Here is a 1,094,621-nt window from a genome sequence, read left to right as displayed (position 1 = left end):
ACTGTTGACGCCTGGATGAATCAGGTGTGCCAAGGCAGGTGGGATTACTGGATGACCTGGACTGTTTGGGGAAGTAGAAGTATTGATTTACTGTACCGGAGGAGGGAAGATACCTCCGGATTAGATAGAATTAAAAGGGAGGAAACAAGACGAGGAAGGAGGAAGGACCACAATAATTTGCAACCTAAGCACCGAAAGAAGGGTTGAGCAAGGACGCAGACGCAAGACCCCGAAGGCAGCTGATAGCGAGGTCAAGGCGGTGCAGCCGGTGACCCCGCAACGGGACCCCTATGCAAGACAGCAAATGGGAGAGGGGGAGGAAGGGAAAGGGGAGGGTCTGAGAGCAGGTTTGTGCCAAAGATCAGAAAGGATTTAAAATACCAGACATATACCCTAATCTGTAACTCTTGACCCCAGAAGAAGTCGGAGGTTTTATTCTCTGAACTGCAAAATATCAGGCACTAACCCTAACCCTACCCCCTAACCAAGACAAAAAAAAAAAAAAAAAAAGACTGCATACGGGGGAAGAGCAAGTAGCAATGAAAAGGCTGACGCTGCCCAGCAGGAATACGGCAGCATGTGGTTTTGAGTCCAAACTGCCTACTGGTTGGAAGGAAATGGGGGCGGGGAATCCTAATCCTAACGGGAAAAGGCAGACGCGCCCTCTCCTGGCATCTCGGAAGAATTCTGTTTCACTTTCTAGACCGCCAGCTCGTCAGGCTCCGCCTGCCGGATCTTTGACATCAATCACCCTTGAGTTAACCTCCAGAACTGGGCAGAGGGGTAGCGTGTCAGTACCCGCCCCCACACGCAATTCCCGAGTGTCCCTCCTGCGTCTGTTAGGGGTGCCTGGGGTGAGTCACACTCCCATTGGGTTTCTTTCTACTATTTTAAACCATATTACGGTGAGATAAAAGTTGTATTCGAGAATTTGGGGGCGGGGAGGTGCGGGAGGAAAGTCGTACACAGGCTGCACTCGGCCGGGGAGTAGGAAGGTTAGAGTTGAGTTTCTGGTAGAGAAAGTGGTCGAGGTGGTTTTCTCAGCAATGAAGAAAGGGGCCTTTGAAGCATTGAGCACCCCTGCTACTTCTTAGCTGTGTGACCTTGGACAAGTTACTTCATCTTGCTGTGCCACATTCTCTTTATCTGTAAAATCCAGAAAGTTCTGAGGAGCAAAAGCCTTTCAGTTTGCAGGAGATGCGCGTTCACACCACCTTCTCTTCCTCCTCCTCCGCCTCCTCCTCCCCTTCCTCCTTCTCCTCCTCCTTCTTCATGTTTATTTAATTTTGAGAGAGAGAGAGACAGAGAGAGACAGAGAGAGAACACAAGGGGAGGAGGGGCAGAGAGAGGAAGAGGGAAAATCCCAAGCAAGCTCCACGCTGCCAGTGCAGAGCCAGATGCTGGGCTAGAACTCACAAACTGTGAGGTCATCACCTGAGTTGAAATCAAGAGTTGTACACTTAACCGACTGAGCCACCCAGGCGCCCTGCTTCAGACCTTCTTGGGGAGTTATGTTGCAGAAATTACACACTTTGTAATACATTACTGTATCATCTTTCTGAAATCCAAAAATCTCTCAATTCTGAAACCGGGGCTTGCTCCAGAGGCTTTGAATAAGGACTTTGGATCTACAGCGACGACTGCCTAAGGCCGTTGTGAGGATTAAAAGCTAAAACGTGTGAAACTAACCCTGGTGCACAATGCCAGCTGCTGTTACGTTGCTGGTGTTGCTGGTGTTAGAGCCCTCTCCGTTTCTGAGCCCGAGTCCAGGGTGGTGCTTCCTTCCTCTCACCCTTCCTTGAGTAGATAGAATCTAAGTGTAGATAAGAAGACTAAAATTATAACACGCTTTTAGCTGTTCACTGATGTGGTCTTGTGGTAGCTGAGCACAAAGCACTGGGGCAGGATATTTAGTGAGATATTCATTTGTTTCAGGCTTTCTGTGTTCCCCCCACCCCCCACCCCCGCCCCCGCTCTGTTTGTAGAAGGCAGCTCATCCCTTTGTGGTTCCTGGTTCCTACCTCCAGGACATTTGCAGGATTCTTGGATAAACAGCCTTTCTTCTTGTCTTTTGAGAAAGCCCAATGTCAGTAAATACATGATCTACCCCAGGTGTCCTGGAGGGGAGGGGAGAGAGGCCAGGTGGTGTGTGTTAAAGCAAAATGAACAAAACTTTTAGTTTCTGATGAAGAAGAAGAAGAAGAGGGAGGAGGAGGAGGAGGAGAAGAAGGAGAAGAAGAAGAAGAATAAGAAGAGGGGTGCCTGGGTGGCCCAGTTGGTTAAGCATCTGACTGAGCCAGCTCATGATCTCACAGTTGTGAGATCGAGTCCCACATTGGGCTCTGTACTGACAGTGCGGAGCCTGCTTGGGAGTCTCTCTCTCTCTCTGCCCCTCCCCCCTCAAAATAAATACATAAAAAATAGTTTTTTAAAAAAAGGAAAAGAGTTTTATGTGAGCGCAAGTGAGGACAGCTGCTCTGGATAAATAGTCCTCACAAAGAGGAGAGTGCTCTGGAGAAAGAATGAGAATGTTTGATGCAGGGTTATATATGTTGTTTACATCAAGGGTTACAATTCACCATGACATAAGACATTTCAGAAAATTACAAACTTTATCTTATGTTTTAGTATGTACGAGGTTGCGGGCATCAGAGGCATGGGAACTCAGGGGGATTCTTATTCTTATCTCTAGAAATGTTTCTTTTAGGTTATTTACTAATGAAGCAGACGCATAGTGTGTGATCGCAGCAGAAATAGTGCCCCTGTTTTGAAGTTTGGTTAAATCATTCTCACTTTGGTGAAAGTTAAAAACAGGAAGGCAAACCATAAGAGACTCTTAACTACAGAGAACAAACTGAGGGCTGCTGGAGGGGAGGTGGGTGGGGGATGGGCTAAATGGGTGATGGGCATTAAGGAGGGCACTTGTCGGGATAAGCACTGGGTTATATGCAAGTGAGGAATCACTGAATTCTACTCCTGAAACCATTATTACACTATATGTTAACTAACTTGAATATAAATAAATTAACAAGAAAAATATAACTTCCCTGAGAGCCCAGGAGCAGAGCCCACAGCATGAAGAGTTGAAATTTTCTTTATCAGGTGGGAGGCTTTCACAGCAGTTGGACCAAAGTGTGACTCCCCCAAAGTGGAAGAAGTGTAGAGGTTGGTGGTCTCAGGGGCATCAGGCTCAAGCCTCAGACCCTTTGCCTGTTGATGATACTGTCATTGAACATCCCGAATACGGAGAAGTTATTCTGCTTTAAGGTGACGAAAGAAAAAGCATTTGTCAGTTTCTCTTGGAGGCTGGCGGTGTCACAGAGAAACAGCTTAAAGTTCACTGATTCTAAAGTTAAGAATTTCTTGAATAATTTTGTTCTCTGAACCCAGTTTCGCTGCCTTGTGAAATGATTCTCTGCAGTAAACAAACTTTTCATTTATTTCATCATGAAAACTTCCATTCACATCTGCGTGCTTATGGGAAACATAGGGTAGGTGGGCTAGTAACATGTAAGAAAATTGCAGTAAGATAGTAAACAAAACCCTCCACCATCTTAATGTGTTTCCAGTGGAAAGTATTTTGAGTGTTTATTTCTTTAATTTTCAGTTTATTATTGTTCACTTGATGAAATGTTTTTGTGCTAAACCATGGATGTTGCAGCTTAACAAAAAAGAAAAATCTAAGAAAAAAAACCCCCAAGTATACTATAGATGTGCCTGTACTATGATTCCATCTATATGAAACGTCCAGAATGCAGAAAGCAGGCCTGTGGTTGCCTGGGGTTGGGAATGGCCCTTTTGGCTGCCAGTAAGTTCAAAGGCAATGGCAACTTTGACTGCCAGTAAGTTCAAAGGGATTTTGGGGGGTGATGAAAATATTCTAAAACTGGATGGTAACGATTATCACACACTCTATTGGCATAATTAAAATCATTTTTTAATAATTTTTTAACGTTTATTTATTTTTGAGAGAGAAAAACAGAGCACAAGCAGGAGAGGGGCAGAGAGAGGGGGAGACACAGAATCCGAAGCAGGCTCCAGGCTCTGAGCTGTCAGCACAGAGCCCCATGTAGGGCTCGAACCCACAAACCGTGTGAGATCATGACCTGAGCTGAAGTTGGACGCTTAACCAACTGAGCCACCCAGGCACCCAGCATAATTAAAATCACTGAACTTCCAATGGGTGAATTTTATAGCGTGTAAATTATACCTCAGTAGGGCTGCAAAGCAACACCAGAAAGCACACTGGAGCCTGAAATAAATAAGCATGATGTCTGATAAAAGGGTTACACCCCTTCCTCTGCTGGGCCTGCGGTGTAGTGACCGTGGCAGTCAACTACTCCGTAGCTGAGCCGGATCTGGGCTTTGTTTAAACTCCAATTAGATTCGGCTCACCATTGGCTCCAAATATTCCGAGGATGGCTTCCTCAGTGAAGTTCAACAGCATGACCACGTGACCCAGCAATTTAAGGCCTGGAAACACCCCAAAGCATTGCAGACAGGGGCTCAAGCAAAGGGCATGTATTTCCTCTTACAGATATCTGCCAGTGCAGCACCTGCCAGTGGGAGTGAGGTGGGTAGTCGAGGCTTCCATCAGAATGAGGCTCTGGAATCAGAGTCTAACCTGCCACCGGGTTGTGAGCCAAGTACCCCGCATGCCAGGAGCCGTGGCTTTGCTTTAGGAAAAGCCAGAGCACAGCGTGTGTGGTCTGTTTTTAATTCCCCTCCTTTGTCCCATGTCTCTAAATCTTGAAACTGCAGACTTTGGGAAGGAGTCATTGTTTATGTTTTAGGTGCTCATCGGCCCTCTGTGAGTATTTAATAAGAATACCATAGTAACACTACTACTTATTAATTACTTCCTGTTCCAATCCGTTATGTCTACACAGAAGCCATCTTAGACCCTGTCACCGTTTCTATCAAGATTAAACATTAAGAGCACAGATTAAACATTAAGTTCTTATTTCATGTTTTGCTTTAGAACTGTTAAGAATTCCCGGAATAAAATTTTCTATGAAAGTACTTATTAGAGCCAGTGATTTGGGAACAATAAGACACCACAGCTCTTTGTCAGGGTCTGAAGAGCACTGCCATTGTCTTAGTTGTGTGTGTGAAGGAGGGAGAAATGGCCTGGGGGTCTCATTTTCTAGTAGTTTCTTGCTTCTGATGAAGCCCATATGATTTTGTCTTTTTTCCTTCTCACTTTTTGTTTTCCAAAGTGAAATTTCTCACTTCTCAGATGTGCATGATGGAGAAGGGGACACAGCCCTAGGCAACAGGCTACCTAGGCCTGACCTGAGATCACATGAAGTGAGGTAGAGAGGCCGGGACAGGTGATCTCTTAGCTTCTTCCTTCCACTGAAATGTGGCATTCTTTCTGGTTCATTATATTTGGCATTCTAGCTTAGTAGATGCCAAAACAACTTAATTTCAGTTTAGACTTCTTTCTATTTACTTATCTATTTATTTATTTAAAATTTATTTTTTAAATTTACATCCAAGTTAGCATATAGTGCAACAACGATTTCAGGGGTAGATTCCCTAATGCCCCTTACCCATTTAGCCCATCTCCCCTCCCACAACCCCTCCAGTAACTGTTCTCCATATTTAAGAGTCTCTTATGTATTATCCTCCTCCCTATTTTTATATTATCTTTGCTTCCCTCCCCTTATGTTCATCTGTTTTGTATCTTAAGTTCCTCGTATGAGTGAAGTCATAAGATATTTGTCTTTCTCTGATTGACTAATTTTACTTAGCATAATACCCTCCAGTTCCATCCATGTAGTTGCAAATGGCAAGATTTCATTGTTTTTGATTGCCGAGTAATACTCCATTGTATGTATATACCACATCTTCTTTATCCATTCATCCATCGATGGACATTTGGGCTCTTTCCATACTTTGGCTATTGTCGATAGTGCTGCTATAAACATGGGGGTACATGTGCCCCTTTGAAACAGCACACCTGTATCCCTTGGATAAATACCTCGTAGTGCAAATGCTGGGTTGTAGGGTAGTTCTATTTTTAATTTTTTGATAGACTACTTTCTTCTGTTGATCACAGTTCTCTAGAGAAACAGAACCAATTGGATATATGTGTGTATGAGTTTATACAATTTTATTTTGATTTTGTAATGTGAATTATAGATGTAATAATATATTCATTATAAGGAAAATTGGCTCATGCACTTATAGAGCCTGATAAGTTTCTAGATCTGCAGTTGGCAAGCTGAGATCCAGGAGAGTTGATGGTGTAGTTCCAGTCCAAAAGCTGGCAGGCTTGAGATCCATGAAGTTGTTGTTTCAGTTTGAGCCTGAAGGCAGGAAAAAAACGATGTCTCAGCTCAAGGCAGTCAAGAAGGAAGAATTCCTTCTTATTCGGGTGAAGGTCAGTCTTCAGTTCTATTCAGACCTTCAACTGACTGGATGAGACCCACCCACACTAAGGAGGGCAATCTGTTTTATTCTGCCTTATCAATTCAAATAAACTCATCCCCAAATTCCCTTATGGAGATACCCAACATAGTGTTTTTCCAAATATCTGGGTACCCCATGGCCCAGTAAAGTTGACACATAAATTAACTGTCTTATTTCTATAGAGGCTGGTTTAATGCTTGGCTAGTTAAGTGATCATAAATGATTTTGCAGTTGAAAAAGTCACAAGTCCCCTGTTTTCATGAGAAAGTACATTCATGCATGGCTTTCAACTAGATAATGATAAACCTGGTTACAAAACCTTAGCTGGATTGCCCATGACCTTTTGTACCCACAAAACCTCAGCATTGCCCTCACCAGACTACATTAACCCTTTTCTGGTTTTGTGGCTGGAGGTCCTGATCCCCTTGTCATAGACCAGTAGACAGTTACTAAGTTTATAGATATGATGTCCTGCTGAGCAGTAAATCAGCTTTCTCTGAGGTTGGTCTCCTCAGGTCTTCACAGCTGGATGCCAGGAGCCCAGTTCTTTCTTTCCTAAGGTCCATGGGTCAATTCTCCACCTAACAGAGCTTTAAATTTCACCACCAGTTACTCCATTGATATTTCTGACCTCATTCATTCCTCTCACCGGTTCCATTGGAAACTCAGGGGGCAGGAAATGACTTTGATTACACAGGGAGTCATTCCACTGTGGAAGTCACATAAAGCAATTCACGTAAAGCAGTTCTCACCAAGTTAATATGACCTGACCCCAGGAAGATGGGAAAAAGTCCCAGCCAAAATCTACTTCTTGCAGATCAAATACCTTGATCAAATACCTTGTTTGTCCCACCCTCACTGTCTGTGCCACCAGCCTTTCCCCCTGGAAGCCTGTGTGACAGCAGTGACTTCTTGGTGTGCTTTCAGTGTAGGTTGTGACCTTTACAGAGCCTTTTGCATTTAAGATCATTTCTAACGTGGTAATAAAAATTTTGTCTATTAGAGGAATTTCAGGGATCCACTGGCAGGGAGGACTTTTTTTAAGGTTGGGCCCTTCCCAGTAAGCCTGAAATTGGACATATAGGGGACCTCAATCTCAGCTACAAAAAAGTCATATATGTGACTCATAAAATGGGGGACACATTTGGGAGCTTTTATACGTGAAGTGGACAGAATTTCAGGATGGTGAGATGTGACTGTGGTAAGAAGAGAGTAGTTAAAACAATAAAGAATTTCTGCCTTGGGTGGGGGGCACCTGGGTGGCTCAGTCAGTTAAGCGTCCAACTCTTGGTTTCATCTCAGGTCATGGTCTCACAGTTTGTGAGATCGAGCCCCATGTTGGGCTCTCCACTGGTGGCACAGCCTACTTGGGATTCTCTCTCTTTCTCTGCCCCTTCCCCACTCTCTCTCTCTCTCTCTTGAAATAAATAATAATAAAAATGGAATCTCTGCCCTGGGTGATTGGATAGATGGTGGAATCATTAGCTGAGATGGGAAACACAGATGGGCAGCACTGGTGGGAAGATGGTTAGTCCTGTCTGAGGAATTTGAAAAATGTGTGGGGCAGGTGAGTCAAGTACCTATAGGTAGGTGTGGGAAGTCCCTGTGGTTCAGGGAGTGAACATTTGGGAAAATGAACCTCAGGAGAGAGATTAGTGTCCAAAGCCGCAGAGCCATCCAAAGAATGGGAGCCGAGAAGTAAGTTTGAAATTTGGAGACTTTAGCCAATCTATTCCCATTGACTTCAAAAGAATAAAGCAATAATACTCAACTGTTGGGATGTGTTCTTTATTTGATTAAACATCAGATTAAAAGCCAAATCATAAACTCATTATGTAAAAATGACTCTCTACAGATTTGGCCATTAGATGTAAGCTGCATGATACAGTTTATATGGTCAGCTATGTATTTCTTGGACCTTAATCAGACCCTGGAGAATTTGAAGAGAGCATTTGTTCTAAACCTAATTCTACACGTATCTCAATGCTTAGTTAATAAAGAAATGCTTTCTTCCTTCCCATTCCTGTCTCCTTGATGCTGCTTGATGCCTCATTGGCTTCCTTTGCCTAATTTTTTGGAGACAAGAGCAGGTAGATGTGAGACAACGTGTCTCTTTATTCACTTGGTGGCTTTGGTTATTTCTCGAATGTCACCTCTGGGAGATCTGCAGCTTGGTTTCCATCCTTGGTGCTCATTTTACCTTTCAAGATCAAGAACTCATTTCTCAATACGATTCATTCTACTTAGTGGCTCGTGCTAATTACAGTAGAGATTGCTTGCTTCCACTGCATTTTAGAGGATGTCATCTTATCATGTTCCTCTCTTGTGTTTGTAAACACTGGCTTGCTCATTTCATATTTCCCCTTCGTTTATTCCAAGATTGATATCTCCGCCGCGGAATTGGAATCCTTCTATCTTTGGAACAGCATGCAAATCCTTTCTATCCTTCCCAACGCTGTTTCTAAACTGTTGAATCTTTTTATGATAATTAAGAACCAGTTTTAAAAAAGCCAGTGAAAATGACTAAATCATGATTAAGACTGCCCAACCTTTCTGGATATATAAATTCACTGCAGTTTAGTCTTGCCAGGCTGTGGGTGAGGCTGCCGTGCACAGTTGTGCAGGCTACTCGTGGCACCGGGGTGTTTGGCCACAGGGACGAATGCAGGCTGCAGGCACCCAGCACTGTCCTCACCAAGCCACCCACCTTGGTGTGTGGCTGCATCTCCTCAGGGAATCAATTCCTTTTTCTATTTTTTGAAAATGATTGTTTGTTGGGGCCCCTGGGTGGCTCAGTCGGTTAAGCATCCGTCTCAGGTCATGATCTCATGGTTCATGGGTTTGGGCCCCACATCGGGCTCTGTGCTGACAGCTCAGAGCCGGGAGCCTGCTTCGGATTCTGTTTCACTCTCTCTCTGCCCCTCCCCCACTAACATTTATTTATTTATTTTGAGAGAGAGAGAGAGAGAGAGAGAGAGAGAGCGCGAGCAGGGGTGAGGCAGAGAGAAAGGGAGAGAGACACTCCCAAGCAGGCTCCACGCTGTCAGCACAGACCCCGATGGGGGCTTGATCTCAGGAACCACAAGGTCATGACCTGAGCCGAAAACAAGAGTCAGACACTTAACCGATGGAGCCATCCAGGCGCCCCTCCTTTTTCTAATTTATACAAAGGCACTGCATTGATCCGTGGAGTCCTGAATTTGATCATTTTAGGTAGCTCCTCAGCCTATGATACTATCACCAAAGACAGGAAGCAGAACAGACCTTGTCTTAGTGCGAGCACACCCAGAAAGTCTGGAAGAACATAAATCTGACCTTCTGCTTCCACCTATATGTTCCAGCTCCTACAGAGCCCACAAGGGGGTGTGGCCACGGGTGCTCCGCTATGTGACTGGCTCCCTGCTCCTCTTCTCCACTGGTGCCAGACCATACTTGCTCCAACATGGCCATCTAAGGAGGTAAGCCCCTTCCCATTCAGACTTCCTGTTCCCCCTCTCATCACACATAACCCTTCTGTGCTTTTCTCTCACCGCCCCGTCTGCCATCTGGTCTTGTCACTGAGTGCCCTGTTGTTGATTCCTCATGGGCAGAAATGCAGGGCTGAGCACAGAGAAGGGACAGGGACAGCATATCCCAATTGCCTTTTATGCTCTCCCCTATACCAGAGAGGCTAGAAGTCTGGGAACTCTATTTCTTTTTTTGAAGTTTCTTTATTTTGAGAGAGAGAGCGTATGAGCAGGGGAGGGGCAGAGAGAGAGGGAGAGAGAGAATCCCAAGCAGGCTCTGTGCTGACAGCACAGAGTCTGATGTGGGGCTTGATCCCATGAACTGTAAGATCATGGCCTGAGCTGAAACCAAGAGTCAGATTTTTTTTTTTAATTTATTTATTGTTTAATTTACATCTAAGTTAGTTAGCATATGGTGCAACAATGGTTTCAGGGGTAGATTCCATTTAGACTATCCTCCCTCCCACAACCCCTACAGCACCCCTTTGTTTGTTCTTGAAGACTCTTTTACATTTTGTTCCCCTCCTTATTTTTATATTATTTTTGTTTCCTTCCTCTTATGCTCATCTGTTTTGTATCTTAAAGTCCGCATATGAGTGAAGTCATACTATATTTGTCTTTCTCTGACTGACTAATTTCGCTTAGCATAATACCCTCCGGTTCCATCCAGGTAGTTGCAAATGGCAAGATTTCATTCTTTTTGATTGTCGGGTAATACTCCATTGTATATATATACCACATCTTCTTTATCCGTTCATCTGTCAATGGACATTTGGGCTCTTTCCATAGTTTGGCTATTGTTGATCGTGCTGCTATAAACATTGAGGTGCATGTGTCCCTTCAAAACAGCATCCCTGTATTCCTTGGATAAATACCTAGTAGTGCAATTGCTGGGGCATAGGGTAGTTTTATTTTTCATTTTTTGAGGAACCTCCATACTTTTTTCCAGAGTGGCTACACCAGTTTGCATTCTCACCAGCAGTGCAAAAGAGATCCTCTTTCTCCGCATCCTCGCCAACATCTGTTGTTGCCTGAGTTGTTAATGTGAGCCATTCTGGCGGGTGTGAGGTGGTATCTCATTGTGGTTTTGATTTGTATTTCCTAGATGATGAGTGATGTAGAGCATTTTTTCATGTGTCTGTTGGCCATCTGGATGTCTTCTTTGGAGAAGTGTCTATTCATGTCTTTTGCCCATTTCTTCACTGGATTATTTGTTTTTTGGGTGTTGAGTTTGAGAAGTTCTTTATAGATTTTGGATACTAACCCTTTATCTGATACATCATTTGCAAATATCTCCTCCCATTCCATCGGTCGCCTTTTAGTTTTGTGGATTGTTTCCTTTGCTGTGCAGAAGCTTTTTATTTTGATGAGGTCCCAATAGTTTATTTTTGCTTTTGTTTCCCTTGCCACTGGAGATGTGTTGAGTAAGAAGTTGCTGTGGCCGAGGTCAAAGAGGTTTTTGCCTGCTTTCTTCTCTAGGATTTTGATGGCTTCCTGTCTTACATTGAGGTCTTTCATCCATTTTGAGTTTATTTTTGTGTATGGTGTGAGAAAGTGGCCCAGGTTCATTTTTCTGCATGTTGCCGTCCAGTTTTCCCAGCACCGCTTGCTGAAGAGACTGTCTTTATTCCATTAGATGTTCTTTCCTGCTTTGTCCAAGATGAGTTGGCCATACATTTATGGGTCCATTTCTGGGTTCTCTATTCTGTTCCATTGATCTGAGTGTCTGTTCTTGTGCCAGTACCATACTATCTTGATGATTACAGCTTTGTGTAATACGTCTTGATGTCTGGGAGTGTGATGCCTCCAGTTTTGGTTTTCTTTTTCAAGATTACTTTGGCTATTCAGGGTCTTCTCTGGTTCCATACAAATTTTAGGATTTTTTGTATTAGCTCTGAAGAATGCTGGCATTATTTCACTAGGTATTGCATTGACTATGTAGATTGCTTTGGGTAGTATCGACATTTTAACAATGTTTGTTCTTCCAATCCAGGAGCATGGAATAATTTTTTGTGTCTTCTTCAATTTCTTTCACAGCTTTGTATGGTTTTCAGTGTATAGATTTTTCACCTCTTTGGTTATGTTTATTCCTAGGTATTTTATGGTTTTGGGTGCAATTGTAAATGGGATCGATTCCTTGCTTCCTCTTTCTGTTGCTTCATTATTGGTGTATAGGAATGCAAACGATTTGTGTGCATTGATTTTATATCCTGCAACTTTGCTGAATTCATGGATCAGTTTTTAACAGTTTTTTTTTTGGTGGAGTCTTTTGAGTTTTCCATATTGAGTATCATGTCATCTGTGAAGAATGAAAGTTTGACTTCCTCCTGGCCGATTTGGATGCCTTTTATTCCTTTGTGTTGTCTGACTTCCAAGGCTAAGACTTCCAGTACTATGTTGAATAACAGTGGTGAGAGTGGACATCCCTGTTGTGTTCCTGACCTTTGGGGGAAAGCTCTGTTTTTCCCCATTGTGGATGTATAAGCAGTGGGCCTTTCATATACAGCTTTTATGATCTTGAGGTATGGTCCTTCTATCCCTACTTTCTTGAGGGTTTTTACCAAGAAAGATGCTGTATTTTGTTAAATGCTTTCTCTGCATCTATTGAGAGGATCATGTGGTTCTTTTCCTTTCTTTCATTCGTGTGATGAATCACATTGATTGTTTTGCAGATATTGAATCGGCCCTGCATCCCAGGTATAATTCCACTTGGTCATGGTGAATAATTCTTTTAATGTATTGTTAGATCTGGTTGGTTAGTAACTTACTGAGAATTTTGCATCCATGTTCATTAGGGAAATTGGTCTATAGTTCTCCTTTTTAGTGGGGTCTTTGTCTGGTTTTAGAATCAAGTTAATCCTGGCTTCATAGAGTTTGGAAGTTTTCCTTCCATTTCTATATTTTGGATTTCTTTACTGGTAATGGGACTGTTCAAATTCTCTATTTCTTCCTGTTTGAGTTTTGGTAGTTTATATGTTTCTAGGAATTTGTCCATTTCTTCCAGATTTCCCATTTTATTGGTGTATAATTGCTCATAATATTCTCTTATTATTGTTTGTATTTCTGTAGTGTTGGTTGTGATCTCTCCTCCTTCATGCTTGATTCTATTTATTTGGGTCCTTTCCTTTTTCCTTTTGGTCAAACTCACTAGGGGTTTATCAATTTTGGTAATTCTTTCAAAGAACCAGCTCCTGGTTTCATTGATCTGTTCTACTGTTTTTCGGTTTCGATAGCATTGATTTCTGCTCTGATCTGTATTATTTCCTGTCTTCTGCTGTTTTTGGGTTTTATTTGTTGTTCTTTTTCCAGCTCTTTGAGGTATAAGGTTAGGTTGTGTATCTGAGACCTTTCTTCCTTCTATAGGAAGGCCTGGATTGCTATATACTTCCCTCTTATGACCACCTTTGCTGTGTGCCAGAGGTTTTGGGTTGTGGTGTTATCATTTTCATTGGCTTTCATGTACTTTTTAATTTCCTCTTTAACTTCTTGGTTAGAAATTCATTCATTCTTTAGTTTCCGAGTATTTGTTATCTTTCCAAGTTTTTTCTTGTAGTTGATTTCAAGTTTCATAGTGTTGTGGTCTGAAAATATGCACAGTATGATCTCGATCTTTATTTACTTGTTGAGGGCTGATTTGTGTCCCAGTATGTGATCTAGTCTGGAGAATGTTCCATGTGCACTCGAGAAGAATGTGTATTCTGCTGCTTTAGGATAAAATGTTGTGAATATGTATGTTAAGTCCATCCGGTCCAGTGTGTCATTCAAAGCCATAGTTTCCTTGTTGATTTTCTGTTTAAATGATCAGTCCATTGTTGTAAGTGGGGTGTTGATGTCCCCTGTTGTTATGGTATCATTATCAATGAGTTTCTTTATGTTTGTGATAATTGATTTATATGTTTGGGTGCTTCCATATTTGGCACATAAATGTTTACAGTTGTTAGGTCTTCTTGGTGGATAGACCGCTTAATTATGATATAATGCCCTCCTTCATCTCTTGTTACAGTCTTTATTTTAAAATTTAGATTGTCTGATATAAGTATGGCTACTAAGGCTTTCTTTTGGTGACCATTAGCATGATAGATGGTTCTCCATCCCCTTATTTTCAATCTGAAGGTGTCTTTAGGTCTAAAATGGGTCTCTTGTAAACAGCATACAGATGGATCTTGTTTTCTTATCCATTCTGTTACCCTATGTCTTTTGATTGGAGCATTTAGACCATTGACATTTAGAGTGAGTACTGAAAGATACAAATTTATTGCCATTATGTTGCCTGTACAGTCAGTTTCTGGCAGTGTTCTCTGGCCCTTTCTAGTCTTTTTGTTGCTTTTGGTCTTTTTGTTTTTGTTTTTGTTTTTTTTTTCATCTTTTCTCCCCTCAGAGAGTCCTCCTTAAAATTTCTTGCAGGGCTGGTTTAGTGGTCACAAACTCATTTAATTTTTGTTTGTCTGGGAAACTTTGAATCTCTCCTTCTATTTTGAATGACAGCCTTGCTGGATAAAGAATTCTTGGCTGCATATTTTTCCAATTCAGCACACTGAATATATCCTGTCACTCCTTTCTGGCCTATCAAGTTTCTGTGGATAGGTCTGCTGTGAATGTGATCTGTCTTCCCTTGTAGGTTAAGGACTTTTTTTCCCTTGCTGCTTTCATGATTCTTTCCTTGCCTGAGTATTTTGTGAATTTGACTATGACATGCCTTGTTGATGGTCAGTTTTTGTTGAATCTAATGGGAGTCCTGTGTGCTTCCTGGATTTTGATGTCTGTGTCTTTCCCCAGGTTAGGAAAGTTTTCTACTATGATTTGCTCACATAACCCTTCTATGCCGTTTTCACTCTCTTCATCTTCTGGGACCCCTTTGATTCTGATGTTGTTCCTTTTTAATGAGTCACTGATTTCTCTAATTCTTAAATCGTGCTCTTTTGCCTTAGTCTCCCTCTTTTTTTCTGCTTCATTATTCTCCATAAGTTTGTCCTTTATGTCGCTGATTCTTTGCTCTGCCCCATCCGTCCTTGCCACCGTGGCACACATTCAAGATTGCAGCTCAGTTATAGCATTTTTTTATTTTATCCTGACTAGCTTTTACTTCCTTTATCTTCCTAGAAAGGGATTCTAATCTGTTTTCAACCCCAGCTAGTATTCTTATTATTGTGATACTAAACTCTAGTTCAGACATCTTGCTTGTATCTGTGTTGATGAAGTCCCTGGCTGTCATTTCTTCCTGTTCTTTCTTTTGGGGTAAATTTCTCATTTCAGCATTTTGAAGGAAGAAAAGGAATTAATAAAGTAAAAAAAAATTAAAAATTAAAAACAACACAAAGAAATCAAATAAAGGATGCTAGATCCTAGGTGTGTTTTGATCTGGTTGTTGAAAGAAGCTTGATAGATTAGACAAAAAAGGGAAAGATAAGAAAAAAAAGAAGGAAAAAAAATGTTTGAAAATTTGAAAAATGAATACAATAAAATAGAATAAAATGAAATGATGAAAGTAAAATAGAATTTTAAAAATTTACAAAAAAGTATAAAATATAGTAGAAAAAATTAAGGAAAAATCTTTTTAATAAAAATGGAAAATAAAATAAATTTTTTCTCTTTCTGTATTCAAGAATAAGAAAAGAAAGAGAAAAAAATTGAATAAAAAGACAAGCAAACAGAATGAGATATGATTGAAATTAAATCTGTTTCCCCTAGAAGTCAAACTGTGAAGCACTTTATAGTCTGTAAACTAAGCAAGTGGAGAGACTTGTGTTTGTCAAGAGTGCTGTTGGCCCAGTTGGTCAGGGTTTAGTGTAACGGCTCCGTTCTCCACTAGATGGTGCTGCTCAGCTTACTGGGATGGATTGCTGTAGCGCTTATAGGCGTGTATGCGTGAGAGGGGTGAAAATGGTGTTACCCAGCTACCCAGTCTCTAGTATCAGAACTCTGTGCTCTCCCTGACTGGCAGTCGAGCACCCCTCCTTTGTCTCCGGCTTCCATCTACTCCCTCCTTCTACACTGGCCATGACCATGCCATCAGGCTACCAGGCAGCACCTCCCTCCTGAGTTTTATCTCAGATGTGGCTGTGTTTCCTGACCCCTCACTTCTGAGGGACTGTGGCTTTGACCTGCTTAGACTGTCTTGGGGAGGGTGTCACTCAGCAATGGCTGGGTGCCCACCCACCCCAGGAACATTTGGGAGACCGTGCTGCTGCCAATGCCCAGAGACTGCGGCTGGGTGCCAGCCCGCCCCAGAAAAGGTTCACGCGATTGTGTAGCAGCAGAGTTTCAGAGTTTATGGAAAATTACAACACACATCTGGTACCAGGCTTCCCCCTTAATGTCCTTGTTCCAGCACCAGCGAATGTGGTTGTTCTCCAGGGTCCACTGGGACCTTTGCTTGTGAGGTGGCCGCACAGCCTCTACCAAATGTCCTCCCAACAGGGGAACCACCTCTCCCTGGGTGGTCCAAGGACTGCCCGGACTTCACTCTGTTCCTGGGGATTTTCCCTTCCCACCAGAGCACCGCCAGGTATTGAGCTGCGGAGTTTCAGACTCTGCGCTCCCCCTGTTTATAGAGTCTTAATGGAATTTAAATCCTCTCCTTTCTCCTTTCTCCCTTTTCTTGTTCAGTCCCTGTGGCTGTTTCCACTTTTCCACTTTCTCTCCAGCTGATTTTGGGGGGGGGTGCTTTTCCCATATTCTCCAAACCACCCCCCCACCCCCGCCATCTCTGTCCTCTCTCCACAAGCAAAAACAGCTCCCTGCCTTCCACAGCTTCTCTCTCCTCCAGTTCACCTCTCTGCGCTGTGTACCTGCCGAGGTCTGTGGTTCAGGTTGTGCAGATTGTTGTGTTAATCCTCAAATCAATTTTCTAGGTGTGCAAGATGGTTATGTGTTGATCTGGCTGCATTTCAGGGACAAGAGATGCAAAAAAAAAAAAAAACCTTCCATGCTGTTCTGCCATCTTGACCCCTCAAGAGTCGGATTCTTGACTGACTGAGCCACCCAGGCGCCCCTGGGAACTCTGAGACTCTCTTGCCATTAGGCTTAGGACAGGACTTCGAAGGTACATCTGTGCCAGACTGGGAGAATTGTGGCCACACAGTGTGTGGGCTTCAACACATGGATTTGCAGCCCCTTTCATATTTCTCTGATGGCTCTCAGTCCCCAGGTTGTGGACATGTGGCCACTGACAGTCCTTTTCTGCATTTTGCTGACTTCTGGGTGGGACCTTCAACTTCCTGACTTCTGGACCATAGCTCTGGGGACAAACCTGGAAATTAGGGGTGAAACCCCTGATACCCTTGTAGGTGCCTTTGTAGGGAATTAGAGTTTTATCCGTAACTCCCCAAATATTAACAACAACTGCCCTGGGGTGCCTGGGTAGCTCAGATGGTTAGGCCTCTGATTCTTGGTTTCAGCTCAGATCATGATCTCACAGTTTGTGGGATTGAGCCCCACATTGAGCTCCACACTGACGGCACAGAGCCTGCTGGGGATTCTCTCTCTCCCTCTCTCTCTGCCTTTCCCCTGCTCACTGTCTCTGTCTCTCAAAATAAATAAATAAACTTAAAAAAAAAAGAACAACTGCCTCACATTTAAATATCGATAAGACTGGCTTGAAATCATTATGCCATCTTTGGAAATATCTGGAAAGAATGATTACCCATGTATTTTGCATTTACACCTTATAAGTTTGGGGCTTCCTTTCATTGGTCATTGATATAGGATGGATTTACCAAGCAAAAGCTGCCTGATTATAAACACCTTGAGGGACTAAGATTGTTCTGTTTATCCTATTGGCCATCTTTTCCTTTCTTGGGCCTTCCTCCCTTGGCCTAGAAACATAAGGTAGTCCCTACCATTCTAAAAATAACTCCATCACTAAGTAAGCAAGGCCTCTCTTAGTTCTGCTTTTCTCTTTACAACCATCAACCACCTTTTCTAATTAATTTCCTGTACCCTGATGTCTTATGTGATATCGGACTCCCTGAATTTCCAATGTTTTTTGGGATTTTCATAGGTTTTTGGCCTCGAAGGAGAGATTATGGGTTACACAGTCTCTGTTAAGCAAAATTTAGGACACTATTCTATCCGTGACCTTTACCTTGCTGATGCTCATTATTCACATGGAGTTCAGTATTTCCTAAATGTTTCTGGGTGAGAACCCTTTTGCTCTGTCCAAGATCACTGAGGACCTCCTATCACTAAATTCAATGGATGTGTAACAGGATGTAGGATTGTTTTTAGCAGAAGCTGACATTTCAAAATGTTAGCCCTTGCTATTTCTGGCTTGGGGACACCCCAGTGATCTTGCAGCAGACCTTCTTTCTTCTGGGAAGAGCCACAGGAGTTCCCCCTTTTAGTTCCTGAGCGACAGCATTTCTGGGCAGATGTGCACTAACATGCTTACTTATTAATTTTTCCTTGGGCAAGGGTCGGGGGGCCCTGGCTTGAGGTAGACCCCACACCTTGACCCATAGTTGAAGGTTGCCGGAACAATTTCAGGAAGAACTGATACTGACACTAGAGACTTCTCTCTCTCTCTCTCTCTCTGTCTCTCTCTCTCTGTCTCTATTTTAGAGAGAGACAGAGAGAGAGCACTCAAGTGGGGGAGAGGGGGCAGAGGGAGAGAGAGAGAATCTTAAGCAGGCTTCAGGCTCAGCACAGAGCCCAATGCAGGGCTTGATCCCTTGATCCTGGGATCAGGACCTGGGCTGAAATCAAGAGTTGGATGCTCAACTGATCGAGGCACCCAGGCACCCAGGGTCTTTGAGGGGGCTCAGAAAATAGAACATGCTGACATGCATTATTCACACAGATTCAGTATTTCCTGAATACTTTTAAAAAATGTTTATTTATTTTTGAGAGAGAGAGAGAGAGAGAGAGAGAGAATGAGTGGGGGAGGGGAAGAGAGAGGGGGGACAGAGGATCTGAAGCAGGTTCTGCTCTGACAGCACAGAGCCTGATGTGAGGCTCAAACTCACAAACCATGAGATAATGACAGCCAAAGTCGGACGCTTAACCGACTGAGCCTCCCGGCCGCCCCTTCTGAATGCTTTTGACTGAGACTCTGTCGGCTGTGTCTAAGATCTTCCTCCCTGCCTGGCTTCTGAACAAATTGAGGCAAATCAGGCAAGGGAGAAGGGCACATGGAAAATTAACATTTTCCTTTATGACTGATGAAGGCTTGGCTGCAGGGTGTGGCTCATCTACTGGGAAACTTGACTTGCTAAGTTTTTATGGACACGTCCACTGGGGCAGCCCTGGCTACCACACCCCTGGGGCCCTGGAGGAGCAAAGCAGAGCCCATGCTCTTGTGGACAATCAACTCCCTCTGAGGAGGAGAAAGAGAAGGGAAGAAATAAATGTGTGTGATTGATTCTTCCCAAATTTATCACTCAGATGAGTCACCCCACTGCACCTGGGTTGAAGTAAATGAATGGACAGAAAGATCCAGGAGGGTGACCTCAGTAAGTACCTTCCTGGCTCCCTTCCTAGAGGAAACACCTGAAATAGGGAAACTGTGTCCCTTGAAATAGATTAGCATGACTAATGAGATAGGCAGAACTAGACCAAGGCCAGCTGGTCAGAAGGTACCTTGGGGTACCTGACGGGAGGGGAGGGGCTTTCAGCAATGCTGTCATTGCTTCTGTCCCAGGCACACCAGAATCATAGGGGAGATGGCTGTGGTGTGTTTGTGTGTGTGTGTGTGTGTGTGTGTGTGTGTGTACACAGAGCAGCACCTTGGAGCTATGGCCTACGTTAGCATGTAGTAACCTTGGGGATAGATGGAGGCAACTCTACCCCCCATATCTCACATTGTTGGCCGCAGCCTCAGAAATCCTTGATTTCAAGTACTTCTGGCAGAGAACTGGTGGCTGTTAGCAGAGACACGTTGGGGGACCGGCCACCCCTTCTGCCCCTTCTCTGTTAAATGAGTCTTATTGGGATCCATATCTTCATTGGTATAGCTGTGTGTGGGGTTCTTAGACTCTACATGAGGTAGGAACCCTAAGAATGTCAGAATGCTGTTGGCATTTGGAGGACTGGGACTATCCTGTCACTGTGGCTTGAATATCATAGAAATGCTACTTTTTGTACCTCAAGATGGTGCAACGGTGGGGGGAACCTGGGTGGCTCAGTCAGCTGAGCGTCCAACTTCGGCTCAGGTCGTGATCTCAGGGTTCATGAGTTCAAGCCCCACACTGAGCTAACTGCTGTCAGCAAAGAGCGCACTTAGATCCTCTGTCCCTCTCTCTCCCTGCCTCTCCCCTGCTCGTGCTGTCTCTCTCAGAAATAAACAAAACATTAAAAAACATTAAAATAAATAAAACATGAAAATTTTAAAAAGATGGTGCCATGGGATGCATGGCTTGTAGAGACTTCCCTCTGTGTTATTTTGTTGATTCCTCTGCCGCAATGGACACCTGTGTTCATGCACTTGGCTTCTGTGTCCTTTTCCTGCTGCCCTGAGTGCTCCTTCTGGCCTCCCTCACAGCTGAAGTTCGTGTTTCCAATGCTCCTCCTCAGCATGCCTCGATGCTTAGTTTTCAGCTCTCTCCTCCCTCGCCCTGGAAAGTCTCCCTGTCCTGGTCCTGCTCTTGCTGTCCTCTGGTCTTCAGACCCTCCGTAACCAGTTGCTGGCTGCAACCCTTTAGACATCTAAAAATCAACACATTCGACCCCTGAGTTCATCATCTTGGCCAAGCTGGTCTTTCCTCTTGGTTCTCCATCTCGACTCATGTCACGGACATTCACCCAGTTTTAGGAGTTAGAAATTTAGCAGTACCTCTGACTCTTCCCCCCACATTGAGTTAGTCATCAAGACCTGACCCTTTAAAAACAACAACTTCGTGGGGCGCCTGGGTGGCTCAGTCGGTTAAGCATCCGACTTCGGCTCAGGTCATGATCTCACGGTCCGTGAGTTCGAGCCCCGCGTCAGGCTCTGTGCTGACAGCTCAGAGCCTGGAGCCTGCTTCAGATTCTGTGTCTCCCTCTCTCTCTGACCCTCCCCCCATTCATGCTCTGTCTCTCTCTGTCTCAAAAATAAATAAACATTAAAAAAAATTTTTTTAAAAAACAACAACTTCGTGAGCTTTTCTGGAATCTACTCGCATCTCTGCTTCCATCAGTAGTGGGCTGGAAAGTAATTAACAAACAGCTCTGGGGGGGAAGCCTTGATTTGTAGCATTTGATGGTGTCTGTTGCATCAGTACTTTCACCACGGCTGATTTCAAGCCACCCAAGGTTTAATAGTCTCTCCCCCAAACTCCTAAAAACCTCACTGGCTTTTTTGCAAGATGGTACAAGCCAGCTCTAGTTGACAATGGCCCCAACCCCCTTGGTGCTTCTCAGCCCCTCTCTCTTCAAGCTTCTCCCCGCTCAAGCCATTCTGTAGCCAGCTGCTAAACTCAGTTCTGACTACACCGGCTCTCCTGCAGAAATGCCATTGATGGCCTCCTGGATGATTCAGTCCATGCCCCTTACCAGTTTATTGAGCTCTTGGAGACACAACCCTGCCTGCCTCTCCAGGGTCATCTTGGCTCCTATCTTTTTTTTTCTTCAAGGTTCAGCTCAGCTGAAACCTTTTCTCCATTTTTCGCATTGGGTCAGGTGCCCCATCTGAGGTGGCTTGGGTTACTGCACTTAGAACCTTGTATTGATGGGGTTTTGCCTTGATTTTGGTCTTTTTTTTTCTTGTGAGTCTGTAAACTTCTTCAGGGAGAAATCATGTGTTTGTTTTTTTTGTTGTTTTGTTTTGTTTTTTACCTCCTAGCTTATAAATATGGAGCAGTGGCTTTCTTATTGGAATTGATCAGTACGGGCACCTGGGTGGCTCAGTCATTTAAGCATCTGACTCTTGATTTGGGCTCAGGTCATGATCTCATGGTTGGTGAGTTTGACCTACGCATTAGGCTCCGCACTGACAGCGTGGAGCCTGCTTGGGATTCTCTCTCCCTCTCTCTGTGCCCCTCCCCCATGCATGTGTGTGTGTGTGTTCTGTCTCAAAATAAATAAATAAATAAGCTTTAAAAAATCCTCTTTGAGATGTGAACTCAACAGGAAAGATGCTTGGCTAGATCCCGGCTCCCCCACTCAACAGTTATCTCACTTTGGGCACCTGTGTCCTCATTTGTAAAACAGTAACACCTGCCTCACTCACCTTCTAAAACCACAAGGATCAGCTGAGCTAACATATGCCAGCGTGGCTGACAGGGCATGATATGAATGTAACACTCCGCCCTCCAGATGCACCAGGAGAATGCGGTGAGCTGAGCAACGGCAGTGGACGCAGACCCCAGATCTGAACATTGGACCGGTCACGCACTAGCTGGGCTTCTGTGACGCTTCTCTCTCCTGCTTCTCCTGCTTCCTGTTTGCAGGTCGCTGCTCCTCAGCAGGTACCCCTCCCGTTGACCTCTGATGGCTGCCGTCCTCACGTCTTGCTCCTGGGCTCTACCCTCTGTGTGGGAACTCCCTCCGGGGCATCTCATCATTGCCATGGCCTTAAATCCTATCTCTCCGCGGTGACTCCCAAATTTATACCCCCCTGTCACACCTTTTCTTTGAGTTCCTGCCTTCTTGAGACGCCTCCACTCTGGTGCTGGGCAAAAGCAGCCCTGATTGCGTCCTGTCCAGCAGTGCCCAGTCCTCCCCCCCCCCCACCGTGTTCTTCATGTCGCCTCCTCCACATCTCCATGAGCTTGGGGTTCCCCATCTGCAATCGCCTTAACTCGGGGCAGAACTGTTTCAGTGACTCAGTCTTGTCCACTCTCCTTTCTTGTGCAGCATGCCTCACGTGCCCTAAGGCTGCGTTCATTTCTTGTTCACTTGACTGTTACTGGTTATCCTTTCTAGAATTTTAGTTCCACGAGGGGACTGTGTCTCTCGTTCACTTCTCCAGCCCCAGGGCCACGCGAAGCTCCTGACCCACAGCAGCTGCTCGGCAAATATCTGATGAACAAATGAATGTGTGTCCGGAGCAGGTTACTAACCTTGTGATAATTAGGTCTGTTCTCTAACATTAAGGGAATTGGGTGAGATATGAGATAATACACTGAGAAGAGCCTAAACCAGGATGTGGCACATAGCAGGTATTTAATGTTAGTTCCCCTTCCTATAACGAATTAAAAATTGGGGCGCTTGGATGGCTCAGTCGATTGGGCGGCCGACTTTGGCTCAGGTCATGATCTCTCTGTTTGTGGGTTCAGGCCCCGCGTCAGGCTCTGTGCTAACAAACCACTCGGAGCCTGGAGCCTGCTTTGGATCCTATGTCTCCCTCCATCTCTCTCTGCCCCTCCGCCATTTGTGCTCTCTCAAAAATAAATAAACATTAAAAAAAGAAGCTATACAAGTTATAAAGAATATATTCTTTAAGCACATAAAAATGTGTGTGGGCTATAAAGAATAAGCATATAATGTGCATCCAGAAGGTCTTAATCAAATCTGGTAAAATGTGCATCGCTAAACTTATTACCTGCACAACTGTAGAACTTATTACATATACAGGTGCGTGGGCTGTACTCCCAGAGACACTGATCTAAATGGTGTGTATCCTGATGCCTATCAGTTTGAGAACCAGTGATACAGAATATAGGTTGAAGTATGGTATTGGGCATATTAGGGTTCTCCAGATGGAAAAAAAAAGAGGTTTTAAATATATGGCGAGAAAGAGTGAGACTGAAAGAGGGCTGGGATCCACAGGATGGGCCAGCAGGCTGGACATTTGGGTAGAGTCGATATTGCAGCCTTGAGTTCAAATTCCATGGGACAGGAGGCTGGAAACTCAGGCAGGGTTTCTATGCCGCAGTCTTGACCACAAGCCTTTCCACTTTGGCTAGCTTCAGTCTTTGATCTTCAGTTCCTCAACTGATTGGACGAAGCCCACCCACATTGGGGGGGGGGCGTAATCAGCTTTACTCAAGGTTACTGGCTTAAATATTAATTATAGCTAAAATATACCTTCAGAGAAACATCTAGACTGGTGCTTGACCAAACAGTGGGGCCTCAAGTCCTAGCCAAGTTGACACACAAAATTAACTATCATATTGAGCAAATATTTTAATTATCATTTAAAAAAATGTATTAAGCATCTACTATTTCTCCAGTTTTAGGCTAGGTTTCATGGAGTCACTATAATGCAAAACCCTATTCCCTCCTGCCTCCCACCCAGGAGTTTGTTATTGGCTTTTAAAATTTTGGTGTTTCTTCCCTTAACAAAGATTGAACACATAAGAGGTGGGGAGAGGGTTCCCGGTTAGGAGCTTTTTAGGAGCCACCCAGGCAGAGTAGTCTAGAAAACTCTGTCTTCAAAGAAAGACTTCTGTATGTCAGATTTACCCACCTCAGATGATACTTACTTACTGTCTTATTCAAAAGCCACGAAAACAAAACAAAATAAATTCCAGAACTGCTATCACGTGCCAGTTCTAAGGCTACAGTGACAGGAAATGTGGCTTCTGCCCTCTATTTGTTGATGGTTTTGTCGTGGGGCTCCTTCGTTCTCGTGACTTGCTTGACTAAATAAAACAACGGCGCTTTATGAAACTGCAGAGGGAATAGGACGTAGTAGGAAAGACCCTTTGCTTTTGAGATATTTATTAAAGGTTAGGGATATTTGTCATAAAGGGATATAGAGCATCAATCCAGTGGGAACACTTCTTCAGAACCGTCCCAGGGATGAGCATCAGTGGGCACCTGACTCCTTAAACATGACCGAATTTCCCCCAACCTGTGACTGCTTGTGTCCAGCAGATGGCGCCAAATGGCTGGTTCTAGCTAGGATGCACGGGCTCCTCTGCAAAACATGAAATATATTTCTATAAAGCCAGCATCTTAAAAAAATATATATATATTTATTTTGAGAGAGGGAGGGAGAGAAGCAGAGAGAACGGTAGAGAATCCCAAGCAGGCTCTGCATTGTCAGCGTGGAGCCCAATGTGGGGCTTGAACCCAGGAACTGTGAGATCATGCCCTGAGCCAGATCGAGTTGGACACCCAGCTGACTGAGCCACCCAGAAGCCCCTATAAAGCCAGCATCTTAAACAAAGCACTCATATTATCTGTCTGAGGCCCTTTCTTTCTTTTTCTTTCTTTCTTCCTTTCATTCTTTCTTTCTCTTTTTTAAGATTTTATTTTTAAGTAATCTCTGCACTCAACGTGAGGCTCAAACTTACAACCCTAAGATCAAGAGTCTTATGCTCTATTGACTGAGCCAGCCAGGTGCCCCCTGAAACCCTTTCTTTTGCTCCATTTTAGTGTGACCTGTGAATTTAATGAGCAGTGGCCACAGAAATGGTTTCCAGTCCTGGAATGTGGTAATATCGTGGAATAATGGAAATGTAGGTGAAACACAAGAGATAGCCTAGTAAAGTAGCCCCCAAATATGGAGCTGACATGGGGAACGTGTGTGTGTGTGTACATGTGCTTGTAATGAAAAATACTTAAAAAAAAGGTAAAGAGAAAATATTGTAGAAGAACCTATAAAGGGATTAAAAAAGTTGGAGATGAAAGAGTGTGCTCAAGTAAGCATCAGACTAGGGAGCTTAGTTTTGAGAGTTAATATGGAAACTCCAGAAGAAAGGGTCCTATTCCTCTATTTCTGGCGGTCCTAACAAAAGGCGACTTGAATATCAACGAATATCACATGAGTACAGGATTAGGAAAAATGACACCAAGTCATCCAGAGCCAATTCAATGGAATTCCTTTCAAGGGAGTCTTCCTGTACTCACAAAGACCAGGAAGATCCATACCACACACAGTACCTGTTAGGGAAGGGGGAGTCATAGCTTCAGGTTCTGAAGGAGGATGTTCTGTACTGCAGAAAAGGAGAAAAGCAAAAAGCAGAGTTGAATTGTCCTGGTAGACCTATTGGGTTCACTTTCTAGGGAAGCTTTAAAAATCTCCCACTGAAATGAAGTCTGCATCTGATAAGGTGGAAGATAAGAAGTTTTTTGGTTTTGTGTGTGTGTGTTTTCCTGCTGCAGTTGGGACATCTATTGCCCAGGTTAGAAGCTGCTTCCAGAGCAGGGCCATTGACTTAGTTTGAAAATGGTTCCCTGTGTCCTGTGTCCCCTACCTGGAGACCCTTCAAAAAGGAAGACAAAAGGAGAACATTCGTGACGTATTCCAATGATCGTACACAGGCGACCCCTGGAGACCAGACTAAGACTCTAGGAGTCTTGCCCAGTCTTGACCAGGAGGATGTGGCTTCTCTCAGGAATTGGGCAAGTTCTAAAACTCCTAAGTGAAGTGATGCTAGAGGCAGAAGTGTCATTGAGGCATAATAGTATATGATTATGGGCTTTGCAATACCTCAATTTCAGCGGATTTACAACATTGCTTGCAATAAATAAATGAATAAATAAATAACCCTTTCTTCCAGGAGAGTTGATTTCTTACAGAAGGAGTATGATACCCAGGTTGGTACAAACTGGAACTTGATTACGAAATCTATGGAGAGGAACAGTATTTAATCCACATTATTCCAATTCATCATTCAAATAATATCTTGTAAGCATACTCTGACAGGCCAGTAGCTCTCAATTTTGTGTGCTAAAGGATTACCTAGGGTAGGTTATTAAGATATAAATTCCTACCCCAACTCCAGATATTCTGATTGTAGAGACTGGGGGTACAGTTTAGGAATTTGTATTTTAGAGATCATTTCATCATTTCGAGTAATTTAGATGCAGAAGATGGAAAGACCTTCCTCAGAGAAATATTACCCGAAGCAAAGGCAGAATTAGTCAATCAGAGAAACCTCTAAATTTACTTCCATTCATTCATTCACTTCCTCCCTTTCTTCTGAACACGTAATGCACCGAGCACATAATGCACCGAGCACTGAACACATACTGCATAGTGCCCTAGCTTTGTACTTGGTGCTGTGGGACATAGTAAATATGAGGAGACTCAGTTCCTTCCTTAGAGGAACTTATATCTAATGCCTGATACAGATATGCATTTACGTGTGAATGACAATGTCAGGTGGTAAGCATTGCATTTGTAGAAATGATGTGGAAGTCCAAGATCATTGTAGGGATTGAGAAGGAAGTCATGTCCATGTGAGCTGGCATGCTTGGGACAGCAGGAAGGGCTCTGTGGAGGGGGTAGGACATTGCCTGGGGCCTGAATGATGACAAGTGAGCAGGATATTTGAGATGTAGGAACAGCATTCGCTTCATATCCTGCTTATTAAGCAAGTATACTATTATCATCCATAAGCCTATACTAAAGATAGCAGAGTGGCAAAGTACGGCCAGGGATTAAACTATAATCTCATTAACTACCTTCAGAGAAGAAATAAAGGAGGAGAAAGCAAAAGCTTTTGAATCAGCAACATCGTCTCCTTGTTTTTTTCAATATTCTGTTGCCAACGGAACCATTCTCTACTTTGCTAAGTTAATAAATAGTAGAAATGCTTGACATGACATGTTTATTATGTATAACTTGCTTTTTGCACAGATTCATATCTATTTCATCCAGCTGCCTTCAAAAAGTTAACATTATGATAAGACACACGACAAGTATAGGCAATTAACATCCTAAGAAGCAGAGTAGGACTGTTTGAAGCCACGGAAGGAAGGTGACTTAAATCAAAAATCATGTATTTAACAAAGCAATCTGTATTCCTAACACTTCTGTTTAGACATGGTATTTTTCTTAGCTATATTTTGCCTATTTCTTTGGGCAAAAAAAATTTTGATCCAGCTACCTCATTCCCCTTCCCCAGCTCTTCTTACCAGTATCCTACAAAGCATCGGAAAGCAAATATTTAAAGTATCTTCTCACTGGGCATGTAGAGGAGTGGCATTGCTACCCCGCCATACTTGATGGGAAAGGACACAGACTCTGGAGCCAGACAACTGGATTTTTAATCTTAAGATCCATCACTTCCCTTCTGGATAGCTTTGGCAAAGTTACTTAACCTTTAGGGGCCTCAGTTTCCTCGTCTGTAAAGCAGACATAAATAGGATTCTTATGATGATTAATGAATCCATACATATAAAAGCACTTAGAAGAGCCCATAGCAACAGCTCAGTCAGTGTTAGCTACTGTCATGAGCTCTGGTGCAAAGGAAGGTTCACAGGGACAAGTTTACTGGGATATATAGGCAAACTGGAGAGGTATTAATATATATTTGAAAACCATCTATAATATGGGGCTAAAAATTATTCAACCCCAACCCAAGAAAATTATATCTTCTTTTATAACAAAACATTTAGCCTATTTATAAGAATGTGTAATATGAAATCATATAACACATTTAAATTATGAGAATAGCAAGACTAGGGATATGAAAGTACTGGAGAAGAGTCTAGTACAACAATGCATACATGGCAACTTAGGTACGTGCAGTGGGTGAACCACACATTTGTCTTCAAGCATTCTGGAAATCAGTGCAGAAAAGGGGAACGTGATGAGCAGCAAGATAAAAACAGTCCAATTATTTGGAAGAAACACGGTTATTTACACAATTACTCACACTGTTGTGACCCGAGGACACTCGCCAGGTCAGCTTAGGGTGAGGCTGTGTAGCACAATACACAACGTCTTCAGCAGCTTTTTGGCAAGGGAGCTACAGGGTTTCTCAGGGCTCTCCGATGACATTCCTCAAATCAGAACCCCAAGGGCATTTCGGTAAAGCAGTTCTAGGGGGAGATGGATTGTGGGCCCCAGGTGCTTGGCTGCCTATCTGTCTTGCCTCATCGAGAAGAAGATTTTACGATACCTGCAATACCCGTAACTTTTCATTCTGAGTTGTTCGGTTTCTTTCTTTCTTTCTTTCTTTCTTTCTTTCTTTCTTTCTTTTCTTTTTTTTTTTTAAATGTTTATTTTAAGAGAGAGAGTCAGAGGCAGAGCATGATCAGGGGAGGGGCAGAGTGAGAGGGAGACACAGGATCCAAAGTAGGCTTCAGGCTCCAAGATGTCAGCACAGAGCCCAATGTAGGGCTTGAACCCACAAACCGCGAGATCATGACCTGAGTCCAAGTCAGATGCTTAACCGACTGAGCCACCCAGGTGCCCCATGTTTGGTTTCTTAAAAGCCATTTGCAACTATTTTTTCATTGAAGCCTCAGCTTCTGAAACAGGGATCATTAAACCCTTTTTATAGATAAAGAAACTGAGTCTAGGAGTGGTTGGACAGCTAGAACATGGTGGGAGTGGATTGAGGTGCTGGCTCCCTGAGCTCATCTGGACCGTCAGCCCTGACCCAGGACCGGACATCTCAGAGCCCTGCTCCTCTGCCACATCTTTTTATCCACCAACCTCTGATTGTTATGCCTGCAACTCCATTGAGATTGGTCTGGCAAAAGTCACAGATGATATTTTTGTCATCAAATTCAGTGACCTTTTTCTCAGTTTGCTTTTTTTTTTTTTAAATTTGAACAATCAGTTATTCACTCTGTGGCATTTTGTCTTCCTTTGGTTTGGGGAGAACTAGATACTCCTGGACCTCCTACTGCTTCTGCTCATTAGCCCTTATGAGCAGCTTCTCCACCCGCCTCCCACATGTTGGGGTCCCCAGGGTGCCACCTTTGGCCCTCTCTTCACACTCCCTAAAAGAGCCAATCCTGTCTGACAAATCAGCTGCCATCCTGAAAACAGCAATTCCCAAACTTACAGAGTGAAGTCACATCCTGTGTGAGGCTGAGTTCTAAGATCAGGATCTGTGGAAAAATAACGTTTCTTCAACATGAGACTGGTTCATTGTTTTTTTCAGTTGAATAAGAGACAAAACAGCTGGCTTGAATTTGGAGCTATTATGTAGAAAAGGACGTTTCCTTACAGATGGGAATGACGCTTGGAGTAGTGAGGTGTTCATGTGGTGAGGATATACAAGGGAGGAGGAGAGGCTCCTATCTCCCATTTCACAACCTGTTTAGAGGCTACAACTTTGGGGGGAAATGGCAGAAAGAGGAAATTAAATAGTTCTTCCTTTATTTATTTATGTTTATTTTGAGAGAGAGAATGGAGGAGGGGAAGAGAGAGAGAGAGAGAGAGAGAGAGAGAGAGAAAGAGAATCCCAAACAGGCAATGCACTGTCAGTGCAGAGCCTGATGTGAGGCTTGATCCCACGAGCTATGAGATCATGGCCTGAGCCAAAATCAAGAGCCAAATGTTTAACTGACTGAGCCACCCAGGTGCCCCTATTATTTATTTAAGACCAAGCACACACAGGTGAATTTGTGTGCATTAACAATGATTCCATGTGTCTCCACTGCCTGTTCACTCAATATCTTCATGTGGTTGTCCCACAAGATTTCAAACTCAACACATCCAATATTTCTCATCTTTATTTTACACTCAGTTTTACTTAGATATAGCAATATACCTGCTCTGTAGTAGTCCTGTTATAAAGATACTCCCAAATTTTAGTGGCTTAATCAATAAAAATTTATTTCTTATCTGTGTAACATTCCAAGGTAAGTCAGGAGGTGGCGGGTGAAATGGGGCACAGGAGGTCCACTCTACAAGGTTCAGGGGTCCATACTCAAGAAGGTTCTGCCATCTTCTAGGTAGCTTCCAAGATTGCCTTGGTGTCAGCGTGCAGTCAGGAGAGGGGGCAGAAGAGAGCATGACAAGGGCACATCTACGTTTTAGTATTACACCACTTCTGTTCCCAGTCCATTGGGCCACCTAGACACCAGGGGAAGAGTTGAGATCCCAACACTAAATCTGCACCATGGGAGGGAGCATAGTACTGCATTTTGATGGAGAGGTCTCCATCTGTCATTCTCCTTCCTCCCCATTCGAAATTTGTTCTTCAGTATTTTCTGAGTCTTAATTTTCATTTTTGTTAAAAAGCACCAACAATTGTGCTCTTCAAAGGGTTTTTGTGAAAAGTGAGAAAACCTGTGTAAAGCAATTAGAATGTGTCTGACTTCCAGTTGATGCTCACAAGTGGGTTAACTAGTATTGCTATTAATTAGTTGCAGAACTCAGAAGTTCCATTACACCAACCTAGAAACTCTCTTCCCTCATCAGAACCACCAATAAGTTGGTGAGTCCTACATACCTAATTAAAAAATACATGCATATTTATGTCTTTAAATGCAAGAAACATGTTTCTGATAAGAAAATTGAAACATACAGATTTGGATATTTTTTAAAAAGAAAACAAAAGCCACTCTCCTTGGCGGATCCAATGTATTTATATGGCTTCAACTGCCATCTTTAAAATGGGTCCTATATGCCAGATGGACTTAACAGATATGTTCAGAACATTACATACTAAAACAGAAGACTATATGCTTTTTTCAAGTACACATGGGACATTGTCCAGAATAGATCATGTATTAGGCCACAAAACAATCCGTAGCAAATTTAAGAAGATCGAAGACATACAATGCACCTTTTATGACCACAATGCTAAGAAACTAGAAGTTGACCACACACACACACACACACACACACACACACACACACACACCTGGAAAGAGCACAAGTGGAGGTTATGTAACATGCTACTAGACAATGAATGGGTCAGCCAGGAAATAGAAGAAGAAATAAAAAATACACAGAAACAAATGACAATGAAAACACAATGGTCCAAAACCTTTGGGATGCAGCAAAAGTGGTCATAAGATGGCAGTATATGGCAATACAGGCCTACCTCAAGAAGCAAGAAAAATCACAAATATGCTAACTTTACACTTAAAGGAGCTAGAAAAAGAAGAACACACAAAACCTAAAACCAGCAGAAGAAGGAAACAATAAAGACTAGAGCAGAAATAAATGATATAGAAACTAAAAACCAATAGATCAGTGAAATGAGGAGCTGGTTCTTTGAAAAAAATAATAAAATTGATAAGCCAGACTTAGAAAAAGAAAAGAGAAAGGATTTCAAATAAATAAAATCACAAATGAGAGAGGATAACAACCAACAACACAGAAATACAAACAGTTATAAGAGAATATTATGAAAAACCATATACCAGCAAATTAGACAACCTAGGAGAAATAGATAAATTCCTAGAAACATATCAACTACCAAAACTGAAGTAGAAAGAAATAGAAAATTTGAACAGACCAATAGCCAGCAAAGAAATCAAATCAGTAATCAAAAAACTCCCAAAAAACAAAAGTCTAGGACCAGATAGCTTCAAAGGTGAATTCTACCAAACATTTAAAGAAGATTTAATGCATATTCTTCTCAAACTATTCCAAAAAATAGAAATGGAAGGAAAATTTCCAAATTCCTTCTTTGAGGCCAGCATTACCCTGATACCAAAACCAAATAAAGACACCGCTAAAAAAGAGAACTACAGGCCAGTATTCCTGATGAACATAGATGCAAAAATTCTCAGCAAAATACTAGCAAACCAAATCCAACAATACATTAATAAAATAATTCAAGTTGGATTCAATGAAATGTTGCTTCACACCTGTCAGAATGGCTAAAATCGACAATACAAGGACAACAGGTGTTGGTGAGGATGTGGAGAAATGTGTTGCATTTGTGGTGGGAATGCAAACTGGTGCAGCCTCTGTGTATGGAGTATGGAGTTTGGTATTTCTTCAAAAAGTTAAAAATAAAACTACCTTAGGACTGAATAATTGCACTACTCGGTATTTGCCCAAAGAATACAAAAATACTAATTCAAAGGGATATATGCACCCTGATGTTTATAGCAGCATTGTCTACAATAGCCAAATTATGGAAACAGCCCAAGTGTCCATTGATGGGTAAAGAAGATGTGGTACACACACACACAGTGGAATATTACTCAGTCATCAAAAGAATGAAACCTTGACATTTACAATAACATGGATGGAGCTAGAGAGTATTATGCTAAGTGAAATAAGTCAGTCAGAGAAAGACAAATGCCATATGATTTCACTCATATGTGGAATTTAAGAAACAAAACGAATGAGCAAAAGGGAAAAAAAAGGGAAAGGGAAGAAAACCAGGAAATACACTCTTAACCATAGAGAACACACTGATGGTTGCTAGAGAGGAGGTAAGTTGGGGGATGGGTGAAATAGGGGATGGGGATTAAGGAGGGTCCTTGTTGTGACGAGCACGTGATGATGTGTGGAAGTGTTGAATCACTAAATTCTACACCTGAAACTAATATGACATGGAAATTTAACTCAACTAACTGGAATTGAGAGAAAAACTTGGAAGAGAAAAAAAGGGTCTTATATGACTGGATTAGAACTCCCAGCTGGAAGGGATCTAGTCAAGTCTTCTTGTTCCCTCATTTTAAAACTGAGGAAACCATAGCCCTGCTGATGACAAAGCTGGGACTCGAATCTAGGTCTTTTGACTCCAATCAAATGCCCCATTGTCATTAATGTCTTCCTACATAAGAACATTCACATGTTCCTCTTGATTTTCATCCCTGTGTTTACCTCCTAGTTTGATGTCGCAGAAAAATAAAGTCAGCCAAAACCCACTAAGCAACTCGTCTCCCCTGTCCTCACAGTTATTGATTGGTGTCTGTTGGATGAAAATGGCTGCTGTATGAATTTCCTCTAATCTCCTCTGGTTACCAAGCCAGTGAAAATTCCAGAGTGCTAAATTCTGGCTCTTCGAACATGGTTCCTGGGGTCCCCAAACCTTCCTGCTTTTTATTCTGAGCAGCAGATGGCACTGTGCCCAAGTCTGGAAAGATGTTGAGGGAAAATGCACTCAAGCTTCCTGCAAAACCCTCCCTTAGATGCAGGGAAGGCAGGCTCACCTTCCCGGCTTAGAGTGCTCACAGCTGAGTGTGAGCTGGTTCGAAATGTTGGGGCAGAAGCTGGTTTGTGACTGAGCTCGCTTCCTCACCTCCTGGGCGCACAACTGGACTATATTTCTTGGTTTCTGTTGTAGTGACTGAGCTGCGGCCAGTGCATTGTGGGAGAAAGTGATCTTTCCATTTCCAGGCCCGGCCTGTGAAAGTCTCCTGTACTTTCCCCCTCTTCTAGCTGGGTGTCAATGCCTAGGATGACCCTGGAAACCATAGGATGGAGGTAGCAGAGTTGGCATCAGCCTGGGTCCCTTTATGACTGCACGGAGCTGAGTACCCTCTCTGATTTGGGCCCGCATTGGGGTGCTACATGAGTATGAATTACTGAAGTCCTCTATACTTGAGTCTGTTAGGCAGGGGGACCCACTCCCTGTCCTCATGGATCTTACGGCAAAGCAAGAGACAGAAACACAAACGATTAACTAGTTATTGGCATTGATATTGAGTGGGGGACAAAACAGTGGGAGCAGTCCATTTTTCAAAGCGTAAACTGAGTTTATAAGCTGAGTAGATTTAATCAGTAGCTGGAGGGGACCACAGGGGAGGAGCCAAAGCATTCCAGGCAGGGGAGAGTGTGCACAAAGACAGGAATGGGGAATCAGGAGCGTAAATAGGAGGAACGAGAGCACTCTGTGATAGCTGAGTTGAGAGCAGGCAAACCAGGTGAGGCTCGCCCTGGCTGAGTCCTGTGTTCTTAACACGGCTACCTGGCTGTGGTAGGCGCCACGCTGTGCCAGATGACACCGTGAGGGCTGTGACTTTGGGACACCCTTATGAGGAGCAAAAGAGGCAGCTCCTATTTTGATCTGAGTGGTGTAGAAACGGAGCGTCAGATTTGGGTTCGTAAGTGACATAAGAATGACGAGTCAACATCCTTCACTTGTAGACGTGGTAATCCTTCTGTTTCTATCATCTCCTGTTTTTCTAAAAAGCGTTAAGGTGGGCTCCGTGTACTTTTATTACATAAGTCAACCGTCCAAGTTTTTCTCTCTCTGATTTTAACCCTCTGACCTACAGAAACAGAGACAAAAACAAAAACAAGTAACTCCACTTTCAGACCACTGGTATTAAAGAAAAGTGAGGTTTTATCTTTCTGAGAGTGGAGGTAAACACCCTTCCCCCTGACTCCACCTCCCATTTGGGGGGCAGAGAGTATCCAAAATTGTGTGTGCAAGAAGATCCATTGAGGGGCAGGGGAAAAAAACCCACTGGAACTTCTATTTTTTTGAAAAAAATTATGTAAGAACATTTAACGTGAGATCTCCCCTCTTGACCAGTTTTGAAGGTCACAATTCCTAGGTATTGTGACCTATGGGTACAATATTGTACAGATATTGTGTGTTTTTTACATCTAACCATACTTAATATATAATCAATGCAGACAAATAATTTGTAAATAAAAATATGTATATGGAAGGTACCTGATGAAATCAGGTAAGCAATCAACAAAGTTTGGAGAATTTCATGCTGGTAGTCTGCATGTTCCAGGTTCCTCCTAAAATCCCGCAGGAGGGGCCCTCCTATCCTTACCCTCAGGTGAGCAGCGGAATACCTTCTGTGGGAGGAACTCAGGGAAGTGAGTCCCTCCTGTCTCCTCCCCAGCAGCACATTCCTTGGCTCTGGTTCATTTCTGCTTTGTCTTGTCCTGGCAGAACTTTTGGTCCTGAAGTTTGCTCCTGCCCAGTAGAGTACTTTCCCTCCTGTGTGGTGACTCCACTGTTACCTTTCTGCTATGGTCCCCAGCCCTCCTTTCTCCCTTGGGTGGGACCACTGAGCCTTACCTGTCTCAGGCACACCACCTCCTGACCTCCTGCCCACGATCTCCAGCAGCCAGCTGCCCGCCTTTACACTAGCCCTGCCTTGGCAATATCTTAAAGGACTAGTGCTGCTCCTAGTGAGTGTTTCTGTGATTTTGAAGGAATAGTGATAATACAATAATAATAGTAGTGACAACTGCCATTTGTATGCCCACTAGTGCCTTGTGCTTTACATGATCATCTCCAATGCTGATGGCTTTGTAAGGGGTGGACTGTCATTCTCACTTTTGGGATGACACAATAGAAGCTGAGACTTGTAAGCCCAAATATCTGAGCTGGGATTTGTAGACAAATGACCTGTCTGCTACCAAACTCTGGATCTTTCTGCCACACTCCAGGGCTATTCTCGCCAGTACCTAGCATAGCGGGGCAGGGTGGGGAGGGTAGTTCCATTAACGTCAGATCAGTGCTGAAATGGCCTTGCTGGGTGAGAAGTGTCCCCTTCTTCTCCAAGCAAACAATCTAATTTGCAGGCTGTGATAAAAATAGATAAATAAATACAATGGTTGGAAATACTTGAGGTACATCTGGGACAGAAAGGAATTTTAACATCTAGAGCTTTGGGTAGTGCACGTGTTGCCCTGGGCCCAGAAATGACCCATGGGCTCCTTCCTCCTACAGATAGCCCCCCTGGGTGCAGGAACCTAGCCCCACCCGGCCAGTCCTGCCAGATGCACTTCCCTCTGTGATAGGACTTGCGGGCACAGCCACATCCACTCCCCCCACCCCACCCCTTCATGAGCATCTGGGGCCACGACAGAATGTTTCTCTCTACTCTACCTCACACCCAGCTTCACACCTGGGCTGATTTCCCGATTTCACTTTTCCACCTTTCAGGTTTGTGGTTGCCTCTCCAGCAGAATCAAAACAACAGATTTACACAAAACACTGTGGGTTTGGACCAGAAAGTGTCCTTGAGCAACATGTTTATTCTATGCTTCTCTCCCCTACCCTTAGCTACTACCTGGGAGAACCCATGGAGAGGAAAACTGACTTTCTTGGGAAATAGGCAGAGGCATGCTGAAAATCTGCTACAGCTGTCCTCCATACCTGGGATACATTTAGTCAGAACATAATGCACCCACTGCCCAAAAACAGGGTGGGAGTCCCTTCCTTGCCGAGGGAAACGGAACAGCCCCTGGCTGCTGGTACATTTGCCCCCCCAACAGGATGGGGACAGATGGGTGATTGAGGGTTTGGGGAAATTCTTTCCCTCAAATGAGGATCCAGCTGATAGTCCTGCTGCGTGTTGCTTATTTCCAAGCACTTCAGGGTGGTTTCCTCTGAACTTTAGCTTCTAGGACCCAAGACCTGGAGGGTTGAGGCTCTTCTTTGGATCACACTTCCACACTCCCTCTTAAACTGCAGGCCAACCATTTGATTTCTGCTGCCTTTGTCCTCCCATAAAAGGGATTTGGGGGCATAATTCTTTGAGAAATCTCAAGTGCTTTTAATCAAAAACTACTTTTGATTCTTCATCTTTTTTCTTGCAGCTATTTTGAGTTTTGTTCTCCTCGGTTTGTGGAGGCTTCTAAAAATGCATTAGTTTCCAGCTTCACAGGTGAGAGCCGAGGTCTCCAAAGAGCAAAGTGGATTCTGGCTGAAGCTGAGTCAGTAATCAGCTTTGTTGGCCTTTGACTTTACCCAATTTGCTTGCTCTGAGGAGGTGTGTAGAGTGAATGTACACACAGAAAATGTGTCATGGTTCCTGTATTCCAGGAAGAAAGGTGCCCCACAGGCTCACTCTCCAGCCTTCTTTTCCAGCAGGTACTGACCAATTTGTTTGTACTTTGAGCTCTAGTCAAGAATGGAGAGTCTAATTGGATTTCCATACTAACCAAAATGTTCAGAGCTTGTATACAGAATACTAATTTCTAACTTGTCATCTTGTAGTCTTTCTGGTGAAAAAAGGTAAAGGGTAACCGGGCACATTTTTGTGTATCTTTAGTGGTGATCTTTAGAGGGGTCAGATGCCTAAGATGCCCCAAACAATGGGCCACGTCAGGTGACCTGGCCCTCATTCCCATGCTTCTCTCTCCAGCTGTGACACACGAACTTTGTCTACTCATAATCATTATTATATAGCTGACTCTTCATGTTTTGCAATGAAAAGATGGAAAATTCAAATGAGATGGTTAAAATCCACATAGCTCTAGATATAATGAAAAACAGTCGTGTACTGAGACACAGTGTCTCTCTTTACACACATACACACATCCCACTCATCTATGTTTGGGTTTTTACTTTGCATCTGATTATAATCCTCTTTTGGCTTGTTCCATACTGCCAATAACCAGGGGACCCAGAAGGACAGCTGGGAAAGCAGCAAGATGACCATCTACGTGTTGTCCTTTGGGAATGACTTTCAAGTTCATGGCCGCAGTGACTGCTACCCAAAGTCAACAGCACAGAAACCTTCCTGTTATATCAGAACCTCTATCTAAAAATGGATTGACTCAATAGGAAAGCTACAGCAAAAGGTAATACTTCCTTAGTAGGTATCAGTCAATGGAACAAACCATTCTTGGGTCTTGGTCCCTCTGGAGGGTTTTTGAGAGATCTATGGTTGTCATGAATAAGTCAGGCCATGTAGACAAGACACAGGAGATTCACCTTGGAGCTCTTAGGACCAAAGCAGGTTACTAATGTCTCTTTATATATAACCAAATATTCTTTGGAGAAGATGGGACTGGATCAAGTTCGTTTGGGAAATTCTGCGTTAAATAAAGTTAAATGGATTTCGTCAGCTTTTAAAAACTCAGATTTTGGGGCGCCTGGGTGGCGCAGTCGGTTAAGTGTCCGACTTCAGCCAGGTCACGATCTCGCGGTCCGTGAGTTCGAGCCCCACGTCAGGCTCTGGGCTGATGGCTCGGAGCCTGGAGCCTGTTTCCGATTCTGTGTCTCCCTCTCTCTCTGCCCCTCCCCCATTCATGCTCTGTCTCTCTCTGTCCCAAAAATAAATAAAAAACGTTGAAAAAAAATTTAAAAACTCAGATTTTAAATCTGTGGAAGTCTTTATTGTGAAAGTCTTAAGTGGGGAAAATACCAGAAAGCTGTTCCCAAACGTTTTTGACCTAGAAGTTCCTCTTCACTGGGAATCTCTAACATTTCAAAGGGCCCTAAAATCCAACACCACCCAGTTTGGAGAATGCTATTTGGAGAAGTCAGAGAAGCCCCAGCTGTCCCAGGTCACCAGCTCCCCTGAGACTCAGGTTCTAGCCCAGTGGGCTTCACATTTGGGTATCCACATCCTTGGGGATGCACAAAGGCTTGCTAAGAGTCCAAATTCTAGGTTCATCACTTTCCTCCAACTGCTCTGCCCATTCCTGTGAGCTGTTCCTGCAGGATACAGTGCCTCCTTTTGGTTCTTGCACAGAGGCTGTTTTATAAAACGGGGTGGGGGGGGGGGTCCTCTGCCTTCCCCCTACTTGTGATGTTGCATTGCCCCAAGGTAGGCAAATCTCTGGGGTACCCAGCAAATGCTGTTTTTAAAAGACAGTGAATGAGTCTATTGACTGAGTAATCTTTTTACAACTCAGATGATTTCTACTTCTTTGCTTTCATGCAAATTGAGGGAAGACCTAATTGAATTGTAAGAGAATTAGGTCAGTTTCACTGATAGATCACCATATCAGAAGGGGCTTGGTAATTGTCATAGCTATGATAAAATTCCTTCCATTCTAATTTTGCTTCTATAAAAATTCTATCATAATGCTTACAATAACTGTAACAACAATAATTACAAGATGGGAATAATGTTAATGACAGACCCCATCTATTTTAGCAAGAAGTCTGATGAAGAGTAGTTTTTCCAATAAAATTTTACCTTTTATGGTGAATAATTATTTATAAAAATTGTATTTATAAAAATTGTTATTTTCATAAATTGTTTATTAGTGATACCCATAGTGACAATTCAGTTTAGAAATATTTCTTTGATACCTAGAGCTATATAGTCACAGGAAATTTTAGACACTAATTTCAAATTAATTAAAATGTGAAAGATTAATTTCAAATTATATACGTATTCTTGCTTCAGATAGTTATGCTTGATCAATAAAAGTGTTTCAGACATAAAACATCACATTATCATACATTCATGTGTGGGAAGTGGAATGGAGATATAACCTCAGGAGTAAATGAAATAATTTTTTGCTTGTTGGCATATACTTAAAATGAATTATGGGGGCACCTGGGGACTCTACCGATTAAGTGACTGACTCTTGGTTTCAGCTCAGGTCATGATCTCAAAGTTGGGGAGATTGAGCCCCAGGTTGGGCTCTGCGCTGACAGCATGGAGCCTTATTGGGATTCTCTCTCTCTCTCTCTCTCTCTCTCTCTCTCTCTCTCAAAATAAGTAAATAAGCATTAAAAAAAAAGAATTATGGTGGATATCAAATCGCTATGGTATTAGATTGCACTGGAAACATTTTTGGAGGTCATATGAGTTTTATTTTTTAGTGTTCAGTGTCCATTCAGCAGCAGTTATATCCTTGGCAACTATTTAAACAATGAAGAAATATTTTAGATGTTAACTTCAAAGGGTATGAGAAGACGTGTAGCTTTTAAAAATTATTTTCAGGGGTGACAAAGCAGGAAGTTGAAGTCTCTGTGTCCAGCAGCCCATAAGGAGAAGGAAGAGGCAGGTCCAGAGATGGCAACATTTAGCCCATATCACACTCCCTCCATCTATGGAGCCCTCTCTCTAGTCTGGCACCCACATCCATTCATCCAGCTCTAGGTCCTTCCCCTCCCAACCTAAAGTCCCACCTTACCGCTAATCTCCTCCTCCCCCTACTTCTCCCCCTCCTTCTCCTCCCCCTCCTTCTCCTCCCCCTCCTTCTCCTCCCCCTCCTTCTCCTCCCCCTCCTTCTCCTCCCCACATCACCTAGCCCCAACACTCATTCCCTTTAGACTTGATAACCAGCCATACTAACTTGGCCTTGGGACACCTCTTGGTCTGCTGCCTCACACTCCCCAACTCATTCTTGCCACAATCCCAGAAACCCTCAGACGGTAGGAAGCCCACAGCTGGTTCTGACCTCTGAGCCCCAGTCCACCTGTCACCATCTCAATAATGAGCATTAATCTGTAGGTTTGCAGTTTTCAAAGCCCTTCCCTCTTTGTATTCCCTCATTTACTCTTTACCACAATCTGCCACATTAGAGAAAGAAACTGGCGCTCAGAGGATTTAATTGATTTGTAAGAAATGGTGGAGTTAATATTTGGATCTGGGTCATCTGTCTTCAAACTCCTTGCTTTATCCACGATGCGCAGTGCCTCTGGAGATTCTTTTTTAGCTCAAGGTCAAGGCAAACCAATTGGGATCTCCTGAGTCTGGAGTGGTCCACTTCTCAGTGCCCTTATTGAGCCTGCCCCCTGGAGATGGTGGTGGGTGTCAGCACAGTGTCCTTGTCTGCTGGCCCCTCCCTGGGTTCTCCATCAAGATTCTCCGCCAGAACCTTGGAATAGACTTACGGACAGCGAGAGGGAGATCAACACATACACATACTTGATGCAGAGCAAGATATGATGGTGTGGAGCCAAGACGAGATGACTATAAACAAACATTCACATAAAAATGCACAAGATTTGCCGCGAGTGGTGTTTTAGTCTGTGTAGTTGTACCAGAAATAACACTTGGTTGGAAGTCAAAATACCAATCATCTAGCTTCAGTTTTTATTTTTAATCAAAGACAAAGACTTTTAGAAACTGAGAGAAGAAGTGCTAAATCTGTTTCAACTTAACTCAAGAAGTCTAAATTAATAGGTATTTCTGGCTGGAACAAGTTGACTTTCACTATGTTTCATGTGTTATTTTTGAAAACTTTTGGGGGGAACTTTTCTTTTTTTTAAAGTGCATTCGGGCTGCCAGACCTATGTATTAGAAAAATAAAATATTCCATTTTGGAGGCTCGATTTTTGATTCCTCTGTGTGAGGTATTTCACTGAGGCTGAGCCCTCAAGAACAATATGAAGTTAATTGGGATTTCTAAAAGTGATGGATTCTCTAGGTTGTAAAGGAGTAAATATGTAGCTAAAATGTATGGTAAATAATTTTAGGCCTCTTAGCACACACAGAAATAATTTACTAAAGAAAGGACTGCAGCATTGTAAACAGCCTGGGATCAGACTCAGTGACCACCTGCAAGTTCCAGTGTGCAGATGGCTAAGAGGTGAGCCACCTGGAACTTATTACACCTGTTCTCATTGGTTGGCTCCAGATGTTTACTTCTGAGTAAGCTCAACTGGATGGTTACTCAGGTTCCACTGATAGCTGGGATCTGCTTGCTTTTGTCAGAGTTGATCTAGGGCTGGTGAATGTGTTAACACAAGCTGACCCGCTTACAAATATTAAATTCATGCATGGAACTTAAAAGCAGATCTGGGTGAAACAGTGGGTGGGGGCCTTTCTCAAGCAAATCCTGGGTGACCCGAAGAACTTGCAGATGGTTGTCCCTTGCTGGTTCTCTCTGCTCATCTCTGGTTCTGATATGCCCTCTGAAATGTCACTGAGCACAGGACAGACTTACCTGAACGTAGAACTTAATCCCTTTGTGGCTAAACTTTCAGAGATGGATGTACGTTGACTGTCACACTGGGAAGGAGGTTAGAGGTAAATGTAGAGCGTAAATGACTACCCAGGGCCATTTGGGTCTATAGGTATTTGGGGCAGGAAAGTCTTTTTCTGTGAATCATTGCAGTGAAGGAGAAAAAGCATCCTGCTCCCGTCCCTACATATCAATAATTCTTCTGCCGCGGTTCCTGTGACAGCATTTCCAAACACTGGGGGAGAGGAGAGGGTCAAAGGACTTTTAGCTGACAATGCTGTATACAGGGAGGACACCAGGGATCAGGGATGGGGAGTGGCTTGCCTGAGGTCATAATGCAAATCAGTAGTGAAGTCAGGTTTTTACTCTGACATCCATCAGTTGACTCTAATCCCCATGTGGCTATCATCCTTTTGTAAACAAGGAATTAATATACTAATTAATTTACTATTCATGGGCAGTGTTTGTGAAATGCTTTAAAGTCCTAGGCAAAAGATACCACATAACTATCCCAAATTATTTATCATCTATTTATAGCACGAGGCACTCTGAACAAGAGCATAATTTACAGACTAAAAATTTACATTGTAATCCATTAGGGAAGTACTTTTTAGAAACAGATCAGAGATAGATAGAACACAGCTGTGCCCAGACTCACAGCTGCCAGAGGCCAGGTCTGGAATATGCTCTTTACACCCCCGTGCTAAGCTCGAAGCCTGGCATGAAGCTGACAGTGAGCCAGTGTTTGCTCATTGCACCTGAGGCACAGGCATATTTGCGTTTGAGCTGTTCTCCCAGACAGTTCATCAAACGGTGTATCTTGGAGTTTCATTTCTCATTACTCCAAGGGGCTCTGGTTCCGTCTCGCTTAGATTGTGGTGAGGGAACTGGACCCTCACAAGTAGCCCAGGTTGAAACTAAAGGAGTCACCTTGAGAACAGGTGTGCAAGGGGTGGCCAAAACGGGCCATAGGGGCTACTGAGCTACTGGGCGAGGTGCATAGAGCAGGCCCCCTTGCCAGTCCATAAATCCCTCCCACCTGGGAGTTCTAGTGTCTTGAGCAAGATGCCACCTGCCAAATGCTCCAAGCCGCCTGGAACAAGATGCTGTACAAACATCATCCTGATTAGTGTTTCTAATCTTCAGATCCTGGGCTCTGTGTCTGCAAATACAAAGAAAGGAATGGGGCCGGGTAGACAGAAACAAATGCATCTGAGCACACCCCAGGCTGCCTCTTGCTACGTGTCTTTCCAACAAGAGATGTTAAGCCCCTACTTCTAAGCCTCAGCAAGTCCTGTATATTTGTCTGTGATAGGAGCTTCCTCTTCTGGAAATAAATAGTACCCCCCCCAACCTTCAACAATCAACTTTTGTTCTTTCCTAGAAGAGCCCCTACACAGGCCCAGGCTGCTCTTTCCCATAACTGAATTGTGGGGACACTCCTCTGGTCCTCCAGCTTGCCTGTGAAATCTATTAGAGAGAGACCTCTCCAGGAAAAGCTGTGTCTCTGGGTTCTAAGTGATCAGTTTCATCCCTCCACCTGGATCTAGGAGAACAGGGTCGTGTGGACACTCAGGTTATACACTTGCCAGTTTCTCTAAACAAATGGAAAGACAGTGCCCACAAGACCAAGGTACACTCCTCTGGGATATCTCAGCTGGCCAGAGTGTTCGAAGCTTAAGAAATGGCTTTGCAACCAAATTCAGAGTTTGGCAATTTCTTCAAGACTATGGATCCAGTGTCTTCAACTACCCAATGGCATGGGATGAACAGGGCAAAGGGAGGAGAATGTTGTAGTGTGAAAGAAATACAAGAGAGACCTAAGACGCATAATACCTTATACACTGTTTTAACTAAACTTATGGCAAAAAAGATTGCTTTAGATATTTGGGGAACTTTTATGAAGTTGGGTATTAGATGATTAATTTGTTGGGTGTGCTAACAGCGTTATGGTTACGTGCCAGAATATTCTTTTCTTTTTACATGCCTATTGCAGTATTTAGTGGCAAAATAACTTGAACACAGGGACTTGTTTTAATCTAGCTTAAGAAAAAAGTTACTGTTGTTAAACAGTATGGCAGAATGTCATTGATTATTGAAGCTGGATGACTGGCAGCTGGGAGTTATTTTTGGGGGGGTACATTTGAAATTTTTTGTGAAAATAATTTAACAAAGAAAAAATTAAGTATCATATAAACATATGGCCATTCCTTGTGTGATAAAGGTTCTCAACATATGTGAGTCCTTTACTTTCTGTCTAGCTTAGAGGGAGCATGGTTTTCTAGAAATTGTCCAATTTAAACCCTTTGGCAAGGAGGTTTCTGTTTGCCAAGTTTGGTAGAGTTTACCTGAAATTTATTTATTTTATGGGTTTTTAAAAATGTTTTGGAAATACTGCTAAGTTCATGGATGTCCACAGTTCAAAAGAGATAAAGTAGGGTTCATGATAATACCTCTCTTCCTGAGGGCAATCTATTTCCCTTGTTCTCCTTTTTCTTATTCACGCTGGTTGACGGGCACTTCCTGGTAGCTGTTAGACACTTCAGCTCCTTTTTCTCTTCTCCGTAGGGGAAAAGGTTTTGTTTGCGTATGTATTTCCACTCAAGTCCATTTTCTGAACTGTATTCCCAAGTGGTTCCAATTCCAGCACACCTGAAATCAAGGAACCATGAATGGTATGTGAATGGTGACCATAGTTGTTGTTCTTTTCTTTTTTAAAAAAATAATATATATTTTATTGAGATATAAGGGGCATATACATTGTGTTCATTACATGGTAATGATTTCAATATATGTATGTATTGCTAAGGGGTTGCCACAATAAGTTTAGTTAACACCTATCACTACACATAGTTAGAAGCACTTTTTTTCGTGTGATGAGAATTTTTAAGATCTACACTCTCAGCAACTTTCAAATACATGATACGGTATTGTGAGCTGTGGTCACCATGTTGTACATTAAATCCTCAGGACTTAATTTATCTCATAAATGGCAGTTTGTATCTTTTGATGACCTTCACCCATTTCGCCAATCCCTCTACCCACTGCCATTGGCAACCACAATCTCTTCTCTATGAGTTTGGTTTTTGTTTTTTGATTCCATGTATAAGTGATCACAACAGTATTTTCTTTCCCTGTCTGATTTATTTCACTTAGCATAATGTCCTTGAGGTCCATGCATGTTGTCCCAAATGGCAAGATGTCCTTCTTTTTTATGGCTAAGTAATATTCCATTATTCCATATACAAAAATTATAATATTTATAGTTCACATTTTCTTCACCCATTCATCCATCAATGCACCATTAGGTGATTTCTGTGTTTAGGCTATTGCAACTGATGCTACAGTGAACATGGGGGTGCATATATGTTTTTGAGATACCAATTTTGTTTCCTTTGAATAAATACCCAGAGATGGAATTGCTAGATGATATGGTAGTGCTATTTTTAATTTTTTTGAGGAACCTCCATGTTGTTTTCCATAGTGGTTGCCCAATTTACATTCCTGCCAGCAGTGTACAAGGATTTCCTGTTCTCTATATCTTCACTAACACTTATTTGTTATATTTTTGATAATTGCCATTCTAACAGGTCTGAGGTGATATTTCATTGTGTTTTTGATTTGCATTCCCTTGATGATTAGTGATGCTGAACATCTTTTCATGTATCTATTAGCCATTTGTATGTTTTTGGAAAAATGTTCGTATTCTTTGCCCATTTTTTAATTTGACAGCTTTTTTTTGTATTGAGTTGTATGAATTCTTTATTTATTTTGGATATTAACCTCTAATCATTTGTATGATTTGCAAATATTCTCTACCATTTGGTAGGTTGCCTTTTCGTTTTATCGATGGTTTCCTTTGCTGAGCTTAGTTTGATGTTGTCCCACTTGTTTGTTTTTGCTTTTGTTGCTTTTGCTTTTGGTGTCAAATAAAAAACACCATTTCCAAGACTGATGTCAAGGAGATTACCTCGTATGCTTTCTTTTAGGAATTTTATGGTTTTAGGCCTTATATACAACTATTTAGACCATTTTGAGTTTATTTTTGTGTACGGTATAAGAAAGTGGTCCAATTTTATTCTTTTGTATGTGGCTGTCCAGTTTTCCTAACACTATTTATTGAGGAAATGGTCCTTTTCCTGTTGCGTATTCTTGGTCATAAACTAATCGACCATATATGGGTGGGTTTTTTCCTGACTCTCTATTCTGTTCCATTCATGTATGTGCCTGTTTTTATGCCAATACTATACCGTTTTGATTACTAAGGTTTTGTAATATAGTTTGAAATCAAGAAGTGTGATGCCTTTAGCTTTGTTCTTTTTGCTCAAGATTGCTTTGGCTACTCTATTCCACACAGTTCTCTTCCCTACAAATGTTAGGATTGTTTGCTCTTTCTCTGAAAAATGCCATTGTACAATTGGTGCTGGATCTGTAGATTGCTTTGGGTAGTTGGGCATTTTAGCAATATTAATTTTTCCAATCCATCAACACTGAATATCTTTCCATTTATTTTTCTCTTCTTCAATAGAGACAGTTTTACTATTTCTTTTCCAATTTGGATGCCTTTCATTTCTTTTTCTTGTCTGATTGCTATGGCTGGCACTTACAGTACTATGTTGAATAAAAATAGTGAAAATGGACATCCTTGTTTTGTTCCTGGTCTTAGAAAAAAAGATTTCAATTTTCCACCATTGAATATGATTTTGAGCATGAGTACAAGCTATGGGTTTGTCATATATGGCCTATATTATATTGAATTAGTCCCTCTACACTCACTTCATTGGAAGTTTTTATCATGAATAGATGTTGACTTTTATCAAATGCATTGAGATGACCATATAATTTTTAACCTTCATTTTGTTAAAGTGTTGTATCATATTGATTAATTTGTGGATATTGAACCATTCTTACATCCCTGAAATAAATACCTCTTGATTGTGGTGTATAATCCTGATAATGTATTGCTGAATTTGGTTTGCTAACATTTTGTTGAGTATTTTTTGCATCTAAGTTCATCAAGGATATTGGCCTATAATTTTCTTGTACTGTCCTTGTATTGCTGGCCTCATAAAATGAGTTTGAAAATATTCCCTTCTATTTTTAAAAGAATTTGAGAGGGATTGGTATTAATTTTTATTTAAATATGTGATAGAATTCTTCCATAAAGTCATATGATTTTGGACTTTTCTTCATTGGAAGTTTTTGATTGATGATTCAATCTTTTTATTAGGAATGGGTTTGTTCAGATTTTCTATTTCTTCATGATTCAGTCTTGGTTGGTTGTATATTCATAGGAATTTATTAATTTTTTATAGGTTGTCAAAGTTGTTGAGATATATAGGCTATATAGCACAACCTTGGTTTGTGAGCATAATTTGTTTCAGAAACATGCTTGTAATCCAAAGCACTCATATATAAAAGTGAATTTCAAGAACCATTGGCTCGGTAGTGATCATGTGATATTTGGTGTCAGGTACTACTTACATTGCAAGACATCACTCGTCAAGTTAAAATTTATTAGAAATGTTTGCTCGTTTTATGGAACACTCGCAGAACAGGTTACTCGCAATCTAAAGTTTTACTGTAGGTGTTTACAGTATCTCATACAATCCTTTTTTTTGTATGGTATTACTTGTAATGTCTCCCCTTCATTTATAATTTTATTTACTTGAGTCCTTTCTTTTTCTTGGTTAGTCTAGCTAAAGATTCATCTATATTGTTCGCATTTTCAAAAAAACCCCTGCTTTTGGTTTTATTTTTTCTATTGTCTTTTTCATTTCTATTTCATTTAGTTCCACTCTGATCTTCATTTCTTTTCTTCTACTAACTTTGGGCTTGGTTTCTAAAATATTATTCTAGTTCCTTGTCAGGTTATTTATTTGAGGTCTTTCTTCTTAATGTAGGTGTTGTATCCCGTAAGTTTTGCTATGGTGTGATTCATTTTATTTGTTTCAAGGTATTTTTTGGTTTGTCTTTTGATTTCTTATTTGACCCATTGGTTTTTCAATAGCATGTAATTTGATCTCCATATATTTGTTAAATTTCTAGTTTTCTTCTTTTAATTAATTTGTAGTTTCATACCACAGTGGTTGGAAAAGATGTTTGATATAATTTCAATCTCAAATTTATTAAGACTTTTTTGTGGCTTAACATATGATTTATCCTGGAGCATGTTTCATGTGTGCTTGAGAAGAGTGTGTATTCTGCTGTTGTTGGATGGATGAAAGGTTCTATAAATGTCTGTTAGTCCATCTCGTTTAATGTGTCATTCAAGTCTAATGTTTCCTACTGATTTTGTCTGGATGATCTATCTGTTGATGAGAGTGGGGTATTGAAGTCCTCTACTATTATTATATTGCTATCTGCTTTTTCCTTTAGGTTTGTTAATATTTGCTTTATATATTTAGGAGCTCCTTGGTATTCTTGATATTTAAAAAAATGCTTTTGGATAATATGCCCCCCCCTTTTTAATGAAGCTTTATAGACATCACCCTCTTTTTTTTTTTAAGTTTATTTCTTTGAGAGTGAGAGAGAGAGAGCGAGAGCGAGAGGGAGAGAGAGTGGGGAAGGGGGAGAGGGAGGGAGACACAGAATCTGAAGCAGGCTCCAGGCTCTGAGCTGTCAGCACAGAGCCTGATGTGGGGCTCAAACTCATGAATCATGAGATCATGACCTGAGCTGAAGTTGGATGCTTAACTGACTGAGCCACCCAGGTGCCCCAAGCCCTTTCTTTTTTAAATTAAAAAAAATATTTTTTAGAGAGAGAGAGGAGGAGAGGGGCAGAGGGAGGGAGGGGAAGAGAGAGAGAGAGAGAGAGAGAGAGAGAGAGAATCTTAAGCAGGCTCCATGCTCATGGAGCCTGATGTGGGACTTGATCCCACAACCCTGGGATCATAACCTGAGCTGAAATCAAGAGATGGATGCTCCATTGACTGAGCCACCCAGGCACCCCAGGATGGCCCTTAAAATTTTTTTTTATTTTGAGAGAGAGCGACAGAGAGAGTGTGAGCTGGGGAAAGGCATAGAGAGAAGGACAGAGTGAATCCCAAGCAGACTCCATGCTGTCAACACAGAGCCCGATGTGGAGCTTGATCCCATGAACCAGGAGATCACAACCTGAGCCGAAATCAAGAGTAGGATGTTCAACCACCTGAGTCACCCAGGCATTCCTGGCCATTTCTTAATATGAATAAAACAAGCAGAATAATCTTGGTTTAATGGAACATATATAAGCATGATATCTTTTGTCCTTGAGAAGATCACAGGTCTAACCAGAGTGACAATGTGGAACCACAGAAAAATTGATACTTTTTGAAAGGGTCACATAATGCAGGAAGCTAGCAAAGTGTTTTTTGAAACACATTGTCATTCAGTCCAGAACCAAGTTACTAGACCATGATAGCAGTCATGCCAAAAAGTGAGTTTCCTTTGTCTAGCTTTCAGGAAATTAGAAGAAAAAATAATGTGGGACAAGCTAGAGCAAAAACAGGAGCAAAATACACTGAAGACATGCAGAGGCCACTTCCACCTAGTAAAGGCTCTGTCTGTAAGGTTACCACCCAGAAATGGAGAGAGCAGCGGTGCTCTCTACTTGGGCATCCTCAAATGATGAGAAGACTGGGTTTTGTAGTATTTCTTTTGGTCCTTCTTGCTTTGAATTCAAATGAACAAAATGAAAATGATTTTTGAGGCAGTGTCAAAACAGATTTCTCATGCCATGGAAATTTCCAGAACTTTGAAAGTTAGAGGTGGAATCTGTGGTAGAGGCAGTGGTGTCAGAGAACACCACAGCAGTACAGGGGGAGAGGCTGGTAACTCATCTGCCTCCACTTTCATCCTTGATCACACACCTGCACACCTGGTTTAGTTGTAGAACAGGTCATTCTAAATCAGAGGGAAATCCCATACATTATTATACAATTATCCCATCAATATCTGTTGAGAGTTGACAGTATGGCTGCCATTTTGCAGGGTGATATTGTGTGGTGGGGACTGAGAAACTGTTTTCTGTCCTCAAGTCATTTATAGTCCAGAAATATCTGGAACAATACCTTATTTGTGAAAAGGCAGCATCTTGGTTTTTGTAGATTTGACTATTGGATAGACAGTGCCCTTTGGATTTTACTATCCTTCTATTTCCTGTATGTGTGTATTTGTATATCATCAATTCATCTTCCTAAGACTTCAACCCAAATCAGTTATTTAGTGGATGGAGCCAAGGGATTGGCAGTAATCTACAAATTCACTCCAATATACCCTGTGTGTGTGTGTGTGAGTGTGTGTGTGTGTGAAATTGGACAAGCCATTTAAATCCCTAGAGGTTTGGTTTGTTTCTATCATCTGTGAGTGCTGTATTAACTGAGAACTGAGTACTCACATTAGAAAAAAATGAACTTGAAATCCCAATAAGGTTCTTCAAGTGTCTGGGTGGTCTGGGTCACATGTGTTCTAAATTCTGTTCTGAGCTAGTCCACTGACTTAGTGGCATTGTGACACTGTCTAGTGCATCAACCTGGCCATGTAAGCCAAGGGGTCCTAGTCAAACATGTGATAAACATTCTCCTGCAGAATAATAATATCTCCCTAAGAGGAGTGTTGACCTTGGCTTCCATCACTAATTGAGAAGATAGAACATGAGGTTTAAATGCTGGCTCCAGCATTTACTGGCTGTATGACTAGAACTTGGGTGAGTTAATATTGCCTTTCTGAACTATTGCTTTAATTCATTATCAATGAAATAGGGCTAATAATATTTACTTTGTAAGATCATAGCGATGAATGATGAACTACCCAGTAGAGTATTGATATATAATAAGGGCACATGGTGGCTACCCAATGAATGGTGGCTGTGAATGAATGAGTAGTCAGTGTTTTACGTAGTGAGAATTCAGAGAAAAGAGACAAAGGGGAAGACTTCATAATATTAAGGGATGTGAAGAAATTCCTGATAAATCATGACTAATGGGAAACTTTTTCTGAAGGAAGCTATCCAATCTCTTTCTCGTTAGGTTCTTTAAAATAAGACAGTATCCATTTGTTGAAAGAGTTTGCTGTAGAGCATATTACCTCCTGAGGTGTATTTTGGGTTCTGGGAAATGTCTTTTAGCAAGAGGAATCACTAGTGAGATTCACCTGTGAACCCAGGAGCTGATGCTTCTCACAAACTCATCCCTAATAAAGGTCCTACCTTCCCCCTTGGTGACAGGCCAGCTGGTTTGCCTTTGGCAGTTTTGTTTTCAAGTTTCCAGAAACAGAGCTCATATTGAAGCAACATTTACAGGTCCTTTAAAAATGACTTGAGATTGCCATGGAAACTGAAGTCAAAATGACAAAGTGCCAAGAGGAGGCATCCTTTGTTAATTGCTTATGAAGATAGATGAACGGAAAGTTTGGGCCTGGTAAAATGATAGATCTGTTCAAGAAAAGGAAATGAAAAAATAGGTAACAACACCCTTGGGAGGCCCAAAACAGCACTGTTGAAATCATTGACTCTGTGGAGCATTTTGATTAGTTTCAGTTACACTACCTGTCAGAGTTATGCTGGTGTTAAAAAAAAAAAAAAGGAAGCTTATGTTACATTGACTATTATATGATTAAACTAAGAATCTCCTGGAAGAAAAACAAAATGATCAGCATGTATACTTTTTGGTTAGACTTGCAGCCACCCCCCCTTTTTAAAACAAATTATGTAATTTCATCAAGGATTAAATAAGAATGAAAAAGACTGTTTCCTAAGTCTCAGTGAATTCAAGCACTTGAGATTTTTTCTATCATTATGTAAAGAAGTCATATCCCAGCTATCCAATGCTAAGTGTAGACTGCACAGTATTATAAAACACAATGTACTCTTACTAAAGTTTCATTTAAAACTTAAACATGTAGCAGAGATCAAAATTAAACCTCTACTTAAAAAGTATACCTTTGTTCGCATGTTCTTTGTAACATCTATAGGCCTTTCAGATCTAATTTCTGTAGAACTCTCATACAGAAGCAGTTTGTAAAAGCTGTAGGTCATTAAGACTTGATGAGGAAGGTACTATTGTATGTAATTTCAAGGCAAATGGTTATTGGTGCCTAGTAAGCTTCTGGGCTTACTATTTAATGACTATTTAAGACTATAATGACTAAGAATGAGTATTTAATTCTTCTTCATGAGGAAAGTTAAAAAAAATATATCTCATCATGAGGGTTGATGTGTGGGTGCTATTATGATGGTATTATTTCCAAGGACCAATGATGCCCAAATTCCATTTTATGACTCACTCCTCCTCTGCAAAGGGTTCTTGACCTGACAGTGAAACTAAGGCACAAAAACTAAAGGGGAAACAAAATAACCAGAAAAAGTCCACTTAAATGGAATCCACTTAAAGTGAGGACCAAAATGTCATAGTAGACAAAGTAAAACAGGGTTGATAGGTATGATTTTGGAAAACTAAAATCAAAATTTATAAAAACAAATTTATTTTGCCTTATAATTAACAACATAGTTTTATTTTTTATTATTATTTTTTTTAATGTTTATTTTTGAGACAGAGACAGAGCATGAACGGGGGAGGGCCAGAGAGAGAGGGAGACACAGAATCTGAAGCAGGCTCCAGGCTCTGAGCTGCCAGCACAGAGCCCGACGCGGGGCTCAAACCCACGGACCGTGAGATCGTGACCTGAGCCGAAGTCGGACGCTTAACCGACTGAGCCACCCAGGCGCCCCAACCACATAGTTTTATAATGACAGTTATGCACTAATCATTTGCTCAAACAAAAACATGTGTTAGTTTTAGGGCTGTGGTACACTGTTAACTTTGGTGGTGCTCAACGAACCAAGCTTCCTTGTATTTGTACTCTTATTAGTTCCTTACATATTGATTTTGGGCTTGGCCATGTTACTAGTTTTGGCCAGTAGAACATTAGCGAGGGTGATGCAAGTAAAAGGCTGGTAAGTCCTTGCACACTGGGCCTTATTATCTTGGGATGCTTCTAGGAACCCATCCACCATGCTATGAGAAAACATGAGCAATCATGAGAGAAGCCCACGTGGAGGAGAAGTGAGGCCCTCTAGCCAACTCCAAGTGAGCTGCTAGTCAGTAGCCAGTACTGATTTCTAGCCACGGAGGTGAGTCCATTTTATTTTTTATTTTATTTTTAATTATTTTTTAAAGTTTTAAAATTTATTTTTGAGAGAGACAGAGACAGAATGTGAGTGGGTTAGGGGCAGAGAGAGAGAGGGAGACACAGAAGCAGAAGCAGGTTCCAGGCTCTGAGCTGTTAGCACAGAGCCCGACGTGGGGCTCGAACTCACAAGCTGTGAGATCATGACCTGAGCTGAAGTCGGACGCTCAACTGACTGAGCCACCCAGGTGCCCCTAGGTGAGTCCGTTTTAGGTTTTCTAGACATTCTGACTTCAAGCCTACAGCATGTGGAGGATAATAACTTCTGGGTCAACCCACAGAGATGTAAGAAGTAATAAATTGTGGGGTACTTGGGTGGCTCAGTCGGTTAAGTGTCTGACTTTAGCTCAGGTCATGATCTCGCAGTTTGTGGGTTCGAGCTACCCATTGGGCTCTGTGCTGACAGCTCAGGGCCTGGAGCCTGCCTTGGATTCTCTATCTCCCTCTCTCTCTGTCCCTCCCCTGTTTACTCTCTCTATATATAAAAAATAAACATTAAAAAAAGGAAGTAATAAATTGTGGTAAGTGGGGGGTGGTTTGTTATGCAGCAACAGATAACTAAAACAGAAACTATGACCTGGCATTGATTTTGAGTCTGGTAGAAGGAAGGGAGAAATTTGGAGGAACTACAGAAAGACTGTTAGTGGAGTCTGGAAGGGCAGTGAGGAAATTCCTATTGGAAGCTGAAGAACAGAGAACGTGAGTTATATGTTGGCAGAACAATGATCAAAACTGTTTGCTTGTGGTATTCCAGGAAACAGAGAGAGTACCTACTGAACTTGTGGATCTGACTAAGGAGATTTCTGGGAAGGATGTGGAAAGTGCCACTGGCTTCTTTTTGCTCCTGTGGTAAAGTACAGGGGGAACAAGCTGAACCAAAGAAGGAACTGTTCAGATTTCAAGCAGAACTTAGAACTAAAGAGGCTCTAAACATGTGGGTTTGTTAATAAAATTGTTTTTCACCCTCAGTCTCTACAAAAAAATTTCTCAAAGTATGAAATGACCTTCATTTGAAGATGAAATCCAAGGTGTTGGTAGTAAAATATGTCTTCAGGGTTCAGGTCTGTGTTATGGGATCTGAAAGACATAAGGAGTATCTCAAAGATCCTCTCAGACAAAGATATTTCCAAGAAGCTAAAGAGTATTTTCCCATGGGATTCTGATTTGCACTCCCTAAACAGAGAAAGGATTGTCTTGAAGAGATTTGTGTGTGTGATTTTGTTTATTAGGGTGAGTTATAATTTGATACATAAAAATGCAAAGTATGTACTGAAATTATACTGGCCTAGATTAAAAGGACAGAGACAAATTCAAAATAAGAAGGTGCCTTAAGATCCTCAAACTCGTCTGGGGAGGAGGAAGCAAGCCAAGGAAAGAAGTTTAGATGCAAGCCTGGGTCATTTCTCTTGGAAAAATAAGGATAGCTCAGAACAAAGTCTAGAGCACAGAGGGTAGAGGTAAGAGCCACAGAAAATCACTCTCAGGAAATTGAACTAGGTCATGATAAAAAACAAAACAAAACAAAACAAAACAAAACAAAAAACACTGCCTATATGTGTCTGGCTGGATTTAAAAATTGCTATGGACCAGTAACTGCTGTGTTTTTCCCATTTTCAACCTTTTTGAGTAGAAGTACCTATTGAAGTTTTCCTTGCCTCTTCATTGTATGTTGACTGTGTGAGGATCAGAAAACTTGTGTCTTTAGTTGACACGTCTTCAGATCAAAAAGAACTCCACTCAGGAGACCTTGATCGCATCTAGACCTGACTTAGATGATGAGATTCTGTACTTGATGAGATAAGACCTTGAGAGCTTTGGAGAGGGTGAGTGTATTTTGAATGTGGGAAGGGCAGGACACATTAGAGGCCAGAGGGTGCTTTGTGGACTGTACTTTGGTGGTCCTTAGTGAAACTTACCTTCTGGTATTCCCTTTCTTATTGACTCTGGGCTTGGCCACATGGCAAGTTTTGGAAAATGGGAATTTGGCAAATTTGATGCAACTGAGGACTTGATAAGCACTTGTACATTGGGAGTTGCTCTCTTGGAGCAATACTTCCTGAAACCTAGACACCAAACTATGAAAAGCCCAAGAAACCATATGGAGGAGAACTGAGGTCCCAGAAAACACTTCAAGCTAAACGCCCAGCCAATGGCTAGCACCAACTTTCAGCCATGTGAATGACGCCATGTTGGATTTTCTTATCAATCCAGCATCTTAGACAATATCATATGAAGTGGAAGAGCTACCAGATTAACTAATAGAATTGTGAGAAATGTTATGTTCTCATTCTTTTAAATTATTAAATATGTGGCTGGTTTGTTATGCAGCAATAGATAAACCAATCATGAAGCTAATAATTTTTATTTCATTTATTTATTTATTTATTTATTTATTTATTTAATGTTTACTTATTTTGAGAGATAGAAAGAGTGTGAGTAGGGAAGAGGCAGAGAGAGGGAGAGAGAAAAATCCCAAACAGGCTCTGCATTGTCATTTGATTCCAAGAACCATGAGATCATGACCTGAGCTGAAATCAAGAGTTGGACGCTCAACCAACTGAATCACCCAGGTGCCCTGGGAGGCTAATAATTTTTGGATAAAATTGTGCAATAGCAGGATAGAATATCCTTTACATTATGTTGAACTTTTGCCATATTATCACAAAAGAGCTATTTTTGTAAAAATAGTCAAAAGTTGTATTTAATTTTTCCCAAGCACTTTGTGAATCTATTGACAGTTGAATATCTTTATTTATTTTTTAAATGCTTATTTATTTAAGAGGTGGGGTGGGGGGGAGACTGAACCAGGGAGGGGCAGAGAGAGAGGGAGAGACTCCCAAGCAGGCTCCATGTTCAGTGTGGATCCCAGTGTGGGGCTCAATCCCATGACTGTGAGATCATGACCTGAGCTGAAATCAAGAGTTGGACGCTCAACAGACTGAGCCACCCAGGTGCCCCCTGAATATCTTTATTTTGAAAGTATCTTTTATGTTATCATTCTTGTTTATTTTCTCTTTGTTAACTGGCAAATTATGCTATATCATTTATTTCTGGCTTTGCATATATTTCAAATAGTTGTATAGTATTTCTTTAATCAACTAATGAAATTCTGTATCTTTTGCAGTATTTACAATTTCTTTTCACAGTAGGCTTCTACTGTATTTGACTTTATTATCTGCTATAATGGTGAGGAAGATATTGATATCTTGAAAGGGAGGGGCTTTGGTTAGAGATTAATTTCATCAGAAGTCAGTTTATTAATACATAGGTTTGCTTTATGATGACTTTGCTTCTCTTAAACAAGTCAGATATTGTACACTCATATACTAAGAGGTCCCCTGTACTGCCATAAATATAGCTGGGCAGGCCCTGGTAGCAGACAATGCTGCACTTTCTGGTGAAAGCTGAGTTGAAGCATGTGTGTTTGGCTTATGGTCTAAGAGGAGTTTTCTACTTTTCACCCTGAATCTAAATCTTGGCACAACCCACTCAGGTCAAACTTTGGGGAGGGAGAGAGCTAGAAAGAAGTCTGGGTCCCCACACCTGTCTTAGCATGCCATTATAGGTGTGAAAGAGGTGGGAAACAAAGAGATGAATGCCCTGAGAATTGATCTTTCGCACAGCCTGCACAGGAGGAGGCTGAAGAGAAAGAAGTTCTTGGTGGCCCTTAAAGGCACCAAGAACCTACTTACTGGTAGATGGGACCTAGTGAATGTCCTATGCTCTTATCAATAAAATTAGCAACTCTTCATCTCTTGTGGGAGGGTAGGGAGGAAGGAGGGGGTAGAGGAATAGAAAAGTAGAAAGGACGGAAGAATCCCATCCCTTTTCAATATCCTTCTTATTGGAGGAGAATCTACCCATTGAGTGATGAGATGTGGGGAAGTCACAAAGTTGAGGAATGGGGGAGTTCTTCCACTCTGAGGGCAGATCACTCTGTAATTTTTTCTTCATTCTCCCCCGTGGAAAAGAGGAGAGAGAACCAAGCAAAAGAATTGCGCCTCTGGGCAGAACCATTTTAGCAACGGACTAAGAGATGGTGGTCACAGGACATGAGCTTGTGTGAGTTGAAGTTCTCATTACTTGTTGTTGAAAAAAGTTGCATAATTGTTTAAAGCCAAGTTTTCCTAAAGTCTGGCACTAGAGCTAGAAGGGTATTGACTCCTAGGGATGCTTGAAGTGGAGGGAGCAGGTCTTGAGAGAAGATCTGGAGGTGGGGACAAGATCAAGTTGTAATGGAGGAGCACAGAGACGGGAAGGAACGGGTGTACTTTGAATTGGTTTACTTTAAATTTTTTTTAATGTTTATTTATTTTTGAGACAGAGGGAGACAGAGCGCTAGTGGGGGAGGGGCAGAGAGAGAGGGAAACAGAATCCAAAGCAGGCTCCAGATTCTGAGCTGTCAGCACAGAGCCCAACGCGGGGCTCAAACCCACGAACTGTGAGATCATGACCTGAGCCGAAGTCGGATGCTTAACCGACTGAGCCACCCGGGCGCTTCTGAATTGGTTTACTTTAAAGGGTTGTTCCAGAAGAGTTAGATCAGATCTACTTTTTATTGGTAAATGTTAAGCTTAGTTATGTCCACATAACTCATTTTTATAAATAATTAGCAGGATATTTATAGTTATTTTATAGCATAGCTATAATCTATCCCTTTAAACACACAAATTCAATACACAGGAACATTTAAATGAAATAACCAGTTTTAGTGTTGAACAAACTTCAGAAAGCTGATGTTGTACATTTATAGCTACAGAACATGTGCATTCATTAATTCATTCAACAAATTTGGAGCGCCTCATGAGTGCCAGTCACTATATCTAGTATTCATATTATTAAAGCAGATTCAGGAAACTTATTTTTTTTTTAAGTTTATTTATTTTGAGAGAGAGAAAGAGGGAGAGAGAGAGAGAGTGAGTGCACGTGTGGGAGAGAGGGAGCAGAGAGGGGCAGAGAGAGAGAGGGAGAGAGAATCCCTCATGGAGCCTGACACAGGGCTTAAACCCATGAACTGTGAGATCATGACCTGAACCAAAATCAAGAGTTGGACTCTTAACCAACTGAGCCACCCAGGTGCCTCTGGAAACTTATTTTTAAAAGCTGTAATGTATAAAGTGGGGTCACTGGCACTAAGTCTTAATGTTTTTAAATGGAACAAATGTTTTAAGTGGAACAAAGTCAGTAATGGAAAATTTGGAAAAAGCAGATATTCTTGTACAAAGTACTTTACCTTAGGTGTAGAAGTTGCTAGAATACTGACCACTTATTCCTTGGCAATAAGAGCAGGGATAGAAAGGTTAATAAATGCAGAGTGCAGGTGAAGAATCACTTAGAGAAAAACCACTAATTGTAATGCCTTTAGAGTTTTGTTAAAAATGCATCAGTTGGATACCAAAAAAGGCCATAATCAGTGCTATCCGCTTTCAATTATGTTTCAGAGCAGTATTTGTTAACCCCTTTAATGTGATGCTTTCATAGTAAACATAAGAACACCCAAACTTCTACACTTTCTATTCATTTCTAAACAGTCCTCACAATGTCCTACCAAGCCAAAACGCCTGTGAGACTCTTTCCCCAGAATAAGAGACCATTTCTCCAGCAAACTTTTCAACAGGATTTTAATTCTTCTGTCAGCTGGCAAAAACATTGAGCCAGCAGATTGAAAACACACAGCGGTGTGTATATTTGGAGTCTTTGTAAACTTTCCCATGCATGCAATGCCATTGGCTTTGCACTTCCCCCCCAGCAGATACTGACAGATACTGATGAGCTGAGATATCATGCAACTGCTCAGAGGTGAAAACCGGTCTATGCAGTTTTGCATTTGCAGTCTATTGAGTGGGCCCAGCTGCGGGCCTCCCCTGCAGCAGGGGGGCGCTTCCCTTTTAAGAACTTTGCTCCACTTCAGCCTCCGTGGCTTCCAACACTTCCCCAGGAGATTTCACTTCCTATGGGAAAGAGCCACTGTTGACACTGTCTCAGGGAAACTCATGGCAGCTTTGTGATAATCACACATATACCCTCTTTCCACCCCTCCTTAACGTTGGCTTGTTGTTGTTGTTGTTTTTTTTTTTTTCCCATTTCATTCCAGGGACATTGATGTGAAAGGAAGGTCAATGAAAACCACCTTGCTTTCAGTCTGAGGGTTAGTTGTACTCTAACATGAAAAAGGAAGATTTTCTTTCAGAGACTGGCCTGGCATGCTTAACCTTAACCTTGTCAGTTACAAGGACGTTTAAACATGTAAATGAAGGCGTTTCAGAGGATGTTGAACTAGAAGATTTTCAAGTTGCTTTCTCAGATAAAGGCTGTTCTTTCTCAGATAAGGTTATGTCTTCAAAGGCACTTTTTTTTTCTTTCCCCAACTTATCGATGGTACCAGTTTGACTTTTGGTGGATGTATACCCCAAGGGCACATAGTCTCTGCTTTATTCATTTCTATACTCTCAGGGACTGAAAAGTGCCTGATGCACAGTAGTTGAAAGGTAAATGTTGATAGTTATTTGTTGAAACAAATATAGAGTGATTACTATAGAGTATAGAGTATAAAATGCTCAACCCATGCCTCATATTTCCATTTAGTATCTAAAAATTTACACAAGAGGATGTTGGGAACTTAATTTGATAGACTTAAAATTACAACAGGAATTCTTGATTACCTGAAAAATAAACTAGTCTCCCTGTTTCTGTTTTGCCAGCCACTGCCATTGGCAGTGACTTCGTCAAGCAGTAGAGTGAGGAAGCCAGCATAGCGCATTGTTATGGGGTGCTTGTCCACCCCAAACTTAGCTCGTTTTTCTTACTGAAATGCATATACTTAAAATGGCACAGATTAAGATGTCTATCAAGAGGTTAGGCCCCTGTTTCTGTCCTCTCCTGACAGGACAAAACTGTCATAGACTCATAGTCACTGGAAGGGTCATTTAGTCTAAATATTAGTCCCCAAATTGGATGTAGTTTCAACTACTGTAGGCGATGGCCACATGTTCTAAACCTTCCTCCTGAAAATGTACCATGCATTAATGTTTTTTTCTCAGCAGTCCCATAACATTCCTGTTAAAGAGCAAGATTCCAACTGTTTTAACATACCAAGTTATCTTATAAGAAAGAGGCCCCATTTGGGAGCCAGGGGACCCCAGGCGGGGATTCTTAACCCCATACCCCATTCCCAGCACCCCCAACTGCCTGTAGTTATGTGACCCCGGGGAAGGCATTTCACCTCTTGGGACTCTAGCTTCTTTATCTGTGAAATAACATTGGCTTCCTGCCTCCCAAGGATACCAGAAGGAAGAATGAGTTAACATTTACATAGCTGCGTTGGGAGACTCCAAGAAAGGCAATGCATAAGTAGGAAATGTGATATAATAGAAAGAATGTCTTTTATTTTTAAGTTGGTTTTTGGTCAATCTTTCTGGGTCTAATCTCTATGTATAATAACAAAAGAACAGGCAAGTGTAAAAGAAAGCTCTGAACCTAATTCAGGTAGGATCACTCTGAATGATAGCTGCTGGGGTGTTTTGTTCATTTGTTAACTTTGGGGTGAGGTAACTTGCTATCGGGAGAAGCGTTTGACTCGGGACTGTATTCAGGCAAATCAGTAGGCACTCCTATTGGAGAAGAGCAGTTGGTATAGATGGACTGGTTGAAATTTGGAGTTTATCAAGATGGTAAGCTCCCAGAGGGTAGGGATTCTGTCTTGCATCTTTATGTCTCCCATATCTTTCCAGAGCCTGACACAGAGCTGCTAATTAGTTAGTGTTTGTCTAGTGAGTGCACTAGGATCTGAAGTGTAGCCTCACTCTTTGCCTGTATTGTGTCCTTCTTCCTGAATTGCAAATTGGGAGTAATGATACCCTCTTTGCAGGCTACTGTGAGGGCTAGATGACTGATATGTGTAAAGTGCCCAGTGTAAAGTGCACTGTCTGACACACTTTTGGGGCACATAATCACAATAACTGTTGTCTCTCTCACCACTAATGTTGGGGACACAGGGTAGTGCTGTGGCCAAAGCACAGAGGGGTCTACATCCTGACCTTGATACCTATCAGTTCCCAGAGAGTAATGGTTTAACTTTTTGAAACTTGGTTCCTCATCTGTGCAAGAGGGTGCTAAAATTTGGTCCGCTTAGCAGCTCAATATCTACACTATAGTCCAGTATAACAAAGGGTCTGGTGTCCTTTTAAAGATCTTTTGTTGTAACATACATCAAGAAAATACATGGAACATATTTATGAAACAGAGTTAATGACTGTATGGCTACCACCAAGGTCAAGACATGGAACATTGCCAGCACCCCAAGAACCCATCATGTGCACACAGATCATTTCTACTCTTCTCTCATTTAACATTATATCATGTGCACATCCTTTGGAATTTATAAAATTTATGTTTAATTGTGATAACCTACTGGAGTACATAAATGTGCGACAATTTGTGAGGCAGTCTCTGTTGACAATTTGGGTGGTTCCCATATACTATATTAAGTTCTTATAAACACAGATCTGTTTTGTTCCCCTTTTTGAAATATTTTATTTTTGAAAATTATTTTATTTTTTATTTTAGAGAGGGAGAGAGAGGGCATTTGAGTGGAGAATATGGGCAGAGGGATAGAGAAAGAATCTTAAGCAGACTCCACACTCAGTGCAGAGCCTGATGCAGTGCTTGATTCCATGACTCTGAGATCATGACCTGAGCCAAAATCAAGAGTTGGATGCTTACCCAACTGAGCCACCCAGGCGCCCTGTTTTAACAGTCCTCCTGATATGCAAGTTGCTCCTTGCATAGTTACTACCATTTCAAGAATTGTAGCTGTACAGTATACTTTAATATTTGGAAGGGCAAAATTATTCCTGTTAATCCTCTTTTAAACACATCTTAACTATTCCACTTATTAATTTTCCTTTTTTTTTTTAGTTTGAGGCATCCTCAAATGGACAGAAAAGTTGCAGATTAAGTACCAACAAATTTTTTTCCTGAACCATTTGAGAATAAATTGGTCCATGATGCCCCATTATCTGCAAATTAATTAGTGTGCATTTCCTACAATCAAGGGCATAGAAATAGAAAATTAGCACTGATATGTTACCATCACTGAAATGTCAGGCCCTATTCAAGATTTGCCACTTGTCCCAATATTGTCCTTTATAGCAAAAGGACCCAGTTCAGAATCATACTTTGCTTTTACTCTTTTGCATGTCTTTTCCATCCCCTTCAATCTGGAACAGCTGCTGGGTCTTGATTTGATTTTTGTGAACTTGACACTTTCAAAGACCATAGGCCAATTATTCTGTAGAATATTCCTCAGTTTGGTTTGTCTGATATTTCTTCACTATTATATTTATGTTACACACCTTTAGCAGGAACATGATAGAAGTGATGTTGTTCTCACTGCGTTTTATCAAGTGTCACGTGATTTCAATATGTCCCATTACTCAGGTGGTTTCTGCCAGACTGCTCCAACTATAAAGTTATCCTTTTTGTCCTTTGTAATAAATAAATATGTTGTTGGGAGCTATTTGTAACTAGGTAAATATTCCTGAAATGGTGTTCATTCATGGATTTACTATTGTAAATGGTAAACTACAGTAAAACCTTGTGTTGTGAGCAACTTGTTCTGCAAGTGTTCCACAAGATGAACAACATTTCTTTTTTCTTTTTAATTTTTAATGTTTATTTATTTTTGAGAGAAAGAGACACAGCACAGATGGGGGAGGGGCAGAGAGAGAGGGAGACACAGAATCCGAAACAGGCTCCAGGCTCTGAGCTGTCAGCACAGAGCCCGACGCGGGGCTCGAACCCACAAACCATGAGATCATGACCTGAGCCGAAGTCAGCTGCCTAATTGACTGAGTCATCCAGGTGCCCCCATGAGCAAACATTTCTAACAACTTTAACTTGATAAATGAGCGATGTCTTGCAATATGAGTAGTATTTGACGCCGAATGTCACATGATCACAAGTGAGACATTGGTTCTTGAAATTCAGTTTGTTATACAAGTGCTTTGGATGACACGCATATTTCTAGAACAAATTATGCTTACAGACCAAGGTTTTACTGTATTTATAATTACAATTATCATGCATAGTAAACTATAGGTTATAATCCATTATTATCATTATTAATTTTAATTGACACTGGAAGCTCCTTCAGGCTAGGCTGTGTGTGTGTGTGTGTGTGTGTGTGTGTGTGTGTGTGAGGATGTCCCCATAGTCTTAGTGCAGTCTTAGGCTTTAACAACTTCAGAAGTACAAGTGCTATAAATTAACAAAAAAATGTCATTGGGAAGTTTCGTTATTTATACTTGTTTACACTTAGCTTTTTGAATTTTGAGTAATAAATTTTTATTTTAAGGTTTGTTTGAACAGTTTTATGGATGAGAATTTCTGAGACCATTGGCTTGGTTCCCATTAGGGGAAGTTTCCTGGCTTGGTCCGATCTGTCACTGGATGTATCTCCATTAGATTTTTTTCTTGTGAGATCACATCAAACTGGCATGTATGCATAAAATCAACTTTCTTCCAACAAACTAGATAACCTAGGTGAAATGGACAAATTCCTAAAAGGCACAAATTGCTAAAACTGACTCAAAAAGAAACAGAAAATCTGAATGGATTTATAACAGGTAAAGAGATCGAATCAGTAATCAAAACACTTTTGACAAAGAAAAGCTCAGGAACACATGGTTTCACTGGTATATTCTATGCAACATTTAAAGTGCTAATACCAATGCATCATAAAATCTTCCAGAAAAAAAAAAAAAGATGAGAGGAAACTCTCATTCATTCAATGAGACCAGTCTTACCTTGATACCAAAACAAAACAAACATCATCACAAGAAATGAAAAATATAGACCACTATCATCACAAGAAATTTAAAATATAGACCACTATCTCTTGTGAATATAGATGCAAAAATCCTCAAAAAAAAAAAAAAAACCCTAGCAAACTGACTCTAGCAACATATAAAATGGATTGCACACCATAACCAAGTGGAATCTGTCCCAGGAATGCAAGATTGGTTCAACACATGAAAATTAATACACCATCTTACTAAAATTAGAAGATAAAAATCACATGATCGTAAATAGACAAAAGAAAAACATTTGGCAAACCCAATACTCTAATGAAAAACATTCAACAAATTAGAAATTTGAAAAAGGAGGGAACATCCTCAATGTGATAAAGGTCACCTGTGAAAAGCTCACAGCTAACAAAATATGAAATGAAATTAGTTAAAAAAAAGATTGAGGGGAGAGGAAATTGGCAGTGACTGTTTATGGGTATGGTGTATCCTTTTGGGGTGAGGAAAATATTCTGGAATTACATAGCAGTGATGGTTATGCAACCTTGGAATATACTAAAAACCACCAAAGTGTACACTTTAAAGGGGTGAATTTTATGGAATGTCAGTTAGGTCTCAATAAAAAAAGCAAAACAAATGAGAGTCTCAAAGGAAAACCCTCATTTTTTGTATGACCTGAAAGCTAGAATTTTAAAGGAAATCTTTTATGTCACTGGGGAGTAACTGATGAAAGTTTTACAAAGTTTAAAAATTGACTAGAATCATGTATGGCACAATATAGTAATTAAATAAGTTTAAAACAGTTTTCTTTGTTTTTTTATATCTTATTTTAGAGAAAGAGAGTGTGTGTGTGTGTGTGTGTGTGAGAGAGAGAGAGAGAGAGAGAGAGAGAGAGAATTTTAAAGCAGGCTCCAGGTTGAGTGTGGAGCCCGATGTGGGGCTTGATCCCATGATCCTGGGATCACGACCTAAGCCAAAATGAAGAGTTGAACGCTCAACCGACTGAGTCACCCAGGTGTCCGTAAAACATAGTTTTCTTTGTATACCATTGACATACACTAAACTGCATATGTTAAAATGTACATTTTGGTAGGTAAGTTTTGACACATGACTACACTGAAGAGAACATGACCACAGTAAAAATAACTAGCATATTCATTATCCCCAACGGTTTCTTTATATCTTTCTGTAATTCTACCTTCTCACAATCTCTCCCTGGGCTCTAGGCACCCCCTAATCTTATTTCTGATACTATATATCAGTTTGCATTTCTTGGAATTTTGTATAAAAGAAACCATATGATGTACTCCTTTTTTAAGAGTCTGGCATCTTTCACTTGGCATAATTATTTTGAGATACTTCCATGTTTTGTGTGTGTTAATAGTTCATTCCTTTTCTGCTGAGTAATATTTCGTTGTCTGTCAGTTAGTTTACCCATTTACCTGTGGAAGGATGTTTGGGTTGTTTCTAGTTTTTAGCTATTTCAAATAAAGCTGCTATGGACATTGATATACAAGTCCTTGTATGGAATATGCTTTAATTGTCTTGGGTAAATACCTGGAGTAGAATGGCCTGATCATATTTTTAGCTTTTTAAGAAACTGTCGGGGTGCCTGGGTGGCTCAGTCGATTGAGTGTCCAACTTCAGCTCAGGTCATGATCTCGTGGCTCGTGGCTTCAAGCCCTGTGTCTGGCTCTGTGCTGACAGCTCAGAACCTGGAGCCTGCTTCAGATTCTGCCTCTCTCTCTCTTGCTCAAAAATAAATAAGCATTAAAAAAATTAAAAAAGAAGAAACTGTCAAATTGTTTTCCAAAGTGGTTGTATTGTTTATATTCCCACCAGCAATGCATGAGAGTTCCAATTCCTTCACATTCTCAGCAGTACTTGGTATGGTCAGTCTCTTTAATTTTTGCTCTTCTGGTAGATTTGTAGGGATATCTTGCAATGGTTTTAATTTGCATTTCTCTAATGACTAACAATGTTAAGTATTTTTCCGTTCAATTGGTTGCCAACCTAACTGCAAGTAAAGTGTCTGTTCAAGTATTTTACCCATTTTTTATATTGGGTCATTTGTCTTTTTTTTAAATTGGGTTTTGGATATTCTTTTGTGTCCAGATATGCATCCTTTATAACATATATGCTTTGCAGGTATTTTCTTTCAGTCTATAGCTTGATGTTTCATTCTCTTCACAGTGTCTTTTGAAAAGCAGAAGTTTTAAATTTTGATAAAGCCCAATTTTTGTCTAACCCAAGTTAGGAGAGGTTTTCTCTTAAAAGCTTTAGAGATAATTTTTGCATGTGATGCAAGGTATGGATTGTAGGTTTTTATTTTGTTTTTATTTGTTTTTTGGCTTAGAGATACCCAATTGTTCTAGCACCATTTGTTCAAAACACGGCTTTTCTTCAATGGATTGCTTCTGAATCTTTGAAGAAAATAGTTGTAGAAAATCATATATATATATATATATGAGCTTATTTCTGCACTCTTTATTCTGTTTCATTGATCTATGTGTCTGTATTCACACCAAAGCATGCTTTATTGATTACTCTAAGTTTGTAGTAAGTCTTAAAATGAGTTAATGTTAGCCTTCAAACTTTGCTCTTTATTTTTCAAGCTATTTTGGCTATTCCAAGTTCTTTGCATTCTGTATGAACTTTGGAATCTGCTTGTCAGTTTCTACTGAATAGTCCACTGGGATTTTGATTGGGATTACATTGAATTTGCAGATCAGTTTGTTTAAAATTGACACCTTAACAATATTGAGTTTCCTGACCTATTGGTAAAGCATATATCATGATTTTTCAAAGTTCTTCAATTTCTCTCAGTAAATATTTTATAGTTTTCAGTGTACATTCTTTCACATATTTTTTAACGAGATGTATTCTTAGGTATTTCATGTATTTTGATGCAACTATAAATAGGTATTTTTTAAATTTCAATTTCCAATTGTTCATTGTTAGTACATAGAATACAACTGATTTTTGTATATTGATCATGTATTCTGCACCTTGCTAAACTTGCCTATTAGTCCTAGTAGCTTTGCTATAGATTCACTTGTATTTTCTAGATAGATGATCATGTAAGCTATAAATAAGTAGAATTTACATATTCCCTTTTCAATGCGTTTTATTTCTTTTTATTGCCTAACCCTGGCTAGAACCTTCAGTAATTTGTTAAATAGAAGTGGTGAGAGTGGTCTTAGGTGAAAATAGTTGGTCTTTCACATTCATGTTAGCGGATTTTTCACAGATGCTCTGTATCAGGTTGAGGAAATTCCTTTCTATTGCTAGTTTGCTGAGAGTTTTTAGTTAAGAATTCTCTCTTGTTCTCTCTTTTTTCTTTTTGTAATCATGTAACATGTATATTTCTGAGTTCATAAAAGCTTGAAATAGCACTAAGACTTTTGGGACAAAGATGTATATTCATATACAGATAGTCACATACAGTTACATTTATTTCTGTATTATTTAAAAATAATTTATATTATATTGAGAACAATGAACCACAGGGTTTATTCCATTTTTCTTCCTTTCCATATTTTTAACTCCTTTCTCTGACAGTAGAAAACTGGCTTCCATGATCCTTAATATATTTGTTTATTTGGTCAACTTCCTGTGTGTATCCATTCTCCCATCACTGCCACCATCGCATATCTCCTGCAGATGCACTTGGCCTCTGACACTCACTGCTGGTAACTTCCTGATATGGACACTCTCTTTACCTTGTTAAGCCTCTGACTCCTTGCCCTGAGCTGCCCTTCTGCATGGACACCACCTTACTCTAACCATCCTCTGACACTCTGCACTCGTTATCGCCTTCCACATGGAAGCCCTTTCCCCTGGCTTATGCACTGACATCCTGTACTGTACAACTATGTGAATGTCCTCCTTACCCCTGTTGGCTTCTGAAGCTCATGTTGGGCTGTACCCATATGAGGCCCCCTCTTTGCCCTACTTAGACATGAATCTCTGAAAAAATTGCTCTCCCCCATGGTTATCTTCCTCACCTTCTTGGGCTCCAAAGCCCATGACGTGCTGTTCGTATGCAGAGACACCCCCCAGCCCTGCTGGAGCTCTGATATCCTACACTGGGGCACTCTTTTGCATGGATCCCTCTTTACCCTTCATGGTTCATTCCTATGGTGGGCAGTTGTATTCTGAAATCTACTTCCTTTATTTGGTCTCCTATATCCCTCCTTCCATCCCAGCTTGGAGATGTAATATGCTTGGTCCAAACCAAAGGGTTTAGGACTGAGTTTTTCAGGAAATAATATGAAGAAGAGGAAGAACTCACTCATTTACTTTTTGTGATTAACTTAGAATAATTTTTAAAAATCGAACTCAAAAAAGTTCCATTGTGTTTTTGAATGAGATTTTGTTAAACTTATTTTAGAAGGAAAGGCATATTGACAGTACTGGCTCTCTCCATCTTTAGAAGATTCCATCACTAATGGAACCGTCATGTTTCATCACTGCAGAAGAGTCTCCATAAGGCAATTGTAGCCGCAGTTAAGGTCAGCTAGCACTATAATTAAGGTCAAAGCTCAGCATGCTTCAGGGTACTGAAGTGAGTAGAGTATAACACTAGTTCTGGCCAAATTTATTGATATTGATGCATTTACTAGAGAGTGTAGATTTAAGTACTGCCAGAGATGGCTCAATAGGTTACTTGATTGGTTGACTAAAATTTGGATTCAATGATAGCACGTATTTAATGCGATTGGGATGTCATAGCGTCCAAGGCATAATGTGGAGGAGGGAATCCAGAGGCTTAGGGGGTTAGGGATATCGAACTAAATGTTTTATGCATGACCTGCACAGCCAGCTCACAACTACATTCCACAAGATGGCCCAAAGACACTCCCTTCCCAAAGGCAATGAGATATATGTTAGTGAGGGGAGCACCTGCATCCTTAAAAATCTCTGTGGTTGCTCACCTTTCTAGGCAAGGTATGACCATAGATACTGTTGTTTAGTTGGGTTCCCAGATTTTAAAGGGGATGATGTGATTTTGAAGTAGCAGGGGACAAGTGGTAGCATTTAACTGCCTAAGACAAGGTGAGGATATCCAAGGTAAAGGGCAGGAAGGACATAATAGTAATCAGAATGTTTTGAATGGCAGAGATCTTTGGCAGTGGCTAGTTGATCATGGTGTCCCTTAGAACTAAATATATAGAGTCTGCTAGAGTATTGCTTGGTCTGTATAACAGGAAAAACTGTAGGCCTCATAGCAGAAAACCAGACTTAAGTTGCCACAGAGGAGAGCTGAAGCTTCTTACTCAGTTTCCAGACATAAGTAAATTCACAGAGACAGAGCCCCTGGATTGCAAGGTAGACCAGGTACCCTTAAGGAAGGACTCGACACCATTGCCGCAAGTATACATTGTAAATATTCTTCTAAGATTTCTTTAAAAGGACCAAAGGCAATTTACTAGAATGTGCACTGGAAAAAGGAAATACCAAGTCCTTTTGGGGATTACTAGACTCTGGCTCTGAAACGGCTTTGAAATCCCAGAGGGTCCCAAAATCAAAGTGAAATTTTACCATGTTCAGATTGTAGATGAAGTTTAGCTCAAATCAGACCCATATTGGGCCGGTTTGGTCCAAAGACTCAGCTAGTGGTTATTTCCCCAGTTTCTGAAGGTATAAATGGAAAAGACACGGTTGACAACTGGCAGAATCCCCACATTTGCTCTCTGACTCATGGGTGATGGCCACCATGGTAGGAAGGGGTAAGTGGAAGCCCCCTAGGACTTCCATTCATACCGAGACAGTAAATTAGAAGTAAGACAGTATCCCTGGGGGGATTGCAAAAACTAATGCTGCCACTGAAGGCTTGAAAGAAGTGTAGATAGTGGTATGTAGTGTAAGCCCGGATAGTTGGTTATTTTTTTCTTTTTTCCTTTTTTGTGATGCAAATTCCTGATGTAAGCTTTGATTGCTGAGGCAAGCACTTCAAAGAAGCATGCACTTCAAAGACAGCTATCTTGAATGAACACAGTGCCAGCCACAGGACTGGATGAAGAGTCAAGCTGCCCCGAGTCTCCTTTCTTTTAGAGATCTTAGTTGATTTTGGTAACTGAGCATTTGGGCTGTTGGTTTTTCTCTTCCCAGGCCTTAATTTTCTGCTTTTATGTTTTAAACTCATCAATAAAGAATGAGTCTGCTAAACCCTAGTCATCCCACCCTCAATCCCAATAAAAGCAGAACTCCAGCCTCCTGCTCTCTCTTCCTACCCATCACTTTGCTCTGTGGCCTCAGGTGTGCCATGTAATTTGCAGGACTTGTAAGAAATATACTTGTTTTTCAAAGTTTCCTGATGGCTATTGCTGATGGTGTCTTGCAATCATAATAAGAACCACAAGGGCTGGTCCAGCCACAGCATTGGTTATCAATAGGCTGAGACCGATGCAAAACATGATACTACGCATCTCCATTGAACTCATCAGTTTCACCTTTGCAAAAGTCACATGGATCTTGAAGAATGAGTGAAGTCTACTATAAACTAATGAGGTGATAACTAAAGTTTCAGATGCTGTTTGAGATGTAGTATCTTTCCTGGGGCACATTGACATGTTCTTGGCATTTGCTTCACAGCTCCCGACCTGGTATATGTCCTTTCCTCCATATCAATTTGTAAATACCACCAGAAATAGTTTGCTTTTACTTGTCAGGGCTGACAGTACACTTTCACAAACTTGCCTCAGGGTAAACCAATTCTGTTGTTACATTTATTCTGCAAGATCTTGATTGTCTTGACATTCCACAAAACATCATACTCTACCTTGCTGATGGACATGATGATGATTGGATTTGATGTTCATAAAGTGGCAAATACTTCAGGGAGCTTCTAATGTGAACTGGAAGGTGGGCGATCCCACAAAAATTCAGGGGCCTGTGACCTCATTGAAGTTTCTGGAGCTTTAATTTTTTTTTTTTAATGTTTATTTTTGAGAGAGACAGAGACAGAGCGTGAGCGGGGTAGGGCAGAGAGAGAGGGAGACACAGAATCTGAAGCAGGTCCCAGGCTCTGAGCTGTCAGCATAGAGAGCCTGACATGGAGCTCCAACCCACAAACCCTGAGATCATGACCTGAGCTGAAGTCGGAGGCTCAACTGACTGAGCCACCCAGGCGCCCTGAAGTTTCTGGTGGTTTAATGTCACTTTTCCAAAGTGAAAGTAAAGTTGCTGTTCTTTGGACCACCTACAATGAAAAAAGAGGAAAAATGCTTGGTGAGCCTTTTTGTATTTGGGGAGTACCTGACTGTGTTACTTGGGTCATCTACAGAATCAGCTGTAAGGCTACCAGTTTTAAGTAGAGACGAGCAAAGGGATGCCCTGCCATGAGTTCAGGCTGTAGCCTAAGCCACCCTATCACTTGGGCCTTTTTACCCATCAGGTTCAATGATAGTTAAAATGTCTGTGGCAAACGGGCATGCTGTAAGGAGCCTCTGGGTGAAGACCAACAGGCTAGTCAGCACCAAGCTGTAGGATTTTGGAGCAAATCTATGCCTTGTGCTGGATATGAGTATTTTCCTTTTGAAAAATAGCTTCTATCTTGCTATCAGGCCCTGGTAGAGAATGCCTCACCATGGTGTATTGGGTGACCATGTGATCTGAGTTTCCCATCATGAACTAGGTATTGTCTGACCCACCAGCCATAAATTGTGTGTGTGTGTGCAGCAATCTATGGTCAAATGGGAATGGTTTGTGAAAGATTGAACAAGGAAGGTCCGAAATACAAGTAAGTTGAATAACAAGTGGCTTAGATTCCTTTTTTTTTAAATTTATTTATTTAAAAAAAATTTAATGTTTATTTATTTTTGAGAGAGAGAGAGAGAGCATGAGTAGGGGAAGGGCAGAGAGAGAAGGAAGCACAGAATTCAAAGCAGGCTCCAGGCTCTGAGCTATCAGTACAGAGTTCGACGTGGGGCTCGAACTCATGGACCACAAGATCATGACTTGAGCCGAAGTTGGACGCTTAACCAACTGACCCACCCAGGTGCCCCTTATTTATTCTGAAAGAGAGAGAGAGAGAGAGAGAGCACGTAGGGGAGGGGCAGAGAGAGAGAGAGGGAGAGAGAGAATCCCAAGCAGGCCCCATGCTGTCAGTGTCCCTTATTTATTTATATTGAAAGAGAGAGAGAGAGAAAGAGAGAGAGAACATAGGGGAGGGGCAGAGAGATAGGGAGAGAGAACATCCCAAGTAGGCCCCATGTTGTCATTGTGGAGCCTGATGTGGGGCTCGAACCCACTGACCATGAGATCATGACCTGAGCCAAAAATCGAGAGTCAGATGCTTAACTCACTAAGCCACCCAGGCGCCCCTTAGATTCCTTTGACTCTGAAGGTGCATCGCCCCTTCCTTTTCCTTCATCTGTGGCCTCTTGACCATGTTCCTGATGACCAGTTGACTCAGGAAGAAATAACTTAAGCCTGGTTTACAGATTGTTTTGTATTTCAAATGGGTATCACTCAGTGCTGCTCAGGCCCGGACATGAAGGACACTGGTGAAGGAAACTACTCCCAGTGGGTAGAGCTTCAAGCAGCACGTTTAGTTGTACACTGTGTCTAGACTCAGAGATGGCAGGTAGTATGGAAAGACACTAACTTCTGGATGGTTGTGTTGAGTTGGTTGGATAGTATATTACTAGGCAGGGTTCAACCAGAGAAACAGAAGCCATAGGCTTTTTATATATGAATATGGCTTATATGTAATATATAATCTCAGCCTTATATATATAAGCCTTATATATAATATATAATCTAAGCCATATATATATGTGTGGATATGGACATGGATAGGGGCACCTGGGTGGCTCAGTCAGTTAAGCGTCTGACTTCGGCTCAGGTCATGATCTCGCGGTCCGTGAGTTCGAGCCCCGTGTCGGGCTCTGTGCTGACAGCTCAGAGCCTGGAGTCTGCTTCAGATTCTGGGTCTCCCTCTCTCTGCCTCTCCCCTGCTCATACTCTGTCTCTTTCTCTCTCTTTCAAAAAAAAAAAAAAAACATTAAAAAATATGTATAAGGATATCTATAGTTACGTATACTTAGAATATAGATGTGTGTATCTATCTATACGCATATACATAAAAGGAGATGAATTGGTTCACATGATTGTGGAGGCTGAACAGTCCCCACGATCTGCCATCTGCAAGCTGGACACCCAGGAAAGCCGGTGGTGTGAGTCAGTCTGAGTCCAGGGGCCTAAGAACCCGGGGACCTAATGGTGTAAGTGGAAATGCTTTGTTCACTTTTAAGCCCGATCTTTCATTGGTAGAATTGTTGCTTCCCCTCCAGGCTACCTTGAGCTCTGCTTGTGCAGAACTTAGTCCCCAAAGAGAAGCTGCTTGCCGGAGGACACGCCCATGGCCCCAGGTAATGAACCCCCCATCAGTGAGGCACTCTGCCAGACGTGACAAAGAAGAGAAGCATGACTGATGTTCCCGGTGAGGAGTCCAGGAGAAAGACAATCTCTCAAAGGTGCTTGTTTCTGGAAAATCCATTCTGGGTAGAGTTGGAAGAGATTTGATTCTGTCCGGTTTATACAAGAAGAGAGAAATCAGCCATACATACTGACTTTTTTTTTTTTTTTTTTTTTTTTTTTGCTTGTCTAAATGGAAAGAAAAGTCAGGGTTTTAAGGCCTGTTGAAGTGGACAGATCTTTTCCAGGCCTTGGAGACACCTGAAGATGCATTTGAAAAACTTTCTAACCATCTTGTCTGTATAAATTGCAGCATACGACGAACACAGAGCAGGGTCACCGGTTAATTCAAATTTCATGTTAGTCCAATTACGTACTGATTTAGCCATCACTGGTTATTATGCTAAGGTTATTACTCTGCATATATTTACTTCTAGATGAACGGCCCACTTGTACCTTTAAAACACTGCCTATTTTGTCCATATTCTCATAATGTAGTTAAACGCATATATTCTGGAGTCTGATGCTGGGGTTTGAATCCTGGCTCAGTCACTGTCTAGCTCTGTGATCTTGGGTAAGTCAGTTAACCTCTCTGTGCCAAAGTTTCTTTATCTGCAAAAAGAGGTTGATAGTAGTATCTACTTAGGAGTGTTGTTTGGAGAATTAATTCAGATAACACAGTCAAACTCTTTACAACTGTGCTTGGTCCACAGTAAGCAATAAATACATGTTAGCAATTATTAATATTGTAATTTGGCAACACTTGCTCTAAGTTGGCTTGCCAGGAATATAAGCCATTGTATATCCCCCCTCTCTCTCTAGCAAACCTACAGAATACCTACTAACTAGCTGTTATGGACTAAATTGTCTCTCCTTCCTTCTCCTCCCAAATTCACATGTTGAAACACTAACCCACAAGAAGACTGTATTTGGAGGTAAAGACTTTAGAGAAGTAATTAAGATCAATGAGGTCACAAGAGTGGGGCTGTTCGGATAGGATGGACGTCGTTATATGAGGAGGAAGAGACATCAGATCTCTCTCTCTCTCTCTCTCTCTCTCCCTACATGCACAAAAGGAAAGGTGGAAAGGCTGTGTGAACACACAGAGGGGAGGCAGCCACCTACAAGCCTGGAAGAGAGACTACACCAGAAACTGACCCTGATGACGTCTTGACCTTGGGCTTTTGGCTTCTAGAACAGTAACAAAAGAACTGTCTGTGCTTTGAGCCACCTGTCGGTGGATTTTGCTATGGTAGCCCTAGCAGACGGAGACCACGACATTATGAAATTTCCTAATTTACATACTCAGCGAGAGACAAGCGAGCAGTGCTGATATACGGTGTCTGATGTTATCCTTGAACACCATTTACCCATCGTGTGAAAATCTGGTATCTACCAGGGGGTTTGGGGGTGGGGGTCATATACCATGAGGGCTACTGTTATCTCGAGCCCCACTCTTTTATTTTTTTAAAGATTTTTTTTTATGTTTATTTATTTTTGAGAGAGAGAGAAAGCATGCACAAGTGGGGGAGGGGCCGAGAGAAAGAGAATCTGAAGCAGGTTCCAGGCTCTGAGCTGTCAGCCCAGAGCCCAGTGCAGGGCTGGAACCCACAAGCAGTGAGATCATGATCTGAGCCGAAGCTGGACGCCTAACCGACTGTCTGATAGGCGCAGACACATCTGTCTGTTTTTAGGCGCATCACAGAGGGTTTTGTAAGAATAAGAATTTGGCTGATTGAGTCGCTGAGCAGATTCTGGGCTAGTGTGACAGAATGTTAGTTGCGGTTTCCCATTCTCTTAACAGCGCAGGGCTGCCTGGAGTCCTGGTGATCCCACTTCCGGGGATGCCCAAAGCCCTCCCTTGGATGTCCCTCTCCTGCCTGAGACAGCCTCTCTCCTGGCCTCTTCCTCCTGAGTCCCTGTCCTGCAGGGGAGGGACCTGCACGGAAGAGCTGCCTTCAAAGACTGCCCTTGCTGGGTGGCAAGCAATCGTGAATTAAATTCCCCCAGCTGAAGATTTAGGGGCCACAGGGAGAAGACTTGGGAGCCAGGGGGAGGTGAGGCCCAGACTTGAAACCTTGTCTCCTGCAGCTTTATCCTCTCTTCTCCTTACCTTTCCTTCCAGAATTCCCTGAGTTTTCCCTTCAACGCATAGAAGAATTTAGCTGTGTGCCAAGGCTCAGACTTGCAGAAATAAGATGCTTAAGGAACAGAGGCTTCTGTTTTAAGGCAGTTCTGCTTATAAATTTATTATACATATATCATACATATAATACCTATGATACAAGTACCATGGGATGCACATTACATGCATGATTATATGTATGATGTAACACACATATAAAAATATAAATGTATTTATAAGTGATCATCCTCTTTTTTCTTCGTAGGGCATTGGGAACACTTAATGGTAGTTCAGAGATAAAAGGAGCTGGTGAGTTGAGAGAGAAAGAGACTGTTGAGCCTGGATCTCCCTCAGACTCATGCACTGACGCACGGACGTGTGAGAAGCGGGGTGGAATTTACTGCATTTATTTCTCAGGTGTAGGGTGTTCAGAAGCTGTAAATAGGAATTATGTAAATCGTGCAGCTTTAGGAAAATCAGGACAGCATGGCTTTTCGAATCTTTTATGAAGGCTTTCCTGAGATTACCATTAAGTCATAAGCAACATGAGAGAGAGCGAGCGAGACAGATCGGCAAAAGTTTACTGGCCCGCGCTGGGTTTCCCAATTCACCGCTGCGAAGCAAAAGTCAGATTTGATCTCGACGCGTGTTGACTCTAAAAGAACGACCCAGAAAATGTCAACACGTCTACACGGTACTCACGCAAAGGAACAGCGATTGATGGTTTGGAACTGGCTTTCCGCCTGGAGAGCTCCGACACAGCGCATCAGTGGGGCGCGGGAGGAGGGCCGGGCCGCGGCTCCCGGCAGTCAGCGACCGTCTCCCGCAGGCCCGCACTCCCCCAACGGCGCGCGGGGCCTCGGGGGGGGGGGGGGACCGGCCCTGCGCGCCGCAGCTCCCGAGCGCCCCTGGCCGGCCGCCCACCTCCGCCCCCCGCCGCCTCTCCGCCCTCTCCCGCCGCAGCCCACGCCCCGTCGCGGGGGGCAGGGCAAGAGGCGGGCGGCCGGCCCGCCCCGAGACCCTTTAAAGCGACGCGGACGCGGGCCGGGCGCCGCGAGCCCGGCGGCGGACAGTAGCGGCGCGCCGAGCCCAGCGCGCAGGGCTGCCCTTCGCGGGCCGGCGGGGCGGGCGCTCCCGGCTCCCCGACGCCTCCCGCGCCCGGCGGCCGCGCGCCCTCGCTCTGCCCTGCTGGTCCCGGGCGTCCCCGCCATGCGCCCTGGCTAGTGCGCCCGGGGCGCAGCGCCGACCCGGGCCGCGCCCGCCGTCCGCTCCCGCCGCCGGCATGCTGCGCCCGCTGCTGCTCGCCGCGCTCTGCGTGGCCGGCCGGCTCGGGGCCGCCCGCGGCTGCCAGCTGCCCTCGGAGTGGAGACCCCTGAGCGAGGGCTGCCGCGCCGAGCTGGCCGAGATCATCGTGTACGCCAAGGTGCTGGCGCTGCACCAGGAGGTGCACGGCCTGTACAACTACCTGCCGTGGCAGTACGAGCCCAGCGACGCGGGGCTCTTCTACTCCGCCGAGATCGAGATGCTGTGCGACCAGGCGTGGGGCAGCATGCTGGAGGTGCCCGCGGGCTCCAGGCTCAACCTCACCGGCCTGGGCTACTTCTCGTGTCACTCGCACACCGTGGTCCAGGACTACTCCTATTTCTTCTTCCTCAGGTGAGCGCGGCCCCTCCCGCCCACACCACCTCCTCCGCCCGTTGGCCTGACCTCCCGAGGGCACCGTTATCTGGAGCCGGCTCAGCACCTCCAGGGGAAGCTGTCCAGGCCCTCTTAGAATATCTCTTGGGCTCCTTTCCTTGCTCTTTATTCTCTCCTGCTCTGTCCCACGTCTAGACATGGGGGCCTGGGGGCCTTTGGCTAAAGCTGTCGAAAAAACAGGGGTGGTTTCACTGCTGAACGCACAGAGGAGTGTTTCCAGCAAAAGCTCAGGGTGGTTTCCAAAATCCATTTGACTCCTCTTTTTTTTTTTTTTTTAATTTTTATTATTTTAATTGGATTCACTGGGAGTAGGTTGAGATGCTGAGGGCTAAAAAAAGAAACAAACTTTGAAATCAGACTGTTGGAGTTCTGGCTCTGCTCTTCGTGTGATTTTTTGAGCAAGTTGCCTTCTGAAGAACCTCCATACTCTCCCTTTCATAATGTGAGAAACAAGGTTGGTGGAGACTCACACACAGTAATCATGCAGAACACCTGGTACAGGTTAGAGGCAGAACAAATAGTCCCTCTGCCATCCCGCCCCCCCCTCCCCTCCCTGCTTAAATGCCAAGATAGGAATCGTGCGGAATGCAGCCCAGCTGTCCCTTTGTTTCCCCCCCTTGTCCACCACCGGCAGACCTCAGTGCTGGGCTTTTCAGAATAGCAGAGGTTTGTGTGGGGGCCTGCTGGGGGGTGGGGGGAAGACTGTCTCCCAGTGCTTGGAAGAGAATAAATGAATCGGGCTGGAAGTCCCTCTCTGACCGGAGACTCCTGGAATCTTGTGAAGTTCCGTGAAGATTGGCCTGCAGTCACGATGGAATTCACGTGTATAAGAATTCAGTCAATGGGCTTCAAGTTTGAAATAGAGACTGGCAGGTGCAACCCTAAATGCATTGGCTGTCTCCAATTGAATGAGAGTGACACAGAGCAGCTGAGAGGAACATGGAACTGGAATCTAACCTACATGTCAAGCGAGTGAGTGAATTGATCCACAGTGATGGTTCCAGTCTTCTCAGTCCATAAAGTAGCACTAAGAACATTTGGAATGACTATGACCTCAGTCTGCAGATCACTTTTAGCTCTTGAGATTTCCCACCACTCTGGGAAAGAAAACCTTAAGATCCACCGAAGGGCGTTCATAAGCTCATGGCAACACATGTTTTCTGTATCGAAGCCAGATCTCTAAGTTTAGAATACATGGCGTGCTTTGTGTTTGCTGCCGTGGTTTAGCTAGATTAAGTTGTTTTTCTTCTTTTAATTGCTGTTGAAATATAGTTTCTAAATAAAGGCAGCAAGGAGTGAGACCATATTCTTCTTGATACAAAGAAACTTAGATTTTTCATATTTTTCTTTAGGAAGGACACTGAGAACCCGGCTATAAAGCTATTAATCACTGAAACTTTATTTTCCAAAGAAGTAAGAGCTGGAGGACTTGAGCAGACATGATTTATTTTCTGATTTTATCATGAAAGAGTTTTGTCCAGGGGCTCTGTGGTGGTCAGCCAGCTCTTTCTTCTTTCTCTTTGACATATGTACAAAAACTTAGGGCAGAAATACAGAGTCAACTGGTAGTCTGACAGATTTCCATTTCACAGAGCTGTGTTGCCCCGAAGTGTCCTAACAACTGCATACAAATCATTCCTCCGCTGTTACTCCGGACCCAGTGAGGCAAGAACAGATTCTGGGCACTGTCACTGGGGAAAGCGGCAGTGGCCACTCCCTCGTCCACCCTACACCACCTTTTTGTGCTGGAGGTTAACTTCTACCTGCCCTGTCTCTGCGTGATTTATCTTTGCAACAGGCAATTTGTCCTTTGTAAAAATGTTAACATCTGAACTGCACTCACTCCATGCCAGATACTTTTTCTTTCTCTCTTTTTTAAAACTTTTTTTTTTAATGTTTATTTTTGAGAGAGAGAGACAGAGCTTGAGCAGGGGAGGGGCAGAGAGAGAGGGAGACACAGAATCTGAAGCAGGCTCCAGGCTCCAGGCTCTGAGCTGTCAGCACAGAGCCCCATGTGGGGCTCGAACTCACAGACTGTGAGATCATGACCTGAGCCCAAGTCCGATGCTCAGCCGACTGAGCCCCCCCGGGCGCCTCTTCACTTTATAATGCAGTTCTTACACTACCACCAAGAAGGTGCTATTCTCCTCCTCTTTTTACAGACTGGCACAGTGAAGCTTAGAGGATTTAGGAAATTTGTGTCTCCTGTCAGAAGACAAGTAGCAATGGCAGGATTCGAACCTTACAACTGGCTTATAACTGGTCCTTAAAACTGGCTTTCCTTTCATCAAGAAACAAGGGACACCCTGTGAGAAAGGCCACTTGGGCGATATACAAATAGCCAAACACATATGCATCCCCTCTCCCCAACCCTTCACCCAAACTCATCTGTTGGAAGACCTTAAGGATAGATTCGTGTAATGTGAGGCAGAGAAACCATTAGAAATAGTAAGTCCTCTAATGAGAGCCATGTGAGACATGGTGGCGCAAAGGCAAGATTGTCACGGTCTTTACAACTGTTGATTAAAGCTGGTGTACCCTATGGCTGTCCAGTCTGCAGTTCTGCTTTTTTTTCCCCCCATTAGGATGGATGAAAATTATAACCTCTTGCCTCATGGAGTCAATTTCCAAGATGCCATCTTTCCAGACACTCAAGAGAACAGAAGGATGTTTTCCAGCCTTTTCCAGTTTTCGAATTGTTCTCAAGGGCAGCACCTGGCAACTTTTTCCAGCGACTGGGAGATCCAGGAAGACAATAGGGTAAGAAATGGCTGTGCCCTCTGTCACAGCAAAGTAATAGAAAAGCTGCATCTTGTCTGAATTTTGTGACCAAATGAGTCAAGAATACTCTTCCAGAAGCCCAGACCAAAAAGTATTATCCCTCCCACTCCTCTGGCAGTTAAAAAAAAAAACAGAACACTGTTCATAACCTGTAGCTTCCTGAGGCTTTACTACTTGGTATCGGGATCCTCATAAAGTGAGAGAACAAGATGGAGTGAAGGTGGGCACAGTGCCTCAGTTTCCTCTCCTGTAAAATGGAAACAATCTACATCATAGGGTTGATGCAATATGATTTAGCTATGTAAAAAAAAATGAAAATATGTAAAGCCCTTAGCATAGTGCCTGACGGAGTATGTACTCAATACATGAGAGCTGTTATGACTATTATATCATTAATGTTATTGATAGCATAAGGCTCTAGGCAGTCTTTTAAAGGAGAAGAAAAAGTCCTCAAGGAAATGATTGCTATAGCTAATACTTCTTTGATGGTTAACTCTATTTGTTAAGATGTAGAGATACAGGGTGGCCAAAATGGTTGTGGAATGTAAAGGTTAAGATAGTTTTGGGTAAAGGGGTGCCTGGGTGGCTCAGTTGGTTAAGTGTCCAACTCTTGATTTTGGCTCAGGTCATGATCTCACGCTTTGCAAGACTGAGCCCTGCGTTGGGCTGTGCCAAGATGGCGCACAGCCTGCTTGGGATTCTCTCTCTCCTTTTGTCTCGCCCCCTTCCCACCCGCCATGTGAGCACGTGTGTGCGTGCATGTGCTCTCTCTGTCTAAGAATAAACTTAAAAACAGTAATTTGGGGTATGAAAATATAAAAGGGATCTGTCCATCTGGGACAGATACCAGAGTTGGGGGGAGATTTTGAAGACTGTCCCTTTCCCAAATAACATTGGCATATTTGAGCTGGGATGATTGTGGGGCTGGCTCAGTAGAGGAGGTGGCCAGTCCCAGTCTCTTAAACACATCCGAGGTGTTTTTAAGGCAGTGTGACAGACTGACTTCTGGGAGCATTCTGATGTGGGGTTTTGGGTATCCCACGGGACAAGGACTCATATTTTTTGAGTTAATAACCTAATTTGCGCATGTTGAGTGGCTCACGAGGGTCCCCGAATCTAGAAGTATAAAATGGTAGTCAGTAGTTTCTCTCTCATCTCTGACACCCACCCACCCATTTCCCACCTACCCTTCAAGTAACTCCTGTTACTAGTTTCTTATAAATGTTTAATGAGTATTTTCATCCAAGAAAGAATTCACACTTGTATATTGACTGTGTTCTTTTACGCAAATGGCAGCCCACTCTATACACTTTGCTATACTTTGACTTTATTCACAAATAGATCTTGAGGATCTTTCCATATCAATGCAGATCAAGTTGCCTTAAAGAGCTGCATAGTGTATTCCATTGTATGCATGTCACCGTGTGTGTGTGTGTGTGTATATATATATATATATATATACACATATATATTTATTAAATATAATTTATTGTCAAATTGGTTTCCATACAACACCCAGTGCTCAACCCAACAGGTGCCCTCCTCAATGCCCATCACCCATTTCCCCCTCTCCCCCACCCCCATCAAACCCTAGTTTGTTCTCTGTATTTAAGTTCTCTGTTCTCCCTCTCTGTAACTTTTTTTTTTCCCTTTCCCCTCCCCCATGGTCTTCTGTTAAGTTTCTCAGGATCCACATATGAGTGAGAACATATGGTATCTGTCTTTCTCTGCCTGATTTATTTCACTTAGCATAATACCCTCCAGTTCCATCCATGTTGCTGCAAATGGCCAGATTTCATTCCTTCTCATTGCCAAGTAGTATTCCATTGTGTATATAAACCACATCTTCTTTATCCATTTGTCAGTTGATGGACATTTAGGCTCTTTGCATAATTTGGCTATTGTTGAAAATGGTGCTATAAACTTTGGAGTACATGTGCCCCTATGCATCAGCACTCCTGTATCCCTTGGGTAAATTCCTAGCAGTGCTATTGCTGGATCATAGGGTAGTTCTATTTTTAATTTTTTGAGGAAACTCCACACTGTTTTCCAGAGTGGCTGCACCAGTTTGCATTCCCACCAACAGTGCAAGAGGGTTCCCATTTCTCCACATCCTCTCCAGCATCTATATAGTCTACTGATTTGTTCATTTTAGCCACTCTGGCATGAGGTGGTATCTCAGTGTGGTTTTGATTTGTATTTCCCTGATGAGGAGTGACGTTGAACATCTTTTCGTGCACATGTTGGCCATCTGGATGTCTTCTTTAGAGAAGTGTTTATTCATGTCTTCTGCCCATTTCTTCCCTGGATTATTTGTTTTTTGGGTGTGGAGTTTGGTGAGTTCTTTATAGATTTTGGATACTGGCCCTTTGTCTGATATGTCATTTGCAAATATCTTTTCCCATTCTGTAGTTTGCCTTTTAGTTTGGTTGATTGTTTCCTTTGCAGTGCAGAAGCTTTTTCTCTTCATGAGGTCCCAATAGTTCATTTTTGCTTTTAATTCCCTTGCCTTTGAGATGTGTCAAGTAAGAAATTACGGTGGCTGAGGTCAAAGAGGTTTTTTTCCTGATTTTTCCTCTAGGGTTTTGATGGTTTCCTGTCTCACATTCAGGTCCTTCATCCATTTTGAGTTTATCTTTGTGTATGGTGTAAGAAAGTGGTCTAGTTTCATTATTCATGTTGCCATCCAGTTCTCCCAGCACCATTTGTTAAAGAGACTTGTCTTTTTTCCATTGGATATTCTTTCCTGCTTTGTCAAAGATTAGTTGGCCATATTTTTGTGGGTCAAGTCTGGGTTCTCTATTCCATTGATCTATGTGTGTGTTTTTGTGCCAATACCATGCTTTCTTGATGATTACAGCTTTGTAGTAGAGGCCAAAATCTGGGATTGTGATGCCTCCCACTTTGATCTTCTTCTTCAATATTACTTTGGCTATTTGGGGTCTTTTGTGGTTCCATACAACTTTTAGGATTGCTTGTTCTAGCTTGGAGAAGAATGCTGGTGCAATTTTGATTGGGATTGCGTTGAATGTGTAGATTGCTTTGGGTAGTATTGACATTTTAACAATATTTATTCTTCCAATCTATGAGCATGGAATGTTTTTCCATTTCTTTGTATCTTCAATTTCCTTCATAAGCTTTCTATAGTTTTCAGCATACAGATCTTTTACATCTTTGGTTAGGTTTATTCCTAGGTATTTTATGGTTCTTGGTGCAGTTGTGAATGGGATCAGTTTCTTTAGTGTCACAATATATTTAATCAATTAAGCTCTCTGTTAATAGGTGGTTGGGTTAATAGGTGGTTAATAGGACATTGCTATTACAGAATGCAGACATGTATGATATTATACATACCTGTATGTAGGATTGTAGGATTGCTGAGTCCAATTTTTAGCAAATACTATGTACCTAGTATAAAGCAGCTGCTTTGTTAGGTGCTAGACTTTCAACGTTGAGCAAAATACAAAGTCCCTGATCTCCTAAAGCTTATAGTCCTATTGTTGGTGATTGACACAATCAAAAGACCCCATTAGTGACTTCATAATTTTTAATGGAAGCAAATGATCCACAAAATAAATAAAAAGAGAGAATCTGACTTCGACTTAAGGGTTAAGAAAGTCTTCTCTGCTGAATTGATACTGGAGCTAAAATGTGATGGATGAAGTGACCTCCTAGTTAATGTTGGGATCAGGGAGAGATGAGTGTAATCCAAAGGAGGACAGTCTGTGGAGAGAGGCCCTGTGGTAGCATAGTACATGGTGCATTTGAGGGCATGAAAGAAAGCTCCTGTGTCTGGAGCAAAGGGAGTAAGAAGGATGAGGCAAGAGCTTGAGGCAGTGCCAGACCTAATGAAGATTTGGGTTTTGTTCTGTGAATGGGAAGCCTTTTGTGTTCTGAAAGGAGGGGTGATGAGACCAAATTTACATTTGGAAGAAACCAACTGGATTGGAGGAAATACAAATGATGTGGTGAGAACAGGTAGTGGTTATAAAGCTACCAGATAGTTGCTGGACTAGGGTAGAGGCAGTAGGGATGGAGTAAAGGAGGCAAATTGGAGAGTGATTTGGGAAATGAAATTAGTAGGTATTGCTGATGGTTTGGTGGGAAAGGAGGTGGGGGAGGGTCAAAGATAACTCGTGTGTTTCTGGCAGGTAAACCGCATGCCAGGACCAACACTGAGAAATGTAGGCAGGAAAGGTTTGGTGGAGGAATTCATATGGCAGATGTTGGACACACTGAGTTTCAGTGTATTTGAACCATCTGAGTCATTTTGAGCCAAGTGAGATCTGGAATAGGTGGTTGCATCTCTAAGTTTGGAGCTTTGAGAAGAGCTCTGAGTGGAGTATAGACCTTTGGGACTTAACAATAATTGGGTGTCCGTTGAGACTGAATATGAACGAAACTCCCAAGGGAGAGTACATAGGAAGAGCAGAGCATGGGCCCTAGGGTAGGACTAAGCCTTGTGGGATGCTAAACCTGGTTGAGAAGGAGCAGTCAGAGAGGGAAAGGGAAAACTAGGAGAGTCAAGGATACAGGGTATTTGCATAAGTATGAGTGATTGACAGAGCCAAAATCTGTTGAGAAGTCAAGTAAATTGATGACTGAAGAGCAACCTCTCTTTGGTGGTCTAAATGAGAACCTAAACTTCCCTAAAAGAGGGAGTAGGGTTATGGGGGATGAGTGAGGGTGGACAACTCTTTGATGAAGTTGGCCCGTGGATGGCTTAATACATATAAGGCTGCAGATGATAGGGCAGAATAGTTGAGGGAAGGTGTCTTGTTGTATTTAAAGATGGCGGCCATTCTGTTCACACCACTTGGTCTTTGTTTTCCCACTCTGGAGACATTGCCTGCTCAAGTAAACTAAACTATCCAAGGGTAGGGACATCTATTTTATTTACTGTTGTATTTTTGGTCCATTTTTTGTGGGCCTTAAACATTTGTTAAATGAAAACTGTTTCTCATCCAGAGATATCTAATGTCCAGAGAGATCTCTGTCTCTTTCTGATTTTCTAAACTATCTAAAATCCATACACAGTAAAATTTGCTCTCTTTATATGCTGTTACAAATTTTGATAAATGCCCATGGTTGTATAATGACAACTACAACCACAGTGCCGAAAAGGGCCATCACTGCAAAGAGCCTCACTTCTGCCGTTTTTTGGTCAGACCCTTCCCTAACCTGAACTTGTGGGAACCACTGAATTGTCCTCCAACACTAGTTGTGCATTTTCCAGAATGCCGTATGAGTAGAATGAGTAGAATCATATAGTACGTTGCTTTTTTTTTTTTTTTAGTTTGGTTGCTTTTACTTAGCATAATGCACTTGAAATTTGTTTGTTTTGTATTTATTCATTTTTTTTTAATTGCTGAGTATTCCATTGTAGGGAGGTACCACGGTTTTAATGATCTGGTCCTCAGTTGAGAAGAGACTTTAAGTTCACGATTTTAGGCTATCGGAGCATCCATAAAGATCCATGTACAAGTTTTTGTATGAACGTCAATTTCAGTACGTTTTGGGTAAATACCTAGGATAGGTTCACTGGGCTAGAAGGTAGGTATATGTTTAACTTGGTAAGAAGCTACAAAATTGTTTTTGAGAGTGGCTGTGATGTTTATTTGCATTAGCAATATACGAGAGCTCCAACTGTTCTTCTCAGTACTTTGTATGGTCAGAAAATATAGACATTCTAATCGGTGTGTGGTGGTATCTCATTGTATGTTTTTTGTTTGTTTGTTTTAGATTCCACATGTAAATGAGATCATGGTATTTGTCCTACTCTAACTTATTTCGCTTAGCATAATGCTCTCAAGGTCCATCCTTCGTCCGTTGTTGCAAATGGCAGGTCTAAATAATCCTTTGTTGTATATATACACCACAGTTTCTTTATCCCTTTATCTGTCAATGGACATGTAGGTTGTTTCTGTATCTTGGCTCTTGTGAAAACTGTTGCACTGAATTTTGTGAGTGCAGATAGCTCTTTGAGGTACTGAGTTCATCCAATTTGGGTTTATACCCAGAGGTGGGATTGCTGGACCTCATGGTAGTTCTATTTTTAATTTTCTGAGGAAGTTCTGCATTGTTTTCCTTAGTGGCTGCACCAGTTTACATTCATATTAACAGCATATGAGGGACCTACTTCTTCTCCACACCTTGCCAACACATGGTATCTTCTAGTTTTTGGATAATAATTGTCTTAACAAGCTTGAGGTGCAAACTCATGGTGCTTTTGGTTTGCATTTCCCTGATGAGAGTGATGTTGAACATCTTTCCATATGTGTTGGCCATCTGTATGTCTCTGGAAAAGTGTCTAGTCAGGTACTTTGCCCATTTTTAAATTGGATTGTTTTTTGGTGTTATGGGAGTTCTTCATGTTTTGGATATTAACCCCCTATTGGATAGATCATTTGAAAATATTTTCTCTCATCCAGTAGGTTGCCTTTTGATTTGGTTCACTGTGCAAAAGGCTTTAGTTTTATGTAGTCTCATTTTTTTTTATTATTTAAAAAAAAATTTTTTTTTCAACGTTTATTTATTTTTGAGACAGAGAGAGACAGAGCATGAACAGGGGAGGGGCAGAGACAGAGGGAGACACAGAATCTGAAACAGGCTGCAGGCTCTGAGCGGTCAGCACAGAGCCCGATGCGGGGCTCGAACTCACGGGCCGTGAGATCATGACCTGAGCCGAAGTCCCGAAGTCAGACGCTTAACCGACCAAGCCACCCAGGCGCCCCTAGTCTCATTTTTAAAATTTCTGCTTTTGTTGCTTTTGTCTGAGGAGACTGATGGAAAAATATACTGTTCAGATTGATGTCTAGGAGTTTACTGCTTATGTTTTCTTTTAGGACTTATATAGTCTCAGGGCTTACATTTAGACTTTTTAATCCATTTAGAGTTTATTTTTGTATATGGTATAAGAAAGTAGTCCCGTTTCATTCTTTATGTTACTGTTCAGTTTTTCCAACACTACTTATTGAAGAAACCATCTTTTCTCTGTAGTGTATTCTTGCCTTCTCTTTTGTAGATTAATTAACCACATATGTGTGTGTTTATTTCTGGGCTGTCTATTCTGTTCTTTTGATCTGTGTGTCTATTATTGTGCTTGTACCATACTGTTTTGATTACTATAGATTAGTATGAGATGTGGGAAGATGATACGTCCAGCTTTGTCATTCTTTATCAAGATGGCTTTGGCTATTCATGGTCTTTTGTGGTTCCATACAAATTTTGGGATTGTTCTGTTTCTGTGAAAAAGTGCTGTTGGTGTTTTGATATGAATTAGATTACATGTGTAAATTTCTTTGGATAGTATGGACATTTTAACAATACTTACTTTTCCAATCCATGAGCATGGTATGTCTTTCCATTAATTTGTGTTCAACTTATTTCATCAGTGCCTTATAATTTTCACAGTATAGACGTTTCAACTTCTTGGTTAAATTTATTCCTAGGCATTTTACTGTTTTTGGTGTGACTATAAGTGGGGTTGTTTTCTTAATTTTTCTTATTGTTCATTATTAGTGTATAGAAATGCAACAGATGCCTGTATATTAATTTTGCATATTAGGGTTTTCTATATTTAATGTCCTATCATTTGCAAATAGGGAAAGTTGTACTTCTTGCTTACCAGTTTGGATGCCTTTTGTTTCTTGTCTAATTTCTCTGGCTAGGACTTCCAGTACTACGTTGAATAAAAGTGACAAGAGTGGTATCCTTGTCTTGTTCCTGATTATAGGGGAAAAGCCTTCAGTTTTACATTGTTGAATATGATGTTAGCTGTGGTTTTTCATACATGGCCTTTATTATGTTGAGGTATGTTGCTTTACTCAGTTTGTTGAAATTCTTTATCATAAATGGATGTTGAATTTTGTCAAATGCTTTCTCTGCATCTATCGAGATAATCTTATTTTTATTCTTTTTGTTAACGTGGTGTATCATGTTCAGTTTTGTGGGTATTGGATCATCCCTGGAATAAATCCCACTTGATTGTGGTGAATCGTCCTTCTAATTAATTTTTGAATTGAGTTTGCTAATAATTTGTTGAGGATTTTTGCATCTATGTTCATCAAGGATATTGGCCTATTGTTTTTTAATTTATTTTTATTTTTTTTTGTTGTTGTTTGTAGTGTCTTTGGTTTGATATCAGAGCAATGCTGGTCTTGTAGAATGGATTTGGAAAACTTCCTTTAGTTTTTTTGAATAGTTTGAGAAGGATAGGTATTAACTCTACTTTATTTTTTTTTAAGATTATTCTAAATGTTTTATTTATTATTTTGAGAGATAGAATGAGTGGGGGTGGAACAGAGAGAGGGGGAGATAGATTCTGAAGCAGGCTCCAGGCTCCAAGCTGTCAACACAAAGCCCGATGCAGGGATCTAACTCAGCAACCGTGAAATCATGACTTGAGCTGAAGTCAGACATGTAACTGAATGAGCCACCCAGGTGCCCCTAACTTTAAATGTTTGGTAAAATTCACCTGTGAAAGTGTCTGGCCCTGGACTTTTGTTTGGGAATTTTTTTATTACTGAGTTAGTTTCATAACTGAGTCTGTTCAGATTTTCTGTTTCTTCCTGATTCAGTCTTGGAAGTTTGTATGTTTTTAGGAACTTCTCTGTTTGTTTTAGGTTTTCCAATTTGTTGGTATATTATCGTTGGTAGTATTCTTACCCTTTGTATGTTTGTAGTGTTAGTTGCAACTTTTGTTTCATTTCAGAATGTAAGTCTTCTTTTTTCCTTGATTTGGTTAAAGATTTATTAGTTCTGTTTATGTTTTCAAAGAACCAGTTCTTAGTTTGATTGATCTTTTCTATTGTGATTTTAGTCTCCATATCATTTATTACTCCTCTGATCTTTATTTCCTTCCATCTACCAACTTAGGGCTTTGTTCTTCTTTTTCTAGTTGCTTTAGGTATAAAGTTAGATTGTTCGAGATTTTTATTTTATTTTCTTTTGACATAGGCCTGTGTTGATATAAACATCTCCCTTGGAAATGCTTTTGCTATGTTTCCTGGATTTTGGAACATTGTGTCTGTAATTTCATCTGTCTCTAGGTGTTTTTTGATTTCCTTTTTGATTTCTTTCCTGACCCATGGGCGGGTTAGTAGCATGTTGTTAAGCCTTCATGTATTTGTTTTTTTCCGATTTTTTCTTATAATTTCTAGTTTCATACTTCTGATGTCAAAGATGCTTGATAGGAATTTAGTCCTCTTAAATTTATTGAGACTTGTTTTGTGGCCTAACTTGTGATCTATACTGGAGAATGTTCCATGTGTACTTGAAGAGATTGTATATTCTGTTGTTGGATGAAATGTTCTATATATGTCTGTTGAGTCCATCTGGTCAAACATGTCATTCAAAGCCACTGTTTCCCTATTGGTCTTCTGTATGGTTGATGTGTCAATACTGTGAATGGGGTGTTGAAGACTCTCAGTGTATTACTGTCAATTTCTTTTATGTCTGTTAATATTTGCTTGATGTATTTATGTGCTCCTATGTTAGGTGTATAGGTATTTATAATTGTTATGTCCTTTTATTGGATTGATTTCTTTATCATTATGTAATGCCCTTCTTTGCCTCTTGTGACAGTCTTTGTTTCAAAGTCTGTTTTGTCTACTAAGTATTGCTACCTTGACTTTTTTTTTTAATTTCCATTTGCATGGAATATCTTTTTTCCATTCCTCCACTTTCAGTCTGTAGATGTCTTTAGCTATGAAGTGCATCTCTTATAGGCAGCATATAGATGAGTCTTACTTTTTGAACCATTCTGTCACCTTATGTCTTTTTATAGGAGCATTTAGATGACTTACATTTAAAGTAATTCTTAGTAGCTATGCGCTTCCATTTTGTCGACTAGTGGGTTTTTTTTTGTAGAATTTTATTTTTTCAAGTATAATTAACCTATAGTGTGATATTTGTTTTAGGTGCACAATATGATTCAGCAATTCTATACATTCCTCAGTATTCATCATGATAAGTGTACCCTTAATTGTCTTTAATACACGCAGTCCCTCACCCTACTTTTCTTTGACAGCAACTGGTTTGGTATCTGTATTTAAGAGACTTTTTTTTTTTCTCTGTTTTTGTTTGGTGGTTTTGTTTCTTAAATTCCATATATGCATGAAATCGTATGGTATTTGTTTTTCTTGGACTGATTAATTTCATTTAGCATTACACCCTCTAGATCCATCGACATTGTTGTAAATGGCAAGATATCCTTTTTATGACTGAGTAATACTCCTTTGAATATATATACCCCCACATCATCATCTTTTTTTTTTTTTAATGTTTTTATTTATTTTGAGAGAGAGTTGGAGCAGGAGAGGGTCAGAGAGAGAGGGAGAGAGAGAATGCCAAGCGGACTCCATACTGTCAGCGCAGAGCCTGATGTGGGGCTTAAACCCACAAACCAGGAGATCATGACCTGAGCCGAAGTTGGACACTTAACCAACTGAGCCACCCAGGTGCCCCTACCCCACATCTTCTTTATCCATTTGTCTGTGGATGGACACTTGCATTGCTTCTGTATCTTGACTATTATAAATAATGCTGCAGTAAACCTATATATCTTTTCAAATTAGTGTTTTTGTTTTCTTTGGGTAAATACTCAGTAGTGGAAGTACTGGATCATATGGTAGTTCTATTTTTACTTTTTGGAGAAAAGTATCTTTACTATGTTCCACAATGGCCGCATCAATTTGCAGTCCTTCTAACAGTGCACCAGGGGTCCTTTTCTTCCACATCCTTGCCAATACATGTTATTTCTTGTCTTGTTGATTTTAGCCATTCTGACAGGTGTAAAGTGATGCCTTTTGTGGTTTTACTTTGCATTACCCTAATGCTGAATGATATTGAACATCTTTTCATGTGTCTAGTGACCATTTGTATATCTTCTTTGGAAAAGAAAGTCTATTCAGGTTCTTTGCCCATTTAAAAAAATTTTTAATTAAAAAAATTTAAGTTGATTTATTTATTTTGAGGGGGGTGCAGAGAGAAGGAGAGACAGGATTCTTTTTTTTTAATATGAAATTTATTGTCAAATTGGTTTCCATACAACACCCAGTGCTCATCCCAACAGGTGCCCTCCTCAATGCCCATCACCCACCCTCCCCTCCCTCCCACCCCCCATCAACCCTCAGTTTATTCTCAGTTTTTAAGAGTCTCTTATGGTTTGGCTCTCTCCCTCTCTGGAGAGTGTTATGCTAAGTGAAATAAGTCATACAGAGAGAGACAGATATGATATGTTTTCACTCTTATGTGGATCCTCAGAAACTTAACAGAAGACCGTGGAGGGAGGGGAAGGAAAAAAAAAGTAAGAAAGAAAAAAAAGAAAAAGTTAGAGAGGGTGACAAGATTCTAAGCAGGCTCCATGCCATCAGTGCAGAGCCCAATGCAGGCTCCATCTCTGTGAGATCATGACCTGAGCTGAGATCAAGAGTCAGATGCTTAATTGAATCACTTAGGTGTGCCCCGTCTTTGCCCATTTTTAAGTTGGATTATTTGCTTTTTTTGTGTTGAGTTGTGGAAGTTCTTTATATATTTTGGATACTAACCCTTATTTGGATATATCATTAGCAAATATCTATTTCATTCAGTAGGTTTCCATTTTGTTGTTTCCTTTGCTGTGCAAAAGTTTTTTGTGTTGATGTAGTCCCAGTGGTTTAATTTTGCTTTTGTTTCCCTTGCCAGAGGAGACCTATCTAGAAAGATGTTTCTCTTGCCAATGTCAGAGGAATGATTGCCTATATTTTCTTCTAGGAATTTTATGGTTTCAGGTTTCACGGTTAGGTCTTTAACCCAGTTTGAGTTTGTCTTTGTATATGGTGTTTTGTAGTTACTCTGTTGCTTTCTTCTCTTGCTCTTTTTTTTTTCCTTTGTGCTTTGATGACTGTACTGTTATGCTTGGATTGCTTTCTCTTTATTATTTGTGTATCTATTTGAAGGTTTTTTGGTTTGTGGTTACCATGAGATTTATATATAACATCCGATGTATATAACAGTCTATTTTTTTTTAATTTTTAAATTTTTTGAGAGAGGGAGAAAGCACTTATGCAAGAGAGAGTGGGGGGAGGGGGAGATAGAGTGACAGACCAGGTGAAGCCTGATTCAGGGCTCAAACCCACAGACTGAGACCATGACCCGGACTGAAGTCCAGAGTTAGATGCTTGTTGGTGGGAATGCAAACTGGTGCAGCTGCTCTGGAAAACAGTGTGGAGGTTCCTCAAAAAATTAAAAATAGAACTACCCTACAACCCAGCAATAGCATTACTAGGAATTTATCTAAAGGATACAGGAGTGCTGATTCATAGGGGCACATGTACCCCAATGTTTATAGCACTGCTTTCAACAATAGCCAAATTATGGAAAGAGCCTAACTGTCCATCAGCTGACAAATGGATCAAGAAGGTTTATATATACAATGGAATAGTACTTGGCAATAAGAAAGAATGGAATCTTCCATTTACAATAACGTGGATGTAACTGGAGGGTGTGAGGCTAAGTCAGTCAGAGAAAGAAAGATTTTATATGTATTCACTCATATGTGGAATTTGAGAAACTTCACAGAAGACTATGGGTGAAGGGAAGGGAAAAAATAGTTACAAACAGAGAGGGAGGCAAACCATAAGAGATTCTAAATACAAAAACTGAGGGTTAATGAGGCAGGTGGGGGAGAGGGGAAAATGGGTGATGGGCATTGAGGAGGGCAATTGTTGGGATGAGCCCTGGGTGTTGTATGTAAGCGATGAATCATGGGAATCTACTCCCAAAGCCAAGAGCACACTGTATATGCTGTATGTTAGCTAACCTGACAATAAATGATATTTTAAAAAAAGAGTTCGATGCTTAACTGAGCCACCCAAGCGCCCCTAGAACAGTCTATTTTAGGTTGTTGGTTCCTTAAGGTCTAACACATTCTAAGAGAACTATGTTAAAATCCCCCCACGTTTTAGGTAATTTGTGTCCTATATTACATGTTTTTATTTTGTGTATCCCTTAAATAATTGTTGTAGATCTACCTGATTTTGCTGTTTTTTTTTAACCTTTATGCTAACTTTATAAGTAGTGAATATAATATCTTTACCCTTTTTTTAATTTAAAAACATTTTTTTAATGTTTATTTTTGAGAGAGAGAGACAGACAGAGTGTGAGTGGGGGAGGGGCGGAGAGAGAAGGAGACACACAGAATTCGAAGCAGGTTCCAGGCTCTGAGGGTGTCAGCACAGAGCCTGATGCAGGGCTCAAACTCATGAACTATGAGATCATGACTTTAGCCTGAGTCGGACATTGAACTGACTGAGACACCCAGGTGCCCCTATCTTTACTCTTGTTTGCATTTATCAATGGGAGTTTTTTCTCCCACAGTTTTCTTATGCTTGTTTATGGCCTTTTCTGCTTAAAGTACCTGTAACATTTCTGTAAGGCCACTTTAGTGGTGATGAACTCCTTTATCTTTGGCCTGTCTGGGAAACTCTTTGTCTCTCTGATTCTGAATGGTAACCTTGCCAGGTAGCGTAGTCATGGTTGTAGTGTTTTCTTCTTTGAGCACGTAGATTATACCTTGCTCTACTCCCTTCTCGCCTATAAAGTTTCTGCTGAAAAAATCTCATGGTCTTACGGGTGTTCTCTTGTACATGACCAGTTGCTTTGTTCTTGATGCCTTTAATGTTCTCTTTTTATCTTTCACTCTTGACCTTATAATTATTATGTGTCTTGGTGTGAATATATCTGGATTCATCTCATTTGTGGCTGTCTATAATTCTTGGCTCTGGATATTTGTTTCCTTCACCGGGTTAGAGAGGCTTTCAGCTGTTATTTCTTCAAATAAGTTTTCTGCCCATTTTGCTTCTCTTTCTGGGAACTGTACAATGGGAATGTTAATCTGCTTCATGTTATCTCAGAGGTCCCTTAAAATATCTTCATTTTTTAAAATTTGTTTTTCTTGTTGCTGTTCCTCTTGGATGATTTCCACCACCCTGTCTTCCAGATCGCTGCTCAGTTCTTCTGTATCCTTTAATATGCAGTTAAATCCTTCCAGTAGGTTTTTCATTTCAGTTATTGTATTCTTCAGCTCTGATTGTTTTTTATAGTTTCTCTTTGTTGAAGTTCTCACTGTGTTCATCCATTCTTCTTCCAAGCTTGGTGAGCATCTTTGTGATGATTACTTTGGCTACCCTATCAGGTATGTTGTTTATCTTCATTTCATTTGGTTCTTTCTTAGGTTTTGTTGTCTTCTTGCATTTGGAACATTCTCCTCTGCCACCTCATTTTGCCTGGCTCTGTGTGTGTTTCTGTGTAGATCAGCTACATCTCCTGGTCTTGAAGGGTTGGCCTTATGTAGAAGGAGTCCTGTGGAGCCCAGAAGTGCAGTTCCACTGGTCATCAGAACCAGGTGTCCCGGGGTGTCCCCTTTGTGGGTACATGCACCCTCCTGTTGTGGCTAGGCTGAGACATGTGGGCATGCTGGTGGGTGGGGCTGATGAGTGAAGCTGGCTCAGAGTTTCACCTGTGGTTGCTGTGTGCACTGTTGAGTAGGGCTTCGTCCCCTAGCCCTAGGCAGGGGCCGCTTTGGTGGAGCCCTGGTTCTGAGGTCATTACCCACATCTGGGGAGACAGGAGCCACTTTGTGGGGGTGCTGGTTCTAGTTGAGACCACCTACTAGGTATGGCAGGGTAGGAGCTGAATTGGGGGGGCATATCTGCCACAGCAGGAGCTGATTGGGGGGGGTACTGATTTTGGCCAAGGATGTGGGCTGGGTGTGGTGGGTGGGAGCTGGTTCTGCTAAGGCCACCAGCCAGATATGGAGTGGCAGGAGCCACATTAGAGGGTGGGGTGGGTGGGTTGGACAGGGCATGTTTGAGGTGCAATGCAGGGGTGACACAAGCAGTGCTAGCAAGGTAGATGGAAAGTGTCAGAAGTGGTGTCCATCCGTGTCAGGCTAGCTAGGCCGAAGGAGGGCAAGAAAAATGGCACGTGCCAGCACTTAACGTTCCCGGATAAAATTCCTGCAGATCCGAGCCTCTCTGGCACATGCCCTAAAGTTGGTCAGTTCCTGTCCTTCATGTATGGCCCAGGTGCTTTTCCAGCTGTTGCCTCTGTGCTGGGTCTTGGAGCAAGTGAGTTCGTGCATGGGCCCTTTAAGAGTGGAGTCTTAGTTTTCTAAAGCCTTTCTGTTCTCCTGGAGTTAAGTTCTACTGATTTTTCTAAAGCCAGACACTATGGTAGCTCATCTTGGTGCAGGCCCAAGTGGGGTTTGAACCCCTCACCTCTCATGGAGGACTTCAATCCCTGTACTGGTCCTTCTGCTTGTGGGTTGCCATGCTAGGGGTGTGGGTCCTGATCAGACTGTCTGCCTCTTCTATGCTTCTTGATGTGGCCTTTTCTTTATACCTTTGGCTGTGGAAGAGCTGTTCTGCTAGTCTTTAGGTTATTCTTAGACTCGTTCTACATGTAGTTGTAGACTTGGTGTGTTTGTGGAATGAGGTGAGCTCAGGATCTTCCTATTCTGCCATCTTTTTTTTTTTTTTTAAGTTTATTTATTTTGAGAGAGAGGGAGGGAGGGAGGGGCAGAGAGTGAGAGAGCAAGCGGTGGGGAGAGAGAATCCCAAGCAGGCTTCTCACTGTTAGCGTGGAGCCCATTGTGGGGCTCTAACCCACAAATCGTGAGATCAGAACTTGAACCAAAGTTGGATGCTTAACCAGGTGAGCCACCCAGGCTCCACCTATTCTGCCATCTTGATCTTCATCCCACATTGTGTCCTTGATATCACCGTTTACTTTGACAAATATATTCATTAATATAATTGAGTTTTAGTTGTTTCTAATACTTCTATTTTTTAGCTTTTATAGAAGTCAGTGTAATTTGCTTACCACTGTTAAGTTACTACAGTGTTCTGTTTTTGTCTATATATTTACCTTCATGAGTTTCATACTTGTTTGTACTCCTAGGTTTCTGTTAAGTATCTTTTATTTCAACTTGAAGAATTTTTTTTTTTTTTTGTAAGGCAGGTGGTGAACTCTTGAAGCTCTTGTTGGTCTCAGGAAGTCTTTGTCTCACTTTCATTTTTGAAAATTAATACTCTTGGCCATTTGTTTGTTTCAGTACTTTGAATATATCATCCTGCTTTTTTTTTTTTTTTTTTTTTTTTTTTTCCGGCCTGCAAGTTTTCTGCTAAAAAGTCCTCTGATAGTCTTTTTGGGGAGGAGGTATATCAAGTCACTTTTGTTGTTGTTGCAACTTTGAAAATTCTCCCTTTCACTTTTGACAGTATGATAGTAATGTGTCTTTGTATGGGTCTCTTTAGGTTTATCTTACTGGTGTTCTTTTTTTTTTTTTTTTTTTTTTTTAATTTTTTTTTTTCAACGTTTTTTATTTATTTTTGGGACAGAGAGAGACAGAGCATGAACGGGGGAGGGGAAGTGAGAGAGGGAGACACAGAATCGGAAACAGGCTCCAGGCTCCGAGCCATCAGCCCAGAGCCCGACGCGGGGCTTGAACTCACGGACCGCGAGATCGTGACCTGGCTGAAGTCGGACGTTCAACCGACTGCGCCACCCAGGCGCCCCTCTTACTGGTGTTCTTAAATTTCTTTTTTTCTCAATGTTCATTTTTGAGAGAGTGAGCGGGGGAGGGATAGAGAGAGAAGGAGACAGAGGATCTGAAACAGATTCTGTGTTGAGAGCAGAGAGCTTGATGAGGGGCTTGAACCCACCAACTGTGATATCATGACCTGAGCTGAAACTGGATGCTTACCCCACTGAACCACCCAGGCACCCCTATCTTATTGGTGTTCTTGAGATATCCTGGATCTAGGTGTCTGTTTCTTTGCCCAGGTTTGGGAAATTCTCAGCCATTATTTCTTTCAGTGAATTCTCCCTTTCTCTCTCTCTTGTCCTTTTGGGACTCCCATAATATATATCAGTTGGTCTTCTTGATAGTCTCTTAAGCTATCTTTGCTTTTCTTAATTTTTTATTGTTGATCTTTTGATTAGATGATTTCTGCTCACCTATATTCAAGTTTACTAATCCTTTCTTCCACTCCTTATGTTCTACTATTGAACCACTCTATTGAAATTTTCAGTTCAGTTACTGTATTCTTTAGCTCGAGGATTCCTACTTGGTACTTCTTTAATATTTAAAATAGCATACAGATCCTATACGTATTTTGTTGGATTTATACCTCATGATTCTATTTATTTGGTGTTATAAACAATGGTACTCTTTTTAATGTTTTTATTTCTAATTGTCTTATTGCTTGTCTATGGAAATACAATTGATTTTTTTTTTTCATATTAACCTTCTAACCCACAGTCTTGGTAATCTCACTAGTTCTAAAAGCTTTTTGTAGATTCCATTTTCTGTGTAAATGATGATGTTGTCAATGAAGAGTTTTATTTCTTCCTTTCTAGTCTGTATGCTTTTTGTTCTTACTGTCTAGGGTTTAACATATGAGCTGTGTAGCAATGGTGAGTGGACTGCCTATTTTAAGTATGTTAGGTACAGTTCTGTGGGTTTTGTTTTTTGTTTTTTGTTTTTGTTTTGTAGATAGGTTTTATCAGGTTAAGGACATTCGCTTCTATTTCTAGTTAGCTAAGAATTTTAACCAGGAGTTGGAGGTTTAGTATGCTTTCTGCACCTTAGATGATCATGAGATTTTTCTTTAGTTAATAAAGTGAACTGCATTGATAGTCAAATTCTGAATTACACTTACATTTTCAGGATAAGATCTATTTACATATTGGTGGACTTATTCTGCTAATATTTTGTTGAGCTTTTACACCTTAAAAAAATTTTTTTTTGTTATTTTTCAGAGAAAGCGAGAGAGAGAGAGAGGCAGAGAGATACCCCATGCAAGTGGGGCAGGGGCAGAGAGGGAGACACAGAATACCAAGCAGACTCCAGGCTCTGAGCTGTTAGCACAGAGCCTGACACAGGGCTTGAACTCACAAGCCATGAGATCATGACCTGAGTAGAAGTCAGATGCTCAACTGATTGAGCCACCCAGGCTCCCCTACACCTTTTTATGAGGAATATTTATAGTTGTCTTGTAACCACAGAAGGGTATCAGGATAATCCTAACTTCACAAAATGAGTTTTGTTCCCCCCTCTTCTTGAATGAGATTTTAGATAAGATGTTTTGGATGAGATTGTGTAGAGTTGGCGATTTTTTTTTGTTGTTGTTAAATATTGATTAGTTTGCTACGGGTCCCATAACAAAATGCTGTACAAGGGGTGGTTTAAACAACAATTTTTTTCTCTGGCAGCCCTGGAGGCTGGAAGTTAAGATCAAGGTGCCATCAGGGTTGGGGTTCTCTGAGGCATCCCTTCTTGGCTTGCAGATAGCTGTACTCTTGCTGCCTATTCACATGTTACTCTGTGTGTGTGAGCATCGCTGGTGTCTTTCCATGCATCTGTGATCTCCTCTACCTATAAGACACTAGTCAGGTGGGATTCGGGCACACCCTAATGGCCTTGTTTTAACTTAATGACTTCTTTAAAGGCCTCGTCTCCAAAAACAGTCCTATTCTGAGGTAGTGTGGGTTAGGGCTTCAATATAGGAATTTTTCAGTGAATAATCTGGTCCTGGAGTTTTCTTTTGTTGGAAGGCTTTAAACTATTCATCAAATTTCTTTGATAGGTCAGTTCAGGTTACCTATTTCTACTTGCCTATATCACAATGACCGGGCAGACCTGAGACTTGGTTGGCCTTAGGACAAGGTGGGTGAGAAAAAAGAAAGAAGAAATCCAGAGACTTACTCCATACTCTGTGGTATGCTGTGTCCCCTTTCCTGGGTCTTCTGGATGGGAGTTAGGAATTTGTCCTGGAGTTGGTGCTGCCCCGTTGCATGATTCAGCCTCCTTTGGTTCAGGTTTCATTGTCTCTATTTGCTTAGTTTTTAGAGTCATCAGGTAGTTGCTTTTTGTCTTCTGTGCAGAGACTTTCTTTGTCATCACCAGGAGTCATAGGCTGCGTTCAGCTTACTTTTATCCTGAATGGCACCGGAAGTCGATGTTTCTATTTGGGCCCATTAGGGACATCTGGTCAAGCTTGGGTCAGACCTACTGCAGGGAAGGAAAGAACAGCATTTACTTGATTTTCTCATGATCAAAAGCAAATAGAAATGGGAAAGAGGATCTTTAGTTTTTAAACTGAGTTTTGAGTCTGCAATGAATCAAGAATCGTAAAATCAAGACAATACCACATCAGAACTCGAAAAGTGAGTCTCTTAAAAGTTAGTTGCAATGCAGGATCTGAAACCTTATCAATGAAATGTTTGCATTCCTACCTACAGGAAAGTCTGTCTTTAGTCTGTCTTGTACTTTATTTATATAAATAAGTGTTTATTTTTGAGAGAGTGAGCAGGGGAGGGACAGAGAGAGAGGGAGAGAGAATCCCAAGCAGGCTTTGTGATGTCAGCACAGAGCCCGATGCGGGGCTTGACCTCATGAACCACGAGATCATGACCTGAGCTGACACCAAGAGTTGGACACTTAACCAACTGAGCCACCCATACGCCCCCTGTCTTGCACTTTAAATGAATTTTTTTAAACCCGTGTGTGATTTTGTAATGTGATGAATTGACTATATGGAAAATCAGTTCACAGAGTGACACAGATCTTGCAGATTGACTTTTAATTGTATTTAAAAATCCTAATATCACCATAGATCTCGTGAAGAAAGTCTTTTAGCCCTGGGAAAATGTCAGGCACACAGTGTTAAGTTGGCCAAAATTCCAATTTTTGCTTGAAATTTGAATTTTATCACTGGAAACAAATACTATGAGTTTTTTTTTTCTTTGCAGTGACAGGCTTACTTTATCCATTTTAAAGGAAATGACTATTAGATACTCAAATCTGAATAAGTATAGTCTGAATTTTTTTTTAAGTGAAAATAGTGTTTCGGGAAGAAAGCCACTAGATCAGCTCAGAACGCAATCACCTGAGTGCCTTTCCTCAGGATCATCTTTGTACTTTGATGAGTAGCAGTAGCACTTCTGATGTGTGCTTCTGATTTCTTCAGAGTATTAAAAATGTGTATTCAAGGGTCAGGATTTAATTAATGATTTTTACTGCTTTACCAAAGATGCTAATTTAAGCTTGCTTTTCTGCCTACACAGAGCACTGGAGATACAATGACTGTTAGAATTTGATGCTAGTGCCTTGATTTGCACCAGGTGCCAATGCTAGTCTTGATTCGTTTTGCTTCTGTACCAACATTGCAAATGTCAATCCATTGACAGAGACCTCTCGGTATTATTCTGAAGAAGGTTTGCTCCCTTGGATGAGCTGAAAGGATCTTGGGATCCCCCAGGAATCCTAATACTTTCAGAACCACTGCTGTAGATAAATTCGATGACGGGGGAATGGAAGAGGAAGTGGTATTTGGGCTGAGTGTTCAAGTCTAACTGTGAAAGGGGTTATGTGACTTCACATGGAGGCCCAGAGTTTCACAAGACTTGGCGGATGCATTGATCTTGGGATGATTTCAGCAGTTGGGCACCCAGCATTTGAGAATAGTGGAAAAATGCATGGTTAGGGTTGGACCACTTTGTGGAAGGCCATAGATGCCTTTGGAAAGAATCCAGGGCTGGGGATTCTGAGACACTACCAACTAAGTAATGTTAATCCTGGGCAAATCCATTTACCTTTATGGATCTTCATGCCTAGCACATAATTACTATATGCTTAATATTTTGTTCTTTGGGATTAAATTATATCATCTCTAGAAAATGAAGGTTTTTTTTTTTTCAAAGGGTTCTTTAAACACTAAATGTTATTTGTGTTCTTAATATCCCCACTGAATCAACTGAGTCCAGATAAGTCTAGTGGAATGTGGGAAGACCGTGACAGAGCTGGAAGTGAGACCATGGTCTCCTGACTTCAGGTCCATTCTCTTTATGTTCTCCATCCTTTCTGCTCAGTGGTCTCCTGCCTCCCATACCTGCTTACAGAATAACTATTACTTCCCTGACCTGCTTTCTACTTACTTTCCTTCCTTCATCCAGCTGCTTTGGTTTGGTCTTCCAGTTATGCTACTAGACAAACTTCATTTTCTGGGTGGCATTATAACAAATACAATCAAGTAATTATTTGTGCAAATATTTGTTTAATATCTATGTCCCCCACCCAGAGTGTAAATTCCATATAGACTACTACTACTCATTGTAGTCCCAGGACCCAGCATGGTTTCCTCCCATGGTAGGCCTATATACTATTATAAATGAGGGGCTTATTAAATATCACATCAGGGATGAGGACAGCAAAGGCTTTAGAAAGTCAGAGAAAGAAGGGGCCAGTAAGGCCTTGGGGTCTAGGAAGAGTTCAGAGAAGAGAGAGGGCTTGATCTGGATGTTGTAAGACACCCTGTAATAGATGGTTTTCAAAGTGCTTTTGAGGTATGTAGGATTCACTTACTTTTTAGGTGAAAATAATTAACCTACTCTCAGAATGTCATTACTAGGCCATTTCTTTGGTTAGAATGAGCCCAAACTGTGAAGTATGTAGAGTGGTGGGTCTTTTTCATTCATTCATACCTTTCTCTGATGCATGTTTATTAAACACCCACTTTGCGTCAGGCACTGAGAGTTCAAAATAGAACGAGAAAAAAAGAGCTCCCTGCCCTTTTGAGGCTTACATTGCATCAGAGCAAGGGAGGGGCAGTCAATATATCAATCAATACATCAGTCAATAAGAAAAATGTCAGATAATCCTGGGTGTTTGGCAAAGACGTAAGAGGATGGTATGATGGGGAGGAACAGGTAGCTACTTCAGGTTGGGAAGATAAGCTGAAATCTGAATCCCACAGGGCTAGCCATACAAAGATCAGGCAGACAAGAATTTCAGGTAGGAAAAAAAGCCAGTGCCATTGACATGCCTAGCATGCATGAGGGATATGAAAATGTGAAGGGAGCACAGTTGTTGGTGAGCGAGTGGAACAAGGTGGATTTGGAGGGGTCAGTGGGGGCCAGACTCCTTAGAATTTTCTAAACACAGACAGGAAGTGTATAGCCCTTTGTACTTGGGAGAGCCGTTGAATGGAACAATCTGATCTGAGTGATAAAAGCTTGATTAGGGAATAGCAGTGGGGCTGGAGAGAAATGGCTGGATTCTGGATGTACTTGGGAAGTAGAGCATTTCTTTTCTTCCAATTTGTCCTTCATCAGTCCATTCCTCTGTCCCTACTTTAAGATATTTACTCTGTGTCCTGTTCCTACAAGGCCTTGGCCACTCCCAAGAGTTGGCTAAATACTCTATTTTGTGCAGCAAAATGTTATACTTGCTTTAAGATCTGCATCTATTAACTAATGATTTGCCTCCTTAAAAGAACTTTAAGATAAATACCATGTGATTTCACTTATATGTGGAATTTAAGGAACAAAACAAATAATAATAATAATAATAATAATAATAATAATTATAATTATAATGATAGCTAGACTCTTAAATACAGAGAACAAACTCTGGTGGGTGCCAGAGGGGAGATGGGTGGGTGGGGGGAATGGGGGATTAAAAGTACACTTAACATGATGAATACTGATATATTTATAAAATTGTTGTCATTATATTGTACACTTGAAACTAGTATAACACTGTATGTGAATTAAATGTGAAAAAAGTTTTAAGGTGACCGTTTGCATCTTGATAGGGCTTTAGAATGAGTCTTGGGTTCTAACTCTGCCTCAATACCAACTGTGATTTGAATATCATTTAACTACTCTGAACTCCATTCCCTTATCTACAAAATGGGTCTGATTATACCTACTATGCTTCATTCATGGCACTGTGATAAGTGAGATGACTTGTGTAAACATTGAAAGTACCAGGTATGTGTGAAACGTTGTATCACGGCTTTCATGCCCCTATATACATTCTCCTTCATCACATAGCACACAAGACTAAGAAGAGAAGGTCTTGAAGCAGACAGGCTTTGATTCCATCCACAAGAATTTTTGAGTACCCCCTCTGTTCTTTGCACTGTGTCGTGTATTATGGAGCTTGCAGAAGACAATTTGGAGTCTGAACTCCAGTGTCTACTTAGATCAAGTTAACCCATGTGGAAGGCTGGATACTGCTGCTGGGTCTTTTGAGATGGGAGGGATTTGGATAGGTGTAGAGGAAGGAGGAAGAGCATAAATGAAGGAAGGCCCAGAGTTTAGACTGAGCATTCATTAGAGCACAGTAGAGCTGCAAGGCAGGGAACTGAGGGGAAAATGAGGATACACAAGTGAATGGGTCCATGCTAGAAATTCTTCACTCATTTTTTAAAATTTAAATCCAAGTTAGTTAACATATAGTGTAATAATGGTTTCAGGAGTAGAATTTAGTGATTCATCACTTACATATAACACCCAGTGCTCATCCCAACAAGTACCCTCCTTAATGCCCATCATCCACTTAGCCCATCTCCCCCAGCCCCCCTTCATAAACCCTCAGTTCTCTGTATTTAAGAGTCTCTTAGGGTTTTCCTCCCTCTCTGTTTTTATCTTATTTTTCCTTCCCTTCCCCTGTGTTCATCTGTTGTGTTTCTTAGGATCTCACTCATATGTGGAATTTATTATATTTATCTTTCTGACTTATTTCACTTAGCATAATACACTCTAGTTCTATCCACATTGTTGCAGATGGCAAGATTTCATTCTTTTTGATTGCAGAGTAATATTCCATTGTATGTATGTGTATGTGTATCCTCTTTATCCTTTCGTTTCATTTGGTTTTGAGTAGGGGGAGTTCTCACTAAGAGGAGGATTCCCTATGACACGTAGAGGTGATGGCTTGTGGTTGTATTGTGCAGGCTGTCCATTCTTTTGGCAAAAGATACCATCAAACTAAGTGTTTCATCGAAACACAACCATTGCTCTTAAACACTGATGAATGCCATCACTATAGGGTTACTTTTTAAAAAAAAAACGTGTTATTTTAGAATAATTACAGACTCACAGGCAGTTGCAAAGAAATGGAGAGCGGTATCTGGTATCCCTTACCTGTCCACCGCCCCGGGAACATCTTGGTTAATTATGATGCATTAGCAAAACCAAGTAATGACTGGTCAAGTCCACAGAGCTGATATGGATGTTACCAGTTATAGACTGCACGTATACGTATACAACTCTATGATATTTTGTCACATGGATAGCTTCCTGTCCTTACTACCACATTTAAGGTATAGGACTATCCTGTCACCCCAAGGCTCCCTTGTGTTACTTCTTTATAGTGATACCTTCTTTCTTGACCATTCCTGAACACTGGCAGCTACTAATCTGTTTTCTCCCCCTCTAGAATTCTGTTACCTTGGGTGTTCTGTAAGGAGTGCCACACCCTACGTAACTTTTTGAGATTGTCTTTCTTGATTCAGCATCGTTTCTCTGAGGTAATCTGAGTTGTATTTCTTTTTATTGCTGAGTAATACTCTGTTATGGATATACCATTATTGTTCAACCACGCGCTCACTGAAGGATATTTAAGTAGCTTCTGGTTATTAGCTATTATAAATCTACTCTGAATAATCATGTAAGGTTTTTGTGGGGACCTAAGTTTTCATTTCTCTGCAGTAAATGCCCAAGAGTATCATTGCTGGGTCATATGGGAAGTTCATTTTTCATTTTAAAAGAAACTTGCAAACTATTTTTCAAAGTGGCCAAATCGTTTACTTTCTCACCAACAATAGGTGAGTGATAGTTTTTGGCATTACTACCAGCATTTGGTATTACCACTATTCTTGGTTTTAGCCATTCTGATAAGTGTGTAGTGCTATCTTTTTGTGGTTTCAACTTTTTATTTAATGAGCTGAGTGTGTATTTATTCACATGCTGTAAAATTCACCTTTTTAAAGTGTACAATTCATCATTGGTTTTTAGTATATTCACAGATGTTTACAACCATCCATTTCCAAAGCCTTTTCATTTTTTCGAAAAGAAACCTGGTTCCCACAACCAGCCGTTCCCAATTCTGCCCCCCTCCTAGCCTCTGGCAACCACTGGTCTGCAGTGTGTATGGTTTTGCCTATGTTGGTCTCTTCATATAAATGAAGTATTATGGCGGCCTCTTGTATCTTGCTGCTTTAACTTCACATAATGTTTTTAGGATTGATCAGTGTTGTAATATGAATCAGTACTTCATTCTTTTATAAGGCTGAATAATATTCCATTGTGTGGTTATACCACATTTTATTCATCAGTGGACAGACATTTGAGTTTTCACTTTGGCCTGTTATGAATAATGCTGCTGTGAATATTCATGTACAAACTTTTGTGTGGACGTATATTTTCATTTCTCTTGGGTTTATGCCTAGGAGTAGAAATAGTAGGTCATATGGTATCTCTTTGTTTAGCCTTTTGAGGAACTTCCAGACGGTTTCCCAAAACAGCTGCTCTATTTTACATCCATTCCAGTGTATGAAGGATCCTATTTCTCCACATTTTCAACACTTGTTATTTGCCTTACTGATTCTAGCCATCCTAGTGGCAGTGAAATAGTATCTCTTGGTTCTGTAAGTATTTCCCTAATAACTGATGTTGAGCATCTTTTCATATGCTTCCTGGTCAATAGTATATATCTTCTTTGAAGAAACGTCTGTTCAGGTCTTTTGCCCAGTTTTAATGGCTTGTCTTGTCTTTTTATCACTGGGTTGTAATAGTTCCTTATATATTTTGAATAGTAGACTTTTGGATCAGATTACAGCCTATCAATAGTAATGCTGTTGGCTAGAGATGTCTGAGGTGCTTGCCAGGTCTGTACTGCTTGTGGTGAGCCCCACAGACATGTGACCCTGCTGGAGCCCATGGTGTGGCTGGAATGACCTCTGTGGCTCTTACTAGGATTGCAAGGTATACCTCAGGGAACTTTGCTGGGGGAAAAACACCGAAGACTTATTATAGGTTCTGGAGAATACACATACACTGAAGGCCAGAAAGCAGGGTTACAGGTAGAAAGATAGAGGGAGGTGCACGTACCTGGGGCCCCACCTTTATTAGAGTCCAAGGGCAAGTGGCTAGCATTTTGGAGTTTTATTCTTCATTGTGGAGTGGAAAAGAGCAGGAATTGGAGCACAGGAATGGGAAAATGGGGTTACTCACATGGTCTGAGTACCTAGGTTACCTAGGGCTTCATAAAAGGGAAATTTCATAATTGGGTAGCCTGATTTCTTACCTAGTTGTCTAGCTAGTATCTGTGTTATCCAGCAGGCAGTGTGTTTATTCAAGATGGACGTCTTTGAAATGGATGCCTTGGCAATCAGAATATTTATCCTATATTTTACAATAAAAACTTAATGTCAAGCACTTCCACTATGTAGACCATCATCAGATTCACGATTTGCAGACATTTTCTCTCAATCTGTGGGCTGTCTTTTCACTGTGGTCTCTAAAAAAATTTTTTTTTTTATTTTGGAGAGAGAGCAAGCATGAGCCGGGGGGAGAGACAGAGGGAGAGACAGTGAGAATCGCTAGCAGGCTCCACAATCAGCGAGGAGCTGGATGCAGGGCTTGATCCCATGACCTTGGGATCAGGACCCAAGCCCAAATTAAGAATCCAATGCTCAGCTGACTGAGCCACCCAGGTCCCCCTCACTGTGTGTTGATTTGTATCTCCCTAGTGACTAATGATGTTGACCATCTTTCCATCTCCATGTTTACCATGTGTATGGCCTCTTGGGTGAAATGTCTTTTCATGTCTTTTGTCTGTGTTTGTCATTTCCTCCTACTGCGCCTATGGCTATGGACCTTTCCCCTTATATATTAAGCGTCCTCAAGCTTCCTTGCAGTAACACCAAAGTGGATCAGAGACACAACTGTTAAGCCACTCATAGCTATAGATTTTTTTATAGTGGTAAAAATACATAATGTGAAATTTACCCTGTTAACACATATAGGCATATAGTGCAGTGTTGAGTATATGCATCTTGTGCTACAGCAGATCTCCAATCCTTTATCATTTTGCATGACTGAAACTCTAGATCCATTGAATAGCAGCTCCCCATTACCCCCATCCCCCAGCCCTTGGCAACTGCCATTCTACTTTTTGTTTCTAGGGTTTTGGCTAGTTAAATAAACATTACAATTTTTTTTTTTTTTTTTTGGCAGAGAGAGAGAGAGAGAGATGGAGGGAGGGAGGGAGACTGTGAAGAGGGAAGGGGCAGAGAGAGAGGGAGACACAGAAATCGAAGCAGGGTCCAGACTCTGAGCTGTCAGCACAGAGCCCGATGCAGGGATCTAACTCATGGACTGCAAGATCACACCCGAGATGAAGTCAAACGCTCAACCAACTGAGCCACCCAGGCGCCCCAGATTTTGGCAACTGTAGATACTTTATGTAATTGGAGTCATACGATATTTGTCCTTCTGGAACTGGCTTATTTCACTTGGCATGATCTCTTCAAGCTTCATCCATGTTGTAGCATAGGACTATAGCTGCGGATTTTGACCTGTGCTCAGTCACTTCTCATGTTGAGCTCCTTGATAAACATAAAATCTCAGCATGACTCTGTTTCTCCATCAGTAAAATGGGTAACAGTAGGTCATTATGGTGCAGAACTTGGGAGTAACTAAACCCAGAGCTGTTTAGATAATTAGTACTCGAGTCCTATGAACTGCCTCACAGATGAGCCCCTATTCCAGAAAGTCAGAAGACAGCAGGACAAAGTTCTCATCCTAGTTTGTTAGGAAGTTTCACTGAGTGGCCTCCTTCCTTCCTTAATTTTTAATTTCTTGCATAATGGAGTTCACACTTCAGTCCCAAAGCCTTTCCATAGTACCTTGGTCTCTATATACTGAGATGGGAAGAGAGGTGATCGTAAGGAGTCTGGTCCTTCATAAAGGGTCTTATGTGCCCTTTATGAACAGAATCTTCCAGCCAGCCTCCACCTGGCTGCATGAGGCACCCCAGTCCTGGAGGTTTACTATGGAAACGTGCTCCAGGACAGGACTTGAAGGAAGTGAAGCATTTCTAGAGTTTGGTAGGCTGGGAAATAAAAGTTCTGACTTGTGTTCCCCAAGTCTCCTGCAGTTGCTTTGTTCATTAAATTCTTTCTTAATGTTTCATTGTCCCCATGTGGACAAGGAGGCTGAATGTGTTGACTGTCCTCACAGGGGCTTTTGCAAAGAGGCACAAGGGTTTTGTAAGATCTCTGGCCATCAGGATGTGGTTTTAAATAAGAAATGGTGATCATTCTTTTCCCCTTCTGTCTTGGAAGCGGAAAATCTGCCACCATCTGAGCTCTCCCTGTGGGCATCTTAGCTCATGCAAGCTTTTCTTGCGAAGCTGAAACGTGTCTTTGCCTTAATCCCCCCCCCCCCCCCCCCCCAATCCTCCCTGTAGGCCCTTTGTTTCTGCATTATCCTTCCTGGCAACTGATCAGCAGCTTGGGCCCTTGCCTGTCTGTGCACACACTGTAGTTTTGCAGACAGGAGGGGACATTACTGAGGGTTGATCTCCATGGTTATAACAAATGCTGCCCGTGAATCTTGGGCCATAGGAGGTGTCCCTTGTCTCCCCCATATTGCGCTGGCTGTCACTGGACAGACCCTCAGAAACACTGTCAAGCTTCAGTGCCCCTGGCTGGTTCTCGTCTTTTAGTTTAAGCATGGCAGAGCCATGCTTTCCCCCTCAGCACCTCCCCCACCACAGGGCCTAGGTAAATCCAGATGCTGCCAGCATGTTGCGGGGGTCACGGTCTCTGGAGTGCACTCAGGGTCAGCCCATTATTTCTGCACAGACACAGGATGAAGAACATCTGGGGCTAGAAGGAGCTGAGAAGCCACCTAGTCCAACCCCTTGATACAACATCACAAAAGAATTTCCTAGGAAAACAAAGACCCACCCACAGCGACATCTCTTGGCGTGTGGCCTAGTGATGCTGTTTTGACTTTATATAGAATAACCGTCATTTGAATGATACAACTACTAATGAATTAGAAGCTAGCATAGGGTTCTAAAAGTGTGCAAGCCTTTGTCACAGCTTTGGAGTAAAGCGAAAACAGTCGTAGCCAAAGAGGAGGTGAAATCCCACGTGTACACACAGCCACACACATGCACAAAAAAGTAAAGGAAGGAAACTCTTGCACAGTATCAGATGGTAACTATATAGGTGCTCTCTGTTTTATTTCTGTTTATTTCCTCTGAGAAGAGGATCCTTTTCCAGTTCCTTGTTCTCTGGACAGAGAGGAGAGTGGACTTCTCAGTTTTCCAGGCAATTGGTTGTAGTTGTGTCTACACAAGGGCTGGTCTCTCTGTCTGTCTGGTTTTCCTCTCTGGGTTCTCCCTGCAGACCCAGGTTGGCTGCCCGCCTGATGCCCACGGCTTCTTGCCTGGTCTCTTTCTTAGTGTCCCATTGTCCAGGCCCCACCAGTACTTGGCTGACCCATGTCCTGTAACCCCAAGGCTTTGCTAGAAAGTTGAAGCTGATCCCATAGAATAAGTCAAGTTAAAGTGATAAACGGTAGTAGTGACATCATATGTTTTCTGTAAACTTGTACATTTGAAAGCTTTTGATCCCTTAATTATAAAAAAAAAAAAAAAAGGAAGTGGAGCAGGCCTTTCGAACAAGAGGCAGAAATTAGCTTTTCTTGATGCTATACTGGGTCACTCAAGCCACATGGCTGATCCATCCATACTCCACCCATGCACAGCCTATGTCCGAGTTGGTTCCTCTGCCCTGTCTTCCCTAAGGAAGATTAAGTCCACGTTTATTTAGGCGTGTCTTTTTAAGTATCTATCTGTATATAATTAGGTCATAAATTACTAATGAACAGGAACCCTAGCTTTTAAATCTGATCATTTTTGTGGATAGTAGGAAGTCAATATGTATCTACTAATGATGAAATATTAATATGATTGAAGGAGTCGGCACTAAATCTTTCCTAGTGTGTGAAAAATAGCCTTATTGGAAAGACCCTGTGAGGGCTTGGACTTTGTGTTATAAGAGACACTAGTGAATTAAAATCCTGTAGTGAAGGTCATTTGTTTACCCTCTAGCCCATGTTGGAAATAAGTTTATTTCGTGGCTAGAATTTTTTTTTAATGTTTATTTTTGAGAGAGAGAGAGACCGAGCATGAGCAGAGGAGGGGCAGACACACACACACACACACACACACACACACACACACACACACACACACACAATCCAAAGTAGGCTCCAGGCTCTGAGCTGTCAGTACAGAGCCCGATGTGGGGCTCGGACTCATGAACTGTGAGATCATGACCTGACCTGAAGTCAGACCCTCAACCCACTGAGGCACCCCTTGTGGCTAGAATTTTGTGCTCTCTGGAGAGAGCTGAGGAGATGAGTTTAGTTCGTATTGTCAGTATTGTGATCAGCTACTCTGTGGGGCAGTGGGTTTACTTTCTTTCTTTGAGAAACTTTGTCAGGGTTGATATCACCAGGCACGTAGGGATGCCAGGGAACAATGTAGAAGGTGCTGCTTATGCTTTTTTGTATGCACCAAAAGTGATGGACGCCATCTTGACTGTTGGACTAGGGCAGACCCAGTGGTTGAAGCCTAGTGCTGCTCCAAACTGATGCTGTGACCATAGGAGGGTCACTCAGCTTCTCTGAGCCTCAGCTGCTTTATCTGCAAAACTGGGATCACGTTTCACAGGGTTATTTTGAGATTTTTTTAATTTTTATTTTTCATCTTTGTTTTTTGTTTTTTGTGGGGTTTTTTTTTTTTTTTTTTTTTTTTTGAGATTAAAGGAGCTATTCAACAAGCTTGGCACAGAGTAAGAAGCATTTAGCTGGTGAATGGGAGCTAATTTGGTAAATCCCCAAATGGCTTGCTTTTTGGGCCATTTAATCGCCACCTTCGAATGTTGTGTGTGTATACGTGTAGAGCTTGCAAATCGAGAAATGGTGGATTCCAAGTGGACATCTCTTCTCTCTCAATCTTAGACCCCAGAGGTTAGACAAGGAGACTCAAAAGCCTGGCATGCTGTGAAATGTCTCCTGTTTTGGCATGTGGGATTTTCTCTCTGGGGAGAGCAGGTGTTTGATGCCTGCCACGGACAGGGTTCTGTACAGAGACAGTACTCAGGGCAAGCAGGCTGGCTGGATGCTCAGGACTCCTATTGTCATCGACTGAATGTGTTTCCCCAAATTCATATGTTGAAATCCTAATCTCCAATGTGATGATTGGGAGGTGATCGTGAAGACCACATGGTGGGATTAGTGCCCTTATAAGAGAGACTTTAACAAACTCACTTTTCCCTTCTGCCCTGAGAAGAGGGCCATCAGTGAACCAATAAGTGGTCCTATGCAGACAGCAAATCTGCTGGCACCTTAAACTTAGAATTCTTAGTCGCTACAACTGTGAGAAGTACATTTCTATTGTTTATAAGCCACCCTGTTTAGTAGTTTTTTAAAAGTTTTTAATTCCAGCTAACATAGTGTTATGTTAGTTTGAGATGTATAATATAGTGACTGAACAATTCCATACATCACCTGGAGCTCATCACAAGTGCACTCCTTAATCCCCATCACCTGTTTATCTCCTACCCTTTCCCCTCTGGTAACCAGCAGTTCTCTACAGTTAAGACTCTATTTCTTGATATACCCTCTTGTATCTCTTTTGTTTTTTTAATTTACTCATTCATTTTGTGTCTTAAATTCCACATGTGAGTGAAATCATATGGCATTTAGCTTTCTCTGACTTATTACACTTAGCAATGTACTCCAGCTCCATCCACGTTGTTGCAAATGGCAAGATTTCATTCTTCTTTTTAATGGCTGAATAATACGTCGTTGTATGTATTTATATATACACCACATCTTCTTTATCCATTTATCCATTGATGGGCACTTGGCTACTTCCCTATCTTGGCTATTGTCAATACTCCTGCTAGAGACGTAGGGGTGCATGTGTCCCTTTGAAATATTGTTTCTGTATTTTTTTTTCTTTTTTTTTGTTTTCTTTTTTATTTTTTAAAATTTACATCAAAAATAGCATATAATGCAACAATGATTTCAGGAATAGATTCCTTAGTGCCCCTTACCCATTTAGGCCATCCCCTCCCACAACCCCTCCAGTAACCCTCATATTTTTCTCCATATTTATGAGTCTCTTCTGTTTTGTCCCCCTCCCTGTTTTTATATTATTTTTGTTTCCCTTCCCTTATGTTCATCTGTTTTGTCTCTTGAAGTCCTCATATGAGTGAAGTCCTACATATTTGTCTTTCTCTGACTAACGTCACTTAGCATAATACCCTCCGGTTCCATCCACACAGTTGCAAATGGCAAGATTTCATTCTTTTTGGTTGCCAAGTAATACTCCATTTTATATATATACCACATCTTCTTTATTCATTCATCCATTGATGGACATTTGATCTCTTTCCATACTTTGGCTATTGTTGATAGTGCTGCTATAAACAAAGGGGTGCATGTGTCCCTTTGAAACAGCACACCTGTATCCCGTGGATAAATGCCTAGTAGTGCAATTTCTGGGTCATAGGGTAGTTCTATTTTTAGTTTTTTGAGGAACCTCCATACTGTTTTCCAGAGTGGCTGTACCAGCTTGCATTCTGATCATAGGGTAGTTCTATTTCTAACTTTTTGAGGAAACTGTACTGTTGTCCAGAGTGGCTGCTACAGTTTATATTCCTGCCAACTGTGCAAGAGGGCTCCTTTTTCTCTATGTCCTTGCCAACACTTGTTAATTCTTGTGTTGATTTTAGCTCTTCTAACAGTTGTGAGGTGTGGTATCTCACTGTAGTTTTGATTTGTATTTCCCTAATGAGTAATGATGAGCATCTTTTCATGTATCTCTTGGCCATTTGTATGTCTTCTTTGGAGAAATACAATGTTAGTGTCTTCTGTATTTTTAAAATGAATTATTTGGTGTTTTTGGGTGTTGAGTTTTTAAAGTTTTTTTTCCCTATATTTTGAATACTAACCCTTTATCAGATATGTCATTTACAAATATCTTCTCCCATTTTGTAGGTTGCCTTTAGTTTTGTTGACTTTTTTTTTTTTTTTTTTTTTTTTTTTTTTTTTTTTTTTTTTTGTCCTTTGCTATACAGAAGCTTTTTATTTTGATGAAGTCCAGATAGTTTATTTTTGCTTTTGGTTCCATTGCTCTGGAGATAAGATAAGAAAGAAGTTGACTATGGCTGATGTCAAAGAGGTTACTGCCTGTGTTCTCTCCTAGGATTTTTATGGTTTTAGGTCTTACATTTACATCTTTCATCCAGTTTGAATTTATTTTTGAGTATGATGGAAGATAATGGCCCAGATTCATTATTTTGCATGTGGCCCTCCAATTTTCCCATTACCATTTTTTGAAGAGACTGTCTTTTTCCCATTGGATATTCTTTCCTACTTTGTCAAAGATTAATCAACCATATAGTTGTGGGTTTATTTCTGGGTTTTCTTTTTTTTTATTTTTAAAAAACATTTATTTATTTATTTTGAAAGAATGGGGGAGGGGCAGAGAGAGAATCCCAAGCAGGCTCTGCACTGACATGTGATGTGGGGCTGAGTCTCCTGAACTGTGAGGTCATGACCTGAGCTGAAGTCAAGAGTCAGATGCTTAACTGACTGAGCCATCCAGGCACCCCTGATTCCGGGTTTTCTATTCTGTTCATTGACCTATGTGTCTATTTTTGTGCTACTACCATACTGCTTTGATTACTATAGCTTTGTAAAATAACTTGAAGTCTGGAATTGTGATGCCTCCAGCTTTGCCTTTCTTTGTCAAGACTGCTTTGGCTATTCTGGGTCTTTTGTGGTTCCATACACATTTTAGGATTATTCTAGTTCTGTGAAAAATGATGTATTTTGATAGGGATTGCATTAAATATATAAATTGCTTTGGGTAGGATGGACATTTTAACAATATTCGTCAAGTACATGAGCATGGAATGTCTTTTCATTTCTTTGTCTCATCTTCAGTTTCTTCCATCAGTGTTTTATAGTTGTCAGAGTACAGGTCTTTCTACCTCTTTGGTTAGTTGAATTCTTAGATATCTTTATTTTTGGTGCAATTGTAAATGGGATTGTTTTCTTAATTTCTCTTTTTGCTGCTTCATTATTGGTGTATAAAAATGCAACAGATTTATGTATGTTGATTTTGTATTCTGTAACCTTACTGAATCCATTCATCAGTTCTAGTAGTTTTTTGGTGGAGTCTTTAAAGAGTTTTCTATATATAGAATCATGTCATCTGCAAATCGTGAAAGTTTTACTTTTTCCTTATCAATTTGGATGCCTTTTCATTCTTTTGGTTGTCTGATTGCTGTGGTAGGATTCCCAGTACTATGTTGAAATAAAAGTGGTGAGAGTGGACATTCCTGTCTTGTTTCTGACCTTAGGGCAAAAGCTCTCACTTTATTCCCATTGAGGATGATGTTAGCTTTAGGTTTTTCATATAAGGGCTTTACTATGTTGAGGTATATTCTCTCTAAACCCATTCTGTTGGGGGTTTTTTATCATGAATGGATGTTGTACTTTGTCAAATGCTTTCTCTGCATCTATTGAAATGATCATCTGATTTTGAGCTTTTATTTATTGTAATGTATCATGTTGATAGATTTGTGAATATTGAAACACCCTTGTAACCTAGGAATAAATACCACTTGATTGAGGTGAATGATTTTTAATGTAGTATTGAATTCAGTTTCCTAATATTTTGTTGAGAATTTTTGCATCTATGTTCACCCGGGATATTGGCCTGTAGTTCTCCTTTATAGGGGTATCTTTATCTGGTTTTGGTATTGGGGTAATATTGGCCTCATAGAAGGAATCTGGAAGTTTGCCTTCCTTTTCTATTTTTTGGAATAGTTTGAGAAGAATAGATATAAGCTCTTCTTTAAAAGCTTGATAGGATTCTCCTCTGAAGCCATCTGATCCCGGACTTGCATTTGTTGGCAGTTTTTAGGTTACTGATTTGATTTCTTTGCTGGTTAATGGTCTGTTCAAATTTTCAATTCCTGTTTCAGTTTTGGTAATTTCTGTTTTTAGGCATGCATCCATTTCTTTTACGTCATCCAATTTGTTGGCATAAGGTTTTTCATAATACTGTCTTATAACTCGATTTCTGTGTTTTTGGTTGTTACATCTCTTCTTTCATTTGTGATTTTTATTTATTCGGGTCTTTTCTCTTTTTTTCTTGATAACTATGACTAGATGTTTATCAGTTTTATTTTTTTTCAAAGAACAAGCTCCTCATTTCATTGATCTGTTCAAAAAAATTTTTTTCTTAGTTTCTATATTCTTTGTTTCTGCCCTAATCTTCATTATTTCCTTTCTTTGCTGGCTTTAGGCTTGTTGTTTTTCTAGTTCCTTTAGGTGTAGGGTTAGGGTGTTTATTTGTGATTGTTCCTGCTTGAGTAAGGCCTGTATTGCTATAAACTTCCCTCTTAGAACTGCTTTTGCTGCTTCTCCAGAGGTTTTGGACCTTGGTGTTTTCATTTTCATTTGTTTCCATGTATTTTTAAATTTCTTCTTTTATTTCCTGGTTGACCCATTCATTGTTTAGTGGTATGTTTAACCTCTATGTATTTGTGGTCTTTCCAGATTGTTTCATGCGGTTGACTTCTAGTTTCATAATATTGTGGTCGGAAAAGATGCATGGTATGACTTCGATCTTCTTGAATGTGTTCAGGCTGGTTTTGTGGGCTATTATGTGATCTCTTCTGGAGAATATTCTGTGTTCACTTGAAAGGAATGTGTATTCTGTTTTAGATGGAATGTTCTGAATAAATCTGTTAAATCTATCTATTCCAGTGTGTCATTTGAAGCCATTGTTTATTTGTTTTCTGTTTAGATGCTCTGTCCATTAATGTAAGTGGAGTGTTAAAGTCCCCTACTATTATTGTTATTGATTAGTTTTTTAATGTTTGTTAATAACTGTTTTATGTATTTGGGTGCTCTTAAGTTGGGTACTTAAGTATTGACAATTGTTCTATCTTTTTGTTGGATTGTCCCCTTTATTATTGTATAGTGTTTTTCTTTGTCTCTTGTTAATGGTCTTTGTTTTAATATCCATTTTGTTTGATCGAAGTACCCAGCTTTCTTTTGATACATTTGCATGATAGATGTGTCTCCATCCCCTCATTTTCAATCTGTAGGTGTTTTTAGGTCTAAATTGAATCTCCTGTAGGAAACATATGGATGGGTCTTTTTTTTTTTTTTAATCCATTCTGTCACCCATTATCTTTTGATTGGAGTGTTTAGTCCATTTACATCCAAAGTAATTACTGATAGATATACCTTGTTTAGTAATTTTTAAAGTAGGCTGAATAGACTAAGCTACCTGTCAATATTATGATCCAGTGGTCTTACTGGATTTTTTTTTAAAATACTTAAAAAAAGAGTTTTATTTATTTTTGAGAGTAAGAGCCCGGGAGAGGCAAAGGTGGGGGTGGTGGAGAGAATCCCAGGCAGGCTTTGTACTGCCAGCATGGAGCCCAACATGGGGCTCAAACTCACAACCCGTGAGATCATGACCCGAGCCAAAATCAAGAGTTGGATGCTTAACTGACTGAGTTACCCAGGTGTCCCAAAATACTTTTTTTTTTTTTAAGGCAGTTTCAGATTCACTGCGAAATCAACTAGAAGGCACAGAAATTTCCCATATAACTTCTGCTTCCAAATAAGCAGTATCAATATACCCAATATCCCCAATATCAACAGTCCCCACGGAGTCATATATTTGTTGCAATTGATGAATATTTATTGACTGATCATCATTACCTAGAGTCCATAGGTTACATTAGGGTTCAATTTTGATGTTGTAGATTCACCAGATTTGGACAAATGTATAACGACATGCATCCACCATTATAGTATCAAATGGAGTAGTTTCACCGTCCTAACTTTCCCATATACTCTGTCAATTTATTCCTTTGTCCCCACCCTAGTCTTACTGGATTTTCAGAAAGAATTAAATTATTTTGTATATTGGACAGGGAATATTTAGAGGTCTATCTATCTTTTATCTATTTATATCATAAGACTATGAATAAAAGTAGGCTCATGGACCAGGTGAGAAAGACAAATTCTATATCCTGTTTCCTTGTGGCCCTGGATTCTTGCTTTGACAATTCAACTTCATGTGGTGGAATTTTGTCTTAAAATTCATGGTCGCTCTTGCTCCCATCCCTGCCACTCCTAATCGTTCACTTCTTCTTGCTTTTCCATTATACTAGGTAGTCTGGGGGGAGGGACCATGCCTTCCCCATCTTTGTCTCCTGGAGGTTAAAGCAATTGCTCAGTGAGTGAGTGCATGAATGCTCACTTACCAGTTCCTAAATTGTCACTTGCTTTCATTCAAGACTTTCCATAATCTTCTGCTGACCACAGGCTGCCCTTCCCTCACATATGCTGCTGCCCTTGCCCATCTTTCTACCAAGCCATCTGACAAACACAGGGCAGAGACCTGGGTTACCAGAGACATGCATAGATTTCTTCTCACCAAGCCAAGGCAGAGACTTTGAGCAGAGAGAGCAAGGGTGTGAGTTGGTTAAGATGGCATTGCTCCAGTGTCTGGACCTCATTTGGGGAGACTTGAGAGCTTAGATGTAAATCATGGCAATGTTAACCCTGAACAGATTCTAATTTGTCTTTAAGGCAGTGGGAGGCAGCGTGGAAGGGTATGTCCTAGGGACCAGGATTGCATGATTGCACCATGTCCTGAATTTCTAGCCTACCTTATTGAAACCTGGCAAAGTTAAATCTTGCATATGCAAACTGGGACTGTGTTAACTGTCACCCTTATTAACACAGTTAAAGGATGATAGGAGTGCAATGCCTTGAGATTGTTCTATGAAAGTTGCTGGTTAAAATGTACCATGTGTCCATTTTTTTTGGTCAACTGCTAGGGGCAACTCTTTGAGTGGCAGAGGATGCGGGCCACAGAAGGACTACTGTTAGCAGGACTTGCCCACCTGACGCCTGGTGGTGGGCCCCTGCTTGATCAGAGCCTTCTGCTGCAGGTTTGGCCCTTTACACAAAGGAAGACTTTTGAGTCCCAAGACCGCAGGTGGGGTGTTCAGTATTGATAGGCCCATCCTTCCTCTAATTGAAAGGCAACCAGGGGTGGGTTGGTTTGGTGGATTTTCTTTCTCTTTAAGTCTTTTTCTTCAAAGGCTGCTGAAACCCATTGTGTCCTTTATAAGGCTGTGTTCCTTTATAAGGCCGAATTCATGTCCACTCAGCAGGTAGAGTAGGAGCTGAGAAGAATATGTGAAGGTTTTTGTGTGTTCAGATCTTGAGCCAGTGGCTATGCCCACACCAAACCTTAGTGTTTCTATTGGAGGGTTTCCAGAGGGCTGGTGTGTGCATGTGTGTGTAGGGGGTGGGTGGGAGGGCCAGTGAGCACTTTTCTCACTAAGCCCTCTGAGATGGGCCAGGGAAAAGGAGAACCTGAGTGGAGGACATTTATTGAGAGGGAGATGGCCCCTGCTCTCTGCTGAGTCAGGGGCTTGGGAGGAAGATGTGAACAGTGGGATTGAAGCCCACAGCACTACAATAGTTTAAACCTAAGAGTGGGACTGACCAGAGAAACCCACATAATGAGTCACTTAGCATGGACCTGACTCCTGGCCTTGCTAGCTTTTTGAATCTCTTAACCACAGGAACCTCAGATTCTTCATTTATCACAGGGCATACAAGGTAGGCATAACAATACCTGACTTGACGGGGTTATGATTTCATGAGGCAGTGCATACAAAACCCAAGTCTCTGATACATAGTTACCATTTTTCAAACACCTCCTATCAATTATTAAGCTGAGGGAGGACTGTTAGCAGGCTTGTTACTGAGGAGACTGTGCTATAGCTCCAATGAAATCCTAAGAAGATGCAAATCTGGTCATCAACCTTCATCCCTGGATAGGATTCAAGAATATGGTGGTGGTTTGTACTGTACTAAGACTCATCGAGGAATCCAAGATATTGAGACACCAAAGGGCCACAGCAAGCCTCCCAGTTGGGCAGTGATATGAGATGATGGAAGCCTGCCCATGTAGTGGGCCCCAAGGACCCAACTGCTCAGAATGGTGGGTTCCTCTGCCAGTGGGTCAGCACTGAAGGATTCCCCAGGGCTGCTCAGGGCTGCATCTACTCTGTCTTCTACAGTCTTACAGAAGCTTTCAACAGCTGCATGCCATGCTCCAATTTTGCATTACACAGAATGGCATTTCCCAGACATGCTGCCTTTTTCTATTGGGCTACTCAAAGTGACCGTTAAATCATGTCTTGGAGGCCTTGGAGGCATGTTTTTTTCAAGACCTGTGAAGGTGAACCATGAATGTGAATGACTGTATGAGCTCTGGGATCAGTCTACTCATGTAAATGATGGGATAATACAACTTACTTCATGGAGGGTTGTTAGCAGGGTTAAATGTGTTAGCTCATGCTTATATACTTGATGCACTTAGAGTAAGGGGTCCATAAATAATGGCTCTATTTTTATTTCTGTGATCATCTTCTATTTTCTCCCGTCTACCTCCATTTTCTCCTTCCATACTCTACTTTGATTTTGGGTTTCAAGAAGTTTCCAGGAAGGGGTTGGGATTGTTGGGACTGGCTGTCTTATATCTTGTATCCCATCCCCTTCTCTCACCCCCACCCCCCATCTCTGTCCTGATGCACTGAGTTAGCCCAGTTTTCCTCCTGTGTGCCTGAAAGAAATCAGATCTTGCTCTCCATAAGGTTGGTTCTGCCATTGCAGGAGCTGGCAAGAGTGTGTCCTTATCAGACCTTGAGGGATGGGTCTCCAGGGCAAGGAGGAAATGAACAGACCATTGGTTTGGGTATACTTGGGGCTTCTCTGGGCTGTGGGAAGAACTCCTAAAACAACGTGCAGTTGCTTTTTTGGGATTCAAGGGAGAGATCCTATCACTAGGGAAAACTAGTCCTCTTGTTGACCTTCTGGCTCACATTTTCTCCTCAAAATCTGGGGGGGGGGGGTAGTCTGTTGGCCTGCAGGGTATAGCTCAGTTTTGGGCTTCTTGACTATGAGCTCAGCTCTGAGCCCCGCTGTTGACTTACAGCCAGAGCTTACTCCATTTTTGCCCCATGCCCTCCACTTGCCATTATCTTCGGGCGAGGTCATCATTCTTTTCTTCTCTCCCCACCCCACGCCCTTCTGCTTCTGAAGGATATTAGAAAGCCAAGTTTCAGTGGATACAATGGCCACATGTATGTTTTCCATATTCCTTATGATTGCTGTCAGTTAAATATATCCATCCACTATCAGTCAGCTCCATTCCCTCTGCCGGTAGAGATAACAACTGTAAAAACAATTTCACTGAAAAATAGGAGGAAAGGAATGTGGCCAGTCCCTGCCAGCAGGATAGTCATTTGGGTGGCAGTGGAAACCTCTGGCCTGTGCTGAACTGCCCTGTTCTTATGTTCTGTTGATGATGATGCCTTGCATGGAACACGCCAACCGGCTTGGCCAAGTACAGAAAGCAGCCCGTCTAATAAATGGAAACTCCAGACGGGAAGTTTGAGAATCTGGCCCTGATTTCCGCATGGGGTGAGATTTTTTTTTTCACTGTACCTGATAGGTCTTTCCTATCCAAAACATTTTATTGTAGTGGCCTAGGTTATTTCAGATTTGGGATGCTCTAGCCATTGCTCCTTATCCCTTATCATTTGAGGGGCTCCTGGCCATGTCATTTTACCATCTTGGACAATTCTGGATGTCTGCCTAGTTCTTGGGTGTTTTCACTTCTCATTTGACCTTCGCAACCACAAATGGCATTGTAGGTGAGGACCTAGGAGGTAAGTGACCTACTCAAGATCCTATAGGTTAGTAACAGGTAGGAAAAATAAAATTCAGGTCCTTTAATTTTTTTTTGGCACTCCCTTTTTCTTTTTGTAGTACATCATGCTACTTAGAGAAGAGCTGAAGTGTCATTCACAAGAGGCCTTGGGCATTTGAGACCTGGGTTGGGTTAATCTGGAAGCCCAAAGTCCAGTACACATTGGGAAACTTGGGCCACGTGTGAGAGGATACCTTCTCAATGACATGGAGATAGCAACAGCCTTTAAGTAGCCCTGAGAGCCCACCAGATAATCACTTCCTTTGACTTTTTGGAGGAGACTTTCATATTGCAAGAGTATGCTTGTCTCCCCCTACCTTTCCCTGAATAGACTATGTTGGTCCAGACAGGCAAGGACTCCTTCCCCAAAGGATCTCCTTCAGGAGTTGGGGATGAGGCCAGGATGTATTGCTTGCTGTCCTGTCCTTTTCCATTGCTCAGGCCTCCCACCTTCGTTGGACTTTCTGTTGAGCCTCCTTGTTCAGCCTTTTAACTTAGCCTGTGGGTTGATCTGCCAAACCAGTACTCCTGCTGGGGTAAGGGCTTGCACTATGCTACTGATACTGTTTCTTACATCCCTAAGGGCAGGGCTCAGCTAATCTATCCCCCCAACCATGATCCAGCAGGCTATTTATTAGCACAAGAGACCTCAGGTCTTCAAGAAATAAAATAAGCTGTGGGCTTTGATTTGTCTTCTCTAGGTCTCTAGCAGAGCACATAGTGAGGGCTCTATAAATGGTTCTTACGTTTTTTATTCCTCACAACAATTCTGAAAGCAAGGTTAATGTTGACCCCATTTCACAGATGAATAACCAGGGTTGTAGGAGAAGCCTGCCCAGTCACACATGGAGTTGCAGCAGTGGGATTCAGACCCAAGTCAGTCCAGATCCAAAGTTGGGGTTCTTCTGTACCACCATACTTCCCCCTGCTGTGCTGTTCACTCTAAGCTGATTTCTGGGGTTCCTCATTTTTAAAGGTACCTGGAACGTGTTCCTCATTTTTAAAGGCACTTGGGTTCTCTAAGTGGCTATGGAACAGGTTTCCCCACCCCTCCTGGTGGGAGGGGAGTTGGCAAGAACTAAGACAGGGCTCCAGCAAAGAATGGGGTGTGGCTTAGGGTAGTGAGTCAGGTCCAGTAGGGCACCCAGAATGCCAATCTGGAGAGTAAGGCAGAAGTCCAACTAAGTGGCTTGGACCTATGGCAGAGGCTGGGGGGCATTTGAAGTTTGGGCTTTGGAAATTGGGGAAAAGGTGCAAGTGAAGCCTGAATATGCTGTGCTTTCTTGGAGTTAAGCCTGCATGGCTGTGAGTACAATGACAAAACCAGAATATCACAAGTGAAGTTGGGGAGAGGGGCTGCCTTGGGGGCCTTGGGATGGGAACAGTGAGCTTAGTCTAGGTTGTGGATGGTGTGAGAGATGATGGTTTGACATTGAGGGTTGCTGTCTTGCAGGCAGTGGGGGTGAGAGTTGAGGAGTCTGGGAGGGGATGTGTGAGGCCATGAGGAAGAGTGAGTCCATCCTGGAAGACACAGGAGAGAACCAAGGTTGAGAGTCCAGCCTTGGGGGCTTAGCTGCAGTTGGGGCTGGGAATAGGGATAAGACTCAGCCCAGCAGACAGATGGAGAGCCATGGGAACCATGGGTGGGAGAATAGGAGTCCACAGTGTGGTGGGATGCACACATGGAGACAGCCAGGAGGAAGAGGGGAGTAGCCAAGAGCTGAAATTCAAGGCATGGAAAGGACACTGGATCTGGCGAGAAGGAAGTCGTTGGGGACTCCAGGGAATGGTTTCCTACTTTTCCATAGCTCCACCTATAGTGGTCTATGACGAGAAGTTGTGCTCTGAGGGAGTGGTCTGAGGTCCTCAAAGAGTAAGTTGTGTTCACTGTGTAGGATCTGTTTAGACAAGAAAATGTCCTAGTTCATTTTAGGAAGGACACTAGCCATTGTGTTTTCTACCCTGGTATTGGTGCAGCTGATCACAGTGGCCCCTTTCCCACTTACTTCAGCAAGGTAGTTTTATTCCATCGTGTAAATAGTCTACAAGGCCTCCTCCAGGAATGGCAGGGAGGCAGGCATCTGAGGGCAGTAGATGGCTTGAGGTCTGATGCCATGTCATAGCAGTCAAGGACTTTTCTTCCATTCAAAGTACACTAACTTTGTCAATTTCTGTATTAGAGAAATTAGCCTTGATGCCACACCTGTAAGTGGATAGATTCCCAATTTAAATGATGGACACTGAGAAGTTGAGAAGTCAAAGGATTTAATGACGTGCCTGCCTTTGCAAAGTGCTTTATAATTGCTTACTTTATTAGTCAATTTGTGGAGTGACTTTTAAAGAACTTTTTAAGATTCTCTAATTTGTGTAGAGACACACTGTTTAAGAAAGAAAAATAGGTCATTTAAAATGACAAAAGAATTAATTTAATTATCTTCTTTGCCTGGGAGAAGACTCCAGAGCTTACAAAAATTCAAGTTGGGGCTTCTGGTAAATTAGGCTATCTATTAAATGGCACCAAGATCAGTGCATTGTGTTGTATATTGGATCAGCTTTTGAAAGGCAGAACTACTGTTTCGAAGGGAGGTGAAGAGAGGCCTGCGTCCACGTCCTGCCCCATCTTGGATAAATCACTCAGCTCTTAAGACTCTTAGGGTGATGGAAGAAGCTGGGAGAGAAAGATATTCCAGAAAAAACCAAAAGCACAGGAAGTTGAGATTTGGAACCTTGTGTGGAACTGTGTACCCTGGACAGATCACTTAAAATTTCTGGGTCTCCATTTCCACCCTGGGGTCCAACTGGGATCATAAAACCTGCCTTCCTCCCAGGTTTGTTGAGATGATGCAAAGATAAAATATAGGAAATTGCTTTGACTGCCATCAAGCACTGTACAAAGTATGGTATGGTGAAGCCTCTCCATTTCTGGAAAATGTTGGGATTTGAGCTCACTAAGTAGTCCTTGGCTTCCTCACCTTTGTTCTGATTTAAATGTGTGGAGGATTTTTTGTTTTGTTTTGTTTTGTTTTTTAAACTGATCAAGATTGTATTGGAAAATCTGGTTCCTATCTATAGATGAGTGGGCTGTTTCCCAAACTTAGGAGTTTATGGACTGGCCCACCCAGGTGGGCACAGGCAGCCCTAGAAAACCACAGCCATGTCTGTGGGTCCTGATGATCTAACATTTTCAGCTTTGATGAGAATGCTGGACTGGCAGCTTTCAAGAGGATAAGGGGTGAGGGTAAGATGGAATAAGGCATACTCACTTCCTGGTCCTGAATACACCAGTGAGAATTCACTCTCTGTGTATGGGACGATGTGAGTGAGGGTCCCAGTAGAGACTGGGAATGTACCTCTAACAAAGGACCCTCTACAGAGAAACTAGACATCAGGGGAGAGGAGATTACTCCCATGGATAGTACCATTTGGAAGTAACTCAGTGCCCAAGAATGGTTGCTGTGGGCTTTGAATTCAATTTATATCACTTCCAGATGCCTCTTGTCTACAGACCGTGACAGGTATATTGAGACATCACTTTGGGAACATCTGGGAAAAGGCTTGCAAAGAGGACATATAAGTAGGATGCCTGGATGGGAGATTGACTTCCTACACTGGAGACTCTTAATGATGTGCATTTGATATTCATTTTCATAGAACTCCAGGATTGATCATCCAAAGTGAATTGTATTCTGAATCCCTTTTGCTAGCCACTTGAGTGGGATCTCCTTTTTCCACATGTTATTTTATAGTTCGTATATAGTAATGGAGCCTTCTCTTTAAAGATGAGCTTCCAGAAGTTAATGACTCACGATCGCAGGGGAAGAGAAGCATTAATGATTAACAGAAGATTACTGCCTTGTGTATACATTTTGACTATGATGGCTAATCCTTGTTAAGATGAACTGTTAGTCATTTTTTATTAAACTCTGATGGTTTTGACAGTATATTTGCCTCTCTGTGCCTTATGAGACCTTCAGTGCCTTACAGCTATAGTCACTCACACACACACACACACACACACACACACACACACACACACTCGAAATCACAATCTAATCTTTAGGAGTAGGAATCAGAAATACATATTGAGCCCTAGGTGATGAGCTTGCTAACCATAATTTCAAGATTAGTGTACATGTGAAGTGTGTGTGATTGTGAAAGTATGCATACATGCAGTTTGCAAAATATTGGTATTTGGAAGTCCTTCTCTTAACACCTTTTAGAATACTTTTATAGATAAATCTCAGTCCTGAAGGCCTGGTGTGTTTTCAGCACATCTACTACCAGTGTAATTTTGGTAAGTCTTTTGCCCTCAAAGCTTTTCTTTTTTCTTCTGTTAACTTATATCACTAAGGATGCCTTTGGTTGCATGTAAAAGGGAAATCTGGGCTCAACTGATATAAAACAGTAAAACTAATATATTATCACAGAGACGAGAGAGCAAGAGCTATGGCAGCTGCAGACCCAGTGTCATCAGGGCTCTGTGTCCCCCTGGGTGACTGTCTTGGCTGGCGTTCTCTCTGTGGTGCCTTTGTTCTCAGCCTAGCTTCCCTTATCATTGCAAAAAGGCTACAGTCATTCTACGCATCAACTCCAGACCTAACAAGATCCAAAAGAGGGAGACCTTCTCTCTTCCTGTGTAGCTTTTATTGAAAACAAAAATTATTCGCCTGAATGGTCCCCCTCCCCCACAACCAGCAAGCTTCCTCTCATGTCACTAGCCACAAGTGTGTCACATACCTGTGCCTAGTGGGGTCTCCTTAATTGGCTTACAACAATAAGGACCCACTTCCCAGGACAGCCCCTCCAGAAGTAATGGCCGTCAATAAAAGGGTGAAGCTTTAACAGCAGGGTTAATTAGGATGAGGAAAGGATTGAACCAACCAACATCATAAACCCTATAGGATTATTGTGAAGAATATGGCATAACCTATGGTTTAATGAGTGAACACACACAGAACTCTTCAAACACTACTTAGGATGTGGGAAGTACTCAGTATGCATTTGCTTATTGTGACAAATTTATGTTTTGGATGAGCTTGAGTGACTCACCAATAAAAATAGCATTGTGAGTGGTGGTGTTTTATTAAAGATAAAAGGAGGGGGGGATGCTCAAGGGAAATAGGGGAGGAAATCCAGTTGATACTTGGAGGCAAAGAGGAGGCCGAGTGAGTAGCTGGCCTATATTTGGTCATCCTCTTTCCATCGGGAGGAGCTAGTCCAGCCTTCTAAATAAAGGAAAAATACTATTGCCCAAAGTGTTAATGAATTCCAGCCCCAGGAGTCTCCTCTTTCCCACAGCTATTTTCTTTCACTGGTTGAAAGTGGTATTTCACAGCAGAAGTATTTTAAAACAGTCAGAGGTTTCTTAACCAAATAAAAACTTTAGACTTTATTGCTTTTCATGAGGGAGGAATGGAGCTAGAAACCTGTATGTTGTGTGTCTGTGTACGTAAATGTAAATATCTTTTTATGAGACGTACACATACACTTGTAAGAAACCATATAAAATTGACAGTCCTAGGCAAGAAAAAGGAAAAGAAAAAAAAATTGGCTCTTGAAGCTTTTAGCCATAACTAAAAATAATCTTCCATGTTTGATACATTACTCAAGAAATCTCCTTTGTGTATCCTGATTTTAGAGTTCATTTTCACGCTGTGTGACTTAAAGAGGGTCCCTGTTCAATCTGATGGCCTTTGATGCCATTTGGGACTTTGGCTTTTGTTCTGGCATCTTATTATTTTTTTTTTTAATTTTAAAAATATTTATTTATTTTTGAGAGAGAGAGAGACAGAGCATATGCTGGGCAGGGGCAGAGAGAGATGGAGACACAGAAACCAAAGCAGGCTCCAGGCTCTGAGCTGTCAGCACAGAGCCCTACACGGGGCTCGAACTCAGACCATGAGATCATTACCTGAGCCAAAGTCTGACACTTACCTGACTGAGCCACTCAGGTGCCTCTTTCTTTTTCTTTCTTTCTTTCTTTCTTTCTTTCTTTCTTTCTTTCTTTCTTTCTTTCTTTCTTTCTTTCTTTCTCTCTCTCTCTCTCTCTCTCTCTCTCTCTCTCTCTCTCTCTTTCTTTCTTTCTTTCTTTCTTTCTTATATGGCATTTAAAACATAACGGGATAAGTATAAACCTACTTTTCATTTCTTTAAAAGAAGAAAGGGGGGCACCTGTGTGGCTCAGTCAGTTAGGCATCTGGCCTCGGCTCAGGTCATGATCTCGCAGTTTGTGGATTCAAGGCCTGTGTCGAGCTCTGTGCTGACAGCTCAGAGCCTGGAGCCTGCTTCGGATTCTGGGTCTCCCTCTCTCTCTGCCCCTCCCCTGCTGTCACTCTGTCTCTCTCTCCCTCTCTCTGAAAAATAAACATTTTTTAAAAATTAAAAAGAAGAAAGGAAGAAGCAGTTCTAAATGTAAAAACCCATTTCACATGTTAATGCATCGAGTTTTATTCTGATAGCCTTGAAGAGATTTGGGGGGTTTTTGACTGTTAGGTGTTTTTTTTAAATGCAAAGCAAATGACTTGAAAGGTGTCCATCTGACAGTAGAAGTTGTCATATCAAATCCTTCTGCAGGGAAGCCAAAGAAAGCAGGGAGAAATTTTGGAGCTCTTACTGTGGTGGGAAATCAGTTTCTGTTTTCATGCTTTTTGGGCTTTTATCAAATTTTACTTTGACTCTTCTCAGAAAGTAATGTCCCATTATTTATAATCACTTGCAAGAAATTTGATGTTTGCCAGTCTATCTGGTTTGGCACTTAGCATCTACGAGTCCAAGTAATCATCCTTTATCAAAGAATTACATTTCCTCCAACTTAGACCCCTTAAAAATGGGTCAGATGTTTCTCTACATTTCTGGAATCTCTTCTTTGAAGTTGAGACTTCAGTTAGCTATTTGGAAGCCGTATAAGAGGGTAGTTAGAACCAACTTGGATCACCGGAGAGGATTGAAATGGGACCTGTACTGATTTCAGCTGAGGACTTGGGGGTTGGGAGCCTTTATCCATCTGTTGTGCTTGGAGCTTAAATTCCGTTAACTTAACGCAAAGCCCTCTTTAGGAAATCAACCTAATGGACATGACCAGCTGTACTGAGTTGCTGTAGGCTTAACAGCAAACATGGATGGAGAGCTGAGGTACATGTGTACTGTGGTCCCAGAGCCTTGGGGAAGAAGCAACAGGAAAAACAACCAAAATTATGCATGCCAACATCTCTGCAAGGCTCACAGTGACCATTTCTATTAATAGTTTTGCTACATAGACTGTAGCTAGGATAATTTAAGACAGATGAAAGCTTTTTCCCCTTTCTCTAATTTTCATGCTACTTGGCTTTATTCTTGTTATGTTTTTCTTTCTTTTTTTTTTAATTTACATCCAAGTTTGTTAGCATATACTGCAACAATGATTTCAGGAGTAGATTCCTTAATGCCCCTTACCCATTTAGCCCATGCCCCCTTCCACAACCCCTCCAGTAACCCTCTGCTTGTTCTCCATATTTAAGTCTCTTATGTTTTGTTCCCCTCCCTGTTTTTATATTATTTTTGCTTCCCTTCCCTTATGGTCATCTTTCTTGTATCTTAAAGTCCTCATGTGAGTGAACTCATATGATATTTGTCTTTCTCTCACTAATTTTTCTTAGCATAATACCCCCTAGTTCCATCCACGTAGCTGCAAATGGCAAGATTTCATTCTTTTTGATTGCTGAGTAATACTCCATTGTATGTATATATATATGTATATATATATATGTATATATATACACACCACATCTTCTTTATCCATTCATCTATCCATGGATATTTGGGCTCTTTCCATACTTTGGCTATTGTCAATCATGCTGCTATGAACATTGGGGTACATGTGCCCCTTCGAAACAGCATCCCTGTATCCCTTGGATAGACACCTAGTAGTGCAATTGCTGGGTCGTAAGGTAGTTCTATTTTTAATTTTTTGAGGAACCTCCATACTGTTTTCCAGAGTGGCTGCACCAGTTTGCATTCCCTCCAGCAGTGCAAAAGAGATCCTCTTTCTCCACATCCCCGCCATCCTGTTACTTGGTTTTAAAGGAAATATGGGTCTTAAGCAAGGAGTTGCCCCACCTGCTCTTTTCTTTCCTGACATGTTCTTAGGAACAGCACATTTTGTGGGTAGCAATCACTTGTCAGGCTCTGGTGACGCTAGGTTTTCACAGAAGCCCTGGGATGTGTATACTGCTATTACCCTCATGTCATAGATGTAGAAACAGAGGTGTGGTGGGGTTCAGCCACTTGCTGAAGCCACTGAACTAGTGAGGGCAGAGTCTGGGCTGGGGCTTGCATCAGTGGGATTCCAAGCCCATGCTCATTCACAGCACCACATAGAGTGGTTTCTGGATGGTGGTGCTTTTTGCCAACACCTTAAAAGATCCCCATATTGCTAAGTGGAGGGTGTATTTCACCTGCTGTTAAGCACTTCTGTAACCCCTCCTACCTGCTTTCCTCCCACTGAGTTACCATATTCTAAGAATACCAACCTAAACTGTAAAGGATGAAAAAGTCCAATTGTTACTAAAAAAACTCCTTTTGTTTGGGCCGAGCACTTTTTATCCTACCGAATACTTTTCTATTTACCATCCTGCTTGGTGAGGTCAGTAGGGCTCATTCATTCTGGGGGGTCAGGGCAGAAATCCCAAGCTTGTGATATGGCTGGTAGAATTTGGGCAGCAGGGTTCTATGGGATCAGTGTTGACTTTTCCAGACCCTTGGCTGTAGGACAGGGTTGTGCAGCCTTGATCTCTTCTCAGAAGAGATCCTCAGGTCTCCTGGTCATTTCCCACATTTCTTCCACCGTTGGGTTGCCCCGCCCCACCTCCTATTTTGATTCTGTATACCTTGTCATTGTGGTGGGAAAGTTCTTGAGCCTCGAGCAAAAGCACTGGAGGCACATGGAGTGTTGTGGGCTTCCATTTGTTTATTCCACATAGGTCATGGTTGGAATGACCTATTATAAATCTCCCATGCCTGGCAGCTGCCTTCCCTAGGTCAATAAACAGACAAGCCTTGAACTGAGGGATGGGGAATTTCCATCCTCTGAGGCACCAGGACCCAGACACATGGTTCTAGCTCCCCATGATCTGTCTTGCCCAGCCTTCCTCCGCTCTGGCTTTTCTTCCCACCTCTTCCCAAACACACACAATGGGAACATGAAGAAAGCATACAGTGATACCAAAGGTCTGTAGAGCTGAAGGATAAAAACACAACAGTTTTTCAAAAGTCTTAGGTCTGTTCTTTTTATTGCCTTTCCCTTCAAGGACCATACAGTTATGCTGAGAAAACTCTTAGGAGGGAAAATTGTAACTTTCCTTAAGTCTCATATTCTGGGTGACCTGTGACACAGGTGTTCTGGAAGAGGACCCAGCCCTGGCTTTTTCCCTGACCAGCCTTGAGTTCCTGGCACAGCACTTACCTTCTCTGGGGCTCTGGTGTTTGTATGTTTACTCTTGGTTGTTTACTGTAAACTGAGGGATTTGCACTACATGATTCACCAGGTGTTTTTCAGCTCCGACATTTTGTTGTTTGAGTGGAGGAGAAATTGTGTCCATTGTGTCCATAAAGATGATTCTCCCTGCACTTATCCTTGGCTCACCCTTACCCCTGTATATGTAGAACACTTGGGTAATTAGTATTTGCTGAGGAATAATAAAGCATACCTCTAGTCTTTGTAGCTTGTAAAATAATGAGGGTGGGTGAGGAGGGAGTGGTGGCCTGCTCTAGTTTAGGATGAATTTAGGGCAGTTGTAGTAGTCCATAGGTTAGAATCTAAGATGGAATTCTTCATCACCTCCTCCCCACCGCTTGTGGACATCAGCTGTTTTTGCCTGCCTTGTTTTGGGCAGTGGTACCCTAACTTTCATTGACTGTCTTTTGCCATTGGGTTCATATATCTTACTTGCCATTGGCTTCATAGAATCTCTGTGATCTAGATCTGGCCATTTAGAAGCCATATTCCCTGGCCATGGTAAGTGGTTAAGAAATGGGCAGAAATCTAAGCCACGTCAGTGAGATTTGCTAGAACTACAGGGACAGAGGCTCTCTATTCCCACTGGGGTTGCCAGGCAGGAGGAATGTGCGTCTGATGCTGATGGCCATCTTCAACACGATATGGGATGGACCTACTGAGTGTGAGGTTGATGCTGGGGAAACTAGAGCAGAGGAAAAGAGGGGGCTTCTGAAGCCATTGTCCACATACTCGAGTCCAGTCCTGCCAGAATGTAAACCAAGGCCTGGGCTAGTCAGTTATATAGGCCAATATATTCCTTTTTCCCTGCTCAAGTTTTGGATTGAGCTTCTGTCACCTACAGTTCAGTCTCCATGAAAAGCACTACTGCCTTTCTGTCACATCCTCTGGGCAGCTTTTTACCCTATGGGTTGAATCTGTTGGGATACATTTGACTTCAAGACTGTACCCACAGCAAGTTAAACGGGTAGGGTGTTTATCAGTCTCCTATAACAAGAAGCCCCAGGCAACATGGGTCCAGGATTGGTATTTAGCATCATCAGATGCTTAGGTTTTTCAGGGTCCTGGTATCTGCAGCTGCTGGCTTGGCCTTTAAGGTTGTACCTTCATGGTGCAACGTTGCAGCTCTAGAAATTGCTTACTCACATAGCTGCTTGATTTTATTTAGGCTCATCAGGATTCATCTCCTGGAGCTGGAAAGGCCCTTTTCTCTGAGTCAGTGAACAAAATCAGGGTTCCATGGGCAAGAAGAAGGGGATGAGGGATGGCTTTTGGGTCTACCAATGGGTCTCTATGCCAACTCCCCAGCTGTAATGGGTGGAGGGCCCATTATGGTCCATCTTAACCATATTCCTGCTCCATAGAAATTCTAGAGGGAGGAAAATTGGTCTGAGGTCTCATTTGTTTTGCTCCCTCAGGGACAGCACAGTAGATCTTGAAAGGCATGGAATGATGGGTTAAGAATGTTTTCCTCTTTTTGACCATGGGGATGGTGGTTTGGCAAAACAGCAACATAGTGGCCACAAGTCACTGAGACAAGGATGAAGTTACTGAATCTGGGACTTGGTTACAAACCAGATGATCCACAGGCCTCACTTTGAACTTCCCTCCCCACCCCTTCACTTGCAGCACCCTGCTCTGTGACAACTATGTACAGGCCTAGAAATAACTGGGCTTTGCTTCAGAAAGATGGTACTTTAAGACAGGAATCAGAATTTGAGGTGATAGAGTAGCATGAGGAGTGGAATCCTACTTGAGAACAGGTAGAGCATTTTCTTAAGCAAAAGACTACAGGTTGCCTAACAAATGTGTCCTCAAAAAGTTAATTAGATTTTATTTGAATTAGGAGAGCTTAGTAGTTAAATCTTAGAGTGACTTCTATGGAAATGGAAGTAAACAATTTTAGTGACTCATAACTCTGTTTGTTATATCAAAAAGTCTAACGGCGGACACATCTGAACAATAATAGAGTTTTCCTAAACATTTAAAAAATAAGTGATAATTTATGCCCCCAAAATGAAAAACAGTCTGCTATCATGGGCGGTGTGTGGTGATCGCGTGAAGTACTGGGCTGTGAGTGACAGACAGCTGGCGATGTCTAGGTGGGCTAGTCCACAGGCTAAAAATTGAGAGGCAGATGGTAATGGATGTTGGCAGGGCTATCATGGCAGTCTCACAGGTGACGAATGCATCGTGACTGTATGGGTCCTGTAAGTTTTCATGGATAACAATCATTTTGGAGTGTTGAATTATGATCGGGCAAATATATATCCTATTCAATAATCTGTACCCTTGAAGGAAGTGTAAGACCACTCAAAATTTAAAAAAAAATGGGGTTGTCTGAAGCCTTTCGTGAACATCATGTTTGTCAGAATTTAAAATATCCAAATTCTAGAAATACTGATAATTTAGAATAGGTAAAATAATGAGCATTCTGGGTAAACTACTACAATATTTGTTTTCAGACTGAGGATTTTCAGATGTTATTACATAGCATGACTTCTCCACACTACACCAGAGGTGGGCAAACTTCAGTGCATAGGCCATACCTGGCCAGCTGGTTACATCCAGCCCACTGCCTATTTGTGTATGGCCCTCAGCTAAGTATGGTTTTTACATTAAACAATGTTTATTTATTTGAGAGAGATAGAAGCAGAGAGAGAGAGTAGAGAGCATCTCAAGCAGGCTCCAGGCTCAGAGCGGAGCCTGACATGGGGCTCGATCTCCCCAACTATGAGATCATGACTGGAGCAAAAATCAAGTATTGGGTGCTTAAGTGACTGAGCCACCCCAGGGGCCCTTTTATGTTTTTTAATGTCAAAACATCATGCGATGCATGAAAATTGTATAAATTCAAAATTCAGTGTGTTTAAATAAAGTTTTATTGGTTCACTGCTTTGGTCAACCCTTTACATATTGTGTAAGGCTGCTTCTATGTTACAATGGCCAAGATCAGTAATTGTCAGGCCACGTGGCCTACAAAACTGAAGTTATTAACTAGCCCTTTACCAAAACAGTTTGCTTACCCCTGCTCTAGAGCCTTTCAATGACTTGTTAATTCTCTTCTTCCCACACAGAAGGTTCTTTCTCTTGGGGTCAAGCTGTCTGAGTGTTCCCTAGTGCTGAGTGCCCATGAACTCTCTGGGCCTCTTCCTCAATCACAGATACACAGGGTTGAAACCTGGGTGAGCCCTCCTCTTGGCTCACTGTCCCTCAGCAAATTAGGAAGGGGACTCAGGAAGAATTTTCCCTGCCCACATTTAAATTTAGTTGGTCCCTGAGTAGCAGAGGAATAACATCTCCATGGTATCCCTATGAAAACATGATTAACCATTTACTTCCTATTTTCCTTTTGCTTTGGGCCATATCAGTATTCTATTTGCATGTGTATATTTTAGTCATTTTTTTTTTATTCCCTCAGCATTCCCCTACATAAATAATGTGTGAGGATATGCTGAAATGCTCTAAGGGTGGACAGAGGGGTCCAGGAGGACTGATTGGATTATTCATTCCTATCTCCTGTAAATGCTTATTGAATAAGATCTCCTGTTACCCTCAGGGAGCTCAAAATCCCATGGGGAAATAAAACACATAACCAGATAAATTGCAACAGGATGTTAGAAATACAGCAGTGGTTGTGCACACATTACAGATGTAGTATGGCTGAGAACTTGGCTGCTGCTTCTTCAGAGGTTGGGCTTAAGGGAACATGGTCAGGAGCGACTTTGAAGAAATCATACCTGACCTGGAACTTCAGGGAGAATGGGTCTGTTAGGGCTCTCAAAGGAGGCTGGTATTTCAGACAGAGGACACCAAATGTGCCATGGCACCAAGTCCTAAAACAATCTCCTGTGTTTGGAGAATTCAAATTAGTTCATTATTGCTAAAGAAAGAGTTTCAAGATGGAGAGGGAAGAAGAAGGTGTTGTTAGGAAGGGTGGAGGGACCTTGGATAGGAAGGGGAAGAGGTGTCATGGGCCAGTTTAGTGTTGAGTTTAGAGGATGCCAACTGAATATGTCAAGCTGGAGACCAATAATCCTGTTGACTAACTAGTTCTCTAAATCTAGCTGAGCATCCTTGTTATACCTCAGTGAAACACGATTTCTTTGTAGTTTCAGGTAAATATTCACATTGGTAAATAATTGTGGGGTTTCAGGATTGTCCTGACTCCTTTGTTAAATTATTCATCCAACTAATATTTACTTATGATCTACTTTGTGCCAGGGACTGCTCTAGGAACTGAGGGCAAGCAGTGAGCTGAACAGACTTTTCCCTTGTGGAGCTCCTGTACTAACTGGTGCCCACTAGCTGTTTGTGGCCCTTCGTTGTTTGGCTACATAGAAGGTTTGGAGAGAACACACAGGCCTGTTTTTCGGTCCTATCTGATTTGGCCCAATCATTTTGTCTTTGTTCTCAGTGTGGCCACAGGAAGTCATTTTCTGTTTGGCACTTTCCTCCTTTTTCAGTCATTATGACCATTTTGGTGCAAACACCTCTCTCAAATATATACACGCTTTCAGGCTTCTGGGAGGTGCTTTGGAGAGAGTTTTCTGTTAGCTTGAATTTATCAGGTCTGAAGCCCTGTTGATCATATTTAGTTTATTTATTCATTTGCTAAGTATTTATTGAGCTTCAGCCTGTCAGAGGGAGCCCTTGGGTTCACTGCATAGTGAGAGCTTCTGGAAGGATGGATGAGAAAAGGATCCAATTCCAGGAGGTGGTGGGGCTGGATCTGTGTCTTAAAGAGAATAGCAGATGCAAGAAGGGAAAGCCAAAGGGACAGGAAATGTTGGTGCTCTAGGAGAGAAGTCAGGTGTGTGTGCACCTGAAGCATGCTCAGAGAGACAGGTACAGTGCGATCCCCAGTCCATTCTTGCCACCATTTTGATGCATATGTCTCTGGGCCTGTACAGTCACCAAACATGCATAACCTCAACCTGATGTGAGCATCTCATTTCTTGACAGTCTGCACCCACTGTGATCAGGTTTCAGAGGAGTCCATGGTTACTCTTGTCAGAAAACCCAGACATAGTGGTATTAACAGAATAGTCTTGTATTCAAGAACCTAATATGACCTCGAAGAGACAGGCCAGGCTGTTACTTCCACTGATTTAGAATAATGAGCCAGTTGTAACTTCTCTCTCAGTAAGCAAGCCAGCCATGTTGTGTTAGGTACATTGGTGTATATTCTGTAGGAGTAGGTTCAGCTCAAGGACCAGAAAAACGAGGAGGCTGAGGTAGAAGTTTGTTCTTCTCCCATGCAGTAGTCACTGGACAGTCTGTGCTGGAATGGAACTCCAAGGGGTCAAGGCCTTCCATCTAGTTGTGGCACTGTGCACAGCCTCATGGTTCAAGGTGTCCATGCCAGCTCCAGTCGTCATGTCTGCATTCCAGCCAGAGTGAAGGAGAAAAGGGTACCAGAAGAACATGGTTTTTTCCTTTATGAAGCACTTCCCAGGAATTGTGTTCACCTATCTAACATCACATGCCAGAACTTACTCATTTGACCACATTTGGCTCAAGGCAGGCAGACATACATGGGCTTTATTCTGGGCAGCTGTGTGCCCAGTTATATACAGTCCTTGTAGGAGCTCTGATGCTGAGGAAAAGGGAGAACCAAATTGAGAGACCACTGGCAGTGGTGTCTGCCTCTTTTGCCATTTAGCTAATCCGAAGTCTTCCCTCCCAGGAACCTGAAAATCTTCTGTGTTGTTGCAATTCACTCATAGCCGGGGATCCTTGTAATGTCACAAGATAAAAGCGAACTGGCTTATGAGCAGTTGTGAGTTGTGACCAGACTGGTTGGTCTTCAGTTGGTTCCCAGATCTTTATTCAGTGTGGTTAGAGATCAAAAGCATTGGACCTTGAGTCAAGGAAGGGCAAATCCTGTCTGACAGTGACCTTCACATTAGAGTTGGAGAGATCAGCTATCACAGGAAAAGTCCTGCAAGTAGAGAGAAAGAAGAAAAAAAGAAGAGAGGTGCAAGGTGATGGTAGACCTTTACCTGTGCCATGCATGTGTGCTACCTTCCTTCCTTCCACCACATCAGATGCTTATCCCTGACGTCTATGCCTGTGAAGCCGTGCTCTCCCCATTCAGGATAGTGTGGTGGCTAAGAGCTGGGCTCTGGAGGTGGACTGCGTGGGTTCAAAGCCTGGCTCTCTTGCTGATGGCTGGGATATCTCTGGTCAGTCCTGTAGGCCCCAATCTCCTCATCTATAAATTGGGGATGATGCCAGTTATAGAAAGCATCCCCCAGGATTGTCAGGAAACTGAGCTTAGTACTGCCGCTGGCCCTTGGTAAGGCCTCCACAAATCTCAGCCATTATTATTGTATTAAAGGAAATTTACAAGCCACTCAGGTCTTCATGCAAGAGGCACGTTCTTTATGAACTCAAGATAATGCATTCTACCTAGTCAAGCCCTGATAACCTTCTGTTTGCCTCCTCCTGTTGTACACACACACACACACACACACACACACACACACACACACACACACACAGAATAAATTAGAAGATCTGGGTTCTTGCCCACCAAGAACCTTGTCCTTGTCTCATGACACCAGAGGCGATATGAGAGCTTATAGCTGAGGTGGTAGTGTGCCACACTGTGGAGGGGGAAAGTAAACTCAGCTGGGATTGCTTAAGCTATTTTGGGCACCCAGCAGCCAGGCATAGGGTTAGAGGCCCAAGAAATGTTTGCTGTAGAGAACTAAGCAGAAGATCATGAGTGTGGAATCTCTGGCCATCTCTGGCATAGACTTGAGGAAGAGTGTCCTATCCTCTGGATTACTAGAAACTCAAATCCAGATCATACTTACCAAATGCTTGATATGCGAGGCCCTTGACAAGCTAAATCCCTCATCAGGAGCCCCTTTGCCACCTGATGTATCCTTCTGAGTTGGCCTCAGAGAAGGAAGGTGGCGGTTGCTTTAAGGCTACATCAGGCACACCAGAATCTGGGCAGGAGGCAAGGCTGGGCTTTCCCTTTGGAAACTCTGGGGAAGGGAGCAGTTTTTGACAGAAGTAGAAGATATTTCTATTTATTCTATATGTTTTCTATCTGGGGATAGAAGCAGGAGGAAAAGCCAAGAATAAGAGGGCTGGCCCTTAGTTTCTTTTTTGTTCGGTTTTCTGTGAATTTGATTCCTTCCTGTGGCTTCTGAACTCCCTTATCTGTGTGGAGGAGGGGCTGCAGTGACATCCAGACCCCTCCCCTCCACTCCCCCAGGCTGCTCCCTGTCTTTGATCAGTTCTTTCTTCAGAACTAGGAACACCAAGGGTTAGGCTGCAGGCTTTCATGTTCAGTTCTGCCCTGTTTAGATTTAGGGGCAGAAGACAAGGCAGAAGGGTCAATTGTCTACCTTCTGTGTACATTTGACTTACATTATTAGCTTAATCCTCACCACCAGTGTAGGAAGGAAATGAGCTTATATGTTCAGATAAGGATCTGAGAGGTTAAGTGAGTAGAAGTTAGGCAACTAATAGGATTCAAACTCGGATGTATCTGACTGAAGACTTGGGCTATTTCTGCTCTGCCTTCTCCTTTGGGCTAGAGAACGTTGACCCTGACCCTCAGGTGATTTCTACAGACAGGAAGCCCTCCAAGGGTCATGTGGAGTGAAGGCCCTGCAGACCCTGTCATTGCGGTGTCCCGTGTGCCGGCCACACATTGGAACGGCGGCAGCTCTGTCCATATCACGTGACGTGGTGGTACAGCCTCTCTCCCAGGAGGAACCGTGAACCGGGCTGTGGCTTAGGGGAAAAAACTATTTCAATGACTCTTTTTCCAGATGCCTTAGTTTTCTTTTTGTGTTGTTGCTTCTGTAACTGAAATAGTCTGATATATTTTGAGCTGTTTTCTTTTCTGTGTAAAACATCTGCCAGCAGGGTCCTGTCCTTTTCAGAAAAATCAGTGCGTTTTCAGACATTTAGGTCTGCTGTGTTCATGAAGAAGAAAAATTAGAGATGGTGAAGGCCCTAGGACAGGCATTTAATCCACCCTGGCCGGCTCTATCCTCCTTTTAAGGGCCCCCAGCCTCCTTTGATGAACTATGCTGGTACTGAACAATCTTTATGTTCTGGAAATTCTTAGGATTAGCCGATTAGTGAATATTTTTATTAAATCATTCTCTGTAAGAAGAGTTATTTTTTGGTCAGTCTTAATGCAATTGACTAACCCTTGATTTTCATTACCCTTTTAAGTAATTATTAGAATTTGGTCAGAGTCTCTTTTAAGTCACGCAATAGTATTTTGCATGGCCTTCATGTGAGAGAGACTAACCTTCACAGAGTGTCTGATTTATTCTTAGAGGTCAGCTGATATCCGGACAGAATTGATCCACTCTTATCATTTATTGCCTACCCAATAATCTTCATTATAAAATATAAAACTTCCTTCTCAGGCAGCTTAAAAGCTACAGGTCCAAAGAGAAACAAAAGCAAAAATAAATTATTGGGACTACATCAAAATAAAAAGTTTTTGCACAGCAGAGGGAACAGTCAACAAAACTAAAAGACAACCTACTGAATGGGAAAAGATAATTGCAAATGGCATCTCTAATAAAGGGTTAGTGTCCAAAATATATACAGAACTTCTAAAACTCAACACCCCAAAACAAAATAATCCTACTAAAAATGGACAGAAGACAAGAACAGACATTCCTCCAAAGAAGACATCCAGATGGCCAACAGACACATGAAAAGATGCTCATCATCACTTACCAGAGAAATGCAAATCAAACTTACGATGAGATATCATCTTATACCTGTCAGAATGGCTAAAATTAACAACACAAGAAATGACAGGTATTGGTGAGGATGTGAAGAAAAAGGAACTCTCCTGTACTGTTGGTGGAAATGCAAACTGGTGGAACCACTGTGGAAAACAGTGTGGAGGTTCCTCAAAAAGTTAAAAATGGAACTACCCTATGATTTGGTAAATTACTGAGTATTTACCCCCCAAATAACAAAATGTTAATCCAAAGGGATACATGCATCTTTACATTTATTGCAGCATTATTTATAATAGCCAAATTATGGAACTAGCCCATGTGTCCATCAATAGATGAATGGATAAAGAAGAGATGGGGGGCGCCTGGGTGGCTCAGTCGGTTGAGTGTCTGACTTCAGCTCAGGTCACGATCTCGTGATCCGTGAGTTCGAGCCCTGCGTCGGGCTCTGGGCTGATGGCTCAGAGCCTGGAGCCTGCTTCCGATTCTGTGTCTCCCTTTCTCTCTGCCCCTCCCCCATTCATGCTCTGTCTCTCTCTGTCCCAAAAATAAATAAACGTTAAAAAAAAAATTAAAAAAAAAAGAAGAGATGGTATCTATATACAATGGAATATTAGTCATAAAAAGAATGAAATCTTGCCAATTGCAACACGGATGGAGCTAGAAAGTATAATGCGAAGTAAAATAAGTCTAAGAAAGACCAATACCATATGATTTCACTCGTGGCATTTAAGAGACAAAACAAATGAGCAAAGGGCGGGGGAGAAAGGAGATATAAACAAACTGAGAAACAGACCCTTAACTAGAGAGAACAAACTGATGGTTACCAGAGGGGAGGTGGGTGGAGGGTTGGGTGAAATAGGTGATGGGGATTAAGAGTACACTTATCATGATGCGCACTGAGTAATGTATAGAATTGTTGAATTACTATATTTCAGTACACCTGAAACTAACATAACACTGTAGGTTAACTATATGGGAATTAAAATTAAAAACTTAATATAAAAAAATTAAAAAGCTACAGGTCCAGTGGGTTGGACAGAGGTTGAGCACTGGAGTACAAACTGATCTTACTCAAAAAAAGGACATCTTTTCTACTAGAATTAGAAATTCTAGTAGAAGATTAGAGGGTGTAGATACATGTAATGATTGGGGAAGAAAGTTGAGGGGCCTTTATTTCTGTGTGTGTGTGTATGCCTTTATTTCTCTATAAAGTAGGAAACAAAGTCATCTTCTAAGAGGGAAGAAAGAGTCTGTAGAGAGGAGGGATTTGAGAAATGTGTTACAGGTTAGACATTGTTGTTAGGACCAAGAAAGAGAGTTGGCTGGATACACACAAAGGAATGACTAGGTACAGCTGAAGTTGTGGATTCAGTCACAGTGGTAGAAGGAGGGAAGATAGATTTTTTTGTTATATCTAGGGCTGGTATATTGTCAGGGTGTTTATTAGAAAGGACAAAAGGGAATTGAAGATGTGGTTAAGAATGTAGTTGAAGTCAAGAGTCAGATCATAATCTTGTGGTTCATGGGTTCAAGCCCCACATTGGGCTCTGTGCTGACAGTGCAGATCCTGCTTGGGATTCTCTCTCTTCATCTCTGTGTCCCTGCTCCCTTGCTGGCACGCTCTCTCTCAACACAAAAATATGTTGAAGTCCTAGTTCAATGATTAACTCATTCATTAAATATTTATTAAGCAACCATTGGAGACCGTGTGACTGGCTAGGGAAGGAGGTCAAGATAGGAGTAAATGGATACTATTGAAGAAATGGAGAGTCAGGAGACTAGAAGCCTCAGGAGGTTGAGGAACAACCAAGGAAGTGAGGGCATGAGAAATCTGGAAGGATGATAATGGAAGCCAGTGTTTCAGTAGTTCCGTATATGTGCTAGGCACTATTATGGGTGCTTTGCACACATTAACTCTTTTCAATCTCAGCAACCTCATGAGTTAGAACTACATTACCCATGTGGAAAGATCAAGTAATCTGTCCAAGGTCTTTCAATTAGTGAATGTTGGCAGAGCTGCGATTTGAACCCAAGCGATTTGGCATCAAAACTCAAGCTTTCCACAGTGTGCTTTACTGCCTCTAGGAGCTTATGGTCAGAATAGGATGCAGGGTGTTAAAGGTGGAAGGTTCCAAATGATCACACAGTAGGAGAAAGTGACTAAAGCCAAGTGTGGGCAAGGGTCACTGTAGACAAGAAGGCTGAGTGCCTTCTCCATGGGATTGCTGATGTCCTCTAGAATGCTGACAGGGCTAGGGGCTTGAAGCTAAAAGCAGTCACAAATATGGCAGGTGATTAGAAGGCCAGTAGATGTGGTGATTGTGATACAGTCAGATGGCCTGAGTCCAAAAGTTCAAGGGTTATTACGTGTGGGTGGAGGAGTAACAGTTGGGAAATGCCATTGTTGAGGGAGGAAGAAACTAATCCTCCTCCCAACCCTGAGCCTGAGGGATTGGGAAGCTGTGTTCTTGGGAAGGAGCCAGGCTTCAGCTAAGCAGACAGATGGAAGGAGTGTCCTTGGTGTGAGGTGAAGATGTTTAGGGATTTATTTTCTAAACTGCAGGATTCCAGGAATTGGGGAGGGAGGAGAGTTTAGGCAGCTTGGTTCACAAGGGTATAAGAACACAAAAAAGTTACAATAGAAGTAGGGCAAAGGGTGAGAGATTGAAGGGGCTCACATTCAAGGTAATAACTGAGACATGGCTGATTGTTTGCCTTCAAGGTTCCATATAGGGCCCTGTATGAAGTTGCATGGACCTCAGTCATGATTCCCATAGTGGCTGTCATGCAAGGGGACAAGGTAGACCATCCATCTGACCCAGGCCAATGAACACACTTTCCACAAGACTGTCAGCTTTCCCTTAGCCACAGCAACGAGCGGTGAATGGGCTTATTCTGAGCTCTACTCTAACCCTAGCTGATAGATTTTTAACCTTTACTGTACCACGGAGCTCTTTGAAAGTCTGGTGGCACTAATGGATCCCTTTTCAGACTAATATTTTTATTTTTATTTATTTTTTATTTTTTAAACCTGCGGCATTCTTATTTATTTATTTATTTATTTATTTATTTTTAACATTTATTTATTTTTGAGAGAGAGAGAGACAGAGCATGAACGGGGGAGGGGCAGAGAGAGAGGGAGACACAGAATCGGAAGCAGGCTCCAGGCTCTGAGCCATCAGCCCAGAGCCTGACGCGGGGCTTGAACTCACGGACCGCAAGATCGTGACCTGAGCCGAAGTCGGACGCTCAACCGACTGAGCCACCCAGGTGCCCCTCAGACTAATATTTTTAAATGCATCAAATAAGATGCCCAGGATTACAAAGGTAACCAATTAAATGTACATACGTTATCAGATTATGAATAACAAATTTGTGCTATAGAAATATACATGCTCTATTATTAACACATTATAAAATAAAAACTAGCAGCAGGTCTAATAACAATTATAATTTCAAAGTGATGATTGTAAATAATATATTAAGATACAACCTTGAGGTGAAGATTCCTGTGATTTTTATTGCTCACAGAATGTCAGGTACTGATAATACTACTGTGGTCTGTTGACCACATGCATGATAGAGGGAAATGCTACATTTCAGTAAGAGATTAGTGAAAAAAAATATTGTAATATTTTCCCGCCCAAATCCACACAGCTCCTTTGGGTGGTGGGAACCCCAGATTCCGAACCCGGTGTAGAGGAAGCACACACGTAGGACCCATAGTCTTGAAATGTGGACATTGGAGGATTTCTGGATTTTCCCATTCCATTCTATCTGCCATACATGGTGAATAACTACTTAGAAACTCCTTAGTTCATAGTAGTTGCATTTCTGGATGGACCTCATTCATAAAGTTTTGGGAACACAGTGTCATTATCTGAGCTTTAGAGTGATTTGTGCCCCTCACTGCGTTAATTCATAGTGGGACCAGAGCCTGGGACAGCCCCATGTCATTGAAACTCCATCCTTATAAGCATCTCCTTTGCTCTGTGCTGCAGCCCTCTGTCTAGGATGTGGGTTTTCACCCTTAGCACTGGTGACATTGGGGGATGGATAATTCTTTGTCGTGGGGGCTGTGCTGTGTACTGGGGATGTTTGGCAACATCCCTGGCCACTAATGGCAGTAGCATTATCCCTCAAGTCATGACACCCCAAATTGTCTCCAAATGCTACCTAATGTCCCTTATGGGTTGAACTCATCCCTGATTGAGAAATTGCTCTAGAACATGGTTTCAGCTGTTAACCCCGATCATTACAGCCCCTATCTGATATGGCAGTTGTCAATTGCACAGGAAGACAGTTGTGCAGTATCAGAATGGCATCCCATCCCCTTTATGTCATGTTAACCTCTTAATAACAGGGGAGAACATTCACAAATTGAGGGGGACTTGTCATTGCGATCGTGAGAACATTTCCCACTGTTCCCAATATTCATCACCAGAAATTAATGCTTTCCCTCAGAATAATAGACGATTATACTTTTCACTCTGTGAAATGTTTGCACATTGCTTTTGTGACATGTGTTTTTTGAGGGCACATGGCAAGTAGATGACCTGTTGTCACTGAAAAGAAAAGAAACTGAAAAATGTTGAACCATTTCCTAGAAAACTTGACAATCTTCTTTCCTGGACAGCTTTTTAAAAAAGATTAGAGACCTATTTGATGAAAAGGATTTGGCTGAGGTTCTTCCAGGAGCAGGAAGGAGCTTGATGACATCTGGAATTCTGTTCTTCTAACTGTTCAGTTATGGAACACTAAAAAAATCATCATCATAATCTGCTCCCAAGTTAGCGTCTCTCATCATTACATACATACATACATATACAAATTCATATGTGTGCAGTGATTTTATTTGAAAATGGATCTTTTAACCATCATTTCTCATTTTATATTTACAAACCACTTTCTAACAGTCTTCAATTCAAATTTCCATGTCTTCATTACAAAAAGACATTTCACGGGCCAGGTACAGAACAGAACGTTGTTCTTTATTCTAACATTTCTCCTATTGTGTCCTGCAGAATAGGAGATTCTACAGATTACCTTACGTCTCCCTTTGATTTCTTAGCCTGCTTTTATATAGCATTGTACAGTTTTCAGAGACCTTCCATATATACTTCCATGTTGGATACTCCCCCAAATTCTGTCAGATAGGCATCATTACTTCCATTTTAAGTATAAAGAAACTACCTCAAGAGGTAGAGCTTACCAGCTCAGGATCATGGTGTTGGATTGTCTGAATGAGGTCAGAGGCATGTCGGTCTTATTCACCAGTGGAGAAAGGGTGAACCAGTACTGGGGCTCCATGAAGGCTAAGAGCATCACTGTGAGGGTCAGTGGCTGACAGTAGTGGAGAGAAGCTGTGGCAGAAAGAGGTAGAATGGGCTTTGTGCCCCATGGACTCTACCAGCATCTGTGGATGTCGGTATCCTCGCAGGGAAACCGTAGAGCCACTGGAGTAGAGCAACTGTCCCACTTAGTGCTCCCAAGCTCTGCTTCATAAAAGAGCCTCCTCAGAGCCCCTTGTGGCCTTGCTACCTCAATGTTCATGACCTTAAGAAAAGGCAGAGGCAGCTTGAATAGGTCGTCTAACAGGACATGGTGCAGAAATAAAACTCAGAATGGGACAGGGGTCCTGTTTCGGCAACATTCCCCCGGTAGAACTTCAGAATTCTCTTTTAATCTGATGATCCCAGTTGGCCTGGATCCTCAATGTGTTAATCAGGGCTCTTCAGAGAAACTGAACCAAGAAGATAAAGATAGGAATCTGGGAAAACCTCTTGGAAGGAATTGGTTCCCAGGATCTGCCTTTTGCAAGCTGGGGGCCCAGGAGAGCCAGTGGTAGAGTTCCAGTCCAAACCTGAAGACCCAAGAACCTGGGGAGCCAGTGGAATGAGCCCCAGTCTGAGGCCAACGGCCCGGAATGAGGAGGGCTGGTGTCAGGGGACCAGAGAAGATGGACATCTCCGCTCAAGCAAAAAGCAAGAATTTGCCCTTCCTCTACCCTTTTGTTCTGTTTAGGCCTCAAAAGATTGGATGATGCCCACCCACATTGGGGAGGGTGATCTTTATTCAGTCTACCAATTTAAATGCTTACCTCTTTCAGAAACTCCCTGAGAGTCACACCCACAAATGTTTTACTAACTTTCCTAGGGTCCCTCAGCCCAACCAAGTTGACACATAAAATTGCCCATCATCTCTCATGGTTCCTGAGATTGAGCCCAGTGTCAGGCTCTGTGATGATAGTGCGGGGGTCTGATTGTAATTCTCTCTCTGCCTCTCTCTCTCATGTGTGTTCTCTCTAAGGTAAATAATAAAAAAGTTACCCATCGTACTTCCAGTTGAGGTCAACCTGGTACCTGTAAACATCTTGCTCCCTCTGGGGTGGGTATCAAAGCGGTTCCTTTAACAGTGATGATCCAGAGATGGGGACATGCCTATCCCCTCTCTTGGGTGCTGGAGGACTAGGAATGTCCTTAGTGGAACAAGAGCCCCTTGCCACATCAGAAGCAGCTCTGCAGGGAGGCTGACACTTCACAGTTGGGAATGGAATGGGGGTCAGGGAACAGACTACTTACATACCTCACACTCAACTCCAGCAGGGGGTCCTGTCTGCAGAATCACTTCACGTGCCAGTGCAGACAAAATGACAGATCAGGTGACGTGGATCAGGGTTAAGATTTGGCTGTTGGGGCCACCTGGGTGGATCAGTCAGTTAAGTGTCCGACTTCGGCTTAGGTCATGATCTCGAGGTTCTTGAGTTTGAGCCCTGCATTGGGCTCTGTGCTGACAGCTTAGAGCCTGGAACCTGCTTTAGGTTCTATGTCTCACTCTCTCTCTGCCCCTCCCCAGCTCGCATGCACTCTCTCTCTCTCTCTCTCAAAAATAAATAAATGTTAAAAAAAAAAAAAAAGACCACTGGTATAAATTATTCACACCTAAGAGGAGTTCTAGGGGAGCTTACTAAAGTTATGCAACATCCTTTATTTAAGAGACAACTTTGTTTGGTGCAGTCCTGAGTGCAGTCCTGCCAAGGGTCACAAAGATGGGTCCCTAATGCTACACTGCTCTTAGTTCACTTCTTCAACTCACTGAGGATATTAAGCATTACAATTCCTGAAAAAACTGGAGAGAGACTTAGCAGGGAACAGCTGAGAAAAGGGAGTCAATTCATGTTTTGTCTTTCTTTCCTTTTGTTTTCTTTCTTACATTCTTCTCTTCTGGGGCCAGGGTCTTCTGAATGTTTTCTTCGCAAGATTTTGGCTTTCCCAGCTCTCTGAGAGAGAGTGAAGTTTGGGTTTGCTGTGGCAAGTGTTGGAAATAGTTCCTGTGGTACCGGCTGGCTTACATCCTATGCCTTGGGCCCTGGTTTTCTTAGACACCTCCTCCAAGCTTTGAGTATGTCTTTATTAAGCTGTATTTGAATAGCATCGAGATGCCATTTGCTGGGCTATGTTTGAACACGCTGAAGCCCTGGGTGTGCACACCTGCATTCCTTGATGGCTCCCATATGCCCCAGCAGGCCTTGAGGTTAGAAGAAACTTACTTATGACTTGGCAATGTTCATCTCCTTCAGGCCTAGGGGCCTCTCTGAAGACCTTTCTCCATTTTCGCTAATTTTCTGGAATTCGCTCACAGTCTGTGATGTATAGAACCTAACATTAGTGCTTTTGAAATGCAGATGGAATTTCACTTGAAATTGAATTGAAAAAATGTCTCTGTCCTTGATGATTCTAGTGGGGTCTAAGGGATTCTAATGCAGTTCAAATTGAGTTAAGTAGTTTCAGCGAATTCCTTGGACAATGAGAAGCAATCTCTTTGGAGTGTTTTGGAACAAAGAATGTGAATTAAAGAATTCACTCTTAAAACTTTGCTATTATTGCTCTTTATTTATGTGGTGGTACTAATCCTCTCTGGATGAGATCTTTGAATCAAAAAGAGCTCTTTTTGCCATTTTTTGGCATAAACGACCCAGTTTCTCTTAAATCAATGGCCTTAAACTAAGAACAGGAAAGAGGATTATTATAGCATAAAAGAGACTCAGGAACAACCAAATGCAATATAGGAGCTTTATTTGGATCATAATTTGAACAAACCAAAAGAAAAAACAAGGACATCTGTGAGGCATTTGCACGGGGTATTCACTAATATTAAGGAATTGTTATGAGTTCTGTTAAATTATGGTTGTTATGCTCTTTAAAAAATACCTTTATCAGCTAGAGAAGCCTACAAAAGTATTGACAGGTTAGATAATGGGATATCTGAGATTTTCTTTAAAACACTTTTTCAGACAATAGTAGGGGAAGGGCCAGTGGGTAGATGAAATAGAAGATGCAAATACTAGGAAGTGTTGAAGGTGGGTGATGATAGGTACATGGGAGTTCACTACACCAATCCTTTGACTTTTATATTTGCCTGGAAATTTCCATAACAAAAAGATTTTTTTAAAAAAGGATTCCTTTTCTGGGTGGAAATGGAAAACAGGAGTGGCAAAAATCACATCAGCTGATAAGAAGAAGATAGGATGTTAGGGTATCTTTTTTGCTGTTAATATCTACTCTAAAAAATCTTTAAGTACTTGTTTTTGTTTTTGTGTCTTTACAAGATGTCAGTTTCTCTGGGGAAGTGACTATGTTTCACTAATCTTTCTAATGCCCTCACTGCTAAGTCAGGGTTCCCTGACTTTACTTAATGTATTCTTTTTTTTTTATTTTTAGGAGTATAAATATCTCTGATTATAATGTCTTCACATTCAGTGGATTCTTGATGAAATAGCACCTATTTTCTTGAGTAATATTTCCACGTGTGGGAGTCTACTTTCCTGATAACAGTATAGCCATACCAGCTTTCTTACGCAGAGTGTTTCCACGATATGTATGTATGTATACATTTTCCATCTTTTTACTTCAAACCTATTCATGTCTGTATTTAGAGTTCATTTCTTGTAGACAGCATACAGTTGGGTTTTGCATCTGTGTCCAATTTGATCATCTCTGTCCTTTTAAGTAGCATTTAGTCCTGGGCCTTCTAGGAGATGCTAGCTTTTCCCTCCCTGCTCTTCCTTGGCTCATAAACACGGTTTGAGCTTTGACAGCCTTGATCAGACTATCCTTATGCACAGTACTCAGCTCTGGGCACCATATTAGGATGGGATGAAGAATTTCTTGAGATGTAGAATCAGACCATGAGGGGTCTGGAATAATGCATTGTGAGAAATGGTCCAGGTAGCCAAGGATGTTTACCCCAGGATGAGAAGGAAAGCTGGTAAATGCAGATAAAAAGGTCCAGCCAGGAGTCCAAGGCTGGATACTCCCATTGCATGCTGTTGGCTTCTGCAATCATTCTTGCCTCTGGCATCAGCCAGTAGCCAGGAACCAGAAGCTTGACTATACTAGTCCCGCCCAAGCTGGAAGCACATGTGTATAAAAGATCAGTAAAACCTGAGCCAGACGCTCAGCCTTTGGAGGTGACTCCACTGGGCCGGCACTAGTGTGACATAAACAGTCTTTTCTGATTCCCTGAGTGCTTGTGGCTTGTCTCTTCCAGGGCACCAAGTATTCACTGCAAGAAGGATAGATAGCACATAGAGGAGGTAGGATGTGTATTCAAACATTTTTCTGTGTGACTCCAGAAACAGGAGTTAAAACCACTTATGGCACATTTGGTTAAAAGGTACATGGGTGTAATTACCTTTGGGTTAGGTTGTTGTGCTAGAAAAAAAAAATAGTGGCTTGGATACCAGGCGTGGCTGGATTGTGTTGCCATAGGGCGCTAACTGACCACTTGTCAGAGGAGATACTAAGAATTTGCCTTCGTTGGGTAAGAGATTGCCTTTGGGACCTTGAAACATATGATTCAGTGGTCTGGATGTTGAAATTATTCTTAACAGTGGGTTACAAAGGATTTTGAAGTGGGAAAAGGAAATCTTGATCTTTTGACAAGGATGACTTACCTGTTGAATATAAGCCAGAGAGTCAGAGAGTACACCCCAGTCTGGGGACATTAACAGTTCTCCTGTCGGCTGTAGATCTTGGCACCTTGAACCATGTGTGTGGGGTTTGCTTCTTATATGCCTTCTGAGATCTGCTTCCCCACCTACCAGCTTCCTGATGGAGACCCAGTGGTCTCACCCAAGGTTGTTGCTGTCTGATTGGGCTCTCCTGGGATCATGTGCCTTATTCAAACCATCTCTGCCTCCCAAATCTGCTTTTGCCCCTGAATGATATGGGTGGCTCCCTCTCCATCAGCACACAGAAGCTTCTAGAACTTTAGGCTAATTCCATCCTCTACACCTGTGACGGTGTTACCACTGTCATATCCAGTTCTCACTTTCCAGAACTGCAAGTCTTCCTTGAAATGTGTAGCCACTCTTACTTTATTCTCTTCCATTCTTGTCGATGGTCCCCCACGCTCTTGAGACCTGACTTGCCTGCATATTTTGGAGAGTCTCACACACATGCACATACACAGAGAATGTGAGAGAAGAGTAGGAGTTGGAGCCTGGATAATCCAGTTTGAAAGCCTGTGTCTTAACAGTGACATTCAGAGGAAGAAGTCAGGAAATGGGTTGGGAGCAGGAAAATGGATGTTAACCTGGTCCCTTTATGGTGAGCACACCTGGCTGTGTCACTTAACCTATTCTCAGAATCATCAGAGTTTAGCTATTCTTAGGCTGAGTGAAATGTGACAGATTGGCTGCCATGGCAACTGAGTTATAAATTTTGTTTTGGCAACGGATTTCCACTTCAGAAGGCATTCTAGGATTTCTTCTTCAACCCACAGGCATAGGATTTCCTAAAACATAACAGAAGAATATAACACGCTTGCTTCTGTTCAGAAGTCTTTGCGGGCTCCTGGTGCAATGGGTTGTGTATGGCAAAGTGGTTTAAAGACAGAATTGGAAATAAGGAATGTCTAGCTCTTTGACTTCTTTGCAGCTTTCTGGGAGATTAGGAAGGGCTGTAAAAACTGAGAGCTTCATCTGGAAGGTTGTATAGCCTAAGCTAATGATGCCAGATATTAAAGCAGAAATTGAGGCCATGACAATTCTATAGCATCTGAAACCAGTCTCCTCCAAGGTACAAAATTGAGGTCACAAATGAATCTCACCAGAACTGGTGTTTCATCAGTTCACCAAAGGGAGGAAATTCTAACTCCTCTTGGTTTCACTGCAAAGTGCAGCCATTCCTTGGGGATGTGTGCACTGCTGAGTTCACGTGTCCTTATCAATGTTGGCCGTGATGCACATGGTAGAGAAGGTTGTGTCCAGAGGCTATACGCTCAGAGTAGGGCTCTGACTTGCAAAGCTCGATAAACTCACATTTATTGAGCACCCAATAAGTTCCGGGCATGGAGTGAGGTGGTGAGTGTTGGAGATGGCGGGGGGCGGGAGGGGATTGGCAGACACATATATTGCCTTTAAAGAGCCAATTGTCGATTGAGTATAGAGATGAAGACAAGGTGTGCTTGACTGTGATGTGTATCCCAAAGCTAGACCCATCTATCTGATAACAAAATATAACATAATTGGTTCTAATTGCTGCCTCTGCAAGATAAATGCAACAAGAGAGGTTCCAAGTGCCCCAAAGTTCAAAGTGGGTGGATTACTTGCAGTGGAGGGATCCAGGAAAGACTGTGCAGAGGTGATGTCAGAGACTGGCCTTGGGGAGGGTGTGGCTAAGCGGATGGGGGTGGAGAGACCTCCCAGGTGGAGGAAGCATCAGGGACAGACTCAGAAGCGATCTTTGGGGGCATGTTTAGGGAACAATAAGAACAGTTCAGTGTGTTGGGGCGCCTGGGTGGCTCAGTTGGTTGAGCGTCCGACTTCGGCTCAGGTCACGATCTTGCGGTTTGTGAGTTTGAGCCCCCCGTCGGGCTCTGTGCTAACAGCTCAGAGCCTGGAGCCTGCTTCGGATTCTGTGTCTCCCTCTCTCTCTCTCTGCCCTCCCCAGCTCATGCTCTGTCTCTCTCCCTCAAAAATAAACAAACATTAAAATATTTTTTAAAAAAGAATAGTTCAGTATGCCTGGTAACTTAGTACTTGTGAAGGAGGAATTTTAAATTGGGAAGCTAAGTGTGGACCATCTTTTGGCAGCTCTCATTGCCTTTGAAGGTTTCTGAGCAGAGAAATGACATAATGTAAGTGACCAGCATGTGTTCCCCAAGCAGGGGAACATCATCCAGAGATTACTTTCCCTTCTAGAAAATTAAAGTTACAGACAGTGGGCCTGTGGGACGTCTATAGTAGGCCTTTCCAATCTGGTTTTGTCTGCTCATTTTCTTTCCTGTGTTCTGAGGCTTTGAGAGGCTCCAGATAGTCTCCTTCCCCCGACTGACTTTTAAAAAGAAATGATTTATTCTTCAAACCTGTCAAGGGATTGTCTTTCTTGTCTCACAAAGAGAGGAGGCAAAGAAAGGACGACGTAAGTCTGAAGAGTGAAGATTTCCTAAGTATCAGAGCATGAGTATGTCTTCCAGAGACTCGAAGGGTCCCCTCCTAGGCTGTAAATTGGCTTTTGGGGAATTGTCTCTCTCTACACATTCTGCTGGATGAGATGTGACATCTAAGGGGGCATTTTTGGCCAGACTCCACCGAAAGGGAAGAGGTTGGAAAGGCAGGCGCATTAGGGTTCAGATAACAGAGAGACTCTTACTTTCTACCACCTCCTGGGCTCCCCCAGAAAGGGGAGTGAGCAGGGCATTGTGGGAAAAAGAGCTGAGAAGGAGGAAGAGGAGAGCAGGGAGCAAAGTGATGGATGGGAGTGGGGGCAACAGGTCAGGGCCATTGGACAGATAGGGCACGAATTCAGTGTCCAACACTTCTGCTCAGGTGCCTGACCTTGCCAGCCACCCCACCTTTTAGATACGGTGGCCTCATTTTGTGGAGGTGTGAATGGGGTCCAGGAGGTTGGGTCAGCTGCCCAGGACCATGCAGCTGCTAGGAGGCGCTAGAGAGTAACCTGGAGCTCCTGACACAGAAGGACTGGAGGGTGGGGTGGGGTGGGGGTGGGGCTGTTACAGGTCTAGGCTGGGAGGAGGCACAGGCAGCAGACCCTGAGCTCTCCCAGCAAGGAGGTCTAGACGGGTTTGGAAGGAGGCCCAGGAAGCCGGGGCCCCTCAGGAGCCTGTGGCGTGTAGACTGTTCACAATGCTGCCTTTATTCCCAGACAAAGCACCTCCGTAAAAATCGAAGGCCATCCATCTGTGAGGGCAGAAGCGGACCCACTGGTAGAAGTTAGGGCAGGGTGGAAACACTTAGGGAGTCCAGAGGTAAGACAGCGGTGATGGCTGCACAACAGAGTGAATATACTTAATGCCACATGTTTAAAATGGTTCGTTTTATGTTCTCTTTTACCATCATAATAAAAAAAAATCATTAAATAAAGGCCTGGGTTTTCCACTGGACAGTGAAGTCTGTCTCCAGGTAGGACTCCCTGGCTTCCAGTTCATTGGGAGGACTGCTGTTGGGGTGAAGGAGGGCTGCTGCCTGCTCTGTGAGCTTGGGCTGACCTCGCAGGAGACGTGCACCAGCAGACTTAGGAACAGGATCATGGCACAGAAGCTGCTCTGGCCACAGAGGACGCATAAAGTTTGTGAGCCAAAAGGTCACCTTCTCAGGGACTGGAGCGGAATTCAACATTCATTAACGGAGTTTTTTTAAAGCCGGGGCTGACGTCCTTCCTCGCTTAAGTTGCCTTCCTAATTCATTTAAAATTGAATATCCAGACTGCTCGCAAGTGGGATTATGGAAAAGGGAGGAGAAGACAGTCCTCTGGATTGGTGGTTTCGAGTTTTATTTTTTAGTAATTAGAATCCCCATATCCCGGATAAATATACGTAGTGTGTCTGTGTTCTCATGGGAGCAGCTGGAAGGTGGTGTTTCTGTGAGGAGAGTGCCCTTGTTTGCGCTGCCGCCGAGGGTTGAGGGTCAGGGAAAGCCCTAGAGCGGAAAGCTGAGCCCCCTGGAAACTCCACTTGGGGCTTCAGGTTTGCAAAGTAAATCACCTCCTTTGAAAACCTCAGTAGTCTGTCAGTAGAGCTTCGGAGCTTGGCTTTTAAGATAGATGGTCTGGTTGTTGTTTTTTAATGTTTTCCTATTTTTTAAAAAATTTATTTAAATTCAAGTTAGTTAATGGACACTGTAGTATTGGTTTTAGGAGTAGGACCCAGTGATTCATCACTCACATAAGACACCCCACATTCATCCCACCAAGTGCCCTCCTAATGCCCATCCCCCATCTAGCCCAACCCCCTACTCACCTCCCCTCCAGCGACCCTCAGTTTGTTCTCTGGATTTAAGAGTCTCTCATGGTTTGCCTCCCTCTGTTTTTTTCTTATTTTTCCTTCTCTTCCCCTATGTTCATCTTTTGTGTTTCTTAAATTCCACATATGAGTGAAATCATATGGTATTTGTCTTTCTCTGACTTATTTCACTTAGCATAATACACTGGTTCCACCCGCAACATTGCAAATGGCTAGATTTCATTCTTTGCATGGCTGAGTAATAGTCCATTGTATATATAAACCGCATCTTCTTAATCCATTTATCAGTCGATGGATATTTGGGCTCTTTCTATAATTTGGCTATTGTTGCTAGCGCTGCTATAAATACTTAGATAGATGGTCTGATGTCCAGTTCAAGCTCCATCACATTACCACAGGGCCCTCGGCAAGGTAAGTTACTTCAGTTCTCTGGGCATCATTTTTATAATCTCTAAAATGGGGGAAATAGTACAACCTGCTATATGGGTTGAATGTCAGAATTTAATAAGGGAATGAATCCAAGACACCCAGTACAGTGCCTGGCACATAGTCACTGCTCAGTAAAGGGCAGTTAGTGTTATTCTTTCTCTAGCACCAGAATATAGTGAAGGTGAGGTCCTGAGTCTAGGGAATCTTAGTGCCTTGGGTAAATAACTACTCCCATCCCTGGTGACTCAGTCCCAGAGCCATTAACCAGCTCTGACTGGTCAGTGATGGACTGAGACAGTTCGCATGCTTAGCAACTGCCCCTTGGTGACTCGTGGTTGGGAAGCCTAGATGCCACGTGTGCTGGGCTCTGAGTCACTGCCAGTCCCTGGGCCAGTCCTCCTCTTTCCCGAGCACAGGTTTTCTCATCTAAAATGACCTTTGCAGAGTGATTCCTGCAGGGTGAGGACTTCATCATAACACATCTCCCTGGGGGCCGAATGCCCACCTCCACTGCAGCGTCTTCATGCCCTGGGTGCTCGGGGAGCTCACTGTGCTGAGCAGCCACAGAAGGAACTGCATGGTGCTAGGCCACCAAGGCATATGTGACAAAAATGCAACCCAAGAGCAGATAATCCGTTCAGAGAGTATGACCTGTACATACTTCATCATTTCTAATTGTCCCTGTGAAACATGCGTGCATACATTATCTGTGTAAAAATGGGTTACAAATAAAAGCACAGCTTCCTTGACACGTGTGCTCAGACCCAAGCCCCTCCTGGCACCAACCGTGCTAACGGTAAAGATCCTTCCAGATCTTTGAGCAGGGCTTTACATGCAGATATGTGGACCTTAAAAATAAAACGCTTTTGTATCCTACAACATGAATGGTTCTAAAAGTTGGTGGGTTTTATTTTTTATTTTTTCACTTGATAATACATGTTGGAGCTCTGTCCTCTTTCAAGTTTGAATTTCCTATAGTATTTCATAGGGTGGATGGGCTGTAGTTTATTTAGCTGTTCCCTTCCTGATGGGCATGGAAGTGGTTCCCAATTTTTCAGTCTTATAAAGAATTCTGCGGTGACCCTCCGTGTTTATGCCATTAGGAACATAACGTGTAGGAACATCTGTGCGTGTTTTTCTAGAGAGGGAATGAGCAGAGAAGATAATGCAGCTTTTATAGGTTAAACCCAGTATGAAACAGAAAATTTCCTGTCTGTATTCCTTGAAGAGGAACAAGACAGGGATAGAATCAAGAGTGTATTTAAGGGAAAATAATGGGCAGGGAGATAGATCAGAAAAGCCTATACTAGGAGCTAATTTTTAAAGTTATGTAATCATCAAATATTAGTCTGTAGTTTTTCATCTATTTAAAATATGTATAGAGCTGCATAGGTCCATTTAAAGGTTTTTCTAGAATCCTTGTAGATCTAAAAAATGTGGCCAAAAAATTTATGTAGTCACATCACATTTACCCAAATAAGTTCTAGGTAAATTCAAGAAAGACACATGAAATATTAAACCTTAAACAAGCATAGTACTTTAAGAAAACAATTTGGCAAGCTAAAGCAAAATTCTTAGAAATACTTATTTGCTTCTAATCTGATAATCTAATAATTTCACTTCCAAGCATTACCCCTAAAGAAACGATCCTGTTAAAGAAAAATGTGGTATATTTTTCTCTTTAACATTATTTAAAATAGTACAACATTTAGACACAGTGTGTATCCCCAATAAAAGGATATATGGATAAGTAAATTTAAAAAAACCTTATTGGGGTGCCTGGGTGGCGCAGTCGGTTAAGCGTCCGACTTCAGCCAGGTCACGATCTCGCGGTCCGTGAGTTCGAGCCCCGCGTCAGGCTCTGGGCTGATGGCTCGGAGCCTGGAGCCTGTTTCCGATTCTGTGTCTCCCTCTCTCTCTGCCCCTCCCCCGTTCATGCTCTGTCTCTCTCTGTCCCAAAAATAAATAAAAAAACGTTGAAAAAAAAATTATAAAAAAACCTTATTAAGGGGCACCTGGGTGGCTCAGTCAGTTAGGTGTCTGACTTTGGCTCAGGTCAGGATCTTATAGTTCGTGATTCCAAGCCCTGCGTCAGGCTCTGTGCTGACAGCTCAGAGCCTGGACCCTGTTTCAGATTCTGTGTCTCCCTCTCCCTCTGCCCCTCCCCTACTCATGCTCTGGCTCTGTCTCTCTCTCAAAAATAAAATAAACATTAAAAAAGAAACAAAGAATAAGTAGACTTGATAATGCTGTTTGGGGCACAGGCAGGGTACTGAGATAGGCATTAAGGGAGGTCACACACAGGGTGGTAAGGAAACTCATCTGAGGAGGTGACACAGGAACCAGAAAGCTGCAGACAAGCTTGCCATGCAGAGTCATGGAACAGCACTCCAGAAAGATGGAACAGAAAATTGTTAAAGAGGTGGCTAGGAATATCTTGCGTTGCTTATATAATGGAGCCATAAAGAAGGCATATTTAAAATTTCTCCTCACAGCTAATATCTATTTTTCATTTGTCACAGAGTCTGGCTGTAACTGCCCTGGGTAGAATTCTATGATCTCATGACAGACACATGGAAATGTAGCCTGAACCATGTTATTGAAACTTTCAAGCTCACAAGCACTTGAGCCAGACACCATGCCAGAAAGGACAGCCCTTGAAAGTTGGCAGATACACATCAGTTTGCTTTAGTGTTCATTTGTCATCTGTTCTTTAAAGGTTTTCCAATAATATTTTTACCTAATATTAACTGCGAATTGATTCTGGGACATGAGTTGATTGACTGAGGTTGGCAAAATGTAGGGATAACAGTCAGCATTTACTGGCTTTAAGGCTGGCTAAATATATCTGGGCATATTCTCACCAATCTTTTCAGTACCCCTACTTGACAAAAGAAGGAAAACGTCTATATAGCCAGTGACTGGCAGAGCCAGGTTGGAAGGAAGGTCCCAGCAAATCCTACCCCAGCTCTTTCTCTGTCTCCAAGAAGAGACAGCACCATTACCACCTGTCTTGATTCAGTAGCAGAAAAGTCTGTTTCTGGGTTTGATAAAGTCTCCCAACCGAACAGACTTTAGGTTGAGTCAGGCCCTGGAGGTGGCTACGTGGACAAGTCTTCAGTTGCTGAGAAGTAAACAGGACCACACTCACAGCTCATAAATTCCCATCCTATTTCCCAGTAGGGCAGGTGGCAGGAGCTCTTTGGGGTTTTCAGCCGGGGATGATGCCAGGAAAACACACTAGCCATTGGGAGGAAAAGTAGAGCCTGGTCCTTAGTTGCCCTTCTCAGAGGGAAGAGCTTGGAGACTGAACCCCAAGTACTCAGAACGCAAGACCTTAAGAGACCCCAGTGAAATGAGCATCAGATCGGAGGAGAGTCAGGCTGAAGGTTTCCCTGGGGAGAGAGCGTGGGCAGAGCAGACTGGCTCTGGGGGTCCCCTCCTCAGTAGGCTGCTGGGGCCATGGTCTAGTTTCCTCACTTTGAGCATTGTCACGGGCACCGGCTGAGATCAGAGGGGACTGTCTTTATTTATTTATTTAATTTTTAAAATTTATTTTGAGAGAGAGAGGGAGAACAAGCTGGGGAGGGGCAGAGAGAAGGAGAGACAGAACCCTAAGCAGGCTCCACACCATCAGCAGAGAGCCTGACATGGGGCTTGATCTCACAGAATGTGAGATCATGACCTGAGTGGAGATCAAGAGCCAGACATTCAACTGACTGGGCCACCCAGGTGCCCCGAGAGGGGACTATCTTTAGATCACCCTGGATCGAGTTCAGAGGCCTACAGGGCAAGGTGGAAGCTTGAACTTGGTTAATAACCTACTGTTCCCTTGGGCAACAGCAATGACCTAAGGCATGGAGATTAAGTGGTTCAGTGCACCTCACTCTGTAGGGGTCAGCGCACTCAGGGCTGAGGCAGGAATGAGCTTGGCCCCTCACCCGCCATGGTAGCACACCTGTCATCTGCTGGGTTTGGGGAGGAGGTTGAATTATGAAGCCCTTTCATTTTTCCTCTCCCAGAGGCCGAGATGCCACAGAGCACATACACATCAGAAGCCAAGTGGTCAGATCTTTACAAAAACCTGAGATTCCAGTGACCTTCAAGGGCCATCCATCCCTCCCAAGGGAATTCCGGCATCAGCAAGTCTCTAGTGGACCTGCTTCACCAGGGAGTCTTTTCTCCACTACACCTTGGAAAGTGCTTGGCATTTGCTGAGAGCTGGTAGCAGCCTTACTCAGGGATCTGTGGTTTCACTTTCCTCTCCCCTTGGTAGGTCGAAGAGCATTGAGGGTTGGAATTTGTATTCCATGGTGTAGTGCTCTCCAGTCTTTATATCATAGGCAGTGGAGAATGATATTTGCAAAACTCTTTAGGGAGAGGCAGATTCACCCACAAGAAGCTTAGAACCTAGACTGACCTGTCACAGAATGGGACAAGTTTGGTATCCATCAGTGAGGTCCACTTGAATACAATTGGGTAATTTTATTCATTCATTCATTCATTCATTCATTCATGTGTATTTTTGAGAGAGAGCACACATGTGAGCAGAGGTGGGGCAGAGAGAGAGAGAGAGGGAGACACAGAATCTGAAGCAGGATCCAGGGTCTGAGCTGTCAGCACAGAGCCCGACCATGAACCATGAGATCATGACCTGAGCTGAAGTCCAGCACTTAACCAGCTGAGCCATCCAGGCGCCCCGAGTAATATTTTTATAGAGAGAGAACAGTAGGGATTTAATAGGAAATTCATTCATTTCATGTATGAGTAGTAATTAAAAGATCCTCTTTAAAGTTAATTAATTTTAAAAGTAACTGAACTCCTATGCCATTTTCAACCACACCAAAGGATTTTCACAGTGGACATTGAACAGAAGTTCTCTGGGGAAAATGCTGCAGGCTGCAGTGGCCTGGCCGGCAGCTCTGAGCGCCTCCCTGGCCAAGAGGATCACAGTATCACACGCTTGTAGTCGTCCATTCTCGCTGCCTGTTGGCGGGCTCTGCTCTAGTCAACTGAGATTTGCGGTAAAACAGTTATAGATGTTTATTTAATGCGGGACCAGTGTGCAGGGAAGATATGTTAAAGAGTATTACATCAAAGAGAGAGACATAATATGCGGCATATCTGAACTTTCTGTGGCCCAAAAAAATCCCTTTGTCCCCATGCAGGTGTCTCATGAGATGAGCAGCTCTTTGCGACGCTTTGTAGTGAATTCATCTCAAGATAGAACTTTACTTCTCTAGAACTGAACTTAACCAGTACACTTCCTTTTTCATGATGGCTGTCACTAATCCAAGGCAGCACAGACTTTCCTGGTTATAATCAGTTGAGGATTTAAGCCCTGGCTATCTGAGACCCTGGCCCCTCCGGTCGCCACCCAGCCATTGCTGCTCTCTGGAGCCAGCCTCTGCAATGGGATCCCATCTCCTGCATTTACCTGGGTGTCCCATAACCCAGCATCTCCACCTTAGTTTTCACTGTCTTTTCTCCTCTCCTCACTGTTCTGCAACTTTTGTGGGATTTGGTACGGGGATATAGGAAACAATCCAGCCAGTGAGTGGACGGGGAGAATATCAGAAAAGGAAAATGCATGAATTTCAGCGAACCTCAAAGCCTGTTCCTGACCTTCTCAGAACAGGCAGTCAAAACCGACCTTCTTCTTTTAAGAGTCAGGACTTCATAAGGATCACGGTGAACTCAGCACCCACTTTCAAGAGGTAGCTTCTGCTTCTCTGTCAGTTACTCGCTTTTAAGTCATTGGACTTGCTTGGGTTTCCATCTGCATCCTTCCTTCCCACCCTTTATGAAGTGCTTGCTGTGTGGTGGGGTGCTCGTTGCAAAGATGAAAAGGTGGAACTATTGTACTCCAGGGGCTCACAGTCTTAGGAAAAAGCTGGACTTGCCAACAGGCCACAGTGTGATAAACTTGACCAGGGAATTGGAATGGTGACGTGGCTCTGCCTGGAGGAATCAGGGAAGGCTTCACTGAGGAGGTCACTGTTGAACTGACACTTGGAGAAGCAGAAGAATTTTATCAGTTGCATAAAAGTGTGAGGAGTGGGTCCGTGGAGATTTTCTAAACAGAAGGAGGTACATGTGCAAAGGCACAGTTATGGGAGAGAGCCCAGTGTGGCTAGGGAGCAGTACTCTGACCAGGAAAAGCTTAAGCTCAGGCGAAAACTAATAGTAAAAGTTCCATTTATTGTTTACTTTATGCTAGGTGCTATGTCAAGTGTGTGACATGTATTACCTGATTTCATCTTCAAAGCAAGTCTGTGGTGGAGACATTAATATCCCCACCTTCCTACCCAGGATACTAGCTGCCTCCTGCTTGGTGGGAGGGGAGGGGAGGAGAGAGGCAGGTGGAGGGGCGGCCTCCAGGCCTGCTGCCCAGGGGAAGGAGCACTCCTGCCCCAGCTCCCTCCCCAGACCCTGCTTGCCTATCCTCACCCCGTCACCTTCTAGCCACAGCCTCTCTGGGGCATTTGCTTTCCCATCTATTGGGCTCCTGGCACAGGAGACTCCTCTTTTGACTTTGGGTGGAGCAAAGAACCAGATGCCAAGTCAAATACAGTCATAGGAATCTCAGGCTGTTTCTCCAGAGAGTCCTCAGAAGAACTGCCCTGTTGTCATTTCCGTGGCTTGGGAGTTTTTTCGGTAGCTCTGGGGATCATCCAGCCTGTTAGTGCTGAATCATTCAGGAAGCCATTCTGCATGCACCTTGGCATTCCTGCCTGCTTGCTCACACCTCTCTGTCTCTCGGGTTTAAAACGACAGTGGCACAAAGACAAGGGGCAAGGAGGACGTGGAGGCTTACCATCGACCCCCCAAAGAGGTCCCGACTCACACAGAGAAGGAAGGAATCCCTACCTCTGGCCTTGACTGGGTCAGAAAACGTGGTGCAACATAAACTTCCGGAACTGATGGACGAATTGCATGACCGACGGATCCCCTCATCGCCATACTGACAGTGAATGTACCTGAGCAGTGAACATTTGTAGGCTCTAGAGAGCTTCTCTCCCCGGTGTTGCCTGGGAAGCATCTGGGAAACAGTTGGCTAGTCATTTCGGAAAGAGCTGTTTTGTTAATTTCCGTCTGGAGGTTTGAAATTGGCAACACTCCAGTAGATGGAGTGAAAAGGAACCTTGATGGGGATAGTTGAGAGCCTGGGCTATGACCTGACAGCCCAGAGTAGTGATCACAAATCAGTGCTTTGAAAGTAGTGTGACAAGGCTGAGGTATGAGCAGTGCGGATCTGGGGGCACTCAGGTACCGGGTGTTTTTCCCGTCCCTTTGCTCCCCTTTCAATCTTCAGTTGTCGTCCCATTTCCCCAGCCAACAACCCATCCAGTTGTCAGATGTTGCCTTTGCATCTCCATTTGCCTCAGGACACTCTCAAGAGTAAGGCTTGGGAATTTTTCCTGCAACGGGCCAGATAATAAATATTTTAGGCTTTTTGGACCCTACAGTCTGTGTCGCAACCACTCAGCTCTGCCACTGTGGCAACAGAAGTAGCCGCAGACAATATGTAAACAAATGAATGTGGCTCTGTTCCAATAAAACTTTATTCACAAAAGTAGGCAGTGAGCCCGATTTGGTCCACCAGCCATAGTTTGCTGACCCCCTGCTCTAGATTTTAATCCTCGCGTTTTTTTTCTTCCCTTTTTTTAATCGCAAGAAGAGGAACAAAGTGTTAAAAAGGCAAGCTGTCGGTCTGTGTTGTTTCTTTTGGACTTGCCTTTCCTCATTTTTAACATTTCAGAAAGTACACTTTGTCTTGTCTTTATAGGTGGTTATTTAAATTGAAAGCAGCTGTGGAAGGCAAGAATCCTCTCAGTGAGTATTTGGTATGTCTGCTGCCATTGAAATAGTAATTTTTAATATACTCTGGTTTAGACAGGTACAGAGTTTATTGGTATATTGCAGAATAATTCAGGAAAACTTTAAACCATATAATGCCAGGCATGGTAGAATAAATGCTTATTGCTGAAATGAGTGCACATACAGGAGCTGAGACTGTTTAGAAATAATTTTAGAAATTATTTAGACGTGAGTTGATGGTATATGGATCCTATATAGTGATTCTGTGTGGTAAGACTATTGATCCTTAATCTTTCGTATTCTTGTGAAACTTCCCCAAAGCACCTGAGATTGCTAGGGAAAGCAGAGAACACATAGGATGGTTTTAGGCACAGGTGAGAAGCTCTCTGGTTTTTCCTGTCATTGGAGACATGACCACCCAGAAGACCACACACTATGATCACTCAACCTCACGGATGCAAAGGGGCCCATCTTGGCCTCCTTCCCTGCTGGCCTGTGGACCTAAGGATAGAGGAGGATTAACAATTAGTAATCAGTCTGACAGTTCATGATAGCGAGGCACAACCACCTGACTCACCCTCCCCAAACTCCCATTGAAATGCTCAATGGGAGTGCATACATGCATGTCCAGAAAGTAGTTATGATAAATGCCAAAGGGAAAAACAATTAGAACTGATGGCATGATCCTAATGGCTTGATCTAAGTCTAACGTGGCATGATCCCAACTTGTTTAAATATTTATACTTGTAGAAACGATCCTAGTTAGAACTATATTAAAATTTCAACAGTGTCTATCTCTATACAATAGAAAGACAGATGATTTTAATGGTCTCTTTTTGGTCTCATAATTTAAAAAAGTTTTTCTATAATAAACAAGTGTTGCTTTTATAGTTCAAAAAGGTGTTATTTAAAAAAGGTCCTAGCCCACTTTTTGTCTTGCTTAGAATAAAAGAGTAGGCTCCCCTACAACAATCTGCCCATCCACCCTGAAGCAGGCACCCCATTCATTGGTCATGTAGAACTTTCCAGAGAAGGACAACCCTGGACACAGGCTAAATGCTGGGGTGTTCAGACATCTGCTGGGCAAGGGCTTTTTCCTCCTCAGCCAATCAGCACCGATGATTAGGAGTCTGTTGTTTTGGGGTCACCTTATAGGATCATTTGTTTCTCTTTGGTTCTTCAAAGAAAATGTGGCAATACCTATTTCAGCTTGACTTGTTCCTTCCCCTCCTTAGCTTACTGAAAACTACCAGAAAGCTAAATGAGCAATGATGTGCCTTATCTTTATTTATCTCTCTATATATATCTAGATATATAGATATATAGATAGATATCTAGGCATATAGATTGATATCTAGGTATATATAGATATATTTATCTATATATACCTAGATATCAATCTATATATCTAGATATATAGTAGATATACATATCTATATGTGTATAGATATACATATCTATTATATATCTAGATATAGATATCTAGATATAGATATAGATATATATCTAGATATCTAGATATACATAGATATGTATATTTTTTAATTTTTTTTAACATTTATTTTTGAGACAGAGAGAGACAGAGCATGAACGGGGGAGGGGCAGAGAGAGAGGGAGACACAGAATCTGAAACAGGCTCCAGGCTCTGAGCGGTCAGCACAGAGCCTGACGCGGGGCTCAAACTCACAGACCGTGAGATCATGACCTGAGCCGAAGTCGGATGCTCAACCGACTGAGCCACCCAGGCGCCCCTATATAGCAGATTTCTAAAGAGATTAATTTCATTTGGAAAGCATTCCAGAGAAAGGACAGTTTCTTAAAAGAACACGTATATTTGAAAGCATAGCTCTTGTGTAGAAATTCTTGCTTCCTTAATAGGTGATGGGCAGGATTCACGCAGCTTCCTTGGGATACTGTTGACAAGGGCTTCCTTATTTTATAGGGTTAGCCTCTGTTTGTAGGGTTGAGAGTCTCTCTACTTGCAGGCATAGCCCACTTGACACAGAAAGACTTTCTGCCTGGGAAGGGGTCCTGGGTCACAACTTGGATTGGTGATGTTGGCCAAGTTCCTTCTGTGTCTTTCTCCAACTCAGATCCTATCCAGATCAGGGAGAGGTTGGGGGGATCAAGAATGACATATTCACTAAGGAACTGCCATCACCCTGTCCATCCCATCTTAACTACCCCTGTCCCTCACTCTGCCAACACAGACACACTTCCGGGTGACTCTTCTACCTCGGTTTCTTTAGGCCATCGTCCAAGTGGTCTTCCTCTTGCTCTGCCTCCCTGGAGTAGGTAGCACCTGGCTCCTTGGAGAATGTTGATGCCTTAGAAGTGATCACTAAAGTCCCATCAAGAGTACGGATCTTATTGTATCCTAGTATGTTTGCTTTTATTTATTTTAAAATGCAGCTTTTGAAGAATGTCATAAAATAGAACTTAACTTTCTCTTTGATGTTATGTTCCAACACAATATTGGATTCTGTCCTTCCAAAATTTGAACAAACATGTTAAAACCCCAGTACTTCTGGTTTAATAGAATTTGCTTGGACTCTTTGATCCTATTCTTGGTTGCAGAATCTGCTATGCCTTCTAGAAAGAGCATGACCTAATGAGAGAGTGGATATAAAGTGCTTAGGCTAGCATAAGGAAACCCACAGGAAACCCTCAGTAGGTTATACAGATAATATCTTGTCATATGCAACATAAATAAGGAGGTCTCAGGTGTCACCTATGCCCACTTTCTTTTCTATTTGAGGGGCTCATTTTGGCCAGAAGAGGGCACTGTTGCATGTGTGGTCTCCGGGCTGTTGAAGTGGCACCCAGGGGGCCAAAGCTCTTGACTAAATGACAGGTATTTTTGGAATGCCTAACTTGATTCAGATCTTTCAGTATATGGCTAAAATGGCCAGTGCAAGAAGGCTACACATGCAAAGGTGGATTAGGCCTTCAGGCATCTGTGATACGAGCTGGGCAGTGAGCGTGCTGCCAGGGCTGTGTGGTACTTGCTGTGTGCCGTGTGAGTACCTCTAGAGCGCTATGCAGACGTTACGTACAATTGGAGGCCTGCAGAAGGGAACATGGAGGCAGACCTGCAGAACATTATAGGGTCGAGACCAGCCCTCCATGAGGAAGGAAGAACATGGCAGAGGCTCAGAGATGAGGAAACAAACCAACAAGACAGCCAGGAGCCAGGTTGCTTTGGGCATAAAGTGTCTGAACAGAAGGATGAAAAAGATTGGAGATGTAAGCTGGGTCCAATCACAGAGGTTAAGGATTTTAAGAGATGGAACTCTGTCTTAATAACGGCTAACATCTAGTGAATGAGGGGGTCTTAGTCTATTGAGAATGCCATGACAAAATCCCACAGACTGGGTGGCATATAAACAACAGCAGGGTATCTCCCTCAGTTCTGGAGGCTGAAGTCGGAGATCAGGGTGCCAGCACAGCCGGGTGAGGAGCCTCTTTGGAGTCACACGCTTGTCATATCCTCAGGCAGAAGGGGTGAGGGAGCTCTCAGGCCACTTTTATAACCACCTCAATCCCATTCATGAGGGCCCTGCCCCCAAAGACCCCACCTGCTAGTGCTACCACATTGGGCATTAGGATTTCAGTATGAATTTTGGAGAGGATACAAACACTGAAACGGTAGCATGGGTATGGTTCTAAGCACTTTCAAGGATTTAAGGAGTTTTACTTGTAAACAACCCTCCACAGTGGGTACCGCGACTATCCCACTGCACACATGAGGATGCTAAGCATTGCAGGCTGGGCTCTGTGGCAAGCAGACTCTGAGCTGAGAGTAGTAGGCGGGAAGGTGTTTTTAGAGAAGACTTTTGTTGTTGTTATTTTTTTTAATGTTTATTTATTATTTTTGAGAGAGAGAGAGAGAGACAGAGTACAAGTGGAGGAGAGGCAGACAGAGAGGGAGACACAGAACTTGAAGCAGGCTCCAGGCTCTGAGCTGTCAGTGCAGAGCCTGATGCAGGGCTTGAACCCACAAACTGCAAGATCATGACGTGAGCCGAAGTCGGACGCTTAACCGACTGGGTCCTTCAGACCCGGGGAAGCCAGCTGGGTTCCCTCAGACATTTTCCAAGTTGGGATGCGGGTCCTGGCCTTCATACCCTGTGTCAACCAGTCATTGGATGTGGGTGCCCAGGAAGGAGGTGTGACCTCAGCTGTGGTAGCTTTCAAGGTAGGGGCAGTTTCTGGAGAGCCTCAGTGGAAGGCTGTGAACCAGCAGCCCTCCGGGAAGCAGGAGGAATTGCTCCCTCAGTCCCACAGTGGGGTTGGCTGATGTAGCACAGATCCCACCACCCTGAGTGTAAGAAACTTGCCCAAAGTCTTACCAGTCATCAGCGGAAGAGGCAAAACTTGAGCAGCCTGGCCTCAGAGGCTGGCTGTTTCACCATCACGGTGTATACGTGGGGATTGATGGATGTTTCTAAACAGAGGTAAATTGCAGCTCAAGCCTTACTTTGGTTGCATAACTCTTTTTTCTTTTTTAAGTTTATTTATTTATTTTTGAGAGGGACAGAGAGAGGGAGAGAGAGCATCCCAAGCAGGCTCTGCGCTGTCAGCACAGAGCCTGACGCGGGGCTCCAACTCATGAGTTGTGAGATCATGACCTGAGCCGAAACCAAGAGTCTGATGCTTAACTGACTGAGCCACCCAGGCTCCCCTGGTGGCATAACTCTTGATAGTGACATGTAAATGGGTGGGAGAACGATTTGGGAGGTGAGGTATTTTTTACAATGAAGGTAATGCTAACAAATTTACAAAATTCTGAGAGTACGAAAGGATGTACGGTGAAAATCTCCTCCGCACCCCTGTCCTCTTGGACACAGCCATCCTGAACAGTTTCTTGCGTATTCTTCCAGACACAGTATATGTGTACTTGAGTATAGATAGATGGGGATGCCATATTTTCATACTCTTGTATCACAAGATCCACACTGTTCTGCACCTTGATTTTATAGTAAGGACGTAACTTTGATATTGTTATAGTGCCCATCATGGCAGCTGCCTTTTTCTTTTAGATGGCAGATGTTTCCATCGTATGGATTGACTATAATTTATTGAACCGACCTCTCTTGATGGACATTTTTAGATTGTTTTCAATCTTCTTGTTTCCCGCAGCTTTACTGAGATATCATTGACATCTAGCATTATGTAAGTTTAAGATGTGCCATGTGTTGGTTGGACACATTTACGTATTGTAAAATGATGACCACTTGAGCTTTAGATAACACTTCCGTCATGCCACATAATTACCCCTTCTCTTTTGTGGTAAAATCATTTAAGATCTACCCTCTTAGAAACTTTCAAGTTTATAGTACAGTATTGTTAACTAAAATTACCATCTTTACCTTAGAGTCCTATAACTTATCATCTGATAACTGGAAGTTTGTAAGTTTTGACAACATCCCCATTTTTCCAACCTCCCAGCCCCTGGTAACTACTATTCTAGTCTGTTTCTGTTTAGCTTTTTTAGATTCCACATAGAAATTATATCATACAGTACTTGTCTTTCTCTGACTTATTTCACTTAGGATAATGCCTTCAAGGTCCATTCATATTGTCACAAATTGCTGGCTTTCCTTCTTTCTCACAGCTGGAATAATAACCCATTATATATATATAATATGTGTATATATTTATATATGCATATAATGTATATGTATATATACCACATCTTCTTTATTCATCCTTTGATGGACACTTAGGTTGATTTCATAATTTGGCTATTTTGACTAATGATGCAGTGAATGTGTGAGTGCAAATATCTCTTCAAGATTCTGTTTTTATTTCTTATGTATGTATATGCCCAGAAGGGAAATTTTTAATTTTTTAAGTAACCTCTATACAGTTTTCCATGGTGGCTGTACCAATTTGTATTCCCACCAAAAGCATACAAGGGTTCCCTTTTCTCTGCATCCTCACCAACACTTGTTATCTCTTTTTGATCATAACCATTTTAACAGGTGTGAGGGGATATCTCAATGTGATACTGAATTGCATTTCCCTGATGATCAGTGATGTCAAGCACCTTTTTGTGTACCTGTTGGCTGACTATATACCTTTGGAAAAATGTTCAGATCTTCTGTCCATTTAAAAATCAGATTGTTTGTGTTTTTGCTATTGAGTTGTAGGATTCTTTATATATTTTGGTTATTAACCTGTTATTGGATATACAATTTGGAAATATTTTCTCCTAGAGGTTGACTTTGCTTTTTTTTTTAATTTCTTTAAATTAAAAAAATTTTTAATGTTTATTTTTGAGAGAGAGAGAGAGAGAGAGGGAGAGGCAGAGCATGAGTGGGAGAGGGGCTGAGAGAGAAGGAGACACCAAATCCAAAGCAGGCTCCAGGCTCTGGGCTGTCAGGGCAAAGCTTGATGCGGGGCTCAAACTCAAGAACCGTGAGATCATGACCTGAGCTGAAGTTGGATGCTTAACTGACGGAGCCACCCAGGTGCCCCTTTTTTAATTTTTAAAAGTTTCAATTGAAGTATGGTAGACATGTAATATTTCACATGTACAACATAGTGATTGAACAATTATATATATTATGAAATGCTCACCGTGATAGGTGTATTACAATATTATTGACTATATTTCCTATGCTGTACTTTTCACCCCTGTGACTTATTTATTTTATAATTGGAAGTTTGTACCTCTTAATCCTTTTCATCTGTTTTGCCTGCCTCCCCCCACTCCCTCCCCTTTGGCAACCACTGGTTCTCTGTATTTATTCAAATCCTCTACCCATTTTTAAATTGGATTATTTCCCTTTTTGGTGTTGAGTTGTAATTTCCTTATACATTTTGGATATTAACCCCTTGTCAGATATATCATTTGCAAATATTTTCATCCATTTGGTGCCTTTTTATCTTATTCATGATTTCCTTCACTGTGCAAAAGCTTTTTAGTTTGTTAAAGTCTTAATTGTTTATTTCTGCTTTTGTTTCCCTTGCCTAAGGAGACAGATTGAGGAAAATATTGCTAAGGTTGATGTCTAAAAAGACTACTGCCTATGCATTTTTTTAAACGAGTTTTAAAGTTTCAGGTCTCATATTTTTAGGTCTTTAATTCATTTAGAGTTTTTCTTTTTTTTTTAATTTTTTTAATGTTTATTTTTGAGAGAGACAGAGACAGAATGTGAGTGGGTTAGGGGCAGAGAGAGAGGGAGACACAGAAATCGAAGCAGCCTCCAGGCTCTGAGCTGTCAGCACAGAGCCCAATGAGGGGCTCGAACTCACGAGCTGTGAGATCATGACCTGAGCTGAAGTCGGACGCTCAACTGGCTGAGCCACCCAAATGCCCCTTTTTAGAGTTTTTCTTATGCACATAGCTGTCCAGTTTTCCCAGCACCATCAATAAAGAGACTTTTTCTCTCCATTGTATATTATTATCTCTTTTGTTAAATATTAATTGACTATATATGTGTGGGTGTATTTCTGGGCTTTCAGTTCTGTTCTATTGATCTGTGTGTCTTTTTGTGCCAGTGCCATACTGTTTTGATTATTAGAGCTTTGTAGTATATCTGGAAATTTGGTATTGTGAAACCTCCTGGTTTGTTCTCAAGATTGCTTTGCCTATTTGGGGTCTTCTGTGGTTCCATATGAATTTTAGTATTTTTTTGTTCTAGTTCTGTGAGAAACAGTATTTATATTTTGATAGGTATTGCACTGAACTTGTAAACTGCTTTGGGTAGTATGGGCCTTTTCACAACATTATTCCAGTCCATGAGTATGGCATATCTATTTATTTGTGTCACTTATTTCTTTTATCACTGTCATAGTTTTCAGAATGAAGGTCCTTCACCTAATTGGTTAAATTTATTTCTAAGTATTTTATTTTCTTTGATGCAGTTGTAAATGGGATTGTTTTCTTTATTTCCCTTTCTGCTATTTCATTATTAGTGTACCAGAACACCACAAATTTCTGTGTTTTGATTTTGTATCCTGCAACTTTACTGATTTATAAGATACAGGTTTTAGGGGAATTTTAAGATTCTCTCTATATAGTATCATGTCATCTGCAAATAGTGATAATTTACTTCTTCTTTACTAATTGGATACCTTTTGTTTTTCTTGTCTGACTGCTGTGGTTAGGATTTCCAGTACTATGTTGAATTAAAGTTCCACTGGTGTGTTGAGAGTGGACATCCTTGTCTTGTTCTTGATCTTAGGGTGAAAACTTTCAGCTTTCACCATTGAGTTTGATGTTAGTTATGTGTGTGTCATGTATAGCCTTTACTGCATCGAGGTGTATTTTTTCTATACCTATTTTCTTGAGAGTTTTTATTATGAAGAGCTGTGAATTTTGTCAAACATTTTTTCTGCATGTATTGAAATGATCATATGGCTTTTTATCCTGCATTTTGTTAATGCGATCTATCACATTGGTGGATTTGGATTTATTGAACCATCTTTACATCCCTGAAATAAATATCACTTGATTATAGTGAATGATCATTTTAATGTATTGTTGAATGTGGTTTGCTGATATTTCATTGAGGATTTTTACATCTACGTTCATCAGGGATATTGGTGTGTAATTTTTTTTTTTTTTGTAGTGTCTTTGTTTTGTTTGGGTATCAGGCTAATGCTGGCCTCACGGAATGTATTTGGAAGCTTTTTTGTCTCTTCTACTTTCTGAAACAGTTTGCAAGGGATAGGTATTAACTATCCTTTAAATGTTGCTAGAATTCACATGTGAAGCCAGCTGGCCTGGAATTTGTTGGGAATTTTTTGATTACCCATTGAATTTTGTTACTATGAATTAGTCTGTTCAGATTTTCTATGTTTCTTGGAATTTTATCCATTTTTTCTAAGTTGTCCAATTTTTATACTTTCTTTTTCATTTCTGATTTTGAGTCCACTCTTTTTTTTCTTGATTAGTCTGGCTAAAGGTTTATCAAGTTTGTCTTTGCACAGAACCAGCTCTTAGTCGCACTGGTATTTTCTATTTTATTTCTAGTCTCTTTCATTTACTTCTAATCTAATCTTTATTATTTTCTTCCTTCCACTAACTTTGGCTCTGTTAATTTTTTCCTCATATATGTGTAAGGTTAGATTTTTTTGAGATTTTTCTTGCTTTTTGAGATAGGTTTGTATCATTATAAACTTCCTTCCTAGAACCGCTTTTGCTATATCCCAAAGATTTTGGGCCATTGGTTTTCACTTTGTTTCAAGGTGTGTCTTGATTTCATCTTTAGTTTTTTTATTGACTCACTGATTGTTTAGTAACATGTTGTTTAGCCTCCATGTGTGCATGTTTTTTTCCAGTTTTTTTCATGCATAAATGATTTCAAGTTTCGTCCTGTTGTGGTCAGAAAAGATGTTTGATACAATTTCTGTCTTCTTAAATTTATTGAGACTTGTTTTGTGGCCCTAACATGTGATCTATCCTGGAGAATCTTCCATGTGCATTTGAAATAATGTGTTTCAGGCATTTGGAGGTGGAACATTCTGGATAGATCTGTTAAATCTGAATGTGTCATTTAAAGCCACTGATTTCTTACTGATATTCTGTCTGGATGATCTATCCATTGATGTAAGTGGGGTGTTCAAGTGTTCTATTACTGTATTACTGTCAATTTCTCCCTTCATGTTTATTATTATTTGCTTTATATATTTAGGTGCTCCTATGTTGGGCCCTTAGATATTTATATCTAAGGGATATATCCTCTTGTTAGACAGATTTCTTTATCATTATGTAATGACCTTTTCTGTCTTTTGTTAGCTTTGGTTTTAAAATCTCCCCCCTCCCCCGATATAAATATTGCTATCCCTGTCTCTCTTTTTTTGCTTCCATTTACATGAAGTATTTTTTTTTCATCCTTTTGCTTTCAATCTGTATGTGTCTTTAGGTGTGAAGTTAGTTTCAGGTAGGCAGCATATAGATTTTTTGTTTTTCTTGTTTTTTTTTTTTATCCATTTGGTCACATATGTCTTGATTGGAGCATTTAGTCCATTTACATTTAAAATAATAATAATAATTCTTTTTAATGTTTATTTTTGAGAGACAGTGGAGCAGGCGAGGGGCAGAGAGAGAAGGAGACACAGAATCCAAAGTAGGCTCCTGGCTCTGAGCTGACAGCACAGAGCCCGATGTGGTGCTCAAACTCAAGAACCCTCAAATCATGACCTGAGCTGAAGTCAGATGGCTTAACCAACTGAACCACCCAGGGGTCCCAACATTTAAAGTAATTATTGATAGGTATATACTTGTCATTTTGTTTGTTGTTTTCTGGTTGTTTATGGTTGTTTCTCTCTCTTCTCTCTTGCCTTGTGGTTTGATGGTTTTCTTTGGAGTTATGCTTGGATTCCTTTCTCTTTATTATTATTTTTGTGTGTGTCTACTACAGGTTTTTGTTTGTGGTTACCATGGAGTTCATATATAAAATCTTATGTGGATAGCAAACTTAAGTTGCTGGTCACTAAAGTTTGAACCCATTCTAAAAGCACTCAATTTTTACTGCCCCCTTCATATTTTATGTATACATCACACTTGACATTTTTTTACTTTGTGTATCCTTTGACTAATTATTATAGATTTCATTTCATCAATAGGTTTGTGTGATAACCTCCATACTGCCTTTATAAGTGATTAATCTATTATTTTTACTATGTGTTTTCTTTTACCTGTGTAATTTTTTCATTTCATACCTTTTTTTCTAGTTATGGTGCTTTTCCCTCTAACTTAAATAAACTTGTCAAGTAGAGTATTCTTTACTGTAGGTTTTTGGCTTTTATTGAATATACTGTGCCACTCCTTTCTGGCCTGTAAAGTTTCTGCTGATAAATCACACAGTAACTTCAAGGAGTTTCCCTTGTTTGTTGCTATTTTTTTTCTTCTTGCATTTAAGTTTCTCTCTTTATATTTAATCCTTGTCCTTTTAATTATTATTTGTCTTGGTGTGGACCTCACTGAGTTGATCTTGTTAGGGGTAGTCTGTGTTTCCTGGACCTGGATGTCTGTTTCCTACCCCAGATTAGGAAACTTTGTAGCTATTATTTATTCAAATAGGTTTTCTGCTACTTTGTCTAACTCTTCTCATGGGAGAAGAATTCCCTAGAATGGGAATGTTATTATGCTTGCTGATGTCACAAGAGGTCTCTTTAATGTATCCTCATTTTTAATAGTTTTTTAACCTTTTATTTTAATTCCAGTTAACATACAGTGTAATGTTAGTTTCTGGTATACAATATGGCGATTCAGCTTCTGGTGCTTATTACAAGAAGTGCACTCCTTGATGCACATCATGTGTTTAACACATTCCCCACCCATCCCCACCATCCCCACCATCCCTCTGGTAATCATCAGTTTGTTCTCAGTAGTTAAGAGTCTGTTTCTTAGTTTGACTCTTTTTCTTCCTTTTGCTTGTTTCTTTTCTTAAATTCCACATGAGTAAAATCATATGGTATTTGTCTTTTTCTGACTGACTTATTAGCATAAGTATTATTAGCATAATACTCTCTTGCTCCATCCATGTTGTTACAAATGGCAATATTTCATTCCTTTTTATGGCTCAGTAATATTCAATTGTATATGTATATATATCACATCTACTTTATTCATTAATTAATCGATGGACACATGGGCTGCTTCTGAATCTTGGCTATTGTAAATAATACTGCTGTAAACACAGAGGTGCACTATCCCTTTGAATTAGTGTTCTTATATTCTTTTTTTAAATGTTTTTGAGAGAGGGAGAGCACAAGTGGAGGGGTAGAGAGGAAGGTGGACAGAAGGTCTGAAGCAGGCTCTGCACTGACAGCAGTGAGCCCAATGCAGGGCTCAAACTCATAAACTGTGAGATCATGACCTGAGCTGAAGTTGGATGCTCAACTGACTGAGCCCCCCAGGTGCCCCAGCATTCTTGTATTCTTTGGGTAAATACCCAGGAGTGTGATTATTGGATCATAAGGTAGTTCTATTTTTAACAGTTTGAGGAACTTCCATACTGTTTTCCACAGTGGTTGCACCAGTCTGCATTCTCACCGACAGTGCAGGAGGGTACCTTTTCCCACATTCTCACCAACACCTGTTGTTTCTTGTGTTAATTTTAGCCATTCTGATAGTTGTGAGGTGATATCTCATTGTAGTTTTGATTTGCATTTCCCTAATAAGTGATGATGAACATTTTTTCATGTATCTGTTGGCCATCTGGATGTCTTCTTTGGAGAAATGTCTGTTCATGTCTCTTGCCCATTTTTAATTGGATTTTTTTTTGAGGTGTTAAATTGTATCAGTTCTTTATATTTCTTGGATATTAACCCTTTATTGGATATGTCATTTGCAAATATCCTCTCCAATTCTACAGGTTGCCTTTTGATATTGTTGTTTCCTTTGCTGCTTAGAAGCTTCTTATTTTGATGTAGTCCCAATAGTTTTTTTTTTTTTTTTGCTTTTGTTTCCCTTGCCTCAGGAGACCTATCTAGAAAAAAATTGCAATGGCCAATATCAGAGAAGTTATTGCCTGCGCTCTTTTCTAAGATTTTTATGGTTTCAGGTCTCACATTTAGGTCTTTCGTCCATTTTGAATTTATTTTTGAGTATGGTATAAGAAAGGGGTCCAGTCTCATTCTTTTGCATGTTGTTGTCTAGTTTTCCTGACACCATTTTTGAAGAGGTTTTTTTCTCCTTTGGATATTCTTTCCTACTTTGTCAAAGATTAATTGATCATGTAATTGTGGGTTTATTTTTGGCTTTCTACTGTGTTCCCTTGATCTATGTGTCTATTTTTGTGCCATACCACACTGTTTTTATATACTACAGCTTTGTACTGGAACCGGAAGTCTGGAATTGTCGTGTCTCTAGCTTTGCTTTTATTTTTCAAGGTTGCTGTGGCTGTTCAGGGTCTTTTGTGGTTCCACACACATTTTAGAATTGTTTGTTCTAGATCTGTTAAAAATGCTGGTGGTATTTTGATATGATTGCATTAAATGTGTAGATTGCTTTGGGTAGTATAGACATCTTACCAATATTTGTTCTTCCAATCCATGAGCATGGAATATCTTTCCATTTCTTTGTGTCTTCAATTTCTTTCATCAGTATTTTATATTTTTCAGAGTACAGGTCTGTCACCTCTTTGGTTAGGTTTATTCCTAGGTATCTTATTGGTTTTGGTGTAGTTGTAATTGACATTGATTCCTTAATTGCTCTTTCTGCTGTTTCATTATTGATGTATAGAAATGCAACAGATTTCTGTACATTCATTTTGTATTCTGCAACTTCACTGAATTCATTTATCAGTTCTAGTAGTTTTTTGGTGAAGTCTTTGGGTTTTCTATATGTAGCATCACGTCATCTGCAAATAATGAAAGTTTGACTTCTTCCTTGCTCATTTGGATAACTTTTGTTTCTTTATGTTGTTTGATTGCTGTAGCTGGGACTTCTAGTACTATGGAAAAAAGTGATGAGAATCAACATCCTTGTCTTGTTCCTGACCTTAGGGGAAGAGCTCTCACTTCTTCCCCATTTAGGATGGTATTAGTTGTGGAATTTTGCTATATGGCCATTATTATGTTGAGGTATGTTCCCTCTAAACCTATTTTGTTGAGGGTTTTATCATGAATAGATGTACTTTGTCAAGTGCTTTTTCTGCATCTATTGAAATGATTTTATCCTTTTTCTTATTGATGTAATTTGTCATGTTGATTGATTTGTGAATATTGAACCAACCTTGCAACCCAGGAATGAATCCCACTTGATCATGGTGAATGATTTTATTAATGTATTGTATTCAGTTTGCTAGTATTTTGTTGAAGATTTTTGGATCTTTGTTCAACAGAAATGTTGGCCTGTAGTTCTCTTTTTTGGTGGGGTCTCTATTTGGTTTTGATATCGGGGTAATGCTGGCCTCGTAGAAGGAATTTGGAAGTTTTACTTCCATTTCTATTTTTTAGAATAGTTTGAGAAGACTAGATATTAACTCTTCTTTAAATGTTTGGTGGAATTTGCTTGTGAAGACATCTGGCTCTAGACTTTCGTTGGACATTTTTTGATTAATGATTGAATTTCTTTGCTGGTTATAAGTCTGTTCAAACTTTCTATTTCTTCCTGTTTTAGTTTTGGATAGATTATATGTTTCTAGGAATTTATCCATTTCTTCTAGGTTGTCCAATTTGTTGGCATATGGTTTTTCATAATATTCTCTTATAACTGTTTGTATTTCTATGGTGTTATTTCCCCTCTCTCTTTTGTAATTTTGAGTCCTTTCTCTTTTTTTCCTGCTAAATCTGGCTGAAGATTTATGAATTTTATTGATTTTTTTTTCAAAGAAATGTCTCCTGGTTTCATTGATCTGTTTTATTGTGTGTGTGTGTGTGTTTTTTAAGTTTCTATCTCATTTATTTCTGCTCTAATCTTTATTATTTCCTTCCTTCTGTTCACTTTAGGCTTTGTTGTTCTTTCTCTAGCTTCTTTAGGTGTAAGGTTAGGTTGAGATTTTTCTTGCTTCTTGAGGTAGGCTTGTATTGCCAAAAATTTCTCTCTGTGCTACTTTTGCTGCATCTCAAAGGTTTGAACCATTTTGTTTTCATTTTCATTTGTTTCCATGTACTTTTTTATTTCTTCTATTATTTACCGGCTGGCTTATTCATTGTTTAGTATCATTTATTTGTGGTCTTTCCAGAGTTTTTCATGTGGTTGGCTTGTAGTTTCATAACATTGTGGTCAGAAAAGATGCATGGTATGACTTCAGTCTTCTTGAATTTGTTGAGGGTTGTTTTGTGGGCTAATATTTGATCTGTTCTGGAGAATGTTCCATGTGCACTTGAATAGAATATATATTCTGCTGTTTTAGGATGGAATATTCTAAATATATCTGTTAAGCCCATCTGGTCCAGTGCGTCATTCAAAACCTTTGTGTCCTTACTGATTTTCTGTTTAGATGATCTATTGATTTAGGTGTGCTGTTAAGTTCTCCTAATGTTACTGTATTTTATTAATTCCTTTATGTTTTTTATTAACTGTTTCATGTATTTGGGTGCTTTCATGCTGGATGCGTGATCATTTACAATTGTTATATCTTCTTGTTGGAGTGTACCCTTTATTATTATGTAGTGTCCTTTGTTTCTTGTTACAGTCTTTGTTTCAAAGTCCATTTTGTCTGATAATAGTATTGCTGCTCTGGCTTTGATATCCATTTGTATGATAGATTTTCTCCATCCCCTCACTTTCAATCTGCAGGTATCTTTAGGTCTAAAATGAGTCTCTTATAGTCAGCATATAGATGGGTCTTTTATTTATTTTTAAATTTTTAAATTAATATTTTAGTTTTTAATTTTTATTTATTTTTTTTGAGAGAGCGAGCATGAATGGGAGAAGGGCAGAGGGAGAGAGAGAGAATCTTAACCTCCAGCTCAGTGTGGAGCCCCATGTGGGGCTTAATTTCATGACTGTGAGATCATGACCTGAGTAGAAATAAAGTGTTGGACGCTTAACAACTGAGCCACCCAGGTGCCCCAAGATGGGTCTTTTATTTTTTTATGTATTCTGTCAACCTGTGTCTTTTGATTGTAGCATTTAGTCCTTTTACATTCAAAGTAATTATTGATAGATATATATGTACAGCCATTTTATTACTTGTTTTGTGGTTGTTTCTGAGGATTTTCTCTGATCCTTTCTTTCTCCCTTTCATGGTTTGCTTGTTTTCTTTAGTGATATATTTGGATTTCTTTTTCTTTATTCTTTGCATATTTATTAGTGGTTTTTAATTTGTAGCTGCCATTAGGTTTTTATATAACATCTTTTGCATATAGAAGTCTATATTAAGGTTTTTAAAATTTGAACCTATTCTTTACTCCTTTCCACATTTTTGGCATATAGTATCATATTTTACATCCCTTTATTTTGTGAGTTCCTTGAGTGATTTTTTACAAAAATACTCATTTTTTCTGCTTTTGTTTTTCCTTTCCACCCAGAGTCCCCTTTAGTATTTTTTGCAGGGCTGATTTAATATTCATGAACTCCTTTAGTTTTTGTTTGGGAAACTATCTCTCCTTCTATTCTGAGTGATAGTCTTGCTGGAAAGAGCATTCTTGGCTATAGATTTTTCCCCTTCAGCACTTTGAATATATCATGCCACTTCCTTTTGCTTTTAAAGTTTCTGGTGCAAAATCCCTTGCTAGCCTTGTGGGGTTTCCCTTATATGTTACTGTCTTCTTTTCATGCTTTTAATATTTTTTACCACTATATTTTGCCATATTAATTACTATATATTTTGGTGTAGATCTGCTTTTGTTGAGTTTGTTGGGGGTTCTGTTTGTATCCTGGATCTAGATATCTATTTCCTTGCCCAGATTAGGTAAATGTTCAGCTGCTGTTTCTTGAAATAAAGTCTCTGGCTCATTTTCTCTCTCTTCTTCTTCAGGGACTCCTATAATACAAATGATAATACATTTGATTGAGTCAGTCACTGAGTTCCCTAGGTATTCTCATTTTGCATAATTCTTTTTTTCTCTCTTTTATTCACCTTGGTTGCTTTCCCTTACTCTGTCTTATAGGTCATTCACTTATTTCTCTGCTTCTTCCAGCCTGCTGTTCATTCCATCAAGCATGTTCCTCATTTTGTTAATTAAGCTCTTTTTCTCTCCTATGTTAATCCTTATCTCTGTGTTAAGGATCTCAGTGATGCCTTCCACTCTTTTCTTAAGCCCAGTCAGTATCTTCATGATCATTAATTTAAGTTCTCTATCAGGCATGTAACTTATATCTGTTTCACTTAGGTCTCTGGCCATGGCCTTGTCCTGTTCTTTCATTTGGGACAGCTTCCTCTGTCTTCTCATTTTGTCTAAGTCTCTGTGCCTGCTTCTTTGTTAGGAAAGTCAGCTGTTTCCTGTTCCTGAGGGTAATTGCTTTATGAAGAAGAAGTCCTATAGGCCCTACCATGTAATGTTCTCTGTTCCCCAGGGTGTGGAACTTCAGGGAGTGTCTCCAATGTGTGCTGTCTCCACTCTGCTGTTTAGCCCTGGCCCTTTTATCTTTCAGGCCAGTCCTCTGCAGAGGGTCTCTTTGCCTGTTGTGGGGAGTGTTTGGCCCCTGACCTGAATGTGAACTAAGTGTGTTCTGGTGTGCTTGTGAAATGAGACCTATCATCACCACTGTCAGAACAGAGGCTCTGCAAAACTCCTGGGTCAGGTGAGGCAGTGTGGGTAAGGCTTTGGACTGGTCTTCCGGGGAATGGGGATTGCCACAATGGGACTAAATCAATAATGACTGGGAAGGGCACTTCCACCAGAGCGAGGAGGACAGAGGTCTTGGTGTAAGCAAGTTAGGTAGCCAGTGTCTGCTCTGCACTGGTCCCTGCAGGTGATCCTGTGGTTATGCAAAAGGGTGGGAGAGGGAAATGGCACCTGCCAGTTCCTCTGTGCCTGAAGGGGTCTCTCCATGAACACTGTCTCTCTGGGACATGCTCTGAGATGAACAAATAACCTCCCCACTGTGTGCCCCAGGCACTCTTTGGATCACTATTTCCATGCTGTCTGTCAGGGGCTTTCTGCCCTGCCTTCTTTCCAACAGCAGTCCCATTGCCCTCTGGGCTCTCTCCAAGCCAAGCCCACTGACCTTTAACTTCAGGCTTTAAGCCCCAGTGATTGCCAAAAGTCATGAAATTTGTCCTCTCTTACTTTTTAAGCTAATTGCTACAGGGATTCATTTCCCCCTGTGCATTCCCCTGTCTTTCTGGGTATTCCCAGACACCCATCTGTCTTTCATCCTTCTCCATGACCTCACTGAGCATGATGTTTCTCTCCCAAACCATGTCTCCACACTTTATGCCTTCTTCAATGTAGTCTCTTCAACCTTTACTTGTGGAGTTTGTTCTGACCATCTTCAGGTTGATTTCTGGGGTATTTAGGATGATTTGATAATTACCTAGTTCTATTTGTGGGACAAGGTGACCTTAGGGGTCCTCTTACTCTGCTGCCATCTTCACCTCTTCTTTAATATACTTTTATCTTTTGGCTGCTCAGCGTGGTTACTTTCCATTACTCTGTCTTCCAGCTAGTTAATCCATTTTTCTGCATCCTGTAATCTTCTGTTGATTCCCTCTAGTGTATTTTTCATTTCAGTTAGTGTATTCTTCAACTACCTTTATATATTTTTGTCTCTTTGTTGAAGTTCTCACTGAGTTTATTTTTCCTTCAAGTCCACTACCTTTATGACCATCACTTTGAACTCTTTATCAACTATATTGCTTATCTGTTTCATTTATCTCTTTTACTGTGCTTTTGTCTTTTTTTTTTCATTCGAGATACATGCCTCTGTCTCCTCATTTTGTCTAACTCACTTCTATGTATTAGGTAGACCAACTACATCTCCAAGTTTTGAAAGTAGTGGCTTTATGTAGATGGGATCCTGTAGTTCCCTGTAGTTTAATCCCCTCTGGTCACTAGAACCAGGTGCTCCAGGGTTGTCCTCTGTGTGGGCTGTGTATGCTTTCTTGTGGCTGAACCATGACTAATGTGAGCATGCTGGTTAGTGGACGTGGCCCTCAGCTCAGCTGGCTGCAATGACGCACTTTACATGCCATGGGCACACTGGTGTATAGATCTTGCTCCATATGTGACCAATTTAGAGGCTGGGCTGGCAGGTAGGCAGGGTTGGCACTCAGCCTGGGTGTCTGCACTTACTACTAGGACTACTCTGGGTGTGCTGATGAATAGCGCTTTCTCCCTGGACAGCCAATGAAAGCCTTGGCTGCAGGAGCAGTGGGTGTACTGGTGTGTGGGGTTAGCTACCTCCTACCCCAGGGTAGGAGTCACTTCTGAGAGGTGTCAGTCCCATCCTGGGCCTGCTTGCTGGGTGTGGTGTGGTGGGAGTCACTTTTGAGGACTGCCTGCCAGAGTGGGGTATGCTCTGCTAGCAAGGTAGATGTGACATCCATTGCTAATACTCTAAGTATTGTCTAGTCTGGGAGAGGGCAAGAAAGATGTTACCTGTCAGCACTTTTGTTCTTAGAGAAGTCTCTTGCAGATTGCTGCCTTTCTGGCACTTGTCTTAAAATTAGTCAACAGATCTCTTTCACATGTGTCTGAGGTGCTTTTCAAACTACGTTTGGACAGAGTTATTTGGGATGCTGGGTCTTTAAGGGTGGAAACTTCATTTCCTATCACTCTTAGGGTCTTCTGGAATTAAGAACCACAGATTTTCAATGCCAGGCATTACGGGGACTTGTTTTCCTAGTGTGAGTCCCTAGGGCAGGGGGTGGTGCCCTGTGTGGGGTCTGATCCCCTCTCTTTTGTGATTGGTTGTGTCAGAGGGTTTGGTTCCTGACTACATTTCTCCCCCTTATTACCCCTTTCAGTGGGGCCTTATCTCTACCCCTAGCTGTGGAAGGACCTGCTCTACCAGTCTTTGGGTTGTTTTCAGGGAGAGTTGCAATACATGTAGTTGTTGTCTCATTGTGTCTGTGGGACAGGTTGAGGTCAGGATCCTTCACCATCTTCCCAGTTTACCCCTGGTTGTTTTTTTCATTTTGTTCATGGTTCCTTTGCTGTGAGGAAGCTTTTTAGTTTGATGGAGCCTCACTTGTTTACTTTTGGTTTTGTTGCTTTTTTGTTTTGGCATGAAACCCAAAAATTCATTTCCAAGACTGATGTCTAGGAGCTTATCCTTTATGTGTTCTTTTAGGAATTTAATATTTTCAGGTCTTGCATTTAAGTCTTTAATTCATTTTGAATTAATTTTTGTGTACAGTGTAAGATAAGGGTCTAGTTTTCCCAGCACCCTTTATTGAAGAAACTGTGTTTTCTCCCTCATATATTCTTGCCTCCCTTGTTGTAAACTAATTGATTATGTGTGCACAGGTTTGTTTCTGGACTCTGTTCTGTTGATCTATGTATCTGTTTTTGTGCCAGTATCATACTATTTGATTACGATAGCTTTGTGATATAGTTTGAAATTAGGAAGTGTGTTGTCTCATCTTTGTTGCTCAAAATTGCTTTGGGTATTCAGGGTCTTTTGTGGTTACATAAAAACTTTATGGTTATTCTTTTTCTGTGAAAAATTCCATTGGAATTTAGATAGGGATTGAATTGAATCTTAAAGTTTTCAGTGTATAGGTCTTTAACCTCTTTGGTTAAATTTATTCCTAGGTTTCGTATACCTTTTGATGCAGTTGTAAATGGGTTTTGAAATTTCTATTTCTGGTAGTTATTAGTGTATACACTAATAACAGTGTATACACAGCTGATTTTTATATATTTTTGTCTCCTGCAATTTTGTTGAACTTGTGTATCCTAATAGGTTTTTTTTTTTTTTTTTGGAATTTTAGGGTTTTCTACATGTAATATCCTGTCAACTGCAACTAGTGACAGCTTTACTTCTATTCCAATTTGAATGCCTTTTTTTTTTCTTTTTTCTTTCTTTCGCTTAATTGCTGTAGCTAGGACTTAAAAGTGGTGAGACTGGGAATCCCTATTTTGTTCTTGATTTTAGGGGAAAAGCTTTTAGCATTTCACCGCTGAGTATGATTTTAGCTGTGGGCTTTTCATATATGGCCTTTATTGTGTTGAGGTACGTTCCCTTTATAACACTCTGAGAGTTTTTATCATGAAGTGATGTTAAATTTTGTCAACTGATTGTTCTGCATTGATTGAGATGATCATATGGTTTTTACCCTTCATTTTATTAATGTGATACATCACATTGATGGAATTACAGATGTTGAGCTACACTTGAATCCTTGGAATAAATCCTATTTAATTGTGGTGTATGATCTTATGAATGTATTATTGAATTTCATTTGCTAATAATTTGTTTTCTGTAGTGTTCTTGTCAGATTTTGGTGTCAAGGTAATTACTGGCCTTATAAAATGAGTTTGGAAGTTTTGCACACGGGGTGGTATTGATATTTCCTTAAATGTTTGGTAGAGGGGTGCCGGGGTGGCTTAGTTGGTTAAGTGTCCAACTTCAGCTCAGGTCATGATCTCGCGGTTCGTGGGTTGAGCCCTGCATCAGACTCTGTGCTGACAGTTCAGAGCCTGGAGTGTGCTTCAGATTCTGTGCCTCCCTCTCTCTCTGCCCCTCCCTGCCCCTCTGTCTCTCTCAGAAATAAATAAACATTAAAAAAAATTTTTTTGATGGTAGAATTCACCATTGAACTATCTAGTTCTGGACTTTTTTTGGCAGGTGTTTTGAGTATGGATCACAGATTTAATGTACTTACTAGTAATTTGTTTTTTTCTATTCCTTCATAAATTCACTCTTGGTACGTTGTATGTTTCTAGTAATTTATCCATTTCTTCCCAGTGTCCAATTTTAGTATATAATTGCTCGCAGTAGTCTCTTAAAAACCTTTGTATTTCTGTGGTAACGGTTGTAACATCTCTTTGATTTCTAGCATATTCTGCTTATCTTTTCAGAAAATCACTTCTTAGTTTCACTAATTTTTTTTTGTTGCCTTTTTATTCTCTATTTCATTTATTTCTGGTCTGATCTTTAGACTTTGTATTTTTTTCCTTTCCTAGTTTCTGGAGATGTAAAGTTAGGTTGTTTATCTGAGATTTCTTGTTTCTCAGATTTTACTGTATTTCTGTAAGTTTTGGTATGTTGTTGTTTTCAATGTTTATTAATTTTTGAGAGACAGCACGAGCAGGGGAGGGGCAGAGAGCGAGGGAGACACAGAATCCAAAGCAGGCTCAGAGCTGTCAACACAGAGCCTGAGGTGGGGCTCAAACTCAGGAACTGTGAGATCATGACCTGAGTTGAAGTCTGACTCTTAACCAACTGAGCCACCCAGGGGCCCCTGGTGTTGTTTTTTGGTTTTGATTACTTGTTTGACCTATGGGTCAGGAGTATGTTTAATCTCACATATTTGTGAATTTTCCAATTTTCTTATAATTAATGCCATTTTGGTTTGAAAAGCAGCTTGATATTTGGGTTTCAGTCTTTTATTAAGATGTATGATGTGATGCCAAATATAGGATTGATCAGGGAGAATGTTCCATGAGCATTTCAGAAGAATGTATATTCTGTTTCTGCATGAAATGGTCTGTATATATCTGTTAGGTCTATCTGGTTTCAGATGTACTTTAAGTAGAATTTTCCTTATTGTTTCCTCTGCATAATCTATTCATTTTTTGATGGGGTGATTGTAAAGTCCCCCATTATTGTATTACTGTGTATTTTGGCCTTTAGGTATGTTAATATTTCCTCTGTATATTTAGGTGATCCTCTATAGGGTAAGTAAATATTTGCAAATGTTATATCCTTTTGATGAATTGATTCCTTTATCTGTGTTTATTATAGCCTTTACCCTAAACTCTATTCTTTCTTTTTTTTCCAACTTTTTTTTTTTTTTTTTAATTTATTTTTGGGACAGAGAGAGACAGAGCATGAACGGGGGAGGGGCAGAGAGAGAGGGAGACACAGAATCGGAAACAGGCTCCAGGCTCCGAGCCATCAGCCCAGAGCCTGACGCGGGGCTCGAACTCACGGACCGCAAGATCGTGACCTGGCTGAAGTCGGACGCTTAACCGACTGCGCCACCCAGGCGCCCCTATTCTTTCTAATAACAGTGTGGTTACCCCAGATTTCCTTTAATTTCCATTTGCATAGATATCTTTCCATCTTTTCACCCTCAGTCTGTGTGTTCTTAAAGCAGAAGTGACTCTTTTGTAGGCACCAGATAGATGGGTCATGTATTTTATCCATTAAACCACTCTTTGTCTTTTGATTGGAACATGTGGACCATTATATGTATGAATTGCCATTTTGTTCATTGTTTGCTGGTTGTTTTATAATTCCTCCATTCCTTTCTTTTTCTCTTGCTCTCTTATTTGATTTGATGATATGATTTTCATATATTGTTACCCTTTCACCTTGAAGAACAGTCTTTAATATTGCTTGAAAGGTGGGTCTAGTAGTGATGAACTCTTCTTTTACTTGTCTGGAAAACTCTCTGTTTCAATTCTAAAGGACAGTTTTGCTAGGTAGGGTATTCTTGGTTGGCAGGGTTTTTTTTCTTCTCTTTGTATCTATAGCCATACCTCTGGGATATTGTGGGCTCTGTTCCAGACCACCAAAATAAGGTGAATATTTCAATAAAGCAAGTAAAGTGAAGCATTTGGTTTTCTAGGGCATATAAAAGTTATGTTTACATTGTACTGTGGTCTGTTAAGTGCACAGTAGTATTATATCTTAAAAACAATGAGTATACATTAATTGTAAAACACTTTGCTAAAAATTACTAAGCATCATCTTAGCTTTCAGTGAGTAGTAATCATTGATGGCTGCTGACTGATCAGGAGAGTGGCTACAAAAGGTAGAGGTAACTGACAAAATTCCCTTAAGACAACAATGAAGTTTACCATAATGATTGACTTATTTTCATGAAGGATTTCTCTGTAGCATATGATGTTGCTTGATAGTATTTTCCCAGTAGTAGAACTTCCTTTTCAAAATTGGAGTCAATCCTCTCAAATCCTGCTCTGCTGCTTTCTCAACTAAATTTATGTCGCATTCTAAATCCTTTATTGTCATTTCAGCAATCTTCACAGCATCTTCACCAGGATTAGATTCCATCTCAAAAAGCCACTTTCCTTGCTCACCTATAAGAAGCAACTCCTGATCCAAGTTTTATCATGAGATTGCAGCAATTCAGTCCCATCTTCAGGGTCCACTTCTAATTCTGGTTTTCTTTCTATTTCCACCTCATCTGCAGTTGCTTCCTCCACTGAAGTTTTGAACCCTTAAAATCATCCATGAGGGTTGGAATCGACTTTTTCCAAACTTCTCTTTATGTTGATGTTTTAACCTCTTCCCATGAATCATGAATGTGCTTAATGGCATCTAGAATAGTGAATCCTGGGGCACTTGGATGGCTCAGTTGGTTAAGCATCCAACTTCAGCTCAGGTCATGATCTTGCAGTCTGTGAGTTCAAGCCCTGTTTTGGGCTCTGTGCTGGCAACTCAGAGCCTGGAGCCTGCTTCAGAGTCTGTCTCCCTCTCTCTACACCCCTCCCTGACTCATACTCTGTCTCTCAAAAATGAATGAATGTTAAAAAAAAATTCAGAAAAGTGAATCCTTTCCAGAAGGTTTTCCATTTATTTTACCCAGATTCATTGGAGGAATCACTATCTGTGGCAGCTAAATCTTTATAAAGTGTATTTTTAGCAATTAGATTGAAATATAAAGTGACTTCTTGAGAGGTACCTGGGTGGTTCAGTTGGCTAAGCATCTGACTCTCAATTTCAGCTCAGGTCATGATTTTGCGGTTCATGAGATGGAGCCCCTCATTGGGCTCTGTGCTGTCAACAGCAGAATCCCTGCTTGGGATTCTGTCCCTCTCTGCCCCTTCTTTGCATGTGCTCTCTCTCTCTCAAAGTAAATAAGTAAAACTTTAAAAAAAAATGATTCCTTGATCCATGGGCTGCAGAATGGCTGTTGTGTTAGCAGGCATGAAAACATTAATCTCATTGTACATCTCCATCAGAGCTATGGGGTGACCAGTTGCATTGTCAATGAGCAATAGTATTTTTAAAGAATTTGTTCTTTGAGAGCAGTTTTCAACAGTGGGCTTAAAATATTCAGTAAACCATGTTGTAAATAAATGTGTGTTCACCCTGCTTTTTAGTTCTATTTATAAAACACAGTAGGTGTAGCATAATGCCTGAGGGCCCTAAGATTTTCAGAATGGTAAATAAGCATTGGCTTCAACTTAAGGTCACCAGCTTCATTAGCCTTTAGCAAAAGAATCAGTCAGTCCTTTGAAGTTTTGAAGCCAGGTATTAACTTCTTCTCCTTAGCTATGAAAGTCCTAGATGGCATCTTCTTCCAATAGAGTGCTGTTTCATCTACATTGAAAATCTTTTAGTGTGGCCGCCTTCATTAATTATTTTAGGTAGATATTTTGGATAACTTGCTGCAGCTTCTACATCCGAACTTGCTGCTTCACCTTGTGCTTTGATGTTATGGAGATGGTGTCTTCCTTAAACCTCAAGAACCAACCTCTGCTAGCTTCACACTTTTCTTCTGTAGCTTCCTCACCTCTCTCAGCCTTCAAAGAATTAAAGAGAGTTAGGACCTTTCTGTGATCTTATAGCTGGTTTGATCCTCTCTCCAGACCACTAAAACTTTCTCCTCATCAGCCATAAGGCTGTTTAGCTTTCTTATCATTTGTGTATCCACTGGATTAGCACCTTTAATTTCCTTCAAGAAATTTTACTTTGCGTTCACAACTCAGTTAACTGGTGTAAGAGGTTTGGCTTGAGGCTTGTCTCAGATTTTTCCACTCCTTCCTCACTAAGCTTAATTATGTCTAGCTTTTGATATGAACTGAGAGATATGTTCACATATCTCTTGAACACTTAGAGGCCAGTGTAGGGTTATAAATTGGCCTAATTTCTCTATTGTTGTGTCTTGGAATAGGGAGGCCCAAAGTGAGGGAAAGAGAATGGGAATGGCTAGTTGGTGGAACAGTCAGAACACACAAAGTTCACCTTCTTATGTGGTTGATGGCACCCCAGAACAAGAGTAACATCAGAGATCATTGATCACCACGGCATACAATAATGAAAAAGTTTAAAATATTTCAAGAATTACCAAAACGTGACACAGAGACACAAAGTGAACAAATGTTGGGAAAATGGCACCAATAGACTTATACAACAAATTGCCACAAATCTTCAACTGGTAGAAAATGCAATATTTGTAAAGCACAGCAAATATACCATGCAAGTTTCTATGGGCTTGCAAAACTTCTGCTGAAAAATCTGCTGATAGTCCTCTGTTTGGGGGGAGTCCATTATACATAATAATTTTTTTGGTATTTTTGCTGTTTTTCAGATTTCCTCCTTGTCTTTAAATTTGATGCTTTAATTTTAATGTATCTCAGTGCTAATCTCTTTGGGTTTATCTTATTTAATATTCTGTGCTTCCTGCAGTTGCACACCTGTTGCCTTCCCAAAGGTTAGGGAAGCTTTCAGCCATTATTCTTTAAGTACATTCTCTGCCTCTTTCTCTCTTCCTCTTTTGGACCCCATAATGTGAATGTTGGTCTGCTTGATGTTGTCCCGTAAGTCCCTTAAGCTATTTTCACTCTTTTTCAATCTCTTCTCTTTTTGCTGTTCTAATTGGATAAGTTCCACTGACCTGTCTTTGAGTGCATGGATCCTTTTCCTGTTTCTTCAAGTCCGCTGTTTAACTCCTCTGTAGCATTTTTCTGTTCAGGTGTTGTATTCTTCAGCTCTGTCACTTCCATTAAGTACTTTCTTATATTTTCTTTTTGTTGAAATTCTCACCTGGTTCATGCATTATTCTCGGGAACTCTGTGGACATCTTTTATCACTGTTCTTTGAACTTATTGTCAGGTGAATCACTTACCCTGATTAAGGTCTTTTTCTGGGGTTTTATCTTGTTGTTTTGTTTGGAACATATTACTCCATTTCTTCATTTGATCTCTGTACTGGTTTCTATGCATTAGATAAAATAACCAAGTCTCCCAGTCTTGAAGGAATGGCCTCATGTTGGAGATAAACCATATTATTCTCCTCTGGCTTAGCTCTTGATTGTCTCTCAGCATTTGTGATTGTCCAAGCAGCTTACTTTATTCTTAGTAGCTCCCAGTGGTGGAGGCTATGCCAAGACCTTTTAGTGTCTCAGAGGGGCAGATCTCAGTCCGCATCTGGATTCATGCCAAATTGGAAGCCAGACCTTCCGGTATCAACTTTTAAAGTTTATAGATACATTTCTTTCAGGGGAGAGATGGGCATTTTTGTCTGCTCACTCTGTGCTGAGCTCTGTGGTGATAGACAGTTAAGAAGTGTTTCTTTGGTTGTTGTGGTCATGATGAACCCCTGAACATATGCCATGCTCTCAAGGGACATGTCCTGTGTGTCAGACACAAAAGCCAGGGTGCCAGATGTGTACACCAACTCCTTTCTTGGGGATGCTGGTGACGGAGGGAGAACGTGAAGATGACTCCCACTGGCCTCCACTCTCTTGGGAGAGTCTTATCAGTAGGCATTTTGTTGTGTGTGAAATTAGAAGCCTGCTTATTAGGTCAAAACTTTGAGATAAACAAATATGCCTCTTACACAGAAGGATTGGGTGCTTTTCAATCTGCTGCCTCTGTACTAGGCCCTGGAGGGTGGTAGCCATTAGGCCTTTAAGAATGGTTTTAGTTTTGTATAGCCTGTGAGTATCATGGACACAAGCCCTGGTGACTTTCAAAGCTACCTGTTGCAGGGGCTCATCTCTCAGGTACACATCTTAAAAGTTTGAGTTCCAGATAGGGGGTTCAAACACTTTGCTCCTCAAGGAGAAGCTCAGAGCTGTGAGTTCCCTCCCAATTGTGGGGGTGGCACTAGGGTTGGGGTTGATGACAAGTGTGTCAGCCTCTTGTACATATTTCAGTGTGGGATCTTTGCTTGTTTCCGTAATATTCCGGAGTCACTCAACTAGTTTGTGGATGTCTTTCAGAGGAAAGTGTTCTTTAGGTGGCTGTATCTTTGGTGTGTCCATGGGAGGAGAGGAGTCCAGGATCCTCTTATGTCACTGTCTTGAACTGGTGCCCTGTCTGTTGGTTTTTTCATAATACCCATTCTAATAGGTAGGAGATGATATCTGATTGTGGTTTGGATTTTCGTTTCTCTAATGATTCGTGCTGTCTAGCACCTTTTCATATATCTATCAGCCCTACTTAGGTATTCTTAGAGAAATATATTGAGGTCCTCTGGGTGAGAGAGGCTGGAACTGTCTCATGGATCACGGCAGGGTCCCTAGGTAAGAATGAGGTCTCTCTGCCTCTTACCTGATACATGGGGTCGCCAATGCTTCTCCTGGGTCCTTTGGCATATTATGCTGGATCCCATAGCTCTCTCAAAGGCACTATTGCTTAGGGATGGATGGTCAATTTTTGTTGTGGGATGAGGGGACAAAAATGAGAGATGTCTTCAGACAGTATTATTTGTTTTTGTATATATGTTTGTACATGGGGGAGTATTTTTTTTTCATTTTTTTTAATGTTTGTTTATTATTGAGAGACAGACACAGAATCCGAAGTAGGCTCCAGGCTCTGAGCTGTCAGTACAGAGCCCAACACAGGGCTCCAACCCACAAACCGCAAGATCATGACCTGAGCCGAAGTCAGTTGCCCAAACGAGCCACCCAGGTGCCCCCAGGGGGGAGTATTTTTTTAAATAAAATTTGTTGTCAGGTTAGCTAACATACAGTGTGCTCTTGGTTTTGGGGGTGGAGTCCCCCATCACTTACATACAACACCCAGTGCTCATCCCAACAAGCGCCCCCCTGCTCCATGCCCATCACCCATTTTCCCCCTCTCCTCCTCACCCCCATCAACCCTCGGTGTGTTCTATTTAAGAGTCTCTTCTTGGAGTATTTCTATGAGATGAAGTTCCAAAATGACTAGGTCACAGGCTACATGCAGTTTTCATTTTGGTACATATAGCCAAATCACTTTTTCTAGAGTTTTATACTCACAGTACAGAAGTGCCTATTCCTGCAAACACTGACTTTTTGATTTTACCAATCTGAAAAAGAGCAATTCATTATAGCTCTAATTTGCATGAATCGTATTTATATTCTTTGTGTATTTTAAAGATTTTATTTTTTAAAGTAATCTCTACATCTACATGGGGCTTGAACCCACAATCCCAAGATCAAGAGTCACATGCTCTACCAACTGAGCCAACCCGGTGCCCCACTTTTTGTATTTTTCTGTCTGGGGTTTTGATCTTTAACTTGTTGATTTTTGATTGGAGTAACAAAATTTAGAATATCTTTTCTGTTAAAAAAAAAAGAACCAGGGTGGCTTAGGTAAGAAACAAAAACTCAGTTTTACACCTAGGTGGCTCAGTTGGTTAAGCTTTTGACTTCTGCTCAGGTCATGATCTCACGGTTAGTGAGTTTGAGCCCCGTGTCGGGCTCTGTGCTGACAGCTTGGAGCCTGGAGCCTGCTTCAGATTCTGGGTCTCCCTCTCTCTCTACCCCTCCCTCGCTCGTGCTCTGTTTCTTTCTTTCTCATGGTCTCTGCCATGACCAGAACAATTTCCAGAGTGGGGGTATCTGATGCTTACTGTACACAATGCCTGTTCAGTAGAAATGCCCTGAAAGCCCTCTATGGACGATCCTCAAACATTGACTTGACTGGAAAATGTTTTAAATCCAGGTTAGAATTGAACAAAGTTGCTGAATCAGCACAAAAAGGGAAAGATCACAAGCCCCCTCAGGAAATCAATAGTATACACGTTGGTAAGCATTTAAAAAGACAAACAACGCCCTTGTGCTTAAAAATTAAATTGTTGAAGGTACCCAAATACCAAAAGCAAAAGAGGGGCTTTATATTTGCCATGAGGGCAGGGTTCACAGGGTGAGACGGAGAAGGGGCCTTGAAGGTAGTCCTCATCCTGGGGTTGGGGCTGTTGGCTAGGTCAGGGTCTGTGTTGGGTACTTGGCAGCACCCAGGAAAATTGCCCTGGGGAGGTTATAATGAAACTCACCTGCCTCTCCCTTGGCCTTTGCTTTCCCAGCTCATGTGTTCATCAGTGCAGAAGGCCCTGTTTGAGGAGGAGGACCATGTGAAGAAACTGCAGCAGAAGGTGGCCACCCTTGAGAAGCGGAACAAGCAGCTTCGGGATCGGGTGAAGAAGGTCAAGAGGTCACTGAGGCAGGCCCGGAAGAATGGGCGCCACCTGGAGCTAGTGAACCAGAAGCTCAGTGAGAAGTTAGCGGCTGCAGCAGGTGCCGTCCCACACATTAACGCCCTGGGGCAGGAGCCACCCGCTGCCACCTACCTGCGGGGGTAGCAGGGACTGAGCAGTGGCCTTGCCTGGCCCTGCTGGAGCATGCTGCCTCTTACCAGGGAATGTGAAGGGATAGCAGGTTTGTCTGTGCACTCTTGTAGATGAATTCTAAATATGAATTTGGTCGAGCGTCATTGCTTAAAGGGGCAAGTCTTGCTTATTTCCTTGGCTGCTGGGCTCCCTTCCCTCCCTGTCTTGCTCCCAGGCCTGGTGCTTGCCAGTCCAGAGCCAGGAAGATCCTGGAGTGTCACGTGCTTGCCTAGGGCCTGTCCACCCTGGAAAGTGTACTTACTGTGGAAAGAACATTTTAGAATCTCTAGCTGCACAAGAACCCAGGGGTTCACCCTTATTTCAGAGGAGAAGCAGTATGATCTCAGCTCGGAGCTCCAGGACCACCATTAGTTCTGAGGAGGGATCTATAGCAAGTCGTGGAACCTTCTGATGTCTTATTTGCTACATTTTTGGAAGGAGGATGGCAGTCTTGCAAAGCACCCAAGGATACCTGTAAATAAACCTGTGCATGGTGTCCCTACCCCTGCCAGCATTTCCTCACAGCTGAGGCATTGTAAGACTTCATATGAGGTCTTAACAGGTAGCGTACTGAGTTGCGGCAGGGGGTGGGGGTGGGGAGCAGGTAATCGAGTAATATGAATTATACCTGATTTCTAACACCAGTTACCCAGAACTAAGGAGGACACCTATGGGTCACTTTAATCTAAAGGGGAATTGCCTTTATGGACTGGCCATGTTTTAGCAAACCATGTTCCTGAGCTGGAAGAGTCTGACCACTGTCTCAGCCACTGCTAAATGCTAGCATGGCTTGCTCATTAACTCCAGCTAGCTGCTCTGATTTTGAGGTGAGTTGACCCAGTAACTATTAACAATGGAATTGCATTCCATTCTGCAAAGACATCTCCTTACCTAATGGAGTCAAGTTTCCCATCCAGGCAGTTCTACAGAGTCTTGCCGCAAGCATTTTCACGGCAAACATTTTTGCCACGTAACACATTAGCTGTAAGGTAATGTTGCTGTCAGAGATGAAATGACTAGTTGATAGTTTGGTTGAATTTCTCCACTGACAGAGTTCCCATTTTTATATTGCATGAATCTTAGCCCTCCTAATGGGCTATACAGTGACCAGTACACATGGTGGCCTTAAAATGGTGCATGATAACTACATATATGGACTTGATAGAAAAATACAGCAACAAAACTATCATGCAAAATGGTAATTCATGAGTTGAAATAACTCGGCTAGAAAAGCATTACAACATCTATTTAGAAGGCTTTCATCATATGATACAAAGCTTAGTTACAACTGTGCATCCTCGTATTTGGAAAACTAATACCTCTCTTAATGTAACATGAAAAAAATATTTCTTATGTCCTTTTTAAGGCTCGTCTTTTATTTTTTGTTAATTTATCTTTTATGGCCACATTGCCTTCTGGCCAATGTGTTATGCAGTGAAAATGCTCGTGGCAGAGATGCCTACAGTGAAAATACCGGACATGGTTCCAGTAATATCAGACATGGTTCCAGGCATTCCAAGCACTTTCCACCTCCCTGGACTGTCCAATCCTGGGAGGAATGTTTTCACATGAGTCCACGTGTCAGTGCATCCAGTTTTGTACATAGTCAGAACTCTTCACCCTCTTTGGAAAGACAGCTTCAAAGACAGTGCAAGTAAAAAGAGTATCCACTAGGTCCAACATCTGAGCCCTTACTTTAGTAGCATTTGATCTAGTCCCAGTTGTGTTACTCAGAAGGTAGCTGAGTGGCCGTCTTGTGATTGTCTTCTGATGGACCTCCAAATCTACAAGTCTCCTTTCTGTGCTGTTCCAGATGGAACCTGCAGGTTCCTCATCAGGAAATCTCCCCCTAGACCACCCCAGACACTTCAGTGCTTGATGATGTTGTCCTTTCCATTAGAAATGGCAATTATACTGTCAGATCTCCCTTCCACTGCTTGTAGGAAAACCAAGTTCTTGCTCTGGCAGCTGGTTGGGAGGATGGACTTGCGTCACTTGAGGGGCAAGCTGATGCTCAAGGGGAGAAGTCTACACCCTGGACTGGATGGAATGGCAGCTTTTGCTTCATTTCCAAGCTTCTGCTGCTCCTTTATAGCTGTATTCTTCATAGCATGATACAATGGTTAATTCTTCCTGGGGCCATTTCATTAAAGCACTCTTGCTTCCACCCAAGGGAATGACAAGCCTAAGGGTGATTTACAGCTAGTGTTTTGAGAACTGTGGAACTGGATCCCTACAGATGCATTATGTTCAACCTTTTTAATAAAAGCAGTATTTCAGCCACAACGGTAAGGCGATGTGTGTTTCTTGTGGGTCAGGGAGATTTTAGTATTTCCAGCTTTGGCCTGGAGAAGTACTTTAGATCCTTTTGGGGAAGCATCTGTGAGTAACACCTGGGGCACATAGGAGACTGAGCTCAAATAGCCTTTGATGCTCTCCTGGGAATATGGCCTCCCCCCCCCCCAGCCCCCCTCTTTCCCAGGGTTCCCTTCTCTCAACACACCTGCAGAAAAGCAGTGGTATCCAGGTCTGCTCCTCCTAGGGGACAAGTAGCTTCATTAATCAATGTTTGCAAAAATATATTTGAATCTCTTGCCAAAGGGAACTCCCCAGTTATCTGCTGCCTTGTCATCCTACTGTGGCCCTTGCAACTGTTTATTGTACTAGTGGAAATTTTTTATGCACTAAGGATCCAAGAATTGCTCCAAAATGTATAGGCTTAACCAACCTGTTGTAGCTTTCTCTCTGAGAGGCAGACCACTGTTTAGTTCTACTTTGGAAAAGTCAATAGGCCTCCTCAAACCCCAAAGTCACCAAATAAATGAGAGGCAGACACAATCTAGAATATTTCAACTATAGACCCAGGAGTTACAGCTGCAACATGTGAACCACAGCTAGTGTGGGATGGATCCTTAGGTCTCCAAAGTTTGTTTGTGAATGCCCTTGTTGGACTCCAGAACACTGTTTCTACTGATACTGCTTTTTTTTTTTATACCAGGCTATGTCACCCTTTTCCTGGTAAGAGAAACAACAGAGAATGTCCCTTCTGTGGTGCAAGGTCCCGTCTCCCTTAAGGGAGAGAGAACACAAACTCAGATCACAATGATTTTGAATCAAATTATTCATTCAGCAACAGCCCATGTTCTAAAATGGTGTAAAAAAATCAAGTACTCAGAGTATTCAGCTTTTTTACCTATATTATCTCATTTACTAGCTCTAATAATTTTATAAAATAGTGATCCTATTGCTCATTCTTAATCTGGACTTTCAAGAGATTAAATGAATTGCACAGTGACCACTGTCAGTATAGGTAGCCAATCAAGGATTCAACTCCCTCTTGATTTCACTATTATCCTGATTTTATAGGTTAGCAAGTATAAACACTACTACCTCAAAGGCTGTTCAGAAGATTGAATAAAAATTTTCATTTAGATGCTTAGCTTGGCTCCTGACACACTGCAAGCACTCAATAGATACCACAAGAATAATTTTTGTTTCTAATATTCACCACAAAGGCCCGACCAATGCATGTCAGAAATAAGAGCACATTTGGTGGGATTCTATATTAAATTCTACCCTCCTTTCCATTCACCATACACCGTCTCCAGTTCTTTTTCATGTTCCTGAGCCACCTCCCTTTTTCTCACAATCAGAAGCTGTTCCTCCAAATTTGCCAAGAAAACACGGCACATCAGAAATGTTTCCCCAATTTCCTTGAATATCACTCACACCGTGTAGTTCTGCCATCCTTTTCTCCTCCCTTTCACCCCAAAGGCAGTCACATCCCTATTGACCACATCCAGCGTCGAGCCCATTTCTGTTATCTTGAATTCATATTTCTCCTCTCAAACAGCTCCCACCCCAATGTTTTCTTTTTATTGTAAATACTTCCCTCATTGGGGACTCCTCCTATTATCAAGCGATGCTCAATTCTCCCCAGCCTAAGGGGATAAAAACCCTCAGAAACACAGTTTAGAAAATATAGAGGCAACTTTAAAGATGGCAACATGGAAGGCTCCTGAACTCCCCTCCTCCCACAGACACACTGAATGAACAGTGACACATGGAACAATTCCATCTGAAAGAAACCCTTAAATTAGCTGAGCAAGTCTTACACACTGGAGGAACTAAATGCATCCATATCAAAGTGAGTAGAAAAGGTTTAGGCACACTCTTACCATAAGTGGTGCCTACACACTGCACAGTGCCATACAATCGGGAGAGAATCTCCGAATACCAGCTTTTCTTTGAGAGAAGGCTTTGGATGCCACATCTACAATCCCAACTTCTAAGACTCCCATCTGAGGGACAAGCCCTCAAAACACCTAGCTCTGAAAGCCAACGGGATTTGTGTCCACAAGCCCTACAAGGCTATAGCAAACAAAGGCAGTTACTAATGGGCACAGGTACACTCAACTCCAGCTGTCACATCAAAATCAGCACAGAGGGAGCAGGAAAAGAATACCTACTAGTCTTTTCCTGAATGGGGTCTATTTTGCTACTTTAAAAATTGCTTCCCAGAGGAGGAGGTTCAAGATGGTAGTATAGAAAGATCCTGTTCTGACATCCTTCCACTGACACAATAAGTCCACAACTACATATGGAAGAATGTCCTCTGAAGGGGTCTGAGAAACTGGATGAACAGAACCTCCACAGCAAGGGACAGCACTGAGGTAGAAGAGGCAGACAGATGGTCTCACCAAGGTCGGGGGGAGGGGACACACCCCAGGCTTGGAGTTCCATGGTTGGGAAGAATCTCAAAGGTACAGAACTTTTCCTTGAGGAACAAAAAATTCAAGCTCCACCTTATGCACCTTAGCCCTTAGGTCTCATACAGGAGGGATGAGACCCCAAAACACATGGCTTTGAAAATGAATGGGGAATATGTCCAGGAAAACTACAGAACTGTAGGGAAAGGCAAAGCCACTTTTAAAGGGCCTTTGCACACACTCAACCCAGAAACCAGGGCAGAAACACTAGATCAAAGAGTATGTAGACCATAGGTAGAGGAGAGTCACTAACCTTCAAATGGCTGCCAGAGACACAAGAGGGAGCAGGACCTAACACCAGGGACTGAGATATTGACAGCAATCATCTTTGCTAATTCTGCCATCCTGATCCCAGTGCTGGTGGTCACCATTTAGGAGTCCTTTCCCTAGACTGTTAATGCCAGGAAGCGTGCCCTGCTGAGAGCCCCACACACCCAAGCACCTCGGCTGGGCCTCAGAGTCAACAGGTTGACAGCTCCCTCCACCAAAGTTCCAAAAGTAGCTACAGTTGGGGGCCATCCCCACCCAAAAATGTGCCACAACAGATGCAATCAGGCATGACAGCCACCTGGGCCTGGGATTACCCCACCCCACCAGTGATTCTGAAGTAGTTGCAGCCCCACAACAGGAGAGTACATGCAGCACACACAGGAAACACCCCTACATTGCCTGGCTCTAGTAGCCAGGGAATATTGTGCTTCTGGGTCCCACAGGACATCTACACTAGGTGACTCCTTCAAGAGGGAGACTAGTTGAACTACCTAATAAATAGAAACAGAGATTCAGGCAAAATGAGGAAATAAAATATCCCAAATGAAAGAACAAGATAGAACCTCAGAAAAGAACTGAGACAGAGATCAGCAATCTACCTGATAAAGACTTCAAAGTAAGGGTCATTAAGCTACTTCCTGTATTTAGAAGAATGGATGAACACAGAAAAAATTTCAACAAAGAGAAAAAAGAGTACCAATCATGGGAATGCAAACTGGTGCAGCAACTCTGGAAAAACAGTCTGGAGTTTCCTCAAAAAGTTAAAAATAGAACTACCCTGTGATCTAGCAATTGCACCACTAGGTATTTATTCAAATGATACAAAAATACTAATTTGCAGGGATACACCCTAGTATTTAGAGCAACATTATCTACAATAGCCAAATTATGTAAAGAACACAAATGTCCATCAACTAATGGATAAAGAAGATGTAGTGTGTTGGGGGGGTGGGGTATTTGTATATATGTGGGGGATATATATATATATATATATAGTATATATACTTGTGTATATATATATATATGGTGTGTGTGGATACACACACACACACACACACACACAGGAATATTACCAAACCATAAAAGATGAAATACTGACATTTGCAATGTTGTGGATGGAGCTAAAGAATATTATGCTAAATGAAATATGTCAGAGAAAGACAAATACCATATGCTTTCACTCATATGGGGAATTTAAGAAGCAAAACAAACTTCTCAAAAAAAAAAACAGACCCAAGTAGATAAAATCACAAATGAAAATGGAATTATTACAACCAATCCCTCAGAAATACAAGCAATTATCAGGGAATACTATGAAAAATTTGCCAACAAAATGGACAACCTGGAAGAAATTGAAAAATTCCTAAACTCCCACATGCTTCCAAAACTCAAACAGGAAGAAATAGAAAATTTGAACAGACCCATAACTAGTGAAGAACTTGAATCAGTTATCAAAAATTTCCCAACAAATAAGAGTCCTAGACCAGGTGGCTTCCCTGGGGAATTCTACCAGACAGTTAAAGCAGAGGTAATACCTACCCTCTCAAGCTGTTCCAAAAAATAGAAAGGGAAGGAAAACTTCCAGACTCATTCTATGAAGCCAGCATGACTTTGATTCCCAAACCAGACAGAGACCCAGCAAAAAACGGAACTACAGACCAATATCCCTGATGAATATGGATGCAAAAATTCTCAACAAGATACTAGCAAATCAAATTCAACAGAATATAAAAAGAATTATTCACCATGATCAAGTGGGATTCATTCCTGGGCTGCTGGGCTGGTTCAACATTCGCAAATCAATGTGATACATCACATTAATAAAAGAAAAGATACCATATGTTTTCACTCATATGTGGATCCTGAGAAACTCAACAGAAGACCAGGGGGGAGGGGAATGGGGGGGAAAAAAATAAAGCTACAGAGAGGAAGGGAGACAAATCATAAGAGACAAATACTGAGAACAAACTGAGGGTTGATGGGGGGTGGGGGAGAGGGGAAAGTGGGTGATGGGCATTGGAGAGGGCACCTGTTGGGATGCACACTGGGTATTGTATGGAAACCAGTTTGACAATAAATTACATTAGAAAAAAGAACCATATGATCCTGTCAATAGATGCAGAAAAAGCATTTGACAAAATACAGCATCCTTTCTTAATAAAAACCCTCGAGAAAGTCGGTATAGAAGGAACATACTTAAACATCATAAAAGCCATTTATGAAAAGCCCATAGCTAATACCATCCTCAATGGGGAAAAACTGAGAGCTTTCCCCCTGAGATCAGGAACACGACATGGAGTCCACTCTCACCGTTGTTGTTTAATATAGTGTTGGAAATCCTGGCATCAGCAATCAGACAACAAAAGGAAACCAAAGGCATCAAAATTGGCAAGGATGAAGTCAAGCTTTCATTTTTTGCAGACGACATGATACTCTACATGGAAAACCCTGCAGTCTCCACCAAAAGTCTGCTAGAACTGATACATGAATTCAACAAAGTCGCAGGACACAAAACTAATGTACAGAAATCAGTTGCATTCTTATACACCAATAATGAAGCAACAGGAAGAGAAATAAAGAAACTGATCCCATTCACAATTGCACCAAGAATCATAAAATACCTTGGAATAAACCTAACCAAAGATGCAAAAGATCTGTATGCTGAAAACTATAGAAAGCTTATAAAGGAAATTGAAGAAGATACAAAGAAATGGAAAAACATTCCATGCTCATGGATTGGAAGAATAAATATTGTTAAAATGTCAATACTACCCAAAGCTATCTACACATTCAATGCAATCCCAATCAAAATTGCACCAGCATTCTTCTCCAAGCTAGAACAAGCAATCCTAAAATTTGTATAGAACCACAAAAGACCCCAAGTAGTCAAAGTAATTTTGAAGAAGACCAAAGCGGGAGGCATCACAATCCCAGACTTTATCCTCTACTACAAAGCTGTAATCACCAAGACAGTATGGTATTGGCACAAAACCAGACACATAGAACAATGGAATAGAATAGAGAACCCAGACTTGGACCCACAAAAATATGGCCAACTAATCTTTGACAAAGCAGGAAAGAATATCCAGTGGAAAAAAGACAGTCTCTTTAACAAATGGTGCTGGGAGAACTGGACAGCAACATGCAGAAGAATGAAACTAGACCAGTTTCTTACACCATTCACAAAGATAAACTCAAAATGGATGAAGGACCTGAATGTGAGACAGGAAACCATCAAAGCCCTAGAGGAGAAAGCAGGAAAAAATGTCTTTGACTTCAGCTGCAGCAATTTATTACTTGACACATCTCCAAAGGCAAGAGAATTAAAAGCAAAAATGAACTATTGGGACCTCATCAAGATAAGAAGCTTCTGCACTGCAAAGGAAACAATCAACAAAACTAAAAGGCAACCGATGGAATGGAAAAAGATATTTGCAAATGACATATCGCACAAAGGGTTAGTATCCAAAATCTATAAAGAACTCACCAAAATACACCTGAAAAACAATCCAGTAAATTTGGGCAGAAGACAAGAATAGACACTTGTCTAAAGAAGACACCCAGGTGGCCAACAGACACATGAAAAAATGATCAACGTTACTCCTCATCAAGGGAATACAAATCAAAACCACACTGAGATATCACCTCACGCCAGTCAGAGTGACTAAAATGAACAAATCAGGAGACCATAGATGCTGGCGAGGATGTGGAGAAATGGGAACCCTCTTGCACTGTTGGTGGGAATGCACACTGGTGCAACCACTCTGGAAAACAGAGTGGAGGTTCCTCAAAAAATTGAAAATAGAACTACCTTATGACCTAGCAATAGCACTGCTAGGTATTTACCCAAAGATACAGGAATGCTGATGCATAGGGGCAATTGTACCCCAATGTTTATAGTAGCACTTTCAACAATAGCCAAATTATGGGAAGAGCCTAAATGTCTATCAACTGATGAATGGATAAAAAAAATTGTGGTTCATATGTACAATGGAATACTACTTGGCAATGAGAAAGAATGAAATCTGGCCATTTGTAACGTACATGGATGGAGCTGGAGGGTATTATGCTAGGTGAAATGAGTCAGGCAGAGAAAGACAGATACCATATGTTCTCACTCATATGTGGATCCTGAGAAGCTTAACAGAAGATCATGGGGGAGGGGAATGGGGAAAAAAAGTTACAGAGAGGGAGGGAGGCAAACCATAAGAGACTCTTAAATACTGAGAACAAACTGAGGGTTGATGGGGGAGAGGGGAAAGTGGGTGATGGGCATTGAAGAGGGCACCTGTTGGGATGAACACTGGGTGTTGTATGGAAACCAATTTGACAATAAATTATATTTAGTATATATTAAAAAAAAGTAACATGGGGGTGGGGAGAGGAAAACCACGAAACAGCCTCTTGATTACAGAGAATAAATTGATGGTTACCAGAGGGAGAGTGGGCCCGTGGGGGGGATGCATTAAATAGATGATGGGAATTAAGAAGCACACTTGTTTTGATAAGCACAGGGTGATGTATGGAAGTGTTGAATCATTAAATTCTACACCGGAAACTATTATTACATTGTATGTTAACCAACTGGAATTTAAATGACAATTTGGAAAGAAAAAAACAATCAGCACTGAAGAATACATTAAAGAAATGAAAATAACTAGAAGGAATCAACAGTAGACTAGATGATAAAAATAGATCAGTAATCCGGAAGATAGAGTCATAGAAATAACCCAAAGTGAACAGCAAAATGAAAAGAATTTTTTTTAAATGAAGATAATTTAAAGGACCTCTGAGACAACATAAAGCATATCATGTTAGCTTTATATGGGTGCAAGAAAGAGAAGCATAATATGTATTTACAGAAATAATAGCTGAAAATTTCCCTAACCTTGGGAAGGAAGGAGATATCCAGATCCAGGAAGCACAGAGAGATCCATCAAGATAAACCCAAAGAGAATTGCACAGACACATTATAACTAATGTCAAAAATTAAAGAGATAATCTTAAAAGCAGCAAAAGGAAAGCAATTAGTTATGTATAAGGAAACTCCCACAGAACTATAAGCTGATTTTTCATCAGAAACTTTATAGGCTACAAAGGAGTGGCAAGACATATTGAAGGTGCTGAAAGGAACAACTTACAACTAAGAATACTCTACCTGGAAAAGTTATCATTTGGAATTAAAGGGAGCTAGTTTACCAGACAAGCAAAAGCTATAGGAGTTTTCGTTACCACTAAATTGGTTAAAGGGACTTTTTAGGCAGAAAGGAAAAAAATCTCATGGTAAAGGCAAACATATGCTAAAGATAGTGGATCAACACTTAAAAAGTTAATACAAAAGTTGAAAGACAAGAGCAGTAAAATCAACTATATCTACAATAATTCATTAAGGAATACACAAAATAAAAAGATGTAATGTATGACAAACACATAAAATTGAATGTGTTAGGAAGTATTGGAACTTAAGTGACCACCAACTTAGAATAAACTTCTATATACGTAGGGTAATATATATTAAACTCCTGATAACTACAAATCTACAGGGATACACAAGAAATAAAGATCATAATCCAAACATAACACTAAAGAAAGTCATCAAGGCACAAGGGAAAAGAGAAAGAGACTTGAAAGAAACAGAGAAGAATTACAAAAACAATCAGACAAAAAAAATTTTCAAGGCAACAAATACATACCAATAATTACTTTAAATGTAAATGGACTAAATGCTCCAATCAAAAGAAAAAAGTGCGGCTGAATGGATTAAAAATAAGAGTCATCTATATGGTGCCTACAGGAAACTTACTCCAGATCTGAGGACACACATAAAGGATTGAAAAGATACTCCATACAAATGGAAACTAAAAGAAAGAAATTGAGGGCATCATGGAATGAAAATGGGATCAATCCAACAAGATAAAACATTTGTAAATACTTCTGCATCTAACAGAGGAGCATATAAATACATAACACAAATATTAACACATACACAAAGAGAAATTGACAGAAATACAATAATAGTAGGGAAATTTAACACCCACTTAGAGATAGATAGATATATTTAGACAGAAAATTATTAAAGAAGCAGTGACCTTAAGTGACACATTAGACCACATGCCCTTGATAGACATAAAAAGAACACTCCATCCAAATGAGCAGAATACACATTCTTCTCAAGCTCACATGGGACATTCTCCCATGTTAGGTTACAAAACAATTCTCAACAAAATTAAGATGGTTGAAATCATATTAAATATTTTTTCCAACCTCAATGGTATGAAAGTAGAAATCAATTACAGGAATAAATGTAGAAAACACACAGATGTGTGAAGGCTAAACAACATGCGACTGAACATCCAATGGGGCAAAGAAAAAAATCAGAGGAAATTTAAAAAATACTATAGGAAAAATGAAAATGAAAACACAATGTTCCAAATCTATGGGGCATGGCAAAAGCAGTTAAAAGAGTCATTTTTAGTGATACAGATCCACCTCAAGAAACAAAAAAAATATCCCAAATAAATTTCTAACCCACACCTAAAGAAGTTAGAAAAAGAAGAACAAACAAAGCCCACAGTTAACAGAAGAAATGAAATAACTAGACAGGTGGAAAAAAATAAAATAGAAATAAAGAAAAACAGAAAAGATCAATAAAACTAAGAGGGAGTTCTTTGAAAAGATAAACAAAACTGATGAATCTTTGGGCAGACTCATCAAGAAAAAAAAGGGGAGAGTGCCTAAAAACATAAAATCAGAGGGGTGCGTGTGTCGGTCAGTTGGTTAAGCATCTGACTTCAGCTCAGGTCATGAATCTCTATCTCATGGTTCAGGCTCTCTGCTCTCACTGCAGAGCCTGCTTCAGATCCTGTCTCCCTCTCTCTCTGCCCCTCCCCCACTCTATCTCAAATATAAACATTAAAAAAAATCAGAAATGAGAGACATGTTACAACTGATACCACAGAAATACAAATGATCATAAGAGATTATTATGAACAATTATATGCAAACATATTTGAAAACCTAGAAGAAATGGATAAATTCCTAGAAACAGAAAATCTTCCAAGATTGAATAGGGAAGAAACAGAAAATCTGAACAGAATAATTACTAGTAATGAAATTGAATTGGTGGTAATAATAAACTCTCAACAAATTCCAGACCAGATGGCTTCACAGGTAAATTCTACCAAACACTTAAAGAAGACTTAATAACTATCCTACTCAAACTATAACAAAAAAATGGAAGAGGAAGGAATCCTTCCAACTCATTCTTTGAGGCCAGCACTACCCTGAGGCCAAAACCTGACAAAGACATGACAAACAAGAAAACAACAGGAAAATATCCCTGATGAAATCCCTGGATGCAAAATGCTCTACAAAATATTACCAAACTTAATTCAATAATACTTTAAATGGATCATATATGACAATCAACTGGGATTTATTTCAGGAATGCAAGGATGGTTCAGTATTCACAAATCAATGTGACACATTATACTAACACAATGGAGGATAAAAATCCTATGATCATTTCAATAGATGCAGTAAAAGCATTTGACCAATTTCAGCATCTATTTATGATAAAACCCTCAAAAGAGTGGGTATAGAGGGAATGTACCTCAACAGAATAAAGGCCATATATGACAAACCCACAGCTAACATCATACTCAACATTAAAAGCTGAAGGCTTTTCCTCCAAGATCAGAAACATCTTCGGTTATGTTTATTCCTGGGTATTTTATGATTCTTGGTGCAATTGTGAATGGGATCAGTTTCTTTATTTGTCTTTCTGTTGCTTCATTGTTAGTGTATAAGAATGCAACTGATTTCTGTACATTGATTTTGTATCCTGCGACTTTGCTGAATTCATTTATCAGTTCTAGCAGACTTTTGGTGGAGTCTGTTGGGTTTTCCATGTAGAGTATCATGTCATCTGCAAAAAGTTAAAGTTTGACTTCATCTTTGCCAATTTTGATGCCTTTGGTTTCCTTTTGTTGTCTGATTGCTTATGCTAGAATTTCCAACACTATGTTAAACAACAGCAGTGAGAGTGGACATCCATGTCATGTTCCTGATCTCAGGGGGAAAGCTCTCAGTTTTTCCCCATTGAGGATGATATTAGCTGTGAGCTTTTCATAAATGGCTTTTATGATGTTTAAGTATGTTCCTTCTATCCCGACTTTCTCGAGGGTTTTTATTAAGAAAGTTGCTGAATTTTCTCAAATGCCTTTTCTGCATCGATTGACAGGATCATATGGTTCTTACCTTTTCTTTTATTAATGTGATGTATCACGTTGATTGATTTGTGACTATTGAACAAGCCCTGTAGCCCAGGAATGAATCCCACTTGATCATGGTGAATAATTCTTTTTATATGCTGTTGAATTTGATTTGCTAGTATCTTATTGAGAATTTTTGCATCCAAATTCATCAGGGATATTGACCTGTAGTTCTTTTTTTTTTTGCTGGGTCTCTGTCTGGTTTAGGAATCAAAGTCATGCTGGCTTCATAGAATGAGTCTGGAAGTTTTCCTTCCCTTTCTATTTTTTGGAATAGCTTGAGAAGGATCGGTATTATCTCTGCTTTAACTGTCTGGTAGAATTCCCTAGGGAAGCCATCTGGTCCAGGACTCTTATTTTTTGGGAGGTTTTTGATAACTGATTCAATTTCTTCACTGGTTATGGGTCTGTTAAAGTTTTCTATCTCTTCCTGTTTGAGTTTTGGAAGTGTGTGGGTGCTTAGGAATTTTTCTATTTCTTCCAGGTTGTCCAGTTTTTTGGCATATAATTTTTCATAGTATTCCCTGGTAATTGCTTGTATATGAAGGATTGGTTGTAATAATTCCATTTTCATTGATGATTTTATCTATTTGGGTCTTCTCCCTTTTCTTTTTGAGAAGCCTGGCTAGAGGTTTATCAATTTTGTTTATTTTTTCAAAAAACCAACTCTTGGTTTCATTGATCTGCTGTATAGTTTTTTTAGATTCTATATTGTTTATTTCTGCTCTGATCTTTATTATTTCTCTTCTCCTGCTGGTTTTGGGTGTCTTTGTTGTTCTGCTTCTATTTCCTTTAGGTGTGCTGTTAGATTTTGTATTTGGGATTTTTCTTATTTCTTGAGATAGGCCTGGATTACAATATATTTTCCTCTCAGGACTGCCTTTGCTGCATCCCAAAGGGTTTGGATTGTTGTATTTTCATTTTCATTTGTTTCCATATATTTTTAAATTTCTTCTCTAATTGCCTGGTTGACCCATTCATTCTTTAGTAGGGTGTTCTTTAACCTCCATGCTTTTGGAGGTCTTCCAGAATTTTTCCTGTGGTTGATTTCAAGTTTCATAGCATTGTGGTCTGAAAGTGTGCATGGTATGATCTCAATTCCTTTATACTTATGAAGGACTGTTTTGTGACCCAGTATGTGACCTATCTTGGAGAACGTTCCATGTGCACTCAAGAACAAAGTATATTTTGTTGCTTTGGGATGTGGAGTTCTAAATGTATCTGTCAAGTTCATCTGATCCAATGTATCATTCAGGGCCCTGTTTCTTTATTGAGTCTGTGTCTAGATGATCTATCCATTGTTGTAAGTGGGGTATTAAAGTCCCCTGCAATTACATTCTTATCAATAAGGTTGCTTATGTGTGTGATTGTTTTATATATTTGGGGGCTTCTGTATTCGGTGCATAGACATTTATAATTGTGAGCTCTTCCTGATGGATAGACCCTGTAATTATTATATAATGCCCTTCTTCATCTCTTGTTACAGCCTTTAATTTAAAGTCTAGTTTGTCTGATATAAGTATGGCTACTCCAGCTTTCTTTTGACTTCCAGTAGCATGATAGATAGTTCTCCATCCCCTCACTTTCAATCTGAAGGTGTCCTCAGGTCTAAAATGAGTCTCTTGTAGACAGCAAATAGATGGGTCTTTTTTTTTAATCCATTCTGATACCCTATGTCTTTTGATTGGAGCATTTAATCCATTTACATTCAGTGTTATTATTGAAAGATATGGGTTTAGAGTCATTGTGATGTCTGTAGGGTTCATGCTTGTAGTGATGTCTCTGGTACTTTATGGTCCTTGCAACATTTCACTCACAGAATCCCCCTTAGGATCTCTTGTAGGGCTGGTTTAGTGGTGATGAATTCCTTCAGTTTTTGTTTGTTTGGGAAGACCTTTAGCTCTCCTTCTATTCTGAATGACAGACTTTGCTGGATAAAGGATTCTCAGCTGCATATTTTTTCTGTTGATCACATTGAAGATTTCCTGCTATTCCTTTCTGGCCTGCCAAGTTTCAGTGGATAGGTCTGCTACTACCCTTATGTGTCTACCTTTGTATGTCAGGGTCTTTTTATCCCTAGCTGCTTTCAGAATTCTCTCTTTATCCTTGTATTTTGCCAGTTTCACTATGATATGTCATGCAGATTGATTTAAGTTACATCTGAAGGGAGTTCTCTGTGCCTCTTGGATTTCAATGCCTGTTTCCTTCTCCAGATCAGGGAAGTTCACAGGTATGATTTGTTCTCTCTCTCTTCTTCTTCTGGAATTCCTATGATAGGGATATTGTTCTGTTTGATTGCTTTACTTAGTTCTCTAATTCTCCCCTCATACTCCTGGATTATTTTTATCTCTCTTTTTCTCAGCTTCCTCTTTTTCCATAATTTTATCTTCTAACTCACCTATTCTCTCCTCTGCCTCTTCAATCTGTGCTATGGCCACCTCCATTTTATTTTGCACGTCATTTATAGCATTTTTAAATTCCTCATGACTTTTTTTAGTCCCTTGATTCTCTGCTGTTCTCTCTGCTTTTTCAAGCCCAGTGAGTAATTTTATGACTATTATTCTAAATTCTTGTTCTGTTATATAGCTTAAATCGGTTTTGATCAATTCGTTAGCATTCGCTACTTCCTGGAGTTTCTTTTGAGGAGAATTCTTCCCTTTCACCATTTTGGTTAGTCCCTGCAATAGCTCCAAATTTCAGGGCACTTCCCCTGTGCTGTCTGGAGAAATTTGTGTTGGTGGGAGGGGCTGCAGTCAGATTGGATGTCTGCCCGCAGCCCACCACTGGGGCCACAGTCCGACTGCTGTGTACTTTATCTTCCCCTCTCCCAGGGGTAGGACTCACTGTGGAGTGGTGTGGCCCCTGTCTGGGCTGCTTGCACACTGCCAGGCTTGTGGTGCTGCTTCGATGGGATTTGGCCAAGGGCGTATTAGATGGGGTGGATCTGAAGGTGCATAGGGGCAGGAGGGGCAGGCTTAGCTAGCTTTGCCATGGGTGGTCCCCTGGGGGAGGGGCCCTGCAGCACCAGAGGGAGGCAGCCCCGTCAGAGGGATGGATCCACAGAAGCACAGTGTTGGGTGTTTGCGCAGTGCAAATAAGTTCGATGATGAGAACTAGTTCTCTTTGGAATTTTGGCTGGGGGATGGGAGAGGGAAATGGCACCTGCCAGCACCTTTGTTCCCCTGAGAGCTCTGTCTTTCTGGGGCCCAACAACTCTCCCTCCCAGCATCCTCTCCCCCTCCCTGCTCTTCCAGCAGAGCTATTGACTTTTAACATTCCAGATGTTAAGTCCTGGTGGTTGTCAGAACTCATGCAGTCCCACCCCTCCACTTCTGCAAGCCAGACTTCAGGGGCTCTGCCTTGCCCTGCGGGATGCCCTTCCACTGTCCCGGCTCCCTCCCACCAGTCCGTGTAGCATGCAGCACCTCTCCACCCTCCCTACCCTCTTCTGTGGGCCTCTTGTCTATGCTTGGCTCTGGAGAGTCTGTTCTGCTAGTCTTCTAGCAGTTGTCTGGGCTATTTGGGTTGATGTGGGTGGAATCTAAGTGATCAGAAAGTTGAGGTGAGCCCAGTGTCCTCCTACACTGCCATCTTTTTCTTCTTCCAACCTCAATATTTTTGTACCTATTGAGGGCTAGTTTGTGACCCAAGTACATAGAGACAAATTGAAATGAAAACACAGTGGTCCAAAGTGTCTGGGACACAGTGAAAGCAGTTCTAAGAGGGAAATATATGGCAATTCAGGCTTACCTCAAGAAACAAGAAAAAACTCAAACAATTTAACTTTATAAGGAACTAGAATAAGAACAAATAAAGCCCAAGGTGAGTAGAAGAAAGGAAATAATAAAAACCAGAGCAGAAATAAATGACATAAATACTAAAGAAAGAATAGGGGGAAAAAATCAGTGATAACAAGAGCTGGTTCTTTGAAAAGATAAGCAAAATTGAGAAATCCTTAGCCAGACTCATCAAGAAAAAAAAGAGAAAGTCTACAAATAAATAAAATCTGAAACAAGAGAGAAGTAACAACTGACACCACAGAAATAGAAAGGATTATAAGAGAATAATATAAAAAATTATATGGTTATATATTTACTTGTTCCTGAGATGCAAGAATGGTCAATAATCACAAATCAATCAATTTCATATACCACATCAACAAAATTATGGATAAAAAGTCAAATTATTTCAATAGATGCAGAAAAAGAATTTGACAAGATTCAACATCCATTCATGATAAAAACCCTCAAAAATGTGGGGTTAGAGGGAGACTTACCTCAAAATAATAAAGGCCCTATATGACATACCTACAGACAACCTCACACTCAAACGTCAGTTAACCTATGACAAAGGAGGCAAGAACATACAATGTGGGGATACAGTCTCTTCAATAAATGGTGCTGGGAAAACTGGACGGCTATATGCAAAGGAATGAAACTGGATTGCTTTCTAAAACTATACACAAAAAGAAACTCAAAATGGATTAAAGCACTAAACATGAGATCTGAAACAATAAAAATCCTAGAAGGGAACACAAGCAGTAGTATCTCTGACATCAGCCATAATAACATTTTTCTAGATGTCTCCTAAGGCCAGGGAAACAAAACCAAAAACAAACTATTGAGACCACACTAAAATAAAAAGCTTTTGCACAGTGAAGGAAAACAAAACAACAATCTCCTAAATGGAGAAGATATTGGCAAGTGATATAGCTGATAAGGGGTTAGTATGAAAAGTATATAAAGAACTTATACAAAAAAAAAAAAACCCATGATCTAATTTTAAAATGTGCAGAGAATCTGAATATATATTTTTCCAAAGAAGACATGCAGATGGCCAGGAGATACAAGAAAACATGCTCAACATCACTAATAATCAGGGAAATGCAAATCAAAACCACAATGAGATATCAGCTAACACCATTTTAGAATGGCTAAAATCAAGAAGACAAATAAGTGTTGGTGAGGATTTGGAGGGAAAGGAAACTTATGCACTGTTGGTTGTAATGTAAATTGTACAACCACCATAGAAAACACTATGGAGTTCCTCAAAAAATTACAAATAGAAATACGATATGATTAAATAATTCCACTATTGGGTATTTATCCAGGGAAATGAAAACACTAATTTGAAAAGATATATGTACTCCTATGTTTATTGTAGCATTATTTACAGTAGCCAGGGCAAGGAAGCAACCTGAGTTTCCATCAACCCATGCACACATGCGTGCGCGCACACACACACTCTAGAATATTACATACTCATATAAAAGGATGATATTGTGCTATTTGAGATAACATGGATGGACCTAGAAGGTAATATGCTAAGTAAAATAAGCCAGATTGAGAAACACAGATACCATATGATTCTGTTCATAAATGGAATCTGAAAAAATGAATAAATAAAAAGCAGAATCAAAATTTTAAATACAGAGAACTGATGGTTGCCAGAGGGTAGGGGTGGGTAATTGGACAAAATAGGTGAAGGGGAGTTGGAGATACAGGCCTCCAGTTGTGGAATGAGTAATTCATGGAATAAAAAGCAGAGAATAAGAAATATAGTCAATGATATTGTAATAGTGATGTAATGCGACAGATGGTAGCTATACTTGTGTTGAACATACCATAATGTATAAACTCGTCAAGTCATTAAGTTGTACACCTGAGGCTGATGTAACATTATGTGTCAACTATACTCAAAATACAAACAAACAAAAAACAAAAACAAAACCCATCTATATACTGCCAAGAAGAGACTCACTTCAGACCTAAAGATATGAACAGATTGAAAGTGAAGGGATGGAAAAAGATAATCTATGCAAATAGAAATAAATAAAAAAGGTGGGTTACCAATACTTGTATCTGACAAAATAGACTATAAAACAGTGTGGCAAGAGGCAGAGAAGCACATTACATAATGATAAAGGGGTAACTTCAACAAGAGGATATAAAAATTGTAAATCTGCACCCAAAATTGGAGCACCTAAATACAGAAAGCAAGTATCAACAGACATATAGGGAGAAATTGACAGTAATACAATAATAGTAGAGAGCTTTAATACCCCTATTATATTATTAGATAGATTATCCAAGCAGAAAATATGGAAACAGTGTGGATTTAACAAATATATAGAGAACATTCCAACCCCAGACAGCAGAATGCATATTTTTTCTTTAAAAAAAATTGTTTTAATGTTTTATATTTGAGAGAGAGAGAGAGAGGCAGAGAGAGGGAGACACAGAATCCAAAGCAGGCTCCAGGCTCCAGGCTCTGAGCTGTCAGTACCTCTGAGCTGTCATGGGCTTGAACCCATGAACCATGAAATCATGACCTGAGCCGGAAGTCGGATGCTCAACCAACTAAGCCACCCAGGTGCCCCAAAATGCATGTTTTTTCAAAGGAATATGGAACATTCTCTGGTAGATCACATGTTACACCACAAAACAAGACTCAGTATATTTTCAGAAGATTGAAATCGTAGTATACATCTTTTTCCAATGACAACAGTATTAAACTACAAATCAATCATAAGAGAAAAAACCTGCAACACACACACACACACACACACACACACACACACACACACCTTTCGTGACCACAGTGGTATGAAATCACAAATTGATCATAAGAAAACAACAAAAAAATACACAATTATGTGGTAGTTAACCAATATGCTACTAAACAACTTATAAACCAAGAAACCATTTCTTCTTGAAGAAATCAAATAATATAAATTTTAAAAAATGGATACAAATGAAAATGAAAACACAACATATCTTTGGAACACAGCAAAAGCAGTTCTAAAAGAAAATTTATGGTGATAGAGGTGCACCTCAAGACACAAAGAAAACTCAAATAAACAATCAAACTTTATGCCTAAAGGGACTAGAAAAAGAGAGCAAAGCCCAAAGCAAGTAGAATGAAGTAAATAATAAAGATCAGAACAAAAATAAATGACAGAGACTAAGAAGACAATAGAAAAGATTAATAAAAAAAGAGATGGTTCTTTGAAAAGATAAACAAAATTAATAAACCTTTAGCAAGACTCATCAAGAAAAAATGAGACATGACCCAAATAAAATCAGAAACAAAAAAGAAGTAACAAGTGATACCAAAGAAATACAAAGGATTAAAAGAGACTACTGTGAAAAATTATATGCTAAGAAATTGAACAACCTAGAAGAAATGAATAAATTTCTAGAAACATCATCTTCCAAAACCCAACCAGGAAGAAACAAAATATAAACAGACCAATTACTGGTAACAAAACTCAATAGGTGATCAAAAAACTATGAACAATCAAAATCCAGAATTAGATGGATTCTCAGGTGAGTTCTAGCAAACATTTAAAGAAGAGTTTACACTTACTCTCCTCATACTATTCCAGAAATTAGAAGAGGAAAGCTTCCAAAAACATTCTATGAGGTCAGCATTACCCTATATGAAAACCAGACACCACAAAAAAGAAAACTACAGGCCAATATTTGTAATGAATACAGATGCAAAATCCTCAACAAAGTACTAGCAAACCACACTCAAAAATACATTAAAAGGATCTATCAAGCAGGAATTATTCCAGACATGCAAGGATGGTTCAATACCCACAAAATCAACTTGATACACTACATTCACAAAACAAGGGATACAAACCATATGATCATCTCAATAGATGCAGAAAGAGCACTTAACAAAATCAACATCTGTTCGTGATAAAAACTCTGAACAAAGAGGGTTTAGAGGGAACATACCTCAACACAATAAAGGCCATATATGACAAACCCGCAAGTAACATGATCCTTAATGGTGTAAAACGGAGAGCTTGTCCTCCATGATCAGGAACAAGACAAGGATATCTACTCTCACTACTTTTATGTAACACAGTACTGGAAGTCCTAGCCACAGAAATCAGACAAGAAAAAGAAATAAAAGGCATCCATACTGGTAATGAAGAAGTTAAACTGTCACTAGTTGCTGATGACATGATACTATACACAGAAAACCCTAAAGACCCCACTGAAAACTATTAGAAGTAATAAATGAATTCAGTAAGCTGGAGGATACAAAATTAATACACAGAATCAGTTGCATTTCTATACACTAATAATGAAGCAGAAAGAGAAATTAAGAAACAATCTCATTTATACATTCACCAAAAAGAATAGAATATCTAGGAATAAACTTAACCAAGGAAATACCTGTGCTCTGAAAGTACAAAATGTTGATGAAAGAAATTGAAGGCAATACAAACAAATGGAATGATATTCCATGCTCATGGATTGGGAGAATCAATATTAAAATATAGCACCCAAAGGAAACTACAGATTCAATGCAATTGCTATCAAAATACCTATAATATCTTTCACAGAACTAGAACAAAAAATTCTAAAATTTGTATGGAATCACAAAAGACCCTGAATAGACAAAGCAATCTTGAGAAAGAACAAAGCTGGAGTTACCGCAATTCCAGATTGCAAGATATATTACAAAGCTCTAGTAATCTAAACAGTATGGTTCTGGCACAAAAATAGACACTTATCAGTGGAACAGAATAGAGAGCCCAGAAAGAAACCCACACTAGACTGTCAGTCTATGACATAGGAAGCAAGAATATACAAAGGGGAAAAGACAGTCCCTTCAATAAATGGTGCTGGGAAAACTAGACTGCTATATGCAAAAGAATGAAACTGTACCACTTTCTCACACCACACACCCACACACACACACACACACACACACACACACACTCAAAATAGATTAAAGACCTAAATGTGAGACTTGAAATCATAAAACACCTAAAAGAAAACATAGGCAGCAATTTATTTGACATTAACTGTAGCAACACATTTCATTTTTTTAAAACCAAAAATAAACTATTGGGATGATACCAAAATAAAAAGCTTTTGCACAGCCAAGGAAACAATAAAAAAAGGAAAGGCAACTTAATGGATGGGAGAAGATATTGGCAAATGATATATCCAACAGATGTATTTAGATGTTTAGATATATTTATATCTATATATTTAGAGATATTTAATCTAAAATATATAAAGAACTTATATGACTCAACACAAAAAAGTCCCCCAAACTCCTTAATAATATAATTAAAAAATGTACAGAGAACATGCATATACATTTTTCCCAAAGAAGACCTACAGATGGCCAATAGACACATGAAAAGATGTTCAACATCACTAATCACCAGGGAAATGCAAATCAAAACCACTATGAGATATCACTTTAGACATGTCAGAATCACTAGAATCAAAAGGACAAGAAATAAGTGTTGCAAGGATGTGGAGAAAAAGGAACTCTTATACACTGGTGGTGGGAATGTAAATTGGTGCAGCCACTGTGGAAAATAGTATGGAAGTTCCTGAAAAAATGAAAACTAGAACTACCATATGATTCAACCATTTCACTTCTGGCTATTTATCCAAAGGAAATGCAATCACCACCTTAAAAAGGTATCTACATCTCCATGTTCATTTTAGCATTGTTGACAATTGCAAAGACATTGAAACAACCAGAGTCCACAGAGAGATAGACAAAGGACATGTGTTGGGTACACACACACACACACACACACACACACACACACACTTATTCAGCCATAAAAAAGGAGTAAATCTTGCTATCTGGGACAACATAGATGTACCTTGTAGGCATAATGCTAAGTGAAATAAGTCAGACAGAGAAAGACAAATACCATATGTATGATATCACTTATGGAATTATACATTATATGTGGAATCTAACAAAAAACAAACTCATACAGAGAAGTGGGTGGTGGCTACCAGAGGCAGGGGGGTTGGTGTAATGGGTGTAGGGGTGTAGGTGGTAAAAATACTCAAGCTTCCAGTTAATAAGATAAATAAATCCTGGGGATGTAATGTAAAGCATGGTGACTGTAGTTAACAATACTGTACTGTATTTTTGAAAGTTGCTAAGCCCTTATCATACACGCAAAACTTTTAACTATGTTTTTTGTTTGTTTGTTGGTTGGTTGGTTTTGTGATGGATGTTAACTTATTGAGGTAATCATTTTGCAATATATATACACATATCAAATTATTATGTTGTAACCTAAACCTACTACAGTGCTATATGTCCAATATTATCACCAAAAAATCACTTGTCTTTCTATGCACTAACAATGAATTCTCAGAATAGAGATGAAGAAAACAATCACATTGAGGGGTGCCTGGGTAGCGCAGTTGGTTAAGTATCTGACTGGCTCAGATCGTGATCTCAGAGTTCATGAGTTCGAGCCCCATGTTGGGCTCTGTGCTGACAGCTCAGAGGCTGGAGCCTGCTTAGGATTCTGTGTCTCCCTCTCTCTCTGCCCCTCCTTCACTCACGCTTTCTCTCTCTCTCTCTCTCTCTCTCTCTCTAAAATAAACATTAAAAAAATTAAAAAAAAAACAATCACATTGACATTTGCATCAAAAGCAATGAAATACCTGGAATGAGTTTAACCAAGGAGGTAAAAGATCTGTACACTGAAAACTCTAAGACATTTATGAAAGGAAGTGAAGAAAAAACAAAGAAATGGAAAGATATTCCATGCTCTTAGATTGGAAGAATTAATATTATTTAAATGTCCACAATACCCAAAGCTATGTACAGATTCAAGTCCATTTCCATCAAAATTCCAATAGCCTTTTTTTCCCAAAAAAATAGCATAATCCTAAAATTTGTATGGAATCACAAAAAATCCAAACAGCCAAAGCAATCTAGAGCAAGAACACAAAGCTAGAGGCATCACACTGCCTGATTTTAAAGTATATTACATCTTCTTTATGCATTCATCAGTTCATGGGCATTTAGGCACTTTTCATAATTTGGCTATTGTTGATAGGGCTGCTATAAATGGGATGAACCCTGGGTATTTTATGTAAGTGATGAATCACGGGAATCTACTCCTGAAGCCAAGAACACACTGTATACATTGCATGTTAGCTAACTTGACAATAAATTATATAAAAAATTTTTTAAATTAAAAATAAAGTATATTACAATCAACAGAGTGAGGAGACAATCTATTAGATGGGAGAAAATATTTGCAAATGATACCTCTGATACGGAGCTAATATTCAAAACATATAAGTAACTCACACAAGTCAATAGTTTAAAAATCTGATTTAAAAATGGGCAAAGGATCTGAATAGACATCTCTCCAAAAAAGACATACAAATGGCCAACAGGAATATGAAAAGATGCTGAACATCACTAATTATCAGGAAATACAAATCAAATCACTAAAATTTAAATTAAAGTTGGTGCAGGCACTATGAAAAACAGTATGAAGATTCCTCAAAAAATTAAAAATGGAAATACCATATGATCCAGCAATCCCACTTCTGGGTATATATTCAAAAGAAATGAAAATAGAATTCAGAGAGACATCTGCACTCCCATGTTTACTGTAGCAATATTCACAACAGTCAAGATATGGAAACAACTGAAGTGTCTGTCAATTAATGAATGGATAAGGAAGATGTGGTGTATGTATATATACAATGGACTGTTGTAATGTATATACAATGGACTGTTGATTCAATTATAAAAACGAAGGAGAAGAAATGGAGAAGTGTTGGCCAAAGATTACAAACTTAGTTATAAAATGAATAACTTGGGGCTCTGATGTTCAGCATGGTGGTTATAAATAACACTATTGTATTATATACATTAGAGCTGCTAAGAGTACATTTTTTCTCAATGAACTACCATATATCCTTTATCTAGATTTGTCAATTTAACATTTACCCATTTTCTTTTTTTAATTGAAATATAGTTGACACACAATGTTACATTCGTTTCAGGTGTGTCGCATAGTGATTTGACAACTCTATATGTTATCCTACGCTCTTCACGAGTGTAGCTACCATCTGTCACCATATGACACTATTCACTATTACAATACCAATGACTGGATTACATGTGCTGTACCTTTCATCCTTGTGACTTACTCATTCCATAACTGGAAGTCTGTATCTCCCACCCCCCTTCAGCCCATTTAGTCCATCCCTTTATCCCCCTTTTCTCTGGCAACCATCAGTTTGTTCTCTGTATAGGTCTGATTTTTTGTTTGTTTGTTTTTAGATTGCTAGATTGCACACTAAGTGAAATCATATGCTATTTGTCATTTTCTGTCTGACTTATTTTACTCAGCATCATACCTTCAGAGAGTAGATCTTAAATGTTTTCACCACAAAAACACAATGGTATGTATGTGAGATGATGGTAGTCATTGGTAATGATGGTGGTAATCATTTTTGCAATATATAAATGTATCAAGTCAATACAGTTTATATCTTCAACTTAATGTTATATGCCAATTATATCTCAATAAAACTGAAAAAGATGAAAAATAAAAGTATTGAGTGTTACTACCCTTGAAAGTGGAGGTGCCTATCTTCTGAAGGTCAGAGATAAGTGTGGAAGATGCTGCCATGGAAAGGGTCCCTGATTTCAATGTGGAATGGGATCCTACACATGGAAACCATGTAGCAGTGCTCACCTTCCAGGGACAGAGTAGGTGTTTAATTAACAGAAAGCATGACCAAGTAGGCCATCCAAATGATTGATCATGGAGTTCCCAGGATTGAAAAATTGATAAACCTCCTACTATATATATAGTAGGATATATAGGCTATTGGCTATCCTACTATATAGATAGATATAGAGATAGAGATAGAGATAGAGATAGAGATAGAGATAGAGATAGAGATAGATAGAGATAGAGATAGAGATAGTGATTAGTGATATCCTATATAGGATATTGATACATATACATCAATATATGTATATGTATATATATATATATATATATATCTCCTAATATATATTGATATATATCCTAATATATATTGATATATATTATCCTAATATATATTGATATATATTATCCTAATATATATTGATATATATTATCCTAATATATATTGATATTTATATCTATCAAACAGAGACCTGCCTTGAGTCTCTATTTATGGATTACTCACAGTTTTTCAAATAATTCCAAGACCTGAGATAGTTCATAGAGCCTGTTGATAAAATGGAAGATCAGAAACCCTTGAAGAAAGACCCTGTGGTAACATTACAGGATGCTATAAATCTTCCTAGTTGTCCATCAAGAACCTTCAGGTGCTCACCAGAATAAATGTGCACCAGAGAAAGGGAAATCCTAAAACCTTTATAGGATTGGATAATGGTGCTGAGCTATGCCTGAGCCAACAGTCAGAGGGGATGCTTAAGGGTTAGTAAATGGTGTTTGGGCCCAAGTCCATCTTACAGTAAGTTTCATGGGTTTGTGAACCCACATTGTGGCATTTTCCCCAGCTTCTGAATGTGTGATTAGAATAGACATTTCTAGCATATAGTAGATGCCCATATCGGATCCCTAAACCATGGCATTAAGGCCATATGGCAGGGAAGGTCAAGGGGAAACTCTGATGCTTCTCCTCTTAAGTAATGCTGATGCATATAAATAATAAACCAAATAGAATCAGTGAGAACGCTATCTTACCAAATCGGGAATATCAATAAGAAAAATGATAAAAAGGAACAAAATAGAGATTCTGGAGTTGGAAAGGCACAATAACTGAAATAAAAATTTCGCCAGAGGGACTCAACAGCAGATATGAGCAGACAGAATAAATCATCAGTGAATTTAAACATAGCTTAATTGAGACTATCTGGTCTGGTAAACAGAAGTAAAAAAGAATAAAGAAAAATGAACAGAGACCAAGGGGCCTGTGGGACAGCACTAAGCTTGCCAACACAGAATAATGGGAATCCCAGCAAGAAAAGAGGGGGATAAAAGGAAACAGAAAATAGATTAGTGGTTGCCAGGCACTAGGGTGAATGGGGAGTAGGTACAGAGTTTCTTCTAGAGTGATAAAAATGATCTGGAGTTAGATTGTGATGACAGTTAACAACATTATGAATACACTGCTTAATTATACACCTCACAATTTTTTGTTACACAAACTTTATCTCAACCAAAAGAAATCACCATTCAGGTCCTCCTGTCTTCCCTCCTTTATTATGCCTCATCATCCTAAGCCACACTGAATGAAATTTGCTCAGCCCCTAATGTCTTTGTTTGTACTACTGCCCTGCCTTTTGTCTTGTTCTTCGTCCCCTCCACCTCAGGAAAGCTTATCTAATTTTCCAAATCTATTCCAAGTCTACCATGACTCTCACTCCCCCACAGCAACACTTGTCATTCTTTAACATTTTATAGTTTACAAGAGGGTAACTATTGAGAAGCCTTGGGTGATTGCCTAACAGTTTCTCTAAGAATCATTTTTTTAATTTGACAAAAAACACCCAAAATTCCCATCTTAGCCATTTTTAAGCATACAGTTCAGAAGTGTTAGTTATATTACCCTGCACAAGCACTAAGACTCATTTAAACCCTGATTTGTGAAGCCTTCCCTAACCCTCTAACGAATCAATTACTCCCTCCTCTGTGATCCCATAGCATTTTGGGCACACTGCCATTTTAGTGTTAACTACATTTCTTTCTGGTTAGTTTTGTTTCTGTCTCCCTTACTAATTTTTGGGCTCCCTCAGTGCAGGGCTTGTAGCTAATTCTGCCCTGAATTCTCAGTGGCGAGCACAGCCGAGCAACACTGACTGAATGCTCATCAAGCCAAAAATAAATGGGGGAAGAATGCCTGCCTTTCATTACAAACTGAGCTTCCCAGCAGTGTGACAGCCAAAGATTTGAAGAGGGAGAAGCAAAAATGACTTTATCCACCCAGGCTTTCTCCTCTTCCTCTGTCTTGATCTGATATCTTGCCTCAGCCTTGGTCAACCACAGGGGTCATGGGGATGACTCCATGGGTTCCTGAGTCCTCAGCGGCTATCCTCAAGGAACATCCTACCTCCAGAACAGCTTCTTCCATGGCTAATGTCCTAGAGCAGCCGAACTGCCATTATCCAAAGCTGTCTGTTTTGTGTATAAATATTTATCCTCCTCGTTTCCAATTCTCGCGGAGTATAGGACCATAGCAAACACCCTTGAGCCGCTCCATCTGCTTGCTACCTTATACAACCAACACAAGAAAATAATTATGTGGCAAAATCACTTTTTGGTTAGTTAGACACCATCTCTCCAGGGAGAGAATTAAAAAGCCCCTTGCTTTTCTCTTCCCTCTTCAGCCCTGCCTGCCATCCCCTTCCTGTCAACAGAGCTTATTGTCTTTGACACTAAAGGCTGAACAGAGTTAAGGGTAAAACTGTAAGTTTGCTGTTTTTCAGCTTTTGCTGAAGACTCAGAGAGGAGGCTGAACAAAGGAACTAAAATGAATCTTTGATGATCTGGGTTTTTCCAATTAATCCTGTACCTCATTAAAAGATCATGAGTTGGCTGTATCACTCTGTCCCTTTGAGATGAATCTTCATTGTCCAGATGGCTGAGCATGAACTGGGTGGCCTGGCATTTCATTTCTTCCTGTCCAGTAAAATGAGAAAATTCAAACCAGGCACTGAAAGGTCCTTTTCTTTTATTAAAAACATCTCTTAATTGTGTAGTTGGGTACTCTGAGAGTGAGCCTCAACATTTCTAAATCTTTGAATGCTGGAAATGGAGATAAAACTGGATTGTGCCATTCTAAAAGTGCCAATTACATAGTGTGACGCTAAACTTGTGGCTTTCAACCCTGACAGCCCTTAGGAACAATGGCAGAAATGTACATAAAGGGCTGCCTGCCAAGCCACTCCCTGTGTCACCTGAATGGGGCTCTAGCATCATGTCATTTAAAAACAAAACCAATCAAATAAAAAAGCAAAACGAAATACCTTCCATATGATGATAATATGCAGCAGGGACTGAGAAGTCACTCTGAGGGTAAAATAGGTTATTATCTTCAGAAGAAGCACTTTATTCTAGGAAAAATTATTTTGGGGAGCCCCCTTGGTTAAGACGATAACGGTTCAAGTAGTTGGAGCACCTCTAAATATTGATAAGCTGGTCCAAATGCAAATACTTTTAGCCTGGTATACATTCCTGTGTAACAATTACCACAAGGTTATTAGTAACTGTGTCATTAGTGATTATTTCGTGAAGCTATGAGATAATAATATGCATGTTTTATCGGCCTAAAGCCACTCACATTCATCATCTCACAGTTTCCCAGCTTAGCTGGATTCTCTGCTTCAGGGCTTGTCACTAGGCAGCAGCTGAGGAGTTGGCCATGGCCGGGGTCTTTGCTGAAGGCTTGACTTGATTTCCAAGCTCACATGATTGTTGGCAAGATTGGTTCCTCGTGCTGCTCAAGTGATGTCCTTAGTTCCTAGCAGCTTGCTGGCTGGAGGCTGCTCTCAGACCCACATGGGCTTCTCCAGCAAGGCTGTTTGCTTCATCAAAGTGTACAAGCCAAGAGAGCAACAGAGAAAGTCTGAAAGCAAGGCGTAAGTTACAGTCTTCATCAAGAATAACATCCACTCATCTTGGTAATATTCTATTGGTTAGAAGCAAGTCACTGGCTTCATATCACCCAAAGTGAGGAAAATACACAAGGACATGAATACCAGGATTTGGGGATCTGTGAGAGCCAACTCAGAGCTTGTGTGCTGAATTAAATTGAAATCCCATTCAATTTAATGGGATACAAACATGTCCTTTCATGAAGAGGATATATCCTGATATTTTTTCTAAGTTTTATTGAGGTATAGTCGACAAAAATTATATATATTTAAAGTGTACAACATATTTTGATAGGTTTATATACACCGAGAAATGTTTACCACAGTCAAGCTAGTTAACGTATTCATCACCTCACATTTTTTTTTTCTCTTTTTTCTTTTTTTGTTTAGGAAGAATGATTGATGTCTACTGTCTTGGCAAATCTCAACTATACAATATAGTATTGTTAGCTATAGTCAGCCTCCTCTATGTTAAATATTCAGAACTTAATCATCCTGCATATATATTTTTCTTTCTTGTCTTTTTCTTTCTTTCTTTCTTTCTTTTCTTTCTTTCTTTCTTTCTTTCTTTTTCTATTTCTTCTTTCTTTCTTTCTTTCATTTCATTTCATTTCATTTTTTTTAGAGAGGGGTAGAGGGAGGAAGAGAGAGAATCTTAAGGAGGCTCCATGTTCAGCGTGGAGGGGCTCAATCCCACAAACCCTGGGGTCATGACCTGAGTTGAAATCAAGAGACACTGAACTTACTGAGCCACCCAGAACCCCTCATCCTGCATATACTAAACGTTGTATACATTGATCAATATTTCCCCATTTCCCCTACCCTCTAGCCCCTGGTAACCACCATTCTACTCTCTGCTTCTCAGAGTTTGACTCTTTTAGAGTCTATGCATTAGTGTTATCATGCAGTATTTGACTTTCTGTGTCTGGCTCATTTTACTTAGCATACATAATATCCTTTAGGCTGAACCATGTTGTCACACATGGCGAGATTTCCTTTTCTTTAAAGAAAAGGAGTTTCTTAAGGCTGAATAATAGTCCAGTGTACTTCCATATCACATCTTCTTTATTTATTCATCCATCAGTGGACACTTAGGTTGTTTCCATATCTTGGCTATTGTAAATGCTGCAATGAATGGAATCTTTTTGAGACACTGATTTCACTTCCTTTGGATACGTACCCAGGAGTGGGATTGATGGATCATACAGTAGGTCTGTTTTTAATTTTTTTTTATTTTGTGAGTTTCAGGCATATGGCTTTATAACTTAACATCTGCATACACTACAATGGGATAACCACAACAAGACTAGTCATCATCCATCACTGTACTTTTGATCCCATTCACCTATTTCCCATACTCCCCAGCCCCTTTCCCCTCTGGTAGCTACTAGTCTGCTCTCTGTGTCTATGATTTTTTTTTAAAGATTTCTCATACAAGTGAAATCATATGGTATCTGTCTTGCACAGTCTGACTTATTTTGCTTAACATAATATCCTCAAGGTGCATCCATGTTGTTGCAAATGGTATAATTTCATTTATTTATGGCTGAGTAGTGTTGCATTGTATAAATATACCACATCTTCATTCATTCATCTATTGATGGACCTTTAGGTTGTTTCCATGTCTTTGCTCTTAAAAATAATGCTGCAATCAACATAGAGGTGCATATATCTTTCTGAATTAGTGTTTTGTATTCATCAGATAAGTACCCAGAAATGGAATAGCAGTGTACTTTTTTGAGGAAATTGCATGCTGCTTTCCATGGGGGCTGCACCAGTTTGCAATCCCACTAATAGTGTTTGAATGTTCCCTTTCACCATATCCTTTTCAACACTAATTTCTTGTCTTTTTGATAATAGCCATTCTAATATCACGGATATTAGGTGATATCTTATTGTGGTTGATTTGCATTTCCCTAATAATCATGACATTTAGCATCTTTTCACATGTTTGCTGTACATCTGTATGTCTTCTTTGGAGAAATGTCTATTCAGATTCCCTGTACATTTTTAAGTTAGATTGTTTACTTTTATTGTTATTGAAGTATAGGAGTTCTTTATATATTTTGGATATTAATATCTTATTGGATATATGGTTTGCAATCTTCTCCCATTCAGTAGGTTGCCTTTTCATTTTGATGATGGCTTCCTTGAGGTAGGCTTTTTCTCAAGATAGTTCTGTATTGCCAAGAACTTCCCTCTTAAACCCAGTTTTGCTGCATCCCATACATTTTGGTATATCATATTTCCATTTTCTTTTCCCTCTAGGTCTTTATTTCCTCTTTGATTTCTTTGACAACCCATATGTTGTTCAGTAGCATGCTGTTTAAACTTCATATTTTTGCTGTTTCTCCCATTTTCTTCTTGTAACTAATTCCTGGTTTCAGACATCGTGGTCAGAAAAGATGCTTGATAGGACTACAATTTTCTTAAATTTACTGAGACTCATTTTGTGGCTCAACATGTGATCTATCCCAGAAAACATTCCATGTATACTTGAAAAGAATGTGTATTCTGCTGCCTTTGGATGGAATGTTCTGTATATGTCTGTTAAGTCCATCTGGTTTAATGTCTTATGTAAAGCCAATGTTTCCTTATTGATTTTTTTTGTCTGGATGATCTATCCATTGATGAAAGGAGGGCATTAATAGTGTCCTACTAGTATCATATTGCTGTCAGTTTCTCCCTTTTGATCTGTTAACATTTGCTGTATATATTTTTGTGTCCAATGCTGGGTGCGTACATATTTATAAATGTTATATCTTCTTGCTGGATTGATCCTTTTATCATTATGTAATTCCCTTCTTTGTCTTTCATTACATTCTTTGTTTTAAAGTCTATTTTATCTGACAGGAATATAGCAACTCCAGCTTTCTTTTCATTTCCATTTGTGTGGAATATGTTCGTACTTTCCTTCACTTTCAGTCTGTATGTGTCCTTACTTCCAAAGGGAGTCTCTTATAGGCAGCATACAGATGGGGTCTTGTTTTTTATCCATCTGGCTACTTGATGTCTTTACATTGGTAAATTCAGTCTATTTACATTTAAGTAATTATTGATAACTACATATTTACTGCCATGTTGTTAATTTTTTTCTGGCTGTTTTTCTAGTTCCTCTCTGTTCCTTTCTTCTCCTCTTTCTCTCATCCCTTGTGGTTTGATGAGTTTCTTTAGTGTTATGTTTACATTTCTTTCTCATTTATTTTGTGATTTCACTATAAATTTTTTCCTTGTAGTTACCATAAGGCTCACGTCATATAAACATACTTGTGTAAATAGCAGTTTGTCTTAAGTTGATAACAATTTAAACACATTTCAGAGTTTTACCTTTTTACTTCCACCCAACGTTGGTTTATATTTTTGATGACACATTTTACATGCTTTTAATTTATGTTCCTTTATCTAATTATTGTAACTTTTGTTAATTTTAATACTTTTGTCTTTTAGCCTTTATGCTTGGTTTATCAGTGATTTAACAGTTACCTTTGTTACATATTTGTTTTCCAGTAAATTTTTACTTTTGCATATTTTTTTATAAGTGCCATTTCTTTTTGGCTTAAAGAACTCCTTTTAACATTTCTTGTACAACAGTTTTAGTGATGACAAACTCCTAACTTTACTTTTGGCTTATCTGGAAAGCTCTCGATCTCTCCTTCAATTCTGAGTATTAACCTTGTTGAACAGAGAATTTTTGGTTAGAAGTTTCTTCCTTCCAGCATTTTGAATATGTCAAGCCACTCCTTTCTGGCCTGTAAAGTTTCTGCTGAAAAATCTGAGAGCCTTATGGGGTTTTTCTTGTATGTAGCAAGTTATTTTTCTCTTGATGCTTTTAGGATTCTCTCTTTATCCTTAACTCTTACCATTTTAATATAATGTATCTTGGTTTGGATCTCTCTGGGCTTCTTGGGCCTGGATGTTTGATTTCTTCCCCATATTAGGAAAGTTTTCATCAATTATTTCTTGAAATAAAATTTCTGTCTCTTTCTTGTTCTTCTGGGACTTCTATAATTCAAATGTTATTCTGCTTGACGTTGTTCCAAAGGCCTCTTATCTTCATGTAATTTTTTCATTTTGCTGCTCTCTGGATGAGATCCATTATTTCATCTTCTAGTTCACTAACCTGTTCTCCTACTTTATCCAGTCTGCTATTCAACACTCAAGTATGTTTCAGTTCAGTTATGACTTTTCTTTGGTATTATATTTTCTACAACTTTGTTTTTACCATGTTCATCCATTCTTCTCTGCAGTTCAGTAAGCATCTTTATGATCATTACTGTGAACTATGTATTATGTTGATTGCTTATCATCATTCCATTTAGTTCTTTTTTTAATGAGGTTTTGTCTCATTCTTTTGTTTGGAATATATTCCTCTGTCTCCTTATTTTGGTTTTCTCTGTTTGTTTCTATGTATTAGGTAGGTCAGTTACCCATTCTAGTCAAAGGAGTAGCCTTATGTAGGAGATGGCCTATGGAGCCCAGAAGCACAATCTCCCCTGGCCACTAGAGCCAGGGACCCAAGGCATATGCTTGTGTGGGTTGTGTAGCCTTCCTGTTGTGGCAGGGCCACAACTGTGACACATTGTTGGGTGGGGCTGGTCCTTGGTCCAGCTGTGGGATGTAGCTGTTACTGCTGCAATTCATTTGTGGGTGGTACTGTGTATCTGCTCTTCTTTGCCTTCTTGATGCTGTTTTTTTATTCTTTGTTGTGGAAGCCCTGTTTATTCAATTTTGAGGTCCATTTCAGAGGCAACATTACATATGCAGTCATAGATTTGTTGTGTCCATAGGAGGAGTTGAGTTCAGGATTGTGCTATAACACCATTTTTATCCTAAATCCTATTTTTAATTTTTTGAGGATCTTCCGTACAGTTTTTCCTTAATAGTTGTATGAATTTATATTCCCACCAGCATTGTTAAGGGTTCCCTTTTTGTCCACATCCTTGCCCACACCTGTTATCTTCTCTCTTTTTGGTAATAGCCATCCTAACAGGTGTGAGCTGATAAATCATTATGTTTTTCACTTGCATTCCTGATGATTAGTGATGTTGAATGCCTTTTCATATACCTGTTGGTCATTTGTCAGTCTTCTTTTTGAGAAATATCTAATTCAGATCCTTTGCCTATTTTTTAATTGGGTTGTTTTCTTGCTTTTCAATTATTTGAGCTCCTTATTGATTTCTATATTAACGCCTTACAGACATATGATTTTCAAATATTTTTCTCCCATTCCATAGGTTGCTTCTTCACTCTACTAATTGTTTCTTTTACTGTGCAGAAGCCTTTTATTTTGATGCAACTCCCTTGCCCACTTTGCTTCTGTTGTCTGTGCTTTTGGGGTTATAACCAAAAAATTATTGCCCAGACCAATGTCAAAAGGACTTTTCATTGTTTTCTAGTATTTTTACAATTTCAGGTCTATGATTTAAATCTTTAATCTATTTTGAGTTAATTTCTGTATATGGTATGAGATAAGGGTCCATTATCATTCTTCTGCATGTAAATCCAGTTTATGTAACACCATTTATTAAAGAGACTATCCTTTACCCATTGTGTGTTCTTGGCATCTTTGTCAAAGATCAGTTAACCATAAATGTGTGGATATACTTCTGGGCTCTTAAGTCTATTCTATTGGTCTAAATGTCTGTTTTTATGCCAGACCCATACTGTTTGGATTACTGTAGCTTTGTACTTTATTTTGAAATCAAGCAATGTGATGTTTCCAGCTTTGTTCTTGTTCAAGATTATATTGGCTATTGGGGATTCCTTGTGGGTCCACAAAAATTTTAGATTTTTTTCTATTTCTATGAAAAATGTCATTGGAATTTTGATAGGGATTGCAAAGATTCTGTAAATGGCTTTGAGTAGTATGAAAATTTTAACAATCTTATTTCTTCCAATCCATGAACATGAGGTATCTTTCCATTTATATATGCCTTCCTAAATTTTTTTCTTCAATGTTTTATACTTCTCAGTATACTAATCTTTTACTTCCTTGGTTAAATTCATTTTGTCTCTTCCAAGATTTTATTTAAATTAAAGTTAGTTTATGAGCAATTACATGCCAATAAAATGGGCAATCTGGAAGAAATGGACAAATTCCTAGAAACATATACACTACCAAAACTGAAACAGGAAGAAATAGAAAATTTGAGCACACCCATAACCAGTAAAGAAATTGAATTAATAATCAAAAATCTCCCTAAAAACAAGAGTCCAGGACCAGATGGCTTTTCAGGGGAATTCTACCAAACATTTAAGGAAGAGTTAACATCTATTCTCTTGAAGCTGATCCAAAAAATAGAAATGGAAGGAAAACTTCCAAACTCTTTCTATGAAGCCAACATTTCCTTGATTCCAAAACCAGACAAAGACCTCACTAAAAAAGAGAACTATAGATCAATTTCCATGATGAACATGGATGCAAAAATCCTCAACAAGATATTAGCCAGTCGGATGCAACAATACATTAAAAAAAGTATTCACCACAACCAAATGGGATTTATACCTGGGATGCAGGGCTAGTTCAATATTCGCAAAACAATCAATGTGATTCATCACGTCAATAAAGGAAAGGACAAGAACCACATGATCCTCTCAATAGATGCAGAGAAAGCATTGGACAAAATACAGCATCTTTCTTGACAGAAACCCTCAAGAAAGTAGGGATAGAAGGATCATACCTCAAGATCATAAAAGCTGTATATGAAAGGCCCACTGCTTATACATCCTCAATGGGGAAAAACTGAGAGCGTTCCCCCTAAGGTCAGGAACACAAGAGGGATGTCCACTCTCGCACCTGTTATTCAACATAGTATTGGAAGTCTTAGCTTTGGCACTCAGACAACACAAAGGAATAAAAGGCATCCAAATCAGCCAGGAGGAGGTCAAACTTTCACTCTTTGCAGATGACATGATACTCTATATGGAAAACCCAAAAGATTCCACCAAAAAACTGCTAGAACTGATCCATGAATTTAGCAAAGTGGCAGGATATAAAATCAATGCACAGAAATCGTTTTTATTCCTATACACCAACAACGAAGCAACAGAGAAATCAGGGAATCAATCCCATTTATAATTGCGCCCAAAACCATAAAATACCTAGGAATAAACATAACCAAAGAGGTGAAAAATCTATACACTGAAAACTATAGAAAGCTTATGAAAGAGATTGAAGAAGACACAAAAAAATGGAAAAATGTTCCATGCTCCTGGATTACAAGAACAAATATTGTTAAAATGTCAATACTACCCCAAGCAATCTACATATTCAATGCAATACCTATCAAAATAACACCAGCATTCTTCACAGGACTAGAACAAAAAATCCTAAAATTTGTATGGAACCAGAAAAGACCCCGAATAGCCAAAGCAATCTTGAAAAAGAAAACCAAAGCAGGAGGCATCACAATCCCAGACTTGAAGCTGTATTACAAAGCTGTAATCATCAAGACAGTATGGTACTCGTACAGAAACAGACACTCAACTCAGATCAATGGAACAGAATAGAGAACCCAGAAATGGACCCACAAATGTATGACCAACTAATCTTTGACAAAGCAGGAAAGAATACCCAATGGAATAAACACAGTCTCTTCAGCAAATGATGTTGGGAAAACTGGAGAGCGACATGCAGAAAAATGAACCTGGACCACTTTCTCACAGCATGCACAAAAATAAACTCAAAATAGATGAAAGACCTAAACATGAGACAGGAAACCATAACAATCCTAGAGGAGAAAGCAGGCAAAAACCTCTTTGATCTCAGCCACAGCAACTTCTTACTCAACACGTCTCCGGAGGCAAGGGAAACAAAAGCAAAAATGAACTATTGGGACCTCATCAAAATAAAAAAGTTCCTGCACAGTGAAGGAAACAATCGGCAAAACTAATGGAACGGGAGACGATATTTGCAAATGACATATCAGATAAAGGGTTAGTGTCCAAAATCTATAAAGAACTTATCAAACTCAACACCCAAAAAACAAATAATCCAGTAAAGAAGTGGGCAAAAGACGTGAATAGACATTTCTCCAAAGAATATATCCAGATAGCCAACCGACACATGAAAAAATGCTCAACATTACTTGTCATCAGGGAAATACAAATCAAAACCACAATGAGATACCACCTCACACCTGTCAGAATGGCTAACGTTAACAACTCAGGCAACAACAGATGTTGGTGAGGATGCAGGGAATGAGAATCTTTTTTAAACATTTTTTTATTTTTGAGAGAGAGAGAAAGGGAGGGAGGGAGCATGAGCAGGGGAGGGGCAGAGGGAGGGAGACACAGAATCTGAAGCAGGCTCCAGGCTCTGAGCTGTCAGCACAGAGCCCAACGCGGGGCTTGAACTCATGAACTGTGAGATCATAAACTGAGCTGAAGTTGGATGTTTAACTGACTGAGCCACCCAGGAGCCCCGAAAGAGGATTTCTTTTGCACTGCTGGTGGGAAAGCAAACTGGTGCAGCCACTCAGGAAAAGTGTAGGGAGGTTCCTCAAAAAATTAAAAATAAAACTACCCTATGACTCAGCAATTGCACTACTAGGTATCTATCCAAGGGATACAGGTATGCTCTTTCAAAGGGGCACATGCACCCCAATGTTTATAACAGCACTAACAACAATAGCCAAAGTATGGAAAGAGATCAAATGTCCATCGATTGATGAATGGATAAAGAAGATGTGGTATATACATACAATGGAGTATTACTCGGCAATCAAAAAGAATGAAATCTTGCCATGTGCAACTACATGGATGGAACTAGAGGGTATTATGCTAAGCGAAATTAGTCAGAGAAAGACAAATATCATATGGCTTCACTCATATGAAGACTTTAAGATAGAAAACAGATGAACATAAGGGAAGAGAAGCAAAAATAATACAGAAACAGGGAGGGGGACAAAACATAAGAGACTCTTAAATATGGAGAACAAACAGAGGGTTACTGGAGGGGTTGTGGGAGGGGGGGTGGGCTAAATGGGAAAGGGGCATTAAGGAATCTGTTTCTGAAATCATTGTTGCACTATATGCTAACTAACTTGGATGTAAATTAAAAAATAAATTTAAAAAAAAGGAAAAGAAAGAAAAAAGAGAAAATGAAAAAAATAAAGTTAGTTAACATACAGTGTAATATTAGTTTTACGAGAATTTAGTGACGTATCACTTACATATAACACCCAGTGCTCATCTCAACAAGTGCCCTTCTTAATGTCCATCATGCATTTAGCCCACCCCCATCTCCTCTCAAGCAACCGTCAGTTTGTTCTCAATATTTGAGAGTCTCTTATGGTTTGCCTCCTTCTCTAGTTTTTATCTTATTTTGTTTTTCCTTCCCTTACTCTATGTTCATCTGTTTTGTTTCTTAAATTCCACATATGTGTGAAATCATATGGTATTTGTCTTTCTCTGACTCATTTCGTTCAGCATACTATATTCTAGTTCCATCCACATTGTTGCAAATGGCAAGATTTCATTCTTTTTGATGGCTGAGTAATATTTCATTGTATGTATGTATATACATACATATATACCACACCTTCTCTATGTATTCATCAGTCGATGGACATTTGGGTTCCTTCTATAATTTGGCTCTTGTTGATAATGCTACTATACACAGTGGGGTGCGTGTGCCCCTTCAAATCAGCATTTTTGTATCCTTTGGATAAATACCTAGTAGTGTAATTCTTGGATCACAGGGTAGCTCTACCTCTAACTTTCTGAGGAAACTCGACACTGTTTTCCAGAGTGGCTGCACCAGTTTGCATCCCCACAAACAGTTTAAGAGGGTTCCCCTTTCTCCATATCCTCGTCAACATCTGTCGTCTCCTGGGTTGTTCATTTTAGCCATTTTGATAGGTGTGAAGTGGCATCTTATCATGGTTTTGATTTGTATTTCCCTGATGAGTGATATTGACCATTTTTTTCATATGTCTGCTAGTCATTTGTATGTCTTTGGAAAAATGTCTGTTTACTTTTTCTGCCCATTTCTTAACTAGATTATTTATTTTGAGGGTGTTGAGCTTTATAAGTTCTTTATATATTTTGGATACTAACCCTTTATTCAATATGTCATTTGCAAATATATTCTCCTATTCCATCAGTTACCTTTTAGTTTTGTTGATTGTTTCTTTCACTGTGCAGAAGCTTATTATCTTGATAAGGTCCCAATTGTCCATGTTTGTTTTTGTTTCCCTTGCCAGTAGAGACTTATTGCTATGACTGAGGTCAAAGAAGTTGCTGCCTGTGTTCTCCTCTAGGACTTTGAGGGTTTCCTGTTTCACATTAAGGTATTTCATTTGTTTTGAGTTTATTTTTGTGTATGGTGTAAGAAAGTGGTCCAGGTTCATTCTTCTGCATCTTGCTATTCAGTTTTCCCAACACCATTTGTTGAAGAGACTGTCTTTTTTTCCACTGGTTATTCTTTTCTTCTTTGTTAAAGATTAGTTGACCATAGAGTTGTGGGTCCATTTCTGGGTCCTCTATTCTGTTCCATTGATCCATGTGTCTGTTTTTCTGCTAGTACCATGCTGTCTTGATGATTACATCTTTGTAATACCACTTGAAATCTGGAATTGTGATGCCTCCCATTTTGGTTTTCTTTTTCAACATTACTTTGGCTATTCGGGGTCTTTTCTTGTTTCATATAAATTTTAGAATTGTTTGTTCCAGCTCTGTGAAAAATGCCAGTGTTATTTTGATTGAATATGTAGATTGCTTTGGATAGTATAGACATTTTAACAATATTTATTACTCCAATCCATGAGCATAGACTTCTTTTCCATCTATTTGTGTTCTCTTCAATTTCTTTCCTAAGTGTTCTATAGTTTTCAGAGTAAAGATCACTTACCTCTCTAGTTAGGTTTTTTCCCTACATACTTTATGTTTTTGGTGCAATTGTAAATGGGATTGATTCCTTGATTTCTCTTTCTGCTGCTTCATTATTGGTGTATAGAAATGAACATATTTCTTTACATTGATTTTATATCCTGTGGCTTTGCTGAATTCATGTATCAGTTCTAGCAATTTTTTGTGTGTGGTATCTTCCAAAATTTTCCATGTATCATGTCATCTGTGAAGAGGTAAAGGCTGACTTCTTCCATGCTAATTTGGTTGCATTTTTATTTCTTTTTGTTGTCTGATTTCTGAGGTTAGGACTTCCAGTAGTATGTTGAGTAACAGTGATGAGAGCGGACATCCCTGTCGTGTTCCTGACCTTAGGAGAAAAGCTCTCAGTTTTTCCCCATTGAGATAATATGAGCTGTGGGCCTTTCATATATGGCTTTAGCATGTTGAGGTATATTCCTTCTATCCCTACTTTCTTGAGGGTTTTTAATCAAGAAAGCATGCTGTATTCTGTCAAATCATTTTTCTACATCTATTGAGAGAATCATGTTTCTTATCTTTCTTTTGTTAATGTTGTGTATCACATTGATTGATTTGTGGATATTGTACCACTCCCCGCAGTCCAGGAATAAATTCCACTTGATCGTGGTGAATAATTATTTTAATGTACCGTGGGATTTAATTTGCTAGCATGTTGTTGAGAATTTTTGCATCCATGTTCATCAGGAATATTGCTCTGTATTTCTCCTTTAATAGTGGGGTCTTTGTCTGGTTTTGGAATCAAGGTAATGCTGGCCTCATAAAATGAGTTTGGAAGTTTTCCTCCCATTTCTATTTTTTGAAAAAGTTTCAAAAGAAAAGTTATTAATTGTTTACATGTTTGGTAGACTTCCCCTGGGAAGCCAAACAGCCCTGGAGTCTTGTTGGTTGGGACATTTTTGATTACTGATTCAATTTCTTTACAAGTTATGGATCTGTTCAAATTTTCTATTTCTTCCTGTTTCCATTTTGGTAGTTTGTGTGTTTGTAGGAATGTATCCATTTCTTCCAAACTTCCCAATTTGTTGGCATATAATTTTTCATAATATTCTGATTGTTTGTATTTCTGCAGTCTTGATTGTGACCTTTCCTCTTCCATTCATGATTTTATATATTTGGGCCCTTTTTCTTTTCTTTTTGACAAGTCTGGCTAGGGATTTATCAATTTTATTAATTCTTTCAAAGAACCAGCTCCTATTTTTGTTGATCTGTTCTATTGGGGTTTTTGTTTTTTATTTGGTTTCCATATCATTTATTTCTGCTCTAATCTTTATTATTTCTCTTCTTCTACTGGTTTTGGGCTTTATTTGCTGTTCTTTTTCTAGCTCCTTTAGTTTTAAGGTTAATTTGTATATTTGAGGTTTTTCTTCCTTCTTGAGGGAGGCCTATTGCTATGCTATATACTTACCTCTTATGACTGCCTCTGCTGCATCCCAAAGGTTTGGAACTGTTGTGTTTTCATTTTCATTGGCTTCCATGTACTTTTTATTTCTTCTTTCATTTCCTGATTAACCCATTCATTCTTTACTACGATATTCTTTAACCCCCATGTATTTGTGGTATTTCCAATTTTTTTCTTTGGTTGACTTCAAGTTTCATAGCGTTAGGTTTGAAAATATGCATAGTATTGATCTCAATCTTTTTATACTAGTTGAGGCCTGATTTTTTGACCCACTATGTAATCTATTCTGGAGAATATTCTATGCACACTTGAAAAGAATGTGTGTTCTGCTGCTTAATGGCAAAATGCTCTGAATTTACCTGTTAAGACCATCTAGTCCAGTGTATCCTTCAAAGCAATTGTTTCCTTGTTGATCTTCTGCTTAAATGATCTGTCCATTGTTGTAAGTGGGGTGTTAAAGTTCTCTATTATTGTATTATCAATGAGTTGAAGTTTATTATTAATTAATGTATATATTTGGCTTTTCCAAGTTGGGGGCATAAACATTTACAATTGTTAGATCTTCTTGTTGGATGGACCCTTTATTATGATATAGTGCCCCTCTTCATCCTTATTACAGCCTTTGGTTTAAAATCTCATTTGTCTGATATAGATATGACTACTCCAGTTTTCTTTTTATGTCTATTAGCATGATACATTGTTCTTCATCCCCTCTTTTTCAATCTGGGGGTGTCTTTGGGTCTAAGATGAGCCTTTTGTAAGCAGCATATTGATGGGTCTTGGTTTTTATCCATTCTGATACCCTATGTCTTTTGATTGGAGCATTTACTTCACATTCAGAGTAATTATTGATATGAATTTTGTGCCATTGTATTACTCATAAACTTGCTGTTTCTGTAGATTATCTCTGTTCCACTCTCGTCTTTGTTTCTTTTGGTCTCTTTCCTACTCAGAAGCCCCCTTTTATAATTTTTGCAGAGCTGGTTTAGTGTTCACGAATTCCTTTAGTTTTTCTTTGTCTTGGAAACTCTTTATCTCTCCTTCTGTTCTGAACGACAGCCTTACTAGATAAAGTGTTCTTGGTTGGATATTTTTACTCTTTAGCACGTTGAGTATATCACGCCACCCTTCTTCTGACCTGCCAAGTTTCTGTGGACAGGTCTGCTGCTAACCTTATGTGTCTACCCTTAGATTAAGGACATTTTGTCCCTAGCTGCTTTCAGAATTCTCTCTTTATCTTTGTATTTTGCTAGTTTCACTATGACATGTCTTGGTGTTAACCTGTTTTTGTTGATTTTGAGGGAAGTTCTTTGTGCCTCTTGGACTTGAATGCCTGTTTTCTTCCCCAGATTATAGAAGTTCTCAGCTATAATTTGTTCAAATAAGCTTTCTGTCCCTTTTTCCTGCTCTTCTTCTGGGACTCTTATGATCAGGATATTATTGTGCTTTATACATTTGCTGAATTCCCTCAGTCTATATTCATGATGTAATAGTTTTCTTTACCTCCCCTTTTCAGCTTCATTATTTTCCATAATTTTATCTTCCATATCACCTGTTGGATCTTCTGCTTCTTCCATCCTTGTTGTGATTACATTCAGTTGGTCTTGCATCTCAGTTATAACTTTTTTGATTTCAGTCTGACTACTTTTTAATGTCTTATCTTTTATTTCTGCAGCAAGGGTTTCTATGGTATCTTCTATGTTTTTTTCAAGCCCAGCTAGTATTCTTATGACTGTTTTTCTAAAGTCTTGTTCAGATATATTGCTTATATCTATTTTAAGAAAGTCCCTAGTTGTGGCTTATTCTTGATAATTCTTTTGAGGACAATTCCTCTGTCTTGTCATTTTGTATAGGTTTCTGTCTTTTGTGTGTTACGAAAGCTTGTTATGTTTCCTGACCCTGAGAGTAATGCTATATTAAGAAAAGTTTATACACTGTCCAGGGCCTCGTGCTTCAGGAAGTCTTTCTGATGCATGCTGTGTGTACTCTGCTGTTGTGGTCTGGCTGCTTTTCCCCCTAGGTTGGTCCTCTGCAGAGCTCCTCCTTGCTTGCAGTGGGTAGTGTCTGGACCTTTAACTAGGTATGCTTTGATTTGTCTGTTAAAATAAGTTTGATTTTTTAAAAGTCTTGATCCAAAAAAAAAGAGAAGGAAAAGGAACAAAAAACATAAACAATAACTTATAAATCTGATTCCAAAGAAAAAGTAATCAAAAAAGAAGAAAAAAATATGAAGCCTTATTGAAAAAATGAGAAAAGGAAATGAAAAAGCAAATGAACAAAAAAACTATTAAAATCCTGATTTAAAAAAGAAAAAGAAAAAGAAAAAACCCTGGTCCTATTTCCACCATAACAGAAGCTGATGCTTTGGAGTACTATATGATCAGTAGTAGACTTGTGCATGTTGGGGAGTGGGGCACTGTGTTGGTCCTCTTGGAGAAAATCCTGCTGCACTGGCTCACAATGCCCTTGTAAAGATGTCCTTGTAGGGTGCAGGGGAGCAGGGTTTGATGTAAGCAGCTTCTACCTTGACTGGAGGTGCTGTGTTGCTCACTGAAGTCTGGCTGTGTGGTGGGCAGGGGAAGATGGCATCACCCCGCTCTCTCATCCCTGGGTGGGGGGCTGGCAACCAGCTGCTGTTCAGGTAGCCCTCACAGACAAGCAAACAATCTCCCCTCCTGTGTCCCAGGCTTCCATCAGATCCCTGCCCTCAACCCTTCTGAGCCTGGGTCTTTGACGTGCCCAGTGCCACAGCTCTCTTGTGTTTTATCTTTGGCACCTGACAGGGTTTCACAACTCCAAATCTTAAAGGGCCCAGCAAGGCATGGAGCAAGGCTCTTCGTCTGGAGAGCCTCACAGTGCTGTGCCTAATGCCATTCTGTCCCAGAAAAGCAGGTACACAGCTATGCGGGTGCCTGGAGCTTATGGTGATACACAGCAAAAACCTGTGACCACTTTATACATCTTCTGCATGTGCCTCTGTCCCTGTTGTTGAATGGCCACTCAAAGGTGCCTGCAGGGTCTTTTGTCCTTGGAGAGACAATATACCCTCTTCCAAATGCAGTCCAGAAAAGGAATGTTTTCTCCCATTGTGACCAGAGGATCCCTATGCCACACTGTCTACTATCCATTCCCAGGCCTCTCCTTCTTCTCCCCAGGGGCACTGTTGCCTGCTCAGATATACTCTAGCAAATGGCACAAATTTCAAGAAACTCAGAATTTCAGCTCCACTGTTTGCAAAAACCTGCAATAGTCGGTTCTTCGTGATACCCACCCCCATTGATGATTTTGGGGAAGTGCTTTTCTTGCACAAACCTGATGCCCTGCTCTCTCTCTTCTCCTCTTTCTCCTCTCTGTAAAATGGACTCACAACCCTCTGCAGGACCAGGGCTTTTTCTGAGTCCCAGTTTCCCTCCCTGCATGGCTTACCTGCCATGTTCTCTCCCTCAAATTATACAGATTGTTCCCTTAATCCTCTGATTCCCTATCAGTAAACACAGGTGTTCAAAATGATTTGATGTTGATCTGCCTGTGTTCAAGGGACAAGATAAGCCCAGGGTCCCCCTGCTACTCCTCCATCTTAACTCTGGTTAAATTTATTCTTAACTCTGTTACTGTTTTTGATGCTATTGTAAAGGGGTTTATTTTCGTTTCTTTTTTGGATAGTTTGTTAGAATATAGAAAGAACTTATTTTTGTATGTTGATTTTGTGTTCAGCAACTTTACTGAATTCATTTGTTAGTTCTAACAGTATTTTTGGTGGAGTCATTAGGATTTTCTGTATATAAGACGATGTTATGTGCAAAAGAGATTATCTTCATCTTTTCCTATTGGTATATCTTTTATTTATTTTTCCTGCCTAATTGCTATGGCTACGACTTCTAACACAATGTTGGAAAGAAGTAGCAAGAGAGGGCATCCTTGTCTTATTTCTGATCTTAGAGGAAAAATTCTCAGCTTTTCATCATTGAGTATAATGTTAGTTGAGGGTTCCTATAAACACAATTTTTTATCACTGTCTCCACCATTTCCACAGCTAGATATTTTTATGAAGGATCATTGGCAACCTTGGAGGTAGCTGAAAACCACAGAAGTACTGATAAGTCACCTACCACCTCCTTCATTCACTACAATATCTGAGAGAGAGAGAGATTGAGATTCAATTAAAAGCACATAGAAATCCAGAGTGAAAAGAAACTAAAGACTCTGTAGCCAGCTTTATATTCCAATCTCTTCTTTAACCCTCCAACTTAGTTTGGGCTTTTAGAGCAGAATACCATAGATTGGGTGGCTTAAACAGCATCCTTCTTTTTTTTTTTTTTTTTTAACAGTATTGTAAATTAAGAAGTCCAAGATCAAGTTGCCTGCAGATTTGGTGTCTGGTGAGGGCCCTTTTCCTCATTTTCAGCTGGTTGTCTTCTATCCACACATGGTGTAGAACACAAGAAGAAGCAAGCTATCTGTGCAACTTCTTATTAGGGCACTAATTGCATCATGAGGGTTCTACCCTCATGACCTAATAACTTCCCTAAGGCCCCATCTTCAAATACCATCACATTGGGGGTTAGAGTTTTAACATATGAGTTTGGGGGTGGGTCACAAACATTCGGTATATTGCCCCCCCTCCCCCCGCCTCTGTCTCCTGGCTGTTCAGGGTCCATGGGAAACTTCCAATGATAAACAGAATACTTCTCAAGCAGAAAGCCATTTTTGCAAAAGTAAACCCACAATGCTGATATTTATTCTTGTTCCTTGTAAATGTTTTCTCTATGATATTGTGGAGGTGATTTAGCTTCTCTGTACTAGTTTCCCCATAAATAACTTTTAAAAATCAATTTATCTATCATCTTTATATATTTGCTTTCCAAGATAGCCCCTAAAAGTAGATGAAGAGGAATGAATTTTTTTTTGTTATTTTAGAGAGAGAGAAAGAGAGTGTGTGCACGTGAGCTGGGAAGAGGGGCAGAGGGAGAGAGAGAAAGAATCTTAAGCAGGTTCAAAATCCAATGCAGTGCCCAACACGGGGCTTGATCCCACGACCCTGGGATCATGACCTGAGCCAAAATCAAGAGTTGGACACTCAACTAACTGAGCCAGGTGCCTCGAGAGGATTGGATTTTTTTACACTTGTCCAAATACTTGGATATCTTCCAAAGAGCACCTTGTTTGCAGGCAGTGTTTAAAGTTGGCTTTCTTTGTTAGGTTTGATTTTACTTTGGGTTCCCCAAAGCAGTTTTTTACTTGGAGTTAATAACTCAGATCCAAATGCTTAGTTTGGAAGGCGAAGGCTGTAGCCAATCTCTGGATTACCCAATCCAAGGCCAAATGGAAAGTTTTTCTAAGTATCAACTAGAAGGAAATGCTAACTGAGCCCTTCCATGGCTCTCCTCCAGGTAACCCCTGTCAATGTCTTAGAGGCATAAGCCTTTCACATCCACCCAGTCTGCCAGATTGCCAAGAATTACACACCATGGAGAATTCTGAGAGCAATTCGACACATCAGTTTGAGAGACGTGGTTTTTTAAACATTTCCCTAATTTTTTTGTTTAGATCATGACCATCAGTGATGATGGTAGAGCATCCATCCTGCCATCATGACAGGATTTTTATCCCAGCTACCTCCCATCCCAGCAAGAAGAATGAGGGTGGGCCTCCAGCAGCCCTGCCTAGTCTGCACACCATGACCAATGGCCCACCAGTGGCATGCAGTGAGGTCACTGATGGTGGTAGGAGTCATTGGGGGTGGGATTCTCAGGAATAGCAGAAGAGAATGTGAGAAATTCTCCCACAGTCCTAACTCCTATCACAAAGAACCTATTTCCACCTAAAAATCACATGTTGGTCATGGTTATACATATTTTCAACTCAGGCTATTGGTTATTTTTTCATTTTACTGTTGCACTGGGACTTTCACTTCAAAGATTGGATTATTGTCCTTTATATTTTTGAGAGTGGTAGTGGTAAAACAAAAAGGAACATTAAAAGCAGAGTACACACAAAAAAAATGAATAAGCAGCATTTCACAAGGAACAATTCTTACATCTCTGAAGAAGAGCCTCTACTCTCAACTTGGTTTCATCATTTTGGTATCAGACACCAAGTACCAACAAGCCAACAGTTGTACGAATCAAGTGCTTTCCATTTTCTGGCTCTCAAATAATCCATTATCGGCAAGGTTTTGGCTAGTAGAGTGATCAGTTGCTCCTTACTGGAAATTCATGCTACAAAGATTTAAGCCCTCCCTTTTCTTTTTCCCCTTACAGAATACTGTGATTGATGCACACGGATGTTTCAGCACTTTATCGCCCTAACTGTTTAGTGAGAAACAGGCAGCTTTTCATCAAGGAAAGGCATCAACAATGTTTCAAAAGAAACACAAACGCTAACAACTTCCTGCATGCATCCAGATTTCTCTCAACCCATGAACTCTGAGATTCTTCAGAATGATGGAAGTTTTGCCAGGTTTGCCCTTTGCCTTCATGCCTCTCTATTGGCTAATGGACATGCATAAATTAATACTCTTCAGAATGGTATGAGGCCTTCCATTCAGATTAACAAACGTCTTCACCATTTCAACATCCCTTTACAATTTTTCTGCCACTTCACGGTCTACTTTCTTAATTGGACTGTGTCCCTTCTTATTATCTCACAAAATACCTGGAAAACAGACCTTGCTGAGAAGCAGAGATCTCTGTGGTATATTCAGCTTGAGAGCTAGCACTTAGCTTCTCCTTTCAGTCTCTCTCAAAGAAGTTGGATCCATGCTGCATTCCCAGAACTCTCCAGTGTGTTGGCTTGGAACATAAAAATAGCCTTCCCTGCAGGGGATAGATCCTGATTAGAAATCTTGAAATATTTTCCCAATTTCATTTTCCATAGAAGGGACTAGATTTTAAACCAGGCAGCTGGCAAATAGCCACATGGTTTTTCAGCTTGCTGGCCCTGACATCCCATGAGAACAACTCAAAGTACATTTAAAAGTCTTTTGTTTGAGAAGCTTAGCAGGGAGTTGGAGTAGATCCGTCCATTGCTGGACCATGATCCTGCTAAAAACGATGCATATGCCATGGTGCTCAGTTATTGATGTAAATGGTGCCCAGCACCCAAGGGCCTTGGAAATCCGCTATGTTGTTTGCCTCTACATTCACTCATTATTATTCCCTGTGCGATCATTAAAAACCAGTGTCTTAGACCATATTCATCTCATATAACTCAAAGTGTGTACCCATTGAATACCATCTCTCCATTTCCCACTTACCCCTGGCAACTACCATTATACTCACAGCTTCTTTGAATTTGACTATTTTGTTAAGAGGGTAAATTACATGTTAAATGTTACTAAAATAAACAGAACAAAACCCATTCACTGTCCTGGCCCGAGGGCTTGGTAATCTGGAATAAGGGTATTCCAGAATATGCTGTGAGGACTTATGAATTCATTCATGATATCTCAGTCAGGAGAAGCTCATTTACTTCATCAACGGATATTTATTGAGACCTACTATGTGCTAGGCACTGTGCTAGTTCTGGCTGACAGTGGTGACCAAGACTGGCAGGTTCCCTTCTATCATGCAGTTTAATTCTCTCTCCAATGGACATGAGAAAAAAGAAAACCATAAACTGATAAAATGAATGAAATTATATGTTAAATGAGAAAATGCTGCTGTGGGGGGTAGAAACCAAGAGAGGAGACATATGTTACATAGGATGGTTATAAAAGGTCTTTCTGAGAAGGTGACATTGAACATGAGACTTGAAGGAGTTAGGAGTCTGCCAATATATGTGATTCCTCAGGAATGGAAAATATTCATGGGAATGTGGCCATTGGTTATCACTGTCTGTTGAAAATCCCTTCTGTGTTTGCCTCCCCTTCCTGCCTCCACACTTCTGCTCCCTGTAGGCTTAGAGGGAGAGTGAATTGTACTTTATAGGGAGACAGGGGAGATGGTGGCCACTGTGATTCCAAGAAGTGATAACAATATACTTTACACTGCTAGGGACATTTCTTTGTATATTTAGCCTCCATCTTGCCCCTGAGCTCCAGACTCTCATATTTATTTGTGTGCTCAGCACCTCCACAGAGTTGTCTGATACACATTTCAAATTTTTTTCTTTCATTTTTTAATTTAAATTCAAGTTAGTTAACATGTAGTGTAGTATTGGTTTCAGGAGTAGAACCCAGTGATTCATTGCTTACATGTTACACCCAGTGCTCATCCCAACAAGTGCTCTCCTTCATGCCCATCATTCATTTAGCCCATCCTTGCACCCACCTCCCCTCCAACAACCGTCTGTTTGTCCTCTGTATTTAAGAGTCTCCTATGGCTTGCCTCCCTCTCTGTTTTTATCTTATTTTTCCCTTCCCCTATGTTCATCTATTTTGTTTCTTAAATTCCACATACGAGTGAAATCATGATATTTATCTTTCTCTGACTGACTTATTTCACTTAGCATAATACACTCAAGTTCATCCACGTTGCTGCAAATGGCAAGATTTCATTCTTTTTGATCACTGAGTAATATTCCATTGTAAGTATATACCACATCTTTATCCATTCACTAGCTGATGAACATTTGGGCTCTTTCCATAATTTGGCTATTGTTGATAGTACTGCTATAAACATTGGGGGGCATGTGCCCCTTTGAATCAGCATTTTTGTATCTTTTACATAAATACCTAGTAGTGCAATTGCTGGGTCACAGGGTAGTTCTATTTTTAATTTTTTTGAGGAACCTCCCTATAGTTTTCCAGAGAGGCTGCACCAGTTTGCATTCCCACCAACAGTACAAAAGGATTCCCCTTTCCCTGTATCCTCGGCAACATCTGTTGTTTCCCGAGTTGTTCATTTTAGCCATTCTGACAGGTGTGAGGTATTTTCTCATCATGGTTTTGATTGTATTTCCCTGATGACGAGTGATGTTGAGCATCTTTCCATGTGTCTGTGAGCCATCTGGACGTCTTCTTTGGAAAAGTGTCTATCCGTGTCTTCTGCCCATTTCTTCAATGGATTATTTGGTTTTTGGTTGTTGAGTTTGATAAGTTCTTTATAGATTTTGGATACTAACCATTTATCCGATATGTCATTTGCAAATATCTTCTCCCATTCTGTTGGTTGCCTTTTAGTTTTGTTGATTGTTTCCTTCACTGTGCAGAAGCTTTTTATCTTGATGAGGTCCCAGTAGTTCATGTTTGTTTTTGTTTCCCTTGCCTCTGGAGACATGTTTAGTAAGAAATTGCTGCAGCTGAGGTCAAAGAGGTTTTTGCGTGTTTTCTCCTCTGGGATTTTGATGGTTTCTTGTCTCACAGTTAGGTCTTTCATCCATTGTAAATTTATTTTTGTGTATGGTGTAAGAAAATGGCCCAGTTTCATTCTTCTGCATGTCGTTATCCAGTTTTCCAAACACCATTTGCTGAAGGGATGGTCTTTTTTCCATTGAATATTTCCTGCTTTGTCAAAGATTAGTTGGCCATACATTTGTGGGCCAATTTCTGGGTTCTCTATTCTGTTCCATTGATCTCATTGTCTGTTTTTGTGCCAGTACCATACTGTCTTGATGATGATAGTTTTGTAACAGAGCTTGACGTCTCGGAGTATGATGCCTCCAGCTTTGGTTTTCTTTTTCAATATTACTTTGGCTAGTCGGGGTCTTTTCTGGTTCCACACAAATTTTGGAATTGTTTGTTTCTAGCTCCATGAAGAATGCTGGTGTTATTTTGATAGGGATTGCATTCAATGTGTAGATTGCTTTGGCTAGTATAGACATTTTAACAATATGTATTCCTCCAATCCATGAGCATGGAATGTTTTTCCATTTCTTTTTGTCTTCAATTTCTTTTATAAGCTAGTAGGTCTAAAACAGAACTTTTGATTTTCTGCCTGAGACTCTGTTACCCCAGCAAATGGCACCAACATCTACCCAGTTGCCCAAGCTAAAAATACCCAAGAGCCCTTCTTGATTCTTTTGTTTTTCTCATCCCCTTCATGCAAGATATAGGTGAGGCTTGCTGACTCTATCACCAAAATATATCCAGAATCCACCTACTTCTTTCCTTCCCCAAGGCACCACCAAGGTCCAGGGCCTAGTGCCTGTATTGCTGCAACAGTTTCCTGCAAACTTCCTGGCTCTGTAATTGTCTCCACTACAACTATTTTCCTTCAGTGTTATATTAGATTTTCTTAATCCGCTTTATAAACCTTCCAAGGGCTTCTCAAGGCTTCACAATTCCTGAAAAGCTACTAATCTGTGCCTCCTTCAGACTCACTTCAGACTATTCCCCTTGTTCTTGACTTACAGTTTTGTGCACTCCACTCCAGGCATATTGGGCTTTTCATTTCTTGACTTCTCAAGCTCATTCCAGCCTAGGGCCTTTGCACATACCATTCCTTCTGCTTGGAGCTCTTATCCTTCAGAACTTTGCAAGGTCTCCCCCTCTCCCTATAAGATTGTCACCCCTACAGGATGCCTTTCCTTGAGCACACTCTCTAAAACATTCCCTAGATAATAGCATTACTCTGGTTAATCATATTCATAGTATTTATTCTGCTGGCAATTTTTTTTTACTAGTCCATGGTCTCCCCCTAGTAAATTAGAAATTTAGCTCCATGGGCACAGAAGTACTGTCTGTTTTGTTTACTGATACACTGCCCAGAATGGTGGGTTTCTTCTTCCCACCTAGAATGGAACCTGACACACAGTACATATTTATTATATATTTGTTGGATAAATGCATAAATGAATAAAATACAGCATAAAATACCTTTACGATAGTCTTGAAATCTATATTAAGTAAATGAATGTTCTTATTCCTATTTTACAGATGAGGAACTGGAGACTGAGAGAACCAGAGAGATGAAATAACTTGATCAAAATCACACAATTTGTAATGATGCTGGAATTCAGACCCAAATGGTCATTCTGGTTATCTTTTTTCTTTTTAATAGCAAGAATCTTTCTTTTAAAAATTTTAATCATTTTTGTGGAGCATCTTGGTGGCTCAGTCGGTTGAGCAACTGACTCTTGATTTCAGGTCATGTCATGATCTCATGTTTTGTAGGTTTGAGTCCTGCATCAAGCTCTATGCTGACAGTAGAGAGTCTGCTTGAGATTCTCTCTCTCCCTCTCTGTCTGCCCCACCCCAGCTCGTGCTCACTTTCTCCCTCAAATTAAATAAATATTTAAAAAATAAATAATAGAAATTTTAGTCATTTTTGAGTCATGAATTACCTATAATAAAGTATACCCATTTGAAGCATAGAGTTAGAGGCACTTTGACAAATACATACACCCCTGAAACCACAAATCTCCCTGTGCCCCTTTGCAGCCAATCCCCACTGATCTGTCATCAGAAAACTATTTTTTCACTGGTGCCTGTATTTTACTGGGTTTTTGTTTTGGGGTTTTTGTTTTTCTTTGATTGTTTGTTTGTTTTGTGTGTGTGTGTGTGTGTGTGTGTGTGTGTGTATGTGTGTGCGTGCCTGAACTACTTTTTAGCACTAAGATATAGGACCTTTCTAAGCTTCAGGCTTCTCATTTGTATTATGTAGATAATGATAATGTATTATCTTCCTCATAGGTATACAGCTGATCCTTGAGTAACTCAGGTTTGATTATATGGGGCCTTTTTTTAAGGGTTGAAGACAAAAGCCACATGGCATTTATTTACAACTGCTAACTCCAGTCTCCACAGGACCAAATTGAAGATGATTGTCACAGAGGATGCACCTGTTCCCTGCTGAATGCCTGAAGAAGGCCAGAGAGGCAGTCAGAAGCCCCTTAGGGTCCTGGGACTGGCAGGGCTGCAGGTTGCCCCATGTGCTGACAGGGTGATTGGGTGGAGGGCCTGGGGCTGGCAGGCAGGTGGCTAGTTAGAGTGGAGGAATATGCCCAGAAGGCAGGGACAGTGCTGCAGAGAAATTTTGCTCCCTGGCACCCAGATTTCTGTGTACTGAGCTCTGGGAATGCACAAGGCCACTCAACTGTCTCATGACTCTGCTGGGCCAGATGCACACCCTCCCCACCACGGACACCCAGCTTTGTGGCCTCCCAGAGGTCAGCACACTCTCACGTAGCCACAGCTGCCAATGGCCACGCCCAGTAGTACACCTTCCGGCAGATGGAGCAGCTGTTATGTGCCTCTAGGCTGCTGCCACAGTTTGTAGGCCCACCCCGTAGCTGCCATAGCCTAGTTGAGGCCACCAGGCTGTGGGAAATCACCATCTCAGAGCCTGACCCCCTACCACTGTTGCCACCCCTAACCCATTGGCCCAGCTCCCCATACATAGATTTTTTTTTCCCAATAACTAAACATAAAGAACCATAAATTTATTTTCCCTTATGATTTTTTTCCTTTTAACAAAATTTTATTTATTTATTTTGATAGATCAAGCAGGGGAAGGGCAGAGAGACAGGGAGAGAGAATTCCAACATGGGGTCAATCTCACAAACTGTGAGATCATGACCTGGGCCAAAATCAAGAGTCAGACACTTAACTGACTGAGCCACACAGGTGTCTCTCTTATGATTTTCTTAGTAAAATGTTCTCTTCTCTAGCTTATTTTATTATAAGAATATAGTGTATAATACATATAACACATAAAGTGTATGAGTTTATGTTCCTGGTAAGGCTTCTAGTCAACGGTAGGTTATTGGTAGTTAAGTTCCTGGGGACTCCAAAGTTATACATGTACTTTTGACTGTGTGGGGTGTTGGCACCCCTAACTACTACATCACTCAAGGGTTAGCCAGTACATCGGAATTGTTGATGCACATCAAGTGCTTATAATGGTGTTAGCCACTGTATTAATCTGCTTGGGCTGACATAACAAAATACCACAGACTGGGTGCTTAAACCACAGAAATTTATTTTTGTACAGTTCTGGATGCTATAGGTCTCAAGGCACCAAAAGATTCATTTCATGGCAAGGTCTATCTTCTTGGTTTATAGAAGGCCACTTCTCACTGTGTCCTCATGTGGCCTTTCCTCTGGGCATGCATGGAGAAAAGAGAACTCTCCAGTGTCTTTTCCTCTAAGGACACCAATCCCATTAGATTAAGACCTACCCTTATTACCTCATTTGATCCTAATTACCCCCACAGATACCTATAAATATAATCATTTTGGGAATTAGAGCTTCAAAATAATTCAGTTCATAACATTCTGCCCCCCCAGCCCCTCCAATTCATATTTTTATCACATGCAAAATACATTCATTCCATCCTAACAGCCTCCAAAGTATTGACTCATTCCAGCATTGATTCCAAGTCCAAAGTTTCACCTAAGTATCATCTAAATCAATTATGGGGAAGACCTGAGGTAGGATTCATCCTGGAGCAAAACTCCTCTCCAGTTATAAATCTTTAAAACCAGACAAGTTATGTGCTTCCCAAATACAATGGTGAGACAGGCATAGGGACATTCCTATTCCAAAATGGAGGAATTGGAAAGAAGGAAGGGGAGATAGGCCCTAAGCATAGTCCAAAATCTTGCAAGACAAATTCCACTGAATCTTAAGCATAGGGAATAATCTTCTTTTGCTAGATACTGGGACCACTGGGGTAGCAGCAACAGCCCCATGAGTTTAGGTAGCAGCCCTGACCCCAGATCTCAGTGGTGGTCCTACCCCTGCATCCCTCTGGGATGGCTCCACCCCTGCACCTTCCTGGGTCTTTGGTGGGGCAGCCTGACACGCTGAAACTGAGGAGGGGAGCCCATCTTCTGAAGTCTTTGAGACTAAGGAGGAAACTTTGCATCCTGTGGTCAGAGTGGCATCCATGATGGTCTCTGGATCACATTTGGGGTCATTTCTCTTTCCGTGAAGGATACAAAATGTTCATAGCCAAATAGCTCTACCATCCTGTTCCCTTTGGTCCAAACTGGCAGTGTCTGCTGTGTATTCCCGTCTCTATCCCTGCTTCTACAGAGATGGCTGATTAAATCTGTGGTTCACACTCATGACCTCTTTATCAAATGATTTCCCACCCACATCCTGGATGTTCTTTTCCAAGCATAATTTTCTCATTTTTTTTTTGCAATAATAATAGGCTTGAGAATTTTCCATATCTTAAATTTCTGGTTCCTTTTTGCTTAATAATTCCTTCAGCTTATCTCCGTGCTCTCACGTTTTCCTGTAAGTGGTAAGGAGAGGCTAAGCCACTCTTTTAACACTTAGCTTAAAAACTTCCTCAGCTATGTCCATTATACCTCAATAAAACTGAAATTTTAAAATCTCCTCAAATATCCAATTTCATTCCTCACAAGCTCCACCTTCCACTAAATACTAGAACACAATTCAGCCAAATTCTTTGCTACCTTATAACAAGAATAGCCTTTCCTCCAGTTTCCAAAACCATACTCCTCATTTCCATCTGAGAGCTCACCAGAATCACCTTAATGTTCGTTTTCCTATCCATGGTCTCTTCAAAGCAATCCAATCTCTACCCATTATCCAGTTCCAAAACCACTTCCACATTTTTAGGTATGTTACAGCAGCATCCCACTTTTCAGTACCAAAATCCATTTTAGTCTGCTTGGGCTATAATAACAAAGACCACAGACTGGAGGCTTAAACAGTAATTTATTTTACCACAGATCTGGAAGTCCCAGATCAAGGTGCCAGCAGAGTTCCTAGATGACATTCAGTTCCTGATGAGAGCTCTCTCCCTGGCTGGTGGATGGCTAACTTGTTGCTATGTTCTCACATAGGCTTTCCTCTTTGCATGTGCAGACCCAAAGCAAATGAGCAAGCTCTTTGGTGTCTTAATTTCCTCTTTTAAGCACACCAATCTCATGAGATTAGGATCTTGCCCTTGTGACTTCATTTGACTTTACTTACTTCCCAAAGGTCCCATCTCTAGAAACCATCATATTAGCAATTAGGCCTTCAACATATGAATTCAGCAGAGCCACAATTCAGTCCATGGTAGTCGTCATTATCATAAAGTTATTCAACTAGTAAACATCAGAGTTGAGACTTCCCCCCAGGGCCCTTGGGGACATGTTCATTCCATTGTTCTAGTCTTCCTCCCTCCTTACCAAAGCCATCGGAATGATATTAATAATGATAATGGGAAGATGTATGATATTTCCTTATAGAATTGGTGACTTTTCTAGTACCCTTTTATGACAGTTGTCTCATCTCAATTCCAGAGGGGAGAAAGACCACAGTAGTAGAAAGGGCAAGGCTATTGGGCCAGACAGTTCTGGAATGGAATCTGTGAAATATAGATAATGACAGCCACCCACAGAATTGAATCAAGTACTCATGAGATTATGTAGGTAAAGAAACTTCCATACACCTGACTTTAAGTAGGTGCTCTGCCCATGGTTTTAATTTATTTGATAATATATTTAAAGAACCATACACTATGATCAGGTGGGATTTATTCCAGAGGTATAAGTATGGTTTAACATCTGCAAATCAGTGTGATATACTACACTAACAAATAAAGTATAAAAAAAAATCATAAGATCATCTCAATAGATGCAGAAATAGCATTTGACAAAATTCAACATCCAGTCATGGTAGAAACTCTCAACGAAGTGGGTATACAGAGAATGTACATCACATAACAAAAACTGTATGTGCCAAACCCACAGCTAGCATCAAGTCAATGGCAAAAAGTCAAAGGTAAAAAGCTGAAAGTTTCCTATGCAATCAGGAACAAGTAAAGGATGCCCATTCTTGCCACCAATATTCAAAATGGTACTTGAAGTCCTAACCAGAACAATTAGGCAGGAAAAGATAAAAGGCATTCAAACAGGAAAAGATGAAATAAAATAGTCCCCATTTATAGATGACAAGATCTTACACATAAAATCCTAGAGACTCCACAAAAAAAAACGTTACATAAATTCAATGAAGTTGCAAGATACACAGTCAACATTAAAAATCAGTTGCATTTCTATACACTAAAAACAAATTGTCTAAAAGGGAAATTTTAAAAACAACCTAATTTACAATACCATCAAAATCAAATATTTAGGAATAGGGATGCCTGGCTAGCTCAGTCAATTGAGTGTCTGGCTCTTGATTTTGGCTCAGGTCATGATCCCAGGCTCATGGGATCAAGCTTGGCATTGGGCTCCAGGCTGAGCATGGAGCTTGCTTAAGATTCTCCCTCCCTCCTTCTGTCTCTCTGTGTCTCTCTCTGCCCCTCTCCCCTACTCATGCTTTCTCTCTCTAAAATTAAAAAAAATATTTAGGGATAAATTTAATCAAGGAGGTGAAAGACCTATACTGATAACTATAAAACACTGATGAAAGAATTTAAAGACTCAAAGGGAATAATCTGTGCTTATGGATTGGAAAAATTAATATTGTTAAAATGTGCCTTCTACCCTCTAGCTTCAGTGCAATCCTTACCAAAATTTCAATGGCATTTTCACAGTAATAAAAAAAAGTCATAAAATTTGTATGGATCTACCAAAAAACCCAAATAAAAACAATCTTAAGAAGAACAAAACTGGAGGCATCAAACTTTCTGATTTCAAACCATATTACAAAGCGACAGTAATCAAAAAGTTTGGTACTGACAATAGATCAATGGAACAGAATAATGGAACAGAATAAAGTGCTCAGAAATAACCACACACACAGTCAATGAATTTACAACAAAGGAGGCAAGAATATACAATGGGTAAAAGATAGCCTTATCAATAAATGGTTCTGGGAAAACTGGGTAGCCAGATGGATCACTATTTTACACCAAAGATAAAAATCAACTCAAAATAAAATTAAAGACTTCAACATAAGACTTGAAATCCTTAAACTTCTAGAAGAAAATATAGGGAGTAAACACCCTGAAATCAGTCTTGGCAAAGACTTTCGGATTTGATACCAAAAACAAACACAGCAAAGGTAAATACATCACTACTTCAAACTGAAAAACCTCTGTACAGCAAAACAATCATAATAAAACAAAAAAAGCAACCTACTGAATGGGAGAAAATATTTACAAATTGTGAGCTGTCAGAATGTAAACTGGTGCAGCCACTATGACAAACAATATGGAGTTTCCTCAAAAATTACAAATAAAGCTTTCATATGATTCAGCAATTCTTCCTTGAGGTATTTATCCAAAGGAAGCGAAATCACAATCTCAAAGAGGTATCTGTACTTCCACAATCATTGCAGCATTATTTATAATAGCCAGGATATGTGTCCCTTGGTAGTCAGATGAATAACAGAAATGTGCTGTATGTACACATGGACTATTATTCAGCCATAAAAAGGAAATACTGCCATTTGTCACAACATAGATGGAACTTGAGGGCATTATGCTAAGTGAAATAAGTCAGAGAAAGACAAATACTTTAAGATCCAACTTTTATGTGGAATCTTAAAAAAAAAGTCTCAAACGTATAGGGTGGTGAATGGATAAATGGATAAAAATTAAGCCCCATCTATATGCTGCCTCAGACCCAAACGCATGTATAGACTGAAAGTAAAAGGATGGAAAAAGATATTCCATGCAAATGCAAGTGAAAAAGAGCTGAGGTACCAATATTTACATCAGACAATACTGACTTTAAACCAAAGACTGTAATGAGAGATAAAGGACATTATATAATGATAAAGGAGTCAATTCAACAAGAAGATATAACAATTATAAATATATAGGCACTCAATTCTGGTACACCTAAACATGTAAGGCAAATATTAACAGATATAAAGGGAAAAATTGACAGTAATACCCTAACAGTAGTGGACTAAAATTGTTAGATAGATCATTCAGGCAGAAAATCAATAAGGAGTGTTTTTGAATAACACATTAGCCCAGATGGACTTAACAGGTATACATAGAACATTCCATCCAAAGGCAGAAGGAACATTCTTTTTAAGTGCACATGGAACATTCTCCAGGATAGATCACATGTTAGGCCACAAAACAAGTTCCCAATAAATATAAGACTGAAATCATACCATCTCTCTCTTGTGACCACAATGGCATGAAACTATAAATCACAAGCAAACGACAAAAATCACAAATATCTGGTAGCTAAGCAGCATGCTACCAAACAACCTATAGGTCAATGATCAAAAAAGAAATTAAAAAATGCATGGAGACAAATGAAAATGAAAACACAATGGTCCATTATCTTTGGGACACAGTAGGTACAGAACTACCTCAAGAAACAAGAAAAATCTCAATCTAATCTTACACCTAAACAAACTATAAAAAGAAGAAAAAACTAAGCCCAAGATTTGTAGAAGGAAATAAAGATCAGAGTAGAAATAAATTAAATAGAGACTAAAAAAAGAAAAAAAAAAGGTAAAAGATCAATGAAACCAAGATCTGGTTCTTTGAAAAGAAAAACAAAATTAATAAACCTTTAGTAAGACTTACTCATAAAAGAAAAAAACTAACAAATAATATCAGAAATGAAAGAGAAGTAACAACCAATTAACATAAATACAAGGGATTATGAGAAATTACTATGAACAATTATATGCTAACAAATTGGACAACCTGAAAGAAACAAGTGAATTCCTAGAAACATACAATCTTCCAAACTAAATCAGGAATAAATAGAAAATCTCAACAGACCAATTACTAATAATGAAATAGAACAGCTATTCAAAAAACTCTCAAAATACAAAAGTCTAGGACTGGATGGATTCACAGGTGCATTCTACCAAGCATTTAAAGAATGCCTTTTCTCCTCAAACTATTCCAAAAAATAGAAGAGGAAGGAAAGCTTCCAAATGCATTGTATGAAGCCAGCATTACTCTGATGCAAAAACCAGACAAAGATACTACAAAAACAAAAATAACAAGACAATCCTGGATGAACATAAGTGCAAAATTTTTCAAAAAAATATTAGCAAACTATATTAAACAATATGTTAAGAGCATCATTCATCACGACCCAGTGGGAGTTCTTCCAGGGACACAAGGATGGTTCAATATTTGCAAATCATTGTGATACACCACATCAACAAAACAAAGGATATAAATCATAGGATTATTTCAATGGATGGCAAAAAAATTAGACAAGATTCGACATCTGTTTATGATTTTAAGAAACTTACAACAAAGGGGGTGTAGAGGAAACATAACTCAACATACTTAAGGCCATATACAAAAACCCCACAGATAACATCCTACTCAATGGTGAAAACCTGACAGCTTTTCCTCTAAGATCAAGAAAAAGACAAGGATGTTCACTCTCATCATTTTTATTTACCACAGTACAGGAAGTCTTAGCCTTGCAATCAGTCAAGAAAAAGAAATAAAACGCATTCAAATTGGTCACTATTTGCAGATGACATGGTACTATACATAGAAAATCCTAATGATTCCACCAAAAGCCATCAGAAGTAATAAATGAATTTAGTAAAATTGTAGGATACAAAATTAATTCACAGAAATTGGTTGCATTTCTAAACACAAATGATAAAGTAGAATAAGAAATTGAGTAAACAATTCCATTTGCAACAGAACCAAGAAGAATGAAATAACTTGGAATAAACCTAACCAAGGAGGTGAAAAACATATACTTTGAAAATTATGAAATAAATTAAAGAGGACACAAATGGAAAATATTCCACATTCATGAATTGGAAAAATTAATATTGTTAAAATGTTCATATTACCCAAAGCAAATTAGATTCAATGCCATCCCTATCAAAATACCAACAGCATTTTTCACAAAACCTTAACAAATAATCCTAAAATCTGTATGGAATCACACAAGACCTGGACTAGACAAATTGTCTTGAGAAAGAACAAAGCTGGAGGTATCACAATCCATACTTACATGGTCAATTCATTTATGACATAGGCGATAAGAATATACAATGGGGAAAAGACAGTCTCTTCAATAAATGGTGCCGAGAAAACTGGACAGCTACATGCAAAAGAATGAAATTGGAACACTTTCTAACACCATGCACAACAATAAACTCAAAATGGATTAAAGACCTAAATGGGAGACCTAAAAATTTAAAACTTCTCAAAGAAAAAACATAGGCAGCAATTTCTTTGATACCAGCCATAGCAACATTTTCTGGATATGACTCTTCAGACAAGGGAAACAAAAGCAAAAATAACCTATTGGGACTACATCAAAATAAAAAGATTTTTCACAGGGATTAAAACCCTCAGCAAAATGAAAAGGCAACCAAGTGAATGGGAAAAGATATTGGCAAATGATATATTCCACAAGCAGTTAATATCCAAAACATATAAAGATTTCTTTCTTTTTTTTAATTAAAAATTTTTTGATGTTTATTTTTTGAGAGAGCAAGAGCGCATGAGAGTGCACGAGCAGGGGAGGGGCAGACAGAGAGAGGGAGACACAAAATCCAAAGCAGGCTCTAGGCTCTGAGCTGTCAGCACAGAGCCTGACATAGGGCTTGAACCCACAAACCATGAGATCATGATCTGAGCCAAGGTCGTACGCTTAACCAATTAAGCCACCTAGATGCTCCCATAAAGACTTCTCTAAAGAAGACATATACATGGTCAATAGACAAATGAAAAGATGTTCAACATTCCTAGCCACCAGGGAAATGCAAATGAAAACCACCAGGAAATACTACCTTATACCTGTTGGAATGCTATTATCAAAAAAAGAACAAGTTTTGGTGAAGATGTAAAGAAAAGGGAAACCTTGCGTGCCGTGGTGTGAATGTAACTTAGTGCAGCCACTATGGAAAACAGTATGGAAGTTCCTCAAGAAATGAAAAATAGAAATACCATATCAGCAAGTAATTCCACTACTGGGTATTATCTCAAGGAGAATAAAAACACTAATTTTAAAACAAATATATGCACTCCTATGTTGGTTGCAGCGTTATTTATGAGCCAAGATATGGGAGCAAACTAAGTGTCTATCGATAGATGAATGGATAAAGAAGACGTGCTATATACACAATGGCATACTACCAACCTAAAAGGATGAGATCCTGCCATTTGCAACAACATGGATGGACCTAGAGGATATTATGCTAAGTGAAATAAGTCAGATTGAGAAAGACAAATACCATACAATTTCACTTAAATGTGGAATCCAGAAAACAAATGAATAAGCAAATAAATAAAAAGCAAATACAGATGCATAAATACAGAGAACAAACTAATGGTTGCCAGAGGGGAGCAGGTTGATGGGATGGGCAAAACAGGTGATTGGAGTGGGGGACACAGGATTCCAGTCATGGAATAAATAAGTCACAGGGATAAAAAGTACAGCTTTAGGGAATACAGTCAATGGTAGTTATAACTGTACTGTATGGTGACAGATGGTGGCTACACTTTTGGTGAGTATAGCATAATGTATATACCAGTTGACTCACTATACTCCTAAATGTAATGTTGTATATCAACTATATTTCTATTAAGAAATCCCAAATGTACATATACACAGAACAGACTGTTGGTAGCCAGAGGCTGGGTATAGAAGGTGGGCAAAATGGGTGAAGATGGCCAAAAAGGTACAATCTTTCAGTTATAGGATAAATAAGCATGGGAATATAACATACAGCATGATGACTATCATTAACAATACTGTATTGTACATTTGAAAGTTACTAATAGAGTAGATCCTAAAAGTCTTATCTGAGTATGAAAAATTATACTTGTGTGGCTTGGACATTAACTAAACTTGTTGTGGCAAATATTTTGCAGTATGTACATATATCGAATCATTATGTTTTACACCTAACACTAAAACACTGTTATAATGTCAATTATATCTCAGCAAAGACAGAGAGAGACAGAGACAGAGACAGAGAGAGGGAGAGAGGGGGCGGGGGGGGGGGGGGAGAGAGAGAGAGAGAGAGAGAGAGAGAGAGAGAGAGAGAGAAGGTGTAGGAGGATGTTTTACCATTGAGATAGAGCCTAAGTTTTAATTATTGAATCAAAAAATGCAATGCTCCCTGAAGAGCCAACCTCAAGGAACTGCGAGAACAAAATGGTATATTTCCCAAAGAAATACACTTCTCAGATCTCCTGGGAGACATTTAGTCCTCTTCAAAGTACAACCAAATTAAATGCTTGAAAACTTAATTTAGGGAAAGTGGCCTCGTTTGATATTGCCAAGTAGTTCTTTCCTTAAAGCAGTGTTACAAGATGGAGAAAGAGAAGGCTACAGTAAGGGTAGGATGTTATTAAAAAGATGTTCAGCACCATTGAAGAGCTGCACTCTGGTTGGCAGACAACTGTTGTTGAATAGGCAACTATAGCTAATGGCTTGTGGTCCACACGAAGAGGCCTCACCATGTGAGGGCTGGGCTGTTATTGACTCTGCACCTGGTTCTGGGTTAAACGCTTTTCAAACTGTATTATCTCACTGAATCCACACAACCATCCTGGAGCAAGTATTTTACAAATATAAAATGGAGGTTCATTTTACAGATGAAAAAAAGAAAACCCAGAAAGGCTAACTTCTTCCCACTCACATAGCTAGTAGGTGATGGAACTAGGCTTGGGAACTTTGAGCTATCTCATTCCCAAGGACTCTCTTAGCCAAACTATTTGCAGAGAAGCAATACTAGTGAGAGCTTCTATGTTGGGAGCCCTTGCTCGATGTTAAGGTATTGCAATGCATACTCTAGGTAAGCTAAGATTCCCACAAGGTGGATGATTATGGAGATGAAGTACCTTGGGGAGTGGGCAGGAACTGGAATAATCTATTAAGGGGATCCCCTGGGAAGACTTCAATTTTAACTACTTTGCTTTTGGACTTGGAGGAAAGTTATATTTAGCACACAACTATAAGGTCTCTCTACCCCCATGATGAAATTCCATTTAACTACCCAAACTCTTTAGTACAGGGCACAAGGGAGCAGGTGGAAACACTGAGAAATCCACACAGAACTCATTAAGGAAGAAAAAGAAGTAAGTTAACATTGAGAATTTCATATGTGAGAAACATTTTCCTCAGAGCTGGAATCAAACCAAATATACATAAAACAGTAAAGATATCTCAGTCAGAATGCCTCTGTTACAAAGGATAGAAAACCCTTCAAACTATGTTAAGTAAACACTGAGAACTTCATTTTTAATTTTTGAATTGGTAATACATTTGCATGATTCCACATTCAAAAGGTAGCAAAGGATACACACGGAATGTCCTACCTGAATCACCCAGCCATTCTGGGTTTCCTCTTCAGAACAGCCCAAATTATTGGTTTCTTGTGTCTTCTTTCACACACACACACACACACACACACACACACACACACACACACAGTCACACAATATACTATTCTGTGCTTTACCTTTTTACTTAAAAATATGTATTGGAGATTCCTCTGTATCAGTACACGAAGAAATACCTCATTCTTAGAGCAGGTAATATAGTATCCATGGAGGGTTAAATTCTGGGGCACTTTTTCTGTAAACTATGAGCGAAGTCTTATTCGGTGGTTCTCTCCCATGTTGTCATGTCAAACCTAAAGAGGTGTTGTGTGCAGACTTTGCTTTGTATGGTGCTGGTATGGACCCTCATGTGCGAGACAGGGAGGGACACTGTGGTAGATCCCACATCCCTCCTCCTACTGGTACTCAGGAGCAGGAAAGGGCATCCTATTATGGGCAGCACAACAGTGGGATCCTGAGGGGGTGGGAGAGCTTTCAGACTCCAGAAGTAAGGCCAGAAGTTCTTTCTAAAGCTAACACCTACACCTTCACCATATGTTCCAGGAGGAAGGTAGCCTTGAAAGAGAGGGAGGCTGATGCTCGAGTTTGACTCGTAACTAAAATTTAGTTTTACCCTACCTCTATTCTTCATTTGAGAATGTCAAACAAAGGCATTTCCTTGTGAGAATGCCAGCATCTCTCCACTACAGAAAATTGTAGAAGTTAATGTAAGAGCCCCAGACGGCCCATGGAGGCCCTCTTCCAACACAGTTCTCAGGAAGGTCTACAAATATGAATTCCTTTCCCAGGAGATGGTCAGAGCTGTGCTGAGTTCAGGGACTGGAGACAGGAAACTGTTGCTTCTCAGGGGGAAATCCCTAAGGGGCAAGAATGCTGTTGGTGTTTTAAAAAGTGGAAGGAAAATTGTGAGTGGGAGGACAGTAGGAGAGGTTATCCTGATTATGATAACTTGATTTCCATCAAACATGGAAATGATGACCCTAGCCATTCAAAATCCGCCAAGACTTTTCTTACCATTATAGGACAAGGCAGAGGAGAAAAAGCTTTATTTGAATGGCCACAATTTTAAACAATAGCCATTTATCTCTCATCATTCAGTTCTTTTGTAATTTAGCTCAAAACCAACTACCAAGGACGGGCCACTTCTGGGGGTTCTCTCTCCCTGGTGACTTTATGGCTACTGTGTCTTCCGTATTTGAGGAGGAAATGTGCAACCTCCTCTCTTCTTTCCACTTTCTTGCTCTTTTTCATCACCACTATTTCAGATGATTCTGCCACCACCTCCACCTCCCAGCAAACACACACACACAAGAAAACCCTACAGCTTTATCAAGTATTGTGCAATTTTGCCTCTTACAAAGCTTAGTGTCAGGCATGGTTTTTCTTTGATTCATGGAACTTACACTTGGAGATCTGGCATTGAATTCTGTCAGTTTTGTTCAATCTGATTTTGAGGTAAATGCTGTTTTGTGGTCAGAACCTAATTTTTCTCCTTCCCACAATGCTACTTCTTGCCATTCTACCACAGCAAAAATAATGAAGTAAAATTATGTATTCTACATTGATGTCCACTCCTAACCCATCTAGAACAATTCACTCTGAGCTCCTCCCTCCTGTGTCACTCAGAGCCTCTGTTTTCATCTCTAATATCTCCATCTTTGAGGAGCAGCCAACTGTAGTTAGAAACACAGACACACACACACACACACACACACACACACACACACACACACACACAGTGTTTGGCTAGAGAGTCAGCAGATCTAGAGTCTGGCTTTAGCTTCTTCAAGAACATTCCCAGGGATCATGGATAAGTCACTTTATCATCTTGAGCCTTAGGTTCCTTATATTGAAATGAGTGGGTTGGGACAGAAGACCCTCAAAATTTTCTCCAGCTTGAGGAATGTTTGACTTGATGTAAATTTTCATATGAGAGGTAGGATCAAATTCCCTAAATCCCACAATCAGGAAAGATACTAGTATTAGAACCAGGGAAGGTGGCTTAGTTTTCAAAAATGTTCCAAAACACCTACCACAAAAATATGGATGCCCAAAATTAGCCCTTCCACCCCTCTCTAGTAGAATAGTCTAAAAGACTTCTATTTGGTCTCAAATGTTTGCTCTCAACCCATCCTGTGTTGGAGCCAGATCATACAGACACTTGTGAGAGCGAACGGTGTGCATTTCTTCCCAACTCAGTGCTCAGTGACTTCATATTGGTAGCTGGACACTGATAATGGTCAGAATATTTGCACCACAGAAATCAGTAAATGATACAAATTAGGGATCTGTCTTCCCATGGAGAGTTGGTTTACAGCTCATGATGGCTCCCAATACACTATTCATTGTGATGGTTAACTTTGTGTGTCAATTTGACTGGGAAGTAAGTGGACAGCTGGTTAAACATTACTTCTAGGTGTGTCAGTGAGGGTGTTTCTGAAAGGGATTAGCACTTGGGTCGGTGGACTGAGTAAAGCAGATGGCCCTTCCCAATGCGAGTGGACATCACTCAATCCATTGAGGGTCTGAGTAGAAAAAAGGCAGAAGAAGGTTGAATTAACTCTCTGCCTAACTGAATGAGCTCAGACATTGATCTCGTCTTTGGTATTCCTGGTTCCCAGGCCTTCAGGTATGAACTGGAATCTACACTATTGGCTCTCTAGCCTTACAACTACATGACTGGCTTTCCTGAGTCCCCAACTTACAGGTGACAAGGCATGGACTTTTATGCTTCCTTAACAATGTGAGCCAATACCTTATAATAACTAAGTAGATATACAGATATAGAAATATAGATATAGATATAGATAGATATAGCCAATATCTTGAGGCAAAACTCCTTGTAGACCTATCTATCTATCCATCCATGTATTCTATTGGTTCTGTTTCTCTAAAGAACTCTGAGTAACACAGTCATAAAAACTCCAATGCCCACTTCTTAGTCATCCTCATACCCTAGTGGAACCCTCATTGCCAAGAAAAGTTAAGAATTTGCCAATTTATAAATCTTTTTCTATGAAACATAATTTAAATAAAACCCAAAAGAAAAAAAATCAGAGAAAAAAAGTAAAGAATACCAAATTCCTAATTCTGGGTCAACCCTGATCTCTCTAATACTCTGGCTGCAAAGTCCTTTCCTCTGGAATCACTTCTCCATCAACTAAACAAGGTTTCACCCCAGACTGAAGTTTCTGCCTCAGATTCACCAGAGCTTCACCACAGCCTCACATTCCATTAAATGAGCTTTTTGTCTCCTTCTAATGGCAAAATTTAGATGAAGAATCATGGCTCTTTTCCACCACAAACCTTATCTGATGTTTCATTCATTTAGGTAAACAGATTTCTAGCTGGGGCTGCCAGCAGTACTGAGTGCTGGCCAAGTTTGGCAGACATTAAGGGCTCTTCTCCATGTTTCAGCTCCAAACTGGCCATAAAATCTCTCTACTCCCCCAAATCCACCAGGCACACAGCCATTCCTGCCATGCTCCTGGGTTTATTGATCCACCATCTTCCCTGCTATAGGCCCTGTGCCCACCTTTTACCTGCCTGCCCTGGTTCAAGCCAGGGCATCATTTGTGTCAGCCATCTGACTATCCTCATGGCTCACTTCAGACCCTGCTTCCCACATATTGCTAAAGTAGGGAGAGCCTTCACTCCTCAGTTCAATTCCTAGAAATAATGGCAATTGAGGGGGATGGGAAAGATCAAGGACAAGCGTTGATGGAGACTTTTCCTGTCCCAGAATTTCAGTTAAAGGCCACATCTTGGAGATGAAAAAACCAAAAAGCTATGCTAGATACCCCTCATACTAAAGAGATCTATTCATGGTTAGGCATCATGAACTGGGATCAGCCATTCTTCGGCATGGTTAACTAAAATGTGTCCTTCCCTGAGAAGGGGAGCCAACCAGCAGGTGCCCAAACCGAAGCTCAACTGGAAACAGAAATGCTAGTCTCTTTCTTGCTTGTACCCTAATCTCTGCCACTTGGCCTCTGTGAAGGGAAGGCACACCTCTTCACCCCTACAATTTACCACTATGAATATGGCATTGCCAACCAAGATAACTACAACTTCCATTTTTCCCCCTTTCATTTCTCTTTTGGTGGTGATAAGACATAGGTAAAGGGGATGGAGCGGTATTTTGTATCTAAGACTCAAGCTTTGGAGGCTTCCCTTGGCCAACTCTCTATTGAAGGTAGGTATACTAATTTAGAACCTTTTGTTTTAACTTTGGGCCTTGGTTGAACTTCTCAGAGGTTACAAAGTTGTACTTGGCATTCTGTTATACACAGTGACCTCAGGCCAATGATGGGCCAAGTTATGGAATAGAGATGATGCCTCCTCTCTCTTTCTTGGTGCCCAATGGCCTCCTATCACACCCTCTGCCACATTACTGGATGCTCTTGTCCTGCCTTCCTCAACAAGTATTCTATTGCTCTGTTCTTTGACTCACATCCTTCTTAAAATATCCATATTCCATGACTTCACTCATATGAGACTTTAAGATACAAAAAGATAAACATAAGGGAAGGGAAGCAAAAATAATATAGAAACAGGGAGGGGGACAAAAACATAAGAGACTTAAATATGGAGAACAAAATAAAGGGTTGCTAGAGGGGTTGTGGGAGGGGGGATGGGATAAATGGGTAAGGGGCATTAAGCAATCTACACCTGAAATCACTGTTGCACTATATGCTAAATAACTTGGATGTAAATTAAAAAAAAAAAATTAAATTAAAAAAAACAAAAATAAAAAATATCCATATTCCATTCTCCCGGGCCTCTGAGCCCTGGCACTAAGGTGTTCTTGGGGTTTAGCTCTCTAAGCTATGATATTTGCATTTTAACAGAGATCTTCTCCCAAATGTAACAGAACAGCCCAGAACGTAAGAATTTTAGGCACAGTAACAGGTTAAGGAGCCGATGTGTTTGTAAGTAAGATGGACTTCTAGTGCCTTCCCAATGAGACCACATGGGTAATAATGAGAGGTCGAGACAAACCTATCTGTCATTTACAGAGAACTTATATTGCAAAGAAAACATCACCCTTTTCCATCTGCTTGCATCCTGTGAAGTCTCATGGCAGCAAGTTACTTATTAAAGGCTCTTTAAACTCATTGAGGAAATTTCTCAGTGATGATTCATAAGTAACTCACAAGACACAAAGAGCTTATGAAAAAAATCACTGGATTAGATCCATGAAGTAAAAATGTATTTGAATTGGATGAAAAGTTTCTCTGGCCTCTCCTGAAAGCACTGTGACTGCTTATTACGAGATATGGAGTGAGGAGTGGTCATGCATTGTGGACGGGGATCAAGTAGGGTGACCATATAATTTATTGTCCAAACTGGGAGCTACTGAGAAAGAAGAACTCTAATATACTTATGCTGACACAAGAGTTTTAAACTGGGACTGTCCCAGAAAAACCAAGACGTAGGTCATCCTATATCCTATATGTTGCAATTATAATGCAGTAATAACTTGCATGCCATGTGGGTAATCATTCTACCCATACTGCTTTATCAACTCCAGGGTCCACTTTAGCAACTGGAAAGGGGCTGGTAATGGGAAATAGCATGCAAAGCTCAAAATAACCCACTTGGATGTTGCAGCAATGTCAACCTACTAAACCTTTTCTAGATGCTTACACTTACTTTCTGTATTTTTCTCTTGTCATGGACCATACTTCGAGCCCTGCATGTAGTATTTGAGGGTCTTGTTATGCAAAGGAGAAGTGAAGTCTCTTCTTAGTAGAGATTATAATAAGAGGAGAGCTGAGCCCTGGTCTCTTGGGCATGAAGTGACTGTAAGGAGGCAGATACGTTGCTTTCAGAATGGTAGAAGGATAAATAAGAACAAAGTCTCAGAAGCCAAACATTGAGATGATTTTTAGTGGCTACACCAGTCAAAGGAAATATGGAGTTGGCATGGAAAGAACAAAGGGAAAAATCCAAAATGTCAAGGAGAAAAAAGGTAGGTGTTGGGAGTATGCATGTTCAGTGGAGGTAGGGTCTGTGGAGGTCCCTCTCTTTTCAATGTGCCCATCACCGTCCAAAGATGACTGCCCTCACACATGATTATTCACTTTCTAAAAGGAGGCACATAAAAGAGAGAATTTAGAAATGGGAACAACTCCAGGACATTCAAGTCTCTCTATAAATCAGCCCCCAATTCTCCAGCTGCCCTCTTGTCCCCTACTGTTGGCAACAATATCAGGACAATAGCTATGGCCCTGGGGACAAGAGAAGCTGCTCAGAAGAGAGAGCAGAGGGAAAGCTGACAGATGTAGTAAGTGAGGTTCACTGCTGTGCTTTTCATTTCCAGGTAACTGGCTTATCACAGGACCATTGTTTCTGTCTTATAACCTGAATGGTCTTTTATGGTTCACAAACACTTACAGAAGGCTTCTAGGCCATGGGGATATTGTTCTAGCTGCCAGAGTTGAGACATAGTCACTGATGTGTTACAGGGACCCTTGCCATCTCTATCTACCAGCTTTGCAGCTGAGTTTGCAAAATGGAGATGTATTCTCTCTATATAAACTTAAGTCGGTGGTTCTTAGCCTTGGTGGTAACTTGAAGCTCCCTGAGTGACCATAACCTTAAGAACCAGTGATCAACACCTATTGTTCAAAGTAATCCAACCTCCTTCTCCAGTCTCTCTTCCTTTTTCCCAAGCAGTTTCATTTTCCTAGGCCAAACCCCAAATACTGAGAAAAAGAAAATTAGAGTCTTTATCACTTACCAAGCAACCAAAGGACTATGGGTACAATCTGTCTCAAGATAATCCTTAGATTTTCCATAGTTCCTACTTTATAGAGATTTGTGGGCTCTGAAACAATTTATCTGAACTACTTATGAAGGCCTGGTATTTAAAAGGGGCAGACGAACCCAAGAAGGGAATAAGGGCACAAACAGGAAGGGGAGGAGAAATATTTATAGGGTAAAGAGACCAGAGATAGAGGCAGGAGTAAGTCACTTCCCTGGATCTCAGGATGTTGTCACCAGGCAGCCTGATTGAAGACATATGGAAAAGACACTTGACTCTCCACAGACCTTCTCCCCTTTTTATTACTAGAACACATCAAGTTTTGGCTCCTCAGCTAAAGACTACAGTTCCCAGCCTTCCCTGCAACTAGGTGTGACTCTTTGTCTAAGTTCTGCCCGATGAAGTGAGTGAGAGTGATACATGGAATTCTCGTTGGACACTGAAATGGGAGCTGCTTGCCCATCACTTCTCCCTTCTCACTGGCTGGGCAGGTGAATATATGGAGCTTCTCCTGATCATTCAGATGGGGAGAACATTAGTGGGATGGTAGAGTCAAAGAATGGGATCAGTGCCTTTATGAACACCAAAGAGCTCTCTTGCCCCTTCTACAATATAAAGACACAGCGAGAAGACAGTTGTCTATGGAGTGGACTGTCACTAAACACCCTCTGCTGGTGCCTTGATCTTGGACTTCCCAGCCTCCAGAATTGTGAGAAATAAAAGTTTGGTTTTCTTAAAGCCACTCAGTCTATGGCACCTTGTTATAGCAGCCTGAGAAGGCTAAGCTATTTGTCTTTTGATTACATGGTAATCTTTGCTTCCTTTTTTCTCTTCTTTGTTAGGTATTAATGGAACCTTAGCAAATGTAGAAAGGGTGTTTGGGATAGACAATCTCCCAGTGTACTGTGCTGAGTTACAGCTGTTTCTAGACTCCAAGAGAATGAAATACACAGGCTAGACAGACTGGACCCAAGATATTAAAAAATATTTGAGGCAGGAGAGTAGAGGACAGGATCCAAAGCACGACACAAGCAGAATTTTCTCTCCCTTCTTCCTGCCTCTTTGAGACTCAGAGAAACAGATTTTTTATACTCCATCTTTGAATTATAGCTCATGATCAAGAGAAATGAAGTGATTCTCAAGGGTTGAAGTCTATCGGGCAAAATTCAGGCACACATCATAGTAAATGGAAAGTCTGTATTAATCTGTCCACATTAACCATAAACAAGGTATTTTTCATTAATGGCATAGCAACTATGCTAACAAACTTCAAGAAGAGATCAAAAAAGGAGGAAAATTTATAGAATTACTTATACTAGAATACCCAGAATATATAAAGAAGTGTGAAAATCAGTAGCAGAAAGAGTAAAAAAAAAAATTGGCAAGAGTTTAACAAGTACTTTACAAAAGGAAACATTCAAATAACTCAAGGAAAGGTATTCAACCTAATCAGACATCAGGCAAATGCAACTTAAAACCATAATGATGTATAAGTATACAACCACTATTTTGGCAAAAGTTTACGAGTCTGGCAATACCAGGGGACGGCAAGGATATTGAATAATATCACAATAAAACCACCGAGGTTCTATGTAGATTGGTACAAACATTTTGGAAAGTTATTTGACATTATTAACTAAAATTGAACATGTGCATAACCTGTGACTTAACTTTCCTCTGGGGAGTGGGGATATCCTTTCCTTTAGAAATGTATCTACCAGTACATATGTAAGAGAATGTTCACAGGCAAAAACTAGAAACACACCAAATGCCCATTTACTGTAGAATGGATAAGTACATTATCGTATGTGCAGTAGCATACTGGCAGATGTTTAACAACAGGAGGAGAAAGCTCTGATTTATAGCACTTGCCAATTTCCAGGATATAAATATTCTTACTATGGCCAATTTCAGGATACCAACATGGTACCAGCTAGCTTGCAAAATTCCTTATCATTTACCCATCAGAGGTACCTGCCGGTTCTAGTACATCATTGAATAGATACATACTTTGGAATACTATTCAGTAATAAAAATCAATGAACGATAGCTACACGCACTGACATGGATAAATCTCACAAATACATAAAGCACGATTCCATTTATACAAAGTTCAAAATAGGCCAAATTAAATCAGGATGCTGAGGGGTAGACATGTAAGTGGTAAAGTATCAAGAATAGCAGGGCAGGGATCACCTTGGGAATGACGATGTTGTGAACTCAAACGGGGAACAAGGGGATTCTGGATGGGCAAGATCACGTGGTGGACACTTAGGGTGCCGGCCATGTTCTATTTCCTGACTTTGGTGATGCGGGTATTCTTCTTACAGGTATTTGTTAAATTATGTGTACAGGTGGTAAACATCTTTACGTGCACAGGTTAGCATCAGTGGTCTACTGGAGCCAACTTGTGAGAGCCTGCTGTGTGGTCTCTCCCTACCTCCACGTTCGGTGATGCGCGTTGGTAGCTTGAAATCAGCTTGGAGGGACTCTTTACACCTCTGTAACCACCCAATACAACAAATCAGGACTTTTTCTTTTCCTGAAGAATTGGTTTAATGGCACACCACTGCTTAAAAGTGGTAACACATTTTTTAAAAATATGATCTCAAAATTGGCTTATTTAGGCAGAGATGTTTTCAAGATTAAATGCTGTCAGTGATTTCAAGGCACTCTGCATTTAATAACAATTAAACATGACCAGATTCCTGCAATGAAAGAAAAGGCTTGGGAGTTAAAAGAAAATAATGGATTGAAAGAAATATAAAGTGTTCAGGACTCTTAATTACTTGATGTGTAACAAAAATCATTACATTGATGGTAAAATTAATGACCCTATCTAAGGGCCCATCATCTTTTCTTAATTTTGGGGGGGGGGAGATTGAATTATTTAGTGGCCTGGGCCTTAGGAATGGGGGACACCTGGGGAGGTGTATGAGGGGACTCAAGTCCCCAAGTGACATAAAATGGTTTTTTTAATTTAAATTTTAGTTAGTTAACATACGGCGCAATATTGGTTTCAGGAAAATTCAGTGATTCATCACTTACATGCAACCCCAGCTCTCATCACAAGTGTCCTCCTTAGTACCCATTACCCGCTCCCATCTCCCACTATCCTCCCTCCACCAACCCATAGTTTGTTCTCTATCATTAAGAGTCTCTTGTGGTTTGTTTCCCTCTCTTCTCCTACCCCCTTCCCATATGTTCATCTGTTTTCTTTCTTAAATTCCACATATGAGTGAAATAATATGGTGTTTGTCTTTCTGACTTATTTCACTTAGTTCCATCCATATATGCTAGTTTCATCTACATTGTTGCAAATGGCAAGAGATCACTCTTTTTGATGGCTGAGTAATAGGACATTTGGGCTCTCTCCACAATCTGGTTATTGATTACACTGCTATAAACATTGGGGTGCAATGTACCCCTTTGAATCTGTATTTTTGTATCCTTTGAGTAAATATCTAATAGTGCAATTGATGGATCATAGGGTAGTTCTGTTTTTAGTTTCTTGAAGAACCTCCATACTTTTCTCCAGAGTGACTGCACCAGTTTGCATTCTCACCAACAGTGCAAGAGGGTGCCCCTTTCTCCACATCTTTGCCAACACACATTATTTCTTGTGTTGTTAATTTTAGCCCTTTTGACAGGTGTGAGGTGGTATCTCATCGTGCTTTTGATTTGTAATTCTGATGATGAGTGATGTTGAGCATCTGTTCATGTGTCTGTTAGCTATCTGGATGTCTTCTTTGGAAAACTGTCTATTCATCCCCTTTCTTAACTGGCTGATTTGTTTTTGGGATGTTGAGTTTGATAAGCCCTTTATAGATTTTGGATACTAACTCTTTATCAGATATGTCATTTGCAGATATCTTCTCCTATTCCATAGGCTGCATTTTAGTTTTGTTTGTTTTCTTCACTGTGCAGAAGCTTTTTATCTTGGTGAAGTCCCAATAGGTCATATTTGCTTTTGTTTCCCTCGCCCTGGGTGACATGTCTAGTAAGAAGTTGCTATGGCTGAGGTCAAAGAGGTTGCTGCCTGTGTTCTCTAGGATTTTGATGGTTTCCTGTCTCACATTTAGGTCAGCAGAAAATGTTCTCGATCAAGACTTTGCAAGATGGTTAAAGATATATTAGATCAGGAACTTTTTCAATCTGCCTTCACTTAATGGTCTTAGGAAATTTATACTAAAAATTACCTCAAACATTATACCATACCAATTCTTTATCAATATTCTGAGCAGCTTTCTTACTAATTATTTTTCATAACTTATAAAGCAGTAAAAAAACTATTATATATTTGTATGACTCTATGTCCTTAAATTTTTATAGCCCTAACATAGGGCTATACGGTATCCCTTATGTTTGTTTCAGTTCTCCCAACAAATAGTTTAAAATTTTATCTTACATTAAAATAATCCCAGATCTCTTATGATGTAGAAGAAGAAGAATTTCAGTGGTGTTCAAGGTTTATCTTACATTTCAGACAAGTTTTAGGCCTGTGAATGTCTTCTTTAGACAGTGAGTTGAGATCCCATCAAAGGCAGTAGGGAGGTATATAGCCATATTTAGTGGAAAATCTTCCAGTACTAGAGAAGGAACTCAATGGGAATTTTTTAAATTATAAAGTATTATCATTTCAGTTAAAATATGAATCTGAAAATAGATTTAGTTGGATGTTAATATCCTTATATGTAAACCTGAAATGTGGAAACTTTGGAAATTATTGCTTTTGTTGGGGGTGGGGGGTTGTGAAGAGTTGGGGTAGGAGAGGTCCCTTTGTGAATGTTTGTTTTTTAATTTTTTAATGTTTATTTATTTTAGAGAGAGACACAGACAGACAGAACATTAACACAGGAGGGGCAGAGAGAGAGAGGAAGACATAGAATCCGAAGCAGACTCCAGGCTCTGAGTTATCAGCACAGAGCCCGACGTGTGGCTTGAACTCACAAACCAAAACATGAGATCATGACCTGAGCTGAAGTCGGATGGTTAACCAACTAAGCCACCCAGGTGCCCCTGTGAATGGTTTTGATTTGTTTTCATTTAAGACCCAAGGACTGGACCATCAAAAGATCTACACAATATAACTGTAGGGCTTTGTTATTTTTCCACTGGCTCTTGAGAAGAGGAATTTGCCTGGAGTTTAGTGGGATGGGCAGGCAAGTGACCGACCCATGTATAGAAAATCTTCTATAGTCTCTGGTCATTGGGACCCTACAGTTCAACAAGTGGCATCTGCATCACAGTCAGAGACTCTGGTTGTGGGATTCTCTCCAAGCTCTCACTTGCCCTTTCCTGTTTTACCAGCCTAACAATCCCATACTGCTATTACTTGGCTTTATGCTTCTCAGCTCCCCATTCCTTTTGGCTTTATTGGGAAGAATCAGATTCTTACTTATTGTAACACAAGATAAAACAATGAGTGCATTCATTCATCACCGTATTTAATATCCATGTTGCCAATGGCAGTTCTACCCCAGGATAATCATGGGGATTACTGTCACATGTTTTCCAGGAGTTAGGAGAGAAAGAGAGGGGAATGCTCTGTCAGAACATACCTAAGCCAACCTAAGAAGAGGAATGACCTCCCCTAATTAAGCAATGTTTTTTTTCTAGAAATGTTTTTCTTTTGTGTGTTTTCATGAAAGTAGTTCTAAATATAAAACTAGTGTTGGTTAGCAGCATGCAAATTTAGGTTGGCTCACATTTCTTTTAAATTATTTCCATCACAACTGTGGTAGACCATAGTGTGAAAATGTGTTGAAATCAACCACAGGCATTGTTGTTCTAGACTTAGTTCTGATATTCCATGCAATTGAAGAGAATCAAGCTCAAACCATTTTCAATTGAAGGTGGTTTGTGGCAAGAAGAGTGTTTTTCGGAATTACTGGTGGAGCTCTTCAAAAACCAAAATATACATTCCAATCCAACCCTACATCTCAATCTTCTCAATCAGAATTTCTTGAAATATGTAATAGGCAATTTCATTTTAAAAAGTTGATTCTGAGATACATCTCTTGATGGTGAGGTATGTTAAATAGAAATGCTGATTTACAAGAGCTGGGGACAAGAGGATAAAGGAGCCTCCTCCCCATCCTTCTAGTAACTTAAAACATTCCACAAAGCCCCATTGTGGCTTCTATGAAAGAATCAAGAATCCCTACCGGCAAGAAGCTTATGCTTTGGTCAAGAACTCAAACATGAGACATAAACAGGAACTTCACAGCACAAAGCAGAATGCAGCCACTCCTGTAGATCTCTCGCTCTCTCAGGAGCATAGTCATCCACCTGCCCACGGAGCCAGTGAATTTTCAGGTGTCACCTTGGTGAGGTAACTGGGGGTACAGTGGGTCAAGAGCATATGGATGAGTCATTCAGGCATCAGAAGCCCGCCTCTTCACAGCAGATCTAGAGGTTTCTCCCACTTTTGTAGTTGGAGAGGTGCACAGAGCCTCAAAGGAGGCTTCCTTTGAGCACAGCACTGTCCCTCTCACTCCTTAAATGATATACTGGGGACCTTCATCATCTCTTCTCCATGTAGAAGTCCTTGCTGGATGGCAGAGTGGGAGGCAAGGTGTTGTGTGCTCTCCCTGTAGACCTACTGAGCAACTGTGCAGTTCATTTTAGAGACCATTAGTAGGGGGGAATTGCCCCCTCTCTGACCTCACAGCCATCCTAATTTAGATTCTCCCTTCCTTAGGCAGTAATGCTCACATTTTTGGGATGAAAAAGAAATACATTTCCTCTTTGAATGGAGTACACATATGTTTGCTCAAAATCCTTTCCCTTGGAAAACCACCCATATCTGGTCTATAGTAAAGCTGAGCAGCCCCTGTGATTTGGAGAGGAAGTGACCACCGCTCTGGTCCTAAGGGTGGGCATGTGATAAACACCAGAGCAAAGTGAGTATTCACCTTCCTTGGCTACAATGATTCAGTGAGAGACCTGTGGCTCAAACCAGAATAATCTGCCTTCCCAGTTTCTGAAGCTCTCAGAGAGACTTTCTTCCAGTGGGATCATAGGCCATTAGGGGGGCTTCTTTCCTTCTTTTTAGAAAGAACTGGATGGAGAAGAGAAGAGTAAAGAAATATGGAGAGAGGTCCCTAGATACATCTGAACACAGCCCAAATACATGGACTGGTGGTCCATGTGGTGGTTTTGGTTTTTTTTTTCCTTGAATTACTTAGAGTTAGGTATTGTCATCTATAACAAAAAGTTCTGATTAATGTATCTATTACAGTCACCAGATTTATCAAGTTAAAAATACAGGATGCCCAGTGGAATTTGATTAATTTCTTAGTGTAGGTATATCCTGGACGTTGCATAAGATACCCTTATACTAAAAAAAAAAAAAAAAAAAAAAAGTCTTTTTTTTTCTGAAACTCAAATTTAACTGAGTGTTCCATATTTTGTCTGTCACCATTATCTGGGATATAGAATTTGTGTCAAAAGCATTTTAAATCCTTTGCTCAAAAGGGAAGGGATCAGTCACCTCATGGATTTGCCCTTAAAGAACACAGAGAGTAGACAAGAAACATTCCTACAGAAGCCACAGACAGAAGCATCCTAATTCTTTGTTCTCCGGGTTATTCCTGCTTTGTATTCACCAGACAAGGGCAGTAAGGAGTTTCAGGGTCAGGCTATTTAATCCTCATCAGATCCAGAAATGCTTCAGCTGTGCCAGCGAGTCTCACTTTCCCTTACACTAGAATCATCTGAGGAAGCTTTAAAAATTCCCAAGGCACAGGTCACAGCCCAGACCAATTACATCAGAACCAGCAAAGACTCACACGAGTAATTTCAATGCTCAGCCAGGCTGAGAACCACTGGGTGAGGCCCATAAGAAGATTCGGGCAAATTGCAAAAATTCAAAAGTGAGAAAAGTCATCTTCAAGCCACCCACCCACACTCCAAGGAGCTACTGGGAGTGAGCAAATCACCGCCAGATGGGAATTAGCTGAAATGCAGCCCGACTGCTTGGACACCGTGGCAGCCACAGAGCACTGGGTCCTTATTTCAGGCTTGCCCACACGTGGTGAGGTGGCCAGCAGGAGTTTGGGCCCCAGGGAAGCAGACAGGGAGTCCCAGCCTTGACTGTGGTCCGCTCCGGAACGAATAAAGCATCGGAGAGGACAAGTTTCCTGCCTACACGCAGTTCAGTGCATGTGCCCAGGGCAAAGATAAACCACATTCTCAAGCTGAGGGAGGGAGGGGACGGGCGCAGCAGGGTGGGGGCAAGGTGCCTGAGATGAGCTTCTGTGATAACAACAGCATTTCTTTCCTGCCCCTTTCCCACTCTCAACCCACCCTTCAGGTAAAGGTCTGCCTGAGCACAGCCCTGCCAGCTCTGGGTTCTAGTTTATGGCTCTCTATTCCTGTACCCCATTCTCACAGGAGAACTTCCTCAGAATCACAGAAGACACCTGGGGAGAGGGCTCCTCAACTACCCCCAAGTGTGCCTCACCCAGTTTTTCACCTGCCAACATGGTCAACCCTATCATACCCTTACACCCTTAAGGGAGGAAATCAGGTGTTTTCTCTAAGACCTTATTTGCTAGAGCAGTTTTAAGTCTGCAGCAAAATTGAGAGCAAAATACAGAGATTTCCCACACATCTCTTGCCCCCACACGTCCACAGCCTCCCTCCTTACCAACATCCCCTGTCAGAGAGAAACATTTGATACAACTGACGATCCCACATGGACACATCATCATCACCCAAAGTCCAAAGCAGACACTAGGTTCAGTCTTGGCGTTGCACACCCTGGGGGTTTGGACAAATATATGACATGTATCCATCATTATAGTATCACAGAGTATTTTCACTGCTCTGAAAAAAGTCCTCTCTGTCCACCTGTTCATTCCTCCCTCCCAGCTTGGCAGTCACTAACCCTTGGCAATCACTGCCTGGCCATGTCTATTCTTAATTAGGTCCTCAAAGCCCCTGGCATCTTTCTAGCCATCCTGAATGCATCAGATACACCCAATTGGCCAACTGAAAGGAAACATCTGGAACTGTCTCTGATTAAATTGACTTGGAACACAGCCTCTTCTGGCTGTTATGAATATCACCAGGGGGCCAGGCATGGTTAAAACTGAATACTGGGTCAACATCCATCCTAGTGGTGGGATGACATTATGTTGACCCTAAGATGACACTTTGCTGACACTGGGCAAAGTCCAGGGCAGGCTAGTGGACTCATGTCCCTAGTGGCTCCAAGCAGGTTCTGGCCATTTCCCAGAAGTCATTTCTGCCCTTGTATGCCAAGCTGGGATGCTCAGTTCTTAACTAATACCTTTCAAGTTTTTAATGTTTGTTTATTTTTTTTTGAGAGAGAGAGAGACAGAATGAGAGCAGGGGAGGGACAGAGAGAGAGGGAGACACAGAATCCGAAGCAGGATCCAGGCTCCGAGCTGTCAACACAGAGTACAACAGGGGGCTCAAACCCATGAACCGTGAAATCATGACCCGAGCCAAAGTCAGACGCTTAACCGACTGAGCCACCTAGTTGCCCCTACTTTTCAAGTTTTAAAGCCGCTCTTCCTGGACACAAGAGGAAAGACAAACAGGACAAAGGAGTACAAGGAGGGTTTTGAACCCTACCGCAGCTGGGCCTCAAGGTAAATGTGGAAAAGCCCTACCTTCCAGGAACCCCGCCTCTCACAGCCTTCATGAGCAGGTTCATGCAGACACGGGGCTGGTGACACATGCTTCGTGAGAGATCTGTGACAAGTCTCCTCCTGCCTGTCCTCTGTAAGCAGGGAAGCAGACCAAGTGTCCAGGCAGTTCCTAAGAGGGACCTAAATCTGGCAGGCCAATGACCAGCCAGAGGGAGAACGGAGTGTGGACAAAGGGAAACAGAACCAGGACAGCAGAGACTAGCAATGCCCAAACATGTGTGCTCCAGGGAGTGCCCCAAGGTGAGCGGCATTATGGGATTGCGGGCATTCATCCAGCACACGCAATTGGCAGAGAGGCTGACCCGCTAGGAGACACAGAAGGCATACCATTGGCTGGCCCGGTAATTTGGTGATTCATTAACTCATCCAACAAACAGCTGTATGGTGCTGCCCGGTGTGTGCTGGGGATAAAAGGGTGAGTGGAAAAGTCGCAGCCCTTGCCCTCATTCATTCATATCCACCCTCTGCTATTGCCATTTGTAACCAAATAGGGGGTAGGTAGGGAGAGACAAGGGGCTCCCAGAGCTCACCCTCAACAGGGAAATTAACCTGGCGGCTTCCTCAAGTGATTCATCGGCAAGTCTGCTCAAAGTGTGAATCTGTGGGAGGATGTTTTTAAGAGCATTGCAAGAATTCACTGTCACTTTAAAACTGTTCAAAACCATCTCACTTCCTGTGAGAAAAAGAGGATTGCACACATTCACATTTCCCTGGGGGCCGGGATGGTCGGGGTGCTTTGGTTCCCTTTAGCCAGGTCTAACAGTTTTTCTCACTGTAGAGGGGACACCCCCCACCCCCACCGGAGCACAGATTAATCTTTCATCTTCTCTGCTTTTAAAGACAATAGAAGTTTCCAGTTATTTCATAGTAATGTGGGGGCCTGGGTATCACGGTGGAATCACAGAAGGTAGTTTCTTTTAGGAAATGAGACGATGGGGAGAGCCATGTAGTCTTGAGAGAGATAGAAATGGCTGATCCCTATGGCCCCTGAGTCTTCAAGTTCAGGGTGCTGGAATCAGCCCTGCCCTGCAGTCCAGAGCCAACTTATTCCTCCTGGGGCTGTGACATGGGTGGCTCAGGTGACAGAGGACTTTCTATGAAGAGCAGCAGTGGAAGGGTTGTGGGCTGACACTCAAGGGCTTCATTCGCCTGTAGCCTTCAACTTCAGCCACTCAGCTGCTGACTCTTCTCTAAAACGTGGCTGGGTTCCTGTTGGGGTTCCTTCCAAGAAGCAGGGCTCCTTCTTGGCTTTATTGCTACATCTGCTCTTTGGAGGTGATGGAATTGGAAGTTAAAGAGGTTTAGCCCAAAGATGCCATCTGATTTGGCTGGAGGCAATGCTGAGGAGCTGTGACTTGTGTGGGCAGCCACCCTCCTGATCACGAGCTTCTATACTTCATAGGCAGCTGCCCCGGGGTAGCCGCTATAGGATTCCCACCTGTTGGCTGCTGCCAGCAAATTGAGAGAGACTCAAGAAAGACTGTCAAAGACACATATTCTAGGGCCTGGTCATTCATGGTATAGTCTTCAACCAGCAGCACCTGTGTCTCTGGGGAGCTTGTTAGCAATGCAGATGATCAGCCCATCCTGGTCCTGTTGAATCATAGCCTGCAGCTCAACAAGGCACCTGGGTGTTCCCTGTGACCAGTTCAATTTGAGGACTACTGCACAAGGGGACATCTTTGCATCTCAATTCTAGCACAGATGGTTCTTATTCCGTGCAAGTGTTTTATCTGTGTCACTCTCTTCTTTTTTCATTTTCCTTTTGGCTCCACAAGGTCACAAGTATCAATCAGCACAATGCCTGCTTTACTCTAAGGTCCTTTGGTTAGAAAGTTTGACTCAACGTAATAGGGTTGAGTTTTCAAGACAACCACTCAGAAGTCTGGATATTTATTCCTAAGTAATTGCCCTCCCACTAGGGGATGTGATCAAGGGGTCTTGGCTACGGTCAAGGATAGCAGACTGGTTGCAAGGGTTACTTAATTCCTATATCCTCCAAGCTTTGCCTATAGATTGATGAAATAGGTCTCCTACATGTATTTATTATTGCTTAACAGACACGGGTGCCTCTGAGGAGTAAAATACAAACTCAATTTTTACAGCTTTATTGGGGTAGGATTGATACACAAAGGATGGTACATACTGAGTGTGTACAATGTGATGAGTCTGGACTTCTATAAACACCTGTGATACTGGGGCGCCTGGGTGGCTCAGTCGGTTAAGCATCCGACTTCAGCTCAGGTCATGATCTCATGGTCCGGGAGTTTGAGCCCCACGTCAGGCTCTGTGCTGACAGCTCAGAGCCTGGAGCCTGTTTCAGATTCTGTGTCTCCCTCTCTCTCTGACCCTCCCCCATTCATACTTTGTCTCTCTCTGTCTCAAAAATAAATAAACGTTAAAAAAATTTTTTTAACACCTGTGATACTACCACCACGATCAAAGAACAGACATTAAACACCTCCCAGAGTCCCTTTGGGGTTCTTTTTTGTTATTTTATCTTTGTTTTGGTAATAACACTTAGTATGAGATCTACTCTCTTAGCAGCACAATGTTGCACAACAGGTCTCTAGAATATATTCATCTTGCTTGACTTAAAGTTTATACTCATTGAATAACTTGCCATTCCCCCCAGGCCCTGCCAACCGTGACCATATTCTCTGCTTCTGTGAATTTGTCTATTTCAGATCCCTCATATAGGTAGAATCCTGTGGTAACTGTCCTTCTGTGACTGACTCATTTCACTTAGCATAATGTCCTCCATGTTGTCACAAATGGCGGGATTTCTTTCTTAAGACTGGGTAATATTTCATCGAATGTATAGATCACCTTTTCTTTACACATTCATTTTTTTTTAATTTGAGAGAGAGGGAGAGAGAAGGAGCGAGCACAGGCACGAGTGGTGGAGGAGAAGAGAGAGCGGGAGAGAGAGAGAGAGAGAGAGAGAGAGAGAGAGAATCTTAAGCAGGCTCCCCAATCAGCTTAGAGCCCAATGTGGGGCTCTATCCCACAACCTTGAGATCATGATCTAAGCCAGAATCAAGAGTCAGATGCTCAACCAACTGAGCCACCAAGGTGCCCCTATACATTCATTTTTTTTAAGTTTTTTTGCATTGTGTCTTTTCTTAGCCAATTCTATTTGCTAGTGTGCTGAGTTCCATGAAAAGAGGCCACATTCTTCAAGGGTTTGAGGACCATTGCTCTAAACAGTCTGAATCCCCAAGCTCCCTGGAGTGCTTTAATTAAGAGACAGGCATCAGTACATATTTTTATTCACTTATGACTTTTCAAAAAATTTAAGTGTTTATTACAAGTTAAAATATATAGGGGCACCTGGGTGACTCAGTCAGTTAAGTGTCTGACTTAGGCTCAGGTCATGATCTTGTGGTTCGTGGGTTCGAGTCCCATATCAGGCTCTGTGTTGACAGCTCAGAGCCTGGAGCCTGCTTTGGATTCTGTGTGTCCTCTTTCTCTGCCCCTCCCCTACTCATGCTCTGTCTCTCCGAATTAAATAAACATTAAAAAAAATTTTTAAGTTAAAATATAAACACTGACCCATCATTTTACCTTAGAAATAAAGTCTTTGAGGAACTTTTTGCACCTGGATTATAGTGATGGTTGTGTAACATGACCTAGAGGGGTTCAAGGGTCATTGGCAGGAAGGGTAGAAGGCCGATTGGCTGTATTGTCATTACTTGGGGTCATGTAAGTTTCCAGTTTGGATTTGGCCAAGTCCCCAATAACAACCACCCCACCAATAATTCTCTCCCATTTAGATCTATGTATTTTTGCTTTGCAACTTTTCAGTTACAACAATGCTTAGAAGCCAAGGATGTGGATAAACTGGACTTAAAATCAGATTTTCATATTGTGTTACAAAAATAGTAGCCTGCTAAATCACATTGATCTAACAAAGATAAAACTTTCTTCTGTCGAAAGTGTTTCTTTTGTTTTGATCTTGCCTTTTTGATTTTTCCCTTTGTGTAGGTTTTATAGGTTCATAGGTACATATGATACTACATGCCTATAATTTCCAAATATATAAATATTCATATGTTTGGAGTGCTTGCATGCTCAAAAAAATTTATCAGAAGGGTGCACTATCAAACCTGTTTAGAGATCATAGAACTAGATTAATGATACCTTGCTGTCTTTTGTCAACAAATGGATCAGAAAAGTTCTTTTGCTGCAATTAGTTAAAGCCAGTGTCATGCTACCACATTCTCCAGGCCTGAGTCATCCTTGTTAACATTCATATTTGAGCTTGTTAATTTAACACCAGACTTGGAAAGAAATTACAGTAAATGTGGGTTTCATAAGTCCTAGAAACAATTCTACCTCACGCTCTTCCTTGCCTCTGGGCTGGGATCCAAGTTTGGAAAAGCCTGAAATTCACAGGTTCATCTGAGATCCTTCTCCATGTTTCTCGGGAAGCAAATGGGATACACTTGACATGGCAACAACCTCTTCCAGGCAAAGAGCAAAACCCAAAGAGAAGCACCAGAATCCAGTGCAATCATGACATGAAGATTCAGAGGTGTCTGAGTGTCAGAGAGTTCCAGAGCTTGAAGCTGCCTTTGGGATCCATCACTGTATAATTGAGGACACAGAAGGCCAAAGATTCACCCAAGATTATACAGCTTGTTAGTGGCATGTCTGAGACCATGACCAAGTCTTTGGGCTCCACTTGAGGGGACATCAGAGGGTTTGAGAGCTCAGCGTTAATGCAGGGTAGTGGCACCATGAGAAACATGGGGAATTGTTGGCTTATGATGCCAGATAATGTCTGGTGTTCCCTGATCCCAGCTGGTGATTTGATAGCAATCTTCCACACACACTGACTCAGTGCCTTTATGTGGGATCCATTACAAGGGAGTCATGGAGCCCACCTGCCTGGGAAAGGTTGCTTAGCATAGCCTGGCCTCTAGAGAGTAGGAAAGTTGCTTGCTACTTCTTCAACCCTGGGTGACAGACACACACTTCAGCTCTCTGATCACACCTCCAGCTCCAGTACACACTGAAGGGCTGACAAGACAGCAATGAAAGGGGGTGGGGGAACATGACGCTCAGGGAGGACTGAGGTCTGTGGGTACGTTGCTCACTGCCATACCCTAGTGCCTAGAATGGTGCCTAGCACACAGGAGGTGCTCAGGAAATTTTTGTTGAATGAAGAAGGCCTCACCCAAGAAGGTGGGACAAGTGCAGAGGACCACGTTTTCAGCCCTCATCGTGCTGGGCTTGTGGGTGGCCACAGAAGCAAGAATGGAAGTCCAACCAAGAGAGTAGGTCAGGAAGGACCCAAGCAACAGTCCGGTAGTGACCCACTCGGGGCTGCGTTATATCAACTGTTAGCCCAGGAGGGCTTAGTGAAAACTATTCTTATTTTTATTCTAAAGCCATTACCCTCTGCTTAGCTATTGCCTTTCCTAATTTGCTCAGATGAGGGAGAGAGAAACTGGGCTGGGATCTGTGGAGAGCAGGTCTGCGCCCCAGGCCCACCTCTGGCCCTTGTGCAAGTAAGTCACTTCCTCTCTCCGACACTCAGTTTTCTCATATACAAAGCAGAAATAATGATATACACCATTTCCACTCACCTCATGGCTGTGTGAAGAGTGAATGAAAATTATCTTCAGACACTGGAAACCCCTCTGCACATGTGTGTTGGTACTAGAGGAAGGGGCCACATCTGCTGGAGCCAGTGGTGGATTTTCGCCTGGGAGCTTGTTGCTGTTCCTCTACGGGTACAGGGATCCATGTTTAACTGGCCCGGGAGAAAATCTCCTTCCAGCCAGTCTCAGCGCATGGGTTTAATCTTAGCTAGCTAGGAGGACCAGCTGCTTCAGGGCAGGACTTCATTTCCTGTCTCCATGTGGATCATCAGAACTCATGAGTTCTTTAAAAAGGAACTTGTTGACATCATTTGGTAGATAGCGTTTGCCTGTGGATTTGAGGTGTTTGGCCAAAGCTTATTTTCCTTCTGAGGAATTAAAAGCTCCTTGTTAGCACAAGTAGGAAATGCTGTGTCTTATAGGTTGAAGCTTCTCCTCAGGGCAGTTTGCTAATACTTTGGTATGTTGTCCTATATATATATTTTTTACAACAAATAAAAGACTTTAAAGACACTAATTGTAGGTATATAGTTTGAGAACACCGTGGTTCTTTCCAACACCAAGTGAGTCTGTCCCCATACTGACTGTCTCTTACTGCTCATACTTACTTGTACCCCAAATCTGAGTCCAGATCCCACCCCCTCTCCCAATCAGCAAGGGTGACTGAGTGGTTGTTGAGTGGACCCCCAGAGGGAGTATGGTATGGCAGGCAGCCTTCTAGAGGCCCCAGTGATCCCCACATCCTGTCACTCACACCCTTGGGTAATCCTTCTTCTAATGAATAGAATATGGCAGAAGCAGTGGGGTATCATGTCCAAGATTAGGTTATAACAAGACCGGTTTCCATCCTCTCTCTGTCCTCCTTGGATCACTCATGTTATAGGTGGTCCAATGAAGAGATCCACATGGTATGACGAGGAGGGAGGCCCCCAACCCAACAGTCTATGCAGCATCAAACCTGTCACAACCACATTATTGAGCTTCAAAGCAGATCCCTCAGTCCCAGCCAGGACCTGAGATGTCCCAGCTCAAGCTGACAGCAGCTGGACAACATCTCATTAGCAACCTGGAGCCACAGCAACCAGCTAGGCCATACCCCAACTCCTGAAGCACAAACACTGTGAGATAGCCAGTGTTTGCTACTGTAGGTCTCCCTTTGCACTATTTTGTTGCATAGCCAATAGATAACTAACACATGTGGAAAGAATTAAAAGCAGAAATGGTAGAGCTGGAGAAAGTAAAGAGAAGAGGGAGAGATAAGAGAACGAAGGAAGAAAGACGAAGAGTGGCTATGTCTCTGCAGGACAGAACACCCCCAACCACCACCATGCAGAGTGGTAAGAGCCTGGGTTCTGGCACCAGATGGCCTGTGTTTAAATCCTGGTTCTGTCACTGTATGAGTCTCCTTGAGCTGACATAACAAAGTCCCACACGCTAGGTGACTTCAACCACAGAAATCGATTGTCTCACAGTTCCAGAGGCAAGAAGTCTGAGATGAAGGTGTTGGTATGGTTGGTTCCTTCTGAGGGTTGTGAGGTCAAAAATCTGCTCATGCCTCTTCCCTAACTTCTGGGGATTTCTGGAAATCCTTGGAATCCTTGCCTTGTAGACCTCTATTTTCATCTTTACATTGCATTCTTTCTGTGTGTTTGTCACTGTTCAAATTTCCCTTTTAAAAAGATAAAAACGTCAGTCATACTGGATTAGGACCCACCCTAAAATCCTATTTTTAAATCAGGTCATGCTTTGAGGTACTGAGGGTTAGTACTTCAGTATATGAATTTGGGGGCGGGGAGGACACAATTCAGCCCATAACAGCCATTTGCTAGAGGTATGTCTGGGCGAAGTCACCTAAGCTAGCTCAGTCTCCTCTTCTATAACATTTAGATAATTATAGTACCCATACAATAAAGTTGTTATAAGGATGGAACAAGTTAATATTTGACAAGTGTTTGAAACAGTGGCTGGCACGCAGTACTATAAGTGTTTGTTGCATGAGTTACTCAATCTCTTATATCATGTGATAGTAGGCACGAGAAATGGGGGGCTATCTAGTTTACAGCAGTTTCTTCAATGGCCAGGTCTGTGGGTGTCTTTCTGCTGTGTGTAGAAATGGTTCCTTGTCCCTCTCCACCTACATGTAGAATATAAGGGATTTTGCTGATGAGAGACAGTGAGTTCTGGAAAGCACAGTGGGAATGCCTCAGAGTGATGGGAAGAACAGAGGTTGGTTCAGATAAGAGGAGGCACCACGTGCTTGTTGAAGCTGTACCTGAAGGCCGGGGCTAGAGTTGACCCTGGGCCCTCAGAGGAAGGTGGGTTATCACTTATGGTCCAGATGTGTTTCGTTGCAAGCAATGAAGTGTCTCAGCTCAAGGTGGCAGGATGACTAGGCTGTCATGGTTTTGCACTTGACCATCACTAAGTGCACCTTTCCCCCAGATATCCTGGTTCAGTTGACCTGGGCATCATTATTTTCTTTTCTTTTTTTTTTTTTTTTTAAATTTTTTTTCAACTTTTTAAAATTTATTTTTGGGACAGAGAGAGACAGAGCATGAACGGGGGAGGGTCAGAGAGAGAGGGAGACACAGAATCGGAAACAGGCTCCAGGCTCCGAGCCATCAGCCCAGAGCCCGACGCGGGGCTCGAACTCACGGACCGCGAGATCGCGACCTGGCTGAAGTCGGACGCTTAACCAACTGCGCCACCCAGGCGCCCCAGGCATCATTATTTTCAAATGGTCCCCAAGGTGATTCGAATGCACAGGTAGGCATGAGAACCTTGAAGAGGCTCCTTCAGATCCCTCACTCCTTAAAGTGGGGTCCAGGGATCAGCGGCAGTAGGAACTTATTAGAAATGCAGATGCTCCAGCCCCAGCCTAGACCTGCTGGATAGGAGTCTTCATCTTAGCAAGATTCCCCAAGAAAACGAGTGAGAAGTGCTGGGATGTGGCTTTTTGGGCAGTGGCAGGCTGGAGGTCTCTAGCCAGAAGGATAGCTGAGGAGGAGAGGCTCTCCTCTAGGACAGTCTGACTCACCTGAGCCAGAAGTGATGCCAAGTTTCCCCCCCACTTGCTGTGCCTTTGAGACATTCTTTCCTGGTGGGGATTACTGTCCAGATACAAGACAATTAATTTTAAAGACTTACTCTCTGAGTAAGCTTCTTTTCTCCCTCAAGGGTGCCATGTGACAAGCACCTTGGGCCAGGTGAGTACAGAAGTCAGCTGTTCTCCAGGTCCATGCTGGGGAACAGCTGGCCCTCATTAGAGGGGTCTGTAGGTACGCTCTTCTATGTGAATGCTGGTGGCTCAGCATCCCGAGTGAATTTCTCCATGAGCTGACAGAAACAGTATGGCCCACATAAATAGATCTTGATGCACTCAAGAAAGAAGATGGAGTGTTGAAGCTAAGGCCATGTTATAGAGAGAGGAGAAGAGGGACAAAGAGGTAGGCAAGAGGAAAAGGGTTAATAAATTGGCCACGAGCTGCATTTTCCTGGCCCACTGTCTTTCTGGAAAGAGTCCCCTTGCTGATGGAAACATATTAGGTGGATGAGCTCATGCTAAATACAGTTCCTCTCAAGGGAGGCTGGAAGAAAACAAGAGATCTGAGACACTTTCTTGAAAATAAATCAGGAGCTTTGAAGATGGTCCGCAGGAGAACAGCAGATGACAGGGAAGTCTGCATGTCAGGGATGAAACTCTATGTGTATGAACAGAACTTTCCAGAGATAATAGTCAGAGCAGGAGGATAGACTAATTTAAAAAAATTCAGCACTGTTACGATTATTGTTTGCATCTCTCATTCTAGATCAAATCCAGCTTCTGTGACATTTGTCCTTGAGACATGGAACAACAGAACAGCAGAAAACATATGGGCTGCTTACACAGTGACGCCTATGTCCCTTCTCTGGTTCCTCATTTGTTGGATGACATGTAGCACCAAGCTGAGCTATTACAGATGAATTTCTCTTGGAGATGTGGAATGGACCCTAGTAATGGTGATGTAATGTTAACTGATTTGATTGTGTCAATCCCCAACTCAGTAACTGTCAGCGGTCCCCAGCTACCTACTAAATAAAGTCCAGATTTCATGGTTTGGAATTCAGTGGCCTGGACAAAATCATGAGAGGCGATGTGGCAGGATAGCCTTTGATCTTAGTCCCAGCTGAGTTGAATCAGCTGACCTTGGGAAAATCACTGAAAATTTCTGAACCCATCTGTGTACTAAGGACACCTTCTTTGTCAGGATCATGGTTAAATGAGATGTCAAATGGAGTGTGCTTAGCGCTATTCTACAGCTCAGTAAATGATGGATACATGACGTCATCATTACTATTCGTTATTGTTCATGATACTAACAACAAGCCTCCTCCAACCTGCTTTTCTCTCCCTGTGGCTTGCCCACACCTAAGGCTCCTGCCCAGGGAGATATGTATGATTCCAGCCACATACTGTGCATCCAGCTTCCATGCTCTTGCTCATGCCATTCCTATTCTTCCCATCAAACACTACCCTTCCTTCCAGGCTCATTCCAGAACTCCGTTTTTCATGCAACCTTTGAGGGTAGGGTCCATGTCAGATTTACCTTGTTTTTTTCAGTATACATAAAAATCCTTGAAGATAGCAGGTGCTCAAAACATGTTGAATGAATGAATGAATGAATGAAAGCTTATCACAGGGTCCACCTAAAAGGCCTTGCAGGGAATGGGTGAGGGAGAGTTTGAGGGTTCTGTAGGCGCTGCAGTCTAATTTCTCTGCTCAAGGAGGTAAACTCTCCTTGAGACCCTTGCATGTGACAAAGGAGGCTAACACGTTTTCCTACAGCTATGAAGCCACCTCATGTCTGTAAAGTGTTTTTATATGTACCAACTCTCTGCAATAGCCTCTTGAAGGCTCATACTCCTCTCCTCCTCTCACATCTCTGGATGAACCCTCCCCCCATCCCCCAAGAGCCCGTGCCAGGTCCTGAGCTCTCAGCTGGCAGCTCTCCTCAGCCTTGGAAACCTGATAAAAGTTCTGGTTGTCCCACCACTCAGTCCGATGCCCCACGGTCTGCTGGGAACATGCAAGCCAGCAGGCACCGGACGGTACCCTTGTGTGGACTGGGCAGATAAACAAGCACCCTTTTCCCTGCGCCAGGGTGCAGGGCCTGGTGTGGAGGGTGTGGACCAGCAATCGGCCCCCACTACTTACTCCCTCAACTGGAAGATCCTGTATGGTGGGTCCAAGAGCGTGTGTGCGTGCCCACACAGACACTCTTCATGAACAACTAATATAACAGGGGAAATTATACACCCTAGGGGCTCAGCATAGACTTTGCAACCAAATATGTAAAAAAAAAAAAAAAAAAAAAAAAAAAAAAAAGGAACTAATCACAACTTCTCTTTCTTGGTCTTTCTCAGCTAGAGAGTGCTGGCATAGCCAAGTACATACATGCCCCCAAGACCACAACTAGCCCAGCCAGACGGCTCAGCACGCGTGTGAACTGAACACATCCTGTTTTCAGAACCTTTCTCTATGAAGTAGTTTCGTTTCAGCCGCCGTTCTTGGGGGCGTGGAGAATCAGGATTGGGGTGTACACAATCTGTACCCCCTCTTGCCATTAAGCTCTGTGCCTGCTGTGATCAGGCGTAGCTCTTTTCCGGAGGCACAATCCTGTAACTATGTAAGAAGTCTTTCCTTTTTCTTGTACTGTCAGCTCCTAAGTGCATTATGATCAATGATTCACAAGAGAATGTGTAAGACCAAATGTTAGCTGGAAAATATAGGAAATTTGGAGTGAACTTCGGTGCCTGGAGGCTAGGTAAATCTAGGAAGGACAGAGAAACTTGCTTGGTCAATGTGCCTGGAGCCAAGTACAAAAAAAAAAATTGACCTGAAACATTTCAACTCTAAGGCATTTATAAACACCAGCTTTCTATCAGGATTCATTTTATACTTCAGCGCATTTGCTTTGGCTAAATTTTCAGTCACACTTGGCAAGTCCTCTCTTTAATAAATCCTTACAAAGAGTTTTCAAAGGTGGTTAGGTTACCAAAGTTCTTTTTGGTCCAAAAATTTGCATCAACAATGTCACCCATGAACCCCCTGAATGACCCCTTTGCTTTCATATGCTTTATAGTTAGGGTCTGGGCTAAGAGACGCCATAATCAAATCAGAAAAGACTAGACGTCCGATGGTGCGCACCATATTTCTTTGGGGCTCACTTAGATCCACAATGGCCCATGCCGTTTCATCTGATATGGCTGCTGGGACAGCGTTAATTCTACATTTCTCTAACACACGTCCAGTTCATTTCCCCCTGCAAATAGCCACTTACCATTTAGATAGGAGGAATTGTCTGGTCATCAGAGCTAGTCCCCACCATATGTTTGGTGACCTATGAAACGCAGCCTCACCCCCCACGCCCCCAAGAAAGAAAGATAGCAGGCAGCCTTCTGCTCAGAATGAGTCTTTTGGGGGGCATGGAGAACTCCAAAGCTGTGCTGAGCAAAAATACAGGTAGAGGCGTGTGCCCGCTCACCCCCTACTCAGAGAGGGGTTCCCAGAAATCGGCTTTTCCTCTAAGCAACTCAATATCCAGCTAGTGCAATTTGAGTTAATGGGCGCACACCAGCCATTTTCTGCAGCAGCAATGAAAAGGAGAGCTTTGTAAAGTGGGGCACCCTCCCTGGGTCCTGAAGCCAAGATCTGCCCGCCCCTTCCTGTCCCTGGCACTTCGGGCTCATTGGGCGGGTGACATAAAATATTTAGGGAACCCTATGTGTTTCCAGGGGTTCAAACTCCCTTCCCTCCAATCCAAACTCTGCAAAGAGGAGAAGAGAGCTGTTAGCACACCCCCCTCCTGCTCTTTATGAAGGAAACAAACCACATACATCTGAAGGTGATTAATTGTCTTTATTGGAGGAAAACAAGAAGTCATCAATCTCGTTGTCATTATGATAGAAATCTTGATATGTGTACATGATTGTCAAGGCAGAGAATCATTTGCTACATAGGCCCATGAACAATTTTGCAGTGCCGCAAACCTAGGTGGGTTAAACTTCTTGCAGAGTGTTACATGCATGGAATAAATGCACAGTTTCCCTTCTTTGGGACGAACGTGTTTTTTATGGAAAAATTGAACCAATCACAAGCCTCATAATAATAGACGCAGGGACATTCCTGGATTCGTCGCTGTAAGCTTTTGGAAAACATGCTCGCTCGCTGGTGGGAGGGCTCCGAGAAGGGCAGTGACATTATGTGTAGTTGACTACAGCCAATTTAGAAATTGTTCCAAATTTTATTCTGGACGGAACGTGTCTTTTATGTCGTCCAACTTGAATGTGGCACTCAGCTAAATGTTCTCTGAAACAAGCCACCCGTCTTTTGAAACAAAGATGCTGTAGTCTCTCTGCTGTCATTGGATGGCATGTCATGACTCTGATGCCAGGGCCCCGGAAGGAGGGGGACAGGCCTCTGTGTGTACGACCAATGTCCAAACAAGCGATGCGCTCCAGTTCCTTCCTTCTCTCTCTGCAAAGCCCGGCTGCCCGCCCTGCCCCGTCCCCTGCCTGTCAAGTGCAAGGCTGGCAGGACGGCCTGACAATCTCAGTCTGTCCAGATGAAGATTTCCCTTTGAGGAGTAATTTACTTAGTGTTTGGGGCTTTGGGGTCCCTGGTGGTGACTCATCTCTATGACCGAAGCCTCACACACTCCTCTTTTTTTTTTTTTTCCTGTCCATAAGAAAATAAAATCACCTCTAAGTAAAATAATTCAGTAAATAATCAGAAGACATAATCACTGTATGAGAAGTTCCCTGGGGACCAAAAGGTTAAAAGTAGATCTGGCAAATGCAGAAGCAGCATAAGTACAAAGGGTGAACGGAACAGTTTGTCCCTTTGGTGTAGAAAGATACAGACACCGAGAAGCCATTCCACACTTTGTCCACGAAACCAGACCTGGCAGCCACATGCAGCGGGCTTGGCTGCTGAATGCACAGCCTTTGGGTTTGCAGAAGCAGAGCCCCCCACCCCCCCACCCCGGAGCCAAAGCTGAGCCGCTGCAGCCGCAGCCGCAGGTGGTGGGGAAGGCCGGCCTGGAAGCGCTGCTGCTCCTTCGGGTCGGGGTCAGCACGGAGCAGGCGGCGGGCCGGGCCTTGGCCGGCATGCGGGGCCGACTTCACAGTGGGGCCGGGCTCTTGCGCCCTGGCCCAGGCTGCGGACCGTGATGCACTTGGGGCCACAAGGACGGTAGGGGCGGAAGGGGGCCTGGGCTTCTGTCTTCCTCCTTCTCCTCCCTGCCCGCCGTCCACAGGAGAGCTCTTCAGGCTAGCTCATCTGCAGGCTGCCTTTCTTGGGGTCTTCAGGAAATAAGCCCCCTCCCCCTTTTCGGACTTTGTCCAATTCGCCTTTGCTATCTCAACATTTTCAACTCTGAAAACCAAAGGGTTGGAACCCTTGTGTGCAAATGTCAGGTACGTTTGCAGCCGGGTGCCCCCTCCCCACAAAAAATGGTGGGTTCCATACAGGTATACACCTTTTCTTTTTTTTGAAACAAACTGAACAGTGTTTGGTCTGGAATGTGTTTAAGGAAAAGGCAAACTCTGCTGAGGGAGGGGGGACAGAACGCGGAATAGTACTGGTTCAGAAGAACATGCAAAGGTTTCGTGCATCGGTTGAATCAGAGGGCCTTCGTTTCATTTGCCAGAAGTGAGCGTGTGACCCTGGGAAAGAGTACATCTTAGTTCTGCTTATGAAATGGGAGGATCTGCCCTTTGCTGGCCCTTGCTTTCCTTTTGCACAGCCAAAGGAAACCCTGGGAGTCACACAGAGGAGGGGGTGTTGCTGGCTGTAACACAGAGGCAGTCACCCTAGCTCTCCTGTCTCCAGCCCTGGGGCCATGGTTCCTGCCTGGCTTCTCCAGTGCAAGGAAGCAACCCTACCTAAAGCTCTGGGTGGGCCGCAGAGCCCTGGTGGCCAGAGCCTTAACATGCTGAGTCATCCCCACTGGAAATGGTCTTTTCTTTCTGTTGAAAATTACTCATAGAATGTCAAATCCCAATGGGTAAATCAGATGAAGCTGTCACTCCTCGAGAGAGAGAGGGTCAACCCCCTTTCAGGAGGGGTCAGTTGGGCTCCCTCCCCTTTGTCCCTGGTGTTCTTGACCTTTGTTCTAAAGGGGAGTTCCCCTCTCCCACCCACAACCCATCCAGGATAGGCTGGACACCAAGGTAGGTAAATGAACACGATGAGGTCAGTGCCTGGAAGGTAAATGAATCTGAGGGTCATATGCCAAGTCCCTGCCATCAGACAGCCAATGCTTCCTAAGTGCCAGAGTCTTGCCCATTGACCAAGCCATCTTGCTTTGCCCCATGGTGGACTACTGAGTTCCTTGGACATTGTGCTGACAGCTAGTTGGAGAGTGGGACCCTCTCAAAGGAGATAAGCTCTTGTGTGGGGATATGAAACTGCTCCCTGCTTGTGAGGTGGGATTTTAGAAGTGACCAGAATCATTGCCATAGTCAACAACACTAAGCCACACATGCTTTTTGGTTTTTTGTTTGTTTGTTCATTTGTTTTTTGGTATGCTTTCTACATGGCTCTTTTCTTTAAAAAGGAGACATGAAGGGGAACATTATCCTGCTGTTCTCTTATGGGGTCAGAGGCAGTAGGAGATGGTAAGACCTGCTGCCACAATGGCCATGCACTGTCCTGGACTAGTTGTCAATCTATCTGGGCACCTTCTTCTTTTCCCAAGGGCTTTCTGTGGCCCTGTGTGCTCCCCGTAGGCATTTCCTGCCCTCTCAGATCCAGCTGCCTTTACCCCATCCCAACCCAATACCCCAGGCTGCAGTGTACTCACTGAGGGAAAGCAGTGAGCAGTCCAGACCCCAGGGTACCCTGCTTAAGAGCAAAAAGCAGCTGGTCATGTGGGGGCCCCATGTGGGCGAGCACTCACTGCTCATTCCAGACCAGTGATGGCTTTGCCTGTTGCCTCACTGATGAGATGAAAAGTGGGGAAGAGGAGGAGGGACAGACAGGGCAGCTGAGAGAAAGACCACTCAAGGATAGTTCAAAATGTCATATTCAAATGAAAAAAAAAAAATCCACTAGCTCTGAGAAGCTGAGGAGACCAATGGTGGGGGGAGGGGCTGGGGTTGAAAGGAAGCCTGTGATGGAGCTGGTGGCCATCTGTTAGCCTCGGCCACATGCTGGCTTCCACAGCGAGTGGAAGCTGTGGGCACGTATGAAAGGCTCAGCTACGACTGGCGGGATCTGACATCAGCAAGGGTCCCGGGATTTAGCCACCCCGCTCGGCAGGTCTTAACAAAAGGCACATTCTGGGTTTATTTTCCTCTCTTCCTAAAACGATAGGAAATAACCTAAGTCCAGTGGCACTGCGACAGAATGGATTTGCCTGATGTCAAGTTCAACAGAGTTGGCTTTTGAGCGGAAACCTGTCCCTACACATCACACTGTGTTGTTGACGCATTCCAGGCCAAGCGCAGCCACAGGCTCATCTGAACTACAAAGAGGACGCTGGCCACAGGGCCTCATCTCCTGCCTGTTCTGCACTTCTTGGTGAGACATACCTTCAAACTAATTGAATAGAAGGTACACCCCAAATATCAGCTCTAGGAAATAATCTAATCACCCATGAGAGAATTTGGCTTCAGAAGTTGCCCTCCAAATGCAACTGACTGCACCTAGTACAAGGTGCAAAGAACGGATAACCAGTCAGGCACACATCACAGGTACCAGATTTGGGCACATTATCACCCTGTTACATCTAATTCCTTGTTTTCTTGTACTGTAGAAACAGAAACGTTCCATTATACTTGTTCATAAGCAACACCCTAATAAAGCCCCTGGAGAGAGACCACAGTTTTCTGATACTCTGTAATATTCACGCCATTTTCCTTCTGCGGGCATGGCATTGACACTTATCCAACTCACACAATACCTGCTTCTCAACTCGGTCTATGGTCATCTTATAGACTTTTTTAGGTTTTTTTATTAATCGTGAAGAGCGACAGCCTGATTTTCGCTCTGGATGCATGTGTGGCAGATGCCAAGTGGGATTCCTGCCAAGGGGCTGGGTGCATATGATGCATGTTGGGTACAGGGTAGACCAGCTGTCTTCCTGTCTGCTCTTATACGTACCTGTACTGCCATACTAATGGAGGCAGAATGGAGCTGCTGAGCCTAGAAACATGGTGTGTATGTGTGTGTGTGTGTGTGGGGGGGGGGGCGTGGCTATCACTAAATATTTGGCCTGGACACAGGCATAGGTGTGGCTTGACCACAAGACGGCTTGACCAACAGGACCTGCTGAATGTGGCTAGCTATAGGAGAAGGGCAGGAGGACCACAGCCAGTAGAGTTGTTGGGCCATCAGGCAGACCTACAGGGACTCATGGCAGGCTTGAGGCTGACGGTGTGAAATGCAGACTCATGGTATTATGGTGGGCAGGGGGTCAAGGGAGGGCTTTTGCAAACCTAGCATTTGGAGCCACCTGCAAGCCTCTGCAAGAGAGCATCCTCAAAGCCCCCTTGGGAAGTGGTTTGCCCTGGGTTTCACGCCATGCTCTACCCTGCACACCTATGCATCACATGGGTAAACAACGCTGCCCGCTTTGCCTGGGACATTGCCAGTTTTAGCAATGTAAGTTCTACTTCCCAAGAAATTCTTAAATCCCAGGCAACTGGCACCTTTGGTGACACCACCACTACGGGTCTTTGGTTTTCAGACTGCCCCGGTCAGAGGGAGGGCTGCGAGTGCTGGCTGGCCATCACCGCGCTGGCCAGTGTCCTGCTTGCCTGGCAGGTCACCTCTCCTTACCACCCCAGATAAATGGACTCTTTTCCAAGGCCACTTCCCTCTCCTCGCCTGGGTAACATTCATAGAAGAACGGGGTAAAAATCTGCAGAAACAACTTGTGTGAGTTGGAGGCCATTTTAAGTGTAAGATTAGAAATGCATTTTTAAAAAACAGAGAGAGAGAGAGCGCGAGAGAGATTAACTTTAAAACTGCATAGCTGAGAGCAGACTTTTCTGTGTTACCCTCGTGAGAAATATAAGCTGTGTGAGACATTCCCTTTAACCAAAATGGCGTCTGGTTCCTTCTGGAAGGGAGGCTCTTATATCTTTGCCGGGTGGGCATCTCCTTCACAGCAAGTGAAGCCTCTGAAGTTTAGCTTTAGTCTTGGGGGAGCAGGCTTCTTTATTTCTGACCACTGACGGTGAAGGCCCCTAGGGTCTCTGGTTGGCCAGGGGCATGCTGGAGGGGCTGTTGGAAAAGGTCTTCTGCACGTTCCCTCCCCAGGTGGCCCTGGAGACAAGGCAGCCTCACTGGACTGCTGAGTTGTTTTCTTAAAGAGCTGCCTCTCCAGGGAAGGGGAGAGAAGGAGGAAAAAATAGAAGTAAAGTGCACTCTTCGCCTTGGAGACAGATTCTCGATCCTCTTATTAGAATTTTTAAAAATACCTTTACATTCCCCTTGGAGGGAAAAAAACAAAACAAAACACCTCTCTTAAAGGTTAACATAAAACTCAACTACTGATAAGCAAAAGATACAGGTCATGTGACTAAGAAGTAAAGATCAGAAGGGCATGTTTCTTAAAGGGTAAAAAATAAAACCCTAATGCGCAATATTTACCAAGACTTAAATAATCCAGTTGAAACCTTTTTTGTCATTAATGAAAAAATACAACATAGACGGTTCCCCAAACCTAGAAGAGCAGAAGTGACGACGGTTGGGAAAGAGGACGAGGGAGGTCCGTTCTATCAGAGCTTTGCAAGATTCATATGTACAGCACCAGATCCTATCACGTCAGCTCCCTTGAGTCAGTACAGTTTGTGAGAAACGAACACTTCAGAATTGCAGTATAAAATATGGCCATAAAAAACTTCTGTCTTCCAGTCCTGTGCAGGAAGGCGCACCATGCAAGGTGGGATCACTCTGGAGCGGCTGGTGGCGCTGGCGGCCCCGCGGGGGCAGTGGGGGCCCCCTTCCCCGGCCCCGCCCTTGGGCCCCACCTCCAGAGCCAGTCACTTGCTCCCGGAGTGCACTGTGGTCACAGTGGCGGGCCTCGGTCTCCGCTCCGCCCCCACTCCTGAGACCCCGGATGAAGAAGAAATGAAACTACAGAGCGTGGAGGGTGCCAGACCTGCAAGGGGGACAGTGGACACAAGGGAGTCGAAGCTTCAGAAGAAAGTATTCGCTCCCCTTTCCCACTCCAGGGTTTGGGGGGACGGCGAACTCTTACACTCCTGTCTCTAAATGTTCACCTACCTGTAGGAAAACCTTTGCAATGTGTCCTTGAAATGCTTTCTTCCTAGACACAACTCTTCCCTCCTGTTCTAGCTCTGACGCTGCTGACTGCTTTGTATTTGAACATGACATGGTTTGGCATCCGTAACAGGGTAGGTACCACTCACCGAGCACTCACTATGTACTAGGCTGCAGGCTAGGTGTTGAATACATACTGTTGTTTATAACAGGCCCCATGAGTAGAGGTTTGAGGAGTGAAGACAGAATGTGATCCCTCTGCCGACCCATTTTGTGTGTGGTCTGTACTCCTGGCTAAGGACCAGCTGTGACACAGAGCACATCGAAATGGGGCCGTTTGCCTCTTCCTCCAATTCCAGCAGCCCCGGCCTAGAAAAATTGCTCACACACCGCCCTACTATGCTCCCTGAGAGTATGCGGTGGCATCAGAAAACACTGATGTGGGACGAGTATCCCGCAGCTCAGCTCCGGTAGCATAGTTCCCGGTGACCTTTACAGGCTCCGACGCGGGGAGATCCATTAAATGTGGGTCTACCACAGCGTGCGGTTGGGTCAGGGGACGCGCATGGAGATTTCCAGGCAAAACGGACGGGCTCACATTCCCAAATGAGATGGGATGACTATTTAGAGAGGGAGGGAACCCTTTTCTGAGGGTCATGGGATGGAATGTGATGCCCAGAGGGGGACCAAGCTGAAGGGTTTCAGTGATCAGGGAGATGAGGGCCAACAGGGACCATCAAGGCAACTGCCCTGAGGGGGACAGAAGCCCCTGAGATGGCCTACTATGGGATTAAGATAAATAGACCAGGGAGCGGTGGGGAGTAGGGGAGAGAAGTAGAGTATGTTACATGCCCTCAATGATGTAACAGCCTAACACAAAGATGAAAGTGAAATATTCTTACTATTACTCTGACTGCAAAGCCAGTGCACATCATATAATTCAGCTCCAAGCATCATCCTCCTCATCAAAAAGTAGGTATTAAAAGCCAATGAGATCAGGCTGTCACGAGTCTCTGCCACCCTTTCCTCAACCCCTAAGAATGACGCGCAGCGACAAGCGAACCTCGGGGGAAGGAGACGGATCCGAAAGTATCTGGGCTCTTGTCCAGACAGGTATGGCTGTGCAGCGCTTGAGCCACAGATTTCCCATCTAAAAATGGAACTCATCATACCTACGGCTGTGTGTGTATCGAATAATTAAACGTTTCGAAAACATTCTTTAAAATTAAATAACGTCCCAGGGTTGCTGGGGGACATGCCACGAGAGGAATTAAATCAGAAGTGCCTGACACCAGGAGCTCACAAAGGACTGTGCTCGCCTCCCCACCCCAGATCTGTCTGACACGCCAGTTGGAAAGTTCTGTCTTTGCTACATACGCACAATCTTTTTGGCTGGCCAAACTGAGGCTGCTTGAAACGCTTGCATTTGAACTGTCCAGGCTGCTGCCGAGATGGAGTTTCCTCATGTGTCTCACAACGGCCGTGGCATTAAATGCTTGCTGAAATTTAAGAAAGGGAAAAAAGGCAGACACAATAGTCCAGCTAATTAGAAAAGACTCAGACTGTGTCTGGTTGTTTCTTCTTACTTACCCCAACCATTTTCAGCTTCTTAAAACGTTCTCATGATACTTTAGAAAGGAAGCTTGTCTTGCCCCTTCTTCCAAAACGATGCTAATGTTTTGCACCCCTCACCCCCACCGAAATGTTTTTTGGAGATTTAAACAAATACTCCTCTTTAGACATAGTAAACGTAGAGGATAAATGTAAACCAATACTCTCCGTCATTTAAGGGAAGTGACTTTTAGAATAAAAGGTGTATTCTAGTAAGACGGTCTCTTAAAAGGTGATGCTTTAAGGTAGTTTTAATTTTCCTATTATTAGTGCTTGTGTCCTAACTAATAGCATTTCCTCCGAATAAAGCAGGTTAGTGGAATTAATTTTGTTTCCCCGCACTGATTAGAACATAGGGTTTGGGTAACCAGTCGATGACCAGGAAAGCTCAGTGGTATAACTCCATCACATTTTTAGCCGAAAATATCGATGAGTTCAACTCAGATTCCCTGTCTTTCCCCGCCCCCTTTTCCTATCACTTTCATAAAAGTCAGCTAGTCAAAGTTCCAGCAGCAGAAAGGAAGACAACAGGAATTATGTTCTTAAGAAACAGCAAATGAGTAAGGGCTGACACTATTGCTATTTTTGAATCACAGAGGGGAAATATTAAAGCCATACTTCATCCCTCCCACACCACGACATCCCCTTTGAGTCTTAATGGTTATCAGTTAAAATTAGCAAGATTATTTGGGTGAGGCTCTGGGGACTTTCATCAAACTCGGGTGATAGTAACCTTGAGAAATAATAAATGCTCCAACTGTAGGGCAAGTTTCATGGGGGTGGTTCAATTCATCGCAAAAAAATTTTTTTTGAGGTGGGGGAAGGGCAGAGGGGGAAGAGAGAGAAACACACACAGAGTGAGAGAGCGAGAGAGAGAGAATCCTAAGCAGTCTCCAGTGCTGTCAGCTCAGAGCCCGATGCAGGGTTCGATCCTATGACCCTGGGATCATGACCTGAGCTGAAATCAAGAGTTGGACGCTTAACTGACTGAGCCACCCAGGTGCCCCTCATTGTAAATGTAATGAGCCCAAGACTTACTCTCCATTTGCTTTTTGCGAAGTTCTTCCGGATCTGGGCACTGACAGACTCGTGGATGTTTTTGTTGAGGGCTGTGTCACCAGCGATCCTGAAACAGAGGCAAAGATGCTTCTTCAAAAGGGTTTCTTGAGGGGTGCGGGGTGCGGGGTGCTCTGACACCGGGTCGCACACTGCTTTCCCAGGGAAGCCCCAACCCCGTCCCTGTCCTGAGGTTCACTGAGAGGGTGGCTTCCCGCTGCCCTTCCAGGCTGTGTGGCTCTTGTCTTACATGCACACCATCTGCCACCACCACCAAGTCCTGTCCCCCTTCTATACTCAGCACCCTCCCAGAGATTCGCTGACCTCTCTGCCTGGTTCCCACTTCTTCCCTTTCGGCCCCAATTCCTGCGACATCAGAAGCCACAAGGCAACTTGAATCCAGTTTTCCCTCCTTTCCCTCCGTCTCCGTCTCCGTCTCCACCAGCTCTCCACCTGCAGTTCTGAGGTCCCACATGTGTTTCCTGCCTGGTCTGACCACCAGATCCCTGCCCAGGGCCGTCTTCCCAGCTTTCTCCTGCTAGAGGCCCCTTCCTTCTGCCCTCTCCAGGCCCTCTGCATCACGGACCTGCTCACATCCCGGGCCCAGAGCATCCTTCTGGTCCTTTCCAGCAGTTAAGCTCTGCCATGTTCTCGCCTATACTTCCTCCATGCTCAGGGAGAGGGTGCCCAGCCTCAGCTCAGCCCTGCTTGCCAAATCTTCCCTCACATTTCCTGTAAGAATTCTCTGAACTACCAGGACTGGATCCACTCTGCGTTCAGCTGGGTCCCTGATATTACTGGCCATTAGTTCTTGCTTGCTCCATTAGCCTTCCACCAGCAGGGAAGAGGGTGGGTCTGCTTTTCACCTCTGTCCTTAGAAACTACCTAGGAATTACCCTCCTCGTCCTGTGACTTCCTCCTCCTGCTTTACCACCTCTCCTTCCCTCCCTTCCTCCTCCCTCCTCTCATCTCTCGGCTTACAATCTCCAGGCTCATTTGGTCACCTGGAGGTCACTTGCAGCTCATTCTTCTCTCACACACTCCCCTCAACCTCGACACCACCCCTGCTCTACATTTAATCACCTGGCCTTCTCCCCTAGTTTCAGAGGAAGCTGTGTTTTGCTCTCATTCTTTTTTGCACTTAGAACCTTCGGTATCTTCCCTTTCATTTTTTAAAAAGTTTTTGATGTTTATTTTTGGAGGAGAGAGAGACAGAGCATGAGTGGGGAAGGGAAGAAAGAGAGAGGGAGACACAGAATCCAAAATAGGCTCCAGGCTCTGAGCTGTCAGCACAGAGCCCGACGCAAGGCTTCTCACGAACCGTGAGATCATGACCTGAGCCGAAGTCGGACGCTTAACCCACTGAGCCACCCAGGCGCCCCATCTTCCCTTTCATTTAACACCAAACTGTTAAATTCTAGGCTGGTATCTGTTACCTATGAAATCATTTTTTGCATCTGAAAAGTTAAGGGGCAGAGAGAGAGATGCCAGGAACACTGACCATCCTTTCTGGCTGGAAGATGACTGGTTAGTAAGGAAGTGAGGAAACCTGTCATCTCCCAGACCCAGATGGCCCTGAACCCCAAACAGCCTAGATGCCACAGTATTATGTCCAACTGTTTTGGGGACATGAAAAGAATAAGCTTAGGACTTCTTCAGACAGATTACCCCCGAGGAAAAATCTGTCCCCACCCACCCAGCCTTTCACTTTAAAATCGAAAACATGGTTGATGGATGTGATGTTTAGTCTGTGCCAGGCAGGGCCCAACTTTGGAATGCGGTCTGATATTCCCGCTCCTCCAACCATAGGCTCTGTCTTTTTCCCAGCGGGGCTGCAAATCCTTAGTCAAGGGGACACTCAGAAACTGACTCAAGAGAACCAGGTTTCCAATTCCAACGACTGCCAATCGCCCCCTGTCCCCAGACACACATCAATGACACAGAAACAGACTAGCGGGCAAATCCAAGGAACAAGGTTAGCGGACTGCAGACATCTTTATTAAGCTCTTCCTGCTAGACAATTCATGTGAGTGTTTCCTCCTGCACTGTTTCTAAATGCTACATCCTCAGAAAAGAAGGCCAATTCCAACTCATTGGTGGCCAGTGCTTTCTTGGAAACGAGCAGGCAGAAGTGGTAGGAATACGGGGTTCCTTGGGCCGAGCACCACCGCAGGGCAGAGCGACGCTCCAAACCAAACAGACCCGCGAGGGGGTCAGGGAAACTCCCTTCTTTGTGGGCTAGCATGGGCTGAGATGTAAGGAAAATGCAAACTTCCAATTATTTTAGGAATGTTCCATGCTCGCTTCCCACAGTCCCGGGGTGTGCTGTAGCTGAGTAAGACCAGGCAGGGCAGACGTGGCCCAGAGGCCCCTGTTGGGGCACTCTCCTTGGGGAAGCGAGGCCACCTTGGCCCATGACCGCACACGATCTTCCTCAAATGGGCACCGCCATGGAAATGGTTACTGCTGCTCACGAGCCAGCGACATTACAATGACAACATATGACACTCACAATGCTCGGTGTTCCTGGCTTTAGCATGATTCATCAGCAACACCAGAGGCACAGAATCTTAGAATTTAGAATTGGAAGGGACTCTAGTACCTTGATGGTCCTAGGAATTGAATGATGCCTCCGACACAGAGGAATCTCCTTATAAATCTGTGCACGCACACACATACACACATACACATACACACACACACACACACACACACACACACAAAACTATGGCGCCCACATTCCATTCCTATCTCCCTTGTTTCTACTTTTTTAATATTTGATTTTTAAGTAATCTCTACACACAGCGTGGGGCTTGAACTCACACACCCAAGATCGAGAGTTGCGTGCTCTACTGACTGAGCCGGCCAGGCACCCCACCTTGCTTTCCAGTTTTAACCTCATGCTAACAATGCAGATGGCATTCGTATAAATCACACTTTGTGAGGTCTTTCTTGCTCTCTTTCTCCACACCCAAATCATCAAACTCATCTCTCCTTGCCTTCTGGTGTTTTTGTGTTCTGTACGTGGTCTGCTGTACCTCTATAGGTCTGATTTTGCATTTTTCTAGCCACTTTCTCAGGACAGGCTTGGTGATGCTGCCGTGTACCCCCAGAGACCAGTTTCCCAGACTCCTGGGCTGCTTCCCAATTCCTACGGTCAACCAGAGCTCGGCTGGCTGGAGCCCAGAAGAGGGGAGGGGACCCAGGAACACTGAGGAGAGGGCTGCAGATGCCACCCTGGCCTGGCCAACACACGATGTCCCCTCCCAGGTGGACACATTGCCAAGTGTTGCCTGGGGCATGGATGCCCAAGAGTCACCACTTTGGTTTCCTTGTCAATGCAACTAGAGACAGAGGTTCAGAACTCTCCGAACCAGATGAACAAACCCCATCAAGATGCCTCCCTGTAAGAAGGAACGGCTCCCATCCTGCCACTTGCCAGTTCCTACCTTTGGCCAGCAGCTGCAGGCTGCTGGTTCCTCACCATGTGCCGCCACGAGAAAGCCGTAGCCTCTCATGGCAGGGGCTTGGGAGGGGCACCTGGGTGGCTCAGTCGGTTAAGCGTCCAATTTCAGCTCAGGTCATAATCTCCTGGCTCGTGAGTTCTAGCCACACGTCAGGCTCTGTGCTGACAGCTCAGAGCCTGGAGTCTGCTTCAGATTCTGTGTCTCCCTCTCTCTCTCTGCCCCTCCCCCACTCACAAAAGCAGATGTCTCCCTCTCTCAAAAATGAACAAACATTTAAAATTTTTAAAAGATCAGGGGGACACAGGAAAGACCTGTGTCCAACCACCCTACACACAGACAGCTCTGAAAGGAACCCTGTCCTGTCTGGCACGGTCTGTTTTGAGTCTGAGGAAAGGGGTCTGGGACTTCCAGAGCCCCTCCTGGCTCTTGGTAGCCTTGATTCAGCCGGAAGAGCGAGCGCAGAATAAGAGATCATGTTCTCTGGATATAATCGATGTGCCAAGAGCACAGCTTCTAGAATGATAGTGTTGATAAAGCTGTGCTCCCTGGAATAATTACCCCACTTTCTGCCAGCTCTCTGTTGAATCAGGTGCTCTCAGCCCGAGCAATTTTACATAAAAGAAACAGGCATATCATAAATGCAGGCAGTGGGGCATTTCAATGATGTCTGAGTCAAGTGCATTCATTGGTACCATTTTCTAATGTTTGACTTCCTGGGATTTTTGAAATGCACGTAAAAAAAATTGTAAAGCTTTGGCAAAAACCCAGCTCTACAGTACAAAGACATTAATTTGTGCAGCTCACACGCGGATACGCGGATACATCGTACCGTGACCCAGGCAGATAACTGTGAAGTCTCTGTCTCTAGCCCGACCCCCTTCCTGGGCTCCAGACTCACTCGGCAAAGGGCCCCCACCTTCAGCACCGGGACAGAGGGCTCCTGGGCCCTCCCTCCTGCTCCTCACAGTGGAAGCATCTCACCCGCCCAGGCCCTCCCCCTGGCACCTCGGGAAGGACTTCAGACCCCTCTGTCCCAGCAGCGCTCTGCCCCAAGCTGCGGCTCCCCACCCCTCAGTGTGTTCTCCATCCTGCTTCCTCCCTGTGGCTCCGGACAGGCCCCCTCCACCCTTCTCTGGGCCATCCCCCACTCCGCCTCCAGTCCGCACCTCCCCGCCAGCCTCCCTTGCCCCATGGCCAGCAATTCGGCCTCTCTTCTGCAACCGGTTGAGCTTTCTGAGACACAAATCTCATCACCTGGCTTAAAACCTGTCAGGGGCCCCCACCGCCCAAAGGGAAAATACAAATTACTTCCTACGGTCGTAAATTCAGGGCAACTCCTATAGATCAGAGATCTGTTAGGTGCTAGGTCCTCTTATTTGTATTATTTGTATGTCACGAATCCCTTGAAAAGCCCTGCAGGATATACACTGCTGTCATTTATGATTTCAGTCTGACACAGGGGCCCACAGAGCTCAGGAGCCCGCAGATGCAGTAACACATATTCTACCATTCCTGGTCTTTGGGAGGGGGGTAGCTGGGACCTGCCCTCGAGCAGGCTACCCCAGAGAACTCTGCCGGCCATGTCTTCCTTCTCGTGCCCTCCCACCTCGCTCCTGTGCCCACGCCCCCTCCAGGAACCTGAGAGTGGTGGCTCCAGGACAGAGGTGGGTTTAGGCTCCTGAGCGAGGCCCAGGCCGCTTGCCCCGCCTGGAACACCTCCCCTCCCTGGACAGTCTGGGAAGGCCTTCTCTCAGGGAGACTCGGCCCCTCTGGAAGGCCTCTGCCAGACCCTCTCCCTTCTTTTGTTCGTCAAAAACACCTGGTGAAGGAGAGACCAGGTCTCAGCGGGGATCCTTCCTGTCTTCCACACAGCGAGGCCGGATTAGTGGACAAGTCCTAGGAAGGAAATTGCTTCCCTTCTTTAGAGGTTCTCTTTTTCCTCTTCTGTCAGAGCATCTCCAACGTCTTGTACGTACAAAATAAGCACGCGCTGGGGTGTCATGTACGACACGATGGCTATGGTTCTAAGAGAGTAACTCCTAAAAGGTCTCATCACAGGGAAAAGAAACTGGGGGAGAGGGTACCTATGTAAGCGGATGGATGTTAATTAAACTTATTGTGGTAATCACTTGACAATACATACAAATGCCAAATCCTTACGCTATATGATAGACTTAAACTTATACAGTGTCCGTCAACTATATCTCAACAAAACTGGGAGAAAACAGAGTTTCATGCAGCTTTAAAGGCCGTATGACTTCAGGAGAAATTCCCCTTAACAGCACGCAAGAAAACTGCCCTGCCCCCCACTCTCATCCCAAGCATTTCCTCCAATTGTTGATAAAGTAAGAAAAAGCTTTACTAACTTTATTGCCTCATACTTTAACCTGCTGTCCAATGTAACTTATTAAAATCTATCATTTATATAAGCTGATTAAAATATGTACAATCAAATCTACCTCCTTATTCAGAAACATCTTCTCCTTCCCTGCAGCCCTTCCTGTCTTCCTTTTACTGGTCTCTACAGGGTGGTGGTGAAGAGCACTTATTTTGAAGTCAGTTCTGGCCGGAAACCATTCTGGCTTCACCACTAGGTAGTGGTTGTGCAGTCTTGGCTAAGGATAAGTTAGTTACCTTGTCTCTCTAAATTGATTCTCTTATCTCTGAAATGGAGATAAAACCTACCATACAGAGCCATTATAAAGAAAAACATGAGATGATATGTTAACGCAATGAGAACAGTACCTGAACCAGAACTCATGCTCCATAAATGACAACTGTTGTTATACATTAAGTTACAGATCTTCCTTGACTTACCGTGGGGCCAAGTCCCAATAAATCCATCAGACGTTGAAAATACCATATATCGAATGTGCATTTTAAGACACCTCACCTACCAAACATCAGAGCTCAGCCCAGCCTACCCTAACCGTACTCAGACCACTCACTTTAGCTTATAGTACAGTTTCTACTGAATGTGTATCTCTTTCACACCGTCGTAAAGTCAAAAAAATCATCGGGTTGGGGACCGTCTGTGAAACCAGGTCATGAAGCTCCCCTGAGAAGGTCCCCTTTGGAAGACTAACCAGCGTGTGAGACTCTGGAGGAAATGCTACAGGGTAGAATAGACAAGGGGGCAGTTTTCTCGAATGCTTTTTAGGGGAATTTCTCCTGAAGTCGAAGTCTGTTTGTTTTCATCAGACCACATATTCTGCCATTCCTGGTCTTTGTTTTCAGATGGCTGCTCCTGGCAGTTTAATGAAAATACCTTAATGAAACATTTACTATGTGCCAGACATTGTGTTAAACCCTTCACAGGCACAATCTCAATTATTTCTTACATCAGCCCCGTAAACTGGGTATCACTGTTCTCATTGTAAGGTAAAGAAAATGGAGGCTCAGAGAAGTAAAGTATAAATGCAGAGTCACACCTAGGGGATCGTGAAGCTGGGTTCAAACCTGGTAAGTGGCTTCAAGGGCACTGTGGAGAAATGTAGTCATACACAACACCATGCACTAGCGATAAATGCCTCTGGGGTTGAAGGCACACGAAGATGAAAAGCATCTTATGAGGAGAAGAATAACATCAATTCACTTCCCTATTGAACGGTAAGCTCAAGGAATCAAACTCCAATCTGAATGACTCCTTGAAGAATGACCTTCAATAAAAACGATCCTAAAATACTTGATGTAAAATGAAAACCCTACAGCTACTTTTTGTACGCTTCGCTTGTCCTCCATGCATTCAGAAGACTGTGTCCTGAGGGAACAGAGTAGCTCGAGTGTCGCCTGGGGGACGGGGTGAAAGCCACTGGCTGGAGATGAAATCATTCCACAATTAAGAGCGGCTAAGAGGGACTTTACTCTGGGAAGGCATCAGATGGCATTAGGTCCTTCTACTGGGTCATTTTTCTTACCATGGGTGCCGAGCGGCTTGCTCACAAGTGTATCTTTTATTTGGATCTTTCTCCATCAGATTCCGAATGAAATCTTTTGCTGTTCAAAAAGAAAGCACAAGGGGTGGAATCAGTCTGTGGCTTGTGATGTGACAATCTGATGTCACCAGGCCTTCAGGAACATTGTGTGGCACATGAAAAACAGACCAGCCCCTCCCATGCCCCCCAACCCTCTTGGGTACCTGGACATGGGAGGCAGGCGGGAATCAGTGTTTGGGGGAAAGGGAAGCCAAGACTTGGCACTCTTAAGAGGTGACACTGCGAACGAGGAGGCAGCCAAGCCAGGCGTCGGACCCAGCCTTCCCAAGTCAAAGCCCTTCTCTGGCAGCTGGTGACATCTTTGGTTCAGAGATCAAACGTCTTTGTTATCATATGCCTCTCCCTGAGCTCACTGCTGCCAAGAGAGCTGCTTTGTTGACGTCCTCTCTGTGTTTCAGACATCACTGATTCAACAAAATCCCCAAGGCCTCTACCAAGGCCACCAGGTCCTGGGCAGGCCCTGTGGATACACAGCCCTCCAGGAGCCCCCTCACGGCCCACTTAGCCGATCACGATGAACATGCAATTTTGCTGAGGAATAAAGCAGGTGTTTCCAGTTAGGAGGAAATAACTCAAATAATAAAATGCGATATCTGAACAGCTCACTGGTAAGTGCAGGGCTCTGCCCTATTTATTATTTCATTTAATCCTTGCACCACCCGCTTTGGTAGGGAGGAGTATTATTATCATCCTGACCTCCTCAGGAAGACACTGAGGCTTGAGAGATTCGTCAGTTTACATGAGCCTTGGTTTTGATCTTTATCCCTGAGGAGGAAATGGTGAACGGCTCTGGGAACGTTTCAGTGTGGCACAGGAGCTGAGACGTGGGCTCTGGCATGAGGGCTTGGGTTCAAATCCCAGATCTGCCACTTACTAGCTGTGTGGTTTCAGTCAAGGCATTTCACTTCTGGGGCCTCAGTTAATTCACCTGTCAAGTGGGGATAATAGTAACACCTATCGGATAGGTTGTCCTGAGGACCAAGTAAGCTAGCACATGGGCACAATAAGCACTCAATAAATGTTAGCTGATACTGGTTCAGTCCTGGAGCGCCCAGATCAGGGCACGGCTAAGAGTGGTGGAGGAGTCAGTCCCGTCCCTCAATCTGGCTCAGGTCAGACGTCCCCAGCCTATCTTCCACGTGGCAAGTCAAGTCCAAGTACGAAGCTAAGGAAACGTCCTTGGGAGCCTCAGGACCACTCCGAACCCCCCAGGCCTGTCACAGTCAGGTGGTCTGGACGTAGGGTCCCAGGGGCCACCCCTGGGGAGCGGAGATACCTACCAGAGTCAGAGATGTCGTCCCAATAGGGCGAGTCAAACTCATATTCCGCCTTGAGGATCTGCTCAAAGAGCTTGGAGTCATTTTCATCGTAAAAGGGAGGGTAGCCGCAGAGCCTGGAAGACAAGACAGTGTAAGGATCTGTAGTGGCTGCACATCTATGGCGGCGGCTGGACATTCTGCATGGAAGGAAGAGCCATTTCCACCCAAACTGAGAAAACCTGCTGTGCGTATGTTACAAGTACCATGTGAGCAAAGAAATCACACATTCTATGGGCAGAGGCGGCACAGAGCTAAAACTGTGATTTGATAAGTGGCAAAGAGGTGATGATCTAAAGTAAACATGCATGTAAGTCCACCTTTCCATGTTACTAACCAGAGCCCCGTATACTCCCAAACCAACCCCCAAACCTTCTGTGTGCAAGTGCTTCTCATCTTATTGTCTGTAATACTATCCCCAGCAGATGATGGGTTGGTAACCAATTTGCCACAAGTTCCCCTAAAATGCACATTACCAACCTACCATGCCCAAACTGGGTATTTGGAAGGTCACAGTTTGGGCCATTAATATACAATAAATATAAAAGCAGAAGACGGCACAAATCATAATGCTATCACCCCTCTTCCTCCGAACCCTTTCAAAATTGATCTTTACAAGATTATATTAGGGTGTTGGTGCAAGCCACATACAGTTCTGGAGGTACCAACAGTCAGCTGACCAACCTAACAGGAGTGAAAATGTTTCTTAGATGCTCCAAATACAATTCATCCCATAAGACCATGGGTTCTCAGGCAGTCCTGCTTTCTGCACTGATGTGCATTACCAGGCCATGATGCATTTTCTGGACCAAGATTTCTTCATTTGAACATGAGGAGGCCAGACTAGAAATTCCTAATGTTCTTCCTGGCTTTAAGATGCTGTGGCTCTATGATCCCCCCGTTTCAACTTGTTTGCATGGCTAGGACACCTAGGGAAGGATCCAGTACATGCTTGAGACCCACATGGGGCAGGGGCAGGCTCTGGTCGGGACTGGACATCCAGGAAGGGGTAAGATAGAGTCTGGAGCTGCAAGGGATGGGCAGAGCGGGAGGCAGGGCTGGATTCTAGAAGTCCTGGACACAGAGCCACATGGCTGGTTCTGGGCCCACGTCAGCCTGGCGGGTGACAGCTGCAGTGGGAGTTCTGCCCCCAGACGAGCCCTGAACCTCCCCCCATAGCTGAACTTTGTTCAAAACACGGCTCCAGCATAGAGATCCATTTAATGAGAACAAATGAACAGGAATCAACAGGCCTGTGAGGGATTAGGCTGTCGGCAAAGAAGAAACTTAATAAAGGTTCAAAACGCTGGGTTGGTACATTCATTTTCAGCTGCTCGGGCTGTGACACAGGGTGTCACCGGTCACGCTACCCAGGGGGAAGGCTGATGACATTTTTAAAGGCTGTGAGACGTTTTGTGGGCCGATAAGTTTCAAACTCATCTATCCCCACAAGGTTGATTTAGGGGCTAAGTGCCTGGAAAATTTCATTTTTAAAGATTTGCTGCTTTTGGCAAAATGAGTAAGAACCAGGGTTCTGAAACCACGGAGCACATGTTTCACTGCCCAGGAAATGCTGGAGCCGCGAGATGGATATGTAAATGTTTCCCATAATGAGGATTTGGGCTAAATGACATGTGCATATTAGGAAAAACAGACAGAGCAAAATGTTAGTTCGTCTTGGAAAATAACTGAATTTTAGATATGATAGGTTTTTGTTTATTAACAGCTGAGTGTGTTTTACTTTACAGTTTGGCTTTCTTTCCAAGGGAAAAAAAAAACCTTTAAGAAAATTCCAGGAAAGATTTATTCTTCTTAGGCCAATTTTGTTAATGTATATCCCAATTTCTTGTATTTCTTCTGGTTTTTAAGCTCTTTTGGACGGGGGATAGAATACCGCTTATGTGGGTATACTGAGGATGTAAGGAAAGGACGCAGATCTAGCTTGGAGATGAAGTTAACATTAAGAAAGAGGATTTTAAAATAAGGATTGTAAAGGAAGAGAAGGACAAATAGAAGTTGTCGAATCTTCCTCAGATCTAGAAATTTCACAGAGCTCCCTGGCCAGGCTATTTCATTAGTAGGTTTGTGTGGAGGGTCCAAATAGGAGAACAAACAACTCTGAGTGGTTTATCTCCATATACAAGAACACTGACTTCTGCAGTCTAGACCTACTGGCAAGTGGAATCTCTGTGTTCTTATTTTATATATCATACCATTTAAATAATGTACAAATTATCTCACCATGCATAGTCAAAGACAATAAAGCCATTCCCAATGTTCTAGACCTAAAAGTCTGTGGTTCAGAATGAACATCTGGGGCGCCTGCGTGGTTCAGTCCATTAAGAGTCCAACTCTTGGTTTCAACTCAGGTCATGATCTCATGGCTCCTGGGATCGAGCCCCACATTGGGTTCTACACAGACAGCACAGAGACTGCTTGGGATTTTCTCTCTCCCTCCCTCTCTTTCTGGCCCTTTCCTGCTCACTCATGCCCTCTCTCTCTCCCTCTCTCTCTCTCAAAATAAAAAAATAAATAAACTGAAAAAAGAAAAAAAAATGGGAACGACATCTAAACTTACCAACCCAACGATTGATGGTCATGCCCAATTATAGGCAACACACATTTCCGGGGCTCATCGATTTCCTCCATCCCAGCCTTAGGACGGTCATCCAAGGGGAACCCTTATATCTTCAGTCTTTCTTACTATGCCTCTTGTCTACCTGTGGCACATTCATGCAAATGTACTGCTGGATTCTACTTTAGTCTTGACTGAGCACTTGTTTTAGGTAAAAAGTGCCTCTAAGAGCTCTGCTGTATGATCTCATTCAAACTTCAACTCCCCCAGGAGGTGTGGGTCCCCAACACCTCTGTTCACCCTTTAGAGCCACTTTCCACTCTGCTTTGTGCCCTGGGAGGCTGACCTGTATGGATACTTGAACGAGGGGTGAACTCTGACATCTGATAGGAGGTGGCCAATGGGGCCTCCAGGAGAGATGGTGAAGGAAGGGGGGAGTCAGGGATGGGATATGTGTTGGCCTGGCTGCTCTCATCCAACGCTCAGGCTGGCTACACCTGCTGACTGAGGGCCACTGCTCCCTCTCAGGGAGCAGACTCTACCAGGCACTCCGCCTCGGATTCTGGAAACTGTTCCCCATCTCCCTTCGCCACCTTGGATCTAGGGGTGTTTATGTCTCAGTCGCTAAGAAGCCTGGGGTCACAGTCCCTTGCACAATTGTCATTTTAAAGGCGAAGAAACTAATATGCAGCAAAGTCAGGACTCGAGGCCTATCCATCTGATTCCAGCTTTGTGTTCTTAAATATTTTGCTTTTTCACTCAAGGGAAGAGAACTGAGAATTGAACCTTATGCTGCAGCCTTGACTTTGAATCCTCTCTGTAGGTCATTTAGTTTGCCCACCTGCCCCTTCATCTGCAAGTAGAACCCAGTGATTGGACCCTACCTTTCTAACCCCCTTTCCTATGCTCTGGGTCTTGTGCGCTAAGGTGTTCAGAGTTGGTTCCCCACTGGGCACTTTTTATTTCTGGACCAAGGTAAAGGCATGTACTTTACCTGGGCTACCCTCCCCCTTCACTTGCCTCTGGTACACCCTTGAAGACCAGTGGAGCTATTACTAGGAAGACCTAGCCCCTTTCTGCCAGGTGGGGTAGGTGCTCTGCTCTGTGCCCCAGTGACAGTGGGCAACACCCCCAGTGACACTTCCTACACTGCACACTGCCCTGACCTGTCCTTAAGGTAGGACCATGTCTTAGGTCTCACTCTTGTCTTTGGATTCCCAGTGGCCAGCCCCAGGTCCACTCATAGCAGATGCCGAGTAAATGCTTGGATAAACAAATGTGCTCTGGAAGAAGAGGCTGCACCGTTGGCTGTTGAGCCCCCGGGCTGGGCTTTGAAACAGAGATAAGGATCTAAGATGTAGGACAGCCCCCCACGTCCCCAGCCCAGAGAGTCCTCGAAGATCCCACCTACACTGACTCCTGTCTCCTTTACCTTCCCCTGCGGGAGGCAGTATGCTCTGCATCATTGACAGACATTCCAGAAGAACTCAGTGTGCAAGGCCCGGTGTTGGGAGCAACCTGGACTGTCTTTGTAGAGAGAATGCAATGTGGTTTGGTTGACCTAAAATGCCCCTGTTGGGCGTGGACACAGCTCATCGGGGAGAAGATTTTCCATGAAGGAGAAGGCTTTTAGCATAAACGAATGTGAAAATCGGCGATGCCCAACCATGGCTGATTCGGCAGTGCACAATTTTTCTTGGAAACCGAAATCCTGTAATAGCTTGAGAGCTCCTGCTGAGAGGCCCTGTGGGTTTAACGGGGTAATCATGTTACATATATGGTCCTCTTGATTGTCTGCCCTTGGCCATGTATCTGTGTCCCTCTGCAAATGGGTGCTTGCTTAAAAGGATTCCCATGCAATAATCAGTTGCTACCTCTTTACCCTTTTGTGTAATTTTATTTCCAAAATTCACCTCAACATATTGGGGGGAAACAGTATGGAGGTTCCTCAAAAAATTAAAAATGGGACAACCATATTATCTAGCAACATGTCTCCTGGATATATTCCCAAAGGAAATAAAGTCAGTACCTTGAAGAGTGATATACGTTCTCATGTTCACCGCAGCGTTACTCACAAGAGTCAAGACGTGGAAATGACCCCAGTGCCCACTGACAGATAATGGACAAAGACATTGTGGCATATGTATAAAATGATATATTTTCAAGCCAAAAAAGAAGGTGGTCCTGTCATTTGCAACAACATGAATGAAACCGGAGGACATGATGCTAAGTGAAATAAGCCAGGCACAGAAATTTTAAAAACCTGCATGACCCCACCTATACAGGGAATCTAAAAAAGTCAAATACGCAGAAGCACAGAGTGGTGGCTGCCAGGGGTCAGGGGGGAGTGGTGAGGGAAATGGGGAGATGGTGGTCAAAGGTCAAAATCACAGACCTGTAGGGCAAGTATGTTAGAGATTAAGGTACAGTGTGAAAGCAATAGTTAACACGGCACTGAATACTGGACATTGGTTAAGAGAGTAGATCTCAGGTACTCTCATCACAAGAAAACATGGTAACATGTCAGAATATATGTTCACTAGCTTGACTAGCAATCATTTCACTACGTATAGTAAATCATCATGTTTCATACCTTAAATATATACAATTTCTACTGAAAAAAGAGAAAGGATCAGCCACATTTAACATAAGGCAGTGACTTTGAAACAGGTCACTTCTTGAAGCTTAAAAGAAAACTTAACATGAGATCTACTCTTTTAACAAACTGTAAGTGTAGAGTCAAGTACTGTTGACGACAGGCACGATGTCGCACAGATCTCCCGAGGTTACTCATTTTATGTATCCGAAACGTTACATCCATTGCTTCCCCATATCTCCCTCCTTCCAGCCCCTGCCAGTCACCATTCCACTCTTTGATTCTATGAATTTGACTATTTTAGACACTTCATGTGAGTAGAATCACGCAGTATTTCTCTTGCTGTGACTGACTTCATTTCACTTCGTGTAATGTCCTAAAGGTTTATCTGTGTTGTCGCATATTGCAGAATTTCCATCTTTCAAAAGGCTGAATAATATTCCATTTCTACATATTCTACATTGAATTTTTAATGTTTAAAAATTTTTTTAATGTTTATTTATTTTTGAGAGAGAGAGAGACAGAGTGCAAGTGGGGGAGGGGCAGAGAGCGAGGGAGCCACAGAATCCGAAGCAGCCTCCGGGCTCCAAGCTGTCAGCATAGAGCCCAATGCGGGGCTTGAACTCATTAATGGTGAGATCATGACCTGGGCCGAAGTCAGACGCTTCACCAACTGAGCCACCCAGGCGCCCCTACATTTTCTTTATCCAGTCATCTATTGATGGACATTTACACTGTCGCCATGTCTTGACTCCTGTGAATTATGCTGCAGCGAACGTGAGAGAGCTAATAACTCTTTGAGATCCTAATTTCAATTCTTTTGGATATACACCCAGAAGTGGGATTGCTAACTTTCTGAGGAACCTCCATTCTGTTTTCCACGGTGGCTGCGCCATTTTGCATTCCCACCAACAGTACATGAAGGTTCCCTTTTCTCCACAGTCCCACCAACACTTTCTCTTGTTTTTTGTTTTTTTTTTCTTTTGTTTTTTCCTCCAAAGAAGAGACACACATGGCTGACAGGTACTCACCATTTCTAATCGTCAGGGAAATGCAAATCAAAACCACAATGAGATATCACCTCACACCTGTCAGCGTGGCTATCATCAGGCAGCGACTTCCACAAAGTATTTCCATGTGGACGTTATCGTAATTCACTGTCAGTTTTAATCAGCCAACATACACATACTCACTTAGCGTCTTATGTATACCGAGCACTCATGCATTCATCAAATATTGATTTTGGACCTACTGCATACCAGGTCCTGGGTTTGATACTGGAGATAGGATGATACATAAGAACACGGACATCGTCTCCAAACTCTTCTGGGGAGGCAGAAGCAGCAGATGTCTATGCTTTATCTCAGAGGATGAGCAGGAGTTTTCCAGGAGACACAGGGGCTACTGGTGGGGGTGGCTAACCGGGAATGAAGACGTGGGGACAGAAAAGAATCGTGTGTTCCCAAGCCTCGGAGCAGTTTGCTGCTGCTGCAGTGTGAAATGGAAGCCCACGGGCAGTGGGAGATGAAGCTGGCAGAATGCACAGTGGCCAGACCCCATGCTGCTGGGCTCCCCCACTAAGGCAGGTAGGCTATGGGAAGTCCCCCCAAAAGGCCCAGCCACAGGAGCCACAAGGGCAAGTGGCTTTGCAGCTGGAGTGGGGTGGATTTGAGGCAGGAAGACAAGTTGGTATTTAGGCAAAGGAAAAGCAGGAGGGCGCAGGCAGTGGAGTTTGATCAGTGGGGCAGGTAGATTCCAAAAGGAGTTGAGAGAGAGGATTGGGAGGTCTGGAGTCTGGGACCGTGGCCCGTGCAGGCCAGCGTGATGCCTAGCCCTGCAACAGGATGCCTGGAGCTGCTGTGTGGACCGTGACGGTGGCAAAGAGCGCAAGGGAGGGGAGCAGGCCCGGGAGGCAGCCCGACACCAGTGCACCCCGGGTCTCACCTCCGTTTGGGATGAAGACTAAGAGGCTAGCAAGAGGGAGGCTGACGGTGTGGACGTGGAGAGAGAAGCAGAGATGCTGGGAGGGAAGGACCAGCCCAGGAGGCAGGGCTGCCTTCCCTGAGTACCCCCCTCGGGTCCCCCACTGAGGACAGCGGATAAAAAACCACCCATCAGGTCCTCCTCTGACTGTCCCCAAATGCTGACTGGGCATCGGCCGTGTCCTAGGCCTGGGGATATAGTGTACAAGGAGACGGTGAGTCCTACTCTCATGACGTTTACATTCTATTTGGGGGATGGGGGAAAGAGACACTCAACACTAAGCTTCCAAATAAACAGGAAATTTTAAAAAGAAACAGGATGTATAAAAATAGACAGGAAAGATAATGGGAAGGTTTGCAAGTATTCCTTTTCATACACTGTTCCCTGCACCAGGAATGCTCTTCCTCCTGTGTGCACTGTTGTGGCTCCTCCTTTCTCCCAGAGCTCTGTGTGTATGGCCTTATTCCGTGATATCTCTCCTGACCCCCACCCTGGCCAGGCAGAACCCTTCCTCTGAGCTCCCCAGCCTCTAAGATACAGTCAACATGGTGCACATATGGGTTGATATCTGTGTCCCACCATCTCCTCCGTTAGACTCTGAGCTCCCTGAGGGAGGTGACAGTGCCTCATTCACTTTTGTGATCCCAGTACCCAGCCCAGTATGTGTTCCACAAAAATCTGCCAGATGAATGAGCCCATAAACACCTCCCGGTGTTTCTGGGACTACCACCCCATGCACTCAACCCCTCTCTGAACACTCGCCATTCTTCCTTCTACTTCAATCCCGTCTCTTTCTTGGGTCCTCTCAAAGAATTTTGAAAGGATCTCTTCGTGGCTATTGCATGTGTCTTACCACCTTGATTGTGAGTTCTTAGAGGAGAGAAGACTTTGTCATATATTGTATTTCCTTTGTATGTTTCATTAGCATTCAGTAACAATCAATACATATTTGTTGGCTGATTATTCTTTGATAAGTGGGAAATATTTACATGAAAAATGCTTGTGCATGTTTGTGTGCACAGTGGCACACACTCCAGTTGACTTACAAAGTAGTGTTGATCATCCTGAAATGGATGAATAGTTTCCGGAGAAAATAATTCAACTAAACTTTCTCATGTGTTACAATTTTTGAGTCATTTTTGCAGTGAAGCCTCCTAATGCCCAGTAGCATCTTCAAAGCAGACTGGAATAAGCACAACTAATCATCAACCACCGTTTAGCTCACATTTGTCCTGTGCCCTGAAGGTTTCCTCCATGTAATGTCTCCCAGGTCTGTCTGCCCTCCAACCAGGAAATGCCCATAAGAGGACATAACCCATAGACTATACCCCCTGCTTATTCCCAGTATGAATCCTCAAACCAGAAGCTGAAATGTATGCCTGGAGAAGGACTTTACATAGTAGGGGGATTGGCACAGAATCAAATTTTATTCTGGGGTGCAGCAGTCATCGCCTGGCCTAGCACCTCAGTTAGGAGCCTGGGAAAGTGGGCCCCAGTGGGAGAGGTGGTCTCAACCACAGCAAGTGGCAGGCCCGGGCATCTATCTGCCCAGGGCTCTTGTTTAGAGAAACAAAAGCAACTTCAGTCCAATTCTACGGAGATTTATGGAGCACCAATGTTTGAGCCAAACGCTGATCACATGGTCGTGAAGACCAGCCCTGTTCCTGTTCCTCAGAGTTCAGAGTCCGGCCACATGTGAGTGAGACAAGTAGGGCCCTGACTCTTCTATAGAAGAGGGACTTCGTTGCGTGTGTCCTGTAAACTTAAAATCAATGGCCACTATGTGTTGAGTATTTACTGTGTATCAGACACTAGGCTATGCAATTTACACGTTCTGTCTCATTTATGAGCCATGTGTACTTAGGACGTAAGCGTGTTCATCTTCCATTTCCAGGTGAGGAAATGCATGTGAGATGAGGCAACTTTCTCACACCTAAGGGGCAGAACAGAATTTTAACTTTACTCATCCAATTCCAGAGCCAAGTCATCTTAACCTTTAATAGGAGCCCTGCAGCTGGATAGGTCACGGCAAAGACGAGGAAATGCCACACACGTCCTCTTCCTAAACCTGTCTCTGAAGTCAGGGTGCTGTGTTTTTGTACATGATGAAACAGAGCCAGAAACAAGGCTATATGACCTGCCAAAGAGATAAAGAACAGCTCCGAGTCCTTGCACTCAGAAAATCAACACCTACCCTTCTACCCAGCCTGCTTTCTGGAGAGACAGAAGGAGGGGAACAGCTGGGACTATTATGGCCTGTCCGTGGGAGACAGGAATTGGAGAAAAATGAACCTGAGTCTATATTGAACCGGATTCCAATATGATCATGTCCAGTAGCCTCATTGAGTGCTTTGCTCCCACATGGAGCCTAGAAAGGAAGTAATGTTTAGAAACCCTTCTGTCAAGACATCATGGAGCCCGGCAGGACTGGGAAAGAGTTCAGGCATCCCTCACTGACCCAGAGCAGGTGGGAAATCAAATAACATACATAAGTGAATTTTCTAAGCACTTGAAATGTGCTTAAGTGCCAAAACTTATTTTCAATATTTTATGCAAAAAGCATTTGGGGTGCAACAGTCCATACTGACAATCGAATTGTCACCAGAAAATGGCAACCCAGAATTTGCTGTTTAGTTTAACTGGATAAAAGGGCTCTGAAGGAGAATGGAGAAGTGACTTTTCAAGGAAAGGTTGGTATTGTCCTCTGAGAGCCGACCGCCATTCGCTTTGTTTTCAGAGAGGTTTCGTGGTGTAGTTTCCTCAGCCTGGGATTTAGAGAAACAAAGACACAGATTTCAGGGGCACCTGGGTGGCTCAGTCGGTTAAGCGTCCGACTTCAGCTCAGGTCATGATCTCGTGGTTTGTGGGTTCTGACCCTGTGTCGGGCTCTGTGCTGACAGCTCAGAGCCTGGAGCCTGCTTCTGATTATGTGTCTCCCTCTCTCTCCGTCCCTCCCCTTCTTGCACTCTGTCTGTCTCTCTCTCTCAAAAGTAAATTAAAAAAAAAAACATTAAAAAAAAAAAAAGGACACAAAATCCAATCTTGGCTCCAACAAGTACTGGTCGAGTGACCTTGGGAAAATGACATATCCTCTCCGAGGCTCGGTTTCTTCTGTGAAATGAGAATAATAACACCCACCTTATAGAGAGATATAACATGTATAGCACATACTATATAATAATATGCATTATATACAAACACACACAAAGATGGATAGACAGATGGATGCAGAGACATGAAGGTAACAGGTATACCACCGGAAAGTGCTGTCACACAGTGATCACTAAATGTAGGCTCCCTCTCCTTTATCCTGTCTTGTCTTTTCCATCCTACCAATGCTCTGTAATCCCTTTCAGGCTCCTTCAGCTGAAGCACTGACGTGGGTCGCTGCTCACCACCAGGAAGAACAATGGGGCGGGGGAAGGAGGGCTGGGGGCAGAGGAGCAGACGCGGCCCGAGGGACTCAGTCCAGTGGCCTCAACGTGAAAATGAAGTGACATACCTTTAAACTTTGTGCAAAGTCTCAGAATCATTCACGAAGGCCCATCCCTCCTGACCTAAACTATAAAGCTTGCTACAGAAAAGGAGGAAGAGCCATGATCGAATTCTGGTCATAACTTTGTGCCCTGTGTGGTGAAGATAAGGGTAGAGTGTACCAGAGATCAGGTTTTCACTCCGCTCTTTGTATCCCACTATTTCCAAGCATTTAGCCCAGGAGCCCTCAATTCCGGGAAGAGCTCAAGATTTCCAGAGAACATTTACGCAAAGGCATTATTTGTGAAGAAGAATATTTTGATGGAGTTAGGCCAAGGCGCTATGGAAATGGCAAAAACAACAAACCCCTATGTATATTACTGCAAACTAGGTAAGCCACATAAGGTCAACCCAGGCCCAAAGAGTCTCTGGAAAACATTCACAAAACCAATCAAATCTGGGTATCCTCCATTGGAAACCAGGGTCTGTCTGATATGCAATAACTCTGGTAAGCCCCCATTTGCCTTTTTGTCTCGGCACTTGGTGTGTATTTATGAATGTCTGGGTCCTGTGCTAAGGAATCTGAGTTTTATTCATCTTACTCTGGGTAATATAACTTTCATAAAATAAAGCAAAGCTTTTTAAGCTGATAAACCTCTTGTACTTAGCTGCAAGGCCCACTTAGTGAACAAAACAGGTTTAAGCGTATCATGCGGATTTATAAAACAGAATGACCAATGAGACCTGAATCATTACAGAGATGTAATCCAATGATTTCAGCGACCATATGTTTGACCATGCACACTCCAGAACTTTCTCCTCACAAACTTGGAAGAGATCAGGCTGGAGAAAGCAGGAATGGTTTCATGTATTAAAACCATGTGCAGGCTGACTTCAGCAAAACACTGTTGATGAAAATGTAACAGACAAGTGTCCCATGTCATCCCCGGAGATTTGGATAAGGCCTTGAAAGCTGAGAATGTGTAAGCAGATCAGGGAAAGATCTAGGGGAGAAAGGAAACACATTTCTTGGACAGTTTATATACAACTGGGGCTGAAGATTGGGAGCTGCCGGGAAGGGTGGGGGGGGAAGGAGATTCAGCACTTCTCCAAGCGTGAGAAGAGAGTAGCATACTCCATTTGGAGTAAAAGAGTTTGTAAAGGAGCGGACCAGACAATGCAGCATCCACAGCTGTTGGATCGTGATCCACAGGGCCGCTTCCAAGTGTATCACTTTTTGATTCTTGCGTTAGCCACATGGACAGCACCTTGAGGCTGTCTGGGGGACGGACACAGAGGCACTGAGCCCCCTGCTGCAGGTGAAACACAGCCAAAGGAAGCCCAGACAAAGCCACTTTGCACTCCGCTCGCGCTGACCACGGAAGGGAGGGCAGGCGGGGAGGAAGATGAGCAGGGAGAGCTTCAAACAGCCAGGACTGTTGTGTTAGGAAAAACCCAGCGAAACTTCCAGCAGCTAAAATTAGTTCTCACGAGTAATGGATTTCATCCCGAAGCTCTGAGGGGTGCAGACATCCAGTCTGGAGGTGATTAACACCAGCGCTAACTGATGATTCTGAACCCGGGCGGATTTCCAATTCGACTTTTGCATCTTGACTTTTTTTTTTTTTTTTGGTTGCAGGGCTCTTGCTTCCTCCCTCTCGGCTTGTTTCCTTCCTTTTCTCTCTCCCGTTCTGACGGGCACACAGTTACGATTCTGCAGGTGAAAAGCAGACCAGCTGCTGCACCTGGGAAGTGTGTCGGTACAGCCACGCCATGGGCTGTCCACTTGTCCCCTGGCCTCTGCTTACTCGCGTACGAAGCGCTGCTGAGAATGCCTAGCCGGCAAGCCCTCGGAGCACAGCAAGGGGATTAGAGGGCTGAAGACGGTCCCCGGGTGCTGTCTCGCCAACGCATAGTGCAGTGCTCGGTGCAGAGTCACGGGCTTTGGCGTGTCCTTCCGTGGGTCCCCTTACCACCTCCACGAGCGTTTCCTCACTTGCTCGTGGAAATCAGGGACTCCCCCCTTCTCACTTCCATCACCTGCGCCTCCTGGTCACAAACCCAGCTCAGAGTAAGTGGTCCAAACTCATGACTTGCTCCTACACCCCCCATGCACTTTCTGCAGCTTTACGCTAGCTGTGTGCCACCTCCTTCCTGCCTCTGGGCTGCTGTGCTACGTTCCAGATGGTAAAACATAATAAGGGCCTCTTTTGAGTCTTCCGTTTGCTCAGTATGGTGACAGGTGAGTTAAAAATCCTGATTCAGGGGCGCCTGGGTGGCTCACTCGGTTAAACATCCAACTCGTGGTTTTGGCTCAGGTCATGATCTCATGGTTCCTGAGTTTGAGCCCCCCACCGGGCTCCGTGCTGACAGTGTAGAGCCTGCTTGGGATTCTCTCTCTCTCCCTCTCTCTCTCTGCCCCTCCCCCACTTGCACACTCACTCTCTTTCTCTCTCTCAAAATAAATAAACTTGGAAAAAATCCTGATAATTCAAAGATTATATTTTCCCCATCATCAAGTTTTAGGCATCAGAAGGTCAAAGCTGGATCACATCTTTCAAGTTCTATTTCAAAAATTATGTTTCAGACTGAATAGTACATCTTCTCTCCAACACAGTAAGCACATCGTTATCTTCAGATAATTGGTCTTGAAGGATAAACCATCAATCTCCCTGCCTGATGGCCCTGCCAATATTTGAAGACTGTCCAAAGCCAGATCACCATCACCTTGTGGAGACTTCCTCAAGGCCAGGACAGGGTTTACAGCTCTGCCCTGGGAGCTCTTGCCTCTCATTTCGGTGACAGCCACCAAGACTGGATTTTAACTGATCTGTTTACTGTCTGTCCCCTCCAGCAGACAGTGAGCACCCCCAAGTCCGAGTTGGTAATGAATCCATCTCTGCAACCCCGTCGTATTGCCTGACACATATTCGGCTCAATAAATGTTACTTAAGTGAATGCATGTCAATCCTCTGCCTTCTGTTCTCCAGGAGAAATATCCTGAAGCGTTAAATGACAGTTTCCAGGAGAGGATACTGATGATGCTGACGTGAACAGAAGAGAACAGAGGAAGTGAAATGTTTTTCCATCTGGCCTGAAGCCCTGCCATTGAGTGTAAAGGTGGTATAGGTGAGACATTCCCTTCCAGCTTCTCCCTGAGGTGTCCTTTCTACCCCAGGGCCTTTGCGAGACAAAGACATTAGTGGATCCCACCTTTCCTGAAATGACTGGCAGGAAGTTGCTCCCCCTCCCCCAAACTAAAGTGCAGAATTTCTTGACCTCGATTGCGCTGCTTGTAAAATTTCCTCCATCACCTCCGTGCATACCCCTCCACCCACTTTCTGAAACCAGACAACATTTGTTTGGCTATTTCCTAAGGGTTGAGAAGCGAACCAACCATCAACAGACAACCAATAAAGTCTTTCCCCAGAAGCAGCAGGGAGAGGGTCACAGGCCCACAACAAAGCAGGAATATGGTCAAGCAGTACTTGGGTCTGAGACTAAAGGTAACCAAAAGGCATTTAGCCACATACAGGATCCACTCAGTGTAGACTATGGATGGGAAATGAAGCACCTTTCTGGAAATCGTTGGAAAGCACCATAGTGAAATGCAGTCAGTGAAATAAAGTCGGTAAGCCTGAGAATTATGACAACCAAAGCCTGCTCAAACACCGATAATAATGCCTGAATGATAGAAGATAGAGAAGGCTGGAGGCTGATCTTTAGGGCAGGAGGGAGGAGAGGGAGGCGTAAGCCCTGGCCAGTCTGTGGCCACTCTGACCAGCCACCAGGGACAGCTGTGTCACAGAGGGACAGAAATACCCTCGGATATAGAGAAGAACCCTGGAGAGGACTCTAGGCTTTGTGAAAACACGTAAGGCCATCCAGCTTTAGGCTCTGATTCCTTGTTTGTAAAGACAACTTCTGCTTTTAATCTGCTTTCTCATGGAGCATTTCCTCTTGTGGGGAGAACATGCTAGTTTGATGACATGTGTATCCAATTACCCTGCAGGGCACGGATCTCATGATTTAGTAAACTGACACTCCAGGTTTTTTTTTTTTAAATCTCTTTTGAGTCTGGCTAGTGTGAACCAATTCACTGGGACTGTCTGAGCAAGATGAATAAATAGATTAATTTAGTTCCTGAACCTCGAAAGCCAAAGTGCAGCCCATGGGCCCAAGGCAGTCTAAACAAGGCAATGTGTCCCCTCCCACAAAGTTTATGAATATAACAAGATGATTGCTGCCTGCTGGCAATGCCAGTTAATTATTCTTATTAGTGCTAACACTTTTCATACTAATGGTAGTAACCACCATCATAATGCCCCATGCTTGGCTCTTTCCCTGGGGCTGAGTAATTACACCACATTCTCTCCTACTGGAGCTTGGGTTCCGGCTCTCTCCCTGGGACATGTGTATCCACAAAGCCGCATCTGTCAATGGTTTAAAATGATGATGACTATCTTGACAAGGAACATTCTTTGTCTCCAAAAATGGACCTACCATACAGATTAGGCACTCTTATCACCACTCTTTACAAAGCCAATTACACTGAGTACCAGCTGGCCGATAGATATTTATGTGACCTCGTTTTAAAGACTGAACCATGTAGGAGGCCAGTCAAAAAGTAAGGGGATTACTGTAAGTATTTTGCCTGGAGTTTCTGCTAGGCAGAGAGGTCAAAGGCCACAACAAGTGTAGGGGCCCTCCCCACCCACAGCAGACCCACCCTAACCCTCTGGCCTTCCCAAACACTCTCATGCCCAAACTCTGTAAGGCCTTGCTCGATTCTTAGACTGACACACATCCATTGTGTTTCTCCATAGCACAGAGCATGCTGTATCCCTGAGCATAAGTGAGGCAAGCCATCATTAACTCATCTCCTTGAAATTTCGAGAAAGAAAGGCAGTGTGCACATGATGGCAAAATTCAGTCTTGTCAATGAAATGCTGATTCTCATCTCCAGTGGGCACATTTATTTCCTTGGAACTTGCGGGACCTTGGCTGACCACACCTCCAGGCTGGACACCGACATGCCCACCAGGGTGTCCCTCACATTCTCCTCATTCTTCTCAGTAGCTTAAGTGATGCAGGCAAAGATGTTTTTCCTAAGTCCAGATCCCTAGAGGGACTCTGGATAAGGACCCATTAAATGTGTTTTTAAAAATGAGTATCCCTCATAGGAAAAAATATTTCTCCTTCCAACATGATGGATAACATAGAAATGAGTGCAGAGATCAAAAGAGAAGGAATACATCAGGTATCTGCACTGACAAAATACAGAATGTCTGCATGCAGAGGGGACGTTTGGTACATGGCCGGTCACAGCCGCTTTTGCTGTGATTGATTTCTCAGTGTGACAGGTTTAGCAAATGAAAATAATGCTGCACTTCAAAAAACTGCAGAGGCTAACCTTTTTTCCATTACAGGTGATATGAAGAACAGGGGTTCAGTGCTGACCCCCGTGGGACAGCTGCCTTCCCCTGTGCGCTGCCTGTGGGTCACGACCTGCTCAGCAGCCTTGCTCACTGGTCTCCAGACGGAAGATGAAAGCAGGGAGTCGGGGTGCAGTAGGAAGGTCAAAAGTCCCAACATGGGTAGGGGCCCTCCCCACCTATGGCAGACCCACCCTAACCCTCCAGCAGGTCAGCAGGAAGTAGCAAGAGTCTGAGACTGAGATCCAGGAGTTCTAACTTCTAACCCTAGTTCAACCTGGAGCCAGCCTTGCACCAGGAACCCCAACCAAGGCCAGGGGCCTTTTACTGAGTATTTTCATCAGCACTCGAATGTGCCTCAGGCAACCTTGATCCTGTGCCTGCAAGCATCCCTCTCCCCTCTCTGAAATGCTAGTCTTATCCAGCCTCCTAGACATACCTGGCATGGTGCCTCCTCCTTCCCGAACACCCCTGTCCCCATTGGTGGCTTCAGCCCAGGAATTCCTACAGCTGCACACAAGCCCCTCTGCATGTCACTTAATCTACTTTATGAATCTTCTTGTCCCACCATATACACTGTTAATATTCTCATGGGAGGCAACATGCTTTTGTCATCTTGGCATCTTTAGCACCTAACACAGTGCCTGGAATAGAGAAGGTACTCAAGAAATGCTAGTTGTTGACACTAATAATGATACATTTGAAGTGAGTGGTTCTCCAAGCATAGCCATATTATGTAGAAAAATTTTATCTAGAATGTGGCCTATCAGCCATAAAGATCTGAACATCTTGGAAGGTATGAGAGAGAGGCTCAAAGTCTCCATTTATTCTCTGCTTGAGACTCTCAGAGCTCTGGAAGGCACCAAGGAAAACAGGCACCCTAGCTGCCATTTTGAAATATGACACAGCTGATAAATCAACTGGAGACTAATCCCTGGAGCAAAACTAGTGGTGACCAGGTGACCACCAAGTTTGAGCTTATCAATTTATACTTAAAATAGAAATAAAGAAATATAGTATTGCTTTACTTAATACTACATTTTAACCCAGACAAGTATTGTATTGTATACTGTAATTATAAGGCTTTGGATATACTACATTCAAACCATACCCAGATATATATGCCAAGCATCTCTATCCCAGACTTCTGACCTCCACATGTGCATACACAATCGCATGGATATCTCAAAGTTTATCTCAAGTTTAACATGCCCCAAATGAAATTCTTGATCTCACTGATCCCCCTAGACTTGCTCCTTCACCACCCTCTATTCTTTTTTCTTAGCCATCTACATGAATGCTTATGCCAAAAACTTGGGTTTACACCTGAAACTTCTCTCTCCTTTAACCCCATATCCAAAATACACCTGCCACTCGATCACCATCACTGCCTCCCTGGTGGAAGCAACTGTCACTGCTCACCTGACAAAGCCTCCCAACAGTCACCACCCTCCACTCCTGCTTTGTCTAACCCCCGTTCACAGAGTAGCTGGAATAATACTTGAGTGAAAATCAGATCAGTTCATATCTTTGGCCAAAATCCTTCTTTGGCTTCCCACTACATTTGTTAAACCTAAACTTTCTGCCATGTCTCTCCTTCCCCAGGCTCTTGCATATAACTTTCTGATATCCTGTCTTGATATCATACTCTAACCATGTTGGACTTAAAAAAAAATTTTTTTTAACATTTATTTATTTTTGAGAGAGAGAGAGACAGACAGACAAAGGGTGAGCGGAGAAGAGGCAGAAAGAGAGGGAGACACAGAATCCGAAGCAGGCTCCAGGCTTTGGGCTGTCAGCACCGCGCCCGGTGCAGGGCTCGATCCCATGAACCGTGAGATCATGACCTAACCCAAGTCACACATTTAACCAACTGAGCCACCTGGGTGCCCCCTTGCTGTCCTTCCTGGTGTTTTCCTACCTATTGGGCCATGGCAGACGTGTTCTTTACCTACTGCAAATCCATTTCCTGCTTTCCTCTTCACCAGCAGAGGTCACCTGCTTCATTTGGCCAACCAGCGATAATCCCATCTTCTCTGCCAGGGACTCCTTTAGAAACAAGCATGGGAGGCATTTCTGGCCAATCAGACATGAGGGAAAGTTGCCTGAGGGACTTCTGGGGAAGATATTCTAGCTCTTCCAGGAACGTGGGGATAAACATCACCTCTTCTTCCACCAGTCAATGCTGTGTCTGTCCAAGATGCCCGACGCTGCGGTGGCCATCTTGTTTGGTTGTGGGGGGCGGGGGGGGGGCGGTCGCAAGGAAAGATTAACATACTGAGGATGGTGAAGAGCAGGGATGGATACCATCTGGGAGTGACATTCTGACCTAGGCAGTCTTGTGGCTCCCCTAGATCCACACTTGTTATTATGTGAGGTATGACTTGTTTTCTTGTTTTAAATGCTTAAGCCAGAATTTTCTGTCACTTGCAGCTGAAAGCCTCCTCTGTGCATGCTATTCACTCTGCCTGGAACACTTTCTCCTCACTCTATCTGCTGAACACTCACACATCATTTAGGTTTTGTTTTAAGGCCCCTTTTTCAAAGAAGTCCTCCTCAGCCATTTACCCCAGTGGAAACGAGGCAACCTCTGTTCCACTTTACTAGGGCACCTCATGCTCTTCCTTTAAGGCGCTCTGCACGTTTTTAAATGTGTTGCACATGTTGCACATGTTTAAATGTTCATTTATGAGGTTTCTCTGAATGCCTGTCTCTTCCATGAGACTGAGAGCCAGCTTCACAAACCCAGGGACTGTGTATGTCTTGTTTAACGCTCATTCCCAGGATCTAGCATAGTGACAGGTGCATGGTACGTACTCAGTAAACATTTGCAGAAAGAAAGAAATAAACACAAGCTGGATGTCACAGGGAAAGAAACATCCTGTCTTCTCTCACTGACATGGCCACGTCTGCATGTGAAGGGCAGGTGGCGTAGCAGAAAGAGCTGGACTGGAAGTCAGAGCTGGGCTGGGGTTCAAATGTCAATTCTGACACCAAGTTATATTATTTAATGTCCTCGAACTGAAGTTTCATCTTCTCTCAGTGGGTTTAGTAATAACTACACCTATCTTGTAGGATTGCAGGGAGGTGAAGGGAGATAAAACCTGTGAGAATATTTATATCCTTGCACTGTTACACAGATGTTTGATGTAATACATATGTGTATATATAATATATATGTGTATATATAATATAGATATATACGTATTTATTACATATACATCATTGATATTATAAAGTAGGTACTATGTCCATCCTGAAATGTCCATGTTTTGAGGAGATTCTGCTATAAGAATTTTATCAAGCACAACACAACCAAATCATTTACTATGGACTGAATAGCATCCCCCTCAAATTCGTATGTTGAAGCCCTAACCCCCACTGTGATGGTGTTTGAAAATGGGGCCTTTGAGAGGTGATTAGGTTGGGATGAGGTCATGAGGACGGGGCCTCCATAATGGGATTAGTGCCTTTATGGGAAGAGACAGGAGACACGAGAGAGCTTGAACATTCCCCTTCTGCCTTGTGAGGACACAACAGAAAGGTGGCAACCTAGGCAGAAAGAAGGTCCTCACCAGGAACTGAATCAGCAGGCACCTAGATCTTGGACTTCCCAGCCTTCTAAACTGTGAGAAATGAATGTCTGCCTATTAAGTCACCCAGTCCATAGTGTTTTGTTATAGCAGCCAGAGCTGTCTAAGACACCAATGCCCATCCCAGTAAAGCTATATGCACCTCCTTCTAGCTGTGCAGATATCCTACCCCAATGCCAAGACTTGAGGGAAACCATTATACATACAAAGGGAATCTATAGACATTAGTGTAGGCCAGATGGGTCAAGATTGAGAAGAAGTGTGAAGGCACAAACAAGCAGAAGCCCAGATGAAGGGACACTTGTGCCTAGCCCCAGATTTCTCGAGGTGACGCCAGCTTTGGTCCTCTGCAGGAAGAACAGTGGCCCATCATTCATTTCTTGTCATCTTTCATGTCAAGTTTGTCAAGGCATGACCTCTGATATGAATTTCAGCTGAGAGTTTAGGGGGCCAGAGTAAATAACACACGGCCTGTGTCTGATATCTACCTACGCAGGAAGCCCCCTAATGAGGTATGCTAAAGTGTGGTGTGTGTGTCTGTGTGTGTGTGTGTGTGTGTGTGTGTGTGTGAATTTATTAGAGGACAGGGTCCAGAGCTTCCACCAGATTCTCAAAAGGGTCTGTAACTCCCCCCGACACACACACTAAAAAGGATGAAACTACTATAGAAGATGGTCAAGATGCTTTAAAAGTAAGAGCACTATGTAAATGCAATGTTAGTTTTATGGCTCAGATGAATCTGCCCTTTACCTATTTCCATAAGTGGGAGTCCTACGGGCCAAGGATATCAGAACGGATAAATCCTGTGATAATGGCAGGAATCTACAGGAGCTGTCAACTAAATCCACATTAAATTACAAAAGCTGCCTGGTTCAATGTATGCTGTAGAGAGACCGCTTGCTTTCCAGATAATGAGACAACACCAATACAGGGGGGATGTTTCCAGCAGTCCCTGAGGATGCCACATACTGTCAGACCTTTCTCTGATCACAATCCCCCACGGTCTTTCATTGTGTGTAGCAGACTCTGTCTGCTAGAAAGCCTTCCCTTCCTTGGGAAGAAATTCATTTCCTATCAATTACAGACACCAGTTGGCCTAAACCCAGCCTAGCAGCGTGCTCCATTGTAAGTGTTTGAAAGTATCACTGCCAAAAGAAATTGTAATTAAAAAACAACTTTACAGTGGACTGAAGCAAAACAAAAAATAATAATAATAACCAAAACTGATAACCGTGAAAACAACTGCAACAACCCTATGCCTATGACAGCCCTTCCTGGGTTGTGGAGATGAGGCACCTGAGAAGAGATGAGGTATCCAAAGGCTAAATTTTGGTTTTCACCACATTTTTCTCATTTTGATTTCTTTTGAAGATGTCCTAATATTTTCATAGCCATTTGTATCCCCAGGAAAGCCAAGGTGGCACATGAAGAGATGCTCAACATCATTAGCCATAAGATAAATGCACTGAGGCATTATTCATAACAGCCAAGATATGAAAACAATCCAAGTGTCCATTGATAAAGAAGATGTGATACACACATGCACACACACACGCATGCACACACATACACACACACTGGAATATTACTCAGCTATAAAAAGGATGGGATGTTGTCATTTGCAACAACAGGGATGGACTTAGAGGGTATTTTGCAATGTGAAATAAATCAGACCTAGAAAGACAAATACTATATGATCTCACGCGTATGTGGAATCTAAAAAAACAAATGAATAAATAAACAAAAAGCAGAACTGGACCTATAAATACAGAGAACAAATTGATGGTTTGCCAGAAGGGAGGGTGGAGGGGTAAAATGGGTGAAGAGGAGTGGGAGGTACAGGCCTCCAGTGATGGAATGAATATGTCACAGGAGTAAAAGGTACAGCATGGGGAAAAGAGCCAACAGTATTGGGATAGCGTCGTATGGTGACAGAGGGTAAGCTACACTTGTTGTGAGCACAACCTAACGTATAGAGTTATGAAATCACTATGTTGTGTGCCTGAATCAAATGTAACATTGTGTGTCAACTGCACTCAAAAACATTAGAAATACATTTTAAGAAAGAGAAACGCAAATCAAACGCACGACGAAAGCACTTCATACCGATTAGGATGGCTGGTATGAAAAGGCGGGAAGGATGTGGTGAGACTGGAACCCTTGTGCATTGCTGTTGGGAACGTAAAGAGGGGGCGCTGCTATGGAAAACAGCGTGGAGCTTCCTCAAAACGTTAAAACGTAGAATTACCGTATGATCCAGCCATCCCACATCCGGGTAGACACCAAAGGCAGACATCCGAACACCCATGTTCATAGCAACATTATGCATAACGGCCACAAGGTAGAAACCCCCAGGTGTCCACTGAGGGATGAATAGATAAACAAAATGTGTCATATGCATATAATGGACTGTTCGTCAGCCTTATAAAGAATGAAATTCCGGCACCTGCTCCCACATGGATGAACCCTGAGGACATTATAAACGAGAAAGCCAGTCACGAAAGCACAAATGCCATATGATTCCACTTATGTGAGGAACCTAGAATGGCCGACTTCACAGAGATAGAAGGAAGAATGGAGTGTATCTGGGACTACAGGGAGGGGACAACAGGAGTCAGAGTTTAATGGGGACAGAGTTTCAGTTTTGGGAAGATGAAAACATTCTGGAGATGGGTGGTGGTGACTGCACGACAGTGTGAATGAACTGGATGCCACTGACCTGTGCATTTAAAAAGGGTTAAAATGGTAAATCCTGTGTTAAGTGTATTTCACGACAATAAAAAAGAAAGAAAGAAAAAAGAAGCCAAGGTAGCAAGCAATACTCACAAGATATAGGCAATCACCCCGATGGACCAGCAGTCCACAGCTTTGCTGTATGGTTTCTGGGCCAGGACCTCAGGAGCTGTGAAATGACAAAGGAGAGACACAAGCCTGACAACTCAAAAGCTGAAGACATAAAACATTTCTTAGATTTTTCTTTTCTTTTTCGCTTTGCGCCTCAGGATGAACTTTCTGTCATTCTAAAAACTGAGTAGAGATAGAGGACCTGTTTTGGGTGTTGGCTTTCTTAACTAGAAAAAAGTGAGAGCATTTGTGCGTGTGTGTGTGTGTGTGTGTGTGTGTGTGTGTGTGTGTAACTGGAGATTATCAGTCAAATTCAGTCAATCAACAAATAGGAATAGGTAGCTCTCTCATGTCAGTGCTGTGCTAAGTACTACAGCTCAGCTGAGACTGAGTCGGGGACAGGTACACTTCACGGGAGTCTGGGGTGTGACTCCACCTAAAATTAACTCAGGGAAGCCTCTCTGGGCCCAGCACAGGGCCTCCCTGGGTGCTGTGGGGCATGAACAGGAAGCCTGTTCCTAATGCCTTCACAGAGCTCACAATCCAGGGCAGTGAACACCTGAAATCTGGCCCCTGGGGGACCTGGCCCAGGCCCGCTCTCAGCTCATTCTCTAAGGTTTGGGGTGGGTCTCCCGTCAAACAGCCTCTCCCCTGTCAAACAGCAAAAATGCTCCTTAATCTCAACTCCTCGCTTCTAACCCGAAGGTCCTCTAGCCCAGGGGTCTCAGCTTATTCTGTCCCTGTTCTCACACTTGCTATTCCAGGCCTTGCGTGCTTTCCTAAGCAGGACTAGGAACGCATACAAACTATTGCTGAATGTTTCTGGTTACGACGGTAAGAAATACCGGGGCGCCTGGGTGGCTCAGTCGGTTGGGCGGCCGACTTCAGCTCGGGTCACGATCTCGCGGTCCGTGGGTTCGAGCCCCGCGTCGGGCTCTGGGCTGATGGCTCAGAGCCTGGGGCCTGCTTCCGATTCTGTGTCTCCCTCTCTCTCTGCCCCTCCCCCGTTCATGCTCTGTCTCTGTCTCAAAAATAAATAAACGTTAAAAAAAAAATTAAAAAAAAAAAAAAAGAAATACCAACCACAGACAATCCCCAAATCTGCTTGTAGGTTTTGACCCCAATTCCTCCAAACTTCTGATGAGACTTTATTTTTTTCCTTTTTTCCCCAAGAGCAAAATAAATAGGTCGGTATGTCCTTTATTGGCTACATTCAGCCTCAACATGGTAGCAGAAGGAGACACAGAACTGTAACGCTGGGCAGCTCACAAACTGGAGAAGTGGCCCCTGGATACTTGGGAGCTGGCTGCATCTTCCTTGTCCCCACTTGTCCACACGTCCTTGTCCCCGTGCCTACTAAGAGCAGATTTCTCAGATGCTTCTATTACGGCAACTGACGAAAGGGAGTCGTTTACCACAGTAAGTGTCTCGCTGATTTAGGAGGCATGCTCTCCATGAGCTGATGTTCTGGTATGAGTGGCTACAAGGCAACAGATGGTGGGAGGTGACTGCATCTGCAAGGAGCTTATTTCTAAGCCTCCAGGGCCATCCACGTGGGCTGGTGGAAAGTTCAAAGGAGGCAGAGAAGGCTCACTGGTGACGCCTGACCCAGTGTCATCCCCCCCAGCAGAACAGACGGCAGAATATCCTGAGCCCACAGCCAGGCTGGCAGGCAGGAGCCCTGGCTTCCACGTCACAGGGTCCGCAAGGCTCTTTAGGAAGACGGCAAGCCAGCCCGGCCCAGCCACTCCATGACACCAGATGTCAAACAGTGATGCAGGGGCAGCTAGAGCTCAGGGCAGGATTGGGGGCACAAGCTCTTGTGTCACACCAGGTATGACATGGCGACAGACATGCGGAAGGAGCCCTGAGAAGGTGCGAAGGCACCTCCAACAGCTGATTCCACAGTTTATAAGCAAAGATTGAGACGATCCACTGAGCCACGGTGTGTGGAGGGTAAGCGTCACAGCACCTGCAAAGCAGGCTTCACTCCTGGGAAGAGCTGATACTGTCTGTGTTCTTTTGCACACCCCATCCTCAGTTCTCTAGCCTGTGGGTGTGGGAGGGAGGACTCCTTAGAGAACCCCCTCCTCCCTCCTTCTCCTCCTTCTTCCTCCTCCTTCTCCTTCCTCTCTTCCCGCCCCGCCCCCCTTCCCTGACTGTTAGAAAGAAGGAAATTCTGGTCACCATCCATTACTCAGAAAACAAAAGAATAAAGAACGCGATGGCCCTCCAGGAACGTGTACATCCGAAGGCACCTGCACATTCAGCAGATCTACCTTCAGCCCGGCAAACAGACCTACGTTTTGGAGAACCGTGCGAGACATGGCACGCACCTGAAAAGCAAGTGGCTGACTTTTAGGCAGCTTGGAACTGGGATGTTGCTTCTGATGTTTAGATTCTTGAAGCCACAGATGACATATCCACAATTTTCAAAACCAGAGATTTTGTTTAAATGGTAAAGTTTATAACATCACACATACAGTTTAAAAAAAAAAGATAAAGAAACGGTGTCTGGATCTTTCTCAGATGCTTCTATTCTCGCAACGGACAAAAGGGAGCCACTGACGGAGAGATGCCAGGATCGGTAGCATGGGTGTTGGGGGGAAAGTTCTCAATGATTAACAAGCAAATATCAAGGTAGCGATCCTGGGGGTGGAGGTCTGTATACCTGTGCCAAACATTTCTTGTTCTTTCTGGTGTTGTGTCTTCCCTAGGTCCTATCAACAAGACAATAAACATTTTTTTAACCAATTGTTGGCAGGTAAATCGCTTGCCTTGGGGTGAAGTTCTGAACTGCACTTGAAACACACAGAGAGTGAAAGTCCTTGGATGTGTAATGTAACAATAAACAAGAGAAAGTAGATTGATTTGGAAATGATATTCTCACCAACCTAAAATAATTAAAGAATTATGCAATGGCAAACCACACTAACGTGTGTTGATTCCAACTGCTCTTTTGATTTGATTCGTGAAACCAAATGTTCTCAGGACATTGTTTGAACAAGCCTGCCTACATCCCTATAAATAGCTACTTTTCATCTCGTAGTGATTCTTGGAAAACACCGATTCTCAGGCAATATTCAAAACTCTCCTGACAATTTGAAACGGCCACCCAAATCGTGACGAACCTCTGGGATCTGCTGGGATATTTTCTCTCCTGCTCTCCTCTGGGTCCTACAGTGGGCTCCCCTTGTTTGGCCAACCTGTTGAATTCTCCTCACCTCCTACCCTTTCCCCGATCCTTTCAGCCTGGAGCCTGCAGTCTGTAGTTCTGCAAGAGTCCACTCTCGCTCTGATCTTGGGAGAGGCCAGGTTTCACTTTGAGAACTGGCCACACTCCCTTGTATTATGTTATTAATCTTATACCTTTGGCAAGAATTTGGTTGTATTTCTTTTTTGTTAATGTTTATTTATTTGAGAGAGAGAGAGAGAGAGAGAGAGCAAGCACAAGTGGGGGAGGGGCAGAGAGGGGGGGAGACACAGAATCCTAAGCAGGCTCCAGGCCCCGAGCTGTCAGCACAGAGCCCAACGTGGGCCTTGAACTCACGAACCGTGAGATCATGACCTGACCCAAAGTTGGATGCTTAACCGACTGAGCCACCCAGGCGCCCCTCGGCTGTAATTCTAAAATGTCACAGCCTCCAAGGTACAAACTCTCAGACAACAAATGCACACAGTCCCCATGGGGCCTCGGAGAGAGAGTGGGAAGGGTTCTCAGTCACACCCACCACAAATCCATCTTTCCCCCAACACCAGTCAGATGCCAAAGAACTTCCTAATGAAGGAGAAACAATTTTCTCTCCTGACTGTACCCAGCACAACTCACGTGCAGTGGGAGGGTGACAATGACTCTCGCCACCCCCACACCTTCTCACAGAGGGAGGCTTCGCACGGAAATAACTTAATTGGTGCTACTGACACTTGACAAAGAGAGCCGTCATTAACGGGCACTGCGGCTCGTTCGAGATGCCATCAGCGCCCAGGCAGAGCAGGAAAGGGCTCAGTCTCCTGGTACAGCGGAGACAGAAGGACAAGACTCCAGGCCGGAGGACACAGACGTTCCTCTAGTGCATCTCAAGGCACAGTCCTGGGGGCCGTGAGCGGCAACAGACCGACCCGGAGGCGCCGAAAAGGACACACACAAGATAGGTAGCAGCCGAGTGGGAACAGCTCTACCTGGGTGACACGTGTTGGTTTCCCAGGTTTCATCACCAAACTCCTGTGACACGCCAGCCTCCTGGACCTCCTCCCCTCCCCTCTGTATCTCCTCCCTACCGTGTGAATCACACTGCCGACCACCACACTTGGTACCGCTGGACAGCGGGGACGTATCTCTGGTCTGGATCTTCAGGGCTTAGCACATTCTGTTTGGTTAACCAATGGTTACTCCCGACACGAAGTGAGGGGAGGAAACGGGCAGAATTAGCCCTATGCCTCTGTCTGTGGCTGACTGTGTAGTTCATGCCACTCTCCGTTTAAAACCTTTTCTCAAAGGGATTTCGGAATCACTACTTCTAGGGCTAATGGGCAGGAAAGACCTTCAGGGAAGTGATCTCTCAGAACCTCCTTCTCGGTCAGACCTTGGAGGTTAACGATTCCGTTTTCTTAGCTCTCCCTGGTAGAAAGAGCATTCCATTGGCCGGGTCGGTTTACTCCAGCAAATAGAAGTCAATCACGTGAACCACGCGGTCTCAGCAGGGCAGCGCGAGCTGCTGGAGATCTGTGTGGACAGACGGGGCCCTCCTTCTGAGCCCCACGCTCGTCTCATGCTGTTCAGCGAAACAGTTGGTTCAAAATTTGAAATAATTGAATTTACTGCTGTGAGACTCACGACCAACCCACTGTGGAAAATTCCACTTGGTGGGAAGCGTCCTCCAGGCCAAGCTGTTTTATATTGGTTGAAAGCAAGGGTTCCTGGTAAAGGAATTCAGAGATTCCAAGAGGAAAAAAAAAAAATTCAGAAACCTTTCATCTTGTTTTTGAAACAATTAAATTGCCCATTTTCCTTCCTGAAAGAGAGAGGAGCAAAAGGCTTAACCAAGTCTAACTGGAAGCAGGAAGAGGGGCTCTGTTGAAGCAGGGGTGGCACTCAACCCCCAGGCTCAAAGAAAACAGAAAAAGAATTTTCCCTTTCCCTGTGCTCTCAAGGGAGTGCTGAAGAGCAGTTTCTACAGAGGGAGGGGAGGAGATTGAGAATATCTCCCCCTGTTACCAGGTTCATGGTCAAGACCGTCTGTTCTCCTCTATGGAAGTCTAAGTACCACTGTACTCAGTACCTCAAAGTTGACCACCTCCAGTGGGTGAAGCAGAGGACACGCAGGAGGGGTGGCCTGGGGTGGGAGCAGCCCTCCATGCCAGAAAGTGGAAGCCCGGGACCGAGAACCATGGGACCCAGGCAGTGTTTCTTGCGTTCCTCAGTTATTTAACAGCTTGGGTTCCATATCAGGCACTGGCTTTGTGGTGTGAGGGAAGCAGACGTGGGCCCTATGCCACGGAGCACCTGTTTTCCTGGGTGCCGCGTGTGGACACAGCTGCAGAAGTAACGCCAGCCACAGCTGCCTTCTTAAGGAGACGATCAGACTAAGCCAGACAAGAGTGTGGCAAGATGGCACAGGTGTTGATCTTTAACCCTGAATACAGCCCTGAAAATACTGAACCTACTCTAAATAAAACTCCAAGTATGCAGGAAAGGATATATTACCTCCAACAGTCAAACAGTGGAGAAGGTGCAAATAAAAAGACTAGAGAACAGGAAAGACACGGGGTGGGGAAGAAAGGCTGTGGCTAGTAAGCTTTGAGCATATGCCCTTGTGTTGTGCTCTGAGAAGAAATTAACAGGTTTAAAGACGAAAGAGTGGGAAAGGTAGGAAGGACTGTTTTGTCATTAAATGGGAGCTAAAGATGTGAAATGGTTTCCTTTAAATGTGAAATGGATTTAGGTGGTTGTAACTTGAAACAACTTTAGTTGTCTGGAGTTAAGAATTTTTTTTAAGTGTATTTATTTATTTTGAGAGAGCTGGAGAGAGTGCTGTGCTTAGGGGAGGGGCAGAGAGAGAGGATCTCAAGCACGCTCCTTGTTGTCAGTACAGAGCCCTATGCAGGGCTCAATCGCACGAACCATGAGATCATGATGATCACGACCTGAGCCGGCAGCAAGAGTCAGATACTCAACTGACTGAGCCACCCAGGTGCCTCCGGATTTAAGAAGTTTTATTTATTTTTTAGGGTTTTTTTCTTTTAATGCTATTTTATTTTATTTTTGAGAGAGAGAATCTGAAGCAGGCTCCAGGCTCTGAGTTGTCAGCACAGAGCCCAACGCAGGGCTTGAACTCATGAACCATGAGATTGTGACCTGAGCCAAAGTCGGACACTTCACCGAGCCACCCAGGTGCCCCGGATTTAAGAAGTTTTAAATAGCCATGCACACTGGCTTTGCAGTGAAAGAAATCTAGGATCTCCCACTTACTACACCTGTGGACTTGGGCCAGTCATTTAATCTTGTTTTAAGCCTCCATTTTGTTCATCTGTAAAATGGGAACATTAACAGAGCCCAACCTTCAGGACTGTAATGAGGCTTAATGGAAACAGTAAACATATAATAAGGTATAGTCAGAGCTAGTAGTAGTTATTATGTAAGGATGAAGGGTTGAGAGAACCATAGGATAAAAACAGAATGGAGGTTTTATTATTTGTTAGAGTGAAGGATGGACAGTTCCTTGACATCACTTGGTACTTTCCCTTCATTCTTGCTTCACATAATGGAAATGATTCGTAAATGGAGATTTCCACCCTTTTGATCAGAGCCTTCGGAAATCAGAATTGAACTGGGCCCACAAGTGATGGGAGGGCATGTCTGAATACTTGAATCTTGGAGCTGGAAAGAGACTTACAACCCCCATACCAACCTCCTGCACACTTGGGTCCCTCTGTTCACCAAGTTGTCGATCCTTTTATTTGCTTATTCACTGACACACTCATACATCCCCTCTAGGTCCAGACACCATTCTAGACACCACAACCCAGGAACTGCCTGTTGATCATTACTGACGGTGCCTGGGCATGGGAATAGTCCACCATAATATCAAAGATTCCCATGATGGCTGAGAAACACTGGCTGGCCATGGTACCTTCATGGTTCTGCATTTATTGAGAGAAGAGAGTGGCTGTACTCCTTCTACATTCTCTCTCCCTGGCCCTCTGCCTTCCCCCACAGCATCCCACCCTCTCCTACCTCCAGGCCAGGTGTATCAAGATTACCTTCCCCATCACCCTAAGCTCTTTCCAATCTTTTAACCAGCAGCAAGGGGGCACTTCCTAGATCCAACCAATTCTTCTTTCCATTGGCCCCAATTATAATTCTTTTTTAAAGGGGAGTTAGAAAAATGTGTTCCTGAAGACTACTTATAAAAATGGGCATATCCTAATTTTTTCCCTAATTCTTTGCAGTGTATGAAACTCCTGCCTTCCCCCTACCTGCAGAGACAGAGCCAATGGGACACTAAGATTAGCAGCACTCTACCTTTCCTCGAATGTGCTTCTGTCTTTGGAAATGTGTTGGAAATGTCCAACCTGCCTGTGACATCAGCAAGAAGAGGCTGGCAGACAGGCTGCTTGCCATCCTGTGACCTAGTCCAAGGCTCCTTTGTGCCTCTTGCTGGCTGACCTCACCTCTCTGTGGAGGTCAAGGAGAAAGGCCCTCGACTTGAACTTTGTGTGTGTCACGACGAAAAGGCCCTAAGAGATGGGAGTCAGTCATGGTCAGAAGTAGTGGAGACTTCTCTTACTATCACGACTTTCCCCCAAGTGGCTCATGGAAGGAGATGGTAGGGCCTGGATTCAAGTTCGGCTGTGCTAGCCAGGTTAGGCAATGTGATAGGGTCTTTACAGGGAGGAGCTTAACAGAGAAGTAGTGAGAGGAGTGATCTTCTAGCAGAGGGCTTTTAAAATCATTAGATTGCACACACAGAGTGGTGCCACATCTCTGCCATCTAAGATCCAGCAGTGAGTTGGAGGACAGAATTACAGGCTGAGCCCTGAGCCAATGTATCTCGGAGAATTTGTTATCTTTCTTTTTTCTTTTAAAGTTTATTTAGTTATTTTGAGAGAGAGAGAGAGAGAGAGAGAGAGAGAGAGAGGAGGGGCAGAGAGAGGGAGAGAGAGAATCCCAAGCAAGCTCCACGCTGCCAGTGTAGAGCCCAACTTGGGGCTTGAACTCACCAACCATGAGCTCATGATCCAAGCCGAAATCAAGAGTCAAACGCTCAACCAACTGAGCCACTCAGGCGCTCCAGATGTGTTATCTTTCTATGCCTCAGTCTCTTGTCCTGAAGGTCACCTGCTATTTTGTCCTGAAGTTACGCCTTTGTGGAAAAGAATCTGAGCTCAAGTGAAGAGCTGCATGGGACTCTGCATTTTAGAGAGTGGGGAGGTGGGTGGGGTGGGGAGAAGGAATCCGTGCAGCACCAATTCATGTGGTGGATTAGTACAGAAGGCCTTAAATTGAGCTGTAATCCAGTTGCAACGAGTTGGAGAAGTTGCATGTTGGACAAGTGGTGAGAAGGCTTTCTTTTAATTTTTTTCTTAATGTTTATTTATCTTGGGGAGAGAGACAGAGGATGAGCAGGGGAGGGGTAGAGAGAGAGGGAGACGGAATCCGAAGCAGGCTCCAGGCTCTGAACTGTCAGCACAGAGCCCGACGCGGGGCTCAAACTCACGAACCGCAAGATCATGACCTGAGCCGAAGTCGGACGCTCAACCGACTGAGTCACCCACGCACCCCGAGAAGGCTTTCTTTGAAACACTGGGAGAGAAAGACGACATTTCTGCCCAGCGGCTGCCTGTTCGGAGATGACAAATAAAATTCTGCACATCAAGGAAAAGAAAATTCGGGCATCCATTTCTGGGTGGAGTTTGGCCTCAGGAAGAACTGACTACAACAGGCAGTATGAGCAACATGCTTAGTCACAACTCTTTCTGTAAGCAGACTCAGAAAACACCAGTTAATGAGGGGCTTTACTACAAGCCTCTCCATAAACCGTGTGGCTTCACCAAGGTTTGGAGAACTGTAGCCTGGATTGCCGGCAATTAAAAACTCAGCTGAAACACAGACTCGTTCTTTGCCTGTGGTTTGCCTTCAACCCAAAGTCACGGAAGTTAAGAGGAGTAGGGCTCTCTTTGGCTAGCTCTGTCCTCGGCCGGACAAGTTCCCTTGGAAAGCTTTCTCATCCTTCCCTCAGAGTTGTAATTTACTAAAAATGCATCGCAAAACAGTGGCTTGCTCTGATTTTCCTAGTAGCCTCTTGAATTTTACCACAGGCATGAAAAGTCCCCACGAAAGTGCCGTCCTGGTTATAATTACCGTTCCGATCTGAGCTGGAGTACTATTCAAATGCTACCAAAGCCAGAATGTGGCCAGTGGGTGGAGGGGTGAGGCTAAGGAATGGGAAGGGAGTGGAAAATGGGAGGGCAGCTGGTGTTCTAAAATGTGGGAGAGACTTGGAATTCAGTGGGAGGGAGGAAAGGAACTGTTCGGAGTTAAGGCAATTCAGGGCAACGTGGCAAGAAATAACCCTGTGATGTCGCCCTCAAAGGTTGTCCTGAGATCTAGCCTCTGCCGACACGGGTTTGTGACCACAGTGGGATGGCTACTTCGCTCCTCCTGAAGGCTGACAAGCTTCACTTCAAGATTAAGAGGACCTTTACAGGCATTCCGGTGTTTTGGGTTTTAGTCATTAAAAGAAAAAAAAAAAAAGAGTAAGTTCCAAAATGCTGCAAGGTTTCTTTCCCTCCTCGACACCACAGTGAAGTTTAGAAACCATGATACTCCATCACAGTATCCAGTATTTAGAGAGGAGCCGTTCAGAAATTGCAGAAGGGTGGAGACCCCTGGGTGGCTCAATCCGTTGAGCATCTGACTCTTGGTCTGAGTCCTTTTTTGGGCAAGCCCCCTCTCCAAGCCAAACGAGTCTGCATATTTCTTCCACACTCGATAAGAAGCAGCTGGGGACTCTGAGCCTTTGTTCTCCTGCTTGCCCACATCCATTACTCTCCTTGTCTTGGCCTGGAATTCTACTCTTCCTTCAAATCACGCCTCCTCCAAGAGTTTTTCCCTGGTCGTTCCAGGCCTTGCTGATTCCTCTCTCACCTGTATTTGTAATGTTGCTTCTGAAATATGTCGGTTACTTCATACTGCACACATGCTACCAAATATGGGTCTGTATCACCACTGGTCATACACCATTGGAGGGGCCCTCGGTGTTGGAGCGGCTCTAAGAGATGCCTGCAGTGGGACCCCCATACACAGGGATGGAGCGAGGCCCACATTCTCCTGCCATCAGTGATGTGATGTTCTGCAAGGGCCCTTGTTCTTTTAAAGGACATGTAACATCAGGGCAGCTGTTCAGGGTAAAGGATGAATTCAAGGGTGATCAGATCCCTTTGCCTTTTCAGGCACCGTGTGTGTGCTGGGATATGTGGGATAAACAGCCCTTTTTTCACTATTTATTCATAGCTAGAGAGCTCATTTAAATTGAAGTAATCTTGGGGCGCCTGGGTGGCTCAGTCAGTTAAGCATCCGACGTAGGTCATGATCTCACAGTTAGTGGAATCAAGCCACATTGGACTCTGTGCTGACAGCCCAAGGCCTGCTTGGGATTCTCTGTCTCCCTTTCTCTGACCCTCCCCACTTGCATATACTCTCTCTCTCAAAATAAATAAATAAATAAATAAATAAATAAACAAACAAACAAACAAACAAACAAACTTAAAAAAAAAAAGTCATTTTGACATTGCCAAAGTTCACTATTTAGCTGAACAGTCATTTAGGCAACAGCCATAAGAACCACAAAAACAAAACAACAGTGCCCGTAAATTGAAATCAATACTTCTACCGAGAAGGAGTCTGAAGTTTGAACCATGGCTAAAAGCAGACAGCAACACTCTGCACCTGGCTCGGGCTCCTGGACAGCAAGGCCCCCAGAATCAGAGGAGTGCTGACTGGGACTGGGCTCTGCCCTGTTTAGATCGAGACTGGCCAGTAGGGATGAGGCGGCGGTTTCTTTGTCCAAGATCCCAACAGTGTCCTGATCTTGCAGAGATAAGCCAGTGTTGGGCGGGGGGGGGGCGGGTGGGGGTGGTGGTGTCCAGCCCCAGGGTTGACAGCACGCTGGGGTCCTCTTACAAAAAGCCACTTCACAGCATTACTCTGGCTGTCAGGCTCCCACCGGCTTAATTAATTAATGGTTCAATTAATCCATAATTCAAGGCCCCCAAAGCCAACGATCAACACCCAGTCACCATATTACTTGACTTAATAGCAACTGACACAAGGTACTTTCTCCAACTCAAAGTGCTTCCCAGGATACCACACCACTCTGGTTCCCTTCCTGTTTCACATGCTGCCTCTTCAGAGTCCCCGGGGCTCCAGGACTCAGCCCTGGGACCCTTCTTCTCCTCCTCCATCTTTCCCTGCCTCCCCCTTAGCCACTTCATCCAGGTTCACAGCTTCAAAATACATCAGCCTCTTGGGGCGCCTGGGTGGCTCAATCAGTTGAGTGTCCGACTCCTGATTTTAGCTCAGATCATGATCTCATGGTTTGTGAGGTTGAGCCCCGTGTCAGGCTCTGTGCTGACAATGTGTAGCCTGCTTGGATTCTCTCTCTCCCTCTCTCTCTGCCCTTCCCCTGCTCTCTCTTTCTCTCTCTCTCTCTCTCTCTCCCTAAAAATAAATAAATAAACATTAAAAAAAAATACATCAGCCTCCAAATACGGTCCATCCTCATTATTCACGGATTCTGCACTTTTAATTCGCCTACTCACTAAAATTTATTTGTAGCCCCCAAATCAATACTTGCCGTGCTTTTGTGGTCACGTGTGGACATGAGCAGAGAGGCTCAAACTGAGTTTCCAAAGCTCACATTCCCTGCTTAGAGGTCAGACAAGGTGACACTCTGCCCTCCTGTTTCGCCTCTCACACTACAAACAAGTATCATTTTCATGGTCTAGCTGCTGTCATGTTTTTTACATTTTTGCGCATTTTGTAGATTCATGGTTTAAAACAGCCCCCAAGTGCAGCGATGAAGTGCCGTCTAGTGTTCCTGGCACAAGAAAGTGGAAATGTGCCTACAGAGAAAATATGTGGCTAGACCAGCTTCACTTAGGTGTAAGTTATGGTGCTGTTAGCCATGAGTTCATCGTTCACGAATCAAGAATATATATTAGGGGCGCCTGGGTGGCTCAGTCACTTAAGCATCTGACTCCAGCTCAGGTCATGATTTCGCAGTTCGTGAGTTTAAGCCCTGCATCGGGCTCTGTACTGATGGCTCGGAGCCTGGAGCCTGCTTCGGATGCTATGTCTCCCTCTCTCTCTGCCCCTCCCCTGCTCATGCTCGGTCTCTCTCTCAGAAACAAAAATAAACATTAAAAAAATAATATATATTAAATAAGATGTCGTTAAATAGAAATACGTATAAAACAAGGTCATGTATCCATCAGTAGATGACAATGCTGTGACCAGAGACTCACAAGGACCCTAAACCTCTATTTCCCGGGTAACAGTAGGTCAGTATTTACTAGTTCAGTGCTGGTGGTGACGTTACAGAGCGTAACTACTACGTGTGATGAGAATCAACTATATCTTGTTGCAGAGAGGACCTCTTGAGAGAACTCCAGACTTACAGTCCAACCGCCTTCTGGACCTTGCAAACTTTAACAAATCAAAATCCGAACCCCTGGTGATACTTCTGTAGCCTGCTCTTTCCACAGACTTTGACATCTAAAGTAAAGGTAACAGCCTCCTTTCAGAGGCTCAGGCCAAAAAATACCTTAGAACTATCATTGGCTTCTCTCTCTCAAGCCCTACTTTTAATTTTTCAGAAAATCTTCATGAAATTACCTTCAAATTTTTTTCTGGAATCTGATACTTTCTTACCACTTCCACTCTGCCAACCTAGCCCAGCTCCCACCATTTCTCACTTGAATAATTCCAGAGCCTTCTAACTGGTCTCCCTTCTTCCACCCTGGCCCTGCACCCTGGCATCTCTCCTAATCCCCACCTGTCTCCTAGAGGGATCCTGGTACAGGTCAGATCATGCCATGCCTTGTCTCAGAACCCTCCAATGGCTCCCCACCACCCTGAGTAAAAGTCAGGGTCTTGACAATGACTTCTAAGTCCTGGTCTGCACATGCTCTGCCTATTAGTTCTCTGACTTCATCTTCTACTGCTCTTGTCTTTGTTCACCCCACTCCTGTTGTTCTCCCACATACCCCTGCCTCAGGCCCTTTGCACCATTCTTGGAACGCTTTTCCTCCAAATAACAACATGGCCAGCTCCTTCACTTCTATCAAACCTTGACCCCACTGTCACCCTCTGTGAGGGCTGCCTTGATTACTACATTTAAAATTGCCACCCCCTACACACACACACACACACACACACACACACACACACACAACTATTCTCTTTCCTGCTTTATTTTTCTTCATAGCACTTGTCAACCTAAGATATTAACAGACTTAGCTGTTTGCATACAGTCTGTCTCCTTCTCGCTCAAATATAAGTACCTTGATTGAGGGCAGGGACTTTTATCTGTTTTTCTTTTCTTGTTTTTTTTAATGTTTTATTTATTTTTGAGGGAAAAAGAGCATGAGCAGGGGAGTGGCAGAGAGAGGGAGACAGAGGATCCGAAGTGGGCTCTGTGCCCAATGTGGGGCTCGAACTCATGGACCACGAGATCACGACCTGACCTGAAGTCAGATGCTCAACTGACCAGGCCACCCAGGTGCCCCCTGTTTTTCTTTTCCTTTCTACTGATGCATCCCCAGTCTCTAAGAACAGCAGGTAGGCACTAAATACATAATCCTGGAATGATGAATAACGTAGCACTTACCAGACATTATTCAATTTACTGGTTTTCCCTCTTTTTCTCACAACATTGTGAGCATTTTAAAGTCTGAAACTCTGGCCCTACACATTCATATTCTTAACACCAAACCACTGAGCACAGCACATAAACTTAATAAATGCATGCTGAATGAATGGGAAAAGAGGAGACAGAGAGAAATGCTAATTTCTGCGAACCTTGGGTTTTTACCAGTTTAACAAGCATTTGTGCAAAGATGAGTAAGATAGTCCCTGCCCGAGAAAAAACGTGTGGTGCAGTGGGAAAGGGACACCGGTGCATATGGACCCCGATGCAATGATGTAAAAAGGGTCAGGAAAAGAACTAGGAGGACAAAAGAAAGAATGGGTGTTGGAAAAGCAACCAAAAGGGGGCAACGTGTAAGTTGGGCTTTGATGGCTGAATATCAGGAGTTGGCCATGCAGACTGAGGGGGCAGGGGAGGAAACAGCCCGATCTCTGTTGCTCACTGCCTGAGGTACGTCTACAGGTTATAAGCTCCCCCAGTGTCGCCCCTTCCTTGCTCTAAGAGGCCTTCCTAGGCAGCTCAGTGCTCAACACACATGAATGAGCAGAACCACTACATTCGCGCCCCTCCCCACTCAGAGAAAACTCCGTATCTGACAACAGCGTTACCTGATGGCCCCACTGGCCACCATTTAGGGTAGAAAGAGCAAGGGCCACATATAAACATGCTTCCCAGTTCCCAGACTCGTCAGTGTCTGACATCTAAGCAGAACCAGACCACTCGAATGACAGCCACTTAGAAACCCAGAGAAAGTGCCATTCCTGGGTTCTGCCAAGACGCAAAGAAGCAAAAATCCATTTAGAAAGTGCTGGAGCTTTCCAACATCAGAGCCAAATATGAGAACAGTGCGATGCGTATGTAAATACGGACACTTCTGCGGGAACATTTGAACTGCAGCCCGAGAGTCAGCCTCCTGCCGGGGGGGAAGCGGGGCGGCCACAGAGCCCTCAGCTTCTCGGCCGCGGTGGCCAGGGCAGCGGACCGCACAGAAGGTGGCAAAGCCATCCCTGCAAGGAGCGTGGACAGCGCGCCCTCACAGGCCTTTTCATTTTCTGGGGTCTGGGAATTGCCACTGTTGGAACGGGCCTTCTCCCTCCCCATCTTTGAGGACAAACGAGAAGAAGCGCATCTTCACTTTTATCTGCCGCCCGCCTGGCGGCCGGGACTGACCCAGAGAGAGACCACATACCTGCCGCACACGCTCCTGCTCCCGTCACACCCCCACGCCCCTGGGGCACACACGTGCGCTCTCGCGTGCATCTCCCACCACGGCCGTGATTCCCAGTCCCCCCGATGGGGTCCACTCCGCTGGCCCAGACCTGAGAGCACTCAGGGTACCGCTAATCTCATCAAGTCCTGTGCCACACCGGCTCCTCTGCCATCAGAAGAACCTCCCCGGCTCTGCCCAGCGCACACACCCGCCAGGGACACGATCCCCGCCTCTGCCGGTCACACCATGGCCACCTCCTCCCCCGCCCCCCGCCCCCGAGTCCGTGGCTTCCCTTCCTGTTATTCTCCGTGCCCCTCAGCCTGCTCTTCTCCCCTCTCCTTCGAGCACCTTTGCAAATGAACCGGCTGCGTCATAACACCCGTGTTATGCCAGCACCTGAAGGGCCAGGAAGGGCCCCAAAGGGTGTTTGGAGTTTCCCACAATGCTCTGGGGCCCAGGCTCATCAGGTGGGAGGACTGCTTTCCTCAGCCTGCCTGGGGGATCACGCGGCTGCACCTAATACCAAACAGGAATGATGCCAGTCACAGAACATTCCCTCTCCTCTTTCAGGGCGAGCTTCCTGTTCTCATTAGGAAAAGCCATCATGGTTTGTACAATGAGAATTCAGCCTCGGTCTCTATTTTCCAGAAGTCTTTTCCAACCCCATTTTTTTCCTGCTCTCAGACATTCCCGGTTTATACCCTTTTCCCAGGATTTTCCCACTTGAGAGCTTTAGCACAAATGGATGCTTCTGCCTGGAACACTCTGTCCCCTAACATTCCCAAGGCTGTCTACTTCTCCACATTCAAGCCAATACCCAGGTCTCATTCCTGTGCCCTTAACCGTCCTAGTCCCCCTCCCCGCCATCACCTTGCTGCTCTGTGGCATGTCCTCATTTGAGTTTCTCCATAGCACTTACCGTGGCCTGAAACAACCCTGTACTTTGTCTGTTGTCTGTGACTCCCGACTAAAACATAAGCTTCATGAGGGCAGGCCTGCTGTCTGACTCATGTACAGCCTTCACCCCAGCGCCCACAACAGCAGCTGGTCCATAGTATGCGCTTCAGTATACATTTGCTGAATGAATGAATACATTCATGTAAGTCAACGTCTCGAAAACACAAACGGCACCGATGGCCTTTCTCCAGGTCCCCAGAAGACACAAGATGGTTCTCAGTATGCGAGTGTTCGGTTCTTGTAGCCCTTTCTGCGCTCTGTATGTTTGGTACGAGGGCCCTGGGGTTCTGATTTTAGGAAAGACTTTAATTCTTGGCTTCTCCAGTACAGATCAGGACTGGCTACTTCAAGAGAGTGACTTCGACAAGGCATGAACCAGATTCCTCCTATCGATATTCTCTTTCTGGCCACTTCTATCTCAACATGTTTGTGTCTGCACTTCATGGTTATCTCAGTGTCTCACTGTAAATCATTGGAAAACACAGATATGGAGGCACTATTTCTGGCATCAGAACGTGGGAATTCATCCAATCAACTCCTGGCTTCCACCCAGGCCCACACCCCAATGAGACAGGATTTCTGCCCGACTATTAAAAGGTTTCAGGGGAAATCGCCTCTCTTCTGACTCGTTCCAATGTCTCTTGGCCTTTTTATTCTCCACTTAAGGGGAATGAAGGCAGCTGCGATCATGTGCCAGGGCTGAAGTGCTTAAGACCAAAGAAGCTGATATGGACACCCACACTGTGCTTACCAACATAGCCCGGGGTGCCACAGGCTGTGGACATCACATCTCCTTTGCCCTCCATTTTTGACAGTCCAAAGTCACTGATCATTATTTTCGATTCCTCGTCTTGACTGTAGTACAAGAGGTTTTCAGGCTGGAAAGAAAAAAAGAAAAAAAACACTGACAAAGTGTGTTTAAATATGGGTTAATTGTGGGAGACTCACGAAGCCACAAAGCCTAACCACAATTTAAGGATACGCTTGACTCGGGACACAGCGAATGCAGTAAGAAAAGCCGTGTTTAATAGGAGTGATGAAGGGGACACTGCACAGTTTGGGGCACTTAGAGGTTTGCAAGAAAAGTGAGTCCCTTTGTCTACTTTCAAAAAGTGAACCATACATTGGGGCTGCCTAGAGAGCCCCTAAGACTTGTCAATTTATTTCCTGGGTCAGGGGAAAGGGAGTTCCCAGAAATGAAGTCACTTCTGTAGGTGCTCTTCCATTTCCTTGTTCTTTCTTTCTTTTTTTACTGTTTATTTCTGAGAGAGACAGAGACAGAGACAGAGCGCCAGTGGGGGAGGGACAGAGAGAGAGAGAGAGGGAGACACAGAACCCGAAGCAGGCTCCAGGCTCCAAGCTGTCAGCACAGAGTCCGACGCGGGGCTTGAACTCACGAACCCTGAGATCGTGACCCGAGCAGAAGTTGGACGCTTCACCGACTGAGCCACCCAGGTGTCCCCCACCCCTGCCCCGTTCCTTTTTCCTGACCCCTTTGGCAACCTTTCTCGAACCCAGGGTCTCTCTCCCTGCCCTCCGTAACGGCCCATGTCCTGAGGCTCTGGCAGATGCGTTGCGTTTTCCCCTTTACTGAGCCAGCTGACCCCTGCTCGCTGGGCTCCCTGGGAAACAGAGGGATGTCATCATGGATGAATCGTGTCCAGAGATCCAGCACTTTGTAGCCACGTGTCCTTAAGTGCCCTGAGCTTCTGGTTGCCTTTTCGGGAAAACACGGGTCGAGGTGGTTCCTCGTTTGCTTCCCTGAATGGGGAAGCTGGAGCTGGATGGAATGGGGAATGCTGGAGCTCAGATGGTAGTAACTCAGGACACATGGCTGAGGCCTGACCACAGCTCCTGTCTCTGCTACAGTCCTGCACAGCAGGGGCACCTCCATGGCAGCTGCACAGGAGGGGTAAGGGGAGGCAGACGGGTGGAGCAGGGAGACAATGAAGCTTTATTTGCATAGTGTTTTATGAAAAGTCAAGGTATCATTCTTAGAAAAAAAAAGGGGGGGTGGAGCTTGTGGAGACCGAGGGAGATGTCCCAGCCTCAGGGCTGCACCTGTCCTGCCCAGGCAGAGCCTGACCACAGAAGGGCTGCCTCAATTAATGATGTTGTCCCTGAGAGACACAATGCTGAGGACGGACACCACTCCTTTCCCCCAACTCAGGAAATTCCAAAGATTTGCCCAGTGAAGAAGCAATCACTTCTCTGATTTACGTTCAACCTTAAAAGAAACACAACAGGGGGCAGCTGGGGGGTGGCTCAGTTGGTTAAGCATCTAACTCTTGATTTCGGCTCAGGTCATGATCTCGGGGTCAGAGGAATGGAGTCCTGCGTGGGGCTCTGTGCTGACAGTGGGGAGTCTGCTTGGGATTCTCTCTATCTCTGTCTCTCTCTGCCCCTTCCCCACTCACTCACTCTCTCTCTCTCTCTGTCCCCCAAAATAAATAAATAAATACACACATACACACACATACCACACCAGGAGGAATCTGAACTGGGCCAGCCACTTCCCCACAGTTTCCTGTCTGGCTCTCCTCCCATCCCCAAGAGTGATTGAAGCAAGAGTCTCTTGTCAGTGGTTTGCGGTGGATCTTTGGTTTCTGAGTTATTGAATTTTACCAACTCTTCTTTCATTCTCTCATCTGGTGGCGAGGGCTATTTAGATTTGAGATGGGCCTGGAACTTCTGGGTTTTAGAATTCACGGGGCAATTCTGAGCTGTAGCCATTTCTGTGAGGACATTCTGAGAAGTGTTCAAGACCCACCCCCCTGCCCCGCCTTGACCAAACTATAGTCGGGCTCCCCTGAGCCCTCTTCTAGGCCTCGGTTTTGGCCTTCTGTGTCCCTCCTGTCTTGCTGGGGCTGCAAAGTCCAGTCTTAGCAAGAAACCTGCTAAGTCAGAATAGACAGAACCCCTCACTCTTGATATCTGGCCAAGCTCTTTACCTTCCACCTTGGATGTTGTTAAAGAAAATGTATTCACACACTTGGTAAAGACAGTAAGGAAGACTTTATTCGGGACCACTGCAATGGGATTCTGCAGTAGGAGAGGAAGAGTGGACTCAAGACCTAACACAACAAGGAAAAGTGGAGATTTATAGCCCAGGATCAGGGTGAGGGTCAGTGAACAGAAAATTACTAAGAGGTGGGGCGCCTGGGTGGCTCAGTGGGTTAAGTGCCAACTTCAGCTCAGGTCATGATCTCACGGTTTGGGAGTTCAAGCCCTGTGCTGACAGCTCAGAGTCTGGAGCCTGCTTCAGATCCTGTGTCTTCCCTCTCTCTCTCTGCCCCTCTCCCACTCATACTCGGTCTCTCTCAAAAATAAAATAAACATTTTACAAAAATTAAAAAAAAAAGGAAAATTACTAAGAGGGAACATCAAAGGTGGGGGGATTCTGGCTATGCCAATTTCAGAGGATCCTTGCTGAAGGCAGGCCAGGGTGGGCAGATATGAAAGGTGGAAGATAAAGAATTTGATCAGATATCAAGGGTGGGGGATGTTCACCAAAGTGGCTCAGTGGGATTTTTTTTTTTTTAATATTTGTTTATTTTTGAGAAAGCGCAAGCAGGGACAGGCAGAGAGCAGAGACAGAAGATGTGAAGTGGGCTCTGTGCTGACAGCAGTTAGCCCAATATGGGGCTTGAACTCACTAACTGAGAGATCATGACCTGAGCTGAAGTCAGATGCTCAACCCACTGAGCCAGCCAGGTGCCCTGGCTCAGTAGGATTCTTGCTCAGCCTGGACTACATGGGCAGAGCCAGTGCACTAAGGACAGAGCCCAAGGACGGAACCTGGCCAGAAGGAAGAGAACCTGGTCAATGGAGAGAGACTGCCAATGTCTAAGTTCTTGGCCAGGCTTTAGGAAGGATCCCTCCATCCTTGATAACCCCTCTTAGTAGGTTTCTATCCACAGTAGGTTTCTATTCTGCTCAATGGCTATAAGTCCTCACATGCCCTTGATGATTTTGGAGTTGAACCCAATTCTCTCCCCTATTGTGATACCCTTCTTGCAGTAGTCTTAAATAAAGTCTTGTCTTAACAAGTGTCAAAATAACTTTAACAGAACACAAAAGAAAAAAAAAATACTACCCTTCTCCTAAAATCATAACACAAAAAGGAATGACACATTCACAGTGACGTCGATCCTGTGGATGAAGCATGAGATTAGAAGAAAATCAAATGCACACTTGAAGGTGCTTTCAATGAGTTTGAAAAGAGAATAAAATGGCCCAATCAATAATCAAAATAAGAATAATGCTTAAAAAGCAGGCCAAAATAATCTAATCAAAAGGTGCCTGTGGTTCATGATTTGTCTGAATGTTGAGATCATCTTTTGATGAACAGTAAGGATCTGATCATGGGGGCAGAGAGGACTTTTCTTAAGTTTCTGATTTTTTTTCAAGTTTATTTATTTTGAGAGAGGAAGAGCACACACACATGTGTGCATGTGCATGTGAGTAGGAGGTGGGGTAGAGAGAAAGGGAGAGAGAGAACCCAAGCAGCCTCCACAATGTCAGCATGGGATTCCTCTCATGAACCATGAGATCATGACCCGAACCCAAATCAAGAATCGGATGCTTAGCTAACTGGGCCACCCAGACTCTCCTTAAGTTTCTGACTTTTAATCTTCCTGTCCCAATGATCTCATGCTCTTAAACAAGGTTGCATCTAGGCAAAAGACTGCATGGAATCAAATATCCCTCCTTTGGGTCAATTACCAAGGAGGGTTAAATCGGCTGGTCATTCACAACTTAGATAGATACTTATCTACAACCATCTCAAGACTCAGTCAAGGCAGCAGGGCTTTTCTTCAGGGGAGTCAGGCAACAGGAAAGTGGGAGAGAAGACAGGCTCAAGGGCAATCCAGGTGGAGGCCCCCAGCTGGCAGTAGGAGTGCTTGGTCAGGTGGGAGGCACAGAGGGGATCTCACAATTCTGCCTGAGGTCCCAAGAGGCCCAGGACTCACCTGAAAAAATATTATTCTTTATTTTGTGACATCGTTGCAAGACAACTGATGCACAATACTGGAATTGGAAGGTCAATACCAACCCGTTAACAGTTCGCATAATAAGAGGGGCACCTGGGCGGCTCAGTTGGTTAAGTATCTGACTCTTGGTTTTGGCTCAGGTCATGATCTCAAGGTTCATAAGTTCAAGCTCCACATCAGACTCCATGCTGACAGTGCAGAGCCTGCTTGGGATTCTCTCTCTCCCTTCCTCTCTCTCTGACCATCCCTTGCTGTGCTCTCTCTCTCTCAAAATAAATAAACTTTTTAAAAAGTTCACATAACAATCTTTAATTTAAAAAAAAAATTTAATGTTTATTCATTTTTGAGAGAGACAGAGAGACAGAGTGCAAGCGGGGAAGGAGCAGAGAGAGAGAGAGGAACACAGAATCTGAACCAGGCTCCAGGTTCTGAGCTGTCAGCACAGAGCCTGACATGGGTGGGGCTCAATCTCCAGAACTGTGAGATCATGACCTAAGCCGAAGTTGGACGCTTAACCAACTGAGCCACCCAGGTGCCCCAACAGGCTTTTAAAAGATCTGAATCGACACTTCCTATAAAGTTTATATTATACATAATCACCCTCCTAATCCAGTGATTCTCAACTGGGGGCAATTTGGCATCCCAGGGGAACATTTGGCAATGTCTTTGGTTGTCACAACTGCAGGAGTCTATGCGCATCTAGTGGGTAGCAGTCAGGGATGTGGCTACACATCCAACAATGCATAGAACAGCCCCCCGCGGCAAAGGACACACTGCAGGGGCTGAGAAGCCCTGTCCTAATCTGAGGGGTCAGTTAGTGGGCACTTCCTGTCTCAGTCTCTCATTATCTCTAGTAGCTTCCTGGGGCAAGACGACACAAGAGTACCTTGCTGGAGGGAGGTGGAGGTGTATTCGCAGGGGCATGGCGGTATCCCAGACTGCGACCTAATCTTTTATTAATCTGATCATGTTCTCTATTGCTCTGACCTGGATCATACAGTTTGTTTTCATTTTCTAAGATATTTGTGAAAATTTACTATCCCAACCCCAACTCCTGCCACATAGGTCAAACTCCCTTGTGCCTCTGAAAAGCAATGACGAACAGTCCTAACATGGCAATGTTCTCTCTGCGGGGACAAGCCTGGCGGTCTCACAGCTGCACCAGCTGGGAGCTACAAGCACTTCTCTGAAAGCGCCATGTGGGCGTAGACAGCTATGACTCCTGCACAGCCCATCTGCCTTTCGAAGGGGGAATAAACACAGTCACGCATAACATGGCCCCTCTAGGAATGTCATCTGAGTGGGAATTATTTCTATCAAGTACACACAGCCAGCGCATCGCATCACACCTCTGTGGGCATCGCACTAACTTGTTCAGAGACCTGCCTCCTGTGTTCTGGAAGCAGAGAATCGGCATTTGGTGAGGGCACAAGAGAGCAGAGCAGGCACAGAGGCGCCAAGTGGGCTTAATGAGCCCTTACTTAGCCCCGGAAAGGACCTCCGGGTCCTGAAGATTAGCTAATTTGTGCCCACAGCCATTTCAGCCATCAAGAAGCCTGCAAAGGGCAAAGTCTGTAAGGACCCCATCGACATTCACAAACACCCTTGTCCGGAAGTTCTCCACGAGTAATCCCAGAGCAACATCAGGATCACCTAGAAATCCCTTAGAAATGCACATTCCCAGGCCCACTGCAGACCTATAGAATCGGAACCTCTGGGGTGGGGCAAGCAATGGCCCTCCAGACAATTCTGATGCAGGCTAACATTTGGGAGCCACTATTCTGGTTGCTGGAAAATAATATAGAGAAGAGAAAACTTTACAGTGAGACCTTATGAAGAGAAAAGCTACACCATGTTATACCTTCACACCCAGTACTAGATAACAGGCAGATGCCGAAATTCTGTTTTAACAAATGTTTATGGTTTGTTCTTTAAATTGATTTAGATTTCACACAGTCACGCATAGCATGGCTCAGTACATTATAATCCCTGTGTTTTTGATATGAGCAGCGGGTATGTGGGCTGGGGTGGAGTTTCTATCTTGACAGGTGCAGGGAGCCCTGGGGCCTGGACCTGTGTCCGCTGTTGAATGAAGCCACATTACAGCCTTGGTGAACAATGTTGCCTTTTGCTGTTCCTCAAATCAATGTGTTCGATATCTACTCTTGATAGCATATGTTGGATATCTGCCCTTTGGTATCTATACTGAGCCGGGGAGGGATGTGATGCCAAGATGCCCAAGTAAGGCCCAGGTCCTTCAGTGCTACTGGGTGAAGGGTTAGTATGCCAACACCTCATCAAGGACAAGTAAGACTGGGGCGCCTGGGTGGCTCGGTGGGTTAAGCATCCAACTTTGGCTCAGGTCATGATCTCCCAGTTTGTGAGTTTGAGGCCCGCATCGGGCTCTCTGCTATCAGCATAGAGGCCACTTCAGATGCTCTTTCCCTCACCACTCTCTGCCCCTCCTCTGTTCTATCTCTGTCTAAAATAAATAAACGTTAAAAGAATCTTTTATACAAAAAAAAAAAAAAAAAAAGAACAGGTAAGCCTGTGACCTACAGGACGCTGGGGGATGGCTGTGATTGTAGGTTGTTTAACCCATCTTTCCCAATAACCTTCCATTTCCTTTCTCGTGTTATGCCCTCCACTTACTTGCTCCCTTTCTTTTACACAGTGTACTGTGCTGAAATGGGGCCAGAACTGGGAGAACACTGTGAAAAACTGTATTGGGAGAAGGGTCATCATGGCCTCTGTGTCTTGAACAAAATTACCTTTTAGGTGGGCTTGAAGCAATACACAACCTATCTCCCTGTAGCCCTTTGGCTGCATAGCAGTTATAAAATCTCCCAAATGGTGGCCAGCCCCTCATCATCTTTCAAGCTACCTCTGGCTCCCAATGGCCCTGACAACTAACAACACAAATGCCTCCCATTCATTCCACCCACATCTCCATCAAGACAACCTCAGCCATCTTCTGGAGCCAATCTCCTTGGACAGGTGTACTGTGGGTAGAAGAGCTGCTGGAAGATGTTGTTAGGCGAACGCCTTACCTTGAGGTCCCTGTGGACAATGCCCATTCTATGGAGATAGTAGACGGCATCCAAGACCTGGCGGATGAGGGTGCTGGCATCTTTCTCTGTGTAAAATCCTTTCTCCACTATCCGATCAAACAGCTCTCCACCGGATACGCTGTTGTTGTTTTTTAAAAAAAAAAAAAAAGAAAAAGAAAGAAATAAGAAGTTTGAGAGGACCTATTGAATTGTTCAGGGAAAGCCATCATTAAGAGATGTCAATATGACAGAAGAACCAAATTGGCTTCCAAAAATATTCATTTTCAGATTTAGGTTTTGCCCCATCTATGCCCCAGAAGCTATACCAGGGAAGTGTTTCTATTTCACGATGGTATAAGCATCCAGAATGAAATAAAGAGAATAAAAATAAACCAAGACCCATGGACTAGCCCGGCCTGAGAAGTCTTCTGGTCTTTGCATCCATCCTGCTATGACAATGTAAAGTCAGAATAACTTTCCAGAATATTGGCATCATCAGATGTAGGGGGATGATGGATAGGATGCCTCCTTTGCATAAGAGAATATCCTTAAAGGTCTGGAAGGATAGGGGGTATGGGGGGCAGTGTTGTGGGCAAAGCAGTAAACAGCCAACAGGATGTTTGGGCTCTTGACCAAGTTTCGCCCCTAATATGCTGAAGGCATGGGCATTCCTTGAATCTTTGGACCTCAGTCTTTTTATCCGTAAAATAAGGGGGTTAACTTGGTCAACCATATCCAACACTGGCTTTCAGAACCTGAAAGCTAATTGTCATTTACAAAAAAAAGAAAGAAGAATGACACCCCATTACATCATCTGCACTGTAAATTAAAAAATATTTAATTTTAATTTGCTTTGAGTTTCACATTGCACTTAACGTTTTCTTCGTGTTTATTATTTATTGCCTAGGTTGTCAAGTCAAAATGCCCTGGAGGGCAACCCTTATAGCCCCTTCAGCTCTGATAGTTAATGCTGTTCTGGGTTTAACAAAGTGACAGAATCATACAATTCTGAATAGGAACAGTTGAACACTTTAGCCTTCAAATTCTTAGAACATATACTTCTCTAAGAAAAACAGTGCTTCTTTCAGATAATTAAGCCATCTCAAATATTAGCTTCAAGAGATATATTAATACTATTCTCTTTTATAAAAAGAAACAGAATTTCCAAAAGCAAAATGAAGACTTATTTGAAATATTAAACTCATAAAACAGTTTCACAAACCACTCTTTCAGCTTTAAGAGATGTAGTATAAGCCATGCCCTAGCAGTAACACACCCACACATACACAAACACATGAAGCTAGGATTCATTTTCTGCAATTCATGACAATTAATGTGCAATATCTGATCCATCAAAACCTTCCTCTTAAAAAGCCAACAAAGAAAACCAATCGTGGCTATAAAAGGCCTAGGTGTTCGAGTCTCTCCCATTACCTAGAGTCATTCTAAGCGATGTTGTGCTTGGATAATGTCTCGTTTCCAAAGCAAACAGCAATCGAAATAAGAAAAGGAAAGATGCTCAGGAGAAATAAGAAGCAATTCAAAGAGTGAAAAGAAATGGAAACATCAGGGGAGAAACTACCTTTTGATGACCGGGTTGTCCAAATGGTCCATCCTTAAGGAAACCAAAATCCCAAGACATCCCCTCTTAGCAGCTATACATCAAGCTCTCCCCAGTCTTTGTGTTTCTAGACCCTTCATGCAATGAGTTTCAGTGGAAGAACTCTGGAGACCTTGAGGATGTACTCTGGAAGACGCCCAGCTGCCAGGGCAAGGGGGAACCTGTGCATATTCACCTGGAGGCATTCACTTCAGGTGATGATCTGTTCGAGCATTCATTTAAGATTTACTGGGTGCCCACTATGTGCCACCTACCATGAACCACAGGTGCCAATCAAGGCAGCAGCAGCTGTGAAGAAGGAAAGGTCTGTTTTGATCGTGCCCCTCCTCATTCTCCACCATTGGCCCACCTTCCAATAATGGCTCCCCTTCTGAGTGTTCCAGTGCTTTCTTATCACCGGTTCTGCTCACACCCTCTGCTCTGCAGGCTACCAGAAGACCTCAGGCAAGAATGCGCACCCCTTCCTCTACCCCTGCCTCCTGCCCTTGTTACCCTATGACCCACCTTTACCAGATTCCCTCCTTCAAAACTGATCTTTCCTGCTTCCCATTCTCTCAAAGTCCTCTTTTCTCCAATGTGGTAAGTAAGGTATTGACGGAGGCTATTGAATCAAATACTTGTACCCTGATAGGGCAGCCATGCAGTAAGAATGGAAGCATCAGAGTTGAAAGGTAAGGTCCAGCTATAGCATGTACTGTCACAACCTCAATGCTCCGCACATTTGCTATTTCACTTCTGAAAGTTCAAACGGCACCAGGGTTTCATTGTTCTGAACACTGCTCAGAAAGTATTTGGTTTCCTTAGAAACCAAGGCACAGGAGAGAAGTCTAAACACTTGCCAAAACATAACAATACTCATAAAAATGCCTTAAAACTTGCAAATCGCTTTATACTCTTCAAAAATCTCCTTAAGCATACACTTCGAATGGCTACTGTTACAGACTGAATGTTTATGCCCACCCCACCCCCCATATTCATATGTCAAAGCCCTACCCCCCAGTGTGATGGTATTTGAAGACAGGGGCCTTTGGCAGGTATTTAGTTTAAATTTTTTTTAATGTTTATTTATTTTTGAGACAGAGAGAGACAGAGAATGAGTATGGGAGGGGCAGACAGAGAGGGAGACACAGAATCCGAAGCAGGCTCCAGGCTCTGAGCTGTCAGCACAGAGCCTGATGTGGGGCTCAAACTCATGAACCACGAGATCATGACCTGAGCCAAAGTCGGACGCTTAACCGACTGAGCCACCCAGGCGCCCCAGCAGGTATTTAGTTTAGATGAGGTCACGAGAGTGGGGTCCCCATGAAGGGATCAGCGTCGTTATGAGAAGAGAAATCAGAAAGCCCAGTCCAGTTCTCTCCCCTCTTCTCCCTCTATCCCTCTCTCTCTCCTCTGTTCTCCCACCGCCACCACCCCCCCCCCGGCATGTGAGGACACAGCAAGCAGAAGGCCATCTGCAAGTCAGGAAGAGAGTCCTTAAAAGGAACCACATCAGTTGGCACCTTGAGCTTGGATATGTCAGACTCCAGAACTGTGAGAAATACATATCTGTCATTTACGCAGCCCTGTTTCCAGTATTTGGTTATGGCAGCCTGAGCTAAGACACCTGCTTATTTCGAAAGCCATTTGTGAACAACCAGAATCCCAGACTCGCTGATGGGGAAATAAGAGTGGCGAGGGGGGTGTCTCATTTTCAGGCCCCTGGATCATGAGGAGGTGGGTTGACGGGCTGCTGAGCTGACAGGCTGCTTTCTTGAATCAAAACCCTTTCCCAAGTGCAAGGGTTAAAGCTCCATGTTAGAAATGCAGTTCTCCAATGACAGCCTGCCAGGCATCAGAATGGAGTTAGAAGGGGAGCAGTCAGGTGACTGGGGAAAGGGAGAAGAACCATCATGACGGATCCACAAATAAAATTAATTAATGGTGGCTCTGGGAGAGAGGTTCACTGGGGGATGTCCACGTAGAAAGAGACTGGCTATTCAAGATTAAGGGAGAGGACAGAGATCATTAAAAAATCTCTACTCTTCTCAATTTAAACTTTGACATTAATTAATTTTTAGTATTTTAAGGTTTATTTATTTTGAGAGAGAGAGAGAGAGAGAGGCAGAGAGGAGACACAGAGAGACAGAGAACCCCAAGCAGGTTCCATGCTGTCAGCACGGAGCCTGACGTGGGTCTTGATTTCTTGATTTCATGAACCGTGAGATCACAACCTGAGCTGAAATCAAGAGTCTTACACTGAACCGACTGAGCCACCCAGGCACCCCATAAATTTTGACATTAATTTACAGCAACCTGCCTTTGCGTTGAACTTGGGTTTGCTCAGTCTCTGATCTTCCTCGCTTATCACATTGTATGGCTATCACTGCATGTGAATTTTAAATACGCAAATACGAAATATTTTGATGTCACAGCCTCAACAAAATTCAGGTTATTTGCAAAATTTTAAGTAACGCGAATCTCCTCACATTAAAAAATCGTTGTCAAGAAACATAATTCCAAAGTCGCTGGATCAAGTACACTGCAAGTTCTGATTCCACTGTGGCGCACACACCCATACAGCGACGGGACCTGGTCAGCATATCATGCTCTATTGTTAGTACCGGGTAGACTGTGCTGTTCTTTCCATGCACTTGAACTTCTCCATGTAGTTTCCACAGATGTTATCCCATTGTTTTAAAATTCACTGCTAATTATAATTTAAAATGTTTTCTTATCTTATAACAATATCTACACGTTTGTTAAAAGACAGCACTTGTGCTGATGCTGACACATGGGCTCCAAAAACCTATTCCTCTAGAAGTTAGGTATAATAAAATATGAAGAAGGCTGAAGGAAACCAGAATATGTCACCCCAAAACATGCCTCCTTGCCATAAAATATATTCTGAGCTGAGAGCAATTAAGCAGGAGATGTAGGAAAAAGTTCCCCCTTTTTGGTCTAAAGGCAAGAAATAAGTTCTCCTTTTACTGGAGACATACTCTATCAGCCCACAGACTGCACCAGAGGAATATGGCAACAATCCTCATTCAACTTCTCCCAAGTCTCTCTACCATTTACTGCCTCTGGCCCAAACTCCTTTGTTCCTGTCAAATCTTCACAAATACTGTTTGTGTAAAAGGTTACAAAGGCTTCAGGCTCTGATCACTCCCCCGGGTGAAGGATGTCAAGTACCTGCAAAAGTTCATTAACGGGTGTTGGCTTTCCTCCTGCTCATCTGTCTTTGTCAGGTTCATCTACAGAGCTGGCCAGGGACCCTACCAGGGTCAAGGAAAACTTTTTCTCCCTCTCAAAAGCCAAACAGTATAGGGCTGTGCTGTTAATTTTAGCAAGGGGTCTGAGAAATCTTCGCAGTAATGCTAGGATCATTAAAAAGCAGTGTTATAGCTAATATGCCTTGAAATTCACAAAGACTGTCACATAACTAGGCAGTGACCGTGGAAAAGAGCCAGGGCCATGGTTACAAAGCAAGATGGCCTTTGTGTGCCCCAGAGCAAGGCTGGTTATAAATGTGTTTCTCCAGAATCATCTCCCCCATTCACATTTAGTCCCAAGGAGAAGACAGTCTTGAAATAAGCAGGCTGTAATTGAGTGAGGCTAGAAGTGAAGCATTTTTCGGCTGTGAGACCCCAAGGTCCAAATGGCAGATGTGTGTGTTTTTTCACCCAGCCTGGAGAAAGAAAGGCCTATCTTACAGGCCCTTTCCTCAATTAAGTCCCGGCTTGGCGGTGCCTGGGATTTCCCTCCTCCCACACAGGGCAGCCGTCCGGCTCCTGGGCCTGCGCTCTTAATCCTCACCGCTTCCCTTGGCTTTGGTACCCACACATCCTGCTCCTGGGGGCAGTCTCCCAGCCACTCTGGGGAGATTAAGGGTTTATTTCATGCAACCTCTTTTCTCTGTATTTCCTCTTTTGACAAATCCTACTCTAATAATAAAAACATCTTTTTTCATAGAATTCAGTTTCTCAATATCTTCCTGGCTCAGTCTGTTCAGAAAATTCCAAAACACAAACACATGCCTCTCCACCTTCATGGACCGGATCAGTGTAACTCCTTAGGTGCCATTATTCTTTGATTCTGGCCGTTTTGCCTTCTCAATGTCAGGGTGTTATGGACTGACTTGTATTCCACAGCTCAACTTCAGATGTGCAAGTCCTAATCCCCAGTATATCTCAGAGATGACTGTATTTGGAGATGGGGTCTTTAAAGAGATAATAAAAGTTAAATAAGGTCATATGGTTCCAATATGACTGGTGTCCTTATGAGAGAGAGAGAACACAGAATATGAGCACACAGTGACAAGACTATGGGGACACATGGTAAGAAGGTGGCTGTAAGCCAAGGAGAGAGGCCTCTGGAAAAACCGAATCTGCCAAGACCCTGATCTCAGACTCCCAGCCTCCAAAAGTGTGAGAAAATTAGTTTTTGCTGTTTAAGCCCCCTAGTCTGTGGTATTTTTGTTACAGCATCCCTAGCAAACTAAAGACTGGGGAATATAAAGGGTATCCCATAACCATGTGGGGGATCTCTGAATTAGATTCCCTTCAAATTGTTTTCAAGATTAATGGGCGGGGGGGGGGCAGTTTCTTCTACTGTATTTGCATTCTATGCTTTGTTTATTCACCAAATCATCAAAAATCTTGCATCAAACCAGATGATATGTTGCCCCTGTTTCCAAGGGGCACAGAGGGCAGTGTGGCCCGGGGTGGGATGGGGACTAAGGTACACAGACAAGTAAAGCACAGTGTAGACAGTTCCAACATTGTGGGGTAGGGGGCAATGAAGGTGCTTTGGAAAACCACAGAAAGACATGTAGAAGGGCCCAGGGGCAGGGCAGAAAGAGGAGAATCTGAGCTGTCTTAAAGAAGGGGTGATATTTAGTCCAGTGGAGAAAAGCCCAGGGGGCAGGAAGAGCCCAGTAACTTGAATTATCATGAAAGGAGTCTTTGGTGAACTAAGTATCTTCCAGGGAATACAGTCAGTGAAAGAAGTGTTGACTGAGCACCTCCGATAAGCCCAGCACTTGGCAGCAGTGTTAGTCTGTATCTGGGCAGCTACAGAAGCCCAGGTTGACAAGTCAGACCACTAGCGAGCAAGGACTTGCCAAGCCCCGACCCTGGCTGGATGACCACAGGACATTGTGGAGGGGAGAGATCAGTGATCACAGGAGGTGGCCTGCAGAACAGGTCCTAACTTCCCTTCTGCCTCCAGAGGCCAGCACAATGTTGTCTGCACTGCAGAAAAAAGGATTCCTGGAGGCAGGGCAGACAGGAGAGACCCAGAGTCAAGAGCAAGGGCCTGGCAGGCGGAAGAAAAGGGTAGAGGCAGGAAGGAACCATGTCCGTAAAGAAGCCTCACTTATCTAGAAAATGCAACTGGTGAGGATGAAGTCAAACCATAAAGGATTCTGAAAATCAAGCAGTGGACCTGGAAGGGCTGCACGGGAAGACAGCAAATTCTTAGCTGCCTGGGATCTAAGGTAACCCACTTCTGAAAGGGATGCTACTGAGGGAGTTACCATCTGTGGATGTGGGTGTGGGGTGAGGGGCATCTTGGGACAAGGGTCCTTCCTAAGGCGTGCATACTGTCTTCCAACGAAGGTCTGCTTCTAGATTCTCAGTCCAGCAGGCTTCCTGCCACCATCCTCCAAATCCATGTTGTGCTGTGCTCACAAGAGCAAACCCATTCCCCAAGTCCATGTTGGCCCGGTTCTGCAGTGTGCACTGATTTCCCACCCACCCAGGCAACAACTTCCATTGTTTTCCAAGGGGCCTCAGGGATTCCTCGGAATCATCTTCCTCTGTTTCCAACTAGCCCCTTTGGTTCCCAGCTGGCTCCCCCTCAAGGCAGGCCAGGGAAAGTGTAGTTATAGCCAAAACCATAGATAAGAAACAATTGGAGGCATTTTAATTTTGTATGGGAAACTCATTTGCTGAGACCCTGATAAAGAAATTCTACTTTTGCATTACTCATGAGAAAAGGACAAAAGGATTTCTTAAGAAATTATTAGCATGTTCAAGTTTTCAAGAGAAAATAATTCATCTGTTTTAACTCGAAGCACCTGCTCACATTTCAAAAAACATAAAAGATAATTACAAATCATTTTTAGTATTTTGTATTCTGAGAGGGCAAAGCATGTCTCATTCCACTTGAGTCCCCAGTATCTTGGACTATTATATTCCAGCGGGGGAAGAAGAGAAAGAAAAATAAATAAATCAACAACTAAACAAATATTAACCATTCACAGAGTCCATAATGGTGTGCAGAGAACTGAAAGCAGCCTGAGAGGAGCGGTGTAGACACTTCTGAGTGGGCTCCAGCATGGATGGCAGGAAACAGCCGGCCAAGTGACCATGTAGGGGAAGGGCTTCTGGGCAAAGAGCAAAGAGCTTCTGAGCCAGTCCTAAGATCCTAGGACAGGAAAGGTCTTACAATATTTGGGGACCAAAATGGAGGTCAGCAGTACAGCAGAGACCAGAATCTGGTGGGCAATGGGTAGAATGATTGAGATAGAGGAAGGCCCAGATCACGTGGGGCCATGTGTTATGGATAGAATGCTTGTGCCCCTCCTCTCCTCAATTCACATGTTGAAATCCAATACCCAATGTGATGGTATTTGGGGGGTGGGGCCTGTGGGAGATAATTAGGCTATGAGGGTGGAGCCCACACAAATGGGATTAGTGCCCTTATAAGAGAGCCCCAGAGAGGTAGCTTGCCCTATCTCTGCCATGTGAGGATCCAACAAGAAGCTGGCAGTCTACAATCTGGAATAGGGCTCTCACTAGCACCGGACCATGTTGCCTCTCCGATCTGGGTCTTCCAGGCTCACAAATGGTGAGACATAAGTTTCTGTTATTTATAAGCCACCTGTCTATGGTACTTTGTAATGGCAGCCCAAATGGACTAAGGCACCATTCAAACTAATGTTCAAATGGGGTGTGTTTATTCTAGGTTTAGTAAGAAATCATTAGAAGGTTTTCTGTTGAGGGAGAGGTGAACCTATATTTTTTAATGATCACTCCGGCTGCTATGTGGACAATGGGTTGTAGAGGTAAGAGTAGAGCTGGCAGATCACTGAGGAGCTGCTGCAAAGCATCCAGATGAGAGAGGACGGTGGCTCAGCCTGGGGAACATTGGAAATGGACAGAAGTGGACACACGGGGGGATGTTCTGGAAACACAGTAGACAGACTCACTGATGAGGTTGACGTGGGGCATGCAGGAAGGAGACGGATCAAGAATGCCTCCTAGGGGTGCCTGGGTGGCTCAACTGGCTAAGCAGCCGACTTTGGCTCGGGTCTTGATCTCACAGTTTGTGAGTTCAAGTCCCAACATCAGGCCCTTTGCTGACAGCTCAGAGCCTGGAGCCTGCTTCGGATCTGTGTCTCCCCCTCTCTGCCCCTCCCTAGCTCGCACTCTGTCTGTCTCTCTCCAAAACAAATAAATGTTTAAAAAATTAAAAAAAAAAAAGAATGCCTCCTAGATTTTTGACTTGAGGAACATCTAGATGGTACTGCCATTATTTGAAATGGGGGACCCTAGTGAAAGAAAAGGTTTGGAAGGGTAAGAACAACTAGGGCAGCAATGACCACCAGATCTTCCCACAATGATGGAAGGCTCTTTCCCTGCAATATCCAATATGGTAGCCACTAGTTCCAGGAGGCTATTGTGCATTTGAAATATTGCTAGCACACTTGAAGAACTGCCTTTTACATTTAACTTTAGTTAATGTAAATAGCCACATGGCCCTACCACATTGGATAGCTCGGACCTAGAGCCTTGAGTTCAATATGTGACGCCTTGAGTACAAATCTGAGGCGCCTTTTGGAGGAAGATGTCAAGCAGGTAGCCGTGGATACAAGTCTGAAGTTCGGGGGAAAAGATCAAGGCTAGAGTTTAAGATTAACAAGTCATCAGCACGGAGATGGTCCCCAAAGCCAAGAGGCTAGATGTGACCAACCCTGGAGAGACTGCAGTTGGATAAGAGAAGGATGTCTGAGCACTGGGAATACAGACATCCAGATAAAGCAGAGTCAGCAAAGGACCAGACAGAGATGTAGGAAGCAAAGGAGGAGAGTGTGGTACCACGGAAATCAAAGAGGAGGGTCTGAGAGATCAAGCACCATGAAGACATAGAAATACTCATTGCACTACGCAAGATGAAGGCCAGGGAAGGAGGCAGAGAGCCGAGGGTCACGGGCGTATGAGGCAGCCTCCAGACTACGGGACTGGAGATGTCAGAGGACACGGAGAAGAGAAGGTACCCAGGACTGAGCTCTCCGAGCCTCATTTTTCTCCTTTATAAAAGGGGGAATTATGTTTGCTTTGAGAAGTGAGACAACGCAAGGAAATCCCAAGGGAGACTCTTGGCATGTTTCACTGTCTTGTAAATGTCACTGCCTTCTCCCCTCCCACTGAGGACCTCGGGCGGTGCAAGCCAGTGGCTGCCAATGCCATCCACATGTGGCAGCTGCCAGGAGCAGAGCCGCCACCAGAGGAAGGTGGCACAGGGCCCTTGGTTCTCTGGACAGAAGAACACTTGCTCTTCTCTGCTCCCCACAGACGCGTGGGGGATTTGGGAAAATACCCAGGACCTTGATTAGGATGGAAACTTGTGAAAATTTAAGCCTGATTACATAATCTCACAGTTTAGTACTGTGGCTCCTTCTGCATTAGTTATCTTCCTCTAACCTTATATAAAGAGGATCCTCAAGGGGACGGTCAGAATGCTACCAACCTAGCACGGCATAATTCCTGAGACGTTCAAGGTTAGTCGAGCACTAACTGACATGCGGTAGCCCCACATGGTGACCTTCTGGTAGAACACACGCACGCAGCACGAGCTTTGTATTAACAGATATTCTTGAATGTTTTAAATACAGTTTTTAGAAAAATTTGGCAATGAATTGTTTGACTATTACACACTGGCTTTCCAGAATTAGCTCCAATTAGGAAGATTTTACTTGGCAATGCATTTTTCTGTTATAATTTTTCTAGTATTAAAATAGCTTTGCGTTCCTGGAGCAGTAAAATCTGAAAGAGGCAGATGATGGCTCTGGAATAGGTCTAGGAACACAGCTTGGTTACAGATAGTCCATAAATTGCTAAGTCCTGTGTAGGGAGTGGCCACTGGGCTGTAGGCACATCTTTGTCTATCTTGGATAAGGGACTATGTTCAAAGCCGATGGACAGGAACTATGTACTTTCATACATGCTCAGAGATGCAGAATCTGAAGGCAACTGGGTAAGACCCTGATTTTATGACAAGCCTAAGTGCATTTCATTCATTCATTTAGAGAGAGAGAGAGAGAGAGGCAGGGAGGGACAGAAAGAGGGAGAGAGAGAATCTCAAGCAGGCCTCTGCACTGCCAGTGCAGAGCTCCATGCAGGGCTCGAATCCACCAACCATGAAATCATGACCTGAACCGAAGTCAAGAGTCAGATGCTTAACTGACTGAGCCATCCAGGTGCCCCTAAAGATGGTATCTTAAATTCTTTTTTTTGTTTTTCCACTTGTCATTAAGTTCATTATATATATATTTATATTAGTTCTAGTGTTTCTCAGCCAATGAGGATCTCTACTGAAAAGCTTATAGCAGATGTGTGGGAGAGCACATGCATTCAGGGAATGTGAGAAAGGTCTAACAACGCCTTCAAAAAGCAAAAACAAATTAAAAATTGCCTCTTGTTCAGCCCTGCAATATCTTCCATGCCTTTGTTGAGGAGCTCTGTGGAGTTCCCAAGTTTCCTTTCTATCAAGAGCACTGACAAAGGCCATGGTCACAGCTGCCCACTGCAGTGTGCCTGGCTCCAGGCCACCTCTGTATCGGTTGAACCCGCCCATATTTTTTAAATCTAATTCCTACTCATTGTTTGGGTCCTAGCTTGAATGTCATTACTTCAGAAAAGCCTTTCCTGACCCCCAGACCAGATTAGGCCCCCTCCCATTACATTGTCTCTTAGACCCTGTATTTTGACATGACATTCACCTGGTAGAGCTAATTATTGGTATGTTCTTCTGTGTAACGCTTTGCCCTCCTACCCTGCCCCCACCTGTCTATCTTGTTCACCCCAGACGGTGAACTCCATGTGGGCAGAGGCAGCGTCAGCCTCTTTGCTGCCTCTATCAAGGCCCTTGAATGGTACCCCCCACAGATGAAAAGCTGACTAAATATTTGCTGAATAAAGAAAAGATGCTGTACAAGAAACGCACAGCGAGTGGGGTCTGGATCTTGCTGCGCATGGCATCCTTAAGCAATCGTGCAAATCCTCAAAGCGTGTGCTGCAGAGCGCCCCACGGAAGGGCTCTGGAGCCTCCTCCATTCAGGAGGCCGGCGGCTGAACCGATTTTCTCTCCATCTCACCCATTCCCTTCCCTTATTCATTCACTTCTTCCTGGCTCTCTCAGCCACCTAAACTTGCTGCTGGTTTGTATGCTAGAGCTTTGCCTCACCCATCTTATCTTACTGGGGCCTCCTCTGCTCCGGGTCTTGACTTTTTGCTTGGAGTAGGCACCCACACTCTGAAGAATGTCCTAGCTTTGCCCAGGGACCCTGAGCAGACAAGACCTTGTGACTTCCCCTCAAGTGTCTAAATAAGAGAACCCTTCATCAGAGTTGTATAATCACTCATTTAAAAAATTATGCCAACAACAGACACGTGAAAAGATGCTCAACATCACTAATCCTCAGGGAAAGGCAAATCAAAACCACAGTGAGATATCACCGCATACCTATCAGAATGGCTAAAATGAAAAACACAAGAAACAACAAGCGTTGGTGAGGATGTGGAGAAAAACGAAGCCTCATGCACAGTTGGGCTGAATGCAAACTGGTGGAGCCACTGTGGAAGACAGTATGGAGATTCCTTGGACAATTACAACAGAACTGTCCTATGAGCTAGTGTTCAGGACCGGATGTTTCCCCAAAGAATAAAATGACACTAATTCGAAAGGATACATGCACCCCTATGTTTACTGCATCATTATTTACCATAGCCAAATTATGGAATCAGCCCAAGTGGCCATCAATAGATGAATGGATAAAGAAGATGCTATATGTATATAAATTTATATAATGGAATAGTACTCAGCCATAAAAAAGAATGAAATCTTGTCATTTGCAGCAGCATGGGTGGATCTAGAGGGTATGATGCTAAGTGAAATAAGCCAGTCAAAGAAAGACAAATACTATACGATTTCACTCCTATGCGGAATTTAAGAAAAAAACAAACGAAGTGTGTGTTGTGTGTGGGGGGAAAGAGATAAGCCAAAAAAAGACCCTTAGTTATAGAGAGTATACTGATGGTTACCAGAGGGGAAGAGGGGTAGAGGGGAAACGGGTGAAATAGGTGATGGGGACTAAGGAGTGCACTTGCCATGATGAGTACCGGGTGGAGTATAGAAGTGTTGAATCGCTGTATCGTACACCAGAAACTAATACAACACTGTATGCTAACTGGAATTAAAATTTTTAAAAATGCAAAAACAAACATAAAATTATGTCCCAAACCTATTTCAGATGATCTGCTAAAGGGTAAGTTAGTGAGTGATATAAAGCAGTGCATGGGGACAGCGTGATCCCCAGGGTGTGAGTGACTGGCTGGCAATGACACAGCCCCATCTGTGCACGTGGACTGGACAGGGCAGATTAAAATAGACCAAACAGGCTGCAGACAAAAGCAGTTAAGCCATGGGAGCTTGCTGTCATTTATATATTTTGATGGATAAATATCTGAAAGCACTCCCTTGTAATTGCACAAACACGCATTATATATGCACTGAAATGTCTTCTTCGATTAATGTGCTCTTTTAGGAAGAAGGTAATAAAATGAGGCAGGTGCCAGACATCCCAGGTAAGCCAGCCACTGCACTTGCTCTTTCACTCCGCTCAAAGTGCTCTAAGCTCGAGGATGTAACAAAACCTTCACTCTTGGCTATGATGCCAGCGGCTTCTAGAACATAGAATTTCCTATGAGTCCTACTCCCCCATAGTGGGCAAAAATAATGCTTGCTGGTGGATTTCTTCTTTTTTTTTCTTTCTAGCATCTGCACACTGACCTTCCACACTTAGCACAGAGGGAAATAAGAAGCAGTAGGACATTGAAGGTATTCACTCCGACATGTTCAAGGACAACATTTAACAACCTAGAAAGCCATATTATGTTTGCGTTCAGCATAAAAAAAGTGACATAGAAAGGTTTCTTCAAAGTCGAGAAGGTCCATTAAGAATGGACACCACTAACCCCAAAGAGTGGACAGCAACCTTGTGAAAATTACCATCTTGAGATTGGGGTGATAATTTAGAATTACTATATTCCAAGAGCCATGCCCGAAACTTAGAAGCAGCCTTTGGGCAAAGACTGTTGGTCAAGGCATGAATCGCTGGTAAGACCTCAAGTTCACACTTTTACAACTGAAACTGTCTCTCTGTAAAAACGTTCTGTCTCTGTCTCTTTCAAAAGTAAATAAACATAAAAACCCCCAAATTGTTAAAATAAGAGTGTGAAACCTCCTTAGCGACCATCAAATTTAATAGAGAAACAGAAGACCTGGAAAGAATCTGAACCTCTGTAGCCCACACTTCGCTCATTATCAATCACTGCTGAGGAACATTGCGGGCCTCACCTGGCCACGCCCACTGCCAGCAGGAGTTTGGGGACACAGCACAGTAAAGAGCCCCTTCTGACAGACCGTGTAAGTAGCTGCTGTCCTTAAAGACAGAAGAGTCACTCTGGTCTGCAGATGAGCCCCAGACCAGAAGCTCAGAGCAACTTTCAGTGGCTTTTCAGATTCCAAAAAGAAAGCTCTTGCCAGAAGTGCTTTCTTTTCCTCAAGTTCTAAAATTGTCCTAAAGGAGAATTCTGAACCCTGCCCACCTGGTCCCTCTTCCAACACCGAGCATTCCCTCCAGCACCCAAGGTCCGGGGCTCACATGGGTTCCATGAATCCTTACTCCATTCCTTTTTTCCAATGTTCTATTTCTTTTTTAATTTTTAATTTATTTTTAGAGAGAGAGAGCATGCGAGCAGGGGAGAGGAGGAGAGAGAGAGAGAGGAGAGAGGAGAGAGAATCTTAAGCAGGCTCCACACTCAGCAAACAGCCCAACTCGGGGCTTGATCCTATGATCCTTGATCATGACCCGAGTGGAAATCAATAGTCAGAGGCTCAAGCAACTGAGCCACCCAGGCGCCCCTCCTCCCCATGTTCTAAGCACTGTATGGTTCTTCACTACTCCAGTTCCACGAGAGGACTTTGAAGGAAATATTTCTTACTCAAGATTTTTCTGAAACACACATAAAGCATGCTTGCTTTTGAACCATTTTTTAAATACATAGATTTTAACAAATAACAACGGGAAAAGTTTAAATACCATGAGCTGCTGGGGGCTGAGGGTGAAGAGTAGGGGAGTCCCAGCAAACTACACACCAGGATAGTTCCTTAGCTTCTCTTTGCTGCATCTCCAACTGGCGCTGTGACAGTTCATTTTGTGTTTCAACTTGACTGGAACACATGATACTCAGATATTTGGTCAAACATTATTCTGGGTGTGTCTGTGAGGGTTTTGGCAAGATTAACATATGACCAGATACAGAGAGTAAAGCAGATGTCTTCCCTATTGCGGGTGGGCCCCATCCAATCAGGTGAAGGCCTGGATAGAACAAAAAATCTAAGAAAGAGGGAACTCTTCCTGCCTGAGTGCCTCAGAGCTGAGACATCTGTTTTTTCTTGCCTTTTGAACTTGAACCAAAACATCAGCTCTTTCTGGGTCTTGAGCCGACTGGTCTTTCAATGAGGACTACACCATCAGCAGTCCTGTGTCTCCAGCTTGCGGACTCACCCAGCAGATCTTAGGACTTGTGAGGCTCCCCAAAAGTGTGAGCCAATTCCTTACAATAAATCTCTTTATATATATTTTATAGATGTATATATTTATATAAAACATATAAAATATCATGTGTACACATATCCTGTTGGCTCTGTTTCTCTGGAGAACCCTGACTAATGCATGACTCAGACAGGGACTTTCAGCTTCCCGGTTTCTGAAGCTTCTAGAACTCCTTGGCTCAACCCCAATTAATGGCATCATCTGTGGTATTCAGAAAAATAAATGTCTGGCCTCCAAAACACAGGCACCTTCAAGGCCCTCTGGTTGAGCTCCTCGTTTTGTTGACGAGGAAAGTGGTGCCCTGGGCTGCAGTGTGACTCATCTACGGTCACATAGTTCTCCATGGCAGGGCATTGCCTCATGTTGCCTTCTGGGAGATGCTTTTCTCTGCAACTCTAGTCATGATTCTAGAAGAGAAACCAGACTGCAGAAAAAAAACAATGTGGCAAAGGAAGAGGAAAGCAGTAAGAGTGGAACAGAAGAGGCAGCAAGGAACACAAAAAGAGGAAGTGTTTTCAGGAGCTGTCTGTCTGCTCAGAGATCCCCGAAATGTTCTCCAGAACGGAACAGGAGTATACACCCTGGAAAATTCACATTTATAAATAATATCCCCACAATTTCTGGTAAGCTCTTCTAAGGTACTTGAGCCTCAAGCAGACGGCTCTAAGACTCCATAACTTGTGTTCTACAGGTTAATTGTAGACATCAAGCCAAATATTAAATGTACCTTTGATGACAAAAACCCTTCAAGGACAACTACAGTCTAACATGCCGTCCAAATGCAAACGGGGCTCAGGACACACTTTCAGCAAAGCCACTGTCCTTGACTCACAGTTTTCTAGAAGGAGGTTCTTAGACTGTCCTCTCTTATATTTGGAAAAGCAAAAAGACAAATAAAAAATTCATATATAGGAATACTTTAAAAACCCACAAAAATCACTGTAGGCAGCGACACACTTTCTTCAGTGGGACCGGAAGTATTTACCTTTCCTATTCTCTTCAGCACATTCTGATTCTAGTGTTTTAGTTACGGGTGAGTGTTGACAAAGACATTTATTTGAAAATAACCATGAGCTCTGATCATTCTGGATGTTATAAGAGAGCAGCCTCTGTTTAACGAGTGAGGCTGGAAGGGACATCCTCACGGTCCTGCAAGTGACAGGGCTCTCAGCACCAATGGCCACCAAACCTACTCACTGAGTACAAAGAATGAAGCTTTATGGGCACAGAATTGATAGCCCCAAGCATAGAGCTTATGTTTCTAGCATTCACCTTTTTTTTTCCTGCCAGAGTCTTTTGAAATGTGCCTTTCCACTTCATGCAAGCTAGGATGACTATAATTTAAGTAGTTTTTAATGTTTACTTATTTTTGAGAGAGAGACAGACTGCAAGAGGGGGAGGGGCAGAGACAGAGGGAGACACAGACTCTGAACCAGGCTCCAGGCTCTGAGCTGTCAACACGGAACCTGACGAGGGGCTGAACCCACGAACCAGGAGATCATGACCTGAGGCAAAGTTGGTCACTTAACTTTTTTTTTAGTGTTCATTTATTTTTGAAAGAGAGAGAGAAAAACAGAGGATGGCTAAAACTTAAAAACAAAGCAAAACAAAACAACCAGAATGACAAGTGTTGGTGGGAATGTGGTCATACTGGAATCCACACATTGCTGGTGGGGAGGGGGGGGTGGGTGGCGGAATGTAAAATGGCGCAGCCCCTCTGGGGAAAACAGTATGGCAGTTCCTGAAAATTTAAACATAGGGTTACACTAGGACCCAGCAATTGCATTGCTAGGTGCAGTAAACAAAATTGTCTATAAAAACTGGTATGTGAAGTACATACCAAAATTACTCATATTAGCCAAAAAGTGGAAACAACCTAAATGGCCGCCAATTGATGGATGGATTAACAATATGTGGTATATCCATATAATTCATACAAGGAATATTATTCAGCCATAAAAAGGAATTCAGTATTGGTACATACTACAACACTGCAACATATTGAAAACATTATACTAAGGGAAAGAAATGAGACATAGGGTACATGTTGCATGATTCCATTTATACGAAATATGCAGAATAGGCAAATCTATAGAGATTTGTGGTTGCCAAAGGCTGGGCGGTGGGGTGGAGATGCAAGGGTGGGTAAACACTGATGAGTACAGAGTTTATTTGGGGGGTGATGAAAAATTTCTGGAGTTATATAGTGGTGATGTTTCCACAATCTAGTGAATAAACTAAAACCACTGGATGTTATACCTTCAAAAGGTGGCTTTATGGTAGCGAATTATATTTTATCTTTAAAAAATCTTCTCTTTTGTTTTTCTAGACCCCTTATTTTATCACCAGGATGACAAATGTGCAAAGGATTTTATACAAACTCTAGAAAATGCCTTGTTTTTTACCTTGGCCACTCAACAAATGGAATTTTCCCCCTTTGTCGTGGTTTATCATTTCTGTCTTCTCCATATCCATCCCTTCTTTCTGATACTATACAAAGGTGGTCGGTCTCTCATTGGAACCACTATTTCCTTTTTTTAGAAAGCCCTCTCTCACTGCCTGCTGTCTCATACACACTTAACTTGAACAGCTCCCGGTCTCTGACACAAGTTCTCTTCAGGAACGCAGTAGAACTATATGCACAGAGCCATCTGTCAGATGTGATATTCTCAAATGACCTCTGGGAATAACTCATTTAAAGGGAGTGAGAGTCATTCTCTCTGGAAAAAGCCTTCGTGACATCTCCCAAGGTCTTACATGCTGTGACCTCAAATAACTGTTAAATGGCACCTCACTCATATAAATGTGAGTCTTTTCTTTTTCCTATCAACAGATGCCTTCAGTTAAGAACTTAATTGCATTAAAACCTCACTAAAATGATTTGCTTCAAACTATACCAGGAATAATTTTAAAAAGGGAGTGTGCTGTTACAGTGATAAAGAGATTCTAAAACTGGATTGTGGGTAGGGTTACATAACTTGGTGAATTTACTGAAAATCATTGAGTTGTACACTTAAGATGAGTGAATTTTATGGTATATAAGTTACACCTTAATAAATTGTCAAAAAAATAAAAAATAAAATAAAGAAACCATGGGGCTGAAAGGGGCACAAGTGGGTGGAGGTAGACAAAAACCAAGATGGGCTCTAGGCTAACAATCATGGCAGCTGACAATCATGGAAGCTGAGTGATGGGTGAATGGAGTGGATACTGTCATGCGATGCTCTGTGCTCCCCTTCAGGCCACCCTAGATGAGGGACTGGTGGCTCTTGGCTGGGTTGCCGTAAAGGCATTTCCCTTAGCAGAAGAGTGTTTCTTATCCAAGGCTGTGCCTCCCTCTCTGAGCAGAGACCACATGCAAAGACCAGACCCTTGCTTCAAGGAAGGAGAGATCCTTTAAGGGCCATGCCCATCCAGAGGCCCCAGAGTTGGCTGAGGCTTTTTCTGAGACCGCCTTGCGGTTCAGCATCTCCCTCCACCCTGTCCTGCTTCCCTTACTCCCTGCAGATGCTAATCACAGCAGCTTTCCCCAGAAAACCACCCACACCCAAACGGGTGCTTCAGAGTCTGTTTCCAGGGAACCCGATCTAAGACTGAGGCTCATAATATATTCTTTCTATGTATGCAAACATTCAAAAATTTTTATAATAAGGAGTAAAATAAACCCTGATATTCCCCAAACGAAAATACCACAAACTCCAGGAACACTAGATCTGATGTTTCAAAGACTGTGTAGCCAATACTAAATTTATTGTTCGATGCATCCTACATCAGAACCCTGGCTCATCTTTACCAGCACTTTCCTTGCTCCTTCTTAAGGACGGAGTTGCATTTACCCATCTGGGTAGACAGGGTTCTTGAATTCAGAAGGTCTTGCCCTGACTGTCTGCAATCGTTTTTAAGACTATGCAGTCTCTGCCAAGCATGAAGAAAGGAAAACAAGGAATCTGAGAGTAATGAGACTCTCGGAAAGGCAATGAGATGCCAAGTAAGTCTGTACCCACACTTGAATTTAGAGTCCTACATTTATTTCCTACATTTAATATAATTGCATTCTCTGCTAGAGAGCCCACAGGCAGGAGGATAATAAGATTTCAGTGGTTAAATTATTTAAAGTCACCGATAGTCTAACATTTTACAGAACATTCCACATATTCTGTCTGTTACATCAAAAGGATCATCTGGAAAATCCCCTTTCCTTAGGGAGCCCAGGAACCAATTATCTGAAATTGCCTTGCTTAAAAGAAAAAAAAAATTGAAAATCTTATTAGAAGCCTCTGGTTATCTTATTGTCACTAACTCCTATTGCCCCATTTCAGGAATGCTGGTACTCTACCAAGTGTCTTCAACCAAACAGATATAAATTATTGATTTTGTTATGTTAGGTCCAACTCAGTACCCAGCACTATGGGATGTGTTGTCCTATGTGAAAACAGATCTCCCCAGCGGAGGCACTGCCTTCCAAGTTCTTACAAATTGCTGCAGAACTGCTGAAGTCTACCTTTTTCTGCCTTGCTCGGTCTCTTAGTTTCTCCAGTTGTAAGCCCACCTATGTTTATCCATCTGTCCTGCCTACCTTTCTGAATCCATCTCCTCCTTCCCACCTTGTCTTTCTCCCTTGATGTGGCATCTCCATGAATGAATCACTTACTCATATCACAAAGTCCTCTCCTACTTGTAAATTTCCCCCATAGGCTGCTATCTGTGTATGCCTTGCCAAAACCCCAAACCAGCTTCAGGGAACACTGCCCAAGTGGAGAACAGGGGATTTCTTGGGCACAGGCAGAGAAGTACACAGTGAGAAATCAGGAAAATTAAACCCCAGATAATGAGAAGAAATAGCAAACAGCACTACTCCTTTACCATACGCTATTTTTAAAATTGTTTATGTTTGTCTTATTTTATTTTACTTTTACCTTTTGACCCCCTTCACTCATTTTTCCACCTCCCAACCCCCTGCTCCTGCCTCTGGCAACCACCGATCTATTCCCCACACCTATGAGCTTTTTTTTTAATTAGTTATTTTTAGATTTTACATATAAGAGAGATCATATGGTATCTGTCTTTCTCTGACCATGTTACCTATTATATAATATTCTTACAAGTTAGGAAACATTTGGCACAAATAGTACCATGTTTCAACTTGTAACTGTTGTCTTTTACTTTTTGAAAATATCTGTGAGATAAAAATGGCAAAATAGGAGTTTTCTATTATCTTCCTCCAATGAACATATATTTTGATAATCACCCACAGTGAGAATGCCTTTGTGGAAGTCTACAAGTACAGAGAAGATGTTCCAGCATACAACTGGAGCTTAAAAAAAATCTGAGATGGGACCCATTGAATAGGGTATTGGACCCATTGAAGAGGAATAGTTTAGCTTTACCAGTGTCATCCCTCTCCCAAGGTGGCACATCTCAGGGCCAAGGGAGACCTTTTGGCCCATGATTTCTCCCATTTGGGGAAATGAGAACATATGAGCAAGCATCTGGCTTCCCTAGATGTGCACGATACCACCAAAGAGACCAATTTCTTTTTTACCCTACCAGAAAACTGTGGTATGCTGTACGGCTGGAAGGCAAGAAGACGCTAGCAGACGAGTAGTCAGGGTTCTTTGATGCCCTCCAAGGGACACAGATACTATTAACTGCTTCATCGACTCTATCAGAAGTCCACCATGAACCTTTGGGGATGCCTTTCCTGAAGATCCTGCCAAGCGGTCAAGGGGCACCCCTAATGCTCCATGTACCTGAGCCCTCCAACTTGTGGCCAGTTCCCTATGCACATCCCGAACGGTAGCAAGAGTAAGCCTTTGCAGATGGCTAGTGAGCACATGTGAAAAGCTGGGCCAACTCTATGAAACTGAGATAGAGGCCATAAACTTGAGCATTTTCACCACTGCCTGAGGGAGAAACAAACAAACGGGAGGCTGTCAGCACCTGGCATGACTTTGAAGAATTGAGAGAAGGCATACAATCTTAAGAATTCCTTCCCAAAAAGGAACAGAAATGGGGAGCAAAAGGATCCAGAGAAAAGGTCTGGAAAAGCCTCAGAAGCTCTAGCAGGACCAGTGGAATCTTTTTCTCTCTGAAGCCAGCCAGTAAACACTGGACGAGGTAACTTCACTTCAAATGTGAAGACAGCAAAGCAAGACTTTAAGAAATATGAAAAATAAAGGAAACATGATACCCTCATAAGAAAAACAATAATTCTCCAGCAACTGACCCCTAAGAAATGAAGATCTATGATTTGCCTGATGAAGAATTCAAAATAGTTGTTTTAAGGAAGCTCAGTGAGCTACAAGGAAACATAGAAGGGCAATTCAACAAAATTAGGAAGACAATATGCAAACACAATGAGAAGTTTAACAGCCAGAAATCATCATAAAAAAGAAACAAATTCTGGAGCCAAGGAATACAGTGAATGAAATTTAAAAATGCAATAGAAAGTATCAACATCAGACTAGATCAAGTAGAAGAAAGAATCTGTGAAGTAGAAGACAGGCCATTTTAAATGATCCAGTCAGAGGACAACAAAGGAAAAAAAAGAAAAACAGTGAAGAAAGTCTTTGTGAACTATTGAATGGCATTAAGAGACATAATATATATGTATTGTCAGAGAGCCACAAAAAGAAGTGAGGGAGAAAGGGGCAGAAAGCTTATTTGAAGGAACAGTGATGGAGAACTTCCTAAATCTGGAGAGACATTTAGATATTCAAGTTCAGGATGCTTTTAAGTCTTCCCAAAATTTCAACCCAAGGTGATATTCTCCAAGATATGTTCTAATAAAACTATCTAAAATTAAAGACAAAGAGAATTTTAAAGCAGCAAAAACAAAAAAAAAAATCCTCTCATAGAAGCAAACTTCCATACGGCTATCAGGGTGTTTCTCTTCAGAGACTTTACAGGGCAGGAGAGAGTGATAGATTCAATACATTCTTCTAGAAAAAAAATCAATACAGAAACATTAGACTTAAACTATACTTTAGACCAAATGGACCTAACAGACATACACAGACATTCCATACTACAGCAGCAGAATACACATTTTTCTCAAGAGCATATAAAATATTCTCCAGGATAGATCATATATTAGGTCACAAAGCAAGTCTTAGCAGATTTAAGAAGACTGAAATCATATCATCATACCAAATACCTTTTCCAATTACAGTGGTGTGAAATTAGAAAAACAGAAGGAAAACTGGAATATTCACAAATTACTGGACATTAAACAAAACATTCCTGAACAACCAATGGGTCAAAGTAAAGCCAAAACAGAAATTTAAAAAAATTTTTTGAAACAAATGAAAAGTGGAAATACAATATACCAAAAGTTCTGGAACACAGTAAAAACAGTTCTGAAGGGAAGTTTTAGAAATATAGAAATAAATGCATAATTAAGAAAAAAAGAAAGGACAATACAGGAAGCAACAGATGTTGGCAAGGATGTGGAGAAAGAGGAAACTTCTGGTACTGTTGGTGAGGATGCAAACTGGTGCAGCCATTCTGGAAAACAGTATGGAATTTCCTCAGAAAATTAAAAATAGGGGCACCTAAGTGGCTCAGTTGGTTAAGCGACCAACCTTTGATTTCAGCTCAGGTCATGATCTCATGGTCATGAGATTGAGCACACACTGGGCTCCACACTGAGCTTGGGATTCTCTCTCCTTTCTCTGCCCCTCCTCCATTAGCATTTTCTCTCTCTCTCTCTCTCTCTCTCTCTCTCTATTTCTCTCTGTCTCTGTCTCTCAAAATACATAAACACATTTTTTAGGAAAAAGTTAAAAATATAACTACCTATGCCCTTGCAATTGGACTACTAGGTATTTACCCAAATGATACAAAAATACTGATTTGAAGGGGCACACACACCCCAATATTTATCATGGAATTATCAACAATAGCCAAATTATGGAAAGAGTTCAAATATCCATGAACTGATGAATGGATAAAGAAGTTGTGGTATGTGTGTGTATATATACATATACATGCATACATACATACAATGGAATATTACTCAGCCATAAAACAGAATGAAATCTTGCTATTTGCAACAATGTGGATGGACCTAGACAGCATACTGCTAAGGGAAATAAGTCAGTCAGAGAAAGACAGATACCATATGATTTTACTCATATGTGGAATTTAAGAAACAAAACAGATGAACATAGGGAAACAACAGGACAGGCAAACCATAAAACAACCTTCGAACTACAGAGAACAAATTGAGTTTTGAGGGTTGATGTTGGGTGGTGGGCAGGGGATGGGTGATGCGCATTGAGGAGAGCACTTGTGATGAGCAGTGGGTGTTGTATATAAGTGATGAATCACAAAATTCTACTACTGAAACTAATATTACACTATATGCAAATTAACTGGAATTTAAATAAAACTTAAAATAAAAGAAATAAAAAAGAAATATCTTAAATAAACAAGCTAACTTCACACTTCAAGGAACAAGAGAAAAACTACAAAATTTAACAGAGGAAGGAAATAAAGATGATAGCAGAAATAACTGAAATAGAGCTCAGGAAAACAATAGAAAACTTCAATGAAAACCTGAGCTGTTATTTGAAAAGATAAATGAAATTGATAAACCTTTAGTTATGCTAACTATAATAAAGCAAAAAAATCAAACAAAATCAGAAATAAAAAGAGCAAACATTACAACTGTTACCACAGAAACGAAAAGGATCATAAGAGACTACTATGAACAAATATACACCAACTGATTGGATAATCTAAAAGAAATAGATAAATTCCTTGAAACACACAACCTACCAAGACTAATTCAAGAGGAAATGGAAAATCTGAACAGACAAATAACAAGTATGGAGATTAAATTAGTGGCTAAAAACATCCTAACAAAGAGAAGCTCATAGCAGATAGTTTCCCTGGTGATTTCTATCAAACATTTAAAGAAGGGGCCGCCTGGGTGGTTCAGTCGGTTAAGTGTCTGACTTCAGCTCAGGTCATGATCTCACGGATTGTGGGCTTGAGCCCTGAGTCGGGCTTTGTGCTGACAGCTCAGAGCCTGGAGCCTGCTTCAGATTCTGTGTCTCCCTCTTTCTCGGTTCCTCCCTCGCTCTCTCTCTCTCTCAAAAATAAATAAACATTAAAAAAATATCTTAAAAAACATTTAAAGAAGGATTAATATCAAGCCTTCTCACCTCTCAAACTCTCCCAAAATAACTGAAGAGGAGAGAACACTACCAAGTTCATTTTATGTGGTCAGTCTTACCCTGATACCAAAGCCAAAAAAGAACACAATAAGATAACTACAAGCCAATCTAATGAACATAGATGCAAAAATCCTCAACAAAATACTAGCAAACTGAGTTCAAAAGCACATTAAAATGATCATACACCATGATCAAATAGAATTTATCCATGGCATGCAAGGATGGTTCAATATACACCAATGTGACACGCTACATTAACAAAATGGTAGATTAAAATCATATGATCTTCTCAATAGATGGGGAAAAAATCATTTGACAATTTCAGCATGTTTTCATGATAAAAACTTTCAATAAACTGGCAATAGAAGGAATATACCTGAACATTATAAAAGTCATATTTGACAAGCCTACAGAAATCACATATTCAAAAAGCTTTCCCTTTAAGATAAGGATCAAGATAAAGGTGCTCACTCCTAACACTTGCCTTCAACCTAGTCCTGGGAGTCCTAGCAAGAGCTGTTAGGCAAGAAAAAGAAATAAAAGGCATTCAAATAGGTAAGGAAGAAGTAAATTTTTCTCTGTTTACAGATAATATGATCTTATGTAGATAAAACCCTAAAGACTTCACCAAAAAACTGTTACAACTAATCAAAGAATGCAGTAAAGTTGCAAATACAAATACAAAAGTCTGTTGTAGTTCAATACACTAACAATGAGCTATCCAAAAGGAAACTAAAATATTCCCATTTAAAATATCCAAAAAATGAAATACAATATTTAGGAACATATTTAACCTAGAAGGCAAAAGATCTGTACACTAAAACTATAAGAGATTGATAAAAGGAATTGGAGATGACACAAATAAATGGAAAGATATCCCATGTTCATGAATCAGAAGAATTAATGTCATTAAAATATCTATACTACCTAAAGCAATTGAATAGATTCAATACAATTCCAACCAAGGAGTACCTGGGTGGCTCAATAGGTTAAGCGTCTGATTTTAGCTCAGGTCATCATCTTGCAGTTCGTAGGTTTGAGCCCCAAGTTGGGGTCTGTGCTGACAGCTCAGAGCCTGGAGCTTGCTTCAGATTCTGTGTCATTCTCTCTGCCCCTCCACTACTCATGCTCTGTCTGTCTCTCTCTCTTAAAAATAAATATTTAAAAAAATTTTAAGTACAATTCCCATCAAAATTCCCACTGATATTTTCATAGAAATAGAAAAAGCAATCTTAAAACTCATATGAAACCACAAAAGATCCCATACAACCAAAGTAATGTTGGGAAGGAAAAACAAAGCTGGAGGCATCACACTTCTGACTTTGAACCATACTGCAAAGCTACAGTAATCCAAACAGAATGGCACCAGCATAAAAACAGATACATAGACCATCGAGGCCCCAGAAGTAAACCTTTGAATGTATGGCCAACTAAAGTTTGACAAGAGAACCAGGAATTCTCAATGGGAAAATGACAGTCTCTTCAATAAATGGTGCTTGGGGGCACCTGGGTGGCTCAGTCGGTTGGGCGTCCGACTTCGGCTCAGGTCACGATCTCGCGGTCCGTGAGTTCGAGCCCCGCGTCGGGCTCTGGGCTGATGGCTCAGAGCCTGGAGCCTGCTTCCGATTCTGTGTCTCCCTCTCTCTCTGCCCCTCTCCCGTTCATGCTCTGTCTCTCTCTGTCTCAAAAATAAATAAACGTTAAAAAAAAAATTAAAAAAAAAAATAAATGGTGCTTGGAAAACTGAACATGCAATGCAAAAGAATGAAACGGGACCTTTGTCTTACATTGCTCACAAAACTTAACTGAATATGGATTAAAGACTTAAATCAAAGACCTGAAGCTACAAAACTCTAGAAGAAAATGCTGGGGAAAAACTATGAGACACTGGCTTTAGCAATCAATTTCTGGATGTAACACCAAAAGCACAGGCAACAAAAGCAATAATAAACAAGTGGGACTTCAAACTAAAAAGCTTCTGTCTAGCAACAGAAATAGTGAAATGAAAATGCAACCCACAAAATGGGGGGAAATATCTGCAAATCGTATATATGAGAAGGGGTCAATATCCAAAATGTATAAGGAACATATGCAACGCAATAGCACAAAACCCTAAATGATTCGATTAACAGATGGGTAGAGGACCTGAATAAACCCTCTTTTCCAAAGTAGACATACAAATGGCCAACAGGTACATTAAAAGATGTTCAACATCACTAATCATCAGGAAAATGGAAATCAAAACACTAAGAAGATATTACCTCACGTCTTTTAGAATGGCTGTCAACAAAAAGATAAGCGATAATAAGTATTGGTGAGGATGTGAGAGAAGGGGACCCTAGAACACTGCTGTTAGAAATTAAATTGGTGTGGCCACTATGGAAAATAATATGGAGGGTGCCTCGAAAAATTAGAAATAGAAATACCCTATGATCCAGGAATCCCACTTCTGGATATATCTATCTGTAAGAAAAGAAATCACTTTCTCAAAGTGATATTGGCACCCCCATATTCACTGCAGCATTATTCACAACAGCCAAGAGATAGAAACAACCTACGTGTCCATGGAGAGATGAGTGGATGAAGAAAATGTGGTATATATACATAAAATGGGATATTATTGAACCATAAAGAAGAAGGAAATCCTCCCATTTGTGACAATATGGATCACCCTTGAAGGCATTAGGCGAAGTGAAATAAGTGAGACAGAGAAAGAGAATACTGTATGTTCTCACCCATGTAATCTACAAAAGCCAAACTCACAGAAATAAGAGAGTGGAATCGTGGTTTTCAGGTGCTGAGGTGTGAGGGAAATGGGCAAATGTTGGTCAAAGGGTACAAATTTCCACTGGTAAATAAGTTCTGGGGATTTAATGTACAGTGTGGTGATTACAGTTAACAATATTGTATTATATACTTGAAAGCTTCTAAGAGAGTAGATCTTAAGTGTTCTCACCACACAAAAATAAATGAGAATTATGTGAGGTGAAGAATGTGTTAACTAACCTCATTCTAATCATTTCACGATACATTTTCATGTATCAAGTCACATTGTACACCTTGGATTTATACAATATCATGTGTCCATTATATTTCAAAAGCTGGGGAAAAAAGAATTTGTGCAAACATATAAATTTCATTTGCTTCTCACAAGGCCAGCTATTACCAGTGTTGTTTTAAGGATGAAGTCCCTAGGTTACAGAAGGGATAAATGATTCGGTGGGTTAGTAGGTAAGCTGAAATGAACACAAAGTCAGAGAGTATCATACAGTTAGAGGCCTTTCAAATTTTCTGATTGCAAATAATACACGCTCATTAGAGATAATATGGAATGCACACAAAACATACAATACTTTAAAATATCACCCAAAACTACACCCTGGGGCAGCCACAATAAACACTTTGCCTTTAACCTCTCAATCTGTTATTTAAGTTATACTGAGATCAAATCACACACACACACACACACACACACACACACACACACACACACACATTTTATTGACCTTTTCAAATAATATATAACGAATGTTCAATAAAGATATTTCATAAAATATTTTGGAGGTTTTCACAAAACCAAGTGTGATTAAAAATATTTTAACAATATACTCCTTGGGGATATTTTGGTTATAAAAATGAGAATATCTTGGTATAAATATCTTTGTTTACATTTTTGATGATGCCTTTGGGTTCCATTCCTAGAAAGAACCAAAGCTCTTGGACAAGACACTAGGAGGAAAGAAAGTGCTCATTTTCACTCATACCAACAGTCTCCTATTGAATGCCTGATTCCTTGTCAAAATTATTTTTTTTTCATTTTATAGGTCACACACATACTCACACATGCTGCTGTAATTTGTATGTCTTTAATTGCTAGTGAGTTGGAACATTTTACATGTTTATTAGCCACTCCTCACGCATCTATGAGACTATATTTTTGTTTAGTCATTTCATGAGGTTGAGCATCTTGTGGTAGAAATTAGTATGAACTCTTAGTATGGCAAGGATATCAACCCTGGGGTCTGTCAACTTTTGAAGTATTCTTTACAGTTTACTCTTTGACTTTTAATTTTGTCCTCATGCCTTGTCTCCTACAGGTGCTTTCAATTTGATTAGGTTGTTCAATCTGTCCACATATTCTCTATTTCTTTCACGGACGAAAGGTATTCCCTCTTTCAGAGATGTCACAGATAATTCTTCCCAGAGATTTTTGTGATTTGATTTGCTGTTCTATACGATTTATTCCATCTAGAGTTTGTTTTGGTGTGGTATCTCAGTCTTGTGTTATATAACTGGCACATGAGGTCAATAAATCTAAAGGAGCAGTATTTTTGTTTATTTTAGGTACTATAACACCCATTCTTTATTTCTTAATTATTTGTGCTGATCTCATAGCTCATATACCCTACAAGTGAGCAGAAAGCTATAGAATCTAGGATGTGGTAATAAGTGACAATTATTGATAATTTTCAATAAATTGTCCTCCATACTCAGGACTATATAAATAAACATTCACAATATAAAGCGCTGATGATAGAAATGTTATCCATCATCGTAGATCTTACTGGCGTGGCCAAATAAATCACAGAGAGAAGGCCTTGGGACTTTATTCTACTGGTGTTAGAGACAGTGTGCTAAGCACAGAGATCTCATGTCTAGGCTTATGTTCTGGGATGAGCATTCTAGTGCTGAGACTTGCCAGAAACCATCAGAAGGCTACTGCAACAAGTCAGAAGGATGAGGGAAGATGTCTAAAGGGGCAGCAGGGAGCGGAGGGAAGAAAGGAGTCTGAGAGCTCGCTGGGAAAGAGGATTGTCGGTGCTCAATTGGATGTTGGGGGGACGGAAGGATGGGAGCCGGGGAGAAGGTTTGAGAGAGTGGGGTGTGTGTCTAGCAGCCTTTCCACCAGTAAGATAACACTGTAACCTCGTGTAATTCGTGAGCAAGAGATACAAAGAATCACATAGGTCACTTAGAAACAGCTAATAAGCATTTAAAATGTTCAAACTCAAAATTTACAAAACGCAGCTTTAGGCTTTGTTGAGTGTCCTGTGACTTAGACTAAGCCAGGGCATGTCTTTCTGGAAGCTGCATCTCCTGAAGTTGTTCAAGGATGCTCGCTGCTGTCTTGGGTTGGTAACCCAGAAGGAGTCAAACCTGCAGCCATGGGCCCCACTGCGGGGGCAAAGCTCCTCCATGGCAGCGACAGTGAACCGACATCCCGAGAGACTGGGACAACAGAGACAGTGAGAGCGGCCAGGAGAGAGAATTAATGAACACGAGAGAATCAACGGTGGCTAAAGAGGTGCCGTTCTGGAGCTCAGTTCTGCTTGAGGTTCCTGTCAGTGGCGAGCAAAGGAGTCTTTAACTAAACACAAATGTCATGCCGGCTTTTGGCATGAGCAACCAGGCAGACGATGGGGCCATGCATCTAGAGAAGCAATTTGCGAGGTGGAAAAAAAGGACTAGAAGGGAAAAGAAAGTCTGAAATTAGAGCATATGGATAGATCCAAGTAGCCACATACAGCCGCTCTTATACATAAGCGTATGGACTTGGCTTTCTCATTATTCACTGTCATATAGTCTTTCAGTTTTGGAAGTTACATGAACAAAACTACCCGGTCTAACACAATGGTTCCCTCCTCAAACGTTAGAAACCCGAGTCTCTTGGGTCGAGGCCACTTGCAGCACGTGCTCGTCTTGTACCCTCCATGGGGACACAGAGGGGAGGGTAGTGGCAGGAGAAAGGGCTCAGGGGCGGGGCTGGGGCTTTAAGGGAGGAGAAGAGAAGGTGAGAGGGAAGGAGGAGAGGAGGAAGGAGACAGCATGGCCTCTCTCCTCTCCATCAAGGAAGAAACTTGTAGGCTGCTTGAAGCAATAGAGGCTCCGCGGAAGTTTTGGCTTCTGGCACCATGATCTCTAGATGAAAAATGGCACATTTTGGGACTTGCTGCAGGTCTGGCTGTCCTCCACATTAGGCCCCTCTGCCAGCACTGCCTTCTAGCCAGTGCCAGATCTAAACAAAAGGATCCCACAGCATTCACCGGCTCAGAGATTCTTGAAAATTCCTCAAGGTGCCTTCAGTGGAATTTCAATCAAAATCAGCTTATCCTTCTTTTTCCCTTGTGATCTCAGCACCTGCCAGCCACCTACAGCAGTGGAGGATGGGGGTCAGAGGTACAGGAGTACAGCTTTTTTCTAAACACACTTTTTTTAAGAGCAGTTTTAGGTTCACAGCAACATTGAGAGGAAGGGACAGAGATTTCCCATACACCCCTAGCCTGCCCCCACACATGTAGAGCACTCTCCTCATCAACACCCCCCCACCACGGCGGGACATTTGTTACACTTGGTGAGCCTGCACGGACACAGTCTTCTCTTTCAAAGCCCACAGTTTACACTGGGGACAGTCTTGGTGTTGTGTGTTCCATGGGTTTGGAAAAATGTACAATGGCATGGGCAACCACCATGTTGGCATCATGCAGAGTACTTTCACCACCCTAAAAATCCTCTCTGGGTTCCACCTATTCACCCCTCCCTCCTCAGTAACCCCTGCCAACCACCATTCCTTTCATTGTCTTCAGAGTTTTGCCTTTTCCAGAAGGTCATAGAGCTGGAAAGATACGGTATGTCGCGTTTTCAGATTGACTTCTTCACTTACTAATACGTATTTAAGTTTCGCCATGTCTTTTCATGGCAAATGCAGCTTTCTCATTTCTTTGTTTCTTTAAACAAAAATTTTTTAACATTTCTTTACTTTCAGAGACAGACAGACCGAGCGTGAGCAGGGGGGGGGGCAGAGAGAGAGAGAGGAAGACACAGAAACTGAAGCAGCTCCAGGCTCTGAGCTGTCAGCACAGAGCCTGATGGGGGGCGTGAACTCATGAACCGCAAGATCATGACCGGAACCGAAGTCAGACACTTAACCAACTAATCCACCCAGGGCCCCATCATTTCTTTGTTTCTTTAAAAAAATGAAACTAAAAACACTGATTGACTCTGCCATCCCGTGACTCTGCTGGGATTAGCACTTGCTGGGCCAGCAGCCCCGCGTGTCAGACTGCTGTTCTTGGCTCAGGCAGGGCGATCCACGTGGGGTTTGGTGACCTGAACCAAAGAGCACATTGAGGGCTGGTCCCACAGACCGGTGAGCGTCCAGCTCTATGACGTGCTTCTCCCACACCACCGAGCAATCCTCAGACACCAGCTGGATATCCTACAATTTAACTTAATTTTGACACTGTCTACCTGCAGACCATGTCACATCTCACAGGTTAACGGCCCTGTCCTACAAGACTGTGTCCTCCCCCACTCGAGATGCCAATTCCAAGTTCAGATTGTCACCTGTGCTTCTGACCAAATGACTCAAAATCAGAGAGTCCCACGACCCCCTCCTTGGGTTTGATGTTCTCCACTAGATCACTGGTTTATTATAAATGGATATGACTCAGAAATGGCCAGATGGAAGAGACGCATAGGGCAAGGTACAGGGACAAGGGCGTGGAGCTTTCTCGCGCCACTTACCCCAAATCTCCCCAAATCTCCCCGTGTTCACCAACCTGGAAGCTACTGAGCCTCATCCTTTTGGGGTTTTTGGAGGCATCATCACACAGGCATGAGTGGTGAAATCATTGGCCGCTGGTGACTGAAAGTGACTGAAAGTCTCGGACCCTCTTCCCTTCCCGGAAAGTCTGGCAGGTAGAACTGAAGGCTGCAAAGCTCTCACTGCCTGGTTGGCTCCCCCTCCCCCCAGCTTTCCAAAAGTTGCCTCATTAACATGACAAAAACACATTTGTGGCTGCTCCTGTCACTTAGAAAATTCCATTGGTTTTAGGAGCTCTGTGCCATGGGACAAAAGGTAAATATCTATTTCCTGCCTTCTATTATAAACAAACCATAGTATTACAAAGTTCCGTCTAGGGAAAACATGCTTCGGCCAGTTTATTGTGTGGATGGTGTATTGCAGGGTGGTGGTAGGATTCCGGGTGCCGGAGGCTCAATCCTTGCTCCCCTACTTCTAGCTCCCTGAATTTGGATACGATACTTTCCACTCTGGAACTCACATCTGTAAAATGGGCACAATAATTGTGCTGGTCTCACAGGACCATTAGGATGAAGGTACTCTGAAAAACAATTAGACACAGAGAGAGCACTCTATAAATACCAGCCATTGTCCTTCTTCTCCTTCTCCTCCTCCTCCTCCTCCCCTTTCCCCTCCTCCTCCTCCTTCTCCTTCTAAGGCACTTCATGCTAGGCAAACACTTGAGATCCTATCTCCATCACACAGATGGGATCCAGTAAACCTTCACTGATCTAGCAAATGTTTACTGAGTACATGTTTTGTGACAGCACTCTGCTAGGAGTGGGGAGGGACCAGCCCAAAGGCCCAAATCCATCAAAAGGAACTACTTTTTATGCCCAACCCTGTCCCAAAGAGCAGGCTGGGAAGAATGCCGGCAATTCAAAAAACAAAAGCATATGTAATATAAGACAAACAAAGTTAAGGAACAGAATACAGCTAAGACGGGGTGAGGGAGAGGTGAGCGCACAGACCCGTGAAGTTCTCCATACCTGGTGGAAGCAGGTCACAATGTGGCTGTAACATTTTCCTACAGCCAAGTCCAAGAGGTGTGTGCCTATAATTGACCACAAATCAATTGCTCGTGGGAATCACGAGACATGAGGATCTGAATGGAAGCCACTGAAGGAGACTTAATCACACACAGTCTTGGCAAGGCTCAAGGTTTGATTTTCTCACTTTTGAACTTCTGGCTTTTCAAAAACTTTAAAATAGTTTATTTTTTAAATGTTCATTTATTTATTTTTGGGAGAGAGAGAGAGAGAGAGAGAGAGAGAATGCAAGAGGGAGGAGGGCAGAGAGAGAGGGAGACAGAGAATCGCAAGCAGGCTCCACACTGTCAGTGCAGAGCCCAAGAGTCAGACGCTTAACTGACTGAGCCACCCAGGAGCCCCTTTAAAATAATTTAGAAAGTGAGCATACGTACAATGAGTACATTTATAATAGATACGTACGGTTTTACAAGTCACAATAAAATGAATGTCTGTTTTGAACTCATTGGCTAAAGGAACAAGTTCAATTCCAGAACCATGAAACCATTTGGGCCATATGGCTCAAAGAATACTAGCATATATGATCATTACAAACCAATCAGACTGGGTCTGTGGCAGAACATAAGGAAATGTACTGAGTAAAGAGATACTGGTTAGCATTTTAATTGTGATGTTTCTAAAACACTACCCTGTGTTATAATTCTTCTGTGGCTGTCTACAGTGAGGAAGTTAATTCCCAATGTGCTGAGGATTGCAGAAATGGGTCCATGCCCTGATTATTGTCAAATCTGATGGAAACTCACTCAGTCAATGAAGCAGCTATGTACCAGGAAGTGTTAGAAGCTCCCTTCCAAGCTTTTCTTCTCATCTGCATGGTCACCAGAGCCAAAAACCTGGGAGACCATCTCTGACTCTCCATCCATCATTAATTCAGGTTTCAAATTCTGCCTACTTTTGGTCTTAATATATTTCTAATTTCTCCCCTCGTCTTCATCGTCTCTCCTGCTAAGGAAGATGGCTTCTTCACCTCTCTCAGCTATTAGTTAGCATTCTAGTGCACTCCTTTTCTTGCTGGCAGATCCTTCTCAAATCTGCCCTCCATACACCATTATGGAACAGAAACTACGAAACAAAGGCAAAGGAACCATATTTAGCAAACAGCTGCTGCTACATAAAAATAGAAAGATAAACTGTCACTATGCTCGAAACCGGAGGCACAGGGTCTCACATGAAGATTCAAAGCAGGAGAGGGACATCACAGTGATATCTTCAGTAATTACTATATACCAGGCACTGTACGTATTAACATTTTATATACATTGTCTTATTTAACCGTCATGAATTGCCCAGTCTTTGGGGTATGTACTATTATTGTGTCCACTGAACAGATGAAGAAACCAGGAATGAGAGGGGTTAGTACTCGCCTGGCAGTAGTGGTGGAACAAAGATCTGAAATGAGGTCCACTGAGGCGCCAATGCCTGTCAATCATATGACATAGATGATCCCGCCCCCATGAGCTAGCACCACTGCCCTCATTGCTGTCGTTGACTCCTGACTCCAGATCACTTTCTCTCATTTGTCAATGATTTGAGCTCCTCGTTCATGGTCACGCACTTCAAAATCATTAGTACTTAGTCATTTCAATACACATGGAAATTACACTGCCTATACATGGGACTCTTGGGTCTTGAATGGAGGTCCTCTCAGAGCATCCAAGGATTTAGGTCTCCACCCCACCTCATCATCCATTCATGCTCCCAGCTGTAACTGAGACCTTGCTTGGCATCACCAATAACACTAACCCCTTCCATAATCTCAACACCAGGCGTCCAGCCTCCTTTTCCATCTCCACCTTCAATCTTTCCAGCCCATTCTTTCTAGTACCCAGACTCCAATAATCCTTCAACCCATTGGGCTTCCTATCCATCTTTTCCATCTGCCATCTTTTCACTGTCCTTAACCAATTCCATGCTCTCTCTTGCTTCTTTAAGTAGCTTAAATTCCACAGCCACTCATTAAAATCACCCCTTCTATATGCCCTTGCTCCTCTCCTTGTCTCATTTACCCGGAAAAGTCATGACCCTGGTTAGAGCCAACCCTCTACGTACTCTGTGTCTGCACCTGTGCAGCTGAACACAGAGGCAGGAAGACACCCAAGTCCATTGATGGGTCCACTTCAAATTCCTGACCATGCTGACCTTTGATGATGCCTGGCAGTCATATTCTATGTCCCCAGTCCATTTACTTTCTGAGTCCTTCTGGAGACAGTCATTTCACAACTTATCTCCTCTCCCAATCTCTAGTTTCCAAGACTCTCAGACAAGGACCTGGTTTCCTTCTTCCCTAAGAAAATCAGAGAAGAATGTCCATAGACTCTCACTACCTAAATAAAGCATCTGCGCCAAGTTATTCTGTCTTCTTCCCCTTTCACGGACAACTACATCTATCTTTCTAATACCAGCCCTTTTGCCTTTGCACCACACCTCATGCCCTCTCCACCATTCAAGAGACCCATTTGAATGATTCTCCTTATTTTCCCCCATAGTACCAGCCTTCCCCTCTCTCTGCTGAATCATTGTCATTGGAACATGAATATACAGTCCTTTTTCCATTAAGACAAACACACAAACCCCCCAACTTGACCTCGCTTCCCCTCCAGCTACTCTCCTATTTCTCTATTCTCCTTGGCAGCAAAACAGCTCAAACACACATTCTATGAATACATTGAAATCTTTTCCCCACAATTCTCTCTAAAACCTTCGCCTCCCGTCAGTCTTTTGCCCTAACACTTTACTGGAAGGCTTTCACCAGAGTCACCAATATAGCAGCCAAGACTTGGTCCTCAACCTACCTGAGCCACCAGCAGCATCATGTATCAATGGCCATACCTTCCCTCCGGAAAAATTATTCTTGACTTACCCTCCAAGATATGGATCTCATTTCCTGACTCCCTTGCCAGTCACTCCTTCTCAATCTCATTTCTGACTCTTCCTCTTCTCCCAGCCCCTCCATGTTGGGGAGTCCCAGGGCTCAGTCCTCCATCCTCCTCTGTATCTTTCTTCACTACTTTGGTGAGCTCATCCTGGGTTATAGATAAAAATTTAGCTGGCAATGCCAGTTCTATCTACAGCCCAGACCTCTAGCCTGAATGCACAGAACTGCTTATTCAAACTCTCCATTTGGATAGGTCTCAGGCATTTCAGACCCAGCATCTCTAAGAGTGAATTTCTGATCTTTCCCTCACATCTGCTCTAACCCCCTTCTGCCCGATATCAGTTGATGGCAAATCCATCCTTTCCCGTTGCTCAGGTCAGAAATCCTGGCATCACTCTTGAGTCCTCTCTTTCCCTTACTGGTCCATAACCAACCTGCTAGAGAATATTACTGACCCTCCAAATATATCCAGATTCCTATCACATCTGCCTATCTCCCTTGCAACCACCTGGTCCAAAACACATCCTAAGTGGATCACTACAGTAGCCTTGTGATCGTCTCCCGGTGTCCACCACTGCCCCCTACAGTCTATTCTCAACATAGCAGGGCAGCCAGAGTGATACTTTTATAAAGAAACATCACAATTCGCCCCGGCTAAAAATCTTCCAATAGCCCTGCATTCTCCTCAGCCTCAACCCAAAGTCCTATAGTCCACGTAGGGCTACAAGGTCCTATAGAAGTGGTCCTACTGTTGCAGCTGGAGCCTTATGTTTGTCCATCTTTCCCTTCCCTTGCCCTGCCCCAGCCACATTAGCCTCTCCACTGTCCCTTGGCCACACTAGGCATATTCCTGCTTCAGACCTTTTTTTTACTTTCCCTTCTGCCTGAAATGCTCTTGTCCTCAACATCCACTCTGTTTTCTCCCTCAGCTCCTGAAGTCTCTGCTCAGATGTCACCTGCTCAATGAGGTTCATACCTGACCACCCATCTCCTCCTGGAACCCTCATCAATCCACACTACTTAATTTTCTCTAGAGTACTTACCACCTTCCACCATACTACAGACTGTATTTGCTGATTATTTTTATTGGTTTGCTGATTATTTTTATTGGTACTGCCCATCTCCCCTTCTCTAAAGAGGCAGAAATTTTGTCTGTTTTGAAAACTATAACCATCCCTGGCCCTCACTGCATACACAATATACACAATTTGTTGAATGAAAAATACACCCAGAACTGCCCTGTCCCAGGTTCCAAAGCTCCATTATGCTGGGAATTCTTTTATACCCAACTGCAGTGACATGACAGCATGAAGGACGGCATCAGTCAAAATACCGAACCTTAGGAAGAAAGAATGATTTCAGTTACTTTTTAGTTTTTTTATGTGTTGGAGTACCTTTTACTTTTTTTCCCTTGTCACAGAATTTGTAGTAGTTACAATGACTTCTTTTCGGAAAAGCTGCTGCAAATGATCATCTCCAGGACTGTCATCTCTTCTAGACTTTTCTATAAGCAGGCACCTGACCAAAGAGTGAGCGAAGGCAGAAACACACACACATATACCAAAAGCCAAACAACAGTAGGGACCTCTATGGAATCATTGACTTTGGCAGCCAAGGTCTGCACCTCTGTAGCACAGGTCGGTGAGGGGAAGAAGGGAGAGTTAGAGGGCAGGTGGAAAACCCAGGCTGCCCCATCTCCTGCAACCATCAAGAGCACAGAGATAGCATCTCTTTTATAGTGATTGTACAAGCAAAGTATTCTGCTTGGTCTTGTTACCACACCAGCAAGGCGACACTGGAGCACTTCTTCCAAAAGACCGTAACTCCTAGCCTACAGTTCTTAGAAAGCGGGTTGTGTTAAGCCACTTATCGCTGCTCTGATGCCAGTTCACCGTCACACACTATCTCAGCCCTGCAATGGCTATTAGCCTCAGACAGGAGCCCAGCTAATGGACTAAGATCGTCACACCTCTCAAATGCTTGCAGCCCAAGCTGCAAAGCCGTCCAGCCCAAGGATCCATACCAGCAGCCAACTGGGATCATGAAGCAGACAGGGCTGTCCCTGCGAGATGCTGGCACAAAATGGTTGCTAGAAAAGCAGGCAGTATTTCCTTAGATCTTTAATTTTAAAAATTGTCAACCTGCCGCATTTATTAAGAAACGCAACACCACGACTCTGTCAGCCCTCCGATGCACCGCACAAATCTGGAAACGTAACTCAGCCCTACGGAGGTGGCCTCTCTGCTTGGCTCACAGGGAGGCATTGGAGCACATTTTCGGGGTTAAATGGCTATTATCTACTCAGAAATGCACTATGTTTGACAAAGTCTGTGGCTTTTAGATGTACACTATGATATACCGAGATGCACCAGAATCTGACCTTGAGAATAACCAATTTTTTTTTAAATTTCTTTGATGTTGGGAGTTGCATTTAAGACTGTATGCCAGGGGTCACTGCCTGGTATGGAAGAGTGCCCAAAGACACCCTCATCGCAGTGTATGTACCCCACACCTCTGAATGATGTATCATCCCAATACAGTATACATAATCCCAGGACACAAATTGCTTAGGCATTCACACACTCTGTCAGTAAAAATGCTGCCTGAAGCAAGACATCAAGAAACATTGCGAATAAGCACAGCCCCCTGATTATTTAACCTCGGCTCACAAATCACCCTGGCTTGATGGTTTTGAGTCATAACCTCTCTCATATTTCTGGACTTGAAAGGGATTGTTTAAAGTCTGCAGAGGGCTTTATGTTGTAGCCTACTCTAATCAAAACGAGCCTTATTTTTGCTTCCCTCACCTGGGTGATGAGTTTTCACACAGCGGCAAAGCCTCGGCTGCTGGCTCTTTGGTCCCGCCGCCCACAAGCCCCACGCACCTGCCAGGTGCCTGGGCCGAACAGCTGGGGACTATGCAGGTGGGTCTGCATGTGGTCACAGGCTCAGCCACCAGCCGCACGGGTTTACTACCGGGCCTGGGTGCGCAGCTCAGAGGAAACTTGGTTCCAATGACCGCTTAGCCAGATGCACAAAGAAACGCAAAGAGTTTGAGAGAAAGAGAGAAAAAGCCCGAGAGCAACGGAGGGATATTCTGGTGGAAACAAAGGTAGGGACTCAACATCCTGCCATCTGTTTGGAAACCACAGTCGTCACAGGTACAGCTTGGGAACTGGGAGACGGGATAACAAATCCAAGCTGTGTCACTTCGGCAAGTCCCTTCTTTCTCCAACTCTCTGCACCTCAACCAGCACAGAAAGGGTGTGAGTACTTAGTAAACAATACCAAGTGTTCAGCATGGTTTGCTCTATGGACTGGAGGTCTAAAATTACTAATACCAACAGTAACATGTTCTTTAATTTTTTTTTAATGTTTATTTTTGAGAGAGAGAGAGAGACAGAGCATGAAAGGGGAAGGGGCAGAGAGAGAGGGAGCCACAGAATCCTTGAAGCAGGCTCCAGGCTCCGAGCTGTCAGCACAGAGTTCAATGCGAGGTTCGAACCCAGGAACCATGACATCATGACCTGAGCCGAAGTCGGACGCTTAACCAACTGAGCCACCCAGGTTCCCCAACAGCAACATATTCTGATTGTAGCTGCCATAGAACATTTTCTGGAACATGGCTCTCTTCATGCTGTGGCAGAGAAGGATCTAATTAAAGTTGATGAGATGCTGTTGATGAGAGTCTGTTTTTTATTTGACTTCAGTATTCTCTTCATAATATTAAATGTCACCAATTCTATTTTATAAGCTAGGTATGAATCCTGATGAAGTATGCAATAGCTAGAAAAAGAATCTGGCATGTGCATAGTGGTGAAATACTGGGAAGTTCAGCCACAGAATTCTTTTCCAATGTGTTTGTTATGTGTGGGGAGAGTAATTAGTATTCATTTTATTTTGAGAAATTTAAGTGCTGCCTGTAAATCCATTATGTAAACAATGGGACTTAAAGAAAAACAAATGATAAACCATTCTGGGGGGGGTGAGCACATCCATTTTATTTTTTTTAATGTTTATTTACTTATTTTTGAGAGAAGAGAGAAAGCACATGTGCGAGTGGGGGAGGAGCAAAGAGAGGAGGAGACAGAGAATCCCAGGCAGGTTCCACATTCAGAACAGAGCCTGACGTGGAACTCAACCCCACAAACCGTGAAATCATGACCTGAGCTGAAATCAAGAGTCAGACATTTAATAGCTGAGCCACCCAGGCGCCCCAACATCAATTTAAAATATATGCAGTGTCGAATATCAAAATTTCATTCTGTGATGGTCATTGATGGTAGAACAAAACTGGAAATCTTCCAAAGCAAATGTTATTTTGGGTATACGTCTGACACTTAAAGAACTCAGGAGCACATTAAAATGGCTTTCACCTCAAGTAAATAAAGAAAAAGAAAAGACTTGTTTTGACCTGCAGCATGTATGAAGAAAAGAAAAAAACTTGTTTTGACCGGCAGCATGTATGAATTAGAAATATTCGCTAAAAAGAGAAATCATCTATACAAATAAGTGCACACCATACCATTCAGTAGTGTCTAATCTCCCAGGAAAACGTGACCCATTTTGGAATCCTTGACATTCTTTCCTTTTCAGGAACAGGTGTAGACGTGCCTTATGCTATTAATCTCACCTGCCAGATTCCAAGATGAGAGATGGACGTTGAGAAAATAAAGCATCGCTTGACATTTCCTGTGGCTACTTAGCACTTTTTAGGGGAGCTGTTAGCAGCTATATGCTTAGTCACAATTCTGGCTGAATATGCACTCTCTGAAAGAATTTTTAAAAATCCTGTTTGGATTAATATTTCTGAGAGGAGGTTACATTTTACTTTCTCTTTAAAAGGACTATTTTCACGTTCTTTTTGTTTAGGAAAAAAACACCCTATTTTCAAGTTTAGATGTCAAGGAGCTTTGCAATCCGTTCACACATAGAAATATACTAACGCCTCACGTTGGTGACAACTTCCAAAGTTGTGACCACCCAGTGCTTTCACGTGCATTTTCTTATTCAAGTCCATGCTGATCTGCTGGGGACCCAGGACAGGGGTCTGCAAGCTGATGTCAGAGATAGTGGATCATGGCTCTGGGGATGCTCCCCACATTCCCCCAAAACCATGTAGCTAAAGAGGAACACAGCCGGGACTCTCTTCTGTTGCAGACTACTAGACAGACATGCTTAGTTATTATCTGAGACATTTAAGTTTTTGGACCAATTGGGTGGAAGGAAATGCACCTTTAATACTTCCACAGTTACATCAAACATCTCTGGTGGCAGAAATCTGGACAAGAAAGCATATTATGTCACCTGGTTAGACCCAGGGAAGGTCCAGAGAAGTATGACTGGGCAGGGCTTTATTCCAACACAGAAGGAACATCTCCTTCCAATTAGATCCCTGCCTGGGATCAAGCTCTAAAATATGAACACTTCCACAAAGAGCCTTTTATTTATTTATTTTTTATTAAATTTTTTTAATGTTTATTTATTTTTGAGAGAGAGAGAGAGAGCAAGCAGGGGAGGGGCAGAGACAGACAGAGACACAGAATCCAAAGAGGGGGCCAAGCTCCGAGCTGTCAGCACAGAACCCGACGTGGGGCTCAAAACCACGAACTGTGAGATCATGACTTTGAGCCGAAGTCGGACCCTAAACTGACTGAGCCACCCAGGCACCCCACAACTGTGTTCTTCAAAGCTGATTTACAAAATTTTGGTTTTGTCTAACAACCACCAGAAGATACAGAGTTACAACAATAAGATATCTGAGGCAGTGACAAGCACCGGCAGTGAGAGGACTCCTACCCTTAGTTACTACGGGACACTCTCAGGGGAGTAAAAGTCCCTGAGTACAAACATCAGACCTTCTCTCTTTGTACCGATGCCATTTTCCTTACACTTTTAAGATAACAGACAACCAAAGATAAAAAGATCCAGATCCAGAAATACATCTTAAAAACCTGCTCATGCATATTAAAACTACTGCAAGAACACCACCATGATAATTTGTGTATTTGAATCGAAAAAAAAAATTACGCTGGGTTTGCAGAAAAAAATGTGCTGCCTCCTGGAGGTCCTGCTCCCATTTGAGCGAGGAGCTCAAAGCGACACAAGATGCACGTTCACCTGTGTCAGGCTGCAACTCGGCATGCTTTTGTGTAACTGATGCGCCCAGGGTATTTTTAATAATTTGTTTCCTTAAGCAGAGAACCCTCCCCTTCTTTCTGAGCTAAGATGAGATGCCCTGAACATGATGCCAGGAAGGATAGGCTTGCTTTAATTCTGGGTCTTTCGTTGACCAGCTGTGTTGGGTTAGGAAAGCTACTTCACCTCTCTGAGCTGTGGACACCTCACCTTTTCCCTTTGGAGCTGAAATTCTCCAATTCTCCTGCTGAGGGTGTTCAAAAAGTGAAGAGATCTCCATCCTCCCAAACGGTGGACTGTCTCCTTCCAAATAATCGTTAAGTTAAAATTGTAAATGGTAACTCTAAGTTAAGTATGACTCAATGAGATTTTGCCTGATTAATGTGTGGGCTCACACATGGGCACCCACAACGCAGTGTCATGGAGGCTTTGGTCTCTGCATATGCTCACTTATTCTTGCCTTCATACCTGTGCCTACGTTGTTTTCCTCCCGCTATGGACTCTAGACCACCCTTCTACCTTTTGCCCCAATCTCCACTCTACCGTAGCTCCAGTACACACAGCTCCCCGTGCTACTTACTGCCAAGCGAGGTGGGCTAATTAACACTTTCAGCATCCTGTCACTTATTTATTACATAGTATCTGTGAAGGGTTTGCTTTGTTTCCTCATTTTTCACTCTTGTTTCAAGTGGTCCTAATTAGACGGCATTCGTTTCAGTGATTATGTTTCTTTCGCTCCTGCCGTAAGACTGGAAACTCAGTGAGGACAGAGATTTTTATCGGAGAGGTACTGTAGAGTTTCTTCAAATTTAAATGGTAAGGCCCTTAGAGGGACCTGATCCAAATGCCCCAGTAGGCTGTGGGAGAGGAGGCAACATTTGTTGAAGGGGATGGCATCTTAGCTCCGGCTGCCGTAACAAATTACCATAGAATGGGTGGCTTTAACAACAAACACTTATTTCCCACAGTTCCTGAAGTCCAAGTTCACAGTGCTGGCAGTTCTGGGTCTGGTAAGAGCCAGTTTCCCGGTTTTCATGGTTGTGCCCTCACGTGGTGAGAGCAGACAGAGATGAAGGAAGTCCTCAGGTGCCTGTTCTTACAAGGGCATGGATTCCATCATGAGGCTCCACTCCTGTGACCTAACGATCCCCCAAAAGACCCACCTTCTAATACCATCACATTAGAGGCTAGGATTCCAATATGAATTTGGGGTGCACACATAACAGCTACAATGTGCCAAGCACCTGGGGACATATTCTTCACAACACCTCCACAGAGAATAATTTTCTCCACCGTCTATAGGAGGATACTGAAGGACATGTTTCTATTACCTCCAGGGGATGACGTACGATTTGTGCTCATTCCAGACCTCTCTGGAATGGTTTTAAAGTGTAGCCTGCCGATCTTCCAGTGCCCGTGTCCCCCCGATCGGAATGTGTCATCCCTGACGCCAGCCCAGACACACAACTCAGCCCTGCTTTGAATTCACCAAAAATGATCCAGCCACTGAATAGCATTAACAAGCAACGCAGACCCTGCTGAAGTCTGAGGGCACCTGGAGGATGGAGGTCACCTCTCGCTCTGCACAGACAACAATGGAGACACACGGTCTCACAAGATAGCTCCGTTCTTGCTCCAGAGTCCTTCCTCGCCCAAGCTCTCAGCAGAGGCTTTAGTTTTCTCCCACCTCTGCCTGCCCTTGGCCTGCCCAGTTTCAGGGTTCTCTCCCCCGAATCACTTCCATTTCTCACTCCTTCCACGTACAGAGCAACTCACTCTGCCCTGAGACCCTTTCTCTACTCATGCTCCCTCATGCGCCTCTGTGATCAGTAAAATAGGGGCTGCCCGGGTTACAGAGCCCACTGCTCTTAGGAACCAAACCAGCAAGGGGTTTAAATAGCTCCTCCCAAACTTCTGTTACCGAATATTACTGGCAGTTTTGGCCTCTAGAGAGTAGCACTGTGTCCATAGCTGGTAGTGGTCTGCAGGACAGAAACCAACCAAAACTTTCTCCCACCATTTATTTCCCACTCAACTCAAACCTACTATTTCCCACCAGTGATCTTCCATCAGATCTTCACAGCGTTACCTCACCTGGAAGTACCTTGATCATTTATGTGTTTACCTATTACTATGAGTTTCCCTCTACTAGGCAATGGGCTCTGTGAGCGCAGGGTCCTTGACTGTTTTGTTCACTGCTATATCCCTCTTGCCTAGAAAGGGCCTATCACTTAGCAGATGTTGAGTAAATATTTTTTGAATGAATGAACAAATACATGAATTTGTCCAGAGAAAGCAACATTGAATTTTGAAGCCCTGAGCTATGTAACACCAGAATCCCAGATTTGGACGTGCCACAAACAGTGCAAAATGGAGTGATAAATGATCTCCCTAACACATCTCTTCTAGAGAAATTTCCTTGTTTTTATATGGAGTTCTACAAGGTGTTTTCATGAGCTGAATGTGGAGGGAGCCAGAAGCAGAGACGCTGCTAACTCTCATTAAGGCTGTCTACTCTGTAAGAACGTGTATTGCAATCAGTCTCAAAATACTTATTGAGGGACTGAAATATCCCAGAAGCTGGGGGTGGCCAATGAGACTACATGAGTTGCAACATGGTCCCTGTCCCCATTTCATATGTTCATGTGTCCATGCTTTTCCAGACTCCCAATCCCTTGGCCTTCAAGATCCTGGTTCTTCAAGTCCTGGTTCTTGAGTCCTTCCTCAAGGCTGTACCTGCCTGCACCTCCCCATACCAGTCCTTCCATCCCTGATGCTGCCCAAGCACCCTGGGGATGGCTCAATGTCTGCTACTCATGTGGTGTAAATTAACCCATCTATAGTTATTCACGTATATACATCTATACCTCACCCAAAGGCAACAAGTCCACGGGCCAGGGCCTGTGTTATATCCTCTCACCCAGAGTCTTTGCCAAAGGTGTCTGTTGAGTGAATCGGTAAACTCCAGAAGCTAGGCGCCCTATTGTTGGCTTCTGAGAACTACTCACATGCTTGGTTCGATGTATGTCTTTGAGCTGCAATGAATTCTAAGGCTGAAAGGGCTCAGGGATGATAGCATACACAATAGGTTCCTCAGCATAACCTGCCAAGAGCAGCCTCCTTTCCATGGATTTGAAAAGCCTTAGATATGAATCCTTATTGATTCTGCAGGGTCATTGAAGAGAAAAACTTTTTTTCTCCAGGGATGCGGTTTCATTCTCAAAAAAGGTTTGAAAGACTATTTCATATCAAAATTCTGTTAAGAGAATCAGGGCTTTGTACCAGCCACTGGCTTGGGACAATGGATCTCTGTTTACTTGACTTGAGATTAGAGAATCCATCAGCAGTCATCTTATCTAAGATGTCACCTTTGGGTTTCATTGCCCGGAAGCAGTGTTTGGGTTGAAAGATCGGTAAGAATGCCCTGCAGTGACTTGTTGGAGGAGGCTGGTCACAGACTTGGCACGTTTCTCATCACTCGTCATGTCTCCTCACGTTCAGCAACAGGCATCAATTCTTCTGTGTTATTAATGGGATGATGTCTTGAGATGTATCTCAGTCATCTCCTTCTAGATGTAACTGAAGACATAAAACCAAGAAGGAACATTCTCTAGGATGTTCCGATGTCCTTTCTCTATCCCAAAAGTGCTCTTTGCTAGAAATTCTGGAGATGGACCAAATTAGGCTTCTTTACACCCTAATGAAATCATGAGTCCCAAGTCACATAAAATCATGTTTGGTTCAGACTGCAAATGGTTTGATGTGGCTGCACCTGTTGTTTACCTACAAAGGCACTCCTCCCTACAGGTGACAAAAACTGAGAATGAAAAGCCTATGTTCACAGGTCTTTCTGCCTGGAGGCTAGTCCCTGGACCCTCAGCATCACCTGGGAGCCCATTTGAAATGCAAATGTATACCCCCTTTCCCAACTAGATCTACTGAATGATGCAGGAAGTAGAAACATCTTGGTGACCTTGTATAGTAACCCCCTGCCAGCTCTAAACCTATAAATTCAGTTTGAAGAGCAGTTTGGTTTATCTTCAGTTTTGAAGATCTGCTCACATTACCACTTTAGGGCATTATTCAAAATTTACCCAAGTAATTTTTTCAGAGAAAGCCAACTTATTTATCCAAATGGAGATTCAAAAAACTGAGGGAGCCATCTGGTGGCTTGTGTGCCTACTAACTAACACTCTTCTCTTGGGCACAAGATTGCTGTCCTGGGAGCACTGTCATTGGAGCAAATGGCACAAGACAAAAGAGAGTTGACAAAAAGCATTTTGATGGTCAACGAAAACCAATTTAGAAACAATCAGACCATGGGGCACCTGGGTGGCTCGGTCGGTTAAGTGTCTGACTTTGGCTCAGGTCATGATCTCACTGCTCTTGAGTTCCAGCCCCACATCGTCATCGGGCTGTGCTGACAGCTCGAAGCCTGGAGCCTGTTTTGGATTCTGTCTCTGTCTCTCTGCCCCTCCCCGGCTCGTTCTGTCTCTTTCTCTCTCTAACATAAAACTTAAAAAAAAAAGTTAATAAAAAAAAGAAACAATCAAACCAAAATTAAAGCTGAATATGATTAAGAGTAATTCTGATATTATTGTCCCTACCTGCTCTGAAAAAGAAACCAAATAATGGTTATGAATAACAAAAATTGTGTTTTAACTCTATTTCAAGATAGCATTTTTCACATCGAATACAGAGACAAAAGTAGAAATCAAACCAAAAAACATCAATCAATGGCTCAGTGAAATGATGCACAGGGTTACTTAGCTTTGTATCTTTATATCTTGCTCCTACTTTGTAAGAGAAGCAGTTGAGTGGGGGCGGGAGGAGATATAGTTCCTACTCAGAAAAAATTTTTTAATTCAGATTCTGAGCACTGTAATTAAAAATACCTTAATATTTAATGCATACTTTCTTTCAGGTCTATAATGTCATACTGAAATTGTTAGTGGTTTCAAGTCAGTATCTGTTTCATCAAATACTCTTGCTCTATATTTTTTTCATGTTGAAAAATGTCTATGTATCATTTTTATTATGGAGGCAAGATCACTTCAAATTTCAGATAACTGCCTTGAATAAGAGATGGGTCTTCTATAACAATATACTTGATAAACTTTTCTTCTAAAGCTTCCATCACTCCAACCTGCCCAGTCCCAAATAAGTTACTGGAAGTGATTTTTTTTTTTTTTTTGCATGAGCAAAACCCAGTTCCTAACATGAAAGCCTAATTATATCAATTTTACTGGCAACCATGAAGAACAAGCAGTTAAGGGTTCCTATTATTGCCTTTATACCTCATTGTTAAGGTATAAATTGGCTATAAAAATATACTTGAAAATCAGTGTAAGTGTTAAAAATCAAAATGTAATTTTCAAAATGACCTACAAAACCAATACAAAGATCACTTTAAAAAAGAGATATGTCTCCTAAACTATATTTTAAACCACATATAATATTAAAACCGTGAAATGTACTATGAAATGTACATTGTCACTGGACTATTCAAAAATTGATGGCATTCTGGGTTCTTTTCCAGTTGCTTAACATTTTTGTTTATTTATTATTGTGGTTGTCTTGGATAAACTAAACATGAAGTTCATGACTAGAAGTATGTAAATTATGTATCTGTTAGTTTCACACACTCTAATTACTTTAATTGTATGTTCCACCTTAAAAAAATTTTTTTTTAATATTTATTTTTGAGAGAGAGCGAGAGACAGAGTATGAGTAGGGGAAGGGCAGAGAGAGAGGGAGACACAGAATCCAAAGCAGGCTCCAGGCTCTGAACTGTCAACACAGAGCCCGACGTGGGGCTCGAACTCACAGACCATGAGATCATGACCTTAGCTGAAGTTGGATGCTTAACTGACTGAGCCACCCAGGCGCCCCTGTATGTTCTACCTTTTATTGCATTGTTTTCTTTAAATCAGTTTTAAATCTGTTATTGCCATATATGTTTATTTCCTACAGGTATTAAAGTATAACTTGTTTCAACTTTTATTTTTAGTTTATATTCATCTTTCTGTTGTATTCAATAGGAAACTTATAATTCAGTTTTTAAAACTCAAATGATTCCTTCATATTTAAATCACAAATTCATTATTTTAAGTTTAATGAAATCCAGCCATTTTTCCTATAGCACCTGTTTTGAAAATGTGAACTTGGGAGCACCTGGGTGGCTCAGTAGGTTGAGAGACTGACTTCCACTCAGGTCATGATCTTGCAGTTTGTGACTAAGAGCCCTACATGGGGTTGCCGTGCTGAAGCTACTGTCAGGAGAGAGACTGCTTCGAATCCTCTGTCCCCCTCTCTCTGCCCATCTCCTGCTTGCTCTTTCTCTCTCTCTCTCAAAAATAAACATTAACAAAAATTTTAAGAAAGAAATTGTGAACTTGTTCCAACGTGATTGATATATTATAGGGAATAATATACCACAAAATTTCACATTTGCCTATATGCCATTTTGTCTGTCAGAAATGCTAGATCAATTCCAAATCTGGGTGTTTTTGCCCCTTCAGAGGTCATCTGACAATGTCAAGAGGCATCCGTGCTATGACTGAGGGGTTTGCTACCAGCATCTAGTGGGCAGAAGCCAAGGATGATAATAAACATACAATGTCCAAGACGGACCCCACAACATGAAATTATGTGGTACAAAATGTCAGCAGTGAAAAGGGTGCGAGACGTTGCCCTAGGTGGACACAGACAACCGAGCTGAGCAGAAATCTACACCACACACGCGCGCACGCACGCACGCAAGCACTCACACGCACACATACACACACATACACACGTACACACACACCAAACTTTCCAGCGTCTACCAGTCTCCCCCGATTACCCTGTGCTGTGAGCCCCGCCCAGCCACGTCCTCGATCACAACTTATTTCATTTCAGGTAACCTGACTTCCACCCCTTCAGGGTAACTGGCAAGCTCCACCCCTCTTTACGCCCACTCCCACAGATCTCCGGTAGGTTTTAGGGGAATGGTTCATTTTTTCATCATTTAACATGCATAAAATTGTGCTGCTTTCATTAGGTTCCTACCTTCCCATTTTAACGTCACTGATGAATTTACTGAGTGTTGTGTGTCTAATACCATTTTCCCCCATAAGCTCTGTGTTTGTTTGCATGCTTTCGCATCATGCTGTCTTAGAAATACACTTGATGTATTATAGAACGCAAGGCATGGTTTTGTTTCTGTGTTAAACACACTCCTTCTCTTCTCTGATTAAATTCCTTACTTTGAAAATGTTTTCCAAAGCATGCTCAAAAAGCCTTCACTGTTACTTGAATTTTCAGAAGTTCAAAAGATCTAAAAAATGTACAGAGAGCACTGTAACAGGCATTCTAGGATCCACCACTGACTGAACAAATTTAACATTCTCCTTCAGATTTCCTTCTAATGAAATAAATAGAACACAACAGAGGAAACTCAAGTTCTCTTGTCCCCCTCTTCAATCCTGTTCGCAGGCTCAGTCTTGTTCTCCCTCTTCCCTAGAAACAAACATTATGATGGATGCGGTTAGCTTTTCAGTTCCTGTTTTTAATTTTCTACTACACATATGTATCCACACATAAATATGTGGTACTGCTTTGTCTTTTACGGACAAGTGCTCTCTTATACGGCAGCTTGCATTTTTCACTCGACATCTTCAAATCTGCATATTTTGATATATACAGAACTGATTTATTTTTATTTTGTATAGAGTTTCCTTCTCTGAATAGATATGTTTAACCCATTTTCTCCACTGGCCATTTGTTTTCACTTCTGTGATGTGCCTGCTTTTTTTTGTTGCCTACATTTTTATTAGGCCACCTGTCCTTTCATTTCTAGGACAGTTTCATTTCCTCATATAACCTGTGTATTGATTATTGGTGGACTACATTAGGTTACGAATACTCTCTCCTAGTCTGTGGTTTATCTTTTAATCTATGGTGTCTTACAGGAGTTTTCAATTTTGATCCAAATGTACTGACCTCTTCTTGGGTCATTTTGCTTTTTGCATTTTAAGAAATTTTTTTCTACCTTGAGGCTACAAAAATTTTCTACATTTTCTTCCAAAACGCTGAAGGTTTGCTTTTCGTGTTTGGGAATTTAATATAGCATGAATGTGGTTTTTTGATAGTAGACACTAGTGATCTACCTTCATGTTTGTTTGGTTTTTTTCCAAACAGAAAAGTCAATTGTCCCAACACCACTTTTGAAGGTTTGTGTGTTAGATTCCTAGGGCTGCTCAACAAACTGCCCCAAACTGGGTGGCTTAAAACACCCAGGGTATTCTCTGCCAGTCTTGGTGGCCAGAAGTCTGAAATCAAGATGTCAGCAAGGCCACGGTCCGTCTGAAGGCTGGAGGGCAGGATCTGTTCCATGCCTTTCTTTCAGCTGCTGGTGGTGGCTGTCGATCCTTGAAGCTTCCTGACTTGCAGCTGTGTAATTCCTGTGCTGTCATATGGGTTCTCCCTTCGTGTGTCTGCCTCTCTCTCTCTCTCTCTTCTTTGGAGTCAGCTCCTCTGCTGCCCTTTGAGGTCTCTTCTGGCCCTGTCCCAGCAACACTGGGCATCCTTGGTGGCTCTGCTGTGTCTTCCCTGCCATCCACTGCCCAGACCCTCAAGCCAAGTCCAACTGCCTAACCCCCAATGGGTTTTTATAATGTGTATTTTTTTTTAATTGAAGTATAGTTAGTTAACATACAGTGTTGTGTTAGTGTGGGGGCACAACCTAATGATCCAATAATTCTATATACATTATTCAGTGTTCACAATAAGTATACTCCTCATCTCCTTTATCTGTTTCACCCATCCCCCACCCTCCAACTCCCCTCTAGCAACCATGAGCTTGTCCTTTGTATTTAAGAGTCTGGGGGTTTTTTGGTTTGTTTCTATTTGTTTTATTTCTTAAATTCCGCATATGAGTGAAATCGCATGGTGTTTGTCTTTCTCTGACTTATTTCATTTAGCATAATACCCTCTAGGTGTCTCCATGTCATTGCAGATGTCAAGATTTTATTTTTTTTTCATGGCTGAGAAATATTCAATTGTGTGTGTATATACGTGTGTGTATATATATATATATATGTGTGTGTGTGTGTGTGTGTGTGTGTGATGTGTGTGTGTGTGTGTCTGTATATTTATGTGTGTATATGTGTGTGTGTGTGTGTATGTGTGTGTGTGTGTGTGTGTGTGTATATATATATATATATATATATATATATATATATATATATATCTTCTTTGGATGGAATGGATGTCTTCTTTATCCATTCATCTATGGATGGACACTTGGGTGCTTCTATACCTTTTCTATTATAAAAAATGCTGCAATAAACATAAGTGTGCTTGTAGCTTTTCAAATTAGTGTTTTAATTTTATTTGGTTAAATACCCATTAGTGAAATGACTGGATCATATGGTAATTCTATTTTTAATTTTTTTGAGGAAATTCTATACTGTTTTCCATAGTGGCTGAACCAATTCAAATCCCCACCAACAGTGCATGAGGGTTCCTTTTTCTCCACATCCTCACCAACACCTGTTATTCCTTGTGTTTTTTTATTCTGGCCTTTCTGACAGGTGTGAGGTAACATCTCGTGGTTATGATTTTCATTTCCCTGATGATGAATGATGTTGAGCACTTTTCATGTGTCTGTTGGGCATCTGTATGTCTTCTTGGGGAAAATGTCTATTCAGGTCCCCTACCCATTGGATTATTTGTTTTTATGATGTTGAGTTGTATGAATTCTTTATATATTTTGGCTATTAACCCCTTATTGAATATATCATTTGTAGATATCTTCTCCCATTCAGTAGGTTGCCTTGTTGTTTTGTTGATGACTCCCTTTCCTGTGCAAAAGCTTTTTATGTTGGTGTCATCCCAATAGTTTAATTTTGCTTTGGTTTCCCTTGCCTTAGGAGACATATCTAGAGAAATGTTTCTACAGCCAATGTCAAAGAAATTACTGCTTTTTTTTTTTCTCTAGGACTTTTATGGTTTCAGGTCTCACATTTAGGTCTTTAATCTGTTTTGAGTTTATTTTTGTGTATTGTGTAAGAAAGTGGCCCAGTTTCATTCTTTTGCGTGTGACTGTCCAGTTTTCCTGGCATCATTTGTTGAAGAGATGGTATTTTCCCCATTGTATATTCTTGCCTCCTTTGTCATAGATTAATTGACCACATAATCATGGGTTATTTTGGGGCTCTCTATTCTGTTCCAGTGATCAATCTGTCTATTTTTGTGACTGGCATTTTTTAAAAAATGTTAACCAATACACTTAACGTGAGAAATGATCAGTGTAGTCCCAGTGGATATATACCCTGGTAACTTCTGTGGTCAGAAGCACTGTTTATGGCATCTAGTATCTGAAAGGGGGTGGAGATCGCTGCTACTCCACTCTCCCTGTCCTCTGCTCTCCTTACTCCAATAAGAGAGTCCCAAAGCTGGGGTGAGGGTGAGTGACAGTGGTGACCTGCCCTCTAATCAGTTTTGACTTGCTGCTCACTGTTGACTAATGGGATCCTGCTCTGACCAAAAGACCCGATCTTGGTATGTCAACATATCAGCTGAGGCCAAGACCTCGGACTGTGGGGAATTAACTGATCCAAGTAAAGGCCACACCTTGGGGGCTGCCTATGTGTGCAATTGACCTTCCCAGGTCTTCCACAATCCTAATAATCCCCCTGCAGCTGAATGAATTTCAGGCTTGGGGATGGCCGGACCATCCTCTCTTCCTCTCTTTCTATTCTGGATTCTACAAACGTGATCACGGTCTGCGTTTGGGTTTTATAAAACCAAGTCTCTCCTTGGTTTTATTTTTTCACCAAGAAGCAGCAGATAAGTGAGTATCTGCTGTGCCAACACAGCACATCCTGGTGTTAATGTCACCGCTGCAAAAAAACTCATTAGCACTTAGCACCCTGGGAATTCTTGAGAGCCACCCTTCAACCAACCTCTGGATAAAAGGCAATTCATGGAAACCCCAACGCCCAAACGAGACCCACAGTATACCTGAGGTGGCTCCCACAAGTCCCCTGTGGTTTGATTTCTTGCAGGAGGCACCCACTTGGCACCCACTTAGCAGAAGCCCTAAAAAGATCTGAAATAGGTCCGATACCTCCAGGAATCTTAAAAGGACCTTTTCTGCACAGAAATGTATTTTTCCATGTGATGAGGCTTTGTTCCTTTCACAGAGAGTGGTCTTTGAAGCTCCTCAAAGTGTCAGACTGACAAGGTGGCCGGCTGCCGTTAAGCTCTGTGCCCTCTGCACTTTAGTCCTCTTGTCACTAAAGGTGTGTTTGTGCGCTGGGCAGGGAGAAAGGGATCTTAGATTCGAATAACCCCACGGCTGAATCTTCCCCTCCTTTGCCTTGCGTACCTCAATCCATGGCACTTGGTGAGCCTGGCTGTCAGTGACGGTTAGAATGCACGACTATCCCAGCCCCTCTCCTGCACTGGATTCTAAGCACTCTGGAAGTAAGGGCTGCATCTTAACACCTCTGAATTCTCCACAATGACCGCTACAATGTGACGCTTCATTAAGTGTCGGCCCTTAGCGACTGTTGTTGCCATCTACAGTTCTGAAGAGCTTCACGTGGAGAAGAGTGGGTTTTCCATCAGAGGCACCTAAACTCTGACTTCTGAGCTTCGCGGTGAAACTCTTAAAAGTACCTTCTGCACCTGCTGTGTCCCCTGTCCCGGGCACAACAGCAGATGCTTCACAGATATTGACAAAATGTCTAAATCTGTGAATCAACCCCACTTGGCCCCTCGAAATAAACAAAACTAAACAGCTGATTCGTGGCTGAGCATACGGGGAACATGATCAGATCGCACGGCACATAGAATATTTGAAATTAGGTCTGTCCAAGAAAAATGAGCTACCTTTATGGAAGCATGCATTTAAACAGAAGAATTCTGGTGGTAACTTGTCTTGGACCAGGTTGTTTTCCATGGCATACAGAAAAACTAATGTTTGACAATCTTCATTACCAATGTTCCCTTCATTCTCGACTAGTGCTGTTGTTTCTGTGGAATAGGTGGGTGGGTGCAGGGGGACAAGATAGTTAGGGCTCTGGAAAGGAGAGATACCAAAACAGTGTGGGGGCAGTGGGTTGAGGGCCAGTGTCCTTCCCTAACGCATACTAACAGAGTTTGCGATAACATTCACTTTATCTTATCAAAACAAAGAATGCTTTGCTTTTTGTTAAAACATCAGCCAGCAGCAGCATGAAGCAGCAAGTTCTATGAAGGAAAATTTTAGTTTCTCCCCACGCTGAAAAAGAAAAACAAAAGGAAAGAAAATACAGGAGCAAAGGGGATTTGGCAGAACTCTTGCAAGGATGTGTCGTCACACATATTTATCGGCAAGTGATCCTGCTGAGCTCTTTGCTTTCTTTGGCTTCTTTTCATTCTTTTTATGTTTCCTGCCTTTCCTGTAAAGCAAGGTTTGGATTCGGGTTTTTTTTGTTTGGGTTTTTTTTTTCCCCATGGTGTTTTTCTCCCCCAGCCCTGCAGGTGGCGCCTCTGCTCCAGTGCGTTCAAACCGCCCAGCTATAAATAGATCTTGATTCCTCAGAAGCAAGTACTTGGCCACATCACCTTATGTAACTAAAACAGGCGGTTTTCTGTTTTGCTTTTAGCCAGAAACCAACTGTTCTGGGAATCACAGGGCCATTAGACCTTATTAAGCGGAAATTAATACAAAGGGGCCGCGAAGAAGAAAAAGAACAGGCATCCATGACTGGGAATTCTATATGACAGGTGTGTGGGGGGGATGGATTTTGACTTCCTGATGAATCAGAGAAGCTAAACATACAAAAGCATATTCTGCCAAACAGAAATCCGTGTTACAGTCTGAACAAGCTGATGAAAATCCCAACTACGATTGACCAAAACACGACAGGGATTGGTGTAACTTTTTGCCTGCTGAGTGTGCTCAGGGATGCCTCAATGTACGCTTGGGGGGACATTGTCTGTGATAGGGTTCGGATCATCCCGGTTTTCTCTGTTGTCCTGGAAGTATGATGTGTGATTGTTATTTGCTCTTAATGGGATACAGTCTGTTCTTTACAAAATCTCCCTCTGCCTGGGGCCTGTCTCTTAAAGTACTGCATTTTCACTGGCTGAGGTTGGAGAGTGTTCTGGGCTGCAGCAGGTAGATTAATCCAAGCACTGCTGGCCACACATCACCCCACAATCTGCAGGATCTGAGCCCTAAAGAAGCCTACTGCCCTGGTCTTCCCAGTCATTGTCCAGAGTGCTAACAACTGTTATATACAAAATCAAAAGCTGGGTATCAAGAAGGATTTGGTTGCTTCTCTGTCTCTCCCACTAGTCTGCAAGCTCTTTATTTTCCTTCTGGGTATCTTCCATAGCTGCTGTTGTTGCTAGTACAGAATAGGTGCTCAGGAAACATGTGTGGAATGGCTCAAGTGTTCTGGTGAAGGTGGCATAGCACTTATTTATAAACCAGTGACATTCCATCTGGACCCGGCTACTGCACCAGTAGAAATATACCTGGGTGGGCACCCAGGAGGGGCACCTGGGTGGCTCAGTTGGTTAAGCGTCCAACTTCGGTTCAGGTCATGATCTCATGGTTCATGGGTTCGAGCCCCGCATCGGGCTCTGTGCTGACACCTCAGAGCCTGGAGCCTGCTTCAGATTCTGTGTCTCCCCCTCTCTCTGCCCCTCCCCTGCTTGCACTGTCTCTCTATCTCTCTCAAATATAAATAAACTTAAAAAAAAGAAAAATATTAAAGAGAGGAAACTAAGGAATGGAGAAATTGAGTGATTTGCTTAAATCACACAGTAAATTGCTGAGTCAGGGTGCAAACCCGTGCAGTCTGACTTGAGAGCTGTTTCTCTGAATCACTATGTGTCCTGCCTCCCCGTACTGTGTGGGTATCTCCAGTTCCATTAATGGAAAGTCTTAAGCAGCACCCACACTAATACCAGTAGCTTCTCACAGGGAGGTGGGGGCCTGGGGGAGGAAGTTCTTTGCAAATCTGACCTTACTCAACCCTATCAGTAGATGGTCAACCATGTTCTCCGACACATTCATCACCATCCACTAAGGGAGGTTTCTAGCACTTGGGTTCAGGATTTCTGTTGTTCTTGGAACTTTCAAGTGCTTCTTGGAGATCCTGTTTGCTCATCAGGATGAATGAAATTAACTAACGAAATTCTGATGGCAAGCTCTGTTGGGAGAAACAAACCCCAAAATGTACAACGGCTCCAATGCAGTAGAAATTTACTTCTCGTGCACACAGCTCATATGTCCTCGATTACTGCTGTCCTCCCAAGAGTGACTCCAGGACCCAAGATCCCTCCTTCAGATTGATCCATATTCAGCACAAAGGGTGCGCCTCTCCATCAACCCAGCAGAAGGAGAAAGGGCACAAGGAATTCTGAAACGGTGGGCTCGATGGGCGGGGCCGAGAGGTGGCGCACATCACTTCCACTCACATACCACTGGGCAGAACACACTCCTGGGGCTGAATCTAGCTGCAGGATTAACTGGAAAAATGCAATGCAGCACTATGCCCAGGAAGGAAAGGAAATGGGTTTGATAAATAGCTAGCCAGCTTCTGCCACACAGGCTAATCTTAGAATTAACAGAAGATGCAATCAATAAGAGAATTTCAAACCCCTACATTATTACAGTACATCACTTTTTTTTTTTTTTCAGGGAGAGAACCATGACATTGGAACTTCCAGGTTCTTTATTTTACATTAGGACTTCAAGGTTGGTTTTCGCCACGCTCTCCAAACAGGCTGTGTGTAGTCTGTGAGAGGTTATACAAAATAAAACAAAGGGAGAACCTGGAGCTTCTCGGTTGCTAATGTGTCTTCTTCCGCACAAGGGGACCAGGGCTGATCTCCTTCCACTGCCTCTCGGTCATGGCTGCTCCAGCTCCAGGAGGCTGACCTCAGCAGTCACCGCAGGGAACACAACCACAGCCAGTATTTCATTCCATCCCCTGACGCAAGTGCCCCCACAAGTGACAGATGGCAGAGGCAAAAGTGCTGATGGTGTCAGAAATCACAAAAAAGGTGAACCCGTTCTGGGGGAAGGGAGGTTGGGGGATGGGAGCGACGCACTGGGCTCCTCCCATGTTTCCTCTCTGGACCCCACTCCCTGCATACCTTAGGACTGTGGGGTGTCAAGTCTGAAAACTTCTGCTCAGAAGCAGTCTGGAGCTACAGACAGACTGAAAAATAATTCTGGGCTACTGTCTCGGGAGTCAGTATTTCCACAACTACCTTCTACAGCTGTGCTTTTCTAATTAATAGACACTATGTGATGCTCAGGTGCCCCTTTTCTAAGGATAAATGCTCTTGAATGCAAAATGATGGATGGATCCTTGTCTGTTCCTGTCGTCAGATCATCTTTCTATGCAACGCTGGAGTCTTTCAGGGGCTTATGCTCAGACTGCTCACAAGCCTCCACCAGCCTGGCGACCACCAGGTGCTAACCCCTGTGCCACTGCAGACAACGGAGGGTATCACACCACCTCCAGCAGCAGTCCTGAGACGAGGATTCTATTTTGGCCCCTGCCCCCACTGCTTTCTAACTGACCAAATCAACTAAGCAAGTAGGACCCCAAATTAGTTCCTGTCTAAAACTGAACACAGAGTGACTGGTAATATAAGGCAGCAAAGATATTCAACCAGGGCATTTCAATCCCTCATAAGCCTTTCTGATGAGTTAGCTACCTTAAGGATTTACCTTTTAGACAATACACATAATTCTAATTCCAGAAGATAGAACAACATTGCACTGATTTGGTTTTCTCCCCTCTTTCATATTATAAGAAGGACAATGATGCTATCATGATTATATTTCATTCATATTTATGTCATGATTATAAATTCATTCATTAGTTCCTTCCTCCCACAGCTATTTGTAAAATACCTCTGCCAACCACTGTGAAATTATATATATATAATTATATATTATATATATACATATATAATATATAATATATAATTATATATATACATATATAATATATAATTATACATATACATATATAATATATATGTAATATAATGTAATAATGTAATGTATAATGTAATAATGTAATATATATGTAATATATATATAATTATATATAATATATATTATATATATAATATATATAATATATATGTATATATATACATATATATAATTCACAGATTTAACATACATTTGTGTGTATATATATACATAATATATATATATATATAAAATATTTCACAGATTTAACAAATAGCTGTGGAAGGAAGGAACTAATGAATGAATTTACAAACAAGAGAGGGAGAGAGGAGACCACTGTGATACAATCTAAAATACTCTTTTTTTTAAGTTTAATTTATTTTGAGAGAGAGAGCCCGAACACATACGTGTGTATGCAAGTGGGGGCGGGGCAGAGAGTCAGAGAGAGACCAGAGAGAGAGAATCCCAAGCAGGCTCCACAATGTCAGCACAGAACCTGCCACGGGGCTTGATCCCATGAACCATGAGATCGTGACTTGAGCCGAAATTGAGACTTAGATGCTTAACCGACTGAGCCACCCGGGCCCCTCACATCTGAAATACTCTTAAAGCCGTGTTAGATTTTCAAAAGAAGATACTGTAATCAGATGAGGAGATATCCCTTTGCCCTTGACCCACAGATAAAATGAAAGTGAGTCCAAGCCCTGCAGACAGTCGGTTCCCTAGGCCTGGTTTAATGGCCTAAATCCCTGGTTAGGAACCAGGAGATCTGGAATGGGAATTTATCTTCTTTGCTAAATAGCTGATGAGTTACAATTTGGATGGAATAATGCACATCTCTTCTGGGCCTCACTGTCAGCATTTTGAAATGAAAATGATACTTCCTGGTCTTTCTCGCAGATGGTGGTGGGGGGCGGGGGGAGGGCAGGCAGGCAGGGGAGGGGCCGTGAGCAGGCTGTGGGACAACAGAAGGGTCAGCTGCTGGGAGAAGATACAAGGTCTCCGTAGATGCAAAGTGTGGCTGATGCAAATTCAGATTTTTGAAGACCACATCCATTACATTTTCATTTTCAAGTTTCAAAGTGTATTATCACCTGCATGTTCCAGGTTTTATTAAACCAAGTAACAAAGGAGTGTGCTTTTGCACTGGGGATGAGACCTCGCAAATAACAAAAACCAAGATCAGGAAACTGAAGGACTCCACAAAAATCTGCTTTTTGCCCCTTTTTCTGTTTCTGTTCTTGCTAGGACTTGCACCCCCACTCTACACATGCCTCAGAATGCAAACAATGTCTGTCTTCCTTGTAAGGGACAAGGAGTAAATGATTTCTCTAGAAGAGGTAACATCGAAGGTAGGACCAGGTGAGAATGCCCTGATGAAGCCATCACACGCGTACCCCGGACCACCCACAACAGATGTCTCAACTCCAAGACCCCCTGGCTCCAAGGAAGAACGCCTGGACCCTGGTCTTTGTTCTAACCGGTTCCTGGATGCCTGAGGGGACACATGCACCAGACCAGCAGCCTCAGTAAAAACTCCAGGCCCTGAGCAAAGAGGAGACTCCCTCCTTTCCTGTGTCTCCCAGACACTGTGTCCGCACCTGCACTCTCCCTATGCCTTCAGTGAACTCTGCTTTCACCTCCTGCTGGCTCGTGTTTGATTTCTACCCAACTCTCTTTGCTGGTCCTGGGGGACCTCCTCTGGGTCCTCGGACCTGACCTGCCTGCATCAGAACCACTGAGGACCCTGTAATAGGGGCAGATGGTTTCATGGCGGGGGCAGGGGCAGGGGGAGCAAAACCGGTTTATAACACAGTTTGGCCAGCATCACACAGGATCAAGTAAACAGCTCTAGAAAATAATGAAAATCTCAACCGCCACGCAAGCAGTATCCATCATATGGCATTTTTTTTCCCCATCAGGTAATGCGAAATCATCTGTGTATCCAAAATGATTAATCAATGAGTGGACTCTAAATAGAGACCACACGGTCCCAACCAGATCTTACCTTACGCCCGAGTCACTTGGAGGTGCTCCCCTTAATTCTACTCAACAGACTATCAGCGCTTTTGTTTTATTTTTTGGAAGTGCTCTAAGTGGTCTCCAGGTATGACAAGCTTACAAACAAAAACAAATTAAAAAAAAATTTTTTTTTAAATTATGGTCAACAGTACTTAAAGCAAGAAATTCTGGGCAGCTAATCCACTGTGTTTAATTCATTTCCTATTGGCTTCCTATCAAAATAACCTTTCCTTCGAAATGTCCCACCTGCTAAACATGCCTAAAGTCCACCAGCTACTAAAAAATTCAAAATTAAATTAAAGTGAGAAAACTCTACAGAAATAGTTTAAAACCCACTGAATCATACATTCTTCTAATGTCCTCCCAAGGCAGTGGGTGAAACATTCTCTTAGATGCTGTGTAGAGAGGACAGGGAATGACCCAATCCTGCAGCAACTGAACAATAACATGCTTCTTGCTGTTTCGGAGTTAGCAGACTCTTCGCCTCCATTCTAGATATTTTTATCCCCCTAAAATGTAGGAATGCATTCAATTCTTTATATTCCCCATTCTTTCACTTTGCCTCCCCAGACTCCTAATTGCATTGCAAAGTCTTCTTTTCCATTTGTCTGTTTGTTTCCACAATGGCAAAGGGGTGGGGCCAGCTGGCCCCTTTCTGGGCCAGCAACAACAAAAACCCTCCAACAAAGGCCCTAGCGCTCACCCCACATTTTCTCAGCCAAAAATTTTCTTAGCTACATGTATTCCATCGTTACAAACCCTCAGTGTCTTTTTTTTTTTTTTTCTCTCTCTTTTTACTTTCCATTTATATCATTGTGGAGGCTCCAGGCTTCACGTGGGCTTTCCCCTGAGCCTCCACAATCAGGTTCTCACCCGGCCCCCAGATAGGGTGACTCACCCAGGAGGGAGGTCTAACAATGTGCTGGGCTGCCACCACATCCCAATATAGCCCTCCCCTCCCCCGCCACTATCCAAGCCCCCAGAGAGTCAGGGCTGCAACCTCGGCAATGTGTGGGCTGATGCTGAGAGGGGACACCTCCCCCACACCCCACCCCCAGCTCACAGGTTCTTCCCAAAGGTCAGCGCCCCCTCACTCCCCCCCACCACCCTCCCCCACCATCTCTTAAAGGCCCTTGTGTGGCTTCTGGCTTTCAAATCTCTTAATGACAGAAGACCTGGTATTTAAATCCTGGATCAGTTTAAATCTCTCATGTCTTAAGCATCACCCCCACAGGAACACCCAAGCTCCATATACTTTCATACTATCTAGGGTTTCTGACAACAGCTTCAAAATTGCAATTAAGTTTCAAAACTAATCATCTCCCCACCCCGGGTTTCCTTAGTTCACCAGGCTCCTGAATGGCAACAAAAGAAATGCCATCCATTAGCCCAAGTCCCTCAAAGCCTGCAATTTGTGCAGCCACAAGGTGGCCCCAGTGAGGCCATGGGGGGAGGCCTGAGCAGCTCTAGCCTTTGGAGATTTTTTTGACCATGGTATTTTGAACTAATTACGTGATACAAGTTGTTACTCACCTTCTGCCTGTAAGCGTTCAGTTCGCTTCACGAGGAGAGGAATTCGGTTTAAATATCTTGCAGAAGCCTAGAGCCACGAACATCCATTACACTTCTACCCCTGCAATTACTAAGCCTTCCTCCAAATCAGCATCTTAACCGGACATCAAGGCCCCATTCACTTTAATTTTACAAAGCAAAAGAATGTGCCTCTGTATGTAGTTGTATACAGAATACAGCGGTCTGTGTTGTGTATTTCCAAATATCAAACATCTGGGGGTTAACGCTACCTAAGAAAGACCCATGGGAACGGGGAAGGGCCCGAGAAAACGAACACTGAAGGGGAAGGTAGATTCCAGCTCAGCTTCTCACTGTGCACCTGACAGCTTCAGGACCCTGACATCTAAGTGGGGTCATTTAAAATACGCCCCAGCACATCAAACAAGTGGCCTGTAGTCAATACCCGACAACATCCTAGATCAGTAAAATTACATGTAGACTCACTATATAACAAAAATGAAAAGAAGTAAACAGCCTCCATAATCTTGCAAGGCTGTTATGATTACACTGGCTTGGGAGTTGAAATATATAAAATGATTCAAGGAAATCCATGCTATTAAAGAGCACAGAGACACGCAAAATGTTTTCAAATTACGGGCAAAGGAAAAGAGCCCCAATTCTTTTGCTGAGGTCATCCAAAGATTTTATAGAAACAAGTAACGAAAGTATATCACAGAGTTTAACAAAAACCCGGTTTGTGACGATGCTGCCTTGACCACCGTTATTCTATATTTAGATCTGACTGGGATTAGGAATCAGACAGAAAAGCAGGGAAGTAAACATATAGGCCATATTGGCCATGCTTCCTATCGTTTTTCAATCTCTATATGGAGTTAAATAAATATCTCCCTACACACCCCCAAGTCCATTATCTTTCAACAAGAGAGTGTGTAAGCACATCCAAACACCCCTGGAACTGAAGCTCCAGGCTTCCCCCAGGGGGCGCACCGCCAGCTTGACTGCCTGAGTCACAAGAGGCGGAAGGCTGACTGTGTACACATAAAACTATGGGGTAGGCCATTAAGGTCGAAGCTAAAACCATGGCACTATGTGTGCACCTCTGAAATTTACTCTGTTGTAGAAACACATTCTGCATTTTAGTCAGAAAAAGCTAAACTAAATACAACGTGTGCCCTGGTCATTGCAGTGACAATGTCACCTTAATAATTCCTAGAGAGGCTAACAGGATTACACGTGAGGTGAGGGGTGGGGGAGGAAAACCATTTAAGGAGGACCTCCAGTGCCCCAGGCTTTGTGCTAAACACATACAAATCTTTAGGAATCTCCCACGAACAATGGCTTGAAGGGAGTCGGTTTAGGGCTGATTTTAAACTAAGGAAGTAGGCTCAGAGAGGTTCTAGTCCTGGACTTTGAAAGCAGGTCTTCTAGAACCCAGGCTCTTTCTGCTAGCCCTCATCACACTCAAAGAACAAGGGAATCCATCCCTGAGAGGCCAGAGGGAGGAAACTACGTTGAATCAATGGAACTGACCTTTGCCCTCTATGTTCTGGATTCCCCTGCTGGTCCTCACCTCTGTCGTCTGTTTCCTGATCATGCCCAGCAGACATACCCTGCTTCTTCACTGGCTTGGCCACCTTCACTGCTGTCCACACTTCAGTCCACCTTCTCTCTCTCTCTCTTCCCTTTTCAATAAACACTACAGTCTCGTTGGGGACAGGATATGGACGACACACTGGATTTGTAAGGGAGAACTCAAAATCAAAATGGCACAGACCAATTTCTATCCCATCCCAAACAAGCAAAAACAATAAAAAATACCTCTAGAAACAATGAAAGTGAAACACATTATTATAATCCTGCGTTCACAGTGAACCCTTAAGTAGCCAGCCCTCCACTAACGTCTACTCTGAATAACTAGAATTACTTTTCTCTGAATTCAATCTTTAAGAGAAAGATAATCAATGCTCAAAGTTCATCATGTGCTAACTAAGCAAAACAAATTCTGGGCTGTGTTCTGGAGTCAGGGCATGCCCCACCCTTTTCTGACACCTATCTTTCTATAGCTAGAAAACTCTTATTTGCCTGTTGGGTTTTCTTTCTATGATTTTGTGACAAGTAATGTCTTCCCACACCCCACACTTACTCCTTCTTTCTTTAAAATCCCAGATAACTTGGGGTGCCTGGGTGGCTCAGTAGGTTAAGTGTCCGACTTCGGCTCAGGTCATGATCTCGTGGTTGTTGAGTTCGAACCTTGAGTCGGGCTGTGAGCTGACAGCTCAGAGCCTGAAGCCTGCTTCAGATTCTGTGTCTCCCTCTCTCTCTGCCCCTCCCCCACTCGTGCTGTCTCTCCCTCAAAAATAAATAAGCATTAAAAATATTTTAATAGGGGCGCCTGGGTGGCTCAGTCAGTTAAGCGGCCGACTTCGGCTCAGGTCATGATCTCGTGGTCCATGGGTTCGAGCCCCGCGTCGGGCTCTGTGCTGACAGCTCAGAGCCTGGAGCCTGTTTCAGATTCTGTGTCTCCCTCTCTCTGACCCACCCCCGTTCATGCTCTGTCTCTCTCTGTCTCAAAAATAAATAAACGTTAAAAAAAAAATTTTTTTTTTAAATATTTTAATAAAATCCCAGGTAACTTTACACATCTTTCTGTCTCTACTCAAACACTTACTATCCTGAATTGCCCCTGTGGATCTACACCTATGTTTCTGCCTCTGGACCAAGGGCCAAGGTGATCATCTTTGTTCTGCCAAAATGCTTGTATTAAAGAACAAATGAAACTGAGAACTAACTGAGGGTTGATGGGGGGTGGGAGGGAGGGGAGGGTGGGTGACGGGTATTGAGGAGGGCACCTTTTGGGATGAGCACTGGGTGTTGTATGGAAACCAATTTGACAATAAACTTCATATATTGAAAAAATAAATAAATAAATACATAAATTAATTAATTAAAAAAAAAGAACAAATGAGGGAATGAAGGAAAAGCAATCTTTTCTGCCTTTGATCTCTGCAGCTACATTGCTTCACCAAGGTTCCTCATTTCGGAATGATGATGGTGTAATTTACCAAATCGGTAAAGACGAAATGACTTTAGTACAATTAAGTGTTAAATAAGGAGGCTGAAGTATGATAATGTGTCTCATAAAGATGCTCAATCACTGCTGGAATCATGAAAACACGAGTTTCTAGTTAATGTCACTTTAGTTAATCCCACTGTTCAATTCGCGGAAGCATTCCTGTCCTCCAGTTAGTCCAGGGAAGGGAGAGATGGCTGTTCTTAGAGCAGCACACACCATACGTCAGTGACACTTACAGATAGTACGTCTCCATCCTGGGCACCAGAGCCGAAGAGACGTAGTGGTCCAAATGGAAATGGACCGCCATACTCACAAGCAAAGACCAGGCTAGTTTTCCTAAACCAGCATCCATTTTACACACCCCCGTGTGCAGGTAAGTGAAATAAAAGTTGCAAAAAAGAATCTTTTCTTGTCCTTACTATGTATAGTATACAGTTATTGTCTATTCTGTTCTGTTTTCTTTTTTCAAAGCCAGTTGAAATCCATCAAAATGGTTTTAGTATCCCATGGTGCGTCAAGACCAGAGTATAAAGAAATCTAAACTGTATCCAAAACCCACCAATTTAGCGGTGCACCGGTCAGCTGCCTGATCCCCTCCCCTCAACACTGGTCAGGAAAAATGGCTGTGAGCAACAGCACACCCACTACCTCTGTACTTCAGTTCTGTCCAACAGCTTTTACCAGGTCTCATTTCATGCCTCTGAAACCAAAATTACTACCAACACCACCACTGCAAGGCAGTAATTTACTAGACCAAGAAGAGAAAGAAGTGCTACTTAGCTCGTGTTATAAATATACACGATGGGAGATGCATGGAATGAACGCCATCCAACGTAAAGGAATTACACAAACAGTGCTTTACATCTAATGATCACCATGTCCTGCCCCACCACCAACTCACGAAGTTGGACGGAAGCCACTGTATTCCCAACTGTCATCTTGTAAATTGTCAATCATCCAGAATATTCACTTCACCTGAGTTTCAATACTTGCTGACTCATTCGCGGGGAAGTCTCTCTTCTTTTTGAGTGTCAGCAAAATAAGAGATTCTTGAAAATGTGACATCTTCTGGGAGGACTGTCTCTGGCAGACAGAGGTCTTAACTCAAAACTCCAATGGCCAGATGCAGGGTCTACGGACTTGCACCCTGCCCACATTTCTGTTTGTCCCGAGCCATTATTACTCAGTGTTTCATACAAAAGTAAGATAATAGTGTACTTGTTATAATGAGCTCGTGTTTATAATCCAGCAATAGTGGGAGGCTGCTGACTGTAATCAGCTACATTTATATGAAATACTGATACCAGCAAGGGGTTTTACATAAATAATGGGTCTATTTTTTAACTTTGCCTAATGAAGCTACTTCTTAAAATTGTATTTAAAAGACTAAAAATGGAGGAATATACTATGGCAGTGGACACGGCTGCAGGAGGAGCTCATTAATACAACGAATTGGAGGGTCAGTTAAAGTACTTATTTTGCACACATCTACACACGCTTACGCACACTTCAAAAAAGCTAGGAAATCATTCAGAAAACAGTACTGGTTTAATTTCTGGTTCACCGAGAAGAGTTAATCAAGTGCCAAACGTTAGATGATTCATCTATGGAATTTATACCTTTGAATAAATATAAGAACTTACTTTGTGACAGCTTTTCACTTAACTGAACTCAAACTCGGCTCAAAAGGGATCTGGGCAATGTATAAAAAGGCTGCTGTTTGACAAAGCAGCTAAATATGGACCATTTCCAGGTTGGTGCTGTGGAAGGGCCTTTCTTACAGTGTGAGCAGTTGACTTAAGTCACCAGGAGACAAGACAACCTGGGGACCCCACGTCCACCACCCGCGGGTCCGATGTCTTCCACACAGGCTGTCCCGAGCGCCACCAGCGGGACCCTTTGAGCCACTGCCACCTGCAGCATGTGACCCGCCAACTCCCGGCACCACATCCCTCACCTGGCCTGATTCTGGGGCTGAACACATAGGTCCGAGAGGGTCAGCGTTTGTGTCTGTTCCAACTCTGGAAAGACTGAGGCATTGGTACTGACTAGAATTGCTTATGATATGGACAGCTATTTACCAAATGATAGATTTATTATTTTTTTTAATGGCTAACCTTGGGGATCGCACTTCTTGTGATGAGCACTGGGTGATGTATGGAATTGTTGAATCACTATACTGTACACCTGAAACTAATATTACGCTACTCAAAAAAAATTTTTTAAGTGAATATGGCTGAACTTCAGGAAAATCTCAGGTTTATTTTACAACTGGTTATCTTTTTTGACAGTGATAAGCTATTGCTTAGAAGGAACCCCCAAAAATCAGATGAACTTTTTGCGAGACAGCTCTGACCTATCATGTAACTGTGGGCGAGGCATTTACTTACTGAACCTCAGTTTCTCTGTCTGTAAAGTGGGGATTATGTAACTGTAACATCCCCATTGGGCCTAGTCTCTGGCATTTGTGATCCGAAAGGAACAACGGTACCTCACTGGTAGGGAATCTAAAATAACACCCAGTTCGACGACCTTCAGTCACTAGGGTGCACACTGTGTGAAACCCTCAGGAAGTACCAAAGAGGGGTGATACATCACTCTTGTTCATTCCCAGCGCTGCTCATTTTCTTCATCCAGCCTCCCTCACCCTCCACGAGTGGTCTGGGTTCAAATCCTAGCCCTGCCATTCCCAGGCTATGTGCTGTGCGCAGGTTACATGTCTTGGTGCCACACGATTTCCTCTGCTGTAAAATTGGGGTCATACTAACAGAAGCTGCCTCGTAATGGTGATCTGGAGATTAAGTGAGATAACAGATATTAAGTGCTCAGCACAGGGTCTGGCCCACGGTAAAGCATGGTACACACTTTTCTAGTGTTATGTAGGGCCTCATAAAAACCTCTTGCCTGCTTTCCTATTCATTTTCTTTTCCCTGCTATTAGCTGGATATATATATCTACTAGTCTCTGCCTGCCCGGGGGCCTGAATGACAGCTGGAAGGGAACCCCTGGCCCCTGGCTGGGCTCCCAATTGGGTATTACAAGAATGAGAAATACGCTTCTATCCTATCTGGCCTCTAAGATCCGGGATTTATCCACTCGAGCGGAAAAGAACCCTAGTTTTCCTTTCTAGGAGCAGGCGAACAGGCACCATGTGTTTGGAGAAAAAGAAAACTTCCTTCATTTATACAGGGCTCCTGCAATAAATAAATACAGGGCTTCCTTCATTTATACAGGGCTCCCCAGTAAATACTGGGGAATGACCTAAGGTTCGTGGGAAGATGGACACTTAAGAAACATCTTACAATGCAAAGCACATGGTGGTTTATCACAGAGATGTCACCTAAGAAGCCACACGACCCTAAACAAAATTAAGCTGACACAGAAGAGGCCATGCAGCCGGCCAGAAAGATCTGGCATAGCCTTCCATTCCTCTCCTGATCCCCAGCTCAGCTCTTACTGGAAGAAGTCTAAAGCCTGTTCACGGCGTACTTAAAAACAGGGACATGATGATAATTAATTGCAATTCATTTATTAGTTAAAATCCCTGCACAGGATTTTTATTTTGGTGGGGTTTTAATTTGTTTTCTTTTTCTTTTTGCAAATCGGAAGTAAAAATCCTTTGGACACTAAAGACAAAGCTATTGCCACTACAACGTGGAAATGTCAGCTTTTAAATGACAGTGTATTTACCCAAGGAGGTAATCATACTGAACCTAATATAATTTCTAGTTTAAAAAAAGCAAAAAGCTAACCTAGGAGCAGTGTAAGGTGAAATCCATAATACACGGATTCACCCAGATTTTAGAAAAACAGTGAAATCAGATTTGGGCTAAACTGTCCTAAAAACTCTCAAAACGATTCTTCCTTTCATGTGTTCGAGAACCAGAACGAGATTTTAGGAGTCTCCAGGCACTGTAAAATGCTTCTCTACTTTTATCTGCTGGCTTGCTTGCTACTCTATTGCTAAATGTAAAGCAGGGGAGATTAAGAGTAGAAATCTGGGCTCAACTTCCACAGCGTTGCCAAGTTTTCTGAGAATGCAATGGTGGTTTTCAAAATCAAGAACAAGGGAAAGACCCTTGACCTGGACGTACTTCCTGTATTTCCACTGATGTTACAGGGCCTCCAGCTCTGGTCTGGATTTTGGCCAGTATCAGAAAGGGGAAATGCCTAATTTTTATAAATTTGTAGAAAGATGTGCAGTAAACTAAATCAAAATGCAGGTACAGTCAGTCCTCATTCTTTGTGGATTCCATATTTGTAAATTCCACCACTTGCTGAAATTTCTTTGTAACACCAAAATCAATCCTCGTGGCCCTTTTGTGGTCATCGGTGGACATGGGCAGAGGGGAGAAAATTTGAGTCCCGACTCACAGGACGCCAGGGTGGGTCAACCAAGGTGACACGTTGCCTTCTTGTTTTGGCCCTCATACTATAAATGAGGTTCTTTTTGAAATCGATTTAGTGCCAGTGTTTTCTGCTGGTGACTGTGTTGTTCAAATGGCTCCCAAGCTCCGTACTGAAATGCTGGCTAGTGTTCTTGACTACAAAAAAGATGGGATGTGTTTTCTGGCAAAAATACATGTGCTAGAGAAGCTTTGTTGAGGCATGAACTGTAGTGCTCTACTGGCCATGAGTCCAATGGCAATGCATCAATAATACATATTAAACAGAAACACAAATAAATAAGGTTATGTCCTGTTGGGTTGATGAAAAAGGTGTGACCAGAGGCTCGCAGGCACCTAACCCTGTTTTCCCCTAGGAGCAATGGCCAGAATTTGCTAATTTGGTGTTCAAGGTGACTTTATATGCCTGAGAATTCCAGCGAGTAAACGGCAGAAGCATCTATTTTGCATGACACATCACGCTAAACATTTCACAAACGTGTTCGCAATTTAGGCATACTTAAAAAACTGTACCAGGCCTGACAATAGAGTAGTTCTTACAGAGTCAATATCTGGAGAAAACGAGTATCACAATTTCAATAAACAGCAGCCATTCCAAGGCCAATACAAGCTTTCCTGTCAAACAAACAATTCTTGCCAAGTCAACCGAACGGACTTTGTGAGATTTAGTAGTTTTGGAAACTACCCGAGCCATTTCCTGTGGACTGTCTACAAAGCCCTCTGACCCTTCATGCCACATGGCTGCTAAAGTGAACACAGCCCACTGCCTCTATCCCAAACCCTGAGCGATGCTTGGCCGAAACCCAGACCAGAGCCAGAGGCCCGGTAACATCAGTAGAAACACAGGAAATACGTCCAGGTCAAGGGTCTTTCCCTCGTGATTTTGAAAACCAACATTGCATTCGCCAAAAATTTGGCAACACTGAAGAAGTTGAGCCCAGATTCTTAATCTTCTCTGCTTTACATTGAACAACAGAACAGCAAGCCAGGAGGTCAGAGTAGAGAAACATTTTCTGGTGCCTAGAGAATCCCAAATTCTAGTTCTCTGACATACGAAAAATTAAGAACCATTTTGAGAGTTTTTAGCACAACTTAACCCAAATCCGAATCCATTGTTTCCTCTAAATTCTGGGTGAATTCAAGTATTATTCCTATAGCCTGCTTTGGGCTTATTATCTTCCCCTGCCCCTAAGGTAGCCTACTTTTTTCACTGTAAATTATATTGAATTCGGTATTATTTCTTTTTTCCTAAATTCAGTGAAAAGTACCATCAGTGTGACAGCAAACTGCTTAGCTGGGAACTCTGATCTACTTTCAAAGGATCCAGGCAGATAAATATTCTAGAATATCAAACGAGACTGCCAAAATGGAGCCATTTCGAACCCCAAACTGTGTATTTATAGAAAACTGACACAGCTTCATAAGCTGTTTTCTTCGAAAGTCTCATTTTCCTATGAAAGCAAGAATTTGAAATCTATTACCAGAACTACTTGTTCAACTGAGTAGAAAATTCTTACATTCCCAAATATAATGAAGAACATCATCAAGAATTATAAGTAGAATTTAGTCAGTAAATGACAGCTTTTAGAGAATGACATTTTCGTCTATTAAGACAATTACTGTTGAACATGAATATGAATGTATAACTTAAGTAGATGGATATTTCTGCAGGCATTCAGATTCCTGGGATAATTTTAAAGCTGCGGTTTTCAAGCTTTTTCACCCCAGGACAATTATTGAAAAAGTCTGGAAAACATTCCAGCTCCACATGTCTCTTTTATAAGGCAAAGCTATGGCAGGATTTCCAAAGAGATAAAATATTCCTTTATTTTTTTAATTGACTACATTGTTACACGGATTATCTTGTAAAACTGTTCGATTTTAGAGTCGGGAACAAACTCAGTGCCTCGACTGGAGGCACAAATGGAAACCATGGCAGGTGCTCTGTCCCAGTGCATGGACATTCAAGACCATGGCCGAGGGGCCATTAGGCAGCGACTTCACCTGCCCTGGTTTCTGCTGGAACTTTTGGGAACAAAAGGAGAGTTCTTTGTGCAGGGTGGAGGGCTGTCAGCCGGAAAAACTACCTAAAAATAAAGAACCGAAGAGGATGCGGAACTAAAAGATGAAAACAGATCTGGACTGGAATCCAACTGTGTCAAACGCTTGCTTTCCCCCCGCTGACTTCAGTTTTGAAGCAATACTTTTTGCTTAAGCCAAGGTGAATTGGGTTGCTAATACTGTAACTGAATGAGCCCTGAATCATACACCATCATTGTGAAACTTCTCTTTCTTCTTCAAATAAAAACACCCGCTCGCTGACATTTTAAAGCAGGCAAATAAATTTGGGGGAGTAGGGAGGTTAGGAGAGAACAATAAAGTCCAGAATACACTAGCCATGTTCTGCCAGCCCAACAGTTTAAAAGATCTCCTCAAATAGTCTTTAAAAATTAAACAAATAATACATGGCAGTTGTATAAAACTATAAACATAGAAGAAAATACATCACTTATTATCCCACTAACATAAGACAACCTCTGTTGATGCTTTAATATATACACTTCCAAAATCTGGGGGGAGATCTATTTCTATTTATTTATTTGTTTGCTTGTTTGTTTATTTATTTATTTTAGAGAGAAAGAGAGCTTGAGTATGAGAGAGGGGCTGAGGGAGAGAAAGGGAGAATCTTAAGCAGGCTCCATGCTCAGTGCAGAGCTCAATGTGGGACTTGATCCCACGACCCTGGGATCGTGACCTGAACCAAAATCAAGAGTCAATGTTCAACTGACTGAGCCACCCTGGCACCCCAGGAAAAATCCACTTTTTATATAAACTTTTTATTTCAGAAGTTTTAGATTTCCAGAAAAATTGCAAAAATGGTACAGCACATTCCTGTGTATCTCACAATTTCCCCCTAATATTATTCCCTGCAACTAGTCCAGAGGTTTCCCTCATCACCATCTCACTCCTTATCATCAGCCAAAGATGTTTCTTATGGGAGTTAAAAGTTACTGCACGTCCGTCCTAAACAACAGATTTGCCCTCTTTTCCCTAAAAAGGGTATATGTATGTGTGAGTCTATGTGTATCATGTGATCAATAAATACATACGTAAACAAATATAACATAAGAATAATAGATAATTCTCATATCAGTACATATCCATCTGTGTACTACTGTGCCGTATTCAAGTTCCATAATTTATTCAACTAATCTCTAATAGCTTATTTCTACTTCTGTTTGTTCTGTTTTTTATCACAAATGAGGCAATAAATTGATTTGCTGGACAAATTTCTAGACTTGAAATTTCAGGGTTAAGAGAAGTATGTGCGTTTACATATAAAGAACTGATACAACTCAACACCAAAAACCCCAAACAATCCAATTAAAAAATGGGCAGAGGACCTGAACAGACATTTCTCCAAAGAAGATGTACAGATGGCCAGCAGGCACATGAAAATATGTTCAACATCACTCATCATCAGGGAAATGCAAATCAAAACCACAATGAGATACCACCTCACACCTGTCAGAATAAGTGGCATCAAAAAGACAAGAAATAACTAGTGTTGGGGAGGGTGTGCAGAAAAGACAAAGGTCGTGCACTGTTGGTGGGAATGCAGACTGGTGCAGCCACTGTGGAAAAGAGTATGGAGGCTCCTCAAAAAATTAAAAATAGAAATACCAAATGACCCAATAATTTATCCCCCCCAAGCCCAAAAATACTAATTTGAAAAGATTTATGCACTCCACGTTTATTGCAACATTATTTGTAATAGACAAGATATGGAAGTGACCTAAATGTCCATCGATAAATGAATGGATAAAGAAGATGTAACTGACATATATATTATATATATCTATAGATGCCACATCTTTTTTAAGTTTATTTATTTATTCTAGGAGAGAGAGAGAGTGCAAGCAGGGGAGGGGCAGAGAGAGAGGGAGAAAATCCCAAGCAGGCTGTGCTGTCAGCTTGAACTCAAAAACTGTGAGATCATGACCTGAGCCGAAACTAAGAGTCAAATGCTTAACCGACAGAGCCACCCAGGAGCCCCAAACATATATATATATATATATGAAACTAATGTAACACTGTGTGTCAGCTATATGACATATATATAATATATTTAGTATACTATATTTAGTATACTATTATATATAGTATACTTATATATATATTTATATATACTATATATTTTATATCTATATAAAAGCAGCCATAAAAGGATAAGATCTTGCCATTTGCAACAACATGGATTGACCTAGTAGGTATTATGATAAGTAAAATAAGACCAAGAAAGATAAATACCATATGGTTTCACTCCTGGGTAGAATCTAAAAAGCAAACAAATGAACCAACAAAATGCAGAATCAGACCTATAAACCCAGAAAACAAACTGACGGTTGCCATAGGGAAGGGAGGGAGGGGAGGGGTAAAACGGGTGCAGGGGACTGCGAGGCACAGGCTTCCAGTGATGGGATGAATAAGCCACAGGAATAAAAGGTACAGTGTAGGGAATAGAGTCAATGGTATTGGAACAGCACTGTAAGGTAAAAGATGGGAACTATACTTGCACTGAGCACAGCATAAGAGATGGTGAAACCTTATTGTACACCTGAAACTAATGAGCCGTTGTGTGCTAGCTATACCAAGTAAAAAAAAAATTTTTTTTATAGAGCATGTGTATTTAAAACCCTGAGCGATACAGCCAAACTGTCCTCTATAAAGCCTGTACAAACGTCTGATCTCACTGCTAGCACACAAGAATGTTTACTACCCTACACTCTGTGCTCCGTGGGTATTATCAACCTTTAACATCTTTACCATGTGATCGTTTTTTTTTTTTTTTAAGCCATTTTGTTGATTTCATCTGCAGGTCCCTGCCTGCCTCTCCAACTTCATATCTTAACATTCTTTCCAGCTCCGATTCTGCATCAAGCATACCCCCCACAGGACCTTTGCAGAAGTTCCTTCCTCTGCCTGGAATGCACTTTCCCCAGTTCTTGGCCCAGAAGGCCCCTCCTTGTCTTAAAGATCTTTATGTGAATGTCATCTCTCCCGGGAAGCCTTCTCCAATCAACAAGCCTAAGGAAACTCCAAGCCACTCTTGTGTTTTAAAATGTAGGTTTTAGGGGTGTCTGGGTGGCTCAGTCTGTTGAGCATCCGACTTCCGCTCAGGTCATGATCTCACAGTCTGTACGGACAGCTCAGAGCCTGGAGCCTGCTTCCAATCCTGTGTCTCCCTCTCTCTCTGCCCCTCCCCCACTCTCACTTTATCTCACTCTGTCTCTCAAAAATTAAAAAAAAAATGTTTTTTAATGTAGGTTTTAATTTTATTTAGCAAAGTGAGGCCAACAGACCAGGGGATGGTTGGCACTGAAAAGGCAGATTGCTACTGAGGGTTTCCAAGAGAAGGAGGCACATGGTACCATTCGGGGGCCGCGTGAGGAAAGCACCCGGAACAGGTGGGAGGCAGAAAGAGTGGGGAAATATGGACAAGAGCCTTTATTGTAGTTTCCAGGAAGAAACTGGCAAGGCAGGGCAAGGGGGTTTATGATTGGCTAGTCTGTTTTCAAGCACATTTTTTAAGTGTATTTATTTTGAGAGAGAGTGCATGCACAAGCAGGGCAGGGGTGGGGAGAGAGGGAGAGAGAGAGAGAGAGAGAATATCTCAAGCAGGCTCCTCACTGTCAGCACAGAGCCTGATGCGGGTCTTGAACTCAAGAACCACAAGATCACGACCTGAGCTGAAGTTGGATACAACCGACTGAGCCACCCAGGTGCCCTACGATTAGCTAGTTTTAATCATTTCAGTCTGAATAATTTCTAGGGTACAAAGGTTGCCCTAAATTGTCTGGTACCTGGCCCTGGGGGGTTAAGCATGGGAGGAACAGCGTTCCTGAGTGTAAGAGCCCAATGGAGGAGATGGTTAGGTTGTGGCCTCTAGACTGGTTGGTGTGCATGTGCGATCACAGGTGAGTCGTTTACTCTCTCTAGAAAGTGGCTAACCTGGAAGGGACAGTCTCTCGAAGGCTATCAAGTCCCCAAGATGTCAAAACATCAGAAACACAGGGTTAATACACTGTCATATTATCCCACAACACTTTATCAACTTGCTACTTCTTTGCTAATGTATTCATGTACTGTTTGCTCTCTGTTAGCTCCACCAGAATGTAAGCTCCTTTTGGGGTGCTTGGGTGGCTCAGTTGGTTAAGCATCCGACTTTGGCTCACGGTTTGTGAGTTGGAGCCTCACATCGGTCTCTGTGCCAACAGCTCAGAGCCTGGAGCCTGCTTTAGAGTCTGTGTCTCCTTCTCTCTACCCCTCACCTGCCAACACTCTCTCTCTCCCTCTCCCTCTCAGAAATAACCATTAAAAAAAAAAACAAAACACAAAAGAATATAAGCTCTTTGGGCAGGATCAGTGCATGTCGACTGCTAATTCCCAGCCCTACTAAAACCTACAGCAGTAGAAAACACTCATCCATGTGTGTTGAATGAATGAATGGCCATCTCTTCCCGGAATTACTTATGTATATTATTTGCCCATTTTTAAAATTTAAATGGCTTGGACTTTTCCTGTTGATTTGCACTTTGACGAACACAAAAATTAAAGTTTGGTTTGGTCAGTTACATGTTTTGCAAATATTTTTCCTTTTCCCTTCACTTTTTAAATTGCTTTTAGCTGTAAAGAAGTCCTTATCTTTATTTTCCTGTAGTCAAAGATATCATTATTTATTAAGGTTTCTTAGTTTTATGTCGAGCTCAGAAATTTTTTGCAACTCAGCATGATAAAAAGCAGTATGGGGCACCGAGGTGGCTCAGTTGGTTGACCGTGCAACTCTTGATTTTGGCTCAGGTCATGATCCCAGGGTCATGAGATCATGCTCGGCACTGAGTGTAGAGCCTGCTTGTGATTCTCTGTCTTCCTCTGCCATTCTCCCCCACCCGCACGCTCTCTCTCTAAAAATAAAAAAATGAATAAATAAGTAAAAAGCAGTATGACATTTAGTATTTTATTATTTCAGTATTTTACAGTTTTATCTTTGGTACAACTAGAGTTTATTTTGTGAGTTACTAAGGTAGAGATCCAAATTACTAGCAGGATTTATTAAATAATCTATCTTCCCCATTGGCCTGAAATATTTTCTTTACCATATAAATCGTGTGTGTGTGTGTGTGTGTGTGTGTGTGTGTGTGTGTGTGTGTGTGTGTGAGAGAGAGAGAGAGAGAGAGACAGAGAGAGAGAGAGAGACAGAGAGAGAGAGAGAGACAGAGAGAGACAGAGAGAGAGAGAGAGAGTATAATTGTGGGGGTCTATTTTCTGAACTCTCTCCTCTGTCCCTTTATCTGTCTTGCACCAATATCACATATTAAGGAAATCACTCAGTACCAATGAGCTCTACTCTATCAGTAAGAAACAGACCACAGTCTATTATCAGATTACTGAAGGGGCTAGTTTTGCAGCTAAATTGAAAAGCTGTATCAAAATCCAGAAATACCTGTGAAGGAGAAATAAAATTAACAATGTGTGCAATAAAGTAGGTGCTTTGTTAATACAGCCCTTTGTGACAGAGGCAAAAAGTTCACGTGGTTTAGCCAACTCTGCCTTTTAAAACAAGATAGAAGTGCCAGGTCTGTATCATCTCCCTTTGGAATCAAAGGGGATGCTAACTGCCAGTTGTAGGAGCCAAAGCGAACTAGGCTCCCTGCCAGAGGTGGTCCCGCAGCTACGATGTAACTGGCACCACTTTCCCTCCTTGTCGCTGGCAATTTCAACATCTACAGCCACACCGTGTAAATGTTGGATTGGTTATGCAAGGCCTCCCTCTCCTCTTCATTTTATTCACAGAACAGACGCACTACGTATGTTGCATATTACAATACTGAGGAACGGAGCCCATGTCAGTTCTCCCTCTTTTGCCCAACATCCTCGAACCCCACGCTCAAGTGCCAGCCCATACCGCCACTAGACTGCCTTCCTATCTGTTCAACTTCTCTGCTTCTCACACTCTGATAACCATGTATCAGTCCAATCTCTATAAGGCCCTGCCTACCTTGGCTCTTCTTCTATTTCAAGCATCACTTCAGAGACAGTCTTCAAGAATTTGCAGACAAGGAAGAGGAAGTCTCTAGAGACCCTCTTTGTTATCCCAGGGAACCCTGGTTCAGCCAGACATGTGTGATCATGTGCATTACGAAGCAATGGGTCAGCCTACTGTCAGTAGAAAATATGACTTGAGTTAACTTCAGTAGGCACTGAAATATTAAAAGAGTCAAGGCACAAACAGTGCATGGACAGTGGCCGGCACAGCAAGGGCTCAATAAATGGTAACTCTTCTATATTTTTGCCAGTTCTCTCTGACTCTCTGCAAGTCTACGGTCACGTGGCATAAATGGTCAAAGCCCGAGTGAAGCTCACAGGTCCACATGGAGATCAGAGGACCAACCAGTCCTCAACACACGGCGTGGTGCTCAGATTAGAGGGCGGGGCTCCTGTCAAATCATAAAATACATCCATGATCTCTGCACTTTGACGAGATCTCTGTATGTTAATGTCTTGTTCACTCTGTACACTTTACAATGAAACTGTGAATCAGAATGAACCATAAAAATGAAATGACCAAATGTCAACCTTATTTTGTTTTCCACTTAATGATAAACTGCATATAAATAGAAACTTAAATATAACTTTTCAAGTAATAAATTGCAGACTCAGCTCAGTTCAAACCGATTCCTAGTATCTACGCTTTTGTGAGAAAACCTCTTTACCCACTGCCTTTAAGTGGGTTTTCTGTTCAGAAGGATTTTAAATTTTAGATGAGGGGCAGTGAAAGAGAAGCAAAATCTCTTCATGAAGCCGGCCGTCAAGCTGCCATAAGGAAAAATAGGGTATTAGAGAGTATACTTTGTTTAGCTAATGAGTATACTTAACCAGTTAATAGAGATTACGAGGTGCTTGGAAGCCAAGAGGGTGGGAGGAGAGAAACGAATAAGTTATTCAACTAGTTGCTAAGGAACCCTTCTAAGTGCAAAAATGCAGTCACAGCTTAGGGTGGTCATATCCCCCTTCCTGCTGCTTAATCCAGGTTGCACGGAAGAGAAAGTCCAAGGGGGACCCTCTCCCCCTTCCAGGGTGCATATGGGACCACTGAGAAATGGACTCCCTGCTCCGTTTCTCAGAAGTGTAAATAGCCTTCCAAAACACCTTAAAGGACAAACCGAAGCTGGGAGCGTTCTGGAAATCTGAAAGTGGTGAAGGATCCTCGCCATTTCAATGACCTCTGGATCTAAAGGCTTCTGGATGAGTTTTCTACCCACACGTGGCAGGGAAAAACTGCCAAGATTATACTAAAATTGTAACATTAAGGCACCAAATTCTGTTGAGTGGTTTGTATTTCTTTAAATCTTTCTCCTCATTATTCCTCCTTGAGAACGGAGGTTAGTCATTAGGGATAGGGTTGCAACCATTCTTATTTCAATAAATTATTTATTTTTCTAAGATGAAAGCAGACACCATGACACTATGGTTCAGTCATCCATGGCCAAACAGAGCTTGGCATCGCCATAAGCCACTTGTTCCCCTGGTGGCCGAGAGAGATGTCAGCCCTGGAAAGAACCAAACAGCCCTGAAGAGATATTGTGGAAGATGAGAGGGCTCAGATCACCATGGTATTTTCTCACCTTGGAAAACTAAATGAGAACTTGGGGATACTTTCCAAGCAGAGCCTGGATAAAAATGAGCTGTGCTTTATTCCCCTTCTGCTTTTCGTCATGTCCATTTATGGTGGGCAGGGACTCTTTGTTTTCAACTAATTTTTACAGTCAGATGAAGGGCCCACATGTATGAAGGTCATTCATCAGTCGAATTTAGGGCCATTCTCAAAGCCAGTTGGTCACAAACACTGCAACACAACTGTTTTTGAGCTTACGTGCCACGATGTTCCTGAGAAATCATGAGGGAAGAACATGGGATAATTGGCAAGGAAACACAAGTTATTACAGCCATACAGCTCTTTGGCGGGGAAGCCAAGCTTCCCTGGTACTGCAGCACCTGGCAGCTGTCCCCTTTGGCATTCCCCTCTTTTTTATTTATCCCCAGAGTTGGAAGAAGTGGCCGTTATTTCAGTCAATGGCTCTCTTGCTTGCACTGGGCAAATGTTGCCTGCTGTCCTAGCCTGGTGCCTACGCCCTTTGGTTCAGACACTCCTACGCTGTACACACAGAGGCCTTTGGTTTAGTTGAGTGATTTGATCGTGAGAAAATGTAGTTTTGTTAGGATATAGCCACCATTCACAACCATCCATCAACCACTGCACATCACCACAAAATGCGATGCTCATAAACTCACAAAGATTCCACAATCATATATTAAAGTCATAATAAAAATTAAACAGCATCTTTAATCTACTACAAATGTAAAACCCAGTAGGGAGAGAACAGATATAAAGATTTCTGACACACAGTCGCTGGGGCACAACATAGGGGGCAACGTGTTAAAAGGCTCTTTGTCAAAACACACTGTGAAATTTTTTTTTTTTCCCTGAGCACAGAATCAATAAATCAGAAAGAAAGGCTGGTCTCGAATCAACAGGAGTTGCTCAGTGAGATAATTAAAGACCCAAATCATTAAGGGCTCAGTACAAAGGCTGACATTAAAAATGAATCTGTTCTGAAAATGCATCACATCAGACTTTTTCCCATTTAGAGTCTGTTATTACCTATCAATCTCTTCCCTCCCTCTTTCAATCCCATCCCCACACAGGAAGACTTGGGCTCTGATTGTGCCAGCGAAATGAAATTGTTTGTCATGTGGACAAGTGATTCTCATGTCAGAATTATTGGAAGCCGTGAAATCACTACTATTCAAAATTGCTAGTGAGAGCTCCAGTCTGCTTAAGTAACCCATGGTTCTTAAAGATCTGGTAAGTAATTTTCACAATATAGTCTTAAAGCCCTGGGAATAAAGACAGATGGGGGCTCTTTAAAGGAAATGTTTGTAGTACGGCAAAATAAGAAATTTTATTTGTACAAAAGGGTACAAAACAGGTTTTCTTGGTATTCTAAACACCCAATCTTTCCTCCAAGAATCAACCCCTATCAATTTTCGAAACATGCTTCCGGACACTTCCTGCACAGCTAAGCCTACATGTGTCTACATAACCGTATTTGAAAACAGAAATAAGAGAGTACACTACACAATGTTAGTGTTTAGTGCTTCTTCATTAATATCACATCTTTGCCACCATCCCACATCAGTACATATAAAGCAACCTCATTCGGGACATAACATTTCCACACATGCATATGGAACTTTCAAAGTGTAAATAATGTTAACTTCGGAATAGGCTAAATGGAGAATCAATGAATCTTAGGAACGAACCGTCCCCAGGAGCTCCTGCTGTTCCAACTCGCGTCTGCCACTTGATGGGACTCACTGCTGACACCATTACTCCAATCTGGGAAACAGCGTCTCTTTCTCAGCTCTCTGGCCAGACGTGTAGTTGGGGGAATGATGGAACAGCTTAAGGTACACCTGACGGGCAGAGGCAGGCAAGGCAGGGTCCTACCTAAGCCTCATCGTCTCCTGCAAAACTTTAAGAGTCTAAAATTCCCATTACGGCCCACTCACCTGTTCTCAAGGTGCGAGTCTACCCATCCCCGGGCACTCACCTGTGCTCAATCGTCCATGACTTTCTGCCACTCAAAACTGCCATCCCCTCTCTCCCTATCAAGCCCAGGATAATTGAGAACAGGGAGAGAGTGAATCACTGCCCAGAGGGGCCTGGAGTGACTTTTCTGAATAAAAATATGTATAATTCAGTGGCTGAAGAACTATTCCTGGAGATGAGGAACAACTCAGTCTTTTCATAAGGGGCCCCGGTCAAGTTGCCGTCAGTTAAACAAGCTGCACTTCGTGAGAAGGCAGGTGCTTGAGCAAAGTGAATACTGTACTTATTACTGACTTGTGGTGGCTCTTCCAACATGGGAGGGACAGTCCCTCAGCACTGAGTCCTTGTAAAAGATGCTAAAACTCAGGCATGTTTCTTAGTTCTAACACGTCTATAGTCAAGATCACAGTTCCGGTACAGTGGAGTTAAACATGACTATTTTTAGGTAAACTTCAGAAGACAAGGCTTAGCCTTCAGGAACCCTTGGAAAACATCCCTCAGTTACAGACCCTTGGAAAACATCCCTCAGTTACAGACCCTTGGAAAACATCCCTCAGTTACAGACCCTGCTGGGATATCAGGAGGTAGTCACTCTGTTTCCATTTCCATCTGGAGTATTTCCTATGAACTACTCTACATAAAGGTTTCTCTGTTTTCCACCGTGAAAGCTAACCTATTCCAGGTTCACTGTATTTCCTGAGTTTGGAGATCTCGACACCAAAAATATAAATAAAAAGCCCAGTGACAGAAAAGGATTTTGCCCAACTCCCAACATCTTCTGGATATAATCTCTTAAGGTTCTTTTTCATTATAGGGATTACCAATGAGATATATAATATATATTTACACAAGAAGGTGACAGACCACATTATCTTTAAATGCTGTGGCTATAGGAAGTTGTTCAATCCATACAGTGATGCAATTTTTTAAATAAGCAGTCATTTAAAAATATTTTAAAATAACTCCATTATTTGCATGGTTTTTTTTTTTAGTATTTAGACACATGAATCAATAATCTAGGATACTCAGAGATGTCTTTTAAAAATTCAGTTATCTCCCTCAAGGACTCTTACAACAAGGGCTCATAACTTAACATGGCTGGAGTCCTTTCTTCCAAAGAACTTGGCATAAATCCGTGGGAAATACCCTGGCTAGGACTGCTTCTGAGACCCTCACTTCTCTAATGCACTCACCTCATGTCTGACCCAACACACTTTCTCTGCTACCCCGATCCCATCTGACACCCTCCAGAGACGCAGCGGGAGGTCACTGATCCTTTGAAAGCGCCCAGTAACTCAAAGTACTCCACTCTCCCAGGGGGCATGATGGCTTCTTAAAATACCAAGATGGTAGCAAACTTCCTGCTGCAGCTGACTCCCTACACAGGAGCTCGCTGCCGTACTGGAGCCACACAAACGGGCCCCTGGGCTCCGAGGTGAGCGTACTAAGGGTGTCTGTGCACATCACTCCCTTCACAGAACAAGAAATTGCTCTCCCTTCAGGTCCTGTCTTCCCTATGGCTTGCTTTGTTTGTTTTAAAGGCATCAGATGCCCCATCTGTGTGCAATGCATAGGACAGCACGCCCTATGCATCCATTATGAGAGAAAACACTAGGTTTTTGAAATAGTTGCTTTGAAATATTTCAGTCTCATTTGCTCAGTCACTAAGAGTCTGAATAAATGGTTATCGGAGGGGTAATGAAAACAGAGGTGTAGTGCTGAAAACAAATACTTGCTGATAGTTTAATTAGATAAATTAAACAAAAACGAAACGAGATTAATTAAACAAAACAAAAACGAGAAACAAAAAAACAAACAACAGCAACCCTAGATCCCTAAATTCATTTACTTAATGATCTTATGACAGACTTATTATGTTCTGGGCATTGGCAAATGCAAAAAAAGAAAAAGAAAAAGAAAAAAAAGACAATGATCTTCTTCTCAAAGAGCTTAGGTAGATGAACACGTATGAGCAAATAAAGCAGAAAAAGCATGATAAAATCATATATGGTAACAGGTGGAACAGCCAGGAAGGACAGGCTTCATTCCCAGAGAGAAGGCAGGTCAGAAACAGCATCACAAAGAGAAGTGCTGTATGATTTCGTATCCAACCAGTCCATTTTGAGAGTCAACAGAACCACATAATGTCTGAAATTTTCATTTATGGACTGACAAACTGGTTTATCACATTGGTAGGCCCACAAAAGGAATTCCGTTTAAAAACTATTTTTTTAAATAAAATTATTTCCAAAAAATTAAAATAATTTCTATCAATGTATGTGAAAACAAGAAAAAATTTAATTTCTTTCTGTTCATTGTCTGAATATCAGAAAATAATTACAGCATCATTAATTACTCTCAGCATATATTCACATATTATAATCAATTTTTATTTCTAGCGTATCTGAAGAATTTACTTTTTTCCAATGTGGATTTATTATTTTGTATTTTTTCACAAGATTGTTTACAATCATCTTCAAAGTTGTATTTTATGATCACTGCGTTTGCACCTGTCAGCACCTTCAATGGATTCTTCTCGAGTGGCCATGATGTTTTTAACTTGGAAAACACTGTCATTTTGCTACCTTCCTTCAACAAATAATACCTTTCGTCAGTAAATCTCAAAAGATAAACCTTGTCAAAGAACATGTCTCTATTAATGGATTTTTAAATGCTACTCCAAATTTGGGGGCTGCGAAATAGTCAGCCTTCCCAATCTCATTCCACTGCAGTATAGACATAAAATTATCCAATTCAAAATAGGGGTTCCACCAAGACACTTCCCACAGATTGAGTTATGCCAAAGCACAATTCTAGAATTTCCAAACTCTTATATACCATCAAGCTCTCCTCACCAAATTGGTTCCGTTTCTTTCTTCCTCTCATAGGGAGACGTTGCAGGTTTTGTTTTCAGTAACTGCGATTTGCGAAAAGCTTCAAAGTGGCTGTTGTTTGCACTTCACTCATCGAATACTTCGACTACAGATTTCCGACTGTCTTTTAACCAATGCACCAAACTATGGGGGATTTATTTACAAAGAAGGGTGATGCTGTTTTAGTACACGTAAATTGATTCGCAAAGTTCCTCCCTCAAAGGCTCATCGGGTTCTAATAGGCAACTGATGGAGCTGGCAGCTTAGGACAAATGATAAATGTGTGGAGTAAACAGAACACAAGAGAACGGGAAAGGAATCTAACCAGAATCACGTGAAAGGAGAGCTGAGCGGTGCCGGGGACTGAGAATACGTGGTCATGGCAGAGGTAATAAAATGGGCCATCATTTCTGAGATGAGCACCATTTCATTTGCAGCAGCTCTGAGCCACCGGGCCATGTGCTGTCCTCCAGCGGTCCCCAGCAGCCCCGCGTAGAAGCTGAAGATGCAAGCTGCTAACTCATGTCCAGCTCTGCACCTGCAGGGTGGATGTGGCGGGCGCAGAGGGAAGGATTCTGGCCTGGCAGGACCAGTGCCCTGGCCCGTGCCGGGGGTGAGGCTGGGTAGGGGAGCCCAGGGAGGGAGGCACTGGGGGGTTCTCAGCAACGTCAGAGAACCGGCCAGAAAGTAAACATTGAGCGACTGTTGTCAGCTGGGCTGAAGGCAGGTACGGAGTGGTGGAGGTTATGTCTACAGAGCCTTGGTGGCCCTGGGAGCACCTTTGTAGAGGGCGGCCAAGGGTAGGAAAAGAGCAAAGAAGGCTGGTGGGAACACAGCTTGAGAGCCTGAGCTACAAAGGAAGCAGGGCGTTTTACTTCCAGATGTAAAATTAACCATCTAGATGTGGCAACGGGGGATCCAGCAGAATTCTGAAGGCCTGATTCAGAACAGGAACCAGAGACCCTCTGCTTAACCCAGCCATTACAGAGAGGCCCTCCTCCCATCATGTGAAATATCAAATTGCATACGTTCATCAGGGCTGCGAAGCCAGCTTCAGCACCAACGTGCCTTATGTATAAAGCCATGGATTCAAAGAGGCAAGACATGCTTTTAGAAACATCATCATGGGAAATGGAGAACCTTGGCTAGCAAACGCAGAAAATCCAACGGCTTTCTAACATCTGTGATTATTCCACGGGGATTTACCCTGAGGAAATGGACACAGCAAAAGACACACGAGACCACAGGACTTTAGACCAGAGGCCTTAGGCTCATCTTGAACAAATGAACAAACAACACTAAGAACTCCTCCACGTCAGAGACAGACCAAGACAGACCAGGCGCTGAGCTGTCACAGGGCCCAGCAGAGGCAGAAGGGAGCCTGGAACCCACAGCTTCTGAGTCCAATCCATGTTCTTCCCATTTCACAGCGTTCCTAAGTAAATTTCTTAAATAATCCCTGTGACATCTCCCCCCCCCACCCCAGATCTCTTCCAGATGCCTGACAACATCTCCCAAATGGAAACATGAGAGATTTACCCCTAATAATCCCACATTTTCTCATGAAACAATCTGAAAACCATTTGAATTTCCATGATTCTAATCAAGGGGCGGTGATTCCCTCAAAAGAACAGAAGTTAGGGTGGGATTAGATCATTTCCATGCTCATGGATTGGAAGAATAAATATTGTTAAATGTCTGTACTACCCAAAACAATGTACACATTTAATACAATCACTACCAACAGCATTTTTCAGAGAACTAGAACAAATAAGCCTGAAGTTTGTATGGAACCATGAAAGACCCTGAATAGCCAAAGCGATCCTGAAAAAGAAAAGCAAACTGGAGACATCAGAATTCTGGATTTCTGGGGCACCTGCGTGGCACAGTTGAGTGTCCGACTCTTGCTTTTGGCTCGGGTCGTGATCCTGCACTACTGGGATCGAGCCCCACATCGGCCTCTGCGCTGACAGCATGGAACCTGCTTGGGATTCTCTCTCTCCCTCTCTCTCTCTCTGCCCCTCTCCCACTCATATTCTCTCTCTCTCTCTCTCTCTCTCTCTCTCTCTCTCTCTCTCAATAAACAAATAAATAAACATTAAAAAAAAAAGAATTCTGGATTTCAAGTTATGTACAATGCTGTAGTAATCAAAACAGGATGGTACTGGCACAAAAACAGACACACAGATCAACAGATAAGAATAGAAAACCCAGAAATAAGCCCACAATTATATGGTCAATTCATCTTTGACAAGGTAGGAAAGAATATCCAATGAGAAAAAGTCTCTACAACAAATGGTATTGGGAAAACTGGACAGCCACATGCAAAAGAATTAAACAGGACCACTTTCTTACACCATACACAAAAATAAATTCAGAATGGATTAAAGACTTAATGTGAGACCTAAAACCATAAAAATCTTAGAAGAGAACCCAGGCAGCAACGTCTTTGATATCAGCTGTCGCAACTGCTTTCTAAATGTCTCCTGAGACAAGGGAAGCAAAAGCAAAAATAAACTACTCAATTACATCAAAACAAAAAGCTTCTGCACAGAAAACAATCAACAAAACTAAAAGGCAGCCTATGGAATAGCAGACAATATATGCAAATGACATATCTGATAAAGGATCACTATCCAAAATATATCAAGAACTTATACAACTCAAAACCCAAAAAACAAATAATCCAATTAGAAATGGACAGAAGACACAAACAGACACTTCTCCAAAGAAGACAGCCAGATGGCCAACACACTGGAAAAGATGCTCATCACCATTCATCATCAGGGAAATGCAAATCAAAACTACAATGAGATATCACCTCACACCTGTCAGAATGGCTAAAATCAAAAACACAAGAAACAACAGGTGTCATGTATTATCGGTAGGAATACAAACTGGTATAGCCATTGTGGAAAACAGTGTGGAAGTTCCTCAAAAAGTTAAAAATAGAACTACCTTATGATCCAGCAATCGTGCTACTGGGTATTTACCCAGTAGTCCCCTAGAGGGGAAGGGAGTCCATTTTTTTCATGACTGGATCCCCACTGGCTAACAATGACAGACACATGGAAAGGGCTCCCCCATAAGTACTTGTTGAGTAAATGAATGCATGGTTATCATGATGCATAATGATCAGTAGAGACAAAAAATTTCGGGAAAGAGTGAAAAGTACCCCTGGGATCACAGAAGGCACAGCATACATTTTAGAGGGGAGCAATTAAAGCCCACAAATGCATTCTTCGAGGTTTATGCAGGTTTCTCTGGGTCACGGGGAAGGCCTCAGTGGAGGAGACACCCTCAGGGGGACAGTGAAGAGGACTTAAATGATGGGTGTGCTGGGCACGCGTGGGGTGTGGACAGCGCTCCGGGATGAAGGGCTGGTACAAAGACAGGCATTATGAGGAGCCTGGGTGGGATGGTGAGGGATTTACTCTGATGCTGTGAAAGGAAAGGAAGGATCTAGAGGCCTGACAAGAGTCAAAAGAGCATTATTGAACTTGGAAAAACACGAGAGCAAACCTGAGGTTGGAAGGTACACATCCTATTTGCAGGGCATGAGGAAATTGGTTTTGCTGGAGTAGGGAGCTTGTTTGTTTTCATAAGTCATCAGAACTGTAATTCAGGAGCATCTCAGGCCAAAATGTGTATTCTGATATAGTCAGAAATGTATTACTGCGTAGGCATGTTTTTTATAAGCCCTGTTTTTTAAAAAAATACTTATTTTTTAGAGAGAGAGAGAGAGAGAGAGAGCATGAGTGGAGGAGGGTGCAGAGAGAGAGGGAGACACAGAATCCAAAGCAGGCTCCAGGCTCCAAGCTGTCAGCACAGAGCCCGAAGCAGGGCTCGAACTCACAAACTGTGAGATCATGACCCAAGCCAAAGTCAGATACTTAACCAACTGAGCCACCCAGGTGCCCCACAAGCCCTGTTTTTTATCAACTAAGGATATCAGAAACAATGAAGTCCATGGCGATACCTTCTAGATTTTTAACTTTACAAGCCTCAGATTGCTGACTTTAGAGATGTTTCCTTAATTCAAATAAATATGTGTACAACATATAACTTAATAAATGGATAATTTCTGAAATTGATGTTTTATGTTCTAAACATGACTCTACTCTTCCATGTACTTTTATGGTTCTCAAATTTGAGTATTAATAACCAGTTGTTACTTACCAAAATTTTTATAACTGTGGGGGGGGGGGGGCGGGTAAAACAGGTGAAGGGGATTAAGAGCACACTTATGATGAGCAATGAGTAATGCACAGAATTGTTAAATCACTATATTTATAGTACACCTGGAACTAATATACCACTGTATGGTAACTATACTGGAATTAAAATATAAAACTTTAAAAACAACAACATTTTTTGATAGTTCTATAATGTATGGGATACTTAAAGTGTGCATACTTTAAAGAACTCATTGGAAACTTAATGAGGGGCACCTCGGTGGCTCAGTCAGTTAAGTGTCTGACTTCAGCTCAGGTCATGATCTCACGGTTCATTGAGTTCAAGCCCCATGTTGGGCTGTACTGACAGCTCAGAGCCTACAGCCTGCTTCAGATTCTGTGTCTCCCTCTCTCTCTCTCTCTAACACTACCCCACTCATGCTCGCTCTCTCTCTCTCAAAAATAAATAATAAACACTAAAAATTAAAAAAAAAAGAAATTTAATGAAAGGTGTTAAATTTCATTCAAATTGGATAGAACAGATAAGACAATATTTAGAAAAGTACTGCAAAAATATTTAAGTCAATGATTATATTAAAAGCATGGTTATAAAAAGTAAAAGCTGTTACCAGAGATAAAGGAGGACATCATAAAATGATGGGAGGGTCAATTCACCAAGAAGATAAAAGCACCAAATATGCACGGAACATGAGATTTCCCAAATACACGAAGCAAACATTGACAGGAGTGCAGGGAGAAAAGGACAGCTCTATAAAAATAGTAGAAGACTTCCACACCCTACTCTCCATAACAGAACAACCAGGAAGAACATCAGTTAGGAAACCGAGGACTTGAACAACACCAAAGACCAGACAGACATACACAGAATGCCAACCAACAACAGCAAAGTACACATTTTTCTCAAGTTCACACAGAACATTCTCCACCATATGTTAGGAAACAAAACAAAACAAAACAAAAAAACAAGGCTTAATACATTTTAAAAGACTGAAATCATACAAAGTATCTTTTCCAACCACAGTGGAAGGAAACTAGAAAATCAACAGCAGAAAGAACACCATAATATTCATAAAAATGTAGAAATTAAGCAACACATTCTTAAACAGCCATGGGGACAAAGAAGAAATCACAGGGAAATAAGAAAATATCTTGGACAAATGAAAATGAAAACATAGCATAGCAAAACTTAGAGGATGCAGCAAAAGCAGTGCTAAGAGGAAAATTAATAGTCACACATGCTTACATTAGAAGAGAAGAAAGTTCTCAGAAAACATGATTGTATATTCGAAATTTCATAGACTTGAACCTGGGTGGTTCATGATTACATTGGACCTTGGTTTTCTTTACCTTCTAAGCAATCTAAACCCTGTACATCTCAGTGGGTTTTCCAGGGGCAGGAGGGAAAAAAATAACAACATATATTAAATTACTAGCCTGGAGGATGAAAAACTAGCAGTCACAGCAGCAGCAGAGCCCAGAGTACTGAACCCGCTGGCCCCCCCCCCCCACAGGCTGGACTGCTCCCAAAGACTGGACTGACCCCCCACACACGGACTAAGCCCTCATAGACCGGAACCACCCACCAACAGACTGGACCCCTTACAGTTTGGACCCCCATAGACTGGACTACCCACAGATTAAATCTTTATAGATTAGACTCACCCCAGATGAGACCCGACAGACTGAACCCCCTCACAGAATGGATCCCCAGCCCACAGACTAAACCCTCATAGACTGGAACCCATCCCCCCCTCCCAGACTGGACCTCTTACAGTCTGGACCCTCACCCCACAGACTAAACCCTCATAGACTGGGCCCCCTACATATAGACTAGACCCCTTATAAACTGACCCCCCTCACAGACTGAACCCCCTCATAGAATGGACCCCCTCATAGACTGAACCCCTCATGTCTCACCCGGGCTCCTTAAAACTTCTTATATCAGCCCTTCAGCCTGGAACACAGGTCCCACCCCACCCACGCCCAACACATCCATCTGGCTTGTCCTAATCACTTCCACCCAAGGGTATCTCCTCCATATAGCCTTCCCTGTGACCCAGAGTCCCTGCAGTGGTTTTGCATCATGATGGCTCTTCCACAAAGAGAACTACTGGAGGGACCAACCACGTGTCCAACCCCTTCCCACCCACCCAACACTCAACAAAAGTCACCCACCCCTAGGTTCTCAATGAGTGTCTGTTGTGAACAAAGGTGAGATTTTGGAAATTTATTTGCGAATATATTACAGTGTCATAGGCAGAAACACTTTCGTCTTCATTATTATGCTTGGCTACTTAAAAAGACTTTCTGTTGGGAGTAGTAATTTGTGTTCTAATTAAAACTGTTTCTGGGAACACACTGTATGAATTATGAGGACAATATCCACATGAAGCTAACACTGGCAAACCCCCAAAACGGAACAGTTCAAACAGCTTCACGCACAAGCCAAGGGAGTAGATAAACCATATTTTCTCCTGGAAGCTGTATATATTTTCATGTCTTAGGCCACTCAGGAATCTACTATTCTTTAAAGAAAGTGCATTTAATCATTAGTGTTTCAAATTCAGCAAATAACTTGTACATATCTTAATGCTACCATGAAATGAAAGAGATACTAGAAATATTTGTATCTTACATGAAATACATGTAGTGCAACATATCATCATATCAGTCAAACACACTCATTTACTCCTTCATTAATTGACAGAATTATTTAAGAAAGAAACATGATCTTTGCTGTTATGTTGAGATTACTTTAGTGATTTCCCGTGATATTCATCAGTAAACTTTTTCTCCTCACAAACCATGACAAAATATAGGGCATTTTCCAGTCAGCTCTGCTTTTAAAATACTTATTGAATCATAAGCACTAATCTTTTCCAAGTAAACCAAACTGTTCACATTAGTATTACCTACAAGATTTTTTCCTAGAAAATATCATCAGTGTATTGCATCACACTGGTTAAGGGCATTCACTGGGTCACTCGCTGGCTTGGGTAAATGATTCAACGTTTCTGCTCAGCTTCTTCCTGTAAAATTGGGATTAAAGTGGTTCCTAAGTTTTTTGGTTTTTGTTTTTGTAAGGGTTAAATAAGTGAATAAATACATGTTAGCCATTAGTCTTTTTATATGTAATTATATTAATTGGACAAATATGTATTAAATGCCTATCATACTGTGCAAGCACTGTTCTAGCAGAGAACAAAGCAGGGAGACATTTTCTGATGGCAACAGGTGCTATAGAGGAAAGCGAAGTTGGGGAAGGGGCAGGGGATAAATGTGAGCGTGGCAGGAGGTGGTTGGGGGAGAGGATACCTGATACAGGAGATCTGGGGGAATGGCTCAGTGAGAAGATGCTACCTGGCAACATTTCTAATTTTTACTTCATTCTACAGTAGCATTAAGATATCTATGGGAAAGTGTTCCAAGCAGAGAGAACAGCAGGAACAAAGGCCCCCAGTGGTGCAGGCTTGGCATCTTTGAGGAACAGCAAGGAGGCCAGTATGGTTGCGGGTGAATGAAATCATGAGAGAGAAGTGAAAGATGAGATCAGGGAGGTAACCAGGGGCTGGGGACACACAGTGCCCTGAAGGTTGTTCTGAGGACTTGGTCTTTTATCCTGAGATGAAAAGCCAATGGGAGTTTTCAAAAGAGGTATAAGCAAAGTCTGGCCAATCTGCTAAGAAAGAACAGTGAAGTAGAGAAGGCTGGGGGAAGAAAGATAAGTTTTATATATGATGGAGACTTCGATCAGGGTGGTGGCTGTGGAGATGGTGGGCAAGTGGTGGGATTGTCAACTTTCCCAAGTTGGGACCAGAGGATTTCCCAATGGATAGGACTGTGGGGCGTAAGAGCAAAAGACGAGTCAAGCATGACTGTGGCTTTTGGCCTGAATAACTAGAAGAACAGAGTTGCCATTTGCTAAGACAAGGTAGACAGCAGGAGAAGCAGATTTTGTGTAAAATTCAGGAGTTTATTTTGGATCTGGTGAGTGAGTGATGCTTATTACACAGCCAAGTGGAATTCTCAAGCAGAAAATTGGATACACATCCATGGTTTCAGGGGAGGAGTCCAGGCTGATCATATAAATTCAGGAGTGACCCATATATAGAAATTTAAGTCCTACAGAAAATATAATTCATTAGGGAATATGATATATTTTTAGGGAAAAGAAGTCATTCTGATATGTCCTTTGAATTGTATCAGCCTGAAATACAGCTTACATCCCACGCTGGTACACACACCAAAGGGGAGGAGTTGAGGGGGCGTCCTTTATCATCTCCAAATGTATGGGCGGATATTCCACAACCAAAGTCAGATGAGGAATTAACTCTAAACAAACTGACTTCTCACCTGTAACTTATCTCAGTGTCACTGACCTTATACTATCTATAGAAGAATGGTCTAAAAGAATAGCACTCTGAAAAAAAAGATAATTCTTCAAAAACCCCAAATAAAATTTTACATATAGACCAATATAAAAAATCAAGTCTCTTCTGCTGTAACAGCAAAGGAGCAAATATGCTACAGAACTCAGACCTGATATTTCAGATATTAGCAGTTAGCTAAGTAATAAAACTAGGGTGCTGACTACTAGGAATTTACCCAAGGGATATAGGAGTACTGATGCATAGGGGCACTTGTACCCCAATGTCTATAGCAGCACTCTCAACAATAGCCAAATTGTGGAAAGAGCCTAAATGTCCATCAACTGATGAATGGATAAAGAAATTGTGGTTTATATACACAATGGAGTACTACGTGGCAATGAAAAAGAATGAAATATGGCCCTTTGTAGCAACGTGGATGGAACTGGAGAGTGTTACGCTAAGTGAAATAAGTCATACAGAAGAAGACAGATACCATATGTTTTCACTCTTATGTGGATCCTGAGAAACTTAACAGAAACCCATGGAGGAGGGGAAGGAAAAAAAAAAAAAAAGAGGTTAGAGTGGAAGAGAGCCAAAGCATAAGAGACTCTTAAAAACTGAGAACAAACTGAGGGTTGATGGGGGGGTGGGAGAGAGGGGAGGGTAGGTGATGGGTATTGAAGAGGGCATCTTTTGGGATGAGCACTGGGTTTTGTATGGAAGCCAATTTGACAATAAATTTCATATATTAAAAAAAAAAAAAAACGAGGGTGCTGAGCATCCCGTTATATATGAGCATAAATGCCCAAGATGATGTTTCCTAAGACACCAGAAACCTCCCAAGCACAAATATTATGAAACAAGTCCCCCCAAATGTTGTGTTCTAGATACTCCCCAAGTGTTTAGAAACAAAATCAAATTAAACCAGTTAAAAAAAAGAAAATGTTTCAGAATAAATTCAACAAAGATATAGATTTATACACAGAAAACTATATAACACTAAAAGAAATGAAAGATCTAAATAAATGAGAAATTGGTCATGTTTATGGATTGAAACACTTGAGTTTTTTTAAGTTATCAGTTGTTTCCAAACTAATGTACAGATTCAGTGCTATCCCAAACCAATTCCCACAAGGCTTTCTGCAAAATAAACACACATGCCGATTCTAAAATTCGTATGAAAATGCAAACAATCTATTAATACCCAAAGCAATTTGGAGAAAAGAATAACAAAGTTAGAGAACTCTAATACCTGATTTCAAGACTTACTAGAAAGCTACAGTAAGCAAGATGGTGTGGTATGGGCAAAAGACAGATATATAAAGTAATGGAATAGAATGAGTCCAGAAATTAAGTCAGCTGTGTAAAGGTCAATTGATTTTTGACAAAGGTACGAAGGCAATTAATCAAGAAAAGAAAGTCTTTTTAGCAAATGATGCTGAAAATGGTATATCCCAATGGAAAAATAAAAGAATATCATCCTTACCTTGCACCATACATTAAAATTAACCTGCAGGTGACCTTATATTAGACCTAAGTGGAAAACCCAAAACTATACAACTTATAGAAGAAAGAAACATTTGCAAACTTAGGGTAGGCAAAGACTTCTCATACACGACACCAAAAGCACAAACCATAAGAGAAAATAAATTGATGAGTTGAACTTTATCACCATTAAAATGTTTCCTACTCAAAAGGTGTCATTAAGAATTAGGTGTTGGTTTTTTGGGTATGACACAGAACACATCAATGACAAAAGAAAAAAATAAGCTGAACTGTGTCAACATTAAAAACTTTGGTGCTACGAGTGATGCCACTGAGAAAGTAAAAGGACAGCGCTTAGGACAGGAGAAAACATTTGTAAATAATATGTCTAATAAAGGACTTGTATTAGAATATATAAGGAAGTTTTATAGCTCAAAAACAAAAACCAAATGACCCAATTTTAAACTGTGTAAGGTATTTGAACAGATGTTTCTCTAAATGAGACATACAAGTGTCCAAGAAGTACATGAAAAGATGATCAACATCATTAGTCATCAGAGAAATGTAAATCAAAACTGCACTGAGATATCACTCCACACCCACGAAGATGGCTATCAACAAAAAGACAAATAATAAACAAGTACAGGAGAGGATGTGGAGACACTGGAATCCTGACATAGTACTCATGGGATTGTAAAATGGGGCAGTCACTTTGGATCACAGTTCAGAAGTTCCTCAAAATGGTAAACACAGAGTTACCATTTGACCCAGCCATCCCACTCCTAGGTATATACCCAGGGGAAATAAAAACATACGGTCACACAAAAATTTGTATGTGGAAATGTCTAGCATCTTTATTTACAATAGCTGAAAGTATAAACAACCTAAATGTCCATCAACCGATGAATCAATAAAATGGGATATATCCATATAATGGAATATTATTTGGCCATAAAAAGGAATGAACTATCGACACATGCTACAACATGGATAAATCCTGAAAACATTAAGCCACATGAAAGAAGCTGGTCACAAAAGACCACACATCGTATGATCCCATTGATATGAAATATTGAGAATAGGCAATTCTAAAGAAACAGAAAGTGAGAGGTTAGGGAGGGAAGAACTGAGAGTAACCGCTAATGGGTATGGATCTCTTTTAGGTGTTCTCCTTAATATTTATTTCTTTAGTTTGAGAGAGAGAGTGCATGAGCAGGGCAGGGGCAGAGAAAGAGAGAGAGAGAATCCAAGCAGGTTCCTCACTGTCAGCATGGAGCCCGATGCAGGGCTCGATGACACGAACCGTGAGATCATGATGTGAGCTGAAATCAAGAGTCTGATGTTTAACTGACTGAGCCACCCAGGCACCCCTTACATGTTCTCCTTTAGAACATAAGATATTCTAAAATTAGATTGTGTGATGGTTGTACAACCTTGTGACTAAAACAAAACCACTGTATACTTTAAATGCATGAATTGTTCGGTATGTGAATTATATCTCAGTAAAGCTAGTTTTTAAAAAGACACTATTAAGAAAACGACCAAAAAAAAGCAAGCTATAGAATGGGAGAAAAATTTGTATGACATATATCTGACAAAAGACAGAATATATAAAGAACACTTAGAACCCAATAATATCATGATAAACAATCCAATAAAAAGTGAGCAAAAGATTTGAAGAGGCAGTTTACTCAAGAAGATAAGCAAACGGCCAATCAGGATACAAAAAGATGATCATCATAATTCATCAGCAGGGAAATGCACACACCCATGGATGTCTACCCATAAGAATGGCTAAAATTGAAAAAACAAAGTAGCAAATATTGATAAGAATGTAGAGTAACAAGAACTTACATACACTGTTGATAAAAATGTAAAAAGGTAAACCCACTTTAGAAAACTGGCAGTTTCTCAAAAAGTTCAATCTAACACCTACTATACGGCCCACTCATTGTTCCTAGGTCCTCACCCAAACATATATCCACACCGAGGCTGTGTCCATAATAATCCAAGTGTCTAGCAATAATAAATGGATAAAATGTGGAACATCTGTGATGACAGAATGCTACTCAGCAGTGAAAAGGAACAAAGTACTGACCACGCTACCATACGAATGAATGTCAAGAGGTACGATGAGTGAAATAAGCCAGGCACAAGATGTACCGCTGTATAATTTTGTTGACATAATATTTTAGAAAATGCAAAATAATCTCTAATGAGTGTTAGTGGTTGCCTCTAGGGTTGGGGCTAAGGAAGGGAGTCCATCAAAGGGATATCTGGGGTAACGGAAATTTTCCGTTCTTGATGGTGGTGGTGGTTTCAGGAGTACGATTCACGCTCACATTCATCACTGAATTGTTCAGTTTAAATGGGTGCAGTTGATTAGGTGTAAGTTCTATCTCAACAAAGTTGACCTTCAAAAAGTAATGAGAACCAATGGGAAGAGAATTTATATACAAGTAAACAGCTCACAACCAGCAAATCCAACGTTTGTATAAATAGCGCCTGTAAACCTCTGAGTGGTGCATGTGCACGTAAATAGTGTTCTCCTTTGGCACTTCGAACATCCCTTCCCACTGATTCTGTAACGAATTTGCCTGACAGACCTCATATGGTACCCCCAACAGTCAAGTCTAGCCCACCTTCTCTGTCTAATTACAAATTTTGAACAAATGGGATCCATATCTAAGACGTTTTAGGACGATTGCAAAAGAGAGGATAAATCCCTGATGGCAAAGCACAGTGAAGGGGTGGGACAGCTGTGTCCCCAGGAAGATTTCCAAACTTTGTTCTAAGGTTCATTCCCCTTGCAGACACTTTTATGCTCTCATGCCAACCTATCTTTACATAAACTTCTGCTGATAAGCATACAGTCAAGTTGCTTCGAAAGTTAGAACTTAAATCTACTTGAACTTCATCTCGTAAAATGAAAGACCATCTGTAGAGATACAGATGAAATGATACAGATGTCCACAAAGAAAGAGTCTGTATGGAGGCCCTGCTATTTATGGCACTATTTATTTCCCACACATTTTTCTCATTCAGGACTCGCTATAACCTTCCAATGTAACTATTGTTGTTATTATGTAAATATTACTATTTCTCCCCACTAAGGAAATGGATACTCAGAGAGGCCCAGGTATTTGCCCAAATGCACCCAGCTAGGAAGAGGCAGAACTGAGATTTACATAAGGGGGACACTTTCAACCGATTTATTTAGTGACAGATCCATAGAGAACTTAAAGCAAGTGAACACATATAGCTTTGGTTTCAAGTATTAATGCCTTTTCTTTTTCTTCTTTTGCATCACCGATAAAAAAAGCACACATTGAAATATACTACTGACATTTTGTGGGCCTTAATCTTGTCACTAAAATGTCATATTCTTTCTACCGGGAAGTCAATATGTGGTGGAAAAGTGGTTCACCTGCTTTTGTAAGAACAGCCTGTAAGGGTAAAAAAAGAAAACCACAGCCCCAAAATGGGCCCACTTAGGTTAAAGCTCCAAGTCAACAAACTAAGACTTAAGACCTAAACTCACCACAGTTTCGGCTCCCTAGGAGCGTAACTTTTAATTAGTCAATATAGGATTTCCTGGTCAATTCTAGGAAATTTACTGATGGATCCCTTTTACTCCCCTTAAGAGGGCAACCTTGCCTATACAGTGCATTCCTTGTTAAGAAATCTCTTTCTTGCTCTCTTTTAGTGCCCTCCCTCTGCCTTCAAAAACCTTCCTTCTGTTTAGCTCAGTGGAGCTTCCCTTTACTTGCTTGATGGGACGCTGCCCACCTCACGAATCATTTGATAAAGCCAACCAGATCTTCAAATTTGCTCAGGTGAATTTTGTTTTTGAACACTCTACCAAACACAGTCACATGAGCTTCTAGGGAGTACCCCGAATGTGGGGAGAGCCATTGCTCTCAAGGAAGAACCAGAATGTGGCAAATTATAAAGCCAACGGAACAGCAAGGAACTAGGAAAGATTGCATTTAGGTAATTGGGAATTAATGAGGAACCAGCAGTCAGAGCTGCTTAAACCTCCAGCCTCGTGGCTGACTGTAAAACTTCTGGTAACCATGCAGAACGGTCACTGGACAGAGAAAAATCGTCCATATGCTTCCAGTCCGGATACTTAAAAAATGTCCTCCAATGTCCTATAAAAATGTTCAAAAAAAAAAAAAAAAAAAGCCTACTGGTGGGGAGGCTAATTTCACTTAACAGTTTACATGTTAACTTTTACACAGGGCTTACATGCACGAGTCAAGTTTCAGCCCGAATATTCGGCTTTCTGATTTCTTCCCTCTTCTGGTAATCTCAAGCGTTACTGGAATGCAGAAATAATCTGCTGGGGGTGACAACGTTGCAGTCTGACCCCACTGTACTTGTCTTAACGCCTGGCAGGAGGCCAGTTCAGTCACATGTGCATTTATCTGCCGGCAGTGTAGATGGAGGGACGGAGCCCACAGCTACCATCTGCTGCCCTCCCCCAGCATCCCTCGAAATGAAGACAAGGTGGGAGTTTCTCCTAGAGACGGGAGCAGAGTGTACTTCGTGGTGCGCCCACTGGAGTGTTTCCAGGAAGCAACATTTGGACCCCGCACGTTAAAAAGCAAAAGAGACATCCTGAGTATGGCTTCCCCTGTGAGGACGAGAGGTCGTCGGTCTGGTGCAGATAAGATCCAGAGAGGCCCGCAGACCCCTGTCTAGATGGGTCGCACACCTCCCCCGTGTGCCTGTTCCCACTCCCACAGCTCAGCTGGCCCGCCACCTCCGTGTCTTTCACCACCCCGTGGCCCCTCGGACATCTGAGTTTGCGATCCCCACTCCCAGCCCCTTCTGCGCTCCTCAGGCGGATACGGTACTTACAGCTGCATGACCAAGTACAAGTGATTTGGGCTTTCGTAAATGTCTTCCAGGGCAACGATGTTTTCATGCTTGATCCTGAAAGAGAAAAACGCACACACACATACACACACACACACACAGAAGAGTGAGTATAATTAGACACGAAAACTTTAAAAAACAGACATCATTAGAGCAAAAACTTCTAAGACCGAATCCAAATTCCATAAAGTGACTTTTGAGACTCTTCACAATCTTGTCCCCAAGCTTCCTTCCAGACCTATTTCCCGATATGGCTCTCCTGCTCTCTGCTCCCCTTCATCCCCGAGGTGCTATTTACAAGCTGGTGACTGTGGATTTACGGTTGTTCCGGCATGTACATCCCAGCCTCCCTGCATTCATTCATGTGAATCCCAGCAATGGGCCAAACCTGTAAACATCCCCTTACCTTTCAGGGCCCACCTCATCCGGCTGAGCCCCCATGGGGCGTGTAACCGCTCCCTCTTCCACAGTCCCACAGCAGCCCTCACACACCGGCCTCAACAGGTCACTGTGTGCAAACCAAACCCATCCCCCTCACAGGCTAGATGTGCCAGGGAACAGATCCACTGTCAAGTTCATAACTCCAGTGCAGGCAAAGGAACACCAGACTGACCCCTCCTTGGGGTGGGTTCTAGTCACCGCCATCACCAAAGGTCAACCCAGCACCCCAAGCTAACTAGACTGGTGCTAATCAAAATACTGTTCCCAAGCACAGCAACCAGCATCTCCTGGAAGTCTGTTAGAAATGCAAGTTCTCAGGCTTCACCCTGGTCCCAACAGATTCAGAATCCCTGAGGGCAGAGGCCAGGAAGTGTTTTTAGTAAGATCCTTAGATGATCTGTATACCCAAAGCAGAAATTCTGCAGTCAACCAGTGCTTCTCGAGCTTCAGCGAATCACCTGGGATTCTGGCTACACTGCACATTCTGATTCGGTGGGTGCGGGGCGGGCCTGTGGGTCTGCATTTCTGACAAGTCCCTGGTCCGGGTAGCAAAGTCCTAACCACAGAACCAAGAGAGAAGGAAACAGCCTAAGGCCAGTCCCTGGAAATATCCATTAAGAGTAGCTGTTGCTCAGACTATAAGGCTTGCTATTTACTTAAAGCATTTGAGAGAAGAATCATTTCATTATTCTATGAGCTAATGAACTCTTACCACAAGCCTTTCACTTAAATGACTGCCGAGCCATTTAAAAGCAAGCATTTCATGTGCAGATTCCCCTGATCCCCTGAAAGCAGGGACCACGTCTCACTTACTTTGTTCCCCCCTCATACCTAGCATCGTCTGCTTAATAAACGTCTTCTGGATGAATGACCGATACGTGAAGGTTGTCCCTATTAACCAGCGAGAATCATTATTAACTTAGGGGAAATGGAGGCCATTTTCCTAAGTGTGAGATGCCTTTCCCTCAAAAAGAAGCTTATTAGGTGGAACAAACCAGAATATGATCTTCCCTCTGAGCAGATGAACAAAGAGAACAAAAAAGTTAACTGAGGGTGGCAATGTTTTGCTTTGATTTCTACAGCTCTGCTTAGTCAATGCAGTTGCTCGTTCGCAGAAGCCAAGACGGCATTGCACGAAATTCACATTTCATCCACATACAGCACATAGAGCTCCAGCCTGCTATTTATTTCTTAGCAGTGGCTACTTTGATACCTGAGCACAATAAGATCACAGTATATTACAGGAACCAAGTAAACTATGCTACCAAGGAAACCACAATACATTAAGTTAGGACTGCTGAGATCCCAGATGTTTGTGGAATTATCATTAATGGGTCTTCTGAAAGAATTATGACCACAAAAAAAGTATACAGCATATGAGTTTTTCCCAATTTTTACATTTTTAAAAATTCGCAGTTAGAATCATTCACAGGGGCACAAACATTGTCTTTCAGTGAAGTTAACTGGGGGGGTGCGGGGGGGGGGTTAAGTAAGAGCTCAGACCAATGAGAAAATGAAATAATAGGGTTCATGTGAAAGGGTGCCAGACAAAATTCAGGGTATCCTGTATGTCTAATTCTAGATAAACAACAACCACCTTTTTAGTGTAAGTCTGTCCCGAATATCGCATTGTTGTTTATCTGAAATTCAAATGTGATCGGGCACCCTCCATTTTCATGTGCTAAATCTGGCCACCCTAGTTACATGAATCACAGTCAATGAGCCTCTAAACTGAGCTTAGAGATTTGTACCTGCCGTTCTACCCTCTCTCAAGGTTGAGCCAAGGAGGCTGTTTGAGTCCTGGAGTACAGCCATTAACACAAATTCAACTATATACAAAGAATCAACTATGCACAAAGTGCTTGCCCCGCCAGAATAGAAGACTCTCATAAATTAAGAATATAATCCCTTCTTTGGAGGCAAGGGATGGAGAAATTAAAGTGTACTTAACCTGCCATGTCTTACATGAGTTCTTGCAGTGGCTGGAATGATACGGGTCCTGGCTATCCCCCCTCAACTAATGAATCAAGTAGTCAAGCAAATGTCATTTACTGAGTTGCTTCTATGTTCCTGGAAGAACACAAGAAAAATACAAAATGAGATTTTGCTCTCAAAAACTTATCACCTAGCTGGAGACACCCACGAAAGCAGTGAGAAAAAAATTAAGAGGCAAACTCTAGAGTACCACCATTAGGTTCAGAAAAAGCGAGGCCTGGGGCTCCTGGGTGGCTCAGTCGGTTGAGCATCCGACTTCAGCTCAGGTCACAATCTCGCGGTCCGTGAGTTTGAGTCCCGCGTCGGGCTCTGGGCTGATGGCTCAGAGCCTGGAGCCTGCTTCCGATTCTGTGTCTCCCTCTCTCTCTGCCCCTCCCCCGTTCATGCTCTGTCTCTCTCTGTCTCAAAAATAAATAAAACGTTAAAAAAAAAATTAAAAAAAAAAAAGAAAAAGCGAGGCCCTGGAGGGGCCAGAATTACAGAGAAGGCCTCAGAATGGACGGGCACTGGGCTGGATGGATGATGTTTGAATAAACATACTTCAGAAATTTCAAAGAAATCCTCGAATGGCCTCTTAAATGTCTCTTAAGAAAGTGGTTTAACTAACTTGTAGATACGAAGACATGATAGAAGAAAACATTCTGGCCCCCAACAGTTGTGCTTAGGTATTTTATGCCACCCTCAGACTCTTAAAATCTACAAAAATTGAGCTCAAGATTTTAAGGCCGGGGCACCTGGGTGGCTCAGTCAGTTAAGTATCTGACTCTTGGTTTTGGCTCAGGTCATGATCTCACAGTTCGTGGGTTCAAGTACCATGTCGGGCTCTGCACTGACAGCATGGAGCCTCCTTGAGATTCTCTCTCTTTCTCTCTCTGCCCCTCCCCTACTTGTGCATTCTCTATCTCTATCTCTCTCAAAATAAATAAATAAAATAAATAGATTTTAACATTGTTTTAGGACTAGGTGGCCTTCACAAATGCCATAGGAACATCCATGCACACATGTCTGGGCACCCACCAGGGACCAGGTGCAGCATGAGGAGTCCCAAGAATGCCAGGTCAGCCTGCATGGAGCTCACACGGGCGGGCTTCCGGCTGCAGCAAGGACACTTCACAGGCAACCTTCCTTATATTTACCAGAAACCAGCCTCCTCGTAATTAGTAGGGACTCCTGGGAGCAACAGAGAACAAGCTTAGACCCTCGCCTCCTACTCCTACAAATATCTGAGGGATAGAACATCTGCCTACTGTTCTCTTCCTATGGCTGACCAATCGTCCTCCAACGTGGTTTATTTTCCAACCATGCTATGGCCACTCTCACTTTTCCAGACCTGAGAGCAGTCATCCCAGTGTAAATTCTAGCACCAAGAACACGGTATTAAGTAAGAGATGTGAACTAGTAACCATTGAGAGTGGATGTTATACTTTCGCAAATAAAGCCTAATATTAGGTTCATTACAATTTTTTAATGTTTATTTACTTACTTTTGAGAGAGAAAGAGAGAGCACAAGCAAGGGAGAGACAGAGAGAGAGAGAAGGAGACATAGAATCTGAAGCAGGCTCCAGGCTCTGAGCTGTCAGCACAGAGCCCAATGCAGGGTTCAAACTCACGGACCGTGAAATTATGACCTGAGCCGAAGTGGGATGCTTCACCCACTGAGCCACCCAGGCTCTCCGGGTTCTGTTTTTTTTTTTTTTTTTTTTTTTTAAAGCAGCTGCACAACTGTTGGCATATAAAGAATATACGCTCCACAGGGGTAGGGATTTTTAACTGGTTTGTTCACTACCATCTCTCTAATGCCAAGAAAAGTAAACAGCAGGTAGTATTTTCAATATGTATTTGTTGAATGAATCAATGAATGAATGAATAAATTTTAAGTGTTGGGTCAATTAAATGACCAGATCAGTTTTATCTGAACTTCTACCAAACAAAATCTCCTTTCTTAGTCTTGAGCTTTTGAGCTTAAAGTTTTCACCTTCAGCTTCATTAAATTCAATCTTTTGAGGTTCAATGGAGTGCTTCAAATGATCGAGAATATTCTGAATTTTTATCCTCTCGTCTATTATGTTTACTACCCTTCTCAACTTTGGGCGATCTACATATTTGCTTGGTACACATCCATCCCGATATGTCTGGATCCAAATTCCTAAAGTCTTAAGTGGGAAGGTTACAAGTCAGAGCTGGGCTCTGATATCACGCCAGAGACCCTCATCAAGATAACCCATGACATGAATCAGCTGGCTTTGACGGCTGTCATGCTGTAAAAGCCCAGCAGGTCCATCATCTAGCCTATGTTCTACCATCCTATCCATAAGGAAACAATTAGATTCCTTGCTGAAATGACATTCCTCAGTTTTACACACCACGTAATACTATTTAAAAGGGAAATGGAACGTTTGGGAAGATTTGTTCTTAGTAAACCCATGGTGGCTCCTAGCAACCACTACAGTCTTTACTAAACGATCACAAACCATCTGCTTAATTTACTGTTCCCGAATTGTGCTGTGCCTTGAAGCCAGACTTCCCAATCTACACATCTCATAGCCTACCTGGTTTATGTTTGGAAAACTTGCCAACACCTCTTACATTCTTTTCTTGAGCATTTCAACCGTGACTCTTTTGTGATAGTGGAATCTCCTCAGTCTCCTGGGATGTGAGACATCTAAATCTAGGGACGAATGAATATTATCACTTTCATTAGGCCCTGCTTACACAGCTGTTTGATATAGACCATTTACTGAGTGTTTACTACAGGCACACCTTGGCAGGTTGCTGGATTGGTTCCAGACCACCACAATAAAGGGCATTTCACAACAGAGAGCATCAAATAAATTTTTTGGTTTCCCAGTACATATAAAAGTTAAGTTTACACTATACTGCAGTCCAGTAAATGTGTCATAGCATTATGTCCAAAAAAAAAAAAAAAACCCCACCAAAAAACAATGTGCATACATTAGTAGAAAAAAATAACTTATTGCTGGGGCACGTGCTGGCTCAGTCACTACTGCATGCAACTTTTGACAGTGGGGTCATGAGTTCAAGCCCCACGTTGGGCGTAGGGCTTACTTCAAAAAGTACTTTCTTGCCAAAAAGTGCTGACCAACCATCATCTCAGCTTTCAGTGAGTCATCATCTCTTTGCTGGTGGAGGGTCCCCACTCAATGTTAATGGCTGCTGACTGATCAGGGTGGTGCTTGCTGAAGGTTGGGGTGGCCATGGCAATTTCTTCAAATAAAACAATGAAGTTTGCTGCAAATGACTTTTCCCTTCATGAAGGATCTCTTGGTAGAAGGTGATGCTGTTTGATAGCATTGTACCCACGGTAGAACTTCTTTCACAATCGGGAGTTCGCTCAAACGCCACTGCTGTTCTCTCAACTGGGTTCATTCGTACAGTCTTCTAAATCCTCTGTTGTGGTTTCAACAGTCTTCACAGCATCTTCACTGGGACTAGATTCCATCTCAAGGAACTATTTTCTTCGCTCGTCCAGGAGAAGCAATTCCTCGTCCATGAACATTTTATCACAAAATTGAGGTGATTCAATCCCATCTTCGGGCTTCACATCAAATTCTAGTTCTCGTGCTGTTTCCACCACATCTGCGGATACTTCCTTCACAGAAGTCTTGAGCCCCTCAAAGCCCTTTGAGACACTTAAAATCACTTTTGCCAAACTCTTGTGAATGTTGATGTTTTGACCTCTTCCCAGAATCACAAATGTTCTTCATGGCATTTACAATGGTGAATCCTTTCCAGATTTTTCAATTTACTTTGCCCAGATCCATCAGGTGAATCACTCTTTATGGAAGCTCTAGTCTTACAAAATGTTTTTAAGTAATAAAACTTGAAAGTCAAAATGCTCCTTGATCCATGGGCTGCAGAATGGATGTTGTATTAACAGGCATGAAAACACCATTAACCTCACCGTACATTTCTATTAAAGCTCTTGGGTGATCAGATGCATTGTCAATGAGCAGTCATAGTTTGAAGGAAATCCATTTTTTAGGTCTCAACAGTGGGATCAAAATATTCAATAAACCATGTTGTAAACAAATGTGCTGTCACCCAGACTTTGTTGTTCCGTTGAAAGAACACAGAGTAGACTTAGGGTAATTCTTAAAGGCCCTAGATTTTCGGAATTGTAAGGGAGCTTCATGTTAAAGTTACCAAATGCATGAGCCCCTAACAAAAGAGTCAGGCTGTCCTTTGAAGCCAAGCACTGATTTCTCCTCTGTAGCTATGAAGTCCTAGATGCACCTTCTTCCAATAGAAGGCTGTTTCATCTACATTGAAAATCGGTTGTTTAGTGTAGCCACCTTCTTTAATTATCTCAGCTAGACTTTCTGGATCACTTGCTGCAGCTTCTACGTCAGCACCTGCTGCTTCACTTTATGCTCTGATGTTATAGAGACAGCTTCTTACCTTACACTTGATCTTAGGCAAAAGGCCGAGAAGCGAGGTTTCTTACCTTAAACATCATGAAGCTATCTCTACTAGCTTCACACTTTTCTTCTGCAGGTTCCTCACCTCTCTCAGCCTTCACAGAATTGAAAAGAGTAAGGATCTTGCTCTGGGTGAAGGCTTGGCTTAAGGGACTGTTGGCGGCTGATTTGATCTTCTGTCTAAACCACACAAACTTTCTCCACACCAGCAATAAGGCTGTTTTGCTTTCTTAGCATTTGTGTGTTCACTGGAGTAGCACTTTTAATTTCCTTCAAGAACTTTTACTTTTCATTTACAACTTGGCTAACTGTTTGGCACAAGAGACCTAGCTTTCAGACTATCTCGGCTTTCAGCATGCTTTCCTGACTCAGTTTAATCATGTCTAGCTTTCGATTTACAGTGAGAGATGTGTGATTCTTCTTTTCACTTTGAACACTTAGAAGCCATTCTGTGGTTATTAAGTGACCTAATTTCAATACTGTTGTGTCTCATGGAATAGGGAGGCCCGTGGAAAAGGAGAGAGGTGCAGGAAAGGCAAATCAAGAACAGACCGGTCAGAACACACACAACAACAGTTATCAATGAAGTCTGCCATCTTGCATGGCATGATTTGTGGGGCCCCAAAACAATTACAATAGTAACATCAAAGATCACTAGTCACAGGTCACCGTAACAAATATAATAATAATGAAAAAGTTTGAAATGTTGCAGGAATTACCGAAATGTGACACAGAGACACGAAGTAGGTAAATGCTGTTGGAAAAAAATGGCACCAACAGACTTTCTCAACACAGGGTTGCCACGGCCTTCAATGTGTTAAAACCAAACAAAATCCCTCCAAAACACACACACACCCCACAATAAATGCAAAGTGCAAATAAAATGAGGTATGCCTATATGTATCAAGACCATACTAAGTATTTTTCATTAGTTTATTTAATACACCAATCCTATGAAGCCGCTACTGTGAGATAATGAAAATATATATTGGCCTCTGCCCCTGGTTCCTGGCACAGAGTGGTAAGAAAACTAGGAGCATCTCTTATGTTAATATTTGGCCTCTGATGCCATCCCTGACATATGGCTTCTAAAACTTACAAATTTCTGGGTGATAGGAGTGTCTTTTTGTTTAAGTTTATTTATATTTTGAGAAAGAGAGAGAGAGTGCACATGAGTGGGGGAGGAGAAGACAGGAAGAGAGAGAACTTCAAGCAGGTTCCATGCTGTCAGCACAGAGCCCAAGGTGGGATTCAATGTCGGGAACTGTGAGATCACGACCCAAGCCCAAATCAAGAGTTGGATGCTTAACCGACTGAGCCACCCAGGCACCCCTGGAGTGTTTTTTGTTCTAATGAAACTGAGTGGGTTCCTGGATGACTCCTTGGTGAGGGCTGGTCACTGAAAAAAACCAAGTCATCATTGGAATTTTCATCCCTGTCCCCCACTTCCCTGGGGAGGGCAGAAGGGCTTAAAACAGAGTTAATGATCCATTCTACCTACATGATGAAGCTTCCACGATATCTCAAAGGTACAGGGTTCAGAGTTTCCAGGTGGGCAAAGACATCCATACCAGGAGGGTGACATGCCCCCAATCCACAAAGATAAAAGGCTCTATGCTCGGGAATCTCCCAGACCTCGCCCTGCGTATCTCTTCATCTGGCTATTCATCTGTATTTTTCATCACACCCTCTAATAAATTGGTAAACATAGTATTTCCCGGAGTTCTGTGAGCTGCTCTAGCAAATTGATTGAACCCAAAGAGGGGGTCATTGGAACCTCTACTCTTGAGCCAGTTGGTCAGAAACACAGGTGACAACTTGGGCTTGAGACTGGCATCTGATGTGCTGGGGCTGGGAGCAGTCTTGGGCTGAGCCCTTAACCTGTGGAATGTGACACTATCTCTGGGTTAGAATTGAGTTAAGTTTAGGACACCCTGCTGGTGTCCAGAGAATTGCTTGGATGTGGGGGACACCCACACATTTAGTGATCAGAAGTGAACTTTTGCAGTGTTCTATGTTAAGTAGTAAAGGAGATACATAGGGAAGAAATACACAATAGGCAAGAACTGGGTTTTTTCCCACATATGAGATAATAAAATGGGAAAAATTAGTTCAATATATCATTCCCCCCATTTTTAAAAGAGGAAAACTAAGACACCAAGACATTAAGTAAGTATTCCAAGGTCATACAACTGGTAACTGGAATTGCCAAGAGTCTAACTCCCAAGTCCATGTTAAAGCACTTATACTATAACTTTCTGTAAACTAAGTTATAATGAGAATATGGAAGAACGCATATAAATTCAGTTATTTGTATGAAATCATAACACCTAAAGTCAGGACATTACATTTCCTAACTAATGATACAATACCCACTTCTGGGGGTACAGAGATTTGAACTATCCTGAAATCTAATGGAAGCTCTCAAGATCCTTAGAAACATCCTGACACATGAAATCCCAGTGGGTCAAAATGAGCCAAAAGAAGAGATATTCAGAAGCAGAAGGAATAGTTAGGAGTCTAGAAATTGAAACTAGAAAGGGCCTTGCATCAGTCCACATCTGCTAGTGTCATCAAAAGGAACAACAGGGGCACCTGGGTAGCTCAGTTGGTTAAGTGTCCAACTCTTGATCTTGGCTAGGGTCATGATCTCATGGTTCATGAGTTCAAGCCCTGCATCGGGCTCTGCACTGACCATGCAGAACCTGCTTGGGATTCTCTGTGTGTGTGTGTGTGTGTGTGTGTGTGTGTGTGTGTGTGTGTATGTGTGTGTATATGGAAAATAAATTTTTAAAAAAAGAATAAAGTGGACAAAGATTTGGTGATGTCAGCTACAAGCAAATGGCAAACCAAGGTGCCACTAACTTTGCATAGCTTATATAGCTAAATCCTATAGTTCATCATTGTCTTTCTAAAGGCCAAACAGACCTTCATACATAAGGAACATTCATCCCCAAAAAACATACCTTTCTAAAATGCTCATGTTTCAAAGGAACAATGTCATTAAAAGCAGATTTAGGTGAAAATAACCTGACTTAGTTTTAGTCACTTGGCATCTACCAGGCCCAAAGCAAACATCAGCTGGTACATCCATGCTCAGAAAGTAAATGCTTTACATGGCAATCTATGCTAAAGTTTCCATAATCACCAATGAAAGACAGATGAGCTGGACAGAGGGAAGTGGACTCAGGCACAGAGAGAGAGTGAGAGAGAGAGAGTGAAAAAGAGAGAAACTGACTGGGAGCACAGCATACATGGGCATTGATGCAGAGGCCTGCACACGTGGTAACTGACAGCCAAGCAAGAAATCCCGAAAAAGAGCCAGGAAAACATTTGAAAGTTAATTCATGCAAAAAATTGTACCAAATGCACAAGTAGGCCCTGTTCCAAAGCCCCCAAGCTGGAGGGAGCATCGGGACCCAGAGAACAGACACTCTATGGAACGCACATGCGTCTTTGAAACAGCCGCACCATTTCTCCCTCCCGTTAATTCTCCACAGGTCAAAGATTCACAAATTTTGAACTCCATGTTAAAACAAGGAATGTTAGGAAAACAGAGAAGAGGAGAGAAAGGAAAGTTCCGTATATTTTCTCTTCCTTATCCTATCATGGATCGTTGATCTGGAGCGGGAGGAATGGTGGCAGCAATTACGAGTATTGCTATAATTATCAGAAGAAGGAAAAGGCAAAAAAAAACACCTTTCCATTGTGTGATCACTGGAAATGGTCAATCATCTACTCTGGTTAAAGGGGCCACTGGAACATAAGAGACAGGAGACAAGGTGATTATTAACTGAGACAGAGCAGAGGATGGTGAGGAACAGATCTCCACACGGGAGCTCAAGATGAGGAAGTTACGTCAATGAGTGGAGACAGGCTTCCTGTCCTCGTGTCTCAAACACTTACGCGTTAATTGTCCAGTCAGGAAAAGTCCCTTCTCCGGGGGAAAAGCAAGCCCCTCTTTTCAGATAAAGACCATAAAAGACTAGGTCTTTCACTACCCATCACCCCCTTTTTTCTAAACCACCTGGAAAATTTAAATGCCAGTCACAAAAAAGATCCTATAGTTCTCAGGCATGGCAAATTGCCTCAAAAACATTTGGAGAATATTGTGATGTCTTGGAAAACACTCTGGTTTGTCTAAGTAAACACAATGCTTTCAGGAAATAAAGAAAATCATTTCCTCCTTTTTCCTAGGTCAGATTATCTCCACCCTCACCCCCACCCCCTCCAGTTATAAGCAGCACAGGAAATAATGCTGAGAAAATCAGGATACTGTCAGTCACAAGGGAAAGTGGTAGAGTTGAAATATTTGCCAGATGGCATTAAAAAAGAATACCTTCCCTTTTTATAACTTACCAGGCACATTCACAGATGGTACTTCATTTCATTCTCACAATTCCACAAAGTAGGCATTATTTTTCTTATTTTGCAGATGATCGCTCCCAGTTTATAACCACTTAATTGTTCTCTCTCCCTCCCTTGCTCTTCCTAACCATTCTCCAGGCTGTCTCCTGAACCATCAGCCCACAAAATAAAAGTGATTAAACTTCTCAGCTTGAAATCCTTCCATAGCTCCTCATAGCGCAGGATGAAGTCCAAATGACTAGACACAACTTACGACGTCCCATGTTGCTTGGTCCTTACCTGCCCTCCCATCTCCACCATTGCACCAAAACTTTACTGGCCTCGGGCAGCTCTCACATACCTACGCACACCTTCTCTGGCCACATAGGTGGGCTCATTCCCTTTCGTATCTTCTCACCAACCGATGCATTCTCCTAGACGGGATTCATTCTACATCATCCAATGAGGACCCTTTGCTATTCCTCACCTCATGCAGGATGGATCCTCTCTCTTCTGGACCAGCCCAGTTCTTTGATCACTTTGTTGCTATACTGCATTGCATCCATCTGTCTGTATGTATATGTGTGTCCACATTTAAATGGTTTTATGTGCAGAAAAAATGTCTAAAAGGATACACATCAACCAGCTACTAATAACCTCAGAAAGTGTGCTAAGGTGGTAGGGGATTTTCACCTTGTAGTTTTCCTGTGCTAGGATTCTTCATCTGAACCAAAGAACAGAGAAAAAGGATTCAAGGGACCATTTTCTCACTTCTCCGGAGGAAGGTACCATTCTAGCTGCATAGGAGAGAAAGTTAATTCAGAACATACCATGAACGCCTTGGGGCATTTGAGTTTGATTCTCTCACTGAACACAAGTAGAAAAATGCTCCCAGACCGCTACACTGCCAGACTTTGTCACAAAGAGGTGCTTTTTCAAAAGTTCTTGATCAAAATCATTAACACCTGGTTCACCAAAATATATCCAAAATGCCAGACACAAAGAAATACATACTAATTAGTCTAACTGCTCAAGAAACCAAGAGATTAGGTTGTATCTCAGCTCTGACACATCTAACTGCAAGATTTCAGACAAGCCATTAAATACTTTCTGTCTTGATTTCCTCATTTGTTAAATGAACATTAAAATATATGGTCTCAGGGCGCCTGGGTGGCCCAGTCGGTTCAGTGTCTGACTTCAGCTCAGGTCACGATCTCATGGCTCGTGAGTTCGAGCCCTGTGACGGGCTCTGTGCTGACAGCTCAGAGCCTGAAGGCTGCTTCAGATTCTGTGTCTCCCTCTCTCTCTGCCCCTGCCCTGCTCACACTGTCTCCCTCTCTCTCAAAAATAAACATTAAAAAAAATTTAAAACATATGGTCTCATTTTTTATCTGTTTACACATACATATCTATGTGTAGAGGTACACATGTATGTATCATATTACATATACGGTGAGATCTTGTCTGTTGAGAATATGGGCGGCCACAGGAAAGACCAGAATTCAAAATCCAAAGCTTCAAATCATCTCTTTGCCACCAGCAGATGGAGCTGTAATCAATGGGAGACTAAAGAGCAAAGATGGGTAAGTGTATCAACTACATCTTAAGAATGCAAGGCAGTTTTATTGTTGTTGTTTTTAAGGAGTAAGTACCACATGTGATACTCTCTCATTGTGAAATAAGTTTTGCTTTGAATTCTTAAAAACAAACAAACAACAATTAAAATCCTTGTGTGCAGCTGACCACGTTTTCAAAAAAGGCATCTCCGGCATCCTTCGCACCATGTAGAATACACAGGGTGGGGGCCTGGCCAGCATTCCCTGACAGCCTTGGGAGGCAAGGCTAGCGCCTGTAACGGTACCCTGGGGTGGGGGTCGGGGGCACTACCTTGACTGGCTCTGTCTCTATGGGACCGTATTCTGGTGATGTCACTTCCCAGGGTCTCAGTTTTCTCATCTAGAAATTAACTTGTCGAACAGGATCCTCTCTGAGGGCCTCTCTAGTAATCAATGAGTTTAAAATGATAATGAGGCAGAGTGAAGCGAAGTATATAGGAGCCCCCAAAGCTTGACTCTAAACTGATATTCAGGGTTCTCTAGGATAGTGCTTGCTGCACAGAAGCCTGGATGACAACTCTTGTTTCAACAGGCTCTTCTGTGTGGGTAAGTTCATCAGTTAGCCATGGAATAGAATTTCTTAAGGTAGGAAGCCATTTACATGGAAAAGACCTCCTTTTCCCTCTTCCCACAGTCAGCCTCTGCAATGCAGTGGACCAAGTGAGAAATGGCTAATTACTTTGCTCATGTCTAGAAGAGCTCCAGGAGACCCAGCTGATGCCTGGTGGTCTTTAGTATGAAAGAGAAAGAAGTTGGGTCCAAATCAGTGTGAAAAACCCAACACATACCAACATTCACTGAATGTTCTAAACAATGAATAAATGAACGCACAACGAATTCTGGCCTTCCTAAAGTCTTACAGACCAAAGATAATCAAAATCTGGATACCTGAATGGAAAACAAAACAAAACACACACACACACACACACACACACACACAAATCATTAAAAGGTTTAACTTTATGCTTCTTTCCTACTCCTATGACCACCCAGGAGAAATTACAGTGGGTCTCAAAATCGGCTGTATGTTTGAATTCCCTGAGGAGTTTGAAAGCGTACTGACTCCCAGGTCCATCCCTGGAGATTAGGATTTAATCGGCATGGGACGTGGCCTGGGCATCAGGATTTTTTAAGCCTCTCAATCGATTCAGATGCAAAGGTTGAGATCCAGTGGTAAACTACTGAGTTCACTACGAAAACCCTGGAACACGGCACAAGTATTCCCCACGAGATACTTGGGAGGTTGGTAGTGCCACAGCTGAGGTGTCCACTTGCAGTTGTCTCGGCCGAATACACTTACTTCACAACAGGTCTGATTTAAAGGTAAGGTGTCCTGAGGAGAAAGGATCAAGTCTACCTATAGCCAACTCAGTCCCCTCAGGAAGAGAGTATGAAAAATGAGCCAGTGTCAACTGGTCAACTACGACACCAGCTTCTAATATTTCTCAGTCAGACCTTGAAACTCTAAGACATTTAGGGGAATGTTGTCCTTTCTTTCTTCTGATTTTTTGGTAACCTTTGGTCAAAGTAATATATATTTTCTGGATGTTTCAATACGAGAAGAGACGCCTGGAATCCTGGAGAACATCGAGAGGCTCGCCTGTCTCGGAACAGAGATGAAGCCTTGTAACTTTGATTTACTACCTCCACTGATATGAAAATACAGCATCCAAAGGTGTTCCGGGTTCACTGCAGATAATTACAATGCGAACTTAGAGGCCATGCCCGTATGAAATACTGCTGACATAAAAGCAGGCTCCGCCTGCCTGCACCGCATCCTGTGGCTTCATTACACACAATTTGCACCCCAGACTGAAGACTCTGGGCTGGAATCCAAGAAGCATCTTAGATGCTTCTAGCTCTGAACACTTGGATTTATGTGAGCAAAAAGGAAAGGGGACCAAAACAGTGCATTGGAATCCTGGGGAAAGACATCATTTCCTTTTTCTTTCCGACCATAAAATCCCCATGCTTTTCCCTGCGCTGATCCCCACAGTGAGCACCCTGGGTTTCACGACTTGAACCCAAGACCACGCTGAGCCAACAGGTGCTCTGACTGACAGGTTTAGCCACCTGATCCTGGCACAGGCACAGCCTTCACACTGACAGAGAGACCCAGGGGTGCGGGCAAAGAGGCATGGGACTGTGGCCTATGCTCCCTCCAGATAATGAAGCATCTGGGGCCAGGTGAGCATCTGCCTAAGTCTGCTAGACTGCTGTGCCACTTATTTATACAGTGAGAAGCAAAATGTTAAAAAAAAAAAAAAAAAAGATGGGGTGGAAAAGAGTAAGAAGAAGAATAGAAAAGGAGCAAAGTCTTCTTTGGAAAACCATCTAGCATCAGTCCATTTCAGACTTCAGAGGGTTGAACACGCACCCTAAAGCATTCCTTGCTGTTCTAGGAAAGCACCCACATTCGGAGATAGTTTTTGCACATCAGTAATTAATGCTGCCACACGGTCTGTTCAAGTCAGACCCAGGCCTTCATATCATCAGGGGCATTCAAATGGAAAACATCACTTTTTTCAAGCACTCACATGTTGGGAATTCATAAGGGTGCTTGTGGTTGGTTGTGTATAATATATACATTTCAAAAACACAGAGATCATCTCTGTTAGTGTGTATCATAAGGGCAACTCTATACTCTTTCTCGAAAAGGGCGACCTCTTCATAACTGCGACTGACTGGGGTCATGATTAGAAAGAACAGTGTGTTTCCCTTTGTTGACGATTTTTTAAAAGGTGTGTGATATACACATCATCTTTCCAAATTACAGTTTCAGGGGAGATGGATGTTAAACGCCGAGGCAGTTCTGAGTTTGTAGTTTTATTATGTCCTGCTAATAAAAGATCATGATAACCCATGGGGAAATCAGTTCTCAAGAAACTTGCCAGGGTGAGCTCCGGGGCTATGTGCAATTCTCAGGAATGATAATACTAATTAACTACGGTGAATAAACCAGTTGCTAATCACCCAGCTCTCGAGTCCTGAGTTTGCAAGGGAATTAGGAAGGCAATTGTGCCATGAGGGACGACGGGGTAGGAGAAATCCAGCCACGTGGATCCAGCCATCGGAGCCCTGACAATGACACAAAGGTAGCCAGAAAGGGGAGGATGGCAGTTGCCGAATTCCTGTGTCCCAGAGGTGTCTACGGTCTCCAAGCCAAAGAACAGGGGGTCTGGCCCAGGCTGAGGTCAGACACAGGCCACTGGGTACATCTTCGGTGATTCTGCTTTTTGCAGAACCAGGTTTAGAGATATTTATTCTCTGAGCATCAGAGCATATTGTCCACTGGCTAGACTCCACTGAGGTCACTTTTGGCCGGTGCTTCTCCATCCGGTTTCCCCCAGAGCCCCCAGGTTCTCAATAAATATTTTAGGAATTGTAATGAAATACAACTGCACAGACCCAACTGCAAGAGATACCAGATGTGAACACACAGTGGAGACCCCCAGCATGTTCAGCGGCAGCCTCCTTGCCAGGATCTGTAATAAAGTCATAAAACTGAACTTGCAAATTCACTCTGATAAAATACCACACTTCTTACCTGCTTACGTTTCGGGGTTCTGTAGAAGAATTTATTTTTTACAAGGGTTCTGCTACTAAAAAATGAAGAAGGAAGGAAAACAACAGAGCAGAGTGGGGGGAAAAGGGAAGGAGACAGGAAACCAGTACAATCAAGAATTCAGAAGTAAAGAATAAAGTTTCTTCCCTAGAAGAAGACTATTAGTATATTTTCAGGTACAAGGAGAAGTGCTGTCCCTGGGAAAGTTATTCCCGAAGATGCTAATGTACTTCTTCCTCAATCCTTGACCTCTTTGTGGAGTCTTTTTAAGTTATGTTAAAATCATGAAGAAACTAACAACGTAACAATAGGGACAGGCAGGGTGGTGAGGAGATAAAAACACAGACACATATACACACGTGTGCATGCATGCACACACAGACACGTGCATACACATACACATACATACATACATATATACAGTTTGGAGGCCACTGTCCTTAAGCCCAGTCTCAAGTCACACTGCTGGGTCCACAGCCTTGGAGCTGCTATTTCACCAGAGGCCGGGAACAGCCCACACCGTGTAATACACTCTGTACACAGAGAACCTAGCAGAATGATTTATCTTAGGGAAAGGGTGCCAAGAACATTTGAGGAGCAAAGAAACAGAGAGAAAAAGGGCGTGTGTGGAGGAAGGAGCAAAGCGTGTGCCTCCTGAAAAGCACACACAATCCTGACTCAGGATTATTTCCCAGTCTCACTATGCAAAAGCAGAAGGCAGCCGAAGGCCCCGTGTGGCCGTGCGCTGGTGGATTTCAGGAGCTTTAGGGGGAAGCGAGCTCTACTTCCGGGAATGAAGACGGACAGTTCTAGGCTCTTGCAGTAAGGAGGTGGAGTTAGAAGAACCATCTGGCGGCTTTTCCTCTTTTCCCTTTTTTCTCTCCCTCGTTTTTTCTTGGGGGGTGAGGAATGGGGCTGGCGGTAGAGGTAGCATTTGGAGATCTAACATGGTTTGATGATGAATAAATGCGGAAAAGTTCTGCTTGACAAGACAGCCATGCGATGTCACGACAGAGCACTGTGCATGACAGCCACCACTGTGCTGCAGGGTGAAGTGTGTGCAGGGAGAAGGGGAAGGGAGGGCAGAAGTGCGACTTCTGCTGTCACCACGGTCCTGTCCCAAGCTCACTGCATACCTTATTTGCAGATAGCATGCATAAAACTCACAGACCTAGACTTCATAAAACAGTGAGAGAGTACCTACAAGAACCAGACATGGGGCTAAGTAAGCAGTGGGGAATAAAGACTAATGAGACAGTCCCTAAAGCCAAGCAACGCCCAATACAGTGTGGGAAGACAGATGTGCTTATAACCATCATGATACATCATGACCCATGTCCTGCCAGGAAGCCGGCCAAGGGTGGGGGGTGGGGGAGGCGGTGAAACACAGCCAGGTTCCATGTCTTCCATGAGCTCTGGGTGCCAGCAAGTTTATCACGTAGAGGAAGACAAGGAAAAAAGCACACCAGAGGCAGGGAACAGCATTTGCAAAGACACAGAAGAGTAGTGTGCTGTGTTGGGACAAAAGAGTGCTCGGGTGGGTAGGGGTCAGGGGAGACCAGTCGATGAAGGTACACTGGGGAACCTCATGAGGGGCTTTGGTGCCAAGTTCAACAGTGGGGGTTTTACGCTAAAAGAATGAAGAAGCAATTTGCAAAAGACCCAGCTCTGAAGAAAGGAAATGGAGTGTTTTATGTTGCAGAAATTTTTAAATTGAGCAGGGTGAAAAAGCTCCTTAAAAACCATGCTTGAAGACCTACCCTATCTCTCCTGCAGACGGGGTAACTTTGAACATGAAATTCACTTTACTCCAGTCCATGTTTAATTTCCCAAGTGGAAAGTTCATATGTACGTTTCTCTTTCATCATGAGCAAGTATAAAACGTCAATCTGACAACAGTGTAAATGTCTAGACTTCTTTGGGGATCGAGGCTAACTAGGAACTCTTAATAGGCAGTGATGGGAAGACTAGAGTCTTGTGAAATGTCAAGTTCATGATTCTTTCCGCTGTTTGGTTTTTTGTTTTGTTTTTTTTTTTTTCTCTAAAGGAAAGGGGGGTCGTAAGAAAGAAAACCTATCTGTCATTATCTGGGGTTTTGTTCTTCAGTTTTCCTATATCTCCAGAATTGGAATGTCATTGACCGTTGTCTCCAGAAAACACACTGTACATATTGGAAAGACTTTTTTATCTTTGACAACCACAAACACCTTGAATAGAGAACATGCGAGTTACTTAATGGAATTTCTGGTAATTCAGAAACCTGCCTAACCTTCCATGGGCTCCCAGCAAACAGCCTCGGGCCATTTACCAGTTTGGCCTCTTTCCTTTCAGAGACTGTCTGCTCTTTTTCTTCTTAACTGTCTTTCAAACTTGGTACCTAATAAAAACACAGACTGAAAGTCAAGGCAGTGAACCTCACGGCTGCCTCTCTGTATTAGTGTGTGTTCAAACTCGGCACACCACAGATCTTAAGAGATACCAAATAAATAAAGCGTCTCCCAATGAGCACATGGCCCCTGATCTCCACATATATTGGAAAATAATCTTTGAAGTGGAGAATAAATAAACAGAATAACCCTAAAGTCTGTCTAGTGCAGTGGCAGAGATCAACTGATCATCAAGCTCCCCCAAGTAACAGAGAAAAAAACAACAACAACATACATTTGCACCTCATACCAGATTATACTAAAACACCATTGCCAGGCTGGTGGGACCTGGGAATCATGTATATTTTTTAAAGTCTCTGACAATTCTGGGATGCCTGGGTGGCTCAGTTGGGTAAGCGTCCAACTTCGGCTCAGGTCATGATCTCACGGTTTGTGAGTTCGAGCTCCGCGTCAGGCTCTGTGCTGACAGCTCGGAACCTGGAGCCTGCTTCGGATTCTGTGTCTCCCTCTCTCTCTGCCCCTCCCCAGCTCACCCTTTCTTCCTCAAAAATAAGTAAATGCTAAAAATTTTTAAAAATAAAAAAATAAATAAAGTCTCTGGCAATTCAGATGATTAGTCAAATTTGGGAACCAGTTTGTTGTAGCCAGCCCTCCATTTACAGATGGAAAAATGAGACGACTGTCCAATAAACTCTCAGCTACTTATGACAATATGTCCCGGTATATCATTTCTTTATATTCTATGAATAAACAGTTGTTGTAGAAATGAAGTGATAAATGAAGACAACAAGGTAGTAAGTAAAACACCTTCTACCTCCTACCCAGTCTGAATTTGGGGTTCTCCGATTCCTCTCAAGGTGATGGAATGGGGAGGGTCTCTGGGAGCAGAGTGGAGGGCACATGTACTGGGTGGGAATTATCTCCCTGGGCCTGCATTCCCTGCAGACACCTCACCCAGGAGAAGGGCATGGCTGGCACAGGGGCTGGAAGGGACCCGTGAGCCAGGGTTCTTCTTGCTGGGGATCAGGACAGAACCTTCCCCAGATGAAAGCCAGCCTCTTCCCCTCTCCATATACATTCACACATGGAACTGTGTATATAAACTTCACAATGACAGCTTCTCTACTAAGTCCTGGCATACAGAACATTTTGAAGGCAATTATTATGTTTCTAAAGAAAAAGAATCCAACATGACAAAGGATAGAGAATTTGTAAAGCTTTAAAGCAGTAGAATAATTTCTGCAATTCAGTTGGATGTTGGTAGTCTCATATTTTTTTAAATCACTACCATGTACATAGAGCTTTCTACGTGCAGGACACTGGGTTAATCACCCCTCATTTCAATGTCTTATTAGAACAACTGAGGGGTGCCTGGGTGGCTCAGTCAGTTAAGCATCCAACTTTGGCTCAGGTCATGATCTCATGGTTCATGGGTTCGAGCCCCACAACAGGCCCTGTGCTGACAACTCGGAGTCTGGAGGCTGCTTCTGATTCCGTGTCCCCCTCTCCCCTTCACACTCTGTCTCTGTCTCTCAAAAATGAATAATAAACATTAAAAATTTAAAAAAAATAACTGAAATGCTTGGGGAGGGGCGTATTATCCTTACGCTACAAGAAAGGAAACACATTTCAAGGGATTTAGCAATCAGCGCGGGTTACTTATGTGGCACATTCTGGATTCCAACCCATGACTCATTCCTAAACGGACTTCTTTCTACCACAGGAATTGCCTTTGAAACAAAAGCATGGATGTATCTCGCCGTATTTCTTTGAGAAAAGTTAATTTTTCCAGAGAAAGAGAAGTTTGACTATTTCTGTAATAGCATGACAGTATTAGTTACATAACAAGATTTTTTTCACTTTTCTACTCCATCTATAATTGTGGTCAGAGAGGGTTCTTGAAAGTCAGCTGGGGAGAAACTATGAACTATTAAAATGAAAGAATATTGAAAAGTCTCACTGACAGTTCAGGAAATTACTATCTTAACATCCGTGAAAAAACTATTTTAAAATCAATTACAAGAATGCTTTACTTCAGGGGTGCCTGGGTGGCTCAGTCAGTTAAGTGTCTGACTCTGGCTCAGGGCATGATCTCACCGTTCGTGAGTTCGAGCCCCACATTGGGCTCTGTGCTGACAGTTCGGAGCCTGGGAGCCTGCTTCAGATTCTGTGTCTCCCTCTCTCTCTGCTCTCTCTGTCTCTCAAAAATAAATAAACATTAAAAAAATTATTTTTAAATAAAAAAATTTAAAGAAAGACTGTTTTACTTCAGAAATCACCTCTCATACAAAGATTCAAGGTTTTACCTAGTTTCTGGATAAAAATACTTAACAGAAGAAACAGGAATAGTAAGTCATTCTTCTTACATTTATTTTCTATTTTAGCGGACGATCCTCAACAGAAGCTATTTATGACGTTTCAATTACTTAAAAAAAAAACAAAAAGCAAAAAACTAAGCATGTGTGATGAATTACAGAAATTCTTCAAACAGTATGAAAATAATTTAAATAAAGCCAGGTAGCCTCATAATGAAAATGGACACATTAACTGTAACATATCCTTAGTCTTATTTACAACATAGGGAGTATTTTTAGATGAACTGTCTGTCCATAGGCTACTTTCACATGGTTGTGGCAGGCACTAGGTTGCCTCTCATTGGCCATGAACCTCTTCCTTCATTAAGTTCTTGATTTTCACTGGGTCTACATTGCTGACTCACAGCCTGTGCTTTGGGGAAAATCACCTCTACCTCTGGCAGTAAGACTGTGTGAGGCATCTGGCTCAGGCCTGGAGCAAGGACACAACTGTTCTAGAAGCTGCTGGCAGCCATCTTGTGAGCAAAGAAGAAACTCTAGAATGAAGCTGTGGACCGCACAGCAAAAAAAAAAAAAAAAAAAAAAAAAAAAAAGGGCAGAAGCCAAGGTCTTGATCTCAAGTATTGTTTTACTGAATCAAACCAAATATAACCCATCCTGTCTTTGGAGGGTCAAACACACCAACCAATCTCCCTCCTTGGTTGCTTGAGTCAATTTCAGCTTTGTTTTCTGTTGGTTACAATCAAAGGCATCCCAATTGATACAGACGGTCCAATAACTGAAGAAGTTTGCATTATTCTGAGTTGTTCCCTAAGTTTGAACAAAAACAGAATTATAGTTCATATCTAGCTTTAGAAATCCAGTTGAAAACCATAGGGTTAGTGTAATGACAAATATGTCATTATTATGGATCCTGGCTAAAAACAGTGGGGGGTAAATGGTTGCTCCTATCCAACAGAAAGTGTGGGGAAAGTGTTAACTGCTCCTCATACCCTTCAAGGAAGTGTTCAGCCACTGAGACTTGTGAAAATAACAAGACAGAAGATGATATCTGAGAGACATGATAAAGGTGAGATGCTAAAAATCTGCTCTATAGAAGAAGGAAGTGGATTGAAACCATTTGTGAAATTATCTAACCTTCAAACAATCCCACTTAGATTTCTGCATATCAGAAACCAAATCCTGGGCCCCTGGGTGGCTCGGTCTGTTGGGCCTCTGACTTCGGCCCAGGTCATGATCTCACAGTTCATGAGTTTAAGCCACACATCGGGCTCAGAGCCTGGAGCCTACTTCACATTCTGTGTCTCCTTCTCTCTCTCTGCCCCTCCCTGACTCACTCTCTCTCTCTCTCTCTCTCTCTCTCTCTCAAAACTAAACATAAAAAAAAAAGAAGTCAAATCCTAACATATGAAACTTCTATGTGAGCAACCTGACACCTATTTCCACTTTCGTCACAGATAAAGAAAAGATCCACTGAACACAGCCTTTTGGAATATTAACGTGAAATTCATAGGAACTTGTAATGGCTTATGAAAAAATAATGTAGAAAGTGATTTCTCTGCAGAGTTACAGAAGATAGGAATCAGAGCTTGCACAACCAGTAGGGAAAATATATAATTTAGTACAAAAGGCTTGGAGCTCCTTCAGAATCAGCGGAGAACCTCCACGTCTGAGGTTACTGAGATTCTACGGGGAAAGTTCCAAAGCCCAGATGGCTGGGAAGCGCCAGGAGCTCTGAGGAAAAGGTGAAGGCAAGCCAAATGCTGAGGCAGGAGCGACAACCCGGGAGAGGAATGAAGATGAGCCAGCTTCTGAGGAGAAAGGTCATGGAGGTTTCCAGTGATGAGGCAAAAGCTTTAGGTAAGGAAATATTGAATTTGATGGCGTTGTGAGATGTTGGGTTATCTGATCTGTCACAGACATGAAAGGAATTGAATTTTGGTGTTAAAGGTTTAGTCCCTTGGCATAATCCTTGGGTCTGGCTTGCATTTATGTTTTGGACTCACACGAGTGGAAAAAAGAGACATTTATTTTTGTTGAGACATTCAAAGAGGTAACTCTGTCCTGTTTGTTTTACTCAGGCAGCTCTGGGGGAAGGGGCAATGGGTGAGAGGACTGGGGGACAGGGGACTTTTACACCCAAAGAAGGCTGGCTTGCACAGACCACATGAAAAGAATGTGTTGCTTGCCAAGGAGAATAAATAAGTTACCCTAGTTTTTACAGTCATTTGGGGGGAAAAAGAGAAAGAAAGAAAAGTTACGTAACTCACTCTTCCAAAACTACTTTTGACTCATTTTTTTTTAACCTCAAATATACTAGGAAAAACTCTGAAATTTTCTTCATAGAACACTCCCCTATACTCACTGGAAATGACTACAGAGCATTCTATATCCTTCTGTATTGTCAAGACCCAATCATAACTAGAAACCCTAAAATAAAGAGAGTGGGTGGAAAATCAAATTAAAAGCATACAAAACATGCAAAAAAAAAAGAAAAGAAAAGAGACCAGTATTAGGGTAAATTTAATTTATTGTGTCATCTATTACTGGTAGAATTATTTTTGAATCTAGCCTCTGGCCATATGTAAATTTAATAAGTATGCTATTGGAAAAAATATGTTCTGAGGCAGCCCTGGGGAAAATCCCTAGAAATTTCCTTTCAGGTTCCTCCTGTCCACTGATCAACAGCGTTTGGGCATGACTGCTCAACCAAACATCCATCCGTTTAAGTGTGACATTGTGTGTGTGTGTGTGTGTGTGTGTGTGTGTGTGTGAGAGAGAGAGAGAGAGAGAGAGAGAGAGAGAGAGGGATTCCTATCTCACCTCCAAGGATATTCACTAATTCATTCAACAATCATCTACTGAAACTTACTACACACCAGCTCATGTCAGGGCTGCACTCAATGACCTTCGGCCCATGCCTCAAGGAAATCACAGTCTAGTCCATCGATAGGCCAATAAATAATTACAACACACGGTAACAGGTACAGCATTGCCGGCACATGAAATTTCATCCAGGTCAAAATTTTGCTGAAAACTCACTGCTGCCTCTAAGTTTTTCCTGCTTCCTTTTTTTCAGGTGCTCGCAACACAGCTCTCTTCCATGACGTGTTTCACAGTCTATAAAGAATCAACTTTATAGCTATAGATTTAGCTGTTTCTATCGTTTAAATATTCACTCATTTTTAAGTCAAAATAATTTACGAAAACTGTATTTTAAGCCAAAGGATATCAATGATAACTGATAGCATAGTCTTTATTTTTTTTATCTTCTGTTTATTTATTTTATTTTTAAGTAAGCCCCACCCACAATATGGGGCTTGAACTCATGACCCAGAGGTCAAGAGTCACATGATCTACTGACTGAGCCGGCCAGGCAACCCTGATAAAGCAAGCATTCTTTAAAATCAACTTGAAAGAGGGGTGTCTGAGTAGCTCAGTCAGTTAAGAGTTCGACTTTGGCTCGGGTCATGATCTCATGGTTTGTGAGTTCCAGCCACTCGTCAGGCTCTGTGCTGTCAGTTCAGAGCCTGGAGCCTGCTTCGCATTCTGTGTCAACATCTCTCTCTGCCCCTCCCCCACTCACGCTCTGTCCCTCAAAAAACGAATAAACATTAAAAAAAATTTTTTTAATCAACTTGAAATTAAGAATTTACCCAGAATACACAGTTAAGAGAGAGATTCCAATCTTTTTCATGTCACCACACCGAAAAAGATCCCATTTGTGGAGCACTGCAGTAAAAACAGAGCTAGGCCACGCCCAGCAAACTCAGGAGCAACACATAGCAACACAGGAGAGCTTCAGTCAGGAATATTCTCTGAGGATGTGTAAAAAGTGTGCTCAATCTTCTTTTTACCGAATTGCAGACAGATGCAAATAGCCCGATTTTATCTCACGAAACAACAACAACAAAATGCTTTAGGGTTGTCCATTACTAACATCCTCGTGGTTTCCAAATAAAGTACCAACTGCCGCTGAGCTGTTGTAGCTGGTCTGTCCAATAGGTTTGCAAAGAATAAGCTCCCCAAGCCAGGTTCAATGCCGTTGATACAACACACCTTCACGAAGCACTCACACGTGGAAAGCTCTGTGCTAGCACGTGGGGTTGCCACGTGTGACACAGAAAGCACAACGCCCATCTCTACAGGGAGGGGGCCTGGGAACCGAGAGGCTCCCAGGTGTGCCCAATCTAAAATCCTTTTACTTTCTACCGCCCCCTGCTGGCAAAACCTGTAACCGACACAGAGCCTCGCCTAATTGAATCGGATGGAGGCAAGCTGACAGCAACCAAAATCCCAAATCAGGAAAAACATACTCCCAAGCAGAGTGAACGGGAAGAGTTTTCTAGGAGCAGAAATTACTGGGTCTAGGAACACAGATTCTCCTTGGTGAGAGGAAGGAGCTGTTCTGTGGAATAATAATAAGGACATCTGTCGGTTTCTATCATCCAATACAGTTTTTTTCCCTCATTAAAGTCACAGAGTTTGAGGCACTAGTGCTATCAGAAATCATCAATGATTCCGGCACATCCACCGAGGGAGTTTTCATGTAAAGTTTCAGGTGCAGGGAAGTCTCCAGGTGAACACCAGGGATGCAGACAGAATCTCCAATTAGGGAATATATATCCACGAGTCATTGGATTGTTACATAATAATCCTTTCCCAAAGAGCACTGTAATGAGAACCACCTAAGGGCTTAAAGGATCTGGTAATGAGTGCAATAATATGCAAATCAATGTAACTAAACACATAATAAACAGATGGACAGTGAAAAACAAAATGTTAATTAAAAAGTAAATAAACATTAGATCTCTTTTAAAGCAAGTTTTCACATGAGTGTGTCCTAGAAAAAATGGAGAAGCACATTCTCCTGGGGCTTCCTGGGAGTCGGGGTGAGCAGAATAGACCAACCCCCAAAGCCCTTTCTGATTTTGATCCTACTTCTTGAAAAACTTTTTCTCCATATTTGTAAGGCAAATAAAGGGAGAGCTGTTTTTTTCCTTCTGATGCTGAGAGTCCTGTACTTTACTGCCACCAGATGAATTCATGTGCACATTCGGCACGAGATACTGAACACCTGTGTGTCGCAGGAAAAAACTGAGGGATGAGGCCCCCACCCCAGAAGAGAACGAGACAGGTGAGATCGCCTGTTGTACTGAACACTGGGAGGCAACTGGCGGAGACAGAGACAGTGATGGAGACAACAGTGGCCAGAGAAGGTGTCTCTGAGAGGCTTTCCCCACCACAGTGGAGAGAAGGTACAGTCTCACCTTCCCCCTCCCACACTTCCACCACATTTAAGGATCTGATGATACAGGGGCACCTGGGGGGCTCAGTCGGACGCCTGATGATACAGGGGCACCTGGGGGGCTCAGTCAGGTGAGCGTCCGACTTCGGCTCGGGTCATGATCTCACGGTCTGTGGGTTTGAGCCCCGCGTTGGACTCTGTGCTGACAGTTCGGAGCCTGGAGCCTGCTTCAGATTCTGTGTCTCCCTCTCTCTCTGCCCCTCTCCCACCCGTGCTCTGTCTCTCAAAAGCAAATAAACATGAAAAAAAAAAAAAAGAGGATCTGATGATACAAAATGAGGCACAGGCAGGGAGGTCTGCACAGGCAGTGCCAGAGGGGGTAAGCCTATTCCTTCAGCAGACATTCACTGAATCTGAGGACAGAGCTATGAGCAAACCCCCTAGGTTGTCTCAGAGGACACGGAGACTGGAGTGGACAGACTATGCTGTGAGTGGCATGTCGACTTGGGGTTGTGGGATCAAGCGGGGGTTGGGGGGGGGGAGCCTGAGCAGCTGCAGGGGCTTGGAAAAGACTTCCTGATGGAAATGAATGAGACAGATGAAGGACCAGTAGGCTTTACTCAAGCAAAGTGAGCTGGGCTGGGCTGGGAATAAGGCAGACGGTGTCCTCCAGGCAGAGAAGAGGCTTTGCAAAATGGGGGCCGGGGGGGGGGGGCAGAGAGCACGGCACGTTGTGAACAGCACGGAGGACTTGGATTATAAAGCACTGGGGGTGGGGATGGGGAAGGATGGTGGAGGCGCAGGGGTGAAGCCAAGAACGAGGGCTAGAGCATGGAGAACAGCCAGGCCAGGAGGTTGGACTTTATCCAGACGGCAACGCAGAGCCATTAAAAGTCAACTTGAGGAGGGTCATAGGATGAAAACTACGGATCTGCGAATGGGAAAAACTGAAAAATCAGCTGGGACCTTGACCTCTGTCAATCCCCAGCCCTTCACATTGACCTTTGGGTCAGTGGATGAGGAAAGCACTACTGTGTGTCAGAGAAGGGAGAAGGGAAGGGGAGGCAGAGATGGGGGGTAGAGACAGAGGAGGAGGGGGCTCCTTCTATTCCCTGAGGGTTTCTCACCACAAGGATCTTGGGAGCCCCACCCACCTCCTCCCATCATTCTGCTGCCTGTGGTCACTGGAGGCACCGGCCAGCAGGAGGGGTGGTAGTGGGGAGGTGAGGAGGGGATGTCACGGGGCTCCCGGTCGGGGTGCTGGGTGGCCTTCCCCTGCTCTCTAATATTAGAAGCCAGCTTCTGCCTTTGCAGTGTTTTCCCTCTTATTTGCATGTCAAACTAGAGAAAGAACATGTTTCTTTCCCTCTTCTACCATATGTTTGATGTTACCATCTGAGTGATATGCCTTAATATAGTACCACAGCCTCATAACGGGGAAGGAGCTGAGGATGCTTTACTGCTAATTCCTAACCATGTTCTCTAACAGACTGTTTCTTCCAAGAATAAAAAAGATGGCTAACATTTGCACGATTTTATGCAACTGACTTGGACCCCCACCCCCAAAAAACGAGGGCACCTGTACATTAGCAAGTCTGGTACCAGCACCATGGGGATCTTCCCTGGACCTTCCATAGTATCAACATTTCCCCAGCCTACCACCGCACGCATCCCAGCCAAGGATGAGGCTAAGAAGGAAATCCTATGTCATACGTCCACGTGTTGTCACAAAAGAAAGACACAGATGCCATCGTCAACGGGCAGAAAGACACATGTAACGGGGAAGATATTTGCTGCCTCGCGTTACTTAAAAAAACCACCACGTGACTTTTTAGAGGGGGAAATATTCTCAGCAGAGGTACACGGTCGTCACATTTTAGGGATACGGTTCCACATCATCTTCCAAAAGAAAGCATGGTTTTAATTTTTAGCCGTCTTTGCAGATGCCTGTTGTGTTGGCGCTCACGTTTATCGATTAGGAAAATCTGAGCACAAGGGAAACATGCCGAGCATTCTGAGAAAAATGTGAACAGTGCTCTTGTCTGTGCTGAAGACAGTGACTGCGGGGAGGCAAGATGCCAGAATCAGAACTGCAAGCTGAAAATCACCACGGAACAAGTGGGGGGGGGGGCGGGGGCGGGGAAAGCCATGTCTTTGGAGGAGCTGAGTACAAATTCCCATCCCAACCTCTACTGGCTGGGTACCCTTCAGCAGGGTAACCCCTCTCAGTCTCTTTTCTCATCATAAAAATAGTGTGTATAATGTCCCCTTATAGGGGTGCCTTGGTGGCTCAGTCGGTTGAGCGTCCGACTTCTGCTCAGGTCACGATCTCGCGGTTCGTGGGTTAGAGCCCCGCATCGGGCTCTGTGCTGACAGCTCAAAGCCTGGAGTCTGCTTCCGATTCTGTGTCTCCCTCTCTCTCTGCCCCTCCCCTGCCTGCACTCTGTCTCTGTCTCTCAAAAATAAATAAAAATGTTAATTAAAAAAAAGTCCCCTTAAAGGATTATGGCGACAATTAAATTAGATAACATATAAAACACCTGGTACCTAAGCTAAACAAAACATGCCTACTAGCAAAGGAAGCTGTACGAACACACTCCAAGGTCTTGAGCAAGATGGAAAGACTCTGCAGGTGATGAGTGAGAAGCAATGTGATGTATTTCATGCCACTGGGCTGTACACTTAAAAATGGCTAAGATGGTAAATTTTATGTGTACTTTACCACACACACACACACACACACACACACACAAACCCTCCAAGGACAATTCAGAAAGTATTTAAAATGTCTGGATGGAGGGGTGTCTGGGTGGCTCAGTCAGTTAAGCATCCAACTTCAGCTCAGGTCATGATATCACAGTTCGTAGGCTCGAGCCCCACATCAGGCTCTGTGTTGACAGCTCAGAGCCTGGAGCCTGCTTTGGATTGTGTGTCTCCCTCTCCCTGCCCCTCCCCTGCTCTCTCTGTGTCTCTCTCTCAAAAATAAACATTTTAAAAATAATAAAATAAACAAAGAAATACAATGTCTGGATGGAGAAACTCACAGTAATCAAGGGAGAGATTTCTTCCACTTTAAATAGCTTGGTTTTCTTTCCAGCCTAGTAGGCTACTTATCACTAGTGAAATATGCATTTTAAATAATGAATTGGAGGGCATCAGGGTGGAGCCCTGATGCAGTAGGATTAGTGCCATCATGAGAGGACACACAAGACAGCCCTCTGTCTTGGCCACGTGTGGACCCTAGAAGGAGGCCATCTGCAAGCTGAGAAGAGAGCCCTCGCCAGAAACCGAACCGGCTGGCGACTTGATCATGGACTTCCAGCCTCCAGAACTGTGAGAAATAAATTTCTGTTCTAAAAATAAATAAATAAAAATAAAAAATTAGTGTATCCGCACTCATAAAGTGCTCAACGGAGCGTCACTTAACTATAAGATGAAAATGCTGGGTTTTATCAGGAATCACCCATTGTAGGAAAGAAGGAAGAAAAGAATTAATCGTGATGAGATAAAAAGCCTTAGTTAGACCGATCCCTGCTCTGGCTCTGAACTTCGGTTTAACATTTAAAAATAAAACCAGTTGCTGCTGCCTCATTTCTACCGACTGTGGACATTTGCAGTGCCGGGTACCAACTGACCTGAAATGCAGACGGGCCTCTTCCAGCCCTGGGAAGGTCCCCTGGGCCCTCCTGCCTTTGAGAGGTGTCTACCCCTGCACCCACCCTCAGACTGGAGCTCCTGAGGGCAGGACCTCCTCCCCATCCCTCCGCGGGACACCATGGGCTTGGAGGACGCTAGGGAAATGACTGGTGAGTGAAGATGTCACATTTACTCTAAATGGTGAAGTCTGAACAGTTTTGCACTCAGATGTTTCAGTGATTATATTTACTAAACCAACAGAGGGAGGAAAGGGGGTAAGCATCTGTGGGCTAGACATCACAGGAGATGGCACTTGTCCGTGCGGCTGTCCCCACGAGCAGATGGTGCTGGGACATCGGGCTCTCGGTGCACGGTCCACAGAGGGGCCTCCCAGCCCCCAAGCCCTCGTCCTCCGCCAATGACCCCCACAGCACCCTCTCATAGCCTTCATAGCACACATCAACTTCTGAAATTATATGGTATATTGTTACCTACCCCCCTCCCATGTGACCCCCATCAAAATGAAGACTGTCTTAGTTACTGTTGTATCCTATCTCCTTAGCTCTGTACTGGCACATGTGGAATGAATGAATGAATGAATGAATGAACAAACGGAGGACTGACCAGACCAAATCCTAATCTCCTCTTTACGCTGTCACCCACGCCCCACTGAACATGGCCACCAAAATGACCTCCAAATGCCTGGCTCATGCTATGAGGCCCCCTTCCCCCCCTGGGAACCCTGACACATTGCCTCTCAGTGGCAGGGAAGGTGACAGGGAACGGGCTGGTAGGGAGAACAGCTGCACCAGACTCTAGGTGCAAGCATGTGGGACATCAGCATCACAGAAAAGTCTAGAATCATGCTGACACTCAGTGGGGAAGGCAGATCAAGCAGTCCCAGAGGCCCGGGCAGAGTGTCTCCTGATCACAAGGTACATAGAAGGAAACACAGAAGGAAAAGGATGTGCCGTACCAGCTGGACAGGGGACAAGAGTTCCTTGGTCCCTCATGCCACTCAGTTACGTGATGAGCCTCAAAACCTTCCATCCCGTGTCTATCCCTGTAGAACCATGCCTGAAGGACAATGGGTGGGACGACAGGCTGGCCATGTGGGGGCTATCTGATGGCTGAAGACAGCTGCCAGAGGAACCCTTGGAGGCCTCTGTTTGGAGGTGTCTCCTGACAAAGCAGATGGTGGGTTCTGCGGTTATGTTTTATTTTTTTCACTGCACATTCTACGCTGTGCGGCATGAGAATAAGGTGCCTGGGAGAAAGGAGTGGGTGCTTACCCACGAGAACCTGCCAAAGAACTGGTCGAGCCCCACGGAAAACAATTGTTTTTAACCATGATGGGGTTGAAAGTCATTCCCGAAGAAACAAAACAAAAAGCTCCTCTGAGCGGATACAGTGCAAGCGAAGGCCCTCGGGAGGAGGCTGGCTCAGCCCATAGTCACGGCACCCCCGTGAGGCCGGAGGTCCGGGATCCTCTGTCCCAGGGCAGGTGGTGCCAAACCTGAAAACTCTTCTTTCCATGTGAACGTCAAACTTACCGGGATCACAGCCTCAGAGAGTCCAGCAATTGCAAAAGGTCAGAGCGTCACTGGGCCTCCCCTTTCCAGAAGAATGGCTCGGTGATTTCCGTGGGACCAAGTTTCTACAACAGCCCTTGAGTGGGCCGCTTAACGATGCTCATTGCTATGAAGCTCATAATGCCTGATTGCTCCACAGTGTTACACTTGAAGTTGACCTTCTCCAATATAATCTTGTGTGGAGACGGAAGTCACTGGCCAGAAACCTCAGTTATTTGAAGATCACTGTTGCCACTCTTGCTTCTCAGGGCAAAAATGACAAACTCTTCCATTCCATTCACCTCTTCCCGTAAGACCAACAATACACTCTGTTGTCTACTTTCCTGTTGCGCCCTGGCATCTCTCCCAACCCCCCGCTTTCTCTCCCAGAATTGAATATGCCACTCTAGGGAGAGAACCAAAAGAAGAAAAAAGGAGTGGCTTCTCAGATCCCAGCACACACATCACGGCCTATCTCCCTATTGGAGCGGCTCACGACCCACGCACTGCAGGTCAGCCTCGTGGGGCCTCACGATGGGGCCTACAAACCGATGCTCCCCCTTCTAGGCCAGGCTTGAGACAGCAAACAGCGACAAGTCTCACGGGCCATCGGAAGTTCTGGGTTCCAGCCTCTGAACTTCTCAGACCCCAATTTCCTTCATCTCTACAATGGGAATAACTACCTCTGACGGACTTATTTCAGGTTGCTGTGAGGTTCAAATACACGCGGAGACCCTTACATCGGGTGCTAGCCTACAGTCGTGTCCCACGCAATTAGGATATGATCCATTCTCCCTGGGATGGCCCACAAAGCCCAACCAGCCCGGTCCCACAAGCCTTTCAAACCACTCACCTCACTGTGCATCAGCCATGGACAGGGCTCTTCCTGTAGTCCACTAACCTCCAAGGATACACTCCCCCCCTCCCCCCACACGAGGCTTTCACACTCCTATTTCCCCCTGAATCCGCATCCCCACATTCTTAGCTGGCTTCTCACACTTAGCGATTCTGCTCAAAAACATGACATTCTCTGATCCCCTACCCAAAACAGTCACATGGGAAATGGGGAAGGGACCGGGGCCAGGTACTTTCTGGAGGGAGGTGAATCTTAAGCTACAACATCTGCAAATCTCAGAGAAGCCTGAAATAGAGTTTGGTTTGGCCTTAATCAAATAGAGACCTCATCCACCAACCAGGGGGCAGGGGCATCATTCAGGCCAGAGACAGTTCAGTTCCACTACACTGGTGACCACCAACCTTGGCGTTGTGCTTCTGAGGGTTTTTTTCATTTACTCATTCGTTCAACAAATATTTCCTGAGAACCTCCTGCATGTGGGGATAGAGACGGAGAGTTTCCGCTCTCAAGGCGCTTGTATCCTACTGGATAAAACTCTCAGACAGTGGCAAATGCATAACCTCAAGCAGCTCTATGCCGTCATATCCGTTTGTCTCCTTCCTACCCCATGATCTGAACTGTTCCCCGTTGTGAACAATGATGGACAATGTCTTGATTTTTTTTTTTTTTACCACATTCAATAGAACAAAACCCCTTTCACTAAGATTCACCACCGCCCTTCAAATACCGACTCTCCAAACTCCTTTACTGACAAATATTTTGCACGTGTAAAAATTGCTGTGAGATCAGCAAGAGAGAGCTTCAAGGGGTCTGTGCTGACCTCTGGAGATTTAAATCATGACACATTTTCAAAATAAAGTCTTTTTTAAAGTTTATTATTTTGAGAGAGAGAGAGAGAGAGAGAGAGAGAGAGAGAGAGAGAGAGAATGTGAGCAGGGGACGGGCAGAGAGAGAGGAGGGACAGAGAATCCCAAGTAAGCTCTGCACTGCCAGAGCAGACCCCGACACAGGGCTCAATCCCATGATCCAGGAGGTCATGACCTGAGCTGAAATCAAGAGTCAGATGCTTGGCCGACTGAGCCACCCAGGCGCCCCTGAAAATAAAGTCCTGAATGCAACCTCAGAACAGTTCCTCTTGCGTCACAAGATAATGAACCATCAAGTACCAAGAAGGATCCTAAGAGTACAAGGCATAGTTTCAGCTCTTAGGGAATGTTCACTTGAAGGCGAGACATGCCGCGGGGGCTGCTTTATCCCCAGTGGTGCATCTTCTTGGTCCCCCCGCTTCTTCATCCACCCGTCCTCACGTGTAAACTCGGAAGGCTCTACCAACTCTCACCCTAAAGACAGCAGTCACAAAGTGCCATAGACTGTGCTATGCGGGAAGTCGGTGCAACGGGGTCTCAAAGAAGGGAGATTTGGAGGAAGCTTAGGTCATGAGGGAAAGCTCACCGGCAAGATGAAGAAAGTTGATCTTGCCGGGCAGAACGTACACAAGGAAAGAAGAGAAGCAGTGTCCTAGCCATGGTCACGGTGGGGGGTGTTCACGAGGAAAAGCAAGAGAGAAGGTCCAGAGGTAAGCTTGCCGGTGAGGAAAAGATGTGGGGAAGACAAAGGGGTGTGACAGTGATGGAACAGAAAGCCAGGGGATAAATGGCTCCAAATATCAAGGTGAGGAATCTGGGCTTTGTTGTTCAAATCCTGTATCCTTAGGGTTGGAAAGGACTTCAGAGGTCATTTGTCCGAAAGATACCCAAAAGCAAGATAAAAGCCCACTTTTGGGAGCTGTCCTGGGGTCCCTGCGAGCTCACTGTCTAAGGAGCAGGTAATCAGTACACAGTGAATCAGTCCTGCCTCTGTGTCTCCTTGCTCTGGGATGGGATGTGTCCCCAACCATCCAAGCCAGGGAGCCCCTAACAGGGTCGTGGGCACCCACCTCCTCCTGTACCTGGGGTCCCTCGCTTTAGATGACGCTCCCAACCAACACTGGTACGAGCCCCTGAGAAACAGATCATCACAACAAAATCAGGAACCCGAATATTTCCCCAAACAACACCTCAGATATCATAAGAGTCACCGTTTGGCACTTTTCTGCAAGATACTGTGGAGGTTGAAACAAAACCAGAGGTAGAGAATATGCCCCCATCTGTAATGACTATAATCAAGATCTTCCCACACAATGAGCTCTTTACTTAACAGCCACACAGAAGGCCTCTAACTTCTCTCCGTGTGATGTTCTGACAGCCTCGACGTGGGAACAGCACACAAGAGTTCTGGAAGAAGGGACAAGCCTTTAGCTCTGTTTCTTTACTGGTTTTATACTTCATATATAAATATGTTTATTGTCATCTTGGGCTTTCAATGCCTTGGAACAAGATGTTTCTATGACATCAAGTGGAGTGCAAAGTTTATTGCATAAAGTTACGGTTTTTGAAATCGCAATAAAATAAATCCCCTGGTAAATTAAGTGGAAAGGCAGTATTTGTTGTGTGCTTTCTTTGTTTTAACTAACAAACGAGAACTCAGCATCTAATAAAAATATCCCCTTTTGAGTGCAGACCACTAACGCTCTGTTGTTTTATTTTTGTTCTATAGATCCAGAACAAATGAATTATTGTGAGGCCAAGAAAGTCTGCTGGACTCCTGAATATGTTGTGGAACATTTTACCTCTTCCAAGGATCTGCACATTTCAGAGCAATGTCCTAACCCCAGGGGTGCTCAAATGGGGGGGATGCATCAGAACCAAGTAAAGAGAGCTTTTATTAATGCAAATTCCAGGACCCCACCCCAGACTTAATGAGGCAGGATCTCTGAAGGGGGGCCCACGGGTTTTCCTCAGTGACACCTACAGTTCAAAAGTACTGCTCAAGACAAAGAAGTTATTTTCTAACTGTGAATTTTAGCCTTTAATGCGCTCTATGAAGAAAATGCAAAATATGGAAACATCCTAGTATTCCTGGAAAGAAACCAGCATAGGTTTTTGGATGTGAAGCTCTCATTTCTTAACAGAAAGGCTCCATCGGTTCACTGCAAAGGAGAAGAAAGGGCCCAGACTCTCGGAGAGAAGGCAGAGGACTGGGACAGTAAGGGGCTTTCCACAAGGGTCTAGAAGAGTCTACACTAGTTAAACTGTGCTCATTTCTTCCAATGCAAGTGGCTCAGGGCTGTGCCCCCACTAATTCTCTAACAGCAGGTGGTGAGGCCAGCCCTGAATAATCCGCTGCACATGCCCTGAATCAAAAACCAAGGGGAGCCTCAAGCTATCGGAGCCCAAACCCTGGTGACAAATGTTGCAGGACAGACGAGGGGCAAGCAAGGGCTGCGATTAAGGCTGTTTCCTGGACGTGAGGCAGGATAAAGTACACCGGAGACTAATTCTGAAGGGCTCTGAAGGGCGGAGCAAAGGGTGTGAACACCTCCCAATTAACAAGCATGCAGCTACCAAGGGGTTTTGCCTGCACAGAGGCTGATGTCAAGTGGCAGAGCAGTCGTGAGGGGCACGGACTCTGGAGCCAGGCTGCCCGGAAGTGAATCCCAGCTCTACAAATGCCAGCTGTGGGCTCTCGGGCAAGTGGCTCACCCTCTCTGTGCCTGGCCTTCCCACCTACAACATGGGGATAATAGGAGTACCTACCCCCTCGGGCTGCTCTGATGACCAGCTGAGCTTGTATATATGAAGAATCTGGAACATAGTAACACAGGGGAAGCTGAGTCTGTTTAATGGCATTCAGCTTGTTCCACCGATTGATACATCAACTCATGTTATCCTGATTACACTATCCAGGAGAAGCCTCTCAGGGGGCTGTGATGATCTTGTGATGTGACACAGAGGGAAAGGATGTGATGGGCGGCACTAGCCGAGAGAACAAGGACCTGTCGCGTATGAAGGGGAAGAGCTCAGCTGTGCATCCAGAGGCCTGGGTTTGAATCCCAGCTGGGGGCGGGGGGCGGGGGGGGGGGTTGGCGCTGGGCTTTACTTAACCTCTCTCTGTTCTGCTTCCCTCCACCGTCAAAATGGGGGCACTCTCAGGACATGCCATGCTGCCAGGAGGATCAAATGCATGAGCCATACAATATAAGGTTATGTAACACAATAAAATTATATAATAATAACACAATACATATTGTTGTCCATATCACAGCAATGTCAAGTGCTCAGAGGGGTTTCTGGCCAGGAGTGAACAGTCAGCACCACTGAGGTCCTTGTTACAATGATAATGGAAGTCAGGTGTTCCCGTGGTTTTTAAAAAGTCACAGAGGTGCCCGGTGTGGTTCGGTCAGTTAAGCGTCCTACTCAATCTCTGCTCATGTCATGATCTCCCGGTTCGTGGGTTCGAGCCCCATGTCGCACTTGGCTGTTAGCGCAGAGCCTGCTTGGGACCTCTTCTCTCCCTCTCTCTGCCCCTTCCCAGTTTGCACTCTGTCTGTCTCTCTCTCAAAATAAATACATACACTCAAAGAAAAAAAAAGTAAAAAGTCACAGAGGGAGAGGGACGCCTGAGTGGCTCAGTCGGTTAAGTGCCTGACTTTAGCTCAGGTCATGATCTCACGGTTCATGGGTTCGAGCCCCATGTCGGGCTCTGTGCTGACAGCTCTGAGCCTGCTTAGGATTCTCTCTCCCTCTCTCTCTCTCTCTTCCCCTCCCCGATTTGTGCTTTCTCTTTCTCTCAAAATAAATAGACTTAAAAAAAAAGTCACAGAGGGTGAGAGGGAGCTAGCTACCTGTGTTATTTACTAACCCCCTCACTCAGGAAATGCTGTAGGTGCTAGTGACGCAGTGGTGAGTCAAGGGCAGCCTGGCTTCACCACTTGTGTCTCCCCACTGAGCACAGCAGGAAGGGCATCACTGAGCTGGGGAGGAGTCGTGGGGAGGATGGTCCAGGGCCCCAAGCTAGCGCATGGCTTTACTGTCACAGACATCACCTGGCACCCTCCCTCCCACCTGCTGCAGAAGACAGGCTGTCCTCACTGCTCTGGGGAGGACCCGTTCACCGCTGGGGAAGCTGGGCCGCCTGTGGCCAGGATGCCAGAGAGCTCTGTGCTGCACGTAGAACCCAGTTCTGACGCTCCTGCACCTCCGCCTGCCGCAGGCTAAGGCCTACTTGGGATTCTCTCTCCCACCCTCTCTCTCTGCCCCTGTCCCCTGCTCTCTAAAATTAATCATCATCATAATCGTCATCATCATCCAGCAGTATGTATCAAAACTTACTATTGAAAAAATAAAAAGTAATCATCTAATCACAAATACACTGCTTAAAATCATACAGCATGCTCCGCCCTCCCGGGACCCTAATTTTCTCACTTGGAAAGTGAAAGGGTCTCCAGTGCTGGTGGGAGTATAAAGTGCAGCCAACTTTTAGAAAATGAATCTGACGATGTCTATTCACATGCAAGACATACACACCTTGGATCCTATAATCCCAGGCAGGAAAATCTTTCTGGAAGTCAAAGAGCCCAGTAAGAAAGGACAGGAGTGAGAATGCAGGAGGATGTTTATCCAAGTGTTACGTGGAGAGGCTAAAGCAAAAATAAAAATACAGAAGCCAACCTGAAAGCCCATCAACAAGGAAATGGTCGAATAACTGATGGTATGTTCGTCTGCAGTACGCGATGCGGATCTTATTAAGGAGGATGAGTTGGGGGCTTTCATTAGGCGCAGCAAAAAGACAGAGGAGAGGAAGAAATTACCTATTGAGACAGGTCAACAAAACTGAGGCAGCAGAAGCAGATGGTCAAGTTGCAACTGATTTGACAGACCAGCAGACCCAAACCTAAGCCCAAGGCTGGGACGGGGAGGGAGGCGTGGAAAATTAACACAATCGGGGCTGGTTTGCAACCCCGAACCCCAGAAGGCTCAGGAATTGAAGGCGCCGGGTGCCTCGAAAGGTTGGTTTAAAACCAAGGGGATGGATCCGTCTTCAGAAGGACCATATAGACCCCCAGACTGTCTCCCTTGAGCAAGCCCAGGAGGTAAAGCCGAAGGTTCGCTCTCCAGAGAGGCTGACGAGGCAGACTTGGATGTGGCTGAGGGGACACCGAGAAGACAGGAGACTGAATAAAAGTCCCAGCCTCACTCAGCTCCCAGACGCTGGGAGCCAACCTCCATCTCCGCCAAACAAAGACACGGGATGTGTATAGCAGCTTCGTTCATAACTGCCCAAACCAGAGAGCAACGAAGGTGTCCTTGAGCAGATGAATGGATAAGCCAACTGTGGTACATCCAGACAGTAGAACGTCATTCAGCACTAACAAGAAATGAGCCATCAAACCACAGAAAAGACATGGAGAAGGCTTAACTGCATATTGCTAAGTGAAGGAAGGCAATCTGCAGAGCCTGCATGCTGTGTGATTCCAACTATATGATGTTCTGGAAAAGGCAAAACTATTCTGGCAATAAAAAGATCAGTGATAGGGGATGGGTAGGGAAAGAGAGGAAGGGGGAGGAAGAGAGAACTAGATGGAGGACAGGGGACTTTTAAGGCTGTGAAACTATTCTATGTGATATTGTAACAGCAGATACAAGTCATTACACATTTATTAAAAATCCATAAGATACAACAGGAAGCGTTACCCCTAATGTAAACTATAGACTTTGGCTAATAATAATGTATCAATATTGACTTATCAATTGTAACAAATGTATCACACTAATGCAAGACGTTAAAAATAAGAGATACTGTCACCTGACATTAATGTAACATTGTGTGTCAACTATACTCAAATAAAAATTTATTTTAAAAGAATGGGGGGGTGCTGGGTGGTTCAGTCAGTGAAGCGTCTGACTTTAGCTCAGGTCATGATCTCACGGGTTCATCGGTTGGAGCCCCACTTTGGGCTCTCTGCTGTCAGTAGAGCCCACTTCAGATCCTCTGTCCCTCTCTCTCTCTGTCCCCGGTCTCCAAAATAAACATTTAGAAAAATAGAGTAAACCGAGGGTGAGGGTTTACGAAACTCTGTACTTTGCACTCAATTTTTCTGAAAACCAGTAACTGCTGAAACAAATAGTCTATGGATTTTTTTTAACTCACAATGAGTCATGACTACATATGCACTAAAAGGGCTAAAATTAAAAAGACAGACAGCACCAAATATTGATGAACAACTAGACTTCCCTTAGCTACTGGAGGCAATGAAAATGGTTCAACCACTTTGGAAAACAAACACACAACCTACCAAGTTACCCAGTCTTGCCCCTCTGAACGATTTGCCCCAGAGATGTGAAAACACATCTACACAGAGACTTGAATACAAATGTTCTATAACAGCTTTAACATAAAAGCCCCAAACTGGAAAGAACGAAACGTTCATTGACAAGTGAACAGATAAACACCCTGTGGTATGTTTATACAGAGGAACACTAGCCAGCAGAAAAGAACAAATACAGTAGCATGTAATTCAGTATCATTAACATTATACTGAAGGAAAGACACCAAACAAAAAAAGCACACGCTGTTCTAGAATAGGCAAAAATAATTTATAGTGGGGGTGCCTGGCTAACTCAGCTGGTAGAGCATGTGATCTTGGGGTCATGAGTTCGAGCCCCGTGCTGGGCACAGAGCCTACTTAAAAAAAATAATAATACTTTATAGTGAAAACAAAATCAAGACAAAAAACCCCCTGAGATCAATGGGTGCCTGAGACAGAAGGATTAACTGGGAAGGGACACAGCACTTTTTTTTTTTTTTGAGGCTATGGAAATATTCTATATTTTGATGGGGCTGGTGATTATCTGGATGTATACAATAGTCAAAAGCTCACAGAACCATATGCTTTATATGGATGCATTTTATTGTATATAAATTAAACTCCAATAGAGTTCATTAAAATGAGAAAGATAAACAAGGTAATTATTAAGTCCACAGGAAACAAACAAAAAACAAACCACAAGAAAGAAAATGTAATCCTAATGTACCTCTATGATTTTGCTGTATTATTTATGTAGTCACATAATGTAAACACTAATCTTAGATTTAATCATTTAAGATGTGTGTGTGTGTGTGTGTGTGTGTGTGTGTGTGTGAAAGAGAGAAAGAGAGAGAGAGAGAGAGAGCGCGCATATCTGTATTTGTGTGGTTAGATAAAAAAGCTAAATCCTGTTCTAAAACGGATGAGTCAAGGAAAAATAGTAGAAACATGTTGCTTAGAAATTTGGGGATAAATACCAGAAGAAACAGTTTAAAGAGTTCAAAGTGTGTTTCTTTGGGGACAGAGAATCCAAGAGAAGGGGACACTGGGACAAAGGGTTGCTATTAGTCATTTTAAGTCTATTGTTACTATTGATTTTCACAACTATGTACAAGTGTCTTGCTTTGACAGAAGTAAAGTTAAATTTTAAAATAATGTAGGGGCACCTGGGTGTTTCAGTCAGTTAAGCATCTGACTTTGGCTCAGGTCATGATCTCGAGGTTCATGAGTTCGAGCCCCACGTTGGGCTCTGTGCTGACACCTCAGAGCCTGGAGCCTGCTTCAGATCCCGTGTCTCCCTCTCTCTCTCTCTGCCCCTCGCTCACTCACACTCTTTTTCTCTCAAAAATAAAATAAATATTTTTTAAAAATGTTTAATAATGTAGAGGCCCACAAGAATGTTCGTGACATACTGTGAAGTGCAGAAAGCTGATTTTGGTGTGATAGGAGAATGACACAGCTTTCACTTAAAAATAAAAACTAACAACAGAGGTAGATGAATTTAGGCGTATAAAGAAAAGAATGGTGAACAACAAAATGTTAACATTAGCTACCTCAGAGGGAAGAAATTAAAGATTACAGAGGCAGTGTGGTAGATTATTAACTTTTTCCATATACATTTCTGCATTACCCGATGTGTTATAGTAAGTGTATGTTAGTTTTCCTATCAAAAACTCAACAACAGCAGCAAAGCTTGAATAAAAAGGATTGAACTGGCTGATCTCTAAGAGTCATACAGGTGTAATATGATAAAAATATGGGACCCCAGCCTAATCTCTACTAAAAGTCCAGACTTTTAGTAATGCGACTTTTATCCCAGACAGGCCCATGTGTAATCTTAGCAAATCGTTTAAAGCCTCCAGTGAATCCACAGATGGCTTCTACTATACTCTGACATACCAAATCCGAGCAATTGGAAAGCTAGCCCGTCACAGATTTCCAGGAGGCGTCAGACAGTTGAAGCAGAGCGTGTGTCTGCACACAGGGAGTTCTGGGTGAGGGGAAGGAAGGTTCTGGCAACCAAGGTCATGTGTCCATGGAGGCATAGTCCTGGATACTTTACCTGATATGCCATTTAATTCTCACAACAACCATCAAAGGAGTATGATGAAGAAATTAAGGCTTAGGGGGTTCCAGATAAACGGGAAGAAACCACGTGTCACTCTCACCTCTCAGCAGAATTCACGACCAGCTGAACTAGCCTCACCTGGACCAGGAGATTTGTTTTCCCTTTTCTCTTTTTTAATGTTTTACTTACTTTTGAGAGACAGAAAGAGAGAGGGAGAGAACACATAGGGGAGGGGCAGAAAGAGAGACAGAATGTGAAGCAGGCTCCAGGCTCTGAGCTATGAGCACAGAGCCCAATGCGGGGCTCGAACTCGTGAACTGCAAGATCATGACCTGAGCCGAAGTCAGATGCTTAACCAACTGAGCCACCCAGGCACCTGGAGATTTGTTTCTCTAAGTGAGACAGGACCCCCTGTATAAAAGGAAGGGAGGAAGGGGGAAGCACATTTTGGTTACTGCCATCTTTTTTTTAAATTTATTTTTTAATGTTTATTTATTTTTGAGAGAGTGTGAGGGAGGGAAGGGCAGAGAGACAGGGGGACAGACGATCCGAAGCAGGCTCCCCGCTCTGCGCTGACAGCAGTGAGCCCAATGTTGGGCTCGAACTCAGGAACCTCGAGATCATGACCTGAGCCGAAGTCAGACGCTTAACCCACTGAGCCACCCAGGCACCCCAGCTACTACTCATCTTGAGTTTGTCATCTCTAAAGCAAGGAACATTCCAGCCTAATGGGAGCACCCTGATGTCCCCACACAGCCCTCACTGCTGTGGGCCAGGTTCTTTCCTACTTTTCAAACACAACTCACTCCTTCCTCCCTACTACTCAGGCTATTTCTGGAAGAAAAATGGACTTTGACCTTACTTCTCAAAACCTGTTTTCCGACCAACTCAAATACCTCCCTGACCAGTGCAGCCATGCTTCTCCCCTTTCCCTAGAGCAAACTGGTGAGGCACAAGGGCCCAGGTGCCAAACTGATAGGTTTTGAAATCCAGCTGTCCACCCCCCCACCCAACCCTTGCAGGAGGAAGGAGTAGACCTATTTTTCCTATTCTTCTGCTAAGTACAAGTGAAAACCCTGGGCATTAGATATGAAACAAACATAAAAAGATGCTGCTGGGTGGAGGGAAAAAGGCAGACTGGCTAGTCACCTCAGGATCTGAGGCACAACATGGTGGTGACCTCCCCGGGTTTTCTCTGTGCTTCATATATCCCAGATTCAGAACTGGGAAAAGTGGCAACCCAGAAACATCAATGGGCGCAGACTGAAAAAGCCCAACAAAGCCCTCTTTCTCTCTAGCCAAAGGACTAGGCTGGCGGTAAGCTAGCAAGACAAAACTTTTAGACAATAACCACTTGACAACAGCTAAATAGCACAGAAAAAACATGTGGCCCATCATCGCCCATACCAGCAAAGGCCAAGTGGGGAACCTAGACTTCTAACCTTGTGAGGCTATACCAAGGTGCCTCACCCACTGGCTAGTAATAAGGGCTGCTCCCATCCCCTGCCCCCATCTTCCGTGCAGTGTCAGTGGAAACCATACAGATAGGCTAAACTTTCCCCCTTACCCAGCAGTAATGGTAGCCACCCTCCCAGTAAGGAAACCTAGTGGTGAACTGGGACCTCTATCTACCTCCACCTGGCAGTAATCAGGTAGCACCCACCCCCTGAACCTGCTAAAGTAGTGCCAGCAAACCCATCTAAAATAGAAGGTTTTAATAATATCTAAAGTCTCATAAGACAATACAAAACTGTCCAGGAATCACCAAAAAAACAACTTTTAGAACTAAAAAGTGAGTTTAGCAAGATCCTGGGATGCAAGAAAAACTTGCAAAAGTCAACTGTACTAGCAGTGAACACATGGACACCAGTTGAAAATACAATATCATCTACAACCCCTCAGGAAAAAAAATACTGAGGTAAAAATCCAACAAAACATGTGGAGGACTGGTATAATGAAAAGGACACAGTTCTGATTAAAGAAATGGAGAGACATACCATGTTCATGGAATGGCAAATTCAACATGGTAAAGATGTCAATTCTCCCCAGATCAATATACCAAATTAACACAGTGCCTATCAAAATCACAGCATGACTTCTGTCAATGTAAACAAGATTATTCTAATATTTACATGTAAAACAGCCAAAAAAAAACCTAAGATACAGCTAAATAGTAATTTTGAAAAAGGAGGATTTCTCAAGAGAAGTGGGAGGAATAATACAACTTACTATCTAGCTACACTATCAAAACAGTGTGGTATTAACAGGGCAGTAGACACACAGCCCAATGAAACAGAACACAGAATGCTGAAATAAACCCACCTATATATACCCAATTGATTTTTGGTAAAGGTGCAAAAGCAACTCAATGAAGAAAGGCTTTTTAACACATAGTGCTGGGGCAATTGGAGCAAAAGGTAAAAGAAGAAAACATTGAAGCAAAATAGGCAAGAACAGTAAAAACCGTGACTGAAGTCTCAGGCCTTATACAAAAATGAACCCAAAATGGATCATGAGGTTACATGTAAAAGTTAAAATTATAAAACTTTTAGTAGGAAAAAAAAAAGGTAAAATAAAATTTTTAGGATTTAAGTGTAGGCAAGGGGTTTTTAGACTGGACACCAAAAGCATGACAGATTTACTATATATATATAATATATATATATATTATATATATTATATATATATTAGACTTTATTAAAAACTTTTGCTTTGTAAAAAAAACGTTGTTAGGAGGAAGAATGACAAGCTACAGAGCAGAAAGACTATTTGTGAACCACATATCCAACAAAGGACTGTCCACCCCCTCAGTCCTATATACTGTATACAGTGTGTGTGTGTATATATATATATATATATATATACACACACACACACACACAGTATATACTATATATATACAGTATATATACTCAGGCTATATACTGTCATATACTCAGAGTGTATAAAGATCTTTCAAACTCGACACTAAAAAAGCAACCAATCCAAATAGAACATGGGCACGAAGAAACATCTCATCAAAGAAGATAAATAGATGGCAAAAATACACATGACAAGATGTTCAACGGTACTGGTCATGAGAGAAATACAAATTGAAACTACTATAAGAGACTACTGCACACCTATCAGGATGGTTAAAATAAAAAATAGTAACATCACCGAATGCTGGTAACCCAAAGGAGGTGGATCCCTCGCTCACTGCTAGTGGGAATGCAAAATGGTACAGCTACGCTGGGAAAACAGTTTGGCAATTTCTTAAAAACCAAACATGTAACCACTATATAACCCAGCAGTTGAACTTCTTGGCATTTATCCCAGAGAAATAAAAAATTATGTTCACTCAAAAACCTGTACACTGAAGTTTATAAGCAGTTTTACTTTTAATAGTCTAAAAAATGGAAACAACCCAGATGTCCTTCAGGTGGTGTGTGGCATAAACAGACTATGGCTCACCTACTCCGTGTACTACTTTTCAGCAATAACATGGAATGAACTACTGATACGTGTGACAACCCAGAGGAACCTCCAGAGAAGATTAAATGACAAAGAAAATCCCAAAAGTTTATATATGCATGCATAACATTATGATGCTAATTTATGTACATCTATACATGTTAATTACACATATAATTTCATAACATTCTTGAAAAAATAAAACTATAAAAATGGAGAAGAGATTACAGGTTGCCAGGAGTTAAGGAGGTAGAGGAAACAGAGAGAGGTGGGTATGTTACAAAAGGGTACCATAAGGGATGCTGGAACCTTCTGTATCTTGTCCGTAGCCATGTCAATATCCTGGTTGTGACACTGTACTACAGTTTTGCAAGATGTTACCACTGGCAGAAACTGGACAAAAAGTTCATAGGATCTCTCCGTATTATTTTTTTGCAATTGCATATGAATCTATAATCGTCTCAAAATAAAATGTTTGAGGTTTATTTTTTTTACAAATCTAGCTGTGTGCATTTGGTCAAGTTATTCTAGGCCTTTCTATGCTTTTTTTCCTCGGGAGTAAAACAGAGGTAATAGAAATAACACCAGCCTCATGAAATTATTGTGATTTGTAAAAGTTCCCTAGACATTAAATATTTAAACAGAGCTTAGCAGATACTACTCAAAAAATACGAAACACTATCATTTCAATCAATAATTCACAAGTATTTATTGACCACCTGCTATATGCCAAGACTCAATAATTTCTTTAAAAATGGGGATCTTCGGGCACCTCAGTTAAGTGTCCAACTTCAGCTCAGCTCATGATCTCACGGTTTGTGAGTTCCAGAACCGTGCTGGGCTCTGTGCTGACAGCTCAGAGCCTGGAGCCTGCTTCGGAGTCTGTGTCTCCCTCTCTCTCTGCCCCTCTCCTGCTTGCACTCTGTCTCTTTCTCTCTCTCTCTCTCAAAAATAAATAACATTAAAAAAATAATTAAAAAAATTAAAATGGGCATCTCATCTTGACAGGTAGTGCTACATAGTAGTGAAAGCATAGGCTTTGGCATAAGCAAGAGACCTGGATTTAGAACCCCAGCACTATCATCACTCTTGCTGTGCATCCTTGGGCAATTTACTTAACCACGCTGAACTGCTTTTTCTTTAACAGTAAAATGGAGTGAATAACACACACTCATAAGGTTATGAGGACTGACATGATGCATGTAAATGCCTGCCACATTGCAAATCATCAATAAATGGTGACTATTTGCATGATGACTCATAGAGTCTCTTTACTGTTACTTTCTTCTCGCATGCATTTTAAGATTGAGAATATATCCCTGTTTTTTTGTCATGCATCCCTCCTGACACCTAGGATAATGTGATACACACATAAAGTGCTCAATAAGTACTTATTAAAAAATAGAATAAACATTGAAAATTATTGTTAAAATAATATATGTGGTAGTAATATAATTATCAATTAATAACATATTGTATTAAAAATAATATATATTATTTGAATATGTAATACAATATATTTTATATTATATATTTCATATATAATATGACTATTATTAATCAATAATATAAAATGGTACATTATTAGAAATTAAAAACTGGCAATCCTTAATGAAATTAAGTATATGTATGCCTTCTCCTGAATAGAAGATCCAAGGAAGGTCCCCCACAAGCCCACGAAGGGGCTTATACAAGGTTGAGCATTGTGATACTCCTCAAGGATGCAGGATACCAGGGCACCCCAGACATCCACCACTAGGAAGACGGAGAGTAAAATGGAGCGAAAGCAGCTAAAAATCAATGAACTAGAGGGAAATATAGTCACATGGCCAGATGTTAGAAACAGTGTGAATTAAAAATAGTAAGAGACAGAATGGAGTTTCTCTGAGAATACCACTCATGAAAATAAAAACACAGACTCGGGGCACACTGGGCTGGCTCCATCGGAAAAGCGTGTGACTCTTGATCTCAGGGTGGTGAGTTTGAGCCCCACGTTAGATGCAGAGACTACTAAAAAATGAATAAACTTAAAAAAAAAATAAAACAATGAAAACACAAATTCATTCACACACACACCACAAAATGACAAATTTTAGGAGGACGCGCATGTTTTAAAGAGATACATTAAATCCATCATGGTGGCTATCAGGGGATAGGAAGAATAGAGATCAAAGACGATGAAGACTTTTAAAAATCATTAACACAGAGAAGAGCCTAGAATCTGCTGCTAACGACAAGCTAGAGACTGGATGAAATACTTAAGCCACCTCTCAATATTTGGGTCCAAAACAATATGAATCCATATGAAACAAATAAATATAAACTGCTCTGTTCCAATTATTGATGTTATACAACAAAAACAGTGGTTTGAAAAGCACATCGCTCCCTCTTCCAACTTTGAAAAGTCACTATGAGGATTTCAAGAATTTTGCCTGTGGATACAGCATTTCAGGGACACTGGTATTTTCTTCTCATTTCTGTCTTCTGCGACCATCCAATATTTTCATCACTGGTGAATCAGACACCTGCAATCTGGAGGAGCGAAAATGATGTCCAGGGGTCTCAGCATCTGGAAAAGCTGAAGGAAGGGTGTGTGCACCACTCAGGGTCCTTTGCATTTGGTTTCAGGGTCAGAACCCAGATGCAGGTGGGACAGAAAATTACTTTTTTCCTCGAAGTTAATATACAGCTCTCCAAGAAGCAAGAGATACAAGTTGCCCGGCCATGGTTTCCTCAATTGCTGGCCATCAGCACACTTATATCTGTCTATCAACACAGTGGCTCATTCTCTCACTCCAAGGAAAGGCTGAGGCTAATTAATACATTCCGGGAGGAAAACGTGATGATTGGTAATACCTACCATAAATGATGCCAATGTGAACAGTGGGAATTTCTGGAATGTGAGATTCTGAATGTTTTTCCTCTTTCTCCCTATACCCTTACCCTAATTGGAAACACGCCTACAAAACATGCCTTGCTTTGCTCATTGTGGGAAAATTTTTTTTCAAAAAGAAATAATAGCATCAGTTTATCAGTCAGAAGGCTTAAAAGAGTCATGTTTCCTTTGGCACCCTAGAACTATATTGCAAAACATAAATGCATTTTCAACCAATAACTATTCTAAATAGTTACTTAGGCCACGTGTGTCCTGAGGGAAAAAAAGTCCACTACTCACCCTGCTTATGAGATGCCCATGGTGTAAAGGGCTTGGATGATTAGAAGATGCCTTGAGCTCCTGTGACGGGACACCGCCAGAAGCAATCCCAAGGTAAATCTCTGGCCACCAAGTCTCCCTGCCCTGCCCCCAAAACACACAGGTGATTGATTAAAAAATACCACCAAGTGGGTGTCATGTGACTTAGTGGTGAAGTGTGTGGGCTCGGGAGGCACATTTTCCCGGGTCCCCACTCTGGGTCTCCACTCTCTCATTGTAAAGCTTTAGTCAAGATATTGGCCCAGTCTGTCCTTTGGGTTTTACTGTGATGGGTAGATAAAAACAGTTATCTATATAACTGATTTGAAAATTAAATGAGCTAATGCATAGAAAGGATTTAGAACAGTCTGGAGAACGGGAAAATCACTAAATGTTAATTTCCATAATAACTTATCAAGATAATTTAAGTTTCATTATTCCCTCAATTTCGAAACATTATGTAAGAAACATAGGGGCGCCTGGGTGGCTCAGTGGGTTAAGTGTCCGACTTCGGCTCAAGCCATCTTCTCACGGTTCGTGAGTTCGAGCCCCACGCAGGACTCTGTACTGACAGCTCAGAGGCTGGAGCCTGCTTCAGATTCTCTGTCTCCCTCTCTCTCTGCCCATCCCTTGCTCATGCTCTGTCTCCCTCTCTCTCAAAAAATAAACAAACATTTAAAAAAATCAAATAAACATTTCAAAACAAAGGAATATTTGTTTGCCCATAATCCTACTTCCCAAACATGAGAACTGATTTCATTTCTTTGCATTCCCTTCCCAATTTTTAATTCTATATCAAACACACATGCAGAAAGACAGTCCTTCCCTCAGTTCCATTTCCTAAGAGGGGGAAAGAACTTGAATAATTCTCTCCTAGAAATTACACTTGATGGATTAATTACTCAAATGTATTTCTATATTTAGATTGAAAAGGAATACAAAACCCAAAAAACCTTATCAAGAGTCAAAAGCAGTGACTTGAGCTTCTTCTGAGTTTAACTATCAGTGACACTGAGTCAACTGAGGGCATCTTGCCTGTCCCATTCTGCTTCTTCCTTCCCACCCTCCAGTCACAGGCTCCTGGCTCATCCCAAATACCCTTCTAGGCTCTCGGGCTTCCTACGCGCCACTCCTTCTCAATCCTCCCTCTCAGCTGCTTCTACCAACCCTTAAAACTGACCTCAAACGCTACATCCCCGGAGAACACCCATTGCCTTGATGATTAGTCACCAAATGAGTTTCCCTCACCACATTGTGTCGTAATTATTAGGGCACAGGCTTTCTTTTAAGATTGGAGACTTTCAGCTGACTCTTCCTGGTCAGCAGTGTTTAACACAATAGTGGTCTGGCTGCTACTCCAAGAAGCAGAGGACAAGAGATACCGCTGTCTTCTTGTATTTTTGACAGCCTGGAGCCTTAGACCACTTCCACGTGGGTTTCTGCACAGCCGATGGGCTGTTGGGGCAGGAGCACACAAATGCGGAATCAGTCACCTTCAGGAAGGCAGGATGGAGTGTCCCGGGGGTCTCTCACAGACCCCTCTCCGTAGGCTCAGTTACAACTTACAAAGCAGCCAGGCTCTCAAGTCAGCCAGAAAGGCAAAAATTATGTATATGGTAGTCAAAATTTCCCTCGAAAATTCTTTCCATTGCCCATAAAGTAGGATGCACACATTTTTCTATATTCAGCCCATTAAACTAATACATATTTAGAACTCAGTAATATAGAAAACTACAGATATTGCATAATAGAGAGCACACGCTATGTGTAAAAAATAACTTCACAGTACTTTTAATCACATGAAAGAGAGATGCATATGGTTGAATTTGCTTTAGTTGAACGTGTACATAATGTAAATCCACAGTTTAGTATTTTCATCAGTGATCTCAGAGCAAGAGCAACTAAGTTTGGGCGAAACAAAAATGACATTCGTTGAACGCCTGCTCCACGCCAAGCTCTGTGCTAAGTGCCTGTAAGTATTAACGAATGCCAGTGTCACCACCCAGTGAGGTCAGAAGCACTATTATGATGCCATTTTACAGACGAGCAAACTGAGACATAGAGAGGGTCAGACAACTGGTCAAGGGGACACAGCTGCTATGTGGTCTGAGAACGCGGCAGTCCGGCTCCCTGGCCACGCCCTACGCTGACTGCCTCCCTTAGCGGCTGTACGTTGACGGAGACCGTGTGCGTGTGGTGGTGGTGGTGGTGGTGGTGGTGATGGAGATCCTGGGGATTTCAGTTGAAAACAAACTCAAGTAGAGCAAAAATGTGACGCGCCTGCCAAAAAAGCGTGATTCTTGGACCACTTCAACACTTGCTCCAGAAATGGCAAGGAGAGGTCCTATTGTACGTTCAGTGGAAAGATCGGCTCACATCTGAAGTGCTGGGAGTCAACTCCAGTGATCTCTCTAAACCAAATACTGAGGAGACGAGCAGGGGTGTGGAAATAATACTTGATGGGGGAAGGAAGGGATGAAGGGGAGGGGGTGTGAAATGTGGGAGAGAAACCCCAAGAAGCAGAAGAACACAGAGTTCCAGCATACATTCTGGAATCAGCCTCCTGCACTCGTTGGGCAGGACACATTTTCCTTTTTACCACTCGGTTTTCTCCCCTGTAAAATAGGGGTATTATTGCTTACTTTGAAAAATTCTTACCAAGATGGAATGAGGTGATACACTAAGTCCCACGCAGAGCACTTGACCCACAGTAAGGACTCAAAAAAATTATCCATCGCTGTCAGCATTATGACATAGTAACAATGGGAAAAGTCTGTGAAGCCAGGGATTCGAGCCTAAGAATGAATTTCCTGATAGTTAAACTGTCCCAAAATAAAGGATGCTGCCTTAGAAGGTAGTAACTTCTCCGTCACTGGCCGTCCTGTCCACAACTTGGCAAGTTACACCCCGACACTGGGGGGTGTTACTCAGATGGTGGTCTAGGAACTCCTCACCTGACATTTTTATGCACCAATGATTCCACAGCATCCCAAGTAGGGTCACATATCCAAACCAAAAATAGAATCAACAGAGGCATAAAATAAGTAAAATTTATGCCTTTAGCTTCAGTTTGGTTTAGGTAAATACCCTCAAATCTTACCATTCTTCTAACAGTTTTTCACTTTATTTTTTATCCTTAAAAAAAAAAAAAGACACAGCCAGTAGATTTGGAAGAAAGGGAGTTAACAAAGCTAAGTGGTCACTGTCAACAAGAAAAAAATCCCTCTGACCCTCCACAACCGTATGGTTAGAAGTGCTAAAGGAGATTCTAAAGTTTCAAAACAAAGTTCACAGTTTCCAAGGCCACACTTCACACATTTTAGATGATGGAAATGGGCATCAGGATTCTGATCGACACTGCCCTGTGTTCTCTGTGGCTACGGCTGTGACATTCCCGCTAAGCGGGGTGCTGTCAGGAGCACCAGCCACCCAGTTTCAGGAGCCACCTGTCACACCTAGAGACCAGTTTGGAAAGGAAACTTTTCTGCATATGGATTCCCAAACCCCTGTCTGCAGAAAGAGCTTTTTAAAAGTTCCTCAAAGCCCTGAAGTTGCTAGAGGAAGGGCTTATTAAGGAGGCTGAAATCTGAGCCCTTAGAGAAGGCTCGGATGAATTATGTAGAACCTGTAGGGGAAAGTGGGTGTTCAGCCTCCGGTTTTATCTACCCTTATTCCTGCCATCAAGGACACAGGCACCCACACCACACCATCTAGTCAAGTCTTGGGACAGAAGTGGGGTCATTCATTCTATCTGGTAATCGTAGCCCCTAAAGATATTACCTCCAAAATGAATAATCGTCATGTATTTACCTTATAGGATTCAGGCATGCGCCCTGAGTAGACCGATCTGAATTTTATAAGTACGACAATGCTAACAATAAAAGTCTCTATAAGAATTTTCCCCTGTCAACAAAATCATGAAAATTCTAAGTGTAGCGGTGTTTTGGAAGCAAAGAGCTCCAGCCTTTCGTTGTATAGGCGACAACGCTAAATGCACGAAGGACAGTGACTCACCCAGGCTGCACCAGGGGATACGTGACCTCCATGAGGAGAACCACCCCCTTTCTCTCTCTGCCAAGGTCTTCCTCCACCAGGACAACTGGGGGGAAATCCGGCTGTCCCTTGTCCCTGTTCCAGAGCCTCCTGCTACAGCCAGGACACCATCAAACGCACAGGACTAAAACTAGACCTGAGTCCACAGATGTAGGAAAATGCCAAGGGACAGCATTCCTTCCCTCTGTCTTGAGAGTCACCCTGTTCTTCAGTGAGGCCTCTCCATAACCCCTGAAGGGGCCTTGTCATCTTTTTTCCAGCTCAGAGTTTTGAAGCTCACTAAGCACAGCTCCCAGGGGCATCTGTGTGAGGCCCGAGGAGGAGGGACGATGGAAGGCACAAGCCTGTCACCTTCTCCTAAGGTACTGAAGAGCCCAAGAAAGTCTTAAGAGGAGTAACTTTTTAGCTCCTGCACCCCAGGTCCCTTTCTATTAGCCTCTTAGTGGTCTAGCCTCAGACACAAAGTGCCCAGGGAAGTGCGGAAACTAGGCGTTCTCAGGAGAACGTGGGGCAAAGGGAAACTCTGGTGACGTTCTCCTGGAGTATCCAGGGGATTAGGGGCACAGAAAGGGTAGGGCCCATTAGTTGGGCAGGCACCTAGAGATGTGATCTCTGGGCCGAGGTTGAGCCTCCTCACCAGGAAGCAGATATCTGGGGCCAGAATAATCGCAGATTAGTCTCCAGAAACCAAAGGAACCAGGGGAGGGCAGTGCAGCTGCAGGAGTGGGAACAGCAGAGCTCCCATGAAGCAGAGGCTCTTATGGGCCCTAGGATGGCCTCTGCTCCACCCCTTCCAAGGACAGCAGAGATCTTGCGTTCTCCGTAATGTAATGGAATCTTTCTTCCAGGTTCTCTGCATCTGAATGGGGCCCCACAGTTCAGGGTCTCCCTCTGTTCTGGAACTCACCATTAGGAGTCAGCATATGGTAGTGGTTAGAACACTGGGAACCAAATACTTACATTCAAACCTTGGTTCTAGTACTCATGTGACCCTGGACAGATTGCTAAATATCTCTGTGCCTTAGGTTCCTCATCAGTAAAATGGAGTCCTCATAGGGTTCTTGTTTGGATTTAACCAAAAGGACTTATGGGGCACCTTGGTGGCTCAGTTGTTAAACGTCCAACTTCAACTGATCTCATGGTTCGTGGGTTTGAGCCCCGCATTGGGTTCTGTGCTGACAGCTCAGAGCCTGGAGCCTGCTTCAGATACTGTGTCTCCCTCTCTCTCTCTGCCCCTCCCCTGCTCACACTCTGTCTCTGTCTCTTGAAAATAAATGCCAAAGGGGCGCCTGGGTGGCGCAGTCAGTTAAGCGTCCGACTTCAGCCAGGTCACGGTCTCGCGGTCCGTGAGTTCGAGCCCCGCGTCAGGCTCTGGGCTGATGGCTCGGAGCCTGGAGCCTGTTTCCGATTCTGTGTCTCCCTCTCTCTCTGCCCCTCCCCCGTTCATGCTCTGTCTCTCTCTGTCCCAAAAATAAATTAAAAACGTTGAAAAAAAAAATTAAAAAAAGAAAATAAATGCCAAAAAAAAATTTTTTTTAAAAGGACTCATAAGAGTGCCTTGTATGTACTAAGTTCTATATAAGCGTTTGCTATTATTATCTTTTCCCCCTGGAGTTTTCAGGTCTTGAATGCTATTAACCAAACTCAAAGGAAACGATGCACCAGACGGAAAGTCTAAATCGAGGCTTGCAACCACCGAGTAGATAGAAAAAAGTCTGGTCAGTTGGACAGTCTCTTTCCATTCAAGTAAGAGAAGTCTACTTGAGAAACTAGATAAAGATCAAAAGATTGCTTTCTGAGCCCAGAGTCAGATCATCATCCCTCTGGGTTGGCCACACAGAGAAGGACAGTGTCCTCTTTCCACTCCTGATCGTCCCTGCCAAGTGGACCTGAAGACTTGTGTCGGTGGGTCAGGACATACTCTGCCCCAAAAAGTGTTAGAGACAAATGGACCAACTCATGCTCAAACTCTTCCATTTTCAATGATATGTTTCATACTGGCAAAGAGGTTTTTCTGAGAGGCAGATGACAGAATGGGGTCTGAGAACGCAGGGAGAAGGTACCCTAGAATCGGGGGTGTGCCCCAAGAGAAGGGATCAGGCCACATGTCAGCAGTACGATTCACTGAAGGCAGCTGCACCGAGGCAGCATATGGATTATCACCTTGTTCATATCCATCTACAGAAAGCTTATGAACGTGACACTTAAAGCCATCTGCTGCCCATTTCTGCCATATCACCTGCTGTGATGCAGAGGTCAAGATCTTGAGCATCTCTTTCCAGGCCTGATCCAGTGACCTTCAGCTTTAGATCAGCCAGGTTGGGAGTCTTTGTCCCGCGGAAGTGGGCCGATGCTACAAGAGAGCCCATTGTTAAACATTTACCAGCACACCACAGGGCTGCTTCCTCACCACTTCACTGAAACGGCCCTTATGGGGCCAAATGACTTCACTGTCACTCAATCCAACTGGCACTGTTTGGTTTGTATTTTTCTCGAGCTCTCCAGAGCGTCTGATGGGTGATCATTTCCTCCCTCTTGAACCTCCTTTCCTGCCTAGCTGCTGGGGCCCTCTGCTGACTCTTCTTTTGTTTCTAAGCACGTTTACTCAGGTGCTACAAGATTCACTTCTCCTACGAGGCCCTGAAATGTTGGGTGTTTCCCACAGCTCTCGCCCTGATCCTCGCAATACGGCCTTTAAGACACAGCTGGGTTGCTTCCTCCAGGAAGACCGCCTGACCTCACCTCCACCACAGATGAATGCCTGTCTCCTCATGTGTCCCCTCTGCTAGAGGGCAAGGACTTGGAAGACCAGGACATGGAATGACAGAAACAAGGAAAAAAACAATAATGATCAACAGCCGCTACTGGCACTTAAGCTCTACCAGGCATTGTCCCAAGTGTCTCGCACGGATGATTCCATTTTGCTGTTTACACCAACCCCATGAGTTCTCCCACGAGTCACTTGACACTTTCAGAGCTGAAATAACTTGCCCAAGATTACACACTGGTAGCAACTCCAAAGGGCAGGCGCTGAAGCCAACACGTGTAACCGTCATGGCCCCACCATGTCTTTTTCAGTTGGTGGAGCCCAAAAACGTGATTGCACCTATGTTTGAGGGGAAAAAAACCAGAGGGATGGAGAGGCAGGGGCATCCTGTCCAAGTGAATGTTCTGCAATCTCAGTGCAAGCTCTTGTTGATGACATTGTTGAAAAAAATGGAATGGTTCTTAACTGTGATCTACTTGGTTCTTTACAAGTACCAATTTTCAGGCTCGTGGGGCTGGATTTTTGTTGTAAAACACAACTTATGGTTCCTTCTTATCACCGGTTTCATGAAAATATTAATGCAGCATGAAAGGAGAAAAAATGCTACCTAAAGCCTGACGATCTTCAATCTCTCCACATAAACAGCAAACACTTGACATAAATCTGCTCTTAGTTCCATGGATTCATTGGTATCTATATATTATATCCGGGGGATCTGTTTTGTTCTGTTATGAAATCTCAGGTTCCCCCCACCCATCCCAAATAAAATAAAAAGTGTCCTCTGGGTTTGAACTCCTGCTGGTTGTAAAAGCAAAGGTATCTTTGCGTTTGGGTAGGAAAGTGCCGTGATACATCTGAGCAAGTCTGCAAAGCTGTGTCTGGCTCCGGATTCTCAGGGTAATTAGAGCCTGCCAGGAATTTGCTGGAAGGTTTATGCTTTTGTGTCTGTGGTGGAGGCGGTGCACGCTCAGGGATGCTCAGTCAACGTGAACAGTGCAGGGGAGACATTCCTGGGAAATTAACACGTCACTAAGTGGTCAGGAGGTTTTCTGAATTCCTCTCATTACAAAATCCACAATTCTCAACAACAGTTTACCATTTACAGTGATGTTGTGGGATAGTTTATTAGAAGGTTCTTGAACAGTCAGCACTGGAGTATCCTCACTAATGAGGGAATGGGACACGCAGGTGGTAAATTTGTATTTGGCTTCAAAGCCCCATAGGAAAGAAAAAGAGAGAGGGAGGGAGGGAAGAGAGAAAGACAAGAGAGGAAAGGAAAGGAAAGGAAAGGAAAGGAAAGGAAAGGAAAGGAAAGGAAAGGAAAGGAAAGGAAAGGAAAGGAAAGGAAAGGAAAGGAAAGGAAAGGAAAGGAAAGGAGGGGAGGAGAAGAAGGAAGGAAGGAAGGAAGGAAGGAAGGGTAGAAGGAAGGAGGGAAGGGAAGGGAAGGGAAGGGAAGGGAAGGGAAGGGAAGGGAAGGGAAGGGAAGGGAAGGGAAGGGAAGGGAGAGAGGGAGGGAGGGAAATGAAAGAACTGGCATTTGCTGGAAACCTGTTCTGCCCAGTCTGAAGATGTTCCCACACCAATCTGGTGCTGGGAGCCCAAGAATGCAATCCTTGATATGACCCCCAGAGTGCAATTCACAAGAGATTTGACTCCATTTCCTTAAGAGGAGAGTGCATACACATTTTGTCACTCAATACCACTCATGGGCTGAATTCAATTCCTTCACTGAGTGTTCACTGAGAGGTGGAGTTTGTCTATTCCCCCATCTAAATAGGAAGACCCAGCTCACGGGGATAATGACAAAATAAATGCCAAAATGGAAAATACTGGGCCTCAGGGGCCATGTCTGTGACGTGATGGAGGATGTGCTTTGTATGGAAGGCGCCTCTAAGAACCAGATTCTCTGATTCCAAGTTCAGGTGTCCATCACCACTGCTATCTGAGTGTTAACCACTGTGTGCCAGGTGCTCCCTAAGCACTCCTGGGTTTTAGAGAACAACAGAAAATTGAGTCAGAGAAGACATATGCCAAGGATGGAGGTGAAAATGTGAGTTTTGTTCCTGAGAGCTGGTGCTTCACTGACCCCTGAACTTTTTGTTTTTATTTGTTGTGTTTATTTTTGTTTTGTTTTGTTTTTAATTCCAACATAGCTGACATACTATACTTATGTTAGTTTGTTACGTTACGTTAGTTTCAGGTGTACAATATCGTGATTCAACACTTCCGTACATCACCCAGCGCTCATCACAAGTGCACTCCTTAATCCCCATTACCTATTTCACCAGCCCCCAACCCCCTCCCCTCTGGAAACCAGCAGTTTGTTCTCTATAGTTAAGAGTCTGTTTCTTAGTTTGTCTCTTTTTTGTTTTCCTTTGTCCATTCGTCTTATTTGTTAAATTCCACATGAGTAAAAATCATATGGTATGTATCTTTCTCTGGCTGACTTATTTCACTTAGCATTATACTCTAGCTCCATCTATGTTGTTGTAAATGGCAAGATTTAAATCTTTTTCATGAAAGAATAATATTCCATTGATAATTATACCACATCCTTTTTATCCATTAATCTGTTGATGAACACCTGGGCTGCTTCCATAATTCGACTATTGTAAATAACGCTGCTATAAACATTGGGGTGCATGTATCTTCCAGAATTAGTGTTGCTGTATTCTTTGGGTAAATACCCACTACTGTAATTACTGGATTGTAGGACATTTCTATTTTTAATTTGGGGGGGGACCTCCATACTGTTTTCCACAATGGCTATTCCAGTTTGCATTCCCACCAACAGTATACAAGGGTTCCTTTTTCTCCACATCCTCATCAACACCTAAACGCTAAAATGTTGACTTTAGCCTTCTGACAGGTGTGAGGTGGTATCTCATTGTGATTTTGATTTTCATTTCCCTGATGATGAGTGATGATGAGCACCTTTTCATGTGTCTGTTGGCCATTTGTGTGTCTTCTTTGGAGAAATGTCTTTCTGTGTCTTCTGCCCACTTTTTCATTGAATTATTGGGGTTGGGGGTGTTGAGTTTTCTAAGTTCTTTATATATTTTGGGTACTAACCCTTTACCAGGTATGTTGTTTGCAAATATCTTCTCCTATTTGGTAGGTTTTCTGTTAGTTTTGGTGATTGTTTTGCACAGCTTTGTTGCGCAGAAGCTTTTTATTTCAACGTAATCCCATTTTCTGTTAGTTTTGGTGATTGTTTCCCTTGCTGTGCAGAAGCTTTTTATTTTGACACAGTCCCAATAGTTTATTTTTGCTTTTGTTCCCCTTGCCTCTGGAGACATATCTAGAAAAATGTTTCAAAGGCCAATGTTGGAGAAATTACCACCTGTGTTCTCCTCTAGGATTTTTATGGTTTCAAGTCTCACATTTATGTCTTTAATCCATTTTGAGTTTCTTTTTGCGTATGGTGTAAGAAAGTGGTCCACGTTCATTCTTTTGCATGTAGCTGTCTCATTTTTCCGACACCATTTGTTAAAGAAACTGTTTTTTTTTCCCATTGCATATCCTTGCCCACTTTGTCAAAGATTAACTGACCATATAAATGTGGGTTTATTTCTGGGTTTTCTATTCTGTTCCACTGATCTTTGCATCTGTTTTTGTGTCAGTACCATACTGTTTTGATTACTATACTTTTATAGTATCACTTGAAATCTAGAATTAGATACCTCCAGTTTTTCTTTTCTTTTTCAAGGGGCTTTTGTGGTGCCATACAAATTTTAGGATTGTTTGTTCTGTGAAAAAATGCTGGTGGTATTTTGATGCAATTGCATTAAATGTGTAGATTGCTTTGGATAGCACAGGCATTTTTACAAGTCTTTTACCCTCCTGGTTAAGTTTCCTCCTAGATATTATATTATCTTGGGTACAATTGTAAATGAGACCGTTTTTGTAATTTCCGTCTCTGCTGCTTCATTACTAGCATATAGAAATGCAACAAATTTCTGTACGTTGATTTTATATCCTGTGACCTTAATGAAGTCATTTATCAGTTCTAGTAGTTTTTCTGATTGATCCCCAGATTCCGTAGCCCAATCTGCAACCCTTGGCCCCGAAGGACAGCTGCAGGTCTCTGCTGCAGAAGGATCAGAATGTACTTGCCAAGGAAGCAAGAGGCCCCTCTGGGGCCAAGCTGTGCACTCAGGCCAGTCTCCCAGGCTCTCCATTGCTGCGTGGCTGCTCCTTGAACTGTGCAGGGGTGTGAAGGAGGCCAACGAGGCCAATGAGGAGCCTCTACTGACTGAGCTGCCGGAAGTCTGAAGCCCAGGAAATGCAGGTTTTACTCTGAGCACATGTTCTCATGTCAGTTTCACAGCATCTCTGAGCCAGGACGCGCAGATCTCCACTGTACTGAGCACAGGAAAGTGAGGCTCAGCAAGGTGGGGACAATGGACCAAGGTCAACCCAAGCAGGACGGACAGCGGGATTGGTACCAAATGTGCCAGGCGCTCCAGCCTGTGCTGTCAGCCCTGCCCTAGAGGCACAGTGGGAGCCCTGGAAGGTGAGTGATTTGGCCCAAGTGCCACACGTGGCAGTGGTTGGGAGAGACTAAACAGAGCGCTATTTTCTGATCAATCACATAGACCTCATCACTAGGATAATAGCTTCATGTCTGTAATCCACTATCCTCCAAGGGAGAAAATGAACCTTGATTATACCATTGAAGATTTCATTTGTAAAATGATTCTTCTGACCTTAGAACCCATTGCAAATAGCTGTCTATGACCTCCAGGCACATCTTCTGCCCCAGAGGTCAGAGATTAGAGTGGTCTAGGCCACAAAATAGTGAAAGAACTCCTACAGGTCCAACCACAGCACAGAACTTTCGGATTCCTCATTTTAAACTCATTCTCCCCGAAGAACATCTGTTCATGATATTTCACACTGCTGGCTCCACTGGTACAGGATGTTAGCAGAAGAACTAGTGATTTTCTAGAACTATTTAAAGGAGTACTAGGGGGACTGCTGGGTGGATCAGTCAGTTAGGTATCCGACTCTTGATTTCGGCTTGGGTCATGATCTCTGCACTCCTTAACAGTTCATGAGTTTGAGCCTCATGTCAAGCTCTGCACTCTGTCAGTGCAGAGTGAGATTCTCTCTCTCTCTCTTTCTTTCTCTCTCTCTCTCTATCTCAGCCCCTGTGCCCCCCAAAATAAATAAATAAATAAATAGATAGATAGATAAATAAATAAATAAATAAATAAATAAATAAATATTTTTAACAAAAGAAGTATTGGAGCAAGAAACATGGAAAAGAAACAAGAAAGAATAATACACAAAAAAATGCCAACTAATACAAGTAGGTAACATTTATTGAGCACATATAAGTCAAGCACTGTTCCTAGTATTTTATGGGATTTAATTCATTTAATTTCACACTAACCTTCAAGATAAGCACCGCCATTAGCATCTTTGTACAGATGGAGAAACTGAGGCACAGAGATGAGAACGAACCTCATGACTCAATTTGTACACCCAGTGAGACCTCAACCCTCCCTGCGACCCCCAAGTTACATCGCCTGACCACCAAAAATGGGCACCACACTAGCCTTTAATGGGAAGATGACTTCCTCCCTCAACCAATTCCCCTGCTTTGTTTCAAGGAAAGGAAAACAAGTCAAATATAAATTAACTTCTCCTAGTCAAGGAGTAGACAGCAAGGCTCCAGCTTATTGCTGAGTCTCAGACATTTCTCCTCTTCATCAGTGGTCAGCTGGACAATCAAGAATGGCCTGGCCAACAGGTGCACGAAATGGTGCTTCCTATCACTGATCATCAGGGAAATGCAAGTCAAAACCACAGTGAGATATTGCCTCTCGCCTGGGCTATAATCAAAAACACAAGAAACGACAAGTGTGGGCAAGAATGTGCATAAAAGGGAGCCCTCGTGCGCTGTTGGTGGGACAGCCGTTATGGAACAGTATGGAGGTTCCTCAAAGAATTAAAACTAGATTCCCATATAATCCAGCAGTCCTATTTCTGAAGATATACCCAAAGAAAATGAGATCGGGAGCCTAAAGAAATATCTGCACCCCCATGTTCACTGTGGCCTTGTTCACAGTAGCCGAGACATGGAGACAACCTAAGGGTCCATTGGTGGGTGAATGGGTAAAAGAAATTATGGTGTATGTGGATAGTAGAATATTATTCAGTCATGAAAAAGGTATAGAAATGCTGCCATTTGCAACAACATAGATGGAACTCAAGGCCATGACACTAAGTGACCTAAGTCAGAGAAAAATAATACTGGATGATCGCACATGTGGAATCTCCAAGAGCCAAATTCACAGACACAGAGAGTAGAATGGGGGTTGGCAGGGGCTGGAGGGAAAAACGGAAAGGGGTCAGTCAGGGCACACCGGCTTCTAGTTATAAGGTGAGTAAGTCTGGCAGATATCAGCATGGTGACAATATAGTTAGCAAGTACTGTATACTTGAAAGAGTAGTTCTTGAGTGTTCTCACCACCATCACCACCACATCATGGTAATTCCAGGAGGTGACACAGGTATTCACAAGTCTTACTGTGGTCATCATCTCATTATATGTATGTATGCATGTATGTGTGTATATACATATATATGTGTATATATACATACATATATATATATATATATATATATATATATATATATATATATAAAATCATCAAGTGTACACCTTCAACTTCCACAATGTTATATGTCACTTACACCTCCAGAAAGCTAAAAAAAAGAATTAGCCCATTCTAAGAGTAGAAGGGCGTTTGCTCTACAGAGAGGTAGGTTTGAGTCTGGGCTACAGGGACACCACTTCCTGCTGGGGGACCACTGGCAAGATGAGCCTTGGGTCCCTCTTCTATGAATTGAGTATGATAATATGTAACTCCCAGCATCCTTATGTTGTTTTAAAAAGATGATATATACAAAGTGCTTGGCACAGCGTTTGACATGCTGTAGGCAATCAGTAAACAGAAGCTGTTACCACACAAACTGCAGCCATGAAAAACAACCTGTGTGTCCTCTGGACTGGCTCAGGACTAGGAGTAGAGCAGAGATCTGCTCGGGGAGGGCGTTTCCAGCAAACTCGTCAGGAAAGGGGCGCCTGGGTGGCTCAGTCAGTCAAATGTCTGCTGACAGTGCAGAACCTACTTGGGACTCTCTCTCTCTCCCTCTCTCTCTGCCCCTCCCCTGCTCACTCAACTCTCCCTTTCTCTCTCAAAATAAATTTAAAAACTTAAAAAGCAACAACAACAATGAAATCATCAGCAAGCCATGAGTTAAAACCCCTGCCTTCCACCAGGAGCCCCACCCTGCAAGGACCACCCACGGTTCCCACAACTACCCAGTAGATCTCCAGTGAAGCCCTGATCTACTGATGTTTGTGGCCTCTAGAACCTCAGGGCAAGCTCAGCCGAGCATGTGAAGTGTGGAGAAGATCCCGGCCTGCTCATAATTAGCCGGAGTCCTCATCTCTCTGAGACCTAGATACTCTGTCTCTGGATGTGGCTGCGTCTGTGCAGGCGCGTGGAGGAGAAAGGAGGCGGCACGCGGGGCAGAGGGTCCCGGGGCCGAGGTTTAGCGGAGCCTCAGGAGAGGGACCCGCAGGATGCTGGCCAGTCCCAGCCCCTCTGCTCAGGTGGATATGGGGACGGAGCTCCTGTTTTCACTCAAAGAGCTATTCTGGCTGTTCTGGGCTCCAAGGCGTGTGGCTGAGAAACAAGCAGAGCAAGAGCACCTGGGTTCGCCTTCTTCTCTGACCTCAACTGGCCCCCAGCAGTCAGGACACGGGTGACCCTGGCAATGCCCGACTCTGCCCTGTGCCTCCCGGCCCCTGCATCGACCCAGAGCCCCGCAGACTGTCTGGGCACAGCTGCTGGCACAGCCCCCGCCCCCAGTCCCGGGGCCTCGGGGGGAGGCTAGGCTGCTGACTTTTGTTTCCCAATAACTCCCGTTTCCAAGAGCTCCCTGCCAACGAGAGAGGGAGGGAGTTGGCCACAAACGACCATGTTCAAGGGCAGCCCAGGGCCACACAGGCCGTGGGCTCTGACCAACTGCCCACAGTACACCTGCCCCAAGGGCATCCACTCCCTCGTGCCCTCCTTCACCAGCTGACTCCTGACAACACCCCTCCTCTGCATTCCTCCGAAAGCAGCAAACGGGAATTATACTGTACAAGTCCTGCTGGGCCACAGAAAAGAGGATGGAGAAGAGCCACCAGGGGTCACCGTGGACCCCTGAGTGGCCCGAAGTGGTCCCAAGGTGCTGGAAGTGTGGGTAGCTGGGGGCAAAATGCCACTGATAGGTGGGCAGGGTGAGCAGACACCAGCACAAACACCACACACACACACACACACACACAGCTCTTTCCACCCTCCAACCCTATGTTAGAAGCCATGTGATTTACAGGGAGGTGTCCGGAACTAGGTGCTGTTGAGTCGTGGGTCTAGTCCCAGCTTTCTCACTTCCTAGTCTCATGGCCTTCATCTATTCAGGCCTCACTTGTTCTCTCTGTAAAATGAAAACATCGCACTGGGTCAGGACTTCCCAAAGCATGGTTCTATGGTACGCTAGTGTCCGGGAAGAGGGATTCTGTCATCAATAAGTCTGGACACGCCGGGTACTACCACCACAGGCACACTTCTCTCCCATTCTTGGGGCTTCACACTGCACCTAGGGCTCACACGCTTCACCTTTTCGGTACCTCTAGATACCTAAGAGACCAACAGTACACATTCTGACACTTCAGTGGAAGCTGAAACATTGGAAGCAATCCCTAGAAATGCTCCACGTATCACTTGCAAGTAACAGGTGACAAATTATTACCAATCTCAGGAATGAGTCAACCTGAGATCATTAAGACTGACCCTCAAATTCCAGAAACCCTTTGAATCGCATCAAACAATAGCTTCCAGAAAGTTCTCCAGAGAAGCCAAGCGCACTGATTACATCTTGGATGAGGCAGAAATCCAGTATCCTGTCTGCCAATGCTGTATAAGCACTTTTGCTAATGCGTCAAAGATTTACTGTGTATGTTTCATCTCATTACTGATTAATGTCCATCACCATCAAAGATGCTGGCCCTTGTACTACTTCCTGTGCCCAATTTCCACCAGCCTCGGGATTTTCGCCCGACTTGTTCGCACACATTCACCTCCTCGCATTGCCTCTGCTGCTATATTCGTTCGCCCTGAGAAATGCTTCTGCACCAGACAGTGGCCTGGTTGGGTGCTAAGAATTTGAAAATGTATGAGAAATAATCCCAGGCTCTGGGAGGTGCCCCTCCAACCTGAGAAGGCGAGGATGGTTGTGGGGCAGGAAGGGACCCTGCAGGCAGGTGAGAGCATTCTAGGCACCAGAAAGTAATGCAAAGTCCCAGAGGCCCCCAGGTGCACAGCGTTTCCGGAATGGAAGTGCAGGTAAGTCACAGCAAGAACATGTTTGTGGGCTGGAGGGGTATACAGTAGGGCTGGAAAGGTAGTTTGGGCCATGTTATGACCAGTCTGGCATGCAAAAGTAAGGAGCCTGATCTTTATCCTGGAGATGGAGGGGAAGCCCACCAAGACTGCGTATAGAAGGGACTGGTGTGGTCAGGTCTGAGTTTGAGAAGAATCAAGTCGAAAAGACATGAGAATGAGCTCAGACAGGTGTAGCCCACTCATCAGCTGTGCTCCCAGGGAAAGTTCCACTTGGGTGAAAACGTGAAGGATGAATTGGAAGGGAGAAGCAAGGCCAGCTAGGGGACCTCTTCCAATCGTTCAAGTAAGAGAGGACGAGGGCACTGAATGGGGAAAGTCTCATGACAAACCTAAGACATTTCAGAGGCTGAAGTGAGGTGCCCAAAGGATCAAGTAAATGGGGGCACCGCTGGGTGGGGGGCAGTGCTGTGCCTTTTTCCCTTGGAAATGTCAAATGTGATTCCTGGGTTTTTCTGGCTTTGACAGCTCCGTAACCAGCAGGAGACACGGACATGGCAGGAAAAGCCAGTCTGGGTGGGGGATAAGGAATCTGGACACATTAAGCTTCAGGCAACTGCAGGAAATTTATAGGGGAATATCAAACAAGCAGTTAGAAACGCACGGGTGCAGGCGAAATCCGGGCTGGAGCTGCAGCGCGAGCCTGAACTCAGATGTCCTCAACTTAGAAATTTCCACCCAGCGGAGTGTGCACATTGGACAGTCCCCTCTGCAGGCCCAGAGCCCGCCCATCAGTCACAGAACCTGAGACAGGCGACACAGGGGCCCCACAAATAAGTGCTTACTAAGTGTTCAAAAACTATGCATTGCTCTTTATCTTCACTTACATTTATTTTTTTTTAATTTCTTTAATGTTTATTTCTTTTTGATAGAGACCGAGTGTGAATGGGGGAGGAGCAGAGAGAGAGGGAGACACAGAATCCGAAGCAGGCTCCAGGCTCCGAGCCATCAGCACAGAGCCCAACAGGGGACTCGAACTCATTAACTGTGAGATCGTGACCTGGGCCAAAATCGGACGCTTAAACTGACTGAGCCTCCCAGGTGCCTCTATCTTGACTTACATTTAAATAGAGGTGTTTCTGGTGTTCTGGGAATTCATCATGTAAGATGGGCCTGCTACCCAGGAGGGTGAAGCTCTAATCTAATCTAAGTCAGAGGGTCCCCATGGACCCATGAACTCACTCTGTTCGAAAGGCCACTCTCTCTTGCCTAATATAAAGAGTTTCTGTCACCCGGGGATCTTCTTGTCACTGAGGCTGTGAAAGGGCGGGCCTACGCCGGCCGGCCGACTCCATCTTGTTCTGTGTCCTTCACCTTGACCACACCTCCTCCCCTTGAGTAACCCCCCCCCTCACCTGCCTAACAGGACTCGGACCCTTCCCCAGGACCCTTCCCCAGCCAATCGGCTGAGGCCATAGCCATTAAGTCACCAACTGCCCCTAGGCCCCAATAAAACCTTTGTCCTTTTGAAGCTCTCTCTCCCTGGTATCTCACCGCTGCGTGGGTGCAGGTAGGGGATTGAGCTCGAGCTAGCTCGAATAAAGGCTCTTTGCTTTTGCATCGGACTCGGCTCCCTAGTGGTCTTTGGGGATCACGAATTCTGGGCATAACAGCTGTTTTCACACATTCTCTGGCTTGGAAAAGTAATTGGCTGAAGAGATTCCTGTTACCTTGGACTGCTTTTGAAAGTGAAGTAAACAAGAGGCTGTGAATAAAGATGATAAGTGAGCTCATAATGAGCTTTCCAATTATTTCACTGTAATCAGACTTTGTTTTGGATAAAGAACCGGTCACATGAAACAAGAGTTTCACGCAAGTATGGGAAGGCAGACAGAATCACAGGGGATGTTTTTCAAATCATGAGTAGGCATTCCCCTACTTCTGGAAGATTCCAAAGTCCTAACCTCCTAAGGGAGGTCCCATTCTTCCAGCAGTGCTCACGGGTAGGAGGGGACTTCTGTTCTCTCCTGACAGCTGAGCTCCTAGTCCACAGATGCGTGATACACACCAGGTAAGCTGAAATGAGCCAAACGGTTGTGAGAAGAAAGCCCTTCTAACACATGAAGTCATGGGGCGCCAGGGTGACTGTCGGTTGAGTGTCCAACTTCAGCTCAGATCATGATCTCATGGTTCGTGAGATTGAGCCCTGCGACGGGCTCTGTGCTGACAGCTCAGAGCCTGGAGCTTGCTTCAGATTCTGTCTCCCTCTCTCTCTGTCCCTCCCACACTCACACTCTCACTAAAATGTTAAACAAAAACAAAAACAACAGACATGAAGTCGTGTTCACAACCTGCATCTTCAAGGACTGAATTGAGACTCCCATGTAAGAAGCCCTCCACATACCTGACAGGTCAGGGACTATGTGAGACTCAGAGAGTGTTAAAGCCTGTGCATTCCCATGTGTTTTCATATAAGGATCGGCCAGAACAAAATGGAACAAGATTGGTCATAAAAGAAAAACTTGCTTGCGCTATTTACAGGCCATAGGGTACTTGTGGGTGGAAGTTCATGCCACAAAATACTGATAAAAGACTTAAAGATTTCTGAGCAAACAGCTTGTATAGTTCAGTAAATTAGAGGGAAAATTCTTTCATTATCACACACTGTGGTCACTAAAAGGGAGAGACTACCACATTTCACCAGATCAGCATATGCTAAACAAAGGAGCTTGGAATTTCCTTGGAATCAAAACATAGGTTCATTGACCCCTCTATATTTTGTTTAAAAAAACTGAAAACAAAATGTGAATGGATTACAGAGTAGACACTCTTTCTAGGTTTTGCCTTGAGTTACATAAAGCAGCTGAGCTAAAGTGTAGGATCCATGGTCTGTAATGTCACTCTGGAGTTGAATTCGTCCCAAAGGGAACATTTAACCAAACTTGGGGGCACCTTCCTAGCTTCCCACTTATTAGGCAGCTGGAAACTAGAATTAAATCTACTTTAGTATTTCTCTCTTTTTATTTTCCAGAGTCAGTGTTTTTACAACCTTCTATTGTCCTCTGTTTTCTTAGAAAATAAGGCCACTTGTTGGTAACAGGCTTGTTAACCTTAATGTGTGTGTTCAAGCCTCCTCTGGTTGATAATGAGGCATTTATACAATGTTGACATTCTTCTCATCTCCAGAGACTGACACTAGGGATCTCCCTGGAGGGACTCTGCTGCCTTCCTCCTGGAGCCCATGTGGAAGCTTTATTAATACTTATGGGCAGGGCGCCATATCTCAAATACAAGAGCTCACACGGGCTCACTAAAGAGGAACATCTCTAATTGGAGACACAAAGCCAGAGCAGGAGGATTGCCTCACCTCTTTTATTCCTGTTCCCGTCTACCATGGAATGACCCTGTCTCTACCGTGGAATGACCCCGTCTTTACCAGGGAATGGGCTTGTTAGGAAAGGGACTCAGCAGGGAAGAAACACTGAAGCATTGCAAAGCATATGCTTCCTTCTCATTTTGTACGTGCTTTCGTCAGAGGATTTCTCCTACTCCTGTGATGCCAGTTGGGTACAATGAAGTCATGAAATCCCCCTAGGATCCAGTAAACCAGACGCTTGTGTCTTCTCTGTCCCCACACCACACCCTCCGGGCTCTAGGAGACCAGTTATTGAACAAGAAACTAGGGCGGCAGAGCCTTGACTGAATTGACTAAATCTTCCCTACTCAAATTTTAAAAACAGGGCAAGGACAGGAAAGCCCTTCTATTTCTAACACGCTAACCCAAAACTTGACCCATAATCTTGCAGCTCAAGAAAACGGAATGTTTGGTCCAACTAATCCAAGAAAGATACTAAGTCACCACTATTGCTCAATAAATAATGACGATAAACATTTATTATCAGCCATAAGACCATGTGGACCCAGAGAATCCCCAGACACATCTACTGCTTCTCTAATTTATGGGGAGTTGGCATCCCCCTTCTCAATTCTATGAATATTTGTACATTCCTCTGCTGATTCCAAAGTAGTTGTCTTGGATGGCTCAATTGGTTACGTGTCCGACTTCAGCTCAGGTCATGATCTTGTGGTTTGTGGGTTCAAGCCCTGCATCAGGCTCTGTGCAGACAGCTCAGAGCCTGGAGTCTGTTTTGGATTCTGTGTCTCCCTCTCTCTCTGCCTCTCCCCCACTCATGCCCCATCCTTCCCTCCCTCCCTCTCTCTCAAAAATAAATAAACATTAAAAAATTAAAAAAAAAACAAAACAAAGTAGTTGTCTTGTCTATACTCTCCTTATTCAACTCCCACCCCAAATACAGGGATTACATCACATCACACATATTGAGATATTTTGGTCTTTGTAGACCTAATAAAAATAGATTTGCTGTATCTAGTCACTGCACATAGAGCAGATAGTATGTCATTTACAGGCCCCTCATTCAAACATTAATCTGCCTTGGTTAATTTTGTTTCTGTCCAGGGGCAGTCCCTGGACTGCAGAGGTTCAACGGACAATCAAAAGTGAAGAAAGTTTCAGGAACCTGTCAGTATAGATCCTCTCTCCTCCCTTCAGTCCTTCCATCTTGCCTTCATCCGTACAACCCAGCCAGTGTTCCAAAGATCATTTGCTCTCAGTGTTGCTCTATGACACAAGCAATTCTCGGACTTTGGCAAACTCAAAAAGAATGCCCAGGGATTTGACTTCTCAGTGGGCTGTTCTAAATCTGCAGGAGGTAGACTAGCCCAAAACATACTCCATTTTCTTTTTTTGTTAATGTTTGTTTATTTTGAGAGAGACAGAGAGAGCCGAGCAGGGGAGGAGCAGAGAGAGAGGGAGAGAATCCCAAGTAGGCTCTGCACTATCAGCACAGTGCCTGAAGCAGAAGAGCTTGATCTCAAGAACCATGAACTGGTGACCTGAGCTGAAACCAAGAGCCGGAGGCTCAACTGACTAAGCGACCCAGAGGCCCGAATCCATTTTCTTTTGAAAGTAAGTTTGCTCCCTCAGACATGTAAAATGTTGCCTGGCACATAGTAGGTACTCAACAAATATGAGTTAAAACTCCTCAGTTTCTCCACATCCTCTCTTGGGTCCTCTCTTTGCATGGAGCCCAAATTGATGCATCTTGGGAGCACTCTAGGGGCAGAATGGCTGCATCATTCACATTTTATCATGCTGGAGAACAGCTGGAGGAAATGAAACCATCTCAGCTGAAGCGGGAAGCCACACATAATCACGTGCTCCGACCAGATGTGCTACCATGATGGTCCACCACGGATGCGCATGAATAATGGAAAAGCAATCAAATATCCTCGAGTATTTTCATTTTCACAGCAGGGACCCCGGTTCAGCTATTGCTTTCATGTGGCAACACTGCAAATCAAGGCAGGAAAGAGGTCTTTCTGGAGCTCAGAAGCGATCATCCTTCGCCCAGGAAATGTGACCGCAGGGCTTGCACAGAAAGACCTTGCGTAACTTACAAACCCACGTGCTCTATGGTGCTGTCTTCCTTGATGTGAGCTCTTCAACGACTGGACTGGGCGTATGTTTCTCCCTTACTGGCATCCAGCATGGTAACAAACGCACGGGGGGCTGGCAAATGTTTATTTCTGTTGCTCAATAATGATCCCAGCACCGATTTATTGTCCAGGTCACCTCCTCAGGTGTTTTGACAGAATACAGCACACCTCATTTTATTGCACTTCTCTTTATAATGCTTTGCAAATGTTGTTTTTATTTTATTTTATTTTATTTTTTTGCATATTGAAGGTTTGTGGCAACTTTGCATCAAGCAAGTCTGTTGGCATCATTTTTCCAACAGCATTGACTCACTTCATGTCTCTGTGTTACATTTTAATAATTCTCACAATGCTTCACTTTTCATTGTTATTATATTTGTTACGGGGATCCGTGATCAGACAATATGACTCGCTGAAAGCTCAGATGCTGGCTAACCTTTTTTGGCAATAAAGTGTTTTTTAATTAAGGCATGAATATTATTATTTTAGACATAATGCTGTTGCACAATTAACAGACTACAGTACGGTGTAAGCTTCACCTCTCTATGCTCTGGGAAACCAAAACATTCTTTTGACTCACTGTACTGCAAAATTTGCTTTACTGTCATGCTCTGGGACCAAACCCACAATATCTTTAAGGTCTGCCTGTACAGATCCTGGAGATCTGGTTAGAGCACAAATAAAGCTACCCCAGCTAGCACCAGCAAACATCTAGCTTCCTGCATCTTTGAAAAGAGAGTCAAGAGCTGACCATAGATGTGGACACCCTCTGATGGCCGCCCAGGAGAACTGGGAAGTGGATACAGAACTCGCCGAGGATGTGACTGAAGCCAGGATTTAAAGCTGGAATGGCTACCATTTACAAGGAGCTGGCTCTCTCCACACGCCATCAATTAGGGCACACCTGGGCCATGACATGCCTCTCCATCACCAGAAGGACACCTGCCTCTATTCAGAGTGTAGGTCACAGCCACCCTCTTCTGTGGCCGTTACTTCAGAACCACCCCCTCATTTACTGAAGTACCTCCCAGAAAGGGAAATCCTGTTCCGTCCAGATGGTAAACGCATCTGTGGGAGGAGACTTTCAACCCAGAAGGCCAACGACCTTGAGTTAGTGGGGCCATGAACTGGGAGAATGCCCCTGGCCTCAATTCCTGGAAGTTCAAAGTGAAATCTCCTGAGCTGGAACAGCTGGACGGTCACAGCTGAGTTCAGTTCTCGGCGGGGAGGGGTTGACAGATGTTCCATCAACCATCGAGGGACGTTATTACAGATTCAGCCCAACCCCTTGCATTCAGGAAATTAAGGGCAGTCACCACAGAACCCAAGTGTGAGCTGCAAAAGGGTTTTGTTTTTCTCCAAACAGATACTGTTCCCCCCACCTACCCCCCCGCTGCTTGAACCAAGCAAGGGGATAAGTGCTAAGCTTCCCTTCAAGGCTGCAAATTCCTACAAAGTTAAGAGCTGCATATTTATGACTCAACATCCCCACTAATTGGGACCTTGTAGGGGCTTAATAAATGTGGAATGAATTCAACCCCCAACTCCACAGACCGCTTCAATGCTTCATCTCCATTTATCTTTAACGCACTAAGTTTGCTAGAACACTCACAGGAAAGAATATGCTCTGCTTTCCTTTACCGAGCTCTGCTTTCCTTTACCGATGAGGAAGTTCACAAAGACAAATAAATCGGCCATGAGAAAAATATGAGTCTGAAAACAATGTGGACGGGACAGGTGGCCTGGAGGCCTGGAAGATGGGGTACTGGTGATCCGTCTGAACCACATCTCAGGGTCTCCAGAGAACCCCTCCCCCCCGATTCAATTCTGAGCTGCACCACAGGATTTCAGTATCACAATCTTTGGGGTTAAGGATTCATACACCTTCATTTTTTAAACTTTTTTATAATGTTTATTTATTTTTGGGAGACAGAGAGACAGTGGGGGAGAGGCAGAGAGAGAAGGAGACACAGAATCCGAAGCAGGCTCCGGGCTCTGAGCTGTCAGCACAGAGCCGGACACGGGGCTCAAACCCACGAAGCGTGGGATCATGACCAGGGCTAAAGTCAGATGCCCAACCGACTGAGCCACTCAGGTGCCCCGTACACCTTCATTTTTAAACACACTCCCCTACTGCTTTGTCAGTTTGAGCAACACTAATCTTCAGACCACAGAAGGAAGCTTTGGGGATTGCTTCAACCCCTCCCCCAAATTTCCCTACACCCTCCTCACTCCCTCTCCCCCCCCTTCCCTCACCCCAAGCCGGGGGTCTGACTGGGTCATCTCCCTTTTTAAGACTGCCTGCTCCCTCGTCTCAGCCCTGCACAGGTGGCCAAGGAGGAGCCCTACCCAGACTACATTTCCCAGACTCCCCCACGGCTGGTTCTACCCCACAGGTACTGAGTCCTACAGAGCAAGGAAGGTAGACGTAAGGCAGAGGCTGCTACTCACAGTCACGCAGGTATCAGATTTATCCAGGGCCAGCTGCAAAATAAACATGCAGGGCCTCTTGTTCCAACAGCAGGGGGGAATGTTTTCCTTCCTCCCCAGTCTCTTCCTCAATCTGCCACAGTATCTGTCCTTTGCTTCTTAATGTCACAAAGATGCAAGGCCAGTGACCCCTTCTCCTCCCCTTCCTGCAGACCCTGACCCTCCCCACACCCATGCCCGTGCCAGCACTGGGGGCAGGGGGAGCAGCAGAGGGTGACGGGAGGGGGCAGAACCCACCAGGTGGTAGAGGGCAGAGACCCACATGAGCCCGGGGAACCAAGCCCCCAGAGCATGCTGATCCGACTCAACATGCAAAACACAACTGCAAAGATGAAGTGATTTCGGAATTTGAAGACAGTCCTGAATGTACTGCTCACCGTGGTTGCAGAGTCCTGGGAAGCAGAGCCTAGTTTGTAAGCGCGGGTGGGGGTGGGGGGGCTGATCCCACAGCCTCAGCACCTTAGCAATTCCCCAGATATGGATCTCTCTCTGTACTGTTGATCCCTCCTCGCCTCCTGGCCATGGCAAACAGGGACTCTCCCTGGAATCATCCCGAGGATCATTCCTGGCCGGCTCTGCTTCCGAACACTTCCAGCAAGGCCAAGACCTGTGCCTCTCTGTTACGGGCTCACCGGGCCCCCCAGGCCCCCCAAATAAACTTGCTGAAGCCTGACACCTGATGTGATGGTGTTGGAGGTGGGGCCTTTGAGAGGTGAGCAGGTAGAGACAAGGCCATCAGGGTAGTGCCCTCGTGATGGGATTCGGGCCCTTACAACAAGAGGAAGAGACCAGAGCTCTCTCTGATGCTCTCCCACTCATGCACGCTCCATCTCACTTGCTTGCTCTCTCGCTCTCTCAATCTCTCTCTCTCTCTCTCTCCACCATGTGAGGACACAAGAAGGTCCATGAGCCAGAAAGCTCTCCTAGACACTGAATCTGCTGACCTTGATCTTTTTTTTAATTGCTCTTAAAAGTTTATTTCCGGGGGGGGGGGGCGGAGAGAGATAGTGCGAGCGGGGGAGGGGCAGGGGTGGGGGGACAGAGGATCCAAAGCAGGCTCTGTGCTGACAGCAGAGAGCCCGATGTGGGGCTCACACTCACAAACCTCAAGATCATGACCTGAGTCGAAGTTGGACGCTCAACTGACTGAGCCACCCAGGTGCCCCTGCTGACTTTGATCTTGGACTTCCAGCCCCCACAACTGTGAGAAATAAATGCGTGTTGTGTAAGCGCCCCCAGACTGTGGCATCTCCTCACAGCGGCACTAGCTGACTCAGACACCCTGTATTACTCACTCTGGGCTTAGCCAGGGGCTTGCGCTCTCTGCAGCGATACCCTGACCGATAGCGTCTCCTCCCGGGCCCCCGCCCGGGCCCCCGGGCATGGCTACGATTGGCTGCCTGTTCAGGTCAACCACTCTCTGGGACCCCCAGAACACAGAGCAGGCTGGCGCAGATGCGGACCGCAGGATCAACCTCCTGGAAACTGTTTTTGACCAGGATGGCGAGTGTTTGAAAAACTACGCATTTCCCAAGTAGACAAACTGCTTGTGAGCTAGAGTAGCCTTTAATCTCCTGATCATAGATAGGGAACATTTCTACATCTGAGACTCATGCAGCTCATGACTCCCTGCAAAGGGCAGGCAAAGAAACGGGCAGGAAGTGCAGAGTCCGTCATCATTGGCCCTGGTGGTGGGTGATTCCATGCTCCCCCAACTCTTGGCTCTGTGGACACTGAGGAGTGTTGATGGCCTCAGCTACAAGGCATTTATAAGGCAAGAAAATTACGACTAAGATCAGCACATCCCAAAATGTCACTTTGAAATTAGTTGCCTATAAAAATAAAGATCACACCTATAGACTCAAGCACAGCTGAGCAAAACAAACTCGTCTGGTATAAAAGAAATCATGACATCTTGAAATGCTTGGCATCGAGTATGATAGGTGGTGGCTATTTTTTTTTTCCTTCCCCCAAATCATATTAATGACAATTTGACTCAGCCAAGCGTTCCTCCCCGTAGTGTGGGTGTCATCAGGCTCTTAAGATGAACTCATCTCTCATAATGACACACACATAACTTCACTCTCAGGTTTTAATTAGAGAAGAAGGGATCAGAGATTCCCATCTGGCCCTACAACTGCCTGACCAGAGGTAATTACCAATGGAGTGGCCCCAGCTTGGGAAGACAGAGAAGTCCAGAAGGATCTAGGCTTGGGGGAGAGGAATAAAGTCCAAAGACCACGAAGGATTTTAGTTTCAAGAAATATTCAGAGCTAGAAGATATAGAAAAGGTTTGGCAAACAGATGGAGGACAGTGCTATATTGTTGACAGATAGGAAACAGAAGGCAGACCTCGATGCCTAATGCACTCCTACCTCATTCATCATTCATTCATTCATTCATTCAATACCTGTTATGAAGTGCCTACCATGTGCCCAGCACTATGCTGGTCCTACAGATGCAGAAATGGACATCAGCCAGTCCTTGTATTTAACCAGCTCCAGTCCACAGAGAGGGGAATAATAAGCAGATAATCACGTGATCCTACTGTGCAGAAAAATTATACCGTACCCTTAAACAAGTTCTGGTAAACTCTAGCCAGCCACCTACTACTTGTCTCTATAAATAAAGTTTTATTGGAACACAGCCCACCTACTCATTTGCATATTGCCTACATAGCCCCTGTGCTACAGCAGAGTTGAGCGGTTGCCTGTATGGCCCGCACAGTTCAACATTTACTATTGGGTCCTTTTCGGAAAACATCTACTGACTCCTGATCTAAGAGAATAAAAAAAGGGCCCTAATTTAGACTGGAGTTTAGGAAGACTTCCTGGAGGAAGTGGCATTTCTGAGACATCTGATCCAGGAAGTGGCATTTCAGAGACATCTAAGGGATGAGGAAGAATGAGCCAGCCAGAAAGTGAGTGAGGCCTCAAGCAGAGGAACTGTGTGGGTGAAGGCGAGGGGCAGAAAAGAGCTTAGCACGTTCGAGAAGTGTGAAGGGCAAAGCAAACAGGACTGAGAGATGGTGGCAGCCCAGGACTTCTTTGTGACAGCAGGACCAGCAGCAGTGGCTGCAGAAGTGCCAGCAGCAGCCAGAGGACACTGAGTGACCTGCTACAGTCCAGCCCGTGTGCCAGGCACCTTACACATGTGAACTCTTTATCCCTGTCATAGGGGCTCATGGCATCAGCATGTTTAAAACTGAGAGGCTGGCCACTGCATGTGCCCAGCACTTTGCTCCATGGGCAGAAAATGCCACCTGGTCACAGCAGACGACCGGAGGGCAGGGCTGGGCTGACAGACACCTGGGGGGACCAATTCCTGTCCCCCAACCCTGGTCAAGTACCACCTTCCCAATGTCACTATTTAGAGGGAAATGACCCACAAGATGGTCTTTAAAACAAGATAACTTTACCTCTTTTATCATTGACATTCAATTTTTTTTAATGTTTATTTATTTTGAGGGGAGGGGCAGAGAGAGAGACACACACACAGAATCCAAAGCAGGCTCCAGGCTCCAAGCTGTCAGCACAGGTTCCCACTCGGGGCTTGAACTCACAAACCGAGTGATCGTGACCTGAGCCGAAGTCAGATGCTTAACCGACTGACACTCAAAACAAAGATGCCACCAGCTGGTAAATTATGAACCTTATTGAGGCGCCTGGGTGGCTCGGTCAGTTAGGTGTCCGACTCTTGATTTCGGCTCAGGTCATGATCTCAAGGTCATGAGATCGAGACCCGTGTTGGGCTCCTTGTTGAGTGTGCAGCCTGCTTAAAAGTCTTTCCCCCCCACTCCCTCTGCCCCTCCCCCATGCACATGCTTTCTTTCAAAACAATTATGAACCTTACCTGTAACTTCAGACTTTATCTATTATCTATCTATCTATCTATCTATCTTATCTATCTATTTTTGGAGAGAGAGAATCTAAAGCAGGTTCCATGTTCAGCACAGCCCGACATGGGGCTTGAGCTAATGATCCTAGGATCATGACCTGAGCTGAAATGTGATTAGAGACCTTAAATCTATACTGAGAAATACAGGAGAATAAGAAAGTCCTGATTTTCAAGATAAGAGAAAAATGATAGATTCCAGGAAAAAAAAAAAGGATCAATGATGCCTGACATCACCTTCCTTGAGTATTCCAGAAAGATTACTAAATGCAAATTTTCTGAGCATCCAGAAGACACTGCGGTGCGAACTCTGAGCCACACCAACCTCCTTTCCTATCTTGGCACAGTCCCCAGGCTGACAGGTCAGAAGAATGCCACAGATAGAGCACATGCTAATTTTCCATATATCCTTTTGATAAAGGAAGAGACAAACAGACTTTAAAGAAACCCTATTACGCAGATGTACTGGCCGCATAATCATAACCAGAGAGAACAATGAAGTAGGCTGGTCTTTTTCTTGGTCTTTCTCCATGTGCATGAAGCGCCCCAAATGAGAAAAGCAAAGGTTACTTCTTGAGAGCTTGTCAGAGCAAGGGACTCAGCCACCAGCATTTGTGTCTGGCAGAGACACAAAGGCAGGCAGAGGAGTGGGAGAGCTTTATAGTGACAAAAGGGAGGCCCTGATTGTCAGGCTAAAGAGAAACACGGCATCTTCAGTGGTTGGTCAGGGGGGTATACTGGGCTGTGTCAGGCTGGTCCTACCCTGGAAACAAAGACAAAAGTTAGGGACGTGCCAGTAACTAATCAAGTCTTGGCCATTTAGGGCCAATTGCCAGAGGAGTTACTGTTTCACTCCCTGGACTGTTTGCTGCCGATTAGAAGTCAGAGTCCTAGTGTTACCTATGGTCTGGCCACTGTCTACCTGCATAGTGTCCCTATCCAGCACCGCCGTGTATCTAACGTGGGGAGAACACACTGCTGGGGCTGCTTTCCTGGAGAGTAGCATGAAGACAGTTTACTCAGCAAAGAAAACAAGCAATTCATTAGCCCCAAATTTAGAAGAGATAAAATTAAAAATCAATTAAATATCTTCCCTAAGGAAAATCAGGGTTGCGTGAAGATTGATGACATTTAAATGCACTACAAGAGTAGCTAAAACAATCCCCAGTAATGTCGGTTTATATATCAATGTCTGAGTAAAGCAGGTGGCTGATTCGCCGACTGCTTGTTCTATGACCCTGGGCAAGTCACTGGGTCTCTATCAGCCACAGTTGCTCAACTGTAAAATAAATAGGCTGAATTAAAATCGCTCAGGTCCTTTAAGGTTGCAACATTTTATGGTTCTATGATTCCCGTCACTTGGAGAGTTCTTTTATTCTACAAATGGCAGCTTTGTGTCTGCCTGGCTAGATATATTAATTCATTAGCAGCTGAAGTTGAAAAAAACAAAACAAATCACACCCATGTTCTGTAAAAGTGCATTCATTCAACAATAATTATGGAACAGTAACTGAATAAAGCACTCTCCTTGGTGCCTTGGGAGAAACAAAGAGAAAAGACCCAGCACCAAAGGACTATAGTTGAGAAGTTAAATATGCACGTAATTAACTCTAAGCAAGAAACAAAGTATTCAGTGCCCCCAAAATGATACAGAAAGTGCTACAGAAAATGACAAATACTCTGTACAAGCTGAGAGGCTTCCCTAAAGGTGGTAAGAAGAATCAGCTAGTAACTGTGTTTTGCAGCCTATTGTAATTTGCAGTGAATTTTTATTTGCTCCCATCCTCCCCCTCAAGCCCTCCACCCTCCCCTCACCCCTGGCCTTGGGGTTTGGCACATCAGAGTCACACTGGCAGATCTCTACCGTAAAGGGCATTTAAAAAGACGGTTTATGCCAGAATATTGGCCACTCTACATTTTACAGGACGTTGTGGCCAGAAAAAAAAAAAAGTCTCAGAAATTACTAAATAACTGGAATGAAGGGGCACAAATGTTCCCATGCGGCTGATTTTCCTTAGTCTCTGTTCCTAAGAAGTGGTAAATGTTGCAAATTGCCATTTCCTGCTGCCCTCCACCCCTCTCTGAAGTACTGGAGGGGTGGATTTTTTTTTTTTTAATGTAGCTTCATAACACTAGAATGCCTTCCATTTCCACTGGCAAAAGGAGTTAGGGGAGATTTTTCACTTGCCCCCACCTGCCTGCGGAAGCCTGATCTTTAATGTCTGCAGCTCTCCCGCAACTACCCCAAAATGCTTCCATTTTCTCCAATTTAAGAGAAACACATGCAAATCACAAAACGTAGGTAGTGTGCTCTAGGCTCAGGCAGCACAGACGCTACCTGCAGGCACGCTTTTCAGACTGCCTCCAGCCACAGTCAACAGCCCGTCTTAAAAAAAACAAACAATTCTGGGTCACATTTTACACAGTCCCTCTCCCATGACAAAAAGGATACATAAGAGGTATCTTAAACTGATACCACTGTCTCTTCTTTAACACGGAGCAGAAGTTACTGCTTGAGCAGCCCTTGCGAAGGGCAAATTGATTGTCCTGTTTGGGGCGGAAGGGGGTTAACACAGAGCAGAAGTTACTGCTTGAGCAGCCCTTGCGAAAGGCAAATTGATTGTCCTGTTTGGGGCGGAAGGGGGAGGGGATGTCCAGTCCAATGGAAAGGCTTTCTTTCTCTATTACTTCCTTTCCAAGGTGAAGGAGGTTCAGCAGGTGCACTGTGGCGGGTAGAAAGACCTGCATGCAGGAAACAGGAAGTTCTCAGAGACCAAGGGCTCCTGGTTTGTCAATTACTAAAAAACAAGCACCCAAATACTGACTCAATATTTACTAAACCCCGCAAGAGATTTGGAGGTCCCGCCTGACGTTCGCATATTTTCACAAATCTCCAAACAATTAGCAGGTGCTTTTTGAGAGTAGGGTTTCTCTTTGTTTCCCTGCAAACTCTCATGGTGTGTCTATTCAAATTCTGTGACTAAAAGCCCTTGGGGATGATGCTAACTACACAGTCAGGGTGCATAATCACTGTTCTTAACAAGTTCGCCTTCTTTCTGTGGCCAAACCAGCTATGGGACTCCCCCCACCCAGTCACTAGCATTCACATCTGGCTGAGCTCTGTGCCTTACAGGCTGTCACCCATGTGAGATACCAAGGGACCAAGAGCAGCTGAGGTCCCCAAATGCCCTGCCAATTACATTAAGTACTGCAACACCCAGATTTTTTTTTTTTGCCTCCTTTGGAATATTCACTCATTTTATACTGATTTGCTACAACTAACTCATTTCAACGGTACATAGATATGAATTCCTCTACTTAATATTGAGGCTCTCCTGCAAAGCTGTATGTAAACACATCCTTAAAAACAACAACAACAACAACAAAGAAAATCACTGTTGTAAAAAGCTTGAAGGCAAGATCTTTGATAACTCAGTACCTCCTTTTACAGCCAGCCAGTCATTCCTCATTTATCTCTTGGGCTTACTGGTGGCAGGTTCCTACATCTACAAAGCAATGTACACACACACAAAAGCAAACCCAAATACTCTCTCTTGAGCACTGAATAAGAAAAAGAGGGTGAAAATAGTTTTCTAAACTATGGAAAGATGAATTGTTTTCTTACAAGAAGAAAAGGAATTCCGTGGCAACCTGCAAGAGTGGTTACACCTGCACATTCCTGTGGGACCCTCCCTGCTTTCATCCTTCCTGCTGTGGATTCTCAACCCTGGCACCACGTCGGAGCCCCCTGGGAGTCTTTTAAAAAATACACACATCCTGACCCCAGTCCCGGAGCTTCTGATTTAATTGATGTGGAATGGATGGTTTTAACATGCAGCCAGAGTCCAGAACCACAGGCTGTAATCAAAGCCGATAAATCACTGCAATCCATTGCCTGACCCTGAATAAATGTAGACAGCTAGAAAGCCAATATGCCGCTAGCCCCAGATCTCCCAGGATTTTGTACACAGGATGTGATTAGACAGGCTACACACCGTTGTTCGCGCCTACTCACGTTGGAGGTCGGAGTGTGTTTCAGGACAGGGGTGGGGGGACAGCTACTCTTGAGTAGCTCGTTAATTTCAGGTTATTTACCATCACACCCTCTCTCAACGCTGCAGGAAAGCCTGTTTTCCTTTAAAAGGAAAGGAGACTATCAAATCAGAGCATGGTACTCAGGGATCGTGTCTAACTAGACAATTTACAGAGCAGGAAACTGAAACCAAGAAAAAAAAAATCAAATGAGAACTACGACAGGAAAGTTGCCCCAAGTGGGAGGAAACCAAGAATAGTAGACGGCAGTGCAAATCTTCTTGTAGGAGATGACGCTGAAGACTAGTCTCCACCACTAGGTAGCTAGCTAGCGGCCTCCCTGTGGCTCGTTGCTCAGCAGTAAAACAAGAGCACTGACTTACGACAGCAGTTCCCAAAAGCTGCTCTCAGTACCCGTGCCAGACAGGTTCTGATCTGTCAGTCACGGCATCGGGAAAACCAGTCCAGGAAAAGGAGGGTTTGGAGGTGGGTTTTTTTTTTTCTTTTCATTTTTTCATTTAGAGGTTGTTCTTTATGCCAAGATCCCCTCTTTCCTATATTTTTTCATCATGTTAAGTGTATTTCTTCTGTGACATGACTTTCATGGTAATTCAGTTGGTTTGGATGTGTGGATACAAAATAGTTGCTCAATAAACATTTCCTGAACAACCAAATGGAAAGCTCTTGTACAGGGAAGTACATGCGTCCTGTGTAAGGCACGGGGTCCATTTTTTAACCATCAAGAGCATAGACAATGCCCTTTGGCAACCAGAAATTGATCAGTACTTCACAGAAGATAGACACCTTGGCTTCATCCACAATATATTTCAGCGGTTGTATCAGATCAATGAGTCAAACTAAGGCCATCGTGAAGGTGAGGGGAAGGGCACCTTTCCCACTCTGTGTGTCGATCTCTTTAATGTTCTGATACAGGCACATCTGTTGAAGGCCAGGAGGAAAAGGGCAGAGGTAATAGTCAGATCTTGCCCAAACCGTGAGGTTATTTTTGGTGTCTATCACCTGGGGCATGGGATGGGGCCCTCGAGAGACAGGAAAGTGAGGTTATAGGAGGGAACAAGAGAAGGCAGAGGGGAAACCAGATCTTCTCTCTTGGCCAAGGTGTGAAGGGGTCCATAAATTCAGCATTTTGCTTCCAGATGGCAGGTGAGAGAGAGTAGAAGCAACCTGGGAACTAGGAAGGCAGGTTCCCAGACAGACATACACGGACCGGACAGAACCCTTGGGCTACAGATAGCAAAATACATCCCTTGAAGAAAGGTCTTGAGTTATGGGAGCCTCCACGTTTAATTTTGCCTTTGTCATCATACCCCAGCACTGGGTGTCCTCAGAAAAGCCAGAGGGACCCAAAGGAAGAGAGACTGAACACAGCTTGTTTGCCTGTGTCTGGGCCTGTGTGCAAAGCAATGGGTGACCATGTTCCCCGGTATGAAACACAAAGCAGAAGGTTACTTGTGGGGCCTGGGTCAGGTTCTTTCTTTCTCTCTCTCTCTCTCTCTCTCTCTCTCTCTCTCTCTCTCTCCCTCCCTCCCTCCCTCCCTCTGGTGGGGTCTTCCCTCAGAACCTGCTGTGAAGCGCAGGTGTTGTTTTTAAAAAAGGAAGTCAGCCTTCCCAACCGCTGAAGTGAGCCTCTGCTGCCTCCCTTGTTACTCGGTCCATTTGCTAACATACATGTAAACATGCTGACTTTTCAGACATATAGTTGGCTTGGGCTCTTTCGTCTACCAGTTGGTGTCCTAGAAGATGACACTGATCAGGGGCACTTACCCTGACCCACTGTTTCCCTCCCTTGCAAAGGAAGGACCTACACAATGGCTTCTTCAACTCGAGGTCAGCCTCTGGCCTCAAGGAGGTCCCTAGCTCAGAGATGGCTCTTAGGGAGTCAGGAGCCAGGTGGGAAGTGAGGGCTCTGTGCGAGGGCAGAAAGGGAACCCCCTGGAGCCCTGAGTCCATGTTCTCTGCCGCTGCCATGCACGGCTCCAGGTAACTCCGGTGGGACCAGGCTTCAGGAGGAAATGTCAGTGCCCCAGCGTCCAGGCCGTGAGACTCACGTGTTTACACGCGTATTGAACTCTGCTGGATCCAAAACTACCTGAGCTTTTGGAGGATTCAAAACAGAAATGAAAGCAAATCTTTCTTGCTAAAAGTCAACCATCAGGATGTTCTGCGTCTCTCCTTACAAGGCATCCTGTCAGGGTGGTGGTGGGTAGGAAATCTGACTGCAAGCGGGACATACCTCTGCGATGGTAACAGAGACGTTCCTCTGAAGAGGAACACATCTATGCGTTTTTAATTGCCTGATTCCCGTTTAAGTGTGAGCACACCGTGGACAACTCTTGGTGGGGTGCTGGGTTCACACCACGGCCCCTATTTTTCTGGGCACAGCTCTGAAAACACCAAGGGAGCCACCGTGGGCCACAGTTATGCTGTGTGAGCCTGGCCCTATCTGCTTGATCCAAGGATAACTCTTTTTTTTTTTTTTTAATGTTTTATTTATTTTTAAGAGACAGAGTGCAAGCAGGGGAGGGGCAGAGAGAGAGGGAGACACAGAATCTGAATCAGACTCCAGGCTCCGAGCTGTCCGCACAGAGCCCGACGTGGGGCTCGAACCCACGAACATGAGATCATGACCTGAGCCGAAGTCGGAAGCTGAACCGACTAAGCCACCCAAGTAGCCCAATCCAAGGATAACTCTTAAGCCAAGACAAGTCTATGCTGTCCCAGGATTCTTAAGTTTGGAAAAGGAGAGCGGTAGAGAGGGGGTGGGGGCTGGGAGGGGAGGAAGGGAGGGGAGAGAATTAGGTTGAGTTTTACCCCCGATTACGCCCTACAAAGAGGATTGTGAATTCCCAAAATGACATTCCAGCAACAGACCTGTGCCCCTCCTGAGGGTCTTGCTTGCTTGTTTTTCTCCTCGATTAGCTAAGATAAACCAGCATTCTCCTAATAAACATCTTTTACTTAAGGTAACTGGCGTTGGTTTTTTTCTTTAATACAAAAATCCTGTAGGTCTATGTTAGGCTGCTAATCCTTAAAAAACACAGTAGAAACAATTTAAATATACTGAAGATGCTCTCCAAACTGTCGTGAAAGACTTTATATAGGTTTGCTGGGAGAAAGCCACTGTGTTATTCATCCACACTGGGCCTTCCGCAGCATCGGGGTCTACGAATACTCAAGAACACTCAGGTTCCAAAGTGCTGGATCCAATAGGCCCAGAGCAGTGTCCCTAGCAAACCTCTAGTTTCACAAGGCTGAAAGAAGCTGGTGGCGTCAGTGGCTTACCCGCCACAGAGGACCCTCGGTGAAAACTTAACGCCAGGCATGCTTCAGAGTGCTCCACTGACTGAGGGGAAGTGCTCTCTAGAGCAGGGCAGATGTTGCTGTCTGGAAGCCTCCAGGAGGCCTCATGGAGCCAGATGGCAAGTCACTGAAGACCAGCCCTACCGGTCCAGGCTGACCCTCGAGGCCCTCACACGCTCTTACACTTGGTCACCGCATTGGAGAAACAGCTGTAGAAGCAGACAGGAGACCTTGGGCTGTGACGGCTGAGTCCGTGCTTTGTAAAGTGTGGTCTCTGGACCCGCGAAAATGCAGCACCTGGAGCCAGAATCTGGGGCTGGGCCCAGCAATTGGTAGTGTCACCGTCCCTCCAGGTGATTCTGATAACCTCGTAAATTGGGGGAACCACCAGCTTAAACCTCAATGAGTTCCAAGAAAGACTGGCTGAGGGGCGCCTGGGTGGCTCAGTCGGTTGGGCGTCCAACTTTGGCTCAGGTCATGATCTCACGGTTCGTGGGTTCGAGCCCCGCGTTGGGCTCTGTGCTGACTGCTCAGAGCCTGGAGCCTATTTCAGATTCTGTGTCTCCCTCTCTCTGACCCTCCCCCATTCATGCTCTGTCTCTCTCTGTCTCAAAAATAAATAAACATTAAAAAAAAAAAAAAAAGAAAGACTGGCTGACCTGTGAAAGACAGCTCAGCAAGGACTTTACCTCTTTACTACACTTTACCTCTCTGTAGGGAAGGCAGACCATGTGGTCCGAAAAGAGCTCCTAGCCTACTTACTACTGGGCTATCCCTAAAACTGATCGGTAGCCTTTCCAGGCTGTATGTGATTTCCCTTATTTCTGGTTAGCTTTTTTAAATCCCCAAATTATAATATATGTCTGTTTTAGGAGGCAGTATCTCTCTCTCACACACACACACACACACACACACACACACACACACACACACAGATACAAGGGCTTAGATCTGAGAGGCGCCTTGATTGTTTTAATTTATTTATGGTTGAGAGACAGGCACAAGGACAGGGAGAGAGAACCCCAAGCAGGCTCTGTATCGTCAGCGTGGAGCCCATGTGGGGCTCAAACTCACAAACTGTGAGATCATGACCTGAGCCGAAATCAAGAGTCGGACTATTAACCAACTGAGCCCCCCAGGCGCCCCAAGAGACACCTAGGTTTTAACCTCTGTTTGGGCAAGCTACTGACCTCCCCGAGCTCCCTCATGGGTAACATGGAGACTCAACACCTGCCTTATGGTGGTGTTACACAATCTGGAGACAAATAACACAGTACCAGGATATATGTGTTGGACAACAGAGGTGTGACCGGCAGCACCACCAGCCTCCTCCTCCTCCTCCTTGTCTCTTCTCCACCTAATCATATGTACAGCCTCCTTCTTAGACAGTGGCCTGTATGGTTTTGGAGAAGGAAGTCTACTTTTTTGTTCTTTCCTGGCAAATCACATGTTACTTTCCTTACTTATCACTTAAAATGTTATTGCCACTCTTCCAAGTAAGAGCAATATACCCATATAAGCCCCTGCACCTTGCCAGCTTTTTATTTACTTACTTGCGCAAGTCTTAGGGTTCAGGCATCACTTCAAGGATCTCTACTCACATTCCCCAGAAGCTGCTCTCCAAGCATGCAAAGGCAAAAAGAAAAACAGGTGTTCCCAGGAGGGCGGAAATTGTTTCCGCTGAATACTGTGCCCGCACGCCGACAGCCACTTTGCCATCATAATGTTCTGATTACTCCAGCTCTGCTTAGTACAAAATCACACTCATGCAGCCCTTGAAAAGATAAGAACTCAAAATGGAAACGCCACCTGAATGAGAAAGCCCCAAACATGGAATTTATTTTGAATATGGAGACGTGCAAACCGACTCAGGGGGCAATGTCAGATAAAAACTAAGGGTCCTATTAGAAAACAGCATCACCCTTGCTGTTTGTCTTAAAACATATCTGGCTGAAAATAGGATATTAAAAATGCTATCTTGAGGCCCCTGAGTGGCTCGGTTGGTTAAGCATATGACTCTTGATTTCGGCTCAGGCCATGATCTCACAGTTCGTGAGTTCAAACCCCACGTCGGACTCTGCATGTGCCGACAGTGTGGAGCCGGCTTGGGATTCACGGTCTTCCCCCACCCCCCACCCCCCGCCTCTCTCTCTCTGCCCCTCTCCTGCTCATTCGTGTGCTCTGTCTCTCAAAATAAATAAGTAAACTTTAAAAAATGCTATCTTGGCTAACGAACAAAGAAAACGAGACAAACCAAAAAACAGACTCTTAAGCAGACTCTTAACTACAGAGAACAAATTGGTGGTTATCAGAGTGGAAGGGGGGGGTGGTGGATGAAACAGGTGAAGGGGATTTAGAGCACACTACCTTGATGAGCACTGAGTAATGTATACAATTGTTGAATCTCTATACTGTGCACCTAAAACATAACCTGTATGTTAACTCTATTGGCATTAAACTTTTTTAAATACTATTTTAACAGTGGCAAATACCAAACTATATGTTTGCCAAGATAATTTCTCTTACACACACACCAAGGAAAAACCAACTCATATAACTGGAGCCATCACACTCAAGAGACACTGGGAAATCAGCTCACCCTTTCCTCCTCTCGTAGAACTCTAACTGTCCCTGTAGACACTGCGTTCTCTAAATTCTCCAGATAAAATACTCTAGTCTCCCTCATTCCGATGTCACATCATCTTCCCTCACAGGGGATTGTTTCCATCTACCCTAAATTTCAGCTGTGTCTTCTGAAGGAGTTCAAAACATGCCACCCCCAAATCTGCCGTGCCGACATACTGAACGTTTTGAGTTAAGAACAGCAAACGTACAAAAAACACTCCTGACCTTCCTTCCTTTTCTCAAAAGCAGGAGATGAGATTCCCACGTGAAAGATGGCCTTTCTCTACCAGAAGGAAAGTAACACTCCTGTCATCAAGGTTGAGAAGTTGAGAACAAGAGAATTCTGCACAGACCTTATTAAAGTAATTCCCATCTACCTTTAAACTCCCCCACAGACTTTAGTCACCATCCACAAGCCTCTCTTTGCTTCATCTAATGCAGAAGTTGGCTTCCCTATTTCCTTGTGTCTTCATTCCACACGAAGGCTTCCGTACCCTGTAAAACTGATGTTCACTGCCTTTATATGCTTTTCTCCTACTGATCTGTCTTCTGCCAATTCAATTCTCACAGCCAGCCTAAAAGACTCCTTAGGAGGGTAAAGGAAAAGTGTGCCCCTACATTTCTGTGTCTTCAGGTCCCACATTCTGACCCTCACCCCGCCTATGACAAATGGTGAACTGCACTGATTTAATTGGTGTAGCACTCTCCTCACTCTAAAAGAAGAGATGAATTATCATGTCTACATGTTATGGTTCTAAATCTCCAAGGATTTTTAAAAAAAGCATAGTGCCCCCACAAAATGCTGGCCACTCAAATACAATCATAAATATATGTTAACTGATGCCAGTTGTCACACTTCTCCAGGTTAAACATGACCAGTTGCTTCTGGCTCTCCTCCCAGAACTTGATTTCCCACCTTTGGCCCTTCTTGTGGCTCCTTATGAAACCTCCAGAAGTGCTCGCCTATTCTTAGGCTGGTTTCAGAACACTGGGAGACAGTATTCCATGACTCTTGCTTTTTTTTCTCTCTCTCTTTCTAATGTGGCTTCAATAATATGTCATTTAGTTATGATTTATGTTCTAATTTTCAAGTACAAAGTGGAACTTGAGCTGGTTAGCAAGCCCTGTTTGAACAGTAAGGTTGTGCATACAAAATATATTTCCCACTGTCATCTGAAGCCGAGTCTCAGAGGACGTAATCTCTAGCCAGTTCGACACTCAGAGTCAATGGCTTTGGACAGAGAGTCGTATGACCCAGCCCAAGCAGTCTCCAATCTTCCAGGGAAGTTAGGAAGGGAGGAAGGGAGGGAGGGAGGAAGGAAGGGAGGAAGGGAAGTTGGAAGGAAGGGAGGGAGGGAGGGAGGAAGGGAGGAAGGAAAGAAGGAAGGAAGGGAAGAAAGGAGGGAGGTTGGAAGAAAGGAAGGGGGGGAGGGGAGGGGAGGGAGGGAGGGAGGGAGGGAGGGAGGTTGGAAGGAAGGGAGGGAGGGAGGGAGGTTGGAAGGGAGGGAGGGAGGGAGGGAGGGAGGTTGGAAGGGAAGGAGGGAGGGAGGGAGGGAAGTTGGAAGGAAGGAAGGAAGGAAGGAAGGAAGGAAGGAAGGAAGGAAGGAAGGAAGGAAGGAGAAAAGCAGGAAGGAGAAAAGAAGGGGCATCCTAAAGTCATCAGTGGTGACAAACACAGACCTGAAGTCAAAACTTCAGAAGATGAATCCTCCCACTATGTACTACCAATAACAGTAAGTGTTTGTTCCATTTGGCCCATCCTACAAATCCAGGCTATAATCACGGCTCCACAGGTCTGAATGTCCACCCTCCCGAGTACAATGCATCTCGACAGTGCGAACCTTAATACACCGCGACGTGCAACCTCTCCACCTGTGTCTGGCATGCCAGTCCCGCACACGGGGAAAAACGATCCATCCCCAGCACGCCCCCCTCCCCTCCCCTGCACAACGCGCCTGTCTCTTCCCGGGCACAACGCGCTCGCCACATCACCCCCCTACAGCCGAAACAAACACGGTGATGTCATGGAGGGCTGCGGGTTTGGGGCTGATGGCTCTCTCAGCCTGTCTCATTTCTCTCAGGCCTATGGGGTCTTGCGAATTAATTCTGTCAGACCTCCCCTTGGAAGGAGAGAAAAACGTCCAAAGGTACAGCCCTGTGTCTGGCCATTGGCTTGGCTTCTCGGCTTCTGGACGTGCTCCAGCACATCCCCAAATACTCAGATTTCAAAACCCGCTTCCCTCAAGGCTTACCTCCCTATGTACCCAGAGCTATACCGATCCTTCCTCCTCATGTCCCAGGGGAAGTCCGTGGGGCCGCAGCCCTGGCCAGGACTCCCCCTGATCATACACATACACATAGAGGTCGCAGCCTCTACCTCCCCTGCACGGCTCTGGCGGACCTTCATCTCGCACACCATCTCGGGAGCTGTCTTCATCTCCCCAACATCCCCCCCAGTACCATCCCCCCTATGCAAAATGCTGCAGAGGCTACCCACCCCCCCTGCCCCTGGAGGAGGTAACAAACCCTTTAGCCTCACGGGCGGGTACCTCTGTGCTCTGACCCGGCTTCCCTGCGCCTACTCACATTAACCTTCTCCATCATTCCAGCCCCTCTTCCAGACTCAGCCCGCACACGATGTCTCTCTCTGTCTAGAAGTGTTCCAGCTGTTCCATCCCCTGAGACCTCCCTCCCCTGCCGCCTTTCCAGAAAAGCCTGCCTTCCTTCAAGGTCACTCCGATGCCGCTTTCTTCTGACTCACCAGGTGGCTATGATCGGTGCCTCTCCTCAACCCCATCTGCCAGGCGTCTGTGCCCCTCCTGCAGTGTGTCCCAGCCACCTTACACACACTTGATGGATGTTCCAGGAAAGCTTCCTCTCTCACCATCTCAGTTCCTCGAAGACTACTGCATTTGACTTGCTTTTGAAAGCGTGTGTACTGGGATCATTAAGGCTCAAGAAATGAAATCTAGGGGGGGGGGTACCTGGGTGGCTCAGTTGGTTGAGCGTCCAACTTCAGCTCATGATTTCACAGTTCGTGAGTTTGAGCCCAGGGATCCTTTGTGTGTGTCTCTCTCTCTGCCTCTCTCTCAAAAATAAAATAAACATTTAAAAACTGAAATGAAATCTAGGAATTCAGGGACGCCTGGGTGGCTCTGTTGGTTGAGCCTCCAACTCTTGACTTGGGCTCAAGTCATGATCTCACAGTTTGTGGGTTCAAGCCCCACATCAGGCTCTGCACTGATGGCATGGAACCTGCTTGGGTTTCTGTTTCCCTCTCTCTTTGCCCCCCCCTCCCCACCGCCCCGCTTGCTTTCTCTCTCTCAAAAAATAAAACTAAAAAAGGAAGGAAGGAAGGAAGGAAGGAAGGAAGGAAGGAAGGAAGGAAGGAATGTAGGAATTCGGCTCAAATTAATGCCAGTATCTTTCCAGAAGGTAGTTTTCTTGCTGGAAATTTAGAGCCATTAATAGAGGCCTTTTCATATTTAAAATGCTGGACAAGCTGTAAACAGGAGAGGCAAATCTCAACCAGAATTGTTTTAAACTATAGGGGTCTGCCTTTAGGGCACCATATTTCCCTCAGTCTACATTTTAAAAGAGAGTATTAAGTGTCCCATGGGAGAAGAACTGACAACCAAAGGGGGAATTCTCTGCTTGTTCTGATGGGGATTTAATGTATCATGTTGAAACTATTTTTTGTTACTTTTTAGTGTCAATTTCTCTCTTTGAAATGAATGTAGATTTGTCACTCTCAAACATTTTGTTAAGATACAACTAGTTACGTTTTCAAAGTACCTGAAGATTCTATTCACTGAAAGAAATAAAGCTTATAGAAATTTTTTAGAGGGAAGGGAATACATATCACCTTTCTCAATCTTTCCTGGTGGGAAATTGGTTTACTCCAATGCAAAGGGCCTGCTGTGTCCTAGGGACCTTGCCAGGTACTACAAATACACTTGGATCGCAGTTATCACCCCTGTCCTCATGGACCTTTCAATGCAGTGGAAAAGAAAGACAAAGGAAATGGTTAATTACTCTATATTGTGGTGAGTGGTTCAAGGGAGAAAAGTACCAGATGCTGCTGGATGTCACAGAAGGGGCAGCTAAATCATCTGGCTTCCTGCAGGGAAGTTTCCTAGATCAGAGCGTCTCAAGGGTAAAGGAGCCAACAAATGTCTTGAGGGTCTGGCTACCTGGCATCTTCTAATTCAGAGGCGCCAGGGCGGGGCCTGGGAGTCTGCATTTCTAACAAGCTCTCCGGAAGTGCTGATGCTTTCCACCAGACCACACTCTGACCAGCAAAGCACCAGAAGACCAGACCCCACCCAAGGCCAGCCCAGCCCGGTGCTGAGGAGAAAGTACATTTAAGCAGAAGAGGTGATGTGAAAACAGCTCAGCCGGAGGGGAGACCACAGAGGGAGCCATTCCTTTTAATCTATCTTAAAGAGGTAAATGAAGGCAGGCAGGAAATAATTGAAGGCTAGGAACATTTCTGCAATCTTGGAAGTGAGATGCAGCCTTCTTAAGTAGATGTGAGAGCTATCCAATTCAGAGTAATTAGAAGACACATCTACATTAGCTAACAGTCTGAACTATTAAAAAAAATTGTTAAAGGGACCTGCGTTATTTCAAATACTTGACGGCTCTTGAACCTACAGCCACCCAGGGTCACTGCCACATCTCTTGAAGTGAAAAGGCAATCGCAGGCATCTAGCACACTGGTTTCAAGACCGTACCACTTTTCATTTTCCCAGGTGGGTTTCTTTTGAGGAGAAAGGACAAATTTCAACTAGATCTGTATCCTGGGAAACCAAATTCTAAAAAGAACAAGACTCTGTATAATAAATGTAGCACAGGACACTATTCGAAAAGAGACACAATGAAAAAAAAATCTAAATGATATATTGACATGATGGGTTAGTTCGTTCAAAAAGTAGATGCAGGTAAGTAGTGTAAAAGGAGACAAAACTGCACACGAACTGAACTCCTGAGCTCAGAGACTATAGGATCCGGAGTACGTGTTCGGAAAAGCCTCACTGCCGTCTGTTCGTCTGACTTGACAACAATATTGTGGAAATATCAGGCATATTTCTTGCATAAGTAGTTTCTTCAGAACAAAATTTCCATTCAGAACTTTGTACTATACTGCTTGACATTATTGTATTTGTAAAGGAAGAAAAACCACTCATTCGAAATTATTTTTTAAGCAGGAATACTATCTTTTTGGAAAAATCATACCGACAGCATGTTAAGAACAATGGACTTCATAATAACTTACTAACAATTGTCCTCAGACTACCTAAATGAGCTAAAGCATCCATGCCTGCAGAAAAAAATATTGTGTCACTTCACTAAGTGACTATGTTTTACAAAGTAAAAACTGCTGGCCATAATGCCCCAGGAAATTACACCAATAAGCAACTTATTTTTCAGCTTTACTGTGGTATAAGTAACAATGAGCAACTAATTCATGAATACTCTTGGAGGGTCAGGTTAAGGTGCGTCCCCTTGCTCACCTACTTCTACAATCTTGAGGTTTTAAAAAATGAAGGAAAGAAAGAGAGGAAGAAAGAAAGGAAGAAAAAGGAAGGAAGGAAGGAAGGAAGGAAGGAAGGAAGGAAGGAAGGAAGGAAGGAAGGAAGGAAGGAAGGAAGGAAGGACGGACTGCATTATCCCTTTCTCTTCAGACTGGACACTCACTAAAAGAATATCCAATGCTTGAATGAAAACTTCTTTCTGCAAGACCTAAAAGAAGGTCTGCAAGACCTTTAGATCTAAAAAAAGTTACGTATGGATGTATAAAAATGTTCCATTAATGAAAGTTCTGTGGCTTCCTGAACAGATGGACTTATCCCACAAACAGCACCTGTGAATCGAGACCCTGCTCAGCGGCTCCCCCTGTCCTGCCTCACCTACCCTGGGCCTCTGTGAGATGACCCAACGTCCCTCAAACCCAGTCTGATGTCCAGAGCAGCATGTAAGAAGGCTGCTCTCCCCTTGTTTCTAGAACATCCTGGAAAGGTACAGAGACGGCAAAGGATCGGGCAGGCCAAAGAAGGAATAGGAGCTGGGCACAGGTGTTTAGCACACCTCCCTGTCCTGAGGCTGGATGGGGAGAGCGGAGCAGGTTTCCCGGATTACAACTGCACCCCCGAGAAGCATTCCATATTTCCCAAATTATTCCCCGGTCTGCAGCTGGCTTCCTCCCACTGCACTTCTGAGAGGTACTATCTTCATTTTCTTGACAAGAAACGGGCACAAAGGACCAACATCATCAAACACACCTGAAATGGGAGCGAAGCATTCACGTGTTTCATCTGAAACACAGGCTCTGAGGCTGGTCCCTGGGCCTCTTTCTAGTGAATTCCAGAGTACCAGAGGCAGTGTGGGTCAGAACACAAGAACCACAGCAGCCCCGCATCACCACAGAGGGGGGGAGCAGAAAGAACAGCACATCTCATTGAAACCACAGGGGAATTTTCCAAACCTGATTCAATATCCTGTACTGGAACCTGGCCAAGCTAGTGAGACAGAGTCCTCAGTCTGCACTGAACATACCAAGGGACTTTTAAAGACAAGGAAGAGTTATTTCTTTCATTCTCCTAAGGGAAGCCCTCCAAGGGAGCCAGTGTGGGTAGGTGGAAAGGGCTCTGAATTAGGAGGTCAGAAACCACCACTCTGGATCCACACCTGCTCACATTAGCTCTGTGATCGTGGGCCAGTCACTGAACCTCGCTGGACCTGTCTCTTTCACCTGAACGTCAGAGAGCTGGACCAAGATCCCTAAGCTCCTTTTCCGGTTCTAAGGCTCGGTGACTAATGTTAGCGGAAGCAGAGTGGAAGACAGACAAGGAGAGCATGGGTTTCCATAGTTATTTTCAGCAAGAAAACCAGCAAAGCTGACAGATTCTCGGTGATTCTGCAACGACACTGGGGATCCGGCCACCTCGTGCTGCTGACCCTGTTCCTTCTGCCAGCAGGGTTTCCTTGGGCTCCCACAGGGCAACCTTACAGGGCATGCAAACTTGTGTGATGTAACTTCTGGAAAGGCATCTTCTCCCACCATCCTATTCCCACTATTCCCAGCATCTAGGAGGATGTCCTCTGCACACGTAATGATCATATCAACAGCAAGTATCTGGAGAGCCCATACTACATGCCAGATGCTCTTCTAAGTGCCTTACGTGCATTGATTCTTCAATCTCTCCAACAACTATCTGAGCCAAGTACTAATGTTATCCCCATTTTCCTGACAATGGAGGCACAGAGTTGAAATCATCTGCCTAAGATAACAGAGCTTCTAAGTGATGTCATTGGAAACTTAGGTAGGCTCATTCCCAGGTCTTCACCAATATTTTATACTGCCTCTCTAATGACAGCAGAAAGTAGACAATTAGAGGCTCATTCTTTCACCATTAATGAGCACCCCCTACATGCAGCGGGTTGTTGCCTACATCAAGAATATGTGGCTAAGCATCTGACATCAGCTTAGGTCATGATGTTGTGGTTCATGAGTTCAAGCCCCACGTCGGGCTCTGTGCTGACAGCTCAGAGCCTGGAGCCTGCTTCAGATTCTGTGTCTCCCTCTCTCTGCCCCTCCCTCCCTCGCACTCTGTCTCTCTCTCAAAAAAATGAATAAACATTAAAAAAAAAAAAAAAAAGAACACATAGCCCTGATTTAAAGAGACAACACGCTGACACCAGATGGATCAAATCATAATGGGAAAGCTCTGCCTGGTATTACTTACATGGCCTCTGGAAATTTCATAGGAAGTCCCAGTTCCTCATCTGTAAGATGTGGATAATATCTACTTCATAGGATTACATAAAACAGTGCTCGTAGAAGTCCCAGCTAGTTTCTAAATTATGGCAAACTGAGAATAACTAGATTTAAAATCTCAAAGGATAGGTATAAATTGCTCTAGACTTCAGTGACCTAGGTTGAGACAAGAGCTGGACTCTGATTTTTGAGTTATCAATTTTTTTTAATGTTCATTAATTTTGAGAGAGAGAGAGAGAGAGGGAGGGAGGGAGGGAGGGAGGGAGGGAGGGAGAGAGAGAGAGAGGGAGGGAGGGAGGGAGAGAGAGAGAGAGAGGGAGGGAGGGAGAGGGAGGGAGGGAGGGAGGGAGAGAGAGAGAGAGAGAGAGAGAGAGAGGGAGGGAGGGAGGGAGAGAGAGAGAGAGAGGGAGGGAGGGAGGGAGGGAGGGAGGGAGGGAGAGAGAGGATCCCAAGCAGGCTCCACACTATCAGTGCAGAGCCTGACACTGGGCTCGATCTCACAAACCACAAGATCACAACCTGAGCCAAAAGCAAGAGTCGGATCCTTAACCGACTGAGCCACCCAGGGGCCCCATCAATATCTTAATTGAATGAATTCACATCTATTTCAATTAATCTACTGACACGTGTTGACGTCAATCATCTACTGAAATCTATAGATATTTACTTCTTACTACAAACACTCAGACTCCTACCTGTTGTTTCTAGAGCATCCAAAGTTCCCACGGTGGTTTCCTAACAGAAGGGAGGGCTGGGTACCCTAAAACATGGAAGGCAGCCCCACTAATGAAAAGCTCTCTGCTGTGCCCCCAGATCCATCACGCACTCAAATTATACTCTATACCTCAGGTTCTCCTTCCATGAAATGACACAACAGTTTCTGCTCTCACCTCTCCCACAGAGATATTCCGAGCTCTTACTAAAGTAGAATGGGGGTAGTCATGCCTAACATTGCATCATCCCTAACACGTGAACATTTCAAAGCTCCAGAAGGCTTTTATGTATTATTATCTTACTTAGGTACCTAGATGCAGAGTTTTAACAGTCTTGAGGGTATATTTACCAAATTCAGCAAGAAGAATGTTCTGCTCTGCAGCAGAAACATATAAAAACACCGAAATGTATTTAAAATGTGTGTGCATCGGGGCACCTGGGTGGCTCAGCCGGTTAAGCTCCCAACTTTGGTTCGGGTCATGATCTCACAGTTTATGAGTTTGAGCCCCGCGTCAGGCTCTGTGCTGACAGCTCAGAGCCTGGAGCCTGCTTTGGATTCTGTGTTTCCCTCCTTCTCTACCCCTCTCCTTCTTATACTCTGTCTCTATCTCAAAAAATAAATAAACATTATAAAAAATGTTTTAAATGTGTGTATATGTGTATATGTACATGTGTGAACATGTGCATATGTGTATATACATATCCACACAGATGTACGTGAATATATGCACACAGGCACATGTATACATGCGTATATTCAGCACATCAGCTCTGACACCAGATCTATCACAACACAGTACTTGTTCACAAATACCCTTGCGTGTGTTTGGAGTCCCCAGTGATACCTACACCACATGTCTAAAACATACAGTCAACACTATTTTAAAAATATTTTTAAAATGCAAATGGCTAAAAATTGGATACTGAACCCCATTTATCAAATTCCATGCAACTACTATTTTAGAAATGATTTCTTTTGTTACATACTTCTTGAAAACTTCAGACAGTCACCTAAGACTCTGGCCTCAATTTTAAGCTGACTTTGAGAAAAGATGGTCCGTCATACAGCTTTAAAATAGTGCCTGTTTAGGGGCACGTGGGTGGCTCAGTCTGTTGAGGATCCAACTCTTGATTTTGGCTCAGGTCATCTCACAGTCTGTGGGTTCGAGCCCTGTGTGGGGCTCTGTGCTGACAGCACAGAGCCTGCTTAGGATTCTCTGTCTCCACCTTTCTTTGTCTCTCTCTCTCTCTCTCTCTCTCTCTCTTTCAAAAATAAATAAACATTAAAAAAACTAAAATGAAATAAAATAGTGACTGTTTAAACCACCTCAATGATAACCTTGGACTTCAATTATGTAAAATTGATTCTCCAAATGACACATAGTTTAAATGATCAATCATAAATAAAACCTCACTAAAATAATTTTTCTGACCATATAAATAATGTCCAAACCATGCAGAGAACAGAACTGTCACAACATCAAAGTTTAACAGAAAAAAAAAAACAACAGTAGACCTTTGATGTATATTTATTTATTTGTCTGGATTTGCCATCTTAGTCTATCTCGGGACTTCTGAACTTCATTTTTCCTACTGTGTGATCCTCTAATACAAGCTATTCTGGCTTTTTTAAAGCATTAGGTTACAAAATATATACACACTTCTGTCGGAATCATTTAAGTGAAATCTGTATAAATCGTGAGCTAAGTAAGTTCACAGAAGAAGGAGGAAAGCATTTGCCAAGATATATTGTTAGAGGAACTTTGACCAGCAACCAGCCTACACGAGGCTCACTCCCCAGCCATGGGGTTAGGTGGCAGGGAGCAGGGAGGTAGCACTCTAGATAGGATGGAAACAAGCCTGCAAATAAGGGACACTGCCTCTAAACGTGTGATGAAACATGTTGTTTCTTCAACAGCTCTAAATACCTGCATTGTCACATACACAGTAGAAAAGGTGGGTACAACAGCCAGACTGGATTTAAGTGTGCTCCGTGGCCATAGGAGAATCACGTTCCCCTCCTCTTCTAGAATGCCCGCATGGGCGGATACACCTGCCATCCTCTGGGTCACAAGGCCAGAGAGGGCTGTAAATCAGAACAGACTCCTTCCTTACCCTGGTCCCTCTTCCCTTACTCAGTACCCAAGTTCATGCTTCTAACCTCCTTCTTATCCCTGGAGTCCCCCACCTAACCCTGGCCTCCACCCTCACCGTCACCTCTTCAGTTCAGGGCTGGGTTCAGAAAGCAGACATCACAGGCAGAAGCAGGAGGGACAGAGGTAAATGCTGTGCCATGGGGTCTCAGAGGGCAGGGCTACCCAGGCAAGGACAATCATGGGAGGATCTTCAAGGAAGGGCATCTCATCTGAGGCATGGCCCGCTGACGCAGGTAGGAGAGGTGGGGAGAGGCAGAGGCTTGAATCGTCTGTTCAGGAATCATCTGTTCCTTTTGGGGAGATCTAAACTACAACACGGGGTATGGGGGGGGCAGGGAGGTGCACACTAGACGGAAAGATCACAAAGTGGGACGCCTGTTCACAAGTGAGTTTGGAGTCCATCATGCAGGTGGCTTTGTGGAATCAACATCAGACATGCATTTAAACTCTTATTTCACAGACAGCCTGGGTGGCTGAGTCGGTTGGGCGTTCGAATTCAGCTCAGATCATGATCTCGCGGTTTATGAGTTCGAGTTCCGCATCGGGCTCTGTGCTGACAGCTCAGAGCCTGGAGCCTGCTTCGGATTCTGTGTCTCCCTCTCTCTCTTTCTTTCAAAAATAAATAAACAATTTTAAAAATTAAAAAATAAAATAAAATAAACTCTTATTTCTCTTATTTCTAGTGCTGTGGGAGCAGGGACTGCTGGAAGGGAGACTGGCCAGTCCAGGAAAGCCACACTTAAGGCAGTATTTGGGAAGTAGAAACCGTAGGCTGGAGAGGTCCCAGAGGTTCATGGTCACTGCATGGATGAACCAACATGCCCGCTCAGGCCAGTCTGAGCATCCCTGTTTTGCAGTAAGGGGTACCACCAATTCTATTTTCCTTGCATTCTTGGAGGTCTGCAAGCAATGCCCAAGGAATTGATAATAAAATAAAATACACTGATGATAATAAATATAATTGACAATAATTAAAAAACCTGCTGATTCTGGATCAGAAATCAAATAAAAAATGTTCTTGGATTATGTGGACAGGGTACCACGTGAAGCCACTAGAAAGCATCGAATGTAGCCTCTCTGGCTGTAAAACTGTGTTGGCATCAGACCATTTTTTATTTCTCACGTACACACAAAACGTGAAGACGAAATAAACAGTGGGTATCAACTGTGGGTACAAACGGCGGTCCACACAAAGCTGAGCGGACTGTCTACCCGGCAGGGAAAGACTCCTAACTCAGGAGTCAGACCCACAGGGCCCCCAGAACTAGAGAAGCGTAGGTATAGAGGAAAAAAAGGGAGGAAGCACACCAAATCAGGCAAGATCGAGGTCGGGTCTCCGGTAGGGCCATAGGGAAGAGTGTCAGCTCTTCCTTGTCATTCGATGCTTCTCCAGAGTCGGGTTTCAACAGGTCCGGGATGGGCTGTGTCCACATTCCAGGAGGCCTGGGGTCACTGGACAGACACACCCACACATGCGTGCTCCAAGCTCGGCAAGATTGAGACCTTAATCACACAATGACCAAATAAGGGACCCGCATCCCTCAACCTCTGTTTTAAGGGAATGACTTTTTTTTTTTTTTTTTTCCAAAATTCAGGAACTTTCAGTAAGGGTTTTCTAGGGTAGTCAGGGTTCTAGAATCAAAAACGATAAACCCCCCTATTTGTTATCACATGGCCTTTCGCCATGACTTTTCATACTTCCTGCCAGTGTCCTTAATTCCAAAACTACCTTCCCAAAGAAAGGTCTCCCTGTGTTAGAATACCACCTTCTAGACAGGTCAGATAGACCCTTAAAAAGCTGTGTTGGTGCCCAAGAAACTCAAGCTTTACTAGCTTAGCCATTTTCAGTCATTGGAAAAGTGGTTTTGTTCACCCTGAATCAATGAATTTCTATTGAAGCGTATGTTTCCCTAATACACACAATAAACTGGCGCTTGGCAGTGATTTATACAGTGAACAGGGCCAGCCGGCCATGAGAACAAAGCCACAGGAACAGAAGCCAGCCAGATTTAAATGAGTTAATCTACGGGGAAGCCTTTCTCTGAAGGCTATTACTTAATACAAAACCAGCTGTCCTCACCTTTTGGTGTTCAAGCCGCCTCCCTTCAAGTTAGTCTGCACCGAGAGAAATGGGTCTGGTCTAAGAAAACCAGAGAATCAAGCTACGGCAAGGAGCATCCGAGCCTCTGGAGCCCTGCTGTGGCCGGTTAAGTGTTGACTCACTCTCTCTCCAGAAGGCCCAGCCCCGCCATGCTTCCGGCAATCCACCCTGACCTTGGCCACAGGGGCTCCTAGGTTTTGGCATCTGCCACCTTTAGCAGCCCCCATCCCCTTCCCATACACACCTGTTGCTGAGTTGTGCTGACCTGACCAACTCCTACGCCAGCCTCTTCAGGCCAGGAACGGCCACTAACTGTCCCTCTTCCTTCTGCCACCCTTAAAGAGCCAGGCTCGCCTCTTGCACCCAGCCAGTGGCCAATAGCTGGGCTCCCCACTAATGGGATGGCAGGCTCACGTCAATTCCCCTGGCTTACAATGAAACCCGGCTCTTTGAAAGGGACCACAGTTGAGTGCCGTCCTAAAGTGAAACCTCTCGCCTCAAGGAAACTGTCTGGCAGGTTTGTGCGTGCACATCTTTCCACACTCCTGAACACAGAAGGGCGTTCCCATCCCCTGGGTGGGGAAACTAGGAGGCAAGGACCCTAAACAGCTCTTCTCAACACAGAGAAGTTGGTGGTGTGTTTGAATCATGAGGTGGGAGCAGGGGAGGTACCCCACCATAACCTCCAACACACTCGGTCTAGGATGGGGCCTGGGCATCAGGATGTTCGGAAAAGCATCCCAGGTGATTTTAACCTGCACCCAGGGTAGAAGATCACTGATTTAGGGAGAAAACAATGGAGACGCTCAGCTAGGATTCTCCAATGCACCCAGATGGAGAATATCCAATTTCAAAGCGGGTCCTCCCCAGATCCCTCCCCTCAGCAAGACAATCTCTGCAGCTACAGAGTATCCTTGGGAACAGCACGGTGAACTCTGGTGCCACACCTCATTCACACGGTGCCTCTAAACCAGGCTGAGCCTCGGTTCCCCCACCTATTAGGGATCTTCTAGATACATTTGTTTTGCTTCTCTTGTCTCCATTTTCCAGCTTCATGTTTCTCCTTCTCTCCTCATCTTGCATTTATTTTTTTTTTTTTTCAACGTTTTTTTTTTTTTATTTTTTTTTTATTTTTGGCACAGAGAGAGACAGAGCATGAACGGGGGAGGGGCACAGAGAGAGGGAGACACAGAATCGGAAACAGGCTCCAGGCTCCGAGCCATCAGCCCAGAGCCCGACGCGGGGCTCGAACTCACGGACCGCGAGATCGTGACCTGGCTGAAGTCGGACGCTTAGCCGACTGCGCCACCCAGGCGCCCCAACCTCATCTTGCATTTAAATGCACACTCCTATATATGCCTTTCTGCCTCTCCAAAAATGCACAGGGGGTTCTTGAAATTCGATTTGGGTAATGTCTGCCCTCGAAGTAAATAACACCATAAAAACTATAAGCTCTATAATCCAATCAGGGGATGGAACATTAAGAACGTGATATTCCATAAGGCATAAAACACTCCATTCCTGAGACTATAAAACCAACCATTCTGCTGGAGAAACTCATGCAGGATCATATAGACCCTGCCTCTTAAATGCCAGATGAGACCAGGAGTTCTCTGCTACACAGCAACGGTCTACTGTGATGTTAGTCATTTTTTATTCCTTTTGAGCCTGTTTTAATATCTATTTATCAAGTAGAAAATTCATTTTAGAACCACTTTCAGAGCAAGTATAAAGACATCCTTAAGGATAAATTAGCTACATTACTTTGATTCAATGAAATACATAAATCTCTCACCCTGCATAAGCACAGCCCATAAGAGCACAAGCCATCTCTCAGATGGGCCTGCTTAGATCAAAAATGGCACAGAAACACACAAATGACTAGGGTACAGAGCAGAAGCGGGCATAAAGTAGGTCTCCTTGGGACCCCATCTACAGTGATATAGCTGTAGAAAGTACCAAAAGATTTTTTGTTCTACGTCATTTCAGAAAACTTTAACATCCACCAAGCCCAGATCACAACCATGTTCCAGACTGGCTGGTCAACTGGCCATCCCAAGACCCTCAAACTCAGTGAGTCTAAATCAGAACTCACCACCTGCCCTCCAGTGCTTGCATTTCTTTCTTTTTAAAAAAAATTTTTTTTAATGTTTATTTTGTTTTTGAAAGAGAGACAGAGTGCAAGCAGGGGAGGGGCAGAGAGAGAGGGAAACAACAGAATCCGAAGCAGGCTCCAGGTTCCCAGCTGTCAGCACAGAGCCTGACATGGGACTCAAACCCACCAGCCGTGAGATCATGATCCGAGCTGAAGTCCGATGCTTAACTCAATAAGCTACCCAGGCAACCTGCTTGCATTTCTGATCTCAGTTAAGGAGCTGCCATCCACCCCAGCTATCCAATCAGAAACGTGGTAGTTATCCTACAACCCTATCTCCTCTCAACCCTCTCTCCACGTCTTCCAAATCCCTATGTCCTGGAGATTCCATTCTGTGCACACCCGCATCTCTGTCTCTTCCATCCTGGCTCACAGCTCCTGTTTCAATGTGTTGCTTCCCAGACTCCTCTGACGACACTGCCCCGGTGCATTGAGGCCCCCCCGCGTCCAATCTATCCAATGTTCCACCATAATAATCTTAATGAAACAATCCTGATCACGTTGTTCTTGCATTAAAACCCTTCAGTGGCTATTCCATCGACTATGGAATGATGTTCCAAGCCCAAAGCAGGGAATGTGATCCCCTACAGTCCAACCTCTCCAACCCACGTCCCCGTGCCTCACCTTGAACCCTCTGCCCTGGTCAGATGAGCTACGTGCCATTCCCAGCACACTAGCCTGCCTCCCGTCTGATGGGGTGGCTCCTCCTGGTCAGAATATCCCTCTGCCTCTCTGCACCACCCCAAAATATACTCATTGTGTGAACCCACCTCCTCCAGGAAACGTCTGCTCACACCCCACCCCGAAGGAAGCACCAGACAGCCCTAGCCTTAAGCCTCTGGCCAGTCTTCTCTCACGGTATCTACAACATGATCACACTTACTCAGTAACACAAGGAAGGCAGAAACTATCTCTTATCTCTTCAACCTCGGTGCCTAGCAGTGCCACCTGGTGTGTAGGACTTTAATAAATATTGGTTAAATGTGTGCATGTTTCAACGATCACATTCTAACGGCTCCAGAACTATTTTCCTGACCGCTCGCATACTTTCAGTCTGGCTGCTTCTGATATGGAACTGCCTCTTATTTCACTTGCAAATCATCTGCGGAAGACCAAAACTACATCAGTACAGGAGATACGGAACCTTCTTATCCCTTGAGGAATCATTTCTCTGTTCTTTGTTCTTCAAAGAAGAATCACACTTCAAGGCCCTCCAACAGCTGGGAGTGAGAAACGATCGAAACGAATCCCTCCAAGTCCCTGCCCTCCCTGCTTCTCAATGCCCTCTCCCTAGAAGTGATTACTGACTCAGGCTCAGGGTTGAGACATTAATTAAAGTAGAATGATTGTGGTGTAAACCAAGACTGGCTCGTGATGTCTATATCTGTGGGTCCCTTGCCCGTGTAGATGCAGAATAACCCTGAGAATAAAAACTGACTTCCCTGGTTGTGTGGCTTCTAAGCCTATGAGGGAGTTACCTGAAAATAAAGGTGCCATTCTCAATTCAGCAGTGGCAGCCCCTGGGCCCCCGGTGGAGGCTCTGGAAGGCTCTGGGCCCACCCAGAATTCTACCTAACATGTCATATATTCGCGACGTGGCTGCAAATACCCTCTCCCCCAAGTGCTGATTTCATATTGGAAGATAAGCAATTTAAATAAATGTTTCATTAACATAGTGCTTTCCTGCTCGATGCTAATGTACTGAGAGTAATTTGTTTTCCCAAATTCTCTTCCATAGAATCGTTTCATGCAATCCTCCACAGGACAATCTGAAACTCTTTGGGTCCCTAACAGACAATCCAGAGAACCTAGAAACCAACCAAACAACCAAACAAATAAGCAAAAACCCTTACACTGAAAAACTGTTGAGACCTATTTGTTCTGGAACACATGTCACACATGCTGCGGAACAGGACAGACCATCCTGACCACTTTGGTGGCCCTGGGTTCACACTGATGGCAACACAGCATCATTCAACAGACACTACTGGTCCCAGGGAGACAAGTGGGAGAGGTGGGTTACACAGGAAGAATGTGAGTATGTAAGATATTGTTTTGACGCCCTATAAGGCATGTTCCCATTCCGCTTTGCTTATCTGTACATGGATTCTTGCTGTGTGTGGATTCCAAACCCCAAAAATTTCAACGATATTTCTAACATCCTTCATTAATAGAAGCTCTTAAAAACTTCATAGCGTAATGCTCAGATACACTCCAAACGTGCAAAAGCAGGTACCATATAAGGGTTTGTTCCCCCAAACCTGTGAGACTCGGGGCAGCAGCATGATCACAGTGATGTGGGCAGCTGGCTGGGCAGCAAAAGACACAGGCATCTGGGTGGATCCAGCCACAGTGTCTTGGCTTTGTATGTGCTACTATGCTAGAGGCAAGATTTTGGTTCTATTACACATGGGAGCAAAAATAAAACCCAATGAAGAGGTGAAGCACTTGAGCAGTGCACTCTGTGGGATGGGCTGGGGGCCATGCACTGTGTGTGTGTGGCAGGAAGCAGAAGACCCATTAAAGAGCGTGGAATAACCCTGGTGAATGGAGTTGGCTCTCCAGGCTCTGCCACAGAGGAGCCACAAGGTGTGGGACAAGTGACTCTACTCTGAGCTCCATCTCCTTCTTGTAAAAGGAAAGAAATGATAACAATACGAGCAGCAGGTGGCTACCCTGTGCTAAGCACTCACAACATAGCAGGTGCTGTTGAAAGCACTTTATAAACACTTGTTAGGCACCATCTCACCTACTCCCGAGGACCCCTGTGAGGGACAGATCATTAACTCCAGTTCATGGAGAAGGGCTCAGAGTTCAGGGACCAGCCCACGGTCGCCCAGCTAGGGTGTGTTCAAAACCAAGTCCACCTGACTGCTGTTCTTTGGAAAGAGTAGCTCCAATGACTGCCACAAAAGCTGTGAGATTATATATTATATATACATAATATATATAGTATTTAATTGAAATGCCTTGGATTGTGAGTAGCTTGTTCTGTGAGTGTTCCGCAAGAAGAGCAAACATTTCTAATAAATTTTAACTTGATAAACGAGCAATGTCTTGCAATACGAGTCGTATGTGACACTGAACGTCACATGATCATGACTGAGCCAATGGTTCTTGAAATTCACTTTGGTGTACAAGGGCTTTGGGTTGCAAGCATATTTCTGGAACAAATTATACTCGCAAATCAGGATTTTACTGCATATGCAAAATGCTCTGAATGCAACATAAGAACATCAGTCATCGTTAACACAGCCCACCCCCTCCAGCGCTCGGATCACCCTCTTTGACCGCCGCTGAGCAACTAGCTCCTGGCTGCATATCCTTCCCCTGGATTGGGACCCAACAATCCAAAGGTGGCTGGAGAAGGAGGCAGTGCCCCCACCCGGGTTACTTACTTTCTCAGAACTGCTATCTCGTTCTCTATGCTGCTTTCCTTGCCTTTCAGCGCCTTCTTCGGGATGCACTTCACCGCAAAGAGCCTGCCACTCGCCTTCTCTTCGGCTAAGACCACTTCAGAAAACGCCCCGCTGTGAACAAAGAGGGAGAAAAGGAAGCGGCTTAGACACAGGAGTTGTGGCTCCTCCGATCCCACTACCAAGGTCTAAGGAATAATAACAACAATCGTCCGCATTACTGTTACTTTTTTTAGCGAGCATAGCTCCCTACTGGACTTCTTGATGCACACAAGTACCTTCGTGCAATGGGACATGTCCACGTGGGTTTGGCCACCGCCCGGTGCCACCTGCCACCCCACAGAACACTGCAGCAGTGGCCTTTGAGTGAACAGAGATGCTCCCGGAATGGCTCCTGTGGAGAAAGAGCATGCCCATCCCCTTGCCAGCCCCCACACCCAAGTAAATGACAAAGTAGTACCAAAATTTCTAGCTTCCTCACAGGTCCTTCCATCCCAAGAAAATTTCAGAGCACGCTGCAAACATTAATTAATTCTTAGAGACAGGTAAGGATATAATTGAAGCATGAGCTGGTGCAACGCGTGGTATTGACATGGGGTTAATTAATTGGCAAAAACACACAAGTTTTCAATAAACGGCTTATTTTTTTTTAAACAAACAAACAAAAGCACACACGATGCCCCGAGTGGGGGAGACTTTTCTGCCTGAACATGTAAACTGAACTCTGCAAAGGCAGAGCAGCAAAGGACATTCGGGGTTGGAGAGCTCATTTCTCCGAGGAGGCTCTGTGGTCATCGAGCCTCAGAGCCAGCACCTCAGTGGCCACCATGTCACCCACCCTAGGTACCATACTCGGGCTGGGGGGCAGAACTTCCCTAAGGGCTCAAACAGGAATAGGTTCATCCATTACCCACTCGAGGCCTCAGTAACTTGGGCCCTGTGCACACGGGCCATGGAGAAACCATTGTCCACTGAGTCACTCTCTGTCTCTAGACTTGTCAAGGACCAACTCTTTTTCCTTCAGAGGGACACTACACATGGCTTCTACACAGTTATAATTAGAGACAAATGTTCCTACATCAAAAGAAACCACTAGAAGGACCAATATCAACCCAATACCAGAGCCTGAGGGTCTGTTCTTCAGTCAACATCAAAGAGATGCTTAAGCAAGAATTTCAGACTTTCCCTCTGCCTACCCATCTGACAGGGACACACATCCATCCACAGACCAAAGGAAATACAAATATATAGTTTTAAAGTCCCTTCCGGGGAGAAGAATTCACTCTACTTAGCACAGTAAATTGTGAGTCTTCAGACAGTGTTCCTTCTGGAACATAAACTTGAGATAAATATATATCTATAGAATTATATAAACCCAAGGGGGAGAGGTTGGGGGTTCTACCAAAGAACCAAAGGAAAAATGTCAGAACCAAGATCTTCTGCCCAAATCCACACATCGAGTAGGATTTTCCCTCACAGCACCACATGCCTCGCATTGACAGAAATCTTCCAGAATCAACTAGAACTACAATTTTGAAATAGAAACACAAAAAACCCACAACAGATTGATCACAGAGTGATTAATGGAATCAGACGTTCCCAGCGGCGCTTGGTCACTGCCAACGGATTCCGCCTACGGAAACCAATTCTTGGCAACTTTAGGGGATCCCCCGAACCCGGCTGTCTCTTCTCCTCACCTCTGTCTCGGGGACAGACTGACACGGATTCACCGCACAACAAGGGTTCTCAGGTGGAAGGAACCATGCACAATCATGTATATGGTCCCTTCTGCTATCCTCCAGGAGGTGGAACAAGGACGATGTTAGAGATAAGAAGAATCAGTGAGGGAAGACGAGGAGTCTGGCAAAATGGGTGACTTTCTACTGGGGAGTCCATGCATTTGTTTTCAGTTTCCCTATTTGCCACTTAGGTCCCTGATGCTGATGACACCACAGTGGTTCCTCTCCTGAGTTTGTTGAACTTACCAGGTCCATTTTCCACAAGGCAGAGAAGCCCTTTAGCAGCAGTGACCACTGCCAGACCTGTTAGACTTCCCCGCTGCCCCCTGCCCCACTCTGCACCCACCACACTCTCTCCTCTTCAGAATCTGCACCAAGAGTAACAGACTATGCCCAACACAGAGGAGGGATTTGGCTTGGGTAGCTATCAAGCCCTCAGAAGAGTAAGCACCTCCTTATTCCACGGACAGTTCTCTCCCTGGAAAACAGAGTGGGAAGTGAGGTTTCTGTGTGAATTGACCCCTGGGGCCATGATAGAAGAGGGAGGGGACTAGGTCCTCCATCAGAGCCAGTACTGGTGGGCTACTGCAAGACACTGAGGTCAAGGTGAGGCACTAGCACTCCTGGATCGAGGGCTCTCTGCCTTCGTCCCTGACTTCAGGAGGGATGGACTATCTGTGACCCTGAGTGAGGGCAGGACAGTGGGACATAGATATGTAAGGGGCTTCACAGGCTAAGCAGCTGGGGCTTGACCACAAGTCACCTGTGAAAGGGGACAAGGCAGGCCCCTGATGGCCAAGGATGCTCCCAAGACTCCAGACATCTCCATCAACAGTTAACAAGTAGAATCACAAAGCCAAGGTTACGGTCCTATTCTCTCAGGCTGAAATGCAGTCTGCAATCCCATTTCTGGGCATGCTACCAAAAGAATCAATAGCAGGGACTGAGATATTTGTACACCCATGTTCATTGCCACATTATTCACAACAGCCGAAGGGTGGAAATGACCCAGATATGCATCAGTGGATGAATGGATAAACAAAATGTGATCTGTCCGTGCAGTGGACTATTATTCAGCCACAAAAAAAGAATGGAATTCTGACACCTGCTACAACATGGATGAGCTTTGAAGACATTATACTAAACGAAATAGGCCAGAATCTAAAGGACAAGTATCATATGATTCCACTTACACAAAGTACCTAGGCTAGTCAAATTCATACCCAGAAAGTGGAACGGCAGTTGCCAGATTTGGGGAAGCAGAGAATGGGGAGTCAGTGTTTAATGGGGACAAAGTTTCCATTTGGGAAGACAAAAGATGTCTGGAGATGGATGGTGGTGATGGTTACATAACAGTGTGAATTGTCTTAATGCCACCGAACTTCACACTTAAGAATGGCTAATGTGATACATTTCATGTTATGTTTCACCGCAAGAAAAAATAAAAAGTCTGCCCAGTTCTACTCAATGGCATTACCTGGGGATGGATGCACTGAAAAAACATGATAAATCTTTTCTCTCATTACCTCCTCAAGGAGAAAGAAATGAGTAACTACGGGTGTTGGGTACCATGTGACACAAAGCGCTTTGGCGCCTGTCAACTAATCCAATTCTTACAGCATCCCAAAAAGTGTACAGGGAGTTAGTTACCTGTACCCCTCTGAGGTGCTTTTCCATACACTCTGCCGGGCCACTGTGTGCTGCTGGCAGAAGGAGCCTGCCTCTCAGGCAGGGAGGATGACAGCCACGGAGGGTCACCCTGCCTCAGCATGAGCTGCCATGCTTCCCTGAGCCTGCAAATCCCCACCTCACTTCCTCATTTAGCCCAACAATGCGCATTTACCTCCTTCCACAGACAAAGCTCTCCGGTCTTCCTAGGGGATATATGATTAGCATACATTGTTACTGTTCCTGCAATAAATAGAAATCACTTGAAGACACTTACCCCCTTGCAGGAAAGCTAATTAAAAACACCAGAAGCAGAAACACATGAATGAAGAGTCTGGGCACTTGCAATGTAATTACATAACAAAGTAATGTGTGTGTCTGGGCTGGGGGGGGATTGGGGGGGGGGGCGAGGAGAGAAAAGGGAGGCAGGCTGGGAGGGGGCCCGTGGCAGGAAGGAAGTCAGCAAGAAAAATGATCTGAGTCCATAAAGGCTTCAGGCAACCCAATGAAATAAATTCCTAGGAACACAAGCAGGGACAGAGAGTTACAGAGTTTTAAAAATACAGAGAGGTCAGAGGAGGCTGTACTCCATCAGCTGTGAAATACAAGCGCAGCACATTTAAAACTGAACGCTGGTTGGGGCCCCTGGGTGGCTCAGTCGGTTGAGCTTCCGACTTCGGCTCAGGTCATGATCTCGCGGTCGACGAGTTCAAGCCCAGCGTCCAACTCTGTGCTGATGGCTGGGAGCCTGGAGCCTGCTTCGGATTCTGTGTCTCCTTCTCTCTCTGCCCCTCCCCCCCACTCATACTCTGTCTTCCTCTCTCTCTCAAAAATAAACATTCAAAGCAAATTTTTTTTTAACTGAACAGTAGAGACTTCCAGCCAGACTGAGCACACCTGCATCTTGAAATGGCAGTCTGTGCGGTGGCCTGCTCCTGCCTGGCACCCAGGACCCCATGCTCTCTGCAGTCTGCCTCCCCAACCCCCAACCCCCACCGCCTGCCTGGGATCAGGTGGTCTGGGCCCCCTGAGAAGGGAGGGGTCTCCCAATAGCTCAGTCCAATGCTTCTTCTTGCTGTTCATCCTAGCAGTTTCCTGTGTGGCCTCCTTCCTAAAACTCGCTTCTGGGTTCTACAACACAGTTCTTCCCTCCTCCTCCTCTTCCTCTTCATCCTCCTATCAAAGGTTAGTGCACCCCCAGGCTGCATCTCCAATCTCCCTTCATCCTACTCCATCCCTTCCCCCTGGAAAGTCTGTTATTTCCAGTTTCCACCACCTGTCTCCACATGGCCCCCTAACCTTTATCTAAATTTTAATCTCACTCATGTGCAAATCTCATCTTTCCAGCTGCCTACGAGAGCTTTCTAGCTCAACCTCCCAACCAGCCTCTCGAGAGCAGCGTCACCAAAATTACAGAACAGTATCTTCATCCCAAAACTTCTTCCTGGGTGCTGTCTCTCATTTCTACCAATGAGCTACAAATGAATGTCTGCATTTCAACAATGCAGCCAAGAAACCTGTTTCTCTCGTCCATCTCTCGTTCAAGATCCCTGTCTGTTCTTCTATCCCTGCACCACTGCCCGGGTTCCAGTTCGGGTTATTTCACTCTGGACTACTTCCAGGACCCTCTCCTGGCCCCTCTGCCCCCAGCTGCTTTCTCCAACCTGCTACTGGAATTACTTTTCTAAAGCAAAGATTATGTTGCTGCCCTACCTAAAACTCTGAGGTTTTGTGTCTAGAAGGTAAAGTTTCACCTCCTCTGCAAGTTATCGATGGCGCTCAAAGTTCTTCTCAACTTGACCCCAGCTCTGCGGGCTCATCTACTCTAGAGCCACCTTCGCCAACACAAACACGTCCCGCTATACACACATCACCCCTACTCCCACACCACATCAGTCAACTGGCAGCTTCCCAAACACTCCCATGCCCTTTCAGACCACTGACCTTGCTTCAAGTCCTGCCCACTTCTCCACTTCCTCGGACATCATTCCTTTTTCTTTCTGCTTGGCGAAATTCCACGTATGTTTTAAAGGACCCAGCTCGTATATTTCCCTCTCTTGGTAGGCTTTCTCAGTTGCCTCCCCACCCGAAGGCCCACATTCTGAGACTTGTACATTTGGCTTACACCTGCATTATCCCACTTACACATTCCACTGGGGCCTTTATGTACTTTCCCACGTGACAGCAGGTGTCCTAAGCCACGCTTTCCTGTGTCTCCATCCCTAGCAATACCAGCACCAAACTGGATGATCAGTTTGGACGATCTGAGGCTCTAGTCTGTGTCCCCATCTAGCTTTCTACATTTCCCCTGTGCCATAGACACCCAAGATAAATGATACACTCTACTGACCTTCCTCTCCGTGCTGAGGGAAATAATACAGTCCCTTTCCTCCTTCATAACGCATTCCTCCACATTTGTATGCAAGTCTATGCAGAAAGAACCTCAAAGCTTTCTTTCAAAGCATAAAAATTCTTTGAGACTTTCCCGATACATTTTAAACCCCCAATGTTTATATAAAGCAGCACTATCAACAATAAGCCAAATTATGGAAAGAGCCCAAATGCCCAACGACTGATGAATGGATTAAGAAGATGTGGTACACACACACACACACACACACACGCACGCACACGCACACACACACAATGGAGTATTACTTGGTAATGAAAAAGAATGAAATCTCGTCATATGCAACAATGTGGATGGAACTGGAGGGTATTATACTAAGTGACATAAGTCAGTCAGAGACAGACAAGATATCATATGGTTTCACTCTCATATGTGGAATTTAAAAGAACACAACAGACGAACACAGGGGAAGGGAAGGAAAAGTAAGATAAAAACAGAGAGGCAGGCAAACCATGAGAGACTCTTAAATCCAGTGCTGGAGGGGAGGCGGGTGGGGGGATGGGCTAAGTGGGCGAGGGGCATTGAGGAGGGCACTTGTTGGGATGAGCCCTGGGTGTCATATGTAAGGGATGAACCACTGGGTTCTACTCCTGAAGCCAAGACTACACTGTAGGCTAAATAACTTGAGAATAAATTAATATTAAAAAAAGTGCGCACTTGTGTGCCAGAGTGCTTCAGTAATATTCTACAGTTGCAGAATCCCAAGATCACTCTCTGTCCTGTTAAAAATATAAAATCAGTGACATTGTGAGATGATATTTCTCCCCATAAACCTTCATCCTGGTTAAATAAGTCAAATTTTGGAGGAAAGAGTAGAGGGCAGATTTTTTAGATGTTTGAAAGGACTTTAGAAAATGCATGTTCATGGGAGAAATAAAAATCCCAGTGTTTTAAAAACTGCATTTTTCAAGATGTCACAACATACTTATTTGATTTTTAAAGAACGCTAACATTCCATTTTTGAAAAACATACCAAGTCTCCATCTAAATTAAATCTCTGTGACCAATTACTGAAAAGGTCAAACAAAAAATTATTCTTGAAACGCTAAATATTTTCAGCTCCTGAAGATAAGCTGTACAAATTACAAAAGTTGAAACCTTCCCCTTTTTCTTCTACATTTCAAAGAAAATCAAATCTCATCACCTGGAGGCAGCTCGCTCTGATTGCAAGCCAGGCACCCAGGAGGAAGTAAACAATGTTTTGCTAGCTGAATTTCCAAGACTTGAGGAAATGTCACATTTTCTATATTGACTAAAGAATCCTAAACAACTACTTTTGCTTTTAACTTCATAAATGATGGCTTTGAAAAGGGCCGTTTCTTTTTGCTTTACCTAGTCAGCTGTGAGAAGGAACTCCACCGTGGTAAGGGTGGGCCACCCAGGACTTAGACTGTGTCTGCTATAAAGCCCTCCCCGCCCCTCCCCTGGGCTCTGGGAATTCCTTCATTCCCGAGTGGCCTGAAAATGCAGCATTTAATGGTTTTGTGAACTACCTGCCTGTTGTTAAAAAGAAATTCCTAGAGCCACTCGGGAAGCCATACCTTACCTCCAGATCTGCTGCTATATACCGTCTCATCCCTGGTTTCAGCTCCGCAGTTTCATTTACCCACAGTCAGTCAAGTCCTGGAAGCACATGAGTCCCCTCCTGACAATATGTAGCCTCATGCTCTGTCACAGTGTTCACCTCGCTTCATCTCATCAGATAGGCGTTTAATCATCTCACGTCCTCACAAGAAGGATGAGTACAGCACAAGAAGACATTTTGAGAGAAACTATACCCATGCAACGCTTATTACGGCATATTGTTAAAATTGCTCTATTTGATTGTTACTGTTGACCAATCTCTTACCATGCCTACGTTATTAATTACACTTCATTGTAAGCATGCATGTATAAGAAAAAACATACTCTATGTAGTGTTCAGTGCTATCTGCAATTTCAGGCATCCACTGAGGGGGGGCAGGGGCAGGGCACAGATGAGGGGGACCAGAACTCAGAGCTCAGCCATGCCCAGAGCTACGCTGGCTAACCCACCTACTCACTACCAGTTATTAACCGTAAAAGCAAAAACAAGATTCGATGAATTCTGCTTTCCAAATTTTTAAAAAATGTTTATTTATTTTTGAAAGAGAGACAGACAGACAGAGCACAAGCAGGGGAGGGGCAGAGAGAGAGAGAGAGACACAGAATCCCAAGCAGGCTCCAGGCTCTGAGCCGTCAGCACAAAGCCCGACCCGGGGTTTGAACTCATGAACTGCAGGATCATGACCTGAGCCCAAGCTGGACACTAAACCAACTGAGCTACCCATGCACCACCCGCTTTCCCAATTTCTAGTGATCTTTACCATGAAGTTGTTAAGAACAAATATCAGAGAGTATTTAGAAAGGGTAGTGCATGTGCTGACTGCTTTAAGTGCATATATTTTAAAAACAAATTATTTTCTCATACAACAGCAATTTAATCACAAAACAGACATTTAGCCTCCAACAACCTACAGCAACTTGCACACTGTAGATGTTTCACCAATGTCCATCCAACTGAACTGGTGATACCTTAAAAAGACAAATGCCCCTGGGGCGCCTGGGTGGCTCAGTTGGTTAAGTATCCGACTTCGACTCAGGTCACGATCTCACGGTCCGTGAGTTCGAGCCCCACATCAGGCTCTGTGCTGACAGCTCGGAGCCTGGCGCCTGCCTCAGATTCTGTGTCTCCCTCTCTCTCTGCCCCTCCCCCACTCGAGCTCTGTCTATCTCTGTCTCTCAAAAATAATAAACAAAAATGTTGAAGAATTTTTAAATATTAAATGACAGATGCCTCTGATTTTCCACAAGAATCAGGAATTCCAGAGCTGTCGTTCTGGTTCACGATAGCTCACTAAACCAATCGCTCAGTAAAATTATATCCATCCCAAATTAGACCAAGAAATAATCAGATGGCACTGAAACGATCTGCCCTATTCGCTTAGAGTCAGCTATTATTGGATCATTGCCTTCTTGTTCTTTTTAGTCATTCAACATACAAATCAGATTGACTGTGTTATTAACTGTATTAACACCGTTGCCGCTAGCCCATTACCATTCCTGTGCCCTGTGACTGGGCAGACAGACGTTACCCCCAGGCCTCGGGCCATAAATTAAAATGTTCTTTTCCACTAAGCATACTATTTCCCCCAGTGTTAGGCCAGGACGATATTAAAGGCTGAAGGGAGGAAAAAATGGAAAAGAAACCACACAGTGAAAAATGAAGGTGGTGACCCTTGGCTTCAGAGCATCAAAGAAATAGACAGATGTCTTTTAGACCTATTGTTCCAGACCAGAATCAACTCTTAAAGTAAGAAAACCTGTCTGCTAACTCTCACGATAATCTTACTGACCCCAGAGAACCCAAACAGATAAAAACAGTAGTGGGAGTCAGATGGTGTGAACAACTCTCCAGGCAGAAATTAGACAATTTCAGAAGTGGCAGAAACTCTTTCCAGTTTGATCTCTGATCTACAATCTCCACTAATTCACACACCACTTATGACATTTTGTAGTGTTGATTCAGTCCACTGACAAGCAAACAAAGCAAAAACACATTTTGTTTTCACACGCAGGCTTCAAGAACACATATGCATATGAAAATTGGTATCCCACTTAGATAGGACATATGCTCATTAAAGTGTGCCTTCTAAGCTCCTGGGTGGCTCAGTCAGTTGAGCACCTGATTCTTGGTATCTGCTCAGGTCATGATCCTAGGGACTGAGCCCCGAGTCAGCCTTCACACTGAGTGTGGAGCCTGCTTAGGATTCTCTCTTTCCCCCTCTGGCCCCCCTCACCCCTCACACTCTCTCTCTCTCTCTAAGATAAAAAAATAAAATAATAATAATAAAGTGTGTCTTCTAAAACCTCTACTTAGCAATTACATAGAAAGCCAGATGTTTGGGGTACCTGGGGAGCTCAGTCCCTTGAGTGTCCAACTTCTGCCTGGGTCATGATCTCACGGTGCATGAGTTCAAGCCCTGCGTGGGGCTCTGTGCTGACAGCACAGAGCCCGGAGCCTGCTTCGGATTCTGTGCCTCCCTCTCTCTCTGCCCCTCCCCCACTTGCACTCTGTCTTTCTCAAAAGTAAATATTAAAAAAAAAAGAAAACCATATGTTTATGTGAATGCTTAAACTAAACGTATCAAAATTCTACTTCTTAAAAAACTAGGCCCTTATGAATTGGTACCTGTGTCTCACCAACCAGTTCAAATTAGAGGCATATCCTTAACCTTAGTTAAGTTATGCATACAAATAGGGAGACTCCTGCTAAAAATAGCCCTTCTTTTTCACTCAAAAAAAAATCCCATTTTCCTCTTCCACTTGGTAAATCCCACAATGACTAGCAAATTCCCCTAATAGCTTTGAGAACCGTGACGAAACGTTCTTAAATATTCATACCACTGGTGTGATTTTTGCCCAGATCAATTCTCATTCTGACTACATCCCTGCATCTAAAACCACGGGCGCAGTTCGCGTTGTGACAATGCTCGTCACAGGGGAAGGCATCAAAATGCCAGCACAGTCACTGCGTGTCACCGCTCTGGTTCCTTGAGCGGAGCTAAATCTTCATGCTAATTGCTTCACGGATCCCAATGCAGAAGACAAATACATTCCAAATGAATGCATGCTGCCTGCTTCCTTCAAGAACACAACTTTTTCGCCTTTACCTCTCTGACAGGGTCTCACATTTTATCTCTGCCCTTTTCCAGACGCTTGTGAAAGGTGGATGTGGAGCCTGACGACGCCAGTCATTTTTTCTTAGCTCACCAACAGGGAGCATTAAAGGAAGCCTGCTTTGGGGAGGCGGGGACAGGACAAAAGATTCAGTTCTTCTGGAATTACAAAGCCTCCTATAGCCACAGCCAAAAAACTACTAACACTGAAAGACACAGAAAGTGTCCGTGTGGGCCGTATATGCACTTGGGGCAAGGGTATGTTTCACTTGGATGATAAAGGTTGAAGGAGTTTTGGACAGCCCCCGCCCCCTCCCAAAATGTGCCCCTTTGGCATGTGGATTATTTTGAGCTAAAGCACTTGACACCTTGCAGGCTCAAGAGAAACTTCTGTCCCTCCCTTAACCACACGGCAAAATCTAAACTGGAGGCGTTTCCCAGAATAAGGATTATTAACAGAGACAAATTTTATCTGAGTGACCCATCTGTATGGCAGGGCAAACAACGGATTAGCAAACATCTCCTCTTGTCGCCCAGAGAAGTGCATTCTTTTCCTCTGAGGTCCAGACCCCTGCCCCCTTGTCCTTAGCTCAGAGAGACACAGACACCTCATTTTCCCTGTCTTTGCAATTCCCAGGTGTATCTGGATTCCCTGTATGTTTGCCTATTAACATTGCATTTTCTTGGTGCAAAGAATTTTTATTTTCCCTTGTTCGTTTGTCTCAGGTCAATTTGATTCTTAGTCCAGCGAGAAGGACCTTTGAGGGGACAGGAATTCTTGCTCCTCGACAAGGTAATGACTTGGAGGAAAGTGGCGCTCCCAGCGTATTGTCCACCTCTCTTTGTTAACTGTGCAGTCTCACAAGCGGTGCATCTCGTCGTGGTCTGCAGAGGTCTCCTGTGGGACAAAGCATCTCCGTGCTGAAGTGGCTCTTCAGGGTGGTCCTCGTCCTCACTCCCATCCCTTACGGTAAGGAAACCAAAACTAGAGGACACTCAAGTCCTCCTTCTCCTGTGACTGCTACAAAGATCCCATGTCCTCCTAACAGCAGACACATAGCTTTTATAGGGGCCAGTGGACAACATCATCAAATGGTGGGCAAAACCTTAACAGTGAAGCTGGGGTGGCTGCTTATGATAACCCCAGCTGGCCCACCATCACGTGGCCATTCCTACTCCCTGGGGCCCTCTGGAAAGCTCTGATTTTAAGTCCTTTTTTATGTTTATTTTAATTCTGGTTAAGGGCAGATGGATCCACAGGTAACTTGAGGGAAAGCCTTTTTTTAAATTTTTTTAAATGTTCATTTTTGAGAGAGAGACAGAGAGCACGTGCGCACGAGTGGGGGGGAAGGGCAGAGAGAGAGGGAGACACAGAATCTGAAGCAGGCTCCAGGCTCTGAGCTGTCAGCACAGAGCCCGACCTGGGTCTCGAACTCACAAACCATGAGCTCATGACTTGAACCGAATCAGATACTCAACTGACTGAGTCACCCAAGTGCCCCAAAGGAACAGTCTTTTAAGTTCCATGCCAGCCAAACTCACATATCAATATCCTTTCTAATTAGTTTTTCAAGATCCCGCATTAAAAAAGAGTCCTTATTGGTATAGTAATTACTACATTAAAAGGACTTTTGGCTATATCTATGTAAGGAAAAAAAAAAGGCTATCCGGGCCCCTGGGTGGCTTAGTCGGTTAAGCGGCTGACTTCGGCTCAGGTCATGATCTCGCGGTTCATGAGTTCAAGCCCTACATCGGGCTCTGTGCTGACACCTCAGAGCCTGGAGCCTGCTTCAGATTCTGTTTCCAACTCTCTTTGCCCCATCCCTGCTCACGCTCTGTCTCTCTGTCAAAAATAAATTAAAAATAATTTTTTTAATTAAAAAGTCTATCAATAACCTGATTAAAAAAAAAATCAAAAGCTTGAGGAGTACCTGACTGGTTCAGTCAGTGGAGCATGTGACATTTGATCTCAGGGTCATGAGTTCAAGCCCCACGTTTGGTAGAGATTACTTAAAAATAAAATCTTATTAAAAAAAAAAAGCTTGAAATACCAAAACATTGGAAATATTCAAAATATCTATCTATAATAGGGGACTGGTTAAGTAAATTAGAATCTAAAAATACACTGGAGTACTACACAGCCATTTAAAATAATTAAGCAAATTTATGTGTGCTGATAAAGAATTATCCCCAAGATATACTGTTAGGTGAAAAAAAGGAGGTACAAAGTGCCCACTGTGTTCCCATTTGCATAACACACACACAAAGACACACACACACACAGACACACACACACACACACACAATCTCTGGAAAGAGACAAGAAACAAGTTACACCGTTGCCTCCAGCAAGAGGCCTAAGAATGAGGAGAGTTAGTTATTATCTATTTTACTATGTACATGCACTGTTTTTCCATTAAAAGTTACTTAATGGGGGTGCCTGGGTGGCTCAGTTGGTTAAGCATCTGACTTTGGCTCAGGTCATGAACTTGAGGTTGGTGAATTTGAGCCCCACGTCGGGCTCTGTGCTGAACAGCTCAGAGCCTGAAGCCTATTTCAGATTCTGTGTCTCCCTCTCCCTCTGCCCTTCCCCTGCTTGTACTCTCTCTCTCTCTCTCTCTCTCTCTCTCTCTCTCTCTCTCTCTAAAAAATAAATGAAACATTAAAAAAAATGTAGAGTTATTTAATGAACTAGAGAAAATTTTCGAAAGCGACGGTGAGAACAATCGATAATCGTCTATGCAAAATGACTATCCAGCTAATGAAAGCCTCTAACTAGGTCCATCTAGCTACACCTACTATGAAATGTCAGTAACAACCCCATTAGACAGTGAAGTTTTAACCCTTTGTGATGTCTGGATATCTAAATAGGGAAAAACACCTGGTACGAATCGGCCTCATGTACCTGGTTCCCAATTAGCCCAGATACCTTCACCAATGAAGATATTCAATAGCTTTTTCACAAGAAAAAGGGGGAGGTGGGTCAAGGGACTTTTCTTCATAGAGATCACTGATACATAACATCAGGGAACTCACTTGTAGGGAAGGGGGAAGCTGACATGGGCTCTGAAGGACGAGTATGTTTCAACAGGTAAAAACATGAGGGGAGAAGAAAGGAAGGCAAGAAAGGCAGGTTGACAGAACAGAAGCAGAACATAGCCCAGAGCCAGGCCCTCAACAGGGCAGATGTTAAACACACGGGGGCATTGTGGGAAGAGAGAAATGTTTTGTGTATGTGTGCAGAGCACATCGCGAAAAAACAAACTTTATGTATGTGTGTGTAAAACTACAAAATGCACCACTGATGCTCACAGCACCTAGAATAATGGCCCCCTAGGGCTAGCCACACCCTGATCCCTGGGGTCTGTGAATGTTAGCTTATGTGGCAAAAGGGACTTTGCAGCTGTGATTAGATTAAGGGTCTCAAAATGGGGCTGTTGTGCTGGATAACCCTGGTGGCTCAGTGTAATGGCAAGGGTCCTTACAAGAGGCGGGCAGGACAGAATCGGACGAGATGGTGTGCTGGAAACAGTGGTCAGAGAGATGTTGTCGCAGAAGGGGACGAGAGCTAAGGCATGCCAGCAACTTCTAGAAGCTTCAAAAAAGCTAAGAATGGGTTCTCTTTAGATGCCCTAGAAGGGACAGAGTCCTGACAACATCTTGATTTTGCCTCTAAGGCCCACTGGAGGACTTCAGACTGGACGGGAAGACAAAACTGTGAAGTCTTAGTCCACCAAAATCTGTGGCAATTTGTTACAGCAGCAATAAGAATCCAATACAAATACAAGTCTATATTAATAGTATTCATCTCTATTTTACAGATGAGGAAACTGACCTCATCAAGGTTCAACAACTCGTCCAAATCTCAAAGACGAGGACTCAAACTCAAGTGTGAAGGCTGGATGGAGTGCTGTCACGGGACAGGTAGCTGGAGACACATTATGGACATTGCAGAGATCAGAGGGAAGAGTGTCAGTGCCGCAGGCAGTGACAAGGCATGAGGTTTTGAACAAAAGAGGGAAAGGAACAGAGCTGACTAAAATATGGTATTCTCGGTCTGATCAAACATGTCATAGGCAATTGTGTTCTTTTACATCAGTTTGAACAGAAACAGAGAAGTGTCCTCCCCGACAAAGGGATATGGCTTGGCCATGTAAGAAATCCATTTATGGCAAACATACTCATGCTTATGCTACAGATGCTTTCTACATTTGCAACTTGAAAATTACCTTCCCTTTCTTTTTACCTTAGTAAGTGATAAGTCCATAATTGGCTGAATCTCCCTACATTAACCAATGAAATGCCCTGTACATCTTTTCATAACTGAGCTGTACTGTTTACAGATGGTTCCATAAACAAAGTGGTAAAGAGAACTTGGTCAAGATGCAAGACTAAAGCCTTATTAGCTTATTTCTAAAAGCATATGCCGATAATTTTCCAATTCTATCAATAACCCTGCATGATAACATTATGCCTACTTGATAGCTGAGAAAACTTCAGTTCAAAGAGGTTAAAAATTTTACGAATGAGGTAACAAGTGATGTTCTAACCCTGGGCTGTTGCCAGAATCATGCTTTTTCATTTTTAGCCAATGCCATCTCTTCAGGTATAGTTAATTTCATAATTGAGAAAAGGTAACAAGATTGCAAAGGGTGCAGAGATTTTTTTGCTATATTTTGCCCCCAAAAAAGAATGTCCAAATTCCCACCCACACTAAATCAATAGCAATCTGGGCTCTCATGGGAAAATTCACTGAAATTTTCTTAGCCAGACAACCCTCTGGCTAATAACTTTGGCTTCTTTCTAAGGTTCTGACAATGTTTGCCCATTTCAATCCCAAGGACTGAAGACCGAAGGTTCCCTTGCCTCCGACTTCCAGGTGCCCACACTCTCTGTTAAAGGACACTGGAAGAATTTTCAGTTTGAACTTTCTGTTCGTGTTCTGAGTCTACTCTTCAGTGTTTTAAAACTGGGCCCCCTCTTTATTGCCTTTCTATGTTAAAATTCTACATGATAATTTGTATTCTTTTCAAAAGTACAAAAACACAATAGACTCAAGATTGACCCTTGTATTTCCTCACCTGCTAATTCCTCTTTCTAAACTGCCCACACGTCTCATTATCCATTTCCTGATTAATAGAGTGAACTTCATCTTCAAGCACAAGTGACAAGTTCTGCCATTTCCTAAAACATGATCACATTAACACTGTCCCAGCTGAAAGAAAAGTTCATACATCCCTAGGCATTTGTGCCTTGGTACCCAGCTTTATTCACCAATCACACACAACACAAACTACCAAGCAATTTGTGGGGAGGTGCTGATGACGATGTTACTTCTGGATGAAAATGAGAATAAGTCTGCCTAGTGGCTACCCACAAAACCCAAAGGTCATCCCCTGAGATACCACTGCACACAAAACAGAGGCCAGAAGCACGAGGATACTGTCCTTTGAGCTTTTCTCAATGACTCAGCCATGGAAGTGATGACCCATCGCAGAGACGATGGGCATGAATGGAAGGTCTGCTCTACCTCTGCCAGCCCTGGCCATTCTCAGATGATAGGAACGGTGCCCTGAATGCTCTGATCCCTGCAGATGCCATCAGCCCTGTCCCCAGGCTGCTTGGCTGCTTCCGTCGAGGCAGAGAAACATGCTGTTGGCACATCACATCCATGTCTTTCCCCGTGCAAGGCAGAAGGCACCCATTACAAACTCCACGGCTCTGCTTCCTGGAAAGTGCACTACTGAGGGGGGTGCTGCTCTGAGGTGTGTGAGATTCCCCAGGGCAGGTGATTTGAGGGGTTCCAAAAGGCTTGCTTGCCCAGAAACATCTCCCCAAATTGGCCCATTGAAGAGCTGGAGACACTTCTTTGGGTCAGGGACGTATCTACAGACATCTCTGCTAAAGCCCAATGTGTCTCCTGGGAGCCACATGCGCACCTGCTCGGCATTAAGTCCTGATGACAGTGATTAAGGACCCATACTTCAGTCATTAGTTAGCTCTGGCCCTGGGAAGGTGGACCCCACCATCACAGAAACCTGAACTACAAGCTGGAGCTGACCGCTATAAGAGGCACGGTCACCTTGCACTGCTTCCCGCAGGTGGTGAGGCACAGTGGCAATGTCCCCTGACCCCGCTGCTGCTGCCTCAGCGAGCAGGTCGCACATCTGCGAGCTGGCAGGGGAGTAAACAGCACGGGCTGCCCAGTCTGCAAAGGACTAGTGAGCCCTGTGATACGCCAGGCCCTGGGGATACGGAGGCCAATGGAAGGCACATTCTGCCCCACGAAGCTCCCACGCCAGCCAGAGGGGGCCAGACCGTAAACAAAGACATGTGCCAGGTGTTGGTAAGAGCTAGAAACAAAGATAAAGTGGTGGGGGGTGGGGGGGCAGGGGAGACAGAGTGTGCATTGATGGAGGGGGTGGCCGAGGTAGGCACTTTGCTGAGGACTGAGCGGCACAGGGAAGAGATCACGGGCAGATCTAGAAGACTTTTGCAGGCCAGGGAACCACGCATGAAGGGCCCACAGCTGTGTGAAGGAGGGACGAGGCAGGATCATGAGATCCACAAAGAGCGTTAGCACCCGTGGTTCACGGCAAGGGTTCAGTGGGGTCTGGGGTACCTGAAAGATCCTGAAAGATCTCCATTCCACTGATGGTGCGACACATCTTACTTCCATGTGAGAGCTTTAAAAAAAAGCACAAAGGCTCAAGGCGGGCACTGGCTTCACAGATGCTATCATTCTAGCTAATTTAACAATATTCTCATGCTCCCTAATAAAAAAGCAGAATTGATCATGATTTAGTCAAAGTTCCTCGAGACGGCGAGAAGGCCCTTCATTCTAGCCTGAGTGATGTCACACAGCTGCTTAAACTCACCCTGGTTTTGCCTCAGTTTGGCCACGTGCAAGGTGGAGACGGTGCCCCACCTTCTGCTTCAGGTAAGGGCCGCTAAGGTACACGAGGGGCCCGCCCTCAGACCCCCTGTGGGCACAGGCTCACACCCCAGGGGCTTGGCCGCCCACGCTCCTGGTGTGTGTCTTCTGGACTGCGCTGGCCGCGTGGAGAATAATAACGCTACTCTGCATGTTATCGCTAATCTGCTGGACGCCTAACAACTGGTCTGTACCTTTCTGGAACGGGCACTTCATCCTCATAACGGCTAAAGCCATTTCACATGCCCATCCACAAAGGAGGCTATGGAAATATATCCAAACCACACACGCACACAAATAGAACACTAAAACGATTTAACTTTTTTTTTCTTTTGCCAAATACTTTGATGCTTCTGAAAAGTATGCTTAAAAATAGAAACTGGAACACCAATTGTTTTCACCATTAGATCAGATCTACCTCACCAGCAGCAGCAAAATGAACCCCTTTCTCTACGCACTGCTGCCTGCCTTTCTCCTCTAAGGAAAAAAAAAAAATCACCATGTCTCAACCCTCATAAATGGCAGGAGCTAAAGAGATCCTCTGTCGGTCTCCAGGATGCTCCAGTCCTGGCATCTTTCCTCAGGGTAAACACCAGGGACAATTACAATGATTTTGTTTCTTTACTTGGTTTTTAAACAAATGTACCAGCCCAGGTCTCCCAAGTGTGCACGGCTACCAGCTGGCCATCCCTCTCTCTCACTCTGTGAGCTTCACGGTACTTGAACAGAAAAGATCAAAGTATAAATTTTTAAACGGAAAAGATAAGGGGTGCCTGGGTGGCTCAGTTGGTTAAGCATCTGACTTCAGCTCAGGTCACGATCTCACAGTTCATGAATTTAAGCCCCATATCGGCTCTGTGCTGACAGTTTGGAGCCTGGAGCCTGGAGCCTGGAGCCTGGAGCCTGGAGCCTGCTTTGAATTCTGTGTCTTCTGTCTCTCTGCCCCTCCCCCACTCATGCTCTGTCTCTGTCTCAAAAAATAAACGTTAAATGAAAAAGATGAGAATATATGTCACATCCATGTTCCTCAGCAGAGCATTGGATACTCAGGCAAATGATATGTAGTCAATGATAATTCGTAAATGGTAAAGCCTTCGCCATGCTGTAATAACATACCTAGAATATCTGGGTTCTCTAAAGATGCTGCTTAAATTTCCAAGTAAAAGCTACAGTAAAAATGTTGGAAACATGTTAGGAGAAAAGAATTAAAAGGTATGCATCAGTTAATGTCCATGAGCAAGACACAAAACCCAAAAATCACGTTGGAAAAGAGAAAATGGTCAAGTCTTACAATTAAGAAATCAAGGCATAGTAAAAGTTAGCACAAGCAAAGTAAAAAGAGTAACAAGCTAGGGCCGGGGTGAAGGAATAATTGCGACCTGTAGGACAAAAACTTAACACCCCAGTGACACCAAGGGCTGTCACAGAGGCTGCCCCCCCCAACACACACACCTCTAGGGAGCACTGATCACAGAAACCATGCCCAGCTGAGATGCTCTGGTCTTGCAATTCAGTGTGGGCAAGGATACAATCACGCAGTTCACAGAATGGCCAATGAACATATTAACTGCTGCCCGACCTTACTAGTAGTCCAGGAAATGAGAAATAAAACCTCAACAGGACAGCTTCCTTCCCATCAGGCTGGAAAAAGGTCACTTTACGGGCTGCCTGTCAATTGCCAAAACATTCTTGGAAACTAACCGGGCTGTACCTGTTAACTTTCATCTTAAGAAACCTACCCTATAGAAATAAAAACATTACATAAGGATGTATGTGTAAAAATGCTTACTGCAGCACTGTAAGTAGTGGAAAATAACGAAAGTACTGTGAATGCTCAGTAATGGGGGAATAGTGCATCCATGCCATGGAATATTATATGTCCAATGAAGAATTAGAGCTACGTGTATTTACCTAAAGGGGTGCAATATCCCAAATCTACAGGGATGTAAATATCCCAAATGACTAAAGTAAGCTATGCTACAGTCATCCAGTGGAATACTCTAGCAGTTAAATTAAATGATGAAATCTACATGTATTAACATAACAATAGGTGAGAAGAAGCAGGTTACTTGAGAGATACTGACAGTATAGATTCCATTTAGGTCCTCTACAAGACGCACACACATATACACCGATAATCATAAGGCCCTACAACTGCTGGAACATAAAGTACGGACATATGGAGAAAAAGTCTCAGGGCGCCTGGGTGGCTCAGTTGGCTCAGTTGGTTAAGCATCCAACTTTGGTTCAGGTCATGATCTCGCAGTTTGTGAGTTCAAGCCATGTGTTGGGCTCTGTGCTGACAGCTCAGAGCCTGGAGCCTGCTTCAGAATCTGTCTCCCTCTCTCTTTGCCCCTCCCTCGCGCACTCTCTCTCTGTCTCTCAGAAATAAATAAACCTTAAAAACGTTTTTAAAAAGTCTGAAGACACATAATGAAAATGGATAGCAGCTTCAGGAACAGGTTGACCCTGGGAAGAAAGGGAATGGGGTGTGTCTCCATAACCGGATCCTGTGCCCAAGACATTTTTGAGGGAGAAATCAGAAGCAAATAAGGCAAAATGTTTATCAACATTTGCTTAATCTGGGTGGGGGTTACCCAGTAATCTGTTCATTTATTTTTCTGTACTTTGTGGGAAATATGAGTATTTCGTGATTTTTTAAAAACTTTAACCTGAGGCAGAATAGCCATCGGTGCCTTCACAAAACTGCAGAGCTGGGGGCATGCAAGCAGGAAGGCCCTGGGGCCCAGTTTCCTTGGGACAGGCTCAGTTTATGCATGGCAACACAGCACAGTAACTCACAGACCTGATGTTCATTCATGAGGCACATTTGCTGAACCTCAATGAGCCCGTCTCCTCCTCAGGACAATGGGGCAAAGTGAGACCACATACCTCATGGGGCTGTTGTAAGGGTTAAATGGAAAGATGGAAATTGTACACTCACTCCTTAGGGTGATCAGGAAATACTAATTATTTTGATGAGGCGATAGGGCCTACAATGAAAATGTTCACAGAACATCATAAGAACACAGAGAAAAGAACAAAACGTGCCTGGCCAAAACTGAGCACTGGACTTTTGCAAAGCAAGGGCATAGGAGTACCCTTTTAGGAGCAGAAATTTTCTAGAGTAAACTTTGATCTAGCAAAGAGAAGGCCCCGTCTAGGTTCAGAGCACATGACCAACAGGGTTAGGATGCAACCACAGAAGCCTGGTGCCCCTTCCAATGGCCTCCACATGTTGGCCAAATAGTGTCAACTTTAACTATTTAACTCCTGGCCTCATTATTTCTTTGAGCTGATTTCATCGAGGACTTCTTGGCCATTCTCATGAGATGTACACATCATATTAGTAGGGCACAGTGACCCACTAATGATGACAGAAGAAGAGAATAAAGTCCCCGCTTTCACATGGTTAGAGAACAAAAACCAAGACCCAAGAAACATTGGACAAATAGAAACAAGTCACTGTGGAATCTAGAGCAAAATGTGGCAGCATGGACAAGAAGCTGGAGAGTGGGGAACATGGTAAAGACTAGCATCGCCACACAGACCCAGGAAGGAGGAGGCCCAACCCGGGAGAACCGGAACAGGAAGAGTGTCTGTGGGAAAAATGAGCGGAAGCTGCAGCTAAGACTCATTCCACGTCTCAGTACATTCGAACGTCTTTCCCAGTAACAGAATCCCGACAGCCAGTGGTTGGCTACTCCCAAACCCATTACCCCTTCATTGCAGGCACAGAGCTAACTGCTAGCTATCACCTTTCAGGTACATGTGGCTGTGTGACTGAGCTCTGGCCAATGGAGCATAAGTGGATGATGTGGGCCCTTCCAGGTTGGCCCAGAAACACCTCCCACGCAAGACTCTCCATTCTTGCTCACCATAGGTCCACTCAGTTCAAGGATGCAGGTCCTAGAAGAGGGTATTGCCATAGATACACGGAGCCTGGAGCTCTCAGTCCCCATGGGAGAGGCCTACTGGCAAGGAGGGACATCTGTGCTATATTTTCATGAGAAAAAAATAAAGGCCTATTGTGTGAAGCCAGTACATTTGGGGGCTTATTTGTTACAACAGCTAACATTATTCTCATACACCAAACTGCAAAGTTACATTTCTGAACTTCTCTGTCAGCTAGAGGTGGCCAGTGAGATTGAAGCCAAAGTCATCATGCGAGGCTTATGTAGCAACTCTTTTAAAGGAGAACTGATTTGGCTGTGAGGCATATTCCTTGGTCCCTTACTGTTTCTTTCCTTCTAGAATAAGGAGATGATGGCTAAATCTCGAGTGGTCAGCCTGTGACCTTGAGGATAGAAGTCCCTTGCTTGTGGCAATGGAATAGAAAAACAGAAAGAACCTAGGCTCCCTGTGTCTTCATAGAGCCACCATATTACCCCTGGATTCCCTATTTTAAAAATTCTTTTACCTGAAAATAATAAATGCATAACCTGTTCACACCATGTTAATAGGAACTCCAAATTCACCTCCTTACTAATAAAATGGCCGTAGGAACTACCCAGTTAGAGTGGAGGTTCTGTGTCACACTGAAGAGTTAGGGGCAGGAAAGGCGGATCATGGTGATGATACAGAGCCATTAAAATAATGGCAATGCAGACTGAAGAAGCAATGGAAAACTGTATCCAGAAAGCAGAGCATAAAAAAAGTACACAGTGGTCATATAATAAACATAATTGGAAGTTTATGGCATGAAAATCAGGCTTTAAAAAGATAAATTCATGACTAATCAGTCTATGAAGGAGTATTGCATGCCAGTATGAGATGATGACCAGGAGATGGCATGTGGTGTGGTGCATGAGACACTTCCTTCCATTCAGATGATCTCACAACCAGACAAACAACGCAACAGGGAGACGGTTCGGAGCAGCGATGCATTCAGATAGGTCACTCATGAAAATAAAATGAGGAGAATTAAACATGACGCTTTGGGCCGAGTGATCAATCTTCAGTTGTTGAGTGGATGGATGGATGGATGGATGAAGACAACACGTATTTTTTAAAAACAAAAAAGAAAACGGGCAAGGTGCTCTATCGAATTAAGAAAAGGAAATCCGATTAGGAATGGGAGCCATGAAGATTTTTTTTCCATTCTAGGAATGATTTAATTGCTCAATAATCTTCCTAGGGGGAGCACTGTCAAGTGGTCAGCTAGTGTGGCCAAAGGTCTCCACTGAGTAGTGTCTGGAATATCCTTTATTGGGAAGAGCTGGATTAGGTCCCTGTTGGAACTGAACTGAGAGAGAGTTCTCAGATTCCTGGATTGTAAATCTCTGTAACCAGAGACAGAAAATCTCTCTTGCCTTTATGAGCAATCCCCTGGCCTCTGTAATGATATCCATACTCATCGTTTAACAGTTATTTGCCACATCAACCTCCCCATGGGGAAAACAGCAAAAGTCATTTTTTAGTTTATGACAGAGCTAGCTTGGACATTATGAGAATATCATTGCTAGGAAACAAAGAAAGGGAACACAGTGTCGGGTGACAGCAATTTCAAGGCTTGATTCTCATTTATAATTACTCTGCATTCTCTAATTTATCATTTCAACATGGAAGATGAATCTTGAACGCGTGCCCCCCCCAACCATGCTATTCTGTGCAAGACGCGTTTTGTTTTTTTTTTCAATTCTGATGATTCCCTGTAGTCTCCCCTGCTCCATGGAGTGCACAATGACAGACACTGTAGTCATTATGTTTATCATTAGGAACTTGGTTCCAAATAATTGGACTTTGCCTGCAGACAATATGTTTAAGCAAATGTGATGCATACAGATGAGGAAGGGCCAGGGCACAGGATCCTTCTGATGTTGGTAATTTCCATACGTCCCCCGCAGCCATTATCTCATTTCAGCACAAGACAGAAAAGGGAATGAAGGCACCCTGGACAGGTTGCTGGGGGGAGCCCTGCTTTTTGCCTTAACGGGTCCTGAACACATACTACGTGATGGTACATACAGGTACCAGGAGTTCATCATCAGATTGTGATGGTCTCCCCACTAATGTCCAAACAAGAATGCTGATGTTAATGTAAACTTCATGTCACTTCCACACATTTTATTTGCCACGGGGGAAGCCTCACAGTTAGGGTCCTTTAAAGCCTGTGCTCCAATTGTCTTATCCCAGACAATTAGACTTCTGATCGCATTGGCCTCCAGACTAACACTGGAAGAGAAGTAAGGAAGCTTGGAATGGTAATGCAGAAAAGACAAAAGGGGTCCACAAAAGTAATACGCAAAAACAGTTCGTGGCAGAATGCACGTGACAACTACAGCCTATGCCATTTATAAACTAGGGATACCATTCCCTTCCTTGGAATTGCGATCCGCGTTATGTGCTTATGTATATTAAGATACATCACCCAGCTTGACAAATCATGACCAGTTGGCTAGATATCTTTTTCATGAGTATGTAAGAGAAAATCCACATTGAACTTGTTCCCCTTTCTGAAGTCTTACCTCCGTGAAGTACATGACAACAGATCTTCCGTCATCTCAGTGTAACACAGGGGAAAACACATCTATTCTTGTCCATATTTAACCATACTCATCCCAAAAGGTTCATGAGTACTCAGCCCTAGAGGAAAATCTATAAAATAGATATTGGTTTAAGGGCTTTCTTCATGACTTTGCACAACACTCATATTTTAAAATTGTATTTGCCAAAAGGATGTCCTTTCTCTCTCAGCAACAATGAGCAAAATTTGTAATTGACCTTTGTCCACCCCATTAAGGTATACCTAGTTCTGTGTGGTTCATCTCTACCAGACCAACAGATCCATTAAAATAAATACTCATGCACACTGAGCCTTTAGAACATGCTCTATCATCTAAATCAGACACACTAAGGCAAATATAAAGTGTGCAATCTGGAAGTCAAGGCACATAGCCAAGGTGACCCATCATCTCCGTTTGCCGAGGACAGTCCCAGCATAGTAACTACCAGTACCCACCGCCCTTCATGCAGAAAAGTATCTCAATTGGGACAAAATGTTACATGGTAATTACATGCATAATTAGCATATGTAGAGGATACTCAGTAAAGAAGCTGTGAATGGGTCACTGTGGTTGGGCAAGTTACCAATCGTCTCTGAGCATCCGTTTCCTTATGCAAAAGACATGGGGATTATAACAGCTATTTTGCAAGGTTATTTTAAACATCAGATAGGTCTCCTGCAGAGTGCCTGGGACCTTCGTGTTCTACAGATGTAGCTCCGATGATGGTGATGAAGATGAGGACCTCATCACTCTAGCTCTCGAGAACCGTTTCCTTATCTACAGCAACTAACGATCACATACCTCTTTACCTTGTATGAGATGCTTTCTGACACATCGTGATATGCGATTTATCAAACTTGGAGGTGGACCTAGACCTTGTGAGTCTCTTCCAGCTCTAAACACCTATGATCCTATTATTCCAAAGTACACTGGCTAGAAATGTCCTGTACCATCCACAGGGGACAGCAAGAGTCACTGCAGAGACCTCTTGTCTATACTAGAGAATCCTACAACCACTTCTCTGGCCAGTCACCTGACTTTTCTCAAATTTCCTACAGGCAGAATGGATATACTTGCTCCTGAGAATAAATGTGATGTGCTCACAAAAACACTTCATTCTGAAGATGATTTGTACATCTATCTCTACACCAGTTTTCTAGCTAGCATGGGATAGTTAAGTGTTGGATATTATTAGCATTGTCATTATTATTATATAATTTTTCATTATATATATGGACATTTGAACCAGACAACCTAGGTAGTTCCTCTAGTGACCAGCTATGTGACACTGGGCAAGTTTCTTAATTTCTCTCATGAGGTATCATCATCTGTAAAATGGTAATAATACTATCTAGCTATCTAAAGGGTTGCTGCAAGGATTTAATGAGTTAATATATGTATAGTGCTCAGAACGGTGCCTAGAACTTAAAGCATTCAAGAACTGCTGTTTTATTGTCACTATTAATAGCATTATTATAATCTCCAAGATACAGTCTTAAGTAAAAGAAAAAGAAACAAGTGCTAAACAGTATGCTAAATGGTATACCAAATAGTATGCTACTGCTTATTTCTAAAGAGGAGGATGTAAGGCTTGTGGGACTGGTCGACATGGAGTAAATCCACAAAGCCTCTTTCTCCCACTGATTATAAGTGAAGCGTCTGTACAGAATACAAAACCCAACTTCCTGACGACTCTGAAAAGCAAACAATACCAGATTGACAGAGGAAGTTGAAACTTGAAGAAATATACATTGGTAACTTTCCTGGATTAAGTTTTCCTCTTTGAATTCTTGGCTTTGATCCAAAGAGGAGTCAAATCAAAAATTGTACAGTGGGAGAAGATAACAAAACCTCTGAGAAAAATCTCCCCTTTCTGCCCAGAAAACAGGGAAAATGAGCCCCGGGAAACCAAAGCATGTGATAGGACATCCCTGGTATTTTTTTCCTTTTCTCTCTGCCCCGATGTAAGGCCAGCCCCAGTCAGGGGGCAGCACTGAGGCTGGGCAATGTGAGAATCTAGGACCCCAAGAGATAACCCAGCTTTCTGGCCAAAAGGACTCGAAAAAGGGGATCCTGTGGTCTGAACAGTGAAAAGAGATGCTGATTATTTTTGTTCTCTTTCTCCTCTCGCTGCTTTGCCTTCTGGGTGTTCCCAGTCCACAGAGCTGAACAAAAGTATTTGTGGTGTGAGGATAAAACTCTGAAATATGTCCACCTGTTTGACAAGAACAGAGGAAATGGGCCCCTGAGAGAGACTGTGAAGAAAATTCCAGAGAGGGGAGAGTTGGGGAAGGAAATCTTGAAAAACTGTGTATGCATCAAACAAGTTCCAGACTATTCATGAGATATGCATGTGTGAAATAGACCCCAAGAAGCAAGAAGTAAATTACAATATAAAGAACCACATAAATCCCAAACTAACTCCAGGTCGGCACATAGAAACAACATAGCAAAGGCTATGAAAACTGAATGGACCTTGTTACCACCACCCATGAGAAGTGAGACAGACTTGTCACCTGAGCCTAACCTGGTTGGGTCTCAAAAGGAAAGGAAGAGGAGGCGAAATGAGAGGAGAGGAGAGGAAAGGGGAGGGGAGGGGATGAGAAGTTAGGAAACAAACAACAACAACAACAACAACAACAACAACAAAACCATCATTCTCCAGCAGATTTTAATAGAAGCCAGAGTCTCACAACATAATATTCAAAATACCTAGAATACAATCTAAAATTATTCAACATGCCCCCCCCAAAAAAGGACAAATACAATCAATAGATGCCAACCCCAAGATGATCCAGATATTAGAATTATTAGACAAAAGCTTTAAAGCATTTACTATACCCACGCTCTAGGAGTAAGTATGAATACTGCTGAAATTAATGGACAGACAAAAGTTTTCAGAGGAAAATTAAAAATACGGAAAAAAATGGATGGAAATTTTAGACTTGAACAATACAATAATTGAATTCTTTTGACAATTCACTAGATGCATGAAATAATAGGTTCAGGAAAGGGTCCAGAAACTTGAAAATACAGCAATCAAAATTATTGAATCATAACGGTAGAGAAAAACAAATTGAAAAAAAAAATTATCAGAGTCATAGGGACTTGTGAAACAATACCAAAAGATCAAATATTCTTGTCACTACGGTCCCAGAATGGGAGAAAAAAGCAATTGGTGCAGGAAAAAAAAAATGCTTGAAGAAAGAATGCTAAAAATGTATTAAATATTGTAAAAAGGCATAAATTTACAGATTCAGAAAGTTTACCAAACCCTAAATAAAATAAATTCAAAGAAAAGAATACACACTCAATGATCAAATTGCTGAAAACCAAAGGTAAAGAAAAAATCTTGAAAGCAGCCAGAGAAAATCAGCACATCACATATAGAGAAATCAGCAACCTCTTCAGAAATGCTGGAAGCTAATTCTCCTTTTTAGTGGGATCTTTGTCTGGTTATAGGATCAAGGTAATGGGCTTCATAGAAGGAGTCTGGAAGTTTTCCTTCCATTTCTATTTTTTGGAAGAGTATCTTCAACAAATGGTGTTGGGAAAATTGGACGGCAACATGCAGAAGAATGAAACTGGACCACATTCTCATACCATACACATTTGAGTTTGAATAAACTCAAAATGGATGAAAGACATAAATGTGAGACAGGAAACCATTAAACTCCTAGGGCAGAACACAGGCAGCAACTCTTTGACTTCGGCAGGAGCAACTTCTTACTAGACACGTCACCGAAGGCAAGGGAAAGAAAAGCAAACATGAATTATTGGGACTTCATCAAAATGAAAAGCTTCTGCACAGTGAAACAATCAACAAAACTAAAAGGCAGCCTACAGAATAGGATAAGATATTTGCAAATGACACATCTGATAAAGGGTTAGTATCCAAAATCTATAAAGAACTTACCAAACTCAACACCCAAAAAACAAACCCAGTTAAGAAATGGGCAGAAGACGTGAATAGACACTTTTCCCAAAGAAGACATGCAGATGGCTAAGAGACACATGAAAAGATGCTCAATGTCACTCATCATCAGGGAAATGCAAATCAAAACCACAATGAGATATCACCTCACACCTGTCAGAATGGCTACAGTTAACAACACAAGAAACAAGTGTCGGAGAGGATGCAGAGAAAGAGGAACCCTCTTGCGCTGCTGGTGGGAATGCAAACTAGTGCAGCCACCCTGGAGAACAGTATGGAGGTTCTCAAAAAACTAAAAATAGAACTACCCTATGACCCAGCAATTGCATGAGTACGTATTTACCCAAAGGAAACAAAACCACAGATTCAAAGGGGTAAATCACTCCAAAGTGTATAGCAGCATTATCAACAATAGCCAAACTACAAATGTCCAACTGATAAATGGATAAAGATGTGGTATATATACATATATATACACAATGAAATATTACTTGGCCATCAAAAAATGAAATCTTGTTATTTGCAATGACATGGATAGAGCTAAAATGTATTATGCTAAGTGAAATCAGTTAGTCAGAGAAAGACACATATCATTCAATTTCACTCATATGTGGAATGTAAGAAACATAATAGATGAAAATATGGGAAGGAGGGGAGAGACAAAACAAGCAAACAAACAAAAAAACCACAAGAGACTCTAAAATGACAGAGAACAAACTGAGGGTTGACGGAGAGAGGTGGATGAGGGATGGGCTACATAAGTGATGAGTATTAAGGAGGGCATTTATGATGAGCACTGGGTGTTGTATGTGAGTGATGAATCACTGAATTCTACTTCTTAAACCAACATTGTACTATATATTAACTAAAATATAAAAAACCAAATAAATAGAATTAGCATTTAAAAAGAAATAAATGATAGAAACTGGAAGACAATGGAAAAATTTTTAAAGATTTTAAAATTCCATATACAGCGAAAGTCAATTTCCAAGAAAATACCATTTAGGAATAAAGGTGAAATAAAGACATTATCAGTAAAGTTTAAAAGGGAAAAATCATCACCTGAAGATGTGGCCTAAAATAAATGCTAAACTAAGCTCTTCAAGCTGAAGGAAAGTAATATTAAAATGACACTTAGAACTTTAAGAATAAAGGGAAAGTTAAAGAAATGGTAAAGATCTGGGTAAATAGGATAGACCATTTGTCTCTGCTTAAGGTCTTTATAATTAGGATGACTACTGACAGCAAAAATTGAGTTTTTAATGTATGGAGACAACTGTACTATAAAGAGGACACAGTAAAAAAAAAAGTCTATTTGGTTGAAGAGCTTTTAAATTTTATTCAATTAACAAAATTTTATGTCAAAGTAGATTATTAAAAGGTATGTGTGTGGGTATATATATATATATATATATATATATATATATACCCACACACATATATATATAGTAACCTCCAGAGCAGATACACACACACTCACACACACATATAAAAGACAGATGACCAAAATTCCAAACGAGAGATTTTAATGGACTCTTCAAAAGATCAAGTAATCCAAAAGAATGAGAGGTATCAAAAGAAGAAAAGACAAACGGAAAGCAAATAATAAAATGGTAGACCTAAACCCAACTATATGAATGACTACATTAAATGTAAATGATCCAAACAAATTAAAAAACAGAGATGGTAAGACTGTACCAAAAAAACAGGGCCTAAGTATATGCTGCCTACAAGAAACACCTAAAAATGTAAAGATACAGATATACATAGGGTGAAATTAAAGGGACAGAAAAAGATATACTCTAGAAACACGAAATGAAGGAAGCTATTTATTAATATCAGACAAAATAAACTTCAGAACAAGGACAATAAGGAATAAAAGGATTGTTACATAAAGATAAATATATCTTTATCTGTATTTATGTGTATATCTTTTTTTTTTAATTTTAACATTTATTTATTATTGAGAGACAGAGCATGAGCATGGGAGGGGCAGAGAGAGGAGGAGACACAGAATCTGAAGCAGGCTCCAGGCTCTGAGCTGTTAGCACAGAGCCCAATGCAGGGCTCAAAGTCACAAGCCACAAGATCATGACCTGAGCTGAAGTCGGATGCTTAACCAACTGAGGCATCCAGGCGACCCTAACTGTGTGTATATCTTAAAACAGAGCTTCAAAACATTTAAAGCAAAAAAAAAAAAAAAAAAAAAAAAAAAAAAGACAAAGAAAAAATAGAACAAATTCAGTATTAGACTAGGATAGGTACACAAACAACCCTCTCTAAGCAATCAACAGAACAAGTAGACAGCAAGGACACAAAAGTGCTGAATAATACTATCAAATATTTTGACCTAACTGATATTTATAGAGCACTGTACCCACCACAGCAGAACACACAGTCTTTTCAAGCACATGGAATATTCACCAAAATACACTACGTTGTGGATCGTGAAGCAAACCTTAAAGTTTTTAAAGAACTGAAATCATACAAAGTATATTATCTGACTATAATGGAATTCAATCAGAAATCAATATCAGATTCTCTAGAAAATTCCCAAATATTTGGAAAGTAAACAACATGTTTCTAAATAACCAGGAGTCAAAAAGAGACAAATTAGAAAATGTCTTGAATTGACTGAAAAAAATATACAACATATCAAAAATTTGTGGCATGCAGATTAGAGACTAATGTATAGTGTTAAACGATTGTAGGAGAAATAAGAAAATTTTCAAGTCAATAATCTAATACTTGACGTCAAGAAACTAGAAAAAGAAAAACAAATTAAACCCAAATTTAGTGTAAGAAAGCACATATAAGGATAAGAGCAGGAATTGATGAAATTGAAAAGAGAAAACAACAGAGAAAAATCAATCAAACCAAAAGCTGGTTCTTTAAAAAGATCTATAAAATGATACATCTCTAGCCAGGCTGGCCAGGGGGGAAAAAAGAGAGAATACAAATTACTAATATCAAGAGTGAATTGAAGAGATAACACTACAGACTTTATAGACATTAAAGGGCTAATAAAAGAATACTATAAACAACCTAGTCTGTGTATTTGACAACTCAGACAAGGTGTGAGCAAACTTTTTTGTAAATGGACAGACAGTAAATATTTAAAGCTTGTTGGCCATATGGTCTCTGTCATAATTACTCTACTCTGCTATTACAGTGCACAACATTAGGTAAGTAAATGGGCTCTATTCTAATAGAACTTTATTTACAAGAATAAATGGCTGGGGCACCTGGGTGGCTCATTTGGTTAAGCATCCAACTCTTGATATTGGCTCAGGTCATGATCTCATAGTGAGGTTGAGCCGCACATTGGGCTCTGCTCTGGCAGCATGGAGCCTGCTTGGGATTTTTCCTCTCCATCCCTCTCAGCCCCTTACCCTCTTGCTTTCTCTATCTCTCAAAATAAATAAATAAACATTAAAAAAAAAAGAATAAATGGCTGCTCTGTGGGCCTTATTTTACTGACTGGCTTGGATGGAATTGACCAGTTCCTTTAAATAAAAGCTATCACTCAAGAACAAACAGATAACCTAAACACACTCCTAAATCTATTAAAAAATTGTAATTCATAGTTAATATCCTTCCAAAAACTAAAACTAAGGGTCCAGACAGTTTCATTGATGAATTCTACCAAATATCTAAGGAAGAAATAATACCAATTCTACAAAATCCTTTCCAGAAAAATGAAGAAAAGGAAATACTTCCCAACTCATTTTTTGAGTCAAGTATTTCTCTGGTATCAAAACCAGTTATACACTGTTGGTGGGAATATAAAATGACAACAATAATCTTCATAAACATACACACAAAAACCCTCAACAAACTATCAGCAATTTGAATCTAGCAATATATAATAAGTACAATATACCACGACCAAGTAGTATATATTCCAAGAATGCAAAGCTTCTTCAACATTTGAAAACCAATGTAATCCACATTTTAATAGACTAAAGCAGGAAAACTACACGATCATCTCAACAGATGCAGAAAAAATATTTGGCAAAATTCAATATCCATTCATGATCAAAAACAACAACTTCAGTTCTTAAAACAGAATTCCCTTAATCTGATAAAGAACATCTATTAAAACCTACAGCTAATATCATACTTAAGGTGGAAGCCTAAATGTTTTTCCCATAAGGTCAGGAACAAGTCAAGGATGTCAGATATCACCACTCCTATCTCCCATTAAACATCATACTGAACACCCAAACAAGTGCAATAAGGCAAGACAAAAAAAAAGAAAGGGGCACAGATGGAAAAGAAATAAATATATATATCTCCATTTATAGATGACATGATTGTTTATGTAGAAAATCCCAGAGAATCTATTACAAAAAAGTATCAGGATACTAAGCGAATTTAGCAAGATTACAAGACACAAGTTCAATATGTAACAAAGCAACTATATTTCTGCATATCAACAATGAAAACTTGACAATAAAAACTTTAAAAACAGTACCATTTACAAACTGCCAAAAAAATGAAATACTTAGGCACAAAGACAATAAAATACGTACAGGATCTGTACACTGAAAAACATAAAACACTGATGAAAGAAATCAAGAGAATCTAAATAAATGCAGAGATAGACCATGTTCATGGACTGGAAGATTAACATTGCTTAGAAGTTTGTTTTTGCCAAATTAATCTACAGATTCAATGCAATCTTAATCCAAATACCAGTAGGATTTTTTTGTGGAAATTGACAAAATAATTCTAAAATGCATATAGGAAAGTAAAGGACAAGGCACCTGGGTATCTCAGTCAGTTGAGTCCCCGATTTCAACTCAGGTCATGATTTTGCAGCTTGTGGGTTTGAGCCCCACGTCAGGCTCTGTGCTAACAACTCAGAGCCTGGAGCCTGCTTCGGATTTGATCTCCATCTTTCTCTGCCCCTCCCCAACTCATATTCTCTCTCTCTCTCTCTCTCTCTCTCTCTCAAATATAAAAATAAACATTAAAAAATTAAAACAAGAAAGAAAAGTAAAGGAAATGTAACAGCTAAAAACATTTTGAAAAATAAACACACAGCTGGGGGACTCACACTACCTGACTTCAAGATTTAGTATAAAACTACAATAATCAAGACAGTGTGGTACTGGCAAAAGGATTAACATGAAAATCAGCGACACAGGATATTTAGTCCATCAACAGACACACATGAATATGGTCAGTCAACTTTTGACAAAGGTGCAAAGCAGAAAGAATAATCTTCGAAACCCATGTTGCCAGGACAATCTTTACACACAAAGAAGAATGGCAACGTGCAACTCCTACCTTCAATAAAAATTAATTCAAAATGGGTCATCTGCGTTGAGGTAAGCCACGCAGCTGTACAACTTGTAGAAGAAAATCTTTGTGACCTTGGTTTAGTCCAAGAGTTGTGAACTATGACATGAGAAGCACAATCCCAGGAACGAAAAAATTGAAATATTAGACTTCATCAAAATTAAAAACTTCTGCTCTTCAAAAAACACTCTTAAGAGGGTGAAAAGAAAACCCACAGACCAAGAGAAAATATTAGAGAATAAGATGTCTGACAAAAGAATTGTATTCAAAACGTATAAAGAACTCTTACGCTCAATGATAAAATTTTTAATTTTTAAATTAAAAAAAATTTTTTAAATGAGTAAAACATTTACACACACTCCCTCAGAGACATACAGATAACAGATGAGCACATGAAAAGATGCTCAAAATCGTTAGTTATTAGGGAACTGTATATTAAAACTACAGTGAGCTAACTCTACATGACTATTCCTATGGCTACAATTTTTTTTTAACCTGCAAATACCAAGAAGACAGAGCAATTAGAACCATTATACTCTGCTAACAGGGCTATGAAATGGTACAGACACTTTGGAAAACAGCTTTAGCAGTTTGTGATAAAGTTAAAAACATATTCTTAACTTTATCACCTAGGGGGAGCCTGGATGGCTCAGTCGTTGAGCATCTGACTCTTGGTTTCACCTCAGGTCATGATCTCAAGGTTTGTGAGATCAAGCCCGATACCGGGCTCTATGCTCACAGTGCACAGTCTGCTTGGGATTCTCTATCTCCCTCTTCCTCTGCGCCTCCCCTGCTAGCATGCTGTCTCTCTCTCTCAAAATAAATAAACATTTAAAAAATTAAAAAAAAAAAAAACCCTTATCACCCAGCAATCCACTCTCTGGTATTTAACCAAGATAAACAAAAACATGGATCTACACAAAAACCTATAGGCAAATGCATATAACAGCTATATTCATAATCACCCAGCTTGGAAACAACCCAAAAGCCCGTCAGCTGTTGTATGGTTTACACAAACTGCTGGTTGGACCTTACAGCAAGCAGTAGGATACTCAGACACAAAAAGGAGCACACTCCTGACACACGCAACAACATGGATGATTCTAACACACCGCGCTAAGAGAAAGAAGCCAGACTCAGAAAGGCTACCTACCCGGCGATCCCATGTCTGTTACACTCCCACAAAGAAAATCTAGAGAGAAAGAGGACCAGGAGGCCAAAGATGAGGGCCAGAGGGGGGTATCTGATTACAAAGGGGCAGCACACAAGGGGATCTGGAGGTTATGGAAATGGTCTGTATCTTGACTGTAGTGCTAGGTATATGATTCTATGCGTGTGTCAAAACTCACAGAACTATACACGAAAACAGCGATTTTTACTATACAAAAATTAAAAAGCCTTTTTTAAAGAGTGTATAAATGCACACCGATGAATGCATAGCACCGCTGTGTCCCAGGTCCTGCACTAGGCACCTCCTGTTGAGTGGGGAAAAATGAATTAAAGAAGCTTCTTCCCCCCAACTTGCAACTCTGCTTTGACTGAAGCCCAGCTTGGGCTAGTACTCTTTGTTAATCCCATGCTAAGGCACCAACCAAACTAAATTGTTACTAAAACATAATTACAGGGACGCCTGGGTGGCGCAGGTCGTGATCTCACGCTCAAGCCCCGCATCGGGCTCTCTGCTGTTAGCGAAGAGCCCTCTTTGGATTCGTGGATCCTCTGTCCCTTCTCTCTGTCCCTCTCCTGTTGTGGTCTCTTTCTCTCAAAAATAAATAAACATTTTTAAAAAACAAAAAATCATAATTACAAATAGTACAGACTTGGAAGCAAGGCGGACCTGTGTGTTGCCCCACATACTTCCTATATAACCTAAGTAACGTCAGTTTTCTTATCTATAAAAAGCAAACGACACCCCTACCTCACTGTGTCTGTGTAGGAATTAAATGAGACAGCAGGAGTCTGCATCGCAGTGTCTAGCATATGGGCAGACGAGAACTGAAGAGCTGTCATTATTTTCATCATAACTCTTTATTTATTAATGCAAACGCTCCAGGTGTGGTCAAGGTGGACCTAAACTGGTGCAAAATTTGCATAATCATGAATAGTGTGCTGATATAAGCAATATACATGTGTATAGGTTTACCCATCCCCCCGCCCTATTAACCCATAATCCCCCCTTGCCTCCTGATGAGAACAGTCTGATCAAATAACTGTTGCGAGTATTTGCATTAATGAAACCTCAATATTTCTGTACCACTCTCCAGCTAAAAAGCACTTGGGATCCATTATGTCCTTACCCCACTGTAACCACCCGGGGAAACTCCGCTCTCTCCAGGACAGCACAAATGCCTGCGTGGAGAAAGCATAATTTATAACGCTATTAGAATCAAGCACAGCCCAGCACTGCAATAGGGCACACCAAGAGATGAACAAATGTTTGATTTAAACAGAGACAAATGTGGAGATACGACCCCATCGATCACTTGGGCTTTCACTGCTTTAAGTTTTCACTTTAAATAGAGAATAAGGCATGATCATTTATGAAAAAGTCACGGGCCCTGCCTTCAAGAAGCTCACAGAGTCCCAACAGGCCTTCCTTTGTGGGCCTGCTGCGCATTCTATGACTTTATTAACTAGCAGCTTGGTGCTGAAAGCCAGAAGGCCCACGCATTTACAATAATGCTGCTTCCTTCTGCAGAGGCTCACGTGATTTGTGCCCCATCCCAAGAACTCAAGAGCCTGACATAATGACTCCCCAAGGCTCCCCGAGTCCAGTGATTCTACCCTGCTGTCCTAACACCTCTTGTGGACAGCCTTCAGAAAGGCCAGGAAAAAGACCCTGGAGAGGGATGGATGGATGGATGAATGAATGAATGAATGAATGAATAAAAATTAAAGGCCAATCAATAAAGCCAGCAAAACCCCCAGCTGCAGCCAGAAACACTCAACTGGGGAACAGATGATCATGCGTCCCCATCAGAATTTCCTCTTCTGGTCTGGAGCTGGACTGGGCAGTAAATCCAAACCTTTGCTACTCATGGTGGGATAACACAATCCTGACTGTATTCTTTGAGGTCAGTGCTATTGATTCTATTCAGGAAAAGAAAAGAGTCAAAGCAGTTAAACAAAGTGTGTCCGCCTTGGTCCTTTTATTATGGGAATTGTCAACATTCGCCACATGTGGCTTGTTTGTTTTTCCCCTCATGCTCTGTGAGCGCACCAAAATCACCTGAACCAGGAAAATTTTTTCCCTCGGAAATAAGCAAAGGCCCATATGAGCTCTGGTGAGCTTTTATAAACACAACCTTTCTCCTGAGTTTCACAAACCACAGACATGGTCTGTCTGCTGCATCACACCCACTTCTAGACTCAAAGCTATTCAAAGGGGCAACTGGAAACAAGAAACCACCACAGCGGCAACCAAGGAGTCTAAATCCTGGAAGACAATATGAAGCCAGAGCTATCAAAATAAAGACATGCCATGGTTAATTACAGCTCCAGTAATGAGCCCCAGATCTCCCTATGGGCAGGTGCAAAAAAAAAAAAAAAAACAAACAGTGGGCTTTTGGTGGAGCAGGCAGTGGAAACATGAAGACAGTCTCAAATCAGAGGCAGGTTAAGGCACTGGCTTCTTGAGCCTTCACAGATCCCAACGGAAACACAAAGGTATCTAGCTCTTTCCATCCGTGTGCCTCTTGTACAAAGGGTGTTATAAACATTTTGATGAGTGGACACATACTGATACTTGCACTCAAGCCATATGCTAAAGCTTTAGACAGAGTTACAGTGCACTGGGCTTTTTATTACACTGAAATATGCCAGGGAATAATGATAGCTTCCTTTAGTATAGTGCTTTATTATATTTCTCAGTGTGCTTTCCCAGACATGAATGATTTCATCAGCTCCTTTCCCACCAGCCCAGTGAGGAACACAGGGTAGCAATCATTATCCCCATTTCACAGATGAGGCAACTGAAAAACACACACACCTCCAGTGAACTCATGCAGCTTGTTAATAGCACAGACTCAGGGATCTTCACACTGATAGGTTGTATTTGCTGTCCCCACTGCTCAGAGATGCTGCTGGCTTGCTGAGAAATTATGGACAGTCCATTCCTATTATCTGTGTGGTGAGATCAAGTCTCTGTGCCCACCCAGGAGTGAGGATCCTTCTGTGTGGCTGTAGGGGTTCTGTATTCCATTGCACATTTGAATCAGCCAAAAAAAAAAAAAAAAGTTGCTTTTTAAAAATACCGATGTAGGGGCACGTAGGTGGCTCAGCCAGTTAAGCATCCGACTTCGGCTCAGGTCATGATCTCATGGTTTGTGAGTGGGAGCCCCCGATAGGGCTCTGTGCTGACAGCTCAGGGCCTGGAGCTGCTTCGGATTCTGTGTCTCCCTGTCTGTCTGCCCCTCCCCAACTCATGCTCTACCTCTCAAAAAATAAATAAACATTAATTTTTTTTTTTTAAATACTGGTGTCTCAGCACCACCCAGAGATTCTGATCCAGCTGGATTGGAATAGGGCCCGGGTATCCATATTTTGCAAAAGTTCCCCCAGGAGATTCTAATTTGCACCCACACATGAAAACCACTAGGTCCTGCTGGGTAATAAGTATCTGAACTGCCTATAGCATTGCAGCGATAATCCATAAGAGCCAAGCAAAGGAGACATTCAATACCAAAACCTAGATTCACTGCCACCTACAAACTGAAGTTGGGAGACAGGGCAGATACCAGTGAAGAGGAACTTGAGCCTATTTGTGACGAAGCAGATCACCAACTGCACAGTAAAACCAGGCACAGCGTAAGTGCCAGAGAAATGAATCGGGAAGGTCAAACCATCCTGCTTCCCAAGCCAGCTCCTTTGCAAAGCCTAACCGCCAAATCCTTTCCCTCCTTTGCACCCCATTTCTTATCAGAGAGCAGGGACCGCCTTCAAGAATGAGAAAGCAATGGTGTACACGCTGCTGAATTAAGGCTTCTCGCGGCTCGTCAGGGCCGCCGGTCTGCATTCATTTGCATTCATTTCCACTGTCTTCCCTGCAGAATGGAGGCACAGAAATCCAGAAAATGCCACGCTTGTAGATTTGTGTCCCCAATGCATCCTGCAGAAGGCACTCTGATTCATTCAGGGGTGGCCAGAATGAAATTTCATGTCACCGGTGACTCTGAGGGAAGGACTGAATTACTGCGTGTTCCCGGGGCTGCACCAGCAGCTGGCAGAAACAGGACCACAGTCCTCTTGGCAAACGATGTAATTCTGCGTCACTTGTGTGTGTGGCCACCTTGGTTTGTTGGGGTTTTTTTTAATGTTGATTTTTGAGAGAGAGAGAGAGAGACAGAGAGAGAGCGCGCGCGCTAGCGAGCGCAAGCGGGGGAGGGGCAGAGAGAGAGGGAGACACAGAATCCGAAGCAGGCTCTGGGCTCTGAGCTGTCAGCACAGAGCCCAACATGGGGCTCGAACTCACAAACCGTGAGACCAGGGCCTGAGGCTGAAGTCAGACACTCAACACACTGAGACATCCAGGAGCCCCGTGGCCACCTTAGTGATAGAACATTCGATTCTCAGACATGCTTGTCAATGAAGGAGCACTTTGGGGTGGAAAATGGGAAACAATTACACGAGGTCTTAAGACAGCTTTGGAAAAGGTTTCAAAAAGCAGAGGGCTTCCCAAACCATCTAGAACTGAGTAGCGCAGACCTTTGAGCTAAGGCCAGGGCACACTGACCCCCGGTGGGCGGGCCAGAGTCTGAATTTACATTCAAGTTTTTATTTGCCCACAAAGAGGTATCTATTTGAAAGTCTAAGAGCATTTCCTCCCTACTGTAATGAAAGCAGGCACCGACACAGAATGTTATTTTCAGCGATCCCAGCCCCCAAAATGGAAATCTGCATCCTAGAAATTGGCCATGTAACGCAGGCCTTGGTGGAATTCACCTGCTACTGTGTGGCTATTTGTGAACCACAGTCACTGACAAAGCCCTATGGGCCCAGGAAACACTAAAGAGTACTGAGCACAGTGGCCGGGCTTTGCTGGAGCCTGTTTTCAAACAAAGATCACTGAGAAGTCACATTCTAAAACCTCAAAGTTCTGAAAGAACCATCACCCCACCCATGTCAAAACGTGCAAATTCACGTCTAAAGGAAGATGAGGATCCATGCTCGGTAACACAATGATAACACAACACTGGTTTGGTCAAATACTGGTGTCTAAATCATTATTCCTCCCAGAGCTGGGTTCCAGGTCGGGAAATGGCTGTCCTGTGCCCTGCTCAGGGTAGTGAGGGCACACGCATTAAAGGCGGGTGATGCCTCTGGCCTGGGGCCCTTCCCATTAGCAGCTGCTGAAAGGAAAGACTTGCAATTATCCAAATGAAGGCTCTCTCTCCAGCCTCTGGATTCTGGCACTGCTGCTTCCTCTTCTGAGATGCCTTCCTGCCTCGCCGAAAATTTAATAAGATGTGATGGTCACAGCCTGTGTCCCCACACCCCCCTCTCACAGATAACTTCATACATCATCAGGACTTGCCGGCCCCATCCTCTAGGTCGGGGGAGGCAGTTTTCCAGAAGAGTTGATGTTGCTTATGAACTCGTTTTCCTTTACAATCTTAAAGAGAGTCTAAGAACAGAGGAAGCTCCTGTTTTCCTGCTTTGGCTCAAACGGGGAAATTAAGTCAATTGGTAGAGTTGTAGCAACTAAATACGAACCTCAAAACGCGAGTTTAGTAGGGAAGAGGGAAGAGAAGGGGACTTCATGTGTTTGCTTTTTCCCACTGTGGCAAAACATATATATCATAAAAGTTACCGTCATGCCCATTTTTAAGTGTATGCTGCATGGCACCGAGAACATCCACAGGGCTGGGCAGCCATCGCCACCATCTCCCTCCAGAACTCGGTCTTCCTCCCAAACTGAAACTCTGTCCCCATGAACACCAGCTCCCTGTTTCCCTCCTCCCTGAAGTTCCTGGCCACGGCCTTTCTACCTCTGTCTGTGAATCTGACAACTCTAGAAACCTCACGGAAGTGGAATCATACAGTGTGTGTCCTTTTGTGTCTGCATAACTAAAACTCTACACCCACCGAAAAGAACAGTTCTGACTTCCCCCTCCCCCCAGCTCCTGGCCACGACCATCCTATTCCGTGATTCTGTGAGTCTGACTATTTGGAACATCTCTTGTAAGTGGAATCATGCAGGATTTGTCCATCTGTGACTGGCTTAGCATAATGTCCCTTAGGCTCATCCGTGGTGTTACAAATGGCAGGATTTCCTTCTTTATTAAGGCTGAATCATAGCCCGTAGTATGTACAGACCACATTTTCTTCATCCGTTCATCTGTTGACGGACATCTGGATTGTTCCCACATCTTGGCTATTGTGAACACCACTGCGGTGACCATGGGGTGTAGCTGGGTCTTTGAGATCCCAGTTTCAATTCTTTTGTTAGCCTTAAAATTTTTAATGAGGCGCTCAGCACTGTAACAAACAACCCAATAAATCAATTCCTCAACTAATTAGTGTAGTTCATTTGAAAAATGTTCCCAGCTCTGTGTTTATATAAGGAATATTAAAAAGACCACTTCCTTGCCAAACATTTGCTCAAAAAAACATTTCTTGAGCACTGTGCTAGGAACTCAGGATGCATTGTGACCTGAGGTAGACCGGGTCCCCACCCTAGTGCTCAGGGGTACCAAGCACTGAATGAGCATGAGAGAAAGGACCTGAGTCCTTCCAATTCTTCCTTCACAGTATATAGAGAATTGTAAGCTTCCCAACACTCACTCACACATTATCTCTTCTGATGCTCAAAGAAGCCCCCAGGAGCAAGCCAGACAGGCATACTGCACCCATTACGAGATGAGAAAATAAGGGCTCGGGGAGTTAAGTGACTCGTCAGTCCTCACACATTTAGCGTGGCCTAGAGCCTGGAACCCACCTGGATTCTCTATTTCTTCTAATCTATGATTCTCGTACAGAAGAATGAATTCTGGGGGCGCCTGGGTGGCTCAGTCGGTTAAGCATCTGACTTTGGCTCAGGTCATGATCTCATCGTCCGTGAGTTCAAGCCCTGCATCGGGCTCTGTGCTGACAGCTCAGAGCCTGGAGCCTGCTTCGGATTCTGTGTCTCCCTCTCTCTCTGCCCCTCTCCCGTTCACACTCTGTCTTTCTCTCTCTCTTTCTCTCTCTCTCAAAAATAAATAAACATTAAAAAAAATGTTTTTTAAAGAGTGAATTCTGGGTGGAGGACGCTGCTTGGGGGGGAAATGACAGATTTCTCATATACATGGGATGTGACAGGGGCTGGGGCAGAGGAGAAGGAAGAGGAAGGCACCTATCTGAAACCGCTTGTTTTGTCCAAGCAGCCCTCCTCTGCCCCATTTTGTCAGTATTTGGTACAGGCCAGAGCACGCAATGCTCGCCTTAATGAAGACCAAACAGCGATAAAGCTACAAAGCAAAGCAAAGATCCAACTTTGCCATGAGAAGCATAATTAAATTCTCGTAAAACAGACACTAGTGCTGGCCCATTTGCTTTCACTATTATTTATTCTGGGTTGTGCAATCGTGCTGAATAAGCAATAAAGGAAGGACAGGGCTTGTAAAGAACACAACTTCAGCTCCTTCTGCGGACAAGAGGCGGCAGGATGGACCGCTCAGTTAGGAAAGTGCCCCCCCCCACCCACCGCTGCCACCCCCCAGGAGGTAGAGACTAGTCTTCACTGGCATTGCAACATTTGGAAGCGTTTGATCCACCTTTGAGAAGCTTTCTACACCCCGCTTTTATTGCCTTTAAAATTACAGAACAGCCCTAATGATCTCTGCAGGCCCGATCCGCACTGGGTTTTGCAGAAGAATGTCTGTCTCCCCCAGCACCCCTGACAGAAAAGAGGTTCAGAAGAGGTTTCCCCAGAGCTCTGCTGTCACCAAGACACCCCTGCTACATTCTCACTGCTTTTGTGCCAATTGGGACATGATGGAAGTAATCATGATTCTAAAACCCCTCGAAAATAAACATCTGTCCAGAGACCAAGGGTCCATGGCTGCCCTGGTGGCCATCAGAAGCAGGAGGAGGTGAAAACCTGGGCTTACACGGGCCGCTTTGCCGCTCCCGGCAGAAATGCCTTGCCCTGTGGAGCCGCTACCCTGCCTCCGAGAAACAGGGCCCACCCCTCAGGACAGGGGAAGAGGTAGCCCAAGGCTTGCACAGCAGAGCTGGAGAAAAACCCAGGGGAGCAGCCACCTCCCAGGAGGGACTAAGAGAAGAGGACAGAGTGTCCATCAGGGTCTTTGACAAGACATGTTCCCAGAGGACCGTGCAAACCCAGCCTTTCTGACTCCGGGTGATAAAATCCAGGTCTCTGCCAGAGAGCCATGCCTCAGCTAACACAGGAAGCCAGGGACACTTGTGGGATATCTTTCCCTATCAGAGCCGGCCAGATGCCCTCAGACAGCAAGTCCAAGTCTTCTGGGGAAACACCGAGTCTCCTCAGGAACCACAGCTTTTACACATGGTGACTTTACCATCACTACAGAGCAGGACCCCAAGAGAAAATATTCCAATATGAGGTTCCATCCTACAGACGACCCCGCAGGGGTCCCCAGACCCAACTCTGAAAGACAGGTACAACAAGAGAGGAAAGGAGATGAGACTGGTTAGGAAGCACGAAACAAAAAAAAATCAGAGTAAGACATCTCTCTAGGTTAACGCCTCCATCAAATAAATGCACCTGCTCACAAAGGGTAGAGCCAGCCTGGCGAAGGGTGGCTTCGCTTGAGTTTTTCTTTCTTTCTTTTCTAAGTTTACTTATTTATTTTGAGAGAGACAGAGAGAGCATGTGCATGTGAGCAGGGGAGGGGCAGAGGGAGAGAGAATCCCAAGCAGCCTCCGTGCTGTCAGTGCAGAGCCCAACACGGGGTTCAAACTCATGAACCGTGAGATCATGACCTGAGCCAAAACCAAGCATCAGACGCTTCACCAACTGGGCCACCCAAGCGCCCCCTTGAGTTTTCTGTCCCACAGCAAGAGATCCATTTGCAAACGTGTCCACACACATGCACACACGTGTTCATACGTACATGCACACACACACACCCGTCTCCCCATCAGCCCACCGTTGCCAACATCCCTTCTTTCCCCCACGTGCCCCTTCCTCTCCTCTCCCTGCTGCCCAGCCGCCTTCCCTCGCCTGCCCTCTCCTCCACTGTTAAAAGTAGCCCAGGCTGCCAGACGGCTGTGACACACGCGGAGATGGACCTGCTACTCTGCTGTAAACCGGCTCCCAGGAGTTGTTTTTGGTTCACGCATCTCATTGAATGTATTTAAATATATTATATGCAGCCACCTGGCTACACAGGCAGGGAGAGGAGCTTCTCCAGTGATCCCAGCAGGGCACACGTGCACACACACACACATGCACAGACATGTGGGCACACGTGCACACATATGCACATGCACGCATACCGACACACCTGTGCACACACGTCCACATGTACAACTGCACACACGTATGCACACACACATGCACACTTACCCACACACATTCATCACATTCATACACAAACACATACGCACAGGCGTGCACACGTGCACACACACACACGCATTAACACACCGGACAGGCGACGGTGTAGGGCTGATGAAGCCAGCGCCAAGGGCAGGCAGGCAGAGATGCTCGCATTATGAAACAAATAAAGGGCCGGCCAAGCCACTTCCCTCCTGCAGTAAAGATGGGCTCCAAGGAGAAGAGGAGGCAATGCACAGCCCTCGTGGGACCCAGGCACACGCACATCTCCAGCGTCAGCCAGGCCTGCACCACGCCTGCGGCACGATGCCCTCTCAGTCACCCTGCTCCGTTCCCACCGCCGGCACCGGGGTCAGGCCGAGTGGCCTCTCGAGCACAGGCTGCCACCGCGTGGGAGCGAGGCCAAAGCTGCTGCGTCAGCTCAGGCGTCCTGGTGTCAGCCCGCTCCGATTAAAGCCTGCTCTGCCACTCCCCTGAGAGGGCGTTGGGCCACCGCGGACCCTCTCAGTGTCCCCTTCCCCTCCATACAATGCAGCTGCAGGACCGCCCCGCCTCGTGAGGGTACACGGAGGACCCCGAGTAATGCCCAGGATAGGGCCTGTCCGGGAAAAGGTTGGCTTGGGTGACGCACGTCCTGCCTCACCTCCGCTAAGCCGTTGATTAACCAGACGTTAATCTGCCTGCACCCGGTTCTCTTGGGGTAAACTGAGGACCAGGCACATGACCGCCAGTGCTCCTCCCGCTTTCACAACAGATTACCATCTGTGTGTCCATCTGCTGCAACGGACCCCTCCCTCCCTTTTGGAGTCTCCGTCCTGCAGACCAGCCTTTCTCCCACGAGGCTCACCCACCGTCGGAGAAACCTCCCTCGTCTGCCAGGGCGGTACTCTGGCCCACCCTCCACCTGCACCTCCTTACCTTACAGTCCTTCTCCCCACTCCTCCCAACACTGAGCCGCTGCCCATGCAGGCTGGTCTCCCGATGCCCTGCCTACTCCTCACTCACCCCTCCCCCTGAACGCTGGCCGCCCCTGCTGCCCTTCCTTCTTCCAGCAGCCTAAATTCTGCCCCCCTTCCCAGCGAGTGCAGCCTCCTCAGAGCCCTCCCCAGGGCCTTCAGCTCAGGGGGGTCTCGGCCACAACCACCATATTGGTATTGCTCACCTCTGGAACCATCACGCACTGCCCCCCACAGCACCGCATGGCTTTTGGGAACACCCCCTGGGGGACCCCAGGGTTTCTCGCTCTCAGCACCACTGACATTGTGGTTGGATCATTCCTTGTTGTGGGGGTTGGCCTGTGCATTATAGGATGCTTAGCGGTATCCCTGGTCTCTACCCACTGAACACCGTGAGCAGCACATACAACCCCCAAATGTCTCCAGGCATTGCTGAATGTCCCCTGGGGTGGGGGTGGCGGTGGGGGTGGGCAAAACCTTCCTCAGTTGAGAATGACTGGATACACTTAGCTCTTCAAATAAACCATGAGCTGCTGGAGGACAGGGTCCATGTCATTTATTCATTTTTACTTCCGCCCCAGCACCAGGCATAGGGCTGTAAATTCCTGCTGGAATAAATAAGTACATGAGTAGGCACACAGCAAGACCACGGCACAGAAAAGGATTCAGTCCAGGGGAACCTATGTCCCCAAGGAGACCAATGCCTGAACATACATGAGGCCTTCCATGTCCTTTCCTCTCTTGTGACCAAGAACCAGATTTTCTGAATCACCGCATCCCTCGAAGAATTTCAGCCAGGACATAGTGCTTTGAATATAGCAGGGCTCACGTTGGAACAATGAGTAATTTTTTCCTCCAGAGCACTATTTATAGGGAAAAAAAATGAACTAAAATAAACAGGAAATTACTACTACCCAGGTAGGGTGAGACGACCCTCTTTCCGTTTTCCCTGCATTCCCCTTCATTGCTGTATAAGCAGAATGGCTTTGAGCTGAGGACCCATGGTGACATACAGAAAAGGGCTTGGCACGCAGGTGGGCACAGACCTGGATCACATCAATTATGAGCCCAGACACGGCTGGTGAGCTGCCTCTGCGAGCTCCACTTTCTCATCTGTAAGAGAAAAGGTGTAATGCCAACCACAGAAGGTCACTGTGAGGTTTAACTGAGGCAACTATGTGAAAATCTTTACCTAGGAGGCATTTGACAACAGTACAACTTCGTCTTCTTTGTACTAACCAGAGAATTCAACAACGCGATTTCTACTCAACCAGATGTTTGGTACAGAACATAGCGCTGTGCTTCCCTGATGACCCCCTCACAAAGAATCCATACTGTGGTGACTTCGAAAAGAAACATCAAGGGGCGCCTGGGTGGCTCAGTCTGTTAAGCGTCCCACTCTTGATTTCAGCTCGGGTCATGACCTCATGGTTCATGAGATCAAGCCCCACATAGGGCTCTGCGCAGACAGTGTGGAGCCTGCTTGGGATTCTCTGTCTCCCTCTCTCTCTGACCCTCCCTTGCTCGTGCTCTCTCAAAATAAATAAACATTAAAAAAAAAAAAAAAGAAAAGAAACATCGATTAGATGACAAAGTGGCAGAACATCAAAGCCACTTTTGATAGATAATCTTCTCCAAATGGAGATCCAGACAAGTAAAATAATTTCCCCAAAGTCACAAGGCAAAGGGTGATGCCAGGCTTCAAAGCTCTGCTACATACTAAGTTTATTCTCAAACAGTAGAAAGGCAGGTCACCCCAGCAGTGGTGGTGATACCAAGAGTTCCCCCAATCCTACAAGAAAAAGGCTCCCACTGCTGGTCACCTGTCCCCTCCAGAGTAGATTCACACAGGGTGACGCTGGGCCTCGTCCACCTCTGTCCCCACTGAGGTCTAAAAGCAGGTGAGTCCAGCCTGGGACAGGTGCATGCGGTGAACGATTCTGCCCCAGGAGAGCAAGGAAGAAGGTGCATAGTTTTCTTCCCCTTCTGGATCATGGAACGCTACTCAAAACCACACCCTCTCTGGGCATCGCGGCTCTGCCACGGCCTCGTTAAATGACCCACAGAGGGTTCCTCTTCCTGTGACTCCTTCTCCCTAAATGGGCCGTGGACAGTGTCAGCCTGACTCGGTGACTCTGTCAGGGGTTCTGGAACTGTACACGAGGCCTTGGCGGAGACATCCTGCTACGTAATGAGGCTGCTAACTCCCATCAACATCCCCTAAAAGAGCTTCCTCAAAACCTCACAGCTAAGGGGCAGACAACCCGCCACTGATTCTGGGCTCTGCTCTTCCTGGTCTGCTCGAAAGTGAAAATCCCCACGCCACCCCCACCCCCCCCCCCCCCGCCATTTAAAGCCCATCCAGCCAAACCCTATCCTAAAACCCTATGTATGCCAACCCCCTGACAGTCTCCTGGTGAGAAATTCAGATTCGGGGTTGGGGGGGAATCAATCCTAATGCCCCAGGGCCAGCTACATGAAAGTGTTTACTTCTGCTTTTGCCCTCCCTTGTCTTTTTTCATTTTTATTTTTTTCAGAAGCCACTGGAAGGTAAGAAAATCATGAAATATGCATGCAGATATGGATTGTGGGCAGCAAAGATAAAGCAGAGCCGTTCTTATCAGAAACGAGAAAAAAGGTAGTCTCCTGGCAGTGAAACAAGACCCAGAATCATCCACCCCCACCTTAGCTAAGGCTGCTGATCGCCCTACGTGACCTCACCAGGGCAGCTCTAAGGACTGAGACTGGTAAAAAGACAATGTAAGGAAAACCCACCCAGGAGACTCTCATTACCCGGTCCCCTTTCCATCCCTCATGCATCTAGCCCATTAATCAATAATATAAATGGTGTTAAAGCCCTAAGTTTGATATGGATAAAACAGCACCAGTCCAGAGGCCGAGAAAGTAGACTTCAGGTATGACCCAAGGCAGATAATTCACGATCAGCAGCATCATGTACCCACTGCTAAAAGTGTGGGGCAATACCTGCCACTTAAATTCTATGGAGAGAGCCGGCAGAAACTCTGAACTTCGATGACATTCCACGGAAGAAAAGGCTTCTGCATGCACAGCTCTGCAACCCCATTATTGCTTCTCTTCATGACTTCTTGAACACTGGACTACTGAGGACTGAAGGCCTAATAAGCCGTAGTGTGAAAAAGTATGTTCAGGGGGCACCTGGGTGGCTCAGTACGTTGAGTGTCTGACTTCGGATCGGGTCATGATCTTGCTGTTTGTGAGTCTGAGCCCCGCGTGGGGCTCTGTGCTGACAGCTTAAAGCCTGGAGCCTGCTTCGGATTCTGTGCCTCCCTCTCTCTCTGCCCCTCCCCCGTTTGCTGTCTCTCAAAAATAAACGTTAAAAAAAAAGAAAAGAAAAAATACATTCAGCGACTTTGATGTTTTCTTAGAATCCCAAGACCAGCTTGGAGTGTCAAGATCAGCCAGTTTCTCACCCCCTGTCCATCTCAAAGGTCATCTTTCCCCCTCGTTCCTCACCACCCATCTCCAATCTGGAAGTTGGAGTGTCTTTTCCGTCACCCGGCCTCCCTTGGAGACAGCGAGAGATGAGAATTAACTCAATGCTTTGGAAGTGGTCCCTTGCCTCAGACTACCAGTTGGAAATTGGGTGCATCGGGGGATACGGAGTTGAGCCATATCTCGGCCAACAAGCTCCTGGAGAGCTCTGTTAGCCAAACCTGCCTATCTTGGACTACGGAAGGCCTTCCCTATCTGGATAACTCTTTGTTTCTTCTTCTGTTCTGTTGGTACCAGATGCCAACACTCTAACATCTGGGCCACATGGCAAATCAGTTCCTTCAGGCCTTCTTGGCACTCAGGCCTGGGTTCCCAGTCATGACCCAAGTCTCCATGCTCTGTTTGGCTCCCCCCGTCCCCCCCCATCACAGCCTCCTCTTACGCCATTTTCTCTCCTGCTTCTGGCCCTTCCCCGCCCCCACTCAAACAACTAGGTTCCTGCCACGTCCTCCTTCTCTTGCTCCTGGCCTTGGTACTTTCTACTCTCATCACCTAACGCGTACTTTCTTACCAGTATGTAGGCTTTAGTTCATTTTCATAAACCAGGCTTTGCTAAACTATTAGGCACTTCTCAGCCCCAGTCATCTGGGGTACGGGTAATAAAAGTTTTAAATAAAATGTATTGAAGTGTGAATAAGTGCATTCTGTCATCGTAAACAAAGAATGTTTACCTCAGGTCTTGATATATGGGGGCAAACCAAATCTGAAAGCTAATCGAACGTAAGCCAGAACAACTATAAAAAGAAATTCAACTTGTTTTGAAGCGTCATTAATGGATTGTTTCTACCGCACTGTAGGTGAAGTCTGTGACCGCAGCAGAGAGACCGCTGGCTGTTCCCCACTGGCTATGCTATTCTTCTATGGGGAGAACGCCCCCGATTTCCAGCTCGACCACACACCCCACAATGGCGACTTTACCTCCCATCTTCCGTTGCAGTTAGGCATGCCAGCTGTCTAAGCTCCAGACAGTTCATATGTGCCCTTTTCCCCTCTTTGGTCCCTTCTTCCATTCTGCTGCCTAGAGTAAGGCTGTCCCTGAGATTAAGGCCACACAAGGCAGAGCAACAAGCTAGATGGAGCCTGGGTCCATGACACCTTGACAGATAATACAATAAACACTCCTGTGCATTCTTTCTGTATTCTGCTACTGTAACATATTGGAGTGTTTTCATCCTTTCAACATGGTTTAAATGTTTATTCCTCAACTTTCCCAAGGACATAAAATCTTGAATGCTCAAGGCTCCTGGGTGGCTAAGTCGGTTAAGAGTCCAGCTCTCAGGGAGCCTGGGTGGCTCAGTGGGTTGGGAGTCTGACTTCGGCTCAGGTCATGATCTCATGGTTCGTGGGTTTGAGCCCCAGGTCGGGCTCTGTGCTGACAGCTCAGAGCCTGGAGCCTGCTTGGGATTCTGTGTCTCCCTTGCTCTCTGCCCCTCCCCCACTTGTGCTCTGTCTCTCTCTGCCTCTCAAAAATAAATAAATGTAAAAAAAAAAAAATTTTTTTTTAAAGAGTCCAGCTCTTGATTTTGGCTCAGGTCATGATCTCTGAGTCTTGAGATCAAGCCCCACATCGGGCTCTGAGTTGAGCGTGGAGCCTGCTCGAGATTGTCTCTTTCTCTCCCTCTGCCCCTCTGCCTCTCTCTCTCTGTCTCTCCAAATGAAACAAAAAACAAAAACAAGACTTGAATGAGCAACATACCCAAATGAACCATTCTGGTATTCTGCATTTCTTAGAGAGGTAAACATTTTGCTTTCTTAATGGGAAGAAAAAGTCTTTGAGTTTTAAAATTAAGACAAATAATCTTTTAAAACTTGGAAAGAATGGACTCATTATAAGAGAAGTACCTTGGGGGTGGGGTGCCTGGGTGGTTTAGTCGGTCAAGTGTCTGACTCTGGATTTCAGCTCAGGTCATAATCTCATGGTTCACGGGATGGAGCCTCATCAGGCTCTGAGCTGACAGTACAGAGCCTGCATGGGATTCTCTCTCATCCTTGCTCTCTGCCCCTTCCTCCCTCACGCATGCTCTCTCTCTCTCTCAAAAAAAAATTAATTAATTAAATTAAAAAATAACACTCTAAAATTTTTTAATGTTTATTCATTTTTGAGAGACAAAGACAGAGCACAAGTGGGGGAGGGAGAGAGAGAGAAGGAGACACAGAATCCAAAGCAGGTTCCAGGCTCTGAGCTGGCAGCACAGAGCACGATGTGGGGCTCCAAGTCACAGACTGTGAGGTCACGACCTGAGCTGAAGTCGGATGCTCGACTGAGCCACCCAGGCACCCCCAAAAATAACACTTTAAAAAAAAGAGAAGAGTACCTTGGAAATGCAAAAGGTATATTATTGTTTGAACTAACCAGAAATATTCCTTGATAACATTTGGCTCATTCTACACAGTCACTAAAATTGATGTTATTGTTATGTCCTGCATTATTGGAAAGTTTATGCACACATCACAAAAGAAACGACTACTGGTCCGCATCTGGGAACTCTGCGGCAATAAATAAGTCAAAGGCATTTTCCTCTCTCATAAACGGCACGGGCTGTAGCTGGGCCAGCAAATTTTGTGGTACGAAATTCATGAGAGGGAAAAAATGTCCTTGAATGTAACCAGAATCTGAAGCTCCCAACCCAGAAGTTCACAGTTTGCTTTAAATGAAGGATTTTGACAGCGGTGTTTTTGGTTCTAAATAAGATTTTTCACCTGAAATAGAAATTCCACCTACCTCAAAGCTACTCTTACCTGATGGATTTCTAGTTTTTGTTTATAATCCATTTTATGGCCGGATCTCAAATTCAAAACAATGAGAATGTCAGGTCTTAACCAAGCAGACCAATGAAAGTGAAGAGGGACAAGAAACGCCAAGGCAACAGTGAATACGAAAGTGACCACAAAAATCTCCGGCTTTGTCATACACTAGGCAGCGGGGGGGGAGGAGGCAGCAGATTTTCCTTACTATCTGTGACTTTCCAATATGATGTATGTGCGTGTGACAGAGAGACTCTAATGTGAAAAATTAGCATGTATTCCCTAACACAAACCAGCTAAGAAAGAAAAAAATGGCTCAAAAATAAGCTGCACACCAAAAAGATACAGAGCGAAGCTGGCCTGGGATGCAACATTCCCCATAGATAATCCACCCTAGATCATCTGGTTCTATAACTGAATTTAAGCTGCAAGCTGCTTCTAGTATTTACCTTCATCGGATGTACTGCACTATAAATGGCTGGGATTTGTCTTGTCAGGACTGACTTGACACCTGACAGTCCTGAAATACCCCCATCGTGCTGGGCACTTCATAGCTCCCCCTGGAAACCCACCAGTAGGCTTGTATTGCCCCCTCCAATGTTTATTACCCTAACCCAGGTCTCAAGTCTAAGGATAAATCTCCTGTAACGTCCCTTCAATTATTCTCACTACTGCATTTCTCCTCACTGTCCCCAAATTGCAATCCCCATATTTTAAAGCAACATGCATTGTCCTTCAAAAGGTCAGGGGAGGAGGGGCACTTCTACCAAAAACAAAACAAAACAAAACAGAAAAAAAAACAGAAACAAAAAAACACAAATATAACCTCACTGTGGCAGCTAAGTTTCAATCCACTTGAACTTACCACACATAAAATGAGTAATTTAAAACAGGTATATAAACAGTTTGGTGTCGGGGCGCCTGAGTGGCTCAGTTGGTTGAGCATCCAACTCTTGAATTTGACTCAGGTCATGATCAGTGTTGTGGGATCGAGCCCCCAGACAGGTTCCGTGCTGAGCATGGAACCTGCTTAAGATTCTCTGACTCTCTCCCTGTGCTCCCTCCCTCACTCACACTTGCCCTCCCTCCTTCTCCCTCCCTCCCTCCCTCCCCTCTCTCTCTCTCTCTCTCTCTCTCACTAAAAAAATTTTACAAAAAACAGGCTGGTGTTATAGGCACTATTCTAGACTACAACACATAATTAATCTTTCTTCCATGAGAATTTATCCTTCTAAATTCCTTATCTATCTATGTTGGTGGTGGTTTCTTTAATCTGATTCTGCATTCATTCTCTGAGAGTGTGATTTCTCCACTATCAAAGGAATTTAATTGACACCATTTATAAAAATACCATTCCAAAGGACAGTTCACTCTCAATGACCATAGCACAACTGGGATTGGGTCTGAGCAGTTAGACATTTAACAACAAGGTATAAGGAGCGCCTGGGTGGCTCAGTTGGGTTTCGTGTCTGACTTTGGCTCGGGTCATGATCTCACAGTTCATGAGTTCGAGCTTCGTGTCAGCCTCTGGCTGATAGCTGGGAGCCTGGAGCCTGCTTCACATTCTGTCTCCCTCTCTCTCTGCCCCTCCCTCGCTCGCATTGTCTCTCAAAAACAAACATTAAAGAAATAAAAATAAATAAACAATAAAACAAGATGGGAGATTCTTCCAAACCCAATCCCATTGGCTCAAGCATGAAAATCATAATCGCCTTATGAAGGTGTTCACTGTCCTCCACCCTCACCTGCCCAGCAAATTTTACTGACGCAGGGCGGATGTTCAGCATACTTGCCAAGTGGTTCAGTAAAATCAAGATTTTTCCCCAACATTTCAAAAATTTGTCTGGTCACTCTTTACAGGAAACATGTCTAAGTGGAGTCCCAATAAAGCAGATAGCACAGTGTTATGGAAAGCATATTGGACCAGGTCAAGCTGCCTTACCAAGACCTGCCAGTGAGGAAATGCCTTCTGTTATGAGTTGAACTGTGTCCCCTCAAAATTCATACGCTTAAGTCCTGACCCCCAGGATTTTGTAACGTAACCTTATTTGGAGACAAAGTCTTTACAGAGCTAATCAAGTTAAAGTGAGGTCACTAGGGTGGGCCCTAATCCTGCATGACCGGCATCCCTTCAAAATAGGGAAATTTGGAGAGACACACATAGAGGGGAGATGATGTCAAGAGACACAGGGAGGGGGTGCCTGGGTGGCTCAGTCGGTTAAGCATCTGACTTTGGCTCAGGTCATGATCTCCCGGCTCATGAGTTCGAGCCCCGCGTCCTGCTGACAGTTCAGAGCCTGGAGCCTGCTTCAGATTCTGCATCTCCCTCTCCCTCTGCCCCTCCCCTGCTCACATTCTGGCTCTTTCTCTCTCTCAAAAATAAATAAAAAACATTGAAAAAGAATTTTTAGGAAAAAAAAAAAAGACACAGGGAGAAGAAAATCACCTGAAGTCAAAGAGAGAGGCCTGGAACAGATCCCTCCCTCACAGCCCTCAGAAAGAAGGATGCCAGCACCTTGATTTGGGACTTGCAGCCTCCGGGACTTTGACATAACACATTTCTATTGTTTAAGCACCTGGTTGGTGGTACTCTGTTAAGGCAGTACACCTTGTCTTCTAAAATGACCTTGTTCTCTGTACCCAAAATACTGCTTTCCAAGAAGAACATCAGGTAAAGTGCGATAGGGAAGGCCCTACAGCCAGCAAGGATGTTACAAACTCTCCTTCCCAGAACTAGCTCTAAATTCTCAGGTGGGAGGGTGAGGGGGGAGTAAGGAGGCAATCAAGGCTGCTCTCTACTTACCCCCTGGGAAAACAACTGGAATCAACAGTCTGCACTGAGATGCAAAATGACAAGTCATTTACATGCGAATGTCACTGAGGTCAGCAAAGGAGGGAAGTTAAGGTGAAAGCATCATAGGGTTATAGAAGGAGCACTGCATAGAGAGTCTAGACAGGGTCTGTGAGCTGTGGGCCCTGGCTATGCCGCTAACCAGCTAGGTGGTGGGAAATGAGTCCAGACATCATCTTACCAGTGAACAAAGGAATGGGGGGGATCCAGGTATCTGGCTCAGCTGTCCCTTTTCTATGCTCCATGAACACATTTCCAGCCGTCTGTGAACTCCTACAATTGTCTGGAAAACTGCTGGGGTGTATGCCTATGTGCATTTCTCCCAGGGGATGGTACACAGCTCACAGCAGATACTGAAACGGTGTAGAAAGGTAAGAATTTACTCAAGGGGTTCTCGGAAAGTTCCTTCTCGCTCTAACGCTTTGCAGGTTGGGGTGGGGGGGTGGCTATGGTTGCTTGCCACACCTTTGCCAGGGCCACCATGCACCCCCAAAGGCATCCACCCATCTCAAGGCTTCAGCCTGAGCTCCTCGATTCTCACAGAATCAATTTGCTGGCCCCCTGCCACTTGCTTCCAGGAGACACAGGCAAATCCTGTTTTCTGGACAACCCAAGGGACAGCCTGGAGACTGCAAAAATCGTTTATAGAGATCGTGTCATAAAAAGATTTGCCGACGTGGCAAAACAAAAACCAAATCCGTGTTACAGTGCCCTGTTATTAATAAGAATATATAAAGCAAGGGTTCAAGGGTTTCTTCACACATTGATTAGACCCATCGCCCCTGCCAAAGCTGGATATCCATGAAGTGCAGACGTGGAGCCAAGGGAGCTAAGAACCCGTGCCCAGCCAGAGACAGGGATGGGGCTACGAAATCAGCTGCAGAAGATGAACAACCTGGGGTCAACCACGAGCAGCTGGGCCCTTATGTCCAGCCCAGGGAGCCCCAAGCCCCACCTTGCTGGGCCACTCACACATACCAGGTGGGCAGGCTGGGGGCCCACAGGCGACTGTAGGAGGAGGGCAGCCAGCTCCCTGGATCAGAAGGTCTCGCCTCTCACCACAGGGCCCTTGCACGAACGTTTACGGCTGCCAGTGACGGCAGCTGTGTGTGCTTTCGTGTTGCTCCAGCTTCCTACTGAATGGGTTCCACCGTAAAGGAGTCCTAGGCTCTCTGCCATGAACCTCCCCCCTTGGAGCAGGGGGCACGGGCCCTGGGGGCTGTGGCCACAAAATCCACAGTATCTTATCTCATTTAATCCTGTGACCATACTGCACAGGTGAGGATGAAGCAGGGCCTGCCTGGTTCTCAGAACTGGTAAGTGACAAAGAAAGGATCCAGCCAGGACCGCCTCACTTTGCAGTCGGACTTTATCCACTACTCAGTCTCCCGTGGCGGATGTGAGGATCTTTTATTCTGGTGGAATTTTCTTTTAGACACAGGAATTTCCTACCCCCCTCTCCCCCAACCCCACAAACACAGGAGAGGAAATACACCTCCTTATCCTTGCATCAGCTCAAAAAGTAAATTTAAAGTGACCTTTCCTGGGACACCTGGTGGCTCAGTCAGTTGGGCCTCCAACTTCGGCTCAGGTCAGGATCTCACGGTTCGTGGGTTAGAGCCCCATGTCGGGCTCTGGGCTGGCAGCTCAGAGCCTGGAGCCTGCTTGGGATTCTGTGTCTCCCTCTCTCTGCCCCTCCCCCACTCGAGCTCTGTCGCTCTCTCTCAAGAATAAACATTAAAAACTAATTAAAGTGGCCTTTCCCCATGAGGCTGGATGAATTTTATAACAAAAACAAGTTAATAAGACAAATATAAGCATTCCTGACGAAAGCAGTATCACTTGGTTTAGCCTCTCCCCCAAGTTTGGCGACTGCTCTGTCCGGCCCGATGAGCTCAATTAACCACCGTCGGTCACATACCAGAACTGCACAGCCCAGACACTCCCAGGTACTTTCTTTCAAAGCTTGAGACTTAGTCCGTTCAGGCTGCTACAACAAAATACCATGGACTGGCTGGCTTCTAAACCACAGGCATTCATTTCTCACAGGCCTCAAGGGTGGGAAGCCCAAGAGCAAGGTCTGCTGAGCACCCCCTTTCTGGTTCACAGACCGTGTCCTCACGTGCCAGAAGCAGGGAGAAAGCTCTCGGGGGTCTCGCGCCTAAGGGCACTGACCCCATCACGAGGGCTCCCCCCGTGACCTACTCACCTCCACCTGCAGACACCATCACACTGGGGGGTTAGCATTCAACATTCAACTTTTGGGGGCAGGGGGCGGGGGACAACAGATAGCACACGCACGCCCATGCCCTCCAGTGACCCGGAGTTATGACCGAACGTGCATGGAGAAGGAGGATTCCTGGAAGAGCAAGGAAATGGGCCGTGGAAATGTGATGTGTCCAACTCAGCATGCATTTATCAATCCCCAGGGTGCACACGGCATTATTTTCCTTGTCATTACATAGCGGGCGATGCACGTCTGCATGGCCCGACTCCAGTATGCTGAGAACGCTCACAACGGAGGGGCGGTGGTGGGGGGGGGGGCACATTTTTCTGCAACACCATCCTGTCGCCTCCCTCTGTCTATAAACCCTTCTCCCGGCACCACTTCCTTATCTTCTGGGTCCCCAAGTGCCCTTTCCACACCGCAGGAGCCTAACAGCCGCGGGAGGTAGAAGAATGTAGCAAGTCAGAGTGTCCCGGCGCCCTGCGAGCAGCTGGCTTTGATGACAGTTCCAAGGGCAGTATTGCTGTTTCACAACACTTATCACAACTGTAATTAATTTCAAAACAACATCTCTCGAGTCCTGTGCCTCCGCACACCAGGCGGGGAGGGGACAGCCCTCAAGCGCTTTCCCGGGCCAATTACAGCTTCCCAGCAATGGCTGTGGTGCAGAGAGTGCTGCTGTCATGCAGGGCCGACTAGAGATGGCACCCAGAGAAACTTGGAGACATGCCAGCGTGGCACTGGCCTGCGCCCTCCCGTGCCCTGGCCAGGTGTCGCCGACACCGCCAGTGCCAGGAGCCTCCTGCAAGGATGGCTGCCCCCTTCACAGCTGCCCCTGGTGCTGTCTGGAGCACGGGAACACGGTGTCCAACAACCCGCTCCCCTCGTGCTAAGGGCGCCGAGCTCCTGGCCGCTCACGGCTCTGGGCCGAGCTGGTCTTGTAAAAAAGCCACTGGTACAGATGGTCGACCAAAGACAACCCAAGGCAGAAGCTCAGAAGGGAGAGTGGTGGTGGTCACACGGACGGGTACCAAGGGCAGAGGCAGATACCCTGGAAGAGGGCGGTAGGAAAGCATCCTTTCATTCAGGTCGTGCAGATGGTCTATATCGAAATATGGACTCTGGGACCCGCATCGCACAGTCACTACTGTTTACCGATGGTCTGACAAGTCAGCCCCTCCCTTGGGTGCTCAGCAGGGGACTCTCTGAAGATAAACTCATTTTCCCATAGGATGCGTATACAGGGCACAGGAAGCATCACCAAGTGTGTTTCACTACGATCACATACATCATGCGGGCACCCACCTCTGTGGTTTCAGGGAGCTTTGGAAGCTTTCTATCCTCAGGAAAAAAAAAAATTCTGCACCCTTTCAAGAGTTAACCTTGAAACTCCTACCTCAGACTTGCCACTCTAGGAAGCTTAATACTAGGCTGTTATCAGTCACTTCTACTTTAAGAGTAAATGATGAGGGAAGAATGAGAGCAGAGGATATCTGTGAAGGGAGGTGACATGGGTACGAGAAGGGGTGTGTCCCATGCCTGCATTCATCAGAAGTCAGCCTGCTGGGGTCCCCAAATGCCCAGATTGTTAAAACAAGAATGGAGCCGCCAGGAACCCAACACACTCAGATCAGCATTTAACGAGCAGACATTAATAAATATTCTTACGGCACAGGCAATGCACTGACCCAAATTCACACTCTGCATTTCAGACCGCGACGTTTGCCGAATACTGCCAAGGGTCTATGCAGAACGTAGTGTCCTGCTGTCAGAACAGAGAAAAATCTCAGTCCCAGTGACTCTTCAGAACTCTTGAGCCTGATACCATCTTTCTGGTGACAGGAGTCCCTTATAAAACCCATCAGAAATGACTGCAGTTACCTGGTGCCTTTCTTGTGGGATACGTGTCATTATGAGGCTGAGCTGAGGCCACGGCAGGCCGGTGAATGTTTACAGAAGGACTCAAGGATTGACTTAGAGTCAACCCAGTGAAATGAAACCCAAATAAACAAAAGAAGTACAAATCAACCAGTGTAGTCCCTGCCACACAGCCGCCCCCAGGGCCACGTCAGTCATTAGAGAACAGGACGCAACATAAGTCACCAAACAAACCTTGTGAACTGATTAGTAAGTTTGCTCAATGTTATGCAGTAGATGCTGGTAGTAGAGGGGTAGTTCATTTGAGGTAATCTGTGCACAAATCAGAATTTTCCAAGTAAGACATACAACTTGTTCATTAGAGGGACCTTGGAAGAATCCTGTTTCAATGCGGAAAATCAGCTAATTTCTCCTTTTGCACGGATTTAAATTGTTATGCATTGAGTTTCCTAAAAGCAGGGCCCCTGTGGCTCTGAGTCTCTGATCCACTGGTTGCTATACAGACTAAACAATGACAGGCCTCAAGTTCGAATGCTCTGCTCACTCACTGCCTTCTCGTGAAATCTTGCCATAAAGAGGGCATTTTGGGAGGGCCACTGAGAATGACTTTATTTGGCAGATGGTTGTATTTGTTAGGATTCTACAGAGAAACTGAAGCAACAGAACCAGAAACAGAGCCAATAAATAAAGAGATTTATTATACATATAATGGGTGTACATGATTATGGAGGCAGACAAGTCCCAAGATCTACAGGGTGAGTCAGCAAGCCAGAGACCCTGGACAGCCGATGGTGCAGTTCACTGTGAAGGCTGGCAGGCTCGAGCCCCAGGAAGAGCCAATGTTTCAACTCAAAACCAAAGGCAGGAAAAGGCCAATGTCCCAGTAAAAAAGGTTGTCAGGCAGGAGGCATTCCCTCCTCCTACTTGGGGAAGGGTCGGCCTTTTGTTCTATTCAGACCTTCAACTGATTGGAAAGGCCCACCCACATTAGGGAGGGCAATCTGCTTTACTCATTCTGATGATTTAAAGGTTAATCTGATCCCAAACACACTCTGAGAAACACCCAGAATAATGTTTGACCAGATATCTGAGCACCCTGTGGCCCAGTCAAGCTGACACATAAACTTAACCGTTATGGTGGTGATGGCCAATTTCTGCAAGGGAGAATAGAGGGTTAGGTGTAGGATCCCAGAGTGAACTTGGCCAACACAGAGAGACCAGACTACAGGGATGGAGCCCAGCCACGGGACTCCCTGGGGTCGGGGAGGAAGCTGCTTTAGCATCGGGCAGATACCAGGAGGACCTGCTTGGGGTTGAACTTTGCCTTATTGTGAGCAGTGCCCTTGCAAGAGGCACAGACGCATACTGCTCTCCGGTGTTAAACCCTAGCTAATCCGCAGGGAAACAAATAATATTACATGTTGGCATTTCGAGCAATTTTCTTAAAGTTCCAGCCTTCCCTTCTCTGTGACCTTGTTTGGACTCGCGACTCCCTGAGAAAGTATTAACATTCTCTGTTCGCAGATAGAAACAGTGAATTACGGAGAGTTTGGGGAAGTGTGGGCCTCATAATCTGAGTCCCCACCTTCCCTCCCAGGATTCAGGCAGTGCCACAGCCCGCCAACCAGTGCCTTGACATCCTCCAGCTTACCCGGCTTTGTGTGACCAGGCCTTCCCTGTCCTCCACCAAGAGAGGTGGGTGGTGCAGCCATGTGTGGGTGGGCGAGCCTCCCCCAGCCTAGTGAGTTACTGCCCCTGGCCCTTCTGGATTCCATCCCCGGGGTCCAGCACAGTCACACTGCTGTCTCTACTTACTGTCCCCACGACAGGCAAAAGCAGGAGCACAGGGGAGTCTAGAGCCAGCAAAGCATCCCCAGGAAGCCCCACCGCCCGGGACCTCAGGTGTCCTCAGTCCTTAGTTCCGGGGGACAGCCAGAAGCAGCCACGATCCCCCACCCCAGCTCCGTCCCTCACTCACCACAATCATCAGCTTTAGCCATATTTGCCAAAAATACACTTCGCTTCCCCATTACAGTTACTAATACATGCTATTTCGGGCCTGTTTGCATTCTTACTTAGAAATACCCACACGGTAGCAGCAATAACATGCAGAATGTTATAGCTTTTCCTTCAGGAAGGTTCCCCTCTGCCCTGCTGTGCTCAGCACAGGAATCCCAAAAGCAAACCTTTCCCCAGCTGGATGGGAGCTGGGTATGAAAACTTTCGTCACAGGATGGGAATTAGTGATAGAAAGGAAAAAGGCTGCCTCGGAGGAGGAAGGAAGGAGCCGGTAAGAGACTCAGCTGGGCACAAATGGAGCTCTGCGGCTCCTTCCTGGCACACCTGCCCTCCACGGGCACACACGCAGCCTCGACCCCCAGAGTCCCTGTTGCCCCAGAAGCAGCTGCGGGTGGCTTCTCCAGTGAAGCCACACAGCACAAGTCAGAAGCCTGGAGAACATCGAAAGAAAGCCACAAACCCGGCTTGAGTTCGTAAGCCAGCCCCTGGAAGCTGTTTTCCACATCTGAGGCCCGGGGAAGTCATTCTTTCCACTGCACAGTGGTCCCCTTGTATGAGCTCAGCCTCCCCTGAGCCAATGTTCCTGCTGGCTTCCCTCGGCTGTCTTGGAAAAGCTCCCTGACTTTCCTGGCGTTTCCAAGAACTTTGGCTCTCTCCTATAATTACGTGGGGGATAATGACAGCTCTCGGTCTCTGATCTTTGCCTTCCCGGAGGCAAGGAGGTGGAAGTATTGTACGAGCAATTTCCAAAGGCCTTCATTCACGCATCCTTCTTCCTGTTTTATCCCGGGGTCTCCTTTACTGGCCTTCCTTTCTCCTAACACACACTGAATACATTTTCCTCTAACTGCAGATGAACCACAGAGGGAAACAGTGACTGGGTACTGTCGGCTGGCAGAGCAGGCATGCCAGGGGAGGAGAGAGGGACGGCGGTGCTGGGGCCGGACCGGGGAGGAGGTGGGAGTCTTGGGGGGCAAGCCAGAGCTCAGAACGCAGCTGGTGCAATATTTCTTTCCGACGGCCAAGCTCCTGGGTGACAGACGCATGGCTGAGCACCGAGGGAAGCGTTCAGAATGCCAACTCCACCCTGCCCTTTTCCGGTCTCAGGACATTGACGGGGTGCACCCGAATGAACTTGGAGCCACCGCGATTTCCCAGGTATGAAATCACCTCATTAAAACACCACACAAAAAATTATAAAACAAAGCACGAGACTGAATGACAGAGCAGAGTCTCCCCAAGTCTGCAGTCTGGGGTCTTCACCCGGCTCCCACACACACAGGAAGTGGCCAGAAGGAGATGGTTAATGGCAGGTAGGAGAAGCTGATCCAGCCAGACATTATAATGAAGGATCATGAGATAAGGAACAGGAAGCTCAGGGTGAGTATTTCTCTAACTGCATTGTCTCTTTTGCACACTTAGCTAGCCCCGTGATCCGGCCAGGGGAATGACTATTGACAACCCCGAAAGAGGAGACTGTAATGTCTGGAAATGTCCCAAAGCCAAGCCACAGCAGATCTTATTCATCAGGCTTGATTCTACCCTTAGTAACAGGAAATATTGGTATAAATAGGGACTCCTCCATCACCACCACGGCATCCCATTGGTGAGGTCAGATCATCAAAATAACCCTTATCCCCTCAGTATATCCTCAGGTGCTGCCACTGAATTCAATACATCCACGTAACAAAAGACAGTCACCAGCGCGGGCTGTTTAGCATGCGTTCCCAGTAGGCTACAGCACCAAGCAGGCATGGATGCAAATATGTGTGGAATATATATGCGCATATGGAAAAAAACCCACTCACACTGAAAAGAACTTTCCCAGACCTCATCCCCTTTCATTTTCTCTGCTACTCCTCCGAATAGCTTGTCTTGAACACTGTAGTTGCCAAGACAGAAGAATTCACTGCTTGAGAAGGTTGGGGGGAGGGGGGGGGGGAGGGAGGATTCTATTATTCAAACTTTCTTTCCCTGAGCGGAAGGAGAAGAGTGAAAAGGGCTGGCGAGCTCTCTATAGCAGGAAAAAAGGTTATTTCTCCATTAAGCTACCGGGTGGTGCAAAGGAAGTCGGATGCAGGGGAGCTGATCTGAGCCCTCCACGGGGAGCCCCCTCTTCCCCCAGCTCTGATGTGACTCCGAGAAAGGACTTCCTCCTTCCGAATACCCCGCTTCTTCTTCCCACCTTGAGGCTGAGCATTCTGGAGGTAGGGCAAAGGTGAGGGAACAGGAGCAGGCCATACCAGTTCATTCCCTCTTTTCGGAGATGCTAAGAGGATTAAAGAGGTAATTGTTGCTGCTGGAGCTCTTCAGCTATAAGACGCTCTATAAATACCCACAGCCACCCCCTCCTGGGAAAGCACATTTCATCGCAGCGGATGTGAACGCTGTGGTGTCTGTGACAAAGATGTGCGGCATCGTGGGGAGATTTCCCACCACCCCGAGCGGACCCAGAGTAGCCACCTTGCAGAAGGGGTGACCCACACAGCATCCCACCCCAACTGGCATCGCATATGCCTACTCCCGCGTGCACTCAGGAAGCACCGACGGTCTGCCTGAGGGGCACAGGGCACGTGGTGAAGCACAGGGCTCTGGAGCTAGGCTGCCCGCTCACTGGCTGTCTGACCTTGGCAAGTGGCTTAACTAACCTCTGTGCGCCTCCGTGTCCTCACCTGTGCCACGGGGGGTGACAAAAGAACCCCCCCTCACAAGGTCACTGTGAGAATTCAAAGGGTCCGTCTTGGCCCAGGGGTGAGTCTCTGTCTGATAACGCTGGCAAGGGCCACACGAGGCATTGCTATGAAACCCACCCGTCCAACGCAGACTCTGCAGTCTTTCATTTCTCCCTCAGGCATGTTAAAGGAGGTTATGAGCATGAACACGGAGGTGGAGGAGGAAGGACTGACCAATTGGACATGGGCTGAGCCCTTCCTCGCGTGGAGAACAGAGGTGGAGATGAGGTCCCTGAGCGTCCCAGAGCCCCAGCAATGAAGGGTGCTTGGGTGTTCTTCTCCTTGGCTGCCGGGCAGTGGCATACAAAGGGAGGGGGCAGCACAGACACTGCTTAGAAGTCCGGGTTCAGAGTGATAACAAAGCAGACAGACTTGGAGTCGACGTTACTAATGTTCTAAGTTCTATATGGGCGACGCCCTCCACCGGCTCCAGCCCCCAACGGTTCCCTGGGCCTCAGTACACCTGCCATGCCTGCCCAGAGCTCACCTGAAAGAGAACCCCTCGCCTGAACCCTCCACTAGGAAGCCCGCAGTCTACCTAGGCGGCAAGCAGGCTTCCTTCCTTCAGGTTCCTGGGGTGCACATCCCGCAAAGCAGAGAGCACATGGGCAGTCAGGCCCCGCTGGGAACCCCTGTCCTGCATTTAGCTGAGTGGCTAAGAGCAGTGGTTCCCAAAGTGTGTTCCTGACCCCAAGAGCTCCTGGATCAGAACCTTGAGGGGTGGGGCCCAGCAGCCTGTGCTTTCACAAACCTTCCAGGGGATTCTGATGTCCACTCGAGTTTGAGAACCACCACTGGCTGCAAGAAGATGTCTTCAATTTTCCTGCGTCACAATTCTCTCATTCGGTCAGGGGGGTTAACAACACTCACCTCATCAGGCTACGGTTTAGGAATTAAACGAGATAGGGGCACGTGGGGGGCTCAGCCAGTTAAGCATCTGACTTCCGCTCAGCTTATGATCTCATGGTTCGTGGGTTCAAGTCCCGCATTAGACTCTGTGCTGACAGCTCAGAGCCTGGAGCCTGCTTTGGATTCTGTGTCTCCCTCTCTCTCTGCCTCTCCCCCACTCACACCCTGTCTCTCTCTCTCTCTCTCTCTCTTTAAAAAATAAATAAACGTTTAAAAGAATTTTTTTAAACAATTAAATAATACATGTCAAGCACTTGGTACACTGCCCCAAACATGGTCAGCACTCAATACACTGTACCTATTATTACTATTATTCTCACCGGTCAGTGGAACAGCTCCACAAACAGCAGGAACTTGGAAATGGCTAGAGTAAGCTTGGAATCCACGACGGCCCTGATTCTCAGGCACGTGGTTTAAAGGACAGAAGAGAGAAGCTGAAGGAAGCCAGCAGATATTATGACGCATTCACCCAAGGTCCCCCAGGGGCTCAGGGTCACCAACCAATTTTACCTGTGATCCATGGAGATTCTTACAATCTCTGGCTCCTCAAGCATCTTGTGGGTTGGGAATCCTGTGAATAAAAATGTCCCCTATTCTACTGTTAAAATAAGGATGATATGAATTTGAGGAGATGCCTCCAGAGAGAATTAGATGTGTCTGAGTTCAAATGCTGGTATTTAGAATGTGTAGTGGAAGTGTTTAGAATGCATTCTGGACTGCTGAAGAGTATTTTTGGTAAGGAATGGGTGATAAGAAGCATCGTGTGCTGACTGACAGAGCATCTGGAATTCAAGAGCTAAGGAGAGAGCACACCGCAAGGGTACCATCTTGGATTAGAAACCATCATTACCTGAAACAACTCGGGAAGGGATTAGGAGGGCCTCCCAACAGCCAAATTCAGGGGACACTTGTCAAGTATCTGGTCTCTCTCAGCATTGAATACTTGGCCTCTCCTGCCTCCCTCAACCTCCTTCCTTTGGCTTCCAGCACACCACCTGCCCTGGTTCACCAATTATTCCCCTGACCCTCTTCCCAGCTTCCTCTGGGGGCTCCTCTCCCCCAGCCCATGTGGCTGCCACGCCTCAGCCCATCTCCCCACCATGTGTCCTGAAACCCCCCTCTTCCTCTCTGGAGTCTACCCACATGAAGACAGAGGAAAGGCACACGGCACCAGTTTGGATGCCACCTCTGAATCGTGGCCTACTGTTCATTCTGTCACCCAAAATGGATACAGGAGTAGACGAAGAAGAGGATGGTCTTTCCCTCTGTGCCTTCTTTCCCTCAGGCAATCTCCTCCCCCTGGGCACTGGGATGGCTTCCATAGCTATGTCCCATTTAGCTCCATCCTGAGCACCTGACATCCACCCGCCTACATGCCTACATGATGGTCTTGAGATCAAGACATCTGAAAGTGAACCCATTATCCTTACCCTACATCCATCCATTCCTTCTACTGTGTGGTTCCTTCCAATTCTACAGGAACAGGACACATCACAGAGGAAGTGAAGGGCTGGGTGTGCTAGGAACCAGGGCTGGCAAGTCTATGAGGAGGGGCTGACAAGGTCAGACGACAGGGTGCTAGTAAAGGAAAAGTTGTAGTGACATACCCCAAGTTCAAGTTCAAATTCAAAATAGAGTACAAAAATTCAGGTGGAAATACTAATAGCATTTAATAACAAATTACTTACCTACTTCCATCTGTCACCTTTGAACCAAACCAAGAAAACATTGGCCTTCACAACAGATACCCCAACAAAAAATCCTGACATGACAACAGAAGTTTCTGTAAAGAAATGTAACCATCTTTCAATAAGATGTTGTGGTATATGTGTATACAATACTCAGCCATAAAAACACAAGGAAGTCTTATCATCTCCAACAACATGGGTAGACCTTGAGGACATTATGCTAAGCAAAGTAAGTCAGACAAAGAAAGACAAATACTGTATCATCTCACTTATATATGGAATTTTAAAAAAAAATCAAAACTCAGGGGCGCCTGGGTGGCTCAGTCGGTTAAGTATCCAACTTTGGCTCAGGTCATGATCTCGCAGTTTGTGAGCTCGAGCCCTGCATCCGGCTCCGTGCTGACAGCTCAGAGCCTGGAGCCTGCCTCAGATTCTGAGTCTCCCTCTCTCTCTACCCCTCCCCTGCTCACGCTCTGTCTCTCTCAAAGTTAAATAAAAACATTAAAAAAAAAGAAAAAACCTCAGAAAAAAAATAATTAGGCTGGTGGCTACCAGAAGCAGAAGGCGGGAAGGGGGAGTTAGAGGACAGTGATCAAAAGGTATAAACCTCCAGTTATAAAATACATAAGTACTAGGGATGGAATGAACAGCATGGTGACTGTAACTCACACGGATCACACGGAGGATGGTATACAGGGAAGTTGTTCAGAGAGCAAATTCTAAGAGTTCTCATGACAAGGAAACAACTGTTGCTTTTATTCTTTTTTTTTTTTTAAGTTTTTGCTGTGACTGTATGAGAAGAAAGATGTTAGCTAAACCTACTGTGGTAATCAGTTCACGATATTTGTACATCAAACTCAAACCATCATGCTGCATGCCTCAAACTTATACAGTGATATATGACAATTGTTTTCAATAAAGCCAGAAAGAAGAAATAAATTCGCATTAATTATACGGTACTGTCACTTCATTTTCCAGCCCCACTATTCGGCTGCACTGTAATGACCCTCACCCTGCAGATCGTCGGCAGGCCCGTGGAGGTTCTCCCCCTATTTTCAAGGGGTCTGAAACAGGTGCAGGCTCTGTGATCCCCCAGCATCACCCATGCCGGTCATCCTAGTTCTGGGGACCATTTAGCCAACTGAGCTAGAAATTTGGGATTCACCCTAGATTCTTCTCTTCCTCATGCCCTCCCGTGAAGTGCAACGAATGCCCTAAATTCTTCTTCCTAGACTGGGCCCCAGGCAGCACTACCCTCCCAGCCCCATCCCTCCCTCACCCTGAATCTCTCCTGGCGCTTCCACAGCTCAGGGAGTGGTCACCTCCTGCATGGAGTTTGTCAGTAAATACTTCCTGTTCCATAAAAGTGGGAAGGAGGACCCATTCTAAAATACAACCCCCTCCTGAAATCTACCTCTACTACTATATTAATATGATTCATTTGACATGATAGAAAAGGGAGAGAGAAGAAGGCAGCTTCTATGCCCATGAATGCAACTGTGTTATATATATAGTCCCCAAGGTCAGACCGAGGAGAGAGTAAAACTTCATGCAATACCACGAAAGCAGAGACTTGAACAGATACTGATACATTTTCATAGCAGCATTACGCACAAGAGCCAAAAGATGGGGACAATTCAGGTGCCCACTGAGGGCTGAACGGGTAAACAAAATGTGCTCTATCCATACAGTGGAATATTATCCAGTCTTAAAAAGCAAGTAAATTCTGACACCTGCTACAACATGGATAAACCTTGAGGACATCATCTTTTTTCTTTAAGTTTATTTATTTTTAAAGTGGGGAGGAGCAGAGAAGAGAGGGAGAGTGAGAATCCCAAGCAGGCTCCATGCTGTCAGCATAGAGCTTGACACAGGGCTCGATCTCACAAACCATGAGCTCATGAGCTCATGAGCTGAGCAGATATGAAGAGTCAGAGAGTTAACTGACTGAGCCACAGGAGCCCCTGAGAACATTTTTGTAAGGGCAATGAGCCAGACGCAAAAGGTCAGTTACTATAGAATCCCACTTACATGAGGTACAAACAGTAGTCAAATTCATAGAGACAGAAAGTGGAATGTGGGTTCTAGGGGCTGGAGGGTGAGGGGCTCTGGGGAGTTTTGTTTACTGGGTCCAGAGTTTTAGCTTCGGAAGATAAAGAGAGTCCTGGAGATGGATGGTGGTAATAATTGCACAACACTGTGAATACACTTAATGCCACTGAACTGTTCACTTAAAAGTGGTTAAAATGGTAAAGTTTATGTTATGTGTATTTTATTACAGTTTAAATAATGGTTAAAAAAAAAAAAAACTCATGGAAGAGGTACCAGTAGGGACACCATATCATAGAGGAGCCAACTACTTCCCCAGAGGTACTGTTAGTGAAAGTGCCTACCTCCCATCAGACCCAGAAGTGGAAGGAAGGTCCAAAGGGACTTACGAAAAGTGTCCAATTTAAAAAACTTGCTTTTACTTATAGCAAAATACTTGAAATCACATGAACATATTGATTACTTACTTTGAACATCAAATTCTATCAGCATACAGGGCATGTTTCCTTATAAACTAACGTTCGGTTAAAAATAGGTCCCAGAACTGCCTTTTCAGTATATATAATTCTGAGAAAGCAATTCTAAGAGACTGTTGCACCAAATTCCCACACAAAAACTGCAGGGACTTCTACGCAGCCTTCCTGGATCGAATCTCCATCTGTCTCTAAAGATAAAGAACTCTCTATACAAATTTCAGATCCTTTTCCCCACCAGTTAACCCCTTTCTGTCATTCCCCAAGGCCAGCATGATGAAGTCCTGCTCTGGAGTGTAAGAGGTGGCCACTGGGCCATTAGGAGAGTTGGCTCTGGGCCATCTGGCCACACACAGCAGGTTCCCCAGCTCAAAGCCCAGCTCCACCCTGCTGGCTGGAAGACCGTCTCTAAATCTCAAACTCTCTGGCCTCAGTTTTTTCATCTGTAAAATGGAGAGAATAATGGTCCCTACCTCTTCGAGTCGGTATGAGGATTAAATGAATTGATGATTATAAAATGCTCAGTGGCTGGCACATAACATGGGCCACGTACGTGTTAACTGTTGTTTCATTCTGATAAGCAAGGGCGTTCCGGGTGGGGCCACAGCCTACTGTCTCCCAGTACACCTTCTGACCTTGATTTCCGCATGGAGGGTTTTCACAAACAGGCCAACTGTTAACGCCTCCAGCCTCTGCACGTCCTGTTCCTTCTACTCTCACGACCTCCTCCCTCTGCCCCACACTGTGGCCTTGCAGACGCTTTAAGGGGTGTCACCTCACCACTGATGGTTTTCCTGGTTCCCGCACAGACTTATGTCCGCCTCCCTGTGTTTCTGTCGACCCTCGTGATCCCCACCTTGGATACGCAGCAGCTTACCTGACTCCCCAGGTGATGAGCAGCAGGCTCCTGGGAGGCAGGAATGTGCTGCGCATCACTGTGCACTGAGCTTCAAGCACTGGGCCTGGCACAACAGAAACTGAATGAATGAATGAGTGAATGAATGAATGAACGAGCAAACGGACGCTGCACATAAAAAGTGTAAGACTGAGGGGCACCTGGGTGGCTCAGTCGGCGAAGTATCTGACTTCGGCTCAGGTCATGATCTTGCAGTCAGTGGGTTCGAGCCCCGCGTCGGGCTCTGTGCTGACAGCTCCGAGCCTGGAGCCTGCTTCCGATTCTGTGTCTCCCTCTCGCTCTGCCCCTCCCCCACTCACACTCTGTCTCACTCTCTCTCTCTCAAAAATAAACAAACATTTTTAAAAAAAATTTTTTTAAGTGTAAGACTGAGCCCAGGAATGAAGGGAGGCAGGAAGGAGACAGGCGACAGGTAGAACAGAGTTGCATGAGGCCTCCGCGGAGGAAGACAAGTGTGCTCAGAAGAGAGGAGGAGAAGCAAGATTTTTAATCACAGGAAGGAAAGAATCAAAGAACCCAGGAGAGCAAGCCATCAGGGATGTTGTGTACAGACCACTGGGGCTTACGGGTCTCACCGGGGCCTACGCCATCAATGCATGTGACAAATTTAGACACAGAGAGACCAGTGATGGGAAACTGCATGGATAGCATGCCGTCTGTGTCTCAACATGCCCTCACCCCTCAGTGAATTGTTACATACCCAAAATATCTGTCCTGACAAAGGAGGGGATAAGAAGGGCTTACGTTAAATGGGGACTTGCAGTCAAGCTCAGAATCACACCTTTTCAACATGTCTGTCCTTATTTTACACTAGCAATAAAGGAAGAAGTCAGAGACCTGTGCAGCAGGTGGGGAGATGGGTGGAGCACCCAGGCCCTTGGGAGCGGTGCTCCAGGCCCCGCCTTGCCTGATTCTCAGGAACCTACAAGCTAAAGGCCCCTTGGCCAGCACCTGGCAGCCAGGTTAGCTCCTGACCCGAGGAGCCTTGGGTTTTGGGTTGCTAAGCTCTAGTCAAAGAGCCAGGGCACGTTTCCCACGGTCACCACCTAGGCCAAGCCAGCCCCACACCAGCCACTGAAATATGGGTTCTCCAACTTCAAGGAGGTACAGTTTCCAGTAAGCAGTCAACAAGGAGGACACATGACCTCAGGCCCAGAAGGAAACGTGACTGAGAATCCTAAAGGCAGCCGCCCCCGTGTGTACCCCACACACTGATGCAGGGTCTCCCACCTCCCAGGACGAGCCAGCGGGCTCCCCGCAGCCTGCAGTGGGCATGCTCGTGGGCAGAGGACCCATGGTCACAGAGCAGCCACTTAGCCCCCAGCCTCCGATCGATACTGGCAAGTGAGAAAGAACTAAAAATAAACACAGGAAAACACACATGGGGAAAAAGAGGAGAGGGAGCAGAGAGAGAGGAGAGGATTATTATGGCACTTCCGTGACTTCCAGAAGGCAAGTGGGACCCCCTCCCTCACACATACCCCGGGGCTCTGGTCAGTACGGAGGTGGTGGCTGTACTGGGCCGTGGCACACACGTGGGATTCGAACGGCATACACAGGATCCGAGGGAAAGACTTACAAATATGAGAAAATGCCCAGGATAGGTCCTTTAATGACAAATGCAAGAACAATATATGATAGGAAAGTAACTGCGTTAACTCCATGCCTAGAAAAAGCCTGGAAAATACATTTTTAGACTTTAACAGTGGTTATGTCTGAAGATGAGAGCCAATTTTTATATCCTTCTTCAAATCTTTATAAGATAAGGGTTGGGGACGAGGGAACACACTTTCTTTAATTTACAAAAGCAAGCCTACATATACTATACAGAAAGTCAAAGTTTTCAAAAGCATTCGAGAAAGTCACCATGAAATCTGGGCGGCAAATGTAGCCTTCAAGGCTAGCTGTGTTTATATAATAATGGATATTCTACGATTATCTGAAAAACCTCATTATCTGGTTGTTTCCTAATATGTGAACATTTGGATCCAAAGAAAAATCCAAAGCAATCAAGCAGAAATTCACCATCCTTTCTTCCTGGTATACATGCATTTACTTAAATATCAGAATATGCCCTGAAGAAAATGTTCAATACTTAAAAAGAAGAATAACTTGGTAAACAACAACAACAAAAAAAAGTGAGAGCAGAGAAAAAAAAACCCACCAGGAATAACAAGGTTCTATGAGAACCCATTATATAAAAAGGCTTAAAAGAATAATTGAACACGTGCATTTTCCAAATCCCTTGAAAGGGTCATTTCAACGAAATTGTTCTCCAAGTAAAATATAACATTATTTTCTCCAGAAGCTGCAAATTTAAAAACCGGATTCTTAAAACCTTATTAAATAATATTATAGTACAGGCACGTTTGCCAAAGCATTTTATTATATTAGCTTTTCCTGGAAAAGTGCTCAGGGTTCCCACATGGTAAGCAGTTGTTATGCAGTTATTTGTTTAAGAACTAGCAATTCCTGCAAAAGGTGTGTCTTTTATTTTCCAGATCTATGGCAGAAGGTGGCAAACCAAATAAGGGAATATTATGCAAATGTTGCCTTTCTTGGCTCTGGCCCCGAAAAAGCAGTAATGATATTGCTAGCAGCCTGCCCACCACCAAGGGAAGGCCTGGTTCAGAGGGAAGAGTTAACTGTGAGTTAGCTACTTTTACAGGCTGAACCCAGCTACTTTTAAGCCTGAAAAGGGGAGGTGGGAGAAACCTCTTCGAACCTAGAAGGCTGGATTCATTTCCAGAGTGTAAAAACACTAGGCGGTTTTTCTCCCCCTAAATAGAAAAAAGGCCACAGTCCCAGAAATATAATGGGCACCACCACCCTCTTTTCACCCCTGCCTCCCCCGCCCCCCACCCCCCAGCATGGGAGTCACAGGTCTTCATTCCCTGGAAATGTCTCCCTAGGGAGAAACTGACTTCATTCCCATCAGCATTAATGATCCACCTTTCCAGGGCGATGCTGTGAGGGCTTCGAGGGCAGATGAGATTTGGTTAAGAGACTGCGAAATAATGAATCAAAAGAGGGACCATCAGCCCTCCAATACCTCATTATTTGCTTGCCTGAATCCAGTAAGAAAAACAACCACGAGAAAGGAAAGAATGACAAAGACTGAGGCTAATTCTCAAACCTTCTGGAAATTCTGGTTCAGAAGGGGGAGGGTGTGGTCTGGGATTTGGGTGTAGACCAGACTTAGGGCCCCTGTAAGCCTAAGCCACAGCACGTGTTCCCGCCTCGTGGCTGGAGCAGGGAAGCCACAGGCGGGAAGGGCACCCACCAGTGGCCACCTCAGCCCTGGAAAATGCAGGACAAGGCTCCCTCCTTCCTCTGGGCTGCCAAATAGACTCTTACTGTGCTGGGCCCCAAGGCTGGAGCCTGGAAAACCTCTCCTCCCTGGGGTACCCCCTAGGCATCCCACAGTGCTCTCCTCTGCAGCTGGAAACCGGCCTCACCCCAACAGATGTTCACAAAGTCCTGGTTGCACCTTTGCCACAAGAGCCTACAACCTGGCTATTTTGGCTCCCCAGTCATACTCCATCATTTTAAAATCACTTCAGAAAGATATCTGAACAAAATCAGTAGATCATATGAATGATATGGGTGGACTGTGTCAACATCAACATTCTGGCTGTGATATGGTGTTATATTTTTATAAAATGTTGCCTTTAGGGGGAAACTGACTAAAAAGGACACAGGATCTCTATATTATTCCTTATAACTTCATGTAAAGTGGGGTACCTGGGTGGCTCAATCAGTTAAGCATCCAACTCTTGATTTCGGCTCCAGTTGTGATCTCGGCTCGGGTCATGATCTCACAGTTCATACATTTGAGCCCCACATCAAGCTCTGAGCAGACAGGGCAGAGCCTGCTTGGGATTCTCTCTCCCTCTCTCTGCCCCTCCCCTGCACGCTCTTTCTCTCTTTCAAAATAAACTTAAAAAAAAACTTCATTTACATTTACCTCTACAATTACCTCTATCAAATTTCCATTAAAAAACCCAAAGAACATATTTTATAAACTTTGAGTGAATAAAGACCAATTAAGAGGTCATCCTACTCACAGATGCTCCTACAAACTGAGCCTGGCTTCTGGTAGATGCTTCTGTAGTTCGTATATTCAACAAATACACACACACGCGCGCGCACGCACACGCACACGCACACACACACACACACACACACACACACATATACATACATGTATCATCCCTCGGTGTGCCAGTTACTATACTGGGCATTACAAAGTCTGTCTCAACCAATGTTCTCAGAAAATGAACAGTGATGAGAGAAAAGTCACTGGTAGCCCTTGTGTAACTGACAATTTCATTAGTTTTAACACAGGTAAAAATGTTTAGGCACCACATTAAGTAACTGCGCTATTTAGATTAAGACATTGCTCAAGGAACAATTCATCAACGACCAGAGTTCCAACTGTCAAGAAAACATGAGGGTGGACCCCCAACCACCAACTCTTACTATTTGCTACATGCTTAAATATGGTGGCCATCTTTCCACTCCTTCTACTCTGCGCATATTTATGTGCAGGTTTCTCAAGGGGCTGAGAGAGAACACAGGACTTGGTTTGCCTTAAAATGAGTTATCAAAACTTTGTGTGCCTTTAGTAGGAAAGTTGCAGAGATCGTCAACCATAAAATCCTTGTTTTTATGGCCATGACAATCCTTGTTCAACTCGTTGCTTTGTTTGGCAGTTATTTGTCCGGACCACAGAGAAGTCTCAGCTAGAGTACACAGCCCTTCAGAGCTACCATGGCGTCCGGCCTGTGACTCAGAAGGGCCAAGGGTACAGTCCCAGGTACAGATTCTTCTCAAAGGGCAGAGGTTTAATGGATAATCTTCCTTTGTATATTTAGAGCTAGTTGTACTTACCAAAGTATTTATAAATGTTTTTTAATGTTTATTTTTGAGACAGAGTGCGAGTGGGGGAGGGGCAGAGAGGGGGAGACACAGACTTTGAAGCAGGATCCAGGCTCTGAGCTGTCAACACAGAGCCTGACACGGGACTCAAACCCACAAACCACGAGATCGTGACCTGAGCTGAAGTCAGACCTCTGAACCGAGTGAGCCACCCAGGCACCCCTTACCAAAGTATTTTTAATCCATTACCTCCTTTGCTCCTTATAAGACTTATCAATACTTTTGCATGAAGAAACCAAAGCTAACTCTCTCAAATATTTGTCAATTCTTGGTTACTCAGGAATTGATGATTCGCGATTATGTCAGCCTTTCTTAGGCCTCCTCCTATCTTTCAGGACATTTTACCATATTTCTACCAGTGGATAGGCAGTAGTTTGAGAGAGGGAGAATGAGTCTTGAGTCAGAGAGGTGAAGTTACAGCCCAGGTCCATGACTCAGTGGTCTTGCATTAGCCTTCCTGAACCTCTGTCTCTTCACCTTTAACAATGGGGTAACACCCACATTGCTCAAAATGTTAACTCCTCTGTCAAAATCTGGCTTTAAAATAAGACTGGTTCCATAGAAACAAGAACTAACCACCAAAGTGAAAATTTTCTATTACCAAAGAATTGAAATGATCTGCAAGAAATGAAATGAACCCCCAAATTCATGGGCAATTGAGAATCATCTATAATTAGTAGATTCTATAATTCTGCTACAGAAATGCCCGATGAGGAGGGTTTCTTTTATTTTCATTTATCTGAGTTAGTAAAGAAATGCTGCCCCATTGTCTTATTTTTCAGTTGGAAATCCACCATTAAATCTCTGCATGTAACTAAAATCCACAGAATGCTACGTACTTCAGGAGTGTGTCCTCATCGGATTTCTACATTTTCGCTGAACGTGCAAATGCAGAATTTAGGAACAATGATTCCCTGCCCACTGTCCAGGATGGCTGGAGAACGGGTGTGCTGTCGAATCCAACATGCTTAAGGGAATTATCTTATAAACCATATATAAGTGGCCAAATTGCAAAGCATATCAAACATGACAAAACATATTTGGGGTGAATATATTGACCACTCCCTTCTGCCAGGTTGAACATTAGCCATGAACACTAACCTTCTCAAGTTACAGTTTGTGTGCCAGGGAGTAGTGAAGCCACAAGGTTACAAGGGCACATCTTCCTAGAACTTTGGTGTTCCTCAATGGGAGTCTGGGAAACATCCAGAGGGGCCTGAGCTCATGTGTCTACTGCTCTCTGCAGTTGAGGATACTCAGGGAAAGGCTGAAAAGCACTACTGAAGGGCACGTCTGGCTCAGTTGGTAGAGCATGTGACTTTTGATCTCAGGGTCATGAGTTCAAGCCCCATGTTGAGTGCAGAGCCTACTTTAAAAAAAAAAAAAAAAGAAAGAAAAGACAAGCACTATTGAGGGTGAGGGAAAATACCAATTTACTGAACACCATCTGCCCAGGCCTGTGCTACAGGTATCTACACAGCAATCAGGTTAATTCCTCACTTAGTCATTCAGTAATCATGGGAAGAAGATAGGAAACAGCCAGTGACTTTTATTATTGTTTTGAGATATGTTTTAACTAGGTTTTCAGAGCCCAGCTCGGCATCTGTATCACATACTTCAAGTCATGGGTGAGAAAAAAAAGAAAGAAAGAGTACACCAGGAACTTGGTAGCAAAAATGCCAGTAGCAACCTCAGACATGAGAAAACTGGTTGACAGAGATACAAAAGTGATGGCAGATTATGAATTTTATTTACTTAAAAAGGGCAACTTCTGAATATAAACATATGACCAAATTTACTAATAAATACTAATAAGCACCAACACATGATACATTTATATATATACAAATTATTCATATATATAACATATATAAATAACTCACATATATAAATATATTCATATATAAATAGTATTTATATTAATATTTATATATGATAAACACATACAAGTATTAACAAAATACTACTTCGTTACAGTTTATTTTCTTTCCCTAACCCAATCAGGCAGGAAATAAGTTTGCTGCTGACCTGAATTTCAGCCACCATTTGCTCCATAGAATTTTGCCAAGAGATGGACCTTCTCCGGTGTGATGCTCACCACTTCTTCCCACCCCATTCCGAACGTGCCTTGTCCACACTGGTGTTACATGCTGGCCTCTGGGTTATTTTCACCAACATGAAAGGACCCCATTACCTTCGCTGGTTAGACACAAAAGCTCTTTGACTCCGACTGGCCGGTAGAGCCTGTTAGGTCTGTCCTCCAATCCATCTCCTATTGACTAACACAAGTGACACAGAAAGTGCATGTCATGAGCTCCAACACAATATACAGACATGAGCTCTCCATGTTTGTTGTCCTAGTGACTATCCTATTTTACACCCATTCTGTCGGACTGCCTTGACACTCCCACAAATACGGTTAAAAAACTCTTGACAGGCTAGATGTACAAACTGTCAATTCAGTAAAATATGCCCATAAAAAAGAATCCACTTATTTTTCATGAAATCAACAGAATGTGGGCTTTGGCAGAATGCTAAAACTGTTGTAACATACACTCGTCTTCTTTCGCTGACTCACCAAAGAGCCAAGGATCGTGCTGTGAGCAGAAGATGTAAGCAGTGTTGGCTGAGAATATTCAGGCAGAGTGGACACCAGAGAATAGTTTACTGTGTGCTTAGAAAACAAGGAGTTGCTTCCAAGAAAAGCTGTTCTTTGGTTTCTGTGATGAGCAACAAACTTCATCCTCCGCAGTTGTTGTGACAAAGCAACACAATCTCCACTCAATGTGGCTGGGCTTCTATTAGAAGCTTGCAGGGAGGGATGCCTGGGTGGCTCGGTCGGTTAAGCATCCGACTTCGGCTCAGGTCATGATCTCATGGTTTGTGAGTTCGAGCCCAGCGTTGGGCTCTGTGCTGACAGCTCAGAGACCGGAGCCTGCTTCGGATTCTGTGTCTCCCCTCTCTCTGCTCCTCCCCTGCTCATGCTCTGTGTCTGTCTCTCAAAAATAAATAAAACGTGAAAAAAAAATTTTTTTTTTAAAGAGAAGGTTGGGGAGGCCACAGTCATGGAGGGAGAACGCCCAAAGATTATGAGAAATTTCACAGGCTGCTGAACGGCATTTGGATATGCTTACTCTACAAACATCTCCCCAAACAGCAAAAGGCATCAGAGCATTGGCTCTGTCATCCTTTCTCACCTTTGCATCCCTGCCGTGTTTATTTCCTCTCCGGAAATGAATTTCAGAAAGAAAACACAACCTAGTGTGAGCACCAGATACATACCCCTACTGTTCCCAGATTCCTTGCATTACCCTGGAGCAAAGCTGCCTAATGCACCTCCCGGCCTTGCTATGCTGGTGATGGACTATGAGAATAGTCACACCATCAGGGAGCAGCTCCGGTGACTCCCACAGCCAAGCCCGGTGACGTCACACATCCCTGTAAGGCCAGGACAGGTGACAGAGCAGAAGAGCTCACGTGGTCACTGCTTCTCTTCTTCTTTACCTACTGAGAAGCAGAGACCACATCCTAGCGAGTTCGCCCTGAGATTCCCAGAGAGAGGAGAACTGGCCAAGTCTCAAAACGGCCAGCCCTCCAAGATGGCCCACATCTCTCAAGCAATAGGCAACAGGGAAACACGCAGGCAAGCCCCCATCATCATCTTCAGCTTTTTGTGCATCCCCCAGGATGACAGTGGACCCCAGGGACCCGTGAGCTTCTCCTTACGTTCTGTAGATAGCACTTGGTTATGCTCATAAAATAAGGATCTGCATTACTCTCCTTTCTTTTTTTTTCACTCTTAAATCTGATTTCTGGTGCTTTCCTAACTAACTCACGAACCTACGACTGTTTGTGAATATGCTGGCTTCAGATAGATCTGCATTTTCGACTTTGGCTGCCAGGAAAATTCCACACTCCCAACTCTGGCTGCCAGTCTGTGTTGTTATTCTGTCAAATTTGAGCAAGGTTTAAGTCACTGGGGAACTGGCGAGGTGAGAAGCACTTTGACCATGACATTTTCCTATGGCCTTTGATCTCTGTTTCTCAAGCTTCACCAAAATGTAATGGAACAGAAAGAAACAGAGAGAAAAAAAAAAAACTCTCCCTTTAAAAAATCACGTCATTGTAAAAACTTTAAAAAATAACCGTATTAATATTTCATCTGCTTTAGAAACTCTGAAAGAGAAATATGCCAGTAAAAGACCAGAATGAGAAAAAAATAATAAACAGCAGAGAAATGTTTCAAATGTCTACCTCATCTACTGTGGAAACATCATAGTATTTTCAGAAAATAATTGTCATGAAGATACTAGAACGTGAAGACCATGGTGGGGGAGGGTTCAATTTTCTATAGCTCATATGTCCCCATATAGGGAAAATTTACATTTAACTGCTTTCTTTTCAAAAATTTTTTTAACGTTTTATTTATTTTTGAGACAGGGAGAGACATAGCATGAACAGGGGAGGGTCAGAGAGAGGGAGACACAGAATCTGAAACAGGCTCCAGGCTCTGAGCTGTCAGCACAGAGCCCGACGCGGGGCTCAAACTCATGGACCGCAAGATCATGACCTCAGCCGAAGTCGGCTGCTTAACTGACTGAGCCACCCAGGAGCCCCTTACCTGCTTTCTGAATGGAAAAATAAATAAATAACAGGCTAGTCAGAGTAGTATCTTGTCTGTTCAATAACCTATGGTTACAGTCACAAATCATGGAGATAACATGATCCCCAATATAACCACACCATTGTGAAAACAAAACTATAATGGTCAAATCAACTTTTTCTTTATTCACCTAAATTCTGGCCTCCTGCCCACATAGTAGTACACTGGGGGACCCATGACTGCTATAATGTGTTTATTTCTTTATTTGAAATTTAACTGAAGAGGTAATGAGAGACTATGGTAAAATGACATCCTGACTGCTGTAATGCAAGAATAGAAATGAGAATTTACCCCACTTTCTTATCTTATGTACAAAAATACTGCCCACCAATGAGCCTTGAACATGCAGGAATATAGATCAGCAATTATCCTTCCTTGTGACCCCAACAGAGGCTGCCCTCACCTCCTTCCCTGGGCCTACCAGCAGGAGTCTTCTCTCCCTCACTGGTCATCTCCTTGTTGTCTGCCCCTTCAGGCAGCTCCAGGAAAGCTTGGACCTTAAGGCTCCCACCGACACCACCTAAGATAGTGGCTGGCACATCAGATTGGCAGACCGGTTCAATAAGCACCCGTGACTGAGTGGCTGAACTTGAGAGCATCTGAGAAAGGAAATGGAGTGTATGATCTCACCCTTTCGTGATGCATTCAACCAGCTTCACTTTCTGCCACGTGCTCTTGGTCTAGTTCAATGTCAAGAGCGTGCCTGATCAGATTCATTTTTGTGGGTTGGTTGTCTTCTGCATGATTCCAAAAGTCAACACAAGATAAACAGATCCATGCAGAAGGAGCCATTCCTATGCCTACTCCCAACCCTTACGTATCCCGTTGACTGCTACAGATCCCATTTCTATTTATGTCTTGTTTATCTTTCCAGTTTTTCTCTATGCAAATATAAGTAAATTCCCCTATATCTCCACCTTTCATACATAAAGGTAGCACAGTCTATATGCTGGCCTCCACCTTGTTTCTTTCACATGGCAATGTACCTGGACATCAGTCCACATCAGGACATACGTCATCGCTCTCTTCTAACAACCACACAGCATCCGCTGCACACATACACCACCCTTCGGCCCCTCCCTTATAGACGGATGTACATCTGGTGGCTTCTGGTGTTCTGGTGTTACACACATAGCTTCAACACTAACCTTGTACAAGTGTCATCTCAGTACATGTGCAGCGGTGTGTGTGTAGGAAAGACTCCCGGAACAGGACATCTGTAATGTTTAACACACCGTAGGGTTGTTAAAAAAATGTTGTTAGGTGCCATGAAGAGGTGGTGATACCTTAAATGTATGCATGTGCTACAGACCATTAGAATTTTTGCATTCTTGTCAAGGGGACTGCTAACCTAATTCTTCACTTTCATAAAACACAGACCCTTTTCAATTTTAAATCAATGCAGCATCCCCATTGGTGGCTGGAGTTCAGTTTCCATGTTCTACTTCCATCCATCAATTTTCTAGGCTAAAAGATTTTCCCTCTAGTAATCTATTAGAGGAAAACAGGCCCTCTGAAAAAGCCTTGAAAGCCTAGTTAATATGGGTGGAATTAAATTTTTATAAGAGTATTCAGGGATTCTAAATCAGCAGCAAATAGTTTATTTTCATCACAATACCCAAAATGACATGGAAAGAAAAACATAAATGAATATTTAAGAATCTTATTCATTCCAATGCAGGGGACCCCCCAAAAGTAGTTGATATTCTCAAGAGTTTTTAGTAATCCATGGCTTTTTTCACAATGACAATCTAAAATTAGAGAATGATGCGTACTTGCAGAATTAATGAAAAGGTCCTTTTCCCACTCCTTCTAGAGAAGCCACAAGGAAACAGCATACTTTCACATGAGAATCTCGGCTCCCAGGAAATTGACTCTGTGGCTTAGAATATTTATTATAGTCAAGGAACACAAAAAGCAATGATGTGCTTTTGTTCCAGCACATACTTTACGAGACTATGCTCCTTTGTTTGTATATGTAGTTTTGTATGATCCCTTTAATATACTCTAAAACCATGTGTCATGGAAAATATGATATCCTCTCTGTGTGCGTGAATATAAACCAATTCTAGGGACAGTTAGTTACCTTAATCAATAACTCCTACTCCGTCCACCAAAGATATGCACAAGAATGTTTTTAGCTGCCTTATTCACTACAGCCCCAAGCTGGAAGTGATCAAACATCCACCAGGTGTAGAACGGCTATCTACATTTCATACAATGGAATCCTACACAGCAGTGAAAGAAAATGAACAATTTACACAGCATGAAGGAATCTCACCAAACTTAAGTAGGATTCCATGCATATGGAATTCAAATCAGGAAAAACTAATTTATGGTGACAGTGGTCAGAAGAGTGATTACCTTGGAGAAGGAGGGGCATTCTTCTCACTGGGGAAAAAGGATACCAGGGAGCCTTGGAGGGTTCTGGAAACATACTACATCTTGATCTAGGTGGTCCTTACAGGGGCTTAAAAATTCTGAGATTTGTTATTTTTACTATAGGTAAATTATATCTCAGCATCCTGAGCGGATCAGCTAGCATCCAGACCAAACAGTCCTCACTCCAAAAGCGCCCCACTAGAACCTCTTCTGTTATGTATATCTGAGTAAGATCAGATCCTCTACTAACTAGAAGAATGAATGTGAGGAACGATTTTTTTTTCCTTGATGAAATCGGTGATTTGTTAATTAGCGTGATGCACATCAAGAACGGGGTAAAATAGTTTAGACGGTCTCTATCCTTGAATAGATAGGGTATAAGGCTCCATCCGACAAGGCCCTTAGCCTGTATCCTTAGACTTGATCCCAAATGGTCCAGCCACTGGTTTCATCCCACCACCCTTCATCCCAAGTGGTGTTCAGAGCACCTAACAGGACACAGAGCTGGGACTTCAGGTGACAGAACAGGACATACGGACTAGACTCTGCCTGATTGCTAATATCCATTTGTTTCAGGGTCCAATGTCGAATTGGTTCTGAAACTTGCTTTCATTATAACCTGCTCGTGAGGCTGTAAGAGAACAGCTCATCCCCCCTCACCTACAACGTGCTGGTGGCTACCATTCCCAAACAACACCAGAGTATGACTGACCAGTCTGGTGTAGTCCCATTCTCAATAAGTCTGGAGACTGTTACGGCATGAAAATGTGCAGACATACGTGGTGGAGGGGGACGTGTTTCCTTACAAACCAGCGGTGAGGAAAGCTGGATAAATGGGTATATGACAGCACAGCAATGCCCAGAGAAAAGCCAACCAGAAGGGAGGCAGGGAGAGGTTTCCAGCAGCACCCAAGACTTGTACAGAGATAGAGGAGATATGATCAGATTTGTGCCTGACCCAAAATTAAACTAGATGAAAGACTCAGAATTCTAAAAGGTCATGACAGGCTAAGTTGGTGAACTAGATCTAACAAGATTAAATATACAACTGGGTGCACAAAAACTAACAACTCAGGACAAAAGAGGCACGGCTCAATAATAAAATGCACTACAGTCATACATTTAAAACTTTAGGGGTATTGAATAACAAATTCAGGTTCCAAATGAGTTAGATATATTTTGCGGTCACCAAAAATGTAATGTATATATTGTATTTCTAAAAAAAAAAAGAAAGTTTATTTTGAAAAGATGTAATGCCAATAGATATCTGTACATCAATGTTCATATCAGCATTAATCCCAAAACCCAAAAGGTGGAAACAACACAAGCGTCCATTAACAAATGAATGGATAAACAAAATGGGACATATCCACACAATGGAATATTATTCAGTCTTAAAAAGGAAAGAAATTCTGGGGCGCCTGGGTGGCTCAGTAGGTTAAGTGTCCAACTTCGGCTCAGGTCATGATCTCACAGTTCGTGGGTTCAAGCCCCGCATGGGGCTCCATGCAGACAGCTCGGAGCCTGGACTCTGCTTTGGATTCTGTGTCTCCTTCTCTCTCTGCCCCTCCGCTGCTCATACTCTGTCTCTGTCTCTGTCTCTCTCTCTCTCAAAAATAAATAAACATTAAAAAATTTAAAAAAAAAAAAAAAGGAAAGAAATTCTGATGCCTGGTACATCATGGATCAACCTTGCAGACATTATGCTGAGCGAAATAAGCCAGTCACAGAAAGACAAGAACTGCATGATTCCACTTATGTGAGGTGACTAGAGTAGTCTAATTCATAGACAGAAAGTACAGTGGTGGTTTCCCGGGGTGGTTAGTGGATGCAATTCCAATTGGGAAAGATGAAATTGTCCTGGAGATAGACGGTGGTGGCCCACTGTGAATGTATTTAATGTCACTGAACTGCACACCTAAGTGGCTAAAATAGTAATGTTTTGTTACATATGTTTTATTACAAATTTTTAAAGTCCGTAAAATGTAATGCGTTCTTCTGCTCCATTAATTTGAACGAAGGTTGTTGTCCTGCTCCATACTTAGCTCTCAGAACATACCCGACCACAAAGTACGGTTTCCATACCTTGTAAGAGGTACCTTATAAGGTACCTACCCAATCCACCTGGCCACCCAATCCACCTGCTCTACCGGCCCCTGGTTCCTCCTTGTCTATCACACCAACTTCTTGGGACCTGGATGGCTCATCTCCCTCCATGAGGGGACTGCTGGTCACTTGGGAAAGAGGGGGCTCCCAAAACAAGTGCTAGGTCAAGTCCCCAACGTCTCAGCCCTGGGACACAGGGGCAGAAGGCTGTCAGTCAGAGGAGCTGACTTCTGGAACACTCAGGACACCCTTCAGAGAAGCTTGGAATTCCTGTAGGTAATAATATTTCAGAAAGCCTTGGCTCTCCAACCCACTTCCTCTCTGCTTCCTTCCCAACACACACACACACACACACACACACACACACACACACACACACACAGAGCCATCCTGAGTCTCCCAAATGCAAACAAGTGATTGGTGCATTCATTCATGCAACAAATATCCAGAGTTTGGGGGAAATTTTGAAGTTGAATTTTTTTTAAGATTTATCTATTCAGGGAGTGCATATCATATGAATGAAAGTATTTATTGAACAATACTATTATCAGAACTTGTCTCATTTCTCTCTCTCCTCTATTAATTAGTCTGTAGAGCCAAGACAGAGGGAAGGAGCCTACAAGGCACCCATGACAGTCGGTCCCAAGAGGAAGCTAACTGTAAGGGGTGTCCCTTTGTCTGTGGCTGTAGCTCCCTGTGTCCCCTCTCGCACCCTCCTCCCCAGGGCAGGAAGAAGGGTTGGATGCTCAGCCCCTTCTCCCTCCATCCCTGGGAGCCTTCTGGAAGCACACCTACAGCTTCTCTCCCTTAGGCCTGGGGAGGAGGCCCGCAGTGGGCACTGCCGCCTGATTTGCAGGTTCAGAATTAAGCTCTTTATTGGCACACACTGCAGCCAATTCCTCTTTTATCCACAAGAGTTCTCATTCTGGCCTCTACTTGCCTGACCCCTCAACCCTACTTCTCAACTGGTTCAGACCATAGGCCCTCGGAGCTCACACACATAACACAGTGGCCCCAGGGAAGTTTGGGGGGGTGGCTAAGAAGCTGAGAAGTGGCTTCACTGGGACACCCACACAATGCAGAGAATGTGCCAACAGGCCAGTGACCCCTGACGCTGCAGCACCTGAGATCTGAGATGGGAGCTAGGCTCTCACTACGTGACTTTTTCACTCTTTTGTTCTGGAACAATGGGACTTTCCCTAGACAGGTAATCTGAGAGATCAGCATTTAGTCTCCCTGAATAAAACACTAGAGTCTCAGGTAACAAAACAAAAGGGAATCAGAAGGACGGCACAAGTCTTCCTCTTACAGGTAAATGGTATTATGAACATTTAGGGAGCACATCAAATGCAAGCCAGTCTGGGGCCGAAAACTCTGTCTCCCCTATGTAACCGGCATGAGTGCTGGGTCTGCCCAACCCAGTGTGACACACCCCTGACCGTCTCCACTGATTCCATGGGCCAAATACTTTCCACATTTCCATCTGGTCATGCTGAGAGCCATAGCTGGTGTCTATACATTGCGAATCCTCCTTCTCCAGGAACAAGAGAGAAATGAACCGAATCGGAGCAGCACTTGGTTAAAGGTATTAAAACGCGAACACTGAGCCTGGAGACCATTTAGTCAGTACCACCCCTCACCCCCTCCCCCATATGAAGCGACTGTGATAACATAAATTCAGTGTATGACCTGACCATACCTGGGGAAACCTGAATGTGAACTGATGTTAGCAAATATTAAAGACGTATTATTAATTACATTAGTAATGGCAATGTTATTTTGGTTACATGGAGAAATTTCTTTTCTTCCTTTTTTCCTTCCTCTCTTTCCTGGGGGTCTGGGAGGGATGGAAAGCCTTATTCTAGGAGGGGTGGAATGTCAAGATATCTTTTTTTTTAATTGAGATATAACTGACCTATGACGCTAAGTTTACGGTGTACAATGTGTTGATTTGGTATACTTAGTTGCTGCAATATGATCACCACCGTCCTGTCAGCTGACACCCTCACTGTGTCACATAATTACCCCTGCTTTATGTGCTGAGAACATTTATGACCTAGTCTCTCAGCAACTTTCAAGTACATAATATAGAGCATTCACTCTCATCACCATGCTGTGCGTTAGATTCCCCAGAACTTATTCATCTTCTAAGTGAAAGTTTGAGTCCTTTGACCAACATCTCCCCAATCCTCTCACCCCATGGCCCTGGGAACCACCACACTACACTCTGCTTCTACAAGTTCGGCTTTTTTAGACTCCATGTGTAAGTCATATCCTACGTTACTTGTCTTTCTCTGTCTGACTTATCTCACTTAGCATAATGCCCTCGAGGTCCTTCCACATTGTTACAAACGGCAGGATTTCCTTCTTTCTCGTGGCTAAATAATAAATACTCCATTGAGCATATATACCGCATCTTATATATCCAATCACATGTTGACAGACACTTAGGTTGCTTCCATGTCTTGGTTACTGTGAAATTCTGCAATAAGAGATCTTTAATTTACTTCAAAATATCTTAGCACTATTTACAAATGGAGTGAACTGAATGAATGAATAAATGAATGAACAAACGAACGAATGAACAGCTGGTCTGACCCTGAGTACACACAGCTGGTTAATGGTGGGGCTGGTTAATAGTCAGGTGTCCGTCCCCTAATGCTCCACAAAAGACCATTTGCCATGTTTTATATCCTCTACACCAGAGGAGCTACTCAAGGGCTCTCGGGCTCTGCCCACTCAGCTTTCGAGGGGCTCCATAGACTCCGATGAGTGTGGCAAACTGAACTTTCATGAAAAAAGTTGCTACGCTGGCCTTCTTCTCTGATCCAAATGACCAAGTCATGGCCAAATAGTCATTAAACATTGGCCTGGGTGGACATTTGTTCCTAGTTTCCAAGACCACATCACTGTACCAAGAAACTCGATTCTTTCATAATGTAATAACATGACCTAACAGAATTAGTGTATAATCATACATAATAACCATGAACTGCTTACTCACTAAGTTCCAGGGACTGTGGAGCGTCTGGGTGGCTCAGTCGGTTAAGCATCCGACTCTTGATTTCACTCAGGTCATGATCTCACTGTCATGAGATCAAGCTCCAAGTCAGGTATGGAGATTCTTAAGTGCTTAAGATTCATTCTCTCTCTCTCTCTCTCTCTCTGCCCCTCCCCTACATGCACACACACTCTCTCTCTCAAAAAGAAAAAAAAAAAAAAAAAAGACCACATACCAGGGACTATTCTAAGCATTTGACAAGAGTGACCTCAGTTAATCACAACATCCAAAGAGATTATTGTCTCCATCATGTAGATGAAGTGAGTGGAGCACAGAGTTTAAGAAAACTGCCAAGCCCACAGAGCCCTGAGGGAGGCAATCAGCATTTTGGATGATTCTGCCATACCCTGTCCTTATGGCCACATGCCATTTCCTCAGAGTCACAACTAATGTTTTTCACTGAGAGAAAAGGTCCAGGGGTAATTCCTTCTCACTGTTGTCTTTAAAAATACTACAGAAGAATAAAAACCAAAAGTCAAAGAGAAAAATAACATCTGCCCCAGAGGCAAAAAAAAAAAAAGTCTGATGTCAAAAAAATCTTTGACTGTGTTCTCCTCATGCAAAATTCAAATCGTCTACATGCTGTCTAACTCTCTCCCCCAAACACACTTGGGCAAGAAATCCAGGTAGTTCTGCAATTTCTCATCTAGAAAACTATCTAGAGGCTGCCCAGGGGGCATCAGAGGTCTGAGGCTGCCCACTCAGCCTCTCCTCATGACAGGACAGAAAGCTGCCAGTCATTCCCTTTAAGGGCTGTGGGTGACCTTCTGCAGAAATGTCCACACACACACACACACACACACACACAGAGGAAATAAAGGAGAATGCAGTCAACCTTCCAGTATCTTCATTACTCTCGGTACTGACAACGACGTTGAATGAGACGATAACTTCTTTAATATTGTGCCATCAAAGCTAAAATAAGGCACAAGACCAAAACAACTCAGATTCAAACAACTGACCCCAGAAAAAGGGAGGTGTCTTAGGATGAAGTGGGGAAACGTCCTGTTGGGGTGGTGCTCAGCTCTGTTCCAAACCGCCCCCCCCCAACCCATCCATTCATCCAATTATCCCAACAGGAATAAATTCATTGCAGAAGCCAGAATTCTCAACAGACGCCAAAGTCAAACGAAGATACAGCATACATAGCACCTGAAGGCATGGAGGAAAGGAAGCCTAAAAACCAGATCAGTGTGGACTGAGTGGTCTAAATCCAAAGGGTTCGGTGATTACTGGCATGGAGGTTGCCACACAGGGCTTTGATTACAAGAAGAGAAAGGATTTATAACGTGGCTCCTATCCCTACTTGTAAAAGCTGAGGTTCCTCAGGGACAAGCAGGCGGAATGACAAAGGTAACAATGGAGGCAAAGAAGCCATATTTCCTACTGCAACAGAAATGAACACTGCTCTGTATGAAGGACAGGAGCCTCTCCCACAGAGGATCTTCCTTTCACTAGTTGAGAGCTTCTCGTTCCTCCCCCAAATTTATTATCGTTAAAATTAGGATTTGACATTTACCAACTGCCAACATGCCCATATCTGCTCTTATGGCTATACCATTAGTTCACCTCTGAACTGACTTTCAAAACATTGTTCACTTCGTTCCAGAAAACAATAGGAAAGGCACGAAGACAAAGAAGGCAATTGAAAGTTATACCAACAATAAAATAAAGTGGTGCGAACACTTTCTGCAGCTGTCAAAGGCACAGTTCACGGCTTTTACGTTAAAAAGACTGGGAGTCTTTCTTCTTCTTGTTATTACTGCAGACAGGGCAGATGTGACGACTGTAAACAGCAAGCCAGGAAAAGAAAAGATCTTGGGACAGTCTCCCGTCTAAAAATGTGTGTGACATTGTAAGATGATGATACTTTAAATACCCAAAGGAAAAAGCTGTCTACCCTGCAGCCCAAGCCCATCTTCCCCTTTCTGGCCCAGGTTTCTGAGCTCCGCATCTCACACTGGGGACAGCAAAGCGGACGTAGGAGCCAGAGGGATAACAGACGAAAGTAAGGTGAAGAAAGGAAGCTAAAACAAAAACGGCAGAATCGAAACTAGGCCTAACCAAACGGGAGTCGTGGAGAGTTCAAACCTCCAGGATGGTTTCATTACAGAACTCACATTACCTTATTTCGAAAATTCCCCTCCTTAAAGTCTCTGAGACCAGGGAATGGATGCTTCCATGGTTGTTCTCACACCCAATCATGTAGGCGCAACGCGTGGTTCCTGCCTCCGTGAAGGCAATTACAAGACTATACGGTGACTACTAATTTCCATGCTTGTCTGCCCCCTCTCCTGCCATCGCAGGGCCCTCAAAACCGTGAGCGACAACATTTATCCATCTGTGTGTTTAACGGCAGCACCTGGCCCACAGTGGGCATCTGTCATCTCTGTCCCATAAATAGTGAACAGATCTTATAAACAGACAATTCCTGAGAAGACTTTCAGTTCATAAGTGCCCCTCCTACCAAAGCCAAAGTTTCACTATTGAGGGTTAATTTCTTGGGATCTGTTGTCCAGAGTCCTTAACAAAATAGATCTCTCTGAAAGGGGTGTCACTTTTTCTCAACTGCTGTGAGCTAATATATAAAGGGAGTAAAATAAAATGGCTAACAATTGAAGGGAAGGATGAGAAAGGAGAGAAATACTGAGACAGGAGACTAGGAAGGGAACTGAGAGAAAAAGGGAAGGTGGAAAGGAGGCAAAGAAATACCTCTCCTTCCTCAGAACTCAGCCTAGAATCTGCCATCACCACCTCCTCTCCCAGCAGAATCTACCTCGCTTCTCCTTATAAATGAAATACAGGAAACAGATTTTCACTTTTCCCAAAATGCTCAACAATGGCTCAATGTTCCTTTTTTATCTTTTTTTTTCTTTTTTTTTTAATGTTTATTTTTGAGAGAGACAAGTGAGCTCAAGTCGGGGAAGGGCGGAGACAGAGGGGACAGAAGATCCGAAGCAGGCTCTGTGCTGACAGCGCATAGCCTGATGCAGAGCTTGAACCCACAGAATGTGACTTCGTGACCTGAGCCAAAGTCAGATGTTTAACCAACTGAGCCACCCAGGCGCCCCCTTTTTTTCTTTTCCTTGTTAGAAAAGAAAACAAAAGAAGAGAAAAGCACTCCACATATAAACTTCCACAATCTAAAAGAACAGAATGGCGGGGGGGTGGGGGGGTGGTGCTCAGTGTGGTGGGGCCTGGCTGGCTCAGTCAGTGCAGCAAGCAACTCTTGATCTCCAGGTTCTGAGTTCGAACCCCACATTGGGTGTATAGATTACTTAAAAATAAAATCTTTAAAAATAAATAAATGAAAGAGCAGAATGATTAGACTTTACACAAATGAAAACCCTGACGGTCAATACTCAAGTTCTGGTGGGGCAAACACAAGGTGACTATGACCGGAAGGGCTTTGCAGGTCCAAATGAATTAAGCCGTTAGGAAAATGAAGTTCCATTTTTGTATAATGTTTAAGGGGAACCAAAGTTTTAAGAAAGCAAACTCCTAGAATAACCCTTTGAGCCTATGGTTTAAATGGTATTGAGTTTTGGTCCATTCTAATTTATTTATAAGATCGGAAGAATTATTACGGCTGCAATTTTATCTCATCAAAGAGATTCTTTTTTAAATTTTTTTATGTTTTATTTTATTTTTGAGAGAGACAGAGCACAAATGGGGAAGGGTCAGAGAGAGAGAGAGAGAGACACAGAATCCGAAGCAGGCTCCAGGCTCCAAGCTGTCGGCACAGAGCCTGACGTGGGGCTCAAACTCATGGATGGTGAGATCATGACCTGAACCGAAGTCGGTGCTTAACTAAGCCACCCAGGAGCCCCTCAAAGAGATTCTTGTTCATAAATTTAAAAATAAATTTGGGATTTCCATTTTTTTTCACCTTTGTGTGCAAGAAAATTCATTTTATACGATTTCCAATCCATTCTGTGCTCTGGAGACTTTACTGAGACAGACTTTTATCAAGTGCTTCTCAGGTGATGGGAGGGTTTTAGTTACTGTCTTTGAGTAGGATATATAAAGTTTAGACTGGGGCTGGGGGAGGATTTTGGCTCTTGTCACACAAATTAAACAAACCAACAAAAAAAACATGTACATACACGTATCCAAAAGGGCTAAAAGAACTATCAACAGGGGCGCCTGGGTGGCTCAGTCGGTTGAGCGTCCGACTTCGGCTCAGGTCATGATCTCACACTCCATGAGTTTGAGCCCCGCGTCAGGCTCTGTGCTGACAGCTCAGAGCCTAGAGCCTGCTTCGGATTCTGTGTCTCCCTCTCTTTCTCTGCCTCTCCCCTGCTCATGCTCTGTCTCTGTCTCAAAAATAAATACAAATATTAAAAAATTAAAAAAAAAGAACTATCAACAATAGCCAAATTATGGAAAGAGCTCATATGCCCATCGACTGATGAATAAAGAAGATGTGGTTTATATATACAATGGATTACTACCTGGCGATCAAAAAGAACGAAATCTTGCCACTGGCAACAACGTGGATGGAACTAGAGTGTATTATGCTAAGTGAAATAAGTCAGAGAAAGATAAATATCATATGATTTCCACTCATATGTGGAAATTAAGAAACACAACAGATGCACATAAGAAAGGGAAGGAAAAATAAGATAAAAACAGGGAGGCAAACCATGAGAGACTCTTAAATCTAGAGAACAAACTGAGGGGTGCTGGATGGGGGGTGGGGATGGGCATTAGGAGGGCACTTGTTGGGATAAGCACTGATATTGTATGTAAGTGATGAATCACTAAGATCTACTCTTGAAACTATTACTATATGTTAACTAACTTGGATTTAAGTAAGATTTTTTTTTAAATAGAAAAAAATAAATTGAATACAAAGTAGATAGTCCTGGTGCTAAGGGCTATTAGACTAAGCTACAGCTGCTAAGAGTAAAAGTGCCCTCGGAAGAAAAGGGGGGGGCTGAAATATAACAAGAATGACAAGAGGGGGGAGAAAAACGTCAAGCAACTGATATACTAGTTTGTAAGTACCACGTGACCAAAGAGCAGCTCTTCTGAGGAGCAGCAAGAGATTGAACCCCAGGCCAGGGCAGCCCCAGCTCCACGAGTCACCAGATTTAAATTTCTTCTTAATGTTTATTTATTTTTCAGACAGAGACAGAGCATGCGCGGGGGAGGGGCAGAGAGAGAGGGAGACACAGAATCCGAAGCAGGCTCCAGGCTCCGAGCTGTCAGCACAGAGCCTGACATGGGCTCAAACTCACAAACCGTGAGATCATGACCTGAGCCGAAGTCAGGCTCAGGCTTCACCTGAGTTTAATCGACTGAGCCACCCAGGCACCCCAACCTACCACCAGATTTAAAGAGACGTGCTAGAAAGCAACACAGATCAGGCCACCAAATTCTGTCCTTTTTTTTTTTTTTTTTTTGAAATAAAATTTCATCAGCCTCTCTGGTGACAAAGACACAGCAGAATAAACAAAGTAAGTCCTCACCGCTCTCAGGGCTTTGGGACCGTCAGGTTCCAGTGCAAACTTCTCAGAAGTCCAGCTCTGAGATGCTCACACTGACCAGGCTAATAGAATGGGGGGGGGGGGGGGGGGGGGAGGGGCGTGTAGAGAAAGCACCGGAAGAGCAAGCATCTACAGCCGTTATCACAACCAAGCCCTAAAACGCAGGCAAATAAAATGCACAATGTTTCTGTCTTATCAATCCAATCTCCATAGCTCAACTGAATGGTGAGAAAGCTTCCTGCAAACATAAAGGGATGCACATTTCACAGAATAATTTTGCAAACATGTGGCTCTCACTGTCTGGGCTCCAGTCAACACATGCACCATAGACAAACATGTTCAATAAGTATTAAACCACAACAAGCAACTATTCTGATCTCTGCGATGCATACAGCGTTTTTAGCTGCAGAAAGCACCTGTCATAATAACTTCAAAAACGAATTGTGGAGAAGAAAAATCACTTTAGCTTGTGGTACACAGAACAACAGTCCTCAGACAGCCAGGCACTGGGATGGGGATAATAGTTCCTGGTAGACAAAGACAAGAGTGCCTGACATCTGTCCTTCCCAGACTACCACCTCCCACACATGGAGAGTGCATGGATCAGTTATAGTAACTGGGAGGGGAAGACAAGAAAGAATCCTGCAGCAGAAGGCTGAGATCTTGGGAAAATTCTGTGGAAAGCCAAAATCAAATAGAAGTATTATGCCTAAAAAAACCCCACAAACGATACAGTGCTATCCAAGGGTGTGGTTTGTATTTGGTGTCCAAAGACAAGTTTTCTTTACTCGTTGTTGTTAAAGTCAAAATTGTTAACTATTCACTACCTGGTAGAATGGGACAAGGCAGGAAGGAAAGAGGTCCGCGTCATCTATGTTATGGAGACCAAATCGATCACATCTCTGCCACAACGCCTCAACCTTCAGAAGGAATGTTGAGAATTCGAAATCTGAAGGTTAATAATCCCTAGCATAACGCCAAAAATGTAGACCTACTACCCCTGGGTGAGAGGTCCGCAATTGTAGGCCAATTTCATTAAAATGTTTAACTCTGAGGGGCGCCTGGGTGGCTCAGTCGGTTGAGTGTCCAACTCTTGATTTCGGCTCAGGTCATGATCTCACAGTTTGTGCTGACAGTGCAGAGCCTGCTTGGGGATTCTCTGTCTCCCTCTCTCTCCGCCCCTCCCCCACTCATGCTCACTCCCTCCCTCTCTCTCTCTCTCTCTCTCTCTCCTCTCTCTCAAAATAAATATATAAACATTTTTTAAAAATGTTCAACTCTCAGATGAGTAAAGTGAATAGAAAAGGGGTCACAGCAGACAGGAATGTGACCATAAGGAAAAGACATGCCCTCGTCATGGAATAACTTTGGCTTAGAAAACAAACTTTTCCAGGGGTGTCTGGTGGCTCAGGGGGGTTGAGTGTCCGACTACAGCTCAGGTCATGATCTCACAGGTTGTGAGTTCAAGCCCCATGCTGGGCTCTGTGCTGACAGCGCAGAGCCTACGTGGGATTCTCTCTCTCTCTCTCTCTCTCTCTCTCTCTCTCTCTCTCTCTGTCCCTCCCCAGCTTGTGCATGTGCACTCTCTCTCTCTCAAAAATAAACTTAGAGGAAAAAACACAGGCTTTTCTTAGAAAAGCATGCCATTTAAAAAAGGAACTGAATTAACAGTTCAGGAATTATACCTTTTCGTCCTTCCAGGTCAGACAGGACAACAGCCATACACAAAGTTTCATCGGGGCAGAGGATGAACAGGTCATTTACCCAATGTGAAGGAGGCACCAGAGGAAGACAGAAGACACCAGGAGTGGCTCAGAGCGAGCATTCTTTCCCCATGCAGATCCGAGAGCAGTGGTCCAAGAGAGAAGAGGATGAGGGGCATTGCTCAGAGCGAAGGGCCAACACCCACGGCCCCTGGAATGGCTCTGCAAAAAGCCAGGCACAGAGAGGGGTGTGTGGGAAAGAGGTCACACAGCAAGGACCAGATTCCTACCCTTGGCGGGAATCTGAGAATTTGGATTCGGAAAGCATTCCCACTGCTTAACTGATAAGACTGGCTCGCTGTGCCTGACTATTTATGCAATCAGTGTGGTTCATGGCCAAGTAGAACAAAAAGGCAGAGAAAGGGAGAATTTACTCACTCTGCTGGGAGAGCAAGCTGGGACACTGGCCTTCTCCTCAGACTGAGACACACAGCTTGGGCTCTCCTGGCTCATAGGTCTTCAGACTGGAATTACACTGGCCTCCCGATGGCAGATTATGGGGCTTCTCGGTCTCCATAATGATATGAGCCAATTCTTTATCCCCAATCCCTATCCATCCATCCATCCATCCATCCATCCATCCATCCATCCATCCACCTACCCATCTCCTATTGGTTCTGTTTCTCTGGAAAATCCTGACACAAGACTATTACTTAATAGGTTTGAGAATATCACAAGAAATTTTTCAACTTTTGAATTATGGGTGGAGATTTGCTAATTTAGGATCTGTTTTGTAGTCCTCGGGCAATCACCTGTTGGAGACTATTATCCCTAAAGCCACCAGCTAATTCTGGACCAGTACTGAAGGCTCACAACGGGTGAGAAGAACAGACTGGAAAACATAAGCCAGCACCCAGCCTACTTCATAACTTTGACTGGATCCAGGCCTACTCCTGGCCCCTGATAACTACAACAGTGGCCATCTACTGGGCACCCATGATCTGGGCTCAGTGCCAGACCCTTCTCACATATCACTGCAAAACCTCAAATCCTAAAGGACTCTCCCATTTTTGCAGATCAGACTCAGAAAGGCCAAGCAACCAGTCAGAAATCACCAATCATGGTGGTGTGTCTGATTCCAAAGCCCACACACCCTATACCATCTTCCTGTATCCAGCTATGATTTGAGAAATACCCCAACAGACTTGGGGTTTTATTTAGTCTTTGGAAGAGAACAAAATTTAGGGCTGGTTATTCAAGGTAAGAAAGCAAGAGAAAAGAGAGTTTTCCTCTGTTGGCAGATACAAAAATATCCAGTATTACTCTAGACCTTTGGAAATACTAAGAAGAATGGCCCTGAGAAGAATGGCCCCAGGCCAGGTCAGACCCTCAAGGACCTAAGGTAAAGTTGCTGAAATTCATGGCCCCACTGACCCCGTGACAGACAACCTAAGTGTCTCGTTCTGTTCAAGTTGAAGGGGGAAAAAAAAAAAAACTATACTATGCCTACAAAGACTTCCACAATGAAAAAAAAAGGGTTTTGCTGAACATCAACTTCCCTTCTGGGATTCTGGAATGTTGATAAATGCCAGGCAGAGGGTGCCCACATGATCAGCCCCCAGTAAAAACACTGGCCACTGAGTCTCTAACAAGCTCCTCTGTGGACACCACTTCACACGTATTGTCACAACCCACCGCTGTAGGTATGGAGGCTGAGGAGTCCCAGAGTCTGCTGTCTGCAAGCTGCGGGACCAGGAAAGCCGATAGTGTGATTCAATCTGAGTCCGAAAGCTCAAGAACCAGGAGCTCCAACGTCCAAGGGCAGGAGACGACAGACATCCCAGCTCAAGAAGAGAGAGGCCAAATTCACCTTTTGCTGCCTTGTTCCATTTGGGCCCGCAGGATTAAAAGAGGCCCATCCACACTGGGGAGGACAGTCTGTGTTTACTGTCTACTAGTTCAAGTGCCAATTTCTTCCAGAGACACCCTCACAGACACACCCAGAAATAATGTTTTACCAGCTATCTGGGCATCCCTTAGCCCAACCTACCTGACACATAAAATCACCTATCATAATAGATGACTGCTGCTAAGACTCTCTGAAGAGAGATCTTGTTTTCCTTTCTTTTCTGTGGCTTCCATTCAGCTAATACGCACTAAGTTCTGACTTTCTGGATAGCCACATGCACAGCATTCGGGACGATACCGAATGTCCCAGGTGAAACTTAGAAAAGCATTCTAAAATTCCATGCATTAGAATGATCAGATTCTCATTCTCTTGGCCCAACTTCATCCTTCTGTTGACTAAATCACTAAGCAAAATTGGGGGAGAAGACCATAAGAAAGCACAGGCTATTTTGTTTGAAAAAGCAAATATTATCAAACTCCTAAGAACCCAAAGGCACTAACTCAAAAGAATATATGTACTCCTGTGTTTCCAGCAGCACTATTTACAATAGCCAATCCATGGAGGCAGCCTAAGTGACTGATGAATAGATAAAGAAGATGTGATTTGGGGCACCTGGGTGGCTCAGTCGGTTAACCGTCCGACTTCAGCTCAGGTCATGATCTCATCGTCTGTGAGTTCGAGCCCCGCATCGGGCTCTGTGCTGACCGCTCAGAGCCTGGAGACTGTTTCGGATTCTGTGTCTCCCTCTCTCTCTGACCCTCCCCCATTCATGCTCTGTCTCTCTCTGTCTCAAAAAAAAATAAACGTTAAAAAAAATTTTAAAAAAAAGATGTGATTTATACACACACACACACACACACACGCACACACACACAAAATGAAATATTACTCACCCATAAAAAAGAGTGAAACCTTGCCATCTGCAACAACATGAATGGAACTACAGAGTACAATGCTAAGTGAAACAAGTCAGAGAAAAACAAATACCATATAATATCACTTACATGCAGAATTTAAGAAAAAAAAATGGGCAAAAGGAAAAAAGAGAGAGAGGCAAACCAAAAACACTCTTACCACAGAGAACAAACTGATGGTTACTAGAGGAGAAGTGGGTGATGGGGATTATTAAGAGTACACTTATCATGACGAGCACTGAGTCATGAATAGAATTGTTGAATCACCATATTGTACACCTGAAACCAACGTAATAACACTGTGTTTATTATACTGGAATTAAAAATTTCTAAATAAAAGAAAAAGTGAAAAAAACATAAATACATAAATAAAATAATGAATAATCAAACCTTTCGATCTGCAAATAAAAAATGCTATGCACCTGGAGAGGGAAATGAGAGCAGAAAGAAAAATATCGTGTTGATAATTAAATCCTGTGGTCTGCAGAAGGGCACTTGGTAATAATGAGATGAGAACAATCAGCGAATCTCCAGCAAAATGTTTTAGGCATAAATGTAGCTGAGACGAGAGAAGGTTTTCAGCTGAGAGACTAGGGAATCTCCATGCCCTTCCTCCCTCAGTCTCTAAAAAAACAGTATAAGCAGGGTCATTCTGAGGTTGGCAGACATGAAATCTGACCCAGCACCTGGTGTGTGGTTTGTCAGTTTTTCCCTGGTAAGATGATGTAATTCATGCCACACCGGTCCCCAGGCTCAGAATGCATCTGGGCACGGTCTGTGGTTCTTTTCAGTTAACTAGTGACATAGTTCAGAGATTGTTAAATCACTGTGGAACATGTGTATTTACTTTAATTCTGTGGACCTTGTACAAGACTCTCAGGAAAAAAAACAGTTGGGCTGTAAGAAATTGCAAAGGTCTTCAAATCCTCAACAGAAGCAAGGAGGTTATAAATCTTAAAATGTAATATAGAAAAATGGATAATAGCTATGACTTGTAACTTTCCTAGCTAATCCTTCAGGGAGTTGGGGGTGGGGGGAGTCAGACGTGGCCACACAGGCAAGATGAGAGTCCTGTAAAGCATGGACAAGTCCCCACCCCCACCCCCCAACCTCCTCTGGAGTAAGAGAGAGCACGCTCATTCCACCAGCGGTCACTTGGCTGCTTCACACTAGTCAGGCTGGCGCTCTGAACAACCACACTGGTCTTTCTGGAGTATCAGAGAATCTTTTAAACAAATCATTCCTTGGGGAAGTGAGAGGGTCATTTATTACAACTTGGTAGTGTATGTGATTACTCGGTTCTCTTGCAGGTGTCTGAGAACCAGTGCTGCACCCACTCAGTCTCTTGGTGTCCATTTATCTGCTCTCCCCCAGTTACTGAGTGATCAGAACCTCGGATTCATCCAGACCCAACTGCCTCCCTAGTTCCCTCTAGCAACTGAACCACCTCGTAATCGGTGTGGATGAGCTCAGAGCGGGGCTCAGTTTCCCCTCCCGCTCTCACTAAACAGAGATGACAGTCCTCCTGTGAAAAACAGTTCCCGCCTCCATACGCAGGTGACACATGGGTTTGATCAACTTGGCCACAAACCGCCTTTAACATTTTGGTTTATTGTTTTAATTTTCTTCTTCCTTTCTCTACTCCAACAATAAGGCAATAAGAGCAAGGTGGGGAAAACATAAGGAAATGAGGCAAATCTCCCGATTTGTTATTCAAAACACAATAAAAACACTGAAACATACTAATCACATCTCTGCATAAAAGACATACAGATTCTAGCTCCAGCTCGGTCCCTAAGGAAGCACGGGGTCCTCACAGGCTGGACAAGCCTCAGGTCTGAGTCTCTTCATTGGCAAAATCCACGACGTAAGGCCTCATTCTCAGACAACAGCACATGGCCCGTATGCAGGATGAGGGGAAGGTTGTGTAATTAACTCCAATAGCCTAGGGTAAAGCTCATTTGATTTAGTGAAAGCTGGAGGGCACTGATCTCTTTCACCCTTGTCAGAAGCAAAAGTTCGGGCTGCAGGGCACTGTCCTCCTACAACCTTGGCATTAGCCACCCGCCAGCAGGGGTGAGTGCCCTAAGGCGGTTTCTTCTCTCCAACAGCCCTGGACGGCTCCCCTCTGGTGTTTATCTATCACAGGGCTTTGCTGAGCCATGCCTCTTTCACGGGAATACAGAGGTCAACATCAGCTTATCCCATCCACGCACTCACAAATTCCCCAAGAGCAGGATCCCAAGTGATCAGGGTTTTCGATGATTATCCTGGCTGCTGCCTTCTACCCAAGAGAGAGTGTGTGTCTTCATCATTATGCATGGCAGCGAAAACGAGGCCAGAAAGTCAGAGGTTGGGAAAAACAAGAGGAGAGAACAAGGAGGATAAAATGTGGGAGACAAAACAAAAGAAGCGGCTGACCGGCAGTTATATAAGGGACGCCCACAATGGGGGTGGGGGGCTGTTCTTCTAAGAGACACATTTGCTCAGCCCTGTGGCCCACAGGCTACTAAACCAGTACATTAAATTACATTAATAGGAACCGGCATACAAGCACAGCCCAGGGATTCTCCAGAAGCGGAGCCCCAGGAGGAGCATGGCTTCAGGCGTTCTCTCTGCCCTGGCCGCACAGAGGCACCTTCCGCAGCCCCTGTGCCAAGGGTGGGCATAGCTGTGTAGGGTCACAGAGGTTACAGGAGAGACGATGGGGCGGGGGAGGGGCCGAGGGGCCATCCTGACCTTCGGTGGCCAGGAAAGAAGTCCCTGACCGGTGACAGGTTAACTGCTAGCTGAACGATGAGAAGAAGCCAGCCCAGCAGAGAAAGAAGGTGGGGAGGTGGAGGCAGAGGCAGAAAGGAGGAAGCAGGGGCAGAAGGCAAGGTGGGAAGAGCCTGGGGAGCTCAGTGTGACTGCGGGGAAGTGAGAAGCACACAGAGGCCCCCACATCTGGCCTCTCAACCCAGGCAAGGGAGCTGAGGCATACCCCGCCTATGGCAGGAAGGTGATGTGGGCACAGGATGCCCAAATCCACCTGCCCTTTCCCAGGACTGCACTGGCTCCTGTGGAGAGGTCGAACTGAGAGGGAGCAAAATGAGAAGGAAGAAGCCACTAGAAAGCCACTGCATCTGGCAGGAGAGGGAGACAGTGCCTCGGGTCTAGGGTGGTATGGAGATGCAGGGGTGTGGACACCTTGAGGGATGACACAAGGCAGGATTTTTAAGGTGGGATAAGGAAAGAAACCCTGGTGAGAAGAGACTGTGAGGCAAGCATCTTCAACAGGTATGTATCTGCAGCAGGTCAGGCCCGATCCAGCACTTTCTTGTCAAGGAAAGGTAAGTTCCACGAAGCTAGAAAATTATTTACAGTCCTACGACATTTCCCGCAGAGTAAAAGGGCTGAAATCAAATGAAAGAGAACAGTTTTGGCCTCCAGGATGGCCAGGGGGAGGACTCATCAGGGCTGGTTATTCCCTGCCCTCTCAGATCCATCTTGCACCCTCCTATGTCCTGCTCTGTGTCCCGGAGGCCGAGCTGCTGACAGAATCACCCAGGCCCTCTGGCTTTGGGCTGGCCAGTGGGGGCCCCATCAGAAGAGCAGAGAGGCCAAGAAGAGACAGATCAGGGTATTTCCTCCCTGTTCCCTCCATGTTTCAGTCTCGGGTTCCAGCAATGGCTGTGTCCCCAAGCCACAGTTCACTCTGGCACCATTTCCCGTGGCTCATTGGACCCCTCTCTCTTGTGCCCAGGGATGGCACTAGTCCTGGGCGCCCAAACGGCTATTGCTGATACCTTTCACCCTGCCTGCACTTCTGTCATTAGCCCCTCTAGTAAATTCTCGTCACTGGAACCGTCTGGAGTGAGTTCCCTGTCCTGCTGGGACCCCGTCTGAAACACCAGGGCTGTCCAGCTGTCTTGAAAACCCTCTACGGCAAAAACACAGCAGCCCAGCAAGCAATGGGGGGTGCCTTTCTGGTGACAGGGGGCTGACTCTATATCCGGTGCAACTATTCCCGAGCTCACAAATGTCTCATTAAAGAGGAATCGTTGTGCTCAAAATAACAGCTTATCACAAACGGTGTGCTGCAAGGGAAATTGTAAAATAATACCAGAACCAGCTAAAGTTAGCTGAAGAGGCGACACATACCTGGCCTGGACTGTTCTCCCGCACCATCACCGTGAGCCTGAATTATTCAACAGCAGGATGAGAATTTTCTGATCTGTATCCCTAGTGTTTCCAGGGACACAATCAAAACTGTTCCCAGTTCAGGGTTTTAAAGGCTTCCTTTCACCACATAGAGGAGTCCGGATGGCTGAGACATTACAGTTTCTTAATTGGGTGGAATCCTACTTTAATCCTGCCTTTTTCTTCAGTGGTGAAACAGTATTTATCAAGGTTTGTTGATACTGGCGGGTGCTGGGCAAACCTAAAGAGAGAGCAAGGACCAACATATAGCCCTTGGCCCTCAAGGAGATGAGAATCCAGCCGCGGGGAGGAGGAAGCACGCACAATTAAAGGCAAAGCGATAGGCTGTGCACAGGGCTGAGTGCAGGTGCTGGGGGAGCACAAAGGAGGGGGCATCCTGTCTAGGGGAGAGGACAGGACAGGGGGTGGGGGTTCCTGGAAGAAATGAAATCTGAGCAGAGGCCAAGGAGAAGTGCGAGGGCCAGCCAGGAGATTGGGGGAGGGGATCAGACTCCAGGCAGACAGAACGACATGTGTAAAGGCTAGAGGTGGAAGACAGCACCCAGCATAGCTCTAGGAGTTCAGCACAGCTGATGGGAGAATGTGACCAGGACAGAGGCGAGGAAGCTGGGGGTGGGTGGCACCTCTCAAAAGACCTTATAAAGTTGGGAGACCATACAGTTTATCATCCAAACAGGGGACATGAAGAAAGACATGTCTGCACTGGAAAAGAAGACACAGCAGACAGTCAGTCCACGCACATCACTTTGTGGGCAGTGGGATGTCCCTGTTGGGGCTGGAGTAGAGGAGTAACCATCAGATCCGTGCTTCGGGAAAATCACTCCGAGCCCCTCGTGGACGATAAGCCGGAGAGGAGCCAAAACCGAAGAAGGAGACAGCAAGTAGGGAAGATGTTATTGGAGAAATTCAGGAAAGAGATGCTGAGGATTCCCTGCATATGGGAAGTGGCGGTGAGTCACTGTTAACAGATAAATTCAAGAGACTGAAATTGAACTTGATGATGAGGGACAAGTGACTGGAAATTGGGGCTGGGAGGGGAGATGAGAGGTAGAAGAAGGAGTGCAAATTTTAACCGGATGCCAGGCAGGGGCAGGTAGAGGAGGATGTTGTCCCTGGGGAGATGAGAGATGAAGGAACCCTGTGGGACGGCAGAGGGATGGAGGGAGAGTGTGCTTGAGATGTCATCATTTAGGAACATCCAGGGAGCCGCTGGATATAGGGGAAACGGCTCAGGAAGGAGACCGGGGCTGGAAACCAGGACATGGGACTTAGTTAGCAGCATTCGTGTGATAATGAAAATGGCCCTGGAGCAGGTGGCAGTGACCTGGAGAAGTCGCCATGGAGGACAGGGATACAGGCTGCAGCGAGTACAGAAGTGAGGGGATGAAGAAGCAAACCGGGCAAGACATGTGGCCTTGGAGGGTGTCATCCAATTGGGGCTGGGGACACTGAACAAGACAGATCAAGACTTTGCACAGGAAAGTACTAGACGTATGTGAATAGACACAAATGTCATAACAGACATATAAAGTCACAGCAAAGCCCTTTCTAAATTCAAATATGCACCATTCAGGGTCTTTTTCTTGATTTTGGCTCCACCGAAACCTACCCCTAAAATAACCAAATTAGTCAGGATAAAACATTCATGCCTGTCTGAACAAATCTGCAGGTAAAGGTCTCCTATCCAAATCTGGGACATGCAAGCTACCATTTCGAGCTGGCTTCAATCTAATTGGCAAGAGGAAGACTAAAATTCTGCCACGGACACTTCCAGACAAACAGGGGTGCTGTGCACCTGGGTATTCATGCCAGAACATCTCGCTCAGTGGCCAGATGTAACAGAGTTTGTCACAGGTAGAATTTCAGGGGGCTTTTTTTTGGATACAATTAAGTGGTCGCATGTAATATCAGATGAGGTGCATGGGTAGTACAAGAGGAAATTCTCAAGTGCCTAGAAGTACAAGGAAAGCACATAAATCCCCCTTTCCTCCATTGTTCTGAACCATAAACTCACCCTTCCTTTCTAGATATATAGAGCTCCATGTACATAAGCAACATCCCCCTCAAAAGAAACAGATAAGACTGTGCAAATTTTTACAAACAAAATCATTACATACATGTACGTATATATGCTTTCCTAAAGAAAGCTCAGACTGGGAAAACAGAAGCCGGAATACTATCTTCCGTTTATCTGTTAAGTCCTTTTTTCTTTAATCTCCTAGCTTCCCATCCATTTTGGCTGGACATTCCAATGGCATGCTGGAGCTTGAAATACAGCAGCTGTTCACATCCAGGGAACTGCGTCCCCTCCTAATACCTGTCATTATGTGGTAATTCTCACGGACACGGGCACTTGCTAGTCAGAGCTGCTGAGTTATTTTTTGATCGTTGTGTAATTATCTCATTACCAACAGACGCTGAAAATCAAGAGTAACCAGAGGAAGGAAACACTCCATTCTCTGTCCCTCTTGTTATACACAACTAAAACCCTTCCTGAGAGATTCTTCACCAACAGATTTATTGGCCTCTCAATATGTGTCAGTGGTTGGACCAAAGAGAGAATGTTCCTATGGTGGAAATACCAAATAGGAAGAGTAAAAGTGCTTCCTGAATGCCTGGCCTCAAAGGGATTAAAAAAAACAACACACAAAGGCATGATTGGGACTATCAAAAAGAACGCAGACAACGCGGCTCTGCCTTAACAACGGACAGTGAAATGAGGCACAGATCAACTGCAAATGGAGGCAACAGTTTGGCTGTTATACTTGGTTACGTGAAAGGAAGTGGTTATACTTGGTTATACTCTTGGCTGGGGGACACCTGGGTTTCAAGCTCTGACTCTCAGTGTCAGTCATACAAGCAAAGGGCTTTATTAAATAGAATTTTACCGGTCTTGCTAAGCTGAGAGAGCAAAGCCCAGGTCAATTCACATTTGAGAGAAAGTTCTTCCTACACTTGGATGTGCAAGTGGGAAGGACACCAGGCCCACACAACCTGGAGCCTATACCTGCCCAGCCTTGGAGTTCCAGAGACAGGTGGCTGGGCTGGGATGGGCTTGGGTTCACTGGAAATCATGATGCTTTTCAGGGCCTCCTGCCTCCTACGAGGTAGAAGACTGGAGACTGTAATATAAAGTCTGCCAGGACCCTGAGTGGGCAGATCGAACCGGCAAGTGGGACCTCTCTGTAGGCATAAAGGAAAGCAATATGCTTATTTCTTTTAGACGGGCAGACACCATAGTGAGGCAGTAAGGAGCCCGTCTGCACCCCTCTACCCTCTTTCTGGTCTGATGACCGGAGTGCTGGACTCCTCGGTTGTCCCAGACACCAAGGTGAATGAGCCCAGAGGAAAGACGACAGGAATGGAAAAAATGTCACCTCTTTATTTTATTAAAGTAGAATTATCTCTGGCAGGCATTGGCTGTAACAGTGCTACTGTAATGCACACGGTTTTCTCCTGAAGTCTTCAGCCTTCCCAGATAACACAATGGATGACGCTTTGCGAGGGAGAGGCTCTTCGAATAACCAGAAATGCAAACAGTCTGGGATGTTGCATTTTTCCAAACTCAAAAAAATATATTTGACTAAGATTTCCACCAAAACGTTCCAAACAAAGGGTTCATTAGATTAGCAAACCTCAGTTTGAACCTCAAAATCTTACCTAATCCAGAAAATCCATTGACAGTAAGGCCTCGTTGGAGTTACAAAAACAAATATAATTCATAAATAAAAAAAATTATACACATCTGTTCATTTGATGTGGTCCATCAAGGTAAAATATTAAAAGGGCTATTATGTCACGAATCCACTATCACAAAATCACCATGTTTTGAAAAGTTGCATAGTTGTGATGTTTCACAAAGCCTGAAAAAAAACTATTATATCCAGTTCTTCATCATTTATTAAAACTTTTTAAAATTCAATTTACTGAAGTCATTTTGAAAGTAGGTTCCATCTGGAGTCATGCTCCAGATGAATAGCTATGATGAAAATCTTACATAAAACCCCAATGTATAAAATGAAATTCTAAGAGGCTGAAAAATCGGTGTTCCCAATATTCATATTTTCTGCAACCTCAAAATAATGATAACTCTTTTTGCTTTTTGGCGTCTGTGTGTGTGTGCGTGCGCACACGTGTGTGTGTGTGTGTGTGTGTTTTCTCTTTTGATCTAAGGCTGAATCATTTTCTGGCTTCATTCAGAACCCACTGAGGCCCAATGGGGAGCAAGCTCTTTGTGCACAGTGCTTTATGCCCTCGGAAAACCATGGGTCTGACTCATTTCTAATGTGTACCCTGTGTGTTGTTCATAAAGCCTGTGGAAAAGTCAAGAAACAGGCCTTGGCTCTGGGTATCTAGCGGATTTTCCCATTTTTCACAGTAACTTGGAAAATGTTCCTGCCCAAAGCCAGTGGGTATTGGAATAACCCAGTTCTATTCTTAGAACCTCCAGTAAGAAGCTTCAGGCTAGCAAACCTCACCTCACTGGGCTTAATTTTCTCAATTTTGCCTTTTTTGTTTTAAGTGGAAGGAGTGTGAAGGGTAGATATTGATGAGATCATGTCTGCCAAGATTTTAAGAAAATACTTTATATGAAAACTGATAATGCTTATGAAATCTGTCCCCAGGGTTTTAAAAAGCAGGATGGATTTCCATTTATTTGAGATGATGAGGTCTGAAATGGACATGCATGATTCTCAGGGACCTTTCTAAATGTTATGTCAAAAAGAGACAGAGAGGGACATCTGGATGGCTCAGTTGGTTCAGCATTCGACTTCAGCTCATGTCATGATCTCACAGTTTGTGAGCTCGAGCCCCATGTCAGGCTCTGTGCTGACAGCGTGGAGTCTGGAGCCTGCTTCGGATTCTATGTCTCCCTCTCTCTCTTTCTCTCTCTCTTTCTCTCTCTCTCTCTGTCCCTCCCCCACTCATGCTTTCTCTCTGTCCCTCAAAAAAATAAACATCAAAAAAATTAAAACATAAAAAATAAGAGAGACAGAGAAGTTCATTCACTCACAAAAGTTGAGCAAAACAGAATCGGGCAATTATTCTAAAGTTTCACGTGAGCAATGCCTTAACCGCACCCCAACGTCAGTTCAAGTCCTCCATCCACAGTAAACCTGTGGACACCTCTTGGTACAGACTGTCACTCCCCATCTTCTACCCAACTGGGGGTCTGAAACTCCCAGCAAATGCAACAATTAGGGTCTTTGCTCAACTGAACATCAAGTGTTTTCTTATAATACCTCGGTTAGTTTCTTAGAAGGCTTCATTTTGGACTTTCAAGTTAGCAGAAAATAAAATAAAAATTAATGATAATTACTCACAAGGATGTGATACGATGGACATGTGCATTAGTAGTAGCAGGAGTGGCAATTAGTAAAAATCTTTCTAAGAACCATGATGGGATCGTGTAACCCCTTAAGACAAATATACATCTTTTAACTTCATTTCCCTTCTCAGAATCTATCACAAGACCGATGTTCACTGCAGCACTATTTGCAATAGCCAAGACATGGAAACAGCCTAAATGTCTGTCAATGGAAGAATGGATAAAGAAAATGTGGTTTAAACATAAAATGGAATATTATTCAGCTCTGAAAAAGGGGGACATCCTGCCGTTTTCGACAACATGGATGGAACTTCAGGACGTTATGCTATGTGAAGTCAGACAGAGAAAGACAAATACTGTATGGTATTACTTCTATGAGGAATCTTTTTTCAAAAAAAAAAAAAATGAACTCATAGAAACAGAAAACAGAATGGTGATTACCAGGGCTTGGGGGATAAGTGAAAGAGGGAGAGATTCAGAAAAGGGTCCAAACTTTCACATATAAAGTCTGAGGATCTAATGTATAACATGATGATAATAGGTGATAACACTGTATTATATCATTGACATTTTCCAAGAGAATAAAACTTAAATGTTCTCACCAAAAAAAATATATAAATCTGTGAAAGATGTGATAATTCACTGGAAGAAGGAAGCTTTCCACAATGTGTACAAACGTCCTATCACCACCATATACACCTTAAATATCTACCCACTTTATCTGTCATCAATAAAACTAAAAAATATATATCAATACTACTATATGTGCTGGCAAAGCAAACACTAAAAAGCATTATAGCAAAACCAGGAGATAAAAAAAAGAAAATAATCAGGATTGTGAAAAGTATACATAAGGGTATCCCTGCATGTTATATTTTGTATGATAGTAAAAAAAAAAAAAAAAAAAAAAAAAAAGGAAACAAGCCAAATAGTGAACAGGAAAGTAGAAAAATAAAATAAGACATGTCCAGACAAGGAGATATTAAAAAGCCATTGAAAAGCATATTTGCCAACAACTATATAATTCATGGTAGACTGCTCCATATATAATATTGGAAGAAAAAAAATTAGGTTTAAAGTTATATAATAAGTGTGATACCCACTTAGATAAATGCAATTTAGCCAGTGAGAATAATAATTTAGAAGGAGTCCATAAGAAAGCAATTCCCTGTCTAGTGCTAAAGTGCGTTCATTTGCTTCTCTAACCTGTCAACAGTTGGCCAATGTTTCCTCCTCCATAGAGCGCCCTGGTATTGGAACCACAGGTTTCTTCTGATCACGTATCTGTGCCTCACCTGACCCACTAAACTGAGAGCTGTGGTCTACACACTGCTTTGGACACCAAGCAATATACTCTGACATCCTGGGGATGCTTATTCATTCCTGCTCAACTTGCTATGGGTCAGTGAGCATGCAGTGCCCAGTTGGCTGGAAGACGCTTCTTTGAAAGAAAACAGTGATCGCAGTTCACTGCCCAGTGATCGCAGTGCTGGCGTGGGGCCCCCACGTCAGAGATCTCTGGGCAACTCCCTCTCACGCTCCTCAGGGCGGGCCCTCCCAGGTCTGGTTTCCGCAGGAGCCATGAGGCAGAGAAAACATCAGGAGAGGTCTGCAGTTCACTGTGGCTTAACCCTGGCTCCCAGGCTAACTGCCCCCAGCCCCCTTCCCCAGCCCCCACCCCCAGGGTGACTGTTCCCTCCACCCAGCCAGGGCCCCGGGACTACCTTCCGAAAAACGCCCCTAGCTGAATGCTACCTCCTGATCTGCAAGAGATCCCGCCTCGGTTTGCTTTCTCTGGAACCCGTTTTCTCTGGCACGATGGCATTCCCAAAATATTCCGGGCTCTCTTCAAAGAGGTGACACTGAAACGCCCCCCACAGTCCATAAAGCGGTTGTGCTATTCTCTCTCTCTCTCTCTCTCTCTCTCTCTCTCTCTCACACACACACACACACACACACACACACACACACACACACACACACACAATGGAAGAAAATTCAGAAGATTACGATCCATCATCCTGTTTGGGCAATAATAATAGCTACTATTTTTTGAAAACTTACTCTATGCCTGCATTGTGCTAGTAAGCTCTCTCCATGGACTGTTTCTATGAGACCAGTGCTGGTACGATCCTCACTTCACAGATGAGAAAACAGAGGCTTCAAGAGCTCAAGTACGGGTCCAATGTCACACAACTGAACTAGGACCCACACCCGAGTAGTGTGGCTATGAAGCCCCAACAATGTTGCAGTAACACAGAAGTCCACGGGCTCAGCATCTCCCACACTGGAAGACTTTTAGGGGACCCACCAACACACCACATGGACACACACATGATGGGGCTCATTTCTGGCAGAACGTGGTTGGGAGGCTGGAGCAGGAGTGGATGAAGGAATAAGGAGGGAAAAGAGGGAAGGATCAGGGCCACAAGGGCAGCAGAGTGCACAGGCAGAGAGAACCCCACTCACCCTGGAAAAAACGCAACACTGAGTGGGGCAACGGTTTCCAGCTCTTTCTACTACCAAGTACTAGTCAAAACCTTCCCTCTGGTGCCCAGAGAAATCCATGCCTCAGAGCAACTCCCACCTGCACACAAAGCCTTTGCACCTTTTATCTCCCCAACACACAGTCTGTGGGATTCCTCACACGGCGGCTCCGTGTCCTGGGCTGGGATTATCAGGCCATCCAGACAGTTTAAAAATGAAGCCCTCCAGCCAGAGGGCTGTTAACACAAGGAGAAACAGGACTTGGCAGCCTTGAGTCATTCCACCAACACCCTTCCTCTCTGTGCTACATAATTTTTCCTTCTCTGAATTTTATGTGCAACCAGCAATCAAGACAGGAAAAACAAGCAAAGTCTTACATACACCGCAAAATGCTGATTTGTCTATTCTATTAATAATACAAAATCTCAGCAAATGCAAATGGTATTACATGAATAATTCCATAAAAAGTTAAATCCAAACTAAATGTTTCCATTTTCAAATGACATTTGCAGACACCTCTCCATTAATATGTTTGATACTGATTTTTTACTATCCTGTATTTCCTAAGGAGAAAACCATGAAGACACAAAAAGCCAAGAAATATTTTTAAACCTGAATTGTCAAGCTGTCTGCTCTACTGCACGAGTCTTGGCACAAGAACAGCCACAATCGTATATTAATAAATGCTCTTGCCCCGCAAATGCTGATCTTTCAAAGAAGACCGGGATTTCAATCTGCTCAAACACGGAGGTTATTTCTTAGCACTGAGTTTGGAATCATGAAGGAAAACGTGCAAAGTCAACCAGACCTTGATGAACAGTCATGGACATATAACGCTCAGGAGAAATAGTTTTTAGAAAATATAAATAGTTACAGGATAAATGTGTTTCACCAACATACACTCCAGATACCAAAATAAATGGTTAGCTGACTTACTAAGTAACTTTATTTTTGAAAGGAAAAATCACACATATGTCAAATTATATGAACAGACTAGAAAAGCCTGGGAAGCATGCAGCACCATTCTTTAAGAAAGGGGAAGGTTGGGGCACCTGGGTGGCTCAGTCAGTTAGGTGTTCAACTTCGGCTCAGGTCCTGATCTCGCGGTTCGTGGGTTCGAGCCCCGCATCAGGCTCTGTGCTGACAGCTCAGAGCCTGGAGCCTGCTTCGGATTCTGTGTCTCCCTCTCTCTCTGCCCTTCCCCTGCTCATGCTCTATCCCTCAAGAATAAATAAACATTAAAAAAAATGTTTTAAAAAACAAAGGGGAAGGTAATAAGCTAAGGGTGGTGGTCTTCAGGTTATAACGAGACAGATGAGGATGGCAGGGGAAAATCCAAAAATCAGGGAGGTAATGGGGGCGGCCTGGGTGGCTCAGTCGGTTAAGCATACGACTCTTGATTCTGGCTCAGGTCATGATCTCACGGTCATGAGATTGAGCCCCGAGTTGGGGCTCTGCACTGAGCTTGAAGCCTGCTTGGGATTCTCTCTCCCCCTCTCCTTCTGCTCCTCCCCCACTCATGCCCATGCACAGTGCTCTCTCTCTCAAAACAAACACTTTTTTAAAAATTGGGGCGATAACGTGATCAGAGAAATAAGACATTCATAAGAGAAAATCAAAGAGGGTCAACTAGATTTCTTTTTCCAGTAGAAATTAAAAATTAATATTAAAGGGAATCTTCTGAGCACAAAAAAAAAAAAAAAGAGGGAGAAACTGATTCTCCCTAATTTACTTCCTGAATGTGAACTGAATTTGGCCATCAAGCAAGATCTGAAAAGCATCAACTAAGAGCACATCTACACAGGCAAAGCCAAGTACAGAATTAAGGTAATCAAGCATCCAAAGAATTGACACAAAACACTGGGAAACTGTGACCAAGAAAGAGGATTTTTTTCAAGGAAATTATCCAAATTCAAGTTAATGGGGAAAAGTTGCTAAATTGTCTTCAACACTTTGCCTAAAATACTCCAAAATAATGGTGAGAGCTTATCAGAACATGTCCGGAAAGAAGCCTACAAGTGGGCCTCTGTGTTAGATTTTTTTTTCCAATAGTGAGGCTTGAAAAAGCTAGAAAACGTTAAAAAAACGCAAGCTGCTTGTACAAAATTTAACATCTCCCACCAACTACGAGACGTTGAGGCACAATAGATAAAAAATGCCGGATAAAAAAACTCTAGCCAGGGTCCTTGTGGCTGGTCACTCTCCCCAGCTATTTCTGAAATCACAGAGGGAAAAAGAGGGTTTCAGATAAAACACGTCACGACTAATATAGATCACTGTGCACAGGCTGCTGTCTTCTTTGCACAGTGCGTTTGCTTCTAGGCACAGGGTTCTTGCAAAACAGACAAAGTTTATCACAATCATTATCATCAGACAATAAAATAGCTTAAGACTTAGCTGAACTGAAAAACAGTGTCTCTTACTCCATTCCCCCCACCTCCTGTTTAAAAGCAATTTTTCAATTAAGGAACTAAACTACACATTTATTAGAGGATGATCCTCAGACTTTCGGCTTTCAGAGAGCTGTAGGATTTTCCCAAAACTCAAGGAACGGGATTTAGAGTCACCAACTGTGACCTTTTCCACTAAGGTCAACACATCCAAACAGTACCCATTGTTTCATGAAAGGGATGATAGGGAACATCAGAAAATAGGAAAGACAAGATTTCAAAGAAAAAGAGGGTTATCTTTTCCATGTGATACCTATGGATTTCTAAAAACCTAAAATATCTAAAAACCCCATATCTTTTTTCCCTCCTGATCCTGCACACCAGGGAAAACTCTGTCATGAACCAGCGTCAAGACTAAGTGGTCCACGCAGGACAGAGCAGTGGTTCGCAAAGCGTGGGGCCTCAGACCAGCAGCACTGGCATCATCTGCGAACTTGTCAGAAATGCAAACTCTCTAGCCCCAAGCAACTCTGGGGCTAATGCCTAGAATTTAGCAAGCCCTCCATGGGATGCTGGTATCAGCTAAAGTTTAAAGACCAGAGTATAACCCAAATCATATGCATCTCAGGACTGGGAAGGAAGACCAAGAAGCCTGATTCAAAGCTGGTGGAACCAGGTTTCTCATCTCCAAACTCTGTGAAAACAGTATATTTTTCCCAAACAATGGCACAATTTTGATCTGAAATGCGTGGCATGACAATGGAACAGAACATTCGAAATCAGAACTACCCACATGCAGGGATTCAAGATCCGTAAACACCAGCAAAGGACCAGCAACTTCCTCCAACACACAGTGCCAGGACCTTCTGGACGGACTCATCATCACCATCACCATCATCATACAACACTTACACCACATAACATGTCGATAAAGTAACATTCAAATTTGGTTTCATTTTTATTTTGATCAAACCCAGCAACCCTGTGAAGCTGGCACAGGGACAGATACTATCATCCCATTTGGCAGATGTGGATCCCGAGGCTTTGCAAGGTAAGTTAGCCACCTTGAGCACTGACAGTTTTTTTGTTGTTTTTAAGGGAGGGAACCTCCATTCCTTCCCTTGGAATGCAGCCCAGGAAGACTGCTTACCAGGGTATAATCCCCCCAATTTGTTATTTCCCAAGTGGCTGAGAGTGTGGTCATGACATGCTGCACACACGGAATGTTACAGAGGTTCTTGGTAATTCTCCAGAAGGTCTCCGGAGCAGGTCCTGGACACACCCCAGGGACCTGCCATCTGTCCCCTGTGAGCCTGCCCAGAGGAACCCCAGGGACCATCACGTGCTTCTTTCGATTTTTCTGGGTCACCCTCTGTATCTCAGCAAGGCCAGCCCTCACCTCTGCCAAAGCAGGCAGGCCATTTCTCCTCAGCACTTCAATAAACCTTTCACCTGCCAAGAGATGCAGGCATTACTCTGGACCATCAAGACCACAAGGCCCCTCAGAGAGGAGGAGGGGCCTGACCCCCATATAAACGGCTACATTCGGTGAAAAGGACTGCGCCCCACCTCGCTGCGGGCTGAACCCACCCCTGTGACACAATCCAGAGTGAGCAAGGACCCATCATGAGTCAAGTAGAAAAGAATGGTGAGAAGATGTTCAGGAACTCTTTCCAGGGACAGAAAGAACCCAGGAGGGCCAAACACAGATGAGCAAATGATTTATCTAAGGCAAAGACAAAAAAAAAAAAAGAGGCTGGAAAATTCAGTGTTGAACACCCCCACTTTACCCTGGACCGTTTCTGTGACACTCAACCCAGGCATCTGCTACAACTTATAAGTGGTTTCATTCTTAGTAGACACCAGTTTGACTTTTCTTTCTTTTGTGGCTGGGAAGAGGAACAGCGAACGCGTCAGAGCTGGCTGGGGGAAACAGCTTCTTGGTCCTCCCATCCAGAGCCATCCATGCCACAAATTCACCCCACAGGCAGAGCCCCGGGAAATACCAGGGGATGAGGATCATGATGCCAGAAATGCCCCTTTTGTTGTAAACAGGCGGGGAAGGAACATATCTGCATTATAAGCCCTGCGGACTCCAGTCTCGTACTTTGTTTCTCTCACCAAGCATCACTGCCTCCAGAGATACCAACCGCTCTGATGGACTCACACCTCAAACAAGACCGATCAAAAGACATCAACAGACATTCTAGCCTTTATTTTGGAGGCACGATTTTGGTTCCTGGCATTGTAGCTATCATCAACAGTAAGCCTAAGAAACCGGGTTGGATGATCCCTACAATTTAGGAAGCATTTACAATATTTTTCTACTCATGGACCCACAGTGTACAAGTCAAGGCTTAGAGAGACCCACGGAATAAGAAAACAAGACACAGAGGGCTGGCCGAGGTCATCTTGTCCCAGAGGTGGTTACTCACACCCAGACTGGCCCAAATAAATACTCCATGAGTCAACATTCAATGAGATGGTGTCAGAGGAGCCCATGAGGGAGGCTCAAAGCTTAGTAATGAATGAACACACTGGATTTTTTAGCACATACCTCACAGACGAGGAAGGAACGAGCAAAGTTCACCACGAGCATTCTAGAAATGTCACACACACACTGGCCACTACAACAAATCATTATGATCTGCCACTTTTGGTCATGATCACAAAGCCAAGAAGAGCAAAGGCACTGAGAATATCTGCAAAGATGGGTTAAAAATAATCAATACAAAAGGGCAGAGGAAAGAATATCTTCCAAGGAGAAACTGAGACTCAGCAAAGGCCATTCCTAATCTGAAATTGCTTTCCCTCAGGCCACCTATTAAACATGTGTCACTCCAGCTGGAGAGAACTAATATCTGTCATCAAACACATTATATATTTGCCCCACTGCCTCATAGTACTCGATGTGTCCTCCTTTGATTTGTGAAACCAACAACAAAAAAGATTTATCAATTCATTTTCCCTGGGGAGCAGCCTGCCAGAGAAGTACATTTTTTTTCTATGTGTTTCTCCAGCCCCGCGAGACACATTTATTATAAGGAGACAGATATAAATCTGTTTTGAGCAGACTGAAAGAGTAAATTGGGATGATATTAAACTTCAGAGGAACTGGGTTTTCTTTTAAATACCTCTGGAGCACAGAGTAGGGGGACTTGCTCCAAGTTTTTGCAATTCTACCCTGACCCCACACGTTACCTTCTCCAGACATGTTTATTAACTGGATGACCTCCCTTATGAGAGACACAGAAATATACACACCCAAGGAAAGACACACAGTTACACGCATCCACACCAGGAAACGGCATTCCTGACTTGTTGCTACCATTACCTTGTTGGAAAATGTTAGTCAACGCAATCGAGAAATATTTACTAGCAATATGGTGGGCGAGTTAATCTGATGAGAATTATGGGGAAGCCCTAAGAAAATACAAAGCATGTGTCACAATTTCAAGTGACATGGATAGATGAAAGAAATGTGGTATATACTTACAACAGACTATTATGCAGCCATAGAAAGGGAAAGTTCTGACACCTGTTACTACACAGATGAAATGTGAAGACATTATGCTGAGTGAAATAAGTCAGTCACAGAAGGGCAAATACTGTATGATTCCACTAACACGCGGTACATAGAATAGGCAAATTCATAGAGACATTAAGTAGATTAGAGGTTACCAAGAGCTGGGGGAGAGGGTTCTGGAGAATTATGGCTTAATGGTTACAGAGTTTCTGCTTGGGATGATGAAGAAGTTTTGCAACTGGATGGTGACGGTTGCATGACATTGTGAATGTAATTAATGCCACTGAATTGTACACTTAAAAATGGTTAAAATGGCCAACTGTGAGATCTGTATCTATATCCACATCCACAACATAAGGAGAATAATATACTAAAAACCACTGACTAGTAGACTTTAAATGGGTGAACTGTATGGCCTCTGAATTGTATTTGTACCTCAATAAGATTGTTTAAAAAAAAAAAAAGATCTCAAATGTCACAAGAAAGCTTCCTGAACATTCCCTCTTCTTTCCCTTTATTCTCTATCACAGCATCATCAGGAGCATAACTGTTTTATTTGAGTACACATTCCTAGTCCACAGCCCATTTTCCCTCTTGCCCGCGGGTGTAAAGACCAAATACAGAGACGCAGGGCCATGGGTGTCTGATTCATTTGACTACCCTGTGCCTGACCAGGAAAGGTGCTGCATACTCATGTATAAATGAGTAAACAAAGTAAATCAGGAGTGAAAACGGCAAGAAAGGGACAAAAATCATAAAAGAGAAAAACGGCCTCTATTACTTGAAAAGAATGAGCACAGAACACCAGTGGTAGAGTATATCATTGGAACATGTACAGTGTGTGACAGGTGAGTCAAGAAAGAGCCCTTCAGAAGACACGAATAGACACTTTTACAAAGAAGACGTACAGAGGGCTAACAGACACACGAAAAGATGCTCAACATCACTCATCATCGGGGAAATGCAAATCAAAAACACAATGAGATACCACCTCACACCTGTCAGAATGGCTAAAAAGAACAACTCAGGAAACAACAGATGTTAGCGAGGATGCAGAGAAAGAGGAACCCTTTTGCACTGTTGGTGGGAACACAGACTGGTGCAGCCATTCTGGAAAACAGTTTGGAGGTTCCTCAAAAAATTAAAAATAGAACTACCCTACGACCCAGCAATTGCACTACAAGGTATTTATCCAAGGGATACAGGTGTGCTGTTTCAAAGGGGCACATGCACCCCCATGCTTATAGCAGCACTATCGACAATAGCCAAAGCATGGAAAGAGCCCAAATGGCCATTAACTGTACATACACACATACACACACACAATGGAATACACCTTGGCAATGAGAAAGAATGAAATCGTGTCATTTGCAACAACGTGGATGGAACTGGAGTGCATTATACTAAGTGAAATAAGTCAGAGGAAGACAAATATCATATGACTTCACTCACGTGTGGAATTTAAGAAACAAAACAGATGAACATAGGGGAAAGAAAGAAAAATAAGATAAAAACAGGAAGGCAAACCATAAGAGACTCTTAAATCCAGATAACAAAACCAAGGGTTGCTGGAGGGGAGGTGGGTGGGGGATGGGCTAAATGGGTGACAGGCATTAAGGAGGCACTTGTTGGGATGAGCACTGGGTGCCAGATGTAGGAGATGAATCACTGGGTCCTACTCCGGAAACCAATACTACGCTGTATGTTAACAAACTTGAATTTAATAAATAAATGTGAAAAAAGCAAGAGAGCTCTTCACACATCTAAGCTCCTGAGTCACCCAAGTCTTCCCACATCACCACATGCCACACCCACCTGACCCAGAGCCCCCAGTCTGCCCTGGATATGAACAATTCTCAGGAGAAGACCTGACAGGGCACCTGTCTTTGGTTCAAACGTGTTCACAAGTAAAGGAAGTCGACTATGCCACCTGCAAACCTGGAACAGTGGTGACAGGGTTTCAAACAGGGCATGAGAAAATTAGAGGGTCAGCAAACCATGTCCCTGGGAAAGAAGTCTGTTTTTATTTTCCCCAGAAGATTTGTTTGGGGAAAAGCACTTAGACCATGACTGCTGTAAAATGCTCAAGAAAACCGCCTATTTGGACGATTTTGTCAACTTCTACCACAGCTAGAAGCAACGGGTCACATCTCCTCCCAGCCTGGACATTCATTCAACCAACGATTTCTTCACCAACCCCTTGTCACCTCCTGAGACAGCCTTCTCCTTGCTCAGGAGGCCACTCACAGTCTAGTGGGAGGAGCCTGATTCCACCACCACCCCCCCCCGCCAGCCCACTGTGATACAATGTACAGGTGCAGTGATAAGGGGGGAGGGGTCTCCAGCAAACTTCCAGAAGAAGGGCTTACTACAAAATAATAAACGGGAGTCAACCGTGGGGGCAAGGGGAGGGCTGGAGGCAGACAGCCAGTCAGAAAAGACCCAGACAAGCACTAGCAAAGCACACAGGGCTGGGGGCTCTTCCCCCAGGGGTGCAGATGGTACCATCAACAATTCAGTGGGACTGAAATTGGAAGCTGGAGGGAAAGGATGCTGAGAAAAGAAAATGTGCAAAAAGCAGCAAGGCCTTGTATGATTTGCTGAGATTCTCGCCCACTGGCAATGGCACGCTCCTGAAGGGTCCTAGGCTGGGGCACTGACCTGACCCTGAGTCCATTTTAGATCCAGCACTCAAGGTGACCTTTCCTTCCATGGTAGGCATTACTATCCCCATGGAACTCAGGCTCAGAGAAGCCAAACAGGCTGGCCCTCACCCTGGGCTGCCTCCCTGCAGCACCCATGCCTTTTCCACCACGCTAAGGAGAATTTATTGAGGGGTTTAGACATGAGCCTAAGGACCGAGATAGGCTAGTAGATGGAGGTGCAGGAATATGGATGTTAAAGACTTATTTTAGAACTTAGGGACATCTGAGAAGGTTGACAGGCAGCATGGAAAGAGTGGAGAAGACAAACAGAAAATGCTAGAGATGCGGGATGGCCAAAGGGCAGCAAGCCAGGGCAGCGAGGCCCCAGCAGATGAAGTCTTCCTAAGAAAGGAGGAGGGGTTATCAGGTTTGGAGACGTGAGGTAGCAACAAGTCACTCTGGGTGGCCTCGGTCCCCTGCAAAGAGGCAGGAAAACTTGAGAACAAGCAGTATGAAAAAGGACTGGAATAACTCATGAGAAAATCTAACAGATAATTAGAGGTAAAAACATGACACAGCGGGGGGAGGCCCAGGTTAGAATTAGAAAGCATGATTTTGCAGAGAACCCAACAGTTTAAATGTTTGAAATCTTTTTGTCAGGTATCAACACATTTTCTTCTACTTACATTATCATTTCTTTTTTTGCATTGAACTTTCGGATATCTGTAACATATTCTGATGTCTGGGGGGAGGCGGTGGTCCGTAACTAGGGATGGCACCTGCTCCCCCAGGGGGTATCTGGAAGCAAGTGGGGCTTGGTGGTCTGTCTCAGTGGGGTGGGCGCTACTATCTTTGGTGGATGGATGTCAGGGATGCTCAATGTCCGGAGATGCACCAGGCTGTGCTCAGCAAGAAGAATCATCTCGGCCACGGTACCAACAGCGCACGCCCCACACTGAGAAACACAGCGTGTTACTTTTTCCCAGTTAGCCCACTATCCCAGGTCACTGTACTGAGTCACACATTCAGTGATACATTTGACAAGTAAGCACTGAGCAACCCTCTGTGCCACGTCCTCTTGGTGGCACTATGAAAACAAGTCAGACACTACTGCTGATGGCCTGTCAGCACAGAGCCTACTTCCAATCCTCTGTCCCCCTCACTCTGCCCCTACCCCACCTACACTCTTCCCAGAATAAATAAACATTTTTTTAAAACATCCATGGGGCACCTGGGTGGCTCAGTCGGTTAAGTGTCCAACTTCCGCTCAGGTCATGATCTTGTAGTTCATGGGTTCGAGTCGCATCAGGCTCTGTGCTGATAGCTCAGAGCCTGGAGCCTGCTTCTGATTCTGTGTCTCCCTCTCTCCCTGCCCCTCCCCCTGATCGCATGCGCACACTCTCTCTCTCTCAAAAATAAAGCTTAAAAAAAATTTTTTTAATCTATAGAGAAATGCAATTTAATTAAGCTTTGCAATTCATCAACAACTTTTAAAAAGCAGCCAAGTATGGCTACGGCAGGAGTCTTGCTGGCCCTGATAAGAATTACTTATAATGAACACTTAACTACACATGCAAATATTAAAGCTAAGTGGTTAAACAACATGATCGCGTCTGTGTTGATACAATCCATTTGCTTAGCAAACTCCTTTTTCGTAGATACTGGCTTGAACAAACTCCTACCTACTGCTGTTGGTTGTGACTTGGTACTCCAAATGGATGGAGGTGTCGATGAATGAGGTTTTACTGGGGGTTCTGACCTGCCAGGGGTTCTGGGGCAAGACAACTGCAGGTGCTCATTGTTCTGTTTCTGTCTGACAGACTGTGACTAATTTGTTTCAGATAGCTGCTCAGGACAGCCCACTTGAGAGTCGATACACAGACACTCTAAGCAAAGGGGAGCTGCTGCGCCCCAGTTCATTGCCGGCCTTCCTCCTGAACGTGAACATGGCGTGTCCTACAGCTCTCTGGCCGTGGTTTTTACAGAGACATTAGGGGTGGCCTCCACAGTTCCCTCCAGCTCTATCCGCACTGTATACAATGTATTACCTTACAAAGTCCCTGTGTTTCTAACCTGGGCAAGCAATTTAAACTCGAGGTCTACAAAACAAGCAGACTTGACTGTGGGCAGCTGCGGATGTCCCCAAAGGGAATAATGGGAGCACCAGGGCTAACCTCAGTATTTGGAAAGGTCTGACAGAAAGCACACATGTACCCATGGTGTGATGGCACAGGCTAAAACGTGTTCACTTTGGACTAGAATTATGTCAACTCAGCAGGCAGTGGCCGTGGTGACAGCTCATGGAGGAGAGCTAGGCCTGTCCTTTACTAATAAAAATATAAAGGAAATGAATTAGCACTTCAAAAACACAGTTTCCTTGTTCCTTGTGATTAAAAGGTCCCATGTGTTCTAAAGTTCTATGATTGTTTCACAGGAAGTTATTCATACCAAGAATAACCCATTCTTGGTATAACTTTAATACATAATTAACAGTAACAAATAGCTTTCTCTCTTGGCTTCCCTAGACTTATTTATAGCTTTTCAACTAATTAAAGGCATATTTATTTATAAGGGGTGCCATACTTCCAGAAAGAATTAGATGCCACTGTATATTCTCTAAAGGTAATAAGAAATGGTCTGGATTTGCTCAATTAGCAGCTTCTTCCTCAATTTCTACCTCTTCAAAAAGTGTAAGAACTAAATATTCACTTCTTTCCTTTGATCCTTTTCTTTCCAAAGCACAAGAAAGGTTTTTCACGTGGTTCCAATGCCATCTCCTGAGTGATGCCCTTGGCCTTGGCATCATCACCAGTAACATCCAGCTCTACTGTGAGGCCTATGCCAGACGAGTAGTTGAGATGATGTATGGGCAACACTTCAAGATTCAATGCATTACATAATATAGCTTATTCTCATTTCAATTATTCATTTATGAGTATTCATAAATTTGTTAATAAATTAGTAATTTGTTATTACTAACAACAGACTAAGACTTTAAAGTATACGGAGCTTTTTTGCAGGTCAAATTTGTTTTTAAGTTTATTTATTTTTGAGAGAGAGTACACGGGGGAGGGGCAGAGAGAGGGGGTAAAAGAGGATCTCAAGCGGGCTCTGTGCTGTCGCCACAGAGCCCGATGCGGGGCTCGAACTCGCGAACCGTAAGATCATGACCTGGGCTGAAATCAGATGCTCAACCAACTGAGCCGCCCAAGTGCCCCACAGGTCAAATATTTTTAAATGCACTAATAGTAAGGTTTTCTATAGGAATTGTACAGTGAATCCTTTCGTAACTGAGAAATGAAATCTCTTAGAAAACCAAACCTGAATTCCAGTGTTATGGTTGGTTGTGAATTTAGAGTCATTATATAAGATCTGTTCGTGTAATTATTTTGAGATACAATCTTTTCAAGGGCTCACTATGCCAGGAACTGGGCTAAGAAAGAGCATCAATTATCTCATTTAATCCTCACAAATGAGGTGGGTTCTGTTATCACCGTGCAAGAAAGAGGTTTAGACACAGAGCAGGTACTTGCCCAAGGCCTAGACTCACCAGTAATGGGATAAATGAGGTCCACCTGCACCCGGAATTGGTGTGCTTAGCCGCTGTGCGATTCCACAGGGCAGGTGTGAACACAGGAGGGCAAGCAGACGACAGCCTGTCCCAAGTCACTTGAAAAACAGCCCACCGCCTGTCACTGTATCTGGTTTCGTGTGCCCACATTGGTATGTGCGGACCATATCATCAGAGATTTTTTTCTTTCTGCCCAGGGTACGTTGACACATTTTGTTCTACACTCTTTTTCCGCCAAAACGCAGATCAACATAAACTATTTAAGTAGATAATGCAGGCAAAAACAAGCAAATAAGACAAAAATAAAATAACATAAAACAAAAATCCGTTTCAAGGATATAACCCCGGAGCTGTATTTATGCCATGATGATGAATCCATTCACCCGTATACTGGCTATCTCCACTCTGAGGTCACAAGGCAATTCTGTGTGTTCAGAACTCCTTCCCTTTCTCCCACAGACCTGCTCCTGTTGGTTTTCCCAGTAGAGGGCACCATCTTTGACCCAGCTGTCCAAACATGAGCCCTCTTAGCCCTTCTTTCTTGGATGGTCCCAAATCTAGAATGACCCCAAAGAACCAGATCTGACCTACCTCAGCGCGCCTTCTGTCTGTCCCGTCTTCCCATACCCCTGCCAGTTCCCACACCCTCACCTCTCCCCCAGATCCCCTCCATGAATCCAAGAGCAATCTAGCTGGCCTCCTTGACAGCTGCCTTAAACTTCCCAACTACAGCACCAAGGTGGGCTTTCAAATGTACAAAAAGGCTCATCATGTTTCCTCTCCAATTCCCTCACCTTGAAGATAAATTCCAAGCTACGAAGTGTGGCATAAAAAGTCCTGGAAACCACAACTCCCTTTCCAGCATCTTCTCCCACCACTGCCCTATTCTTGCCTGAACCCCCAAACACCCTGTGCTCTTTAATCCTCTGGATAGTAGGACCAGAGTGGGGCCATCTGCTAGGAAGCCCTCCCACCCTTGCTTAGCTGGTAAACTCCTCACCATCCCTCAAGCCTCAGACCATGCACCGCCTCCTCCGTGAAGCCTTCCCTGACTCTCCCAGGAAAACTCAGAGACACCTCAACCATGCCCTTCTGAGGCTCATCTCAGGGACGTTCCCTGCCAGCCTTTCCACACTGCAACACGGATTCTTCTCACCAGCAGAAAGTGGGCTCCTTTTCCCTGGGCTGAGGACTGGCTGTCTTTATACCCCCAGGACCCAGCAGCACAGGCCCAGGCATAAAGTAAGGGCTCTGCATTATCTACTGATTAATTAAACATGAATAAAACAACCTATGCGGGAAGGAAAGAAAACCACTGGCTTCATAATTTCTTGAGGTGAGAACCAGTCTTGGAATCTGATTTAAGCTTATAAAACTTTCCCTTAAGGGGAGAGGTGAGGAGAGGAAAGGTATTCTTGGACCGGAGATCTGTCCCAGATGGAGCACAAGAGATTAAATAAGGAACACATACTTCCCGAATGCCTATGTCATACCCTGGGTGAAGGCTGTGAGTCCCTGTCCACTAAAACGCAAAGCCCTCAAGTGGGGATTCCGGAAAGATGAAGTCACATCTTAAAATACACTCTGTTCCTCAGAATATAAGTTTCTCAAAACCACAACAATTACATCTTATGTACTATTTAGTTGGGATTAGTGCTTGTGGGACAAGCGGCTATTAAAAAAGAAAATAGTGTAAGCTTATGTGAAATCAGCGAATAAATGATGGCTCTGAATATAAACTAGGAGGTCGGTGTGGCTTCCAAACTCCAGGCTTCTTCTCTGAGCTCTTTTATCTTCCAGTCACAGAAGCTTCAGTGGAATAATAAAAGAGTAACTCAGATGCTGTTCGCCTCACTTGGCCCTCCGTCTGACTCTCAGACTTCGAGTTCACTGTGCAAACAAGTTCACAGTCAAGTCTAAGTAGCAAAGGCACCTACCAGCATTGGAACATTACCCCTTTCAATGAACCCTAAAGACTCACGAATGAATGCCATCCTGTTAGGGAAAGGCTTTAAAAGACTACTTTGTAAAAATAAAATAAAATAAAATAAAATACTTCATATTCTGAATGAAAAACCTGCCAACCTACCCATTACCCTGAAATCTGTACTTAAATTTCTAAAGCCATAATATCCATGTGCAAATGACAGATCTTTCCTGACTGATGATGGGGTTACATCCCAAAAAACCCATTCCCAGATGGAAATGTGGTTAAGTTGAAAATGCATTTAATACACTTAACCTACTGATCATCATGGCTTAGCCTGGGCCAGCCTTCAACATGCCCACAACACTCACACCAGCCTCCAGGTGGTCAAAATCCTCTCACACAAAGCCTATCTGATAATAAGGTGTTGACTATTGTCAAGGTCAACACAATGTGTAATGCATCGAGGACTGTCCTGACAGCGAAGAACAACGTGGGTGATGGGGTGCAGAATGGATGTCGCCAGCTGCCTGTGAGCTGCGGCTCACCGTCCCGCATCCGAGAGGGGACCCACCGCATGTCACTAGCCCAGGGCAAGATCCAAGTTCAAAATTCCAACTACGGTTTCTACTGAATGCATACCACATTTGCACTATTGTCAAGTTGAAAAATTGTGGGTCAGGGACAGTCTGTACCTTCAGGTGATTCTCATTATCCACAGGAATCGTGTCCTATAAAATCATAGCGCACACTGGGTTTGCAAATACTGAACTATTGCTCCCAGGGGAAATAACAGCATTGGGCTCCTTTGGGCCTCTGGCCACGTCACTTTTGTCAACCAATCCATACACAACCTTGTTTTATGTGTGTTTCTGTTTAAAGATGCCCTATTTAATATATATTTCTGGTTCATTAACACGAAACACGATCAACAGCACCATAACTCATGTCTGAACAAGCTTGTCTAGCACATGCCTTTGCTCCTGAAGGCACATCCCAGGCTCCTGTCGTTCAGGAAGACAGCAGGACACCTTAGCAGTGTGCTTGGGGGCCGTTCCCAACAGTAAAATCACTAACAAAAAGCACAAAAATGTGAAAAATACGGCACTAAAGAGACCATGAAAAGGACACTTGTTTACAGTGGGATTAGCTGAAACGAGAAGGCAGCACGTGGCCTTGTTCAACCTCAGCAGGGAACATGTGCATTCAGCGACACAAATTTTTCACCGCTCTGCTCATGGCCCTGAATGACTGCAAAGAGCATCTCAACTCTTGTTTTGGGGGGGGGTAACAAATACATTTTACTAAGTAGGTGAATTTGAAAATACAGAAGCTGGGGAGCGCCTGGGTGGCTCAGTCGGTTAAGTGTCCGACTTCAGATCAGGTTAGGATCTCATGGTTTGTGGGTTCAAGCCCCATGTCGGGTTCTGTGCTGACAGCTCAGAGCCTGGAACCTGCTTCAGATTCTGTGTCTCCCTCTCACTCTCTGCCCCTCCCGTGCTCACATTCTGTCTCTGTCTCTTAAAAAAAAAAAAAAAAAAAGGAATAAACAGTAAAAATGTTTTTAAAAAATTAAAAAAAAATACAATACAGAAATCTGGGAATCACAAGAACTGGTTGTAGTTTATGTACTTTGAAAACATGACCCAGACTAGGTTGGGTGTTGTGGGAGGACCCCACAGAACTAAGCCATGGTGTGCTCTTCTTCTTATGGAGAGGCTAGAGATGACCTTCATCTCTTATCCTCCAGAATGTACTGGAAGACAACTCCCTCTCTTTCATGCCAGTGAGCCTAGAAGAGACACCTGTATGGTTGGAGAGCATCCCACTTGACCCCTATGCTGATTCCAACACACCACGCAGAAAAGCATGCTCCCTGCCTTCCAAAAAGGAAGGAAATAATACTAGCCACTTGCCATCCCGTGGATGCAAGCGGGATGCCAATGTGACATATAACTCGGAAACAGTTCCCAAAAGTGCAGAACTCTTCTAACAAGTCCTGGTCCCATATACTTATTTGGCTTTATATCGTTTCTTTGTGCTTACATCTGTTAAACCACAAAAACAGGAATGAACTAATGTTGAACTTCTTACTCAGCAATAAGCAATATTCATCCATGGATACAGAAAACAATGACAAAAACATGAAGGGCTGTATGCAATTCGTTAGAAGGCGTGTTTCCAAGCAAATTTTGTATTCTCCCATTAATGTATTTACCTAAATTTGTAGCAGATTTATGCTTTGTTCAAACGTGTAATAGTAATCACCCACAGTAAGTAAATGCAAGAACTTTTTCATGGTTAGACCCTTACAGCCTAGGAAATTTAATTTAAATGTATATACGTATTTTTGCAAGGACAAAGATAACACCCAAGGATAACGTTCCATGAGGACAGAATATAAATTCAGAAAAAAGAAAAGAGAATGAAGTAGAAATTCCAATGGTTAAAGAAGAGTCAATTCAAGTACTTTTCAAATGGGTGATGATGGGTATCCAGTGTCTGTGGGATTTAGATTCCACTGGTTATATTTAAAAGAATGATGTAAAGTTTTATTTAAAGATGTCGATATTTACAATAAGCTAGAAATAACATCCTTTGCAGCTCTTAAATTACGATGAAAAATGTTAGCTATCAACGCAGAGTGTGTGAGGGGATAGATGTCTTTACAAAACTATTTTAAGGATGAGGTGAGCCAAAGGCAGAAGACAGGCCAGGCCCCTCCAAGGCAAGCTGACCTTTGAGTCCCAGCCCAATGTGGTGGGGCTTAACATTTTACAAGAGAAGCTGGAAATCTGGATTTTTCTATGTACAGTTTACCTTTTTTAAAACATGTTGGTTCAGAAATTTTTTAAACAGCGTGCAGGTCAAACAAAACACAGCTACAGGCCACATTTTTTTTCTACCTTGACTCTGAGCGCTAGCATCTTCTGTCAACTTTTCCACACGGTGATAGGAGAGCCACTCATTCAAAAACATACTCACTGAACACCTCCTGGTGTTCCAGACACTATCCTGGGTCCTGGGGACACAGAGATGGCTGAAACACAACAGTGCCCTCAAGGAAGATGAATGATAGATAACATTTTGCAATCCCATCTGTTACATTCTGTGCTAGTTAGATCCGAGGTGCTGTGGCCATGGAACCTTGGCTTCGGTGGGTCAGGAATGCGTGTTTGGGAAAGCTTCGTGGGGGAGGACGAGGCAGGACCAGATGCATCCTGAAGAATAACCAGCATCCTGAATAACCATGCCGGTGACTGAAGCAAGGCTACCTGGGCAAGGCTCCTTGGAAGATGGCCAACAAGGCAGATAGGAGCACACATCAGAGCAGGATGTCTGACTGCAAAGAACACCCACAGGGAGACAAAAACCAGCCCCACTCCTCATTTTCAGTTCCTCTCTTAAAAACAGGCACATGATGGAAATAAACCATTGAGACAAGATCCAAAAATAATCTTAACTGGGCATAAAAGCTCATATAAAAATTCTTCTCTTAATCACTTCTGGAAGGCAGCTGAAAGGTGCGTACACCCAAACTCGGCTTGCGCAGCAATCAACTTAATCTGTTTCTTTGAAAGATTAATTAAAACTGAGATTACCGATGGCGGCAGATGAGCTGGGTCAGCCGATGGGGCACGGTTAAGAGGAGAGAGAAATTGTCTTAAGATCACACAAACACAGCTGCAGGCCAAACGCGGAGATGTGACGGAAAACCTGCTTCTTCCCGGGCCCTGTAATTCCATTCCTGGGGATGACGCTAGAGTTAAAAGCCCGAATCCCAGGAACGGCAGGCAGCGGGACTCCAATGTGCCAAGCAAGCAGCCCGGCCTGTGGGGAGCCTAAGGAGGCCTTGAACTTCTGAGTCAAGTCAGCAACAGCTGCAGAAGACCAGGCCCAGCCCAGAGGGACCAGCCAAGGGAGCAAGGAGCATGAACACAACTGCTGCTCAGAACTCCAGCAAGTTTTCAAGGGCTCGTTTGACACAATGTCAAGGATCTGCTCAAGTCAGGCCTTGATGAGAAGCAGAGGTGATTAGAAACCACCAAAACTGTGAGAAGACACCATCCACATAGCCCTTCCCCCACAGGGAGCCTCTCAAAAAAGGTGTTTTCTCCGACAGAGAGCTGCTCTTATTTTTCCCCCACTGGCAGCAGAGAAGGAGACAAAGCAGGAAATGCTTATAGAAATCCTGGTTTGGGGACCTAGGATTTGAAAACCCTGTCATTGGATGTGAGCTTTGACACTGAAGGCCCTCGGTTCCAGCGGGGGCCTTCTCTGTCTTTTCCTCTGCAGGGCTCTCTGTGCTATCCAGCCGCATCCTCGTCACCACGGCAACACCCGCGCTCGCTGCCACCATGACTGAGCAGATGACACTTTGTGGCACCCTCAAGGGCCACCATGACTGGGTGACTCAGATGGCCACCACTCCCCAGTTCCTGGACATGATACTGTCCACCTCTTGAGAAAAGACCATCATCAAGTGGGCAGGGATAAGTCCAACGATGGCACCCCACAGCATGCTCTTCGGGGTCACTCCTGCTCTGTCAGTGATGTGGTCATCTCCTCAGGTGGCCAGTTTGCCCTCTCAGGCTCCTGGGACGGAGTGCTCTGTCTTTGGGATCTCACAATGGGTACCACCACACGCAGATCCACAGGACATACCAAGGATGTGCTGAGCATGGCTTTCTCCTCCCACAACCACCAAACTGTCTCTGGCTCCTGAGATAAAACCATCAAGCTGCGGAAGACCCTGAGTGTATGCAACTACACTGTCCAGAATGAGAGCCATTGTGTCTTCTTGTCACCCAATAGCAGCAATCCCATCACTGTCTCCTATGGCTGAGACAAGTTGGTCAAGGTATGGAACCTGGCAAACTACAAGCTGAAGACCAAGCCACACGGGCTACCTGAACACGGTGACTGTCTCTCCAGATGGATCCCTCTGTGCTTCCGGAGGGGACGATGGCCAGGCCATGCTGTGGACCTCAACAAAGGCAGGCACCTTCGTATACTAGATGGTGGGGTCATCATCAGTGCCCTAACTGATACTGGCTCTGTGCTGCCACGCGCCCCAGCCTCCAGATCTGGGACTTGGAAGGCAAGATCACTGTAGATGAACTGAAGCAGGAAGTTATCAGTACCAGCAGCAAGGCACAGCCACCCCAGTGTACCTCTCTGGCCTGGTCTGCTGATGGCCCGACGCTGTTTGCTGGCTACACGCACAACCCGGTGCTAGCTGATGGTAGGTGACCATCAGCACCCGCTAGAAATACACGGCAGAGTTTTAGAAAGAAAATATTGGTTTGCGGAAGGAAGGAAGGAAGGAAGGAAGGAAGGAAGGAAGGAAGGAAGGAAGGAAGGAAAAGGAAAATCCTCCATAGCCCTCACCAGAAAAATAATAACTTGGGCAATAGTTCCCAAAGTTCTTAAACCCACAGGAGGAACAGAGGAAGACGATGAAGACAGAGTCAGAATGAGGGGACAGCAGCAGTGGAGGAGGAGCGCCTGGAGAGGCAGAGCCCCTGGGGCTGTGGTGCTGGCCTCCTATAGAGGCTATAGATCCTCTGGGGCTATAGATCAAAGTCCACTGGGGCCTCCATCTAAGGAGCCTGGAAGGCGGGCTCTTTAGTGAGCCCTCCCCAAATGCAACAGAACATTCCCGACTGCACCTGACACGGAGCCCTGGACTCCAGCCCAGTCCTGATGGCCCCTGCCAGCCACTGGCCCTCCCCGCATCTTTCTCCCCACGTGTGCGCAGAGGAGGCGGGGCCAGAATTTCATGAGCAGATAGTCTCTTCCGTCATCCTCTCTTGAACAAGTTCTCCTTCTCCTGGGTCAGCAATTCCCATCCAATTTTGTGTAAAAGCCCTCATGACAAATCTCATTCTAGATGCTTCTAATGTGTGGATTACGTATCCAATGGAAACGTAACCATTTTAGGAAGGGAAGAGAGTCAGGATTCAGGGAGAGACACTAAAATCTGAATTCTCAAATGTACCAGTAACACCAAAGTAGTGGTTAAGAGAACAGATCCTAGAGCCAGCCTTGATGGTCTCATGTGTAAAATGGGAATAATCATCATAGCCTGCCTTATGGGGTAGTCATGAAGAGTAAACATGTGAGCTATAAAGCAGTTAGAACACAAATGTGACACAAAGCATTGTGTTTAAATAAAACTCTATAACCATTGTATGTACCATCAAGAAGTAACCCCCAGTTACACCCAAGTCAGACTGGAGGGGCACTGTGCTATAGCCAATGGGAAGCTTGCCCAAGGCAATGCCAACACGAGCCTCGCTTCTCCCACCTCTCAGGTGAGACCGCCACTAGGCACCAAGGAGGCTCCCCCACCCCACCCCCTGCTCTGCTCCCACCACCACACGAGCTCAGCCCTCCCGTGGGGACCATCACACCAACCTCCCAGCTCTCCTCCCAAGAGCTCTTTTCCCCAATCCCCCCACCCAAGACACTGAGGTTGGCTTCTAATATTCTAACTTTAGATTATACTCCAGTAGCTTATATCATCAGCTAAAATTAAAAACACTTTTTCCTGGCCTTCAAAACTCATCATGATCTGGGGCACCTGGGTGGTTCAGTTGGTTCAGCCACCGACTCTTGATTTCAGCTCAGGTCATGATCTCACAATTAATGGGAATGAGCCCCTCATCGGCTCCATACTGCCAGTGCAGAGCCTGCTTGGGATTCTCTCTCTCTGCCCCTCCCCTACTTGTGCTTGTTCTCTCTCTCAAAATAAAATAAATAAACCTTTAAAAAAAAAAAAAACTAACCGTGATCTGACCCCCTACCTACCTTTAAGGTTTGTTTGTTTTTTATTTTTTAGTGTTTATTTATTCTTGAGAGAGGGAGAGCAAGTGAGCAGGGAAGGGGCAGAAAGAGAGAAAGACAGAGGATCCAAAGTGGGGTCTGTGCTGACAGCAGAGAGCCCCATGCAGGGCTCGAACCCACAGTGAGGTCATGACCTGAGGTAAAGTCGGATGCCCAACCAACTGAGCCACCCAGGCACCCCTCCTTTACCCACCTCTGTAACCTTATTTCCTACTGGCTCCTTCTTGTATCCTTCATGACCAGCAAACTGAACCCCACCCTTGACATCCACCCTGCCATCTCCCTCCGCAATGCCTTCGGCCTGGCATGTTCATCTGGCCTGTGGTTACCACTTCCCAAGTGGGACATCCCCCCACGCTTCAAGGTTGGGCTCATGTTCTAACATTTCCACCATGTCTCCCCAACCAGGCAGAATTACTATCTCTACTTCTGAACGCAAAGAACATTCATCTCTGCCCAGGGAAGGCAGAGGACTGTCTGGTCAGGAAAGGGAGTCTCAGCTCCGCCATGCACTGGCTGAATGTCTCTGGGTCAGAAAATTAAGATCTCTGAACCTATCTCACTGTGGTTATACAGATAAATGGGGATAATATATGCAAAAGGCTTGGATCAAGTTCTCTTTATCTGCCCTCTCTCATGGAATTTATTACTTCTCTAAATTTTATTAGAGTTATTAGGCTGGTAAGTTTTCTTCTTCACGACACTGTAAATTCCTTAAGTGCATATTTTTGTGTTTCTCAAAGAACCTAGCACAAGGCCTTACACTTAGTAAGAGCTAAATTGACAATTTATCAAATGAAGAAAGAGAAGGACAGGATATTTTATACTTACTGTTTATATTATTTTTAATCATTCCTCATTTTCACTTATATTGTTAATGACAGTAACTATCCCATAAATTTCATACAGGTATCCAGATGGTTCTGAGGGGAAAACTGTATTCTGAGTCCTCAATGATTCAATTCCACTCACTCAAGTTTATCTATTTTCTACTGGTCCCTTCATGTACCTTACTACCAGGAAACACTGTACTCAACACTATGTGACCTATAGAAAGACAAGTCCTCTTCCCAAATTTCCCCACTGGCATTGTAAGGACGTTTTAACAGGCCTTATAAATTTAACCAACTGGGTTGTTTTGTTTTTCTTCAAAAAAAAAAAAAATTTGAAAATCAACATCCTGAAAAGGAATATTTTATTCATGCCAGTTTAAGTAGTGACAGGAAAATATTCAGTACTCAAAATGGAATGAAAAGAAAAAAAAAAAAAAACGGTCAGCATGAATTTCCAAAAGCATCTGGAAAATTGGCAAAAGATTTAAGAATGTAAAAAGCAACCGGCGATCCCAGCTGGGGTGAAGTTGCCTTCATATTATATGGAATACCAACCATAAGACAGCTTTGGGAATTTCCAAAGACAGTACTCTGGAAAGCTCCTTTACACAGTGATTCCCACTTAATCCAAAGAAAGCACACTGCAACTTGTCCCCGGCACCCCAACAGGATTTAAAGTATTCAACTTTGTATGGAGAACAACATGAATCCAGGTAGAAATCTGACTTAAAACGGAAGGTAAATATTCCCCCTTATATCCCTACATATACCACGACCAGAGAAAAGGGTCTCCTCTCTCTTAGCAGAAGAGAGTGGGAGCTCGACACATCAGCTCTAGAGCTGGCCAAAACTGAACTTGAACCCCACACACCCCCATTCAGTGGCACACTTTGAGTACATTAGTGACCCCAAACTGAATGCCATCAATGTGACTCACAAAGTCAAGATAAAGTACAGACAGCATTCCGTATTTCATGCACAATGGACCTGACATAGTGGGCCAGAAGGATCGGAATGGAGAAGGATCTGAATGTGGTGGGCCAGAAGGATACCCCTGTGGGGATAAATGGACCTGTATCTTAGACCAAGATCAGCAACTCATTAAGTGTGTGGCCTTGGGCAAGTCCCTCCAACCCTCTGGGCTTCTAGGTCCTAATGTGTCATTTTCACATCAGACTCGATGCTCCAGCTCTCGTAACACCAGCATAAAAGAACTGAGAGAAGGAAAACAGTTTCAGAAATGCCCCCAGAGGCCATTCTGTGACCTGGCTTTGCTCTCTTATATGGATTTTGCTCTTGCCTCTTGGGTCCCAATGTGTCCCTAACTAGTTATATGGGGCTGAGCAACATGCTTAACCCTTCTCTGCTAGGTTTTTTTGTTTGGTTGGTTGGTTTTTTTGTCTCTGTAAAACATGAGGATAATCTGTATATATCCAAGTCCTTCTAGTTCTAGCATTCCACCTATCAGAGGAATTTCTTCCACTAGGGAGTAAATAAATCAGAGACTAAACCACTTTATAGTGTGTCAGCCCCTTGGTGCAAATCGCCAGCAAAACGACGACAAAAATTCTGCATCAGCTTTGAAAATGAACAGACCACACAGAACAAGTGCTTTACAAAAGGTCAAGTATAGGATAAACATTACAAATTCATTCCTTCAGAGCAGCCAGAGCAGTGGATTGGTCACACTCATGACTCAAAAGGAAATTCCATCCAGGACCACCAGCCACCTCCCAAAGTTAGTCACCCTGCACAGCGGGGGCCAGGAAGGGGGGTGGGGGGGAGGGCATCCCATGGCCAGCACAAAAATGACCTATAGGGAAGGTGACCTTTTCACTGGGGCTCTGGGAGATCTACTAAAGGTACTTACACTGAATTCACCCCCACTCCCTTGGTTGAAATCCATATGGAAGTCACCAAAAAAAACCAAAAAACAAAAAACAAATCAGAAGACCATAGGTGACAATCCAAAGCCACAGATTTTGTGACCACTTTGTTCTCAGCCTCTTCCCCAAGAAGGAAGGGGCTTCAGACCGGTAACAGTTGACAAGGACACCAGGGTCAAGAGAGACCGTTTCTTTATAAATAAAATTTTCAAACTCATGGACATTAACACTCACCCGAAATAACTGGACAAGAGCCAGCCAGGAAAGGGCACGTTACTAAAACTGGCCCTCTGGCCTCCAAGAGGCTCAGCAGAATTATTCTTGCTGTGAGGAGAGGAGGAAGGAAGGGCTGGTTATATTGTGCCAACGTGCCGGGAGGCACATAACTAGGTCACGTTCCCACTCGGGCCTGCCTGCTGCAGGCGGGCATCTCGGTGGTGGCCGGTCCCACACCCCCTCTCATGCCCAGCATCTCTCAAGAGGCCTGAGGGAGGCACCTCTGGCCACACCCCCCACGGGGAGCAGGGCCGGGATGTTTCCATAGCACATGACATCCGAAGGAGCCTGTCCCAAGAGCAGTGGTCTAGCACACATCCTGGGCTTGCAACGGCATGAAATACACACCCACAACGCACTACAACAGCCTCCCGTCCACCCAAACCCTTCAACTCACTCGAGACCACACACAGTCCTTATCTCAGGAGCTGGTGCAGGGAGTCACCCAGAACCTGGACAACAAGCCCCTTGTCTAACCCGACGTGCCTGCGTCTTCCAGGTCCTGTGGAGTGAAACCCTCTCCAGGGCAGTACAGGTGCATCTCCGGCAGCTCCCTGGGATGTAAATCATGTAGCTTTAAGGAAAATATCCTTCACATCTGTAATCGCAAGCCTTACCTTTCTCCAAGGCTCAGAAAGCATTTTCCTCCAAACACAGAGCTTGTAGAACAACGTGATGTGATTCGGGAGCTTAGTATCACACTCACACTCATGCCATATCTCGAGACTTCCTCGGGCGGTGATGCTTTTCTTTTCAGAGCAGACAAACCTCCACGTTGGCACAGTTTATCTGAAAAACTGTTGGAGCCTCCAGCCCCAGGCGATCACAGAGCTGTTTATGAATACCTCGGGGGACTCACAACTGTGCCTTTTTTACAATTTGTTAATTTAAGAGGCACATTAGAGGAGAGGTGCTCTTAGCCAATCGGAAGCTCTCCTTGTACCTGTCTCTTAACAGCACACAACAGAGACACCAATACTGAGAGCGCCAAAGCATGTCCTGGGGACAGCAGGCACACCAGCACATTCCAGGGCTTGCTTCTTCTCTGCTTTTAACCAGTTTTACTTGACGCCGTTTACTTGCACGCATAGGATTTAGAAGCTGGAGTCTGAGGGGAAAAGCTGAAGGCAAGAAAACTGTGAGTTCGAGGCTAACTCAGGTAAAATTCTACAGATACAAAGGCTTAGAAGTCTCTTCCTCCCAAAGCAGAGGGAAAAAACCACCCAGTGCCCCAAAACAGTCTCCCAAAATATCCCTGAAGGAGCCACTGGATACAGACATCACCGGAGAGTGGACATCTCCTGAGAATCATCGCTTTAGGTATCGCCTGAAGCCACGCACGGAACACTAGCTGCACAAGAGATGCTAAGTGGCAGGTGCCTGTATCAGGGGAGAAACATCTGAGGTTTCTTCCCTGCCCCAAGAGGCTCCATTTCCTCGCTGTTTACTCATGAGAGCAACTTGCTACAGGAGGCAGGGGTGGGGGGAGGGCAAGGCAAGGGAAACAGAAGTATTATGTCCCAATTTTTAGAAATGAGTAAAATCTTTCAGAACATTCCAAAACATGCAGCTACTATTAATTGAGCAATTACTATGACATGGTAAGATACATACATATAACTTTTAGTAACAGCTTACAATGTCTAACATACATATTTTTAAGCTCTCAGTGAAAGTTCACTATTTTATATTACGTATACGTGTGTGTGTCAAAGCAAAGAAGAACGTCATCATTCTGAGAATAGTCGCAATTGTGAAATAAAGTAGGTGAAGGTCAGGTTATCTTCTTAGTTCCTTATTATTTTATTAAAGTATTAAACCAGTCCATTGTAAACTGTACATAAAACTTCTTTTTCTGATCACTAATCAGAAATGACCAGCATTACAAAAGTCTAGGAAATACAGCAAGGCAAAAAGGAGAACATTAAAGTTATCTGTCATTTCAACGCCCAAGAGGTGACGACTCTCACTATAATTGATGTACATACTTCCAGCCCTCTGCCTATGCATATAATTACAAATGTTCCTCCACCAAATTGGGATCATGTCATTTGAAAACTTATTTTTCACAATAAATGGTTTATCATTTATCCATGCCCTAAGATAATATCCTGCATCATGAGTCATAGACTATGGAGTGTCACATTCTCCTGATGTGCTGTATTTTATAAATATTATTAACTGAGTTGTTTCCAACTGTCAATTACTATAGTAAATACTAGTAGATGGATAGAGAGATAAACAGGTTTCATTTTCTTCACAAAAGCTTCATGGAGATATAATTCACAATTCACTGGTTTAAAGTGTACAACTCAGGGTGCCTGGATGGCTCAGTCGGTTAAGCATCTAACTCTTGATTTTGGCTCAGGTCATGATCTCACAGTTCATGAGATCGAGCCCTGCATGGAGTCTGCTTAGAATTTTCTTTCTTTCTTTCTCTCTCTCTTTCTCTCCCCAAATAAACTATAAAAAATAATAAAGTACATTTGGTGGTTTTAGTATATTCATAGAACTGTGCAACAATCGCCATAATCAATTTTAGGACATTTTCATCATCCCCACCCCCCAAAACAACCCAGTACCCTTTTAGCAGCCACTTTCCACTTCCCCTCAAGCCCTTCCCCCCTTGCCCGAGGCAACCACTAATCTGCTTTCCACAGATGTGTCTGTTGTGGAAATTTCACAGGAAGGCAATAACACACTACCTGGCTTTTGGTAATTTATCCTAATGTTTTCAAGGCTCAACCATACTGCAGCACGTATCAGTACTCCATTCCTTCTTATGGCTACATATTACACCACTGTTTGGATAGCCTACGTTCTGTTTATATACTCATCAGTTGATGAACGTTTAGGTCTTTTCCTCTTTTTGGCTAATATGAATAAGGCTGCCCTGAATAGCCACGTACAAGGTGTGGACACACACTGGCAGTTCTCCTGGGTATACACCTAGGAGGAGAATTGCCCGCTCATATGGTAACTGCATTTTAACCTTTTAAGGAACTGCCAGCCTATTTCCCGAAGCAACTGCACCATTTTACATTGCCACCAGTAGTGTGTGAGGGCTCCAATTCTCCACACTTTCACCAGCACTGATTACCCATCTTTGCATTACAGCCGTCCCAGCAGGCACGAAGGGACAGCTCACTGTGGCTCTGATATGCATTTCCACGTTGGCCAACAACTGAGCATCTTTTCGAGTGCTTATCTGGCACGTGTTTATCTTCTTTGGAGAAATGTGTATTCGGAGTCCTTGTCTATGTTCAGTTGGATTATATTTTAATTGCTGAGTGGTGTTTTAAAACCTATTTGAGATTAGTTCCTGACCAGCTCTACAAAAAAAAAAAAAAAAAATTTCCTCTTCTATGGATGGTCTTTTCATTGTCGTGATGGTATCCTTTGAAGCACGAAACTTTTTGGTTTTGACGAAGTATTAATTTACCTGTTTTTGTTGTTGTTGCTTCTGCTTTTGGTGTCTTATTTAGGAAACACTTCTTACTCCAAATAATGAAGATGTACACCTATGTTTTAAGTGTTTTATAGTTTTAGTTCTGGTATAGAGGTCATGGATCCACCTTCAGTTAATTTTTGTATGTGACATATATGAGCTAACAGCCCAAATTCATTATGTTGGATATCCAGTTGTCCCAGCATCATTTATTAAAAAGACGAGGGGCGCCTGGGTGGCGCAGTCGGTTAAGCGTCCGACTTCAGCCAGGTCACGATCTCGCGGTCCGTGAGTTCGAGCCCCGCATCAGGCTCTGGGCTGATGGCTCGGAGCCTGGAGCCTGTTTCCGATTCTGTGTCTCCCTCTTTCTCTGCCCCTCCCCCGTTCATGCTCTGTCTCTCTCTGTCCCAAAAATAAATAAAAAACGTTGAAAAAAAAATTTTTTTTAAATAAAAAGACGCTTCTTTCCCCCATTACACTGTCTTAGTATCCGTGTCAAAAGTCAGTAGACCATAAATGTAAGGGTTTCTTTCTAGACTCTCAATTGTAGTCCACTGATCTATCTATGTCTGCTTTTATGCCAGCACCACACTGTCTGGCTTACTGTAGACTTGTAATAAGTTTTGAAATCAAGAAGTGTGATTTCTCTGGGGCACCTGGGTGACTCAGTCAGGTGAGCGTCCGTCTTTGGCTCAGGTCATGATCTCACAATTCGTGGGTTCGAGTCCCGCATCGGGCTCTGTGCTGATAGCTCAGAGCCTGGAGCCTGGAGCCTGCTTCGGATTCTGTGTCTCCCTCTCTCTCTGCCCCTCCCCCACTCATGCTCTGTCTCTCTCTCCCCAAAGAATGAATAAACATTTAAAAATATATAAAAGAAAAATAAAAAGAAGTGTGATTTCTCCATCTTTGTTCTTTTTTTAGGACTGTTTTGGGGTCCTCTGCATTTCCATATGAACTTTAAGACCAGCTTGTCAATGTTTGCAAAAAGGGCTGCTGGGATTTTGATAGCTACTATGTTGACTCTGTAGATATACTTAGGGGCTTTGCTATCTTGACCCTATTAAGTCTCCCAATCCATTAATACAGGATGCCTTTTTTTTTTTAACACTTTTTTTTAAGGTTTATTTATTTTGGGAGAGAGGGATGGGGAGGGAAGGGCAGAGAGAGGGGAAGAGAGAATAACAGCTCCAAGCCTAATGTGGGGCTTGAACTCACCAATCGTGAGATCATGACCTGAGCCAAAACCAAGAGTCAGAGGCTTAACCCACCTGAGCCACCCAGGCCAGGCGCCCCAAGATATCTTTCCATCTATCTAGGACTTCATTAATTTCTTCCAGTGATATTTTGTAATTTACACTGAAGAAGTCTCGTACTTCTCTGGTAAATTTATTCCACCTTTATTATTTTTTGATGCTATTATAAGCTGAATTGTTTTGTTAATTTTGTTATCGGATGGTTCATTGCCAGAATATATGAATACATATCCAATTGATTTTGCATAACATTTATTTAATTCTGTATCCTATAGCTTTGACGAACTCATATTAGGACTAATAGATTTTTACTGGAGATTTTAGTGGAGTTTAGGATTTTCTCTCTATAAGATCAGGTCATCTGCAAATAGAGACATATTACTTCTTATTGCTTTACAATCTGGGGGCCTTTTTTTTTTTTTTTGTGCCCAACTGTCCAGGCCAGCACCTCCAGTACAATGTTCAACAGAAGTAGTGAGAGCAGACATCTTGCCCTGGTCCTGATCTGAGGAGAAAGCATGCATTCTTTCAACATTCAGTAGGATGTTAGCTCTGGAAGTAGAATTCCTAACTGTAATTTTTGTGGGAAGGTAAAAAAGGTTACTTTAGCATTCTGACCATTCACAAAAGTCCTAAGTATGCCTGTTTCCCAATGCACGGTTTCCTCAATATTTACTTCCCTAAGAGAATTTCCACACTCTTTGCACTTATAATAAGTCGTAAAGGGACAGGGATGTGTTAAAGAACACCTCAGGTGACCGCAGTTCAAGAAGACTTGAAAGGGACAGGTTTAATGAAATCCAAAGCCTGTGTCTGGTGAAATAAACACCTGCTAATGTAAAGCCCAAGCAGGGGACATTACGTTAAAGGCAATTTGACATTTCCCTGGGTTGTCAGTCAATTCACTGCAGAAAGGAAGACTTCATTCTGAGCCCGTCCTGAAATTTTGTGTCAGTTTACCTATTAGAATGTTCCCTGAATTCTCATTGCCCTACCACCAAAATTAGTTCTGCCACAAACACTCTTCACAGCGCCTAAAAAAAAAACACATTTGGGAAAATCTATTCTAATTGTATTTAAATCTGTAAATCCTAGAACAAAGGGGATTTGACAGTTACTTAATTTGATTAGTCACACCAAATACTTCAGATCAAAAACTACACCCTGAAACCTGGATTATCCGGTTTGACCCCTAAACAAATTATATTAGAGCAACATCTTGGATAGCTGGGATACATATTCAGAAGTATAGGGGGGGAAATCTGGACTTGAAAAGACATGGCTTCAAATTCCAGATCTTTCTATTCCTAGCTGTGCATCTTTGGGCAAGTTACTTATCCTCTCTGTGCCAACTGCTAAAAATTTTTATTTTTTTTATTGTTTTTTTAGTATTTATTTTTGAGAGAGAGAGAGACAGAGAGACAAAGAGACAGAGCACGAGCAGGTGAGGGGCAGAGAGAGAAGGAGACACATAATTTGAAGCAGGCTCCAGGCTCTGAGCTGTCAGCACAGAGCCTGATGCGGGGCCTGAACCCACAAACCATGAGATCATGACCTGAGCCAAAATGGGATGCTAAACCGACTGAGCCACCCAGGTGCCCAACTGCTAAAAATTTTTAGAGGATAAAAGCTTCTACACTCCAAGGATGTTGTGAAGATTATACGACACAGTATTCATAAAGTGCCTAGAACACAGTAGGTGCTGTTACCACTAAGAACAGAAATATTTCTTAACTCAAGCGTTCAGGAAATGGGGATGTCCGATCCATTATAATTTCTGATTTTCAAACTTTGGTGGCTGAAAATCCTTCGAAACACTATTCGTATTTTTTGCATCTTTATGATGATAAGACAGTTCCATCTTCCATTTCATTTCTGGGTATTTCATAGGCGAGATCCCATGTAAGGTACCGAAAGGCCTGTCAGGCTCATCCATAAGTAGTTTATAATCTGGAATAAGTGTGCCACGAACCATAAGGATTCATGTATGTTACGATGACACAGTATCGCAGGGACAGACGGTGCAGGAGTTTGGGCTGACCACACAACGAGGGACTCAGCGCATGTTCTAAAACATGCTTTTCGCTAATAAATTCCAGGTAAGAGCTAAGGCAACTGCTGTTTGCCTGTTTTCCTTTAAAGGGTAGCGGAAGAAAAAAAGCCAACGTATGGCAAGCTTTACCTCGTATCCCCAAGTCCCCGGAAAGGCCACGTCTGCGCTCTGAAAAACTCGTCAGCAATGGCATGGCCAAACTCCTCGTTCCTCCCATTTCAGCATGCTCCTGACACAGGCTAATTGGCACATCTGAAATCGTCCGATTCACATGATGATGAAAACTGCCCAACGCCGTGAAGGTGAACTCGGGCCAGTTCTGCGTGTGCGCCACACCACAGCCTTGCGATCGGACTGTGATTCTAATCAACCCTGAGAGGTCGGCTCCGTCCTCTGAAAGCTGGACAATGAGCCTCAAGACAATAGATTTTCCTCACTGTGAAAACTGGATCCACCTGAAACAAGTTCCTGTCTCAGAAAGGTTAGCACATTGGCAAGCAGGGGAAACCCAAGGGAGTGGAGGTTTAGCTGCTACATAGCAGAGGAGAGGAGCTCCTCCCAGATACCGGTGGGTGCTCCCCCCATAGCTGAGGCTGGACGCCTCCCATGCCCAGGTGCTGGGCTTGGCTGAGCCACTGGCTTTCCAGAAGGCAACACAAAACTTAATTAAGCAGTATCAAGTATCTATTATATGCATAAAACATGCACACGCTCACAGGGCTGTCTGGAAAGCTCATCGAGCAATGACAGAAATCAATCCAACAAAAATTTAGCAGACGGGCTTCTACACTTGGTCTCCCGAAACAAAAGCAGCCCCCTGAGGCAGGAGAGCCAGGCTGCTGGCACCGAGAGACAAAGGCCACGTGGTAATAAGGCCCGCTCCCCTGTGTCCTGTAGCTCTGGACAGTAATGGCTCACGGTGACTGAGCGCTTACTCGGAGGGAGGGCTGTGCTAAGAACTTCACCTCTTGTCAGTTCACTCAGTTCTCACAACAGCTGAGACAGGGTCTCCAGACTACCACACTCCTAGGCCTCCCTGAGAGCCTGATAAGCAATCAAAAGTAGGACAAGAAGAAGGAAGGTCTCAGTTTTGTTTATTCATTTGGAAAGAGAGCCTACATGCATTTCTGTCCCTGAAGATGTTGAGCCTTTGTGGGGTTTTTTAAAATTTTTTAAATGTTTATCTTTCAGAGAGACAGAGCACGAGCAGGGGAGGGGCGGGGAGGACACGAATCTGAAATAGGCTCCAGGCTCTGAGCTGCCAGCACAGAGCCCCACACGGGGCTCCAACTCATGAGCTGTGACATCATGACCTGAGCCGATGCTTAGATGCTTAGATGCTTAACCGACTAAGCCACCCAGGTGCCCCAAGGTTGAGCATCTGTGATCCCAGAGCCATCATGGAAAGAGGCCTCTGCACACAAAAACTCTGTTTACACTGAATCTGCCACCTTTTGCCGTGTGGCCCTGGGGAAGGCCCCCAACCATCCAGGGCCTCTGTTTTCTCAACCCGATCAAAGAACAAGATGTTCTTCACAAGGCCCTCTCCAGAGCCAACATTCTGAACCTTGAAAATCCAAAACGTCCCTACATCTGCTCAAAGGCCACGTGAAGACTGTGTGATACAGACTCGGGCTGAGCCTGGTTACCAGAGGAACCTGACAAATGACATGTTTCATCAAAAACAAAACAAAACAAAAAAAAAACAAAACACACCACAACCACGGCATGTTTTTCACTTCTTCCTACTACCCATTTAAGAAATGCTACCCAGGATTTCTCCTAGAAAGATGCAGGATTGGGGCACCTGGGTGACTCAGTCAGTCAGTTAGCACCCAACTGCGGCTCAGGTCATGATCTCACAGTTCGTGGGTTCAAGCCCCGCGTCAGGCTCTGTGCTGGCAGCTCAGAGCCCGGAGCCTGCTTCGGATTCTGTGTCTCTCTGTCCCTCCACCGCTCACGTGCTCTGTCTCTCTCTCTCAAAATAAATAAATAAACATTAAAAATTTAAAGAAAGAGAGATGCAGGATTTTCTCACATTTGTCCAACTCTGGCTCCAAGCACACCAGGGAGAGGGCAGCATTAATTCTGTGGCTTCATGAGGTGCTGGGCCCATTGTTGGTGTTCCGTGTATGTACAAAAGTGACCTCCTTTGCACAACTGTTTTGAAGGTACAGCTAGTTCTTTTCACTTCCCCCTCCTTTTTATTACCCTAAAGTCTAAAGAAAAGATGAAGGCCTTCAATTAAATCAAAATGGAAGAAATACATAAAATGCACCTGTGACTTCACAAGGCACTTACCTTTAATTGTTTTCACCTGAACCTCAAACCGCTCATTTTTCAACCAAAAGAAATGGGCAAATGACCAGCTGGTTGATTATATCATTACCAAATACATGAGCCTTACCTTAGCTAAGAAATGCTCTTTAAAAATGCGCTGATTTCGATGCACCATGATAAAAGTCAATCCATTTTATGAAAGCAATAATCGCATGAAAAGCCAAAGTGCCATTATGTTATCTGCTTCATAAAAGGAAGGATTCTTCAGGCTTTCTGTTGTCAAACTGAATAGTTATGACATAAAATGGGCCACAAGTGTGACTGAAGCTTCGCAGCATTACAAACGCCGATCTCACACTTGAAACCATGTATCAGCTTAACTGGCAGCTGGAACAGCGTTACAATATGTGCTCTGCTGGTCTCGGGGGTGAGGAGAAAAGGGTTTCACCTGATCTGAGATGAGACCTGCCTCCTCACCACCCTGCTCCCAACCCACCCCCACTTACAGTTGCCCAGGCCAAACACTCACTTGTTCCCATCTGGACCCCTCTCCCAGCATTCCTTGCAATGCCAGCCCACAGACACTGCGGGTGCATGGCCCGTGAACTGTCACATCAGAGGAGAAACCACATGAGCCCATGCCTCCGTTTTTCTCTAGCTCTGCGGGGCCGTGTAGCAAATATCATGAAAGAGTACCTTCTAAGACCTCCTTGAGGAAAGGAGCGGTTGTGACCTTTTCATTTTTGTATCCATATGGCCTATAATATCCTAGGGTGTACGTGTGTGTATGTGCATGTTGCACACTTAACTACATTCTTACTTCTTTTCAGCTTGACACTCCAAATATTATTTCTGGCTACACTTTGATTCATCAATTAACAGGAAACCTAGCAATCCCTGCCCTTCATAGGCAAGGACAACATCTCAAAACACCCTTTTTTTTTTTTCTTTTTGCCTTTTTTCAAAGTTCTCCGAAAGGATTTATGCTGACCCATTCACTTTAAGACACATTTTTGAAAGCTATCAAACTGGGAGTGAAAGGTGTCATACTTGGCCATGAATCTGAGTGGCAAAAATGGGCCCAAAATGAAGTGATTTCAGCTAACATTTATTGAGCACTTACTATACCCCAGGAATTATGCAAAAAAACAAAAAACAAAACAAAAACAACTTACATACCTCAGCTCACCAAAACCTCTTAGCAATCTCAGACAACGTGTGCCATTGTTATCTCCATTCTCTGAATTACAGAGACTCCACATTCCACACACATAACGCTGGTGGGTAGGAGAGCCAGGAATCAGGCCTAGGGAGGGCTGATCCCCATCCACAGACCATGACCTACTTATAAGACCCATTATGTTGTGATGTCAGCACTGGCGGCCAGGAAGCTGGCCACATGAAGATTGAGCGCTTTGCAGACGTTGTGCCTAAGACGGCCAAGAATTTTAGGCAGTTCTGCACTGGAAACTTCGGGAGAGTCCCTTGGCTCAAGTATGCGGTAAATTGGAGAGGCCTATGATTACCTATCCTCGTTCCAAATCTCTTTCTTTTGGGTTATAGACATGATGGGGTTCTGATGGGATACCAAGGGGAGCACCTTCCCCAGGATCATAAAGGATTTCATGATTCAGGGTGGGGATTTTGTTAATGGAGATGGCACTGGAGTCACCAGTTGTTTGTTTGGAGACAGCACACGTGTGTGCACGCGCACACACAAGTGAGGGCGGGGCAGAGGGAGAGGTAAGGAGAGGATCTTAAGCAGGCTCCACACCCAGTGCAGAGGCTCACGACCGTGAGATCATGACCTGAGTCACAATCAAGGGTCCAATGTTTAACCGACGGAGCACCCTGGAGTGCCCTGTATTCACCGGGGGCCATTTGCAGGTGAAATTTTCAACTTAGACACAGCTCCAGGCCTGCCTTCACGGCAGACAGCGGTCCCAGTACAAATGGCTGCCAGGTCTTCATCACCTGCTCTAATTGTGATTGGCTGGATGGGAAGCAGGTGGTGTTTGGAAACATCATTGGCAGGCTAGTGGTGCGAAAGATTGAGAATGTTCCCACAGGCCCTAACAGTAAGCCCAAGCTGCCCGTGGTGACCTCACAGTGCAGGGAAATGAGGTACAGAACGAAACTGCTCAGGCCTTCCCTTGCTCTTGGTGACGCTCTTGAGTAAGATAATCTGCACTGGCCCCCCTGTTTGCTTCCCTGTCTGCTGCCGCCCCATTTGAGCAAGAGACCTTGGAAGTGTCACAGATTCAGAACCCAAGATTTTCTGTTTAAGTTTTCAACTGTAAATAAAGCTGTTAAAAAAAAAAAATCCATTATAATGCTGAGAAAGCCTGCAGGCCACAGCATTTTAGGAATACCTCAAATTTTTGCAAAGTAGTGCCTCAGAGATTTTTTTTTAAGTTTATTCATTTAGAGAGAGAGAGAGAGAGAAAGAACATGAGCAGGGGAGGGGCAAAGAAGAGGGAGCGAGAGAACCCCAAGCAGGTTTCACACTGTCTGCACAGAGTTCGATCCTTCCAACTGTGAGATCATGACCTGAGTCAAAATCAAGAGCCAGATGCTTAACCTGACTGAGCCACCCAGGCGCCCTGAGATTTGTTTATATACCCAAAAATATGTGCCCATACCTGAGTAGTGTTTACCACTCAGGATATCACAATACAGCATTTCCCCAAGTATCCAATACCTTTAGTATTCAGTAAATTTTTTTAACCAGTAACCCTAAGAAAAGTTGAATCAATCAGTAAAACCCCTTTGACATCAGGCTGAAAGGGTGGAGGGGAAAATTTTATAATTAAAAGGGGTCAGACTAGCTATGTAACTCGCAGAACCCAGTACAAAATGAAAATGGGGAGGAAGGGGGAGGGGAGTCCTTGTTCAAAGAATATTGAGAATTTCAAGAGAGAGGGAGAAGCCCACGTAACTGTGTGACTGTGAAGCTCGCACACCCGGAAGCTGGCCCCAGAAGGCATCAGTGTGCAGGAGCACAGAGGTCACTGTGGAGTCCAAAGGAATGAGGCCTCTTCGGCTGCGAAATGGCCTGTGAGCTCAGCTGCGTGTGTCAGATGCCTTCTCCAGAAGGAAACGCATGCAAACTCAGAACCTCAGACTGGAATGTTAAACAGCTTGGCTCCTGCTATCTCTGGATGTGAACTCAATACAAGATAAAGCCTCGCTGCTTCTTTAGGCTGAGATGTTGCCTGTAACAGCGGGAAAAGGTCATCCTGCATATAAATCATTAGAGAAACAGATTTCAAAACATATCCTGAAGAGAAACAATGAGTAACATCGCATAGCACGCTGGCACATCTTCCTTAATACAGCAGGTGTTCAAAACTTTTAATATTTCCATTAAATATTGGCTCCCTCCTGATATTTTCCAACTAGTGAAAATATAAAGAAATCATCTGAGTTACGTCATATATGATGAGGCCTTGAGTGCACAGTGAGAAATGACTTTAAAATTACCAAGCCCTGAGAAAAAGTTAACTCTCATCTAATAAACTTTTGAAAAGCACTTAGAATACTTTGTAACAAGAAAGGGGAAATAGTTAACATTAGTGGGATCAGAGCAAAAACAATTTTTAAAAAATTTCAGTGAGGAAAGGACACTGAGTTGGGAGTAAACAATGTAACAGTATCTGTCCCCTACTAGCTGGACAGCCACTTGGTAACCAGCTCAACACCAGCTCATGGAGGAGGGACAAGGAAAGAGATCATACTGTGCACATCTTAGCCATTTCAATTAATAAACCAGATTTGATCTGAATTTTGGGATATCTGCCTGAATTTTGCATGACCTTTTGCTAATGGATACCTAAGCTATACATGATGTGTATTTTGTAAGTTCCAGAGAACACTACATTTTGTTTGCCAGAGCCCTGGGGTGAGCACTCTATTTTTTTTCTTTTGCAAACAGTCTAATTTGAAATCTCAGGGTTTTCTGGGTGTGTTAAAAGTTATCTTCGGGGTGCCTGGGTGGCTCAGTCAGTTGAGCTTCTGACTTTGGCTCGGGTCATGACTTCGCAGTTTGTGAGTTCGAGCCCCACCTGGGCCTACTGCTGTCAGCGTGGGGCCCGCTTCAGATCCTCTGTCCCCTTCTCTCTCTGCCCCTCCCTCTCTCTCTCTCGCTCTCAAAAATAAATAAAACATTGGGGTGCCTGGGTGGCTCAGTCGGTTAAGTGCCTGACTTCGGCTCAGGTCATGACCTCGCAGTCCATGAGTTCGAGCCCCGCGTCGAGCTCTGTGCTGACACCTCAGAGCCTGGAGCCTGTTTCAGATTCTGTCTCCCTCTCTCTCTCTGACCTTCCCCCATTCATGCTCTGTCTCTGTCTCAAAAATGAATAAACGTTAAAAAAAATTTTTTTAAAGAATTATTAAAAATAAATAAAACATTTAAAAAATTATTTTCTTGGGGCGCCCGGGTGGCGCAGTCGGTTAAGCGTCCGACTTCAGCCAGGTCACGATCTCGCGGTCCGTGAGTTCGAGCCCCGCGTCAGGCTCTGGGCTGATGGCTCGGAGCCTGTTTCCGATTCTGTGTCTCCCTCTCTCTCTGCCCCTCCCCCGTTCATGCTCTGTCTCTCTCTGTCCCAAAAATAAATAAAAAACGTTGAAAAAAAAATTTAAAAAAAAAATAAATAAATAAAAAATAAAAAATTATTTTCTTCATTTAACCAGTACAGAAATAGCAGCCCAATGACAAAACAGATCCTTAACCTGTAAATCAGTTATTAGGCCCCATCCTCTCGGTACAGAGGTTCCTGAGGAGCACGAGCCAGGTCACAGATCCCCAAGTCCCTGGCTCCTCACCCACACACTGAACACAATACGACTTCCCAGCTCCAGCACGAAGGCACGGCCTCCAACACATCCCTGAAATGAGGTGAAGTTCTGGAGACTCAACGACAATGGTCATGATACACAGGGCACACAAGTCTCCCTGCCAGCACCCCCGGGACCATGCCAAGTGGTGCAGATTCCTAGGACACACCCCAGAGAAGCCTGCTCCACCTCAGTCTGAGCACTTGTGAAGCTTCCAGAAGCTTCTTCAGCCAGAAGAAATTCAATCTCTGTCTTGTGACTTATGAATCACGTGACCTGGGGCCAATCAGCTCTCAACTGTCAAACAGTACGTAACACACAGGTTAGTGACAAATTAAACGGTCAAGTGTCCAGCCAAGTATCCCTTGCCCAGCAGATACTGAAATACGGTAGCCATTATTATTCTTTTTCAAACCACCTCCACACCTTCGCATGAATGCCAGCCTTGGCAACCTCCTCAGAAAATCTAGTACTTTCAGAAAGTAGGTGTTGGCAAAAGAAAAAGAAAAAACACGCACGTTTTTTTCACTCAGGAGGTCTGGCCCAGGTACCGAGAACAAAGAAAACTTTTACCTCAAGAGTCAACAAATCTGGGACATTGAGACAAAGGGTTTGATAGATTCTGAGGGGGGAAACATCAGGGGAATACTACTGTGCATGCCCAGAAAGTTCTCATCCTATCCTCAGTTCTGCAGACATCACAGCTTCTGAAGAAAAATGATGCAGTTGATTACTACAGCCACGGGTTCGTCTTTGGATTTTAGACACACTGGCCTGCAGGAAAAAAAGTCATAAAGCCCTTAAAGGCCCGATTTGCAAGGGAAAGATGAAAAAAGCCAACTACGCCTTGCTTCCATGAGTGATCTCAAGACTACCAACAAGCCATGTCTGAGGTGAGATATCCCAAGAAGGAACAGAAAATAGTATTTAAAAGGACAGCACAGGACACAGCTAATTGTGGTGCCCAACCAACAGAGCGGATAATGATGCAAACTTCACTGATATGTAGCGTGGGGCCATCCTACTGAGGAAGACTCTGGTTTCGGAGCCTGACAACTCTTCCTTTCCCGGAGTGCAGTCCCGATGGCGGCCAACAGAAAGAACCTGCCAACAGGCTAAGGGAGGAAGCCAGGAAAAGCCCCACAGATTAAAAGTTCACCCCAGCTAATCCACCAGTGACTAATCCACATGCAGAAAAGTGGTGACCATCCAGAGAGACGAAATCCAGAGGGGGGACAAAATTGGGACAGAACATCCTGAAGAGCTTACCAGTAATGAAAACATTTAGGAAAGCCAGCTTCCTGAGCAAGGACTGAGACAACTTCACGACTCGGGATTTTTAAAACTGAACCAAACACACCCTCCATCTGTTGCTCAGTGTGCAAGGTTACTGTGGGCGATTCAGGGACGTCACATGTGGGAGATGTCCCCTGCTCTCAAAGAGCTGGCAGTTCCAGCAGAGAAAACTCTCGCGAAAGAAAAACCTTGGAACAACAGACCCTTCGCAGTCTAAGCCCAAGACTGAAGAACAGGGACAGAGAAGCCCCCCAGTAGGCTTCTTATGTCCAGGGCCTCTCGACGGAAGAGATTGGACTGAAGGAGAACCCTGCGGAACCAACGGGAAGGTGATGGAAGCAGGAGACACCACAGGAGCAGGGCACAGAGACTAGAATACGGCTGCATACATTTAGGACACGGGGGACAGCATCTCACATCTGCCGCCGAAGCCCCAGCTGGTACAGCAGCAGCCACATGTAAGAGCTTAACAGCCGTCTATTCAATCAGTACATGACAGTGGTGCCTGAGTGGCTCAGTCAGTTAAGCATCCGACTTCGGCTCAGGTCATGATCTCACAGTCCGTGAGTTTGAGCCCCACGTCGGGCTCCATGCTGACAGCTCAGAGCCTGGAGCCTGCTTCAGATTCTGTGTCTCCCTCTCTCTCTGGCCCTCCCCCATGCGTGCTCAGTCCCAAAAATAAACATTAAAATAAATTTAAATTTAATTTAAATTTAAAAAAAAAGAAAAAAAATCACATGATGGAATTTAACACGTATTTACTTAAAAACCAAGTAAGTGCCCCTTTTCTTATCACCTGTAATATGCAACATGTCTTGTATCTCCTGTTTTTTTACAACACGACCCCACAGCAAGCTGGAAAGGTAGGTACTGTTATCTCCACTTAAATATCAGAAAACAGAAGCTCAGAAAGATTATACAATTTGCTGAAGTCTCATAACTCGTAAATGGCAGTTAGGATTTGCACTTCCTTAATCTAATCAATGCCAGGGCTCCATTTACTCCACATATCCATTCATTTACTCAACAAACACTGATGAAATGTGGGGCATCTCATCTAAGCCAGTGGCCTCCACACAGGCTCCTGATGTGGGGCTTTGCCAGCGAGCCCCTGTAGGGACACAGGAGCCCCCACTCTGCTCTCAGGTCTCTGAATGCGGCTCCCTCTCCCCCACCTGGGGACCCCCACGGCCAGGGAGCCACAGCATGGCCAGAGGAAAACCTGCAGAGGCAGCAGCGGTGTTCCCAGCTCTGAATTCTCTCCGGAGCTCACCTTGCACACCTACAAAGTGCATCACTGAGGCTCCAGGAACATAAACAACGGCTGAAGTGAGAAACCTCTAACGCGGACGGTTTCTTCTCTGGTTACTTTCACCACGTTGATGGGGATGGTACGGTGCCTCTCATGTTCACTGTCACCATCAGCAGGGATAACATGACATCCACACTCTAGATGTGGTCCAGACCAACTGTGGGACCTCAGGCAGCCCACCAATGAGAGCAGCCTGGCCGGTATCCCTTCAAGTTAGAAAGACCTCACCTTCTGACTGCAAGAATGAGTGGACTGTGGGGGTGCCTGGCTGGCTCAGTTGGCTGACTCTTGATTTCGATTCATGTCATTCGATTCGATCCCAGGATCATGGAATCAAGCCCAGCGTCAGGCTCTGCACTGAGCGTGGAGCCTGCTTAAGATTCTCATTCTCTCATTCTCTCTCTCTCTCCCTCCCTCCTGCCCTCCGCCTGTCCCTCCCCTGTTCTCTATTAAAAAAAAAAATGAGTTCATTGTGAACACACTGTGAACATGTTCTAAAGAGAGGCTTGGCTTGGTTTTGGTGTGAGCCATTTGGCAGAAGGCAGGACTGTGTGTGTAAGGTCTTAGTCCCTTTCAGCTATCGTAACAGAATGCCATAGACTGGGTGGCTTATAAACAATAGAAACTTACTTCTCGCAGTCCTGGAGACTGGAAGTCCATGACAAGGTCGTGGGCAGACTCTCGGGGTCTGGTGAGAGCCCACTTCCTGCTTCATAGATGGCCGCCTTCCTGCTGTGCCCTCGAGAGTCGGAAGGGCCACAGAGCCCCCCAGGGTAGGTCTCTTTTACAAGAGACCTAATCCCCTACGAGGGCCTTCCTCCCATGACCTAATCCCTTCCCAAAGGCCCCACCTCCTAGTACCACCACATGGAAGGTTAGGTTTCAACATAAAACTGCGTGGGGAGGAGACAAAAACATCCGGTCTATAGCAAACAGTTTTTATTTTATATCGTGAAGTCCCTGAGAAGCCAAGGTTCTTGTGTCCTACCCCAACCAGGGAGCGTCAGCCACACTTGGATATAGTTTTAGCTCTTTCTTCCCACGTGTATAAGCAGCCCACCAGATGTCTGTTGAACAGGGTCTTCTGTGAGCACCAGCACCTGACCCCCTGCAGCCAGTGTACAGGTTCAGAGGTGCGGATGAGGGCAGAGATGAGATCAGGACCATAACCCCAAGAACACCCTTCACCCGCCCCACCCCGCCCCGCACCAACAACAACCTAATGCAAATAATCAGACACCCATAGCACTCAACAAAGACCACCACCCCCTTTATCCAGAGCAGATACCCAACCTGTGCACAGTGGGTCCACCAGCCCAGCTGGTAAAATAATGAAATATCTTCAACCAATCAGTAAATAACCACAGCCGGACCCTAGCCCCAGCAGCTGACCTCCGGGGCGTCTCTTGAGATTTCCTCACCCCCTCCAGAGACCGACTACCCAAGACCCATCCAGACAATTCTTACGGCCCTCCTTACGACACTCTTCCAGACCCTTCAAATTCTCTACTAGGAAGACATGTTGCTTTTATACTTTTTTTTGAGGTTTTTAAGGTACCAATCAAACACTAACAATAAAAACAACATGCACCTGAGTAGAGCCAGTTAAACTATACTATGAAACTTCAGTTTTTGTTGACGTTTCCTGAGTCAACGTTGACAACTTCTACGGGAACACTGCCCAAAAGATGATACCTAGGTTTCAAAGAATGTATGTGATACTAACATTTATGAGAAAGGACTATTTTTAAAGCTATAATCCTCATAACATAATAATACATTCTATTTGTATAAGGCCTTACCACACATGCCTTATCTCATTTGGGACTTAACAACAGATCTGTAATGTAAGCAGGTGTAATTCAGGTTTAATTATCCATTTAACAAACAAGGTAATCAAGACGTAGAGGGGATAATATCATGATTCCGCAGTTCTCTAGTGACAGAGCTAGGACTCACTCCGATCTCCTGACCCTAGTTCCTTCACTGGCTTGCTGGAGTCACCTCATACCCACTCGTAAGAGCCTGACTGGAGAATTCTGCAGTAGGTTGTTAAGCCATGGGGAGCTTGAAACTGTTCCATGTGGAAGTATTTACACCATGGAAATCAGCAATTGTCACAAATCAGAGCCTATCTCCTTGCCATTCTATAATGCATCCACAGAAAGGGAGGTATTTCTTATTAGTTTGTTAATATTCTCTATTCCCATCAACCCCACCAACTTGTAAATCATGTGACACAGGAGAAAGGGCACTGAACTTGGGAGTCAGAAGACACTTAAATAACCACCTGCCATTCAGCAGCCTTTTCCCATGAGTCATTAAACCTCTCTGCACCTCCATTTTCTTATCTGTAAAATGAAGGCAGTAACTGCTGCCCACGGACCACGCAGGTAAAAACATTTCGCCAACTGTAAAACACCACACAGCTGTGAAAAACAATATGGTGGTACTTCCAAAACTTCAACATAGAGTTACCATACGATCCAGCAATGTTACTTCTGGGTACACACCCAAAAGAATTGAAAGCAGGGACTTGAAGAGATATGTGTACCCCCACGTGCATGCAGCACTACTGATGAGAGCCAAAAGGTGGAAATAACTCCAACTGTCTACCGCCAGATGAATGAACACACACAATGGGGTACAGACACACAATGGAATATTATTCTGCCTTAAAAAGCAAGGGAGGAAAAACCTTTAAGGTTCCAGTTACAGCACCAAATCCAATTCAGTGTGAAGGTAATTACAGTGATGTGTGCTGTGGTCATGAAAGACAGAGAGGTCCTCCCAAAAAGTGGAGATGTCAGGGCATTTACCCCCCTGCTCACCCCATTACAGAGGTCCCAGTATGCTGTCACCCCAGACTTTGGCCATCAAAAAGGCTCAAATGGAGAGGTCAAGACAGAGGATATTGCCCAATCTGGACATCTGCTCCCCAACTGTCACTGACATTCTAAGACCTGGGAAATTAAACATTTGAGATCTTCTCCCACACCCCATCCAACAATCCCCCCAAAGAGATTTTTAAATAAGCTGTTACACATGTCCATGTGGTATATACACATACATGCTGCCATTTCTTAAATATTCTGCCACCAAAATTAACTCAGTGCATATTGATTTTATTAAGTTTAATGTTTTGAGAGAGAGAGAGAGCAGGAGGGGCACAGAGAGAGGGAAAGAGAGAGAACCCCAAGCAGGCTCCACACTGCCAGCACAGAGCCCAATGCGGGGCTTGAACTCACGAACTGTGATATCATGACCTGAGCCCAAACCAAGAGTCAGATGCTTAACCGACTGAGCCACCCAGGCGCCCTATTACATATCGATTTTAAACTACTCAACTCCGTGATGTGTTGTCATACTGCAAATAAATTACTTAAGTCCTCAAATCAAAACGTGTTTTCAGTAAGAAACAAAGCCCACACACTGAAGCAGTTCTCAGAAAGGAAAAACATGTTTAAGCCAAAGCGGGGCCACAGCCGCACCGAAGCCTATGTGTTGTTTGGGAAGAAGACAGAAGCTGCCGCTGGAAAGCTGTTGCACAAGCTGATGCAGATAGGGACAGGCTAAAACACAACACAAGACGAGACCCAGCTGAGGGTGCAGGGAGAGGTGCAGAGACCAGGCTGATAAGATAACCAGAGGAAGGAAAGAGCCTGTGATATCCAGCAAACTAGGTCACTCCAGTACCCGAGCTGGCCCGGAGGACGTTCCTGGCTGGGTCTCTTGGTTAATGCCAGCACTCTATGAACTCATCACCCTCCTTTGGGAAGCAAATGTTGAATGGCTCCATGGACCCTCCAACTTCGTGCACACGGCCTCTGAGGAGCACTGTTCTGGCACCCCAGGGGCTAATGAGAGGGAATGAGCACTTACCAAGACAGATCCATAGGCCATGCCCTGCACTAAGTGGTTTTCATGCACCTTCATGTAATCCTCACGACAGCCCTGGGACTATGTGCTGGTCTTATCCCATTTTACGGGAGAGGACAGGAGTCTGAGAATGGCCAAACAATTTGCCCAAAACCAGATGGCTAGGAAGCAGAGGACCAAGATCTGCACTCGTGTCCCAGTGACCTCAGAGCCTACCTACTTAGCTACTCACTACTGTGCTGTGCAAAACAACCAGCAATTGTTCTTCCTGACTGATGGAAGACTTGTTGGTAGTTTCTTAAATCAACTTGGGACGGGGGAGGGGAGTAGGTCAAGTATGCACCATTGTGGATATTTGCAACAAGAGCTTCCCAAAATCAATTTCCAACAGATACGGACATGTTCTTCCCCAAGGTACCCAGAATTGCCACTGGCAGTCCCCCTCAACCACAGCTGCTGATGGCGACCAGAGCTGATGACAGCTACCGTTTACTTAACCCCAATTATGTGCCAGGCACCTCATGTACATCACTGAATCCTTACAAGTATCCCACAAGGCAACAACGTCCAACTCCATGTTAACTCGGGAAGATTAAGGAACCTCTCCAGAGGCGTACAGCTAGGAACGGCTGGGCTGGAGTCACCCTTCCATTATGGCTCATGGCCTCCCGCTGCCTCCCCTACCTGGCCTCACCAAGGATGCTGTTTTAAAAGCTGATCCTCAGGGTGCCTGGGTGGCTCAGTCGGTTGAGCATCTGACTTCGGCTCAGGTCATGATCTCATAGTCCATGAGTTCGAGCCCCGCATTGGGCTCTGTGCTGACAGCTCAGAGTCTGGAGCCCGCTTCGGATTCTGTGTCTCCCTCTCTCTGACCCTCCCCCGTTCATGCTCTTTCTCTATCTCAAAAATAAATAAAAATTTAAAAATAAATAAATTAAATAAATAAATAATAAAAGCTGATCCTCAAGATTTGGTGTTATCCAAAAGACAGAATCCCTCGGTTTCTGAATCCTTCTGAAATAACTAGGAAAAATAGCACAAGACACATAGCTGATCGCTGGAGATGTGGAAGGGACTTGGTGTGCCATCACACGAACTTGGCCTGTGCCATCCATTTGAAGGTTACCTTTGGCCTGAATGGAGCCCGAATAATACATATACTGCATAATAAACATCTTTTTAATCAAGCAGGATCTAATGAAAGCTAGCCCAGGGAAAAAGTGGTTTCCTGCACCAGAGAAAGTCAAAGGGACACAAGCAACATGAACTGAGAAAGATCAGGACAGCATCTTTCCCAGAGCCCACAGATCCTCCCCTTTTAGCTACATATGCATTGGGCTGACCATCTTGGGCCAGAAAAGAAACTTAAGGCAACTGACCAGGATACCAGTCTTCCTGCTGGTCACCCAGAAGCAGTTCCTTCTTCAATTAAAAATATGGGTCCTCAGGGGGGTCTGGCTCCCTGACGATTCCTGTGAAATGGGAGGCATGAGGGTGGAGGTCTGCCACTGTGAGTGCAAGCTGATCAGAAATGTGACAATCCCCCACTGGATCAATGCCTAAGCCGTCCCAGAGGAGAGAGGAGGAGAAGGAAAGAGATTGAAGGGGATTAAGGAGATTTATTTGGGGAAAGGAAAGATTAAAGGGATTTATGGAGACCCAGCCAAAGAAAAACTCAACAAATTAACCCCTAAAATCCTCCCCTGAGGGGACACAAATGTCCACCTACCAAGCCTAATTATTGTCCATTCAGTGGCCAAGTTCAAACCAAAAAGTTCTACTTGAGACACAGTGCTTACGAGCCCCTCTGGAATGAGCTCTCTGCCCAAAGGAGCAATTTCCCAAATCCCACTACACTAATCAATAAGGACACTAGCATTTGTTACCTTTTTTCCAATCAAGAAAAATGTCTGGCTTTTCCCCTCCAAATATAAAACATCCTGCCAAAAAAAGGAGTAGAAAAGAGTCTTGTGTTTATTATTTTTCATGGAATGTTTGGGCTTTAAATGGCCAAATCGAGTGGGAGAGTTATAGTGCATAGGCCCACCTGTGCAGGTGAGCTAGCTCTTCCTACTGATAATTCTACAGGCAACACCCAGCATTTTCCCAGAAAGTTAAGCAGTTCTCCCAGCTGCTAAAATGTCCGGCTTGCCACAATTTTCCCTCTGTGACTGAGGAGGAAGCCCTTCAAAAGCCCTTTCCACACAAGCTCAGAGGGAAGGAAACTCACCTGGGGATGCAGGAGTCCCTCACAGGGAGGGCCCAGAAGCCCGAAGGACGTGCGCTTACCTTCTAAACTGTTTCCTGGAGCTTCCCAGAGCAGGCACTCAGAAAACCCTTGGATAAACTGACCCAAACCACCCAATGGCACCATTTTTCCAACCCCATATCCTTGGAGAATCTCATATCCAACCACAGCAATTCCTTTCTGCTTGTCCCTTCCAAAAATATCGAGGACCCAACCACTTCTGATGAGAAGTGGAGCCTGTGTAGCTAAGGTTCCCCCTTCTAAACCACCTCTGTCTCTCACCTGGATCATTGCAATGGCCTCCAAGCTGGTCCCCCCATCTCTGCCCTGGAGACCACCAGACGGTCCTCAACACGGCACACAGATCACTCTGTGATGGAAACACCTAAGTCACTTCAAGGTGCTCCTCTGCTCAAAACCCTCCAATGTCCCCCATTTCTCTCAGAGCAAAAGCAGTTTCTACTGTGGCCTGCAAAGGCCCTTTGAGGAACCCGATCTCCTCACCCCCATGCCTCTCTTACCTCAGCTCCCACTCCCTTCCCCCAACCACAAACTTCCAGCCACACGGACCTCTCTGAACACTGGACAAGCTCCCCGGCAAGCCCTCAGCCCTCGCTGTTCCCTCTGATGGGAACATTCTGCCTTCAGCCGTCCCACGTTAGCTTCTTAGTGAGGCCATCCCTGACTACTCAGCCATCATTATGGCTCCTTGCTGGAGCACCTGAGGCACCTGGGTGGCTCAGTCCGTTAAATGTTAAGCGTCCGACTTCGGCTCAGGTCATGATCTCACGGTCCGGGAGTTCAGCCCGCATCGGGCTCTGTGCCGATGGCTAAGATCCTGGAGCCTGCTTCGGATTCTGTGTCTCCCTCTCTCTCTGCCCCTCCCCCACTTGTGCTCTGTCTCTCTATCAAAAATGAATAAGCGTTTACAGTTCTAAATAAATAAATAAAACCCTTCCTTGGTTGGCTTTTTTCCCTCACATGTATACTACACATCACACTCTACATTTTACTTACTTATCTTTTTCACTCCCAGGCCCCCTCACCAGAAGGTAAGTTCCAAGAGGGCAGGCATTTTTCGTTGTTGTTTGCAGCGATGTGCCACCACACCCCCACACACAGAGCCCAGACTAGATCAGATGCTCAACAGAGATCTTTAAGCAAACGAGCGGCTGAATGTATATCCTTCCTCACAACAAAACGGAGCTGAGAAATACAAGTGAACACAGCAGCTGGGACACCCTCAGGGAGAAATCTAGGGACTTCCACCTCTGTTTCCCTCTTGCTAATATTCTTCCAAATGCTTCTCCCAGACTCTAAAATTCTGAGTAATCCCAGAATAAATACTACAAAATCAGCCAAATACACAAACCACCTGAAGCCGCTTTGCCTTTCTACCCCTCCCCCGCAACACACACGTCCCAAAAAAGAACCATTGAATGTGGTTCCCACTGGGGCTTTCAGATAAGTCAATCACCTGTGTCCTCAACAGGTGTATTTACTGAGCAATTTCAGAATAAGGAATGGAAGTAGGATACTAGTGGGAAAAGACAGTGGTTACCCCACGGAAATTTCTATTTATACTCTTCCTAAAGCAGCACCCAGCAGGCACTCGTTTGATGGAAAAGGGAACACGCTATGCTATTGACATGAAGTAGGATAAGACTTCCTGTCCTGAGCTGTTTTCACTTTGCTACGAGCCTGGGCATAAAAATGTCGCTCCAAACAGAAATGAGTTGCACTAGCCATGCAGGAAGGCTCGTAAAGAACCACGCAAGTACCTTCCTGATTCAGGTGAGCCATAAAATCTCAGGGTTGGAAGGGCACTTGAAAACCATCTTGTCTTCCTTGCCCCTGTGACTTTAGAGACAAGGAAGCTGAGACAGGGAGAGAGTGGTGTGGACAAATGACCAAGCAGCCCACAGGCCACACAACCTATTAGTGGCTGAGCCATACCTGAAAGCCAGGCTCCAATCCTCCATGATGGCCAGTTCCAGCCCCCTACAGACAGCAATCACAGCAAACACCGTAAAATGTTCAGTCTATAAGAAAAGCATGTATTCACACCCTGCAGAGATGAAGATCTATTTTCTAGGACAGGCCATTTCCTATACTCCAGAGGAAAGGAGGAAATTGGGACAATCATTCTGTGTCATGCCAAGGACTCAGACCTTCTCTGTCCAGATGGCTTCCATGGCATCAAAATTAGAGAAGTGATTTCCATGAGTCTGGGGTACTTCCTGGACACCACACCAAAGATTTCTTGCCATCCATATACTTCTCCGAATGGCACAGCATCATTTTTTTCACTTCAGAAGTCATTGAAGGACATCTCCACTAGAGATGGTCAGGAGGGCCTCAGCAAATGCGCGGACAGAAATGCTCACTATCCCTGATTTGCTGTTATACAACATTTATTTGCTCCCACAGTGTGCCAAGGACCTGAAAACACGTCTCTGATTCATAAATAGTGCTTAGGTCTTCCATCTCAGGTTCTGGAGTTCTTTTCAAAGGAAGCTACAGGCAGCCCACGAGTTGCAGGTTCTTCCTGAGGCCTGACTCAGAGGCACATCAGCTAACCCAGGCCCAAATCCCAAAGGCAGGTCCCTTCACCTAGGCTGTCCCTGGCTCCCCTAATCTCTTTCCCACCCTCCTGAGCCAGTCTTCACTCCCATTTGGCCCCCAGTCCCCATCAAGGCCCCTCTGACCACGTGAACTAAATGGCTTGACCCTTTGGCTTCAACACTAAGTGTTCTACTCTGCACAGAAAGTTACCTGAATCAGGCAGCCAGGTATCGGATTACAAAGTCTGGCCAAGTGTGTTCCTCTGGCCTTTACATCGCTTTATTTTAAAAGCATTTTAACACTCTAAGATGACAGTCTGGCTCCTGCCAGGGCTTTCCTGCCTTAGGATCTTGAAGACATATGGGGAAGGTGTGACAAACAAAATGACTGGAGCTGTAGAATACCTTGGAAATGAATCCCAATCGTGATCAGTGATGCCTCTGACTGACAGTAGGTTTCATTACAAACAGGAGAGGGGTCCAGACTCAACATCTACACAGACAGGACTGGAAGCAACCTCCCTATTTAGACTCAGGCCAAGGTCACTGGAGCTGGCCCAGCGTGAAACAGGCATCCTAAACTTCACATGACTGCTAGAAAGTCCAAAGAGACAAAATAATGCTGATTATCCAAGAGCTTTGAAATGTTACTGTATTTAGATAACAGGTTACCCCATAATTATGTTTTCCTTGCATTAATACTAAAGCTAGCTTTCCAAATACTGAAGTTAAATCAGATTATTAGTAAACATTTGCTGTTACATAACCCACAAAGTGGCTCAATGCCATAGGGATTGTAATGAGTTATTCTGCCTAGGTTCCACACTTAATACCTAGCTCATGTTTGGCAAGTCACTTAATCGTTCTGTTGCCTCAGTTTTCCCATCTGCCAATTGGGGATAATAGCAAATACCTACCTTGTAAGGTTATTATGAGAGTAAAATACATGTAAGACACTTAGAATAATACCCGATACACGGTATTCATTTAAGAAAGTCACCTACGATGACTACTATTATGTCATTGAACAAAAACATTTTGACCATTTTCTTATTTGTGTTAGACTCTTCTAGAACCCACGCCTGCACCACAGGCCTCACTGGGAAGCTTCTTTCCAAAGAATTATTTCCAAGGCAGGAGGCAAAGCTTTGGGACCCCAATAGAAACCCATGCCCAAGTTCACCGGGCACCTGACCACAGTCCAAGAGACTGTTTCACAGCAGCTCCACTGGTCTCTCTGGCACCAGAAGGCAAACCCCCATCCTTCACGGAGGAAAAACCACCCACAGTCACCCCCCCAAACAGCGCCTGCTACAGCAGGAGCCACTCAATAAAGCCACAGCTCACTGAGCTTCAGCGCTCCCCCCCCAACACCAGGCTGCTGCAAAGGTGCGGCTGCAGGGCTCTCCTGAAAAGCAGGAGTCAGTTAGGGGGAAATGCCTCTGTCCCCATGGAGGCTGCGGGCAGGGGGGGCCAGAGCAAGGGGTTCAGGTGGGGATTCGCCATGCAAAGGAAGGCATTCCCACATGATGAGACTCCGCGCTCTGGCATCCCCTCATCCGCAGCCACATAACCGGTCTCAGGATGACAAGCAAGGGCATGCTTCTGGTTTCTCCATAACCTGAGCATCTCCGTGTCCAAACCCCAAATCCCAATAAGCCTCAGTAGCAATTTTCAAAAGTTCTGACCAAAACTCACCCCTTAACTGGCCGGGCTGAGAGAAGCAGTCCCAAGACCCTCCTTACGAAAAAGTCTAAGTCCTTTCTGTTTTCATCCCAACAAAGATAGACCGTCTGTACCCACAGGTGCCCTCCCTAACGTGCAGCACAGCAGCTGGGAGACCCTATTCTCGGCCTCGCCAGGGTGCTTTCCTGGGAATCAGAAGCAAGGCTGGGAATGCTGCCTTCACAACTTCCATCTGGGGGACCCACTGCAAAGGTGAGGGCGAGGGCAAATGACTGAGCAACTGTGGGGCACCCTAAGGAGGGGGCAGGAGACCACCTGGGTTTGAAAAATGTGGTTCTGGAAAGCAAACCAACGACAAAAGCAAGTAAAGGGGGGGGCGGGAGGAAGGAAAGAAGGAAGAACACAGTGGTTTATCTCACCTAACACCTCCTCTTTCTCTTCCCAGCCTAATCAACACCTCCATGAACCCCTGCAAAATGTTCCGTTCATATAGCACATGTGTGTGTGAGAGAATATATATACTGACAGATGCTGATCACCAACAGATACTGATCACATGAGGGGAGAACATAACTTGAACTTCAGACTCACCCCAGCAGTGCCTGATTCTCTTTCACTATCAGCTTCCTTACCTATTCTGAGGCGCTTCAAAACAAAACAAACAAAAACCAACTCCTGGGCAGAAAGGGAACAGCAGCTGAACTGAGCAGCACATGCTTGGAGCATTCCCGCCATGGACTTCGGAGTATTTCTGCTTTCTTGAGCCACAGCCACCAGCACTGGACTACAGAACAGCCCTGGAGAGAAATCGCCTGTAGGGAGACACTCACAGACCCTGGAGCCACGCACCCCAGCGTGTGCAGCTGAGTCTCTGTGAAATGGACCTACGCTCAGGTAAGGCTCTGCCCACACGTGACCCAGAACACTGCGAAATTCTTCCCTTCCATAATCGCGCGGCATCCAAAGTCTTGCCTACACCTAGTACGTGCAGATGTCGATTCCGTAAGAACACATGATGGAAGGACAGAAATGGGAATGGCCAAAGCCCCATTTTCTCGTGACCACATCTCTCCTCTCCACGGTGCGCCCACACACACGGTGAGTAAACGCACACGACCGGTAGGTAAACGTTAATATCCACCATGCTCAGCCCACAGTCACGCGTGGGGAGAAAGAAGTCGAGAGGGCGGCGGTGTCAGGGGAAGTGGAAAGTCGCCTGCCGGTGACTGTCCTCCCCAAAGCTCGGAGCTCCTCCCGCCCCCGCCCGGGAGCGGTGCCCACCCGCGCCCCGGGGACGCAGACCCACGCGTTGGACACGCGGGGGGCTCCGCGGAGCCGAGAACCGGACAATGAGGACGCGGCCACCAGCCTGTTCCTGCCGCGGTGGCAGTGGCGGTGGCGGCAGGAGCCGCCTGTGCACCCGTGGCCGCTGGCACCTCCACCCTTTTCTCCCCGAGCCCCACTTACGTCCCGAGGGTCTCCTTGAACTCGAAAATTTTCTTGATGTCTTCAGCTTGCTTTTTCCAGGAGGAGCTGCTCTCGCCGTTCTCCCGGGCCATGGCAGACGAGGACGGCGTGCGCGGAGGGCGGCGAGGCGGCGCGGCCGGGCGCGTGGGGCCGGGGTGGGCGCGCTGAGGAGGGGGCGCCCGGCGACCGGGGCGCAGGGGGCGGCGGCGAGCCTGTCCGGGAGGGCTGGGGCGCGCGCGTGGGGATGCTCGGCGCGGGAGCCGGAGACTTTGTGCTGCGGCAAGAGCTTCCTCTTCTGCAGTTTCCTCTTTCACTCTCGCCGCCGCCGCGGTCCCTCCCTGGCTCTTATTTCTGCTGGTCTCGGGCACAGACTTCCTGCCGCCGCCGCCGCTCGCCGGGCTCCTTTGCAGCCGGCTGCCAGCCTCACTTTCTGCTACTTTCTTGCCTCCCTTCTCCTCCCTCCCCGCCGCCCGCCCTGCTCCCTCCTCCTCCTCCCCCTCCTCCTCCTCCCGCGGGCTCCCCGCCCTCCCCGCGCGCCCCGGCCGCCTCCCGCCTCCCCGCCTCCGGCGCGCTGCCGCCTTCGGGGATGTCCTGCTCCCCGGGAGCGCCGTGCCCCGGGCGCGGGGCACCGCCGTGGGCTGGCGGCCTCGCGCGCCCTGGAGCCCCGGAGAGGGCAGGTGCAGGGGACCCGGGCAGGTGCAGGGTGCCGGGGAGCGCGCGAGAGGACTCCAGCCCCTTGGGGAGCTTTATTAATTCTGCAGTCAAGTCCCAGGGGCACGAGGGCTTTCCTCCCTGGCGGCGGGAGGGGGCGCCTCTGCGTAGCGCTCCGCAGCGGCGCGGTGGGGGCGGGAGTGCGTGGCGCCTGGATCCCCGGCGCCGAGGGCGGGGGCGCTTTCCCCGCGCGCCGGGGGCCGCGGCGGGTGCGTCCCCGGGCCGCGCGGGGCTGGCGGGCGGGGGCCGGTTGTTATGGCGACGGGAGGCGGCGGTGGGGATGCGTGTGGCGGTGGGCGTTGATTCGCGGCCCGCAGCGCCGGCCCGCTTCTGGCGCTCCCGGAGCCTGCCGGTCCCTCCCGACTAGGCGACTGGAGCTAATTCGCATTGCACCAAAATCGGCGCTCGCGTCAAATTCTGGCCGGGGGAGGGGGGCCTCGTGGCGAAGAGAAAGCCTGGGAGCCTCGGGGCCGGGGATGCGCAGGACGCGCCAGGCGCCGCCTCGTGTTCCCTTAGAGAGCTAGACTCCCGGAGTTACCGGGCGCCCGGGCTGCGGGTGGATTCGGGGACCGCCCGGCGCGGGCTCTGTGCTCCCCGCGGGCTGCCCCGGCCCCCGGGCTGGAACTGACAGCGGGTCTGGGCCGGCCTGGCTGGCCTGCGCTCCTCTTTGGCCCCTCCTGGCTTCTCCCTTTCTCCTCCCGCCGAAACCCAGAGACTTAGTGTAAAGTGAACGTCTGCCCCACACCCTCCTGGAGCGGAGGGCTGCCCCTCCTAGCCCTACCTGCGGCGGGCTTAGTAGGGTACCCTAAGGTGGGGCTTGTCCCTCGAAACATCTTTTCCTACTGGCTGAGAAACGAACTCAAGAGTTCCCTCTGGCCTTCCATCTCCGAGATTCTCTTCTAACTGCCCGCCCTTCTCCCATGTCCACCTGTCAGCGGGGGAGTCGCGTGTGTATCCCCGTCCCCGACCTGAAGGGACTACCTCTTCTTCCAGAAAATAGTAGTTTTCCTGGTATCCAGGTTATCGCTCCCGTAGGGCCCCTCGGCTGAGTTGTGTAAACAGCCTTGTCTCTTGATTGTTGACACCTGCCCCATTTCCCCAGGACTGTTCCAATTTCACTTTAAGGGTGGGGGGGGGGGGGATGTACTCCCTGAAAAGGAAACTTAATCCAGCACCTTCTTCCTGGGTCTGACAGGGTGGATGCAGGCCCAGGACTCTCCCAGAAGCCATCAGGACCCCGCCAGCCCTTCACTCCTACTCTGACCCGGAGGAGGTCAGAAGATACCCTGGCTTCCCCCATCCCTCCACACCTCCATGCTGGTTTCCTGTCTTTCTGGGGCTGTTAGCTCCAGGCTCTCCAGGCTGGGGACAGCAAATTTGGTCTTGCTTGGCTGTTAGAAACACAGATTAAAGGGACAAACACAACTTCCAGGACAGACTTCCAAGGAAACAAGAAGATGGGGCATATAACCAAAATTCCAAGCAAACAGCACCTCTTTCAACAAGAACTTGATTTGAGCAACTAGAATATCTTTTATTTCTGTCAAATGTTCAGTAATATGAAGAGTTGGACCGGGCATTACCTTCCCATGCTCTACTGTGAGCATTTTCTCTTCTTCCCCTCCTTCCCTTCCACTCTCCTTCTTCTTACTCAGTTCTTTCCTCTCTGTTTCACCCTTGCTCCTTGCCTAAGGATCAGCCTCCAGAGCTCTTGAAAACCATTCTCAGTCTCTGCTCTTGTCCCCAAAACTAAAGAAATGCTGATGTTCTCTCTCTTTCTCCCTATGGAAAAGAGGCTGCTGTCCAGAAGGAGCAAAAGTGAAGGGAAAGAAAGCAGGGAGTATGGCACATGGCTCTGTGGCCGTGACTTTCTCTACCAGCCTGTTAGGTCCATGAGGTCAAGGAACACGTTGCCTTTTGCACCACTGTATGCCCAGCACCTAGCATGGTAACTTACACCTAGTAACTGATGGATGAATGGGTGTTAGGTGGATAAAGAAAACGAATTAGGACAGCTATTTGACATTTGTTGTACTGGTCGAAAGGCTGTTGAGAATTTTCTTTCTCTTCCAAACTTCGTAATGATGTTCATTCAGCATTATCAAGTCATAGTCAGCTGGACCAGGTCCCAGAGAAAAGATGCAGACATTTAATGCGGAACTGAGGAGGCCAGGCCCAGAGGAATGGATCCCAAAGGAGGTAGAAATGCCAAAGACAACTTGCGTGGCTTTAGTATGGTCACTTCTCCCTTACTGGACTCCATGTGAAATAAAAGATCTTGATTTGGAAATTGCCATAGAAAACAAAACGCATCATTTCCTAAGAATGGTTATGCCTTAGACTATACACGGCCTAATTCTGTTCACCCAAGGGCCCTCATGTGGACTGTTATCCAGTAACTGACCATTTCCTTCAGCCTGCCGTGTTTTTCTAGAGGAAAAGGTGATGGCTGCCAGGCTCATCATTCTATCCCACTTCCACGGTTAATCAGTTATTATCTATCCTTCAAAATCTCTCTTGTTCCCCCCAACAATTCCACTCTAGAAAGCCCTGCCACATATTCTGGATTACTAAAGTTAGGTCCTAAGTCTTTATATTTTCTTAAAGCTCTTATAATTTTCATTAAAGGACCCAAAGAAGAGGTGTTTTTAATAACACATCATTAAAGAGTTACTAATACTGTTCCCATCAAACTTTTCTCCCACCAACCCTCCTGCCAATAGTTCAGGTTTGTGTGGCCCAAGTTCAGAACTGGGCAGATGGTGTAAGGGAAATAAAGAACTAGAAATCTAGAAAGCTAGACTTAAGTCCCAGGTCACAAAATCTGTAAAAACACTTGGCCTCTCTGGACGTATAAAATACATGTTGTAGCAGGTTTTTTTTTGTTTTTTGTTTTTTTTTAATTTTTTTTTTCAACGTTTTTTTTTTTTTTTTTTTGGGACAGAGAGAGACAGAGCATGAACGGGGGAGGGGCAGAGAGAGAGGGAGACACAGAATCGGAAACAGGCTCCAGGCTCCGAGCCATCAGCCCAGAGCCTGACGCGGGACTCGAACTCACAGACCGCGAGATCGTGACCTGGCTGAAGTCGGACGCTTAACCGACTGCGCCACCCAGGCGCCCCAGTAGCAGGTTTAATAGTATGTAAACTCGGTAATTTTTAGGACTTGTAAATCAATGATTTTTCTTCATTTTCTGAAAAGCTCATCAAGAATATCATTAATCTTTGAAAATTTAAGAACCCTTTGGTCCAAAAATGTATTGATCAAAAATATTTTATTAGATAAACTCCTATAGATACATTCTACGTGGAAAAACTTAAATCTCAACAAGAAATATTGCAGGGAAAAACATTTCTTTCTTAAAAGGTGGGTGCTATCCTCTCCATCAAATGGATTATTTGACAACACTTTGATGTTAGAGCCTCTTCTCATAAATGCTGCAAAAGTTTTAGTGTCTTAAATTGTGTACTTAGTTCTTAGAAATTGGTAAAAGAGTTACTAGAGTATGTTTTATATACTGATGATTAACCTAAGTCATGGACAGTTTACAGGACAATGACATCTAGGAAAAGCATAACTGAGGAATCACAAAGAAGGGCCTCCTTTGTGAAAAGAAGAGAGGCATAGTCAAGAAGAAGGACTCAATATTATGACCTGGGTCATAAACTGAGTGTGATCCAAGGAAAATTCCAGCTAGCCTGCAAAATGTCTAAGGCCCACTCCTTAACATGAACCTCTTACAAAAAGCTACTCATGGAGGAACTCATCTCGTTCACATGATGGAAAGTCAAGGTGGAACCAGCACAAAATCATTACAAAATTCCTCCAACTAAAACCTAAAACAAAAAAATTGGCGGGGGGGGGGGGGCGGAAGGGGGCAGAATAGGAAAAACAAGTGGCAGTGAAGACTCAACAGCAGAAAAAAAATTGCTATAGAAAAGATAAAGTCTGTGATCAAACATATCATAATTTACAAAAAAAAAATACTATAAAACAAGGAAAGATGCATTTGCTCAGGAAAGATAGGGGAAGTCAACAGGAGAAATTAAAACATGAGCTGGAGAGCTCAGGAAGGAAGTAGGAAACAGTAAAACCACCATAGATACACAAGACTATCTTGGAAACAGCACAAGGGAAATTGCTAAAAACCCTTTTTAGTGAGCTAGAGGACAAATCAAGAATAGTGGGGAAAATAAAATAGAACAAAGATTAGCTAGAAAATTATATGAAACACAAAGGAAGAGCAACATATCCATAAATGGTATCCCTTCTGAAGAAACTGAAATAATGAAACAAAAAATATTTAAAGATGTTATTCAAGAAAACTTTTCAGAAATGAGGAAAGACTTTAATCGACAGACTGAAGGAGCACATCATGTACCAGAAAATGTATGGATGATCAATATGAAGATGTATCCTAGTAAAATTTACCTCTAAAGATATAATGTTTTGATTTTTGAAAATAACTTATTGTCAGGGCACCTGGGTGGCTCAACAGGTTAAGCGTCAGACTTCAGCTCAGGCCATGATCTCACAGTTTGTGAGTTTGAGCCCCGCATCAGGCTCTGTGCTGACAGCTCAGCCTGGAGCCTGCTTCAGATTCTGTGTCTCCTCTCTCTCTGCCCCTCCCCTGCTCACACTCAGTCTGTCTCTCTCTCAAAAATAAATAAACATTAAAAATAATAATAAATAGGGGCGCCTGGGTGGCTTAGTCGGTTGAGCGTCTGACTTCGGCTCAGGTCATGATCTCGCGGTCTGTGAGTTCGAGCCCCACGTCAGGCTCTGTGCTGACAGCTCAGAGCCTGGAGCCTCTTTCAGATTCTGTGTCTCCCTCCCTCTCTCTCTGACCCTCCCCCATTCATGCTCTGTCTCTCTCTGTCTCAAAAATAAACATTAAAAAAAATTTTTTTTAGTAATAATATTTTATTTATTTATTTATTTGTTTGTTTATTGTCAAGTTAACAATTTTCAAAGAAAAAATAATCAAGTGACATACATTGAAGAAAAAAACCATATCGGTCTGTTACAGACTTCTATAGCCACAGCCAGTGATAGAAGACATGTTTACAGTAAAGTCCCTAAGGAAAGTAATTGTCACATAAGAATTTCATGAGCTAACATTTACTGCATTCATATTATGCATCAGCCCTGTTCTAAATGTTTTACCATATTTATTTATTAATCTTCACATCAATTCTATGATGCAGGTAATATCCTTCTCCCCATTTCATAGTGGAGCAGACCAAGATTAGAAAGGTCAAATAACACACCCTACATCACACCACACGAGTGAATAAAACCCAAGCAGCCTGGCTCCAGAGCCCTGCTTGTAACTATGGCAGTATCACATAATGGACCTCAGACGAACTGAGAAGGTATTACTAGAAGGAGGAATGGATGTCGAGCAAGCAAACAGGAGAGATGTCCACTACAATGTAAAAAAGAGAGAGAATTGATAGTTGTTTAAAACCAAGCTAGCAGAATCAAATGGCTGCTGAATCCACAAAAGTATCTTTTGGTTTTTTCACTTTTTTCAAACCTTTAAGGGACTTTTAAACAAACACACACCTTGGATACTACCTAGTATGGACATAACCTTTATCTTTCTACCTTAGACCCGAGACAAGGGTGAGACCTTGCCTGACATTCTCCTGGACCTGGATTTTGCCTCTTCTACAAGTGACATTGAGTCACAATCTTGTCAGTTCATGTTAGAATTAAGAGTCTATTCTTAACTCACTGAAGTGCATTTGGCAATATGCACAGGTGCATTTATAAAATTAAGTAAACTACAAGCAGTAAATACGCTGCCTCGTCTAAACAAAATGGCACCTCCCCTGATTTTCTACCCAGAATGGAATCTACCGCAGACATTGAAACTTCCTCAGTTTATATTGGAACTAATTCCACACAACTAAGGGAGGTACATTTGATGATGTACATAAATGCATTTACATAAATGCATTTACAAAAACTGAGGGCATTGAGTCAATAAATACGCTGTTTCATATAAGCAGAGCTAGACCTAAACACCCAACTACAACAGCTTCAAAAAACTGCCCATAAGGGTTGATTTTCTCCAAAACCTCCTATCTTTTAAAAAATCGTTTCCGGGGCGCCTGGGTGGCGCAGTCGGTTAAGCGTCCGACTTCAGCCAGGTCACGATCTCGCGGTCCGTGAGTTCGAGCCCCGCGTCAGGCTCTGGGCTGATGGCTCGGAGCCTAGAGCCTGTTTCCGATTCTGTGTCTCCCTCTCTCTCTGCTCCTCCCCCGTTCATGCTCTGTCTCTCTCTGTCCCAAAAATAAATAAAAAACGTTTAAAAAATAAAAAATAAAAAATAAAAAAAAATAAAAAAAAAAATAAAAAATCGTTTCCTCTAAAGATCATTGTCAAAAGATGGGAGCCTGATTGTACAATATTTTCTTCCTTTTAGCTATTTGAACCACAGACATGTTTGAAATATAACAGTTACTTAAATAGTGTTGAAAAAAGAAAGGAATCAACCTTTAAAAATGTCTTCCAATACTTGGTAAATTATCAGTTCTCATATATCTGGGAGCATTGGGACAATGAATTATAACACCTTATAGTGGGTTGACCTTAATTACATCTATAAATTATTTGGAGTGTGTTATTTTCTCGGTGAGATGTTTGTTGAGCTTGTACTTTGAAATAAGACACTTTGGATAGAAAAATTAAGCACAGTTCCTACCCACAAGATGTTCAGCATCTATTAAGACATGTAAACAGATAGCAAGAATAAAATGTGATTAAGGCCTTCATGGAAGTTTGCACAGTGACTAGTGGGGAAGCACAGAATAGAGAGGATCCACCTTCCTGAAGATGTCAAAAGAAGCTTCACAGAAAGGAACTTTTGAACTGGGTCTGGAAGGATCTGGAAGAATCTGCCAAGCAGAGAAGGAACAGTGCAGATTTCAAGCAGAAGAAGAAGCACATTTTAAGGTATGAAAATCAAAGAAAGTTGTATCCATCTGAAAAGCCTGGTGTCCATCCCAGAATCATAGTGACTCATAATGACCAAGTTTGTTTCTCACATCCATCATAAATTGGTTGGGGGCTGACAGAGCAGCCGCCATCTTAAGCTTTGCCAGTTGCTATGATGGAAGGAAATCCAGCCAGGTCTTGCACCAGCAGTTAACTGTCCTGTCCTGGAACCGATACACATCACTTTCACTCCAAGTATTGGCCAGAACTATTGACACAGTCTCTCCCAACCAAAAATGGGCCAGGAAGTGCCATCTTGTCAGGGACCCAGAAGCCTGAAGGAGATTTGGCAAAAGCACTCATGGTTGCCACAAAGGCTGTGCATTCTGGAACTGGTTCTGTGCATATGGGGACACAGCGCAGCCAGCTGAGAGGGGAACGAACACAGACAAAGCTGGAGGAAATCTAAGGACCTGTTTGCGAAAGCCCTAACTTGCTCTTCCTTTGAGCCACCAAATAAATTTTTTAAGTGCTTCAACAAGTATGACAACCAGGGTTGAAAACCTAGCAACACCCCACCCTGCATTTCAGTAATGGCTCTGTCACCCACACAAAGAACACGGGCTTGTGGTGGCTTTTCTAATCCTGGCCAACCACAGCCTTAACCACAATAGAACCCTGTACACCTCTGAAGGAATTCAGGCCAACAGCTCCAGAGAAAATTGCAATATTGCTTCCTGCATTCCTACTTTTGATGTTAATAATAAATTTCAATTTCTAGTCATTAAGGAATCTTGAAGTCTGGGTGAAGTGCTAGGATGTGCCAAAGATGGACTGATTAGCCAGGATTCTAAAATGCAATCTCCCATTGGGGTATCTCTGCAGGTGTTAGTCTCAGGTAGTCAGAAGCAATTCACTGAATCTTAACTCCAGTAGAGCTGTGGCCCTGGAATTACGTTACTGATACACCATGCTAGTGACTTTGCAAACAGCTGATGCAGGAAACAAGCCAAGAAGCAACTGGGTGTGTCCATGGGTCTGGCAAGAGTCCTTTGCATGTTCAGTGTTTTTGCCGTGGGGCCATAGGGAGACAGCCGAGGGGGTGCAATGAGGGGCTGTCTAAAACAAGACTCTGGTTAAAGACAGCTAGCTTGTGTTCCAACCCTGGTGCACTGAATACAGAGTGCAAACCAGAACAAGGCATGGTGCAAGATCCAAGAACCCAGTCTCATCTGATGTCTAACACACTCCCTGACTTCAGGCATTTTCCAGTCCTTTCTTCAAATGAGGATAACATATGGGGATGGAGGAGATAACATCTGCAAAGCACTTTGAACTTCTCAGAAGAAAGGCACTAGATAAACATAAGGTATTCATAGTATGCATCTTTTTCTCTTAATAGCTGTCACATCTGGCTCTTTGTTGTTGTTGTTGCTGTTGTTGTTGTTGTTGTTGTTGTTGTTGTTGTTGTTGTTTGCCTCAGTTATAAATGAAAGAAAGGCCAAAAAGAAAACATATCCCCACCAAAAATATATCTACCCACAAGACTTCTACTATTGTTGCATTTTATATTAGATGTAAATAATCTTGGAATGTCACAAGATTATTGTTTCCCCCAGGGGGTTTCTAGCTGAAGGAAACCTATCAATTAACTACATCCTGCCAATACATTATTCCCTGAGAGTGTCTTGGCACTGTGGCATTAACTCTTCGGAACCAAGACTTTAAGAATCTATAACCGGAAACATTATCAGTTTTTATATTTAAACCTACTAGTGGAGACAAATATTTGTATAAAAGCAAATGTCTTGTTGCTTAATTTAAAGAAAAAAAAAGATATGCTCCTTCAAGCTGACAAAGTGTCCCTGTCGGCCACCAGGGAGCTACTATTTCCCCAAGTGTTTCTGAAAACAGGAAAAGGGGAAGGGGAAATAAATATCCAGCCAAAAGTGACAGGTCAGAAAAAATCAGCTAAAGGCTTCTCAGCATTCCTGGTCCAAATGCTTTTCCCAGGGCTCACAGATGGAGGCATCCATGGAATTTACACCTTCAGTGGACATAAACCAGCCCGTGGGATTGCTGGGGTGTTAACTACACCCGTGACAAAATGTAGGCACTCTACCGAGAGCAACCACCTGCCTTAAACGGATGCATTTAGGAAGGAGGTTTACATGGCCGGCCTCGAGAAGAGTCTTTCTGCGGATAAAATGTACATGGGAGCTCAGGGAGGGCTGCTGAAGCCTAGGCCAGGGGAGTCTGAGAAGCAACTCATCTTCTTCTCTCATTCTCCTCCCTGGAGAGGCCAGGCCTCCCAAATCTTAGTCCCCTCAAGGTTAACAATGCTGTTTCCCGCTGAACCAGCCAGAAACAACACTGGAAGTGGGTTTATTTTTACCCCGGGCTTTGTCATCTATCATTACGGAAAAACTAAGAGACAGGTTTTGGCTGAGTATCCTACAGAATATTCAAGATCTCCAGGCAGGATTTGGCCCTCCCTCTGCCACATTTATCTTATTTGGAATGGCCTTCTTCTCCCTGCCAATGCGCCTCATTAGCAAGGATATTTGTATTCAAGAGGCGGTCTCCCTGGTCAGGCACCTAAGGGATCCTGCCATGATATCAAGATGCAGCCCTTGTGAGGTCATAGCTTCTTTCCTGGAAACAAATTATTGGCACCTGGGATGACGTGGTATATTTAACTGAAGGGGAGTGGGGAGGCAAGTTTAGAAATCTCTTGCAGATTTCTTCAGCATACATACATAACTGGCTTTTCTCTCTGGATTCAGGTATATTTCACTTCAGGAGGTCTGCAAGATGGAAACTATATTACCTACTGATTTTATGCCTTCTCAAACCACGAGGTCCAGTTGTGTGAGGCACTTCTTATCTCCTACATTATATTCAAACTATTCGTTTTTGGTTCCAGAGTCCTCTGTTCATGGCGATAGGCATATATCTCCTTTCTCACCTTCCTTTCCAATCAAGCAAATTTGACGGGAGCCTCTCAGAGCAAATCCAGCATGACTTAGGAATTGGTGACCGCATGCCCAACACTATGCTGAGCCCAGACAGAGTCCTTTGCTCTCTCTCGTTTCCATATCTAAATCCAAGCTCCTTCCTATTTCCAATTGATTTTCCCCACGCACCACACTACGGCCCACTCTTCTCAAACTCAACAAAGACTTCTTTTAACAGATGAGGAAACTGAGCCATCAAACTTGCCCAAAGTCACACATCTACACAGAAAGGAATGGGGCCTACAGCAAAGTTCTAACTGAAAGAAAACCCACTAGGATATATCACCTCCAAGAGGAAAATAAATGGAGAAGACAGCTTTGGGTGAAAGCCAAGTGTAACCATCCACGCGTGACCTTTACATCTCGAATTCCAACTCTTAAGCAAAAATCCTTATGGCAAAACCTATGTTTCTCAAATAAATACATTTATTTATAAATGAGAACTAAAGCCAAGTTCAGAAACAAAAGACAGGTTTCCCCACGCTATGCAAAAGCAGAGCGTTCCTATGAAAACTTTCATAAGCCAAAATGATGTATAAAGCAAAGAAACAATTACCATTAATTTATGTGGAAAATTTTTTGAGCATTCCCAGACCCAAAAAATAACCTCTGTTAGGCTTTTCTGATACCCTAGGACATATCTTAATGAACAGATGCACAAAATAAATCAAGATAAAGTATAGGTGCTCACAGATATGGTATATTTTTTTCAATAATTTTTTTAATGTTTATTTTTGAGAGAGAGAGAGAGAAAGAGATACAGAATGTGAGTGGGGGAGGGGCCGAGACAGAGGGAGACACAGAATCCAAAACGGGCTCCAGGCTCTGAGCTGTCAGCACAGAGCCCAATGAGGGGGCCCGACCCCACAAATGGTGAGATCATGACCTGAGTCAAGTCCTAGGCTTAACCAACTGAGCCACCCAGGCACCCCTAGACGTGGTCTAACTCTGAGGCAATAGATGATGAAATACAGAGTGTAGTTCCCCAGGAAGGGGCTCGGCAGGGCCCTCCCCCCACTGCTGAGGTGCACACTGGCTCTGTGATGGCTGACTGCAAACAAATGCTGAGCCCCATTTTTGTTTCCCACCTTTTTCTCAAATTTTCAAACAGCAGAGGATACCTGTACCCTGGTAAAAGTTTAAGGCCTATATAGATCACTCCCTGGTCCTGAGAATGGCACTGCTAGCTCAGCTGTCCGCCGTGTGTTGAGAAAGCGGGGTTTCCCCAGCACTCCTTTGAGCACTGACCCCTCAGGTCTCTCTAGGACACTTTTGCTCTAGGCATTTCCAGGAGGGGGGGGGCGGGGAGGGTAAGTCACTGGGTAATTATTTTTATTTATTTATTTATTTATTTATTTATTTTTAACGTTTATTTATTTTTGAGACAGAGAGAGACAGAGCATGAACGGGGGAGGGGCAGAGAGAGAGGGAGACACAGAATCGGAAGCAGGATCCAGGCTCTGAGCCATCAACCCAGAGCCCGTCGCAGGGCTCGAACTCACGGACCGCGAGATCATGACCTGAGCTGAAGTCCGACGCTTAACTGACTGAGCCACCCAGTTGCCCCAGTCACTGGGTAATTAGAACCCAAGAAGCTGGGCGTGTGGCTCTGATTTTGAATCAAGGCAGCCTTCACAATGTCCAGTTACAACTCAGAAAGCCGGCACTTGCTCTGGAATCCGTGAATTTTGCTCCGAGATGGCCCCTGCATGACCAAGCACCAAGCTTTGATTTCTTCTTCATTACCATACCAGCATCTTTCCCATCAAGTAAACAATCATAATGTAAGAATTCTATCATCCTAAACCCTCCTCCAGATCCCTGGCAGAAGGTCAGTGGGGGTTTTTCCTCTGTTGCTTGGCTGACTCAGATCTCTCCTCTCCGTGTTGCTGCCTGAGGAGGCCGAGGTTCCAGGTTTTCTGGTTTCAAAATAAATTGGCAGAAATCTGAAGCCATGCCAATACCGCCCTCCTGCCCGCAGGCAGCTGGGTCCCAGTGGGAGGTCTCTTAGCAACCAGGCTCAAATCAAATATTTGGGCGTCTGGACACATTCTGATTGGAATGAGCTCATGAACAAAAACTTCTCTCTTTCCCTCAATGCAGCTACTGAGAGTTATGAAAAGATGCTGAGTCCCTCGGTTGCCTCCCGGTACTGGATGAATCTGTGACTCACGCAGAACGTTAAATTAGAGGCAGCCCCAGACTGGCAGGCCAGAGATCCGACTTCTATTTCTGGGTTGATATGTATCCTTGGACAAGACACTTGAACTTTTTGTTGCTGTGCCTACACAGAGCCCAGAGTTTTAATTTGACCTTCTGCATGCTGCCTGTTCACCAGAAATCAGAATATTCACAGGCTCACAGAGGGCATGAGCTCCAGTTCAATTCAGGAGGGAACCAGGAGGAAGGAGGGTGTCAGACCCCTCTTCCCCCATCTGCCACCTTGTCCTATCCCACCTCAGCCTTCCCCCAAAATGCCAAACGGCCAATGGAAGGGAGAAGGGGGCCAATGGGGGCTAGCCAAGAGCTTCACATCTGTTCCTTTCTAACCCCAAATCTCAGGTTTATACTATTCCTGTGTACTCAGGAAAAGACTAAATACTTCGCATTTGGCTTTGGGTGATAATTCAAATCAATATCCTCATGCACCAGGGGAGGCTTTATCTCAGCTTTTGCATCTATGAACTAGAGCCTTTAAACCCTACTCTCCTGATCTTCTGAGAGATGGCTGGTCAGGGCTTCCCCCTCCTCAGCCAGCACACCCACCCCTCCTACCTCTGGAAACCCATCACAATTACTGATGGTACCACCCCGCTGGCCCCTGTTGTTGCTTCTTTCTGTGGGCAAAGATGCCTACCCTCTCCATTGAGCCTCCAAAGGCAGATGCCATGCCTTATACCCCCTTATCACTTTTTTAATGCTTTTTTTTTTTTAGAGAGAGAGAGAAAGAGAGAGAGAGAGAGAGAGAGAGAGCGTGAGCAGGGAATGGGGAGAGAGAGGAGACAGAATCCGAAGCAGGCTCCAGGCTTTGAGCTGTCAGCACAGAACCCGACGTGGGGTTTGAACTCATGAATTGTGAGATCATGACCTGAGCCGAAGTCAGATGCTTAACCGACTGAGCCACCCAGGTGCCCCGCCCCCCATCACCTTTTAAGTCAACTTCCCCATGGGGGCAAATGTGGCTAGTCCTAAAGAAACACTTAATGAATTTAATGCACACCCAAATTTCATGGGCCTGAGGATGCTCAAACAGGGCGACATGAAGAGCTGTCCCCAACAGGAAATGTCCTGTTTCCTTTCCAAAGAAATGAGAAGTCAGAGGGCAGTGAAAAGAGTGTATGGCTCTTAACTGGTACCACGAGTTCGCCTCAGCCACGACTGTAGCTGTGTGGCCTTGGGCACATTGCATAATCTCGGCCTGCATTTCCTTGCCTGGAAAATGGAAATAACAGTAATATCTAATTTGCTGGATGGTTGCAAGCAAATTAAATGATGAGTAACTGTAAAGCTTCTACCACAAAGGTAGTCAATAAAGGGAAGTTCTTATTGTTGTCATGACTTGTCCCCCAATCATTTGATCATTAAGTAAAAGCATACTTGGGTTACTTAGTTGTTCTGGTTGCAAAATTATTTTAACTGTTTATCTAAAAAGCTGCAGAAGAATATGATTGAGGGAGTCAAGTGCCCCAGCTTCTCTGGCTTCAAGTAAATGGCATTATTGTTTTTAAATCACTCCTTGGTTTAAAAAAAAAAAAAAAAAGGTATCTGTGGCAACAATGATTGATAGAGCATTTATTAAAATAATTTTTGTCCAAGGAAACACACAAGTTAGTCATTAGGATTCAACAGAGACCCTGAATCCCATATTTCACGGCCTCCTTCCTTGATCTGTCTTGGAAGCAGCTTGAACTTTCCTCTGGGGAGAGTCAGAGATCAATTTTTGTTGATTTTGTTTATACTATAGAAGATGCCAGACCTCAAGCACTAAAAAGCATTCTCCTTCTGAAATGAGTCTGAACAAGTCTTGATAATGGACACATTTTATCCATTTCACTTTCTTATTTTTTTATTTTTAAATTTTTTTTAAACATTTATTCATTTTTGAAAGAGAGACAGAGACAGAGCACCAGCAGGGGAGGGGCAGAGAGAGAGGGAGACCTGGAATCTGAAGCAGGCTCCAGGCTCTGAGCTGTCAGCACAGAGCCCTACGTGGGGCCCGAAGCCGCAGACCACAAGATCATGACCTGACATGAAGTCAGATGCTTAACTGACTGAGCCATCCAGGCACCCCTTATCCATTTCACTTTCATCGGCAAAGAAGCCAGCATTATGTATCATAGCCCAAACTGGAAACCGCCCAAGTGATCAACAGGTGGAGACCCTGTTTTCACAAAGCAATGGAATAGAATACTTTCACTGAAGGTGGAGAGTCTAGTCAAAATAATATCAAGTGAAGAAGCTAAAACAAAGTAACAGTGATTATATTGATTTAATAACCAGGTTTATAAAATCACAAAGAGGAATAGGACCTTTTTTTTTTTAATGTTTATTTTTGAGAGAGAGCTTGAGAGCTGGGGAGAGGTAGGGAGAGGGGGGACAGAGAATCTGAAGCAGGCTTTGTGTGACAACAGAGAGCCTGATGCAGGGCTTGAACCCACGAACCGTGAGATCATGACCTGAGCCGAAGTCGGACACTTAACCCACTGACCCACCCAGGTGCCCCAAGAGGAATGTGATCTTCTAAATAGTAGAAGCGGTTATGAAGATTTGAGCTTGGACCCCCCCCCCCACAAGAGTACACTTTTCCAATAGGTTTTCATTTTAAAATACACACAGCAACCCTTTCTCCTAGTCAGTGTTTACCGAGTATCTACTATGCATCAGGAGTTTTTAGGGAAACAACAGTGAAAAATAAATTTGCCATCCTTACAGCTCTTCCATTCTAATGTGGGACACAGGTAATAAACAAACATGTTGTTGTACCACTTAACAAAAAACTGTCACATTTTAATTCTACAGCCATACCGTCAAGTAGCTAGGGTTTCATGAACACATGTGCTAAACGTGGGAGCAAACCTGGCCAACATCAGCTAGCTGGTGAGTGTCAGACCTGGGATTTAAAGCTACATCATCTGGTACTTGTGCTTCTGGCAATGGTGGACGAAGTAATTAAGAGCAACCCTCCTACCAAAGGCAACTTAAAAAGTTGGATGAAATATTTGCTTAATTTTCTTAAAAGCAACAACGCAATAATAAGGTAGTGAAGATACACCTGCCAAAAACTAGAGAGGACAAAACCCAGAGAGCTTTGCCAGGCCCACAAAGCTTTTATCCTAAGGCATTTGTCAATCTGGAAAAAAAAAAAAAACAACAACTTTGAGAATGAGGTCTTATTCTGATAGCCTCACAAGGCTGAAGCCCAGAGACTACCAAAGCTGAGGGTTCACATCAACCACTTGCCATTTTAAGCTGGGTTGCCAGGGTGAGGGAGCAAGGGAAGGCTACAGCCCTCAGTCTCATAGACCAGTTCCCAGCATCATTGGGTCAAGGGAATCTCCAGCTTTGCACTTTGATTCAGGTAGCTTCAGACAGGAAATGCTCTCGGTACCTGGCAGACACAAGGGAAAGCCTCTCCAGAAGAAGATTCCACAATTATTCATATTTTTTTTCAATGCCTAATGTATTTGTTTCAATGTCAGGACATTGTGAGTAAAAACAGCAGAAACCACCCAGAATGCCAACAGGCCCACAAAGACTTCAGAAATGGGTGTTCTTTGATACGGACCACTAAACAACTCCACCTACTATAGTCAGAAATATAAATGCCACACTTGAACATTTTTACAGGGAACTGGAAACTAGAAAATTATGTAAAAGATTTTTTTAAAAGAACCAAATAGACACTCTTAAATGGAGAAACTCCCAAACAACCACCAAAGTCAAAAACCCCAGTGGCTGGGTTAACAGCAGATTATCACAGCTAAAGTGAGGATTAGTGAGCCAGAATATAGGTCAGAGATAACTTCCAGAATTCAGCTAAAGGGGGGGGGGGGTACAAAAGGGAAAATATGGAGAAAAAAAAAAGCAGAAGACATTGAAAACATGGAACATACACTGAACTGGCAGGTGGAAAGGAAGGAAATGTTGGAACAAAGGCAGCATTTCCAGAACTGATGGCAGACATCAACTTACGGTTTCAAGATTCCAACTAATCCCAAGCAACCTGATTTTTTTTTTTTAATCCACACCTAGATGCAATGAAAGAAACCGTAAACAACCAAAACCGGAGCAGTCTTGAACCTGATCACCTGAGGCCGAGTTCGGCTTTCTTCCCATCCCATCAAGGCCCTTTCCCACGGAGGTCTTGCTTTTCTTCCACTGTCCCCACTCCCCCTGAGCAAGTGGCAATCCACCTCAGTTTCCAAGTGGCCCTCTTTTCACATGAGCAGAAACGCTAGTGGTCTCTAGAACATTTCTAACTGCTGCACCTAGTGAGCAGTAATCAGAAGAATGGAACGTGCTTGTAAGCCAGCAGGCCCGGAAGGGGATCAGAATACAACTACTGGAGGCAGCTTTCTCACCAATCTGAGCTCGCAGCAGAGGGACGCCTGCAGGGCTGTGACTGGCCATCCTTGTTCCCAACAGTCCTCTCTCTCTCCCTTTTTCTCTTTCTCTATCTGTCCTACAGCCCTTACTGCTATGTTCTGCCTCAAACTCCAGCCTATGGTCCCATCCGATGTCCCCTCTCATACCAGAAGGATTTCTAATATCCCATAAAAGCACAAGAATCAGCAGGTGCCAGGTGGAAATGGGATGAGCACAATAAAACCATTTCACTCTTTCTCAGTGCCCAGTTACCCATGTGATCCAATGACCCCATAGCCACTAATATAAAGTAGAGCTCAAGGCAGTGGGGGTGGGGTGGGGGGATCTCAGGAAGGTTTCAGACACACAGACTGTAACTCCCTAGAGAAATGAATGCTCTCCATCTGGTTTCTGTCAACTTCTCCTATCACACATTATCTGCTGTACTTTCTAAAAATATAAAGATTTTTTCTGGGGCGCCTGGGTGGCTCGGTTAAGCATCGACTTTGGCTCAGGTCATGATCTCACGGTTTGTGGGTTCGAGCCTCACATTGGGCTCTGAGCTGACAGCAGCCAGAGGCTGCTTCAGATTCTGTGTCTCCCTCTCTCTCTGTTCCTCCCCTGCTCACACTCTGTCTCTGTCTCTCAAAAATAAACATTTAAATAAATAAATAAATAAATAAATAAATAAATAAATAAATAAATATAAAGTTTTTTTTAACTTTATTTATTTTGAAAGAAAGAGAAAACGCAGGGGAGAGGCAGAGGTAGAGGGAGAGAGAGAAAGCAGAGCCTGACATGGGTCTCGATCTCATGAACTGTGAGATCATGGCCTGAGCCGAAATCAAGAGTCGGACACTTAACCGACTGAGCCACCCAGGCGCCCCTCGAAAAATATAAAGATTTTTAACATTTAGGGTGAAAATGGACTTCTATGCTTTTGCAGTGTACTGAGTCCTTTTAAAAGTACTAAGCACCATCACTGTCGGGCCATGGTCCTGAAGTAGTGCTAGTGCTTTGGCTGATCCTACACTGCCCCCAAACCGCCTTACTGGGCTCTCTGGTGCTTGTCCCCAGCTAACTCTAGAAGTCCTACCATCCTGCACAGGGTGGGGTAGGACATAGTTGAAAGGGTACTAGGCCAGAAGTCGGGATATGTGCACTGTGGGCAAATCACTTGCACACCCGGGACCCAGGGTCTCAGTGGCAAGAGCTTATGGCAGAACGGCTGTAGGGGGAGCGCAGGAGGGGTGGGATGGGTGTGTTCTGCCCAAATCTCTAGGTAGTGTGAGTGTGTAGGTCCCCCACGGCCCCAGGTAGCTCCAACAGGCACTCTCCCAGAAGTGGCCACTGCTCGCTGCTCGAGAGGATGGTTCCTTCAGGTCTGAGTAGGAGTGAATGCTCTGCACTTGTCCCATGTGCCCTCCTCATTCTGCCTGGGCCCCCCTTCTGCTTCCACCTCTGTTAGAATCGGGAGTGGTGGTTTCTACAGCAGACCCCTCTGGCTCTGGCCCCATGCCTGACACTCTTAGTTACCGCAACACATGAGCTGAAGCCACATTGCAGCCCCCAAAGCCATTCTGTGGCAAAGCAGATCCCCCAACCAGCTAATCAGCAATCAAAATGCAACCACTGGAGGCAACTTTATCGCCAATCTGAGCTGACAGCAGAGGGACACCCCCCCCCGGGGTTGTCACTGGCAATCCTTGTCCCCAACTGTCCTCTCTATCTCCCTCCCTCTCTCTCTCTGTCTCTCCTACAGCCCTTACTGCCATGTTCTGCCTCAAATTCCAGCCTGTGAATGTCCCCTGTCACACCAGGAGCTTTGTAAGAAACCTCATATTCTGCACAGGAAATGGTACCCAGAAGTCATTCATTTAGGGGGCCCTTTATGGCTTTTAAAGAGTGTTCATACTGTGGAAAGACTGTAGTTATGAAATGCTGGGTTGCTTCGCTTCAGGAGGATCTGGGGGTTACAGAGAAGTGGCTTGCTTTCCATGTATAAATCTTTCCTGAAATCCTTGGTTGCAGCCCTACCGAGGAACACAAAACACATACCCTCGCCCACCTCCAAGACTAATTCGTGCCGGGGAAGAATAATAATCACCCTTGTTGGTCTTCAGATGTTCACAAGGTGGCTTTGCTGCCACATCACTCTCCGTGGGACACGTGCTTCTGTTGGATGGCTTTGCCAGTTTTGAGGACATTTACGCCAACTCTTCCATCCACACCCTCGGTCAGCTCCCTGCCCTGTGACCAGCGTTCGACACTTAGAGAATGTCTGGCCGCTGGCTGAAGCCCTGGAAAAGAGCAAAGCTCCCTGGTTTAGGTGTGGCCAGACCTTCTTAATGAGCAGAGGACAAGGAGAGCAGGGGTCCCTGCCACAGAGCCGTCCTAGTATTTGGCAATTCTGTAACTGTTATGGCCTCAAATAACCAGAAGTCACTGTCTGGCAGTCCCTGGGCCCAATCAAGTCTCTAGATATGACTTGCTTTGGCCAGAGAGGGTTGGGTTTTGGGGGGTTTTGTTTGTATAAGTTGCCAACACTTAAAATCTAGGAAATTTCATACAAAAATCTGGACTCCTTGCTGCTCTTGAAAAATCAGAAGCTCTAAGAATGCTTCTGATCAGCTGTCAGCACTTGGGAGATGAATAATCCTACTTGTTTAGACAGGGTACCCCAGGAACCAGAGCTACACAGGAGCCAGGTTTTGTGGGGCCTGAAGCTTATGTAATGTGTAATGTGGGGTGACCTCTCTAAGAAAAATAAAATTCTACGGGCGCCTGGGTGGCTCAGTTGGTTAAGCGACCAACTCTTGGTTTCAGGTCAGGTCGTGATCTCGTGGTTTGTAGGTTTGAGCTCCGTGCTGGGCTTTGCACGGACAGTGTGGAGCCTGCTTGGGATTCTCTCTCTCTCTCCTTTTGTCTCTGTTTCTTCCCCGGTTGTGCCCTCTCTTTGTGTCTGTCTCAAAATAAATGAATAAAGTTAAAAAAAAAAAAAAGAGAGAGAAAAGAAAAATAAAATTCTAACTAGAAAAATGCTAGGGCCCCTCCAAGGGCCTGAGCAAGCGGTGGGCCATAAAGCTTAAACACCATGAGCCCCCAGGCTCTCCTTTCACCCCCAGCCAGGGCCTGCGTGCTGCCCATGTAGGTGTCAGAGTCCGCGGTGACCTCTTGCTTATCCTCCACATCCTGCTCACCAGCTCCTGCCACCACTCCGTTCCAGCCCCAATGTCCAGTATAAACACAGCCCTGTAAAGTAGGCCCCACTTCCCCTGAAACTCCAGTAACTAAAGGACGCATGACTTCATTTATTTTAAAAGGCAATAAAAATAAGTTTTCATGCTTTATACCTCCCTCTCCTTTGCGAGGTTAGAAGGAGAGGACCCGCCAAGTGTCTGCCCGGAATTAACATAGAAAGGGACTCCTTCCAGCATGGAGATCTAAGAACTGCAACAAAGGCAAGGAGGGTCCTAAATGTCTGATGGGTCTATAGCCTGATTTCCATTCCCTGGGGGATGCTCACTGAGATTGTCTGTCGCCTCTAAATGACTTTGTTTCGGGAGTAGGGGGGAGGGGAAATGCTCCAAAAAAATGTTTTCCAAATGGTTGGTGGACTGCACTGCCACAGACACATCAGGCATGAGACCATCAGCAGTATTTATCGAGTGCCTACTGTGTACTAACTCTACCTCTTGTACCTGTAGAAGTGTACTAGGAGGCACATGGTGGCTCCCAGTGGGAACCTGCAGTCTAGTTGAGGAAAAGGACACCCATAGAAAGACTAGGATAACACGGAAATACAATAAGTGTTTGTAGGAATCCAAAGCCCAGACTGGGAAGATGATCCCAGAGCAGAGGCGAATGCCGGGAACCTTGGAAATGCAGGTAGTGGCACTGAGAACATTCCAGATGGTGAGAAGGGTTTGGGGGACCAGGAGGTCTGGGTCTGGAGAGCCAGAGGGTGGGCTGGGAACAAAGAAATAAAAGAAAAGTAGATAGGGAACCTATCAGGAAGAGATCTGAATTGAAGATAAAGGTCTCTGGATCGTGTGACTCAGTGACAAAGTACAAGAAGTATAATAAAACTGCATGTGGGTGGTGATTTTCAGTTTACTGAAAATAAGCATTGTGACTTATTCCCATTTGATTTTTACTTATGCTCTGCATTATACATGTTTTTGTAGAAAATGTGAAAAATGGCAAAACTTCAAAACTGTAATTCTATCAACTAGCAATCACCGCTGTTAACATTTTGGCATATTTTCTTCCTGTTTTATTTCCAAAGATAATTTTTTTTCAAAAATGGGGTAAATGGATCTGTTTTCACTAAACACTATAAGACTTTCCCCATGTTACTGAATATTCTTTGAAAACAAGATGTTTACTAGGTGCATAATAATTCCATTTTTTTTTTTGACGTACCATAATGCTATTAATCACTCACTATTGAACATTTAAATTGCTTCCAAAATTTCATTTATTTTATTATAAATCATACTGCATTGAACATTCCTGTACATAAATATTGATCCACACCTCTTCAATTGCTTTGTGATATGTAATTATTAGAGCAAAGGGCATAAATATTTTTAGGACTCTTAAGATAGATTTTCAAATTGTTTTCAAAAAAAGTTTTTACCAATTTACACATTCATCTAGAGTACATGAAAGGGCTTGTTTCCTGCAGATGTACCCTAGAATTATGTAATATTTTTCTAATCTTTGTTAATTTGATAAATTAAAAATGGAATCACATAACTGCATCTGAATAATCATTTTTGTTACTCATGAATTTGCATTTTTTACATGTATTTTTCATCCATTTTTCATTCACGTGTATTATGCAAATTATCTGTACTTTCACTCATTTTTCTACTGGTACAAAGCATTTATCATTTTATTTTACTTTTTTTAAATGTTTACTTATTTTTGAGAGAGAGAGAGACAGTGCACAAGCAGGGAAGGGGCAGAGAGGGAGAGAGACACAGAATCTGAAGCAGGCTCCAGGCTCTGAGCTGTCAGCACAAAGCCTGACTCGGACTCATACTCAGAAACCGCGAGATCATGACCTGAGCGAAAGTAGGACATTTAACCAACTGAGCCACCGAGGCGCCCTAGCATTTATCATTCATTTAAAAAGCCTCCATATATCTGCTTGCCTATATCTGATTGCCATTTGTTGTCATGTGTGTTTTAATTTTGCTTGATATTTTGACCGAAAACTGGTTTATATTTTATATCATTCAATCTGTGGATCTTTCCCTTTTTAATTTCTTCTGCTGATTTTTTTTTTATTATAATGTCCTTCTCTACTCTGAGACCACTTATATTTTCTTTTCGTTTTTTGTATGGCTTCATCTTCACATCTCACTCTTAACCATCTGGAATTCGTTTGCATATGCCTTCACCTCCAATGGTAAAAGTAAGTATAACCTGACAATCCCCAGATAGTCTGTCTTCCCATCAACATTTTTCATTGAATAATTCATTAAATAAATGCATCCCTTTAGCACATGATTTGTAAAGCTTTTTTGTCATATACTCTCTATTATGTGTTCTGGGATTGGTTTCACGGCTGTCTGTTTATCTGTGTTTTATTCTTTACACCAATAACATACGGCTTTAATTACTGTGATCTTCAATGCACATATAGAACTTTCCATAGTTTCATAGATCTTTTATGCAAGTGCTTTCATAAATAATTCTGTTTGAAAATGAAGACAATCTTTTCCTCTCATTTCTTTTTTTTTTTTTTAATTTCTTTTAACATTTATTTATTTTGAGAGACAGAGAAAGAGCATGAAGCAGAGAGGGGCAGAGAGAGAGGAAGACACAGAATCCGAAGCAGGCTCCAGGCTCTGCGCTGTCGGCACAAAGCCCGACACAGGGTTCGAACCCATGAACTGTGAGATCATGACCTGAGCCGAGGTCGGATGCTTACCTGACTGAGCCACCCAGGCACCCCTCCTCTCATTCTTTATTATTACTCATGTAAAAGACAAATAGTCACATAAAAGACAAACGTTCTGAGATACAGATGTCTGGACTTAACCTAAGAAAGGGTCTTGCAGTTCTATGCCTCTTCTTTGGTGAAAAAAAAAATAAAATAAAATAAATAAAATAAAATAAAAAGCACTGTCTTGTTATTAAAATGGAACATTTACTGAATTGGAAAAATCAAAGCAAAACAGGAATGAAATCTAAACCTGTGCTTGCTTTGTTTTTTTTGTTTTGTTTTGTTTTGTTTGAGAATGGGAAACCTGAACTTGTACAAAGAAAGCCAAGCCTTGAAGATGGAAAGTTATAATCCTCTGATCTTTACTTTCCTACACAGAAACCTTTAGGGAGGAGCAGAGAAATCCACAGAAGTAGAAATGAATGAATTTGTCCTGCTCTTTAGAAGTGATGCATGAATCACTGGCTTTACATTGAACTTTCTCTAGGAGAGTTCAAATTCTTCTCTAAAAATGATCTACAGTGATGGTGTCTACACCCTACACAGCACCCTCAGTATGGGATCAACGGCTGAGCATTTAGGGACAGCTGGTTCATCTGGGCATAAAACTTTGCAAATCAGTTGACTTGCAGCCTTTGCCATCATCACCAGACACGTCACAGCTAGTCTTGCCAGCTTACTTGACCAGAACACGGTGCGAGTGGGGCTGTGGTCACCAAGCCTCCCTACACTCTGAGTCTTCCCTGCACCCCCGGCTCAGCTAGCCTTGGGAAACGAGTGCCCTGGTTCACAAGCAAATTCTCAGTAAGCTATGAGTCAGTACAACCCACTGCCATCCCTAGAAAAGAATGAAGGTGCCCACCCCCTCAGGTAGGTAAGTCAGCCTGTCTTACCTACTGATTGTGAGCTCCCACAGGATGAGGTCCCTGCTTTGTTTATTACTCTTCTATAGCTAGAAGGCATCTGACAACCATGACATGTTTCTCGAATGAATGAATGAGTGAATAAATGAACTGCAACATTCAAAAGATAGTCTGTTACCAGGGACTTGAGCTAAACAGTAGTCACTATGAGTTAAACTCATGATCTTAGCAAATTGGACGTTTTTACATGGTCTGAATATGTATGTGATTTCTTTTATCTACATATTTTGAACAACCCAAAAAGAATGTCAAAAAAGGTATGTATGATGAACAGCATCAAATGTAATCTTCCTGAAGCTTGAGAGCCAGCCTTGCATTTTTTTCTGTAGGTAGGTAATTAAGAACCAGATGAGAGAGAGAGAGACCTGTGCATGGGAGCAGATATGCTGATGCCTCCATTACAAACAAACCCTGCTCCAGGAAGGGAGACCCATGAGGCGTCTGATTTTCCTCGAATTGTCTGTGGGTTGTGTTTTCAAGGAAATGGATGTTCCTGAGGAATGTCTGAAAATGATGGAGTTGGCTACCTCGAAGCTCCTGTCTAGCCCTAAAATGCTATGAATCTGGGACAGCTCGTCTTTTGCAGAAATGGCCACGAGAAAAAATGTGGAAGCAACGCCCTTCTCCTGGGATTAGTTCGGTTTTCCTTCGTGCACATCGGTTTCCTCACGGCTCTGTGTGCGTGATAAGTGTGTATATGACAGCACTGCCTACCAGACAATGACCATCGCCAAAGTATTGTGGGGACATAAATGCAAATTTTCAGGGAGAAGTCACCTCATTAAATGAGAAGGAGGACTGCTCACAGTCTGAAACAATCTTAATCCCAGAATTGTATAGAAAAGTGTGACACCCTTGGCTAACGAGGCTGCCTAAGGAGAGGGTCACATTCTTTAGTGGAGGGAATCTATGGGGCCACTTTAATAATCTGGGAATAGGACACGTACCTAATATTTACTGTCATCTGGGAAGAAATGTGCCTAAGGCGCTGAAACTCACCCCAAACCGTTTACCTTTAACAGCGCCAGTTCTTGTTTACCTTATTCATTTCCACGATCTTTAAAGGAATTGTTTTGCTAAGTACACACAGGAAAGCTTCAACTCAGCTGCTGTTCAGCGGCTGTGAATTCCAAATTAGAAGTGTCTGAATTTACTGAAACTGCATTACAGATTGAATTTCGTCATTTTATAACATACTGTAAAACCTGGGCACAAAACCCACCCTTGGTTACCCACTTCTAGAGCCACCAATTGTTGATTCTATGAGGCTAATTTCTAACCTCAGCGTGATTTTGACCCTTGATTCCCAGGCTCTCCAGCTGCAGTCTTATCTTCCCAAACCCTGAGCTGCTGTAAACTCACAAAACGCACATTAATTTCAATATTAGCCTAAATAAAACAAGTAAATCCCATAAATAATGGATTCCAGAAGCAAACAGGAATATTTTCAAGTTTCCTGTTGTTTGGATTAGCCTCACAGGCACCCCCTTTATCCTCATAGGGGACTACAAGGCAGCTAGAGGCAGGACAGCCTGGTGGTTAGGAAAACAGGCTTTGGAACTAGACCAAACTGGGTTTTTTTTTTTTTGGTAGGAGAGAGAGGGCGTGAGCAGGGTAGGGGCAGAGAGACAGAGGGAGACACAGAATCCAAAGCAGGCTTCAGGCTTCGAGCTGTCAGCACAGAGCCCGATGCGGGGCCCAAACCCACAAACCGTGAGATCATGACCTGAGCCGAAGTCAGATGCTTAACCAACTGAGCCACCCAGGTGCCCCATTTTTTTTTAATATAATTTATTGTCAAGTTAGCTAACATACAGTGTATACAGTGTGCTCTTGGCTTCGGGAGTAGATTCCTATGATTCATCAACAGCCAGTACTCATCCCAACAAGTGCTCTCCTCAGTGTCCATCACCCATTTTCCCATCCCCCTCTCCCCCACCATCAACCCTCAGTTTGTTGTCTGTATTTAAGAATCTCTTACGGTTTGCCTCTCTCTCTGTTTATAACTATTTTTTCCCCTTCCCTTCCCCATGGTCCTCTGTTAAGTTTCTCAAATTCCAGATATGAGTGAAAACATAGATACCTGTCCTCTCTGACTGATTTATTTCACTTAACATAATACCTTCCAGTTCCATCCACGTTGTTCCAAATGGCAAGATTTCATTTTTTCTCATTGCCAAGTAGTATTCCATTGTATATATAAACCACATCTTCTTTATGCATTCGTCAGTTGATGGACATTTGGGCTCTTTCCATAATTTGGCTATTGTTGATAGCACTGCTATAAACATTGGGGTACGTGTGCCCCTATGAATCAGCACTCCTGTATCCTTTGGATAAATAGTAGTACAATTGCTGCGTCATAGGGTAGCTCTATTTTTAATTTTTTGAAGAACCTCCACACTGTTTTCCAGAGCGGCTGCACCAGTTTGCACTCCTACCAACAGAGCAAGAGGGTTCCTGTTTCTCCACATCCTCGCCAACATCTGTTGTTTCATGAGTTGTTAATTTTATCCACTCTGACCGGTGTGAGGTGGTATCTCAGTGTGGCTTTGATTTGTATTTCTCTGATGAGGAGTGATGTTGAGCATCTTTTCATGTGTCTGTTGGCCATCTAGGTGTCTTCTTTGGAAAAATGTCTTTTCATGTCTTCTACCCATTTCTTCACTGGATTATTTGTTTTTTGGGCGTGGAGTTTGGTAAGTTCTTTATAGATTTTGGATACTAACCCTTTATCTGATATGTCATTTGCAAATATCTTCTCCCATTCCATCAGTTGCCTTTTAGTTTTGTTTAGTTTCCTCTGCTGTGCAGAAGCTTCTTATCTTGATGAGGTCCCTGTAGTTCATTTTTGGTTTTGTTTCCCTTGCCTTTGGAGATGTGTTGAGTAAGACGTTGCTGTGGCTGAGGTCAAAGAGGTTGTTGCCGAAACTGGGTTTCAACCTCAGCTCTGCCTATGGTTTTAACTCCTCTGAGCCTCAGTTTCCTCGTGTGTGAAATTGGTGACAATGCATATAAAGAACAGACTCATGAAATAACAACTATTTAATCGTCATTAATAAAGAATTCCTTACAAGCAGGCACTAAATACCTCCCTTACATTAACAAGGGACAGAAAAGATGACATTGTGGGCCCCTGGGTGGCTCAGTCGATTATGCATCCACTTCAGCTCAGGTCATGATCTCGCAGTTCTTGGGTTCGAGCCCTGCGTCGGGCTCCGTGCTGACAGCTCAGAGCCTGGAGCCTGCTTCGGATTCTGTGTCTCCCTCTCTCTCTGCCCCTCTCCTACTCACGCTGTCTCCCTCTCTCTCAAAAATACATAAACATTTAAAAAAAAGAAAGAAAAGATGACAGTGCTATTCCATCTCCCTGCTGCTAATATGTGAAAAGAGCATGGAAAATGCTTTCATAAAAGTGACAAGTAATAGTTAAAATATGTGATAACCCCAAGACCCATTCTGTAAATTAGACCTCCCACGTGGCAGCCAGCACTTGAAACAGCGCGGCTGTCTCTGGAGGGTTATGTGTAGGAAGCCCCTGAAAACTAGGCCACTCCAAGTGGAGGGTCCAAAAGCATAAAGTAGTTGCTGAAGGCCTGCCAGGCCCACTGACTCCCAACAATGACACCCCAGGTGTGTGGAAGATGAACATCTGAGTCCCAGCCCTGTGTGAGGGTGACCAGTTTATAACACAGCTTCAGCCCAAACATACACTTAGGAGCCCCACTCCCCACCCATTTCCATCAGCCTTGATTTGACAAAAGAACACCGTTCCAGATACACTGGCTTTTGGAACTCAAAATACACTTTCCTCTAAAAGGTGTTACAAATAGTTGTTAGATTTTTTTTTTTTTTTTTATGGTTAGGTCCACAAAAGACTCCACAGTTAAAGGTGTCACTGAAGGGGTAGCCCTGAGCCTGAACCCTGGGGCCAGTGACTTTCTTAATTGCAACAGCTAGGCAGCAAATTAAAGCATCCCTGTGCCTCAGTTTCCTCATATATAAATTAGAAATAATAGTACTTCTATCTCGTTGCATTTTTGCAAGGATTGAGTTAACGTATAGAAAGCATTTCGATAGTGCCCAGCACACAGTAGGTACTGGATAAATATTGGTTGTCGTTACATTTCTTGTGAAGTCAATGAGGTCACACGGTAGGACCTTCAGGGGATCACAGCAGGGAATTTCAGCCTCCAAGGAGAGTGAAGAATTACACCAGAACCCTGTGGCCAAGGAGAAGGACTTGGGGGATCCAGCCCCCCAAGGCATCTATCTATCAAGCACTTGGTGCATCCCGGGCAGAGTGTTGACAGTGTCCCATGCACCATCCCTTACTCCTCCAAACAAAGCTTTAAGGGAATTTTTACAGCGATCGCTATCACCTCATTTGTTCACGGGGACACTAGGGCCCCAACAGGCAGAGGGACTCATCTACCACCGAGTTCCGGTCTTCCCTTCCATGAAATAGTTTCAGCTGCCTGTCTTCAGGTCTATGGCCAGAAATGAAGAGCTGCCTTTGTAAAGAGAATGTTGTTCAGTAACTTCCATGTTAAGAAAAATACCAGCAAACCTTCATGCGCCACAAAAGCAAAAGGTTGAAAATATGAGCCCCCAGTGATAATTCCCTCTTGCTTTCTAAGAAATGTTTATTCCCTAAAGCATTCAGGCAACATATACTGGGAAGGGGCCTATTTTGCCCTCTTCTTCACTAGAACATTCTTTGCATACTGCCTCTCTATCTTGTTAGTTCCTGGATCCATTTCCAGTACCAAAAGCAGCAGGAACTACGCCAAGGGCACAGGTGGGGCAGCCTCTGTGGTGTTGGATGGGAAACTGGCACTGAAATGTCTGTTGTTTGTGAAAATTGGGTCTGCTTCAACTTATAATGACAATTCAGAAAGGAAGAAACTTTCATTGCTCAAGAATTTTCAGAGGAATGGTCATCAATCATTCCTGTACTAAGAGACAAGGAATAGGGGTGCCTGGGTGGCTGAGCTGGTTAAGCGTCCGACTTCGGCTCAGGTCATGATCTCACAGTTTGTGAGTTCGAGCTCCATGTCGGGCTCTGTGCTGTCAGCTCAGAGCCTGGAGCCTGCTTCAGATTCTGTGTCTCCCCCTCTCTCTGCCCCCTCCCCTGCTCACATTCTGTGTCTCTCTCTCAATAATAAATAAACATTAAAAAAAAATTTTTAAGAGACAAGGAATAAATCAGCTAAGTGCTGGGGGGAAGATGGGAGCAAGGGGGCTCCTATGGGTGTTCATCATGATTTTTTTAGCAGTCATAAACTCGAAAGTTCAGCCAAGAGAAGCTTAATAGAATTGGGGTGTTAAGATGGGGAAGATCCCCTGAATGTGAAGGAAAACTTCATCATCTACAGGGAAAGTAGATGGCCCTCCCCTTGACGGTTTAATGTTAGCAAAAACCTCACTGATCAAAGATGAGAAAGAGGGTAAAGACAGAGAAGTAGCAGATCCACTGAGGACTAAAATGCATCGATAGCTGGTTGGAACCTAAAAATTCAAGAAAGCAAAAAATCCTAGCTTTTTGGTGTCACACAGGACATCTGGTTTACCTGAGCTAGCAAATATTTGTTGAACATCTACCACTGACCCAGCACTTGGAGTGTTTTTATTGTCCATAAACATTGTGATTCATCAAAATTCTTCATCCTGGAGACACAGAATCTTCTTCACTGGACAGAACAACTCATCTCACTTAAAGTCAAATTCTGCTTGGAGACAGAGAGGTGTCCTCTCTAGTCAAAGCTTCTCCAAAGTCAAAGACTCTGCTGTGGGGGTTGAAGTCTCAAAACTAGACTGTGAAGGGATTCAAATGTTGATAATTGGATATAGTATTTTGTTTCTAATAGATATATTATTACTCTTCTCATGGTTTCATTTGCCTTTTAATAGTTTCCAGTTTTGTGCATTGTCATGGTTGCAAAGAAAACATTTCAAATCCGTGTGAATCAAATTAAAGTCAAGTCAGGAAACTTTTTCCTCTTAATATTATAAGAACATTTGTCAGGAAAGTGCCCTGGCACTCAGTCAGAACTCCCCTTTATAAACTGGAGAATTTTCTTGAGACAGATTACCATATGTTGGGCAATGAATCTCTAGGTCTTGTAGGCTGTTTCTTTTCTTTAATAGGAAATTCTCGTTCTTGGATGCACTTTATAAAACTACAGCTGGTTTGCAGGCATAAGTACACCTAAAGTCCCATGTATAATACTAACAAAAGTTATGGTTTTTGTTTTGTTTTTCCCTAGTAAAAAGAGTATTTCAAATATGTACCCAGTTCATTTCAGATCATTTCTATTGGCAAAATATTCTATTCTGATTGTAATATAATTAATGGAGAAAATCTTTTCTGATGCTTGCCTCTTTTTTTAACTAATCTCCATGCCCAACATGGGAATCGAACTCACGATTCCTGAGATCAGGACTCACTTGGTCCACCGACTGAGCCAGCCAGATGCTCCAATTGAGAAAATCTTTTATTGAAGAAAATTGTATTTAAATATTTGACATCTCAAATGTTGCTTTATCAAATCACCACAAAGCAGCATCGGCTAACATTTTGGTGAAGATGGGTCAAAAATAAGGTGTAATCCTTGCACTCAAGGATCTAGATTCTGTATTTGTAACCCAAACTATTCTAATGAATACCGTACAATAATACATACCTTAAAAAAAATACATCTTAGGATTAGTCTTATTGATAAAACAAACAGGAGGCTTACTTGGCTTAAAATTATATTTGATTTGATCTTTCAAGCAACTGCCCAAGCTGGGCATTTTGTTTGATTGAATTGTTGAGTAGATAATTCATCCATTTGTCTACTCAACATTCATTCAGTGTTTATGATGGGCCAGGCACCACACCAAGTGTGGAAGATTTAGCAGTGAACAGATAATCTTACGGCTTCTTCTGCTGGCTGGGTTTACCAGCCTTCTTTGTAATGGGAGTGAACAGAACAATGCTAGGACAGTCTCTCTTCTCCCCATCTTAGAGTCAACCACGAACCTTAAATGTCTGAGGTGAGACAGAAATGAGCCTCTTTTCTTTCTTATCAGCTTTGCCCAGGGTTACTTTGACTGAACCTCTTCGTACTGAAAAGATCTGGTCCTACTTTTTACTTTTAAAAGCTACAAGTTCCTTCCTGATGTTTCTGCTCAACAATCCCTCTTTGAAGGCCAAATGTCAGTCAATGAAGTCTGATGCAGACCAAGTTTAGGATTTTGCAGTTTGGAGCCTTCCACAGAGGAGACTCATGTTGATCCTTTGGGAGGGTGGAAATATCCTGAAGGAGCAGTCCACCGACATGGTAGTCTGCCTTGGTTCAGGATGGTGTTTCTACCTCCTGGTGTCCACTGCTGTGGTCCTCTTAGTCATTAAAATCTGTTAGCACAGGAACATTCTAGAGCACATTGAATTTATGAGACCTCTCTTCTAAAAGTGAATTGGCTCCTTGCTATCCTTCAAGAGCAGTGACAGATGGCTCCTGCTTGGAGCCTGTGCGGATAAACTACGGAACCTCCCTTGAGAGGCCTCTCTGTTACCGTTCTCCCACTGGAGCTTTCATCCGAAGATCTAAGCTACATATCACCAATTTCTCGCAAGCCAATAGTAGTGAGCACCCACTGTATGCAGGAAGTGTGTTAGGGGGTTGACAGATACAGAGCCCCCAATTAGGAGTGGGAGAAACAAAAGGGGAAACAACCAAGTGACGTTTTGACAGGTTCTGTGATATGAGTGTATGCCGAGTTCCATGGGAGGGCAAAGAAGTGAGTCTTCTGAATGGGTCTTAAAGGGTAAGTGACACTTAAAGGGTAAGTGACAATCTGTAGGTGGGGGTTGGGGTTGCAACACTTCTGGCAGAGGGAACATCAAAAGCAAAGAACAAAAATGGGAATGAGCATGATATTGGAGAGGAGGACCTGAAACATCTATCGTGTCTTAGTTCATTCTGTTGTTACAGAATACCAGAGAAACTTAGCACGGTTTTGGAGGCTAGAAGTCCAAGATCACAGAACCAGCAGATTCAGTGTCTAGTGGGGGTCCACTTCCTGGTTCATAGGTGGCTATCTTCTCCCTGTGTCATTACCTGATGGGTGGGGCGAGGGAGCTCTCTGGCGTCTCTTTTACAAGGGCACTAGTCCCATTCATGAGGCCTCCACCCTCACGGCCTACCTAATCCTCTCCCAAAGGACCTACCTCCTAACACCATCACACTGGGGTTAGGTTGCAGCATATAAATTTGGGGGGAACGCATTCAGTCTGTAGCTTACTATGACCATGTGTCATGTGCATCAGGGGATGTTGTAAGAGATGAGGGTAACAGAGATGGTGACAGAGTCAAAGACTCTGCTTGTGTCATGCTAAGGAAAGATTACATGTCTATTACAAATAGGGAAACTGAGGTTTGTAGTCACTACACTTGTCACCTAAGGTCATGCTCACAAGAACATGATTTGGGGAGGAAATCTACCTTGCTCCTTCCTGCTAGGGCAGGAAGGAGGAAAGAGTAAGGATCCAGAGGTAGAGAAGATCGAAGTCTTTGGTGATCAGCTACATTACTGCCTCTTGTCCCCTCAGCCTGCCCCTTGCTCAGCGGACTGAGAGCATAACTGCCTCTGGGAAGTTCTTATTCACACACATCCTGGCTACCTCACGGGACGGCCTGGAAACCCAACCATGAACCCTACGCAGCTGAGCTAGTTCACAGGTTAAAGCCCACCCTCGTTGTCTACATCACCCACTTCTGCTTTGGGACCCAGAAGGCCCTCCCAGGGGAGACCTGGCAGCGTGTGCTGCAAGATTTGCAGCCTGGGACCTGAAAGAACCACTCCCCCTGTGCTCGCCCTCATTCTGGGAAAAAGACCGAATGCTTATCAGAATTACAGAAATTACCCTTAAGTCCTTAGGAGTTCAACCACCTTCACCTCTGAGTTGATAGTAGCCCAGGAGGCCTCCTAGAGCCTTGAGAACAGTCGAGCATAATGGATCAGTGGGGTCAGACAAGAAATCAGAACTCAAGGGGGTTTCCCATGCAGGTCCCTTCCATAAGCAAAATGTTCCTTGGTTTTACTAATATGTGCTGCCAGCCTCTGTGACCACGAAGCCACCTCCTGTGCTGGGCTGTGGAAGGCACCCTGTTCAAATCCTAGCTCTATCCCTGTTTCTGTAGCTCTAGACAGTCTACAAACTACGGGCTTCTGGGAAAGTACTTATCCTTTCTGAACTTTCCTATCCTATCTGAACTATCCTTTCTGGGTAGCAGGGAGCTAGGACTCACCTCCAGTGTTTTTTGCCAGGACCCCATGAGAGGATTCAGATAGAAGGGGACTTATAAAATGTCAACCATAAAATAAAATGTTAGTTATGACCATTAACCATTATTGCCTACGGTTAATCTCATCAGTACTCAGTGTTTTCAGTCTCCTATGAAGGAAGAGACGGATTCTCATGCTCATGGCTGGAGTCCAGAAACATTATAGAGAAGTTTCTCATTTCCAGTTAATGGTCCCAATCTCACATCGGATGGCATTGTCACAGAGTTGTTTATTTATTTATTTATTTATTTATTGGCAGAACTTCTGAGTCCAAAGCACAACTCAGCATAAACAAAGGCCTGGCTTGGACCCAACATATTAATCAATGAATTAATTCTTTCCCCCATCCATTAACCTTGCTAAGCAATGACTTAGCATTGGAGAAATCAGGAATTCTTGAGCTCTTTTAAATATCTTGAGGACTAGGGAGGGGAAAGGAAGCAGTCCTCAGTCTCCTGAGAAAGGAGTGGCCAAAATGACCTGTGACCTCCCTGCTCTCAGGCCACCTTAGTTTTGCCTAGTCTTCCAGCAGGTTCTACCCAAAAAAAAAAAAAAAAAAAAAAAAAAAAATCAAATGAGAGAGAGAGAGCTATGCTCTTGCTACCAGTTATATGCTAGGTCTAGGTGTCTCTATTACAAGGTTTATTTTAAGCATTCACTTTCCAGATAGTTTTTCCCCCTCCCCCACCCTTCCTGCCTTAGCTCAGACTTCGTTTTTGTAATGGGGAGCGGGGGAAGACACACCTAACATGAAATTTACCATCTTAACCATTTTAAATGTACTCTTCAGTAGTGTTTGCATTATTGAGCAGCATAGCTCCAGAACTTTTTCATCTTGCAAGACTGAGACTCTATACCTCCTAAACAACTCCCTCTCTCCCCTCCCCCTTTCACAGACTTTTAAATCTTTACCATTTTGTTCTTCACAATATCTCCCAAGAGTAGACTGCCCAGCCTTTTTTTTAGATATTGTAGTTGGCGTTGTTGCCACTGCCTTATAAGTTCTAGAATCATCTCTGACTTTAAAGAAGCAACAACAAGCATTTCTTCAGTGGTGAAGCCTTCTGTCTCAGGACAGCCTGGGGGGCAGCCGATGTTGGTGCGGGCATCTCCTCAGAGAGGAGAGGGCAACCGTTGGTGCTCACTGGAGCCAGGTCTTGAGCACAACCCTCTATCTGCTGGTGTCTAACAGACATTACTGAAAACGAAAAGGGAGGGGTCTTAAGGTCAAATCATTGGAGGAAGCTTGGATGACTCCAGGTTGAAAAGAACTCTTTCCTGTGTGATGGCGCCGAGACGTGGCCAGGCCACTGAGGCACGCAGCGCTCTGCAGAGCACCCGGCTGAGCACCATCGACCTGCTAGCGGTCTCCAGAGGCGCTCGCCCAGTGCCATGAGAGAGCCCAGAGCTGGCCGGCAGAGCTGAAGGGTCACACTTCCTCCTGGGACAGTTGCATATCCAGAAAGCTGTGTTTATCAGAAAAAGTCACAGAGAACAGTCCGTCTGAGGGAAGGGAATGTAAAGGTTAGACTTGTCCAATTTTAGAAATCTGCCCTGTCTTTCCCCTTTTCCAAAAGGGATCAGCCAAAACAGAGTACTAGGCACAAAGCAGGCACCCATGAATGCTGTTTGCCTTAGCCAGCTCAGGTGGCCATGATGAAATACCACAGGCTGGGCGGCTCGGTTTATTTCTCACAGTTCTGGAGGCTGGGACTCCAAGGTCAAGGTGTGGGCCACTTAGGTTGCTGGTTGGCAGACAGCCCCCTTCCTGCTATGACTTCAATGACCTTTCCTCAGTGTGTGTACTCAGAGCGCCTTCCCTCTCCCTCTCATGAGGATCCCACCTACATGACCTAATCTAACCCACTCTTATGACCTAATCTACTTACCTCCCAAAGGCCTCATCTCCAAGTAACATCACATTGGGAGTTAAGGCTTCAACATATGAATTTGGGGGCAAATGAACTTTTAGTCCATAGCACTGTTGATGGCTTTATGGAAAGTAGAGCCAAACACACTGTATGCTTCCAAAGAGGATTTAAGCCATCTTAAAATAAAAGCTGAGACATCAGGAACTAGGGAGAAGAAGGTACCGTCATTACACCAGGAACCAGGGGTGGGCAGGTATTGTTATTGAACACTAAATTTAGTTCATTCTGAGCATCTTGGGGGCTAAAAAAAAAATGTGATGGCTCCCTATTCAGACAAGAAAAAAGCATTTTCCCCACTGAATTAAACATTAAAAGGAATTTATTATAAAATGTAAACCAGTATAAAATTGTACATTTACTTCATGTGGCTGGTTCTTGTGTTGACCTTTGATAAAAGCCCAAGGGTCTCCTAAGCATTCTCTTCCTAATGCATATTGTCTGCATTGCTGGAGAGAAAGCACTCACTATTCCTTAGTTACCGGATGCCATCTACAGGAATTGATAGACTGTTGTGACGATTGAGAGGTCTGCCATGTATTCCCTTTCTGAAAGGAAGACCACTGTTCCCAAAGCAGCAGGACCCAAGTTTTTCTCAACCAAGGACTAGAACCCCACCTAAAGCCTCTCATGAGCATCTAGATGTAGCCCAATGTCATGCACCACAAGTACAGAACTGGTAAGTTCACCTCAAATTTCAAACAGGTGTTAGCAGTCTACTCCCGTGATCACAAAATGGTATCTTGTGGCTCCTAACATATATGTATATTGACAAACAATCCCTTCACTGCACCCATCAGGTGAGACAGCTGTGGTCCCTAAACATCAGATTTAAAAGAAGATTCTATTGTACGCTTGACAAAGGAGAGTACTGTTTAATAGTCAAGGATATAGTGAGCCAGCTGGTAAACTGTCAGTAGCTTGAAATCTGCCACATGTGAGCATTTATACCTCAGAAATCATCAAATGCTACAAATCAGGGCTCAATTTCTCCCCTCAGAGAGCTGGTTCAGCAGGGCACCACTAGTGTGGACTGAGGACTAAATCTGAAAGGCGGGGAACAGTCACCTTCCTGCATCCCATGACAGAGAGACTCCCTCTTCTGCCCACACGAACGCTCGCTCTCATCCTGTGCCCAGTGTTAACTTGGGTGATGATCTGTGTGGGAGATCGTGATTCCCCAGCTAGTCAGCTACACTTAATTCTATTTAGATAGGCTCCAGGTAGTTGACATAGAAGGGTTGCTACAACAAACAACAGTAAAAACCCTTTAGCTGATACATTTTTATGCTCTTTTGAGGAGCTCCTGGTGGCTCAGTCGGTTGAGCGTCTGACTTCGGCTCAGGTCATGATCTCGTGATTCGTGGGTTCGAGCCCCACGTTGGGCTCAGGGCTGACAACTAGGAGCCTGGCATCTGCTTCAGATTCTGTGTCTCCTTCTCGCTCTCTGCTCCTCCTCCACTCACTTTCTTTCTCTATCCTTCTCTCTCTCTCAAAAATAAATAAATATTTTAAAACTTTAAAAAAAAGAACTATGCTCTTTTGTACCACTGGGGGGTAAATTCTAAGTGTAAACAACTAGAAAAATAAGCTCGTTATTTAAATTCATACCCAGGTGGGAATGACTGACACCAGATCTTTCCTGAGTACAGGTTAGGGGAAAGGATAGAAAAGCAGCAACATTTTGAACCTGAAGAAAGTGAGAAGAATAGACAGCAGGGCGTGAAAGAGCCGCCAAGCAGGGTGGCTGGGATATGCACAAAATGTAGCTGACGGCTTCATTAAGTCCAGAGAAGGTCCTATCAAGAAGCTTGTCTTTAGGGCACAAAAGCAGGAATTGGACACTGATTTGCACAAAGCTCTGCAGAGTTTTACACGAACATCTCCAGGGCAGGGCTGCCCACAGCACTTCTCTCGGGACTGCAGACCAGATCTGGGCTACTCTGTACATGTTGTTGTACTAGCGTTGTTACTACTACAAAAACACTAGTTCACATCAAAACCAGTAGAATGTATCTGATTAAAGACAAAAAATAGTGTGTGTTGTTGGCAAGAATCTTAGGAATGGACACTTACGGAGAACATTTTGGCTATTTGGAGCCTGAGTCTTAAAAGAAATGTATACTCTGACCTAGTAAGTCCACGTGTAAGGATTTCTCTTAATATCATCAGACTAGTCTCCAAAGATGTATGTGAGACATGTTCATTGATGTCTTATTTATAGAAAAAAATTTTTAAGTCCTAAACATCAACCAATGGAAAATAGTTAAAACATTATGGTACCTCCAGACAGAGGAATTATTAGACATTAAAAATGATGTGGGTGACTAATGATGTGAAAATATGATTAAAATATACTGACGAGTGAAAAACTTTATAACGATATGTTTATTGTGACACCACTCTTAAAAAGTTTACACGCTTCTTATATACACTCATGGGGAAAAAAGACCAGAATGCATTGGGGAAAATGGTAGGAGTGGTTATGTCTGGATAATGTGATTTCAAGTGAATGCTTTCTTTTTGTTATCTACGTTTCTAAATTCATGAATTTGTCATATATAATTTGCATAACAAAAGTAATACAGTTTTTTTTTTAAGTTTTTTTTTTCTTAATTTAAGTAATCTCCACAGCCAATGTGGGGCTTGAACTCACAACCCCGAGGTGAAGAGTCACATGGTCTCCCAACTGAGCCAGACAGGTGACCCAAGAGTAATGCAGTTTTGAAAAGGAACTTCATCAGTGCAACAGAGAGGAGGAACAGGCCTAGTCTCCGTTTACGACTGATTGTGTTTGTCAGCTTTGTCTGCAGTGAACAAAGGAAATTTAAATGTGTGTGTGTGTGTGTGTGGATGTGCAGACAGCAAAGTTGGTAGAGAAAGAGCAGTGATTGCTGGGGATACACTGATTTTTAATGCTGGGCTGAGTCTGGTTTCTATTTGTGTCTCATCCATCTGCCCATACGCCCTCTATATTGGTGAGATCTAGTCATTCCAATTTCATTAATATCTAAGGCGATGTTATCAGAAGAACTTTTTCCTAAAATTTTACAGCCACTGTGTTTTTAGGGGGAAATGCCTGGGGCCACTTCTCGTAAAACTGAAAACCTCCCCCTCAGACTATCAGCAAAATACACAGAAAAATTATGGGCAGCGCTATGGGCCAAACGAATGGACCAGAAATGGTCAAGTGAAAAAAATTGGCCCTTGTTTTTAATCCGTCCTCTTTGAACTTGAGCCCGTTGTCTTTAGCTTAGAATAACACGGGTAACATGAAGAAATTGCTGCCACTGGGGAGAGGTGCTCCCAGTCTAAGATGTTAAGAGGCATTCTATATGTGGACAGAACCATTATCACTGTACCCAGCTTATAGTCCTTAGCACATAGCTGGGAATGCCTTGATTCCATTCATTAATACCCAGTATACCAAATCTCTGCTCTACCAAACAAAGATCAGGTATTTTCATTTTCCCTGTCCCCAACTCTATGCCAGCTCTTATGGAAAATCCAAAGGAGATTGACTTCAAGCTTCTTTCTTCATGAATGACCGGCTAAAGGGCCAATCAGTTTAAAAAGGCAAGACAGTGTATACTTAGGCATTAAATTGGTGGTTGAGCCTACGAATGTCAGAGTTAGGGCAATAGAGTCTAATGTGGGCTCTCATGATCAGGGAGGGGGTGCTGTGTCATGAAAGATGCTGAGTTGGCTTGGGGAAACCAAACAGACTGAGGAAAGGCATGACGGCATGAAAATAGGTACTGTGAAAAAGAGGGAGACATTCATCCAGAAACTGCTGGAGGGAGGCAGTGGTTGGTATTGGTAGGAATTCAGAGACGAAGTTAGAAAGGTAAGATTGGGCCAAATTAGTGGAGGCTGAAAGTCTGGGAAAGAGTCCAAGGCAGAGGCTGTAGCATCAGGCTGCCTTTGCATGGTAGGCAGGGGTTGAGGTCTTGAGCAAGAGGGTGATGTGATGGAAGCAATCCTCTACCAGACAGCAGAAATTTCTTAACAAGATTTTAAGTATGGTAATCCCTACAAAACCAGCAAACATATGAGAGTATGTTCTCCCTCTTTTGGATAAGCCTACATTCCTTGTTTTTGCAAACCTATGGTAAGTTTAAATCATCTAAAACAAAGACTCTTTCTTACCCCAATCATTAAACAAGTTTCCTTCTTGTTCTTTTTTTTTTTTTTTTTTAAGATTTTATTTTTGAGTAATCTCTATACCCAACATGGAGCTTGAACCCACAACCCTGACATCAAGAGCCACACGCTCCACTGACTGAACCAGCCAGGAGCCCTTTGTTTTTTATTTTATTTTTATTTTTTTAATGTTTATTTATTTATTTTTGAGAGAGAGAGATGGAGAGAGTGGGGGGGGAGGGGCAGAAAGAGAGTAGAGAGAATCCCAAGCAGGCTCTGCAACATCAGCAGGGAGCCCAACGTGAGGCTCAAACTCACAAACTGTGAGATCAGGACCTGAACCAAAACCAAGTCAGATGCTTAACCGACTGAGCCACCCAGGCACCCCAATGCTTATTTATTTTTGAGACAGTGAGCGAGCACTCGAGTGAGCGGGGGAGGGACAGAGAGAGGGAGGCAGAGGATCTGAAGCGGGCTCTGCGCTGAGAGTAGTGAGCCCGATGCGGGGCTTGAACTCACGAACTGTGAGATCATGACCTGAGCCGAAGTCCAGACACTTAATTGCCTGTGCCACCCAGGCACCCCTCTTTGTTCTCTTTTTTTAATCCACTTATATAGTTGCAGTTTCTCCACAGAAGTTGGCTCCCTTATCCCTCCAGCTAGAGAAATCCCTCCATCTTTCCCTGTTTGGAAACAAAACCAGAGGCTCTGGTGTGTCCCCAGGATAACACATGCTGTGTGCTCGCCAGGTCAGCCAACCCTCCACCCTGCTCCTAGGACTACTAACCTGGACCCACCTGAAGGCTGGGTGACCATGTCCGAGCCACCAAAGGAGCCAAGGCAGTGGGCCCCATGAGAGGCTAAGGGACAGCCCAAGATCCCCCACAAGAAAAAGCAACACCACACCTCCGTCTACACCAGAATCAGAGTGGTTGCAGGGCCGGCTCTCTCAGATGCTTCTGACCTCAGAAGACCAAAGAAGCTGGTTTGCAGTGAAACAACCTGGAGAAAATCCTACCCTGGCTCCTAGGTGACCTGGTTTCTGCCTCAATCGTCAACTTCTCAAAACAGCCTAAATATCATCCAAAGAAATGCCACCCATTCTTTTGAGTGATCACTTTCCAAAGGCCAAAACAGCCTGTGGTTTCTATTTTAAAGAGTAAAAGTGAAAAGAAATCTATGTGATTTACTGTTGTATCCACCCCTCCCCCCCACCCCAAGACCCTCTTCCAGATTCCGGCTCTGTTTTGCCATAGTCCCCGGTACCAGTGGTTCTCAACCTTGAGTGTGCACTCTAAGTCACCTGGACCTGGAGAGCGTGTTAAACACCCAGTGCTGGGCCCACCCCCAGAGCTTCTGATTCAGTATATTCAGGCTGGAGCCACACTTGGCATTGGTGATGAATTCCTAGTGACAACAAATTTCTCTGTTGCATGATGCTCTCCATCCATACTTATCCACACAGATGCTCCTTCCAGTTCAAAGGTAGCTTTCTCGTGAAGAGAGATGTGGGGGGAAAAGGGACATCGACAATGACGACCTTGTGGGTGGGGTAGTTGCAGTTGGGTGGCTGTATTAGCAAAGGAAATCACCCAGGCAGAACTGCTCAGAGGTAAAGGGGGTATTCAGTCAGCAGAACCTTCTGAGGTGAATGAGTTAAAAATTTGGTCCCCACACCTATGCTTGAGTCCGAGCACCCACTATAAAACCGCAGAATCTTAGAGCTAGGTGACATCTCTTCTAATTTTCTCATTTTATTGTTTACATTTTTTTTCAGTTTATTTATCTTTATTTTGAGAGAGACAGAGAAAGTGTGAACAGGGGAGGGGCAGAGAGAGAGAGACGATCCCAAGCAGACTCTGAGCTGTCAGCGCAGAGCCTGACGCAGGGCTCGAAGTCATGAAACTGTGAGATCATGACCTGAACCAAAACCAAGAGTGCTCACTGGGTGCTCCATCCCTCATTTTAAATATGAGGAAATTTGATGTTCAGAAGAATTAGGGAACTTGCCCAAGATCTGAGAGATAACAAGTAGCAGGAATGGGATTAGAACCTAAGTTTTATAACTTTTGAAAATCATTTTGACTTAATATAAAAACGAAAGGAAAGGAAGAGTTCTGCTACCAGCAACTTACTGTTAATTAACCTTTGTGCCAATAACAATTAGAAACTCAGAAAAGTTGGGGCACCTGGGTGGCTCAGTCAGTTGAGCATCTGACTTCAGCTCAGGTCATGATCTCGCAGTTCGTGAGTTCCAGCCCCACATTGGGCTCTGTGCTGACAGCTTGGAGCCTGGAGCCTGCTTCGGATTCTGTGTCTCCCTCTCTCTCTGACCCTAACCCACTTGCACTCTGTGTCTTTCTCTCTAAAAAAATAAATAAACATTAAAAAAAAGAAAAGAAAAGAAAAGAAACTTAGAAAAGTTACCAGACAGGAAACAATGCAGGGAAAAAGTATACCCAAAGGCAAAAGGATGAAAAACAGCTAAAAAAAAAAAAGCAAACTCAGAGGTGATCTGTTTGTTGTTGCAAGCAAATATGGTAAAATTGTGAAGGAAAAGATAGATAAAAGGGGGAAATAAATGATGAATTTAAAAGCAATAAACAAAAAAAAAAAAAAAGAGCTAAATGGAAATCCCAGAAGAGAAAAAATATCTGAAATAAAATTCAACACATGGGATTAATAGGAGATTGTTCACTGCAGAAGAAAGAATCAGTGAACCCAGACAGATGAACAGAAATATTCTAAACTAAACAATAAAGAAAGAGGAGACTGGGAGCAGGGGAGCCAAGACTCATTGAGCTGTAGACTGCAACAAATAGTCCAAAGCAAATCTCCTTAAGTAGCCTGACAAGCATTACAAACTAAAAGAAAAACACAGACCAATGTCCCTCAGGAACAAGATGCAAATATTGACAAGATACTAGCAAAGCAAGCAATATATGCAATAATATATCATAGCCTAGTGGAGTTTATTACAAGAATGCAAAGTTGGTTTACCACTTGAAAATCAATGAATATATTTCACCACATTAGCAGAATAAATAAGAAAACTCACGGCTATCTCTGGGGATGCAGAAAAAGCATTTGACAGATTTCATCACCCATTCATGATAAAAAACATCCATACTTAAAGTTGAAATATTGAATGTATTTTAAGGTTGAGAATGAGGCAAGGATGTCTGCTTTTACTATTTCAACACTGTCTGTGCCATAAGGCAAAAATTAATTCATCAATCAGTTAATTAGTGGTATAGAGAATGAAAACGGAGAGGTAAAACTGTCATTATTTGCTGATGGCATTACTGTCAAAATAGAAAAGCCAAGGAATCTGGAAAAACAAACTGCAACAAAAACCACTGAAAGAACTAATAAATGAGTTTAGTAAGATTACAGAATTTAAGGTAAATAAACAGAAGTCAATTATATTTCTATATATTAGCAATAAATAAAATTTAAATCACTATATTGTATACCTGAAACTAATATAACCTTATATGTTAACTATACTGGAATTAACATAAAAGTCAATAAATAAATAAAATGTTAAAATTATACTATTATAATAGCATCAAATTATAACATACTTAGGAATACATAACATATGTGTAAGAGCTCTACATTAAAAAGTGCAAAGAGGTATTGAGAAGAATTTTAAATGCCTAGAGAGACATGTCATATTCATGTCATATTCATGTCATATTCAACTCATTCATGAGTTGAAAGACTTAATTTGTTAAGATGTTAGTTCTCTTCAAAGTGATCTATAGATTCAACATGATCCCAATCAAAATCCCAACAGATATTTTGTAGAAATTTTCAGAGTGATTCTAAGATATAGATACTTAGAATAAACAAATTAATCTTGGAAAAAAGGAGTACCAGATTGGAAGATGTACACTACCTGATTTTAACACTTAATATAAAACTACAAAATGGTTTGATATTGGGGCAAAGACAGATAAAAAGGTCAATGGAATAGAATAGGGAGTCCAGAAAGTATGTGTGTATGAGTGTGTGTAAAATGTGATCAATTGATTTTCAACAGAGATACACAGGTAATTTACAGGGGATATTCATTTCAACAAATCACGCTGGAACTATTGAATATCCATATTGAAATAACAATGTACTTTGACCCCTGCCTCACACCACACACAAAAATTTATTTAAGCTCAATCTTGGACTTAAAAGTAAAAGCTAAAACTATAAGGCTACTACAAGAAAACATAGGGGAATATTTTCATGACCTTGGGATAGGCAACAATTTCTTAGAACACAAAAAGTATTAACCATAAAATAAAAGATTGATAAACTGGAAATAATCAAATTTAAAGCAATTCTGTTCAAAGAACACCATTAAGAAAATTGAAAAGGCAAGTCCCAAGCTGAGAGAAATATGCCATACATATATAGACATAGACATAGACATAGACATAGACATAGACATAGACATAGATATAGATATATAGATATATAGATATAGATATCTAGATATATATACATATATGACAGAGGTCTTACACCCAGAATATGTAAATGATTTCTACTAGTCAAAAATAAAAAGACAAACCCAATTTTCAAATGGACAAAAGACTTCAAAAGACATTTCACAAAAGACAATACACAAATCACCAGTGAGCTCAAAATCGTTAGTCTTTATGAAAAGGCAAATTACAGAGAGACAGGCCACTTTACACCCATTATCAGCTAAAATTTAAAAGACTGACAATGTTAAGTGCTGCCAAGGAGACGAAGCACCTGGAATTTTCTTACAGTGTTAGTAGGACTTTAAAATAGTACAACCACTAGGGTGCCTGGGTGGCTTAGCTGGTTGAGCACCTGACTCCTGATTTCGGGTCAGGTCACGATCTCACGGTTTGTGGGTTTGAGCCCTGCATGCGGCTCTGCACCAACACTGCAGAGCCTGCTTGAGATTTCCACTCTCTCTCTCTGCCCCTCCCCCATTTGTATGTGTGCTCTCTCCTCTCTCTCTCAAATAAGTAAACATTAAAAAAAAATTTTTTTAGGGGCGCCTGGGTGGCTCAGTCGGTTAAGCGTCCGACTTCAGCTCAGGTCACGATCTCGCGGTCCGTGAGTTCGAGCCCCGCATCGGGCTCTGGGCTGATGGCTCAGAGCCTGGAGCCTGCTTCCGATTCTGTGTCTCCCTCTCTCTCTGCCCCTCCCCCGTTCATGCTCTGTCTCTGTCTCAAAAATAAATAAACGTTAAAAAAAGTTACAATTTTTTTTGTAATAAAAATAAAATGGCACAACTATTTTGGATAAGAGCTTAGCAGTTTTTTTTAACCAGGTTGTACATATAACTACCATAGGATCTGCCAGCTCAGTTCCTAGCAATTGGCCCAACAGAAATGAAAGCATAGGTCATCTGGTGAGCTGGGTGAGAGAAGGAGAGAGACGCTGTTGGTGTGATTGAGATGGAATCCCAACCGGAGTGGGTGGAGGTGTAAGTGGGAGGGGAGGAAGTGAGGAAAGAATGGTAGCTGGGCAGGGACCTGGGTGCGTGCAGGTTGGGGTTAAGGATTTTTTTGTTTGTTGTGAAACAGCCTTGAACTGTCATATCCATCACACCAAAAATCAATATAAATTCCAAATAGTCTTGCTTAACCAAATAGACTATAGGAAAATAAGATCTTTTTGAAATATTTGGAGAAGTTGAAGGAGATAATTTTGTCTAGAAGCAGTAAATTAAACAAAAGTTTAAAATGGCTGTATCTGACTACATGAACTTTTGAAAATATGTCAAAATGAGAAAAACAACTGAAATGCAAACAGACCAGGAGAGATATTTGCACCAACTCTAACAAAGTGTTAATAATGTCATTACTAAGAGAAAGTCCTTACAACTGACTTTTTAAAATGTCTCCAATGGATGGGGGCCTGGGTGGCTCAGTGGGTTAAGCGGTTAAGTGTCTGACTTTGGCTCAGGTCATGACCTCACGATTCGTGAGTTTGAGCCCGGCGTCGGGCTCGGAGCCTGGAGCCTGCTTCGGATTCTGTGTCTCCCTCTCTCTCTGTTCCTCCCCTGTTCACACTCTGCCTCTTGCTCTCTCTCTCTCCAAAATAAATAAAGATTTTTAAAAAAAATTTTTAATAAGTAAAATGTCTCCAATGGATAGGTGGGAGAAGGACATAAAGCTACAATCCAAAGAACTATAGCCAGTGGACAAATATAAGAAATAATATTTAACTGCTCTAATTACAAATATTAAAATACTACATTTTCATTTTGCTACTAAATTAGCAAAACAAAATTTTAAACTAGCATAACTAATGCTGGCAGGATGTAATTCATGATAGATGTACAAAGAAGGTGATATTTATTTAGATATCTTTTATATATCATAAATGGACATAATTTTCAAAGTCATTTTGGCACAATGCATCAACTGTCATTAAATTTTTCACACTCTGACTCTGTTATTTAGAGCAACAGCGTTACATTGCAGATGGCCTATGGATAAAGATGTTCCTTTTAGGGTTCATTGCAATAACAAAAGAAAGAAAGGAAGTAATTTAAATGTCCAAATAGAAAGGAAATGATCAGCACCCTGGTTAAAAACTCAGGGCCTGGAATCAGACCTGGGCAGACCCAGTCCTGCCACTCCTTGGCTGTGTTATCAGTACTTCATCTGAAAAAAAAAAAAAAAAAAAGCTGCTATCCTAAAGCTGCGAGAAGTAAATGAGATAAACATGGAAAGCTGACTATAATAAACATTGTGCACGTTAGATGTTCTTATTCTTTCTGCTTGACAAAATACCACTTAGCCATAAGAAGCTAAACATGTAAAACAAAAGTTGAAAGTATTTAGCAAAATGCATATATTAGGTAGAGAAAAAATTGGAAAATGTTCCAATTATAAACAATATATTGGCATTATATTTGTAATAACTCATCTATGTGTAACAAACTATATATGGCCGCAGGGAGCCTGGAATGGATTTTTGCATCTTCCTATATACTTGTAATATTATTTTCATACATAAAAATAAATTCAAAAAGCAGGAAACGCCCTCTCTCAGACCACGAGTTCTGATTTTTTATTCAGAAATGAAGGGAGGTGAGAGCAGTCTGTCCAGGCCACCAGTTTCTGTCCTCGCTTGTTTCCTGTCAGCCGGGCCATAAGGGCATAGACGCTTCTCTGCGTTGACTTCGTTGTACTCCTTTTGGGTGGCTTCTCTGGATCCTATCTGAAAGGCTCCATCTTTTCAAGCTTTCTAACTGAATGAATGGACAACATCAACTGTGTCTATATTGTCCCCACCCTTATAGATTCTGTCCCTAATCACACTGCACAAGTAGGAACCGTAGGAGACAGGCCATGCTCTGGGATGCCTTCTTCAACCCTCACAGACAAGCAAAGCTGTATTTTCCAGGTCCGGTGTTGCCTGGAAGCTTCTTTCCTATTATTCAAAAGCCCTTCAGTCTGTGCCTAATCCACATGATTAAGTAGGGCTTTGCTGTTTAACTCTTCGTGCCCTGTATGTCTGGGTTCTGTCCGTTCAACACCACGTTGTGGGTAGTACAGGTCCCCAGATCAAACTTAGCTACTGTTTGTGGAAGAGACTACTCTATTAACTTTTCCATATAAGTAGCTGATGGTAGTTGCAACTAAAACCTGCTTAGTATAAACTTGAATTATAGCAAGTGAAAACAGTGATGCCATTCAACTCAGCAGCTGCATGGTAAACGAGTCCACAAACATTTTATTTAGCATATATGGCGCACCTACTGTGCGCTGGGTGCCACACTATGTACTGCAAACATAAGTTCTCGTGGTTGAAAAAGAACTTAAAGATCACATCTTCCAACCGTCCAATAAGTTCTTGGATCTGATTTACAATATCTCCACCAAGACTCACTCTTATCATGAGGAACTCAAAGATTCCCAAGGCAGTCCATCCCACTTTGGGCCACCTCTGAGAGTTAGCAAGTTCTCCCCTGGATTAATTCATAATTCATAATAATCAGTTACGCTAGAGACTATAACCAGTTGTCACCTCTTGCTCAAAACATTAATTACTCCTGTCCCTTGCACTGGCATCCAAGTGTCCTAGCTATCTCTCACCCTGTGACTCAGCAAAAGTTGCAGATGTTTTTAGAGCAGGAAGTTGACAATTACCAAACAGGTGTTCTGTAGTCTGGCACCCAGTCAGAAATAGATAGTTCCCAGGTTAGTTAAAAATTAGACATCTCACTGGCGTTCAGCCCAAAGCAATTAGGAGCCCAACAACAGCAAATTAATCTTTCAGCCTCTTGAATGATGAGTCGCAAATTCCATAAAAGGTCCAACTTTCAGCCCCTAGCACCAAAGATTAATGACTTTTCACCCTGAGTATAAATGCTTAATCCTCTTGCAGCAGATGCATTCTCAGAAGGAGTTCTGACCAAAAGTTATTACCCCACCCTGGTTATGAGGAAATGCTTTGCCCAAGAAGCAGAAGTTAATAGGGGCAGAGAGGCTTGATGGCTGACAGAAATGGCCTGAAAGAAAGCTCTTATTTAAATTTTTAAAACTTAATTCTTCTAGTAGACAATGAAGCAATGTGTTCAAATTTTTTATGGGAAATAACTTTGAATTTAGAGTTCTCTGTCCACTCAAATTATCAATCAAATTTGAAGGAAACAAAAAACACTGTAGAATGTGCATGCAAGAACTCAGAAGGTTAACTGCCCATGTACCCACCATGAAAAGGTTACTTGAGAGACTATTTGGAAAAATAAAGGAGGAATTCAGGGAAGGGAAAGAAATGGGGTACAAGAAAGGATCACTAAACATGACCTGGAATACGTGCCAAGAGGCTGGACAATTCGAAGAGCCTTCTATCAGCAGTGAAATTCTAGAGCCAGGAGACTGGATTGCTGTTTCTACAGGTCCATTCACACTTCAAGAGGGCCATTCTTGAATAACTCAAAACTCTCTTTAAATATTTCTCTCCATTAAGCTGATCCTTAATTTGACTCATCTCCTTTCACAGTGACCAATTTATTTCAGCATCAATGATAGCATTCCATAAAAGACAAGGATGTCCACTTTCACCACTTTTATTCAACACGGTACTGGAAGTCCTCACCATAGCAATCGGACAAGACAAAGAAATACGATGCATCCATATTGGTAAAGAAGAAGTTAAACTGTCACTATTTGTAGATGACATGATACTATACATACAAAATCCTGAAGATTCCACCAAAAAACTACTTGAAGTAATAAATTAGTTCAGTAAAGGTGAAGGATATAAAAGTAATACTCATAAACTGGTAGCATTTTTGTATACTAATAATGAAATAGTAGAAAGAGAAATTAAGAAAACAGCACCATTTACAGTTGCACCAAATAGAATAAAATACTTAAGAATAAACTTAACCCAAGAGGTGAAAGACCTGTACTCTGACAACTATAAAACACTGATGAAAGAAATTAAGGATTCCACAAATGAATGGATATTCCATGCTCATGAATTAGAAGAATATTATTAAAATGCCCATATTACCCAAAGCAATCTACAGATTCAATGCAATCCTTATCAAAATACCACCAGCATTTCCCACAAAACTAGAACAAATGATATGAAAATTTGTATGGAACCACAAAAGACCCCAATTGGCCAAAGCAGTCTTGAGAAAGAAAAACAGAGTTGAAGGTGCATAATGCCAGATTTCAAGATACACTGCAAAGATGTAGTAACCAAAACAGTATGGTATGGGAACAAAAATAGACATGTAGATCAATAGAACAGAAGAGAGAGCCCAGAAACAAAGCCACGATCATATGGTCAATCTATGACAAAGAAGGCAAGAATACATAATGGGAAAAAGACAGTCTCTCCCACAAATGGTGCTGGGAAAACTGGAGAGCTACTTGCAAAAGAATGAACCTGGACCACTTTCTTACACCATACACAAACATAAACTCAAAATGGATTAAAGACCTAAATGTGAGACCTGAAACCATCAAATTCCTAGAAGAGAACACAAGCAGTAATTTCTCTGACATCCACCATAGCAACATTTTTCTCAATATGTCTCCTGAGGCAAGGGAAATAAAGGAAAATAAACAATTGGGACTACATCAAAATAAAAAGCTTTTGCACAGCAAAGGAAGCCATCAACAAAACAAAAAGGCAACCAAGTGAATGGGAAAATATATTTATTTGAAAATGATATATCTGCTAAGGGGATAATATCTAAAATATATAAAGAATTAATACAACTCAATACCAAAAACACAAATGCTCCAATTAAAAAAATGGGCAGAATAGACATTTTTCCAAAGAATATATCCAGTAGCCAACAGACACATGAAAAGATGCTCAATATCACTAATCATCAGGGAAATTTAAATCAAAACCACAATGAGATATAACCCCATACCGGCCAGAATGGCTAAAATCAAAAACACAAGAAATAGGAAATGTTGGTGAGGATGTGGACAACAAAGAACCCTCATACACTGTGGGACTATAAATTGGTACAGCCACTGTGGAAAACAGTATGGACACTCGTCAAAAAGTTAAAAATAGAATTAGCATATGATCCAATAATTCCACTATTTGATATTTACCCAAAGAAAATGAAAACACGTTAGTATGCCTATGTTTATTGCAGCATTATTTACAATAGCCAAGATACAGAAACAACCTATCCTTTGATAGACAAATGGATAAGGAAGATGTGGTGTGGATGGACACACACACACACACACACACACACACACAGGAATATTACTTGCCCATAAAAAAGATGATTTATTGTGCCATTTGAGACAACATAGATAGACCTAGAGGGTATTATGCTGAAAAAAAAAAAATCAGACTGTGAAAGACAAATACCATATGATTTCACTCATGTAGAATCTAAAAAAAGCAGAAGAAAGAAACAATCACAACAAGTGAAAAACAAACAAAAAGCAAAACCAGACTCATTAAACGCAAGAACAAACTGATGACTTCCTAGAAGGAAAGGGGGAGGGAGGCTGGGAGAGATAGGCTTACAGGGATAGAATGGATAGGTCACAGGAATAAAAGGCATAGCATGAGGAATACAATCAATGACACTGTAACAGCACTGTATGGTGACAGGTGGCAGACACACTTGCGGTGAGCATAGTGCATAAACCTGTTGAACCACTATGTTGTACACCTGAAACGAATGTTACATTGTGTGTCAACTATACACAAATTTGAAAAGTTAAAAAAAAAAGCGGACACCTGGGTGGCTCAGGCAGTTGAGCCTCCAACTTCGGCTCAGGTCATGATCTCGCAGTTGGCAAGTTCAAGCCCCACACCGGGCTCTCTGCTGTCGGCAAAGAACCCACTTCAGATCGTCTGTCTCCTTCTTTCTCTTTCCCTCCCCCGCTCGCTCTCTCTCAAAATAAATAAACTTAAAAGCATTAAGCCCCAATATTGCCCACAGGGACTGACACAAGCAATGCCCAGGCAGTTTCCCAAGTGGTCCATCTCTGATTGTCTGGTAGGGGGCTTCCTACTGCAAGAAAGAACTTTTGAATGCAAAGTTCTTGAGTGTGTGGTGACTAATTTTCTGAGCCAAAAGTCAGGATGTGAGACCTTACCATCAAGTTAAAATACACTTGGCTGAACAAATTGGACAGAATATTTCAAGCCAGACTGTTCTTGAAAATTCAGTCTCTGTGGCTATCATTGCCCCAAGAAGCCTGGGCCAGAGGGACAACAAAGAAGGTGTGAAAAGCAGAGGCCCTTGCCCAGTGAGCATTCAGATAATAACCGTTTCACATGAAGCTCTTCTTACACTTCTCTGTGAGGAGTCCTCCCAGGCACTGGGCAGGGTAAAGACAGGCTTATAACTGGGCACTCCTTTAAATCTATAGTCTTAATGGAAAAATATTCCGTGCTCATGGATTGGAAGAATAAATACTGTTAAAATGTCAATACTACCCAAAGCAATCTACACATTCAATGCAATCCCAATCAAAATTGAACCAGCATTCTTCTTGAAGCTAGAATATGCAATCCTAAAATTTGTATGGAACCACAAAAGGCCCCGAATAGCCAAAGTAATTTTGAAGAAGACCAAAGCGGGAGGCATCACAATCCCAGACTTTTAGCCTCTACTACAAAGCTGTAATCATCAAGACAGTATGGTATTGGCACAAAAACAGACACATGGACCAATGGAATAGAATAGACTCCAGAAGTGGACCCACAAATGTATGGCCAACTAATCTTAGATCAGCCTACTCTTAATTCCCTTCACCTACTTCACGCATCCCCCACTGGTAAAACCATGCCCCACTGGTAAAACCAGTTTTTACAAGTGGTAAAAACTGGTTACCACTAGTTTCTTCTTTAATAGTCTTGTTTTTTTGTGTGTCTTTTTCTATTTGTTTCTATTTGGGGTTTCTATAGAAACCCCAGAATTAGACCCACAAAAGTATGGCCAACTCATCTTTGACAAAGCAGGAAAGAATATCCAATGGAAAAAAGACAGTCTCTTTAACAAATGATGCTGGGAGAACTGGACAACATGCAGAAGGATGAAACTAGACCACTTTCTTACACCATTCACTAAAATAAACTCAAAATGGATAAAGGACCTGAATGTGAGACAGGAAACCATCAAAACCCTAGAGGAGAAAGCAGGGAAAAACCTCTCTGACCTCAGCTGCAGCAATTTCTTACTTGACACATCCCCCAAAGGCAAGGGAATTAAAAGCAAAAATGAACTATTGGGACCTCATCAAGATAAAAAGCTTCTGCACAACGAAGGAAACAATCAACAAAACTAAAAGGCAACCAAGGGAATGGGAAAAGATATTTGCAAATGACATATCGGACAAAGGGCTACGATCCAAAATCTATAAAGAGCTCACCAAACTCCACACCCGAAAAACAAATAATCCAGTGAAGAAATGGGCAGAAAACATGAATAGACACTTCTCTAAAGAAGACATCCGGATGGCCAAGAGGCACATGAAAAGATGCTCAACGTCGCTCCTCATCAGGGAAATACAAATCATAACCACACTCAGATACCACCTCACGTCAGTCAGAGTGGCCAAAATGAACAAATCAGGAGACTATAGATGCTGGAGAGGATATGGAGAAATGGGAGCCCTCTTGCACTGTTGGTGGGAATGCAAACTGGTGCAGCCGCTCTGGAAAACAGTGTGGAGGTTCCTCAAAAAATTAAAAATAGACCTACCCTATGACCCAGCAGGGGGATGAGCACTGGGTGTTGTATGGAAACCAATTTGACAATAAATTTCACATTAAAAAAAAAAATCTATAGTCTTTGGGGATGTTTTTTAATGATTATGAGAGTTTGGAGTTAGGGGATGGGGAGACAGAGAAAAAGAAAGTGTCAGACAACTCAGCCTCTTCCCTTTGTCCCTACAAACGTAGCTCAGGCTGTATCCCAGAAGGCTGCTGCACAGCTTGTCGTGACTCCTAAGCAAGCCCTCAGAAGTATGGCAGAGTGGGGGTGCGATCTTACCCTGGCCTTAAGCCGCTCATCAGAGTACTTCTTCCTACCCCTTAAAATATTCTACCTCAGAAGAATTCTGGAAGATACGATTTTCCATCTCATTACATCTCCACAATATTTTAGTGTTTCTTACAGATCAATGCTCCTAGCACCCATAGGGCTAAGTGGTCTCCTCAAAGGCCCTGGGAAATACTACCGCTTCAGGAACGTATATTCAGAAGGTGAACATCTGGGCCTACTTCTCTCCAAGGCTCCTGCAGATGACCCGTTGGCCTTGACCACCAGAACTCCCCTGTGCTGGCTGAAAGGGAAAGATAAGACGGCAGGCATCCCTTCTCTTTGGAGTGTGTGTCGTTCGGTGAACTCTGCCACAAGAGAGAGATAAGGGCTGGGTAGGCTCACTTCCCACAGAGATTGTTTCATACCCAGTAGACACGTGCCTCAAAGCCAGAGAAGAAGTAGGAGTTTTGCAAATATTTACCTAGCTACTTGGCAACAGGGCAGTACCACTTAGAATACTATTTAACGTCAAGGACACACGCCCTGCACCCCATTCTCTCCACACACATAAAAAAGGAGGGGCGCCTGGGTGGCTTAGTTGCTTAAGAGGCCTTCTCTTGATTTTGGCTCTGGTCATGATCTCATAATTGGTGGCACTGAGCCCCATGGCAGGTTCTGCGCTGACAGCCTGGGACCTGCTTGGGATTCTCTCCCTTTATCTCTGCCCCTTCACCCCTCCCCCCAAAAAATAAATACATAAACATTTAAAAAAGAAAAGGCTACATCCTTTCCTCTGGGTATCTTTCTAAGTGCTAAAAGCCATGTGAATGTCAGACCCCTTTAATCCCCAAATCATCCAGTTATCCAGGATCTGAACATCCAATGGAGAAAATACCAGGTTTGCTTCCATGTGTGAAATGAATGGCTATCACTGAGCCTCGGAATTCAGACTCATCCTTACATTCTCAAAAACGAGAATCACAAGCACTTCGGACTTTTCTAGTTCTACTGCTGATCTTCCACAGATAAATTAAGGAAACCAAGTGTTTGGTGCTTTGGCAAATCCACAACAAACACAATAGAGAGAGGACCCAGAACATGACCTTCCCATACTTTCCATCACTTGCTAAGGGAAAAACTTAACAAATGCCTTCAGAGACCAACCTAACTAAGCCACCTTCTCCTCAAAATATGTAAGTAACTGTTGACTCCATGCCGTCACGATAATAGCATGTTACCAGAAAGGCTTGGTTGAGGGTGGAGCACATATAAAGAACAAACACAAGAGGAAGACTTTAGTCACTAAAACCCACACAGCAAGACAGACATTTGTCCCTGTACGCATAGCATTATCAGATTCCCATATGCCACTGCTCTTGAAGTACGAGGGCCTAAAGTAAGATAAACAACATGCACAGGGTACGCCTTTGTATTAACTACTACTTGCATGGTGCCATCTTGTGGTGAGTCCCTTTAGCAACTTGCAAGAAACAAGACCACTTTTACAGAATTATAAAATTTTGAAACTATATACAAAATTAAAGTGTACAAAATTATGAATTTTATGAAGTGCAGTATTTAGACTATTTTCGACCAGTTTAAGAACAGTTTGAGCTCCCACTTCCTAATTTTTTTTTAAAAAAGAGTCCTTGATATAATATCCATTGGGTCTGAAAATTAATGAGTACTGAGATTTCCCCACACCAGTGTCAATAATCATAAAATTGAGGAAGGAATTTGACTGCTTCATAGAAAAAGATGTTTTTAATTACAATTACCTTTTCTTATTTGAGGGGAAAAAAGTTCAAGCTTTAGACTACGTTGTACTATCTCATGTCCCAATGGTTTAAAAGGTAAGGGAATTTTTCCAGATGGCCATTGATAGATTCATTTCAGACAACCTGAAAGGAACTTAAGATCTGGGCACATGGACTCTGGGTTTTTCTATTTCTTTTCTTTTTTTTTTTTTTTTATCTCGAGAAAAGGTTAACCAATGGTGTCTCCCTGGAACTCACATGTCAAGGGTACAGGACAACATGTACACTTACGAAAACTTCACAGGATTGAATGTGCACCTGCAGAACCAGAACTGAACAAAGGTTTCCTCATTTCTAGTCTTTGCTATAAATCTGAGTGCTCAGTGTAGATAGTGAGCCCACAGTGGCTAGGAGTGGTGTGAAGTTGTACATTTTGGGTGGTTATGAAATCAGAGTGGCAGAACTGTGGTTGGGTAGTCAAGGGAAGTCACCTGAGAAATATGCCCAGACCTGTCAAGATGGGGACTGGAGACGGCCCAGGCCACGTTCAGGCCTCTTTATGTTGCCTGACTAGCCTTATAGCAAACAGACCCCCAAATTCACCAACCTGTCCAACACCCCAGCCCCCAAAACTTCCCAAGTCCTTCTCTTCATGGTGATACCACACCATGTGCCAAGTTCACAGGAAGTGCTCAGTGGATGCTCTTTCCTGGTTGACTGGGTGATATATCTCATTGCAGTGAACATCGTAGAACCCAATGCCTGGAACATAATGGCCACTATACCTGTAATTGTTTTTAATTGTAAAAACACCTACCAATAAATACCTGGAATTTTTTTTTAAGTTTATTTTATGTAATTTTTTAAAAATGTAAATCAGAGTTCTCTCTTGCTCAAACTCTGATTTCTTTTGTTCAGATTAAGATAAACCAAACATTTGTTGAATGCCCACTGGTATATTCCAGGCACAGTCACGTATATCTTCACTTGTGGCTAAATGTATATACAGCCGGCCTGGCTGACTGAGACCATCCTTCAGTAAACATGTATCTTTGTGTTGGGAAGTCACTCCACCACAAGAAATAAGCAGTGATGGACAAGATGTTTCACAATTGGTTTTCAGGGAATAGAGTGAGAAGGGTGTGACTGAAAATGATTTTCTGGGTCAGGAGGGCATCTGAGTTCAGCTCTCAGAAAGCCAGGTGCAGGCCATAGCTTAAGCGGGGGGACAGAGAAAGCCACAGATGATGCCATCAGTCAGAGAGAGACAGAGCAGGATGTGACTGGAGAAAAAGGAAAAGATGAAAAGTGATGTGGCTGGAAGTTCGTCATCAGGTTCTGAGGAAAAGAGGATCACCAAAGGAGGCCCAATGGCAGAAATTATTTTGGGGACAATCTTCAGGTGGAACAAAGGCTCAAAGTGTATTGACAGGAGATCAACTAGATGAACGAGTTTGAGAATTTTGTATCTCCCCAATTTCACTGCTCACTGTCATTTCATGGAAGGGAGAAATCAAGGGCCTAAAACGAGGAACAGTCATTTTTTTTTTGTTGGTCTTCGCAGCCCACAGAAAATGTTAGAAAGGAAAGAAAATGAACACAAATGACTAAGAGTAGCGAGGGAATGGTGGCGACAAAGTGAGGATTTGGGGTGTCCATTTTCTCCTTGTTCCATTACTGGAATACTCCAGGGACATATGTGTGAGGCACCAACTTGGAAGGAAGGGTAGAGGCCCCAGAAGATAAGGTACAGATGGAAGGATTATGCCTAGGGCATAATTAGACAGTGGGAGGCAGGTTGGAGAAGAGAAAACAGTCTTGGGAGAAGCAATGGAAATAGTTGCAAGGCCCCAGAGAGGAGCTGAAAGTAGCACTTAGGAAGTCATCCTGGGGGAGGCAGAGGACAGCCGTGCCCAGAACAGGCAAGTAGCGAAGAGGCGGGTGGAGGGAGGGCAGACAGGCACAGAGCTTATGGTGGGAGGGCATCATCACACCCTTGAGTGAATCCTGCTGCTCTGAGGAGACCCACTCCAGCTGCTCCCTGCCCCAAAGGCCGCTGCCCTTGCCCCCATCATCAGGCCAATGATTAAGTCACAAACTCAGCTTCAGGTGGGGGTAACTGCAGCTAAAACAATGATGTGCTATAAGGGGAGATGTAAAAGGACTCTATTCTCTTCTCTCCCATCTCTCCATCTCCCAAAGAGAATGTCCATTATCATGGGGCCATCTTGAATAACAAACTCCAAGGGAAAGGGGAAGAACGGAAGCAATGCAAAAGTTTTTCTAAGAGCAGAATTTTCTAAGAGGCAGCAGCAGCTCCATTCTCTGCTTTTCACGGCCCACTGTGCATAAAGCATTGCCTGATGGTCTGGTGGCAGGAAAGCCCCTGGGGGTGGAGGGTTGTTTCTCCCTGTCTGTTGAGGTCAAGGCCACTGGGTGTGAGCATCCTTTGGGAAGTTACCTCTCTGTGGGCTCCATGCTTCCTCCACCCAACCAAGGCAGTTACTTAGTCTCTTTGTGCCTCAGTGTTCTTATCCATAAAATGGGATAATAATATATTTACTTTACATGTTACTATGAAGATTAAATTAATTGACAGAAAGTGTTTAGAACAAGGCTGGGCACACAGTAAGTATTATGCTTGTTAACCACTATTGTAAGTGCTCAAAAATTGCTAAATAGTTTTCCATAGCCTACCTGATATATCATCAGCCTTGGATTTCATACCTAACAATTATTCAAGGATTAAGCTAATCTCAAAATAAATCCTATTCAGCCTGTGTTCTTATAGAATCCTTATCAAAACATTTTAAAACTCAGAGTGATCAAGAGTGTTCTTTTGGAAAAAAAAAACAAAAAAACAAAAAAAACAACACCAAATCTCAATTGTAAACGGTGTAAAACAGAACATAAATTGACATGTTTTTGCAAATTAGTATCAAGGTGCCACCTGCCACCTGTTAAATAAAGCTTAATCGTGTCCCTTCATTCAACTAAACAGAACATTTTTATCACAGATTCTCACTGGATACCGCAATTAGAACTTTTTATTAACCAGTCCTTACCGTGAACTTTCTCAGGATGGTTATTTAAAATAGATTCACAAAGACAGAGGTGTCCATTCACATTTCCAGGAAATTTAAACTTCAATTCCTCTGTCAAGTTACATCATCAGAAACTTACTCATTTAAATCCCCCACAGAAATCCCTTCAAAAATTTTATTTTGATGATGTCTTTGGTGTTTAGTCAGAGGTTGATTTAAGAAATGGGCGTTGATTTCCAGCCTGGGCCCAGCAGAACGGCTCTCACACAGAAGGCTGGCAGGAAGAAGGAAGGGCCTTTCTGCCATCAGTGAGGTAGTGACCAGAGAGCATACCATTAGCCTTCACAAGCACATCCAGGGAGTGGGTTTCAAGAAGCATGTCCCCCGGGCACTCAGAGAGAGAGATCCAGAAATTTTCCACGAAGGAGACGTGAACTCCAGATGTTTACACTGACACCAGGCTCAACAAAACTGGGCCAAAAGAATAAGGAATATTCCATACTGTATCTGTGTGCAGTTGTCCAGAAATGTAATGAAGATAAAGATTCACAAAACAAGTTCTATACGTTGGTTACCTATGTACCTGTCACCACTTTCAAAAATCTACAGATAGTTCATGGATGAAAACTAACAGCTGATTGTCAAATAAGGTATAAAATTGCAAAAGAGAAAGACAGAGAGAGAGAGAGGCATAGACAGAGGATGTGAATAGACATTTTTCCAAAGAAGACATACAGATGGCCAAGAGACACATGAAAAAAGGCTCAACGTCACTCATCATCAGGGAAAAGCAAATCAAATGCAAATGCAATGAGATATTACCTTACACCTGTCAGAATGGCTACAATCAGAAAGACAAGAAATAACAAGTGTTGGCAAGGAAGTGGAGAAAAAGGAACCCGTGCACTGTTGGTGGGAATGTAAAATGGTGCAGCCACTGTGGAAAACAGTATGGAGGTTCCTCGAAAAATTAAAAATAGGACTACCACATGATCTAATAATTCCACTACTGGGTATTTACCCAAAGAAAATAAAAAGCACTAATTCAAAAAGGTATATGCACCCCTCTGTTTATTGTAGCATTATTCACAATAGCCAAGATATAGAAGCACCCTAAGTGTTCATCAATAAATGAATGGATAAAGATGTGACATACATATCTTTTATTTCGTTATATATACATAATGGAATATTACTCAGCCACAAAAAGGGATGAGATCCTGCCATCTGCGATATGAATGGACCTAGAGGGTATTATGCTAAGTGAAATAAGTCAGAAAAAGATAAGTACCGTATCATTTCCTCCTTTGTGCAATCTAAAAAACAAACAAATAAACAAACAAAAAGCAGAACCAGACTCATAAATACAGAGAACAAACTGACGGTTGCCAGAGACAAGGGGGAAGTGGGGGATGGGCAAAATGGATGAAGGGGAGTGGGTGACACAGGCCTCCAGTGACCAGGATCAAAAGCACAGCTTAGGGAACATAGTGGTACCGTGTTAGCATTGTATGGTGATGGGGGAGGAGGGTAGCTACACTTGTGGCGAGCACAGCATCGTATACAGAGATGTTGAATCACCATTTTGTATACTTGAACTAATGTAACCTTGTCTATCAACTATACTCAAATAAAAACTTTTTAAAAGAAACAACCATATAAATGTCTTTGTGTTTTCTGCAAAACTACTTAAGCATAAAAGTATAAAGACATTCTCCATTATACAAGTTTCACAAAATAAAATCCCAAAAGATAATGTATCTCTCCTAACAAATCAGGATGGGTGCTTTTGTTTGATAATAAAAATAACATTTTGGTGGTTCATCACCAAGGCTGCATATTAGAATCACCTGGGGCAGCTCGAATGGCTCTTGGGACTCAGTCTTCATGCTGTACATGAAATTAAGTCAGAATCTTTGTGCACAAGACTCAGGCATTGATGGTTTTTAAAAACTTCTCCAAGGGATTCCAATGTACACCTAGATCTGAGAAACCCTGCTGTAGTTTATCATTTTACCTCTTTAAAAATATCTTGACTTCTTTTTTTTAAATTTTTTAATGTTTATTTATATTTGAGAGAGAGAAAGAGAGCATGAATGGGGGAGGGGCAGAGAGAGAGCAAGAGAGAGACAGAATCTGAAGCAGGCTCCAGGCTTTCAGCACAGAGCCTGACATGGGGCTTGAACCCACTAACTGGTAGATCATGATCTGAGCCAAAGTCAGACACTTAACTGACTGAGCCACCCAGGTGCCTCCAAAAGTATCTTGACTTCTAAGAAGTTCAAAGCTAAAGTTCTTACAATACTTGGCCAAGATTTTTCATGCTGTCCATTCCTCATCTTCCATGGTTTATTATTTTCTATTTGTCTCTTTAATTATCATTAAACAAGCCCTATAAAAATCACCTCAATCATTTTTGGAAGCAGGTAGAGAATAAGCTCTCATTTTTGAAAAGGTCATCCATGATCTCCTGGAAATCCTTCTAAGACCTATTTGTTGTTTTGACTCCACGGGTTCTTTGGATAACTGGTTCCATAAATTTATTCTCTGGCATACAAAGCCATGTTAAATTTTAGTTGTTTAAAAACTAAACAACTTTGAGCTTTCAAACCTTCCAGGATTTAGTAAGTAAGTTCTGTATCAGCTTTCTTTTTTTTTTTTCTTTTAAAGTTTATTTATTTCTGAGAGACAGAGCACGAGTGGGGAAGGGGCAGACAGAGAGGGAGGCACAGAATCCGAAGCAGGCTCCAGGCTCTGAGCTGTCAGCACAGAGCCCAACACGGGCCTCCAACTCACGAACCGTGAGATCATGCTCTGAGCCAAAGTCGGACCCTTAACTGACTGAGCCACCCAGAAGCCCCGGTTTTCAATTGCTGTGTAAAAAATATCCACAAATTAATGGTTTAAAACAACACACAGTTATTTCATGTCACAGTTTCTGGAGGTCAGAAGCATGGACTTATCTGGCCTCTCTCTGCTCAAGGCCTCACGAAGCTGAAATCCAGGCATTGACTGAAGAAGGATTCGCTTCCAGGTGGCTGCATGGTGGCATGCCTCTTCAAAGCCAGCGACACAGATAAAACTCCTGCTGCTTTGCGTCTCTTACTTGAGGAAAGACCTCACCTGAACTGCACACACAGCCTCCCAGGTGCAGACGTTTCTCTGCTGGGTGTGTTTCTAATACCCTTTGTGAAGACGTTCCTACATTTAATGATGACTGCATCGGGTTGTGGCCTCGGAGGGCAGCCCGCAGTGGTGTCTGATTCTGTTAATGGGTGGTGTCTGACAGCTCAGAGCTTATAAGTATAATTTAGAATATCTTCCCCAAACGCATTATTTTAATTTCCCCGCCCCCTTATTTCATCCATGTGTCTGCTAGGGCTGCCGTAACAAAATACCACAGACTGGGGGGCTTACACACTAGAAAGTCATCTTCTTCCAGTTCTGAAGCTGGAAGTCCCAGATCAGAAGGTTTGGTTTCTTCTGAGGCCCCTCTGGTTTGTAGATTATCTTCTTCTCCCTGTGTCCTCAGTTGGTCCTTCCTGTGTGTGTGTGTGTGTGTGTGTGTGTGTGTGTGTGTGTGTGTCTATGTATGTCCACATTTCTTCTTCTTCTAAGAATGCCAGTTAGAGTACATCAGGGCCCACCCTAACCACCTCATTTTAACTTAATGACCTCTTTAAAAAGCCTGATCGCCAAACTCAATCCTATTCGGACGTACCTGGGGTTAGGGAGTCAACATATGAATTTGGCAGGGACAGAATTCAGCTCATTACACTTCACTGCCCACTCACGGTCATCTGAAACATTCTTGGATTGACCTCCATCTATTTGATATTTCACTATCTGGAAGAGCTTACTAATTGCCTAAGCCTTTTATTCCTTCCCTCAAAGAGCTTATGGTATAAACAAACACCAGAGACAACCAGGAAAAAAATATAATCAGTAAAGTAGGGATGTAGCTACTGCTTTGGACAAAGTGGACTGTAGTTTTCTAGAAGTTCAGAGAAAGACTGGGAACAAAGGCACAGTGGCTGCAGTGTTAGGAGAGCTTCAGGAGCAGGACTGGTTTGTGGACACTGGGCAGTGGGCCTGCATTTCAACTAGTCATCTAAAGTCTAGCACTACCTTAGAAGTATCTGGCCGATCTAGCTGGGTCCTATGCGTTGGTATTAAAAAACAAAAACAAGGGGCGCCTGGGTGGCGCAGTCGGTTAAGCGTCCGACTTCAGCCAGGTCACGATCTCGCGGTCTGTGAGTTCGAGCCCCGCGTCAGGCTCTGGGCTGATGGCTCGGAGCCTGGAGCCTGTTTCCGATTCTGTGTCTCCCTCTCTCTCTGCCCCTCCCCCGTTCATGCTCTGTCTCTCTCTGTCCCAAAAATAAAAAAAAAATAAAAAAAAAACATTGAAAAAAAAAACAAAAACAAAAACAAAAGGGTGCCTGTGTGGTTCAGTCGATTTAGCATCTGACTTCAGCTCAGGTCACGATTTTATGGTTCATGAGTTCGAGCCCTGCATCAGGCTCTGTGCTGACAGCTCAGAGCCTGGAGCCTGTTTTGGATTCTGTGTCTCCCTCTCTCTCTCTGCCCCTCCCCTGCTCATGTTCTGTCTCTCTCCCTCTCAAAAATAAACATTAAAATGAATTTTTGAAAATAAATAAAATAAAAAACAAAAACAAAGCAAGACAAGCAGAAACAACCCTCTCCGGGGGATTAGAATGCATGGCTGGGCTGTGAACTGATGATTTGAACAGGTGGATGAATAAAGGAGGGTGGTGCAGGTGAGGAGGAGGAGATGAGCAGGGGCAGGAAAGCAATAACCTGGGATATCCAAAGGACCAGGAGAAGACCCACCTGCCTAGAAGGGTGTGAGTGTGCTGGGAATAGTGGAAAATAAGTTTGCATGGATGGGTCAGAGAGAAGTTCCTGGAGGCAAGCGCTTACACAATCTGTGTACAGCCCAGAAAGGTGGGAGGAAGGCAGACACCAAGTTAGCCAACTCAGCCAGTTGGTTATTCCAGAAAAATGGGTGTAAGAGAAGGAGGGCTTTGCACGTGGTGGCACCAACCCAGAAACGCACACAGGGCTGTGAGGTCGGGAAGGACGCACTGGTAGGACTGGCTAGGTGGGTAAGTTGATAAGCGATTATAAATACGAGAGAGTAAGACAACGGTGGAGTTGTAAATGTTCCCAAGGTTTCGAGGCTGATGTTCTGGGCATATACTATTAACAAAAAAATAGATGCATAAAAGAAATTGTTGGTGTGGACTAATAAGCATAAATTTGGCTAAAATGTATGCTTCCTTCTATGAGATTTTAAGTCAGGGGTAATGTCTTATTTATTCACGCTTAGCATGACGTCTCGTATGTAACAACTACTCCACACGCTGTGGTAAAATCGGAACATGGAAGCAGACATCAGGTAAGAAACCGCACACGACAGAGAAGAGAAATGGGCAGAGAATAGGGAAGAATAGAGGCTTTGATGCAGTCGAGGCCCCGGAGTACTGCCCCCCCCCCCACCTCCAACAAGGATTGGTAAGAATCTCGAGAGATGTCTCCATGCAGCGCCCTTTCTCTTCCCCATCGCCCACACACATGGAATGAGTGGGTCTCTGCTGTTTTGTCACCCTGCAACCCCGTCCCTTTGCCGTTCCTATTTTGTCTTGAGGAACTTCCCTTCCCCCAGAGCATGCAGTCTTGCTGGGCCAATCAATCAAAGGGCTCTGTCCCACCCTGACTTGGGGTTCCAACCACTGCTTAAATGTTGGGCCTTGTGCCTTCTCTTCCCCCAGAGCTTCCCAAGACCGCAGTACCTTCCATCTCCCTCGTCCTTTCAGTTTCTGGAGAGCTATTGTCCAACTGTTCCAATCAATAGCATTCATTTCCCCTTGACCTAATAAGCTTGGCCCTTCAGACTCTCTCTCCTGGGATTCTGGGTCTAGAGCAGACTAACAGCAGGACAGAAGCCACAATCTCTTTGGTGGCTGAGTCCTGGTGACACTCCCCACTAGATCTCTGAGACTGCTTGGGTCCCTGTTTATTCAGCGTTGCTGTGAAGTCTCAGCAAATTTGAGGTACCTCAAATCCTTCCAGTACATCCTCCTTCCTATGGTTAATCAGGACTAGTTTCTGTCGCAACTGAAGCTTCTTTACTGATTGACCACATTTCTTCCCATTATTCAAATTGTGCCACCACAGCTTTATTTTGCGTTCAAAATCCTGGGAGCGTATCATATCCTGGGATCTTTATCTCTCTTTTTTTTTTTTTTTAAAGAAAGTTCTAATGTGGAGCTTGAACTCATAACCCTGAGGTCGAGAGTCAAATGCTCTACAAACTGAGCCAGCCAGGTACCCCTATCTCTTGTTTTCTAAAGGTGCTCACCCCAGGAACTCTCATTTCCATTTCAAACAACAGATGGTGATGGTGACAGCCTTGCACCCTTTCATTTCTCATACCTACTAACTTATTGGAAGAGGTCCTCATGATCCTTTTGCTCTGGACTGGATTTTAAGTCATCTGTTTAAAAATGTTGTGTCTCTTCCCACTCCATTTATTTCTCCAACCCTAAATCCCCTGGCAGTTCAGATGCCACTGAAGAGTATTTGAGAATATGTCTTTCCATCCCTTCTTTCCCATGTCCCTACCTAATGTCCTCTTTTTTGGGGTGACCACTTTATTTTAAAAACTAAGAGCAATGATGCTCTTAGCGTCTCCAATGCATGTGCTCTGCTTCTCTTGTACGTGACAGAAACAGATATGAATTCTGGCTGGGGAAGTGTGGGCTTCCAGTGGGCCTAGAGATAAATGCCCTTGGCCACCCTGACAACAAACACCTCTAAAAGCAATAATGTTACTTGGCATCGATGCAACAACACTTTTCATCTAACAAAGCAATTTGTAGCCGTTAAAGAGCAAGCTGTCAGTTCTTTCCTCAAGAATCAATGTATAATGCTGGGTATAGTCCTGTCCAGTTCCTCAGACTCCAACAATGGGCCATGCTTGTAAACTGTGGCTGTACAATATGACTTCTTGGGAGGAAAAAAGGGGAACAAATGTGGGGGAACAGAAAGAGGAAGAAAGAAGAAAAAGACCTATAATTTATTGAGTGAATGTTGTGAGTCTGGCATGATGGTTTGGAGTAAAACCCTCCAGTGTTCTGGCCTTGCTCCACTGCTGCTTATTCTACTTTGTGACCCACTGAAAAGTTTCCACAGAGATTAGGTTGTTCCCCGTCATCTGTCAAGCTGTAGTATCCTATCTTTTGATGATTCTTCCTTCACGTTCTCAGCGCATGTCCTTATTCCCAACTCATGACCTACCTAGCACACCGAAGCAAATCAACTTTAACAGTTGAGTTCATGTGTCCATAGACATGTACATATACAACCTCCGTGCTCTTTCTTGCCCCACTGCTCCCTTCCCCCTCCCTTCTCATTTGGGGCTGGGAGCTGGGGAGGAAGGTAAATAATGAACCATGTCTGTTAGCCCAATGTTTTGCAATGATGTGACTGGAAAGAACTCAGTGAGATTAAGGATGGGCTTACTTCTTAAGAAATCTATCCCATCAAAAGAAAGACGAGCCTCTACCTGCTCAGAGAAATGGTTGGCTGAACTTCTTAGCAGTCAGACACCCTGTGAACTGCAAATAAATGCAGGCAGGAAGGTAGTGTGCCAAAGCCTTTCAATGCTTTGCACACAAATCTTCCATGAAGACCACTGTATACCAGAGTTTAGGCACCCACACAGTATCCTCTTGTGCCCTGATTCTCCAATCACAACCAATAATTAAAGAAAACAGATATGCAACAAACCACATTTAGGATTGATCATTTGATGAATAGGTATCTGCATAATGAGACATATTGGGAGGACTTTTTAAAAAAAAATTTTTTTTAATGTTTATTTATTTTTGAGACAATGCGAGAGACAGAGTGCAAGCAGCAGAGGGGCAGATGCAGGGAGACACAGAATCTGAAGCGGGCTCCAGGCTCTGAGCTGTCAGCCCAGAGCCCGACGTGGGGCTCAAACTCACCAACCGTGAGATCATGACCTGAGCCTAAGTCGGACACTTAACTGACTGAGCCACTCAGGTGCCCCAGGAGGACTTATTTTTTTAACTACAGAGTCCTGTTCTCATAAACTCAATAAATTATATTAAACCAACCTTTAATTTATAAAACTTCACTTTCCACACCTTATAAAACCAACTATAAATCAAAGCACATCTTCAATTACTGCTCTTTGGCTGTTAACACATATGTGTATCTACCTATCTTTTCTTGGACGTTCTGTGTGTGTGTCCCTATTTCACCACTGGACTGTAAACCTCCTCGAGGTCAGGGACTATCACCTCCTACCAGTCCAGGGGAATCAGAATAAAAGGGAAATCAGCAGGGAAAAAATATATAGTAACCTAAGACCTAGAAACAGTGAAAATTCTAAAATATTGCACCGGCCCTGATGCTTATTCCCAGCAGCCACACAGGTGCATCATGCTTACACTCTAAAGTGCTGAAGAGCAAGAAGAAAGTGCCCAGTATCAACACATAAGCTTTCAGATTGGTAGGTGTGCCACTGTTTTCTTCCAAATGTAATGAAAGGTGAACTATGTATTCAATCACAATTTATTTAGAACAAGAACACAAGGGTACAACACCCAGTCGTGTAATGGATAGCTTTACTACTGTTTTAGGAGAAGGGATGGCATTAAGCCAAAAGCTTAACTGAGGGCACAAAATATACAAATGGAGCCATGAGTACTGACACTGAATTACAGAACCAAGACAAAGCAGAGGGAGCTCGTCAGGTCCAGAGGACAGAGCACATGCTCTCTGGAAGGGCTGTCGCCCCGGCCACCGGGAGGAATGGTGGGCCTCTTGGAATTTCACTGTGGAAGTACAGTGAACCAACCTGATTTAAGTGGGCAGTGATTGGTATGCTGAGAGAATCATTAACTCTTGAAACAGAACAATGAAAGCAGTCTGTCCCAGAAGTACAGAGGAGATTCAAGTTTCTTTCTGTATGCTTCCAAATTTGTTCTGTACTTGGTGTCTAGCTCGTGAAAGTAGGAGACATTTCTATCAATGGCCTCCGCCAGGATTTTCTAAGAACGCTCTATATACTCTACTTGTAGAGGAAAATTAAAAGGGCCACAGATTAAAGACAGTCTGGATAAACCCGCACAGACTCCAGGTTATTCTTCTGTGAGTTTTGAAGTGGTAGAACATAGTGAATCACAGAGGCTTTAGTCTAAAGCATATCTGGGTTTGAATCGTATGTCTAACATACTGCTTGTTATCTAGACCAAAACCTACAGATTCATCTTCTGTAAAATGGGAGAAATTATTGCTTAATTCATATAGCTATAGACTTAAAAATTAGGTAATGTCCACAAAGCACTTGGCATTCCTTTATCCTAGAATTTTTTATTTCCAGGTTGGTCATTTCTTGTGTCTCCTGAATGGGTGTATTTGTTTCAGTCACTACTCTCTTGCATTAATATAATTATATCTGAAGCATTTCTGATATATGTGTTCTATTCTCAACTAAACGTTTACCCCACATGCTGCTTCTTCCTTGTCCAAGGCCAAGTGGAGTGGCTCCAGAAATGCACACATTGACACTCAGGAAACCAGAGTCTTGGGAAGCTGTGTGAATGTTGGTTCCACTGAAGGCAATGCTGTGGAAGGGCAAAGGCTGGGTATGCAGGTAGGATGGAGAAAATAAACACAGCGGGATCTCTCATTGGAACCCTTCCCACAAACAAAGAAAGGCAGAAAGCAGAAAATATTATTGGATTATTATAATATAGAAGTTAACAGCTCACTGAAATCACACGACAGTGATGTAATAATATAGCAAGTAAGAGCTTGTGTATACTGAACATGGGCTATGATGCCAGGAACTGTCCTACAATCACGTCTAGAAACAACCCTGAGAGGTAGGTGCTATTGCCATCTCTGTTTTGCAGACTGGGAACCAGAGGGCCAGAGATTCAGTACTTTGCCCTGGACTGTGCTGTCAGCAGGTAACAAAGCCAATTCTAAACCAGGCAGTCTGGTTCCTAGGGCTGTGGTGACATTCAACAACCCACAATCATGATTTTTCACTTCAATGTAAAACAAAAAAAACAAAAACAGAACTTCCTTCTAAGAGGTTATCGTTCTGAATGACTTTTAAACATATGGAAGGTATAGCCCCCCCCAGGCAGTGGCTACAGTTCTGTCTGTGCCCGCCTCATACTGAGACAGTGCTTGTTAGTGCTGGGGATGGGGACTAGAAAGGGGTACAAATGTCTGAAAGATGAAGAGCAAGCAAGCATAGAATATACTAAAATTCTACAGAATTTTTTTTAGAATAGGCAGAAATACTCAGAGTTTATTCACAGTTTAAGGGCCAGCACATGCTCTATCATGAATGCTATGGCTTGAGATATCAGCAATAGGTTTTGATGATCTGGTTCAGTTAAGGGAAGACAAGAACTCTAGTAACTTTTTGGAGCAGTGATTCTATAAGGTGAATAAAAAAGATGAACATACATAATTGAGTGTTGCATTATTCAAACTGTCGACCTTGAGAGTGATGCATTAGCTTGGGTGATGCTCTTGTTGTGGAAAGTGTTTAGGGAACTCATTTTGAATTGCATCTAAGTCAGATCACCTTCAATGATGTTAAGTCACATTCCATTTGGCCAAGACAGAGTACCAGACCACTGGGAGACAGCAAAGCAAGGATTCCATTCTTGCCCTAAGTTTATAATAAGTAGAAAGATCATGATAGCTACATCCTACAAAGACTGCATCAGGTTCTAAATGTAAGAGGAACAGTAATATCAGAGTGCCTTGAAAATTCCAGCACAGAAGAAACTCTCTGGATAATTTCATGAGGAACATACCACTTGAGCCAGTCTGTGAAGGCTGGCTTTTAATAACCAGAAGACTGGGCAGGAGGTGAGTGGGGGTAAGGGGGGGAGGCACAGCAGAGGGAGCAGATGAGAAAGATAAGGACATCCTCAGCTATATCAAGTAATCTAGGTTGGCTGGAGAACAGTATGTGCTGGTGAGGATGAAATTAGCCCATAAAGACAGATTGAGGCAACACTGCACAGGGCTTTGGATGCCCACCGAAGCCTGTACTTTAACTTGCAAGCAATGGGAAGCCGAGAGGCTGTAAGTGTTAGAATGACTGGAATTGTGTTTAAGGAAGGTTAATGTCCTAGTGGCGCATAAAATGGATTAAGGCTTCTTGAGGATGACATGTGAATTGTGGAAAAATTCTGAACCATTTCTGATGAATAAGAAAGAAAAGTGATATGGAACTGTGTAACATTTTTGGTCAAAAAAAACAAGGTATTGAACGAAATAGTAAGGTAGATTTTCTTCTGTGGCCTATAAATGGATCTGATGGAACTTCCCCAAAAAATTTAAGGAAAGGCTTTTGGAGTGGTGGTGGCATCACAAAATAAGTATATAGTCTTCTCTAAACCACCTGCTTCCAAGGATAACACCTATCCCAGTGAATAATCAGTTGCTCCTTTATTTATATATTTATTTATTTAATGTTTATTTTTGAGAGAAAGAGAGAGACAGAGTGTGGGTGGGGGAGAGGCAGAGGGAGAGGGAGAGACAGAATCCAAAGGGAGGCTCCAGGCTTTGAGCTGTCAGCACAGAGCCCAATGTGGGGCTCAAACCCACAGACCATGAGATCATGACCTAAGCCAAAGTCGGACATTTAACTGACTGAGCCACCCAGGTGCTCCAGTCATTCTTTTAAACACAATCAGAATTATTACTTAAGTCACACAGTATACTCTTGAAATACATCTATTATAAGCCATCACCAGAATTAGCTTCTAAAGTACAATGCAACCTTCTTATCCAGTCTGCGATGACTCTCCAGTGTTACTCAAACATTAACCTAGGTTCTGCTGTGAAGCGATTTTTGCAGAACTAACTAAAATCCCTATCTGTTAATTTTAAATAAGGAAGAATATCATGGTGGGCCTGACTTAACCAGTTGGAGGGTGTTAAAAGCAGGGCTGAGGCTTTCCTGAGAGGAGGAAATGAAAATCTACCTGTGGACAAGAGCTTCCACTCATGCTCACAGAGTTCCAGCCTGGCCTACAGATTTCAGACTTGCATGGCCAGCGCACCTCAACTGCATAAATCAATCCCTTGTAATAAAATCTTTTATTGTATTTACACACACACATATGTATCTATTTATATATGTCTGTATATAATGTGTGTACATATAAACACACATGCAGTAAGGAGATTTTACATATGCATATGAATGCATGTACATATGTATTTCATACTGGTTCTTTTTCACTGGTTGAATTTTTTTTTTTAATTTTTTTAATGTTTATTTTTGAGAGACAGAGAGATAGAGCATGAGCAGGGGAGGAGCAGAGAGAGAGGGAGACACAGAATCTGAAGCAGGCTCCAGGTTCCGAGCCATCAGCATAGAGCCCGATGTGGGGCTCAAACCCACGAACTGTGAGATCATGACCTGAGCCGAAGTTGGACGCTCAACCGACTGAGCCACCCAGGGGCCCCATTCTCTGGTTGAATTCTAACACACAGTTTACTTTATGAGAACTGACAATCTGAAGGGGATGCACTATAAATGAATTAATTACATAAACACCATTGTTAGAAACTAGTAAAGTTAGAAACTCTTAAGTTAAAAGTGCAGGTACACTACACATTATGAAATGGTCCCATTCTTACAACTACAGAAGCCTTGGCTTCCAGTCTGATCCTACGTGGCTTCAAACCAGGGATTCTTAATCTGGGGTCTAAGACCACCTCAGGCAAGCCCATAGCTTCCATCAGATTCTCAGAGAAATCCATTTCTCCTCAAATTATTAAGCATCGCAGTAGCTCATTTTGAAGGTTGTAAGGTTATTTACACTCAATTTCCCAATGATTGCTTGTATATACAACTATGAATGGGTAGTTGACTCCTCAGCTGCTTGCCTGGTTCCAAAGTCAGTGCTGACATTTTATAGACGTTTTTTCAAGAATCGAGGGCAGGCCACTTGTAATTCGCAGGAGAAATCCATTTAAGTCTTTACTTGACTAAAAGTCCATGAATAATACATGGGGAGATAATCCACCTAAGAACTCGACGTATTAAACACGAGTCTCAAAGAGTCAAGAAAATCAGTGATGCATGGGAATGCAAGCTGGTACAGCCACTCTGGAAAAGAGTAAGGAGTTTCCTCAAAAAATTAAAAATAGAACTACCCTATGACCCAGCAATCACACTACTAAGTATTTATCCAAGGGATACAGGTGTGCTGTTTTGAAGGGGTACATGCACCCCCATGTTTATAGCAGCACTATCAACAATAGCCAGAGTAAGGAAAGAGCCCAAATGTCCATCGATGGACGAATGGATAAAGAAGATGTGGTATATACATACAATGGAGTATTACTCGGCAATCAAAAAGAATGAAATCTTGCCATGTGCAACTATGTAGGTGGAACTGGAGGGTATTATGCTAAGTGAAAGTAGAGAAATACAAGTATCATATGACTTCACTCATATGAGGACTTTAAGAGACAAAACAGATGAACATAAGGGAAGGGAAACAAAAATAATATAAAAACAGGGAGGGGGACAAAACAGAAGAGACTCATAAATATGGAGAACAAACTGAGGGTTACCGGGGGGTTTGTGGGAGGCGGGGAGGGCTAAATGGGTAAGGAGCACTAAGGAATCTATTCCTGAAATCATTGTTGCACTATATGGTAATCTGGATACAAATTTTAAAAAATAAAATTTTTTAAAAAAGAAAAGGAAAAAATAAAGTAGGGGGAAAAGTTTTATAAAAAAAAAAAAGAAAGAAAGAAAGAAAATCAGTGATGCAGCAAATACAATGTAAGTCATATGTGGTTCCCGCTGAGGCTTTCATAAAATTAATAATGCTCAGAGAATCTCAACATAATTATACTGCCATATATTATCAACTTTATTGTGTGGAGAGAGAGAGTTGTACTTGACACGTCAGTCAGTAAGAGTAACCATTCTATATTCACACTGCCCACAGTAAGTCGTCTTACTACTCCTAATACATAAGCACGACTGTTCTGGTATATTCAACCCGCTAGCCGTGTCCCACCCAGCTGAACACAGAGCCATCGCTGGACCGCCGACGCGGGCGCCCTGCGTGCCTTCCCGCCCCCCACGGCTCCTTGCACACAAGCTCCAACGGTGGAATCCAATGTGTCTCCACATTCCTTGTTTGCGTCACTGGAATCTCGAGTTCGTGTCGAAGACCAGCATTTCGACTTCCCTCGTCTTTTCATCTTTCCCGTTAGACAAACCACATTACGTCGCGCCTGACGGCTCAAACCCAGAACCTGGGCTTCGGCCGGGTTCCTCCCGCCCTTCCCGCCCCCTCCCTGCCGCCGCCGAGGCTCCCCCTCGGCCACGCCCCCATCGGCCCTTCGACGGAGACATATTCTCACCATGAGGCACCCTTCTCCCGACTGATCCGCTTTCCACACAGAAACCAGAAAAGCACTTCAAACACCTAAACTAGACCATCTCTCTTCCTCGCTTAAAACCCCGCCCCAGCTTCCCACCCCGCGGGGGCCGTGAGCGTGAAATCCTAACACCTCAGGCGCTGGGCAGGTCCCTGGCCCTCCACCCCCGCGGCCTCTCCCGTCTCCCGTGCGCCTGCGCGTGGTCCCCCCCCTCCCCCCCCCCCCCCCCCCCCCCCCCCCCCCGCCTGCGGCGTCCCTGCCCTGCCCCCACCCCACTCCCACCTCAAGACTGGGCTGGGCTCTCCTCAGCCCCAGGTCGCCCTTACTTGGCGCCACCCCGGGGCTTCCTTCTCACCAGAGCGGAGGTCTCTGTCCACAGCCCTTTACTCGCCACACACAGCGCCCGCCTCCGCGGCTGCTGGGCCACCTGGCGGGGTCCGTGAGGCAGGACGGCCCGAGGGACGAGGGACGAGTCGCTGCGGCAGCACGCTTACCTGGCGGGCTTATCACGCAGCCTGTGTGCACTCGCAAGGGTGGCTGTGGTTTGGTTTCCCTTGACGGAAAAGAGCCGCGTGTGACTGCGTGCTCTCGAGGGCATTCGTGCCAGACCCGCGGGCTGCCCGCCGCCTCTATGCGGCCGCGTGTCCTTCGCACGCCTCTCCGCGCGTTCGCGGGACCCCCGCGCTGCGTGTGCGCGGCCAGCCCGCCGTCACTTCCCGGCGTTCCTCACCGACGCTGTGTTCTAGGAGCCAGCGCCACGTGGGAACCAAGGAACAATCACAGAGAAATTGTCTTTAAAATGTCCAAAAGTCACCGTCACCTCTCAAGATCAGCCTGGTTAATATAAACATGAAACTGAATTCATCTTTTAAAGACGCTGATTTCATTTAATTTCCGCACTCTTTTCATCAAATTCTTCCACACAAATGTGAGGTGAATTTGTACTTACTTTTATTCGGGGGAAAAAAAATTCCTGGCTACATACACTTGTGGTCAACACAACATCATGTATAAATCTGTGGAATCACTATGTTGTGCACCTGAAACTAATGTAACCTTGTGTCTAAGCGTACTCAAAAATTTTTTTGAAAATTCCATTACTAAAATAATAATTTGTTCTGGATGAAACTTATCTATAGAAAATACTAGGCTAAAAACCCTTAGAGAACAGCATTAGAAAAGTTCTTTCATGGTCCCGATTCTGCTACAATTTTGGACAAGTCTTAACTTCTCTAGGCAGCAGTTTTCTGCTGTGTTAAAAAATGAAGAAAGAGGGGGAAAAAAGGGCAGGGAGGAGGGAAGGAGGATAAAAGGAAAAGAAACTGGGCTGAACAATCTCTAAAGTCCTCCACCACTCAAAATTTTCTTAATTCTATTAAAAAACAACCTGCCTCGGGTGGCCTGGGTGGCTCCAACGCTTGGGCCCCAATTCTTAATTTAGGCTCCGGTCATGATCTCACATTGCCAGATGGATCCCCGCATCTGGCTCTGCGCTGAGGGCGCTGAGCCTGCTTTGGGATTCTCGCTCTCCCTCTCCCACACACACACACACGCATGTGCTGTCTCTCAAAGAAAAAACCCACAAAAAAAAAAAAGAAGGAAAGAAGGAAAGAAGGAAGGAAGGAAGGAAGGAAGGAAGGAAGGAAGGAAAGAAAGAAAGAAAGAAAGAAAGAAAGAAAGAAAGAAAGAAAGAAAGAAAGAAAGAGAGAAAGAAAGAGAAAGAAAACGAACGAACTTGCCTTTAGCGTACTAGGTCTGCAAAGCATAATGATAATGACGGCTACCATGTGTTGGGGGGCTTAGTAAGTACAACACACTATATGAAAAGTGTTGCATGGGCTCTCATTTAACAAATGCATGAACTTATGGTTATTATTCACCTAACTTACAGGTAAGAAAGCAAGCCAAAAAACCCAATCATGTAACATTTCTGTTTGTTTTTTTGACACAGTCCTCAATTATCAGAAAGAGAAATGACTGAGTAGATGGGAAAACTTTATAAGAACTCAGAAAATGCACATCAACACGAGACTTAAAAACAGAACTTTTGAGGGTGCCTGGGTGGCTCAGCGCCAGACTCTTGATTTTTGCTCAAGTCATGATCTCATGGTTTGTGAGCATCGAGCTCTGCGCCGACATCAATGAGTCTGCTTCCAATTCTCTCCCTCTCTCTCTGTCCCTCCCCTGCTTATACTCCCTCTTCCTCTCTCAAAATAGATAAACATTTAAAAAGAAACGGAAAAAAACACAACTTTTTGGCAACATGCGCTATACTGGAGGCCCATCCTACATGCTACCGTTCTGTAGCACAAAGTAAACATGTTTGTCCCAACCTGACTAAACAGATGCAACGTCTTCTCTTCAGAAGGTAGGATTTCAGAACCGAGCTAATGAATTCACTTTCTAAATTCAAGCACAAACCTGAGGTACCTCAAAAAAAGGACAGATAATGCCAATAAAATAAAAAGATACTCAAAACTAATCTTTAGGAGGCAAAAATGATATTTCAACCGAGGAGAATATTTCCTGCATACTATCCTGTATTTACTATTCACATCAGGATAATCAGCGAAAATTAAATACACTAAGGGGACAATGTAGAAAAGTCACATTTTTAAAAGTGAAGTGAGAGTTGAACTCAATAATGCCTCAGGAAAATTAATGCAAAAATTTTGTGAGTTTTGCACCAAGAATTGTGCTTTTTATAAAATATTTGCCAAATTTTGCTTCAGTCTTTTTATTACTTACAGTCCGATTTTTTTCAATTGATATTAAAATATATCAACTATTTTTTTTTCTTTTGGGCTGGTGAAATACCACCTTGACGAAGCCCGCTTCCAGAGCTAAGTTTAAATCAACTCATGATTATAAATCCCTCCATTATGAGTTAAGTCCCTCATGAGCAGTTTATTTAAAAACCAAAAATATTTTAAAGCACCTCAATTCCAGACAACTGGCCTCAGAAATGGCATATGATATACTGAGTAAAAAGATCACAAGTTGATCTTTGTATTTTGTATTTAAAATACTAATATCCAAGTGACTGTAACTGAGAAACCACACAAAAAGCTACAATTTGAGATAACCAAAAAAGAAATACCTTTCTTCATTATGTATAATCTGCCTTAACCAAACAGAAAGGGGAAACTCTGCTCCATTTCCCTACCTTCCTATGGGAACATTCATATGTGCTCTCCTAAGTTGAAAAACATACCTCCAACTAGTAAAATATTCCTTCATACACACTACATAGATACCCTAGGAATGACTTCCTTCAAACTGTTCCACAATGTAAAACAATACACAAAGATCACATGGCAGAGTGTCTCAGTATATAGTAAGTACTAAGTAAATTAGTATTGATGATATCCTCATCATCAATTAGGGCACTGAAGAATAATTACTAAAATGGTGGCCTAAGTGAACTGACCTCCCCAAAATTCCGGTATTTTTTAAAAAGGCCAAATTCTAACTCTGTGATCATTTTACTAATACATATTAGGCTAGTTGTAATATACTGACATTTTCAAGGTTATGTGATAGCTTGAGAAGTCTGTATTATTTTACCGGCACACAAACCAAAGATAAACCAGTAGAAAACTTATATGAAAATTCTATCAAAGTAGGAAAAATATTTTCTACAGTAATAGAAGGTTCAACTTTTTTCTGTGAAAAAGTAATGATTAAACAAGAACCCATTTCTGTATAACAAATATAAATTCGCCCATCTACCCAATAGGTATAAAAACAGCACAAGAAACATCGGTAAATCTAAACAGACTGAGTCAAAAGAGTGAGGTATTTCACAGAAGGTATTTTATCATCAGAACAGTATGCTTTCCTATGTTTAAGATCTATTTATTATTTATTTTTACAGGTAGCAAAGTCCCTCCATTTTCTTCCAGCTTAATAGACATGGATATAAAAAGCTATTGATTTCACACTGTCTCCCACCCTGACCCAAGAGGGGGAACAGGAAGTTGCAAGCTCAGAGCAGCCTGTTGACACCAAGGTGGTCTCCTCTTTACCTCGGACTTAACTCTGGCACTCTAATCAGTCATCCTCTTGCTGATTTCTTTTCTGTCAAGGGAAACCAAGATACATTAAAACAGCACATTCTAGTTCAGATATGTTCAGATATGTTCAGCCAAGATCACTTTTTCTGTCAGCAAATATAATTTTCTAGAGGCCCTGGTCAAAGATATGATTGAAAATCATGACGGAAAAATATGCCTTAACTAATTCATCGGACCAGTTTATCACTTTGGCTCCTGGGCACATTACCCTCAGCTATTTGAATACTTGACTTTCTTCCACATGCGCAAACATTCCCACACAGAAACACACAAGTACAAATACACATATCCGCCCCCCCCCCCCCCCCCCCACCGAATAACCATAGCAGAGAGCTGGATCTTCTCTTAGCCCAAAAACAGTATACAGACTTCCTTCAAAATCAGAAGTATTATGGGGCGCCTGGGTGGCTCAGTCAGTTAAACATGAGACTTTGGCTCAGGTCATGATCTCATGGTTCATTGAGTTCAAGCTCTACATTGAGCTCTGTGCTGATAGCCCAGAGCCCTGAGCCTGCTTTGGATTTTGTTTCCCTCTCTCTCTGCCCCTCCTTGCTTGTGTTCTATCTCTCTTTCAAAATAAACAAACACTAAAAAAATTTTTAAAAAGAAGTCAGAAGTACTGTGAAAATTATTCAAAAAGCATAATCATAAAACACATTTCCTATCATTCTAAGCGAATTATTCCTTCAGCTTACTTCATATATTTCTTTATAAGATGACCTCAGTAATTCTGCCCAATTAATTCATAATCACCAAATAAAACCTAGGTACTATATATAACTAAAATGAATTATTACAAAGTCAATTTGAAAATTTGAAAACAAAGGTGTACACGTATGTGTACTAAGTATATATATACTTTACCAGTTTAAGAAAATCTATGAGTTTGTGAGCATCCTCCCCAGTAGACAGGTCTACGAAGTCCTTGGGAAGTCGATAACTCAGATAGGGACTTGGTTGAACTGTCACTTCACTGTTTGTGCAACGGAAAGCTGGAGAATCCTGTACAAAGAAAAAAAGGGGAAAGTCTGTGAAAAATTATCTTTTTAAGTCTATTCTTCAAAGTGACAAAGATGCTAGTATAACAATTTCACGTTCCCTTCTGTACGAGGTAAGGAAGAAAATAAGACTTTTTTTGAGTGTGACAGTGTATGTACACATGTGCGAACAAGCAGAGAGGGGGCAGAGGAAAAGAGAGAGAGAGAATCTTAAGCAGACTCCACTCCCAGCAAGGAGCCTGACTTGGGGTTCCTTCTCACAACTGTGACCTGAGCCAAAATCAAGAGTCAGACACTTAACTGACTGAGCCACCCACGTACCCCAGAAAATAAGATTCTGAAGTGAAAGAAACACCAAGACTTTAAGAATACTTCCACATGGGGGTGCCTGGGTGGCTCAGTCAGTTAAGTATCCGACTCTTGGTTTTGGCTCAGGTCATGATCTCACAGTCTGTGAGATCGAGCCCTATGCTGGGCTCTGCGCTGACAGCACGGAGCCTGCTTGGGATTCTTGCTCTCTGTCCTCTCCCTCCACTCATGCGCACACTCTCTCTCAAAATAAAAAGGAAAAAAAAAAAGAGAATACTTCCACATGTTCACTGGAAAATAAACACATAGTATCTGAAAACAGTGTCCTCATGGAGAGCTATGGTCAAGCCCTAAATGCTACCAGCCACTGCGTCCTGCATATGGATTATGGGTTCCTTAGCCCCGGAATGGGCCCGAGGCCTATGGCTAGTTCTCTCTGGCCTTGAGCAACCTCACGCAGGCTGGAGTGCTTTCTCAGTATTATCATTTTGTACAGGTGCACAGTGGAGAAGTACTGCCCTGGACCCTACACTTTTGTGCTTCTCTTAGTCATTTAACTTACTTATTTATCTCTCTCAACACCTATGGAAAACTGCAAATTTGAGTTTCACATTTAACAAGTCTTCACATTCTTCAACGTACTTGCTTAGAGTCTTGTATTTAATATTTACACGTTGCCTTGTGCCAAAAAAGGATTTCAGAGACAGAAGGCCTCGGGTTTGGACTTCCTGGGTGGCAAATATCTAGGTGAGGGATGAATGGGGTCCAGCAGATGGAGACAGGCCACGAACTGGAGTAGAACAGGACCGCAGAGCCCTAGAAACTAGCAGGCCGTATCTTATGACAGACAATCATCTGACAAATACTTAGGAAACATCCACGTGGTGCTCACCTTGTCCTAGGTATAGGAGATCAACTGGTAAACCAGACTGGCAGCCAGCCAATAAACAAGCAAATAAATACAACAGCAAGATCATTTCAGATAGTAAGAGGTGTTAGAAAAACACAACATCCGGGTGCCATAATATGAGGAGAACAACACAGGCTACTTCACCAGGATGGTAAGACCTTGCTGAGGAGGGGCCACGGGGACTGAAGAGCAGGACGAAAGCAGCCTCGTGAGGTCTGGGGACTCGGACAGGGACTGAGTATGGCCTGAAAGGCAGTGGGCACAGCCAGGGGGGACTGCGAGGCCCAGAAGGAAAGCCGGTTCTCTAGCGGTGGGGAGTAAGGATGGGGAGACAGCAAGACATGACACCGGGGAAAAAGCAGGAGCCAGTTCTTGTTCCCTGTCCTCCCCCGACCTCCAATATAATGTTGTTTAAATTAAAAAGAAAGAAAAGATTTGGATCATAGAGTGAATTTTGTACAAACTGTTTCTATCCACTGACTGTGTCCCTCATCTTTAAAAATAACCCTGTGCTGAATAATTTACATTCTCTTTCCTTGACGCTCAGATTGAATGGCCCCCAAATCTAAGATGCCAGCACAAAGAAAATTCCTGCACTCGTTAATTCCACAAAAATCCGCTGTGCCAGAATTGTGCCAAGCCGCACAGATCTGCAGAGAACACGAGAGATACTACCCCTGTGCTCGGAAACTTACAATCTGAGGCTGGACACAGGGAAGTACGACACAGCAGGGCAAGAGCCGTGACAGGGAAAATAACCATCTGAGCCACATCCAGAAGAACAGGGCCCCAGAGGGCCCAGGACAGAGAAAGGATGAAAAGAAGCCTTTCAGACGGAGACAAGAGAAAAGATGTGCACACTGAAGGCGAGGCGGCCCCCAGAAAAGCAGAAAGAAGACCGGGAGGAGAGCTTGTGTCATGGAAACCGAGGGAAGAGTGTGGTGAAAACCCAGAGGGGTAACACTTGCCGAGGGGTTAAGTGAGAAAAGGGCGGTGCATCGTCCACTGGCATCGGCAACGGGTCAGTGGAGCCCTTGCTGGGTGCAGTTTCCGTGGAGCGGCAGGGACGGGGGCACCCGGGCAGTGTGTGGAGGGCGCACAGGTGGGAAGCAGCAGGCAGAGGTGGCCAGGGAAGGAAGCCGGCCGCCAGATGCCCAACTACTGAGCAGCTACAAAAAGCAGGTCACACGCTAGCGTGAGTGAGGCTGCTACAGTCCCACTAGTGGGAAATGTGAGTGTAGGTGCCTACAGAAACATGCCCGCACTGATGTTAACGGAAGTGGTAAGGGTGGCAATCTAATTCTGTGCTTGAAAATGAGCAGGTAGAAACACGACTTTGTAAAAACGATATAAAAAATACACATAAGGTAACAGGGAGGTAGTACATTCTCATTTAAAAAGTTTGTATATATATTTACAGATATGTTATACATACCAAATATGATATACAAAAATATAAACCATGGTTCTCAAGGTGGTAGGATTATGGGCAATTTCAGAATTCTCTTTAAAAATGGGCATGGGCTGTGGCACCTGGGTGGCTCAGTCAGTTAAATATCCGACTTGGGCTCAGGTCACAATCTCATGGGGTTTTTTTTGTTGTTTTTTTTTTTTTTAATGTTTATTCATTTTTGAGAGAGAGACAGACAGAATGCAAGCCAAGGAGGGGCAGAGAGAGGGAGACCCAGAATCCGAAGCAGGCTCCAGGCTCTGAGCTGTCAGCACAGAGCCCGGATACGGGGCTTGAACCCACGAACTGGGAGATCATGACCTGAGCCGAAGTTGGACGCTCAACCGACTGAGCCACAACCAGGCACCCCACGATCTCGTGGTTTTTGAGTTTGAGCCCCACATCGGGCTCTGAGCTGACAGCGCAGAGCCTGCTTCGGATCCTCTATCTCCCTTTCTCTGCCCCTTCCTGGCTTGTACTCATTCTCTCTCTCAAAAATAAACATTAAAAAAAGGGGGCATGTATTAATTTTCTAAGTAGAAAAAAGCAACACAAAGGTGTCGTTCAAAGAAAGTCTGGCTGTGAAGATGAGACAGAAGGGCTGGCTGAAGACATGGTGTTAAAAGGCGTTTGTCTATTAGGACAGAAGATTTGCGAACACAGATGGAGGGCGGGTACAGAAGAGAACAGGGACAGGAGGGAGTAAATGGCAGCATGGGTATCAGAAGAGGCAGGAAGGAGCGGCATCCTGTTAGACTCAGGAGGAGGGACGCAGGGATGCTTGTTGGTTCGAGGACGATTACATGGAGTCCATTCACACCAGATTTTCTTCCTGTGAAGGACGTGGAATCATCTGCTGAGGAGGAAAGGGATGATGTGCAAGGAGGTGAGAGGGGCGTGCAGAGGTGTGGCATGGCCACCGTGGGTGGAAGAGGAAGCTGGTGAGGCAAACACCATAGGAGGGCCCCCTCGATGGGGCAAAGACGGTGCAGGGCACCTGCAGTTTCGCTCTCTCAGGGGTCAGCAGGTGGGGTTAGGATCAGCGTCAACATATAAAGTGACCCAGGGTCAAGATTCTTCCATGTGGGCAGGACCGAAGGAGCCAAGAGAAAGAAAAACAACTAGGGAAATATATAAAAGATGATCATTATTTGTTTTTATAATGTTAAACAAAACAAATGAATCACAACACACACGTTTTTTTGGTCACCTCCACAGGCAAGTATCTATTGGCAAATCGGTGTTCGTGCCTAAAGAACAAGCAAGCAATTATTCAGTGGATTATAAGGTTTCCTGGTATCCTTTTTATCCCCTTACCTGCTCCAGGCCTTCTCCTTCACTAAAATCACCTTTTAAGTTTCTTCCAGATATCAGTTCTTCCCAAGTAAACAGCAGTGAATCAGTTACTTCACCAAATGGATTAAAGTCAATCAGCCACACCTTCCCCTGGAGTGAAGAGAGAAAACTTAGTAAGCAGGGAAAAAAACCAAACACTTCCAATATGTCACCTGTCTTACCTGGAAGATCATCTTCCCATTATTTTACCCGAAAGGTAATCTTAAAAATCTTTTAACTCATTTCAAAAGACAGTTCCTCCAGGTCCCAGCTGAGAAAGGGTCACCTGTCTAAAGAAAGCAGCGCCAGGCCCAGAGAGAAGGCTGCCGCTGAATGCAGAGAAGGGGCCTGGGAAAGCAAAGGCCTGACGAAGGCAGACACGTCAACTTCCTGCCTGGAATCACTCAGAAATTATAAGTCAAAAAACCCAAGCAGGAGAAAGGACAATCTCACAAAATGGTTCCACCGAAACAGCATGACTGGAACGCATTCAAGGGTGTCTGTACACTTCTCTGACAAGAGGAAGCCAGGCGGAGGCAGGGAAGAGCCGGCAGATCTGAGAGCACTCTCCTTACCCTCAAGAGCCTGCTACAAAGCGGGGAGGAGGTTTAAAAAAACATATGAAAGATGTAGGAAAATGCTCAGTGCTCTCTAACCTTGATGCCTTAACGTAGTATTTGTTTTGTCTGCATGATAGAGCTTGCAGCTCATGAAGATGAAAACAAAACAAAACAAAACAAAACAAAACAAATCAATCTTTAAAAGAAACTTCTGTCTTCTGTTCTGAGTAGTGGTGGGCAATCGGATAGGTTCTAACCTCGAGGAAGGAATACCTCTGACCTGATCATGAGTTAGGTTAGGGAGGTGCATCTTAGTATATAAAGCAGCAGAGTAACTGACGAAACACACCTGGGAAATCTGGAAAATCCTGCCAAGAGATTAAAGCCACCGCTGATCACAGAGATCCATGTGACATTTAGTAGATTAAGTGTTTCCTTGAAACCTTTATCATTGTTCCTCTTGATTTTTCTCACGGAAACATTTATAAAACTGAACCAGGGGCGCCTGGGTGGCTCAGTCGGTTGAGCATCCGACTTCGGCTCGGGTCATGATCTCACGGTCCGTGAGTTCGAGCCCCGCGTCAGGCTCTGTGCTGACAGCTAAGAGCCTGGAGCCTGTTTCGGATTCTGTGTCTCCCTCTCTCTGTGCCCCCCCCCCCCCGTTCATGCTCTGTCTCTCTCCGTCTCAAAAATAAATAAACGTTAAAAAAAAAAATTTAAAAAAAAAAACTGAACCATTTTGTTGTTGGCAATTAATTTTTTCTGTAAATACATAATCACGTGTTGATCAGATGTGCGTGTACAAAATTACATACACCTCAGGAACTGGACTGTCGAGCCGGCATTATTAATATCTAGCACTGTTTCTCATCCGGGTTACAGGACAATTTTAAGAAAGATGAAACACCTTATTAGGACTAGTTTCAAACATCAGAAACGTGTAGTAAGTAGCCAAGAACCATTACAAGAAGTTTGGACCACACACCTTTTGGTAAGTTTCCTACTATATACAAACCCCAGGAGAAAGCCCGTAAGTCTTGCCACTTGAGTTGTTTCCTCACAGAGATTCTACAACCACTTGTACGTTGTTTGACTATGTGCAATGTCAGCCTTTCACCATCTTCTTCTGTGATGTTAGCTTTACTTTGGGGTGATTACTAAGATGTCTTTAACATACTGGATGTTATTTTAACAAAATAGGTATTTTCTAACCTCCAAACTCTTTCTACTTAAGTTTTTACAACCAGTAAAACTACCTCATTATTAAAAAGGGGAGGGGGGAACCCTCCCATACTTGTTAGTATAGGAATATTAAGCTCTGTAAACTAAAAATATGCCATCCTATAAAAAACAAGCAAAACAAATAAAAAACAAAGTAGACCACCACTGTTAGGACTGACAGCTGGCAGTGTGTGTTCTGTAGCTCAGAAGGCAGCCTCCACTTTAAAGGAAAATGAAACCAGCTGTAATAAGGTATGAAACAAACCATCAGAATGAGGATTTTATAGCTGTAACATGTTTTTTATGTGATATCTCAGGCACAAGACATCCTGAGAAATTCTGTTTTTAGGCAACCCATCAGATAAGAGTGGTCACGCTGACTTATCCACCAACTAACCACCCCCTCACCCGCCCAAATAAATCTCTATGCACCAAACACTGCTAGGCACTGAGCATAAAGATCAATAATACAGAATCTATTCCTTCAAAGAGCTCAGGCCAGGACGGACACACACACACACACACACACACACACACACACACACACACACAGGATTGTTCACAGGAGTTTGTAAAACACTAGAAATAAGCTATGTATTAATTGACAGGAAAATAGCTAAACTATATAGTATATCCATAAAATTAAACACTACGCCATTGGAAGAAACTGGAAAGCTCTAAAAAATACAATGTTTTAAACAAATGTGTATATAAAGCAAGGTGCAGTGTGTATATCATATGCTAACTCTTCTGTAAGAAAGATGAAAAAAATAAGTATACTGCTTGTTTTTGCATCAAGAAATACTGGAAGGATATATAAGAAACTGATAAATGTAAACCTGTAGGAATACAGAGGAAGAGGGTAAGACTTTCTACATACGTTTTCACATTGATTTAATTTTTGAGCAACGCAAATGTTTTATCAACTAAAAAGTTTAAAACTCAGAAGGTTTTACAGAGCAGTGTTTGCCAGGGGGTAGGGTACAGGGAGGGTCATGAGGAAATTTGGGGGAGTGATGGAGTTCTACATGTTCACTGTAGCAGTGATTATACAACTGGATGTATCTGTCAAAACTATCAGAACTATACACTAAAAAGGATGAATTTTACTCTACGTAAATTATTCCTCAAAAACTCTGATCAAAAAATGCAGTAGTTTTAAAAGACTGAAAATATAAAAGAAATCAAAACCCAAAGATGCAAGATACTATGAAAAAAAACCACAGAACTGAAGTTACCAAATGGAACCTACAGAAATGACAAAATGTAGCTAATACAATTCAAACTTAGTGGAAGGTTAAAATGTATCCAGTTGGACACAGCTAAAAGATGTAAACCAGATGTATCTGAGAAAATTACACAACACAGTACAGGAAAGAAAAGAGGTAGAGAAAAAGTTGGCACACATGAGGATAAAATGAGATGCACTAACATTCCTCTAAACAGATTTCGAAAGGACAGATCCCAGAAAGAAAGAGATAACATAGAAACGATAGCTGAGGGGCACCTACGTGGCTCAGTTGGTTTAGCGTCCAACTCTTGATTTTGGCTTAGGTCATGATCTCATGGTTTGTGAGTTTAAGCCCCATGTGGGGCTCTGTGCTAACAGAGCCTGCTTGGGATTCTCTGCTCCTCTCTCTGCCCTTCCCCTCCCCTGCTCTCTCCCTCCAAAATAAATAAATAAACTTAAAAAAAAGCTGAGAATTTCTCACAAGTGACAAAGGAAATGAATTCTTGGACTTAGGAAGTATTCAAAAAAGACAAAAGAAAAGGAAAAAAAGATGCCAACGACAAGGGAGCAATGTCTTCAACATGCTGAGGCAACAGAACTTGTCAACCAAACATTCTATACCCAGCTAAGCTTGCCATTCATGCTTGAAAGCTAAAAACTCTTCCAGCCAGTGGCTGAGGGAATTTCTACTAAAGAATATACTATTAAAGAGAAAATGGATCCAAAGAGGAGTGGTAAGAGGCACTAGTAAGCAAAGAAAGTGAATAGCAACAGTCATGACTAATTTAGGGCTATTAAATACCAAGTGGAACTCAAAATCAGAAATCATACGTAAAATGTAAGCAGGTACTGGGAATTAGTGTTCCAAGGTCTTTGTATCATGAGGGCAACAGGAAGTGAGATTAACTTTTGAGCTTAATAAATATCCTTATTAAGATTTAACAGTAACTACCAAAATAAATAAAACCCAAAACTTCAAAATTTAGGGGGAAAGGGTAGGGTGGAAAGAATAAACAAAAACCAGTAGTATAAATGAAAGGAGAGAACAAAAACACAGAAAAGCAAATTGAAAACTCAAGATGGTATAAAACATTCAGATAGCAAATATAATATATGCAAACTACACTCACCTGTTAAAGCTAGAAATTGTTGGTGATTAAAAAAACAAAACCCAGCAATGTGCCACTTATAAGATATGTGCACACACTTAAAACCTAAAGGCTAAAACTAATAGGAATGAAAAAAGGTAAATTCTAAGACCAAAAGAAAATTATACTAACACTATTAATACCAGACAAAACATACTTTAATGTGAAAACCACAAAAGCATTCTTAGGGATAGAGAAGGTCACCACCTAATGAGAATTCACTGGGTAAACAAGACCATTATAAACTAGCATTTGTCTAAGAACATAACCTCAAAATATGTTATCACAAAAACTGACAGCATTAGAAAGCCGGAGATTTTAACATACCTTGTTCAGTAACTGATAAATTAAGTAGACCAAAAATTAGGGAAGATACAGATATTTTTTCATGGTTTTTAAAGTTAAAAAAATTTTTATATGAAAAAGTTTAAATACATACAAAGTAGACAAAATAGTATACAGAACCCCAAAAAGCTACCACTCGGTTTCAACAATTATCCTGGGGAACATCACGGCCAGTCTTGTTACATCTATATCCCATCCATTTCCCCCAAATCTCTATTATCTTGAAGGTCTCCTCAGACATCATTTTGTCCATAAGACATAGATTTTCACATTATCACCAAGCTTAATGTAACAAACATCTACAGAATACTTCAGACAGTTGTAATTTTTCAATCACACATAGAACAGTCACAAAAAAAGTGATCAAGTTGCAAAACCAATCACAACAATATCAAAGACTCAAGATCAGACAAAGTCCACAAAGCAATGAAATTAATAACAAAACAACAGCCATCACTAAGGGAATACATACGGAGACTGGAATAATTTTTCCAGTCTCTGAAGAAGTTATTCTAAATTCTAGTTATGCGTTATCATCACTTAAGGAGCTTCTTAAAATACATATTCCGAAGCCTCATCCCGGACCTACTGAGTGTATGGGCCACCTCTGACATACGTGATGGTTAGAATCTATCAACACTGAGTCAACTTGCCCAGCTGCAGTAAGAAAGTAGACACATCAAAGTACTGCCAGGCTCAAACACACTTCAATTCTACTGCACAGAAGAGGCCACCATAGAGTTAGTTTTCTACAACTGTCATTAAATCATCTATGCAACAAAGTTCCTAACAGTGATACGTGTGCCACTGAGTAAATGCAAATGGGTTTTACACCATGGTTTAAATCTCTTCTCAGAAACTGTCAGGAAGTTTATACTAGCATGCTTCTCACATGAAAAACACACAACTACTTTCAGTTCTGTTAGATCACAGCAGTAATTACTTCTGTATACGTGTCCAACTTCAGTTAAGACGTTTATATAACTCTTTCACCAAATTACACATTTGCAACCTTCTACCGCTATTGAATCAAAGCAGATCTTGACATTTGCCAGGGAAATATGGAGACCGTGGCAAATTCTAAATTTTTAAATGCCATTAAATATAACTGCATCAAAATATAATTGCTTCAGTTTTAATATGTGTAAAACGAGAACAAGCGATACATACCTCATAGGGTATATATGGATAACCTGAATTAAATACAAAGTTCTTCTCAGCTGCTCATCAGGGTAACAGGCTAGGTTTACTCACTAATTGATTTGATCCTGCCTGCTACCAGGCCAATTCCCTGGAATGTTTAAGCCTTGAAGATAAGCTGCTTGTAGGTCAGGAGATCACCTTGTTGGAAGCTTCTCGTTAGAAACATGGCATCAGACAGTCCACGCTCTCTATAAATGTTGGCTACGTGAGTGATTATGTGGCCAGTGTGTATCTATCCGTAAGAAGCAGAGGGAGGACCAGAGCCTGGGCCCGTATCAGCTCCAATTTCTATCCATTCCATCACACCAGCCTCCTGCCCTTTCTCTAAGGTTTCTTTCCACTAAACAGAAAGTGTGAGTAACATCCTTCTTCCTTACCAAGTCTCAATTGATAATTCCTCTTTCTTTTTCTTAAATTTTTTTTTTATGTTTATTTATTTTTGACAGAGAGAGAGAGAGACAGAGCATGAGCAGGGGAGCGGCAGAGAGACAGGGAGACACAGAATCTGAAACAGGCTCCAGGCTCTGAGCTGTCAGCACAGAGCCCAATGTGGGGCTCGAACTCACAAACGGTGAGATCATGCCCTGAGCCAGAGTCAGACACTTAACTGACTGAGCCACCCAGGCGCCCTGATAATTTCTCCTTCTAACTCTTAATAGATGTTATCACCCTTGAAGACAGGTGAAAACAGAGGAAGTGATGTCTTTTGGCTAAACAGAGGCAAGTCAACATTTAATAGTTATTTTGAGACACGACCATATGGGCCATTTCCTTGTGTCCAACAAATGATTCAAAGGTTATCGCAAGCATCACGACAGTGAAGCTGATACGAGCTTGGAGAGGGAGTGAGAAATAGGCGGGTAACATTTGGAAAACATATGGTCACATATTCGGAAAACACACCTGCTGTCTTCTCAACAGCTTAGTAAATAAGCACTAATCGCAGGATGTTTAGTGACCCAAATTCCTTTGAAAAGATGGCATGTCTTGATAAGGAAATCTCTGCTGTAAAATGTATGAAGTCAGGTTTTTGTTTTCTTTTTCATTACACAAGTTTCCATCACTTGGAAGATTTAAAGAATACACTAATCCTCATCTTCACTCTAAAGATATAAGCGATTCCAATCATGCTAAGTGTCTTTCAGTTGACTAAAAATAATTATCTAAGTATCGAAGGAAAACTTCCTGGCCACATTTAAGGGCACAAACTGAACTTTTTAAGCAGGCCTGGACCACTGACAAAAGGGGAAAGTGGGATATAAGGCAGCCATTTAGCCATCTCTGAAATTAATAATCCCTAAACTTGTGACACAAAATTACTGAAGACACTATGTCTCCCAACGTTAAGTATGTGTTCAAGGAGATTCTTGAGCACTGTGAATTTCCAATACCTTAGCTGGTTTGAGAAAATAGTTTTTGAGCAGTGGGCCCTCTACATGCATAACGGCTATGTACTCTGTACTCTGACTTTAAAGCATGTCAGAGAGCTGTTACTTACCCTACTGTCTCTATATACATCGAACACAACTGTAAAAGAGAAAAAATTCAAGGTTAACAATGAACTACTATTTTCATGATCTGAGTCTCCTTTTGAAAATTAAAATGCATATTTTTATTACTCAAATAGCAGAATTTAAGTGCATTGGGAACTTCATGCTTCTTAGTATCAAAACTTTCAAACATGATAAAGTAGCCTACAATGTTTTATTTGTATCATTTTGTTTTCCTTTTGTCTACCCTCAGCCGCAATCTTTTCATACAGTTGATCATTAAATAATGTGGAGGCTAGGGGAGCTGACTTCCCCAAAACTTAACCAGTAACAGCCTACCGGTGACCCAAATCCTTAACAATAACATAAATAGTCGATTAACATGTATTAACATGCAGTCGATTACTGCATTCTTACAATAAAGAGAAAAAATGCTAGTAAAATCATAAGAAAAATATATTTACAGCCCTATATTGTATGTATCAGGAAAAAATCTGCATCAAGTGGGCTCATGTAGTTCAAACCTGTGTTATTTAAAGGTCAACTATAGTTAAAATTCAAACACATCATCTCAACAAATTCACCATCATAAACAAATTATACATACTAGTGAAAAAAACATCACTCACTTAACTCATCTGATGAGGAATGATATCAATATAACTTGTAGTAGAAAAGCATAAAACCAAGCTGTGGTTATAGCATGACGAATCTTTTTTAAAATCACATCTGCCATAGAACACAGACTTGGCAAGTGAAAAAATATAAATCAGAGCAGATGCAATTTTAAGATCCGTGAAAACTCTCATACACAATGCGCTTTCTTAAAAAACAAGTCACAAATGTTTACTTTGTAACTGGTGCTGTCTGATAATTCAAATAAAAAAATCTAGAAAGGTAGATCAGTCAACTAATTCAGTCTGAATAACAGAAGCATTTTGCTCTCTGTAGACAGCCCTTTAAAATGAATAATAAAACATGTACAGAGAGAGAACTATCTCCATATTAAAAAGTGACTCTGATTAAATCAGGTAAAATCAACACGCAAAAATATCAGTAATACCGAAGAGCCAATAAAGCAAAATGCTGAAAGTACAGTGTTTTGAATCCAGTTTTAAAATATGAGCCACCATGAGGGGCGCCTGGGTGGCTCAGTCGGTTGGGCATCCGACTTCGGCTCAGGTCATGATTTCACACTCTGTGAGTTCAAGCCCCACATCGGGCTCTGTGCTGACAGCTCACAGCCTGGAGCCTGCTTTGGATTCTGTGTCTCCCTCTCTCTCTGCCCCTCCCCCGCTCATGCTCTATCAAAAAATGAATGAACGTTGAAAAAAAAATTTTTTTTTAAATATGAGCCACCATGAAATAAGATTCAATAACATCATGTACTTCATTTCACTGGGTCAATAAAAATACTCACAGTCTTCATCTAAGAATTTGTACTGTATGTGTTTCTTGAAAAAGTCTTGTATGCATCTGCAAATCTCTTCCTTTTGTTTAGAAATATGATCATAGTACTGTGTATAGTCCCTTTGAGAAATACCTGACAAGAAAAATATTTTATATCCATTATCATATAACATTCTTTTCAAAAACACCAAAATGTGATTTAAACCTCTTTTTGAGAGAAGCATTAAAGTAGACCAGGTGAATAATGCATTATACATGATTCAGCATTTTATATAAATATAAAACTTATCAGTTGTAAAAACTTACCCATTCAAGGAGTTGTATCTAAGTTGCATATCATGCATTCTTACTTTAGAAATAGTATTTTTATTTAGTACAATGGAAAGAACTCAGTCATAAATACGTTCATAATGTAAAAAATGAAAAAGGTGGTTTTAAACCTCTGCTTCTTTGATTTTTTCTATCAAACTCTACACAAATTAGTATTCTTTCCCAATTTTCTTTGGGACACTTAAAATATTCCATAGGTCTTCCGTGTTCATATTGTATTTCACAGAAACTGGCTATTTTTCCTGCTCATACATGCTACCCTGCCTTCACAAGCCTGAGGTTTCAAGCCATGGAAAAGTAAACATTCCTTTCTTCAGAGTTACTTGCTGATTTTATTCCAAATACGCTAAAGGGATTATTGTAAAAACTCTCTGTTTGCTCTAGGCCTAGGAAAAAGTTTTCTGCTCTGAAAAAAGGGTTTCCACCCAATTTCTTAATCACATGCAATATGACTGCCTTCTTTAGCTGGATTTGTACTGCAGTTTTTCCAGGACTATCTAACAATATGATAAATTCAGACACCCCACGTTACTTTTAGGTAAATTAACAGATGTCAACATCACATTCACTACATAAGAGTGCTGACTCGACTCTAAATCACACATTTCTTGGCTGAAGGCAAGTTTCACTTCATGGAAAACATGCAAAGACAAAAAAAAAAAAAAAGAAATTATCTTCAATACTTAACTTGAATACATCACAGCAAACAAAATAATAATCTGACAGGAAGAAAACGGGTGGTTTTTAGAGTAATGCACTTACTTGTCCACATATTTCCTCTGGTTAGAATAATAAACACTGCTCCAATAATAGAAATAAAGATCCCAAAACTTGGCTTTTTATGATGCTTAAAATAAGCAGTGTGTTGCTAGTAATACTTAGGAAAGTCCCAAAGAGAAAGCAGGTAATAAGGTACATATCCTAAATTGGGGATGGTCAAGACCATCACTTTCATCTCCAGAATCCAGACAGACATAATTAATGGACAAGATTCTTTTTGTGGAAACTGAATATGGCCTCAGGATCATTATCAATATAGCATTCCAGTGAGTTAGTACCAATTGATTAGAGGTAGCATCGGAAATATACACTGATTTATTACCCTGTCCTAATTACTAGAAATTCACTTTCATCAAAAGCTTGTCTTCTTGGGGTGCCTGACGCTCAGTCCGAGAGACACGTGACTCTGGATCTTGGGCTCGTACGTTTAAGCCCCACGTTGGGTGGAGAGATTACTAAAAATAAATAAACTTTAGGGACGCCTGGCTGGCTCAGTTGGTAGAACATGCAACTCTTGATCTCGGGGGTCATGAGTTCAAGCCCCATGTGTGGCATAGTTTACTTAACACAAAATTTTTTTAAAAATTAAAATAAATAAATAAGCTTTAAAAAAAAAAAAAAAAGGCTTGTCTTCTTTTAATGGGTAAAAAAAACTCACCAATAAGCTTGTTTTCCTTTACAAAACATCTGAACTCAGCCCCCGGAATTAATTCACACCATTTTCGAAGAACAAGCTGTAGACAAAGGAAAAATGTAACAAAACTAAGTAACAAGGGAATGTTTACTGGTCTAACAGACAATTTTATGTCAAAAGTGTATCTTAACAATTGCCATTATCAAATAGTTTGGGGAAAAGAAGGCATCATTTCACTCATATGTGGATTTTAAGAAACAAAACAGATGAACACAGGGAGGGGAGCGGGAAAGAGAGAGGGGAAGGCAAACCATACCAGACTCTTAACAACAGAGAACAAACTGAGGGTTGCTGGAGGGGAGGTGTGTGTGTCGGGGAGGGGGTGGGGGAGGGGATGGGCTAAATGGGACATGGGCATTAAGGAGGGCACTAGGGATGAGCGCTGGGTGTTGTATGCAGTAAGTGATGAATCACTGAATTCTACTCCTGAAACCAGTATCACACTATATGTTAACTAACTAGAACTTAAATAAAAATTTAAAAAATAATAAAGTAATTACAAGACTTGCATTTTGAAGATAGACCCCCAAATATCATGTGACAACACTTTTCCCTGTGTATCTTTTCATTTATCATAAAATTGTAACATTTATTTAATAAATATGCTGCTCAAATTTTAAAAAATGGCATCATAAACCATTCTCATCATGAGACGTAGGGGACAGATCTATTAATTCAGTAAGCGGGGGAAGCACTATTGCACCTGTTTATGACAAAATGCATCTCTGTCACTTACTCATCACTCTGAGAGCTCTGACATGATATACATATCCAAGGATGAAGTCGAACCCTACCATCATTGTGTACAGTTGCCCTGTAATTCGTATGTTCTTCACCCCTTATATCAAAAAAATAAAACGATTTCCGAGTTATCTACCTTAGCAACATTGTGTACGATGCTGATAAAATTATTATGATTTATCACTAAAAATTCCTATAACCCTCCCATGATTTTCCCACTACTTTAAAGTAAAACAATTCTAACAATGGCCCAAGTCATAAATGGGTCCTACTACCATAATTATTTAACATGTATAAATTCTCATATACTATTGAATTGCTACAATTTTATAAATAGGATAGTTGACAAATGCATGCTTCTGACCTTTCTTTGGAAAAGACTAGCCCTGTTCCTGTGAAGTATTAATTCTAACAAGTGGCCAGTGCCTCCAGGCTCCCTTTTCCTGGCACACACTTCACATACACATCTTTGCCCTTTAGGACCTAAGAGATGGAACCTGAATTCTTCTAAGCCTCATTCCTGGCATTCCCTCCAGTGGGCCCAGTATTCCCCCTTCCCATATCCTGTGCTCCCAGTTTCTTGTACCTAACATTCTAGAGTAAGCCCACGCATACCAAGCTGTACTATGATAATCTGATACAGGGCTCTTTTCCTTCCTAACTAGCAACTTTCCTAAGGGCCGGAAACTGGGTCTTACTCATCTTATGTCCCCAACACAAGTATGTAATAACTAACAGGTGCTTAAGGAATGTTATAAAGTAAAACAGCAAATATATAGGATAAACAGCCACTAAAAATCCTGATACAAAAAAATACCTACTGAACTGGAAAAATGTTCACACTAAGTGAAAAAAAAATGATATGCAAAGTAATGAAGAGAGTATATATACACAGATATACACATCTCAAGAAAGGGAAGTTAAATGCCAAAATGCTAATACTGAGGGTATGTTCAGGTGGTAAATTCCGCGTAATTTCTGATACTTTTAAATTTTTGATAGTAAATTTCTTTTCTTAAAAAAAAATCTACATTGTTAAAATATGTCTAAGATTTTAAAATGCACTGATTTCAATTTTCATTATTGTGAGCTCTTGGTCAAGCTTTTTACGTGCCGTATGTTTAAAATAGAAATGAATTATTAAATGAAGAACCCCAAACTAAAAAATTACACTGCTGTCATCTATTAAAAGCTGATACTGGGGCAACGGAATGACTCAGTCAGTTAAGCACCAGATTTCAGCTCAGGTCATGATCTCACGGTCTGCGAGTTCCAGCCCCACGTGGAGCTCTGTGCTGTCAGCACAGAGCCTGCTTGGGATTCTCTCTTCTCCCCACCTACTCTCTCTCAAAATACCAAAAAAAAAAAGCAAAAACTGATACTGCCAAATATAGTTTTTTAGAGCTATAGTAATATTTACTTAAGCAATTGCTATAAACATTAATTTTGGGAAGAATTTGCATAATGTTTACTAAAATGTTTTGGACAGGTAGCACATATACTATAGTCAGTTAAAAAATTACATGGCGGGGGCACCTGGGTGGCTCAGACCGTTGAGCATCCGACTTCGGCTCAGGTCATAATCTCGCGGTTCATGGGTTCGAGCCCCGCGTCAGACTCTGTGCTGACTGCTCAGAGCCTGGAGCCTGCTTCAGATTCTGTGTCTGCCTCTCTCTCTGTCCCTCCCCTGCTCATGCTCTATCTGTCTCTGTCTCTCAACAATAAATGTTAAAAAAAAACACAAAAAACCATGAGGGTAAAAGAATTCTCTTCCCACCCCCCACCACCGTGCAAGACCATACAGTCCCTCTGTCTTCCTCCTCAGAGGTAATCAGTGCTGTCAATTTCTCACATATCTTTACAGAAGTAATCTATGAATATATGAGCATGGAGTACACGTACGTATCTTTTTAAATATACACAAAAGGAACACGACTATCCAGGATTCTGCTTACAACTTTTTTCATTTTAATTATTCTAGTATTACTTTCCTGAGCTTTTAAAGCTGAGTTTTAAATGCTGTGCCTTAACATGATGATAGGATATTCCCAAAAAAACAATAAAAGCACAAATTGCTGGGGAAATGAATCTTGGGGACAGAAGATGACATCTCAACAAAGATCATGCCTCAGGGCAGACTAGAGAAACGATCTTTGTCACTGTGTTTTCAAGCACCAAGTAATAAGATACAGCAGGTGTTTAATAGATGTTTGTTCAATGAAACAAGAGACAAGAATATAATATGTGCACAGAAATAACATTATAAAAATGTTTAATGATTTGGGAAAATGCTCATACTGTGCTATTAAGCCAAAAAACCCCTCACTAATGGTACATAAAAAGCTCCATTACAAGTACTAAGAGATCCAGTTCGGTGGCCTAGGTAAATAGTAAATTATTCCACACCATGGCATGATCATAGAAGATACATCAATATATGCTTTAACTGTATCAAGTGATACAGTGAGTCAATGGACAAGTTTTGAAAGCACATGTGTACAAAAGTGAGTGGAAGCAAACAGACAATGAAGAATTTTTTTTAAAAGACCAGTGAACTGATTCTAATTGGTGTCATAAATCCCAAAATGCAAATGGTTTACAATTATGGAGCAGGCTGGCCACTCTCTTCAACAAATTACAAGCTATCAAAGTCTTCAAAAGTATTACATTTTGACAAGCCAAGTGCAGGAAGAACCAGGAGTGATGATAATAAGCAAGAGCCTATCAGGCATGTAGCTGAAACCTGGAGTCAGGATTTCAAAGAAAAGTATGTTCCAGATTCACTAGTGACAGCTGATGTTGGGATGGGCATGGGTGGGGGGTGTAAAATACCCTCAAACTAGGAAAATACGGAATATAAATTTGGTTTTGTTATGTCTGAATTCTCACTGCTACTTCTAATAACATTTTCACTATCCTTTCATTCTTACATCTGCATGTAATTTGCAAAATGAATCAACAACACAAAAATAAAAAGGGCCACTGGGCCTAAACGGTAAAATGATGATTACTATTTTTTCTTCATATACCAGGTTAAAAAGCTTACCCAGGTTAAGCTAGATGGTGGGTACAAAGCTATTTGTGTTATTACAAAATATGTACATTCTATAGTATATATATACTTTGTATGCATGTGTGTATATATTTGTATGAATTTTCCATAAATTTAAAAATTCAGTGCTTCTAGATTGCCAGAGAGATTGATCCAAAAAAATTTATTCATTCTGCTTAAGAATAAATAGCAATTTTCAAAACATCTTCATCTAGGATTATCAATTTCATCAAAATTAAAAAAATAAATCCTTACCTCATATTCTATACAAGGATCTGGAGAATCATCAGTACAATGAATAAATCTTTAAGAGAAAAAAAAGGCAATTGAATCTTTTTTATGGTGCCAGTTTATGTACACACATTACTTACATTCAATGTGAGAGTAGGTTTTACTAGAAGCATCCAGAAACAGGAGGCTAATTCAAATCCAATAAACCTTTATTAAGCACTATCGAACATCAGGCGTTAGCCGAGGCACTCTGAGATGTTATTTCACTAGTCCTCAAAACAACCATATAAGCGTTACTTCCATTTTTCGGTCAAAAAAAACAAAGAAACTTAGACCCAGAAAAGACCAAATTTAGTGACCAAGCCAGGACTACAACTCAGATTATCTGTAGATTCCAAATGAAGGCAGGACAGCGCTGAGGTTTTACAATACTCATTGCCTTCTTTTTTATGGCTAAACCAGAAGTCTACTTCTCTGTTGACATCAACTCTACCATCTAAAGCCACACAAAGTTATAATCTAACCCTTCCACTGCATGCCATTTAAAAAAATATTTGATAGAACTACTCATTCCTTAAGTAAACTGCTTTCCACTCTAAAAATCCTCCATTTCATGAACAATTTTTCACGTATTAAATGCCTTTATTAAATACCTCCCTATGCCAAGGACCGGCTAGACACCAGGAATGCTAAAATCACTCAAGTCCCCTGTTCTTTAGGAGGTTAGTCTAGTGGGGAACGCCTAACAAGTAGACAAAGAACTTAAAACACTGAAAGTAAGAATAAAAATACTCTGGCAGCATAAAGGAAAAATGGATTAGCTCTCCATTGTATAGGGAGGAGGGAGGTCAGGAAAGCTTCAGTCAGCAGGAAGGGAAGGTCCACATTTAAGGCAGAGGGAAGCATGTGCTAAAGCAGGACGAGAAATGAGAACGGCCATGCAGAATGTGGAGAACTACTGCAGATGGGCCCTGATGGGAGTGCAGAATGCAAGGGGAGAACTGCCAAAAGATGGGCTTAGGCCTCGCGCACCGCTGGTGGGCATGCAAACTGGCACAGCCACTGTGGAAGACCGTATGGAAGGTATTCACAAAACTAAAAGTAGAACTACCATATGATCTAGTAATCCCACAACTGGGTATTTACTCAAAGAAAAACACAACACTAATTCAAAAAGAGATTCACGCACCCCTATGTTTATTGCAGCATTACTTACAACGGCCAAGATAAGGAAGCAGCCTAAGTGTTCACAGATAGATGAATGGATAAAGAAGATACGAGGCTTAAGTTAAACAAAAAGCAAAAACAGACTCCTATAAGAAATAGACTCATAAACATAGAGAACAAGCTGATGGTTGCCAGAGGGGAGGGCAGTAGGGGGGCGGGCAAAAAGTGAAGGGGACTGGGAGATCCAGGTTTCCAGTTAGAGAATGAGTAAGTCCCAGGGATCAAAGGCACAACAAAGGGAATCTAGTCAGTGGGACTGTAACAGCGCTGTATGGGGACAGACGGTAGCTACACGTATGGTCAGCAAACCATAAAACACAGACTTGGTAAATCACTGTTTCACACCTGAAACTAATGTAACGTTGTGTCAACTATACTCCAATTAAAAAAAAAAAGATGAGGTTGGAGAGAAATTTGGGATAGGGAGGAGCATTCAGATTGTGAAGGCTCTTGTCTCCCTAGGGAGGCTGTATTTCATTATACAGACAACGGGCGCTGCAAGTTTCTAAACGCAGGAGGGCTTTCACTGTGGCAGTGGTACTGGATAGCCTGTGGGGGGGAGTGGCAAGTAGGGAGGCAGAGAACCAGTTAGAAGGCTCCGTCCGATAGCGCTGGGGAGCGATGAGGGTCTAGCTGTCGCAGCGGGAGCAGGGAAGGAGGAAAGCACGATGTAAAGATATTCAGGAGGCAAAGCCAACATGGCCTGGTGCCCTGGTGGAAGTGAGGGGTGAGGGAGAAAGAGGTCGGGATGACTGAGGTCATCAATGACTGGCTGGCAGGTGATGGGAATGCCATTCACTGAGACCGGAAGAAAAGCAGCTGACGGGTGAGAGAACGATGGAAGGGAACCATGTTTGCATGTGGAGAGCTGGAGACATCCGGGAGAACCGCACAGAGAGGTCTAGGAAGCAACTGGAAATTAAGAAACTCAAAGAGAAGGAGGAATTGGAGACAATTATCTGGAGGTGATCCCATGGGTGTAAGAGATAAAGCTGAGAAGGCAATGGAAAGGATCACCTCAGGCACATGACAGAACCTTGGAGAATACTAACAAAGAGTGAGCAAAACTTGTGGTGGAGAGACTCTGTTATTAAAAAAACAACAACAAACACAAAACAAAACACCACGCAAACAAAACAGAAAATACTTTTAAAGATCTCTTTAAAAGAAAAAAAAAGATCTCTTTTAAGCAATTTAAAGTAAAATTGAGTTTCCAAAGACTTTAGGGGGCACCTGGGCGGCTCAGTAGGTTAACCGACCGACTTCAGCTCAGGTCATGATCTCGCAGTTCGTGAGTTCGAGCCCCGCATTGGGCTCTGTGCCTGACAGCTTGGAGCCTGGAGCCTGCTTGGGATTCTGTGTCTGCCCCTCTCTCCCTCTCTCTCTCTCCCTCTCCCTCTCTCTCTCTCTCTCTCTCTCTCTCTCTCTCTCTCTGCCCCTCCCCCACTCACACTCAAGCGCACGCGCGTGCTCTCGCTCTCTCTCAAAAATGAACATTAAAAAAAAATTTTTTTTAAACAAAAGCTTTTAAATTTCCCTGAACATTCGATTAGGTTGGAATTCTCTGTAATCATTTGTGACCTATACTCCAAACAGAAACAATTCTAATTTATTTGGCTGGTTGAGGTCATCAGAAAAAAAACTTTTATCCCCACTAACAACTGGGCATCGGTTGATAAAATCTGAATTACAAAGAGAAGTACACTCAATGTGCTTTGTTAAAAAGCAGTGGGTTTTCCCTGTATTCTTGAATGGGCACCAAAGGAAGGATCTTACATTTGCTATCTCATTTAATCCTTTCAAAAGCTCTATGAGAAAGTGCTATTAATATCCACATTTATCACATGAGGACACCAAGGCTCTGAAAGGTGAGAGATCAAGCTAGTGGTAGGAAGGGTATGAAACCCTCCTCCAGCTGCTGCTGAAGCTCACAGATTTCAGCAAAAAGAAACAAACAAACAAACAAAACCACAACAAAATACCACAAATACCAGATGCATCTAAAAAAAAAAAAGTCTTTGACCATCTTTTTTAATAGTCCACAATAGTCCATAATAAACTTTTCTTCATTTCAAAAGATCCCTCACTTTTTCTTCCTGGTTTAACAGTCTAAACATTTTAATTAGTAAAAAATTGCTAATTATTTTATGAATTCTATCATAAAAATTCCTTTTATCCTTAAAATATTTTCCATTTATCCTTAAAACATATATATCTATACACTTTAATTTTACCTTCTAATTTTAAGAATTAAAACATACATAAAAGTACAAAGTATACATGTATTGCTTTTATAAAAAACCAATTCAATCGCTTCTCGGCCTTTTGGCTAAGATCAAGTGTAGTATTTGTTCTTATCAGTTTATAAGAAACCAATTCAAGTTTACAAGTTAATAATTTACATTTTGGAACATATACAAATATGGAATCGTCATGTGGTACACCTGAAATATAACGTTATGTCCATTCTATTTCAATAGAAAAAAAGTTAATATTTTGGCTTCCAACTAACCAATAGTTCATTATCATGTTAAAATTGAACTGACTGCCTGTCTTTTCTTAATGTAAATGTATCTACAACATACAGGGAGATGAAAGGAGAGAGATGACAAAGGACAAAATAACAGGGTATTATCTTAATGGTTAGTGTAGTCACAGAACTAGGACCATCTGTATTTTTGAAATGTGACTTCAATCGTGTGGGTGGCATACTTTTTATATGTCTGGTAACAGAGGATAGTTCTTATTAATATTCTATAAAGAACAAGGTAGATTAAGGTTCTATATCTACCTATTTTTAAAACACTACAGGAAACCCAAAAGGCACAATTCCAAAATCCAGATATTCATTGTCGAATATTTTTAATGCTTCAATATTCCTACAAATACTGATTTCACTTGGTTAATCCTCATATTGCTACTTCAAAACAGATACACATTTTATTTTTTTAATTTTTATTTTAGAGAGAGAATGAGTGAGCGGGAGAATGGTAGAGGGAGGGGGAAGGAGGGAGAGAGCGAGCGAGCGAGCGAGAGAGCGAGAATCTCAACCAAGTTCCAATCTCAGTGCAGAGCATGACGCGGGGCTCGATCCCATGACCCTGGGATCATGACCCCAGCCCAAATCAAGAGTCAGACTCAACCCACTGAGCCACCCAGAAGTCCCAAAACAGGTATACATTTTAAAACATATTTGCATTCTCCCATCTTGTAACATTATTTAAGTGTTGATTGGTTTAGCATTTAATGTTATTTTAAAAACCTGACTAGTTTCAAAAGGTGGAGATGAGAACGTCTGTGGTATGTGGGATTACTGTAGAAGGCTTTTTCATATTAAGATGATTAACCAAATGGTCGGGTACAGACCCTACAAGAGCAGAGAGCAGAGCCAGTCAATAATAACATTTACAGGAGCTCAGCTGAAATACTGCAAAGAATGCTGTGTGTGAATATTTAGATTCCATTTACATTCTGGAGAAGGCAGGTTTAGAAGAGTAAAATGAGTAAGACAATTACAGTACTAACAACACTGGAATTTTTACAATCCTTCTATGTAAATTAACAAACCTAAAACTTGTTCTAGAGTATCGATTCTTTTTATGAGTGTAAGTAATTAAAACACGTCATTTACATTATCTTTGAGACTTCTGCTTTTAAATTCATACAGCTCTACTTCCTCTTGCCTGTCGTCTAGTTTGGGGGCCTGGTGTGCTGTTTCCTCAAGTATTTCCGTATTTTTGCCGAAAGCACCCATCTGGTGCAGCTCATTTCTCTGAGGGTCCCCCTGAGGCCTGGGTTGCCGAAGTCTTTCCAGAGCACTTTGTGTTTGCATCTTCTAGGTGCCTCAAGGGTAAAATGATTCAGGGACTGACTTTTACCTTAATGTCTTAGTTTGGGAGAGCTCCAACCAGACAGGTGGTTTAAATTTGTACTCCAAGTTCGTTGTGAGGTAGAGGCCTGAGGTCTCAACACTTTAAAATGCAAAACCCAAAGCACAAGGAGTTTCAGTTCTGCCTCCTGGTCTCTGTGCCAGTGGATGAATTGTTTTCTAGTTCATCCTTTACTGGAGGTGCAATAGGGTCTCTTTTCCAGAACTTGACTTCATTTTGGCTTAATGCTTGGCCTCCAGTCCCAGTAAGGGATTAAAAGTTATGTCCCTTATCAGTTCTGGTAACTGTCCCTGAAAGGCTTATCTACCTAAGCGTCTGATTGTCCATCCTCTTTCCATTTCTTGCATCTGGGATTGCCGTTTGTTTCTTGTGAATTCAGCTGTGCCTTACATTTTTGTGTCGTAGCTCATATCTTATCTAGCATTTTTAGATACTTGTAACAAAACATTTTTCAAGTTATCTTAGCCTGTTACTTAGGCAGAACCAGAAATTAATGATCAGTTTCTTAAAGTTCTTTTGTAACTACAAATAAGAACATTTTGAATCGCATTTGAAGATCTGCCAACCTGACCAGCCTAGCTATATTAGATTAGCACTTAATAGCCATTTTCATATACACTTATGACCATGTTGGTTTTTAAAAATTTTTTTCCTGGGTGTGGGGAATAAGCTTAAGAATTCCCTGAGCCTGCAGCGATGGGTTAACAAGGCATAAAGAATTAGAAAGCCATAGGGTGTACATACCCAAATTTGGGTAAACAAGATTAGGTAAAGGCAAAGGCCCCCAGTACAGGTAAAGCGGGACAAAGGCCCCCAGTATAGGACAAAGATATAGGAATAGGGAATCTCAGGATGAAGACATCCATGATGAGGTAAACAAGATTAGGTATTCAGGGTGGTAACGCCCCCCCCCCCCCCCCAGTTTAGTACAACAGCAGAAAAGCTGCTTTCACAGGAAGGAAGGACCAAATTAGGTAAACAGGTAAATAGGGCTATGGACCCCTGCGGGGCGAAGTTTCCCAGGGCGGAGCTAGTTAGCAAAAGAAAGGTGCCTTGCTGACCCTGAGGTAGCAATCTCCGTCTTTCTTGTCCCCCAGGCCAATTTAAGTAAACAGAGGTGGGGCCTCAAGTCTGCTGTAAGCAACCTTCTGCCCAGCGCCAGGATTTTGTTTTGTATTGACCCAAACCCCCTTTCCCTCAGGCCCAGCCAGGAGTTAAAAAGTTCAGGATTTCCTTGTCTTTGTGCACGTCCATCACTATGTTTGTAAGCCTTCTGATCCTAATAAAAATGGAGCAAGGACCCTTACTCGGGGCTCTTGTCTCCTTCAGGGACATTAGCCTCTCTCACATTGTTAATCCTGCCCCCACTTTCTTGCTGGACCAGAGAGAACTCTAGACCCAGAGTCTACGACACCTGGGTTAGTATTTTATTTTAACTTGGGTAATTTCTTTGATTGAAATTTTCAACAAGGTAACAAGAGAAAGTAGTACTGAACTCCCTGCTTTACAGTCTGGATAGAAAGGAGGCCCCTGCACTGTGTAAAAAACTTGAAAGCTGACATTATACCTCAGAGGAAACAATTACTAAGTATAAGAAAAAGTATAAATCATGGGCAGAAAAAAAAAAAAAGAGAAAAGAAAACTGTAAAGCCAGGGGACATGCCGTATCAAAGTTGTGGTGTTGTAGACTTTACTGCTTGTGAGGAACCAAGTTAGGAGCACTGGGGCACAGACTCCATTTCAGATTTCACCCGTGGTAGAAAAGGAAAGATAAAAATAAAACGATACTGAACAAAGGATCATTGGGTGTGTTCATTCAAATTTTCATAGAGGGGCGTCTGGGTGGCTCAGTCAGTTAAGCGGCCGACTTCGGCTCAGGTCATGATCTCACAGTTCGTGGGTTCGAGCCCCGCGTCGGGCTCTGTGCTGACAGCTCAGAGCCTGGAGCCTGCTTCGGACTCTGTCTCCCTCTCTCTCTGTCCCTCCCCCACTTGTGCTCTCTCTCTCTCTCAAACATTAAAAAAAAAATGCATACAAATTATGTAGAGCATAGCAGTTAAACTACTAAGCCAAGTGAAATTTCCTGACCTCTAGTCAAACCTATCTCATAAGTGACAAGTCCCTCAGAGAAACACTTAATGGATTAACTTTTTTATTTGCTCAGCCCTTTCTTCTAAATGCCAACTGAATAGCGAATATTATTTTCTTGCCTTGGCCTACTGAAGTGCCACTTAATCAAGAAAATAATTACTGAAAGCAGCCATGATATTCGACAAGTCTAACCACATAAAATGTTTACATCTGGGCCAATAATTTGCTCAGTGAGTACAGTGCAGACACACTGCGTTCAATGTGTCATACTTCCAACTTCCACTTTTTAAAGCTTCCTGTGTACCATAACCAGTTGAGGAACGGGAAAAAGAAGAGTATTTAATATTCTGTCTTGGATTACAGCTGTGGCCGACAGTACTGGTCTCCCGCTAGCTCTTCCCAACCTCCATCCTTGCTAACACATCAGGAAGCACTCACGTTCTCGTTACCCTCCCGAATGCCAGGGATGCACGTGCCGGTTAATCTCAGCGGTCCTCAAGGTGTGGACCTGCCCAAGCATCATCAGGATAACCTGGGAATATTTTAGAAATTGTATTATTCTTGCACCCGGCTCCCAGCCTACTGAACCGGAAACTCGGGGAGGGGACCAGCAATCCCATCTCTGTTTCACCAAACCCATCAGGTGATTCTGACGCGTGCTCACGTGTGACAGCCCCGGTCCAAACCAGTCACGGCATTTCTGTTCCCTGACTATCGCTGGATTAGGCTGGTCACACTGTGCGACCAATGAGTCTGACAGGAAGTCTCCTGGAGAGCTTCCAGAATGCTCTACTTGCTCACACACAGAGAAGAGTGAGAGGAAACACACCACCCCTTCTATTTCTGGTGCAGATACCGTCAGGTCTTCATGTGATGTTCAGAACCGCAGCAGCAATCACGTAACCATCGGGTGATAATCCCAGATACCAAGCCAGCGAGCCAAGGATGAGAGTGCGTAAACACTGAAAGAGCCGGGGTCCCTGGAGACCTCGAGGACCTGCTCAACCAACCCCAGAAACACCCAAGCTCCAGAGTCCTTGTTAAATAATATATTTTTTAAAACTCTGCATGCGTCAAGTGCTTTGAGTTGGCCCTCTGTTAACTGTAATGTCTTTGTTTCTTTTTTTGAGGCAAGCCCCAAAATAGTATAAACAACATAACGTCACTTTCATAATATTATATAATCTTATACATATCACAGATTATATAATACCCCATAATGCCTTATTATGGTCTATGCTTATATTTATTATTATTTATAATATTCCTTATTATTTAGTAATTAAACTCTTATAAAATTAAGTTCTTTACAATATTTTACTATATTTTAATTTGAAGCATTGCTAGGGGGAGGCATTTATAACCTTACTATAACCTAACCTTACTATAAAATACTGTAAACATTTAGCATGACGTTGACTGAGACCATACTCTGGTTTGGGCTCTAGTAACTAACTTGTGCAAACAAATTACTAAACAGATTTAGGCCAATTTTCTAGCCAACAGAAGGAAAGAGATTAAACCATTAATACAATCCTACTTTAAAAAATTAGACTCCTAATTTAATCTTTAAGGGGTCCTGAAAGGTCTAATATGACACAAGTTCATTTTTCGGTGGAGATCCTGTCAATAAAGATTTCTGCGCAGTGACAAGACTTACTGGCATGCAGCTTACTACCGACAAACGTTTCCAGAAATGGGTGATGACTCAGAGCCACCCAGATGAAAGGCTGCAAGCTCTGTGCTTGGGGTTTGCTCCTGCCGACTCTCAATTATTTAGACTAAGAGAAGGCTGGTATTCTTCGGGTAAACGCTCTTAATCCGGGGCCTCAAATTCACTTGCTGACTTTACTTCCCCCTCATGCAAAAATCAAAGAGTACAGAATACAAAACAACTGACGGGTATTTCCATCTTCTACTGGAGTCCCAGTTACATTCATGCACAAGGAGAGAGAGAGGTGAGCTGGGAAGAAGCAGCAGTTCAGCAAACTGCAAAGGTGATATAAAACACCACTAGCCACAGAGAATTAAAAGTGACTTACAGTTATTTTTGGAAAGGAAAAGATGTCCTCATACTCTCAATGCAACTAGTATTAAAGGTACATGAAAGCCTGTATCTGAAGAACAGGTACAGAGCATTTTTTAATGTAACATATTTTAAGACCTCTTTACTTAAAGCATTAGATATCAAAAAGCTTTATAATGGGGGTGCCTGGGTGGCTCAGCTGGTTAAGCATCCGACTTAATTTTTTTTAAGTTTTTATTTTATGTTTTGAGAGACAGAGCACGAGCAGGGGAGGGGCAGACAGCAAGGAAGGGGTAGAGAGAGAGGGAGGGGCAGAAAGAGAGGGAGACCTAGAATCTTAAGCAGGCTGCAGGCTCTGAGATGTCAGCACAGAGCCTGATGCGGGGATCGAACCCACAAACATGGGATCATGACCTGAGCCGAAGTCGGATGCTTAACGGACTGAGACACTCAGGTACCCCGCGTCTGACTCTTGATCTCAGCTCAGGTCTTGATCTCAGGGTCATGACTGCAAGCCCTGCGTTAGGCTCCACGCTGGGCATGAAACCTACTTAAAAAAAAAAAAAAAAAAAAAAAAAAAAGGCTTTGTGATGGACAAAGAAGATAGCCATCGCTTCCTCTAACCAGAGGGTCTCTCCTGGAATGGAAATGCCACTGCATTATTACTAAAACAAGGGCCACCAAACACCTAGTAGTATCTGTGCCAACATGATCATAAAAGGTGGACAATGAAATATCAAAACAATACGAAGCTTTCTTCTGTAGATGAACCAAAAATATCAATACAGGTAAAACCCCTTTGTAATAACATTACAACATAACCACACTCATTTATTATTACTGAATTTCATTTCTTTGATTACTGTAATACTAACGTCAATGTCTGAGGTACCGAACTCAGATATAAAAGGGTAGATACACAACCGACGTGCAATGAATTTATTGTTTGGTTCCAGGTTCCTCAAAAAAAGATCTGAGGCTGAAATGGGGTGAATGGGCAGGGTGAACTACACGGACAGATGGGCAAGAAGTGGCAAGTGCGCACCGTGTTTGCACCCCTGCTCACCTGCTTAGTTGCTGGATTTTGTGAGACACTTCACGTGAGAGGTCAGTTTAAGTATTAGTTTAAGTGAATTGACTGGTTTAAGATGGGAGGGATGGAAGGGGCGCCTGGGCGGCTCAGTCAGTGAAGCGACTGACTTTGGCTCAGGTCATGATCTCACAGCTCATGGGTTCGTGCCCCACATCGGGCTCTGTGCTGACAGCTCAGAGCCTGGAGCTTGCTTCAGACTCTGTCTCCTCTCTCTGCCGCTCCCCTGCTTGTGAGCAGTCTGTGTCTGTCTGTCTGTCTGTCTCTCTCTCCCCCCCACCCCAATATAAATAAACATTAAAAAAAAAAAAAAAAAAGAAAAAAGAAAAAAAAAGGTGGGTAGGATGGGAAATCTAGAATACCTACTATTTGGTGACAGAACAAGAGTATAAAGAGCCCACCGACAGGTCAACAGTGCAGGTGCATTACCTGCCTATGATAAAGACAGCACAGGGTCAAGTTCTTTAGTTACAGAATTAACTGGCAAAGAAAGGAAAACAGCAATTCCACTTCCAGAAATTTATTCTAAAAAAAAAAAAAAATTAGGAACATGCACAAAAATTTAGCACAGGGATATTCATTGCAGGACTATATAAAAATAGAGGGCTGATCAAACAAATTATGCCATAGCTATCCAGTGGAATACCATTAAGGTAATTTTAAACAATGATATACACAAGTATTTAATGACATAAAGATGTTAATTATACACTGCAGTCTACTAAGCAGTGTGAACTACATGATCCCATTTCCGTCTTTAAAAAAAAAATCAGAATATGGTTAGGGACAGGCATATCTTTATTAGACGTATGCAAAGAAAGAATTCTGGAAGTATATAAAACCAACTGTGGTGAGATCATGAGTGCTTACTTTCCTTTGTTTAGCTCGAATCCCTAATTTTGTTTTTCTATGATGAGCATATATTGGTTTTTCAATAAAAAAATTATCAAAATACTTAATAAGCAGATATAAAGGAAGCCCTTGATATTTAGGAATATTCACTGTGGAGCATTTACTATCAAAGGAAAAGGAAGGTTTGTTTTAATAGGTCTGTTCTATGGAACGGCTGTTTTTAACAGTACTGGAAGTAATGGCATTTCGCCTTCAGAAAACTTCTCACAAGTACTGAACCTACTGACATGGGAGATCAAGAGACATACTTACGGCTGAGTGAAGTCACGAGTGATGAAATCAGAGCTCTTGAACAACAGAAAGATGTCGCTGAGGGTTTTACATTTCAGAGAACTGTTCATTGCTATCCAGTACGCATCCTAAATGACAAAGCACATGCTACTTAGGGTACATTCCAAGTTAGTTGTTATGAATGAAGCTCAGGCCTATACACAGAATCAACAATGCACATTACGTTTAAAGAAAAAGTTGAGGTAAGACATTTTAGCTGTACTGTCCAATTTCAAATTATACTTCTAAACAGTGAAGAGCGGGGCCGCTGCATGGGGGACGCTGGGTTACAAACACACAGGTCCTCACCATCCCGCTCAGGTGCAAGCACTTCCCTGCGTTTTTCTCACCGATGATGAAAAGAGGGGTGAAGAAATAATAGAAATCTGACACTTCAGCTCAACAATCAAGGTGTAAAGAGTCTGACCAGCTACTCTCTAAGAAAAAGGAGATCCTTTCTCTCTTCTTGTTTCTGGGCAGTGACAGCTGGGACACCTGAACTGTGAGGACTGGAGTTTAGACCCATCTATCAATCTGCACCATCACAGCTTTACACGGTGAATGTCTCACACACATGAACCAAAAAAAAAGGTAACAAGAGCAGGCATGTGAGGCACAAAGCTTAGCAGAACATGCCTAAAAAGGACAGAATAATTAAGTCACTTACACAGCATACTTCTCCCATAGATCAGACACAGGACAGGAATGTGATTTTAAGAAAATTAATGTTTGCAAAAAACTATCCAAAAATTATCCACACTACGTGAAAGAAAGCAGTGGCACATGGTAGGCACAGAGAAAATGAAATATAAATGAACAAATGAATAACTCAAAACCAAAATAATATATCCATCTTAAGTGGAAAGCCTCAGCCCAGTTCAGCAGTAAGGAATGATTCAAATTACTGTTCATATACAAACTACAAATGAGTCTCAATGACTTCGTTGTAATAGCTTCTTTATAATTTCCCCCAATGAAAAAGATGATGAGCTTCTAGTTGAAAATGGTACACTGACCATAGATTTCCCTCCACTGAAACAACGGTTTATGCGTAGAAAACCATGAACTCCAAGAAAAACAAAAGATTGAGTAAGAAAACTGCGTCATCCTGGGGTGCCTGGGTGGCCCAGTCGGGCTAAGCATCTGACTCTTGATTTCGGCTCAGGTCGTGATGTCCCAAGGTTTGTGAAATTGAGCCCCACATCAGGCTCTACGCTGACACTGAAGAGCCTGCTTGGGATTCTCTCCCCCCTTCTCTCTCTGCCCCTCCATGCATGCATACGCATGAGCTCTCTCTCAAAATAAATAATCGTTAAAAAAAAAAAAAAGAAAACTACGTCATCTTGTGAAGCATGTATCAGATGTGCATACAGTGTCTGTGTTACCCTAACAGGAGAAACAGGGAGTCCTGACCTAATGAAAACATGCTATTACTCGAAGAAGGAGAATGGAATATAAAACAATGGGAAAGAGAGGAATGAGCATAATCTTCTCATTCCCAAAGGGGCAGCAATAATGGGTATTATAGCTACAGCTAAAGAATAAAGTAGAGGAAAATAACAAAAGAACGCACTGAAATATGTGAAAGCAGTTGGCTCTGAAGAGGAAGAAATGGTGAAGAAAAAGAAATGTTAGGATCTGCTTATTTGGGAAGCAAGCATATAGATCTTTTAAAAATTTAAATTGTATAAAAAATTTTAATTCTATACATGTGTAACTAATTTTAGTAAGTAAAACTACAGGCTAGATGAGGTAGAATTTATCTTTCACTTTAGAATAAGCAAAGATCGGCACATGGGATGATTTTTGAAAATGTAAATAAGTCTTTGATTCCTTAAAGGAGCTTTGCTGACATAGTTGTTTTCTATTGGATTAGAAAAAAGAACAAATTTTTCCACAAAACTTAATATAAATATAAAAAAAAATAAATAAATCTTGTCAATGCACTATTATAATAAAACACAATTTAAGAAAATGTCTGTTGATTTCCCAAACGGCTCTATTTTTTAGGTGTTTTGACATTTTAATTTTTTTTTAATGTTTATTTTGAAGGAGAGAGAGACAAGGGGAGGGACAGAGAGAGAGGGAGACACAGAATCCCAAGCAGGCTCCAGGCTGTGAGCTGTCAGCACAGAGCTCAACATGGGGCTCAAACCCACGAACCGTGAGATCATGACCTGAGCCCAAGTCAGACGCCCAACCGACTGAGTCACCCAGGTGCCCTGGTCTTGTGTTTTAATTTTCAGTACTTTTCAAAAGAGAAAATTTCCTGTTACACTGTGAACAGCTGAAGTTTTGAAAAGGGGCAGAGAATGGATTTCCTCAGATTTCTAGCATGATCAGCAACATGAGACATTGCAACTGTCTTCTGGCAAAATATATAGTATTTTACAAACCCAGGGAAGTGCTAAATCAGGAAAATAGGAGGAGGAAAATAAAAATAAATTCCACAGTATTTTCCCTAGAATTAGGAATAAAATTATATCTGTGGGGGATATAAAAAGAAAGAAATAGCAAAACAAAGAATATTTCAAACAGTGAGAGATTTACTGATGTGTTCCTACCCTTGGGGCACTCCAGTTAAGCTTAGGAAATACACTGCCCCCCAGGGAATTGATAGCTTCTTGGACCTTAGTGGTGAACTCGGGAAATTCTGGTGCCTATAGAGAAAGAAGAAAGCATTTGGGCATGTCAATAACGTCACAATAAATATAGAAAACAAGATCAAAATCTCAAACAATTAAGCGTGTTAAAAGTTGGAATACAAAGTACTATCAGAATTTCTGAACTGAGCCGAATAAAATCAATGATCAAATATTTACCAGAAAGGGGGGGGGGGAATAATAACAAGCGCCCAGATGGCACTTTCTAAAACCATCGAAGCCCACATAGCTAAAAAGACAGACATCACGAGGCATCTGGGGATGTGAGGAAGGACTGAATGGTTCTCTTCACATCTACAGAACCCACAGTTATGAAGTGAAAAAAGACAGATGAAATGTCACCTGTACACATATTCCAACGTTCAGAAATAACACCTCCCATTTAAAGGGCCAGAAGCCTTTCCATCTAGAGGAAAAGATTCTTGGACATAGCCTCAAAAGGCTTCATAAGAATGAGAAATAAATGATGTGCTTAGCCATATTTAAACACCGCTATTTCCAGACAAGTTTTAATATAAACACACTCAAAAATAGGACCTTGGTTAAGTTAAAATGTTCTTTCCTTTTTGGCTGATTTTAAAACGTGTATTTTATATAAGCAAGTAATCAAAATGTCCAAAATGTGTGAAGGAATGCTCTGCCGTGAGCCTTATGTCACTAGCTAGGGAGTAGTTGGACACGAGCAGAGAAAAGGGGAGTAACAGACGTGGAGGTGGAGCCTGCAGGGGACAGAATACGAAAATATGAACAGATTCGCTACGGGCACGTTATCCGTTTATATTTGCCGCCCCCTACTGGGCAACTGCAAATTCTGAAAAAGTCCAGTAATGACCAGTTCTTCCAGAGGGGGGAAAAGTTAGAATGGGTCTAGAATTAGCTCAACTGCACACTGCAAAAAGAACCAAATGGCTTCTGTTGACCCCCATCATCTAATCCAGTTGCGACAGGGAGCAAACTGTGTCAAGAGTTTGGAAAACACACCAAAAAAATGTCATTTAAAAAAAATGGTGGCCTATTCCCGAAACTAGAAACCAGCTTTAAGCAACAGGCTAGTGAGTAAAGAAGGGAGAGCAGGCTGGACTCCCTTCCTTATCTACAGAGGTCTGGGACTTCTAGACCGGCTGGCAGCATCTTTCGTATGTGCCACCGCATCCATTTTTTCGGACACCTTCAGTTTAGACACAGGAAATTAAACTGCAGCCATTCAGAGAGGCTTTCAAAATGAGTAACAGCCTTGAGTCCTTTATCTTCCATTGGCCTCTCCCCATTGAGAAGCAATCAGGATCTCTATTAAGCCAGTAATTTCCTTACGGTCCCCTGAAGTTGCTAATATGGCTCGCCAGGGTTCTATCCATAAAAACGTTTCTCAAAAATCTGCTGTAGCAATATTTTCGATGAATGGCAGTTATACAAATTTTATAACATGAAGGGATTCAATCTTCAAAGACAAGACAATTTAATTTTCCTAACCCGTAACAGTTCAGATTGCTTTGTATTTACGTATTATATTTTAAGAGGTGACAGAGTTCCTCAAATCCTCAAATTATTCCACTTCAGGAAATCCTGCTATCAGGATCCAAAAACAAATTTAAATTATGAAAAGTTTCCATACTGTGAAGACAAACGCGTGCTTCGTGGAAGACCATATTGTGCACCCACAGCGCACCCCCTGGATTATCTGACTGTAGCCAGGTCGACGAGCGGCTTTACGACTTGGTGAATTGCAGGTAAATGATGACAATGAAAAGTACTTCTCTTGGACACACAAATTCTATCCTGGCTGAGAGAAATCCAGCAGTCTTCCTCCCACCCTTGAAGGAGGCAAAACCAATCATGCCTCATTTACATATTCATTTCAGTATTTCTAATCTACAAAGGTGTCTCTTCTTTGGTTTCCCTTTGGAACCAGTTAAAATATCTGCCTAGCTCCCTCAAGAGTTAAATAAAACCTTCAACATGTGTCAAAGAGTTTTATTTCAATATGGGAGCCATGATTCTACCTTTTTCTGAAAATTATCTTTCAACAGATCATTTTAAGCTGTCGCTCAGTGAGTCGATTTTAAATACGCAAAACACCTCAGTTTTCTGGGTGAAGTTTCCTGTTGTGAGGTAAAATCTACTTTTTTATCATATCTGTGGACTTTCTGTGATCCAAACTCTCCTGTCTTTCCAACTACACCTACCATACCCATTAAGAAAGGATATTTCTTCTTGTATTTTTTTTAAATCATGAAATGTTTAAAATATAAAAAAATATATATATTCATGTTCCTGGACCCATATATTCAACAATTTGGTATACTTAACCCAGACGTTTAAATCTCTTAAGGGAACAAAGTGACAATACAAATGAAGTTCCTTACCTCCTCACTCTCTTCCCTAATCCTAATCCTAACCCTTCCCCCTCCCCAAAGGCAACCAGCATTACAGACTCGGGCATATTCTTCCAGAGTCATAATTTCATAATTAATGATACATGTGACTGACCATGAATTATAGCATTTAAAAAATTTAACCTAACTGCTGTCATTGATATGTATACCTTCAGCAAACAGCTCTCACTTTTGAGATTTACCCACCTGGACTGTGTTTTAATTTTTAGTTCCATGTCTTTGTATCTAGATTAATGGACTATTACCATTCGCCAATACCATGTATTACCTGCCCTTGGACCTTGGCTCACATTCCTCCACTAAGAGTGTGCTACTATGAATGCTCCCCTGCCCAACAACATCTAGTTCCAGCCAGTGAAAGCCAATCACTTTAGTGACTTTTTATTTTGAAATGATTTCAGTCCTTCAGAAGGCTTAAGAGAAGAATAATCAGAATTTCCAGATACTCTTCACCCAAGCATTTACCATGTTTGTTTTATCCTTCCCTGCCCCAAATCTCTCTCTTATAGATCTATGCAGATATGTGCATTTATTTATACATATGCACACATAAAACAAACTTTTTTTCTTACATTCTTAAAGTAAGTAGAAGTCCCAATGCCTTTTTACCCCTAAATACTTCAGTATGGTTCCTAAAAAGCAGTAACATTCTTTTATATAACCTACAAAATTATCAAAACAAGGGAGCTAACAATGACAGAATACCATCATCTCATCTGCAGATCTTATTCACAATGTGCCCATTTCCCCAATAATGTCTTTTATAGCAAAAGAAAAAATTTTTCTGATCAAGGATCAGGTTGCCATTGATTACATTTAGCTGTTTTATCTCTTCAATATCCTTTAATCCTTCTTCCTGTTGTTATTATCTTTCATGACCTTGACGTTTTTGAAGAGTACAAAGCAGTTATTCTGTATGATTTCCAAAGAGTTGAGTATGCTGGATGCTTCCTCATGATTAGATTTAGGTTATGGATTTTTGGCAGGTGATGTGTCCTTAGTGTATTGTATCAGGAGGCACACAATGTCGGTTTGTCCCATCACTGACAAGGTTAACTTTGATCACTTGGCTGCCATGTCTTTCCTCTGTAAAGTTACCATTTTCCTCTTTATAATTAGTAAGTAATTTTGGTGGAAATACTTTGAGAATATTTAAATATCCTCTTTCTCACCAAATATTCACTCAATGGCTTTAACATCTACCCCAGCAATTACTATGATCATTGCCAAATGGTGATTTCCAAGTCTGTAATTCCTTCTACATTTGTGATTTGGTGCCTTTTCTACTCTAAAGGGTTTTCCCCTCTGCTCCGTTTAGTTAATATAACCATTTGTTTGTCAGTATGGGATCACAGACTCTCATTTTAATAAATGGTGACACTTCACTAACGTCCCTGTTTTGAGACTCCGCTATCTGGCTGGGGGGTTGGCCTATTCAAGCTGGCCTCTGGGTCCTTCTAGTCAGGTCTGCCTCCTGCTTACTTTCTGACACAAGCTGTCAAAGGTGCATCTTCACTTTCTGACCCCTGGTCTTGACTTTCTCCAAGGAGCTTCAATTTCTTTCAGTGGAGAATGGTATCTAGAAACCACGATCAAAACACTTGGTGTGCTCACTGCTGCCATGATGTCACTACATGACAGCTCCCAGGCCTTGGAGAACAGAGTCTGGTAGATATACACACATGTAAGTTAGTAATTTCCCAATCTATCCATCTATTAGATAACAGGAGTTAGAACTGATAATCCTTAACCTTTTTAGGGTCCAGGTCAAATATCATTTCTCCCTTTACACATTCTAACTGTTGTCTGTTCTGACAGCACTTTGCCATCTACCCCCAAAGTGAGGCATCTTTCCCTGCTGGCTTATAAACCCCCTAATGGAAAGGAAGCAACCCAAATTCACCTTTGCTCGGAACTCACTACAGTGCCCTAAATATGGTAGATAACTACCATGTATGTTTAACTGAACAGGACTGTCATGAACAGAGAGTGACTGACCTGCATGACATCCAGAGTAAAAGGAAAACATAGAAACTTTCCCTTCCTGCATATAATGGCATGCTTTTTATACCTAAGGAAATACACTGGTTTAAGCACCTCCAGTTACTTTGCTTGTACTATATATACCAGGTCTCTTCCGTTGAAATAAACAAAAGTATCTTCTTATTTAGAATTGTATCAGAATATAACCTCCCCTAAAACTAGTTTCCTTTGTTGTGCCTTTACGTCTATTAGCAGAGAATTTGATAAAAAGTTCTCTCGTCTCACAGTATAAGAAGTTTCATTTACCTACTACATTTGTAGAAATACGTGTTTTACTTCACTCATTCCTTTAAAAATATTTTTATTAAAAATATATTTCAAGTTGACTTAGACAACAGCATTCTTATCCTCAAAGACTCCATAATACTCAATCCACTTCCACATTTTGATACAAGATACTGGTTAAAGCCACACATTACTCTCACCTGAAAGAAACTTTAATTTTTATGCCATTTAAATATATTTGAATAAGTGAACAGAGATTTCACTTTAGGTTCCACAGATCTGGGAAACGTCAAAGTTTAATGTTAGGCTTGATTACTTCTTTCAGAGCTTAAGAGAAACAAGTCATAGCACCAACTATGCACCTTAATAAATAAAAGCCAACGAGAAAAATAAGTAAATGGGAATCCATCGAGATCCGCATTGAAATCCCAAAACATCCCAGGTGACAGCGTGAGGTTGAGCCCCGGCTGGCACAGCTCTGCTCTTACCGTTAGCGTGGCCGTGTTCTCGTCGTCCGACCACTGCACGGAGAGGACAGAAACAAAGTATTAAATGTGGATAGTGCACTGGGCTTCCCCAAAGCAATGCTCCATCTAAAAATGATACATAAATAAGAGACATCTTTTCCTGAAAACAAAGTACATGTCAAAGTGAGATTTTCATGTAATTTCTCACTTTACCAAACATAGGCTAAGATGTAAATATGAGAACCATTTCAGGGCTCACTGAAATGATAGAATGGGCTGTTTTATTCTGAACCAACCTGTATTTCTTCTGCTTCATCATCACTGTCTGGCTGAGAACATGTTGGTGGATCTTCCCTAGAAGAACATAAAACAAAAATTAAGCAAGAAAAAGGCTTCAGTACCATGTATGTAGTCCTAAGTTCAGTCATACTAAATATATATTGGAAAAGGGAGAGGGTATGGTTTGCTCAGTTGGTTGAGCATCTCTCAGTTTTGGCTCAGCTCATGATCCCAGGGTCATGACTCCACGTTGGGGTCCATGCCAAGTGTGGAACCTGCTTGAGATTCTCTCTCCCCCTCTGCCCCTCTCCCCTGTCACACGCTTGCTCGCTCTCTTTCTCTAAAATAAAAATAAAAAGACAGCCTCAGAATTGGAGGATAATGTTAGGAAAAGTTCATTTTTTTAGAGAGAGAAACCAATACAAAATAAAAAGAATACAAACTTCCTGCCCTCTTCTCATACATCACTAGAACCACGGAAAAGAAAAATTCAACCTCCAACTCCAAGGACACTAGCAGTCATCTACAACTCTGAATCCCGATATATGAGAAAGTGCTGCCACAGACGAGGAAGATCAAGTGAGATGAAGAAGGCAAAAGGAGTCATCGGAAGAGCTGTTCTACCGAAGAGCGGGTCCCCCTGAGAGGCAAAATCAAGAATCTTTTTCTACCTAGTAAGAAAAGAGTGTGTGGGCTGGGGTCAGGTATTGCCCTGGACCTTGACTGGCACCACGGAAACGTGTGGGGGAGACAGGGAACGAAAGACTTGACGTGCCTCCTTTGAAGCAGCTGGCGAGCACAGCACGGGTGGAAATGGACCACCTAGTAGCCAATCCTCATTGCCTAGGGAGAAAGCAAAGGCTGAAAACACTCAGAAGGAATAACACTGCTTTGGTCTCTCATCAACACTAAACCACAAATAACTGGCCTACGAAGAACTCACCACGTCAATGAAAACAAATAATAATCCAAACAAGAACCAGCACAGGATCTGTACCAAGAAACTATAAGAAGAAGGGAAAGGGAGGCTGCTGGTTGACCAGGGGCATTTATCTATCCCTATGCTCCTCTGGAAACCCCACTAAAATGATAGGAAAACTCTCAAGGAAAAAAGGGATCAAAGAAGAGACAGCTGCAGAAAAGAGACAGCAACAGAACTTTGGAAAACAGAAAGCCAATGAGGAGGACAACCCAGCAAGCAAAAGGGAGAAGCTAGAATTACCACTGATGACGAGACCGAAGTTCTGGGCTACAAACAGGGAGGTTGCTTGTGTGAAGTCCACAGAAGGGACAGTAAGATACACGTAGCCTTCCTCACCCTGCACACCAAAACAACTAATCCTCTCCATGAACCAAAGAGGGTAAGGACTCAGGTCCATACTGCCCCGGAGGAATACGAGGGTGAAATGCTAGAGTGCGACAAGCAGCCTTGTGAAAGTCACACTAACAGTGAGGCCCCTAGTCCCCTTCCTCCCACTCTGCTCCCAGAACACACACAGGTTACAACATTCTTCTCTGTAGAAACTCAACCACCCCAGAGGAAAGACCTGTAGATCTTTCCGGGAAACTTCCGTCAATTTCTGCTCATTGCTGGCACTCTTAGCGAGCCCCACCCGGTTTTTACAAAGTTTCCAAGTGTGTGTGTGTATGCGTGTATGTGTGTGTGTCCCCCTCACTCTCAAATATGAATAAAAGGCCTAGAATCATTAGAAAACTAAAGAAAGGCTCCAAGATGAAAAAAAAAAAAAAGTTTTTTAAAAGGAAAAATATTTTTTAAATCATTAATATCCTTAAAAATAAAGATACTGCATCCACAAGAGAAGACCAGAGGGAACAGAGGACAGGATTGAACCTGTAGAAATTTAAATCTGGTAGCTGAAATTTAGTTGTCTTTATTTTTCTTAATGTTTATTTTTGAGAGAGAGAGAGAGAGAGAGCAAGCAAGCAGGGAGAGGCAGAGAGAGGGAGAGACCCAGAATCCAAAGCAGGCTCCAGGCTCCGAGCTGTCAGCACAGAGCCAATGTGGGGCTCGAACTCACAGACTGCGAGATCATGACCTGAGCCGAAGTCAGATGCTTAACTGACTGAGCCACCCAAGTGCCCCAAGTAGCTGAAATTTAAAAATTCAATAGCATGAATATGGCAAAATGAAGGAAATTTCCCAGAAAGGAGAACCAAGAAGACAAAGAAACAGGTAACAGAGAAGGAATGATAAAATTCAGAGAACCCAGCAAGATCCAATATCTAAATAATAGGAGTTCAAAAAAGAGAAACAAGAAAATAAGAAAAAATTATCAAAGATACAGTATTTTTAAATGTCCCCGAACTGAAAAATAGGTCTCTAGAATGAAAGGGCTCACCAAGTACACAGCATAGAGAATGGAGGAAAAAAACCTTAAATGCTATGCAAAGATGGCCACAATAATCCTTGCCATCTGGTCTGATATGCTCGTCTGCAGGGCGACTTTGCCACACTTGCCATCAAATAATGGCATTTATTTCCCCATTCCTTTCATTTAAACTGGCATCAAGATTCCTTGTAATCAGCAAAATGTAGCACAAGTGACAGCACGTAATTCAAGGTGTCAGAAGCCTTTACAGCCTCCGCTCAGCATTTGGAATGCTGCCAACCCTATGCAAAGTAACTAAGGGTAGTCTTTCTTCTTTTTTTAAAAAAAAATTTAATATTTATTTATTTATTTATTTGGGGAGGGGGGGAGACAAGCAGAGAGAGAGGGAAAGAGTGAATCCCAAGCAGGCTCCAGGCTGTCAGCACAAAGCCCGACATGGGGCTCGAACTCCCAAATCATGAGATCATGACCTGGGCCAAAATCAAGAGTCTGATGCTTGACTGACTGAGCCACCCAGGCGCACCCCGCCCCCTCCCCCAGAAGGGTAGTCTTTCTGAGATGAGAGTCCACATGGGAAGAGAAACCCAACATCAACTGCCAGACACGTGAGCGAGGCCATCTTAGCAGAACCACCAAATGACGACAGTGACAAGAATGCAAGACCAACAGAAGACTCATCAAGTGTCAAGAAGTATGGGCATCAGTTCCCTCTAGCCCGTCTAGTCCCGTGGGAGGTCAAGGTGTGGCCCAGGTTTGCAACACAACTGAGGAACCCTGAACTTAGGGAATCACGTCTTCTACAAGGTAAACCGGTTCGGTCTCTGACCCAAGGGCAGAAACACTGTCTTCACCTGTCCTAGACAATAAAAATCCTGTTCTGTGCTAGAGAGGGAGCTGCTATCTCTACCTTCCAAGGCTCTCTGCTATATAAACATCCTTGAAAAGATAACAAGAATAAAAGGCATCAGTGCCTCTGCTAGCAAGGTAAGCAGGAAGTGAGAGACCCAAGGAGAACTCTCAACACCCAGCGACGCAATCACTGACAAAGTGTTCATTGTTTTTAAGTCAATACGTTTGGGCAATACAGAGGGCTATTGTGAAATGTAAAAACATGAAAGAGGAATTCTCAAAAACATTCATAAAGAAAACCAAGCCACAATAAAGGAACACAAATCAGAATGACATGGGACTTTATGGAAGATAGTAGACCATGCCTTCAAAATCACAGGGAAATACTCTGCCTAAAATCCCATACTAAGCCAATTCACCCCCTCAAAAAAATCCAGAGTAAAATAAAAACTTTTTCCAGGTATGAAAAGACTCCAAGTTTTTCTTCCTATGCATTTTAGAACATGTGCTTCAATAAAACGGGTAAATCAAGAGACCCAAAAACGTGATATCCAAGGAAAAGAAAATCGGGCACAGAATAGGAAAGTTCCAAGGTAACAACTGTATACTAGCCCTGAAGAGCTGCCAGACTGGAACAGGAAGATGGACTGCTAAAATGAATCTGGGAAAGGAAAATGGACCCGCTGGATCTGAAATGTCCTGGAGTGTTTAGAGAAACAGCTAACAGGCTTACGCCCTGTTTACTGGAAAAATTACTAAGTATTAGTGACAGACATATGGGAATTAAGTAAATTTAACGAAGCTGGCTAGTAGTTCCAGAGAAAACAAGGTTATAAAAAAAGAAAAGGTTGGGGCGCCTGGGTGATCTCGGGCTCAGGTCATGATCACATAGTTTGTGGGATCGAGCCCCGAGTCGGGCTTGGTGCTGATGGCGTGGAGTCTGCATGTGATTCTCTCCCTCTCTCTCTCTCTCTCTCTCTCTCTCTGCCCCTCCCCTGCTTGCACGTGTGCCCTCTCTCAAAATAAACTTAAGAAGAAAAAAAGTACAAAAAATAATTTTTTTTTTAAAAAGGTCATCATAGTACACAACGTGGCTCAGCAGCCAACAGTAACATCATAACATTGTGACCACTGACTAGTGATTTAACCAAAAGCTGTAATGAAGATCTCGAGGGTGTAGGAAAACTAAATCTTCAAATATAACAGAAAGGTGGAGATAGCATCTTTTTAAGAAATAATTAGTGTAAGTATATTGTTAAATACAAAGCTACCAACAGTGGTTCCATTCAAATCTGAGGGCGTAATAAATTAAGTGTTATGGCAGCAATCACTGGAATGGCATATCCTCCTTTATAAATCAAGAAACGGACACGTGGACTTATCAATAATTTAATCAATCAGTCAATCTGGTGTGATTTTGGTTAATGCAGATCAGTTCCCTACCTTTTTTTTCAAGTAAGCTCTATGCCCAACGTGGGGCTTGTACTCACAACCCTGGGATAAAGAGTCGTGTGCACGACCTACTGAGCCAGTCAGGCACCCCGGGTCTCTAAAGCTTAATCAGTCCTCTGTAATCCTCAAGAATAGAGTTCCCAGATCCACAAAGCTAAGACCCAGACCCTGGAGTATAATGAGAACGCTAACACACTGTCACCTGAGTTCCCTGCTCAAGGAGCTATATAGCCTTTCCTTCTCTTGCATCTCTTTCAACACCACACATCCTTAAATATGACATTATCATCTTTAATATTGCTCCACCATACAAAAGGTACTCAATGAACTTGAAAATGTGTTTTACCACTCTAAAACATCAGGTTTTTTTGATTGCATAATGAAATACATTGAAAAATCATGTTTATAATCAGTGTCTTCATACAGTTCTTAGAAGGACTCATCACAATGCCTACTCTGAGGTAGCTCACAAAACCGGATCACTGTAAATGATGACGGAAGGTATAAATTCTCAAGTTTACTAGACTTTCTTTCTAGGGTATAGCTCTTAACACTGATGACTGGAATGGTATGATGCTAATATTTAGAACTATTCTGTATTTCCTGTATCACCTCCAGCACAGAGCAATGGGAACCCTTAAGAGCACTGGCTTTGGAAAAAGACATGGTCTGAGTGTGTCAGTTCTCCCACTGTTAGTCGAGAGCTTTGCACCATTATCCCGTCTACAAAACCAAAAGGGAGGGGCTACTCTCGAGTTGTGAGGATTCAAATCAGGAACATACGCAACACGTGTTTAATAGCTGGTGTCTATTATTATTCTGCCTTAAGGGAGACAGGTCAGGAAAGAAAGAACTCAAGGCCAGAAAGGAACAAATCAAGATTAGTTCTTGGAAGCAGTGAGTCAGACCACCTGAGTCAGACCCAATTTGTGAGACCAGTTCACGTATCACCTCTACTGCAGCTTACAGTGATTATTTAAACTTGAAAAACATGCTTATCAGAATATGGATGCTTTTATTAAAAAAAAACAAAAACAAAAACAAAAAACAAAACCCAGACACCTATTTATTTACATCTAACTTGGCCACTGAACGTGGATTCCCAAGGTAGGATACCCCACCCATCTTGTTATCTCAGTAACACACTCGGCACCCATTTCATATTATAGGCACCTAAAAATGTGCAAAAAATGACTCACTTGTATCAGAAATGGATGTTACCAGCCTCCTTTCCCAACCCACTACAGACAGTAATAATCAAACCAAGCTTTCTTTCTTACTGAACCCTGGATGCAGCCTCAGAATCCTTCTCAACACATCACTCTAGGAAACCGTTACCAGATCTGAGTTGGCAAACAAGATAAACCCAGTTATCAGCCTTGGTCTATACTATTCATTTGACTCTACCGTGGAAGAGAGTGAAGTAACCATGTTCATTTATTCATTCATTCACTCAATACATACTCATTAGGCCCAGACTCCGTACTAAGTTAAAAATGTAAACAAGATCCCTTACAGAGCTGAAACGCAGAAATGAAAAAAAACGTACTGCATGTGGAGGTTATGGGAGATTAGGAATGAAGAGTCAAGAGCTATGGAAACCCCAATACCCATTTCCCCACTTCTCTATTAATAAAACCTCCAATTTGTTCAGAAACTAAGTGCCCCTGTGCCTTGAGGACTTCTCCCTAACCACGCCAGTACCTACAGACCAGTCCACCACTCATGGCTATTCCAACGCCCTGCCACTGAGGGGGACCCACCCCTGACCAACAAGGGACAGAGAGCTCCCGAGAAGGTTTGCTCTGCTCTTCAAGAGGAATGTGAGACAGGATCTCCTTTCTTCTGGCTTCTGGATATGACAGTGGGAGGGTGTGATGCTTGAAACCACTATGGTGAACTTGGACCCTGGAGAGGAGAATCAAGAAGTTCACAGAGAAGCTCTTTTTGGGTCCTAGCATCACTGACCTACTACACTTCCCAACAATTGCCATGTCACAGGACTTCTGAAATAATTCATTTGCCTCCTTGTTTAAGTCATGTTTAAAATGGGATACTAAGTTAGTCTGTTTGGGCTCCTAAAACAAAACACTGAGTGGCTTTATACTGAGTGGCTTATAAACAGGAGTTTATTTCTCACAGTTCTGGAGGCTGGAAGCCAACATCAGGGTGCCTGCAGGGTCAGGTTCTGGGCTGCAGATGGCCACCTTCTCACCGTGTCCTCACATGGCAGAGGGGGCAAGGGAGTTCTCTGGGGTACCTTTTATTAGGGCACAAATGCCATTCACGAAAGCTCCACCTTCATGACCAAATCACCTCCTAAAGGCCCCACCTTCCAATACCAAGTATCTTTGGGAGTCAAGACGTCAACATATGAATTTGGGGGCCACACAAACACTCTGACCATAGCAGATGTCCTGTATCTGCAATGAAAATCAACCCACTGACCTGGGGAACACACACAGGGAGCACTGGGTGGCAGGTTAAGGAGAGTATGTAAGAGCTGGGGGAGCAAAAAGGCCACATTCACTTCATGAGAGATGAAACTGAAGAAATATTCACAGCCTTGGTCTGCCTTTTAATTTCTTTGTACCAACTAATTTGGAAACCTAGAGGAAAGCATTTAATTAGGAAATCCACTTTCTGAGATAAGTACCTTAATACACTAGTGTTAAACATATAAATTGGTACAATGGTTAGTGAAAACTATCTGGCAATACTAGTCAATATAGGAGTCAAGACTCCTATAACTGGAGTCTAGGATTTTTATTGTACAGAAATAATCCTACGTGCAAACGGTGTTCCATGCAGAAATATGTTCATTGAGGAATTATTTTTCTATAAACTTGCAAATGACCTAAATGCCCAACAACTATGAAATTAATTACAGCAAGTACATATCCATGGAAATTATGCAGTTACTAAAAATAATTTTATGCCAGGGCGCCTGGGTGGCTCAGTTGGTTGAGCGTCCAACTTCAGCTCAAGTCATGATCTCACTGTTTGTGGATTTGAGCCCTATGTCGGGCTCTGTGGTGACAGCTCAGAGCCTGAAGCCTGCTTCGGATTCTGTGTCTCCCTCTTTTTCTGCCCCTCCCCCACTCACGCTGTCTCTTTCTCTCTCTCTCAAAAATAAACATTAAAAAAAGATTTTTTTTTTTTTTTTTTTTTTAATAATCTTATGCCATTTTAAAAACACATGGAGGGGTTGCCTGGGTGGGTCAGTCGGTTGGGCATCCAACTTTGGCTCAGGTCATGATCTCACTGCTAGTGAGTTCGGGCCCCACGTCAGGCTCTGTGCTGACAGCTCAGAGCTTGGAGCCTGCTTCACTTTCTGTCTTCATCTCTATGCCCCTCCCCTGCTTGAGCTCTGTCTGTCTCTCAAATATAAAAAATTTAAAAAATCAGAAAAAAACTTAAAAACACATGGAAAATTACACAATTGTGTTCACTGAAATAAAGAATATAAAATTATATATTATATAAAATATATATTATATGCAAACATGTATTATGTATAATATGTATTACATACTAGATGAATATAGTATAAATTATATAAAATAGGACATTACATATTATATAAAATATAGTATGCTCGTAAGATAGGCTAAAAAATGTATTTAAAAAGACTAGAGAAGATATTCCAATATTTGAACAGGATTTGCTTTTAGGTAGTAGAATTAGAAGTGATTTTTTTCTGCTTCTTTATATTTTCTCTATAAAGTTTTCAAGTCTACTATAATAAGTACTCCTTTGGTAATTAGTAATAAGGTGGGGCATCTTTTACACATGATGGAATCTCTAGGCATTCGTATTGTTCCCACTCCGTACCATTTCAGAATTTATCTTACCAAACAAAACTGAGTCATACATAACTCCCATAGTCTATGCTAAGGACAGATGCCTAATCGACAGATCTCAGTGTCTACCAGCCACAGTTCACTACTGGCCTACTCACAATAGAAAGAATATTCAGTAAGTCTCGTCCATTAACTCCATTCTATTTGTTTGTAACTATAATACTGTATTCCTTGATGCAGGGATACATCCCATGTAAAAGAGCTAAAATGTCCACATATTAATAGACACAATTGTGGTACTCTATTAACAATATTTTAAACATACACACTCATTCAACTAATTGTTACTATCTGAACTCAGGGAGAAATTACTGATAGACAGAAACCAACCTGGATTACTCTGGCCTGAATAGAGATATTCTGGCCTGCAGGACTTCAACAGTTGAACAAATGAAACCAATGGGATGTCTGGATCCGAGGCCGTAAACCCTACTGTCGATATGAACCCCAGGATAGGACTGTGCTGTTTTCCCTAGTGTAACTTGCTCCGTTGGTCAATATCGTGGATCGATAAGTGATGTGATATTGTAACCAGTGCATCTAGATTGTAATCACCTGGAGGCTGTCCAAAACTGTTAACCCATTTAAGTTTAATTATCCCTTTAGGTTAAGTTAAATTATGTTCTTTTAGGGTTAATTAAAGCTTCATGGGGTGTTCTCGTTTTACTTTTTTATCCCCCTACTCTTCCTGGGAAAGTCAAAAAGATTAGGATAGCAAGTGTCTGAGCTGAGATGTCAGCACTCCCCTTGACAAGGACGGAAGGGGCCCTCAGGACTGACCACACACATTCGGTTAAGGCACCGCCAACTACTGTGACACACCGACCATCATTTTTCAAGAAACAGACTCTTAACTATGGAGAACAAACACCTGGTCACCAGAGGGGAGGTGGGGGGGGTGGGGTATGGGCGAAGAAGGTGATGGGGATGAAGGAGCGCACCTGTCATGATGAGGACACGGTGATGTTTCCAAGTGTGGAATCACTGTATTGTACACCTGCAACTAGTATTACACTGTATGTTAACTGGAATTTGAATTAAAACTTTAAAAAAAAATTCGTAGGTTAAAAAAATTAAAAAAAAAAATAGCATGGGCTCCAAGGAAAAAAATGAAAAGATTAGGACAGCAAAGAATATACTGAGAGGGATACACAACCAAGCCCGAACACAAAACAAACACTGAGCTTTAAAAAGACACATCCGGGGGCACCTAGCTGGCTCAGTCAATAGAGCATGTAACACGTGAGCTCAGGGTTGTGAGTCTGAGCCCCAGGCTGGATGCAGAGATTACTTAAAAATATCTTTAAAACAAAAAGGTTTGAAGAAAGCTACTTAGCAATGAAACAGAGTAACACATGAATCTCAAAAGCATTATGTTGAGTTGAAGCCAGACACAAAAAAATACACACTATATAATTTCACTTACACCAAGGCCTAGAACTGACAGAACTAAGCCATGGAGACAGAAATCAGACCAGTGTTTGCCTGGGGTGGAGTTGGAGGAGGTGGGCAGGATTGACCAACAGGGGAGAGCAGGGACTTTCCTAGGGACTGGAAATGTTTGATTTTCTTTTTCTTTCTTTCTTTCTTTTTCTTTCTTTCTTTCTTTCTTGTTTGATGTTTATTTCTGAGAGACAGAAAGAGAATGAGAACAAGAACGACTGGGGGGGAGGGGCAGAGAGAGAGGAGACACAGAATCTGAAGCAGGCTCCAGGCTCTGAGCTGTCAGCTTAGAGCCCAATACGGGGCTCAAACCCACAAACTGCACGAGATCATGACCTAAGCTGAAGTCAGACGCTTAACTGACTGAGCCACCCAGATGCCCCGGAAATGTTTGATACTTTCAATGGCAAGGTGATGAAACAAGTGTGCATTACTTATCAAAACTCATCAAACGTTATACTCAAGATCTGTGCATTTTATTGTAAATGTACCTCATTTAAAGTTTACCTGTATTTTCAAGTTTTTACCTATAAAAATAATCCCACCTAAAATTACTGCCCTTTTCAAATCAAAGGTTTTTCTCAGCCAGAGTAAATGACACCTTCGTCCATCCAGATGTTCAGCCAGAAATGAGAGGGTAATTCTTGCCAGCTCCTTCTCTGTCACCAAGTTCTGACGGTGCAGCTCCAACACCTCACATGCACTCACATGTCCCCTCCAGTGTCACCATTGTAGTTCATGCCACTGTCAGTGGTCGGTCCAATGCGTATCCTCCTAACTCGTGTAATTCGGTCCAATGCAGTATCCTCCTAACCAGTCTTCAATTCCCACATGGTAACCGGTCCCAGTTCAAACCCTGAAATCTGCTCAAGTCACTGTCTTGTTCTGAGCTCTTCAATGCATTCCTACTGACCTCAGAATAAATACTAGAATCTTTAACAGGACTCCCACACACCCCCTAACTACCTCCCCGGTGGCACCAACCAACTCTTGCACCGTTCGGCCCTCCGTGCTCCAGTGGCATGACTCCCTGTAGTTTCTAGCAGATCAAGACCTTCCGTGCCTCAGAGCACTCCTTAATGCTGTTCCCTCAGCCTGGAAGATCTTTCCCTCCACCCATCAACTGACTACCTTCCACCCAAACTTCCTGACTGAGAGGCTCCTAAGTTACTTCTTCAGGGTATTCTCTGTCCTTCCCTGCCATCTTCAGCCACCCCACCCCCAGTGATTTAAAGTCTCATCAGAATTCTCAGTTACATATTTACTGGTGTGCTTGCTTAATGTTCCAGGTGAGATCAATGATGATGGTGAGAGCAGGTGGTGTTTCTTCAGAGCACACAGTAGACCAGGCACTGGGCGAAACATTTTACACATTATCTCTTTTCATCTGTGCAACAACCCGCAGTAAGTTCTAGGGTATCAGTCACCCCATTTACGGACAGGGAAACCCAAGCACAGAGCACTAGAAATTACAAAGACATGATCTGCCAGCAGGCAACGGGACTGGAGGACAGGCACTAGGCTGTATCCACTCCCACACACTTGAAGCTGAACCGCCAACTCCAAAAGGGCAAGATCCCTCTCTGATGGGTGCACTACTGTGCGGCCAGGTGCCACAGAGCCGTGCGACGGTATTTAGCAGGGCCCACCCACGCCACAAGCTCACACAAACACCTGGCCAATGAAAAACAACACGGAGCTCTTCAATACGCTTGCAATACGGAAATCTACCCAGTACTTTCTAATGTTAGAAATTATTTTCTCTGTAGTCCCATTTATTTATTTTTGAGAGAGAGAGTGAGAAAGAGAGCACAGGGAGGGGCAAAGAGAATCCTAAGCAGCCTCCACGCTGTCAGTGCAGAGCCTGAGGCAGAACTCGATCTCATGGACCATGAGACCATCATCTGAGCCGAGATCAAGTGTCGGGCGCTTAACCGACTGAGCCCCCCAGGCGCCTCTACAGTTCCATTTATATAAATAAACTCATTATTGTTCTAGACTTGAGAATAATAAAATTATGTTTTTAAGTGCCCCAAAGTTGAGTCTTGCTTAACTATTCTACTGTTTCCTAATCCTGCAATAGAATTCATGAGACTCTCATTAACAATCTTCAGGTTATTATGAGGCTAAGAATAACCAAAAACAGAAATGTAATCCAGAAAACTACACAGAAAATTCACAAGAGAAAGGGAAGCAGAGTATGAAATTAGTGTTACTGAAAACACACACAATTCTATTCCCAAGTTCCTTCATCCAACAAATGTCTACCAAGCACCTCTCACGTATCAGGTACTGCCCCAAGTGCCAGGAACAGACCTGTCCAAGTCCCCGTTCTCATGAAGCCTGCACTCTAATAAAAGAACAATTATGGGAATTATGCCAGATGGAAGTAAGTATTATGCAGAAAAATAAAATGAGGCAAAGAGTAAAAGTGAGGCACCAAAATGTGCCCACTCATACCATGAAGCAGTATTCAGCCTTAAAAGGAAAGAAATTCTGACACACGCTAGAATATGGGTGAAGCTTGTGGACATTATGGCTGAGTGAAATAAAGCCAGTCACAAAAGGACAAATCCCCTATGAGTCTGTTCATGTGGGGTATTTAGAGTACTCAAAATCATAGGCACAGAAGGTAGAACAGTGGTTAGGAGGGGCTAGTGGGAAGAGAAATGAGTAGTTCGTGTCTAATGGGGGCTGAGTTTCAGTTTTACAAGATGGAAAGAGTTCTGGAGGTGGATGGTGGTGACGGTTGCACATTATAAATGCACTTACTTCCCCTGAGCTGTGCACTGAAAAATAATTATGATAGCAAACTTTATGTTATGGGCATTTTATCACAATAAAAAAATTTTTTTTAAACAATTCCAAGGGAGGGACGCCTGGGTGGCTCAGTCGGTTGAGCATCTGACTCTTGATCTCAGCTCAGGTTTTGATCGCAGGGTCATGAGTTCAAGCCCTCCATGCTCTATGCTGGGCATGAAGAATACTTAAAAACCAAGGGCTCCATGCTGGGCGTGAAGAATACTTAAAAAAAAAAAAAAAGGATAATAATGATAATAATAGTAATTCCAAGGGAAAATTATTTCCAACCTGGAATTCTACAAAAAAAAAGGAGTTCTGTACACCAAGGGTTCCTGTTAAGCTAGTTCAGAAAGGAAGTGAGGGATGAGCATTTATTTAGGTAACATGACCTGTGAGCAAACTAGGAACTTCATTACATTCTATGATTCTTAAACTTTTTCAAGTTTGCCCTAAAAAGACTGAAGCATGGTAATGTCGTCCCTTTATAACTAGAGGAATTACAGCAACAGAGAAGGTGGAGGGGGGTTAACCATGGGGAAGAAAAGGTTAAGGAATTACACGATACCCTAGTAAAGCTTTCTGTTTGTAATGGACAATTAATTTTTTATCTTAAAAGTTGAAAGATCTCAAAAAAAAAAAAAAAGAAAAAGAAAACGAAAACAGGCTGAAGAACTTCAGAGGGTCCTAATGGGCCCTCTTCCTGCCCCCACCCCCCTCCATTTTCTCAAGCAAGAGATGGAAGGAACTGCCCAGTTTCACAACCAGCAACTATCAGAGGAAGGAGTACTCAATTCTGAGTCTTATTAATTGAACACTGACAAGAAATACCCGACAAAGATCAGGATGTAATTTTAACTAGGGGGAAAAAAAGGAGAGAATTGTGCCAAAGCTAATGTATTTATTTTACCTGGTAATTATTGAGATCTAATCACTGCAACATTTCTTTGTGATAAAGTTTAAAGAATTTTTCCTGGTACACTTTACCTTCCTGAAACCACCAGAGTTCCATCATCGAGTAAATAATCCTTCACATTCTGAGGAAGTGGAAGAATGACACTAAAAAAAACAAAAAACAAAAAACAAAAAAAACAATAATAAATAAATTTACCAAAAAGGCATCATTTTAAAAGACCAATCATAAGCAGAGAGAAAAATTCCAAACTCAATTTTTTAATTACTTGTTACCTTTATTTTAAAATAAAATGGGAAATGTTAATGATGTACATTTGATAGGAGACTGAAAATTAACAATATCAATAAAGATTGTGGGAAACTAAATTCGGCTCATATATTAACAACTGTGGTGACGAAACAAAAAACTACCAAATCCAAAGAACCACACTGAAATTACAGCATGAAAGGCACAAGCTCAAGAGAATTCTGAGTACATGGGCCTTCCAGAAATCAGACACCAGCAGATATCTGCAGCAACACAGGAAATGCAGTAAGCAAATCAGAAATTTACAGCATCTGACCACCTTCTACGACAGAAGACAGAGGTAGCCTTAAGATCTGGAAACCCTTCCTTGGTTGGCAGTGAGCACCTAAGGCTAAGAATCCACCATGTGTCTGGATGTGTTTTGGTGGAATCCCATTCAGCAGACTGGACTGCCAGAGCTATAAAGCTGCTTTAATTTGTTTCAGACAATTAAGGGAGGGCGAAGCCACAACCTGAAGTCACTTCAGAATCTCATGGGATAATCTGCTTTTTACTCTGTGATAATAAATCATCAAGAAATTCTGCAACAGGTACCTAAACGTAATGCTATTATTTTGACCTTGAGGCATATAGTCTTTAACAACTGAAAAGAAATGATGGCTTGCTTTCAGAGTCAAGAGGACATCGACTCATGTATCATTTATTAAGTTTTCTGGCAAATCAGAAATGGTTTGTGTGCACAGAGATTATTCATGGGCTAGTTCAGTTCTTAAAACTAATATCTGATTTATCGAATTTTACAATTTTACATTGAAAAGCTTAATTCTTCAGGCTTTTAAGGTCAACCACTAGATCTTACTACTCTATTTGTAAATCTGCTAAACTTTAACCAATTTCAAGTGAGACTATGAAACTCAAAAGCTGAAAAAAAAAAAAAAAATCACCATATAACATGTTAAGTGCTACTCCAGGCGAGAATGTGCTTTACACAAACTAATGAGGCTGTCCAGAAAGAGCTTAGATCGGTCACTGAAATCCAAGTCAGGTGAGAGTCCAATGAGGTCTGTCCAACAGATGTAAAAGAATTAAATGACAAAGTACCTACTCCATTCTGTATCCCATTCAGTACCTTATACATTCAGTATCCTCTTCTAGATTCTAGAATTCTAGATCTTATCTGATTCTAGACCAAGGGAACATAATTATATACACACAGAGAAGTTATTCTAATACAATTTTAAAGGTAAAAGGGGGCTTAAAAGATTATTTAATATAGCTCTTATGTTTGAGGAAAATAACCGATTTTAAAAAGTAAAGCAGATGGCCCAAAGTTATCTAGCTAATGATTCTTAAGCCTGAGTCAAAGTTCTAGAACTCATCAAAAAATAAACTTGTATTCTTACCCACCTAGTCATCTCTGAACCATGTAATAAACACTGAATAATAATGCTGAGTCAATAACAACAATATGGTCTCTCAGCATTAAAGCTGACAAGGACAATGACAAAGCTAACACAACGCCACCAGACTGGCCCAGATTGTGGAGGGATATCCTGCTGTATGTTAGGTTCCCGTGATATTACCACAGAACTAAACAGACTGAAGAAACAGCTTAAAGACAGAGCAAAGAACAGTTTCAGGCAACACGGCTTAGTTGTGGACTTTTAAAAACCCCACCTCCTGGTTATTTTTCACTCTTTGCTTCCTAGGAGTGGTACACACTCTAAGTGAACTAAAGTTATTTTGGTCAATGGAGCTTTGACTAAATCCAAAATGTAACAACAAGCAGCATTTCCGTGTGTTTACTACATGCCAGAAACAGTGGCAAGCATTTTAAATGTTTTATCTCATTTAATTCCCATGCCAATCCTACTATTTTCTCAAATTTCCAGATGGGGCTTAGAGAGATTAAGCAATTTGCTCAAGATGCTGGTGGGACCAAAATCCAAAGCCAGGCAGACGGCCCCGATTCGAGAGTCCAATTCTTAACCATCAGACTTTCCTGCCGAAGGCAAAGGAAAAACCACGCCACAGATGACAAAAAGGCACCTGCACACACTGCAGGTCAGCTTTAAGTGCACTCAGTAGGAAAATGTCTGACAGGTTCACAAATACCTCTCTCTCACCAACACAAATAACTCTAGCCTCATCTCAGACCTAAAGCTTATTCTGATGATACAATGTAACAAAGGATCGGAATATCATAGGGGAAGATAACTTCTTAGGAGGCAATGTCCACTGCAGCTCTTGAAGCTCTTCCTTTTGTTTTGGTGTCACTTCAACCACCTTCAAATGCTTCAAAAGGATTATCTTCCTTGGAGCTGCTCTAACCTCCAACTAGAAACAGATCCTATGTATGAATACCAGGATGGAAGAGAATGGTCTTGTGAATAATCTCCTTACGCTCTACCAAACCCTCAGGATTTCAAAATCGTTGGCCTCTCTGTATTCACACTCTGCACCAAGGGGACCAAATGAACAGAAGACAGTTGGTATCTAAATTAAGTGATAATATAGGCCTAAAGGGGGAGCGGGCAAAATACAGAAACTCCTCCTGTCCATGAATATGCAGTCCTTTGATCTATCCCTCTTAGTGAGTGACAGCCTGCTCTTGCATTATTCTCCACATGTTATGATTGCTTTTGAACACTGGGGGTATTCTCCTAGCTGCCTTGCCTATATTACCTTGAATGACCCAGTGAAGGAAAAGTTACTCTTCTGCTTGCCCTGCAAACCAGGGATGGATCCCCTGTTGTAGGCCAGAGAACTAGACAACGAATCCCATTCCACTCCTTTTCCAGGGATGGCTTCCTGTCAAGGTACATCTCGATCCCTAACAACATATAACTACACTAATGCTTTCTTGTTAAGCTATCTTATGGGAGAATTTCAAGCAGGGTCTGTATCACTGTTCTCATCCTACAGCGACTGAAAGCAATTAAGACCCCAGCGGGTTAGTCAGTGGCAAAATCCAGACTACCCAGTTCTCCTGATCACTTCTCCTCTCTGGCAGTTCTACAAGCAGTGATGGTGAACTCCCAAGCCTGAACCGGCTTAATCCACTAGTCACCCCGCCATCTGACCTTCAATGAACCACGACCTGCCCTTCTACCCGCCCTAGCACACGCCCTGAACGCAACACGACGCACAGCAAACTCGCATCGACTTCATTAATCTCCCCACCTGAAATAGTACTAGGAAGTCGAAATCTGGGCACTGGCGCTCCCATCCAGTCGCTAAAAGGCCTGTGTTGTTGTTGTTGTTGTTGTTGTTTTTCGCTGATGGAGCGAGGACTCGCCCCAAATGTCGCAGTTCCCTTTTGCCTATCGCCCCGGCGTAACCCCTCCTGTCTTACCTCTTGATGGTAAGGCTTCGGAACAGTGGATACCACGCGGAGAACTGACAGCGCAGCACATGCTCCTTCTTCATCCTCCAGCCGCCGCCGCCTCTCCCTCTCTTTCCAGCACCCTCCCGGAACCCAGGTCTCCCGTCCCGGAAGTACCCGCCGAGCTATTTTGGCTCAAGGACTCTTCCGGTCCATCAAGCCAGGAGGCAGTAGCAGAAAAGGGAGCGGAAGAGAATCGCGGGGCGTCCTTGTAGCAGTCACTCGTACCCGCACACACGCACAAACGCACACGAGGCGTTCGCGTCCCGGGAAAGGAATTCCGGAAGTGTTGAGAAGCGGCTTCTACGAAGTGCCCCGCCCCGGAAGGTAACTTTCTCAGGCGAGGTTACGGGCGGGGATTCTACGGGTACCGGGAGGGGCCGAGTGCACATCCTCATCACCGCGAGGTGAGGCTTTGCCTCCAGCAGTAGCACCGGTGTCTTCTGAGACTGCTGCCTCGGCTTCGTGCTTTCTTCTTTCGTCCCCCTCCCCAAAGGAGTACCCTCCCCTTCACCCCACACCTTGGAGTAGGTAACTGGGCGCGGGCCAATCATGTACAATCCCCTCTTTGGGGAAGAGGGAGGGAGCACATCTGGTGCGTGCGGGCAGCCCCACGCGCGTGTCCCAGTCTGCGGACTGGGTGCGCGACCCGGGAAGCGAGGGGGCGGCCGCTGCGAAGGCGCGGAAAGGAGGGCCAGTTTAGAGAAAACCAGGGACTGGGGTAGAAGAGCCTGGACTATTCGGAGAAGAGAAAGCAGGAAACCACTGCAATTAACTTCATTTGAGTGCAGTGTTTGAAGCATCTGCAAAGAGGATGATAGCACCTCTTCGTTCGTGGAGGGGAACTAGGAGAGATAGGGAGAGAATCCTGGCCGTACGCTCCTGGGGGTTCGACTTTGAAGGTAGAGGAGGAGAGAGAAATTTGGGAACACCGACGAAAGGGGAGAGGAGTCTCTTTTGAGCGTGAAATTCATTTATTCCAGCCCTGCCAAAGTAACAGCCTGGAAAAATACAGCCAGATTGTATCAGTAGCCGGGCCATGCTGGAATCATAAGACTGGAAGAATTCTAGTCTAGTGAAATTTGCAGTATCATTCTTTTTCCTTCTCTTGCCTCCACCACTCCGTTATTTTCCTTATCTCTTCCGTAATGACGTTATCAGATGGCTACGAGACAACAGCATATTTTAAAAGTAAACTTTTGTTTGTGTCTTCAAAAGAATCAGATTCTAGTTGCTGAGAAATGCCTTTTAGAACCTAGCTTTCTTACGACTACATGCCCTGGACTTGCCCCAGTCACGTCTGTCTAAGGGCGTGTATTTTAGGTATCTTTTTAAAATTGCACGCTCTCCGGTGATCTCCGGGTTGTGAGTTCAGGCCCCACGTTGGGTGTAGAAATTACTTAAATCTTTTGTTTGTTTGTTTGTTTTTAATTGCACATTCCGGCTAAGCAGTTTTAGGTTAGAAAGCAGGAAGCCCACCGACTACGGGCCTCTGTAGAAAAGTATTCATTAGGATAATTACAGGATCCTCTGCCTGTTTGGAGTGAAAAGCTCTTCCCCCAAAGAGTTCAATGGTTTGTTTTTCTCAAAAATGCTACTGGCTAAGTGGTTTAGTTGGGAGCATCACTTTTAAAGATACATTTTTCCAAGCAGAGGTAAATTACAATGTTGCAGTATATTCTGGGGGAGGGGAGGGCAGTAGTTTTTCATAAGTGTTTGGAGAGCCAAGATTATGCAGTTCTTTCTGTTTTGAGGGGCAATGAAGCAATATTCCATATATTGCTGGGAGAATAGTGCCAGACTGCCAGATTTAGGAGAGACCTGATGTGGGGGAGGGGGGGTTGGAGCAGTCCCTCTAAATGTTTGTTTTGTTTTGATTTGACTTGGAAATCAACAGGTTACTGCTGAAGGAAATATTAGCAGTGCTGGGGTGAATTGGGATAAGGTATTTTCTGTTGAAGATAATCAACAGATGTATAGGAGGAAGTAGAAACTGGGAACACGGTCACTTCAGGAGGAGTAATATGTTAGCAGCCCAGGAAACCTGAGTGTCGAGGTTGAGGCAGCTGCAAAGCATTAATACAGAGCTGCAGTTATTTGTGCCGAAGCAGCCAAATTTGTAAACTTAAATATAAACACTGCAGGGAAGGAATTTGTTACAGATGTCTTCTATTCAGGCTCTATACTTGAGAAGCAGTGTTCAGTGACTTTTTAGGATTACAGTTAATTTTAAGTAACTAGTTACACATTTAACCAGCCTCAAATAAATCAACATTACAACCAGATGTGCTAGTATTCTGAATGGTACAGCTAAATTCCCTTCCATTATTTTTTAGCCACCATATTTGTCTTTTCTTAGCCATGAAGTGTTGATACTCAAGTTGCTTCAATAAAACCTTTACAACAATGGAAATAGTTGCTTTTTCTCATGCATGCCTGAAAATATCAACAGTTAAGTGATTGTGGAAGGGGGGGTTATTGCGCAATTCCAAATTAAATAATGGAAAAACATTTCCTTCCTTGAATCCCCCTTCTAAATTAATATTTCCATCTACCTGCTGGTTTTACCCACTTGGATATCTTGCCACCATCTCAAACTTAGTGGGCCCATGTTTGAATGCTGTACTGCCCCTTTCTCCTGATGTCCCGATGTCCTTTAAGAACATCTTCTTGCAAGTAGCTTTGGAAACCCTGTCCCTAAACACTGGTTTAGGACAAGTAATAAGGTGTCATGTGCAAGTTTCCTTGCCACTGCTGCCACCCTAGACCAAACCTACATTCTCTCTTGCCTGGGCTGTGACTCGTGGTTCTTTGCTGGTCTCATTACTGTAGGGCTGTAACCAATTAACCTTCCCAAGGGTAATTAGTTCCCAGCCGGAACTAAATGTAATGATTACAAATCACCAAGTAGCATAATTTCAGTAGAATGTTAGTTACCTCTTTGCCCACCCAACCCCCACATCTGCCAGAAAAGAAAAGAAACTCGATGACTTTCCATAATTAACAAATTCACTACAGGAAGTCTTCATTATCAAGATAATCGTTGTCAGCAAAGAAAAATTCATGTGAAGTGGATCCTTTTGATGTGGATACCGAAATTTTACCATAAGTGGTACCAAAGAAGGACCCCTCAAAATATTATCTTAAAAAAAAACTGAATTTTTAAAAGTTTTATGACTATAACCAAGACTTAACTGTAGCGATACTAATTGATTATTGTTCATTGTAAATCAAGTGTTTTTTCTGTGTAATTATTCTGAAAGAATGTAGAATGGCATCTTGGTCAGACCTAAGCATTTGATGTTTGACTTTACAAGGTCATAAAGTTATTTTTGCAAAAAAAAAGAAAATTTTTTTTTTTTTTTGCAAAAATTAACCCTTTCCCACTTAATTTCTTTCAAAATGCCTTATTGTAAATGTCTCGATCTATTCATCAAACTGTTCCGACTGCCTGACTTTGGTTCATCAGCTTTGCTCACGATTTGAGTTTCCACACCTTTTATTTGGTTGAGTATAAATGGTGTTTCCAATATTTAGTTTTTACCTGGGAGAGAGGAGCCAGGGTGTTTTTTCTTGTGATTTTTGCTTCACTTTGCAACCTCAGCAAACTGCAAGGATTCCGATATGGTAATAACTGAATAATGACAACCCTGAGTGCGAACTTCCCTCCCTCTTAACCTGAATCCAACTCTTGTTACTAAGACTGAAATACCTGAGGTTGTGAAAAAGTAACCCTTTCCCTTCTTCCCTGGAGCAGAGAATTTAAGTGCTGTCCTCAAGAGGAGTTTACATAGCAACAAGAGTTTGTGGCATGCCAGTTAGGGTTGCCCGCAAATTTGGGGGAGGGTCAGGCAGCCAGCCAAATCTGCGTAAGCCCTTGGAAATGAGTTTGCAAGTATTAACATCATCCATTATATGTGTGGGCTTGGCTTCAGGTGTTTTTTGTTTGTTTGTTTTGGAAGGGGTTGGGAGGGAAAGGTTGAGAACAACAGAGTTGGCCCAACTCTACTGTACTTTCTCAACCCTTCCCCCAGTTAGTGTTTTTGTTTTTCATCTGGTTCCTTCTACTTCAAATGCTCTCCCTGCCTTCTTGGTATCTAAATCATATCTTAATGACCTCTTAGTAGCAGCCTTTTCAAAGTCTACGATTTTCCCTGCCTCCCAAGTGGATGTGATTTGTCACGCGCTTAAAACACCCTGATATCGCATTATCTCTAGGATAGTCGTAGAGAACCAGGCATACCCTCTGGTTCTTTTCGAGTTGAACTATAAGGTCCCCAAAGGCAGGAATATGGATCAGTTTACACTTAGTATATACCTACCCAAATGTTTGAACTGCCCATGCTCATAAAGCCAGCTAGCTTCCTGCCTATCACTGTATGGCCCTCCTAACAATCCTTTGATGTTTTCCCTCACTAGAGTTTTTTGTGCCCTGGAAAAATCATACAGCAAACACATCATAGACCTTCAGTGTTTCAGACCAAACTAAGCGAAAATGCGTTATGTGAATTAAAACAACTCAACAGTATGTATACGGATATTATTTTAAGTCTAATGTGCATATTAGTAAAATGTAGGTGACTTGAAATGCTAGCTAATGAAGTGGAGAAAATTTACACTTTACTTTTAACTCTCAAAATAGCATTGAATCAGCTCAGGAAAGCTCTGTCACAGTAAGGGGAGGGGGGCGCAGGCTGCGGAGCCTTATTTGTTTCTGCGCAGCCTAAGCCTACGTGTAATGACTGCCTGTAATGACTGTCCCCAAATGGCACCATTTAGCTTCTGTTTTTGAAATGCTGCTAAAAATAATATTCTTTTTCTGTTTCAGTAGCATTTTTGAGATGCTTTTATAATCCTGAACATTTTGGGAATCACAGGGTGAATAATATACTTTGGAAATCACCCTTTAACCTCATTTTTTTTTTCCAGTTATTTACACTGTCAGCAGATTGCTACGAAATACTGTTGCCCCTTGGGGCTGATTGCATTCCAAGTAATTACCCTAGAGAGTCCCAGCCCTGTTTGCCACTTTTTTTCTTTCATGTAATTTATGTTTGTAGCTTGTTTTTTGTTTTTCTAGCTCTCTAACATTTCTAGCTTCAGTATTTTTTAATATGATCTGTTGAAACAACTGTTTAGAGCTTAACATTTGCTGACCAAAAATCCAGCTTTTGATTACAGAGACTGTTTTGTAAGGGAGTTTAGCCTGGTTAAATGAAGAGTAGTAGATGAGGAGCAGTCCTTCAGAAAAGTACTTTTTCACCTTTGGGCCATCAACAATCCCTTTGACAATCTAAGGGAATCTATAAAGATACAAAGATAAGGAGACCTAGCAGATAATTTAAAGGAGCTGGTGGCCCCTTTGCCCCTAAAGATACTCACCTGGGGCTGGGGGACTTTCTCCATTTTGTCTAGATTTACTGGCAATCCAGATTAAGAACCCTTTTCATAGAAAAAGTGACAGATTATTTAGCTCTTCCTTTATGAACTTCTGGTGGTGCTTATACTTGTGAGGTCTGCAGTTCGCTGTTTTTAAGTTTGGGTAAGCACAGAAAAGTTATTCGGGGTCAAAATACCATTTTTCAAAAGGAGGTAGAGGGGTGCCTGGGTGGCTCAGTAAATTGAGCGTTAGAGTTCGGCTCAGGCCATGATCTAACGGTTCATGGGTTCCAGCCCCACATTGGGGTCTGTGCTGACAGCTCAGAGCCTGGAGCCTGCTTCGGATTCTGTCTGCCTCTCTCTGTCTCCTCCCCCACTTGCGTTCGGTCTCTGTCTCTCAAAGGCAAATAAATGTTAAAAAAAAAAAATGTTTTTTTCAAGAGGAGGTAGAAAATTAATCCAAGTATTTTGCATCATTCTAGACAGATTACATTGTGCAATAAATGGGGTCGCTTAGTTGCCTAAAGGTTATTTTCTTTTAAGTGTTAGAATTAAAAGCAGAGGAAATAATTCCTTCTCTGATGTATTTGTTACTAATGAAAGGAAATGGAAATCTGGAAGATAAAAATCTAGGTAGATGAAGTTCTTTTATTTGGGTGTAGAGACCACAAATAGTGACGAGCAGCCAACCTTTGATTTAGCTAATGGTGAGTTTTCATGCTGTTTTGATTGCCTCTAACAATGTAGGTTATTTGTCATGTATAAACCAAGGCTAGTTAAAAGTTTACCAGGAATCACTGCCTGTTTTCTTATGCTATATGCCTGTAGCTAAATGACTGCCTCTACATGTCCACATAGCTTACTGTTTTATTACTTTCAAGCCTCCGTTCAATGTCACAAAATTAAAGGGAGCTTTCTTGATCACTCCACTCCCCCCCCCCCCATCTTCTCCACTCTTCTTCTTGGCCTTTTTCGTAAACTTAGCGGCTCTGACATAAATTATGTATGTTGTTCCTCAGTTTCCTCCCTTCCCCCCCCCCCACCAGAAAGCGAGCCCCTGGAGGACTTTGTCTGTCGTGTGCACTGCTGTGTCCTCGCAGCACGAGACAGCCTCACTTCCAGTGGGTCTGCTGCGGGGTGCTTTCGCCGAGTTACCTAAGACACACACTTGATGTTGGTTGGTGTGTGTGCTTTTTTACAAACATTAATACAGTTTGTGCGTATCTCTTCAAGGTTTAAATGAGTGTGAAAATGTGTTAACATTTCTTTCTCTCATCTTTATTAAGTGGTTTTTATTTTTTTAGCATAAAGTCATTTTTTCTTACCTAGGGCCTCAAGTTTTGCTTCTTTGCCAAAGTCCTTATTGGAAACTGAAATCGTAGGCTTGCCCACGTAATAATCCACAGGAACCGTATTGATCACAGCTTAATAATACAACAGAAATACATTTAATTTTACAACAGAAATACGTGTTGAGTATCAGGCAAAATATACACCCAGAGAACGGTAGAATGGTTGCTTGGGTTCAGTCACGCAGGGCTCCTTGAACTAGACTCCCAGGCTTTGTCAACCTTTAGATTTAAGGTGGCTTTCAACAACCCAACTCTTTGTCTCTTGGGGGTTTTAAGACTGCAGAGGTGATTGTTGTTAATTGAAATGCAATTCACATACCATAAAATGCACTTTCTTAAATTGTAAAATCCCCTGGTTTTTAGTGTATTTGCAAGATGGTGCCACCATCACCACTATTTAATTCTAGAACGTTTTCCATCAAAAAGAAACCCCATGCCCATAAGCAGTCACTCCCTACTCTCTCCTTCCCGCTAGTCTCTTGGCAACCACTACTCTGCTTTCTGTATCTCTGGATTTGCTACTCTGGGTATTTCATATGAATGGGATCCTACAATATTTGGCCGCCTGTGTGTGACTTCTCTCACTTGACATAATGTTTTCAAGGTTCATCCATGTTGTAGCATGTATCAGTACTTCATTGCCTTTTTTTTTTTTTTTTTAAGTTTATTTATTTTGAGGGAGACAGAGCACACGCATGTGGGAGAGGGGCAGAGAGAGAGAATCCCAAGGAGGCTTGGCAGTGGGGGCTGGGATTCACAAACTGTGAGATCATGACCTGAACTGAAGCCAGATGCCTAACCAACTGAGCCACCCAGGGGCCCCTGTACGGATGAATATTATTCCATTGAATGGAATACCACATTTCATTTATCCATTCATCAAATGATGGACATCTGGGTTGTTTCCACTCTGGACCTATTACAAATAATACTGCTCTGAACGTTTGTGTACAACACGTTTCACTTCTCTTGGGTGTATATATACTAGGAGTGAAATTACTGGGTCATATGGGACCTCTGTGGCTAACCTTTGGAAGATTGTTTTCCGAAGCGACTGCACCATTTTGTATGCCTTCTGGCAGCGTATGCCAGTTTCTCCACATCCTCACCGACACTTGTTATTATCAGTCTTTTATTATAATCATCATCATAGGGGTGAACTGTGGTATCTCAGTGTGGTTTTGATTTGCCTCTTTCTGATGGCTAACAACACTGAACATATTTTCATGTGCTTATTGGCCATTGTGTATCTTCTTTGGAAAAATGTCTATCCAAGTCCTTTGCCTATTTTTAATTATGTTATTTGTCTTTTTAATTACTGGGCTTTAAGGATTTTTTTTTTTTTTTTTGCATATTTCAGATAGAGTTCTATCAGATTTATAAATTTTTTCCCCCATTTTGTAAGTAGTTTTTCACCATCTTGATGGTATCCTTTGAAGCACACAAGTTTTTAATTTCGATGAGGTCCGGTTCATCTGCATTTTCTTGGAATGCCTGTATTTATGTGTCACATCTAAGAGATTATTGCCTAAGATCATGAAGATATACACTTTTTGTTTCCTAAGAGTCTTGTAGTTGTAGCTCTTACGTTAGATCTTTGATCTCTTTTGAGTTAATTTTTATATGTGGTGTTAGGTAGAGGTTCATTGTTGTCCTTATGAATGTACGTATCTAGGCCCAGAACAATCTCCTGAAAAGTCTGTTTTTTATCCCCCTTGAATACATGGCACTTTTGTTGAAAATCAGTTAAGCAGGGCATCTGCGTGGCTCAGTCAGTTAAGCACCCAACTCTTGATTTTGGCTCAGGTCATGATCCTAGGGTCATGGGATTGAGCCCCACATCAGGTTCTGTAGTGATCATGGAGCCTGCTAAAGATTCTCTCCCTCTGCCCCCTACTCTGCTCGCTCTCTCGCTCTCTCTCAAAAAAAAAAAAAAAAAAAAGACCATAAATCTGTGGGTTTAATTCTGGAGTCTCTTTTCCAGTAGTTTTTATGTCTATCCTTATGCCAGTACCCACACCATCTTGGTTACCATGGAGCCTGTTTCAGATTCTCTCTGTCTCCCTCTGCCCCTTTCCCCTGCTCGTGCTCTTTCTCTGTCTCTAAAATAAAAACAATAAATTGTTTTAAAATGACAAGAAAACAGAAAATAGGAATGAAAAAGACAAGACAGAAGATCAGTTCAGGAAGTGCAACAGTTCCTGAAAGAAAGAATAGAGAAAATGAGGAGATTATCTGTGAAATAATTCAAGAAAAGTTCCCCATAAGCGCAGTACGGTTTCCAGACTGAAAGGACCCACTTGACAAAATAAGGGAAGGGGATCAAAAGGTACAAACTTCAGTTATAAAAAAGACACGGGGACATAATGTACAGCATAGGGAATATAGTTAATATTGTAACAACTTTGGTGACAGATGGTGGTAGATTTAGCATGGGAATGACTTCATAATATATGTAAACATTGAACCACTATGTTGTATACCTGAAACTAATATAATATCGTATGTCCACCACATTCAATAAAAAAAGAAGGACCCATTTGAGTACCCAATGCAATAACGTCTACGTGAAGGCATGAATAACCACAGATCTCCTGAGAAAGAAAACAGGCCACATAGAAAAAGAATCAGGAATCAGAATGGCTTCAGATTTCACAGCAGCAGCACCAGAAGCAAGACAACTGAGCAGTGCCTGCATATTTCTGGTAGAAAGTGACTTTCAGCCCATAATTCTGTATGCAGCCAGGTTATTCAGCCCATTTTGAGGGCAGAAAAAGATTTTGAGACATTCAGGGTACAAACGGGAGAATAAGCCAAGAATAGAGGACGTAGTAGTGGATAACAAAAGAGATGGGGCCTTCTCTTTCCACAACAGACATGGTGGTACTTGTCAGCTCATGGACAACCGTGACTCTGATAACGTGTTAAAACTTCAAAGTGAACGGGCCACAATGAGATTGTGTTTAATTCCACTGAACCGCACATTTTGAAATTATCAAAATGGTATATCCATTTACTACCAGTTTAAAACAAAAAAAGAAAAAAAGATACACGGGAGGTAGAAAGACCCAGCCCATGCCACTCTTACAGTTGAGCTGTAAAGGGTAGATAAGGGACAGTAGTTAAGGGGTGGGAGTGAGGAATGGTTTACAATTTTTGAACTGTTTACCCTGGAAAGTTTTTAAATTTGGAGTCAGAAAATGCAAGAACGTATATGTAAGTGCCTGATGCCCGCCCAGGAGGAGCTCAGCCCACATGGGCTGAATCTCACTGGGCCGGCTGTTGGTTCTTTTTGGATGTTTCCTGGGGCCTCTGCACTGACCTTCCCTCTAGGGCAGTTCTCCCAAGCTCACGTGAGCAAAGCAGCTTTGATGACAAATAAGTCTTTCACCATGTTAAGTACTTTGACCAGCAGCCTCTGTTCAAATGTTGAATTCGGAAAAATAACTGTAGCCTGAACAAATCTTATCTTACAGCGTGAACTTCTTGCCTGAGCATTGTAAAGACTGACTGGTTTGAAAATGGAAAACCAAGAACCAGCGGATCCTTCTCAAAATATCAAACAGTCTATTATTTCAGAGGAGGTATAAATTGTTTTTCACTACCCTGCTCTCTCCCCACACACAGCCAAGTCCAAATGAAATGTGTAGACTGTCGTTTCAAATGATTGTATTTAATTCTTAAAGACGGGTTTTAAACATTGTTCCTGCTCCCTTTTTAGGACTCAGGGACATTTTGCTCTTGTGTGGGAGCAATTGTGTATCTCTTAATTATATGCACTCGTGAAATTGAGACTGTTTTAAAGTGGATTTTGGCTCTTCGTACAAAAAGTCTCAAATTTTAATAAAAGTTTGCCCGGGTAGAAGAATTAGTCCTCTGGGAGTTTTAGGGTTTAGACATTTCATACTTAAGCCTCGCATCTTCGTTAGCTGTTTATGGTCTCAGCATATATGTTTAAGAACAATAAAAACCTAAGTTGTTAGTTGTAGTCTGAATTCCAGAACTAATGTACGTCTTACATGTTATTCAATTTAGCTTTTAATTAGTCTCTTCCTGCAGGAACCATTGGAGTGGATAAATTTTAAGTCCTTCATCTTGGAACTCTGATCTTGACACCTTCCTGCGGTTGTTTATGATTTAAAAATCTTTCCATGTTGCCTGTGAATAGATCTGCAGATAATTATTAGGTTGCTGCCGGCCAGAAGTAAAAGATAGGATAGTAAGAAAAAGGCTACTGCTTTCTGTCCGCAGCGAAACTCCCCTCTCAGTTCAGTATAGTGCCGTAGGAACGTTAGTCCTCGTAACCGAAACTCGGTGTCTAGGCAGAATGACCCTGGGCTGCCTGTCTCAGATCGGGTGGGAAACCCACGAGTCACTGGAAATGCAGTCGTTGGACACGGTCTCCTCAGTCAGCCTTCCCATGTCTCGCTGACTAAAACGTCAGCGAGGAGTTTCTACCTACTGAACATACCTGTGTGACGGGCCCCAGGCTCAGAGCATAGAACGCTGGGTCCCAGAAAACCCCTCACTTCTTCGTCCTCCCTCTCTACCTACAACCCCCGGCCGCCAGGATTTTTTCGACTATCATCTCTTTTCACCTCTCAGTACTACTTCCAAAACTCCAAAAAGAAGTAGAACCACCCTTCAGGAAGATAGCTTTCCATACTTTGAACTGAAAACCTGCACTAATTATTGGGAGGGAACCGTGATCCCTGGGGGGGCCACACAGAGAAAATCTGAAAGAAAACACACCTTCTAAATAAAATCCTCGGTTTAAAAGCCTCCCAACTTATTGTCTCCTTTTAGTTAATTTCAGAAGGAAAATGGGTCAAGCTTGAAAAAACAACGTACATGGATCCTACTGGTAAAATAAGGTAAATGATTTTTTTCCCTTTTGTAAAATGCTCGGTATTCGGGTTCTCGGGGTCTCTGCTTACTGTTTGACATGAACTCTGATACTTTTCTCATTGTAAACTCGATCTTAAAGGAGAAATCTAATTCAGTATTTTCCCACTCTCAGAATGTTTGGCTCACTTCTCATCTCGGAATACAATCACATTGTAAATCTGTTACATTAACTAATCAGGAATTGATTTCAATACCATTCTCCCTGAGTAGATTAGTATGAACCTGACATTTCGGTCCAAGCCCTATCGAAGCCAATAAAGCAGCAAAGTAATTAACAATCCAGATCGCCTCCGAATCATACCAGGTTTTAATTTCTAAATTAGGATGAAGGAGAGAACATTGCTGGGTTTGAGGTAAACTTACATGCTTTACACCTTGCTCATGGAAACGTAAATTGGAAAAAAAGAAAAAAAGCTTTGCAAAACATTTCACAGTATGTACCAATTGCCCGTAAAGATATAACACCCTTCAACCCAAGTAATCCCACTCCTGAGACTGTTTGGAGTCGGATTTATGCATGAAAAATGTTCACAAAATTAAAAAAATAAAAACAAATCGAAAGCACCCTAACCATCTTAAAAATGGGGAAATAATTGTTATAGTGTAGCATGATAAAAGAATATGTACAGTATGAAGGCATACAGTCGATATTGTAACAACTCTGTAGGGTGACAGATGCTCACTACATTTACTGTGGTGACTTGTATATAACTTGAGTGACTATGTTGTACACATCAGATACAAAATTGTATGTCAATTCTCAGTTTAAAATGGGGAAATAATTTTTTAGTGTATTCATTTGGTAAAATCTATGCAGTTATCTACAAAGCAGATTCTGAAGACAATCTAGCAACTTGAGAAAAGTTATTAAGTTGATGATAAAATAGGAAATTGTGTATATGCTTTTTAAATTCTTTCCAAATAATATATAAGAAAAGGCTAGAAGGAAAATTGGCAAAACATTAATGGCATCTGTGTGGTAAACCTGTTTTCTTCTGTTTTCCACGTTTTCTGTTTAGAATTTTTTCTTTCGGCCCCTGTCACTCTGCCCTGAAAAGAAATTTTTTGAAAATTATAATTAACTATCAGAAAAAAAAGTGTTAAAATAGATTAAACATTTCCCTAGTGAAATATGAAAAGGAGTGAGATAGAATGAGAAAATATAAAAATGTAACTAAATATTAAAGTATCCAGATTACATGATATATTGATTCATAAAAAAAAAAAAAAAATCTCCATTTGCTAAGTGATCAAATGAGAATACAGAGTTTCTTCATGAGGAAATACTTCTGTCATCAGCGTGAAAGTACGTGGACTTGCCAGTAATTGAAAGCACTTTAATTATCTCTGCTAAACTAGCAAAAATATTCCTAAGGGCCAGTGTTGGAGAGCTGTGGGAAACTTCAAGCTATCCATAGCACTCTTAAATTAAAACCTCAAAGCGAGAAAGCCAACCATGCTACCGCCCGTCAACACAGTGGATGTTCTGCCTTGGGCAGAACACTTGTTTAAAGAGACCGATGTGCAGAACTAAACAGGAAATAAATAGTGGGGACAGGAATACAATACAGACACGTGGCCAGGCCCGAGCCTGAAGGAACACAGTATGTTCAAATGGACTGATGTTTGTGAAAACGTAGATTGGCACCCAGTTTGTAGCGACAGAGTTTGGCTCTCTTTTCCCCGTTAAGCTGTTAAGGTTTATAACACAAATATGCCTCTTAACACTAATTAAAGAGTACGTGTTGGTTCGCACCGGTGGTGCATCTCTTCACTGGACTCCTCTTCCTCCTTCAGCATATCTTAATCAGGGACGTGCGTCAGAATCACGTGGAGACTCTTTTCGGGATACTCGTGTCCAGGTCTCACTTCCGGGAGTCTGTTTGAGTAGCTGAGGCATGCACTGAATAGCCTAGCGGGTACCTGCTTTTGTGGCCTGCTCATAGCATGTTCACCTCCTTTCTTGCACGCGTAGGTCTTCCTCGTGAACTCCGGGGAGCTCGTAGGCAAAGCACTGACATCTCCTACCGGAGTGTCAGGCTTTGAAGAGGGAATCCCCGTGCTTTGCCATAGGTCATGACGTATAAACTCATAAAATGTTTTATCTGTTACCTGATGCAAAAGCATGTCGGTAAGGATGCGAGCAGCTAGAAAATCCTCTGTTCTACCATGTTAGTCGTGGATACGGATACGGAGTTGAGTCGAGTAGTGCAAACCCATGCTGGCAGTGTGCCCCCTGATGGACATCGGGACAGAGCTGAAGTCATCCTTCGGTGCCCTTCCTGCCTCCTGCGTTTGTTGACCCGGGGAGGAACGCAGAGCAAGCTTTCTCCTATGACAGTTCCTCAGAAAACGGAGTCGCTTAACTAGAATCAGAATTCTAACGCCACAAGAGGCTTTTGAGCTAACATACTCTTAATTCCCTAGTTTTACACCGGAGGGAACGGTCTCACGGGATGTGTGGCTGGGCGCTCAGCTGGTAGGCAGGTGGAGACTGAGATTGTCTGACGCGGTCAGACGCTCATCTTTCAGAGTCCCTTGAAGATGACCGGAGCTCCCACGGGGCATCCCTGTTCTAGGATCCCGTGTAAATGCGTTTATATTTCATGGTTCACGATGTATGGCTCGTTACTGGTTATTTTACACCATCTTAACCGTAACCGTGCTGCTCTTTTGTTTCCCTTGTTCCTAGAGGATCTGGGATGGCGCCTTCACGGCTCCTCCCAGCACTGCCTTCTAACCCTGAGGGGTGGCACAGAGAGCTGAAAAGGTTTTCATCTCTTGCCATCTGTACTATTTACTTACCAGAGTTGCTTGTTGGTTGGCTTCTTGTTACTAACAGGAATGTCGGACAGTTGTGAGTCGTCACAGCAGCGTTCGGCTTTCACAGGTTCATTTTGACACACTCGCTGCTCGAATTGGGATATAATATTGAGAGATCTACAGTTTACAGAAAGGTGTTTTTTGGGTTTTTTTAACTAGACTAAATACCGGGATTTCTTTCACAGAAACGTGACACAGTCCAACCCAGCCAGATAAAAAGTGCGAGGCTCCCCCCACATGGCCCGTCTCATCATTCCTGCTCTTCTGGAGGGAGGCGGATGTTGACGCCTTCCTTACTCCGGTCCCCAGAGCCACTCAGATGTCTTACTTCTCCCAGATCCAAAGCTGATCTGCTTCTCCACTTTCATTTCTTACCACTGCTTCTTTCCAGTTCAAGGGAGAAGAGAGTGAAGGGGACTTTGCCTCATATGTCCTTCCCCTTCAGACAGCATTGTACCAGTAACCGGATTCTCAGGACGCTGTTCCCCAGAAACAAACAGCCCATCGGGAATAAAGCCATAAAAGGGAGCAGAAACCTACCATTCCTCATCTCACTTTCTCCACTCTGGACCATTTTCCCCTTAGATAAGAGAGATCTCACACGTGCAAACTAGAGCACTCACCTAAATGTAATAATTCCTCAATTAGTAAATGGGACGGCCCTGCTTTCTAAAATTGTTATTTAGGTCACATATAAATAACTGTCTCAGTGGTTCCTATTCTGCAGAGTATCTTTTCCTCTTAGTGAAAAGGCTGGAATTCTCCTAGGAGCTTAATTTGCACAGACTGGTCAATACTTTCATTTACTGCTAACCTGTAGATTTAGGATCAAACTGAAATCTTCCCAGTGAATGATCTGAAAGGCAGCTCAAGCGATGAGTAGGCCTTCTGTTTAGATAGCGCTCAGAGGGTCAGGCGTAGGGTGGCACGTTTTCTTCAGAAAAAGTTTCAGAAGCTACAGGAAAGCACGATGGAATTGGCTTTTCCCATATAGATCTGTACTGTCGTGGTCTCCTTGGCCATTATCGTTATTACACTCGCATGCTTCGCATTTGTAAAGTTCTGGTTGTGGACTGAAAACCCAAGGGCATTCTCCTCTGTGACGTTAGTGATTTTGTTTTTGCTTCTCTGCCTGAACAGAACGTGGGAAACGGTGAAACGTACGACCAGGAAGGGGCAGTCGGCCGATGGTAGGAGTGCAAACCCCTTACGACTCTTCATGGAGGAAGTCACCGTGCTTTACTGCAAGAGGCGGGGTTCTTTTTACTCTAACCCAGACCTCAGAGCAGCTCTCTTCGATTATGGTCTTTTATGTTTAAGTCTGGTCTTCCTTTTTGCAGTGCTTTGTGGCTAAATCAGGCTTTCTCTGTAAATAACTTCTGGCTTCAGTCCCAGTGTTTTTGAGGGAAAGGTATACTAATATTTATAGCCAAACAGAAGTCAGTATAATTTGAAGCCACATACTGCATCTAGATAGGACTTCTAGAAATCCTGTGTTCTGTTCAAAGGACCTAGGTGAGAGCCTTTAGTTTGGAAAAATATCTGGCACTACTTTATGATGGACCAGTTGCTTTATAAATTGAGAAGGATGCGGAATTAGGAGAAGAGACTATCCATTCAGTTCACATTCCCTTCTAGGCATAAATGCACTGACTGCAAAGATCCTGAGAATCACCTGTGCTCTGGGGGAAGTGGGCAATAGGTCTTTGTTTTTCCCTTTCATTCCTCCCTTTCATCTTGTTCTCTTTTTAGTGGAAGTAAACCGAGTAGCTGCCACAGCTGCTGTTTCGGTCTGCCGGGAGAGTTGGGTGGAGGGAGGTAGCCAAGAACTCCTTGTGGGCAATTTGTGTTTTCCAGAACGCACTGGGGTTTTGTCCGTGTTCTGTTGTAAGTAAAATGCCTCTCTCTTGGGAGAAAAGGTCCTTTATCCTGAAACAATAGACTCTAACTTAGCATCTACTACAAACACTGGGACTGACTCCATTTACTGCTGAAAGGAAATACAAGCACACGTAGATCAGTGAACACGGCCTGGCTGCTGCAGGTTGAGAAATCGGTCTCGGCAGAGGTTAGCGTAGGCAGGAATTTGGTCCTTGACCCCGTGCCAGGTACTCCCTGACCTTTCATGAGGGACCTCCTTGGTTTTATCTCCTGGTCACAGGGGTGGCGGTCATCCCAGTGCTGCAGCGGACACTTCATTACGAGTGCATCGTTCTGGTGAAGCAGTTCCGACCGCCCATGGGAGGCTACTGCCTAGAGTTCCCTGCAGGTGAGTCCCTCACCGCGGGCCCGAGCACCTAGAACAGCCAGAAGGGCAGTGCTTGGACCTTTAACACTTTTTCATGTGTCTCGGCGGTTTTAAGTTTAAAAAAAAAAAAGCATCCCTCCGATGCACTCTTTGGTGCACTGACCCCCCAAAGCGAGGCGAGGGTCTGACCTTCCCAAGCCACCCGTCCTCTCAGCAGCATTCTCTCTGGCTTCTCTGAGTAACTGTTCTTCCCTAATTTGTCAGGTGAGTTCATTTTCTATCACTAGCAGTCTGCTTCTGATAAGAAACAGTAGTAACAAGGCCAGACTCTTAACTCCAAAACCCGTGACTGGAAAAGACCGCTTGATCTTCCTGTATATACACAGGCCAGGGAAACTGCCTTAATTTCCACTAGAATATTCTCTTGAGTTGCGCAGAAAGAGCTATCCAGAGTTTGAAGTACTGTGTCATCATAGGACCTAATTGGGCTGCTCCCATCTGAAGAGATTAGATCTCATTTACTTATCGTTAGTGGGCTGTGTCTTGTACTTTGAAATTCTAGCCCAGGATAACGCGTAGCAGCTCCATTTTTTTTCTCATGTACCCGCCATTTCACTGAAGAAATTAAGAACTTTAAAAGTAAGTAAATAGCTTGCATTTCACTTTTTTCTTCGCATCATCTCCTTTCGGGTGAAATAATCCGAGTTCTACCGTCCTCCCCACTTGGCCTCCCTGGTTACTGCTGGCTCTGAGCACGGCCCCTGCCCCCAGTCCGCCAGCCTTCCGTCCTCCTCACAGGTGATCCTCATCCGGGCATTTCTCTGTGGCCTCAGTATTGCTCTGCGAGGGAGGAAAGCAAGATAGGTGACAGGGTCACATGAGGAAAACGGAAAAGAATGACAGGCTTCCTGGGCCATGCCACAGAGCCGGGTCCGTGAGCCGGGTCAGGGGGCCGACAGCAGCACCAAGCCAGCTCTCCTCACGGGTCCGTGCTGTCTGTGCTGCAGAGATGCCCACGGGAACAGTCGAGGTCTGAATAAGAGGAACAGCTGTCGGAACCTACTTACTCTGCCTGGGGTTTTATTCTTTTGCTTTTTTTTCTTCTTTCCTAAAGAGAGAGAGGGTGAGCACGTGAGCAAGGGAAGGACAGAGGGAGAGGGAGAGAGAGAATCCCAAGCAGGCTCCATGCCCAGTGCTGAGCATGACGTGGGACCCGATCTCATGACCTGAGCTGAAATCAAAGGTCGGACGTGCAACCGACGGAGCCACCCAGGCGTCCCTGCCTTTTCTCTTAGAAAAGCTCCAAGCCTCAGTCAGTGTCACCCGTGCAACCGCTTCCCACAGTCCTCTGATTCCTCGCGTAGCTCCCAGCGGTACGTCAGGAGAGGGTTTCCCTGTCGCACCTCACAAAGGATTTGGACTTCCAGGTCTCATCGATGATAACGAAAGCCCGGAAGCAGCAGCTCTTCGGGAACTTGAGGAAGAAACTGGCTACAAAGGTGATGTGGCAGAGTGCTCTCCAGGTTTGTACTGCTCTCCGGGCGTGCGCTTGGGGACAGACCCTTGAAAATTAGCCAGCCGTTACACTGTGCGTGGTGTAAAGGATCTTGCGTTGAGGCTCATCCACGGAGGAGAAATCCTAACTAGGTTCGGTCACTGTCTACAGGCGAGTCTCTCTCCGCGCGAGGGCAGGTTTGAACAAGGAGGCCCTGAAGCTGGAGAAGAGATGGGAGATTCGCTTACCTTCCAGAGTTTCTCAGATCCTGAGCTTTATTACCTCACCCACGTGCCAGGCTCCTCGCTAGATTTTTTTTCTCAATGTGGTGAAAGGACCTGACAACATGTCAGCACCGTCTCACCCCCAGACTTAGCGCGCTTAACCCAGGAACTCTGGAGGGAAACACGTATGCTGTGCTGTCCCACAGCGTATACTGAGCGCATCGGGCCGAGTGTAGTTTTCCCGCACGGGCTCCGTGGGCACTGTGAATCATGAGCCCGGTTTCCTTCCGAAGGCATTTAAGTAACGAAACGTGTCGTGTCGGACCGGTGTCTGAACTTGAGCGTTTGCTTCTCTCCACAGCTGTATGTATGGATCCGGGCTTGACAAACTGTACCACACACATCGTGACGGTAACGATCAACGGAGATGATGCTGAAAACGTGAGGCCTAAGCCAAAGCCAGGTGAGTGTGCATGGGCCACGGTTAAGGTGGTTCTGTCGCACTGATGATTGGTTAACTTGCTACTGCCTTGGTTTTTGATCTGTGAGAAGAGGAACAGGTTTCTAGATACTTCATCAGTACTCTGGGCTGTTTTGCTCATCGTGGGTCCTGTAGCATTTTTAACACTTAACTGATTTTTAGGTGTTCTTTACAAATGTTAAATTCTCACATTTCCCTATCTTCTGTATGGAGCTTATTCCCACTTAGGATTATGAGCCCGAGGTCTGAAGAGGAAACAGTGAACACCTCCAGAATCACAGATGTGTGTCTTTGTGTGTATTATAAGAGTGGCAGAAGTACTTATCACTGAGTTCCGTACTTAGAGAAACGTTTAAGAACTTCCTTGCTCTGTTAGATTTCTTAGCAAGTTTGGGCTCCAGCTTTGATGCTTCTGTCAGTTCCCTGTCGTCTCCCACCCCGTTAAAGGGGGTGTCAGGTGGCACAGCCATATTCTTCCGTTTCTCATCACCTCGGTGGCTCCTGAATGTGTCGGGGCCCATCACAGCTGATTTTAAATGTTCGATGTTCAAGCTCGCAAGTACGCACCTAACGTGCCGTGAAGCAGCCTGCCAGTCCTCAGAGGTGAACAGAACCACCGTATCGAGTCCCCTCGGAGGTTTATACCCCAAAGCACAAAGCAGGGGCTCATGTAGGGACTTGCACACCAGTGTCAGCAGCACAGTCCCCAAAAGGTGGACGCCACCCAAGTGTCCACCAGCAGATGAGTGGGCCCACAAAATGTGGTGTAGATGCCCCGTGGAATACCATCCAGCCGCTAGAGAAACACGCTGGTGCCTGCTGTGGTAGGGTGACTTTTGATAATGTCGCGCCGAGCGCTTCGGGAAGCCAGACAAAAAAGCGTAAACGGGGGCCCCTGGCTGGCTCGGTCACATCTGGGGGGTGTGAGTTCAGGCCCCACATTTGAGTGTAGAGTTTACTTAAGAAAAAAAATTTTTTTTCAAGTGTAAATATTGTGGTTCCACTCCTATGAGGTGACCTAAAATATTCACAGAAACAGAAAGTAACCTAATAGGCACCGAGTTTCCGTTCGGGATGCTGAAAGGTTCTGGAGAAGGATAGTGCTGATAACTGCACAACACTGTGAATGTATTTAATGCCTTTAAATTGTATTTTCAAAAACGGTTAATGGGCACCTGGGTGGCTCAGTCGATTGAACGTCTAACTTCAGCTCAGGTCATGATCTCATGGTTCACGGGTTCAAGCCCCGCGTCGGGCTGTGTGCTGACAGCTCGGAGCCTGGAGCCTGCTTCGGATTCTGTGTCTCCCTCTCTCTCCGCCCCTCCCCTGCTCTCTCTCGCTCCCTCTCAAAACTAAACACTAAAAAAATGGTTAAAATGGTAAATTTTATATACTTTAACAACTTAAAAATACCTGTGTGTATTATCATAGAGTATGCTTTCAATTTGGCTATTAAACATTTGATTTGGAGGACAAATTCTGTACTGTTGGAATGTTTTTTACATAGATTCTAATAGAATCTATAGAATCTGATTCTCCATAGATCACACACAGAATCTAACGTACATAGATTGGATTAGTAGAGACCCGGGTCTCTGTTGAAGTCTCAGACCCTTTTCGGTATGTCTTGCACTAACCTCTTCCAGTGTTTGACCAGAGCAGGCCTTGCTGCAATGTCCTCCTTCTGTTTCTTTTCAGGAGATGGAGGTACGTCACCCAACTCAGCAGTGGCTGACGTGTGTATGGCTTAGCGCAGTGGAAATGGCTACAGGCATGTTGTGGCGTTCTGGTAGGCTCTCTTATTCTGGAGCTTTGTTTTCACTTGCACTTTCTTTGTTTAGAATTTGTTGAAGTAATTTCCTTACCAAAGAATGACCTGCTGAAGAGACTTGATGGTAAGCATTCTTAAGACTGCCAGTTTTCTCAATTTTCCCCATCCCCAGTCCCATTCAGTGAGGAACTAAGTATAATTCCATTTCTTTATATTCTTCCTCGTTAAAGCCAAGTACCTAGAAATGTTGGAGAACTGCAGTTAACCAACAATGATTTTCTTTTCTGGGTGGCACTGAGTTTGAAAATAGGAGCAAAACATTCTCTGTCGAGTTGAAGGCTTCCAATGGGATTTTTTTTCTATAGAATAGCCAAAACTATATTCCTGCAGATTAGCCAAAACTTCTGTACCTCATGTCGCTAATCCATGGCACTGAAGAGGCCTAAGTAGGTATCTCTTAGCTGATCCTCAAAAATGCTAGCATGTTGGATGGTACTTCGTGCAGGGGAGAAGTTAAAGGAGAATTTAACAATATTCTTTCTACAAAGACTGAGGTATCTGCTATATACAAAGAGCAACACGCTGATATAATGAACCAAACTAACAGCGTCACCCCTAGTAAATTACTGGTCATGAAATTACATTGTGTACTTTCTGGCCAGCCCATCTCCTAGGGATTTTGTAAAAACTTGACTAAGCCTACGTGGGCAGATTAGGATATGCTGTACTGGAGCGTGACAGAGACCCTTCAGAGGGAGCTCCTCCATGCCGGCTGCTAAGTCCCCGATCACTCCTTTGTAAAGGAACAGACAGTCGTCATGACTTGAATGTTTTCAAGTTTTTACTTCAAAAATTAACTTGAAGCACAATTTGACCTGAGGCTCTGAGGGCTGTCTCTTCCTCCCCTTCCGTAAGTACCAGTGGCTTACAATTTTATTTCTAGTGACTCTCTTGTTTTAAAAGTAAGTATGAGGGGCGCCTGGGTGGCTCAGTTGGCTAAACGTCTGACTTCAGCTCAGGTCATGATCTCACTGTCTGTGGGTTCGAGCCCCACATCGGGCTCTGTGCTGACAGCTCAGAGCCTGGAGCTACTTCGGATTCTCTCTCTCTCTCTCTCTCTCTCTCTCTCTCTCTCTCTGCCTGTCCCCCACTCGTGCTCTGGCTCTGTCAAAAATAAATACAAATTCATAAATTAATTAATTAAAAGTAAATATGAGCTTCCAAGAACTACTGTGATTCAGATTCCTAGAAAGCTTCCCTTCCTGCTTTGCCTTTTTAAAAACTAGACCTAAGGCAACAAGTACCTCAAGATCTCAGTCCGAATGAGAAGTGCTCATACTGGAGAAAGCCCTAGTTGCCTCAGAGAGCTGTGGCTGCCAGTAAGGGGCAACACATCTTTGAGTCTGTCGGGTCTGACTGGGTCTGAGGTTCCGCCGTGTATGGGTTACGACCTTGAACACGTGCCACAGCCTCTCCCGGCTTTTCTCCCGAAACAGGAACGAGAGGTCGCCCCTGTCTCTGGGGAGGCGTGAGTACAATTAAACAAGACAGTGGGCACAAAAGGACGTAAATGTTAGATGCTATATGTCTTTACTGCATTTTTATATTAGAGAAGTATTCTTTTAAAGAACGTCCTTCTCCCTTCCATCTAACTTAACCTCCCTGGATCTAGGCTTGGAAGAGGGGGCAGTCATAGTGCGAGAGAGGGAGGAAGGAAGGTAGACGGGGACAGATCTACAGGAGGAGGAAGGGGGGGAAGAACCAGTTTTCCTAGCTTTATTAGAATGGAAATATAGTAATCAAACCATTTATTCAACAAGTCACATTTGAGAGATTGGGAGGAAAGTATCCAGAGTTCAGTTGGTTACACAGAATAGCTTTCAGCACTTCCCCAGCCCCCACCCTGCACAGAGGAGTAGGACGCCAGCCTCCCTTCCGGGATCAACGGGTCTCTGAGCTTGCGCCTGAACTAGTGGCTAGGAGAACAAGTGACAGATTCCAGGTGCGATAACCTCCACCTGAACGAAACAGAAGTTCCCCTCAGAGCCCATGGTACGACGTACGCTCCCGCGGCCTTGTTCTGGAATTCTCTAGAATTCCAGTCCTGTCGTGCAGGCGGCTGAACTTGTAGGCGGAAAATCAGTGCTGTCTGGCAGCGGAGAGGACGCACGAATCCCGAGATAAGGCACTGAAGGGTCACCACGGCAGCGCCCTAGAGCGCACTCTAAAAGAAGTAGTGATTGCATCTGTAGACTTACAGCTTTGCTGTTTTAATGCATCAAGTCCTCACCTCTGATATGTGTCATCTTCTGCCTTTATTCTTTCTTCCTGTTCTGGTCTTTTGCTGGAAATGTAACCCTGCTTATATATCCTTTTCTCTTCTGACTAGAGCAAGGTCCTTGAAGGCAGAAGGGGTCCTGTTGACCGTTGTATCTCTATCTAGCATTGTAACCGGCACGTAGTAGGAGCTCAGGCTGTATTGATTGATTGATAAGGGGTATTCTCCTTTATTCTCTTCATTATCTAACTTGTATTCTTTGCTTCCTGTAGCTCTGGTAGCTGAAGAACATGTGACCGTGGACGCCAGGGTCTATTCCTATGCTCTGGCACTGAAACATGCAAACACGAAGCCGTTTGAAGTGCCTTTCCTGAAGTTTTAAGGCCAAAGGACAGTAGCCATGTTTTTACAAACAAGACCACCCACCAGGCCTCCTTCACTAAGACTTTGTTATTCAGCTTAGCTTAATGTAGATTTGAAATTAGTTTTTTCATTAAATAAAAGCAACACAGAATGCATGTGGTGATATGGAATTGTAATTACAGGGAGGCTGTAGCCTTCATATTTAAATGCTAAACTCCAGCAAATATTAATGAAAAAGAACATAAATGCAGATATGTTTAATCCAGTGTTTTTTAATCCAGTCTAGTCCAGGAGATAAGGGTATTTCTAGAGGAAAAAAGACCTGAATTCCAAACTAGGGTCAACCGCCCCCACCCTCAGCCCCCATATAAACTTCCGTAACGAGGTATGCAAATAACTATTTACCGTATTACTGTTGAAACAAAGATTTTTTATAAACATTTTTTTTTTTAAAGAAAGACCTATGTAGGGACTTTTTTGGTCTCCTAATTGCTGTATGGAATTAATATACATCCCTGCAAAGCAGAGAATATACAGTCAACAGAGAGTAACATTCGTGACGAGCAAATGTTTACATTTGGCCAGTCCTGCCTACCTATCGAGGGTAAACCAGCTCGTAGGTAATGAAAAGTGGCTGATTCCATTCATTGTAACAAGGTTAAGAAGCCACTGAAAATACAGGGCCCTTCCATCAAGCAAGTACCTATATTTTGGAATCTTTTCCTACCCTTACCTCAGAAACCAAGTCCATTTACATGGCTGGTGGGCATTATGGTCTTGGTGTTAAACCATGAGTGTAGCCAGCAAGGTCACCAAATACCGGAAACCCAATACAACTACCTTAAAGGGGAGAATAGGGGACTGTTTCCAGCTCATTCCATGCCTAAAGCCCGTCATTCAAAACATCTACCAGTGTTGTGGGCCGTTTTCTCGTTCTTTGGCTGAGCTCTTATGGTGACTTCCACAAGTCTCCAGAAGCTCAGGTTAGCCCCCAGCCAAAGTCTCACGGTGATGCTCCTTGGCCAGCCCGAAGTTGGGTTTCCAGCCCTGGGCTCAGGCCCCTCCAGTCAGATAAAACCAGGGTACTCGTGCCAAAAATGGCGTGATGTAGTTCATTTGTCTACAGGTCTTCTGTGCTACCCAGAGAGGTTTTTGTGAGCAAAAAAACACATATCTTTCTATTCTACTTCCAAAACAAAAGGGGAAGGTATGGAAGTGGAGAACTGTCTAGATCAAATCTACTCTCTATAAATATTGCAAAAATTAGGCCCCAACTACTTGCTCTAATAGTAGCCTTCCCCTGGGCCCCTAACCCTTTTTTAAAAAATCATTATGGGCATCATGATGCTCCAGAGATCTTACTCTCTTTCTGAGCTCTCAAAGACCAGTTCTGTAATTTCCCTTGTTACTGTTCTCCTTCAAAATCAACACACAGATGGTGTGTAGAAAATCTACAGACTCAGGCTTAGACCAGTCTCCAAACGGACCAGCTCTTCCAAAGCCATTCCCCACAGGAATTGAGAAACCTACTCTTAAATGTCGGTAGAAGAGAGATGTTTGTAACCCCCACCCGTTCTGCCGCCTTCTCTTCCTAGGAGTGCACATTAGAAGTGACAGCTAAATCCTAGAACATACCCCTAATGCCATTTATGTTAACCTTTAAACATCCAGGGCTGTACTTTGGAAGTCAAGTCAGTTTGAGAGTTGGCAGCCTGGAGGTCTCCACTGGCTGGCACGGTTAATTTATGAGCATTTAAAAGGTGAAGGTTTCCTATAAAAAGCCCTGTTTCCACCTTCTCTTGAAAAAAAAAAAAAAAAATCCTATATAACAACACTGGATCCACATTTCTATTCTAACAATGGTCTGAGCCCCTTAGGAGATGACCCTTGTTCCTATCCTGCCAGCCTTTATTTTATCTGCCCTGCCCCTGTAATTGTTTGGTTTGGTGATGCTAGGCTAAAAAAGATATACTTCCTGTACTTACTAAATAAACGAGAAAATCTTACTTCTGAAAAGGATCTTTCAAAAATTAAGTTTGATCTCTTTCTGGACAACAGAGCACATATTTATAAAGAGCTATGTTATTTCAAATGGAGGCTGGGATGTTAATCTGACACCATTTTCCTATCCTTGGTAGTATCAGTCACGTAACTGAGCACCTTTAAGTTGGTCAGTGTTCCTCAACCATTTTAGGATTAAACACTAATTACATTTGACCTCTTACAACAGACATCTCAGGATGGGTGAGATGACTACGATGAACCTATACAAATAATCTCAGAAATCGTTTAATATCTGATTTTATTTTTCCAACACAACTGAAACAGTTTTATTAAATAAACGTTTATTTTCTACTGTTTACACTCATGTTGCTGCTGTAAAGTACAACAACATACACAAATTCCTAGCATGAATTACTCATAATGTTCACCCCCACTGAACTACAGACATTGCTTGAGAATTAGATCTTTGCTTTAGGGGTTTAAAAAAAAAATGGGGCATTGTATCTTGAAAGCATATTCTCAAGTGATGGGTTGGAATTCGAAGGCATAGCCAATACAGTCAAACAGCACCGACTGCTGTCACTGGGAAGAAAGGAATGAAAATCAGCAAGAGTCCTCACGAGCAGTTGTTTCTAGGAACAGCTGTAACCGAAGCCTGATTCTGCCAGTCGGCTGAGTGGCAGCTTTGAAAGGGGACAAGAAAGGGCGGTGGACGGAGAGGGAGGGTGGGAACGTGGATACTATGAGTTAAAAAAGTATAAAAAGTTAATTATATCTAAAATACAGATTAGATATAAATGTTCCAGAACTCATTAAATAAGCTCAAAAATACTGGAAAGTGGCAATTTGAACTACATTTATTTTTAAACAAGTGGGGGGAATAGCGAGTGTTTTGAATGTGTGCAAAACTGATCCACGTCACCATCTCACCGTCACAACTGAACATGGCAAGGCGGGCACATTGGTTTCCAGCATCACGGGCAACACTACGAGTACATTTTTTAACGAATAATGTAAACTTTAGTTTTAAGGCAGCTGGTACTAACGCTGCACACAGGCTTAGCTCAGTGCCCATTTCACAAATGGGACAGTCAGCACTTGAAAACAAAGTGTGAGGGAAGAAAAGGGGAACCAGCAGTTGACAGAAACAACGTGTCAAGATTATTTTCCCTTTCACACACACGAGAAATACTGGAACACTTAGAAAAACAAAGCACCCATCCCGCCAACTTCAGCCTGCTCCTTGACAAAAATTTCAAAATACTGATAAATAATAGTGACTGCGAGCAGAATCCCAGTGCCAGAGCCGATGGCCCCGAGGAAGTCGGCCAACACCGACAGGGCTCCGATGCACAAGCCCCCAAACGCAGCTGCTGTGGGGATGTACCTGGAAGACAAAACCCTGGGTCAGGCGGTGCAGCGAAACAGGAAAAGGTGCAACAGTCAGAAACAACACACTGACGCATCGTTAAACAAGCCTGTCGTGAACTCCGGCACGGAATAACCCGTTGTGCACAGTAGTTACGTGTTGGTGAAAACTTTGCCATTAAGGTAACGATGTGACCCTGACTTCCAGAAACCAGTAAACAGCCGAGAAAGACAATACGTGATTTTTACGGCAGGTTAGGATCCTCAACAGATCTACGCATTAAAACATTTAGTACTTTAAATAGGTCATCTTCAGCTCCCTCTTGTAGATGAAGAGTAAACTTCAAAATGCTAAGTAACAAATTTATGGGACAAGATGTGGAGGACCCTCTTTACGGCAATTGAACCTTGGCTGCACATTAGAATCACCTGGAGAGTTGTTTAATATACTTGGATGATATTTAAAATATTCCAGAAAGGAAAAACAAAAGACTGGGGAGATGGTCGATGAACAGGAATGGCAGAAAGATGCTTAACTACTGAAGCTGGATACAGTTGAATACCCGGAGGTTCCTTATACTACTCTCTGTGATCTACATTCTAGATAAATAAAAAAATTACATAGAAATACAAATGCCTGTTCAATAAATAGTTCTGGAACAACTGGATATCCACACGCACAAAAAGAAATCTGGACCCCTATCACACCAAACACAAAAAACATTAGCTCAAAGTGGACCACAGACCTGAATGTTAGAGCCGAGACTCCTAATGGAAAATAATAAATCTTTGTGACCCTGGGTTAGGCAATGGTTTCTTAGATAAACACCAAGACCAGCACAACGCAACCAAGAGAAACTGAACGTTGTCAAAATTAAAAACTCGTGCAAAGGACACCAAGAAAGTGAAAAGACAACCCACAGAATGGCAGCAAATTATTTATACATCATACACCGAAGAGGAGCCATATCCAGGATATTGTCATAAAAAAATCTTACAACTGAGGGCGCCTCAGTAGTTCAGTCAGTTAAGTTCAACTCTTGATTTCAATTCAGGCCACGATCTCACAGTTCATGAGTTCAAACGCGGAGCCTGCATGGGATTCTCCGCCCCCCCCTTTCTATCCCTCCCCAGCTCAAGTGCATGTGCGCGCATGCGCTCGCTCTCTCTCCCTCTCTCTCTCTAAATAAACTCAAAAATTTTACAACTCTAACAAAAAGACAACCCAGTTAAACATAAGCAAAAGATGTGAATAGACACTTCTCCAAAGAAGGTACACAAATGGCTGATTAAACACATGAAAAGACACTCCACATCATTACTCATCAGGAAAAAGCAAATCAAAACCACAATGAGCTACCACCACATGCCCACTGGATGGCTAGAATCAAAAAGCAAGAAGCGGTGCTAGCAAAGGCGTGCAACGACTGGAAGCTTCACCCACTGCTGGGGGGATGGAGAGCAGTCCAGCCGCTCTGGAAACACTCTGGCAGTTCCTCGATACTAAACACAGCATTGTTAGGACCCAACGGTCCCACTCCTACAAGAAGGAAAACACATGTCCACACAAAACATGTACAAGTATGTTCTTAACAGCATTATTCGTGATAGTCAAAACACTGGAAACAACCAAAATCTCCATCAACCGATGAACAGATAAACAAAACGTGGTACAGTACACCCATATAATGGAATAAAAGAAAACTATTACAAAGATCACAATTCCACTTACATGAAATGTCCAGAATAGGCAAATCTGTAGAGATCAAAAGTAAAAAGCGGGCTGGGGCGTGGGAGGGTGCAGTGAATGGGAATAGCCAACAGGTGCAAAATTTCTTTATTGGTGATGAAAAAAAAAATTTTTTTAAGTTTAAAAAGTAAGCTTTATAGCCAATGTGCGGCGTGAACTCATGATCCCGAGATCAAGAGTCACATGCTCCTCCAACTGAGCCAGCCAGCTCCCCTGGTGACAAATGTGTTTTTAGAATTACACTGTAATGATTCCACACTCTGAATATACTAAAAACAAAAAAAAACCACTACACCATACACTTCAAATGAGTGAATTACACAGTATGTGAATTACAGCCCAATAAAGCTGTTATCAAAAAATAAACTAATGCAAAAAAAGAAAAGAAGGGGCACCTGGGTGGCTCAGTCGGATAAACCTCTGACTCTATTGCAGCTCAGGTCAGGACCTCACATTTGTGGGATCAAGCCCCAGTCGGGCTCCGTACTAAGGGTGGAGCCTGTTGGCGAGCACGTGCCCACGTGTGCTCTCGCTCTCTCTCAAAAAAAGTAAACAAATAAACGAATGTATGGTATCCACCTTGGGCCAAATAAATCATAATTCCTAGAGGTTGAATATCAGTGCCTTTTAAAAGCTCCCAGGTGATTTTATGTGCAGCCAGACAACAAGGACTTCCAATCAAGAACATTTTACCACTGGGCTGAACAGTGAAGGAAACAATTTTACTTAAATCATTTAGATGTCAATTTTGATGTGGAGAACAATTCAGTATTGTGTTAAATTTTGGTTCTTCTGTGTGAAGTCGAAGAAAAATGCTTCATATTTAAACAGGACAACATTTGACAATAAATTAAAGACTGAAAAGCCAGGTATATATGTATGTACACACACATGTACACACACATCAAGGGTTAAATTTCATGACCTTACCTATTGAGCTCATGAACCATAGAGGTATCTCTGTGGCCCCTCATAACCATTTGCTGTTCTTTAAGCTGTTTAGCAACCTGCCAAGAGAAAAACAACTTTTAAAATCAAACTCTAGGGGCACCTGGTTTGCTCAGTCAGTTAAGCATCCGGTTCTTGATTTTCACTCAGGTCATAATCTCATAGTTCACGAGTTTGAGCCCCTGCACTGACAGCACAGAGCCTGCTTGGGATTGTCTCCCTCTCTCTGCCCCTGCCCCACTCTCTCTCAAAAACGAACATTAAAAAAAAAATTAAACATAGGGCACCTGGGTGGCTCAGTCAGTTAAGCATCTGGCTGGCTCACGTCGTGATCTCTCGGTTCAAGGGTTCGAGCCCCACGTCGGGCTCTGGGCTGACAGTCCGAGCCTGGAGCCTGCTTCAGATTCTGTGTCTCCCTCTCTCTCTGCCCTTCCCCTGCTCACACTCGGTCTCTCAAAAATAAACATTAGTCAGTGGGCCACGTGCTAGAAAGAACGTATTGGGAAGATGGCGGCATAGGAGGGCGCTGGGCTCACCGTGTCCTGCTGACCACTTAGATTCCACCCACATCTGCCTAAATAACCCAGAAAACCACCAGAAGACGAGCAGAACGGACTCTCCAGAGCCAAGCGTAGACAAGAGGCCCGCGGAAGAGAGTAGGAAGGGCGGAGAGGCGGTGCACGCTACACGGACTGGCGGGAGGGAGCCGGGGCGGTGGAGGGGCAGCCCTCCCGGCAAGACGGAGCCCCCGAGTCTGGCTTGCAAAAGCGGAGGGGCCAGACAGAGTGTGTTCTCACAGCCAGCGGGACTTAACATCCCGAATATTATAAGTCAACAGCTCTGCTCAGAAAGCGGGAGGGCGAGAGGACGTTGGGAGGGAGAGGTGTTGAGCCCCGGAAGACAGAGCTAAGCTCGGCGGAGAACAAATGCGCTGGCCAGGGCCATTGCCCTCTCCCACCACCACCCTCCCAGCCAAAATTCCAAAGGGAACCAACTCCCGGCACTGCGCAAACGCCCAATGTTGTGCTTCTGTGGATCCATCCCTCCCATGGGCCTGCCTCCCTCCTGGTGCTGCAGGGCCTCTCCCGCAGGGGACCACCGACAGCAAAGCTGGCTAAGCTTGCCCCTCCCACCCCTGTGCACCTTGCGGATCCACCCCATCTGATACGACCTTGGCCAGATCCCATCAAAGCAGCTCCACAAGCCTGGCAGTGTGCGAGCAGCCCAGACAGGGGCCACACCACTCCACAGTGAGTCCTGCCCCTAGGACAGGGGAAGATAAGGTCCACACCAGTCTGACTGTGGCCCCAGCGGTGGGCTGAGAGCAGACATTGGGTCTGACTGCAGCCCGCCCAGCTACCACAGGGACTACCCAAAATGACAAACCAGAAGAATTCTCCTCAAGAGAAACTCCAGGAAGTAGTGACAGCTAACGAATTGATCAAAATCGATTTAAGCAAAATAGCGGAACAAGAATTTAGAGTAATAGTCATAAAATTACTCGCTGGGCTTGAAAAAAGTATAGAGGACAGCAGAGAATCTATTGCTACAGAGATCAAGGGACTAAAAAATAGTCATGAGGAACTAAAAAATGCTATAAATGAGGTGCAAAATAAAATAGAGGCGGCCATAGCACAGATTGAAGAGGCAGAGGAGAGAATAGGTGAATTAGAAGATAAAATTATGGAAAAAGAGGAAGCTGAGAATAAGAGAGATAAAAAAAATCCAGGAGTCTGAGGGGAGAATTAAAGAACTAAGTGATGCAATCAAATGGAACAATATCCGTATCATAGGAATTCTAGAAGAAGAAGAGAGAGAGAAAGGGGCTGAAGGTGTACTTGAATAAATCATAGCTGAGAACTTCCCTGATCTGAGGAAGGAAACAGGGATTGAAATCCAAGAGGCACAGAGAACTCCCTTCAGATGTAACTTGAATCAATCTTCTGCATGACAGATCACAGTGAAACTGGCAAAATATAAGGATAAAGAGAGAATTCTGAAAGCAGCTAGGGATAAACGGGCCTTAACATACAAAGGTAGACACATAAGGGTAATAGCAGACCTATCTACTGAAACTTGGCAGGCCAGAAAGGAATGGCAGGAAATCTTCAATGTGATCAACAGAAAAAATATGCAGCTGAGAATTCTTTATCCAGCAAGTCTGTCATTCAGAATAAAAGGAGAGAGAAAAGTTTTCCCAAACAAACAAAAACTGAAGGAATTCATCACCACCAAACCAGCCCTACAAGAGATCCTAAGGGGGATCCTGTGAGACAAGGTACCAGAGACATTACTACAAGCATGAAACCTACAGACATCACAGTAACTCTAAACCCATATCTTTCTATAATAACACTGAATGTAAATGGACTAAATGCTCCAACCAAAAGACATATGGTATCAGAATGGATAAAAAAACAAGACCCATCTATTTGCTGTCTACAAGAGACTCATTTTAGACCTAAGGACACCTTCAGATTGAAAGTGAGGGGGTGGAGAACTATCTATCATGCTACTGGAAGTCAAAAGAAAGCTGGAGTAGCCTTATCAGACAAACTAGACTTTAAATTAAAGGCTGTAACAGGAGATGAAGAAGGACATTATAATTACAGGGTCTATCCATCAGGAAGAGCTAACAATTATAAATGTCTATGCACTGAATACGGGAGGCCCCAAATATATAAAACAATTACAAACATAAGCAACCTTATTGATAAGAATGTGGTAATTGCAGGGGACTTTAATACTCCACTTACAACAATGGATAGATCATCTAGACACATGGTCAATAAAGAAACAAGGGCCCTAAATGATACATTGGATCAGATGGACTTGACAGATACATTTAGAACTCTGCATCCCAAAGCAACAGAATATACTTCTTCTCCAGTGCACATGGAACATTCTCCAAGATAGATCACATACTGGGTCACAAAACAGCCCTTCATAAGTATACAAGAATTGAGATCATACCATGCACACTTTCAGACCACAATGCTATGAAGCTTGAAATCAACCACAGGAAAAAGTCTGGAAAACCTCCAAAAGCATGGAGGTTAAAGAACACCCTAGTAAAGAATGAATGGGTCAACCAGGCAATTAGAGAAGAAATTAAGAAATATGTGGAAACAAATGAAAATGAAAATACAACAATCCAAACGCTTTGGGATGCAGCGAAGGCAGTCCTGAGAGGAAAATGCATTGCAATCCAGGCCTATCTCAAGAAACAAGAAAAATCCCAAATACAAAATCTAACAGCACACCTAAAGGAAATAGAGAAGAACAGCAAAGACACCCCAAACCCAGCAGAAGAAGAGAAATAATAAAGATCAGAGCAGAAATAGACAATATAGAATTTAAAAAAATTGTAGAGCAGATCAATGAAACCAAGAGTTGGTTTTTTCAAAAAATAAAATTGATAAACCTCTAGCCAGGCTTCTCAAAAAGAAAAGGGAGATGACCCAAATAGATAAAACCATGAATGAAAATGGAATTATTACAACCAATCACTCAGAAATACAAGCAATTATCAGGGAATACTATGAAAAATTATATGCCAACAAACTGGACAACCTGGAAGAAATGGACAAATTCCTAAATACCCACACACTCCCAAAACTCAAACAGGAAGAAACAGAAATAGAAAGAAATAGAAAGCTTGAACAGACCCATAACCAACGAAGAAATTGATTCAGTGATCAAAAATCTCCCAACATTTAAGAGTCCAGGACCAGATGGCTTCCCAGAGGAATTCTACCAGACATTTAAAGCAGAAATAATACCTATCCTTCTCAAGCTATTCTAAAAAATAGAATGGAAGGAAAACTTCCAGATTCCTTCTATGAAGCCAGCATGACTTTGATTCCTAAACCAGACAGAGACCCAGTAAAAAAAAGAGAACTACAGGCCAATATCCCTGATGAATATGGATGCAAAAATTCTCAGTAAGATACCAGCAAATTGAATTCAACAGCATACGAAAAGAATTACTCACCATGATCAAGTGGGATTCATTCCTGGGCTGCAAGGCTGGTTCAACATTCGCAAATCAATCAATGTGATACATCACATTAATAAAAGAAAAGAACCATATGATCCTGTCAACTGATGCAGAAAAAGCATCCTTTAATAAAATTCAGCATCCTTTCTTAATAAAAACCCTCAAGAAAGTCGGGATAGAAGGAACATACTTAAACATCATAAAAGCCATTTATGAAAAGCCGACAGCTAATATCATCCTCAATGGGGAAAAACTGAGAGCTTTCCCCCTGAGATCAGGAACATGACAGGGATGTCCACTCTCACCGCTGTTGTTTAACATAGTGTTGGAAGTTCTAGCATCAGCAGACAACAAAAGGAAATCAAAGGCATCAAAATTGGCAAAGATGAAGTTAAGCTTTCACTTTTTGCAGATACATGATACTCTACGTGGAAAATCCAAAAGACTCCACCAAAAGTCTGCCAGAACTGATACATGAATTCAGCAAAGTCGCAGGATACAAAATCAATGCACAGAAATCAGTTGCATTCTTATACACTAATAATGAAGCAACAGAAAGACAAATAAAGAAACTGATCCCATTCACAATTGCACCAAGAAGCATAAAATACCTAGGAATAAACCTAAGCAAAGATGTAAAAGAGGTGTATGCTGAAAACTATAGAAAGCTTATGAAGGAAATTGAAGAAGATATAAAGAAATGGAAAAACATTCCGTGCTCATGGATTGGAAGAATAAATATTGTTAAAATGTCAACACTACCCAATGCTATCTACACATTCGATGCAATCCCAATCAAAATTGCACCAGCATTCCTCTCAAAGCTAGAACAAGCAATCCTAAAATTCATACGGAACCACAAAAGGCCCCAAATAGCCAAAGTAATTTTGAAGAAGAAGACCAAAGCGGGAGGCATCACAATCCCAGACTTTAGCCTCTACTACAAAGCTGTCATCATCAAGACAGCATGGTATTGGCACAAAAACAGACACACAGACCAATGGAATAGAATAGAAACCCCAGAACTAGACCCACAAACGTATGGCCAACTAACCTTTGACAAAGCAGGAAAGAATATCCAATGGAAAAAAGACAGTCTCTTTAACAAATGGTGCTGGGAGAACTGGACAACAACATGCAGAAGGATGAAACTAGACCACTTTCTTACACCATTCACAAAAACAAACTCAAAATGGATAAAGGACCTGAATGTGAGACAGGAAACCATCAAAACCCTAAAGGAGAAAGCAGGAAAAAACCTCTCTGACCTCAGCCGCAGCAATTTCTTACTTAACACATCCCCAAGGGCAAGGGAATTAAAAGCAACAATGAACTATTGGGACCTCATGAAGATAAAAAGCTTCTGCACAGCAAAGGAAACAATCAACAAAACTAAAAGGCAACGAACGGAATGGGAAAAGATATTTGCAAATGACATATCGGACAAAGGGCTACGATCCAAAATCTATAAAGAGCTCACCAAACTCCACACCCGAAAAACAAATAATCCAGTGAAGAAATGGGCAGAACACATGAATAGACACTTCTCTAAAGAAGACATCCATATGGCCAACAGGCACATGAAAAGATGCTCAACGTCGCTCCTCATCAGGGAAATACAAATCAAAACCACACTCAGATATCACCTCACGCCAGTCAGAGTGGCTAAAATGAACAAATCAGGAGACTATAGACACTGGCGAGGATGTGGAGAAACAGGAACCCTCTTGCACTGTTGGTGGGAATGCAAACTAGTGTGGCTGCTCTGGAAAACAGCGTGAAGGTTCCTCAAAAAATTAAAAATAGACCTACCCTATGACCCAGCAATAGCACTGCTAGGAATTTACCCAAGGGATACAGGAGTGCTGATGCATAGGGGCGCTCGTACCCCAATGTTTACAGCAGCACTCTCAACAATAGCCAAATTATGGAAAGAGCCTAAATGTCCATCAACTGACGAATGGATAAAGAAATTGTGGTTTATATACACAATGGAATACTACGTGGCAATGAGAAAGAACGAAATCTGGCCCTTTGTAGCAACGTGGATGGAACTGGAGAGTGTTACACTAAGTGAAGTAAGTCATACAGAGAAAGACAGATACCATATGTTTTCACTCTTATGTGGATCCTGAGAAACTTAACAGAAGTGTATGGGGGAGGGGAAGGAAAAAAAAAAAAAGAGGTTAGAGAGGGAGAGAGCCAAAGCATAAGAGACTCTTAAAAACTGAGAACAAACTGAGGGTTGATGGGGGGGTGGGGGGGAGGGTGGGTAATGGGTATTGAGGAGGGCACCTTTTGGGATGAGTACTGGGTGTTGTATGGAATCCAATTTGACAATAAATTTCACATTAAAAAAATTTAAAAAAAACAAAAAACAAACAAAAAATAAACATTAAAAAAAATTTTTTTAATCAAACTCTAAATATTTCACTGTTTGCTACCTCCAAGGTTCTGTGGGAAGTGCTTTCCACACATCAATAAATACAAGAACCCTGAAGCAGGTGCGGCCGTACCATTACCATTACACCTGAGGCTCACTGCTGTGCAACCACCTAGTACCCACATACTAAACCATGGTTTCTCAATCTTTTTTACATATCACCTCCCTGAACAGAAATTAAATACTAAGGAACAAGAATTTGTTGGGTAAGGTTAAGCTTTGGAGGGTCACAAACCATTGTAAAACTCTAAAAATTTTTCCACTTTCAGATACCGGTTTTTAATCCCCGACGGGTGACATTACCTCATTACGAACATATGACTTAAAGTTTAAATTACAAAAGTAATTAAGAGAATTCCAATTACCATTTTTTGACAGCTAAAAAGTAAAAATGTTTATTTTCATATAAAACAAATACCTACATCTTTGGCTGAGGAACCAGACACCTCTATCCACGTCTTAGAAAAGAATGCACATGATCCCAACATGAAGATGATGTAAACAACCACATGGACAGGATCCTCAAATATGGCGCCCATGGACTCGGGAGGAGAAAGATAGTAACAAAGGCCTCCCACTGGGTAAGAACGAGCAGGTCCTCCCCCACTGACATCCTACAGGACAAGAACAATAAGGGCAAATGGTCAACCCAACTGGTCAAGATACATTTTTATGACTTTTCAAACTCCTCAACAATTATGACAATGTTATAAGCTCAAAGCACCTACAGCTAATGATCCTATGTAATTTGAAGACTTACTTCGGTGTCTGATATTTTCACTCCTTCAAAATTATATAGTGAGCATCTTTTACATAAAAGACACTGTGAATATATTATTAACAGAAGAGTGATCTTCTAAAAACCAACATTATAATACCTCTACAAAAAAAATCCTCCTTCTCTTCCTAAAATGGTTCCATTTACAGGCAACCTCTGATTACATTTAGAATCTGAAACTTTCTGCAGTATACAAGACCATGCAACATATTCTTTCACTTCATAGCATTCCATGAAGAATACAATTAACTGAAATACTGACAGACAACAAACAACTCGCTGCCTAAACTTTATATGTTTTTGCATATTTTAAGAAATAGTCTTTTAGTAAATATTTGTAAGAGGGTATTTATCCAAACATTTAAGAATTTTTATAGTAACAGAACTGGGTACAGCGTATGTTCTGGGGTATATGGGGTAGAAAGCAATTTCTGGCCGCAATGATGAAAAATATTCTGCTTCCTGAATATACATTTCAAAATGATTTCTTTACTGTGCCCCTAGAATCACTAATCCCCAATCAAAAGCACTGTTTATAGAAAAATTCAATTTCCCAGTAATTATCTCATTAAAAAGAATCTTCGTTAGACCACAACACAGTCTATATACAACCACTCAATGCATTTATTGCTATGAAATTACCATAGTCATAATTATTGCTGGACTATTAGCTTGCAAGGGGAGGGACCACATCTTCCCTCATCACAGGTAATCACATTTCTGTTACATGAATGGAAAAAGAGTACTATAGATAAAGAGAATCCTATTTCCTTCAACTAACACTCAAGAGTTGCTGTCTTGCCCTGTTAAACTTTAAATTTAAAAAAAAAAAAATGACCATTAGAAGCAGAAAGATATGTCACTATAACTTACAATGGAAAAGCTAGCATAGTAAGATAAATGCGTAGAATGAGCACATTTCAGAAATAAGGTAGTTGGTGAAATACTAATTCCACAGTTACATGTTCTGTAAAAGAATAAAGGCTCAGAGTCTCCTTCAATTCTATAGTTGTAAGGGGGAAAAGTACTCCGTGGTCATATGACAGAATTTAAATCACTCAAAATTCAATCCGACAAGAACTCGCACTCCAGTAACAACAACATGGCTGGGCCTCTTTAGAAAAAGCTATGCTGACAGGATCTAAAATGGGAAGTCAGAGAGTGCTGGATTCTATTTCTAGTAACTCTGTTCTCTCCTCAGGCCAATAATCACGTGCCTATCTCCAGCCCAGTTCATCACAACTAGTTTATTGCCACTCAGGCCGTGAAAAATGGGGGTGAAACAGGAGATCTCAGTACCCCACATACAGTCAGCAAATAGCTTCCTTAAAAAACATTCTAGATAACAGCAGAGTAAGTTAACAAAACAGAAAACCGCTTTCATGAGAGCAGCTGTGATTTTAACCTTGAGGTCCCTCCAGGGAGATGTGAAAATACTTCCTAGACAGTAAATTAACACAAAGAACCTGGCCAATCTTAGTTTTTGCAACACTCATCACTCCTTCCAAATAAATGACAAATTCTGCTACAGGTCAGTGAATGTGAAAATGCTACAGCAACTGTTTCAATTTTGGCTCATCTCTTTCGACTAAAAATACAACCATGAAATGCAAATTACAATAAATTTAAATGTTTAGAATAAATAAGAAAATACTCACAGCCCACTGTCCTAGTAAATTTACCAAAAAGTTGCCACTAAATCGAACAGACAGCATCTGGGAAATAACATACAGGTTTGACACTAAGGCCGACTGGAGAATAATGGGAATGTTCGAGGTGTAGAAGAGCTTGATGGGATAGCTACTGTACTGTCCTCGATACCGGGCCGACTTGATGGGCAAGTCAACACGAAATCCCTAAAAAATGAAAGGAAGAGGAAGTAAGAGGAACTGTACACATCAAATAAAGAACAAACAGACGGCAGACGGGACCACCACAGTGGGGAGTATGAAAAGGCCGTGCTAACGTTTTCCCTTCCACAGGGCACACAGAAACGGAAATCCTGTTCTAGGCGGTAACCACAAACATTTTGCACCTTGGAGTCCAAGAACAGAATCATGTGCTTGACTAGATTCTGCAACACTGACTTGTTAGATACTAACATTTCAAATGGCATGCTTTTCTTTAAAAGCTAAACAAAAGTCCACATCCCACGTATTTCGGTGAAGAAAGCAGACTTACCTGAAAATATATGACAACGGCAAATACAAAAACTGTAGCAATGAGGTTCATGAGGTTGGGTAAGTTCTGCCGGTAGAAAGCCTCCCTTAGAGCTCGGACTTTGTCTGTCCTGGTGGCCAGTAAATGAAAGAGAGCTATGACTGCACCCTCAAACTCCGTACCTGATAAATGAAGATAGAAATTGACTGTAGACTCGTTACCCAAAGTTGTCCCAGAAGCAAACAAATAACCTTGAAACTCCAGTACATGGCAGAAAATAGGAGTCAAAATAATTCACCAATGTTTACTCTTTAACACAGCCATGTGTGGGGCTTCTAAAAATAGCAACATCGTTGAGGCAAATGTATCTTTTTTAGCACAAATCTCAAGTTTTCTCAAGAGACTGTTCCTCATGAAAACAGCCAAAGTAGAATAAACCTAAGCAAATATTTAGGTCATAATGATTTGCCTCTCCTTTACTTTAGGGAAGGGAAGGGGACTATTTTTAGGTGGGGCTAGGGGGAAGCAGCAGCAAAGCAGAGTAAAGATGTCAGAATCAAAAGGTATGTGTTACTCTATCGTGCTTGCTTTTAAATTTGTTTTACCAAGAATATTAACAAACCATCACTGCTATTTTCCTAAGGCTGGGGTCAGTTTAGATGTTAACGACTATGAACCGTGGATGGCATCTGAGAGAAATGGAAATGGGGAAAAGGAAAGACAGAACGAATCACTTCAAAATTCAGTTGCTATTACAAAGCCAAGTAGAAGAGCAGCAAAAGTATTAGTGCTCCCTCATACAATATGTAATAGTTTTTTCATTTGAAAAATCTTAATCCACTACCTTTTTATCCCCCTGGGAATGCGGAAATCGGTCAAATCAATGACTTCGGCAGCAATGACTTAAGCAAAAAACATTTTTGAAAAGCTGTTTGCAATCACTGAAATTTTCAATGAGCAGAGGCTAAAATTTAGTTATTGTTCTTTTTGAAGTAGTATTTCATACTCCACAAATCTCTGCTGCTTAACTCTTGAGCAATCAGCATCAGTGGTCCCCTGGGAGGGCAAACCAGGATGTCTACAGGCATGTCCTGCTCCGAGACAGGTTACTTTCCAGCACACATCCAGCAAAACTCGTGCAGTCGCAGACACTGTGCAATGTACCTCTGCCAGTGTTAATAGTAGTGGGACTAAAGGCCTTCCAGACAATGGTTTCACAGATGTTGGTGGCAATAAAGAGGGAAATACCAGACCCCAAGCCGTAACCCTTCTGTAGCAGCTCATCTAACAGCAGCACAATCAAACCAGCAACAAACAACTGTGGGGAAAGAAATGCAAGTAAGCTGAAGCAAGAATCAACTCAAGAAAGGGGAAGATGAACACCATTGACTACTTTCAAAGTACGGGCATTTGTAAATTTAAAACCTAACTTTTGCAGTATCACTGTTACTACTCTGCATCTTTTTAACCCCTCTTTAGTTCAGACAGAAGTCAGTTCTGCCAATCAGAGGGGTGGAAATATCGTTACATTATAAAGCAGACATTTCAACCTTTAAAGCATATTTATAAAGCATCTGAATAGTTTCTCTTACAATGTTTACATAAGGCCTATTGAAAAGCACCCTGGAACAAAAATGTTCAAGTTGTTGAATTTAGGACAGCAAGAAACTGAAAACATTCCAAGTAAGTGAAAGACCAAATGAAATAAGGTATAGTAATGAGGTGCAATTGTATACTGCCATTAAAGGAGAAGTACGTGCACTACGTTGACACCTTTTTAAAGCTACTGTATGTAATACTTTATAGATGTTATACGTACAGTTGACCCTTGAACAACATGGGTTTGAACTACACAGGACCATGTATACGCAGATTTTTTTTTTTATATAAATACACTGCAGCACTATAAATGCATTCTCTTCCTTACGATTACCTCAGTAACATTTTTTCTCTAGCTTACTTTATTGTCAGCACCCCAGCCCCTGTACTGTTCAAGGATCAACTCTAATACATATAGAGTAAGTCAAAAAGAGCACAAATTAATATGCACAGATTATAACTGTGTAAAAAATGCATTCTATACATACAGTGGCAAAGACTGAATGTAAATGTGAAGACAAGGATTTGCCAGGTTCTTAAGCTCCTCATTTCTTAAAAAATAAAAGCATACTAACTTTAGTTCATGTGAAACTGAAAATTCTTAATGTTCCTCTTGGAGAAGACATTTCTGTAAAAGCATGCATCAATTAAAAATAATCCAAAGCCTTGCAAGTGACCTCCGCAGTCATGACGCCTTCCCTGAACTTCAGTAACCTGATCAAGAGGGGAAGAAAAAAATGCTTCTATGCCCCCAACCTCACACCTGTCCCCATTTTAAAAACACCATCCTACATAAGTGAGGAAATACCACTTCCACTCTTCCCAGCTCTGAAGCCTCCCACCCGAGTATTTACTCAGTTTACCCAACATCCCCGGTTAGGAGAGAGAGCAAACAACTACCATACACATACGCCATTTTAAGCATGCTTACCTTCTGCAGGGTTTTTTTTCCTTAACTGTCATTTCAGTCCTTGGACACAGCCTACATTGTCTATTTACAGTCTTTTAGTTTGCCTTTCAAAGGACCGGAAAAAGGTACAATTCTTCAAACTTCTAAGAGAGCTCATGAATCCTTTACTGTTTGAAAACCAAGTTTACCACTTTGACAAGATAAAAGAGAAGTTAGGACTTACTACTGAGCTTTTAGTTTGACCACAATTATGTAATAAGTAAATAAATACTCGCAATCAGAAACCCAACACAATGCAGGGAATAAGAGCTGTCCACAATGTATCAGCCCACCAAAAAGTCTCAGCATGGGCTTCTGATTAAATGACCTGTCCAGAGTCACTGTCAGTCTGAAACACCTTTAATTCTCCAAACCCACCGTTCAGACCAATGACCATCAGACTACAGAGTGATTCCACATGTATCCGGTGAAAATCAAACTCTTATTTTTCTAACTGGAGAAAGGAATTCTAGAGAATCCTAAATGAGAGACAGTTTCTATAATCAAAGGAGTAAGATAAAGATCGTAAAAAGTATAAGTATGCCTCTGAGGGTGATGAGAAACCAGGAAGTTACAGCACCTCACTGACTAGAACGGTGACAGAAAGTGAGCGCTACGTGCATGCTCTCGCAGAATGCACCATATGTGTAAGTCTCTACCGTAGACTTTACAAATAAAGTAGACTTTAAAAATAACTCTACATTTCAACTCTGCTCATGCATGTGCACATGCACACACACAGGCACACACATTTAGTGTGATGAAACACTTCCCTTTCCTATGTGCCATGCACACTGACGGTTTCTATTCTTTTATTTTAACCGAGAGCCGCTACTTAGATTTCAAAACTCACTAAAGACATGACCGTGAATGAAATAAGAATAATTAAGGTGAGAAACACCTTACACAACTGCATGCAAACAGTTTTCAAAATCTGCTTCTAGGTGAACCACACTGCTCCAATCATATCTCCTCAGCATATCCACACATTTGCAATGCTAGCAATGCCTTAAAAGACGCACTACCATCTATGATCAAACAAGACAAATTTCTCTCTACATTAACACCGGAAGACTCAATCTCAGAATTTATGTTAAAAAAAGTATATATCCATGTATTCACTCCTGGAATGTTACTATTCCTTGACTTCTGATACTGGAAAAAAAAACTAAAATAGCTTAACTCCATTTTATCTCAAATTCAAATTCATAATGACTCCACAGAAGTTACTTCAACCTAGAACTGGTCAGATGAGGTTAAGAATCCAAAAGTATCCTAGGGTGCTTGGGTGGCTCAGTCAGTTAAGCATCCCACTTCAGCTCATGTCATGATCTCGCAGTTCCTGGGTTCGAGCCCTACATCAGGCTCTGTGCTGACAGCTCAGAGCCTGGAGCCTGCTTCAGATTCTGTGTCTCAGTCTCTTTCTGCCCCTCCCCAACTTGTGCTCTGCTCTCAAAAATAAACAGAAACATTTTTAAAAAAATTTTTAAGGGGCGCCTGGGTGGCTCAGTCGGTTAAGCATCGACTTCAGCTCAGGTCACCATCTCGCGGTCCGTGAGTTCGAGCCCCGCGTCGGGCTCTGGGCTGATGGCTCAGAGCCTGGAGCCTGCTTCCGATTCTCTCTGCCCCTCCCCCGTTCATGCTCTGTCTCTGTCTCAAAAATAAATAAACGTTAAAAAAAATTTTTTTAAGAATCTAAAAACAGGGGCGCCTGGGTGGTTCAGTTGGTTAGGCAACCGACTTTGGCTCAGGTCATGATCTCGCAATTTGTGAGTTCGAGCCCCGCATTGGGCTCTGTACTGACAGCTCAGAGCCTACAGCCTGCTTCAGAGTCTGTGTCTCCCCCTCTCTCTACCCCTTCCCTGCTCATGCTCTGTGTCTGTCTCTCAATAATAAACATTTAAAAAAATTTTTTAAAAAAAGAATCTAAAAATAGCTTTACTAAAATACTAGAAAAATTTTTACTGGAGCATAATGTTCTAAGAGTTAGGTACCAATTATGACTGTCATGTAAAAATCAGGGTTATTCTCAACTATGGATTGCATAAAGCAAAGGCCATAAAGAAACGGAAGATGGCAACGAGTGATGTAACAGTATTCTCAACAATGCCAAAAGCATGTGAAGAGATCCTGACCACTGACAACAAAATCACTTTTGAGAGGATCTTCTCTCCCAAGCCATTCTAACTCTTCTGCCTCTAATTCTCAAAGGTTATAAATTTGCCAACCAAGTGTTTTTAAAACAGAGAAATAATGATAACGTCATTCTAAAAAATTCTACCTTATACCAAATGAGAGCTCACTAGGGCTCAGAAACCTACCAAAGACACTGATAGTCCATTAAAATTTCCTCCCCTGGTCAAAAGACAAGATATTTCCATCTAGTGAGAAGATCCCTCCCTGTTGTTAATGATGCCAATAAATATACTTGAACAATCTAATTCTCCTTGTTCTCAATCAGACTTACTAAACGATCTTATTTTGATTTGCTTCTATGTAACGTTTCTCATTAAAAAATAATGGTCAACCATGCCAGTCTGAAATGATCCTCTTTCTCAATGTATATATTAATAAGTTGGTATTTTAGTTTTATTTACTTCTAACCTTGATCCTTTGGCCATTAAAAAATGTTCCTAGGCATGCCTGAGTGGTTCAGTTGGTTAAGCATCCAACTTCAGCTCAAGTCATGATTTCACAGTTTATGAGTTTGATCCCTGCATCAGGCTCTCTGTTGTCAGCACAGAGCCTACTTCGGATCTTCTGTCCTCCTCTCTCTCTCTGCCCTTCCCCCACTGGTTCTCTCAATCTCTCGCTCTCAAAATAAATAAACTAAAAAAAAAAAAAAAAAGAAAAAATAAAGAAAACAGAGGAACGCAAATGGTGTCCTTTAAAAAAAAAATGTTCCTAATGAATACTAATTCCATAGAGAGAGCAAGAAGAGGCATTTCCAAAATAATCAAGACTCCAAATGCTATTTTTAGCTTCTCAAACTTCTTTTCAAAATCCCGTAATTATTCTAGAAAAGTACAATCCATTCGTGAGTAGCTTATCTAAATGATTTTTAAGGACTGCACATTAGAGAAATATCTTCTAAATTTGACACACTTTAAGATATTTAGAAGGAAAATTATCGTTGGCCTTTAACAATTCAATTCCAAAAAGTAAAAAATAAAAATAAAAATTCAGTACCAAAGGGTTTATTTTAAAAATCCAGGGAATATATATATGTGGGCTCATGTATTTTACTGCTGAGATGTTATTTGTAATGCCATTATTCTGTGTACCACTAAGAGAAAAAAATACTGTCAATTAAACTATGCCACAATAGCTTATCAAAATTTTTATTTTCTACTTATAAGAAAAGTTACTTTACACCTAACCACAGATTTTATCATCTAGCTTGCTCTGTGCCTTTGTGCCCATAGTGACTGTTCCATAATAAATCATAGGCTTTTGAAGACATTTTAAACAGCAACTAAACTCAAAAACATGTTACATCAACGATGCACGCAACTGATGTAACGACCATGTGAACAGCCCCAACCAGAGGACGCACACACGCAGGCGATGATTACCATCACCACTGCTGCCTGCCTGACAGCAACCATGAGGTACCATCAGCTCTGAGAAAACATCCTGGCTTCAGAGACATCAGAAAGTAAAAAATGTGCATCTAAGAAACAGTGAAATACAGTTGATCCGTAATTCTTTATCCAATGCAGCTATGAGGCTATCATAATAAATTTTAGTTTTTACATCAATACAATTTACATGGGTCACTTCAATAATCAAAATCTTATAATTAGATAATACAAAAGTAAGAAAATTAATGTTCAGTCATCTAAAGAAGTGCTAAAAAAGAAAAAAGAAATCAAACTGCTTTGTTATCTGCAAATGAAAAATTGGCTTTCTTACCTGAATAATGATAAGGAGACAGATGCCAGCACCCATTTCAGCAGGGTCCCCATACATGCCCGTCATGACATACACAATGGCTTGCCCAATGGTAATGATCATACCAAATACTGATGAAAATTGGGGGGAAAGGAGTACATGCTTACAACCAAAGACAAAAAAAGACTAGAAAAATATCTTTACCACAAAATTCTCAAATTTGGTAAAGACTCTAATTTTATTAATAGCTCACGTTTCTGGGCTCCATTGAACAGAGCTCTGTCTTTGGGTGTGTCTCCAACTTCAATGATTTTGGCTCCAGCCAGCAGCTGCATAATCAAACCAGATGTTACAATCGGGGAGATACCCAATTCCATTAAAGTTCCTGCAAAGGAGAAAGAAGGAAGCAAATAATCTTTACTATACTCAATGCAGATTAATTTAAAAGTGATGCAGTCCTTAATTATGTCTATTGAAATACACGCTCAAATGTTAACAGGCAGATTTTCATCCTTTAAACATTAACTGCCAAAAACCAAAAAAACAAAAAAAACCTCTCATTTATTAACACAACCTTGCAACAATTGACTGAAATAAAATTACTATACCATAAAAATGTAAATTTCTGTAAAGTCTAAACTTAAAATGTGAAAGAAATCTTGGAAGATTTATTTATTTTTTATTTTATTTATTTATTTATTTTTTTTTTAAACGTTTATTCATCTTTGAGAGACAGAGACAGACAGAACATGAGCAGGCAAGGGGCGGAGAGAGGGAGACACAGAATCCGAAGCAGGCTCCAGGCTCCGAGCTGTCAGCACAGAGCCCGAGACACGGGGCACGAACTCACAAACTATGAGATCATGACCTGAGCCGAAGTCAGATACTCAACTGACTAAGCCACCCAGGCGCCCCTCAAACCATTATTTTTAAAACTTACAATGAACGTTTTACTTTAATGCAAAATAAGAAGTTACATACCAAGCCTGAAAATTAAATACCAAATTAATAAAAAATGATATTTAAGAATATTTGTGACTCTGGGGCACCTGGGTGGCTCAGTCATTTAAGTGACTGACTCTGGATTTTGGCTCAGGTCATGATCTCATGGTTGGTGAGTTCAACCCCCCATGTGGGTCTCAGTAGCACAGAGCCAGCTGGAGATTCTTTCTCCCTGTCTCTGCCCCTCCCCTACACGAACATGTGCACATGTGCACTCTTTCTCTCTTAAAATAAACTTAAAAAAAAAAAAAAAAGGCTAGGGTACCTGGGTGGCTCAGTCGGCTGAGGGTCCGACTTTAGCTCAGGTCAGATCTTACAGTTCATGAGTTCAAGCCCCATGTCAGGCTCTGTGCTGACAGCTCAGAGCCTGGAGCCTGCTTTGGGTTCTGTGTCTCCCTCTCTCTCTCTGACCTAGCCCCCCAAGTCATTCTCTGTCTCTCTGTCTGTCTGTCCCTCCCTTCCTCCCTCCCCCTCTCTCTGTCTCAAAAAGAAATACACATTAAAAAAAAAAAAACAATAAAAAAACTTTAAAAAAAAGAGTATTTGTGACTCTTCTAATTCAAAATCTAAAATTACATAAAGTGTCATCTAAATCAATGTTGTAGAATATTTAGTGGCATGAAAAATGTTTGTGACCTACTGGGTAGCAAAAAAACATCTGGAAAATAGTATTACAGTTTGGTTTCAGTTAATACTTAAGTGGAAAAATAGTTTCCTGATATGGTTGCTAAGATATGATTTATTTTTACCCAGTGAGATTATAGATAATTTTTATCTCCTTCTTCTTGCCTCTCTTGATTTTTTTTCAGTTTTTCTTTACAGAAAACACGTTTTGTACTTACAGTGAAAAATAAGAAAACCAAATACGCCCAGTGTGTAAGATAACATGTAGAACTAAATAATTCTACAGCACCAAGAATAGGTTTTGTTTTGTTTTGTTACCTTAAATCCTGGCTTTTATAAATCCTCAAAAGGTACCCTTAATATGAGAAAAGATCCCATTCTAGAAAGATTCTTTATGTCTTCTCAAATACTTCTTCAACAGTAAAAGGTAACAACATTCCCTGCTGTTAAAACCACTAGGTAGAGAAATAGGTAGGAAGGTAAACATTTTTTTTTAAGTCAAATCACAAAAATCTGTAACTGTCAAAAGGATGCAGTCCAAAATAAATCCAGTCAAACTTTGATGACAATTTCACACAGGAAATATGGCACCTCAAATCAGTAGGGAAAAGGACAAATGGACCTTACCAGGTGACTGGCCATCTATAAAAAATCATGCCTGCATTTCTTACCTCATGACTTATTTCAAAATAAAGGCCTGATGTATAGAAAATGTGACCATAAGAGACAAATAACAAAAAGACTAGAAGTGAGTATACTTGTCATCTTGGAAAGGAAAAAGCTTTCCTAAGCCTGACAAAAAAACCTAGAACCCACAATAAAAAAAATCAGACCCCCTGGTTAGATATAGCCATGAAAAATCCATGTGGCAAAACACTGCGTAAAAGTTGAAAGAAAAAAAAAAAGGCAGAAAAGTTAAAAAAATATTCAAACACAAATGACAAATATCTCCAATATGCAAAGGGTTCTTACAAATCAATTAAAAAGGAACAAGCCAACAGAAAAAAATTTTAAAAAGGACAAAGAGAAACACAGTATGGCTGCTCCCAACGATGCTCTTTCTCAGGAAATACTGACAGTACAGGAGGGACCCCAGCACCCACATCTCAACTACATAACCCTGAAACTCTAACCAAAGCTGACAGAGCATGGTATAATGTTGGAGTTTGGAATTTTGAGCTACGAACCAAAGAACCAGGAATCTGGGGCGCTAATTCCCCAAAAGAAGGTTCCCAGTCTCTGCTGCTGAGTCTCTCTCCCCGGCCAGGCTTAGTTCTTTTACCTCCTCTGGATTCCAAAAAATAAAACAGTTATCCTTCTAATAAATTCCATTTTTGTGTTTGAACTAGTAAATTTTCTCTTACTTTAAACAAGTCCACTCAGAAAAAATTCAAATCTTCAATAAAAATATAAAATGATGTTCAAGGTCACCAATACATAAAGAAATACAAATTACGTAACAGATACCAATTTTTACATGTCCAACTTCCAAAGACCAAGATGTCATTCTCATATACAACTGCTGAGTGCACAAAATACAAATCGTTTGGAAGATAATTTAGCACTATCTATCAAAAATGTAGGTGTATGTATCTTGCAAACAGTTAAACTCCTAGAAATCAATTGTATTAAAAAATTACAGGACAGAGCATAACAGTGATTGTGTCAAGGTAACACCAGTTATGATACAAAATAAGGGAAAACACTAAATGTGAGACTCAAGAGGACCCTAGTGGCCTGGAATCACACTTGAAACACTCCTTCATTTGTCTACAAAGCCATTTATAATCTGGCTCTTGGACTCATCTGCAACCACATTACTCCTTTCCTTATTTTCTTCCAGCCACAGTGACTCCTCATCGTTCCTTGAACACATTAAACACACCCCCATCTCAGGGCCTTGGCACACGCTATTCCCTAGAATGTTCCTTCCCCGATCTTCACATGGCCTTCCATATCATGTCCTGTAGGTCTCTGCTCAAATGTCTCTCCCCTCGCCCGAAATACACTTCATGTAGAAGCTACGTCCCCAAACAGCGTACTATAAACTCCATGACAACAGGGACATTGTCGTGACCACATCTCTAATCTCGGCACCTGGCACAAAGTTTGGCACACAGTTAAGAACTCAATAAATACCTGAATAATTTGAAAAAAATCATGGCATATCCATCTAATGGAATGGTATATGGCCATTAAATGAAATACCTCGTCCAAAATACTAAATCAACACGCTAAAGTAATAGAATAGTGACATAGTTTATCTTATTTTTAGCTTAAAAGAAAAAGTACAGTTGGCCCTTGAACAATGTAGGGGTTAGAGACACTGACGCCCCACACAGTCAAAAATCCACATATAACTTCTGACTGCCCAAAAACTTAATAGCCTACTGTTGACTGAAAGCCTTATCAATAACATCAACAGTCAATTAAAACATATTTTATATCGGGGCGCCTGGGTGGCTCAGTCGGTTAAGCGTCCGACTTCGGCTCAGGTCACCATCTAGCAGTCCGTGAGTTCGAGCCCCGCGTCGGGCTCTGGGCTGATGGCTCAGAGTCTGGAGCCTGTTTCCGATTCTGTGTCTCCCTCTCTCTCTGCCCCTCCCCCGTTCATGCTATGTCTCTCTCTGTCTCAAAAATAAATAAAACGTTAAAAAAAAAAAATTTATAAAAAAATAAAAAAAAACATATTTTATATGTATCATATACTGTGTTTTTATAATTAAATAAGCTAGAGAAAAGAAAATGTTATGAAGACTGTCATAAGGAACAGAAAACAAATTTACAGCACTGCACTGTATTTACCAAAAAAAATCCATGTAGAAGTAGACCCACATGGTTCAAACCCATGTTGTTCAAGGGTTAACTAAATATAAATTTACATATGTGAGTGTATATGCAGAGAAAAGGTCTGGATAGATATTCACCAATCCATTACCTTCCCAGGAGTCAACCTTGACATGCAAGACTTTCATTTTCAGCTTTATATAAAACCATATTCAAATTTTGGGGCGCCTGGATGGCTTGGTGGAACATCTGACTTTGGCTCAGGTCATAATCTCACGGTTCACGGGTTCGAGCCCCACATCAGGCTTTGCGCTGACAGAGTGGAGCCTGCTTCTGCTTCTCTGTCTCCCTCTCTCTCTGCCCCTCCCCCGCTTATGCATGCTCTCTCTCAAAAAAGAATAAACGTTTAAAAAAAATTTTTTTAACTATACAAATTCTGGTGCATTTTAAAATAATTAACCAATATTACTATTTTAATCTAAAAAAATTACCAACAAAACCCTTCATAATCCAGCCCCTACCTATCTCTTTAGCCACTGCCTTACACACATGTGCTGTTAGCTCAGGCTTCCCTCTCCCATGAATCCACACACTAAGTTCCAATTCAAATGCCATTCCAGCACTGTCTGCTCTCTGACACTGTAGATCAGGGTCATTGAGTCCCACACAAAACCCAAGGGCAGACTTTGGATGGTCTGTGAATCTCCTGAGATTTTATGCAAAACATGTGTGTGTTGGTGTATACGAATTTTTCTCAGGAGAGTATACTTAAATTTAATTAGATTCTCAAAGGAAACATGACCCATAAAAGGATGGAGAACCAAAGCTCCAGCCGGCACTATCCCTCTGTTCTCCGTTGTACATCTACACTCCATACATACTTCTATTATTACAATACATGGAGTTTTGTAAGTATTTATGTGTTGGTCTCTTCTCTTAGGCAATGAGTTTCTTTTACCATATGCTCCCCACCCCTGTAGACAACAAAATAGTTGTTTCCACATTGTCCCATCTATCTGATGTTGGTACTAACGAGCATGGAGGCAAAAGCAGAAGTCCATACCTCTGTTGGATGCAAGAATAACTCTCATCCAGTAGAAAGGATCTGCAGAATCTGATGACATGATTCCAAATAGTGGTATCTATAACATTACATAAAACAGTTTCTAAAAATAAATTATGTCAATTAAGTTGGAACTTAATTCATAGTTCAATTACTTAATATTTGCAATACTTAAAAAAAAAAAACGTTACTTCCCATGTTCTATAACAAAACAAGTGTACCTAAAGGCAAAGTTTTTTTAACAAAAATAAAAAAAACAGAAATCACTACTTATAGCAATCTACTAGTAAAAATACCTAGCAGGATGAAGATTTGTTGCAAAACAACGTAAATGCACTTAACACTACTGAACTGTACACTTAAAAATAGTTAAGACGGTGGGGGCGCTTGGGTGGCTCAGTTGGCTAAACGTCCAACTTCAGCTCAGGTCATGATCTTGTGGTTCACAAGTTCGAGACCCACCATCAGGCTCTGGGCTGTCAGGGCAGAGCCCACTCCAGATCCTTTGTCCCCTTCTCTCTGCCCCTCCCCTGCTCGCGTGCTGTCTCAAGAGTAAATAAATAAGGCATTTAAAAAAATAGTTAAGATGGTAAATTTTATGTTATGTGTGTTTTACAATTAAAAAAAATATATACCCCTACCAGGGCACCTGGGTGGCTCACTCAGTTAAGCGTCCAACTCTTGATTTCAGCTCAGGTCATGATCTCACAGTAGTGAGATCAAGCACCACATCGGGCTCTGTGATGACAGCACAGAGCCTGCTTGGGATTCTCTCTGCCCCTCTTCTGCTCATTTTCTCTCTCTCTGTCTCTCTCTCTCTCAAAATAAATAAAGAAACATTTCCAGGCGCCTGGGTGGCTCAGTCATGATCCTGAGCCTCGGCTCAGGTCACGATCTCGTGGTTCATGAGTTTGAGCCCTGCACTGGCTCTGTGCTGACAGCATGGAGCCTGGAGCCTGCTTCAGATTCTTTGTCTCCCTTTCTCTCTGGCCCTTCCCCTCTCCCTCTCTGTCTCTCTCTCAAAAATAAATAAACATTAAAGAAAATTTTTTAATAATAAATATTTTTTTTTAATTTTTTTTTTCAATGTTTTTTATTGATTTTTGGGACAGAGAGAGACAGAGCATGAACGGGGGAGGGGCAGAGAGAGAGGGAGACACAGAATCGGAAACAGGCTCCAGGCTCCGAGCCATCAGCCCAGAGCCCGACGCGGGGCTCAAACTCACGGACCGCGAGATCGTGACTTGGCTGAAGTCGGACGCTTAACCAACTGCACCACCCAGGCGCCCCAATAATAAATATTTTTTAAAAATACCACAACCTATAAATTATAGGATATATCTACCTAGTCATAAAATAATTTTGCTAAGCTATGGGTACTAAGAACAGCCACAGTCACACTCCCAATGTAAGACTGAGGATTATACATACAGTGGAATATTATTCAGCCACTGAAACTTATACTTAAAGCAGCTTATAATAGCATACAGAAGTGCTTATTTTGCAACAGTAAGTATGACACTGTTGTTATCAACCTGGGGCAATTTTACCTCCCAGGGGACATTTGGCGCTATCTGAAGACAAGTGTTACAACTTGAAGGGAGATGCTACTGGCATCTAGTGGGTAGGGGTCAGGGGTGCTAACATCCTGCAGTGCCCCCACAACGAAGAACTGACTGGCCTAAAATTCAGCGCCATTGCGGAGAAACCCCGGGATAAAAAGAAAGGTGCGGAATTGTATGAATACAAGTTCAACACTATAAAATATGTTCAGAAGATAAAACTAAGTGTAAATATTTACAATCTTGAAGAATACTAATCTGTAGGGGTAGGATTATGGTTGACTTTATTCTTTTCAGCATTGGTCAAGTTTTCTATAGTGAGTGCGTCTTAATTTTTAATCAGAAAACAAAATAAATTCTTAACTTCAGAACGTTTTGTATTATATGACCAACGTTTAGGACACAGCACCAGGCCATACCCCTCCCCTCCCCATATGGAGATCAGACACAAAAGAAAAATACATTTCCAATCTCAAAAACCTTCTTTATAATAAAGCTGCTTTTCTTTTTTAAGTTCCAAAAGATGCTGCCAACAATGGTGAATGACCCATCTGGTCAACCTAAACCTCTCTAGATGTCTGGATTTATTAGCTGGGTAAGCAAAACTGGTGAAGCAAGAAGCATGGATATTTTACGCGTACCCTAATGCTGCAGATGGTCTTCAGCTAACGTGAGAAACAGGGAGGAAGGAAGTTATTGTATTAAAACTAACACTATAGGACAGTCTACATCACAACATTCCCTAAGTGGAAAGAGGTCAATCAGTCAAATTACTTTCCTTAACTGCACCTGATGGAGATGGCCATTTCCTCCACAATTAGACAATTTGTGGGACACTGAACAAGAAAAAGTGAGCCAAACTCCCCTAAGTAAGGGCATTCCCTCCTTTCCTGTAGTCAACAGGATTATTAAACTCAGTGTCTAATTTTATTCCTCTTAGTAAAATCCATAGCTATAGGTTTACGTACAACAGTATTTGGGCAGCAACAGGAGCTATTTTCTGTGACCGTCACAGTTGCAAAGTTCCGGATTTTGCCCTAAATTACATACAATAATCAGTTTCAACTTGACAAGATACAGTACAGTACTTCAGAGAAGCATTCTATATTTTAATGAAAACCCTCAACTGATAAGGTAGACAAAAGAAAATTAGCAGTAGGGATTTCCAAAGGCAGTGGGAATGGAAAGCCAAGCAAAATACTTCTGGGCTAAGGTGGTGAGCTGCAATTCAGTTACACAATATCCTCCCCAGTGCATAAGAAAACACGATTTTTTAAAACGTGTAAAATAGTAAAAGCTAATACAACTGAAAAAAGCTAAGGAAAAAGAAAAAGGAAAAAAAAAATCTGTAAAACAGCCAAAGAAGAAAAGAATCGTAAACTTGAAGCACTAGTGGTCACGGGCACGAGAAAACCATAGACAACTGAGAAGTAGATAGAGACTCAGCACCAAGGCGGCTCCAACCATCACAATGGAAGGCAAGAGATTCCTCACAATTCCCACAACATTCCAAACCTGGAGAACAGCAATCTGCACGGACAGCCTTATCTTTTTTGCCTCCTTTGGTTAGAAGGGAGTAGAAACAGCAGCTGGGAAGAAACGGATGAGAGAAGTGAGCGGTGGGGCTCTCTGCTGGTCCAACTGGCAATTACAGGGCTGCCCTGAGTTGGGAAACAGGGACCTGATCTGAGGTTAGGAACGAACAGAGCCCTCCTCAGTCGCATGGTGAGAACCACCCAGGAGAAGAGAGAGAGCAGAGCGCAGGGAGCATTCGCTGCGCTTCTCACGGTTCATCACCCCTCCCGCCATTCCCTCAGGTCAAAGAAAAATGGGTAGAACAGGAGACCCCAAGCCCTTTAACTGTGGCTAGGAGGGGAAAATAAACCTGAGATTCAGTGGTAAAAGAATCAAAAAATCACCAGCAGAACTGCCCAAGCATGAGAAAGACAAAAAACACAGCTTGGCAACTGTGCAATCATACTGTAGGGAAAAAAATAAATAATACAGTAATATACAATGCATAAATTAATTTACTGCATGAAACAGTCGTGAGAAATGCCACAGTTTTTGAGCAACACAGTTCTTATGGTTCTTGGGTTCTAGCTGCCAAGCTTAAAATATTTACCACCTAGCCCTTTACAGAACGTTTGCTGACTCTTGGATTAGAAGATTCAATACTGTCGACACGGTAATTTTCTCTAAACTTATCTATAGAGTCAAAGCAATAAAACCATAATCTCAGCAAGCTTTCGTATAACAACTGACAAAGCTGACTCTAAAATCTATATGGAAATATGAAGAACCTACTTAAGCCAAAAACCATTTTGAAAAGGAAAAACAAAGTTGGAGGATTTTTATGACCTGATTACAGGACTTAATATAAAGCTACAGTAATCAGTGTGGTTGACCATAACAATCATGGAATATACATCAGTGGAATGGAACAGAGTACAGAAATATATCCATGCTTATATGGCTAACTGATTTTCAACAAAGATGCCAAGGTAATTCAATGAAGAATGGGCAGCCTTTCAACAACTTGCTATCTATACAGAAAAAAAATGAATACCAACCTTACCTTATGCCCTAACACAAAAATTAACTTGGAATACATCACAGACCAAAGCATACAAGCTAAAACTGTAAAATATTTAGAAGAACACAGGAGAAAATTTTCACCACCTTAGAAGAGGCAAAAATTTCTCAGAAACAAACACCATGGACCATCAAAGGACTTGATCAAAACTTAGGATGTTTGCTCTTCAAAAGATAGTAAGAAAATGAAGAGCCAAGCTATAGACTAGGAGAAAATATTCACAGTACATACATCTGAGAAAGGACTTAATCCAGAAAATATTTTACAATGCATACAATTCAATGGACAATAATGTAATTATTTTCAATGGGCACAAGATTTGAAAAAGATACTTCACAGAAGCTAAACACCTGATAAGTACATGAAAAAGTTGCTCAATATCATTTAGCAGGGAAATGCACATTAAAACTTCAACATCATTTATCAGGGCAATGCAAATTAAAACCCTACCCGTTAGAGGACTAGTACTGAACTGCCGAACAGTATCAAGGGTAGGCAAGGACGCAGAGAAATGGAACTCCTATCCGTAACTGGTGAAAATATAAAACAGGACAACCACTTAGAAAAAAGTTTGACAATTTCTTATAAAGCTGAACCTATAATTGCCATACAATCCAGCAATTCTACTTCTAGGTATTCACCCAAGAAAAAGGAAAAGAAATATTCACAGTCTTGCACAGGATTGTTCACAGCAACTTTATTATAGCCAAAATTTGGAAACCCAAATGTCCAACGAGATGAACAAATCATGATATAGTCCTAAAACAGAACACTACTCAGAAACAGGGATGAATTACTGGTACACCAAACACATGGACAAACCTCAAAAAGCTAGTGATGAAGTCAGACACTGAGGAATAACACTCTATGACTCCACTAATGTGAAATTCAAAAGAAAAGAAAAGAAAAGAAAAGAAAAGAAAAGAAAAGAAAAGAAAAGAAAAGAAAAGAAAAGAAAAGAAAAGAAAAGAAAAAAGAAAAGAATCAAATTCTAGGTACAGAAAGCAAATTGGTGCTTGCCTGACACTGGGGGTGAGGTTAAAACTGACTAAGACAGATTACACAGAACTTTCTGGAGTGACAGAATGTTCTATATCCACTGAGGTACTAGATATGTGGGTGTATACATTTGTCAAAATACTTCAAAATGTACACTTAAGAAATGAGTGTATTTTACCATACATAAATTATACCTTCATAAAGTTGTGTGGTTTTTTTTGTTTTGTATTTTGTTTTTTGTTTTTATGGAGAGGAAGGGAACTTCTAAGATGTTAAACGCGGTAAAAATAAGATTATTTTTTCTACTTTTCCATATTTTAAAAAAGTTCTCTCTCCCTGACCACCCAAAACAATTTTAAACTACATACAGTAGTAAAATATTAATGATCAAATCATTTCACTCTTCAAAAAAATACATTTAGCTTTTCCCCAGATTATGGACTTAATGTACTCCACTGCTTCCTAATACAATTTTTTTTTTATATTTCCTTATATGTATCTCAATAGCTTTTCAAAATCCTCAAAAAACTTTCACCTAAATTATCTAATTTAATCCACACGACAATCCCATGACATGGACAGGTCACATTTATTCTCATTTTGTGAACTTAATCTCTGCAAAATATCATTTAACCGCATCACTGAATTTCATCAACTTATACAGCATATTACTGGGGTTCTAGTATTTGACTTTGGGGGATTTTTAAGTCAATACATGCTACTTACAACATGATTAAAGGCAAACAAAACACAAAATACATTTGCAATGTATGTGTCAAAGGTGTAACACATTAATATACAAAAATCCATCTTAAATCAGGAAGACAAAAAAATCTCAAGAAAAAAGTGGGTAAAGATTATTAACTGCACGCTAAGAGAAAAAAAGGAAAAAATGTTCAAACCCACTACTAAAAAAACTAGAACAAGGTAACCATTTTCGTCACCAAGTCAGATTAAAAATAACAATGCTCAAATGGTATTTATTGTTTTAACTAAAATAAGTTTCTCAAACTCTAACCAACCAAAACCCTCCAACAATTGCATAGATATCTAATTAGTATTTGGTTTACATACCTGACAACATACTAAGAAAATGAAGAGAGTTATAGCAGTCCATAGTACCTTCTCTCTAAACTGGATCTGTACAACAAAATGAGGATGAGCCATCAAAACCAGGAAACCACAATCACAGGGCAAAATTCCACATTAAAGCATAACATTCCGCATCGTGACATGCTCCTATTAGTTGCTATTACGATACTCTCACCTAGTTAGTAGCAGCCAAAGCAAACAGCTCAACTTTTCGAACATAACTTTCTTTCCTTTTCCAAGAGTTAAGTAAGTTACATACAGGCCCCATCACACCGCACGACGTTAACGGAAACCAAAAAGGACAACATGCAAGACACAGACCAAATACGCATGCACTTCAGTTAACAGCATTGTGCAAAGCTGGGGTGCCCATGATAATATGCTACGAATATTTCGCGGAATATGAAAAGCTAGAGCCTCTTGGGACGCCTAACATGGACCTGGAACAACTATTTTTAAAACCTCAAAGCAATAAAAAAAAAAAAAATTATATATATATATATATATATATATATATATATATATATGCTTGTGAATAAAACAATAAGATGAACACAAGTTTTCCTTATTTCTTTCTACATCCCTCTCCCATTAGTTTTGTGAGATATCACAAGCACAGCAGAAGAGGACTGTCTGGGAATTGGCCACTTCGGGATTAACACTATTTCTGAATTTAAATACCTTAGCTCCGAAAGTGTACAGTGATGGAAGAACAATGTGATGCAGTCACATTATTTTCTGAATGCATTTCTGTAATTTTTCTTTGTACTGAATGATCAAGAAATGCGAGGTCTATACTTGCACAATTTAATTCATTTATGTAAAACAGCTGTAGTCCTCCAAAGTGACCCAGCAGACTGGGTCATTCATAGCGCAGTGGGATCACCAGAGATAGAAGAGTATCTTATCTAACAGGTAGGCCAAAGAAACACTTGGTTTGGAAATGTCAACCTCAAAGAACCGTCATTTTTAAGACCACAAGATAACCTATCTGGATCTACACTGGCCCACGCTAGTTTTACTCACTTTGTGCCTCTTGCAAGGAGGAGCAGGTAATATTTCTCCAATTACACCATAAAAGGGTTGGGGATGGTAAATCCATCAGGAGCACAAGTCATTTAGCTGCCCTCTATATTACCAAAATGGTATACTTACTTTCCTTTCAGGTTTCTGAATTTCTGGTAGAACTGCACAGAAAGGTTTGATAACTTCTAAAAACTTGACTGTTAAAAAAAAAAAAAAGAAAGAAAGAATAAATGTCCCTATCACAAAGTTTTTAAAAAGAGATGTACCTTTTCACAGAAACAAATACAAATGTTCTCTAACTCTCAATGGCAATCCATCCCATTCCTACCTCCAAAAGTAATCATGGTGTTCTCCATTTCAAATACATCAGGGAAGAGAAATAATTCAAGGGACAAAAGAATCCAAAAGGTTTAAGGGTTTAGTCAGTGGAAGCAATACAAGCATTCTTTTACCAAGATTTTGCTTCCTCATGCTTGAATCCAGCTTTATAATATATAGAAAAGGAATAATTCAACGAGCATCAAAATACATCAAAGGAAGCAAATGCAGTCTACTACGTTACCCACAAGACAATACGCCAGAGAAGAAAATAAGACCTACCAGAGGAGGAATACAGGAGGAAAGTACAACAGGAAATGGGCTAGACTGCAGGACTGACTTTAGATGGAAAGACGCTGAAATGGATACGTGAGAAACATCGCGGAATCACCTGCTATATAGATAGCTCTTTTTGAAGCATACAATCTCTACTTCATTTCACTAAGTCAACATTCATTGCCTGGTTGCTCTCCCACATAACAATCTCAAAGTACTTGTGTATGTGTAATAATCAGCCCAGAAAATGACAATTACATTTCATTAGAAAGTACTGCTTTCCCAGAGAACTCATTATATACAAAAGTAAGATAAACCAAGGTTCTTTAAGGATAGACACTATCTTCTGGCATAGCTTAAGTCAATTCCTGCCAAAGAACGGGAGAATGAAGATGACATTCTCTCAGTCTTTGCCAGCGTCTGAAATGTGCAGAAACACAAGAAGGCACAACTAGCTATTAGTTATGATCATCTTCCCCTACAGACACTGGATTCTGTATACTAACATCACCAAATTGTTTTAACACGGACCTGAGTAATTACGCTCTCACAGTTAACCAAAAGTTGACTCGATCATCTCACGAAACTCTCAAAATGATGGCAGTCACTGATGTCTGACAAAAGAATTCAGAAATTCTCATGGGAAGATATTCACTGCCCAAGTACGATTCTGGACTATTTGGAAAGCAAATCTGAATTATGGAAGAATTATTCTCTATGCAAAACAAATATTAATCACATCGGGAAACTTCCTAGACCCCTTTATCCCTTTTCTGCCCCACCTCAATCCAAATCCCCTCCCAGATTTCTTGGCTTTTTATGATCATTTGTGTTGGAGAGTTCAAACAATGCTTTGGTCAGCCACTTGTCCATTCTTGTGTTGCAGAATTTCACCGATTATACTGTAAATTCAAGGTCAGGGGTCTCCTCTACTTCCTTTCTAAATGTCCACTAGTTGGCCAATGGGGGCACGGCTCCCGTTTGCACTTACCCACTCATCCAACAAACATCTGAACAGCTATGTAAGTATCTATGTGAATACATGTGGTGTTGAGTGTTTAGGAGATGGCCCTCAAAGATGCCCATAATTCAAGGCCTTGTCCCTACCCTGAGGTTTATACAGCCTGACACACAGTGAGTTTTCAGTAAACGCTACAAAATGACTGAAATGAAAATTTTAGGGAAAACGCTATGCTACCAATCGCGCTTCTTTCCTCCCCTAACACATATATATGCCATGCATCACTTTCTAAAAAACCAAACAAGCCAGGGCGCTTTATTCATCCCAACTAACACGCCAAGGAAGGGTGAGTTGGAAATAAAAATACGAGCTTCCTAAGCTCCTGAAAAATCAGAAGTGGTCCAGGTTTCACTCGGTTCCCTAACTCCCCGCCCCCAAAACCACTGGCCTCCCCTCGCCGTCCCCCGCTCCTCGCCACCCAGCGAGCGCAAACCCCGGGCCTCCGGGTGCGGGCCCCCGCAGGCAGCCGGGGCAAGGCCGCACCGCCGGAGGAGCCTCGGCGGAGGCCCCCGGCCCGCGCCCGCCGCAGCGGCCCGGCGCGGCCCGTGCCTCTCCGGCCCCCAGGCTGGGCCACCCCGGGCGGGCGCCCGCCCCACCGTCCGCAGCCCGTCGGGGCCCACACCCCGGCGAGAGCCGCGCCGACGCTACTCACTGCCCATGGCGGCGGCTGAGGCGGCCCGGCGGGGCACAGCGGCCTCGGCACTGCCTTCGCTCGGGTCCCGCGGCTTGGGTCTCGCCGCCCGCTCCCGACGCGCTCCGGCCGGCCCCGCGCAGACTCCGCCCTGGACCACGTGACCCGCGCGCCGGCCCCGCCCGGCCCCGCCCCCCGATGAGGCCCAAGCAGTTGGCAGCCGGCGCGGCGGAAGTCCCAGCGCGTTGCCATGGCTACCGCCGGCGCTCCTGTGGGCGTGCTCCCGCGTTGCTGCGGGCTTCGGGAGCTTGGGCGAGACCATGGCGGCTGGAGCCTTTCCTGCGTGAGCTCGTCTGCGAGCTTGGTGTCAAGCAGTGGCGGTTTCCTCGACCGCCTGGTCCGGCCCAGGCCTCCCGGGCGCCCCGCGCGACTGGTCAAGACCCGGCCAAAGCGGCCGCCCGAGGGTCGCGGCCCTGAGACGTGGAGCTAAGCCGTCCGGAGAACCAGTGTTGACCCTAACAGCCTTTTTTATTTTGCTCCCGCCTTATCGGAACTTCTTGGAAGCTTTCAAAAATCTGTGACACTTTGGCTATGGTTAATAGCTTGTGAACTTTCCACTATTACACGTGATCCTTCTTCAGCTTCTCTGACATACAGAGATCAGGATTTTGTCCTCTTTACCCTTCCTGGACAGCGTGGTGTAAAGGAAAGCAATCCTAGAAATCAGCCAGCCCCACAGTTTAATCCCTCCTCTCCTTCTTAATGCCTTTAGGCAATTAACCTTTCTGAGCTACATCAGTAAAATAAGGATAATAGCTGCGAACTACAGGTGTGAAAATTAAAGGACAAGATTGACACACAGAAGCCGTTCAAATGTACTTCCTAACTCAATTTTAACCCCCTGCAGTGTAACTTCTGCTCTAACTTCTAATAAAACAAGCTATTTCAAAGGCCACTAATGACCCATAATCACCAAATCCAATGATCTGTTCTAATGCTTAGATCTGTGTCCAAGAAGGAAACAAATTATTCGTGTGTGTGTGTGTGTGTGTGTGTGTGTGAGAGAGAGAGAGAGAGAGAGAGAGAGATTTTTCTCCTTGACCAAACCCCATCCAGCCTCCTATGAGCCCTTTCTCCACTAGGCTTTACCTTGGACTAGAGAGACTAAAACAGAAACAAAATTTCTGACAGCTCCATCTCTAAGATGACATTAGCTCTCCCTTAGAGAATCTGCCTTGGAAAACTCAAAACTGCCAGAAGAATTTACCAACACCTGAAGATAAGGGTTTCTGTCTCCCAGACTCTGAGGAGGGTAGGAGCCTAACTTCCATAAGCACCAGCTAACAAACCCACAAGGGTGTCACATGGACCAATCCTTCCTCCTTCCAGCTCTCTGTAATTTTTCACTTCCCTGACTCTACTGAGCCCCACCCACCCCCTCCCTGTTCCTTTAATTTCCGTTTAAAACTCCAGTTGCCTCTGTACAAATTAAAGTTGAGTTCAGCTCACTCTGGACTCTCTCTTTTTTTTTTATTATATGAAATTTATTGTCAAATTAGTTTCCATGCAACACCCAGTGCTCATCCCAAAAATGCCCTCTTCAATGCCCATCACCTACCCTCCCCTCCCTCCCACCCCCCATCAACCCTCAGTTTGTTCTCAGTTTTTAACAGTCTCTTATGCTTTGGCTCTCTCTCCCACTCTAACCTCTTTTTTTTTCTTTTTTTTCCTTCCCCTCCCCCATGGGTTTCTGTTCAGTTTCTCAGGATCCACATAAGAGTGAAAATATATGGTATCTGTCTTTCTCTGTATGGCTTATTTCACTTAGTATAACCCTCTCCAGTTCCATCCACGTTGCTACAAAGGGCCATATTTCATTCTTTCTCATTGCCACATGGTACTCCATTGTATATATAAACCACAATTTCTTTATCCATTCATCAGTTGATGGACATTTAGGCCTTTTCCACATTTTGGCTATTGTTGAGAGTGCTGCTATAAACATTGGGGTACGAGTGCCCCTATGCAGCAGTACTCCTATATCCCTTGGGTAAATTCCTAGCAGTGCTACTGCTGGGCCATAGGGTAGGTCTATTTTTAATTTTTTGAGGAACCTTCACGCTGTTTTCCAGAGCAGCCACACTAGTTTGCATTCCCACCAACAGTGCAAGAGGGTTCCCGTTTCTCCACATCCTCGCTAGCATCTATAGTCTCCTGATTTGTTCATTTTGGCCACTCTGACTGGCGTGAGGTGACATCTGAGTGTGGTTTTGATTTGTATTTCCCTGATGAGGAGCGACGTTGAGCATCTTTTCATGTGCCTGTTGGCCATCTGGATGTCTTCTTTAGAGAAGTGTCTATTCATGTTTTCTGCCCATTTCTTCACTGGATTATTTGTTTTTTGAGTGTGGACTTTGGTGAGCTCTTGGATACTAGCCCTTTAGGACTCTCTTTTCTACTGCAATAGTATACTACTGATTAAAAGCTGTCCTGACCATTGTAACCCATGTGGGGCATTATTTATCTTTGAACACACACACACACACACACACACACACACACACACGGCAATTTAGGCTGGGGATGCACAGGTCTCTGCTCTAATTGGGGTCATCTGGGATAGCTCCAAGGCTGGGGACTTGAATAATCAGAAGGCTCTCTCACAAGTCCAGCATTTGCAGCTGGCTGTGCGCTAAGACCTCAGCTGAAGCTGTCAGTTCCAGTATTTCCACAGTCCTTCTTCACATTGCCTGGGCTTCCTCACAACATGGCTGCTGGGTGCCAAGGGGGACCTTGTTAGTGACGCAACATCACTTTCAGTGTATCATATTCATAGAGGCACCCACAAAGTCCTGCTCAATCTCAAGAGAGGTGGAAGTTTGACTCTACCTCTAGGTGTGGTTGTGGCAAGGTTCTGGAAGGGCAGATGGAGCAAAATACTGCTCTAGCCACTTTGGGAAAATCCAGTTTGCCCTAGTTATAACCTCACATCCTATGACGTAATTCTTACCTCATTCTACTTTGTATTAATCATTTTCATCCTTGTCTAATCTTCCCTATTATCCATAAACTGCTAGATGGCATCATCTACAGTGACTTGCAAATGGTTGACTTACATACAGTTTTGACCCTAGATTATGAGGTAGTTTCATGAATATAATTTCCTTTCAGCAAAGATGTGTGAAATTGAAAGTCTAATTGACAGAAGGAAAGTTGTTTGCACTTGTCTTTACTTTCTATTTCTGCTACGACTCTATCTTTCAAGTAAGAGCCTGGAATAAACTTTGACACTCTAGATCACTGCTGTGAATTACCCTTTCAACATCCCTCAGTCTTTCTGCTACTACGTGCTACTCAGGACTTTTTCTTGTATAACCACAATATGCCACCTAATCTACAGCTGTCAGGAATCTCACTCTACCTTGACATCCCACACTGTCTTAGTACATCCAACAAGAACATTTCTCCCTATGTGTAAAATACTTTGTCTTCTCAAATAGATGGTTAGTCCAACTGAGGACAAATGGCAAACCATGTTCTCTTTTCTTCCTTGTATTTCTAATGTCCAGAACAATGCCATATATGCAGATGTCCAATAAACTATTGAGGAAATACCATTCTACTCTTACAGGGTCATTTCTTATTTTTGTTCAATTGTAGCCTGTTCTCCATATGAATCAGAGAAGACACAGGGAAACAGCTCTAGAGTAACACACTTTTACTAAAAGTTTTCTAAAATTAACTGATTTTGCAAATGTCAATTGGGGAAATGACAGTGTGCTTTAGACTGTTTTATCAGATTTAAATACAACCATGACAATGAACTACAACTTCCATAGAGTAATTTAGGAGTTGTTTATTTGTGTCATCATGGGTTATAAATATTGAGGATTTAAGCATGTTGTCCAAATGTCCTGAAAATGTGATGGTTTTAGCCTGAAACTTATGAGAAGCTGAAGATGAAAACCAAATACCCAAGTAAATCCAAGAGAAATGGAGGTGAAGCTTTTGGAACCCCAGGATCTAAAAGTCTTGACTCTTATCTGTGACTTCCTTCCTGTATAACCCCTAATTTCTTTCAACTGTATTTCCTCAGTTTTGTAGAAGGGATACGATTTCTATTGTCAGTCAAGGAATTTTTAAATAATAAAATTTCAGAGGTAATTACAGTCAGGCTAAAAGAGGTTATGCTTTAGAATATTTTCCTCATAGCATGCAGACAGAAAACTGAGCAAAATGGTTCTTTTTTTAAATGGTTTATTTATGTTTGAGAGAGAGACAGAGCAAGTATGGGAGGGGCAGAGACAGAGGGAGACAGAGGATCTGAAGCCGGCTCCACGCCGACAGCAGAGAGCTCAATGCAGGGTTCGAACTCACGAACCATGAGATCATGACCTGAGCTGAAGTTGGGACACTCAACCAACTGAGCCACTCAGGCACCCCCCCCACCTCTTTTTTAATGTTTTATTTATTTTTGAGAGATAGAGCGAGTAGGGGAGGGGCAGAGAGAGAAGGAGACAGAGGAAAAATGGTTCTTAAGGAAGAAAAATTTATTTTACAATGAATATGTCACCTGAGACAAAATGAACATTTTTTTCATGGTTGTTAAAATTTCTATTCACTGAATACCCCATTTAAGTCTGCTCTTCATTGAACATGAACTTAATTAGCATAGATATAACAGGATACAAATATTACATTATCGAATTTCTCTGAGAAATATAATAAAATATTTTTATTTTACTTTGTGATTATATTTTTATCCCATACTTTCTAATGAAAGTATTTGATTTGGAATTCTTTAAATGGTCCCTTCCTACAAGGTGATTCAAGATGCTGACCCGTGTTGCAATCATGATTGAAAGTAAGAAGGTTAAGATATAGGAGACATCTTCTTTTTCAGAAGACACATTTGATGGCTCAAGGTGGAGAAGTGTAATAAGATACCAGAGATGAAAAGTTAGAAATTTGGAGAAATCTAAACTGAACTTTAAAAAAATGAAAAAAACAAACCAGTTTTCCATCTCATTATGTGCTTAAACTTTGAAATGTTTAGCCAAGAGATCTGAAAAACATGACAGCGCTTTTATGTTTTTCCAGTTCAGTATACCACACTGAAAACCATTCTCATTAAAAGGACCTTTGTAATTTTACCGATTTACATGCGTGGCACAAAGTTACGTGATTTATAAGGCTTGACACAGGAAGGAAGCATTAAGGTGCATAGGGATAAAAAAAGGATGTGAGTTTTACAGAAATATTAAATCAATACACTAACGCATACGTTTAAGATGTGAATCATAAATCCACTCCTGTGGCCAGAATAACCTACACATCGATTCTGAAAGACATTACCAGCTGCCAGGAAAAGTGCCCCAGCATGTCCTCCATCACCTCTGAGAAAAATGTCATGGCACAAGAATGGTAGATGGCCGAGTCTCTGCAGCACCAAGCCACGTAAAGCTACACCATTTGCTGCCGTTTAGTTATGTTTCCACAAAGTTTCAGAAGTAACAGACTGGGTGGGTGATCTCTGTAAATCCCCAAGTACCTGGTGCTGGGAAGTCTCCAGCATCAAAGTTAAAAAGCTCCTTAAACACTGCGAATGAACATCACAGCACGTTGTCATACCTTTTAGAAGTAAGACTGACTGACCAGGAGCTGAAATCCCCACATCAGATACCCAAAGTCAATTAAAAATATCAAGATAACAATTTAGGGGGGGAAAGATACTATGTAGCCCACAAATCAATTTCATTGTAGCTAAAACTCCTTAATAATACTGTGCAAAAAAATTATACATCCAGAGAGTTGTATTGAATGGGATGGATATATAAGGACAACGGGTGAAAACAACTATCCTGAAAAACACGAATCAGGACTAATATGCTTTTGCTGCAGCATTTGGTGAAACATTCTTCACAGTGGCTGGAAAGCAGCACTAGATATTACGTCAAAAGAAAATATTGATAGTCACAATGGCAGAATTAATGAAGTGACACGCATCAAGCAAACGGAGAAGTAATGTTGAGGTCATCTGGATGGAGCTGCAAATTCCAGCTAATGAACTTTTCCTGGGCATATATAGTTAGCTAATGAGAAAGAGTGGCCTGAAAAAATCTGGTTCATTGAATTAGCTCTACAACTCAGAACCAAAACAAAACACTGCTGTACCTTTAAGGCTACAACGGACTGGTCAGATTCATGTATTCATGGATAATTCATGCCCTTGGCTATTCCACATATTCTGATTAAACTGCCCCCATGAATCCCAACATCTTAGAGGAACATAGGCTTTTCATGTTACCTAATGGAAGGGGAGAGTACAGAAGCAAGCCTTTCTTCTCACGGAAGTTTTCTTAAAGGAAGTAGTAGTGATTGGAAGGACACCATCAAGCAAAGGTCTTGGTGAGGACATCTTCATGCTGCTGCAGGTGAAGGGCGCCAATTCCTACAGCGGGTGCTGGCAAAGGGGGTCGGCTCACGAGACGGAGCTGTCATTGGAGCAGAAAAGAAATAAAATGGCATTTGAACCTGATGAGAGCCCTGCTTCCTTCTCCCAAGGCAGTCCATGCATTTCTCTTAGCTTGTTTAACCACAAATCACCTTTTGGGCAAAATAACGAGTTACCTAGAATAGACTGGTAGGAGATATTTGTCACGACTAAAAACTAAATTCCAGGCACCATGAGGTGAGATGAATTCTTGAATTATGTCCTGTTCTTCAGTAATTATTAGTTGGTTTAACCTGCAGATTTTCCTAAATTAGAACTACCTATAGGTGAAAATGACTTGCGCCCAGCAAACTAGTAACAAATGTGTAAACTGAGTCCTGATCGAAGCAGAATAGGAAGATAAACAGAAGCACATTTGCTCTTCTCATTGTTCTTCCCTTTCTACAGCATGATCAGGAAGAATTTGGCCTTTGATGGATGCCAGCTATGCAGATGAGCCTGGGACAAGCGTTACCGGGCACCTTTTCTCCCACATTGTAAAATAAACCCGCTCATCACCCTGCTCCCCAGGGCTGGATACTGAGCTTTGGGACAAGGCTTCTGAATGGACTAATGGGAAAAGTAGATGACAGGGAAGGGCTTTTACTGTTTGAAGGATAATCATTTTTTTCTTACATGATACTAGCATGTACACATATGTGTCTTTCTTGATAAACATGCAACATTTTATTCTGAGAAAAGAGCCTAAAATTAGATTTTATGTTTTTGTTTATCTTTAAAACAACTGGAGGGGCGCTTGGGTGGCTCAGTTGGTTAAACACCCAACTTTGGCTCAGATCATGGGTTCACTGTTCATGGGTTCCAGCCCTGCATCAGGCTCACAGGGGACAAACACATTTCTTGGCACTCCAGGAGAAATAACACACATACACAAAACATTACAAGACAGAAAGCCATTACCTTGCAGGCCAGTTGCTTTTCAAACCTGGGAGAAACAAAGCACCACGGACCCATGTTCTGGGGCTCCTCCTGACTCCAAATAAAATCTATAACAGAAGAAAGTTCATTTCAGTATTCCAGGTAAATGTACAATAACACACACACACACACACACACACACACACACACACTCTATACATACATATATATATATATGTATATAAACACACAGTGAGTACATACATACACTATGTATCTACACACACAGACACATCATATCCATTTTTATACCCATAATTACCATATATAGTGTGTATGTATGGATAGCTCTCCTCAAGTAAATATACGCCTTTCCAATATGGCATAGCGTTACTTGGCTTTTGTTTTTTTGTTTTTTTGGGTTTTTTTGACAAATGCATTGTCGTGTATCCAGCACCTCACTTGTGATACAGAAAAATTCTATCAATCCCCCAAATTCCCTCAACCTGGCCCTTTCAAGGCAACCCCTCCACCCACCCAACCTCTGGCAACCACTGATCTTTCCTCTCTCCCTATAGTTTATGCCTTTTCCAGAACATCAGATAAATGGAATCATATTATGTAGCCTTTGGTTCTGGCTCCCTTGAACTGGCAAAATCCATTTGTGATTTTTCCTGTAGCCATAGGTCACGCTCTTATTCCTGAGCAGTAGGTATTGTAAGAATGTAACATGGATTATGTATCCATCCGCAGGTTGAAGGATGTGCTGGTAGCTTGGGGCAATTATGGATGAAGCTGCTATAGACATTTTTCTGTGAACATGTTTTCATTCCTCTTGGACAAATACCTCCAAGTGAACCGCTGGGCTGTACGGTAACTCTGTGTGTAACCTTGTAAGGAACTGACACATGTTTCCAGAGCGACTACACCAGTTTCCATTCCTTCCTGCAGTGAATGCAGGTTCTGGGTGCTTTGCTTCCTCATCAGCCTTGGATACAATTAATACTTATTGTTTTAATTTGAGCCATTCTAATAGGTGTGTAGTCGTATCTCATTTGGGTTTCACTTGCATCTCCCTTATCACTGATTATAGTTGTGCATCTTTTTTTTAATGGTTGTTTGCCCTCCCATTCTTTGGTTCAAATCTTTTGCACATTTTAAAAACTTGGATTATTTGTTTTTCTTACTGTTGAGTTTTGGACACTCTCTGAACAATCTGCATAGTCCTTTGTCACATGTGTATTTGCAAATACTTTCTCCCAGTCTGCGTCTTGTCTTTCCATTTGCTCTGCAACACCTTTCAGCAATGCAAAAGCTTTCGCTTTGATAAAGTCCAATTTTTCTGTTATCTGATGTTCTTTTAGTGTTACATCTAAGAACTTTTTGCCTAACGGAAGGCCACGAAGGTTTTCTCCTAGAAGTTTTAGAGTTTTACGTTTTACATTTAGGTCTGTGATCTTGAGTTAATTTCTGTACCCAATGCATAGAGATGTCCAGTTATTCCAGTCCAATTATTGCAGCCAAAAAAAAAAGCCTTGCCTTTTACAGTTACATCAATTTATCCAAAGTAATATTATAGCAGAGATTACCTCCAGCCTCTCAAGAAATGACATGTCTTAAGTGAGAGAAGGGGAGACTGAAGGGATACCAGAAAAGACAAGGAGACATTGGCTCTAGCAGTATTTTTTTTTTTCATATTTCTAGACTCCAAGGTTGTTTCCTAATGACTCTCTCTGCCCCCAAACCTCTTTTCACATGAGATAGCTGGACTAGGTTTCAGGTATCTGAATCCAGAAGAATCCCAACAAGACCAGTGCCATACCTTTAACATGTTTGTATTTGCTCATCTCTTGCTGTAACGAATCCACTGGGAAAGGACAGAGTTCTTCTAATCGGATGATGGCAAAGTCACCCTTCTTGGCCTCCAAGGATTCTCTTTGCTTCAGCAGAGCATAGAAATGTTTGCCACAGCAGAACACTAGACTCTTAACACTGTTGGGTAGAAAAGGGACAATGTGGTAGAGGAGAAATGTCTGAAAGAATTGTATCAGAAAAGGAGGAAACCACGAAGATGAAAATGCTTCATTACTGAAGGAGTGGGGGTCTCTGTAGTTGGGTTCAGTCTCATGCTGTGCCCTGGCAAGTCTTATCCAGCAATGTATGCCTCTTCCGCACATATTCTAACTCCTACCCCATGGATGCAAAGGACTTTCTTCTATCAGGATACTGAAGATTTGGGTCACTTTGGGCTCCTTAACAGGAACTAGTTTTCCCACTAATTAAAATTCTACCGCAGAGTATGAAAACGGAGATACACATCAAATTACTTTTTGGGATCCACAGATGAATCACCAATGACCGGCTTGAATGTTGTTCCTGGTGCCATTTCGTGAAGACTTGATACGGCTGCCTAAGGAGAGGGAAAAAGGCCACAAATCTAGCAGCTGAAAGCAAGCAGCCGAAGGTGCCTTACTTATAAGGGATCTTTACCAAGAAATAACAACAAATTTCCCTCCTAGCATTATATGTAAACATGTGTACTAATAAGCACAATATCTTTCCCAAAAATATCGATTCTGTATATTTCAGAATAAAATTATTTGTTCAAAGTGACTTAAAATTGCCTATTGTCTGATGCCACAATAACATTTTAAGAATCAACATTTCAGTTCAATCACACTTTAATATCCATCAAAAGTATGCTTTAATTTCTTGGAATTGGAGAGGACAGTGCATGGAATCTGTGAATGAAAACAGCTAAGCCAGGGCAATGATTTCTGTCTTTAGGATTTTAACCATAATTTATAAGTGAAACCTAATGAGTCACAGAACAAACCAGGAACAATACACAAACATTTCTGTGATGAAAAGAAATGGTATTAAGGAGTTCAATTTAAATAAGTACTTGTTGCAAAGAACTCAGAATAGATCATTAATGAGGGTAAGGTTGGGGAGTGGATTCCATTTCCTCATCTAGTTCATTTCCCTACAGTCTAGTCCCAACTGGGAAGGTGACACTTTGACTGGGCCACTGATAGGCAGCCTCGCTGACGCAAGACACTGTGATGTAACCTAAAAAAATAATATTAGCGAAGAGAATAAAATAAAAATGAATATATATTATAAAATAAAATGTATTATATTTATATATTACATGAGTTATAAATAGATACATTATATATAAATATATATTCTTTATTTATTCTTGTTGCTCAATAATGCACAATAGAATCAATCTTTCTCCATCCTGAACCAGAGCCCTTGGTCAGCTCACACTTCCTATGGTGGGAATCAAAAGGGGCTGGAGGGGCACCTGGCTGGCTCAGTCAGTAGAGCATGTGACTCTCGATCTCTGTTCAAGCCCCGCATTGGGTAAAGAGCTCACTAAGAAAAAAAAAAAGGAGCTGGAGTTGAGAGCTGGGTGGGAAATTGGGGTAGAATTTAGGTACCACTTGACAGGCAAACTCCCTAGAGCCCCGAGTCGTGTTTGTCACATGGTAAGTCATCTCCAAATGGGCCATGGAAACAAAGAGTGGACTTCTATTCTGCTAGATCACTTGTACCTACTGGTACAGTAGCTAATTTTCAGGAAGAAATCAGACTTCAATAACGGTGGTACTCACTTTCAATTACTAAAAGGACTTATATGTTTAAGGAAGATAGTTAACTACTTAATAAGAGTACATTTTGCTTGAAAATCTGTAGGAAAGCTATTGATATTTTAAAGGCTCCAGAGCAAGGCCTCACTTATTTCATAAGTTATAGATTAGACATGGGGAGAGGAGTGGACAACAACTAGGGCCAGAATTAAATCTAACTCTCAGTTACAAACAGCAAAAGAAATTCTCAATAAAATTTCTGATAGTTCATTCAATACTTAGTAACATACATATATTACATTTAATATGATTATACTCTTTTAGAGCCATGATTGAGGGAGCAGGTGACAATCTTGCAAGCACAGTGAAAGTTGGGTGAAGAATCCCAGGTGTACATATTTCTAGAAATGAATTAATGTGTATTATGACTTGGCCCCTTTCACGTTGCCATTTCAAAATATCTGTCTCAGGGGCTCCTGGGTGGCTTAGTCAGTTAAGCATCTGACTTCGGCTCAGGTCACGATCTCACAGTTAGTGAATTTGAGCCCCTGCATCGGGCTCTGTGCTGACAGCTCAGAGCCTGGAGCCTGCTGCAGATTTTGGGTCTCCCTCTCTCTCTGCCCCTCCCCCACTTATGCTCTGTCTCTCTCTCTTTCTATCTCCAAAATGAATAAACATTAAAAAATTTGGGGGGCGCCTGGGTGGCTCAGTCGGTTGAGCGTCTGACTTTGGCTCAGATCATGATCTCTCATTTTGTGGGTTCGAGCCCCGCGTCGGACTCTGTGCTGACAGCTCAGAGCCTGGAGCCTGTTTCAGATTCTGTGTCTCCTTCTCTCTCTGACCCTCCTGCATTCATGCTCTGTCTCTCTCTATCTCAAAAAAAATAAAAATAAACGTTAAAAAAATTGTTTTGTAATTAAAAAAATTAAAAGATGTTTCTAAAAATTTGTTTTAATGTTTATTTTTGAGAGCCAGAGTGAGACAGTGCGAGCAGGAGAGGGGCAGAGAGAGAGGGAGACAGAATCTGAGGAAGGCTCCAGGCTCTGAGCTGTCAGCACAGAGCCCAACACGGGGTTCGAATTCATGATCCGTGAGATCATCACCTGAGCCAAAGTTGGACACTTAACCAACTGAGCCACCCAGGCGCCCCTAGATGTTTCTGTTTAAATACAATGAGACACAAAGGGAGGTGGGGGGGAGGGGGTTAAATAGGTGATGGGGATTAAGGAACGCACTTGTCATGATGAGCACCAGGTGATGTATATGGAAGTGCTGAATCACTATATTGTACACCTGAAACTAATGTAACACTGTATGTTAACTGGAATCAAAATTTTTAAAAGGCCAAAACGTTTTAAATAAGTAACATTAGATACAGAAAATAGAGGCAAATGCATATAAAAACGACAGAAGGAGAAAGGCTTCCTAACCAGTTGTTTCTACTTACAGGGAACCTGAGTAACATCTTCGGAGAAGCAACAATGAGGGGTTTTCGGAAATTCCGGACCATCTGTCTCCTGAGCAAGTGGAAATACTGTGCAGGAGTAGTTGGGTGTACCACGAACATGTTCACTGTGTCTCCATCCACCCCCTCTTCTACACTGTCACACATCTGGGAGTGAAATGAAAGAAATAAGCAAATGTTCCGATCATCTAATTGAATCATAAGGACACGGCTGTCCTAAGGGAAACCCATCTGTATACTCATGACTCCCAAACGATGTCTTCCGCATACTCGTCCTATATTTCTTCCCAAAACTGTAGTTTTGTATTTCACATGCAGTCTTTAACTAACCTTCAGTTTATTTATTTCTGTAATCCACTTTTTATAAAATCATTTTTCTGTATTATTACCTATCAACATAACTATCCATCTATCTACTGTTCTACAGTAGACTAAACCGTCATCTAGCTATACATTTATCTGCACATATGCTAAAATAACTAATGATATTCATGCACTTAGGATAATGTGTACAGATTACACATCTGTGACCTGTACGTGGACACACGTCTCCATTTACCCTGAAATGCATCAGCAGATAATACAGATTTATAGATAGAAGAATGATAGATGAGTAAATGTGATAAAAACAAGTACAGTATAATAAAATATTAGTGGTAGAATCTAAGGGATTGGCATATGAATGTTCACTGTAAAATTTTATAACTTTTCTGTATGTTTGAAAATTTTCTTAATACTAGGAAGTCATATGCATAAAAAGACATAGGTAATGATCCTTACCAAATATTAACTGTGGTTATTTCTGCATGATTATTGAAACATTTTTTAATGATCATGAATCACTTTATAAAAAATACTATAGTTACTCAAAAATAATTTTTTAGGTAAAAATACAGGCTAGGCCACACTCTGAAGAATCTGATCTGGTGTTGGTCCCTGGATCTCTATTTACAAAAAGCTCTGTAGATGATTTTCATTATCAGCATGGTTTAGAAACCACTGATCTTTTCCATACAAGAACCACTTTTTTGCCATAAAACCACGACACTAATATACCCAAGGCATCATGTTGATAAAGAATACTGGCAGTGCATTAAACCTGTTTCATTCAGATACTACAAGGCCTTACAGTTTAAGGTACATATTAAGTATTCACAGGAGGTAGGTCTCTTTCAAAGCACCTAGGAAGCAGGGAGCGGACATACCTGCAAGAAACGCTCTATGCGACAAGAGGAGTGGTCGGGTCCAGCCCCGTCATACCCGTGGGGAAGCAGGATAACAATGCCGCTCTGAAGGAGCCACTTGGCCTCCCCTGGGAAAGCACGTGACAGGGAGTGAGAACTCTCCGAAGCAGGAACAGAACCGTCTGATGTGACGTGATAGTGACACAAACGTTACTTTGCCGTCTGATCCCCTAGAGTCGTTTTTCCATTCTGTGTGCTTTCCAGCAGTGTTACGCGCTTAGGAGGACAATGTCCATCTTACCGGCTGAAACCCTATATGACACACTCACTGAACGGGCTGTGGCAGATGAGAGACAAATCACGAGGTGAATGTACCGGTTTCAAGGACAGCATGGGCCACTCTGCTTCCTTTGCAGCACGACTCCTACTGAGCACTGGTGGCTCTTGTCTTCCCCCCACAGCACCAATTACAACACAGCCCACTGTCCTCAGGCTGCAAGTGTGGACACTTCTGGATAGTCCCTGGCCATGTCAAAGTCCAGTCTCCTCAAGGCACTTTTCTTCCCTACAACCACAAGGTCACAGAGAAACACGGCCAGAGGGACGACTGGAGTGCAAAGAATCCAAAGGGGTTGGTTACCCCCCGAAAATGGGGTGATGGGGACTCACACTTGTACTTTGCATACTCTGATTTTTATAATAAGTACATTCTGCTTTTGTAAATGATTATTAAAAACAATAAGGGAGCACCTCGTTGGCTCAGTCAGTTAAGCATTGAACTTTGGCTCCGGTCACGATCTCAGGGTTTGTGAGTTCCAGCCCCTCTTCCAGTGGGTGAGCTGGAGCCCTGATTCCGGTGAGACCTGCTTCTCTCTCTCTCTCCCTCTCTGCCCCTCATGGGATTCTCCCTCTCTCTTTCTCCCTCTCTGCCCTTCATGGGATTCTCTCCCTCTCTGTCTGCCCCTTGCTCACATGTGCCCTCTCATAAAACAAAACAAAACAAAACAAAACAAAACAAAACAAAACAAGGGGTGCCCAGGCGGCTCAGTCAGTTAAGCCTCTGACTCTTTGGCTCAGGTCATGATGTCATGGTTTCGTGAGTTCGAGCCCTAGGTCGGGCTCTGTGTTGACAGTGCTGAGCCTACCTAGGATTCTCTCTCTCCCCCCCTCTCTCTCTCTACCCCTCCTCCACTCACACTGTCTCTGTCTCTTTCAAAATAAATAAACTTAAAAAAATTTTTTTAAACACAAAACAAAAAAATAAAGATGTCCCACTACCAGCTTTCAGATAGTTGAACATCCTTGGGTGGAGGGAAGTGGATTTTCTTTTCTTCCTTTCTTTCTTTCTTTCTTTCTTTCTTTCTTTCTTTCTTTCTTTCTTTTTCTTTTTAATATTTTTTTTTAATTTGGAGATAGAGAGACAGAGACAGAGCATGAGCAGGGGAAGGGCAGAGGGAGAGAATCCGAAGCAGGCTCCAGGCTGAGCTGTGACATGGGTCTCGAACTTATAAGCTGCAAGATCATGACCTGAGCCGAGGTCAAAAGCTCAACTGACTGAGCCACCCAGGCGCCCCGAGGGAAGTGGATTTTCAAGGCTGCCATTCACTCTGACCACAAATCTCTACTATGTCCCCACTGCCTGCTCGGTATTCATGTCACAGTTATGCAACATGCCCCAAGTGCAGACCGCAAAGTCAAACTACCTAGGAGCTGGCAGGTACATGCCCTTCTCCCTACAGCCAAGCACACTGCCCTGGAGAAAGTTCTGCCTGTACAGTGACCGAGTGGCCCCTAGCCCTCCAGCAGCTTCTGTAACCATCCAATAGCTGCCATGCCCCAGGAGATGGCAGGGCAGCCCCTAACTCTCCTGAGGGGCTGTGGTAGAGCAGTTATGGCCCCGTCTCATTCATGTTTCCCCACGAGGCTGGTGCTATACACCATTCCACATGCATATGCTGACACCCACCTCCAGAGATGAACGTGTCAAAGATGATCTGAGCACCATTGAAGAAATCGCCAAACTGAGCCTCCCAGATGGGCAGTAACCTGGGGCTTTCGATGCTCATCCCATATTCAAATCCCAGGACAGCCTCTTCTGACAGCGGGCTGTTGCTGATCTAATTAATACAAAGGAAAAGAACAGAAACACTGTCATGGCAAGGAAAGCTGGGGACATAGATCAGTCAAGGTAAAGCGTCACAAACCTCTCAAAAAGGAGGAAGGGCACAGAGGGGAGCTTTCTTTCCAGTTATCTCCTCATTTCTTGAGAAAGGACATCTACTGCCCCCTGTGAGTGACGCATGTGGGGGAAGGTGGCACAAGGAAAGGAGGAGAAGAATGCAACGTGGGCAGTAAAAGTGATCTTTAAGGATAAGCAAAATTAACTTCTTAGATGATCTACCTTGATTGGTTAGAGTAAAACTGTGTCATACAAGCTTTTAAAAAACATATCACAAAGCAAAGGGGGAAAGTTACCAAAAGAAGGCCTACCTTTGGTTAGAATCCATTATTCTAATATCCTATCTGCACAATAAATCAAAAGAACCGTCACAGCATGTTAAGATAAAAAAGAAAAGCAGAACACAAAATTAGATCTCTGAGGAGGCAAAAGAGGACAATTAAACGCAACGTGATTCTACTCAGTCGTATGACCACATGGGTGGATCTAGAGGGTACGATGCTAAGTGAAACAAGTCAGACAGAGATGGACAAAAACTATATGATTGTGCTTAAGGGAAACAAAAAGACAAACAAAAGTGGAAACAGACCCATAAACACAGAGAACAAACTGGTGATTGTGGAGGGAGGAGGAGCGGGGAATGGGCAAAATGGGTGGAAGAGTGTGGGAAGTACGGACTTCCAGCCATGGAATGAGTAAGTCACAGGGATGAAAGGTACAGCATAGGGAGCATCATCAATGATATCGTAATAGCGTTGTTAGGTGACAGACGGTAGCTACACTTGTGAGCAAAGCATAACACAAATAGACCTGTCAAACCACTATGTTGTACACCTGAAACTAACACAACTTTGTGTGTCAACTATACTTCAATCTAAAAAATAATAAAATAGGGGCACCTGGGTGGCTCAGTCGGTTGTGTCTGACTCTTGATTGCAGCTCAGGTCATGATCTCACCATTTGTGGGAATTTTACCCTTTAAGCTAGTAGCGTCTAGCTTCTGTTCTCACTGCTCCACTAAAATAGCTGTACGTGAAGTCAACTCTTGACTTTCCAGTGGCTAAATCCAATGGCCATGTTATTCTTCCTCATATTTGACTTCTTTCTTCTTCAGGTCATGACACAGTGTCTCCCTGTTCTCCTCCTCTGGATGCTCTCTAGGGAAATACTTTTCCCCTGCCAGCCCCTTAGAAGCTGTTTTTTCCCAGGACCCTATCCCTTGGCCCTCTTCCCATTCTGCTCTCTCCCAGGGAGATTCTCCCACCCTTGTGGTTTCAATCACTTCACCCTGATGATATCCAAACCTGTATCTCAAGATAAGATTCCTTCATTAAGTCCAGACATACATATCTAATTGCTTTTCTGTAATGGACAGAAACTTGTATGTTACTCAGCCACCTCAAAGTCAAATGTTCAAAACTGAATCCATCAGCTTTCCTTACCAAACCTGTTCCCCCTCTTTATATTTGGGTGAGTATCACCATCATATAGCAATTGTCCAAGTCAGGAAGCCAGGAGATAAGCGAGACTAGTCTTCCTCACTCCCTCCATCTACCGCTAAGTCCCATAGCTGTTGTTTGGTAAATGTTCTCAAATCTGGTCCCATCTTCTGTCTGCACTGCTATTGCCCTCATTCAGGTCCATGTGATTTCCTGCCTAGACTATTGAGAAGCCTCCTTAGAAATTGTCCTATTATGGGGCACCTGGGTGGCTCAGTCGGTTGAGTGTCTAACTTTGGCTCATGAACTTCGGATCATGATCTCATGGTTCGTGGGTTCAAGTCCCATGTCAGGATTTGTGCTGACAGCACAGAGCCTGCTTTGGATTCTCTGTCTCCCTCTCCCTCTGCCCCTCCCCACTCACGCTGTCTCTTAAAAATAAATAAACATTAAAAAATTGTTTTAAAGAAAAAAAGAAATTGTCCTATTATACCTCAATAAAGCTGGGTGGATACACCATCTGAAGTTCTCATCCATCTTCAGCTTCCAAAGTACCATGGGGAGGGTTCTTTCTGATACAAAAATCTGATCACCTGTTCAAAATTCCTCCACGGTTTCCTGTTTACATAACATTCCGAGTCTTTCACAAGGTGGGGAGTCTGGCCAGTCTCCTCTTCCTGACTCCTGTTTCCACTTTGCAACTTAACCTCCAGTCACATGAAGCTATTTGTAGGTCCTGTCTTCTCACTTCACAGGCTTTGTAGGTATTATGGTGTCCACCTGGAATGTTCTCTCTATAGGCATCAGACTAGGCAACTCCTCATGTCCTTCCAGGCCCAGTTCAAATCTGGCTTCCCCTCCCAAGGTTTTCCTGACTTCCCAAGTAGATTCTTTGCACCTTCTCCTAAGCATTCATTGTCATTTGTACTCATGTATACACAAATCTACTTTCATTTCTTGGATTTATTAATCCTTTTATTTATTCCAAAACATACTTGAGATGGCTCATAAATATATATGATGTACAATGTGATGATGTAAATGTACATAGAGAGAAAGAAGATAAAGATTGAGACACAGAATAAAGGGGAAAGACAGCCTGGTGGCTTACAGTCACCAGAGGTCAGTGGCCTCCACCTCTTCCTGGGAGCCATTACTGACAGAAGAATGTGGCTCAGTTGCAGAATTCACGGTACACACACCATAGAGACAAACCACTGCTCAGTCAACTTAGTCAGTACCAGGAGCAGTACCAAGAGCAAGTAGGAGTTCCTCCCAGGGTCCTTCATATAAAAGACATGGTTTTAATAGAGAAAAAAACTGAGGGTTGCTGGAGGGGTTGTAGGAGAGGGGATGGGCTAAATGGGTAAGGGGCATTAAGGCATCTACCCCTGAAATCATTGCTTCACTATATACTAACTAATTTGGATGTAAATTTTAAAAAATAAAAAATAAAGTTAAATTATAAAAAAATAAATTAAAAAAAAAAGAAACAAAAGAAATGAACAAATAGAAAAAGACACACACAAAAACAGACTATTAAAGAAGAAACTAGTGGTAACCAGTTTTTACCACTTGTAAAAACTGGTTTTACCAGTGGGGCATGGTTTTACCAGTGGGGGATGCATGAAGTAGGTGAAGGGAATTAAGAGTACACTGATCTAAGATTAGTTGGCCATACATTTGTGGGTCCAATTCTGGAGTCTCTATACTATTCCATTGGTCTATGTGTATGTTTTTGTGCCAATACCATGTTGTCTTGATGATTACAGCTTTGTAGTAGAGGCTAAAGTCTGGGATTGTGATGCCTCCTACTCTGGTTTCCTTCTTCAATATTTCTTTGGCTATTCGGGGTCGTTTGTGGTTCCATACAAATTTTAGGATTGCTTGTTCTAGCTTCAAGAAGAATGCTGGTGCGATTTTGATTGGGATTGCATTGAATGTGTAGATTGCTTTGGGAAGTATTGACATTTTAACAATATTTATTCTTCCAATCCGTGAGCATGGAATGTTTTTCCATTTCTTTTCTTCAATTTCCTTCATAAGTTTTCTATAGTTTTCAGCATACAGATCTTTTACATCTTTGGTTAGGTTTATTCCTAGGTATTTTATGATTCTTGGTGAAATTGTGAATGGGATCAGTTTCTTTATTTCTCTTTCTGTTGCTTCATTATTGGTGTATAAAAATGCAACCGATTTCTGTACATTAATTTTGTATCCTGCGACTTTGCTGAATTCATGTATCAGTTCTAACAGACTTTTGGTGGAGTCTGTCAGGTTTTGCATGTAGAGTATCACGTCGTCTGCAAACAGTGAAAGTTTGACTTCATCTTTGCCAATTTTGATGCCTTTGATTCCTTTTGTTGTCTGATCGCTGATGCTAGCACTTCCAACACCATGTTAAACAACAGCAGTGAGAGTGGACATCCCTGTCGTGTTCCTGATCTCAGGGGGAAAGCTCTCAGTTTTTCCCCATTGAGGATGATATTAGCTGTCGGCTCTTCATAAACGGCTTTTATGATGTTTAAGTATTTTCTTTCTATCCCGACTTTCTCAAGGGTTTTTATTAAGAAAGGATGCTGTATTTTGTCAAATGCTTTTTCTACATCTATAGACAGAATCATACGGTTCTTATTTTTTCTTTTATTAATGTCATGTATCATATTAATTGATTTGCAAAAGAATATCCAATGGAAAAAAGACAGTCTCTTTAACAATGGTATTGGGAGAACTGGACAGCAACATGCAGAAGGATGAAACTAGACCATTCTCTTACACCATTCACAAAAACAAACTCAAAATGGATGAAGGACCTGAATGTGAGACAGGAAACCATCAAAACCCTAAAGGAGAAAGCAGGAAAAAACCTCTCTGACCTCAGCTGCAGCATTTTCTTACTCGACACATCTCCAAAGGCAAGGGAATTAAAAGCAAAAATGAACTACTGGGACCTCATTAAGATAAAACGCTTCCGCACAGCAAAGGAAACAATCAACAAAACTAAAAGGCAACCAAGGGAATGGGAAAAGATATTTGCAAATGACATATCGGACAAAGGGCTACGATCCAAAATCTATAAAGAGCTCACCAAACTCCACACCCGAAAAACAAATAATCCAGTGAAGAAATGGGCAGAACACATGAATAGACACTTCTCTAAAGAAGACATCCATATGGCCAACAGGCACATGAAAAGATGCTCAACATCACTCCTCATCAGGGAAATACAAATCAAAACCACACTCAGATACCACGTCACGCCAGTCAGAGTGGCCAAAATGAACAAATCAGGAGACTATAGACGCTGGCGAGGACGTGGAGAAACAGGAAAGCTCTTGCACTGTTGGTGGGAATGCAAACTGGTGCAGCTGCTCTGGAATAGCACTGCTAGGAATTTACCCAAGGGATCCAGGAGTGCTGATGCATAGGGGCACTTGTACCCCAAAGTTTCTAGCAGCACTTTCAACAATAACCAAATTATGGAAAGAGCCTAAATGTCCATCAACTGACGAATGGATAAAGAAGATGTGGTTTATATATACAACGGAATACTACTTGGCAGTGAGAAAGAATGAAATCTGGCCATTTGTAACAATGTGATGGAACAGGGAGGGTATTATGCTAAGTGAAATAAGTCAGGCAGAGAAAGACCGATACCATGTTTTCATTCATATGTGGATCCTGAGAAACTTAACACAAGACCATGGGGGAGGGGAAGGGGGAAACAAAAGTTACAGAGAGGGAAGGAGGCAAACCATAAGAGACTCTTAAAAACTGAGAACTGAGGGTTGATGGGGGGTAGGGGAGAGAGGAAAGTGGGTGATGGGCATCGAGGAGGGCACCTGTTGGGATGATCACTGGGTATTGTATGGACACCAATTTGACAATAAATTATATTTAATAATAAAAAAAGATACACTAGATGAGCACTGGGTGATGTATGAAAGTGCTGAATCCCTATATTGCACACCTGAAACTAATAAAACACCATGTTAACTATACTGGAATTTTTTTAAATTTTTTAATGTTTTTATTTATTTCTGAGAGAGAGAGAGAGCAGGGGAGGGGCAGAGAGAGAATGGGAGTCACAGAATCTGAAGCAGGCTCCAGGCTCTGAGCTGTCAGCACAGAGCCTGATGCGGGCTCGAACTCCTGAACTGCGAGATAATGATCTGAGCGGAAGTCGGACACCCAACCAACCGAGCCACCCAGGTGCCCCTAAATTTTTTTTTAAAACGATTGAACCCAAAGTTGCTGACATCTGTTTCTAGCTGCTTTAAGAATCCTGTAACTATAATTATCAGCACCTGGGTTTTACAATAGACACTAAGACATCCTACCTCTAGGAACCCTTTCTGATTTGGGTCCATATGGTTCAGAGGGATATAGGTGTCATCGGTGTTCTGGCAAACAACCATGGCGTGCCTCTGACTAAAAGTTCCACGGCCGACATCTTGCCCACTCAGACGGACATTAAAACCTTAAGCAAGCAAGGAGGAAAAAACAAAAAAAAAACAGATTCCCGTGAATAACCTAAGTATTAACAACACATGGTGATGCTGAATTCTTACACATCAGTTCATCCTGAGAATTTCCCTTAGCAATAGATTAACCACATTAAAATATACCTGTTCTGGGGCACCTGGGTGGCTCAGTCAGTTAAGTGTCCAACTTCGGCTTGAGTCATGACCTCACAGTTCATGGATTCAAGCCCCAAGTGGGGCTCTGTGCTGAAAGCTGGGATCCTGAAGCCTGCTTCGGATTCTGTGTCTCCCTTTCTCTCTCTGCCCCTCCCCTGCTCACACTGTCTCTCTCTCTCTCTCTCAAAAATAATAAACATTAAAAAAATATATAAAAAAATAAAATATATCTGCCCTATATTCAAAAGTCTGTGTAAGGCAAGATCATACAAGAATGGAGAGTCATTGCTTGCCCTACAATGTTTGGAGGAAAATATCTTTCCAATTCATCCAGCACAGGGCCCTTTGTTTCTTAGCAAGAAATGTTCTATAGTCTATTCTTTGATGAAGGTCACCAACATGACTTATTCTGAAGATTAAATAATATTGTTGAAGAAGAAAAGCTAACACATTTTAGAACCTCTCTAGTTACTGAAAACAATTGGAGATAGTTTTACTCAGAACTGCAGGGGTCACATACATCAAGTGTCATATAAAGCAGTCCCTACCAGTTGTGCAACTAAACAGAAATGTCTTACCCTCAGCAAGTAATGAGCCCAAGGCAAGAGCTTCTGCCGTAGCCCAGTCTAATTTTGTTCCATCCATCACTTTCTCCAGTCTGGACTGCAAAAAACAGAAGCAGAGGGGAAAAAAAGACACTTTTAACAGTCTATATACCCTTTTCCACACTGAGTTCACAAAACGTAATGCAACAACAGTATGGATCAAAATTATAATGTTATATTAAAACAGAAAGTGCAGAAGGGAAAGATGAGAGTAAGATAGCAATTATAGGTTTTCAAACAGGCAAAACTAGCAGGCACTCAGGTTAGTGGTTAAGCCTGTGCACAATGGAGAGGAGACGGCACCAGGGAGGGCACGCAGAGAACTGTGCTTGTAATATTCAATTTCTTCACCTGGATGGTAAGTACACAGATTATTTTAAGAATCTCTGTACCTATAATAAAAGCCTAGGGGTGCCTGGGTGGCTCAGTCGGTTAAGCGTCCAACTCTTGATTTCAGCTCAGGTCATGATCTCACGGTTGTGAGATCAAGTCCCAAGTGGGGCCCTGCACTGACAGCAAGAAGCCTGCTTTGGATTCTCTCTCTCTCACTCTCTCTCTGACGCTCCCCTGCTGGCTTGCTCACTCTCTCTCTCTCTCTCTCTCAAAATAAATAAATAAGCATTTAAAATAAATTAAAAAAAACTGGAAATGAAGTAAGCATCTCAAAATCATTCAGAGGACAAAGTGCCTCTATCCAAGTTTAAGAAAGACGAAGGCCTTTGACTTTTGCTCCCTCACTTTGAGCATGCAGAATCCCACGTTCCAGGAAATTCCCGAGTCCCAGGCAAACCAAAGTTTCAATCTATCTTTTTTTTTTTTTAATTTTTTTTTTTGATGTTTATTTATTTTTGAGACAGAGAGAGACAGAGCATGAAGGGGGGAGGGGCAGAGAGAGAAGGAGACACAGAATCGGAAGCAGGCTCCAGGCTCTGAGCCATCAGCCCAGAGCCTGACGTGGGGCTCGAACTCAGGGACCGTGAGATCGTGACCTGAGCTGAAGTCGGTCGCTCAACCGACTGCGCCACCCAGGCGCCCCAGTTTCAATCTATCTTTAACGTGAGACAATATGTAAGAAACATCAAGGTGTGTAAGGGCAAATGGTTGCCTTTGGGGGTATGTTTGTTGATGTGTACTTATTTTTATTCAAGCTGGCCCCCAAAATGAAAGTGTTTTCTGCTCACTAATCAGAGAAATCAAAACAGGTATTTCTGTCCTGTATTTTTGATAATGTGCATGTAGTGCATGTACATGTATTAAACATGTATGAATGAGTAAGTAAATCGAGGAAAATGAGAAGTAGACAAAACCTGAATGGACTATCAGTACCAGAACCTGTTTGTGTATACAAAGGAAAGAAGAGAGAAAAGAGCACAAGTAGACAAATCTGACTTAAGAGAGCATCACTACCAAAACATCACTAGAACCTAGTGGCATGCAATAAATGTCAAATTCATTAGCTGAACCGAAAAGACCAGATCAACACGAATTTCTTTGCTGCACAAGACAAACAAACGACAACTGGAAATTCTAATGCTCCCTACCTGAACGTACATCTTCAGAAGGTGACTGTGCATGTGGAGTCCCTCCGGCACCTCCACGGACTTCCCGCCAATAAATCGCAGGAGGTCTAGGGGCACACCAGTGTTCCAGGTTGTAATGGAAGCCTCCGGCTGGACCAGGCCCTGCCAGTGAGCCTGCAGGTTGGTGGCCGAGGGGCTATAGTGGGCCATGTTAGTTAAATGGTCATTTAACTTTGCATAGTAGGAGGTTTTGATATCCGACACCTCTTCCTCGGTCATGAGTCCGTTGGCAATAAGGTGCTCTGCATAGGTGTCTGGGATGCTCTTCCGGGCTCTGTCCAAGAGAGAGGAGAGAAAAGTCAATCGGGTTTGTAAAAACCAAAGCGTGACAGATACACTAGTTGTCCAAGGCATCACAGAGCCACGTCACTATAAAAAGGCACACAGGAAATGTTCAGGAACTGGATAGAAGGGGTGGTTGTACTACGTTGTCAATGTACTAAATGCCTCTGAATTGTTCACTTTAAAATGATCCATTTTATGGGCCACCTGGGTGGCTCGGTCGGTTAAGCATCCGACTTCAGCTCAGGTCATGATCTCACGGTTTGTGAGTTCAAGCCCCACGTCAGGCTCTGGGCTGACAGCTCAGAGCCTGGAACCTGCTTCAGATTCTGTGTCTCCCCTACTCTCTGCCCCTCCCCCACTTGTGCTCTGTCTCTCAAAAATAAAAAAATGTAAAATAAACAAATAAATAAAATAAAAATAAAATGATCCATTTTAGGGGTTCCTGGGTGGCTCAGTCGGTTAAGTGTTTGACTTCAGCTCAGGTCATGATTCAGCTCGATGAATTTGAGCTCTGCGTCAGGCTCTGTGCTGACAGCATGGAGCCTGGAATCTGCTTCGGATTCTGTGTCTCCCTCTCTCTGCCCCTCCCCTGCTCATGCTCTGTCTCTGTCTTCCAAAAAATAAATGAACATTAGAAAAATTAAAATAAATAAAATAAAAAATAAAATGATCCATTTTATGTTATGTACCTTTCACTCCAATGCATTATTTTTTTTTAAGGCAATGGTGAGTAACAACTTCTTGCAGGCAAGCAAAAAAATAAGATTCATCTTTATAAGCTTTTATCTACATCAAGGTAGAAATAATTAGTAGAGTTTCTCTATGAATTGGTACATTCTGGAAAGTTATTTACAAGACTGACCTACATTGTCTTACCACTTTATTTCAAACAGTATTGAACTCAAAGTCACCAACATGTTTCAGGTGGCTTTAATAATCCGGAAACTATAATAATCAGTATCTCGGTTTTACAACAATAATAATGCCAATCTATGCTCAAGTAATACTTTAAACAACAAATCTTGCTCACATATTTTATCATATTTAATCATGACAAAAGTGACAGATGGACTGGATAGATTTTTTTTTTTTTTTTTTTTTAAATGGGGCCTTGAGCCACATGTGGTCACTCAGCAGCTAAATTCAAAGCTAAACAGAGAACCCAGATTTGTTCTTCCAAGAGCAGGGTGCTACCTCTGACCAGAAAGACCTATGAAGTGTCACCAAATTTCTTTCTCTACTTTAATTTATATCTATGAGGAAATAAAGTGGGGGAGGGGGTTCTATTGTACTTTCTAGTATCAAAAAAGGAAATTCCAAAGGAACACGTTCCCCTCCATCTCTTTAACTTTCTGTCTCAATGCTGTCCAAGAGAAATGCAGAGCCAGCCAACATGTAATTAAAAATCTCTTAGTGGTCATGTTAGAAAAGGTTAAAATTAAACAGGTGGAATGAATTTTAATGACATATTTAATTCAGTTTACTCAAAATATAGTCACTTCAATACTTTATCAACATAAAAATTCTTATTGAGGTAGTTTACATTCTTTTTTTCAAGGTCTTTGGAATCTGGTGTGTTCATTACACTCACAACCCATCTCCAGCAGGAATGGCCACATTTCAAGTGTTCAGTAGCCATGTATGGTAGTGGCTTCCATATTGGACAGCAGAGTTCTCTAGGTTCCTTAAAATCCATCATGTGGCCTCTTGCTGAGGCACCACGTGAATCACAGAGGCTCTATTTCTGATCCTGTCAGTGACAAACTAAGTAGCTTCGGGCTAAGGGCTCTGCCCCAGTCTTCCTACCTCAGTGAGATTGGTAAATTGCCTTCATTTATTCATAGAGTAAACGTGTGGAGTTTGAAGACTCTGGGGAGCTTTCCCGGGATCCGTAGGATGATCATCCCAGTTTGCTCAGGACTACCCCAGTTTCAGTCCTGAAAGTTTCATGTCCCAGGCAACCCAGGGAGTTGGTCGCCCCACTTCAGAGTGTCTAATAAAAATAATTTAAAAAAATGCAAGCCCTATGGGAGTAAGGGGATCTTCAACAAAGATTTATAATTATACCTGATGATTTTGTACATGACTGGATTTGTGAAGAAGGGCTCATCCAGCTCATTGTGGCCCCACTGCCTGTAGCATAACAAGTCAACAATCACATCCTTCCGGAACTGGCGCTGGTATTCAAAAGCCAGTTGTGTGGCCCGAACCACTTCTTCTGGGCTGTCTCCATTGACATGGATGACGGCACAGCCCACAAGCTTCCCTGAGGCAGAGAAGACAGATGAAGCTGGCTAGCCGACCCCAATGGACATTAGCCCACCTCCAAGTCCTCTTGCCTGCGTGGGGAGGCAGCCCACATACTCAGAGATGATTTGGCTGGGCTGTTAAGAACCCACACTTTGGAGTCCAGCTGATAGGAAAGAGGTCATGTCCTAGCTCTGTGACTCACTCTGTGACCTTAGTAAAGTTATGAATCTCAGTTTTCTCATCTATAAAACTGGGATAATAGCTCCTATACCTCCTGGTGATGTTGTAAAGATTCCCTGAGTTACTGCATATAAAGTGCTGAAGAGTGCCTGGTATGTAATAACTACTATTTATTTTGTTACTGTCATTGTTACTGTATCTTCCCTCCTGAGATAAAACGGTCATTAAAGGACGAATCCTAAAAAAAAATTGATTTTCTTCAAAGAAAAGCCCTAGAATGTGCTTCCAGTATCTTTGTCAAACTAATCCCAAAACATTCACATAGATAGCTCCAAAAGGCATCCAGGCCAGGGGCTGGGTGCAAAAACGCAATAGTTCCTACCATCTAACAATTCAGGTAACTCTGTGAATTGGGGGATGGGTTTAAAAAAAAGCCCTGCCCTTCTCTTAATATTGCTAATTTCCAGGGTAGAACAAGTCAACTTTGCTTCTTTGTATCTGATTTCTAACCAAGACCCCTTAGCCAAATTCAGTATCATTCTTGACTAAGGTCTTGGGCACCCTGGATCTGAATCTCCTAAAGATGAGTACCCCGGTGTTGTACTAATTGTGTTGATCTTTGGTTCCCATGAGAGCATTCAACTGGGTATCTGGGCAATTTGAGATGGCACCCTTTGTGTTTCCCTCTTGTTTCACCTCTTCGGATTCAAAGGTCACACTCGGATTTTAAAGGAACATGGATACCACTGTTGGTGACTACTAACCATATCTGACCCCAAATTTAAAACGGAGTAACCAGGGAGGCTTACTGTTCCTAGTGAACTAGATGTTTTTCTAGAGATGCCTCCCTACATCACATACCGATATCACTGCAGTATAAGGAAGACCTTCCTCTTTCGGCAGGAGTGGTGTAACCCAGCTGGTTATTGACAATCAGATGGACACTCCCACCAATTCTGAAATGTGGGAGATTAGACAGCGTAAATGTTTCAGGAACAATCCCCTGACCACAGAAAGAAGCATCACCGTGAACCTAAATCATAGAGGAGAAAACAAGAAAATGAACATAAGAGGTGGAGAAATTTATGTATCCAGTTTGGAATAAATTGTTTTCAAATAATAACAGGAATAAAAACAACCACGGTCTCACTGCTCTCCCGCCCTCCTAAAAATCTGCTGGTTCCGTACAGGACTTTCTAGGATGGTTAGGCTGATCTCAAGTTGGTTTCAAAGCCCCTTTACCTCTTGTGGCCACCGCCAATTGATCTATTCTTTCACCCCCACATTGTCACTCGCATGCATCACTTCTAATATACCTATCAACATTCTAGAACATACAGCAGCACCACAGAAGGAAGGACTATCAGCAGTACTGAAGGAAAATCAGCTCCAGTACAGTTTTCATGAAAACAGCTTGCAAGACATGAGGAACAGTGCATAGCTTTGAACTCTCTCTCTCTTCCCCAATCATCCTGCCCCTGAAAAGAGACGGTGTGCAGCTCACATCACCTAATCCCCACTGGCTGTGTTGGCCACACCGTGAACACAAAGAGGTGGGGGGAGGGAGATATGACAGCAAAGACAGGAGGCATGGGGGGAAAGTATATCACAGGTAATTGAAAGGATGCTTTGAGGAAACAACAAAATACTATCACATAACATCTGAAATGTGCTACTCTCCCAGCACATCTGAAGTCTGTTAGATCACAACATCATCACAAAACCTGATAGATGGAAAGTAGTAGATAAAAGGGGAGATCATTTTCACAAAAGTTGAAAGCAAATAACAAGGGAATTATAGATCTTAGAAGAAGATATGAGTTCTACTGACTTCAGGCTACAAGGTGATTATCTGTGACATCAACATGTTATACACCTTAAATTGACATAATGCTATTGTCAAATATATTGCAATAAAAAAATAAATAAAAGTCTAGTATCATAAACAGTCAAAATGCTGAAGTAAAGAATAAAAGTGGCGCCTGGGTGGCTCAATCGGTTAAGTGTCTGACTTTGGCTCAGGTCATGATCTCACAGTTTGTGAGTTCAAGCCCTGCATCAGGCTCTGCAGTGACAGCTTGCAGCCTGCTTCAGATTCTGTGTCTCCCTCTTCTTCTGCCCCTTCTCCGCTTGTACTCTGTCTCTCTCTCTCTCTCTCTCTAAAAAAGAAACAAACATTTAAGAATAAGTAATCTGGGGGGCCCGGGTGGCTCAGTCGCTTGAGCGTCCAACTGTTTTTTTTTTTTGTTGTTACTTTTTTAAAGTTTATTTATTTATTTTGAGAGAGAAAGAGAGAGAGAGAGAGAGACAGAGAGAGAGAGAGCATGAGTGGGGGAGGGGCAGAGAAAGAGAATCCCAAGCAGGCTCCATACTGTTAGCACGGAGCCTGATGCAGGGCTCAAACTCACGAAACTATGAGATCATGACCTGAGCCCAAAACCAAGAATCAGACACTTAACTGACTGAGCCACCCAGGCACCCCTAGCATCCAACTCTTGATTTTGGCTCCGGTCATGATCCCAAGGTCAGGTTCCTCATTGAGTGTGGAGGATGCTTAAGATTCTCTCTCTCTCTCTCTCCCCTTCTGCCCCTCTCTCCTGCTCGCACTGTCTCTCTCACTCTCTCTAAAATAAAATAATTAATAAATAAAATAATATGGTATGTCCTAACTGAAGGTAACCACTGGGCTCTAATAAGAATAGAAGTAAAAGACCTAAATATAAATGAAGAAAGAATACCTCGTACATTTTTTAAAAGGACATTGACAATGTCCTTAAAATAGTCATTTTTTTTAATGTCAGTAGAATATTTTGGCTAAGAAAGGAAGCACTCCTTGGCCTCAGTGAAATTTCCAGGCCCCGCCTTCGTTTGGCTAGGGTGTATAGGGATGACTCCCATTTTGGAGTTATCTATACCTACTAATAACACACCCTTCCATTATCTCCACAGCATTAATCCCCTCAACAACCAGGTGGGGGCCAGGTAAGGAAGTCACTACTGTCCTTTTTACAGAGGAGGAAACCAAGGCTCACAAAGAGTGTACACTTCACATTGGACTATACCCTGGGCCTTCTGTGTTTTTTCTACTTATGTCTCCACCCCTCCAAGCCTTTCTCCTGGATCAAGGAAGTTATTATGTCCATGTTCGCCTTTAATTCTCTGAACACACTCCCATTTTTCTATGAGATTCAGAGAACTACCATAACAGAACCAAGCACACCAAGCCAGAAAGCAGCAAAGCCAGGATTTGAACTCATCTTCTTGGTTCCACAGTCTTTGCCTCTTCTATACCACGCCACACTGTCAAGTCCAACCCTTAGCCACAAGGGCCAGGGGCTCCTGGCATCTGAGCACTCCTCCTTGCCCATGGGATTTCTTGGGGGTAATGATATAGGAGGAGTTCATTGGGGTGCCTGGGTGGCTCAATCAGTTAAGTGTCTGACTCTTGATTTTGGCTCAGGATGTGATCTCATGGTCTTGAGATGGATCCCTGAGTTGGGCTCCCAGCTGAGCGTGGTGCCTGCTTGGGACTCCCTCTCTCTCTTTTTTCCTCTCTCTCTCCCTCTGCCCCTCCCCTGCTCACCTGCGCATGCGCTCTCGCTCTCTCTCTCTCTCTCTCAGAAAAAAAGAAAAAAGGAAAGAATTTCAGTAAAGCAAGGAAGATGTGTACTTCTTCTGCTCCTTTACAAAAATGTTACACTAGAGACATCAATAAGAACATAACATCTGGAGTCAACTATACTCAAAGAAAAAAATTTTTAGGGGTACCTAGGTGGCTCAGTCACCTTGATTCTGGCTCAAGTCATGATCTCACAGTTGTGAGATCTAGTCCCAAGCTGGCCATGGAGCCTGCTTAAGATTCTCTCTCCCCCTCTCTCTTCCCCTCCCCTGCTCACCCATGCACGCACACACGTACTCTCTCTCTCTCTCTCTCTCAAAAAAAAACTTTTTTTAAAAGTAACATAACATCTGCTCATAACTTGCATCATTTTATCCTGGTCTTCGGATTCACGGCACTAAGGCACACAGGTATCATCTGTTAATTTTATTTTCTTCTTAAATCAGAAGAGAAACCACTCCACTATGCTGCGTATAGATTTTTGGGAGTGAGGGTCCATAAACACAAACAAATGCTGGATGAGGTGGAAGCTACGTAGCCAAAGATGGCAAGGGGGTTTGGACACACACAGATCACAGATGACAATCTACTTTCACCAGGTTTGGGACCAAAATAAACAGAAGAGGTCAGGCAGAAAAAGTAGCATCCAGAATCTCACCCACCATGATTTTATAGGCTCCAAATTTAGAGTTCCCACAAGAAATCAGCACAGCAGGACACGTACAGACACAGCAGGGCAAGTGATTTGGGAACACAAAATAGACAAAAGAGGGAAGTTTCCTATCACTTTGAAGAAAATGTTGGGGTGCCAGCATGGCTCAGTCACTTAAGTGTCTGATTTTGGCTCAGGTTATAATCTCGCGGTTTGTGAGTTTGAGCCCCGTGTTGAGTTCTATGATGACAGCTTGGAGCCTGGAGCCTGCTTTGAATTCTGTCTCCGGCTCTCTGTGCCCCTCCCCCCCCCCCCCCCCCCGTTCTCAAAAATAAATAAAGTGTCATTTTCTGAAGTCCATGTTAAGACTTGCTAATGTGAATGACTAAAATATTTTACAGTATCGTGAATTAAGTCGAGCAAAAGGTAAAGAGAATGGCTAACAATGCAAGATTTCCATTTTGAAAAACTATGTCATTGTCAAATGCAAAGCTGCATACCCCCAATTTACTTACTACAAGTTTCTGGCCCATGAAAAATTAACATGAATAAGATAAAGTTGTTATTTGTATATGCAGCCAAATATTCTCCTGCCTTACAGATGTACCTATTTCTATAGGGTTTAGAGACTCAGCCACTGATACCGAGAATTAATTACTGCCCGGTAGTTAAAGGTTCATATTTAAATGAATACTCATAGGGAAAAAAAAATGTGATCCACAGTCTGAACATCTAGGCTGTCAGGTTACAAAAAACTGAAGCAACAGCCACACTAATGATATGTATGGGTTGCCTTAATGCCAAAGACCTTCATTTTAAAACAAACAAGCAAGCTAACAAACTAAATCCAGACTCTTACAGCCTTGTTACGTATATGGATACTATGTAGTTTCCTAGAGGGCCATATTTTCAGAGAAGTTCTGACATCTGTCCTCTGAAAAGCATCAGGGATACTAGTCAATACCCCCCGAAATAACTCATAAGAGAAATAAACACAGTGAAATCTCAGTCTAAAGTCAGTTGCCTTGAGATGAGACCTCATATCTGCTGTTAATTTTAAAAACAAGCCCGGAATCTTCTTTTACCAAAAGTTCATCTCAATTTCATCTTGGATGTCCACCATCTCCTTTCAGAACTACCAACCTGGGCTTCCCTTCTTCCCGGTCTCCCCACCCTCTGGCCTCACTTCCTGAAGCTACAAGTACCTGTAAGCAAATGACTTTGTCCCCAGGCTGAGCCGAACTGTCTGGAGAGTAGTCCCCGTCCTGTCTAGACTGCTGCCTTCCCCGAGTCTTCCCGACAGCCACGGGGTTGACGGCTTCCAGGTGCGAGGGGTTTGGCAGCATGGTCACATGGAGGGGATGGTGCGCGCCGAAGTCCAGGTCAACCGAGGAGGTCAAGTGAGATAGGACATCACCGGTGGCTGAAACACCTTCTGGAAATTCACTTAAGCCTCGCATTTTACGGAACATCAGCTATTATGAATAAACATACAAGAAAAAATGTCTTTTATAACAATGGACAGCTGGGAAGAGATGGCTAGTTTAAATCATACAATTAAAAAATAATTTAAAAAACACTTTTCTGTACATGCTTGTGTAAGTATTATTACCATGTATTAAACAAACTTTTAACTGCTCAAATGCACAGAACTATTTGAAGATCTTCATAATCAAATGAAGTACCAACAGTTTTTGCTTTGGTTTGCTTTATTTTTTTTAATTCTTTTTACTTTTTTTTGAGCGAGCACAAGCAGAGGAGGGGCAGAGAGAGGGGGACAGAGGATCAGAAGCAGGCTCTGCACTGACAGCAGAAAGCCGAACGTGGGGTTTGAACTCAGGAACCGCGAGATCATGACCTGAGGTGAAGTCGGGCACCCAACCAACTGAGCCACCCAGGTGCCCCTATTTATTTATTTAGAGAGAAAGAGAGAGAGAGAGAGAGAGAGCAGGGGAAGGGCAGAGAGAGGGAGGGAGAGAGAATCCCAAGCGGGCTCCTCACCCAATCTCACAAACTGTGAGATCACACATGACCTGAGCCGAGATCAAGAGCCAAACACCTAACGGACTGAGCCACACCCAGGCACCCCTGAAGTAACAACACTTTCAGAAGAGCCTAACATGACAGATGTGTAGATGATAAGTTAGACATGTAGACGATAAGTTAGGCAGTAAAATGTTAGATGGTGAGTCACCTCTACCTTGCCATAAGCAAAATAATTTTTTCTTGAATACACCTGTTAGAATATATTTTCCAAAAGAATTTTGTATGAATCTTGTTAAAGGTACACAGGAAAATGGCAGACTAGAACTTAATCCCATTTAGACACAAGATAACATGCACTGATCAGCTCAAATCACACCTAAAAAAACCTCTACTGTCTGATTCTCAAAGGACTTCTTTGCATACGTTCTCTGACTTCATTTTCATAGTCTACCACAAGATACATGTTACTACCCATTTTAAAAATGCACAAGCTAAAAAAAAAAAAAATGCACAAGCTAGGAGTTAAGATGGCAGAGGAGGAGGGTGACCCCAAGCTTGCCTCCTCCCTGGAATAGCTAGATAAATATGAAATTATTCTGAATGCCCAAGAAATCAACTAGAAGTTTTAGAGAACAAAGCTGCACATCTACAGACAGAAAAAAATGACCCATGGAATAATTCAAGCAAAAATTTGAAAAGAAAAAAATTAAATATTTATGATTTTACATTTAATATTTATTTATTTTTGAGAGAGAGACAGACAGAGTGCGAGCAGGGCAGGTGCAGAGAGAGGAGACACAGAATCTGAAGCAGGCTCCAGGCTCCGAGCTGTCAGCACAGAGCCCAATGCAGGGCTCAAACTCCTGGACCGTGAAACCATGACCTGAGCTGAAGTCGGACATTCAACCGACTGAGCCACCCGGGTGCCCCTTTATGATTTTACATTTTAAAAAATGCACAAACAAGAGAAATTAACTAAATTGTTAAAGGTCCTTGGCCGCTAAGTAACAAAGCTGGGTCTCAAGCCAAGACAGTTACCAAAGACAACATGTTATTCTCAATTATCCAAATGGTTTGAGTGACCCAAAAGCTTCTTACTGACCAATTTACAAACAGGAACACCCATACTCACACAGTGTGGGTACATATGTGTTTCTCACAAATACGCTCATTTATAATTCAGTATCTTGGAGTCATTTTTTTGTGATATTTTTGGGAATGCAATCTTTGGTTTAGGGATTTCTGCATGTATTTAAGCACACCTGTCAATCACTTTATTTTGTCATCGTCTGCCTTTTCTAAAGTCTCCGTCTTTTAAAAGCAGATTATCAATCTCTCAGCATCAGAAAAACTGAGGTATGAGTAGTAGTGGTAAAGCTGGGCCCCAAACATGGCGTCATGTATACTTTCCAATGATGTAATGATGACACATCCTTCCATGGGCTCCATTCACTCCATTAACTTTCACAGTCCCTTTAACACTTATAATTACTTTTACTCTTCTGGCCCAGATCAGTGCTGAGGTTGATCCACACACAATGGCCACAATCTTATTAAATTACAAGTCATTTTGATGTTCCTGGCCATCAAATCTGCAATCCGGACTCACGAGTCTGTTTAGAGACTGATAGAGCAGCTGAGTTGGGCGAAAGAAGAACACCAAGATCCAGTTACCTACAGAACCACTCATGTGAGTGGTCTCCCAGGATGACAATAATACTAATGTATTATTAGTTTTAGTACAATATGTTAAGTATAAACTCTGCAAATAAATGGAAGGTAAAATTGACTCCTTGGAGGGTGAAATTGTAAATAATTGCACAGATCTTAATGTTTGAGCAATTTTTATTAAATTGGTAAAGCGTGCTTCAAAGAACAGAGATAATTTCAAAGAAATTATCTATTCATATCATCCTTGAGAAAACAAACTAACTTTTACTTTCCCTGAGAGAAGAAAGAATCCATATAAGACTACACAGAAAATCAACCCAAATACCATATCTATCAGCAGTGTTAGGTTCCATCAATTAATTAAGCTACCTCCTGGACCAACGGCTGAGATGTTTACTCAGGCTTCTAGAAGGAATTACTAGCATCGTCGGTTCTATCCTGTTACAGTCAATTGTACATCATAGAAAGTACCTTACCTCCGGAGGGAATTGCAGAAGGCCTGTCAATAAATTAAGCCTCCCTCTATGGGGCATGCCAATAATAACATCAGTTATCCCACTGTAGGCTGCCATTTTCAGCAACTCATGGAAAAAGCCCATCATGCTTTCAGCTCCTTCGCCTCCATACCGCTTCACTGTAGCAAACTTGGTGGCCAAAAAGTGGTCAAACTCCTATGGAACATCATGTCAGACACATTTGTGGTGGGAAGATAGCCAACTACTTAGGTCAAAATCAGACACATTCGTGTGTATTGTAGGAAGACCCCACACTGCTTCAAGTGACCGCAGCCGTGCCCCTTCACAACACACCCCAGAGACAGATGTAACTAATCCAGAACATGGCTGGAAAGCCTAAAGGACAGCAGGCAGCAGTCAGATTGCAGAGAAAACCACCCGAGTGGTGGAATAACTTACCCCAAGAGGGATCCTCTTAGAATGTGTTCCTCTAGAGTTGGGCCTGGGCCTTAGGGGTCTGCCCCTCCTAGCCCTTGAGTTTTAGTACCAGGCTCTACGGTACTATTTTGTCAAGGCCGCAAATGACCCAACTATCCAAATTACTGGGAATAGTTTCCTTGTCATCTTGACACGCCTGAGTCCTGATCATAGCCTTGACAGACTCAAGGTCTATTAATCTGCACCAAGAATCTCTTCCATGCATCGTTCTTTTTTGATCATTCCAGGTCATAAAAAGAGAAGCAAGGTCTTAAGGGCTTTTCAGTCTTTTACAGAGTGAATAGGCAATTATATAAAAAGTATATATTTTGACTCAGTTGTTTGGGGTTCTACTTTTTCCTACTTAGAACAAAGTGGTGTGTATTCTATTATCTAGTGTGTTGACGCAACGAGGTAAATAGGGGTAAGTAAATGCTTTAATTCCCTCTCTTCGATATTGATATATCTTTGTAGAAAAAGAGCCGTCCTATTCCATTGATGTTAGCTGGTACTTTTATACCTGAGATTCTAGCATTAGTTTTGACAGATGTTTTCGCTCTTCTGTGGTAAAGGTCTCTTTTTTCAGTTCCTCAAACCGTTTGGCAAACCAGTCTTTCTCCTCCTGGCTCTCAAGCTGGGAGGTTTCAATAGAAATTTGCCCACAGTAGATTTGGTTGAGATAGGCTACTATTTCCTCAAGAGAGGCCTCCTCCTTCCCCATGTTCAACAATCCTACAAAAATGAAATCATAGGGATCATTTTAAAAAACAATCAAACATGTAATTAATTATAGAACATACCAAAATAATTATTTCAATTCAGAGCATTTTGTTTTGGATAAGTTGGGTCATCATCAATGGCTACCTAGATTTTTCTAAAGACAAAACTAAAAATATGGTCAAAGGCCACAAAATAGTCAGACTAGGAAAGAGAATATCAGTCTTTCTCCACAAGGACAGAGCCATGCCGCTTTATGCCAAATTTTGATTCTATTGTAATTTCAAACTAAAAATGGAAAGTTAACACTCAACTGCTTTATAGCTACAGATCAGATATTCTACCTTTATCTGAAATATCTCCCCAAATGTTTAACTCTTATATTAATACCTACAAAGTAATGTCTACCATTGAACATTTGGCCTAAATGTTATTAATATTGATAGCAAAGCAACATTTTAAGCTAAAGGGAAATCTACCTGAACCTTGGTCAACAAAAGGAGAGCACTGTAAGTGTATCAATAGCTCAGCACCAAATCAATGATCAGTCATTTGCCTTAACCTACAATGTGAGTTTTTAACAAACCAACATTTACTTTATTATTGGTTATGGTTTCTTACAATAAACTTTAGCTCTTTGATACTGATTGACCATTCAAGTTATAAAAATTATTTTGCATATCGCTTGGCTTCTCTGCCCCACATTTTAATCTATAAAACAGGAACACCTCAGGGGGTAGTTGTTAAAATTAAATAAGATAGGAGGGTGCCTGGGTGGCTCAGTCAGTTAAGCGTCTGACTTCGGCTCAGGTCATGATCTTTCAGTTCGTGGGTTTGACCCTGTGTTAGGCTCGGTGCTGACAGCTCAGAGCCTGAAGACTGTTTTGGATTCTGTGTCTCCCTCTTTCTCTACCTCTCTCCCTCCTTCATGCTCTGTCTCTCAAAAATGAATAAATGTTAAAATTTTTTGAAAAAAAAGATTAAATGAGATAGGAAATAACCTAATGTCCACTGATGGGATAAACAAAATGTGATATAGCCATACTGTTTCAGACTATGACTCTTGAGTTCTCTTTTGTCCAGCAAGAGAGTGGACACAGAATTGAATACAAGAGAGGCTAATGTCCAGAAGGAGACAAAAGCCCTGAACACGTGTTTCATCTCATATTTATTGAGCTCTCAAGATCTTACACAAGTGTTGTACATGAGGAAATAATCAGATAGTAATCAATAACTTGTGTGTGGGGGCGCCTGGGTGGCTCAGCCGGTTGAGCGTCCGACTTCGGCTCAAGTCATGATCTCACAGCTTGTGAGTTCAAGCCCCGCGTCGGGCTCTGTGCTGACAGCTCAGAGTCTGGAGCCTGCTTCAGATTCTGTCTCTCTCTCTCTCTCTCTCTCTCTCTCTCTGCCCCTCCCCTACTCATGTTCTGTCTCTCACTCTCAAAAATAAATAAACATTAAAAAAAAAATAACTTGTGTGTGTAAGAAGCAAAGGGTCTGCCGGGGGGGGGGGGGGCAAGTGGTGTTTGTGATCAAAACAAATCTGGTATATTGGTACAAGATGGAAAGTAGTTTCCTGCAGGTAATATAACAAGTTACTTGTGATCCCATTATAATATCTTGCTAACTAACCTTGGGCGCTTTCACCCAGTGGTGGCAGCTTTCTGACCTAAGCTTTCTTAACCCATTTACATAAGTATAAGGAATTCTTGAACCTATTTCCCCACACCATATGACGGACTAGTGTTCAGCCACATAAAGGAATAAAGTACCAGTTTATGCTACAGTATGGATGAAACTTGGAAACATTACACTAAATGTAAAAAGCCAGACCCAAAAGGCCACATACTGTGACTTCATTTATACAGCATGTCAAGAATAGGCAAATCTATAGAAACAGAAAGTAGATTAGTGGTTGCAAGGGGCTGAGAAGAAAGCAGAATGGGGAGTGAGTAAGTAAGTTTACTAGGCACAAGATTTCCTTTTGGGGTGATGAAAATGTTCTGGAACTAAACTGATGATTGCATAACATTGTGGCTGTATGAAATGTCACTGAATTGTATACTTTAAGATGGTTAGAGTGGAAGGCACCTGGCTGGCTCAAGCGGTACAGTGTGAAACTCTTGATCTCGGGGTTATGAGTTCGAGCCCCACGTTGGGCACAGAAATTACTTAAGGGGCGCCTGGGTGGCTCAGTCGGTTAAGCTTCCGACTTCGACTCAGGTCACGATCTCGCAGTCCATGAGTTCGAGCCCCGCGTTGGGCTCTGGGCTGATGGCTCAGAGCTGGAGCCTGCTTCCGATTCTGTGTCTCCCTCTCTCTCTGCCCCTCCCCCATTCATGCTCTGTCTTTCTCTGTCTCAAAAATAAATAAACGTTAAAAAAAAAATTAAAAAAAAAAAAACACACTAAACTTTCCATTCCTGAAGGGCCATTTAAATTATGATGGCATAGATTTTGTCTCCAAGCCCCCCAAGTGAGAATTGCCTAGCTGAGTCCAGGCAGATTCTAGAACTGCGAGATAATAAAATTGTTGTACCCTTAGAAGTTACTGCATTTTGGGGTGGTTTATTACACTGCAATAAATTACCAGAACATTACTAATTAATGTATATACCAGAATTTGACATTGCCCAAAAATAACTTTAAAAAAAATGGCATGACAGGGGTCACCTGAGTGGTTTAGTTGGAAGAGTATGTGACTCTCAATCTTGGGGTTGTGAGTTCGAGCCCCGTGTTGGGTATAGAGATTACTTAAACATAAAATCTTTAAAAAATAGTAATAATAAAATAAAATAAATAAGTAAAATTTAAAAATGGCATGAGATAGGAGCCCAGGATGCTGCCTGGTTATCTAGCCCCCATTTTTTTTTAAGTTCCCAAGCTGGGAAATAAAACAGGAAGGGAGAGCTGGATTGTCACCTTACCTCTGCCACTTCCTAGCTACGAGTTACTTAAGTTCTCTGAGTTTCTGTTTCCCTGTCTGTAAAATAAAGATGGCAGTAACTTCTTAGGGAGTAGGTGTGGGAATGCATTGACAAAACAGATGTAAAGTGTCTGGTCCATAATGGGTGTCCAGCTTTTTTAAAATTATTATTTCAGGGCTTGCAACTTTTTATTCATTTTTTTAAAGTTTTTGGTTGTTTTTTTTTTTTAGAAATGTTTATTTGTTTTTGAGAGAGAGAGAGAGGTAGAGAGCAAGCAGGGGAGGGGCAGAGAGAGAGGGAGACAGAATCCCATGCCATTGGCACAGAGTCCGGATGTAGGGCTTGAACTCACAAACCATGAGATGATGATCTGAGACGAAACCAAGAGACGGACACTTAACTAACTGAGCCACCCAAGCAACCCTTACTACATTTTAAAAATAGTTTTCTTTTGTAGTAAGAATGCTGATCGTAAGATCTGTTCTCTTAGCAAAATTTTAAGTATGCAATACAGTATTAACTAGAGCCCCTAGAACTTATTTATCTTTCATAATTGAAACTCTGTACCTTTTGACCACCATTTCCCTATTTCCGCTTCTTCCCAGACCCTGTGAACCACTGTCTAAGTTTGACCATTTTATCATTTTTCTTAAATATGGAAGGCTTCACAGATTTGCGTGTCATCCTTGTGCGGGCACCATGCTGATCTTCTCTGTATCGTTCCAATTTTAGTATTTGTGCTCATGAAGCGAGCATGAGTTTGACGATCTTAGATTCCTCATATAGTGGGATCAATCATGCAGTGCCTGTCCTTCTGTGACTGGTTTAATTTCACTTAGTGTAATGCCTCGAGTTTCATCCATGTTGTCACAAATGGAAGGATTTCCTCCTTTTTTAAGGCTGAGCAATATTCTGTTCCATATACCACATTTTTTTTTTTTTTTAAGTAGGGCCTATGCCCAACGTGGGGCTTGAACTCACAACCCCAAGATCAAGAGTCACATGCTCTAGCAACTGAGCCAGCCAGGTGCTCTCATACTGCATTTTCTTTATTCATTTATCCATTGATAGACATTTAAGTGTTTTCATATTTTTTGCTATGGTAATAATGCCACAGTACATAAAAGTACAGATAACTCTTTAAGACCCTGATTTCAATTTCTTTGGATAAATACTCAGAAGTGGGATTGCTAGATCATATGGGATTTCTATTTTAATTTTTTGAGGAGTATCCGTACTATTTTCCACAGTAGCTACACCTACTTGCATTCCCACCAACAGTGCACGAGGTTTTCTCTACATCCTCACCAACACTTGTTATCTTGTGTCCCAGCCATTCTGGCAGATGTGAAGTGATACCTAATTGCAGCTTTGATTTGCATTTCTCTGATGATCAGTGATGGTGAATACCTTTTCATGTACTTGTTGGCCATTTAGTTGTTTGTTTGTTTTAATGTTTTTATTTCTTTTTTGAGAGAGAGACAGAGTACAAGTGGGGGAGGGGCAGAGGGAGAGGGAGACAAAATCTGAAGTAGGCTCCAGGCTCTGAGCCATCAGCACGGAGCCCCATGAGGGGCTCAAACACACGAACCGTGGGATCATGACCTGGGCCGAAGTCTTAACCAACTGAGCCACCCATGCATCCCACCTGTTGGCCATATGTATGTATTCTTTGGTAAATGTTTTTAAACTTAGAGGAAATGAACCCTAATGAAAGACTATTCTAGAACCTCAAGACCAGTCCTCTTAGACAGAGCTTGAATGTGCCCCTCACGGTCAACTCACACTCCATGGAAGCCTCAGCTCCAGTGGGCATGTGAGTTCTTCAAGAACAGAGAAAGGAGCCATACTGCATCTTGGCAGCTAACCATTACACGTAGAGTCTAGTGTTGGTGGGCTTTACCTGTGGTATTAAAAGGTCCCTGTAGGGTCTGCACAAGAGCTTGGACTTCAGGCACATTCTCCGGCAAGGCTTGTCCAGTGAAGAGGGGGTTGATTTTGGCAGCTTTATGACCATGTTCACAGTATACAGTCACCAATCTGGCAAGGCCATGATCAACTAATTCAAGGGGAAAATAAAACAATACAAACAATTTAGAAAATGCCCACAAACTAAAAAAAAAAAAAAAATCAGTTTTTCAAAGAAGGTTTTGTGGCCTTAGACACTTTTAATGCATTCCTTCTACCTACCACATCTCAGGTTTATAGACTATCAGAATCCAGGAAAACACACTTACTTTTTTTTAATGTTTATTTTTGAGAGAGAGAGAGAGCATGAGTTGGGGAGGGGCAGAGAGAGAGAGAGGGAGACACAGAATCCAAAGCAGGCTGCCAGCTCTAAGCTGTCAGCACAGAGCCCGATGTGGGGCTTGAACCCACAAACTGCGAGATCATGACTTGAGCCGAAGTTGGACGCTCAGCCGACTGAGCCACCCAGGCGCCCTCAGGAAAACACACCTATTTCTTTAAATTTATCTCATGATTGCTAAAGTCAGTGAAGGAAAAAAAAAAAAAAAAGAGATAGAACTATGGGTGCACATTTGTAAAAATAACTATGCCTGTAGAGAAATAGCACTGAAAAGAACTGTTAAAATGCTGAGATTGTGGATAATTAGAGTCCTCTTAATTATTATTTGAGATTTTTAAATATTTTACTTAAAAAATAGACATAGGTAGAACTACAAAATCAAAGTTACATCTCCTTCCCTATTGCTTAAAGACCCAATGTACAGAGTTATTTCATAGACTCATGAAATTTATACTAGAAAAAGATCTTTTTTTTTTCTTAATGTTTTTTATTTATTTTTGAGACAGAGAGAGACAGAGCATGAGCAGGGAAGGGGCAGAGAGAGGGGGAGACACAGAATCGGAAGCAGGCTCCAGGCTCTGAGCCATCAGCACAGAGCCTGATGCGGGGCTCAAACTCACAGACCGTGAGATCATGACCTGAGCCGAAGTCGGATGCTCAACCGACTGAGCCACCCAGGTGCCCCTAGAAAAAGATCTTAAAAATGATCTTTTCACAGGGCACCTGGGTGGCCCCGTTGGTTATCATGATCTCATGGTTCGTGGATTTGAGCCCGGAGTTCGGCTCTGCACTGACAGTGTGGCGTCTGCCTGGGATTCTCTCTCTCTCCCTCTCTCTCTGCCCTTCCCCTGCTCGCACACTCAACGCTCATGTTGTCTCTCTCTCTCAAAATCAATAAGTAAACTTAAAAAAAATTTGTTAATGATCTTGTCACTCACATAATGCAAAACAAAACAAAACAAAACAGGAAACAAACCCTTTATAAAGCTCTAAATGAGTGGTTCCTCAGTCTCTGCTTGGAGGAGTTGCATTATCTTTTAGTGAACCCAATATGATGATTCTATTTTGAGCCCAAACTGCTTTTCTTCCCTCTTCCATAGGAAAGTTATTCCAAAATTTGAAGAAAAAAAAAAAATCCTTCATGCCCACACTCCGCTAACCTTCAGTTCATCAAGGCAGCCTTACAAACAGCACAAATCCCCGACGATGAGCAGATCCACTATTTCTGAACATTTTCTGAACATTTTTTCACCTTATGTGTTTATTCTTAGAACCCAGAGAAAAGTTCAGCATATTTTGAAACATTTAATGACCATTTTATGAACATTTATTGCCATGCAGTGAGCTACATATGTGCTTTGTATTCAGAGTACGGCAAAGTATGTGTCTTGTCACGGGCTGACAGGAAAGAACAGAGAGGTACTGAATACGTGAAGGATGTGTTGGCACTGATGCAACAGTTAGGACGATCCATGCTATGCCTAATAAACTGGTAAGCTAATCAAACAATCCCAGTAAATGAATCGATTCCAGTCTGGAGATAAGTCATATAAATTGCCATAGGGTTCTATTCTGAATCTTACCGAAGTTCTCAAATGCTGTGTTATAAAGTAGGAAACCTTCACATTTGTGACTAAAATCCAGAAAGACCACGTCTAAAGCATTGTCCCCACCAGTCACTCCTTAAAAACATATTCTTCCTCCCCACCAGAAAACAACAAAACAGCAAAAAAAACAAACAAAAAATGCCATATTCTTCCCTGGGCTCTGCGGCATCACCAAATCCTGGCTTTTCTCCTAACTCACTGGCTACGCACTCAGTCATTTTGGGGAGGGAGCTCCTCTTCTTTGTCCATCTCTAAAATATTAGTGGTCTGCAGATCTGCCCGCAGCCTTTTTCTCAAGCTGTTTTTCTCTGGGTGATCTCCTGCACCTTCCACGGTTTCCAGGAACATGTACAAAACTACATCTCTGGTGGGGCAAGTCTAATAGTAGATATGCATGGTTATCATCACCATCCCCAAATTAGCAGCCCTATTGAAAACATTCTCTTAGTGAACCCACATCAACTCAGAGATTATTGCTCCAATTTCTAAGTGTTCCCCAGGCTTCTCATGCCATTCTAAGAGCAATGGCATGGGAGTTGGCACAAAAGCAGGCTGCTCACTCCCAGGGACGTGTGGAAGCTACTATTCTGGCAGAGCCTGAGAGAGAGAGGTCCACACCCCTCCACACCTCTGGGCACATCCCACATCCATCCTGGCAATCTATTTTCTCTCAGACCCTCTTCCTGCCTTTGCTCTGGTTTCTTTTTTCCTGACCCAATCCCATATTCCTTCCCTCTCTGCCTCCCAGATCCTTCCACTGTGACCTCTGGGATTCTACTCCATGATTAATCAACCTCTCCGCATTCTTACCCTCCTCCATAAACATTCCTTATACCCCTATCCTAACTGGAACCTGCTTTCTCCCAGAGGACAACGGGAGGTGAAGCTGCTCATCACCACACTGACCCCTCAAGTACTGAAGGTGGAGTTTCATTCCTCAGGGACATCCCCCCTCCCCCCACATTAGTCCTCTAACTCTGAAAATCTCCAGCCCCCAGGGGGACACGCCCTAGGGTTATCAACTAATCTCCATCTAATATCAGTAGCCATTACAAAACAATGTTGTAGGAGAAGCTTCACGGAAAAGTGTCAGTGTATATAGATGAAAAAAACAACTATAAACAGTATAAATAGTATGAGCCTGCTCTTTGTTACAATGTATATATGTATAGTAGGTAATGTATATTTCATTACCTAGTCTATATAGCATAACATGAGTATCTATATACTTTATATATGTGAATGTGTGTACATATATCCCATATACATAAAGGAAATGGACCAAAAATTTAGCGATTATCCTGTACAAAATTCCTCGTTTTTTCTTTCACTTATCTGCTAAGTTTTCAATGGCAAACATGTAGAGCACAGCTCTTCAAATGTTATCCTGACTTGCTGCCTACTGCACTCGTAGGGCACTCCAGTGTACCTGTCCTCACCAGTGGGCTTTATGCTTGTAAAAATCAGTTATATTTGTTCCTAAGGCTGGTGCTGTGGGAGAAAGAAAATGTGGGGGGAGAAATCATAAAAATCTAGAGAGATGCTGCTTTCCGATTGCTTCCATAGTGCTCTTAATTTTAAAGATTTGCAAAAACAAATCCAAGAAGAAATACATTTGTCAAAATACATGAAGCATCTCTCATTTCTTTATCATACTCCTTGCTTTAAAGAATTTTTTTTTTTTTTTTTTAATTAACTGACTACATTCTAGTTTCAAATCCATCAGGGGTGCCTGGGTGGCTCAGTTGGTTAAGTGTCTGACTTTGGGTCAGATCATGATCTCGCGGCTCATGAGTTTGAGCCCTGCATGAGTTTGAGCCCTGCATCAGGCTCTGTGCTGACAGCTCAGAGCCTGGAGCCTGCTTTGGATTCTGTGTCTCCCTCTCTCTCAGCCCCTCCCCTGCTTGCACACACACTCTCTCTCTCTCTCTCTCTCTCTCTCAAAAATAAATAAGTACTAAAAAAAATCCACCAGATATGATTGCTTCATCTATATTTTGTAGCAAACAGTGATATTATAAGATTTCAAAGGATGAGAACACATTGAATACATATATTGTTCATAAAAAGAATTTCATATCACTGTATAAATAAGTCAAAGGATTACTGTAAAAGAAAAATGAATATCTTCATGCTAGGTATACTACCAACCAAATAACTTGATACTCAGGATATCTATAGAAGTTCAGAAGAATTTAATTTTGTGTTTAAATCCCTAAGAAGCCAGAGAGAATAGGGAAAACAACAACACATATACACACGCCTTTACAAAACAAAATGGAAAATATTGAAGGCATGCTTCTGGCTCAAGAGACTGGCACACAGCAAATGCTCAGAAGCATTTGTCATTAACTGAATGAAGTCCTGAGATTCAGCATATCGTAAGAGAGTCACAGAATCCTTGTGATGCAAGTTTTCCAGAGCCAGAGCCCTCAAACATGCAGTACAAGAGCTGCAGTGAATACATCTTCCACCTCACTTTGAGCTCCTCTTTTTTTTTTTTTTTTTCCTTTTTAGAGAGAGAGAGACAGACAGACAGAGAGACAGAGAGAACACACGAGCTGGGGAGGGGCAGAGAGAGGGAGACAGAATCTTAAGCAGGCTCCATGCCCAGCACAGAGTCCCACGCGGGGCTCAATCCCATGACCATGAGATCATGATCTGAGCCAAAATTAAGAGTCGGATGCTTAACCAACTGAGCCATCCAGATGCCCCTGAGCCCCTCTTTCCCAAGAACTGCGCTCTCCCATTCCAGGGAGTGGGTTCCTAAGACCACGTCTACCTCATTCCATTCTGCCTCCCTCCCAATTAATGGATTCCAAAGACACCTGAGTCGAAGTGGGTCAGATTCACTCTTTCCAGAATTTATGACTTGGGATAGGGAGACACGGGTGGTCCACTATGCCTCCTGTTTGTGCAAACAACATGGTTAACGCTGAACACCTGCTTTCCTTCTGGGAGTCTGGAATTTTGGCACAGGCAGAGGGTGTTTACATGGACGTCTGCCAATAAAAACCTCGGGTGATGAATCTCAAATGGACTCCCCTGGGTGACACGGCACATATATTGCTGTATTTACGTTGCATGAACAGGAGTGTTTCTGTATCACCCCTCACGGGAGAGAGAGCACAAGGACTCCTGCACAACGGTGCCTGTGCTGTTTTCCGCGACAGTGCAGCTGTGTATCCTTATTACATCACTGTGATGAATCTGAGCCATGAGTACAGCTATAAGCCGAGCGCCATGAGGCTTTCTGGCGAATCTCTAAATGTAGGGGTGGTCTCGAGGACTCCTGACACGCATTATGGGTAGCACAGGAGCTGAGTACATTAACAGCTGTGCCCTGTGGGCCCACACACAGCTTCTGCCAATATTCCCAGAGTTAGTGCTGGTTTTCTCCCCCGCTGAGGCTTGGTTGCTGCACACATCCTTCAGCTCTGGGAGATATCCTTGTATCTTTTCAAATAAAGTCCCCGCTTCCCCTTAGGTGGCCACAGTTGGTTTCTGTTGCTTGTGATCAAAAGAACCTTTGCCGATACGGGGGTAAAAAAAAAATTATGATAAGGATATCTACATCAATTACTTTATTCTCTCTGTAAGCAAGCACAGTCGGGGCACTGAAGAGTGTTTTATTTTCAGGAAAAAAGGGTTCGTATTAACCAGCATGAAGTACACTGACACATAAACTAAACTTAGTACTTAATCTAAAAGTCAATACAGTTCTTTTTCATCATCTGGTCATAAACAGCCTCCCCCCAAAAATATCTAGATCATATCCATGGGTTTCTTACATTCAAGGCAGCATATGCTTATAGCAAGTGGGAATGTTGGATATCTATAAAATGACTGAAGATTCCAAGAAAGAGAATTTCATAACTGGAGTCTCTTCAAACCCCATTAAAATGTGATGGCCGCCCCCACACCCCACCCCCCACCCAGTTTCAGCTTAGGAACTTTGGAAATAACCACATTAAAACAAAGACTTCAGGGGCACCTGGGTGGCTCCATTGGTTAAGCATCAGACTCTTGGTTTCAGCTCAGGTCATGATCTCACAGGTTCATGGGATAGAGCCCTGCATTGAGCTCTGGACCTGAGTGTAGAATGTTTGGGATTCTCTCTCTCCTTCTCTCTCTCCCCCTTTCCCCTTCTTCCGAGCTCTCTCTCCCTCTCTCAAAATAAAGAAACATTTAAAAAAACAAAGAAATTAAGGCAAGACTTTGTACCAGACTATTATATTCTGTACAACAAATTCAGATAAACCTAGGCTGTGCAACTGAGTTTATTTTATATCATACCTTATCTTTCCACCTCAAATACAGTATCTTTATAAAATAAATTTATTTCAGGGTGCCTGGGTGGCTCAGTCAGTTAAGCGTCTGACTCTTGATTTTGGCTCAGGCCATGGTCTCAGGGCTTGTGGGATTAAGACCTGCATCCAGCTCTGAGCTGACAGCGCAGAGCCTGCTTGGGATTCTCTCTCCCTCTTTCTGCCCCTCCCCCACTTGTGCACACACACGTGCTCTTTCTCTCTTTCAAAATAAATAAACATTTAAAAATAAAATAAAATAAAATAAAATAAAATTTATTTCATTCTTAAAAAAAAACAAACAAAAACCTTGTTCTGGTCCTTTCTGGGTTTTTTCCTAATCCTTTCTTAAATCACTGCCAACATAGATAAGTAAGGATCACAGATTGATAGTGAATGATAGCAAGTACTAACTTTTGCTCAGTGTTTCACACACGTCATCTTACCCAACTCTTGCAACAACTCTGAAATAGGTCTCCTCATCTGCAGAAGAGTAAACTGAGGCGCAAAGAGGTTAAGTGACCTGCAAAATGTGACAGAGGTAGTAAAGAAGCTACCTTCAAGCATATTTGACTTCAATCCAATGTTTTATCCATTATATTATAACAAAAATTGAAAAGGGAAGTCCAGAGCCTACAGCAAAAAGGATGAGAGAACTGGAAATCAGTGAGACATTTGAAAAAAAAAAAAAGTACAAGGGCTAATGTCATTAGCCTTTTCTGGTCTGCATTGTACCCGAGAATTATCTAGATTTTTTTTTTTTAATTTTTTTAACGTTTATTTATTTTTGAGACAGAGAGAGACAGAGCATGAACGGGGGAGGGGCAGAGAGAGAGGGAGACACAGAACCGGAAGCAGGCTCCAGGCTCTGAGCCATCAGCCCAGAGCCCGACGCGGGGCTCGAACTCACGGACCGCGAGATCGTGACCCGGGCTGAAGTCGGACGCTTAAGCGACTGAGCCACCCAGGCGCCCCTATCTAGATTTTTTTAAATCTCTAATGCATTAGGATTTTCTTCAACTGCTTTTCTCATGAGTCCAGTAAAGGCTCCTATTATTTCTAATTTGCAACATACCCACAACCTCACTTCAACTACTAAAGCTCAGTGCCAAGGTCAGTAATGGCTAAATGCTGCTTGAAATCCTATGGCGCCCATCTCCTGCTGGTCCCTCAGTTCTGCCATATTTTTGTAATCTGAATCCTCCATAATGACATTGATACTCCTGAATCGGCACTCCTCCATTTTCAATTGGGATTGTTGGTGAATAAACTGAAGTTTACCCGAATTGAGGTTTACAGAGGTTAAAGTACAAGCTGTTACTAATAGCCAGCAACAAAGAACACTCACCACAGGTCAAATTTTAACTAGTGAAACCACTGTCATTTAAGAGGTTACTAGAAGGAAATTCAATATCTCTTTAAAGCCTTAATGTAATGGATGTCTTAGTGAATGATGTAGTCGCCCCATGCAGGCATTGATTTTCAGCCAAGATAAATATTTGTAAAAAGAAGGCTGATGAAGGAAAGGCAAAGAGGAGGAGGGAGGCACCATAACTTTGATCGTATCCCATCTCACTATGTCACCTTGGATGTGGGAGGATGCCATGTGTCCATTTTCAGGATGGATTGTCCTTCGATTGACTTTGCCAATCCCAAAGAGTTGTGGACATGATCCACCAACCAACCCAATCATTTCTCTCAACCAAGATGGTACCTTTTAGGACAACTGGCAGGCGTCATGAAAAAGGCTTGAGCCGGTCATGATCTCACGGTCCGTGGGTTCGAGCCCCATGTTGGGCTCTGTGCTGACAGCTCATAGCCTGGCGCCTGCTTCAGATTCTGTGTCTCCCTCTCTCCCTGCCCCTCCCCTACTCATGCTCGCTCTCTCGCTCTCTCTCAAAAATAAACATTTAAAAATTTTTTTGAAAAAATAAAAAAAGGAAAAAGACTTGAGCCAATTAAATCATGTACTCCTAATTAACGGAACTGACCATAAGCACCCACTTAAATGGAATTTAAGGAAAAACCCAGCAAGTCTTCATTGTGTTCATGAGCAAAAAAGAAATTATTAGTTCTTCTAAAGCATAGTAATATAGTATATTACCCAATGTATACAGTGCTTCCTTTCTTGATAATTGGTGTTACGGTTATACACGCAAAATTCAAATGCGCTAAATGTCACAAATAAATTGCATATACAGAATTGTATTTCCATTTCTTAGTAGGAATAGCTCACTTAATAAGTATTCAGTTAAATACAGAGCTGAGAGGAATGTAAGACAAGGAGCTTACCAAGCAGGATCTTACAGCATGAGAGGATGGTCTCTATATGAAACTGCACACAGTCATAAAAAGTTCAGTAGAGTCCAAGGGGTCTCTCGGACTGAGAGTTGAGGGAGATCAGATTAGGATAGCCTGGAGTTGTCTAGACAGATGTTACAGAGGAGATGGGAACGGAGATGAGCCATGGAGAATGGGTATGAAGTGGAAGGGCATACAGAATGAGCGGGGAGAGCCTTGGATAACGGCTGGAACATGGGGGAATTTATGTCAGAGAAAGGTAAGAAAGAAGGCAGAATGGGTCATGAAACATGAAGGGCATTCAATATCAAGCTAACAAATCTGGGATCTTATTCTGAGAGGCAAAATAGAGCCTTTGGAGACTTGAGTTAAGAAAATAACTCAATGAGGGGCGCCTGGGTGGCTCAGTTGGTTGAGCGTCCAACTTTGGCTCAGGTCACGATCTCACAGCTTGTGACTTCGAGCCCCGCATCGGGCTCTGTGCTGACAGAGCCTGGAGCCTGCTTCAGATTCTGTGTCTCCCTCTCTCTCTGCCCCTAACCCACTCGCATTCTGTCTCTGTCTCTCTCAAAAATAAATAAACATTAAAAAAAATAAATAAATAAAAAATAAATAAATAAACATTAAAAAATTTTTTTAAAAAGAAAATAACTCAATGAAACCAATGTCTTAAAGAAATTGTGGCAAGACACTAGGCTACAAATTTTCATAGCAGTGAGGCTAGCAGTTTTATCTTTTTGAAGTCATGGGAATTCAATGAAAGCTACAGGCCCTTTGCCTCAAAATAGACACACACAGTTGTGCAAAAGCCACAGACCCTCTAAAACTTTTCCACAGGGATCCGTAGACTTGGCTAGGAGCACCTGGATTAATATTTCTTGCAGCAGCAGCAGCAGACCAGAATTAAAGGCCTACGCTAGGATCCCAACAGTGAAAACAGAAAGCAAGGCTTTGAGAAACACAGTGCTCAAGATTTGATATGAAGTATGAGGTGAAAAGTTGAAGGTGGGTTGTTTGCCCCACATTTTTACAATATGTCTGTAGCAGAGCCTGCTCCAACTCCCGAGATCCATTTTCTCTTCTCTTTCATGGTGATAATCAAACATATGGCCATGCAGAATAAAGATATACGTCCCAGCCCTCCAGGCAGCCAGTTAGTTGCCCATGTGACTAAGTTCTGATGAATGAGAAGGTAGTAGCCATGATCCGTGTAACTTTGGGGTCTTGCCCTTGAAGGGAGATGTGTCCTCTTTCCCTTCCCCCTTTCCTCCATCCTGCTGCACAGTGTGGATGCAGTGATGAGCCATCCTGGACCGGAGTAGACAGCAACACCCACAGGATGGTGAAGAAACAACACAGAAGGAGCTTGAACCCCTTTGGACCTTGCAGAGCAAAGCTGTCATACCAGCTCAGACCTTTACTCGTCTCACTTAGGTCACTGTTCCTCCACGTGTCCAACACAGCCCCTGAACTTACCCTATCTAATACACCATTTGGTACTCGAGGTGGGTTGCTACCATAACAGCCTAAAATACATATGACCGTGGCTTAGCAGTCAGGCGGTAGGTACCAAGAACCCAGATGTTTCAGACTAGAAAGCTAATGAGCACTGTGTTATGCTATCTGACAAAACGCGTGGTGAAACTGTCACCGGTGATGTCCTGCAAGGCAGACTGTATGTCCACGGAGCTGTGGCTCAGTAGCATGTGATCGTTGTTTCTTGTCACTTTCAGGAAAGCCCTGGGAGGGAGATGAGGTCAAGCTAGAGCGAGCTAGTTGGCAAGAAGAGATGCAGGGAAATTAAGCTCTGCTAGAAGGCAGATCCTAGCAGGTTTGGACAACTAGAGGCAATTATAAAAAGTGGTTCTGAAAAAGCTGTCTTACCAAGAGGGAAAACAGACAAACCCTTCTTCGAGGACCTTCCAGTAAGCATTCCCCGTTAGGCAATGAGGGACACTGAGCCTCCAAGGTCCAATCAAGGGTATTACCTTCCCACTCAAGCCTATTATTTTTGATGGTCTCAAGGTAAGCACCTCTAAGTTTAGGAAGCTGAGTGGGTGGAGCACAGAAGCAGTAAATAAAAGACTGGAGTTTTCAGGCTTAAAAACTAGCTCTAGAGGAGATCTTTGTCTGGGGGCAATTTGGTCATAAAATGACCACAAGCAAAAAGACTGCAAGCCTATGAATTTCATGAGAAAACTGTACTGCCAAAGAAATCCCAACTTCGGCCATTAAAAATAAAAAAATAAGTAAAAACAACCGTGTCGTTGATAACCCCCTAAAGTAACTCTCAGGTTCCTAACCTTACCAAAATAAGGTAGGCTGTGGACGGTGGGCAGCCCCCAAGGAGGGCATACTCCCCAATGTCCAAGGCAGAGATGGCCACAGAAGACAATGGATAAAGAAAGACCCACACGGCAAAGCCAGGGGAATGTTGTGAACTTGCTACATCGCCACAGAAAGGAGCTCTTATCATTCCTCTCCAGCAGGATTTGATAACTGGTTTGAATAGTGACTACTAGAGTTCCTCTTTCCTTTCTTTTCCAGATGGGAGTTTTCTTTGTATATGGAATGTGTCAGTAGGGGGTGCATGGCAATTCATGAAATTCTAAAGCATGAGCAGACACAGCCAGTCCTGACAGAGAGGACTGCACATTCTTGGGAGATAACAGACTTTGAACTGGACTCAAAGACTGAATAGAGGAGACAGAATCCATTCTATAAAAGGGGAAAAAAAGGAAAAAGCTTAGGTTATCTGAGTGGCCAAAGGGGTGGAATGTGGTGATTACTAGTTATTTTTCAGCATTTTCCCCAGATAATTCTTAGCTGACACATGGCCAACCCGAATAAAAATTATGCTTTCCAATCTCCTTTGCAGATACATACTGACCAAGTCCTGACGGTGAGATGCTACCAGAAGTGACAGCAACTCTCTTTGCCCCCTTTCTCCCACCTAGGCTAGTAGGAGACAGTGATCTACAAAATAACTGGTACCTTCTGAAACAGAAGAAAAAACTGTTACAGATCTGCATGCAATGGTAATTTTGAAAAAGGTACAAAGTGGACCACTTGCCTTTCAGTTTTATGCACAGTAGTTAAAAAATAGGAAGAATTGTGGGAAGGGGGGATGGGCTAAATGGGTAAGGGGCATTAAGAAATATACTCCTGGGGTGCCTTGGTGGCTCAGTCGGTTGAGCGGCCGACTTCGGCTCAGGTCACGATCTCACGGTCCGTGAGTTCGAGCCCCGCGTCAGGCTCTGTGCTGACAGCTCGGAGCCTGGAACCTGTTTCGGATTCTGTGTCTCCCTCTCTCTGACCCTCCCCTGTTCATGCTCTGTCTCTCTCTGTCTCAAAAATAAATAAACGTTAAAAAAAAATTAAAAAAAAATATATACTCCTGAAATCATTGTTGCACTATATGCTAATTAACTTGGGTGTAAATTTAAAAAATAAATTAAATCAAATGGTAAAAAAAATTTTTTTTTAAAAATGGGAAGAATGAAGGGGCGCCTGGGTGGCTCAGTCAGTTGAGTGTCCAACTCTTGATTTCGGCTCAGGCCATGATCTCACAGTTCATGAGACTGAGCCCTGGGTCAGGCTTTATGCTGACAGCTCAGAGCCTGCTTGAGATTTTCTCTGTCCCTCACTCTCTGCCTCTCTCCCTCCCTCTCTCTCATTCTCTCTCTCAAAATAAACAAATGAATTAAAAAAAAATAAGAATAAAAGATTGCCCTTAGCAACAGAATTTTTCTTTTTTTTATGTTTTGATTTATTTTTGAGAGAGAGAGAGACAGCATGAGGGGGGTGGGAGGGTGGGACAGAGACAGAGAGAGAGAGAGAGAGAGAGAGAGAGAGAGAGAGAGAGAAACAGAGACAGAATACAAAGCAGGTTTCAGGCTCTGGGCTGTCAGCACAGAGGCCGATGTGGAGCTCAAACTCACAGACTGTGAGATCATGACCTGAGCCAAAATCAGGTGCTTAACTGAGCCACCCAGGTGCTCCAGCAACAGAATTTCTTAAGCTAGATTCTGCAACTGCGCATCAATTATTTCCCAGCATTGATTTCACTCTTTCCTCCCAATACCACACAAGCACACCCTTGGCATTCAGTCCTAACTCAATACTGAACTTTCAAAGTCACCAAGCACCTCACAGTATAGCAAAATCATTACTAGTCTGGATGGGCGGGGGGAGCGGGAAGAGTCAATTTGGTAATGAGGGAAGAGGGAAGGGATTACATATAAAATCAACCCCAGAGATATTTTTTCAAGCCACGCCAGCCCAGAGCTCCCAAAATGATTTGGATACAGTCTTCCAGGTAAAAACCACTGGCCTAGGTTTTCCAAAGCAAGGCTTAGTTTTCAGCTGCCAGGCTGAAGAATCAAATAGAGGGGTACCTGGGTCGCTAAGTCATTTAAGTGACCAACTCTTGGTTCAGGTTCAGGTCATGATCTCATGGTTTGTGGGTTTGAGCCCCGCATTGGGCTCCGCGCTGACAGCAGGGAGCCTGTTTGGGATATCTCTCTCCCTCTCTCTTTCTGACCCTCCCCAGGTTGCTCTCTGTCTCTCTCTCTCTCTTTCTAAATAAATAAATAAGAATCAAATAGAGGCCCAATTGTGAGGGAAAACCTTAAACAAGATCACAATAATTATGCACTGAGCACACAGTAATATGATCCTAAATGAAGAAGAGATGGTCAAATATGTCCTACACTTGTGAGTTATGACTATAACAGTATTTGGCCATAGATGGCTATAGCCTTTCTGCTAAAGAATCACCAGGGGTGCCTGATAAAAATCCATATTCTTGAAATCTATCTCAGACCACTGAATTAGAACCCTGGGGTGGGGGGAGGCTTGGGAAATGGTATTTTAAAAATCAACTCAAAATGATTTGAACACACACTTAACTTTGAGAATAACTGACATAGAAAATTCTTGACACTCGATTTGCAAAGTGAAATAAGATACCAATAGTCTTATCCCCAAGGATTAACAATCTATTTGGCCAAAATGAACCTAAAGGAACCCCACTGCATCTAAGAAAGAGAAATCAGGTTTACTATCAAAGTCACCTGAGGTCAAGAGCAAACTATGGGTTTGGACCTAGCAAACTAGGTCCCAGTGTGTAATATAAGAGTCAAAGTTCAGGTACTTATATGATGAAGACAATCTTCATTGTCAATCTAGTAACTGGATCAAAGATGCCAAATGATCTTCTTCTAATAATCAATCTGTATTCATCTGTTCTGTGAAGATTAAATGCGTCACAACTTTGCGGCACAAACCAAATACCCCAAATAGATTTTTTGTACATGAGCATACAAAGAGAGGTCTCAAAAACTAATATTCAGGTCTCCTAACCCATTAAAACCATCAGTGACATGGTTCTGAACTCAGCAAAGAATCTTAAACTCTGAAATTAAAGTAAGAGGCTAGTTAGGCCAAGGAGACAAATAATTATTACCATGCTGTGGTCCAATCACCAGCTAACTGCCCTCTTCACCCTAGCTGTACAGTCGTGATCCCCACACATTCTGCTCACAAGAGCCTTAGAGATGGCCCTGGAAATGTATCCTTGAGTAAGCTCAAGAGCTGGGAGATCTTAGAGCTCTTCTTTTCCCGCAGCTCCGCCTGCGCAACAGCTAAGTTCCCACAAGTTTACATCCAAGGAACAGAAAAGACAAGACCTCACAAAACAAGTTTGAACACGAGCGATGGGAAGATCACCCACGCGTGGATCCAATGCCGAGACCCCGACTTCACGTTTCCCCACCTACTAAGGCTGGACAGAGGGTGACCCTCACACTGACAACCTCCCCCTGCCCAACCTGCCTTCCTTGGCCCCCTCATCTCCCCTTACTCCCTACGGGCCTGAGCGCACAGTGCAGACCCCCAGAAGTCCAGCCTCTCCCACAACAGCATCCCACCTCAGGCCTGTCAGGGAAGTCCCCTGCTTCCCCAGCCCCTACGTGCACGGCACGGCCCTATCCCCGACCTGAGGGGCGCGCCAGGCCGCCCCGGGGCTCCCGGCTCTCGGGCTTCCTCGGCCGATAGCCATAGACACCCTTCTCTGTCTGGTAGCCGCGCCGGAATGGGAGCGGAGGGGCTCGGCAGAAGCCTCGTCTTGCTGCTGCCACAGTGGCCGTGGCCATGTCTCGCCTGGACTCGGGGCGGAAGACAAGGGGCAGCAGTCGCCAGGATACGAGGGGTCAATCCTGGGCTGCCTGGAACCGGAGCAGGGGGAGGAGCGGGAAGCAGGAGGCGGGAGGCGGGAAGCGGAAGCCCCGCCCGAGACAACGCCCCCGCGCCTGATTGGCCAGGAGCCTGCCCCTGGGAGCCAATCCAGGTAAGCTGCCGGAGGGGCGGAGCCACCTCCTGGGCTCTGGCGCCAGGCGTGCGCTTCTGGCAGCCGAGGGAAGCCGGGAGTGCAGAGCCTGGCGTCGTCATCTGCTTTCCGGTACAAAACTCGTTATCTCTATATATCCTGCAGACCCCAGCCAGGAGTATTCACCCACCACCCCTCTGCTGGAAGCCCCCGAACACGACCACACAGAACGAGACAGGTTCTCGTACCGAAGGGAAAAAATCAGCGACAGGGTGCAAAAAAGTCGTGGGACCGAGACCAAGGGACTCAAGAAGGAAAGGCCATCTGAAGGAGCCAGAAAATCAATATCGCTCCTTTTATTTTCTTCTTAAGAAACACTGAGGCGGGGGGGGGGGGGGGCGGGGGGGGGCTGGGTGGCTCAGTCGGTTAAGCTTCCAACTCCGGCTCAGGTCACGATCTCGCAGTTGGTGAGTTCAGGCCGGGAACCAGAGCCGGGCTCTGTGCTGACAGCTCAGAGTCTGGAGCCTGCTTCGGATTCTGTGTCTCCCTCTCTCTCTGCCCCTCCCCCACTCGCACTCTGTCTCTCTCTCAAAAAATAAACATTAAAAAATTTTTAAATAAATTTAAAAAAAGAAACATTGAGGAAGAAAGTAGAAAATAGGAGAGAAGGAGCCTGCAAGAAAGGGATAAAATAAAAGTGAAGAGAAATCAGGCAGTGTGGAGGTATTTGAGATTCTCGGTTGGTCTATCTCTGACAGAATTTCCCCAACTAATTTATTCCACCACTTACCTGCCAATGGGCGGGGGGGGGGGCAATGAAAGGGATCTGAATCCTTCCCTAGCCAGTCATCTGCCATACTGTACCCCCCGCCCCCCACCATACTCCTAGAACATTACAAGATATCTCTCCACCTCGCTCACTCAACCGCTGTGCCCACAGAGCACTTCGCTAGGTTACAAAGATTCGTAAGAAACAGTGTCTGCCCTCAATCAGTTCCCAGTCCAGCTGCAAAGTGAACTCAACACACAGTATGAGAGATGCTTGGACACCTGCCTGTGCAAGTACCCGGCGAGCATAGACAATCAGCATGGAGTACAAACAGGTGTGTCAGGGAAACCTGCAAGGGGAAAGGACACCAGACCAGAATCTTCAGGGATGAAGCTGATTATGGCAATTATGATTTTTTTCTTTATAATTTTAACACAAAAGAGTCCAGAACATGTTTGAAAGGTATTACAAAGTACTAAATCAAAAATACAGAAGGGAGGGATAATCCAATAGACTGAAGTCCATGCAGAGGTGGGAAAGGATGTGATCCAAGCACAGAGGATGCTGGAAAGGAGAGACATGTCTTCCATTGATTTAGGTGGATATAAGAGATGATTGGTACAAAAGCAATTGGAGTAATAGATTCAGTGGTGGAATTCTGAGGGGATTTCTTCTATGTAAAGTATGAGGCTATAATTGACCCCCAAAGAATTATCCAAGAAGGTGCTGGGGAGTGGCAAGGCAAGTCAGAGTTGAGAATGGTAGAAACAGTACGAAACCGTTATTGAGGAGTGAAATGTAGATTGTCCTAAAGTTTTGGGGGCCACCCCGTTGAGGCTGGTGACCATGAATAGAAAGTGATAACAATTTCTGCTCTTTTGTGATTTTCTCCATTAGTGCTCATTTGGCTTGGTACAGAGAAGGTGGGAAGGATGATGACCGGATCCATTCAGGGCTATAGTTTTTCCAAGCAGATATAATAGGCCAAGAGTCAAAGACGTCTAAGATACTAGTTAGAGAGGGGTGCCTGGGTGGGTCAGCTAGTTAAGTGGCTGACCGTGGCCCAGGTCATGATCTTGTGGTTCCTGAGTTCGAGCCCCACATCAGGCTCTGTGCTGACAGCTCAGAGCCTGGGGGCTGCTTTGGATTCTGTGTCTCCCTCTCTCTCTGCCCCTCCCCCCTTGCACCCTGTCTTTCCCTCTCTCTCTCTCTCAAAAATAAACATTAAAAATTATTTTTAAAAAAGATACTAGAGAATGAAATTAAAAAAATGGACTCTATGCTGAAAATAAAAAGGCTAGGAATATAAGAATGGACTGATAAAAGGAGGGAGGTGCCAGTGGGCTGGCGATTCCAACAAGGTTGAAGAATAGGTAAACTGGGGGTGCCTGAGAATCTGAGCTAGAACAGAAGATCTTAGCAAAAAAATGGGGTGTTTGATGTGATGATTGAAGTGATGCAAATTTTGACAATGATAAGGTTAGTTGGCTAAAGTAGAGTGTGGAAAATGTCATCAGAGGTGTGAAGGTCAAGGAACTGAGAGGTCAGATCTTTAGGCAAGTTGCCATTGGAACACTAATACCAGGTTGGAAATGGCCAGAATTGAGGTCTTCGTCTTGCGTTGAAGCCTCTGGTGAATGAAGAGGAACAAGTAGGAAGGTGGCAGTTGATGCTGAGGAGAGGAAGAAGGTATGGCATGTCCATAAGGCATGGATTCATTTATTTATTTTTAAATGTTTATTTTTTGAGAGAGAGAGAGAGTCAGAGAGCGCACATGCGCAGGCAAACAGGGTTAGGGCAGAAAGAGAGAAATCCCAAGCAGGCTCCGTGCTAACAGTGCAGAGCCTGACTTGGGGCTCAAACTGTGAGATCATGACATGAACGGCAACCAAGAGTGGGAGGCTCAACCAACCGACCCACCCAGGAGCCCCCCCTAACGTGTGGATTCAAATCAGCAGGGAAATGTGCAAAAACCTAGGCAGCAACTGGGAATAAAGATGATATAGATCCCGTCTCTGGACCCCAAGTACAGTATATCCGAAATAGTTCTCAAATCCTTCTACTCTCCATCATTACTGCCTAGTCTGGGCCATCAGCACCTGTCTCCAGGAGTACCGCAATGGCTTCCTAAATGGTCTTCCGGCCTTGGGTCGTTCCTGACCTTGCCATACTTCATCCACACTGAGTCAGACTTATTTCCTAGAATTAATATCTGATTCATATTGCTATTGCCTGAATTTAAAATTATAACATTCAATTTAAAAAATACATAGCAGACTGTGGAAAAAGAGCTATTATAATCATTACTAAACTACTAATACTGTTATAAAACTACAGTTTTATATAGTTTAATAGTTTTATTATTCCTGGAAAACAAATGTTTTGTTCTCTTATTTACTCTTATGTTACATCCACACAGGATAGATACAGTGATGTAGAGATGGTTCTATGTACAGTTCTATATAGATAACTAGAATTAAAATGTAAAGCTGTCGGGGCGCCTGGGTGGCTCAGTCGTCCGACTTCAGCTCAGGTCATGATCTCACAGTCAGTGAGTTAGAGCCCCGCGTCAGGCTCTGTGCTGACAGCTCAGAGCCTGGAGCCTGCTTCAGATTCTGTGTCTCCCTCTCCCTCTGCCTCTCCCCTGCTCATGCTCTGTCTCTCTGTATCTCAAAAATAAATTAAAACATTAAAAAAAGGTAAAGCTGTCATAGTTGCTTGAGTGTTGTACTGGGTATCAGGCTAACAGATTCTAATTCTATTTTTTCCATTGATTGGCTATGTGACCTTGGGAGGATACAACCACTCTATTTCCTCATGGTCTACCTTGTCTTTAAAGTTTCTTCAATTTCTAAAAGTTTTTTATTCTAAAGCTTTCTATAAAAAGTAAAAGAACGTGTATTGGGCCACTAGAGGAGAAGGGGAAAATGTAGGCTTAACTTATTTATACCATGGAATGCCACACAGAAATTAAAGATAAATGAACTAGATGTACTCATAGAACATAAATAGTTCCCAAGACTATAAAGTTGAGGGGAGATTTGATAGGAATGATATTCACACAAATTTTAAAAATATGCCAAATTAGTCTATGTGTTTTTAATGAATATGTACATATATAGTAAAAGTATAAGTATATGGTTAGGTAGGATGCATTTCAATTTTAGTAAATTGGTTGGGGGGGCATAGAGAAGAATAGAATGGGTGGGACAGCAGCTTTTATGATTTCTACAATGCTGTAGTACTTCTGAAAATTCTGATACAAATATTTCAAAATGTTATCTCTGTTAGTATTTCAAAATTTTAGCATTTGTCCAATTGTCGGAGAACATGGATATTTGGTTTATGATTTTCTGCATCTTTCACGTTTAAAAATATTTTAAATTTTAGGGGCACTTGGCTGGCTCAGTCAGTAAAGCATGTGACTCTTGATCTCAGGGTTGTGAATCTGAGCCACACGTTGGGTGTAGAGTTTACTTATTATATTCTTAAAATAAAAAGCTATATTTTAAATTTTAAACATTTATAAAATATTTTTAAAACTGTAACTGAAAATTAGAAAGGTCTGCCCTGATGTCCCTCTTAAAATCACCAGTGGCCTCATCACCCCTCATATGTCTGCTCCCCCTTACTCCACTCTTATTTTTACCATAACGCATATCATTTCCTAACATACCATACAATCTGCTTCTCATTTTTTGTCTATCTCCCTTAACTAAAACGTAAGCTCCCTAAGGATAAAGATTGTTGTAGTTTTTACTCACCATTGTATCATAAGTGCCTAAAACAGGGCCTGGCACAAAATAGGTACCCCAGAAACATTTGTCCAGTGAATGTATGGATATTAGAGCCTGACAGCCTGTGTTGAAATCCTGCTGCTAGCTTTGGGACCATGGCCAAGTCCCACTCTAAGTCTTAGTTTCCCTATCTGTAAAATGGGAATTGTAATACTACCTACCTAATGGTGTTGGTGTAGCCAACTATAAAACACTTGAGAAAAACTCCTGGCATAATGTAAATAATACATATTAGCTGCTATCATTATTATTATTATATTGTTATTACAAGGTCTTAATCATGGTAGTGGCTCTCAGCATAATTCCTAGAATGTAATGATCTTGAGCCTGCACGAGGCCTGATAAGTAAGTCTGTGTGTCAGGGTACAAGACAATTAGCAATGGATTGAGCATGAGAATAAGAATATTCTAGGTATCCTCTAAAGGGGTTCATGGTATGCCACTCCAAAATATGCCACACTGGCATAAGGATCATTTTGAGCTGAAGGCAATTTAAGAAAATATAAAAGCAAATATAAGAAGGGCAGGATGATTCTTAATCACTGGACACAACTATAGACGCTAATCAGCTCAGAGAAGGCACCAGAGGAATCTACATAACAAACTCACTAAAATAAACCTTACCTTCCATTGACTCCCTTTTATATTTACCTTTCCACAGTTTGCCACCCCTGAAAGCCTAAACCCTGTTTCCTTTGTCTCATATTTTCTACAGATTTATTGTTCTTCTGTTAAGATGCCATATGGGCCCAAGTTCTAACCACTCCTTTGAGTTACTCATCACTGAATTTCTCCTGTGTTTGCACACACACAATGCATGTGTTGATAAACTCTATTCTTGTTAATCTGTCTTTTGTCAATCTGTAATTTGAAGTACCCCAGCCAGAGAGTCTAGGAGGGTAGAGGGAAAAGTTTTTCCTCCTTTATACAGCTTATTCTGTTTTATTAACAGAATGTTCAAATATGAGAACGGTCAGTTCACCAGGCTGGAAACAGGCCTATTTTATTTTTGAAGAAAGGTCTTTCCTTGGGTTCTTTGCCCTATTTGAAGCACTGAGCATGCTAAAGTGTATACTTCTGAAGGTAGACTAATTTCTTCCATCAGCAACTTTTTTTAAGAAGAATTTTCAAATTACCGTGATAATGGGGCAATACATGCATTATTCTTTTTTATATATAACCCAACATTTATCTATTGCCAAAGGTAACTAATTTCATTTTTCCTCCTTACCCCTGCCCACTTTTACTAGAGATGTTAAGAAGAGTAAGGTAAATATGAACCACTATTCTGACCCAGGAAATTGAGGAGCAAAAGGTGAAATTTATTCCAATGAATCTTTTAGGCTAAAAAATAACATCTTTCTCTATTACTGTTACTTAATCTCATTTAATTCCTGATTAATGGAAATTCTTTTAAAAAATGACTACTTCTTGGGGCACCTATGTGGCTCAGTCGGTTAAGTGGCCAATTCTTGATTTCAGCTCAGGTCGTGATCTCATGGTTCAAGAGTTTGAACCCTGCATTGGGCTCTATGCTCACAGCACAGAGCCTGCTTCAGATCCTCTGTCTCCCTCTCTCTGCCCCTCCCCTGATCGTTCTCTCTGTCTCAAAAATAAATAAATGTTAAAAAAAATTTTTTTTTTTTTGGGGCGCCTGGGTGGCGCAGTCGGTTAAGCGTCTGACTTCAGCCAGGTCACGATCTCGCGGTCCGTGAGTTCGAGCCCCGCGTCAGGCTCTGGGCTGATGGCTCGGAGCCTGGAGCCTGTTTCCGATTCTGTGTCTCCCTCTCTCTCTGCCCCTCCCCCGTTCATGCTCTGTCTCTCTCTGTCCCAAAAATAAATAAAAAACGTTGAAAAAAAATTAAAAAAAAAAAAAATTTTTTTTAACTACTTCTTAATATCTTTACTTTCCTTGGGTTAACACCAAAGTTCTTCTCTTTGTTCTCATTAGTTTCCCCCCTACACTGTGGAATATATCTAACTTATCAAATATATATATGTGTATATATATATATATATATATATTTACACACACACACATATATACCTATATACATATATATGTATATGTATATATATATGAGTATATATAACATATAACATTAAAAATATATAAATAACTTTGATTATTATCATATCATTTGTCTGTTGTTGTATAACAAAGTACCCCACAATATCGTAGTTTGAAAAGACAAACATATTATCTCACAGTTTTTGTAGGTCAATAATCCAGACAAAGCTCAGCTCAGTACCTGGGGCTCCAGGCCTCTCACGAGGTTGCAGTCTGACTGCTAGTTGAGATTGTGGTCTCATCTGAAGGCTCATCTAGGGGAGAATGGACTTTCATTTCACCCATGTAGTTGTTAGCAGGATTGAATTCATCATTGGCTGTTGGTTAGAAGCCTCCCTCAGTTCTTTGCTGTGTGTGCCTTTCTGAAGAATAGGTCACCATATGGCAACTGGCTGCCCTCAGATTGAGAGAGAGAGAGAGGAAGCTGCATCTTGGTGTTTGTAAACTAACATGGGTACTAACACACCATCATTTGTGCTGTCTTTTACTCACTGGAAGTTAGTCACTAAATTCAGCCTAGGCTCAAGGAGAGGGGATTACATGAGGGTGTGAAGACCAGAAGGCAGTCATCATTGAAGGCCATCTTAGAGACCACCTACCATAGCTATGTGACCCTTTTTAGAAATGTATGACTGCAGGATGCACTGTGCTCATCCTTTTGGTCTGTTATCCATGCATTCAATCTTGCGACTCTTCCACTGGCTGCCATGACACTTTGCCCTGTTAGTCCTCTATCCTTGGTTTCTATTCTGAATGCTTTTTCTCTCGTTTTCCTTTTCCAACTTCTGATTTTCATCTCTATGCTCACTCTCTCAGAAAGTCCATCTGTCACCATTGAGACTTGCAGCCCAGGTCTCCCACCTGTGTTCTGTGAAACCTCTAATTGATGCACCCAAGCTGACCCCTTCCTTTCCCGAATTCCCATAACACATAGAGGCAGTGTTTTCAGCTGAACATTTTTTTTCCTCTGTTTATCTTGTCTCCCAAAAGATAAAGTATTTGAGTGGGGATAATGATTTTTTTTTAAGTGTTTGCTTGAGTGGTATTTATCTTGAGTGTTCTGTGAGAGTACTTCCAATTCTAGCATTCTATAACTCAGTGACTCCCATCTCCTACCTAACACAATAGAACCTTGACATTATTTTACTTTATTGAAAATCAATCTGGCATATATTCATCCGATGGAAAGTAACAGGCATTTACTTAATATTTATTGAGTACCTACTATATGCTAGCATTGTGCTAGGTTCTTTGGAATATAGAAGTGAAAAAGTCAGACATGGTCCCTACTTTCAGGAGCTTACAATGTCAAACAGAAGTAATCACATGAATAGTTAATTATAATTGTAAAAGAATCATGAAGGGTGGGCATAAGCTGCTATGAAACCATGTAACTGAGGCAAATGTTACCTAGTCTGGAGGATTACATAAACTGCAACCTTAAAAATGAAATAGGAGTTATGCAAGTAAAAAGAGGTGTCAAGGATGAATAACTGAAGGACAACATCAGGTTGTAACAAGCTCCTTATCCTCTCCTGCTGCTTAGTGAAGGAGGGAGTGTATTTTTAAAGTACCTTTTTTTTTAAACCATATTCTTTACTTGTGCCATGGTCTTATTTTCACTTTCCTTCCTCTCACATCATTTCATCAGAGCCATAACAACTATCATGTTAACACACTGTCTTTGCAAACTATTGTTGGGGTGCCTGGGTGGTTCAGTTGGTTAAGTTTAATCTGACTTTGGCTCAGGTCATGATCTCATGGTTCGTGGGTTCAAGCCCACATTGGGCTCTGTGCTGACAGCTCAGAGCCTGGAGCCTGCTTCGGATTCTGTGTCTCCCTCTTTCTCTCTGCCCCTTCCCTGCTCACGCTCTGTCTCTGTCTCTCAAAATTAATAAATAAACATTTAAAAAATAAAGAAAAGAAAACTATTGTAAATGTTGCTCCTTTAGAAAATATCCTTGAGGTAAGTGACCCATCCCCTGTCCCTTTCTTAGCTTTGCTTCTGGAACAACTGAGTTGATGTTGATGCCATTAAGTGAGATGAGGATGAGTGGAAGGGGTGGGGTGCCTGGGTGGCTCAGTCAGTTAAGCCTCAGAACTCTTGATACTGGCTCAGATCATTATGTCACAGTTCATGGGATCGAACCCCTCCTTGGGCTCTGCACTGACAGTGCAGCTGGGAATGAGGACAGGTTCCCTAACTGCTCTGTCCCTCATTTTCCCGATTAGTAAAATGGGCTTAATAGTACCTATCACATTGGATTATTGTAAGGATTAAATAATTAGTGCATATAAATGTTTAGAACAATGCCGACACATAGTAAATAAGCAATGTTAGCTGTATTATGATTGAGCTGTTTTAAAATTTAAAAAAAGAATAGTTGATTCTCTCTCTCTCACCTTTCTCTCTGCCCCTACCCTGCTTGTGCTGCCTCTCTAAAAATAAATAAACTTAAAAATTTTTTTAAAAAGAAAAATATTTTTAAAAATAAAATAAAAAAAATAATAAAAGAATAGTTGCATAGAACTTGCAATGTAGGAAGTACCAAAAGATGACAGTTTATGTCATTATTATTAAACTGACATTGAATGTTGGGTATGAGAAATTTAAACCAAAGGGTTTAGATGAGTCTTTCATGAAGATGGAAGAAAGGGAGCAAAACACAATACGAATGGCTACTTCTACAGCTTCTATGGGGGAAAATTTAGGGAAGTTTAATGTAAACATAATTCTGTGTTTACATTATATACATTATATTACATTATATAAACATATAATTGTGTCTGCAGTACAGCTTTCCCAACGACAAATAAGTTGGAAATTACACCCATTCCTTTACCACTGACACAGAAGTTGGGGCACTTGGGTGGCTCATTCAGCTGAGCATCCAAGGGTTCATTTCAGTTCAGGTCATGATCCCAGGGTCGTGAGATTGAACCCCATGTTGGGCTCTGTGCTGAGTGTGGAGCCTACATATTCTCTCTCTCCCTACCTTTGGCCTTCTCCCCTGTGCACACACACACTCTCTCTCTCTAAAAAATTATTAAATAAAAATGAAACTACAGTCTATGATTGTTTCCTCTAAAGTATTGCGCCCTTTCACTCTAGTTTTTTTTTAATGTTTGGTGATTTTTGAGAGAGAGAAAGACAGAATGCCAGCGGGAGAGGGACAGAGAAAGAGGGAGACACAGAATCTGGAGCAGGCTCCAGGCTCTGAGCTGTCAGCACAGAGCCCAACATGGGGCTTGAACTTGGAAACCACAAGATTATGACCTGAGCCAAAGTTGGACGCTTAGCCAACGGAGCCACCCAGTCACCTTATTTTCGCTCTGGTTTAATCCTACATTCCTGCGTCAGTACACAGATATTTCTGCCTCTTCCAAGCCAGCATTTGTGGAAGAGAAAAAACTTTTCCTCTATCCTCTTAGGTGTTATAGCTGATGTGTATGAATTAAGCTAACAAAAGACAGATTAAAGGGGGGACATGGTTTACAACTTTAATTGATGTTTTTAATTTTACATGCAAGGAGGCTACACAGAAAAGAAGTGAAAATCCAAAGAAGTAGATTCAGAAGCTTATATGCCATTTTAACAAAGGGTGATAAATTATGGAAAAGTGATTGGACAAAGGAGAGTTTGGACTTCTAGGGGCAGTAAATTATGGGAAGGTAAATATATGTGGAAACTAATGGAACATAAGGCTTGTTTTAGTAAGGTTTGTTTGTTCAGACTCATCTTGGTGTCAACTTTCCATCTTCTTCATGGTCACAGATCTCTCAGAGAGAAGATCAATGGAAGTCCTCATTTCACAGAGGTTTCTACTTTCAGTCAGATAATGGAAGGCCGGAGGCGGCTTCTTTGTGCCTGTTGATTCTCAATTGCTTTCAGCTCAAAATAATTTGTATGCCAAAGTGGCATATTTTGGAGTGGAATATTCTAATCCCCTTCCTATTCATTCACTTAATAATTCTTCTATCAAAATATTATTAAATGCCTTCTGTGGCCCCAGGACACAAAGATTAAGAAGCTATAAATCATATATTCAAGGAGCTCACAGTTTTAATGAGAAAACAAATATAAACAGATTATTTCAATATAATATAATGAATGTTATAACAGAGATGTTCAGAGGCTACTATGGAAACCAGGTAGGGCCAGGGACCTAATTGGATATATGTGGGCTGGTGGTGATAAAGAATCCCTTCCCCGGGGAAACGATGCTTGAACTCCTAATTAGAACACATTCATGGGAGAAAGGGCATTCTAGACCAAAGCATAATATGTGCACTAAGGGAAGAGGAAGTCTAGTCTGTGCAGGTTATTTATTATAGCTAGAACTTAGACCTGTGGGGAAAATAGCAGGAAGTGAGACTAGATATATAGGCAAAAGGTATGCAGTATTAGGGGCTCCTGCTGAAGACTCTGAGTTTTACCTCATAAGTCAGTGGCTTCCAAAGTAGACTGGCACAAAGGGGTATCCAAGATGATTTACTTAGGCAAAAATATTAGAATTTCTGTGAGTTTTTTATTCTTACCTTTTCTATTGGGGGGGGCTATATTTGTGTAGTATTACATATATACACAGTTTGTATCGAAGTAAATATACATGCATTGGGAGGATGCCCTCCTCCCCTCCCCATATGATTGTATGATCAAAGAAGTTTGGGGATGATTGCCACTAAGGGGAGTTAAATGATCTAAGACCCTCTGAGGTCAGAAGTGGAGAAGACTAGAAGCAATTAGGCAGGAGAACTAAGAGATGGTTGCCAGCAGTGTGGGTTTAAATTATGTGGGTATGAACTGAGGCTGTGGGGGTGGGGAGATGGGTGAGGACCCAGGCAAGATCTTTCTTTCTTTTTATTTATTTATTTTTTTCAATGTTTATTTATTTTTGAGAGACAGAGACAGAGCCTGAGTGGGGAGGGGCAGAGAGAGAGGGAGACACAGAATTCAAAGCAGGCTCCAGGTTCTGAGCTGTCAGCACAGAGCCTGATGCGGGGCTCGAACCCACAAACCATGATCATGACCTGGGCCGAAGTCGGACGCCCAACTGACTGAGCCACCCAGGCGCCCCTATCTTTCTGAGACATGCGGATTGTATTTGGACAAGGGGTGAGGAATAAGGACTACCTAACTACCAGAGAAAACCTTTTCCTCTATGTTCTTCATTTGGAATTGTGAATTAAGCTAACAAAAGATTAACAGGAGAAAAGACACATTATTTTTATTAATATTTACATGCACAGGAATTCACCAAAAAGAAGTAAAACACAAAGAAGCAGTTAGACTCAAGGTTTGTGCATCATTGTAACAAAGGGGAAGGGGCTTGGGCTTCAAGGGATGACACAGTGTGGGGAAGTGACTTGGAAATATATGGGGAAACTGATAGAAGATAAGGGTTGTGGTTGATCTGTTTATGCAAACGCTTCTGGGTGTTGACTATCACCAGTGATAAGAGTCCCTCTCTTCTTCCTGATACAGGAGTTGGGGGTGGGGGCAGAAACCTTCACAAAGGGAAATTCATGCACTGCTTTTATGCAGATAAGGGGAGTTCTAGAGAATTCTTCCTGAAGCTGTTGATTCTCAATTGTCTTCAGCTGAAAATAACGGTCATGCTGGAGTGCCATATTTTGGCGTGGCATATTCTGATGCCCTTTAGCACCATTAACTGAAAGAATAAAAATTAAAAAAGAAGTAGTGGAGTTGCAGACCAACATGAAGTCCAATTTTGAACATTTTAGGTTTGAATATATGTGGAATATTTCATCACAGCTGTCCCACGGCAAAGACTCAGAAATATAGTTCAGGAATTAAATTAAGACAATTAGATGACCTGGGATTAGCTTTCTTACCACTTACTCATTAGTTCCCTCCCCCCCAATATTGAGATCGGTTATTCTGCTGGACACACTGAAGTAAAACCAGAATTAGAAACAATATTTACAGGGACCCCCGGGTGGCTTAGTTGGTTAAGCATCTGACTTCAGCTCAGGTCATGATTTCACAGCTTGTGAGTTCGAGCCTTGTGTGGGGCTCTGGGCTGACAGCTCAGAGCCTGGAGCATGTTTTGGATTCTGTGTCTCCCTTTCTCTCTGCCCATCCCCCACTCGTGCGCGCGCTCTCTCTCTCTCAAAAACAAATAAACATTAAAAAAATTAAAAGTACATATTAAAAAAAAGATGATATTTACAAACCTCTGCCTTTATTGGTTACAACAGCTGAGAAATCTCTTCCTTTTCTTCCCCTGCTGGCCTCCCAGCTTTATTGGGGTAGAATTGAAAAATAAAATTGTAAAATATTTAAAGTGTACATTGTGGCGATCTGATCTTCCCCCTTTTATTTTTAATTTTCATTTTAAGTGCATCTTCTTAGCACAAGATTTCCAATGCTTGGTGTAAAAGGTTTCAGGTGCAATGATGTCATAGTTGCATTAAGGCAAGGAAAGATGTGTTGAAACACTATTTATATGAACTGCAAGGCCAATTAGATCCTTTAGATGACTGTGTTTAATATTTCTGAAATGATTTAGTACTAGCTAACACAGAGCATATACTGTGAGCTAAGTGCTTTTATTTGAATTACCTCATTTACTGTTCGCAAAACCCTATGAAAAAGTACTGTTATCAAGATTTTTAAGAATTAAAAGCTGTGATCTAAACTGGATAAAGAAAAAAAAAAAACTGGTTAAAATATTAGCCCAAGCTCAAATAGCTGGTGTATTTTGGAACTAGAATTTGAATTCACGCAGTCTGACTTCAGAGATGCACGTGTCTTGCTTTCTGTGGTGGCTTTTAAACTAGTTCTCTTCCATCCTCTTTAAAAGCCCTCAGGTCTTCTGGACTTGTTCGTCTCTACTCCCAGCTACCGCAGCTCTCCGGAACCACATTCTGATGTCCTCTCCTATCCCCTTTAATTCACTGATGTTCTTGGTTTTGTTAAGAAGCAAACCACGGGGCCCAAATGGCGTCACTTAGGTGAAGGCCTCATATCAGCAAACCAAGACTAACTACCTAATGCAGTTGCAGTCCTCACAGGAGTGTAGCCTTTAACCAGTCACCATGGAATTTTCTGGTCAGCACTAGGAATATACTCATATTCCTCCCCTTACGAGGGTGACCTTGCCTAAAACAGTGCATTCTTTGCTAATAATTTCCTTTATTCCACTCTCTGCCTTTAAAAACTGTCTCTTTATAAATACAGAGAGGGAGGGAGGCAAACCACAAGAGACTCTTAAATATGAGAACAAACTAAGGGTAGATGACGGGGTTGGGGAGAGGGAAAATGGGTGATGGGCATCGAGAAGGACACTTGTTGGGATGAGCATTGGGTATGTAAGCCAATTTGACAATAAATTATATACATATAACTAAATAAATAAACTTAGAAAAAAAACCAAAACAAAGCAAAAAATGGTCTCTTTTTGGGGCATCTAGGTGACTCAGTTGGTTAAGGATCTGACTTTGGCTCAGGTCATGACCTCACGGTTCATGGGTTCGAGGCCCACATCAGGTTCTGTGCTGACAGCTCAGAGCCTGGAGCCTGCTTCAAATTCTGTGTCTCCCTCTCTCTCTGCCCCACCCCTGCTCACGCTCTGTCTCTCTCTCTTAAGAAAATAAACATTTAAAAAAATACAAAAAAACCAACTGTCTCTTTTCTACAGCTTGATGGAGCTTTTTTCCCCTATTTCCTAGATGGTATACTGCCCAATTCATGAATCATTTAATAAAGCCAATTAGATCTTCCAAATATACTCAGTTGAGTTTTTGTTATTAAACAGTTTTTTGGTCACCATTTTCTTTGCAACCTCTACTCCTGTCAATATGTTAACCCTATGCACACTCACATCTTGTTCCCTTTAACTTCCCTCCGCACCCATGATCCTTCATGATTATCACTCTCTTGCAAACACACAATCCCCTTACTCTTTTCTTTCTTTGTCATCCCTCTCATGGAAAACAAACAAACAAACCCAAAACAACAACAAAAAAAACGAACTGTTCATCTCTTCTTGAGAAATTGGCATATGTAGGCTGGATGGTTTTACTTTAAATTCATGATCAGAAACATCGAGTAGTGTGTCAGCAACAATCCTTAGTATGCATCTCCATTGCTTTCACACTCTTCAAGGTGTCTCTTTCCTACTTTCCCCTCTTATTTCAAACCTCCCCCAGTCTCTCCCTCACCTCACTCTTAGCTGATGACCTTGCCTCCAATTTCATTGAGAAAACAGGAATGATCAAGGAGGAAGTTCTTTATAATCCCCCTTCCAAGTCTACAAGCCTACCTGTCCACGCATCCATCTTCTCTGTCTTCTCTCTTAATATCTTGTAGAAATGCCACTGCTATCAAAGGCACTCCTGCTTGTACTTTAGATTCCATTCCTTTTTACCACAAGGATTTTGCTCCTTTGTTACCTTCTTTCTGTCTCCTGCATCATTAATATTTCTCTCCCTATTGGATCATTCCCATTAATATACTTCCTCTATATCTCTCATAAAAAAATACAAAAAAGGGGGCGCCTGGGTGGCGCAGTCGGTTAAGCGTCCGACTTCAGCCAGGTCACGATCTCGCGGTCCGTGAGTTCGAGGCCCGCGTCAGGCTCTGGGCTGATGGCTCGGAGCCTGGAGCCTGTTTCCGATTCTGTGTCTCCCTCTCTCTCTGCCCCTCCCCCGTTCATGCTCTCTCTCTGTCCCAAAAAAAAAAAAAAAAAAAAAAACCAAAAAAAAAAAACAAAACAAAAAAGATATAAATGTAAAAAACACAAAACAAAATCCTCCCATAATCTCCTCCTGTTATATTTTTCTGCGGCTCTTCACAATAGTTTCTCAAATACCTGTCTTCACTTTTCCCATCCCTAACTTAGTCCTGAACCATTCCAAATCTGTCCCCATTATTTCATTGAACTGCCACCTACAAAGTCAATATTGATCTCTATAGTGTCAATCCAATGAGCCCTTCTCTGTCCCCATATTATGTTCTCTTAACAATATTTTAGACAGTTAACCACTTTTCCTTTCCTGATGCTTCTTTTTTGGGGCTTTCGTGACACTGCACTCTCCAGGTTTTCCCTTTCTTAACTCCTCGTTTTTAGAGACCTAACCACTACATTTGGAAGTTTCTCAGAGCTTAATCCTGGACCCTCTCCTCTTATTACATTTTCTTTGGTTAGCTCATTCTTTCTTATGACCTTGAATACCAGCAATGTTGATGATGCTCTAATTGTCACGTCTATGCCACAACCCTCCTCTCTGCCCATTGGATATCTATATATCGAGTTGCAAAACTTGAACCTTTCAATTCTTCAGGTTTTAGCTCAAATTTTGTATCATTACAGAAGCCTTTCCTGACCACTCTACAATAGCCAGCCTCTTCTTTCTCTCCAGTTACTCTCCATTATATTACCCTGTTTATATCCTTTGCCACATATATTCCAACCTTTTAACTTTTTGCTTATTTACTATCCAGCTCCTTCATTAGATTATAATCTCATTTACAGGACTTTCACTAATTTGTTAGGCACTGTTCTAAGCACTTCATAAAATCTTGTGATTTATTTTGCTTTTTTGACTCACATATTTATCAAAACTAAGAAAAAAAAAGAGTAAGCTCACATTGCTTCATTTCCATTTTGCTCAAATTAATAGAAGGCAGTATTAGTGAACTGATTTTCAATCTTCCAGTCCCATGAGATATCTCAATGATTTGGTAACTGGTACTATTATGTTTCCTATATGTGATATTTACATTTGCTTAAATGTACCCTCACTTAAATATTTCTTATTGAATGAATATATCACAACACATTCGAGAAACTATTAAGTAGAGAGACAAAGGTAAAGTTGTTTGACAAATTTCCACCATATACTTCGAAGAGGTGGGTGCTTAAAGAAACAGGTAGCTTCAACTAGCTTAGTCAAACTGGACATTAGCATCTAAAAGACAGATGGATTTGTTCAAGACACAGCATATTTCTGGCAGAGCACCAGGCAGTTCATCTCACATGTGTTTTTTTTTAAATTTAGGATTTGTCCTGCCCTGATATTGTAATCCCTTTCTTTTGCGTTTGCTTTCTTCTGAGAAGCAGCATTGTAACTGGATTTAAAAACATTTAATGTTTATTTATTTTTGAGAGAGAGAGTGGGTAGGGGAGGGCAGAGTGAGACGGAGACAGAGGATCCGAAGCAGACTCTGCTGACAGCAGAGAGCCTGATGCGGGGCTTGAACTCATGAACTGTGGAATCAGGACCTGAGCCGAAGTTGGACGCTTAACCAAGTGAGCCACCCAAGGGCCCCTTAAATAGAAAACAGTATCATGTAAATGTATATATACATATCAGGTTTTTCTTTTTTCATATCATACAGTTCTGTCAACAGGCAAAAAGAAAAAGGCATTTTTTACAATTTTCTCAAATAATGATATATCTAAACCCTTAAAAGCTAAATATAATGGAGTCACTGAAAAAGTGAAGTTTGAATTATCAGAATGCAAAAATGATGGCTTCTTCAGAGAAATGTATTTCTTGCAGTTACAGATTGCAATGATACCCCACATTAGAAGGCTCCGATGGCTTTTGACATCTTTCTTTGGAAAGAAAACAATGGGGAGCATTTTCAGTTTATGAAAAAGTCTAGGCATAAAGGCAATAGGATACATCAAAAATATCTTGGGTTTTCAGTTAGATTTGCATATAATGCTATGCTTACTAGTTTTGTGGTATCAAATTAATCTTTCTGTGACTCAGTTTCTGTAAAATGAGAATCCTAATACTTACCAACAGTATTATTATGATTATTAATTAAAACAAATTTAACATAAGCAAAATCTCCATAAAAATGCTCTCCTCTTGGGGCGCCTAGGTGACTCAGTCCGATAAGCATCTGACTTCAGCTCAGGTCATGGTCTCACAGTTTGTGGGTTCGAGCCCTGCATCTGGAAAAAAAAATTTTTTTTTAATGCTCTCCTCTTTTTTGATCCCATGTATTCAGTTGGTTTCCTTTTAATACTCGATGAAAGGCAAAAGTTGACTTCAGTTAGGATAAGCAGAATTTATTTATTAACAGCATAGGTAAATTTTCTTAGGGTAGCCAGACAAAATGAGAAATACTTTTGAAAAGAACACTGGTGGTCATCCCCAGTAAGGTGTTTTGGGACAGTTCTCTCCTAATTGTTTATCAGAGGTACAGAATTGTAGTACTGTCTTTCTCTTTCACTACCCTTTAAATGATTGACCTCTTGGAAGTAAGTGTTTTGGGGAAAAAAAATTAAGTACAGGAAACATTAACCCTTAACTTGTGAAGGCAATTTGCAAGCTAAACGGGATAGGAAAATAGTAAATAGAAGCAAATGGGCAAAAGCTGAATATAAGTGAACCTAGACCTTCCTCAAGTAGTTGAGGTTGGTAGCAGCTCATTTTGTGGGCTTGTATATCGGGTGGGGCGCCACATGTCAAGCAAGAATCAAGACCAGTTTGGCACCTTTGTTCCTTTGGCTCCTGATCAGCCAAAGCCAACCAGTACGAACACCCGGTGAAATCATGTTGGCAGATCCAAGCACAGTTTCAATAAAAATCGGAGGCCGGATACACAAACTCAATTGATAAACTAATACCCATTTTAAGAAGCTGACTTCGTTTCACATTCGGAAGAAATGACAAGACTAGCCAATTGTGACTACAATAATGACTTCATGGAGGTCATTTCATTGTAATTTTTAAAATTCGTTTGCTAGAACAGGGTACCTTCTAAGACCTGTTGAGGAAAAACCTTGATTCTTCTTCACTCTGGGTTGTTTTTACGTGGAACACCTAAAAACTGCTTCTGGAAATTCCCCTACGGGACTTTCGTAGTCTTTCTAGGGCACTCAAACCTAGACCCATTCCTAACCAACCTGTACCTTCCTCACCAGCCATATTCTTTAGCTTCTCCAGTTTCTAACTTCCTAAGTCTTCAACCTCACCCCTTGAATTAGTCCAATCAAACTTTCCCTTCTTAGACCTCTTCCTTACGTTCGCTCCTGGAAACTCCCCTGAGGATCACGTGGCCAAACTTGTCCTTAATGGCGCTCCGTAATTCTCCTACTGTTCCACCGCCCTTCCTTACCTCCTGTTAGCTCCGCCCCACCCCATTCTAGCTACCCCCCCCTCCCCTCCGGCCCGCAGTACCTGCGCCTGCGCATCTCTAATTCAGGCGCTTTCCCTTTCCAGGCGACCAATCCACTTCCTGCCTTCGGTCCTTGTAACACTCCTCCCCTCCGCTGGGGACCTGGCTTGAGGTGCTGGTTGTGGCTGCCCTATTTGTTGCCTGTCTGAAAAACTCGCTCCTCCCATCGAGTAGACCATTTGAACTAGCCGCTTTGTGCGTCGCACATCTATGAGTGTTTTCTCGCGATCCGCCAACCCAGCGTTAAGCCAAGGGCATCGTCATGCCGGCGGAATGGAGACCCGGACAGTTTGCGATCAGGCAAGTGCGTGGACGGCTTTTTCCTTTCCCCCACCCTCCGCCCCGCCCCCACTCGCAGCCTGGCCGCGCTGGTGAGTGGCGGGCGGGAGGGCCGGCGGGCGGAGGGAGGAGGGGGAGCTGAGGGAAGGCGGGCCCTCGGCTGCGAGATAGGTGGGGGGAGGGGAGGGGAGAGCCCGAGCGCTGGAGTTGGTGCTGGGAAACCCGGGGCTAATGTTGACAACAGGCTCGAGGTGAGTCCCGGGGAACCTCCTTCCCCTCCGCTCCAACGATCGGGAGGAAGCGGGACTGGGGGGCACCGGCCTGGACTCCTACTCCCCGAGGGACCCAAGAGGCGACTCCGCACCCCAGCGCTCCGGGGGCGGCGAGCAGTACACGGACCGCAGCTCCGGCGTCGTCCTCCTCAGACCCCTCTCCCGGAGGCTCCCATCACCGCGGGCGCCCCCGGCCCGGGGCAGACATGAGGGGCGGCCGAGGGGGTGTCTGCCCCACATGCCCGGGCTGGGCCTCGGGGCTGAAGGCGGGGAGCCTGCTGTGGCGGGGTGAAGGTGTTTGGGGGTGTGGAGTGGCGCGAGGGGAGGTTGGGGAAAGCTCTTCGGGAGCCGGGAGGGAAGCGAGGGCGAGGAAGTGGGGAGGGTGCGTGTGTGGGAGGATGTGGAGTGGGGAGACCTGTCGGAGAGTCCCGGTCTCGGGTGGTGAGGGAGTGTGGGGTGAGAAGTTGGGGTTGGGGCGAGGATGGTCCGCGAAGGTGACCGTGGCTACCCGTGGGAAAGGGAGTTGTGGCGGGGAAGCGTGTTGGGTATGGGAATGTGCCGCCGGAGCAGGGGTTTGTGGGACATGTGTGTGGAGGGGAAGGGGATTCGGCGTGTTTGGGAATGGTGGGCATGGGTTATTTGCTCCACTTCTGTTTAGTCACATAGACTGAGGGTTCTTCCCTTGGCTTCGTCCCAAGGCTCCTAGTACTTACTCTCGTTGGTACTTCTGAACTAAGGAGATCATCACGGGGTATTTGGTCGTCAGGTTGGCCAAGCAGAACCACCTTAGGATCTTGGGGGTACACGGTGAACCGGACCACCTGCCCGCTTGCTCTTTGAGGACCCGTATGTAGTGATGCAGCCGACCAAAGTAAAACCATCACCCTTGTCGTTTATCGTAGTTTTAGGTGTTTGTAAGAAATGTACAACTCCTCGAGAAAACCAGTTTTGAACTCTGGTGAAATTTGTAAAAACTTTGAATGAGTCCTTGATAGGAAGGACGTTTTGAAAAGCCAGAGACTGGGAGATAATGCCCCGGTGCTATTCTGCCCATAGAACATTTTGAATAATAAAGAATTAAAAGGTAAAACAGCATTGTCTAACTCTGAAATATTTTCAGAGCAGTCTGATTGTGATTTCATACATGATCCATATGGTACTTTGTTAAAGGGATATCTTTAAAAGGGAAACATCCTTTTCTCTGCGTTCTGCCCCCCGCCCCCCCAGTACACTCCATTGATACTTGTTTTACTAACTAATAAGGTAGTTTTACTTTCTTTTAGACATCGAGAGTATTTTTAGAAAACCAACTAAAATATACAACCCAAGAGCCAGTACTCTACTCGGGGAGCTAGGAAGGTGGTTTTAAAAGCATGGTTTCCTTTTAAGGACTGGCTGTGATTGTACTGCGTAATTTGTAAGCTAATCATATTCGAATTAAAAGATCACTCGTATTTATCTTGATTATTTTGAGATGCAGTCTATTTAAAATTTTAGTCTCTACTTGAAAAACTTTTTGAAGCGCTTCAGATACAATCTTTGGCTGTTTATTAAAGCATGGATTTATCAAAATAGTTTAAATTTTGGCATTTCACTAAATACAGTTTAATTGACAGTACAAGTGCGTACTGATCTAAATTACGTTGTTTGTAAATTTGGCTTTTGAAATCTTGAGTCAGGGCATTTAGTGGAGAAGAGCACTGGACAGTGAGGCTTGACTCAGCCATTAAACTAGTGTAATTGGATGGGTCACTCTTCTGCTGTCATGTCAGTGTAAAAATCGAGAATTGGAGTGGAGAAAGTCTAGTAGTCCTAACCCTAAAAACTCTCGTCTTCCAGCGAACTTTTCAGTGTTCGGTGTGAAAGAATAAACATTTATTGAACGCCTTCTGGATGCTGGCTGCTTTGTTAGTAGTTTAAGAATTGTCTCTCTGTTAGTAGTTTAAGAATTCTCTGAGAGAGGTAGCAGTGCCTCCATTTTATCAATGGGTAGACTCAGAGAAGTTGCCCAGTTCCCATAGCTAGCAGGTTGCGGAGTAAGCGTCTGATTTCAGAGCCTGTGTTATTTTCACGTGTTGCATTGCCGTCTTTACATGAGCCTGTACATTTTTATCACATTTTTTTGTTCACTGAAATTTAGTTCCAAGTGTACTCTGGGTGTGTTTGTCATACAAAGATGAGGGGATTCAAAGAATCTAACAGTACCAAGACTTAAGAGTCTTACTGAGAATCTGTTTTATCATGCTGTAGAGCAGGACCAATTCATGAGTGCCTACTACAGTTTGATATAGTAGGCACTGAAACATTTATTGAATAAATGAGTACTGTAGAGTCACAGAAGTTTAGGAAACTCTGTGAAGCTAACAAATGATCCTTTATGAATTTGTCAGATTCTAAGTGAATTTCTTAATGTTTTTGTAGAACTTAATATGTAGTCTTACCTTGATAAATGAGACATTACTTGTAAATTTTGATGCCGTTCTTTTTATTGTGTGTAGTTCCTTGTATTACTGAAATGTCGCTTGTTGATACTTCATTTCGGAAAATCCATACTCTATATATAAACAGTATTCTATTTTGCATATAATGACAATCTAAATAAGATTGTATTGCTACCTTAGGAATTATCATCCCTGTATGTTTTCGCTAATATCTGCCAAAAGTTAAAAACGTAATGTAAAAACTGCTATTAGGGACTCTTTATTCAGATACGTTATTGTATGATTTGTCATAGTATCTATGATCAAGTCTTCTGCCTCACAGTTTGGTACGCACAGTTCTTAATAACTTTAGTTGAGAGTATGGGTTCAAATTCCTGCTGTCACCAGCTGTGGAGGCCTTGGTCAAGTTACTTGGTCAAGTCTCAGTTTACTCATTTATAAAATAGGGAAAATAATACCCACCTCATAAAGATTTTAGTATTAAATGAGATAATGTATGTAAGATGTTTACTGTGGTGCCAGTGAGTGGTAGCTATGAGTATTCTCTTTTAAAAGTTTGCTTGCTTTAGGGCATGGTATTTTCACATTAAAGGTGGGTTATTTGAAGCTGTGTAAGCTGCACTTCCCAGATAGCATAAATGTTAAGGCAGCCTTGCCACACAGATAAGTAATTATGCTCTTTCGTGTTTTAATGATTGCCTAAACGGGATTGACAGCTTTTTTTCCTTCTGAGTTACAAACCATTGAGGTTAACTAAAGCCTTTGGGTGTTACCGTCAAAATAAATGCATAGAACGTAGACAGCAGAGTCAAAAGAAAAAGGGGAAGAGGTAGCTGAGAAAAGATATAGAGTATTGAATGTGCCTCCAAAAATTACTTAAAGTGTTTTTATTGGCCTAGGTTTTCTTTCTATGATAACATTTTATTGGAGTGCTGAAATAAATGTGTGTGTGTGTTTACGAAATAAATGTTTATTATTGCAAATGTTTTGTTTGCTAACCTAGTTTTTATTGCTGTCACTTAAAATCTATATTTGAAAATAATTAAGAATACTGTGTGTATATTTAGCTTTTAATAAACTAAGCAGTTTAAATAATTTAATTCTGTGTTTCTTAAATAGAAAGTATTTTGATTTTCTCCTGTGCAATTTGAGATGATTTAGGACTCAAAACATGAATTGCTGTCCATTAAAGAAATTATATTAGAAAACTAGTACACAGAGAAAATTTATTTTTTGAAAAGAAAAATGCTGAATTTTGCTGGGAAGTACAGTTTTTTGTTCTACAGTTTATTTCCAGTTAATAGAGCATCTACTGTAGACTTATGTTATCCAGTAGAACTTAATGTGATAATTAAAATATTCTGTATCTGCACTGATGTGGTAGTCACTAGCCATGTGGAAGTGAGTACTTGAAATACGGGTAGTGACTGAAAAATGGAATTTCAAACTCTTAATTAATTTGCATGTAAGTAGCTACTTGTGGCTAGTGCAGTGGTTTTTAACTGGTGGTGATTTTGCTCCCAGGAGACATTTGGCAGTGTGTGGAGTAATTTTTGGTTGTCAAACTGGGAAGATACTGTTGGTACCTCAATAGAGAAGGCAGGATGCTGCTAAACTTCATGTAGTGCACAAAATAGTGTCAGCCCCCCCACCCCCAAACAAAAGCCCCAAAGAATTGCCTTGCCCGAAATGTCAGTAATGCTGAGGCTGAGAAGCCCTGGGCTGATGGTTACTGTATTGGCAGATACAGGACAGAATATACAGATTCTATAATCATCCTTATGTTTATTTATAGATTAATTTTGACTGATGCTAATGAAAAGATTCAAAGTCTAATTTGAGATATTTGGCGGTTTCTGTATTTGAAAGTTTGATAAGGTTGAAAACGATGGCATGAATTTGTGTCATTTTGTCTGTTCATTTATATAAATTTTTTTTTAATCTTTATTTTTGAGAGAGAGAGACAGAGTGTGAGCAGGGGAGGAGCAGAGAGAGAGGGAGACACAGACTCTGAAGCAGGCTCCAGGCCCCAAGCTGTCAGTACAGAGCCCAACGCGGGGCTTGAACTCAAACCGTGAGATCATGACCTGAGCCAAAGTCAGACGCTCAACTGACTGAGCCACCCAGGCGCCCCTTGTCTGTTCATTTATAGATGGCAGGAGCTTGTTTATGTTCCTGCTATAATACTTCTGTTGCACATTGTATGGAATAATGTCACCAGAATCTCTTCACCAAAGTGAAATGTTGGGATTGAAACTGATTCAGAGGCGCCTGGGTAGCTCAGTTAAGCGTCTCTCTTTTTTTTTCCAACGTTTATTTTTGAGAGAGAGCACAAGAGGGGAGGGGCAGAGAGAGAGGGGAACAGAGGATCTGAAGCGGGCTCCGTGCTGACCGCACAGAGCCTACTGTGTGAGACTCGAGCTCACAAATCAGCAGATCATGACCTGAGCTCAAGTCAGATGCTTAACCCACACTGAGCTACCCAGGTTGCCCCAAGCGTTTGACTCTTGATCTCAACTGAGGTCATGATTTCAGGGTGGTAAGTTCAAGCCCCGCATTGGGTTCTGTGTTGGGCTTGAAGCCTACTTAAAAAAAAAAAAAAACCTGATTCAAAATATTCTCAGATGCGTGCTGAAGTATTTATGATTAAATGCTATGTTTCATAACTGATAATGGTTGAATTTGGGAGGTTGATTATATTGTGTTCTCCACTTTTGTTTGTGTTATTTTTCCTTAAGAAAGAATGAAAAAAAAAAGTACTTAGACAAAGGCATAGCTAATAATGATAGAATGTGGAATGTGACCAGGAAGTTATTTTATCACAGAAATAATACTCATTTTGCGTGCATTTATTTAATATCTCACAACAATGCATTAATATGTTCTGTTTCAAAAACAGTGTCACGTTACTAAAAAAGTCACTGCATCTACAATACTACAAAGAATACTGACATTCTTTTACTCTTACAGATTGTTCTGGGTAACATAATGCCAGCTGAGCGTAAAAAGCCAGCAAGTATGGAAGAAAAAGAAACTTTACTAAACAACAAGGAAAAAGACTGCAGTGAAAGGCGGCCAGTGAGCAGCAGGGAGAAACCAAAAGAGGAGATCAAACTTACTGCCAAGAAGGAGGTTATTAAGGTCCCTGAAGATAAAAAGAAGAAACTGGAAGAAGATAAGAGAAAAAAAGAAGACAAGGAACGAAAGAAAAAAGAAGAAGAAAAGGTGAAGGCAGAGGAAGAATTAAAGAAAAAAGAGGAAGAAGAAAAAAAGAAACATGAAGAGGAAGAGAAAAAGAAGCAAGAAGAGCAGGTAAAACGTCAGCAAGAAGAAGAAGCTGCCCAGTTGAAGTAAGAACATTTATTTTATTTATTGATAAGAAGGAATGGGAAGAATGAAGTGTTGGGAAAACAATGATTATTTGAAATCCGACTTCTGGGTTGCAGTTCCTTGAGAGTTGGGAGTATCTTAAGTTACTGGTTCTGTTAGTTTCACTGACCAGAAGCATGCTTATGATGCTTTAATTCCTCCAATTAAATAACAGGAATCTTTAATACATATTTTTTGAGAGGGTAATCTGAACTTTTTAATATTTTTGAGAGAGAGAGGGAGAGAGAAAGAGTGCGAGCAAGGGAGGGGCAAAGAGAGAGGGAGACAGAGGATCCCAAAGCAGGCTCCATGCTGACAGCAGAGAGCCCGGAGAGCCCCATGTGGAGCTGGAACTCCTGAGCCACAAGACCATGACCTGAGCTGAAGTCAGACACTTAACTGACTAAGCCACCCAGGCGCTCCTGGATTGTTTTGATTTTTTAGATGGCTCTTTTTTTTTCATGGTCTCTGGGTTTTTATTTATTTTTATTTTTTTAACGTTTATTTATTTTTGAGAGAGTGACAGAGCGTGAGCAGGGGAGGGGTAGATAGAGATGGAGACAGAATGTGAAGCAGGTTCCAGGCTCTGAGCTGTCAGCACAGAGCCCAACACGGGGCTCAAACTCACAAGAATCATGAGATCATGACCTGAGCTGAAGTTGGGATGCTTAACTGACTGAGCCACCCAGGCGCCCCTCATGGTCTCTTTGAAGTTGAAAATCTTTAGTTCTTAATGGCTGTTTGCTGAATTCTTACTATGTGCAGGACACTACAGAGTATATCAGCACATATCCTAAAGGTAGTCATAATGAATAAATTTTATGATCCTCACTTGACAGATTAATAAAATGAAGCTTGAAAAGGTTAAGTAACTTGCATAAAGTCCTAATAAACAGTGGAGCTGCTGGGTTTTTTTTAACCTAGTCAACTTTAAAACTTTGGTCCTTAAAAGCGATTTCGTAGTACCTCCCATTCTTATCTTCATCTAAATCTATTTTTGACCTTGTAAATCTATGCAAGTAGTATGATGAACTGGCAAAAAACAAGGTAGTCCTCACAGGAAAACTACCAAGATGTAGCAAAAATGGCAGCTATTGAGTAGCATGGACTTTTCTCTTCATATGTATAAAAATTTTATATAATGTTTAAAAAGCTGTTTGCAAACATGAATTTTCATGGATCGCTAGAACAGCTCAACCACCTACTTTCCTATCAAAGTTTTTTAGTACCTGTATTTTTTTTTTAATGTTTACTTTCTCTCTCTCTCTCTCTCTCTCTCTCTCTCTCTCTCGACAGTGACAGAAACAGAGACAGTGTGAGTGGGGGAGGGTCAGAGAGAGAGTGAGACACAGAATCTAAAGCAGGCTCCAGGCCCTGAGCTGTCAGCACAGAGCCCAATGCGGGGCTCAAACTCACAAACTGAGGTCATGACCTGAGTCAAAGTCAGAGGCTTAACCGACTGAGCCACCCAGGCGCCCCTTGTACCTGTCTTTTTAATGAGGTAGTAGAGCCTTAGGTCTGGAAGGCAATAGTAGTGGCCAGTTTGGGAATATTCAGAGCCATGATTCTTGAGAGTTTCTTATATTCTACTTTAAAAAGAAAAAAATTAACAAGGAGCTGTGGACCACACAGAATGAGGCAGGTACAAAATGAGACTGCTGTTAAGTATGAGTGTAAAAAGAACCCTGGTTTTGAAGACTCATGAAAAACAGTGCAATGTATTTCACTGCTATTTTATATTAATTACATGTTGAAATTGAACTATTTTAGATTTATTGGGCTAAAAATATGTTCAAATTAATTTTAAAAATTCATAAGGATATTCAATTTCACTTATTTTTGCTCCTCCCCCTACCCTCCTATAGAAAGAACAAACAAAACAAAACAAACCAACCACCAAAATTCCAACTTTTTATTGGGAAAAATTCACACATATTCAAAAAATAGGATAGAATAATGAATCAGTCCTCCCAACACCCCCCAATCACTCTGTCTACCCAGCATCAACAATTACCCACTTTTTTCCCCTGGAAAAAAAGGGTATTTTAGAGCATTATTATTTCACTGGTAAATATTTGATTTATGTATTTTTTTTTTTTTAAACTGTTTTAAAAGTTTATTTTGACAGAGAATGTGCCGGGGAGGAGCAGAGAGAGAGAGAGAGAGAGGGAAAGAGAGGGAGAGAGACAGAATCCCAAGTAGGTTCTGAACTGTCAGTGTCGAGCCCAATGCAGGGCTCAAACTCACGAACCCGGGAGATCATGATATGAGCCGAAACCAAGATTTGGACGCTTAACTGACTAGAGCCACCCAGGCACCCTCATTTATGTATTTTAAAGTGTTTTTATTGCTAATGAAAATAGATTTAATTAATGTATATACATAGTTGTTTGTTTGTTTGTTTGTTTATTTATTTATTTATTTTGAGAGACGCAGAGCGTGTGCAGGGGAGGGGCGGAGAGAGAGTATCTCAAGCAGGCTCCGCACCGCCAGTGCAAGAGCCCCACGCACAACTCCATCTCACAAACTGGGAGTTCATGACCTGAGCTGAAATCAAGAGTTGGATGCTTAACCAACTGAGCCACCAGGCACCCCAAGAGATATTTTCTTAAAGTGCATTCTCACTGCTAATCTTGTATTTGTGTTTGGCTGGGAGACTTCTTTGAGATACTCACATGTCCGTGTTTGCAGTGATGGATGCAATTTGCTGTTAAAATGTTGTGGCTTTTAGTGGAAAAATCATAGAAGGGTTGCTCAGGGATGGTTATTTCAGAAAGATGAAAATCTGATTTCTTAGAAATTTATATTTTAAAGTTACATATTTTAGTATCTCAGAGGCCTCACAGTCAGAGAGATACCCTACCCTCCCACCCCTGCCCAAGTTATTTTATTACTTGTGCAATTTAAACATGTTCCATCTTTTAATTTTTTTTTTTTTTTTTTTCAGGATAAACTGTTTGTTAGCCTTTTATTAAAGGAGTTTTATCGTATATTCTTCTGGTTCCTTTCCAGAATTTCTTAATTACACTTGAATTTTAAGACCCAAACCAAGAAAGGTACTTTATTAAAGGTTTGGTTAATGCTGAAGTATGGAAAAATGGTACTTAACATATTAAAACATTGTTTTTCTAATTTTTTTTTAACATTTATTTATTTTTGAGAGACTGAGAGAGACAGAGCATGAGCAGGGGGAACAGAGAGAGAAGGAGGCACAGAATCTAAAGCAGGCTCCAGGCTCTGAGCTGTCAGCACAGAGCCTGATGCAGGGCTCAAACCCGCTAACTGCGAGATCACGACCTGAGTCAAAGTCGGACACCCAACTGACTGGGCTACCTAGGTGCCCCACATATTAAAACATTTTTAATGCATTTTTTACAAACCTTATTCTTTATAGTCTTTGTGGACAGTTTTTTTTTTCTCTCTTACCAATGCTTTTACCTGTTTTAGGTATTTTAGGTATCCTTCCTAGGTATTTTGTATTTTTCATACTATGCATCATGTATTTAATCCATTTATTTTTTCACCTTTATTGCGGTAGAATTGACAAAAGTGTCTTATCCATTTCGTTTGCTTGTTGGCAGAATGATTTTTACTCTAGTTATTCAGAATCCTCCACTCTGTCACATTTGATATTTTCAGCGTACTGGGTTCTTATTATCTTAAGTCATTAATAAAAATGTTTTTAAAATTAGGAAAAGGAGCACCTGTCTGGCTCAGTCGGTAGAGCGCGCAACTCTTGATTTCGGGTTTTGAGTTCGAGCCCCACATTGGGTACAGAGATAACTTAAAAAAGATATCTTTAAAAAAGAAGTAGGAAAAGGGCCTTTTGCATGGTTTGTTCCTTTTGGATGCTGATGCTTATATGATTTTACTTTCGCTCTTATGAAATTTGTCAGAGATGCTTCAGAATATACAGGTTATTTTATTTACTTGTTTGTTTTTATATAGAGAGAAAGAAGAATCCCTTCAGCTTCATCAAGAAGCTTGGGAACGACATCAGTTAAGGAAGGAACTTCGTAGCAAAAACCAAAATGCTCCAGACAACCGACCAGAGGAAAATTTCTTTAGCCGACTAGACTCAAGCTTGAAGAAAAATACTGCTTTTGTCAAGAAATTAAAAACTATTACGGAACAACAGAGAGACTCCTTGTCCCATGATTTTAATGGCCTAAATTTAAGCAAATACATTGCAGAAGCTGTAGCTTCTATTGTGGAAGCAAAGCTGAAAATATCTGATGTGAACTGTGCTGTGCACTTGTGCTCTCTCTTTCACCAGCGTTATGCCGACTTTGCTCCGTCACTTCTTCAGGTTTGGAAAAAACATTTTGAAGCGAGGAAAGAAGAGAAAACCCCTAACATTACCAAGTTAAGAACTGATTTGCGTTTCATTGCAGAATTGACAATAGTTGGGATTTTCACTGACAAGGAAGGTCTATCCTTAATCTATGAACAGCTAAAAAATATTATTAATGCTGATCGGGAATCCCATACTCACGTTTCTGTGGTGATTAGTTTTTGTCGACATTGTGGAGATGATATTGCTGGACTTGTACCACGGAAAGTGAAGAGTGCCGCGGAGAAGTTTAATTTGAGTTTCCCTCCTAGTGAGATAATTAGTCCAGAGAAACAACAACCTTTCCAGAATCTTTTAAAAGAGTACTTTACATCTTTGACCAAACACCTGAAAAGGGACCACAGGGAGCTTCAGAATACAGAGAGACAAAACAGGTGATTTTCATATTTCTCAGAATTGAGAATTTATTTTGGAGCTCATACTTAAAAAGTTTCTTAAGTCTTCGTGCCACTGAAAGAACTTGTGGAAAAGGGCTCTTTGCAGGGGATTTCTTAACATTTCCAGGAGAATTTCAGAGTGTAACCGTTAAAGTACTCATGTTTAAATGGGAGTCTTATCATAGATTTTGTTTCTGAATTTAAAAGAAACCTGGCAAGTATATGGTGATTTTTACTTTGGGGATGTGTTTTGTTCCTGTGATTTAAGAAACTCCTTACTGTTGAGGGATTTTCTTTTTCTGTCACTTTAACTTATCTGCTATTATTTTTGTGTTTTGTTGTGCCCTCTCTATAACAGGTTTGCTTTCATTGTTTTGAATCTTAATTCATTGATGTCACTGTTGATACTTGCTCTTCTTAGAAAACAAGTCGTTTTATTTCATAGTCTGTATTTTAGATCAGAAATTTGGAAAATAGTGCAACAAATTAGATGTGAAAAAATTTCTTAAATGCTACTGTGTAGAGTGCATTTACAGGAGTCTCTCTCCGGGGAACATCCATTTAAAATTCTGAAGGAATAATGTATGTGTCTGTGGTAATTAGTGAAGATACCTGATTGAGGGGCCGCCTTTGATTGTTACAAGATAACTATTCTGTAGCCTCTGGACCTAGGAGGCATCCATAAACTAGAAGTTGATGGAAGTTGGTGGGCACTAGGTCAACTTTTATGGAGGGTGGATTTGGAGGGCTGAGGGGTACAGAAAGGAGACAACAGCAGTAGCCAAAGTATTTGGCTGAATACTTTCATCTATTTGAAGTGCATGGTTGAGTCTGAAATTGCTGTTTTTCAGGAATTAGGATGGGAGAGGATACTTTTCTATTTCCATAAGGTCCTTCCACAGTGGGGAAGGACCTACTGGTTTAAGTAGTTACCACTAGAAGGTGATTGACTTAACTAAAGACTAGTAGTATATGCCAGTAATACAGTTGGGTCTGGGTCAGGATAGGTTCAGAGACTGTATGGCTAAACCCTGGTGGTTGAGGATCATTCAAGAGGCGAGAGTCTAAGATGGCAATGGTGTTCCTCAAGGTTTCTTTAAAAAAAAAAATTTTTTTTTGTTTTGTGCTTTTGATAGTGAGGACTGTTTTAAACTTTGAATAGGCAACTTCAGGCTGAATTTATATAGTCAGTAATGAGTTTAAAAAGAAAGTAGTGGTCCTCTTAATAATTCTCATATATTCAAGATCTTAATTATGACTTACATAGTGTTTTGTCATTTTCCTAGTCGTTTTCTTTTTCCCATATGTTCTACCTAATACATCACAACTGATTTTGTAGGTATGCTTTGATTCCTTTTTATTGGCTACTTTAAAGGTTTTGTGTGTGTGTGTTTATTTTTGATTGGCCTCACAGAAGCTTAGAGGGTGGAGTCTACAGTGATTTAATCTAATCACCCAATGAAGGAATCCATTTTACAGATTATCTGACAAAGTATTCTTCCTTTGAAAACCTCTCAAAGGAGCTTAGAGCCATTTCTGTGTTGGACACTCCTACTTACTAGGAATTCAAGCAGAAAATTAACTCCATAAAATGGTTCCCTTTGATGTACTTCTTTTTTTCTGGTTCAGATGGAATAAAGCTGCTGAAAGTGGGGGTCCATGAACTGTTTACCTGTTCACAATGAATTAAGTATAGAAGCACACGAAGCATTTAGACATCCTTATAGCAGTTTTCCATAGTTGTGGTATTGTTCCTGTATTTTATAAAAGCACCTGCAGTGATTAGAAAAAAAAATAATTCCTTTACCACAGTTTGAGAAGCACTGATATGGGACATGTCTCCTCTTTTCATGATAATATCTCAGATATTTGCAGACTGCCAGGTGGTTTCCCTTTCATCTTCTCAAGGCTAAATACCTCCTGTTCCTTCAGTTTGTTCCATGATTTCGACATGACTATCCTTAGGACATTTGTTTTGGATGCATTTTTTCCTGCCTATAATCTAAAATTCCATTAGTTTCTATAGCTGCTCTGTCATTCTTTTGACTGTTAGGCTTATATATGCCTAAAGACTAATTTTTCAAATGAACTGCTGCCAAATCAGTTCTTCACCTTGAATTACTATAACTAATTTTTTGAATCTGAATGCAGACTTCCCTCTTTTAACTTTATTTAGATATTTTTGGCGTATTATTTTAGTCTAATTATAATATTGAATGATGATTATTATTTTTAATATATCAGTGACTTATATTAATTTGTACTTACTTTCTGGTCATATCCAGCTTTGATAAGCAGACCTGTTCTTTAATATTATTTCAAGTGAAAATTTTGAACAGGATATAGTGTTAAGAGCATGGTTTTGTGGACTTTCCCTAGAAACTTTTATTCATTTCAATATGGAACTGTTAGGTTATTAGAGGAGGTTATTTACCCAGCAGAAATTGACCTTACCATCATAGCAGTCATTTTATCATGGGATACTGCCTACTTAGATGTAGTAATTTGGGAGATGGGAAAATCTTAATCATCATATAACAAATAATTAGCATATAGCTTAATAAATAACTCATGCCTAGGACAGCGTCAATCTGAGGAGCCTCTGTAGTGAAGATTTGAATACCTGACTGACCAAGACGCATGAAGAATGGATTAGTGCAGAGTCCCTTGGCCTAGTATTAGTACATTACGGTGTACTGTAAAAATGATCAGTTTCCCAAAGTTTCCCCCTCCCAGTCATTATCCAGTAGGTGTTTTGAGGTTTTTCTAATCATGGGAATAAATCATGGACAATAATTTTTCCCAGTAAGGTTTCTCTTAGGCATGGTAATGCTGGAAATCTAGGTGCCAAGCTAGTGGATGTTTAAGCCTTTTTTCAGTATCTTAATAATGACAGTTTTAAAAAAATCAAATCCATTGTATTTTCAGTCTATGAATCCTAAATGGTTTTGGTCATTTTAATTAACTTGGGAGATGGCACTATTCATAGAGGTTGTGAAGCCTTTGTGTATACTCCTTTGTTTTTATTTTAATTTTTTAAATGTTTACTCTTGAGAGAGACAACACTAATGGGGGAAGGGCAGAGAGAGAGGGAGACACAGAATCTGAAGCAAGCTGCAGGCTCTGAGCTGTCAGTACAGAGCCCAGTGTGGGGTTTGAACTCACAAACTGTGAGATTATGACCTGAGCTGAAGTCAGATGCTTAGCCAACTGAGCCACCTAGGCACTCCTATACTCCTTAAGCTCTATACTTAAGAATTCTTTCAACCAATTAAAAAAAATAGAATAATAAAATCTCTGGTATTTTCTTAAAGATGTTAATGAATGAATGAATGAATGAAGACAGTGACTGCACAAGACCTGTTGAGTCTTAACTGTTCCTTTCTCACGTTTGCTGGGCTGATACCATAGGTATTAGATAGTTAGTTCTGTTTCTAAGCCCTTGAGGGATTTACAGTTATAAGCAGAATACAACTGGCCCTAGGGTTTGGTGAATTTTAATAAATTTGAACTTACAAGCTTTTTGTACTTAAAACAATTTTTAAAATACATTTTAGTTAAGCGATTGATCCTGGGGACTTATAATTAATATTTAGACATCTAAAAATATTATCTTGCAACATCTGCCAATTTAGAGTTAATAGCTTTACTTCTTGGTAAGTTTTATGTTCAGTGCTCTATACTTGAAATGTTTTGTACTATGAGATATTATTCTCATAGAGGTAATATTACCTGCTACTTTTTGGCTTTTAATAAAAATTGAAGAAATGATTTAATTTTTATTTAGATATTACTTAATTATGTAGAAGAATTTGTTTCTTGTAGTGAAATCGTGAATTCAGATGTTAAGTCAATTCTTGCTTGAATAATTTCGAAGTGTCTTAATTTCTTTCTTTCTCCCTAACTGATGGGAGTGGTAGCAGAAGTTTCTCCTTTTAAGTATTGGTGAATTAGGACCTTCATGATTACATGTTCAAACAGCACTAAGTGATTTGATTGAAAGTATAGTTAAAAAAAAAAAAAGTACAATGTAGGCTTTCCTCCATTAGTTAATAAAATCAGGGAGGTTTCTTTCATTAATGCAAATTCATGCGGTATTACTTTACCAGTGATGAAACTTGATAGCACATTAACGTAAAATTAAATAGCGTTGCTTTTACCTTCTGCTTTTCTCCCAGGTAAGTTGTACCTTGCCTATAGTTGTGGGTTGTTTTTTTTTTTTTTTTTTAAACAGGTGGATTGTTTGATAAATTGTGTAGTACTTAAGCGCTATTAAGATGTTCTATCACTGTACTTTATACTCAGTGAGGCTTTTTTTTTTTTTTTTTTTTTTTTAAACTCAGTGAGGCTTTAACAGTTTTGTAAGTGCTCTAAAATTGTTACCTCTTTCCAGGTATTCTCTAACTCTGATTCAATGACTTTGACAGTTTAATAAATATTTGATCGAGTACATTTATGCTTACCGTGCAGTAGTGGCTTTTCACACAAGATTATAAGACATCCATAACTAAATTCTAAAATGAAACCGAAAGAAAATTATTCTCATGAAAATTTGACAAATTGCTGAGATGAAAGGTAAAATCTAGTAGCTTTTAATGGGTCTGCCTCATGATTATAAATGAGCTTGCTCATTGTGACTTATGTAGCAAGTGACAGATCGGATTCTTTCATACCTCTTCATACTGTATTTTTCACAACTTCCATGTTACTCTTCATCTGCATTTAGGACTTGTACTAGATTTTAAAGTGTCTAGTAAACACATTAGCAGTGCACACAGTGCTTACCCAGTCAGGTCCAGATAAAAGGACCTGAAGGAATATAAAATAAGCACCTCAGTGTGAGAGGGCTTGCCTTTGGTAGATGCATTTGAGAGACATTCTAATTCCAATGTTAGGTACCAAGTGGACAATTTTACTTTAATTTGGGAGGCAGTATATATGGTCCAATAGTTGTGAGCATGGACGCTGGAGCCTGGCTACGTGTGTTCACATCTTAGGTTTGTCATGTACTTAGTTCTGTAACTCTCAGCAAGTTATCTCACATCTCTGTGCTTCAGTTTTCCCTTCTGTAAAATGGAGTAACAGTAGCACTCTACCTTGGAGGTAAATGTGAACGATGCAATGAATTCACATGTAAAAGCACTTAACAGTATCTGATTCATTGTAAGTATTCAGTAAATGTGAGTTTATTACTTGTGATATATTGCTTGCTTAATCCTTCAGAAAGTCCTGATTGGGATGTCTCTTGTACCTTTTTATGATTTTGAAAATTTGTATATTAAGCTTTGATAGCTTTTAAAAATTTTTTCATTTTTAAAATAACGCGAGACAACAGCATACAAAATAAAAGCGAGAAAGTCAAGAAGAATAAAAATGAAAAAAAAAAGAAAAACAAAAAATAGGTCTCAAGACTAGAATCATTTGAGACATTTATGACTTTTCTCATGAGATAGAATGCTCGATTCAAGAGTGGACTATTTGATATTTTCTGTCAGTTCTACAGTATTGAATTAGTAATATAAAAAACACTAGAAATCAAAGATTGACATACCTTAGGGTTGTTTCCACCCAGCTCATCATTGGGTGAAGGAGGTCTATTGTATTTTTATTATAATGAATCAGATTTGGAATTAATTTTGTTTTCATTGCTTGCTTTTCATATCTTTAAGATGGTCCCAGTAACTCCCTCTTGTACAATGATGTCATGAGAAGGAATGTACTCATTTATAATACCTTTAACAGTGATACTAATTCAGAGAACTCCAGTTATGACAAGGATTGGCAAACTATGGCCCGCAGGCCAGATAGACCCACCACTACTTTTTGTACAGCTGGTGAGCTGAGAATAAGAATGGTCTTTATCTTTTTAATTGGTTGAAAAAAAATCAAAAGAGGAATATTTTGTGAAATACTAAAACTATATGAAGTTCAGATTTCAGTGTCCATAAATAAAGCATTATTGGAAAATAGTCATGCTCATGTGTTGTTGTATTATTGCCTATGGCTGCTTTTGTGCCAGATCAGCAGACTTGAATACTTGTAACAAAGACCATATGGTCTGCAGAGCCTAAAATATTTATATCTGGCCCCTTTGCAGAAATAGTTTGCTAACCTCTGATTTATGATAGTCTCAAAAAGATTGGCTTCTATTCAACACTCTGAATATATGTGCTTCTGAAGAGATTATAATTAAAATGATATGTGATAAATCATATATTCAGCTTGATTTTGCATAGTGATAGATTGCTGTGGAATTTTCCTAAGAAATTTTGGTGAGATTTATTTTACACTGATGAACAGACTAGGTACTTGGGTCAAATGTGCTGTGTAATGTTTAGTTCCCTCATACAGGTCTTCTAAAAAAAGCTAAACTAAAAATCTTTTCCAATGGGCTTCATAAACATAAAAAACTGCCATATATAAAACATTCATTAAAAAATGTCTCATTTTAATTTCATTCAAACCTCTAAATGATTCTAGGGATTTTGAATGTTCAGGTACCTATGGTGCATTTATTTCTCTGCTTAAAATTTATAGACTTACTACATCCTGTGTGTTCAGTCCGATGTTTAGTAAATGTATATTAAATAAATGGTCAAGGAAAATATGTAGGACTGTATAAGTTTTGTGTGTAACAGAACTCTTCCCATGCCATTTCATTGGTATCTTGCATTGCTTGCCAAGTTTTCAGTATAAGGTATGATTAGAAAATAAATCTACCAAAATCTGAGCTTTTTTTCTGAGGACTGTTATCTCTAGGTCGTAACCTAAGCACATATTAGTACTGTTAACAAGTCTGATCATGGGATTGAGATTTAGGAAGTGTGAGGAGTTACCTCTGGAGCTTCAGAGTTTTAAATTGGTTCCAGGATGACTGGAAAGGAACTGGAACGCATACAAAGGCAGCTATCATAGAATTATATCACTTTTAATTGATCCAATGCAAAGTCCCAGGCAAATGATTGAAAATGAGGTTGATATTGGAAAAAGAGTGTTTTCTGCTGTGATAAAATAGTCCTCACTTTGCTAATGCCTATGTATCATAAATCCTTAGTGAATGTTGTATAACCTAAAACTGGATGTATTGTTCTTTAGATGACTCTAGTGTTGCAACTTGTTAGAAAAATTAAGTTCCAGGTTCTGTTATTTTGTTTTTTTTTTTAATTTTTTTTTTTTAATGTTTATTTATTTTTGAGACAGAGACAGAGCATGAACAGGGGAGGGTCAGAGAGAGAAGGAGGCACAGAATCTGAAACAGGCTCCAGGCTCCGAGCTGTCAGCACGGAGCCCGATGCGGGGCTCGAACTCACGGACTGTGAGATCATGACCTGAGCCGAAGTCGGCGGCTCAACCGACTGAGCCACCCAGGCGCCCCCAGGTTCTGTTATTTTGAAACATTTCCCAGTGTCTTTTCAAGTACTGAAATAATTTTGCATCATCTTAATTGTCATTAGAGGTTCTGAAATCCCTTAGAACTGTTATTATCCCTCTTAACTTAATAACTTGCTATGGAACAGACTGCTAAGGGGGTGCCTGGGTGGCTCACTTGGTTAAGCGTCTTGATTTTTTACCTCAAGTCAGGTCTTCATGTCAGGGTCGTGAGTTCAAGCCCCACTTTGGGCTTCATGCTGGGTGTGAAGCTTACTTTGAAAAAAAAAAAAAAGAATAAAGTTTTTATTGGTTAACATTTTTCCAATACATTGCAGAACATTTCAGAGTAGCCTACTTTTGAACATTATTTATTTAAACAGTTTAATTTTAGTGGCTTTTTCTAAATTCAAAAATGACATAATTTCTAATTAAAAGTTCTAACAAGCTCACTCATTGAAAGCAGTCCCAGTCATTGCTTTCATGGTTTAAGTATTTTTGAATGCTTTGAGTTTAGAATTCATTCATGTAACTTACTGAAAGACTGTTTTTTTCAGTAAGATTAGTTTGAAATAAACAGGTGAAGAGAGAAACTATTCTTGTTGATAGAACGGTATCGTCCAATGTACTTTTAAATCGTAAGAAAATGAATGAAAATTTCTCATTTTAGATCCCTAATAGGCCAGATAAGAAAAAAAGAAGATTGAATTTAATGAATAGTAATGTATGCACTGATCTATCTTGTGCTTGTAATGGGAGCTGATAATTCCTAATAAAAAAAATGTTAGCTGGAATGTTACAGCATTTAAACAAAAGTTTATGTGAGTAGGACTAGGATAAGAGAAAAATTTGGAAATTGTTCCAGCTAAGCAGGGATGAATAAGTGTAGGCATTGTTTTTCACGTTATTTTCTGTTAACTTTTAAGTTAACATCAGAAAGTAACTCATTCTCTTCACTTTTCATAAGGAAATTCAAATGACAAGTAAAAAACTTTATAATAATTTGAAAATGACTTAATTTACGATTGGCTTTTTGAAACCTATATTGCATTAAGATTTGTAGATTTCAAACATTACACTACATGTGTATTATAAATAGTATTATAAGTAGTTGCAGGTGTGGACATCTCAACTGTCTATATAGAGAGATTTTTACTTGACTATACATTTTGAAAAATTTCGAAAGTTCTGCATTTCTAATTATGAGTGGCTTATTAGTGAACTGTTGGTAAAGTGAAAGACTAGTTGTGTTCTCTGCTCCTCAGATGGCCTGGCCTGGCTTGGCTTAAGTGGGTTTCTCAATTAATATTTGTTAAATGGATAAATAACCAGTACTTGTGTAGGAAACAGAATTGGCTGTTTACAATATTTGGGCTTTTTCAAAAGATAATCTTGATTCATATCATTGTGAATGTTTAAGAATACTGATTTTATAACTTACTGTTTTTGAACAGTAACTTTTTAAGGTGTGTTAAGTATTTTTGATTAACTGTATGTCTGAAGGCGGTATGGCTTTAACAAAATACTTTAAAAATAATTTGTGTTTAGTGGCATTGTTAAATTTTATATTACTGCAGGCATAATTGTTAATTACTTTTAATGTTCTTTGAAGAACTAATGTTGAAATTTAGTTACTTAGGTGAATTTGATTATACTAGTTTTACTTTCAGATACATCTTGGAAACTTTACAAATAATTTGAAGAAAATCATGCTAATAAGCTTATGTGATAAAATCAAATTTTGTGGAACGTTTCCAATATAATACATGATCACATCTGCTTTGATGAGTTTATCAGATTATTTCATCATTCATTTTATAGGCGTATTCTCCATTCTAAAGGAGAGCTAAGTGAAGATAGACATAAACAGTATGAGGAGTTTGCTATGTCGTATCAGAAGTTGCTAGCAAATTCTCAATCCTTAGCAGACCTTTTGGATGAAAATATGCCAGATCTTCCTCAAGACAAACCGACACCAGAAGGTAAGATAACCCTAAAAACATTGTGATTTTTCCACTAAGCACTATCCCTTATCTTTACTTTCTTTAGATGTATATCATTAAAAATTTAAGTTTTCAACATGCATTTAGAGTTTTTTAAATGAAGTAGTATTAAGACCTAATAAGAACTTTGAAAAGCTACTACTTGAAATGCTCCTCTGAATAGAGAAGGTTTGGCACTTAACAGTACTTAACTCATATGATCTTATGATGTATTCTTTTGGGTTCTTTTGTATTAAGTATCTTTGGATTATATCCAACAGGGACCTGTCTGAAAACCATACCTGGGGTTATAGAAAGATTCACTTTGTTTCTCAAAGAGGTAATAAAGTGGATTGGATCTTTGGGATTCTAGTTTTGTTTTGTTTTTTTTTTTTTAAGTTTATTTTATTTATTTTGAGAGAGAGCATGAGTGGGAGAGGGTCAGAGAGAGAGGGAGAAATAGAATCCCAAGTAGTGTCCAAGCCGTCAGCACAGATCCCAACACAGGGCTCAATCTCACAAACTGTGAGATTGTGATCTGAGCCAAAACCAAAAGTCAAACACTTAACCAACTGTGCCACCCAGGTGCCCCTCTAATATTTTTATATTTTCCTTTTTTTTTTTTAAGTTTATTTATTTTGAGAGAGAGAGCGAGAGTGGGAGGGGCAGATAGAGGGAGAGCGAGAGAATCCCAAGCAGGCTCTGTACTGTCAGTACAGATCCCAATGCGGGGCTTAAACCCACGAACCGTGAGATCATGACCTGAGCTGAAACCAAGAGTCAGACACTTAACAAATTGAGCCACCCAGGTACAATATTTATCCTTATTTTTAATCCGTTGGTTTTGAATGATACATTATCTTAAACTGTTATTTAGAAGTAAAACTTGTTTTGTGAGGTAAATTTTCATTTTGTGAGATGGGTTGTTTTTTATACTATTTCAAAGGTGTTTTAAAGTTACTTTTTTGATTTCCCTTAAGTTGGTAGGGCTCTTAATACATTAAATCTGTCATACCAAGTACTTGATGAACAAATTATATTTATGTTTGTAGATGTATTGATATATCACTAATCTTCAAACTATCTGGCACTTCTGTTCACTTAAAAATTTTAAGAGTAAAGTATTTGTAAGGTATCTTTTTATAGCACAAGAGTTATTTTGTATTTTGTATCTCAATAAGAAATATGTGTTGCATGCCTGTATATGCATTTATTTTATTTACATTTAATTATGTATATAATTCCTACTAATTTTTATATCTCTTGATCAGTGAGCCTCAAACTTTTTTATTTTATTTTTTTTAAATTTTTTTTTTTTTTTCAACGTTTATTTTATTTTTGGGACAGAGAGAGACAGAGCATGAACGGGGGAGGGACAGAGAGAGAGGGAGACACAGAATCGGAAACAGGCTCAGGCTCTGAGCAGTCAGCACAGAGCCCGACGCGGGGCTCGAACTCACGGAGCGTGAGATCGTGACCTGGCTGAAGTCGGACGCTTAACCGACTGCGCCACCCAGGCGCCCCGAACTTTTTTATTTTTTAAAAGAAGTTCCACATGGGGCACCTGAGTGGCTCAGTCAGTTAACTGTCTGACTCTTGTTCTTGGCTCAGGTCATGATCCTAGGGTCTGCACTGACAGTATGGAGCCTGTTTGGGATCCTCTCTTTCTCTTCCTCTACCCCTCCCTTGCTCACACATGCATGGAGTCCGGATGCAGGGCCTGATCTCATGAAACATGAGATCATGACCTGAACTGAAACTGAGAATTGGATGCTTAACTGAGAGTTGTATGCTTAGCCAACTGAGCCACCCAGGTGCCCTGTGTCATCATTTAAAAATATTTTTTTTTTCTTAATGTTTATTTATTTTTGAGAGAGACAGAATGTGAGTGGGTTAGGGGCAGAGAGAAAGGGAGACAGAATCTGAAGCAGGCTCCAGGCTCTGAGCTGTCAGCACAGAGCCCGATGTGGGGCTCGAACTCACGAGCTTTGAGACCATGACCTGAGCCGAAGTCAGATGCTCAACCGACTGAGCCACCCAGGCGCCCCACTATGTCATCATTTTTAAAAGAGATTTTCACCAGGTATAGAATTTTAGGGTGACCTTTTTTTTCCTTTCAATACTTTTTTGCATATGGTGTATTTTTCTTCTGGTTGTTTTAAAATTTCTTTATTATCACTTAATTATGATGTGGTTTGGTGTGGTTTTTTGTATATTTCTTGTGCTTGGGATCACTGGACTTCCTGAATCTGTGAGTTTACAATTTTCATCAAATTTCCCAAACCTTGACCCTTGTTTCTTCAAATATGTTTTCTGTTATTCTTCCACCTGCTATGGAGATTTAGTTACAACTCTCAGGTGGTTTGAAGTTGTCTTTTTTATTCTTCGGTACTTTTTCGTCTATTTTTGTATTGGATAGTTTCTCTTGCTCTGTCTTGAAATTCATTAATCTTTCTTTTTACAGTGTCTAATGTACTGTTAAACTTATATAAAAATGTAGTTTTTATCTCTGGAACCTGGTTATATTTTCCATGGTCTTGAACATGCTCAGTTTATCTTCTAGTTTGTTGACTATATGGAAATAGTTATAATTATTTTAATTTGTCTACTAATTTTATCATTTAAGTCATTTCTGCATTGATTTTAATTGAGTGATTGCTATAGCTCTTGTATTTTTTCCTACTTCTTTGTATGTCTGATCATGTTTACTGGGATGACTGCTGGATATTTTTGTATTCTTAGAAATATCATTGAGCTTCATTCTGGAACATAGTTAAGCTACTTGGAAAGTTTTATCCTTTTCAGGTTGGCTTTGTTAGGTGGGGTCAGAACAGCTGTTAGTCTAGGGCCAATTTTCCATATTACAGAGGCAATATCCTTCTGTACTCTACCTGATTTCCAATGAATTGGAAGTATGAGTAGTTATTTTCCCAGTCTCACCCAGTTCCCTCACAGGTAGGGGCTGATCAATATTCGGCTGAACATTCAAGGGGAGCTTTCTGCTGATATTTGAGGTCTGTCTATGTGCTTTCTCCTCTCTGGTATTGTGTCCTGCAATATCTAGCCACGTTGACTAGAGTAGTCTTGCCAGACTCAGCTCTGTCCTCAACTCAGGGAGACTGCTGGGGTCTGCCTTGCTTCTCCCTTACTTGGCTGTAGCCCAGAAAATCTTACCAGGCAGTAGTAAGCTAGGGCACTTAATTGTTGGGCTCAGCTTTTTTGTTTCTTCTCTGTAGGAATCACTTACCTGTGCTATCTGATGTTGTGTTCAAAAACTTGTATAATATTGTTTGGTCTTTTTAGTTGTTTTAGGTCACTGGTACCCCATCCTGGCCTGGAGAAGCCTCAGCTTTTCAGTAATCAGAATGCCTGTTCTTGCCATTCAGAAATGAGATCGTATTATATACACTATTCTGCAACTATTTATTTTTTATTTTACTTCTTATGTTTTAAGTTTTTATTTAAATTCCAGTTAACATACAGTGTAATACTAGTTTCAGGTGTACAATATAGTAAATCACCAATTCCATAAGGTATGTGCATTTTAAGTTTTAATACATAAAGTTAGGGACGCCTGGGTGGCTCAGTTGATTAAGTATCTGACTTAGGTTCACATCATCATCTCATGGTTTGTGGGTTCAAGCCCCACATTGGGCTCTGTGCTGATGGCTCAGAGCCTGGAGCCTGTGCAGATTTTGTCTCCCCATCTCTCTCTGCCCCTCCCCTACTCACTCTCTGTCTCTCTCTCAAAAATAAATAAACATTAAAAAAATTAGAAAAATGTATACATATTTAAAAATATGTATAAATATTCTTCCAAAGAAATTTACATGCTACTAGCTATATGACAATGAATGTTTCCTTACACTCTTATTGTGATGTAGTTGTTGATTTTTACCTTCTGAGTGAGGTTGAGTATCCTTTTCTTTAGGTTTATATTGGCTGTTTTATATATGTTTGTTTCTCTGTGACATACTGGTTTGAATCCTTTAACTCTTCCTTTTCATTTTAATAAAATATTTATGTATCTTTAATCAAATTGTAAAAGCATTTTACATATTAAAGAAATTATTCTTTGTCACATGCAATACAAATAGTTTCCTGTGATTATCTATTGCTTTTTTTTTAACTTGGTAGCATTTGTTTGCTTCTCAGAAGTTGATTTTTCACAGCTTATGATTACTATCAAATACATTTTTCATATATGTAAAATATTCGTGCATATTATAGAGTGGAAAGTGAAAGTCTCCTAGCATATGCATTCCATTTTCCAAGGTATCTGTGGTACAGTTTGATATGAATCTGTCCAGACTCTTTTTTATATAAAATATTTATGTAAAATATATAATCAGATATTGAGACATAGCTTGTTAATTTATGTAGTATGTTATTTTGCATGACTTGCTTTTCTCTTTCAATAACATATTTTTGAGAACCTACTGAGTCTGTTCAGATAGATACACGTCATTTTTTTTAGCATCTGATTAATATTACAGAGTGTATAAATATCAGCTGTTATCTTATTGGTAGATACTTAGATTCTATCCACTTTTGCTCTGTTACAAACAGTGCTATAGTCAACCTCTTTGTGAATCTTACTTCACACTTCCGTTATTTCTTTGGTATAAACTCCTAGAAGGAATCTTACGGGATCAAATATTATGCTTAATTTAAATATTGATAAGTACAGACAGATTACATCCCCTTAATGTTGTATTAATTTATATTCTAGATAAGATATGAGAGTGCTTACTTCCCTATCGTCTTGTTAGCATTTAATGATATCAGTCTTTGTTAAACATAATCTAATGGGTGAAAATGATAAATGTTTGTTTCATTTAAACCTTTAAATATAAAACATAATCACAAATATAAAACACTAAATATAACACTTAAATATAAAAATTAATAAAGCCCCTAAACAGGTAAGTAAAAGAGTATAGGAAAAGAACCTTAACCTCAGTACTCCGGTATTATTAATGAATATTAATGATATTAATTTCTTTGTATGAATATTGCTAGTATTGTCTTCTAGTTTGTCCTTTGCTTTTGTTTATATTTTTCATTAAACAGAAGTTATAAATTTATCACTCTTTTCCCTTATAGTGTATGGTTTTAGTGTCTTGTCTTTAAATACATTTGGTATAAGGCATATAAGTAATGCATCAGGGAGCCAGCGTTCTGTTGTTTTTGCTCTTGTTCTTCTTATGAAATGAATACTTTTAAAAGTTTACTTATTTATTTTGAGAGAAAGAGCACGAGAACAGGGGAGGGGCAGAGAGAGAGGGAGAGAGAGAGAAAATCCCTGATGCAGGGCTTGAACTCATGAACCGTGAGATCATGACCTGAGCTGAAGCCAAGAGCTGGATGCTTAACCAACTGGGCTACCCAGGCACCCTTCTTACAGTTATTTTCACTGTACATCATCATTCTCCACTTTACAGTTGTGGTTTGGAGAGAAGCACAGTGAGAACAGATAAATTCGTGAATGGTCTCATGATCATGAAGTTGGAAATTCTCCTGATCTGAGTTTAAGAATTTTTAGTTGTATGTAAAAGGTAGAGTGTGTGTAGGTGCATGTATGTATGCAAATGTGTGCATGGTTTTCTGTCTTCTACTGAAATATCTGTATATTTCTTCATCTTTTCTTCCATTATTTCCTATTTCTTTATCAGTTGACCATTTATAGCAATCTGCCTTATACTGTGGGAGATATGGATGTTTTAGGAGTGGCCAGGCTTATATATTTCTTATTTGGGTTTTAAGTTCCATGAAAGTAGGCCTAATATATCAAATGGCTACTTAATCTGACAGTAATTGCTTAAAACATTTATGAAAAAAACATCTTTCTCATATGCTGTCTTCTAGTTTGTCCGGATTTAGAGCTTTACTTAAAACACAGTTTATGATTTGATGTTAAAGATGGTCTTGTGAACAATTCAGAGTGTTTGTTGATTGAAGAAGCTTTTGTTAACACTCAAGGTTCATTAGTTGTGAAATTGAAAATATAAAATATCTTGTTGCTGTGTGGTTTTACACTAAACCTGAAATGGTTTTAATTCCCTGTGGCTTATTTTATTATAGAGCATGGGCCTGGAATTGATATCTTTACACCTGGTAAGCCTGGAGAATATGATTTGGAAGGTGGTATTTGGGAAGATGAAGATGCTCGGAATTTTTATGAGAACCTCATCGATTTGAAAGCTTTTGTTCCTGCCATCTTGTTTAAAGATAATGAGAAAAGTTGTCAGAATAAAGATTCCAACAAAGATGATTCCAAAGGTAAATTCTAGAGGATAAATATTTACATTAAGTGCTGTAAAAATTGGTTTCAAAATAGTATTTGTAAAAGGTTTTTGTTGAGTTACTAGTTTTGCAATATGAACATTGAGTCATTAGATGAAATGAATGACAGAATAATACGCAAAGGAGCATGAAAGGGTGATAAGTGACAGTTTCAGCAGTGCTAAAACATTTATGTTAATGTGAAATAATTTTTTTCACTTTTAAATGTTTTGAGATGGTGTGAGCAGGGGCGAGGGTCTGGAGGGGGTAGAGAGAGAGAGAGAGAGAGAGAGAGAGAGAGAGAGAAAATCTTAAGCAGTCTCCATGCCCAGCACAGAGCCCAATGTGGGGCTCTGTCCCCTAATAGAGGCGCCCCCAGATAACTTGTTTTTAAATGTACTTTTGTATTCTTTTTTTTTTTTTTAATGTTTATTTGCTTTTGAGAGAGAGTGTGCATGAGTGAGGGAGGGTCAGAGAGCGAGGGAGACAGAGGATCCAAAGTGGACTCTGTACTAATAGCAGAGAGCCTGATATGGGGTTTGAACTCACAAACCGTGAGATCATGACCTGAGCCAAATTCAGATGCTCAACTGCTCAATCGTCTGAGCCCCCCCCCCCGGGCGCCCCTGTACTTTTGTATTCTGATACATTTATTAGGGAACCCATTTAAAAAAATAATAGCTAGTGGGGCACTTGAGTGGCTCAGTCAGTTAAGCATCTGACTTCGGCTCAGGTCATGATCTCGTAGTTCGTGGGTTTGAACCCCTCATTGGGCTCTATGCTGACAGCCTGGAGCCTGCTTTGGATCCTGTGTCTCCCTCTCTCTCTGTCCCTCCCCTGCTCACACTCTGTCTCTCTCTCTCTCAGAAATAAACGTTAAAAAAAAAAAAAATAATAGGTAGTAATTTTTATTTGATAATCACTTCATGCCAAACATCATTTTAGTACTTCGAAATATAAGTGAAAAATTATTTAATTCTCATAATAACCCTGTGAGGCAGCCACTGTTGTTACCCTGTTTTCTCATGAAGAAACTGTGGCACAGAGAGGTTAAGTAACTACCCAGGGTTAAGTAACTTACACAGCTAGTGCATGGTAGATCTGAAATTTCAGCCTTATTAATTAATGACTTGGGCCCTTAATTACTGTGTTCTACTGGTTTTCAGGTTATGTTGAGTAATTTCTGTGCCTTACACTAAAACTAGGAAGTAGTATTCTTTGCTTTGATGTATGAGTATTATAACACATACATCCAGAGCATTCCATTCATTACTCCTGTACCCATTGAGCAGTTTCTCTCCATTCCTCCCTTCCTCTAGCCCCTGGCAACTACCAGTTTGCATTCTGTGTCTATGGATTTATCTATTTTTAGTGTATCATATAAGTGGAATCACGTGATGTATGTATGATCTTTTGAGCTTACTTCTTTTACTTATGTTTTGGAGGTACACCACATTGTGCATTTATGAATACTCCATTCTTATGAATGAATTATATTTCATTTTGTGTATATATCACAAATTATTTTTCCATTTATCCATGGGTGGACTTTTGAGCTGTTTCCACATTTTGGCCACTGTGACTTGTGCTGCTGTGTCTGAGTCCCTATTTTCAATTTGTTGTGTATACACCTAGGAATTATAGGGTTATATGGTAATTCCATTCTTTAAAATGTTTATTCATTTAATTTTTCTTAATGTTCATTTTTTGAGAGAGAGGCAGAGTGTGAGCAGGGGAGGGGCAGAGAGCGAGGGAGACACACAATCTGAAGCAGACTCCAGGCTCTGAGCTGTCAGCACACAGCCCGACTTGGGGCTCGAACCCACAAAGTGTAAGATCACGACCTGAGCCTAAGTTGGATGCTTAACCAGCTGAGCCACCTAGGCGCCCCTAATGTTTATTCATTTTTGAGAGAGAGAGTGCATGCGCGCACATGTTTGGGCAGGGGAGGGGCAGAGAAAGAGGGAGACAGAGAGTCCCAAGCAGGCTGTGCACTGTGAGTGCAAAGCCCAGCGTGGGCTCAGAGTCATGAACTGTGAGATCACAATCTGAATTGAGAACAGGAGTCGGATGCTCAACCAACTGAGCCAGGTACCCCTGTTTCTGTTTTTGTTTTTGTTTTAATTTAAGTGTAGTTGACATATAATATTATATTAGTTTTAGGTGTACAACATTGTGGTTAGAATATTCTGTACGTTGTGTAGTGCTCACCACTATAAGTGTAGTTACCATCTGTCCCCATACAATGTTATTACAACAACTACTGAATGGGAGAAGATACTTGGAAATGATATATTCGATAAGGGGTTAATATTCCAAAATATATAAAGAATTTCTACAACTCAACACCAAAAAACCAAATAATTTGATTAAAAAATGGGCAGAGGACCTGAGTACACATTTTTCCTAAGAGGACATGCAGATGGCCAATAGATACATGAAAAGATGCTCATTACCACTACTCATTAGGGAAACACAAGTCAGAACCACAGTGAGATACCACCTCCCACCAGTCAGAATGGCTAGTATCAAAAAGGCAAGAAATAACAGGTATTGGTGACAATGTGGACAAAAGAGAATCTTTGTACACTGTTGGTAAGAATATTAATTGGTGCAACAATTATAGAAAACAGTATGGGGTTTTCTCAGAAAATTAAAAATAAGAACACTATACAATCTACGATTTCTACTGTTGGGTATTTACCCAAGGGAAACAGAAATACTAATTTGAAAGGATATATGCACCCTCTTTATTGCAGTACTATTTATTTATTTATTTATTTATTTATTTATTAAAAATTTTTTTTTTTAATGTTTGTTTATTTTTGAGACAGAGACAGAGCATGAACAGGGGAGGGGCAGAGAGAGAGGGAGACACAGAATCTGAAACAGGCTCCAGGCTCCGAGCTGTCAGCACAGAGCCCAACGCGGGGCTCGAACTCACAGACCGTGAGATCATGACCTGAGCCGAAGTCGGACACTTAACCGACCAAGCCACCCAGGCGCCCCTATTGCAGTACTATTTATAATAGCCAAAATGTGGAAGCAAACTTAAGTGCCCATCGATAGATAAAGATGTGGTATGTATATAAAATGAAATGTTAGTCATAAGAAAGAATAAAATCTTGTTATTTGCAGTAACTTGGATGGACCTAAATAAGTGACAAAGACAAATACCATGTGATTTCACTTATATGTGGAATCTGAAAAATAAAACAAACAAGAGAAAAAGAAAAAAAACAGAAATAGATTTATTAATACATCTAAAAAACTGGTGGTGGGCATAGGGGAGGATGGATGAAATAGGTGAACAGGATTAAGAGATACAAACTTCAGTGTTTAAATTTTAGAACTCCCAAACTCCATCACGCAGTGGCTGAACCATTTTAACCTTCCTAGCAACCGTGTACGAGGGTTCCAGTTTCTCTACATCCTTGTCAACACTTGTTATTGTATGATTTTCTTTTTGATTATAACCATCTTAGTGGGTGTGAAAATGGTATTGTGGTTTTGATTGCATTTCCTAATGGCTAGTGATGTTGAATCTCTTTTCATGTGCTTGTTGGCCATTTGTCTTCGTTGAGGAAACAATGACATGGACAAATCCTTTGTCCATTTTTTTTAGAAGTTTTTTTTAACGTTTTTATTTATTTTTGAGAGTGAGAGCACACAAACATGAGAGAGGCAGGCAGAGGGGGAGAATCCCAAGCAGTGTTGCCTGACATGGGGCTTGAGCTCCCGAACTGTTAAGATCATGATGTGAGCTGAAACGAAGGGTCAGGGGCCAACTGACTGAGCCACCCAGTCTTCCCACCTTTGTCCATTTTTCAATCGAGTTATCTTTTTGTTTTAAGTATTTTTTAAATATTCTGGATAGTAGACCCTTACCAGATTTCCAGATATTTTTTCCCATTCTGAAGACCGCCTTTTTACTTTCTCGATTATCCTTTGATGCATAAAAGCTGTTTTTTTTACATGTTAGACTTAATTTTTAAATTTAATTTTATTTATTTTTTTAATATCTAAATTTTTAAAAATGTTTCATTTATTTTTGAGAGAGAGTGAGACAGTGTGAGCGAGGGAGGGGCAGAGAGAGAGGGAGACACAGAGTCCGAAACAGGCTCCAGGCTCTGAGCTGTCCGCACAGAGCCTGACACAGGACTCACACTCACAAACTGTGAGATCATGACCTGAGCCGAAGTCACATGTTTAACCGACTAAGCCACCCAGGTGCCCTTAGACTTCATTTTTTAGAGCTGTTTTAGGTTCACAGCAAAATTAAGCAGAAAGTACACAGTTCCCATATCCTCCCTCCCCCCGCCCCCCCCCACATGCACAGCCTCCCTCATGGGCAACATCCCCACCACAGTGGTGCATGTGTTACAGGTAACACGTGTAATAACATATCATTATCACCCAAACACAAAAGTTTTTAACTGGGGAAAAAAAAAATTGAAGGATTAGTTTTGTTCTTTTTTTCCATATGTAACATATTAAATGGGGGATGGGGCGGTGCTGGTTAGAATACTGATTGGAAGAAGAATAGTAAAACCGTTTCTTAACTTTTTATAACATCCTTCAGAATCTAAGTTAAAATACATTGAAAATTAGGGTATTATTGTGAAAAGGGTAGTTGGGGTCATCCTATGGTGAGAACACCTTACAAGGGGCCCCTGTGGTACTTTGAAAATATAAAAACCTTGGTTGATCTCAAAGACGTTCTTACCTTAAGGTAAATTTTACTTTATATTTTTTGAAGAATAGTGTTGAAATATTTGAAATATGTCAAAAAATATAGGGAAAAAATATATATATATAATGCTCATTTTAGATGCCTCCTACCCAGTTTTGTCAGTTAAAATTTTTCAGAAGATATCTTCTCATGTATAGAGTTGAAGTCCCGAGTGAGGAATAGTTTCTAAAATATTAGTCACCTCAATAATTCTTACAGTTTTGAGGATTTGAAAAATTTGTGTGATTTTTACCATGGTCTAGGTTTTTCGTATCATCATGCAAGTTTGACTTACTTGAAGGGTTCTGATATTTGTTTCTCTTTGAGAAGTGGGTGTAGGACCTCATCCTCTCATGTGAGATAATGTACTGAGAGCCATGGGAGAGACAAATATGAACCCAGGGTCTGTGGTCTTCACGGTCACATTAGTGGGGAGCAGCCAGGGCTCAAAGAATTCTAATGTGAAGGAGAGTAGGTGTGGGGCCTTAGGAAAAGTACAAAGAACTGTGACAGTGGAGGCAGTAACCATGGTTGGAGATCAGATAAAACTCTGGAAGAAATGGAACTTGTGACAGACTTTGAAGTTTGGCTTGGGTTTTGACAAGAGACGACGTGGACCTTCCAAGTAGAGACAATGGCATGAAAAAAGATATTGAAGCTGGAAATGATTGAGTATATTTGGAGAGGAAGTAAGGATCAAATAATTCATTTTGTCTTTTTAGAAGATGTAATAAATAGGAGAGTAGGGGAAATTGGTTTGGACTATCTTGCTATAAACCGTGAATACCATTTAATTGAAGTTTGTATAACATGGATGCATAGCTGTGATCAATAAGTAGCTTACTGTTACTCTGGTTACTTTCTGTTAAAGTTTACTCTAGTCAGTGACATACAGCATAAAGTAAAGTGGAAATATGGTGTGGACTGGCTGGGTTTCTGTTTTAGTAACGTTAAGAGGTCTGTTATAGGAGCAGTAACAAGAATGAAAAGAAAGGGATATGGTCTCACATACAGATAATCAAGAATGAATAAATCAGATTTGGTGACTGACTAAATAGTTGAACTTCAAAAGAAAGAAAATGCCCTTGTATTTGGTAGAGGTATTTTGTGGATAAAAAATTATAGGACAGTTTCCACCAGTAACTGGTTTGAACTTAAGGAATCTCTCACTGCCTTTCATTCTTACCAGCATGATAGAAAATTAATCTTCCCATGGGGCGCCTGGGTGGCTCAGCTGGTTAAGCATCCGACTTCAGCTCAGGTCATGAACGCAAGGTTTGTGAGTTCGGGCCCTGCTGTGCTGACAGGTCAGAGCCTGGAGCCTGCTTTGAATCCTGTGTCTCCATCCCTCCCTGCCCTTCCCCTCCCCTTCTCATGCTCTGTCTCTCTGTCTCTCTCAAAAGTAAATAAACACTAAAAATAAATAAATAAATACTAATAGTCTTCCCAAACTGCACCACCCTGAAATCTCTAACTTTAATATTTCTCTGTCCTTGCAGCTTACTTTCTCAGATCCCTTCATTGCCCCTCTTACTGTGCTTCTCTGAGACCTCTAGTCCATTGTGTGGCTCCCTTAATTTTGTTTTTTTCCATTCCATTAGTCTCCACCTGCTTTCATTTACCTTTTTTTCTAGATTGCATTCAGGTATTCATCTTTAGTATTTCTCTTGTACATTCTTTCTCTTTCTGTCTTTCATTTATATATGCCTGTCAAGTTCAACCTTGGCTGAACTCAGTCATCCAACATACTGGTTTCTGTATCCAAACTGTTGCTCTCCTAGATATAGAAGGTCAGTTAGATAGCTTGAGAACTTGATAAATTCGTGGTCACCAACCTCAACCAGGTCCCCAACAGTGAATGGAAACTTGACAACATCTTTGTCCTCAGCTAACTCTCCCATACTCCAAACACATTTTCATTCTTTCTCCAGTTTCATTCGGCTTCCCAGCTTAGCAGATAATCATGTGCACTCTAGTACTTCATAGAGAAGATAGAAGCCATCACATAGAACTCCTTCAACATTGTGCCCCTTCTGATTTATAAATCTACCTGTCTTAGGGCTTCTAAAACGTTTCTTCCCTGGGTGATAAGGTGAACTTTTATACCTTCTGTTAAAGGCCAGTTCATCTTACTGCTCTGAATCTTGTCGCCCTCTTTCTTTCGAACCCTATTACAGTCCATCATCCATCCTTTTTTGATTTCTTTGGTATCAAACTCTCGGTCTCTCTGTCCTTTTCTCTACTGGATCTGTAATCTCAGCATTCAAATATATTCTCATCTTTAAAAAACAAAACAGATCAAACAAGTTGTGAATACTCTGACACCTCCTGGGTCTCTCATCTCTTTCCATCTATCTTTTTTTAAGCAGTCCTTTTGAAAGAATTGGCTATGTGCAGATTCTTCACTTTCTTACTTCCTCCTTTAGTCTGCTCCAATCTGGCTTCAACCTCTCCTCTACCCTGAAACTGTTTTTGCCAAAGTTACCATCATTTTCATGTTGCTGTGTCTCATGAGCAGTTTCCAGTCTTTGTCTCATTTGATTTCTCAAACCATGCAGCACAGTTTACTATTTCCTTTGTGGGGCATTTCCTTTCCATGGCTTCTGTGGCACTAACCCTTCCTGGCTTTTCTTACTGTTTTTATCTTCAGCTTCCACTTTCATTTGCCCTTTTAAGTGTCAGTGTTTTTCAGGGTCAGATAGAAGAGGAGGGAGCAGTCGCTTTAGTAATCTAGTTAATTCAACCTTTTAAATATATCTCAGATTGGTTTTATCCTTACAGCTACTGTTCTAACCTCAGGTGCCATCACCTCTGAACGTGGGCCACTATGTGATACTTCCTCCCTGGCTGCCCTGGATACGCTTTTGCTGCCTTGTATACATTCTAAAAAATTAATTTTACTCTAATGTCTTCTAATGGATTTGCGTTTATTTGGAATATAATGTAAACTTAACATGGTCTCTTGAGCCCTGCATAGTTTGGTTTAGGTCTTCCTTTCCACTATCTGATACCACATTACTCTTACTTTTTTCTTTTCAGTGTCTGCAACAGACCATTTCTCTTGCTTCATGGCCTTCATTCATTGTTCTGTTTTCTGCTTGGGGTCCTCTCCTCCCCTCCCCATACCCCTCTGAGTCTCTCATGTAAATCGGCTTAATTTCCTTGGGTAGATTGTACATTTCTTGAGTGCAAGGGTCACATTTTAAGCTTTTTGTGAATATTCAGCAGCTTGGCATAGTTTTGAATACATAGTAGCTCATTTGGCTTTTGATAGGCAGATGTTAGAGATCGCTGGGGAGTGAGTGTGAGTGTATGCTCCATGTGGGCAGGGTTTTCATCTGGTACAAAGTTGTATCCTTATTGTTTAGAACAGTAGTTAGCATGTAGTAGGAATTTAAGTGTTAGTTGAAAAGGTTAATGAATGAGAAAAGTCTGCCTCCAATAGAGGCAGCAAAACCAGTCCTTACTAGTTAAAGCTTTGATTCTTCCGAATATGGTGTGGTGTCATTTATCAGTGAAACATTTCTGCTTTCGATGCAGAAATTATGAGATTAGAAGATGAGGGTGAGAAATATAATAATTTTAGTCAACACTATAAGTCTACCACTCTTAAGCATAAAGTCTTGAATTTAGGATTGTTTGGTTTTTTATTTATGAAAATGTTCAAACACAAAAGCAAGGCTAGTATAGTGAACTGGTGGTTACCTACCACCTGGAAATAATGATCAACATTATGGCAATCTTGTTGAAATTGGGTTTAGTTCCTCTTTCTTTTTTATCTTTTTTATTGAGCCTTATTACCAACTGCTAGCCATTTTGCTTGTTTCTTCTAACCCCTGACATCTAAATCATAAGGATGTTTCCCTGATTGGTCTTTGCACATCTAATCTTTCCTTTCTTTCTAATTTATCTTGTATATTGTTGGTAAGTTAGTTTTCACAGCACTTCACATTTAATTTTTTTTTAATGTGTACTTATTTTTGAGAGAGAAACAGAGTGCATGTGGGGGAGGGGCAAAGAGAGAGGGAGACACAGAATCTGGAGCAGGCTGTCAGCACAGAGTCTGACACAGGGCTGGAACTCACAAACCGTGAGATCATGGCCTGAGCCAGAGTCGGACACTTAACCACCTGAGCCTCCCAGGCGCCCCTTCATATCGCCTCAGGTTTCTATGTTACCTCCTGGGGGTGCCTAGGTGATTTAGTTTGTTGAGTGTCTGACTTTGGCTCAGGTCATGATCTTACGGTTTATGAGTTTGAGCCCCACAATGGGCTTGCTGCTATCAGCGCAGAGCCAGCTTTGGATCCTTTGGCCCCTCTCTCTCTGCCCCTCCCTTACTTACACTCTCATAAAAATAAACATTAAAAATTTTTTTAAATGTTATCTTCTGCTCATGATTGAGTAAAGCTCATACTGCATAAAAGAGAAAGTCTGAACTTGTCATGGTGGAGTTTGGGACCCATCTTAATCTGAGTCCACTTTATCTAATCAACTTTATTTTCTTCTCATCTTTACTACAATTCTTCACACCGTGTACGTCTCCTTCCTTCCTTCCTTCCATCCCTTCAGTAAATAGATGGCATATTGAATCAAAGAAGTTATGGTTTTTGTTCTCAATGAGTATACTACATTTTACAAAATCTGAGTATATTAAATATACGCTCAGATTTGTTATCAGGTATATATATAGGTTCCAGAACAAATGATGCAGATTTTATGAATCCTTACCTATTTTTTGTGTCAGGATTTCAGTATGACTTTTAATTCAGAGATACTGATTCTTTGTTTTCAAATAGAGGCAAAAGAACCTAAAGATAATAAGGAGGTATCGAATCCTGAAGATTTGGAACTTGAGTTGGAGAACCTAGAAATTAATGATGATACCTTGGAATTAGAAGGTGGAGATGAAGCTGAGGATCTTACAAAGAAACTTCTTGATGAGCAAGGTAAGCGCTATATTGCTAACAATTTAATTAAAAAAAATTTTTTTTAATGTTTATGTTATTTTTGAGAGAGAGAAACCGCATGAGCAGGGGAGAGGCAGAGAGAGAGGGAGACACAGAATCCGAAGCAGGCTCCAGGCTCTGAGCTGTCAGCAGAGAGCCTAATGTGGGGCTTGAACTCACAAACCATGAGATCATGACCTGAGCTGAAGTCGGATGCTTAACGAACTGAGTGACCCAGGCACCCCACTAACGATTTAATTTTTAACTAAGCTTTATACACAGAACCCCTCGTTAAGAATATAGATCTTTACTCTGTAATTCCTTTTTTTCTTGTTGTTTCTAGGCCTTCACTTTTTTGGATTTTAGGATTTAGAACAGAAACACCACATGTCCCATATAATGTGACTATATGCTTTAATGATCATCTACATTCTAAATATCTTCTTAATAGATATTTCTTACACTTCTTTACTTGGTAGTTTGTCCTGAATTTACTTTAATTCTGTGGTATAATCTTTACAGTCCTTTTTTTTATTGTTTTGTTTTTTTGTTTTTTAAAAATTTTTTCTTAATCTTTATTTTTGAGAGAGAGAGAGAGAGAGAGAGATAGACTGCAAGTGGGGTAGGAGCAGAGAGAGAGGGAGACATAGAATCAGAAGCAGGCTCCAGGCTCTGAGCTGTCAGCACAGAGCCCCACGTGGGGCTTGAACCTCCTGAACAGCGAGCCCAGGACCTGAGCTGAAGTCGGACGCTCAACCGACTGAGCCACCCAGGTGCCCCTAATCTTTACAGTCTTAACATAAAGGTATTTAAAAGTTACTCTAAAATGGCTGAATTATAAAAAGACAACTAATATATTAGTTGATCTGTTATACTTATATCTGTCTTTATAATTGAGTAATGTTTTATATTTAATAATAAAAATGTTATACTATTAATTGTTTCCTAAATACTTCTATTGAGTTTATTAGTTAGGACATTTTTAATTGAAGTATAATTAACATATGGTGTTACATGGTTTTCAGGTGTACAATGTAATAATTCAGTGATTCTGTATATTACTCAGTGTTCATCACAATAAATGTACTCTTAATCCCCTTTATCTGTTTCATCTGCCTCCCCATCTGCCTCCCCTCTGGCAACCACCAGACAGCAATTCTCTGTACTTGAGAGTCTTTTTTTTGTTTGTTTGTCTCTTTTGTCTTTGTTCATTTGTTTCTTAAATTGTACATATGAGTGAAATCCCAAGGTATTTATTTGTCTTTCTCTGTCTAATTTCATTTAGCATAATACTCTCTGGGTCCATCCATGTTGTTGCACATGGCAAGATCTCATTCTTTTTTAAGGCTGATAATATTCCATGTTATATGTGTACCACATCTTCGTTATCCATTTATTAGGATTTTTTTAATTAGAAGGATACCTTCTGTCAGTATTGCGTGCATATTTATGTATTGGCTTCGTTGTTTGCTCCTGCAGATTTTCTTTTCTCTATATCCTGAAAGGGACAGTGGGCATGGCTGGAGGCTGCTCTAGGCCCAAATCCTTCCTACCAGTGACATCAGAGGTTCTCCTTTCTCACTGTCAGTACTTAAGTGTCATGGAAGGATCTGGCTCTGTGTCATGACTGCCTGTGGCTGAGAGGAAGGTGGTGTGCTGTGCTTTAGCAGTGCCCTTCCCTGTCACAGTCCCATGGGTTGCCTTCAAAGGCAAGCAGGTGATGGGAGTGCTGTCACTTGAAGACATGGGGGAAGAGATGCTCAGCAGATAAAAATAACAAACTTACTGTCAAACTAAGGGCAATTGTTTTTAAGTTTTTGTGTCTGGTGCAAAAGTTTGCCTTTTCATATTCAGCATCTGCAAGACTGTAATGACTTTGGGTTATGCTTCTAGAGATATCCAAACTTCAGGGTAATAGCTCAAAAAAGGCTTTATTTTTTCACAAGTTAGAAAAGCTCTAGATTATTTCCCAAAAAACTTACAATTGAATGTTTATATTCTTAGATTGTCTCTCTGTATTTTTTTAACCTATTTAAACACTAATTTTATATTAGAACAAGAGGATGAAGAAGCCAGCACTGGATCTCATCTCAAGCTCATAGTAGATGCTTTCCTACAGCAGTTGCCCAACTGTGTCAACCGAGATCTGATAGACAAGGTATAATTGTCTGTTTAACTTTATGCAAGCACATAAACCTTGTAGGATAGCTCTAATTAGGAATGTCTGTGGGTTTTGGACTATTTTAGCCATAGAATGAACCATTTCTTCAAATGGAATCTTATATGAGAATACAAAATAAACATAGAAGATTGGAGCCAATTTGTAAGTGTTCTCTGAGTTGAGAACTATTTGTTATAGTCTGGAATGGTGTCTAGAATCCTGTTGGCGTGACACTTCTCCCCTTTACATAGGGACCCCAGAGTTTGGAAAATATGGTTTTAGACCAGAAGTTCTTAAAGTATGTTTTGTCAGTTCTTGGAGTGAGTCTTCTGAGGTGCTTTCATGACGTTTTTAAGTTTAAAACTTTCATACTAATACTAGGGTTCTATCCTCCACCTTTTCATTGTCTTTGACATTTGCAAAAGCAGCCGGCAATTTGGCATTAGTGGGTGCAGTGGTAGCAAACTATAGCCTTTGTATTCTTCACTGCCATGAATTAAAAAAAGAGTGCTGCTTTCACTTAAGAATCTCCTTGATGACTCCATCAAAATTTGTAATTTTATTTCATTTCAACCTTTGAGCGCACATCCTTTTAATCTGAAAAAATGGGAATGGCGTGTAAGGCACTTTTGCTGTCTCAAGGTTGTCTTGAGAAAAACCACTTGTGTGATAGTTTGAGTTGCAAGCTCAACTAGTTGCTTTTTTCATGGAATACCATTTTTACTTGGAAAAAGTACTTAAATAACCAGTGGGCAAACTGTGGTTATTCAACCTTGGGTATTTAGCAGACCATTTTCTAACACGAACGAAGTGCACCTCTCACTTCAAGGAAAACAACAAAGTATTACCAATGAACAAATCTGAGTTTTCAACAGAAGTTAGAATTTTGGAAAACTGCCACCATAAATTTGATACCTTCCCAATTCTTTTCTGAAGAGACTTTATTGAGGAGATTGGCAGTGATATTAAATAATACAGTTCTAAAATGTCGTGTATGTGTGTAGAACATCTGCACAGCTCAGTGAACCATTGTTCTCAGTGACCCCTACACATTGTTAACAGAATCTTGCTTGGGTATCAAAGATGCATTCAAAAGTACAAGATAGGCCAGTGGATTTTAATGTAACATGGCATGAAAAATTGATTTCTAGCCCTTAAAAAACTGTCACTTGTCAAGTTTTGGTGTAGTATCAAAGAATATCTATGATTACTGGGAAGTATATTAAAATACACCTATTAAAATACACCTCCCTTTTTCAGCTATGTATATGTGTGAAGCTGGATTTTCTTTATTTACTTCATCCAAAAAAACAAATCACCACAGATTAAATGCATAAGTAGACACAAAAGTCTAGCTAACTTCGAAAAAAGTACTTTTGTCACTAAATTTTTTTTCATCTTGAAAAGTATATAGTTATTTCCCAAAAAAGTAACAACTAATAGGTTTGTTGGTATTTTTAAGTGAATTAATATTTTAAAAGTCTTTTAGTTTTAATTTCTAGTACAGTAAATGTTGATAAATGTAACCCATATAAATAAAATTCTTTAGGGTTCTTGATATTTTTGAGAGTATAAAGTAAAGGGCTCAAACCTAAAGTTTCAAACCTAAAGTTTGAAAATTGTTGCTTTAAACCATTTTTTTTGTCAAAGTTTATTATACTTAATTTTTTTTTTCCCTCATAATGCTTTGATGGTTTCCTATAGAGAATTATAGAAGTTAGGTTATTTTTCAACTTTGAACTCGTTTAGTCCTTCTTCAAATAATTTAGATGTATTTCAGTAACTATTTGTGTAATCGAGCAGGCTTGAAAAACTGTTTCCAAGTTGGTTTACTTCTTGGAATGATTAAATCAATGTATGGGTTTCAAAAACTTAGTAAGTTTGAAATATGATTGAATCTTTCCCTTGCCAGATTTTCATATATTCATTCATATGAGAGGATGAAAGAGAAATCTTGATACTCTGCTCTACCCCCGTACCCCATTTTGAGCATCATCATGAAAACTGAAGGTGGAAAGGGTCTCATCGGTTTTGTATACTAGTAGTGTTATTGTTCCAAGTGTGTACTGAAAAGTATCCTTTAGCGCCCAGTTCAGTATTAAGAGCTGTTGCCAGTAATGACTATATATTCAATTCGAAGTTGACTCTCAGAGTCAGGTGGAAAATAGGGGCCACTCTTCCCTGTTGGACCCCAGTGGGTTCCCCTGGGAGTCCACTTCTTCATGAAGGGAATTTCTTCCCATATACATTTACAAAGGTGCAATTGGCTTAAGAGGGAAAGGTACTTGGGAAACAGGTAGAAAAATCCAAGACTTGTTTGAACTCAGTAATTAGGTAACAATATAGAAATCAGAGTGAAGATTTTTTTTAAGTAACTTTCTATGGGTAATGTCATTCATGGTAGTTTATTTCTGCATATATTTGATGATTATAAGAATGTATTTTTACTAAATAAAATAAGAAATGATTGCTGGATTGTCTTTCATTGACCTAAAATGTTTTGAAACAGCTTTCAAAATACTGCTTATTGAGTTGTCACTTAGCTGTTGTTACCCAGACAGATACCATCAGGGCGACCTCTTTGCTTCTTTCTCCCCATAGGACAGGACTGGTTAAGTCTAGGAATTCATATACACATGAAGCTTTTTTCTTTGTAGTTTTCTGAAATTTATTCATTCTGGCAGTTTTTCTACTCATGTCATCTTTTGTTTATTTATTGCATATATTTATTAAATCCCTACTGTGTGCCAAGCATTGACATGCTTTAGGGACTCCTAATCTGTGGAGATTTTTGAACGTTGTAGGTTTGTTCCCTAACTGACCTTTGATTATTGTGGTAGGTGAAGTGAATATTGCCTTCTCTGTCTTCATAAAATTTATTTAGATAGAATATGCAAACTACTTATGTATTTTAAAGGATAGTGTTCTAAAGTAGTTATTGAAATACATTTTATTTTTCATGTTTTCTAATTTATGGTGAAATATACCCAATATTAGCTATTTAAAATTTTTCTTAATATCATCACAAATTTTGCTTTGAGGTTTTTTCCCATGTTTGTGTGAGAAGTTTTCCAATGTTAACCTATTTTATTTCCTGAGTTAACCTATTTCATTTTATTTCATGACTTGGGGTTTTTGTTTATTAGGTCCAGAATTTTTCAGTGTTTCATATGGGTGAATTGCTTGAAGGAAAATGTGTTATACTTTTATATTTTCTCTTTGTTATTTTAATTAGCTGTAATCTTTAATGTTATAAAATGTAAGCTTTAATAACATTACATTCTTTTTACAAGCGTTAAGAAAAATTTATTACTATTTTTTTAATTAAAAAAAAATTTAAAAATATTTATTTATTTTGAGAGAGATCAGTCATGAGCAGAGGAGGTGCAGAGAGAGAGGGGGAGAGACAATCCCAAGCATGCTCCGCACTGCCAGCATGGAGCTTGATGCAGGGTTTGAACTCATGAACCCAAGATCATGATCTGAGCTGAAACCAAGAGTCAGATGCTTAATTGACTGTGCCACCCAGGCACCCTGCAGAAGAAAGATTTAAATTGATTTTACTCTCTTGACTAATTGTTGATGTAAAATTTCGATCTTGATGAATACTTCCAGTGTGAGTCAGTTTCCTGAATTTGAATCTAGTCCGTGTTAGTTGTGCCATTTATTTCATCAAAAGATTTAACCAAATAGGAGGTGTTACAGTATATTCTGTCTATAGTGAAGAGTAGAAATCCTTTATAGTTCAGGGAACTCTATGGATCTTCTATTTGCATCTGATAATCAAGAGATTATCAGATTAGAAATTGGGATTAATGATAAAATAATCATTACATATGAGCCTATGGAAGGACAATATTTGAGATCCTCAGAAGTATATTTAAAGGTAGTTTATTCCTATTTATTTTATTTGAGAGAATGAGAGAGAGTGAAAGCACAGCAAGGGGGGGGAGGGGGGGAAGAGGGGAAGAAAGAGCATCCCAAGCAGGCTCCATGCTGCCAGCACAGAACCTGATGGGACATGGGGCTCGATCTCATGAACTGTGAGATCATGACCTGAGCCGAAATTAAGTCTGATGCTTAACCGACTGGGCCACACAGGCGCCTCTATTCTTTTTTAAATTATAACTTAAACTTGTTATTTTTCTTAAATGAAATATCAAACAATAAACTGAAAATCTTTAACATTTTAAAAATATACATGCCTGGGTTTTAAAAACACTGTATTTTATTTATTTATTTATTTATTTTTAATGCTTATTTATTTTTGAGAGAGAGACAGAATGCGAGTGGGTTAGGGCAGAGTGATAGGGAGACACAGAATCTGAGGCAGGCCACAGGCTCTGAGCTGTCAGCACAGAGCCCGATGCAGGGCTCGAACTCACAAGCCGCAAGATCATGACCTGAGCCGAAGTCGGAAGCTCAACCAAGTGAGCCACCCAGGCGCCCCTAAAAATACCGTATTTTAAAAATTACTCATATTTTGTTTTCCAGTGGCTTTCCAGAATGTTCATCTCTTCTAGCTTTTCTTTTACGCTTATATGTTAGACATATTGATGAAATATTGAACACTTTTTTTTGATCTGTAGCATAGAATGGTGGATTGCTACACTAAATAATAGTTGTATTTATTAATAGTGGGCATTTATTACAATATTGCGATGTGGTTTCTTTAGTTTAAATTGTCAAGTCTGATTGTTGACACTAAACTAAATCTTTTTCGTCAATGTTGGGGCATTTATTCTTACATATTCCTGAGAATAATGTATGCCTTCTTTTCATTTCCAGTTTATCTTTGCTCCTTTTTTATTATTGTTATTAGCATTAATAATTTTCTTGGCTCCTGGTAACTATTATTGCTACTTTCTAATTCTATCAGAGTTTTTTTTCTGATATTACTTGACTTCAATGAGGTCGAAGGCATTAATTACACATTTCATACAGTTATTTTCCAGATAGTTCATGGTAGGTCTTCAGTCTACCCACTTGGGGTTCTGTTTTTAACACTAGGTTGCAATTAAAAAGTTTATGAGGGGCGCCTGGGTGGCTCATTTGGTTCATTGTCTGACTTTGGCTTGGGTCATGATCCACGAGTTCAAGCCCCGCATCGGGCTCTGTGCTGACAGGTCAAAGCCTGGAGCCTGCTTTGGATTCCGTGTCTCCCTCTCTCTCTGCCTCTCCCCTGCTCACACTCGGTCTCTCTCTCTCTCTCTCTCTCTCAAAATAAGTAAGTAAGTAAATAAATAAATACATTAAAAAAAAGTTTATGAAACATGTATTTTGAGATCTGAAAGGAGAGGATAGTTTAAGTTCAGTGATCCTTTAATTTGGCATATGCTTATAATACCAGTGTTCTAAAACCATTTTGAAATATTTAGGAACACATAGAAGTCCTTTGTAGCATGGAGGGTTTCTGCTTTCATTAGCTAAATCAAAAAAGTTTTTTAAGGAAAAAAGTTTGCTTTTTCTCCCATAGGCAGCAATGGATTTTTGCATGAACATGAATACAAAAGCAAATAGGAAGAAGTTGGTACGGGCGCTCTTCATAGTTCCCAGACAAAGGTAAGTACTAAAAACAAAAAGTAATTTGTTAGTGGTTTTACTCTGTAATTATGGTTATCAGATCAACATTCACATTTAATTATCCCCTCAAAATATCTTTTGTCAACCGAGATGATTGTTTTTTTGCATATTTTCTAGGACTTGTTTCTCATTGACTTCTGTTCTTTTGTTCTTTTGCCCTAGTGGAAATATTTCTTCTGATGTTTACCTGTTATTTTAAGAGAAAATATTTAAGAATAATAGTAACTTAATAAGAATAGTAATAACTTAATCATTTCTAGAAGCAATTGGTTTACATTTTTGCCTTTGAGGGAGAAAAAGTAACAAAAGGTATGTAAGTTTTTTGGAGAGTTTTTATTTTGTATGAAGATCAGACTTAGTGTATCTAATTTTTACAGTTGTGTATAAATGAAAAATTTCAAGTTTTTGTAATTATGCTAGTTTAGAGTTGAAAGTCACATTAGTGATTACGTTGCTAGTAATTCAAGAAGCATATTTAATTGTGTAATGCTTTTAGAGAATAATAATGCTGTAAATTACTCTAAATTAATGGTCCTGAAGTATGCAGGACCACTCAGACTATTGACCTTGGAAACCAGAGGAGATGCATTTCTATCTCTTCAACAATGAATAAATAATTTTGTGAACTATTATGATGATTACATACAACATAGCTAGGGTACATACTTTCCTCAGAAGATAAGGGTTCTGAGGGATTTAACTAGAGTTTCTGGAGCAGAATTTTAATTAGGCCCATTCGTTGGAGAGGCCCATGATCTCTTAATGTGAGATTTCTTAGTGAAACAAAATTGCTACTTGTTTTTTCCCTTTCATACTGGATTTTATCTCCTGTCACCATCATTAATATGAGCATTTGGTTTTCATATTAGTGGGGCAAAAGAGATGGAATATGTTAATAATAGTGAGTAGGTAATTAAGAATTATGTAGTTGAGAAAGTCATATAGATAAATATTTTTATAATATGCATTTCATCAAATCTAAGGTACCATTAGTTATGAGGTACACCATTATTTTATGTACGACTGAGAGAGAAAAACATTGCCATTTACATTTAAGACCTTAATTGTGAGGCACATTCCACTTTCATGTATTTGTAAATGGGAAAAAGCTTACATCTTGAATTGATGAAAACTCAAATACTTTTTCCTCAGTATCTTGGACCAGTTTTTTTTCAACTGATTCTTTTCTTTCCTTTTACAATGGAATGTTTATTTTCAGATTTTTCTTTTCAACTCTTTATTTGCATGAAGAAACATGTATTAACAATTATTTGAACTTATATAACAGAATAAACCAAAGTTAGCAAAAATAAAAGGTCTTGTTTACAAAAGAAATTATGCAGTGATGTTTAAGTAGTTTACTTGTAAAAGACTGTCTCTTTGCATCCCCATTCTGTCCTTCACCACACCCTTCCCTCCCAAACCACCACCCCCTCAAGAAAGTCCTCAAAAGCTACTTGGTCTTATGCCACTTGTATCTCTTATAACTCTGTTTATCTGTTTAGCTCAGGAAATGGCTGCAAATTAGATGTACTTGGAATCTGCTAGAAGTGTAGACTTAAAAGTAGTGGGAAGTAACAATTTATGGTTTGAGAGGAAAGAAAAAAAGTCAAGGGACAAGTACTTGAAATGTATAGCATTCTAGAGCCATGAGGAAGAGGCCGCATAGTCTGTATACCTGAAATGTATAAATACAATCATTTGGGTTTTTTATAATCCACCTGAGTGATCAGGAAAGATTAAATTATGTTCTACAATTTATTCATTTATTAATTCATTAAGGGTCTGCTGTATACTGTGATTAGTGCTAGAGATACAGTGTAAACAGGACAGATTAGGCTCTTGTATTCATACCACTTACAGTTTGGAAAAGAAGAAAGACAAAGACTTCTAAGTGTAGTTACCAAGAAGAATCACAGCATGCTTTCAAGTATATAGCAAGTGGAACTGATTGATTTAGTCTCAGGAGTCCGAGAAGGCTGCCTGGAACAAGGGTTATTTAATGGGAGTCTTGAGAAAGGAATTAGCTAGGCTAGGAATGGCTGGGGAGAGGAAATGTAGAGAGCGCATTCTGATGGAGGCAATGGAGTATTTGAAAAGAGCTAGAGACAGGAAAGGTCCCGACATCAAAGTATTGCAAAAGCTGCTTTCTTGGTTTTGTTGGGTGTTATCCTCTAGACTAAGCTACAGGGAGGAGGCCATGTTTACTTCCTTATCCCCAGCACTCAGCATAATAGCGGACATGTAGAAGGCAATAGAATTACATAACATGGTATTTCATGCCTTTTCTTATCTAGCCCCCTTTCAGCTTCAGTCAGAATTCTAGGCAGTCTTCCTGTTGCAAAATCCTGATCTGTAATGATTTCTTGAATACCTTTGCTCTCTTTACTTCCAAGCCTCTGTTTTCTAATCTGGGATGTTCTTTTTTTTTTTTTTTTTTTTTTAAAGTTTATTTATTTTGAGAGAGAGCAGGGGAGGGGCAGAGAGAGAGAGGGACAGAGAGAATCCCAAGCAGGCTCCACACGGTCTTTGCAGAGCCCAGCTCAAGGCTGGAGTTCACAAACCATGAAATCATGACCAGAGCTGAAACCAGGAGTTGGACGCTTAACCAACTGAGCCACCCAGGCGCCCCTGCCTGGCATATTTTTTATTTTTCCACCAAAAATTTCTGGCTTGCCCTTTAAATCTTAGCCTAAGAGTCATCTTCCCTGAACAACATCCTCATTTCCATTATGTCCGTATAGATGCCCTTATTGCACTTTCCACATACTGTCTTTGTACGAAGGATCAGTCACATATCCCACCTGTGTCCCCCTAAAGCGTAAAGACTACAGGCTTTTTGAACGTTCTGGGGGTGCCTGGCTGGCTCCATCGGTAGAGCATGCGACTCTTAATCTTAGGTTGTAAGTTTGAGTCCCATATTGTGTGTAGAGATTACTTAAAAAATAAAAAAGAGAGTTCTGAATCTTTTCATTTTGTACATTTTCAATACCAAATACAGTTTTGGTAAGTGCTTGAAAACATTTGATAAATTAATGTTGGTCATATGCAAATCTAAAATTTTATTTTAAAAAATAAGTAGTACATTTACAGGGCTCAAAACCCAGAAGTATAAAAACATTGTGTGCTGAAAAACATCCTTCAATATATCCTTGTCTCCCTATACCCAATTTCTACTCTTTCCAGTTGGAAACCACTGTCTCGATTCTTGGGTATCTTCCCGAAGTTTCTTTTTCATGTACAAGAAAATGCAATTATAGATTCTTACATTTCCTGTTTTTTGTACAAGGGCAACTTACTGTGCTTATCATTCTGAACCTTACTGTTTTCACTTAACAGTATATCTTGGAGATCTTTTCAGATCAGTATATAAAGATTTCCCTTGTCCTTTTAAAGCTGCAGTGTTTCTTTTTATGAATGTGCTATATTTAATCATTTTGGACATTCCAGTCTTTGCCATTACAAACAATGCTGTATTTCTACTTCCCCTGACTTTTTCTCCTCTTGATCATGTTAGCTACTGGTTAATCCATTTTAGTTTCCTCACCAGTAAAACGCCTCAAGAAGACCAGCTTCCAAATGATAATGTATTCTATCATTTTACTATTGTTTTACTCCTTACTTGTATCTTTACTGATTTCTTCTCTCTTGGTTTCTTCATTCTGTTACTTTTTTGGCATTTGCTGTATGCCAATACTTATTTGGCATTTACTGAGAATGGTCTTAGTTCTGACTTGTGATTTCTGTTTGTATGTTTTCTAGAAATTCTCCAATTTTAGTTTATATTTCCTTTTTGTTTCTTAAGGAGATGTTTGAGAAAGTCTTGAAAAACTTCCAGGTTGTGGGATGTTTTTGTTTTGTTTTATTTTATAACTTGGTTAATAACTCATACTCTTACTGCACTATGAATAGAAAATACAATTTATTCTTTTTGGAATTTTTTGAAATTTTCTTTCTGGCCTATTATAGAATCAATATTTGTGAACATTCCTCGAGATTTTTTTTTTTTAATGTTACATGCTTTTTTTTTTTTCCTGCAAGTTTTTATTTATTTATTTTGAGAGCGAGACAGAATGAGTGAGAGAGGGGCAGCGAGAGAGGGAGAGAATCCCAAGCAGGCTCCGCACTGTCAGCTTGAAGACTGACCTGGGGCTCGAACTCAGAAACCGCAAGATCATGACCTGAGCCAAAACCAATAGCAGACGCTTAACCGACTGAGCCACCCAGGTGCCCCTAAAGGTTACATTCTTTGTTTTTATGGTGCAGAGTTAAATGTACTGATCAGGGAAGTTTACAGTATTAAATAACTTTTATTGAGTTCTGTTTTCTTGACCTTTTTTGTCTACTTGCCCGGGGGTCCTGGGCTAAGAGAGGTAAATTAAAGACTACTACTACTACTACTACTACTACTACTACTACTGTGATTTCAGTTTTTCAAATGTTACTGTTGTGTTACTTGGTGTGAAGATAAAACTTACACCTCATTGTGAATTTCACCTTTTATAAAGTGTCATTCTTCGTTTTATTTATTTATTTATTTATTTTTTGCCTGCTACTACCTTATCTGGTATTTATATTACAATTTCTAATTTCTTTTTATTTGTGTTTTTATAGTAGCTTTTGCCCTTTTATATTCAATCTTTCAGAATAGCTTTATTTTAGTTGAGTTTTTCTTGTGTGTTATTTATTTATTTATTTATTTGTGTGTGTGTGTGTGTGTGTGTGTGTGTGTGTGTGTGTGTGAGAGAGAGAGAGAGAGAGAGAGAGAGAGAGCAAGAGAAAGCTGGGGAGAGGGGCACAGAGAGAGAGTGCAGGCCGAAAAGAGGGGCAGAGAGAGAATCTTAAGCATTTAATCTGAACATGGAGCCCGACACAGGACTCAATTCCACGACCCTGGGATAATGACCTGAGCTAAAATCAACAGTTGGACCTTCAACCTAGTGAGCCATCCAGGTGCCCCTCTCTTGTATATTCTTGAATTGAATTTTACTTTGAGATCTGTTCTGAAAATATGTTTCTTACAATTGAGTTAGGATTTTTACTTTATTTTTTATAATTTTATTAAAAATTTTTTTTTAATGTTTATTTTTTGAGAGAGACAGAATGCAAGCAGGGGAGCTGCAGAGAGAGAGGGAGACACAGAATCCCAAGCAGGTTCCGGGCTCTGAGCTGACAGCACAGAGCCCGATGTGGCACTCAAACTCACACCGTGAGATCATGACCTGAGCTGACATCTGACATTTAACCGACTGAGCCACCCATGTGTCCCTAGTTTTATTTTATTTTTTAACGATTATTTATTTTGAGAGAGAGAGGGAGAGAGAGAGAATCCCAAGCAGTATCTGCACTGTCAGTGCAGAACCCAATGTGGGGCTTGATCCCATGAGCCATGAGATCATGACCTGAGCCGAAATCAAGAGTCAGACGCTTCACCGACTGAGCCACACAGCCCCCCCTAGGGTTTTTACATTTTTGATAAGACAGATATGATTGGTCCGTGTTCTGTTACATTATTTGTCTTTTTGGTTTAATTTTTAAAGTCTTTCATTGTATAATCTATATTTTATTTTCCGTACATTTTTCTGATTTGAGGAAGGTTTGTATTTTTATTTTAGTAGTTAGCTTCATAATTATGGGTTTGCTTCTTGGTCATTTATTTAGACAGTCTTTGTTGTTCCTACCACAAGTGATGATAAAATTAACTGTGTTCTCGTCCTTTCTTCTCACTCTCTGTCCTCACCCATCTGGTGTTGGTCCCTACTGTTATCTTCCTTAACATTTTCCTTTTTTACTGTTAAGTGTGCTTATGCTTGTATCGTAGGGTTTATCAGCTTGAATATTAATTCGCTCACAGCACTACGAATGGGCAAGCAGGAAGCTTACCAGACTTCCCATCCTCTTTTCCATTCTCCCTCCCCTTGTTTTGTCTCTGTGTTGATAACACATCCTGATAGGGAATATGACATTTACATCCTCATTTGTCACTCTGACCCCCTCATTTGTTTTATCTTAGTTCTACAGGTTAAAATATTCCATGCTCCCTGCCAGTCTTGTTTCTCTGGTTTCCTAGTTATCTTTTGGTTTGCTGAAGTTTATCTTCTAATGATTTTCTGAAGGAGAGTTCTTGGGAAAAAATATCCCTTGAGTTCTTGTACAGAGTGATGTTTCTGGAGATTCATTACTCAAAGGACAGCTTCGCTGGTTATAGGATCTATGGCTCATGCCTTTTCCCTGAATACTTTATAGGTGTTACCCTGGAGTCATCTGGCATTTGCTACTACTGTGGAGAAATTGGAGGCCAGCCTGCTTTTTTTTCTTTCATTAATTTATTTGGTGATTCATATGGCTGCTCAACTAATTTTTTTTTCTAGTAAATCCAGTGGCTTTACTAGGATGGATATGCTGTGTTGTTGATCATTCTGGGTCACTCTCAACGCCCTTTCAGTTTTTGTATTAAATACGTCAGGGAAGTTTTCCTGATTTTCATCTTTAAATGTGTTTGAATACTTGTTGTGTTTTCTTGTTGTGGTTTTCTTTTTTAAGTACTCCAGGCATGCATATGTTGAATCTCCTTTGTGTATTTGTAGCTGTCATATTCTCACCATTCTTTTCAGTGTCTTCTTTTCTTATCTTCTGTCTCTTACTCAGCGTTCTACACAGTCTGTTCTCCCCTGCGCTCTCTTCCTCATTTCTTTTAGGATTCATTTAGTATTTTTAAATTCATGCCAAAATGTTTGGCCAGAATTTTTTTTGGCAGTATTTTTTTGGTAAATTTTGGTATTTTTATTTTATTTTATTATTTTTTTTTTTTCTTTTCAACATTTTTTTTTTTTATTTATTTTTTATTTATTTTTGGGACAGAGAGAGACAGAGCATGAACGGGGGAGGGGCAGAGAGAGAGGGAGACACAGAATCGGAAACAGGCTCCAGGCTCCGAGCCATCAGCTCAGAGCCTGACGCGGGGCTCGAACTCACGGACCGCGAGATCGTGACCTGGCTGAAGTCGGACGCTTAACCGACTGCGCCACCCAGGCGCCCCAAATTTTGGTATTTTTAAAGGAACTGTTCTTTTTCTTTGTTCTTTTTCTATTTTTAAAAGTTTTTATTATTTTTTTAGAAGTAATCTCTAAGCTGGAGTGCCTGGTGGCTTAGTCGGTTGGGTGACTGGCTCAGGTCATGATCTCACATTTGGTGGGTTTGAGCCCCATGTTGGGCTCTGTGCTGACAGCTCAGAGCCTGGATCCTGCTTCAGATTCTGTCTCTGTCTGTCTCTGAACCTCACCTGCTCATGCTCTGTCTCTCTGTCTCTCTCAGAGACATTAAAAAAAAAAAAAAAAAAGTAATCTCTGGGTCTAGCATGATGCTCAAACTCATGACTCTGAGACCAAAAGTCACATGCTCTACTGACTGAGCCAGCCATGCACCCTTCTCTGTTTTTTAAATAAATTGTGGTTTATATAAATCGATTTCAGAAATTTGCCCTGTTTGGATTAGTTCTCTGTTCACTTTTCACTTGTGACTTCTGCTGTAATTTACCTTGCATTGAATCTGGACTGATTTGGTAGCCTCCATCAAACATTCTGCAACATTTGCGTTTACTCTAAAATATGAAGTTTATAAACTTCATCTTAAATCATTGCCATAGCTTCCAAGACTGCCATGGCACGGGAGGACAGTGTGTGGACTCAGCTCATTCTCTGGGTACCGTGGACAAAAAGTGATGTGTCATTTACACTCAGCCTGAAGCCTGAGAGGGATCAAAAGGACATTCGGAAGATGTGGGGAAGCACATGGAGCCTTGGGCTAGCACTGTTGTCTTTGCTTCACAAATACACGGATTTGTTTCAGATCATTAGATTTTTCTATCTCTAGTAAGTTCTCTTCCTGAAAACAATAAGAGATACCAATTATGGTTTGGCTGGTAGGGGGTAGTCTGTTCAACAATGGAATGTACAAGTAGCAATGACTATTACTCTTTACTGGCATTTCTGTATTTTATATACATTTCAGATGAGCTGAGTTACAGAAAAATCTCCCAATTTGTGTAAGAGCAGATGTCTCATCTGCCTGCTTTTCTAGTGTAAATAGTACTCTCTAGTCTCTAACAGTTTCAGTGTTTGGTTAAAATTTTGTTTTTTTAACGTTCCTGAGTGATTTGGAAAGTCAAGGCCTCTGTTTACACATCTATGAAATGGTGCGTTAGAGTCTGGGACTAGGTTAATGTTGCCTGGTTGTATATTTTTATTAATCAGAAAAGCCTTTAATTTTGAAAGGTTTTTTGTTGTTTTGTCTTAATACCCAGGCACGTTTCTACCTTACCTGCAATATTTGGCTTGTCCTGAGGATTATAGCTTGGTCCTTAGGGAGGCCAGAGTAAAAAGATAATAGTCAAGTGCCAGTGAGTCTCTTCTCATTCTATTTCTCATTCCCTATCTCCTTGGCCTCATAGGTTTACAAACCCTTCTCCATCTTTTATTGATTTTATTCATTCAACCTTGAATAAAAGAGATGACTGATCACCTTTAAGGGAATCAGTAAGAAGAGGGAACAAAGAATGTTGGGTCTAGAATGAGCAGGCTAGAATATTCTCTTGGGGAGCCAGTTATTAGGGTATTAGGGGTAGCCAGTTATTCTTTGAGTCTCTGGACTTAGGGAAAGCTGGGACACTTTGCAGCAGAGGGGAAAGGAGATTCTTAACACCTTCTTTTAGCTCTTGCTCTTACCTAGCCTCATTTTCTGCCTGTGCCCAACGAGACTCTGTGGGACCCCGGGCCCCTTTGGTAAGGTGCACCTTTCTGTTGGTGTGTCGTTTTCTCTCCCCCACCTTCCCCAAAGGACATGAATCGTTTTGAGTGTCTTTATGGCCAGGATTCTTTTCTGTGGCCAGGATTCCTTCCTTTCTCCAGCTCATCCTGCCTGAGCTAACCAAATAATGTGCTACCAAAATCAGAATGAATTGTTTAATAGTTATTTGAGTGCCTGCGACTGTGAGGGCCCAAAGGTTTTATATAGACAGTAGACCTTTGAACAATGTAGGAGTTAGGTTAGGGGCACTAGTCCTCTGCATAGTAAGAAATTCACATATAACTTGATTCTCCCCAGAACTTAACTAACAGCTTGCTATTGACCAGAAGCCTTACTGATAACATAAATAGGTGATTAACACGTATTTTGTGTGTTTATACAAACATATATGTATGATATATATAATATTAACATGTAGTGTGTGTGTTTATTACATGCTGTATTTTCACAATAAGCTGGAGAAAAATTGTCATTACGAAAATAAGGAAGAGAAAATAACATTTACAGTACTATACTGTATTTATTGGGGAGAAAAATCCACATATAAGTGGACCTGCACGGTGCAGACTCGTGTTGTTCAGGGATTAACTGTATATAGGTTGCCCCCACTATCCGAAAGTAGACCGTTCCTGTAAAACCTTTTTTAAGCCAAAATGGTGTAAAGTAAAGCAGTAAGTACCATAAATTCATATGGAAAAGTTTTTTAATGTACCCAGACCCAAAGAAAATCCTGTCTTAGGCTTTTGTGATACCCTGGGACACATCGTGGTAACAGAATCCAGAATCCGTCTGGGTGAGGCACAGTTCACACGGTTCAGAGCTGTGGCGATCTGATGCAGGGTTCCTGGGGATGGAGCTTGGCTGGGCCACTCTTGCTGCCCCCGGTCCATGCTGCCTCTGTAAGTGTTTGCTGCAAAACCAGCACTGAATGCTATATTTGCTTTTCAACTTTTTTCATAAAAGTGTGAACTCCTCTTCAGATTTCTTCCAGTTAGCAAAAGAGGTGCAAATGTAGGTCTTAAGGAAAAGCAAACATGAACTTTTGAAAGGCATGGGGTCCCTATGCTAGAGAATTTGACTGTCTTAACCTAGTCTGTATAGTTAGGTTTAGGAAGCACGTGACTAGATAAATCTTAAGGTTCTTTATAGTTCTTTTCCTTAAAAAAAAAAGGGTTTTTTAGATAATAATTCACATACTGTACAATTCACTTATTTGAAGTATACAATTCATCATTCTGAATATATGTAGCCATCACTATGGTCATATTTTAAACGTTTTGTCTCCACCCATTAGTATGGATGGATCTCCTATCCATTAGTAATCAATCCCATAATTTCTCTGCCCACCCTTTCCCCTGACAAAGAAACCACTAGCCTACTTTTAGTCGCTTTGGATTTGCCTGTTCTGAGTATTTCATGTAAATGAAATCATGCAATATATGCCTTTTGTATCTAGCTTCTTTCACTCAGTATAATGTTTTCAAGATTCATCCATGTTGTGGCATGTATTTGAATTTCCTCCTTTTTACAGCTGAATAATGGTCCATTGTGTAGATGCACCATATTTTGTTTGCCCATTTATCAGTTGGCGGACACTTGGATTGTTTCTTTTAGCTACTTGGAATGACGCTGATGTGATTACTTCTGTGGATATGTCTTCATTTTTCTTGGGTATATATCTAGGAGTGAAATTGCTGTGTCCTATAATAACTCTAACATTTGCAATAATTGCCAAACTTTTTCGGAATGGCTACACTATTTTACATTCTCATCGGCAATGTATGAGGGTTCCAATTTCTCCACATCCTTACCAACACTTGTTATTGTCCCTTTTCTGCTTATAGCCATCATAGTGGGTGAGAAGTGGTATCTCACTGTGATTTCGATTTGCATTTTACTAATGGCTGCGGATTTTAAGCATCTTTTCATGTGCTTATTGGCTTTTTGTATGTCTTTTTTGGAGAAAATTCTGTTAAATCTTTTGTCCTCTTTTCAATTGTTATTTTTAATTAATGAGTTTTAAGAGTTCTTTACATGTTCTTTATTCGTGTGTGCCTTATCAAATATAATTTGCAAATATTTTCTCCTGTTCCTTGAGTTATCTTTTCACTTTCTTGGTATCATTTGCAGTACAGACATTTTAAAATTTGATGTCCCATCTGTTCAGTTTTGTTTTTCGTCTGTACAGTTCTTAAAGGTTTGAGCTAAAACGTTTTAACTTTTAGTGTATTCTTCCTTCAGTAAATAAATAGTCGGCTAAAAAAATCTTACAGCCTGGGATTTTATTTCTGTTGAAGGACTCCACAGAAATGAAACCTATTAGAAATTCTCTTAGGTATTTCATATTATTTTATAGTTAATTTGTAATATAACACATATAATTGAAGTTGCACAGAAAGTGTTCATACCTTAAGTATATACATGTATCCACCACCTAGCTAGAGATCAAACCTAGCACCTCAGAAGGCCCCTCACCTAACCTAACTTTTGGAATGTAAAGTCAGAATCAGGGAAAACACGTAGGAATGTCTTAGTTCCTGTTCTGGTATAGACAAATCTGGTATTGGTTTTAATGACTTTGTAGCCAGATAGATTGCCAAGTTTTTAAAGATGAATGATCAGATTAATATAAGCAAAGTGTTGAGAGAATGAAATGCTTCTCTTGATTCTTGAACAGCTTTTCCTTAGTCTTTTGAAGCGTATTAGCGTGTTCTACCACTTGATGGCACTATTGCCCTGGGAGCGTCAACATTGCTGGAAAAATCTCTTAGAACATTTGGTTGTTGATTTTAGAGTAAATGACTCCAGTCTTTTATTATGTTTCATCCTTTTTGAATCATCATCTGCTTCATTGTTTCAATGGAGAAAATCCTTTGTATTCTTTAATCGAATGGTAGGAGTGTTCTTTCACGTTGGTTCTTTTCCTAGGCATTTTTGAACAAGGTAAAATTAATAGCTTCCACCAGTTAAATTCTTTAGATTTTAAGGAGGGGAAAAACCTGGACATTTCTTTTAGAAAGCTGATTGATTACAAGAAAAAAACCTTTAAGAATTTCTTACCCTTGAGTAACAAAAGTGTGTGTGTTTCTGCATTCTTGTTACTTGTAGTTAATGACTGGATGTTTACTAACGTGATCATTAACTGCTAGTGAGGTACTTAAATGACCTTGAAAATCTAAGCAAGGTTTTATTGTTTAAGAAAAAAAATTGTTTTTAAAATGGTTCACTCATTAACTGTTGGTAAAAAATAGTCATCATTCTCTTAGAAGATGAACATTCAGTTTTCAAAGGAAGAATTTATTTTCTAATTGACTTTCAGAAAAGTCTAAAATAACATATATAGCTAGCTTAAATTTTAACACAGAAATTTGCTCTTTAGGTTGATTAAAATGTTTTATTTTGTGTGTAATACCTTTAATGATTGATATAGCATTTGGCACTCCATTCCCTTGCAGGCCTGCATGCATAGAGGAGTAGAAACAACAGAAAAACACACTTAAGCAGAACTAACATTCAGGAAATATATAATTTATTACCTTATTTACAACATAAAGGATTTTATTTTGTGAAGTAATGAATGGTCAGAGTTTGAAGATTTAAATAGGGCAAGGTGGTATTTACTATCAGCTATCCCTTTAATTGTTAAAGGTATAATGGAAAAAGAGGAGTCTTAGAAACTTGTTGGTTTGAGAAAGATTTGGTGGGCTTTTTTGGAGTAGTGGGTTCCTGAGAAAATGGAATATCTAACTTTACTTTCACGTGGCCAGTCCCCACAGAACAAAAACCAGGGTTACTAACTACCTGGAAAGACATACAAGAGTTAACATCTTCCAGGGAATTCTTAAACTATTTAAAAAAAATTTTTTTTTAAACTTTTATTTATTTTTGAGACAGAGAGAGACAGAGCATGAACAGGGGAGGGGCAGAGAGAGAGGGAGACACAGAATCTGAAACGGGCTCCAGGCTCTGAGCTGTCAGCACAGAGCCCGACGCGGGGCTTGAACTCACGGACCGTGAGATCGTGACCTGAACCGAAGTCGGACGCTTAACCGACTGAGCCACCCAGGCGCCCCTTAAACTATTTTTTAAATCACGGTGGAAGCTGAAAGCACTTAGCTGTGTTATTAGTTCACTAATGTGGCCCTCAATAGGTAGCACAGACTGCTTTCCTCTAAAAAGGATACCTATATCTGCCTTTCTTTTGGGACTGGGAAAAAGGTTTGGTATAGATTGGGTTGATTTCCTAGAAGAAGAAAAAAATGAAACAAAGTATAAGTGACTTGTCCAGGAAAAGAAGGAAAAGGAAATGACATAGGTTCGTTAACACTTTTGATGCTAAGTGAGTATAATCTCAGATTGTGTTGAAAAATACACTGAGAAAGACAAGATTAAAATTAAAAATTAATTTTAAAAACTCAAGAGCTGGTTCTTAATTTCCAAATGGAGAAGCATTTAGAAAATAATAAGGAAAAAGAACATTTATTTTTTATTTTTCAAAAAAATTTTAAATGTTTAGTTATTTTTGAGAGAGAGTGTTCACATGCGGTCTCACGAGAGAGGAGCAGAGAGAGAGGGAGACAGAATCCAAAGTAGGCTCCAGGCTCTGAGCTGTCAGCACAGAACCTGACATGGGGCTCAAACTCACAAACCACGAGATCATGACCTCTGCCAAAGTTAACACACTTAACTGACTGAGCCATCCAGGTGCCCCAAGAAGAACATTTTAAAAGTTTAAGAAAGGAGCCAGATGATAAGCTAAAAATATTTTTTAAAACACTTGAAAATCTCAGTGAAACAGAATTTTTTAAAATTTCCAATCTATTTTAACATAAAATAGACCAGTGGCATTATCAGTTAATTTCATCTTAAATAATCCAAGGCCAGATAGCTTTATTGAGTTCTTTCGATCTTTTATGGAGCAAGTAATTTCTTTGCTGTCTTGGTTATAGAAAAGCAAACTTGCCATTTCATAGTATAAATGGACAGAATCTGACTGCCTACTCAATCTCACTTTTGAATGTCGATATAAAAATTCTAAGCAAAACACTAGCAAATCATATTTAATAGTATATTTTTAAAAATCCAGTAAGATCAAAGGGAATTGGTTTTAGGAATAAAAAGATACCTTTATTTTTTAGTGTTTTTATTTATTTTTGAGACAGCGTGCAAACCAGGGAGGGGCAGAGAGAAGGGGCCAGAGGATCTGAGGCAGGCTCTGAACTGACAGCAGAGAGCCCGACGCAGGGCTCAAATTCATTAACCATGAGATCATGACCTGAGCCATAGTCAGATGCTTAACTGACTGAGCTGCCCAAGCACCACTAGAAAGATACTTTATATAGGAAACATAGATATAACATAGGAAAAATAAGAAACTGTATGGTTATCCTTTTAATTGCATAAATGATATTTGATAGTTTAGCTTTGATACAATGTAAAATTTGAAGTTAATATTATTTTTATAAAAGTATCAGATGATACTTCCTCACTATGGTGAAGAATATTTTCGACTGGGGGTGCCTGGGTGGCTCAGTCGGTTGAGCATCTGACTTTGGCTCAGGTCATGATCTCACAGTTTGTGGGTTCGAGCCCTGCGTCAGGCTCTGTGCTGACAGCTCAGAGCCTGAAGCCTGCTTTGGATTCTGGGTCTCCCTCTCTCTCTGCCCTTCTCCCCGCTTAACCCACTGAACCACCCAGGCGCCCCGAATGGATTGAACTTTTTATTCTTTCAGTAAAGAAGAATACGATGCCTTTAACAAAATTTATTGACACACTAGTACAAAGCCACTATTTTCTTGATTTTTCTCAACATCTGTTACCTTATTTCTGAAATGGTGATCAGAATATCCACTTCGTAAAATGTTTATTAGTATCAACAAGTTAAATAATGTATATGAGATGCCTAGGATAGAGCCTGGCATGTAAGAACTAAGTAAGTGATTATTTGTAAAATAAATTACAATGGTTAAGGAAGAATGCAAAGTTTTTCAGGCTCTTAGGTTTGAATTTGAGCACTTTTCTCCCCTTTCGAATTTACCTCCATTCTCCCTTTCTTTGCTATATCTCCTCTTCCAGCTGAGGCTTAATCTGTCCATGTTGGGAGTTTTCCAGATCTAATCCTAAGCATTGCATGGTGTGCAGACTTTTCTCTCATGATCAAATCATTTTCTCATATTCTGTAGTGATGTATTTAGGGATAACTAAGGCCTGTAGGATTGTTTGTTTCTGTCCTCAATGGCTTTGGGCTGTTGTAGTCTTTTGAGCTCTTGGCTTGAATTTGTATAGTTTTTATTTTTATTTTTTTATGTTTAGTTGTGTGAGAGAGAGAGAGAGAGGGAGAGTGGGGAAGGGGCAGAGAGAGAGGGAGACACAGACTCTGAGCTGTCGGCACAGAACCCGACTCGGGCCTTGAACCCACAAACCATGAAATCATGACCTGAAACGAAGTCTGACGCTCAACCAAGTGAGCCACCCAGGCGCCCTGAATTTATAGTTTTTAAACTTCCTTCCTTACTGTCAGCTCCACATTACTTTGTATTGTCAGTACAGCTGCTTTTGTGAGTTCCTCACTGCTTCTCACCTATAGCGTATGATCTGTCCAGTGTTGCATCATTGGGTAATCGAGTTTTATAAAATAATGTCTGTGGAAGGAAGTGAAAATAAATTTTAGCTTGTATGTTCATTCTGATTAGTAGTGGCTGCTTCGAGTGCTGTGTTAATAAGCAGGATTCTGGAGCTGCATTGAAGTTTTATGAAAAAGTGCTCTAATAATGAAAGGGGGTGGCAGTGTGAATGACCACATATTTGTCATTTATTGTCTAGAGTAAGAGGAGATAGACACTGTGGGAGAATCTGAGTAGGTTCTGTAATGAGGAAGGTACAGAAGTTAGTGTGTGGTTTTGTGGTAATCTTTTGCCTTCTTAGATACCTTCTTAGTTATCAGTTACTGTTTCACTTTAGACATTAAAGTTTCCAAGTAACTTATCCATGGATAAATGAAGGAGATAGTTTTAAAAGGATTCTGTTTTGCACTATTTGAGTTACCTTTAGGGTTGTTTACTTAGTAATTAATTACATGGTTAGAAATTTAGGCCATGTCAAAACTTGGTGTTCTCTCTGCTTGGTATTTCATATTTTACCAAAATTGTATACTTAGTGAAATTGCAGATGTGCGATAAATGCATGGAATAGAAAATACCGGGTTATTAGTAAGCTTTCACAAAGCAAATTGAATTTCCATATGCTTCATTATGATGGCAATAATAGGCAAGTCTGTGTGATTACTAGTTTTTATCATCATGTAATGTGTAAATATATCTGAGAAAATTTAAATTTTAAAATGAATTACTTCTGGTATGTCTTTCCTCTTACATATATCACATATAACTTTTGCAGGTTGGATTTGCTACCATTTTATGCAAGATTGGTTGCTACATTGCATCCCTGCATGTCTGATGTAGCAGAGGATCTTTGTTCCATGCTGAGGGGGGATTTCAGATTTCATGTATGTATTTAAGCATTTATTTTGTTTTATATATATATACACACATATATATATATATATATATATATACCCACACATATATACTTATAAGTTAAGTGAGGATTCTTTAGTTTAAGAATAAGATTATCGTATTGGTAAGCATATTTTTGAAATTTGATAGTGGTATAACAGTTCAGAATGTATGGACTTCTAAGTTTGTAAAATGTAAATTTTCTCAACAAAGCTTGAAATTGGTAAGTGATGTTCCAGTTTGGAGATGAGCTGTTGCTGCTACCTTGTTTCCTACAGGTACTACACTTGTTGGTTTTGTAAAGGAAAAGCCATCCTCTGAGGTCAAGAGAGTCAGCAGGTCTCATTGGTGTTCCCACGAGAAACACAGGATTGGCCCTGTGAGTCAGGGCACAGTGCCTGGAGGACACCTGTTTAGGTGTTGGGAGTCCAGATATCTGGGGCACCCGACATTGCATAATTGCTCTGATCAGTGAATGCTGTTCTGGCCCACTTTTTACTGACTCTTCCCTAAACAGCCTTTACCTTGAATAGTAGTCAGGGACCTGTTTCCAGGCAGCTTCTCTCCCTTTCTAGTCCTAGGAGTCTTAACTGCCTGTTAGTGGTTCTCCAGATCCATATTACCCGCTCACCTTGTGCAGGTGCTACAGATACAGCATTGAAAGGAGTAAAATGACGCCTTACGAGTGTCTGAAAGTGCATATTGGTAGACCGAAAAGACATGAAATTCAAGTAGTTATGTTAGCCAATGGAAAAATTGTGTTGACAGAATTTAGCTTTATAGCAGGTTGCTTGGAATGCAAGTAAATGTTTGCTATGCTCACGATGCACTTTATGCACTCATTATACAGAAATTGGTATTGCTGAGCGCTCAGAGAACAGAAATAATTCCTGAGATGAGGAATCTCACAACATAGTTGGGAAGATAAGACATAAATACTCACAAAAATAACAGTGAAATAAACATTTAAACTCTAAATATATTTAATATTATAAAGAATGGCATGCTTAATTGCCAAATGAATTGTTCAAGAGTGAGAGCCTTGAGTTCGGAGGAAGGAGAGAATCTCAGTGAGGTGTGGGTTGGCCTCTAGGCTTCTTGCCATAGAAGCCAATTTATATGAGATTTGTGGTTAACGTTTTTCTGGGGCAGTTTTTGCTGAAGTGTGTTTTGAATTTTTATGGATAGTATTAAGCAAGGACAGGATTCTCTGTTTTAAAGGAAGTTTGGAAACACTGACATCAAGAAAGTTAAATGGTTGTGTTTTGTTTTGTTATAAGAATTCCCAAAGCTTTAGTAGGGTAATGTGCAGTGTGAACCTCCTGGAAGGGGTCAAATACCTAGTCAATCAGAGAACACACTTTGGTAAATGCTGCCATTTGAGGGACTGACGTGTCAGAAATTGTGATATTCTTGTTGATTTATTTAATCCCATCGTGCAAAACAAGGAACTGTTTTACTGGCAGGCAGTATGACTCTATTATATGAGTTATATGCATATACCCCTCAACTGTATCCAAAATTAAACAACACACAGGTTGCTGGACCAAGCATAATTAGTGCTTTTGGTGAGAAACTTAAAATGAAGTATATTCTATTCATGTATACGTCCCCTCCCATCTTTGATAATTGGGGTGGGAGTTGAGGAATTGGACAGTTTTGTTCCTGATATAATGCTCCATTACAACTCAAAGACTTACCAGAATTCTAGGAGAATGCTGTGGGAACACTGCTCTCAGAGGAGAGAAGAAAAGGTACTTGAGGTCTGCCTCCTCCCCCCACCCCCAAATCTGCAGACTTTGCCAATGACTTGTTATCAGTCTCTCCCTCTCTCTCTCTCTCTCTCTCTCTCTCTCTCTCTCTATATATATATATATATATATATATACACATATATATATATATACACACACACACACACACACACACACACACACACACACACACACATCGGTCTGTATATATGCTCAACTTTCCCATCCTTAAATGAAAATAAAAATAGCAACAAGAAAATGTTTTCCAGCCTCACCCCCTATCCTCTTTCACTTTCTTCTTGAGTTTTTTTAGAGTGTACTTGCCTCTTCTGCTTCTTCAAAGGCATTTACCCTTTGTCTTGCCATCATAGCAAACCTCGCAGAGACCACCAGCATCATCCTAATCACTTCATGCCAGTTGAAGTCCTCGCAGATTCTGAACTGCTGGACTGTTCTTTTTTTCTGTCATTCTGTCTCCACCACTTGCTAGCATTGTTAACTTTGGTCAAGTTACTTAGGTAGTATATACTGGTATCTTTTTATACTGATATCTTTTTAAATGGGATTGTTGTTATGGATTAAACTAAATGGATATAAAGTTCATCACACAATGCCCAGACATAGATATTATTATAACAATAATTATCCTTTCTCTCCTACCACTCTCTCCTGGCTCTTACGAGTGCTATTCTCAATATCATTTATTGATAGTAAAAATATTTTTTTCTTTTTTCCAACTGAGTTTATTTGTTTGCATTCCCACACTTTACTTCCTTCAACCTCTTTTTTGACAAGAACCCATTTTACCCAGGATTCAGTTGACATCGATTTCTCAGCACCCTCAAATACATATTTCTTGCCAGAACCTCTCTCTTGGTGCTCAGTAAGTTTTCATGCACTTATAGCTAAATACGTCCATTAAAAAAAACAAAACAACTCAGTACTTCTTAAAAACATCTTTACCCTTGGGGCGCCTGGGTGGCTCAGTCGGTTGAGCGTCCGACTTCAGCTCAGGTCATGACCTCGCAGTTTATGAGTTCAAGCCCTGCGTCGGGCTCTGTGCTGACAGCTCAGAGCCTGGAGCCTGCTTCTGATTCTGTGTCTCCCTCTCTCACTACCCCTCCCCCACTCTCTCTCTTTCAAATATAAATAAACATTAAAAAAATTAAAAAAAAAGTCTTTACCCTTCACTTCCTCATATCAACCTCTATTTTGTCTGTAAATTTGCAGTATTCTTTTTATCATCACTAAGAGAAATACTTCTGCTTTTGTCCCTCGGACATTCAGGAGCCAGCATTCACCAAATTCTGTTGGCACCATCTTCTAAAACACCTCCTCAAATCTAGCATCTCCTCTTCTTAAGCTGAATGATGAGAAGAGCATTTTACCCAGGTTTCCCTGTCTCTGTTTCCTGTCCAGTTTCCAGCATGTTGTCGTAATCTGATCAATGTGCCCGCTTCTTAAGAACCTCACCTAAGGGGTGCCCAAGTGGCAGGGTCTGTTAAGCATCTGACTCTTGGTTTTGGCTCAGGTCATGATCTCACAGTTTGTGGGTGTGAGCCCTAAGTCGGGCTCTGTGCTGACAGCATGGACCCTGCTTAGGATTCTCTCTCTCCCTCTCTGTCTGCCCCTCCTCCGCTCACATTCTCTCCCTTTCAAATAAACGTTAAAAAAACAAAAACACCTCACCTGAGAAATAAACCTGGTTAACAAAACTATATGAAATCTCATACAGTAGTCAAATTCTAGTTTTAAAACAACAGATCTGCTAATTTGACCAACGGATTAGTAAAGGTAACAGAAATGAGAAACCAGGTATACTTGAGGTCAGGATTTGGAGGAGGAATTTGGTAATATGTTTCAAGATCCTTAGAGGCGTTTATACATTGGACAGTTTTGAGAGTCTGTCCTAAGTAAATAATCTGATATACGCAGAAAAGTTTTATTCACACCATGAATTAGTAGGAAAAAGGAAAATAATCTAGAAGCCCAAGAATGAATTAAGAAAATGGTCATATAATCAAAATGCTGAAATGATATAGAGCCATTGGTAGTAATATTTAGCAAAAAATTTTCATAACAAAGAGAAGGTGCTTCTTTTGGGCAAAAAAAAAAAAAAAAAGAAAAGAAAAAGCAACAAGCTATAAAATCATAGCATAATAAATTTATGGTTGTGATGTTAAAATGCTTGGAAAGTTAAGAACAGAAAAGGATTACATATCAGTATGTCAGCTGTGGTTGTCTTTGGATAGGGGCAATAGAAAATATTTTTTCCTTTCTAGTTTTCCATGCTTTCCAAATTTTCAACAGAGCCTACTTCTTTAATAATGGAGGTGCAACTGTTGTTTAGATATGAGCATATCAGTCTAACTCATTGACATTTTTAAAATCAGTGGTCTTTCAGCTTTTTAAATCAAGCCTCTTTAGTGGTAAAATAAGTTGACCACATATCCCAATTTGGCATATTTGTATATAAATTATATGTGTTTACAGTTATATCAAATATCTTATGTAAATTTATAAAATAAAAGCAAATTGAAAGGTATGATATATCAGAAACAAATACAAGTTCCAAGATTTTTTCAAACCACACTCTAATAGATCAAGAGTCTTGCCCACCCTACCCTGGATATCAGTGGTCTATACCATAAAATAAACAAAATTTTTGAAGGCAAATTTGCTTGTTTTGTAGACTCAGTGTCTACTTAGTGTTTAGTATATAGTAGATTTTCCAAAAAATTAAAATGGTAAAATGAATAAAGTTTATGTAAAACAAAATGAGCAAATTATAGAGGAAAAAGTGTAGTATCTGTTTGGGTAAAGTTATAAAAGAGCCAGTTTGGGGCAGATGATCTTCCTTGGATAGGCCTTTGAAATCCTTACTTTTTATATGTTGACATATCTGAAAAGTTTTTGTTAATGTTTATGAATTTAGTTATTCAGTTGATCTCAATTTCAGCAGTCATTAATAAATGTAAGGATTTTTGCTAAAGATTGCTTATATAAGTAAAATTGTATAAGAGACATTGAACCAAATATATATATAAAATTTTATGTTGTTTATTCATTTACTTTTGCAGAAGTGTTTTGCTGTGTCTTTTGATCAAAGGAGTCAACAAATGAGACTAGAAAATAATGAATAAGGAGTCAGAATAAGTTAGGCTTTTTTATAAGTTACAGCCTTTTGAAAAGCTTTTATGTTTTTCCTCTGAGAATGAGGGAGTGAGAACTGATTTCTCATACTTAATTTAAAAATTAGATAATTTTGTCACGTTAGTTAGATTGTATCTCCTTAACTTCAATAATATTTAGAATAATTGTGGATGATACACTGTGTTACATGTTTTCAAAGTTATAATGGTCAGTAATACTTAAAATTGTATGATACTCCAGAACAGTTGTTAAGAACTTGTACGTCCAGAATCACTCAAAGAGATTTTCATATATTTCTCAGCCCTACTCCCTCTATAAAGATTCAGCTTTAGCATATCATTTTTGAAATGCTTCCTTGTACATTTTTTGTTTCCATATTTCTTCAACTGTAAAAGAAGCACATGCTCAATGTGGATTATTTAGAAAACATAAAGGGGGAAGCCCCATAATTTCATCACTTTATTTAAAAAAATTTTTTTTAACGTTTATTTATTTTTGAGACAGAGAGAGATAGAGCATGAACGGGGTGGGTCAGAGAGAGAGGAAGACACAGAATCTGAAACAGGCTCCAGGCTCTGAGCTGTCAGCACAGAGCCCGACGCAGGGCTCGAACCCACAAACTGCGAGATGGTGACCTGAGCTGAAGTTGGATGCTTAGCTGACTGAGCCTACCAGGCGCCCCAATTTCATCACTTTAAAACAGACTTATTAATCTTATAGTGTATTTTCTTTACATTTTTTCCTCTGTAGTTGTTTTGATGAATTTATAGTGTATATACAATTTTCCATTCTTTATTTCTCACTGAGAAGCTTTTTGCAGTCACTTCAAACACCTCTTACGCATCGTTTTAAAGATTGTATAATCTGTTGTTCTGTACACTAATTACTTAGAAGTGAATTGAAGTGTAGTTGTCAAGTTACGACCACCACTATTTCCATCATCATCACCCTCCTTATTTTTATCTTTATTTAACCAAGTGAGCTGACAGATTCAGGGAATTTATGTGAGTTACCTTTAAGATTATATACCCCCCAAAATGGCACAAAATGACAACAATGGCTCAGATGTTCTAACTACAGATCATTTACTCTTTTGTATCACTACAATACATATATAAACATTAAACATTTTCTTTTATTTGTTCACTCAGTGAACATTTATTTAGTGTCCACATATTAGTGATACAAACATACAAAGATGGATAAAACTAATAATAGCTAATATTGACTCTCCCTGGTCTCAGGCACTGTTGTGTGTGCTTTACATCAGTTCACTTAAGACAACTTTTATGAGGTAGGTTACTTTTATTAGTTCCATTTTAAAGATGAGGAGATTGAGGCACAGAGTTTAAGTAACAGCTAGTAAATGATAGAGCTGGGATTTAAACCCAGCAAGTCTGGTGCAGGGTCTATACTCTTAATGTATCCTGGATAATAAGCTTAATCACTATGAGGAGCTTTTCATATGTAGCACTTAACATAACATTTATTTGTGAAAGGATCTTTATGAAAGCTGTGCTCTTTTCTGAATTGCTGAAACAGTAAAGGTTAAAGTTCTAGAAGTTGACTTTTATGATTTTATTTTTAATCAGTGCAGTTTTATTGATGCTTTAATAAGTACTTGTAGTGAGCTTCTAGTTTGCTCTGAGTTTTTAAATGAGTAAACAAACATAGTTTTGTTTACAAATTATCTTTGAAGAACTAAAAAACCTAAACACCTACCACTGCTTACTATAGACAGTAGGTCCTTAAAATTGAAGATGATAAACTTAAGTGTTAGCTCTCTGAGTATGTATAAGTTTAGTATTTATAAAATGATTATCATGAACTGTCTGGTGAGGTTAGGCCTTATTTTAAAATGCAGTACATACTAAGGTAGTGGGATTCTCCAGTACTAGTTAGTAGACTGGGATTTTAGTACTGATCTTTCATCAAGTCATTTGAGAGTTTTATGTCATTTTGTTATTTTAATTATTAAGCCAGAATTATAACAGCCATGTGGTACAAATAAGATAGGATAGGATAGTAATCTGGAAAAGTAGAAAACACTGAAAAAACTTTTCAAGTCACCACCATATTGAACAATTGCATAAGACAGGAGAGTATTTTGAAAAACTATACTAAACTAGCACAAGGCACCACCATGTTATTGTCACTGTTGCTTGCATAGGTTTCTAGACTGTAAGTTGTTTTCTGATGAAAATGTAATCCATTTACATTTATCTTGCTATGTCTGTTTGCACTGTACTGTTGTAAGAGGGTTTTGTTGTACTGAATACTTCTTGAAATGTGTGCCTAAGTTAGAGGCCTTATATTTGCAAAGGATTTGAATTTTGGTCTACAGTTTTGATGATAGAAAAGAATAGTGATTATATTGGAAATTTTGCTGTAATGAAATTATAATAAAAAATGCAAACTGTAGTTCACAAGTGTAATACATGAAGCTTTAATAATATTTTTGCTTAAGTGAACTCTTGGTACTTATTATTTTTAAGTTAGCATTTCCTAAAATGTGTTCCTTATTAATTTAATGGGATGTTAACTAGTACTTGCTAGTATTTCAAAAGGGAGTTTATATTGCCAAATAAATTTGAGATAAATTGAATTAAGTTAAACAGTCCTCTTTATTTGAGAACCTATTTAAGCCTGATAAAGTGTATTGTTTCCCCAAATTACTTGACCGTGGAACTGTTTGCAAATCATATCCCAGCACTTGTGTTCTGCAGAGCTTATATTGCCTTAAATGAAAGTAAGTTGTGTAGCAAGAAATTTACCCAAATTTATTTAAAATATTTGGAATGAATGCAGACTTAATAAAATAACATTTCTTATCACAAGAGATTTCAAAATGCTAATTCTCTAACTTAATGTCTCCTTTCTCTTAATTTGTAGGTACGAAAAAAGGACCAGATCAATATTGAAACGAAGAACAAAACTGTTCGTTTTATTGGAGAATTAACTAAATTTAAGATGTTCACAAAAAATGATACACTACATTGTTTAAAGGTTAGTGCTGCATTATTTGTGTTCTTTTAAAAAATTTTTTAATTGTTTTTTTGCTTTTTATTTATTTTTGAGAGAGAGAGAGAGAGAGAGAAAGCGAAAGCACGGGAGGGACAGAGAGAGAGAGAGAGACAGACACAGAATCCAATGACAGGCTCCAGGCTCTGAGCTACCTGTCAGCACAGAGCCCAACACGGGGCTCGAACCCATGAACCGTAAGATCATGACCTGAGCTGAAGTTGGACGCTTAACCAACTGAGCCACCCAGATGCCCCTTGAGTTGTTTTTAATAGACAAATTTAAAAAGTTTTGGTTATAAATGCTGGAAAAAATGAATTAAGTAAGGAATATTTGTTTAATCTAAAGGAAGATAGGAGTGAAAGGGAATATTAAACAGATGAACAGAGTAGAAAACAAATAATATGCTAGAGATGCAGCTATCACAGTAATTACATGAAATGTAAAAGGACAAACTACATGAAGTAAAAGCCTGAAGAATATAAGGCTTGATTAAAACAACACTGTAGGCTGCCTATAAGAAACATACCCTTAAATACGAAGACCATAAAGGCTAAAGTAAAAAGATGGGAGAAATATACCAGGGAAGCATTAATTAAAAGTCACCTGGTTTCATTATTATCAGGCAATTAAGGCACAAAGCATTTGTTAGAAATAAAGAAGGATAGTTCAGAATGATGAAGAGGTAGTTTTAATAGGAAGGTATTACCTTACTGAATCATTATGAATCCAGTAAGGTAGCTTCAGAATATATAAAGCAAAAATCAAGGAAAGGAGACATAAACAAATTCACAAACGTAAAGGGTTGGAAACACCTTTCACTAGCTGAAAGAAGCAGCAGACCAAATCAGTACATATACACAGATTTGAATAACACAACAACCTGGATCTAACTGACACTCTACCCAACAGCATCAGAATTTACAATCTCTTATGATATACATGGATCATTTACCATAATTAACCATTAAAATAAAATCTCAGCACATTAGGGGTGCCTGGGTGGCTCAGTCGGTTAAGCATCCGACTTTGGCTCAGGTCATGACCCTACAGTTCGTGAGTTTGAGCCCCGCGTTGGGCTCTGTGCTGACAACTCGGAGCCTGCTTCAGATTATATGTCTCCCTCTCCTCTGCTCGCTCGCTCTTTGTCTCTCAAATGAAATTAAAAACAAAAAAAAGAATCCCAGCAAATTCGAAAAGACTGAAATTATTCAGATTATGTTTTCTGTCCACAATGGAATTAAGCAAGAAATTAGTTAATAAGTAGTTATATGTGGTAAAGCTGATACAGTATAGATGGAATAATTCTACATTTGGAATTGATTATTATTAACAACAACAAATTTTGTATCAAATTGATTTCCTAGGGATATTATTAGGTAGCTTACACAAAGTGGGTCTCATGGATTCAAGTACATTTGGAAAACCCTGAGTTAAACAAATTTGCCCAATTACTTGACTGCTTGATTTCTTAACAGTGTTTAAAATACTAATAGTCATTGTAAATATTCAAGGGGTTAAGTTTCGTAAACCTACTTGGAGCATCTCAGGTGACTACAAAGTACATTTAGAGAAACTCTGGATAACATTTTAAGAGGGATTGTTAAAGATTTCTCAGTGCTGTAGTTGAAGGGAGTCATACCATGGAACAATTTAAACATTAGTATATTGCTTCATAATAATTATTACAAATACATAAGAAGGATATACATTTTTTTGACACAAATTCCATTTCTATAAGTTTTAAGGTTATTGCACAGATTTATCTACAAGGATATTAAGTATTGTTAAGTATTGTTAAATATTAACAAGTAATGTTAAGTACACAATTGTTTAAATAAGAAATTGTAAACAGTTTTAATATTCAATAAATAAGAATCATTGGAGTTTTATTGTAGTTCATATTATACAGAAATATGTCCCTTTTAAATCATGCCATGCAAGGGTAAATAAGGACACAGCCAAAATAGTTATATTATCTAAAAAACACCAAGTTATTAAATGATGTGGTATATTTGAATGTGTTTTGGTTTAGAAAATATGCATAGAAAAAGATTGGTAGGATAAATACTTAAATGCTATGGTAATGTGTTATGTTTGTAAATTTCATACAATGAGCCTGTTGTAGTCAGAATTTTACAAGTAAATATCATATAAACCAAAACAAAAAAGCCATTTAGAAAATGTTAGCTGTGTATGGTGCAGATATTTAAATACATAGCATCTGATAATCAGTATAGAAAGGGCTTTAATATTAGTTTTTCATGTATTTATCTGAAAGGAAAGGCATTAAATGTATTGAAGATTTTAGATTAAATTTTTGTGGCTGAACACAAAAGATACTTAGCAATGACTCTTGTTAAGCTAACGTAGACTAGCTTTTGTTTTTCACACTGATATTTTTAAGATTGTTACACACAGTAGATCTGTATTTTCTTTCTCTAATAGGACTGAAGTATTGTCTTTGTGTTCTCTCATCATCATTATTATTACAGATGCTTCTATCAGACTTTTCCCATCACCACATTGAAATGGCATGTACTCTACTGGAAACATGTGGAAGATTTCTTTTCAGATCTCCAGAATCACACCTGAGGACCAGTGTACTTTTGGTAAGGGCTTGAGGATCCTGGCAAGAGCTTGAGGTTCTTGATTTACTTCAGGGGTTAGAAATATTATATTGACCAGTACCTATGATCGATCTTGCTCTGCAGCATAAGCTAGAACCTCCCATATTTATGTGCTGCGCAGCCAGTCCAGGAGAGTTGCAAGAATTTTTCCCACTTGGGCGCCAGTGAGTTCACACTGTTGTAAAGGAGGATTAAGTTCAACCCCAAATAACTTTTGATAAATGATTCAAATGAGCCAAGTACTCTTAATACTATTATATTAGAATCATTGTTATGGATGTTCTTGGATATTCAAAGAAGCCATTGTTAAGTGCCATGAGCATATAAATTATAAGCTTAAACATATAAAATTGAAATTTTAAATTAAAAACAACTTTAAAAGTTAACTTGGGGTAGAAGTTATTTCTTAAGCTAATTAGAATACTGAAATGGCCATCAAGTTTCTTGATCAGTTAAATTGTTATGCTTACTGATAATACCCATGCATTCCCTTGCAGTCTTGGGACCTTTCCAAGTGTGGTGGAGGGAGTATTGGTGTTAGTGTTAAAGGGAGCTCAGGTTTAGGAATCGCTGGGCATGTACTGTCATTATTTCAGTGTTGCTGTTACAAAAGTCTGGATTGTGTCATTTTTTTTAGATGTTATTTTTTTAAAAATCTAGTTGTGAGCCTAAACATTCTCTGCCAATGCTATTTAAAATGAAGAAACACAAGAATTTATTTCTTTAAAAATTTTTTTAAAAATATTTATTTATTAATTTTTTTTTGTTCTTTTTTGTTTTTTGAGAGAGAGAGAGAGAGAGAGAGAGAGAGAGCGAGTCGGGGAGGAGCAGAGAGAGGGAGACACAGAATCTGAAGCAGGCTCCAGGCTCTGAGCTTTCAGCACAGAGCCCAACATGGGGGTCGAACTCATGAACTGGGAGATCATTACCTGAGCTGAAGTCCGACGCTCAACCAAAGGAGCCACCCAGGCACCCCTAATGTTTATTTCTGACAGCGAGACAGAGAAGTTTTGTTGGGAATAAGTATTAGAATGAAAGTATTTTGACTAACTTAGACTTTTTTATTATAGGAACAAATGATGAGAAAGAAGCAAGCAATGCATCTTGATGCAAGATACGTTACAATGGTGGAGAATGCATATTACTACTGCAACCCACCTCCAGCTGAAAAAACAGTGAAAAAGAAACGTCCTCCTCTCCAGGAATATGTCCGGAAACTTTTATACAAGGATCTCTCCAAGGTTACCACTGAGAAGGTAAATCTCATCGAAATTATAAAGTAATAGTAAATTTGAGATTTGTGGGAGTGTTAAGGTTGTGTAATATTCGGGGGCGCCTAGGTGGCTCAGTTGGTTAATCATCCGACTTCAGCACAGGTCATGATTGCTCCGTTCAGAGTTCGAGCCCCACGTCAGGCTCTGTGCTGACAGCCCAGGGCCTAGAGCCTGCTTCTGATTCTCTCTCTCTCTCTCTCTCTCTCTCTCTCTCTCTGCCCCTCCCCTGCTCGTGCTGTCTCTGTCTCTCTCAAAAAGAAACTTAAAAAAAAAAGATTATATAATATTCAAATTTATTCTTCTTCCTCCTAATGATAGTAGTATTAAGAGCAGTGCACTTTCCTTCTATCCATTGCACTAAATTATTTTAGGTCAGGAACATATATTTCAGCTTCCTTAGGTCAGTTTGTTTTATAAATTGCTTCAGTGTTTGACAAAGTATGCATAAGAAATTGAATCAGAGCTGTTAAATTTCAGCACTGAAGTTTAGGAGAGGTAAGATTAGATTCCAAGTTTAATTATGGTTGATTCTATACAAAAGTTCCTAAAATGGAATTCATATGATGATACTTAATATATAGGACTTATGTTTTGTTTTCTTTTATGATTCTTACTCTGAAGTAGCAATTCTTTCCATTTTAATTTTGCTGTTGTTTATGTTTGTAATTACTGCTTTGTCTCTCATATTCTATAATCAGTTTGACTAAATATTTTCCTTCAGTATAAAGGATTATAACTTTGAGTGGGCTTTCGGAGGTCCATGGCCTTCTGAAATTTCATAATTTTGAATGTCTAGGGCTGTTTATATTTTTCTAGAGGGAATGTTTATAGTCTTCCTTAGATTCTTAGCAGGGATCAATTTCCAGAAAAGGTTAAGAACTACTAACCTATTTTCTTTTTCTTTCTTTCTTTCTTTCTTAATTTTATTTTTTTAATTTACATCCAAATTAGCATATAGTGCAACAGTGATTTCAGGAGTAGATTCCCTAATGCCCCTTACCCATTTAGCCCTTCCCCCCACCCACAACCCCTCCAGTAACCCTCTGTTTGTTCTCCGTATTTAAGAGTCTCTTATGTTTTGTTCTCCTCCCTGTTTTTATATTATTTTTGCTTCCCTTCCCTTAAGTTCATCTGTTCTGTGTCTTAAAGTTCTCATGTGAGTGAAGTCATGTGATATTTGTCTTTCTCTAATTTCGCTTAGCATAATACCCTCTACTTCCATCCATGTTGTTGCAAATGGCAAAGTTTCGTTCTTTTTGATTGCCGAGTAATACTCCATTGTATATATGTACCACATCTTTTTTATCCAGTCATCCATCGATGGACATTTGGACTCTTTCCATACTTTGGCTATTGTTGATAGTGCTGCTATAAACATTGGGGTGTATGTGTCCCTTCAAAACAGCACATCTATATCCCTTGGATAAATACCTAGTAGTGCAATTGCTGGGTCGTAGGGTGGGTCTATTTTTTAATTTTTTGAGGAACCTCCATACTGTTTTCCAGAGTGGCTGCACCAGCTTGCATTTCCACCAGCAGTGCAAAAGAGATCCTCTTTCTCTGCATCCTCGCCAACCTCTGTTGTTGACTGAGTTGTTAATGTGAGCCATTCTGACAGGTATAAAGTGGTATCTCATTGTGGTTTTGATTTGTATTTCCCTGATGATGAGTGATGTGGAGCATTTTTTCATGTGTCGGTTGGCCATCTGGAGGTCTTCTTTGGAGAAGTGTCTCTTCATGTCTTTTGCCCATTTTTTCACTGGATTATTTGTTTTTTGGGTATTGCGCTTGATAAGGTCTTTATAAATTTTGGATACTAATCCTTTATCTGATACATCGTTTGCCAAATATCTTCTCCCATTCTGTCGGTTGCCTTTTAGTTTTGCTGATTGTTTCCTTCGCTGTGCAGAAGCTTTTTGTTGATGAGGTCCCAGTAGTTCATTTTTGCTTTTGTTTCCCTTGCCTCTGGAGACGTGTTGAGTAAGAAGTTGCTGTGGCCAAGATCCAAGAGGTTTTTGCCTGCTTTCTCCTCAAGGATTTTGATGGCTTCCTGTCTTACATTTAGGTCTTTCTTCCAATTTTGAGTTTATTTTTGTGTATGGTGTAAGAAAGTGGTCCAGGTTCATTCTTCTGCATGTCGCTGTCCAGTTTTCCCAGCACCACTTGCTGAAGAGACTGTCTTTATTCCATTGGATATTCTTTCCTGCTTCGTCAAAGATTAGTTTTTCATACGTTTGTGGGTCCATATCTGGGTTCTCTATTCTGTTCCATTGATCTGAGTGTCTGGTCTTCTGCCAGTATCATACTGTCTTGATGATTACAGCTGTGTAGTATAGCTTGAAGTCTGGGATTGTGATGCCTCCTGCTTTGGTTTTCTTTTTCAGGATTGCTTTGGCTATTCAGGGTCTTTTCTGGTTCCGTACAAATTTTAGGATTATTTGTTCCAGCTCTGCGAACTAACCTATTTTCTTGATTATTGCAGTTGCCTTGTTAAAAACTTCACATTTAAGTAAGATATGATTGAAGAGAACATTTCAAGGTTAACTCTACAAGTGTGGAACTTTTTTGTTTTTAGGAAAAAAATGTAAAACAAGTTAACTTCTGAACAGAGTAAACCTGGGGGAGAAAAGGCGTACAGTAATACTCATGTTATATATGCGACTTTGGAAATTGGACTCAGCTTTCAGAGAGTCAGAGACAGTACTTGTTTCAAACAATAAGCAATTTGAAAGCTGTTTTAGAATTGGCTAAAAGTTTAAAAAATATAGGTTGCTTTTACAGTTGATAGCATTAACAGTTCCACTGAAGCTGATTAGAGAACATACTAAGTGCTTGAAAGATGGATTGTGGCTGTAGAGTAGAGATGGAAGGAGTGCTTTGCAATCTGCCAGCAGTATCCTTTTTTTTTTTTTTTTTTTTAGAATAAAAATGGAAAGAACTTGATTATGGGTAGAGCTCTGCTCATCTCATTACCAGTAGAGCTTTTGAAATAGTAATGGCTAACTTTTATGCGGTACTTATAATGAGCCAGACACTTCCCTGGGTATCTCACATGTTTTAATTTGTCTAATCTTTACAACAAACTATGAAATAAGTGCTGTTATTTTCCCCCCTTTTGCACATGTGGAAATAGAATGCTGTGTAATGTCAGCCTTGATTTTGTACCCTCCAGTTTAAGTAGTCTTTTAACCAACTGACCTTGGGTTTAATTTACTGGAAATTTTTGATTCATAACAAGTATCAGAGATTATTAACATTAATTATATGCAAAAGAAAATATTATTTTTGGTAAACCTTTATTTTTTTTTAGTGATCTGATTTTAGGAGTGTATGTTATTAGCTTGTATGAAGATCTGGGAACTCTATGAAATTTAGAGACTTTATGTGAATAAATTTAGTGACAAATGTGAGTAAATTTTGCCAATAATTAGAAAAAAATCTCACTTTTCCTATGTCTAAAGTCAAGTGGCTGGTAGAGGATCTCTAAAGTATTTTTCATTTCGAAAATTGTATGACTGCACAGTCAAAATAACTATATTACTGGGTATATGGGAATATTATGTGCTTATGTTAGTAATTGAAACAAAATTCTCTTTATGTAGGTTTTGAGACAGATGCGAAAGTTGCCCTGGCAGGACCAAGAAGTGAAAGACTATGTTATTTGTTGTATGATAAACATCTGGAACGTGAAATATAATAGTATTCATTGTGTAGCCAACCTCTTAGCAGGACTGGTACTCTACCAAGAAGATGTGGGAATCCATGTTGTGGATGGAGTTTTAGAAGATATTCGATTAGGAATGGAGGTACTGAGTACTTTCTTTAAAGGCATCAAATTGGAGTTTGTGGAGAATTTAAACAGCTTTTAAATTTGATTATTGAAAAATAATAATTTGGAAACCTTCCTTTCCTTTCCCGTTATGATGTCAATTTACTATTACTTCTTCAGAGTTAGTGTTTTCTCCAAAAACCCTTTTGTCTCAGATTTCCTGGTCTTGCAGGCTAATGCTGGAGAGTTTTTTGCCTCTTTCTCAAGTTCAGTCAGGCTTTTGAAAGATTGTAGTTTTTTTTATTATTTCTGGGGCACAGTTAGGACTCAAGTGATAGGTGTTTCTAAACCTCTTAATTAGGAGACTTGGTAATCATTCAATAATAATTTCTGTAAACAGTTTTCTGTAAAGAATTTCTGTATGTATATAATTCATGAATTACAGAAAAATTAAGTTTTGGGGGCTTATAGGGAGAATTACATTTTAACTGTTTTGTCAACTCATTTAATGATAGCTTAATACTGAGTTTAGTATTTAACTTGTTCTTTTTGTAAAACATTTTAAACATAGTCATTTCTTAGAGAAAGAATACCTAGTGATGATCACTTTATTTAGAAAAGAAGGAAAGAACCCATTATTTTTTCTGTTTAGTATTCTTTCAGTAATTGATATTATCAAGTGACAGAGGAGAATTTTACCTCTTTTCAAACACATTACTATTCTTTAATGGAAATCTGTGTTTGTTTTTCCTTTAGGTTAATCAGCCTAAATTTAACCAGAGACGTATCAGCAGCGCCAAGTTCTTAGGGGAACTTTATAATTATCGAATGGTGGAATCAGCTGTTATTTTTAGAACTCTTTATTCTTTTACTTCATTTGGTGTTAACCCGGATGGCTCTCCAAGTTCACTAGACCCCCCTGAGCACCTTTTCAGAATTAGGCTAGTGTGCACTATTTTGGATACCTGTGGCCAGTACTTTGACAGAGGTTCTAGTAAACGAAAACTTGATTGCTTCCTTGTATACTTTCAGGTATGTAAACTGAAATACACAGTTTCGCATTTAATGCTTTACTGCGGTTACAAAAATACTAGAGAAGAGATGCTATAGCATTCACATATCACATGTAAGGTGTGCTCATCATTTGATTTACTCCTGCTGCAAGGATGTAGAGATTAAAAAATATATGATGAATTCTATTATATAAACATTCTACTTGCATTGTCACTTTTATAATTGACAGTAATTCATCATTAGTTTGGGAATTATTTTGGTATAGTTTATAAATTTGGTAAAGTAATTTATGGATTATGGTATTTGGTATGGTAATTATGCATTAAATTACTTGTGGTTTTTTTTGTACATCTCATAACATTTTTAACTCATCTATGTTCTGTTTTTAAATCTAAAATTCTTGTTTCTAAAGGATTTAAGGTTTTTTTTTTAGAAAAAACTGTCATTTTTGGAAAATATGTTGTTTTCAACACAGGAAAAAATATTTGTTCATTCATGGTAAATTCTTGGGTTGTACTTTTCATATCTTAATTTTAGTTAATTATGTAAACTTATAATTTAGAGTAAATACAGTATAAATAAAATTCAGATACAAATATGGAGACAGTTCTATAACTTCTATGAAGTTGGTGTTCCAAAAGTTAACTTATAGGTTGGTTGTTTGGAACCTACTCTTTCCCATATAATACAGTGTTATAAATACTGATTAGGGTTAGCTGTTCACTATCAAATTCTCCAGGTGTTACTGAAATAAAGTACCAAAAGTACCATTCAATTCTATATGATCATTCCATTCTGTATAATCTTTTGTTAGTGTTTTCTTCCTTTATTTATTGGTGAAGAAAATAAATCTAAAACTATAATTTTTGAAGTATCAAAACTATCTCCACATAGTGGCTGGTGTTAGATGGGAGGTGAATACTCTCAGGGAAGAGCAGTTTGTTAACTTTGTTCTGCCACCGTACCTGTGCAGTAGAGGACGACATGTCACTCCCTTATTTTCTTAGTTGATAAGCAGAAAATGGGGAGGAGACTTTTGGAAATTTGAGAGTGAGATTGCCTGTTGTATGTAAGGACTATCTTAAGTTGGAGACCATCTGTTTTTGAAAGCCAGAGCTTTGCTACAAAATGTCACCTGTAACTATCATCATCAAAAGTAAACTCTCTTTCAAAAGTGTGTTCCTTATTTGCATTTACTCTGAAAGCCTAGACTGAGAGAAAAAAGCCACTTAGAAATATCCAGGAGCAAAAAGAGACCAAAGTATTTTCCATACTGATTAGTCGGCAGAAATGTGTAGTAGGGTATACCTAGGAAATAACGAGTAAGGAGTGAGTGAGGCCGGGGAGATGAGGGCAGTGTGTTCTCCCAGGACAGAGGATGTACAGTGAAGTATGGGAAAGCCAGATGGAAAGTATCACCTGCAGCAGTGCTTCTACACTTCAATATGAATATGTACCACCTACAGGTATTGTTAAAATGCAGATTGTGATTCATTCGGTCTGGGGTGGGGGCCTCAGATTCTGCATTTCTGACAAGCTCCCACTTGAGGTCCACACTCAAACTGGAAGAGAATGAAAGCACCCAGAAGAATACCTGTTTATATACAAGCAAATTCTTGGGTTGTGCTTTTTAGTTAAACTAAATGTAGGAATTACAAAGTATGAAATCGAATGAAGGAACCAGGCTAGGAGAAGAAAGGAAGGATATCTAAACAGTGCCATATACACAGTGGATGTTCAATGAATGCTTGCTGATTAATGATTTTTTTGTATTTCAGAAACTGTATTTTCAGATACTTTAATTGACCTTTTAAAATTAAAATCAAGGCAGGTAGTATCGAGAAAATGATGAAAATGTATCAAAACTATGGCTTTGAATCTGGTTGTTTTGTAAAATCAGTATTTAAACCTGGTTTGGGAGTGGGGTTTCTGCCTTGTGTCACTACCTAGAAATTTATTTGGTATTTTATTTATGATTTTAACTAGGTAACATCACAATACAGATTATTATTTGAAAGTATTTTGGTTGACAATTTCTTACTGCTAAATTTATTTTTCATTTGTTATCAGCGTTATGTTTGGTGGAAGAAAAGTTTGGAGGTTTGGACAAAAGACCATCCATTTCCTATTGACATAGATTACATGATCAGTGATACACTAGAACTGCTAAGACCAAAGATCAAACTCTGTAATTCTCTGGAAGAATCCATCAGGCAGGTACACGACTTGGAACGAGAATTCTTAATAAAACTAGGTAAGCAACTAATTAAAGAAAATGAAGATGATATTTGGCAGATTGTTTTTAGAATTTGCTTCGTATTATCAGTTTGCTTTTGCATACTTCCTATTTTCAGTGTTGAGTGTTACTTAATAGTGTTAGGTGAGACCTGAGTGGCATATTTGATTTCACTGAATAATCCCAAATTGGAGGAAAGCAGTCATGTAAGTAGGGATGGAAAAAAAAACACAATCCTGTTAGCCTTTCTTAATTTTAGGATTTTTGGTTGCTATAATACAAAGTACTTTTGATTAAAGCATCTCTTATATATACAGTATGTATGTATTTTCAACAAGTATTATTTCCTAAGACAACTTGGGCATGACACTGTAGGGAGGAGTATCTGTTAGAAGTTTGGAACTACCTTGTGGAATTTCAGACCTAATTCCCTGGGAGAGTTGTCTCTTTTTCTAAGGACTAGAGAAAATGTGAGAAATAATGTGGTACAGGAGACTTGGTCTATTTACTTTCTCCACATCCTTCTGCAACTATTCTGGAATAAGAGTTAGCTCTTGAACAGTTCCCACAAGGGACTAAATGAGCTGACTAACTTTGTCAGTGGAAATAACTGGAACGAGGTGTAGTCTTTCAAGTCTTGTTTGCTTGCTAATAGTTCTTAGCATGTTAGCATGTTTTAGTGTAGTCATTTCAAAGTGACATGCTTTTAGGCTATTAAGCTAGTGTTTTATTTCCTCCTAGCACTCAGCACCCGTATGTCTGTCGCCGAAAGATCCTTAAGCTTCACCAGTTACACTAATTGCATAAATTTACTATGTTGCATATATGAAAAACTACTTTTCATGGCAAAGCACTTGTGATTTTTTTTTCCTTTAAAACTGTTTTTCTTATTATATCCAGCATTTTAATAGAATTTCTTTCTCTAAAGATCCGTCTTCCTTTGGAGAATATGATTACAGTTATCTAACTGAGCAGTATTTTTAAAGGTGCTACCGATTGTGTAACTATTGACTTTTCTACCACTCCACCCAGAAGGACATATGTGATTCTTTTGTTCTTTGAACTTTGTCCCAAGTCAGCACTTTTTTTTTCCTTTTCAGATTTCCAGTTGTATAAAATGGTCATTTCAAGCAAAGTACTTATTTATCTACTTATTTATTTCATTTATTTAACATGCTTTAATATAGTTAAGTCTTAGTCTTGTTTCCCAAAAACCTTCATGAATGGTTCTCTCTGTGTAGTGGGCATGAGATAGCACTAGTTTGACACCCAGTTTGATAGCAGCAAAGAGTGTGGTATGCTTTATCCTTTGTAGAGCAAAGGGTTAAATGAAAGGACCGCAAGCTTCTTTTGAGGGGTCTGTTCCTGTTTAGAATATGGCAAGGAAAAAATAGGCCACCATTTGTGAATGAAATTCTAAAGATGATGACAACTGGAATCAATATGCTCCCAAGTCCCATTTTTCTCTTGCTTTAGAGTCTAAATATCAGGAAGAAGATGTACATGAATGAATCTATATTATATTATATAGATTATATTATATATATAATATATTATATAGATTTATATAATATATTTTATATATAATATAATCTATAATATAGATTATATTATATATAATATAATCTATATTATATATTACATATAATCTATAATATAGATTATATTATATTAAATCTGTATTTCCTATTGATAGATAATACAGTATCCTTGATAGTTTTTTTTTGTTTTCAAGCACTTTGTAAATTCTTTATTATTTTAACTTTATAATAACCCGATGTAAACCTAATAGTTAATGAGAAGGCACTACAAAATTCCCTAAGATTTTTAAGTCATTTTTAATATTATTAGAAGTAGTACTTATTCATGGCAGAAATCCTGAAAAATACCGAGAAAACAAAAATTACATATTCCATACATAAGAACAATCATGTGTTAACATTTTTTGGTACATGTTCTATTCTTTTGAAATTTTTCCATGTTTGTAGTTATATTACCGGATTTTTTTTCTACCTAATACTTACGAAATTTCTTCCTGACATGAAATATTTTTCTAAGTCTTAATTTTTTTTTAAATTGGCTATATTCCTTTGTATGAATGTGCCATAATGTATTTAATCTTGTTGTTTGATACTTAGGCTGTTTCCAGTTTTACATTAGTATAAATAACATTTCTGTGTGATTTTTGTGTGCATCTTCGTTTTCTCAAGAAAGACATAGAATTATTGGCTCAGACATTCTCTTCCAGTTTAAGAACAAAAAACAAAGTGGTAATAGGCAATATAATTTAGTCAGGCATGGAAGTTGTAGACTGTATAATAATACAAGGAACAGAAATGAAGGAAACAGAAGTGAAAAAAAAGAAGACTCATGAGTAAATTATAAAGCCAACAGTGTATTTCATAAATGAGAAACAAATTCAGTAGAACAGAATAAAAGGCCTAGAAGCATCCCCAATTAAATATAAACTTATTTAGTGTATAATAAACTAGGAATCTTAAAAAATAGCATAAGGGCAACAGGTTGGCTTATAGGAGGAAAACTGATAGAGAGCCACATCTGATATCCTCAAACTCCAGATGGATTAAGGAGCTAAGTATTTTTAAAAAGTTTAAGAAGATATATGATTATCAAATATTTGGAGGTGTTAATTTTCCCAAATTCTAAAACAATTGAAGAAAGCACACACATGGCCACAGATCTGGGTGCTTAAAGCTTTTATACCATAGAAAAATAACTGAAATTAAAATGAGGACAGTTTGCATGTCAGGTTTGTTGCACTTACATAAAGGGCACAGGCAAATTGGTAATAAATTAGAATATCCCAAAAAATAAATGAACATGATAAGGGAAGGCGGGGAGAGTAAGTGTTCTTACTGAGTGCTGCCTGATGCCAGAAATCAAAGACTGTGCTCTCTCTGACATGTTGAGTATGGGAAGAAATGCTCACTGGGGCGCCTGGGTGGCTCAGTCGGTTGGGCGGCTGACTTCGGCTCAGGTCATGATCTTGCGGTCCGTGAGTTCAAGCCCCACGTCGGGCTCTGTGCTGACAGCTCAGAGCCTGGAGCCTGTTTCAGATTCTGTGTCTCCCTCTCGCTGACCCTCCCCTGTTCATGCTCTGTCTCTCTCTGTCTCAAAAATAAATTAAAAAAACGTTAAAAAAAAAATTAAAAAAAAATTAAAAAAAAAAAAGTTAAAAAAAAAAAAGAGAAATGCTCAACATGTCTAGTAAGCAGAGAAATATAAACTAAAGCAGTCTAAAAGGAAGTATTACAGTTAACTACTATCTCGGTTATGAGCAGGAAAACTGAGGCACCAAACAGCGTTTTATTGTTTGTCTTCTGTATTTTTATCCCTATGTCCTGTGGGTATACATTTTTATTTCATTGTTTATTTTAGATTGACGGTGTCCTCGGGGTCAGCAGTAGGATAGTTCATATATACCGTTTAGTAAATGCAAAATGTATTTATAAATTGCTTTTGAAACTGACTTGCAATGCAAATGCAAATGTGTTAAAAATAGTATGTATTTTTCTTAGAAATTAGTAGGAGTATGACTATCAAAACAAAGTGACTTACAAGTTATAGTTCTTCCCAACCTGCATGTTTTAAATGGCTGTAACAAAAGCGTAAAAATAGCCCGTGCCATGTGAATTTATCAGTACGTGATATTTTTACCGAGAATGTTTAGATTTAGACAGTCGTGGGGTGCCCAGGTGGCTCAGTCGGTTGAGTGTCCCACTCCAGCTCAGGTCATGATCTCACGGTTTCTGAGTTGGAGCTGTGCATTGGACTCACCGCTGTCAGTGTGGAGCCTGCTTCGGATCCTCTGTCCCGCTCTCTCTACCCCTCCCCCGCTCGCTCTCTCAAAAATAAACCTTGAAAGAATAGATTTAGACAGTCGTGACTTTAAATTTTTGCCTTTGATAACTTAATTTTTTTGTTTGTCTGTTTGAAAGAGACAGAGTGCGAGTAGGGGAGGGGCAGAGAGAGAGGGAGAGAGAATCCTAAGCAGGCCCTGCGACGCCAGCGCATAGCCCAGTGCAGGGCTTGCAACCACAAAACCCCGAGATCATGACCCAAGCAGAAACCAAGAGTTGGATGCTTAACTGACCGAGCCACCCAGACACCCCTCTCTTTGATAACTTAGAGAACAGGGGCGCCTGGGTGGTTCAGTCGGTTAAGTGTCCGACTTCGGCTCAGGTCATGATTTCACAGTTGGTGAGTTTGAGCCCCGCGTCGGGCTCTGTGCTGACAGCTCAGAGCCTGGAGCCTGTTTCAGATTCTGTGTCTCCCTCTCTCTCTGCCCCTCCCCTGCTCATTCTCTGTCTCTCTCTGTCTCAAAAATAAATAAACATTAAAAAAAAAAAAAAATTAAAAAAAAAACAACTTAGAGAACAGTCAAATATTGTTTCTTAAAGTCTGTATAAATGAATAAGCAAATAAATAAAATTTATATATGTAAAATCTAAATTTGTATCTGTGAAATCTAGTAAGTGATGAGAAAATAAGTATTTAAGTTAATGGATTCTCATTCTGAGACACCATCTTCTTTTCTCAGCATTAATTTTCCTTTCTCTCTGAGCATTATCCATCTTTTCTTAAATTTGATTTCCAAACTTGAATGTACCTACTTTAATCACTCTGTACACTCATATTTTTGTCAGTTCAGTTAACTTCTTAGACTTAAGACACTGGAATAATTTTTTTTACTTTTATTGGTTAGTTAATTATTGAAACTCTCTGAACTTCAACATTCCTCATAAAATGAAAGAGTTAAATCATTACATGGTTGCTAAAGTTTCTTTTTGCCCTAATCATCTAAGAGTCTGAATAAAGTATTTATTAAACACCTGTGTGTTTATCAATATATGGCCTCTGATAAGTTTTGAATGTATAAAACAAGGTCTTTGTAGTGAAGAGTCTTATAATCTGATGTCATGTTTTATGAAATCTTAGAAAAAATACTACATGGTGTATTCTTAGATGAAAAGTGCCATGAGAAATTCTCCAAGAGCTTTAGGAGCAGATAGGAGGAAGAGTAATAGATTCAGGTACTCATTATGTGTATTCAGGAAGTAAAATTTAGACTGAACTTAGAGAATGTATAGGACTTGAAAGTACATAGTGAAGGATACTCTGCATTGAGAAGAGTATCTGATGAACAAGATTGCAAGATAGTATGCTTTGTGACAGAAGAGGCCCAGCTATAGGAGAAGGCTAGAGAGAGACAAGGGGAAAGTCAGATCAGATGAGGCATCTTGAAAGTAGAGAGAGTCGTTTGGAATTCCATTGTTAACTAAGAATTGACTAGGCAGTGAGATGTGACTGAACATAGGAGGTGGGAGCAAATTCAAGCCCAGGGGTTCCCTTAGGAGGAGAATGCTATTACTGAGGGAAAAAAATTAAGCACTTTGGTGACACGCCTTTGGCTCCTTCCCTTAGTCTTAATTTGCAGACATTCAAATTGATAGCCAAATGTGATTTCTCTTACATGGTTGAGGCGGCATTTTATGTGCTAGTACTTTTTGACATGTTCATCTGAGATGGAGATAAACAGAAGCTGGAAAAAAAGTACACATATATTATTTGTGTGTGTGTGTGTACATATTATATATGTATTTATATATATATATATATATATATGTTGGTTCATATATATAATGTATCATTGATTTTTTTGTTGAAATGAAGGTCTCTTTAGTTTGTAAAATGTTTCTCAAAATAATTTTAAATTGTATTCTTGTTTTACTATTCTGAGAAAATGGCTTTTGAGTCACTTTAATACATACTTCTAAATTAAGTGGTATAATATTGAAAATGTATCCTTTTTTATATACTTCTTCACTTTCTCCTCATTTCAAGGCCTAGTAAATGATAAAGATTCAAAAGAGTCTATGACGGAAGGAGAAAATCTTGAAGAGGATGAAGAAGAAGAAGAAGGAGGAGCTGAAACAGAAGAACAATCTGGAAATGAAAGTGAAGTAAATGACCCAGAAGAAGAGGTGATGACTTTTATTTATAGCAAATAGGTACATTTGTACAAGAGTATCTTGATTATTTGAGCCAAGATTTCCTTGAATGCATAAAATAAGATCTCCTTCCAACCTGCAAACTCTGAAAGTTTCCTGAGAAAGTAGATATAAATGATAAAAATTTAGAACTGGAATGTTTCTGTAATTGGTTTCCATATAATAGGTAGACATTACATTGTTCTTTTAAAAAATGAGGTTGTTGTAGAAACATTCAACCATATAATTTAAATTGGATTATTAAGTATTTTATAATAATAGAAGGAAATGAGTGTATCAGACCAATCTTATGGCTGCCTTTGGATTTTGCTACTACACCAGTTAGATAAACAGAATCTAATAAATTAAACAGCCTTAGTAAATGTGACTTCAAAGAGTGACTTGCGGGGCCCCTGGGGGGCTCAGTCGGTCGGGTGGCCAACTCAGCTCAGGTCACGATCTTGTGGTCTGTGAGTTCGAGCCCCGCGTCGAGCTCTGTGCTGACAGCTCGGAGCCTGGAGCCTGCTTCAGATTCTGTGTCTCCCTCTCTCTCTGTCCCTCCCCACTCATGCTCTGTCTTTCTTTGTCTCTCAAAAATAAATAAATATTTAAAAAAAAAAAAGTGACTTGCTTTCCTATAAATTCCTCATTTGAAGAATTGGGATGTATTACATTTTCTTCACTAAATACATTTCCTCCTTTTAAAAAGTGAACTTGATAATTTTGAAAATTGTATCTTTAAAAAAAAAAATGTGTATTTATCTATTTTGAGAGAGAGAGAGTTTGAACAGGGGAGGGGCAGAGAGAGAGGGAGAGAGAGAATCCCAAGCAGGCACCACGCTGTCAGTGGCAGCCAGACATGGGGCTGGATCTTATAAACCGTGAGATCATGACCTGAGCCTAAATCAAGAGTCTGATGCTCAACCAGCTGAGCCACCCAGGCTGAAAGTTGTATGATTTTTAACCATTGCTTACTTTTCCAATTGCAGTTGAATATCATACATGATACAGTGTGTTTGCTAAGTGGAAAAAAACACAGTGTTCGGTCGGCATTGCATGAGCCTTGTCTGGGAGCAAAAGTGAGAGAGATGTGGTTTAATAAGTGAAGTTGCATAGTTTGCTTCTCCTCCCACTCAAGACCACCCTCTCCCATGGTTGCTCTCTGAGCATAGGGAGAACATTGTTAAAGAGAGAAAGCGGGTTGATTAATAGCAGTGAATAAGAAATTCTGCAACCGCTTGTTTCAGCTGAGAAAGAAAAGGGCTGGAGTTCACTCTTCAGACAAATTGTGCTCTTTGTTTTCATCTTGGTCCTCACTCCTTCAAGCTCCGCGTGGCATTTTGAAGTTCTCCCCAGCAGCTAACAACCAGAATATTTCCTCTTTAATATCAGCTACATAAATTAAAAATGACTTTCAAGATTAAGTAAATGTTCTTGTAAAATTTGAATTTTCTTTAGCATTTATACAATTTAGCAGGTTAAATACAAGATTTATCATTATAATAGCAATAATATTTATCGAGCATTCATTGTTCATAGTCACTTTTTTAAACACTGTATTTACATTACCATTTCTCATACCACCCTGTGAGGTAGGTGAGAAAATAAGGGACAAATAGGTGAATTTGCCCAAGATCTCAGAGTAGTAAGTGGTGAGCCAGTATTTGAACTCAGACGGTGTGACTGGTGCTGTGCTGACCCCTCCTGCTCTCCTTAGCCAGCTTAGATTTTGCAGTCCGTTCACTTCCAGATCCCACAGGTTATTATGTCAGTGTATAATAGGGATTAGGACAATGGGATTCTTGTCCAGCCTTTCGGTTTCAAAAGTTAATTAATCCATTGTGTTTGCCTGAGTTATAAAAAATAAAGGGTAAGGAGAAAAAGTTAATGCATTTTATTTTATTTTTTTTAATTTTGAAAGAGCACAGGCAGGGGAGGGGCAGAGAGAGAGGGAGAGACAGAATCCCAAGCAGGCTCCATGCTGTCAGCGCGGAGCCCCACTTGGGGCTCAATCCCACAAACCGTGAGATCATCACCTGAGCCAAAATCGAGAGTCGGATGCTCAACTGACTGAGCCACCCAGGCACCCCAATGCATTTTAATTTAAGTGTTAAGAAATGATTAATTTTTTTCCAAGGGCAAATTTAAGAGCATCTCTATTGCAAATTTGGTTGTGAATTACAGACTTATGTTAAAAAAAAAAAAAAGTTAATGCATTTGAAAAAAAGTAAATGCATTTCTGTACATTCCCAGAGTATTTCCACTTTAGAAACTCTATAAGTTTCCAGATACCAGTATAGTAAATTATAATACACTATTTGGATTTTTAAAATTGTTATGTTATTTCTCATTCACATTCATTGTCTTGGCAGAATGAGAAGATGCTGGATTTAGCATAGTCTTTTTTTACACTTACAGAACCAAGTGAGAGTGAGTTATGTTGTTGGAAGTGAAAGGCTGCACAGATGGGGCACAACTGTGTGCTTTTGTATGTGTCTGCCCTTTTGAAATATCCTTTGGGGTTCTGTTAGTCTTCTGTTTGAAAGGAAATCTGGCTGATCGAAGAGGAGGTGGGGGCATTGACAAGAGAGGATGGGGAGAAGTGGTGAGGGGGAGTAGAATGTCTAGCTCCTGCTTAATAGGCAGTGTGTCCTTGGGCAAGTCACTTCCGAGCCTTAGTTTGTTCATGTATAACAATGGGGCGTGAGGTCTTATCCTGCCTTCTTAGAACTGGATAAAGCAAACAAAATGAAGTATGTGAGAACACCTTATAGGCTGTGGTGCTCTGTACAGTGTAGTGCTTTATAAATCTACTGTCCTTGCTTTCCACTGCTAACCAGGCTAAATTTGAACTATTTACTGACGTTCATTCCAGAGTTAGTTGAGTATTAAAGAACTACTATGAGAAACTCAGTCTCAAAACAGCCAGGGAGGAGGAATAACACAAAAGGTTCAGGAAGCTCATTCCTTTTGGAATTCAAGGAAAAGAGTTTCTACAAAGGATCTTTGTATTATTAGATCGGTGGAAGATAGTGAAATGGGTTTTCGGCTACTGGTGTGCATTAGTTTTCAGCTAATGTTGCCAGCTGACTTTGCCCTAAATTGTAGGCAAACCACATAAAAGGCTGGAACTTGAGAATAATGAACAATTATACAGAAATTTTTAAATCTTTTTAAGTAATGTAAAATATAGTAACCCTTTTCAAAATGTTTTAATCTTCTAATGTTATATAATTTCAGGAGGGTTCTGATAATGATGATGATGAGGGCGAGGAAGAAGAGGAAGAGAATACCGATTACCTTACAGATTCAAATAAAGAGAATGAAACAGATGAAGAAAATACTGTATGTATGGCTGAAAATTTGCTTTTGAGGTCACACAATATTTTCATTAGTATTTCAGTTTTAGCCACTGAAGTTGTGTTTCTTGTGATTACTGAAAAATATTCTTTTGGAAATTCATTTCAATTTGTTTTCCTATCTAAGTACCTTACTGTATTAACAGGTTTTTTTAAACATGTAGTGTTACACATTTTACTCACTTGTTCCTTGAGTTATGTTGAGCAAGTTATCCATACAAAAGACTCTGCCATCCAAAACTCTGGTTACAATTTGTGGTCTGATTTCTTGTTTTGTTTTAATAAGGAGGTAATGATTAAGGGAGGTGGACTTAAGCATGTACCTTGTGTGGAAGATGAGGACTTCATTCAAGCTCTGGATAAAATGATGCTGGAAAACCTTCAGGTACGAGCGGTTCCCCTATTCCAGAGGGTCCTCTCCCTACAGGATACTGCAGCCCATTCAGTTGTGGTGGTTACAGGGGTCTCTACAGCTTAACATTTGCCTCTGCAGCAACAGTACAGTTTGCGTCTGCCAGTACTTCTTATACTTTTCCTGATGTGCACATTTCTCTGGGATACACTGGGGGGAAAATGTAGTTAATGTAGGACTTTGAACAGAGTAATTTCATTGTACCAGTCTGCCTTTTTTCTCTGAAGTCCTATCTCTGTTGCTAAGACCTTTTACTTATAGTTTGTTTACAATTCAAACTTGGCCAAAGATCAGTATTTGGGGAAATTTAATACACTAAATTATTAAGCTTGATTTAAAATTTGAATAACTTGTCTATAAATATTTAGAGGAATATTGGTTATTTGATGTTTAAAGAAATTTTGTTTAATGTATTCTTGACATTAATACACTGGATTTTATAAAAAGCTCCATCTTCCCAGTGATATAGAATAATTATGAATAAACAAAATAGCTAGGAAACTTCTGGAAGCTGGCAGGTAAGATACTCAGTAAGACAATAAAACATTTTAAACACACAGTAATAGATTGGCACAAGAATAAATGGATTAATGAAATAGGAAAGTCCAAAATCGACCTAAAACATGACAATTTAATAATATGGCAAAGACAACACTGCAAGTCAATTGAGGGAAAATGTATTATTCAATGGATTGTCAGTAAAAATAAAGCTGGATTTCTATTTTATATCCACACCGGAATTAACTGCAAACTTATCAGAAATCTTAATAATTGTGGAGACTGTTGATTATTGCATTAAGACTTCACCTTCTTCATACAGTGCTGTCAGACACTATTAGTATTGCTACATTTCAGTTAAAGCCACAGTAAGGCCACAAGAGTAGTAGTGGCGTAGTCTGTTTTCAGCCATCTTGCCCTATTGCTTTCTAGCCCAGAATGCCATGAGAAATGCCAGACCAGAAACAGACTGTATAATGCAGGGTAACGGCTGTATTATATCAGCAGGTCCCACACCGGTGAGGACAAATGAATGACCCAGGGTTTTTTTTGTTGTTGATTGAAACAATAAAGTCATGCTAGAGCTCACTGATAATCAAAAGATAAGCAGATTAAGAAGAACCTTTTTATCAGATCATCAGATACTAAGATGCGAAAAGTGATACTACCCATTGTGGTTAAGTATGGGTAAATATCTGTATTTGGAATATGTAAATCAGTCCATCTTTTTTAGAGAGAAACTTAGTAAACCTAGCAAATAGGCATGGCTTTTGATCTAAAAGTCCACCCTTAACTAATTTTCACCCAAGTATATGAAGTTAAATATATAAAGATGTCATACTGTAATGGGGAAATAGGTTTAGTAGAGAACCAATTATATAAATAAGAGAATATCCATATAATTAGCTCTGTATATACTCAACACAAAGATGCCCATTATATAGAATCAAAAAGAAGAAAAACGTATATAGTGAAGAACAGTATGCATAGATGGAGCTTGTGTGTACATGTGTGTTACTAATATTTTCAAGAAAAATGTGGAGAACACGCCCCATTGATACTGGTTGTTGTTCCTTGAAGCGTGGTGAGGGAGGGGTTGGTATGGAGACACTGGCTGATGCATTTTTGTATTTAAATAATTTACAAAGAGAATATGTTCATTTTATAATCAGAAAAAAAGTTAATTTACAAATAAAGATTGATCTAACATGATCCTTTGAAATTTTAAGTAAAAAAGTCTTTGTAAATCTTATGAATCTGGGAGAGCGTCAAGCAAATTCTACAAATTGGAACTTATAAACAATAAGACCTTACCCCTTTATTACCATTTTATTTGATTTAGGTCTCTTGCAAATATGGAGCCTATATCAAAGGCCATTTAAATTGTGGTAAAGCATTTTCAAAACCTTCGTGGCCTGTTAGCATTACCTGCTTAGATTTGAAGAATTACATTCAGCTCTTTCCTCATTTGTGCTCCATTCAGCAAATACAGAAAATTACGTGCAGTTTCCAAAATGCACCATGCTGTTTCATGTCCTTGCTTTTGGACCTGTCCTCCCCTTCGTAAACTCCCTCTGTATCCCCCAGACTGCTCTGCTGCCATCTGCTTACAAGAAGTCTTATGAAGCCTTAAAGATATTCTCAGACGTCCCAGTTTTGTTTAGTCTTTTGTGAAGTTTCAGCATCCACCCACTCCTAGCCAGGCCTATATAGTCACTTCACCCCAACACAGGTTATACATGACTTGGATGAATTGTGATTAATTTATTTCTCTATCCTAATTAACAGTTTTTGAGCTCTTTGAGGATAGAGACTGTCTTTTTAGTATTAGTATCTCAAGTAATAAGCCCAACGCACAAGTCTTCACTGAAGGTTTGTTTAAATAATTGATTAATAAATCCAGTGTCAATCTTGAAAACTTGATATTAACAAACAAAGTTAATCTGAACAGTAATAGATTCCATTCATTCCTAAATATTAATTGAGCACCTGCAGTATTTAAAACACCACTAGGGTATTTAAAACACCAGGGAAAGGGTATTCAGTGCCGAACCCCACCAGTCTGGTGGAGGATTGTCACAGAGAAGCAGACACTTGTGACACATGAGAAGTACGAAGGAAGATATGTGGTGCGGGTATGCACTTCAGGAGCATGCGGAGTCAGGAGAACCTACAGCATTGTGTGTTTGAGCTGCACCGGTAAACAGAGCCAGTCACTGGGGACTTGCACAGGTCTTCCCAGCCATACGTAAGAGGTGGGGGCAGAGGAGGGGGCGCCTCTGTCTCAGCTGCCCGTCAGGTTACTTTGGCTCTAATGATGATTGTGTTTTAAGAAATAATGGCACTGAATGAATTGTTCAGTTTATGTTTACATATATCCCTGTGTACGTTGGAGTATTTATATTTTTTCATTTCTATCTTTAAGCAACGAAGTGGCGAATCTGTTAAAGTGCACCAACTTGATGTTGCTATTCCTTTGCATCTCAAAAGCCAGCTGAGGAAAGGGCCACCACTCGGTGGTGGGGAGGGAGAGGCGGAGTCTGCAGACACTATGCCCTTTGTCATGTTAACAAGAAAAGGCAATAAACAACAGGTAAGAAACTGGCCACCACAGGTGATTGTTACTTATCAAGTGTAAGCAATAACTTTGTTTTATAGGTTGTAAGTTATGTTTTGCCTATAAGAGGAGAAGAGTTGGAAACATGTAAAGTATTCAGTGGTAGGGGCGCCTGGGTGGCTCAGTTGGTTAAGCATCCAACTTCATCTCAGGTCATGATCTCACGATTCATGAGTTCAAGCCCTGCGTTGGGCTCTGTGCCACAGTTTGGAGCCTGGAGCCACTTCAGATTCTGTCTCCTTCTCTGTTCCTCCCCTGCTCGCACTCACTCTCTCTCTCTCTCTCTCTCTCTCTCTCTCTCACACACACACAAATAAAGATTAAAAATAAATAAAGTATTCAGTGTAGAAGTAATTTTATTTTTTATTATGTATAGAAGACACAGCTGACTTCTTTTGAATGTATTTTTTTTCTAAAATTTTTTTGTTAACGTTTATTCATTTTTGAGAGACAGAGAGAGACTGAGCGCAAACGGGTGGGGCAGAGAGAGAGGGAGACACAGAATCTGAAGCAGGATCCAGGCTCTGAGCTGTTAGCACAGAGCCTGATGCAGGGCTCAAACTCATGAACCGCGAGGTCATGACCCGAGCTGAAGCCAGACATTTAACTGACTGAGCCACCAGGCACTCCATTGAATGGATATTTTTTATTTCTTTCTTTCTTTTTATTTATTCTTTAAAAGGAAAGGACATTTAAATTTTGAATTCATATGTATTTGTTAGAATATATAAATCCCTTGACTTTCAGGAGGAAGGTTTCATAAGTAAACTCAGGGTGGGAAAGGAAAGGAGGGTGATGACAGATACATCTCAAGAAAATGTTCCGTGGTTAAGATTTTTCTTGAAAATCATTGTTTTTGACCCCTAATCCTTCTCCATTCTCCTTATACTGCTTCCTCCTTGTTTCCCATGTCTTACAGATGGCCCTCAAAATCATTTCCCTGACCACTAAGCTGTTAGTTTAGGGATTCATACTTTGGTTCATACATTCATTCATCAAATATTATTGAGCATCTCGTATGTGCCAAATACTGTTCTAGGTGCTGAGGCTATGGTGATAAATAAAAGTCCCTGCCCTTGTGAGCTCACATCTTGCTAAGGTTGACAAATGTATTTGTAAGGAGTGAAAAATACTATGAAGAAAATAAAGCCCAACTCTCAGACTCAACTCTAGGATATATCACATATTACTAATTCTCTAAGAGTTTTTTCACATTTCAACATTTCTGAAATCAAGCTGCCTCTTAGCGTTTATAACTGGCAGCATTTTTTTCTGTTTTAGTGATGTGTGATATAATGGTGTATCTTACAATTAATGGACCGTCAGATTCTACGAAATATGGCAGCCACCACAACTTAGAGACGAGTTGAATGCCTGGCTTCCATATTCATTCACACAGTCACATAACAGGTAATTGTTGTTCACTTGCTGTGTACCAGGCACTGCCCCGGGTGCAGAAAGTACAACTGTCACTAGAGTTCCTTCTCTCTTGGGAGCTTTCATTCTGGTGCTGGGAGGCAAACAGTGAAGAAATACGTAATGTCAGGTTGGGGGGAATGCTCGGAAGGAAAATAAAATAAAAAAGAGGCTAGAGAGAGATTGGAATGGGAGGTGCGGAGCCTGCTGTTCTGGGACGATCAGCAGGTCCTCTAATGAGATGCCGTCTGTGATGGACGGGATAGTCTGTTCCCTCCGGCAACACAGCCTCCACGAGATGATGCCCAAATTAATTTTTATCTTTGCTTTTGTCAGGTAATTTCTTACATGCTCAGAGGATCAGAGTTGTGCGGGGTACATTATTTTGTTATACTGCAAGTAAATCTTGAGATATAAAAACTGTACACCAATTAGAATCCTGGAAGGGAGGACCAGAAAAGACTTTCCATCGTGTTGTATGTGAAGTTAACCTTGGCTCAGGCTCAGAGCACTGCTGTGTCTTCAGACATTGCCTTCATGATTCCTTTCCAGCCGTAGCCTTTCCTCCATTGCGGCCTCTGGGGTTAGTTCTCAGGAGAGCTCTGCCCTCACCCACCCTCAGGCCAGGGGTGAGCTCTGGCATGTCCTCAGTCCCGATCCTCCACTGAGTCCCTAGAAAAATAAGGGCGGGGTGGGAGGAGGGTTTGATCCAGACCCTAAACTGAGCTTTGCAAAACCGCGAGTTCATCATGGTTCCTAGGATTCTCCAAGCCCAGAGTTTCTGCTTTTCTTTTCTAGGGACTGCATTGCTCTCTGAGCTTCGCTTTTCTGTTTCAGTCATTACCTTTTAGATCTGCTTCATTCTCTCTTTTCTTTAAAAGCTCTCAGCCCCTCCCTGACCCCATCACCAAATGTTCTTGGCATGAAAGAGAGGGGTTTTTCATTGTGAAGGGCCGTACCTGACAACCTCAGGTAGCTGTCCCTTGGTTACCATTTCTGTAGCGCTGCTGGACATTTGTATTGCTGGCATACTTCTCAAACACTTTTTCTTATCTGAAAGGGGGCTTAGGAATATCTTTCTGTGAAGATCAAATCACACAAAGGAAATAATTTGTTTTCTTCGTTTGTCCCTCCTTTTTGTGAGGCACATGTGAAAATTCATTTTAACTTTGTCAACTCGTATACCCCATTTGACCTTTTTAGAACATGTAGGCATAAATTAAACCACAGCCTACCTAAGAAACTCCTGAGCTTTGAAAAATAAATTCATTTCAGCAGTCCTGAATTCTATCAAGCAAAGTAAGACTATGTGTTTATTTTGTAGAAGGAATATTTTTGCTTTAAAGTAGATAAATTATATACTGTAGAACCCAAATAACTATACAAAATGAAGAGTGGAAGTTCTTATTTCTTAAAATGTGAAAGTCTGTTTAATTTTTAAGGAAACGTTTTTATTGAACTTTATTAAAAAATATTAGCAAGCATGAAATGAGAGCTCAGAGTACTTGGTTTTGAAGTAAATTTTCAACTCATAAACTTTATTTGGAATTTTGGAAAATGTTCAGTTTCAGGAACATTATTTGAAGAAACATCACTGGTATTTTGTGGTCTGAAAAAGAAAGTTATTTTGTTCTGATTTTTATTTCTTTATTTAACTTTTGGGTGTTAGCCCTTCTGGTGCAACGGTTTTTCTAGAAATGTGAAATGTTTTGCCTTATAGGAATCTTTAATTTCTAAGTCAAAGATCTCTTTGTGTACCAGATTTGTGCTCAGAAATAACTTTCTTCTGTAGTCATTAGGAAAATAAAAACTTGCACCAATTAAATGAGTAGTTAAAAACAAAGAGGATAATGCTATTCATAATTTCTTTCTTTCTAGATTTAAATATTTATGAAATAGAGTAATGAATTGAAATAAAATATTTTGATCATTAAAACAAGTTTTAATGTAATAGGAGCATTGTATTATGTTTTAAAGAGCTTTTTTTGATTGCTTTAAACAAGTATACATTATGTTATAGCTTAATACTTGTAAACAACCCATTTCTTTCCAGTATTTTAATATCTATAAGGAGTCATCATTTATTTTATATATTGTTTATCAATTGATACTTAAAGTAACTCGGGATTATGTGTGTATATATGCGTGTGTGTATTTCAGTTTCAGCTACAATTATGAAGTAGCTTTAAGATACAAAGTAAATCACCTTCATTCTATTTTTATATTCCAAGAAATCTCATTCGAGTGACTTTAGTCTTTTTGTCATTTAATTTGCCATAAAGTAGTGACTCTTTTTTAAAAATGTTTTAAAAGCTTTACGGGAAAGGCACTGGTGAAGTGGCATCAGAAAATTGGCCTCTTGTGCTCTCTGTATTTAATACTGTCTCTTTGGTCTTCTTTTTAAGTACGTAATACTTGGAACACTTTTGTCTCAGGCCAGTTAGTCTTATAAATGAATAGAAACCTATGTTTTTCACATTTTTCATCAAATCATTATGAAATTTCTTATACGATGTTTTATGTTGTTTCATTAGTGTGGTAAATACCATCACCATTAATCTCGTCGTTACTGAATTATGAAGGACAATTCAAATGTTATTATTAGGAACCCAGTAAGGGGAAAAAATGGCCACCCTGTTTTCTCTCTGAATGTTAATGTAGTGACAGATCGAAGCATCTTAGAATTGCAGCTTGTGGTTTCATAGTGATCAAGAAAGTGTCTGCATGCTTTGCCTTTAGTGTTTTCTAAAACAGTAATATGTCACTCTTTCTACGTTTGCATGTGTTTATACACATTTACAGACCAGTTTGTAAAGGCCCTGAGGAAAAACCAGCCAGCTGAATAAGTAAGAGCATTGTAATATTTGGAATCTGTAACTTATCTTGAGAGACTCAGATTTGTTGCCTCTCTTTACCCTTACCATCTCAAATAAGGCATCTTATTTGACACTAGGAACCGAATGACTTAAAATTTAGCTGTGATTCTTGAAGCCTAATAGGTATTTTGCATTTCACTGAGATAGTACTCAACATTGCCCATATTCTTTACTTTAATAAAGATAATAAAGTAATTATGGTAATAACAGCTAAAATATATTGAATTCCTACTATGTTTCTCCAACATTGTTCTTTGATATGTTCTTTAAAATTGTTCTTTAAAATTATGTGTTAATTTATGTAGCTGTGTCTTTATTGATTTATACTGATGGGTTAAATTTTATTTAGAGTATTTGTCCCTCTGATGTCTATTTACTAACCAGATTTCACAGTTGTTGTGTTGAGGGAAGATTGGAAAATTGTGTCAAACCATCGTTTTGGAGATTGTTCTCATAGTTGTGGTCTTTGTAGAATTTGACATCTCTGTCTCTGCTGTCCTAGTAATTTGGCGTACTTCTGTGTACAGAGTCTGTTTTAGTTCAGCTTTTCTCTACCATTAGTCCTTTTAGCAGTGGATTTGGAAATGCGGGTGCAACAGGATGCTTTCCTCATGAATAGTCCTGAAAATGAAAAATTTCGTTATGAATTACTGTGACATCTTAGTAATTATGCTGCTTATTAGGAAGAGTACATATATTATGAAGTTTTTGTTTCACATTAGATACATGTTAAGAGTCTGGCAGAAAATTCACTTGGAGCTGAACTTTTTCATTAAATTACTTTTTGTGTACCTTCCTGAGTTGTAAAACATAAATTAAAAGGTTTATTGGAGGGAACGATGGCCATTTTATTTTCACTTTGTTTCTGTTGTTTTTGTTAGTGGACGTAAGAGACAGTTGGGGCAAGTCCCATCTGATAGAGACATTCCTGGTGCAGACTACTGCACAGGCCCAAGGATAGTGTGCAGAAGCATTCACGGGTTTCACTTTCTACTTGGTGGTTGTCAGTCTCATTCTGCTAAGAAGGTGATTTTTTTAATTGAACTTGTGGTTTTATTTTGCTGCGATTTTAGTTTCAGAATGTCCAGTAAGTAATGAGGGCAACTGTTCTGAACTTTGTTATTTTGGCGCATTATTAACAGGTATTATTTATGGAGAACCTGGTGTGTGCCGGGCCCTGTACTGCACACTCAGAGGTAGTACTACCTCAAAGGTAGTGTGGAAATCCTCCTTGTATAGTTGAGAGAAAGAGCTGTGAACCCCATCTGTCCGACTACAGAAATCCGTGTTCTCTGCAGCATTGCCTGGCAAGTGCTTATTTCATGAAAGCACTGACCGTAATGTGGAACTGAAAGGAAGTTTGGGGAAGAGGCAGAAAAAAAGATAGCACAGAATTCATAGTTGTGGATGAAGGGAAAAGCAGGACCATGATGAAACCATGGACAGTAGAATTTAGCAATTAACAGTCCACAACCTGCAGGTTTTAAAGGAGATGTGGTTGAGAGGATATGGAGATCCTTTTTTTTTTTTTCTTTTTTCTTTTGGTGTGTAGTTGACGTGAGGAAGTAGTTTTTAAAAGGCTGCATTCAGGGCCAGAAGAACAAAGGATAATCCCACTGCTTGTGGAGAGATTTGGGAGGAAAATAGCTGTTCACTTTCATTTTTATCAAGTGGGAAGATTCCAGGGCACCTGGGTGGCTCATTTGGTTAAGCACCAGACTCTTGATTTTGGCTCAGGTCATGATCTCACAGTTTATGAGTTTGAGCCCCACATCAGGCTCTGAGCTGACACCGTGGAGTCTGCTTCAGATTCTCTCTCTCTGCCCCTCCACTGCTCGCTCTCTCTCTCTCAAAAATAAACATTAAAAAAAAAAAAGAGAGAGAGAGCAAGGAAGATTTCAACCAGGAAGGGTAAGTTGAAAATTGGGTAAAATCAGATAGTGTCCAAAGGGATAACTTATCTACTTTAAATGAGTCCCAGTCTTCAGGCAAAAATAAATTACATACTCGAGGACTGAAAGAACTTCTGTATGTAATTGTAGAGCAGTTGTCGTTAAATTTAGAAAGTTTTTCAGAGTGAGGCAGTAGTCAAAAGATTCATAAATGAGCAAATGATTTCCTTTTTCAAAGAGCAAGGAAAAGTATATTCTGAAAACTATATAATCCCGGAAACTTGATGTCAACTTTCAGCATAATCCTAGATTGAATTTTAAAACAGATGATTTTAGTCGTTAGGAAAATGAAAATTAAAACCCGGGGTGAAAAATACCACTATATATACTCACCAGAATGGATAAACTTAAAAAGAGATAGATAGGTGGATAGATAGACCGACCGACTGACCATACCAAATGCTGGCAAGGGTGTGACACAACCGGAACTTTCATACACTTTTAGTGGAATATAAAATGGCATACCTACTTTGGAACACATTTTTATAGTTTCTTAAAAAGTAAAACACACCACGGGGTACCTGGCTGTCTCAGTTGGCAGAGTGTGCAACTCTTGATCCTCGGGGTCATGAATTCGTGCCCCATGTTGGGTGTAGAGTTAATTTTTAAAAAATTAAAAAGTAAAACACACCAGGTATTCCCAGCTTTTCCTTCCTAGCATTTCACATTTAAGAAAAATGCATACATATGTCTACACAAACATTTGTTAAATATATTTGTAATAACCCCAAATAGAAATCCCAAATGCTATCAACAAGTGAGTGGATAAACAAATTGTGGTGTACAAGACAAGGAAATGCAGCTCTACAATAAAAAGGAACAAACTTAATACATGCAGCAGCATGAATGCATCTGAAAGTTGTTGCGGAAAGTAAAAGAACCTAGACAAAATGTGTGTTGTATGATTCAACTTACGCAAACTTTTAGAAAGTACAAGCTATTCAGTAGTGACAGAAATCAAGTTGGCAGTTGCCTGGGGGTGAGGTAGAGAAAGAGATGGGTTACAGAGGGACAAAAGGAGCCTTTGGAGGTAATGGACATGTTCATTGCCTTGATTGCAGTGAGGTTTTCTTGATTGTATGTGTATGTGTATTTTTTTTTTTCTTTAAAAGATGGTTTTGAGCTCATAAAATAGAACGGGATAGTTGCAGGGAGTCTGTACTCAACCACTCAGCACCTTATGTCAGACTAAGCTCATCAGGAAGAACAAGTGAGGTCTGCTAGGCTGGTAGCCAAATGGACTACCATTTTTTTTTTTTATGTTTATATTTTTGAGAGAGAGATAGAAAGCACGGGCAGGGGAGGGGCTGTGGGGGGCTGTGGACAGAGGGTCTGAAGTGGGCTCCATGTTGACAGCAGAGAGCCCGATGCGGGGCTCAAACTCATGACCTGAGCCAAACCGACTGAGCCACCCAGGCACCCTGCCAAATGGACTACCTTAAATATATTTTTATTTTGCTATATGAGACACTTAGTTATCTACTGTGGTAAAGATGAAATGTAGTTAGTTGGGTTTGTAGATGTTTTGTACCCACACTTAACTACTCTTCACCTTAGTGTATCTGGCCAACTGCACGTAGTGTTCTGGGTATTATGTTTTAAGAGGAGTATTGACTGACTGAAGAGCGTCATATAAAAGAGAATACCAGAAGAAGACATCTGAGATAATAACAAAGAATCAGATTGTCAAATCAGATTCAAATGAATCTGAATTTTTATACAGTGTTAAGCTTTACTAATAATTTCAAGGTTGCAAGCATCAAAAGGGCATAGGTCAAGCAGAGAGAGGTCTGGGGTCCTGAGCACAGCTACCTATGCCCTTTCTTTCCTCATGAGGCATGCTGTTGATCCAAAGTATTAGAGGAGGTCTCTTAACTGAGTTGTGCATGTTACACACAGCAGAGAGAATTCAGGTTGTGAAATGTTTCTGTCTTGTACTCAGATAGTTACATAGCTTACTCATCTATTTCCAGGGAACCATGGTCCTTAAATTCATAGATTTCTATCTAAGTTTGTTTACCTTGCACAATCCAAACCAGAGATATCCTGCTAAAAACAAAAGCATTTCACAGATAAGGACTCTCTCTCATAACAGAGAAATATGTCTCACAGGGCAGTTGCTTAATTCTTCCTCTGTTCTAACATTGCATTCTATCTTTAGAAATAAGGTCTGTCAATACTAAAGGTGGAATAGATTTGTTCTGTATTGTTCAGGAGGCCAGAACTGGTTCCAGAGGATAGAAATGAAAAGGCTGCAAGTTACAGCTTGCTATATAAAAGCCTTTTTTGACAGTGACCCATAAATAATAGGGTCTGTATGATGGAAATTGATACCCTGTTGCTAGATGTGTGCCTCCAAACATAGTGCGGGAAAAGAGAGGCTTCTCCTTTTCTTGAGGTTGAACTTGATGGTCTTCCATTTCCTAACCATCCCTAGTGGATTTGTCTCTAGTAGTTTAAGACTATTGTCTGTTTATGTTCTTAGATGATACTGTCTTTATTTAGACTTATTTGAAATCTTTGTTTTCTTCTTTTGATTTTCTCAAGCCATTTGTGATTTCTTTTGTTATTTTTTCTCAGTTTAAGATCCTTAATGTACCCATGTCTTCCCAACTTGCTGCAAATCACTGGAACCAGCAACAGGCAGAACAAGAAGAGAGGATGAGAATGAAAAAGCTCACACTAGATATCAATGAACGGCAAGAACAAGAAGATTATCAAGGTATACAGTCACTTATAGGACAGAAGTAGAAAATGTTTTTGCCTCTTGGGCTTTTTAAATATAGAATATCAGAGTTCTTATCTCCCCCTTTTCATGTCATCTTTGTAAATGTTTAGCCTGAGAAGTTGATTGTTTTTTATATTCCTTCCTATCTTCATTTTTCTCACTTACTTGCAAAATAACAATATAATTTTCATCATACCTTGCTAACTCCATTATTCAGTTAGATCCCATACTGTTAGAGCTATGTTTGCAGGTGAGATGAGGATCAGTTTTTAATTGGGTCATGTTGCCAGTCATCTGTGAGCAAATTAAATCAATACATAGTTATTATCTTATTTTGTCTGTTGGGGAGTCCTGTCTCAAGGGCCCCGTGCTTCTTCAGATTTGAGAGTATACTCAAATTAAGATTCCAGTTTTGGGGCGTCTGGTGGCTCAGTCTGTTGAGTGTCCAACTTCGGCTCGGGTCATGGTCTCACAGCTCGTGAGTTCGAGCCCCACATTGGGCTCTGTGCTGACAGCTTGGAGCCTGGAGCCTGCTTCGGATTCTGTGTCTCCCTTCTCTCTCTGTCCCTAACCCACTCGCATTCTGTCTCTCTCTCAAAAATAAAATAAACATAAAAAAAAAATTAAGATTCCAGTTTTACGCAGGTAAACCGAACACTCTTGAATTAACTGGAACCTTATGTGCAGAGTCCATGAACACTTCATAAACCAGCCTCTTGGCATTTCTGTGACACCTAAATTTTAGAGTCATAACATGTCTGTTGATACAGCACTGTACTGACACACTACTTTCTATGCAAGAGGTTGTTGCATAAATAAATATTTGGTTTTCTATCCTTGAGTCGGTCTTCTAGAATCTCTTCTGGTTGATACCCCACATTTTTAATAATAAGTAAGCTAGTACTCAGTGTAAAGGGCTTAACTGTGAGCTGGACACTGTCTTATGTACCACAGTTCTAGGAGATAAGTGCTTATTCTCATCCCCATTTGACATTTAGGGACATTTAGGGAAACTGAACTGGAAGACCCATGGCTAGTAAGTGGCAGAACTGGGATTCGTTCCAATAGTGTCTTGTCTGGCTCCAGACAATATGCTTGTAGCTATTGAACTAGACTGCTTTTCATACTGTTTTACAGCCTCGCAAGATACTTATGTGGTGGCCAAATTGACAGGATGGGGGACATTGGATATTAAATGATATTAAAGAGCATGTCTCCTCTCTTGATGTGCTCTTTCAGAATTTCTTAATCATTGTAGACTGTGTAATGGTTCTTTTTGTTTACTCCCCTACCTAACAACTAGTAAACGTGATCTCCCTAGGGTTTTATTTGCTTCATGGAGGGGAGTGCATTTACCAGAGTTAGCCACCTTTTCTGTTTTGCTCCTGCTTACAGAAATGCTGCAGTCTCTTGCCCAGCGCCCAGCCCCAGCAAACACCAATCGGGAGCGGCGGCCTCGTTACCAACATCCAAAGGGAGCACCTAACGCGGATCTAATCTTTAAGACTGGTGGGAGGTAGGACAGTCCGTCTCTCTTTCTTCTGTAGCTGTTTGTTTTTCATGATGTCCACATGAATAGATTGTTCTGGATTACGCCTAATGATAAAGGCCTGATTACTAGCAAAATAGAAAAGTCTTTGAGTTGTAAGTATTTGAGAAAAAAAAACCTATTTCTAGAATAATTACACGGTTTTTTTCTTTTTTCTTTTCTTTTTTTTTAATTTCAGCCACAGTGATCTTGGCTTTCACCCTCTCTTTGTGGACTTCTTTGGATTTTTAAATTTTCTCTTTTGCATTCATAGAGATGACTAGTTATAGATGAATTTGAGAGAAATCACAGGCTTTTGTGTCAGAATTTCTCAGGTCAGTGTTAAGTAATCCATGTTTACAAAAACTCAACCTGTTTCCTAGACTTTCAAGCTTTTAGGTTGAGTTTGTTTTGAGGTATTTTGTTTGTTTGTTTTTAATTGTAAAATGTCCTCCTGGGATCTATGCCAGTTTTACTTTTTTTTTTTTTTTTTTTTTAAGTAGGCTCTGCGCTCAGCACAGAGCGCAATGGAGAGCTTGAACTCATGAGCCTGGTATTTGAGTTGGATGCTTAACCAACTTAGCCATGCAAGTGTGCCCTCCAACCATGCTAGTTTTTCTTACACTTGAGTTGCTTAAAGTGAAATAGTTAAAACTCTAGAAGGAATTTTACATAGATGTTTCCTAATAAGATCTTACTCGTCTTTTAAGGGAGAAAATTATTTAAAGTTTTTCTGAGATCTGATCTAAAGACCCATACCATCAACTCAGTTTTCTGTCTTGTGGTCGAGTTATGATCAAAGGTGTCATTGACTTTGCTGCTCTTACTGATCTCCTTCGGGGTATTAGTGTTTAGCTAAGGACGTACATCAGCCCCAAGACGTCACCTTGCTGTTAGGGGCGGGCAGGTTAGGTGTGGAAGGGATTGTGCTCTGAGCGGGAGCAGAAGAGTTCATTATTGTGTAGAGCAATGCTGGGGAAATGGCACAGGTCTCTTTTACTTGATCTGTGTTTGTTCCCAATAACATTTTTCGTTTTCTTTTTCTTTTTCTTTTTTTTCTTTTTCTTTTTCTCTTTTTTTTTTTAATTTTTTTTACATTTATTTATTTTTGAGAGACAGAGAGAAACGGAGCACAAGTAAGGGTGGGGCAGAGAGAGAAGGAGACACAGAATCCCATGCAGGCTCCAGGCTCTGAGCTGACAGTACAGAGCCTGACATGGGGCTCAAACTCACAAACCGCAAGATCATGACCTGAGCCAAAGTCGGGCACTTAACCGACTGAGCCACCCAGGCGCCCCATCACATTTTTCTTTGAACTATATGCTTGGACAGCTCTAATCAAATTGCTGGTTAGAACATTGGTTTCTCATGACAGTTTAGGGGTCTGTTTTTTTAACATCTATGGAGTGTAATGTTTTTAGAAATCCAAGTTAGAACTGATGTACAAATCCATCTAATTAGGCATAATAAGATACTAGGTTATTTTTATTATCCAAGCTTCATTAAAGTCTTTTAATAAAATCTTTTATTGGTACTAAAATGTGGAAGCCAGCTATTTTAAGAGGCCATGCAAGTTTTAGTTTTCAGCTTTTATATTTTCTTACATACCTTTAAATATATTTCAGTGTTCTTGATATACCCGTTTCTCTTCTTGTCTCATGATTGGTGAACAGAACTATTAAGAATATTTTATCTTGAGTGGCGCCTGGGTGGCTCAGTCGTTTGAGTGTCCAACTCTTGATTTCAGCTCAGGTCATGATCTCACAGGTCATGGGGTTGAGCCCGTGTTGGGGCCTGTGCTGACAACATGAAGCCTACTTGGGATTCTCTCTCCCTCTCCCTCTCCCTCTCCCCCTCTCTCTCTGCCCCTCTCTCTCTGCCCCTCTCCCACCCATACTCACTCTCTCTCAAAAATAAATAAACTTTTAAAAAAGCAAAAAAAGAACTTTAAAAAGAGGAATATTTTATCTTGATGTTTTCCGTCAGTTTCACCTGTTTATATTACAGCTTAACATCTCTGAACAGCATTATTTCTGTTAAAACCTAATCCCTTCTTGAGTCACATAATGCAAGTACAGTGTCTTTTCCTAATTTTTAAATGTTTGGGTAGATTTATAGAATCAGTAACTATGACATTTGGTACATAATGAGTATTTCCGGTATGATTTGCTCCCCTCAGCATCTGCCATGGGTTCAGTCCTCCTGTACAATGCAAATTAAAAAGTACGAAAAGATAAAGTCTTTACCCTCAAGTCTAGTGGGAAGACTAAGTATGGGTACTTGAAAGAGTTAATTCTGTCCAAGTCATACATTTATTTTAAAAAGCCATTGAGAGTTTATTAAGTCCCAGGCATTTCCTAAGCAGTTGGGGGAAAAATATGGGAAAACAGATGTGTGAACTTACATATGCTAAAAGATAAACATAAAGCTGTACCTTTCTTCGTTTGCTGCCAGTTATTCAGTTGTTTTTCCTCATATTCTTTAACTCTTTGTTTTTCCTTCCCTCCCTCCAGCCCCTAGTTAACCAAACTAGGAAGAATTGGCCCTGTTTGTTCTTTCTTCCTCCCCTCTCACTGGTGTGGCTGACTGCGGTCTTCTGTCCTCCCCCACTCCCAGCTGCCACCCTGTGCTTCACTTCTGTCGCTTTCAGGCTGCCTCAGCAGTGCTTAGCATGTGGCCCCTCTTTATCTTGACATATGCTCTCTTCCCTGGACTTCTGTGGCTCTCGTGTCTTCTGGTCTTTCTCCTCCCTCCTTGACTCCTCCTCCTGTCTCCTGACTCCTCTATGGGCTTGCCTCTGCCTGGAGACGCTCTGTCCCTCTGGGTCCGTCCAAGCCCTCCTGTCCTACTCTTGTGCACTCTCCACAGGAGGCGTCCTTCCCTCCTGTGGCCCAGTTCCCTTTCAGAGCTCCTGGTCAGGTCTCACAGTTTAGATTCTGATTGCATGTCCAGCTGTCTTCTAAACAACCGTCTAGAAGGTGTGTCCCTTGCCCCCATGCCACTCTCCTCCTCTGTTCTCTGGCTCATCGAGTGGAGGCACTGCTGAGCCAGTTATCCAAACTGGAAATGTAGGTTTTGGTTTAGACTCTTCACTCCCTCAGTTTCCATGTCTAGTTAATTGACAAATACTTTGATTCTACTACTGAATGGCTCTCACCCTTGCCTGTTTGATTCTGTCTCTGCTGCTGAGACCAGAGATCAAGCCGCCATCACCTCTCATCGCATTGCTGCCCGCAGCTCCCACATCTGCTTCTCAGTCTCCAGTGTCAACCCTTCCAGTTCATTCTCTGTGCTGTCCCCACATTGTTCTTTCTAAAATGAAGTCTGTTGTCTGAGGAGGTGAACTCTTGTGCTTAAAATCCTCAGTGGCTCCTCATGGCTTGTAGCGTATAAAGTCCAAGCTCCTCAGCTTGGTTACCATGGCCCTGCATGGTGAGGGTGTACTTACCTTATTGGCTTTATCGCTTTCTCTTCCTTCCTCTACTCCCAACCAAGCTGGCCTTTCTGTCTTTCTGGTGAGGTTCTTTTTTCACCTCCCTTGCTTGGAACTTTTTCACACTTTCCTCTGGATATCTCCTGTTCCTCCTTCAGGTCTTACCTTGATATTCTCAGATCTGACGTAGGTTGGTACATACATACTGCCTTTGCTCGCTGTATTTCTACAGACCTTATCCTGTGTAATCGCCTGCCAACTTTTCTTTATCCCCTTTGAGACTGAGAGCTGAGGCGGAAATGAAGCCGCATCTTGTTTTCTACTATGGCTCTTCTGTCACTCTTGTGCCTGCCATACGGTAGATGTTCAGTTAATATTTGTTAAGTGGACAAAGGGACTTTTAAAGGTCTGTATTTGGTCATTTAATAAACTTTTTCCCTAAGCTCTGTTCCCTAGAAGCTCTTTTTTCCTCATTTCCTGATTTTGTGAAAGTCCCATTTCTTGAGCTACCATCTCTTCCTGTCTTAAATCTCTTCTTAAAATAATAACTCAAAAAAATGCTGACTTGTCCGTCATTCTTAAAAATGGCTCTCTATAAAGTTTTAAGGTACTTTTCAAAGCCAGTGCTCTCGAAATAGAGGTGTGAGTGAACGTGGTAGAGGAACAAGCAGTCACGTAAACATGAGTTTTTGAGCACCAAATGTTCTTGGCCATTTTTTTAAACTTAAGTTTTAAGTGAAGAAATGTAGTGATTTGAAAGAACATAACTGGTGGGGTGGAGTTTCCTGGTGGTTTGGCACCTCTTTATTTTTTTTCTATTTTAATGCCGGGCCAGACAGTGGAAAGATGTGTATCTAGAGCGGTGGTTCATCCGATCCCTTAGGGAGAAAATACCGCGAGGTGAGTTCCTAAACAGAGGAGGGAAGAGAAAACTTGTCAGGTCTGAGAAAGTGTTTTCAATTTGACTTTTAACTTGGCTACAGCTTATTTTAAAAATTAGTTACTAACACTGTTCATGTTCTATGGCAAATGAGGGGAAATTCATTTGGAAACTGTTTATTAAAGCAGTTAAAGTTCCTTACCCAGGGATTTTGATAGGTTCCCAGACATGAAATATAATGATTTAAAATTTTTCTAATCACAAGGTGGTCCTTAAAATAGGCTGTACATTAAAATAGTGGCCGTTCTCACTGGGCAGTGATGCCCTAATAAAGTACAGGCCTTTGCTTATAATACGTTAAAATGGCAATAGCACTCTAAGTAAAACAATTAACCAGTGTAGAACAAGGTTGTTTTCCACTCTGCTGGTGTTGAAAAACCTGAAACTTTACATCTCTGGCAAGTGTTAGTGCTGATATGGTTGATATGCTAAAATTCATATGAATTAAACCAGTGCTCCTTAAACTTTATTTTTATTTTTTATTTCAGTTACTTAGGTAACCTCTATACCCCATGTGGGGCTCGAACTCAAGACCCCAAGATCAGGAGTTACACACTCCTCTGACTAAGCCAGCCAGGCACCCCTTCTTAAACTTCAAAATACGTATTTTAATCATCGGACTCTTACTAAGCTGCTGGTTCTAACTCGTTTCTAACAACATCTCCCAGGTGATGTCAAAGCTGCTGGAATGCAGATCACACTCTGAGTACCAAGTGTTATTTATACTATCAGACTTTTCTTTAAACCCGTCATAAGTAGATGCGCATTTTTTGTTAGATATTTTCTTTATGTCCTTATTATAAAGTTAAGTAATTGATACTTTTGTTGTAAAGCAGGGTCCCTTGTAGAATAAGCACATAATCCAAAGCGAATATTTTAGGTACTTTCTGAGCTCTTACATTTTTTAAGTCTCTCAAAACTATTGTTTTGCCTATAAAGCAGTCAAATAATATTCTACACTATATACAGGGATATATTTGTCTTATCAAAGACTGGACATTTTTCCCCCTGTCATTTCCTATATTTATTTAAAATACTCCATTTTAGGGGTGCCTGGGCGGCTCAGTCGGTTGGGCATCTCACTCTTCATTTTGGCTCAGGTCATGATCTCATGGTTTGTAGGTTCTAGCCCTGTGTCAGGCTCTGTACTGACAGGGTGGAGTCCACTTGGGATTCTCTCTCTCCCTCCCTCTCTCTCTCTCTGCCCTTCCCCCATTCCCTCTCTCTGCTCCTCCTTCATGTGCAAAAGAAATAAACTTTAAAACACTCCATTTTAGAACATGGCTTTGTCTTGACTTCAAGAAAGAGACGTTTCTTTCTCAGGGAATACTTGTGTTCTTGACGGTCTTCCATTCAGTTCAGTCCCGTTTTTGGTACGTCCGGCCAAAGATAACACTTTTCCATACTCGCATTTTACTCTTTGAAATCAGGTTCTCGCTAATGTAACTTGCCTTGTGAGAAGCAAACTGCGTGTTTGCTGGTGCTGCCATAAGAAGTACCACCGCTGGGTGACTGTAATGATGGAACGATGTCTCAGTCTGGAGGCGTCTGCAGGGCTGCTTCCTCCTGAGGGCTGGGAGGGACCGTCTGTTCCGGGGCCCTCCATTAGCTTCTGGTGGTTTGGCACAGTCTTGGCATCCCTTGGCTTTCCTTTGTTGATCCAACACCTGCCGTCTTCACCCGGCGTCCTCCCTGTCCGTGTGTCTGTGTCCACTTCCCCCTCTTTAGGACACACACTGGATTGGGGGCCCGTCCTACTCGAGTGTGGCCTTATCTTTACTAATTCCCTCTGTACTGACCATTCCAAATAAGGTCGTATCCTGAGGTACTGGCAGTAGACTTCAACATGTGATTTTATACACATTGTACAAACCATTGTACAAACCCTAAACACTCAGCACCTTAGAAAGTAGTTACCGGAACATTCCAAGACCACCTATCTGATCACCATCAGCGTTGCTCTTTTTAGTGCCTGCCCCTCTGTTCCTGTTGTTTTTCAGTTCAGTAGGAGTTTGTGTGCTTTTTTTTTTAAGTTGCATTTATTTTGAGAGAGAGAGTGTGTGAGCACGAGCAGGGGGGAGGGGCAGAGAGAGAATCCCAAGCAGTCGCCACGCTCAGCGAGGAGCCCGACGCCAGGCTCGATCTCACAACCTGCAGTTAATACGTGAACCAAAATCAGGAGTTTGTCGCTCGACCAACTGAGCCACCCAGGCACCCCTTGTGTGCTGTTTAAGAAGCACTGATTTGCCTGGGAGACGGTGGTCTGTATAGGGCACCTTTTCTTGCCGCAAGTTTGCCCTCAGTACTAGTTCTCTTTAACGTTGCCCTATTTGTACCTCCAGGAGACGTTGATCCAGCAGCACGTGTCATTTCATTAGGTCCTGTATCTGATGTTGTGGATAGTGGAGTCCTCCAGCAATTGAATGAGAGCAGTGGACACATCTCAGCATGTCGGTCTAGAGAGTTGCGAATCTAAACCTGGGACGGGCTGGGGCCGTGAGGCGGGAACAGCAGCCTCTGCCAACACCGGAACAAGCCAACGCTTCCAGATAAGGCGGAAAGGCCTTTTGCAATGGAAATCACGTGAGGGTTAATCTTCTCTTGAGAATAGCAGTCAAGAAATGAGATGGTTAACTTGACTACTGAGCAGTTACACCAAGAAGAGCGTCAGTGAGATGACTGAGCCAGAGAAGAAACGGTTGTGATGGTAATGGTATGGGGGAAATGAACTTGAGTTTTAAATTTGATTTGAGTTACAGTGTCTCTGAATTGAACATCCCATGTTGGAAGAAGATACATTTGGGGGCTCCAGGACTACAGTAGAAAAGTATAGAGCAAGCAGTAAAATCTTCTAGTAAAAACTTACATGCAGGACAACAAAATGATGAAAGATATCCAAATACCAGGTAATCCACCAGGAAGGCTTTTGTTTAGGAATTTGTTTCAAGAGGAACAAGGGATGAGGGAGAAAAATCAGTTTTATCCATCAGAGTCAGTAATACAAAATTGCCTATTAGGGTAAAAGAAAAATGTGAAGACTTAGTATACAAAGAGCATGAGTTCAGATGGCTTAGGGGAGTCTGACACCAGCCCAAGAAGGGAGAGTTGAGCCCATTGTAAGTATCATTGAAAACAGACAGCGTGCCGGTCAGCATGTCACAGAAAATGGACGAAGGACAACAAGAAGGGGATCAGAAGATTTTGTTGACCTTCATGGGTTTACAGCCTTTGTCTCTAAACAAAGTATGGAAACAGTAGAGCTTTTATTTTGCGTTTGTTTTTGTTTTGTTTTGTTGTTTTTGTTTTGTTTTGTTTTCCCCCCACTAAATAGAAATGAGGGTTCTTAGTCTGTTTCTGGCAATCTGTTAATTTATTAGGATAGTTGTCTTTTGTTTGCTTTCTGATAGGCATAGTAAATTTAGTTAAAGAGCACATCTGTATGCTACAACTTGATTACATCTTTTTTTCCTAGCTATTTTGCATTTTTTTCTTTTACCATGTTTCAGTTTCTGCATGTAGAATTAAATAAGAAACAAAACTTGTAAAGTTGTAACATTTCACATGGAAATGCTGCCCGATCTTCACCAGCTTCAGAAATCTGACCTTTGCCGATGCTGCAATAAAGTGTTGTCATTTAGATTTGGCGTGGTCGCGCTTTATTTGGCTTGGGCTTTGAAGATTTATTAATGGGTAGATCCTCCGCGTCCTTCTGGAACAGTTTCAGAGTCGCTTTCTTTGGCCAGGCCGCGCTGGTGCTGCTCTCCCTGCAGCATCGTGTGTTTGCATGGTTTTCCCGGGTGCCTGAGTCAGCTCACCTTCGGGTCAGTACAAAAGGGAGCCTGTGAGTAGAATTAAGCATTTTTAGAATAGGCTTGAAGCTGGTTAGGATGGAAAAGGTGGTGACACAGCCTGGCCCAGCGTGAGGCAGCGTTTATGATTTTACCCGTGTGCGTGCAGTAGGATTGACAGAGCCTCTGAGCAACTCAGAAAGGAATCACAAGAACCATTGTTTTCAGTTTCTTTCCAGGTGTTCATTTCAAGGCTGCCTTAGGCAATCCACAGTCTGAGAGTCAGTAGAATTTGAAAAGAAATAAACTTTTAATTAAAAAAAAAAAAAAGTTTCAAAACTCCATTCTGTTAACCCATTTTTCCAACCCTCATTGCCATTTTTGTCATTGTTCTGTATGCCATCACCTGTGATTCTGTGTCAGGGGAAAATGGCTTACAAGTTTTATTATTTTTCTATTCTTTCTAAGTTTGAAATTATTAGAGGGAGCCAAGGGTAATTCTAATGTATATCATACACAAAGCAGAGAATATCCAAAAATCAGCTGCAATAATTCACCTTCGATCTTTGATCTAGTGCGACTAAGGTCACTAGTAGTTGTAATGGGTTTTGGGTACCGTAAAGAAAGTGGGCCAGATGGGATGGTGTGCAGCATTGGTACTTGATTGCAACAAAGGTCGATTAGTGGTGACCAAAAGATCAGTGATATGTAAAATAGGTTCTGTGTTAACCAAGAAGCTTGCTAGATAGATAGATAGATAGATAGATAGATAGATAGATAGATAAATGGAAAGCCTCCTGAATTTTGGGAAACATTCTGATTCTCATAACTTTGTCAGCCTTTTGGGCCTTTTCCCTCCTACGATCCACCAAAGGTAGACAGATGTTAATGAATCAGATGTCAGACTTCGATCCTTTGATTCCTTTTTGCGTACTCATGAGCCAAAAAAGGCTCTGGGCAGCCTAAAGGTCCTTTCCAGGTGAGTCCCTATACTTTCCTGTGAGTCGCCCACACCTTACATGCTCTGGCTCTCCCTGTAGTCATTACAAACATGAGCCATGTAAACCCCACGGCCAGACAGAAGGAAGGGGCATAGGTAGTGTGCAGTAGCTTGAAGCGTTGAAAAGGAACAAGACTAGAAAACTAACAACCACGTAAGCAAGACACAGAAACACAAAAGATGAGCGAGCGTGTTGCAGACCCACAGCCAGTGGGGTGGTAGTAATCCTGAAATATGTGGAATGTCAGTACTGGACAGTCTGCAGATGGTGAATCATCCTGAAAGGTACGGTGACGTCACACCATTTAATGTGGAAAGGTCAGTCATCGGTGGTATCAGAATTTCTGTAATCAGCAGAAATAACTGTCTTTATAGGAAGGAAGTGGACCCAGAGTGGTGAGGCCAATAGCAAAGAGAGGTAGACCTCAGATTTCCTAATAACCCCCATCATAGTATATAATGTCTTAATAATAGTCATAATGGGAAACCTGACGTATTGTTCCAAAAACAACACACAGTCTCTTACAAAAGGCAGAGGTAAAACATCTTTCATTCCCTTCTAAAACGGTTTTAAAGTTTTTTACCTTAATGGATGACCTTCCAGCTATCCAGTGTATCATTTAATTGCAAATGGAAGATACCCAATTTGAATTTGCCTAAATTCACAGGAGACTGTAAGGATCTGAGTTTGAAACCAGCACAAGAGTACTGTTTACCGCATTTAGACATAACTAAATGCAGTCAGAATTCACGTGAAATGTATGTTTTCTTCTCCTGGGCTTTATTCTCCACCACTGTGGAGGGTGGGAAGCCCAAGGTCAAGGTGCCAGCACTGTCAGGTTCTGGCGAGGACTGTCTCCCTGGCTTGTAGCAGGCCACCTTCTCACAGTGTCCTTACGTGGCCTTCTGCGCGTCCCCCGTGTCGTGCTCTCATAAGAACACCCACTACACCACTCCTATCACATTAGGGCCCCAGCCTGTGACCTTATTTAACCTTAGTAACCTCCTTAGAGGCCTCCCTCCAAATAACAGTCACACTCGGGGATGGTGCTTCAACCTATGAATTTGGGGGAGGGGGCCCGATTCACTTCATAGCATTCATCGTAAACTTGGCTGCTGACATCTCCTGAGTCATATCTGTAGCTACAGAAATGACCTGATGTACTCTGCAACCAAGTCTGTGTAAGCAGAACTGCTGGCCCCGTTTGGCACAGGCATCCGACCTTGGGCCAGTGAGCTGTGGTCAAGGGGCAGGTCTTACAGAGTCATGGGTGGTCTTGCAGGGGCCTTAGGAATTATCTGGGGGAGGGCCAGTT

The 1,094,621-nt window shown here is 42.4% G+C and overlaps 7 protein-coding genes, 2 long non-coding RNA genes, 3 other non-coding genes and 3 pseudogenes across 48 annotated transcripts; 7 read left to right on the top strand and 8 right to left on the bottom strand.

Moving 5' to 3' along the window:
- Window positions 1–43,089: 43,089 nt before the first annotated feature.
- Window positions 43,090–50,517, bottom strand: LOC122240219. The gene is made up of 3 exons (XR_006219615.1): window positions 50,390–50,517; window positions 44,466–44,664; window positions 43,090–43,174 (listed from the first exon to the last, which is right to left on the bottom strand). It is a non-coding gene; the product is annotated as an uncharacterized LOC122240219 (long non-coding RNA).
- A 6-nt stretch (window positions 50,518–50,523) lies between these two features.
- On the top strand, window positions 50,524–193,604 carry CCDC3 (coiled-coil domain containing 3). Of its 15 annotated transcripts, none has more exons than XR_006219609.1 (6): window positions 50,524–50,698; window positions 52,991–53,122; window positions 73,283–73,465; window positions 74,483–74,794; window positions 75,211–75,463; window positions 75,797–76,377. XR_006219609.1 is itself a non-coding variant. In XM_042991061.1 (6 exons), the coding sequence occupies exons 4-6, from the start codon at window positions 73,416–73,418 to the stop codon at window positions 191,289–191,291; spliced, it is 501 nt and encodes a 166-aa protein (XP_042846995.1). In that variant the 5' UTR covers window positions 50,524–50,698; window positions 52,991–53,122; window positions 57,150–57,240; window positions 73,283–73,415; the 3' UTR covers window positions 191,292–193,604. The 15 variants fall into 15 exon arrangements, 7 of the variants coding, with proteins under 7 accessions (XP_042846995.1, XP_042846997.1, XP_042846994.1 ...); XM_042991061.1 differs by lacking the exons at window positions 74,483–74,794; window positions 75,211–75,463; window positions 75,797–76,377 and adding exons at window positions 57,150–57,240; window positions 79,815–79,989; window positions 191,016–193,604; XR_006219612.1 differs by lacking the exon at window positions 75,211–75,463 and having other exon boundaries at window positions 73,283–73,360.
- Window positions 193,605–286,531: 92,927 nt separating this feature from the next.
- CAMK1D (calcium/calmodulin dependent protein kinase ID) lies at window positions 286,532–787,386 on the bottom strand. Of its 11 annotated transcripts, none has more exons than XM_042991049.1 (11): window positions 786,385–787,386; window positions 553,431–553,562; window positions 448,687–448,761; window positions 349,878–350,016; window positions 342,585–342,711; window positions 325,721–325,796; window positions 303,203–303,315; window positions 301,845–301,923; window positions 294,443–294,530; window positions 293,175–293,292; window positions 286,532–291,671 (listed from the first exon to the last, which is right to left on the bottom strand). In XM_042991049.1, exons 1-11 carry the CDS (start codon window positions 786,486–786,488, stop codon window positions 291,553–291,555), a joined length of 1,170 nt encoding a protein of 389 aa, XP_042846983.1. In that variant the 5' UTR covers window positions 786,489–787,386; the 3' UTR covers window positions 286,532–291,552. The 11 variants fall into 11 exon arrangements, with proteins under 11 accessions (XP_042846983.1, XP_042846982.1, XP_042846984.1 ...); XM_042991048.1 differs by lacking the exon at window positions 786,385–787,386 and adding an exon at window positions 715,250–715,380; XM_042991050.1 differs by lacking the exon at window positions 786,385–787,386 and adding an exon at window positions 713,558–714,024.
- LOC122240682 lies at window positions 632,994–633,122 on the bottom strand. The gene has a single exon (XR_006220453.1). It is a non-coding gene; the product is annotated as a U6atac minor spliceosomal RNA (small nuclear RNA).
- On the top strand, window positions 676,993–680,934 carry LOC122240218 (annotated as a pseudogene).
- Window positions 787,387–789,732: 2,346 nt separating the features above from the next.
- Window positions 789,733–846,453, bottom strand: CDC123 (cell division cycle 123). 3 transcript variants are annotated; one of them, XM_007081210.3, is made up of 13 exons: window positions 846,255–846,453; window positions 842,725–842,796; window positions 828,998–829,055; window positions 828,723–828,755; window positions 823,475–823,570; window positions 820,893–820,999; window positions 809,429–809,477; window positions 805,345–805,420; window positions 803,587–803,709; window positions 802,175–802,203; window positions 794,951–795,079; window positions 790,831–790,968; window positions 789,733–789,970 (listed from the first exon to the last, which is right to left on the bottom strand). In XM_007081210.3, the coding sequence occupies exons 1-13, from the start codon at window positions 846,326–846,328 to the stop codon at window positions 789,944–789,946; spliced, it is 1,011 nt and encodes a 336-aa protein (XP_007081272.1). In that variant the 5' UTR covers window positions 846,329–846,453; the 3' UTR covers window positions 789,733–789,943. The 3 variants fall into 3 exon arrangements, with proteins under 3 accessions (XP_007081272.1, XP_007081274.1, XP_007081273.1); XM_007081212.3 differs by lacking the exon at window positions 823,475–823,570; XM_007081211.3 differs by lacking the exon at window positions 842,725–842,796.
- On the top strand, window positions 812,941–813,047 carry LOC122240708 (annotated as a pseudogene).
- On the top strand, window positions 838,214–838,332 carry LOC122240681 (annotated as a pseudogene).
- A 75-nt stretch (window positions 846,454–846,528) lies between the features above and the next one.
- Window positions 846,529–869,757, top strand: NUDT5 (nudix hydrolase 5). 5 transcript variants are annotated; one of them, XM_007081207.3, is made up of 10 exons: window positions 846,529–846,611; window positions 856,492–856,599; window positions 857,822–857,889; window positions 861,887–861,936; window positions 862,908–863,015; window positions 864,422–864,517; window positions 865,075–865,176; window positions 866,893–866,901; window positions 867,036–867,089; window positions 869,516–869,757. In XM_007081207.3, exons 2-10 carry the CDS (start codon window positions 856,537–856,539, stop codon window positions 869,623–869,625), a joined length of 660 nt encoding a protein of 219 aa, XP_007081269.1. In that variant the 5' UTR covers window positions 846,529–846,611; window positions 856,492–856,536; the 3' UTR covers window positions 869,626–869,757. The 5 variants fall into 5 exon arrangements, with proteins under 5 accessions (XP_007081269.1, XP_042846981.1, XP_007081268.1 ...); XM_007081206.3 differs by lacking the exon at window positions 846,529–846,611 and adding an exon at window positions 846,642–846,811; XM_007081208.3 differs by lacking the exon at window positions 846,529–846,611 and adding an exon at window positions 846,642–846,815.
- A 2,134-nt stretch (window positions 869,758–871,891) lies between these two features.
- Window positions 871,892–906,631, bottom strand: SEC61A2 (SEC61 translocon subunit alpha 2). 3 transcript variants are annotated; one of them, XM_042991043.1, is made up of 12 exons: window positions 906,518–906,631; window positions 904,380–904,447; window positions 903,207–903,272; window positions 896,976–897,054; window positions 891,753–891,884; window positions 891,521–891,630; window positions 886,222–886,375; window positions 885,079–885,239; window positions 884,556–884,753; window positions 882,542–882,733; window positions 875,659–875,735; window positions 871,892–872,997 (listed from the first exon to the last, which is right to left on the bottom strand). In XM_042991043.1, the coding sequence occupies exons 1-12, from the start codon at window positions 906,522–906,524 to the stop codon at window positions 872,811–872,813; spliced, it is 1,431 nt and encodes a 476-aa protein (XP_042846977.1). In that variant the 5' UTR covers window positions 906,525–906,631; the 3' UTR covers window positions 871,892–872,810. The 3 variants fall into 3 exon arrangements, with proteins under 3 accessions (XP_042846977.1, XP_042846978.1, XP_042846979.1); XM_042991044.1 differs by lacking the exon at window positions 903,207–903,272; XM_042991045.1 differs by lacking the exons at window positions 903,207–903,272; window positions 906,518–906,631 and adding an exon at window positions 905,376–906,235.
- Window positions 906,632–911,041: 4,410 nt separating this feature from the next.
- Window positions 911,042–962,531, bottom strand: DHTKD1 (dehydrogenase E1 and transketolase domain containing 1). 3 transcript variants are annotated; one of them, XM_042991041.1, is made up of 17 exons: window positions 962,299–962,531; window positions 947,681–947,836; window positions 942,655–942,866; window positions 941,679–941,873; window positions 938,751–939,020; window positions 934,136–934,307; window positions 932,912–933,110; window positions 930,521–930,833; window positions 928,953–929,037; window positions 928,075–928,214; window positions 922,083–922,233; window positions 920,138–920,298; window positions 918,915–919,079; window positions 916,196–916,278; window positions 915,691–915,860; window positions 913,911–913,996; window positions 911,042–912,990 (listed from the first exon to the last, which is right to left on the bottom strand). In XM_042991041.1, the coding sequence occupies exons 1-17, from the start codon at window positions 962,453–962,455 to the stop codon at window positions 912,889–912,891; spliced, it is 2,817 nt and encodes a 938-aa protein (XP_042846975.1). In that variant the 5' UTR covers window positions 962,456–962,531; the 3' UTR covers window positions 911,042–912,888. The 3 variants fall into 3 exon arrangements, with proteins under 3 accessions (XP_042846975.1, XP_007081266.1, XP_042846976.1); XM_007081204.3 differs by having other exon boundaries at window positions 920,138–920,244; XM_042991042.1 differs by lacking the exon at window positions 962,299–962,531 and adding an exon at window positions 954,446–954,529.
- TRNAQ-UUG lies at window positions 918,163–918,247 on the top strand. The gene has a single exon. It is a non-coding gene; the product is annotated as a tRNA-Gln (tRNA).
- On the bottom strand, window positions 946,427–946,533 carry LOC122240616. Its single transcript, XR_006220395.1, has one exon. It is a non-coding gene; the product is annotated as a U6 spliceosomal RNA (small nuclear RNA).
- An 11,961-nt stretch (window positions 962,532–974,492) lies between the features above and the next one.
- LOC107179551 lies at window positions 974,493–981,379 on the bottom strand. 2 transcript variants are annotated; one of them, XR_001510200.2, is made up of 3 exons: window positions 981,008–981,379; window positions 980,042–980,199; window positions 974,493–974,937 (listed from the first exon to the last, which is right to left on the bottom strand). It is a non-coding gene; the product is annotated as an uncharacterized LOC107179551 (long non-coding RNA). The 2 variants fall into 2 exon arrangements; XR_006220344.1 differs by having other exon boundaries at window positions 981,275–981,379.
- A 212-nt stretch (window positions 981,380–981,591) lies between these two features.
- On the top strand, window positions 981,592–1,092,154 carry UPF2 (UPF2 regulator of nonsense mediated mRNA decay). 2 transcript variants are annotated; one of them, XM_042991039.1, is made up of 22 exons: window positions 981,592–981,728; window positions 987,391–987,770; window positions 991,738–992,517; window positions 1,001,710–1,001,870; window positions 1,007,955–1,008,152; window positions 1,017,684–1,017,833; window positions 1,019,888–1,019,991; window positions 1,025,471–1,025,556; window positions 1,041,778–1,041,886; window positions 1,049,696–1,049,809; window positions 1,052,320–1,052,436; window positions 1,053,525–1,053,710; window positions 1,057,331–1,057,534; window positions 1,058,254–1,058,529; window positions 1,060,582–1,060,765; window positions 1,066,613–1,066,752; window positions 1,069,999–1,070,103; window positions 1,070,404–1,070,502; window positions 1,073,453–1,073,620; window positions 1,082,469–1,082,610; window positions 1,084,012–1,084,132; window positions 1,090,860–1,092,154. In XM_042991039.1, the coding sequence occupies exons 1-22, from the start codon at window positions 981,639–981,641 to the stop codon at window positions 1,090,867–1,090,869; spliced, it is 3,924 nt and encodes a 1,307-aa protein (XP_042846973.1). In that variant the 5' UTR covers window positions 981,592–981,638; the 3' UTR covers window positions 1,090,870–1,092,154. The 2 variants fall into 2 exon arrangements, with proteins under 2 accessions (XP_042846973.1, XP_042846974.1); XM_042991040.1 differs by lacking the exon at window positions 981,592–981,728 and adding an exon at window positions 981,845–981,958.
- The last annotated feature ends 2,467 nt before the right edge of the window (window positions 1,092,155–1,094,621 follow it).

Source organism: Panthera tigris, chromosome B4 (assembly GCF_018350195.1).
Source record: "Panthera tigris isolate Pti1 chromosome B4, P.tigris_Pti1_mat1.1, whole genome shotgun sequence".
NCBI lineage: Eukaryota > Metazoa > Chordata > Mammalia > Carnivora > Felidae > Panthera > Panthera tigris.
The sequence above is the reverse complement of the archived record's forward strand: the minus strand, read 5'-3'. Positions and strand labels throughout refer to the sequence as shown.

What these genes read in the sequence shown, in the direction of transcription:
- CCDC3 (XM_007081328.3), top strand. Translation starts at nt 76,814, where the DNA reads ATGCTGCGCCCGCTGCTGCTCGCCGCGCTCTGCGTGGCCGGCCGGCTC. An exon ending in TCCTATTTCTTCTTCCTCAG is followed by an intron (nt 77,188 to 79,814) that starts GTGAGCGCGGCC and finishes TCCCCCCATTAG; the next exon opens with GATGGATGAAAATTATAACC. An exon ending in AGATCCAGGAAGACAATAGG is followed by an intron (nt 79,990 to 191,015) that starts GTAAGAAATGGC and finishes TTGCTTTCCCAG; the next exon opens with CTCATGTGTTCATCAGTGCA.
- CAMK1D (XM_042991048.1), bottom strand. Translation starts at nt 715,362, where the DNA reads ATGGGGCAGGTGTCAACAATCAAGAGACAAGGCTGTTTACACAACTCA. An exon ending in ACTATTTTCTGGAAGAAGAG is followed by an intron (nt 553,563 to 715,249) that starts GTAGTCCCTTCA and finishes CTTTGTTCACAG; the next exon opens with CGGGGCGTTTTCTGAAGTGG. An exon ending in GAGATAGCAGTTCTGAGAAA is followed by an intron (nt 448,762 to 553,430) that starts GTAAGTAACCCG and finishes TTTCTCTTTCAG; the next exon opens with GATCAAGCATGAAAACATCG.
- CDC123 (XM_007081210.3), bottom strand. Translation starts at nt 846,328, where the DNA reads ATGAAGAAGGAGCATGTGCTGCGCTGTCAGTTCTCCGCGTGGTATCCA. An exon ending in ATGAAGCAGAAGAAATACAG is followed by an intron (nt 828,756 to 828,997) that starts GTTGGTTCAGAA and finishes CTCTCCGTGCAG; the next exon opens with TGGTCGGACGACGAGAACAC. An exon ending in AGAACACGGCCACGCTAACG is followed by an intron (nt 823,571 to 828,722) that starts GTAAGAGCAGAG and finishes CTTTCTCTATAG; the next exon opens with GCACCAGAATTTCCCGAGTT.
- NUDT5 (XM_007081207.3), top strand. Translation starts at nt 856,537, where the DNA reads ATGGAAAACCAAGAACCAGCGGATCCTTCTCAAAATATCAAACAGTCT. An exon ending in CTGCCTAGAGTTCCCTGCAG is followed by an intron (nt 863,016 to 864,421) that starts GTGAGTCCCTCA and finishes TTGGACTTCCAG; the next exon opens with GTCTCATCGATGATAACGAA. An exon ending in TGTGGCAGAGTGCTCTCCAG is followed by an intron (nt 864,518 to 865,074) that starts GTTTGTACTGCT and finishes TTCTCTCCACAG; the next exon opens with CTGTATGTATGGATCCGGGC.
- SEC61A2 (XM_042991043.1), bottom strand. An exon ending in GTCTCCTTATCATTATTCAG is followed by an intron (nt 886,376 to 891,520) that starts GTAAGAAAGCCA and finishes CTTTCCCCACAG; the next exon opens with TTGTTTGTTGCTGGTTTGAT. An exon ending in CCGTTGTCATATATTTTCAG is followed by an intron (nt 884,754 to 885,078) that starts GTAAGTCTGCTT and finishes TTCATTTTTTAG; the next exon opens with GGATTTCGTGTTGACTTGCC.
- DHTKD1 (XM_042991041.1), bottom strand. Translation starts at nt 962,455, where the DNA reads ATGGCCACGGCCACTGTGGCAGCAGCAAGACGAGGCTTCTGCCGAGCC. An exon ending in CGGCCTGGCGCGCCCCTCAG is followed by an intron (nt 947,837 to 962,298) that starts GTCGGGGATAGG and finishes CCCTTGAATTAG; the next exon opens with TTGATCATGGCCTTGCCAGA. An exon ending in GTCATGTACAAAATCATCAG is followed by an intron (nt 930,834 to 932,911) that starts GTATAATTATAA and finishes TCTCTTGGACAG; the next exon opens with AGCCCGGAAGAGCATCCCAG.
- UPF2 (XM_042991039.1), top strand. Translation starts at nt 981,639, where the DNA reads ATGAGTGTTTTCTCGCGATCCGCCAACCCAGCGTTAAGCCAAGGGCAT. An exon ending in AATACAGAGAGACAAAACAG is followed by an intron (nt 992,518 to 1,001,709) that starts GTGATTTTCATA and finishes TTCATTTTATAG; the next exon opens with GCGTATTCTCCATTCTAAAG. An exon ending in ATACACTACATTGTTTAAAG is followed by an intron (nt 1,049,810 to 1,052,319) that starts GTTAGTGCTGCA and finishes TTATTATTACAG; the next exon opens with ATGCTTCTATCAGACTTTTC.